We start from the raw sequence: 1070561 nt of genomic DNA, 5'->3' as shown, positions 1-1070561 counted from the left end.
ATGTATGTATATATATATATATATGTGTGTATGTGTATGTATATATATTATGTGTGTATGTGTATGTATATATATTATGTGTGTATATGTATGTATGTATATTGGTTTATTGCATATTCATTGGTTATATTCAGCTTCCTTTTCTTCCCCTATCCTCCTAGTGTATTATGGTGAATGATTGCTGAATGGCTTTATGTATAATTTTTTTAGGTATGATATAACAACTGTATGAGAAATGAACTACAAGTATTCAGTTAAATTAAGAAATTTTTTTGTAGGAAAATGTTTTACACTGAACTATTCGAAAAGTAAATGAAAAACCACTCTAGTTGACAGGTTTACTCCAAATTGTTGTTCTAAATGGAGTAAGGGAGAAGACTTGAAGTCATATTTCATAATTCTTGTGTTCTAAGGAATTCTTTGAATAAATAAAATGTTAAAGAGGAAATTTATATTCATATTTTATACATAGTTACATTGGAAAACTGAGAACTGTGTACTATGACACTATATCATATTGCCAAAAGGCATTATATATATATATAGCAACATACCTATGAAGATATATTGCTGTGATAATGAAAGAATTATCTTGTATGGAAGGAAATATTGTCAGGTACTGCCATCCATAAATATTACTAATTACTTGGCTCAACTTCAAGAAATAAGGACCATGCACAGCATTGATTCTAATTCTTGTTACTATTTCAGGTGATGACTGTGCTGTACCAGCTGTCCCAAAAGTTAGTTTTATTAAAGGAAGCCCTATTCTTAGCAAAAAAAATGTAGGAACTGTGCCAAATGACTTGTTGTGTACTGAAGAAGTAGTTCAGACTCCAGACTTAGTAAATACATACTATCACGTTGTACCAGAAGAGTGTGTTCCTGGTAGCACTGGTTGTCCTTCAGTGAATCCTCTTTATGAAATGTTAAGTGAAAAAGGTAGGTAATTTTTATATTATTCATTTATAGCATAAAGATTATATCGATTAATAGTAATTACTCTTTTCTGCTTCTTTATGAAAGCATTCATGTTTAAGTAGACATAGTCTAAAAAGCAGATTGCAATTTCCTTATTCAGTACAGTTTTATGCAGGTTGATAGCATTTTATTGTGTTATTTTAATATTTTTATATTTCATTATGTCTTAAACTAGCTAATTATTAGATAGTATATTATTCTTCATTATCATATAGATATCATGTAGAAAAAATTTATACAGATTAATTGTAATTAGTCTTGATTGCTTCTCCATCAATGTATGCATCTTTAAGAAGACGGTGTCAAAAAAAAAAAATAGGTTGAAATTTTCTGTATTCACAAAAAACGTTTTATGAAAGTTTATGGCACTTTATTGTTGTTATTTTAATATTATTTTTGGTATTTTATTATTTTTAAATTTAGCTAATTATTAATTTGAACATAACTTTTCTTCATTATCATAATGATAATATTCACAAATTCCTATGAATTTGTGAAAGTTGTGAAAAACACAGAAATATGTTTATAATAATGAATTATTTTGTTATCATTAACATATTTCTGTGTTTTTCATAAAAATCAAATGATGTAAAAAATATTCCAGAGGCCTTAAAGCAATAGTTGTGTGTGGTACATTTTGGGGAGGGGAATTTAAATCTATTATCTAATTTTGGATGGGAAAAATGGACGTTATTCATTGAGTTTAAAGTGAAAAATCTGAAAACAAGACAACAAACCCTGTAGAGATAAGACAAAATGCAAAATATAAAGAAAACATTGATATGCTCATCCTTACCAAGAAAACTAAAATAACAACTCATTGTTAATCCACTGAAAAAAAGTAACAATTCACTGGTCTCATGCATTTTAACCATAATTGATATTCTAAGAAGAAAATCAGTATGCACCTTACATGATACTGTTGTGTTCCCTTTTACCGTCTTATAATTGTTAATCACTTTTACAAGTTTATTTTTATCTTGTTTGTAACAAATTTCTTACTATACGTGATATCACCCAAATACAAGGTATCTAAGCTCTTGCTCCCCTTAGTGTCCTAAAAAATTTATATTTTTTAGCTGTGCCATTTAGGACATTTAGTTTATGAAAGAAAATCAAAACAAGAAGCAATTTCTTAAATATGTTTAGGTGCGAAATAATTATGCAGTCGTGACCTTGAACTTGCAACTTAACCTCCCCACTGCTAGATTCATACGTTATTACAAGCAGTGCATTAAATGGCAATTTCAGACAACTGAGTTTTCAATAAGCAAAAGTTTATTATATACATAAGCACAATACGATACATTAAAATCGTTAAAACTTAATTCAATACTAAGCGGAAACAATACAAAGCAATACTAGCAAAACACAAATGATAGGTTATAAAATTCTATGTGGAAAGGGTGATTATGCTAACACAAAAGACTCCACACATACGATAAAAGGATATCCTCGTAAATGTTAACAATTGATTAAAACTTCTCATCTGCCTGAGCACAATATTTTGATAAAATACCTTAATTAAACACAATTAGTTTACACTCGTTAACTCACGAGAGTAATAAGGGTTAAACAGTCCTATCACTACAATAGTAACCACATCAAATTCTTCAAACAGCTCTGAGACAAAATATAGATGACATGCATAAGTTTCTAGACACATAATTATTTATCTATTAACTCTGACAAGCTTATTCTCTTTCTATTCTTAAATGCACTAAAGTCCTAGTTCAGCTCTCGTTCAAGTCTTTCAATTGATTGGTAACTGAACTACAGTCACAGCTACATTAAGATTTGAAATAATATAAGATTTTATGATACCGTTTGATAAGAATCTTCTATGCTAGTCTCTGCTCTTGCTCGTCTGTAATTTCTGAGGACAAATTCTTCTGTAGTGGACCATATCTAAGATTTCTCGGATCAAGGTGGGCCTTCACGTCTTCAGCACATCAAGCTTCTTCCAAGGAAACACAATGGATCTGCGATTCTATAGTCGTGAGATTCACTACGTGGGCACCTACTTCTCCACAGATTTTCTCCTTTTTGTCAAGTACACGGTTGATATCACATGCAGTAGTTACCTTTCTTCTCAGCTGTATGGCATCTCTCCTTTCTATAATAGGGAATTGGGACTTAAATCCCGCTTACTTTGTTCCTTGTCGTGGCGGAAGGAGAGAACTCCTGACTGTCACCCAGAAAAAAACCACATAAGACAAACACCCATACGAAGACTGAAGAACTAAGAGAGAGCTGTGTGTGTTTGTGGGGGTTACTAACCCTTTTATACCATGACCCTACCGGCACCATCTGCAATCCCCCCCCCCAATGTCTGGATAAGCTTTCTGTGACCAGTTAGGGTGGCATTTTTCTGCCAAAATTCTCATGGGCTGTGTGCATGCGACTGACTCATGACGATGTCCAAAATCAGGAACTTTGACCTTGGACCTTACCTTGTTTCTTGCTAACCCTATGAGTCACATTTATTAAACTTTATCAGCTTACCAAAATTTTCTAAGAATTGACATAAACTTATAATCCCTTGTTTCAATTGTTTAACAACGAGCCTTTACATGCAAAAATTCTTATGACCAATATTCTATAATTTAATTATCTTATTTTCATCATATTACAACAAATTTTTTTATGTGAGTTAACAAATATTCTCAGTTGTATTTCACACTTAGATATAAGTATATTTCCCTTTTTTTTTTTTTTTTTAAAGGTTCCTACTTGTTAAATTGTGATCAAAATAAATTCCTTTTAGGAACTTTATAAATCACAAACTTTAACAGTACAGAAAAGGTAAGAAATTAACTGAATGTATTATGTTTAATACACAGATTTGAACATAACTGCATAACTTTTATTCCCGTATTGTTCATAGCATTTTTAGGGAATTGTATTAAGCTGTGAGAAATCCTTTCACGGCCAAGAAAAGGCCATATAATGACAAACTTTCTTTTTTTTCAATAGTGTTCTTGGAAGTAGTTAGCCCGTCATCATCATGAAATTCCTGATATGTACCTACAGGAGGTGTACAGGATAATTACAATAGTACTACATGAAAACATTACACCATTACTAACTTCTGATCAATAATTTTCCTCCATATTAATCTGTTATCTGTCAATACTCCGTAGCTCAGATTCCCATCCATGATGTGAGGAATCTTTATTTGGTCTCTTTTGACTAAAGATGAGTTAGATGGTCTCATACAGATGTAGAGGGTTTTTTCACCCAGAAACTCGTGGTTTTTCGTCCCTCAGAACAGGCATACTCTGGCCCATGAACAGACGGATCTATGGTCATAAAATACATACTTAATCCTTCACTAAGAGGGCTCAACAAGTCCTAAGTTGGTCGAGGAATGAAGGGGGAATCCCCGCACAAATAAATAAAATCTGTCGATACTCCAGTATTATCAGATCTTATATTTCTATCTTCTAAGGTACTTTTTACTGTATCAACTAACCTTCATCTTGGTCTTCCTCTGGGTCTTTTTCCTGCCAACCTGGCAAAGAAGACTTGTTTTGCTATCTTTCCTCCCATTCTGTTTAAGTGGCCATGCCACCTGAGATTAGTTCTACTAACAAATTCCTGAATGCTAACAGGGAGTTATTTCGCTTGGTTGAACATCGAGAAGGAGTGATGACAAGGGGCCATCTCTGGAAATTATGAAAGGAAACTGTGAGCAAGAGGATGAGGAGTGGTTTCTTTGCATGGAGGGTGGTTGAACCATGGAATGCATTGCCTGATAGAGTGGTGAGAGCAAGAACTGTCAATGAGTTTAAGGAGTGGTATGATAGACTTTGTGTTTTCTAGGAGGGACCTCCCACGATGAGTCTTGATAGACTTTGTGTTTCTTAGGAAAGACTGCCCGCGATGAGTCTTTTGACTCCATGGAGGCCTGAATAATAATAATGGCAAGTTCTTTCCTAATATCCTCATTTTTTAATGTGATACTGCCATTGATGTCATCTGTTCACTTTACTAATCTTTCTCAGAGCTTTCATGTTCCTATGTTCATTGTCTTTGTCTTTTCATTGCTAATTTTTATACCAAATTTATTATTTTATTGAACAGTTATTCAATTTAGTCAGGGAATCTTGCAGACTTGTACTGGATTCATTCACAAGTATAACATCATCTGTATGAAGTAAAGAGCTAAGATTAATACCACTAATTTTGATATCAGATTTAAAACCAATTTCCTTCATAATGTGCATCCTTGTTGCACACCTGATTTTACCTAAAACTGTCTTCCTGTACCTTCTTCAATTCTAACTACTGACTTACAGCTTAATTAGAGACGATATTTTGCTTGATATAATGTCCTATTTACACCATATAACTGTAGTGTTTTGAAGAGCTTTTCTCTTGGCACCTTGTCATATGGCTTTTCCAGATAAACAAAACTTAAATACTAACCTTATTATATTCCCAAGATTTCTCAACTATTTGTCTTTAAGTGAAAATCTGATCCTGACAACCTTTATTTGCCCTGAATCCAACTTGTTCCTTACCAAGCTTCTCTCCCACAGTTTTTTTTTCAGCCAGTTCTCAAGTATACTTGTATAAATCTTACCAGGAACACTCAGTAGGGAAATACCTATGTAATTCTCACATTCAATTTTATCTCTCTTATTATAGATGGGTACTATGAGAGCTGCGCTCCAATCATCTGGAATTTGACTGTCTAACAAGCCTTCTGAATTATGAAGTGCAGCCACTGTAAAACTTTTAAACTCCATGTTTGAACATTTCTGGCTGAATTTCATATACTCCAACTGCCTTTCCACATTTCAGATTTTTGATTACTTTTTCTACTTCAAATATGGATATATATTCTTGACCGCATTCCTGTTGGGAGTTTTCTACCACCATGCTGACACTGCTCATTTCATTTAGCAGTCTTTCTTAGCAGTCTTTCAAAGTAATTGCTCCAGGCATCTAGAATATCATTATCTTCTGTTTTCATGTCACCTTTATCATTTCTGATTCCTTTTACAGTACTTTTTCCTCCATTTCTAAGCTTTTTCAATAGCCTCAAGGATATTTTGTCATCTTCATATTTATTTTCTGTGTTCTTACCAAAGTCTTCCCATAACTTTTGTTTAGCTAGTTTTACACAGCGCTTCACTTTCTTACATTTTTATCTGTATTCTCTAAGAGCACAAGCTGGCTTTCTTGCCAGGAACTTTCGATATGCTTTTTTCTTTGCCTCTTAAACTTCCTGAGTTTACTATGGAGTTTTGATTTTTCTATCCTTACAGACATCTCACCACATGCCTTTCTGGCTGAATCTGTCAATATTTTTTCAGGATTTGACACTGAAACTCCAAGGTTTGGTTTGTGTTTTCAAATCCTTGCAGTTTTTCTTAAATGATATTAGTTTATTTGAGTCTGCACTTCACCTGTGAAAGCTGCTCAACCTTGATTTGTTTTAAAACTTTCCTACATATTCTTCTTTTCAATATGAAATTTGAGTTTAACTTGCTCAAATCTAAATAGTGTCACTTCCTATTTCAAATCCTCTGTATACTCTTGTGTCCTGAACCAGTGGGAAAACATTGCTGTCAGCTATGACATAGTCAGTGAGACTTCTTATTTCTTGCATCTTCTCTCTGTGTGAATTTGTACACATTTTTATGTTAGATCATGGTGGTAGTAATAATTAATCCATGTCTTGAACAGAAATCCTGCAAACCGACTTTTCCTTTTCATTGAACCAGCTGCCTTGTCAGATGCCTCAAAAAATTCCTCAATTTCTTCCTTGGTAGAAACTTCTGGGAGACCATAAGCACAAATAAGTCTAATTGTCCAGTTCCCCATTCTGATATTGCCTTTCATTCAAGAAGATTATTCTCCTATTTTGTGTTGAGTACTATAGCTACTCCCTCTTTTCCCAGATTCTCATGAAGTAGTAAATTTATGTTGCATAATCATTTACCGTGTATTATCGTGTATAATGCGAAAAATTTATGGTTAAAATTTATGGTCTAAAGTTAGGGGTTCGCATTATATGCGGATCTTAAAAAATATAATATCTTATTAGACTTGCACACACAAAATATACTACCTAATGCCTGTGCAAACCAAATCTACTTGACCTACTCGCATGCGGCGACCGAGCGCGCATCGTATCTGCACATACAGCCAGTAATGTAAGTAGTGCTAATATCCCACCCCCTTGGTGGGATATTAGCACAGTTATATCGGTTTAACCACAGTTCATTTTAAAAATTATTCATTAAACAAATCTAGCCTGAAAATGAGCCAACAGAAACGTAAACGTTCATCTTTTGAAACAGGATTTAAATTGTGTGTCGTGCAGTTTGCTGAAGAACATAATAACACCAAACTCTCTCATAGTGTTGCTATGAGAGAATTTGGTGTAGTAGAGAGTAATATTAGGCTTTGGGGTAAGCAAAAAGAGTCTTGAAAAAATCCCCAAAACGAAACGTGCCCGTCGTGGATATGTAGCATCCTTTTCAGAACTTGAAGAAGGGCTAAATGAATGGATTTTGACGCACTGACAAGATGGCATTATAGTAACAAGACATGCATTTCGTTTTCGAGCTCTATGACTCAAGAATGGCAAATTCAAGGACACACCAGGTATTTCATCTTTTCTTGCTTCGCCTGGGTGGTGCAACAGATTTATGGAACGCAAAGCATTAACATTACAACACCGAACAAAAATTGCACAGAAGTTACCAAAGCAGCTTGAAGAAAAAGTGGAGTCCTTCCATAAATTTTTAATAAAATTACGGAAGTGTCATGCATATGAACTTTCCCAAATAGGCAATATGGATGAGACGCCCATGCACTTTGATATGCCTGGGAATCGAACAGTAAACTCGGTTGGTGAAAAGAGTGTCCTCATAAAAACAACGGGACATGAAAAAATGCATTTTACCATTGTTCTAGCATGATAACTAATATTTAAGGAATTGACAGCATATACTAGAAATATAAATTAAATAAACTTTAATATATACTTTCCGATATTTCGGCAAACGTCACGTTGCCATCTTCTTGGGAACTTAATACAAAGACACGTGCACACAAGTACTACATAACAGCAAATGAGAACCGAAGCTAGGAAGCTAATGTTTTCCTAAAGTCCTAATGGTGCCCCCTGCCGGGCTATATTGGTGGTTCTTGGTCTTTGGGCAGAAATTCATCTGATAAATGTTTCCCAAATTTGGGGCACTCTCATGCATCCAAATTTGTTGAGGTTTGGCATGTTCCTAAGGGCTGAGGCTGATTCCATGAATAGTCTTTCATACTTGAACTTGCTGTGGTGTATGACTGTGGCTTTCTTCCATATTATTCTGTGGTGAGTATCCAGAGCGTGGTCTGCAAGCTCAGAGTGGCTGTACTGGTGAAATCGGATGTAATCCTTGTATTCTGAGATTCTGATATTTGCTGTCCTGCCTGTTTGGCCAAAGTAAGACAATTTACAGCTGCAAGGGACCTGGTATACACCAGGTAGGTCTAGGGGAGGTGGTTGGTCTTTAGTGGAGTGGATAAGGGATGCCAATTTTCTATGTGGTCTGTAACAAGTGGTTAAGTCGTGTTTTTTTAAGATTTTGTTGATTTTTTCCAAGGTGCCTCGGATGTAGGAATGGTGATGGATTTAGAGTAATCTTTTTTGTGAAGGGGAGGGGGTGGTGGGTTGTGAATAACTGGGTTAAGTATTTTCTGGATTCTTTTTTGGGGGGGGGGGGTAGCCATTGGCTGAGAAAGTGTCACGGATGTGATTTAGTTCAGTGGTTAGGGGTTGATCATTTGAACAGATTATTTTTGTCCTGTTGAATAGTGTCTTAATAACTCCATATTGTTGTGAGGGGGGGGTGATGGGATTGTTGGTGAATGTATCTGCCTATATGGGTGGGTTTTCTATAAACTGAGAAAACCAAGGTTCCATCAGGTTGGCTGGTGACTAGTGTGTCTAGGAAGGGGAGGTTATTGTTTTCCTCTTTTTCTAGGGTGTTGGTTGTTTAAGTGTGTTAGGAAGGAGAGGAGTGAATCCGGGCCATATGGCGAACACATCAACGTAGCGAAGCCATATGGTAGGTTTTTGTAGGGCTGAGTTTAAGGCTTTCTCTTCAAAAGTCTCCATAAAGAAGTTGGCCAAGGGTGGGGAAAGTGGTGAACCCATGGCTGTCTCCTCTATCTGTTTGTAGAATTTTTCCTGTCAAACGAAATAGCCTGAGTTCATTGTAAACTGAAATAGGGCTGAGATATCGGGAGGAAATCTAGCTTGGATTAGCTCTAAGGTTTCTTTGAGGGGGACATTCATGAATAAGGAGGAGACGTCGAAACTGACCATTAAGTCATTATGTTGGAGTGTAAAGTTTTCTATACTGGCTTTGAAGTGGGCTGAGTTTTTTATGTGTGATGGTGTGTTGCCAGTATAGTGTGAGAACGCTTTGGCTAAATGCTTGGCTAGTTTGTAAGTGGGGGAATCAATGCCATCCACTATGGGACGTAATGGCACATTTTCTTTATGTATCTTTGGGAGCCCATATATGCGGGGGGGGGTTAGAGTTATATGGTTTTAGTCTGTTGGTAATCTCCACAGGCCAAGACGTGGCCTTAAGGAGCCTATGGAGTTTTCTAATTTGAGAGTTGGTGGGATTGTATTCAATAGGGAGGGAAGTGGCTCGATTTAATAGTAAAGCCTTAAACTTACCTGTGTAGTCATTAAGATTGAGTACCACAGTGGCATTCCCCTTATCTGCTTTGGTGATCACCAACAGACTAAAACCATATAACTCTAGACCCCGCCGCATATATGGGCTCCCAAAAATATATAAAGAAAATGTGCCATTACGTCCCATTGTGGATGGCATTGATTCCCCCACTATATATTGATTCATCACACTATACTGGCAACACACCATCACACATAAAAAACTCAGCCCACTTCAAAGTCGGTATAGAAAACCTTACACTCCAACATAATGACATAATGGTCGGTTTTGATGTCTCCTCCTTAATCACGAATGTCCTCCTCAAAGAAACCTCAGAGCTAATCCAAGCTAAATTTCCAAGCTAAATATCGGAAAGTATATATTAAAGTTTATTTAATTTATATTTCTAGTATACGCTGTCAATTCCTTAAATATTAGTTATCATGTTTAATCAGTGTATAAGCCTCTCAACAAGAATAATGTTCTAGCATGCATGGCAGACGGAACCAAATTAAAGCCAACAGTGATATTTAAAAGGAAGACAATTCCAAAGCATATGAAATTTTCACCAGGTATCTTTGTGTGCGCCAATCAGAAAGGTTGGATGGATGAAGAAGGTGTACAATTGTGGCTGGATCAAGTATGGAATATACATCCAGGTAGCTTGTTACATCAACCAAACATGCTAGTCTGGGTTATGTTCCGGGCACATTTAACGGGGACAAGCAAAGAGAAAGCATGAGCTACGTATACAGACCTAGCAGTCATACCGGATGGTCTAACTTTTGCAGCCGCTTGATGTCAGCTTGATTAAGCCGTTTAAAGATCACTTTAAACGGCTTCTTTAAATAAAGAAGCTTGGGATTCCATACCATCTTAAATCATTCAGTGCTCATTTCTTAAACGTGGAATAAGTAATTCAATGGATGCATCTGAAGATGATGTCATATATGAAAGCGAGGATGATGCACAACAAAATGGAGAGTATGATGACGATGATGCAATGCCTAGAGATGAATTTATAAATGAAATGTTTGATGAAAAGATGAAGAAGAATTTAAAGGATTTTGACATTTTGTTTTAAAATAAATATTTCTTTCGTTAATTCATATTGTTTTATTTATAATGTTAGGGAACAAGATTAACAGATTGCATTATACGTGGACATGACATTTTAGGGCTAGTTTTCAAACAAAATTTCTAGTTCGCATTATATGTGGATCGCATTATACGTGAAAATATACGGTAGGTGCATTTTAAGACAATTTTAGCCAGTTGTAAAAGAGATGCATTTGCTCTTGGCAGGCACACTGTCGTGGATGGGAATTGCAATCCCCCAATCCTGATCATCCCATGGTCATTTAATTAGTTTTAGATAGTGGTGACAGGTTTTTTTCTTCCATAAAATAAACAGATATGAATAAATAGTGATACCTATGATTATCAAACGCAGTTAAGTATTCATTGTTAGTCCCTTACTTTCTACAGTATTCTAAATTAATATGTTGATGTGCTGTTTCTCAGGTCTCCAGTGTATTCACCTATTAAATTATGGTTTATATTGATTTGGGAGAATGAAAGGTTAGCTGACCTTTCTTTTTCCCATTCTCTTTAAGTAATCATATAAATATGATCTGCTCACAATTCATCATCATCATCAAATTCCTGCCATATACCTTCAAGGGATGGACAGGATATGATAGTACTACATGAAAAATTTACATCATTACTAACTTCCTATCTACAATTTTCCTCCAAATCAGTCTGTTACTTGTCAAGACTCCAACATTATCAGATCTTGTATTTCTATCATCTAAGGCACTTTGTACCGTATCAATCCATCTATGTCTTGGTCTTCCTCTGGATCGTTTTCCTGCCAACCTGGTGGAGAACACTTGTTTGCTAATCTTTCCTCGCCCATTCTGTTTAAGTGACCATACCATCTGAGATTAGCTCTGCTAACGCATTCCTGGATGCTAACAATGTCAAGTTCTTTCCTAATATCCTCGTTTTTAATACGATATTGCCATTGATGCGATCTGTTCATGCCTCTAATCTTTCTCAGGACTCTCATATCTGCAGTCTCTAACTTTGGTCAAGTGTTTTACTTCTGATCCAAGTCTGACATTCATAGGTTAAAACTGGTTTGAACACTGTCTTGTATACAGCTAATTTAATGTTTTGACTAATTTCTCTCTTATTCCATATGAATTTATTCAATTGACTTCCTACTATACCAGCTTTGTTGATTCTGTTGTCTATTTCCATATTTAATTTACCATCTTCACTAAAAATCGTGCCCAAGTAGCTGAAATGTTTTACTTGTTCCGAAGGTTCTCCGTTCACAACACAGTTGACATTTTCAATGATTCTGCCTATTTTCATACCATATCTATTACAACAGGATCAGATCTTCACTTTATGACAAATAGTCGAGAAAGCTTGGGAATATAACAAAGATCTGTATTTAAGTTTTGTCGATTTGGAAAAGGCCTATGACAAAGTGCCAAGAGAGAAGCTATTCAATATGCTGCAGTTATATGGTGTGAATGGGGCATTATATCAAGCAATACTTAGTCTTTATTGAGTTGTAAGTCAGCAGTTAGAATTGAAGGAAGTACAGGAAGATGGTTTAATGTTAAATCTGGTGTGACACAAGGATGTACATTATCCCCTCTGTTATTCATTATCTATATGGATCACATTATGAAGGAAAGTGGTATTAGACATGATATCAAAATTGGAGATGTTAATGTCAGCTCTTTCAGATGATATTATACTTCTAAATAAATCCGCTACAAGTCTGCAAGATTCTCTGACTAAATTGAATAACTGTTGTAATAGATATGGTGTGAAGGTCAGCAATAAAAAGACAAAGACAATGAAATAGGCAGAATCATTGAAAATGTCAACTGTGTTGTGAATGGAGAACCTGTGGAACAAGTAAAACATTTCAGCTACTTAGGCACGATTTTTAGTGAAGATGGTAAATTAAATATAGAAATAGACAACAGAATCAGGAAAGCTGGTATGGTGGGAAGTCAATTGAATAAATTCATATGGAATAAGAAAGAAATTAGTCGGAACACTAAATTAGCTGTATGCAAAACAGTGTTCAAACCAGTTTTAACTTATGGATCGGAGAGCTGGGTCAGAAGTAAAACACTTGACCAGAGACCGCAGATATGAGAATCCTGAGAACGATTAGAGGTGTGAACAGATGGCATCAATGGCAATATCATATTAAAAATGAGGATATTAAAAAAGTACTTGACTTTGTCAGCATCCAGGAATGCATTAGCAGAGCTAATCTCAGGTGGTATGGTCACTTAAACAGAATGGGCGAAGAAAGATTAGTAAAACAAGTGTACTCTGCCAGGTTGGCAGCAAAACGACCCAGAGGAAGACCAAAATATAGGTGGATTGATACGGTACAAAGTGCCTTCGACGATAGAAATATAAGATATGATAATGTTGGAGTCTTGACAAGTAACAGACTGATTTGGAGGAAAATTGTAGACAGGAAGTAAGTAATGATGTAATTTTTTTCATGCAGTACTATCATATCCTGTACACCTCTTGAGGATACATGGCAGGAATTTGATGATGATAAATTTTGATATCAGGTTTAATACCACTTTCCTTCATAATATGATCCATATAGATAATGAATAACAGAGGGGACAATGTACATCCTTGTCTCACACCAGATTTAATATTAAACCATCTTCCTGTACTTCCTTCAATCCTAACTGCTGATTTACAAACTAAAATAAAGACTAAGTATTGCTTGATATAATTTCCCATTGACACCATATAACTGTAGCGTATGGAATAGCTTCTCTCTCTGCACCTTGTCATATATCTTTTCCAGATCGACAAAACTTAAATACAGATCTTTGTTATATTTCCATGGTTTCTCTACTATTTGTTGTAAAGTGAAGATCTGATCCTGACAGCTTCTATTTGGCTTGAAATTAGCTTGTTCTTCACCAAGCTTTGCTTCCACAATTCTTCTCAAGCGTTTCTCAAGTATACTGGCATAAATCTTACCAGGAACACTCAGTAGGGAAATACCTCTGTAATTCTCACATTCAGTTTTATTTCCCTTTTTATATGTGGGTACTATGAGAGCTCTACTCCAATCATTGGGAATCCGTCCCTCTGTCCACACCTTCTGAACTATGCAGTGCCGCCACTGTAAGACTTTTAAACCCCATACTTCAGCATTTCTGCTCGAATATCATCTACTCCTGCTGCCTTTCCACATTTCAAGCCTTTGATGGCTTTTTCTACTTCAAGTATGGATATGTATTCCTGACTGTATCCTTTTGAGTGTTTTTTACCACTGTGCTATCGCTGCTTGTTTCATTTAACAATTTTTTCGAAGTAATTACTCCATACTTCAAGGATATCTTTTTCTCCTGTTTTCATGTCACCTTTATCATCTCTCTATCTCCTTTTACAGCACTCTTTCCTCCATTTCTGAATTTCTTCAACAACTCTGCAGAATATTTTGCCACCTTCTTGATATTTATTTTCTATATTCTTGCCAAAGTCCTCCCATGACTTTTGTTTAGCTAGTTTTACACAGTGTTTAGCTTTCTTACATTTGTCTCTGTATTCTCTACGAGCACAAGCTGACTTATTTGCCAGGAACGTTTGATATGCTTTCTTCTTTTTCTTCACTGCCTCTTTTATTTCCTGTGTTCACCATGGAGATCTGATTTTTCTATCCTTCCAGACTACCTCACCACATGCCTCTCTGGCTGAATAAATCAGGGTTTTCTTCAAGGTTTACCACTGAATCTCCAAGGTTTTTTTCCTGTTCTCAAACTCTTTCATTTTTTTCTTCAATAATCTTTGTGTATTTTAGTCTACAATTCACATCTGAAAGCTCAACTTTTATTCACTTTAAAACCTTCTTACATGTTAGTCTTTTCAATATGAAATTCAATTTTATTCTGCTCAAGGCTAAATAGTGATCACTTCCAATTTCAAATACTCTGTACACTCTCGTGTCCTGCACCAGGGAGAGAAAACATCACTATCAACAATAACATAGTTAATCAGACTTTTCTTATTCCTTGCCTCTTCTCTCCGTGTGAATTTGTGCATATTTTTATGTTGGAACATGGTGTTAGCAATAACCAGCCCATGTCCTGAGCAGAAATCCAACAGGTATTTGCCATTATTATTAGCTTTGCTCTTTTCTCCAAATTTTCCCAAAATATTTTTGTATGTCTGACAATCATTTCATTCTTTGCTATTTAGATCCCCAACAAGGACCAACTTTTCCTTTTTCATTATGTCAGTAGCTTTCTTTTGAGCCTCAAAAAATTCTTCCACTTTTACCTTAGTAGAGCCTTCTGTGGGATCATAGGCACAAATAAGTCTCATTGTCCAGTTTCCCATTCTGATATTTGCCCACATCACTCTACTTGAGATTGCCTGCCATTCAAGAAGATTAGCCACGTATTTAGTGGTGAATACTATGGTTACTGCTTCTTTCCCTTGATTGTCATTGCCTGAATATAACATTTTGTATTTATTGTTCAGAAAGATCTCACCAGTTTTTGTCTTTTTTTTTTGTTTTAGTCAATGTCGATCTGTTACTTATCTAATTCCTCAGCTATCTCCATTTCTTTGCCATTCAGGCTCTTGAGTCTTAATATTGTCATGTTCTGTTATGATATGGAGACTGGCTGAGGGAGGGGTGGTGTGGTGGACACTTCTTCAGATACACATGGCAGGTACTCATGGAAATGGCCCCTAAAAAGGTCCTGCGTAAAGCTTAACCTCCTCACGGGTGACCTTCAGCACCAAAAGTCTCATAGAGCTCACCATTGCGGTAAACCTCGAAGAACTCAAACAATTGCACAACTGCCGCATTTTTAAAGTGGTTCTGCCATATCAAAAATGTTTTAGTCTTCTGGATCATGCTTTCTGCTCACCTTCCTCCGAATTCTTCTTAAAACTCTCAAATATTTAGTCTCTGATTAACTTATAGGATGATTGTAATTAAAGTTCACAATTCGAAAGGCTGTAACTGGGTAACTACTCAACAGAATGATTTAATATTTAATATTAAATCATTCTGTTGAGTCTTAAAACTCTCAAATATGTAGTCTCTGATCAACTTATAGGATGATTATAATTAAAGTTCACAATTCGAAAGGCTGTAACTGGGTAACTACTCAACAGAATGATTTAATATTTAATATGATGATGTGTGCAGCAATGAAATTTTATTTTGCACAAAAACCAACATTAGTTCTAAAAGTTTCCACTTGGACAATACATGGCGAACATAGAGTTCCACACGAATTGCTATGGATATGGCATATAATGCTGGTCTTTAGGTCCACTAAATTGGCTATGTTTCCATGATAGACAGCATCTTTGAGATCCCCATAGCCAAAATTCTCAATCTTCAGATTTGGTAAGTCCACTGTTCACATTGTATGAAAATGGCTGCTGATAATTCTGTCCTCAGTAAAATATGTCTGAAGAACTGCCCATCCTGCATGAAAACTGTTGAATCCAGGCACTGATGCTGTTCAAGTGTTGGAATCACCTGATTGGCTATGAGAAATGCATATCGCTGGCAACTAATAGTGGAGGCAATGAGAATCGCAGGACCAAGATCCTCAAAAAATAAAGGTCTGATAATGATTTCACCTGTAAAAGCACACAGAATGGTGATCTTCGGGGGGAAGAAGCAGAATATTGTCATATAACATGTGGGTTTGCAGTTGCTCAAATTCTGCTGTTGTGTGTATAGTAGCCCCTTCTTATCTGCAGTGGGGACTATGTTCCAAGACTCACCCCACAGATACCTGAAACTGTGGATGTACCTAACCTTATATATATATTATGTTTTTTCCTATGTTTTTATCATAGGTATGCATACATACCTATGATAAAGTTTAATTTATAAATTAGGCACAGTAAGAGATGAACAATAACATCATCATCATGCTTGTTAAGTTGATTTAAGCTTAGAGTGGCCTGTTCCAGCCTTAGAAGTCATCGTTGAATCTCTTAAGAGAATGTCCTTGTTTTCTTTTTCTTAATGGTTTGTAATTTAAGGCTTGTTTTTGGTAATCTTTCTGTTTTCATTCTTTCAATGTATTCCATCCATTTGTGTTTATATTTTTTAATTTTTTCTATTACTGATTCCTGGATTAATTCTTTCATAATTTCTTCATTTCTTTTGTGATCAAATAGAGTATGCTTTGCAGTTTTTCTCATAAACTTCATTTCAGCTGTTATTAATCTTTGTTTGTCATTTTGTTTTATTGTCCAGATTTCACTTCCATACAACAGGACTGGTAGGGCTAATGTATCGTATACTTTTAGTCAGGTTTGTTTTGGAACTAGGTTAGATTTAAATATAGAGTTAATTACACCTGTTATTTTTAAATATTTTGCAATTTTTAGGTTTATATCTTTTTCTTTTTCATATGTAATCATACATCCTAGATAGTTAAATGATTTTACCTGATCTAAAATCTTTTTATCTATTACTATTTGGATCTTGTTCTTTAAAGGCCATCGTTTTTTATTTTTCTGTTGATATTATCATTCCATAATCTTTAGCCATCTCATTTAAATTTAAAATATCTTTCTGTAAGTTATCTTCAGAATTTGTAATTATTATTTGGTCATCAGCAAAAAAGGAGTGTGTTTAAGTTCACAGTAGGAGAAAGTTTAATACCTTAATGAAATTTCTTATTCCATTTTATTATTATTTCATTTAGATAAATAGTAAAAAGAGTTGCTGAAAGGCGACATCCCTGTCAGACTCCTTGGTTTATCTCTTTCGTACATGATAGTTCATAATTTAATCTTATTTGTATTTGATTATTTTCATATATACTTATGATAGCTTTTAGAATATTATTTGGTATTTGTCTTTCTTTTAATATGTCAAATAAAATGCTTCTTTTAACTTTGTTAAATGCTTTTCAAAAGTCAATGAATGTAATATGTGTGTTTGTAAATTATATTTATCTTCTTTTCTCTATTATTAATTTCAAGCAAAAGGCCGGGTCTATACATTCTCGTCCTTTTCTAAATCCATTCTGTACTTCAAAAATAGTTTATCGAATATTTTATTAATTTGTTATTTAAAATTCTGCTATATATTTTGTAACAGAAATTCAGAATACTTATACCTCTATAATTTTTAGGGTTATCTCTACTACCTTTTTTAAAGATAGGAATCACAATTTCTATTTTCCATTCTATTGGGGTGTTACTCGTTAAATAGATTTTATTTAAAAATAATAGGCGTCTTTCTTTGAACCTTATTCCTGGATATATTTATATAATTCTGAACCTAACTTATCTTCTCCTGTTGATTTCAAAACTTTTCATTTTCATTAAATGTTTTCCAGTTATCTTTTTTAAAATGTTTATCTGCCCACAATTCTGTATAGAAATTTATAAATTTTTCTAATTTCAATTTGGTACTTAAATGTTTCAAAATCTTGTATACATTGAGTCTTATTTTATATAAATCATGTTCTAAATTAGAAACAAATTTGTTCCATGATTCTCTTTTAGCTGTGGCTCTTATTCTTTAATATTCTATTTTATCTTCTAATTTTATTGCTTAACCATTTATGATATGCTTCTTTTTTTCATTTTAATTATTTCTTTGATTGTATCATCCCGTATCTTAAGTTTTTTTTTTTCTTTTTATTGAATTTTTTGATCTTTCCTAAGCTTTCATTTGCTGCTGTATTTAGTATCATTTTTATATTAAGCCATTCTATTTTTTCGTTTCATTTTATTTTATCTAAATATTGGTTAATTTTTTGTTTATATAGCCATTGTATATTTGTGTCATTTAATAATCTAGTTTTATAAACAAATGTTTTAAATTTTCTTTCTGTTCTTGTTACTAGTAGCCATTTAGGTAGTAATCTTAATTTTATTTTAACGAGGAAGTGGTCACTACTTATTTCATATCCTCTGTGAATTCTAACATCTAAAGATTTTTTTAAATTTAAGATAAAGTTATCTAATATTGATTTCCATCCTCATGCTATCCAAGTATATTTATCAATTTTTTACCATTCCTGTTTAGTATGTTCTCCATATATTCCTATGTTATTATTAATTTTTGTGTTTCCATTTTTTGCATTTAAGTCTTGGCTAATATTGCATAATCATTTTTATATAATTTAATATATATAAAACACATGCAATTTACAGACAAAAAATACTAGTTGTGGTAGTGGTGGAGGTGGGCGGTAGATGGCTTTGATGGAGATGATTCGTAGTAGAGGTTCGGTGTAGTAGTTGAGACAGTTGTAGGTGTCCTCCTGCGATGAGTCTTCGGACTCCTTGGAGGTGTCACGAATAATAATAATAATAACTACAATAATAAAATAGATCAATTATAACAATATACTGCAATAAAAGTTATATGACTGTGAATGGAATCTTAGCATTAAATTATTTATTTATTTATTATTTTACGTAGTCAAGAACTTTCACTTAAAAGGAAGCACTTTACAGCTTCTCTTTGGCATATCTGAATTTCCAGGATCACTACTCTTGCACTTTGGAGCCATTATTAAGTAAAATAAGGATTACTTGAACACAAGCACTGTGATAACATGAATTGATCTGATAATGGAGATGGCTACTAAGTGACTAACGGGCAGGTAGCATGTATGGTACTGCATGGATAATCTGGACAAAGGGAGAGTGATTCATATCCTCATCACACATCATCACATTAAATATTAAATCATTTCGCTGAGTAATTACTTAGTTACGGTATTTCGAAAAGTGAACTTTAATTATAACCACTGTGTATTTATAACTCATCTCTCTCAGATCCGTAAGCTAACTAACTTTTAATTCTAAATATATTCCCCCCAACTCTCATCAAATGTTGGTACTTTTGATACAAAGGGATGTAATTCATATTCTTCTCTCAAACCCAATTATCCTTCATGGAGTAATTTTCTGATACAGCATCTTAAACATCTCTTTGTTATCGGTGTAATAAAATAGATAATTCATATTCTTGCTTATATATATATCATCATCATCATCATCATCATCAAATTCCTGCCATGTACCCTCAAGGGGTGTACAGGATACGACAGTACTACATGAAAAAATTACATCATTACTAACTTCCTATCTACAATTTTCCTCCAAATCAGTCTGTTACTTGTCAAGACTCCAACATTATCAGATCTTATATTTCTATCGTCTAAGGCACTTTGTACCATATCAATCCACCTATATCTTGGTCTTCCTCTGGGTCGTTTTCCTACCAACCTGGCAGAGAACACTTGTTTTGCTAATCTTTCCTCTCCCATTCTATTTAAGTGACCATACCATCTGAGATTAGCTCTGCTAACGCATTCCTGGATGCTGACAATGTCAAGTTCTTTCCTAATATCCTCATTTTTAATATGATATTGCCATTGATGCCATCTGTTCATGCCTCTAATCTTTCTTAGGACTCTCATATCTGCGCTCTCTAGTCTTTGGTCAAGTGTTTTACTTCTGACCCAGCTCTCAGATCCATAAGTTAAAATTGGTTTGAACACAGTCTTGTATACAGCTAATTTAGTATTCCGACTAATTTCTTTCTTATTCCATATGAATTTATTCAATTGACTTCCCACGATACCAGCTTTGCTGATTCTGTTGTCTATTTCTGTATTTAATTTACCATCTTCAGTAAAAATCGTGCCTAAGTAGCTGAAATGTTTTACTTGTTCCACAGGTTCTCCATCCACAACACAGCTGACATTTTCAAGGATTCTGCCTATTTTCATTGTTTTTGTCTGTTTATTGCTGACCTTCATACCATATCTATCACAACAGTTATTCAATTTTGTCAGAGAATCTTGCAGACTTGTAGCAGATTTATTTAGAAGTATAACATCATCCACATAAAGCAAAGAGTGGACATTAACATCTCCAATTTTTATATCATGTTTAATACCACTTTCCTTCATAATGTGATCCATATAGATAATGAATAACAGAGGAGATAATGTACATCCTTGTCTCCGACCAGATTTAACATTAAACCATCTTCCTGTACTTCCTTCAATTCTAACTGCTGACTTACAACTCAAATAAAGACTAAGTATTGCTTGATATAATGCCTGATTGACACCACATAACTGCAGCGTATTGAATAGCTTCTCTCTTGGGACCTTATCATATGCCTTTTCCAAATCGACAAAACTTAAATACAGATCTTTGTTATCCAATGCTTTCTCGACTATTTGTCGTAAAGTGAAAATCTGATCCTGACAGCCTCTGTTTGGCCTGAATCCAGCTTGTTCTTCACCAAGCTTTTCTTCCACAATTCTTCTCAACCGTTTCTCAAGTATACTTGCATAGATCTTGCCAGGAACACTCAGTAGGGAAATACCTCTGTAATTCTCACATTCGGTTTTATTTCCCTTTTTATATATGGGTACTATGAGAGCTCTACTCCAATCATCGGGAATTCGTCCCTCTGTCCAGGCTTTCTGAACTATGCAGTGCAGCCACTGTAAGACTCTTATACCACCATGCTTCAGCATTTCTGGTCGAATATCATCTACTCCTGCTGCCTTTCCACATTTCAAGCCTTTGATGGCTTTTTCTACTTCAAGTATGGATATGTATTCCTGACTGCATGCCTGGTCAGTGTTTTTTATCACTGTGCTGTCATTACTGCTTGTTTCATTTAGCAGTTTTTCAAAGTAATTACTCCATACTTCAAGGATATCTTTTTCTCCTGTTTTCATTTCACCTTTATCATCTCTAATTCCTTTTACAGCACTCTTTCCTCCATTCCTAAGCTTCTTCAACAACCTCCAGAATATTTTGCCACCTTCTTGATATTTATTTTCTATATTCTTGCCAAAGTCCTCCCATGACTTTTGTTTAGCTAGTTTTACACACTGTTTAGCTTTCTTACATTTGTCTCTGTATTCTGTAAGAGTAAAAGCTGACTTATTTGCCAAGAACTTTTGATATGCTTTCTTCTTTTCCTTCACTGCCTCTTTAACTTCCTGTGTCCACCAGGGAGTTCTGATTTTTTTATCTTTGCACACAACCTCACCACATGCCTCTCTGGCAGAATCAATCAATGTTTCCTTCAGAGTTTGCCACTGAATCTCCAAGGTTTGATTCCTGTTATCAAACTCTTTCATTTTCTTTTCAATAATATTTCTGTATTTTAGTCTACAGTTCACATCTGAGAGCTGCTCAACTTTTATTCGCTTTAAAACTTTCTTACATGTTATTCTTTTCAATATGAAATTCAATTTTATCCTGCTCAAGACTAAATAGTGATCACTTCCAATTTCAAATCCTCTGTACACTCTGGTGTCCTGCACCAGGGAGAAAACATCACTATCAACAATAACATAGTCAATGAGACTTTTCTTATTCCTAGCCTCTTCTCTCCATGTGAATTTGTGCACATTTTTATGTTGGAACATGGTGTTAGTAATAACCAGTCCATGTCCTGAGCAGAAATCCAACAGATATTTGCCATTATTATTAGCTTTGCTCTTTTCTCCAAATTTTCCCAAAATATTTTTGTATGTCTCGCAATCATTTCCTACTCTACTATTTAGATCCCCAACAAGGACCAACTTTTCCTTTTTCATTGTGTCAGTTGCTTTTTCTAAAGCCTCAAAAAATTCCTCCACTTCTACCTTAGTAGAACCTTCTGTGGGACATAGGCACAAATAAGTCTCATTGTCCAGTTTCCCATTCTCATATTTGCCCACATTACTCTACTTGAGACTGACTGCCATTCAAGAAGATTAGCCTCGTATTTTGTGTTGAATACTATGGCTACTCCTTCTTTTCCTTGATTGTCATTGCCTGAATATAACATTTTGTATTTATTGCTCAGAAAGATCTCACCAGTTTTGGTCTTTTTTGTTTCAGTCACCCCTATTATGTCGATCTGGTACTTATCTAATTCCTCAGCTAGCTCCATTTCTTTGCGATTCAATCTTCTTACGTTGATAGTACCGATCTTTAACTCTGGTGATGTTGAGTTGGGGTTTGTTTTCAGATTTGTATATATATATATATATATATATATATGCATATTTAACTGGCATTTTAAGATTTATATAGACATTATTATTTAAAAGAGATTATTAAAAGGGTTGCTTAAGGGTCAAAGCTGTATAACTGAGAGGAGACCTCCACATAGCCTTTAAAGGAATGCGGAGAACCGACCAGGGCTTCTGACCTAATGTCCAGTCCTCACCTTCTCTTGGTGCACCCTGTTGGATATCTATTTGGATACTGAACGAACGAGGATGGGCTGGCAATTTAGGATTTAGCCGACCAAATTGTATTCTTATTGGTTAAACCAAAATAAAAAATGATGGTACAACATGATAAAATTTCATGCCAGCTGGGGTGTCGCCCGGTTAAACAAGGCCCCCGTTGTTTTCGGCAGGGAACCAGGGCGAACAGCAAAAAGTCAGCTACTGGAACAAATCTGAAAACAAACCCCAACTCAACATCACCAGAGTTAAAGATCGGTACTATCAACGTAAGAAGCCTGAATGGCAAAGAAATAGAGCTAGTTGAGGAATTAGATAAGTACCAGATCGACATAATAGGGGTGACTGAAACAAAAAAGACCAAAACTGGTGAGATCTTTCTGAGCAATAAATACAAAATGTTATATTCAGGCAATGACAATCAAGGAAAAGAAGGAGTTGCCATAGTATTCAACACAAAATACGAAGCTAATCTTCTTGAATGGCAGTCAGTATCAAGTAGAGTAATGTGGGCAAATATGAGAATGGGGAACTGAACAATGAGACTTATTTGTGCCTATGGTCCCACAGAAGATAGAAGTGGAGGAATTTTTTGAGGCTTTAGAAAAAGCAACTGACACAATGAAAAAGGAAAAGTTGGTCCTTATTGGGGATCTAAATAGCAGAGTAGGAAATGATTGTGAGACATACAAAAATTTTTTGGGAAAATTTGGAGAAAAGAGCAAAGCTAATAATAATGGCAAATATCTGTTGGATTTCTGCTCAGAATATGGACTGGTTATTACTAACACCATGTTCCAACATAAAAATGTACACAAATTCACATGGAGAGAAGAGGCTAGGATAAGAAAAGCCTCATTGACTATGTTATTGTTGATAGTGATGTTTTCTCCCTGGTGCAGGACACCAGAGTGTATGGAGGATTTGAAATTGGAAGTGATCACTATTTAGTCTTGAGCAGGATAAAATTGAATTTCATATTGAAAAGAATAACATGTAAGAAAGTTTTAAAGCGAATAAAAGTTGAGCAGCTCTCAGATGTGAACTGTAGACTAAAATACACAAAGATTATTGAAGAAAAAATGAAAGAGTTTGAGAACAGGAATCAAACCTTTTAGATTCAGTGGCAAGCCTTGAAGAAAACATTGATTAATTCTGCCAGAGAGGCATGTGGTGAGGTTGTCTGCAATGATAAAAAAATCAGAACTCCCTGGTGGACACAGGAACTTAAAGAGGCAGTGAAGGAAAAGAAGAAAGCATATCAAAAGTTCCTGTCAAATAAGTCAGCTTGTGCTCTTAGAGAATATAGAGACAAATGCAAGAATGCTAAACACTGTGTAAAACTAGCTAAACAAAAGTCATGGGAGGACTTTGGCAAGAATATAGAAAATAAATATCTAGAAGGTGGCAAAATATTCTGGAGGTTGTTGAAGAAGCTCAGGAATTGAGGAAAGAGTGCTGTAAAAGGAGTTACAGATGATAAAGGTGACATGAATACTGGAGAAAAAAGATATCCTTGAAGTATGGAGTAATTACTTTGTAAAACTGCTAAATGAAACAAGCAGTGATGACAGCACTCTGGTAAAAAACACTGATCAGGCATGCAGGCAGGTATACATATCCATACTTGAAGTAGAAAAAGCCATCAAAGGCTTGAAATGTGGAAAGGCAGCTGGAGTAGATGATATTCGACCAGAAATGCTGAAGTATGGTGGTATAAGAGTATTACAATGGCTGCACTGCATAGTTCAGAAAGCCTGGACAGAGGGACGAATTCCCGATGATTGGAGTAGAGCTCTCATAGTACCCATATATAAAAAGGGAAATAAAACTGAATGTGAGAATTACAGAGGTATTTCCCTACTGAGTGTTCCTGGCAAAATCTATGCAAGTATACTTGAGAAACGGTTGAGAAGAATTGTGGAAGAAAAGCTTGGTGAAGAACAAGCTGGATTCAGGCCAAACAGAGGCTGTCAGGATCAGATTTTCACTTTACGACAAATAGTCGAGAAAGCATTGGATAACAAAGATCTGTATTTAAGTTTTGTCGATTTGGAAAAGGCATATGATAAGGTCCCAAGAGAGAAGCTATTCAATACGCTGCAGTTATGTGGTGTCAATGAGGCATTATATCAAGCAATACTTAGTCTTTATTTGAGTTGTAAGTCAGCAGTTAGAATTGAAGGAAGTACAGGAAGATGGTTTAATGTTAAATCTGGTCGGAGACAAGGATGTACATTATCTCCTCTGTTATTCATTATCTATATGGATCACATTATGAAGGAAAGTGGTATTAAACATGATATAAAAATTGGAGATGTTAATGTCCACTCTTTGCTTTATGTGGATGATGTTATACTTCTAAATAAATCTGCTACAAGTCTGCAAGATTCTCTGACAAAATTGAATAACTGTTGTGATAGATATGGTATGAAGGTCAGCAATAAACAGACAAAAACAATGAAAATAGGCAGAATCCTTGAAAATGTCAGCTGTGTTGTGGATGGAGAACCTGTGGAACAAGTAAAACATTTCAGCTACTTAGGCACGATTTTTACTGAAGATGGTAAATTAAATACAGAAATAGACAACAGAATCAACAAAGCTGGTATGGTAGGAAGTCAATTGAATAAATCCATATGGAATAAGAGAGAAATTAGTCGGAACACTAAATTAGCTGTATGCAAGACAGTGTTCAAACAGTTTTAACTTATGGATCTGAGAGCTGGGTCAGAAGTAAAACACTTGACCAAAGACTAGAGACCACAGATATGAGAGTCCTGAGAAAGATTATAGGCGTGAACAGATGGCATCAATGGCAATATCATATTAAAAATGAGGATATTAGGAAATAACTTGACATTGTCAGCATCCAGGAATGCATTAGCAGAGCTAATCTCAGGTGGTATGGTCACCTAAACAGAATGGGCGAGGAAAGATTAGCAAAACAAGTGTTCTCTGCCAGGTTTTCAGGAAAACCACCCAGAGGAAGACCAAGATATAGGTGGATTGATACGGTACAAAGTGCCTTAGATGATAGAAATATAAGATCTGATAATGTTGGAGTCTTGACAAGTAACAGACTGATTTGGAGGAAAATTGTAGATAAGAAGTTAGTAATGATATAATTTTTTCATGTAGTACTATCATATCCTGTATACCCCTTGTGGGTACATGGCAGGAATTTGATGATGATGATGATGATTAAAAGTTGTTAATTTCTTGAGGTATTATTTTCAAAAAAATAAAATAAAATCATAAATAAAAAATAATTCATCATGATGAGATTAATTTAAAAAAATATATCGAATCATTTTTTAATAAGGTTATGGGCTTTTGAAAAGTGGGGTAATCTAATTCACTATTATAAGTAATCGTAATCAGTTACTGACAAATGAAAAATAATTTCAAATATGTCATTGCTTAGCATAAAGGTTTTAGCTAGCATTACTGAGAGAATACTAGTATCTTTAGTTGTTTATAGTAAACTTATATTGATGTTGCAATCAACTCTTATTAATATTTGTATTACACATATGTAGCACTTTTTTTTTTTTGGTTGCAATTACTTCTTTAAAAAATAACATATGTAAGTAGAATTAATATCAGTAGAACTTGATCTGATTAAAAAATTATAACATTTTAATTAGTAATGGAATATGTTTATTGCCATCAAGGTATTGCCCTGCATTTGCCACAGAAGAGCAGCACAAGGCTGGAAGAAACAAATGATCTTGTTAGTCTTAAAAGGTCTGCTAAGCTGAATGCATGCATTGACAGTGCTGGTAGAATACGTTCTCTTGATATGAATTCTGAATTGGAAGTTGGTTCTGTAGTAGAAGTTCGTATTAATGGAGCTCCTTCTTATGGTGTTATTCGGTGGATTGGCGAAATACCAGAGGCTAGGGGTAACAACAAATTAGTTGCAGGAATTGAAATGGTAAGTGAACTAGTTACATTTTAGTTAACCCCTTGACATACAAAAGACGTCTGTGACACGTCTTTTGTTTATTGCACCAAAATTGATTTTGAATTTTGGTTTTGCATATAAATACAACCGAATATAGATGCTAGACAATCTTGTGCCTATTTCCTTTCAGCAGAGAGAAAAGTTGCCAACGCCGTGTATCGGCTATTTTGTTTGCGTTTGCACAAATTCATCATTATTTTTCAAATAATGAAGAAGTTGATCCAGCAAATCACACTCGCCCAAAAAATTGGCAGAAAAACGACTGCTTTCTGATTTTTAATTGGTACCTTAAGGAGTTAAATTTATCAAATTAAATGATATTCACAGAATGAATTTTGTTGAGGTTGGAAACTAACATATAACAATAAGGTGCATGTAAAACAGTATCAATAATATTTGGCGATGGAATGAGTTCTGGTTAATACAGTGAAGGTTTTTTATGTCTATTCAGTTTAGAAGCACAATAAAATTAAAAGCTATTGCTATTGACACTGCTTTATAAACATGCCACAAATAGAAAATAACAAGGTAATTCATCATGTTGGACCTTAAAGATCCTACATGATGAATTACCTGAAGATAGCCCTGGTTCACTATAAAATCTTGAAACTATAGCATGCTTAAAGCATGATATAGTTTTCAGGTGCCCTGATAATACAGTTGATTCTGTTTATTTTTCATTTTTCTATAATCTTGTTGAAGTAATTGTCACTTTATCAGAAAATGTTAACTGTGATTAGGTTTCGTCATTACATCACTGATGACCTTGAAGACTGCTGTAGAGAAAGTATTTTACTGATAACTGAAAGTGCCATAACTGTGTGTTGATAAAATTATGCATTTTCTATACACCAAGAATCAGAGGCTGATGCAAAATTGTATTTAAACTAATATTTACTAAAAGAATAAATAGTGGGTAATGTGATATAATTGATCATTAATTTTTTTTACTTATGTAGCAAGGGCATCTTTAGTATTAATACATCAGAATAAAAGTACAAGCAAACAATGCAGGAAAAAAAATGTGAACAGTATGAAAGTGCGAAATTGTGGATTTCTATAAAACAGGCATGGTGATATTGTACTGAAGTCCTAATGTGATGCTTCAGTACAATATAATGATGATGTTCATTATCAGATTCCTGATAAGCACTGTCAAAGAGTATACAGAATACTATAATAGTTCTACATGGAAAGCTTACTTCCTATAGATAAGTTGTCTCCAAATTACTCTTATCTGCCAGGACTGCAGTATTGTCAGATCCTACATTTAAGTCTTCTATTCTAACTGCATTAGTCCACCTAGGTGTTTGTCATCCTCTGGATTTTTCATGACATCTAGCATCAAGCACTTATTTTGCTACCCTTTCTCATTCACTTTTAGTGACCAATTGACACTGCTTTATACAGTGTCAATTGGTCACTAAAGGTAGTATTAAACAGTGTTCAATACTACCTTAGATTAGCTCTGTTCACATCTTGAATGCTGACGCCTTAAGTTACTTCCTAATGTAACAACTGTTAGGATAATCAGCAATGAAGAGACAGAGACTGTGAAAACTGGCAGTGATATTGAAAACATCAATTGCACCCTGAATGGATAACCTAAAACATTGCATCTATTTAGGCACAATTTTCAATGAGGATTGCAAATGAAATATGGAAATAGACAACAGAATGGGCAAAGAATGGGTATTGTAGGAAGTCAGCAAAATAAATATATATAGAATAAGAAAGAAACTAGTCAAAACACTAAACTAGCTGTATACAAAACAGTGTTCAAACCAATTTTAACTTATGGATCTGAGAACAGGTTTAGAAATGAAACATTCTTTGTAGACTGGAGACATCACAAATATGAGAATTCCAAGAATTGAACAGATAGCATCAATGGTAGAATCATATTAAACCCAAGAATATTAGGAATGAACTGTAGTTTGTAGCATTCAGGAATGTGTGAGCAGAACTAATTTCAGTTAAATCTTAAATTACACTCTGGCAGTACTGGAATCCTGTCAGATAGCAGATTTATTTGGAGGAAATTTGTGATGTGAACTTTGTTCATTTAGTACTATCATAATTACCTTCTGAGGGTATTCAGTAATTTGCTGATGGTGATGATGATATTTGTATATTTTAGTGTATTGTTCACCTCTGAAATCTGCTTCACTTTGAATAATTTTTAAACTCATATTTCCCTTTTCAGTAATTTGTTTTTATCCTCCTCAAAACTAAATGGTGATCTTTCTTATATTCTTATGTCCTGAGTCAGTGTAAAAGACATAAAAAATTTTCTTTGCATTGTTTCCCTTGTGAATTTATGCACATTTTTATGTTGGAAAATGACTTTGTTATGACTAGTCCATGTCCTGAACAGAAATTCATTAGAAATTCATCCAACTTTTTCTTTTTCTTTAAATCAGCTGCCTTCTCTGATTACTAAAAAAATTCCACTTCTTCCCTAGTGGAACCTTCTATTGGACCAGTAAGACAAGACACAAATGATTATTGATGTTAGCATCATTCTACTTGAAATTGCTTGTCTTTCGAGAACGTTATATTTTTTATTTATTATTATTTTGGATATATCAAGTATATAATTTCTTGGTATCTTTAATTTATTTTATTTTTTTATTATTATTTTTTTTTATGTTAATCTTTGTACTGGTTATTGGCAGTACTATCCTTGCATCACGTCCAGACTTGATATAGGCCGGAGCCTTTACAAGTGTTTTACCCTACTATGCCTATTCTAGTTATCATTGTAGTCATTCTCTGGTGGCAATGCCATGCCATCAGTGTGCCCTGTAGGGCCCTCAAGGAAAGAACTTTTATATCCTTCTGCATAAGCCCAAGCTGTTTTAAGTCCTTATAACTATCTGCGCTCTATACGCCATGTAAAGAGATGGTTGTGCTGGTAAACCTCAGAGTTGCCCCATGCACCTCCTGTATCTTACTAACTAGATCTTGGTTATTTTTATGGTAGTTCACTTTATTATTATGGCTGTAGGCTAGTGGGTGCCCTGTTCCCACCACCTAGGCATCAACTACCTAAACGTCACCATCTCTTTTAATCACTAAAAGAGATGGTGACCTTTGTTCTTAAAGCAGTTGTTCAGAATGGAGACCATGGAGTCATGCCTCCACACGCGGACTCCATGGGTGCAGAAGCAACATTGGGCTATATGAGACAATGTCTCACTGCAGTGGTAACCAGCCCTACAGTTTGAGTCGTCGCTACCTCATCGAGCTGTGTGGACTCGAGTAGGCAGGGCATTGATCCTCGTCCTGATAAGGTCAATATACTCGAACCCTGGAAGGAGTCTGGTGCCATCCCTTACCCGATCATGCTGTGGAGGCACCAGATATGACTTTTGAAGTCATATCTGGCCTCCATCTACAGAACAGTGCAACAGAGATGTCCACCTCTTGTGTTCTGTGGGTGCTGACTCAATTAAAGTTCCCTGATAATGGGACCAGCCTCTAGCCTGCCTAAAGTCTTCTTGTATTAATGGGCTATAGAAAGCCTCTCTGCAGATAGGGGAAGAAGATAGTTCTAACTTCATGATTCTTGACAGCCACAGACATGGAACCCTGAGTCCACCATTCTTCACCCTCACATGGAAATATGCAGTAGGGGTGTCAGGCGGCAGTTGGAACCATGATCTCATGGCTGAATGGATAGCCCTGTCCATTCGGGATAGTACCGAGATATATGTCCTACCAAGCACCAACTTGTGGTAAAAGCGAGGTAGGAGATAGTGGGAAAGGAGAAACAGTCTTTGCTGGGGCTGAAGTATAACCAAGTAGAAAAACTTCCAACAACTATCTCTAATCCAGAGTAATTTAATAATAAGGTGTGACGCCTTTTGACAACTCATATACGAAAATATGACTTCTGCATTGCTTCAACCTTGGTATCACCTCTGGGTCTGGCTCCCACGGAAGAGATCTCAATAAAGTTCGAGACTGGTCTGGATAGTGACCCCTTCCCATAATGCATAGCATTATACATACCTGTGCTTTGCATTATGGGATACTAAGGCAAGTGATGTGAAGTCATAAGCTTCTATATATGAGTTGCCTCAGTCCTGAAAATAGTTCTGTTGCAAACTTGTTTGCTTACACTTTTAAAATATATTAGAAATGCACTTAGTCTTTAAACATGAAAAATGGTGATATAGCTGACTTGATATAGGATAACTATATCAAGAAGGAGGATTCTTAAAGTTGTTTGAGTTTATTGGTGAAAGACTCACTTTGATTGCCCATTGAAACACCTACCTTGCTTATTGGAGGTATGAAGTGGCTATTACCATGTTTCATCTCCAGAGTTGGGTCTCTGATTTTTTTCTTTACTCTCCCTTTCTTCTTAATGCAGTGCAGGTGGTTTTGTCTCTGCTAGGCACACTTACCACACTATATTTATTCATATAGAGATCTAAAATGGTTCCTGCAAGTTGGCCTCTAGATTGCACATGGGACCAAATTTATTCATAATGCTTCAGGAGGCTTCCTGAACTTGCTAAAGATTCTTATACTACCAGGTTGTGCCCGAGGGAGTCTGAGTATGGTAGCTTGCAGGAGACACTGCCAAGGCCATGCTTGAATTGGATTCTGCATAAGATTCCATAATCTATTGTATTGCATACCTATTCTCCAGTTTCTACTATCATGAAAGACAGCATAAAAAAAATCTCTCTCAAAAAAAAAAAAAAAAAATCAAAACAAAACAAAATGAAACCAAAAATTTTCAAAAAATCAATAAAAGACTTCATCAATATTTGGGGGCTTAGTACCAACCTCAATGCCACAGACATCTACATGCGATCTGTCGTTACTCATCATTGATTCTCAACCAAATCCTCTATAACTACACCTCATCTAAATTTTCCACATCTCTCATGCATGATCTTGTCCTGTCAGGTGTCTCCACCATGTCCTATTCTGTGCCTCTCTGCTGCATTCCTCATATGAGAGATAGGTCCACTCTTCATTTGTCTTTTTGTCTTTCCATGATATCCTCATAATTCTTCACAGCATCCACATTTCAAAGGCCTCCAGTTTTTTCACACTCAGATTGGAGAGGGTCCATGTCTCTACTCCATATAATAATGTAGACCATATGTGTAGCATTTGGAGATTCTTAGTCTTGTTTTCAGATTTAATTCTCTAGATGTTAGTAGATTTTTCATACTGTTGAAAGTTGACCTTGCAATTTCAGTCATTTTTCTAATTGCAGGTGATACCTTCCATAAAAACGGCAAACATGCACTTTTTTCAGATCTAATATTTCATGCAAATATTATTATCAGACCTAGAACCTCCTTTATATGATCTGCTTTGTTTCATGATTTCTTTGCCTCATTTTGTTGCTTTCATTTGCTGCCATGTGCTGTACTAACCTTTTGTATTATTTATATCTGAAAATTCATCGTGTACTGTCCAATTACCCAAAAGCGAGATAATCTCTTTCTGGGAGATTTCAAAGTTCACAATTCTGACTGGCTTCTCTTCTCTAACATCACAGGATAAACTAGAAGAGAAGTCGAACTATTTGCTGACGGTAATGATCTAATGCAACTTGTTCACTTACCTACTAGAATTGAAAGTAATCCTCATCATTCTCCCAACACCCTGGACCTTTTCTTAACCAACCTTCTCCATGCTTTTCTACAGATCATCCTCTTTCCAATCATTCTCCATGCTCTTATCCTCTGGCACTACAGTGATGCCAGCTGGGATGACCAGATTTCTATGCTTGTTTTCTGAGATATAATCCAAGCATTTGCTCTGATCTAACAACTGAAATTATTCTTGCTGGAATGAGTGTCCTTATTCCCTACTTCCACACAACATCCCTGACCGTTATCCAATCCTTGGTTTTCCAACAAATGTGCCAAAGCAGTCCAAGGTAATAATGCAGCATACGCTCAATGGCTCGAACTAAAGACTCCAACCTCTCTCTCTCTCAGCTTACATGGCAGCCCCTAATGGCTGCAAAAAATTATCATCACATTTAAAGTAGACGTTGTAAGGACCACAAGCCCTGAGCTTGCCACTTGCTCAAATGGCAGGTGAGCCATCTGATCCCTTGCCAAGGCTGTTGTGCAAACTTCTGCCCTATGATTTTTCCATCTCTCTCTCTCTTGCAGACATTCTGATGGAACAGTGGTAACATCTAAAGATAAGGCCTCTTGGCATCAATCTTCCTCCTCCAACTCTTGTTTAGCTTACCAAGGCTTTTTATGATTCCCATCCACAAAGATTTTTGTAAACCTATAGTACATTTGTGCTGCAATTGGGTCAAGGATTTTTTTAATTGTTATATTATTTTGTATTTTTATTTATTTTTTACATATTCTGAAAACTGTGTCTTAGAAACTGAACATGGAACTTTTTCAAACCTTTCAAGCCTCCAGTAAGTGGACAGGGATCTCACACCAGACTGTGAAGTTAATCTCCTACTAGATGTTTTATAGAAATGTGTGATAGACATAATGATGTATTTTAAAAAAAGTTTAAACACATGTAAAGGAAATTAGAATTTATTTATGACTCCTATATATTTTGCTCACTGTAACATGTGCATCCTTCAGGAACAGAGCAAAAGAATTGTTTACAACATTAAAAATATTAACATAAGAATGATTCAAGCAGACTGAGTATTACTTTCACTTGTCTTAGTCGCAGCCAGGTAATCTCCTGCCCACTCACCTGCAACTGAAATGAATAAAAGTGTGACTCATTCTGTTTGAATCATTATTATGTTAATATTTTAAATGGCATTACCAATTCTTTTGCTGTCTCCCTGAATGATGCTGATGTTACAGTGAACAAAAAAAAAAATATATATATATATATATATATAAAAATCTGCTAACGCCTTTTATATTCCCATATAGGGAGTAGGCGAGACCATTTTAGCCCTATCTAACTTTTTTGAAAACCGAGTGGGCAGTTCAATCTCCACTAGTAGCCAATTAGAGATAGCTGGCCCAAGGCTATCATTAATTTAACTGGCACACAATGAAGAGACAGCTAACAAGTGCCACCATCTCGTGGTCTCTAACCCTAACACAACATATTTTTTTTAATGTTTGAAAATAGTGTGGGTTCAACAGTTGATTTTCTTGTGTTTATCGGACAAAAAATCCAAGTTTCCAAGAGATAAAACCTGCTTGCCTGTGCGAGAGATCGACTAACTTGGGAACCAGTCGAAAAAAGGCTTAGAAAAATGTTTCTCTAGTCAGCAACCAGATTTGAACCCAAGTCTTCCTTCATGCAGTTAAGTGCCGTGGAATGCAAATGACGCTTCCATTGAGCTACACAGATATAGAAGTTGTAAATAAATCCTAATCTCCTTTGCATGTGTTAAACCATTTTTTTTTAAATATCTTTACAAAATTAATCTCTCACCTAAAAATAATGACAAATATGATATGTATGGTTGGATTTGAACCTGCATCCTGTTGGTTGGAGAGTGACTGCTCTAACCACTCACCCAACTAGGCCGGTTATCTCTTACTTTTCCATAAACCACAAACAATATGTCTCTTCTGATCTGTTGCCAGAAAGAAATCACAAAAATATGTAATAGCTTGATATTGATGAATCATCTGGCCGAGATATTCCTCCAGTTGTATGTATTAAGAGCTTGTGCTCCCAATCCTCTATTATCTTTATAAGCTGTTTTAATTATCTAGCTTCTAACAATATTGAAGCAAGCATTTAATTATAGACTGTTCCTAAAAAAGGAAGATAAAAGTCTACCATTAACTATTGTCCTATTGCCCTCACCTCCCTCGGTATCGAAAGTGATTGAGCAATTCATCAATAACTAGCTTCTTCATTCCCAAGAGACCCATGAGTTAATTAGGGAACACCAATATGGATCCCATCATTTTCATTCTAGCAGACCTCTTACTTAACTTAACCACCTTTTAACACAATCCATGGAAAGATTTGGAGAAGTTCATGTGGTTGCTCTTGATATTTCCAAGGCATTTGAACTGAACAATCTTGCATCAAGGCCTTCTTATTGAACTACCATCTTGTTCTATCCTTTGTGAGTAAAATGAATGTCATCTTCCTTTATGGTCATTCATTGTTTGTCATGGCAGATGATTATCATTGCTGGATTAACCCTAATGCTTTGTGCTTTTACCTGCTTTCTCGCTCCTATATATCAATGATTTTCCCTTATTACCATCCAGTTCTCTTCATAGCCTGGTTCTTCATTTACAAAACCTTGTGCTCAGACTTCAAGATTTTCTATGCCCCAATTCCTCTTCTAGCCATTCTCAAGTGAGGTGAAAATAATTTAGTAAAGTTTAATCCTACGTAAAGACAGTTCCACGTTATTTCTTAGAAGAATGACCTTGCTTCTCTACTCCCTCACTTTTGATAACACTTCATTCATCAAAAACCAAGATCAATTTTCTCTTCTTGGATTGACTTTTACATCTATCCATAAACACATCATGTTCATGGCCTCTGCAGTAGACTTTTCTTGGTATTCTTTTCCTTTGTAAAATACTTTTCTTCTGCTCAACTCCAAACACTTTACAAATCCAAGATGCTCATTTGTATCCTGAACAAACAACCCCCCTCTCTCCCTCTCCCTGCCTTCAGTCCATTTCAAATAGACACTGTTTTTGCATAATGTCCTTTCTATATGTATTTCTTTGAATTTCTCTTTACCGAACTGAGCTGGTCACTAATAGTCCTCTACTTGAACCATGTGTGAATATGAAGGATGCTGGTTAATCTATTCGACTCCAAACTCTGAACATTTAGGGGTTTGAGCTAAAGCATATTCAAATCCCCGTGTCTATGTTTTTCTACCTTTTTGTTTCTGCCATCTCTTCATCAGATCCTATGTTTACTCTTGAGATCCATGGACCTCTTTGTCTTCTAATTGGCCTAGATGTTTCTTTGCTTAATCTTGTATGTCTTTGACTCACTTCCAGAACATTTCAGGTGTGTTCTTCTCATCAATCTCTAAAAGCGCATCTAGTATTTTTGATGTTTCATTTGTGAATCTTGGGATTACTGTGACATTCAGTCTAGTGTGATGGAGCTGTCTTTGGAGGTTTTGGTGTCAGTCTTACCTTGGTTTTTACTAAATGGTGCAAATTGCAAGGTGACTGTTCAGACTCTTTAAAAATGATAAAAGAATAGTCAATAATAACAGTTTAATATAAGCAAATTACCACTTCCAATACATGCTTTAAATAGCTCATCAACTACAAATTAATATTTATCACAGTTATTAAACAGCTTAATTGGCATTAAAATTTAACATTCAAGCACAAGTAGAGTTATACATAATCATTAAGTCAACTAATTTTCACAGCTGACTTTTTTTTTAAACATAATTCAAATTACCTTACTGGTAGCATCAGATCTCAACATTCAATTTACAGTCCTTGAGGTCTAGCTAATGCAGGGTTAAGTTTTGACAGTTCGTAGTATACAAACATTTAATCATTTAACATAATCCATACATTAGTGTGCGAGAATATTACCTGTTAAAGTTTAAACATAATGTGCCAAAGTTTAATGTACCTATATGCTAATGTTGTATTATTTTCTTTCTAATATAGAAATGCACATCAAGAAATCTTGATGTGCATTTATATATTAGAAAGATTTGTATACAAGAAATCTTTGCTGAACTACATTCAGTGTGATTGAGGAAGGGAATTACTTCTTTGTGGTGGAAGTAATTCTCTATAATAACATTAGTTACAGCTGAGCTGGTGATATTTCCCTTTGTTACAAGGATGTTTGTATTCTGCTAGAACTTCATAGACTGTTCTCCACAGTTTATCAGCCTTCAAGGATTCTGAGAAAATATTCTTAGCACAACTCCTATTTCTGAGAAGATTCTTCACATTGGAGTCTTATGCTTTGTTTCACCTTTTTTCTGTTCACTTAACATGTTTTATATAAGTTCTCTGCCATGCAGTTAGCCTCACTTCCTTGATACTCTACTTACCAGGAGTTGCATGACTTTATTTTTCTTTGAAAAACACTTTGAAATGAGAAATAAATGTTACTGATTGAGTGTCATAATCTGAGGAAAGCCATGATAGAATTTGGCATTGAGGATTTTGGTGTCTTTGGATTCCCTGGAGGTGTCATGTAATAATAATAAATACTTACATAATTATTAGCTTCCCTTTTCTCCAAATTTTCATAAAATATTCCTCTTTGCCTAGTTTAATACTCTGCCCTCAGATCTCTAACAAGGATCACTTTTTCCATTTATGTCAGTTTCCTGTTCTGATGACTCAAAAATTTTCTCCACTTCTTCCATAGAAGGACTTTCTATGGCACCATAGGCAGAAATAAGTTTCATTGTCCATTTCCCTATTTTGAAGTTTGCCCACATAACTCTACTTGAAACCGCCTTCCAATCAAGAAGTTTATCTTCGTGTTTGGTGTTGAATGCTATTGCTACTCCTTACTTTCCTTGATCACCGTTTCCTGAAAATAACATCATGTACTTCTTATTTAGTAAGATTTCACCTTTTTTTTGTTTTTCTTTGTCTCAGTAATGCCAGTCATGTCCACATGGCACTTTTCTTCTGCAAGTTCAATGTTTGTTGTTGAATGCTATCACTATTCCTTCCTTTCCTTGATCATCATTTCATGAAAGTAACATCCTATACTTATTATTTAGTAAGATCTCACCTGTTTTTGTCTTCTTTGTCTCAGTAATGCCAATTATGTCCACATGACTTTTTCTGCAAGTTCAATTTCCTTTCCATTAATATTCCTTATATTGATGGTTCTGATCTTCAGTTCTTCTGATGATGCATTTATTGCTCTTCTTTTTCTTCTATATGTTGAGTTGGCATTTGTTCCAGTAACTGAATTTTCATTGTTTGTCCTGGTTCCCTGATTGAAAACATTGGCTTTGTTCAACTGGGTACCACCCCAGCTTTCACGAAATCTCATCATGTTGTACCATCATATGCATTTGTGGTTTAAGCCACCAAAGTGTACAATTTCATCAGCTAAGTTCCAAATTGTCAGCCTATCCTCTTTCATTCAGTACCCAGTATATATGTTGAGATTCATGTGGTACACCTACTAACAGGGTGCACCACGTGAGGTTTGAACATTAGATCAGAAGCCCCAGTCAGTTCTTGTATTCCTGAAAGGCGATGTCAATGTCTCCTCCCAGTTATTTGGCTTTTACCCTTAAGTGATCCTCCTCTGTTGTTCTGTCATTTGTTAAAATGCTATGTGACACCACTATTCAGATTCTGTTGGTCACATCCATGTTTGGCAATATAGCTGTCAACATGTTCTTTTGTCCAGAGATAAATATTTTCCAAAACTTCACTGAAATATTATTACACCACACTCCTCTTCAGCATTTTCTTGCTTTATATGTCTAAAATTTCTTTATCTACACTGAAGAAAATTGGTTTTGGAAGTGCTTTGCTCTGGTGTCAACTAAATACATATACTTTAAACAATTATTTATATATATCAGGTAACCAAAAAAGTTTGTGCGATTTTCAGTAGAGTTCACAGTATTGACTTGTTTTACTTTGCAGTGGTTTGCAAAGTGCAGAGTATTATGTCATTAGAAACAGATATATGTCAGTCAGTCAGTGTTCTCTAACTTGGTGTGTATTCTTTTTTTGTCGATTTGAACCCTTTTAAAATGTCAGTTGAACTTGGTGTAATTCGGGCTTGTTTGCTTTAAGAATTTAAACCTAGTTTGAAGGCTTAAGAAGCATCCCATAAGATATGTGGGGCATTTGGAACAGATGCGGTGACAGAACGTACTGTGCAGAAGTGGTTTAAAAAATTTGTTTCTGGTGATGAATTACTTGAAAGTGCACCAGGTTCAGAAAGACCCTCCATTATTGATAATGAAGAATTATGTGTCACTGTTGAAAATAATTCTACATTAAAATGTCAAGAACTTTCAAAAATGTTTAATGTGAGTTGTGAAACAATTTGTTTACACTTGCATCAACTGGGAAAATCATGGAAGCTAAGCAAATGGGTCCTGCATGCATCATCAGATGACAGTAAACTTCAAAGGGGATCAATTTGTTCTTCACTTCTTTCACATTACAAAAATGAGTTATTTTTGGATTACTTGCTCACTTCTGATGAAAAATGGATCTTGTACTTTAACAGGAAGCAAACTTATATTGATTGTCACCAAACGATCCAGTACTGCACACTTCAGAGGTACTGCTTCATCCCCAGAAGACTATGCTTTTTGTGTGTGTGTGTGGGGGGGTGGAACTGGCTCGAGTATTGTCCACTACAAGTTTCTCACTGTAGGCCAAACAATTTCGGCTGAGATCTACTCAATGCAACTCGAGCGTGTGTAGAATTTGATACTTCAGAAACAGCCAGGACTAATTAATCGGAAGAAAGTACTATTCTTACAGGACAACTCAAAACTTCATACTGCAAAACTTACCCATGAGAAGATTTGCGCTTTAGGATAGAAGATTCTCCTTCATCCTCCATATTCTCCTGACATTTCTCCAGGCAATTATCACCTTTTTTGGCACTAGACAATCACATATGAAATAGACAGTTCCATAATAAAACAGAGATTGAAACAGAAGTTGCTAGGTGTATTACTTTTAAAGACAAAACATTTTATAAAAGTGGAATTTACAAATTTGTATCTCATTGAGAAAGAGTTGTAGATTGTGAACGTGCTTATTTTAATGAATAAAACATTTTATAAAATTTCTACAGTTTTAATTTTTATTATGAAAAACCGCACGAACTTTTTTGGTTCCCTGATACATTGATTTTTGCCCACTTTTACTGTCAGTATTTTACAAAACAAATATAAAGTATGATAAAATTTCTTGAATAACTTATTCAAGAAATACACAGAGGTTTTTTTTTGAAATTGAATTGTAAAGACATTTTGACTTTAATTATTGATATCAAGTCATCATCATCATCAAATTCCTGCCATGCTCTCAAGGGGGGGGACGGGAATGTACAGGATATGATAGTACTACATGAAAAATTTACATCATTACTAACTTCCTGTCTACAATTTTCCTCCAAATCAGTCTGTTACCTGTCAAGACTCCAACATTATCAGATCATATATATTTCTTTCTTCTAAGGCACTTTTTACTGTATCAATCCACGTATATCTTGGTCTTCCTCTGGGTCATTTTTCTGCCAACCTGGCAGAGAACACTTGTTTTGCTAATCTTTCCTCGCCCATTCTGTTGAAGTGACCATACCACCTGAGATTAGCTCTGCTAACGCATTCCTGGATGCCGACAACGTCAAGTTCTTTCCTAATATCCTCGTTTTTAATATGATATTGCCATTGACCATCTGTTCATGTCCCTAATCATTCTCAGGACTCTCATATCTGTGATCTCTAGTCTTTGGTCAAGTGTTTTATTGCTAACCCAGCTCTCAGATTCATAAGTTTAATTTCTCTCTTATTCCATATAAATTTATTCAGTTGACTTCCTACCATGCCAGATTTGTTGATTCTGGTGTCTATTTCCATATTTAACTTACCATCTTCACTAAAAATCATGCCTAAGTAGATGAAATGTTTTACTTGTTGTATAAGTTCTCCATTCAAAACACAGTTGACATTTTCAATGATTCTGCCTATTTTCATTGTCTTTGTCTTTTTATTGCTGACCTTCATACCATATCTATTACAACAGCTATTCAATTTAGTCAGAGAATCTTGCAGACTTGTAGCGGATTTATTTAGAAGTATAACATCATCCGCATAAAGCAAAGAGCTGACATTAACATCTCCAATTCTGATATCATGTTTAATACCACTTTCCTTCATTATGTGATCCATATAGATGATGAATAACTGAATAACAGATCCTTGTCTCACACCATTAACATTAAACCATCTCCCTGTACTTCCTTCAATTCTGACTGCTGACTTACAACTCAAATACAGACTAAGTATTGCTTGATATAATGCCCCATTGACACCATATAACTGCAGCGTATTGAAGAGCTTCTCTCTTGGCACCTTATCATATGCCTTTTCCAAATCGACAAAACTTAAATACAAATCTTTGTTATCCCATGCTTTTTCGACTATTTGTCGTAAAGTGAAAATCTGATCCTGACAGCCATTTGGCCTGAATCCAGCTTGTACTTTTCTTCCATAATCCTTCTCAACTCTTTCTCTATACTTGCATAAATCTTACCAGGAAAACACATTAAGAAATAATTTTGTAATTCTCACATTTTCAGTTTTATTTCCCTTTTTATATATGGGAACTATGAGAGCTCTATCATTTGGAATTCGTCCCTCTGTCCAGGCCTTTTGAACTATGCAGTGCAGCCACTATAAGACTTTTATACCTCCATACTTCAGCATTTCTGGTCATATATCATCTCCTCCTGCTGCCTTTCCATATTTCAGACCTTTGATAGCTTTTTCTACTTCAAGTATGTATATGTATTCCTGACTGCATGCATTGTCGGTGTTTTTTTTTCATTTAGCAATTTTTCAAAGTAATTACTCCATACTTCAAGGATATCTTTTTCTCTTCTTTTCATGTTACCTTTGTCATGTCTTTTTCTCTTTTCTCCATTTCTGAACTTCTTCAGCAACCTCCAGAATATCTTGCTACCTTCTTGATATTTATTTTCTATGTTCTTACCAAAGTCTTTCCATGACTTTTGTTTAGCAAGTTTTACACAGTGTTTATCTTTCTTACATTTGTCTCTGTATTCTCTTAGAGCACAAGCTGACTTATTTAACCAGGAACTTTTGATATACTTTCTTCTTTTTTTTCGCTGCCTCTTTAACTTCCTGCGTCAAAAATGGAGTTCTGATTTTTCTATCCTTGCAGAGAACCTCACCACGTGCCTCTCTGGCTGAATCAGTTAGTGTTTTCTTCAGGGCTTTCCACTGAATCTCCAAGGTTTGGTTCCTGTTTGCGAACTGTTTCATTTTTTCTTGAACAATGTTTGTGTTGTATTTTAGTCTATATTTCACATCTGAGAGCTGCTCAACTTTTATTCACTTTAAAACTTTCTTATATGTTCTTTTTTCAATATGAAATTTAATTTTATCCTGCTCAACACTAAATGGTTATCACTTTCAATTTCAAATCCTCTGTACACTCTGATGTCCTGCACCAGGAAAATAACATCACTATCAACAATAACATAGTTAATGAGACTTTTCTTATTCCTTGCCTCTTCTCTCCATGTGAATTTGTGTACATTTTTATGTTTGAACATTGTGTTAGTAATAACCAGTCCATGTCCTGAGCAGAAATCCAACAAGTATTTGTCATTATTATTTTTGCTCTTTTCTCCAAATTTTCCCAAAATATTTTTGTATGTCTTACAATCATTTTTTACTCTGCTATTTAGATCCCCAAGAAGGACCAACTTTTCCTTTTTCATTGTGTCAGTTGCTCTCTCTAAAACCTCAAAAAATTCTTTCACTTCTACCTTCTGTGGGACCATAGGCACAAATAAGTCTCATTGCCCAGTTTCCCATTCTGATATTTGCCCACATCACTCTACTTGAGACTGCCTGCCATTCAAGAAGATTAGCCTCATATTTTGTATTGCATACTATGGCTACTCCTTCTTTTCCTTGATTGTCATTTCCTGAATATAATATTTTGTATTTATTACTCAGATCTCACCAGTTTTTGTCATTTTTGTTTCAGTCACCCCTATTATGTTGATCTGGTACTTATCTAATTCCTCAACTAGCTCCATTTCTTTGCCATTGAAGCTTTTTATGTTGATAGTATCAATCTTTAACTCTGGTGATGTTGAGTTGGGGTGTGTTTTCAGATTTGTTCCAGTAGCTGACTTTTCACTGTTCGCCCTGGTTCTCTGGCGAAAACAATGGTGGCCTTGTTTAACTGGGCGATGTTCCAGTCTTTATGAAATTTTGTCATATACCATCATTTTATATTTTGGTTTAAGCCAATAAGAATACAATTATGTCAGCTCAATCCGAAATTGCCAGTTCATCCTTGTTTGTTCAGTATTCAGGTAGATACCTAGATACAATGAGAAGGTGATGATTGGACATTAGGTCAGAAGCTCTGGTCGGTTTTCTGCATTCCTTTAAAGGCTATGTGGAAGTCTCCTCTCAGTTATACATCTTTGACCCTTCAGCACCCCCTTGATAACAAGTTTAATTTATTATCATTTATTAAATTCTGATCATTGATTGTGCCTTTTGTGAAAGTTGTAACTCTTATTATTTGTAGAAATTTTTATATATTAAATTCTAGTCATCAATTAAGCTAACTGTAAAAATAAGCTGCCAGTGGTATCAGATTTCTATACTGAAATCTAAGAACACAAGTAAGATCCTAGATATATGTATTTTCAATTGTCACTTATTCTCAAAAATCAATCTTAACTTCCTCAGTAGTAAATTGAATTTTCACACCTCTATTTACAAAAAATGAAAAACAGCTTAATAATACTAAAATATATTACATTTAATGCTAAACATTAAACTACAACACTGCAAGAAAATCTTTTACAAATGTTGATGCTGCATGCAAACATAATATGTAAACATTGCATGACTATATATATGTATATAAAAAAGCTGGCCCGGTTGGCTGTGTGGTTAGCGTATCCACTCTTCAGCCAAAAGGCTGCGGGTCCGAATCCCACTGTGGGCATGGATGTTTGTGATTGTCTGTGAAATTACTAGTGGTGGTAGTGGGCAGTAGATGGATTGATGTAGACGAGGCAATTTGTTGTAGTTGGTGGATTAAGTCGTGGAGATGGAGAGTTGTAGAGTAGGTGTCCTCCCTCGATGAGTCCTTGGACTTCTTGGAGGTGTCACATAATAATAATAATAATATACACACACACACACACATGTTGACAAGCAGGTTATTGTTCCTCTTTATCGAGCCTTCATAAGATCTCTTCTTGACTACTGTGCCCAGATTTGGGCACCAGGATTTCTTCTTGATGGGGAAGAGGTGAGACTATTCAAAGGCGAGTGCCCAAGATTGTAGTTGGTCTATGGAATAAACCTTATGATAACAGGTTGAAGATCTGTGGGTTACAGAAATTAGTTGATAGGCAGAAAAGGGGTGATATGATTGAGACATTCAAATTACTGAGGGATTTTTACAAGATTAATTCAGAGGAAATTTTTCAGAACAGATCTGGTAGTAGGAGAACTAGGTGCCATCCATGGAAACTGAGCAAGAGTGTTTGAACTAGGTTTTTTTACTTGGAGAGTGGTGAATGAGTGGAATAAGCTGTTAGAGTCTGTTGTGGGTGTCATGATTGTGAATGAGTTCAAAGCAAAGTATGATAGATACTGTGTGACACGATGTTTAGGGCCTCCCTCGATGAGTCTAAGGACTCCTTGGAGTTGCCCATAATAATAATAATATAAAAGCAAGCAATTAGTTGTGCAGTTCTCACAATATAAAGGCACTAACAACCGAGATTGAAGCAGAGGTTGCTAGGTTTATTACTTCTGAAAACAAAACATTTTATAAAAGCAGAATTTACAAACTTGTATCTTGTTGGTTTTTAATTCACTACAGAATATTTAAGTTTATACTGATTTATATAAACAAACTTCTGTACAACATCTGTATGCATAAATGATGTTCTGCAGAATATTGAATATCTTTAATAGTTCTTTGAATATTTACTGAATGATGGAATCACTGGTGAAACAGAAGGATGCAGTTGAAAGCTTTTTCCTTTAGTTATATTATAAATTAAAGATGCTAAGAAATTGTATTCTTGGTTTAATCTTTTATTCAAGTGTAAGCAAAGTTTGCACTCATGAAGCATCTTCATGACTGGGCAACTTTTATATAGTGAGTAATGACTTCAAATCAGTTGCCTTGTTATCCCATAATGCAAAGCACACCTCCTTTCGGATGCATATAATGCTGTGCATTATGGGAAGGGCTACTACTCAGACCAGTTTTGACCTTTATTAAGGTATATTAAAGTGCACCAAAACTAAATCTCATTGAATGACCCTGAAGGATCACTACTAAACTCATTACTCCTGACCTGAATCACTCCAAGATGCAAGACAGAAAACTCAGCATCTTGGAGTGATTCAGCAGAAAGTTACATGCAGTGGAATTAATGCTGAGTTCTATAATATATTATACTAAGGCAAAAAAAAAAAAACCTTTTATCAAGCAGAGCCTCCCTACACACCATGAAAGAAGCAAACTCAAAAATGAACATTATTATATGTCACCAGATATTTCTCATATACAAGTAGTGAAAAGGTATATCAACTTATTTGAAAAGGTGTATCAACTTGAATTGCTATGCATCAGAGATAGATCTTGAAAGTTTTTTTCATTTGGTTATACTATAAATTAAACATGCCAAAGAATTATATTTTTCTCTTACTCCTTTATCTAAGTGTAGCAAACAACATTTGTGCATGAAGTATCTTCACGACTGGGCTACTTATACAGGCTAATGACTTCACATCAATTGCCTTGGTATCTTAATTCAAATACTGTCTAGGATCCTCCTTTAATGGCTTCTAGGAAAAAATTACATATAAATGTTGCTTTTTTTTTTTTTCATCTTCAAGATTTGTGATCTTTTCCTCTTCCTGTACGAAAGATTCTCAAGGATAAATGATCAAACACTTAGAAAAATCAACTCCCCGTTAATTAGTCATTAGCCGAATTGTTTAGATACTTCACATGCAAACTTTGTTTGCTTACACTGATATAAAGGATTAAATTGAGTATACTTTCTTGGCATCTTTAATTTATAGTATAACCAAATGAAAAATAAGCTTTCACCATCTCTCTTTCTGATCCAGAGTAATTTAATAATAAGTTTATACACTTCTTCACTACTTTTATATGAAAAATATAGAACTTCTGCATTACTTTAACCTTGGTTTGGGTAGTGGCTCTTCCCATAATATATAGCATTATAAGATTGTAGGATGTAAAGCCATTGATATGAAGGATAAGCCTCTATGTACAAGTAATTCAGTCCTGAAATACTTCACATTCAAATTTTATTTGCTTATACTTGAATAACTTAGATTTGGTGTTGGTATCTAGAGAGAGCGTTGTTCACTGAGCATGCTGAAGCACAAATTTAGGGTAACTTAAGCAATTAGGGTAGAAGCGAGTGACTGTGAGAATGACCAAGTTGGAAATCTAGTCTCTCAAGCAAAAATATTGAGTAGGATGGTCATTTCAGAAAGTAAAGGTGGGGGGGGGGTAAAGGGATGCTGCAGTATATAGAGACTTGAGGGAGGAATTTTTGGCATTGGTTAGTGCAACCTCACCAAAAGTTATAGACAATAGTGAGACTTGGTTAACAGCAGATGATGTATTTACAAGGATAGAATGTGAAGGGTTTAGTATTTTCAGGGAAGATGGAGAAAATAGGATGGGGGGGGGGGGGATACTGCTGATGATAGTGAATGAATTGTGGCCAAAAAGAATAAGAGATAGTCGGCATTGGCTGTTCGTTTGAAACAGTCTGGTGTGAAATTAAGTTGCTGTTATAGCAACTTGAGATAACTTGTGGAACTCCCTGGCCTATAGCAACTTGGTTGTTGCTATAGGCCAGGGAGTTCCACACATGAGCTGGAAAACATGCATCACCAAATTGAGTACAGGTCAAGTGATTATTATGGGGGACTTCATTTATGGAGATATAGACTGGAAAGAGGAAAGATGACATGGCTGGAAGAAAATAGAATTTATACGCTTACTAAGATAATTACTTAAGGCAGCATGTGATGGAGGGGGACTTGGGATGGGAGAGTATTGGACCTGGTCATAGGCTCAGAAGAGTTATCCATAACCAAGGTGACCACATTGCCTCCAGTTGGTGAAAGTGACCATGTGGTCTTGACTTGGGAGGTTGTAAAATATGAGGAATATTCTGTCAAGAAGGCGTATATGTAGAACCATTAGGTAGGTGATTATGACAAGCTTAGGAAGAAGCTTAAATCTGTGCCATGGCATAAAACACTGCAGGGGAAGGATGTTAGTAGTGACCACTTTGCAAAGATATATCATCCTAGTGAGGTTACTACTTTAACATATGTGGCAGACACCGATGTTGGAACAGAGTTGGATGAATTGGAGGTTCTTAAGATATTGCAGAATCTCAATGTAAATAATACAGCTAAGGAATTAGATGGGTGTATCAACTTGGGTTTTGTGAAAATGTGCAAGGGAACTGGCAATGCCAGTTCCCAGTGAGGTTACTGCTTCAATATGTGACAGACACTGATGTGAGAACAGAGGTGGATGAATTGGAGGTTCTTAGGATATTGCAGAATCTTGATGTAAATGCAGCTGTGTGATTAGGGTTTTGCGAGAATATGCAAGGGAACTAGCAATGCCTCTGACTAGGCCTTTTAATTTAAGTGTCAGCTATGGTAGATTTGCTAGTGAGTGGAAAGAGGACAAAGTAATTCCCTTACATAAGGGAGATTCTAAGACTACAGTAGTAAATTGTAGACCAATCAGTATCTCAGGCATGGTGGTAAAAGTTCTAGAATAATTGGTCATAAAGAGAATCCAGCATGGCTTTGTGAAGGGTCAGTCATGCCTTAGTAATTTACTAACTTTTTATAATAGAGTAAAATGACTACATGATGATTTTTCAAAGGCATTCAACAGAATACTGCATCGAACTCTGTAACATAAATTAGAACAAATGAGGATGGGCATGACACTGGTTAAGTGGATAAGAGGGTGACTGCTGGACAGATATCAAAAAGTGGAAAAATGAGGGGCAGAATCAAGGCAAAACATGTAGAAATAAGGAAGTTGTTATTCCTCTTAAGGCCTTGATATACCCACATCTGGATTACTATTAGGTTTTGTGTCAGGAAGTTGGTATATATATATATATATATATATATATATATATATATACTCAATGGGCAAAATGTTAGAGATCATGTCATAAATAGCAGCCTGTACTCTCTGTGGCATTCACTCCACTAGATACCTGAGGGTTGCTGGAGGAAATACCAGCAATGTCTGTTACAGCATTATCCAGAACTGCACCTTAGTTGTCAGTCTCAGATACATGGATCTGATGTCTCACTCTATGGCATCCCAAAGCTATTTGATCTGATTTAAATCCAAGTACCTTAGGGGCCACCGGATAGTCCCAAACTCAGATGAGTGTTTCTCGAGCCATGCCTGGTGGGGCAGCACATTGTACTGATGAAACAGACTATTGGCTGAAGGATGTATGAAGGCCATGAAAGTGTGTAGGTGAACAGCCTGCACATTCTGGTAGCATACAACATTTAAGGACCCCTCCAGACCCACTAAGGGACCTAATGTATCACATGAGAAGGATCCCCAAACCATCACAGAGTCGACAGGGATATGACCACATGTTGTCGACTACACATCTGCATCCTCCTGTTAGCTTGGTACAACTGATAACAGGATTCATCAAACCACATGACTCTAGTCCACTCTGTAGATGTCCAGTTTTGATGGTCCTGACACCAGGTGAGGTGTCAGGACCATCAATGACCACCGATGACGAGTAGTCAACCATGGTATGCAATTAGGCCTTTGGCTCCCATATCCCACGGAATGTAAAGTATGCCATACCGTTCACTCACTGATGCTGCTTGGACCTTTGACATTGAAACGGGAAGTGATTTGCACCGCCTTCCCTACAGTTGGTCTGTAAAAGCCTGGATAGTCTACGTCGACCTGTCATCAATGGTGTGGTCAGCCACCACTTTCTTGCTGGGTGCTGGTGTGTCCATTGATGGTATAGTTGCAGCAGACCCTTGAAACGGTTGTCCCAGAGAATCCTAGGGTTCTTATCATTTGGGCAATAGAATGACTCACCTTTCCTGTGCCGATAATATGGCCATGATCAACGTTACTAAGAACGCCACATTTACCCGTGTTTGTTAATTGCGATATACTGTTAGGAATCCCCAATGTCTGTCTTTCTACTGTCTGCATTGGTTTGGATACGATTCACTCTGCGTATGGAATGCCAGTGTCAACTTCCCATCACTCGTATCTCTAATGTTTTGTCCATTGAGTGTACTGATATGTATTGAGGCCACCATAGCACTGTTGAAGAAATTACACAACAGCGTGCATTTTGATTGAATGATTAAGAAATCACTTTCTTATCATGTTTAAGAAATCTGTCTGAGCTTTTTCAGTGAAAGCAGGTTATCTAATCTCAAATGGAGGTAGCAGGGCCTTTCTTCCTGGAAACAGGTTTTATCTTGAATACATACAAATCAGCCAAATAATATTATTAGTAACATCCGACTTCCATGGAGTCAGGGACTAATTGTGGGTGCTACATGCTATCACACTCAAAACTCATCCAAACATGGCCTTAAACTGATTCAGTGTGCCTACTTTCAAAACACACACTCAGGCAATATTCCACTCACCAAGCACTTTCCATGGAAAGAACCTGCCCTTCATTTCTCTGCTCACACCCTATTATACAATTTCCAGGGATAGTCTCTTGTTCTATTACCCCCCCCCCCATTCTATGAAAAATTTCTCCCATGTCAACATGATAACCCCAGATTATCTCATATTCCCAACCCCCTGCCCTTTCTCTTCGTATCGATGAGGCTTTTCAATTTACATTTCTTCAATCTGTCTTCATACTCCACATTCCAAAGACTACTGACCACCTTTATGAATCTTCTCTGGACCCTTTCTAACATATCCTCATCACCATAAAAATCCGGTGACCAAATTTGTACATGATAGTCCATGTGACGCCTTCAAGGCCTTATACAATAGGATCGTAATCTATATTTCTGCACTTCAGACTACATCAGGTTCACACTCCAAAACACTACTGATAGGCAGTGGATGGAATTTTATAGTTATGTAGTGTGGAGTGCCCTCCTCCTTGAACTATATATATATATATATATATATATATATATATATATATATATACTGGGGCGGGAGGTGGGGGGGGGGGGGCTCCAACCCCCTGAGTTCCGGGCTGGTAAGCTGATAAGAGCTTGTAAACTGGTAAGACAAAAAAAAGTTTCAAATTTCGGCTTATCTTTTTATATATATATATAAAAAAAAAATATATATATATATATATTATATTATTTCGCTGCTGGATATATTTCACTAGTATGTATGTATGTATGTTATTTCACTCTTGACCACTTTTACATTGTTAATATTTTACAAAATGAATATACACTATTAATAAAATAATTATAAATAATTAAAGGTATGTATTTTATTTGAATAATATATTCAAGAAATACACAGTTGACTAAAGTGAAAATGAACATGAATAAATCTAATCTTTAAAGGTACCTGTGTCATAACTATAAAACAACAAAATTACACAATAACCACATAATAAACTTCAATGAAAGTACAGATATTTGGTACTGAAAATAACAGCATATCATTGTGTAGAAACAATGAGCAAATCAAACAACAGGACTACAAGGTACATACAACAATTGGTTTACCAATTAAAAATGTTTTTTAAGCAAAGATGCTAATAAACTATGCTTTGCAGTTGCTGTTTCACTCTTTAGAAGCAGATTACTTCCATGTTCTAAAGAGTGAAACATGTGGAGTACAGGTAACCCTCGTATAACACAGATGTTAGGTTCCATAGAAATTCCGCATTATATAAATTGCATTATGCGAGACTCGGATCACATAGAAAAAGTAGGGTTATGTTCCAAAATCATTTTTGTTAAATTATATAAACAACGACATATCCAACAAAAAATATTTTTATTTAATTCAGTTAATTCGTGTAAGTTAAGAAAACATATAAACTATGACACAAATACATAGTATAAACTTATAAAAATTAAAAATTGTACGTAAACTTCATCACACATAATGCATAAATGTTTTAGGCAAAATAAAATAAAGTGCATATTTTAATTGTCATCACTATATTCAAAACTAGCATTTCGAAGATGTTCTTTATTTACGATTGGCTGGACATCATCATCACTTAAAATCTCTTGGACATCATTTGTATGATTCTCATTGCATACTTCGGCTGGTGTAGTTATGAAGAAGTCAGTAATAAGACGTTGCTTACCACTATGCTGCAATTTTTTATTAAGTTAATAATGTGGAGCTAAACAAATATCCATTTGTCTCTTGAATTTTCCAGAGTGCTCCATTGAGGGATCATTATCCATAAAATAACTTCCTGACGTTCTTGTAAGTCAAATCCTCTGCTAATTTCTTTAAACTGAATTCTTTAAACGGATTCATCACAATCAAAATCTTCGGCAGAACATTCCCCACCATTTGGTTCGACGTCATCCATTAAGTGCGCCAGTTCCTCCTCATTTAAATCTATTTCCCCATCAATTAATTCACTAATTTCGTTTTCAACCATATCGCAAAAGCTCTCTAAGTGGCCATTACTATAAAAATAAATTTTTTACATATAAAAAAACGCATTACATATTGTATGTAACTCACCAGAAAATGAAATTCTCAGTTTGAGATTAACACACTTATGATTTTTAATGCGCTTTCCTGGCAGAAAATGAAGACAATTTTCAACAATAAACACTTTATATGGTAAACAATTGACGTACATGCATGCTAAAGGGTATTTCTCCTAATATAAATTTGCTTCTTATAACTACATGCGCGATATGGGCTGACACAAATTTAAAGAAGATAAAGTTTCATTTTTAAGTCGCATGGTGAAAAATATGTATGAAAAGTTAAAGGGTTACCAATTTGTAGACCATGTTATATCAAAATCGCGTTGAACAAGGATTACTACAATTTGTTGACCACGTTATATCGAAATCGCGTTGAACAAGGATTACTACAATTTGTTGACCACGTTATACAAGGGCTACCTGTATTCATAACTATAAATTCACATGTATTCCACAGTTATTAACTTTTTAATAGTTAATTACTTTTTAATGACACTAAATAAACTTTAATAAATGTACAGTTATTAAACAACAACAAGAATTACATTAAAAAAAATTACATTGTTTTTAATCCTTAAACATGCTACTGTATACATAGAGGGATTCCAATGTAAGCACGCACACTAACGTGCTTTTTTGAATGTAATTCCTGTTGTTGTTTAATAACTGTACTGATGATGTCTTATTAAACTTGAAGACAAAATATTTACATATTAAAAAGTTAATTACTGTGACATACATGTAAATTTATAGTTACCACCATGTAATTTAACTTCTACTGAATTCCATGCACTGCTTTCATTAAAACAAAAGAATCATATATTTCAAAAGTGGATAAAAGAACAGCTGTAGTGGTAATGGATAAGGCCAACTATGAGCGGAAGATATACTGCCTTTTACAGGATATCTCCACCTGTCAAGAAATTATTTATAATCCTACAAAAACATAGATTAAACACTTAAGTAAATTCCTTGATGAAGTTGTTAACTGGAATGAAAATATTTTTTTGTATGAGATATGCACCCATTTTGGAAGGACTTCTTGTTTATATGGTCTACCAAAAATTCATAAAGAATATTGTCCAGTAAGACCCATTGTGAATTGTATTGACTCTCCCACATATAGAATTGCTAAATTTCTTTCACATTTATTAACTGCTCATTTTGGAACAATCCAGATCATTTATCAAGAATTCCACACATTTTTTTTTTTTTTTTTGAAAAAAACCAAGTATATTCAAATACAAGAGCCAGATATGTTAGTCAGCTTTGATATTGTTTCTCTATTTACCAATATTCTATTATCTGACATTGTTAGTTTAGTATATGATGATTTCATTCCTGATATTGTGAAGATTTTTGAGTTTGTTATAGAATCGGGATATTTCAGCTGGAAAAATAAGATCTATAAACAGATTGAAGGCACTGCCATGGGTGGTTCTCTCTCCAGCTTTGGCAAACTATTTTTTGAACCGTCTGGAAGATATCTTGTACTCAATCCATTCATCGCCAATCCTCTCTTTGGTTTCGTTACATCAGTGGCATTTCTGCTGTTTGACCTCATTCTGAAAATGAATTTATCTCTTTTTCATATCAGATCCTTCACCCACACGTTCAGTTCACCATGAAAAAAGAAAATGTTGACAGTTTATCTTTTTGGACATCCTTCTTTCTTGCATGGCCTCCAGTACTTTGTCAACCAATATTTATCCAAAACCTACCTTTACTGGCAGATACATTCATCTCAAAAGTCTGCTGATCATACCTCTCAAAAAATTGGTGTTATGAAGTCGTTAATTGATAGACACATAATGTGTGTGTCCTCCTTCAAGCTTACAACAAGAACTTCTCACTATCAAAACTTTAATAGAATTAAATGGTTACAACCCTCATCAAATCTAACAGATAATTGACTTCTATTTTCTAACGCTTAAGGATTCTGCGAGAGACCAGAAGATTTGACTCCCTTATATTTCTGGTATCTCTGACCCTATTGGTAGAATTTTGAAGAAGTATCACCACATATTTTTCTATCAACAAAATGCAAACTCTCACCACCATGTTTAGCTGGGGTTTACCAGATTCCTTGTGAACTTAATTTGACATACTTTGGACAGACAGGCTGTTCTATGAAAAAAATAATTAATGAACACCATTATTACATTGAATACATGAAACCTCAAAAGTCTGGTCTGGCACAGTATAGTGTTGATACTAAACACAGCATCCTGTGGGATGAAGCTCATCTTCTCCATAGAAGAATAGTTTTAATATAGTTTTAATATTATTTATTAATATTAATATTAATTTCTAGCATGCAGCAACCATTTTTAATTGGTAAACAAATTGTTGTATATACCATGTATTCCTGTTCTTTGATTTGCTTGTTGTTTCTACACACTGATGATGATGTCCTCTTATTTTCAGTATGAAATATCTGTATTTTCATTAAAGTTTATTATGTGGTTATTGTGTAATTTTTGTTTTAAGAACATGAATAAAGATTGTCAGCCTGAGTGAACTCAGACAGAGCTGCGGTTACAAATGATTCAATAAATAGGCTGTGTAGAAGAAAGAACTCTGTGCAGTATGTTGATATATGATGTTTCTGGTGGTAGAAAGGCTTTTTATACAACCCAAACAATAAAGTTGTTATACACACTCAAAGGCATGGGTATGCAAAATAAGCTTGTGACATGGATAGGAGGTATTGTAAAATAATGTTTTACCGTTGGTTCATATCAACTCGGCATGAATGGGTTTAGATTTTTGGTTTTATAAATGTGGTCACCCTGGCCTGTAATTATGCATGCTTCAAATGCAACTTACCGAACTGTTAAGTCATCTCCTGAAATTGATCCCTGGGTGGGGTGTAGATTTGATTATTAATACGAATGTAATTCATATACATAATGAACTTGCTATATATATATATATATATGTAAATTAAGAAAAAAATTAACAAAATAAAGTAAAGAAAAATAAAGTATTTAATAAAAACACTTATATTAAATACTTTATTATTATTTTTACATAATTTTATATGTATAGTAAGTCTAAGTCCATCATGTCTATGAGTTACATTGGTATTAATAATCAGAATTATTTTGTTATGTGAAAATCATTTATTTATATATGTATGTGTGTTTGTAGTGAGAAATTAGTCAAAATGCTGTGGCATTATATAAAATTATGTTCAGATGAACATGTACATCTGAGCACTAAATCAAAAAGAATTACAGTAATGCTATTGTGTCTTCCTTGGGACATCTGTTAGAGTACAAAAATAAACTTATATATTATATCAACTTAGGTTTCACAAGGGACTGCATTTTTTCTTTTGAAAATTATTCTTCTGTTTGAGATATCTTAATGCCATAGTGAGGTATGTGGCTGCTTTCCTTGCATACTGTTATCCTTTCTCTGTGAAGAGATGGTTTGTGTATGTAGGCAAATGTTAATTATATTAATTTTATTTCAAGTAAATATTATATATTTATTTTTCTGAATTCGTGCTGACTTCAGATATTTTGAAGGCAGAAAATATAAATATGTGGGTAATCATAGATAGATTCATATTCATATAGTGCCAGTTATGCAGATTAAATTTGTTTGCACTATTACACTGAACAAACAAGTATCATTCTATCCAAAATCAGGTATGCATATTATGAAATTCTTAGATTTAATTGATATGTGTTATGGATAAGCTTTTTACAAATATTACTGGCTTTTCTTTCAGGAGGAAGAGAGCTCAAGCTGTACTGATGGAACATTCAGTGGTCGTAGATATTTTCAGTGCCCACCTCGCAAGGCTTTTTTCATTCGACTTAGTCAGTGCCGTAAGGATAGTAGGTTCTTGGAATCTGAAAAGAGAAAAAGTGCTGGTAAGTTTGCTATTTACAGATTGTTGTGTGTGTGTGTGTGTGTGTAGAAAGTTTTTTACCTTGGGTATATACTATGTTAATGATACCAAGCAATTTTATAAGCTAGGTTTTAATCCTTTTCTTCCGAAGTAAGCAAACAAACAAGTAAATCAAGTTTGCGCCTGCACATAGTGCAAGTCTGAGGCAACTCGTGGTAAAGGTGGAGTAAGCTCCAATTGCTTTCCTTAGTATTTTCCCCTAATGCAAAGCACATCCCCTTGTGGAGATGTATGATGCTATGCATTAAAGGCAAGGGCTACTACCCAGACCAGTTTTGACCTTTATTGAGGTCTCATCAGTGGGAGCCAGACCTAAAAATGCCAAGGTTGAAGTAATGCAGAGCTTATAAATTTTATCTAAACAAGTTGCCACAAGATGCTTTGACCTTATTGAATAAAATTCTCAGGATGAGAGTAAGATGTAGAATCTTACTCTCATCCTGATATTTTGGAAAAAAAAAAGGATTAAAACCTAGTTTATAAAATTGCTTGGTATCTTTAACACACACACATATATTATATATATATATATATATATATATATCAAGAGCACAGCAGTCTTAAACCTTTGCACCAAGTCAGTAACTATTCTTTTTATAAAACACGTTAAGGCCAGTATTTTGTCCTAATGTTTCTTATAATTTTTTTTCTTTAGTTATGACTTTCTTTAGTTCTCCTTCGCCCTGCAGATTTGAAGTGTTAAATCCAATTAATGAAAATGCTAAAGCTCTTTGGGAGAAAAGAAAAAAAACTCCTCTATGTGACATAATGTTCAGTCAATTTTGACGGAATATAGTTGTTTCAAAAGCAGTTTAAGAAACAACTATATTATTAGTACTTTATGATGTTTTCCAATTTTTGTATCAGATGAGGATCCTAATTTTGATGTTTGGTGCTGGATATCAAACCATATTGGAATCAAGGGAAATGGGATCTCTGATTTGGCTTGTACTTTGTCCACCTGCCCTTTGTCATTCCCGTCCTATACTAACTACAATCAGCTAATAAAAGTGGTTAATTAATCAGTGGCAGGAAGAATCTATTTAGGGCTGATATGTTCATCTCTTGAATGTAGGAACAATATAACATTTGCCTTACCATGCGTGCCATGTTCTGATGGAGTGCCAGTTATGTAGGGCCAATAAAACTGCATTCCTCTCTGAGGAATGCAGTTTTAGTAATCTGGCTGAGCTATATATACTCAGGCAGATCTTCAGAATTGGAGAAATTGAATGAAGTTTTTTTGAAAAGAATTAATACAAACAAATTTGGTCATAAATACGATTTATATGTAGTGTATACCATTGGTTAATAGTTTAAAATATGTTTTCTCTTACATATTTACTTATTCAGATGTTTTTTTTATTACTTTGAATACATCTGTAACTTTTGTAATGGTGCAGTACTTTTGCTCCCCTTACACCAACAAACCAGAAACCAGCCAACATGTCATTTAATATCATTAACTCCTTTGATTGCCAAGAACATTCATTTATACCATATAAATGTAGCATTATAAAGAGCTTTTCTCTTCATATCATGTATCTTTTCCAAATTTACCAGACTTAAATGCAGTTTCTTGTTATGTCACTATGATTTCCTTAGTGACCAAAGACCAAAAAGGCTGCGGGTTCAAATCCTGCCGTGTGCATGGTTGTCTGTGAAAATACTAGTAGTATAAAAATAAAAATCTGGTCCTGACAATCCATAATTGGCCTTAACCCAGTTTGTTCCTTCCCCAAGGTTCTCTTCCTAAACTTTCCTTAGCCACTTACTAGAATATCAAGTTTTAGAATGCCTATATTTATAAAATAAATCACCCACATACTTGTCTTTACAAGTCACATCATGAAAATGTGCTTAAATCACAGCCTTTATTTCAAATAATGGGATTTAATGTAAACTAGTGTTTTCAACTAAATTGCAGTTGATCGAATTTTATTATAGAGCCACAACACTAATTTCATCAAAAACCAGTTTTTTAATATATATCATCATCATCATCATCAAATTCCTGCCATGTACCCTCAAGGGGTGTACAGGAGATGATAGTACTACATGAAAAATTTACATCATTACTAACTTCCCATCTACAATTTTCCTCCAAATCAGTCTGTTACTTGTCAAGACTCCAACATTATCAGATCTTATATTTCTATCATCTAAGGCACTTTGTACCGTATCAATCCACCTATATCTTGGTCTTCCTCTGAGTCGTTTTGCTGCCAACTTGGCAGTGAACACTTGTTTTGCTAATCTTTCTTCGCCCATTCTGTTTAAGTGACCATACCACCTGAGATTAGCTCTGCTAATGCATTCCTGGATGCTGACAATGTCAAGTTCTTTCCTAATATCCTCGTTTTTAATATGATATTATTCTTCTCTCGATGTAAGTAGAATGCAGTGTGCATTGGCAGCCATTCATGTTATTTTTAAGAGTATTAACTAACCTTGTATTAAGAGAAAATAAACTATCCATTGTTCCTGTTGCATCTGCTATGTAGGCCAGACGGGAAGATCAGGGGAAATCCCTATGAATGAATACCAAAAAGACATGCAAAAAAGAAGAGAACACAAATCAAGCCTAGTATACCATACAATTTCCACCAGCCATAATGTACTCTGGCAAAAAACAAACATGTCTTAAACTGAAAAAAAATTGTTACATAAGGAAATTTAAAGAAGCCAAACATGCTTAGAATTCCAATGCAATGCAACAAAAAGCAGAGCCTAATTCTACACCAAGTTTGGTCATCATTGATAAAAAATATACCCAAGTTAGACCTCAGACAATGTGAACGTGAACAACAGAACGTGACAGCATCTAGCATTGTTCAAACTTATCATTGCACTGAATCTACATTCGGATATTTAATTTAATGAACAGTTAGACTGCCATAACATCATAGAATGGACTATTTTGAATAATTTCTCATTTTTTGTGTTTTAAACTTTTAGTTACCTTTGACCCGTGAAGATGTAAGTCAAACGACTTACGAAACTTGTCGGGTTTGTTTTTTTATTGTTATTTTTTTTATTATTTTTATTTATCTTAATAAACATGCGGTCCAATTACCGGAATCTTTCTTATGAACTGCTAAACCATAGAAACTTATGTCTAAAACTCTCCATTTATTTAGTCTGCTGCAGGGGTTCTCAACCTTTTCCAGTGGCATACCACTATATTTAATTCAATATATTAGATGTACCAGTAAGGCAGTGGCTCACGTACAACCAGTGGTACGCGAGCCACTGCCTTACATGTACCATAGGTTGAGAATCCCTGGTCTGCTGGATTCAAAACAGTTCCCTTGGAGCATTAAGCGCTTGTTGGGGGGGGGAGTTGACATTTGAAAATTGCTCCATTTGATATTTCATATTTTGCAGCAGTGGTAGCTGTGGTGTTTTTTAAACGGTGTATAGTGTGAATTCTTTTGTGAATTGTGCTACATATTTTTCTCAGTAAAAGAAGTGTTCTTTAGTGGTTCAGCTTTTGGAGTTTCATTGTTATATATTGTGTTATTTTTGGGTTACCGAGAAGGCGAGGTCACAGTCGGCAGCATTTGTGGTGGATAAGTTTTCGCTATTTAGTATAGTGGAATATAGCTTTTATATTATATATATATTTAGCGTTTTTATATATATATATATATATATATATATATATATATATATATATATATATATATATATGCATATATATAATACAGTTTTTATATGCGTTTAGTTTAGTAGTTCTTTGGCAGTAAGGAATGATGGTTGCTGCATCTGTAATCACAAATGGTGTGTCACCAAGTCCTCTGCCATTTAAGAACTCTATTATATGTAACATAATAAAGGACTTTGTGACATGCAGTGCTTGCGGCATGTATGTGTTCCAAGAGTTGGATATGTGGCGGGTGGAAGAAGGGGCGAGAGTGTGTGTATGTGCAAAATGTAGGCAATAAGAGGAATTCAATGAATTAGATATTTCGATAACCAACCTAGTTTTGTTAGGGACAGGAAATGAATGTCGGGAGACGAGTAGTGTGATAGGAGAGAATGTAGAGCAAAATATGAATGAGAAAATAAGACTCGGGAGTCTGGAAGGCTTGAATGACTGTGAAGTTTTCGGAGATGGTCTTGATTGGAAGAATGAATGGCGAGTAAGAGTGACTAACTTGCAGAGAGGGATAGATGAGCTTAAAGATGAGGTGGGATGTCTTGTGAACGAGATGAGACGTATGAAAGATGAGATTAGGAGAATCGAAGAGATGAATGCAAGGCAAATCAGAGGAGTGAGAGAGAGTTTTGGGAATGATAGAAGAGGTGAGAATGGAAACAGTAGGAGAGGGGGAATGAGAGAGAGAGGTATGGGAATGCTAGAAGAGGAGAGAATAGGAGCAGTAGAGGAGAGGGAATGATAGGAGAGAGAGAGAGAGTTATGGGAATTATAGAAGATGTGAGAATGGAAACAGTCAGACAGAGGAAATGAGAAGAATGCAAGGGAGTGCTGGAACCAGGGATAAAGTGATGCCAGGACAGCAGGTAAGTAGGGGAACATAGAGAGAAAGGGATGCAGGTGAGCAATCAAGGAACAGAGTGGTAAGAGGGGTGATGTATGGAGACTGAACGATCCGTGGTGTGCAAGATAGGATGCCAGAGGAGTGTTTGATGGAGGGACGATAAAAAGTGTGGCTATGGTAGTTAAAAGGCATGAAAGGATGGATGAAATGATTGTGATGGTGGGCACGAATGACTTGAGAGGCAATGTAAATCGAGCAACAAGAGATCTGAGATTCTTGCTTGAGGTTGTGCAAAAGAAAACGCAGAGAGGAAAGATTGCGTATGTGTTGCCCAGGTATGATAGTGACGAGCTGAGAAGAAGAGCAGTAATACTGAATAGCATAATAGCCAGAATGTGTCAGAAGAGAGATTGGAATATGTGGCTGCTTGGAGGGCGTTTGAGGACAGAAGGGAACTGTATGCAAGAGACCACTTGCATTTGAATGAGGAAGGGCAGAGGCATCTGGAGAGATTGCTGTTTTCTGAACGAGTCAGTGTATCAATGCAGGGAAACTAGAATTCACAGGGTGGATGGTAGCAGGGGTGGCCTTTTGGGGGAATGGAGACGACATCAGGTAACACTGAGTCCAGTGGCGTGGGGGTCGAGAGAGGACAATGATAGGTATAGAAGCAGTGAAATTTTTATGCCCTATACTAATTCCAGAAGTATCCGAAATAAAGGAGATGAATTGGTGGCACTATAGCATCATCCTGGCCAGAGATTATTGGGATCTCTGAGGCGTGGCTGACGGAGAATGATATAATAACAGGAATTGAAGTGGCAGGATAGGAAAGGAAAACGTGATGGTGGAGTACTGCTTATGATAAGTGATGACTTCTGTCCTCTGAGAGTGGAGGCTTTGGAAGGCATGACACTAATGGTTTTGAAAGCATGTGGTGTGAGGTAGAAGTGGCCAAGACAGGATATTTAGTGAGGTGTTGCTACAAACCAGGGAGCACAGAGATGGGGAGCTGGAGATGTTTAGGTAGTTTCGCTTGGCGAGTGCAAGAAGAATGATTGTTATGGGAGATTTTAACTACAGCAATATAAGCTGCGAAGAGGAAAATGCATGTAGTAATAAGGGGATGGAATTTCTAGAATTCCATCCCCTTGGGGACATATGCCTTAGGTAACATGTAATAGAGGGGAACAAGAGGTTCATGAGTTTTGAATTTGGTCATGGCATCAGAAGAGCTGATATTAAGTGAGATGACATCTCTCCCACCAGTTGGAGAGAGTGACCATGCGGTTTTTATTTGGAAGATGAATAGACATGCAAGTGTATCAAAGAAAAGAGAACATATGTGGAATTATAAGGCAGGTGTTTTTAATAGTCTTAGGTATCAACTAGGGGCAGTTCCATGGAGGGCAGAATTGGTAGGACAAGATATCATTAGTGTTTGGACAGTTGTGAAGGAATGTTTGTTATCAGCGATAGTAAGCTGTATTCCATGAGTGAAGAAGCGGACACAATTTGGTTTAAAGTGGATCACAAACAATATCAAACAGGAACTGCAGTTGAAAAAGAGATTATGGGAGAGATATATGGAGATGGGTGGAGGGCAGATACACGAAGAATAGAAGATGCAGGCCAGGAGTGTGGGGAAGTGTGGATATGAGAAGAGATTGGCACTAAGATCCGAAGAAAATCCTAGGGAATTTTTTAGCCATGTGGCCAGTAGGAGGAGAAATGATTGTGGAAGAATGACATTGCGGGATAAAAATGAGAATAGAGTGACTGATGCAAAAGACATAGTGGAGTTGTTCAATGAGCACTTTATTGGAGTATTTCATCCTGGAGAAGAAGGTTTTAATACTTGAGGGATAGGACAGGTTTAGACGTGCAAGAGGAGAGTGTGTTCCAAATACTGAGTACTTTGGATACCAGTAAAGCTGTGGAACTGGATGGTATTTTACCAAAGGTTTGAGAGAATGTGCTAAAGAACTGACAGCTTTGTTGACCTGGCTCTGCAATAAAAGTCTGGCTGCAGGGAAGGTATCCAAGGAATGGAAGGAAGGTAAGATAGTGCTGCTGCACAAGGGTGGTAGCAGACTGGTAGCGTCTAATTATAGGTCAGTCTAATTATAGCTTTGAGCAGATGAGGGTAATGTTATCTGTGAGAATCAATATGAATTTGTTAAGGGGGGTGCTCTTGCTTTAGTAATATGATTGTCTTTTATAATAAAGTGACAAGAGCAGTCGATGAGGGGGAAAGGCATATACTGCCTTTCTTTCTAGCCATTTTTTTTTATTTTGCAAAGGCTTTTGACAGGATGCCACATGATAAGCTGATATTTAAGTTGCAGCACATGGGTTTAAATATCGGGTTAGTCAAATGGATTCAGGATTGGCTGTCTGATTGGTATCAGAGAGTTGTGTATGGTGTGGCAATATCAATGAAGCAGAATTACAAGTGGGGTTCTACAGGGCTCAGAACTGGGACCTGTATTGTTCAACCTTTATATCAATGACATGTCAATGGATTGCAAGGGGATATTCAGTTGTTTGCAGATGATGTGTGAAGCTGGGAAGGATTATTAGTAATAGTGTAGCTGTGGCAGCCCTTCAAGAGGATTTGAATAAACTGGACAAGTGGGTAAATGAATGGGGCTGTCAATTTAATGCAGCAAAATGTAAAGTCTTGAAGTTTGGGATCCATCAATGGGAGGATGCACAATTGGAGAAGCTATACTGGAGGAAGTAGGGGAGATGAGATCTAGGGGTAATGATTGATAGAAAATTGAAATTCAGGGAGCATATTGCAAAGGTGGTGAAGTAACCCAGTGAATTGCTGCAATACTGAGAAGGACGCTGACCCCGCAGAGATAAAAGAGTTATCATTTTGTTGTATAAGACCCTGATCAGACCACACTTAGACTATTGTTCTCAAATTTGGTCCCCAAGATTTGAAGGGGATAAATTAACTGTGGAAAGGGTACAGAGGTGGATAACAAAGATGGTTTCAGGACTGTACAATGTCAGTTATGAGGATCAACTGAGAGAATGTGGACTGGGGAGTTTGGTGGATAGAAGGAGAGGTGATATGATCGAGACTTTTAAACTATTGAGAGGCAGTTACAGGGTAGACATTGGGGAGCTCTTTCGTTTGGTGGAATGGTGGGATGGAGCGATGACAAGGGGCATCCATGGAAGTTATGAAGGAAAGCTGTGAGTATGAAAGTGAGGAGTGGATTCTTTGCATGGAGGGTGGTTGAACCATGGAATGCATTGCCTGAGAGAGAGTGGTTAGAGCAAGAATGGTCAATGAGCTCAAGGAGTGGTGTGATAAACTTTGTGTTTCCTAATAACGACCTCCCATGACCCCTGAGTCTTTGGACTCCATGGAGGCCTGAATAATAATAATATTTTATATTTTAATATTTTCTTTTCTTATTTTCTGTTCAGTATGATACTAATTTTTATCTTTCCCAAAACTAAATGATCTCTTCCTGTTTCAAATCCTGTATATCATTTTTTATTCTGAACTAATGTAAAGATATTGCTGTCAATAATATCATAATTAATAATTTTTTCTTATTTCTTGTATATTCTTCCATGTAAAATTATGCATATCTTAGTGCTGTGGGATACCAGTAATGATTAATCCATGTTGTGAACAGAAATCCAGCAAGAACTTGTTCTTAATAATAGCTTTTTCTCTTTCCTTCATTTTCCTGAAATTTTTTTGTTTGATATTCATTTCCTATTCTTCTGCATAGTGTGTCTTCTCTTTCCAAAAAGAAAAGAAATGTCTGTTTTTGGAAAGAGACTTTTTTTTCCACTCTCCATTTTTCTGTCATCTGTCCTCTTGGATAATTCAAATTCCTATGTTTATTACCTATTAGAACTTTCTGTAAGACCATAAGCACAGCAGTCTCATTTTTCATTTTCCCATTTTGAAGTTGCTTGTTTAATGTTTTTGTTTCAGTTTAGTGTCTTATATCTATTCCTTCCTTTCTCCGCTCACTTTTGTCTGATTATAACATATTATTACATTTTTTTTTTACGTGGGGGGGGGGGGATAGATATACACCAGAAAGCAGTAAATGGTGAAATGGAATCTAGGAAATGAGGGTAGCTTGTGGAGTACCTTGGGATTCTCTACTAGAGCTACTACTCATTAATTTTTATATCAGTGATATAGTGAAAGATTTAAAGGGGTATATTGAGTTGCCTGCTGATGATGCAAAATTGCAGAGGGCAATGATTCATAAAGGCGATGCACATATCTTGCAGGATGATTTAAATAAATTGGCATGGTTGTTAATGATTGTCTATTTAATGTTAGGTTATACAAATGAAATGTAAGATTATGCACTTCTCCTTTACACTGATGCAACTGTGTATCATACTGATGGTACTATATTGCAGGAAATTCATCAGGCTTAGGACTTGGGGATAATAGTGGACAGAGAATTGAAGTTCAGAGGGCATATGGTTTCCATTGTGACTCTGATATATTGGAGAGAGTACAAAGAAGTGTTAATAATGATATCAGGATTGTGGAATACTGATTATGAAGAAAGATTGAGAATTTGTGGACTGCAGACACTAGCAAACAGGAGAAAGAGGGGTGATAGGATTGAGACTTACAAACTTCTAAAAGGGTCATACAGGATTTCAATTGATGGAATTTTTCAATCTCTCAGAGGTTGGTGCATGATTGTAATTGATTGCAATTGGATGTCGTGAGTGCAAGCAGTGTGAATGAATTCAAGAATAAATGATAACTGGTATGCGTAGTATGTGACCTCTCTCGATGAGTCTCTGACTCCCTGGGGTCTCTCTTAATAATTGCAGAAGTTGGTAAAATAGCCCAAAGGATTACTTGAATGTTGAGAAACATGCTAACAAGTATAGATAGAGAAGTTATTATCCCTCTCTATAAGGCTATTATTTGGTTGCATCTTGACTATTGCATAGATTTAGTCTCCTCGGTTTCTTGGGGATCAGAATGTGGTAGAGGGGATTCAGAAATGAATGACCAAACTGGTGACTGCTCTGTGGAATGCTTTCTGTGAGGAAGATTGTGTGTGTGTGTGTGTGTGTGTGTGTGTGTGTGTGTGTGTGTGTGTGTGTGTGTGTGTGTGTGTGTGTGTGTGTGTGTGTGTGTGTGTGTGTGGTCTACAAGGTTTAGTTATCAGGCAGAGAAGAGGGGGACATGATAGAAATTTATATGGTATTAATGGGATTTTATAAATTGATGTAAAGGAAATTTTTAATAACGAATGGTCAGAGAACTAGGGGTCATCTGTGGAAGTTGTGTATAGTTAGTGAAGGCATGCCAACTAGATTTTTTACATGGAGAGTGGTGAATGAGTGGAATGGATTGCCTGAATTAGTTGTGAGTGCCCCCAACAGTAAATACGTTTTGATAGGTTTTGTGTGTACATCATTAATGTGGGTTTCCAACGATAAGCGTTTGGACTCCACGGAGGTACTGTATAATAATTATTATTGTAAAGTACAGTTTCTTCCTCTCATAACGGTGGCCATTGAAATATAATTAACTAACTTATACCTTTAGAAAGAAGAAAATAATTTGTGCACATTTCTTGAGTAGAATAACATTTATTCTTTCATGTCTTCTCTAACATATCAGTTCCTTATCCTTGAGTACAGAAAGTTCATCACATTCACATTCACCGCATTTAATTAGAATAAGTTTGCTGCTTTATACATCAAAAGGAACTGTCCGTTGCTTCAAGAGAAACTATATAATTCTTCTCATCATTTTTATTTACACTCTAGCTTAGCTTCCTTTAAAAGAAATTCATTCATTAATTTTGGAATAACTGTTTGTTTCCCTCATAATACTCTTTTTTCCCTTTTTGGCTTAGGAAACAACTCTTCCTTTAAACTAAATTTCTCTCTTAAACTTCCAACTTTCAGAACTAATTCTGTTCTAATCAAAAGCAGTTTTATTTTTCTTTCTCACTATATCACCTTCCTTGTTGAAAAGATAAACTACTTTGTTCAAGCACACTACTAGCTGGTTTGGCAAGTAACATGATGGTAAGACCAGAACAAAATCATCTCTCGTTATGTAAACAAGACTATTGTCCTTTTTTACTAGCATGAAAACCACATTGGAAAGTTCAATATTTTCTTCTCTCAAGTTTTGTTGTTGTTTTTTTTAATTATAGAAATAAAACTGAATTTGAGGTGAGTCCTTTTTACTAATAAATACTACAGTTAAACAGTTAGCGATAGTCTGTAACTGTACAAAGATTTTTTATACAAAACATTACTAAAGAATTTTCTAATTACAGGAGATCCATACACTATCATTTAACAAAAATGTTTATATATAATAAAACTAAAACTTATACTTTCCTTTTTAATTATTTTTTCTAAATCAGCCATTGCTATTTTTTTTTAATTGCATAAGATAATCTGTTATCACTAAATAGTAGATATCCTAAAGAACTATGTTATAAAGTTTGCAATATTACTTATCGACAATTTTTTTCCAAATGAATCAGGTCTCCAAAATTGTTTTATGCCAGATAATCCTCTGGGTCTTTTTTCCTGCCATCAGACTCCCATTCTGTTTATGTGTCCATACCTCTTATAGTATATATATATATAAAAAAAGGAGAATTTTATTCAAATACTATATTTCATTGATATATATTGAATAAAGTTCTATATATATATTTTTTTTTTACATGTATAAGCTGTGAAAATTACTATAAATATGTCTAGTATACATGTTTTATTAAAACTATTTATCACACATTCTTGACTGCTAACAATCTCAGGTTCCCAGTATGATTTTCTTTCTTGACTACTTGTATAAGAAACTATAACACATTTTAGGAATGTTAGTCAAATGGGTAATATTTATTATCCTACTAGTTTCACCGGTTTTTGCTATCGGCATCTTCAGGGATACAATTGGTAAGCGATATGAAGGTAACAGACTAGGTTTTAACTGACAGTTCTAATTCATACAAAATTAGTACAGTGCGAGACAATTATGTGTCTCGGGAACATGATTTATTTGTTACGAGATATAATGTAATTGGCGTGAAAGTTCATTTCTTTGATGTTTAGTGATCTAATTAAAGTTTTCCAAATTTCCGGTAGGATTAGACCTTGATTCTTATTTAGGTTTCCTGTTGAATGGGTGACCATAGCAGCCTCCTTGAAGGTTCTGGAATGGTATTCTCTTCTATATAGGGCATATGACTTATCCCACTCAATAAGATGGAAAAAGATGTAAATATAAGAATGTAAAGAATAAGATGTAAATATTACCACTTGACTAACATTCCTAAAATATGTTATAGTTTCTTAATCTCAGGTTCCTTTCTAATGTATTCATTTTTAATATGATTTTGCATATTAAACTTTGATATCATCTCTTGACTGCTTCAATTTTTTTTTTTCAGAACTGTCATGACATTGATTAATTCTGCATGTTGCACAGCGTATTCTTGCAATGTTTCACAGCATTTGGATCACTGGAATACTTTAATTTTGATCACCCTGTATGTGAAATTATAAAACAGGTGATTACGTTAAGCTGAGGAGTCAACTTTCAGCAGTGTCATGACATAAGTATTTGGAGGAGAGAGAGATGGTGGAAGTTCATGGAAAGTGGTCAAGGGATGTTTGAAGAAAGCAGTATCAGAATAGGAGGATAAATCAAGCAGGAGTTAAATGGATGGGTGAATAACGAATTAGCACGAGTTGGATAAAAAAAAATTATATAAGGATTATATAAAAAAATGGTGATCATCATGCCCTTGAGCAGTGCAAGGCACAGGCAAGAAAGAAGGCTAAAGCTAATTATAAAAGGAAGCTACCTGATGAGGTGAAAAGAAATCCTAAACAGTTCTTTTGCTACGTGGCAAGTAAAAAGAGGAATGACTATGGAAAAATGACTTTAAAAAGTGCTAATGGCAGAGAGCTAACAGAAGCAAAGCAAATAGTAGAGTTACTGGGAAATCATTTTGTAAGAATGTACTTTCCTGGTGGTGGTATTGTAATGCCAGATGTGACATTGACTGGTGGAAAAATAAAGGTTGATAAATTGGAGGTGCTTAGGATATTGCAGAACGTTAATGCAAATATACCCATGAATTAAATAGCATATTAGCCCATGTATTATGAAAATGTGTGAGAGATTTGCACTTCCATGGACCAATGTGTTTAATTTAAGCCTGAATTCTTGGAAGGTGTCCATGCATAAAGGAGATTCCAAGACATAAGTAGCAAATTATAATCCACTCAATAATGCCTACTACCATCTCTGGTACCTGCCAAACCCCACCTACTCTTCCTGGCTAAACCCCCCCCCTCCCCCTCCCCAAGCACTACTCATCTCAGCTTTCCCAGCTACACACTCTTTGACTCTTTTGACCCAAGGTTGGTATCTGTGCATATATCCACTGTCACATACCATGCTAGAGAGCATCCAACCTAGAACACCTGATTTGGACCTTTTTTGGTTGAAAATCTCTCTGTCTTACACAGTCATATTCATTTGCTCTCTCTATTGCTTCTCCAATGCCACCAATCACTCTAAGCTCTTTAAGTTCCTCTCCTTAAACATCGATCTTCTCTAGCCCTGCTTCCCTAACAGCAAAATCATCATCCTAAGAAATTTTAATGTCCACAACACCAACTGTCTTTCCTCTGGTTGTACAGACCAAGCAGGCAGAGATGCTGAAACATTGCCATCACTAATGATCTTACACAAATTGTTCACACATGCCTACTAGAATACCAGATAAACCTAACCACTTCCCAAACATCCTAGATCTCTTTCTCACCAGTGATCTTTCCAAGCACACAGTAAATGTAGTGGGCCCACCAAGTAATTCTGATCACAATCCAGTGCTTGTCTCCTCCCCCACAGAATGTTCACACAGCCACTTCCAAACAGGAGTAGTTTGACATTATAACAGTGTCAAGTGGGATAGCTTCTGTGACTTCTACATCTTATTTCCATGGTTGGACCATTGTTTTTGGCCTTCCAATTGAAACAGCACTGAAGTAATCCTTACTTGCATGGAAACATACATCTCCTACACTACACTACTCTGAACTGCCTTCTCCTAACTAAGTCTTGGTTCTCCAAAAGAGGCTGTACAATCAGAAAATCCAGCATGCCTCAACTGGCTTACATGAAAGAAGTTTATCTTCCATTAGTGCTTATACTAAAGCACAAAATAACTCCAAGAAAACTATCAGCGCTTCTAAAAACAGAGCTTAAAACAGCAAAAAGCATAAAACTTGCATCTTGTCCAAATGACAGCTGAACCGTTTAGTCTTCTTGCCATAGCATTTGGGCATAAGTTTTGCTCAACACTATTCCAGTGCCTATAACCAGATGGCTCTGTTGCATCATCACCCACAGAAAAGCCAGTCTCCTGGTTTCACACTTTGCCTCCAAGGCTTGCATAACTGACCATGGTAAATGTTCCCTCCCCCTCCCCAACCATTCTAGATGTCCAATACTCAGTGCTCCCTCTGTCCTTTTGCCAGAAAGAGATCAGAAAAATATTGTCCAAATTAGACACAAAAAAAATGTCCTGGCCCTGATAGGATTCTTCCACTTGTCTTGAAGATTTGTGCAGCAGAACTTGTTGCCTGATTATGTTCTCTTACTCCACTGGGAATATTCTTCACATCTTGGAACTTGGCCTATGTTCAACCCATTCCCAAGAAGGGTGACAAATAACTACAAAACTGCCTCATCTGCTGTCTGTCCAATGCTACCAACCACTCTGAGCTATTTAAGATCCTCGTTGAGCTATTTAAGCTCAGTCCTATCCAAAGTAATGGAGATATATAATACCCAACTCCTACACTACCTTGAAAGCACCCAGCTAATAAATGATCACCTGTATGGATTCCATCACTGCCTATCAACAGGAGATCTACTCGCACGTCACCTATCTTTGGACAAATGCCATGGAGAAGTTTGGTGTATCTCAAGTGGTTGCACTAGATATCTCCAAAGCTTTTGACTGGGTTTGGCACAAAGATCTATTAAGCAAACACCCATTATTTGATCTGTCTCATGATGTGTCTGTAGTTGGATTGCCATCTTTCTTACTGGACACATGCTACGTGTGATGGTCAAGGGTTTCTTATCCTTTCGCTGTTCATCTAACACTAGGATTCCAAAAGATTCTATTCTCTCACACAGTTTTGCAGATGGCAACACATTACACTCCCTGTCATTTGTCAAACCTTACTGTACACAAATCACCTTAACTTGCAGAACAAGTTAAGGTGATTGCTCTACTGTCCTCAGTTTTGATCTCCAAGCCATCCTCCAATAAGATTCTTATAACCTCATCAATTTCACTGGCAGCCAAACCCAATTCTGCTTTATTTCCACACAAAAAGGAACCACTTTCTTCCAGTATTATCCTTGACAACATTCAAATCTCTAGACAAGATGAGATTTCTCCTCTTGGAATAACCCTGATATCAAACTTCTCCTGACAATAAATACATCACAACCATTGCCTTCTCAGCTTCCAAAAACTAGGATTTCTCGTTTGCTGAAGGCATTACTTCACCTCCGAGTGGCTGTTAACCTTGTATAAATCACAAACCCACTCAGTTCTCACATTTGGGGTGGGGCTTTCTGGGCTCCATAAAAATATGTGACTCAATACAGAAAAAGGCAATCAGATTGATAATAATCCATCCCTTACTAACTCACTCTATCCACTTTCACACAGGTATTTAGTTTCTGCAATATGTACAGGTATCCCTTGCTTAACGCGGTTTTGCTTAACATGGCGAAATTAATTGTGACAATCCCTTGATATACGCAGCAAGAGTTTTGATTAACTTGCCTTTAAATTTATCACACAAAAACATGCAAGCCTCATGGCATGAGCATGATGACATCATTCTTTCCATGCAGCCGTGCTCCCAGAGCCTGAGTGCCAGCCAGTTACTTTGCTGCCAGCATTAAGAGTGGGTGTATTACAAGCTCCATTTGTTTTGCTGTACGTATTTACAAATTACGTTCTTCGTAAATTTTACAGCCCATTAATCATGTTGAAGAATAAGAGTAATCCCACAACCGGGTCATTAAGTGAAAAAAAGAAGAGGAAAGTGATTACCTTAGATACAAAACTTGATATAATAAAAGATTTAAATGTTGTGAAAGTAAAAGTAAGATCAGAAGCGAATTTGGTTTTAACGAGTCTACAATATGGACTATTTTATCCAAAGCTGATGGCAACACATCAGCTTTGGATAAAAAGCTAGCAAGGTAAAGTTGCATCTACATCTTCAAGTATGCAATGCACACATAACCAGAGTGCCATAATGGTTGAAATGGAAGATCTCTTGATTATTTGGCTGGAAGACTGGAATCAAAAGAGAATTCCAGTTAGTGCCTATAATATCATGGCCAAAGCTCTAAGGCTGTTTTCAAAACTTAAAGAGACTAAATATAAAGAAGACAATTCAAAATTCGCAGCTAGCAAAGGCTGGCTTGAAAATTACATAGGGATTAACTCACGTAAAATGTCTTTATTGATTGAATGTTTGCCTGAGTATCACAGGCATCATCAGTACAAGTACAAAGGCTAATTAAACAATAACTGATATATTCACAAAGCGCCACCTAAGTAGTGAAGGTTAAATTTCCTAAATTTATTTCAAGAAAAAAAATAAATTAATAAATAAAAATTATATATATGTGTGTATACAATGCAATTACAAAAGTTAGGATAGATTTGCTGATTTGTAGAGTACTATCTCCCACTGGGGGGGGGAGACATAGACAAATAGACAATCGGATCTGTTTAGGTTACGGGAGTGAAGTATTTGTGAATACCTCACTTTTGTGAATGACTTTTGTCTTGTTCCACTGAACTCTGTGTCTAGTGTTGATGGGATGCTCTGCAAGTCCAGACTGTTCAGGTTCAAGGTACTGAATATATGCCTTGTGTTGTTCTAACCAGATCAGTACTGATCTTCCTGTTTGTCCGAAATATGATAACCCACAAGAGCAGGGAATCTGGTAGACCTGGATAGCCGAGATGTGGGAGCTTGTCCTTTGGAGACGTGAGGAATGTAGAGATTTTTCTGATGGGTCGAAAGGCAACATAAATATTTAGTGGTTTTAACACTTTAGCTATGCATTCGCCAATGCCTTGCACATAGGAGATAAGTATACGTGTTGTTTCTTCTGTATTTGAAGAGGATTCTGAAGCATGACTACTTAAAGCTCTTTTTATGAAGGAATTCTTATAACCATTGGATATGAAGGAGGAATTAATAAATTGTAATTATTTTTGTAATAGTTCTTCTGAAGAACAAAAGGAGTGGGCTCTATGAACCAGTGTTTTTATAGTACCTGCCTTTTGACTGGAATGGTGATGTGAATCAGCATGGATGTACTGGCCTGTATGAGTCTCCTTCCTATAGACTATGAATTGTAAGTTACCATCTGGTTGGCGAAGAATTAATAGGTCTAGAGAGGCTAACTGCTTATTTACTTCTACTTCTAGGGTGAACTGAATCCTTGGATGAAGTGCATTTATTTTTGAGAGAAACTGTTGTAATTATTCTGAAGTGTCCTTCCATATGGCAAAAATGTCGTCCACATATCTGAACCAAAGGTTAGGTCTGGGTGAAATGCTGTCAAAGATACATTGTTCGAAGTGCTCCATGAAGTAGTTGGCAATAGCAGGAGATATTGGATTACCCATTGCTCTTCCTTCGATTTGTTGGTATAACTGGTTTTTGAAGGAAAAATAACCGGACTTTATTACAAATTCAAATAATTTGAATATGCCTGAAGGAAATCCTTGGTGCAGTAATTCAGTGCTGTCTGCCAACGGAACATTCGTAAATAGAGAAATAACATCTAGGCTAATCATAATCTCTGAATCATCTAGATGAAGATTGGACATTTTATTTCTGAAATCCAAAGAATTACATAACAGTTCTTCTAGTTGAAGAAGTGAGTAAATTTGGCAGAAATTTTGTAAGTGGGACAACCTATACAGTCTACAACAGGTATTAATGGAATTCCTGGCTTATGTACTTTTGGAAGACCATATAATCTAACTGAGCATCCGAAGGAGGTTTTCAGTGTTTTCTTTTTATCTTCATCCCATATCGATATATTATCTATAAGAGCATTAAATCTTTTTATTTGACTACTGATAGGATCCAAAGTGAGGAGCCTATAAGTCAAATAGTCACGAGTAACAGATTGCCCCACTTACAAAATTTCTGTCAAATTTACTCACTTCTTCGACTAGAAGGACTGCTACCTATATAAAAAATTCTTTGGATTTCAGAAATAAAATTTCCGATCTTCATCTAGACGATTCAAAGATTATAATTAGTTCTAGATGTTGTTTCTGTGTTTATGAATGTTCCATAAGCGGACAGCATTGAATTACTGCACCAAGAATTTTCTCCAGGCATAGTCAAATTATCTGAATTTGTATTAAAGTCCGGTTATTTTTCCTTCAAAAACCAGTTATACCAACAAATCGAAGGAACAGCAATGGGTAATCCAACATCTCCTGCTATTGCCAACTACTTCATGGAGCACTTCGAACAACGTATCTTTGACAACATTTCACCCAGCCCTAACCTTTGGTTCATATACGTGGACGACATTTTTGCCATATGGAAGGGCACTTCAGAATAATTACAACAGTTTCTCTCAAAAATAAATGCACTTCATCCAAAGATCCAGTTCATCCTAGAAGTAGAAGTAAATAAGCATTTAGCCTTTCTAGACCTGTTAATTCTTCTTTCTAACCAGATGGTAATCTGCAATTCAGTCTATAGGAAGGAGACTCATACAGGCTAGTACATCCATGCTGAATCACATCGCCATCCCATTCAAAAGTCAGGTACTATAAAAACACTGATTCATAGAGCCCACTCCTTTTGTTCTTCAGAAGAACTATTACAAAAAGAATTACAATTTATTAATTCCTCCTTCATATCCAATGGTTATAAGAATTCCTTCATAAAAAGAGCAGCATCCTCTTCAAATAAACAAGAAATAACACGTATACCTAACCCCAATGTGCAAGACGTTAGCAAATGCATAGCTAAAGTATTAAAACCACTAAATATTTGTGTTGCCTTTCGACCCATCAGAAGAATCTCTACATTCCTCACATCTCCAGAGGACAAGTTCCCACATCTCAGCTATCCAGGTGTCTTCCAGATTCCCTGCTCTTGTGGGTTATCATATTTAGAAGAACACAAGTTGTATATTCAGTACCTTGAACTTGAAAAGTCTTGACTTGCAGAGCATCCCATCAACATTAGACACAGAGTTCAGTGGAACAAGACAAAAGTCATTCACAAAAGTCGGTTCCTCATGGAACGGCTTTACAAAGAAACATGTGAAACGTTACTTCACTCCCATAACCTAAATAGATTCGATTGTCTATGTCTTCCCCTTCCTGTGGGAGATAGTACGCTATAAATCAGCAAATCTTTTCTAACTTTTGTAATTGTATTGTATACACACATATATATAAATTTTATTTATTTATTTAATTTTTTTATTTTTTTGTTTAAATAAATTTAGGAAATTTAACCTTAGCTACTTAGGTGGCGCTTTGTGAATATATCAGTTATTGTTTAATTAGCCTTTGTACTTGTACTGATGATGCCTGTGATACTTGGGTGAAAATTCTACTAATAGAGAATATTTTACGTGAGTTAATTCTGTTATTGTAATAGTAAGTAATATGTCTACTCATGGTATTTCCTTACTGAAATTTAAATCTAGGCTGGACTAAAGAATGAAAATAACAGGTGAAGCTGCAAGTGCCGATGAAGATGCTGCTTCTACATTCCCTGCTGAGCTGCAGAAAATTATCGAAGAAAATGATTACGATTACCTCCAAATTTAGATGAAACTCTCCTCTATTGGAAAAAAATGCTATCTAGAACTTTTATATCACACAAAAAAGTAGCACAACCTGGCTATAAAGTATCAAAAGATTGCTGAACTGTTATGGCTTGGAGAGAATGCTAATGGAGATTTTTAATTGAATCCACTGCTGTTGAACTCAGAACCCAAGGCTTTAAAAGGATGTAACAAGAACTCTTTACCTGTAATTTGGCATGCAAATCAGAAGGCCTGGGTTACTCAAAGTCTATTTGAAGATTGGTGTAAGTCTTATTTTTGCCTGTTCAGTTGAAGCTTATTGCAAGAGAAATAATTTTGTTTTCAAAGCTCTTTTGCTTTTAGATAAAGCACCTGGTCATCCAAATTCTCTTAATGATCTGTGTGAGAATGTGAAAGTATTACTTTCCCCCAAATATGACATCCCTAACCTCCTGAGATGCTTTAAATATCAAAGATATGGACATGCCCAAACTGCCTGTCGTGGTTTTAAGCCTGTGCCCAATAGAACATGAAAATAAATCTTGCTGTGAAAAAATAGCTAAATGTGTCAACTGTCAGGGAGATCATCCAGCATACTCTCATGCATGTCAGAAATGGAAAGATGAAAAAGAGATACAAAAAATTAAAACATAATATATCAAGATGCAAAAAGAAAGCTAGCCACCATTACACCTGTTCTATGATCCTCTTATGCTGAAAAAGTAACAATTAAAAAAGTGCCAACAACAACTCACACATGTATGTCTATTCCACTATTTGATAATTTCACCATATCTGAACTTTACAATCGCAAATGCTTTTCTGTTGAGCGCATTAATCACAAGACCTATGGCCTTACTCCAGAGACAACTTCAAAAATGGTTCCATTCAATGAAAACTCATCTTTCAAAAAAATTATGGTGGAGACTTCACTCAAAGATAAACCACCAGACACTCGCACAGAAAAAATGGATACCTCGATACCCACTGAAAGCAAACTAAGCATACCAACTGACTTTAACACATTTGATGTTTTGAACACTCTACCAGAGGAAGAGATGGACACTGGCCGTCCATAATTACCTAAAACAGTGGATAAATATAAATCTGACAAAGGTCCTCAACCTCTCGAAAACCAGACAAGTTAATAAAATCAAAACAATAGGAAAATTTTTGCAATGGAACTGTCGTGGGATCCGTCAGAATATTGACGATATCAAGATGTTGTTGCAGAAACACAAACCTTTCTGTTTCTGTCTACAGGAAACTTACTTAAGACTCAGTGAGGACCGTACCTTTAGGAATTTCACTGCTGTACATAAGGACAGAACTAGAGATGGTCCTGCTCATGGAGGAGTAGCTATCCTAGTGGGCAGTCACTCCTTTCCATCAGGTCCAACTTCTCTGGAAGTGGTAACGATTCACTTCTCTGTGGGATTCCTTATTACAGTATGTTCAATTTATTTACCAGCAAATGCTGAGTTAAATGAAATTGATCTTGATAACCTTATCTTGCAACTGCCTGAACCCATACTTTGATGGGTGACTTTAACAGTCACAATACTCTATGAGGTAGTGCCAACACTAATTGACGAGGTCAAATCAATGAAAAAATTCTTGATAATAATAACCTTTCCCTTCTAAATAATAAACTCAATACTTTCTTCCATATGCCTACCCTCTCATATTCTGCAATTGATCTTAGAATCTGTTCCCCTTCCATTGTTCCACTGCTCATGTGGGATGTTGAAGAGAACATTTATTATTATTATTATTTGACACCTCCAGGAAGTCCAAGAACTCATCGAGGGAGGGCACCTGCTCTACAGCTACTCAATCCACCAACGGCATCTACTGCCAACTGCCACCACGACCACCACGGAATTTCTGGAAGTGATCACTTTCCTGTTCTTTGTGCAATATCTTCACAGGAACCATGTTCACCCACATGGATACCTATATGGAAAATGGAACAGGCTGACTGGAACACTTCCTCTCATCTTGCAAAATTTAATGCTGATGCCATCAGTCAAACACCTATCAATGAAGCTGTAAAATATATAACAGAATGCATTGTCCAGGCAGCAACAGTCTTCTTTCTAATACACAATGTGGTTTCTGTAGACATCGATCAACTTTAGACCATTTAGTTCGGTTAGAAACTTGTATAAGAAATGCATTTCTGAAGCGAGAACATCTTGTCTCTGTTTTTTTTTTTGACATGGAAAAAAGCTTATGACACAACCTGGAGATATGGCATATTAAAAGACCTCTATAACCTAGGTCTCAAAGGACACCTCCCTATATTTATTAAAAACTTTCTGTCCAGGCGAACTTTCCAAGTGAGAGTGTGAAGTACGCTATCTCGACCATATCTTCAAGAACAAGATGTTCCCCAAGATTCTGTCTTAAGTGTAACCCTTTTTGCTATTAAAATCAACTCAATCATTGAACAGCTTCCTCCCACTGTAGACAATGCTCTATATGTTGATGACTTCACAATTTTCTGTCACTCATATAACATGAGGGTAATTGAAAGACAACTTCAGCAAGCAATTGATCATGTCTCTCTCTGTGGGCTCTTAATAATGGGTTTAGGTTTTCAACAGAAAAAAAGGGTCTGTGTACACTTCTGTCGAAAATGCACTCATCACCCAGATCCTGAACTAAGAATGGGACCTACTGTTATTCCAGTAGCTATGAAACCACGTTCTTGGCTCATTTTTGACAGAAAACTCGCATTTCTAGCACACATTCGTCAACTAAGAGAAAAGTGCAAAAGAACTTTGAACCTCCTTCGCACTCTATCCTCTACTGGGTGGGGGTGCCGATCGAGCTTCATTGCTCCATCTTTATCGTGCATTTATACGTTCAAAGCTGGATTATGGGTCCCAAGTCTATGGTTCGGCAAGACAGAGTAACCTACAATGTTTGGATTCCATCCATCATCAGGGTATGTGGATAGCTACTGGTGCGTTTCGCACCTCACCCACTCCAAGTCTCTATGTAGAAGCAAATGAACTGGCTCTATTACTCTGACAGAAACAGTTGTCTCTTAATTACACCCTAAAAATAAAATCTCTCTGCATTGGGAAGCTCAATATCACACACATCAAACTGCTATACATCCTTTTGGTATGCGTATTAAAGAAACTGTGCGAGCTGTTAGTATAAATGTTGACAACATTAGCTATACTAAACATAACAGCATTCCTCCATGGCGGGTTTGGAAGTCAGCTACAGAAATCTTATACCCCCCCCTCCCCATCATCCATTTACCTGCAATTGTTTAATGCACACAGAGCAACACACGCTGCTTTCTTATCCATCTATACTGATGTTTCAAGAACTAACACCTCTGTTGTGTGTGCTGCTGTGTTTCCTGACATTATTATCTCAAATCCCACCAGACTGCAGTAATTATACAGCAGAGTTACATGCCATTCAGCTTGCACTTGTAGATATAAAAGAAAACTGCTACCAAAAGTGTATAATTTATACAGACTCATTGAGCTCTTTACAGGCTATCTCCTCTCCTATGTATAATCCTCATCCAGTACTTTATGAAGTGCTACACCTGCTTCACAAAATGAAAATCCTTAATTTCGTTGTTCAGTTCTGCTGGATTCCCAGCCACATCGGAATCAAAGGAAATGAGGCTGCAGATGCAACTGCTAAATCAGCCCATACCTTCTCCACATACTGTTTGACAGTTCCATATACAGACAACTTATAAGATCAAAGCTAATTGCTCAGTTGGAGTTACCATGGCAAGAAACATCAACAAACAAATTATATAACATTAAACCTGAAATTAAACACTGGCATTCTAGTCAACGTACAAAGAGAAGGGAGGAGGTTGTCCTTGCTAGGCTCTGCATAGGTCACAGTCACCTTATGCATTCTCATTTACTGAGAGCTGATGATTCTCCCATATGTGAAAAATGCAACACACATCTCACTATTCATCATATTCTGGTAGATTGTCAAAAATTTACACAAGAGAGGAATGAAATTTTCACCTATCTAACCAAGCCATATACACTCAGAGAAATGCTAGCAGACTCGGACAAATTGCATGATGTTTTTAATTTTTTAGAAAGAATTAATTTGTACAAACACATTTGACCATAAATTTGTTTATATGTAAATACTTTTTTTTGCTTAACTTAACTTTTATACATATATTATTCATTAGGTTAAATCTGACCAATTATGTATTACAATGGGCCTTGATCTTGTATATTTGTATCACCCTGCTGTAATTTTGTTAATATGTAAATACCATAATCCTAAACTTAAATTTTATACATCAATGCTGTATAATAATGTTTGTTGTAATCTTACTTCTTACTAGATGTAGACACTGCTTTCCTTGACTTGTTTTGTATATACATATGTTAACCTGTAGTTATCCATTTATGTACTGCTGAAACCTCTGCAGTAATTTTGTTTATATGTAGATACTGCATCACTTAATATACATTTTGTGTATGCATCTTATTTACTACTTTATTTTTCGAATAATCATGTAGTGCTGTAGGACATCTTACCTATTTGTGTACTTTCTAGTAATTCTGTTTATATGTATTCTAAATTCTGTTTCTGCTGCATTATTAAATTTAATTTTCATCCATCGATATTGTATAATAATCTCTTTTTGCCTATTTTTGTACTGCTATAAAGGCATCTATTATAATTTTACATATATGTAGATACTGCATTCCTTGGCTTAGTGTTTCATATATTATGTATTTACTTATATTGTTGACTATTTTTGCACTACTGTAATAACCTCTGATCTTGTGTGTTGCTGTGCCCTCTGCAGCAGTTCTGTTTACCTAGAGATGCTGCTTTGTGAAACTAGATTCTTGTACAGGCATATTGTTTACAGTTTTCTGTAAATGCTAATTTTGTAACCTTTAGCATGGCACAGTATGACCTTTGTAGTTTTTGTGCCAAATAAACTATAAACCAATCAACCAACCCCTAAATACGACATCATTGCTACAACCTATGGACATGGGCTTTATTGCAACTTTCAAAGCCTATTTTTTAAAAAACACAGTCTCAAAGGCAGTAGAAACAAAAACGGGAGAAAATGCGATTACTCTCCAAGAATTTTGGAAAAAATGTAACATTAAACACGCATTTGAAGACATTCATGACTCGTGGGTGCAAGTGTCTTCTATCTGCATGAAAACTGTTTGGAAAAACCTTTTTTCAGAATGTACTTAGGTTGTTTTGAAAATCCTGTGAATAACGTGATTGAAGAAATTGTTGCAATTGGTGAAGACTTTGGTTTTGATGGTGTTGATGCAAAAGATGTTAAAGAATTATTGGATTCAAATTCAAAAGATTTCAGTGACAATGATCATCTTGAAATTGAACAACACAATGTGCATATGAAGACAACGAACAAATGGAATGTGAAGATGAGGTTCCAAAGGAGATAATAGTCAAAGAACTGGATGGGATATTTTGCAGTTTAGAATCGCTTAAGCAGCAAGTAATGGATATGGATCCAGATGTTAATTGAAGAATGCTTGTTTGCTGAGGTCTGGAGAGTCATTTTTCTTGTTATCATAGAATTTATGCCAATAAGAATCAAACAACTCTTGATAACTTCTTTTGATAAAAAAATTGCAGTAACTAATGTAGGTACAAGTATTTGTTAAACATTTACTTTGCATTCGTTTTTTATCTTTCCTAAAAGAGTACCATATAAAACGAACTATTAATACAATAATCGATCATAGACGAATTGTACTTTTTACCATTGATTATTATATTTGATTAATGCGATTTTGATATATGCAGTAACATCGAGGGATTAATTAACTTCTTAATCGAGGGATACCTGTATATTCTGTAAATATTTCCATGGCAAATGTTCTAGGAAATAGCATCAATAATTCCTCCACTCTGTCCTAAATCCATAGGAACACATGCAACTGCCATCCAACATCTCTTCACAGTATAATTCGAAACCCACAGAACAAGTTTCTTTTCCTCCTCCTCCTCCTCCTCCTCTTTTATCCCTGCTACTGCAGTATAACCCCCCCCCCTCCTTATGTTTCCAAAGGAATACAATATACAGGCTTTTAAATCAAATGTAAACAAGTTTCTCCTTTCCCAGCCCACCACCCATATTTGGTACTGTATGGGCCCAACATTAAAATAATAATAGTAATAAAATTAACATCTTAGGTAACTTGGACACAAAACATGGTTTTGTGAAGGGTTGGTCTTGCCTTAGTAATTTTCTTACTTTTCTAATAAAGTGAAAATTGAGATGGATAAAGAAAATGGCTACTCAGTGATACTGCTGGGCTTTGTAAAGTCATTAGACAAGATTCCACGTGGAAGTATGTTGCATAAATTGGAGTAAATAAGGATGGATATGAAGCTGGTGATTTGGATTGGTGGATTGCTGATGGACAGATATCAAAGAGTGGTTTATGAAGAAGTTGAGTGCAGAAGGCAAATGACTAGTAGTGATTTGCCTTCTGCACTCATTCATAAACCACTCTTTGATATCTGTTTATCAGCCATCCACCAATCTAAATCACCAGTTTCATATCCATCCTCACTTACTCTAGTGTTTAATTTATGTATAAATAATATAGGAGGAATATAGGAAATGATATGAGATCCTATAGGATGTCTTAATAGACAATATGCGTAAAGGTGGATGGCTGCCAGTTTAATGTTGCCAAATGTAAGGTGATGCACTTTTGAGATCACAAGCTATGTACTATGTTCATAGAATCAAACTGCAGGAAATTGATGAGGCCATGGACTTGTGGGTGATTGTGGACTGGAAGTTCAACTTTAGAGGTCAATATTGCAGAAGTGACCAAAACAGTACATATGGTTACATAGTTGTTTAAGAACACATTGACATGCAGGCGTAGGATATTCCACAAATTTAAAAATATAAAAATGAATTAAAGTTAAGAAGTCAGTAGTGCAGTACTCTTTTGTTGTTAAATATGTTTCTTTTTGTATGTTGTGAGCAAGACGTTTTCAGTGTTTAATTAATCTGAAAAATAAATAACATCTGATATATCAGTATTTTATTATTATTTTTTCACCTTTGGCTAAATTTGTTTAAATAGATATTAGCAGTTAGTTATAATTTTGTGTGAGATGTCAGATTTTGTTGTGTTGGTATTGTTTGTATCTAGACAAACATTGTTTATGAAATATGTTTCAGTAGCGAGGGAAGCAAAAGTTACTGCTGTAATTCATGTTGCATTCATAATTAAATGAACTTACCTACTGCACAAGATTGTAAAATGAAGAACTGTTATCATTTCCATTACTTTCATTTTGAAATTATAATTAAATCAACTTTTATGCACTGTGAAGAAAGAACTTTGTCATTTCAAGACCATCAATGGAAAGCAGTAATGGCAGCGCATGATAATGAACTTGAGCAGAAGTTTCTCATATATGTTGTTGAGACTTTTACATAGAAAGTTAATTCATTCTAAAGTGATGATATAGTTTTTAGTAGTTGACTCAGTGAAGTCTGTTGTTACTTTCATATAGAAAGTGAAGTTATAAAAGTGTCTTGGATGAAGCTAGGATATGTTTTCTTCAGTGTTCTGTGATTTTAAGATGCAAGAAAAATTTGCTTGTCTTAAGTTGCTGTCATATAGAGAGCAGTTTTGTGTTAGCCTTTCTGCTGTGTGAATTTAAGAAGGAATAAAAGTTTCTGTAGGAAGCAAGAAACTGAAATTCCAGAACTTTGTCCATGTAGGACAATATCTATTGGTTTATATGATGGAAATGAATTTGTGCACATTTAAATTGATTTTTGTTGTAATCTGAAGAATATATTGGAGCTTGTGTTGATTTTATATGTGCAGGGACAGAGAAAGAGATATACAACATACATTGGTGTTTTTGTAAATTAAAGATTTTTATTTGGTTACAAGAATATGAAGATTTCAAGACACAATCTCTTAATATGTTTAATGAATTAATGCATTATGTGAGTGAATTAAATAGAAATATAAGAGGTTAAGTATAAATATCCTAGGATATGAACCTGTGCACAAGGTTAATTAGGAATTTAGTCTCAGTTGTTTTCTTTTTATTTTGAATTAAATGTTTTAACCAATCAGAGTGTGGAGAAAGTAAAATAAAGTTATAAATATCCTGGGATATGAATTTGTGTGCAAGGTTAATTAGGAATTTAGTTTCAAGTGTTTTATTTTGAATTTAAGAGTATTAACCACTTGTAGTGTGGAGAGAGTAAAATAAAAGTATATACTCCCTCACCTCTCCACATACACAGGGATAAGGAGGTTATTTTTCCCATTTATAAGACTTTAATGAGGCCACATCTTGGACTACTATTACTTATATCTAGTCACCTAGATTCCATGAGGATGAAGAAGTGGTGAAGAGCATCCATGGGCAAGTGACAAAATTGTGGCAGGTTTATGGAATGCTCCCTGTGAGAAGAGATTGCAGGTCGGTGGGCTTCAAAAATGATAAATGCATATAAATTATTAAGGGGTTTTATGGGGATTACTACTGGAAATTGTGTAAGAGTGTGGTTAGTAAGGGTCTTGGGACTAGATTTTTTGGGTGGAATGGATTTCCAGAGCCAGTTGTGAGTGCTTTGTCAATGATTTAGTTTAAGGAGAGGTATGATAAGTATTGTATCAATGATGGTCCTCATGCAATGTCTTCTGACACCATGAAGATTCCTGCATAATAATAATAATCTCCACTAAAAAATTGTACTTAAATAGTTAGGTATTTTATTTGTTTTGTACGTTCTCCATTGAGGATGCAGTTGATGTTTTCCCATGTTCTACTTTCATAGTTTTTGTCTTTTTATTGGGGATTTTCATATCAAATTTGTTAGAGCAGTTGTCCTGAAGGATAGCTTTATTTATTTATGAGTGTAACATCAATATATATATACCGGCTACAAACAAGACTTGTTACATGGCACGATGCACCTTGCCCATGAAGGTGTCCATTGACCTCTTTCAAAGCAAAATAATATGATTAAATCATATTTAATCATATTATTTTGCATTTTAATCATATCAAAAAACTATGATTAAAACGCATTTTTTTTTTTTACCACTACTAGTGTGGTAAAAAAATTGTTACGCTATATTAACAAATACATACATACATACTATGTTAACAAATACATACACTATGTTAACAAATACTTTAGTTAACATAGTGTATATCTTATTCTTCATTATAATCCTTATGCATCATAAGAAGTGGAACTGTCTGTTTATTCCCAACAGAATACTAGCATATGTGGAATATCTCTTATTTATAAGACAGAAGAGTCACTAACAATAAACAGAATGTCATGAAGATAGGCACAAAAAAAGGTGGATAATTCTAATGATGATCGAAAATTATGTGTAAAAAAAGGTATACTGATGATTAGTAAATACAAGAAAATTCTCAGAAAACAAAGCAGAATAACAAGCATAACAAATTGTGTAAGTTGATTTGTTGCTTCATCAACTCACACATATTCCTGCCATGCCTAGATGAATCACCTGATCAGCATTATTAGTTCATTTGTTCTCTGTTTGTTGAGGTACCACTGTAAATAAACAGCTGCTGTTTATTTTTGGTTAGTGATATTTCACAAACAATTGATAGAGCTTCTGCTACTAATGGCTCATGCACAAAAATTAAGCAAGTTTGAGTGTGGTTAGTAGTTGGAAGGGAACAATCATTCGATGCTGTTGGCACACTCTCCCTCGATGAGTCTTTGGACTTCCTGGAGGTGTCACATAATAATAATGATATTTTCTCTTTCTCTCTCCATACTAGTAACTTATTGAATATACAAGTATAATAACACAATTGCAAATTATTAATAATTCAGTTGCCAGTCATGAAATTATTTCTATTCACACTACCTGATCGTTCTTGTCCTTGTATTGCTGTTCTCACACGTATTTAGTAATTCAAATATATCAACCAAATATAACATTGTCCTAATTATTGTTTTCTGTTATTTCCTGAAATAAACATGTTTTTCTGTCCCCAATGCACATTTGGTTACATTTGAAGAACACATCATGATATGTCGGAAACTGCTGTGGCGAGATGTGTCTATCCTCTTGCCCAGCTGAATGATCAAAGTGGTGGCAGTTTCCTGCCCATCCTGTGGATGTGTTAAAATAAAACTAAAGTCCCATAAACCTATAAATACAAAATTACACTTTTACACAACTTCCATTGCTGACTCCTTGTTCTCTCCCTTCTTGCCATGTGCTGAAAAAAAAAAGTCTTCAGTGTATGCTATTAATGCTTCTCATAGGGAACATTCTGCCGACCTGCCACAATCCTTGTCACTTGCCTCTGGATCCTCTCCACAACTTTTTCATCCTTATAGAATCCAGATCTGTGTGCAGTAGTCTAGATGTGGCCTTATTAAACCTTATATACAGGAACAATTACTGCTCTGTCCCTGCTTATTAGTATGCAGGGACAGAGCAGTAACCATATTCTTCAACAACCATATAATCTGATATGCTGTTTTGGTTACCTTGCAATATGCTCTCCCAACTTAAACTCACTATCAACAAATCCCTGACCTCATCAGTTTCCTGCAGTTCAGATCCATCAATATAAGTACACGACTTTTGATCTTTTTTCAAAGTGCATCACCTTACACCACATTTGGCCACATTAAACTGGTAGCCATTTGCCTTTGCCCATACTGCTATTTCTGTTGAATAACTATAAATTCACATGTATGCCACAGTAACTAACTTTTTAATAATATGTAAATATTTTGTCTTAAGTATCATAAGAATCATTAGTAAAGCTATTAAGCAACAATAGTAATTACATTAAAAAAACATATTAGTGTGCATTCTTACATTGGAATCCCTCTATGTATACAGTAGTGTGTTTAAAGATTAAAAACTATTGGGATGTAATTAAGTTAAATTAAAATATAACTGATAAATTTATTTTATACAGTTGAGGATTACAATTGTTATTATTATTGTATTTTATGATATTATTGTATGATTACAATTATTATTGCTTCGAGATCACAATACATACTCCCAGCTTAATTATGATCCCGACAAAAAGACAGCTCAAAAACTAAAGTTACTAGATGAAGCAATCCATAGATCAGAAAACCATCAATATATACATACATCATCATGCAAGACCTCCTAGAATGTACCGTTCACCTAAATTACATAAAAGCAACTGTCCACTTAGACCTATTATGGATTCTATAAGTAGCCCCACATATAAAACATCAAGATTCCTGTCTAACCTTCTCCATCCCCTCATAGGCCACTCAGCTTCATCAATAAAAAATTCCACAGAATTTCACACAAAAATATAAGACATTAAACTGTCAGATACGGGCATGTTAATATGCTTCACTATTGTCTCTCTCTCTTCACTAATATTCCTCACAAAGAGACAGTAGAATTGTTAACCCAAAGATTTCATCCAGTATTTTGAAATTATTCAAATTTACAATAACATCAGGTTACTTCGCATGGAAATATGAAATATGTAAATAAGAGGAAGGAACAGCACTGGGCTCACCCTCATCACCTAACTTAGCCAACTCTTTTCTTGAACACCTAGAAGATAGAATTTTCACTCTTGAACCAAAACCAATAATATGGCTACAATATAGAAATACAATTTTATTAATACAGACCAGTTTACAATAAAACTTATATTAAAACCTACCAGTTTCGCCAGCAGACTGTCTGGCTTTTTCGAGGTGTTTACGGAGATATGAAAACTAGTAAATGCAAATTGAAAGGAACATAAAAAACGTTGTAAACCAACTAGTAGCTATGGTTACACGTTTTGTGTGACAGAGAGGACTTATTGTTCTTATTCATTATCACGCATTGTAAACGCCTTGAAAAAGCCAGACAGTTTGCTGGCGAAACTGGTAGGTTTTAATATAAGTTTTATTGTAAACTGGTCTGTATTAATAAAATTGTATTTCTATTATAAAACGACCAAATATGTATAATTTAAATGGCTACAATATGTTGATGACATCTTTTCAGTCTGGAGACACACAGAACAAGAACTTTACTAATTTCTAAATAATATCAACAACCTACATCCTTGCATCAAATTCACACTAGAAAAAGAATCATCGCAAGGTATTTCCTTCTTTGATGTACACATCCAACATATTCATCATCTACAGTATATAGATCACAGTATGAAGAAGGTAGCATTAAACCTAAAATCACAATTGGAGATATTAATCACAGCTTTTTGTTTCATGCAGATGATATTATACTTCAAAAATATCCATTGGAAATCTGTAATTTTCCATAACTAAATTAAATAACAGCTGTAATAAATTTGGCATGAAAATCAGCTTTAAAAAGATAGACATTGAAAATAGACAGGAACATTGAAAACTACAGTTGCATCTTGTGTGAAGAATCTATAAAACAAGTAAAATGTTTCAACTATTTAGTCTCTGGTTTTAGTGAAGATGACAAATTAAATATGGAAGTAGACAACAGTATCAGCAAATAATCTTCTGGTTCCCATCTGCCATACGGCCGCGGGAGGGTAGCTATATGCTACCATTCTAGGGAGAGATGATTATGAGCAAGGTGGTTTCCCGTTGCCTTCCTTGCCGTAAGTATTTATGACTGTAACCTGTGTGTTCACGGGGCCGGTTTGCCTGCTTGCGGGATGAAAAAGCTCAGATAAACTGGCGGAAAAAACCCTGCGGCCCATGCCCAAGACCGGCTAACTTGGCTATGGCTGAGGAAGATCCTTAAGCTCCTCACGTCGTGAACGGGAATCGAACCTAGGACACTCCTTCCCCAGGCATATGGTTGCGAAGCGCAAAGCCACTAGGCTAACGCGCGGACCAGCAAATAATAATAATATAATAAATTTAGTTTAATCTTTTATCCAAGTGTGAGCAAACAAAGTTGCACCTGAAAGTATCTTCAGGACTGGGGTAAGGTGGTACAACACCTTGCAAGGAGTCGCCCTGGTGTTGTACCACCTTACCTCAGTCCTGAAGATACTTTCAGGCACAAACTTTGTTTGCTCACACTTGGATAAAGGATTAAACTAAATTTATTATATTCTAACCAAGTGATAAATAAACTTTCAGTATCAGCAAAGCTTGTATGTTATGGTTGGTTGGTTGGTTTATGGTATTTCACACAAGAACAGCAAAGATCTTACTGTGCCATAGCAAACGATGCAGCAGTACACAAGGCCAAAGATTGCAACAATCAAAGATTCATAAATAATATGCATGTACAAAAATTAAGTTAAAACTTAACTTAACAGAAATTAAAACCAATGCAATATCTACATATAAATAAAATTACAGCAGTGCATAAATAGCCAAACATTAGTTAGTAAATAATATGCATGTACAAAAATTAAGTTAAGCAATGTAGTATCTACATATAAATAAAATTACAGTTAAATGTGTTTGTAACAAATTAATTCTTTGTAAAAGGTAAAAACATGTTAATGATAGAATATGGAGTTAGTTATAAAGTAGAAAAATTATTTTTACTTTATGCATTTTCTTAAAAAAAAAAAAAAAATCCGTATATTGATTCTAAAAACATAGCCTAAATGTGTGTGGCCTTACCTGTCTACTGATATTTTGCAACCATTCTGAAAAAAGCTGATTAATGTAGTTAGTTTATTTTATTTAGTTTTTGTAGTTTTGAATGTTTTTACTTTCAGCATTTGTTTATGATGAATCCAAAGAAATTGTTCAACTTTTTCCATAGAGATATTCAAGACATACTGCTAGTGTTCTTTCTTTTAAGGTTACACGGCGGTCAGCATTCATAGTGAAGAATTTATGGAGACAACACACGTGTTAGAAAAATTACTTAACATTAAGCAAGTAACAATCGACATTTCGACGTAATCATCAGGAAACATACATATGTACAAGATACAAGCTACATGCTGTTGCACTATACAAAAGTAAAATGAATCTAAATGTTTGTTAATCATTTATCCTAGCCTGACCTCTGGTGAGAAAGGAAAAAAAAACGAAATTACATCAAGCAATTTCTACAATCCTTTCATATTGGGATTTTCTTCTGTCTGGAGTTGTTCTGGTTGCTATATAGGCTGAAGATGGGTCCTCCACATTCTTGGAATAATTAATCCATCATTTTTGTTCAGATTTGAATGATGTTTTATTATATCACAAGCTTCTTTGAATTTTCTTTCATACCAGGTTTTTGGTGTGGTGTAGAGAATTAGTGCCTTTCCAGTCAATTCTGTGGCATGCTTGGAGTGCGTGGTCTGATAGGCCTGTTTTACCATAGTGGAGGTTTAAATGTGGTTGCTCTTTTCTGATTGGGTTGGGGCATCCTGTTTCCCCCCTATGTAAGATAGGTTACGGGTACATTGAATTTTGTAAACCCATGGGTGGGCGAGGTATGGAAGAGGATTTTTGGAAGAACTGAGTAAATTTTTTAATTTTATCGGGGATTTGAAAATAGTCTTGATGTTGTATTTATGTAGTGTTCTGTCTATTTTTTCTGTGGTACTAAAATCTTCTTTGTTTTTAGTGGTATTTTTATGTCAGATCTTGTGAATTGGTGTGAATTTTTATGGCAGATCTTGTGAAAAGGAAAAGAGTTGTTGCTGGCCTGTATGTGTGGGTTTGCTATCGCAAACCCACACATACAGGCCAATATGTACATAAAAATTCATACCACCATTCAACACAAAAACTAGGAGTCATCAGCACTCTCAAACACAGAGCCCTAACAATTTGCTCCAATGAACAAGCTCTGAACCAAGAATTTGAAATCATTAACTAAACATTTGTAAAAAATGGTTACAATAAAAAAACAATTCATAAGATCCTCTATAAAAATGCCATTAAAAGCAAAAAAGATTACAAGAATGTTATAGCCATACCCTGTATTAGAGTCATTTCAGAAAAAAATAGACAGAACACTATATAAATACAAACCCCTGTAAACTAAGAAGTTTACTTAGCTCCTTCAAAGATCCTCTTCCATACCTTGTCCACCCAGGGGGTTTACAAAATTCAATGTACTTGTAACCTGCCTTACATAGGGAAAACAGGACGTACCATCCCAATCAGAAAAGAGGAACACAAACACCACATTAGATACCTCCACTATGGTAAAACAAGGCTATCAGACCACACTCTCCAAACATGCTATAGAATTGACTGGAAAGACATTAATCCCTACACCACACCAAAACCTGGTATGAAAGAAAATTTAAAGAAGCGTGTGAAATGCTAAAACATCATTCAAATCTGAACAAAAATGGATTAATTATCCCAAAAATGTGGAGGACCTATCTTCAACCCATATAGCAACCAGGACAACTTCAGACAGAAGAAAATCTCAATATGAAAGGACTGTAGAAATTGTTTGATGTAGTTCCATTTTTTTTTTTTTTTCTCACCAGAGGTCAGACTAAGATAAATGATTAACAAACATTTAAATTCATTTTACTTTTATATGGTGCAACAGCATGTAGCTTGTATATTGTACATAAGTATGTTTTCTGATGATGACCTCAATACAGAGGTCGAAACTTCGATTGTTACTTGCTTAATGTTAAGTAAAATAATTATTCTAACACGTATGTTGTGTCTCCCTAAATTCTTCACAATGAATACTATTAGTGCTAAAAGAACTGAAAACATTTGAAAATGATCAATAATAAATAAATAAAAAATGTTCATATATCACTGTTAAAATTTATGAGGTTCTCCATGCTTCACAGTTCATCATTAGTATTCATTTGGTGGGCTTTTTATATTTATTTATATATATAATTCAGAGACCCTACTCTAGAGACCAAACAGAATTTTTTCAAATCCTTTCAGCCTCCAGTAAGTGGTGTCACAGTGGTCAATGAAATTCATCTTCCACCTAAAAGTTAACAAATTGATTCAACGTTAGTAGCATTACATAGAGTAAATAGCTTTAGCATTAAAAAAAAATTATAAATTGACCAGGTCTAATATTGAACACTAAGTTGTGATATGTTAGGTGACTATGATGCACCACCCTAGGCTGCTGCCTGACTAGTGAGCCAGCACAAAATTTTTTGTCTTGATTATGGATGTTAATTATTTTTACATTAATAATCTAATGTATTGTATTTTTTTAGTGTTTGGAAGTATCGATTGTCCATCAATTACTGGTGATGTGCCTCCATTATCAAGTCCAGAAGAAATGAGATTATTGTATGGCAAAAACCGTGGCATTCAAGGACACCATAACTCTTGCTACTTAGATGCCACCCTCTTTGCTATGTTCTCTTGTACTAGTATTTTTGATGCTCTGCTGCACAGGCCTAAAACAGAAGGAGATATTGTGGAATATGATGAGGTACAGAGGGTATTAAAAGAAGAAATTGTAAATCCCTTAAGAGCGTAAGTTTAATTTTTTTTTCATCATAATCATTATCGATATATTTCTTTAAAAAAATGTATCTAAACTGCTCTGACATATAAGCCATACTGTTGACTTCAAAACTTGTTTTGAATCGAATCTATTCAGCTTCCCTAATTGGTTTGTCAAATGCACCTATTTATTTTTAATCACTTTTTGTAGTGACCATGTTTGCATTATACTTTTATATCGATGGATCTTGACTTATCAAGATGTCCTTCAAAAATCAGTTTATGAATGAAACAAAATAAGCCAACAATACAGTTTAAAAATTTCACAAAAGAAAACAAAAGTCATGCCATTTAAAGTTTGAGATCATGTTAGATCAAATATAGTTAGTTTAATTATTTAGGCTGAATAATAACATATTTATAAGATAAAGTTATAGATGAATAAATAACGAAATTTCAGAAAATCTGTGGAACAAATTAAAAGGACACTAAATAAAAAACAAATATGAGAAACTCAACTAAAATTTTACAATCCACTCCCATTCTGTTATGTGGTTCAGAAACATGGACTATTAAAAAGAAAGATGAAAGAATACAAGATGCAGAGATGCGATTTTTTAAGAGCAATAAAAAGATTCACGGAATTGGACCATATAAGAAATGAAGACATCAGAAAATAACCAGATGTTTATTATGTAAATGAAAAGATCAAGGGAAATATAGAGAGAAATGGAAAGCATCTATTTAGCATGGAAAGATATTGGCTACCAAAAGAAGTGGATAGATATAGACCAAAGGGAAAGAGAGAGAGGGGGGGGGGAACACTAGTTGCAAGATGGAAAAACCAGCAGGAACTGGCCAATGCCTAATCCTTGAAGAGAAGAAGACTTTATGAGTAGAGCTAATCTAAGGTGGTATGGCCATTTCATGGAGTGAGTGAGAAAAGTTAGTGACACAGAAGTTTGATGCCAAAATGGCAGAAAAGAGACACCCAGAGGAAGGTCAAGATCTAGGTGGATTGATTCAGTCAGAAGTGCTTTAGAAGTATGAATGTTAGATAACAATAATATTGTCAGTCTGACACGTAATAGACCAAGTCGCTAAAACCTGTGCATTCTTAGAAAGGCCAGGCTTTTTTTTTTTTTTTTTTCAATTGAATAGTACCCATTCTTTACAACAATTCATTAACTTTTAAAGCTTAAAAGAAATAAGATGATATACATTTATTGCAAGTCATAAATCCATATTAATTTGCATAACTGAAGTAGTATTTTTTAATCATAGCAATTTCTCATCAGATCTAAGATCTTAAACATCTTTTAAATGATTACATATTTTTCATTGAAACCCGTAGTTTTTCTTTTCAGTAATTTCTATGTACGTGCTGACAGAGTAATGCAGCTACGAACACTTTTAGAGAGATTAAGTTCTGTGAGGGGACTCACTTGTGAAGAAAAAGGTACTATTTATTTATTTATGTTATACATTTTATTTTTACTATCATTACATAATGACTCTGTAGAGTTCAAGGGCTCACAATGGGACCCCTCATAATACAGTAAACTCTTGATTTAATGGACTATTAGGGACTAAGGGTTGTCCGTAAAATTGAAAGTCCATTAAATTGTGAATCTTAAGAATAGTATTGAAAATAAAACACTTTCAGTGGTACAGTATTAATATATTTTAATGGGAACATTTTAATGTAAATATCATTTTACTGAGGATTGGGCTTGAAAAAAGAATCTAGTTTCAGTTGCTTTCCACTTTTATACTGTTTCTTAATATTAACAATCAAAATTGCCGAAAATGGTCATAATAAGCAATCACCTCTGGATCTGAAGATGCACATATAAACGAGATAATTCGTGTGCTCTCTAACCACCGATAGTTTCGGACCAGCTGGAACTGCTTCTTCTTTCTTCCTCGTTGTCAACCTCCTGATCGCCCCGTAGAACTCTTCAGCAATCTCTTCCTGGCTGAGAACTTGATAGCCTGGGTTGTCCTCATCAATGTCTAGCCATTGTTCAATGTCCTTCTCACTGACATTGTCAGCAGCTCGCATCAAAGTTTCAAAGAAATCAGCAGTTTCAAAACCTCTGAAATCGTATTCTGGTTCACTCCCATTCAGTAACTTGGTCCAGCCATTATACAATGTTTTAGTCTTTATCTCTTTCAAGCGGCAGCAAAATTAAAGATGTGGGACTTGATGTTGTATGCATGCAAATTTTGAAGTGTCCTGGCTCCTCTTGTATCTTCTTTGGGATCATTTTCATTCTCCAAGACAACTGTAACCTCTTCAAGAAACTTCTTATATAACCTCTTGCAGGCAACAATGACTCCCTGATCTATAGGCTGTATTACAGAATTGGTGTTTGGAGGAAGGAAGATACATTTTATTCTTCCATTCCTACTAACCAACTTCTCAGCATTAGGATGAGCTGATGCATTATTATCAAGAAGTAAAACAGCTTTTACATCTTCAGGAGAGATTTTTAGGACCTCTTCTTGGTAGTTTTGCACTTCAGGTATGAAATGATTGAAAAACTAGTCGGAAAAAATGTCACTTGTAAACCAGGCATTCATTGAACTGGAATAGATGATAGGCAACTGGTTCATAACATTCTTCAAAAGCACAAGTCTTTCGTGCTCTTCCGTCTACCATTGGCTTGAGGCAATGCGTGCCATCGTCATTAGCACAAAGTAGGGTTGAAATGCGTTCCTTATTGAAATGCTATAATTTGCAGCCACTCATGCTAATCTCATATTTGTTCGTGAGGGTATTTTCGGGAACAGCACGAGAGAACAGGCTGGTCTTATCTGCATTCTAAACTTGAGACAAAATAAGACCATCAGATTCAATGACTTCATTGATGTATTTTCTGAAGGGCTCAACTTGTTCAATATCGGCGCTCAGTGCTTCACCACATGTTTGCCTGTTCGTGATGACATGGCATTCACAAAAGCGGCAAAGCCACCATCATCATCATCTGGACCTGTATGCCCATGTTTTGTGCCAGTTTTTCAGCAGCCGACCTTAGTTCAGCACCACAAACAACAATGCCACTAGACCACTGTTGAACGAACCACTTGTAAACTCCACTTGTACAAAACTTGTAAATTTCTAAATTCTTATGCTTGGCCAACTTCACGTTTCTTATCCTCCACAGTGAAACCACTTTTGGATCTCTCGATGCTATATTTTAGCAAAAACTGAGTAAGTTTGTCTTTATTTTTGCATATGTTCGAAACTGTTTGCTTTTTCATCCCATAAAGTTCACAAACATGAACAACAGATGCACCACTTTCCAACTTACTTATTCTCAAGTTTCTGTACTATCATCAAGTTTACTCATTTTCTTTTAACCCCAGACATATTAACATAAATGATTAATAACAGTTTAACCAAAAATTACTCCGACAACAGCCTAAACACCACTTGTTTTGTGCTAGCAATGCTATTGATGCTATGCCACCAATGCTGTCGAACCAAAGCATGGGCACATGCGTAACTATTACGAGTACGCATGAAATATCACGAATATATGCGAACGTATCTGAAGATGCAATTTATAAACACTGCCAATTGCTTCCGATTAACCATCATATTATTATTTTTTTATTAATTATTTCATTATCTGTATTTATTTCTCAAATTGTATCTGTTAAATCCGAAGTCTGCTGAATCGGGGTACGTTAAATCGAGATTTTACTGTACCACGATCCACTATCTGCACTACACCATTTACCATCCACTACACATATTTTTGTCTGTTAATTGCACGTGTTTTCTGGCCATTTACCTGTTTATGTGATGGAAATTTTGAATATCTCAGAGAAAAATTACTGTTACTCCTGTACCAGATCAGCTAACTCAACTTCAGTTGATAATGGGTACTTAAAGATTTCTCTTGTCATGACTAGAATCAAACTGAAGCCTTTTCCATTTGAAGGACTCGCATCCCATTATTCTTCCACTGTACTGCAGAGGCATTATTTATTCTTATGTATTCACTATGTTATTTTGAGAAAGGTCTTATAGTGCCACAATATTACTCTGAGACCTTTATTAATTTTTATCAGAATAATATGGGTAACATAAGCTGTCAGAATGACTTATTATTTATGTAGGTGGTAGATAATTATTTAGTTCAGATTTTTGCATAAGGAGTTCTGGTTGGAACCAGTGATTCTCAGAGGTTGAGAAGGACAGGAGAGAAGTGACATCAAATAAGTGGTATCATTGAAACTTGTTATAGATCCAGGAATGAGCTGTTATGTTTGTATAGGATTGCCAGAAGTATCAGAAACAAGGGAAGTGAATATGGTTACATTGATTACTTTCGTTCACCCAAAAATTGTTGGAATAAGTGAGACGTGGTTTGATGAGGATGACATCCTGACAGAAATGGAGATGGAAGGGTAACATGTATTTCGTGAAGATAAAAAGGAGAGGTGGAGGGTTAGTGATGTTAGAAAAAGTGTTATATCCATACAAGGCAGAGATGCAAGGTGGAAATAGCAGCAGTGGTTTTGAAGCAGTATGAGATAGAGGTGAATAGAATGAAATACTTCATTGGATGTTGCTATAATGACCTGGTGATGTGGAGGGTGGTGACAAGGAAATGTAGAAGCAAATTAGCTAAGCAAATGGGAAAAAGATGATCATTATGAGTGATTTTAATTATAGCAATATAGATTAAAATGACAAGATACCAAACCAGAAGTAAAGAAAATTAGTTCCGTGAGTTTTTGAGGGACAGCATGCAACAGAGGGCACATGAGGATTTAGGTTTTTGGATTTGATCGTCTCATCAGAGGATGTTATTATAAATGAGGTGTTAAATCTCCCTGCAGTTGGTGAGAGCAACCATGAAATGATTACTTAGGTGATTGCCAGCTGTGAGGATTTAGGTATGAAATTATTACTTAGGTGATTGCCAGCTGTGAGGATTTAGGTTTTTAGATTTGATCATCTCATCAGAGAATGTTATTATAAATGAGTTGTCAAAATTGGTGAGAGCAACCATGAAATGATTACTTAGGTGATTGCCAACTGTGAGGATAGTAATTCAGAAGGCAGCTTGCAGCTGTAGCATGGAATGAGGTGTCTGGTCGAAAGGAGATCAGCACTGTTTGGATGATAGAAGTAATGTCTAAATGTATTCCAGAGGTCAGAAGGTTAAGTAAGGTAGGTGTAAAAGAGATAAATGAAATGATTAAGTATGCAATACAGAGAAAAGGCATTATGGAGTCAACATAATAGAAGTGGTAATAATCAATTCCATTAGGAATACAAAAGAACAAGAAAGGAGAATGACTTGGTTAGTAAGGGTAGCAAAAGTACAGTATGAGCAGCAGTTAGCTAATCAAGCCAAAATGATGATATTCTCCAAAAGACAAACTCTCACCAATGATACTGCCTGGTGTATATGAAGTGCCATGCTTGTGTAACATGTCTTACCATAGACAAACAGGATGTTCTATAAATATTCATATCTCTAAACATCAAGACCACATCTGTCTTATCAAACCTCACAAATCTGCCCTTGACAACATGGAATCTAAAATGCTAACCACAGGTTCCAATGGCAAAATGCTATGCTACTACTTAGATCCGTATATAAACATGAATGTTTATATAAAGAAAGTGCTGAAGCCTTGCTTCATAGACCTAATCTTAATCGGAACGACTGTCTCACTTTTCCAAAAGTTTGAGAAATTGTTATCCTCAATTGTATTAAATAATTTAATTTAATTAGTTTTAATTTTGTCCCATTGGATTTAATCCACGAACATGCAACTGTATATGTAGAGGGATTCCAATTTAAGCCTGCATGCTTATGTTTTATGAATTCAATTCCTATTGCTGTTTGATCATTGTACTGATGCATAGTCTTTGGTCAAGTGTTTTACTTCTGACCCAGCTCTCAGATCCATAAGTTAAAACTGGTTTGAACACCATCTTGTATACAGGCTAATTTAGTGTTCCAACTAATTTCTCTCTTATTCCATATGAATTTATTCAATTGACTTCCTACCATACCAGCTTTGCTGATTCTGTTATCTATTTCTATATTTAATTTACCATCTTCACTAAAAATCGTGCCTAAGTAGCTGAAATGTTTTACATGTTCCACAGGTTCTCCATTCACAACACTTGTAGCGGATTTATTTAGAAGTATAACATCATCCGCATAAAGCAAAGAGCTGACATTAACATCTCCAATTTTGATATCATGTTTAATACCACTTTCCTCCATAATGTGATCCATATAGATAACAAATAACAGAGGGGATAATGTACATCCTTGTCTCACACACCAGATTTAACATTAAACCATCTTCCTGTACTTCCTTCAATTCTAACTGCTGACTTACAACTCAGATAAAGACTAAGTATTGCTTGATATAATGCCCCTCTGACACCATATAACTGTAGTGTATTGAATAGCTTCTCTCTTGGCACCTTGTCATGTGCTTTTTCCAAATCGACAAAACAGAAATACAGATCTTTGTTATATTCTCATGCTTTCTCGACTATTTGTCATAAAGTGAAGATCTGATCCTGACAGCCTCTATTTGGCCTGAATCCAGCTTGTTCTTCACCAAGCTTTTCTTCCACAATTCTTCTCAAGTATATATACTTGCATAGATCTTGCCAGGAACACTCAGTAGGGAAATACCTCTGTAATTCTCACATTCAGTTTTATTTCCCTTTTTATATATGGGTACTATGAGAGTTCTACTCCAATCATCGGGAATTCGTCCCTCTGTCCAGACTTTCTGAACTATGCAGTGCAGCCACTGTAAGACTCTTATACCACCATACTTCAGCATTTCTGTTCGAATATCATCTACTCCTGCTGCCTTTTCTACTTGAAGTAGAAAAAGCCATCAAAGCTTTTTTTACTTCAAGTATGGATATGTATTCCTGACTGCATGTGTGGTAGTGTTTTTTACCACTGTGCTGTCATCACTGCTTGTTTCATTTAGCAGTTTTTCAAAGTAATTACTCCATGCTTCAAGGATATCTTTTTCTCCAGTTTTCATGTCACCTTTATCATCTCTAACTCCTTTTACAGCACTCTTTCCTCCATTCCTAAGCTTCTTCAACAACCTCCAGAATATTTTGTCACCTTCTTGATATTTATTTTCTATATTCTTGGCAAAGTCCTCCCATGACTTTTGTTTAGCTAGTTTTACACAGTGTTTAGCATTCTTGCATTTGTCTCTGTATTCTCTAAGAGCAGAAGCTGACTTATTTGCCAGGAACTTTTGATATGCTTTCTTCTTTTCCTTGACTGCCTCTTTAACTTCCTGTGTCCACCATGGAGTTCTAATTTTTCTATCCTAGTTTTTCTATCAACTTCACCACATGCCTCTCTAGCTGAATCAATCAGGTCTTTTTTCAAGGCTTGGTGCTGAATCTCCAAGGTTTAATTCCTGTTCTCAAACTCTTTAATTTTTTCTTCAATAATCTTTGTGTATTTTAGTCTACAGTTCACATCTGAGGGCTGCTCAACTTTTATTAAATGGGCTGGAGAGCATTTTTTACTTAGAATATTAGATTTTTATCAAAGAAAGAACTATATGGCTGCATTTTAGCAACATAAATTATATAGAAATAGTGTATATTAAAGATCCAACATTATTTCGAAACCGTGTGTGTGTGTGTGTAAACTTGAAGTGCGAAATTTTTACTAGAGAGCTTATGAAAATATAATCATCGATATCAGAATTTGCCTTATCTTGCACTATTTAAAAAACATGAGCACTTCTCAAGTTTCTGTATAATGTTGGATGTTTAATATTCACTATTTCTGTATAATTTACATCGTCAAAATGAAGCCATATGGCTCTTTCCTTGATAATTACTATTATGCACCAACTGAGTTGACAACTCTCTGACATTGTATTTCTTTGGTATTGAATGGGAGTTTTTGCTCCATTGAGGTTTCTGCATGGTCTCTGAAGAGATGCAGCTCTATAACAGCAGTTAAATTAAACTAGTGGCTAATCAGTGCAGGCCAGGAAAAGTTCCAGGGCCAGATGGCCTGGAAATAGAATTTTATAAAGCAACATGGAACACCATCTTATCCATACTAACTAGGCTATTTAGTAAATTCCTCCAGACTTGGGACATACAAGCGATCTTCACCAAGATTTACACAATATTCCTCCCCAAGAAAGACAGAGATGAAAGAATCATAGGCAACTGGTAGCCCATTGCACTCAATAACATAGACCAGCGCTTCCCAAACTGTGGGCCTAGCCCCCCAAGCGGGTCGTAAGTTTTGTTGACAGCGGGGGCCGTGAAATAATGAAAACAAATTTAAATTTTTTTAAGACTGAGTAGATTTTTTTTTATCTTAAAAGAAACGTATTGAATTTTTATTATTTATTATTTATTTTTTGTTCCTTTTTATATTTTAATGGGAAAAAAAATCACACATTGGTGTTGATTCACAAATTTTGCTGCTTGCATATTTCGGTGATTAATGAATATTAGTAATTATATGCTTATTCATATGTTTCATTTCAAAGGTATTGATAAGAAATACAAAAAAGATTACAAACGTAAAATCTTGAATATAAATTGTATTGAATATAAATATAATAAATATTACAATAATATATGTCTATATTATGATTTTTTTTCAATGGGGGGGGGTGAAATATTTTACTTTTTTCAAAGGATGCCTTGGTATCCATAAGTTTGGGAAGCACTGACAAATACTTGTATTCTATGTCAGTGAATGAAGGTCAATCTCTCAAGTATTTTTACCAGCACACAGGCCTATGGTATCCCATGCTGAGAGATGGGACTCAACCTTTTCCTGCTACAAGATATTACATGGCTTTACAAGAATAAACAGTAACCTTGGCAGTTCTCAGCATAGCCTTAGAAAAAGTGTTTGATCGAGTCTGACATGAATTTCTCTTCCGTATTTTATATCTCACAGGGTTTGCTGAAAGTTTATGCTGGGCAATCAGAGGAATTTATGCTGAAGCAAAAACCAGTTTAATAGAAAACATCTATGAGGGTAGCCTGAAAAGTTCTCAGCCTAACAATGAAAAAACAAATTTCTAATTTCAAAATTAATTTTATTTTTCAACATAATCTCCCTTAAGCGTGATACATTTATTCCAGCGATGTTACAGTGCCATTATCCCATCCCTGTAGGGTTCTCTGTAAGATCTGCAAAATATCCCTCTACAGCTGCAATCACCTCTTAATTCGAAGAAAAACGCTGACCAGTGAAGAAGAGTTTTAGTTTTTGGAAGAGATAGAAGTCAAAGGGAGCAAATCTGGGGAATAAGGTGAATGTTCCAACAATTCATAGTGCAGATCCCTTAATTTTCCCAAAGAAACCAAAAATCGAATTTTGGTTTTCGATTTCGATGGCAAATTGTATGCATCGAAAACCAAAATTCGCTCCCGTTCCTAGACACACTAGTTACACGTCTTCCTTCGGGCAGTCTATCCTTCACGGTCTACCGAAAACCGACACACACGGGCCAATACATACATGCGAATTCATACCACCACCCAGCACAAAAATATGGAGTCATTAACACCCTTAAAAACAGAGCCACAACGATTTGCTCTAACCAGAAAGCCCTGAAACAAGAACTAAAAATCATTAGTGACACATTCATAAATAATGGCTATAACAAAAATACTGTCAATAAAATACTCTATAAAACCACAACAAAAACGAATCTAGATTACAGTAAAACCATAGCCATCCCATACATTAAACGGTTATCGGAAAAAATCAACAGAATCCTACAACATTATAACCTCAATGCCACCTTTAAACCACCCACTAAACTTAAAACCATATTCAGCTCCTCTAAGGATCCTCTCCTCCCATTAGCACATCCTGGAGTCTATTGCATCCGCTGCACCTGTAACTTACCATACATTGGTGAAACAGGACGGACAATCCCTATACACAAGAAAGAACACATTAGACACATTAAATATAACCATTATGGTGAAGCAGGCCTCTCAGACCACGCACTTAACACTTTACACCAAATCAGCTGGAAAAGCACCTGCTTCTTACACCGCACAAAAACATGGTACGAAAGAAAATTTAAAGAATCCTGCGAAATCCTGATAAACCACCCAAATATCAACAATAAAGATGGTATGAAAATTCCAAGGATCTGGATGGCACACATTTAGCCAACCTAATATGAAAGATTCAACATAAGTCAGGACTCTAGCCAATCTGCTAGTATTAGAAACCATTCCACTCCAACTGGCTGGAATGATGTTAATATATGTATATAGTAGACAACACAAATAATAGGACTCTAGCGTTGATGTATAATTTTTTTTTTATTTTTATTATTTTTTTTTTTTATTATTATTATTTTTTTTTTTTTTCACCAGAGGTCAGGCCAACAATTGTGGTAGTGGTTGGTCAGTGTCTTTAACGAACCAGTCTGATTGTGTATATTTGTACGCTCCAGAAGATGACCTTGACATAAAGGTCGAAACATCGAATTGTAAATTTTAGTAATATTAAACTAAAGTTTTTATTCAAACACGGTAGTTGTCTCCATAATTTCCAAAAATGCATTCGGATCACCGTGCAAGCCTAAAAGAAAGTATCCTTGAAGTTCTTTTTACTCAAGGAAAATATGCTATCCTGGCTTTCACATATGGATATTTGAAAAAAAATCATTTAGAACTGTTTGCTCTGTACCTTTCCAAGAAGCATTTTATATACTCAAATCTGTGATGCACCAAAATGGACACTGTCTGGAAGTTATGGTCACTTCTAACTATACCAAACACCACTATAACAGAGTACAGAAAAGTCTCACCAGAGCCTCACACATATAATGCTATGCTAAAAGAAATTCACTGTATCTAACTATCCACTATAATAGTGGTTCCCAAACTGTGCCCTTGGCTTCAGTGAAATATTCCAATATTTTCACTGAAATGACACTTAGCCCATGTGGTTTTAGAATCGGACCATTGATGTGATGATAGGAAGGACATCTAACGGACACTGTACAAGTGTGATTCCAAGATTTGAAATGTGCAGTAAACAACAGGCTCGCCCGTCCCGCTAATTACGATTTATTTATTATATGATTTGATTGTTCAAAAAGTGTACTTATTTAATACTTTTTACGTGAATTGTTTGTGAATTTGAAATACGTGTTTCATTTATTTTTTTAACTTGACAAACATAACTGCACCAACTACACACTGCAACTGTTAGGTAGGCCCATGTTCTGACTTTGGGTGCTGTTGAAAATTCCTGATACACTGAGGTTGCCATGAACCGAAAAAGGTTGAGAAACACTGCACTACCCCACACATTTGTTATAGTAAGAGTCAACTGTATACTAAAGAGCATTTATTATTCATGATAGAAAGAACTACCTCCCCCAAGAGGCTGACTTATTACATCTTCAATCAGGCCTATACTAAACAAGGCCAGATCACTGAAAGACAATGTTACCCCCTGAAGAACGAAGAACCCTAAAAATATGACACAATTCTTCCAGAAGATAAAAGGAATGCCACAGTTATCCTTGATGCAGAGGACTACAATTATTAAATAAGCAATTATGAACATAGATGTGGAACTTAAAAGAGATCCTATACAAGAATCCCAAAATCTTACCAATAATTTACTCAAAACAACATAGGAGTTCACAACAGAAACAGGACTTGTTTCATTCAAGAAAACACATAAGAAAAATGCTCCACCTTTTTGGTGTTCAGACATTTTCAGGAGTGTATTTTGTATGTGCATTTTGCATTAGACAAAATTTTAATTCTCATTGTATGTATGATGGTTAACTGGATAGCATATCTATTCTCTGACCATTATTAAGCCATGGGTCTAATCTTGCTTGACGTAGATGTTTTAGAATGTGTTTGTGGTAGATGAATTTCATCACTTAATGTGAGACCACTATCTTGTTATTGGAGACCAGAAGTAGCTTGAAAAATGTCCATACTTTTCAAGCCACTTGATTTGATCTACATCCCTCAGATTTGCAGTAGAAGAAATGAATGAAGAGGAAGAAAATTTTGGAGTTTAGAGTTGGACTGTAAAGTGGTGTTGAATAGCTTCTGCATATATTTTAAAAAGATTTAGAAGAGATCAGGAACATTATCATTGTCAGTTCTTATGAACAATGTCCATGGAAATATTTGTAGGAAATACAAGCATCAGAAAGTGAATGTCTGTATGAAGGATGAGTGAATGGATTTGAGATGGGTCATTAATCAATGCAATCGCTTTTTGCAAGCATTCAGGGATCTGTTAGAGTACCACCCCAAATCTGTAACGTGAGAACACCATTTTCAGTAGGACCAATATGCAGTTTGTGTAAAGTTAATAGCTGTTCAGAGATAAAGTAAGATGCTTAGCAAAAGAGAAAAACCTATTTCGAAAATGCTGAGAAAGATTTGAGGTTAAAGTGATTTCAAGAAGAGAAATAACAACTTATCCAGAGAGTAGATATTGTCAAAAGTAAGGCTTCAGTTAATGTTTTGGTGAGAAATAAAATAGGATTGAGATTTTAGTTGCATTGAAATTTACGAGGTTATCCAAACCTTGCTGAAGAAATGGTTTGGAGATCAGAATTTAGGGTTGTACATTAATGTTCTGGAAATTTGGTGATTTGTGTTGTGCAGAACTTGTCAAATGAGAAAGTGATTTGATTTGTAGTAAATTGGAATTGTTGATATATAGAATGAAAAGAGTAAGCAAAAGAACAGAGCCATCTGGAACTTAGGTGGTAGATGAATTTCACTGCCCAGTATGAGACCACCACTCCACTTATTGGATTGAAGTAGCTTAAAAAGTTCCATGTTTGGTCTCTAGAGCAGGTTTCTGGACTCTATAAAAGATAAATACTAAAAATATATATAAAATTAAACTTTAATGTGCTATAGGGTTTATGAAAACCTACGATGAGCTACACATCAGGGGGGGGAAAATGGCATTAGTTGCAGAGTTTGTGGATAAAGAGCTGCCAGTGTCTTAGGTAATGTGCTGTAGTGGGTGTCTTCCAGACAGATAGCTTGCAACTCATTTTGCAGAAATCAAAAATAGACCATATCATGGAAGCTAATTTAAATAGGCCTTTGTGCAAAACCAATTCAGATGCCCTAGAAATAACAAGAGCAACCACTCAAGCTTATTTATTCAAAGGTATGTGACATAACTAAGATCTCCTGTTCATCGTCTGGCAGAATTCTTACTGTTGATCATTTATTAGTTTAGAAGCCTCAAGGTAATGTAGAAGTTAATGCCAAGAAATAGAATGTTGTGAGTGAATGTAGTGGTAGATTTGAATGATGCTAAAAAAAAAGGTGGTTTTAAATAGTGTATAGTGTGGCTTTTTATTGTAAATTGTGCTGCATTTTTTTCATTCTGGTTACAAGTGTCCTTCCGTAGTGTTTGTTGAAAGTTTTTATTATTATTATTCTTATTACCCTAGACCCCATGGAGTCAAAGACTCATCTAAGAGGTATTATACCTTGCTATAAACACACTCAAATTCTCTGCAGACACCACACTCTCAGGCAAGGTATTCCAATCGATCACAACTCTACATGCAAAAAACCTGCTTCTCACCCCCCCCCCTGCTCAAACCCTCTTTATACAGTTTCCAGGGATGACCTCTGGTTCTCCCCTGATCTCCCAACTATTTTCTGTAGAACCTCTCCAACATTGATCCTATAACAACCCCTTACTAACCTGTAAGTCCTATCATATCTCCCCTCTTCCTCCTATCCACTAGACTGTAAATTTCATCTTAACCTCAATCTTTCCTTATACTCGACATTCCAGAGGTTAGAAACTACCTTAATCAATTGTCTCTGGACCCTTTCCAACATCTCTTTATCCTTCTGAAAACCAGGTGACCAAATCTGGGCACACTAATCCATGTGTGGCCTAATCAAAGCCTTATACAATAGAACAAGAATCTCCCTACTTCTACAAGACAGTGTCCTCTACATCATTCCCAGAATGATCAGAGGACACTGACCTGTAGAATCTCAAATTTTAAAGCCTTACATTTTGCAACATTGAACTTGCATCCCCATTCCTGTGCCCAATCACTCAATTTATTCAAGTCTTCTTGTAAGACCACAACATTTTCTCTACTCTTCATAATTCATCCCAACTTTGCATCATCTGCAAACAATTGAATATCTCCATCTAGATTTTCCCCAATATCATTAACATACAGGTTAAACAGTAATGGCCCTAAAACAGACCCTTAAGGCACACACACCACTAGTGACCTTCCTTTTCCTGGATATTGCTCCCCCATACACAACTTGCTGATACCTATTAGATAGCCAGTCTCCGATCCAATGCACTAATCTAATATCCAACCCCATCTGCTCTAGTTTGACTGTCAACTTATCATGAGGTACTCTATCAAAAGCCTTTGCGAAATCAAAGTATATTACTGTGTATCCTTCTCCTCTGTCCAAGGAAGCAGTCACTTTATTGTAATAAGTAAGTAGATTACTAAAACATGACCTCCCTTTAGCAAATCCATGCTGTCCATCAAAGATAATACCATTGTTGTCAACCCAACTCTGGATCCTAGTTCTCACAAGCTTCTCCAACAACTTAACCACAACACCTGACACACACAGATAGGCCTATAGTTTGATGCTTAAGTTCAATCACCTCCTTTATGAAGTGGCACAATCTTGCCCTCCTTCCACTCCTTAGGAACTCGACCAAGTGCAAGACTCGTATTAAAAAAATATGTCAAGGCAGGTGTCAACTCCCTGGCACATTCCTTCAGAATATATGGTGATATATTATCGAGTCCCATAGCCTTATTAACATCAAGTTTGCTCAGTTCCCTATACACCTGTTGCTCACTTACAGCCAGTCTCTCCTCCCCGTCATCGACTGCTCTCAATTTCTCCATGAAGTCTCATTCACAAGATTGAAAGACTTTTATGAAATGCTCATTAAGTATCTCCACCACATCTGTGACAGCTGTCTTTATACCATTTTCTCCAATGTTAATGTCATCCTTCTATAATCATTTTTTTTTTTTTTGCTGGCTGCATATTGAAAGGACTCCTTAGTATTCTTTTTGGCTTCATCATCTAAATGCTGCTCATACCTCACTTTTGCCACCCCCTTATCAATCAAGTCACCCTCCTTGCCTGGTCTTTGTAATCCTCATGGAATTGGTTATTACCACTTCTCTTATACTGCCTCCATAATGCCCTTTTTCTCTGTATCGCATGCTTAATCTCCCAAGTTTTCCCACTTGGTTATACTACAAAAATAAAAAATAAATAATTTACTCAACATTTTGACCATTCTAGAACTTCAAGTAGACATTTTTTAATATTTTAGTAATAAGGTGTGGTACCTTTTTGGCTAGTTGCATATGGAAATATGACTTCTGCAGCCTTGTTATCACTTCTGCGTCTGGCTCCCACTATAAAGGTCAAACTTACATACAAGAACATTGAAACCTTAGAAGACTGGAAAATAGGGCAACTTTCCTTTTCTTCTAAAGCCATAGTACTCAAAACCATAATCCTTCCTGCTCAGTTGTACATAATAAATATTACAGACATCAACAGAAACTGAAAAAAAAAAGCAATTATATAGTAAGCCTATGCAATTTTTTTTTTATTATTGTTATTTTTTTTTTTACTTAAGTATAAAGAGCTAATAAGCTTCATTTCGGCAATGAAAACATTACTAAAAATAAGGGGATATTAAATCCCACATAGTTTTAAAACCGAATAAGAAACTCAATGATAGGAATCAGAGAGTTTCTTGCCGAATATAGTAAACTATAAAGTATCGGCGAACACTAGCGCTAGCCAATGCAAGTGATCCTAGTACGTAGTACAATCACGGGCAACTCGTTGCAAAGGTGGTAAAGTGTACTACGTACTAGGATCACTTGCATTGGCTAGCGCTAGTGTTCGCCGATACTTTATAGTTTACTATATTCGGCAAGAAACTCTCTGATTCCTATCATTGAGTTTCTTATTCGGTTTTAAAACTATGTGGGATTTAATATCCCCTTATTTTTAGTAATGTTTTCATTGCCGAAATGAAGCTTATTAGCTCTTTATACTTAAGTAACTTAATGGTTGCACCTACTTGGAAAACTCGTTCGCAGAGTATAAAAGTTCTTTTCGCTATACACTTCGGTATTAGGTCTAGCTGCTCACTGATGAAGCCTCTTTTGAGGCTTCATCAGTGAGTCTGGGTAGTGACCTCCCTCCATAATGTAAAAACAGCATACATTTCCTAGGAAATGTGTTTTACATTATGGAAAATACCTAAGAATAGCGATCTGAACTTTACCACCTTTGCAACGAGTTGCCCGTGATTGTACTACGTACTAGGATCACTTGCATTGGCTAGCGCTAGTGTTCGCCGATACTTTATAGTTTACTATATTTGGCAAGAAACTCTCTGATTCCTATCATTGAGTTTCTTATTCGGTTTTAAAACTATGTGGGATTTAATATCCCCTTATTTTTAGTAATTTTTTTTTTTTTTTTTTTTGTCCAGCCAATACCAAGAAGTTAAAAAGGAATTTTGTCATATCAAAGCGGCGTGGAGGATTTTGGACTTCCAGTCTTAAAATTCTGCTATTTAAGCAATGCAGCTTCAAAAATCCATAAAATGTTGCAGACCAATCACATGTGCAGACCTTCTCCTGTACTGCCTGGGTTTTCATCTTTCCCTGTAAATTATTATAATGGTCTAAAAGCTGAGATTGTTCCTGAATACAACAAGATTCTGTGCTGAAATGTGTAGAAAGGCTTATGCATTCATCATACATGTTGATTAATTTTAATGGTATAGATGAGACCACAGACTGATAAGAAAATAACTATTTATTAACTTATTGTTGATATTTTGCTGGTATTCTATCCAGCATCTTCAGAGCATATGCGAGACAACAGCAATCTAGTATAACAATGGGACTAGTTTGAACTTGAACGTACAACACAAAGACTAAAGTCCTAATTAGGTGCCATTTACATTGAGAGAAAAAAAAAACAGAAAGCAGCTATTAATTAGGTCTTAAGATGACTCTCTCTAATCTTTGGCAAATTTATACAGCCATACTTGTTGAGGTTTGGAGTATATTTCAAGGCTTCTGTTGATTCCGAGAATACACTCTCTCTCTCTCTCTCTCTGACTTATAAAAGAGGTACCGAGACACCGATTTAATACCAAACTGTATGAAAATTAAAAACAAGTTTTCACTCAGCCAAAGCCCAGCGCATTTACAAACAAGCAAGTTTGGCACTACTACGGGAACAGATAAACACTGCTTGCCTGGAGCTATCAAAAATAAATTCAATCAGCAACGCTCTACATGACAAACTATTTTGATATTCTAAACACAGAACTGTGGTATATCTTGGACAGCATCTCTGACACAGCAACTAAAAAAGAATTTGTCAAAGTTAAAAAACCAGCACCAGAGAAAATTTGAAATTCTCCAACAACATAGTACTACATAACGACCGCAATTACAAGATCGTGTCATTGTGAATTTGTCATCATTAACCTCAGCAAAAGAAGCCACTAGTGCATTAAGTCGAGGATACAATTTTGCCGTTACTCCCAAGCAAGTTTCAAAAGCCAAAATAATGGTTTCTGTTGAATGGAGAATATACGACCTGCCTCTACAACAGCCAGTAACATTCATTTAAATGTAACCAACATCCTAAGCCTCCCAAAAATTAAAAAACCATTAAACAAGACAAGGGGAATGGATACACCATGATGCTTTTGACAAATTCAGCATGGTAGACTACTGCATAAATTGGAGAATATAGGTTTGGATTATAAAATATTAGCAGGGATAAGTGGGTGACTGATATGGGGGGGGGGGATGTGAGGCTGCAAGATTTAAGGTAACCAGTGGTGTACATATGGATCAGTGCATGGTCCACTGTTATTCAATCTGTACATTAATGATATTGGGAAGGATTTGACAAGCAACATACAGCTGTTTGCTAATGAATCAAAGATAGGTTGGAGTAATCAGGAATGCAACTGATATGCAGTACTTGCAGAATGATTTGAATGGGTGGATCTGTGGGCATGGGAAAATGGATGTCAGTAAATGTAAAGTCATTCATTTGATTGGATATCTAATCATTTGGCATGGTTAGATATCCAGTGTCATATTATATTGGTGGGATTGTGCTAGAAGAAACTTATGAGGCTATGAATCTTGGAGTACTAGTAGATAGGAAGTTGAAGTTCAGGGGCCCATGTAGAAAAGATTGCAAATAAAACTCAAAAGATAACTGCACTGCTGAAATGAACTTTCTCATGTAAAGATAAGGATGTCATTTTGCCTCTTTACCAGGTCTTGATAAGACCTTGCTTGGACTGTTGTGCACAGGTCTGGTCTCCTGGTTTCGGTTGTGATTCTGATATAGTGGGGAGGGAGGGAGAGAGAGAGAGAATACAAAGGAGAGCGTTAAAAATGATATCAGGATTGTGGAATACTGGTTATGAAAATAGATTAAGAATTTGTGGACTGCAGACACTAGCAAACCAGAGAAAGAGGGGTGATATGATTGAGACGTACAAACTTCTGAAAGTGGCATACAGGATTTCAGTTGGTAGAAGGTTTCATGTTATGGAGAGTTGGGTGCCCAGATTTTCAAAACAAAAAAAAAAAAAGGGACAAAAACAGGACACTTCTGGTACTCTCTACATAAAAATAGAATAACATATAATTACAGTACACAGGACTGAAGTATGCATTATAATTATGGAGTATCAGCATTATCATTTTTATTATATTTATATGAAAACATTATTTCTTCCAAAAGTTCTATTCTTTCAAGATGCACTCATAAAACTCAATACACGAAAAGTCAAAGTGTGTCCTTGATCACAGTAATTACTTTGACAGTCTTGGTGTTGAAGCGGTTCTTTTCATCAGACCAAAGAACTCATCATCATCAAATTCCTGATATATACCCTCAGAGGGGATGTACAGGATATCATAGTACTACATGAAAAATTTACATCATTACTAACTTCCTATCTACAATTTTAATTCAAATCAGTCTGTTAAATGTCAAGACTCCAATATTATCAGGTCTTATATTTCTGTCTTCTAAGGCACTTTTTATCTTGGTCTTCCTCTGAGTCTTTTTCCTGCCAACCTGGCAGAGAACACTTGTTTTGCTAATCTTTCCTCTCCCATTCTGCTTAAGTGACCATACCACCTGAGATTAGTTCTGCTAATGCATTCCTTGGTGCTGACAATATCAAGTTCTTTCCTAATATCATCGTTTTTAATATGATATTGCCATTGATGCCATCTGTTCATGCCCCTAATCTTTCTCAGGACTCTCATATCTGCAGTCTCTAGTCTTTTGTCAAGGGTTTTACTTTTAACCCAGCTCTCAGATCCATAAGTTAAAATTAGATTAAACACCATCTTGTAAACAGCTAATTTAGTGTTTTGGCTAATTTCTCTCTTATTCCATATAAATTTATTCAGTTGACTTCCTACCATACCAGCTTTATTGATTTAGGTGTCTATTTCCATATTTAACTTACCATCTTCACTAAAAATCATGCCTAAGTAGATGAAATGTTTTACTTGTTGTATACGTTCTCCATTCATAATGCATTTGATATTTTCAATATTACTGCGTATTTTCATTGTCATTGTCTTTTTAATGCTGACCTTCATACCATATCTATTACAACAGTTATTCAGTTTAGTCAGGGAATCTTGCAGACTTGTAGCGGATTTATTTTGAAGTATAACATCATCTGCATAAAGCAAAGAGCTGAGATTAACACCTTCAATTTTAATATCATGTTTAATACCACTTCCCTTCATAATGTGATCTATTCTCTCTATTCCTGACTATTATATAATATCTGATATCAGGCATGCAGTCAGGAATATGATATCTATTCCTGACTGCATGCCAGGTCAGTGTTTTTTTTACCACTGTGCTGTCATCACTGCTTGTTTCATTTAGCAGTTTTTCAAAGTAATTACTCCATACTTCAAGGATATCTTTTTCTCCTGTTTTCATGTCACCTTTATCATCTCTAATTTCTTTTACAGCACTTTTTCCTCCATTTCTGAGCTTCTTTAACGACCTCAGAATATCTTGCCACCTTCTTGATATTTATTTTCTATGTTCTTGCCAAAGTCCTCCCATGACTTTTGTTTAGCTAGTTTTACACAGTGTTTAGCTTTCTTACATTTGTCTCTGTATTCTCTAAGAGCACAAGCTGACTTATTTGCCAGGAACTTTTGATATGCTTTCATCTTTTCCTTCACTGCCTCTTTAACTTCCTCTGTCCACCATGGAGTTCTGATTTTTCTATCCTTCCAGACAACCTCACCACATGCCTCTATGGCTGAATTAATCAGTGTTTTCTTCAGGGCTTGCCACTGAATCTCCAAGGTTTGGTTTCTGCTTTCAAATGCTTTCATTTTTTCTTGAATAATATTTGTGTATTTTAGTCTGCAGTTCACATCTGAGAGCTGCTCAACTTTTATTCTCTTGAAAATTTTCTTATATGTTCTTCTTTTCAATAAAAAATTCAATTTTATCACTCTCAAGACTAAATGGTGATCACTTCCAATTTCAAATTCTCTGCACAAACTGGTGTCCTGCACCAGTGGGAAAACATCACTATCAACAATAACATAGTCAATGAGACTTTTCTTATTCCTTGCTTCTTCTCTCCATTGGAATTTGTGCACATTTTTATGTTGGAACATTGTGTTAGTAATAACCAGTCCATGGCCTGAGCAGAAATCCAACAGGTATTTGCTGTTATTATTGGCTTTGCTCTTTTCTCCAAATTTTCCCAAAATATTTTTGTATGTCTGACAATTATTTCCTACTCTGCTATTTAGATCCACAACAAAGACAACTTTTCCTTCTTCATTGTGTCTGTTGCTCTAAAGCCTCAAAAAAATCCTCCACTTCTACCTTAGTAAAACCTTCTGTGGACCATAGGCACAAATAAGTCTCATTGTCCAGTTCCCCATTCTGATATTTGCCCACATTACTCTACTTGAGACTGCCTGCCATTCAAGAAGATTAGCCTCGTATTTAGTGTTGAATACTATAGATATTCCTTCTTTTCCTTGATTGTCATTGCCGGAATATAACATTTTGTATTTATTGCTCAGAAAGATCTCACCAGTTTTTGTCTTTTTTGTTTCAGTCATCCCTATTATGTCGATCTGGTACTTATCTAATTCCTCAGCTAGCTCCATTTCTTTGCCATTCAGGCTTCTTATGTTGATAGTACCAATCTTTAACTCTGGTGATGTTGAGTTGGGGTGTGTTTTCAGATTTGCTTCAGTAGCTGACTTTTCGCCGTTCGCCCTAGTTCCCTGGCGAAAACAACGGGGGCCTTGTTTAACCGGGCGACGCCCCAGCCAGCATGAAATTTTGTCATGTTGTACCATCATTTTTTTTTTTTTTTTTTGGTTTACCATTTAAGAATACAATTTGGTCAGCGAAATCCCAAATTTCCAGCCCATCCTCGTTCATTCAGTATCCAGGTAGATACCCAACTGGGTGCACCACGAGAAGGTGAGGATTGGACATTAGGTCAGAAGCCCTGGTCGGTTCTCTGCATTCCTTTGAAGTCTATGTGGAGTTCTCCTCTCAGTTATATAGCATTGACCCTTAAGCACCCCACAACTCATGAGAGAAAAAATTCTCTCTTCAGCTGTGTTTGTTCCTGGGATTGCCATAACAGGTACACCAATTGGCAGTATGTATACTTTTGTAATGGATGTTTTTTTCTTGATACCCCTTAAACACATCGCATCGCTTTTTTGTCCACTCAGTATTTGTGTCCTTCCATTCTTCCATTTTGGAGTTCACATTATTTATATGGCTGACTTCATCAACAATATTGAATATTTTACTGTCAACATCACTGATTGCATTCAGTTCATTTGCTTAAATTCAAGGAAGGTATCATAAAATAAATTTTTTGTGTCTAAAAATTCGTTTTCATCAAAGATACCCTCAGCTTTCCAATTTGTAATTTCTCTCTGAGCAATTCCAATTCTTCTACCACGTCAGTTGCCGAAATATTTTCCCTTTCTATTTTCGTTATGGGCGCTGAAAATATTTGCAGCTGGCTTTGCATGAAATGGAGCCAAAGTATTGATTATTGGTTACTGAAAAATGATTTCAGCAATGCAGGGCATTTATCTTATGATAAAAAGTAAGATCTGAGTTCATCAAATATGTCAATAAACCTATTCACAGCTGGTAGTAATGATAACCATCATGTTTGTACACTACCTAGAACACGCTTGTATTCAATTTCTGTAAATGAACAGAAATTCTTCAATTCCTCTACTGTCACGGTGTAAATATGGTAATACTGAAATATTTTGTTTACAATTGTTTTGATATCAATAGCAAAATATCAGCACTTGTCTGTACACCATTATGAACAACATGAGCAGCACGGCCAATGGCATGAATGTTTGTTTTTAACCCTTTGTTGAGTCTTGAAAATACATTGTTGGAGCCACATAATTTGTATCCACCAAAATTGGTGTTGCAGTTATCTGCAGAAAATGCAATAATTTTCTCAGTCAGCTGCTGTTTCTGCAAAATACCCAATATATGATTTGCAAGCAGTTCTGCTGTTTCTCCTGGTGTGTTCTGAAAATCTGTTACTTTAACCTTGAATACCTTTATTCGGGATGAAATACCTAACATGGACAGGCACCAACTTCAAATCTCTGTGGTTTGATGTGTCTACCATAACGGACACATATTTGGGTTGCTTCAATTCAATTGCTATTTCTCGCATTGCATAAGGTGCCAGGACATTCACTAAAATGGATTGACACTTTGTTCACCCAGATGTAAATTTCTTTTGAAATAAATTTCGCACTATTGCAGAGGTGCAGTCCATTGACCTCAAAGAAAGATTATGTTTCCATGCATGAAATATATTTTATTTTCATGCAGGAATTTTTCATGAAAAGTGATGTAACATCTTGACTTGAACTGTGCGCAGCGGTTGCCAATTTATGTTTTTTGCTTCATCAAATGCTGTTTTATATCAGAACGGCCTCCACGTTGAATTGAAAAACCGAACGATACACAGTACATTACAACTTGTTTGTTGTTTCATCATCTTTCAAGAAGGAATATTCTTCTTTTAAATCCCAAGTGAAACTACACTTACTTTTCGGCATGAGAAAATCTGGATGAAACATCACCACTTACAATATACAGTAAAACCCCGAAGCTACGCGGTAGGTGGGATAAACAAAAAGCACGCAAGTCAAATTCGTGTAACTCGGGGTATAATTTTGCATGTAATTTATATATACAAACATACAATTGGGACCAAAGGTTTACAAAAACATCTATATTTTTTAAGAAATATAATCTTAATTGTAGTTTTTCGTGCATAAAAAAAAGAAAGTTATTTCGATGTCGATGGTTTCATAAAATCAAATAGATTCGTGTGACGGCATAATGTCTTTTTCTTGTCTCGCAAAATGTCTTCATAGCAAGCCAATGATTTTTTTTATTCCTTGCCTTGTGGCTACAATTCGTTCCTCGTTAGAATCTATGTCCTCCAAAATCTGTAAACCTTTCTTTTATGATTGTTCTTACTGTGGATTCCTGTAGATCGAACTTCTTTGCTGGCTCTCAAATTTTCATTCCGCATTCAAAATCCTTAAATTCTCAGCTTCCAAGGATACCCCTTGGAAGGGGATATCCTTGGAAGCTGAGAATGAATGCTGTTAGGAAGGGGGGTAAGGGCTATATTTTTCTCTTATAGGGTAGTGTGTGATTTAAATGGATTGCCATTGGATGTTGTGAGTCCAAGCAGTGTGAATGAATTCAAAAATAAGTATTATACCTGGTGTGTGTAGTATGTGGTCTCCCTCGATGAGTCACTGACTTCCTGGAGGTCTCTCTTAATAATAATAATTCAATGTGGTCTTATAGTCAACTGCAGAGATGACTGGAGAGCAATCCCAGGCAGAGAACGACTCAAGGTGGTTAACTGAGATAAGATTCTTATCTCAGTTCATATAACCGATAGCCTTTGGTTATATGATTATATAAAAGAGCTGAGGCTTTTTCTCTATCTCTCATACTATCTATCTGTTTTTTCTTTCTCTCAATAATATTAGGCTCTCTTGCACCCATTATACTAACTACTCTAGGCCTATCATGAGCATCCTTTTACTTTTTCACCTCGATAAAGGTCGAAACCTATATATGTAGTGACCCTTCCTGTAATACATAGCATTATACATATCCATAAGGATATGCACTTTGCATTGTGGGATACTAAGGCAAGTGATGTAAAGTCATTAGCCTCTATATACGAGTTGCCCAGTCCTGAAGTTACTTCATGCACAAACTTTGTTTGCTTACTTTTGGATAAAGGATTAAACTAAGAATATAATTTCTTGACATCTTCTTGGCACTGGGAAAATTCTTTCATGATTTCATTGAAAAATGTAAAAGATCTGTGGACTGTTTGGGTAAACGAAAAGAAAGAAAGCATTAACATATGTGAAAAGTGTCTTGATAGATTAGAGCGATTACAAATGAGAGCAAGAGTCGTGACTGCAGAAGAGCTTAGGCAAGAGTTAGTGAAAATGAAAAGTGTAATGAAACATCTGGAAGAGGATATTAAATATCTAAAGAAGGGATTGGCTGGTGAGAATGAGAAGGAGGAAGTTAGTATTATGAAGAAAGAGTCAAAGGATAGTCGTGTCATTGTATGAGGACCCGATCATTAGAGGTATGATGACTAATAAAGTGCACAAAACATGCTTCTTGATGGAACAAGGAAACAAATAACTGATGCATTGCAGAGAAGAAAAGAGTGGGCACCAATTACATGGTGAAAAAAATTAAAAAGGCGTTCATATTTAAACCTGCATCTGTAGAGAAGACAAGCTTTATCCCACTGGTCACTCTCCTCTTTTGAGACTGCTCTGTCATACACAACTTGCTGGTATTATTTAGAGAGCATATCTCTGTATCTAACCAATATACTATTAATATATATAATATTAATAAGTGCAAGTGTTGCATTTTGGAGTGCAGAAATATAAGGCTCTGTACTATATTGACAGTGTTGTGCTGTAGTTAGTGAATGAGATTCAAGATTTACTAGTGATAGTTGACAGTAGACTGAAGTTTAGAGGGTATTGCATGTGTTATGTAGACTGCACATCATGGTGATGCTATAATAAGAAATACTCTAATATATAGGGATAAGGAAATGGTTGCGCCAATTTATTTTTTTATTTGAGTTTAATATGTATAATCAGGCCTGGCTAGTGGCGTGTGCAACATACACAGGCGCCGCAGAAGAAAAGGCGCCTAAAAGATCTCAAAAAATATGAGATAAGAATTTAAACGAACAATGAATGGTACAGAAAATTATGAATGTACGTCGTCTTCCGTTTGGGGCCCCTTCAGATCTTCCTGGAAACGAACAAATAAATTATGAAATTGTATCCTGGACCCGATTATATCACTGTAATTTTTGATTAAAATTTACGAAAAAATACCTAAAATAGTTCTTCTTTATTTTTTGATGTATCATAAATCAACTTATGATTAATTGTTGAGTTCCATGTAAAAAAAATTTGTATGAGCAGGACTAATCCGTAGGTAACATTATACTCTGTAAAGCAGTTTTCATTTGTTTTTCATTTCCTGTTCGTTTTAATCACACTTTATTCAAAAAAAATTTTTTTGGAAAGGCGGTGAACATTAATCGCACACACAAGAAAAATACTAGGTGCTGTGTATGATGCTTCCATTCATATTTTGTCAGCTAAATTGGAGGGGAGGGATCTTAGACCTCTATCAATATGATAAATGAAATCTAATTTGTTAACTGACCTTGGTGCAATGGCATAGTCCAGACCTTTTTCCAGCAGTGACAGTTCTCCTTGATTAAGGTTGTTGTTCGATTTGTTAATAACTTGGCCATGGTCTGTTGGTAGTTGGTTGCTCCTGACTTCACTTGTGGGTGATTAGTTGCTCCTTGTATTGTAGGTTTGTAATTGGCTGTTCCTCTGAATATGGCATCCTGATTGTCTGTTGCTTTCTTGTTGTTTTAATGCTTAGAACTTCGCTATTAGTTTTTCTTTGTTTTTAAGCAATATGTGTTTGGCCGAGTCACCCATAATCTTGTCTATAATATTCCAAATATTGGGATTAATGTATCTGGATAGTTCTTGTTTTTGTTGTAACACACTGGCTTGGGTAACTGCAAAGTTTTTGCAGGCCTCATGGATCTGTTCTCTTAACAAAGCTTTTTCCAAATGGGCATAAATAGAGCACATTAGCTGTAGTAAACTTCTTTTTTTGGTTAATGCAGTTAGGTATTAAGTTGCTGTCTCTACATCATTTTAGAAAGGCTAGCCAATTAATTAACATAGAAACATGTATTTTCATCTTACTGTAGTGGCTGCATTGCTTGCAGGTCAAATCTCCATGGATTATGACAATACTTTCTTTTAAGGTTACACAGTGGTCAGCATTCATAGTTAAGAATTTATGGAGATACAACACACGTGTTAAAATAATTACTTTACTTACTATCAGGAAAGTAACATTCGACGTTTTGACCTCTGTATGAAGGTCATCATCAGGAAAATACATATGTATAAGATACAAGCTACATGTCACTGCACTTTCCAAAGGTAAAATGAATCTTACTGCTTATTAATCTTTTACCTATCCTGTGGAAAAACTAAATTAAGGTCCAAGCATTAAAACAACAACAGACAACTGGGACGCCATATCCGGAGGAATAGCCAATTACAAACCAACAATACAAGGAGCAACCAATCGCCCTCAAGCGAAGTCAGGAGCAACCAACCACCAACAGACCATGGCCAAGTTATTAACAAATCGAGCTACAACCTTAACAAAGGATAACTCTCACTGCTGGAAAAAGGTCTGAACTACGCCATTGCACCAAGGTCAGTTAACAAATTAGATTTTAAACTCAAATAAAAAACTAAGTTGCAACTTCAACCAAAACAGAAAAATTAGCTCTCAAATCCTTAAAAAATAACAAAGCCATCGTACTCACAAAAGCAGATAAAGGTAATGCTACCATTGTCCTCGATCAAACAGCATACCTAGAAAAAATGAACCATTTGGTATCTGACCATAACATGTACCAAATGGTGAACTACAATCCCACAAAACGCATTAGAAAGAAAACAACGGAATTAATCAAATCCATGATCACATGGCCAGATGAAACAACCAAAAAAGTAATACCTCATTATGCCTGTGCTCCCAGAATTTATTGCCTGACAAAAATACACAAAACAAACATGCCACTATGTCCAATAGTTAAAGGAATCGACAGCCCTAATTACTACTTAGCCAAGAAATTAGCGGCTACCCTCAAGAAGTTGGTATATCATTCCCCCTCCTACATTAAAAATATAACATTTTATAAACAAAATTAAAAACATCACACTCAATGACCAAGATTTATTAGTCAGCTTTGACATAACTTCCCTTTTCACTAATGTCCCTATCAATCATACTATTATTCTCTTACAGAACATATTTCCAGTATGTATGTGGCATGCCCCAAGGTTCTGTTCTTATGCCCCCGCTGTTTAACTCGTTTGTAAATGATAAACCATGTGGACTGATTGGGATTACGGCCCTCTTTGCCCATGTACTCCACTCTAGGTATTTTGAGTGGCAAAGCAGTTTTTACCTACAAAAAGAAGTTATACCCATTGGCTCACCACTCCCCCCCCCCCCAATGCCAACTTTTACATCGAAGACTTTGAGCAACGAGCTCAGGTTTGGCCAGCCTAAAGCCCAAAGTCTGGCTTAGATATATCAATGATATTTTTGCCATTTGGCCCCACAGCCACGAAACATTAAATACATTCCTTAGCCACCTGAACAAACAACACAAACGTATTCAATTTAACATTGAAATCGAAAACAACAACTCTCTTCCTTTTCTAGACACACTTGTCATATGTCTTCCCTCAGGCTGTCTCTCCTTCTCTGTCTACCACAAACCTACACACACACACACACACACACACACACACACACACACAGGCCAATACATACACAAAAATTCATACCACCACCCAACACAAAAACTAGGAGTCATAAGCATCCTCAAACATAGAGCACTAACAATTTGCTGGCACGAACAAGCTCTAAGCCAAGAATTCGAAAGCATCAACCATACATCTGTAAAAAAATGGCTACAATAAAAAAAAAAAAAAAAAAAAAAAAAAAAAATCACAAGATTCTCCAAAAGAATACCATAGCCATACCCTATTTTAGAGGCATTTCAGAAAAAAAAATAGACAGAACACTACATAAATACAACATCAAGACTTCCTTCAAATCCCTGACAAAATTAAAAAATTTACTCAGTTCTTCCAAAGATCCTTTACATACCTAGCCCACCCAGGGGTTTACAAAATCCAACTTACACATAACCTGCCCTACATAGGGGAAACAGGATGCACAATCCTAATCAGAAAAGACAAACACAAACCACACAAATACCTCCATTATGGTAAAACAGGCCTATCAGACCACGCACTTCAAACATACCATTGAATTGACTGGAAAGTCACCAATTCAAAGTCACTTTGAATTTTCTCACCTTTTAAAAAAAATTCAAAGAAACCTATGAAATGCTAAAACACTATCCAAATCTGAACAAAAATGACGGTTTAATCATTCCAAGAATATGGAGGACCCACCTGCAACCCGTATAGCAACCGGAACAAGCCCAGAAGAAAATCTCAATACAAGAGGACTTTTGAAATGTCTAATGTAATTTTTAATTATTTTAAATGTTTTGTTTATTTTAATTTGATTTTAATTAATTTTTATATTTGTTTTTAATTTAATTTTTTTAATCTATTTATAATTTTTTAAAATTTAATATTAATTTAGTTTTTCCACAAGAGGTCAGACTAGGTAAAGGATTAATAAGCAGTTAGATTCATTTCACCTTTGTAAAGTGCAGTGGCATGTAGCTTGTATCTTATACATATGTATTTTCCTGATGATGACCTCAATACAGAGGTCAAAACATCGAATGTTACTTTCCTGATAGTAATTAAAGTAATTATTTAATACGTGTGTTGTGTCTCCATAAATTATTAACTACCGTGTAACCTTAAAAGAAAGAATTACCAGAATATGTTATTAATGCAAGGATTGTTAAAAATTTTAAATTTGGTATAATAAATATGTTGTCAGTTGAATGAACCTCTCACGATGAGTCTGCTGACTCTGTGGAGAGTATAATAATAATAATAAATTATATTATTGGTTTAATCCTTTATTGAAGTGTAAGCAAACATAGTTTGTACATGAAGTATCTTCATGACAGGGCTACTTGTATATAGAGGTTAATGATTTCACATCAGTTGCCTTAGTATTCTCTAATGCAAAGCACATCTCCTTTCAGATGTGCATAATGCTATATTTTATGAGAAGGGCCAGTACCCAGGAGTCAGTTTCAAACTTTAGTTTGTTGCCTCTAATTTGATACTGTTCTTTGTCATTGCTGTTCATCTTATTGACTGACTTGTGTATCATCTACAAAAGCCACCAGTTGAATATCTATTCTATTGGGAATTAACGAATCAATCTGAATGAAACTTTTGGATAGCACAGGTTTCTAAACTTGAATAAATAGATGTAATTTTGGTATATTTATTATTTTTTTTCAATCTCTTATATCGTCCAAATATAACTTTTTTATAATTTTAAGATTTTTTAAGTATTCTAAGGATGTACACTAGTGGCCAAAATTGTGGAAACCTTTTGGAAAAAGTGTTTCTGAGGTTTGATGGTTCATAACATCACTTTTTTTGGAGTAATATCATAAAATTATATATCAATGGAAAGATAATTTAATCAAGAATGTAATGCTATAACTTTTTGAAGGATTTTTTATTAGAACAGTAGTTATAAAGAACAAAAGTTAAACACACAGAAAAAATGAGATATACAAAAATTCTCACAATGTGAGTTAATACTTACTTGGATAACCTTTAGCGTTAATTGCAGCCTTACTATGCCTTCCCATGAAGTGAACCAAGTTTTTTTAGTTCTGCAGCTGTTATAATGCGAAACCAAGATTGAATTATTGCTTCTATTAATTGGGTTTTATTGGTGGGTTGCTTCTGACTAACAAGTTTCTTTAGTCGGCTCCATAGATTTTTGATTGGGTTAAGGTCTGGGCTATTCCCAGGCCATTCTAGCAGTGGAATATGATTATCTTGAAACCACGTTTTGCACACAGCAGCAACATGACATGGAGCTGAAATATAAATGCTTCATTATCTTGGAAAAGATCATGTGCGGAAGGCTTCAGTTTGGGCTCAAGTATTTCATTTATGTATTTTTGGGCATTTATATTCCCATTAATCATGCAAATTCTGCCAACACCTTTTGATGTCATACAACCCCAGATTATAACACTAAGTGGGTGTTTCACGGTAGGTGTAATGCAATCAAGATGCAAATCTTCTCTGATTCTTCTCCTTACGTATTTTATGCCATCACTACCAAACAGGGAAATTTTGGTCTCATCACTCCAAATAACACTGTCCCATTGTTCCGCTGTCCAGTTAACATGGGTTTTAGCCCAGTTTAATCTTTTCAACCTTTGTTTGAGAGATAAAAATGGCATTTTTCGTGGAATTCTAGCATTTAGACTAAATTCCTGCAGTCTGTGCCAAACAGTCCTTACACTCAACTTCACATTGTATTGCGCCATTTCATCTTGTATACACCCAGATGATTTTCTTCTGTCATGTAGGCACAGTCTCTCAATTCTTCTATCATCACTTGCTGTTGTGCACCTTTTCCTGCCTTTACCAGTCTGGTTTTGTAGTGACTGAGTCTCCTTATACCTCTTCAAAAATTTAGAAATGCCACCTTTGGTTAAGTTTCCACCAATTTTCTTCTAATTTCTTCATAACTGTTGCCTTATTCACTTAATAGTATTATTTTACATCGCTTTCTGAGTGACCAGTCAACTCTTTGCATCATTTCTTTAATTTTATTACTTTTTACAAGATCGCTAAATGAAAGAACACACAAAAAAATCAACCAACTTGATAACAATCACATAACACACTGACAAATGTCCTCCTCTCAGTTCCAATACATGACATCAATTGCTGAATCCTACTGTGACCTTATTGGCTCATTGCCAAAACAAGATGACACCTGATTGGCTCTCTAAACACTCATGCTCATTGGCTACATTCAAATGAAGGAAAGCTACTTCATATCAACCTAAGCAAGTTGTGCTTCTTTTTTCTGTTTATTTGGCTATAACTTTTCATAGAATACAGATAATTGAACAAGCTTTGTTGCATTACATCCTGATTAAATTATCTTTCCATTGTATATAATTTTATGGTATTACACACACACACACACACACAAAAAAAAAAAAAAAAAAGTGGTGTTATGAGCCATCAGACCTCAAAAATGCACTTTTTCCAAAAGATTTCCACAATTTTGGCCACTAGTGTAAGTCGAATTTCTATCAGGATGTTTGTTGTTTTTTCTTTTACATTTTCAGAAATATAATTTGTTCTTCAGTAAGTAATAGTGATAATTTATTTTGTTAGAGGAAAATAAAGAAAGGGAAAGTAGAATTATTCGTTTCATTTGGATCTCTCATTAGTGCATTCTGCACATCCTAATAATACTCCTTTCTGGTAAAGTTACGTGTTATTCTCAACTGTTAAAACTAGTGAATCACATGTTTCATATATTAATAAATTGTGATTATTGTGAATTCCTTGGGATCTTATTTTTTTCAATATTATATTTTCCAGATCCTGAAGAATTTCTGAATTCTCTTCTAAACCAGATTTTAAAAGCAGAGCCATTTTTAAAATTAAGGTATTTAACTCTTAAATAATTCTTTCTTCTTTCTGAATTTGTTGTAAAATGGTAGTTTTGCCATATATCTTTGCATATAAGCCAAGTAATTTTTTCATAAGCAACAGGATTGATCATTTAGCTTATGCATGTCAGACCTCAAAACTTTTCAGATGCAGTACTGAAATGAATTGCATATTCTAGTACTTCATTTGGTATCAGACTGCAGTTACTAATTGCATTAGTATTGTATCAAACTGAAATGATTTTATTTCAGTGCAACAGTACTAAAAATTCATTTGTATAATTTATTATATTTATAGAGCATATACTTACCATATATGTTCTTGGTTGTTAACGCATCTTCCTGTTTGTAATCCAAAGTAAAGAGTAATATAAGATTGCATGAGAAGAGGCAGCTATAGTCAAAACATTAAAAAAACACAAAAATTTCTTATTGCTATTAAGTTCCCCTCTCCCTTTGTTTTACCAAATCACCTGAAGCATTTTACAGCTAAACATTTTGTGTATTATAAATAGTAATAGAGAATAAACATCTCTAGCAAGATACTTTTTTTTCCCTGAGATTTTTAAGAGTTCAATCACAACAGTTCTTCCCATTATTGTTAGATGTTTGTTTTTCTTAATTCATTACATATGAGGGTGATCTGAAAAGCTCTCGGCCTCAACCAGATGGCAATACTATCGGCAAGATTTTTTTTCAAAATTGGTACAGGTACATCTGTCATAAGCATTCATGTGAAATTGCAAGTCATTCTATCAAGTAGTTTGTTTTTATACACTGTCTGAAGCAAAAGTGTTGTCTGTATCCCTTGAAATGGATAAAATTGAGTATCGTGCGGTTATAAAATACTTTGTAAAAGAAGGTTTAATGCCAAAAGAAATTCATTTGAAGTTCATAAAAGTTTATGGGCACTCTTCTCCTTCATTTTCGACATGTGGCCGTACCAGCCTTGAAGATGATCCACGTGAAGGACCTCCAAAAAGTGTAACAACACCAAAAATCATTGATCAAGTACACGATATGGTATTGGATGACCAGCGAGTCAAAGTGCATGAAATTGCTGAGACTATAGACATTTCAAAAGAACATGTAAGGTATATTTTGCATGAAGAAGCTTTGCACAAGATGGGTGCCATGCTTGCTCACAGCTGATCAAAAATGCACTCACATGAAAATCTCTGAACAGTTCTTGGTGCATTTTAACAAGAATAAAACTGATTTTGTGTGTCGATTTATTATTATTATGGATGAGACTTGAATTCACCATTACACACGAGAATCCAAACAGCAGTCAAAACACTGGACAGAAGCCAGTCTTTCAGCCCAAAGAAGAAGACAAAGTCGGTCCCATCAGCAGGAAAGGTCATAGCATCAGTGTTTTGGAATGCTAAAGGGGTTTTGTTTATTAATTATCTTGAAAAGGGTAAAAGAATAACCAGAGAATATTATTCTGATCTTTTAACCAGACCAGACAAAAAAATTTGTGAGAAAAGACCTGGTTTGCAGAACAAAAAAAATCATCTTTCATCAGGACACTGCACCTGCCCACAAAGATGTTTTGGCAGTGAGAAAATTAAGAGATCTGCACTATGAATTGTTGGAACATCCATCCTATTCCCCAGGTTTGGCTCCCTCTGACTTCTATCTCTTTCCAAAACTAAAACTCTTCCTCGCTGGTCAGCATTTTTCTTCGAATCAAGAGGTGATTGCGGCTGTAGAGGGGTATTTTGCAGATCTTACTGAGACCCACTACAGGGACCAGATAATGGCACTGGAGCATCGCTGGAATAAATGTATGTCTTAAGTGAGATTATGTTGAAAAGTAAAAATAATTTTGAAATTATAAATTCATTTTTTCATTGTTAGGCCGAGAACTTTTCAGACTACCCTCGTATATCTGATATATATTGAAGAAAATTGAGCATTTATTTTATTTAGCATATTTCTTCAGACAAGAAGTACCAATAAACTGCAACCACTCTTGGTTTTATCCAAAAAACTTTTATAAAGGCTTTTTAATAGAAGTAGAAGGTGGTCTTGTATGGAGACAGCATGGTTTTTTACTTTTTAGAAACTTGGGTTTTTTTCATCCCATGAGATAGGCAATCCTGCCAGAAGAACAAGTTAACAGACATGATATGCTAGCTTCATTTCATAGTTGTTTCAACTAGAAATCAAAGCAAATCAACCAATCTTTTGGACTAAAACTTTTTTTTTGTTTTTTGCTGCTTTATTTTTTGTTATCATTTCATTTTTTTTATTAGTGTTTCATTTGAAATTATAAATATTTTTTTCTTTTCTTTTCTTCTTTTTCAATAATTAAGATGCTTTTATACCTAAAGCAATTTCAAATAATTATTATACAGTATGCTTCTGTGCAATAATTTCCATTATTCAGTTAGACTTTTTTCCAAAATTACGTCTATAGTACATTTCCAAAAACAGATCTAGAATTAATTGTTGTGAAAATTAATGATACCACTATACAAGGATGTATGAATTGCACTATTTTTATTATTGTCTACAATAATTTTCTTGTTTAGTGAGTCATCTGAGAGTATTCTGTGAACTGTGACTGATATCTTCAGAAGACTGAAGTCTTTTTTTTGTATCCCTTAGCTGGTGCCTTAATTGGGCTGCCCTCCCCCCTTTACACTGCTGTGGGTGCTGCTGGACAACTTATCCATTGGCTTCTTATCTAGTTTTATGGCCCTCGGCAGGCCAACTGCAGTTGCTAGAAGTGGTAGGGTTGCAGAAGTTGCATTATTAATTCTATTTCTTTCATTATGATTGAATACTGTGCTACATTCATTACAACAGAGTTATGGAAATGGCTACTACCTGGAGCAAAAATAACTTGAATTAAATTAAAAATTTATAACTTAATCTTTTGTCTCCTTCATATCACAAGCAACAAAAAAAATTTCTACTGTTAATTTTGAATTATTATTATTATTATTATTATTATTGTATAGGCACCTCAATGGAATCTGAAGATTCATTGCAGAAGACCCAAGCTGTCCACACAATCTTTATCATACCTCTGCTTGAACCCATTAACAGACGGAGCACTCACAGCTGATTCTGACAATCCATTACACTCATCAGAACTCTCCAAGCAAAAAATCTAGTCCTTACATCCCTACTAACCACACCTTTATTCAACTTCCAGGGATGATCACTTGTTCTTGTCCCTCTAGCCAAGTGCTGAAACATTTCTCTGCATCCATCATCTGTAAAACACTTTAAGCAACTTAAAATGTTTCTATCATATCCCCTCTTTTTCTCCTATCAACCAACTTCTGCAAGCCACACATCCTCAGTCTATCCTCATATGGAACATTCCACAGACTACTTACCATCTTGGTTGCTTGCCACTGAATCTTCTCCACTGCTTCCTCATTCCCAAGCAACTCAGAAGACCAGTCCTGAGCACAGTAATCCAGATGTGGATGTATCAATGCCTTATAAAGAGGAATAATAATTTCCCTATATCAACTTGTTAGTGTGTTCTTGAATTGCAAAGTAATTAACATCTGACTCTCATGGAGTCAGACTCATCGTGGGAGGTACATACTATCACACACAAAGCTCATCCAACCATGCCTTAAACAGATTCAATGTGTCTACATTCACAACACACTCAAGCAAGGCATTCCACTCACCAACCACTCTCCATGTAAAGTATGTTCTCCTCATTCCTCTTCTCACACATAGTTTCCAGGGACGGCCTCTCGTTCAGGGACCCCCATCTCGCATTCTTTGCATAATCTCTTCCATGTCAACCTCATATCAATCCCTGTTTATACTCCCCCTTCTCTTATTCATGAGACTTTGCAATTTACATTCTCTTATTCTGTCTTCATACTCCACATTCCAAAGACCACTGAGCACCTTTATTAATCTTCTCTGGACTCTTCATTACTATGAAAACCTAGTGACTGATCTGTGCACAATAATCCATATGAGGCCTGAACAAGGCCTATACAATCATAACCTCTTTATTTCTGTATGTCAGAGTCCTCTGCATCCTTGCCATTATCCAATGTGATGTAAAAATAATCATAATTTAAATTATGAATATTTTTACAATTATTTCTGTATGTTAATATATTACTTTTAGTTTTGTAACATGTACATCAGCACTTGCGATTGGTCCATTATTGATATTATTATTGTCAAAATGAAATGTAAACTATTTAAAATTCATATACTTACTAGAATCTGATAATTATGTTACTTAATCTTTTTTATTGTAATTTAAAATTATTAAGTGTTGTGTTTTGAAAAGATATTTTCATTACGCTAACAGAGATGATGTATCAACCATTATACTTAGCTTCTTGCTTGTCATTTACATGAAGTGTGCATACTCACTGAGAGGATTGATGGGTGATTGACAGCTGATAGAGAGAGCATTCGGTATCTGGGAGATGAGAAAAACAAGAAAAGAGAGAGCTAATGGAAGTTTAAGAATGCAGACCGGAGAAATTTTGTTCTCAGGAAGTTGTTAAGTTTTACATGACAGTCGGGAGAATATTAATAGAAGATTCTGAAAAGGAATCATAGAATTGTGGGTCTTTAAACTGGAGAAGTTGTGTCAACTATTTAGTACATAAAAGAAGATATTGCAGTAGACATTCTAACTGCAATTTTAAATGCTTTTCTAAATGCTGAAAAAGTTTCATCTTCTGTCTTAAGGACACCAAATTACCATGGAAAAAGCAATTGGTGAAATTTGAAATTGTAAAGTGGCTTAACATGAAGAGCTCAACTTAAATATGTTGTTTATGAAGTAGTAGAAGAAACTTCTTTCTCTGCTACAAAAATTAGTAAATTGTGCATCAAATAGAACTGCAAGAGGTAAGAATATTTATAGTTCAGTGAGACAAGGAGGAATAATAATGTATGCTACATAAGGGAGATAAAAAAAAATGTATATTGTGGAAAGGGCCTAACAAAGAAATTGACTCTGATGAACAATTTTGTTGTTGTGAAAACAAAGTGTTTAGTCTGGTAGATGTGATTAAGTATATGTCAAGCAATCTAATAATAGAATGAGTCAGAGAATGAATGATATTAATATTTTTGGATAAGAAAATCTCTGCACTGTAGATTTATTTTAGAAGGCCTTGGATCCAGTTAATTTTGTAGTTATTTAGGTAATTGTATTTAAAGTGTATATATTGTTTTAGTTTCATTAAATATATATATTTTTATTTGGTCTTGAGTCAGTGATTTTCCAGATTATAAAAGAAATAGTTAAAAGTCATTGCACCAATCTGAATTGAACCCTTGTGTAAATACTAACACTCGGAGTATAAAAAAATCTCTTTAACTGAAATATAAATATAACATCTTCACAACTTGTGCAATTTGTCCCCTGAATTTCAGGTCCTTGTCCACTACCCCTACTCCCAGATCTCTCATCTCCTCTACCTTCTTTAAAGTTTCCCCACCAAATATATACTTTGCATCCCACTTTGCAACATTAAATTGATAGTTCTACTTACCTGCCCATTTATGCGATCTGTTCAAGTCATCATGTAAGTCCATAACATCTGCATCTGCTTTACTCTGCAATCCTCTCTTCTCAAGTTTGCATCATCTGCAAACAGTTGCATATCACCAGTTAAACCCATCACACTATTATTAATATACAAATTAAACAACAGTGGTCCCAAAACTGACTCCTGCTACACACCACTAGTGATCTTTCTCTTTTGGGATACTGATCCAACTCAGAAGTCTGTTATGCATTCCCATCTGTCTCAATTTATTTAACAGCTAGTTGTATGGCAGTCTATCAAAATCTTTTGCACAATCGAAGTACACCACTGTATATACATCTCCCCTGTCCAAGGTATTTATCAACTTGTTATAGTGAATAAGTAACATAAGTTAGTAAACATGATCTCCTTTTAACAAATCCATGCTGATAACCACAGAGAATTATGCTGTTTTCAACCTATTTCTTTATTTTACTTCTCACCAATCTCTAGTAGCTTCACCACAGCTCTAGATATACAGATTGGCCTATAGTTTGAAGCCAAAGCCTTATCACCACCTTTATGCAGTGGAACATACCTTCTTCTGCTCCCTTGAATCCTGTGCTGTTGTAAAGCCCTCATTAAATAGGCATACCAGTTCTCTAGAACATTCCCTTAAGACGTTGGTGATGTGTCATCAAATCCTCTTGCCTTATTAACATCAAGATTATTTATTTCCTCAAATACCTCCTGCTCACTCGCAATTAAGCCATCCTCCCCCTGTGTCTTAAGTTGCTCATGATTCCATCCTGATGAGAATGAAATACCCTTATAAATTAATCACCTCAACAATGTCTTCTGCATCAGTTACCATTCTACCATTTTCAGCCATTAACATCATCTTACAATAATCATTCTTCCTTCTACTTGCCACGTATCTAAAAAACTCTGTAGGTATTTTCTTTGCCTGATTTACTAATTTCTGCTCATACTTCACTTTTGTTTTCCTTGCTAACTGAGTCACTCTCCTGGCTTGTTCTTTATACTCTTCGTGTAACTGATTATTACGATTATTCATCTTGTACTGCCTCCAAAGTGCCTTCTTCTTCCAGATTTCATATTTCCCTCAATCATCCATTTTACACCTTATTCAGCACTTTTGACTTTCGGGATACTTTCACACATTGATGCTGTTACATATTTCTTTGTCAGTTCCCAAGCAGCATTTATTTCCTTCCTGCTCAACTCATTCCATGCTGTAGCTGCTCCAAGTTGTCTACAAGTGTGTTATACTCACCAGCCTTGTTACTTCCACATATATCCTTTCCTCACAGAAGTCTGCATATGGCTAGCCACAACCCAGGTGATCACTCTCGGCAACTGGAGAAAAGTGTGAAACCCCACTAACAATTACATTATCTGATGAAATGATCAGATCTAGAACTCTGGATCTTGTCATGCCCTCCTTCACATGCTGCGTGAGTTGTTCTAAAGAACTCAAATTCATTTTCCTTATTCCCAAATGTTATCTTTTCATTCCAATCTATACCGCCATAATTTAAATGCCTATTATAATCACCCTTCTTTTGTTCACTAACCCAAGTTGTTTATACATATCTTCATCACCATCTTCCAAATTTCCTGACTTATAGCAATATCCAACTAAATATGTCTTCCTGTTAGCCACCCCCTCACCTCAAAACCATTTCCACTATTTCCCTCTTTCATGTCTATCTTATGTGGACAACTTCCCTGCTGTCATCAGCAGTACTCTCCCTCCCTTCTTGTCCTTTCTATACTAACAAAAACATTGACCATTAAAGGGATAAAAATCCTATGTTTTTATATAGCCAGTAAGTGAAACCCAAAATCGAGAACTACGATCTATGAGTTTCAATGCCGAAAACTATCGGCGAAGGCAATTCAAAGCAAAGGTGAAGCAAGCTCCCTCACTATTCTTGATATTCTCTCATAATATAAAACACAGCTCCTAGGAGATGTAATACTGTCATTACATTATGAGGAGAGGTCACTACCCAGAAATGAAAAGCCGTTTGGCTTTTCATTTTAATTACAAAAACATTGACCTTTCTATTTCTGTTAGGATATCATCTTCATTCAACAATATTTCACTTATTTAAATGATTTTAGGGCAAAAAATCTTGGTTGTTGAAACCATATCATCTCCTTTATTTCTGATACTTCTGGCATTTGTAAATGCCAGAAGTTTCAAAAACAGCTCACTTTTAGGTCTACAACCAGTCCTCTCCAAGCCACTTGTTGGTTGTGATTTCCCCACCACACCTACCTTTGCCCAATCACTTTTATCATCGCTTACTATATATATCCACTCAGTCTAAACTTCACCATTCGAATTCCGAGCTATTCCATTTCTGTGTTGATCATCCCCACACATGCATTCACTATTACTTCCAACATCTGCTCTCCCTGTGCCATGTCTCCCTGTCCACACGGACTCCCTCCATTTCCCTGTTCCTCTTGCATTCCCATTCTCTCTTCATCTCTCACACTACTGCTGTTTCCATAGCCAAGCACTTCTGTCTCTTCAGTACCACTAAACTGATTTTTCACTTCATCACTTACTTCTGATCTCTTGCTTGCATTTCCATCTAGCAACAGTTTCTCCATTTCTCTCACTCCAAAGCCATTCAAATGTAATCCATCACGTCTGTATGATTCCATTCTTCCCTCAAATACATGCATACATCCACAAACTGCACTGCCTTCTCCTCGCACAGCTCTGCTATCATACCATTCATGATTCTGTCTGTCTGTCTCAATTCATCATTGTCGTCAACACACTGACACCCTTTCCTGCTATACTATTATCTTTCACTCTTATGAGCTACCTTAGCATTATGTCCTCTAAACTTTAACTTTCTGTCTAACACCACCCCTAAATCTCTAATTTCATCTATTTCCTGCAGTACAGTTCCATGAATGTTGTACGTAGCTTGTAATCTATTTATCCCAAAATGCATAAGGTTACATTTCTCCACATGAAACTGATGCTCATTATCTTTTGCTCATACGGACAGCCTATTTAGATCATCCTGCAAGGCTGATCTAAATAGGCTGTACATCGCCTATTTATCTAAGCGATGTACAGCCTATTTACATTGCCTTTATTAACTAAGTAGTATAATAGTCGTATCATCAAGAAACAATTGAATATTTCCTTTTAGATTGTTTTCTATATCGTTTATGTACAAATTAAACAATAGTGGTCCTAGCAGTGAACTTTGCAGCACACCACTAGTCACCAGCTTTCGCTTGGATTATGCTTCTCCGTATACCAATTTTTGATATGTGCGTAGCATTCGCCCCTCTTAGCCACATAACCAGTCATATCCATCCTAATTTGTTCTAATTTTTATAACAGAGTATGTGGTATTCAGTCATATGTCTTTGCAAAATCCAGCAGAATCATCATGTAGTCAGTTGTCAATCCATTATAAAAAGTTAGTAAATTACTAAGACATGACCAATCCTTCAAAAACCCATATTGTCACTCATAGTATCATATTCCTATCCACCCATTCTTCTTGAATTCTCTTTTTGACCAATTTTTCCAGTACTTTTACCACCACTGCAGACTTAGAACATACCTTATGCAAGGGATTTATTTTGCCATCTTTCCACTCCCTTGGAATTCTACCAGAGCTGAGACTTAACTTAAAGACCCTAGTTAGAAGTATTGCCATTTCACTTGCACATTCTTGCAAGTATGATATCGCTGATATCCCATCTAATCCCACAGCTGTATTTGCATTGAGATCATGCAACATCTTAAGAACCTCCAATTCATCTACTTCTCTTTCCACATCAGTGTCTGTCATATATGTTACAACAGTAACCACTCTTTGATGATATACCTTTGCACAGCGGTCACTCAGTGACTCAACTATTTTATCTTCCTCTGTCACCTCATCACATCAGCACTCATTAAGATTAATCTTCCATAGTGATTCTTCCTCTTACTTGCCACATAACAAAAGAACTATTTGGGATTTCCTTTGACCTGCTCGGCTAGCTTCTTCTCATAATCTGATTTTGCTTTCCTTACCATACTGGTCACCTTTCTCATTATATACCCTCCAGCATTTTCTTATTCTGTAGCTCATGTATAGTATTACTCATCCATCTAACCTGATAACCCTCCTTACCTTAGGTATACAATTTAATATTGCTTCCTCTAGGTGCAGTATTAACCTTAACTATCTCTTATACACTAAACATCCTTCCTTTTCAAGATGTTATTCCATGGCATAGATTCAAGCTTCTTTCTAAGTTTGTCATAATCACCTGCCTTGTATTGTCATAATCACCCCCCTTCTTGATAGAATATTCCTCATGTGTTACAATATCGCAGGTCAAGACCACGTGGTCACTTTTGCCAATCAGGGCATTGTGGTCACCTTATTATGGTAGCTCTTATGATCAGGTCCTGTACACTCACTCCCTGAGTTCCCTCCGTTCCTTGCTGCCTCAAGTCATTATCTCGTAGTAGGTGTATTAATTTCATTTCCTTCTTGCCATGTGATTGCTCTTCCTTCCAATCTATATCTCCACAGTTGGTCTTTTATAATAATCACCTGACCTGCACTCATACTAATTTGCCAATGCATGTCTTCAAGATCATTCCTAGAACCCCCAAATAAATTATATGACTAAACTAATTAACCTACACTAGCCTGATACCACCACCACCATCACATTAATTCCTAACACATATGCACACACACCTTCAAAGAGTGCACAGGATACTATGAGAGTGCCATACTACATGATTAAGTATTTTTTCTAGCTGCCTGTCAACAGTTTCTTCAAATTAATCTATTATTTATAAGCTTTCCAATACTGTCAGATCTTACATTACAGTCTTCTATGACACTGCATGAATCTGCCTAAATATCTTTCTCTGAATCTTTTTCCTTCTTTTCGGGCATCAAAGACCTGTTTTGTTTACTTTGCTGATCCATTTAAGTGACCACACAAAAGCATGGCCATAGTTCGCTTCAAAAACATTCTTTAAATGCTAACCATGTCAACTTTCTTTCTAATATCTTCATGCTTAATGTGATTCTTCCAGTGAGATCTGTTCACTCCTCTAATATTTTTCTAAGATCTCTTATATCTTCAATCCCCAGTCTTGGTTCTCTGTTTTATTTCTAACCCAATTCTCACATTAGCAAGTTAAAATCAGTTTGAAACTGTCCTGTATGCACACACACATACAGAGCTGAAGGAATATGCTGATGTGTTAAAGGAACACATCAGCTTCTTCATTTTTCTCCTAACCACTTTATGTAACCTTATAATATATAAGGTTACATAAAGTGGTTATAATTCCATCATTGTTCCCCGTGTTTAGTAAGTTCTGTTCTCGATAATTTTTTTTAAAAAATTGTATTAACATAAATTATGTGTATACTGTAATACTTAAGTAAGATGATAATAGATGAAGTCACCATGATGCTACAAGTTGGTGAGAGTGATCATACAGTTTCCTTAGTATGTCATTGTTTGCTGCTTTATAATTCCACATATCTGCTTTGTTCAATGAAGCTTGCTAGTGTGCTTATTTCCCCATGTCAAAACTGATCACTTTTGCCAACTCTCATTGATTCCAAACAAGGTCCCAGGCATTGGTGATTTCTCTTAGTCACCAGTGAAGCAGAATGGGAGATCACCAAGTGACTAAGAGAAATCACTAATGTCTGGAACCTTTTTTTTATAATTGATTACTGATGGCATGGTCATTATATATATGTGTATGTTAAAAAGAATAAAGAGAGTAGAGCAAAATGCATAAATAATAAAAATATGTAAAAGTTGCAAAAAAAAAAAAAAAAAAATCATTATGGAGGAGATGGAAAAAACTGGATATCCCTTAGCAGTCTGAGGAGTATGAAACATGCTAAGAAGGACAAGAATAGTGAGAAAGGAAAAATTGGCATATTGTTGTGTCCTGAATAAACTAAGAAATGTTTTAACACGAATTATTCAGGACACAACTTTAATTAAACATGGGCAGAGAATGTGGCATGTTGGCAATAGATTAGAAAGATAACTTTATGTATATAAATCAAAATTAAGAGCGAGAAATTGTACACAAATGTATAAAAGTGTTAGTAAGACCTATGGGTCAGATGTAAGACCTATGTAATGCATGTGGGTCAGATATAAAAATTAATTAAAGCTGTTAATTCTATTTAAGAACCCCATTTCATGTATTATAAAGTAGCAAAGCCTCTGAGTCAGAGTTCAAGGGTCACCTTTAACCGTCCTGTGTTACACATACCAAAAGGGGGAAGGTAGTTATAGGAAAGAGAAACTAAAGTGCCTTCCAAGAAGAACACAACATGTGCACGTGTGATATTATAGAGGGAGCTGGATGCCATGACGTAAACTCACGTGACCACGTTGGCAGGTATAGCGATAGCCGAGAAACATCGAGAAGAGAACGAAAACAAAAAGGGCAAGCAAACCCTACTCGAGGCTTTTTTTGGGTTCCTGTTTCCTGACCTCTCTCAGACATAGGGTCCAGTCCGCTTCGACGAAGAAGTTCCTGGCTGGCTGTGGAAGGCATTGGTTCATCTGTCACAGCGTTTGAGAGCGGCCTAGTTACCTCCTAAGACTAGGATAGCTGTGCGACAGAGGAACCAAGCAGAAGCCGTCCATTCTGGCTATGCTCCCGATCAACTATAGGTTCTGACCGTATAGTTGATCAAAGGTGATCAGACGAAAGGCAAAGTGAAGAAGCCTTGATGACCAGACAAGGCAAGAAGAAAGCCATAGCATCAATACAGAGACGATAAAGTAGACTTTAGTATTGTGATTTCCAGTTAAGAAAGTGTGTGTTTCCCTAAGAAATTTTGTGAAGTGGACTAATTTTATGGAACTTTAAGAACTATCTACAACTTGGCCCAGGCCCATTTGTTTGAGAATTATCTGCCTAACAAGGCCATGTTTATTCTGCAGGAATTAATAGTAAATCTGTAGAATGATATAACCAATGACCACGTGAATGTAAAAGGTTTGTTAGATAGATATCAATGAGATAATGTTAAGATACTTATAATGGTGGTCTATACAAGATTGTTTATATGTTTTGTATATTAGTATTGAACCAAGGATCTTACTTGAGAACAATTCAGATTAATTAGTAATAATGCTTGCTTGTATGATTTCTCTATTTTATTAAACATGTTTCTTAGTACCTGCCTGACCTGTTGTTAATATATGAATTCAAACAGCCACTCATAAAAATATTGACAAACTTAGCGGGAAGAACCCACGTGTATGATTAAACAAAGCGAGCCACGACTGCATGCAAGAAATTAGAGTACTGAACATAAGTTTTATTGTAGTTTAATCATTGTGTACCATTCTGAAAGAGCCATCCTCGGTAAGAGTCACATCTATCCTCGGTATTGGCTGGCGCAGTTATAATATAAATTTTGTCAATGCTCATCGGGTGGACTTTTTCAGAATGATGTGTAAATGGTCACGTCCCACACAAGGACAAAGCCCTAAACACTAAGTAACCTACACGTGGTTAAACTATAGAGAGGCCAATAGGACTGCTTATTAAAAAGGGGGAGATTTAAATAAAGAACGGAATAAGTGTAGTATGTCTTAAAATTGAAGATTATATATGGGAATAAGAGATAAGTTTAACAGGGAAGTAATAAGAATAAGCAGCATATAAGAACCAATAAACAAAAAAGCGACGTAACAAGATGAAAGGACTGAGACAGCAAAACAAAATCCTAGAGAATTCTACAGTTATATGGATAGTCGAAGTATTGGTAAAGACAAAAGACTGACTTTGATTGCTAGGACTACCAACAAGTCACATCTGGTAAAGTAATAATGGAAATGCTCACGAGTAATAGCAAAGCTTATTGGTTGATGTAGCCACTCCTGTTTCTCCAACAAGAGGCTAAGTTATATGACTAATGTAAAATATGTTGTAAATACTCCAATGCTGAATGTTTTTGCCTCGGTATCTAGAAAGGAATTTTTAATAGTAGCACAGTTGTTTGGAGACATCATGGAAGGCCATTTTGCAAAAGTTGGCAAAATAGCAAAAGATTGTTTGGATGTTGAAAAACACAATAACAAGTAAACATAGAGAGGTTATTTAAATTAAGCGGATATTAAATCCCACATTGTTTTCAAAACGAATAAGAAACTGAAGAATCGGAATCAAAGAGTTTCATGCCGAATATAGTAAACTATAAAAGTATTGGCGGCTACTAGCGTAAGCTAAAGCACGTAGTATAAACTAGAGCAATTCGTAGCAAGGGTGGGTAAAGCTCTGATCACTATTCTTAGTATTTTCCATAATGTAAAACACATCTCCTAGGAGATGTATGATGTTATACATTATGGTGGAAGGTCACTACCCAGACCGGTTTCGACTTTTATTGAGGTCTCATCAGTGAGCAAGTAGACCAAATTAATACTGAGGGTATAGCGAAAAGAACTTATATACTTTGCTATGCAAGTTGTCAAAAAGATCACCCATTAATTACTTACATTAATTAAATACATTAATTTAAATTACTTAAATAAAGAGCCAATAGGGTTCACTTCGGGTGATGTAACATTATTTAAATTAAGGGGATATTAAATCCCACATTATTTTAAAAACCGAATAAAAAAACTCAAGGATCGGAATCAAAGAGTTTTATGCCGAATATAGTAAACTATAAAAGTATCAGTGGCTCTAGTTTGTACTAAGCCCTAGTTTATACTACGTGCTTTAGCTTATGCTAGTAGCCGCCGATACTTTTATAGTTTACCATATTCAGCATGAAACTCTTTGATTCCGATCCTTGAGTTTCTTATTCAGTTTTGAAAACAATGTGTATGTGGGGGGGGGGGGGGGGACAATAAGCACAAGGATGGTGCAAAGACTGATGTATCTATCCAACTATTGACCAATCAGCCTCAGGAGTGGTGGTGAAGATTTTGGAAAAACTGGTTAGGACTCGCATTCAGAAATGTGTTGAATCTACTTTGCAATGAACAGCATGGGTTTACTAAGGGAAAGTCATGTTTTAGCAATTTGCTAACATTGTATAATAATGTTACTATTGAACTAGACAAGGGGAATGGATACACCATGATACTTTTGGATTTTGCTAAGGTTTTTGACAGAATACAGTATGGAACTTGCATAAATTGGAGAATATGGATTTGGATTATAAAATATTAGCATGAATAAGAAGATGGCTGACTGACAGATATCAAAAAGTTGTATACGGGGGATGTGAGTCTGCAAGATTTAATCTAACCAGTGGTGTACCACAAGGATCAGTGCTTGGTCCACTGTTATTCAATCTGTACATTAATGAAAGATTTGACAGGCAACATACAGCTATTTGCTGATGATGCAAAGATAGGTAGGGTAATCAGAATGATGCTGATATGCAGTACTTGCAAAATGATTCGAATTGGCTGGAATTGTGGGCATGGAAAAATGGATGAGTTCAACGTCGTTAAATGTAAAGTCAATCACTTTGGCATGATTAGATATCCAGTATTATATTATATTGCTAGAAGCAACTGATTAGGAGGGATCTTGGAGTATTATGAAAACAGATTGAGAATTTGTAGAGTGCAGACACTAGCAAACAGCAGAAAGAGGAGTGATATGATGGAGACTTACAAACTTCTGAAAGAGTCATACAGGATTCAGTTGATGGAATTTTAGATTTTCTGGAGGGTGGGAAAAGGACATGAGGGCATCCTTGGAAGCTGGGAATGAATGCTGCTAAGAAGGGGGATGAGGACTAGATTTTTCTTTCATAGAGTGGTGCGTGATTGAATTGCCATTGGACATTGTGTGATGTGAATGAATTCAAGAACAAGTACAATAGCTTGTGTGTAGTATATGGTCTCCCTCGATCAGTCCCTGAATCTCTGAATGTCTATCTTAATAATAATAAATATCTGAACACCAAATGAACAAGGGACACACCAAAGATAAGCTGGATCACTAATGTTAAGAAAGCTGCTAAGATCATCAGCCTTCAAGAACTTTCAAGAAAGACTTTATTAATAGAAGAGTGGAGAAGATGGGCTCATGGCGTACTCTACCAATCTTGGCAGAAGAGAGAGAATCATCATCATATCTGAACATATTCTTAATAATTTAGGAATTAGGTTTTCTGTGGTTATCATGCACCATTCCTCCCTGTCCTCAAAATTTTTGGTTTTATTAGACTTCCATCTTGTCCTTCTCAGATGTTTATTAAATCTCTTGCACTTGTAGTTTATCTACAAGGAACGGTAAAATGACATGAAATACCATGAGCTGGAAACCTCTAACCACAATGGTTCTTTAGGGAAAAAAAAAACTAAAGTTGTGCATAAAAGTTTCCCTGTGAAATGTTATGCAAAGAGACCCATTTAACTTTGCTACATCTAGGGTACATTTATTCCCTTTGTGGAACATAGTGCAATTTAATATTGCTCATTCCAGTTAATTATTTATTATTATTATTTATCTGTGCTAACTCACAGTTTGACATTCCCATTGTTCAGATTTTTCTATTATGTTTGCTTATGACTGTATTCCAGTTTATTTAATGAGGATTCTCTTGATACCTAGATGAACGTTTTATAATAAACACTTATCACAAAAGTTATCTGTTGTTTATTCTTTTCATAAAATGTCCACTTCCACTTATGTTTTTATTCATGGTCTCCACACTCACATTCTTATCCAAAAATGTACCACCTTCACAGAAAAAAAATGTATTCCTCACTGTACTCTTATAACTTCTTAGAATCACTCCATTATTTTACAGGATGTAGGTAGGAGGCATTATCAATGTTATATTAATCTGCTAAAATTCCTTCCACTTATACGAGGATGGTCTGAAAAGTTCTCGGCCTAACAATGAAAAAACAAATTTATAATTTCAAAATTATTTTTATTTTTCAACATAATCTCCCTTAAGACTAATATATTTATTCCAGTGATGCTCCACCACCATTATCCCATCCCTGTAGTGTTCTTAGTAAGATTTTCAAAATATCCCTCTACAGCTGCAGTCACCTCTTGATTCAAAGAAAAACGCTTACCAGCAAGGAAGAGTTTTAGTTTTGAGAAGAGATAGAAGTCAGAGGGAGCCAAATCTGGGGAATAGTGTGGATTTTCCAACAATTCGCAGTGCAGATCCCTTAATTTTCTCATTGCCAAAACACCTTTGTGGGCAGGTGCATTGTCCTGATGAAAGATGATTTTTTTGTTATGCAAACCAGGTCTTTTCTCACAAATTTTTTCATCTAGTCTGGTTAAAAGATTATTATTGTTTTAACCAGAGGTAAAACAATAACCACCCGGTTATTGTTTTACCTTTTTCAAGATAATTAATAAACAAATTGCCTTTAGCATCCCAAAACACCGATGCCATGACCTTTCCTGCTGATGGAGCCGACTTTGTCTTCTTTGGCGCTGAACAGCCGGCTTCTGTCAACTGTTTTGACTGCTGTTTGGATTCCGGTGTGTAATGGTGAATCCAAGTCTCATCCAAAGTAATAAATCAATGCACAAAATCAGTTTTATTCTTGTTAAAATGCTCCAAACACTGTTCAGAGATTTTCATGCGAGTGCATTTTTGATCTGCTGTGAACAAGTGTGGCACCCATCTTGCGCAAAGCTTTTTCATTTGCAATTCTTCATTCAAAATATATCCTACATGTTCTTTTGAAATACCTATAATCTCAGCAATTTCATGCAGTTTGACTTGCTGCTCATTCAATACCATATCGTGCACTTGATCAATGATTTCTGGTGTTGTTACACTTTTTGGACGTCCTTCACGTGGATCATCTTCAAGGCTGGTACGGCCACATGTCAGAAATGAAGGAGAAGGGTGCCCATAAACTTTTATTAACTTCGAATGAATTTCTTTTGGCATTAAACCTTCTTTTACAAAGTATTTTATAACTGCACGATATTCAATTTTATCTATTTCAAGGGATACAGACAACACTTTTGCTTCAGATAGCTGTATAAAACAAACTACTTGATATAATGACTTGCAGTTTCACGTGGATGCTTATGACAGATGTACCAACTTAGAAAAAAAAAATCCTGCCAATAGTGTTGCCATCTGTGGTTGAGTCCTAGAACTTTGCAGACCATCCACATATCTGTGCAGAAGCTGCTGACTTCACATCATATACTTTTGTATCCATAATGGGGAAAAAAAGTTATAGGAAGAGTCACTACTCAAATCATTTTCCACCTTTATTGAAGTGAAAAAGGGAAGTGATGTTCATCACAAGCCCAAAATAGTACAGGGGTGCAACAGAGCCTGATAAGATTGAGGAGAAGAAAAGACAAATAGAAAAAAGTTTAAAAAATTATCGCACCTTCTTTATCCTAATCCAGAGACAACTGGTACATATGTAGTTAGCCTTTTCTAAGCTAACCACCTTGCTTCAGTTTGAATTCACTGCCTGGGATTGCTCTCCAGTCCCTGTAGTTGACCATAACTCCACATTGAGCCAAGTGGATGAAAACCTTTCATAATAAGAAAACATAAAATTGTGAAAAACCTTTTATAATAATTATACAAAGAATTTTGCACTACAGAAATCATATATTTTCTATATGTAAGTAATAACATGTATCACCATGTTCTGGATCAAAGAGTTAAAATTTTGTTTTCTTCTTGGTTATTACAAAGTATGTTATACTTGCTGAGAAATCATATTCTTGTTTTAATTGTTTACCTAAGCTTAAGCAAAGTATGCAGATGAAGTATCTTCATAAATAGTCTACTTGTGTTTGTGTATCTTGCCTCAGTATCCCATAATGCAAAACATATATATATATATATATATATATATATATATTGTTGACTTGACTTCATATCAGTTGCTTCAGTGTCCCATAATGCAAAATCATGGAAATAATCACTGCTTATTTCAGCCTTTTTTGAGGTTTCATCAGTGGGTGCAAGATCAAAAAAGACACTAAGGTTAAATCAATGCAGCAAAAATATATTTATATATACAAGTAATAAAATGTTGGATCACCATGTTATTAAAATACTCCACACCAGATACAATTGTAGAAAATTCTTCTACCTGTTAGAAAGTATAATTATAATTGACCAGAAATTATATTATTTTCTTAATTTTTCTTTAATTTACTACAGGATTTCTTTCATTGAAATCCTGTAGTGCAGAATGGCCATAATTTTACAGTAACTGCAGCATTTACTGATGGTGTAAAATTGTTTCTATAACTTGGATTTTTTTTTTTTTTTTCATTTTTATTTTGTGATTGTAAGGTTTTTCTTATAACTGAACTCCTAGTTTTTTCTGAGATAATAATACCAATTCTTCCAAGGATGCAAACTCTGTTAAAATTGTGGAATATGAAGAGTTGACACTGACTAAGGTTTCAAAAGAGGTAGTAGGGGTTAATAACATATACATTTTCATGCCATTTGTCAGAGAGAAATATTTAATTGTAGTTATGATGTGGAAACCAAGGATGAACTATTATGGGATTTATCCATTCCAAATTGCAGTAATTCCTGTAATGGCAGGAAACCAGTTGAGAACAGCAAAAATCAAGAGATTTCCAATGGAATATATAGAAAAGCTATGATGAAATCCTTATGCAGACAGTCTCTAAATGAAGTAAAATCAGTAACATAAAAAAAAAGGGTATACCTTAAGCGAAGATTCCAACTTTTTTTCTGGTAAGGACATGAAGATGCTTCTACCAAATTTTGATATCAGTACAGCTTGAGTTATGGAGAACTATCCCAGCATGCAGAGAAAGTATCTGTATTGTGGCCATATAATCACTTAAGTAGCAGCTGCCCAAAAGCTAAATTCTTTAACTGTGTAGTGATTAGACATGTCACTGTCTCAAACCCAAAATAAATGCAGCTCTGAACATTGCATTACTACCTGTTCCCTTAGAACCTGTCAAGACAGCATTTTCATCCAAGGCCAATAAAGAAGAGTTCTGTTATCTTCTATTTAAGTCTAGCAAAGAGGACACTTTCAAAATAACTATGCTTGATAAAATCACAAAAAATGTGTGACAACATCGACCAAAAATTACCCCAAAAGTTTCCCTATCAACCCACAAGAACCATGAGTTAAAATGAATAGAAACGAATTTAGCACAACAGTTGAAGAAATAGAAGACCAAATGCAGACAAAGAGAATTCTTCTACAAGAAGAAATCGAGATATCTGAAAGAACTTAGTATCCAGATGAGATCATCAAAAAAGGAAAAATTAATTGAAAAAAAAATTGAGGATAAACAGAAGAAATTAAAATACATGCTTAAAAAAAAAATCTAAATGGAACAAGAGGGAAATAATGAAAGAAAAAATAATAAAGTACATTGATGCAAAGTTCTCTGTATAAACACCATCTGCAGATGACTCATATCCTGGTAGTTAGATTCCTATAAAATCTCTTTCTGTTGGTAAGGCTTATACATTGGCTATTCTTAACTGCATATTTTAAGGAAATTATGATATAGACTACAATATTAGCTAAAATAAATTTAATTAATACTTTCAATATAACCAAATTGCCATTGTTAAGGAACAAAATACATGTGCATGCAGTCACTCCACTAATTAATGAAGATGAAGCATATTAACTGAGAGTATGCCTAAAGCTCTAAATAGTGACCTCTAGTGGGCTAAATTGGGCATCTTTGGCTGTTGGGTTGAAGTGCAGAGAAGGAGAGCTTCCCAAATTTGTTCAGGCTAGGATAGTTTTGTAAGGCAGAAGCAGGTTCAAAGAAAAGTCTTTCATATTTGTATTTGCTGTGATGGAGTAGAGTGGCTTTTTTCCAGCATATTCTATAATGGATGTCCAGAGCATGGTCAGCAAGTCCTGGGTGGCTGTAGTGATGGAAATAGATATAGCCCTTATGTTCAGCAATTCTGATGTTGGCTGTCCTTCCTGTTTGGCCATAGTAGGATAGTTTACAACTATAAGGGGCATGATAAACATCTGTTGTAAACTATCCTAATATGACCAAACAGTTAGGACAGCCAACATCAGAATTCCTGAACATGAAACCATATCCGTTTCCATAACTACAGCCCATTAAGTACTATTCCATCACAACAAATATAAATATGAAAGACTTTTTCTTGAATCTGCTTCTGCCTAAAGAAACTACCTTAACTTCATGAAATTTGATTGCACGAAACTGCTTCAAATTTGGAGAGCTCTCATTCTCTGTCTTTAGGTCTGCATCCATCTACTTTAGGCCTACTCTCAGTTGAGCTTCATTACTTAGTGTAATGCTTGCATGTGCATATTTTGTTCCCTAATAATGGCAATTTAACTTTGGTGAAATATTGGAAATATTAATTAAATTACAGTTTTAAAATCTCTTGTAGTGCAAAACCGTGCTATATGGGACTAAGTACAAAAAGAAGAGTTATGTTCCAAAAGCTAACAAAAATACACCATTTTAATTTTATAACTATCTTATATTTTATAATTTATATTCTATTTTATAACTATATAGAGTGCTTTTTCCATTTTCTTAGTTATTAACGCTCGTAGGATAAGCTGTTGTATTTGTGGAAGTGAAAGATCTTGCAGCATCAGGGATTTTTTGGGGGGGGGGGGATGTTAAATATAAACTTTTTACAATGCATGTAACTTTCCTTTTTTTTCGATGATCAAAAAATTTGTATCCCATTCTAGAGAACAGAGAAATAAAGTTTCTTTTGAAAGTTGCATTTTTACTTTTATTATGCACAATTTTGGGCTGGAATTTAATTCACAACAAAGAAATTATTCCATTGCAGTCATTAAGAACAGAAGAACCTGGAAAAATCTATAAACTCAAATAAAATCCGAAATAACATTACAGAAACCTTAAAAATCACAAACTGCACACTTCAAGGTAATGATCTAATTTTAATGATCTCAAGCAATCACCAGTTCAGTAACAGAGAACTTAATAGAGGGATTTCCCAACAAAATAAAATGCGGGGATTTCCCAATAATTTTTAGGAAATCCTTGCATTAGGATTTCCCAATGCACAGCTGGAAAAGAATTTACAAAAACCAAGAATCTAGATGTTAAAAGACTTACCAGTTGCACTTCACTAATCATATCTTTCTTCTGTGTTGCTTCATTATATTTATGAGAATTCCTCAGTCCAGAACAAGAAGCTGTATGGAAACTTTCACTATTCCATAATATTAGGTTGTTTTTTTTCCTCAAAGAGGCATACTTCTGAATATATAAAGATATAAAACCTTAACAGAAATACCTGCTCCTATCTTATTGGAGCTTTGGAAGGTGGAACAGGACTGGAGTAAGGATTCTTATTTTTGGGATGCACAAGGGAGAATCTTTGCAACAACAAACTGGGAATATCATTGATGTATAATAAGGTTTATAAATGTCCATGCTCCATCCCATAGAACAGTTCGATTATTCTTCGAGGAATTGCAGCCTTGTTTATGTTGTGCCCACTACATCATGACAGGCAAAGACTGGAACATATTGAAAACCCTGCATTAGGCAAAATTGAAGGCACCCTAGAAGTGAAAAGCAGGATATGCACAATTGAAAATTATGTCTTGTCAAAGCTCTAGAAGCAGACATATTAGAGAATTCACAACCCTAATCTCCAGGCTTACACTTATTTGAATCAAGTGATTGATTCATGGCTTGATCAAATTTATATCTCCTCTTCTCTGATAGATAGAGAAATCCAGATCAAACATCTGGACATCAGCATGACAGATCATAATTCACTCCTACTTAAATTCTAGTGCATGAAGCAAGTAGTTCTGGACCATATATACTTCCACCAGATTTCCCATTGATCGTTTCACCCAAATTCCAGACCTTCTGTTCCATTTGGAATAACATTAACTAGGACTTGACACAGTCAAAATTCAAAATGACAGTAAAACAGAGCATGATTGAATTGTAAATAAAATTGCAGCAGTCCTTAGCAGATAATCCTTCAGCTACATTCAATAGACAATTCATCAAATTCCAGAAATAAGACTCTCACCTAAATTATTGTATATCGCCACACAAGACATTCATGCCTCCTTTCAGAAACACTATAAACATTTGTTTGTAGACAATAGCACTGTGAGAAACAAACTATGGTGCTTGGATTTTGGGAAGTGATAATGTCATTCCTGTTTACATCCAAAATGCATTAGACATGTAGCTGAAGTTACTATAGCCTATAAAGAATGCCAGACAAAGAACTCCTTAGAATCATATGATGTAGGGATAGTACTGTACTGCAAGGCTTGGAATTTTATTCTTCTCATTCTAGTTATTTTCTATAATTTCTTTCTCTTCACATGTTGCATAACCAAGTTAATTTGTTGCAAGCTATACCTCCTCATTCCAAAACCTAATAGACATCATATCATAATCAACAGCTAGAAACTTATTTCTCTGTCAAATACTGGCTACATCATTTTTCACATTGTCAAGAACAGGCTCAAAGCCAGAAAAAAAGATACATAATCAAAAGCACATAGGTGTATGTAGTTCCAGTCAGGTCAGTAGAATTTAATCTGTTTCTGCTACATGATCTACTCTGTCTAGTTAATATGAAAAAGTATCTCATGGAAGTAATGTCAGTGGATCTTACTCAAGTATTTGATGACAATATCCAGCACCCTCTTTCTTTTCCACATCCTCCAGCAAATTGGGGATGGACAAAAGGCTACTCCCATCATTAAAGAACCCAATACTAATGTAACTAGTCAGTGGGATGCTGTCAAACTCTGTCAATTTTCAGAAAAGAGTCGAGCAAGATTCCCACTCCCCTCTAAGTTCCTTTTTCTTTGCATTCTTTCTGAAACTTTTTTTTTTCCCAGAAAGGTGCCAATTTGTATACTGTGCAAGGGGAAAAAATTATCATATGTGGATGATGTAGTAGATGATTCAGTATACATCTTTTTTGGTATTTTTGAAAAATTCATCAGATCAGTGGACTAACTGCCACTGACGAAAAAATTAAAAATTGTTTTAAGGAAATGTGTACTAGACATGTTTATAGATATTGATGCAGCTTACACACACACACACACACACACACACACACACACACACACGTGTAGAATAATATTTGTAGAATTTTATTCAATAACTCCTATTTCATTTACATTCAAAACATGAGTCATGTAGCATGTGCTTACTAGGTCAAGTTGTAGAGCTGATGGGATTACACTGTTAGGCTTCAAAGGAACAATTGTAAAAGTTTGTGTGCAGTTTTTATTTTATTAAAAATAAAATAAATTATCAACAGTTAATAGTAATTTCCCAAAACTTGGAGATTGGCATTTGGCATACTCTGACTTTGCCCATCTCCAGGTTTTGGGAAGTGATTGCTATGAACTGTTCATGTTTTAATTTGTTTTTTAATCTGCACATTGTGTTTTTTTCCCTTTGACCTCTAATAGTGTAATCCTGTTAACTCAGTTATGACCAAGACAGGTTCTAGTAAGCACATGCTACATGAGTCATGTTTTTAATGTAGTTAGGTGTTTCTCCATGATGTTCATGTTATATTGTATGAAATATATTGGAGTTTTTGAATGAACATCTGCATTTTTTCTACATGTGTAAGCCATATAAGCATCTATAAAAATTAAAAGTTTTTGGAAAATAGAATCTCAGAGGCACTCCTTTTGGAAAATAGAATCTCAGAGGCACTCCTTTTGGAAAAGAGAATCTCTCATCATACTTGAAACCTTTTTCTGTTTGTCCAATACTAACACTTCAAGAACTTACACAAAAAAGCATCAAAGCTTATTTGAAGTTGCTTTACACTGTGTGTGTGTGTGTGTGTGAGATTATGCTTGATAGTAACTGACAAGTCACTATCAAGCATAATCACACACAAAATTAAAAGTTTTTAAAAATTGGATTCTCAGTGACATTCCTTTTGGACTAACTCCTAAGAGAGAGAACCTCTCACCATACTTTGAATTTCTTTTTTCTGTCCAATACTACGTACAATTGAAGAACTGATACACAAAATACTTATGTGAAGTTACTTTACATACAATCTTTATTTGATTATGTTTGAGTAGGGTAAATGATTAATGTAAGAATATAATTTCTTGTCAAGGATAATTTGTCTTTATGTACTTCTCCTGTTCTATTGCCCCACTTCATGACTTCTGTATGCTTTGTTTTTTTTCTGTGTGTATTAACCCATATGTGCCACTACATCATGTTATTTCTTATACTCATTGCATTAATAAATAAATATAATGCCTATTTGAAAATGGATAAGCAGTCATGTTGTAGATTTTTTTTTAATTTCTCTATATATCACTGATCCATTTCTGTGGGATCCCATCTACACCATCTCTCTCCATCCTTACTAAACACACAAGCCAGCCAGATAATACACACAGCTACCAGATATAATTATACTGGCCTCATATCCTTAGTTTAGTTTGCCGTGAATTCAAAACTACAATACCAGCTCTCCTCACACAAGTAATTCTGTTCTTCCCATGTTACATCTCTTTGAAACAGACATCTCCTTTTTCTGCTTTCTTGCCAGTATACTCTGTCTTGTCATAGCCTCTTGCACCCTTGTACCTTTTTTCTTGTTTCTCCACAGCCTGTCTGTGTTCATGCTCTTCCATATACAAGTTTTATTTACGTATGCTATCAAGAACAACAAATGCACCAGATGTACAGCACCAAACTGATTCGAATGCAGTTTCTCTCATACCAAGTTATTTTTGTTGATATTCATCATGCCTATTCATCTCATACAACTTAATTATGTCATTCATCTCTATCATATGCAGCATGCTAATTTCCTTTCAAACTACACCCTCATCTATCACAGCAACTACTTTCTCAGCTAAGCTTCAGCATTAATTTTAAGTTATAAGCAAGCTTTTAATTAATATTAAATTATCATCAGATGATAATTTCATATTTAAATTAAAAATGAATGTTATTTTCAAAATGAATAAAATCCATTTCATATTACACTCTGCTCTATTGAATTTTCCATTAAAGGATTAGGTTTTGCTTATATATCTATATATTATCTTTTATATTTGATTCATCATGTTAATGAAGTGGAATAATAATATATGCACACTGTTAGCATGTACTATTACTTACTTTTTCTATTTCTGTAGTTCAGGACAGGAATCATACTTTTACCAGTTGTTTGTTGAAAAAGATGAAAAACTGTTATTACCTACTGTGCAGCAGCTATTTGATCAGTCATTTCTAGCATCAGATATTAAATTATGTGAGGTATGTTTGTCTTTTTAATTTAATGTGCCTTTATATATTTACAAGGAAACTTATCCATGTGATTTTGAAATTTTTATGCACTTCATTACCTTACACACAGTGCTTGTTTTGTAAAACAATAGGTGCCAGTGTGCATTCATTGCCAGCAAGAAAATTTGGAAATTAAAACAACACCGTATCCTTATGTCACTGTTTATACAGGTGCCAGTACTCCGTGTTGTTGTGTACCATCTCCCCCCCCCCCCAAAAAAAAAAGTGCTGTGTGGGTATGTGTGTGTTTCCCATAAGTATATCTCCAGCATATTTCAGATAGCTGGTAAAATGAAACATCCATTAATTTTAAATTATCAAAATTGGAGGGCGGGAATGAGTCTTGTAACTCCATGGATTCCTGAATCATAATAATAATATGTACCTGTTTTACTATCCTTTAATCTATTCAGTTTCAGTGAACAGGAAATTAATTAGATTAATTAATCATCACCTTAGATTAATCTCTCGCATATTGAATGCTAATGATGTCAGATTCCTTCCTTATGTCTTCATATTTCACATATTTCTGACATTTATACAATCTGATTGCTTTTCTAATTTTTTTGAAACACATTCAAATCTGTTTTACGTAAATTATAATCACTGAGAAATTATATTCGTATTTTAATCCTTTACCCAAGTATAAGCAAACAAAGTTTATGCATGATGTATCTTTACAACTAGTCTACTTGTATACAGAAGCTGTTGAATTCATATCAGTTGATCCTATATCCCATAATGCAAAGCACACTTTCTTTCAAGCATTTCCATTTTTCTATATTATGGGAAGGGTCACTATTCAGATTGGTTTGGTCCTAAATAATAATGAACAGGATATTATATTCTCGTTTTATTCCTTTACCCAAGTGTAAGCAAAACGTCTACACATGAGGTATCTTTACAGAGGCTGTTGGCTATACATCAGTTGCACAATATCCCATAATACAAAGCACACTTCCTTTTGGAAGTGTATATGGCTCTGCTTTATGCACTACCCAGACTAGTCATTATTGAGGTCTCATCACTGGAAACTAAATCCAGAATATCCTGTGGTAATTAATGCACAAGTCATATATTTTCCATGAACCAGTAGCAAAATGGTTTATGACTATATCCATAAAATACTCCAGATCAGAGATTGTAAAAAGTTTTTTCCACTTAGTTACAAATTATATTACACTTAACAAGAAATTATATTTTTGTTTTGATCCTTTACCCAAGCATATTTAAACAAAATTTGCATGTGAACTCTCTATAATGATCTCTGATCCAGAGTATTTTGATAATATGCTGATATACCATTTTACTACCTGAATATGAAAAATATATTACTTCAGCATTCTCCCTGGTCTGGCTCCTAGTTATAAAAATCTATAAAGGTTGAAACATCATCATAAAGATAGAAAAGGCAGAAAGATGCTCTCTCACAATTAAAGCAAAAGTCAAGTCCAGGAATTGACAAAATCAGACCCACAGACCTCATGGAAAAAAAGAATTTTAACATAAGAAATCAACAACACTTAGCAGTCACCCCCTTCATTTACATTCTTCAACAGACTGTCACTAAAGTAATGTCTCGCACCAAAATCTCTATGGATAGTGATGACGTCCACCACAGAACACATCTTCGACTCCTTTCAGCATGAACATCTGTTTGAAGACAATAGTACCATGAAAAGTTATAAATCAGCATATTAATGCCCTTCTTGTTCATAATCAGCACAAGCTTGAAAGATCCATTACAGCAGCTGAAGTCTCTACAGCATATAAAAAATTCCAGGCAAGGAAATTCCAAGATCTGTAATTTAGGGATGGAATTTACTATGAGACTAAGGATATTATTCTTCCCATTCTTGTTAAACCATTTAATTCCTTTCTCTCTCTCTCTCTCTCTCTTCAGGTCACATACTTAGTTAATTAATAACCAGCCATACCCTCCTCATTCCAAAACCTACTGGAGATCATAACAGCTGGAGACTTATTTCTCTGTCTAATACTGATTCAAGACCCCTTTTTTATATTATCAGCAATAGGCTGAATGCAGAATTAAATACATAAAAGCACACTGTTGATACTTTCAGTGAATCTGACTTGAGCTTTTTTTATACTGTCTGGCATCACTTTCTGTTTCACATCCTCCAACATACTGTGGTAGCAAAAACAGCTACTGCCCATCATTACCTATGCTAATACAAGTACCACTTTCTAGTCGTTGGGTTCTTATCAGACCCAGTCAGATTTCCAAAAGAAGTCAAGCAGGGTTTTCCTTTTAGTCCTCTTTGTATTGATTCTTGAACTTTTTTTTTTTTTTTTTTTTCAGAACGTTGACAGTTTGTGTGCTTTGTATGGGGGGAAAACAGTTCCCTCAAATATGAAGGGGAGGAAGTATTAGCATATGCTGATGATATAGTAGGCACTTTGAGTGATAATGATTCTCAACACACATCTCTTTGTTATTTTGGAAAAATTCAGCAAAGTCAGTGAACTAGCTGCCAGTGTTGATAAGACAAAAGTTTTTAGAAAATTGGATCTCAGAGGTTTTCCCTTTGGACTACTAATCCCTAAGAGAGAACCTCTCACCATACTTCAAATTCCATTTATCCACCACTTGTGCAATACTATCGCTTCAAGAACTTAAATGCAAAAGCATAAAACCTTAGAAGACTAGAAATTTAATCTAATTTTTTTCCCCATTGCTATATGATAGAGGTATTGCAAAAAAAAAAAAAAACATTACATAGTCTGTTCCAAATATGCAGAACAAGAGGGCAGCTGTAGAATGTGTGTTCTACTATTTTCAAATCTCTAATAGATATCACAGATTGGCTCTCCAATGTTAAATACTTCTGTTTGATGGCATTTGCTCCATCATGTTAGTAATTCTCAAAAAAACTCTTGTTAGATATCTTTGGAATGTCAGTAAGTTATTAAATGGATTATCATTAGTACTTAACTGTGGAAGTACGTAGAAGTATTATTAACGTTGATATTAATGCTTTTGTGTTATTAATGGAAAGAATGTTGGCATGAAAATGATATAGAAGTCTCACAGTTAAGCAGAGAATGCTGTAATATTCAGAACAATCTCAGGAATAAGCTACTGGGTCATTATAATCATTTATTCCAAACAGTGAGAGATGGAAACTAAGTTGTACTGGAGAAAGTCTGCACATGCGCAGATCTGTAATATTTTAAGAATTTTAATATAGTTAACCTAAAGTCTCCATGCTTCTTTGTTAGTTGAAGAAATTGCTCAAGTTTTTTAATTTGGTAAGCTCCAAAAAATTGCACAGGTTTAATATACAAATTATATTTCTTCAATCTTCTGTAATGTTTATTATGTACAGCTAAGCAGTAAAGATTATGCCTTTAAGTACTGTGGTTTTAGAAAACCACAGAACTTAGAATGAATATTCTGAAAACGTAGGTTTCATGTAGCTTCTGACGTAAGACGATAAATAAAATATCTAAGCTCCATGATAATGGAGCTATTCCTTTTATCAATCTTTAAGTTTAAGATTAATGAATTATTTATTTTTAAAATTTTTCACTTAGATGAACAAATCAAACCTACTGGGATAATATAAGATCAAAATATGGTCGATATTCAAATTTTAAAAGTACTCGAAAAATGTTGTAAAACTGGGAAACCATATGAAATGTGAAAACCAAATAGATGACTAAAGCTATATCAAAAAGTAGGAATAAAACTGTAAATAAAACAAAATTTAGAAGGATAATGAATTTAACTCTGACTAGACTAGCAATGATTTAATGACACGTAACTTATATCCTATTCATGGTTGAATAAAATAACCCTCTTCACGCTCCTCACTATCTACTTATCTTCACTTTTTCAGAACAACAGCCGACATTTAGGAAAGTTTTCCTGAATTTTTAGTGCAGGCACTAAAAAATTAACTTCTGATCTTATATATAAAACTATGTACAATTTCAAACTTATAGGAACCAGTTTTGATTTGAGAAGGATTATTATCACAAATCTTTCTAGTTACTGGCATATACTTTGTTTTTTCTTAGTTAATCTGCAAATTCATCTTCTTTGCTGCCTTTTCTAAACTAATGAAAGTTTCTTCCATTCATATCCTTCCTATAATATCAATATCGTCTGCATATGCCATAATTTGTACTGACTTGTAGAGAATAGTTCCCCTTGTCAAACACCATTTTTTATATATATTGGATCAGAGAACATGTTCTGAATTTTGATCTGACAACAGGTATTTCTCATTAGCTTTAACTAAAACTAAGTTTTTGTGGAATCTGTAGTTCCTCCATTGCAATAAATAAGTTAGATCTATCTATGCTATCATATGCAGTTCTAAAATCTATGAAAAGGTGGTGTGTTTCAATTCAAAATGCATTACATTTTTCAAGTAATTGCCGTATATTAAAAATCTGATCATTTGTAGATATTCCTTGACGGAATCCACACTGATAATCACCAATAACATTCTCTGCATAGGGATAAAGTTTCTTAAATAGAATGTTAGAGAAAATTTTATAAGTTGTACATAGTAAATTAATTTCTCTATAGTTAGAACATATCATTACATCACCTTTCTTATGGATGGGGCATATTACACTCAGATTCCATTTGTCTGGAATTGTTTCATTAATCCAGATTTTGTTGATATGTTGACACAGCTGCTTGAAGTATTCTGTACCTGAAGTTTTAATTAATTCTGCTTGTATCCTATCCATTCCTGGGCCTTATTGTTCTTATGTTTTTTAATAGCTGCCTCCACTTCTGCATCTGTTGGTACTGGTTCAACATCTTCTAGATCTTGGCTCTCTTCCACATCATCTAATTGACCAGATATATTTGAATTCAATAGTTCATTGAAATGCTCTACCCATCTTCCTAGTGTTAAATTGTGAATGAAGATATTTATAATAATAATACTTCATTCATAATTAACATCATATACCATATCATAAGCAGGACTTATTTAAATTTTTCTGTTAGTTTCTTGCTTATAAAATATTCATGTAATTCCTTTTAAGTTTTGTTAGTTAATTTTATTTATGTGATTTTAAAACATATTATAGATATGAAAAGGCTCTGTATTAAAGTGTCAATTATTTTATTTACTTTATTCTTTTAATAATAATATTAGAAACTGTGATGTATGTAATTTTAATATATCCAGAAGATTCTTTGTGATATCATTTGATTTGTTATAATAAATTCAGTTTAATCCTTTATCCAAGTGTGAGCAATGTTGTGAGAAAACATGCAAATTTCTCCTAGTGCATGTTGAAGTGTGAACTACTATATACGAAGCGAAAAACAAGTTTGATGTGAGCCTAACCGGTGAGAACCAGTTATTGGCGGGGAAAAGGGAGGAGTGGATACGAAAACGAAAGTAAAGGGAGAATCGAATAGGGGAGTATAGAGAACGGTAGCTGGAGACTGGAGGGGAATTTTGACATGCCAAAAACAGTATTTAAAGGACCAGGAATTGAGTGGTATTTTAACTTACCTTTATCTGAGTTGGATTTATACCAAAACTTCCTAACGCCTAGCAGTGGAATAGTGCAGGAAATAGGATAATACATATAAGAATAAGAAGAAATAGGTAGATAATTTAAACCAAGTGCATAAAGGTTATATTCTCCTAAGTCTATAAATCAGTCGCAGAAGTGGAAAATTCTTTTAAGTTTGTGTTACTACAAAGTAAAAGTCAGCAAGGACTTTAAAATTATTGTTCGATCTCCTTATGATGTGATGAAGCTATATCCTGGTAAGATTACCTTTACTATACTTAGTGAGAAGTAACGAAAATTAATTCCGCCAAAAGTAAATTATTCCTAGTTGCTGTATTCAGCGAGTCAAGATTTAATGTGTGATGTGCTAAGACTTTTCCCTCTTCAAGTGATAAATGCTATATTATTGAATTAAGTGTTCATTGACTGAACGAGAATACTGTGAAGCCTATTTGATGTAATTTAGGAATCTCGAACTTACAAGAACTAAAATTGATTGACAGAACTTAGAGAATTACAAATGAATGTCTGATGGTTCATGAGTTGTATTCTTTGTGAATATCTTGAACTGATTTGATATTTAAATGTCTTGAAATGTAACCTTAATCAGAGTAGAGTTATGATATAAGTTCTTTGTAATAAGAAGGATAAGATCTGTTAAATATAATCTTTAATTATAAAGTTTATGCTCAGCTGAGTAGTATACTAGTGACTTAATGAGAGCTTTATATTCGTTCAATCATAATGTCCCTGTTGGAATATTGTGTTATGATGTAATTTATGTGTCACTGCATTAAATAATTTTATTTGAATTGAATCTTGTATTTGCCTGATTTTTTCATTGCACCGCTCATTAAAATAATTCAAATCTTAGCGGGAACCCTATGTAATAAAGAAAACCTCAGCCTAAAATCAGCTTATGATAACCCAATACAGTTGAAGGTTGATTTATCTAAATTGCTCTTGCAATTCAGAATATGGAGTGGCACAGTATAATATAAATTTTCTTCATATTCGATTGATATATCAGCTTACAACTAGTTAAATACTAAAGAGAGAGAATTGTAAGACAATAAAACGTGATTGAGCAGAAATTACGATATAACACTAGTATCATTTCATTCCCACTCAAAATTATACCCTCCTTATCCCTACATAATGTTGTTCTAGGCTGGAAATCTTTCCGACTAATATTTAAATTTTGATAGAAAGATCTGCTTTTATTTATACTCCTGAGATGTTTCAATTCCTTAAGTTCATCCACATGGTATTTCTTCTTTCTATTCGTATGCACTCTTTTTTCTTCATTTCTAGCCAAATGATATTCCTCCACAGCTTTACAAGTGTGGTTTCTTTGCTGCATTATATGCCTCATTTTTTAATACAGTCACACGTTCACATTCTGCATCAAACCAATGGTTATACTTAGCTCTACTGACTTTTCCTAATACTATGTCTGCTGTTGTCACTATGACATCCCTAAGAACATCCCAAGCTTCATTAACACTCTCACCAGTGGTTAGATCAGACAAGTTTTCACTGATTCTCTCACCATATTTGGCTTTAACTTCTAATTCCTTCAATCTTTCTTTATTAAACTTTCTAGCATGGGACCCATATATCTTCCTTGCATTGGAGATTCTGCTTCTAATCTTTGATATAATCAAATAGTGAACAGAATCAATATTTGCTCTTCTGTAGGTTCTAACATCTATCAAATTGGATAGGTGTCTTGCATCAAAAGATGATTGATTTGGTTAAAGGTGCCTCCATCAGGAGACTTCCAGGTCATTTTATGAATATCTTTATATAATTAAACATTCTACTACCAATAATCATATTTCTTGAAGAAACAAAGTTGATTAATCTAATCCCATTATCATTAGTCTCATTATGTAAATTATATTTCCCAATGGTTGGCCTGTGTATATATCCTCTTTACCTATCTTGGCATTAAAATCACCTATAATCATTTTTACATCCCTCTTTGGACATTTCCCATATATCTTATCTAATTCATCACAAAACAACTCTTTTTCAGCATCATTCTTTTCTTCAGTTGAAGCATGTACAGAGATAAAACTGTAGTTAAAAAACTGTCCTTTAATTCGTAACATACACATTCAAGGTGAGTTTACTTTAAAGTCCATGATAAGATGTTTTATTCTCTTGTTTACAGTGAAACCTGTTCCAAACATGTGATTTTTCTTTTGGCAGCTATAAAAAATATGATTTTTCTTTTCCATAATCCCTTCTCCTGTCCATCTCATTTCTTGTATAGCCGTAACAAGTATCCTGTATTTATCCAATTGCTCCAACAGCATTTTTAAAGCTCCAGATCAGTACATAGAATATACATTCCATGATCCAATTTTCAAATCCTTAAAACATTTGCCATTTTGTCACCATTTAGTCCATCCAGCAGTTATTTGTTTAGATTTCATAACAAGTTGTTTTTTTCCAGGGTGAGGATCATCGATCCCATGCCTAACTCCCAACCTGGAGGACCAGGTCTCCGTAATTATGACCCCCAGAGACAGGGTGACCCAGCTATACTCCCAGGCACTGGGTATCCATTTTAGTCACCTCGTATGACATGCATGGGCTACAGTGGGGCTATTCTTATTCACCACACGGTGGGGGTGGGGGGGGGATCTGAATTACCCTATTTATAAGGGAAGAAAAGATATAAATTCAATCAAGATGAGTGCCAATACCTTGATTCATGTGCATGAAGCCTGGAGATTAGGACTGCAAATCCTCTATATGTCTACTATTTGAGCATTGTGAAGACATTTTTAACTGTGCATATATTCACTTTTCCACTTCAGGGGTGTCCTTCTATTTTGTTTAATGTTGGGTTTTCAATACAATTCCATTTTCCATCTGCTATGATGTAGTGGGCACCATATAAATATGGCTTAAATTCCTGGAAGAATTTTTGTCTAACTATTCCATTGGATGGAGCATAAACATTTTTAAAACTTATTACACATCCACAATATTTCCAGTTTATTATCAAGATTCTCCCTTCTGTATTTCTTTGGATATTACAGAATGACCCAAGGAGGACGACAAGAATAAGAACTCCTACTCCAACCCTATTAAATCTTTCAAAGCTCCAATAAGAAAGAAGTGGATATCTATATGTAAAAGCTTTTATATCTGTAGAAGTATGTTTCTTGGAGAAACAAAAACCTGGTATTATTGCAAAGCATAAGTTTCCATATAGCTTGCCTCTGGAATCCTCATATATTTATTGAGGCAACACAGAAAGGATATGATATGATTAGTGAAGTGTCACTGGTAAGTCTTTAACTTCTAGAAATTATATTCTTAGTTTCATCCTTTATCCAAATGTAAGCAAACAAAGTTTACGCATGAAGTATCTTCATGATTAGGCTACTTGTATATAGAGGCTAACAACTTCACATCAATTGTGTTAGTATCCCATAATGCAATTCACATTCCTTATGGAGATGTATAATGCTATGCATTATAGAAAGAGCCACTACCCAGACTGGTTTTAACCTTTATTGAGGTCTCATCAGTGGGAAGTAGATCCAGAAGAGATACCAAGGGTGAAGTAATGCAGAAGTCAATATTTCCACCACCCAGTCTGGGTAGTAGCCCTTTCCAGAATGCATAGCATTATACATGTGTGTAAGGATATGTGCATTGCATTATGGGATACTATGGCAGTTGATGTGAAGTCATTAGCCACTATATACAAGTAGCCCATTCATGAAGATACTTCACCCATAAACTTTGTTTGCTTACACTTGGATAAAGGATGAAATCAAGAATATAATTTCTTGGCATCTTGAATTTATTGTATAACTAAGTGAAAAAACTTCCAACTTCTATCTTTAACTTTTAGATTTTGGATGAACCTGATGAGGTCTTCAATATGTAAAGGAGCATTTGTGAAGCCTGCTTCTTGTGAATTGTTTTCCAGTTTTTATAAAGTTGCTTTCTAGTATTTTAGTTTTCTGTCTATTGTTCTTGGTTTGGAAGCTAGTTATTTTCATTTCATGTAGATAATAATCATACTGAGAAAACTTTGAATCAATAAACTTTATTATTGTTTCTTTAATTATATCTCTCACTTTCCCTTTATTAACATGAGATGGTTCCTTATGTCTGAGCCTTAGAAGTCTTCATTTGACGATCCACAACCTTCTCCATTTTTCCTTTTTATTATTATGTCTTCTTTTAGATTTAGTTCCTTTTTTAGTACGTCTTTTAATTTTTTTTGTTTATCCTCAATTTCTTTTTATTAATTCATCTTTTCTTTTTGATGATCTTATCTGCATTCTAAGTTCTTTCAGATGTCTTACTTGCTTTTCTGTTTCTTCTCTGGTTTCTCCTTGTGGAACAGTTTTTCATTTGTTTGCATTCATCTTATCAGTGGTGTAGCTAGAGGGGGGGCTTTTGCCACCCCTTTCAATAATACTACAAAATACTACACCAAAAATACTACAAAAATTCAAAACGATGTATATAGAAATAAATTAAAACACTGTTTATTTTTAACTTTAATTTCAACATTCTAAAATGTTATTTTTCTTGCTTTTCTGTTAGCAAAATTGTCAAAGTCTGTTTCATAGTAATCTAAGTAATTTTTATTTAGAAAACTCCTCTCACAACTAGCAACACTTACAGCAATTGTGAGGAAAATTCGCTGTAGTATTACAATAGTTGGAATTGAGTTCTCGAGACTGTATTTTAGAATTAACTGCAAAAGTTCAAAAATATTCAAAGTGCCATCCGTGGCGGATCGCCCCTTCCGTCTTCCCCCCCCTCTAGCTATGTTTCTGCATCTTATATCTGTTCAGTTGTTGTACTAAGTTCTATTTTTGGTGTGTTATAACGTTTAATTTGACAAAACACGTTACAGATAAATATGGCACCTGTGCGTAGGAAAATGGCGGCCAGTAATGAAGGTTTGTCATCGTTATCAAAGAACGGTAGCATAAAAGAAATGAGTCAGTGTACTAGCTGTGAAATGTACACTTTGCGGAGTGTGGTCGGAGTGTGGTTAGATGATGATAAAGGATTGAATGTGTGTAGAAAATGTAGGGAGAATGCGGAATTGAAGTGTATTTCGGATCGTGAGTGTGATATTTTTGTCAACCTTCAAAATGAAGGAAATAGGGATATGACAAGAAACAGCAAAGTTGTACATGAAAATTGTGAGAGTGTGAATGTAGAAAGTGTGAATGATAGTATAAATGGTTTCTCAGAGAACAAAAAAGATGAGATAGATGCATTGAGTGAGATCGCGTTGTTGAATAGTGCGATAGAAAGAGCAAAACAGCAGCTAGAGTGCATGAACAAAAGTAGACTGAATGAACCAACCAATAATAAAAGGTATGACAGGAAAAATAGACGTATGAATGTGAACATGAACAAAATGAAGGATAGAGTGCTGTATGGAGACTCGTTAGTACGAGGTGTGTTAGTAGAGGATTTGACAAAATCGTACCAACCTGGTGCGACCATAAAGGACGTAACTGCGTCTATTAGAGAGCAAAAGGAAAGGGTGAAAGAAATGATTGTTGTGGCAGGTACGAATGATTTGAAAGGAGATAAAATGGAAATGATAGAAGACCTGAATGAATTGTTTGAGGTAGCAAAAGAAAAGAGTGAGAGAGTTAGAATGATTAGTCTTTTGCCACGGTATGACAGTGAAATGTTTAAAAGGAGGGCTATAATTGCAAATGACTTTATGCGTGGGTTATGTATGACGAGTGGTGTGGAATTTGTGGATGTGTGGAGTGAGTTTGATGGGCGAAAGGATCTATATAAGATGGATGGCTTGCATTTGAATGGTTACGGTGTAAGAAGACTTGAGAAAGTGTTGCTGAATGTAGTGGATGTGCAAATTCAGGGAAACTTGATTTGTTAGGGTGGGTGGGTAGAGATACAGTCCTTATGGAGGCAGTTGAATGTAAGAATGAATATAATATGCCAGAGCAAATAAGGATAACAAATCAGAGTGGGATAGTTAATATAAGGCATCAAGGTAGGGTTGGGGCTAATGGGGGTCTTAAATTCATGTACACTAATACTAGGAGTATTAGGAACAAGAAGGAAGAGTTTTTGGCCATGGTTGGCACTTCCAGACCACAGGTTATAGGTATTAGTGAAACATGGCTGACTGTAGATGATATAACTAGTGGGATTGAATGTGATGGGTATAGTGTGTTCAGGAATGACAGAGAGAATAAAATGGGGGGAGGAGTATTGTTGATGATAGCTGATGAGCTCCAGCCAAGGAGAATAGAAGTTGAATTGCAGGATAGAGAAAAGAGCACATTTGAGGCCATTTGGTGTGAGATTGTGGCTAGCAGAACTAAATATACAATTGGGTGCTGCTATAGACCAGGTGATGGAAAAGATGGTGGTGACAGTATGCACAAGCAAATAGAAGAAATGGGTGGAAGGAGGGTGATTATTATGGGAGATTTCAACTATGGTCGCATTGATTGGAGTGAGGAGAGGACACATGGGAGGAAGGAACTGGATTTTATGCGGTTATTAAGGGATAACTATTTGCGACAGCATGTAATGGAAAATACTAGGGGTCAGAGAGTGCTTGACCTAGTAATTACATCTGAGGATTTGGCTGTAACAAATATGACCACATTGCCACCAATCGGTGAGAGTGATCATAGGGTCTTAACTTGGGAGGTGGCTAAAGGTGTAGAATTTTCAATTAAGACAGGGTACGTGTGGAATTATTGGGCGGGAAAGTATGACAAGCTTAGGAGTTTGATTGGTTCAGTGCCATGGCATGTACAACTGCAAGGACTAGAAGTTGATAGTGCATGGGAGGTAGTTAAGAAGTGCTTGCATGAAGCAATGGCTGACTGTATACCTAGAGTCCGAATAATAAATCACGTAGGGGTCAAATGGATGAATAACACCATTAAGCTTGAGTTGCAAAAAAAGAAACAACTATGGAGGGAATTTAAGGAGAAGGGTGACCGGCAGGCACATGAACGGTATAAAGCGCAGGCCAGAAGGGTGACGAGTGTGGTAAGAAAAGCAAAAAAGGATTACGAAAGAACATTGGCCATGCAGGCTAAAGAGAATCCTAAACAGTTTTTTAGATATGTAGCAAGTAAAAGGAAAAATGTACATGGCAGATTGATTTTAAAGAATGCCGATGGTAGGGAGGTAACTGAATCAGTTGAGATAGTTGAGTTACTGAGTGAGCACTTTGCAAAAGTATATCATCCAGGTGGTGACATTGCAGAAACGAATAAACCAGTAGATTATACAGGAATTGTGGTTAATGAAGTGGAGGTGAGTAGTCTATTGCATAACCTCAATGTCAATACATCTGTGGGATTGGATGGTATACCAGCTCGTGTTGTACGAGAAGCAGCTAAAGAATTGTGAGTACCCTTGACCATTTTGTTTAATTTGAGTCTCGGGTCTGGGTTAGTCCCGAGCGGGTGGAAAGAGGGGAAAATAGTTCCACTGCATAAAGGTGGTTCCAAGACTGCTGTTGTAAATTACCGACCGATTAGCATATCAGGAATCATTGTCAAGGTCTTAGAGAAAATAGTCAAAAGGAAAATACAAGATTGGATTGAAGAAAATGGGATACTGTATCGGGGACAGCATGGTTTTGTGAAGGGTAGGTCATGCCTCAGTAACTTGCTCACGTATTATAACACAGTGACGGCTGAACTGGATAAGGGTAATGGGTTTACGGTGATTCTACTGGACCTTGCCAAGGCCTTTGACAGGATTCCACATGGAATTCTAATCAGTAAATTGCAGCATATGGGAATAGACATAGGGTTGGTGAGATGGATAGGAGGGTGGTTGACGGAGAGATATCAGAGAGTGGTTTACTCGGGAGTAGAGTCCACAAGACGGCCTGTGACTAGTGGTGTGCCACAAGGATCTGTTCTTGGACCACTGCTGTTTAATTTGTTCATAAATGATATAGGAAATGATCTGAGAGGAACAGTTCATTTGTTTGCGGATGATGCGAAGTTGGGTAGGGCAATAGTGAATGCAGATGACGTCAAAATTTTGCAGGATGATTTGGATAGATTGGAGGTCTGGGCTAAGGAGAATGGATGTCAGTTTAATGTGGCAAAATGTAAGGTTATGCATTTTGGGGTGAAAAGATTGGCGGCAGTTGACTGCATTGGTGGAACCCTGCTCCAGGAAATTGATGAGGCATGAGATTTAGGAGTGTTGGTGGATAAGGAATTGAAATTTAGGGGACACATTGCAAAAGTGACCAAAACAGCTCATCAAATCACTTGGTTGCTGAAGAATACGTTGACAAGCAGAGACAAGCAGGTTATTGTTCCTCTCTATCGAGCCTTGATAAGACCCCATCTAGACTACTGTGCTCAGATTTGGTCACCTAGGTTTCTTCTTGATGGGGAGGATGTGGAGAGGATCCAGAGGCGAGTGACCAAGATGATAGCAGGTCTGTGGAATGAACCGTATGAGAACAGGTTGAGGATTTGTGGGTTGCAAAAATTGGTTGATAGGCGGAGGAGGGGAGATATGATTGAGACATTCAAATTACTGAAGGGTTTCTATAAAATTAATTCAGAAGATATTTTTGAGAACAGGGCTGGTTGTGGGAGGACTAGGGGACATCCATGGAAACTGGGCAAAAGTGTGGTTAGTAAAGGTGTTAGAGCTGGGTTCTTTACTTTTAGAGTAGTGAATGAGTGGAATGCGCTCCCTGAGTCTGTAGTGGATGCTGTGACAGTGAATGAGTTTAAGGCGAGGTATGATAGATACTGTATGAATGTCAGATAGTTGTGATGAATATGATTTGGGTCCTCCCTCGATGAGTCTAATGACTCCCTGGAGTTGCCCGTAATAATAGTAATAATAATAATAATTATTAGTAATTTCAGCTCATGTTGTTCCATCCATATTTGACTGCAAAAGTGGCTCTTGCATTTCTGAATTTTGGGACTAATTTCTGGCTCATTATTCTATGCAATTTTTGTGATTTTACCAAATATAGTTTGTTTGAAAGCACTATCTTTACTAGACCGAACTAGAAAATCCAGGAACTCTTCTTTATACCTCTTCAATATATATGTTGTTCTAATTGGCTCTACTGGTGCTCCCACTCTTTCAGCAAAAGTTCTTCAAGGACAGGTGGTAATGTGATGTTCAGAACTTTCCCATTTCTGACATGGTTTGAGACACTGATTAGCAATATGCATGAACCACAATGCAGGCACTTCCTCTGTACTTAGGAATAGTTCACCATAATTTGAGTTGTACCAATGTTGATAAAAGTTTGTACAGGCATCTTAATGGTGAAAGTGACCTCACCAGTAAACCAGTTTGGATCTTCGCCTGATATTTTGGCCCTTTAGTGTGCTACTGATTTTATCCCATTTTGAGAATCTCTGGATAAGAATTTCATTACTGTTCTGTAGTACATATTCCATTGGAAATCTCTTGATTTTTACTGTTTTAACCAGGTTTTCCACCATTACAGGAATTACTGTGCTGCCTTCAAATGTAAATCCCTGTAATAGTTTATTCCTTTCCACATCTTTAACTACAATTAAATATTTCTGTCCACTGTATGACATGAAAGAATAAATCTTACTAGCCCTACTATCTCTTTTAAAACCTTAGTCACCTGTCTCGCTTCTTCATGTCTTGGAATTTCAATTCCTAGAGTTTGCATCCTTTGAGAAATTGGTACTGTTATATTCTCGTTTTATATATATCGTGTGTGGTCTGTGTGACTATATGACTGCCTTATTGTTATATCTCTGTCTTTACTTTAACTTTACAGTTAACATTAAATTTTTTTGTATCACTTACTATCAGATATTCGTTTGCCGACAAATTTGTATTGATTAAAGACTGCGCCAGCCAGCAACTAAACTCTGACACATTATCCAAGGATACTTAAAGAAAATGTAGGGATCATGAGGCATGCAGTCGTGGTCCCAATTCTTATACCACTATTGGTTTCCCCTTTAATGCACGGTACGCAAGTTTTCAAATGGTAGCTCATCTGCAGAAAAGATGACAAACTCATTTGATTGTATATAAAGAAACACATTTATTATGGCACAAAGACAAGTATATATGTTAATCAAATCCTTAATCTTAAAAGAGTCTGGGTTCCCATATACTTAATTAATCACATCCAAAACTTCTATGTTATAGTCCCTTACTTGACATGAATTTCTCACTTCAATACGTACATCTATTCTCAGACTCTTATAACTAAGTTACCTAATATCATCACACATGTAATATTGCACATATACACAAGACAACTCAATAATTCTGACATGAACTTCTCTAGAGTAATACTTCTTATTCTTACTTAATCCTCCCTCCAAAATATTTAGCTAACATTTAATTCCATTCTGACCATATAATATTACTGTTCCTAAATCACACGAACAGTTCGGGCCTCGGCCTCCTGTTAGCCTGGAGCCTAATATGCTTTCTTCTCAATCACAGACTGTTCTCATAGCACCACATGGAAATAGCATGTTTCCTTAACTTCTGCTTCCTTACCCCACGGTTACTTTAATCGAACAATTAACATAAGAAAATCTTACGCTTACCGTTCTTGCCTTGAACTGGATATTCTGGTCTGCTTACAGTGTCTTCACTGATGGCAGCTTTGCTATTCCTTTGTTTCCATACGAACCAAAAACACTCATACACAGGTTTGAACACTGACGTTGATCTCATCAATGGCTCTTTCTTCTTATGGATCTGAATACATTGTAGTTGCAGCCTTGGCTCACGTCGCATACATAGCAAGGGGGGATTCTTACTACACACGTGGCGGCAAGCTCTACACAGCTCTCCGACAGGAAACTAGGTGCCGACGAAACCTGGAGACAAGAGACAAGAGAGCGATTCGAATCCCCGCCGAAACCTTTATACCTCAGAACAGCTCCCTCACTCGGCGGTGTTGTCACGCATACGGCGACTGCCGATTGGACACCGTGGCCACGGACTGTTTTTACATGGCTTAAAACATGCTCTAGCTTATACATATTTACTTGGCAATTTATACATGATTTTATATTCTAATTCATTTACAACTATTCTCTATTAAACTCATGGGTTATTTTAACACTGTTCAGAGCTTACACACTTGGATATTTACATGTTCTTGGGACATTAGTCAGTACATTTCCCATCCGGAGGCATAAGCATGTCCTTATCCACTCCTTCTGAGATAACTCAATGTTGGGTGGGAAAAAAAAAGGCGACTGATCATTTTTTTTCAACACAACAGTACCATTACCTCAGCGAGAAAAGACTAAAACCTTTGTGTTTGATTATAAGAAAAACCTTTCATTCATAAAACTGAAAATTAAATAATCCTGTGATATAGAAACAATTGTAGACCACCAGCAAGTGCTATATTTGAGCTACTATAAAATGGCAGCTGTGATATAGCCAAAAGTAATCTCATAATGCATATGTTAACTGTACTACTACTACCAGCAATTTTAATAAGTAGATTAAAAATCCAGCACTGGTTGGTGACGGGGGAGAGTGAAACCACTGCTAGCACCAGTAAAATAAAATTAAAATATCAAAGTGAACAACATAGGAAAGAAAATCACAGTACTTATCTTGCCAATATTCAAGGTGTCATCAATGAGAGCCAAACCCAGAAGAAATACTAAGGTTGAAGTAGTGCAGAAATCATATATTTCTCATATACAAGTAGTGAAAAAGTGTATCACCTTATTATTGAAATACTCTGGATCAGAGATAGATGTTGAAAGTGTTTTCACTTGGTTAGACTGTAAATTAAAGATGCCAAGAAATTAAATTCTTGGTTTAATCCTTTATCCATGTGTAAGCTACGTTTGCATGTGAAGTATCTTCACAACTGAGCTACTTGTTTATAGAGGTTAATTACTTCACATCAGTTGCCTTAGTCTCCCACAATGCAAAGCACACCCCTTCAGACATGTATAATGTTATGCATTATGGGAAGGGCCACTATCGAGATCGGTTTCAACCTTTATTGAGATCTCATCAGTGGAAGCCAGAACCAGAAGAGATACCAATACTAATGCAATTGATGTGAAGTCATTAGACTCTCTATGCAAATAGCCCAGCTGTGAAGATACTTCACGTGCAAACTTTGCTTACACTTGGATAAAGGATTAAACCAAGAATATAATTTCCATATCACTTTATTAGAAGTGCAGTTTCCAATTTTTTGACAATGTTCCATTTTTCATTATCCCGTGTTTACTTACTAGTTATAAATTCCTGCTAAAACAAGTGCATAGCTTAGTTTATAAATCCTCAAATTTGAGAATTTATACTAGAGTTTATACTAATTAATCCTCAAATTTTTCTCATGTATTGAACAATCATATGAATTTATAGTAATTAGATAGCTGTTGTAATGGTGAACAATGAAGTATGTATGATTTTGTTTTAGGTTCCACCCTGTTTATTAATACAAATGCCAAGATTTGGGAAACAATTTAAGATGTATCCTCGTATCATTCCTAGTCAGTATCTTGATATTACAGATGTACTAGAAGACTGTAAGTATGTCTCATTCAAATATAAATATAAATATAAATGTGGATGCATATTGATTATGAACAAATTAATTTCTGAAAATAAGACAGTGTAATTTTGATAAAATGGTACTGCAGTCATATTGCAATGCAATTTTAACACCGGTGCGTGCACGCGCGCACACACAAAAAAATAAATAAAAAAAATGCAGGAATGATCATTGTATACACAGATAACAGAACTCACAAACATGTTGAAAATCTATGTTTACTTTAAAGTGAAAGTAGGTGAATTTAATTAATTTTGATGTGCTGAATTCTAAAGAGCTTCGTAGTGTCCTGTTACTCTGCAGTGTTTCAAGAATCAAAATTGTATATTATCAATGTTTGCAGATGCCCTTAAGGTGATAGATGAATTTCATTACCCTATATGAGACTACCATTTTGCTTATTGGAGACCTGAAAGTAACAGCTGGAAACAGTTCCATATTTGGTTTCTTGATCAGGATTCCTTGTTATCTAACTCTTGATCCGCTCACACCGCTAATCCAAATGTATTATAGATTTACAGCCTTTCATGGGTTTCAAGTTGAAAATGTCTTCCTTGTAGTCTTCTACTTTGGTAGGATTCAGATCTCGCAAAAAATCATTAATCTCTGCTTAGGTAATCAGTAGTCTGTCAGTGAAGTGATTTTTCATGTTCAGTCCATGTCTCAGGTGGTTTTAGGAAGAAACTATCATGAGGTACTGTTCTTATGACATGTTTGTATATTTTATTACATGTCAACTTTGCATTAAAGCCAGAGATGTTTGTTTAACAGACCATTGCATGGTCTTTTGCCTTCTTCCATATTGTGGGAATATCAAATTTTATTGACTCAATGTATACTCTGAAATATTGAGCAAGCTTGCTGCACAGCATTGCTAATCTGTCATCATGCAGGCAAACTACAATCGTATGCTTTTATTTTTATCAGAGCAGTGGATGCTTATTTTGTAGACACTTTATAACACATGCCTACAGACATAGCAAAATGAGTCTTCACTGTTTATTCACTTGTGAGACATCATGCATCCTGCCCTTTATGCAAGTGACTGCACCAAAACACTCTTTATGAAGCCTCTTTAAGTATGCAGTGCCATTAAACAGAAAGCAAATTCTAAATGACATGGGCGCAAAAGCATACATGGTGCTCTGAACGGTAGCTACATCTACCTCCTATCTCTTGCTCTTCATGGTAGTGCATTAATGCACAAATTTCTCTCAGTAGACTGTTTGTATAATGTAATAATATACTCCTTGCATATTTGTATGCCCTGTAGACTCCTGAACCTTGAAATGACTCATAGTACTGCTGATTTCTTTTGAACCAGAGTTTTTAATAAGCAAAGTATACATAATAGAATAATATGGATGTCAGTTTCGTATGCTGCATGTGGATTTATTGTGAAATCACCTACTTTTGCTCAGAAGCAAATTTCATTATACAGCATAATCAAATAGAAATAGACTTAACATTATCTAATAGAAGGCAACAAAGATCAAATTTTATTCAAAAATACTGAGTGTATTCTGAATATTAAGCAGCAAAATTAAACATTTTTTTATTTATGCATCTAATGGCTTTTATTAGGTATTTCTTGTTTGGCTGCATCTTATTCTTCATTTTATATGCATTAGCTCAAAACCTCAAAAACATTTTCTTGATTCAGAAAGTCTCAAAATTTAATACAGAACTTTTTCCCCATTATATATGTCTTCTTGCATATGAGTCACTTCCAGTTCTTTCTATTCAAATATCCATGAGGAATTTTTATGGATTGTAAAGATTTCTCATTTGCAATAAAGTAGTCACCTCCATTGCTTTTAAAAAAATTAAATTTAAAATTAGAATTAAACTTAAAACAAAACTGTGAGCTAGGAATACTTTCAGTTTCTTAGAGTCATATGATTTGGCCTTTACTTTTAAATATTACTGAATGTAATGTCACACCAAACCAAATGGGAGCAATTTTTCTTGAAGGTGTGTGTGTGTGTGTGTGGTATAAACACTAATATAAACGTAGGTGATAATTTTAAGACGTAAACATAAGCAGAAAGGAATATAAAATGCAGTATTATAAAAATGTAAATATCATTAAATAAAAAAGTGCTAAATTTAAAACTCCTAAAAATTATATAAATTTCATGTGTGCTATGTCGTCAATAGTGTTTAAAAATTTTCATTACTGCATATATTTTTAGTGGAAAGGCTTAGACGTTGGTTATGCATTATTACTAAATAGTTTAGGGAAATAACAATGTAGACTAGGATATACATTAAAATAACTTTTTAATACAAATCCAATATTTTGGCAACGTCATGTTGCCATTTTCAACAGGAACTTGTGAGCAAGACACGTGCATGCAGGCACAGCAAACACTAAATGAGGACGAAGCAGGAAGCTATTCTTTCTCCCCAAGTCCTATTGGTGCCCCCTAGCGGGCAATGTTGGTATTCTTGGGTGACTGGGCTGAGGTCTTCTGATGTAGGTTTCCCAAATTTGAGGCAGTCTCATGCAGCCAAATTTGTTGAGGTTTGGATTGTTTCTTAGGGCTGAGGCTGATTCCATGAAAAGTACTTGTATTTCATGGAATTTTGTACTTGTATTTACTTGTATTTACTACAGTAAATACAAGTAAATGTATGTCGTATTTGTATTTACTACAGTGAATGATCGTGGCTTTCTTCCGCCGTATTCTATGGCGGGTATCCAGAGCATGGTCTGCAAGACCAGAGTGGCTGTATTGGTGGAACCGGATGTAGTCCTTGTGTTCTGTAATTCTGATATTGGCTGTCCTGCCTGTTTGGCCAAAGTAGGACAGCTTACAGCTGCAAGGGACCTGGTATACACCAGGTAGGTTGGTCTTTAGTGGAGCAGATAAGGGATGCCAATTTCTTATATGGTCTGTAACAAGAAGTTAAGCTGTGTTTTTTTTTAGGATTTTTGTAATTTTTTCAGAGGTGCCTCTGATATAGGGTATGGTGATGAATTTAGAGTAATCCTTGTTGTGAGGGGGGGGGGGGGTATTGGTTTCAATATTTTTTGGATTGTTTTGGGAGGGACATTTGTGAATAAGGAGGAGACATCAAAGCTGACCATTACGTCAGTGTGTTTGAGTGTAAGATTTTCTATGCTGGCTTTGAAGTGGGCTGAGTTTTTATGTATGAAGGTGTGTTGCCAGGTGTGTGAGAGCTTTGGCCAAATGTTTAGCTAGTTTGTATGTGGGGGAATCAATGTCATCCACTATGGTACGTAATGGGACAAATGTCCCATTCAAAGAATCCTTAGAGCTAATCCAAGCTAAATTTCCTCCCAATATCACATCCCTATTTCAGTTCACAATGAACTCAGGCTATTTTGTTTGGCAAGGAAAATTCTTCAAACAAATAGGGGGGACAGCCATGGGTTCTCCACTCTCCCCAACCTTGGCCAACTTTTATATGGAGACTTTTGAAGAGAAAGTCTTAAACTCTGCCTCACAAAAACCAACCATATGGCTTCGCTATGTTGATGATATGTTTGCTATTTGGCCACATGGCTCTGATGCACTCCTCTCCTTCCTAACACACTTAAACAACCAACACCCCAGAATCAAGTTCACCCTGGAAGAGGAAAAAAAAACAACTGCCTTCCTTTCTTAGACACACTAGTCACCTGCCAGCCTGATGGACCCTTGGTTTTCTCAGTCTATAGAAAACTCACCCATACAGGCAGATACATTCACCAACAATCCCACCACCCTTCCTCACAATAATATGGTGTCATTAAGACAGTACACAACAGGGCTAAACTTATCTGTTCAAATGACAATGCCCTAACCACAGAACTAAACCACATTCTCAACACTTTCTCAGCTAATGGCTACCCTCCCAAAACAATCCAAAAAATATTGAAACCAATAAACCACAACCCCCCCCCCACCTCACAACAAGGATTACTTTAAATCCATCACCATACCCTATATCAGAGGCACCTGTGAAAAAATTACAAAAATCCTAAAAAAACACGGCTTAACTTCTTGTTACAGACCATATAAGAAATTGGCATCCCTTATCCGCTCCACTAAAGACCAACCTTCCCCCCCCTAGATCTACCTGGTGTATACCAGGTCCCTTGCAGCTGTAAGCTGTCCTACTTTGGCCAAACAGGCAGGACAGCCAATATCAGAATTACAGAACACAAGGACTACATCCGGTTCCACCAATACAGCCACTCTGGTCTTGCAGACCATGCTCTGGATACCCGCCATAGAATATGGTGGAAGAAAGCCACGATCATTCACCGTAGTAAATACAAGTACGAAAGACTTTTCATGGAATCAGCCTCAGCTCTAAGAAACAATCCAAACCTCAACAAATTTGGCTGCATGAGACTGCCTCAAATTTGAGAAACCTACTCAGAAGACCTCAGCCCAATCGCCCAAGAATACCAACATTGCCTGCTAGGGGGCACCAATAGGACTTTAGGAGAAAGAATAGCTTCCTGCTTCATCCTCATTTACTGTTTGCTGTGCCTGGATGCACGTGTCTTGCTCACAAATTCCTGTTGAAAATGGCAATGTGACGTTGCTGAAATATTGGATTTGTATTAAAAAGTTATTTTAATATATCCTAGTCTACGTTGTTATTTCCCTAAACTATTTAGTAATAATGCATATATTTTTGCATTACCTGATCGGGAAATAATTTGTTTCAAATTCTCTTATTTTATTCTAAAAATTATTGTTACCAAATTAACTCATCTAACTTAGTCTACACACTTGTAAAATTTTTAAATGCTTTTAACTTGACATTACTATTATGCAAAAGTATTTATTTGGACAGGGAGTATTTATCATTGCCTTGGCTAAAAATTTTTCAGATGACTTATTAGAAATAGATGTACAAATTTTAGTGAATGGCTTTTTTTTTTTTTTTTTTTTTTTTTTTTTTTTTTTTTTTTTTTTTTTTTAAGTGAAAGTTATGTTATTAGTAGTGTTTAATTTTATTTCTTCTTATCAGTACAAGCAAGTATTCTGTATTGATGTGGAATTGATGCTTAGTAAAAATGAACATGTGTATTTTTCTCCTTCTAACTTGTGTTAACTTACATAAATTGTGCTTGCAGAATAAATGTAAATGAATTACATATATACTGTAAACTTCTAAAAGCATCACTTAGCATATATAAACTTCCCGTAATTTATATACGGGATATTCCACATCAATATACAATACTTGCACTGATGCTGCCAGTCTGTTGTAGGTGCCATGACTGTGAATGAGTTAAAAACAAAGTATGATAGATACTGTGCAAATGTTGGATAGTGCTTGGCATGATGTTTAGAACCTCCCTGAACATGAGTCTAAGGACTCCATGGTAATAATAATAATCGTAATAATTACAATATATTCCTAAATATATATATATATATATATATATATATATAAGACTAAAGAATAAAACAGATTATTCTTTTCCCCTTATCATTATGCTTAGGATTTGTAGTGATTTTTTTTTTTTTTTTATAGATTCAACTGTTTAACAAATAAACCTTATATTAAAATATTTTAGCTGATGTCAAAAAATTATTCCAAGTATAACAAAATCTTAATAGAATAACCTTGATCAGACATCTACAATATGGTTTTCACTTTCTCTTTCACACACACATTCATTTACTTAACACATTTTCACTACCACTCATTTATAACAGAATATCCTTAAGCCATTCAGAATGACCCTGCCACAGTGCCTACACACCCACACGATTCAACCACCCTGGCCAGACTGAATTAAGCAGCACAGAAACACGTGTCTTACAATGCTTAGAAGCTGCAGTGTTACATACGCAAATACCAGTTTGATGCTTTAAAGCATCAGTGGCACTGCATGTGTTGAGCCAAGTTAAAGAGATGTCTATTGAGCTCAACAAAACAAAAAACAGTTCAACACTCTCATAATGAGAAAACAGACCAATAATGACATTACACTAATCCCTCACCATCATGGGTAAACAAAGCAGAGTGTTGGTGAATTATATTATCAATCCCCCACACAAAATTATCAAATTAAAGTTTATTTTTTTTCAGTCATCCATTTGATTTTCCAGCAAGAAAGATAACTGAAATGAAGAAACAAAATAGCCATATCTTAGAATAATAATAAGAAAAATAATAACATTCAAAAGTACTTAGGTGTGTTGACATTATATCATTATTTTTTTTTTTTTTACATCTGATCCACACACACACACAGAGTCACAAAACTTATAGTACATCATGTATAGGCAAAAAAGTAAGAAGAAAGAAGGAAATCTGTAGGAAGATAGAGCAAGAAAGGCTGTTCCAAAAAACAAAGGTAGATGTGATGAAAGAGCAGGAAGAGAAGTTGGTTTGGCAAGTTTGGAGCAACAATAAATTGATGTTAACCAACATTTGGTTTACCTCTACAAGACTGCAACTATTCAAGCAGTCTTAGAGAGACTTTATGTCCACCCCCTCATCAAATGCTTGACAGTATTGTATGGTTGAGTGGATTTGGCATTTATTCAATTTTAGCAGTCGTATAGGTGAAAATTTTACAAAGGATTTTTTAGCAGCTGCAAACACTATTGGTGATATGTGTTTGTGCCAAGAAGTATAGGTCAGCAGAAGAAGAAGAGAAATTTGATTATATTTGAACATCTTTAGAAGTAAGAGAAAGTGATTTGAGATTTTTCTTTATGGAATTAGTGTTTTCATAGCAATGAAGTTCACATGTTATCCTCACCTCCATTGAAGTGTTAGATGTTTTGTTATATATTTATAATCATGCCATATAATGTATATATATTTCCTCACTAAAAACACACGTAATAACCACAGTAATGACTATTTAATTCGTAAATAATTTATCCCAAGCATCTTGGGACATCATCAGTACAGTAGTTTAAACAATACTAGGAATAACATACAGTTAGGACGCATGATTACAATGGAATCTCAATATGCGTGCAGTAACGTGTTATAGAAGTAAATTAAATATAACTGAAAAAAAATTTTAAAAATAAAATAATATATATATCATCATCATCATCATCAAATTCCTGCCATGTACCCTCAAGGGGTGTACAGGATATGATAGCACTACATGAAAAAAATTACATCATTATGAATTTCCTATCTAAAATTTTCCTCCAAATCAGTCTGTTACTTGTCAAGACTCCGACATTATCAGATCTTATATTTCTATCGTCTAAGGCACTTTGTACCGTATCAATCCACCTATATCTTCGTCTTCCTCTGAGTCGTTTTGCTGCCAACCTGGCAGAGAACACTTGTTTTGCTAATCTTTCCTCGCCCATTCTGTTTAAGTGACCATACCACCTGAGATTAGCTCTGCTAACGCATTCCTGGATGCTGACAATGTCAAGTTCTTTTCTAATATCCTCGTTTTTAATATGATATTGCCATTGATGCCATCTGTTCACGCCAATAATCTTTCTCAGGACTCTCATATCTGTGGTCTCTAGTCTTTGGTCAAGTGTTTTACTTCTGACCCAGCTCTCAGATCCATAAGTTAAAACTGGTTTGAACACTGTCTTGTATACAGCTAATTTAGTGTTCCGACTAATTTCTCTCTTATTCCATATGAATTTATTCAATTGACTTCCCACCATACCAGCTTTGCTGATTTTGTTGTCTATTTCTATATTTAATTTACCATCTTCACTAAAAATCGTCCCTACATAGCTAAAATGTTTTACTTGTTCCACAGGTTCTCCATTCACAAAACAGTTGACATTTTCAATGATTCTGCCTATTTTCATTGTCTTTGTCTTTTTATTGCTGACCTTCATACCATATCTATTACAACAGCTATTCAATTTAGTCAGAGAATCTTGCAGACTTGTAACAGATTTATTTAGAAGTATAACATCATCCGCATAAAGCAAAGAGCTGACATTAACATCTCCAATTTTGATATCATGTTTAATACTACTTTCCTTCATAATGTGATCCATATAGATAATGAATAACAGAGGGGATAATGTACATCCTTGTCTCACACCAGATTTAACATTAAACCATCTTCCTGTACTTCCTTCAATTCTAACTGCTGACTTACAACTCAAATAAAGACTAAGTATTGCTTGATATAATGCCCCATTGACACCATATAACTGCAGCGTATTGAATAGCTTCTCTCTTGGCACCTTGTCATATGCCTTTTCCAGATTGACAAAACTTAAATACAGATCTTTGTTATATTCCCATGCTTTCTCAACTATTTGTCGTAAAGTGAAGATCTGATCCTGACAGCCTCTATTTGGCCTGAATCCAGCTTGTTCTTCACCAAGCTTTTCTTCCACAATTCTTCTCAACCGTTTCTCAAGTATACTTGCATAGATCTTGCCAGGTAACTCAGTAGGGAAATACCGCTGTAATTCTCACATGCAGTTTTATTTTCCCTTTTTATATATGGGTACTATGAGAGCTCTACTCCAATCATCGGGAATTCGTCCCTCTGTCTAGGCTTTCTGAACTATGCCGTGCAGCCACTGTAAGACTCTTATACCAACATACTTCAGCATTTCTGGTCGAATATCATCTACTCCTGCTGCCTTTCCACGTTTCAAGCCTTTGATGGCTTTTTCTACTTCAAGTATGGATATGTATTCCTGACTGCATGCCTGGTCAGTGTTTTTTACCACCGTGCTGTCATCACTGCTTGTTTCATTTAGCAGTTTTTCAAAGTAATTACTCCATACTTCAAGGATATCTTTTTCTCTTCTTTTCATGTTACCTTTGTCATGTCTAATTCCTTTTATAGCACTCTTTTCTCCATTTCTGAACTTCTTCAGCAACCTCCAGAATATCTTGCTACTTTCTTGATATTTATTTTCTATGTTCTTACCAAAGTCTTTCCATGACTTTTGTTTAGCAAGTTTTACACAGTGTTTAGCATTCTTGGATTTGTCTCTATATTCTCTAACAGCACAAGCTGACTTATTTGACAGGAACTTTTGGTATGCTTTCTTCTTTTCCTTCACTGCCTCTTTAACCTCCTGTGTCCACCAGGGAGTTCTGATTTTTTTATCCTTACAGACAACCTCACCACATGCCTCTCTGGCAGAATCAATCAATGTTTTCTTCAGAGTTTGCCACTGAATCTCCAAGGTTTGATTCCTATTCTCAAACTCTTTCATTTTTTCTTCAATAATCTTTGTGTATTTTAGTCTACAGTTCACATCTGAGAGCTGCTCAACTTTTATTCGCTTTAAAACTTTCTTACATGTTATTCTTTTCAATGTGAAATTCAATTTTATCCTGCTCAAGACTAAATAGTGATCACTTCCAATTTCAAATCCTCTGTACACTCTGGTGTCCTGCACCAGGGAGAAAATATCACTATCAACAATAACATAGTCAATGAGACTTTTCTTATTCCTAGCCTCCTCTCTCCATGTGAATTTGTGCACATTTTTATGTTGGAACATGGTGTTAGTAATAACCAGTCCATGTCCTGAGCAGAAATCCAACAGATATTTGCCATTATTATTAGCTTTGCTCTTTTCTCCAAATTTTCCCAAAATATTTTTGTATGTCTCACAATCATTTCCTACTCTGCTATTTAGATCCCCAACAAATACTAACTGTTCATTTTTTTTGTGTGTCAGTTGCTTTTTCTAAAACCTCAAAAAATTCCTCCACTTCTACCTTAGTAGAACCTTCTGTGGGACCATAAACACAAATAAGTCTCATTGTCCAGTTCCCCATTCTCATATTTGCCCACATTACTCTACTTGAGACTGACTGCCATTCAAGAAGATTCCCCTCGTATTTTGTGTTGAATACTATGGCTATCCCTTCTTTTCCTTAATTGTAATTGCCTGAATATAACATTTTGTATTTATTGCTCAGAACGATCTCACCAGTTTTGGTCTTTTTTGTTTCAGTCACCCCTATTATGTCGATCTGGTACTTATCTAATTCCTCAACTAGCTCCATTTCTTTGCCATTCAGGCTTCTTATGTTGATAGTACTGATCTTTAACTCTGGTGATGTTGAGTTGGGGTTTATTTTCAGATTTGTTCCACTAGCTGACTTTTCGCTGTTCGCCCTGGTTCCCTGGCGAAAACAACGGGGGCCTTGTTTAACCGGGCGACGCCCCAGCCGGCATGAAATTTTGTCATGTTGTTCCATCATTTTTTATTTTGGTTTAACCAATAAAAATACAATTTGTTCGGCTAAATCTCATATTGCCAGCCTATCCTCGTCCGTTCAGTATCCAAGTAGATACCCAACAGGGTGCACCACGAGAAGGTGAGGATTGGACATTAGGTCAGAAGCCCTGGTCGGTTCTCCACATTCCTTAAAGGCCATGTGGAGGTCTCCTCTCAGTTACACAGCTTTGACCCTTATATATATAAAGATTATTTTACACACTTTTGTATGACAATTTCCCATACTTCAGGAATAGTAAGAACATCGTTGCGGTTTAAATTTGGTCTGTGTAGTAGGGCTTCAGCACTTTCTTTATATAAACGTTCATATTTATATAAAGATCTGTGTAAAAGTTTTGACTTCTCCCAATGGATCCTATGGTTTGGATTTTCAACTCTGTGTTGGGAGAGACCAGATTTCTGCGGTTTGAAAAGACAAATGTGGTCTTGATGTTCTGAGATGCATTTCTGAACAGATCTACCTTTCTGACCAAAGTAAGACAATTTGCAGGAGCATGGGATCTCATAAATGCCAGCTAACATCAGAGGTGAGAGTTTGTCCTTAGGAGAAGGTAACAAGTTATAGATTTGGTTGATAGGTTTGTAAGTAGTGGCAAAATTGTATTTCTTCATAATTTTTGAAAGACGTTCGGAGATGCTGTTGACATAAGGTATGGGAATCATATGGACTACTTCTTGTATGGGTTGATGTGTGGGAAGGTGACTGATAATATTTTGAGTTGTTTTAAGATTATATCCATTTAGTATGGCTGTATTTTTGATTATTTCTAGTTCTTGGTTTAGAGAATCTTCAGAGGAGCAGAATTTGTGTGCTCTGGAAACTAGTGATTTAATGATGCCAAATTTCTGAGATGGATGATGAGCAGAAGAATTGTGAATGTAGCGACCTGAAAATGTATGCTTGCGATAGACAGATGTGGTGATGGCACCGTCTTCTTTTCTTTGAATGTGTAAATCCAGAAAGGAGATACCCTGTGGAGATTCTTTTTCTAGCGTAAAGTTGATGCAAGGATGATGAAGGTTTATTTTATCTAGAAACAATTGTAATTCCTGTTCGGGATGATCCCAGACTGCAAATACGTCGTCGACATATCGTAACCAAATTTTTGGTTTGGGTTCAAAAGTGAATATTTTTTCTTCAAGGTGTTCTAGAAACAGGTTTGCTAAGTATGATGATAAAGGAGATCCCATTGCTGTTCCTTCTTCTTGTTTGTAAGTTTGGCCTTTCCAGGTGAAGTAACCGGGTGTAATAACAAATTTGAATAATTCAACTATATCAGAAGGAAATTTTTGAGTTAATAATTCTATTGTTTCTTTGTGGGGAATGTTTGTGAGAAGAGAGACAATGTAATGTCAAAGCTAATTAACAAATCAGTTTTTAACAGTTTTTTCTATCAATAAAAAATTCCACAGAGTTTCATACAAAAATAAAAGACATTCAACTTTAAAAACTGATTTTATGACCTCTTCTGCTCCCTCTAGCTAAGTGCTGAAACACTTTCCCTGCATCAATCCTATAAAACTCTTTAAGTTAGGTAAATGTTTCTATTAACTCCTTTTTTCATCTGTCAACCAACTTCTGCAGTCCACACACCCTCAGTCTCTCCTCACAGGGAACATTCCACAGACCACTTACCATCTTGGTTGTTTGCCTCTGAATCCTCTCTCTCCACCACTTCCTCATTCCCAAGAAACCTAGAAGACCAGACCTGAGCACAATAATCCACATGTGGATGTATCACAGCATTATAGAGAGGAATAACAACTTCCTTATATCAGCTTGTTAGTTTGTTCTTCAAATAACCAAGTAATCCTATGATATGCCTTAGGAATGTATCCTCTAAACTTCAACTATCTGTCTACCACCACCCCTAAATTCCTAACATCGTCTATTTCCTGGAGTGCAGTTCAATCAATGCAGTACACAGCTTATAATCTATTTATTCCAAATACATAACTACATTTCTCCACATTAAACTGAAACCCATTATCTTTTGCCCATACTGTCAGCTTATTTGAATTATCCTGCAAGCTCTCACATCACCTTGATTTACTATCACTCTACCTAATTTTGCATCATCAGCAAACAACTGAATATTTCCTTTCAGATTATTTCCCATATCATTTATGAACAAATTAAACAGTTGTGATCCTAGCACTGAACCTTGCGACACACCGCTAGTCACCAACTTTTGCCTGGATTATGCTCCTCTGTATACCAATTTTTGATATGTGTCCAGCAGTCACGCTCTTAGTCACATAATCACTCTCAGGTGGAAGATGAATGTCATCTCCTGGTGTGAGACCACTGCCCTGCTTATTGGAGGCCTGAAGTGGCTTGAAAAAGTTCCATGTTTAGTCTCAAGAGCAGTTTCCAGACTATGTAAAAAAATAAAGAAATGAAAAATACAAAAATATATATATATATATAAAAATAGAAAAAAAAAAATCCTTAGCCCACCCATGGTACAAAATGTACTATAGATTTACAAAATAACCTTTCGTGGGTAGGAGTAGCATAAAAAAGTCATATTCATCCCCATTTGTTCTAATTTGTATAACAGTTCCATGTGGTATTTGGTCATATGCTTTTGCAAAATACAGCAGAATCATCGTGTAGCCATTTTTGTTTTCCAACTCAGCTATCACTCCGTTATAATCATCATGTTTATATTGGCTTATATTTTATTTTGGCTTCACTCATGTTGATGTTTAATGGAGAAAAGTGATACGTATCCATGGCATTGTTTGCCACCCCAGACCATGCCATAGATACAGATCACTGAATCCAATGAAGACAAACTACACTCTTATACAGAAACATATATATCAGTGAGGCTGTTTTTGGAATCCACCACGACACTACAACTTCTCCAAACCTAAACAAATTCAGCTACATCACATTGCTAGAAAACTAGAAAACCATCGTTGTGAGACCTTTTGCAAGATTTCACCACTGCACCTATAGATGCACTAATTAGTAATGTAGGAGCTATCTTTTGAAATCAGTCTGTTTGCCTTCCTGCTGGTGTGCCTGCACATGAACATGTTAAGCAGCACATTGTATTTCTTTGTATCCATAAAGTCTTGGTGACCAAGGTGAAATATTGGCTTATAATCTAATTAGTTAAATAAATTTGGTTAATTAATTATTATTTTTAGGTGTGCTTTTCCATTAAACATCAGCAGGATTGATAATCAACATCTGAGCATCCATACCAGATTGATCTCCTTCAACTCTAACTGTCAACTTATAACTCAAATATAGGCTATGTATTGCTTAATATACTGTCTCATTTATACAATGTAATTATAGAGTTTTGAACAGCTTTTCAGCTTTCTCCCGCTTCCCCCCCAACTAATCATCATCTAATCATCTGTGCTCATGCCTGCCACTAATTTTGATGCCCACTATTTCCTTTTTCTGCAACTCATCAGCTATTTGTTTCATTGTTCAACCAGGAAAGAATGATTTGTGCACTTTATTAGTCATGACACCTTTAATGATTGAGTCCCCATACAATGACATACCACTATCCTTTGACTCTTTCTTCATAAAATTAACTGCCTCCTTCTCACTCTCATTGGCTGATCTCTCCTTTAGATGTTTAATATCCTCATCAGCTATTTGTTTCATTGTTCAACCAGGAAAGAATGATTTGTGCACTTTATTAGTCATGACACCTTTAATGATTGAGTCCCCATACAATGACATACCACTATCCTTTGACTTTTTCTTCATAAAATTAACTGCCTCCTTCTCACTCTCATTGGCTGATCTCTCCTTTAGATGTTTAATATCCTCTTCTAGATGTTTCATTTCACTTTTCATTTTCACTAACTCTTGCCTAAGCTCTTCTATGGTCACAACTCATGCTCCCATTTCTAATTGCTCTAATATATCAAGACACTTTTCACATATGTTAATGCTTTCCTTCTTTTCATTTACCCAAACAGTCCATAAATCTTTCACATTTTTAATGCATAGATATAGCATTTCTAATCACTCCAGTATATCAAGACACTTTTCACATATGTTAATGCTTTCCTTCTTTTCATTTACCCAAACAATCCACAAATCTTTCACATTTTTCAGTGCATAGATATAGCAAAATCCAAGGCAGAACTCGATTTTCATACCGAACCTTTGTGCCACTGACATGTGCTTCTTTATGGACATCATTTTCAGAAGCACTAAGAAGAAACAAGTAGCAAAACACAATATAAACAACAAAAATTCCGATAACACTGCCAAAGGATACTTGTATCCAGACAGGAAAAAATTCAGTACAATTTGCTATAAAATGCCACACTATACACTTTATATGAAATTTTTTTTTTAGCACAGCTCAAACTACCGCTACATTCATTCGTGACTCTAGTGCCACCATTAATGCTACTTTGGAAATTTCTAATCTGTAGCACACACTGCTGTGAAAATTTAATAGGCAAAGTTTCACTATCAGCAAACTGTATTCTCATTTACTAAAAACAATCTTATAATAGGAAAGTTTCAGAAACCAATTGCATTAGGTATGATTGCAGTACACAATGTTTCAAAAATTAAGAAATAAAACATCTCAGAGAATGATTTAGCCTGCTATTCAGAAGTGTTTGAAATATAATTAAGACATCTTATATATATATATATATCACAGAATCCATATCACGTCAGTGCTATGTGAGGACAAGGGAAAATATTCATGTTATTTTATTTTTTGTGAAACAATTTACTTTTCAATTGTAGCATGTTTTATCCTGATAAAAATTGGGATTTCATACAAAACAGAATTTGAGTATTATGAAAATGAGCATCTTCTGTTGAGGATTATTTTGTCCCCATACAATGAATAATAACAGTAATAATTAATCTTATTTTATTTGTTCTTCCTGAGTAAATGAGAATAATAGAATATTATATTATTGTTATGTAGCTGTTTGTTATTATCACTATACTGGTATTATAGAATACAATTTACATTGTGATAACACAGTAAGTTTTAGTACTGCTATCAACAACAGTAATAATAATAATAATAATGCTATTTTCTATGTTCTATATTCTGACAGTATATAGTTCTTTTTGTTTTTGAAAGGAAAAAAGGTTGTTTTTCCTTTCAAGTAATGTAAAACTTGAAATCTGGCATGTGCTAGAACGAACAGCGCTAACTCTTCCAAGCGTTACTTTTGCATTTACTAGTTGTGAAGTGAGCATTTCACAGCTCATCCAGAAAACTTTGCTCTGTAAGAAGCAAAGAATAAAAAATTATCTCGGTTTCATTCCTTTTTAGAACTTAGGGCACTTCCCCATGCAAAACAAACAAACAAAAAAAAAAAAAAAAAGCCAGCGAATGTGCATTCACAGATGTGAGAGGAGAGTGCACCAGTTTTCTTCGGTTAGAAAACTTGGGTTCGAAACCTATGTAGTACTATGAGAACCTTCATCAGGCATTTTCAACTGAAAATAAGTTAGACAGTCTCATACTGAGGTGATGGTTTTCTCCTACCAGGAAGTCCTGTTTTTCAGCAAACAGTCAAAGCAGCAAGAAAATATCAGACACACAATGTACCTGCCTCATGGTTGCTTCTGCCATAATTCCAATCAAAACAAAATCACGGCCTTAATCAACTCAATCATTTTCCTGATCGAGACAACTAAGCTTGGGTAGCCAACTGGAGAGATTCTCTTCTTTTGTACTAAGTGGCTGCAGATTAGAATCCTAATACTGGCATGAATGCTTATGAAAATATTTAGGTGGTAGATGCATTTGGTTCTGTAAAGCCATCACTCAGTTTATTGGAGGCTCTTGAAAAAAATATCTTTATTCTTATTTCTGATGTTAATTACCCTACATACTAGCATTAACGTATTATAGATTTCTAAACTTTTGTGGTTGTGGACATAAAAGAAAAAAAAAAGTTTGCACCTAGAAGGCATGTGTCCTGATGTTCCTCCCTATTTTTGTTTTATTCCCTCAAAAAATGTACTATTAGCCACTTTTGAGAGGAACAACAATATATTATCCTGTGTGTTATAAAAACGACCTAAAAAATTCCTTTTCAAGAGGAACTGGAATCAGCACAGTCAGACATTTCTCTATCAATATTTATAGTCCGGAAAGACTGCTTTAATGACCCTAAAAGGGAACATTTTTGATTTCATACTGTTCAAAATTTATATATCTTGAATTACTAGTAGGGAACACCTTAGAACAAGGGTGGACACACAAAGCAGTTTTACATCCAGATTATTGTCTCCTTTCTGATTTATATATATATCAGCTGTGGTGGTAAAGTTTCTGAGAAATGGTTGGAGTCAGCAGTGACCAACCACAGAGGTCTGGAAGGATTGCCTGTTTTCCTGCTTGCTAAAGATGGAGCATAAACTGGTAGGAGCATAAAATTGCTTTTGCAGTTTCTTCTCTGTAATCTAGATATGTTATGGTAGACGTGCAATTTTTCTTAGGAAACTGTTCTAAATAATAAAATCCAATATTTGTCCAGACACTTTTTTGTAATATTTTTTTTGTTACTTCCTCATTACAGAGTAAAATGATAGCTGCTGATTGCACCTGTAGACTCCACATATGCACATACAACAATGGATTTTTTTTTCTTGAACCCATGCTTCTGCATGGATTCTATTGATAGATAGTGCAGGGATTGTTCAGACAGCAGAAAAACATCTCTTTTGTCTTTCCAACGTAGTGAAAAGACTTTCCCTTGCTGACAAACTCAGATTTCCCCCCTTCAACAGTTTTCCTGATGCCAGATCTAGAGGCATCAGATAAAGATGGTGTTACTGTGCCGTTGTGGCACAGTAACCTTTTTCAGTAAAGGGTCTAAAAACTGCATTACTACCTGTATTGATAATGGAAGATCCGAATATTTATCACGCTCGGCTACAGTCTGCTTTCTCATATAAGATTTGAAATATCAAAGATATCCACGCTTCATAAAGTACAAATTTACCCCCATACTTTGCTTTCTTTTGGGGAATATACTGCGTACATTTCACTTTGAATGACATAAGGCTTTCATCAATACTTAAGTCTCTCTCTCTCTCAGGAATGTGTAGTAATCTAAATTTCTGATGAATTTTCATCAGAAAATCATAAATTTTGTTAAGAACTGGGCAAGAATGTTTTGCCTGATCAATTTTGAGATGGGGCTTTTTCACAATATCTTGTGCACAGTCAAGAGTGCTATAAATGTACGTAGCATGTTGATATCTATTGGGCTCCCAAGTGCACTGGGAGAATGCAGACTGTACTAAACTTGCTGATGTTGTTGTTGTTCGCAAGCCTAAAGGTTAGTTTTGTTAGATTTGTTCTGCTATGAATGAAAGAATTTCATCATCTAGAAATAGATGGAAGGATCCTAAATGTCGCTGGTGTGAAAGTCTTCAGTAATTCCTGGCTTACCTATGAATGGAAAGTGTGGACATGCTGGTGTGCATTCAGTGACGATCATCCATCTTCTGGACAAAGACTTGTCTAAACTACAAGCAAGATCACTATCTTCAAAGCTAGAAATATTTCCCTCATCATCTTCATTAGAGTAAGAACTACTTGAAAGGCAAAGGCTCCACTTTTCTGCATCTCAACTTTTTTTTTACCCCAAATGTTGCTGCTACTTGCCATTTCAGAAATGAATAATGTCTTAGATATACTTGCTAATATTCCTTTCTGCTCAGGTAACAAGCTGTAAGCTAATGAAAATTACTGAGAAAGAGAGGACAGAACACTTCCCAGTAGATACACTAAAAAGACGCAAGCAATTACTGAATACATGGATAAATTTGTTGTTTTGTTTTTATTCTTTCTGATTGATTAGCAGATATTTGAAACATTTTATTCTGATATTGCTTTTGTAGGATGACACAGTGTTTTTTAAACATTAATTTCTCCAATTACCCAATATTACATAATTTCCTGATTTATAATAATCAGGAAATAATAAATGAGAAAATATACAAAATTTGCTGATAATCAGAATTTAATTTCAGTATGGAAAATTGAAAGTTATCTGGTACAGTCACTTTGAAAAAATAATAAATACAAGCAAAAAGCAAAAAGAAAGTGCAGATATGTTAGCAGTATTTGTGTGTGAGTGATAGTTTTTTTTTTTGGGGGGGGGGGGAGGATTACCCATCAAAGGCTAAATACAATTTTAATTCTATAACTGCAGATTGTCATCATCATCATCAAATTCCTGACATGTACCCTCGAGGGGTGTACAGGATATGATAGTACTACATGAAAAATTTATACCATTACTAACTTCCTATCTATAATTTTCCTCCAAATCAGTCTATTACTTGTCAACACTCCAATATTATCATTATCAGATCTTATATTTCTATCGTCTAAGGCACATTGTACCGTATCAATCCACCTATATTTTGGCCTTCCTCTCGGTCGTTTTTCTGCCAACCTGGCAGAGAACACTTGTTTTGCTAATCTTTCCTTGCCCATTCTGTTTAAGCGACCATACCACCTGAGATTAGCTCTGCTAACGCATTCCTGGATGCCGACAACTTCAAGTTCTTTCCTAATATCCTCGTTTTTAATATGATATTGCCATTGATGCCATCTGTTCACGCCTCTAATCTTTCTCAGGACTCTCATATCTGCGGTCTCTAGTCTTTGGTCAAGTGTTTTACTTCTGACCCAGCTCTCAGATCCATAAGTTAAAACTGGTTTGAACACCGTCTTGTATACAGCTAATTTAGTGTTCCGACTAATTTCTCTCTTATTCCATATGAATTTATTCAATTGACTTCCTACCATACCAGCTTTATTGATTCTATTGTCTATTTCCACATTTAATTTACCATCTTCACTAAAAATCATGCCTAAGTAGCTGAAATGTTTTACTTGTTCCACAGGTTCCCCGTTCACAACACAGTTGACATTTTCAACAATTCTACCTATTTTCATTGTCTTTGTAATGCTGACCTTCATACCATATCTATTACAACAGTTATTCAATTTAGTCAGGGAATCTTGCAGACTTGTAGCAGATTTATTTAGAAGTATAACATCATCCGCATAAAGCAAAGAGCTGACATTAACATCTCTAATTCTGATATCATGTTTAATACCGCTTTCTTTCATAATGTGATCCATATAGATAATGAATAACAGAGAGGATAATGTACATCCTTGTCTCACACCAGATTTAACATTAAACCATCTCCCTGTACTTCCTTCAATTCTAACTGCTGACTTACAACTCAAATACAGACTGAGTATTGCTTGATATAATGCCCCACTGACACCATATAACTGTAGCATATTGAATAGCTTCTCTCTCGGCACCTTGTCATATGCTTTTTCCAAATCGACAAAACTTAAATACAGATCTTTGTTATATTCTCATGCTTTCTCGACTATTTGTCGTAAAGTGAAGATCTGATACTGACAGTCTCTATTTGGCCTGAATCCAGCTTGTTCTTCACCAAGCTTTTCTTCCACAGTTCTTCTCAACCGTTTCTCAAGTATACTTGCATAGATCTTGCCAGGAACACTCAGTAGGGAAATAATTCTCACATTCAGTTTTATATCCCTTTTTATATATGGGCACTATTAGAGCTCTACTCCAATCATCAGGAATGCGTCCCTCTGTCCAGGCTTTCTGAACTATGCAGTGCAGCCACAGCAGACTTTTATACCACCATACTTCAGCATTTCTGTTTGAATATCATCTACTCCTGCTGCCTTTCCACATTTCAAGGCCTTTGATGGCTTTTTCTACTTCAAGTAAGGATATGTATTCCTGACTGTATGCCTGTTGAGTGTTTTTTACCACTGTGCTATCACTGCTTGTTTCATTTAGCAGTTTTTCGAAGTAATTACTCCATACCTCAAGGATATCTTTTTCTCCTGTTTTCATGTTACCTTTACCATCTCTAACTTCTTTTACAGCACTCTTTCCTCCATTTCTAAGCTTATTCAACAACCTCCAGAATATCTTACCTCCTTCTTGATATTTATTTTCTATGTTCTTGCAAAAGTTCTCCCATGACTTTTGTTTTGCCAGTTTTTACAAAGTGTTTAGTTTTCTTACTTTTGTCTCTGTATTCTCTAAGAGCACAAGCTCACTTATTTGCCAGGAACTTTTGATATGATTTCTTCTTTTCCTTCACTGCCTCTCTAACTTCCTATGTCCACCATGGAGTCCTGATTTTTCTATCCTTGCAGACAACCTCACCACAATGCTCTCTGGCTGAATCAATCAGGGTTTTCTTCAAGGCTTGCCACTGAATCTCAAAGGTTTGCTTCCTATTCTCAAACTCTTTCATTTTTTCTTCAATAATCTTTGTGTATTTTAGTCTACAGTTCAAATCTGAGAGCTGCTCAACTTTTATTCGCTTTAAAACTTTCTTACATGTTATTATTTTCGATATGAAATTCAATTTTATCCTGCTCAAGACTACATAGTGATCGATTCCAATTTCAGATCCTCTGTACACTCTGGTGTTCTGCACCAGGGAGTAAACATCACTATCAACAATAACATAGTTGCAACTTTTCTTATTCCTTGCCTCTTCTCTCCATGTGAATTTGTGCACATTTTTATGTTGGAACATGGTGTTAGTAATAACCAGTCCATGTCCTGAGCAGAAATCCAGGTATTTGCCATTATTATTAGCTTTGCTCTTTTCTCCAAATTTTCCCAAAATATTTTTGTATGTCTCACAATGATTTCCTACTCTGCTATTCAGATCCCCAACAAGGACCAACTTTTCCTTTTTCATTGTGCGAGTTACTTTTTCTAAAGCATCAAAAAATTCCTCCATTTCTACCTTAGTAGAACCTTCTATGGGACCATAGGCACAAATAAGTCCCATTGTCCAGTACCCCATTCTCATATTTGCCCATATCACTCTACTTGAGACTGACTCGATACAAAATTAATAACGGAAAAAACTCACGTACAAAGATTATTTAATAGTATGATTTTCGCCTGTGTGTCACAGGCATCTTCAGTACATTAAGCTCAAATTAAACAATAACTGACAATTCCAAAAAGCACCACATATGTAGCTGGTGTAAGATAACTAAAAAGGTCAATAACTTTCCTTAAAAAAAAAAAAAAAAAAATCAATACAATAAAAAGTTAGGAAAGATGAGCTGATTTGTAAAGAGTCTATCTCCCATAAAGGGGATAGACATAAGCCGTCGGATCTGTTTAAGTTAGGATAATGAAGTAGAGTTTCACATGTTTTATAAAGGCGTTCCATGAGAAACTGACTTTTGTGAAGAACTTTTGTCTTTCTCCAATGAACTCTGTGTCTGGTGAAGATGGCATGTTCTGCAAGTCCAGACTTTTCAGGTTTAAAGTATTCAATTGAATACTTTAAATATGGCTTACGTCTATCCCCTTTATGGGAGATAGTACTTGACAATTATACTATTAAATAATCTTTGTACGTGAGTTTTTTCCGTTATTAATTTTGTATCGATATGTCTACTCACGGTATACCTCTTTTAAAACTTATTGAGACTGACTGCCATTCAAGAAGATTAGCCTCGTATTTAGTGTTGAATACTATGGCTACTCCTTCTTTTCCTTGATTGTCATTGCTTGAATATAATATTTTGTATTTATTACTCAGATCTCACCAGTTTTTGTCTTTTTTGTTTCAGTCACCCCTATTATGTCGATCTGGTACTTATCTAATTCCTCAACTAGCTCCATTTCTTTGCCATTCAGGCTTCTTATGTTGATAGTACCAATCTTTAACTCTGGTGATGTTGAGTTGGGGTGTGTTTTCAGATTTGTTCCAGTAGCTGACTTTTCGCTGTTCGCCCTAGTTCCCTGGCGAAAACAACAGTGGCCTTGTTTAACCGGGCGACACCTAAGCCGGCATGAAATTTTGTCATGTTGTACCATCATTTTTTATTTTGGTTTAACCAATAAGAATACAATTTGGTTGGCTAAATCCCAAATTGCCAGCCCATCCTCGTTCGTTCAGTATCCAGCTAGATACCCAACGGGGTGCTCCACGAGAAGGTGAGGATTGGACATTAGGTCAGAAGCCCTGGTCGGTTCTCTGTATTCCTTTAAAGGCTATGTGGAGGTCTTCTCTCAGTTATACAGCTTTGCCCCTTAAGCACCCCACTGCAGATTGTGTTATTAAGAATATCAATTATTCTTAATTGATATGAATAAAGATTTTTGTATTGTTCTCTATAAAACAAAATGGTCCAAATGCAGAGCTTCACACAATCTGTGAAGTATTCTTCGAAATATGATTATGAATAAAAAATAAAACTTATTTTGGAACATAAATATTACTCATTATTTTTAAGATTTGGATTTTCATTAACTTATAAAATGATTGTTTGACAAAATTAATTATCTTGAATCAAGTTCTTTGAGAACAAATAAAATATACTCGACTAAATGATTAGACACAACACAAAAACTTGATAATGACATTGGTTTTCAAAGGGTGAAGCAATATTTAATTGATTTTTTTTTATTTTATTTTTTTTTGCTAGATGGATGAAGAAAGAATGCTTTTCATATTCCATATTATCTGTAGAAGAAAATGTATGGATGGGGTAATATATAGCTATAAGCTCTGATCATGGCAGGCAGGTAACATCAATAGCTGAGTCTCAGTTAAAACTTCATTGACTGCAGCATTGCTATCCATTACCCTTCCTGGGTACCCATTTTAGTCACCTCCTATGGTATGCATGGGCTACAATGGGGCTATTCTTATCCCGGCCACCACATAGGGTTATTTAATTGAATAAAATATGCAAGTATCTCTTATAAGTGTTCTCCTCCTTGGCATGAAGGACTATCACTTGCAATGGGTATGATGACCAGCTAGCACTTCTTATCCATGTTCTTTCAAAAGATAGCATGCATTATCCAGGTTTTGCTGGATGTATATATGTCCAAGCTGGTAAGGCAGTTAAAATGACCATTATCATTATCATCATTACTCAAACTATCAGTCTATATAAATCATCCTACAAAATCTCTACATCATCACCTCTATTACTGTTATCTCACCCCACCCCCCACCCCCAGTTTTGCATTATCAGAAAACAACTAGACATACCCAGTGGTGAGCTATAAGGGACTCGCGTGAGCCCTTTGTTAAATTTTTCTCAAATTTGAGAGCCTATTATTCTTCTTGTTTACCTTTTTTTTTTTTTTTTTGAAACATATTAAGCGACAAACTCATACGGTAACCTAACAAAAATTAGTCTATTTGGCAGTGTATAGATTATTTGGAATTATTGTTTCAATTCCTCTATAACGAATGCACCCAAGTTTGAAAATAAAATAAGCACATGCGCTATCTTTACCCTTCTCCCTTCTGGTAGCCAGTTAAATGTTTTATAAAATATTTCATTCTTATTATATTTTGATAGTTAAAAAATGTTTTTCTTATGTAAGATAAATTAACACAGTTGATTATGTGCAAATATTTCATGTTTAGATCATGAAATGTTTGTTTAAAAATGACAGCCTTTAGAGGTTGATTGTCCTCTCATACTTTTTGATTGGAATTGGTACACAAGCTATATTAATAAAAGTTTTTGTGTGAAATACAGCTTTTTTTTCTTTTTTCTTTTCTTTTTTTTTTTTTTTTTCGACGATGTGAGCCCTTTGTTAAAATCTCCATAGCTCACCACTGGATATACCCCTCAAATAATTTTACAATGCTATTAAATGTTCAGAATAAATGGTAGCAACTCAAGTACTGAGCCCATGTGATACACCATTATTCACCTATCTTTTCGTAATTTTCTCAAGTCTGCCATATGATATCTAATATGCCTCCTATCAGTTGCCTTCTTATAGAGTCTGCTTTATGTAATGGAACTATCTTATCCTTTTCCATTACATAAATAGGAGACTCCATAGGAAGGAAGCTAATAGGTAGTCAGATCTGTGTACAGTGATCTGGATATGGCTGTCAGAGTAGATCACTTTCTCTTAATGCAGAGGCTGAAATCCCATTCAGATCCCATGGCTGTTTTGATGTGGAGATTTCTTAAATCCTAAAAACTTTCACTTTAAATACTAAGCAGATATCTGTAATGCTTAATATTTGTGAATTAACATCCTTTTAAAATAAAATTCGAACTGAAGGTATTTGGAGCCTTGGATAAAATAAGAAGTAATTTTTCTGGGTAGTGTATTGTAACTAATTAATATCAATGTTTTAAAAATACTTATTTTTTGCTCTTTGTTAGCTCCAAGACAATGCAGTATTTGTGGTCAGGTAGCTGAATATGAATGCAAAGAATGTTTTGGTCAGTTTGGAGAGGGCTTAGAGAGTATAGCATTCTGTCAAAGATGCATGGACAAAGTAAGTAGAATATTAAATAATTATATCTCCCATTATCTATACACAATTAACCATACACAAAAAAAAAAAAAAAATTGGTGGATTTTATTCTCCAAATTTGAGTATAAATTTTTGGGCATTTAAGAGAAGCAAGAATGTTATTTACTAAAAACATTCAGACAGTTCCCTTGTATGCAAATTATCCTAAAAAGGCCATGAAAAAAATTTGACTATTAAAATTTTACTTAATTTACTCACATGCCACCTAACAGTAGTCATCTGCAAGCAGACAACCTATGCAATGCATTTGTGTGTGTGCCTTCCTTACTATCAAATTAAAGAGGGGGTATTTGGATTAACCCCAAATTCAAGAAACTTGCTCTCCCTCTCCCCCCTCCTTGATGTCACTAATGCAAAGTTAGTTCTCTAACTCAATGAAAACTTGGGAAAATAAACAAATTCATGCATTTCAATTGGGGAAAGTGAACAGATGGTTTCATTGGTTGTATTGAAAGTATTAGAAGTGATTGGAGAGAATAAACAAATTTGTATGTTTCATTCAGGAAAGTAAACAATAGTTTCTGTGCTACATTGAAATTGAGTGGGGGAAAATGAAGAAAGCTGTGTTTCAAAATGAATAAACAAGTTTGTGTGTTAATTCTTAAAATGAACAGATGATTTCAGTGATCATATTTAAAATGAAGTTAGAAGGTAACTGACATGGTTATTCAAGAGTTTGAAAGTAGCGTTAATTAAAAATGGTGTGATTACTTATACAGAATGGAAGATAAAAGAATAGCAAGCCATGTTTGAAGCTAGGCTCAGAAATGATCTAGAAACAATCCAGATAAACTGTTGAAATTAGGAATACCTTAGATAGAACTGATAATATTGAGGACTGACTAGTAATAGACAAATTTTGAAGAAAATTATTGACAGCAAGTAAGGGACTCTTAACTGCTTTTGATTATGTCATAGTATCCTGTGTGCTTCTGATATATCTACTAGAAAATGATGTGATTTAGTAAACTGTGCTTAACTATAAAAGCTTATCTCCTTATTTACTCAGTGTTTATGATTTAAGCTGAAATTATTTGCATGACCAGTACAGTTCACTCTTACCATAGCAAACTCTTCTAAAAAATCCAACAAAATATCAGAATTCTATGCTATAAAAAACTTCCAAATTGACTTTATTAACATTTGAGGTCTTAATTCTAATATCAGTAATGTGCACCACCACCACCACCTACAGTCATCCAAACCTGATATGAGTCATCACCGAACCCCAATTGGCATTTCTGCAATGATATCTCACCTCAACCAGTACTTTGCACATTTATCAGGTCTTATATGCCATAGCAAAGGTTATCAGACCTGCTTAAGATTTGATCTTTAAAAGAGAGGGGTGGGGGAGGGTGAGTAAACTCTTCTTGTAAATAATCATGCTGTGGCTATTGGTGTAATATATTTTGTTTCGTTACTCACCTAAATTTGGGCACATTTTATAATTATCCTTGAATTTCTTTCAGGGCAGCTGAAAATTCTTCATTTGTCTCAGAACGATTTGGATAGTATGTGTGGTGCAGAGAAACTGATACTTCTTTCTACCTTCTATGGCATATTTAAAAAAATGATAATAACAAACTTGCAGTGATTTTATGGAATTCTTTATAAAAATGCACAAAAATGTCATCAACTAAAGTATTTGTTCACTGTGTGCTGTGAGAAAATGTTTGCAAAAAAAACCCTATTTTTGCTGTTCTTGAATGCCTTGATTCTGGTGTTATAAATTTGCTTATACTTTTGAGCTAAAGATGTTTAGATGTGAATTTCAAAGAAACTTATGCTAGCTGTTGTTTACTAAATTAATACATAATGAATAGACTTCCTTCTTCCTTTCTATGGCTTTACAGCCAAAATTGAATCTTGACCTCCATCTGTGCCTTCTGATTTTTCCTTTGGGATTTTACTAAAATTTTATTATTTGCAGTTTCCTTAAGAATATAGTCATTTTCTATTCAAATAACATTTCCTGTTCACTGCAACAGATTTGAACTAGATATTGTAGGTTCTTTATGTAGTTGGTGTAACTCTTAACTGTATCTTATCTTCACCCTGCTATGTGGAGGCACCTGTTCATGGTGGAGGGGACCTCCCAGTGATAATGCTGGCCCCTTTCATTCTTCCTCTTTTTTTCTTTGTTGTACTTCTCCTGAGTCTCTTTTTACTATCAGGTCTTCCAGACCACTATCCCACCAGTAGGAGGAAACACCATTCGAGTTCAGAGAGGTGAGTATAGATGTATAATTAATTAATTAAAAAAAATATAAGCAATTAACAGCAATCACTTCCCAAAACTTGAGAGATAGGCATACAGTCTGTCTGATTAAGAGTAGGATGCTGGCATAGGGCTTTACATTTTATGGAGAATTTAGAGGATCAGATTTCTAACACCATATCTCCTAACCCTCCATTTTGCTATATTTTGTGGATAATATTTTTGCAACCTGGTCTCACTCTGAAACAAAACTACTTCAATTTCTGGATAAAATTACCTCACATCAAGTTCACTATTGAATGTCAATCTAACAACAATCTTCCCTTTTTGGATACTTTAATACAGCTTAACTCTGCTGATGATATTAAATTTTCTATTTACAGAAAGTCATCCTTTACAGTCAGATATATTCATGCATCTTTACATCATCATCATCCTTCACAAAAAATAGGGATTATCAAAAGCCTTGGGTACCAAGCACGTATGATTTGTTCTTCTGAGTCTCTTTTATTACAAGATTTAAATAAAATAAAACTTACTCTATTACTTAATGGTTACAGTGAGACCATGATACAGAAAATATTTGATAATTATTATCCCTCTCTAGATAATCTAATGTTAAAAAAATCCACATACTCTGCCTTAAAGAAACATCTGAACAAATGGCAAGGACCCTCACAGATATAATCTGTATACCACCTTCAAACCAGCCTGGAAGTTGTCATCTTTCTTACTGCCTATCAAAGATACATTATCACCTCTATCCTTGCCTGTTGTTGTCATCTTTGCTACTTTAGACAGACTGGCTGTTCTGCTACGATTAAATTCCAAGAACATCAAGATTATATAAGATTTTTGGAATCTGAAGGTTCAGATCCAGATTCTCATGCCATCGACACTAGACATACAGTTTACACAGACATAATGAAACCATACCAAGATGCTGCACTACAGTAGGTTCGAGTTTGATCATCTATTTTTTTTAATTGCATGAAACCCTATGCCACCATCCTAATCTTAATTGGACAGACTATATGCCTATCTCTAAGTTTTGGTAAGTGATTGCTGTTAATTGTTTATAATTTTTAATGAATTAATTATACATCTATACCCACTTTTGAAGTCTAATTGTGTTGCCTCTTGCTGTACAACTGTAACCGAGACGTGATATTATAAGCATGCTGTTTGACTCGTTCTTGTATTCATAATTTAAATGTTGTTTCCAATTCTTCTGCCTTCTCCTTGAATGAATCATGATATATTGAGCGAAATAATAAGAGTAATAACTTTGTTTAGTTTCTCGTACATGTGTGAAGCCGCTATTTAAAACATTATTCTAAGTCTCCTGCCCCCATGGTAGGAGACTGGAAAACATGTTCCAAGTCTTGCTATGGTTCTGGTATAGCATCCAGAGTAACTCTGGCATTCTACTTTTGAGCACATTTATTGCTTGTTGGATAGTGGGCATTTGTGGTGGTTGGAAAGCTCTGACACTAATGCCCTAAAAAATTTGAATTCCTTGAGAATGAATTCAAATTTTTTAGCAAGCAAGTACAGATATCATAGATACATCATTTGATAACAGAAGTGAGAAACAAAAGATGTGACATCAGTTTAAATGTATCAGTGTTTCTCATTATTCATGCAGCAGGATGATGAGAAACACTGTTACATAAAAGCCAATAAGGAAAATGTCATCATTCTTTATTTGAAGGTGTTGAGGACAACCAAGATCTCTGTGTCACCTGTCAGAGAGATCATCCAGTCTACTTTCAGGCATGTCAGCAGTAGAAGGGAGGAAAGAAATACAAAAGATATAAACAGAACAAACAATAAATTACACAATAACCACAGTAATTAACTTTAATGAAATGAAAGTACAGATATTTCGTACTGAAAATAACAGTACATCATCAGTGCTGTTAGAAACAAGCAAATCAAAGGAACAGGAATACAAAGCACTTACAGCAGTTGTTGGTTTACCAATTAAAAACTGTTGCCACGTGCCAGAAATTAATATTCATAAATATTATTAAAAACTATTTTTGATGGTTACATAAGATAAGAATCTCCCAAACTTTTGGGAGATTCAGATTTGGCTGACACAAAGGCTTAACTTTTTTAAAAGGCGTTCATATTTAAACCTGCTTCTATAGAGAAGACAAGCTTCATCCTACTGGATACTGTGTTTAGTGTCAATACTATGTTGTGCAAGACCAGACCTTTGAGGTTTCATGTATTCAATATAATATTGATGTTCATTAATTCTTTTTTCCACAGAACTGCCTGCCTGCTTGCCCAGAGTATGTTAGATTACATTCATATGGCATCTGGTAAACGCCAGCTAATGATAGAGGTGCCAGTTTGTCTTTTGTAGATGTCAACAGATGAGGAATTTTGTTGATCAGAAAATATGTGAGAATGAGATGATACTTCAAAATTCTACCAATTGGTTCCGAGATGCCAGAAATATAAGGGATTGGAACTCTGCAGTCTGTTAAAGAATCCTGAGGTGTTGGAACATAGGAGTCGATTATCTGCTGGATTTGATCAGAGTTGTAACCATTAAATTCCATTAACGTTTTGATAGTGAGAAGTTCTTGTAAGCTTGAGGGAGAGGAGCATACTTTATGTGCTCTATTCATTAAAAACTTGATGACACCAATTTTTTGAGAGGTGTGATGAGCAGACGTTTTATGGATGTATCTGCCAGTAAAGGTAGGTTTTCCTGAAATATCCTGATTGTATAACAAATTCAAAAATCTTTGCAATATCAGGAGGATAATCATCATATAGTAAATTAACAGTGTCAGATAATGGAATGTTGATAAAGAGGGAAACAATGTCAAAGCTGACAAATCCGACTCTTGTATTTGAATATCCTTGATTTTCCTCAAGAAAATGTGTGGAATTCTTGATGAATGATCTGGATTGTCCAGTATGGGCAGTTAATAAACGTGACAGAAATTTAGTAATTCTATAGGTGGGAGAGTCAATACAACAGAAAAAAATATATCGTATCACAATGCAAAAAAGAAGTTAGCAACCACCATCACACCTGTTCTCAAATCCTGTGACTGAGAAGGTGGAGTTCAAAAACATTGAAAGCATCTCAAACACTTATCTCTGTTACACCATCTAATAATTTCACCATACCTGAACTTTATGATCATGAGTGCTTCTCTGCAGAGTGCATCAGCTCCACCACCACCTATGATTTCACTTATGAAACAACTCCAAAAATACTCCCTTTTGATGAGATCCTACTTGTGAAGAAAACTATGAAAAAGATATCACTGGACGATAAACCACCAGACATCCCAACCTTTAGGAAGAATGGACAGCCAGTCTCCATTCTTCCTAAATCATTGGATAAATGTAAACCTGACAAAGGTAAGCCCTCAACATCTGAAAAATCAGACAAGTCTACAAAGCCAAAACAATAGCAAAATTTTTACAGTGCACTTGTCATGAGTTTTGCCAGTTCATGAAGGTTCTGCTGCAGAAGCACAAACCCTTCTGTTTTTGTTTGCAGAAAACATTTAAAACCTAGTGAGGATCCACCTTAAATAATTTCACTGTTGTTTGTAAGGACAAAACTAGAGATGGTCCTATTCGTGGTGGAATAACCATCCTAGCAGGCAGTCATACTCCTTTCCATCATGTCCATCTTATACTGCTCTGGAAACAGTAGCCATTTGCCTTTCTTCAGGATTTCTTATTACAAAATGTTCCATTCATTTACTTTACCACTGGATTCTGAGTTAAATGTGATTGACCGTGATTGTAACCTTATATTGTAGCTGCCCGAGCCTATACTTCTTATGGGTGATTTAATGAACACAACACTGGGATAGTGCGAATATCTGAGTAGATGACGTAGACTCATCCACGAATGGATGAGTCTACGTCATCAAACATGCTTGACAATAATGACCTCTCCCTTGTTAATAATCTACTTAGTAGCTTTTTTTCCATATACCCCTCCCCTGCTCGTATCCTGCAATAGATCTTATATAATAAATTTAGTTTAATCCTTTATCCAAGTGTGTGCAAACAAGGTTTGCACCTGAAAGTATCTTCAGGACTGGGGTAAAGTGGTACAACACCGGGCAACTCCTTGCAAAGGTGGAGCAAGCTACTAACACTCCTATCTCAGTATCTCCCATAATACAAAACACATCTCCTTGCGGATATGTATAATGTTATGCATTAAGGGAAGGGCCACTACCCAGATTAGTTTCGACCTTTATTGAGGTCTCTTCAGTGGGAGCCAGGCCCAAGTGGAGATACCAGGCAGAAGCATTAGCAAGGTCATCTCCTCCTATAGGAGCTGCCAAATGGTTTGCCACCTTTTTATTAAATTACTCTGGATTTAGAGAAAGAAGTTGAAAGTTTATTTTTCACTTGGTAAGACTATAATAAATTTAGTTTAATCCTTTATCCAAGTGTGTACAAACAAGGTTTGCACCTGAAAGTATCTTCAGGACTGGGTTAAAGTGGTACAACACCGGGCAACTCCTTGCAAAGATGGAGCAAGCTACTAACACTCCTATCTCAGTATCTCCCATAATGCAAAACACATCTCCTTGCGGATATGTCTAATGTTATGCATTAAGGGAAGGGCCACTACCCAGACTAGTTTCAACCTTTATTGAGGTCTCTTCAGTGGGAGCCAGGCCCAAGCATTTGTTCCATTTACTAAATGGAACAAATGGTCCAACATTGAAATGTCTATAAAATGCAAACTAGCATGTTGGAGAGATCACTGCTTTCTAAATACCAGAGAAGTCTGGCATTAACTATTTTTTCCAATATCTTATGAAGACAGTTGGTCAGAGTGATAGATCAGTAATTGTTTGCTTGTGTTTGATTCCTTTCCTGATTTTGGGATTTTGAAATGACAACTGACTTATGCCAAGAATTCAGATACTCTTCCTCTGTAAGCATTCTGCTCTACATCAAGAGAAATAGATCCATAGAAGATGATGGAAGATGTTTTATCATCTCATAATCGATGTAATCAAGACCTACTACACTGATGTGTGACAGTAAAGAAGTTCTTTTCAGTTCCTCCTTAACGAATGCAGATAGCATGGTTCTAGCCAATTAGTAGAAAAGTTCAGCTGCTATTTCTCTTTTAATATTAAAAATTCAGAAATTTATGACACTGTTGCTGAGATTCTAGTAAAATTTTCTCCCAAAATATCTGTAATGGCTTTGAGTTCAGCAATAATATATCCATTATGTTCCAACATCGACAAATGGTGTGTTCTATATCAACCTTTCATTTTCTAGATTGTGTCCCATACAATTTTTGTACTACTTATTTGATTAATAGATGATGCAAATTGGATCTGAGATTGCTTTTGACTGATATATCTAATGTGCTTTATTCTGAGCATGTTTAAAAGCAATGAGATTTGATGTGGTAGGGTATCTATGAAAGATACCTCATGCTCTATCTTGAATCTTTTTTTGGCTGCTTGGCACTCTCAGGATTCTACCAATATTTTACACATAAGAGACATGTTCCTGAAACAAGAACATCTGGGTTTGGTGTTCTTTGTCATGGAAAAAATTCGTGATTATTAAGACCTCTAGAACATTGGTGTTAGATGACGCCCTGTTTCTATTAAAAACTTTCTGTCTAGCCAAGTCTTCCAATTCTGAGTGGAAAGCATGTAATCTCATGCTTTCCACTCAGAATTACACTCCTTGCACACATTTGTCAACTAAGGGAAAAGTGCAAAAGAACTTTGTATCTCTTTTGCACTCTGTTTTCCACTGAATGGGATGTGGATTAGTCTTCATTACTACATCTTTATTGTGCACTTATATGTTCAAAGTTAGATGATGGGTCCTAAGTCTATGGTTCTGCAAAGCAGAGTAGCCTATGATGGTTAGTGCTATATACGGATAGCTGCTGGTGCTTTTCACTTTTTGCCCATTGAAAGTCTTTGTGTTGAAGCAAATGAACTGGCTCTGTCACTTAGAAACAGCTGTCTCTTAACTATGCCATAAAAATAAAGTTTCTTCCTACATGGACTAATAACTTTTCTCTACATTTTTTGGTATTTTTTCTTTGGGAGACTCGATATCAACACACATCAGACTGCAATATGTCTGTTTGGTATGCATGTTAAAGAGATTTTTTATGCAAGTTATTGGTATAAATGTTGATAATATTACCTGCACCAAACACAACAGCACTCATGCATAGTAGATTTGCACTCCATTCTGCATCCTCTTATTGTGCCAACAAAGAAAATCTGACACTCCATCGTCCATCTGCATGCAGTTATTTAATACAAACAGAACAGAACCTTCTGATTTCTTTTCATCTGTACTGATGGTTCAAGATCTGAGACTGCTGCTTTACTTACTGAATTTATCATATCCAATCAGATCCCACTTTGTGTTAGACAGTTTTTTAGATTAAAGCTAATTACCCAATGGCAGTCATGATTGTAGGAAGCATTGACAGTCTAGTCAATGTAGAAACAGAAGTGAGAAAGTTGTTCTTTCTAAGCTTCACATAGATCACAGTCATTTTACACATTCTTATTTATTGAGGGCTGAAAACCCACCTATGTGTGAACAATGCAACATGCATCTCACCATTAGTCATGTTCTGATCGAGTGTCAGCACTTCACTCAAGAAAGGAATGAATTTTATGCTACTCTGGCTGACCATATACACTCAGGCAAGAGACTCAGAAAAATTGCATGAAGCTTTTAACTTTTTAAAAAGAATTAATTTATACGAGTAAATGCAGTTTTGATTAACTTAAATTGTCTTTTGTACATAACATGTTATTTACTTACTAATTTATCTCTTTATTACTATTTATTATTACTTTGAGTACTGCTGCAACCTTTAATGGGCACATTAAAGGTTGCAGCAGTTAGCACAAACATAATGTTTGGCACATTATGTTTGTGGTAACAAATCCATAATCAATCAATGTGATCCTCCAGAGACTGTTATTATTTACTGACCCAAATATTTTTTAAGAATTTTCCTTTCAAAAGTTAAAATGTAATCCCCCACCACCACCAACCACTCTTGCTGCAAATATGCAGATTTCAGATCAGTAGGTAACATTTGAATGAATTATCAATTTGGATATTTGTGTCTTAGTTTTTCAATGAATGTCTTTTGATCTGAATGCAGATAAATCAATTGTCTCATGTCTGTCAATTATTATTTCAGTTTTTTTTTTGTTTGTTTGTTTTTGTTTTTCATGACTTATTTTTCACGGTATTAACAACACCACAAACACTATTATCAACAAGGAAGTTTTATTAACGCTAATATTTCGCTGATTTTCAACTCAGCATCATCAGAGCACAACACACATGTAAACGCGACAGTGAGTGAGTGAAACAATAGAATTGCAGAAAGACAAAAGATCTAAAGTCCTATTTTTGGCACCCTCTAACAGAAAAAAAAAAAAAAAAACAGGCAGCAGTTATCCAGGAGTTTTTCTTAGGATAACCATCTCCCAAATTTTTGGCAAATTAATGCAACCATATTTGTTAAGGTTGGGAGAATTCTTCAAAGCCATTGCTGACTCAAAAAATAGTCTTTCGGATCTATGACGACTCCTAAATAGCACATTCGTTTTCCTCCATCTAATCCTGTGTGAAGGAGTGTCCAAAGCATGGTCTGCCAGTCCCGACTTGCCATAGTAATAGTAGCGAATGTATCTTTCATGTTCTTCCAGGCGGATGTTCACTGATCTTCCTGTTTGCCCATAATAGGCCAAGTCACAGTCACATGGAACTTCATACACTCTTGGGTGTGCTAAAGGGTGAAGTTTATCCTTTGGTGAGCGGATCAGAGTTGCCAGCTTGACATGAGGCTTGAAGGTGGTGCGAAGGCCATGTTTCAACAATACTTTGGCTATCTTTTCCGATGTACCTCTGATATAGGGAATAGAAATGGTCATGTTGTATTCTTGTGTATTGGGGGGGGGGGGGCAGAGTAATGGGCCTATGTAGTATTTTTTTTTTTTTCTATTTTGTAGGGATTGTAGCCGTTGGCTAAGAATGTATGGTGCAGGTACTGGAGTTCAGTGGTCAGAGCTGTATCGTTAGAACAAATGGCTCTGGCTCTGTGTGTAAGTGTTTTTAAAATGCCGTACTGTTGGACTGGATGATGATGTGATTGTTTATGTAGGTATCTTCCTGTGTGTGTAGGCTTCCTGTAAATAGAAAAAGATAGTGATCCATCTGAAAGGCGGGTGACTAATGTGTCAAGAAATGGTAAACAGTTATTTGATTCTTTTTCTACTGTGAAGTGAATTTTGGGGTGTTGGCTGTTTAGGTAGGTGACAAAAGCATCCAAAGTGTCTTGTCCATGGGGCCAGATGGCAAACACATCATCTACATAGCGCAACCACATTAGTGGCTTGTATGTAGCTGTGGTAACTACTTTGTTTTCAAAGTGTTCCATGTAAAAGTTTGCTAACGGGGGGGGAGAGGGGGGAACCCATAGCAGTACCATTAATCTGTTTGTAGAATTCCCCCCCCCCCCATGTAAAGTAACCTGCATTCATGGTAAATTGAAATAATTCAAAAATATCTGGGGGAAATTTAGACTTGATTAATTCAAGTGTCTATAAGTGGTACATTGGTAAATAGGGAGGTGACATCGAAACTAACCATTATGTCTGAATTTTTTAGGATTAGATTTTTAACCAGTGTTTTGAAATGGATAGAATTTTTTACAAAAGTAGAGGAGTTGCCAGTAAGAGGGGCAAGCGACTTAGCTAAATGCCGGGCCAGTTTATATGTGGGACTATCTATGCTATCAACTATGGGGCGTAGGGGAACATTAGTTTTGTGGATTTTTGGTAATCCATAAATACGTGGTGTTTTAACATGAATTGGTTTTATTTTCCTGATGATTTCTTTGGGCCATGATGTCACTTTTTTTAGTAATTTCCGGACTTTTTTCTTTTGCGACATTGTAGGGTCTCGATGTATAATTTGATACGTAGAACTGTCACATATGAGATCTTGCATTTTTTTGTTATACTCTTCTTTATTCATGATAACTGTTGCATTTCCTTTATCGGCTTTTGTAATAATAATATTTTTTATTATTGTATAACTTTTTTAGGGCAGTTATTTGCTTATGTGGTATATTACTTTTTGGAGGCTTAGCTTTGTTTATAATACTTGCTATGTCTAGTCGCACGTTATTGGCCATTGCTGGCGGAAGATCGTGGATACCCCGTTCTACTTTCATCATAATTTCCAGTTTAGGAATTTGTTTGGGCGCGACGGCAAAGTTATGTCCTAAACTGAGGGCGTTCTTGGCTTCTTCAGTGAGTGTTTCCGACGATAGGTTTACGACCACGTGGTCTCGTCGAAGTTGCGGTCGGGACTTCGTATGTTGGCGCTGTTGTAGTAGTTCAAATTTTTTTAGGTGCTTGCTTTTAACTTTTGTGAATTCTTTTTTTGCTCCGCCAGCAATGGCCAATAACGTGCAACTAGACATAGCAAGTATTATAAACAAAGCTAAGCCTCCAAAAAGTAATATACCACATAAGCAAATAACTGCCCTAAAAAAGTTATACAATAATAAAAATATTATTATTACAAAAGCCGATAAAGGAAATGCAACAGTTATCATGAATAAAGAAGAGTATAACAAAAAAATGCAAGATCTCATATGTGACAGTTCTACGTATCAAATTATACATCGAGACCCTACAATGTCGCAAAAGAAAAAAGTCCGGAAATTACTAAAAAAAGTGACATCATGGCCCAAAGAAATCATCAGGAAAATAAAACCAATTCATGTTAAAACACTCCGTATTTATGGATTACCAAAAATCCACAAAACTAATGTTCCCCTATGCCCCATAGTTGATAGCATAGATAGTCCCACATATAAACTGGCCCGGCATTTAGCTAAGTCGCTTGCCCCTCTTACTGGCAACTCCTCTACTTTTGTAAAAAATTCTATCCATTTCAAAACACTGGTTAAAAATCTAATCCTAAAAAATTCAGACATAATGGTTAGTTTCGATGTCACCTCCCTATTTACCAATGTACCACTTATAGACACTCTTGAATTAATCAAGTCTAAATTTCCCCCAGATATTTTTGAATTATTTCAATTTACCATGAATGCAGGTTACTTTACATGGGGGGGGGGGGGGGGGAATTCTACAAACAGATTAATGGTACTGCTATGGGTTCCCCCCTCTCCCCCCCGTTAGCAAATTTTTACATGGAACACTTTGAAAACAAAGTACTTACCACAGCTACATACAAGCCACTAATGTGGTTGCGCTATGTAGATGATGTGTTTGCCATCTGGCCCCATGGACAAGACACTTTGGATGCTTTTGTCACCTACCTAAACAGCCAACACCCCAAAATTCACTTCACAGTAGAAAAAGAATCAAATAACTGTTTACCATTTCTTGACACATTAGTCACCCGCCTTTCAGATGGATCACTATCTTTTTCTATTTACAGGAAGCCTACACACACAGGAAGATACCTACATAAACAATCACATCATCATCCAGTCCAACAGTACGGCATTTTAAAAACACTTACACACAGAGCCAGAGCCATTTGTTCTGACGATACAGCTCTGACCACTGAACTCCAGTACCTGCGCCATACATTCTTAGCCAACGGCTACAATCCCTACAAAATAGAAAAAAAAAAAATACTACATAGGCCCATTACTCTGCCCCCCCCCTAATACACAAGAATACAACATGACCATTTCTATTCCCTATATCAGAGGTACATCGGAAAAGATAGCCAAAGTATTGTTGAAACATGGCCTTCGCACCACCTTCAAGCCTCATGTCAAGCTGGCAACTCTGATCCGCTCACCAAAGGATAAACTTCACCCTTTAGCACACCCAAGAGTGTATGAAGTTCCATGTGACTGTGACTTGGCCTATTATGGGCAAACAGGAAGATCAGTGAACATCCGCCTGGAAGAACATGAAAGATACATTCGCTACTATTACTATGGCAAGTCGGGACTGGCAGACCATGCTTTGGACACTCCTTCACACAGGATTAGATGGAGGAAAACGAATGTGCTATTTAGGAGTCGTCATAGATCCGAAAGACTATTTTTTGAGTCAGCAATGGCTTTGAAGAATTCTCCCAACCTTAACAAATATGGTTGCATTAATTTGCCAAAAATTTGGGAGACGGTTATCCTAAGAAAAACTCCTGGATAACTGCTGCTTTTTTTTTTTTTTTTTTTTTTTTATTTTTTTTTTTTTTTTCTGTTAGAGGGCGCCAAAAATAGGACTTTAGATCTTTTGTCTTTCTGCAATTCTATTGTTTCACTCACTCACTGTCGCGTTTACATGTGTGTTGTGCTCTGATGATGCTGAGTTGAAAATCAGCGAAATATTAGCGTTAATAAAACATCCTTGTTGATAATAGTGTTTGTGGTGTTGTTAATACCGTGAAAAATAAGTCATGAATAACCAGCAACGCCTAAGCTTATCTGTTAGATTAATGTTTTTGTTTTTGTTGATTAATTTTTTAATCCTATCTTGTGTGCTGATTTTTCTAATTCTAAATATTCTTATACTTTCTGTTTGGTTCTTGACATGATGTTAATGTCATCTGCTTATGTTATATTCAGTATTGATTTGTATATTAGATTGTCTTTAATAGTTTAGCAATTAGTGGATAATGTATTGCAGAGCTAAGTTAAAAAGCATTGGAGCTAGACTATCTCCTTGTTTTAATCCTCAAGTTTTTTTAAAGCATTCTGTTAAATCATTTATATTTTAACCTGTGCTTCTGAATTTCCCATTGTTAATCTTGTATGTCTTACTAGCTTTGCTGGTATTACAAAGTGTGTCACAATGTCATAATTTTTCTCTATCAGTGCCATTATAAGCTTGTTGGAAATCAAAAATCTGATGAATATTTATAAATTCCCAAACTTTTTTTGTAATAATCATTTCAGAGTATGTATCTTGAAACCTGCATGGTAGACACCAATTATCCTCCCCCTTCCCATCTTGCCTTTTGTGTTAGGCTCTGGCCAAGTAGCTTGGCTTCTTAGAAACCTGTTTACTGCTTATGATAGGGCACTTAATCCTGTCTGCATTGTCTGCTATATCTATAAATTGCATTAGTTCTTGTTGCATTGTTGTGGCCAGTTTTTCTGTTTTTCAGGATGAAAAATCCATGATTCTGGGCAGAGTACCCTTCCACCTATATATCAGACTGAGTAACTCATCCTCGGTTGAAAAGCCCTGATACAGGTTATTTCTTTCCTACACAGGATTTGAACCTAGATCCTTCCAAACAGAGGGCATTGTTGTTACCGAATGAACTATGGAAGCTTTTTTATCCTCTCCATAAATGGTTTTAATTTGTTCTTCAAAATAGAAGTAAACTTTTATTGTTGTACATATACTTCTGCAATTTTCACATGTCATTTTTTTATGTATCAGATAGATGACACTCTTTTCAGAAAACCTGACATTTTATCTTTCTTCTGTATAGTTAAAATGAATCTATATTTTGCCTTTTACTTTCCTTCTGGCTTTCAACAATTTTATATATTCTAAGGATTTGCTTTTTCTGAAGGAATAGATTAAATTCTTTCTTCACTTCAGCTTCTTCTATAGTAAGAGTTGGTTTATAATTGTGAGTTGTAGAAGTAACATTCCTATTCAGTGATTCATGGAAAATATTCTTTCCATATGTGTTTTTTTTTCTTTGTTTGTTTCTTTGATTATCCTTGCATATATCAATCTGTCATTTGCATTTTCTTTTTAATTTACTTAATTATGTTGTATGCTTATCTAAGATTACTTTTCTTTTTTGTCTGCCTTCAACAGATTTTAACTTCACCTTTTCTCAGTTTTTTTATATATTTTCCTTCTTTAATCCTAGTTGGTCTTGTGGTAAACTCCTGGTATGTTTTAATTATTTTTATTATTGCTTAAGCATATTCTTCATCATCATATGAATGTAAATAGAGTATACACATAATGTTTTATATATTTTCCTTCTTTAATCCTAGTTGGTCTTGTGGTAAACTCCTGGTATGTTTTAATTATTTTTATTATTGCTTAAGCATATTCTTCATCATCATATGAATGTAAATAGAGTATACACATAATGTTTACATAAGGAAAAATAGTGTATTTAATATCAAAACACTGATGAATATCTTATCACATCTTGAGAATAAACATGCAGCAATTGAACAATTGTTACATGAACAAGAATGGAATTGGAAATAAATTTTCCAAAGTGCATTCATTCCTTTTACCACTTTGAAGCCATCAGTATAATATTACGGTTAGGGAACTAAGGAACTGTATAATCATAGCCAATGAGGAGCAAATGTTCAGTATTTAAAAATATATGTTAAAAAATAATAAATTATTTGAATAGCAGTTCCAATTCTGAATTGTTTCTACAACCATCTAATTGTTGTAGAAACAATGATTAGAAAAAAAGTAGAAAAAATATTGTAATGAAAAGGAACCAATGTCCTATCTTCTAGAGGCTAGACAGCAAAGTTAATCCAAAAAAGTTAGGCTAAATTAACTTAGAATGACTCTCTCCTGGATTGAGCCAAATTAATGCTACCATACTTGTTGAAGTTAGGAGAGTGCTTCATAGCTGATGCTGATTCTAAAAATACTCTATAGAACTCTCCTAAACCTCAGCAAGTATGGATGCATTAATTTGTCGATCCATTTGTGAGACCATCACTCTAAGACCACATTTATCCTGATTTCTCTGAATTAACTCTATTGCTATTCAGCCCCTAAATTGCACCTAGTTAGGACATTAGTTCCTTTTTAGTTACAATTTGAATTGTTTCTATGACATTTCTTCATCATCATATGAATGTAAATAGAGTATACACATAAAGTTTACATAAGGAAAAATAGAGTATTTAATATCTAATTGAATGTTTTTTTACATAAATCCTATCCATGAAAGATTGTAAACCTATAGTACATAAGTGCTATAGGCGGATTAAGGGATTTTTTTTTTTTAATTTATTACTGTTATTTATTTTTTGTTGCATAGACCATAAACCCTGAGACCAAACATGGAACTTTTTCAAGCCATTTCAGGCTTCCAATAAGCAGGATGGTGGTCTCACACCAAATGAAGAAATTTATCTCCTACCTGAAGACAATCGCAAACATCCATGCCCACGGCGGGATTCAAATCCACAGCTTGTTGTTTGTGGATTTGAATCCCGAGAGTGGATACACTAACTACTTGGCTGACCAGGCTGATGAATTCAAGAAATTAATTATTGTTTTTTTTCCTTCTGGTGTTCATACTGTGAAGCACTGTTATGAATAACCAGCAACACCTACCCTTCTATACGTATTGAATGTCAAACAATCTGTATAGGTCTACAAGTGTCTGTGTGCTGAGAAATTCTTTGAATATTGACATATCCTTAAGTATATGGACTTTTTATGTTAAGGAGTATATACACGTAATTTCTTCTTGGGTATTAATGTAACTGTTTACCTTTCTGATTGTTAATGTAATTGTTTACCTTTCTATATTCATGTTGGTGAAGGTATTTATTATGTATCAATCTGAAAAAGAAAACTATGTTTTATGTGTTCTCTTTCTTGTTGTCATAAAGTGTCTGTAGAGTAAAAAGCAGCTTAATGGATAAGGGTCCTTGACCAGATTTTTGGCAGAAATGTTGGTGAAATAGACCCCAAATATAACATCCTATGTGCATCTCCTGAAAACCTCCATCTGGTATTGTCAAAGAATTAGGTCTAAAAAAGGAAATAAAACTGTTATATTTGGTTTCTGATGTAAACTTCATCTTTTGGGTGAATGACATTAACTTTGTTGATAAATTCTTTGAGTTTTATTTTTATACCTTCTCGTACTAAAAAAAAATGTCATGAAAAAATTTCTGCTAGCTTAGGGTGAATGGAAAATGTTATGGGAAAATATCCAAAATTCTCCATGAAGTAATTAGCTAAACTGGGATAAAGAGGACTTCCCACTGCTTCCACTTTTGACTTGTTTATGAAATATATTTTGACAACTACAGTAACCAGAATGAATTAAAGAATCAAAACGTTTGATAATATTGGGTTGGAAATCTTTCTTAAGCAAAGTGGATATTTTCTTTATTCACCTGAGTTGGTGAATAAAGAAACAATATATGGATTAATTAGCACATCTGTAGATGCAAGACAGAGTTCAGAAATTTTGTTTTTAAAACTCCAATATATTTTATATTTTTAATATATGAAGGAGATTTGCTTATAAATGTGGATAGTAATATCAGGAATTGTTTAGCAAGCTTGTGACATTCGGTAACAGTTTAGATCTTAATTGAACACTTTGCTTATGAATCTTGAGAGGTCATCATCTAGATGGATGTCTGTGGTAAGTTTTCAGCATTCTTTTTAATTCAGCACAAATTTTTAAGGTTAATCACAGCTGGTGACTTCATTTAAGAATTTGTTAAGTGCATTAATTTATCTTTGAGTAGGATCATTGGTATACAAATGATATATGGAATAGTTTCTAAGCTAGCCTAGTTGGCCAAGTAGTTAGCATATCCACCCTCCAACCAACAGGCTGTGGATTCAAATCTTGCTGTGGGTTTGTGATTGATTTTAGATTGAAAGATGTTTGTGACTGATTTAGGTGGGAGTTGAATTTCATGACCTGGTGTGAGACCACTGCCCATGCTTATTTGAGACCATTTTATTTTATTTTATAAAACTTTGCACTGAAACACAGTGCTACATACTATGGTCTATCAGAGCAGCGGCTGATGCCTTTACCCTAATAGGCCAGAAAGGCCAAAGCCAAAATACGTCAAGATCTATCCCATGCCAGTACGAGGTATTCTAGAAGTCATTTGACAATGCTAAGCCACCAGTGTGCCCTGCAAAGCTCTAAGTGACAAGATCTTAATGTCTGCCGAAGTAATGCATATAGAAGTCAAGTCTTTGTAACTTTCATTGCACCATACACCACAAAGGGAGTAGTTTTACTAGTGCTACCACAAAGGGGGTAGCACTAGTAAAATGAGGAGCTGCCCCAAACTCCTCCTCAATCTGTTGAGCAAGATCTATATTCTGCTCATAATATGAGACCTTATTCCTATGACTAACAACAAGTGGGTGCCCAGTACCCATTATCTATGCATCAATAACCCAAACTCTTTCATCCTTCTTTGCAATTAAATCAAACTTTCTAATACCAGCTATAGTCCTATAGTGCAATTCAACTGCAGTCTTTGTTGAAAGTTATATTTGGTCTTTATTAACTATAATTAACACAAAACAGATATTTGGATTATAAGACCATAGGTTTATACACATATGTACAAATTCATCGACTAGTTTCGCTAGCAAAACTGACTAGCTTTGTCAAGACTAAACGGTGGAAAAAAAACTAATAAATGCAAAAAAAAATGGAGGAATATAGTAATGGTTTACAACCGACAACAAAATTGGAAGGCACCGCATGACATGGTATACGTGAAGCAAGATACTTCAGTCATTATTATAAATACGCGTTACATAGTTTTTGGCGTACTGTAGTTCTGCTAAACTTAATGAGTTAATAAGATTTTTCCATATATCCTTTAATATTACTCCTTGGTTTCTATTAAGGTTGTTTCCTGTTCATATGACCACTGCAGCTTCTTTAAATATTTGACATCTGTAATAATCTTCCTCCAAATATGGCATTGAACTGTTATCCCAATCTGTAGTGTGGTTTGAAGTTGAGAAGTGATAAGCCAAACCTGAGGTGTCTGTTCTGTTATGATTAACATCTCCGACATGTTCCTTCTGTCTAATTTCTAAGCTTCTTGAAGTTTGGCCTATGCAGGATAGTCCACACATACAAGGTATGTGTAAACACCTGCATATTTGAAAAAAAAAAGGTACACTGTCTTTAGGGGATCTTACAAACTGTCTAGTGGTAGTGGTTGGTTTAAACACCACTCTGATGTTATAAGGCTTTAAAATTCTAGCTATTTTATTGGAGTCTAAACCAACATAGGGTATGACAATGGTCGATACGTACTGAGTTGCTATACGTTGTTGCTGGAGGTTGTTTTTATAGAGCATTTCATTGATTAAGTTTAGAGGATACCCATTTTGAGATAGAGATTTGGAAATGTGGGAAAGTTCTGTACGTACGTCTTCTTCGTCTGTGACTATGTTGTAGGCGCTGTTTCATAGCATATGGAGGATGCTGCATTTTTGTGTGTGATGATGATTTGAAGAATGATGGAGATACCGTCCAGTATCTGTGGGTTTCTTATATATAGTAAGTTTAATATCTTCATTCTCTAGTCTTTTGATAAGTATATCCAATAAAAGGTAATTGATGATTGCTTTCTAACTCTAAAGTAAATTTGATTTTGTCATGAAAAGAGTTGATTTTTTCCAAGAACTCTTGTAAGTTTCTACTTTTTCTCTCCAGATAATAAATACATCATCAACATATCTCCACCAGACTGTTGGTTCAGGAGTAATGTTAGCTAGAATATCATTTTCTAATTTCTCCATAAACAAGTCCACACATGGTGAATCAGCAGTTGAATTGTAAACCCATGTTGAGCACCTCTTGTTGCTATAGATTTAACAGAGATGGGAGGCATAATGTATGCTAGTTCTGCTGAAAAGCACTTATGGAAATATGTGTACAAGGGACAGTGTGGAAACTGACCATCTGTAAGACAATGACTAAAGACTGTGTGACAGAGGGGTTATCAGTCAGTGGAATTGCTCTCTTCTGAACAGCATGATTGTTTAAAGAGGTTTGCTACACTACCCCAAATGTGAGAGGGATATCCCAAGGTTGGGCAGATTTGGGATTTGTACTGAATAAGTAATTGGATGGATAAAAAGTAAAGTCTTCAGCAAAAAAGGAGATATTAAGTTTTTTAGAAACAGAGGATACTATTAAGTGATGTGATTTAGTTGGGTTTGTGAAAGGTAAGGAGAGCGCAGCATCTGTTTTCTGGGGGGGGGGGATGTAACTGTTTTTTAAAAGCAGTGAAGGTGACTATTATTACTGCATTAAAGGGTGGTATGGAGATCAGTGTTTAGGGCACTTATTGTAGATGATCTTGTGTCTTGAGATGTTTCAGCACTGCAAGATTTTTTTTATCCATGGGATGAGTGAAAAGTGCTATCATCAGCAAACTGTGAATAGGGTTTGAGATCAGTGAGAACAGGTTGTTTATGTATATGAGGAAGAGGGTGGGTGAAATAAGAGCCCTCAGGAACATATGCATTAGTAGGAGAATCTGAAGAGAGAACACCTTTCAACATTACACATTGTGAATGATCCAAGAGAAAACTGGCAATCCAGTTGAAAGGAAGATAGTTATAAGATTGCAGTTTACTGAGAAGTCTGTGATGCAGACCCTGTCAAATGCCTTGGAAATGTTAAATGCAGTAGTACAGGTTTCTCCAAACTTTTCCATGTCATGTGTCTAGAGGTGGGTGATGTAGGTGCAGAAACCTGCTGTGAGTCTTGATTAGCAGAATCCATATTTGTAGTCACTGAGCAGTTGACAGTTCTCCAGGTGTTTAGAAAAAAAAAGAAAAAAAAAAGTTGACTGTTACTCTACTCCTATTACTGTAGACATCACTGAGGTGAGAACAGTAGATCAATAGTTTGATGCTACCACTTATCACCTTTTTTTGATTGGTTGATTTGAACTTGCTTCGATGCTATGGAGTAAATGCCAACTGAGTATAATATGATGTGTAGATGCAAAACCTATCAAATGGTAAAGAACAGGTGAATACTAAAAACCTTTTTAGTATTCAGGTTGTTCACGATTCTTCTTCTTTCTTTCTGGCAGAAGGCCACAGAAGGTATGTGGTGCAATGTTTCAGGTAAAGAAGGAGGCAATTTGTTTTGATCATCTAAGCAGGAGTTAATGAGAAGAATAACCAAGAGGTCAGCGTTATCTTTATGTGATATTACAATGTTTCTACCTCTTTCTTACCCAGATAGTATTGTTTGTATTGTTATGAGGTACAAAATGCACGACTCCTGTTGGCATAATAGCAGTTTTTCTACATTTAGCCTTTTCAAAGTCAAACTTAGCCCTGTTAATGATTTTGCAAATGTCAGTATAAATGAAGTTGGTTGTTTTGGCTGAAATCATTTACAATGAACTTTTTTTTTCTTGAACTGCTCTGGCACAGTTTTTGGAATATGGTGAGAATTTTGAACAGATTGGGGAATGAATGCTTTCGTTCTAACATGGTTAAGAAAAGATTCAGAGTATTGGGTGATTGGACTGTCAGGAATTCTGGTTGGGAGATAAATGATTTGGTTCATCATTGCTTACAGAAAATAATCACTTCTCTTCCAGGTTAGTCAGTGAGATTGGAAATAGACAGCTGGTTAGAGTTTGGGTCATTAAAGGCACTGAGGAAGAGGACTTGACTGTTCGAGTTTTTGGATTGCAGGAAATCAATCTTCAAGAATAAGAGGTTAGAATGAAATCATTATCAGAATTGGGGGAATGACAGATGCATAAATGATACATAACAAGGCAAGGAATCTAAAGCCACAGAAGGTCAAAACGGGAAGAGTCAAAATTAGGCATCCTGTGGAAAAGAATATTGGATTGCACAAAAGCAAAAGGGAAGGAATCACATATGGTTTAATTTGAACAGTTAAGATTGCTGTGGTGGTGGCAGAGATTTCAGATTTGGCCAAAACCAGAAAATTAGGTTTGGATGTCTGCAGTTGATGGTACACATCATTCAGTTTGGTGTTTATACCACAAAAGTTGGTAAAGTGAATGTGTAAGAAAAATTTTGAGAGATGTTTTTAAAAAATATTTTGTGGGGAATTTTGGAATTTTCTTTTCTTTTTTTTATTTTAACTGCAGTGATACTATATTTATTTAGGTTTACTGTCATGGTAGTATTTCTAAGGTGAAGTGAAAAAGAACAGGGGAACATACTGTGGGAGAGAGAGAGAAATACTCTAATGTCACCTGTACAGAAAGCATCCACTCTCAATGGCAAAATTGGTTGCATTGAACACACTTTTGTATTTGATAAAGCTATTTTAATGTTTTGATTAATTTCTTTCTTATTACATACAAATTTATTCATTTGGCTCCCTAACATAGCATGCTGGCTTTGCTTTTACTGTTTTCAGTTTCTTTATTTAGTGTGCCATCTTCACTGAAAATTCTGTATAAGTAGCTGAAATGTTTTACTCGTTCTATACGTTTCTCATTCAGGATGTAGGTGAGGTTTTTAGTAGTCTTGCCTATTATCATAGTCTTCGTCTTTTTATTGCGGATATTCATGCCAAATTGATTACATTAGTTATTCAATTTAGTTAGATCTTGTACACTCATAATGGATTTTTTTATATAGTGAAACATGTGAGATATACATAACTATAGAATAAATGTATGCCACAATAAATAACTTTTTTATTATGTAAATATTTCATCTCATGTATCATAAAACATCATCAGTATAACCAACGAACAACGCTAGGAATTGAATTCAAAAAGCAGTAGTGTGCATGCTTAAATTGGAATCCCTCTACTTATACAGTTTCATGTTCATGATTAAAAACTACTGGGCTGAAATAAAAGTTCATCATCATCAAATTCCTGATATATACCCTCAAGGAGGGGGGGGTGAAGATGTACATGATATGAAAGTAATACATGAAAAATTTACATCATTACTAACTTCCTATCTATAATTTTCCTCCAAATCAGTCTGTTACTTGTCAAGACTCCAATATTATCAGGTCTTATATTTCTGTCTTCTAAGGCACTTTTTACTGTATCAATCCACCTATACCTTAGTCTTCCTATGGGTCTTTTTTACTCCCAACTTGGCAGAGAACACTTGTTTTGCTAATCTTTCTTTGCCCATTCTATTTAAGTGACCATACCACCTGAGATTAGCTCTGCTAATGCATTCCTGGATGCTGACAATGTCAAATTCTTTCCTGATATCCTCGTTTTTAATATGATATTGCCATTGATGCCATCTGTTCATGCCCCTAATCATTCTCAGGACTCTCTTATCTGCGGTCTCTAGTCTTTGGTCAAGTGTTTTATTCTAACCCAGCTCTCAGATTCATAAGTTAAAATTGGTTTGAACATTGTCTTGTATACAGTGTATTGACTAATTTCTCTCTTATTCCATATAAATTTATTCATTTGACTTACTACCATACCGGCTTTGTTGATTCTTTTGTCTATTTCCATATTTAATTTATCATCATCTTCACTGAAAATCATGCCTAAGTAGCTGAAAGTTTTTCTTGTTCTGTAGGTTCTCCTTTCACAATGCAGTTGATATTTTCAATGCTTCTGCCTATTTTCATTGTTTTTGTCTTGCTATTGCTGACCTTCATACAATATCTTACACAACAGTTATTCAATTTAGTCAGGGAATCTTGCAGATTTATTTAGAAGTATAACATCGTCCGCATAAAGCAAAGAGCTGACATTAACATCTCCAATCTTCATATCAGGTTCAGTACCACTCTCCTTCATAATGTGAGCCATATAGATAATGAATAACAGAGGGGATAAAGTACATCCTTGTCTGACACCAGATTTAACATTAAACTACCTTCCTGTACTTCCTTCAATTCTGACTGCTGACTTACAACTCAAATAAAGACTGCGTATTGCTTGATATAATGCCCCATTGACACCATATAACTGTTACGTTTAAAATAGCTTTTCTCTTGGCACCTTGTCATATGCCTTTTCCATGTCAGTTCTCTGCATTTCTTTTAAAGAAATGCAGAGAACTGACCAGGGATTCTGACATAATGTCCAATCCTCACCTCATGGTGCACCCTGTTAGGTATCTACCTGGATACTGAACGGACGAGGATGGGCTTGCAATTTGAGATTTAGCCAACCAAATTGTATTCTTATTGGCTTAAACCAAAATACAAAATGATGGTACAACATGACAAAATTTGATGCCAGCTGGGGCGCCGCCCGGTTAATCAAGATCGCTGTTGTTTTTGCCAGGGAACCAGGGCAAACAGCGAAAAGTCAGCTACTGGAACAAATCTGAAAACACACCCCAACTCAACATCACCAGAGTTAAAGATTGGTACTATCAACATAAGAAGCCTGAATGGCAAAGAAATCGAACTAGCTGAGGAATTAAATAAGTACCAGATCGACATAATAGGAGTGACTGAAACAAAAAAGACAAAAACTGGTGAGATCTTTCTGAGCAATAAATACAAAATGTTATATTCAGGCAATGACAATCAAGGAAAAGAAGGAGTAGCCATGGTATTCAATACTAAATACGAGGCTAATCTTCTTGAATGGCAGGCAGTCTCGTGTAGAGTGATGTGGGCAAATATCAGAATGGGAAACTGGGCAATGAGACTTATTTGTGCCTATGGTCCTACAGAAGGTTCTACTAAGGTAGAAGTGAAGGAATTTTTCGAGGTTTTAGAGAAAGCATCAGTTGTCAGTTGCTCTCTCTTAGAGAAAGCAACTGACACAATGAAAAAGGAAAAGTTGGTCCTTCTTGGGGAACTAAATAGCAGATAGGAAATGATTGTCAGACATACAAAAATATTTTGGGAAAATTTGGAGAAAAGAGCAAAACTAATAATAATGACAAATACTTGTTGGATTTCTGTCAGGACATGGACTTGTTATCACTAATATCATATTCCAACATAAAAATGTGCACAAATTCACATGGAGAGAAGAGGCAAGGAATAAGAAAAGTCTCATTGACTATGTTATTGTTGATAGTGATGTTTTCTCCCTGCTGCAGGACACCAGAGTGTACAGAGGATTTGAAATTGGAAGTGATCATTGTTTAGTCTTGAGCAGGATAAAATCGAATTTCATATTGAAAGGAATAACATCTAAGAAAGTTTTAAAGCAAATAAAAGTTGAGCAGCTGTCAGATGTGAACTGTAGACTAAAATACACAAAGATTATTGAAGAAAAAATGAAAGAGTTTGAGAATAGGAACCAAACCTTGGAGATTCAGTGGCAAGCCTTGAAGAAAACCCTGATTGATTCAGCCAGAGAGGCATGTGGTGAGGTTGTCTGCAGGGATAGAAAAATCAGGACTCCATGGTGGACACAGGAGGTTAAAGAGGCAGTGAAGGAAAAGAAGAAAGCATACCAAAAGTTCCTGTCAAATAAGTCAGCTTGTGCTCTTAGAGAATATAGAGACAAATGCAAGAATGCTAAACACTGTGTAAAACTAGCTAAACAAAAGTCATGGGAGGACTTTGGCAAGAATATAGAAAATAAATATGAAGAAGGTGGCAAAATATTCTGGAGGAGGTTGTTGAAAAAGCTTAGAAATGGAGGAAAGAGTGCCGTAAAAGGACTTAGAGATGATAAAGGTGACATGAAAATGGAAGAAAAAGATATCCTTGAAATATGAAGTAATTACTTCGAAAAATTGCTAAATGAAACAAGCAGTGATAGCACAGTGGTAAAAAACACTCAACAGTCATACAGTCAGGAATACATATCCATACTTGAAGTAGAAAAAGCTATCAAAGGCTTGAAATGTGTAAAAGCAGTGGGAGTAGATGATATTCGACCAGAAATGCTGAAGTATGATGGTATAAAAGTCTTTCAGTGGCTGCACTACATAGTTCAGAAGTCCTGGACAGAGGGACAAATTCCCAATGATTGGATTAGAGCTCTCATAGTATCCATATATAAAAAGGGAAATAAAACTGAATGTGAGAATTACAGAGGTATTTCCCTACTGAATGTTCCTGGTAAGATTTATGCAAGTATACTTGAGAAACGGTTGAGAAGAATTGTGGAAGAAAAGCTTGGTGAAGTACAAGCTGGATTCAGGCCAAATAGAGGCTCTCATGATCAGATGTTGAAAATGTCAACTGTGTTGTGAACGGAGAACCTGTGGAACAAGTAAAACATTTCAGCTACTTAGGCACGATTTTTAGTGAAGATGGTAAATTAAATATAGAAATAGGCAACAGAATCAACAAAGCTGGTATGGTAGAAAGTCAGTTGAATAAATTCATATGGAATAAGAGAGAAATTAGTCAGAACACTAAAGTAGCTGTATACAAGATAGTGTTCAAACCAGTTTATGAATCTGAGAGCTGGGTCAGAAGTAAGTAGGCAGATATGAGAGTCCTGAAAAAGATTAGAGGCATGAACAGATGGCATCAATGGCAATATCATATTAAAAACGAGGATATTAGGGAAGAACTTGACATTGTCAGCATCCAGGAATGCATTAGCAGAGCTGATCTCAGGTGGTATGGTCACTTAAACAGAATGGGTGAGGAAAGATTAGCAAAAGAAGTGTTCTCTGCCAGGTTGGCAGGAAAACGACCCGGAGGAAGACCAAGATATAGGTGGATTGATATGATACAAAGAGCATAGAAATATAAGATCTGATAATGTTGGAGTCTTGACAAGTAACAGACTGATTTGGAGGAAAATTGTAGATAGGAAGTTAGTAATGATGTAAATTTTTCATGTATTACTATCATATCCTGTACACCCTTGAGGATACACGGCAGGAATTTGATGATGTTATATTCCCATGATTTCTCAACTATCTGTCATAAAGTGAAAATCTGATCCTGACAGTCTCTATTTGGCCTGAATCGAGCTTGTTCTTCACCAAGCTTCTCTTTCACAAACCTTTCAACCGTTTCTCAAGTATACTTGCATATATCTTACCAGGAACACTCAGTAGAGAAATACCTCTGTAATTCTCATATTCAGTTTTATTTCCCTTTTTATATATGGGTACTATGAGAGCTCTACTCCGATCATCTGGAATTCATCCCTCTGTCCAGGCCTTCTGAACTACGCAGTGCAGCTACTGTAAGACTTTTATACCTCCATTCTTGAGCATTTCTGGTCGCATATCATCTACTCCTGCCGCATTCCCACATTTCAGGCTTTTGATGGCTTTTTCTACTTCAAGTATGGATATGTATTCTTGACTTCATGTCCAATCAGTGTTTTTTTACCTCTGTGCTGTCATCACTGCTTGTTTAATTTAGCAATTTTTCAAAATAAAACTTACCTAAATTAAATTTAAATATCAGATAAATTATTGAATGATTGAGGATAACAATTTCCCACAATTTTGGAATGGTGAGATAGTCATTTTGATAGTTTTGTGAAGTAAAGCTTCACCACTTTCTTTATATAACCATTCATGTTTATATGTGGATCTATGTGGTAACTTGGTGTTTTGCCATATGATCCTGTGGTTAGCATTTTTGATTCCATGTTGTGCAAGGCCAGATTTGTGAGGTTTGATAAGACGGATCTGGATGTTGAGAGATACGTTTATTTATAGATCTTCCTGTTTGTCCATAGTAGGACAAATTACATGAACTGGTACTTAGTATATGCTAGGTAGCATTATTTGTGAGTTTGTCTTTTGGAGAAGGTAGTGAGTTTTGAATTTGGTTGACTGGATTTGTAGGTAGCAATGAGTTGATAGTTGATACAAACCCATCAACCAAATTCAAAACTTGCTACCTTCTCCAATTTTGATGATCGTGTCCAGTTTCATTAAGTTGTATTGAATAATGGCTTTGGATTTAACATAAAGTTATACTATATTTTCATAAAACAACATATAAAACAACTGATCAACATATGGAAGTGGTATTCAATGTCTCTTTTATTATGTATAAAAGATAACATTTATTCAAATAAATGTGATTTCTTTTTCAGAGTCATAGTCACAAGAAACGATCTCGTCACAAAAATTCCAAGTTAGGTGTTCCATCTGAATACCGAATGCTGAAAGATCACGCTTCTGTTCCACGTATTTATATGGAATTGTTTGCTGTGGTTTGCATAGAGACAAGCCATTATGTGTGCTTTGTGAAATGTGGAAGTGGACCTGATGCTCCATGGTGTTTCTTTGACAGTATGGCCGATAGAAAAGGTATGAAAAATAGACTAGTAATGAAAGATGCATCATTTAAATGTTATATAATTTTGATGTTTTATGACAGATTATCGTTATCCATGAATATTGTTTTTCTTCTTCTGACTTTAATTTTTTTCCCCCCTCATATTTTGTTAACGTATCAAACCTGTTTTATAAATATTCTACCTTACATTTTATTTTTTTAAGTGATAATACCACTGTTGATTAGTTCTGTCTTGCAAATGTTAAATCATTAAATATAGGTAGAGTATTATGTCTGTACACGAATGCTAGGACTATCAAAAACAAAGGAGTAGAGTTTGTTGTTGCCTTAGTCAATATGTTGAGACCTCAGATTTAGATCTGGCTATCAGAATCACTGTACATTAATGATATTGGGAAGGATTTGACAAGCGACATACAGCTATTTGTTGATGATGCAAAGAAAGCTAGGGTTATCAGGAATGCTGCTGATATGCAGTACTTGCAGAATGATTGGAATAATCTGGAATTGTGGGCATGGTCAAATAGTTATCAGTTCAATGTCAGTAAATGTAAAGTCATTCACTTCGGCTTGATTAGATATCTAGTGGCATATTATATTGATGGAATTATGCTTGAAGAAACTGATGAGGTTACTGATCTTGGAGCGTTAGTAGATAAGAAGTTGAAGTTCAGGAGCCATGTAGGAAAAACTGCAAATACAACTCAAAAGATAATTGCAATGCTGAATCGAACGTTCACGTGTAAAGATAAGGATGTCATTTTGCCTCTTTACAAGCCTTTGATAAGATTTCACTATTGTGTGCAGGTTTGGTCTCCTGGTTTCTATTGTGATTCTGATATACTGGAGAGCGTGCAAACTAGGAGTGTTAAAATTGATATCAGGATTTTGGAATACTGATTATGAAGACAGATTGAGAATTTGTAGACTGCAGACACTAGCAAACAGGAGAAAGAGAGGTGATATGATAGAGGCTTACAAACTTCTGAAAGGGTCATACAGGATTTCAGTTGATTGAATATTTCAATTTATATAGGGTGGGAAAGGACAAGAGGGCATCCTTGGAAGCTGAGACTGAATGGTGCTAAGAAGGGAGTGAGGGCTAGGGTGGTGCGTGATTGGAATGGTTTGCCATTGGATGTTGTTAGTGCAAGCAGTGTGAATGAATTCAAGAATAAGTATGATAGATGGTGCATGTAGTATGTGGCCTCCCTCGATGAGTCCCTGACTCCCTTGCGGTCTCTCTTAATAATAATAACATTATTATTATTATTATTATCAAGGAAGGTCACACATCTCTCATACCAATTATTGTTCTTTCTCTTAAACCCATTCACACTAGATGCACTCACTACTTTAATAGGCAAACTTTCCACTTTAAGTTCTGTGAGGAAAAAAAAAAAAAATCTAATTCACACTCCATTCTAACTACACAGACTTAACTTCTATGGATGCCCCTTTGTCAAAATTTTATCAAATGATATTCTTTGATATCAAATGATACCCTCTCAGAAGTTTATAGATTTCTATCATATCAGCCCCTGTTCTCCTGTCCACCAATGTATGCAATCCGTATCTCATTCTATTCCAGTAATCTACATTCCATAATCCAGATATCAACATTTCAACTGTTCTTTGCAGCTTCTTTATCCTATCAAGCTAGTTTCGAAGTCTATGATAGTCACCTTCCTTATAATTCCACATAAATACCTGCACATGCCTGTTCATCTCAGAATGATCCCATGCTTTGCACTTGCTAAACTAATTTGAATAAACTTTTCCTACTCATCACTATCTCTATTCTGTGGTCTGTAGCCACAACCCACTAAATATCTATCTCACACCATATACTCTCAAAGTCATTGATATTTTTTTTTCACTGAGATTCTCCACCATGAGAGCACACAATTTATCTCTCTTATCACAAATAACACCCGACATTTACCTTCCCTATCCTGGCGAAATATGCTATACCCTTCAATTTTTATACCTGTTAGAACATCCTCCTCAGTTAACTAAGTTTCACTGATACCAACAATCTTTGGAGAAACTGAGTCAATTAATGCCATAAACTCATTCACTTTATTCCTATTGCTCCCGGCATTTGTATACAGAAAAACCAATATATTGCCAGTATTCTTATAACCACCCCTCACACTCCACCTGGTTTTGTAATATAGTTTACCCCCCATTTCTCAAGCCATTATCAAGCAGCATTCCTCTGTTGCAGTTCTAGTTTTCCTCTCCTGACACACTACTCACTTGCCCAGAAAACAACAGTCTCTCCGAATGCCTGTATCCTGCATTAAAATGTAACCTGTCTCTTGACAAATTACAGTTTAATACAGCTCTCTTCTATCCTCAAATGTACTCCACGTATCTGCATATTCCAGACCTCTTTTCTGCACATTCTCACTATCATCTTATTCATCAGCACTGTTCTTCTCCTCCACTCTGCAATATCATACCAGAGTGGCATGATCACTATCTTTCCTCAGACACATTTCTGTTGCTCTATCTCTAAAAATCAACCTCAAATCTCGTGCTACACGACTCATGCTACCTCTGATCATTCATCCCAACCATTGCTATCATCCCCTCTACACTTTCATCCCTCTTCCCTGCCATTGCACAAAGTGCCAGAGGAGTGCTTGGCTCATTCCACCAGGCAAGCACTCCTCTGGCACTCTACTTTGCACACTTGATAAACAAGGCCTTGTAAAGAGACAAAATCACTTCTTTATCCTTGCATGTTTTGTACATACAACTTAGTTATCCTCTGAGTTGTATGTACAATTTTTGCTATGTGACCTTTAAACTTCAATTTCCTGTCCACCATAACTCCATGATCACTAATTTCATCAGTTTCTTCAGGCATAATCTAACAGCCTATTATGTTAGTTGGATTATTTTACACTTATTACTAGTATTATTATTTATTACTTATTATTTTACTAACATTCTTTACACTTTAACACAGCCATTATCATTTGCTTATACTTTTAGCCTATTCAAATCAGATTATAAATGCATTATATCTTTAACATCTCTGATTCTCCTGCTCACCTTGGCATCATTGGGAAACTGTTGAACAGCTCATGTTGGGTCCTTCCCAATTTCATTAATATATAAATTAAACAACAGTGGTTCACTGATGCCTTTAATATGACAGAATCATACTCTCTCCCATATATCACTTTGTGATACCTGTCCTTCAGACCTGAAGGACAGGAATCACAAAGCCAATAGCTTATATTCCAATCCTACTTTTTTTTTTCCAGTTTATGCAACAGCCTTTCATTGGTATTCTATCAGATGCCTTAGCAAATTCTAGCACTATCATAGTGTATCCATTCCCCAGATCCAACTCTGCCATAATGGTATTATAAAATGAGCAAATTATTGAGACGACTTCCTTGTAGTAAACCCATGCTGTTCCTTTCAAATTATAGCTTGTTTACCATCCCATTCCTGTATGTAAGTTCTTACAAACATCTATAAAATCGCCACAATTGCTCTGAGATATACTGATGGTCAATAGACAGAGAGTCTTTTCACGACTCTTGTGCAATGGAATTATCATACATTCTTTCTATTCTTGTGGGATCTTTTCCTGAGCTGAGACTCAAATAATACCAGTGTGCATTTACCATGAGACACAAGATGGGGGCCTCATTTTAAAACTTTACTCCTCACAAAGAACAATAACAATAAAAAAACAGTGCAGTTATAGTTGCAAAATAAAATACTTATTTTTAAATATTAAATTCATAATATAAAAACTAGAGGCCGCTGAAAAATTTGTGAGGCTTCCCACTTCCATTTGAAATACATTGTTCTTTCCTTAGAATATAAAACTAACAGGAACTCTGTATTCCATAAAATTCATGTATGTAAGCGTACCATTTCTTTGCTGGATGTATATACACGTCCAGCAAACCTGGACAATATTCTGTCCAACTGCTGAAAGAACATGGATAAGAAGTGTAGTTTGACCCTCATGTCCATTATCACACCTTCTAATGGACATGACGGTCAAACTACGGAAGCCTTCACACTGAAAAGAACACTTAACTACATTACCTGGCGTACGTAGTAGCTACGTTCTGTGGCCTACAGAAAGAAATGCAGTTGCTTACCGTTTGCTCGTTAACCAGAATCTAAGTTATATCAGACTAAATACCTATGAGTTATATTCATTTTGCTGTTTGTTTTTATCGTATAATTATAGTTTTTAATGCTAGCATAAAATAAGAAATCCTTTCATACTTCCTTCACTTCATATTGTATCACTTTGGAAGATCAATGTCACTATCAATTTTTTTGCTAATTGTTTTAATCGGCAATACATTTTAAAATTCTCCAAGAACTTGATTGAAGATAATTATTTTTGTCAAACAATTATTTTATAAATTCATGAAAATCGGAATCTAAAAATGAATACAGCCTCCATCTGTTCCAAATGAAGTTTCCTATTTTATTCATAATCTTAGTTCGAAGGTTAGTTATCATACGTAAATCTTGAATCATATCCCGTAATGCATAATTTTTATAACGTAATCTGTTGGTTTTTGCATTTCAACTTTCTTGGTTCCCCCCCTAATCACTCACTACAAATCAAAATAAACGGCAGTTATGAAGTCAACTGTTATGTACATATTTTCGGCTAATTTCGATATTATGTGGCAGTTTTGAAGTAGCGATGTTTTCCTTTTGAAACGTGTAGGTGCATGCGTCAAAATGAAATTTTATTTTCAAAATTTTCATAACAGAATTAATTCGCCTTTAATGGCTAACTCCCCCCCTCCCAAAATTATCAGCACACACACAAATGCTGCTAGATAACATGTACGCACTTTCTTTTTATTTTGAATTCGTTAGTTTTCCAAAGTAATTATACTGTTGCAGTTTTAAACAAAAGACAAAGGCGTAGAATCTCGATAAAATACCACTGGATATAAATTAAAAAGACTCGCAATCGGAAACCCCGAGTATTTGTTGTTGTTCATAAAAAAATAAATAAAAAATAAAAAAATCGTTCCTAAAATTGAAATGTGCGACCCATATAATCTTATTTTGCAAGGAAAGGAAGCAAAATGTCATATTTATTTCAATAAATGTTATTTAAAAAATATAAATATATGACATTTTCCAATGCAGACAAACAAACATTTTGATTATTTATTTTTGCATGTGTGAAATTCGTTTTTATTTGGGAAGCGACACAATAAGTAAATTGTGCAACAAAAAAGGGTCAATCCAAGAAAAAATACAGTGCACATAACTACAATAATGCGTTAATGGGGGGGGGGGTAATTTCATTTTAACAGATAGAATGCTGATGAAGTTTCATCAGCATTCTGCCTTTTTATTAGGTCAAAGGGATTTTGAGTATATTTGAGAACAGATATGTTCAACATAACTTATCCAGTTTTGTTGTAAAAAGTGCTGCATTTGAAGAAATATTAGCAGCATAATAATAAAATAGCAAAATGCATAATGCTTCAGAATAACTTGATAATTTTGATAATACCAAAACAAGATGAGACACATCTGTAGAAATCTATTATTATTATTATTATTAGAGTCCTTTTAATTATGAACTCTATAAAGATATACTTAATAAATTTGTATTTTTGTGTTTTTAAATAAATAAACTAGTTTCATTTTGTCACAGATGGGTTTTGCTGGACTACCTGGACTTTTAGACTATTGTTCTTATCAATATTGTAAAAACTCGATTGTAGCTTCGAAAACTCAAAGCACATTACATCGATTTTTTACTTAGGTCAAGTCCCATAAGAATGTTGTAAAAAAATTGTTTGCCTCTGTATAATTTGTATTAGATATTTTTATAAATAGCCCTTTGGAAATTAACTGTATATACTTCTTTAAAAAGAATATCTTAGTGTTAAAAACAAAGGCAATGTTTTTCGGCGGAGCTGTATGTAATAGATCTATATGATGGCATTAGAAAGGTTGTTTATTAAATTTTGTGTGTATGAGAAAGGCTTACAAGCTCTGCACGTAAACACCTCCGAAATCAGTCAGAAAGGTTCAAACAACTTTCTAATGGTCGGCGGCACAGAAGAGAACAAAGAGCGGGCCGAACTTGAAGATGAAAGAATCATGCCAAATTCTTCAGTTGTTACAAACTTCGTGCGAGGTCTCTGAGAAGGCATAATAAAAGGGGACAGAGCCAAGCATATAGGGCTTTCCGGATCCAGAAGTCGTTAGAGAGAGAGGAGCTTCCCAGTTCCAGTCTTAAGAGAAGGCTTCGAGTTGCAAAAAGGAGATGTTCCAATCGCCGGAGAAAAGCTTCCATGCCAGAGAGGAATCCCAGTTGACAGTTGGCAGCAATTTGAGTTAGTGGAGGCAGCAGAAAAAGGTGGCAATCGCCCAGGCATTTTTGGCGAGCCCAAGCAGAGGAGAAAAGGCGAAACAAATTACCCGAAACACCTTCGCTCAGACATTTTTCTTTTCACCGTGGGAGAATAACTTTTTGCTGGAGCTGTATATGAGTGGTGCAGTTCACAGTCCGCTATTTTCCCGATGAGATATTTCTGAAGCCAGATTTCCTGAAGGAAGCTCAAGATCTGAGATGAGACAATTGCCTTAGAACTTTTTGTGCAAGACCTTTGACTGAATGTGCGATATAGAGCTTTTGTAAGTTATATACCTTTGTACAATTCCTCTTATAATGTGTTTTAGTTGGATAATTAAGATTTAGATTAACAGTAACAAGAAGTGTCATTAAGAGAATCTATTGGCATATTTGAAGTTGATATACAGTTTGTAAAAGTAACTTAATAGAGAGTTAGCTAACCTCTTTGCAAGTATACTAGAAGTTTAATAATTGGAAATTGTAAACAGAGTAAATAAGTTTTTGCAATCATTTTGAAACACGTTCCAGAGACAACAGAGGTATTTTTTGTGTGCTGCTGCTATTTGTATTAATTAGTTGGGTAAGAGCAGTTTCTATATCATATAAATAGAGCATTTGAATTTCAAGTTTATTATTATTTATAAATTAAATTGATTTTTCAGTTCATTTTTTTGTGCATCAAGATTCTAGTCATTTTAGGGTAAAATGTCGAGTAAAAAAGTGGATGATAGCGAGCATAGCAAGTTATCATTACTATATTTATTACCTCTACGTTTTAACTAAAGCTGGACTTATTATGCTTATTACTGCAACTTAAAAAAAAAAAATCAAAGCTGGAGTTGAATAAATGTTGTAATTCCATAAATATGATTTTTGCTATAATTTTTATTACCGTAAATTCAAAATTTTTATTTTTAGTGAGAATATCGGAACTTTACAGTTCATGAAGTTCCAATTTTTTAACTTGATTAGCAAACTTAATTTGATTGCATTTAAATTCTTTTTTTTTTAAAAAAAAAAAACTTTTATCCTTATACTGAATACCTTTTAATATTTTTTCAGTATTCAGAATTTTTGTAGCAACTATGATGCTTGTCAACGAAGTTTGTCAAACAAAATCAATGTTCTCAAAATCAATAATCAACACTGCAATTGAAATCTTTTACAGACAGATTTTAATTACATCTTTCTTTAAATTAATTATGATTCAATTACATGGAATATTTAAAAGTGTAAATAATATATATATTTAGAATTACATTAAAAGATTTTAAACTATTTAGAAAATTTAATATTAAATATAAAGTATCGTAGAAGTTGCATAATTATTTATAATCCATCGATATAAGTTAGTCATTTATTTATATAAAACGACTTATAAGGTTCCTAGTTTAATATTACCAAGATTTTTTTTAATATTAATATTTATTGTATACATTTGTATTTTTGAGAAGAGAGACAATAAATAAATTGTGCACCAAAAAGGATCAAATATCACAGAACAGTAAAGGAAATTCCAAAAAAACGGTAATTAAACCGATAGTTTATTTACCATTATTTGGCTAGTACAGGTAACTCGTATAACGCGGTACTTATACAACGCGGTTTCGATATAAGACGGTCTACAAACTGTAGTAACCCTTTATCTTTTCATATATTTTTCAACGCGTGACTTAAAAATCAAATTTTTATCTTCTTTAAATTTGCGTCTGCCCATGTATCGCGCATGTAGTTATGAGTTGCAAATTTATATTAGAGGAAATACCCGTTAGCACGCATGTATGTCAATTGTTTACCGTATAAAGTATTTATTGTTGAAAATAAATACTTTATACGGTACTTTATACTTTGGTATAAATAAATACCAAAATAAAACAAGTGACCTGTCGTTATCATGGATTGAATCAGATGTAATGGACTCGATCAATTATGATGACATTATAGATATATTTGCTAAAACCAAAGCCAGAAAAAAAACTTTTAGTTATTAATTTTTTAATTTAAATTTGAACTGATTTATTTTTATACTTTTTTTAAAATGCAAATATATATGTATACCAATGTTGTATTGTGTTATTAAAATGAGTTATTATGGAAATGTTGATGTTTATTTTCAATTAACTAAAAAAATGCTTATTTTTGAGGGCTTCATAATGATGTTGCACCTCAGGCCTCCAAAAGTATAAATGTGGCCCTGAATAATGCAAACATGTTGAGAGTCTAGCCAGTTTGGCTGAATATTCCTTTAGCATTGATGCTGATATTCCATCTATCCCTATTGTTGAATTCTTATTCATATTATGCAACAGCTCTATAGCCTCTTTCTCATTCATCTCTATATCCATTGTAGTAGTACTGTGCACTATGTTATATACACTATTTGATAGATCTTAGCAAAATGGGCACCCATCACCTTTTCCCCATATTGACAGTCTATTTAAATTGTCATGCGAGCTCTCCACATCACCTTGATTAACTATTACTCTACCCAATTTTGCACCATCAGCAAACAGAATATTTCCCTTCAGATTATTTCCTATGTCATTAGTTACAAATTAAACACTAGTTGTCCTAGTACAGAACCTTGCATCCCACCACTAGTCACTTGCATTCTCCTGGATTCTGCTTCTCCATATACCATTGTTTGGTATCTTTTCATCAGCCATTTGAACAGTATTTAAGCATTTTCATCTACTTCTGATGCCTGGATACTATCTACATTCAGTAAAGTTATTCTTCTACATTCTTTCTCTTACTTGCAGCAAATGATAAAATTCTTTTTGATTGCCTTTAGCCAGCAAAGCTAATTTCTTTTCTTACTCTGACTTTGCTTTCTGAACAATATTCATAACTTTTGTAAGCTAGAAAAGTTATGAGTATTTCTGCACAATACTCATAACTTTTCTAGCTTATGCTTTATATATTTAATAACTTGTCCCATCCTCATTCTTAATGTACTCCTTCCATATCATCTTCTTATGGATTTCTTGCTTAATAAGGTTGCACATTTCACTCACACCCTGTTTATTCATTCAGATACTGCATCTTTTCAAATCTTTCCATGTACTGCTGATATTCTTACCATTTGGTAACCAATTCCACAGTATCTCTTGAGTTTGTTGTAATTTCCAGCACACAACATTCCTTAATTAGAACATTCATACACTTTGCTGCTTCTCAGGTTAGTATGGTATGATTGCTGTCACTAGCTGACAGTGAAACAGTCATATCCTTAACTGAGACTTTTTCTGGTGCTAGAATCAAATCCAGTACTACTTGCCCTGGTGTTCCTTCTTTTATATGCTGGCTTGAGAAAGTTGTCTTGCAACAGCTCAACAAATTCTTCATTCTTATCATTAGTTTTCTATGCTACCCAATCACTCTTTGGATAATTTAAGTCACCCATAATGATTACTCATTTAGTACTTGTCAGGGTAATTTGGTGATGCAGTTTATCATCCCCAGTAACTGCTAGGTCTGTAGCAATATTCCGCCATATATTTCATCCTCTTAGCCTGCACCTCACAAAAGATAGCCTCATACTCACTGCTACATGAACATTATTACTGTTATTTGTTACATGTTTCTACCATAAATGGACTGAAATCACCTGATATCATTAGTAGTACCTACTCCTCTCCTATCTCTTCTTTCCTTCCTAAAAATATTGTACCCTTTACACTTGATTTCAGTTACTATATCTGACTCTGAAAGTTAATTTTCACTAATACCAGCAGGCTTATGTCACATTGTATTTGCCAAGGCAACAAACTGAATCCTTTTTTTTTTTTTTTTACATTTGTATATAGTCATCTCATGGATTTTTTGTATAATTACATCTGCAATCTCCTTGGATCATTTTGGCAATTTTATCTTTCCCCTCTCCACGCACATTCAAAAAGGCTGAAACCCAGATTAATAACAATACTTGTTTATATTCATATCTTTATCACATTTGCATGCTCTAAAATTATTTCAAAATATTGGTGAATTGAAGCAAGAAATGACACAATGGTTGTAGAACATATTCATAATGAATATAATCAGGAGTAGAGTATATTATTATTACCCAAGACCCCCATGGAAGTCAAAGACTCATCTAGGAGGTGCTTTTATCATAAACACAGCTCATCATACCATGCTTTAAACACACTCAAATTCTCTGACACCACACTCTCAGGCAAGGTATTCACAACGCTGCATGAAAAAAGCCTGCTTTTCACACCCTCTTTATACAGTTTCCAGGTATGACCTCTGGTTCTCCCCCTGATCTCCCACTATTTTCTGTAGAACCTCTCCAGCATTGATCCTATAACAACCTCCTCTTAATAACTTGTAGGTCTCAATCATATCTCCCGTCTTCCTCCTGTCCACCAGACTCTGCAAGTTCATTTTCTCAATATTTCCTCATACTCAATATTCCAGAGGTTAGAAACTACCTTAGTCAGTTGCCTCTGGACCATTTCCAACATCTCTTTATCCTTCTGAAAACCAGATGACCAAATCCGGGCCCAGTAGTCCATGTGTAGCCTAATCAAAGCCTTATACAATGGAACAAGTATCTCCTTACTTCTACAAGTCAATGTCCTTTGCATCATTCCCAGAAGCCTTTGTGTTGTCTTCACAATTTTGGCTATGTGTCCCCTAAATTTCAGATCCTTATCCAGTATCACCCCCCCAGTTCTCTTATTTCCTCCACCTCTGACAATATATCCTCACCAAGCATAAATTCTGCATCCCATTTTTGTTTTCCAAATTTTAAAATCTTACATTTTGCAACATTGAACTCATATCCCCATTCCCATGCCCAATCACTCAATTTAATCAAGTCTTCTTGTAAGGCCACAACATCTTCTCTACTCTTCATGGTTCATCCCAACTTTGCATCATCTGCAAACAACTGAATACCTCCATCCAAATCTTCACCAATATCATTAATATACAACTTAAATAGCAATGGCCCTAAAACAGAACCCTGAGGCACACCACTATTAACTTTCCTTTTCCTGGATATTGCTCCCATACACAACTTGTTGATACCTATCAGATAGCCAGTCTCCAATCTAATATCCAACCCCATCCACTCTAGTTTGACTATCAACTTATGCAGTAATCTATCAAAATCCTTTGCTAAATCTAAGTATATTACTCTGTCTATGGAAGCAGTCACCTTATTGTAATAAGTAAGTAGATTAAAAACACGACCACCATTTAGTAAATCCATGCTGTCCATGAGAGGTAATATCATTGTTGTCAACCCAATTCTGGATCGTAGTTCTCACAAGCTTCTCCAACAACTTAACTACAACACCTGACACACAGATAGGCATATAGTTTGATGGTTGAGTTCTATCACCTCCTTTATGAAGTGGCACAATCTTGCCCTCCTTGCACTCCTTAGGAACTTGACCCAGTGCAAGACTCGTATTAAAAAATATGTCAAGGCCGGTGTCAACTCCCTGGCACATTCCTTCAGAATATGTGGTGATATATTATCAAGTTCCACAGCCTTATTAACATCTAGTTTGCTCAACTCCCCATACACCTCTTGCTCACTTATAGTCAGTCTCTCTTCCCCATCATCAACTGCTCTCCATCTCTTCATGAAGTCACATTCACAAGATTGATATCAATATCAATCAATATATGCATGTTATAATTCAGGAGGCCTGATCAGGTCAAATTCCAGACGATTGGAGTAGAGCTCTTGTAGTACCATCTATAAAAAGGGAAATAAAACTGAATGTCAGAATTACAAAGGATTTCCCTACTGACTATTCTGGTTAATATTAATGCAAGGATATTGAGAAGAGGAAACTTGAAAGAGAAAATTGGAGAAGTATAAGCTGGTTTCAGGCCAAACAGAGATTGTTAGATCAGACCAGACTGTGGTATACAAGAAGATGACTTGCATTAATAATTCCCAGAACACTCAGTAGGGAAATCCTCTGAAATTCTGACATTCAATTTCAGTTACTGTGTCTGACTCTGAGAGCCAAGTTTTACTAATACCAAGGCTTATGCCACATTGTATTCACCAAGACAACAAAATGAAAATGAGAAAAATGTGTGACATGTTTTTATAGCATTTTCATGCCAAATATGCTAACCAGTTATTAAATTTAGTTAGAGAATCCTGCTGACTTGTACTTGATTTGTTGAGGGTATAACATTATCTGTTTAAAATAAAGTCCTGTGATTTCTATATCAAGTTTAATGACACTTTCTTTCATAATGTGATCCACATAGGTGACAAATCAGGTGTAAGACAAGGTTGCACACTATCTTCACTATTATTCTTGTAATTTTATATAGAAGTCGCAGGTATATGGTTCTTTATTTTACACAGATGATATTATACCCTCAACAAATCAAGAACAATGCTGAAGGATTCTCTAAGTAAATTGAAAAACTGCTGTAGCAAATTTGGCATGAAAATCAGCTATAAAAATACCAAATTGTCAAATTAAATGCGAGAATTAAAAACATCATCTGAATCTTAAATGAGGAAACTTATAAAACAAGTAAAATATTTCAGCTATTTAGATGCAATTTTTAATGAAAGTGGCAATTTAAACAAACAGTGGAATAAGCATAGTATACGAAGGAATTTCTCGGCTTCGACCATAGATGGCAACACCACCAGCAAGAGTTTTTTATTTTCTAATTTGGTACATCTGTCATAAGCATCCATGTGAAATTGCAATCATTCTATTAAGTAGTTTGTTTTATACGGCTGTCTGAAGCAAAAGTGTTGTCTGTATCCTTTGAAATGGATAAAATTGAGTATCATGCGGTTATAAAATTCTTTGTAAAAGGAGGTTTAATGCCAAAAGAAATTCATTCGAAGTTCACAAAAATTTATGGGCACTCTTCTCCTTTGTTTTCAACAATTAAGAAATGGGCTGCTGAGTTTAAATGTGGCCGTACCAGCCTTGATGACCCACGTGATGGACATCCAAAAAGTGTAACAACACCAAAAATCATTGATCAAGTGCACAATATGGTATTGGATGACCGGCTAGTCAGTGCGTGAAATTGTTGAGACTATAGGAATTTCAGAAGAACGTGTAGGATATATTTTGCATGAAGAATTGCAAATGAAAAAGCTTTGTGCAAGATGGGGGCCACACTTGCTCACAACAGATCAAAAAGACACTCGCATGAAAATCTCTGAACAGTGCTAAATATAATTAAGATCACCTGCAGTATCTCTCTAAATCTATCTCGGGCTTTATTGTCAGTCGTGGCTACACTTAACTTTGCACACAGGTTTGCATTTAAACAAGAATAAAACTGATTTTGTGCATTGATTTATTACTATGGATGAGACTTGGATTCACCATTACACACCAGAATCCAAACAGCGGTCAAAACAGTGGTCAAAAGCCGGTTGTTCAGCACCAAAGAAGACAAAGGTCATGGCATTGGTGTTTTGGGATGCTAAAGGTATTTTGTTTATTAATTATCTTGAATAGGGTAAAATAATAACCGGGGAATATTATTCCGATCTTTTAACCAGACTAGATAAAAAACTTCATGAGAAAAGACCCTGTTAGTAAAAAAAAAAAATCATCTTTCATCAGGACAATGCACCTGCCCACAAAGGTGTTTTGGCAATGGAAAAGTTAAGGGATCTGCACTATGAATTGTTGGAACATCCTGTAAAATGAAGTCCTTTTCGTCCTTTTGTATATATCTTACGCTACTGCTTTTACTTATTCTTCCTTTACTTTAATTTCTCTATACTTGCTTTTCCTACTCTATATACTTTTACTCTATTTCATACATATTACACTTTTACTTAAGTTACCACAGGTTATCTAATATCTTATACCTTGAGAATCTTTAAAAATTTATTTAATGTTACGACTGCCTCACCGAGATTCTCTTTTATGGGTATTAAATATAATTAAGATCACCTGCAGTATCTCTCTAAATCTATCTCAGGCTTTATTGTCAGTTGTGGCTATACTTATTTAACTTTGCACACAGGTTTGCATTTTATTTAGTAGCAGTGCATTGGATTAAGGATCAGTGAATACACATTCTTTAGCATAACAAACATATTTATTAAACTAGGATACATTAATACAGTTTCTTAAATGAATTGGCTCTTCAGAAAATTAAAAGCTAAGATTTATAATCTCATGCAGTATACACACATTAAAATACATAGCAATACTATCAAATGCCAATCTATAACCTCGTTCATTCTGCTGCTAAGAATTATAATCTCATACATTGTACATACATAATAAACATGGAGCAATGCTATCATATAAGAATCTTTGTTCGCATTCTAGAACTAATCTGTTCAAGCAATATGCACATATCTCAAACAACAAGTTTACCTATCTAAATTATCTCAACTATTCTTTAGCCTCTTAGTCCGGGACAAATCATCACAATTTAACTTTTATATATATGTCCCGCTGAATATATATACTTCAAACAACAAGTATGCTATATCTAAATTACTACCAGTATTTCTTTAACCTCATAGTCCAGGAACAGATTATCACAATTTAACTTTATATATGTCACGCTGAATATATAAATACTTCAATGTTGTATTCACAGTTCTTTTCATGACACAATTATCTGAACTGGCTCTTTCGTCTCTTATCTGGTTCTACTGGCTTCTTTTTCGGCCTGGGCCTCATCATTCGTGCTGGTTTCCTTTTCATTAGCTCCGTCCCATCGTAAAAGATTTTTGGGGGATTGGATCATGTCTTACCAATACTGTTTTTCTGTCCTGGGCTTTTAACATTCGTGTGGACTTCTTTCTTTTAGCAGCGTCGCATCTCAAAGAATTCCTGGAGCTTGACGCATATTATTACGGTTAGATTTCTCCTTCAACATTTCCCTACTTCTCTCCGGACATCCAACGGATCCACAATGCTTGATTCCGAGACACTACGAGAGGAGACTTCTTTTCCTTCTGTGTTTCTGCATACTTGCTTCCTTCCTTCCCTGTTTCTACCTATGCGTACCGGCATACAGCCACTGCACCGCTGCACACTGCCTCCACCTGCTACATTTTTGATCTGTTGCATCTGGATACCTGGATAAAGAGCCCCGTTGGGTCCTTTCTTATACTCCCTCTTGCAGTCCCTGGAATAAGGGCTGAGAACCCCGAGCATTCCCGTGCAAAAAGGGGGATGTGATCTTCGAGTTGTTTACTTTTGTTTCCCCCAGAACACACAAAAACAATCTTATTCACTATATGTGGGAGATCCTTTAGTTGTTTGCCGCCTGTTGTTGCACTGTCCTTGGGACGTGCATTAGGTTAAGCTTTGAACAATTGAAGGCACTTTACAATTTCCAAATAAGGCTTCTAAGCTCTTTCTTTCAAATTGGAACCACTAAAATGATAGGCCGCTTTCTGAGGCATTGGCCTTGAAGTGCACAGCTTACCATTCCTACCATTTCAATACATACTTGTATGGTTTTTCAAATCACAAAAAAAAATTATAACTACAGTTAATATAACCCTTATATACAAAATTTGTAATTACAAAATTCCACAATCAGCATTAAAATTACAATCTCCTTCTATATACAATGTTTGTGATCTCTGTAAAAGTTGATGCAAAGTTAAGAAAAAAAATTCTTACTGCATCGAATTTTACAATCCACTCTCTTCCCCAGATTTGGCTCCCTCTTTCTTCTATCTCTTCTCAAAACTAAAAACTCCTCCTCGAAGAGTTTTTCTTCAAATCAAGAAATAGAGGGGTATTTTGCAGATCTTATTGAAAAAGATCTGCAAACCACTATAGGGATGGGATAAGGGCACTGGAGCATTGCTAGAATAAATGTATTTTTTCTAGCAATTAAATGTATAAATGATTATTTTCCAACATAATCTTAAGGGAGATTATGTTGGAAAATAAAAATAATTTTGAAATTATAAATTTGTTTTTTCATTAAACTGAGAATAATGGAGAGTCAGTTGAATAAAGTTACATGGAACAAGAGAGAAATTAACTGAAATACTAACAGTATACGAGGAAGTGTCCAGCCGATTTTGACATATGTATCTCAGAGTTGGATTAGAAATAAAACATTTGATCAAAGACTAAAAACTACATATACGAAAGTTCTGAGAAAAATTAGGAGAGTGAACAGATGGCATCAATGGCAAAATTGTACAAAAAATTAATATGTTATGAAGTTCACATTTTTAGCATTCGAGAATGTGAGAGCTGAGCTAAGCTAAGGTGCTATGGTCACTTAAACAGAATGGGAAAGGAAAGGTTAGCAAAATGTTTTGATAATAAGATGGCATTTAAAACACCTAGTGGAGAACCAAGATCTTGGTTGATAGATAAATTAAATTAGTACAATAAATTAAAAATACCAAAAAATTATATACTTGGTTTAATCCTTTATCCATGGGTAAGCAATCAATTTGCGACTGAAGTATTTTCATGACTGGGGCAATTCGTACATAGAAGCTAATGACTTCATATCACCTGCCTTAGTATCCCATAATGCAAAACACATATCCATGCGGACAGGTATAATGCTATGCATTATGGGAAGGTCAAAACCCAGACCAGTTTTGACCTTCATTGAAGTCTCATCAGTGGGAGCCAGATCCAGAGGTTTTTAGTATTTTCAAGAAGGATAGAGTAGACAGGATGGTAGGGGGGGAGTTCTGCTAATGATTGCAGATGAATTGCGTCCAACAAGATTTGGAGTCAGTCAATCTAGTTTGCTTACACTTGGATAAAGGATTAAAGCAAATATATAATTTCTTGCTATCTTTAATTTATAGTATAACCAAGTGGATAAACTTCTGACAACTATATCTAATCCAGAGTATTTTAATAATAAGTTGTGACACCTTTTAGCTACTTGTATATGAAAATATGACTTCTGCATTATTTCAACCTTCCCATAATGATATGAAAAGAAACATCATCATAGCAGGTCCCGCTGAATCAACACACTACGGACTGCTGGGAAGACCTGATGTGCTGGATATAACCATTTTCAGGAACACTTCGTCCAATTCCAGTTACAGATAGTCAATGATCTTAGCTCCGACCACAATCCGGTACTAAACTAAGCGTAGGTGGGGAAACAGAAATCATTCCCAGGCAGTCCTCCACAAATTTCAAAAAGCTGAACGCTACTCTCTGCAACCTCACAGGACCGTTCCAACCATCTCCTCACCTAAAGAAATAGATACAGCGATCAGAAAACTGGAAAGCACAATCCAAGCTGGCCTAGCAGCAGCTTCCACCGTTACTGCTCCAGCTCAAGCCACCCTGCTCCCAGAAGAGATTCTAAAACTCATCCGCAGCAAAAACAGGATCAGACGCCGTTACCATACAACACTATCCCCCCCCAAGATAGACAAGAGCTAAACAGGGCAACAAACCTAGTCCAATATGCGATCAAAGATCACGAGAACCAGCTGTGGAAGAAGAAGCTAAGCTCCTTAAACACCGAAGACAACTCTTTGTGGAAAATGACTAAATTCAGCCAATCCATGGAGAAAGGGGCATAGCCTACCAAGACAACAAGAAAGCAGAAGCCTTCACGGATGCCCTGGAACTGCAATTCAGCCCAAACTATGCACATGCGGACTTGCGCTTCACTGAAAAAATACACAGGCATGTCTGCTGTGCACTCCATCAAACCAGCAGCCAAGAAAACACAAGCTATGCTACACCAAAGGAAGTACACCAAATCATCAAGAGCTTCAACAACAGAAAGGTCCCAGGTCCTGACGAGATTTCAAACCAAACCATAAAAGCACTCCCCCATAAAACAGTTATGCATCTCGTGGCTATCATCAATGCAATGCTAAGACTCAACTACTTCCCCACTCGCTGGAAGCAGGTAATCCTCTTCCACAAACCAGGAAAAGCACTTCAATTCCCCCAGAACTACAGACTTATCAGCCTCCTATCAAATCTGGGAAAAATCGCAGAAAAGATAATTCTGAACCACCTACAAAACGGACAAGATCGACCGAATCCCAAAAGAACAATTCTGATTTCGCAAAGGCAATTGCACAACCTAACAGGTCCACAGACTTATAGAATTTATAACTACTGGATACAATTGGGAACAACACACACAAAGTATGGCACAAAGGCCTCATCCACAAACTAATAGCTGCAAAATACCCACTAAACCTCGCCAAAATCATAGAATCCTATCTGAAAGAACGAAAATTTCAAGTTAAGCTACGTGGCCTCAGATTCTCCATGAGAAGCATCACAGCAGGTGTCCCGCATAGCTCCTTCCTATCGCCGCCACTATTCAACATTTTCATCTCTGACGTACCAAGCACAGCATCAACTACCATGGCTTTCTATGCAGACGACATGGCAATACTGACCAGATCACTCAGGCCACACTTAGCCACACAACGACTACAAGATGCAGCAATAAATCTTGAAGAATGGTTTCAGAAATGGAGGATAGATGTCAATGCCGACAAGAGCACGGTCATACTCTTTACAAGAAGGAAAGCAACCCACCACAGAGCAGTCATGATGTTCGACACTGATATCCCATGTCAAAAAGAAGTAAAATACCTGGGAATCAAACTGAATAACGGGCTCAGCTTCAATCCCCACATCTCACATGCTTGCAACAAAGCCAACTCAGCAATAGCTCAACTCTACCCTCTACTCAACCGAAGAAGCAAAGTCAGTACAGAAAACAAACTAACAATATACAAAACAATCATCAGACCCATACTAACATACGGATTGCCAGCATGGAGCCATACCTCCCCCAGCAACATCAAAAGACTACAGGTACTACAAAATAAATGCCTCCGAATGATCTTCGACGCCCCGTGGTTTGTTAGGAATGCTCTCCTCTACCAAGACGGAAACATGCCAGACATACCTTCGTATCTCAACCAGACTGCTGCCAAGTACTTTGCCCAGGCATCACTCTATCCCAACCAACTCATTCGTGATTCATCAAATTATAATGAAAACGACAGATGGAGACACAAATGCCCAAAGGCAGCTCTGATCATCGCTTCAAACGATTTACACAGCCCTAATTCGGGGTGAGCCAGGCGCTCAAAAATTTCTCATTATTAATAATCACAGTCTAGCGATGAAGGGATAAAAATCCAAGGGATTGACGTCCATCTCGCCATTAAAATTAACAAGTTAACTTCCCATAATGCATAGCATTATACATGTCTGCAAGGATATATGCTTTGCATTATGAGATACTAAGGTAAGTGATGTGAAGTCATCAGCTTCTATGTACCAGTTGCCCCAGTCCTGAAAAGACTTAAGGTGCAAACTTTGTTTGCTTACACTTGGATAAAGGGTTAAACCAAGTATGTAATTTCTTGGTATCTTTAATTTATCATGTAACTAAGTGGAAAAACTTCCAACAATAATAAAGTACAAGAACTACCACTGAAATATTTTCTGATAATTTAAAAATTATTGCTTTCTCCTAAGCATGCAAGGAAGATTTATATGGCTTTCATGAAGGGATTGTATTCCAGAAAGAGAGAATATAAAATACTAACTTCTCCGCCTTTATCCCAAGAGAATATTTCATCTATTGTATGTTAAATTGCTTCTGTTCTCTCTGGTCAGCCATCCTCACTTTCTTCCCTGAACTGCTGACTCCCACTGTATGTTCTTCCTATCTGTCCATCCACACAAGGCACTAATGCATTATAATGTAGCCTCTCAGTCAGGTTAATATATGCAGTCCACTCTCACTATAGCAAACTACTGAAATATCCCTTTTGAAGTCCCAATAGAACATAATGCTATATACTATAGCAGGGGTGGGCAAGTTCTTCGGTAATAAGAGCCACATATAATACATTTTTGAATGTTCAAGAGCCGCAGAAAATATTATTTTAAAACTGTATTTATAAATAATAAAAAATACAACTATATAGTAGTCCTACTCACCAAAGAAGAATGTGTTTAATCTCTACTTGTTTAAGGCTTTGATTGAGTCTTCATTTGTGCAGTTAATAGTTTAAAATCTGGCTGGTAGGATGTCAAAGTTGTTCTAAGAAGCTTGGTGAGGTGGCTGTTAGTGAGGATAGCATGATTTTTTGACTTGACAAAGTCAAAACTTTGTCAAGTCAGAAGCCAGTTTTCTGAAGATTGGGATACTTTGCTTCTGGGATTTGTTGCCAAAAGTCAGTTACAGATGAGCTTTTATGTACTAGCTTCAAACCCACATCTTCCTATAGCTCAATAAGCTCTGTCTCTATTGAAACAATATCCACGGTAAAAGGCGCAACAACAGGACGTCCATCGATGATGACATCAATCACAAAAGGATTCACAATAAATTCAAAACATGGCTTTAACTTTTTTTAATTTCTCAAACCTATTCTCAAAATCATTATAAAGTGTTTCTAAGTTTCCTTCGTTTTGTTTCAGTTAAAATCGTCCTCCTTGGTTAAACACTGTCATTTCTTTTTCATATTTCCGTTTTATATTCTTTTGTTGCTCAGTTATTTTAAACAAGGGTTTTATAACTTTCACTAAAATCAATCTTCATTATTTATTAATCAGAAAAGTACTTATCTACACTACGCTACACTAGTTATGTTCCACTACTACCACAAGTGCGTAACTTGTGTGTACTACATGAAGAGTGATGACTCGGATTCCAGGCAACAGAGGCGGTGGGTAATGCAGCGATCATAGTAGTCACTTTTGGAACTAATTTTGGCGCGAGCGACACAGGCCATAAAATGTCGACACACTTTTTATCAAATACACTAATAAAATCCACATTAACAACCCTTTTGACCAGTACCATTTAAAAGCTAAAAATGTAAAGTTTCAAAAGATGTGTTTTTTTACTTATCTTTAAAGCATTTATGAAATAAAATACTCTAATATTGGTACATACTATACTACTATAGATTATTAATATAAAAGTTTAGAAAAAATGGCAATAAAAACCAATTTCGTCTCTGGAGCTACACACAGTAGCTTTGAGAGCCGCAGTTTTCCCATCCTTGTACTATAGCATCTACTGTAACAAACTGTTCTCTTAGTCCCTATAAAGCATGTTGTTTTGAGAGTTAACTGAAATATTGATTCAGATCTATCAATTTAGCAAATTAAATTTTCCATTTCTACCATTGAGTTCTGTTAATAGTGTAAGAGTCTGTCCTTCCATTCTAAATTTCTTTATTTCCATAACTGATTTATGAAGTACATAGTGGAAAGTTCATATGCTGGGTTTATGCTCCATAAATTTTGTATTTATTTATCATTATTATTTATTTAATAATAAATTATAAAATATAAAAAACTTACATATTTATTTATTTACCATTCAAATTAATATATTTTTGGTCCAAACAATTTGAACAATGTCTTAATACAATTGTTCAAACCAGTTTTAAGTTGGATGTGAGAGTTTGGTTGGAAATAATGCACTTGATCAAAGATTAGAGACCACAGATATGAGGGTTCTGAGAAAAATTAGGAGAGTGAACAGTGGCATCAATAGCAGAATCATATTAAAAATTAAGACATTAGAAGGGAACTTGACATTATTAGCATTCAAAAATGTGTAAGCAGAGCTAATCTAAGGTCGTATGGCCACTTAAATAGAATGGACGAAGAGGTTAGCAAAACAGGTATTTGATGCCAAGATGGCAGGAAAGAGACCTGGGGGGAGGAGAGAGATCAAGGTTTAGGTGAATTGATTTAGAAGCAAAAAATGTAGATATAACAAGTAATACACTAATATGGAGGAAAATTGTGGATAGGATATTAATAATAATGTAAGCTTAATCATGTAGTGCTGTCATAATAGCATGAATACCCCTTGAGGGTATATATCAAGGAATTGATTATGACAATGATGATTTATTTATCAGAAACTGAACATTTTCTATACTAGTTTATGAAAGAATCCATGTTTGTTAGGTGCACATTAAGCTGGAATCAATGTAATTTAAACATTCTTTATAAAATCACATAAAATTATTAAATTCAGAAATCATCATGGCATGAAAATGTTCCGTATTTGAATTGTAGGATATCTCTATCCAAGAATTGATAGTAGAGTATACCATACATTTCTAAAATACACTACCTATGTTGGCCTGGAATACTACATAAGATTGGCCTCTTGAGAGCAGATTATTTAAAATTTATATCTCTGAATATTTGAACAACAGTGCACCTGCTGCAAATTGTGCAAATATTTTTGTATGCTATTTAAATTTAATTCAAGAGGCTAGTTTTTATACCATAAGTGGGTATACGTGGTTCTGAGTATCCCCATTTTAAACCTTTTGTTTTTATTAAATTTTCAACAGGTAGCAGAAAATAGTAACTTAATAATCAGGATTAATATAGCCATAACCATCACCATTGACTTATGTTATAATTTTATTAATTAATAAACTATTCTCTAAAAAATAAAGTACTGTATAAATAGCTTGGTTGTTCATTGAAACTAATGGTGAACATCTCTGCATATTTTGTGCAGTGTAAAATTTGAGATGTGTTTGTCACAAAAGTTGAAAGATTTGTGGAAATGTGAATTTTTGGAGAGCAAAACTGGTGAGAGAGTGCAATAAATGCTTTGAAAGTGAATGCAGAGGGAACAAATTATGTGAAGTAGAGTAGAGAACATTAATACAAAACCGGAAAATGTAAATATCAATGATATTACTGAAAGTGCAGTGCCAAAAGTTCCTAAATAAAGAAATTGAATGCATGCATGTTGTCCTTCACAGGACAGAGTGCCAGATTGAAACAGCAAGAGATCAGCCTAATTGAAAACAGAAAAAAAAACATGAGGTCCAAAGCCAAAAAAAAAGAATTTTTTAAGAATAACTGAATGAGTGTAATTATTATTATTATTAACATTTGACCTCCATGGAGTTAGAGACTCATCGTGGGAGGTGACACTATTGCACACAGCGCTCATCCAACACACACTATTACACACAATGCTCATCCAACCATGCCTTAAACTGATTCAATGTGTCTACACCCACAACACACTCAGGCAGTGCATTCCAATCACCAACCACCCTCCATGCAAAGAATCTACTCCTCACTCCTCTGTTCGCACCTTTCTTGTACAGCTTCCTGTGATGGACCCTTGTTCTACTTCCTTCTCCCATTCTATGAAAAATTTCTTCCATGTCGACCTGATAACAACCCCTGACTATCTTGTATGTCTCAATCATATCCCCCCCCCTCCTCTTCATCCTATTCACGAGGCTCTGCAACTTACATTCTCTCAATCTGGACCCTTTCCAACATATCCTTGTCACCATGAAAACCTGGCGACCAAATCTGAGCACAATAATCCATATGAGGCCTGATCAAGGCCTTATACAATGGAATCATAACTCCTCTATTTCTGCATGTCAGAGTTCTCCGCATTATTGCCATAATCCGATGTGATGTCTTCACAACTTGTGCAATGTGGCCCCTGAATTTCAGGTCCTTGTCCACCATCACTCGTACATCTCTCATTTCCTCTACTTTTGTTAAAGTTTTCCCACCAAGTGGGAAAACTTTATACAAAAACGGTATACTTTGCATCCCATCATTGCTTACCAAATCACAAACCTTACACTTTGCAACATTGAACTGACAGTTCCACTTACCTGCCCAATCATGCAATATATTCAAGTTCTCTTGTAAGGCAATAACTGCTTGACTCTGCATTGAACTCCCCAGTTTTGCATCATCTGCAAACAGCTGGATATTACTAGTTACCTCAACCCAATATCATTAACATACAAATTGAACAACAATGTTCCCAAAACTGACCCCTGTAGCACACCGCTAATCACCTTTCTTTTTCGGGATACTGCAACCCCCCCCCCCCCCCATATACAACTTTCTGATACTTATCTGACAGCCAGTCACTGATCTAACTCGGAAGTCTGTTATCCAATCCCATATGTTTCAATTTAGTTAAGAGCTTATCGTGTGGCAGTCTATCAAAAGCCTTTGCAAAATCTAAGTACACCACTGTATATGCATCTCTCCTCTCCAGGGTATTCATCACCCTGTTACAGTACATAAGTAAGTTAGTGAAACGTGATCTCCCCTTAACAAACCCATGCTGATAACCACAGAGAATACTGCTGTTATCAACCCATTTCTGTATCCTACTTCTCACCAATCTCTCCAGGACCTTCACCACAACTCCAGATGTACAGACCGGCCTATAATTTGATACAGCCTTATCACTACCTTTATGTACTGGAACAGTTTTATCCTCCTTCCACTAACTTGGCACCTGTGGTGTTGTAAGACTCTTATTTAATAGGCATGCCAATTCCCTGGAACATTCCTTGAAGATGTGTGGTGATGTGTCATCAAATCCTATCTCCATATTGACATCAAGCTTATTTATTTCCTCAAATTCCTCCTGCTCATCACAATTAAGTCATCCTCTCCTATGTCCTCTACACTTAAATTCCTCCTGATTCCACCCTGATCAGGATGAAATACCCTTATAAATTGATCACTGAATGCCTGAACAATGTCTTCTGTAGCAGTTACCATTCTACCACTTTCATCCTTTAACTTCATCTTACCATGATCATTCTTCCTTCTACTTGCCACATATCTAAAAAACTCTCTAGGGTTTTTCTTAACCTGATTTTCCAATTTCTGCTTATACTCTATTTTTGTTTTCCTTACTAATTGAGTCACTCCTCCTGGCTTGTTCATTATCCTCTTCATGTGACTGATTATCACCATTATTCATCTTGTACTTCCTCCAAAGTACCTTCTTTTTCCAGATTCATGTTTAAGCTCTGCATTCATCCATTTTACACTGACTTTATTCAACTAATTATTAATCAATTGATTTTAATTAATTTTTTAAAAGAATTTTTAATTCTCTAATTAATCAATTATTTGTGGTGATTCTGTGATAAGGGGAGTTCTTAATGAAAAAGCTACAAAATGTTGTTTCCCTGGTACAAAAATTAATGATATTAGTAATGCTGTCAGGATGCATAAAGGGAAGGTGAAAAAGATGGATTTGGCTGGAACCAACGACCTGAGAGATGAGAAGTATTGTGTGAGGGAGGATGTGAAAGAGTTATTGGAAGAAGTGAAGAAGAAGAGTGAGATGGCAAGTTTGTAAGTCTGCTGCCATACTATGATAGGGACAAACTGATAAGGAGAGTGATGATAGTTAATGAATCAATATGCAGGTTATGCAGAAGGACTGATGTAGTTTGTGGACCTATGACCTGAGTTTAATGGACAAAAAGATTTTTACAGTGCTGATGGAATGCACTTAAGTGGATTCAGAGTTAGGTGTCTGGAGAAAGCTTTGTTCACTGAGAGTGTGAAGGCACAAAGGTCAAGAAAAACTAAAGCAATTAGAGTGGCTGCAGATATGTGTGTGTGTGGGGGGGTGAATGAGTGTGTTAATGAACAAAATGCGAAATCTAATATCTTAGCAAGTGTCGAATGGGATAGTCGTTTCAGGATGTAAAGGTGGTTGAGGACCTAAGGAGATGCTGCAGTTTCCATACTAATGCTAGAAGCATCAGACATAATTGGGAGGAGATTTTGGAATTGGTTAGTGCAAACTCGTCAAAAGTTATAGGCATTAGCAGATATGTCTGTGTGGTTAGCCTAGTGGCTATGCGCTTCATAACCATATGCCTGGGGAAGGAGTGTCCTAGGTTCGATTCCCATTGATGAAGTGTGGAGCTTAAGGATCATCCGTAGCCATAGCCAAGTTAGCCGGTCTTGGGCATGGACAGCAGGGTTTTTTTTATCCCGCAAGCAGGCAAACCGGCCCCATGAACACACATGGATACACTTGGGAATACTTAAGACAATCCCTCCAGCCATAAGTCTGAATTGTCAGCTATGCTGGTCTCGAGCCTGGATAAAAATAGGTTGGATTAAGGTGGTGCCGTACCTCCCCATAAAAGGGGCTCATAGCCGTTGAATCGCCATACAAAATGAATGAATGAAGTTGATGATATGGTTACAGGGATAGAATGTGATGGATTTAGTATTTTCAAGAAGGATAGAGTAGACAGGACATGGGGGTGAGTACTACTGATGATAGTATATGAATTGCATCCAACAAGATTAGGAATCAGTCAGGCAGATGGCCGTTAAAGAGTCAATCTAGTATGAGATTGTGGCCAATAGGACAAAATATAAAATTTGTTGCTGCTGTAGATCAGGGGGATGCCAGGAATGATGTGGAAGACATGCATCAGCAGATTAGTACAATAAGTGCAAGTCAAGTAATTATTGAGGGTCTTCATGTTCGGAAACATAGATTGGAAGGAGGCATGTGGCAGGAAGGAAATGGAATTTATACACTTATTGAGAGATGATTACTTGAAACAGAATGTGACAGAGAGGACTTAAGGTGTGAGAGTGTATCTTGTTATAGAACCGGAAGACCTTTCCATAACTAAGGTAACATTGCCTTCGATTGGAGAAAGTGATCATGTGGTCTTGACTTGGGAGGTAGCAAAACGTGAAAATTCCAGTTAAGAAAGAATATATGTGGAACAATAAGGCAGCTTTAAGCAGTACCATGACATAAATTTCTACAAGGGAAGGATTTTCGCAGTTGAAGAAATTAACTGGAGAAGCAAAAGGAAATCCCCAAATATTTTGTTGTTTTTGTTATGTGGGAACTAGGAGGAAGAATGACGGGAGGAATATCTTTAATGAGTGCAGATAGTAGAGAGGTAATTGTTGAGCTACTTGAGTAATCATTTTGCAAGGGTATATCATCCAAGTAAAGATACTGTTATGACAGTGATAATAGGGACTGATGTGACAGAGGTTGATGAATTGGAGGTATTTGGAAATTGCAGAATCTGAATGCAAATACAGTTGTGAGAGTGGATGGGATATTGGCTTGCATTTTAAGAGAATATACAGGGGGAACTGGCAATGCCTTTGACTAAGCTGGTTAATTGAAGTCTCAGCTCTGGCAAAGTCCCAAGAGAGTAGAAGGAGGACAAAATAATTCCTTTGCATAAGGAGGATATAAGTCTGTGGTAGCGAATTATAGACTAATCAGTATCTCAGAAGTGGTTGTAAAATTACTGGAAAAGTTGGTCAAAAAGAGAATTCAGGAATGGACATATAAGAATATGATACACTGTGAGGGATACCATGGCCTTGTGAAGAGTTGGTCATACATTAGTAATCTACTAACTTTTTATAATAGTGACAGCTGAGCTGGATAAAGGGAATGGCTACACGATGATACTGATAGATTTTGCAAAGGTGTTTGACGGGATACTACATGGAACTATATTAAGCAAACTGGTAATATGGATAAAAGGGTGGCTGAAGGACAGATCCAAAAAGTAGTATATGGAGGAGCAGAATCTAGGATAAGGCAGGTGACTAGAGGTGCACTGCAGGCCTCTGTGCTTGGACATCTATTGTTTAATTTGTACATAAATGATATGGGAAATAATTTGAAGGGAGATATTCAGTTGTTTGCTGATGATGCAAGTTAAGTAGCGTAATAGTTAATCAAGGTGATGTAGAGGGTTTGCTGGATGATTTAACTAGGCTGGCAGTCTGGGCCAAACATAATGGATGCCACTTTAATGTGGAAAAGTGTAAAGTTATGCATTTTGGGATACAAAGATTACCAGCTGTGTACCACATTGAGGAAACTGTACTCCAAGAAATTGATGAAGCCAGGGATTTGGGGACAGTAGCAGATAGAATGCTGAAGCTTAGAAGGCATACTGCTAAAGTAGCCAGGGTAACTCAGAGGATTACTTGATTATTGAAGACCAGACTACCAAGCAGAAATAAGGGAGTTATCATTCCTCTTTATAAAACCTTAAAACTGGGCTGCTTGGAGTGAGGAAGTGGTAGAGAGGATCCCAAGGTGAGTAACCAAGACTGTGAGTGGTCTGTAGAATGCTTCCTATGAGGATTCCACAGACCACTGAGGATAGATTGAAGTTGGTTGATGGGGGGATATTATAGAAACATTTAAGTTACTTGAAGAATTTTATAGGATTGATGCAAAAGAAACGTTTCAGCACTTGGCTAGAGGGAGCAGAACAAGAGGTCATCCTTGAAAGTTGGTAAGAGTACAGTTAGCAAGGGCATGATGTCTAGAATTTTCACTTGGAGAGTTGTGAATGAATGGAATGGGTTGCCTGAGTCAGTTGTAAGTGCTTGCTTTGTCTGTTAATGGTTTCACGGAGTGGTATGATATTATGTTGATAGCGTGGGTCTCCCATGATGAGCCTTAGGACTCCATGGATGTGGCTCTGCAATGGTAATAATAATAATAATAATTCTGTATATGTCTTTAAATACCATTTTAAAAAATTAACACTTGAAGTTTGCCTTCACGCATTACCAGCTTGCTTCAGTTTTATTGTAGATTGTCTTATTCATTCCATACCTGTGCTTAATAATAAGGGATTAATGCATTTGAAAAGTTATATGCCCATTAAAATTATTTATGCTTTGTTAATTTAATTATTTTTCAGGTGAACAGAATGGCTATAATATCCCAGAAGTAGTGCCTTTTCCAGATCTGCGGTGGTGGTTGTCAGTTGAAGGCAACAATTTTCTTCTCTCAGCTAAGGATGATAAAGTCCTACCAGAAATTGCTAGGAGACTGCTATGTGATGCATACATGTGTATGTATCAAAGTCCTGATATTATGATGTATCGATGACTGCAAGTCATTAAGGTCAAGTTATGTTGACATCATTTCAGTGCTTCCTGGAACAATGTTGGCCAAATAGTACTAGGGCTGGACCCTGGATCCAGTATGTACATATTGACTTAGAGTTACTCCAGAGTGTACGTAAGATGCATTTTCCCAGAAGAAAATAGGAGAATTTAGCTGTAATCTGATGTCTATCTTAACATGCTTTTTAAAGTATAAAAATAGACAAGAAATGTGGTGCTCTCCTTTTTCCACAAATAATGTGCCTGGGTATATAACAAACACACACATACATTCAGCAAATACTGTAAATTATCCAGAATAGTTTTAAATATTACTCTGACTCATAGTAATACCAAAAATGTACTTACTTCATATGTATATTTGTAGTAGGAGAATTAGTGAGATCTTGTAATATACTGCAACTTATATTCAAACTCCTTTCATTACAATGGGACTGATTACTTTTTGTTGTAGTAACTGCAACAAATAAATACCCAGTATGCTTGTTAATTAAATTTACTAAACCAAAAAAAAAACTTTTTTCAATAATCTTATATAGTTTTAATTATTTAAAATTTGTAAATTTATTTTCATGAAGATAATTGCCATGTTGCATGTTGAAGTCATACCACATTTTCTACGTAGTCATGATTTTTATATTAAAAATACTTTTATATGTGATAATTTAATTACTTTTTATGCATCAAAGTTTATGATGGTTATATTTTAATTTTGCATTTGGTGTTGTGTTTAATTAAAGTATTGTACAGAAGTGGTATACATCATGTTTTAATATCTCTGTAGTTAACCATGTAGTTAATGTAATTTCTACAGAAAGCTAGTTGTAACGAGTCCATATTACTACTGAAGAGGTTTTTTTTGTTTGTTTTTTTCAAAATGCTTAATTTATTATTTTTCAATTCTAGTACATGTTTAAAGAAAGGCACTATTATTAATTAACTTTTTTTTTTTTTTTTTTTTTTTTTTTTTTTTTTTTTTTCGACATTCCACATATTTTTGTCCTGTGTCTGGCATACACAGCACATGGCTGTTGGTACAGTGACTGGTGTTGTCTCTCTCTATAAAGGATATTGGATATGTTTTCCTTTTAGGGTAAGTTGGCATCTAAAGATGCGCTTTGGCTCCTTGTGGGGCTTATAGTAGGTTTGTTTATGTAGAATGTTAAAGGAAACAAGGTAATGTACATACATTGTTAATAGTGAAGACAAGTTCATAGTATTGCATCTTGATATCCTTATTTGTTATTGTTTGTGGCTGTTTCTTTTTAATAAGATATGAAATGGGAGTAACCAAATAAACAAATAAAAATGGTTTACTAGATTAGTAATTGGTTTTGTTGGTGGTGATTCAGTCATTTCAGAGGCTTTTTTTTTTTTTATGGAAACAGGCAAGTTCAGGATGCACTGCACAAATGTGATGTTGACTTCAGTAGGGGATGCTAAAGAAAAGATACAAAATTACCTTTGTATTGCATACTTCACACACATGCATCAAAAACTCTATTCACAAAAAAAAGAACTGTTACAAAAGAAACTAATGATTATATTTAAAGATTATGTTCAGATTATTCAGTCCTACTGTATAATAATATTTATACATCATTGCATTAAAGGTGATTATTATATTATAATACACTCCTCTTTTTGAAATACTGTATTCAATTTGAGACATCACAATAATATGATATCTCATAATTTCCATTAAAAATGCTCTCTCAAAATGTTGGATTGCATTCATTCTAAAAGAGATGCAGATTAAAACTGCTGACTGCTATCTAGAAACTAAAAATATATTAACAATAATAAATTGTTAGACTCAAAATGTCAGCCTCCATGTTGATTAATCTGCAATTCTTGTACAATTATTATTTAAAAATGAAATAAATTTGATTTGCAAATAATAAAATAAAAAATGACAAATCATTGTTCACATGTTAAAACTCTTAACATAAACAAAACAGCTGTGACTTAATGAAATGAAATGCAAGAAAATCACTGTGAGATTACATTCACAGGTGTAATTGTATCATCAGTGTCCAAAGGTAATTTCTTTTACATGCTGAATCAATAACTTTTCTCTATAAACCCAAGCAACAAATGTATTTTAGTCTTCATGTAAAGTGATAGTCATTGTTATCTGGGGCAGTGGGAGGGAATTAGATAATGTTATAGTTTTTCTTTTTATTGTCATCATCATCATCAAATTCCTGCCATGTACCTTAATGAGTGGATGGGATATTATGATAGTACTACATGAAAAGTTACGTCATTGCTAATTTCTGATTGACAGTTTTCCTCCAAATTAATCTGTCAAGACTTCAATATTATCAGATCTTATATTTCTGTCTTCTAAGGTACTTATTATTGTATTAATCCACCTAGATCTTGTTCTTCCTCTGTACCCTTTTCCTGAGATCCTGACAAAGCACACGTGTTTTGCCAACCTTTCCGCTCCCAATCTGTTTAATGCCAATACCACCTGAGATTAGCTCTGCTAACATTCCTGAATGTTAACAATGTGAAGTTCTTTTCGAATACCCTCATTTGTTATATATGATATTGCCATTGATGTCATCTGTTCATTCCCCTAATCTTTCTCAGAACTCTCATATCTGCAGTGTTTTTGTAAAGTTTTTATTTATAACCCAGCTCTCAGATCCATAAGTTAAAATTGGTTTGAACACTGCTTTGTATACAGCCAATTTAGTGTTTTGACTAATTTCTCTCTTATTCCATATAAATTTAGCATCTCTATAGTGCAATTGGATGAATAGCAGAACATTGCACCCTTCGATTGGGAAAGACTTGCATTTGATTCTCATCATGGTGAGAGGAATCTTTATATATGGGCTTTTTTAATTGAAGGTAAGTTAGCCTCTCTCATATGGAGGTAGCAGGATTTATTCTGCCAGAAAAACTTGCGTACAGGCAAATCAGCCATGAGAATGCATGCAATGTACAAACAAAAAAGATTGTTGGTGGTGATAGGTAGTAGATGGCTTTGATGGTTGTTGTCATTGGGTGTATTTGGAGAATAAAATAGCAGGGAAGATGATGAGATGTGTGTAGAGAGAGTACCCTCCTGCAATGAGTCCTAGGACTCCTTTGAGGTATCACATAATAATTTATTCAGTTGACTTCTTAACCATAGCAGCTTTGCTAATTCTATTTTTCTTTCCATATTTAATTTTGCCATCTTCCCTAAAAATTGTGCCTAGGTTCTTCAACTGCTGAATTATAACTCAAATAAAGAGACTAAGTATTGCTTGATACTATGTCCCAATTACACCATATAACTAATGTTTTGAATAGATTTTCCTCTCGGCACCTTGTCATATTCCTTTTCCAAATATACAAAACTTAAATAAAAAGTGTTGTTATATTCTCATGATTTCTCAGCTATTTGTCGTAAAGTTAAAATCTGATCCTGACAACCACTGTTTGGCCTGAATCAAGCTTGTTCTTCAAGCTTCCCTTCCACAATTTGTCTTAACCTTTTCTTAAGTATACTTGCATAAATCTTACCAGGAACCCTCAATAGAGAAATTCCTCAATAGAGGAATTTCTCTACTCAATGTGAGAATTATCATTGTAATTCTCACATTCAGTTTTATTTCCCTTTTTACAGATGGATACTATGCGAGCTCTGCTCTAATCATCTGGAATTCAATCCTCTGACCAGACTCTCTCAATTATACAGTGCAGCCACTGTAAAACTTTTATACCTCCATACTTAAGCATTTCTGGTCAAATGTCATCTATTCCAACTGCCTTTCCACATTTCAGGTTTTTGATGACTTTTTCTATCACAAGTATTGATTATGTATTTCTGATTGCATACCTGTTAATTGTTTTCTATACCATGCTGACTGCTCGTTTATTAATCATTTATTAATCTTTTGAAGTAATTACTCCATACATAAAGGATGTTTTCATGTTAAGTTTTCATATCATCTTAGGTCATATCAGTTTTCATATCATTATCAGGCTTAGCTAATAACTATATTGAGCACATAATATTTCACTTTAAATTAATGCTAATTTTTCTCTCATATAACTGAAAAGATGGTTCAAATGTGGGATATGCTATCCCACATTTGGGATAGCATATATATGAACTTCTTGTTATACTGTACACATATACATGTAATAAAACTTCTATATTAATGCAATTTTAATTAATGGCACAGAATCAGATCTCATTGACAATATGCTTTAAGAGACAAACAGTTTATCACAGATATACTAGCATTAAAAAGAAATTATAACTAATCATAACTAAGTATATATTTCCAAGTTTCTTAAAGTTAAATACAAGAATATACTTTAAGAATATTTAAATTAATCTTAACTTTTTAGCTTTTTTCTTCTATTTAATGATGATGTTGGATAGTTTGTTTTTTTTAGATGCTCATACCCATTGACTCCTAGGGCATACCCTAATTTTAGGCCAGAAATAATACCTTCAGTAGACCATTTATGTCCTGTTGGCTCATGTTGTAAAGATTGTAACTGTTCTGGTGATAAAAATTTCTTAATTCTTTCAAGTTGCATGGTGGCTGATTTTAAATCTAGTTTTAGTTTCGCCATTTCCAACTGCTGTTCGATAATTTTCTTTTGTAGAGCTTCAGTGTGATCAAGTTGAGTGCGTGATGGTACTATTTCATTTGTTTCTGTTATGTGTGGTTCTTCCCTATTGAAACTATCACTATTTAAGGCATTGTGTTGTTGTTGAATAACCTGGTTTAGTGGAGGATTTAGATCATCAAAAAGTTTTGGAATGGCATTTGGCTTTAGTTTCTTCACATTATCTGCCTGTTTTGACTCAAACTGGCTTTCTTCAAAATGGACCTAAATGAGGTAGAAATATATTTAAGTTTCTTGTTTAATTTGTTTTATCATGTTCTCAACTAAATGGAATATTGTTACTTAATAAATTTAGTTTAATCCTTCATCCAAGTGTGAGCAAACAAAGTTTGCACCTGAAAGTATCTTCAGGACTGGGATAAGGTGGTACAACACTGGGAAACTTGTTGCAAAGGTGGAGCAAGCTAACATCACTCCTATCTCAGTATCTCCCATAATGCAAAACACATCTCCTTTGTGGATATGTATAATGTTATGCATTAAGGGAAGGGCCACTACCCAGATTAGTTTTGACCTTTATTGAAGTCTCTTCAGTGGGAGCCAGGCCCAAGTGGAGATACCAGGCAGAAGCATTAGGAAGGTCATCTCTACCTATAGGAGTTGCCAAACGGTGTGCCACTTTTTATTAAATTACTCTGGATTTATAGAAAGATGTTGAAAGTTTATTTTTCACTTGGTTAGACTTTAATAAATTTAGTTTAATCCTTTATCCAAGTGTGAGCAAACAAAGTTTGCACCTGAAAGTATCTTCAGGACTGGGGTAAGGTGGTACAACACCGGGAAACTCGTTGCAAACAGGAGATGTGTTTTGCATTATGCGAGATACTGAGATAGGAGTGATGTTAGTTTGCTCCACCTTTGCAATGAGTTTCCCGGTGTTGTACCACCTTACCCCAGTCCTGAAGATACTTTCAGGTGCAAACTTTGTTTGCTTACACTTGGATAAAGGATTAAACTAAATTTATTATAGTCTAACCAAGTGAAAAATAAACTTTCGATATTGTTACTTGAGAAATTGTATTATTTCTGGACATGGACTAACATTTTGATTTTTAAACAAGAGCAACAATTTACTATTGTTGTAAATTCACTTTGTAAAAATAAGCCATTAACACCAGCATCAAACCAGGCACTCTTAAAAAGCAAAGCTGTAGTTTCTTAATTCAAGTTTCTCAAACTATTAATGAACTGCTATATATTTTCTCTTTTTTTTTTTTTCTTCTCTATAAAGAATCAAAAGAACAGAATATATTTCTGCAAGTTTCTAATGCTGAAATATGATCATTCAAACATTAAGTAAAACATGATTTTTTGTTGCTATTAAAAAATTGCAGCAACAACAATTAAGTACAAGTGACTTATTTTACTTAGAGAATAAATCTAACATAAGAAGTAAAATGCAATCCAATATTACATCATTCAAGTTGAATAATTCGTGATTTTATTTCTCCTACATGCATATAGTAAAAAGTTAGTTTGATATCATTTCATATATCTCGTATTATATGGATCACATTAGATATCATTTTATATTATATTTATCACTAGGATATCATATTAGGGTGTCCAGAAATCATTTCAGATAATTTTGCTAGGGAAAATTATTTAAAAATTAAGTATAGAGACCACGTGTGTGGAATTTTCCAATTAAAAAATCGAATTCATTTTTTTAGAATTAGTTAAATGATTGGATAATTATTAAACTAATAATTAACTAAATTTAAAAACTAATTCTCGCTATATACTGAATTCAATACTCACTTGACAAAGTTTTGTACAATCTGTACAATCGATCATAACGACAATTCTGTAGCCATATTATTATTATTATTACTATGGGCGACTCCAAGGAGTCCCTAGACTCATCACGGGAGACCCTAAACATCATGTTCACACAACTATTTGACATTTTCACAGTATCTATCATACCTTGCCTTGAACTCATTCACTGTCATAGCATCCACAACAGACTCTGGCAGCTTATTCCACATATTTACAACTCTAAAAGTAAAGAACCCAGCTCTAACACCCTTACTAACCTCACTCTTGCCCAGCTTCCATAGATGTACCCTAGTCCTCCCACCAGTACTGATCTCAAAAATAACCTCTGAATTAATCCTATAGAAACCATTCAGCAATTTGAATGTCTCAATCATATCTCCTCTTTTCTGCCTTTTAACCAATTTCTGCAACCCACAAATCTTCAACCTGTTCTCATAAGGTTCATTCCATAGACCTGCTGTCATCTTGGTCACTCGCCTCTGGATCCTCTCAACCTCCTCCCCATCAAGACGAAACCTAGGTGACCAAATCTGGGCAGAGTAGTCGAGATGAGGTCTTATCAAGGCTCGGTACAGTGGAACATTAACTTGCTTATCTCTGCTTGGCAAAGTATTCTTCAGCAACCAAGTGATTTGATGAGCTGATTTAGCCACTTTTGCAATATGCCCCCTAAACTTCATCTCCCTATCCAACAACACTCCCAAATCCCTGGCTTCATCAATCTCCTGGAGTACAGTTCCACCAATGTGGTATACTGCTGCTAATCTTTTCACCCCAAAATGCATAACCTTACATTTTGTCACATTAAATTGACATCCATTCTCCTTAGCCCAGACCTCCAATCTATCCAAATCATCCTGCAAGATATTGACATCTTCAGCATTCACTATTGCCCTACCCAACTTTGCATCATCAGGGAACAAATGAACCATTCCTTTTAGATCCTTCCCTATATCGTTAATGAACAAATTAAACAGCAGTGATCCAAGAACAGAACCATCCAACACACCACTAGTCACTGGCCGTCTTTTGTACTCTACTCCTGAATGAACTACTCTCTGATATCTCTCCATCAACCACCCTCCTATCCAGCTCGCCAACCCTTTATCCATTCCCATATGTTGCTGTTTACGGATTAGAATTCCATGTGGTATCCTGTCAAATCCCTTAGCCAGGTCCAGCAGTATCACTGTAAACCCATTACCCTTATCCAGTTCAGCCGTCACTGTGTTATAAAACTTGAGCAAGTTACTGAGGCATGATCTACCCTTCACAAAGCCATGCTGTCCCCCATACAGTATCTCATTTTCACCAATCCATTCCTGTATTTTTCCCTTGACTACTTTCTCGAAGACCTTGACGACTCCTGATATGCTGATCGGTCGGTAATTTGCAACAGTACTCTTGGATCCTCCTTTATGCAGTGGAACTATTTTCACCTCTTTCCACACCTTCAGGACTCTAAACAAGACCCAAAAATCAGATTAAACAATGTGGTCAAGTGCACTGATAATTCTTTAGCCGCTTCATGAAGACCCGTGCTGGTATGCCATCCAATCCCACAGATGTATTCACATTAAGGTTCTGTAATAGACTATTCACCTCCACTTCATTCACCACAATTCCCATATAAACTAATGGTTCCTTCATTCTTTCAATGTCACCACCTGGATGATATACTCTTGCAAAGAGCTCGCTCAGTAATTCTACTATATCGACTGATTCAGTGACCTCATTGGCATTCCTTACCACACTCATTACCCTTCTGCCCTGCGCTTTATACCGTTCGTGTGCCTGCAGGTCACCTTTCTCTTTAAATTTCCTCCACAGTTGTTTCTTTTTTTGCAGTTCAAGCTTAATCGTGTTATTCATCCATTTAACCCTTTCCTGATTTACTATTCAGACTCTAGGTATACAGTCAGCCATAACCTCCTGCAAATGCTCGTTGACCACTTCCCATGCTCTATCGACATCCAGCCCTTGCACTTTTGCATGCCATGGCACTGAACCAAGCAATCTCCTAAGCTTATCATACTTGCCAGCACGGTAATTCCACATATACACTGTCTTAATTGAAAATTCTACACCTTTAGCCACGTCCCAGGTGGATAATGATCACTCTCACCAATAGGTGGCAACATGGTCATATTCATTGCATTCAAATTCTGAGATGCTATCACCAGGTCAAACACTCTCTGACCCCTAGTATTTTCCATTACATGCTGTCGCAGGTAGTTATCCCTTAATATCTGCATAAATCCAATTCCTTCCTCCCATGTGTCCTCTCCTTCCAATCAATGTCACCATAGTTGAAATCCCCCATAATTACCATCCTTCCACTCATTTCATCAATTTGTTTATGCATACTATCTCCACCATCTATTCCATCACCTGGTCTATAGCAGCACCCAACTGTATATTTTGTTCTGCTAGTCTCAATCTCACACCAAATAGCCTCAAATGAGCTCTTTTCACTATCCTGCAATGCAACTTCTATTCTCCTTGGCTGCAGTTCATCAGCTATCATCAATAACACTCCTCATCCCATTTTATTTTCTCTCTGTCCCTCCTAAACACACTATAACCTACACATTCTATCTCACTAACTATATCATCTTCCATCAACCATGTTTCACTAACCTGTGGCCGGGAAGAGCCAACCAAGGCCAAAAATTCTTTCTTCTTAATAATACAAAGGGACCTCTGCATTAGTATACATGAAATGCAGAGGTCCCTTTGTCCCACCCCTATCTCGATGCGTTATTCTAACTATGCTATTCTGATTTCTTGTTCTTAGTACTGGCTCAGGTACATTATATACATTCTTACACTCAACTGTCTCATTGATGTCCACATATCCACTTTCCCCCTCCTTGATAGTTCTAGTTTCCCTGGTTCTCCACATCCATTTTCACTGCATTCAGCAACACTTTTTCCAGTCTCCGCACACCAAATCCATTAAATTGCAGGCCTTACAAATCCTTTCGCCCATCAAACTCATTCCAAACACACCGTTTACATAACCTGCACATAAAGTCATTTGCGATTATGGCCCTCCTAAACTCCTCTGTCATACTGTAGCAACAGACTCACCATCCTAACTCTGTCACTCTTCTTTCGCTACCTTTAATAATACTTTGAAGTCCTCTCTCATAAAAAATTTATCTCCTTTCAATTCATTAGTACCTGCCACAACTATCAATTCTTTCACCCTCTGTTTTTGCACTCTAATACTCTCACATCCTTAAATTTTGCACCCGTTAAGTACAATTTAGTTAAATTCTCATCTATCACACCTCTTACTATCAAGTCACCCTTTCCTTTATTTCTGAAACTCTCCCACGCTTACGCTTATTTTTCCTTTCAGACACTTGTTTATTTCCGTTAACCGATGCACTCTGCAAAGAGTTTTGCAGGTGCTCCAACTGCCGCTTCGGACTGTATTACTGCACGTAATCATGCGATCTCGCTCCTTACAAATTCCTCATTTCTTTCATCATTTAAACCATTTTCTCTCTCTGTATAATTACTTTCACTCTCTTTGATCACCGCTCTCATTGCCATCTTGTACAACATCGCAGTTTCCTATCAAGCGACTATTTTCACTCACATTCTGGCTTTCGTCTACCACAACAATCTCACGAGCTAACACATAATTCAATTCCTCACTTTCTGCGCAGTCCATCCAAACTCCAGCCTTTTTCGGGAAAGCATACATCCCAAACACATCACACTGGACAAACTCTCTTACATTAAAGTTTTGGGCAAAGACGTATTTTTGGACGCCATTATTTTTCGTCGCATTGGCACCATGTGCTACTCTATCAAACGCATCTTTAAAATACTAAGTTAAATAAAGCGGAATTCACACCAAAATCACACAGACACAACAAGCTACCTATTGCTCTTTTATCCTGATCTTTTGGAAATCGATAAACACTGAATCCTTTAGAATGGCTGTTTGTACAATTTGGAGCAGAACAACTCCCATTTCGCTATAAATCGAAAAAATCAAGAGCTCGAACGAATGCTACTCTCGATCCAATATGGCGGCAATGTTCAACGTTACTGACTGGATGGGGAAGAATATATCCTTTTATATGGGGCTGAGCTTTTCTGTGGATTGACCTGAATCCTCCAATCTGAGAACCACTTTGCAAGAGAGGAGATGATATCCTGGAGTTTTTTGGTTGCCAGCTTGGGGCTGAGAGATCTGGACAATATTGCCATATCATCGGCATATAAGGCGGTGATGGGTTTTGTGGGATATCAGCTACATCGATTGTGAAGACTAGGGGGCCAGAAGAGAGCCTTGTAATACACCTGCTAGAATTTTTCTTCTGGATATAATTCCATTGATTTTTATTTGCATATATCTGTCTGAGAGAGAATTTGATCAGCCTTATGATGTTTATGCGTTTATTGGCTTTTATAAGCTTGTAGAGTAGGCCCTGGTGCCATACTTTGTTGAATGCCTTCGCTATCCAAAAAAACGGTTGTAGTGTGCTGGTTCCAATTAAAGCCGAGTGTGACGTGCTCTACCAGGCGGTAGAACACGTCACACTCGGTGCTTTTGTTGAGTGGTACTGTGCTCCTTTCAGAAACGAAATTGTTCATTAGGGATGATTTTAAGTTTCTCTGTCGCGTCTTGTAGTCTGGAGAGGATTACTCTGCGATTTTGCTGAAGCTGGATAGTAGACTGATGGGCCTGTAACTTTGCGGTAGTTGTGGGTTATTTCCAGGCTTTTTTATAGGTGTTATAACAGCAATTTTCTAGGCTATGGGAAAATGTTGTCTGATTATTGCATTTGTTATGTTGATTATATGGATTATGGCCTTTTTTGGAAAATTTTTTATGATTTTATTGGTGATTCCATCTGGTCCTGGAGCTTTTTTTGAATTTAGATGCTTGATTATGTTATATATTTCTGTTGGAGGTAGTAGGAATGATGTGGTATGTGACTAATGTTCAGGTTTTCATACACAGGTCTGCACTGCTCCTCCAGGCTGTCAGCCAGTGCCTCAGCTTTATCTCTATCCAAGTGTGTTATTCCGTGCTTGGTCTGCATGGGGGGGGGGTAAGGATTGATTTTTTCTATGAAGGATCTTCACGAATTTCCATATAGTATGATCAGCTTGTTTCTTTCTGTGGTCTCCTCATCTTCGTCCTCGATGCCTTTGGGTTCATCTGGTTGTGTGTACAGGTTTAGGTAACCCGGCCATTCGCTGTCGAAATAAAATATGGCAGCAAGTTGGCATACTTTCTATTTAGAGCCTTACGGGCAGTACAATCTTCACTGGGTAGCCAATCAGAGATAGCTAGCTAAAGGCTATCAGTAATTAATTCGATTCGCGGTCAAGAAGACGGATAACAAATGCCGCCATCTCGTGGTCCCCAACCGTTACACAATATTTTTAATGTCTGAAAATGGTGTCTGTTCGACGGCCGATTTTCTTGAGTTTACGGACCGGACGAAAAACCCGCTACCCCATTTCAGAGATCAACTAACTGGTCGCAAAAAGGCTTAGAAAATGTTCCTCTGTTCGGCTACTAGATTTGAACCCAAGTCTTTTGTCGTGCATTCAAGCGCCATAGAGTACAAACGCCGCTTCTATTGAGCTATACATGCCTGACTCTTCCTTTTTGTTCACATTTTCTACTGCTTTTAGAAAGCTTTGTTGTGAAATAGCTTGAAGAAATCGCATTTGTAATCAGTGCTATTGTCTCACTTGCTGATGATCCTCCCATCCAACTTATTGGTATTCTTGGTGCATCCAGCCGATCACCATCATTTTGTGGAGTAATGCATTAGTTTTGCAGTAAAGTTTGTTAATGGATCTTTTCTGCCAGCTGTATATCGGATTACTGGTACAGGCCAAGAGTTCATTGCTCGAATTGTGTTCAATCCATTATGTTTTGTTGTCAGGATATTCCTTACTAGTAGTAGGGGGGATCACTTCTGACAAGATCAAGATAAGATAAGGAATCGTGACGTGATTGGTTGATGACGTCATGGGTCTGGAATGCTTGGAATTTCCCTGTGGGCATATGTGTCACTGGCTTCAGTTCTTGTGTTTTGGTTCATGTATGGGATTATGGGTGATGTTCTGACAAGATCAAGATAAGATAAGGAATGGTGACGTGGTTGTGTGTTGTTATGAGATGTAGATATGTGACGTCATTTGTTAGTTGTAAATAAGTGACGTTATTGTTTTGAATGGAAAGGAAGATATATTAGAGATAAGGAATCGTGTTGTGATTGGTGGACACTTCTGACAAGATGAAGTTCAAGAGATAAGGAATCGTGACACGAATGTTTGTTGTTATGAGATGTAGATAAGTGATGTCATTTGTTAGTTGTAAATAAGTAACGTTATTGTTTTGAATGGGAAGGATGATTTTAGTCGTTAAGGAATCGGGTCGTAATTGGTGGACACTTCTGACAAGATGGAGATCAAGATAAGATAAGGAATCGTGACACGAATGTTTGTTGTTGTTATTGAGTTTGGAATTTCGCTGGGACCCTCGTCTGTCGGGGACATCACATGGTGTGATATTTAGAAACAAGAATCGTGACGTTATGTGTTCGGAAATTTCTGAGGAACATATGTCTCTCTGTGATATCACATGGTATTTTGGATTGGCTATGGAATTGTGGGTGATGTTTTTGAGATAAGATATCTTGGAATTTTCCCAGGGTGACACACAAGTTAGTACTTTAATATGTATCCTATGATTATTCTTATGAAAAAAAAAAAAACTATTCAATATTAAAATTACCCTTACCAAAAAACATACAAACAGTGATTATTGTATTACAATTATCAATTGTTATGTTCAAGTTAAAAAAAAAAAAAACTTACATTTCTTTCCAGAATGGGAACATCTTGGTACTATCTAGGGTTTCTGAATATTCCAAATTGTTGATTAACATATATTCACAGAACACAAACACAAGTCTGAAAAGACATTTCACTTTTTCATTATAGGTTACTGTGGCTAACATATATTCACACCACAAAACACACAAAACATAGGAGTTGAAAGATAAGGTTGGTCGATTGGTAGAGCCTCTGCTACTAATGGCTCAGTTAAGTAAGTTTGAGCGCGGTTAGTAGTTGGAAGGGAACCACTCGTTCGATGCTGTCGGCACACTCTCCCTCGATGAGTCTTTGGACTCCCTGGAGGTGTCAAAATAATAATAATAATAATAACCAGAAAAGCTAGTGGACTACTTAATTTACTTTAGTATCCGATTGGTTCTCTGTATTAATTCTTTCCCACTGTTGCCCAACCTTGGTGGGAAAGTCCATGCACCGTTTTGTTTAGGGTATGCATTATTTCCGGTTTCGAATTCGGATTGCTGTTAGAGTATGGAATTCTGACAAGTGAAATTATTATTATTATTAATTTTTTTTTTTTCAAATTGATTGGTTATTTTCTGTATTTTACTTTTAAAGGTCATATTCTAACAGAATAACTGAGCAGAATTACTAAATATATAAAGTATATGTGAATTTATTTTCCAACACTGAATATTTCTCATTAAGTCTTATCTTAAAGTTGCTCAAGCTTGGTGGGAAAGTCTATGCGCCGTTTTGTTTAGGGTAAGTGTTATTTTCGGTTTCGAATTCCGATTGCTGTTAGAGTATGGAATTCTGACAAGTGAAATTATTATTATTATTTTTTTTTTCAAATTGATTCGTTATTTTCTGTATTTTACTTTTACAGGTCATATTCTAACAGAATAACAGCAGAATTAATAAATATATAAAGTATATGTGAATTTATTTTCCAACACTGTATATTTCTCATTAAGTCTTATCTTTAAGGTATCTATCTTATCCTGTCGCCTTTTGTTGTACGTAGGTGAGAAATCATGTGTTTTGGTTCGAACTCTTGGTTTCCGTTGGGAAATTACTAATATAACTATTAATTTTACCTTCGATTCCTTGTGCTTTTAACCTATTTCTGTAAGTGGAATTTATTTATTTTATTTATTTTTTTCTTTAGCATTAGTAAATTTTAACTAACTGATATGAGACAATGTTTTGAACTCTCCGCAGCGTTTTTCTACAGCAATCTTTTTTAGAGTTTTGTAACATATCGTTGGTTTCAAATATCTAATGGCTCTGTAAAATAACCAAACTCTAACAGTATTGTGACTTTTCAGGTGAAATCTTCACCACTAAAATTCTAGCTATTAATTAATACCCGATTATTCCTTATGCCTTCCAAGATTTGTCAGTTTCTTGAAATATTTGAGGGCTTGCATGAACAAATAAGACTTTTAATTCAATGAATCAAAAAAAAAAATTCTCTGGTTACTTTGTGGCATGAAATTTCAGGTGAAATCTTCTGCACTAAAATTCTGAGTTATTAATTTAATACCCGATTTTTTTTTGCTTCCAAGAGTTGACAGTTTCTTGATATTTTTGAGGGCTTGCATGAGCAAATAAGACTTAATTCACTGAGTCAAAAAAAAAATAAAATAAAATAACAACAATCTGGTTAGTTTGTGGCATTAAATTTTACAAGGAGAAAAAAAAATGTTGTGGTCTTACTTAAATTTGTATTTTGACTTGTCCTCTCAGCCCGACTCTTTTTTTTTCACAGTAGGGATATTTATATATTTTAACACAATTATTATATTAGATATTCTTTCCAACACAAATAAATAATTATGTATTCTTATTTCAAATGAATATTATCTCAGAAAGAAAGAAAGAAAATTGTAAAGAAAAAAAAATGTTTACCTTCAAATAACTATTTTGGAATCACAGCAAGCAAGAAATTCATCACCTTTTCAAAGTTTTGAAATTCCTACCCATATTGTTTTCATCATTTGGTATCATTTAAATGAAGAACAGTTCTGGCTATAAAGTTTGTTAATGTTATTGATTTTTCTCTTCCAATGGCGGTAATTTTTTTTTGATACATTCATGCTGATTCCTTGTTATCTGCACGCTACGATACCTTTTTATTTTCTACTACAAACGTTTTTAGAGTTTAAGTAACGTGATTGGCTAAAATATCAGCTGTTTGTCAACGTAAAATAATCAAATTCTAACAGTCGTATTGTTAGAATTTGGTACGACTGTTTTCTCTAGTCTGGTGGAGGTATCTACTTCAGATGTAGTAACAAATTGTCACTTATCAGTTCATTTTTACTTTATTCACAAAACTACAAATCCGTTATTTGGTATGGTCTCTGTTTTTAATTCCCCCATTACTAGAATGTACGGGTGGTAAAGTTTTGAAATAAGTTTCGACTCGCAAGAAAAATAAAATGTTTACATTCAAATAACTATTTATGATCACAGCAAGCAAGAAATTCATCAGCTTTTCAAAGTTTGGAAATTCATACCCATATTGTTTTCATCATTTGGTATCATTTAAATGAAGAATGGGTATGGCTATTAAGTTTGTTAATGGTTTTGATTTTACTCTTCCAAAGGCGAGTATTATTTGATATATAGATGTTGATTCATTTGTTATCTGCATGCTACGATACCATTTTTATTTTCTACAATAAACTTTTTCAGAGTTTAAGTAATGTGATAGGCTAAAATATCAGTTGTCTCTCTGTAAATAACCAAATTCTAACAGTCGTATTGTTTGAATTTGGTACGACTGTTTTTTTCTAGTCTGGTGAAGGTATCTACAGATGTAGTAACAAATTGTCACGTTTCAGTTTATTTGTACTTTATTCACCAAACTACAACTATGTTGTCAAGTTTTGAAAAAAAGAAAAACTTTCGACTGGCAGTGATATATTTTTAAACTTTTATCATGTACAAATATTTGAAAAGAAAAGAAAAATGTACCTTCTTTTCTTTTTTACATCAAGCTTTTTTAAGAGTTTGGTAACGTGATGAGTTAAAATATCTGCACTCTGTAAAATAACCAAATTTTTATCTTACTTTGTGTGGGAAAAGGTAAAATTTGTATTTATGTTATCTGGAGAGTACAAACCTTTTTTCTATACCAAACTTTAAGAGTTTAAGTCACGTTTTGGGTAAAATTATCTTCTTTCTCTCTGTAAAATCACCAAATTCTAACAGGTAGGGTTTTCGAGTATGCGAAAGAAATGTTTACAGATAACTCAAAAAATGTCAATAGGTAGCATTAGATAAATTTCTAAATAATTAATTACAGGGTATCAGGTTTCCCATGTTCCTGGCATTAATTTCACAGTAGTGATTTTTTTATACAATAATTAAACAGAATTGCATTAAGGTATGAAGTTATGGATTTAATTATCAAATTCTAAACTGAATAACTGAGTAAAAATTTCACTGCGGAAAACACAACAACACACATCTTTCTTCATTTAAGTTTTACAAATGCTTATTTTATTTTGCTGAAATATTACTTACAAAGAAAAAAATCGAAACTTGTAATTACCTAAAAATATTTCACAATATATAGTTTACACTATTTTCCTGAAGAAAGAAAATTTCAAAGGCATTTGTGGTTCACTCATTATTTTACTTTACTGGACACAAACACCACAACACAACACAATACGATAGTTGCACTGGATGAACGAATTGCAGTAACTGAAAAGACACTTGACTCGATTGTTTTTCTTTATAGTACTGTTTACTTGACCCTTTACCCTGACCATTCCTTCCAAAATGAAACTTTTGCGCAGATGACTCACAGACATGTTTTCGCATGCTGGTGGATTGATGTGTTGATGTGCGTTTATCTTACTTTGTTACACTATGGTACAAACTTTATCTCTGTGGCTCGAATTCTTCCAAAGGAAGATGAGCAAGCTACCCATTTGTAGATATCTTTTAGTGATGTCACCTCAAACTGATAACCAAGGAAATGAACAATCTCGCCATTTGTGGATGTCCGAAATTGTTGGGATGGAAAAAAAAATAGCATTATGTGTTGGGTGTGAAAGGGTAGTCGAGAGGGTGACAGTGGTCTTCCCTGCAAGGCTCCCCCACCCTCCCTCTCCTCCAGAAGATGTCTGCTCATCTAAGGGAGATGAGCTCACTTGCCGTTTTCGGATTTCTTTTAGTCATGTCACCTCCAACTGATGCTAAATGCTCCCTCACCCCATACTCTAACCCCATCATCCCTCTCTCCTCCAGCAGATGTCTGCTCAGGCTAGCGGAGATGAGCGAGCTTATCATTTGCAGATATCTTTTAGTGATGTTACCACCAAATGATACTGATAACTTTGGAGGGAAAAAAAATAGCATCAGGTTGTGGAAGTGAAAGGGTAGTCAAGAGGTTGACAGAGGTCTTCCCTGCAATACTCTCCACACACCCCCCCCTCTCCTCCAGAAGATGTTTTCTCAGCCTCGTGGAGATTTTCGGTGACATCACTATCTTTTAGTGATGTCACCTCCAACTGATACTGATAAGTTTTTAGGAAAACAAAGTTAAAAAACGCGTTTTTTTATATCTTTTTAGGAAAAAAAATAAAAAGACGTGTTTTTTTATTTTTTTTCCAAAAAAGTTATCATAAAAAACGCATTTTTTTCCTAAAAAGTTATCATAAAAAACGCATTTTTTAAATTTTTTTTCCCAAAGAAGTTATCAGTATCAATTGGAGGTGACATCACTAAAAGATATCTGCAAACGATGAGCTCACTCATCTCCACTAGGCTGAGCAGACATCTTCTGGAGGAGAGGGGATGGTGAAAGACTAGGGTGATGGGGTTAGGTGGGGGAGCATTGCAGGGAAGACATCTGTCACCCTCCGTGATATCACAGAATGAGAGACATATGTTCCCCAGAAATATCCAAACACATAATGACATTGTTGTCATGTTTTGTTTGGCTATGGAATTGTGGGTGATGTTTTTGAGATAAGATATCTTGGAATTTTCCCAGGGTGACACACATCCGTCATTGTCGTCATGGTTTATCCAACAGCATGTAGAAACATGTCCATGAATCATCTGCGCAAAAGTTTCATTTTGGAAGGAACGGTCAGGGTTAAGGGTCAGGTAAACAGTACTATAAGGAAAAATAAACGAGTCAAGTGTCTTTGCAGTTACGACAATTCGTTCATCCTGTGAACTTATCGTATTGTGTTGTGGTGATTGGTATCCAGGAAAGTAAAGTAAAGTAAAATAATGGGTGAGCCACAAGAGTCATTGAAATTTTCTTTCTTCAGGAAAATAGCAAGACAAAACTCCACCTAGTTCTAAAAGGATGGAAACCGATTATTATTTTAGAAGACACGTACATTGTGATGTATTTATCCAGGACCACTTGGGAAAAATTATGCAGGAAGTGGTCTGATATCCTTGGCTACTTGCAAAGAAGAGTGTACTATGAAATGGACCTCGGTGAGTGTTATATTCTGAAATGCCAAGATGGGGAACTAATACTTGATGATACAGGAGCTGATGGCAGTAAGGTTTTTTCTATTAGTTGTGAAGAAGCTGAGAAATTTTCACCAAAAATGTACGACATTGATAATCATTTACTATTTTTGGAAACTGAATTACCATCTGTTCGTATAATGGGAAAAATTATCACTAATCATTTAAATTCATCAATTGTAAAATTAGACTTTCAAGATTTTATCCAATTCGATAAAGATTCTTTATTTTGGGACATTTATGAACATTTTACAAAACCTGTTTGTGTATATTTGCTGACAAAAGAATACACAATGTTTAGGGAGGCATGGTGTCATTTCCAGACTGACACAATATCAAACGTCTTGAAGTGTGGTTACCATGGTATCTGATTTAAAAATTATTTTGCGTGACCAGCTATTTTGATGTAATGTAACCAAGAAACAGTAACAAAAATTTTATTCATTGAACTCTTTGGAAAATGTTAAGAGTCTAAACTAAATATTGTGAAATATTTTTAGGTAATTACATGTTTCGAATTTTTCTCAGTGAATATACTTGTAAATAGTATTTCAGCAAAATAAAATGTGAATTTGTAAACTTAAATGAACAAAGATGTGTGTTTTTGTTGTTGTGTTTTTCCACAGTGAATTTTTACTCAGTTATTCTGATTAGATCTTGATATTTAAATCCACAACTTTATATCTTAATGAAATTCTGTTTAATTATTTAAAAAAAATCACAACTGTGAAATTAATGCCAGGACAGGGGAAAAAAATGTTGAAAACGAATATCCATGTATTGATTATTTTAGAAATTGTCTAATGCTACCTATTGACATTATTTGAGTTATCTGAAAACAAATCGTTCACATAATCGAAAATCCGAACTGTTAGAATTTGGTTATTTTACAGAGAGAGAGAGAGAGAGTGAGTGAGCACCTATTTAACCCAAAACTTTAACTCTTAAAGTTTGGTATAGAAAAATGTTTGTACTCTCCAGATAACACATATACAAATTTTACCTTTCCCCACACAAAGTAAGATAAAAACACACCAACAGTATAACCAGCAGCATGCAAAAACATGTCGTTGAGTCATCTGCGCAAAAGGTTCATTTTTGAATGAACGGTCAGGGTAGGGCATAGTAAGTGTAAACAGTACTATAAGAAAATACCATAGAGTCGAGTGACTTTGGACTTAAAGTAATCGTTCATCCACTGCAGCTGCTGTTTTGTGTTGTGGTGTTTTGTGTTTGGTAATGTAAAAATAATGGGTGAACCACAAATTCTTTGAAAGTTTCTTTGTGAAAAGTTCTAATTGTTTAGAATTTTGTAAACGAAAGTTACCATAAAGTATACGATCAGAACTAATAATCAGTCAAATAATAATAAATAACTATTTATTTGTGGTCCATATGAAGTAATCTAAGAAGAAGAAGATGAATGAAGGAAAACGATAATGAAAAATCGACATTGGGTGAAAAATACGAATTTTCAGTTATCATTGCTATAATTGACTGCCAATTTCTTTTGAATAAGAGTTCAAATTTATTTCCTAAAGAAATCAGAACTAATAATCAGTCAAATAATAATAAATAACTATTTATTTGTGGTCCATATGAAGTAATCTAAGAAGAAGAAGATGAATGAAGGAAAACGATAATGAAAAATCGACATTGGGTGAAAAATACGAATTTTCAGTTATCATTGCTATAATTGATTGCCAATTTCTTTTGAATAAGAGTTCAAATTTATTTCCTAAAGAAATTTGTATTTCTGATGGAATTAGTGTAAGATATGCATCAACAAAATCACCTTGTAGTTGGAAAGAATTACCTGAAAGAGTTAAAAAAACAGAATTCTTGGTTAATAAAATATAACCATCAGCTGAAGTGGGAAATTGGTTCACTATCTTTGGACAAATTAAGAAATTGGATGATAGAATCAACAGGGAAATATCATATATTACTTGCCAAAGGAAGAGAAAAATCAAAAACATTAGCGATGTTAATAGGGAGGCCTGTTCTTGATTTAAATGAAATTGGATGCCCAAAACGTGAAAACATAACGTGTACTTTTAAATGCTTTTGGAAACATAACGAAAGATTCTGTGCTTTTAATAATTCTCAGAAGTATATGTATTGGATTCGAAAATATAAATATGCAACCCTTAATTTTACTACAGTAATAAATTACCAATGAACACCAAATGAAAAATTAAATTTCAGATGAGAGTCACATTGTCAAAACCATACGATGGCAATTCCACAAGCATGGAAGAACCTTTGATGTATTTTTCAATTTATTTATTTTCTGTATTGTTAGATTCAGTAAATACAATTTGTAAATAATATTTCGTTCAAATAAAATGTGTAAATTTAAATGAACAAATTGGGTGTCATAGATGTGTAATACAAATTTAAGAAGGAAGATAACATTTTTTTTCCCTTGTGAAATTTCATGCCACAAAGTAACCAGAGAATTTTTTTTTGATTCATTGAATTAAAAGTCTTATTTGTCCATGCAAGCCCTCAAATATTTCAAGAAACTCCTGTCAAATCTTGGAAGGCATAAGGAATAATCGGGTATTAAATAATAGCTAGAATTTTAGTGGTGAAGATTTCATCTGAAAAGTCACAATTCTGTTAGAGTTTGGTTATTTTACAGAGCCATTAGATATTTGAAACCAACGATATGTTACAAAACTCTAAAAAAGATTGCTGTAGAAAAACGCTGCGGAGAGTTCAAAACCTTGTTTGTCTCATATCAGTTAGTTAAAATTTACTAATGCTAAAAAAAAAATAAATAAAATAAATAAATTCCACTTACAGAAATAGGTTAAAAGCACAAGGAATCGAAGGTAAAATTAATAGTTATATTAGTAATTTCCCAACGGAAACCAAGAGTTCGAACCAAAACACATGATTTCTCACCTACGTACAACAAAAGGCGACCGGATAAGATAGATACCTTAAAGATAAGACTTAATGAGAAATATACAGTGTTGGAAAATAAATTCACATATACTTTATATATTTATTAATTCTGCTCAGTTATTCTGTTAGAATATGACCTGTAAAAGTAAAATACAGAAAATAACGAATCAATTTGAAAAAAAAAAATAATAATAATAATTTCACTTGTCAGAATTCCATACTCTAACAGCAATTGGAATTCGAAACCGAAAATAACACTTACCCTAAACAAAACGGCACATAGACTTTCCCACCGAGCTTGAGCAACTTTAAGATAAGACTTAATGAGAAATATTCAGTATTGGAAAATAAATTCACATATACTTTATATATTTAGTAATTCTGCTCAGTTATTCTGTTAGAATATGACCTTTAAAAGTAAAATACAGAAAATAACCAATCAATTTGAAAAAAAAAATTAATAATAATAATAATTTCACTTGTCAGAATTCCATACTCTAACAGCAATTCGAAACCGGAAATAATGCATACCCTAAACAAAACGGTGCATGGACTTTCCCACCAAGGTTGGGCAACAGTGGGAAAGAATTAATACAGAGAACCAATCGGATACTAAAGTAAATTAAGTAGTCCACTAGCTTTTCTGATTATTTACAGAAATATCTTTCAACTCCTATGTTTTGTGGTGTGAATATATGTTAGCCACAGTAACCTATAATGAAAAAGTGAAATGTCTTTTCAGACTTGTGTTTGTGTTCTGTGAATATATGTTAATCAACAATTTGGAATATTCAGAAACCCTAGATAGTACCAAGATGTTCCCATTCTGGAAAGAAATGTAAGTTTTTTTTTTTTAACTTGAACATAACAATTGATAATTGTAATACAATAATCACTGTTCATATGTTTTTTGGTAAGCATAATTCTAATACTGAATAGTTTTTTTTTTTCATGAGACTAATCATAGGATACATATCAAATTACCAACATGGATATATTAGCGACTTTCATGTCTGATGTGTGTGTGTGTGATTAAGGACACCAGTATATAATTAATTATTCAGAAAATCTAATCACACCCGCCATCACGACATACTCTAAGAATTCCCACGGACGACAATGACGGATGTGTGTCACCCTGGGAAAATTCCAAGATATCTTATCTCAAAAACATCGCCCACAATTCTATAGCCAAACCAAAACACCACGTGATGTTTCTGACAGAAGGGGGGGGGGGGGGCAGCGAAATTCCAAACATTCCAAAATCAATATCAATAACAACAAACATTCAAGTCACGATTCCTTATCTTATCTTGATCTTGATCTGGTCAGAAGTGTCCACCAATCACGGCACGATTCCTTATCTCTAATATATCTCCCTTTTCCATTCAAAACAACAACCTCACTTATTTACAAATAACAAAAGATGTCACTTATCTACTTCTGAAAACAACCCACCCACGACACGATTCCTTATCTTATCTTGATCTTCATCTTGTCACTAGTGCACCACCAATCACAACACGAATCGTTATCTCTACCATCACCCATAATTCCATACGCGAACGGAAACACAACAAATGAAGCCATTGACACATGCCCACAGGGAAATTCCAAACGCATGACGTCGCACACAATGACGTCATCAACCAACACGTTACGATTCCTTATCTTGACCTTGATCTGGTCACCAGTGACTACACTACTCTTACTCTTTGGGTGTATTCGTCTGCATGTTTAGTTTTAGTTCTCGAGTAGAGAATATCACTGGCTTTTAATATTGTTAGGTATTTATAGTAATCCTTAACTGAAATTGTTTGTATATATTTCTCCTGATCAATATTAAGCTTTCTGGCATAATTAATACTTCCTCGTTTTTTATTATCATTATTATTAGAAGGGCATCTCCATAAAATTCAGACTCATTCCGGGAGACCGAATCATTTTGTCCAGCACTATCTAATATTTGCGCAATATCTACTATTCTTCGCTTTGAGATTTTCACAGTCATGGTACCCATAAAATGCTTTGAGCACCTGTTTCACTCTTTCAATTATCTTCACGAATATATCCCCCACTGCATTAAACCTTAAAGTTTTTAATTTGCTTGTACAAAGTTTTCTTTTTAATTTGCTTGTACAAAGTTTTCTTTTTCATTTGCTTACAAAGTAAATTATATCAAACAAAAAATTATAACCTTTTTTTTTTTTTTTTGGCCTTTACACGAAAACGAGCAAAAAAAAGTTTGCATGTTAAACGTTTTCCTGACCAGGCTATTTTTATATGGAAGTAGGTGACATTATTATTATTATTATTATTATCCGTGACACCTCCAAGGACAATTTGATGTGAAGTCATTTTCCTCCATATACAAGTAGCCTAGCGATGAAGATATTTCACACACATTTGTTTGCTAACATTTAAGTAAAATTTAACCAACAAAATCATTTTTGGTCTTCTATAATTTACTTCTTTTAGTGTGCTTTTCGCAAGCCATTTTGCAATGGAATTAGTTTAAAATAGATTGCAGTACTTCGATTGAATTAGTGCAAACAAATTGCACTACTTCAATTGTTGATTGACTTTACAAAGCAATTGTCTCGCCCAATATAAGCTAATGGCAGTCTTTTTTAATCTACCTGTTAGGTGCAATATTTGGACATTTGTCACAATAAATATATATTTCTTTACTGGAGTCTACTGCTACATTTACGTCACATGGGACCTCAGATATTAAGCGTTTGGCTTGATAATATTGGGGTTCTGGCCAAAAATGTATACTTCGTCTATTCATTGGACATCAAGAGATGCCGTAAGGTCACTCAGGTGCTCGGTGATGTGCGACGCCAGTCCTCGCCATCTATTCATGCTGTATGCTTTTTTCGAAGCTTACACTCTCTGAAGATCAGTCAATTCGAGACACAACACTCAACCATTCAGTTTACCCATTCCTCTTTTTCCAGGAAATTTACCTTCTATTATCCGAGAAGTCCTCCTTCTATCCTTTCAGTGTATCCAAAGCATTTTCAACTTTCTTTTGTAAATGACCTTAAAGAGAACATAAAGTTCCATCAGTCCTTCATCTTAAATAATTTACTTTTTTTAATATGTTTCAGACAAACCGTATTGCAATAGACGTAGAGGAAAAGGCTTGCATTACAGTACACTCATCCGTTTGTCTGCGTTTCATATATGCTCAACAGCCTTCTATAATATTATACCACTCCACCACAAAGTGTGATGATTACTTGTTTATTTAATAATAATAATAATAATAATAAAAAATAAAAAAAAACTTTCCTCGTCGTTATGGTTTTGAGACATCTGTTATGGACTATCGGTGGTCTAGATGGCGGTATTTCAAAGACGTTGCAGCCCTTTCTTCAGGTGGCCTAGTGCTATGGATACTGACATCTCTTCCACAAGGCTACACAGTCCTACTAGAGTCCAGTATTCTTGTCGATCTCAAGAATATTGGCTTCTAGTAGATCCCCCCCCCCCTACGAAGAACGCTGTCTGAGATTGAATCTATTTGCCGACTAGATGAACTTTTCTGAGCCTTTTTTCTTCTGGTTCCAGAGTTATCGATCTCTCGCATAGGCAAGCTGGTTTTTATTTTCTAAAATGCGGGTTTTCGTCCTTAAATTCAAGAAAATAGAATCTGTACAATTTCACATAATGTTATACTGAATTAGGATCACGTGATTCTAACAGTTTTTTTTACCTCTCTTCCCCAGATGGTGTTTATAATTAATGATTGTCTTGTACCAACTGTTTCTGATTAGCTACCAGTGGAGATTACACTGTTCCCTCACTCTTCAAAGATACGACTAAATGTCCTCGCCAACTCCCTACAGGGAATAAACGGTGTAAGCGGAAATAGCGGATACTTGTCTATTCGTAAAGCGGTTCCTTACAAGCGATGGTGTGCTGAATGCTAATCGTAAACGTTTGTTTGCATTATCTGTAGTGCGTTAATGTTTATTAAATCTCCAGTGGCCAATGGTGTACTAATGATGAACAACATCCGATTAAGAAAAGCAGACGAGACCTCTATTTCGTGGTCTCATCCCTAACGCGGTGTATTGTCTGAAATAGTGTAGATTGTACGGTCGCTTTTCTTGAGTTTTCAGGAAGAATCCTCCTCAATCTGCTATAACTAGTTAAGGCTAAAATTGCTTTGCCTACACCCTTAAGGAAATAAAAGGTGTTAACGGATTATTTATTTAATTTTTAACGATTGAATCCACTCTCTGACTCTAGTCCTTAGAGCCATATGTCAGAATTGGTCTGAATGGCTTCTTGTATGGATGTGTTTAAGTTCCGTGCTTAGCGTCTACGCAGGGGAATAATAGGTATTATTCCATTTGCTTCTGAGGCTCTCATGTTGTCATATTTGGTCTTGTACAAACATTATCGGTATTAGTCGTTAAGCAAAGACCCTTTTGAATGGGAGTGCTAAACATTACCAGTTCGCCCACTGGGATACTTTTCTTTTGAATAGCACTACATTGCCTTTGTTTGGATCACATAATCTCGCCACCTTTTCAATCATTGTTCGTTTTAGTTTCGAGATTTCATTTTGGAGTTTATCAGTTGCTAATGAAGATTGGAGGGATGGTATAAGTCCACTATTGCTAAACAAAGGGCCACTATGGTGGCAACTGTGTCTTTGATGCCACCACGTATATAGCAGAGAGCAGAAGTTATAGCAGGAATTTCTGGTGGATAATTGCTGTGAGTCTTGCGTCAGACGATTTGACTGACTTACTGCGTTTCACATGGCGTTTGTGATCTCTGATGTAGAATTTGGTGAGTTTAACCACTCATAACGGGAACTTGGCCTTCAGAAAAGTGAAAGAAGCCTTTTGTGCCATGTTTTGTCGAATTTGGAAACGTAGGAATATAGACCCTATGTGCTACTTCCAGCTGGATTCTGTACTGATCTTGTTTTTACTACTCCGAAAATTTGTTGTTAAATAGAGTGGTTCTTCCGAAATCCATATTACTCATCAGAAATTAGATTAAGTAATTTAGTGACTTTCTGCAAGCTTAATAGTATACTTCTCTCTGCTATTTTTCCTAGGCAGGAGAGCAAGTTGATTAAACAATTGTTTTGGGGAAATCGTGTCGCAGTTCTTGTCTTTAACGTCAAAACTTTGCATCCTGCTGGACATAGGAAAATCTTAATATTGTACTAATACTAGCAAAGTTGTCCTTTATATGGTTTTATGGAGCAGGATTTTAATAATTTTGTTTGTAATCTCATCTGGATCTAGTGATTTCCTATTCTAAAGATTGCTGATGATTTCACATAAATCAATGAGACATTCTTGTTGGAGGAGATTTTCGTAATCTGTGCATTTTAGAGTAGACCGTACTCTTGTGTTAACGTTCTGATGCAGTCTAGATCCGCGTAGGTGTAGTTTGGACAACACTCTTTCTCTATGCTATCAACAAAAACTTCAACTTTGTCTGTATCACAGTAAATCTGACCACATTTGCTGGGATTGGTCAGAGAGATTTACAGTTTGTGAGAATACCTTCGGTCATGTTTAAGATAAGATGTCTGCTCTTGTGCACTCAGTGATTGAAGTTTTGTCTCCCATTATTGAATTCCATGGGTTTTAAACGTAAACACAATTTCGTAATTAGGACTGTTAAGCGCTTGTTTGTTTTCTGCAAAAGGTAGATTTTTTTCTGTGGTAATGGTGCAGGATCTGTTTTCAGGAAAAGATTTTAATATCTTCCCGAATTCGGATAGAATTGGTATACACAACATTGGCTGTGGTAACTGTAAATGCAGTTATTTGCTTTTCAAGCTAAGAATTGAGTCGTCAGTGTTTTCCTATAAGTCGATGGTTGAAATTAAACTAACAGATTCGGGTAGCATGACTATTTTGTCCAGCTAAATGTTAAGAGCCGCTCTGAGATATTTTCATGTTGTGAACCAGTTGGAGTAGCACTGCGTTCTAGTCAGAGCTGAGGTGTCTGTCACATCTGTTTGGTTCAGGTGCACGATATTTTTGTAGTATTGCTATGCCAATGACATCAAGAAGTCTTGACACACCGTAGTACATGAATTATGGGTGAATCACAAGGTTTTCGGATGCAACAAAATTGTTTAGAATTCCACCATTTCGGTTTGTAGTTCTGCTTTTCCAAGCTTTGCACTTGGTGTTTATGGGCACCACTGTTGGCAGTGATTGATTTGTGTTAATCATCTAGTAACTGTTTGGAGAAAGTTATATACAGAGCGTATTTCACAGGACCTGCATTTCGAATTTGACCTCCAACCCGTTATTTATAAGTTGGCAGTAAAGGGACTAACAATTTCAATACATTCCATACTGTGCATAACAAATATGGCTCTGCCTTCCGTGGGCCTATGATTTCAGCGAAGAGCATATTTTTGAGCCTTGAGTTTTCGGCTGATTTTTCATTTAAAAGAAACACGTCTGCATTACAGCGTATTGCCAATTCTTGTAGTTCATTTTATTTCCTAGACCGTTGGTGGTTCAAGACACAATGTAAAGAGTTTGTTTTATACCTTTACTCACCATCAACTAGTGATATAAGGACTCGGTACGTATGTCTCCCATTGATGTGTTCGTAAAAAAATGGTTGTGATAGGCTTTGCTGTATACGATTATTATCTCGCCCAAATTAGCTGTTACGATTGCAGCTTCTATGGATATGTGCAGCACCAGGGTTATGCTTTTTCTGGTCATTTTGATGCCATCACCTGCCTATACGAGACTCGTACTTGCCTGTGTGGTTTGATTTGCCATTGGACAAATTATCAGCATTTCCTATGGGCGCCCTTGCAGTTTTTGTTGGTGGGGATGTTTGGTTTACTTCTGCTGGTTTTTGGGTGACCAAATATCGCTTGCACTCTCTATATTGGTGGAATGTAGTCATTCGCAATTTTAGCATTTAGCTGGCTCTGTTTTTGATATTTTTGAGGTACGCGTTGCCAAAGTCCAAAATTCTAATATGGTTGTCCATTATATTTCATCTCGTGCTGCCTTAGTGGTCGTGCAGAATAAATAGATCCGCGTTAAGTGCTTAGAGGGTACTGTTCGAGAAGTATGTTACAGTCTCCAACAAAAGCCAGTGATATTGTGATCAAGGAATACAGAAGGTATAGGATTTAATTTAGAGGAGAATTTTATATAGGTACATGGAATGAGTTCTACAGATGAGTGCTCATGGCATTGTCTGTAAAGAAATGGAGAGGTATAACATTGACATAATGGGAATTACAGGGAAAGGTAGAATGGAAAAGGTCCCCTAAATGACTGTGGTATAGATATCAGCTAGTAAGAGCCAAAAATAAGACTAAGACTCCGAAATCTTCTATGTCAGGCACGCCCCACTAGACTGGATATCAGAGTATTCACTAATAGATTCAGAGAAGAAACATGAATTCATTTGGATGATATTTTGGAGACTGCTGAGGAGAAGTCAACTGAAATGCTTTGGGAAGGAGTCAGGTTCTAATACGGTATACAGCTAAGAGTATCTCAGCCCAGTAAGAAGACCAAGAGATCCATGAATGTCAGACTCAACATGGCTCTAATAGAAAGAAGATGGCTGGAGAAACAAAGAGACACAGGGATTGAAGAATATAAGAGATTGCATAAAGAAGTCAGAAGGGCCCTGAGGCAGGACAAGGAAACGTTTTATACTAATAAATGTGAAGAGATAGAGTTCCAGATAAAGAGGAACAATTACAAAATGTTGTTTTGTGTTTATCATGAACTAAAGCACAAGATTAAACCCAAATCGAATGCCAACAAAGATAGGTATGGAAGAATAGGAAATAGGGAACTGTACAAAGGAGTGGATGAGAAAAATTTGCAAGAGCCTTTTCATCAAGAAAATTTTGATTTGAAACTTCCTCCACTTAAGAATCAGGTTAAAAGAGCCGGTAAATAGTTAATAGCAATAAGGAAACAGGTGCCGATGAAATTCAATCAGACTTAAAGCTACAGTTAAAGTGTTCCATAGATTGATTACAAGAAGGATACAGCATGACCTAGACACTGGAAGATGTCGGATTTCATACTACTACATACAAAGGGAGATATGATAGATCGCAAGAACTATAGAACCTATTAGTTTTATCTCTCACGGAAGCAACCTTTGATTAAACGTTAATTGAAGGATTTAGAACAAAGTCGAGGCAGAGATTCCTGAAAAAAAGCAGGTTTTACGAAAGGTAAGGCCAGATATTAGATACTTTACCTTAAACCGATGATAGAAAAATTATAAAGAATTTAGACTCCATATGGTAATGTGTTTCATAGACTACTCTAAAGCTTTTGACCGTGTCCAGCATGTGAAACTGTCAGAAGTAGTATAAAGAATGGGCAGAGCCATCGCCAGATTAGATCGCGCTCTGAGACAAACAATTAAATATCACTCCTGATGGATTATAAGTTAAAAATGTAAGAAAATCTCCAAAGTAATTAACATAATAATATTAATTAAATGTTTCCTCTACCGGGATGTCGCACAATAAAATTGTTTATATACTCTTCTAACTTTAAATTATAAGCTATGCCCGCCTCTATCGATATAGTTGCTAGACCAACCAATCTTTCTTGGATCATTGCTATACGAATCTCTAATCAGTTCAAGCTTCCAAAAACTTCTTTCGGCACTTGCTACGCTAACACAGGAATTGTTAGCGTAGCGACAGTGCCTACTGCAATATGGCTGAACGAAAACCCTTATTAAGCAGCGCCTTGAGGCAGGCTGCCTCTATGCTACACCCTATCGACGGTACTGACAATAGGCCTTCAACAGATACCATCAGATTAACAGTAAATAATAGTTGTAAAGTGAGCAAGAATCCACAACAGGTGTTTAATTAGCCAGTTGGTTTCTGATTTGTAAGGGATTTAGCAAGGATGCCTAATTACTCCTCAACTGTTTAGCATCTATGCTGAGAACATCATGCTGGCAGAATTGAATGAGCTTAAGAAAGGAATTAGAATAGTTAGGATAATTCAAAATTAAGTGGATATTGAATACCACATTATTTCTTAGCCGAATAAGAAACTCAAAGATAGGAAATTTAATCAAAGAGTTTCATGCTGAATAGAAAACTATATAAAGTTCGAAGAGACCAAGCGTAAGCCAAAACCTAGTAGTGCAATGATGGGCAACTCGTAGTAAAGGTGGAGTAAGTCCCAATCACTGTCTTTAGTATTTACCCATAATGTAAAACACAACTAATAGGAGATGTATTATTGTTCTACATTATGAGAGAAGGTCACTACCCAGACCGGTTTCGATCTTTTTTGAGGTGGCTGAGAGTAAAGAAAAAAACCCATCACCGGCCTACTGAAAAATAAGAGGTCAGAGTGCCCCCAAAGGGAAGGAAAATAGGGATAAGGAAGTGACAAAGAGGTTGATGTGGGATGCTGAGGGGAAGGGAGAGGGGAGGGTGTGAAGAGAGGAAGCAGAATAGGATGGGAACGGCGGGTGAGGAGGTGGGGTAGGGAAGAAGAAGAAAATAGGCTTCAGCTCATTATTCTCATCTTGCTAGCTTAAAGCTATCAGATGATATCTCTTCACCTGCCTATAAGGTGTGCTTCAAAAGATCGAAAGGACCACGGAGGCAACCGCTGCCCAGGTGACCCGCCCTTCAGTGAAGCCCGTCTCGAGTACGATTGCACTGCCTGGGTTCTTCGTCCGAGTTAGCTCCATGGGAGACTCATGGAAGTAACTCGAGGATCAAAATATACCTCATAGTGAACGCAAAGAACAGAAACATGGCTAAGAGTGGAGATGCTACTGCTGCGGATAGAAATGTTAAAGCAGCAGCAACAAACGGGAACTTGACGGTGTTATTTCTGTTAGTACACAGGATAGGAAGTGAACACCACTTGTTGTTAAATCTGGTGTCACCCAAAGTCTCTCTCTCGAGATGTAAAATCCTCCTTAAGTAACCATAGAACATGTAGAGGACGATCCGAGAGATATCCAACAGACTGGGAGGATTAGCATAGTTGGATTTTTTTTACCTTCGAGATGTAATACTTTAGTTCATTGATGATGAATATTAGTAACTTCTGCCTGTTGTTGCTGGTGGAGTGAACTGCAGCAAACTCACTTGCTCCTGCAGTAGGAGGGGGATGCAGAGCAAGTCGCTTAGACTCCTCCAGATGAAGATTCAAATGGGACACACGTAGAAAGAGTGCTCAACGGTGTCCGGGATAGGCAGAAGTCACATAGGGGTTCCAGTTGTTGTTGAACCACCACCTATTCACGTTGACTGGAAGGTGTAAATAGGCTATCCTCCAAGCCAGATCCTTTCTAGATGGGTAACCTCGATGTTTACAGAGGTGGCCGAAGAGGATGTCGTTGTTATTGGTCCCTAGATCTGGAACGTTGGTATAAGGATGGTCGTACCACATCTTGCTGTTTGGGATCCTGGCAGTGTTGACACCCGATGAGCAGAGTTGTTGTACTAGCTGGAAAAGTCTGTTGAAGGCCCCAAGAACAATATTCGCCTTTGGACCCTGGTGGCCTGGAATCCCAAAAAGGGGAAGCTTAAAACGTAAAAAATACCGCACAGGATTACTGCAGGGATGGTTGGTCTGCAGTATCCTGCTAAGATGGAATGCGGTATTGCTTAGGTATTTGATGTTAATGATCGGGAGACCGAATCCTCCCCCCCCCCCCAGGTTCTCCTGAAGTTGAAAGATCTTGGTGTCATCCTCCTGGCATAGACTCCTCCAGATGAATATGAAAATGGGACATGCGTAGAAAGCGTGCTTTCTACGCGTGTACTACGCTTTACAGGAAACCCCTGAAGTTCTTGTGGGGTTTCCTGTAAAACTTGTATGTAAAGCTTGCCGCCACGTGTAGCAAGAATCTCCCCTTGCTATGCACGTTACATTGGTCAAAGCTGCAACTACAATGTGTCCAAACACATAAGGAGAAAGAGCCGCTGATGAAATCCCCGTCAGCGTACAGATCTGTGCATGAGTGTTTTTGGTTCGTGTAGAACAAAGGAACAAAGCCCGCCATCAGAGGAGGTACAGTGAACAGATCAGAATACCTAGTCAAAGCAAGAACGGTAAGCGAAGATTTTCTTATACCATTGTAGGATTAAAGTATCCGTGGAATAGAGAAACAGAAATTAAGAACACACGCCATTTACATGTTGTGCCACAAGAACAGTCTGCAATTTGGACACTGGTGTCTACTGTTAAGAAGAAAACATATTAGGCTCCAGCCGAAACAGGAGGCCGAGCTCCGAACTGTTTAAGTGATTTAAGAAAAGTAATGTCATATGATCAGAAAGTAGTTAAGTGTTAACAGATATTTTGGGGGAAGAGAATTAAGTAGAAATAAGTACCATTGTCCTAGAGAATTACATGTCAGATTTATTGAATTGTCTAGTGTTTATATGTTATGTTTCATGCATGATATTATCAGGTAACTTAATTGTGAGAGTCTGAGGATAAATATATGTACAGAAGTGAGGAATTTATGCCCAGTAAGAGATCATAGTGCAGAAGTTTAAATGTGTTTAATTAAATAAGGGGAAACCAGACTCTTTTAAGGTTAAGAATTTAAATAACATGTATACTTGTCTTTGTGAAATAATAAATGTGTTTCTTTTTACATAATCAATTGAGTTTGTCATATCTTCTGTGGATTTGAATTACCGTTTGGAAAATTTCGTACCACGCATTTAAAGGGGAAACCAATAGTGATATGAGAATAGGGACCATGACTGCATATATCTTGATCCTTACAATTTTCTTTAAGTATTTTAGATAATGTATCAGAGTTTAGTTGCCGGCTGGCGCAGTCTTTAATCTGTACAAATTTGTCGGCAACCGGAAGTCTGATAGTAAGAGATACAAACTTAAAGCTAAAGAAAGTAAAGGCAATTAAAGATAAAACCACTCAAAAAAAGGGGATATAACACTTTGGAGTTATCCGTGGTGAGCAGTATTGGAATCCCTATCACAGCACGTGAGCTGTTGACTGGCAGCAAACGGAGGGGACAGCTTTGTTTGACCCCTTCTCTGGAGGTTAGTGGGGTCAGAAAGGTGTCCATGGACGAGGAGGCAGGTGGAGCTCTTCATATAGCTTCCTCTGATGATGGAAAGCAGTCCACTGCTCACCACGACTTTTGGGAGATGTTGAACATAAAGGAGTGCCGGACGCTGTCGAACGCTCGGTTGAGATTGATGGTCAACAGTGCCATTGAGCACTTCTTAAGGTTGACCAGACGTGTCAGTTCTCGGATGAAGATGAGATTAAACTCCATCGATCGGCCAGGAACACCATACACTTGTGTGATGTTGATGATCTACCTCATCCCCGGCTTCAGTCTGTCATTGAGAACACCGGCCAGTATCTTGTAGTCGGTGTTTGACAGACTGATTGGCCTCTGATTTTTGATGTTGGCTGGAACCCTGTTGGCTTTGGGGATGAATACTGTATGGCATTTCACGAATTCTCGCGGCACTTTCCCTGTGTTGAGAAAGTTGTTAAATAGTGCCTCGAGAATGGGGAGGATGTAATCCCAGGTTTCTCGATAGAGTTCTGTGCTTAGTCCGTCTGGCCCAGGAGCTTTCTTCGTATGGCACTGCTTGAAGGCAGATGTTATTTCGGCCACAGTGATTCTTCTGTTTGCTCCTGTCGAAAATTGATATAGCGCCTGTTGTAGAAAGCAGCCAATTGCCGGTCTTCAGAGCGGAGGTGGAGTCGGATCTTGGTGTTCGTTTCTTCCAACTGCTTCTCTCTCTCCGCATTAATGTCGAGATTGATGTAACGGATGGCATTGTGAGATGGAAAGCCTTGGCGTTGGCTGCCACCACGAACCAGCTTCTTTCCTTGTATAGATCACGAAGCCGAGATCTTCTGAGGAAGGCACGTTTTTGGCCCCGTTTGATCAAGTTTTCTTTGATGTTGTTTTTTTATTGTGCGCACGTGTCCCAGTCCAATCCAGTGTTTCTTCAAGTGGAGCACAGTTGGCGAAGCTTGGCCGAGAACAGGGACGGGAAGTCTGATGGAAACTTCCAGTGACCCGAACCAACTTCTACTGCTGCTAATGGATGATACGTGTGCACAATCATTTTGTGGTCCAGATGGTATAATTAATTTGAACGTGCCTTATAGCATTGAGCCGTATTGGTACACGGCTCAACCGTGTGCCATTGTATTGGCACACAGTTAAGCCGTGTGCCAATACATTGGCTTGTCCACGTATAATCCCGACATAGTAGTTGTGAGCCCTCCAGATGTCTGTGAGCTGGAGATTCCTGAGGTTAATTCCCAGTTGCCTGTAGCCAGCAGTACCTGTGTTGGGATTACCCACTACTTTGTCGTATGCTGGGACGCCACGCAGTTGAAGTCCCCCCCATTAGGATGTGTGATGGGCGCCATATAAGTAAGTATAAAGCGAACTGGAAGAATGTCGATCTTGATGTTAGATCTGACCGGGGCATAGATCTTAATGTACTTAGTGGTAGAGGCCCGGTACGTTTAGTCGATGGCGAGAACTCTCCCTTCTGCGTCCCTCTAGATGTTATTGAAGGCTGCCGGGAGGGGGGGGGGATAACATAAGTACCCCGACCCCAGCGCTGTTTCTGTTGCACAACCTTCAAAACGATGTTATAGGGCACTTATGGCATAGTTCCTGCATGTCCTTGTAATGGAAAAAGTGAGTTTCCTGCAGGAACAAAAGCCGGATGCTGAACGCTAGCATTAGCTTCCATACCGACTCTTGTTTAAATGGTGAACGGAGCCCTCTGATGTTCAGACAGGCAACACAAAAAGGGGTGATGGCGGCAAAATGATGTTTTACGTTGTTGTACCCGGCCTAGTTCCTTGTTTCTCAATTGCTTGACATATTCGATGAAGGCTTCAATTTGTGGGGGGGGGGGAAGGAAGAATATCCATCACCCTGCAGACCACCTTCCAGTTCTGCACACGAGCTCGAGAAGATTTCGAACTCGTGACGACTGTTTTTGAACTTGAAGCTTGTTAGTTTGTTGTCCACTATTTGGTGGTCATAGCAATTGAACTGGGAGCCGGTGCATTTGCTTATTTTGGATTTAATGCTCTCCTATTGGTGAAGAGGGGTTTCCACTTCCATTTCGGACACAGATGTTGTTGAGTCCGTGTTTCATTTGGAGGGGCTTCGGTGTTTTTTTCCATTTTAGGGGAAGCCTGCTCCTTCCTCTTCTTAGAAGGTTCTGTGAGAGGTGGAAGTTGATGTTGCCCCTCCTCTGTCTTCTTTTCTTCTGCAGGGGAGATGCTGACTAGTGCTGGGGCGGTCTTAGAAGCGGCTACAGGCGAAGCCTCCTACGATGTTGTTGAGGGGAGGGTAGGTGGTGGAATGATATCCTTAGTTTCATCTGCACCTTCGGTTGTTCGTAGTTCTACTGTCGATGGTAGTGGTACGGCGGAAATGAACGAGGGGTGAGACTGTTTCCTGAGCTGATGTTGTTGCTGGGGCGAAAAGCAGTTTCTTATGCTATTGATGCCTCAGGACGCGTCTTAATTTTCAATAGAACTGTCTGTGAAAATGTTTTCTCCCAGCTGGTGTTGGGGAGTACCGGAAATTCACCTGCGTCTTGCGCAGGCTGCGGCTTCAGAGGTTCGATCGGCAACCTTGGCCGCTCTGCGAATGTGAGCAGAGGACACGATGTTATTTTGTGCTGCAGCACTATCGGTAGGAGTGTGGGCACTGTGTGGAAAAGTGCCCAACGCACTCGCAGTTATTTGGCTCGGGGGCAGTCACTTCCCAGATGTTCTACGGAGCCACATCGCAGGCACTGTCTTTGTACTCCAGGATAATTTACCATGACACGCGACGTGCCGATGGTAACGGGGTTGGGCACTGCCTGTATCATGTCCATGGTAAAGGTGACTTCGCCGGAGTAACAAGCGGTGTCGTCCTTTGAGAGGCTCTTCTTTATGTTCTCACTTTCCCCCCACTTCTGAAAGTTTGCACCAGCACGTCGTCACCAGCTTCTAGATACTCCATAGGGAAGTGGTGGATCTTAAGTTGACGTAATTGAACCCCACCATAGTTGGGGTCACCTGCTTCCCTTGGATGGGGAACCCCCTAGAAGTTTATCTCTCGAAGCTAGGTTCTTTATAACAATACGGATTCGTCCTCCTCCATGTGGGGTGAAAGAGTAGATGTTGGAAACTACTATTAGCTCCATGAGCAGTTTTGTTAAGAATCTGGGTTCCTCCAGCCCTGGAATCTCCACTCCTAAGGTCAGGGTTCTGGGAGGGGGGGAAGGTAATCACTCGGCGCATGACTGATCTCTGTGTTCTAAAAAAATGAAAACAAAAATAAGGGTCCTAAGACTCTGAAAAGATCCAGTAGTGCGTCGAACGCACTACCAGCAAGTTAGTAACGTCAGTACCAAAAATACAAAAACGTGAGTACAACAATATGAGTAACAAATATTATTAACAAATACGACAAAAGAGCAAACACTGAATAAGGGATGCGAAAGGGTAAAGCAAACTCATCATCGGCCTATTTAAAAAAAGGGAACAGAGTGTCATAAAAAGTAGGTTGGGGGAGTGATAGTGAGGTTGAGGTGGGGAATAAGGGGAGGGGTATTGGAATAGGAGAGGTAAGGAATGGGATGGGAGCGGGCGGGTGGGTGGGTAGGTGGGGAAGAGGGGAGAAGAATAAAATAGGCTCGGCTCATAATATGCATCTTGCTAGCTCAATGTTATCAGATGATAAACTCTTTTCACAGCTCCTCAGGGTCTGGGTCTGATGGAAGTGACACCGAAGGCTACCAGTGCACAGGAGATCCGCCCCTTCAGGGCAAACCGCCTCGAGTAGGCCTTCGCTGCTGAGTTTTCCTCCGAGTTACCTCCATGGGAGACCATGGAACCAATAAGAACGCATGTAGGACCCAAAGACCAGAAATCAATCTAGGAGTGGATATGCTGCTTCAGATGGAGGTGTTACAGCAGCAGCAAACAAAATTTGATGGTGTTATTTCTGTTAGTACAGAGGATGGGAGGTTTACACCACTCGATGTTAAATCTGTCGTCACCCAAAGCCTCTCTCTCTCTCTCTCTCTAGATGTAGAAATTGTCTTAGGGAGCTATAGAATTATAGAAGACTATTCGAGAGAGCTGAAACAGACCGGGTACCCAGGTACCAAGTCTGTTTCAGCTCTCGGTACCCAGGTGATCCACCCCTTCAGGGAAAACCGCCTCGGGTAGGCCTTCGCTGCTGGGTTTTCCTCCCAGTTATCTCCATGGGAGACCATGGAACCAATAAGAACGCATGTAGGACACAAAGACCAGAAATCAATCTAGGAGTGGATATGCTGCTGCAGATGGACGTGTTACAGCAGCAGCAAACAAAATTTGATGGTGTTATTTCTGTTAGCACAGAGGATTGGAGGTTTACACCACTCGAAGTTAAATCTGTCGTCACCCAAAGCCTCTCTCTCTCTCTCTCTCTAGATGTAGAAATTGTCTTAGGGAGCTATAGAATTATAGAAGACTATTCGAGAGAGCTGAAACAGACTGGGAGAATTAGCATTAGTAGAAATTTTTTTTTACCTTCTAGATGTGGTATTTCAACTCGTTGATGAAAAATAACTGTAACGTCTGCCTGTTGTTGAATGATGGAGAAATCCGCACGAAGATGATTTGTTTCAGCAGTAGGAGGGGAATGCAGAGCACGTAGCTTAGCCGCCTCCAGATGATGATGGATATAGGCCGCTAGTAAAAGGCGCACTCTACGGTGTCCAGGTTCTGACAGAAGTCACAGTGGCGATTTCTGTTGATCTGATACCACCAGATGTTTATGTTGACTGGAAGGTCTCCACGCCAGGTCCTTTTGCGATGTTAGCAATGTGCTGGTAGGCTGGGCCCAAGATGGTCTTGATCACGGTGGACTGTAGGAGAGCGACAGTTGTTTGACCAGTCCTTGAGACTCTCAACGGTCTTGGCTATAAGGCTTTGAACGTCGAGTACAGGCTGTGCTACAAATGGGTCTCCCAGGATAGTCAGGGGGGTCTTGAGTGGGGACAAGACCCATAGGAATGTTGTTTGGGTCCCACGCTCCATACATCTTGATCTTGGTTTTGTCGGGGCTTGATGTTAGCCCGGACACTTTGAATTCTTCTAAGATGTTGAAGAGGCTCCGTATGGAGTCGTTGTCCCTGAGGGTTCACACCACGTAGTCCGCGTTGGCTAGGACTTTGGAGTGATCCGTGGTGAGTGGCAGAGGAATCTCTCTGACAGCAGGGCAGTTGTTAATTGCCTATAGGAATGGTTTGAGGACTAGTGTGAAAAGCGGCGGACTGAGGGGACAATCTTGTGTGACCCCTTTCTTGATGTTGATGGGGTCCAAAAGGTGTCCGTTGATAGGGAGGCAGGTGGAGCTGTTGTTGTAACCTCCTCTATGAAAGAAAGAACTCCACTGCTGACTCTGACTTTCTGCAGGATGTTAAACAGAAAGGAGTTACGGACACTGTTGAACACTCGGTTCAGATCGATGGAAAGCAATGCCATGGAATACCTTTTGATGTTGACCAGACGTAACAGTTCCCTGAGAAGGAAAACCTTAAACTCTGTCGATCGGCCAGGAACACCATATACTTGATATGCTGTTCCTGTTGATGATGTACCTCATCCCTACTTTCAGTCTGTCGTTGAGAACACGGGCGATGATCTTGTAGTCCGTGTTCTACAGACCGATGGGTCTCCAATTCTTGATGCAAGTTGGATCCCCGTTGGCCTTCGGGATGAAGGCAGTATGGCATTCCACAAATTCTAGCAGCACATTTCCCGTGATAAGGAAGGTGTGATAGAGTCCCACAAGAATGGGGAGGATGAAATCCCAGGCTTCACAATAAAGTTCCGTTCCAAGACCGTCTGGCGCAGGCGCTTTGTTGTTCCGACATTGCTTGAAGGCTGGTGTTATTTCGGCCACCGTTATAGGTTGAACCAACCCTGCTTAGATGTATGCAGGGAAGAAGCAAATATTACAACAATAATAATCCTGCGGGGTGGGATGTCATCGTGGTAGAGTTTGGTGTAATACCTTCTGAAGGCGTCCATCATGTCAGGTGTGGTGATGTAAACACACCCTTCTTCGTTGATGGTGATGATGGTTTGCTCCTATCGGAAATTGACATAACGCCTGTTGTAGAATGCGGCAGTTTGCCTATCTTCCAAGCGCTGGTGGAGTCTGATCTTCGTGTTCTTCTCTTCAACCTGTTTCTTCTTCTCCATATCAATGTCGAGATTAATGTTGCAGATGGCATTTCGACATGGAAAGCCTTGGCATTGGCTGGCCACGAACCAGCTTCGCTCCCTCTAGAGATCCTGTAGCCGAGATCTTTGATGGAAGGCACGTTCTTGGCTCATTTGATCATATTTTCTTTAGTGACAGATTTAAGCTGTACCCATATGTCCCAGTGCCAGCCAGCAGTGCTCCAGGTGGAGCACAGTTCGTGAAGCTTGCCAAGAACAGGGACGGGAAGTCTGTTGGTAACTTCCATGGGCCTGGACCAACTTCTACTGTTTCTAGGTGATGGTACCTGAGCACAACAAGTTTATGGTCATTGATGGTGTTTCTGGTGTCGAAGTGCAGTGGTCGAGCCATGGGCCGACTCCTTGGCCTATCCAGGTGTAATCGCAACAGTAAAGGTTGTGAGCACTCCAGATTTCAGTGAGCTGGAGATTCCTTAGATGAACTTCCAGTTACCTGTAACCAGCAATGCGTGTGTGGGGATTTCCCCCTACTTTGTCCCAGGTGGGTCCACCACGCAATTGAAGACACCTGAATCTATGACGCCCATCATGTCGTCTTGATGAGATAGTTCAACTGCGTGGCAAACCCGGCCTGGGACAAAGGAACTGGAACAAGTGACTGGAAGAATCTACTTCTTGTTGTTGAATCTGCAGGGGCGTAGATGTTAATGTATCTGGTGGTACAGTTCCGGTACTTCCAGTCAATGGCGAGAACTCTCCCTTCTGCATTCCTCTGGATGTTTTGGAAGGCGTCGAGGAGAGGGGCCAACATAAGTACACCTATCACGGCGACTGTCGCCAAAGCTCCAATGTGATGTCAAGGGGTACTTTTGGTTCAGTTCCAGCATGTTCTTGTAACGAAGAAGTGTGTCTCTTGTAGGAACAACAGCCGGATGTTAAAGGCTAGCATTAGTTTCCACAACTCCTCTTGTTTAGGTGGTGAGCGATGTCAAGTGAGGCAACACAGGAGGGTGCGGCGTTATAGTGTTGAAAGATGTTACACTAGGCCAAGATCTTTAATCTTCAGCTGTTTAACATAGTCGATTAAAGAGTCGTCCAAACGTAGGCGGAAGGCAGAATATCCAGCCCCTGCAGACTTGCTTCCAGCTTCGAGCACGAGCTCGAGAGAAACTCGAAATCGTGACGGCTGTTTTTTTATCTTGATGCTGGTGATTTTGTTGTTAGTCGTCTTGTAGTCACAGCCGTTAAACTGCGAGCCAGTATATTTTTTTTATTTTGTAATGTACACTTTCGAATTTGTGAGGAGGGTTTTCCACTCCCATTTCTTATTCTGATGGTGTTTCTTGTTTTCTGGAATGGGTTCTATGCTTGTTTTCCTTTTTATTAGGAGAAGCCTCTTCCCTCCGTTTTTTTAGTGGTTCCTTTGGAGGTGGAAGCTGTTCTTCCCCCTCCTCCATTTTGGTTTCCTGTCCAGGGGGAACGCTGGCTACAGTGGGGGCGGTCTTGTGGACGTCTTCAACAGATGAAGTCTCCTCTGATGTTATTGTGAGGTTGGTCGCTGGTGTTGTGCAGATCTTATCTTCTTCTGTTGCCTCAGCTGTTGGTTCCTCTTCCATAGATGGTGGTGGTAGAGCGGAAGTAGCTGATGGGAGGGGAACACTATCTTCAGCCGATGTTGTGGCCGTGGTTAAAACAGTTTCTTCCGCCGATGTTATGGCTAAGGACGAAACTGTTCCTTCCGCCGACGTTGTGGCTGAGGGGAGCTTTTAATTTTCCCTAGGACTACCTGCACAAAAGATTTCTCCCCGCTGGTGGTGGGTAGTTCCGAAAATTCACCAGCGTCTCTTGCAGGCTGCGGATTGAGCGGTTCAATTGGTGACCCCCCCTCTCTCTCCGAACGTGCGCAGAGGACAGGATGTGATTTTGTGGTCGCTGTTGTTGCACTTTCGGCAGGGGTGCGGCCACTGGCAGGAGATGTGACGACTCCGACGCAATTGAAGCACTTGACTCGAGGACAGTCACTGCCTAGATGTTCGATCGAGCGGAAGAAACTGTTTTAACCACGGCCACAACATCGGCTGAAGTTAGTGTTCCCCTCCCCTCAGCTAATTCCGCACTATAACCACCATCTCTGGAAGAGGAACCAACAGCTGAGGCAACAGAAGAAGATAAGGTCTGCACAACACCAGCGACCAACCCCTCAATAACATCAGAGGAGACTTCGTCTGTTGAAGATGTCCACATGACCTCCCCCACTGTAGCCAGCGTTCCCCCTGCACAGGAAACCAAAATGGACGAGGGGGGAAGAACAGCTTCCACCACCAAAGGAACCACTAAAAAAAAAAAAAACGGAGGGAAAAGGCTTTTCCTAAGAAAAAGGAAAAGAAGCACAGACGTGATTCCAGAAAACAAGAAACAAAATCAGAATAAGAAATAGAGGTGGAAACCCCTTCGCAGAAATTCGAAAGTGTAAATTACAAAATAAAAAATACACTGGCTCGCAGTTTAACGGCTGTGACTACAAGACGGCTAACAACAAAATCACCAGCTTCAAGATAAAACACAGCCGTCACGAATTCGAGGTTCTCTCGAGCTCGTGCTGGAAGCTGGAATCCAGTCTGCAGGGGACTGGATATTCTGTCTCCACCCCTAGGTTTGGACCCTTTAATCGACTATGTTAAACAGCTGAAGATTAAAGATCTGCGCCGAGTGTAACATCTTTCAACACTTTAATGCCGCCACCAAGCTTCTGCGTTGCCTCGCTTAACATCAGAGGGCTCTGGTCACCACCTAAACAAGAGGAGGTGTGGAAACTAATGCTAGCCTTTAGCATTCTGCTCTTGTTCCTTCAAGAGACACACTTCATCCGCTACAAGGGCATACAGGAAGTGAGCCAAAAGTACCCCCCTTGACATCATATTAAAGCTTAGGCAACATTCACCGCTCCGGGATTGGGGTAATTATGCTAGCCCCCCGCCTCCTCGTAGCCTTCCATAACATCCAGAGGGATGCATAAGGGAGAGTTCTCGCCATTGACTAGAAGTACCGGGGCTGTACCACCAGGTACATTAACATCTACGCCCTGGCAGATTCAACAACAAGAAGTAGATTCTTCCAGTCACTTGACACCAACATCTATTGCGCCCATCACGTCATCTTGATGGGAGACTTCAACTGCGTGGCGAACCCGGCCTGGGACAATCTAGGAGGAAATCCCCACACAAGCACTGCTGGTTACAGGCAACTAGAACTTCATATAAGGAATCTCCAGCTCACTGACATCTGGAGTGCTCACAACCCCTGATGTCGGGATTACACCTGGACAGGCCAAGGAGTTGGCACAAGACTCGACTGCTTCTATTTTCTGAGTTTTTTTCTGTGTTTACAGAGATGAGACCATAAGACACGTCAACATCAGAAACACCATCACGGACCACAAACTTGCCATGCTCACGTATCATCACCTAGAAACAGTAGATGTTGGTCCGAGCCTCTGGAAGTTGAAAGTTACCACCAGATTTCCCGCCCCTGTTCTCGGCCAAGCTTCGCCAACTGTGCTCCACCTGGAGCACCGCTGGCTGGGACTGGGACAGGTGGGCACAACTTAAATCTGTCATCAAAGATAACATGATCAAATGGGGCCAAGAACGTGCCTTCCATCAAAGATCTCATCTCCCGAATCTCTAAGGATCGAAGCTGGTTCGTAACTTGCCAACGCCAAGGCTTTCCATGTCGCAATGCCATCCGCGACATTAATCTCGACATTGATATGGAGAAAAAGAAACAGGTGGAACAGAAGAATATGAAGATCAGACTCCACCTGCGCTCGGAAGATAAGCAAACCCCAGCATTCTACAACAGGCGCTCCCAGTCTGTTACAGCTCTCTCGAATAGTCTTCTATAATTTTTATAGCTCCCTAAGACAATTTTTACATCTAGAGAGAGAGGCTTTGGGTGACTACAGAATTAACATCCAGTGGTGTAAACCTCCCATCCTTTGTACTAACAGAAATAACACCATCTAATTTTGTTTGCTGCTGCTGTAACACCTCCATCTGCAGCAGAATATCCACTCCTAGTTTGATTTCTGGTCTTTGTTTCCTACATGAGTTCTTATTGGTTCCGTGGTCTCCCACTGAGGTAACTCGGAGGAAAACCTAGGTAGCGCAGGTCTACTCGAGGCGGTCTGCCCTGAACGGGCAGATCACCTGTGCACCGGTTGCCTTTGCTGTCGCTTCCATCAGACACAGACCCTGAGGAGCTGTGAAAAGAGTTTATCATCTCATAGCATTGAGCTAGCAAGATGCATATTATGAGCCGAGCCTATTTTATTCTTCTCCCCTCTTCCCCACCTACCCACCCACCCGCCCCTCCCATCCCATTCCTTACCTCTCCTATTCCAATACCCCTCCCCTTATTCCCCACCTCAACCTCACTATCACTCCCCAACCTACTTTTTATGACACTCTGTTCCCTTTTTTTTTAAATGGGCCGATGATGAGTTTGCTTTACCCTTTCGAATCCCTTATTCAGTGTTTGCTCTATTGTTGTATTTGTTACTCATATTGTTGTACTCACCTTTTTGTATTTTTGGTACTAACTTTACTAACATGCTGGGTGCTTTTTCAACGCACTACGGGATCTTTTCAGAGTCTTAGGAATCTTAATTTTTTTTCTCTTTTTTTAGAACGCTGAGATAAGTCGTGATCCTCCTCCCCAGGACATGGACCTTAGGAGTGGAGATTCTAGGGTGGGAGGATTTCAAAGTCTTAACCAAAGTGCTTAAGGAGCTAATAGGAGTTTCCAACATCTACTTCTTCACCCGACATGGAGGAGGACAATTCCTTATTGTTGTAAAGAACCTAGCTTCGCGAGATAAACTTCTGGAAGGTTCCCCGTCCAAGGAAAGGAGGTGACACCAACTATGATGGGATCGCAAGTAGTGAACGTAAGATAGATCGCTTCCTTATGGAGTATCTAGAAGCTCGAGACGACGTGCTCGTGCAAACTTTCAGTAAGTGGGGGAAAGTGAACAACAGAAGAGCGTCTCCAAGAAGGATCCCGCCTGGTACTTGGACGAAGTCACCTTTCCCATCGACATGCGACAGCCAGTGCCCAACCTCTCGTTACCATCGGCATGTCGCCTGTCATGGTTAATTATTAAACCGGAGTACAAAGACACTCTCTGCGATGTGGCTCCGTAGAACATCTCGGAAGTGACTGCCCCCGAGTTAAGTGTTTGAACTGCGTCGGCGTTGGTCACATCTCCAGCCAGTGCCCACACCTTTGCCGAAAGTGCTCCAGCACGGAATACAAAATAAAATCGTGTACTCTGCGCACATTCGCAGAGGGGGCAGGGGAGCCTATCGAACCTTTGAATCCCCAGCCTGCTCGAGACGCCAGTGAATTTCCGGTACTCCACAACACCAGTGGGGAGAAAACAGTTTCACAGAGAGTTTTAGGGAAAATTAAGAAGCGTCCTGCAGCAACAGCAGCAGACGAAACTGCCTCCTCCTCCTCACAGAAACAACATCCGCTGAGGAAATGGTCTTGCCCTCGGTCGTTTCCGCCGTACCACTACCAGCGACGAAAGAACCGAGGGGTACAGATGAAGCTAAGGATAGCATTCACCAGCTATCCTCCCCTGAACAACATCGGAAGACGCTTCGTGTGTAGGCACTTCTAAGACCTTCCCAGCACTAGTCAGTCCCCCTGCAGAAGAAAAGAAGACAGAGGAGGGGGAACATCAACTTCCACCTCCCACAGAACCCCCTATGAAGAGGAAGGAGCAGGCTTCCCCTAGAATGGGAGAAAACACCTACCGCTCCAGAAGAAGCACGAATTCAACGACATCTGAGTCCCGAATGGAGGTGGAAACCCCTCTTCACCAATAGGAGAGCATTACCTCCAAAATAAGCAAACATACCGGCTCCTAGTTCAGCTGCTATGACCACCAAATAGTGGACAATAAACTAACAAGCTTCAAGATCAAGAACAGTCATCACGAGTTCGAGGTCCTCTCGAGCTCGTGTGCAGAACTGGAAGCCGGTAAGGAACCGGTCTGAAAGTTGGTACAACAATGTAAAACATCATAATAGCCTTCAGCAATATGGCTTTTGTTCCTGCAGGAAACTCACTTTTTCCATTACAACGACATTCAGGATCTAAGCCATAAGTACACCATGACATCGTTATCGAACTTCAACAGACTTTGCCAGCTAGTACAACAACTCTGCTTATCGGGTGTCAACACTGCCGGGATCCCAAACAGCAAGATGTGGTATGATCATCCTTATACCAACATCCTTCATACCAACGTTCCAGATCTAGGGACCAATAACAACGATATCCTCTTCGGGCACCTCTCTAAACATCGAGGTTACCCGTCTAGAAAGGATCTGGCTTGGAGGATAGCCTATTTACACCTTCCAGTCAACGTGAGTAGGTGGTGGTTCAACAACAACTGGAACCCCTAATGTGACTTCTGCCTAGCCCGGACACCGTTGAGCACGCTTTCTACGTGTGTCCCATTTGTATCTTCATCTGGAGGAGTCTAAGCGACTTGCTCTGCATCCCCCTCCCATCCTACTGCAGGAGCAAGTGAGCTTGCTGCAGTTCACTTCACCAGCCAACAACAGGCAGAAGTTACTGATATTCATCATCAATGAACTAAAGTATTACATCTCGAAGGTAAAAAAAATTTCCAACTATGCCAACCCTCCCAGTCTGTTGGATCTCTCTCGAATCGTCCTCTACATGTTCTATGGTTCCTTAAGGAGGGTTTTACATCGCGAGAGTGATTTTGGGTGACACCAGATTTAACAAGTGGTGTTCACTTCCTATCCTGTGTGCTAACAGAAATAACACCATTAAGTTCTGTTTGCTGCTTCTTTAACATCTCCATCCGCAGCAACATCTCCACTCTTAGCCATGTTTCTGCTCTTTGCGTCCACTATGAGGTCTATTTTGGTCCTTGATGTCCCACGGAGTTAACTCGGACGAAGAAACCAGGCAGCGCAGTCCTAATCGAGGTGGGCTTCCCTGAAGGGGCGGGTCACCTGGGCACCGGTTACCTCCGTGGTACTTTAGATCTTTTTAAGCAGACCTTATAGGCAGGTGAAGAGATATCATCTGATAGCTTAAAGCTAGCAAGATGTGAATAATGAGCTGAGGCCTATTTTCTTCTTCTTCCCTACCTGCTACCTCCCAACGCTCCCTTCCCATCCTATTCTGCTTCCTCTCTTCCTCCCCTCTCCCCTCCCCTCAGCATCCACCTCAACCTCTCTGTCACTTCCTTAGCCCTATTTTCCTTCCCTTTTGGGGCACTCTGACCTCTTATTTTTCAGTTGGCCGATGATGGGTTTTTTCTTTACTCTCAGCCGCCTCAAAAAAGATCGAAACCGGTCTGGTTAGTGACCTTCTCTCATAATGTGCAACAGTAATACATCTCATAGGAGCTGCGTTTTACATTATATGTAAATACTAATGAGAGTGATTGGAGCTTACTCCATCTTTACTACGAGTTGCCCACAATTGCACTACCACGTGTTGGTTTACGCTTGGTCTCGCCGAACTTTATATAGTTTTCCATATTCGGTATGAAACTCTTAGATTAGATTTCCTAACTTTGAGTTTCTTATTTGGCTAAGAAATTATGTAGTATTCAATATCCACTTAATTTTGAATATTTTACTTTGCCAATGTGAAGCCTGTTGGTTCTTAGTAGTAGTAGTAGTAGTGAAGATAATTAGGGCCATACATTGATTAATAATGTGATGTGTTGATGATACTGTACTCCTTTGTAATGACAATGAAAAATTAGGACAAATCATTAAGTACAGAGGATTGAGCTCAATTGAAGTAATACGAAGATAATGGTTTTGAATGCTATACAGACAGAAAAGCTCCTGAGAAACAAGTGTACCTTAATGAAGAAAGAATTGAATATTTCAACAATAATATGAAGCATTGCTGTTTAGTAGAAGATTACGAATGGCTAAAACAACAGTCATTGACTTGTCGAAAATCTGGGAGGATGAATCTTCTCAATGGGAACAAAGTTGTGGATTTTGGATGCAGCTGTGTATCTAACAGTGAAGGCTGTTGCACAGAAAGGCGTTGAGGATATCATATACTGAAAGGCAGACAAATGGATGGTTGTTAGAAAAGATTTGTAGTTCATTAAGGGTATTGAAAGAAGAATGGGGATATACTTTGGACGCATTGAAAGGATGGAAGGAGGACTTCTGAAAACAGTAATAGAAGGCAGTGTTCCTGGAAAATGAGGATAGGATAGGCCGTCAATGAGATGGATGTATAGTGTGTATGGAGTGACTAATCATCAATGAGTTGAAACCTCCACAAAAGCATAAATAGAACCACATGGGTAGGCCTGGTGTGGCTTATCACCGAGCATCTTTGGGATTCTAGGACATCTGTTGATGACCAATGAACAGATGGATGGGTTGTGTAATTTCTCTGCATTTAATGTGCAAAAATCAGCCTTGCTGCAGTACTGAGTGTGGCAAAATTATTGACAATAGTTGCATTTACTCTGACCACTTGATGCCTCCTGTCACAATGCTTCTGATTTTATAGCTCACAGTCAGATTTATTATCATTATTACCTGACACCTCTAAGGAGTCCAAAGACATTGAAGGAAGGCATTCTTAATCCACCAACTACAGCGAACCGCTACTACCATTATCTCCTACACCAGCACGATCATCTGCCTACTACCACCACTAGTATTTGTCTGTTTTTTTTATCTGATTTGTCTGTATGTGGGACGAAAAACCAGAGTTTCCGTGTGAAAAACACTGCTAAGCCCTAAACCCTGAAAACCCTCCATATGATATTGGCAAAGCCCCTTCAATAAAAATATGGTTAGATTATTATTATTATTATTATTATTATTATTATTATTATTATTATTATTATTATTATTATTATTATTATTATTATTCCATATAAAGATTCCTCTCGTGAAGAGCAGAATCGAAATTAGACCCTAATTTCGATTCTGCTAAGCCCTAAACCTAACAAAGTTGCCCTTTTCCAACGGGGCAACTTTCTTAGGTTGTATATATCTCTTGCTATTGTTTCCTGAATTCCACCAGGACAAGAGGCAATGGTTTTTTCTATCATTTTTATCTGCTAATTTTAACAGCATTCCGTCCGCGGTTTTGGAGGTCTCTTCTGATTTCCTCGATGGTTGCAGATTATCTTATACAGCAAAGTAACACGTTGAAGTTTTTTTTTCTTTCACTTTTTAGAGCTAATGTGTGTGGTACCGGACGTTTTTATCATCCAAAAATTTAGTGAGTACGCCGTGATTAGGTACCGTCTCTGGCCATATTCAGATCACTTCGTTCGTGGGTTACTGGTATTCATTGTTCCTTAGCTCGCATGATAACTGGAAGAACGATTTTCTTATTGTTTTCGTTTATCTACTACGATGGGGGAGATGCATTTTCGATAGATGATTCCTTTCGTTGATTTTCCCTACTGACTTCGCAAAACTCTGCTGTTTCTTGGTTTAAATCTGAGGTTTGTGAGTACAAGACGGTGGACTCTGGTCTGTTCTCACTGTCTGGAGTGGTTGTTGGATTCTAATCAAACCGTAGTTGCTTTGGACATTTTGTCTGCAGGAATTCACAAAACTTCTGAATTGTGAGAACGTCTGCTCGAACTGTCGATCGCCCAACTATAATTAATACTGGAACTGAATTCCAAGTTAAAAGGAGGAAATAAACTTATTACGAATAAGCAAAGAAAACAGAAAGAGAGTAAATGTAGCAACTAGCAGGTACGTACTTCAGGAGGAGTCACGAATGCAATAATCACTAAGGACCTTGGTTTCAGATAGCGAAGAATGTTGTTTATCCTCGCTAAAAAGCACCAAATAGGTACGAGGGTTAAGTTAAGGGGATACGAAACTCGGAGATCGAAATCTAAGAGTTTCATGTCGAAGAACTATCGGCGAGTCCAAGCGTATGTCAATACATGGGTAGTACAACACTAGGGAAACTCGGAGCAACCTTATCCTTAATATTTTCTCATAATGTAAAACGCAGCTCCTAGGAGATGTATTACTGTTTTACATTATGAGGAGAGGTCACTACCCAGACCGGTTTCGACCTTTGTATAGGTGAAGCAGGCTCTAAAAATTAGGCGATCCCAAAAGATCGCCCATCTCAGCGTTGTTCCACTCAGTGACAGGCTCACCCCGTCACTAAGAAGATCTTCTCAGCATAGGCTCTACCCAGTGACAGGCTCACCGCCACCACCAAGTAGAGCCTTAATCTCAGCAGTGGCCCCCACTCAGAGACAAGCAAAAACCTATCAGCAAGCAGAGCGTCTCAGAACCCATGCCTAACCCGCACAGGTTTCAACCCTCTTTGTGGTCTCATCAGTGAGTAGGCAGATCTGGATAATACCAAGGTTTAAGTGAAACGAACTTACATACCCCTACTATACGAATTGCCAGAACGGTGTACCCATATAATTTATTACTATGATAAAGAGCTAAGAGGCTATTTTTTTCCGGCGGCGTAAATTAAATTAAGGGGATAATAAATCCCTCATTATTATTATCCCTTTTATTTTAAGGAGATTCATTATCCCCTTAACTCAATTTATGTCGCCTAAAAAATTAGCCTCTTGGCTCTTTATCAGTGGGTACACCGTTCTGGCAATTCGTATAGTCGGGGTATGCAAGTTCGTTTCATTTAAACCTTGGTATTATCCAGCTCTACCTACTCACTGATGAGACCTCAATAAAGGTTGAAACCGGTCTAGGTAGTGACCTCTCCTCATAATGGAAAACAGTAATACATTTCCTAGGAGCTGCGTTTTACATTATGAGAAAATATTAAGGACAGTGATGGAGTTTGCCCCACTTTTGCTCCGCGTTGCCCTAGTTGTACTACCCAAGTGTTGACTTAAGCGTGGACTCGCCGATAGTTCTTCGGCATGAAACTCTTAGATTTCGATCTCCGAGTTTCGTATCCGGCTTTAAAATTAAAATAATGAGGGATTTATTATCCCCTTAACTTAATTTACGCCGCTGGAAAAAAATAGCCTCTTGGCTCTTTATCATAGCTATGAGGTTTTCGTTTCGCCTTTACTAGGTACTTCTCACGAGTCGCGACATGTCTTCATAAATATTAAAGGTTATCTCGACAGTCAATTAAAAATTGCCCCCGCAATGGATAGTTTTATTATTATAAGAAAAAAATAATGACGAAGTGAAAAACATAAAGATTAGTCTTCTGACTCCTTGGAGGTGTCACGATTAATAATAAAGGAATGTTCAAGTAGCATGCTCCATCTGAAAATGTCAATTGCGACAGTATTGTAAAAAATGTTGCCTCGAATCAGCGAACTTTGATTTTATTTAAGCCGTATTCCAAAATTAAAAAAAAAAAAAAAGTAAGTGAAAAACTTGATAATGAAGATTATTTAAAATATAGTTTTAACAAATTTGCAAACTCCAATGAGAATTTCATTATCCGGTGTATTATTTATAACGATATCCTTTATTGTTGTTTGCTGTGCACGAACATAACATTTACATCATTTATACATTTCTTTGACTATTCTCACATATTTATCAGTTTTTAGTAATTAATCATAATGTTTCTCAATCAATATTTGGCAAATGCTGTGACAAAATCTATAAAAGTTAGGTATAATAAGCTTCTAAGTGCTATGCGTTGTTTCACTGATGTTCTTAAGTTAAGAATGTGATGGACAGTACTACTTCCACCTGTTCTAAAATCAACGTGTTCATGCCTTAATATAGTTTCTATCACTATTTTACAGAAACGTTTTTCAGGTATTGACAGTAGACCAGTTCTTCTCCAGTTTTCACATCTTGTGTGAGCTTTTTTTTTGGGGGGGGGGATTATAGTTATCATAGATCTTTCCACTGTTTACTTATCTTTTCATTCTCCATCACAATGTTAAAGATCTGTTGCAATTTATTAGCAGCAGTTTTCAAAGTTCTCTTAAGTACAAATCACATGCTTAAGACAACTAATAAAACATCAAAGCTGTTTCATTGCTAAGACATCATTAACACATCCTTTCTGCTTTTCACTTGTCTATTATGTTATTATATGATGTCTACAGGAATGCAACCTGAAACTTCAATGCATTTTGTCAGTTTATTCAAAACTCATTGAATACCAGATGTTAAATAAAATATTAGCCACTATCTATAAGAAACATGCATACATTCCTGGCATACATTTTTAAGCTTTCTGAATTTCAGGCTCTAGTGAATGATAAGAATTTGCCCCCCCCCCTTCCACACACAAATATAAACACTACAGTATTTACTTGTTTATCATGTGGACTAACTGGGTACCTTCATTAATTTGCTGATGATGCAAATCTAGGAAGAATTATAAGTAGCACTGTTGATGTTAATTCCCTTCGGGATGATTTGACTAGACTTTTGACTTGGACAAAGGAGTGTGGTTGTAGTTTTTAATATTAGTAAGTGCAAAGTTTTTTTCCATTTTGGAGTGGAGAAATATAAGTCTGTATTGGCTGTGCTGTACTGTAGGAAGTGGATGAGATTCAAGATTTGGTAGTGATGATTTAAAGTAGACTGAAACTGAGGGAGCATATTGCAAGTGGTGCAAAGACTGCATTTGTAGTGCTGTTATGATAAGAAATACTCTAACATGTAGGGATAAGGAGGTGGTTGTGCCATTGTATAATGCACTGTCAGATCACACTTGGACTGTTGTGCTCAGATTTGGTCACCTGGTTTTCAATATGATTTGAAACATTGGAGAGGATCCATTGAAGAGTAACTAAGACAATATCAGGGCTATGGAATCTTGACTATGGAGAGAGAGATTGAAGAAATGGGGATTGCAGAGTTTGGTGGATAGGATGAAAAGAGGTGATATGATAGAGATATTTAAGTTAGTGAGGGGATTTTATTGGATTAATCCAGAAAAGATTAAAAGAAGAATTAAAGGTGAAAGGCCATCCCTTGAAGTTATCTAAGAATGTGGTGAAGAGTAAATTTTTTACATGGAGAATTGTCAATGAATGGAATGCATTACCAGAATATGTTACTAATGCTTGATCTGACCCAGCCTTCTGAATTATGGCAGGGTAACCACTGCAAAACTTTTACACCTCCATATTTGAATATTTCTGATCAAATATCATCTGCTGTAGCTGCTTTTCCACATTTAAGGCTTTTGATAGCTTTTTTTTTAAATTTTATATTTACTTCAAATAGTGATATGTGCTCCTGTTTGTATTGAAATATATTTTGCTACTGTTCTGTCACTGCTTGTTTTATTTCAAAGTCTTTCAAAGTAATTTCTCCAGACACCTGCAGTATCCTTATATTCAGTTTTCAGGTCACATTTATCATCTTTAATTCCTTTTACACTACTCTTTGCTTCTTCTATACAGAAGCTAAATGACTTCACATTAATTATCTTTGTATCCCATATTGGATGTGTATAATGCTACATTATGAAAAGCGGCGCTGCACAGACCAGTTTTGACCTTTATTGAGGTACTGTTAAAGTGTGGGGATTTCCGAATACTGAGTGTTCGACAAGATTACTCTAAATTTCATAGTGATCCTTGAGGGTCACTATGAAATTTAGACTAAATGTCATCACAGGAGCCAGACCTGGCAGTGATACCAAGGTTCAGAACTCGGAACTTTACTGTTTGATGGGTGAAGCATATATGCTTTTTATATTCCCCTTTGTATGAGAGGGAAGTTCTTTGAGCGGAGAGTTATTGAGCTTTAAGCTCGCCCTGGAAGGGCAGTGAGATTACCTGTGTTCAGCTGAACATAGAATTGATTTGGTTCTTTTGTATTTGTAGAATTCTGCTTCATCGTAGTTTGAAGCTTGCTTGATCAACGGGTTTGGAAGATTGCTTGTCTTGGTGAAGAACTTTTCTTCAAGATCATAAAGGAGAGATGTGATCTAGGGAATGTTGACTTCTCTCTGAATCTGGGAGTTTCTAATGAACCATGGGGTGTCCAGAATCATTCTCAGGCATTTATTCTGTATCCTCTGCAGTTTTTGAATGTGTGTATCCAAGGTATAGCTTCATGCCGTATATGCGTAAGCGATGACTGGATGTATTACCATCCTGTATATGAGTAGTTTGTTCCGAGTATCCAGTTTGCTTCTTCTGTTGATCATAGAGTAGAGTTGCGTGATTACTTTGGATGTCTTTGAGCTTATGTGTTTTATATGACTGGTGAATTGGAGTTTTTTTGTCAAGCATCACGCTGAGATATTTGACTTCAGTCTGCCATGGAATCTTGACTCCTAGTAGGTGTATGTTCTCCTTGGTCTGGACCTTCTTTTTGGAGAACAGTATGGCTGAACTCTTCTGGGCGGTTTGCTTGGATCCTCCAGTTCATCAGCTACTTCTCCAGTGTATGAATACTGCTTTGGAGTCTTCCAGTAGCCAGTTTGGGGGCTGAGAGAGCTTGCTAATAAAGCAGTATCATCTGCATATAATGCAGTGATTGTTGAATTTGGGTTTTGAGGAATATCAACTATGTAGACAGAAAATAGCAGGAGGGGTGCAGAAGTGAGCCCTGCTGCACACCTGCTAGGATCTTGCATCTGGTTGATACAGTTTCATTTATTTTGACCTGCATGTATCTGTCTGAGGTATGTGTCAATTATTTTTATTAGATTAATTGGTATATTGAATTTGATGAGTTTGTAGAGAAAACCCCGGTGCCACACCTTATCAAAAGCCTTTGCAACATCTATAAAGACTGCAGCTGTGTGGAGATTCCAGTTGAAACCTTTTGTGATATATTTGACCAGTCAGTGTATTTGTTGTACAGTGCTATGGTTTTTTCTGAATCTGAACTGCTCATTTGGAATAATACCTAATTTATCCATTGCTGATTGAAGCCTTTTGAGGACGACTTTTTCGGCAACCTTTCCAAGGCTGGATAGAAGACTAATAGGTCTGTAGCTTTTGGGGAGTTGAGAATTCTTTCCAATCTTTTTGATGGGCGTGATATCCGCCGTCTTAGTTATGGGAAAATGCTTGAATCTGAGGATGGCATTGATTATGTCGACTAGATGTGCAATGACTTTTCTGGGGAGTAGTTTGATTATTCTGTTTGTGATTCCATCTGGACCTGGAGCCTTGTTGCTGTTGTTCAGATGGGTTATGATATTTGTAACTTCTGCTGGAGAAGTGGGTGTGATAGGTTCTGAGTTATCCTTTTGTTGTCTTAAGACCTGCTTGACTCGGCAGTGAATCTTGTAGATAAGATTGATGTTCAGATTTTCATAAGAGGGATTACATTGAGTTTTCAAGCTGGAAATTAGAGCGTTGGCTCGTTCTTTATCTGTGTGAGTAATTCCTTTCTTGGTCTGTATTGGGGTATAGGTTGGCATTTAGTGCTTAGGGTTCTCAGGAATTTCCAGATGGAGTTGTCTTCTGGGTTTAGATTAGTCAGTTTGGTTTCCCAGTCTTGGTTTCGATGTGTTTGCAGAGCTTCATGGACTTGTCTATTTAAATTATTCAGAGTTGTTTTATCTTGTGCGGTTCTTGTATTATGGTACCTCTTTCTGGCTTTGTTTTTTAATCTGATTAGGTCCACGATTTCCTCAGGGATCCGACCGCTAGGGTGAAAGACTGTGGTTTGGGTAACTGATGCTATTGCTTTTTTGATTTGGCTGGTAAGGTGTTTACGGCTATGTCTATTTCCTCTTTATTGTGGATAATAGGTACTGGGCTGATGTGATCTGAGAGAGTTCTAGAGAGCATGTTCCAAGATATAAAGGATTACGGAGGGGAGAATTGCTCTTGTGTACCGAGCTTAAGCAGAAAGGGGTTGTGATAAGAAGATAACTCATTTAACATTTCCAGCTGATACTGGTATCCGATGTTTCTGAGAATGGCGATGCCGAGTACATCTGAGCTTCCAGCTGGGCTGTGATGGGTGGGCTCTGTGGGTTGGGCTATAACAATAGAGTTTTGCGTTGAGTAATGATTTAGAATACGACCTTTGTCATTGATTGTGGAGCTGAACCAAGCTGTATGCTTGGCATTAAAGTCTCCAGCCATAATGATGGAGTCCAAGTCAGATGCCAGTGATGGATTGTATACAGTATAGATTTTGATACTGCCAGCATTGTTTGTATGAACTTCAATACCTGTTATCTCTAGGTTCTTGGTTTGCAGATTGGTCAGGACATTGTGGCTTAGATAGCTTTAATGTATATGGCCGTACCTCCTCCACTGGTGGTGAGTCTGTCTGTTTTGTACAATATGTAGCTCCGTAATTTAGGATTATTAGCTGGCCTGAGATGTGTTTCATTTACTAAGATTATATCAGGATTGTATCTGTGAGTGAACTCTTGCAGTTCCAGGATTTTGTTGCTCAGTCTATTTGCGTTCCACGCAGATATGATAAGGGAGTTAGGCTTATATTTCCTTTTATTCATGATTGAGGGCTGTCAGAATTGAATAGATACCTTACAGGAATTTCTTCATGGAGGATGGTGTAGGATTTGTTTTGCCGAACTCCTGAAGCATGGTAGCTAGTGAGGCAGTTAGTACTGATGTTAGGTTGGAGCTTGTGAGTTCGTTGGAGGAAGTATCCTTGGCTCGTGCAGCTTCGGCATATGTTTGGTCCTGGTTTCAGGTTTTTTCCTTCCTTAGTTGTCAAAGTGGAGGTTGTTTGGACTGGATGGTGATATGTATGATTGCCCGAAGTGTCACTATATATATATATATATATATATATATATATATATATTCTTTTTATTATTTTTTTCTTCAAATTACAGATATCTGAATATGGATGGGTTGGGTGACTTTTGCTGACCCGCGGTTCTTTGGGTGTGCTACGCACCCTTTATAATTGTTTGCACACTTAGCTGCTATAGATCTTGGTTTGGTGCATGTGATGGTCTGGTGGCCTTCATCACATTTTAAGCACAAGTTGATCCAGCATAGTTTTTAGGCGTGTCCAAACCATTGACATCAGTGGTACTGTCCTCCTGATGCTCTCTTTCATAGAGGGTTCATAGTAATTCTGAGGCCACAAATAGTAGTCAGTTCATATATCTTCTTCTGAGTGTTATCAATCTCGATAATACTAAAGGCATTGGCCTTTTGTCAGACCTGAGCATCCTGCTCACTTTGACTGGGGTCAGGCTCTGGTTGCTTAGATCAGCGGAGATTTCTTCGGAGGTGATTCCTTCTGTGACACAGTGCATCACCACCTTTAGGGTCTTTCCGCTTGGTAAAGCAAAGGTATGGTAGGGAAGATTTTTGTTGTCCATTAGCCTTGTCATCTGCCTGTAGTCGGTGACAGTAGCTGGCTGGATTTTGACTCCCTCATCTGAGTTTTTTGCCCAGGAGGAGTATGTAATGTTGTGCTCCCTGAGGGCTGATGTGAGAGAAGTCCATTTCTCCTTATCCCGTAATATGATTGGGGGAAACCTTCTCCGAATTTTTCAGAGCTTCCAGTGTGGGCGAGTCCTCTGCCATAAGATCTTCTGTTGTTCTTCGCTGTTTGTTTGAATACTCCCCTTGTGAGTTGTTATGGCAGGGGGTTTTAGGTGATTGAACAGTAATGAATTCCCCTTGAGATTCCTCATTCTATCCTTCTGGATCGTTTGTTTGGGCGTACAGGTTTAAATAACCCGGTCAGTCAGTCTCAAGCTTTGTCATGATGAACTTTAGCACTTTCAGTGACTCCTCCTTGTTTAGAGTCCGGATCTGTTCCTCGATGCCCTCCATGCCAATGGGGCTTCTCCTGGAGTTATTTGAGGGCTGTGAAAGACTTGGTAATAAAGTAGGATGGTGAGCCTACAATTATATTCTCGCAGGCCTAAGAACCTGCCAGCACAATCCTGTTGACTGGAACAGTCAAATAGCAAAGAGATCGAGAAGCGGTGTTGTGTTATAGTGTTGTGGGAAGAGACCGTGAAACTGCTTGGCTCAGCTTGGATTTTCTACCTCCCTAAAACCATACATCCATCACTGGTCTTCAATTGCGGGCGGGGCTTACATGGCCATTGACCGCATACACATTTCGTGTATAGGGGAGATAGTAGGAATTCGGGAAGGGTTAGAGCCAGTGCAATGCAAGATTCATGGAATACCTCCATAAATTGTGTAGTTCAGCCTAAAAGAGTGCAGTTTTCAAGCACAGTAAGTAAAACACATCTATCTGCATCAAGATTCAATCAATTCAGTCATTCTTCAAAATAATCATTCATACCAAAGTTGAATGAATGCAGATGTCATATGTTTCCCATATACAAGTTGATAAAAGGTGTATCACTTTATTATTAAAATTCTCTAGATTAAAGATAGATGTGGTAAATTTTTTTGCTTGGTTGAATTAGATAAAACTTGCTAAAAAAAGTATATTGCCGGCTTGGTTGGCCGATTGGTTAGCGTATCCGCTTTCCAGCCAGAAGGCTGCGGGTTCGAATCCCACCGTGGGCATGGATGTTTGTGATCATCTGTGAAAATACTACTGGTGGTCAGTGGTAGATGGCGTTGGTGTAGATGATGAAGGTAGTTGTGGTTGGTGGAATGGTGGAGACAGAGAGTTGTAGAGTAGGTGCCCTCCCGCAATGAGTGTGTGGACTTCCTGGAGGTGTTGTGTAATAATAACAATAATAATCTTGATTTATCCTTTATCAAAGTGTAAGCAAAGTTTTAGGGAAGATATGCATTTAAGGTGGCAATACTTGCCCCTAGAGCCTCATTTATGCAAACAAGCACCTATCGACCACTCCTCTACCTTCTTCAAAATTTTTTACTCACTAGTTTTATATCCAACAGTGCCCATAGAGGGTGCCCCTTATAGGACTATAGCCTTTCAGCATAATCTTCTCCTGCAAATTAGTGTGTGTTTTTACAATTTTAATATTGTTTCCCCTAACGATGTCTCAGTGACTGAGATGAAATATAGGAGTGATGTTGTATAATTATGACGTGCACATGTTGTATACATCACATCAATAAACATGTATAATTATGATATGATGAAATCTAACACATTTTGACCTCAAGTTGCTTCTTTCATATCCTGCTTGAGAAAGTTGTCTCTCAACAGCTGAATAGATTCTTCATTCTTATGAGTTTTCTCTACCATCCAGTCAGTGTTTGGATAATTTAAGTCACCCATAATAATTACTTGTTTAGTACCTATCGAAGTAATTTGCTGATGCATTTCTTCTTTCTCAGCAGCTGAGCTGTCAGGCCTTTAGCAACACCCACCATATATTTCATCCTGCTAGCCTCCACGTCACATCAGATAGCCTCAAACACTTCTACAAAGCAATTATTACCATTATTGCTTTCATGAGTTCGTACTTTAACTGGAATGAAGTCATCTGATAACATTATTAGTATGCTTGATTTAAGTTGTGATATCACACTCTGAGAGCCAGGTTTCAGTAATGTCAATGATTTTAGGCCACAATGTATTTGCCAAAGCAATAAACGAGCCACTTTGTTTCTAATGCTTCTGGCATTTGTGTAGCTGTAACAGATTATCTCTGGCTTTTTTTTTTTGGTATACTTGTATATGTATATGGGAGACAGGATCATGGCCTAGAGACTGGAAGAAGTCAGTTTTCATACCACTACACAAGAAAGGTGATAAGAAGGCATGCAAGAATTATAGAACTATTAGTTTGATATCTCATGCAAGCAAAATTTTATTAAAGATCATGCTAAACAGGATTGAGGCCAAAGTTGAGGCAGAGATGCCCGAGGAACAAGCAGGTTTTAGGAACGGTAGGGGCACCAGAGATCAGATCCTTTGCCTTAGACAGATCACAGAAAAATATAAAGAATTCAGACTCCCTCTGGTAATGTGTTTCTTACACTACTCTAAAGCTTTTGACTGTGTTGAGCATGTGAAATTGTGGGAAGTAATGAAAAGAATGGGTTTTCCTTAACACACTATCAGGTTGATAGCCAACTTGTATAAGGAGCAAGAAGCCACAGTAAGAACAGGTGTTGGATTGACTGACTGGCTTCAAGTTGGAAAAGGAGTTAACAAGGATGTTTACTTTCTCCTCAGTTGTTTAGTATATATGCAGAGGACATCATGCGTGAAGCATTGGATGAGCTCAGGACAGGAATTACAATAGGAGGTAGATTGATCAGTAATCTGAGGTATGCTGATGATACAGTACTCCTTTGTAATGACATGGAAGAATTCGGACTAATTCTTGACAAAGTTAACAAGATCAGTAATAACAGAGGACTTCAACTCAATTCTAGCAAGACAAAGATCATGGTTCTCAAAGGAAAAACAAACAGAGAAGCTCTTGAGAAACAAGTGTATCTTAATGGAGAAAGAATTGAGGAAGTCAGCAAGTTTGAGTACCTGGGATCCATTATTAATGTGTCATGAAGAATTGCTGTTCAGAAGATGTCAGAAAAAGGTTAGGAATGGCTAAAACAACAGTCAGAGACCTGTCAAAAATCTGGAAGGATGGATTCTCCATGGGAACAAAGTTGAGGATTTTAGATGCAGTTGTTTTTCCAACAGCGACTTATGGATGTGAAACTTGGACCCTAAAGAAGTCAGATAAGAAACAGATATCTGCTTTTGAAATGTGGTGTTACAGAAGGCTGTTGAGGATATCATATACTGAAAGGTGTACAAATGGATGGGTGTTGGAAAAGATTAGATTAAAGTTCCTGGAAAAAGAGGCAGGGGTAGACCATCAATGAGATGGATGGATGGTGTGTGTGGAGTGACTGATCTTCAGAGAGTTGAGGCTGCCAGAAAAGCAAACAACAGGACTATATGGCGAGGCCTGGTGTGGAACATCATCGAGCATCAGAGTGACCATACGGCATCTGTAGATGCCCAGCGAACATAGAGTATATGCACTCTGCTTGGCTTTCGGAGGGGGGTTGTTTTCCATTCCTAAATATGCTTTAAAAGTTCAAATCCAAAGTGTCATCCATCCCTTCACCAAATTCATAACCATGCTCAGTAACATTTATTTTACTGTTTACATCCATGCATCCTAGCTGAACTTGTACACCAGCATTCTTCCTAAGATAACCCAGTTTCCCTAACTTGCTGCTTTGGTTATCAATCCAAAACATTCTCTACAGACCTGATGTCACTTTTAAAGTGCAGGCTGTCTATTTTATACAGGTCCTTTCTTTCTACCATCAGACTCACATAAAAAATGACTCGCATGTGCACATAAAAAAAAAAAAAAACCTCACACCTATTCTTCCACACAGCCTGTGCATTGAATCTTTTGCTATCATAAACTCGATCCTTTCATATCCTCTCATACTATATTTATCACTACTTACATCATTAGTTCCAACAAGCACTACGATCTCTTTTGTTTTCTGTTTATTTATTGCATGTGTCAGATTCTTTCTTTTAGCTCCCAGAATCTTGATGTAGTGACTTTTGTCTAGTGCACATTTAATTATTACTCCTTTTTTTTTATTATATTCTAATTGACTTATCTTTTTTTTATTATTATTATTCACTGATAACTTACAAATATCTCTGCTTTCCTTCCTCTTATTGTCTCCTTTTTTTCTTTTCATGTCTTAGCTTTTGTAGATGTTTCTCTGCTTTCTAACCCTCTGCTCGATTTTCTTATAATTCCTTTTAATCGGAAAATTTCATGTGTTAACTTTTACTTTTTTGGGAATTCAACCTTCTGACCTGATCAGAAAGTTGCATTCCTGATGAGTGGAGTTGTGTTCTCATAGTATCCAACTATAAAAAGGGAATAAAGCTGAATGTGAGAATTACTAAGAAAATTCTTTACTAAATGTTCCAGGTAAGATTTATGCAAGCATATTTGAAGAGGTTGAGAAAGATTGTGGATGAAAAACTTGGAGAGGAATAACTGGGTTCAGGCCAAATAGAGATTTTCAAGATCAGATTTTCACTTTAAAAAATAGTTCAGAAATCGGGGAAATATGACAAGGATATGTACTTAAGTTTTGCAGATCTGGAAAAGGCATACGACATGGTGCTCAGAGAAACTAATTGAAAACACTACAATTATAGATGAATGGAACATTATACAGAGTCATATTCACAGTCTATATTTAAGTTATCAGTCAGCAGTTAGAATTGAAGGAAATACAGGAAGATGGTTTGATATAAAATCAGAGGTAAGACAAGGATGCACATTATCTCCACTCTTGTTTATCATTTATGTGGATCATATTATGAAAGAAAGTGACTTTAGGCCTGATAATAGAATTGGAGATATCAAACTTAGCTCTTTGCTTTGTACAGCTGATGTACTCATAATCACATCTAGTACAAGTCTCCAGGATTCTTTAAATAAAATGAGTGACAGCTGTACAAATTTGGCATGAAAATCAGCAATAAAAATATCAAAACTATGAAAATAGGCAGGAACATAGAAAACTTCAGCTGCATTCTAAATTAGAGATTCTGTAGAACAAGTAAAATATTTCAGCTATTTATGCACAGTTTTTAGTGAAGATAGCTGGTTAAATCTGGAAATAGACAACAGAATAAGCAAAGCTGGTATGATGGGTAGCCAGCTGAATAAATTTATATGTATTAAGAGAGAAAGTATTCAAAACACCAAACTAGCAGTATATAAGGCAGTGTTCAAACCAATTTTAAGTTATGGATCTGAGAGTTGAGTTAGAAATAAAGCACTAGATCAGAGACTAGAAACTACAGCTGAGGGTTTGAGATATGAGAGTTTTTTATTATTATTATTATTCAGGCCTTCATGGAGTCAAAAGATTCATCGTGGGAGGTCCTTTCTAAGAAACACAAAAGTCTATCATACCACTCCTTAAATGCATTGACCGTTCTCGCTCTCACCACTCCATCAGGCAATGCATTCATGGTTCAACCACCCTCCATGCAAAGAAACCATTCTTCACCCTCTTTCTCACAGTTTCCTTTCGTAACTTCCAGGGATGGCCCCTTGTCATGACTCCTTCCCGCTGTACAACCAAGCGAAAGAACTCCCCAGTGTCAATCCTGTAACCACCTCTCAACAATTTAAAAGTCTCAATTATAACCAAACTCTGCAGTCCACACTCCCTCAGCCGATCCTCATAACTAACATTGTACTGTCCTGACACCATCTTTGTTATACCTGTTTGTACCCTTTCCACAGTGAATTTATCCCCTTCAAATCCTGGGGACCAGATCTGAGAACAATAGTCTAAGTGTGGTCTGAGCAGAGTCTTATACAATGGAATGATAACCGTTTTATCTCTGCAGGTCAGTGTCCTTCTCATTATTGCAGCAACCCTCTGCATTACCTTCACTACCTTTGCAATATGTCCCCTAAATTTCAGATTTCTATCAATCATCAAACCCAGATCTCTTGTCTCTCCTACTTCCTCCAGTTTAACTCCTCCCATAGAGTATGCAACGTCCCATCGATGTGTCCCAAACCTCAAGACCTTACATTTTGCTGTGTTAAACTGACACCCCCATTCATTTGCCCATCTATCTAGCTTATTCAAATTCTCTTGCAGGGCTACCACATCTGCAGTTATCAGTGAGAGTCCAACATGGATTTGTGAAGGGGCGCTCTTGTTTTAGCAATATGCTAGCCTTTTATGATAAAGTTATAAGAGCATTAGATGAGGGAAAGGCATATACTGCCATTTTCCTAGACTTAGCAAAGGCATTTGATAGGGTGCCACATGATAAGCTGATATTCAAGTTAGAGCACATGGGTCTGGATGTCAGATTGGTCAACTGGGGGGGGGGGGAGTAGGTGAACTGATGGCATCAACAGCTTTTGCCATTGATGCCATTACTTTTTGATTTTTATATTAAAAATGAAGACATTAGAAAGGAACTTGACATTATTAGTATTCAAGAATGTGTTAGCAGAGCTAATTAAATAGAATGAGTGAAGGAAGGGTTAGCAAAAGAGGTTTTTGATGTCAAGATAGCAGGAAAGAGACCCAGAGGAAGACGAAGGTCTAGGTGGATTGATTCAGTCGGAAGTGCCTTAGAATAATGAAATGTTAGATATGACAATATCTAACATTTCGTTAGATATTACTTGTGAGCATTCAAATTACATATTGGATTGCTCACAAGTAATAAATTGTTGATGGAAGAATAATAATAATGTGAACTTGATCACGTAGTGCTATCACAGTAACCTGCACACCTCTTGGGGGTACATATCAGGAAATTGATGATGATGAACTTTTCTTTATTTGTATCATCGGTATGAACATTCTTGTTTTAAGATTGTACTTTGTTATCTTTCAGTGCTGTTCTGATGGGTTTTAAAACATATTTTAACTTAATAGTATGTCTTAAAATATTACAGACGCAATACAATAAAATGAGTAAAAATCACATTATAGTAAAAGTACACTTAAAAAAAACCTCAAATCAAAGAAAATTAAACTCCTATCTTACAGGAGCTTTAAATGACATCTGCACTCAAAATAGCCTTGATCCCAAACTCCTCTTCCACTCCATATGGACTTGCCCTGTTGCGAGACCCTTTTCAAACAGATACATCACTGCTACTGTTTACTCCCTGTCATATTCTCTTAAGACATGCATTTAAATGCCATCAAATCCCTATTGCTTTACTTTCCTTTCTTTCATAGTTACACACTGTAATCAGCAAATTATGGAAAGAATTACCATTATTATTATTATTACTACGTGACACTCATCCAGGGAGGGCGCCTACTCTACAACTCTCCATCTCCACCACTCAATCCCACCAAACTATAGCAAACCACAACTATTATCATCATCATCATCTACACTAATGTAGATGATGATGATTAACCTTTACCATTTTTTGCCTGGTGTTCCCTTTCAACTATTTCTGTGGCCTGGCATTCCCTACTTAATTTTACACTAGGTTAATGACTCATTAAGATAATTATAATATATTATTAGGCAAACCTAAATTACTATCAACATATTTGAAGTGATAGTTAATTAAAAATTAATGACCGATACAAATTAATTTTTACTCAAAAAATATGTAAAATTACTGTATTTAATAAGCCAATCATTGATGGCTACCCTGAGCCTGATAAGTTCCTGCTAATTTTTCATAATCAGGTTCAACGTTTGACAAACGAAGTCTCAAATCTCCTCTATCACTTATTTGCAATCTATTACACTGCTTAGCTAACAATTGCAACATGATGCTGTGAATCCTTTCTTGACCAAGAATGAAGAAGGAAAAGCAATGAGCAGTAATTTTATTTCTTGCCAAAGCTGAGGATACTTGCATTGCATGTTTGGCCAGAATCTTTCATACCCATGCTGCTGAAATTGTACTTGAGCTTCTAAATCATTTTTTAAGTCAAATTCTTCACACAGATTTGGACGAACAGAAATGGCATCAGAAAGAAATGGATTTATGACCCAATCGGGCATTTTAAGCTCAAAATCTTTGAATCTGATTGTTAAGTCTTCTTTCAGTGTCAGAAGATGGAAGCAATAACAATCTAAATCTGTATCTAATATTAAATCATCACCTATTATTTGTAAACTTGGGAAATGCAGAAAATCTCGTCTTGCAATTAAGTCGAGGACGATTTTTAAATTTAATCTTTAATTCATGAAAGTATTCCACATTCTTTTTTGCTTTATTTTGGATGCTTTGTTCTTAAATGCTCAATCATTCTTGAAGGCTTCATTTGAGAAAGTTTTTTTCACATATTAAGCACATTGGTAGCTGCTCGTTTATAGACGAAATAACTCCATATTTTAATTATTCACTTGAATATTTACGACACTTTCTTTTTTCACCCATTTTAATGATATACAGTCAGTGGTGGCCCATGAAGTTTTAAGCTTAAGTCAGTGATGGCCCATGAAGTGGTGCTGTCTATATAAAATAATTTTAAAAAAATTATTTTTTTCCTAATTAGTAACTAATTTATTAATAAATAAATTTGTAGATCTATTTATTAATAAATTGGTTACTGACTTGGAAAAAATAATTTTTTTAAAATTATTTTGTATAGGCAGCACCCCTAAACTTCACGGGCCGCCACCGGCTACAGTGATACACAATATCAACGAAGTGCGCCACACGATACCATGGGCTAGATGTAAACTGCAAACTAGAGTTGTCAGGTGGGTGTTAGGGAAAGTAGCAGATAAAGCTTATAAAAGTAGTGAATTCTGCTAAAAATAGCCCAAATTAATTATTTTCAATGTAGAAAATTCAGACCAAAAAGTAGCCCAATTACTTAACTTTCAGTGTAAAAATTCTAAAAAATAAGTAGTGGATAAATTTGAATAGTATTGCCAGACACAATATTCTGAACAGTGTTGCCAGACATACAATATAAATAGGGATGCTAGATTAAATACAGAATTTTTTGCTTTTATTATATCAGTAGTATTATAATGCTTACTACCCCCCTCAGTGTCCCCTAACCACTCACTGTCCTCCCCCCCCAAGCATTCACAGTGCCCCAGGGGTGCTATCACCTAAGTTAAGAACCACTGATCCATACTAACACCATCTACTGCACACCACCACTAGTGTTTTCACAGACAATCACAAACATCCATGCCATAGTGGGATTCAAACCTGCAGCTTTTTGACTGGTTACGCTAACCACTTGACTAACCAGGCCAGAAAAGAATAACACACTAGGAAGAGTTCTACTCTGCAAGCAGAACAGAACCTTAAATGTTTTTTTTTTACTGAGTATAGAACATCCTAATATTACAAATGTTGCCACAGAGATAGTCAACACCATGTTATAGTAAACTTCAGTTTAATACAAACCAAAATAATCACCCAATGTTTTGATTTTCATATCAAGTCATCATTTGGAGTATATAAATATATTATTATTATTATTATTCCAAAATTCTATGGAGTCAAAGACTCATCTAGGAGGTCCTTTTGTCATACACACAGCTCATCATACTGTGCCTTCAACACACTCGAGTTCTCTGCAGACACCACATTCTCAGGCAAGGCATTCTAATCATTCCTAACTCTGCATGCAAAAAACTTGATTCTCACTCCCCTGCTCACACCCTTCTTATACAGCTTCCAGGGATGATCTCTGGTTCTCCCCTGATCTCCCACCATTTTATGTAAAACTTCTCCAACATTGATCCTATAACAACCCCTTACTAACTTGTAGGTCTTTATCATATCATCCCTCTTCCTCCTATCCATTAGACTATAATTTGCATCTTCTCAACCTTTTCTCATATTTTGATATTCCAGAGATCAGAAACAAAACAAACCAAAACTACGTTAGTCACCTCTGGACCCTTTCCAACATCTCTTCATCATTTTGAAAATCAGGTCACCAGATCTGTGCACAGTAGTCCATGTGTGGCTTAATAAAAGTCTTATACAATGGAACAAAAATCTCTTTACTTCTAAAAGTCAATGTCCTTCACATCATTCCCAGAATTCTTTGTGCTGTCCTCACAATTTTGGCAATGTGTCCCCTAAATTTCAGATCCTTATTCACTATCACCCCAAGATCTCTTATTTCCTCCACCTCCAACAATGTATCCCCACTTAGCATAAATTCTACATCCCATCCTTGTTTCCCAAATTTTAAAATCTTACATTTTGCAAGATCGAACTCGTCCCCATGTCCAATCACTCGATTTATTCAAGTCTTCTTGTAAGGCCAGAACATCTCTACTCTTCATAGTTCGTCCCAACTTTGCATCATCTGCAAACAACTGAATACCCCCATCCAAATCTTCCCCAATATCATTAACATACCCATTAAATAGCAGTGGTCCTAAAACATACCACTAGTGACTTTCCTCTTGTAGGATATTGCTCCCCATTTTACAACTTGCTGATACCCATCAGATAGTCAATCTCTGATCCATTGCACTAGTCTAATATCCAATCCCATTCACTCTGGTTTGACTATCACCTTATCATGCAGTAATCTATCAAAAGCCTTTGCGAAATTTAAGTATACCATTGTGTATCCCTCTCCTCTGTCCAAGAAAGCCATCACCTTATTGTAATAAGTAAGTAGATTACTAAAACATGACCTCCCTTTAGCAAATCTATGCTGTCCATCAGAGATAATACCATTTCTCTGATGGACAGCATGGATTTGCTGTCCATCAAAGATAATGATAATAATTAGCTAATAATAAAAAAGATAATAATTTGCTGCCCATGTGCTGGCCTGGTTGGCCGAGTGGTTAGTGTATCTGCTCTCCAGCCAAAAGGTTGCAGGTTTGAATCCTGCTAAGAGCATGTTGCTCTTTAGTTTAACAACTTTCTACATGTATCTCTGGTCGTGTTATAATTTTATAACAGGACAAGAGATAAATGTTGAAAGTTTTTTCACTTTTATACTATAAATTAAAGATGCCAAGAAATTATATTCTTGGTTTCATCCTTTATTCAAGTGTAAGCAAACAAAGTTTGCATGTTAAGTAACTTCATGACTGGGGTACTTGTATATAGAGGCTAATAACTTCATATCGATTGTCCAGTGAAAAAACTTTCAACATCTATCTCGAATTCAGAATATTGTAATATGGTGTGACACGTTTTGACTATTTGTATATGGAAATATGACTTCTGCATTACAATCAACCTTGGTATCACTGCTGGGTCTGACTGCCACTGATGAGACCTCAATAAAGGTCGAAACTGGTTTGGGTAGTGACACTCTTCCCATAGTGCATAGCATTATACATGTCTGTAAGGATGTGCATTGCATTATGGGATACTAAGGCAATTGATGTGATGTCATTAGCCTCTATATACAAGTAGTCCAGTCCTAAAGTTACTTCATTTGCAAACTTTGTTTGCTTACACTTGGATAAAGGATGAAACCAAGAATGTTTCTTTTCATCTGTAATTTATAATAGGACCCTACCTTTGATGTAAGATTTTTATTTTATTTTTTTTTACACCAGTGGTCAGGCCAGTAGTGTTAACGGTTGACCAAATACTGTGACTTGAGCATAACATGTAGATTCTAAGGTATCTTCTTTCTTTTTATATATGTGTATACTTGATATGAAGTTCGAAATCAAATGATTATTTTGGTTTGTATTAAACTGAAGTTTTGCTATAACGTGTTAGTTGTTTCCAGAATATTTTAATAATGAATGCTTATTGCCTTACTGTCATCAACTCTACTTAATTTCCTATATACCTCTTACTTGCTCACCATGAGTCCATCCTCTCTCATTCCCTCTACACTTAAGCTTCTCCTGATGAGGATGAAATACCCTAATCTATCATTTTCATCCATTAACATCACCTTGCCATTTTTAAAATTTTTTTTTTTTTTTTATATGCCACATATCAAAACAATATCAAAACTCTAGGAATATTTCTTAGACTGATTGGTTAATATTTGCTGATACTGTACTTTTGCTATCCTTGCAGCTGAGCTACCTTACTAGCCTACTCTTTGTACTCTTCATGCAGCTAAGTACTACCAGCATTTAACCATTTGAGCAGCAGAGCAGTATATATATATGTGTATGTGTGAGAACATGCTTCTGTCCGAAAGGGAAAAAAATAGATCAAGTTATCTACACACATATACATGCATGTTGAACTTTTAACTATGGTAAAGTGATGAATTTGTCAGCTTTTGTAATTTTGCAATAAGGCTATGCAATCTCTTAATAATCCTCCATTTTTTTCATGTACATATATGCCACAGAAAGTGAAATATTATTACTATTATTATTATTATTATTATTATTATAGTAATATTATAATAATATTACTATTATTATTATAATATTACTATTATACCTCTAGGGAACTCATTGAGGGAGGCCATACTATTTGCACCAGTTATCATACCTGTTCTTGAATTCATTCATGCTACTTGTCCATGAGAGAAAAATCTAACCCTAACCTCTTTCTTGACAGCATTCTCCATTTCCATGGATGCCTTTTCTCCTTTCTCCACCCTCCATAAAATGAAAAATTCCATCTACTGAAATTCTGTATAACCCTTTCAGAAGTTCCAATCATATCACTCCTCTTTCTCCTGTTTACTAGTGTCTGCAGCCTACAAATTCTCAATCTGTTTTCATAATCTGTATGCCACAATCCTGTATCATTTTTGACACTCTCCTTTGCACTCTCTCTACTGTATCATCACGGAAACCAGGAGACCAGACCTCATTGCAGTAGTCCAAGTGAGGTCTTATCAAGGCCTTGTAAAGCGGCAAATTGACTTCCTTATCTTTATGTCAAGGTTCATTTCAGCATTGCCATTATTCTCTGAGTTGTATTTACAATTTTTGCTATATGATCCTTGAAGTTCAATCTCCTGTCTAGCAAAACTCCATCTCTAGCCTGATCACTTTCTTCTAGCATTATTGTTATGTGCCAACTGCTCTTTTTCGACTCTTGGTGATCTTGTGACCAAAGACTGCCCCATCCTACTCAGCCTCTTATCCTTTCTTTCAACAATTGTAAGTTCAAGTTGGTAAGTTCTTTTATGTTGTTCATCCAACTCATTTGTGGTCTTTCTATTCTTCTCATTCCCTCAATCTTCCCCAACATAACTGCCTTTTCCAATGATTCATCAGCTCACATAATATGTCTAAAGTACCAGTTAAGGGGATAAAAATTTCTTATTGTTTTTCAGCCAGTAAGCGAAACAAAGATCGAAAACTATGATCTGAACGTTTCATGCCGACGAACTGTCAGCGTATCCAAGCATAAGTGACCACTTACGCTTGGATACGCTGACAGTTCGTCGGCATGAAACGTTCAGATCATAGTTTTCGATCTTAGTTTCGCTTACTGGCTGAAAAACAATAAGGGATTTTTATCCCCTTAACTGATCAACCTCGCCAGAAAAAAATAGCCGTTTGGCTTTTCATCTTATGTCTAAAGTACATCAACTTCTTTTTAGTGATCATCACCTCCAAGGAGCATTCTGACTCTATATTCTCTAAACCTTCGTATTGGTCATTCTTGCAGTCCATGAGATTCTTAATAGTCTCCTCCACACCCATAATTCAAATTAATCAATTCACTTTCTATCTTTCTTCTTAATAATCCAGCTTTCGCATTCATACATCACTACTGGAAATACCATTGCTTTAAAAATTCTAACTTTCGTGACCTTACTCACACCTCTATCTTTCATAATTTTTGCCAGGTTTAACATCGCTTTTTTTCCCATGACTATCCTACTTTTAATTTCATCTTCACATTTACCATCATTTCTGATTCTGGACCCCAATAAATCATAACTTTCAATGATTTCTGTTTTATCTCCCTATATTATAAATCCATTTAAATTGCCAGAGGCCATCACTTTTGTTTTGCTGATGTTTAAATTAAGCTCGGCTTTGTTACTTTCCATCTTAACCAATACAATCAACTGCTCTAGACCTGCCTTAGTTTCTGCTAGTAATGTTGTATCATCTGCATATCATAAATTATTTATTTTCCTGCCAGCATAATTCCAGCAGGATCTTTGTCTAAATCAGCCATTCTTCTAGCATAATCCCACCAATATAATACAATATTGGATATCTAATCACACTAAAGTGCATGACCTTAAATTTATTAACATTGAACTGATAGCCATTTTCACATGCCCACAATTCCAGCCTATTCAAATCATTCTGCAAGTGCTGCATATTAGTAGCACTTCTGATTACCCTGACTATCTTTTGCATCATCAGCAAATAGCTGTATGTCATGTGTCAATTCCTTCCCAATGTCATTAATGCACAGATTGAATAACAATGGACCAAGATACACCACTGGTTACCTTGCATCTTGCAGATTCCCCCCCCCCCCCCAATCTAACACTTTTTGATCTGTCAATCAGCCATCCTTTTATCCAATGCAGTAGTTAATAATCCAGCCTCATATTCTCCAATTTATGCAACAGTCTTCCATGGTGTATTTTGTCAAAAGCCTTAGCAAAATACAAAAGTATTATGGTGTGTCCATTCCCCTTGTCTAACTCAATGGTAACATTATTACAGAATGTGAGCAAGTTGCTGAAACATGACCTTCTATTAGTACACTCATGCTGTTCATTGAAAAGTAGCGATTCTCTGTTAACCCATTTCTGAATGCAAGCTCTAACCAACTTTTCCAAAATCTTAACCACCACTTCTGAAATACTGATTGGTCAGTAGTTGGATACATCAATTTTTGCACCACTCTTGTGCAATCGGATTACCGTAATTCCTTTCACTCTTGCTGAATCATCCCTGTTCTGAGACTCAAATTATATAGCCTGGTCAAGAGAATAGCCAGTTCAGCTGAACACTCTTTTAGCATCTGTGCTGATATCCCATTAGTTCCTATTGCTGAATTCTTATTCAGTTTGTGCAACAGCTGCAGTACTTCCTCCTCATCCACATGGGTTTCCTCATGCAGTGAAGAGATTGTGGTGAGTTCAGTTTTGCATATACCAAGTTGCTAGCTATAATTAACACAAAACAGATATTTGGATTGCACCAACCAATGCAAGAAAGTGAGCTTACTGAACCATCTGACATTCCTCAAAAGGTGTAGGCCATATTCTATCATCCCCAAGTTCCTTATCATCAAAGGACATGTTTGGTCAAAAAAGCAAAACGGTCAAAAAACTTCCTTAGCTTCTTCGAGAAAGGATCCAGCATATCAGGTACGAATTAAACGTAATTGACCTTAATTGTCGGAACAATTTTGATGATATTTCCAACAGTATAGACTACTCAACTTGGAATATGATACAAGTTAGTTACAATAAAACATTTCAGTCTAGCAAAGTTTCTCAAATTAAAAAATTTGAAGAACTTTATAAGAAAAAATACAATTCTAGTACCATTCTCCCAGATTATGAAGTGATTTTCAGCCTATCAGATTACAGCCTTTTTAAACAAGAATCTGAAATTCTTAAAAAGGGTTTTAACTTTTCCATTGCTCCTAGCCACATTCCAAAAATAGACTCCATAGAAAGAAACGTATTGAGAAAGGTCTTTATCCATTCCCGGAGACAATAGCTAATGATATAAGATTCCAAAGTACAATCATCTTTTGACAGCTAAACCACCAAAACAAAATACTACTCCTTCAGATAAAAAGGCAATTTGGAACTTAAGAAGAAACAAGGACATAATAGTTACTAAAGCAGACAAAGGTAACTCCACAGTCATTTTGAACACCAAAGATTATATTAGTAAGATCAATAGTTTACTATCTGACCGGTCCACGTACAAAATATTAAATAAAGATCCAACCATTAATAACCATAACGAAACCAATCTTCTGATTTGCAATATGAATGGTTGGCCTCAGGAGTTAAAAAGAAAACTAAAATTTTTGCATCCCATAACACTTCTCCTTTACGGTGCACTCAAAGTACATAAAGATGATGTTCCACTCCTTCCTATTGTAGATGGCAGATTCTCCCCCAGATATCTACTAGCCAAACACCTCGCCAACCTATTACAAGGAAAAATCAGACAATCAGAGTCTTACATAAGGAACTCTCAACACTTTGTGGAGAAACTTAGAATGTTAAGCTATCCAAGACACACATAATGGCAAGTCTTGATGTTGTATCCTTGATTACAAACGTACCAGTCGAAGAAGTCATAGACATTATAAAAGAACTCTTTCCTAATGATATCACACAACTTTTCCTTCGCTGTCTTAAGTTCAATTTCTTTAGTCAACAACATTGCATATCAATAATTAGAAGGCCTAGCCATGGGCAGTCCCCTGTCACCACCATGTGCAGACTTGTTTATGGAGAAATTAGAAAATGATATTCTAGCTAATATTATTCCAAAACCAACAGTCTGGTGGAGATACGTTGATGATGTATTTATTATCTGGAGAGAAAAAGTAGAAAGCTTACATGAGTTCTTAGAAAAAAATCAACTCTTTTTATGACAAAATCAAATTTATTTTAGAGTTAGAAAACAATCATCAATTACCTTTTTTGGATATACTTGTCATAAGATAGAGAATGAAGATATTAAACTTACTATATATAAGAAACCCACAGATACTGGACGGTATCTCCATTATTCTTCAAATCATCATCATACACAAAAATGCAGCATCATCCATATGCTGCGAAACAGAGCCCACAACATAGTCACAGACGAAGAAGACATACATACAGAACTTTCCCACATCTCTAAATCTCTATCTCAAAATGGGTATCCTCTAAACTTAATCAATAAAATGCTCTATAAAAACAACCTTAAGGGTCAAAACGGGTGCTTAAGGGTCAAAGCTGTATAACTGAGAGGAGACCTCCACATAGCCTTTAAAGGAATGCGGAGAACCGACCACGGCTTCTGACCTAATGTCCAATCCTCACCTTCTCGTGGTGCACCCTGTTGGGTATCTACTTTGATACTGAACGAACGAGGATGGGCTGGCAATTTGGGATTTAGCCGACCAAATTGTATTCTTATTGGTTAAACCAAAATAAAAAATGATGGTACAACATGACAAAATTTCATGCCGGCTGGGGCGTCGCCCGGTTAAACAAGGCCCCCGTTGTTTTTGCCAGGGAACCAGGGCGAACAGCGAAAAGTCAGCTACTGGAACAAATCTGAAAACAAACCCCAACTCAACATCACCAGAGTTAAAGATCGGTACTATCAACGTAAGAAGCCTGAATGGCAAAGAAATGGAGCTAGCTGAGGAATTAGATAAGTACCAGATCGACATAATAGTGGTGACTGAAACAAAAAAGACCAAAACTGGTGAGATCTTTCTGAGCAATAAATACAAAATGTTATATTCAGGCAATGAAAATCAACGAAAAGAAGGAGTAGCCATAGTATTCAACACAAAATACGAGGCTAATCTTCTTGAATGGCAGTCAGTCTCAAGTAGAGTAATGTGGGCAAATATGAGAATGGGGAACTGGACAATGAGACTTATTTGTGCCTATGGTCCCACAGAAGGTTCTACTAAGGTAGAAGTGGAGGAATTTTTTGAGGCTTTAGAAAAAGCAACTGACACAATGAAAAAGGAAAAGTTGGTCCTTGTTGGGGATCTAAATAGTAGAGTAGGAAATGATTGTGAGACATACAAAAATATTTTGGGAAAATTTGGAGAAAAGAGCAAAGCTAATAATAATGGCAAATATCTGTTGGATTTCTGCTCAGGACATGGACTGGTTATTACTAACACCATGTTCCAACATAAAAATGTGCACAAATTCACATGGAGAGAAGAGGCTAGGAATAAGAAAAGTCTCATTGACTATGTTATTGTTGATAGTGATGTTTTCTCCCTGGTGCAGGACACCAGAGTGTACAGAGGATTTGAAATTGGAAGTGATCACTATTTAGTCTTGAGCAGGATAAAATTGAATTTCATATTGAAAAGAATAACGTGTAAGAAAGTTTTAAAGCGAATAAAAGTTGAGCAGCTCTCAGATGTAAACTGTAGACTAAAATACAGAAATATTATTGAAAAGAAAATGAAAGAGTTTGAGAACAGGAATCAAACCTTGGAGATTCAGTGGCAAACTCTGAAGGAAACATTGATTGATTCTGCCAGAGAGGCATGTGGTGAGGTTGTGTGCAAGGATAAAAAAATCAGAACTCCCTGGTGGACACAGGAAGTTAAAGAGGCAGTGAAGGAAAAGAAGAAAGCATATCAAAAGTTCCTGGGAAATAAGTCAGCTTTTACTCTTACAGAATACAGAGACAAATGTAAGAAAGCTAAACAGTGTGTAAAACTAGCTAAACAAAAGTCATGGGAGGACTTTGGCAAGACTATAGAAAATAAATATCAAGAAGGTGGCAAAATATTCTGGAGGTTGTTGAAGAAGCTTAGGAATGGAGGAAAGAGTGCTGTAAAAGGAATTAGAGATGATAAAGGTGAAATGAAAACAGGAGAAAAAGATATCCTTGAAGTATGGAGTAATTACTTTGAAAAACTGCTAAACGAAACAAGCAGTGATGACAGCACAGTGATAAAAAACACTGACCAGGCATGCAGTCAGGAATACATATCCATACTTGAAGTAGAAAAAGCCATCAAAGGCTTGAAATGTGGAAAGGCAGCAGGAGTAGATGATATTCGACCAGAAATGCTGAAGTATGGTGGTATAAGAGTCTTACAGTGGCTGCACTGCATAGTTCAGAAAGCCTGGACAGAGGGACGAATTCCCAATGATTGGAGTAGAACTCTCATAGTACCCATATATAAAAAGGGAAATAAAACTGAATGTGAGAATTACAGAGGTATTTCCCTACTGAGTGTTCCTGGCAAGATCTATGCAAGTATACTTGAGAAACGGTTGAGAAGAATTGTGGAAGAAAAGCTTGGTGAAGAACAAGCTGGATTCAGGCCAAATAGAGGCTGTCAGGATCAGATCTTCACTTTATGACAAATAGTCGAGAAAGCATGGGAATATAACAAAGATCTGTATTTAAGTTTTGTCGATTTGGAAAAGGCATATGACAAGGTGCCAAGAGAGAAGCTGTTCAATATGCTGCAGTTATATGGCGTCAATGGGGCATTATATCAAGCAATACTTAGTCTTTATTTGAGTTGTGAGTCAGCAGTTAGAATTGAAGGAAGTACAGGAAGATGGTTTAATGTTAAATCTGGTGTGAGACAAGGATGTACATTATCCCCTCTGTTATTCATTATCTATATGGATCACATTATGAAGGAATGTGGTATTAAACCTGATATCAAAATTGGAGATGTTAATGTCAGCTCTTTGCTTTATGCGGATGATGTTATACTTCTAAATAAATCCGCTACAAGTCTACAAGATTCTCTGACTAAATTGAATAGCTGTTGTAATAGATATGGTATGAAGGTCAGCAATAAAAAGACAAAGACAATGAAAATAGGCAGAATCATTGAAAAGGTCAACTGTGTTGTGAATGGAGAACCTGTGGAACAAGTAAAACATTTCAGCTATTTAGGCACGATTTTTACTGAAATTGATAAATTAAATATAGAAATAGACAACAAAATCAGCAAAGCTGGTATGGTGGGAAGTCAATTGAATAAATTCATATGGAATAAGAGAGAAATTAGTCGGAACACTAAATTAGCTGTATACAAGACAGTGTTCAAACCAATTTTAACTTATGGATCTGAGAGCTGGGTCAGAAGTAAAACACTTGACCAAAGACTGGAGACCGCAGATATGAGAGTCCTGAGAAAGATTAGAGGCGTGAACAGATGGCATCAATGGCAATATCATATTAAAAATGAGGATATTAGGAAAGAACTTGACATTGTCAGCATCCAGGAATGCGTTAGCAGAGCTAATCTCAGATGGTATGGTCACTTAAATAGAATGGGAGAGGAAAGATTAGCAAAACAAGTGTTCTCTGCCAGGTTGGCAGGAAAACGACCCAGAGGAAGACCAAGATATAGGTGGATTGATACGGTACAAAGTGCCTTAGACGATAGAAATATAAGATCTGATAATGTTGGAGCCTTGACAAGTAACAGACTGATTTGGAGGAAAATTGTAGATAGGAAGTTAGTAATGATGTAATTTTTTCATGTAGTACTGTCATATCCTGTACACCCCTTGAGGGTACATTGCAGGAATTTGATGATGATGATGATAAAAACAACCTCCAGCAACAACATATACAGGGTGTTCGGGATAAATTTGACAGTTTCGTAAGGAAAAAGAAAATCTTCTTTGTATCTATTAAATTTAATGAATTGACAAAGAAACATTACAGGCAGAGTTAATTACAATACTATCAACAAGATTTACTCAAAATAACCACCATTAGCATCGATCACAGCTTCAATTCTGCTTCGGAACCTCGAACAAGCTGATGCTACAGTCTCCCTGGGAAGGGCCGCAAAAACTGTTTTAATTTTATCCATTAACTGGGCTTTTGTATTACTGGAAGTGCGATTGGTGTCTTTTTCAACTGCGCCCCATACAAAATAATCCATGGGATTAAGGTCTGGGGAGTTTGGAGGCAAAACATTTGGACTGGTGAAGTCGTAGAAATTTTCAGACAACCATTTTTGACTTTTCCCAGAGGTGTGGCAAGGGGCCGAATCCTGCTGCCATACATACGGCCTACCATTGGCTACCCTTGTTATCCAGGGCTTGACTACAGTTAGCAACTCCACGAACAAAGCCCGAATTCCAATGCCAGGGTTCTTCAACACCTGTTCCTGCAGATTTGCGAGGAATTCTGCTGTACGAACGCAATCAGATCGTCTGCTAGGGATCTTTCTTCTTGCTACATCCTCGTAGTCACCATTGCAAGTCTCTAGTTCATGCCTGATTGTTTTTACTGTATTCAGGGAGCATTGGGCAGCAGTCGTAATATCCTTATTTTGATGGCAGGCACGAATCATCATGATACAAGTTATTCTCTTCCATGATTCAGGTGGGTTCCAGCTATCCATCCTTTCTGACATCTTGTATATGAATGAAGAAGGGTCCAAACTTTTAAATGAAGAGAAGTGTGTGTTAATACATGTAACTTAAGGAAAAATATAATTAATTATAAATATGTCAAATTTATCCCGAACACCCTGTAGCAACTCAGTACGTATCAACAATTGTCATACCCTATGTTGGTTTAGTCTCCAATAAAATAGCTAGAATTTTAAAGCCTTATAACATCAGAGTGTTTAAACCGACCGCTACCACTAGACAGTTTATAAGATCCCCTAAAGACAGTGTACCTTTTTTCAAATATGCAGGTGTTTATAGCATACCTTGTACGTGTGGACTATCCTACATAGGCCAAATTTCAAGAAGCTTAGAAATTAGACAGAAGGAACATGTCAGAGACGTTAATCATAACAGAACAGACACCTCAGGTTTGGCACATCACTTCTTAACTTCAAACCATGCTGTAGATTGGGATAACAGCTCAATGCCATATTTGGAGGAAGATTACAGATGTCAAATATTTAAAGAAGCTGTGCAGTGGTCCTACGAACAGGAAACAAACCTTAATAGAAACCAAGGAGTAATATTAAAGGATATATGGAAAAATCTTATTAACTCGTTAAGTTTAGCGGAACTACAGTACGCCAAAAATTATGTAATGCATATTTATAATAATGACTGAAGTATCTTGCTTCACGTATACCATGTCATGCAGTGCCTTCCAATTTTGTTGTAAACCGTTACTATATTCTTCCGTTTTTTTTTTTTTTTTTTTTTTTTGCATTTATTAGTGTTTTCACCGTTTAGTCTTGACAAAGCTAGTCAGTTTTGCTAGTGAAACTAGTCGACGAATTTGTACAAATGTGTATTAAACCTATGGTCTTATAATCCAAATATCTGTTTTGTGTTAATTATAGTTAATAAAGACCAAATATAACTTTCAACAAGTTGATAGCTTTTAGCAAAATGGCTCCTCATTAGTTGAACAATCACTTCTGTGTCAGTGAACTGCATATCATCTGCATTTAGTAGAGTTATTATTTGAATTTCATTCTTTTTTTTTTTTTTTTTTTTGCAGCATAATGATAGAATTCTTTTAGGTTGTCTTTAATTTGCAGAGGTAGTTTCTTTCATACTCAGACTTAGCTTTCCGTACAAGACTTGTGACTGTTCTGGCCTGCTGCTTATTATTATCGTAACTGACATCATTCTTATGCTTGCAATATTCCTTCTATCTCTTTCTTGTGAATCTCTTGCTTAATTAGATTACACATCCATTTCACTCTTATTCTTTTTATTCTTTGAACTCTAGGGACACATTCTGATATCGCATCATTTAAGTATGTTTTAAATGCTTCCCATGCACTGTCATTATCCTTCCCAATAACTGATACCATGGCACAGAACCCAGCATACTCTCTGAGGTGGTGGTTATAATTTTCTGCTTTGTATTCAGCATGCAACCGTTTCTTAATGGAACATTCATAAACTAACTACTTCCCAAGTGAGTACTGCATGATCGCTGTCACCAACTGGAGACAGAACATTTGTCCCCCCCCCCCCCAACACTATAATCAGATCTAACACTCTTTGACCTCAGGTTCCTTCGGTCACCTGCTTTTAGGAAGTTGTCTCACAACAGATTAGTAAATTCAGTTTCATTCTTCTCATGTGATTTCATAGCTACCCAATCAATATTTGGATAATTAAATTCCCCATATGATTACTCTTTTTGCAGCAATCTTATTTATTTTTTGATGCATTTTTTTGTCATTAGCAACCAATCCACTGTAACAATACCTGACTGTGTATTTAATCTTGTTAGACTCCACCTCACACCAGATGACTTCAAACTCACGGACACATGAAAAATTGTTACTAGTATTGCAGTCACAGGTCCCAATTGGATTTTAGACATTTGATATTCGTTAGCAGCATCCCCCCCCCCTCTTCTCCTGTCTATCCTTCCTAAAAATATTGTACTCTTTGCACTTGATACCAGTTAGTATGTCTGCTTCTAATAACCAAGGCTCACTGATGCCTGTAATATGAGGTATTTTGAAGTATTCCCTAATTTGAACTATTCACTATTTTGAGGTACAGTGGTATCTCGCTAATCTGAACTAATAAAAACTATGCTTGTTCAGATTAGCGAATTTCCCCCGAGAGACAACAATAACTAGCGTTTAAGACAAAAATAATCAGATTCTAATGGTACATCAATTTAATTCTGTAAATAAATGAAGTAACTGATAGAAAAAAAGCTACTGTATTGTAATGTAAAACAAAAAATAATACAGTACACAATTTATTTTAGTAAAAAATTTAATTTTTATGTACCTGTATTGTTAAGGATTCTGATTTAATAAAATTGCATAGTTCAGTACATAACTTAATTTGCATATCACTTTTTTGTACACAATACAAAAAAAAGTTTTCACAAAATAACACAAAAAAGTTTTTTTATTTCTTTGTAAAAAAAAGTCACTGATTTTCTTTTGCTTCTTGGAAGCTAAACTTTTTTCAAATGCTTCTTCTCGGAGCTGCATTAGCAACAAAATTTTGTGGAATGGCGCATCGTTCTGCTTAGCACCTTCTATACACACATTAAAACTGTCAGCTGCCTCTTCATGTTTTACTTTTTTTTTTCTTCAAGTTCATCATCTTCTAATTCATTCTGTAGCGTCATATTTATAATTTCTGCATCTGATTTGATTTCGAATTTACTTTCAGTTCTACCTGTAATCCATTCTGTAACATCTGTTTGTAAAATTTCAACATCTGGATTTATATTTTTAATCAAATTATGCATGTTTTGAATTTTCTCTTTTTGTGTATATTTGTGATTAATGCCGAGAAAACTGTACATACTGTACAGTATAAAAAAGCAAACGTGAACACACAATACATCAAAATAGGCCTCCAGTATAACCGTAGAATCGACAGTATGAAAAAAAAATACTGTACTGTAATAATAATAAAATAAATAATAATAGTTAAAATAATAATTATTACATAAAAAAATAGTACACAAAATAATAATATGTAATAAATAAAACTTTTTTCTTTCAAACCGCAGTTCGGATTACTGGAGGGTTCAGACTAAAAAGGTTCAGATTAGCGAGATACCACTGTATTTACTAATGCCTATAACAATATATATTTTGAATTCACTGCTCAAAGGGTTAATTTGGCTCCACAGTGTTTCCTTCTTCTTCTGTATTAAATGCTTAATCTGTTCATTCATCCATTTTACTTATCATCTTCACTCCCAGCAAAGCATAGGGTATCAATCGTTGTTCTCCATTGGACTCTGTTCATTGCTTCTTTCCTGATCTCACTCCAGGATTTTCCCAGCTGTTTAATCTATGCTTCAATTTTTCCTCCTCCAGGTTATCTTCCAACATTCCCTTCTGTTTTTCTGTGAGTTCCATTCCATGGCTGTCTTTGCTATATCCTTATCTGGGTTTCTGATTGTGCAACCTATCCACTTCCATTTTCTTTTTAGTATTTCTGTTTTGATGTGAGATTGATTTGATTTGTCCCATGTCTTGTTTGAAATCTATTTGACCAGTATATTCCAGATAACTTTCTAAGACATTCTATTTATGTAAATCTGCAGTTTATTTAAATTTCTTTTGGTTAATCTCCAGATTTCAGATTCGTATTTTATTTATTTTTTATGTTGACCCCACATATGAAACGTCACAAGACCTACAGCACTACAGTGTAATGTGTAGGTAAGTGATTAAGGAGAAAATGTAGCCTGTTGATATGTTTCATAAAGAGTGGGAGGTTGTACTTTGTGAGGAAAAACAGTATGGGGAAGATTGTTCCAAAGAATAGAGATGGATGGAATGAAGGAAGCTGATGAAAAGTTAGTTCAGTGTGTTCACAGATAGACAATGTGGATGTTGGCCAATGGCTGCTCTAGTTCTTCTGTGGCTAGAAGAAAGTAGAGGAATGATAGCAGCCAATTCAGAGGAGCAGTGCTCATGAAAGTATCTATAGAAAAGACACAGCAATAAAATAGAGTGCCTATAATAAAGTGACTGAAGGGAGTCTGTGAGGGGAGAGTTATCTGTTAAGCAGATTGCTCTGTTCTAAATACCATCAAGAATTCTTAGAGAGGTCTTGGGTGCTCTACTCCAAACTTGGAAGAATCTAAGACTTATAGAGTGTTAAGAGTTGAGAGGAAGAGAAGTAATATTTAGAATGGAAAAGAACACCATGCTTTTTAGAGGCTAAGGAGGCCATGTGAGTAATGTTTGTGCTAGGGTAAACTGGATGTGACAGTCAACCCAAGAAGAGAAAGTTGATCTTGAAAGGAAACTGAAACATTATCAAAAATGATAAGGGTATGGGGGAGGATTTTTCCTGTAGGTAATAAGGCAGGCTTGAGGTTTTTTTTTTTTTTTTTGCATTGAAATTTACTAAGTGGTCTTCACTGCATTTCAGGATATTGAGGAGGTTAATGTTCAGGTCACTGGTTATGGAAGATCTTGAGGCATTTAACATTAGGGTACTGCAGGGTTTATCAAATGATGAAGAGCACTGTCATCGGTAAAGCTGTGAATAGGATTGGAAATCAGAGAAAGGAGGTCATTGATGTAAAGGAGGAAAAGTGTTGGTGAGACCACAGAACCCTGAGGCACTGCAGTATTGATAGGGAAATCTGATGAGAGGAAGTCATTCACCATGACACCCAACGAATGATCAGTGAGGAAGTTGGCATTCAAATCACAGAGTGTAGAAGGAAGGCTATAAGATGAACAAAATATTTTGTTCAGGAGGTGGTGCCAGACACGATGAAATGTCTTAGAAATATTGAGAGCAATAACATGAGTTTCTCCAATCTTTCCATAGCCTGAGTCCAAAGGTAGGTGAGATTAGGTAGGAGGGTGGCTGTAGAACAAAAATGGTAGAATCAATATTGGTGATTGCTAATTAAATGATAAGTCTCCAGGTAACGAAGTTGGTTGTAGATTACCTTCTCCATTGCTCTCACCTCAGTACTTTCGTAAGTTATGGAGAAGGTTATCTACAATATGATAGTTAGATGGCTGACGTTTGTCTCCCTTTTTGGGAACACACTAGATGTGGGCTTGCCTCCATGTTGTCGGGTAGATGCCAATAGAATATGAAAGTTTATATAGACAATACTGGATGGGTTTCAGTTCTAGAGCTCAAGTCTTGAGCACAACTGGAGGAATAGTGATTCTTCCATAAGTTGGAGTGTTAGATTTTGTTTGGGATTAATCTTCATTATTTTGGTTTATTTTTAAGCCACACTTTGAGGCCTCCAGGTTTAAATTATCTATTTTTCTTTGCTTATGTTTATTAGTTTGAGTTAGCAAGCATACGTCATCAGCAAACTCTAAGTCATTTAATTTATTTGTCCATCCCCATTGCATATTAATACTTTTCTCTGTTGTATTTCTCATCATCCAATCTATTACTATTAAGAAGATTGTAGGGGAGAGTATGCATTCCTGCCTTACACCTCTTGTTTTTATTTCTTTATTTAAATTTCCATTTCATGTTATCTTTATTTATAATTGTTGTGCATTGCTTTTACTTTTATATGGTATGCCATAATGTTTCATTAATTTCCAAATTACTTTTCTGTTATTACTAAAAAAAAAGAGCCATACAGCTTCATTTTATGTTTATTTTATTATTACTTGACACCTCCAGGCAGTCCAAAGACTCATTGAGGGAGGGCATCTACTCTACAAGTCTCTATCTCCACCACCCACAATCCACTAACTACAATGAACCACATCTACACCAACGGCATCTACTGCCCACCACTACCATTAGTATTTTCAGAGACAATCACAAACATCCAAGCCCAATGCGGGATTCGAACTCGCAGTCTTTTGGCTGGAGAGCGGATATGCTAACCACTCGGCTAACCAGGCCGGCAATTTTGATAATGTAAAATTACATAGGCAAAGTGGATATTAGATCCAACATTATTTTAAAGCCGAATATTTATAGAAACTATGAAAGTTTTGTAAAAATGACCAGTGAACCCTCAGCTTCAGAGTTGCCTTATTTTGCACTGCTTAAAAGACATGAGTGGTGCCCAAGTGTCCATTATATTCACTTTTTATTAGTGCATTGAAACAGCTGTCAGGCCAGTAAAACCTTAAAAAAAAAAAGCACTAATAAAAGCAAATATATGGATGCTTGGGCAGCAATCACGTCTATTAATCTTTAATTAGTCGCATAGTATTTATTTGACCCCAGCTGTCATTCAAGTTCGATTTCTGACAAAACTGATGACGGATTTTGCGCCTAATTATGTAACAAAAAAAAAAAAAAAAGGTGCGACTAATTAAGGATTAAGTAGTGCAAACTAAGGCAACTCTAATGTTGAGGATTGCATTCTTGTAAGCTCTACTTTGCTTATGTATTTTTCTGTTTATAATATCAAATGCTTTTTCAAAGTCAATGAATTCCAAATACAGGCTGCTCTGACATTCTGTTGATTGTTCAGTAATTATTCTCAGAGCTATTAATGGTCTAATGCATGATATGTTAGTCTGAAAACTGCTTGATCTTTCCTCAGCTTATGTTCAATTACATGTTTCATTCTTTCTAATGTTATATTTTCACCAATAATTCTGTATTCCAGTCATCGGACCATTCATCCTATATCCATTTCCTTTCTTATATAATGAAACCTGTGCAGTAACTATAGAATAATGCATATGCTACAGTAAATAACTTTTTTATTATGTAAATATTTTGTATCATTATTTCATCAGTACAATGATTGAACAACAATAGGAATTGAATTCAAAAAAACAGTAGTGTGTATGCTTAAATTGGAATCCCTCTATGTATACAGTTACGTGTTCATAGATTAATCCTAAAAATTAAAACTGATTAAATTAAAATATAACAGATAAATTTATTTAATACAATTGAGGATAACAATTTCCAAACTTTTGGAATAGTGAGACAGTCGTTCTGATTAAGATGAGGTCTATGAAGTAAGGCTTCAGAACTTTCTTTATATAAATGTTCATGGTTATGTATATGGATCTATGTAGCAGGTTGGCATTTTGCCATTGGATCCTGTGGTTAATGTTTTCAATTCTGTGTTGTGCAAATCCAGATTTGTGAAGTTTGATAAGACGGATGTGGTGGTCCTGATATTCATCTATAAATTACATTGATTTATAGATATTCCTGTTTGTTCATAGTAAGACATGTTACATGAACCCGATACTTCGTATACACCAGGCAGCATCATTGGTGAGAGTTTTATCTTTTTGAGAAGTTGGCAAGTTGTGAATTTGGTTGATGGGTTTGTAAGTAGCAGCGAGTTGATATTTTTTCATATTTTTGCCAGATGTTCAGAGATGCCTTTAATATTTATTAGTCCTGAGGGCTTCTTGTCTGGGTTGATTTTTAGGAGAGTGGTTAATTATTTTTTGGATTTGTTATTAGATTATATCCATTTAGTAAGACTGTTTCTTTGACAATTTCCAACAATGTTGTTGGTGGAAATTGTTTTAGAGATTCTTAAGAAAAACAAATCGTGTGTTCGGATCCTAAAGATTTTATGATGCCATATTTTTGAGATGGATGATGAGCTGATGTTGTGGATAATAATGACCTGAAAAAAGTTGGTTTTCTGTAGACAGAAGTAGAAATGAATCCATCTTTCTTTTGCTGTATGTGTACATCAAGAAAGGAAATACCTTTTGATGATTCTTTTTCTAGTGCGAACTTGATATAGGGTTGATTTTGTGTAGAAATGAGGAGTTCTGGTTCTATGTGACTCCAAATTGCAAAGACATTCCATAGCCAAATCGTTAGTTTTGGGTAGGCCTACGAGACGTCCCATATATACGGAACTGTCCTGTATAGGGACATGTCCTGTATTTTAATGAAAAGATAAAATTATAAATATTATGTTAAGCAATTATAATTTTCAATATTCCTTTCGAATAATCCAATTTAAATTGATTTCTAAGCCATAAAAACTGACAATTCAAGAAAATTGTGTTTACAGTTTAAGGCAGCAACAGTACCTTTCATTGGTCACTTTTTATTTAGTATAACACATTTTATTTATAACTCTGTACAGATATATTGCATTTGCTTATTTTCAAACAGTTCTTATTTGAACATTGTACAGTGCGGTAACAGCACAGTATGTGGATGTTATTTCAGTAATTATTAAAAAATAATGTCTCTCCTTTTTCGAATGTGCGATACTTGGTTAATACATGAAATATATTGATATAATTATAGGTAAATCAGTTTTCTTTATTATACAAAGGTAAATTAAATGTTGTTTCTTTCCTTAAGCTCTTAACAATGCCAAAACAATGATTATTCAAAAGAATGAAATTTTATTGCAAAAGGAAAACATAATGACAAAGTTGAATGCAAAATCTCTAGATGAACGCTTACTATTGCACATGGAGAACGATCAGATATTACACAACACATTAAAACTCAGAAACACAAATTGAGCATTTCAAGTTCCACTTCCAAAAGTATTGATACTTATTTTGTAAAACCAAATAACTCTCCACATCCGTATGAGACTGCTAACTCACTTTTAGTCGAAAGAGACCAGATAAAGGTTCCTCGCGTCGTGGATGGTAATGAAACCTACGTCTTTCTGACCAAAGGGCTTTGTCTATACCAGCTGAGCTATGGAGGCTCCTCCATAGCTTTCACTTTCATTAAATAACCAGGACAAGGGCATGGCTAACTCTTAGGCACATTCCTTAAAAATATGTGGTCATATGTCATCCATTCCCACAGCCTTATTAACATCTAACCCAAGCAACACTTGATACATCTGATTCTTTTACCTTTAATTCTACTAATTCTGGTCTCCCTTTTGCATGTTGCACAGCATCATTCACACCACTATGATATACACCAGTAGTTCCCAAACTTTTTCGATTCTCGGCACCCTTGCTGAATCCAGGTTTTACCAAGGCACCCTATGTCAAATTCTAACAAGTACACTTTGCGAAATAGCGAATAACTTTTTTTAATTAAATGGTTAGGTATAAATAAATAAAACACGTATTTAAGATCACAAAAAAAAAAAAAAATGATTGAACAAATTCAACTAATTATCATTAATGGAATGGATGAGCCTGTTGATCACTGCACATTTTCTCAAATCTTGGAATCAAACTGGACACAGCCGCCCTCATTTCCTTCTCCACATTGATTTTCGCATGATACTTGGTTTTTATCACAGTGACCTCCGAAAATCCAGCTTCGCACAAATAAGAAGTTGCAAATTGAATTAAAATTCTCTGAGCTTTTTCACTCAGAAGAGGATATTCATCTTTTACTGATATCCAAAATTCAGTTAATTCCATGCTGCTAAATTTTGTTTTCAATGTATTGTCGCAAGACAACTCAATAAGATTCTCTTCTTTTGCAGCAGTAAATTCAGATGGAGCACTGGTATTAAATGGAACTTGAATCCATGCAAATTTATTGATATTATCATTTTGAAAATATTTCTTAAATCAGGTCCATCGGCATTCTTTAAAATCATTCTGGCATGTGCATTTTTTCTTTTACTTGCAACATATTGAAAAAATTGTTTGGGATTCTCATTAGCCTGCATGGCTAATGTTCTTTCATAATCCACTTTTGCCTTTCTTACCACACTCATTACCCTTCTGGCCTGCACTTTATACTGTTCATGTGCCTGCCAGTCACCTTTCTCCTTAAATTCCCTCCACAGTTGTTTCTTTTTTTTGCAGCTCAAGCTTAATGATGTTATTCATCCATTTAATCCCTACTTGATTTATTATTCGGACTCTAGGTATACAGTCAGCCATTACCTCCTGCAAACACTTCTTAACCACCTCCCATGCACTATCAACATCCAGCCCTTGCAGTTTTATATGCCATGGCACTGAACCAATTCAAACTCCTAAGCTTGTCATACTTACCAGCCCAATAATTCCACATGTACCCTGTCTTAATTGTAAATTCCACACCTTTAGCCACCTCCCAAGTCAAGACCCTATGATCACTCTCACCAATTGGTGGCAACGTGGTCATATGGAAAAGAAAAATGAATGAAGACGGAGGAAAAGAATGTTTCCCCGAGGGGAGGGAAAGAGGGAAATTACCGACTGATCAGCATATCAGGAATCATTGTCAAGGTCTTGGAGAAAATAGTCGAGGGAAAATAGAGGATTGGATAGATGAAAATGGGATACTGTATGGGGGACAGCATGGTTTTGTGAAAGGTAGATAATGCCTCAGAAACTTGCTCACGTTTTATAACACGGTGACGGCTGAACTGGATAAGGGTAATGGGTTTAAAGTAATCTACTGGACCTTGCTAAGGCTTTTGACAGGATACCACATGGAATTCTAATCAGTAAACTGCAGCATATGGGGATGGATATAGGGTTTATGAGATGGATAGGAGGGTGGTTGATGGAGAGATATCAGAGAGTGGTTTATTCAGGAGTAGAGTGAGTCCAAAAAGATGGCCTGTGACTAGTGGTGTGCTGCAGGGTTCTGTTCTTGGACCATTACTGTTCAATTTCTTCATTAACGAAATAGGAAAGGATCTAACAGGAAGTGTTCATTTGTTTGCTGATGATGCAAAGTTGGGTAGAGCAATAGTGAATGCACAGGATGTCAAAATTTTGCAGGATGATTTGGATAGTTTGGAGGACTGGGCTAGGGAGAATGGATGTCAATTTAATGTGGCAAAGTGTAAGGTTATGCATTTTCGGGTGAAAAGATTAACTGCAGTATATCACACTGGTGGAACCGTACTCCAGGAGATTGACGAGGCCAGGGATTTGGGAGTGTTGGTGGATAGGGAATTGAAGTTTAGGGGGCACATTGCAAAAGTGGCTAAATCAGCTCATCAAATCACTTGTTTGCTGAAAAATACTTTAACAAGCAGAGACAAGCAGGTTATTGTTCCTCTCTATCGAGCCTTGATAAGATTCCATCTAGACTATTGTGCCCAGATATGGGCACCAATGGAGGAGGTGGAGAGGATCCAGAGACGAGTGACCAAGATGGTAGCAGGTCTATAGAATGAACCTTATGAGAACAGGTTGAAGATTTGTGGGTTGCAGAAATTGGTTGATAGGTGGAAGAGGGGTGATATGATTGAGACATTCAAATTACTGAAGGGTTTCTATAAGATTAATTCAGAAGATATTTTTGAGAATAGGACTGGTGGTGGAAGGACTAGGGGCAATACATGAAAGCTGAACAAGAGTGTGGTTTGCAATGGTGTTAGAGCTAGGTTTTTTACTTGGGGAGTGGTGAATGAGTGGAATAAGCTGCCAGAATCTGTTGTGGGTGCCATGACTGTGAATGAGTTAAAGGCGAGGTATGATAGATACTGTGTGAATGTCAAATAGTTGTTCTTCACATGATGTTAGGACCTCCCTTGATGAGTCTATCGACTCCTTGGAGTTGCCCGTAATTATAATAATAATAGTTTTAGTTTTTTTATAAAAGCTGAAATTTTCTCAATCAACTTTAAAAGGTGCATGTTGCATCCTTGCAATGAGAGATTCAGAGCATTCATCTTTTCAAAAATATCACATAAGTATGCTAATTTTACCAAAAAATCTTCATTCACAAAATTTTCGGTATACTTGTGGTCTTCCTGTTTAAGAAAAATATAAATTTCCTCTCACAGTTCAAATGTACGAGACAAAACATTACCACAAGAGAGCCATCACAAAGTGCTGTGTTACAACGAAGACGTGCTCGAATCCCATATCCTTGCATAGTTTTTTGAAAAATCTTACCTTCAATGCCGGAGTTTTTATAAAGTTTAATAAAATCACCAAATATTCTAAGACCTGGTTCAGTGTAGGACTCAGATATTTTGATGTGAGTGCTTCCCTGTAAATAACGCAATGGGTCTACAGTGCATCAAGGACTTTCCTTCGAATAAGTGCCTGCAATCCTCCATAACAGATGGACATAGAATGAGCACCATCAGTATAGACACCAACGCACTTAGTCCACTTCAAATTATTTTCTGATATAAAAGTATCAAGGATCTCGAACAAGTCTTGAGCCTTAGCACCAGCAGTGATACTTTTACAAAAGAGAAAGTCTTCTACAATGTTATTATCTATAAACCGTACATATCAAATCAAGTGAGCATCATTATTATTATCTGTGGTCTCATCCAGCAGCAATGCAAATTCCTTCCCTTTTATTTTTTCAATTAATTGATCATTGAGGTCCTCTGCTATGTGCTGATCATAATGTTCACCATATCTTTAGCAGCCGGTAGAACGAGTTCTTCTGCGATGATACGAAGCTTCTTATATTTTGCGATTCTATGTGACACCTTGTAAGATGCTAGCAAAGCATTGTTTAGTATTGACCTGCTTATAAAAACTACCTTTTTTGTTGATTTAACTCTTAACTTTCTGGTAAAGTAGTCAGGAGATGTACTAACCATGCTGGGATGATTGTTTTCTAAATGGCATTTCAACTTACTTGGTAGCATGCACTCTGGTGCCAAAACTGTCATACACAGTACAAACTGCGGCCTCCCTTAACCATTGACGTCTGTCGATGCAAAACCAAAGTCCAAATAACTGTCATCATATTTTTGATATTTACACTTTTTCGCACTCTTGCCACTATTTGATGGTGTGCCCTCATTGTTTTCTCTCTCTCAGTGCTTATTACTGTTTAGTAAAAACCGATCCATTTTTAAAAATACATACGAGAAGATATACTTCAAAAACTTCACTTGACTAAATCACAACAATATTCAGTTGATACAATCTCCGAAAACTAATTCAACACTAAGACCACGCGAAACCGACAGCTATTTGTATACGAATGCAGAGTACCGAGAAACTTCGAGAAACTACTAAAACAATCGAGAAACTTAATTATTGTACAGCACCATCTAGTAACCATTTGTAGGCTTCTGCAAACAGTTATTACTAAGTAAGTTACTGGTTTGCACCAGTTCCACTAGATGTCGCATCCTATTGCATTGAATTTGAAAATGGAAATAAAATAATGAAAATTTTGTAATCGCAGTGCCCCTGTAAGGAAGCCGCAGCTCCCCAGGGCGCCACGGTGCACACTCTGGGAAATAACATACACTGATCGAGTGTTGATTAAATCATTTCACCATATCATTTGCTATGGTTACTCTGCTACTATAAGTATCCACCAGCATCAACTTGCCATAATTATTTTTTTTTCATGCTTGTCACATAGCAGAAAAATTCCCTTGGATTAGCTTTGACCTGACTGGCCAATCTCCTCTCATATTCTACTTTTTTTTTTTTTTTAACCTTGCTTGTCACTTTTTTGGGCTGCACTTTATATTCTTCATGCATCTGCCATTGCAAACTGTCTCCATAACAATTCTTTTGTAATACTGCTTGCTCGATTTCACTGTTTATTCATTTCACTGTTGTTCTAATTATTTGCTTAGCTCCTGATATGCAGTTATACATTGTTTGTGTTAGATCCTGTCATATCATTTACCATGTACTGTCGACATCTTTTCTACACATTTCATCAATCCAATAAATTAATGATACCAAGAAATTATATACTTGGTTCAATCCTTTATTATTATTAGTAGTAGTAGTATGTATGGGCAACTCCAAGGAGTCCTTAGACTCATTAAGGGAGGCCCTAACATCATGTCAAGAACAACTATTCAACATTCACACAGTATCTATCATACTTCGCCTTTAACTCATTCACCGTCATGGCACCTACATCAGACTCTGGCAACTTATTCCACATATTCACCACTCTCCCAATAAAAAACCTAGCTCTAACACCCTTGCTATACACATTTGCCCAGCTTCCATGGATGGCCCATATTCCACCCACCACCAGTCCTATTCTCAAAAATATCTTCTGAATTAATCTTATAGAAACCCTTCAGTAATTTGAATGTCTCAATCATATACCCCCTTTTTCGCCTATCAACCAATTTCTGCAACCCACAAATCTTCAACGTGTTCTCATAAGTTTCATTCCATAGACCTGCTGTCATCTTGGTCACTCGTCTCTGGATCCTCTCTACCTCCTCCCCATCAAGAAGAAACCCTGGCAAAAAAATTTGGGCACAGCAGTCTAGGTGGGGTCTTATCAAGGCTCGATACAGAGGAACAATAAGCTGTTTGTCTCTGCTCGTCAAAGTATTTTTCAGCAACCAAGTGATTTGATGTTTAGCCACTTTTGCGATGTGCCCCCTAAACTTCAACTCCTATCCACCAACACTCCCAAATCCCTGGCCTCATCAATCTCCTGGAGTACAGTTCCACCAATGTGGAACTCCACCATTGTAACATCAATCTCCTGTACTCCAGGAGATTGATGCTAATCTTTTCACCCCAAAATGCATAACCTTACATTTTGCCACATTAAATTGACATCCATTCTCCTTAGCCCAGTCCTCCAAACCATCCAAATCATCCTGTAAAATTTTGGCATCCTGTGCATTCACTATTGCTCTACCCAACTTTGCATCATCAGCAAACAAATGAACAGTTCCTCTCAGATCCTTTGCTATATCGTTAATGAACAAATTAATCAGTAGTGGTCCAAGAACCGAACCCTGTGGCACACCACTAGTCACAGGACCGTCTTTTGGACTCTACTCCTGAATAAACCACTCTCTGATATCTCTCCATCTCACCAACCCTATAATCCATCCCCATATGCTGCAGTTTACTGATTAGAATTCCATGTGGTATCCTGTCAAAGGCCTTAGCAAGCTCCAGTAGGATCACTGTAAACCCATTACCCTTATCCAGTTCAGCCGTCACTATGTTATAAAACGTGAGCAAGTTACTGAGGCATGATCTACCCTTCACAAAACTTGCTGTCCCCCATACAGTATCCCATTTTCGTTTGTCCATTCCTGTATTCTCCTCTTCACTATTTTCTCCAAGACCTTGACAACGATTTCTGATATGCTGATCAGTCGGTAATTTACAACAGCAGTCTTGGAACCTTCTTTATGCAGTGGAACTATTTTTCCCTTTTTCCACCCCCTCGGGACTAACCCAGACCCAAGACTTAAATTAAACAAAATGGTCAAGGGCACTGACAATTCTTTAGCCGCTTCACGTACGACACGAGCTGGTATACCATCCAATCCCACTGATGTATTGACATTGAGGTTTTGTAATAGACTATTCACCTCCACTTCATTCACCACCATTCCCGTATATGCTGTTGGTTCATTCATTCCTGAAATGTCACCACCTGGATGATACACGCTTGCAAAGTGCTCACTCAGTAATTCCACTATATCAACTGATTCAGTTACCTCCCTACCATCGGCATTCTTTAAAATCATTCTGCTGTATACGTTTTTTCTTTTACTTGCAAATATCGAAAAAAACTGTTTGGGATACTCTTTAGCCTGCATGGCTAATTTTCTTTCATAATCCGCTTTTGATTTTCTTACCACACTCGTTACCCTTCTGGCCTGCACTTTATACCGTTCATGTGCCTGCAGGTCACCTTTCTCCTTAAATGCCCTCCACAGTTGTTTCTTTTTTTTTTGCAGCTCAAGCGTAATGGTGTTATTCATCCATTTAACCCCTACTTGATTTACTATTCGGACTTTAGGTATACAGTCGGCCCAGTAGCGTAGCTGGGGGGGGGGGGGTGGAGGTGGTGGTCCGTCCTAGGTGGCACTTTTTTGGGAGTTTTCACATGAGACATGATTTTATTTTTCGATGATTCTTTTATTTATATTAACTTAGTAATTTTATTACTTGATTAATAATTAGTTTTTAACAACTATACTTACAACGAAAATAAATACAATATAGCAAAACCGTTTCATTTTCTTGTCATACAATAATTCAAATTCTTAAAAATAAAACAATAAAACCCGTGGCATGGGGATTGCTTTATTGGTTATTGCTTAAACCATGGCGGCTGAGTTTCAGCAAAGAGCGGACACCGCACAGTCGCCACACATTTGCAAAAACGATTTTTTTTTTCTTTTTTTTTTTTCTTCTTCTTCTTATAACTAAGATCATCAACAGGATTTGAGGTCTTCGGTAATAATAATATTTCTGCATTACAATTTTTGCTTAACCCTTTTGATGCGTTCATTCAGTGTATAAAAATTAACAAGCATGATTCTGTTTTTATCCTAAAAATGCTAAAATGCCCGATTCATCATTAGTTTTTTTTTTTTTTTTAATCTGTTACACATTTATATCATTTGGGTTGTTTTCGAAACCATTGAAAACATATTGTATTGTTAATGTATGGTTAGTCTAGAGCACAGGTGGGCAACCCTTGGCACACATGCCAAACATGGCATTCCACCCAGCCCAGGGCTCACCTTAAAAAAATAATTAAATAAATAAATACATATCCAACATCTTTGCTGACTTGTATATTTTAACGTAATATAATACAGTTTTATTAAGTACAGTGATACCAAATAAAAATGCAATAAAGAAGCAAATCTTACCAACTGTTTTAGTAATAATAGGTAATAAGAAAATGAAACAAACATCCTATTTCCAAGCCATCTATTTCCGCCGTATACTGATGTACAAGTTTCATTCAGTTCAATTGTTGCATCATTCGTCAGGCATCCATATGTAGCACAACTCCTTTACCATCATTTGATATATCCTTTCATGTTTCGTAACGAACGTATCTGTTTTCTAAAGTCTGTATATATGTGAATTTGAATTTTATTAAATCGTAAGTCATTAAAATATGGATTGGGAGTATTTATTGTCAATTAATTTGTTCAACTTATTAGTATAAAAGCAAATTTACTTTAACATTGCCATAAACATTCCTATTTACTCGAATATAACTTGCACTCCCCCCCCCCCCCCCTAAAATTAAAGCTAAAAATCGTGGTGCGAGATATATGTGGGGGTTTTCAGAAACTAAAGTCTTCAGTTTTTTTCATAAAATCCCTGTATATGTCTCACATCACGATTGCTATTCTATTTCCTGCCTAGAGAGCAGTTTCCTTGTGTGCATCTTATCCAAATAGCGTCATCTTCTTTCCCATTATTTCAAGCCAAAATTAACAGTAATTTACGGGACTTGAGATACTTAATGAACAATCCTTCACGAATGACTGATGAAAGCACTTCCCATTAGTCACTGAAAACAGAATGCGAAACAGACAGCTGTGGTACTAGGCCAGTAAAAATATAGCAGCTGTGAGACGTGCATATGATTGCTGTGGTATTAACAAAAGATCGCACGCCTCAAAGATAAAAGCAAACCAAAAATTTTTGAATTGAAATGCTAATTCTCTTCAACTGAATTCAATATCTGAAACTGCCATAACAACATTCACTATATATTTCTTAGTTTTAACACGTTTACGAATTTTAACATGGTTGAATTTTATTAGTGCTTTGTGTTTGAGCAGGGGAAAGACTCCCACACATCTAGTTTTTAGTTAGATGTTGTGTTTGTCGGTGCAACTTTTTTTTTTTGCTTCAATCTAAATTGCATAGTTTCTGTGGGAAGGGGATATGTGATTCATTAGCTAGTGCCATTTATATCCCAGTTATCTCTAATTGCACTATATGTTGAGAAATATATTACACAGACTGCAAATGTCTGTTCTGTACCTTATTCAGTGATACAATAAAACGACTTGTTTTACTTGCATCTGCAGTCACTATTGTCTACTGGGGAGGACATGTGGTACTATCGCCTGACGTTGAATGTGTTTAACCTTTTTTTTTTCCCTGTGTGAGGTATACCCGAAAAAAATTTTTTTTTTTCGGGTATTTTTTATTTTACTTTATTTTAATTTTACTTACGAAAAAAAAATTTTTTAAATTTTTTTTTCGTAAGTAAAATTCAGGGGTGCAAGTTATATGTGAGGACGAGTTATATTCGAGTAAATAAGGTAAGTTATTTTTAAAGCTATATGAAATGTGTTATCAATATTCAGGATTATGTATGTGTACCCTTCTCTTTCATTTGCATGTGTGTAGGTCGGCTTATAATTGTAGTATTTTTTGGTTTGCTTAAACTTGGTTGGTATATGCAGAGAGTGATTATGATGAGATTTTCCGAGTCCAAATTATAATTTTTGTCAGTGTCTATATGTCTCTGTCCACATTTTTACATCCCATTATCCGATTTTCATTAAAGTTAAAGCTGTATGAAGAAAGCAATTATTTAATTGCTTTCTTATATACTTATTTATTTGCTTCCCTTTCTTTACAAATTGAGCAGGATGTCACAACAACCAGCAAAGGAACACAGACATTCAAATGAAAAGAATATTAGAGAATTTAAAGAAAATATTGGACTGAAAAATTTTGGCATGATTAAAAAAAAGTTAATAAAGCATTTTGCATTTTATGTTCTGAATCAGTTGTTTGTAAGACTTCTTCTGTAAATAGACATTTTGAAACTGCTCATAAGAAATTAAGTAATACAAGTGAGCAAGAATAAAGAGAATTAATTTCTTGTGAACTGAGCAAGACAAAAAAAGTCCAATACTTTGATGAAATTATTTCAGGTAGGCCTAGTTCCAACTTAGTTGTAGCTAGTTTTGAGGTTTCAAAAGTTATTGCCCAACATGGAAAAAACCACTCAGTGATGGGGAATATATTAAAGAATTGTGGCTAGAATGTGCTCCTTTTCCTTTTTGACAATCAAAAGATAAAAATTATTCAGTGTTTAAGATTTGTCTGAGAGTAGAAACACACTTAAGGATAGAATACTTATGTTGGAAAGGAATAAAGCAGAACAATTAATAGAATAGTTGGCTTCATGAGTTCTTTTCTATTTGTGAGAGCACAGACATTATATCATCAGCTAGGCTGGCAATGTTTGCTCGATTTTGTAGGGATGATGAAGTATGCGAAGAGATGATTAACCTTGTCACTACCTGAACGTACCAGTGGAGTTGAAATGTATAAAGCAGTTATAGACGAATTATCTATTCGGCAAATTGATATTTCAAAAGTGGTATCCATCACAACAGATGGTGCGCCCAGCATGAATTGGTAAGGAAGCAGGATTTGTAAATCTGTTTGTAAAACATGTTGGTCATAGTAGGTTTTCATTGCATCATACATGAGGAGAATTTATGTGCAAAAGCTGGCCTAAAGGAACTTCAAGAAGTGATGTAAACAGTAACCAAGGTTGTTAATTACATTTCTCCATGTGCTTTGAATAAAAGACAATTTCAGAATCTATTGAATGAGGTGGATTTGGTGTACAAAGGACTACTAATGTACAACATTGTTTGTTGGCTTAGTCGAGATCTTGTTCAGAAACTATTTGTTGAATGCCTAGATGATATAAATATCTTTTTGACTAATCAAAAAAATGTCTTATAAAGAAATGTATGACATCGTGTGGGTTTGTAAAGTGATGTTTTTGCAAATTTTTTCGAACATTTAAATGACTTGAACCTCAAACTACAGGACATGAAAACATCTGCAAATAAACTTGAAGATGTTTTCCTGGATAAATATGGATGATTTTGAAATGCAGTTGATCGATTTTTCAACGTAGCTCAATTTGGAAGCAGAAATTTTGTTAACCTCGGAGTGTTGACTTGAAAAATATTGATAAAGAGCGATTAGAGATGGAAATAACAGAGAGAAGTGCGGAAAAAGAGGCATTAAGCACTTGGAATGCTATTCCCGAAACTTTTGTATGTTTAAAAACCCTTGCAACAGCATTATTATCCATTTTTGCATCCACATATTCTTGTGAATCATTGTTCTCAGTGATGAACTTTGTTAAGTCTCGTAACAGGAGTAGCCTTACAGATGAAACTAGTAGCGCATGCACATCTCTGAAGGTTACAAATATAAACCTGATATAAATTATCTGTTATTAGTGATGCAGCAGCAGAAGTCTCATTGATGCTAAATAAATAAAATGTCCAGTATTTTTCTTTCTCTAGTTTTGATTTGATGTTTTCTGCTAAAAATGGTAAAGATTAACTTCTGTTTAATATATTATGTAGGTAAAATAACCATTTATTTTATCTGTAATTTTTATGTATTACTCGTAAGGGATTAAGAATTAATAAAATTATATCTTTAATTTAATTTTCTTTTATTGTACTTTAGTCAAGTAAAACGATTATGAGATTGTGCACTGCAATATATTGGGAAATCTTGAAAAAATTTGTCTGATTGATCTCTATAAAAAAAAATCAGAATTATTGTTGCCTCTTTTGCTGATGATAAAAATTGGGTCTTTAAATTGTGCTGCTTTATATGTCAGCTAGAATTATACTTAAATGCAAATAAAAAAAATATTCAGGCTATCAACAGGGTAGAAGGACTTTTAAGTAAAAATTCCGTCACTAATTTTTACATTAATTTAATCTTACATCACTCTTACAATATTCTTTGATTTTACCATTCTAGTGTGATTTCTGATTATTTGAAAAGGTCTTCCCAATACTTAAAAGACAGAAATAATAATATGCTCCCCAAAATTTCAGTTGGCACATGAGAAAACTTTTGCATCAAAGATTTGGCGATTTTGGCATGAACACTTAAAAAAAGTTGCCCACCCCTGGTCTAGAGTCTAGATTTAAACAAATCTATCATACTACTGCTGCGTGTACTCCCAAACTCCAAATTATGGCGATCGGGGAGCTGTGGCATAAACGCTGACCATTGGTGACAGTGACTAAGCCTCAGATTGTTATAATTTGATCTCATTAAGTGCATATAATATCTTTGTGATTTTACATCATTCTTTGTTTTTCTGAGTTGAGTTAGAATATCACAGTTTTTTAGGTGTGCAGACTACACAAAGTAGCATTTTTAAAGGGATTTATTTATCCCTGTTATTCCTTATTTATTTAATTTAATTTATTCCTTATTTATTAGTTATTATGAATATATTGCTTTTTTCTTTATTATTCTTTCAGTCTTACTTAAGATGAAGTGAATAAAAGAAAGTGGTGCAGCCTTTAGAAAAAAGAAAAAGGCTAGGGAGGAAGAATTAAAAAAGAATGAAGGTGCACTACTGAAATACCTGAGTTGCGAAACTACTACTACTGTTGCTGAAGCAGTTTCCAAATTCAAACCATTGTCAAAGTTAGTTGATTCTTCAACTTCAAGCGATAAGGAGTGTACCGAACAAGAAATTCCAGCTGTTGACTTAAAAGATGTTGGTCTTTGGCCAAGTAAGATTAATGATGACACACGGATCTTACTGGTACAACAAGGTGCATCTGTGGTTTTACATCTAGATTCTGATTTTGGTGAAGTGATTTGTGAGGATGCATCAATCAAAGGATGAAACAGAAAACTTACACGTGAGTGGTTTTTTCGAACTCTGCCAAATAACGAAAAAATGTTGAGGTCGTGCTTGGTGTATTCTCCTTCCAAGAAAGCTCTTTACTGCTTTTGTTGCAGACTATTTGCAGACAGAAGTCATTCAAATTTTGATTCTGAGGTATGGATTCAATATGTGGAAACTTAATCCCAAAATATTCGATCATGAATCTAGTGTGGCCCATGTTCGACCTTTCACACAATGGAAGGAGCTGGAAATTAGAATCCGACGTAGTGCAACAATTGATAAAAAGGAACAAGAACAAGTTGAAAACGAAGTGAAGAAGTGGAGGGAGATACTTTCAAGATTGTTGGATATCATTAAATTCCTGTCTAAACAAAATTTGGCTTCATTGGGTCACCGAGAAGGAATTCATTATGAGACCGATGATGAACCTTAGGAAATTTTTTAGTTCATTTGTTGGTGAAATATGATCCAGTGCTACATGAACATATTCTAAGAATCAAGCTGGGAAAAACGTTTGCTAAATCCTATATGTCGCCTACTATTCAGAACGAGTTTATAGAAATTTTGTGAGAAAAAGTAAGAAGAAAAGTTATCGAGCAAGTAAAAGAAGCAAAGTATTTTGCAATGATATTCGACAGTACCCCTGATATTTCTCATAAGGGGTCAAATGAGCCAAGTTTTACGGTACGTCATGATCGACGGAAATAAAGTGAAGGTTGTGGAATCATTTGTTGATTTCATTGAAACAAAAGGTAAAACCGCCGAGAATATTTCAACTATGATTTTGCAAAAATTAGAAAACGACGGAATCGATATTCAGAATTGTAGAGGACAAGCATATGATAATGCTGCTGTGATGGCTGGTCAACATACTGGCTTTCAGAAATGTATCAAAGAAATTAATAGAAAAGCAGAATTTGTTGCATGTACATATCACTCGCTGAATTTGGCGGGTGTACATGCAGCTTCTGTTGCTGTGAATTCTGTTACCTTTTTTGGAACTGTGGATCGTTTGTTCATGTTTTTTACTTCCTCAACCCATCGCTGGGATATTCTGACTTCAGTCACTGGTCAAAGTGTCAAGCGTGTAGTAGAAACTCGGTGGAGTGCACGGGGAGATGCTGTGAGTGTTGTAAAAAAAAATTACGTGAAAATCTTAAGTGCTGTAGAACATTTAACTGGTGAAGAAGAAAATAGTTACCAGGTCAGATGCTGGTGTGCTGCTTGTTGCATTACAATCATTTCCTTTCTGTGCTTTCTTGGCCTGTGGGAATCCGTCCTTCTAGAAATTAACGATACACAAGTCTATCTCCAAACTAAAGGATTGAATGTACAGCAATGTGACATAAAACTTGGGGCTTTAAAAGCATTTTTAACTGAAAATAGGGACGAATTAGTTAACAATTCAGTAACTTACGCCAAAGAAATTTGTGATGATCTAGGAATAGTCATGGATCGTCGGTGTAGAAAGAAGAAACTGATGGCAAGTGAAGAATCACGAGATGCTGAATTGTCATACGAAACTGAGTTGAGGAGAGAAATGTTTTTTTCGCTGGACAGAGTGATACAAGAAATCATCACGAGATTTCAACAGCTTCATGTTCTTGCTGACAAATATGCCTTCCTTACTCCATCGAATCTTTTGAACGATAAATACGAATGTCAACTAAATGATGATCACGATGACATTAATAAGGAAGAGTTCCTCGTTGAGAGAAAAAGATTTCGGAGTTTTATTTCTGTTGCTGCTACGCAAGATGAACCAGAGACGTGGAAGAACGGTCTCCTTGAACTTTTACAGTTTATTCTAAAGTACAGTCTCGAGAACTCAGTTCCAAATATTGTAATAATACTGCGAATTTTCCCCACAATTGCTGTTAGTGTTGCTAGTTGTGAGAGGAGTTTTTCTAAATTAAAACTGATTAAAAATTACCTAAGATCTACAATGAGTACGTTGCATTTAAGAAATCTTGCCATACTATCTATAGAACAGTAACTAAGTGATGAAATAGATTTCGACAATGCTATCGACGAATTTGCTAACAGAAAACAAGAAAAATAACATTGTAGAATGTTGGAATTAAAGCTTTATTTCAAAAATAAACAGTGTTTTACAAGTGTTTTCACTTGGCTATGCTACCAATTATATATTTGGTTTAATCCTTTATCCAAGTGTAAAATACTTGCGCCTGAAGTATTTTAGATATAGTATTATAGTGTTTATATTATAGAGTGCTTATATTATAGTGTTTCAATATATTTCCCTATATGTCTTTTTGACTTTTTTTGTAGTATTTAGGCGTATTGTTGTATTGAGAAGGGCGGCAACAGCTCTAGCTACGTCACTGAGTCAGCCATTGCTCCTGCAAACACTCCTTAACCACCTCCCATGCACTATCAGCATCCAGCCCTTGCAGTTTTACATGCCATGGCACTGAACCAAGCAAACTCCTAAGCTTGTCATATTTACCAGCCCAGTAATTCCACATGTCCCCTGTCTTAATTGAAAATTCCACACATTTTGCCACCTTCCAAGTCAAGACCCTATGATCACTCTCATCAATTGGTGGCAACGTGGTCATATTCGTTACAGCCAAATTCTCAGATACAATTACTAGGTCAAGCACTCTCTGACCCCTAGTATTTTCCATTACATGCTGTCGCAGATGGTTATCCCTTAATGACTGCATAAAATCCAATTCCTTCCTCCCATGTGTCCTCTCCTCCTTCCAATGTCACCATAGTTGAAATCCCCCATAATAATTACCCTCCTTCCACTCATTGCTTTTATTTGCTTATGCATATTATCTCCATCACCTGGTCTATAGCAGCACCCAATGCCGTAACCCATCACAAATTCCTATCATATCACTATTTTCTACATTCTGACTTTCAACAACGATATCACTCTCGCTACCTGAAACACACTTTAAATCCTCACTTTCCTTACACTTTCTGCACACATTCACTCCACTATCATTATCCAACCGCTCTCCGCAAAGCATACATCTCGCAGACGCCACACTGAAGAAAACTGCCTTATGTTAAAATTTTGGAACAAAGATGGCAATTTGGACGCCATTGTTTTTCCTTCTTATCGGTGCCATGTGCACGCTATCAATTGTATCTTATCAAAATACTAATTGAAAATAATGCCGAAAACACACAAAAATCACACAGACATGCTAAGATACGAAAAGTATCTTAGCGTGTCTGTGTGATTAAGGCAAGTGATGTTCAAGCATTATTGACAATTATTATTTAAAATAACACTTATCTTTTCAGGAGCTCTCTACAAATCAATCTATCAGGTCACTGATTTGCTTACACTTCATCCAAGTGTAAGCAAACAAGGTTTGTGCCTGAACTATTTTCAGGACTGGGACAACTCGTATATTGAAGCTAATGACTTCACATCACTTGCCTTAGTATCGCATAATGCAAAGCGCATATCATTATGGGTATCTATAATGCTATGCATTATGGGAAGAGTCACTACCCAGACTGGTTTCGACCTTTATTGAGGTCTCGTTAGTGGGAGCTAGCCTAGAAGTGTTACTAAGGTTGAAGTAATGCAGAAGTTTTTCCAAGTGGAAAAACTTCCAACAACTTTCTCTAATCTAGAGTACAGTATTTTAATAATAAGGTGTGACACCTTTTGGCTACTTGTATATGAAAATATAATTTTTGCATTACTTCAACCTTATATCCAATTTGGGTCTGGCTCCCACTGACGAGACCTCAATAAAGATTGAAACAGGTCTTGGGTAGTGACCCTTGCCATAATGCATAGCATTATACATACACGTAAGGATATGTGCTTTGCATTAGGGATAGTAAGGCAAGTGAAGTGAAGTCATTGGCTTCAATATATGAGTTGCCCCAGTCCTGAAAATAGTTCACTTGCAAACTTTGTTTGTTTACACTTGGATAAAGGATTGAACCAAGTATATAATTTCTTGGTATCTTTAATTTATAGTATAATCAAGTGGAAAAACTTCCATCATCAATCCATTGTATTGATGTTAGTTGACTACAGAGCTTTTGATAATCACCTACTTTATAGTTCCACATATAGACCTTCTTGATAACTTTTTCCTGTTTGACTACCTTCCAAACCAATACCTCATGATCACTTTCACCAACTCACACCCACATCCTGTGAGGATATCACTAAATTTAACACTAATGAACCTTGTGTTGCTTCCATCACATGCTACTTTAGATAGGTCTGCAGAAATTCAACAAATTCTGTCTCCTTGTTACTATATCCTATCTTTTCTTTCAATCCACATTCCTAATTAAAATTTCATTAGGATCATCTTCCTTTTACTTGTCCAACTAATTTGTCTAAACATTTCACAATCAATACTCTTCACATTCTAAGATAAAAAAAGCCAAACGGCTCTTCACATTCTTTGGCCCGTAACCCTGTGGAGGTTGCAGCTGATCTGACAGATACAAACAAATTGTTTAATATAAATATTTCTACATATATCCAGTGTATATAGCTTGGAGGTCATGAGTAGCTGCGCATGCATATATTACGAGTGATATTCCACACTTTATGCGGTCAGTTTTGGTTTAACACATGTTATGTAAAGTGTGTGATATTTCATAGTAAATTGTATCTGAGAGATACCATGACCTCCGATGTCAGTATAGTATTGGTTTAGTTGTTGTTTTTTTTATTCATCATTGAAAATGGCTGGAAAAAGATATCGATTGGATAATCCATCAGATGTTGAAGAGATTCAGTGATTTGTTACTCTAGTCCAGTGGTCGATATCGACCCCCAGGGGTCGATAGAAAAATATAAGACATCATTGTATGGGTAATATTTAATTTCGTTAACTTGGATTACCTTCATCCTGAATGACAGTGCAATTAAGTGTGAATCGTGGGAACAGTGACATGAATAGGACCTGTAAGATGGAGCAAGGTCATGAAAATAGTTACGGAGGCCAATCAAGTAGGCTAAAATGATGTATTTACCAATAAACGGATGTCGGTGGTTCCTGCCTGGCCTTGTGGCAGAAGCGAGATTTACTTATACTTACTTGTTGTGTTTATTTATTATACAAGTATATGTACTTATACTTACACGTATTCGATCCCAGTCTCATTTTTGCACATCGACGTACAAGTGAGCGTTAATGTTCTAAAATTCATCAACATACATATTATAATTCAACCATTATTCATTTATTCATTCACGAACTAAACTTCTCTATGTTGAAGAGTTCAGCAGGGATGGTAGTTTTGTATATCCTATAGAAATACGTGAGTAGGTATATTATTTAGACTTATTACTTTTGCTTACTGACTTCAATTTTAATTATTTTGTTACAACCCCAGTAACCACAATTGCAGCTTCAGATTCTAAAAAGAAATGCAGACAATATTCGTTAGAATATTTGAAACTTGGGTTTATTGCTTCATTAAGAAACGAAACGAGGCTTATGTGTCTTCTTTGTGAAAAAACTTTTAGTAACGATGCAATGAAACCAGCAAAAATTTTTCATATATATATAAGGAAGATTGTATTATTGTTATTTTGTTATCTAAATTATATTTTATATATTATTTATCCCTCCTGTCAAATATGTAATGTTAAGAAGGACGTCAAAAACAAAAACGTATCCCTTTGATATTAAGCCAATATAATAATATATACTATATTATGCATAGAATAAACACTGTAACTCTAAAATAAACACTCTAAAAACTCACATAAGCATCTTTTTTGCTTGTCCTATTATAATTACGTAATAGTAAAATAGAAGGGGTCGATAAAAAGTCAAGAAACTCTTGAAGGGGTCGACGGTCAAAGAAGTTTGGCGATCCCTGTTCTAGTCCAATGATGAGAATGATAGAGTCAAAAGTAAAAGTGATATTTGATAGTAAATGGTATCTAAGAGATACTGTGAACTCGGATGTCAGTATAGTATTAGTTTAAGGGTTGTTTTTTCCTTTGTTTCTTTGTTCAGTAATTTCTAGATTGTAACTGAAAATAAATAAACCATCATATATTATATTTGGAGTTTTTTTTTTTTTTTTTTTAAAGTTTTATTACATTTTAGCACATACTATTAATGAATATATCTCTCAGATACACATAACCTACGCTGCAATTTTTGAGACTGCAACCTCTGCAGGGATAACAGCATCCTATTAGATAGACTATTTTCTGATCTCAACTTCACACATACTACTGTTTTCACTTCGACTCTTGAATAATACAATTAACAATACTTCTCCTCCTCTCTTCATCTCCCTATCCTTTCAGAAAATTTTATATCCCACCATTTGAAGTCCTGACAGTATATCATCCTCAGTCAACCAAGTTTCACTTATGCCAATTATCTTTGGGCATACTAATTCAATCAGCGCTACAAACCCAGCCCTTTTATTTCTGATACTCTGTACATTAGTATCTAAGCATAACAATTCTCCACTGTTTGCGGCCATCCCATCAACACAACCACTTTTTACTCTCTCTGCTATAGTGCACTTCTCTCTTTGTCCTGACCCATCCCCATTTCCCCGATCCTGACTCTGATTTTCATTTACAGCAATCTCTTGATTAATGTGCCTAATGCATTCCTTAAAACAGGAATATTAATTGAAAATGCACTAATCAAATATAATATCCTATGGGAAAAAGTAATTCATTCCTCAAATTTTTTTTTGGCCCTTAATGTTTTTTATAAAATAATTGGGATATGTTTCAGGGCCTAGTTAAAGGAAAACCATGAAGCTGAAAGACAATAAAACATATTCAGAATAGAAATTTATTATTCTACTTCTTAACAAAGAATTGAACTAATGTAATTTGGTAGGCATTCTGTTTCTTTTTTTCATACAACTGAAAAAAAAAAAAACATGGTATGGCCATATTACCCTTTCCACTCTTCTGCAAATTTTACTGCTTCTCTCTTCATCAGGATCAGCCTCTAAGCAATGCTGCTTAAAAACTTCAATTGTATGAAAAATATTTTCAAATTGTTTCTGTGAAATCTCTTTTGGCTGACTGTAATGGTTTCTTCACATTCTTCAGGATCTTCCCGCTGTGCATCTAAATTTAGCAGATCGGAATCACTCAGTTCTTCAGAATGATATTTAATTAACTCTTGGATGTTACCATTGTCAATCTCATCAAAACCTCTCATCAACTGATGTTGGCGATTTCCTCAACAACATTATCCATTTCATTTGAAAATCCTCTAAAATCATTTTAATGTTCCATTTTGTCCTCCATACATTTAATCTGACTCTTCATTTTCATTAACTCTTGCCTAAGCTCTTTCATATCACTTCTATTATTACCATCACAAGCACTTCCATCCATTTTCTGATTATTTCTGGTAACAGTGTTCTCATTTTTGGAACGTCCTAGCCTTTCATCACACTTACTATAATATGTTCCTTTTCACAATCTAACACTCCATAAATCCTTAACATTTTTGGATGCATACTTAAAACAATTATTGCATCTTCTCCACTGCAAAAAGTCCAGGGAAAAACTCAATCTCTGAGTTGAGACCTTCCACGATGCTGGCAATGACTTCTTTGCTGCCACTGGCACCATTTTTGTAATTTTAACTAGCACTTCCATGTTAATCAAGATTAACATCTGAAGTGAACACTTATAAAACCACAATACAATGATTATATCTAGTTTGGCTATCACACAAAAGCACTATTATACAAATCTGCACAATATAATTTAGGAAAAAAAACATTTTCCACAACACAATTCAAATACTGCTACTTCTCATAAATTAAAGATACCAAGAAATTATATACTCGATTTAATCCTTAATCCAAGTGTAAGCAAACAGAGTTTGCACCTGAGGTTTTTTCAGGACTGAGGCAACTCATATAAGGAAGCTAAGGCTTCACATCATTTGCCTTAGTATCTCATAATGCAAACCACATCTCCTTGTGGACATGTATAATGCTATGCATTATGGGAAGGGTCACTACCCAGACTGGTTTCGACCTTTATTGAGGTCTCTTCAGTGGGAGCCAGACCCAGAGGTGATACTAAGGTTGAAGTAATACAGAAGTCATATTTTTTCTTTACTTTTCTTTTCTTGCACCACTACTTCTTGTTGCGAAACTAGCCTCCCAATTTCAGTATTTTATGGGAGTATAGTTCCTTGTATTGGGGTTTTAGTGTTTCCTGAAAACATTCTGTCCATCTCCTTTCTATGTCTTTTTCCTTCGTCAGTATGTTTCCTTCTTTATCTCTTATTAGTCTCTCTTTTCTCATTTTTTCAGTTACCTTGTTATTTCAAAATGTGTCTTGGAATCAAAGTTTGCTGCAGCCTATTCAGCCTCCTTACAGAGTTCTTTGATAAATTTTCTTTTATCATCTCTTACACTTTTCTTTACATTTCTATTAATCTCCTTGTACATTTTATATATCACCTTTTCCTTTTCTTTATTTTGATTTTGGAGTAATGTTCTTCTAACTTCTCTTCTTTCCTCACTTATAAGCATTGTTTTGACTATTACCCATTGTTTCTGAACTCTCTCCTGTTTTCCTATTTTATCTGCTTCATTATATAATTATTTTATATTTTGCTAATTTTCTTCAATATCTCAATTTTTTCCCTTTGCTTTGTGTCATTGTTTCATATTTGCTTTTGATTGTATGAGCAAAGTTTTCTGTAATATCCTTATTTTTCAATTTATTTATATTATACCAGTTTCTTTTGCCCCTTGGTTTAAATATCTGATATAATTTCATTTTTATCTTTGCCACCACCAGTATATGGTCTGTGTATGCATCTGCTTCTCTCCGTGCTCTCACATTCTGAAAGGATCTCCTTGTTTTATTTATGGTTATCTGATCTGTTTGTTTTTAACTCTTTCCATCTGGTGAGACCCATGTTTGTTTATGTATATTCTTACATTGAAATATTGTACCTGCTATGATTAAGTTATTAAATATGCAGAAATCCTTGAATAATATTCCATTTTCATCTCCTAGTTTCTGTCACTATTTTATATCCCATTGTTGTCTTTACCTACCTTTTTCATTTACATTTCCTAGAAGTAGGATCACATCTCTTTTGCCATTCTTGTCTTTAACTCTCTATGTAGAAGGTCATAAAAAGCTTCCCTTCCCTTTCCTAGTCAGCACTGTTTGTAGGGGTGTAGATGTTTGTTATAGTAACATTTTTGTATCTGGTTTTGAACCTAGCTTTTATTATTCTTTCTGATACTGGGTTCTATTCCCCTAGTGCCTTTCTGGCCTCCACTATCATCATCAGAGCAACATTCCTATGTTCTTCATCCTTGAGATTTCCAAAGTAGATGATATTTTATTTTTAGAGGCACCTGTGACATAGTATAATTATTAAAAGAACACGTAAGACCACAGTAATAACTTTTAAATAATTTAAAACTTAAAACTTTTAATTAGTTCAAAACCAATTTAATTTAATTGGTTTTGAACCTAGCTTTTATTATTCTTTCTGATATTGGGTTCTATTCCTAGTGCCTTTCTGGCCTCCACTATCATCATCATCAGAGCAACACTCCTATGTTCTTCATCCTTGGGATTTCCAAAATATATGATATTTTATTTTTAGAGGTACCTGTGGCATAGTATAATTATTAAAAGAACACATGAGACTACAGTAATAACTTTTAATTAATAAAGGTACAGATATTTCATACTAAAACTAATAGTACATCTTCAGTGTCACAAAAACAGTTATAGGAATGGAATACAAATAACGAACATTCAGTGGATCACCTATTAAAATACAATTGTTGCCACGTGTTAGGAAATGATGGAAAATAATAATTCATCTTTAAGATAATTGTTTTTTTTTTATTGATTACATAAAAGTCTCCCAGATCTTTGAGAGAGAGAGAGAGAGACAGACAATCATTTTGATTTAAATTTGGTCGGTATAAAATAGCACTTAACACTACTCATAACATCCAGTGGGATAAAGCTATTCTCCTCCATAGATGCAGGTTCAAATATGAACACCTTTTTAAAGAAAGTTGTGAAGCTATTTTACACTGACCGAATTTAAATCGTAATGATTCTCTCTCTCTCTCGAAGATCCGGGAGACTTATTTTATGTAATCAATAAAAAAAACAATTATCTTAAAGATTAATTATTATTTTCTATCATTTCCTAGCATGCAGCAACAATTGTATTTTAATAGGTGATCCACCGAAGGTTCGTTACTTGTATTCCATTCCTATAACTGTGTGACACTGAAGATGTACTATTAGTTTTAGTATGAAATATCTATACCTTTATTAATTAAACGTTATTACTGTGGTCTTGCGTGTTCTTTTAATAATAAAATATATGATATATTTGTTTCATGTTAGTCTGATCTCACCAGTTCCATTTCAAAACATGGTCTGCCAGGCCTGACTGACCATAGTCGTGGTTGCAGATGTATGACATGTTCTTCTAAGTGGATGGTTGCTGATCTACTTGTCTGTCCAAAGTACATCAGCTTACAGGAACAGGGTACTTTATAAACTCCAGGCACTGAGAGAGGAGGGAGCTGATCTTTGGTAGACCGGATAAGGGTAGCAAGTTTGTGGTGAGGCTTAAATGATGTGTGAAGGTTGTACTTTTTTAAAGTCTTGGCTATTTTTTCTGATATGCCACGGATGTAGGGTATGGTGATGGCATTTCTGAACATATGGGGGAGGAACTGATTTTTTTTTTTAATACTATAATTGCTGAAAATCTAAAGCTAAAGCTAGAAAATCTAACTTTAAATAATACAGTATGGTAAGCTTTTTGACATCACCTTATTGTTTACCAATATCTTCTTAATTGATACCTTAACACTCTTAGAAAATGTTTTTCCTTCTGACATCTGTTTTCCTTTGCCATCGATTCTGGTTAAATGTTTTGGATACAACCCACAGGATCTCTTGAAAAAAAAAAAAAAAAAACCCGCCATGCTCCACCACAGTAAATTCAAAAAAGAAAGAATATTTTTAGAATCTGCAGCAGCTCTCAGAAATCAACCAAATAAATAAATACAGTTGCATTAAACTTCCGAAAATTTGGGAAACATTAATCATCAGAGATCCCACCTTACATTCTAGGCCACCTACAATCACCCATACAGGGTGCACCACCTAGATAGGACTTTAGAGTCGCCCACGTGGTTAGCTTAGTTGTGTGTGTGGTATTTGAATGCATCTTACATTAGTTTTTTTGTAATCCTTGAAGCTGTCTCAGTGACTGAGATGAAATATTGAAAGTGTTAAAATCTGTTTTAATCCTTTCCAAGTGCTGTATACATTCCATTAAGCCTACATGAGATATGGCAGAAAGGAGCTTGGGGTTATCAAGAGCTATTTAACATCAGCAAGGGTGTAAATGTATCCCAAAGGTCAAAAGGCTGAATAGGGTAAGTGTAAAATGGATGAATAATTCTGCCATTGCTGGTCCCAAGCCTAGATGAGAAAGGAGGAGGGTTGTACTTGCGGCTAGTAGCCACAGCGCATCAAAAATCTTCCACTATAGAAACCTCAAGTATTGAAAGAAATCAGACTAGTTTTGCTGAAGAATCACCAGAGGAAATGATGCAAGTTGGTGAAAGGTATCTTAGAGAAGCCAACAGGTGGAAGGTTCTTGTAAAAGATATCTTCACACCTACAACCAAAATTGAATGTTGGTACATCAGGACAATGTACATATCTGGGAAAGCACATCAGATAGTAAAGGAAATGAATAGATACAAATATTAGGATTAAGTGAAATCATATGAAATGGAACTGGTGAGATCAGCCTAACATGAAACAAATCTATCATATATTCTGGAAATCCCAAGAATGAAGAAGAACAGGAGTGTTTCTCTGATGATGACAGTGGAGGCCAGAAAGGCACTTGAAAATCCGGGGGGGGGGGGGTTGATTTTCATGCCGGACTGTACTCATATCTGCAGCAGGTCTCCAAGGTGAACAGCCTCTAGTCGACAGAGTAATGTAAGTAAGAGAAGTCGGCAAGATAGATCTGTAACCTCGGGACAAGGATTGGCTCTGAGGACTGGGCCAGTTGGGCTGGTATCCGAAGTGGGTATGGCATTGCACTGGAACTGGGGGGAAACTGTCCAGTGTTGGAATGGTTGAGCCCAGACCAACGTTGGGGGCCTTCTCATGGAATGCCTCAGCTGTGTGATGTGCCAGATGGGCCATCTAACATGACTGTTTTGGCTGGCAACTAATAGCTGACTCAGAACTGGTACAAACCTGGGGAATCAGACTCTAATTAAAATAAGGCAATTTGATCAGCATTGAGAGGTTTTGCCAACAGTGTGCTTTCTGGCCGGTGGTTTGAATGATTAAGTGAAAGCGTATCAATCAATGTCAGTAGTAAACATGACTTGTTGAGGTGGATGAGTAAGGGCTGGTAGAGCCTTGGTTCTGATGGTCATATAAGCTAGCCAATTTATGTTAATTTCTCAGTAAAGAATAAGGCATCAGAGGAAGCCTGATGATAGGTAAGAAGTGTGAAATAGCCCCTGAGAAAACTCCTGGAGGGTCAGGTCCAGCACACCTCTTTGAGGATCCTGTAGAGAGAGAGAGAGAGAGAATGCCACATTTCTAATGGTGCTACTCTTAGAAATGTGGGAACTTGAGGAGATGATATACTCCATTCAACTCAAACACCCTTCCTCAGCACAGCAACTGTTGGGAGCCTTTTATTCTGACTCTCTAGCGATGGTGATCTCATTAGATTGAGTTGGTGGAATTCACGGGACGAACCTGCCACAAATGATTTACTCTGGAAATTATATGTATGATCTGAGAATAATATTCCCAAATAGGAGTAGGTGAGGATATAGCATTTAGAAATAAGATGATTTAAGTTAGTATGTAAGTTGGGTTGAGATGGGAATAATGATCATGTGCTTGGCAAATTAATAAAGAAACAAAGGTGCAAGTTCAACTGGCCAAATTCATGGCTAGTCCTGACTCATCCATGGCGAGGTACAAAAATCTGGCAATAATTTTAATAATACTGGTCTGTTAAATTCACAATAAGTAGTCGTGAGTATGGTGAATAGTCATACTGTGTACATGAACTTGAATGGCTTTAAGTTCATGTACCACTAAATTATAAGAACTGAACACCTTTAAGTTCTTAAGGTGAGATGATAGCTAAATGCCCATTAGCAAGTACCTGATCTAGTGTCTATAATGACTAGTCATTGCAATAGTAATCTGACTCAGTACAAGAGGAACTGCAGGTTTGGACACTTGGTATATGTGCTTGGTCGAGTGAACAGGTAGTGCGACCCATGGAATTATGACTGAATGCCTCTAAGCCAGAATCCCATCTAGTCACTGCAACAATACTGTTTGTGCCTTGTGCATTGAAAGGCAGCACCAGCTGGAGTTGCTTTCGTACTGTTACGGTGTGATCACTCTAGTGATGAGGCCACTAGAATGGAAGTATCAAGGCAGTTGTTGAGACTATGCACCCACTGCTTCCTATGGCATGCCATTCAGGTGTGATGTGAGGGCACCATTAGGTACTGGTCTGGGTGTCGTACTTAGAAGAGCAGCCACCATACTGCAATTTATCGAGAAGACTACTCATCCTCTGACTGGTCGAATACCTTTGCATTCGACATTGTAACATCAAGAAAGATTGCATTAGTGTGTGTCTCCAATGGTATCCCAAACTGATGTGTTCCACGACTCTGATATTTGTTGTATAGTGGAGTGATTCTTGCAGAAGCCAAACAGCTCATCGGATGTGAGGATTTTTCCCTTGTGGATTTTTTGCAATATTGTTGGCATCACTCATTCTGCACTCTTTCTTAGGAAGGAGAGCAGGTTGATTGAGCAGTAGTTCTGACATAACCGCTTTGCTTTTTCTAGTTTTGGAATTTCAATTATATCAGTTTCTTTCCAGTGTGGCAGAAAGTAGTGAAATCTTAACATTGCATTAATGATTGTTGTAAGGTAGTTGGGATTTCCTTCAAAAGAGTCATCAAACATTTGGATTCGATGCTTTTTTGTTCTTTAATTTCTTGACTATATCTCATATTTCAGTGGGTTATGTTGGTTGGGTGTCATTTGGGATAGTTTCAGCATTGTAGTGTACAGCATGAACTTTCCTGCAGGTAGTTTTTGTCATTAGACTGTCAGTGGAAGCTTCTGCTTTCTCAGCATTATGATGGATCAAATCTATTTCACCTTGGATTGGTGAGAGGGGTTTGCAGTCTGTTCTAGGGCCTTTGTCATCTTCCCTAGTGAGTATTTTTTGGTGTTTAGGGACAGTGGTTTCATTCTCTCAAAGCTTGTCAGACTGAATAGGTAGCTCTGTTGAGGTTGTGTCAGTTTTCATGGGCCAGCATCCTCTGATATTGGCATGGGAAGGCGCAAGTATCTGTTTTCATGGGCGAGATTCTTCCTTTCTTCTGGGAGGTGGTCAGTGTTTGAACATGACATTGCAGAGGTAGCAGTTTGGAATGCTGTTATATATTTTTCCAGGTTGTGTATTGAAGTTAAAATAGCACTAGAAGGCTTGACTTCTGGCAAAAAATAAAAAAAATCCAGTGGGATGATCTAGAATTACCTGGATAGATAATAGAAAATGGACTAATTCGTTGTTCTATACTTTGTTAAGGAGATCCCAAGACAGAAACATTTGGGCAGAGTATGTTAGGATTGTCACCTTTATAGTGCCTCAATGGTCTAAACAAACTACGAGTGAAGAAGTATTGGAGTGTTAATCCTCTCTTTTGATTTGATAGTTGGGACTGGGCCTGTGATCTTGAGGAGTGTGTTAAGTAGCTTTTCCCAGTTGATTACTAGTTGGAAGTCTTTTTCTGTTCTAAGCTTAAGTGAAGTGGTGCTGGCTTGTTGTTGGAATGGAGATCATCCACTGCATTCAGCCTGTATTAGTGAGCGACATTTCGGAATATGGTGATGACCAAAATGTCGGGATATCTTGTGATGCTGTACTGTGTGGGTTCCAGAGGTCCCTCAAAGGTGATATTCCTCATGGCATCAAAAAATTATTGAGGATTTTACTAATTAGTGGTCATGTAATTCCAGGCTGGGTGCTTGGCTTTTAAGTTGCTTGCTATTATCACTGCTTGGTTCACGTTTTGTATCTTGGCTAAGTTGGTTTCAAGTATCCGTTTGCTGGCAAAGTTGTTCATGGAGTAGATTCCCAGGCTGCTTGTATTCCCAATCCTCTAATTTCAGTGTTATTGGTTGAGGGTTTTCAGTTTCGCTGTGTTCTATGTTGCATTTGATAAAGATAACCATTCAAAAGAAAGATTTTGGTATTGCAACCACATGTTTATTAAGAGAAAAAAATAAAGATAACCATGCCATCTCCCCTGGCATTGGGCCTGTCATAGCAATATAAAATGTAATTTCTAAGCCTTGTCAGCTGGGTGGAGATGTATTTCATTTACTAGGCTTAATTAGGTCAGTATCATGGTACATCGTGAATTCTTGAAATTCATGCAGTCTGCCTTCTAGGCTGTTGGCATTCCAGAAAATGGTCTGCTGCATTCATTAACCATCACTGATTAGTGTGAGACCTGCTTTCATTTGTCTCACAAATTCGTGGCATCTTGACTACCAGAATGGATGTAATATTGCACTTTTATTGGACCCATTGGTTTCTGAGGTTCCAGTTTATTGTTTTCTTAGATGCCACCACATCTATGTATGAGGTGTGTACCTGTGTAGGTTTTAGTGCATATTCAGATTTTTGGAGGGTTGGATGTAGTAGGTTTTTTGTCTCTGTCTTGGCAGATTTGCACTTGGCAGGGTGTGGTCCACTGCAATTGATTCATTTTGCTGGTTTTGTTCTCGGTTTCTTAAATAGAGTCGTGTGATTTTTCTCTACACTTGACACAAGAAAATCGCCCAACCTTACAACAGCACTGTGAATGGCCAAATTTTTGGTAGTGGTGGCATTGGGCATAGGCAATATGGCTTGATGACCAGGTTGCAGGCAGTCATGAGGTCAAAGATCTTGTTCTGCTATTTACTGATTTCGACCAGCACAAGCAGTGTTGGCCATTTGTCTGATTTCAGCATGTGGTTTGTTTTGATGGGCTGTAGCACATGATTCTGGAGATCGTGGCACATCGTGAATTCTTGAAATTCATGCAGTCTGCCTTTGAGGCTGTTGGCATTTCAGAAAATGGTATCGCTGAATCACTTCTTTATTGCCACTGATTCAGCACTTGGCTAGAGGGACCAGAACAAAGGGGGTCATCCCTGGAAGTTGAATAAAGGTGTGTGGTTAGTGGGGGGGGGGGGGACTAGATTTTTTGTGAGAGTTGTGAATTAGTGGGAATGGGTTGATGGGTTGCCAGAGTCAGTTGTGAGTGCTTTGTCTGTTAATGGGTTCAAGAAAAGGTATGATAGATTGTGTGGATAGATTGGGTCTCCCGCAATGAGTCTTCGGACTCCATGGAGGTTCCTGTATAATAATAATAATAATAATACCATGCCACACCACTCTCAGGTTTTTGACTATTAACTCTTGCTGATAAGCTTATATGTTGGTAACACATGACTATTAAATTATTTCAGGAAATTGCAATGTATACTAAATATTAAATTAAAAGAAAACTTTAATCAATACTTCCTATATTTCGGCAATGTCACATTGCCATCTTCATGGGAACATAAAACTATGATAAGTGCATGCAGCCACTTACAATGAGCAAATGAGACTGAAGACAGTAACTACCATTGTTCTTGTTCCTAGAGTTCTAAAGGTGCCCCATAGCAGGCTAAATTGGATTGCCTTGGCTGTTGGACTGATGTTCTCATGATGATGCAAGCTTCTCAAATTTGGGGCAGTCTCATGCATCCAAATTTGTTGAGGTTTGGGAAGTTTTTTTAGAGCTGAGGAATATAGGTGAAAAAGGTATGGAAGTGTTATGGCAAATTATTAACGGAATTTATGAAGGACAAGAATTACCAGAGGAGTTTAGAAGATCAATTTTTATCCCCATTCCAAAAAAGGCAGGAGTTTTAGACTGTAATAACAATTTTAGAACGATAAGTCTTATAACTCACACAGCAAAAATTCTGGTGCAAATAATTTTAGAGAGAATTAGGAATAAAATAGAAAAAGAAATGAATGAGGAACAGTTTGGATTCAGAACCAACAGAGGAACTAGAGAGGCTATAACTTGTCTAAGAATTATTGGGTAGAAAACACTAAACCATAGTGGAAAGTTGTTTTTGAGATTTCTAGATTTTGAAAAGGCATTTGATACAGTGAAACATGAAAGACTTTTTGACATTCTAGAAAATACTGATATTGACTCTTATGACTTGGAAATTTTAAAGAGATTATAGTGGTCACAAATAGCGTCAGTATGTGTAAATGGAGAGGAAGCAGGAGAATTCCTGGTGGAGAGAGGAGTCAGACAAGGATGCATGCAGGTTATCACCATTATTGTTTAACTTTTATAGTGAACAGATGTTTAGAGAGGCACTTGAGGATGTAGAAGAAGGAATAAAAATAAACGGAAGAATCATTAATAACTTAAGATATGCGGATGATGTAGTGTTGATGGCAGAAAGTGAAAATGGGTTACAACAAATTATTCAAAGAATTGAAAACTCTTGTAAAGAGTATGGACTAAGAATTAACACAAAAAAGACCAAGATAATGGGTAGAAAAATAGGAGATAATGTAAAAATAAGATGTGGAGGAAAGATTTTAGAAGAAGTGGAAAGATTTCATTATTTAGGTAGTTGGACATTAGAAATAGAATAGGCAAAGCTAAATAGGCATTTATGGAAATGAAGAGAATTTTAATAAACAAGAACACTAAAATAGGCATTAGAATTGGAATAGTAAGCAACAGTTTGGAGTATTGCAAGTTATGGAAGTGAGTCATGGACACTCAGAAAGAGAGAGATGGAAAGAATTAATGCATTGGAAATGTGGTGTTATAGAAAGATGGAAAAGATTAGCTATACAGAAAGAATATCAAATCAAGAAGTTTTAAGACAAAGTTGGGATGGAAAGAACACTGCTAAAGAATATTATGCAAAGAAAAACCAGATTTGCAGGACATCTTCTGAGAGATTCTTCGGGACACCTGACAAGAACTATATTACAAGGGAAAGTTGAGGGGAAGAGAACACGTGGAAGACCAACTAGATAGTGGTTTAATGACATCATGGAATGGACTGGTTTAAGAATGATGGAAGCGACAGACAGAGAGAAATGGAGAAGAGCTGCTCATCTGCTGCAACCCTCTTGCTAGAGGATGCTATCGGATGACAACGATATTTGCTGTGGTGTAGTAAAGTAGCTTGTATTATGTGCTAGATATCCAGAGTATGGTGCACAAGCCCAGAATGGCTATATTGGTGAAAGGTTTGGTGATTGCATGGCAGTTAGTGAATGTCTGTGGTTGAATGCAGACACCTATATTCATGTTTTTAGCCCTGCTGAACTATATTTTATTAATTTCTAGAGCTGAGGCTAGTGCAGTCTACTGTACCTTGTCTTGCAGTATTCCTACTCTTTTGTTGGTCTGTATCCATAGGTATTTCTGTATTTTCATTAGTTGTTTCCTCGCACCTTTTTTTGTGGCTGACTCGTTGGAAACCATTCCAGGTCTGTGGTCTGCTTTTGTTCTATTGTTGGCCTGGTATTGGGCATATTGGGAGAGAGATTGGACACTGAGTTCTGGAAACGGTGCAGCCATTTCTTCTATAGGGCCATCTAAGTCTGACCACCTGTTCATAGTCCCAGGTGCTCCTGATTCATTTGCTCCTGCTTTGCCAGTAATGGCAAAGATCTAGTTTATCCATAAATTACAATTGCAAGCATAAGGAACTTTGTACACCTTAAACAGAGAGGGAAGTGAGCTTATCTTTAGATCAAGTTCTGGCTATTTTTTCTGTGGTATCCCGGATATAGAAAATAGTCATCTCATCTTCCTTTTACCTTCTTTTTATCTTGTGGTGTCGAGGGTTTATTAATCATGGGACCTCAAACCGTTCACAGGATAAGGTGGTCAGCCCTATGCCCTGGTGTATCCTATGTCCTGCAGTGTTGAGTTGTCAAGGCCGATTTGCCTGCTTTGCGGGATGAAAAACCCCAAGATAAACTAGGGGGAAAAAACCCTACTGTCCACCCCCAAGACCGGTTAACTTGGCTATGGCTGAGGAAGATCCTTCAGCTCCTCACATCACCAACAGGAATTGAACCTAGGACACTCCTTCCTCGATTGCCAAGTGAACAGCCACTAGGCTAACCTTGTGGACATAGGAAAATAGTATTACTATAATTTATGCTGAATAGGATGTGAGGACCAACTATTTTGTTAATCTTTTCAACACTATAACCACTGGACAGGTAGGGATAGCCTGGTTGGAAGATCTATTAACAAGGATTTTATTGTGGGGAGGGAATGATGAGAAAGTATGTTTATATATCAACCCATTTGAGTAATATTCTCTAAACTGAGAAAGAGAGTACCTTTGGGAGGATGTGTGATTAGAGTGCAGAGAAAAGATCATCATCAGATTCCTGACATGTACCTTCAAGGGGTGTACAGGATATTATGTGATAGTACTACATGAAGAAATTACATCATTATTAATTTCCTACCAACAATTTTCCTCCAAATTAATCTACAATCTCGTAGACAGGCTTATACATTGGTTATGCAGTATTAAATCACTTAAGGAATTGAACAACATAGATACGAATATAAATTAAATTACACTTTAATAAATATTTCTGATATTTTGGCAATGTCACGTTGCCATCTTCAAAAGGAATTTACAAAAAAAAGGCACGTGCACGTAGGCACTACAACACAGTAACTGAGAATGAAGAGATGAAGCTATTCTCTCCTAAAAGTCCTGATGGTGCCCTCTAGCGGGCTAAGGGTGTTCTTGGCCATTGGGCTGAAGGTCTGCTGATGTAAGCCTCCCAAATTTGGGGCAGTCGCATACAACCAGATTTCTTGAGGTTTGGAGAGTTTCTTAGGGCTGAGGCTGATTCCATAAATAGTCTTTCGAATTTGTATTTGCTACAGTATATTACTGTAGCTTTCTTCCATCGTATTCTGTGGTGTGTATCCAGAGCATGGTCTGCAAGACCAGAATGGCTGTACTTGTGAAAACAGATGTTTTCACAAGTACAGTTCCATAAACGAAAGACTATTTATGGAATTTGTATTTGCTACAGTATATTACTGTAGCTTTCTTCCATTGTATTCTGTGGTGTGTATCCAGAGCATGGTCTGCAAGACCAGAATGGCTGTACTTGTGAAAACAGATGTACTCCTTGTGTTCAGAAATTCTGATATTCGCTGTCCTGCCTGTTTGGCCAAAGTAAGACAGTTTACAGCTGCAAGGGACCTTGTATACACCAGGTAGGTCTAGGGGAAGTGGTTGGTCTTTGGTGGAACGGATAAGGGATGCCAATTTTCTGTATGGCCTGTAACAGGAGGTCAGGTCATGTTTTTTTAAGATTTTGGTAATTTTTTCCAAGGTTCCTCAGATGTAGGGAATGCTGATGGATTTAGAGTAATCCTTGTTGTGGAGGGGGGGGGGGGCTGTGGGTTGTAGGTTTTATAATTTTTTGGATGGCTGAGAAAGTGTTGAGGATGTGATTTAGTTCAGTGTTTAGGGCCATGTCGTTAGAACAGATTAGTTTAGCCCTGTTGTATAGTGTTTTCACTACTCCATATTCTTGTGAGGGGGTGTGGTGGGATTATTGGTGAATGTACCTGCCTGTATGGGTGGGTTTTCTATAAACTGAGAAAACCAAGGTTCCATCAGGCTGGCGGGTGACTAGTGTGTCTAGGAAAGGGAGGCTGTTGTTTTCCTCTTTTTCCAGGGTGAACTTGATTCTGGGGTGTTGGTTGTTTAAGTGTGTTAAGAAGGAGAGGAGTGTTTCTGAGCCATGTGGCCAAATAGCGAACACATCATCAACGTAGCGAAGCCATATGGTTGGTTTTTGTGGGGCAGAGGCTAAGGCTTTTTCTTCAAAGGTCTCCATAAAGAAATTGACCAAGGATGGGGAGAGAGGTGAACCCATGGCTGTCCCCTCTATTTGTTTGTAGAATTTTCCCTGCCAAACGAAATAGCCTGAGTTCATTGTAAACTGAAATAGGGCTGAGATATCGGGAGAAAACTTAGTTTGGATTAGCTCTAAAGTTTCCTTGAGTGGGACATTTGTGAATAAGGAGAAGACGTCAAAGCTGACCATTATGTCAGTATGTTGAAGTGTAAGGTTTTCTATGCTGGCTTTGAAGTGGGCTGAGTTTTTTATGTGTGATGGTGTGTTGCCAGTATTGTGTGTGAGAGCTTTGGGTAAATGTTTAGCTAATTTGTATGTGGGGGAATCAATTCCATCCACTATGGGACATAATGGCACATTTTCTTTATGTATTTTTGGGAGTCCACAAATACAGGGGATTATAGAGTTAAACGGCTTTAATCTGTTGGTAACTTCTACAGGCAAATTATTATGTTGGAGGTTTAATGGACTTTTTTTCATTCCTCCCCCATTCCCCGCCCCTCTCATCAACAAGAATTTAAAAATGCCATCACCATACCCTACATCCGTGGCACTTCGGAAAAAATAGCTAAGATACTAAAAAAGTATAACCTACACACAGCATATAAGCCCTACCGCAAACTGGCTACCCTTATCCGTTCTATGAAAGATCAGCTCCCTCCTCTCTCTCTGCCTGGAGTTTACAAAGTACCCTGTTCCTGTAAGCTTGCGTACTTTGGACAGACAGGCAGATCAGCATCCATCCGCCTAGAGGAACACAAGTCGTACATCTTTAAACACAACTATGGCCATTCAGGCTTGGCTGACCATGTTTTGGACACCACCCACAGAGTATCATGGAAAAAAACCACCATGCTCCACCACAGCAAATTCAAGAAAGAGAGACTTTTCTTAGAAGCAGCAGCAGCTCTCAAAAACCAACCAAATCTTAACAAATACGGTTGCATTAAGCTTCCGAAGATTTGGGAAACAGTCATCGCCAGAGGTCCCACCTTACATTCCAGGCCACCTACAACTGCCCTTAGAGGGCGCTCCACCTAGATAGGACTTTACTGTCACCCACGTGGTTGGGCTTAGTATTGTAAGTTTTTGTGTGCATGTTACATTAATTGTCTTTGTAATCCCCGTAGATGTCCTAGTGACTAGGACGAAATATAGGAATTATTAAATTCTATTTTAATTCTTTGTGAGTGCTGTAAAAAAGTCCATTAAACCTCCAACATAATGTCCTCACAGCACTTAAGCCTCTACACAAGAATTCTACAGGCAAAGAAGTGACTTTCTTAAGGAGCCTGTAAAGTTTTTTGATTTGTGAGTAGGTGGGATTGTATTCGATAGGGAGGTAAGTAGCCTGATCTAATAGAAGAGCATTAAGCTTACCTGTGTAGTCCTTTTGGTTAAGTACTACAGTTGCATTTCTCTTATATGCTTTGGTGATAACATCATCATCATGCATATCAAGGATTTAGGCCTAGCATGGCCTGTTCCAGCCTTAGAAGTCATCGTTGAATCGTTGAAGAAAACATCTTGGTTTTCTTTTTCCTAATGCCTTGTACTTTAAGGCTTGTTTTGGTAATCTTTCTGTTTTCATTCTTTGAACGTGTTCCATCCATTTATGTTTATATTTTTTAATTTTTTCTATTACTGGTTCTTGGTTTAATTCTTTCATAATTTCTTTGTTTCTTTTGTGATCAAATAAGGCATCATAAACTTCATTTCTGCTGTTGTTATTCTTTGTTTGTCTTTTTGTTTTATTGTCCAGATTTCCCTTCCATACATTAAGACTGGTAGGGCTAATGTATTGTATACTTTTAGTCTGGTTTGTTTTTGAACTAGGTTTGGTTTAAATATAGAGCTAATTACACCTGTTATTTTTAAATATTTTGCAATTTTTACGTTTATATCTTTTTCATTTTCATATGTGATCATACATCCTAGATAGTTAAATGAATTCACCTGTTCTAAGATCTTGTTATCTATTACTATTTTAGTTCTTGCTGGATCTTGTCCTTTAAAGGTCATGGTTTTTGATTTTTCTGTTGATATTATCATACCATAATCTTTGGATATCTCATTTAGATCTAAAATAGCTTTCTGTAAGTTATCTTCAGAATTTGTAATTATTGTTTGGCCGTCGGCAAAGAGGAGAGTGTTTAAGTTTACTGTAGGAGAAAGTTTAATTCCTTGATGTAAATTTTTATTCCATTTTATTATTATTTCATTTAAGTAGATATTAAAAAGAGTTGCTGAGAGGGGACATCCCTGTCGGACCCCTTGGTTTATCTCTCTTGTATATGATAGCTCGTGTTGTGATTTAATCTTATTTATATTTGATTATTTTCATATATACTTGTGATAGCTTTTAGGATATTATTTGGTATTTGTCTTTCTTTTAATATGTTAAATAATATGTTTCTTTTACTTTGTCAAATGCTTTTTCAATGTCAATAAATGCAATATGTGTTTCTAAATTGTATTCTTTTCTTTTCTCTGTTATTAATTTTAGGCAAAAGGCCGGGTCTATACATGATCGTCCTTTTCTAAATCCATTCTGTACTTCTAAAATAAAGTTATTTCATTAGTTTGCTATTTAAGATTCTGCTATATATTTTGTAACAGGAATTTAGTATGCTGATACCTCTATAGTTTTTAGGGTCAGCTCTATTACCTTTTTTAAAGATAGGAATCACAATTGCTTTTTTCCATTCTGTTGGGGGGATACCATTTGAATAAATTTTATTTAAAAATAATAAGAGCCTTTCTTTGAATCTAGTTCCTGCATATTTATATAGTTCTGAACCTAGTTTATCTTCTCCAGGTGATTTTCCGTTTCTTGTTTCTTTCAGGCTGATTTCTAATTCTTCTTTAGTTATTTCCTTTTCATTTTCGTTAATTGTTTGCCAATTGTTTTTTTTTTAAATATTTGTCTGTCCACAATTCTGTGTAGTAATTTAGAAATGCTTCTAATTTCAATTCAGTGTTTAATTTTATGTTTTCTTTGGTATCTGCATTTAAGTGTTTCAAAAATTTTATATACATTGGGTGTTATTTTATATAAATCATGTTCTAAATTAGAAACAAAATTTGTTCCATGATTCTTTTTATTTTTCTGACTTCTCTTTTAGCTATGGCTCTTATTCTTTTATATTCTATTTTCATCGTCTAATGTTTTACTGCTTAACCATTTGTGATAGGCTTCTTTTTTCTTTTTGATTATTTCTTTCATTGTATTATCCCAGATCTTCAGTTTTTTCCCTTTTATTGAATTTTTTGGTCTTTCCGAAGCTTTCATTTGCTGCTGCATTTAGTATCGTTTTTATATTAAGCCATTCTATTTCTATTTCTTCATTTTGTTTTATTTTATCTAGATATTGGTTAATTCTTTGTTCATATAGTCATTGTACATTTGTGTCATTCAATAGTCTAGTTTTATAAACAAATGTTTCAATTTTTCTTTCTGTTCTTGTTACTAGCCATTTTAGGTGGTAATCTTAATTTTATTTTGACAAGAAAGTGATCACTGCTTATTTCATATCCTCTGTGAACTCTAACAGCTAGTGAAAATTTTGATGTCTTTTCATTTAGTATAAAGTAATCTAATATTGATTTCCATCCTCTTGCTGCCCAAGTATATTTATGTATGTCTTTATGTTTATAGAAGGAATTCAATATTTTTAAGTTATTATAAACTACAAAGTCAATCAATTTTTTACCATTCCTGTTTAGAGTATGTTCTCCATGTGTTCCTATATTATTATTAATTTTCGTGTTTCCAATTCTTGCATTTAAGTCTCCTGCTAAAATTATGTAATCATTTTTATTTATGTTATTATATATGTTTTGTAGCTGATTATAAAAATCAATATTATCTTGTTCTCTTCCCTCTCTCTTCTGGGGCATATAAAGCAATTATTGTTAAATAGTCTCTACCTATTTTTATTCTAGCTTCTATTATTCTTTCATTCCATAATTTATAAATGTTTTAACTGTTTTGAAAGCGAGTTATGAATCCAAATCATGACTCCTGCTTGTGCTCTTTGGTCTCTGTCAACTCCACTGTATATCACATTAAAATTTTCAGTTCTTCTCATGGTTCCTTTTAATTTCTTTTTTGTTTCAGTGATTACTGCTATTTTAAAATTTCTTTCATTTAATAATTGGTCAATTCTATTTCTTTATATGCTATTCCTCTTACATTCCAGTTTGCTATGTGTATTATATTTTGTCGTTTCCATTTTTGTATTACCTTTTCCATTCCAGGGTCGTTTCCTATAGATTCAACCCGATTATTTTTTTTCTGTCAGCTTACTAGTAGAATTATGTGATTTGGTGATAACTAATTCTTTATTTCTCCTCATTTCCTGCAGAGCTTTATAATCTTTGTTGGATGTGTTGGTTTTTGGTGGTCTTGCTTTGGGGAGGACACATGCTACATCCATTCTTACACTGTTGGCGATTTGATGTGGAAGGTGGCGGTTCCATGTTCGATCTGGATCATAATATATCCACTAGGTATTTTTCTGGGAGCAATGGTGAAGTTGTGGCCATGTGAAAGTGCGTTGAGTGCTTCAGGGTGACTGAAGAAAGGTCGATTATGGTGTTGGTAAGAAGTTTTGGATTGACGGTAGAGTTCTTTTTTTAATTTTTCGAATTTTTTCATCTGTCGGCCTTGTATTTTTTCGAATTCTTTGTCTGCAGCGGTACACGAGACATCATGTAAAATTGACCAAAGCTCATGATTTAAAGTGCACGAAAGCTCTTCTTCGAAGGCACGAATACCATCACACATAAAAAAAAACTCAGCCCACTTCAAAGCTAGCATAGAAAACCTTACACTCCAACATACTGACATAATGGTCAGCTTTGACGTCTCCTCCTTATTTACAAATGTTCCACTCAGGGAAACTTTAGAGCTAATCCAAACTAAATTTTCTCCCGATATCTCAGCCCTATTTCAGTTCACAATGAACTCAGGCTATTTCGTTTGGCAGGGAAAATTCTACAAACAAATAGAGGGGACAGCCATGGGTTCACCTCTCTCCCCATCCTTGGTCAATTTCTTTATGGAGACCTTTGAAGAAAAAGCCTTAGCCTCTGCCCCACAAAAACCAACCATATGGCTTCGCTACGTTTATGATGTGTTCGCTATTTGGCCACATGGCTCAGAAACACTCCTCTCCTTCTTAACACACTTAAACAACCAACACCTCAGAATCAAGTTCACCCTGGAAAAAGAGAAAAACAACAGCCTCCTTTTCCTAGACACACTAGTCACCCGCCAGTCTGATGGAACCTTGGTTTTTTCAGTTTATAGAAAACTCACCCATACAGGCAGGTACATTCACCAATAATCCCACCACACCCCCTCACAAGAATATGGAGTGGTGAAAACACTATACAACAGGACTAAACTAATCTGTTCTAACGACATGGCCCTAAACACTGAACTAAATCACATCCTCAACACTTTCTCAGCCATCCAAAAAATTATAAAACCGACAACCCACAGCCCCCCCCCCCCTCCACAACAAGGATTACTCTAAATCCATCAGCATTCCCTACATCCGAAGCACCTTGGAAAAAATTACCAAAATCTTAAAAAAAACATGACCTGACCTCCTGTTACAGGCCATACAGAAAACTGGCATCCCTTATCCGCTCCACTAAAGACCATCCACTTCCCCTAGACCTACCTGGTGTATACCACCAGGCCCCTTGCAGCTGTAAACTGTCTTACTTTGGCTAAATAGGCAGGATAGCGAATATCAGAATTTCTGAACACGAGGACTACATCCGTTTTCACAAGTATAGCCATTCTGGTCTTGAAAACCATGCTCTGGATACACACCACAGAATACGATGGAAGAAAGCTACAGTAATACACCGTAGCAAATACAAATTTGAAAGACTATTTATGGAATCAGCCTCAGCCCTAAGAAACTCTCCAAACCTCAAGAAATCTGGTTGTATGCGACTGCCCCAAATTTGGGAGGCTTACATCAGCAGACCTTCAGCCCAATGGCCAAGAACACCTACTTAGCCTGCGAGAGGGCACCATCAGGACTTTTAGGAGAGCAATAGTTTCATCTCTTCATTCTCAGTTACTGTGTTATAGTGCCTACGTGCACGTGCCTTTTTTTGTAAGTTACTTTTGAAGATGGCAACGTGCCGTTGCCGAAATATCGGAAATATTTATTAAAGTGTAATTTAATTTATATTCGTATCTAAGTTGTTCAATTCCTTAAGTGATTTAATAATCTACTATATGTCAAAACTCCAATATTATCAAATCTTATATTTGTCTTTTAAGGCACTTTTTACTATATCAATCCTCCTATATCTTGGTATTCCTTTGGGTCTTTTTCCTGCCCACCTGGCAGGGAACACTTGTTTTGTTAATGACCATACCACCTGAGATTATCCCTGCTAACATATTCCTGGATGCTAACAATGTCAAGTTCTTTCCTAATATCTTCATTTTTGATGTGATACTGCCATTGATGCCACCTGTTCACTCTACTAATCTTTCTTCTTTATCAGAGATCTCTAGTCTTTGATCAAGTGTTTAATTTGTTCCCCAGCTCTCGGATCCATAGCCTAAAATTGGTTTGAACATTGTCTTGTATACAGCTAATTGTGTTTTGGCTAATTTTTTCTTATTGCATATAAATTTATTCAGCTGACTCCCTACCATGCCAGCTTTACTAATTCTGTTGTCTATTTCTATATTTAATTTACCAATTAAATATGGAAATAGACAAGATTACAATATTATTCATTGAATATTGTGCCTAAATAGCTGAAACATTTTACTTGTTCTGTAGGTTCACCATTTAGGATACAGTTGATGTTTTCAATGTTTCTGCCTATTTTCATTTCATTCATTCATAGAAAAGATGACTATTGTTATTTTCTATAGTGAACAGGATTTTGCAATGGAGAACATCATTATATCTGGCAAGATTGAAAGTTTCAGAATGACAGTATCAATAACATGATTGTCAAAATACCCCATCTAGCAACTGGCTAGAGGAGGAGGGCAGAGTCTGTAGTTATACCCTCTGTATAGTGAAGTAACCAGAATGGATGGCAAATTTGAGGTGATCGGGGATGTCGGGTGGGGAAAATATTTTGAAGTTGATTCAGAAAGGAGGATAGTGATGAATAAAGAAGTGATGTCAAAACTAAATTAGTATTACTCGATACTAAATTTTGGATTAAAGATTTGAAGTTGGTGGAAATTTTTTTTGGATAAGATGAAGTATGACCAGTTAGTGAGGCCAGTGGTACCCATGGAGGGTACCTCTTTTAAGACTTTTAGTCTCAAATCTGCAACTTTTCTTTGTCCATTAAACTAATAATGAGCTTAAACCAGGACCTAAGACACGTTTAGTTGTAAGTATGACCAGTTAGTGAGGCCAGTGGTACCCATGGAGGGTACTTCTTTTAAGACTTTTAGTCTCAAATCTGCCACTTTTCTTTGTCCGTTAAACTAATAATGAGCTTAAACCAGGACCTAAGACACATTTAGTTGTAATTAGTCTCTCTCTACACACACACACACACAAACTAATCTATATAGAACAAAAGGCAGAAACTTAGACAAAAGGTTTTGATTTAATAGTAAATAGTTATATCTTTCCAAAGATGCTTTTGAAAGACAGATACTGAGCTTTACTTTCGAATGGTATTTTTTTTTAAATTTACATAATCTGGAAACCAAACATGGAACTTTTTCAGACCCCCAGTAAGCAGGGCAGTGGTCTCACATGAGGTGGCAAAATTCATCTCCCACCTGAAGACATTTATGAACATCCATGTCCATAGTGGGATCTGAAACTGCATGCTGTTAGTTGGAGAACTAGTGTGTAAATCAGCCAAGCAGGCCAGCTATACTACCTAGTCTAGCCATAAATACTGTTACAACTTGAATGGTGCATAAACCTTCAGTTTATCAGTAAATTATTTACAGCTTTCAGCACACACAAACTACATGTATAATGTGCATATATACTGCTCAAAACAATTAGGGGATATTTTGTTTTTATTGTAAATCATAAAGTTATAAAAAGAATTTATAAATGTAACACATTTATTTTAAACTATTCTTTATTATTATTATTTTAAAATTTATTTATTTATTTATATTTATATATAAATATTATTTTAAACATATAGAACACACAACTGCATACAAAATCATGTTAAGACTTGTCGAAACGTGTCTTAGCTGTTTTAGCATGTGAGGGGGTATAAAAGCATGGCTTGTTGCACTCACTTCTACAGTGCATAATTATCACTTCATTTGTAAACTTGTGTCACCTACCACCCATTATTTTGCTAAAAATGGCAGAGCAACATTATATCCTGGAATCAATGGCTTGGAGAGCCATTGGATGATTAGAAGCTGGACAAACGCAGCAAGTTGTTGCTCAAGTGTGTTGTGTATCTCAAAGTGCAATTTTGCGACTTTGGAATCGCTTTCTGGAGACAGGAAATGTTTACTGAAGACCAAATCAATGTTGCCCATCATCAACAACTTCAAGAGACAATCAGTATTTGTCATTAATTTCCAGAAGAAATCGAACATTTAACGCAACGCAACTTCGAAGCGAACTTGCCGTAGCAACAGGGAGGCTGGTATCGACACAGACAGTACGAAATTGTCTTCATGCCATAGGTTTATATGCTTGAAGACCAATGGTTTGCATTCCACTTACTGCAAATCACAAAAGAGCCCAAAGAATTTGGGCACAGGAACACTGCAATTGGACAAATGAGGATTGGGCTTGTGTACTTTTTAATGACGAGTCCAGGTTCAGTCTGCAACCAAATAACCGACGTAACTTGATATTGTGTGAAAGTGGAACAAGAAATAATCCACAGTTTGTTTGTGAAAGACCTCAACATCAAGGTGGGAGTTTGACGGTATGGGCTGGAATAAGTATAGGTGGCCATACTGATCTCTGTGTTATCAAAAATGATTCCTTAACAGCCCAAAGATATTGCAATGAGATTTTAGAACCTATAGTTCATCCATATGCTGCTGCAATTGGCCAAGAATTCATTTTTATGGATGACAATGCTTGTCCACGCCGTTCAAATTTGGTACAAGAGTGGTTTGAGAAAGAAGGTATTGAACGAATGGACTGGCCTGCCTGTTCACCGGATTGTAATCCAATCGAACATGCCTGGGATGCTTTAGGTAGGCACCTTTCTACTCGACTGCTGCCACTAAGATTGCTTCAAGAACTTGAAATTGCTCTCACAGAAGAGTGGGGAAATATCCCACAAGAACTGTTTGATCATCTTATCGGGTCCATGCAATCAAGATGTACTGCTGTTTTGGCTGTTAATGGAGACCATACGCCCTATTAAAAATTAACAAACGCGTTTTTGGCTATTTTTGTTAAAATTGTTTTATGCTAAAATGTATAATTTATTAAATTTGTAATAAATATTGATTATTTAAACAATATCTCATCAATTACACCCTATCCACAAGTAAGAAATATTTATTCATGTATAAAGTACCCAATAGTTATAATTATTTGCAGAAATTTATAATTATCTGACAGAAACTAAACTATTCCCTAACTGTTTTGAGCAGTGCACATGGCAGCACTCAATGTTTGAATTGTCCTCTTTTTACCTTCACACACACCCAAAGTTTGTGAGGCCATATGTTGATGGTGGCAAGCACGATGTCAAATGGAAATGCTGCCACTTCTTGCTCCAAATCCAACTTCAGGCTAGCGATGCTGGGGTGTCATTTCTTGTAGGCTACTCTCTCAAGCTCCAATCATAATTTGAAGTCCAACGGTTTCAGATCGGGACTTCCGGATGGCCAATCAGGTGGTGATATGTGTTCGGGCGTATTCACCTCCAACCACTATTGTGTGGTTTTCACCTTGTGTGCAGGGGTTGAGTCCTTTTGGAAGGTCCACTGCTTACCATGAAACAAGATGTTGTTCAGGGGTCATACCACAAGTTACACAATGTCTTCATACACTTTGGTGGAGATTTTGGCCATTTTCTTGGAGAAATGCAACATGGATACCCTTCATATGCCTCCTCCATACCAAACTATCACTGATGCAGGGTGATGACCTCTCTGAATCCTGAGTACTATGTCTTTTGCTGTGCAACTATCAGGGACAAATAGCCAGTCATTTTGGCAGTTAAACAACTCTCCAATGGTGAAAATCTTCTCATCTGTAAATGTACAACAGTACATTCACTGTGTCTATTGTTCACATATCACCAGAGAAGTGCCTTTGATTTTATCATCCTCTACCGCATACATAAGTTGTGATGTTAGGGAGTGTCCAGTAGAACGGTAATATGATCTCACCCCTAGGTCATTAGTTAGCACATGACATCATTTTCTGCATTCTCACAGGATTACAGCAGATGCGTTCTTCTAATGCAACATCGTCAACTTGTTCTTTGGTGGTCAGATGCATCTTGTGTATCGTTATAACAGTTAATATTCCGATACACAAACATTCTACTGATCCCGAGTGTTTTTAGCATGTTGAAAATAACAGACGGCTGCATTCCAACCTTGTACAGTGCTATTACAGCTACACAGTTCTCATATTCTCCCCACTGCATGTTAATCCATACAGCTAGACAACTGTTTCTCTACTGATAAATATGTGAATGTTGGTTGCACACAGTGCCACTAACAGAACTGGATTTGCAAATTCTGTTGGCCAGGCTGGGTTGTGCAGAAGTTGTAACAGTATTTATATGGCAAGAACTGTGTACTTATTTATAAAATATCAAATATCCAGAAATTGTGCACCTACTTATAGGTAAATGTCTTTGCAAATACACAAATAAGACCTCTTGATATTAGTATAAGATTACAGACCTTCATTTCCTTCAAATATTTATAGTACATTCTATAATTGCTGGCCTAGTTGGCCGAGTGGTTAGCATATGTGCTCTCCAGCCAAAAGACTGTGGGTTCGATTCCCACCATGGGCATGGATGTTTGTGATTGTCTGCAAAAAAACTAGTGGTGGTGGTAGGCAGTAGATGGCGCTCGTGTAATGATGACAGAGAGTTGTAGGTGCCCTCGCTCGATGAGTCTTTGGACTCCCTGGAGGTGTAGTGCAATAATAATAATAATGCATTTATTCCCATATTTCCAAAAGTGATTTACATTCTGATTGTTGAGTTCCTAGTTTTTATTTATCTTGTGTGGTGCAGAAATTTGACAACACTTGATCTTAGAAAAGAGAGAATCATGTCTCAATTCATGACAAAGCTGATTTAAGGGAAAAAAGAGTAGTGTTGGGTATCTTTCTATCCATTGTTATTAGTGCATTAATCATCATTCCATTCAAAGACTACTGCTATTTCACCATTCAGAAATATCATGCTTGGATATCCATTTCCTCCAAGCTCTTATTTGAAAGAACAGATTCATAAGCAAAAAAAAATCTTGCAGTTTTAATGATTATATCAATGAATGTGCATGGAATGATTAAGGTCCCTAGTGTCTAGCATAATTCATTTGTTGTAGTGGGAGACTAAAACACAAAGTGAATATTCATTTACTAAATATGTTAATTTGTAAATTAACATATTTAGTAAATATGTTAATTTACTTTTTAAATATGTTAATTAACAAAATAACATAACTGATATTGTATGTAGGTTGTTGTACTGGAATAACTTATAAAATGTTTATACATTTTTCAGTTGATTAGGCATTTATTTTAAATCAACAGTCAGAATACAAAAACTATAAAAATGAAAACAGGTAACCAGAAAAAAATTAACCTTTCTTTACATTACAGCTGATTTACAAATATTTTAAATCTGATATTGAATTATAAACATCAGTTTGACAGTGTTAAATATATAACTTCAGGGATGCATGCTTATGATATATATATATATACATAATGACAATGTGATATTTAAATGACTGCTAAACCTCAAAATTCACATAAAAGGTGTTGACAGTAAATGTTGTGTTTGTATTTCATTTTTTAAAGGAAAATTTCAGAATAGCCATAAGTCTGCTTATGCTGTAGTGGTTACAGAGTACAATATAGAATCTTTGTGTGCACCACAAGTATCTGGTGTCCTATAAAAACATAAATTAAGTAGATTCGGTTATGTTTTTGTTTCATTTATAGTATTCTAGATACTTCTCAAATACACTAAATAGCAACTTCATTTAGTGGCATAATACATTAATAAATTACCTTTACATACAGAGATCACTGATTCATAGTTCAGCAGAATGCAGACTTTTCCCACATAACAAGTTAGAAGGAGGGGGGGATATTGCAAATATTTGACTACAGTGAGAGATCTTTTCAAAAATATTTAAGGATCCAATCTAACACCATTTTCATAAGTGAAAAGACATTTAATTTGAACCATTTACTAATGCTTTTTTATTAGCATGGTTAAGTCACATAGAACACGTATAACTTTTTTTTTTTTTTTGTTAACAGTGAATTACTAAACATCGAAAGGCATTTATTTCAAGCTTTTATAGTGCAGAAACAGCATAATGCATATTCAAAGAAACCACATCCAATCTTGTGGGGGAGAAATATATAAAGGTAAAATGACAAACTATTCTCAAGTGAACTTGTTTCTTGCAATCATATAGGCTATCTCAAAATCTCACAAATGACCTACAGTATATTACAATCTATATAGGCTATCTCAAAATCCCACAAATGACAGTATATTACAATCTATATCAACTAGAAAAGATCAAATTACTATCCTACATTTAAGACTGCTACCTCATTCTCAATTAACCTGCATTTTATTCCTAAAAATATCATGGTAATATATATTAGATGTGATAAGAACCTGTAATGTACAGGAATGCTTATAATTATCAATGAAACTTATGTGTTTACAGATTAACCAGGAAAATTATTTTTCCACAGTGGTGAAAAAAATAAAACATCTGAAAATACTGCATATAAATCTTATAAAACATGTATTTTATTATACCCTAAACTATGCTTGCCTTGTTTTTATCAAGTTTTTTAGGTTGCAGATTTTCATCACTTACTGTGTGACATGACTATTTTGCTCACTTGAGACATGGACTAACATTGGGGGAGGAAAAAAAAACTAACCATCACTATAGCAAATACCACTATACCAAATTACTGAAAAGTCCCAACCCAAACCCCAGGTATATTGCTGGGCTAAATGAAATTCGGTATAGCAAACTATTTTTTGCTACAGTGAGGGTTGACCATATAATATAATATATAATAATTTGTGATTGACAGTTATCCAAACAAAAAAGATATGGAAGATTGGCATGACTATTGTGAGAAGTAGCAGAATGAAACAATTCACAACACTAAGTTTTGCATGCCAATATATACAGTGCCCTCAGAACTGTTTTTCAAATTTTCCTTTTTTCCCCTCTCCTTATGCAACGAAGACCTGTAATTCTAGAAATGATTTAACTGCTTATGATATTTATTTTATATTTTATATACATATTCAATATCAAAGTACAACACTAGCTGAATGGATTAATAACACAAAACTGCAAACCATGTTTTATTTTTCACTGACTTGTTTGAAAAATACCTACATATAAACATATAGGTGCTTCAAATGAAATACATTAATTTAATGAATGTACAAAATAATTAAGGATTAATTATATAAAGTATTGTACTGTAGAATAATATGTCAGTGCACTAACTTGTGAAACAATAAAATATAACTAATTTTACATAATAAAAAAATCAGTTTATCAACTGGACTAAAGACATCTGAGGTAGTTAAAGAATACAGAGTGACTTGTTACAATTAACTTAAATTAGAATTATTCAGTATTGAATTCTACTTCAGTGAATTTGCATGATGCACTTCAGTAAATAATGCAAACTCACTCTACATATCTTTACCTGCTGGTGTAGCAGGCTGCTCTGTACCTTTCTGTTTACTGTATAAAAAAAATGCAATTCTGTTTCTGATATGAGTTTTATATTTTAAATCAGCAAGCTGACCAAGTTATAATTTGAATTATTAAATTCAAACTTTTAAAAAATTAAAACTGATGTTCAGTAAGTGACCTAAATTTGTCAGAATAGAAGCAAATTATAAAAACCAAATATTTCTTTTGGCATTTTCATTTGGTCAGGGATTACAACACTTATTCGCATGCAAATCATATCATGATGAGAGTTCTTAAAATCTTAAAGTAACTGCTACAAGCAGAGGAACTGAATTTTGTTTAATACAAAGCATATACAAAATCATAATACTTTTTTTTTTTATATACAGCAGTTTACATAATTTATTTATTTTTAAATACATATATAAGAAATAGCAACTGAAATGATTACAGATACTTTTGCAAAATAAGTTACATGTGAAACAAAAATGCTTCAAGGGAAAAGTGAAAATTACCAGTTATGTTCAGTATAGTTGTCTTCTATCTCCATGCCAAGTTCATGTCCTATTCCAGAAATGCTCTCACAAAATTCTGCACTGCTAAAACTAGAGAATAAGAAAAGCAAACTCAGTAAATTATACTAAACAAGAAGTTATATTCTTGTTTAATCTTTTACCCAGTGTAAGCACACAGTTTGTATGTGAAGTATCTTCATGATTAGGCCACTTGTATATAGAAGCTATATAAATAATTTCATATCAATTACAGTGGAACCTTGGTTGTCGAACGACTCTCATCTCGAACAAATCAGTTCCTGAACTGGCAAACCGGCAACCATGTGCTCTGCAGGCTGAGATGTACAGCAGGAGAGCATCAGTTATGCTGCAGCCTCCACCTGCTCGAATTTGCAGTGCTTTTTCTTGATTTTCTTTGTGTTTTATTGTTTTTTTTTTTATAAATTATTATTAAATGAGCCAAAGAAGATAGTGCACATAACAGCAAAGCAAATAGAAAAGTTGTTAGAACCACAACAGAGGTGAAAAAAATAAATCGTATCCAAACATGAAAATGGCATTCATGTCTTGGATCTTGCTATGCAGTTCAGTATGGTGAAATCTTCAGGGTATTCCATTGCTGGAGGTAAGGCAATTCATATATCTGTACAATACTCAAAAATAAAGAGGCGATCAAGGGAGCTGATGTTGCAAAAAAAGTGAAAGTTCTTACTAAACAAAGATTACAGATGATTGAAGAAGAAGATTGTGGAAAAATTGTTTCTGATTTGGATAAACGAGAAACATTTAGCTAGTGATAGTGTTTTTGAGGCTGTAATGATGACCTGTTAAAGAAAAACCCTGGTACAAGTGATGATACTGATGTGTTCAAAGCTAGTAGAGGGTGGTTCGAGAAATTTAAGAGGAGAAATACTATGGCATACATAGGGTGTTAGGCATGTGGAGGCTGCGATTTCGAACCAAGAAGCTGCTGAGAAATATGTGCAAGAATTTAGTGACTATGTAAAGGCTGAGGGTTTTCTTCCCTTAATTTTCATCTATATTTTATTTATTTATTGTGTAAGATTTTATGCATTTTCATTGTTTTTGTATACGATTTTATGCATGAAGTACTGTTATAAAGGTTTAAAGAAGCAATCATGTGGGGTTTGGGAACGGATTAATTTTACATTAATTCTTATGGGAAAATGGTTTTAGTTTTCAAACAAATTGGTTTCTGAACAGCCTTTAGGAATGAATTGTTTGACAACCAAGGTTCCACTGTACCTCAATATCCCATAATGCAAAGCACACTTTGCATTATGTATATTAATGTGACCTTCACTGATCAGAGGGAGCCAGACCCAGAAACCAGAACCAAAAAAAAAAAAAGTTAGAGTTATTACATTACTTGCATGCCACCTAACAGTGGTGCTCCTATTTCCTTACTATTGCATACAAGCATGCTATGTTGTATGTATTTGTATTTATATGCTTTCCTAATTTTTTGGGGTTGTATGTGGTTGGGTAGATTCCAGTCATGACTGGAAAAAGTGAATCCGTATGTAAACTCACCAAAATTGACCTAGAGATGAAAATTATAAAGAAAACAAAATTATTTGGTGATTAGCGGATATCTTTTAAAACAATTCTGTACCAGATTCATGTGCATGCCACATGGATCTGGTACAGAATTGTTTTACTAAACCACATTAGAAGTTTTTGAAATTGATCTTTGTGTGATGGCAGTCATTAAGAATGTCCTTCTCATAAGTTCCCCCTTGTTATGTGCATATGCAACTTTCTGACAAAAAAAATTCTGGTAGAGATGTTTTGAACATTAACCTACAATAACAAAGCAGTTGGAGGATGAAGCTTGATGGTCTTCAAAAGTCCAAAGAGTTATCGAAGGCACTTTTAGCCTGTTATCAACTTCTATGAAGAGAAGAAAGAAGCCACTGTTCAGTTATCTCTTGATTTCATAGCGAAGGTTGAAATAGACCAAATCAAACGCTTTTTTTACTTTCTCACAGTATTTATACTTTATTATATTACTAACTAAATACTGAAATCTAATTTGTGTGTACATCCTCTGATTGAAACTAACCAAAATAACCTTTAAGCCATATAATGTACTAATGCATACACGTAAGCAACAGTGTGAGGTTAAGGGACAAGGATGTTAAATCCACCTTACATAAAGTTTGTGGAACATAACTTTTAGGTAAGTTAGGGACTGTCCGTAATATATATCAAGTTCCTTTAATTTCTCTCTCATTACTCTAGTTACTTCTACAGCATAAAACGTTTTAAACATCTTTTTTTTATAAAAGACTACAATTAATAAAACTTTCCAGTAACTCATTACAAAATATTTTTCCATCTCTCACAACTGTTTATTAGTTACTGTTTTTCATAATAAATTTAGTTTAATCCTTTATCCAAGTGTAAGCAAACAAAGTTTGTGCCTGAAGGCAACTCGTGGTAAAGGTGGACCAAGCTCTCATCACTCCTTGTCTCAGTATCTCCCATAATGCAAAGCATATCTCCTTGCAGACATGTATAATGCTATGCATTAAGGGAAGGGCTGGTTTCGACCTTTATTGAGGTCTCGCCAGTGGGACCCAGAAGTGGTGATACTAAGGCAGAAGCAATGGAGAAGTCATATTTACTATAAGAGTTGCCAAAAGGTGTACCACCTTATTATTAAATTACTCTGGATTTAGAGAAAGATGTTGGATTTTTTTCTCCCACTTGGTTAGACTATAATAAATTTAGTTTAATCCTTTATCCAAGTGTAAGCAAACAAAGTGCACCTGAAGTATCTTCAGGACTGAGGCAACTCGTGGTAAAGGTGGACCAAACTCTCATCATATTATAATTAAATTAAATTACAATTTATTATAGTCTAACCAAGTGGGGGGAAAAAAACTTCCAACATCTTTCTCTAAATCCAGAGTAATTTAATAATAAGGTGGTTGGCAACTGGTATAGGTAAATATGACTTCTCCATTGCTTCTGCCTTAGTATCACATCACCACTTTCACCATTTCTGGGTCTGGCTCCCAATGACGAGACCTCAATAAAGGTCGAAACCGGTCTGGGTAGTGGCCCTTCTCTTAATGCATAACATTATGCATGTCTGCAAGGAGATGTGCTTTGCATTATGGGAGATACTGAGACAAGGAGTGATGAGAGCTTGGTCCACCTTTACCGCAAGTTGCCTCAGTCCTGAAGATACTTCAGGTGCACTTTATCTAAGCTTACACTTGGATAAAGGATTAAACTAAATTTATTATAGTCTAACCAAGTGGGGGAAAAAACTTCCAACATCTTTCTCTAAATCCAGAGTAATTTAATAATAAGGTGGTACACCTTTTGGCAACTGGTATAGGTAAATATGACTTCTCCATTGCTTCTGCCTTAGTATCACCACTTCTGGGTCTGGCTCCCACTGACGAGACCTCAATAAAGGTCGAAAGCTTGGGTGATGAATGGCAATGCTGTAGCCCATGAAGTTTTAACTGAGGCTCGGCTGTTGCTGTCATCTACGTCCTGGGTGTGTGTGGTAATGAATGGCAATGCTGTAGCCCATGAAGTTAACTGAGGCACAGCTGTTGCTGTTACCCCCTCAGATGAAATATGAGCGGCTCTGCTCGGTAGTGGGGTGAGCCTGTAACAGTGTAGAGCCAACTGGTTCTGAGAGTTCTTCTCACTGGCAGGGTGAGCCTGTTACTGAGGGGAACAACGCTGAGTTTTTGGAGTTTGACCTGTACTTGAACATTCAATAAAGGTCAAAACCGGTCTGCAAGCACATCTCCTTGCAGACACGTATAGCATTATACATGTCTGCAAGGAGATGTGCTTTGCATTATGGGAGATACTGAGACAAGGAGTGATGAGAGCTTGGTCCACCTTTACCACGAGTTGCCTCAGTCTTGAAGATACTTTAGGTGCAAACTTTGTTTGCTTACACTTGGAAAAAGAATTAAACTAAATTTATTATAGTCTAACTTTATTATAAGGGTAAAAAAAAAAACTTCCAATTACTGTTTTTCACTCGTGCATGCTGAGAATGCATAACACTTTCAGTTGCTATTATGCAATTATCCTCTTTGTGGCTGTGAAACCTTACACTTTCAGTGAAATAAGCAAGTCTTTCAATTTATGTATTTTGAAAATACATCTAAACATTAAATTATTATCCTAATTTTGGACACAGTCATTTAAAATCAAGTGAATTCACTTCATTAAAAATTAATGCTCCAATGCATATATAAACAATTCACAACTATATATAAACGAAACATTAAAATTAATTAATGCTTCTATCACAATATATTCTGCACAGCAAAAGTACTGATAATAAGAAAGAAAAAAATTCAAGTTTCTTCTTCTTCTTATTGTGCTATCTTCTATCAAAGGTCAGCGACCATCTTGGCAAACAAACTGCACTCTTGTGCTAATCTGAGCAGTTGTGCACTGCTGTTTCCTGTCCACGTCTTGATGTTGTCAAACCATGATATTCTTTTTCTTCCTCTAGTTCCTTTGCCATCAATTCTTCCTATCAAAATAGTTTGTAGAAGTTGGCATGATGTGGCCAAGATATGATGTTTTTCATTTCTTGATTATTTGTACAAGATGTTTAGCTTTGCCAATGGATTTTAAGACATCTTCATTGGTAATTTTTTCTGTCCATGATATCTTTAGCATTCTTCTGTATAGCCACATCTCAAAGGCTTCGATTTTCTTGATGGTTGTCGCCTTCAATGTCCATGTTTCAACTCCATAGAGCAGAATAGACCACACGTAGCATTTCAGCATTCGGCATCTGACTTCCATGTTTAGGTCTTTATTGCAGAATAGTGTTCTCATTTTCATGAAGGACTGCCGTGCAACTTCAATCCTTGTCTTTATATCTATTTCTGGATCCCACCGTTCATTAAGCCAACAACCAAGATATTTATATCTTGACACTTGATCAATATTTTCCCCATTGAATGTCAGTTTCATTGATGAGGCTGGATGTTTGCTGATGATCATGTATTTTGTCTTGTTGATGTTTATATTTATACTCAAGTTTACATGCATTTAATTAAATAAAAATACATCTGTATACATATGACTGGCCTGGCTAGTGACCATTCCCATAATGCATAACAATATACATGAGAAAGCAACCTGTACTTTGCATTATGGGATACTGTGCAATTAATGTGAAGTCAGCAGCTTCTATATACAAGTAGTCTAGTCATGAACATACTTCACTCACAAACTTTGCTTACACCTGGGTAAAGGATTAAACAAGAATTTCTTTACATGTATAATTTACTTTTTAACCAAGTGAAAAAATTTCTACAATGATAAGCAAACTCATCCATTCCTAGCGTGTACATGATACATGATCGTAATTACTTATAATTAAGATTACATTATTAGCTTCCTAACTGCGGTTTTCTTGCAAATAATTAATCCGTTTTTTGTTTAAATCTTCAATATTGTCAAATCTTATATTTTGGCCTTCTCAGACATAGTTCATATTCTTCCTTTGGAATTTTGTTACTACTCGCCTGTTTCATTAACTCATCAACTTTTCCACTCCCATTCTGCTTAAATAATACTATTTTAGATAGTGCTGCTCATGCACATGGTAGAGATTTTTTTCTCTCTAAATATCTTCATTTTTAATATGATTGTTATTGACAGCAACTGTTCAATCTTCTAATTTTTCTTAGAACTCATACTTATGAGTTAGTTATTTATCAGTTGTTTAATTTTGACTTCAGATCTCAGATTCATAAGTTAAAATTGCCTAAACAATCCTGTATATTGCCAGTTCAACATTTTGGCTAATTTTTCTCTTTGTATAAATTTATTCAACTGACTCTCCACTTTCAATATAATTTATCATCTTTACTAAAAATTTCCTTAAATAGCTGAAATGGTGGTTTACTCAATTTGTTAGAGCAGTTATTCAATTTAGTTCTAAAGTGTTTCAGTGTATTTATATAGGAGCATAACATCATTTTGCATAAAGTAAAGAACTGAGGTTAATATCTCAGATTTTGATATCAGGTTTGCTGTTTTGGCATTGCAGCTGAAGCAAATAAGCCAGTTTAGTACATCTGTTACTTGTGTTCTGGTTAATTTGCTTGCTTCACAGGATGAAGAACTTGGCAAGTTTAATTTAATGCCACTTTCCTTCTTCCATGAAGGTAATGCAAATTAGTTGACATAAGTGTGTAACCCATATATACATTATTTAACTGATGTTCCTATACCTACTTCAATTCTAATAGCTGACATCATCAAATCTGATATACCCTTAGAGGATGTACAGGATATTATAAGATGTTATATTTTGGTTATCTAAGGCAGTGCTTCCCAAACTTCTGGATGTCAGGGGCCCCCTTTGCAAAAATTAAAATATTTCACCCCCCCCCCCTCAAAAAAAAATCGTAATAGAGAGATATATTATTATAATATTTATTGTATTTATATTCAATACAAAACATACACAGCGAATATTGCAAAAATCAAATGCATATATCATATTACATTTTTTGCATCTTACCGTTTGGTTCTGAAGACGATGCGGGCTGTTCTGGTAAAATATGAAATACTGTCCTTTTTTTTGAGTCTGTTTCTGCTTCTTCTGATTGTTCGTGGGATTTTTTTTTATTTATTTTTTATCAGCCAATTATCCATCTCAGGGTTAAATTTTTTAACGTAGGATAGATCAATAATATCACCACTTACCGATACTGGCACACCACAGACTGATAACAATAACATGAAATTAGTGAATATTACCTGAATAAGGGAATCCCCGAACCAAGAACATTTTTCTCTTTTGTGACTTTTCTCCCTTTACGGTAATTAAGCCTAACGCGAAACAGACAGCAAAGGCATGTTATTAAAACGTGCATATGATTGGTGCGGTATTAAAAGATCGCGCAGCCGAAAGATAAAAGCATAGCTGACAATTGAGTTGAAATGCTAACTCTCTTCAACCGAATTCCATATGTGAAACTGCCATAACATTCATTATATATATATATTACTTAGTTTTAACACTTTTACGAATTTTATTGCTGCCTTGGGAAATCGAACTCACACACATCTAATTAATAACAATAGCTTTTAGTTAAGATACTGTGTTACATATAACCATATGTTGCCCATGCAACATATGGTTTTGTTTCAGTCTATATAGCATAGTTTCTGTATGAGGGGACATGTGATTCATTAATTGGTGTGTTTTTATCCCAGTTGTCTCTAATTGCACTATTTGTTGAGAAATATATTACACAGACTGCTCATACCTTATTCACTGGCATAATAAAAGTACTTGTTTTTATTGCCTCTGCAGTATAGTGGCTTTCAGGGAGGGGGTGTTGTTTACCACTGCAAGCGAGTAACTATGTCCCCACATGAACTTGTTTAAGCTTTTTTTTTTTATGTGTGAAGTATATGCGAAACTTTTATTGGTAACAGAAAACTACTCGGATGACAGTGATAATATAAAACGAGTTTTGATATGTATATAAAGTCAATATCAACAGTCCCTGATTGATGAAAGGAACAGGAAGATTTCCAGCTTCCCTGGAGAGCTTTCGAAGAAAATACAATTAACCACTGCTTTGAAATGAAACATATGAATAAGCAATATTTACTAATATTCATTAAGCGCCGAAATATGTGAATTTTGTGTGAAACCAATGTGTGAATTTTTCCATTAAAATATAAAAAATAACAAAAAAAAAAAAATAAATAATAAAAGTTAAAATACGTTTCTTTTAAAATAAAAAAAATCTACTTAGTCTTAAAACATTTTAAATTTGTTTTCATTATTTCACGGCCCCCTCAAGGGGGACGCGGCCCAGTTTGGGAAGCGCTGATCTAAGGCACTTCTTACTACATCAATGTACCTAGAGCTTGGTCTTCCTTTGAGTTTTTTCCAACCTTTCCTCTTTTCTGTTTAAGTGATTATGTCACCTGGGATTATCTCTGCTAACCCATTTCTGAAATGCCAAGTTCTTTCCTAGTATCCTCGTTTTTAATATCTTTATTGCCATTGATGCCATGTGTTCATCCCCTAATCTTCTCAGAACTCTCATCTGTTGTCTCTGGTCTTTAATCAAGTTTTTATTTAATTATAATTAAGTTAAAATTGACTTGAATACTGTCTTGTATCCAATTATTTTCTTTCTTACTCCATATACATTTATTCATTTGATTTCCTACTGTGCTAACTTTGCCAATTCTGTTGTCTATTTCCACATTTAATTTGCCATACTCACTAAAAATGGGCCTAAACAGCTGAAATGTTTTATCTGTTCTGTAGGCTCTCCATTCAGAAAGCATTTAATGTTTCTGCCTATTTGCGCTTTCTTTTTATTGCTGATATCCATATCAAATTTATTACAGTAGTTATTCAATTTACTTGTGGAATCTTGCAGACTTGTACTTTCTATGCACCATTGTTGTACTTATTTTAAAAGTGCAACATCTGCATAAAGTAAAGACCTGAGTATTGCTTGATATAATGTCCAAATTACACCATATAACTGTAACAATTTGAACAGCTTTTTCTCTTGGCATCCTGGGACCAATGATTTTCCAGCTATTTGTTTTCAAGTGAAAATCTTTTCATCACAACTTTCACTTGGCCTGAACCCCAACTTGTTCTTATCCAAGTTTCCCACTCAGTAGCAATATCGCTTCGTTAATTCTCACATTTTATTTTTCTTTTTACAGATAGGTATATTATGAGAGCTCTACTCCAATCATCTGGAATTCAATCCTGTGATCAGGTCTTCTGAATTATGTAATGTGGCCATTGTAACACTTTTATATCTCCATATTTGAGCATTTCTGGTTATCATCTATTATGGTCTTTTCACTTTTTCTATCTCCAATACTAAATACACTCATGATTGCATTCATCCAAGACATCTGCTACCACTCTTAGGCAGGAGCAGTAGCAGATATTTTTTTGAAGCAGTTCTGAAATCAGCCTGGTTGGCTGAATGGGCAGCATACTCATCTAATAATCTGTGGGTTCAAATCCTACTGTAAGCATGGATGTATGTGAAAGTTTTTTTTCCTTTAAGTGATAGATGAATTAGTTGCCCCCTGTGTGTGAGAAACTACCTACTTAATGGAATTTTTCAAGCCTGGTGGTCTCTAGAGAAGGTTTCCAGATTATTTAATACTTAGCTCAACTATGATAGTAAACGTACAATTGGTTCACAACATTCTGTTGGTGGGATTCACCTATTAAAATTAATAAAATAAAAACACATGGAATGTACTTTTATTGAGTTTTTATGTCAAATTTATTGCCATTTGGTCTCTGAAAAAAAATTACTCCCAGTAATTTTTCTCTCTATTTTTAAGCTTTATTAACATACTAACAGCCTATTAACATTTTACCTTCATCATATCTTCTAAATTCCTACCATGACTTTTATTTAGCTACTTTTAAAGATAGCTTTTTTTACACTTTTCTTTGTATTCTCTAAGGCACATGCTGTATTTCCTATTAAGATTTTTCATGTAATGTATTCTTGCCCAAGTTTGTATTTAAACCTTTCTAAGACATTACTATGACAGCAAGTAACTACTTGCTGTCATAGTAGTGCCCTTCAGCTGAAAAGACCCTTTTCCTTCATTGGCACAAGTTGCATTTATAAAGATTTTTTTAATGTATAGTTCAGTTAACTGATCTCACATGAAAGTGACAGGGTTTTTTCCATCCTGCATAACATGCAAACTCACAGAGAACAAGCAGTTTAGAAATAAACTCACTTCACACTCTAAAAGTGAAACTATGAATTAATCCAACCAACTGTATATCTTTGTAGGTTCTTTCTTTCTATCTGAACTCATGAACAACTTACCATGCTACAGGTTCTGGCTTAAAGTGGGAATACTAATAAGTGCCTCTCCCCCCCCCCCCCAATGTGAGAATAATGGAGTACAGCATGTACACTCAATACATGTCAATCACACTGTATTATTACATAGTGTCTCCATCAAGTCTGGAGACCCTAAATTTTATACACACAAAATCTGTCATACCTCTCGCAACTAATTCTGGCAATCTCCATTCACCATTCTTCACACAAAAAAATCGAGTCCACACATCATTACTAACCACACTCTACACAACTTCCATGGATGACATAGTTCTCTGACCAAAGGTCATCCATTAATATCTGATAAGTTTCCACCCTATCAGCTTAAACTTTATAACCCACACACCTTCAACCTATCCTTATAGAGAGTATTCCACAGACCTGTCACCAGTTTTGCCTTCATATCTGAATCCTCTCTAACAAACCCAGGTGACCAATAATTTGTGCACATAGTCAAGATGTGGCTGAATCATAGCTTATAAAGAGGGATAGTAACTTCCTTATCTTTACTTGTTAGCATGTTTTTCAACAGCCATGTAACCCTTTGAGCTATTTTACCAATTTTTGCAACGTGCCTCTGAACTTCAACTATGTTCATCAACATCCCCAAGTCTTATCAATTTCCTGCAATACAGTACCATCAATGTGATACACAGTATGTAACATTTTCAACCTGAAGTCTATAACCTCATTTTGTAACATTAAATTGACAATCATTATCTGTCACTCACAATGCCAATTTATTTAAGTCATCCAGAAGGATTGGATACCTATATCAGCATTATCAACTATTGTCTTCTCCAGCTGTGCATCATCAGCAAACAACTGCATATCCCTGCCTTAAATCTTCCCCTGTATCATTGGTATACATATTAAAGAGTAGTGGCTTTAGTACACATGGAGAGAAGAGGCAAGGAATAAGAAAAGTCTCATTGACTATGTTATTGTTGATAGTGATGTTTTCTCCCTGGTGCAGGACACCAGAGCATACAGAGGATTTGAAATTGGAAGCAATCACTATTTAGTCTTGAGCAGGATAAAACTGAATTTCATATTGAAAAGAATAATATGTAAGAAAGTTTTAAAGCAAATAAAAGTTGAGCAGCTCTCAGATGTGAACTGTAGACTAACATACACAAAGATTATTGAAGAAAAAATGAAAAAGTTTGAGAACAGGAACCAAACCTTGGAGACTCAATGGCAAGCCTTGAAGAAAACCCTGATTGAATCAGCCCGAGAGGCATGTGGTGAGGTTGTCTGCAAGGATAGAAAAATCAGGACTCCATGGTGGACGTAGGAAGTTAAAGAGGCAGTGAAGGAAAAGAAGAAATCATATCAAAAGTTTCTGGCTAATAAGTCAGCTTTTGCTCTTAGAGAATAGAGACAAATGTAAGAAAGCAAAACATTGTGTAAAACTAGCTAAACAAAAGTCATGGGAGGACTTTGGCAAGAACATAGAAAATAAATATCAAGAAGGTGGTAAGATATTCTGGAGGTTGTTGAAGAAGCTTAGAAATGGAGAAAAGAGGGCTGGAAAAGGAGTTGGAGATGATAAAGGTGACATGAAAACGGGAAAAAAAGATATTCTTGAAGTATGGAGTAATTACTTTGAAAAACTGCTAAATGAAACAAGCAGTGATGACAGCACAGTGGTAAAAAACACTGACCAGGCATGCAGTCAGGAATACATATCCATATTTGAAGTAGAAAAAGCCTCAAAGGCTTGAAATGTGGAAAGGCAGCAGGAGTAGATAATATTCGACCAGAAATGCTGAAGTATGGTGTTATAAAAGTCTTACAGTGGCTGCACTGCATAGTTCAGAAAGCCTGGACAGAGGGACGAATTCCCAATGATTGGAGTAGAGCTCTAATAGTGCCCATATATAAAAAGGGAAATAAAACTGAATGTGAGAATTACAGAGGTATTTCCATACTGAATGTTCCTGGCAAGATCTATGCAAGTATACTTGAGAAACAGTTGAGAAGAATTGTGGAAGAAAAGCTTGGTGAAGAACAAGCTGGATTCAGGCCAAATAGAGGCTATCAGGATTAGCTCTTCACTTTACGACAAATAATCGAGAAAGCATAGGAATATAACAAAGATCTGTATTTAAGTTTTGTCGATCTGGAAGAGGCATATGACAAGGTGCCAAGAGAGAAGCTATTCAATACGCTACAGTTATATGGTGTCAATGGGGCATTATATCAAGCAATACTTAGTCTTTATTTGAGTTGTAAGTCGGCAGTTAGAATTGAAGGATGTACAGGAAGATGGTTTAATGTTAAATCTGGTGTGAGATAAGGATGTACATTATCCCCTCTGTTATTCATTATCTATATGGATCACATTATGAAGGAAAGCGGTGTTAAACATGATATCAGAATTGGAGATGTTAATGTCAGCTCTTTGCTTTATGCAGATGATGTTATACTTCTGAATAAATCTGCTACTAGTTTGCAAGATTCCCTGACTAAATTGAATAACTGTTGTAATAGATATGGTATGAAGGTCAGCATTACAAAGACAATGAAAATAGGTAGAATTGTTGAAAATGTCAACTGTGTTGTGAACAGGAAACCTGTGGAACAAGTAAAATATTTCAGCTACTTAGGCACGATTTTTAGTGAAGATGGTAAATTAAATATGGAAATAGACAACAGAATCAAGAAAGCTGGTATGGTAGGAAGTCAATTGAATAAATTCATATGGAATAAGAGAGAAATTAGTCGGAACACTAAATTAGCTGTATACAAGACAGTGTTCAAACCAGTTTTAACTTATGGATCTGAGAGCTGGGTCAGTAGTGAAACACTTGACCAAAGACTAGAGACCGCAGATATGAGAGTCCTGAGAAAGATTAAAGGCGTGAACAGATGACATCAATGGCAATATCATATTAAAACGAGGATATTAGGAAAGAACTTGACATTGTCGGCATCCAGGAGTGCGCTAGCAGAGCTAATCTCAGGTGGTATGGTCACTTAAACAGAATGGGCGAGGAAAGATTAGCAAAACAAGTGTTCTCTGCCAGGTTGGCAGAAGAACGACCCAGAGGAAGACCAAGATATAGGTGGATTGATACGGTACAATGTGCCTTAGACGATAGAAATATAAGATCTGATAATGATGATATTGGAGTCTTGACAAGTAATAGACTGATTTGGAGGAAAATTGTAGATAGGAAGTTAGTAATGATGTAAATTTTTCATGTAGCGCTATCATATCCTGTACACCCCTTGAGGGTACGTGTCAGGAATTTGATGATGGCTTTAGTACAGAACCCTGATGTACTCCACTAGTCGCCCTCATTCTCCTAGATACCACCACCACCATATACTATTCTCCAAGATCTGTCAGCCACTCCGCTATCCATGCTACCGGCTCCACATCCATTCCCATTTGCTTCAACTTTTGTAATAGTTTTCCATGTGATAATTTGTCAAATGCATTTGCAAAGCTCAGCAGTGTCATGATGCAGCCATTTCCTTGATCCAGTTCTACCGTCATTTTATAAAATGTGAATAAATTCTAAGACAGTGCCTACTATTTTCAAAGACTTGCCCACTATAGAGTATCATATCCATATCTACCCACTGTTGGATGTTACTTGAAACCAACTACCTCTTTCCATTTCCTTGGGACCTTGTCAGAGCGGACTTAGATTGAACAACTTCATCAGAAGCAATGCCAATTCTCTTGCACATTTACATAGTACCTGGGCTGACATATTGTATTCACATTGATATTTTTCAATATGCTGAACACCTCCTCATCTACCTCCGTTTGGACATGTCTATCAAATCAGCAACTGCAAAATCTCTGCCATAATGATACACCTTTCCAAAATGATCACTCAGCAACTCAACTTTTATTTTGCCTCTGTCATTTTCCCTTTTACTTGCTATATAATGAAAAAAAAAAAAAAAATCTTGGATTTACTTTGGTCTGCTTAGCTACTTTTCTCTCATAATCTCATTTGGCCTTTCTTACTACACTAGTGACTCTTCTTGCTTGGACTTTGTACTCATGAGTATGCTGATCACCCTTTTCTTTTCTTTATACAATGTTTTTTTGCAGCTCTACTCATCCACTTAACACACTCTCACTTGGCTTTTCCTCCTGACTGTGGGTATGCACTCTGATACTACTTTTCTCAAACAATCCCTTACTACTTCCCATGCACTACTGACATTTTTTCCTTGTATCTTCTTAATCCATGGCACCACTCCAAGATGCCTCCTAAGTCTCTCATACTTATGAGCTATAAATTATAGTTCAACACAAACCCTGACAGAGAATTCCAAATGTTAGCAATTTCTCAGAAAAAGACTGCATAGTTAGTCACTCTCCTCAATTGGAGGCAGAGTTACCTTGGTTGTGAATATGTCTTTTGATGCTACTACCAGATCCACTCTTGGTTCCCTCTATAACATGTTTTTTTGGGTAATTATCTCTTACCAACTATGCAGATTCCGCTTTACCTTGCCATGTTTCCCCGACTCCCAACCATTCATGGGTACAGCAGTAAAACAGATCTGCAGCAGCTGGCTACTAGATAGTGATTCAACTGGATAGTAACAAATCTGGAGGCTTATCAATCAAGTAGTGATAAATCCTGACAGTTTGTGACTAGAGAGAGAGAGAGAGAGAAAGACCAAGTATGGTGGTTGCAGGGGAAACTGTCAATTCCATGTGTGAACACAAGATGGGGCTCTCTCTCAGGCAGTATACCTGCAGGTCCTGTCACCTCTCATTACATGCCTCTATTCATTATCTTTTACTTCCTTACTTTTAATGGATTAAAATGCAATGAAACACTATCACTGTGGATCATAAAAAATTCTCCTGCAAAAATATTTTAAAAAATAAAATAAAATCCATATCCACTTCACCAACATTCATGGCCTAAAAAACAATATAAATGATGTGCACCATCACCATAGTCATCTAAACAGAAACCTAGCTGGCAAACTCAACACTGCTCACTCCACACACATTACACAGTTCCTTCTACATTCATCAGAACCAGAGCATCTCATGTCAGAGATTGCAAACCTCAAATTCCTATCCTCCCTGTTTGATCTGCTTAACAAACCAATCAGTCTCAATAATCCAATAACCACTCTGATCTCTTTGATTCTCTCCCTCTAAAGCAAGGTCATCCTTCTTGAGGACCACAGCTCAAGCTGGCTCCCCTTCTCCAGTTCTACCAATGACAAAGTATTTGCCAGTAGCAAATACCAAACATAGATTCTTGATCTCCCTATCTGACAATCCTCTCCAATCTGCCAACACACTTGATCTCTTCTTAACAAGCTCCTCTTCCAAATATACTGTGGACATCATTTACTAAGAGAATTGATATCTGTAGTATATTTGGAAGGGAAGATTGGTAACTGAAACCTTCATACATTTTCCTTTGCTATGGAACAACTTTCATCCAAAGTTCTCTGTTTTGTGTCCTTTAGCACTATAAGAGTGCTAAATGAGATGACCTTCATGATATTCTACATGATCCTTTTTATTTTATTTTTTTCTCATAGCCTGACTACTGCTTCTGCTCTCCTGATCCAAACACCTGCTCAGATCAAATAACAGATCATTCTTATTGGCATGAAGGCCTTCATATCTCACTCTATCCCAAATAGTAGTTGATCCTGGCAAAACCTTTGCACAACCATGTTTCCACCACTCTTATATCCAGATGGTATCGTGGTAACCTCATACAAAGACAGGAGAGACCCATTGGCATCATTCTTCTCCTCCAGTTCTTGCATTGATAACTAAAGAAAAGTTCATCCCCACTTAAACAGTAAATAGGTACATGAACAAGGTACTTCATGTACATTAGGTACATGAAGTACCTTCTCCAAAGGAGACAACTTTCACCATCATTGGTGAAAGTTGTCTCCTTTGGAGAAGATAACAGATTGCAAAGTCAGTTGATGGATTTGAAAGTAGTAATGATTTAGAGTTTTTCACCCACTCTCTTGCCCTGTATAGAAATTATCTGCTCTCACAGATTTCAAATCTTATCCATTGCTTTTTTGCAGATGACAATACACTCCATTCCTTCTTTTCTGAAAAACTTTGTAGCACCCAATTATTAGAATCCTCCAGATCCACTATGACTAATGTCATGAACTCCTAGCTATATTTCAGCTTTGTGGACTTCACTGCCACCAAAACTCAGTCTTGTCTAATCTCTTGCAAAAAAGCCTTCTCTTCCTTTCTCCCAACTTTTGATAATGACCAGATTTCTGTTCTTATACCTCCAGCCATAGCTTCTGCAGCTGTCAAACCCGCATACTTTCCTACTCAAGAAACTACTTCACAATCAATCCACCTAACCATAGAATATTGCTCACAGTTGGGATGGTGCAAGATTAGTTAATGCTATTCATAAGAAGGTAGTCTCGTTAGTTAATGATCCCTCTCTCATAGATAATCAGTTTCTGCCTTATGTCTGTTCTAGATATTTTCATGGACAGTGCTCTGTTGAATTGGCCATTATCATCCCCCCACTTTCCTCCAAAACCATAAGAACAAGACCTGCTGCTAACCAACAACCATTTACAGCCCAGCTCAAAACTTGCCTAACCAATTTCTTTGCATCCTCTTTCATTCCATCTACCTCTGTTACCAGTGTTCTGCCTTTCCCAAAGAATAGCCTTCAGCTGTTTAAAAGAAAAGTTAACATATGTCTCCTTTCTTCTTACTTGTCCAAATATGGCTAAAGACCTAATATGCAAAGTTCTAAATGGGATAAAAAAAAAAATTCACTATAGCAAAAAACGCATTTACTTTTTTTTTCCACTCCCATATATGAAAGGCTGCAAAGCCTATAGCAAATCATGTCATGAAGACAGGAATCAAGAGAAAACCTGTTTACATCGAAGAGCTGGCTGAAGTAGCAGGTTCAGTGAGTCAGTGATTCCATTGCAATAGAAGGTTGGGCAGCTATTGCACTTCTTATTGCAAGTTTAACAGAAATGGGGTAAAAAGGATGGATACTGGTTCTGATGAACAGCACCCATGGAAATATTTGTAGAAGAGACACAATGTGGAAAATGAATGTCTACAAGACAGTGGCTATTATATAAAACTGTTGTAAAGGACTAAGGGCCTTTACAACAATTTTTCTAACTACTAGCTATAAAACAGACAATACTGTATACCCTCTCCCACAACCCCCACACACAGAGAGACAAGACAGAAGCTCAAGTATGAAAAAAAATATACTTTACTATAAACATGAATGTGTATACGTGTGTATGTGTACACACACACACACACACACACAATAGATACAATTTAGTATGTTATTCTCTTTATCTTTATAGGAAAATCTGACAGTCATATTTTCTACAGAATTACAATGAATAATTTCTATTTTATATATATATATAATATTTTAAACTTTTTTAAATACTCATTTCAATACATATTATTTATCATCCAAACCATGACATTTTTGAGTGAGGTTGGGGTGGGGAGTAAAATAATTAAAATGATATGTTTATTTATTGACATTTGGTGGATCTATAAAATAGTTCTATTTAAAAATTATTCTCAAAAATTCTTTTTATAGAAAATAAAAATGTATATACATGTACATTAAAGCAAAATAAAAAATTCCATTATACTAATTATCTAAACATCAAAAAATAACACAAGCAGAAAAAATGTTCTCGGTAATTATTCAGATACTTCAATATATCGGGCATATCTATCTCTAAAACTCACTAGTATCCGAAGAATGTATTCTCCCCCCCCCCCCCGCCTCCCAATATGATCTTATTTAAAATATTTTCATAAAATTGTCTTCAATCTTCTTCAAAGTTGCTTTCTATGGTTACTAAATTTGAAATTATTGACGATTCTCTATAGACCATAATATTTTTAATTGAGAAAATACTCTCTCTACAGGTGCTGAGATACTAGGTAAACTCAGAGCAAATTCTACTAAATTTATTTTATTATTTCTGTATTGAAATGTGTTAATATTTCAGTCCAAATATTTTCTTTTATCATCTTTTTTGTCTCCATTCAGAGTACCTTTCTTCTGCAAAGAGTTTTACAAGACTTGGTTGTCTATTTATGATTCTTTTGAATGTTTCATCTCAAATTTAGATGCTGCAAAATCATAGGTCTTCTCAGTTTCATTCCATTCTGATACAGAATAAAAACGTATATATACAATTAAAAATAGATGCTTAGTCAAGAGATTTTCCCCACAAGCCAAGATATTCCAAAACACAATTATAGAATTCCAAAATTAAATCTTTTAGACCATTTGTTCAGTTGTTTCCTTACTGTAAGGAACAAATTCCAACATCTTCTCATTTGCAATCTTTGTTTTCAATAACGAGAGCCTCTGTAGCTCAGTCAGTATAAACGAAGCCATTTGGTTGGAAAGCCCTGGGTTCAATTTCTGTCAGTGACATGAGGAACCTTTTTCTGGTCTCTTTCACCTAAAGGTGAGTTAGCCAGTCTCTTACAGAGGTAGGGTTTTTTCCCACCTGGAAACTCAGATTTTTTGCTCTTCCCAGAACAGGCAAACCAGCCCCGTGAACACCACACATGGATTACTGTCATGAATATGTCCCAGCCATATGCCAGTCCCAAGCCTGGATAAAATTGGAAGGGGGGAAGCAATGGTGAACTAACCTGTAAAAATCTTACCAGGGCGGGCAATACCTACAAAGTCACCTATGGTTGGAAACGACTGAAAGGGAAAACCAGGTTTTCAATAAATGCAATTTGCTAAAAGCACCAAAAGCTGAAGTTCTTTAGTGCCTATTTGTTGAATACTTTTAAAGATTTCCAACTGATTCTAAACAATGCAACCAGAAGTGAGCAGTCTTGTTTAAAAAAGTTCAGTATTATTGTAGGACGTTTAGGTTGATTTACAAAGTAGCTCTTCAAAAATTCAAGCATTTCTAATGTCTAATTGATGATGGACAAAGATAGAAAGCATGTACTACCATGCTGAAGTATTTTTTTAAAATTCAACATCCGCTTCATCACAAAAATTATCTAGTTCAATTACTTAACTGTATACATATGAAAATATTGGTAAAGTTTTGACAACTACAGCTACTTCAAATGGTAGAATATCATGATTTGTTTGAATACAATTATGAACGAGTGCACCACAACCACTTCCAATTATATTCTGTTTGATAAGTTTCTTAATTTAGTAAGAACAATGTTTTTACCATGACACTATACTCCACCAAACTTTGCATTCATATTATCATATAGTTAAAAAAAAATCATATAGTTAAAAAATTCAACAACAAAATTATTTGTTGTTGAATTTTTTAACTATCTACAGTACCATTCCCAATAACATTGCTGGGAGTTTTTCCACTTGATTATAAATTATAAACTATAAATTAAAGATACCAAGAAGTTATATACTTGGTTTAATTCTTTATCCAAGTGTAAGCAAACAAGTTTGTGCCTGAACTATTTTCAGAACTGGGGCAACTCGTATAAAGAAGCTAATAACTTCACATCGCTTGCCTTAGTATCCCATAATGCAAAGCACATCTCCTTGCGAACATGTGTAATGCTATGCATTATGGGAAGGGTCACTACCCAGACCGATTTCAACCTTTATCAAGGTCTCATCAGTGGGAGCCAGATGAGTCTTTATACGAGTTGCCCCAGTCCTATAAATAAATTGGGCGCAAACTTGTTCGTTTACACTTGGATAAAAAATAAAGTATATAATTTCTTGGTATCGTTAATTCATTCCCAGTAATGTCAGATGGTTCACTTTCAATAGAATGAAATTCAAATAATTCTTCACTTTTATCCCATGAACTGGATGAAAAAACTGAAACATTATCAGAATTAATCTGATTTTCTATTGGAAGCATCTGATGACACAGATATAAAACTGGCACTATTTAACTGTTTGCAAAGTTCTTCTGCTAATGGAGCCAACACATTAACACCCATTGCTTCACTTTTTTGTGCATGTGCAAGAAAACTTGGAATTGAAAAATGTAAAGTCGAGTTTCACTGAATGATATGCAAACACTTTCTGCAGCTGTATGTACTAAATCATCATCTTTTGGTGCAATTTTCTTAATATATAACTACTGAGTTTTGGTTTAGATCAGGGTCGGCAAAGTGGTCAATATCAACTCCTGGGGGTCTATAATGGCTAGGGGTAATAAACACCTAAAACGATTTTGAGTAGTAACAAGCAACGAGTTAAAAAGTGTTAAAATCATCTTTTCTATTTGCAGACCTATATTCAAAATTTAATGAAATATGGAAACGTTTGCAAATAATTGTAAAGATGTTACAATCATTCAAGCCTGAACAATCCTAATAGGCCTACTGAAATCTTCATTAGCACGTAACGATTACAGCTATTTTTCAAACTTATGGCAACTAGAAGATGGAAAAATTTCAGACTGTGACCTAGTGTTATACATAAATTACCTAGAAAAATTAATGAAAGACTTTAAAGTACGTTTCGAGGACTTGGAGAAAATGCACGTATCTGACTGAATTGTTACACCGTTATTTGGAAATAGAAAATGCAGATTTTGAATTTGACTTACAAGATGAGCTCGTTGATATGTGTGTGGATCTCGAAGCTAAATCCTTGTTTAAAAACTAAAACCTCAGTGACTATTGAAGCAACGTAAATACTAATAATAAATACCCCAAGCTTAGTGCAGCTGTTAAACCCTTTTTACTTGCATTCCCAAGTTCATACATGGTTGAAGCAGGTTGTTTTAACCATGAAAATTCACTTTCAACGAAAGAGAGCATTGGATCTCGAAGCTAAATCCTTGTTTAAAAACTAAAACTTCAGTGACTATTGAAGCAACGTAAATACTAATAATAAATACCCCAAGCTTAGTGCAGCTGTTAAACCCTTTTTACTTGCATTCCCAAGTTCATACATGGTTGAAGCAGGTTATTTTAACCATGCAAATTCACTTTCAATGAAGGAGAGGAACAGAATGAACCTGGAAGAGCATGGTGACTTAAGGCTAAAACTCGCCAATATCCAACGAAATATTGATGCAATGGCTATTATTCAAACACATCCCAAGTAAATCAATAAAATGTAAGTAAATTTTTGATGTTCTTTATAAATTAAGTATCTTCTTTAAATATTCCTTATCGAGAAGCAGTAATGAAGTAAAAGGGTTATTATTTCTAAAATTGAGAAATTTATTATTGATAACATTTTTTCATTTATTTAACATGATTGGGGTCAATGAGGGATCGATGGTCTAAAAAATTTGCTAACCCCTGGTTTAGATGCTAATGCTTCTTCAGCAGATTTGTGCCTTCCAGTATTCAATGATATTACTATAGTCCCCTGTGGTGAATGGTAAATGTTGAGAAACAATTTGTGTAGGTTCCATGTTTCTGGAGAAATTCAATATGTACTTTTTCTTTACCTCTTGTTTATGGCAAAATAAAAAAAAAAAAGCATACCAAACAATAAATAAATAGTTTTATTTAAATTAAGGGGATATTAAATCCCACATTGTTTTAAAACCGAATAAGAAACTCAAAGATTAGAATCAGAGTTTCATGCCGAATATAGTAAACTATAAAGTATCGTTGACCACTAGCGTGAGCTAATGCAAGTGACCCTAGTACGTAGTAAAATACCAGAGAACTCCAAGCAAAGTCGGTAAAGTTCTGATCGCTATTCTTAGGTAATTTTTCATAATGTAAACATACATTTCCTATGTTTATATCGCCAAAATGAAGCTTATTAGCTCTTTATATTTAAGTAAATAGTTTTAGATCTACACCATATAATAAATGACAATACCACATGATCGTTCAGACTATTCTCTATGGTAGGATTCTTCAGTCTCTATTTTCTGCACATATTTCACATACATGCAAACGTAATTTCCAATGCAAGGCCAGTAATCACTGATTACTGGCCTTGCAAGATGTGACATGAACAGCATTTGTAAGAGACAACTTGCTAGTACACAAAATGGCCAGCAGCATCGAAAACTTCTCTTACCACCACTGCCAGCCACTTGTGTCCGAGCACGTTTTTATCAGCAAGTGCTCTGCATGCTGTCTTTAAAAAAGAAGTGTTAGTTATGTTGCATTGGGAAAGGATCATGAAAAAGAAGACAGCATTAAAAAAAAAAAAAAAGCAGGGACAGCCTTGGCCAAACCAAGATGGATAGTCAACCCTACCTTATCACCAGTATTTTTTTGGAATATATTAATGAACTCATTGATAGTAACAGACAATAAAATGATTCAAAAAGTCAACAATTTAAATTATCTTGGTATAAATCAAGTTCCAGTGAAGATTGGAACATTTTTAACAAATTCTCCAAAGTAAATAAAAGAATGTTTCAATAAGCCCAGCAACAGTTAAAAAAGAAAGGGCAGACTAACATGATAAGTAGATAGACAAGATCTCTAATCATGTGAAACCTAAACCTCCCCATCTACCATTTAAAAAACCGGGTGTCTACAAGATCCAGCTGTAGTTGCAGTTTGCGCTACATAAGATATTCAAAGTCAGGAAAGGATGTCGAGAACAAACAAAAAAACGCTCCACTTAAGAGTTTTTTTTCCAAGAGTAATCATCAAAGAATCAGTTGAAGTGATGAAACATCCTCTACAACCATTGCACAACAAAAAAAAATGTATTTAGCGTATGGGAGAAATACAAGAAATTATTGAGCAAAACTATATACAAACTAATAGTTCGGTTGACCAGTCGATGGCAGTGTCTGGGAGTAAATGCAAATTCCTGGAGTGTATGGTGCAGTCATCAGTGATATGATGCATAGTCTGCACATCACCACACATGCAAAAGGGTGACTGTGAAATTCCCCACCGATGTAGTAAGTGGGCATGCCTTGCCCAATCCTAAATCTGTTTATCTGACTCCAGAGGTGTTGAGGTAGATTGAATCCTGGTAGTTTGATGGCTAGATGTGTGATCAGGTACTAGTTTGTAATCCTTCCAGTCTTGTCCACTGATCACAGGAACCATCATTTGGTAATTCTACAAGCCATATGGAATATTTGGAGGCAAGGTAGCGTGCTGAAGGTGAAGGGATATTATAAAAATAATCATAATTTAAAATTCTGAATATATTTATTAGTTTTAGTTTCATAACATGCATTGTCAGCACTTGCAATGTGCCGGTTATTGAAATTGTTTTGTTAAAAATTTATGTACTTACCGGATTTGAATAGTTGTGTTACTTTAAACAAATTTATTGTAGTTTAAAATATTAAGTTTTGTGTTTTATGAAGACATTCTCGTGTCGCTAATGGAGACAACGTGTCAGCCATTATACCTAGTTTCTCGCTTGCCACTTTCATAAAGTGCGCATGCTCGCTGAGAAGTTTGATGTGTGATTGACAGTTGACAAGAACAGTGTTCGGAGAGAAAATTAGAACACAGGCCAGCAGACATTTAGATTCGGAGGAATTTAAGTTTTTTTATGCGACAGTCGGAAGAAAATCAATAGTATATTCCGAAAAAGGAATCATGGAACTATTAAGTTTAAAGTGGAATAAGTATTGATAAATAAAAGGGAAATATTGCTATAGGTGTTTTAAAAGGAATATTGGAGGAAATGCTAATTGAAAGAGTTATAGTCGGTTCCGAAAAGGGAATCTTAGAATGTAAATTCTTTTCAAGTGGAAGAGTTAAGACTGTCAATAAACATTAGTAAATAAAAGAAGTTGCTATTTAGGTTCTAAAGGAATGTTCGTAAAAACTCTGATTAGAAAGTTTCATCTGTATTATTTCTACTACAAAGAAGACAGAATTAAGTCAGGAAGAATTAATGTGTACTACATGAGTGATGAGAAAGGATCCTGTGAAAATGAAGAATAAAGTCATATATCTTCGGAAAAGGGCCTTGACTGAGAAAGAAACTGGCTATGAACATTTTGTCGTGAAAACAAAATGTTTAGTCTAGTCTTAAGTGTAAGCTTATTTTTAAAAGGCCTTGGATCCAATTAAGTTATAGTTATGTAAAGTTGTTTGAAGTGTGTATATATATTGTTTTCTTTTATTAAATGTGTTTATTTTGGTCTTGAGTCAGTGATTTTTTGGATTTTGAAAGAAATAGTAAAAAGAGGTCATTGCACTAACTGGAGTGAACCCTTGTGCAATAAATAAAAGCACTCGGGGAAAAAAAAAAATCCTATATTTAAATAATGGTGCAGTAGGTAGGATTAATAAAAGAATTAAAATAATATCTATATAAAAATCTCAAACTATAACAATATCTTGATAAATAGGAAGATACATGTTATTTCTGATTTTCTTTCTTTGAGGATAGCTTCTTCTCTTCTGAAGTATGTTGGAGTAATGTGGGAAAGAACAAGTAACCATGGTAGAGGAGTAGAACATATAGTACCAGAAATAGTCCTCATTGTTAAGCTGTGTGTTTACAAGAGTCGTGTGGTGATTTCAGCTCCAAACTGGCAAATATCTTTAACTTAGTTTTTTTCTATTTGTTTTCAGTAAGTTAGACTATAGTCAAGAGTTTTTTTTAGGTAACAAGGGTTACTTTCATGGATTAGCATCCTCTTGCAGAAGTTTATTTTTAGCTTTCTATGAGCCTTGTGGTTATTTGGGTGGAAAGTAGAAACAAGTTTTGCTGGTATTGGTGATAGTTCCAAGCGTTCAAAGTAATTTGGTAGTGAGCTCAGATCTTGGCTCAGTATTTCCTCAGTCTTTAAACAAGGGACGATTTTACATCAGGTTTGGTCTAATTCATCATGACATGCACATAGTTACCAGTAGTATGCAGAAGACCATAAATCAGCAAATAATGTCATAGCAAATGCATGCTTTCAATTGTTATGTTCAAAGAGTTTCATTATGTATGTTAACTGTTATTACCCCTTTTTTAGTTTATTTACATAATTCTCTTGATATGAAACAATAATTTCTTGAACCTAGTCAAGAAATCGTATCTAATAAAAATGGTTTCTTATTCTATCTGATCTGTGGAATAATACCTGAAAAACTATTTCTAGCAATAAATCAACAGCAGAAAATATCCAGAACTTTTGTTAGCACAAATTTCTACTTGCCCAGTTATTTGCTTTGCTTTGGTTTCCATGGAATATTTAGAATTATCACAACACAATATTTGAAAGTAAGGAAATATGTATTTTGTTACCAATATTTTACCTAAAGTTACTAAACCATTCTCAAAGCAAAGAAGAATATAAAACGCTTAACCCTTCTGGCACATTTAATGATGATGGCAGCAATATAAACATTTTTTGTTATATATATTACTCCCATAGATGAAAGGCAGAAGGGCCTATAGCAAATACATGTCATAGCCAGAGATCAGGAGTAGAGTAATCAGTTGACATTTCTTGACAAAGCATTTCCAAAGGACTGCAGTTTCTAATAGTTCAAAAGGAATATCCACAGAATTTAGGTGGAAGGGATGAAAGATGACTGGGAGTAGGAGGCTCAGTGAGTATGCAGTTCAACTGTAAAGGGATGTTGAGCAGCTTTTGCACAAGTTCTGCCAATCTAGCAGAAATAGTAGGCATAATGGATGCCAGTTCTGCTGAACAATTGCCTGATCTTTGTTACTTAGAAAAAAATCTCACCTGTTTTTGTCTTTGTTTTGGTAACACCTATCATGTCAATCTGGTGCTTACTTAATTCTTCTGTTAGTTTTATTTGTTTCACTAATTTTCCAATCAGGCATGAAATTTTGTCATACTCTGCCATCGTGTTATATTGGTTTACTAAATTCCAATTGCCAGCCCATCCTCATTTGTTCAGTATTCAGGTATATATATCTACTAATGGAATGCACCTCAAGAAGGTGAGGACTAAGTCAGAAGCCCTGGTTGGTTCTCTGCATTCCATAAAAAAAAGCTACATGGAGTTCTCCTCCCAGTTATCTAGTTTTGATTGTTAAGCACCCCTTTGTTTAATTATTTTTAAAATGTTATTTTTTATTTCAAGAAAATACTTCATCTTTTTGGATGTTATTTTATATATACTTAGGATGTGAAAAATTTTACTTGATTAAAAAAAATTAAATAAAAAGTTTGTGTCAGTTTTCTTATGCATATTCTTTTTAATGTTTGTCATAAATATTTTTGTATATCTTACTTATTGCATCTATTGGGAATGCTGATCATTACTGATCTTGTCATAATGGAATACAACCAATGAGAAGATAATATAATATGCGTGCATCATTTAATCTTTAAAACAATGTTTCTTAAACTGTGTTCCTTGGAACCCCAGGGTTCCATGACATTTATATTTGTATTAGAAGTAGTTTCTGAAAAAAGAAATCTTCAGTGAATGGAGAAAATACACATTTTAATCAATCTCATGTATTTTTTTAACTAAAATATTTTGCATTCATTGCCATAATTTTTTATAAAAATTTTTATTTTATTTTTTAAAAAAAATTATGAAAAGTTCAAACCATTTAAGAAATAGTGCTGAATATGGAATGTATCATGAGATAACCGAATAATCATGAACACAGCAACCTAAAACAGATATTCAGCTTATTTCTTATCCAGTGACGGAACATGCAGGATTTGACTGTTAATAGTGGATATTAAAACTTATTTAACCAGAATATTTCTTTATAGTGATTCTAACCTAAATATTTTTAAAGTGTTTTAAGTTGTCGATGTTTCATATGATATCATTGGTTCTGTCCATTTGACAATATTTCAGAGCCTACCAAACTTCAAAACATACTAATGTCATTATACGTGTATACCTAACAGTTTTTATAATTTGTAATGGCAGAGAAGAATCTCCCCCCCACCCAAACAAAAGTGATTCAAGACATAACAGTTAAAAGTGAAAAATATTATGTGGTTTTGTATCACATAAAAATATATTAATTTTTTTCTCACAAACTGATAAATGTATTTATATTAGTGTTCCAACACTGGTAGTTATATAGTAGAAATATTAGCCAAAGCATTCAATTGACGAAATCTAGGATTAAACAGGTGACTGTATCATAGGCACATAGTGGTTATGATAACTGCAAAAAAAAGAAACAACTGTGGAGGGCATTTAAGGAGAAAGGTGACCTGCAGGCACATGAACGGTATAAAGCGCAGGCCAGAAGGGTAACGAGTGTGGTAAGAAAATCAAAAGCGGATTATGAAAGAAACTTAGCCATGCAGGCTAAAGAGTATTCCAAAGTTTTTTCGATATGTTGCAAGTAAAAGAAAAAATGTATACGGCAGAATGATTTTAAAGAATGCTGATGTAGGGAGGTAACTGAATCAGTTGATATAGTGGAATTACTGAGGGAGCACTTTGCAAGAGTATATCATCCATGTGGTGACGTTGCAGAAATGAAGGAACCAACAGCTTATACGGGAATGGTGGTGAATAAAGTTGAGGTGAATAGTCTATTACAAAAATTCAATATCAATACATCTGTGGGATTGGATGGTATACCAGCTTGTGTCATACATGAAGCGGCTAAAGAACTGTCAGTGCCCATGACCATTTTGTTTAATCTGAATCTCTGGTCTGGGTTAGTCCCGAGGGGGTGGAAAGAGGGAAAAATAATTCCACTGCATCAAGGAGGTTCCAAGACTGCTGTTATAAATTACCGACCAATCAGCATATCAGGAATCGTTGTCAAGGTCTTTGAGAAAATAGTCAAGAGGAAAATACAGGAATGGATAGATGAAAATGGGCTACTGCATGGGGGACAGTATGGTTTTGTAAAGGGTAGATCATGCCTCAGTAACTTGCTCACGTTTTATAACACAGTGACGGCTGAACTGGATAAGGGTAATGGGTTTATAGTGATCCTACTGGACCTTGCTAAGGCCTTTGACAGGTCTGCAGTTTACTGATTAGAATTCCACATGGAATTCTAATCAGTAAATTGCAGCATATGGGGATGGATATAGGGTTGGTGAGATGGAGAGATATCAGAGAATGGTTTATTCAGGAGTAGAGTCCAAAAGATGGCCCTGTGACTAGTGGTGTGCCGCAAGGTTCAGTTCTTGGACCACTACTGATTAATTTGTTCATTAACGATATAGGAAAGGAACTGTTCATTTGTTTGCTGATGATGCAAAGTTCGGTAGAGCAATAGTGAATGCATAGGATGTCAAAATTTTACAGGATGGCGTGGAGGGCCGGGCTAAGGAGAATGGATGTCAATTTAATGTGGCAAAATGTAAGGTTATGCATTTTGGGGTGAAAAGATTAGCAGCAGTATACCACATTGGTGAAACTGTACTCCAGGAGATTGATGAGGCCAGGGATTTGGGAGTGTTGGTGGATAGGGAGTTGAAGTTTAGTGGACAAATTGCAAAAGTGGCTAAATCAGCTCATCAAATCACTTGGTTACTGAAGAATACTTTGACAAGCAAGTTATTGTTCCTCTGTATCGAGCCTTGATAAGACCCCATCTGGACTACTGTGCCCAGTTATGGGCACCAGGGTTTCTTCGTGATGGGGAGGAAGTGGAGAGGATCCAGAGATGAGTGACCAAGATGATAGCAGGTCTATGGAATGAACCTTATGAGAACAGGTTGAAGATTTGTGGGTTGCAGAAATTGGTTGATAGGTGGAAGAGGGGTGATATGATTGAGACATTCGAATTACTGAAGGGTTTCTATCAGATTAATTCAGAAGATATTTTTGAGAACAGGACTGGTGGTGGGAAGACTAGGAGCCATCCATGGAAGCTGGGCAAGAGTGTTAGAGCTAGGTGTTTTATTTAGAGAGTGGTGAATGAGTGGAATAAGCTGCCAGAGTCTTTTGTGCCATGACTGTGAATGAGTTCAAGGCGAAGTATGATAGATACTGTGTGAATGTTGAATAGTTGTTCTTGACATGATGTTAAGGCCTCCCTCGATGAGTCTAAGGACTCCTTGGAGTTGCCCATACTACTACTACTAATAATAAAGGATTGAACCAAGTGTATAATTTCTTGGTATCATTAATGCATTGATGAATTGTGTAGAAAAGATGTCGACAGTGCATGGTAAATGATATGGCAGTATCTAACACAAGCAATGTATAACTGCATATCAGGAGCTAAGCGAATAATTAGAGCAACAGTGAAATGGATGAACGGTGAAATCAAGCAAGCAGTGTTGCAAAAGAATTGTTATGGAGACAGTCTGCAATGGCAGATGCATGAAGAATATAAAGTGCAGACCAGAAAAGTGACAAGCATGGTTAAAAAAGAAAAAGTAGAATATGAGAGGACATTGGCCAATCAGGTCAAAGCTAATCCAAGGGAATTTTTCTGCTATGTGGCAAGCATGAGAAAAAATAATTATGGCAAGTTGATGCTGGTGGATACTTATGGTAGCAGAGTAACCATAGCAAACAATATGGTGAAATTATTTAATCAACACTTGATTAGTGTATATTATTTTCCCGAGTGTGCACTTGGGAGCTGCGGCTTCCTTACAGGGGCACCGCATTTACAAAATTTTATTTCCATTTTCAATTCAACGTGATAGGACGTGACATCTAGTCAACCTGGTGCAAACCAGTAACTCACTTAGTAATAACTGTTTGCAGAAGCCTCTACAATAATTAAGTTTCTCGAAAACTTTCTCAGTACTTTGCGTTCGTATATAAATAGCTGTTGGTTTCCTGTGGTCTTAGGGTTGAATTAGTTTTCAGAGATTGTATCAACTGAATATTCTTGTGATTTAGTCAAGTGAAGTTTTTGAAGTATTTCTTCTCATACGTATTTTTAAAAATGGATCAGTTTTTACTAAACAGTAATAAGCACTTTGAGAGAGAAAACAATGAGGGCACACCATCAAATAGTGGCAAGAGTGCGAAAAAGTGTAAATATCGAAAATATGATGACAGTTATTTGGACTTTGGTTTTGCATCGACAGAAGTCAATGGTTAAGGGAGGCCGCAGTTTGTACTGTGTATGACAGTTTTGGCACCAGAGTGCATGCTACCAAGTAAGTTGAAATGCCATTTAGAAACCAATCATCCCAGCATGGTTAGTACATCTTGTGACTGCTTTACCAGAAAGTTAAAAGAGTTAAATCAACAAAAAGGTAGTTTTTATAAGCAGGTCAATACTAAACAATGCTTTGCTAGCATCTTACAAGGTGGCACATAGAATTGCAAAAGAACTCCTACCGGCGGCTAAAGATATGGTGAACATTATGATCAGTAATGTCTGCTGGGAAGCTGCTTTCAAAAGTGCCTTTGTCCAATAACACTATCAGTCGCAGAATACAGCACATAGCAGAGGACCTCAATGATCAATTAACTGAAAAAATAAAAGGGAAGGAATTTGAGGTGCAGCTGAATGAGACCACAGATGATAATAATGATGATCACTTGATTTGCTATGTACGGTTTATAGATGGTAATAACATTGTAGAGGACCTTCTCTTTTGTAAAAGTATCACTGCTGCTGCTAAGGCTCAAGACTTGTTCGAGATCCTTGATACTTTTATATCCGAAAATAATTTGAAGTGGACTAAGTGCGTTGGTGTCTGTACTGATGGTGCTCATTCTATGTCCGGCTGTTATGGAGGATTGCAGGCACTTATTCAAGCAAAGCCCTTGATGTACTATGGACCCATTGCGTTATTCACAGGGAAGCACTCGCATCATGTAGTGAATGTAGTAAACTTTATAAAAACTCGGCCGTTGAAGGCAAGGTTTTTCAAAAAACTATGTGAGGATATGGGATCCGAGGACGTCTTTGTTGTACTACTGCACTTCGCGATGGCTCTCTCGTGGTAATGTTTTCTTTCGTACGTTTGAACTGCAACAGGAAATTTATATTTTATATTTAGAGGAAGACCACAAGAATACCGAACATTTTGTGAATGAAGAATTTTTGGTAAAATATCATACTTTTGTGATATTTTTGAAAAGATGAATGCTCTGAATCTCTCCCTGCAGGGATGCAACATGCACCTTTTAAAGTCGATTGAGAAAATTTCAGCGTTTATAAAAAAACTAAAACTATGGTAAAGAAAAATGAATGAAGATGGAGGCAAAGAATGTTTCCCCTTGTTCCAACAGTTTTTGACCTCCAATGGAGTTAATTTCTCTCGAGGTATGAAATCCATTTTTGAAGAACACTTATCACAGCTTATCACCTGGTTTGAGAAATATTTTCAAAATGATAATATCGATAAATTTGCATGGATTCAAGATCCATTTAATGCCAGTGCTCCATCTGAATTTACTGCTGCAGAAGAAGAGAATCTTATTGAGTTATCTTGCCACAATACATTGAAAACAAAATTTAGCAGCACGGAATTAACTGAATTTTGTATATCAGTAAAAGATGAATATCGCCTCCTGAATGAAAAAGGTTAATGGGTTTATAGTGATTCTGCTGGACCTTATTAGGCCTTTGACAGGATACCACACAGAATTCTAATCAGTAAACTGCAGCATATGGGGATGGATAGGAGGGTGGCTGAAGGAGAGATTTCAGAAGTAGAGTCCAAAAGAATGCCTGTGACTAGTGGTGTGCTGCAGAGTTTTGTTCTTGGACCACTACTGTTTAATTTGTTCATTAACGATATAGGAAACGATCTGAGAGAAACTGTTCATTTGTTTGCAGACGATGCAAAGTTGGGTAGAGTAATAGTGAATGCACAGGATGTCAAAATTTTACAGGATGATTTGGATAGTTTAGAGGACTGGGCTAAGGAGAAGGGATGTCAATTTAATGTGGCAAAATGTAAGATTATGCATTTTGGGGTGAAAAGATTAGCAGCAGTATACCACATTGGTGGAACTGAACTCCAGGGATTTGGGAGTGTTGGTAGATAGGGAGTTGAAGTTTAGTGGACACATTGCAAAAGTGGCTAAATCAGCTCATCAAATCATTTTGTTACTGAACAATACTTTGACAAGCAGAGACAAGCAAGTTATTGTTCCTCTGTATTGAGCCTTGATAAGACCCCATCTAGACGATTGTATCCAGATTTGGGTGCCAGGGTTTCTTCTTGATGGAGAGGATCCAGAGACTAGTGACCAAGATGATAGCAGGTCTATGGAATGAACCTTATGAGAACAGGTTGAAGATTTGTGGGTTGCAGAAATTGGTTGATAGGTGGAAGAGGGGTGATATGATTGAGATATTCAAATTATTGAAGGGTTTCTATCAGATTAATTCAGAAGATATTTTTGAAAACAGGACTGGTGATGGGAGGACTAGGGGACTATCCATGGAAGCTGGGCGTTAGAGCTAGGTTTTTTACTTGGAGAGTGGTGAACGAGTGGAATAAGCTGCCAGAGTCTGTTGTGCTATGAATGAGTTCAAGGCGAAGTATCCCTCAATGAGTCTAAGGACTCCTTGGAGTTGCCTGTAATAATAATAATGGACACTATGTGAGTATGATAGGATTAATTCCATGGAGGAGACAGTAGTGGGGAAAAAATAAAAAGCTTTAAGATGGTTATCCTCCAATTCCAGTTCAATATAAGATAATATAATTATCCAGCAATGGGAAAAGAAGAAAAAGAATTAAAATAGCTACAGCTATTTTAATTCTAAAATGTCAGCTGTAAAATTTATAGTGGCAAGTGAAATGAATCAGTTCTAACCATAACGGCACAATAATGCTTCTGACAAAATAATTTATTTTGCTAGAAAGACAGAGAATCTTGAGTGGCTTGTCTAACAGCTCGCACCTTCTGATCCTATGAAGGTATTCCCGAAATGAAGTTCAAGTTTTGCTCCAGAATTATCACTTACCTTTAGCCCATCTGAAAATGGAGATGAAAGTCTGTCATCAAACTTTCAACTTACTGCCTTCACTTTTAGTCCTCTCTAAAATAATGGAAAAGGTCATTAACTGTCAATTTTTCACCACCTTGAGCCTAATGTACAGATTCCAATATTTTAGATCTATAGAAGGTCTACTTGCCTATCATACCCACCTCTGGAAATGTGCAATGTAAATAAAGCGTTGGAGAAATCTGTGCTGTTGAACTTGACATTTTCATGGCATTAATAGTCTGGCATAGAGAACTGATCAAGAAATATCATATTATGGGTTGCCATTCTTGGTAATTGGGTACCAGTTTTCTCTCTGGTCATTTACTCTGCCACGTAATATCAGACTGCATTCTATCTTCAGGTTTTTTGAACAATGTAGATCCTCAGGTCTCATCACCTATCCTCTTTCTCTTCAACATCAGTGACCTCTTACTCATCTCAAATTCTGTCTACAGTTTAGCTAAGGATAACAGGCATCATTCTTCCTATTCGTTTGAAAAACTTTGCAGTACTCTAACATCCCAAGAGTCAAGAGCTTTTACAACCATGCCTTAAGCATTGATCCTCCCCCACTATTCTTCCATGGGATGATAACAATCTAGTCATCATAAATGTCACCAAAACAGAACATGGTGCTCTCTCTTTTTTTTTTGTGCAAAAAAAAATCTTAATTCAGTTCCCTTTACTCTGATAATTCCCAGATCTCACTCTCTTCCTGGATTAATATTTACCTTTAGTCTTTTCTGATACAAACACATCTTTTTCCTGGTCCTCACAAAAATTTAGTTGCCTGTTTGTCTTAAGATGTTACTTTTCATCAAGTCAACTAACTCTGTACAAATCCCAAATCCTTACTTGGATTTGTACAAAGTACAAATTTGTATTAATTCTTGATACGATCTAAAATAGGGTAATTCAACTAATTAACAATCCCACTCTCAAGAACACACTTCAGACAGTATGTATTTCTGATCTGTTGCTTTTTTATAATTAGAGAAGAATGCACAAAATTCTGCTACTGCCCCTATGTATCAACTTGGTCTGGTAAAAAAGTTCATAAAAAGCCATGAACTGAACTGGATCAGCTTTCAAGTATCTGGCTGAAAAATTCCCTCAACTCAGCAAAGCAAAAATTAAAGAGAAAGTTTTTGTGGGTCTTCAGATCTCAGAGCAGAAATAATAAAATAACACATAAAACAATGCGCCATAGTGTATCTACTATTCTGTAGATCCCTATGGAACAGTAGGATCTATGGAACCTACTTCTCCTACTCATCTCTTCTCTACAACAGCATTCTGATTAACTATCCCTAAAGATTCCAAACTCCAGCTCTTCAATTTCTCTCTTAGCCTTCATTTACACATGCCACCTGATTTACTAGAGGTTCTGGAAACTCTTGCAAGACTGATATAAGATCCACTATTGTTGGGGAAGATGAGATCCAAGCAGCTGTTTAGATAAATCCAGTTCTCTGAATATAATTTAATTTGTTCTCTTCAATTAGAATGAAGTTTTCTGACAATAAATGCATTCATCTGATGTTTTTCATAAGAGATCGTGATACATTAGTTAAATAGAGGTAACAATCTGTTACAAAACGTTTGGTTCTCTCTGAATAAATCATCACCCTAAACACACAAACTGGCCTTTTCTCCTGAAGTCACCAAGTCAAGTTAACTTTACAAGATGTTAAGCAATAATGATGAATCTTTATGTTCTTGGAACCTATTTCAAACCCATAAGTAATTAAAGTATGCGATCTTTACCATGATAGTGATATCATACTGTTAGTGAACACTTGTAAATGAACTGCATGCATGACAAAAGCAATCCACACTTGTTTCAATAGCTTTTAAATGCACCATAATAGAGAAATGAGAGAGGGGTACAAAGAGGACTGAGCACAAGTCAGAACTAATGGACTGAGATTGTGTCACACATGTGAAATTCATCATCATCAAATTCCTGACATGTACCCTCAAGGGGTGTACATGATATGATAGTACTACATGAAAAATTTACATCATTACTAACTTCCTATCTACAATTTTCTTTCAAATCAATCTGCTACCTGTCAAGACTCCAATATTATCAGATCTTATATTTCTGTCTTCTAAGGCACTTTTTTTAGCATATCAATCCACCTATATCTTGGTCTTCCTCTGGAACTTTTTCCTCTGCCAACCTGGCAAAGAACACTTGTTTTGCTAATCTTTCATCTCCCATTCTTTAAGTGACCATACCACCTGAGATTAGCTCTGCTAACTAGTGCAACATGCTGGAGCATCAAAATGGATATCAAAGAGAGTGATTAAGTGACAATTTAAAATCAGTACTGTTACTAATTCCAAATAAAATATTTCAAAAATGTATGAAAACAGCATGCACAGCCTATAGTAGCTTAGAAAAATTTTCCTAGGATGCTGTTTTTTGGATTGGCAATTTGGATTCAATACCTTAAAATATATTAGAATCATTCAAGTCATTTTGTTACACAAAATGGTTGATAAGCGTGATTTAACTTAGATCACGTGCACATGCTTAAAATATGATGAGTTAACCCAATAAAACAAAAATAATAACAGAAGTACAGTAAGTTGATTCTAAAGAGGTGTCTATCTGACCTCCTATTCCCACTCAACTTGCAACTATGAACAGCATCATTCATCACAAAACTGCCCCTCCATACACTCCTTATGATGTAGACTTTCACTATCAGCTCTCCCCCTGGATTACACATTACAACTTCACACTATTCTCATTTTCTACAGAACATCCTTTTTATAATCCTGTTTCCTTTGGCACTACATTCACACAGAAGATGTCCCATTTATCCATTGCCCTCACCTCAGTCCTAAAATAATGAAGGTCATTAATAATAAACTTCTACAGGAAGCCCACGAATTAATCAGTGACTGTTAATAGTGATTACTTGTCTATAGGATTCAACTGTAGACAACATATGGCAGAGAAAGGTTGTTAAGTCTAAGCAACCTAGACCATAAGACCAGTGTATTATGCCTGTGAATTGTGTTCTTCTTGCAGTTACTGTTTTGCAGGAAGAGAAATCTGAGTTTCTGGGCATAAGATAAAAAAAAAAAGGTGTATCTGTATGAGATTGGCTAATTCATCTTCAGTTGTTAATCCTTTTATAAAGATTCTTCCTGGATGTGATTTGAATCCAGGAATATGGGCAGGTTTTTCTGCCCATAGGACAGTGTTAATACTGACTGAACTACAGAGAAAGGCATTTGATAAGGTCTGGAATAGAGACTTACCCAGCAAACTAACAATGTATGCTTTGCTTTCTATCCCTTGTAACTGATATAGATGATGACTCTCTCTCTCTCCAACTATTCAATGCATAGTATGCCCACAGTTGAGAAAATCTTAGCTGGCACAGTGCCAAGAAGAGTCAATTCATGTTGAAGGGGAGAAAGGAATAAGGCAATGCATGTATTCGTCACCGTGCAAAATCACGTGCTTTTTATGTAAAATTTTCCAACTATTATACAAGCAAAACAGTTACCACTTTAAAAACTAAAATGTGCATAAAAGAAAAGCTAATTTTCTAACATGTAATAATGTACAACTCATTCCTACAAGATGGATTGATTCCCCTATTACTGGAATGGATTCTCCTTCTGTCATGCATAGAAGTGTCAAGGGTCTCGTATCTGTGGTCGAACAGTAGTTGGCTATCTCTCTTTTGATTAAAAAAAAAAAAAAGGAAATGTATGAGGACAGGTTTCTCACTATTATTTTTTCCTCCTATGCATAAATGTCTACTCAGTGATTTCAAATCCTATCTGATGATATCATGATAACTCACTTAAGATTGGATGTTCTGTTTCAACTCTTTTGATAAAACCTTGCAACCTTTAAGATTTTGAGTTGAGGACCTAGTCAACTTTAATGTTACAAAACATGTCTCTCTCACAAGAGAAGGCTCAATCCAACCAATCTCAGATGGTATGTCCCAGCCTTATTCCTTTTCTTTAGGTATTTTCCCACTGCACCGACATCCATCCATCCTCTAAGCTTACAAAACACAAGTGGTGGCTAATCAATTATCAATCCACTGGGCTGGCTCCTCTTTAATTCCATCTATCTCTGTTCTGTGGAAGAATATTCCTCAACTGGCATTCTCCAAGTCACAATATGAAACTAGTATATAAGTCTATGAAAAATGGAAAAAATTCTTCAACACAAAGAAATTTTGGTTATCTTATAACAAAACTGACTAAGATTTATCTAAAATGCAGTGCATGAACACAACTCAGTCCACTATAAAATTTAGTCATTACTCTCATGATAAGCTGAAACAAGAACAAAACTCTAATGAAATCAGAGGATGCATACACAAATCATGTCTAAACATGCAGCTTTTTTGAAGACTATTACATATGTAATGAATGAGGGCATCTCATTTTTCAGTAATGCTAATGCATTCGAAATCTGCACTTGCATGTGTATAAAAACTTTATAATCCAAATAACTTACTCAGTTTGACTCTTCCGTAAATAGCAAATCCTACCTGATAGCTCTGCAAGTGAAAAAAACAATTCTCTTTAATCTCTTGTTATAGAAAAAGTAATTGAAAGACCACAGGCATCCATCTTCACCATAGGGATCTGAACTAAGATCAGGATTGTAGCTATTTAAAAATAAGAATATTTGTTAATACATCAGAGCGATAAAATTCAGCTTCAGATAAATTTCAATCAATCAGTTTTTTAGGTGACAACTGTATAAAATCTGGAAAGGTACTGCATATTTGTCATGGTTATTCTAACCACTGGAAAAGCTAATAAGCCAACTAGTTCACTTAGAATAACAAACCAGGTATTTATTTTAATTTATTCGGAGAAACAAAGCACGCTGAAGTTCATTTCACTGCATTTTAACATACTTTACTAAAACTGTTTAGTAAATTTGCACTGTTCACTAAAGCTGCATTTACAGTGGATCACCCCCCCCCCCCCCCCACCATTAATTTCAAACATGAATTACCCTCAATGTATGAACATATGGAAATTTGTTACAAAAAAGAACTGCAAAAAAAAAAAAAAAATAATAAAATAAAATAATAATAATCAAGAAAGACATATAGTATATATGTGTGCACGTAAATATGTACAATGGCTATATAGCTGAATGTTAAATTAGAATATAACTAATTTGTTTTTAAAGGCACTACTAGTTTCATCTTTCTAGAAGACTTCATTGGGTGCATAGAAGAAAAATATATATATTATTTTTTCATTTTGAAAATACATATTTCCATAGACAAGATCCATGGTAAATTTCTGATATATCTGCTCAGCCATTCTTTCTTAAGCTTCTATGTTTTTGATTTTCTTTGTTGTCTTGATCAACATTATAATAATAATAATAATAAAAACCTAATACAATGACAGTAAAACAACTGAGAAAAAAATATCTAAAACCAGCAGCTGCTTCAAAATTATTCCTTTTTCCTACTAGTTCTTTTCTTGAATTCAACATGCTATAGATTAATTGATTTATATTTCCAACTTTCCCTTATCATGTTAGGCTCAATGCCAGATCACAACTAAATACTAGCAGTGGATGGTTTAAAAACAACCGTCATGGTCAAAGTAGTAAGATAACTTTAGAGAAACCTAATTACTGCTATGACAGGGTGGTCAATCCTATGTCTGTCGACTGTATTATTATTATTAACAAAAAACCTCCATGCTCACCACACTCTCGGGCAATGCATTCCAATCACTCTGCACTCTCCATGTAAAAAAACCTGCCCCCCCCCCCTGCTCACACTCTCCTTATGCAACTTCGAGGGATGACCTCTTGTTTTCTCTCTCTGTCTTCACCCATTCTATGCAAAACCTTCTAAGCAGACTGCTAAAACATGATCCTCCTTTAACAAACCCATATTCGGGCCACCAAAGAGTATTTTTCTGTTGCCAACCCAATTCTGAATCTAAGTCCTAACTAACCTCTCTAACACTTTAATCACAACTCCAGACACACAGACTGACCTCTAATTCAAACCCTAGTCTTATCACCTCCCTTATGAATTGGAACAATTTTACTCCCTTTTTGCTCCTTTGGAACTTGGTCCAATGCAAGACATGTTAAAAAGATATGTAAAATCTGTTGTTAACTCCTCAGAACATTTCCTCAAAACATGTGGTGATATAGCATCAAGTCCTACAGCTTATATACATCAAGCTTATTCAATTCCTGATACCTCCTGCTCACTTACTAAAAGTTCCTCCTCCTTTCTCACTCCATTCAAGTTCTGCATGATGTCACATTCACAGGAATGAAATACATTTAGAAATTGCTCATTAAATACCACAACTGTATCCTCTGCAGCTGTTATCATTCCTTCATTTTCACCAATCAATGCCATCCTTCCACAATTATTCTTTCTTCTACTGGCCACTTATCGAAAAAATTCCCTAGGATTTTTTTTTAATCGCATTAGCTAATTGCTACTCATACTGCACTTTTGCTACCCTTATCAAGCAAATCACTTTCCTCGCCTGCTCTCCGTACTCATCATGTGCTTCTTCCATAATAACTACTACTTCCAGAATGTATACTTTACCTCTTGATTCATCCATTTTCCACCCTATTTACCCTCTTGACCTTCGGAATACATTCTGATATTACCTCCACCAAACAGTTGCCGAGTTGGGCTCAAGCAGCATGATAGAAGGAATTTAAGGTCAAAGAGTGTTTTATAGATTTTATTATAGTGTCAGAAGGCTTTTTCAGTTAAAGATGTAACTATTCTGCCTCCGGTTGATGATAGTGATCATGCAGTACTCACTTGGGAAGTGACTAAGTTTCTGAATGTTCCATTCAGAAAAGGTTACATGCTGAACTACAAAGCAAGAAATTATGACCAAATGAGGAGTATATTAAGTTCAGTGGAATGGGATCGGTTGATGGATGAGAAGAATATCGGCAGTGCATGGAAAGCATTTAAACAATACTTAAACTGAATTTTTATCACTTATTTTAGCTCTTTCCCAGATGACTATGAAACAAAATTCATCTCATCTTCTTTTTATTAGGGTTCATTAATCATCAGAACTCAAACCATTCACAGGATAAGGTGATCAGTCCTACGCCCCGGAGTGTTGAGTTCTCAAGGCCAGTTTGCCTGCTTTGCGGGATGTAAAACCCCAGGATAAACTGGAGAAAAAACCATACTATCCATGCCCTAGACTGGCTAACTTGGCTATGCCTTGAGGAAGATCCTTCAGCTCCTCACGTCACTGATGGGAATTGAACCTAGGACACTCCTTCCCCAGGCATATGGTTGCAAAGTGTGCACAGCCACTAGGCAAATCGTGTGGACATGAAACAAAATTATACTGTAATATTTACTGAAATGTAACAGAGTATCAACTGTGGATCAGTAATCATCCTTCCTTACTGCATAAGGAAGTAGTGAAGTGAAATGAAGACATCCTGTTCATGATGATTTTTGTAATTTTTGCACTAAGTCCGCAGTAATTAAGCTTTATACATATTTGTTTAACTTTCTTTTCACAGTGAAATGAAAGGGGATGGAGCTCATTCCTGCCCTCCCCCCCCTACACACACACATAAAATTGGGAGTAATTACAGCCAAAGTAGCCAACATATTCCATGTGTTAACTGTATTGCACCCAGTTTTTCTATTTAACATGGATAAAAACAAGTTTCCAGCAGGAAAAATCTCTTCACCTTTAACCACCTTACTGGCCGTTATGGATCAAATATGCATCCTCTTATGCTTTGTATCCATCATATATTTCAATGTAATATCAATGGTACTACAATTTTAATATGTACTTCGCATCCATGTTTACTTGGACGTATATATACTTGGCTGGTAGCGTGGTTAACTGAGATGCTTGTAAAAAGGTTCCTTGCATCCTAAGTGGGATAAAAAAAGTTCCATGCTTCTTCTTTTTACAAGCCGAGTAGAAACTTAATTTTTGGAGGTGTAATTCAAATTCACTATTAGGACTGGCTATAATTATATAGCCAGAGCAACTAAAGCCAGTATAGTATGTCTGTTAATTGTGTATATTCTCCAGTTTGTCTATTTTTCAGAGGTTAAAAATCTCAAGTTTCCAAGAGGAAAAATGCCAATGTATGAAACTGGCTAACTCACTTTTAACTGTAAAGCCTTAAAAGGTGAATATTAAAGATCCAACATTATTGTTGGATCTGTAATATCCACTAATGTTCTTCATATCATAGATGAAATGGAAACACCATAACATCTATACAAAACACTATATATCATCCTCCCAGATGACAAGAAAGTTAAAGATTCTATAGAAGTAGGGATGTCAAACATATAGGGAGTAAATTCAAAGAACTGAAAACATGCTTTGTTTTTTCTAGTCAAACAAATGCATTTTGCTTTAAATTTAATAAGCATTTAACTTCACACAAGAGAAAACAATCTGTGGATATTAATCCATTTACTGCAAAACCAAAATAAAAGTTAAGCAAATTTCTCTTCACACAGAAATCTTTAATTTTTCAAAAACTTTTCATCAAGCATGACACAGAGACATATTTAAAATGCTCTCCCTCATCTCCATCTAGTGGTCTACAGTCTACTTTTTTGAACCTTATACTAAATGCCAGAATACTTCAAGACTATTTCTTTCACCTACTGTCTTCATTCTGTACATCAATGCCTCTTTTCAGATGAAAGCAAATTCAGTTTATGCTTTTCTTCAAAGAGCATGCTGAACTCCTTTTTCTCATGCGAGAAATATTAAGCTACTTTATGCCACACAAATCAACACATAAATTTTTTGAACCATTCTTCAGCAGTTATGTTCTGTTAACCCTCTCAATGCTATCAAAACCGAATTGTGTTATTACTTACAAAAAAACTTGGGCAGCAAGAGGATGGAAATCAATATTAGATTACAGTCATACCCTGAAGTTATGCGGTAGGTGGGACCAACAAAATGCGCACAAGTTGAATTCGCATAACTTGGGGTATGATTTTGGGGAATCATGGAACAAATTTGTTTCTAATTCAGAACATGATTTATATAAAATAAGACCGAATGTATATAAGATTTTGAAACACTTAAATGCAGATACCAAAGAAAACATAAAATTAAACACTGAATTGAAATTAGAAGAATTTCTAAATTACTACACAGAATTGTGGACAGACAAATATTTTAAAAAAGACAACTGGCAAACAATTAACGAAAATGAAAAGGAAATAACTAAAGAAGAATTAGAAATCAGCCTGAAAGAAACAAGAAATGGAAAATCACCTGGAGAAGATAAGCTAGGTTCAGAACTATATAAATACGCAGGAACAAGATTCAAAGAAAGACTCTTATTATTTTTAAATAAAGTTTTATTCAACTGGTATTCCTCCTCCCCAATAGAATGGAAAAAAGAAATTGGGATTCCTATCTTTAAAAAAGGTAATAGAGATGATCTTAAAAACTATAGAGGTATCAGTATACTAAATTCCTGTTACAAAATATATAGCAGAATCTTAAATAGCAAACTAATGAAATAACTTTATTTTAGAAGCACAGAATGGATTTAGAAAAGGACGATCATGTATAGACCCGGCCTTTTGCCTAAAATTAATAATAGAGAAAAGAAGAGAATACAATTTAGAAACACATACTGCATTTATTGACATTGAAAAAGCATTTGACAAAGTTAAAAGAAACATATTATTTAACATATTAAAAGAAAGACAAATACCAAATAATATCCTAAAAGCTATCACAAGTATATATGAAAATAATCAAATATAAATAAGATTAAATCACGACACGAGCTATCATATACAAGAGAGATAAACCAAGGGGTCCGACAGGGATGTCTCCTCTCAGCAACTCTTTTTAATATCTACTTAAATGAAATAAAAATTTACATCAAGGAATTAAACTTTCTCCTACAGTAAACTTAAACACTCTCCTCTTTGCCGACGGCCAAACAATAATTACAAATTCTGAAGATAACTTACAGAAAGCTATTTTAGATCTAAATGAGATATCCAAAGATTATGGTATGATAATATCAACAGAAAAATCAAAAACCATGACCTTTAAAGGACAAGATCCAGCAAGAACTAAAATAGTAATAGATAACAAGATCTTAGAACAGGTGAATTCATTTAACTATCTAGGATGTATGATCACATATGAAAATGAAAAAGATATAAACGTAAAAATTGCAAAATATTTAAAAATAACAGGTGTAATTAGCTCTATATTTAAACCAAACCTAGTTCAAAAACAAACCAGACTAAAAGTATACAATACATTAGCCCTACCAGTCTTAATGTATGGAAGCGAAATCTGGACAATAAAACAAAAAGACAAAGATTAACAACAGCAGAAATGAAGTTTATGATGCAAATCAAGTATACCCTATTTGATCACAAAAGAAACAAAGAAATTATGAAAGAATTAAACCAAGAACCAGTAATAGAAAAAATTAAAAAATATAAACATAAATGGATGGGACACATTCAAAGAATGAAAACAGAAAGATTACCAAGTACAAGTCATTAGAAAAAAGAAAACCAGGACGTCCTCTTAAACGATTCAACGATGACTTCTAAGGCCAGAAGTCAGGCCATAGACCATGCTAGGCCTAAATCCTTGATATGCATGATGATGACTTAAAAAAAAAAAAGTTTCTTTTTAACTTTTGACTTGACCCAAATCATTAGACAATGTAAAATTTCTCATCTTGGGATAATAACCTCTAGCTTTTTGTGACAAAAAATATCACAATAATTACTTAACAGCATTCAAGCAATTAGGTTCTCTTTATGCTTCGTGCATTAATTACATTACAGGTATCACAAATCCCTGTAAACATACTGTTAAGGGGATGGGGAGTGAGATAGCTTAGTGACTAGACATTTGTTGCTGCTAAAGACATTCTTTTCTGCTAACATTAAGCCATATATTGAGCTAGAATGTTAGATTAATTGAGTTTGAGTGTCTTAACAAAATGAGAGCACAGCTGAGTATGTATTTTTATTTATGTCTATTTACATTTATTTGTTAAATTAGTTAGCACATATAGTGGTATTTTGATTTTTATGTAATATGAATAATTTCCTTTTGGTATTCAATCATCAATATTAATTGCCAAAATGCTTATCAGGTCTGTCTTCTATGGAAGCACTATTAGTGATTTCAGACTCAAGTATTTAACAATTAACTATCATAGCTGAAGTCAGTAATTACTCCAAGTATATCCATAAATGAGTTTAATAAATTAAATGTTATTTTAGTGGTTATAACTTATCTAGTGAACATATAAAGAAAAGTCATTATTTATGTTGTGAATTAAAAATGTTAAGTCACTCTCACACACTTTCTCTCAATTAAAATTGTACAATCAATTAAAGATGAATGTGCATTGAACTCAATTAAAATCTAACAATCTCATATGGGCCAAAATATAACATCATGACAGTGATCCACCAATTGCACTCTAAGAAACTTCAAGTAAACTTTCAACAGGTAGTTCTCTGAGTAGACAAGACTATATTTTATTCTCAGTTCAAAGTTTGTTAGTAGTTATACCAAATAATATCCTAAAAGCTATCACAAGTATTTATGAAAATAATCAAATATAAATAAGATTAAATCACGACACGAGCTATCATATACGAGAGAGATAAACCAAGGGGTCCGACAGGGATGTCCCCTCTCAGCAACTCCATGTTCCACTTTCAACATAATAAATTCAACTGAAGGAACAAAATTCCTACTTTCCAGCAGTTGACAGAATCTTACAAAAAAAAAAAGCTTCCATTCAAAATGAAGAAGACAAGTTCTTGCATAACATAATGGAAATATATATATATTATTAGTTTCTTTTCTGATCACCAGTGACAGGAGGAATTATCAATTGTTTATTTTATTAACTGAACAGATTCCAGTAAAAAGTAGTTTGAAAATATCAGCGCGCACACACACACACATATATATATATCAGTTGCCATTAACAGACTATATGCCCATGCACTTCTTAAATAAACCTCCATTTTATTCCTTAAATTTAAGGAAATTCTGGATTTCAGCATTTGCTTGCAAATACTGAAAAATCAGATTTGATTTCATAACTGTTCTACCATGATGTCAAAAATGTAAGCTCGCCTACTACAGTTAACATAAAATACTCTAAATATTTCCATTGTTCACTCGTGGCCACTTTTATATTATCAGTATTTTACAATATATATATATTGTGATTATTCATTTATAGAATAATTAGAAAATATTATAAATTATTTCAAATGATCGATACCGAGAGATAAAGAGATATCATCTAACTGATATCATCGAAAGGGACAGTGAGAATTTGTCAGAAATGTGTGCAACAAAATTTCAAATGAGATGCAATGGCAGGTGGTAAAAAAAGTGAGTGTGAATGGAAAATGGTAAAGTGCGTGATAGTAACAAATATTTAAAAGAGGTATGAGTGTGGGAGATGGCATTATGAAAGTAATTGGAAGTGGGAAGAGTGCAGTAAGATAATTCTTGTTGAGAGGCTTATACGCTGGTTAAACATGATAACTAATATTTAAGGAACTGACAGCGTATACTAGAAATATAGATTAAATAAACTTTAATATATACTTTCCGATATTTCGGCGAACGTCACGTTGCCATCTTCTTGGGAACTTACAACAAAGACACGTGCACACAAGTACTAATAACAGCAAATGAGACTGAAGCTAGGAAGCTAGCGTTTTCCTAAAGTCCTGATGGTGCCCCCTGGCAGGCTATATTGGTAGTTCTTCGCCTTTGGGCTGAAGTTCTTCTGATAAAAGTTTCCCAAATTTGGGGCAGTTTCATGCATCCAAATTTGTTGAGGTTTGGCATGTTCCTAAGGGCCGAGGCTGATTCCATGAATAGTCTTTCATACTTCAACTTGCTGCGGTGTATTACTGTGGCTTTCTTCCATCTTATTCTGTGGCGAGTATCCAGAGCGTGGTCTGCAAGCACAGAGTGGCTGTACTGGTGAAATCGGATGTAATCCTGGTGTTCTGAGATTCTGATATTTGCTGTCCTGCCTGTTTGGCCAAAGTAGGACAGTTTACAGCTGCAAGGGACCTGGTACACACCAGGTAGGTCTAGGGGAAGTGGTTGGTCTTTGGTGGAGCGGATAAGGGATGCCAGTTTTCTATGTGGTCTGTAACAAGTGGTCAAGTCATGTTTTTTTAGGATTTTATTGATTTTTTCCGAGGTGCCTCTGATGTAGGGAATAGTGATGGATTTAGAGTAATCTTTTTTGTGAAGGGGAGGGGGTAGCCATTGGCTGATAAAGTGTCACGGATGTGATTTAGTTCAGTGGTTAGGGCTTGATCATTAGAACAGATTATTTTTGCCCTGTTGAATAATGTTTTAATAACTCCATATTGTTGTGAGGGGGGGGGGGGGATTGTTGGTGAATGTATCTGCCTGTATGGGTGGGTTTTCTATAAACTGAGAAAACCAAGGTTCCATCAGGTTGGCGGGTGACTAGTGTGTCTAGGAAGGGGAGGTTATTGTTTTCCTCTTTTTCCAGGGTGAATTTGATTCTAGGGTGTTGGTTGTTCAAGTGTGTTAGGAAGGAGAGGAGTGAATCCGGGCCATGTGGCCAAATAGCGAAAACATCATCAACGTAGCGAAGCCATATGGTAGGTTTTTGTGGGGATGAGTTTAAGGCTTTCTCTTCAAACCTCTCCATGAAGAAGTTGGCCAAGGGTGGGGAAAGTGGTGAACCCGTGGCTGTCCCCTCTATCTGTTTGTAGAATTTTTCCTGCCAAACGAAATAGCCTGAGTTCATTGTAAACTGAAATAGGGCTGAGATATCGGGAGGAAATTTAGCTTGGATTAGCTCTAAGGTTTCTTTGAGGGGGACATTCGTGAATAGGGAGGAGACATCAAAACTGACCATTATGTCATTATGTTGGAGTGTAAGGTTTTCTATACTGGCTTTGAAGTGGGCTGAGTTTTTTATGTGTGATGGTGTATTGCCAGTATAGTGTGAGAGCGCTTTGGCTAAATGCTTGGCTAGTTTGTAAGTGGGGGAATCTTTGCCATCCACTATGGGATGTAATGGCACATTTTCTTTGTGTATTTTTGGGAGCCCATATATGCGGGGGGGGGTCTAGAGTTATAGGGTTTTAGTCTGTTGGTAATCTCCACAGGCCAAGAAGTGACCTTCTATGGAGCCTATGGAAAGCTCTCACAGAAAGCTCTCTGTATTTACAACCGCGCTAGCCAGGCATTACTTCGGGAGCAAATTACCGCTACACACAGTTCCCTAGCCGACATAAACAGCGCTATATCAACGCTAGAAAATGAGCTTTCACTTACGCTGAATCACGAGCTTTGGTCGGTCCTACATGACGTCTCGTGTACGGCAGCTAAAAAAGAATTTGAACGAGTACGAAGCCGACATATCAACAAGTTTGATAAATTAACAAAGAACTCGGCGTCCAAACTACAAACCAACACTGTTGTTAACCTATCGTCAGCTACCTTAAAGCCAGAAGCACTCCACGCTCTGTCACGTGGTCACAACTTCGCCATTGCTCCTAGGAAATTACCGGCCGAGGAATTAATGATTCAAATTGAACGCGGGATTCGCCAACTTCCAAACCACATCGCCAACGATATCAGATTGGATGTAGCCTGTGTTCTCAATAAAGCAAAACCTCCAAAATCCAACATATCCAGTAGTGAATATACAAGGCACTACAAGAATTGAAGAGAAACAAAAAAATAGTGATCACCAAAGCGGATAAGGGAAACGCCACTGTGGTACTCAATCTTAAAGACTACACAGGTAAGCTCAAGGCTTTATTATTAGATCGTTCCACTTACCTCCCCATTGATTACAATCCCACCAACTCACAAATTAGAAAACTCCATAGGCTCCTTAAGAAGGTCACTTCTTGGCCTATGGAGATTACCAACAGACTAAAACCCTATAACTCTAGATCCCCCCGCATATATGGGCTCCCAAAAATACACAAAGAAAATGTGCCATTACGTCCCATAGTGGATGGCATTGATTCCCCCACTTACAAACTAGCCAAGCATTTAGCCAAAGCGCTCTCACACTATACTGGCAATACACCATCACACATAAAAAACTCAGTCCACTTCAAAGCCAGTATAGAAAACCTTACACTCCAACATAATGACATAATGGTCAGTTTTGATGTCTCCTCCCTATTCACAAATGTCTCCCTCAAAGAAACCTTAGAGCTAATCCAAGCTAAATTTCCTCCCGATATCTCAGCCCTATTTCAGTTTACAATGAACTCAGGCTATTTCGTTTGGCAGGAAAAATTCTACAAACAGACAGAGGGGACAGCCATGGGTTCACCACTTTCCCCACCCTTGGCCAACTTCTTCATGGAGATGTTTGAAGAGAAAGCCTTAAACTCAGCCCCACAAAAACCTACCATATGGCTTCGCCACGTTGATGATGTTTTCGCTATTTGGCCACATGGCCCGGATTCACTCCTCTCCTTCCTAACACACTTGAACAACCAACACCCTAGAATCAAATTCACCCTGGAAAAAGAGGAAAACAATAACCTCCCCTTCCTAGACACACTAGTCACCCGCCAACCTGATGGAACCTTGGTTTTCTCAGTTTATAGAAAACCCACCCATACAGGCAGATACATTCACCAACAATCCCCCCCCCCCTCACAACAATATGGAGTTATTAAAACATTATTCAACAGGGCAAAAATAATCTGTTCTAATGATCAAGCCCTAACCACTGAACTAAATCACATCCGTGACACTTTCTCAGCCAACGGCTACCCCTCCAAAAAATACTTAACCCAGTTATCCACAACCCACCACCCCCTCCCCTTCACAAAAAAGATTACTCTAAATCCATCACTATTCCCTACATCAGAGGCACCTCGGAAAAAATCAATAAAATCCTAAAAAAACATGACTTGACCACTTGTTATAGACCACATAGAAAACTGGCATCCCTTATCCGCTCCCCCAAAGACCAACCACTTCCCCTAGACCTACCTGGTGTGTACCAAGTCCATTGCAGCTGTAAACTGTCCTACTTTGGCCAAACAGGCAGGACAGCAAATATCAGAATCTCAGAACACAAGGATTACATCTGATTTCACCAGTACAGCCACTCTGGGCTTGCAGACCACGCTCTGGATACTTGCCACAGAATAAGATGGAAGAAAGCCACAGTAATACACCGCAGCAAGTTCAAGTATGAAAGACTATTCATGGAATCAGCCTCGGCCCTTAGGAACATGCCAAACCTCAACAAATTTGGATGCATGAAACTGCCCCAAATTTGGGAAACTTTTATCAGAAGAACTTCAGCCCAAAGGCCAAGAACTACCAATATAGCCCGCCAGGGGGCACCATCAGGACGTTAGGAAAACGCTAGCTTCCTAGCTTCAGTCTCATTTGCTGTTATTAGTACTTGTGTGCACATGTCTTTGTAGTAAGTTCCCAAGAAGATGGCAACGTGACGTTCGCCGAAATATCGGAAAGTATATATTAAAGTTTATTTAATCTATATTTCTAGTATACGCTGTCAATTCCTTAAATATTAGTTATCATTAGCAGTAAGATAAGTATGTGCAGTAATTACTGCAAATTCAAATTCACAGTAATTCTTCAGCAAATTATGGGGAGGGATACAAGAAAATAAGGAACATAAAAAGTAAAAAGGTTATAGTAACATATGGTGACATTAAAGATGAGCTAGACAAACAAAAATTTGTGACTTGACTTGAGGATATTATATGCAAGCAAGTGAAGATATGATTGTGGCATCAGAATGAATGATCTGAAAGAAGATAACTATGATGAGAGAGAGGATATACTTGTGGGTTTGTTGCCAAGGCATGACATGAGTAAGCTGAAATAGAAAGCTGTAACTGCAAATAATTCAGTGCACAGATTGTGTAGAAGAAAATGAATGCAGCATATTGATAGTGTGGAGTGATTTTGAGAGTGAAAAGAATTTGTTGCAACAATAAAGAGCCAAAAGGCTTTTTTTTTTGGCAATGTAAATTATTTAATTATGGGGATAATAAATCCCTCATTATTTCAAAGCTAAATAAGAAACTCGAAGATCAAAATCTAAGAGTTTCATGCCGAAGAACATCCGGCAAGTCCAAGCGTAAGTCAACGCCTGCGGTAGTACAACACTAGGGCAACTCAGAGCAAGCTTCGATCACTGTCCTTAATATTTTCTCATAATGTAAAACACAGCTCCTAGGAGATGCATTACTGTTTTACATTATGAGGGAAGGTCACTATACAGACCTGTTTCGACCTTTACTGAGATCTCATCAGTGAGTAGGTAGACCTGGAAAATACTAAGGTTTTAGCGAAGAGAGGTTACATACTTTACTATATAAATTGCCAGAAAGGTGTACCTATATATTATTACTACAATAAAGAGCCAGAAGTATTTTTTTCGGCGATGTAAATTATTTAATTAAGGGGATAATAAATCCGCTACTAGTTTGCAAGATTCCCTGACTAAATTGAATAACTATTGTAATAGATATGAAGGTCAGCATTAAAAAGACAAAGACAATGAAAATAGGCAGAATCATTGAAAATGTCAACTGTGTTGTGAATGGAGAACCTGTGGAGCAAGTAAAACATTTCAGCTACTTAGGCACGATTTTTAGTGAAGATGGTAAATTAAATATAGAAATAGACAACAGAATCAACAAAGATGGTATGGTAGGAAGTCAACTGAATAAATTCATATGGAATAAGAGAGAAATTAGTCTGAACAATAAATTACCTATATACAAGACAGTGTTCTCAAACCAGTTTTAACTTATGGATCTGAGAGGTGTGTCAGATATGAGACAGCAAATATGAGAGTCCTGAGCAGATGGCATCAATGGCAGTATCATATTAAAAACGAGGATATTAGCAGAGCTAATCTCAGGTGGTATGGTCACTTAAACAGAATGGGCAAGGAAAGATTAGCAAAACAAGTGTTCTCTGCCTGGTTGGCAGGAAAACGACCCAGAGGAAGACCAAGATATAGGTGGATTGATATGGTACAAAGTGCCTTAGACGATAGAAATATAAGATCTGATAATGTTGGAGTCTTGACAAGTAATAAACTGATTTGGAGGAAAACTAGATAGGAAGTTAATAAAGTTGTAAATTTTTCATGTAGTACTATCATATCCTGTACACCCCTTGAGAGTACATGGCAGGAATTTGATGATGATGATAAATCCCTCATTATTTCAAAGCCGAATAAGAAACTCAAAGATTGAAATCTAAGAGTTTCATGCTGAAGAACGTCCACCAAGTCAAAGCGTAAATCAATGCTTGGTGATACAACACTAGGGCAACTCGGAGCTAGCTTTGATCACTGTCCTTAATATTTTCTCATAATGTAAAATGCAGCTCCTAGGAAATGCATTACTGTTTTACATTATGAGGGAAGGTCACTTCGCTACCCAGACTGGTCTTCGGCATGAAACTGTTAGATTTCAATCTTCAAGTTTCTTATTCGGCTTTGAAATAATGAGATTTATTATCTCCTTAATTAAATAATTTACGTCGCCAAAACAAAGCATTTTAGTTCTTTATTGTAGTAATAATATATAGATACACCATCATCGTCATCATCAAATTCCTGCCATGTACCCTCAAGGAGTGTACAGGATATGATAGTACTACATGAAAAATATTACATCATTTCTAACTTCCTATCTACAATTTTCCTCCAAATCAGTCTGTTACTTGTCAATACTCTGACATTATCAGATCTTATATTTCTATCGTCTAAGGCACTTTGTACCGTATCAATCCACCTATATCTTGGTTTTCCTCTGGGTCGTTTTGTTGCCAACCTGGAAGAGAACACTTATTTTGTTAATCTTTCTTTGCCTATTCTGTTTAAGTGACCATACCACCTGAGATTAGCTCTGCTAAATAATTCCTGGATGCTGACAATGTCAAGTTCTTTCCTAATATCCTCATTTTTAATATGATATTGCCATTGATGCTATCTGTTCACACCTATAATCTTTCTCAGGACTCTCATACCTGCGGTCATGTGTTTTACTTCTGACCCAGCTCTCAGATCCATAAGTTAAAACTGGTTTGAACACTGTCTTGTATATACAGCTAATTTAGTGTTCTGACTAATTTCTCTCTAATTCCATATAAATTTATTCAATTGACTTCCCACCATACCAGCTTTGCTGATTCTGTTGTCTATATCTATATTTAATTTACCATCTTCACTAAAATGTTTTACTTGTTCCACAGGTTCTCCATTCACAACACAGTTGACATTTTCAATAATTCTGCCTATTTTCATTGTCTTTGTCTTTTTATTGCTGACCTTCATACCATATCTATTACAAAAGTTATTCAATTTAGTCAGAGAATCTTGCAGACTTGTAGCGGATTTATTTAAAAGTATAACATCATCTGCATAAAGCAAAGAGCTGACATTAACATCTCCAATTTTGATATCATGTTTAATACCACTTTCCTTCATAATGTGATCCATATAGATAATGAATAACAGAGGATAATGTACATCCTTGTCTCACACCAGATTTAACATTAAACCATCTTCCTGAACTTCCTTCAATTCTAACTGCTGACTTACAACTCAAATAAAGACTAAGTATTGCTTGATATAATGCCCCATTGACCATATAACTGTAGCGTATTGAATAGCTTCTCTCTTGGCACTGTTACACCCTGATACCTTAAGAATGTAGAATTCCCAATTATCATGGTGTAACATGAAGAGAAAAAAAAAAATAAAACCTCTGTATAAAAGCTAATAGATGAATTATTTAAAAGAAAGAAAAATATTCTTGCATCCAAGTAAAATATATATAAAAAAAAAAGTGTTTGAAGAACTAAATAATAAAAGAAGGAAAATATTACAGTTGTGATATAAAACAATTAGCTAAGTAAAACAGAAAAGATTAGTAATAATAAATTGTATGTGAGAGGCTAGAGATTAAAATATTAAGTTAATTCTTAAAAATTTGGAAAGGGGATTAATTTAGAGGCTAGCAAAAGAAAAACAATAGACTATCGCTCAGGGTCAATTCCCGGATTTGAGACATCGTCACGGGCTCGTCGACCAAAGGATGTTTGGCAGAAAAACGCCACCCTAATTGGTCTGTGAAGTCGAATCAAGTAAGGGGCGGAGAAAAGAAATTAAAGTGGGTGCTGTTAGGAGTCAAGGTATAAAAGGGTTAGAACCCCCCCCCCCACGAGGCATTTTTTCCCCGGATAGTTTCTTCACTAGTTCCTTCGTATAGGTTTCACGTGGTTTTCCTGAGTGGTAGGATTGGAGTTATATCCATCGTCACAACAAGGAAACAAAAGTGAATGGGATTTCGATTCCGTATTTCCTATGGTAAGAAACGAGGAATGCCATTTAGCCAAAGGTATTGTCTAAGTGTTTCATCGTCCAGTGAAAAGAAAATCTGTAAAGAAGTCGGTGTCCACGTGACGAGTTTCACAGCCATTATATAGATGATTCAAAGTGTGTCCTTAATTCAAGTACGAAAGGTTAAGATCGCGTAAGCACAGTTTATTGCCAAAAGAACTTAGGAGTGACAGATTATAGGAGAGATCATACCAGGATAGTACAATCGGAAAACGGTAGAGGCCAATCTAGAAAACTCAAGAGAAAAAGGTACTGTAAAAATCTCATGTTAACTGAAAATCGTCTGTAATTGTAATCATTATTCTATTACTGAACTGTTGAAGAGACCAAGGAAATTTATACTAGGACTTTAGTACATGACTGATTATAATGAAAGTATGCTTGTTAATATTAATATTATATAAGTAATTCATGTGTCCTGAGAATTATGCATGTGTATTGTAACGTATAGGAAAGTTTTAAATGTCAAAGTTAAGTGTTAACACAGTGAAAGGATAATTTAATCTAATAAAATAGAGTGAGTTGATCATATATGTCCATGTGCTACAGCATATAGCGCATATTCAGACTAATATAGGGTTAATTAATGTGTTATTTAGATAAGGGATTTTACTTATTATTTTTATGTGTTGAATTTGTTATGGTGGCGTGATCGCAATACCCATATAGGATCATAGCCAAATTACTTGTGATAAGCTAATGTTATTTTGTAAATATTTTCTTAGTGTTGAATTGAATTATATTAGAAATTGATTTGTACCATACTAATGAGTTTAATAAACCTTTGTTCATTGATAAAACAGTTGTCTGAAATTGCTGCCCAATGCATCACTTGAAAAACGTACGAACCTAATCACGCGGGAAACTTATATGTTAAAAAACGAGATAAAGTGTCACGACTGCAATATTGTTTCACATTCAGACATATTTTAGTAATTGCTCCTTGTTTTTGTATTTAATATCTCAAACTAAATGTCCCAAAAGGTGCAGTATAATATAAATATTAGGGACACTAAGGGGAGAAATAACTTAAATATTTGTATTTTTGGGTGATATCTTGTGCATAGATAATAGTTAAATATAGCTAAGCATAATTTCACTAGATAGGATAATAAAAATACCTTTTCCAAATTGACAAAACTTAAATACAGATCTTTGTTATATTCCCATGCTTTCTCGACTATTTGTCTTAAAGTGAAGATCTGATCCTGACAGCCTCTATTTGGCCTGAATCCAGCTTGTTCTTCACCAAGCTTTTCTTCCACAATTCTTCTCAACCATTTCTCAAGTATACTTGCATAGATCTTATCAGGAACACTCAGTAGAGAAATACCTCTGTAATTCTCACATTCAGTTTTATTTCCCTTTTTATATATGGGTACTATGAGAGCTCTACTCCAATCATCGGGAATTCGTCCCTCTTTCCAGGCTTTCTGAACTATGCAGTGCAGCCACTGTAAGACTTTTATACCACCATACTTCAGCATTTCTGGTCGAATATCATCTACTGTTGTGTCCTATTTTACGATTTTTTTTCTATCTAGTAATTTCCTCTTATCTATGTTCTACTATTATCTATGCTCGAGATATCACCAAAATTTTTTACTAATACTTAAGTTAATTCTCTCCTTAGTATCCCTAATATTTGTATTATGCTGCGCCTTTTGGGACATTTAGTTTAAGAAATTATATACAAAAACAAGGAGAAAGAACTAAAATATGTCTGAAAGTGAAACTATGTTGCAGTCGTGACACTTTATCTCGTTTCTTAACACATTAATTTCCCACGTGATTAGGTTCGTAATTTTTCAAGTGGTGCATTGGACAGCAATTTCAGACAACTGTTTTATCATTGGACAAAAGGTTTATTAAATTCCTTAACATGGTACAATTCAAAATTTAGTTATTTCTCAATTCAATGCTATACTAAATATTTACAAACTAACATTAGCTTATCACAAGTATTTAGGCTATGATCCTATAATGGGTATTACGATCATGCCGCCATAACAATTCAACATATAAATTCATTTGACATGGACATATAAGATTAATTCACACTATTTAACTATCCTAACTTAAGTAGATTAACTAAACCCTTTACTGCACTAACACATAACTATGACATTGAACTTTCCTATACATTATAATAGACATGCAAAATTTCTCAGGACACGTAATTACTTATATAATATCAACATTAGCAAGCTTACTTTCATTATGTTCTGTCAGATACTAAAGTCCTAGTATTGTTTTCTTGGTCACTTCAACAGTTCAGTATTAGAATAATGATAACTATTACAGACGAATCTTAGTTAACACGAGATATAATTTACAGTACCTTTCTTTCCTGAATTTTCCATGTGGGTCTCTATCTTTTTCTGGTTGAAGTATCCTGGTATAACCTCTCTGATAATCTGCTTCTCCTATGTTCCTTTTTGAATTTGGACTATGCTTACGCAGTCTTAACCTTTCGTAATTCAGGATACACTTTGAATTATCTATATAACGGCTGTGCAACTCGCGACGTGGATATCGATTTCTTTACAGCTTTCCCTTTTTCGTGGTTGTCACTGAAGTTGAAACACAAAGAATATGCTTTCTTTTCCTTGACTATATTCTTCTTCGCTTCTTACATAGGAAATACGGAATCGAAATCCCGCTCACTTTTGTTTCCGTGTTGTGACGACGGAGATATAACTCCAATCTTGCCACTCAGGAAAACACCGTGAAACCCATACGAAGGAGCTTGCGAAGAGCTCTCCTGGAACAGAACCAAAAACCAAGAGCCAAAAAAGTCTAAAAAGCCTCAAAGTCCTTGGGGGGGGTCTCCAACCCTTTTATACTTGCTCTCCTAACAGCATCTTCTTTAACTTCTTTTCCCCGCCCCTTATTTGATTTTACTTCACCGACCAATTAGGATGGCGTTTTTCTGCCAAACGATGTCTCAATCCAGTAATCGGCCCTGAGCGACAGTCTGTTGTTTTTCTTTTGCTAGCCTCTAACTTAATCCCCTATCCAAAATTTCTCTATGAATTTACTTAATATTTTAATCTCTAGCCTCTCACATACCATCTCTTATGACTAATCCTTTTCTGTCTTAGTTAAATTTTCTCTCTTATATCATATCACAACATTAATATATTCTTTCTTTTTTGTTAGTTAGTTCAACAAACACCTTTATATTTTATATATTTTATTGGATGCAAGAATATTTCTTTTTCTTTTAAATAATTCATCTATTATCTTTTATGCAGGGTTTTTAATTTATTTATTCTTCATATTACACCATGATAGCTGAGAATTCTACATTCTTAAGATATCAGGTGTAACACTACTCCTGCTGCCTTTCCACATTTCAAGCCTCTGATGGCTTTCTCTACTTCAAGTATGGATATGTATGCCTGACTGCATGCCTGGTCAGTGTTTTTTACCACTGTGCTGTCATCACTGCTTGTTTCATTTAGCAGTTTTTCCAAGTAATTACTCCATACTTCAAGGATATCTTTTTTTCCCGTTTTCATGTCACCTTTATCATCTCCAACTCCTTTTCCAGCCCTCTTTCCTCATTTCTAAGCTTCTTCAACAACCTCCAGAATATCTTACCACCTTCTTGATATTTATTTTCTAGGTTCTTGCCAAAGTCCTCCCATGACTTTTGTTTAGCTAGTTTTACACACTGTTTAGCTTTCTTACATTTGTCTCTGTATTCTCTAAGAGCACAAGCTGACTTATTTGCCAGGAACTTTTGATATGCTTTCTTCTTTTCCCTTCACTGCCTCTTTAACTTCCTGTGTCCACCATGGAGTTCTAATTTTTCTATCCTTGCAGACAACTTCACCACATGCCTCTCTAGCTGAATCAATCAGGGCCTTCTTCAAGGCTTGCCACTGAATCTCCAAGGTTTGATTCCTGTTCTCAAACTCTTTCATTTTTTCTTCAATAATCTTTGTGTATTTTAGTCTACAGTTCACATCTGAGAGCTGCTCAACTTTTATTCGCTTTAAAACTTTCTTACATGTTATTCTTTTCAATATCAAATTCAATTTTATCCTACTCATTGACTTATGCTTGGACTTGCTGGAAGTTCTTCGGCATGAAACTCTTAGATTTCGATCTTCGAGTTTCTTATTCGGCTTTGAAATAATGAAGGATTTATTATCCCCTTAATTAAAGAATTTGTTGCCGTTATAGGATTAGTGTTAGGTTTGCTATGCTGCTTAGAGGAATTGCTGTTCAAAGAGTGAATGAAGTAGTCACAGAAACTAGATATGTCAGAATGGTTACATAAGAATGGGAAATGCAAGTGAAAGAGAGAGAGAATTACAGCATGAACAGGATTACCCTAAAAATAACAAGACTGGAAATGGAATAAGGAACTTGGCTGAAGAATCAACTCATTCTGCTTGTTTAAACCAATTCAGGTATTAAGTTACTTGACTATCAATCAGACTGGTGACTGATCATCCTACATATCTGCTAATGCCAGAGGCATAAGGAATAATAGAAGTTTTTAGTAGTAGCAACAAATAAAAAGGGATATGTGAGAGGGTGTTCTGTCTACAGTATATTGTTCCATAGAAGAGCATAAAGTAGAAGTTATATGATCTTGTTAATATTAGATTTAAAGACCCATAGTTTGTACTCTTTAGAAAAGATATAATAGGGCGACTATTCAAAAAAACTTAAAGCAGAAATGAATTCCCCCTCCTCTACTTTTTTTTTTTTTTGTGGTTCCCACTCCATGAAAGGTATTTTATAAATCTCTAGTACATTCATACCATGGAAAGACAGGGTTTATTTTTTCTATTTATATTAATTATATATATATATATATATTTTTTTTTTGTATGTTATATATATAATTTTGTATTTATATTTTTTGCAGACCAGACAAACACATGATGCTACAACATGATTACATTCGTGCCAGCTGAGGTGGCACCTGGTTAAAGGTACCTGCTGTTTCCATGTGTGAACAATCAATATAAGGAGTATTAATGAAAAGGAAATCAAACTTGCAGTAAAACTGAAAAAGTACTATGTGGACATAATTGCAATTATTCAGACAGGTGGGATTTTACTAAACAATAAGTACAGGATGTTATATTTGGGTAGTAATGACCAGGGAAAAGGAGTAGCAGTGATAGCATTCAACACCAGACAGACAGGTGGGATTTTACTAAATAATAAGTACAGGATGTTATATTTGGGTAGTAATGACTAGGGAAAAGGAGTAGTAGGGATAGCATTCAACACCAGACATGATGATTGACAGGAAGGCAATTTCAAGTTACATGTGCAAACTTGAAAATGGGGAAAGAGACAATGAAACTTGTTAGTGCCTGTGGTTACACAGAAGGTTCTCATAAAGAAAAAGCACAGGAATTTTTTGAGTCATGAGAGCAGAAAGCTGACATAAAAAAATGGAAAATGTGGTCTTTGTTGGAGATCTAAGTGGCAAAATAGAAAATGAAAGACATGTAGAAATGGAGAAAAAGGCAAGGGTAATAATTGTTGTTTCAGCAATACTTGTGCCATAAGGTCTGACAAGTTAATACAATAACACAAGGAGTGAATAATACATGTAATAACCATATATTTCAACCTGAAAATTAGAGGTTATCATCGATGGCAACAGGCAGTTGAATACAAAGTAGAATACGAACAATGTATTATTTAAAACAGTAACAGTGTGTGACATTAAGTATTGAACAACGCAAAGGAATAATTGAGGAAAAGTATTATTATTTAAAAAAGAAAAAAAATTATGTATGATTAGAATAAGACATATCTTCAGTAGTGAGAGGCAGTCATTTCAATTCAAGTTCGGAGGGTAGAGTAAGGCTTCTGCACTTTCTTTAAAGAAATGTTTAACCAGGGGGCAAAATGGGGCTCGCAGGCACCCAAGTGCCTGCCACTGTGCCAGATATTGAAGCATTGAACAACCTTCAAATTTTTTAGTGTGTATGCAAACTGCACATCACCAGTTATGGGTTACAATTCTGTCACACTAGGCTAGTAGCCAGAATTAGCAGCTTATTTGCAAATTAGGAATGAGGAAAACTTGGAATTAGAAATTATAAAAAAATTATATAATGTTAAGATCGCACCAGAATGATGAAACATTCTGGAATTTAGTTGATAAAAATATATTCTTACTGTGCTTCAACATATTCATGTGAATCTCTTTTTTCGAAATCCAAGTATTGATCACAGCTCAACGATTGTCATTTAGACCACTGGCTAAGAACCGAAAATTCCAGTTACGTGCCAGATAATAATAAGTTAGATGAATATCTGCAATGCTAAGTATCGCATTAATGGTTTTTTTTATAAAGTACATAAGTTTGTAAGTAGAATTTTGTATAAATAAATTCATTTAAAATAAATATGTATTGAATGTACTTTAAGCTTACAACTTCACCCTCCAGCAAAATTAAGGTAAAGTGCCCTTTGTCATAAGCCAGCCATTCAGGGTGCCCTTTTTAGTGTAAAGGTTGCCGACCTCTGGTTTAAACTTATGGCAGCAGCAATGCAGTAAGTGTGTTTTCAACCATAGGACATTGTGGCTAGTATGAATTCCATGTTGAGCAAGGCCAGATTTCCTATTAACGACGTAAGATTGGTGTTTTTGCATTCTTTTCTCCACTGAATGTCTAGTTTATCTGAAGTAAGAAAGGTGAGAGTCAGATGGAACTTGGTAGATACCAGGAAGAGTGAGATGGGACATTTATCCTTAGAAGATGGGAACCATGATAATTTGTTGAAAGAAATGAATGTAGCCATTAGATTGTACTTTTTAAGGATTCTGGCATTACTGTTTCATTTTTGTTTGAGCTGATTATAAGAATCAAAAATATGTTGTAAAGTCTGCTCTCATAATAATGATAGGTACTTGCTGAATTTCTGCTCAGGATATGGACTACTCATGACTTACATGCACACGCATAAAAATGTGTACAAGTTAACATGAAGAGAAGACATAAGAAAAGCCTGTTCATGATGGTTCAGGACACAAGAGTATACATAGGATTTGAAACTGGAAGTGATCATCACTTAGTAGGATAACTAAGTGATGAAGAAAACATCGAATGATTTAGCTAGGGAGGTATATTGTCTGCAAGGATAGAAATATAAGAACACCATGGTGGACAAACAAAGTTAAAAAACAGTCCTAGAAAAAAAAAAAAAGAAAGCATACCAAAAGCTCCTAGCAAATAAGTCAGCAGATGCCCTAAAGAAATTCAGAGAAAAATGTAAGAGAGCCTAAGCTGTGTGTAAAAGTAGGTAAACATATTCTTACCAAAGTTATGGGAAAGCTTTGGCAAGAATATAAAAGAAAAATATCAGGAAGGTGGCAAAATATTATGGAGACTACTGAATAAGCTTAGAAATAGAGGAAAGAATACTGTAAAAAAGAATCAAAGAAAACTGAAAACTTCAGTTTCAGATGTCTGGAGAAATTACTTTGAAAGACTGTTAAAAGAAACAAGCAGTGACAGAACAGGAGCACATATTCATACTTGAGGTAGGAAAAAAAGCTATCAAAAGCCTGAAATGTGGAAAGGCAGCTGCAAAAGAAAGGAAAGCCAGAAATGCTCAAATATGAAAGTAAGATATGTAGAGTTTTTATAGTTCTCATCTATAAAAAGGGAAATGAAGCTGGATGAGAGAATTTCAAAGGAGTTTTTCTACTAAGTGTTCCAAGTAGATTTATGGAAGCATATTTGAAAAGAGGTTGAGAAAAATTGTGGAACAGAAACATGGAGAATACAAAGCTGAGTTCATGACATGGAACTCCAACAAAGATCTGGAAAAGACATGACAAGGTGCCCAGAGAAAAGCTTTTCAAAACACAACAATTACATGGGATAAATGGAACATTATACATATCAATACACAGTATATATTTAAGTTGCATGTCAGCAATTAGAACTGAAGGAAATACAGGAAGATTATTTAATGTAAAATCAGGTGTAAGAGACAAGGGTGCAAACTATTTCCACTCTTATCATCTATATGGATCACGTTATGAAAGAGAGTGGAATTAAACCTAATATTAAAATTGGAAATATCAAACTTAGCTCTTTGCTTTATGCAGATGATGTACTCCTAAACACATCCAACGCAAGTCTCCAGGATTCTCTAACTAAATTGAATAGCAGTTATAACAAATGTGGCATGAAAATAGGCAGGAACATAGAAAGCCAGCTGCATTCTCAATGGAGCCTATGGAACAAGTAAAATATTTCAGCTATTTAGGTACAGTTTTTATTTTAGATGGCAAATTCATTATGAAAATAGACAACAGAATAAGCAAAGCTGGTATAGCAGGGAGTCAGCTGAATAAATTTGTATGGAATAAGAAAAATTAGCCAAAACACTAAACTAGCAGTAATATGAGATGGTGTTCAAACAAGTTTTAAGTTGTGGATCTGACAGGTGGGTTAGAAAACAAACACTTGATCAAAGACTAGAGATCACAGATATGAGAGCTCTAAAAAAAATTAGGTGAGTCAACAGACAGCATCAATGGCAGAATGATATTAAGAATGTGTAGACAGAATTAATCTAAGGTGGTGTGGTCTCTTAAATATGGGTGAGAAAGGTCAGCTGTTTGATGCCAAGATGGGCAGGAAAGAGACTCAAAAGAAGACCAAGGTCTAGGTGGATCGATTCAGCCAGAAATTACCTAGAACAGCAGTTCTCAACTTTTTTTTTTAATACTTGTACCACCAAAACTGAAAAATTTCAGTATCACTTATTAAAATATGTACGATAGAATATGAACTATAAAATACTGTATTAACATGATAATTACATGTAATAACAATTAAATAAAATCTTATCACTAAATTTTCACCACAAAATATAATCATAATATTGTAGTGACAGAAATTAGAAACTAAATGAAAGGAAATGTTGATGCAATTAAATTATGTGGGCAGGCTCACAAGACACTGATTACATTGAGTAGCATTGCATACTGACAGCAACATTACCACGTAAGTACGTTTTCCAGGAAGGAATAGAAAACAATACGAGATAAGACTTGCTAGTGATTTGAAGCTTTCAGAAAAACTCTGCTTGGAGTTAAAAAAAAAAAAAAAAAAAAATGAAAATCAATATGATTTTTCAATTCCTGCTAAATTGAAAAAAGATTGGTAAAAGATGTAATTATTTATCTTGGGGGGAGGGGGATGGGAAAGGTTAATATTTTATTTTTCATAGATTATATCTAATCTTAGTTGTTTAAAGAGATACTTGTGCCATGAGAGGTTTCTTCAATTAACACAAAAAATCATAAGGGATAAGTAATACTATTTATTTAAGGCCATATATTTCAGCCTGAATATTACAGGCCATCATCAGTGGCAACAATAGTTAATTACAAACTAGAATACAAACAATGGATTGGTTTGAAAAAAAGAATATAAACTAAGCCAAGTGATGTTATGCATAAAACAATACAATGACATAACTGAGGAAATATTGCAATATTGATAATTCATTAGACATTTAAAAAAAATAAAAATAAATATTGTTGCATGATTAAAATAAGATTTTCCCATCACATCTTTTTTTTTACCCTCTTTTACCTTGTGGTGTCGAGATTTAAGACTTTCCCATATTTTCGAAAGAGAGAGGCAGTCATTCTGATTCAAGTTTGGACAGTGAAGTATGGCCTCAGCACTTCCTTTAAACAAGTGTTCAAATTTATACTAATATCGATGAAGTAAGCAAGCAAGCATGTTTCAGACCATAGGATGTTGTGGTCTGTATCTATTCCATGCTGTGTCAAGCCAGATTTTTCCAATTTACTGTTGCCAATATAAGATTGGTATTCTTGCATTCCTTTTTCTATAGAGCATCCAGTTTGTCCAAAGTAAGAATTTTTTTTTATATATATATTATATTTTCACTAGAGGTCATGCCAGTAGAATAGCCGTTGATCAAATCATTGTCTCTTTAGCATACTGTATGGAATGTAACTCAGCTTGTCTTTGTATATTTGTGCATACTCCAGAAGATGACCTTAATATGAAGGTCGAAATGTCGGGAAATTAAAATAGTTATTTATAACACGGTTGTCAAGTCCATAATTTCTAAAATGAATGCTGATCACCATGTAACACTAAAAGAAAGAATTAAGACAGTCACAAGGAACTTGGTAGACACCAGGGAGATTGTTGATATCTTTTGAAGATGGAAACCATGCTGATAGGAAGAGAAGTAGCCACTAAATTATATTTCTTAAGAATTCTGGTAATGGGTTCTGAGATGGCAGAAATGGAAGGAATTGGAACTGAACATTTTGTTTCCTTGTTATTTCCACTAGGATCATCATCATCAAATTCCTGCCATGTATCCTCAAGGGGTGTACAGGATATGACAGTACTACATGAAAAAAATTACATCATTACTAACTTCCTATCTACAATTTTCCTCCAAATCAGTCTGTTACTTGTCAAGACTCCAACATTATCAGATCTTATATCTCTATCGTCTAAGGCACTTTGTACCGTATCAATCCACCTACATCTTGGTCTTCCTCTGGGTCGTTTTGCTGCCAACCTGGCTGAGAACACTTGTTTTGCTAATCTTTCCTCGCCCATTCTGTTTAAGTGACCATACCACCTGAGATTAGCTCTGCTAGCGCACTCCTGGATGCCGACAATGTCAAGTTCTTTTCTAATATCCTCGTTTTTAATATGATATTGCCATTGATGCCTTCTGTTCACACCTATAATCTTATCTCAGGACTCTCATATCTGCGGTTTCCAGTCTTTGGTCAAGTGTTTTACTTCTCACCCAGCTCTCAGATCCATAAGTTAAAACTGGTTTGAACACTGTCTTGTATACAGCTAATTTAGTGTTCCGACTAATTTCTCTCTTATTCCATATGAATTTATTCAATTCACTTCCTACTGTACCAGCTTTGCTGATTCTGTTGTCTATTTCTATATTTAATTTACCATCTTCAGTAAAAATTGTGCCTAAGTAGCTGAAATGTTTCACTTGTTCCACAGGTTCTCCATTCACAACGCAGTTGGCATTTTCAATGATTCTGCCTATTTTCATTGTCTTTGTCTTTTTATTGCTGACCTTCATACCATATCTATTACAACAGCTATTCAATTTAGTCAGAGAATCTTGCAGACTTGTAGCGGATTTATTTAGAAGTATAACATCATCCGCATAAAGCAAAGAGCTGACATTAACATCTCCAATTTGGATCTCATGTTTAATACCATTTTCCTTCATAATGTGATCCATATAGATAATGAATAACAGAGGGGATAAAGTACATCCTTGTCTCACATCAGATTTAACATTAAGCCATCTTCCTGTACTTCCTTCAATTCTAACTGCTGACTTACAACTCAAATAAAGACTAAGTATTGCTTGATATAATGCCCCATTGACACCATATAACTGCAGCGTATTGAATAGCTTCTTTCTTGGCACCTTGTCATATGCCTTTTCCAAATCGACAAAACTTAAATACAGATCTCTGTTATATTCCCATGCTTTCTCGACTATTTGTCGTAAAGTGAAGATCTGATCCTGACAGCCTCTATTTGGCCTGAATCCAGCTTGTTCTTCACCAAGCTTTTCTTCCACAATTCTTCTCAACCGTTTCTCAAGTATACTTGCATAGATCTTCTCAGGAACACTCAGTAGGGAAATACCTCTGTAATTCTCACATTCAGTTTTATTTCCCTTTTTATATATGGGTACTATGAGAGCTCTACTCCAATCATCGGGAATTCGTCCCTCTGTCCAGGCTTTCTGAACTATGCAGTGCAGCCACTGTAAGACTCTTATACCACCATACTTCAGCATTTCTGGTCGAATATCATCTACCCCTGCTGCTTTTCCACATTTCAAGCCTTTGATGGCTTTTTCTACTTCAAGTATGGATATGTATTCCTGACCTCATGCCTGGTCAGTGTTTTTGACCACTGTGCTGTCATCACTGCTTGTTTCATTTAGCAGTTTTTCAAAGTAATTACTCCATACTTCAAGGATATCTTTTTCTCCCGTTTTCATGTCACCTTTATCATCTTTAACTCCTTTTACAGCACTCTTTCCTCCATTCCTAAGCTTCTTCAACAACCTCCAGAATATTTTGCCACCTTCTTGATATTTATTTTCTATATTCTTGCCAAACTCCTCCCATGACTTTTGTTTAGCTAGTTTTACACAGTGTTTAGCATTCTTGCATTTGTCTCTGTATTCTCTACGAGCACAAGCTGACTGATTTGACGGGAACTTTTGATATGCTTTCTTCTTTTCCTTCACTGCCTCTTTAACTTCCTGTGTCCACCAGGGAGTTCTGATTTTTTTATCCTTGCAGATAACCTCACCACATGCCTGGCATGTGGTGAGGTTATCTGCAAGGATTGATTGATTCTGGCAGAATCAATCAATGTTTTCTTCAGAGTTTGCCACTGAATCTCCAAGGTTTGATTCCTGTTCTCAAACTCTTTCATTTTTTCTTCAATAATCTTTGTGTATTTTAGTCTACAGTTCACATCTGAGAGGTGCTCAACTTTTATTCGCTTTAAAACTTTCTTACATGTTATTCTCAATATGAAATTAAATTTTATCCTGCTCAAGACTAAATAGTGATCACTTCCAATTTCAAGTCCTCTGTACACTCTGGTGTCCTGCACCAGGGAGAAAACATCACTATCAACAATAACATAGTCAATGGGACTTTTCTTATTCCTTGCCTTTTCTCTCCATGTGAATTTGTGCACATTTTTATGTTGGAACATGGTGTTAGTAATAACCAGTCCATGTCCTGAGCAGAAATCTAACAGATATTTGCCATTATTATTAGCTTTGCTCTTTTCTCCAAATTTTCCCAAAATATTTTTGTATGTCTCACAATCATTTCCTACTCTGCTATTTAGATCCCCAACAAGGATCAACTTTTCCTTTTCATTGTGTCAGTTGCTTTTTCCAAAGCCTCAAAAAATTCCTCCACTTCTACCTTAGTAGAACCTTCTGTGGGACCATAGGCACAAATAAGTCTCATTGTCCAGTTCCCCATTCTCATATTTGCCCACATTACTCTACTTGAGACCGGCTGCCATTCAAGAAGATTAGCCTCGTATTTTGTGTTGAATACTATGGCTACTCCTTCTTTTGCTTGATTGTCATTTCCTGAATATAACATTTTGTATTTATTGCTCAGAAAGATGTGGAGCTTCCTTTTTCAAATCAGTCCATAGTTTGCATTCTAACTATTGTTACCACTGATGATAGCCTGTAATATTCAGGCTGAAATATATGGCCTTAAATAAATTGTATTACTTATTCCTTTTGTTTGTTTTTTTGTGTTAACTGAAGTCATCATAGGTAGGATACCACCATCCCACTTACTGGAGACCTGAAGTGGCTTGAAAAGTTCCATTGTGATCTCTAGAGCAAGGTTTCTGTAATATGTAAAAAAATAAATTAAAATACAGAAAATGTATAAAATTGATAAAAATAGAAAAAAAAATAAACCTTAACCTACCTATGTTACAGAATGCACTGTCTGAAAATAACCTTTTGTGGGTGGGATCACTGTTTAAATTTAAATTTAAAAAAAAAAAAAAAAAAAAAAAAAAAAAATATATATATATATTCAATTTTTATTTTATTTTTTACATAGCATACCAATCAGAAACTCTTCTCTGGAGACCAAATGTGAAATTTTTCAAGTCACTTTAGGCCTCCAGTAAGCAGAGCAGTGGTCTCTCATTGGGTGACAAATGGGGGTCTCTCAAAGTTCATCTCCTGTCTAAAGATAATCATAAACACCCATGTGCATGACAGGATTTGAACCTGCAACCTGTTGGCTAGAGAGCAGATGTGCTAACCACTGTCAACCAGCGGCTGCATGTGTTTCAACATATTTAGAGCAGAGTGGGAGAAATATTAATGCCAATTCTGATGAATCATAACCATAGAAATATTTGCAGAAAATGCAAGTATAGTTGACTCTCACTACAGCAAACACTATTATAACAATCTACTGAAAAGTCCTAACCAAAGTCCAATGGATATGCTACAAGAAATTTACTACAGAAAACTTAATCACTATAGCTAATCGTGTAAGTCCCTACTGATTTGCTGTAGTGAGAGTTGACTGTGACAGAAACTGAATAGCTGTGTGAAAGGATTGGGTTGTTTTGATTATGCCAAAGTAATTAAAACTAAGAAGGCAGTGTATTAGGTCTGTTGATTGCACTTGTTCTTCTGGCAAGTATGCATATTGCAAGATGAAAAACTGAGTTTTCTGGAGGGTGACTCCCCTTTATTTGAAAAGCCTGAATAAAGTTTTTTTGCATCTTAGATTGGATTCAAACAATGGGTAACATAAGCAAACCGATCCTCTGTTGTTGATCAACAATGAAATCTGCACTAGAAGTTGACTTAAAGATTTTCCTCCATTACTACAGAATCAGCTGAATTGAGAGAAGCTTTTGATAGAGAAAGGTTTGTCGTTATTCTTTGGAATGAGTATAATATGGGCAAATTTTCAAGCTGCAGGGTAGATAATAGTAGAATGGGAAAGGGAAAAGACCACAAGTTAAATCTGATGTGCAAACCTTCAGAACAATTTGAGAAATGCCATCATGATGAGGAGAAATTTTGGTATCTAATTTAGATTAAATTATTCAAGTCTCTTTCTGCCAAAAACTTACTGAATATCGTGTGTTTGGAATGGCAGAAGGACATTTACCAAGATATTTGAATTTTCTTTTAAATCAAGTTTTGGAGAGTATGGACTTAGTACATTGCCAATTCATTCTGTGACCCATTTTGAGTGCATGATCAGAAAGGCCTGTTTTATCATCATGAAGGTATTAATGTGTCATTTCATCTTTTCTTACTTGAATTGTACATTCTGTTTTCCCCTATCTAATAAACTGCATGTGCTTTAAATTTTGTAAACCCCTGTGTGGGATCTTTGGATGAATTAAGTATGTTGCCTTAATATTGTATTTATGCAGTGTTCTATTTTTTTTCTGATATTCCCCCAATGTATGGTATAGCTAGGATATTTTTGTAATCCTTTTATCTTTAGTATCATTATTGTGAAGGATCTTCTGAACTGTTGTTTTGCTTTAGCTGTTCTTTATAAAGGTTCAGCTTATAATTTCTCATTCATTCTTCAGTGCCTGCTCAGCAAAGCAAATTGTTATGGCTCTATATTTGAGAGTGCTGATGACCCATAGTTTTTGTGTTGGCATGGTGTGTCTTTGTGTAGGTATTGGCCTGTGTAAAGGAAATAGCTGCTGTAAGAGGAAAAAATGGTGAACTTATAAAAAATAGAGATGCAATAATCAAAAGAATTCAGGAATTTTATACTGAACTCTATGAAGACAAAGACCGAGACATCCAAGAATCATCTATGGATAACTCGAGTGAGGAAGAACACGATGCCCCTGAGATCTTAAAAGGTGAAGTGGAAATGGTACTGCGGGAAATGAAGAATGGAAAGGCCCCAGGAGAAGATGGAATTATGGTAGACTTCTTAAAACTGGGAGGAAGCCCTGTCATCAAACAGCTGACTAAACTCTTTAATAAATGCCTAAAACAGAGAAAAATTCCAAAAAATTGGAACAATTCACTTCTAATATTAATTTTTAAAAAGAGCAATAAGGAAGAAATTAAAAACTACAGACCTGTAAGCCTACTAAAGTCTTCACAAAAATTATAAATAATAGAATAAAATCTAAATTAGAGGAAATGCAATCCTGTGAACAAGCTGGATTTAGAAAGAATTACAATACTTTGGACCATATTCACACATTAAGGCAGCTCATTGAAAAATCAATTGAAATAATAAACCCTTATATCTGGCCTATATAGACTATGAAAAAGCATTTGATTTAGTTAAAACATTGCAACACTAAAAGCTCTTGAAACCCAGAGAACTAAGAAACCATATATTGAAACACTAAAACATATTTACAATAATGCAACTTCTGTAATTAAATTATATTAAAACAGTGAAAAGTTCCCAATACAAAAAGGCATCCTTGCAAAGCGACACCATATATCCCAAATTATTTACAGCTGCACTAGAGGAAGTCTTTAGAAGCCTTGATTGGGAAACAAAAGGAATAAACATAAATGGAGAAAGGCTACATCATCTGAAATTTGCAGATGATATTGTCCTAATAGCAGATAATCTTGAAGATCTGGAAGAAAGGCTAAATGAAGCCTCAAAAGTAATTGGATTAAAAATAAATAGGGAAAAAACAAAAAATAATGATGAATAAATACATAAACCATAGAACTGTCAAAGTTGAAAACCATAAAATAGAACAAGTTACTTCATATGTATATTTGGGCCAATTGTTATCCTTTGAGGATTGCCAAAGAAAAGAGATTGAATGAAGAATTCACCTTAGATGGATGGCTTATGGGAAAATGAGAGACATATTCAGAAGTGACATCCCTGAGTCTAAAAATGAAAGCTTTTGACCAGTACATACTTCCTGTCCTAACATATGGGGGAGAAACATGGACTTTAACAGAAGCCCTAAACAAAAAGCTGAGAACAACACAACAGCATGCTAAAAATAACATTAAGAGATAGGAAGACAAATACCTGGATAAGATCTCAAACAGGTGTCATGGATACTGAAAATACATTAAACAGACTAAGTGGAGATGGGCCATATTGCCAGATGCAGTGATGGGAGATGGACTAGAAAAACAACAGAGTGGAGACTAATGGATGGAGCAAGACAAAGAAGAAGAACTGGAACAAATTGCAGGAGTGAGATGGATAGGAGAAGCAGAAAACCGAAAATCATGGGGGGAGACCTTCGTCCAGCAGTGGACAGAACCAAAAGGTTGAAGAAGAAGATGATTCCTAGTTTTTGTGTTGGAATGGTGTGTCTTTGTGTGGCCTGTGTACATAATTTCAGAGTAGGCCATAAAGGAAAGACAGTCAAAGGGAAGATGTGTGACAAGTGTGTGTCTTTTTTTAGAGTTGACCTTGTTAACACAGAAATGTGTGAGCAGAGCTAATTTTAGGTGGTATTTCATCATATCTTTTTCTAGCCATGGTCCACTTGGACAAAGTATATCTCAGCAGTCCATTGGCTCCAATATATCCCCACAGTGTTTCATCAAAGGTGAACTTTCATATGCCATCCCAAGTGCAAAATAGTGTAGCATAACATAAACAACTTTAATATTTTTCATAATCTTTAATAACCTATTTAATTGGTCATTCAAGTTTAAGCATTCAAGGAATTAAGTTTGTATAAAAAAAAGTAAAAATATATTAATATATTAAGCATATTTATGTAGGTAGGCAGACTATGCATTTCTTAGCATGCGGTGGTGGTGACACAGAAGCTGGAATCACCATACGCTTCCATGTTGAGATATACAGCTTGTAGTAAAAGGCTATGAATGTTATCATATTGAAACCAAATGAATTACGTAATTAATTTTTTAATTAATAGTTTTTAATAAACATATCAGACAAAAAATTATGGAATGCCAATTGAAACTGGTACATAATTTTAAAGTTGATGAACATAAAGAGTCGTACATATAGGTAGAGTAAAACTGCTGGAATATGATTGTGGATGTCTGTTTATTGCATCTGTAGCATTTTCCCTTTTACAAGTACAACCATGGGTTGCAAAGGTGATATCACCGAGTGGAAAAAGGGTGCCATTGTTTTTGGCCGAGAACATAGACATTCCTTACAAGAGGTGGTGAAGTTTGTTGGACTGTCTGAATCAATAGTTAGTAGTGTCCATTTACAGTAGAAGAAGCATGGAAGCCATCACCGTAGGCAGAGAAACTGTGGCAGAAGCTCTATGATGAAAAAACAGGACTGCAGGCATTTGGGACAACTACCAACAGCTGAATGTTTCCAGACTTATCAAGAACTGCTTCAACAATATAAAGCTAGACCAGGTAAACCAATTTTAGAATGAACAGTACAGACAGAACTAAAAATGCTTAACTGCATAAGTTAGGCATTTTCAGCCGTGTAGCCCAGATATGTCCTAAGTTAACAACTGTAGAGAAAAAAAATTGCCTTGCTTGGGCAAAACAGCATTAACACTGGACCACTGACCAGTGGAGACAAATAATATGGTCCTACGAATCTAGATTCTGCTTGTATTCCAATGATAGCTGCTCTAGGATCATGCAGAAGACTGGAGAAGCATTTAACCCTGAATGTGTCCAAAGACCCGTGCAAAAAGGTGCTGGTAGTGTTGTGTTTTAAGGCTGTATTTCAAATGCTGTAGTTGGCCCATACATTGAGGTTTCCAATTGCATGAAATTCATGGATTGTCTACAGTTTAAATAGTGAAGTATTGTCATTTGTACAGTTTTTGGAACAAGAAGGACACACAGCGGATCCTGAGTTTAAGATGATAATTTTTGTGTCCATTGAGCTAGAATTGTGCTGAATTGGGTTGCAGAACATGAGAAAGACGTTCCACATCTCAATTGGCAGCCAATTCACCTGATCTGAATGCTATTGAAAAAATATGTCTGGAATACACACTGCAAATTTGGCAGAATTAAGGGATCTTTTATGCATGGAGTGGAATAAACTTGATACGCATGCGATAATGAGTCACATTGAAAGCATGCAACAAAATCAATCCAAGCTGTAATTAAAGCAGGTGGTGATATAATTCCACATTATTCTGGAATTATTGGGTATATTGTGGTTCTACCATGGAAATCCATGTGTGAGCCTCGGTTCTGAATGTTTATGTGCAGATTTGTGTTCTAGTCAATGCCAGGTACTCTACATTCAACGTGTCAGCTGACGAATGGCAGTTTTTACATATTATCTTTCATTGCACCCTATGGACATGCTTGGCAAGTGTGGGTTGTCCACTGTGGGTAGCAATTGTAGTTGACTCCCTGTGCTTCCATCTCAGTAAAGTATTGATTGTTCACTTGGAATGGCCAATTTGCCAAACAGATAGGCCTGCAACATGGCATCCTATCACAACACCTCTTTCGTCAGTTCCCTTCTCGCAGTTGTTTCACCCAGACACGGTTGTACTGACTTGGAAGTATTCTATTCCTCCATTTTATACTATTTACAAACACAACACGATGCACCTTGCCCATGGGGATGTCCATTAGCTTCTTTCCAAGCAGTATATATAACTTCTGTACAATGGACAGACAAATATAATCAGTAGAACACACTAGAAGAACATGTTTACAAAAATTTTCATTTTCCGCCTGGAATGTGAAGGCTGAGCAGAATATGTCAGACAACAAAATAAACTTACATTACTTAAGGGAAGAATCTTATTAGAGTTAACAGTGTCACTGAAATTAGAAAACTGCATAGCACCATCAAAACACACTGACATTCAGCAATATCTCCTAGATGAGAACCAAAATTATGAAGTTTCAATAACAAATGACAGGTCACCAAAGTTCATATCTATATAAATGCATATATTAGAAGTACCAAACTCTTGGTAAAGTGTAGGGCTGACGCACAATTCTCACGTACTCTGGTTATATACAAATATGTATGTAACCATGTGGGGGGGGGATGAAAGAGAGATGGCAAGGAGAAAGTTTTGTATGGTAAGTGATGTGCTTTATGAGCACATGATGAAATTGTGTGTCCCATGTACCAAAATTAAAAATGTTGGGGGGGGGGCTGTTAGGATGCAGAGAGGAGAAAGAAGTGATTGTTTTGGCATATGACAAGTGTAGAATACAAAGAGTTATGAAAGGACTGGTAGCACAAGGGAAAAAGGAAAAGAGAGAAAGAGCAGGCAAGTAAAGACTAAGTCGGTTACTATGGCATGATAGAAGAAAGTCATGATTGCAAATGAGTCTGTGGGTTGTGCAGGAGAAATAGCATGCAATTTGTGGACGTGTTAAGGGAATCAGATGGACAGTAGAGTACATCACCATAAGTATGTGAATGACTATACTTGAATAAATCTGGGGTGAGGCATCTTGAGACAGTACCATTCAACAAGAGCTTGGAAATGTAAAATCAGGGACACTAGAACTTTATTGTAAAGATATAACTTTACAATAAAGAGTCAAAAAAATGCTGAATGTAGTTTTCCTGACATTAGTCTACTAATGTCAGGAGCATCCAGAATAATGAGAAGGAGTTTATATCATTGGTTAGTTCAACTTGGCCATAAGTTATAGACATTAGTGAAAAATGGAGTGTAATGGGTATAGCATTTTCAAGGAGAAACAAGACTGGAGGTAGGTACTAAGGATTGTAACAAAAAAAGGAACACCAACACCAGGTAAGGGGAGGGGGAAAGCAAGGGTTCATTAGGGGTTTATTGATAATGTTTATTGATGCAAGGATAGCAAAGGTCACACTGCATCATTCCAAAAGGTTACAGCAGTACTCAAGGCAACAAACATCAAAAGATCCAGTTATGTAGATAAAGCAAATTTTAAAAAAATTAAGTTAGGCAAACCAATATCTACATATTTTTTTTTATGATCAAATGTGTTTGGTTGAAGTTAAATTTTTAAAAACAATTAATTTATGCAACTTGTTCAAATCTGCTAAGATTCACGTGAGGTTGTATGGCTCAGCGAGACCAGTGAAAATTCACTCCTCTCTCAAGCAAAGAAGTGCTAGCACTCCACCAGAATATGACAGTTAGTTGCATTGTTCACACATAGGTGGGTCATTAGCCTTTAGTAAATTTGAACATGTAACATGACTATAACCTATGCAGAGCCTAGCAAGAACAACTTCCTCTCTTCTGTTTATGTTGGCTAGACTGCCAGTGCTTCTTGATGACTGCCATTGGGTAATTATATGTGTGAACTTATGAACTATCTGCAGTTTGTATATGGGACTGACAAAAGGTATGTAAAAAAATTATCAGCTGATCTAGCAGCTTCAGTCTCATTTCTCTCAGTTCCAATGTGGTTGGGAATCTGAGTGCTTTATCTGTTAATGAATATAAGAAGAGGTATGATATATTGTGTGGATAGTTTGGGTCTCCAGCAGTGAGTCTTCGGACTCCAAGGTGGTCAATGTTGAAGGTTTAATTGAAATATTTTCAGCACTGGGAAAGGATTAAAACTAATTTTTAATCCTTTCATCCAATATTTCTTCTGTCACTGAGAGATCTTCAGGGATTACAAAAAGATTATTGTAACACACTCAAATACAACACAATACTAAGTGTGAAACACGTGGGCGACTCTAAAGTCCTATCTAGGTAGTGTGCCCTCTATGGGCGTCTCTGATAATTAATGTTTCCCAAATTTTGGGAAGTTTTATGCAACCGTATTGATTTAAATTCAACTGATTTTGAGTGCTGTCAGAGATTCTAAAAACAGTTTCATTTTTGAATTTATTGTGGTGGAGCATAGCAGTTTTTTTTTCCAGGAGATTCTGTGGGTTGTGTCCAAAACATAGCAAGGCCAGATTGACCATAGTCGTGATTGCAGATGTATGATTTGTGTTCTTTTAAGCGGATGGTTGCTCACCTACCTGTCTGAACAAAGTAAGCCAACTTGCAGGAACAGGGTAGTTTATAAACTCAAGGCACAGAGTGGAGAGAGAGCTGAGGTAGAAGATAAGGGTACAAAGTTTAAGGTATGGCTTAAACACTGTGTAGAGGTTGTACTTTTATAAGGATCTGGCTATTTTTACAGACGTGCCACGGATGTAGGATATGGTGATGGCATTTCTGAAATGAGATGGTTGGGGGAACTGATTATTTTTTTAAATTCTGTAATCGCTGTAGCCATTGGAGAGGAAGGTGTGTATGTGGACTCTATTGGTGAGAGTTTTAATAATGCCATATTGTTGAGATGGGTGTGGGAGTTTTTGAATGTATCTTCCTGAGTGAGTAAGTTTTCTATATACAAAGAAGGAAAGGTTACTATTAGGAAGGCATGTTACTACGGTGTCTAGGAAGGGTAAACTATTGTTTTTACCTTTTCCATCGTAAACAGGATTATTGAATGTAGGCTATTGAGGTGACTGAGGAAGGAGTCTAATGTATCTGGGCCATAAGGCCAAAAGGGAACATGTTATCTACATATCTTAGCCAGATAGAAGGTTTGAGAGGAGCTGAGTCTATGGCTCATTTTTCCATTAAACTCCAACATGATGTCCTCGCAGCACTTAAGCCTCAACACAGGGACTCTAAGGTGGTGCCCATACAATTATAATAACATATAGTATATACATTAATTTTTTACATAATCTGGAAACCCTACTCTAACATGGAAAGCCTCCAAATAAGCAGGGCAGTGGTTTTCCAATGGGCGATGAAATTCACCTCTCACCTAAAGACAATCACAAATATTCCATGGTGGGATTCAAATCTACAACCAAGTGGACATGTTGTTATATTTGAAAGAGACAGCTTCAGTGCTCCAAGTATGTTATTCCCCACCTATATCCAACCTATATATTAAAGTCGGTCATGAAGTATAGGTAACTATATTTTATTCTAGTTGGTTAGAATGTTTCAGATTCTTATCTATGATGGTACATTGACTTCAAGGATCAACACGTGTATCCTAATGAATGAAGCTCAATAAAAAAAATCAAACCATTTACTATATATAAATATATAACATATAAATATAAACCAAGTTAGCTTTGCATGAGAAACAACCTAATAATGCGTCAGTCCACCTCTCTGTACAACCATAGCTCGCAGACAACTAGAAACAGATTTCATAAAGTGTTGAACATCCTCCATGTGTAACTTGACCCATGTCCACTGCAGCAACGCCATCAGTTCATGCTCATTCTGTGGAGGAGGGTCAGCAGTTCTAACAACCCATTCTAGCATATCCCACACATGTTCAACTGGATTACAGTCAGGGGAGTTTGGGGACCCAAGGTAATGTGACGAATTCACTGTCATGTTTCTCCAGCCACTCAGTAGTTGTATGAGCCCAATGACAAGGTGTGCTGTCCTGTTAAAGATGGAACTGTGGTCAGGGTAGACCTCCTGCAGATATGGATGGAGATGGCTGGCTAACAGATCCCTATAGCAGTCACCATTCATGGGATGATAACCAATGGACCTAGGGCATGACAGGAAAAAACTCCCCAGACCATAACACCAACTCCACTGGCCTGTTCAACCCAACTGTGCAAACGGGGGATACAGCTTCATGCTGTTTACATTGAATGAGAACCCAGCCATTAGCATAGTGCAGCAGGAAAAGGGACTCATCACTCCAGATGACCTTCTTCCATCTGTCGAGAGTCCATTGCCAATGTTCCCTGGCCCATGCAAGGTGTAGTTCATGATGCCTGGCAATCCCAGGCAAAGCAAGGTGTGGTGCATGTGAAAATGAGTTGAACTGCCCTGCTGTTGTACTGGCAGGTGAGCTGTGTGACTGCTTGTGTATGTTGGATGTCTGTTCATGGTTAATCCAGTTCTGGTATGCCCTTGATACAGTAGTAAGGGAGCAGCCAATAAGTGCAGCTGTTTCCAAAATACTGGTACCTGTCCTCCGCGCCCCAACTATCTGGTCATGGTCAAATTGGCTTACATTGATTGCCACATTTCCCCATTACTGGTAAATGTGTACATGATACTTTGTTATTGCACTGAATATGTAAATAGGATGGAGGGGTTCTTAATGCAAAGCTAATTCAGTGTATACAATTCTCTATATTAAATAATTCACTTTATCCTCAAAAATAGAGAGATAAAGTGAATAGAATTAAAATAGAATTAAAAGTAGTAAATTAATTTCTAACTTCTCCATATATATTGAGAAGTTAGAAAGTAATTTTACAAGTAATTAATAAAATGGCCATTCTAAGAATTGTACATTATGAGCTAATAAAATTATTCTGCTCTCTAAACTCACAGTTGAATAAAATTATGAGCTATAACATCAAATACTTTACAAAACAGATTGAACACAGCTAAAAATTCTGTAGTTTCACTTGGCCATATGAGAACTTATTTTGTAGCACTTACTCTCAAATTCTGTAGAATACAAAGTCAAAAAGTCTCACTTAACTAATATACCTGCATATGTCTCCTTTCGGTAAGCAAGTTTCTTTAATGCATCTTTTCTTCATTTTTCTGTAGTAGGCATGATGAATAATTGTTCACACAATAGGAATACGTTTAACTGAGCAGTTCCAAATACACTTCCAATAAAAGGAACTTTCTGCAGATTCCATATTGCTTCTTGGAATATCACTTGGCCTTCATTAAGTGCAAAATATTCTCACCAATCTATGAATGCCTGATACATTATACTGTCCTTCAATGATTAATTTCAGAGTTCCATATCCTTGGAGAGTAATTAAAGGTGCTTAAAAACTTTTCCAAGATTAGAGAACTCAATAATTTATTTAGACCTTTTTGGCTTTCCTTCCTTGCTTGTCTACTCTTTATTCCTGTTACCAAGTGGCAGCAGTTCTAACACGAACAACGAATGTGCATGTCCATTACCAGGATTCAAAGCAAAACTCAAGTGGCAAAATAACTACTGTTCCTACAGTGCTCACACATCATGCAGTAATAGTGACATACGAAGACTACTATAAACAAACAATAATATACGTAGTGTTATTTTCATGTAACTCCTTAAGGATTACAACATACTACTTATAATTACCCTTTAATATATAATCTGATACCACTTAATCACATGGCAGCTCTGCTAATATGAAGCATATAATGCATTACTAAATATGAACACATACATACTGTATATATATTTTTAAGATCACTTTATCATATAACAAAACATATTCCTGATTAAATATAACTGTAAAAAATGAACATAACAAGCAAAACATTTATGTGAGATTTTTATAACACTAACCACTCTGCCAACCAGGTTGGTAGCTTGAGATATATGGGGTACCACAAATGTGTCAAATGAAAAAGATAGAGTATATCCTCATCGAAAAACTGTGGATAGCCTTTAAGGTTAGTTATAGGTCACTTATGAATCAGGAGAAAGAGCAAGGGTGAAAGTACAAAGCCCTGGGGTACTCTAAAACTGGTGAAAAAAAAAAATCATCCGCCATAATTTTGAACCCACAGAGGAAACTGGAAATTCCATTCCAAATGGAGGGTACAACATATAATGGTAAGTAGGCCTTTGTGACAATCCATATCAAAAGCCATGGATTAAATATCTAGAACAATGGTTTTACCAAACTTTTCCATAACTTGGGTCCAGTGATTGTGATCTGCTGTGGAATAAGAATGGCTGAATCCATAGTAAAGGTCAGTGATTAAATAGTTGGCTTTCACCATTATTTTTTTTTATAGAAATGAGGTTTGTGCAATGGAACAATGGCTGGATAGGCAGTTTTTATCTCCTTTCTCTGAGGTTCATTTGATACAGGTTTGTTTCCATACCAAAGGTTAGATTACAGATCAATGTGAAAGATTGTAAAGATGATACAGGATTGGTATTATTTGTTAAGGAGAATTTTAGAATTGGTGGGGAAGGGGGCTATCAGGACCAGAAGACTTGTTGGTACTCAGAATTCATCTGATGCCTTTCTGCCAAAAGACTAGAAGCATTCCATCAGTATTGTGAGGATACTTTGAGTTGATCAACACAGGAGCCAGAGAAGAATGATGTGAAAAGGTCAGTCCTGTCTTTGGATGATGTTACAACAGTACCATATAGAGGTAAGAGGTGGAAACATGAATGGAAGAAATTATAACCTATGACCTTTATAAGGGATCAGAAGGCTCAACTGTTATTTGAGAGGGAAGCAAGTTTTTTGCAATTTGTTTGTTTGTTTGGATGGGCTGATAGGTTTTTGCATACTGTCTTGTACACTGAGTGGAATGCTAGCTTTGGATTTTAAGCCACTTGGAAAATGTTGAATTGTTTTCTTGAGCTGCTTTGGGACACTTGTTGGGTTTTGGGTGGAATGGGGATGAAGGCCTTCATTCCAGTATACATTATTTCACTTATTAGGTACCTGAATCAGAAAAACAATAACAGTCGATCAAGGAAAGAAACAAAAGCCATGCAGGTCATCCTATCTGGCGGTATTTTAGTGTCAAAGGGTAAAACCTTAGTGATTGGGAGCAATTACCACAATTAAAAGAAAGACCTGGATAAGGTTCTAGTCTGAATTACCAAGAGGAGAGAGCCGAGATCTATAGTGTATTTATCAAGAGAATTGGTCAGGAGATCATCAGTGTTGGGACAATTTCTGAAAGACTATTATCGAAAGCAAATATCTCATATTTCTGGTTTCTTGATGGCTGAAACTGGAGAAGGGAAGTCATTCTAAGTTGTGAACGCTGATGTCTCTAAGATACACAACCTCACTGCTTGAGTATTTAAACTACAGATAACTAAACTTCTTGAACAAGTGGCAAGAAAAATTTATAGAGGTCATCAGAATTTAGAAGGCAACAGGGACAACAAATGGATGTAACTGAATGGGGGGGGGGGAAGAGCAAGGAAATCTTAAAGCGGGGGATTCAATGTATGTCATTCTGTTATTCACAAATATATAGGTTCTATTTGCACATTTGTATAGTCAGTAGAGATTGACTGATTTATTGGCACAAGGAGGTCAATAGAGTGTGAATATCAGCAGGAGTTGAGGCTGCTAGGTGAGGTTCTGTTCTGAATATTAGATCAAGTTTAGATGTCTGTAAGTGGTGGTACATGTCATTTAAATTGGTGTTGAGAGCACAAATGTTGATGAAGTAGATATAAATCCGTGGATTTTTGTTATTTTTTTAGATGTTTTTTTCTTAGGTTGACTTTATGGTTGTTCAGTGTTAAAAAAAAAAGAGTAAAAGATAAAGTACATGTAGTGAAAGTCAAGGTGCTCTCTTTCCCAAGACAGAGAGAGCATCCAGTCTGGGCTACTGGATTGCTTCACCAGTTCCTACTCATTACGACACCATTTACTAAGAAATTCAGTAGACTACAGTGAATAATTTGAACTTTTGCTGTTCACAGTAATGAATTAAAATAGCACTCATTCTATGGGACCTCATGTAAACAAAGAAACTGCGGATTGCCGCTGCAATGAAATGGTAAAAAAAATGACCATTTATAAGAATTCTGGAAATTGGTTCTGAGATGCCAGAAATGCATGGAATAAGAACTCAACATATTGTTTCCTTGTTATTTGAGCAGGGATTATAGGATCAAAAAGAGGTTGTGTGGTCCTTTCTGAGAAGCCAATGAGCTTCATATATCATTTGATGCTTAAAAGTTCTTGCTGTAATTGTTGAGATGTAGAACATGTATTGTGATAATTCCAGAAGACTGGAATTATCACAATACATGTTCTATTTGATAATTCCAGTCTTCTGTGAGGGATGGTGAGGAGATTGTTGTGAATGTATCATCCAGTGAAAGTAGAATTTTGATAAATGGAAGTAATCATGAGTGGAGGAGTAGAATATCTAAGAAGAATAACTTGTCTTTTTCCATAATAAATTTAATTTGTGGATGTAGATTATTTATATTAGATAAAAAGGTAGGTAAATTTTTTTAATACAGTGTTTCCTCAGTTATACCATTGCATCATCATGCAGCTCTCACTGTTTCAAAGCAATCCACTGTTCACGTTCTACCTTGTAATAACTAACACTGGCATTGATGATGGCCTGTAATATATGGCTTTTAAATAAATATTTCCTTGTGTTTTCTTGTGAATTGAAGGAACCTTATGACATAAGTATCTCTAAAAGAACAAACATCCACACATTTATGCAGAAAATTAAATTTATTATGGAAAAAGATTACGAAATGAGCTATTGAGATAGCCAATCACTTCAGAAATGCTTAAGCATTTGAATTCAGGCATTCAGATACTGAATCAAGTTGTTGTTGAAACCACATAATATGCATGAATGTAGCTTTATTTAATTTGAAAACTGCACAATTCTTCCAAAAATGAAACAGCAATGATGAATGCAAATCCTTTTTTTTTTAAATGTTAACAGTAACAGAAATATTTACTACTACATTTTATAATATTGAAAATAAACTCTTTATAAACACTGACCTGTATATATCACATTCTGAAAGATTGATTTCATTGTTAATAGCATCCCAGAGATGAGATCTTAATGCACTGTAAGCCTGATTAGCAGTGGCAACAAGATTACTATCGATAGCATTCATTACCCACTATAATATTAAAATAAAATTTTAAAAATGATATATAAATATTCTGCCAAATCGTAATCAGTAAAATATTTTGAATGCTAAAAAAACAAAAATAAATAACCACATCATATAGTTAATATTCCTGAAACTATTTTCTTTTAGATTCTTCAGGTACCATCTTCTTGTTTGTGATTTGTCTGAATCACAATGGTTTTTGACAAATTTCATGTTGGCAAACTACTGTCATGAGCAGCAAAGAACAGACCATAATTTTTCTGAAGTCTCCTATCAAAACATTTGATGCTGTGAAATTAGCATTTATAGAATGGATAATACATTGATAATGTGGAATAGGAAGAGTTCATCTAAGAAATATCAATTAGTAGTTTTGTGTGTGTGTGTGTATATATATACATATATATATATATATATATATGTATATATCTATACACATGGATAGTGTCGACAACAGTAGTAAACAGTTCTGTTTGCTACTTGATAATTTAGTAGCCATTTGAAAAAAATACATGAAAAAATTTCCTAGGGTATCAAAGTTTAGGAACCACGCGACTAATATCATATTATCCCAAAAGTAATGTCGTTTTTAGCATTAAGTTTTGAAAGTATATAAAAGATAAATCATTTGCTAATTTAACCAAGCATATATTCTCCATTTGAATCAATAACGCTCTTCCAACATTGTAAAAGCTTCATAAAAAGCCATTTCTGTAGTATTCAGGAGGTATGGAGGCAAAGGACTTGCATAGGCTCCATTTCAGTGACCTCTAATGTATTGTATTGTTTTCCATTAATGAAAAGTTGCAAACTTCGAAATAAGTGGTAATCAGGTACAAGATCAGGAGAAACAGAAGATGTGGAAGCTTTTCCCACCCGAGTTCCTCTATCTTAGTACATGTGATTCTTGCACTATGAGTTCGTGCGTGCGTTATCCTAGTGAAAAACAATACTCTTTCAATTGACCAGAGAACACTTCTTTTCTTTCAGTTTTTCATTCAATTGATCAAGATGTCCAGAATATACTTCGGTTATGATTGTTTGGTTTTGTGGCAAGAGTTCAAAGTGTATAATATACCTGACAGTGACGGTATTGTTTTTGGTTGGGGTTTAGTCTGCTCTCCTGAATTAACCAACTGCCTTCAGCACTTAACATTCTTGTAAAGTATGTTACATCACTTTTCATCACTAGTGACTACATGACTCGAAAACAGAGATTGACCCTCTCGAGAATGAAAAGCAGAGTAGATGTTGACACACTCTCTTCCATTGTCGTTTGTCAGTTTTCATGAGAACCCACTTGCCGACCTCAGATACTATTCCAAGTTCTTGCAAATGGCGATGGATAATCGATGAATTAAGATCTATTGCTAAATCTTCAACAGTTGCGATAGCTGTTTCCAGCATTTCATTATCGAGAGAGACAGGGTGCCCAGAGCAAGGGGAGTCTTTCATGCTAAAGTCCCCCTTGTCGAAAGTTTGGAACCATCACTGGCACAAGAGGAGGAATTTTTTGAGGCTTTAGAGTAAACAAATGACACAATGAAAAAGGAAAAGTTGGTCCTTGTTGAGGATCTAAATAGCAGAGTAGGAAATGATTGTCAGACATACAAAAATATTTTTGGAAAACTTGGAGAAAAGAGCAAAGCTAATAATAATGGCAAATATCTGTTCGATTTCTGCTCAGAGCATGGACTGGTTATTAGTAACACAATGTTCAAACATAAAAATGTGCACAAATTCACACGGAGAGAAGAAGCAAGGAATAAGAAAAGTCTCATTGACTATGTTATTGTTGATAGTGATGCTTTCTCACTGGTGCAGAACACCAGAGTATACAGAGGATTTGAAATTGGAAGTAATCACCATTTAGTCTTGAGCAGGATAAAATTGAATTTCATATTGAAAAGAAGAACATAAGAAAATAAAGTGAATAAAAGTTGAGCAGCTCTCGGATGTGAACTGTAGATTAAAATACATAAAGATTATTGAAGAAAAATGAAAGAGTTTGAGAACAGGAACCAAACCTTGGAGACTCAATGGCAAGCCTTGAAGAAAAACATGATTGAATCAGCCAGAGAGGCATGTGGTGAAGTTGTCTGCAAGGATAGAAAAATCAGAAGAACTTCATGGTGGACACAGGAAGTTAAAGAGACAGTGCAGGAAAAGAAGAAAGCATATAAGTTACTGGAGAATAAGTCAGCTTGTGCTCTTAGGGAATATAGCAGTGGTTCTCAAACTTCGTCTGGCGGCACACTAAAATCAATAAATAAATTTCACGGCACCCCTAGTGTTATTTGCTTTTTATAGAGAGTTTATTATGTTGGAGGTTTAATGGATTTTTTACAACACTCAAAAAGAATTAAAATAGAATTTAATACTTCCTATATTTCGTCCTAGTCACTAGGACATCTACGGGGGATTACAAAGACAATTAATGTAACATGCACACAAAAACTTACAATGCTAAGCCCAACCACGTGGGTGACACTGGATTCTTTTTTTATTCTTTTTAATTCTTTTTGAGTGTTGTAAAAAATCCATTAAACCTCGAACATAATGTCTTCACAGCACTTAAGCCTCTACACAAGAATTCTAATCATCCATGGAGAAGAGTTAGCACGCAAATCCAAGCAATACGGTAAGTCAAAACTTGAGTGTCACCCACGTGGTTGGGCTTAGTATTGTAAGTTTTTGTGTGCATGTTACATTAATTGTCTTTGTAATCCCCGTAGATGTCCTAGTGACTAGGACGAAATATAGGAAGTATTAAATTCTATTTTAATTCTTTTTGAGTGTTGTAAAAAATCCATTAAACCTCCAACATAATGTCTTCACAGCACTTAAGCATCTACACAAGAATTTTATAGAGAGTAAAGTGCCGATTAATTGATTCTGAAAGACTTGCATATATAACCCATAAATAAATTGATATTACAGATACTAAAGATATGAAGGAAAGCGTGTTTAAAAGAAAACAGATTTTATTTAAACTAAATTGGTTTATTTTCAAAGAACCCAAAAACATACAAAACAAAAGCTATTATAAAGGTTTCAGATAATAAAATATAAACTTAATGTGAAATATGTGCCTGGTGTTGTTTGCATATTTCTTCGATATTAGGCCTTGTTTTTGAGAGACATATTCTCATCTCATTTTCAAGGGCTTTAAGTCTTTCTCTCTTCTTTGTTTTAATATTTACGAGTGCAGAAAAACCAGTTCACACAAATAAGATGTAGAAAATTGCAATAAGATGTTAAGAATTCAGACACATTTCTGAATGCTTCAATCTCAACGTACGATCGTTACTTATATCAATTAATTCTTCGGCTTCTATAAGACTTAACTGGCTCATTGCTGATGTTGACTCTACAAATGGATTTCGAATCCAATCGTATAAATTGACTGAAATGTCTGGAAAATAATGGTCAATTTTTTCTTCTAACAATGTTAAATGACTGTAAATAAGCTTTTGCAGATCAGTGTTCTTACATTTTCTGGAGGCAACTTTAAGGAACATTTCTACATTGTTGGTGCTTAATTTTATCTTCGACATTTTTATTTTATCTTTAAAAGCTTTAATTTTATCTGTAGATGTAAAAATATTCTCATTTCTTCCTTGCATGTTGGAGTTCAGCTTGTTCAGATGATCGAATATATCTGTTAAATAGGCTAGTTTGGAACACCAAAAATCACTTTGTAATAATTTATATAATTCTGGTTTGTCTTCATTTTGGAAAAACATTAATATTTCTTCTTTAAGTTCAAAAAAAACGATCCAATACGCGACTTTTTGAAAGCCACCTTACTTCGGTATGAAGAAGAAGATTCTTGTAATGAGATTGCATCTCTTCACATAGTCCTGCAAATATTCTAGATTTTAATGGTCTGACCTTGATATAATTAACCATCTGAATGATTTCTTCTAATACACTTTTTAATTCCAAGCCTATTGTCTTTGCCACAAATGATTCACGATGAATGAAGCAATGAGTCGTTATAATGTTCTCATTTTCTTTTCTAGCAAAGGAAACAAACCCTTTTGTAATTCCAACCATAGAAGGTGCACCATCTGTACATATACCCACACAAGTTTTCCAAGATAGACCATTTGTATTAAAATATGTGTTCGTTATATCAAAAACATCTTTTCCCGTCGTAGTTTTTTCGAATTCCTTGCAGCATAGAAATTCTTCGATAATTTTATCATCTTCAATGAATCGAGTAAAAACAAGTAAGTGTGCTTTACCACCGATATCAATTGACTCACCTAACTGCAAACTGAAAAATTTTGATTTGATTATTTTGGTTATAACTGACTTTTCAATATCGACTGACAGATCATTAATATGTCTACTCATAGTATCATTTGATAATGGAATCTTCTTTATTTCTTCTTCTGCCTCAGTACCAAAAATTGTTCTCACAATTGCTGAACAGGCCGGATGAATCAAGGTTTCGCCGCTAGTATGAGGCTTCATTTCCTTTGCAATTATTTCAGCGACTAAATAACTCGCTTCTTGAACTCGGTCGGAAATTGTAAACTTTCTTACAAAACTTTTACTTTGTTTTTCTTGTAATCTTATTAACTCTTTGAAATATTCAGGATTTTTATTCAACAAGTTGTCATGTTTTGTGGAGAAATGTCGCAATAATTTGCTAGGAACCATAGCCTCATTTGATAGAACCAAACCACACAAAATACACTTAGGTCTGGGAATTAATTTATCACCACACCACGTAAATCCCATTTTTAGATAGCTCTCTTGATATAAACGAGTTTTTACATTCTTTTTCATTGTTCCCTTTTTACATGAACTTATTCTTTTCTATTTCTGTTGTTTCATTAGTGCTTTTTTGTTGCTGAACGTTAAAAATAGTCAAATCTTCATTAATGCAAGTATCAGTTTTTGATAATTTATTAGTGTGAATTGGTTCGTTAGTTTTGCTACAAGTAGACATTTTTTGATTGTCAGAATCTTCACTTCTTTTTTTAAGGAAAAAATTATTCATGATTTTGAAGGGCATATGTAACTTTAATATTTTATTTTAAAATTTATTTCAAGTAAATAATTTTTTTTCCGGATGGAAAAAGGAAAAACATTTGTTTACGATGTCTCTCGTTATAATTGGAATATATAACAATAAGAAAAACCTCTACTCACTGAATTTAACGACTTTAATATCGTACTTCGTTTATTCTCACCGATGACAAAAGACTCATGATTTCTGTTTAGGGGAAATGATCATGTATAATACTTGTCACACTGAAATACTAAAACAGACAGCAGGACAACTAACCATTCATTTGTTCATTTTCCCCAGTATTTATGTGCCGTCACATATCTAGTTACTACGACACGCAGTGATCTAATGAAATCCCAGGATATAATATAAGAGTGATACAAAAAATGATAATTTTTATATACGCTTCATCCATTAAAATTAAAATATATATTTTTTGTTTTTGATTTAGTTATTTGTGGCAATTGAATATTTTGCTTTTTTCAAATAAACGATTCAAAATTTCGCGACACCCAGTTTGAGAACCACTGGAATATAGAGACAAACATAAGAAAGCTAAACACTGTGTAAAACTAGCTAAACAAAAGTCATGGAAAGTAAGACCTTGGTAAGAACATAAAAAATAAATATCAGGAAGGTGGAAAAATATTCTGGAAGCTGTTGAAGAAGCTCAAAACTGGAAGAAAAAGTGTTATAAAAGGAATTACAGATGATAAAGATGACAGGAAAACCAGAGAAAAAGATATCCTTGATGTATGGAGTAATTACTTCGAAAAATTAATAAATGAAATAAGCAGTGACTGCATAGTGGTTAAAAACACTCAACAGGCAAGCAATCAGGAATACGTATCCATACTTGATGTAATAAAAAAGTCATCAAAAGTCTGAAATGCTAAAGTATGAAGATATAAAAGTCTTACAGTGGCTGAACTACATAGTTCAGAAGGCCTGGATGGAGGGACAAATTCCAGATGATTGGAGTAGAGCTCTCATAGTACTCATATGTAAAAAGGAAATAAAACTGAATGTAAGAATTATAGAGGAATTTATTTAGTGAATTGGTAAAATTATTGCAACTATACTTGAGAAACAGTTGAGAAGGATTATGGAAGGGAAGAACAAGAATAGTTTAGAAATCGTGAGAATATAACAAAGATCTGTATTTAGGTTCTGCAGACCTGCAAAAGGCATATGACAAGGTGCCAAGAGGAAAGCTGTTCAAAATGCTACAGTTATATGGTGCCAATGGAGCATTATATCAAGCAATACTTAGTCTTTATTTGAGTTGTAAGTCAGCAGTTAGAGATAGTTTGATGTTAAATCTGGTGTGATAAAAAGATACATTATCCCCTCTGTTATTCATTATCTATTTGGATTACATTATGAAGGAAAGTAGTATTAAACCTGATATAAAAATTGGAGATGTTAACCTCAGCTCTTTATTTTATGCAGATGATGTTATACTTTTAAATAAATCTAGTACAAGTCTGCAAGATTTCCTGAATAAATGTTGTAATAAATTTGGTATGAAAATCGGCAATAACAAGACAAAAACATTGAAAATATAGTGAATGGAGAACCTATAAAACAAGTAAAACATTTCAGCTACTTAGGCACAATTTTTAGTGAAGATGGTAAATGAAACATGAAAATAGACAACAGAATCAACAAAGCTGGTATGGTAGGAAGTCAGTTGAATAAACTTATATGGAATAAGAGAGAAATTGGCCAAAACACTAAATTAGCTGTATATACAAGACAGTATTCAAACCAATTTTAACTTATGGATCTGAGAGCTGGGTTAGAAATAAAACACTTGACCAAAGACTAGATACCACAGATATGAGAGTCCCGAGAAAGATTAGAGGCATGAACAGATGGCATCAATGCAATATCATATTAAAAATTAATATATTAGGAAAAAACTTGACTTTGTTAGCATCCAAGAATGTGTTAGCAGAACTAATCTCAAGTGGTATATGGTCACTTAAACAAAATGGGAGAGGAATGATTAAAAAAAAACAAGTGTTCTCTGCCAGTCTGGCAGGAAAAAGATCCAGAGGAAGACCAAGATATAGGTAGATTGATAGTAAAAAAGTGCCTTAGAAGACAGATATATAAGATCTAAAATGCTGGAGTCTGTCTGATTTGGAAGAAAATTGTTTATAAGAGGTTAGTAATGATGTAAGTTTTTCATGTAGTACTATCATAATATCCTGTAAACTCCTTAAGGATACATTTCAAGAATTTGATGATGATTACTGGCACTTTTGTACATCCAAAACATTACTGCCATACAGCAGCACTGTTGCATTTTTTGAACTCTTAAAGAATGATGTGCTTAATGTGTTCCTCAGTGACCTCCATAGTAATAAACGGTTATTTAAACAATAACTTATGTATTATGTTCTTGCATAGTGGAATTCCTTAGAATGATGTTGCCTCAGGTTAACAGTACTTATAAAGCTTTAAAAATTCATGTCCAGACAAGCTGAGACATGTTTGAGCAAGTACAGTATAAAAAACGACACTGCTTTTGGGATCCTGATACAAAACCCACGTATACCAGTGGTATACATGGGTTGATGAAATAGTCAGCAATAAGGATTCTTTTTTTTTATTTATTTATTTATTCATTTTCAAGAAGTTATAGCATACTTTCTTCCAATACAATCACTGATCAAGTAGATGAATTTTTATTACAAGTGACATCAGAAAAATCATGGTCTTCTATAAAGCACTTGACTACAGTATGTAATTTCTGTTCATGAATACAGCAACAACTTCACAATGATTAATTTTCCCTGAATTTGTTTTAATGATGGAAATCCTTATTGGAGTCCACCAAATAATCTAACATATCAGTTCCAATTCACATGATCGAGCCAATGTCACCCTATACAACAACGAAAACATTTTTTTCTCTGGTACTACAGAGAAGAAAATGTTTCTTCTATCTACTATCAGTTCAAGTATAATCCTCAGAGTTTATTATTATTATATAGGCACCTCCATGGAATCCGAAGACTCATTGCAGGAGACCCAATCTATCATACCTCTCCTTGAACCCATTACCAGAAAAAGCATTCACAACTGACTCTGGCAAACCATTCATTCACAACTCTCCAAGCAAAAATTCTAGTCCTCACACCCCTACTGACCATATATTTATTCATCTTCCAGGAATGACCCCTTGTTCCTGATAGAAAAAAGTGTAAATAGCAGGAAATGTAAAAAAACATTAAAAAAAGACTAAAAGATGACTTAATGCAAGTATGTGAGTCTACATACTAGATTACAAAATTTAATAACTGAAAATAAATGCATTTGCAATTACGTACATTTATCTATTTAAAAATATCTTTAATTGTTGATTGTTTTTGCTTTTTCTGCACTCTCATAAGTTCTACCTGCCTCTCCACAGTGTATAAGGCATTAAATGCCCCATCGTCTGATGATGCACTTGCAATATACCGCCTTAAAACAGAGATAGCTTCCGTTGCTTCTTTACTAGTAGGGACGGTAGGTTCTTGATCACAGTCTTCTTCAACCACTTCTTCCTCTTCACCAAGGTGGTTGGAAAGAATGTCTTCTACACTTGGTACTATTGATCTGATCACACCAGCATCAACATGTCTTGAAATGAAGAAGCCTCATCCATCACATACTAGTTGTTGGGCTCTGACATATCTTCTTCTTCCTCCTGTAGTTGTTCCTCCTCTTACACAAATGTAACTCCTGCCTTCCGAAAAGAGTTGGATATGGTTTCAGTAGTAACATGCAACCATGCTTTGGCCACATAATGCATGGCATCAAGGATTGATATGGTCATTTGTTTTGGGTCCATACCATTATCATGCATAAACACAGCTTTTTCAACAAGCATTTTTCTATATTTCCATTTAAATGCATGGATGATGTCCAGATCTAATGGCTGAAGCTCACTTGTACAATTAGGAGGAAAGAACACTAATCTAATATTTCTGAGCTACAGATCTTTAGGGTGTGCAGGACATTTGTCTAGCAGTAGAAGTATTTTGTGGTGATTTGCCCCCATTTTAGCATCCAGATCATGCATGGTGGATGTGAAGATGTTGGTGGTCATCCATGCTGTGATGTTGGCATCATACTTGGTAGGCAGGTTTTTCACGTTCTTAAAACAACTTGGCTTTTTAAATTTACAAATTACCAGTGGAGGTAATTTTTCTGATCCATCAGCATTGACCATGAGCAAAACAGTTACTTTCTGCTTGCTGAGTTGTCCACCGTGACACTTCTCTCCTTTAAAACACAATGTTTTACTTGGCAGAATGTTATAAAAGAGCCCAGTTTCATCAACATTGAAAATATTTTATGGTTCATAGTCCTGAATAATAGTCTTTAGTTCATGTTTCCGCTGGTTTACAGTTCCCCCTGCAACACTATTACTTTCTCCTCACACTTGATTATACACAATATTTGACGAGTCTTGAAACAATCAATCCATCCATTTGACGCAGTAAAACCATTAATCCCTAACCTTGCAGCAAATTCTAGTACCATCGACTGGAATACCCGATGCTCTCATAGAAACAAACTACTCTGCCACAAGTTTATCCAATTCATCGTATGTCGATGTATGGATATACTGTATTTTCGTTTTTTTTTGACATAGCGCCAGATTGCTACGCATTGAGTTCAATGCTTGACCTGTTTTTTATTATCGTGTTCAAAGTGGACACGGAGAGTTCAAGATCTTTTGCTAAATGCACACGTGTTCCGGCATGCCAATCTACACGTCACAGAATTGCCATCTTTTCTTCTACCGAAATACATTTTCTGTCTTTTTTCTCCGTGTTACCAACATGGATAATCCACCACCGCAACTTGAAAGCAACATTCACACACTAAATTATGTAGAAGAAATTCTGCAATATCAATTCGTACTGTGATTGAAAAATCAGGGTATCGCTCATCACTACTGCAAGCTTGCAAGTCACCGTGATGGTGGAAATGAAACTACAGCCAAAAGTAACGCCATCTGGAAACAGAAATGCACAGATTTCCGCAGAAATCGATTTGAATGAGAGGAAATCGATTCAAAAATCAGTATTGCCACCAAGAAAAAACCGCAAATCACGGGAAATAACGTCCAAATCAAGTTGTTAATGGCGGGAAAACAATATATCATAAAAATAGGCCTTAAGACGGGACCAACGGAAAATGATGTAAATGGCAGGAAAACATACATTGCGGGAACGTAAAAATGGGGTTTTCCTGTATTTCCTTTCAGGTCATTTCCTATATCATTTATGTACATATTAAAACAGCAGTGGTCCCAGCACTGAACCTTTTGGCACACCACTAGTCACTAGTTAATCAGTGTCATATTCATCACCATTTGTTCTAATTTGTGCAACAGTGTTCCATGTGGTATTCTGTCAAATGCCTTTGCAAAATCCAGCAAAATCATTGTGTAGCTATTTCCTTTATCGAACTCAGCTGTTACTCTATTATAAAACGTTAGTAAATTACTAAGGCACGACTGGCCCTTCACAAAGCCATGCTGACCCTCATACAGTATCATACTTTAATCCTCTTTATTTACCAATTTTTCTAGTACTTTTGCCACCAAGCCTGAGATACTGATTGGTCTATAATTTGCTACTGTAGTCTTAGAACCTCTCTTATGCAAAGGAATAATTTTACCTTCTTTCCACTCCCTTGGAACTCTACCAGAGCTGAGACTTAAACAGCTTAGTCAAAGGCATGGTCAGTTCCTTTGCACATTCTCGCAAAACCCTAGCTGATATCCTATCTAATTCCACAGCTGTATTTACATTGAGATTCTGCAATATCCTAAGAACCTCCAATTCATCCACTTCTGTTCCCACACATAGCTTAAAGCAGTAACCTCACTAGGAAGATATATGCTCAAAGTGGTCACTCAGTAATTCAACTATTTTATCCGCTTCTGTCTCCTTATGACCATCATCACTCATCGAGGTTAATCTTCCATAGTTATTCTTCCTCTTCCTTGCCACATAACAAAAGAACTCTTTGGGATTTCCTTTGGCTACTTGGCTAAATTCTTCTCAAAATCTGATTTTGCCATGCTGGTCACCTTTCTTGCTTAGCCTTGTACTGTTCATGAATTTGCTAGTCACCTTTCAATATACCCTTCACATATACACCTTTCATAGTATTTTCTTCTTCTGCAGCTTCTGCTTAATGATATTACTCATCCACCTAACTTTAAGTTAAGTGGATGAGTAATAAGGTAAGGAGGATTAATCTACCTGATTAACCCTCCTTACCCTAGGTACACAATTTAATACTGCTTCCTCTAGAAGACCCTTAACTATATCCCATGCACTATAACATCCTTATCGTACAGTGTTTTATGTCATGGTACAGATTTAAGCTTTTTCCTAAGCATGCCATAATCACTTGCCTTGTAGTTCCACAAATACCCCTTCTTAACACAATATTCTTTTTTTTTTTATATATAAATTAAGGGGATATTAAATCCCACATTGTTTTAAAACCGAATAAGAAACTCAAAGATTGGAATCAGAGAGTTTCATGCTTATTCTTTCTTTTCTTTTTTTAAATCTCCAAAGTCAAGACTGCATGGTCACTTTCACCAATTGGAGGCAATGTTGTCACCTTGGTTATGGATAGCTCTTCTGATCCTATGACCAGATTCAATACTTTCCCATGTTAAATTTTGATTAACTGAAACTCTTAAGAATTTCATTTATCATCATTTAACAAGCAAAACCCTGAAAAGAATATACTTGCATTAAGTATGTGTTGTATCTGGACAAATATAGAACATACTATTACAAAGAATGGAAATTGTAAATAATTAAATGAAAGAATTCTTACTAGATTGTCTAATGCCAGCGATACTTTGTAAATACATAATAATTTTAAAAATAGATAATACAATGAATTGTTGTAAGACTTACATGTAAGTTAATGTGAACAAAAGGTCAAAGTACAAGGGCATGTTAATGGAATAAAAGGCCCCAGGCAGTACCAGTTGCACGTGGAGAGGTAAGCTGTCAAAACGAAATTAAACATTATGAAGTGAGACCCACATGGAGAGAATTCTAAGCGATGGGTGAACAACGAAGTTATGGAGAGTGCTGGTAGGGAGATGGCATAAAGGGGTTAGGAACCCCCCCCCCACACACACACACGCACAACTCTCTTAGGCTTTTTGCAGTAGTGAAGGTCTCTCTTCCGGAACGTCCAGACGAAGGGTCAGCAGGGAAGTCTGCTCGGACTCCCGTAGGTAATAGTCGGAAATTCCGCATATCAGTTAAAGAGGTTAGGTACCCCAAACCTTATCCATGGAAAAAGGTTTTACCATGCCTTATCCAAGGCAATCCATGGAAAAAGCTAAGTGTCTCGGTGAGGAACCTCATGGAATCAGAATCGGCAGACACCAACGAAGTCCCTGGAATAGGCTTGATATGCTAGAAACGTGTGGACCTACCAATGAGAAATCCATGCCATAACAACTACTGAAAGGAAATCGTATGAGGAACAAGTATAAGAAGACCATGTGTACGGTAAAGTTGAAAGTTCTTTGTCTAGTATTATGTATAAGGATAAGAAATTAACTGTAAACTGAGAATCAAGGACTTGGATTAAGATAAGACAGGACTGTAGCACGTTGATATTAGTTAGAAGGAAGTGAGATACCTCTTGAATGTGTTGAGTTAATATTTATGTTTTAATTGAATATTAAGATGATCTAATTTGAGTATTAAATTAACTCTTGAAAATTCATGTTAATATTGTTGTTTAAGATTACTAGGTTCTTAATCTTATAAAGGAATGTTTCTTTGATAATCTTATTTACTGGGGATACATGTGAATTAGTTTGTTTAGCATTGAATTGATCCTGATTGAATGTTCTTTGTATTGTATGATAACTAATATGTTTAATAAACCTTTTGCTATCTTTAAATCCAATTGTCTGAGTTTAGAATCCGATGCACCACTCACAAAAGGTACGAATCTAAGCGGCAGGAAATAGGTTGTAGTTTAGGTCACGATTGCAAACCAGTGGTCATTAGTGTACATCTGTAAATTCACTTCTTGATTAAGATTTCCTTTTCTTAATCTAATGGTTCTAGGTGGCGCAGTGTTAAAATATAAATTTTCCTAGGGCTTTAAGAGAGGCAAGATTTCAGAACCGTTGACACCTCGGATTTAGCTCGACTCTGAGGCAATTCTTTTGTGTTTCAGTAGTACCACGTGATACCCTAGGAAAGACTTATTGTAGAATATGTATACTGATAAGAAAATTAAGAAAGTAGGACACAACACCCACCCCTAGTCCCCTCCATCACATGCTGCCTTAAATAATTATCTCTCAGCAGGTGTATAAATTCTATTTCCTTTCTGCCATGTGATCTTTCTTCCTTCCAGTCTATATCTACATAGTTGAAGTCCCTCATAATTATCACTTGACCTGTGCTCATTGTACTAATTTGGCGATGCATATCTTCCAGATCATCTGTGGAGTTCCCTGGCCTGAAGATAACGATATATTTTGTCTTATCGGTCTTAATCTCACACCAAATTGCTTCAAATAAACAGCCACCCCCTGCCTGTCTCCTATTCTTTTTGGTTGCAATTCATCTGCTATCATCAGCAGTACTCCTTTCCCCTACCTATCTTCCCTGAAAATACTAAACCCTTCACATTCTGTCCCTGTAACTAGATCATCTGCTGTTAGCTGAGTCTCAACAGACAATGATTGGTATATTCCATTTTGCTACTGCAAAATATGAGATACTGTCATCCACCTGGGATTTTCACTCATCAGTGTGTATATTATTAAGTCATGCTCTCAAAAGTGGTAGCATAATACAACCTCCATTCTAGAGAAATCTGCTAATCCTCCCAAGGTACTTTGCAAACTTTTTTTTTTTTTGATAAATAACACACAAACTGAATCTACAATTCCTAAGCATAATGCCATAATATTTTCCTAAATTAAAAATAGTCTTTGTTTAAGAAGGGATTATAAAAATAAATGAAACATGTTACTGCTTTTTTTTTAACCAGCATCAACATGCATCATAAAAATCAAATGTAAGAATACATGAAACAACCAAAATTTTCATATTGGATTACTCAGATATCACAAATCATAAGTGTTGGGACCAAAATGCATGTTATGCTATCAGTCATGAATTAAGGAAGATTGTACTTTCACTATTCTGACTGCTTGGTTTAGCTTGTTTACTTCATTGCACCAAGTGATACTGCAATATTTTTATGTACTCAATAATACCTTATATAATTAATAAACTACAAATGAGTAAAGTGGACTGAAGAACACCTAAGATTGTTTTATCTGTTTTATATTACATATTATTTATCTTGGTTTCCACAAAATGTATATTCTACAAATATTTCCATATATATTTGTATATGGAAATATTTCATCTGAAATAGCATCAACAATTCCCCCATGAGCTTGTTGGAACACATGCAGCTGCTGCTCAACATCTCTTCACAGTGCATCTTGAAACCCACAGAATAAGTTTCTTTTCCTCTTCCTTCATCGCTGCAACTGCTGTATTGTGGAATAGTCTTCCCCCTGTTGTGTTTCCCAAGGAATACAATATACAGTCTTTTAAATGAAATGTAAACAAGTTCTTTTCCCAACCCACTATGCATATGATCAACTAACCTCTCAAGTATGGGCTCAACATAAAAATATATATCCTACACGTTCTTTTGAAATGCCTATAGATCACAGCAGTTTCATGCACTTTGACTCGCCGGTCATCCAATACCATATCGTGCACTTGTTTAATGATTTCTGGTGTTGTTACACTTTTTGGACGTCCTTCACATGGATCATCTTCAAGGCTAGTACGGCTACGTTTAAACTCAGCAGCCCATTTCTTAATGGTTGAAAATGAAGGAGAAGAGTGCCCATAAACTTTTATGAACTTCGAATGAATTTCTTTTGCCGTTAAACCTTATTTTACAAAGAATTTTATAACCTCACGATACTCAATTTTATCCATTTCAAGGGATACAGACAACTTTTGCTTCAGACAGCTGTTCCAACAATTCATAGTGCAGGTCCCTTAATTTTCCCAGTGCCAAAACACCTTTGTGGGCAAGTGCATTGTCCTGATGAAAGATGATTTTTTTTCTTCTGCAAACCGAGTAAAACAAACTATTTGATAGATGACTTGCAATATCACATGGATGCTTATGACAGATGTACCAACTTAGAAAAAAAAAAAAAAAAATCTTGCTGAGTGTTGCCATCTATGGTCGAGGCCGAGAACTTTCCAGACCATCCTTGTATATGTATTGGTGATGCGTCAAATATTTAATTTTGCTTCAATATTCAGCATGCTTTTCAAATATACGACTTTGGTCGAGTCAATAGAATGATTTGGCCAGCCAAAGCAGAAAAATTGTTGTTACATGCATCATAACAAATGTAACCAATCAGGGAAAAGTCTCCTTATCTTGCATAACTGCATACAAAGGCTTGTTTGCTTTAAGTATCCTCTTTGGCATGTTTATTTTAGTCAATATTATACAGTTTAAACGTTGTTTATGTAATGAAGTTTTAAAATTTGCCTTAAAATAATGAAAAAGAGTACAGTTTTGGCTTTAATAAAAAGCGATATTATAAGTTTCATGATTTTTATGCAGATTCAAAATTTGCAAACAAAATATCTGGGTGATATGGAAAAAGAAAAGTACATATCTCTTATTAATCATGTATAAGCATAACAATGAATTTATAAAAACAAAATAAACAATGAAACTGAAATATCAAACCACCAAATAAAAATAATAATAAAATAAATCAGGGGTGCTTAAGGGTCAAAGCTGTATAACTGAGATTAGACCTCCACATAGCCTTTAAAGGAATGCAGAGAACCGACCAGGGCTTCTGACCTAATGTCCAATCCTCACCTTCTCGTGGTGCACCCTGTTGGGTATCTACTTGGATACTGAACGAACGAGGATGGGCTGGCAATTTGGGATTTAGCTGACCAAATTGTATTCTTATTGGTTAAACCAAAATAAAAAATGATGGTACAACATGACAAAATTTCATGCCGGCTGGGGCATCGCCCGGTTAAACAAGGTCCCCGTTGTTTTCGCCAAGGAACCAGGGCGAACAGCGAAAAGTCAGCTACTGGAACAAATCTGAAACCACACCCCAACTCAATATTACCAGAGTTAAAAATCGGTACTATCAACGTAAGAAGCCTGAATGGCAAAGAAATGGAGCTAGCTGAGGAATCAGATAAGTACCAGATCGACATAATAGGGGTGACTGAAACAAAAAAAGACTAAAACTGGCGAGATCTTTCTGAGCAATAAATACAAAATGTTATATTCAGGCAATGACAATCAAGGAAAAGAAGTAGTAGCCATAGTATTCAACACAAAATACGAGGCTAATCTTCTTGAATGGCAGTCAGTCTCAAGTAGAGTAATGTGGGCAAATATGAGAATGGGGAATTGGACAATGAGACTTATTTGTGCCTATGGTCCCACAGAAGGTTCTACTAAGGTAGAAGTGGAGGAATTTCGTGAGGCTTTAGAAAAAGCAACTGATACAATGAAAAATTGGTCCTTGTTGAGGATCTAAATAGCAGAGTAGGAAATGATTGTGAGACATACAAAAATATTTTGGGAAAATTTGGAGAAAAGAGCAAAGCTAATAATAATGGCAAATATCTGTTGGATTTCTGTTCAGGACATGGACTGGTTATTACTAACACCATGTTCCAACATAAAAATGTGCACAAATTCACATGGAGAGAAGAGGCAAGGAATAAGAAAAGTCTCATTGACTATGTTATTGTTGATAGTGATGTTTTCTCCCTCGTGCAGGACAAGAGAGTGTACAGAGGATTTGAAATTGGAAGTGATCACTATTTAGTCTTGAGCAGGATAAAATTGAATTTCATATTGAAAAGAATAACATGTAAGAAAGTTTTAAAGCGAATAAAAGTTGAGCAGCTCTCAGATGTGAACTGTAGACTAAAATACACAAAGATTATTCAAGAAAAAATGAAAGAGTTTGAGAACAGGAATCAAACCTTGGAGATTCAGTGGCAAACTCTGAAGAAAACATTGATTGATTCTGCCAGAGAGGCATGTGGTGAGGTTGTTTGAAACTCAGAACTCCTTGGTGGACACAGGAAGTTAAAGAGGCAGTGAAGGAAAAAGAAGAAAGCATATCAAAAGTTCCTGTCAAATAAGTCAGCTTATGCTCTTACAGAATATAGAGACAAATGCAAGAATGCTAAACACTAGCAAAACAAAAGTCATTGGAGGACTTTGGCAAGAATATAGAAAATAAATATCAAGAAGGTGGCAAAATATTCTGGAGGTTGTTGAAGAAGCTTAAGAATGGAGGAAAGAGTGCTGTAAAAGCAGTCAGAGATGATAAAAGTGACATGAAAACAGGAGGAAAAAAGATATCCTTGAAGTATAGAGTAATTACTTTGAAAAACTGCTAAATGAAACAAGCAATGATGACAGCACAGTGGTAAAAAACACTGACCAGGCATGCAGTCAGGAATACATATCCATACTTGAAGTAGAAAAAGCCATCAAGGGCTTGAAATGTGGAAAGGCAGCAGGAGTAGATGATATTCGACCAGAAATGCTGAAATATGGTGGTATAAGTCTTACAGTGGCTGCACTGCATAGTTCAGAAAGCCTGGAAAGAGGGACGAATTCCCGATGATTGCAGCAGAACTCTCATAGCACCCATATATAAAAAGAGATATAAAACTGCATGTGAGAATTACAGAGGTATTTCCCTACTGAGTGTTCCTGGGAAGATCTATGCAAGTATACTTGAGAAACGGTTGAATTGTGGAAGAAAAGCTTGGTGAAGAACAAGCTGGATTCAGGCCAAATAGAGGCTGTCAGGATCAGATCTTCACTTCAAAACAAATAGTCGAGAAAGCATGGGAATATAACAGAGATCTATATTTAAGTTTTGTCGATTTGGAAAAGGCATATGACAAGGTGCCAAGAGAGAAACTATTCAATACGCTACACTTATATGGTGTCAATGGGGCATTATATCAAGCAATACTTAGTCTTTATCTGAGTTGTAAGTCAGCAGTTAGAATTGAAAGAAGTACAGGAAGATGGTTTAATGTTAAATCTGATGTGAGACAAGGATGTATGTTATCCCCTCTGTTATTCATTATCTATATGGATCACATTATGAAGGAAAGTGGTATTAAACATGATATCCAAATTGGAGATGTTAATGTCAGCTCTTTGCTTTATGCGGATGATGTTATACTTCTAAATAAATCCGCTACAAGTCTGCAAGATTCTGTGACTAAATTGAATAGCTGTTGTAATAGATATGGTATGAAGGTCAGCAATAAAAAGACAAAGACAATGAAAATAGGCAGAATCATTGAAAATGTCAACTGTGTTGTGAATGGAGAACCTGTGGAACAAGTGAAACATTTCAGCTACTTAGGCACAATTTTTACTGAAGAAGGTAAATTAAATATGGAAATAGACAACAGAATCAGCAAAGCTGGTATGGTAGGAAGTGAATTGAATAAATTCATATGGAATAAGAGAGAAATTAGTCGGAACACTAAATTAGCTGTATACAAGACAGTGTTCAAACCAATTTTAACTTATGGATCTGAGAGCTGGGTCAGAAGTAAAACACTTGACTAAAGACTGGAAACTGCAGATATGAGAGTCCTGAGAAAGATTATAGGCGTGAACAGATGGCATCAATGGCATTATCATATTAAAAATGAGGATATTAGGAAAGAACTTGACATTGTCAGCATCCAGGAATGCGCTAGCAGAGCTAATCTCAGGTGGTATGGTCACTTAAACAGAATGGGCGAGGAAAGATTAGCAAAACAAGTGTTCTCTGCCAGGTTGGCAGGAAAACAACCCAGAGGAAGACCAAGATATAGGTGGATTGATACGGTACAAAGTGCTTTATACGATAGAAATATAAGATCTGATAATGTTGGAGTCTTGACAAGTAACAGACTGATTTGGAGGAAAATTGTAGATAGGAAATTAATAATGATGTAATTTTTTCATGTAGTACTATCATATCCTGTACACCCCTTGAGGGTACAGCAAGAATTTGATGATGATGATGATAAAATAAATCAAACCAAACAGAACGTAGATGACAGCATAATGCAAAGATTTTGCCTATTTATGGCAGAAATGAGCTTTTGATAAGCCATACTCCACTGTTCAAAAAGGATTTCCAAGGCTAATAAATAAGCTTATTCCACAGTACAATTTCTCAGAAAATTTCTTTCAGCATCAGCTGTTTATCAGTGTATATTTTTCAGAAGCCAGAAATATTTATGAAGAAACCAAACAAATGGTACTTCAAAAATGCTGAAAAATTCCTTTTACTACATAATTCATTGTGAATTCGTTTTTATCACTACTTCTTCTGCAGCTTGTCCCACTTCAGTAGGGTCACTGTTTGCAGTGAGTCTCCTCCATAACCTCCTGTCTTGGGCTGTAGCCGCATCCAAGTTCTTCATCCTCAAGTCCTCCTCCACCATCTCCCTCCATCTCTTCTTTGGCTGCCCATGCTTCCTCCTCCCCTGCACATCTATCTGCATGACCTTTCTTTCCACATACTCATCCTACCTCCTCATCACATAACCAAACCATCTCAACCTTGCCTCCTGTATTTTTGCTTCTAAGTTCGTAACTTTCATCGTTCCCCTTACATAATCATTTCTCAGATGATCCTTGTCACACCACACATCCACCTAAGTATTCTCATCTTCGCTACCTCCATCCTGCTGATGTTATTTTCTCTCAGGGCCACAGTTTCCATAGCATATGTCATAGCTGGTCTCACTAGTGTCCTGTAGATTTTGCCTTTTAGATTGATCAGCACCCTCTTATCACATAGCACTTCAGCCATCTCTCTCCAGTTCCTCCATCCCACTTCCTTCTCAACCTCACCATCCTCTTTCATTGTTGAACTTAAGTATCTAAAGTCACTGACCTTCCTGATGACATTTCCTTCCAGCTCCAGATCTGTCTCCATCAGCTTTGCAACATATATACTCTGTCTTACTTCTGCTCAGTCTCATACCTCTTTCTCTCTCTCCCCCCCAGTACTTTCCTCCAACTTTCCAGTTTAGTTGCCACCTCTTCTATTGATTCTGCACACAGCATGATGTCATCTGCATACAACATAGTCCAAGGCGCACCTTCTCTCACGTCCTCCGTCACCACCTCCATCACAATATTAAACAGGAACGGATTTAATGCTGACCCTTGATGCAAGCCAACTGTCACTGGAAAACTTTCTGTCTCTCCCAGGCAGGTACAAATTCTTGTCTTCACATTTTTGTACATCTCCTGCACTGGCCTGACATATTTTTCTGGTACCTTCTCCAGATAAAGTTTCACTTGCCTGACAGCAGATTCAAACTGTTAGTTCTCATCACACACCAGGCTTCAAACTGACCATGTTAAAAAAAAACTTAGTTTCAAGCAGAAATTAAGCTAAATATTTATTCATCGAATACTGAAGTCAGAAAATTAAATTCATCACAAGTGATCATCATTTCTTGGTAGGTGCATAGTAAAATATTAGACTATAGAGTAGAGAAATCTTAAACCAGTCTTAAGTAAGATATTCTAATCTAATAGAGAACATTATAGGTGCATCCAGATTTTACAGAGAAATGTGGAAAGAAAGTTAGCTTCTTCATATAATTTAATTTTGAAAATTTATTAGAGAGATTATGAGGTTATGTTCATAAAAGTTTCAAAACTTTACCACAGAGTTTATATGAACATAAACTCTCTAGTAAATTTCGAAAACTTTTAAGTTTCTTTCTACATTTGGTTGTAAAATATGAATTGATCCATAATGTCTTCCATTTTAATATCTCAGTTAAGCCTTTCAGCTCTATACTTGAATATTTGAGTTATGTTCTACTATACTATATATAATTACACTTAAACACTGACCACTTTTCACTTATGAAAAGTACAACTCTCTAAAACATGATTGCTTTGATATTGAATGAGGGTTCTTGCCATTTTAAGGTTTGTCTGATCTCTGATAAGAACCAACATTTTGAAGCCACTGTCAGGCCAGTGAAACCTTAATCAAAAGCGAGTATACCAATAACTGGGCAGTGTGGTCAGTTTTCAAAACTTTCAAGTTTCTATATACATAATTTTCATATGGTTACATGGTTAAGTGAAATATTACTATGCATATTTTTTAATCTTTCTTCATTATTCTGCAATTTGGTCGAAGTATGGAATATTCGGCCAATGCATAATAATGAATTATATTTTATTAACAAATGTTTAGAACAAAAAATATGGTCATTAAAAATGTTTATCAGTTTTTTTGAGTGTTTTTTTCTCTTTAAAAACATTTGTTTATAAAATTTAATTCAGTATACTCCAGCTGGGGTGCTTAAGGGTCAAAGCTGTATAACTGAGAGGAGACCTCCACATAACCTTTAAAGGAATGCAGAGAACTGACCAGGGTTTCTGACCTAATGTCCAATCCTCGCCTTCTCGTGGCGCACCGTGTTGGGTATCTACTTGGATATTGAACGAACGAGGATGGGCTGGCAATTTGGGATTTAGCCAACCAAATTGTATTCTTATTGGTTAAACCAAAATAAAAAATGATGGTACAACATGACAAAATTTCATGCCGGCTGGGGCGTCGCCCGGTTAAACAAGGTCCCCGTTGTTTTCGCCAGGGAACCAGGGCGAACAGTGAAAAGTCAGCTACTGAAACAAATCTGAAAATAAACCCCAACTCAACATCACCAGAGTTAACGATCGGTACTATCAACGTACGAAGCCTGAATGGCAAAGAAATGGAGCTAGCTGAGGAATTAGATAAGTACCAGATCGACATAATAGGGGTGACTGAAACAAAAAAAGACCAAAACTGGTGAGATCTTTCTGAGCAATAAATACAAAATGTTATATTCAGGCAATGACAATCAAGGAAAAGAAGGAGTAGCCATAGTATTCAACACAAAATACGAGGCTGATCTTCTTGAATGGCAGTCAGTCTCAAGTAGAGTAATGTGGGCAAATATGAGAATGGGGAACTGGACAATGAGACTATTTGTGCCTATGGTCCCACAGAAGGTTCTATTAAGGTAGAAGTGGAGGAATTTTTTGAGGCTTTAGAAAAAGCAACTGACACAATGAAAAATGAAAAGTTGGTACTTGTTGGGGATCTAAATAGCAGAGTAGGAAATGATTGTGAGACATACAAAAATATTTTGGGAAAATTTGGAGAAAAGAGCAAAGCTAATAATAATGGCAAATATCTGTTGGATTTCTGCTCAGGACATGGACTGGTTATTACTAACACCATGTTCCAACATAAAAATGTGCACAAATTCACATGGAGAGAAGAGGCTAGGAATAATAAAAGTCTCATTGACTATGTTACTGTTGATAGTGATGTTTTCTCGCTGGTGCAGGACACCAGAGTGTACAGAGGATTTGAAATTGGAAGTGATCACTATATAGTCTTGAGCAAAATAAAATTGAATTTCATATTGAAAAGAATAACATGTAAGAAAGTTTTAAAGCTAATAAAAGTTGAGCAGCTCTCAGATGTGAACTGTAGACTAAAATACACAAAGATTATTGAAGAAAAAATGAAAGAGTTTGAGAACATGAATCAAACCTTGGAGATTCATTGGCAAACTCTGAAGAAAAAAAATTCTGCCAGAGAGGCATGTGGTGAGGTTGTCTGTAAGGATAAAAAAAATCAGAACTCCCTGGTGGACACAGGAAGTTAAAGAGGCAGTGAAGGAAAAAAAGAAAGCATGTCAAATAATTCAGCTTGTGCTCTTAGAGAATATAGAAACAAATGCAAGAATGCTAAACACTAGCTAAACAAAAGTCATGGGAAGACTTTGGCAAGAATATAGAAAATAAATATCAATAAGGTGGCAAAATATTCTGGAGGTTGTTGAAGAAGCTTAGGAATGGAGGAAAGAGTGCTGTAAAAGGAGTTAGAGATGATAAAGGTGACATGAAAACGTGAGAAAAATATATCCTTGAAGTATGGAGTAATTACTTTGAAAAACTGCAAATGAAACAAACAGTGATGACAGCACAGTGGTAAAAAAACACTGACCAGGCATGCAGTCAGCAATACATATCCATACTTGAAGTAGAAAAAGCCATCAAAGGCTTGAAATGTGGAAAGGCAGCAGGAGTAGATGACGACCAGAAATGCTGAAGTATGGTGGTATAATAGTCTTACAGTGGCTGCACTGCATAGTTCAGAAAGCCTGAACAGAGGGACGAATTCCCGATGATTGGAGTAGAGCTCTCATAGTACCCATATATAAAAAGGGAAATAAAACTGCATGTGAGAATTACAGAGGTATTTCCCTACTGAGTGTTCCTGGCAAGATCTATGCAAGTATACTTGAGAAACGGTTGAGAAAAATTGTGGAAGAAAAGCTTGGTGAAGAACAAGCTGGATTCAGGCCAAATAGAGGCTGTCAGGATCAGATCTTCACTTCAAGACAAATAGTCGAAAAAGCATGGGAATATAACAAAGATGTGTATTTAAGTTTTGTCGATTTGGAAAAGGCATATGACAAGGTGCCAAGAAAGAAGTTATTCAATATACTGCAGTTATATGGGATCAATGGGGCATCATATCAAGCAATACTTAGTCTTTATTTGAGTTGTTAGTCAGCAGTTAGAATTGAAGGAAGTACAGGAAGATGGTTTAATGTTAAATCTGGTGTGAGACAAGGATGTACATTATTCCCTCTATTATTCATTATCTATATGGATCACATTATGAAGGAAAGTGGTAGTAAACATGATATCAAAATTGGAGATGTTAATGTCAGCTCTTTGCTTTATGCGGATGATGTTATACTTCTAAATAAATTCACTACAAGTCTGCAAGATTCCCCGACTAAATTGAGTTGCTGTTGTAATAGATATGGTATGAAGGTCAGAAATAAAAAGACAAAGACAATGAAAATAGGCAGAATCATTGAAAATGTCAACTGTGTTGTGAATGGAGAACCTGAGGAACAAGTAAAATTTCAGCTATTTAGGCACGATTTTTACTGAAGATGGTAAATTAAGTATAGAAATAGACAACAGAATCAGCAAAGCTGGTATGGTTGGAAGTCAATTGAATAAATTCATATGGAATAAGAGAGAAATTAGTTGGAACACTAAATTAGCTGTATACATGACAGTGTTCAAACCAGTTTTAACTTATGGATCTGAGAGCTGGGTCAGAAGTAAAACACTTGACCAAAGAGTAGAGACCACAGATATGAGTCCTGAGAAAGATTATAGGCGTGAACAGATGGCATCAATGGCATTATCATATTAAAAATGAGGATATTAGGAAAGAACTTGACATTGTCAGCATCCAGGAATGCGCTAGCAGAACTAATCTCAGGTGGTATGGTCACTTAAACAGAATGGGCGAGGAAAGATTAGCAAAACAAGTGTTCTCTGCCAGGTTGGCAGCAAAACGACCCAGAGGAAGACCAAGATATAGGTGGATTGATACGGTACAAAGTGCCTTAGACGATAGAAATATAAGATCTGATTATGTTGGAGTCTTGACAAGTAACAGACTGATTTGGAGGAAAATTGTAGATAGGAAATTAATAATGATGTAATTTTTTTCATGTAGTACTATCATATCCTGTACACCCCTTGAGGATACATGGCAGGAATTTGATGATGATGATGATGATATACTCCAGCTGAATATTCAGTGCTTTGACTGAATCCTGGTTTGGTGCATCCCTAGTATATATAATATTTTTATTTCTAAATTATTTTTTCACAGTTCAAAGAAGGTCACAAAACACTGTTCTAGATCACTGCATAGCCACTCTCCACTTTCATCTAAATTCTGTCACAAATGCTGCTTATATTCTATATGAATGATGCAAATAGCAAAAGCTGTTATGAAAGAAAAACTCAGACCGGTAATTCTCTCCTCCCCCCAACCATATTTCCCTAGATAGATATTGGGAAAGGAAAATCAACTTAGCTGATAGTTTTTCAATATCATCATGACAGCTCACATTATCATCTCTCAGATGCATGCCACAACAGTTTCTAATTTAAAAAGTAAAAGGCATCAGAGAATTCCTCACTATTAAGCTTAATTGCTTATAGTGCTATTCTCCAAAGCATCCTTCCATCTTCACATTGGTCTTTCTTGGCATCTCTTTCCACCAGTATCCAAGTTCTTTAGTCTTTTTTATGTTATCCTTTTTAACTTCTGTATGATTTTTCCATTCTTCTATTTGTTCTTACATCCAATATCAATGTTAGTTGTGTTTTACATTTTCTGTGATTAGTGTGTTCCTAATTTTTTTTTTATATTGCTATCCTTCAGTTTTTCTCCATGTTGTCATCTCCTTTAGTGTAACTTGTGTAGTTTCTGTGAATATTTCTGTTGCTTATATGAGTATTGTCTGATACCTTCTTTAAAATATAAGAATCTGTAAATTCTTTTGTTTCTTTACATTCTTAATTGAAAAATAGTTCATGTTCTAGATGATATTCAAATTCAACCAAAGGCATGAAAAGTCTCGGAACACTTCACAGCCCTAAATGCTATCTACAGTGATATTGACAGGAACGCATTCTCAGTATACAACTTGGATATACAAAGTAATAAATCTTACCCACTCTCTCTCTCTCTCTCTCTCTCTTTGTATATATAGTATATATATACATATACACAAGGCAAACATCCAGAGCCTTCAACAGCTCAGTTGATACTGCCACAGCCTCAAATCCTGTCAAAGATGCAAAGAACCAATGTAGGGCTTTTCAAATAAGGCCTACCTTGTTAGCCAGTCTCATACAGAATCAATCAAACCTGGGTTCATTGTGCAGCAGACCAGTCAAAGAATACACACTTTGTCAGATATAGCATACTATAGTAATCTACAATTCAGTTAACCGACTCTTGCATGTCAACTACTTCTGATAGAGGTCAAAGAGTTTGATAAATTACTGTATGTACATAGGTTTGACTGCCATATCATGACATTAATGAAGGTTAAATTGTACCTAGTTCCCACACTGTGACAGGCTACTGAGCTTAACACATTAAGGCCTAGTATAACTTGGTTGGCTGACTGGTTAGTGTATCCACTCTCCAACTAACAGGCTGCAGGTTTGAATCCTGCTATGGACATGAATGTTTGCGATTGTCTTTAGGTGGGAGATGAATTTCATTACCTGGAAGGAAACAACTACTCTGCTTATTGGAAACCAAAGTGGCTTGAAAAAGTCCATTTTTGTTCTCAGACTGTAAAAAATAAATAAAAATACAATATATATATATATATATAAAATTAAATTAAAACTGCTAATGCCTTTGATTCCCTCACAGGGAGTAGGCGAGGCTCTTTTAGTCCTAACTTTTTGGAGACCGAGGGGATAGTTCAATTTACACCAGAGGCCAAATTAAAGATAGCTGACCCAAGACTATCACTAACGATATTCGGAATCTGGTAAAGAGAGGCAACTGACAAGTACTGCCATCTCATGGTCCCTAATCCTAACACTATATATTTATTGTCTGAGGTAGTGTGGTTCTACAGTCAATTTTCTTGAGTTTATGGGACGAAAAACCCAAGTTTCCAGGAGAAAAAAAAAAAAAAAAACCATTTGTCCATGCCAGAGATCGACTAACTCGGGAACCAGCCAAAGAAAGCTTAGCAATTTTCTTCTAGTCGGCGACTAGATTTGAACCAGTCTTCCTTTGGGCGGTCAAGTGCTGTGGAGTGCAAATGGCACTTGCACATATATAAATTAATAAAAAAAATAGAGAAAATCCTCAGTCCACCCATGGTATGAATATACTGCAGTTTTATGCAACTCCCACACACATATAATATGTGTGTAGGAGTTGCATAAAAAAAAAATATGTAAACCAAGATATGAAAGGACTTTAAGAAGGGAAAGATAAAGGTGACACACATATGCACAGATTGCTGAAGTATAATATGGCAAAGGTTGGCTAATCTAAACAAACATTCATATGAAGTATTAAATCAGACTAAAACAAATGTTAATAACTAAGACAGTAATGTTTATTTTCTTTATTTTCATTATACTAGAAGCAGAAATTTGCATAGAATATTTTTAAAGCAGAACAGAAAACTTTTGTGTGTGCATATGTAAAAATTAGAGCCTGTAATTTACAGACAATTTGGGATTCACACCTTATTCAAAAAGATATTGGAAAATGGTATGAAAAATTATCTGAAAGAAAAGGCAGTTACAGTATATGTCGGCACATGCGACAATATCTGAAGTTAAACAAAATTGCTAAAAGCAGAGACAAACCTATACTCTGAGTATAGAATCCAAACGTTTGAACTTTGTGATAGAAAACATCAAATGATCATCTAGCATCCTATGGTAAGGTGCTATGTAGTGGCTTTATGAAAAAACTGGATATACTATGTGAATTCATTATCTTCTTCTTTGAGTGCCATCTCCTATTGGAGGTCAGCGACCTTCAGTCATTCTGAATAGTCTTCCAGAGCTCATGTCCATCCACTATCTGCCAGCCAAGATCTTCCTTGTCCTCCTCTTCCATTTATCTTCCCTTTTATAATCAATTGAAGTAGCTTATATTTTTCATTACAAATTAGGTGACCAAGACATGCAGTTTTTCTTCTTTTTATGGGATCTAAAAGTTCACGTGATTTCCCCATTTGTTCCAATACTTTCTGACTGGATGTTTTTGCTGTCCATGGGATTTTTAACATTCACCTGTATAGCCACATCTCAAAAGCTTCAAGTTTTTTTTTATCGAAATTATTAACAAAGCGGTTATAAAATATAACTGCTTTGTTAATACTTTATGCTAGCCTGACCTCTAGTAAAAAAATAAATAAATCAATAAATAATTTTTATATATAATAAATGTAAAAACATATTTGTTATTATGTTCCAAGACAATGTTCATGTTAGTATTGGTCTCTTATAGCATTTAACCATCCATACTCTAAACTTTATATTTAAATTGCGGTTACACAGTATTATAACATATTATCTGCTATAACAACTATTCTTGCGATCCCTAAAAATCTGCTCTAGTGCAAGTTGCCTGTATACAGACAACTCCTTTGTGTTCTTGCTTCATGGAACAAACATAGAGATAGCATAGAGTCTAGAGATAACATATAACTTTTTTATTAATCAATATTTTTATTGGATGACATTAATGGCATCATTTGAGCATTGCATGCTAAGCTCTCCAATATGCCAAATGTCAAGCTCCAGACAATTCAATTCTCTAACATCTTCAAAAATAATACTAAAAAAAAGCAAAGGCTCACCATATATTAAAAAGTTTATTGTGGCAAGAAAAATACAAGAGTAATTGATCTGTCTTCGGTTCAACTCAAGAATGAATCTATCAGCATCCTCAGCCTGCATCACTATTATGCAACAGCCATCAAAAAGAGCCTTATCTAGAATTTGCTACACTGAAGAAGCTTTGCCAGAACAAGATGAGGGTAAAGTAAATAAGAGTAATGGAACAGTAACTCTTGATTCATTGTGTTTAATTTACGGAGACAAAAACAAACGTGTTAGAGCAATTATTTATAATTAAGAAAATGACACCTGATGTTTCAGCCGCTATCGATGTCATCACCAAAATAACATACATACTTATTAAGACACAGGCAAAATGACACCAGACAACAAAATATAACTGCTTTGTTAATAATTCATGCTAGCCTGACCTCTAGTAAAAAAATAAATAAATAAATAAATAATTTTTATATATAATAAATGTAAAAACATATTTGTTATTATGTTCCATCGAGTCGTTTTTGACTCCTGGTGATTCCATGAACATACATTCTCCATTAAGATCTGTCCCTGGCCATATCTTTCAGAATTTCCAAGTGCATTCCAGTTGTTTCTTTAACTCCATCTAATTCTTGGTCTTCCTCTTCTCCTGCTTCCATCAACTTTAGCAAGCATCATCATCTTCTCCAGACTGTCATTTGCTCACATAATATGTCCAAAGTTTTTGCTTTATGATCATTGCTTCGAGGGAGCAATCTGGCTTTATTCTGTCTATCACTGATTTATTGGTTTGCTTTGCAGTCCATGGTATTCTTAGTAAGCATCTATAAAACCCATAATTCAAATGCATCTATTTTCCTTCTTTCATTCTTTCTCAGGGTCCAACTTTCATATCCATACAGTACCACAGGGAATACCATTGCTCTCACGATTCTGATTTTTGTTACGAGACTATTATCTTTATCTTTAAAGATCTTGCTTAAATTTGTCATTGCTTTCTTTCCGAGTAATAATCTTCTTCTAACTTCTTCAGTACAATAACCATCTTGATCAATTCGGGATCCTAGGAGCACAAAATTGTTAACTGCTTCCATTTTCTCCCCATCTACTTCAAAATCATTAAGTTCACATGTTGCCATAACTTTTGTCTTTTTGAGGTTAAGTTTAAGAGCATATTTAGCACTTTCTTCTTTAACTTTCATAATAAGTTCCTCCAAATCTTCTTTGCATTCTGCTGGCAAGGTGGCATCATCTGCATACCTCAAATTATTAATATTTCTTCCACCAATTTTAATTCCAACTGAAGACTCCTCCAGCCCTGCCATTCTTAAATTGTATTCGCTGTACAAGTTAAACAGGTACGGAGATAAAATACATCCTTCTCGCACTCCTTTACCTATTGTGAAATACTCAGTTTCTCCAAGATCTGTTTGGACAGTAGCTTCTTGCATAATAAGGATTCCTCAGAAGGATAATGAAATGCTCTGGCACTCCCATTGTTCTTAACACATTCCAAGTTTCACATGATCTACAGAGTCAAAAGCCTTGCTATAGTCAAGGAAACAAAGGTAGACATTCTTTTGATATTCCTGTGCTCTTTCTATTATCCATCTCACATTGGCGATTTGATCTCTTGCTCCTCTGCCTTTTAGAAATCCTGCCTGTTCACCTGGCATTTCTCTCCTCATGAATGGTTCCAGTCTTTTCTGAATGATCTTAAGTAACACTTTACTTGCATGAGAAATCAGTGCTATAGTTCTGTAATTTTTGCACTCTCTTGCATCGCCTTTCTTCAATAAAAGTATATAAACTGATTTTTTCCATTCCCTAGGCCATTTAGTTGTGATCCAAATTTGCTGAATATAGAGCTGTTAAAATTTTAACTGCCTCTTCTCCCAGGGCTTTGAGCAGCTCAATAGGTATTCCATCTCCTCCTGGTGCCTTCTTACTGGATAGCTGTTGCAGTGCCCATCTCACTTCACTCTCCAGTGGTACTAACTCCTGTGTATAATCCTGCTCTTCAAATTTCTCAGTAATTTTGGAGTCCTTTCTGTAAATGGTTTCTGTATACTCTTTCGGTCTTTCTTTGATGTCTGCAGCTACTGTAAGATATTTTTTGTGTTTACTTTCCAATATTGTCACCTTGGCACTAAACTTCCCTGTTAGTTCTGATCTTTTTGAAAAGATCTCTTGTTTTGGTCTTCTATTTGTTGGCATTCTTGGTCAAAGTATTTTTCCTCGTCTCTTCTGGCTTGTCGTTGAAACTCTGCATTCAAATGCCATACTTCTTGCAAATTTCCTGTGGCCTTCATTTTCCTCATTTCCTGAGCAGTTTTGTTGATATCTTCTGACAGCCATTTAAACTTCTTCTTCTTACAAATGTTGGAATATTCTTCTTTGCTTCTGTTTTAATATATCTCTTCCCATAGTTCATCTGGTTCTTTTTAACACTGTGACATGTTTGGAGTGCATGATCTGACAGGCCTGTTTTACCATAGTGAAGGAATTTAATTTGATGTGGCATTGCCATTTGTATTCGTCTTGCCTTGTTGGACTCATGTACCCTGTTATCCCTATGTGAGCAAAGTAAGGAAGGGGATCTTTGGATGAGAGGAGTTTTGCAAGAGGTCTGAAAGTTGCCTCAATATTATATTTCTGTAGTGTTCTATTTATTTTTTCCGATATCTCCCTAGCATATGGGATGGCTATGGCATTTTTGTAATATTTTTATGCCTTTCATGGCATTATTACTGAGGATCTTGTAAACCTTTTGTTGTTGTTGTTGTAGCCATTTTTTTTTATAAAGGTTTGGCTAATGATTATATATTCCTTCTTCAGTGCCTGCTCATAAGCAAATTGTTAGGGATCTATATTTGAGGGTGTTGATGAACCCTAGTTGTTGTGTTGGATAGTGGAATGAATCTTTGTGTATGTATTGGCCTGTGTGTGTGTGTGTAGTTTTGTGGTAGACCATGACGGACAAACAGCCTGAGGGAAGACGTGACTAGTGCTGGAAAAGGAAGAGTTAATGTTATCAATCTTGATGGTAAATTGGATATGATTGTGTTGTTTGCCTTAGGAATGTATTTAATGTTTGGCAGCCATGAGGTGCAGCTAATGCCTTTTTGTTCCAGTATAGGGAGCAGGCGAGGCTAGCCTCAAGACCCAATCATGAGGCTAGATGGCAAATATATCGTCAACATATCTGAGCCACACTTTGGGCTTTAGGCGATGAATCTAGAACTCATTGCTTGAAGTCTTCCATGTAAAAGTTAGCTATAAAGTGGGGATGGGGGGTGAGCCCATGTCCATAATTTCTTTTTGCAGGGAGAAATTATTTTTTCACTTTTGTTAGAATATGAACAAAAGATGTCTACCTGAAGTATTTTAAGACCAATTTACAAAAACCTAACCCATGAAGGCACTTCCTAAAATTATTAGACAATCCTGACTTTCTGAAATCACTAAAAAGTTAAACCTTATAATCCTAAAACAAATATGTCATCGAGGTCCATCATCCAACATTACTGGTTCCCTAAATAAAGGGCCAAATACTTAGTTCAAGAGCACACACTTTCATTATTGGCTAAAGTTCCATATAAAAAACTCTGTACACTTTAAATCTTGCTTGGAAAATTTAATCCTCAAAGATACAGACATTATGATCAGTTTCAACCTAGCCTCCCTCCCTTTTCACTAATTTTCCCTTAAAAGAAACAACAGAACTAATTACTATTTGCTTTCCCCTTGAAATATCTACTTTATTCTTCTATGCTATGGCTATTTTACTTAGCATTAAAAAACAGCTATAGGCTCCCCCCCCCCACCTGCCAAGCTTTTCATGGAACAGTGAAAACATTACCACTACATTCCACTCAAACCAGCAATATGGCTATACTACACTGATGAACTACATTGGGTCTAACAACCTAGGATCGATTTTCCATTGAAAAAGGAAACAATAATTGTATGCCTTCCTTAACATCCTACTCACCTACTATTATTATTAATATCACAGGCTACTCCACCTCATTGAAGGAGACCCTAAACATCATGTCAAGTACTGTCCAACATATGTACAGTGTTATAAAGAGGGATTATTTAGTAATTATTATCAATCGTCATTTGTTATGAGATTTTTTCTATAACGATTATTTCTATTTCCAAGTGTTTTTATATATATATATGCACAAGGGTTCAATTCCGATTGGTGCAATAACTTTTAACTGTTTCTTTCAGAATCCGAAAAATCAGTGACTGAAGACCAAATATACACATTTAATAACACAAAAACAACATATACACTTCAAATAAAATTACACAACTAACTACAAAATTAACTGGATCCAAGGCCTTTTAAAATAAACTTACACTTTAGAGATCACCCATTCTCTGATTCATTCTATTACTGGTTTGTTTAACATATACTTAATCACATCTACTAGACTAAGCACATTGTTTACACAATAACAAAATGTTCATAGTCAGTTTCTTTGTTAAGGCCTTTTTCCGAAGATGTAAGATTCTCTTCTTCTTTTCCATAGGATCCTTTCTCGTCACCCTTATGTAGCACACATTATTCCTCCTAACTCTGAAGTATAGATATTCTGAATTCACCGAAGTATAAGTACTCTTACCTCACGCAGTTCAATTCTGTTAATTTTTTGTACCAGCAAAAAAAGTTTCTTCTACTGCTTTATCTAAGTTGCTAAATTCCATCTCCTTTTCCAGTAGAAATAACAGACAGATCCAGCGTCCTTAAGACAGATGAAATTTTCCAATCAGTGTTTCCTCAAACATTCCTACAGAACGTCAACTGCAATATTTTCTTTTATTTACCAATACTTATTAACAGTCTTAACTCCTCCACTTTAAAGGCTCACAGGTCTACGATTCCTTTTTCGGAATCTGCTATTACTATTCCTCCCACTGTCACATACAACTAAATAAACTTCATAAGAACAAAATTCCTCCGTCTGCGTTCTTAAACTTCCATTAGCTCTCTCTTCTTTCCTCCTTTACTTCGATACCGAGCGCTCTCTTGTTGTTTCTATTACCTCGATACTGAACACTCTCTCTGTCAGCTGTCAATCACCAATCAAACTCCTCAGTGAGCATGCGCACTCCATGAAAGTGGCAAGCAAGAAGATAGGCATAATAGCTGAGGTGTCGTCTCCATTAGCGTTACGAGAATGTCTTCACAAAATACCACACAATAATTTTAAACTACAATAAAATTTCTGAAAGTAACACAATTATCTAAATCCAATAAGTACATAAATTTTTTAAATGCTTAAAATTTCATTTTGACAAAATAACATCAATAATGGTCACATTGCAAGTGCCAACAATGCGCGTTATGAAACCAAAACTAATAATGTACTAACATAAACAATATGTAAAAATATTCAGAATTTTAAATTATCATTCTTTGCTTTGAACTCATTCACAGTCATGGCAGCCACAACAGACTATGACAACCTATTCCTCTCATTCACCACTCTCCAAGCAAAAAACCTAGTTTTAATACCCTTGCTAACTACACGCTTACTCAGTTTCCAAGGATGGCCCTTAGTTCTTCCACTACCAGACCTATTCGGAAAAATTTCTTCCGAATTAATCTTGTAAAAAACCTTCAGTAATTTGTATGATTGAGACATATTACTCCTTTTCCACCTGTCAAACAGTCTTTGTGTAAACCACAAATCTTCAACCTGTTCTTGTACGGTTCATTCCATAGACCTGCTACCATCTTGGTTACTTACTTCTGGATCCTCTCCACCTCTTCCTCATTACCAAGAAACCCTGGTAACCAGATCTGTGTGCAGTAGTCAAGGGGGGGGGGGTCTTATCAAGGCTCGATAAAGAAGAATAATAACCTGCTTGTTTCTGCTCATCAGGGTATTTTTCGGTACCCAAGTAATCTGATAAGCTGCTTTAGCCACTTTTGCTATGTGCCCTCTAATAACTCCCTATCTACTAGCACTTCCAAATCTCTAGCTTCTTCAATTTCTTGGAGTAAGTTCCATCAATGTGGTATAGTTGGTAATCTTTTCATCCCAAAATGCATAACTTTACACTTTGCCACATTAAACCAATATCTATTCTCCTTTGCCCAGACTGCCAGTCTATCCAAATCATCCTGCAAAATTTTAACATCATCAGTATTAACTATTGATGTACCCAACTTTGCATCATTAGCAAACAACTGAACAGTTCCTCTCAGACCCTTTCCTATATCACGTACAAATTAAACAGTAGTGGCCCAAGGGTTCTGTTCTTGTTTCACAAGAACAGAGCCCTGTGACATGCCACTAGTCATAGGTCTTCTTCTGGACTCGACTCCTGAATAAACTACTCTCTGATATTTCTCCATCAACCACCCTCTTATCCACCTCACAAAGCCTATATCTATTCCCCATATCCTGCAGTTTACCTGCCGGATGGAATGGAACCCCAATGTAAGTCGAGGGATGACTGTACTTCCTTTGCTGAATCAATCAATATTTTCTTTGCCTTTTGTTGAGGTATTTCCAAACTTTGATTATTCTTCTTAAACTCTTTCATCCCCCCCAATAACATTTTATATTTGAGTCTACAGTTCCACTTCTGAAAATTACTTGCCTTTGATTCTTTTTCAAAACTTCCTATTTTAGTTTTTTTCCAGTAGGCATACTCATTTTTATTATAGTCAAAACTAAAAATCGATAACTTCTTATTTTAAATCCTCTGTACAGTCTTGCTTCCTGAACTAATTTGAAGATATCACTTTGAATAACGCAATCAGCAAAGGATTTCTTTTCTCACATGTTTTCTCTCCATATGCACATCATTATGTTGGAACAATGTGTTAGTAATGAACAGAAATCCAGCAGTAACGAGTTATAGTGACTTTTTTTTTTTTTAAATTCCCAGGGTGTTTCTAAATGTTTGGGATTCATTCATTTCTGCTCTTCCTCTCTAATGGTTAAACAATCCTCTCCTTCTTCTCTACTAGAACCTTCTGCTGGACAAAAAAAAAAAGTACAAATAAATCTCATTATTCAATTTCATACTTTGAAATTTGCCTACATTACTCTAGTTGAAATTGCTAGCATTCAAAATAAAGTTTATGTTCTAACATAAAAATGTGCACCTATTCACATGGAGAGAAGTCATAAGAAAAGTCTCATTGTTTACAGTTGATAGTGCTATCTTCATACTAGGTTCAGGACTATAAGAATATACAGGAAGTTTTAAATAGAAACAGTCACCATTCAGTTTTGAGCTGGATAAATATGAATTTCATAATTTTCATACTGAAAAGAAAAATACGTTCAGGTTTAAAAAAAGAAATGAAGTCGAGAAGCTTTCAGAGGTAAACTGTACAAAAAAACTGAAATATACAAATATTACTCAAGCCAAAAAATGAAAGAATTTGGAAACAAGAAAACCAAATTTTAGTGACAAAACCTAAAAGAAACAGTAACTGATTCAACCAGGAAGACATGCGATAAAGATATCATAAAAAAAACTTAACGATGGTCTTAAGAAGTTAAGGAGGCAGTCATGGAAAAGAAGTAAATGTATCAAATTTCCAGTAAGTAAGTCAGCATGTGTAAAAATGTGGTCCCACCAATATAAAAGGTTTATCTGTAAACCTGTAGTACATTAGTACCATGGGTGTGCTAAGGATATTTTTAATATCCTTATTATCCTTATTTCAGTCAATTCATTGCAATCTAAAATTGCAGACGATAAATATCAGGAAAGTGGCAAATTATTTTGGGGGGTATTAAAAAAAAAGAAAAGAAAAAGTTTAGAAATGGAGGAAAAGGAGTACTATAAAATCAGAGATGATAAACATGACAAGGAAAAAACCATGACAAAGATACTCTAGATGCTCGGAGTAATTACTTTGAAAGACTGTTAGATGACACAAGCAGCAACAGAACAGTGGTAAAAAATATACAAGAGGAATTGCAATCATAGGTTTGAATATCTGGTTAGTGGATTGGTATGGCAACTGGCTCTGTGATAGATATCACAGAGCCAGTTGCTATAAAGTTTAGTACTAGAAATACTGATAATAAATTTTTATATCAATAATACTGACAGTGGATTACAGGAAGATAGTCAGTTATTTGCAGATGACAAGAAACTTGGGTTATTAGCAACAGTCTGATGCTGTAGCCCTTCAAGTGTATTTTCCTGTAGCAGATACAACCAAAAATGTTTAAATATAGAGATAAAAGTTTTACAGTGGCTATACTGAAAAATTTAGAAGGTCTGGGTCAGAGGGTAGAATTGCAGATGATTGCAGTAGAGCTTTCATTGTATCCATATATAGAAAGGAAAATAAAGCTGAATGTGAGAATTACAGAGGAATTTCTCTATTGAGTGTTAAGATTTATGCAAGTATATGTAAGAAAAGGTTAAGACAAATTGTGGAAGGGAAGCTTGGTAAAGAACAAGTTGGGTTCAGGGCAAATAAAGGTTGTAAGGATCAGATTTTCACTTGCAGACAAATAGTTGAGGAATCATGGAAATATACCAAGGATCTGTATTTAAGCTTTTGTAGATCTGGAAAAGGCATATTACAAGGTGCCAAGAGAAACGCTACAGTTATTTGGCTTAAATGGGCCATTATATAGTGTAATATTTTTATGTAATATTATGTCTATATTTGAGTAAGTCAGCAGTTAGAATTGAAGGAGGTACAAGAAGATGGTTTGATATCAAATCCGGCATAAGACAAGGGTGCATATATTCATCATCTATATGGATCACATCATCAAGGAAAGTGGTATTAAATCTAATATCAAAATTGGAGATGTTAATCTCAGTTCTTAAGCACATATTATTATACTCCTAAATAAATCCAGTACGAGTCTGCAGGATTTCATGACTGCTGTAATAAATCTGCTATGAAAATCAGTAACATGTTCTCCATCCTGAATGGAGAACATGTTGCTAAACAATATAGAATAAATAAAACATTTCAGCTATTCTGGCACAATTTTTAGTAAAGATGGCAAATTAAATATAGAAATAGACAATAGAATTAGCAAAGCTGATATGGTAGGAAGTCAACTGAATAAATTTATATGGAATAAGAGAGAAATTAGTAAAAACACTGGACTATCTGTATACAAGACAGTGTTTGGCCCAATTTTAACTTGTGAATCTCTTTAATTTTTACACAGTCCAGAAACCCTGCTCTAGAAACCAAACAGAACTTATTCAGACCATTTCGGATCTGCAATAAGCAAGGTGTTTGTCTAACACCAGGCAATGAAATTCATTATTATTATTATTATTATTTGACACCTCCAGGGAGTCCTAAGACTCATCGAGGGAGGGCACCTACTTTACAACTCTCCGTCTCCACTAGAGAAAATAAATGCCATCAACAGCAGTATGATATTGAAATGTGGATATTAGGAAAGAACCTGACATTGTTAACATTGAGGAATGCATTAGGAGAACTAATCTCAAGTAGTATGGTAACTTAAACTGTAGGTGGGAGATGATTTCAAATTCAGTACTGAGTACTGCATGAAATTTATATGCAGACGATGAAATTTTCTAGTGGGATAATACAAAATGTATAATAATAATAATAATAAAAAGGCCTGATTGGCTAGCGTATCTGCTCTCCAGCCAAAAGGCTGTGGGTTCAAATTGTGCCATGGGCATGGATGTTTGATTGTCTATGAAAATAATAGTGGTGATAGTGGACAGTAGATGGCATTGGTGTAGATGAGGTTGAGTGGTGGAGACGGAGAGTTGTAAAGTAGGTGCCCTCCCTCGATTAGACTTAGGACTCCCTGGAGGTGTCAAATAATAATAATAATAATGAATTTCATTGCCTGGTGTTAGACAAAACACCAGGCAATGAAATTGATATGAAATGGTCTGAATAAGTTCTGTTTGGTTTCTAGAACAGGGTTTCTGGACTGTGTAAAAATTAAAGATAAAAATAAAATAATAAAAAAAATCCACAGTCCACTCACAGTACTAATGTACTGCTTTTGTGAGTGAAAATCACATAAAAAAATAAAAGTCAGCTAAATGTAGTGAACATATCTGTTCCAATTCTTTTGTTTACCCCAAAAAATTTGCTCCAGTCTAGAATTAGAAAACTATGTTTTCTTTTTTTTATTTGCTGCTGTTTTGCCTTTCTGAGGTTAAAACAATGATGCAACCAAAAAGCAACCTTTATGTTAGTCTTCCAACTTAAATCAACCTCAATATTAAAATACACATGATACCAATTTACAAATCACACAACTAATATCTGTATAAATTTAGATATATATAAATTTATATTCAAATATCAATGTAAATATTTTAGAGTAAATTCATATGGATGAATTTTTTTTCTTTCTATTTGTTCTCAAATTTGCAAAAGAATACAAGCTTCAGTTGTAAATATTTAACTATAATTTTAGCAGTCAGGAATCCAGCTATTATTAATTAAAGAACTTCTTGTTCAATCTGAAGAAAAGAAAAATATTTTTACTCTGAGTTCATTTTTACTATGGAAATTTCATCAGTGATTTAATTCTCTTTCGTAAAAATTCTTAAAATGTATGTATTTAAAGTTATACCATATTCAAAATTACTTAGTTAAATAAACACCTTACTAAATAATATCTGCAAATTTCTTTTTCAATGAAGAAAATGAACTTACAGTTAAACTGGGTTCCTTACTGAATTCATCACTTTTAGCCTGACTAAAATCATAATCAGGATGAAAAGAAGCATTTAAAGTAGCTATCAAGTAAAACAATGTCTTTCGACTTATAGTGTCACACAGAGGACCCTGGCCTTCTCCATCACTTTGGCTTCGACTACAGAAATACAAAAAAGATCATCACTACATTCTTATCATTACAAGAAAAAAAATTATATTTGTAATGAAACTAGTGTAAAATTAATAAATTAAAGCCTCGTTTATAATGTCAAAGAAAAAGCTAGTATTGGTTAGACTATAATAAATTTAGTTTAATCCTTTATCCAAATGTAAGCAAACAAAGTCTGCACCTGAAGTATCTTCAGGACTGAGGCAACTCGTGGTAAAGGTGGTCCAAGCTCTCATCACTACTTGTCTTAGTATCTCCTATAATGCAAAGCACATCTCCTTGCAGACATGTATAATGCTATGCATTAAGGGAAGGGCCACTATCCAGACCGGTTTTGACCTTTATTGAGGTCTCGTCAGTGGGAGCCAGACCCAGAGGTAGTGATACTAAGGTGGAAGCAATGGAGAAGTCATATTCACCTATACGAGTTGCCAAAAGGTGTACCACCTTATTATTAAATTACTCTGGATTTAGAGAAAGATGTTGGAAGTTTTTTTTCCCACTTGGTTAGACTATAATAAATTTAGTTTAATCCTTTATCCAAGTGTAAGCAAACAAAGTTTACTCCTGAAGTATCTTCAGGACTGAGGCAACTCGTGGTAAAGGTGGACCAAGCTCTCATCACTACTTGTCTTAGTATCTCCCATAATGCAAAGCACATCTCCTTGCGGACAAGTGGAAAAAAAACTTCCAACAACTTTCTCTAAATTCAGAGTAATTTAATAATAAGGTGAGACACCTTTTGGTAACTTGTATAGATAAATATGACTTCTCCATTGCTTCCACCTTAGTATCACCACCTCTGGGTCTGGCTCCACTGACGAGATCTCAGTAAAGGTCGAAACCGATTGGTCGAAGCTACACCAATGCCGTAGCCCATGAAGTTTTAACTGAAGCTCGGCTGTTGCTGTCACCCAGGTGCTGGGGAGTAATGAATGGCAATGCTGTAGCCCATGAAGTTAACTGAGACACAGTTGTTGCTGTTACCCCTCAGATGACATATGAGCAAATGAACGGCTCTGCTCGGTGGTGAGGTGAGCCTGCCACGGGGTAGAGCCAACGCTGAGAGTTCTTCTCAGTGGCAGGGTGAACCTGTTACTGATGGGAACAACACTGAGTTTTTGGAGTTTGACCTGTGCTTGAACATTCAATAAAGGTCAAAACTGGTCTGGGTAGTGGCACTTCCCTTAATGCATAGCAATATACATGTCGCAAGGAGATGTGCTTTGCATTATGGGAGATATTAAGACAAGTAGTGATGAGGGCTTGGTCCACCTTTACAACGAGTTGCCTCAGTCCTGAAGATACTTTATGTGCAATCTTTGTTTGCTTACACTGGGATAAAGGATTAAACTAAATTTATTAAAGGCTATGAATTCTGTAGGATATTTATATGTCACAGAAAAAATGGAATACTGAATAAATAGATTGTGACGTTACTTTTTTAGCAGGAAGAAATGCAAACAAGATCCACTAGATCATAGATAACCATTACCCACTGAAACACTGTGGGGTCTTAAGTAACTGATGTTTGGTACAAAGAGAAAGGAGTTCCACATACCCCCCCCCCCCAAAAAAAAATACACTCTGCAAACAAGCGATGTGAGTGATACCCATCAAGGGTATGCTGAATATACTTTAGAAACTCCTTCTCCATTCAATGCAATTTGGCCTTCTATATCAGAATTCTGGCTGGCCTAGTACATCAGAACTACCCTGATGGCAAAACACATAAGGTTTCTTGATCAGCCTAGTGCATAACAATGCTGACATTCATACTGCCAGATCATGCTTCGTGGGAGGTTGAGTATTATTAGTATGCAAAAGACACCATCAGGGCAACACTAGTATGTCAAAGACTTTCAATAATCATAATTTATAATTATGAATCTTTTTACAGTTGTTTCTATGTTCATATTTTATTAGTTTTGGTTTCATAAATATGTATAATTGGCACTTGCAATGTGCCCAATGAGAAATCGATGTTTGAGTTAAAACGAAATGTAAAGTACGTGAGATTTATTGTACTTACTTGACATAGGATAATTGTAATAATGTCAATGGTTTTGTATTGCAATTCACATTTGTTAAGTTTTGTGATACTTGTCATTCAGTGTAAAGACATTCTTTTTACTATATCAGTAAAAAGAGAATGTATATATCAGCCATTACTGACTTCTTACTTACAGCATAGTTAAAGAAGTGCACATGCTCACTGAGTAGGCTGATGAGTGATTGACAGCTGACACAGAGAAAAAGAGAGAGAGAGAGAGAGAGAGAGGGAGGAAGATATCAAGGATTGCAAGAACTATAGAACCATTAGAAAACAGTGGAAGACAGGCAGGCAGACTTTCCAGTTAGAGCTGCAAAACTGCTTTGAGGAGCTACAGGATGACGGTGATCCGGATAGGATGTGGGACACCATCAAAAATACGGTCGCGTCTGCTGCCTCGAGGACTGTGGGAAAGAGAAGAAGGCATGGTTTAATAGAGAGTGTGAAGAAGCTGTAGTGAAACGAAGGGAAGCACTATTGAACTACTTAGCGGACAGCAGGAAGGCTGCATATGAGAGGGTGAGAAGAGTGGCGAATATATGTCTATGTAGGGAAAAGCGGAATTATCTTAATGAGAAGGTGGCCAGCATAGAATAATAGGGTGGCGAATAATGGGCGGGAAATGTACTGGACGATTAAAGCCATGCGAGATGCCCAGACACAAGCAGCAACCATAAGAGATAAGAGTGGAAATCTTCTAACAAATTCAAAAGACACTCTCACTCAGTGGCATAGATATTTTGAGAACTTGCTGAACGTCAATACCAGAGAACCACACTCCTTACCAAACTGCTGAATCATATATTGAAGAGCCGACATTAGTGAGATTACTCGTGCTGTCTGCATGCTGAAAAATAATAAGGCTCCAGGAGTGGATTGCATTCTGGCGGAGCTTCTGAAGAATGGCGGGGATGTTCTGCTGGAGCAGCTGCACAGACTCATCTTGCTGCCATGGCAGGAAGAACGTTTGCCAGACGAGTGGAAGGAGGCACTGATCCCCTGTATATAAGAAAGGAGATAAGTTTCAATGCGGCAACTATAGGGGCATCTCACTGCTGATGACTGGCTACAAAGTGCTGTCTAACATGACGCTAATGCGCCTCACAACATATGAAGAAGAGTACCTTGGTGATTATCAGACGGGTTTTAGGAGGAACCGTTCTACAATAGACCAACTCTTCACGCTGCACCAAGTTTTTGAAAACTGCTGGGAATATAACTGGGAAGTCCATAATATTTTCATAGACTTTTCTAAAGCCTACGACTCAATTATATGCCCAAAAATGTGGCAGGTGTTAGAAGAGCTGGAAATTCCTCGAAAACTCCAAAAAATGGTGCAGGTGTGTGTAGCTGGTTGGAGAGCAAGAGTGAAAGCAGAAGGTGAATTGTCAGACCTGTTTCAAGTACAGACCGGTATAAAGCAAGGTGATGGGCTTTCTCTGATTCTCTTCAATCTAGTGCTGGAAAAAGTAATTAGAAACATACAGCAAGTGGCAGGTGGAGTTGACATGGAGATGCAGGTCAGGATTCTTGGCTACGCAGACGACCTGAATGTCATGGTGCACCAACTGGATGATGCCGTGGCACTGGTTACTGCTATTGAGGAAGTTGCAGAAGACGTTGGCCTGAAGATAAAGTACCTTTTCATGAGTCGCCATGCTGCTCAAGATCTAGAGGGAGCTGCTCTGTTTGAGAGATTGACAGAATTCAGGTACCTGGGGTCTATCGTGACTGAAGAGAACAAAGTCGAAGTTGATGTCCAGAGTCGGGTGAATGCCGCAAATGTGGCCTACTACCAAGTGCATTCCCTTTTCGCCTCGCATTTACTGTCTTGGACTACAAAGGTGGGACTATACAAGACTTTGATCAGACCTGTTCTCCTCTATGGTGCCAAAGTGTGGACTCTCACAGTGAGGCAAGCCGACCACCTGAGCGTATTCGAGAATAAGATGCTACGACGTATCTATGGAGGGGTCATGGCAGACGGAGTTTGGAGGAGGTGGTCTAACGCTGCCATACATTGTACAACTCGGCACATGTCTTGACGGAGCTGCGAGTCCAGCGTCTTCGGTGGCTGGGCCTGCACCATATGGGTCCCGAAAGGACTGTGAGACAAATGTGGGAGGCTCGACCTCGATCAGGGAGGATGAGAAGGAGATGGGCGGATCAGGAGGATCTGCAGGCTGTCGGATAGTTGCAGAGGACCATGGCGTCACGTGGTGCTTGAGCCAAAAGTCCCCCCGGGCTGACAGCACCTAGATAAGTCAAAGTAAGTCATAGAAATATTAGTTCAGTCTCTCATTCAAGCAAGAGTTTTTTAAAGATCATTCTAAATAGGATTGAGGCCAAAGTTGAGGAAGAGATGCCTGAGGAACATGAAGGTTTAAGGAAAGGATACCAGAGATTAGATCCTTTGTGCTTTAGACAGATCATTGAAAAGTCTAAAGAATTTAGACTCCTTATGGTAATGTGTTTCATAGACTACTCCAAAGCTTTTGACTGTGTCCAGCATATCAAATTGTTGGAGATAATGAAAATGATGGGTTTTCCTCAACACATTATCAGGTCGATAACTAACTCTTAGAGTGAGCAAGAGGTCATGGTAAGAACAGGTGGTGGATTAACTGATTGGCTTTAGGTCGACAAAGGAGTTAAGCAAGGTTGTTTAATTTCTCATCACCTGTTTAGTAGCTATGCTGAGGACATTATGCATGTAGCATTAGATGAGCTTAAGACAGGAATTAGACTGATCAGTAATGTGAGGTACACTGATGATATGGTACTCCTTTGTAATGACAAGGAAGTTAGTTAGTTATTCACATTCGGTTGTCGTATGGTCACTCCTGCACCTCGTTAGGTTTTGGGAGTGAAGCAGCCGTCTGCTAGATCTGGTAGGGTTGCAGAATCCCTTTCCACACAGTGTTAGTAACACAATCACAAACATCGAACCCGTAGCCTCTTGGCTGGAAAGTGGATACGCTAATCACTCACTCAACCAGGCCGGTATGACAAGGAAGAACTAAGACAAATTCTTGATAAAGTTAACGAGATCAGTAAGAACAGAGTACTTCAACTCAATCCTAGCAAGACAGATTATGGTTCTCTAAGGAGACATACACGGAGAAGCTCATGAGAAACATGTAGTTTAATGGAGAAAGAATTGAGGAAGCCAACAAGTTCAAGTAACTGTGATCCATTATTAATGTGAAGAATTGCTATTCGGAAGACATCTGGAGACTAGGAATGGCTAAAACAACAGTCAGAGACTTGTCTAAAATCTGGAAGGATGGAGCTATCCTCCACAGGAACAAAGTTGAGGATTAGTAAATGAGTATTTAGGCTTAGGTGCTGGTTTACTTTCATGTTGTACTTTAATGGAATAATTTACAGCACAAATAGAAATAAATAAACAGCAGGTTTAATCGATTTCAATATTTCGTCTCAGTCAGAGAGACAACATCATGTTAAAATTTTTGCAATAACACACACAAAAACAATAAGTAGAATAAATAAAGATTGAAGTCTTATGAGGGGTACCCTCTATGGGTGCTGTTGGCTAGCCTTAAATGTTGGGTAGGAGACAGGCCTAAGAATTAAAGTTTCCCAAATTTTGGGAAGTTTAATACAGCCATATCCGGCAGTACTAAAATAACTGGAATTATATTTAAAATTTTTTTTTTTATTAAAGTTTATAATACTATATCCTAGTCTCCTTCAAAGTACTCTCTGTGTGAGTCAATGCACTTGTTCCAACATTTTTTTCCACTGTGTAGGAAACAGTTCTGGAACTGTTCAACTGGAATACCGTTTAAGACCTCCAGCAACTTTTCTTTCATTTCATCCACACATCAATGAATTGCTGCCCTTTCATGGTTTTCTTTATCCATGAGAATATAAAATGTCACATGGAGAGTGATTGGGCAAGTAAGGAGGATGTGGAACAATACCATTGTTGTTTTGCATCAAGAATTGCTGGACAGACAAGGCATTTGCAAATATTTAGTTAAAATTCACCAGCACGTGACATGACAAATTTGTTTCTTCAGAAACTTGCTCAATGATCTTTTGACAATCTTCACTGATTGCCTGGCAAACCTTTCGATGTTTTCATCATTTCTGCTTGTTGAAAGTTAGCCAGATCATGGTTGGTCTTCCACTGACATGTCATCATTTTTGAAATGGGAATAACCTTTTGTAGAACTGCATTTCACCTAAAGCCATTGTCCTTAAAGGCTTGCTGAAGCATAACAATAGTTTCAGCTGCAGTTTTACCCAAAAGAAAACAAAATTTCATGACAAAATCACCAAATTTGCTTGTAAGCACTAATAACAACAACAAAAACAAAGCAGCCAGAACAATGAACCAGTTCACACAGGATGACGCCACTTGCCAGACTAGCGCAGAAAACTGCACACTCGCATTGCCTAGCGACATCATCCGTAACTAAAAAATGCTCATGTGCGCCAAGTTCAGATTCTGGTTATTTTTGGGTAACCCCCTTGTATTTATTAAGATTAGGCTAGTTATTTAAGTCTGTTGCAGATTCTAAAAAGTCTTCCAAGTTTGTATTTGCTGTGATGAAGCATGATGGTTTTCGTCCATCTGATTCTGTGTAAGGTATCCAAGATGACCTGATTGACCATAGCTGTGATGGTGGATGTATTTTTTGTGTTCTTTTAGGCAGATGTTAGCAGATCTTTCAGTCTGACCATAATATGATAATTTACAAGAACAAGGATCATTGTAAATACCTGGAATAGAGGGGAGGAAGCAGATCCTTAGGAGAGCAGAGAAGGGAAGACAACTTCAAATGGTGCTTGAAACAGTGTAGATCTTATACTTAAAAGTTCTGGCTATTTTTTCAGAAGTTCCTCAGATATAGGGAATAGTAATGGGATTACTGTATGCTTTATGTTGAGAGGGATGTGAGGAGGTGGAAGGTGACAGATAATTTGTAGACGTTTTTTGGTATTGTAACCATTGGACAGGAAGGTTTGGCAAATAAATGCAACTTCTATTGTAAGGGAAGCTTGGGTGGAACAGAAGTTGAAGACTCTAGTGACCTGATCCCATATTGTTGATAAGAGTGACGGTGGGAAAATTTATGCATGAGGGTTGTTTGAAAAGTTTGGTAAATTTTCAATAGACGGTGACACAATTTGTTCATTCATACCAGTGTCGGCACGTATTATGTTTCTCATGACCCCTGGCAAAATTTTAGCCACATGCAAAGCTTAGTTGTTGTTTGGCAAACATTTAAAACGATTGTGTTTGCAATTTTCATAAATATGGAGAAAAACAAGTTTCGTGTAGTGATAAAACACTTCGGCCATGCAGATCAAAGTCGAGTTAGATGTAGTTCATGGATACTCTGCACTAGCATTAAAGACTATTTATTTTTAGATAAATAAGTTTGTTATTCACATTTGGTTGTCGTATGGTCACTCATGCACCTCATTAGGTTTTGGGAGTGAAGCCTTAGCCGTCTGCTAGAAGTGGTAGGGTTGTAGAATCCCTTTCCACACAGTGTTAGTAAGACAATCACAAACATCCATCAAGGCTTAACATGGTCGTAAGTCCATTAAAGATGAAGCCTGCTCCGGATAACCGACTGAGGTCATTACGAAGGAAATGATTGACAAAATCCATGGTATCGTTATGGAAGACCACAGAGTGAAAGTGCATGAGATTAAAGGCACCTCAACTGAAGGGTGTATAATATCCTGCATGAAAAATTTCATTTGAAAAAGCTGTGTGTGTGTGATGGGTGCCACGATTGTTGACCGTAGATGAAACTTGGATCCACCACTACACACCTGAGTCCAAGCAGCAGTCAAAACAGTGGACAATGCCCAGTGAAAGAGTATCGAAAAAAGTGAAGACCGTTTTGTCAGCTGGGAAGGTGATGGCCACTGTTTTTTGGGATTCCCAACGAATTATCATAATAGACTATTTGGAAAAAGGTAAGACAAATAACAGGAGTCTATTATGGGTCATTGTTGGGCCGTTTAAAAAAAGAGCTGCAGAAAAAACTTGCAAAATTTGTGCACAAGAAAGTGGTCTTTCATCAAGACAATGCACCGTCCCACACATCGGCTGTCACAATGGCAAAATTGCACGAATCGAGGTTCAAATTGGTTCCACATCCACTGTATTCTCTGGACTTGGTCCCATCTGACTTCTTGTTCCTAAACTTAAAAATTTGGCTAGGTGGGAAAATATTTTCTTCTAATAAGGATGTCAATGACTATTTTGCACAATTTGACAAATCCTACTTTATAAATGGAATGAAAAAATTGGAAACTCGCTGGACCAGATGTGTAGACATCGATGGAGACTATGTTGAGAAATAAAATGTGTAGACCTCGATGGAGACTATTTTAAGAAATAAAGGTGATTTTTTTCCAAAAAAATGTGTTTAACTTATCTTTTTTACCAAACTTTTCAAACAACCCTCGTATATATATCTACCTGTGTAGGTGGATTTTCTGTTAAATGAGAAAGGGTGCCATTGGGTAGATGTGTGATTAGAGCATCTAAAAAAGGCAACCAATTATTTTTTTCTTTTCCAATAGTGAATGGGATTCTGGGGTACTGACTGTTGAGGTGGTGTAGGAAAGAGTCTAATGTGTCTAAGCCATGTTACCAAACAGAGAACACATCATCAATATATCTTAACCAAATAGAAGGTTTGAGACTGGTAGTATCAAATGTATTTTTTTTTAAATACTCCATATAGAAATTAGCCAGAGGGAAGAGCCATTGGAAGTACCGTCTATCTGTTTATATAAGGATAAGTAACCGGTATGCATTTCCAGGATAAGTAACCGGTATGGATAGCAAAATTAAAACGATAATAATGTTGGGGGGGGGGGAAGCATCCCTTTCTCTCAGTGACATTATTGATCTTTTTAATTTTGGGAGGGAGGGGGAAGCATTTTATTCCTTCAGCAAACCAGCAAGTTTGAATACCTGGGATTTATTATTAATGTGGTGAAGAACTGCTGTTCAGAAGACATAAGGTGGAGACTAGGAATGGCTAAAACAGCAGTCAGAGATTGTCTAAAATCTGGAGGGATGGATCTATCTCCACAAGAACAAAGTTGAGAATTCTAGATGCAGCTGTTTTTCCATCAGTGACTTATGGATATTGTAGTAGCAAGGCTTATACGTTGGTCATACACAACTGGTAATTAGTTTACGGAATTAACAATGCATATAAAGTATATTAATTACAGGTAACTTTAATAAATAACTTCTATATTTCGGCAACGTCACGTTGCCATCTTCAGGAACATAAAGATATGGTATGTGCACGCAGGCACTAACAAAAGCAAATGAGGAAGAAAGCAAGAAACTAATATTGTTCCTAAAGTCCTAATGGTGCCCTCTGGTGGGCTAATTTGGTTGGCTTGGCAGTTGGCCTGAAGTTCTCAAAATGTAAGTCTCCCAAATTTGGGGTAGTTTCATGCACCCAAATTTGTTGAGGTTAGGAACGTTTTTTAGAGCTGCTGAAGATTCCTTGAATAATCTTTCGTATTTAAACTTGCTGCGGTGTATTATTTTTGTTTTCTTCCAACAAATTCTATGGTGGGTATCTAAGGCATGGTCTGCCAGCCTTAGATATCCGGTTTCACCAGTACAGCCGCACTGGGCTGGCAGACCACGCCTTAAATACCCACCATAGAATTCGTTGGAAGAAAACAAAAATAATACACTGCAGCAAGTTTAAATACGAAAGATTATTCAAGGAATCTTCAGCAGCTCTAAAAAACGTTCCTAACCTCAACAAATTTGGGTGCATGAAACTACCCCAAATTTGGGAGACTTACATTTTGAGAACTTCAGCCCAATTGCCAAGTCAACCAAATTAGCCCACCAGTGGGCACCATTAGGACTTTAGGAACAATATTAGTTTCTTGCTTTCTTCCTCATTTGCTTTTGTTAGTGCCTGTGTGCACATACCATATCTTTATGTTCCTGAAGATGGCAACATGACGTTGCCGAAATATAGAAGTTATTTATTAAAGTTACCTTTAATTAATATACTTTATATGCGTTGTTAATTCGGTAAACTAATTACCAGTTATGGATATTGGACTTGGAATCTAAAGAAGTCTGTTAGGGATATCATGTACTGAAAGGCAGACAAACAGATGGGTGCTAGAAAGGATTGGTAGAACTTTAAGGTTCCTTAAAAATGTTGACAGAAGAAGTTGAAATACTTTGGAGACACAGAAAGGATGACTTCTCGAAACAGTAACAGAATTTAAAGTTCCTGTAAAAAGAGGATGAGTAGACCATCAACGAGGTGAATGGATGGTGTGTCTGGAGTGACTGATCTTCAGAGAGTTGAAGCCTCCAATAAAACAACAAGACCACCTGGTGAGGACTGGTGTGGCACATCACCAAGGAAAGGCATGACCACACAGCATCTGATGATGTCCAACGAGTAGATTGGATGGATAGATGAAGGCAGAACAGTTCTTCCTGTCTATTCATATTAAGCCAGTGGTCATACAGGGCATGTCATACACTCCTGGTTGTGACAAAAGAGAGAGTTTGTCCTTAGGTGATAATTTAATATTTGGTTTAAATGTGGTGCGGTAAAATGTGGTAAAAATGTATACATGTACTACAGCATTTAATTAGACTATGCTAATTTTAATTTTCGTGTTTATTATAATTACCAGTTTATTTTGTTAAAAATGAAATTACCGTATTTGCCGGCTTATAAGATGCACCCCTTTTTTGTACACATTTTTTAGGAAAAAAAACTTTATCACTAAATATTATAATGGTATTTCAAATATAAAGTAATAAGTAGGTCTACTTGCAACAAATACCTAATCTAACTAGGAAAGAGTACCCACCTTTTAATCTTCTTCATCAAAACCCAGAAATTTATTGTAGGTTATATTTACTGTGAGTTGCTTTTTTTTTTACATCCTCTTCCTGATTCTGACAAGTTCTTATAATTTTCTCAGTTTGGGGTGGCCTGAAATGCCTCTCTGCAGCCCTGTTTCCATGTTCTTTAGCATATGCAATCACATGTAGTTGTATGCAATATTGTAGCAATGCTGACATTTTTCAGCCATAACTTGCAAAAAATTTAGAGAAAATTTAACGGCAGATCACAACAACTGTGACAACAATTGGAAAGGTTAAACGAACAGGAACACAGCTGTGATCATCGATGACAGCGCATGCACATCCACTGAACTCTACGTAACTGCAATGCTATCACGCACCACAAGGAAGCAAGAAAGAAATCGCGTAACTCGAACAGAGAAAATTTCCAGAAATGAGAGTAATAAAAAACTGAGTATCGGCGTATAAGATGCACCCTGTTTTTCAGACCTATTTTCAAAGAAAAAAGTGCATCTTATACACCGGCAAATACAATATATTGTGAGAAATGTACAACTAATTTTTTTTTTAAATAATAAAATGTCTGTTCCATATCATATGATATAAAACAGACATTTTAAACAATATTAACCTTACATATGTGTAAAGTTAATATTGAACTAAATGAATTTATTTGATTAAAAAATTATTTATCGGAAATGAAAACTGTAAAAGGTAAAAGTTTTTCATATCATAAATTTATGATACGAATTTAAGATACAAAAAATTCAGTTCTTTTCTTGAGCATTTCTAGTGTGTGAGATTTTCTATTTCAAGTAAAGCATTGTAACTATAACACGTAATATCGGCTCATTTTTCTTGCTTCATGACTGATACTAAAACTGGAAGCATGGAATGGAATGAACACTATAATACTGTAATGAGAGAAAGGGAATTTTTGGAACTTGATAGTGAAGTTTTTCTTTCTATATGAAATCTTTCATATAGAAAGAAAAACTTTAATAGTTATCAATTGTCTATGACAATGACGACAAAACAACTGATGGGGAAAGAAGATATGGCAGAGTGAGTTTTTAATATTTGTTCGTTTTTTTTGTAGTCTTTCATATTAGAAAGAAAAATAAAGATTGGAATCTTAACAGAGATAAAAGAAAGGAAGAAAGTGAAGATAATTTGTTTATGTTATGATTTTTAGTGAAAACCAGCAGCTAAAATTGAACGTGTTTTGGCAATTCTTTATTATTATTATTCAGGCCTCCATGGAGTCAAAACATTCATTGTGGGAGGTCCCCTCCTAGGAAACACAAAGTCTATCATACCACTACTTAAACTCATTGACCATTCTCGCTCTCACCACTCTATCAGGCAATGCATTACATGGCTCAACCACCCTCCATGCAAAGAAACCACTCCTCACCCTCTTGCTCACAGCTTCCTTTCATAACTTCTAGGGATGGCCCCCTTGTTATCACTCCTTCCCGCTGTTCAACCAAGCAAAAGAACTCCCCCAGTGTAAAAGGAAATTCTATGCTATTAAATTAAAGATTTCAGATGCAGAAGTTTTAGTTTCAACCCTCTGGAAATAAAGCTTCTTTAATAAATTTGTTGGCAACCACAACTTGAGGTAAATGAGATAATGTTTAAAAAAATAAAAAAATAAAAAAAAAAAAAAAAAAAAAATGTAAATTATAGAAGAAAATAATACATTTTGGAATTTAGAATGATGCTGAAAATTCACTCGCCAATTGTCTCTAATAACTCAGCTACGGTGTGGATTTCTGGAGCCACACTTTTATATATATATATATATCATATTTAATATATATACAGTAAAACCCCTTTTTTACACTTTCCAGGGGACTGATGAAAAAGTGTAAATAGCAGGAAAGTGTAAATAGCAAAAAATGTAAAAAACATTAAAAAAAAAGGCTAAAAGATGACTTACTGCTAGTATGTGACTCTACATACTAGATTGCAAAATTTAATAACTGAAAATAAACGACTTTACAATTACTTACATTTATCTATTTAAAAGAATCTTTAATTGTTGATTGTTTTTGCTTTTTCTGCACTCTTATAAGTTCCACCTGCCTCTCCACAGTGTATAAGGAATTAAATGCCCCATTGTCACTGATGCACTCGCAATATAACCTCAAAACAGAGATAGCTTCCACTGCTTCTTTACTAGTAGGAACGGTAGGTTCTTGATCACAGTCTTCTTCAACTACTTCTTCACCAAGGTGGTTGGAACTTGGTACCATCGATGTGATCACACCAACATCAACATAGTCTTGAAATGAGGAAGACTCATCCATCACATACCAGTTGTTGGGCTCTGGCATATCTTCTTCCTCCTATAGTTGTTCCTCCTCTTCCACAAATGTAACTCCTGCCTTCCAGAAACAGTTGGATAGTTTCAGGAGTAACATGCAACCATGCTTTGGCCACATAATGCATGGCATCAAGACTGATATGGTCATTTGTTTTGGGTCCATACAATTATCATGAATAAACACAGCTTTTTCAAGAAGCATTTTTCTATATTTCCATTTAAATGCATGGATGATGCCCAGATCTAAATGGCTGAAGCTAACTTGTACAATTAGGGAGAAAGAACACTAATCTAATGTTTCTGAGCTGCAGATCTTCAGGTTGTGCAGGACATTTGTCTAGCACACTCTGAAGTTTATACGCTCTTGTAGAAACAAACCACTCCGCCACAAGTTTATCCAATTCATCGTATGTCGATGTCTGGATATATATTTTTGATTTTTTGATATAGCACCAGATTTCAATCTGGTGCTATGAGCATTGAGTTCAATGCTTGACCTGTGTTCAAAATGGACACAGAGAGTCCAAGATCTTTTGCTAATTGCACACGTGTTCTGGCATGCCAATGTACATGTTGCAGAATTGCCATCTTTTCTTCTACTGAAATACATTTTTTGTCTTTTTTCTCCATGTTACTAACATGGATCATCCACCACCTTGAAAGCAACCATCACACACTAAATTATGTAGCAGAAATTCTGCAATATACCACGTGCTTCTGAATTGCAACTACGAACACCAACACTGCAAGCTAGTAAAGCGATATTTCACGAACTGTGGTTTATTCACTGATATCTAATATTCACAAGTAACAACTGTTACTTCGTAGAAGTGTGAATGTGATTTCACAATTTGTGTATGATCCTTGTTCACGATTTCAATACAGCACTGTAAATGTGAAATCACATCACAACATGTTAAGGGAGCCACGAGCTACTGATGTGCAACCATGACAGTAGCTACTGACAGTTTAAAATTACTGATATGAAAACTTCACGGTATTAATTCGTACTGTTATTGAAAAATCACGGTATAGCTCATCACTACTGCAAGCGTGCAAGTCACCGTGATGGCAGTTTTGTTTCTGTCATCACGGTGACTTGCACGCTTGCAGTAGTGATGAGTGATACCGTGATTTTTCAATCACAGTATGAATCACAGCTGAAAGCAACACCATTTGGGAAAGAAATGTGCAGATTTCAGCAGAAATCTATTTAAATGAGAGGAAATCGATTCGAAAATCAGTGTTGCCACCCGAGAAAAAAACCGCAAATCACGGGAAATACCATCCACATCAAGTTGTTAATGGTGGGAAAACAATATATTGTAAGAATAGGCCTTAAGACGGGACCAACGGAAAATGACGTTAATGGCAGGAACGTAAAAATGGGGTTTTACTGTATCTACCAGTACAATGCTACTGGTGTGCTGGTACTGTAACAACGACTGTCACTCAAGCCACAGATCACAACCACTACCTTGCTTACTATAGGCCTGAAAAAGAAGCATCTCTGATCTCTAGAACAGGGTTTTATGGTTATACCCTGTGGTATACTGCATATGGCTTCAAAACTTTTATGGCAGATTTCATAAAAACTATGCCCATCCCATTCAAGTGCTGTCTCCTATCCAGGAAGTTAACTGCCATGATGTGACTCATGGTTAACTATAGACATAACAACATATGATGAGGACCCTATCTCCTCCACATAATGTCATAAAAACTATGCTAGTGCTTACCTTAAATGTTCCCCCCCTTCGTCACCTCTATTTTTTTGAGATGGCATGAGAGAACAAAACTTCTTTCCTCTCCCTCATTTGAGGTAAAAGGATGAGGAGCAAATGGCACTCTGATTTTGGGAAACTTAAAATAGGACAAGTCTTCTTAATTGGATCTGCATCTTATAAATAGATGTTTTTATTATTTTTTTTTCACACTTCTGCTGACAGAGACATATTTACATACCAGCTTCATTTCTCAATGCTAAATATCTAGATAATACATGATTAGTACATATTTAAACTATAAATGGCTTAAAGTAAGCAATTAGTAATTAAGTATACCTGGAACTAAGTCAAATTTGTAAGAGATGAATAACTTGACTATAGTAAAAATATATTTACTATATATAATAAATTATACCTGTACATCTTGCTTGGGCTGTGTGATATCAAACTCTGAGGTGGTGATAAAGCTTGCAGATCATTAGGACTTCCACCAGCCTCAGCATTCATTGTTTTGAAAAGTCTTTTGTCTCCACCTGCCATTTTACATGAATAGCTTTCAATTCTGAAACATAAGTAAAATACTGGAAATATATTCTAAGGTTATAATTTGGAATGTATTTATTCCAGACATTATAGAATGATTTATTCATCTAAAAAAAATATATATATACATTATATATATTTTTTCAAAAATAAATCATTCAAAATAAAGACAAAAAGGGGGCATGGTTGGGTATAAGAATAGCTATATCACAAACTTCTATTTACAATGCGGAGGTACCATGTGCTTCTGCTTGAAAACAGATTGTTTCATCTCATGTACAAGGTGTTCTCTAGAGCAGAGATCTCAATATAATGAATTCATTCAAATAATTTCAAAGAAACTTGACTATGTTCTCAGATATTATTTCATAGGCACAGCACAATGCTGGCTGATCATCTTCTGTCTCCTTAGGTGAGTAACACATCAGTATCTTGTCTCTATTGGAGGCCATTAGTCAGGAAAATGCCATAAAACTGCCTGCTGATGATGCAAAAGATATAGCTGCTGGATATGGCAATGATCTCACATAATTTTGCTTTCTATGTTTCAACTGTGCTTGATTTCCAGCTAAACGTAACCTGATCATTTCTGTCATTACAATTATGGCACACAGAAATGCATCTAATTAAACATGAGTTAAAATGAATGTGATGCATTTCTGATCAGAGCCCAGATGACTATTGCTCAGCATACTGAAATGCTCCTCACAGCTGCTATATTTTTGTAAAGAACATTAAACTTTTCTAGAAAGCATCTATAATACTAGAATGCACTCCAAAAGATCCAGAATTGTGTTGACAATAATAGTTTTATATTTGATGGACAGCATGGATTTGCTAAAGCAAGGTCATGTTCTAGTAATCTACTTACTTATTACAATAAGGTGATGGCCTTAATGGACAAAGGAGATGGATACACAGTGGTATGTTTAGATTTTGTAAAGGCTTTTGATAGATTACTGCGTGATAAGCTGATAGTCAAAGTGGATGGGATCAGATATTAGACTAGTGCATTGGATCGGAGATTGGGTATCTGATAGGTATCAGCAAGTTTGTAAGGGGGGTGCAATATCCCAGAAGAGGAAAGTCACTAGTGGTGTGCCTCAGGGTTCTGTTTTAGGACCACTGCTATTTAATGGGTATGTTAATGATATTGGGGAAGATTTGGATGGGGATATTCAGATGTTTGCAGATGATGCAAAGTTGGGATGAACTATGAAGAGTAGAGAAATTGTTGTGGCCTTACAAGAAGACATGAATAGATCAAGTGAATGGGAATACCAGTTCAGTGTTACAAAATGTAAGGTTTTAAAAGAGCCCATTCTGTTTTAAGTAATGGAATATCCAGCACATTACATAATCTGTTCTAAATATGCAGAGCAAGAGGGAAGCTATAGAATGCATGTTTGCTGTTTCCAATCAGTAACACATGTCACTGATTGGATCTCTGATGTTAAAGTACCTCCATTTGATTGCATTTACTGGAAGGTGACCATATGCAATTCCCCAAGCAAGATCCCTCCTTTTAGAGTATCCTTCAAACTTCAGTAAGTGATAAGTTATGAAACATTCTTATTGCCAGTACCCAACTGTAGTGTCAGAAGAGGTTAAAGATTTCCTTATACTGAGTTTTGCTATTATTAATGGAAAGAATGTCAATGCAAGAATGCTGTAGCAATTTCAGAGTTAAGCACATAATGTTGTAGTATTCAGGAATAATCTTGGTCCATTATAATAATTTATTCCAAATAGCAGGAGATGAAAACCTAGTTAGTACCAGAGAAGGTCCACATGTGTGATTGGTCTGTAACATTTTATGGATTTCTGAAGCTATATTGCTTAAAGAGCAGAATTTCAACACTGGAAGCCGAAAGCCTCCATGCTTCTTTGATAGTTGAAGAAATTCTGTTTCTTCAACTATCAATTTGGTCCAGCCAATACCAAGAACTTCTTGGCTGAACCAAAAAAATGACCAAGAAAAACTATTATAATATATAATTGTTTTTCTTTAGCTTCTTTAATGTCTGTAATATTTATTATGTACAGCTGAGAAGGTAAGATTAAGGTTTTGAGTGATACAGCTTTAAAAGAAAAAGGAAAGCAGCCCAATTTTCTAGTCTTCTAAGATCGCAATGTTTTTGTATATAAGTTCTTGAGCTGGTAATGTTGGATGGGTGGAGAAGGGAATTTAAGGTATAGCAAGAAGTGCTCTCTTAGGGATAAGTCCAAAGTGAATGCCTCTGAGATCTCACTTTAAAAAACTTTTAATTATGTCCTGTTAGCATTGGTAGTTAATCCACGGATTTCGTAGAAGATACATGGAATCATTAATCCTCAAAGTGCCTACTACATCATCACAATATGCTAGTACTTTATTTTCCTTCATAGTTTAGGGAACTGTCCTTGCACAGCATGCAAATTGTCAACTTCTTGCAAAAAACTTTCCAGAACCTATGCAAAGAGCAACAAACTAAGAGGACATTGTTAATAATTAGAGAGATTTTTATATAATATTAATCCTACCAACTGCACCATTATTTAAATATAGGATTTTTATTAATTTAATCCTGTATATAGAAATGATCTCTGTTCAACAATTATTTTTAATTTATTTCCTAGTGTACTTATATATGCACAAGGGTTCACTCCGATTGGTGCAATGACCTGTTTTTTTTTACTATTTCTTTCAGAATACAAATAAATCACTGCCTCAAGACCAAAATACAAAATAAATACATTTAATATAACAAAAACAATATATATATATATATACATTTCAAACAAATATTACATAACCAACTACAAATTAATTGGATCCAAGGCCTTATAAAAATAAACTTACACTTAAGACTAGACTAAACACTTTGTTTTCACAATGACAAAATGTTCATAGCCGGTTTCTCTCTCTCTGTGTCAAGGCCCTTTTCCGAAGATATATGACTTTATTCTTCATTTTCATAGGATCCTTTCTTATCACTTATGTAGCACACATTAATTCTTCCTGACTCAATTCTGTCTCTTTTTAGTAGAAATAATAGTTAGATCCGGCTTCCTTAATACAGATGAAACTTCCTACTCAGAGTTTTCTCGAACATTCCTTTAGAACGTAAATAGCAACTTCTTCTTTTATTCACTAATGCTTATTGACAGTCTTAACTCTTCCACTTTAAAAAAACTCACAGTTCTACGATTCCATTTTCAGAATCTACTACTAATCTTCCAATTAGCGTTTCCTCAAATATTCCTTTTAAAACATCTATAGCAATATTTTCTTTATTTATCAATACTTATTCCACTTTGAAACTTCATACTTCCACGATTCCTTTTTTGGAATATACTAGTGATTTTCCAGTTCATCAGCTATCATCAATAACACCCCCCCCCATTTTATTCTCTCTGTCTCTCCTAAACACACCATAACCTACACATTCTATCCCACTAACTATATCATCTTTCGTCAGCCATGTTTCACTAATGTTAATAACCTGTGGCCAGGAAGAGCCAACCAAGGCCAAAAATTCCTCCTTCTTGTTCCTAATACTCCTGACATTAGTATACATGAAATGTAGAGGTCCCTTTGTCCCACCCCTATCTTGATGCGTTATTCTAACTATTCCATTCTGATTTCTTGTCCTTAGTACTGGCTTAGGTACATTATATACATTCTTACACTCAGCTGTCTCACTGATGTCCACATATCCACTCCCCCACCCCCTTGATAGTTCTAGTTTCCCCGGTTCTGCACATCCATTTTCACTTCATTCAGCAACACTTTTTCCCGTCTCCGCACACCAAATCCATTCAAATGCAGGCCATCCATCTTGTATAAATCCTTTTGCCCATCAAACCCATTCCACATCATACTGTCTGCATAACCTGCGCATAAAATCATTTGTGATTATGGCCCTCCTTCTAAACTCCTCTTTGTCGTACCGCAGAAACAGACTCACCATCCTAACTCTGTCACTCTTTTCTTTCGCTACCTTTAACAATACTTTCAAGTCCTCTCTCATAAAAAATTTATCTCCTTTCAATTCATTCGTACCCACCACAACTATCAATTCTTTCACCCTATGTTTTTGCGCTCTAATACTCTCACTTACATCCTTAAATTTCGCACCCGGTAAGTATAGTTTAGTTAAACTCCCATCTATCACACCTCTTAATAATGAGTCACCATACAACACTCTTTCCTTCATTTCTGAAACTCTCCCACTCTTACGCTTATTTTTCCTTTCAAATACTTGTTTATTTCCATTAGCCGAGGCACTCTGGAAAGAGTTTTACAGGTGCTCCAACTGCCGCTGCGCACTGTGTATTACTCCGCGTATCTCACGCTTTACAAATAATTCCTCATTTTTTTCATCATTTAAACTATTTTCTCTCTCTGTATAGTTGCTTTCACTCTCTCTTTGATCACAGCACTCATTGCCATCTTGTACAACATCGCAATTCCCTATCAAGCCACTATTTTCACTCACATTCTGGCTTTCTTCAACCACAACTATCTAACGACCTAACACATACTTCAATTCCTCACTTTGTTTACACTTTCTGCATATTCTCCCACCACTATCATTTTCCATCCAAACTCCCGCCTCTTTTGGGAAAGCATACATCCCACTGGACAAACTCCCTCACATTACAGTTTTTGAACAAAGGTGTCGTATTTTTGGATGCCATTATCTTACGTCGCATTGGCGCCATGTGCAATTCTATGAAATGTATCGTTAAAATACTAAGTTAAATAAAACGGAATTCACACCAAAATCACACAGACACAACAAGCTACCAAAAATAAACAATACTACGTTAAGATTTAAACCAATATTCCAATTTTCACTCAAAATTATACTTAGCTTTCGGGAGCTCTATGAAAACACTACACACCATGTAGCCCTCTAGCAGCCACCAATGGAACAGAAAGAGATGCCAGCCATTATCAAATGCTTGAGTTAGATCCACCAAGATTACATACTGCCGTTGATTGCTCTTTCACATAAACTAGGCAAGTTAGATCACTTTGAAGAAGAAACAGATTAAATTCTACTGCTTGACCCACAAACACCTGTGTACTTTTAATTATGTATCTCATTCCTACTTTGAGCCTGTTATTGATAATGCAGAAAAATATCTTATAGTCAGTATTAGATAAAGAAAAAGGCCTCCAAATGTTGTTTAAGGCATTATCTTTATTTTTGGAATGACGATGGCATGGTTTGCTATAAATTTAATTTGTATATGACCAATATACGGAAAAGAATTAAAACAGTATAACTAGAATGGGAAGAATAAAATCCCAGGCCTTGTGGTAAAGTTCTATTCTTAGAACATCAGATCATGGGGATTTTCTTGTCTGGCATTTTTTATAGGCTTTGGTAACTTCAGTTGCTGTAATTGGTGTGTCAAGCCCATCTTGAATGTGAACAGGAAAGGCATTAATGTTGGAAGCATTATACACTGCTTGGAAAAAAGTCAACAGACCATAGTGTGAGGAACAAACAGCCATGGTGCTCACCTTAATAAGATGTAAGACCTTCTTTATCTATGAGTACTGCAGCAATCCTATAGGACATACTTTCCACAAGCATACAATAGCAATCAATGGGAATTCTGGACCATTCTTTCTGTAGGTATGTAATGAATTCCTGGACTGTTGCGGAGCAGACGTCCCTTGACTTTGTCTGACATCCAGTTCATTCCACAGAGTTTTGATTTGATTTTTATGGGGCAAAAACATCAAAGGTAATACTGCACCAGGAAACAGGTTATAGAAGTGCATATGGTAAATGGTTTGTAGGACAATCACAAACATCCATGCCCTTGGTGGGATTTTAACCCACAGCCTCTTGGCTGGAGAATGGATATGCCAACCAACCTGGCCACACAGATGTTCACTAGGGTTGAGATCAGGGCTCTGTCAAGGCCAGTCAAGTGTGGTGATGTTCATATCGACAAACCATGCAGTACAGCAATGGCCTTATGACATGGTGCATTGTCTTGCTGAAAAAGACAATGGCAGTTCCATACAAATGCCACAAAGTAGGAAGAATTGCATTGTCCAGATACCTCTCAGAGTTCAATGTTTGTGGGACCACAAACAGAGGTGCAAGGCCAAACCAGAAAAAACAGGACCATACCATCATTTCCAAATTTCATAGTTGGGGTTACACATTCTGATAAGATATGTTCATCAGTCATCCGCCACAACCATCCATCTGCTCAGTACAGGGTGTAGCATGATTCGCTGTTCCATAATACAGCTTTCCAAGCTTCCATATCCCACTGCACATGCTCTTTGCACCACTGAAGATGATGCTACATGTTGGTTCAGGTAATGTGGAGTTTGCATATTGGGTCCTACCATGGAAATCCATGTTATGAGCCTCAGTTTTGAATGTTTTTGTGTAGATTCATGTTCCAGTTGATGCCCAAAAACTCTGCATTCAACAAGTCCACTGATGAATGGTAGTTTTTACATATTATCCTTTGCAGCACAATATGGTCACATCCGGTAAGTGTAGTGGGTCAGTATGGATTGCTGACCTGTGGATGGCCCAATTTGTCAACAATTACCAAACAGATAGGCCTGCAACATGGCATCCTATCATAACAAATCTTTCAAAAACTTAATCAGTTTCCTTCTCGTAGCCATTTCATTTGGACACAGTTGCACTGATTTGGGAGCATCCTATTCCTCCAATTTATATCAGCTACAAACACATCACTTGTTACATGGTAAGAAATCAACAGACACCCCTTGCTCATTGGGATATCCGTTGACTTCTTGCAAGCAGTGTAGTTTTCCACAGTACTATTGGCTTCAAACATATTTTTATAGTGTTTTTGGAAGGATTGAAAGATGTCTTGTATGGTGAACATGTCTAACTTTTTTGAGATCTCTTCAATGGAAACTAGAACCTGGAGAATATTAAGGTTTAGACGAATGCAGAAGTGATATTTACTAAAATAAAGAGCTAAAAGGCTTCAGTTCGGTGATGCAAAATTATATAAGTCAAGTGGATATCAGATCCAGCATTATTTCAAAGCCGAATGTAGAAACTATGAAAGTTTTGTTAAAATAAGTTGACCAGAGAGCTTATGGGAATACACTCACCAGCATTCATGAGTCGCCTTAGTGCAGGCTACTTAGAAGACATAGGCGCTGCCCAAGCGTCTATATATTTGCCTTCTATTAGTCCATTTTGATAAGGTTTCACTGGCCTGACAGCTGTTTCGAACTGGTTGGTTCTTCATAGAAGGCAGGAAGAAACCTTAAGAGAGCAAAGACACTCATTCAGTACTAAGGAACTTGAAATGTCAAAAAGATGTATTTTTTGTAAGTGACCTCTTGGTTGGTGTGTAAAAGTATTTACTGAAATACAGAGCAAAAGGCTTCAGTTCAGCGATGCAAAATTATATAAATCAAGTGGATGTTAGATCCAGCACTGATATATTTTTTATATAAGTAGTGAAATGGAGTATTACCATATTATTAATATACTCAAAATCAGAGGCAGTTTTAGAAAGTTTGTTTTTGCTTGGTTACAATATATATTATATTTGAGAAGAAATGATATTCTTGTCAAATATAACCCCGTGCCGGCGGAAGCAGATCTGCATTGCAGGCGGGTGCCACTACAAGGTGGGCACTGTTTCAAAGTGTTAGTATGAAGTTTCATTCTTTCTTTAAATTTTTGTAAACGAAATAAGTAATAATAATTAGGTAAGTCAATATAATTGCTGAAATTTACATATTCTGCATAAAATTAGATCAGATTTTCTCCCACTAAGATTGCCATGAACGTGCCTTCTTAGGCAGCAAGCGCACTGCTTATCTCGGCTCAGAGCAGCCCTGTGCAACGACCGTTTCCCATAATGTATTTTCCACGGGACCTTAGAGTCTCACTGCACTGATTTCGCTGCTGGAGGGCGCTGGAAGTCCTATTCGGCCCTTGTCAGCAGAATAGGATTTTAAGATTGACAACTATAACAGTCAGTTTCATCCCCATGGCTCAGAGTATGATTCACTTACTCTTGTTAATCGAACAGTATTCGTAAGACTGGTGAAATAAAGACAAATTATTCGGAGTGTTCTTACATTTGGCGTTTAAAATCTGCATATTTGTACTTGTAAACAGTTCCTCTTGGTAAGTATTATTATTAATTGTATCATCGATTACCTGTTGTAATTATGGAGTTTTTATAAAGGTTTTTTTAAATTTTTCTTCTAATAACTTCAAATATAGAGCTGACCGTTATTATTATTTTTTTTTTTTCAAAATTATTTTGTAACCCAAAAAATTATTATATTATTTATTACTATAAAAATTTTAAATCTAATTTCTTAAATTTCAGTTTATTTTCAAAAATAAATTAAACAAATGGATATGAAGAAAAAGTTATCCGGTGCAAAAAATCGAAAACGAAAAGCTGCAAAAGAAGTACTGGCTCAAAAATAAGCCAGATGTTGATGTTGATGAACCCAGGTGATCAACAAGCTCTTATAATGATGTAATTGGTGAAGAAGAAAGTCAAACACAGGAATTAAATGAGAAACACTTGGAACAAGTAACTGACAAGATAGACAAGTCGTTAATTTCTGAAAATTTAGAAGATACAGGCAAATGGCCAAAATTTAACTCAAATGGGACCAACTCAAAAGAAAAATATACAATATCCAAGAGATATCAATGGACATAAATTTAGTGGGTTATTATAACAGAAGAATGGAAAATGGAGAGACCATTTCGAGAACATGGCTAATTTATTCTGAATCTTTAAATTCTGTTTTCTGCTTTTGTTGCAAAGCTTTTTTTCATCTATCTATTGAATCTAGCAGTATTGTAGAAGGGTACAATGATTGGGGAAATTTACCTAAAACTTTATATAGACATGAAACAAGTTCAATTCATATCAAAAACTTCTTAAAATGGAAAAAATTAAATAAAAATATAAACAACAAAAGTACTATAGACTGTCAGGAGCAAGTTATGTATGATATGGAGAAGAAACATGGGATAAATGTTTTAATAAGGTTAATAGAAATAATAAAATTCCTTGGTGGTCAAAATTTAGCATTTCAAGGATCATCAGATAAATTATATAACAAAAATAATGGAAACGTTATAAAATTAGTGAAATTATTTGCTAAATTTGATCCTGTTATGGTAAATCATATTGAAAGAGTCCTTTTAAAAAAACAACAGCGTACACTATTTGAGTAAGGATAGTCAAAATGAAATAATAGAAATGTTGAGTAATGCAATAAGGAATAAAATCTTATCATCGATTCGAGAATCCAAATATTATTCGATAATTTTGGACTGCACACCTGATGCTAGTAAAACAGAACAGATGACTATTATTATATGCATTGATTCCTGTACTAATGAAATAGTCGAAATCAATGAAAACTTTTTAGGTTTTGTAAGTGGTGATGATTCTACAGGCCACAGTTTATTCGAGACAATAGCTGCACAACTGACCAAATGGAACATTCCTATTGAGGACATGCAAGGCCAAAGTTATGATAATGGAGCAAATATGAAGGGAAAGAAAAATGAGCTTCAAATTTTACTTTTAACTAAAAATCCTCAGGCTTTCTACGTTCCATGTGCTGCGCGCACACTCAATTTAATGATCAACGATACAGCAAAAGTAAATGCAGATACAATTAGTTTTTTTGTAACTGTACAAGAAATATATAATTTTTTTTTCATCATCTCCAAAACGTCGTTGGACAATTCTTTTGAAATTTAAATCAAATATAACATTAAAATAACCATCGGAAACTCATTGGGAAAGCAAAATTAAAGCAATTCGCACTCTACGTTATCAATTAGGAGAAATTTATGACACACTTTTTGAATTTTTAAATAATGACAACTTCAATAAAGAAATTCAAAATGAAGCACAAGTTTTATATCTTAAAATTAAAGACTATAAATTCATCTGCTCTTTAATAATTTGGCACGATTTGCTTAACAGAATTAAATCCCGTTAGTACAGCTCTTCAGGATAAAAATATGAATATATCACTAGTCTTAAGATCCACTGGAAATTTAAAAAAATTCATATCAGAATATCGATCAGATACAAATTATAAAAAAGTTCTTGAAATAGCAAAACAACTAAGTGAAGACGTGAATGTAGAAAGAGTTTAAATCTGTATTAGAAGTTCGACAACGGAAGAAAAAAATGTCAGTTTCAATACAAACATCTTGACGAACAGCCACAAACATCAGAAGATAAATTTAAAGTCAATGTATTTTATACACTTTTGGATACTGCATGGACTTCGTTAAACGAACGTTTTGAACAACTTAAAACTCACGTTGATGATTTTAGTTTTTTGTATAGACTTTTCCAAATTAATAATGAAGAGTTAAGAAAAAACTGTGATGACTTAGAAATTCTTTTGAAAGATGGTAACAATAAAGATATAAATGCCATGGAACTCTTTGACGAGATACAATCTTATACAGATATTTTTTCGAAACGATACTTCAAAAATTGAAAATCCTCTCGATATTCTTAAATATATTGTGTCGAATAATTTATCTTTTCTGAATTTTGCAATTGTTTTAAGAATATTATTAACTATACCTGTTAGTATAGCAAGCGGTGAGCGTTTGTTTTCAAAACTTAAATTAATTAAGACTTATTTAAGAACAAGCATGTTACAAACAAGACTTGAAAGTCTAGCATTAATAGCTAGACTTTCAAGTCTAGCTATTAATGCTAGACTTGATATATGTGAAATTAATAGCTATTGAAATTGATATATGTGAAAATTTAGACATTAAGAATATTATAGATAATTTTGTTAATATCAAAAGTAGGAAATTTAAATTTTAATTAATAAAATGTTTTCAAGAACAAATGTGTAATTTAATTTCTCTCTTGTAAATTCTTTCCACATGATTATGACAAAAATAAAAATAAATAAATAAATTCCCATTTGTTTGGGGGGGGGGGGGGGGAAACGCCCATTTAAGCTTTGCAGGCAGGCGATATCCAGCCTAGTGCCGGCCCTGAATATGACATGTGATGTATCTTCACAATGATTACTTATATATATATAGTGACTTCATCCATTATTAGAATATAGTGACTTCATATCAGTTGTCTTAGTATCTAGTAATGCAAGACCATTATGGGAAGGATCGCTACCCAGACCAGTTTCAACATTTATTGGGTTTCTCATCAGTGGGAACTATACCTAGTGTATATACATAAAATATAACTTGAACATTTATTTAACCTTAGAGTCTTCCTGGGATTAGTTCCTACTGATAAGACCTCAATAAAAATTGAGGTCTTATCAATAGCAACCCTTCTTATAATGTTTTTGAACAAGCTGGATTCTGAAATACAGAGGCAAATGATAAAGTCAACAGCCTCTATATACTAGTTGAGGCTGTTGACTTCATCATTTGCCTTGTGTGCAAACTTTGCTTATTCTTGGGTAAAGGATTAAAACACGATTATAATTCTTGTCAAGTATAATATACTTTGTAACCAAACAAAAAAAACTTTTTACAATTAAAAATAATATGCACACTGATGGTATGGGCTAAACCTTTTCACCAGCTGTAAAAATACAGCAAATAATAAACAATATATTGCGAGGAATACATAGTAGGAGCGTGCAGTTTATAAGGATTATATTCTTGAAAAACTGATGTAAGACTCAATGGTTAATTCCTTCAGTTACAAAAAAATCTATTTTTTTTACACACAGTCTCATTTGAAGATCAGAAATTCATCGACTATTGAACTATAGTTTTTAAACAAAACAAAGTGTAGCAGCTTTCAGAGGTGAACTGTAGACTCAAATACACAAAGATCATTGAAGAAAAAATGACAGAGTTTGAAAACAAGAACCAAACTTTGTAGTTTCAATGGCAAACCCTGAAGAAAACATCGACTGATTCACAGCAAGAAAGCCATGAGGTGAGGTTGTCTATAAGAATAGAAAAATCAGAACTCCATGATGGATTCAGGAAATTAAAGAGGATAGGCAGTCAAGGAAAAGAAGAAAGCATATGGAAAATTCCTGGCAAGTAAGTCAGCTTGTGCTCTTAGAGAATACAGAGAAAAATGTAAGTAAAACTAGCTAAACAAAAGTCCTAGGAAGACTTTGGTAAGAACATAGAAAATAAATACCATGAAGGTGGCAAAATATTCTAGAGGCTATTGAAAAATATTAGAATGGAGGAAATAGTACCATAAATCAGAGATGATAAAAGTGATAACTGAAGATAACAATATTCTAGATATCTGGAGTAATTACTTTGAAAGACTGCTAAATGAAGCAAGCAGTGTCAGCATGATAGTATAAAACTCCCAACAAGAATGCAGTCAAGAATATATATATCCATACTTGAAGTAGAAAAAGTCATCAAAAAAATCTGAAACGTGGAAAGGCAGCTGAAGTAGATGAAATTCGACCAGAAATGCTCAAATATAGAGGTATAAAAGTTTTACAGTGGCTGTACTGCATTATGCAGAAGGCCTGGTCAGAGGGTCGAGTTCCAGATGATTGGACCAGATCTCTTAGTACCCATCTATGAAAAGGGAAATAAAGCTAAATGTGAGAATTACAGAGGTATTTCCCTACTGAGTGTTTCTGGTAAGAATTATAGAAGTATACTTGAGAAATGGCTAAGAACAATTATGGAAGAGAAGCTTGGTGAAGCAAGCTGGATTCAGGCCAAATAGAGGTTGTCAGAATCATATTTTACTTTAAGACAAATAGTTAAGAAATCACTGATCTGATTCCAGATGCCAAGAGGAAACTTCTTCAACACACTACAGTAATATGGTAAAAATTGGATATTATAATGAGCAATACATAGTCTCTATTTAAGCTGTAAGTCAGCAGTTAGAATTGAAGGAGGTACAGGTTTGGTGTTAAATCAGGTGTGCAACAAAGGTGCACAATTATCTCCACAGATCATATTATGAAAGAAAGTGTATTAAATCTGATATCAAAAATTGACAATGTGAATCTTAGTTCTTTACTTTCTTATGAAGCAGTTGTTATCAATATATGACAAAAATTAGTAATATATGTCATATATTGATAATAACTGTTTCACAAGAAAATGGGATTCATTTAAGAAGCCTCACAAATGCTTAAGATTCCTACACAATGCAATAAAAATCAAGGCTTAATATTACATCAAGTATGGTCTGCTTTCATCAAAAATTTAACTGCCACAGACCTAGGATATAGCAAGATTGATACCACAAAACGTGACAGCAACAACTAGCAATGTTCCAACACACATACAGTAATGAATTTATCATTTGTATTCTGTTTATCAATTATATTTAACAGTTGTGAAGTTAACAAAAACATCTAATATGTGTAATTAATTGTTAATAGGCTTTTCTTGTGTAAAAATTTTACGTACCACTACCCCTGAAGATGTAACTCCTACAATGCATGAAACTTATCAGGTTTTTTATTACTTATTTTATTAAACTCCTTATATTATAATGTGGTCTCAATGCTAAAAACTTTCTACAGAACTGCTTAATCAAGAAACCTATGTGTATATCTTAACTCTCTTGGAACCTTGCCAGAGCTGAGACAGACTGAACAACTTCATCAGAGGCAATGCCAATTCTCTTGCACATTCATGTAGTGCATGGGCTGACATGCCATCCAGTCCACCTGCTGTATTCACATTGATATTTTGCAATATGTTGAACACTTCCTGTTCAACCACCTCAATTTTGATATGAGTCTCTATCACATAAACAACTGCAAAATCACCTCCTGGATGATACACTTTTCAAAATGATCACTTAGAAACTCAACTATTTCCTTTGCCTCTGTCACCTTCTACCATCAGCAGTGATTGAAGTCATCCTGCCATATTTATTTTTCCTCCTGCCTACCACATAACGAAAAACTTCTTGGATTTACTTTGGCCTGTTCAGCTAATTTTCACTCAATCAGATTTGGCATTTCTTACCATAATGGTCACCCTTCTTGCTTACACTTTGAACTACTCATGAGCTTGCTGATCATCTTTTTTTTTATTTCCCCTCCAGAGTGATTTTTTTTTTTTTTGCAACTCTTACTTTATATTTCTACTCATCCACTCAATACACACTTGGTTTATCCTTGTGATAATGGGCATGCAGCTGATACTACTTCTCTAACAATCTCTGACCACTTTCCATGCAATACTGACATTCTTTTCTTGTAGCTTCTCAAACCATGACACTGCTTCAAGATATTTACTAATTCTGACAATCACCAGCTTCATAGTTCAATATTCAACTCTTCCTTGAGAGAGATTTCCACATGTTCAGTAACTACCTAGAACATGACTGCATGGTCACTCTCCTCAACTGGAGGCAGAGTCTATCTTGGTAATGGATATATCTTCTAATTGCTATTACCAGATCCAGCAATCTCAAATCCCTTGTCTCCTATATAATATGTTGTTTCAGTTAATTATCCCTCAGCAACCACATAAATTCCACTTCCATCTTGTCATGCCCCCCTTTTCCTACCTCCAATCTGTCACCATAAGAGACACAGATTGAAAGGAGGAGATATCACCATACAGGTGATGTCTCCCATAATAATTACTCACCTTGCACTCAATGTGACGATCTGCTAATGCACGGCATCTACATCTTGTTATGGAACCCCCCCCCACCACCCTTCAGACTATAGCAGCAACCAGCAATACACTTTATCCTATTAGCCTCTATCTGACACAAGACATACTCAAATGTTCCATCTACCCCAGACTTGCTGGTTGTAGTTCTCCAGCTATCACCAGCAATACTTCACTTTCTGTCCTGTTTAAATTACCATCCCTGAAAATGCAATACCCTTTACATTCTATGCCTGTAACTATATAATTTTCTCTCAACCAGGACTCACCGATGTTTATTTTTGGTCAAGTTGAGCTGCCCACTGCAAAAACTGCTCTCCCTTATTTCTGATATTTCTAGCATTTGTGGACATGTAGTTCAACATTCCCTTATTATCCTTATTTAATGTCATTACCAACCCACTGAACTCTGAAACTCACAAAATTGCATTCGACATTGCTTAATCATTTCTGTACACATGCCTGACTGCACCCCCCCCCCCAACATCTCTGGTTTCCCTGGGTTTGCATTTCCCAAATCTCACTAAACAACACTTTCTCCAAACATCTAACTCCAAAACCATTTATATGTAGCCCACCATACATAAGTCAGTTTCGTCCATCAAATTCATTCCACATCTGTAAACTCCACACCATTCCTCTAGCAGAATCTTTTCACTGATTCATTAGATATAGAGATGGAAGGGTATGATGTGTTTCGTGAGGACAGAAGGGGTAAAAAGGGCGGAGGAGTGCTATTGATGATAGAGAAAGAGTTATGTCCATATAAAGTACAGATGCAAGAGGGAAATAGTGCCAATGGTTTTGAGGCAGTATGATGTGAGATATAGGTGAATGGAATCAAATACTTGGTGGGATCTTGTTATAGACCAGGTAATGTGGATGGTGGTGATAATGAAATGTACAATCAAATTAGCCAAGTAAATAAGAAAAGGGTGATCATTATGGTGATTTTAATTATGGCAATATAGACTAGAATGATGAGATAGCAACTGGAAATAAATAAAACGAGTTTCTTGAGTTTTTGAGGGATAACTACGTCAGACAGTATGTAAGAAAGGGCACACGAGGATTGAGGGTCTTGGATTTGGTCATCTCATCAGAGGATGTAATTAGAAATGAGGTGTCAAATCATCCACCAATTGGTGAGAGTGACCATGAGGTGATTACCTGGGTGGTTGCCAGCAGTGTGAGGACCTCTGTGAGAAAAGGGTATATGTGGAACTACAATGGGGGGTGATTATGAAGGGCTCAGGAGACAGCTTGCAGGTGTAGCGTGGAATGAGGAGTTAGCTGGAAAAAAGATCACTGCAGCTTGGGGGATTTTCAAAAACTGTTTAGTAGCTGCAATGTCTAAATGTATTCGAAGGGTGAGAAGGTTAAATAAGGTGGGTGTGAGATGGATGAATAAAGAGATTAAGCATGCGATACAGAGAAAAAGGGCATTGTGGAGGAAGCATAAGAGAAGTGGAAATAACCAATTCCATGAGGTCTACAAAGACCAAGCAAGGAGGGTGACTTGGTTGGTGAGGGTAGCTAAAGAGAGGTATGAACAGCAGTTAGCTAATGAAGCCAAAAAGAATCCTATGGAGTTCTTTGGATATGTAGCCAGCAAAAAAAAAAAGAATTATTATGGAAGGATGACATTGATTGGAGAAAATGGTATAAAGACAGCTGATGCAGAATGTGTGGTGGAGATACTTAATGAACAGTTCATAAAGATCTTTCAATCTTGTGAATGTGACTTCATGGAAGGATTGAGAGCAGCTAATGATGGGGAGGAGAGACTGACTGTAGGTGAGCAAGAGGTGTATGGGAGTTGAGTAAACTAGATGTTAATAAGGCTGTGGGACTTGATAATATATCACCACGTATTCTGAAAGAATGTGCCAGGGAGTTGACACCTGCCTTGACATATTTTTTTAATATGAGTCTTGCACTGGGTCAAGTTCCTGAGGAGTGGAAAGAGGGCAAGATTGTGCCACTTCATAAAGGAGGTGATCGAACACAAGCATCAAACTATAGGCCTATCTCTGTATCAGGTGTTGTGGTTAAGTTGTTGGAGAAGCTTGTGAGAACTAGGATCCAGAGTTAGGTTGACAACAATGGTATCATCATTGATGGACATCGTGGATTTGCTAAAGGGAGGTCTTGTTTTAGTAATCTACTTACTTATTACAATTAGATGACTGTTTCCTTGAACAGAGGAGAGGGATACACAGTAATATACTTAAATTTTGTAAAGGCTTTTGATAGATTACTGCATGATGAGTTGATAGTCAAACTAGAGTGGATGGAGTTGGATATTAGATTAGTGCATTGGATTGAAGACTGGCTATCTGATAGGTATCAACAAGTTGTGTATGGGGGAGCGATATCCAGGAAAAGGAAAGTCACTAGTGGAGTGCCTCAGGGGTTTGTTTTAGGTCCATTACTATTTAACTTGTATATTAATGATATAGGTGAAGATTTGGATGGAGATATTCAGTTGTTTGCAGATGATGCAAAGTTGGGAAACCATGAAGTGTAGTGAAGATGTTGTGGCCTTACAGGAAGACTTGAATAGATTGAGTGATTGCGCATGGAAATGGGGATGTGAATTCAATGTTGCAAAATGTAAGGTTTTAAAATTTGGAAAACAAAGATGGGATGCAGAATTTATGCTTGGTGAGAATATATTGTTGGAGGAAGAGGAAATAAGAGATCTGGGAGTGATAGTAGATAAGGATCTAAAATTTAGGGGAGACATCGCCAAAATTGTGAAGACAACACAAAGGCTTCTGGTAATGATGCGGAGGACACTGACGTGTAGAAGTAGGGAGATTCTTGTTCCGTTGTATTAGGCTTTGATTAGGCCACACATGAACTACTGTGCCCAGATTTGGTCACCGGGTTTTCAGAAGGATGAAGAGATGTTGGAAAGGGTCCAAAGGAGACTGCCTAAGGTAGTTTCTGACCTCTGGAATGTCGAGTATGAGAAAGATTGAGAAGATGTAATTTGCAGAGTCTGGTGGACAGGAGGAAGAGGGGAGATATGATAGAGACCTACAAGTTGGTAAGGGGCTGTTATAAGATCAATGGTGGAGAAGTTCTACAGAGAATAGTGGGAGACCAGGGGAGATCCAGAGGTCATCCCTGGAAACTGTATAAAGAGGGTATGAGTAGGGCAGGTTTTTTTCGTGCAGAGTTGTGAATGATTGGGATGCCTTGCCTGAGAATGTGGTGTCTGGCAAAGAGTTTGAATGTGTTTAAAACACGGTATGATGAGCTGTGTGTGCGATAAAAGGACCTCCCGGATGAGTCTTTGACTCCATGAGATCTTGGGGTGGTAATAATAATATATCCTCTCACTGCATATTTCTACCTTTCAAATCATCTATTCCTGCCAGAACACTCAACTTTTTCACTTCTTCCTTCTGCAAACTAACAGCTTCACATCTGGAAAATATGTATCAATCACTTTCTCATTAAGTATACCTCTTATCAGTGGTGCACCCAGAGTGGGGAACCAATGGCCCTTCCCCCCCCCCCAAAGAAAAAGGGAAGAAATACTAGAAATTTTCCAAAGATATATTCCTAATTAATAAAATTCATTTTTTTCATTTATGTTGTGTCGTGTCTTCTATTTCTATACTACTTATGAATTGGCGATCATTGCAGATGCTTAGTCATAGGTTGTATGCAATGCGTAGTGTGTATTCTCAAATCGTCTACTCAACTCAGCCCCCCCCCCCACCAAAGATTAAACCCTGAGTGCACTACTGCCTCTTATCATCAAATCTTCATACAATACCTTCTCTTTATTTCCAGTTTCTCTCACTTTCATACTTTTCACATTCACTTTTTCTTTTATTCTCCCACCTGTTGTACCACACGACAATTGTTTTTCCAATTCGCTCTACCTCCCATTTTGTCCTGTGAAGAACAGCATGTAAGCATAATATTTTACTCCTTACTGATACCTTGCTTAGTAAGGCACATTGCTTTCAGCCGTCTCTTTCATGCTCTCATTCATATTTCACACACTATCATTCACTCCTTCCACATTCTCCAGAACATTTTCACTATACTATCTTTCCTTACATCATTAATATTTGTCACTTCATTTTCCCACTTTCCACATGACTTGCATCTGCAGAAGAAACATATATGACATGCTCTCTGCACTCTAGCTTTTGTACCATAACCCATTCACTCTTGGCAATGAATATATAGAACATATGCTCCATTGTACAGAATCTCTCATGTTAAACTCGGTGAACAAGAAAACCTTAGCCACCATTTTCTTTGTATGCATCAGTGACATGAAGAAACACTTTCTAAATTATATTAAATTTTACAAACGCACACACTTAACTCACAGTCTAAAGTAAGATATAACTAAAAATAATTACTAAAATAACTATTATTTCTAAAATAGGACATCTGTAAGACACGTGCAACACCATTTGTGATATGTGCTACACTAGTGCCCTCTCTCTAGATTATTATTTTTTTTTTATTTATTTATTATCATTTTTTTCTAATTTTAAGACTTGGGAGGTGAGAGAAAGATCATTTTGAAAGGGAAAGCTGTTAAAGTAAGTAAGTGAAGAATAATGGTGTAGATGACAGCAAGACATCCAGATAGAAATGACAAATATGATGACCAGAAAGTGTAAGACAACAGGAATATGCCAATCTCTTGAGTGAATATAAGTGTCAGCGGAAATAATGGTGAGACAGAGAAAGATGAACTACATTTGAATGATTTAGTATAAGACCAAATGCCCATGAGTACGTACATAGGATGGAAATGGAAGAGCAAGAACCCGAAGGATGGAAAGGTAAATGTGAGATGAGAGACTGATTATGAACAAAGTGAAAGATATGATAATAAGGAAGAAGTAGGTGAGTAGAAGGAGATAGAGATATTATAGAAGAACAAGAGGAATGGTGCAATCACTTCTTGCAGTAATTGCTTGGATGAAGTGGAATAATGTACATGAATTCACCTCAAAGTAGGACTGGTCATGCCTAGGGAAATAAGGAATTATTATAATGGTAAGAAGTGGGAGAGATCTTTTCTTTTATCACTTCACACACAAAGTAATTTGCTGATATTCCTCTTATAAAGCTATAGGTTGTAGTCCTTGTTGAATTCACAGGAATGAAGATGACCGAGAGAAGCAGTTTCAGTGAGTCATCAGTTCAGTACTAAGAGGATGTTAGACAGCCTGTTGATTTTGTTACTGCATATTTAACAGAGGATGGTGGGAATAGAACATAATGGATGCCATTTCTTCTGAACAGTGCCTATGGAAATACATGTAGCAGGAACACAATTAAAAACTCACCCTATATGGGACTAGTTGAAACGTGTGTGTGTGTGTGTGAGACAAGCACTGTGAATCAACTGAGCTCCTCTTTTCTGAACATATTAAGAATTTCAAGAGAGAGAAAGATTTTATGTACATACTGAAATGTGAGTGCAGTAGTCTGCAGATGGATGGTTTGGGAATTTGTATGTAGTAAGTAACCAGACATATAAAAAGCAACATTTTGAGCAAAAAAGGATGCCCAGCTTTTTGGAAGCCATTACACCAGGAGTAAAAGTCAATCCAAACCAGAGAGATCTAGTTTTGACTGTTAAGTTGAGCTTTATGAAAGGTAAGAGGAGAGAGGTAAGATCTTGACTATTATATTATTTCAGGAAATTACAATGTATACTAAATATCAATTAAAAGAAAACTTTATTATTAAGTATCATTATTTCTTAGGTAGGTTCTACAGGTAGAAGGTGGAATCTGCAACCTTCCCAACCATATTTCCAGCAACATCAGACTAGATGTAGCCAGTGTTCTTACCAAAGCAAAACCCCCAAAAACCAACCTACTAAAGAAGAATATAAAGCTCTACAAGAAATTAAAAACAACAGAAAAATAGTAATCACCAAAGCAGATAAGGGAAATGCCACTATGGTTCTCGACTAAACAGACTACACAGGTAAGCTTATTTCTTTATTGTTAGATCGGTCTACCTACCTCCCTATTGAATATGATCCCACCAGCACCCAAATCACAACACTCAAAAGGCTCCTTAAGAAGGTTATTTCTTGGCTGTGGAAGCTACTAACAAACTAAAGCTTTTTAACTCTAGACCCCCCCCCCCCTGAATATATGGACTACCAAAAATCCATAAACAAAATGTACCATTACATCCCAATGTGGATGGCATTGATTCCCCCACATACAAATTAACCAAACATTTAGCCAAAGCGCTCATGTACTATACTGGCAACACACCATCACACATAAAAAACTCAGCCCACTTCAAAGCCAGCATAGAAAACCTCTCACTTCAACACACTGACATAATGGTCAATTTTGATGTCTCCTCCCTATTCACGAATGTCCCACTCAAATATACCTTAGAGCTCATCCAAGCCAAATTACTTCCCAATATCTCAGCCCTATTTCAGTTCACAATGAACTTCGGCTATTTTTTTTGGCAAGGAAAATTCTACAAACAGATAGAGGGGACAGCCATTGGTTCACCACTCTCCCCACCCCTAGCCAACTTCTTTATGGAAACTTTTGAAGAAAAAACCTTAAACTCAGCCCCACAAAAACCCACTGTTTGGCTATGCTATGTGGATAACGTGTTTGCTATTTGGCCACATGGCCCAGATACACTCCACATCTTCTTAACACATTTAAATAATCAACACCTCCCCCCCCCCAGAATCCAGTTCACCTTGGAAAAAGAAAAAAAAAAACAACACTTTTCTTTTCATAGACACTCTGATTACACACCAGCCTGATGGATCCTTGGCTTTCTATGTTTACAGAAACCAACTCATACAGGCAAATACATTCACCAGCAATTCCCCCCCCCCACACACACACAACAATATGGGGTTAAAAAACTGCTCCACCAAAGACCATCCACTTTCCCTAGACCTACCTGGAGTAGACTAGGTCCCTTGCAGCTGCAAACTGTCCTACTATGACCAAACAGCAGGACAGCTAATATCAGGGATATCCGAACACAAATACTACATCCAGTTTCACCAATACAGCCATTCTGGGCTTGGGGACATGCTCTGGATACCTGCCACAGAATACGCTGGAAGAAAGCCACTTTACTACGCCGCAGCAAATATAAATATGAAAAATTCTTCATGGAATCAGCTTCAGCTCTAAAAAACTTCTTAAACCTCAACAAATTTGGGTGCACGAGACTGTCCCAAATTTGGGAAGCTTGCATCATGAGAAAATCAGCCCAACAGCCAAAACAACCCAATTTAGCTCGCTAGAGTAATTAACATTGGCCCTCTAGGAACAATGTTAATCATTCACTTCTGCCTATTTGCTCATTGTTGGTGCCTGTGTGCACATATCATAGTTTTATGTTCTCATAAAGATGGCAATGTAACATTGCTGAAATATGGGAAGTATCGATTAAAGTTTTCTTTTAATAAATATTTAGTATATGTTGTAATTTCCTGAAATAATATAATAGTCATGTGTTACCAACGTATAAGCTTATCCACAAGGTAAGACCTTATTTGTGAGAAGAGATAAAACTGTGTTTTGAAAGCAATGAATGTGACTAGGTTGTTATTGTCTCACTGAATATGGCATGGAGATACGGTTTCTGCACTTACTTTAGACGATCTTGAAGTCTGAGAACTGTAAATTTTGCTGTATACATAGTACAAAAGAGGGCAATGAGTGTGGGTAATTTATTTACAGGAGGAAGAGGATGAGTGAAATAGCAGAGCCCAAAGAACAACTGCATTAAGAAGAAAATCTGAAGAGAGAACATCTTCCATCATTGCAAACAGTGAACTATCTGAGAGAAAACTAGCAATCCAATTATAAAGGAAGTGAGGTGTGTAAGATGTCAATCTACCGAGAAGACTTTGATGGCAAGCTCATCGAATGCCTTGGAAATTTGAAGTGCAACAGCACAGGTTTTTTCCAAACCTTTCCAAGGCATAAGTTTAGAGGTGGGATATGTAGGCAAGGAGATGTGTTGTGGATCTTAATTGGCAAAATCAAGGTTGGTAATCACTGATTAGTTGACACTTCTCCAGGTTTCAAAGTTGATTACCCTCTCCATTACTTGAGAGAAAGCTGAGGTGAAAGAAGTATGTCAATAGTTGATGGTAAACATTTATTTTTAGGAATTAAGTTGTTGTAGGGTAGATGACAGGTGAGTATAATATGGTGTAGAAATGATAAAGGATAGATGCTGAATTTCTATTCAAAGAGCACATTTCTTGAGCATAACTGGTGGGATTGGATCCCATTAGAACCAGAAACCTATTTTGGTATCCAGAATGTTCAAGATTCTTTTGATGTCTTTCTTTTGATGAAGAAGGCCACAGATGGCATGCAATGTACTGTTCCTGGATAAAGGTGGAGATGATTTGCTTTGTCATCTATGCAGGAGATGAATGAGAATGGTGGATGGAGGTAAGAGCTTTATCTTTAAGTGATGTCATAATGAAAGAAACCATAGATAAACTTCCACAAATCACTGTATGGAACTCCTATTGACTTATTGGGGCATATCATTAAAAAAAAATAATAATAAATAAAATAAATTTTTAAAAAAAGTGGTTTGGGTGAGTATGTTTTATACATCACAATTAGTTGCACATAATTTGTTAAGCCTTAATGGAAGGACTTATACAGGATGAAGTTTGAACAGTTAAGATAGGATTGTTGTTGTAGAGCTTTTTGGGGGTTTGGTAAAAACAAAAGATCAGGTTTGGATGTCTACAGATTGGAATGTCTGACTGCAAAGTGGCCGATACACATCCAACCAGTGAGGAAGACTGTTGGTGAAGGATTTTTTTATTATTTTTGGGAGGGTTCAAAATAAATCCAATGGAAGATAGTAGTTCTGATGACATTTTCCCTTTTTCAAATATGTGGATATAGGTAAAATGAAATCCTGATGAGGGCACAGATATTTATATATATCTTTAGAAGGAGGTATATTATTATTATTATAACGGTGTCTCCATGGAGTCAAAAGACTCATCGCGGGAGACCCTACATTAACTATTATTTACACAATACCTGTCATACTTCTCCTTAAATTCATTCACAGACGAAGCATTCACAACCACCTCTGGCAACGCATTCCACCCATTCACAATCCTCCAAGCAAAAAATCTAGTCCTAACACCCTTGTTAACCCCACTCTTACATGATCTCCAGGGATGGCCCTTTGTTCTCTCCCTTCCTGCACTAGTCTTAAAAATGTCATCAGTATCAATCCTATAAAATCCCTTTAATAATTTATATGCCTCTATCATATCTCTTCTCCTACATCTATCAGCTAATTTTTGGAGCACACAGATCTTCAATCTATCCTTGTAGGGAACATCCCACAGATCTTCAACAATCTTTGTAACTCGCCTCTGAATCCTCTAAACCATTTCTTCATCATCAAGAAATCCAGGTGACCAGATCTGTGCACAATAGTCCAAATGCAGTCTTATTAATGCTTTATAAAGTGGAACAATAATTCCTTATCCTTGCTTGTTAGTGTGTTCTTCAACAACCATGTAATTTGATGTGATGTTTTGGCAATCTATGCAATATGCCCTTTAAGCTTCAAAGTTCTCTGTCCACAATAACTCCCAAGTCCCTTGCCTCATCAACTTCTTGCAGTTCAGTTCCATCAATAGAGTAAACAGCATGTGATCTCACCCTCCCAAAGTGCATCCACTTACACTTAGCCACATTAAACGGACAGCCATTTACCTTAGTCCATACTGTCAGCCTATTTAAGCCATCTTGCAAAATATCTACTTCATCTGAATTGACTATCGCTCTTCCTAATTTTGCATCATCAGCAAACAAGTGGATACAGTAATCCCTCGATTAATGCATCCCCGATTAGCGCATCGTTTTTTTTCGATACCCAAATTCGATTAGTGAGCCTGTAAAATTCGATTAGTGCGCCTATATACATCTTAAAAATAAATGTTACCGATTTTAAAAATTTTCTACCTATACATTTTTATGGCTAACTATTTTAAAAAATCACTCACGAGAATGAAATAATTTAGTTACTGATTTAAAACATTTTGCAAAGTTACTTTTAATAGCATACTACACTACTTCCATGTAGCAGACGACAAATTTTTACTGCCAAAATTTATGTCGTCTGGTATAAGTACGCCCACAGATTTGAGACCCTTCGACACTTCTGCACATGTCACAAAAAGGAGAATCCACTCCGATAATAGGGTAATCAATTCGTCTTCTGCGATGAGTTGTTTATTATTACAAATCGGAAAATTAACTTCTCCTTTATGATCATTGTAGTTTTTAAAGTGGTAACTATTTTGCTTGTATAATAGTTGGGAAATTTTATCTATAAAGCACGTGATTTCGCGTGTTGGCGACCGATTCGTACATCCTTCATTTCTTTCTTCCCTTCAATGATAACGCCCAAGAGTTAATTAAATCTCATTCTAAAGAATTGAGTGATTCCGACCTGCTAAATTTAGATGCACAGAGGGAAGATCCCGAAGAATATGAAGAAAATTTAACAACTGATAGTCAGCCAAAAGAGATTTCACAGAAACAATTTGAAAATATTTTTCGTACAATCAAAGTTTTTAAGCAGCAATGCTTAGAGGCTGACCCTGATGAAGAGAGAAGCAGTAAAATTTGCAGAAGAGGCAATAGGGTCATACCGTCGGTTGTATGAAAAAAATAAACAAAATGCCTGCCTATGTTAGCTCAATTCTTTGTTAAGAAGTAGAATAATAAATTTATATTCTGAATATGTTTTATTGTCTTTCAGCTTCATGGTTTTCCTTTAACTAGACCCTGAGACATACCCTAATTCTTTTATAAAAATAATTAAGGGTAAAATAAGAAATCTGAGGAACGAATAATACATTTTCCCATAGGTTATTATATTCAATTAGCGTGTTTTAGATTAATGTGCCTGTTTTAAAGAACGCATTAGATACACTAATCAAGGGATTGCTGTATTTCCTTTCAAAGTATTCCCAATATCACTGGGAATACGATATTTTTATTGCCTAACATCAGACTTATGCTTACTGAATGCCTGAAATAACTTAAAAATTTTCCATATTTGATTTCTATAGCGGGTAAAGCATTTTTGATATTGGTTTGTTCAAAAATTATCAGATTATCTGGAAACCCTGGCATAGAAATCAAACCTATGGTACCAATGTACTGTAACTTTACAACCTTTCATAGGTTAGATTCACATAAAATCTTACAGGATACCAGCTTCATGTCAGGAAAATAGTCTGCTGTTTTATTAAAACCTTAACACAAATAACCTCTCATAGCCGACTTCGTATATTCTCCTATTCTGTTAATATCCAGCCTGTAGATTATTTGCCAAGTACCCGTGTGTTAAGATTTAAGTCCTGGGAGAAACTCATCTTAGAAGCTTAATGAAATAAAAAAGCACTGAGAAAGGATTAAAAATAATCCCCCATATCTGAGGCACATCAGAAAAAAATAGCCAGAATTTTAAACATCTGCACAACTTTCAAGCCTCATAAAATTAGCTACCCTTATCCACTGCACTATGGACCAACTCCTTCCTCTCTGTTTCTGGTATATTAGAGTTCTCTATTCCTGTAATTTGGCCTACAAGAGAAGTGCTTGTTCTCATGAGTTTGCAGGGAATAGTGCTGAAGTGATTTCAATTCAGTGGCAAATTTGGATCGATAAGAAAAGCACTTCAATATGCCAGCATGTGACTATGATGGAAGAAAGGCTCATAAACACCTGCAAAGCACAACTAGGAAAAACAACAGGACACTATGCCCTTTAACTGAAAAGAACCTGAGCTTGATTCTTGTCTAACGATGAGCGCAATCTTTATATGGATTTTTCGGTTGAAGGCAAGTTAGCCAATCTCACATACAGGTAGTAGGGTTTCGTCTCCTGGCAACTTTGGTTTTTCATTCCACATAGAGACAAATCACAGAAATCTCACCAAATTTATACACAAAAAATATTGCTGGCAGGCAGTAGATGGAGGGTTACACAGTGGTTCACTGTATATAGATGGAGGGTTACGTAGTGGAGACAGTAGGTTGTGTGGAGCAGAATGACATCTCACAATGAATTGTTGAACTACTTGGAGTTTTCATATAATAATAATAATGATGATGACTGACTTGAATGGTTATGGAAGTCTGGAAAAAAAAAAAAAGCTGTTTTTCATTGACAGACCAGACTGGAGGCAAAATCATGAGAACCAGAACTACTGGGAAGAGGATTGTAAGCAAGCCTGTGTATGTGCAAAATTAATCTGTTCAGATGGCAATGCCCTAAATACTGAACTGAACTGAACCACTATTAACACATTCTTATCCAATGGCTACATCCAGTGGTGAGCTATGGAAATTTTAACAAAGGGCAAAGGTCGAGCAAAAAAAAAAAAAAAAAGAAAAGAAAAGGCCTAACTTATAATACTTATATTGCAACTTTGCAGCGCTTCTGACAGACATGATAATTCCTGTAGGATATCAATCATTAATGCTAGATCTTTTAAAAATTCCAAATTGAGAAGTCGGTTTAAAAAGCCCTTATATTTATCGCTCGATGCAAAATGCTTGCATAAAGCTGGATAATTTCTCCACAAAGCAAGAACGTTCATAAACTGCAAACTGCCTATCGTGGTCCAAACACACGGCCGATCTTTAAAATTTCGATATCAAGGTCTTTGCAATTATATTTAATTCTCGTGGATTTTTTGGTGATTGATGATAAAAAGCATATAATTTATCCATAAATATTTTAAAATGATTTATTTCTTTAATGTTTTTTTATCAAATCGTCTAATGCTAAGTGTAAACGATGAGCGCAATGCCAAGTCACAACGTTGGGAAATTTTTGTAGAAGTTTGATTGCAACACCTGATTTGTTTCCTAACATTACTAGCTCCATCAGAACAAAATGCAATGAAATGATTTTTTATATAGTTATCAGAAAATCCATATGAATTTAAAGTAGTAATTATAGTAGCATGCATACATTCCAAGGTGGTATTTTCTAGTTCTACAAGATTATTAAACAAAAGAACAAGGGGCTCGCAAATCTGAGAAAAATTTAACAAAGAGCTTGCACGAGCCCCTTATAGCTCACCACTGGCTACAACCCCCCCCCCCCATTCATAACAAGGATTACACTAAATCTATCGCCATTCCTTACATCTGGGGCACCACTGAAAAGTTAAAGAAAATCCTAAAAAAATATGGTCTGACGACCTGTTACAAACCATATAAGAAATTGGCATCCCTGCACCAACTTATACATGAAAAACTTTGAACAATCAGCTAGAGTACAGATGACCTTAAAACTACATGTATGATGAAGATATGTTGACATCTTTATCATTTGGAAATATACCCACCAAGACAAAAAGACTTAGAAGATTTTGTACATTTTCCGAATAACTGACAATTGAAAATAAAATTCACATTAGTAGTAGGATTCCTAGACATCCTAGTCGACAAAAAATCCCTAGAGGGTTATCATTCTATAGGAAAGAAACCCACACAAGTTCGTTCCATCACCTCAACAAAAATCAGGTTTAATCGAAACGTTGAAAACCTGAGCTCTAAACATACTAAAAAATAATGAAATCAAATGAAACGTATTTAATCAGTTCCTCCAAAATGGCTACTCAAAAAAGTACTAAAGAAATTATTATTTTAATGGCTAATATAGGGAATTTTCCCAAAAATAATACCTGTACTAAAGAAACTTTTATTTTCTGAATTAACCATCCTGTGATAACCTAGAAATTAATTACAAAGGCATGGTATCCGTACTATATGTTGGCAATGTATCAATAAAATAGCCCAACTATTAAAGGTGGTCAACATCAGAACAACCTTCAAACCAGTGAACTCCCTTAAAGACAAAGTTTAATTTTATAAACATTTGAGTGTATACAAGATTCTGTGTTCTTGTGGAAAGATATACATAGGCCAAACTGGGAGAGATTTTGAAATCCATAATAAAGAACACACAGGCAATGTTGAAAATAAAAGTAGATTCATAGTGTGCATCCTCAATTGTAAATTGAGGATGCACACTTGTCAGTAAATTGATAAGCATTCTCCATGCCCTACTTACAGGGCTGGCCCTAGGAATTTTGCTGTCCCTTTTCCCTAAAAATACTATTTTAATGACATTTTAAAAGCCATGATGTTAAGCTAGGCTTCAACATGTCTGATTGTAATTTCAAAATAGTAGCATCAGCTAATGAAAAATGATCAACTGTATTTTTATAGAAAGAGAGAGACAATTAACCCTTTAACGATGGAATTTTGTTCTGAAAATGTGCATCTGCTTGGGTAAATAAAATCAAGCAAAGACGAGTATACTCGTCAAATGCAGAGTAAAGGCAATTTTGCTGCCCCGTGCAAATGCACGTGTTGCACCATCAGTAGAGCCGGACCTGCCTACTTAGAAGAGAATTACTTTGACAGTCAAAGAATCTTCTGAGGTCATTCACTCAAAAGGCAGCCTAAATAGAAACCAAGGAATGATTCTTCTCAGCTTTTTGGAGCAAAAGTTTTAGAGGATTACTTGGATGTTGAAGTAGAATGAGAAATAAATAGGAATAATAAAACCTGCTGTTTATTATCTTTCTTTATAAGACTATGATATGACTACATCTTGACAGAATGCAAGATCTGGTCACTTGGATTTCTTGGAAATGATGGGGCAGTGGAGAGGATCTAGAGACAAGTGAACAAGATGATTGCAGATCTGTGGAATTCTCCCCATAAGGACAGGATGAAGGTTTGTTAATTGCAAAGTTTAGATGGTATTCATCCAGAAAAGAAGGTCATGATAGAAGACACTAGAGGGATTCTATCAGATTATCACAAAAGAAAATTTTCAGTACATGACAAGGAGAGAACTAGGATCACCCTTGGAAGTTGTGTATGATGTGGTGTGAGAAATAGATTTTGCTTGATGAGTAATGAATGATGGGCATGAATAGCCAGAGACAGTGATGAGTGCTCTAACAGTAAATGAGTTTAAAAAGAGGCATGATAGCAATTCTGTGTGATTATGTATGGTAGCAATTAAATGTGTGATTAAATGGCTCAATTTGGTGATAGCATCAGGAATGTAATAGTAAAGTATGCACAGTACCATGCTGAGCGAGAGATCTAGTTTTGTAAACGGAAGATGCATATAGGACTGGCAAGTGCATGAACAGTGAGAAGAGTTGTTTGTGTGGAACTACTAAATCAGAAGATCATAACAAACTACTGTTCAGAAAGAAGGTAAATAGTGCCTGTGAGATATATGAACATTTATAAACAGCTATAACAGACTGTATTTACAGAGACAGGAACATCAGAGTAAGCAAGAAGTGATACTGAAGAGGAAGATGTATGTTGTGGAGAAGGTATATCTGGGAGAATAATGAGCTGCCGTATGAAAGTACAAAGCACAGGCAAGAAAAGTGACAAGTATGGTAAGGTAGGAGAAAACAGAACATGAAGAGAATCTGATAGATGAAGCTACTATTATTATTACTACGGGAGACTCCAAGGAGTCCTTAGACTCATCAAGGGAGGCCCTAAATATCATGTTCACACAACTATTCGACATTCTCACAGTATCTATCATACCTTGCCTTGAATTCATTCACAGCCATAGCACCCTCAACAGACTCTGGCAGCTTATTTCACTCATTTACAACTCTAAAAGTAAAGAACCCAGCTCTAACACCCTTATTAACCACACTCTTGCCCAGCTTCCATAGATGTCCCCTAGTGTCCTCCTACCACCAGTCCTGATCTCAAATATAGCCTCTGAATTAATTCTATAGAAACCCTTCAGCAATTTGAATGTCTCAATCATATCTCCCCTTTTCCGCCTATCAACCAATTTCTGCAACCCACAAATCCTCAACCTGTTCTCATAAGGTTCATTCCATAGACCTGCTATCATCTTGGTCACTCGCCTCTGGATCCTCTCAGCCTCCTCCTCATCAAGAAGAAACCTAGGTGACCAAATCTGAGTACAGTAGTCGAGATGAGGTCTTATCAAGGCTCGGTACAGAGGAACAATAACTTGCTTGTCTCTGCTCGTCAAAGTATTCTTCAGCAACCAAGTGATTTGATGAGCTGATTTAGCCACTTTTGCAATGTGCCCCCTAAACTTCAGCTCCCTATCCACTAACACTCCCAAGTCCCTGGCCTCATCAATCTCCTGGAGTACAGTTCCACCAATGTGGTATACTGCTGCTAATCATTACCCTTATCCAGTTCAGCCATCACCGTGTTATAAAACTTAAGCAAGTTACTGAGGCATGATCTACCCTTCACAAAGCCATGCTGTCCCCCATACAGTATCTCATTTTCATCAACCCATTCCTGTATTTTTTCCTTGACTACTTTCTCCAAGACCTTGACAATGACTCCTGATATGCTGATTGGTTGGTAATTTGCAACAGTAGTCTTGGATCCTCCTTTATGCAGTGGAACTATTTTCCCTTCTTTCCACACCTTCCAGACTAAACCAGACCCGAGAGTCAGATAAAACAACATGGTCAAGGGCAATGATAATTCTTTAGTCATTTCACGTAAGATCCATGCCGGTATACCGTCCGATCCCATAGATGTATTCACGTTAAGGATCTGTAATGGACTATTCACCTCCACTTCATTCACCACAATTCCCGTATAAACTAATGGTTCCTTCATTCTTTCAATGTCACCACCTGGATGATATACTCTTGCAAAGTGCTCGTTCCATTATATTGACTGATTCAGTGACCTCCTTGCAATCGGCATTCCTTAAAATCATTCTGCCGTGTACAGTTTTTCTTTTACTTGCAGAATATTGAAAGAACTGTTCGGGATTCTCTTTAGCTTGCATAGCTAGTTTCCTTTCATAATCGGCTTTTGCTTTTCTTACCACACTTGTTACCCCCTTCTGGCCTGCGCTTTATACCGTTCGTGTGCCTGCAGGTCACCTTTCTCTTTAAATTCCCTCCACAGTTGTTTCTTTCTTTTTTTTTGCAGCTCAAGCTTAATGGTGTTATTCATCCATTTAACACCTACTTGTTTTACTATTCGGACCGTAGGTATACAATCAGCCATAACCTCCTGCAAATGCTCCTTGACCACTTCCCATGCCATTTTGACATCCAGCCCATGCAGTTTTACATGCCATGGCACTGAACCAAGCAATCTCCTAAGCCTGTCATACTTGCCAGCATGGTAATTCCACATATACACTGTCTTAATCGAAAATTCCACACCTTTAGCCACCTCCCAGGTCAAGGCCTTATGATCACTCACACCAATAGGTGGCAACAGGGTCATATTCATTACAGGTCAATTTCTCAGATGCTATTACCAGGTCAAGCACTCTCAAACCCCTAGTATTTTCTATTATATGCTGTCTCAGATAGTTATCCCTTAATAAATGAATAAAATCCAGTTCCATCCTCACGTGTCCTCTCCTCCTTCCTGTCAATGTTACCATAGTCGAAATCCCCCATAATAATTAACCTCCTTCCACTCATTTCATCAATTTGTTTATGCATACTATCTCTGCCATCTATTCCATCACCTGGTCTATAGCAGCACCCAACTGTATATTTTGTTCTGCTAGTCTCAATCTCACACCAAATAGCCACAAATGAGCTCTTTTCACTATCCTGCAATACAACTTCTATTTTCCTTGGCTGCAGTTCATCAGCCATCATCAATCACACTCCCCCCCCTCCCATTTTATTCTCTCTGTGCCTTCTAAACATACTATAACCTACACATTCTACCACTAACTATATCATCTTCCGTCAGCCATGTTTCACTAATGCCAATAACCTGTGGCCAGGAAGAGCCAACCAAGGCCAAAAATTCGAAGCTGCATCAGCAATAAAATTTTGTGGAATGGCGTATCATTCTGTTTAGCCCATTCTATACACATATTAAAACTGTCAGCTGCCTCTTCATGTTTTACTTTTTTTTTCTTCGAGTTCGTCATCATCGTCTTCTAATTCATTCTATAGCGTCATATTTATAATTTCAGCATCTGATTTGATTTCAAATTCTGTGATTCATGCCGACAATATAGTACGTACTGTACATTATAAAAAAAAAAGCAAACGTGAACACACACAATAAATCAAAATAGGCCTATAATATAACCATACAATCGACACCTATGAAAAAAATAAATAATAATAATAATGAAATAAATAATAATAGTTAAAATAATGATTATTAAATAAAAATAATAGTGCACAAAATAATAATACATAATAAATAAAACTTTTTTTCTTTCAAACCGCAGCTCGGATTACAGGAGGGTTCGGACTAAAGAGGTTCGGATTAGCGAGATACCACCGTATACTTCAATTCCTCATTTTCCTTACACTAATCCCAGGCAGGAAGTTTTTAGTTATGCAGACAGTAAAAAAAGATAAACATGAAATAACAATCCTAGTAGCTGGAGACTTTTGTATGGACACTATTTCCAGCATACAGTGATGATAAAGTGAAAACATTAATTGATATTTTATCATTGTATGTCATGTTGGGAGAAGGGAAACAGTGAATCCAAATGTAGAGCAAAGATGGAAGACTGGAAGTTGACGAAGTATTTATGATATTAAGCAAGCACGATGTTAATAAGGATGTGGGATAGATTGGGATTATCACTACATGTATTAAACAAATATACAAACTAGCAGTGCACTTGTTCTTGATTTGGCTGTTTACTAATGGTCTAGAAATGGAGTTTTAAAGTTCATTCAAGTAAAATAGTGCTAAGGGATCTAAAACAACTGCAAGGAATTATTTAACATTTTATGTTTCAGTTACAGTGGTTGAGACACTCCAGAAGAAGATTAGGATAAGCATACAAGACTGGAATGAGCAGGAATAGCAACAGAGGGGAGAGAGATGGTGGGGAATTTCAATTGTCAGGTAACATTTTCTAATATGGTATCAGTTAAAACAGTATTGTATGGTAATTTTGCTGGATTTTATAAAGGTATTTAATACAACACATGATAAATTGGTGATGAATTTAAAAGGGATAATAGTATGGATAGCTGATCAATGGCCTGAATATGGGATGGTTGGAAGGAAGAAGATAAGTGGTGTGCTACAAGGTTCTGTTGCAGGGATGCTAACTGCTATTTAATTAATAATACAAACAATACAGTCCAGGATTTATAAGAAAATATAAAGTTGTTTGCAGGCAATGAAATATTGAGAAGGTAACAGCAATAAAGTTTGATACTGCATTCCTTCAGGATATGAATAGGCCAATTCAGTGGTGGCCAAATGAGTGATTGATATATCCATATGTATAATGTTACCAAGTGTAGAATGTGTATTATACTGATGGAACTATGCTCCAAGTGGTGAATGCTGTATGGATCTGAGCATAATGTGGATAAAGGTTTTCAGAAAAACTTCAGAGTTGTAAAATTCATTGATTTTCTTAGAAATAATGCAAAATATGTATATATTTTTGAATATTTCATATTTTATTGTTAACACTATTCCTTAGTCAACATTCTCTTGACCTTTCAGGATAAAAGTCTGTAAGTAAACTGAAAGAATCACAGAAAATTAAAAAAAAAAAAAAAAACTTATAAATTTTATTGATGCCATTAAATGGAAAGATCATGCCAAGGAACATATGATTTGGAGACAAAGTCAGGGGTACATTTCTAATTATGTTAAAAAAAGCAAGCAAGAGGCTAAAAAAAAAATTGATGTATGACTAATGAATGAGGTAGATGCCGTCCACCTTCTAATCAAATGTGGATTTGAGACACCTCGTTCCCAATATTGCATAGTTCCAATACAACTGTACTTTCTTAACTGGGCATGCTAAAAAATGCTACCACTTACCTCCCAATAATTTTACAATCTCCCGTTTCAAAGCAAAGCGCTGAATTAATGGCTTCAACTCGGCTACTTTCCAAAAGTTTCATGATTTCTTCTTAATGAATAGATCAAATCTAGGTTTCCAGAATAAGTTTATATGCTCCCTATGGAGTGGGAGTATTAATTATTGTGCAATATATTAAGAGATATTTAACAAAATGAAGTGATGCGATTGTAAGAGGTTTAAAAGACGGCAGAGTTCTTGAGAATACTCCGTGGATGTGTAAATATTCCTCTCCCTCTTTTCAGTATTCTTGGACTCCGAATAAATGGCAATAATACAACTCGTTCTGTTGTTAATATTGAAAGATTGATGCTCATAGCAGCTTGAAGATGACTACGCTGTGTAAGCATTGGATTAACTGTCACAGAAAAATGGAGGTTATTTCAGTTGTTGCCAAACAGTTGCCAAGGGAAACTTGAAATCGCTACACAGTTAATTTGAATCAAGTTTCTTCAAGTATCAGCTTGTATCTTGAACCCTTAAAGTAAAATGTTAATTGGAAACTTCTTTCTTTTGTACGTATAAATTAGACAATTTTCAATTAATAACTTAAACACGGAAACAAAATACGTTCCTTTACACCTATTCAATAAAACTTGACGCAGTACTATTTTGATTTCCGCTTTACTCTCGCAACAGGCTACTATGCTATTTTCAGATAAATTATAAATTTTAAATTCTTCACCCTTTAAATTTATTGATACTATATTATTAAAATATAAGATGAATTATATCATAAAGTTACGTGTCATATAAAATATTATATGCAACTTAAATATTCGCAAATCAAGATGTAGCTAACGTCGTGAGATTGAATTACCCCAAACGAGATGTGGAAAATTGATTATCCGTTGTGCTGTTCGTTAATACTAGTGCTATAGTATGGGTTTAATTTGTCTGTAAAGTCTGATTTTAAAACGATCAGTTTGAGAGCGAGAAGTGGCACGTCGTTTGCCAATGTGGGAATAGATTTTTGCTTCATTTATATCAATTACTATTACAAAGAAGCTCAGTGGATGCGTTGTCTTGCAATCACCCGTGTTTTTCAACTAATAACTTTCCTCTTGACCAAAAAAGAATAGATTGTTAGTTGATGATATAGATCTGGGGAGTCTAAAGATAGATGTGAATGTACTAATGTTTGCAGATTGGTACATTTAAATTAAAAATGCCAAGAAATTATATTATTGGTTTACCTTTTATCCAAGCGTAAGCAAACAAAGTTTGCGCGTGGAGTATCTTCACGACTAAGCTACTTGTATATAGAGGTTAATGACTAATCACATTAATTGTCTTAGTATCCGATAATGCAAAGCACACATCCTTTAGGCTGTGTATAATGCTAAGCATTATAGTAAAGGCCACTACTCAGACTTTCACCTTTTACTGAGATTAATGTAATGAAGTAATGATGAGTACAGGTTAAGCAATTATTATAAGGTACGTCACCTATGGGAACATGGCTTGGAAAGATGAAAGGATGCATGGCAAGATGGAAATTGGAATTTATACAGGAATTGTATAAATTTATATTGGAATTGATATAACTACCTGAAACAACATATGGTGGAGGAATTGATAGTGTTAGATCTGGTAATAGCATCATTATGAATCCATAATGATGGGAACAACTCAGCTGATTAGGGGGAAAGTAATCATACAGTCTTATTCTGGGAGGATGCTCAACACATGGAATTTACAGGCAAGGTTTTATGTGGGGGTGCTTAAGGGCCAAAGCTGTATAACTGAGAGGAGACCTCCACATAGCCTTTAAAGGAATGCGGAGAACCGGCCAGAGCTTCTGACCTAATGTTCAGTCCTCACCTTCTCGTGGTGCACCCTGTTGGGTATCTACTTAGATACTGAACGAACGAGGATGGGCTGGCAATTTGGGATTTAGCCGACCAAATTGCATGCTTATTGGTTAAACCAAAATAAAAAATGACAGTACGCCATGACAAAATTTCATGCCGACTGGGACGTCGCCCGGTTAAACAAGGCCCCCATTGTTTTCGCCAGAGAACCAGGGCAAACAGCGAAAAGTCAGCTACTGGAACAAATCTGAAAAAAAAAAACCCAACTCAACATCACCAGAGTTAAAGATCGGTACTATCAACATAAGAAGCCTGAATGGCAAAGAAATGGAGCTAGCTGAGGAATTAGATAAGTACCAGATCGACATAATAGGGGTGAATGAAACAAAAAAGACAAAAACTGGTGAGATCTTTCTGAGCAATAAATACAAAATGTTATATTCAGGCAATGACAATCATGGAAAAGGAGTAGCCATAGTATTCAACACAAAATACGAGGCTAATCTTCTTGAATGGCAGTCAGTCTCAAGTAATATGGGCAAATATGAGAATGGGGAACTCGACAATGAGACTTATTTGTGCCTATGGTCCCACAGAAGGTTCTACTAAGGTAGAAGTGGAGGAATTTTTGAGGCTTTAGAAAAAGCGACTGACACAATGAAAAAGGAAAAGTTGGTCCTTGTTGGGGATCTAAATAGCAGAGTAGGAAATGATTGTGAGACATACAAAAATATTTTGGGAAAATTTGGAGAAAAGAGCAAAGCTAATAATAATGGCAAATATCTATTGGATTTCTGCTCAGAACATGGACTGGTTACTAACACCATGTTCCAACATAAAAATGTGCACAAATTCACATGGAGAGAAGAGGCAAGGAATTAGAAAAGTCTCATTGACTATGTTATTGTTGACAGTGATGTTTTCTCCCTGGTGCAGGACACTAGAGTGTATAGAGGATTTGAAATTGGAAGTGATCACTATTTAGTCTTGAGCAGGATAAAATTGAATATCATATTGAAAAGAATAACATGTAAGAAAATTTTAAAGCAAATAAAAGTTGAGCAGCTCTCTGATGTGAACTGCAGACTAAAATACACAAAGATTATTGAAGAAAAAATGAAAGAGTTTGAGAACAGGAATCAAACCTTGGAGATTCATTGGCAAACTCTGAAGAAAACATTGATTGATTCTGCCAGAGAGGCATGTGGTGAGGATGTCTGTCATCTTATGCGGATGATGTTATACTTCTAAATAAATCCAGTACAAGTCTGCAAGATTCTCTGACTAAATTGCGAGGCTTATACGCTGGTTAAACATGATAACTAATATTTAAGGAATTGACAGCGTATACTAGAAATATAAATTAAATAAACTGTAATATATACTTTCCGATATTTCGGCAAACATCACGTTGCCATCTTCTTGGGAACTTAATACAAAGACACGTGCACACAAGTACTACATAACAGCAAATGAGAACTGAAGCTAGGAAGCCAACGTTTTCCTAAAGTCCTGATGGTGCCCCCTGGCGGGCTATATTGGTGGTTCTTGGCCTTTGGGCTGAAGTTCTTCTGATAAATGTTTCCCAAATTTGGGGCAGTCTCATGCATCCAAATTTGTTGAGGTTTATCATGTTCCTAAGGGCTGAGGCTGATTCCATCTTATTCTGTGGCGAGTATCCAGAGCGTGGTCTGCAAGCCTAGAGTGGCTGTACTGGTGAAATCGGATGTAATTCTTGTGTTCTGAGATTCTGATATTTGCTGTCCTGCCTGTTTGGCCAAAGTAAGACAATTTACAGCTGCAAGGGACCTGGTATACACCAGGTAGGTCTAGGTGAAATGGTTGGTCTTTAGTGGAGCGGATAAGGGATGCCAATTTTCTATGTGGTCTGTAACATGTGGTTAAGTCATGTTTTCTTAAGATTTTGTTGATTTTTTCCGAGGTGCCTCGGATGTAGGAATGGTGATGGATTTAGAGTAATCTTTTTTGTGAAGGGGAGGGGGTGGTGGGTTGTGGATAACTGGGTTAAGTATTTTCTGGATTTTTGGCGAGGGGGGGTAGCCATTGGCTGAGAAAGTGTCAAGGATGTGATTTAGTTCAGTGTTTAGGGCTTGAGCATTTGAACAGATTATTTTTGCCCTGTTGAATAGTGTCTTAATAACTCCATATTGTTGTGAGGGGGGGGGGTGATGGGATTGTTGGTGAATGTATCTGCCTGTATGGGTGGGTTTTCTATAAACTGAGAAAACCAAGGTTCCATCAGGTTGGCGGGTGACTAGTGTGTCTAGGAAGGGGAGGTTATTGTTTTCCTCTTTTTCTAGGGTGAACTTGATTCTAGGGTGTTGGTTGTTTAAGTGTGTTAGAAAGGAGAGGAGTGAATCCGGACCATATGGCCAAATAGCAAACACATCATCAACATAGCGAAGCCATATGGTAGGTTTTTGTGGGCTGAGTTTAAGGCTTTCTCTTCAAAAGTCCCCATAAAGAAGTTGGCCAAGGGTGGGGAAAGTGGTGAACCCATGGCTGTCCCCTCTATCTGTTTGTAGAATTTTTCCTGCCAAACGAAATAGCTTGAGTTCATTGTAAACTGAAATAGGGCTGAGATATCGGGAGGAAATTTAGCTTGGATTAGCTCTAGGGTTTCTTTCACGAATGTACCCCTCAAAGAGCTTTAATTTGGAAAGTGATATCTTGAGAGTTTAATACACTAACACTGCCCTTTTTTATCTGGCTATAACTTGTAAATTGCAAGCACTAAATTAATTAGCTTAAATCTGTATGGTTACAGAAAAAGCCATCACTGTTTGCATGAGTTTAAGTGACTGTCCTGTCTACACTGTAAGCACTCTAAACAAATATGCTTTGCAACTTAATGTGTAAGGAAGAGCTAAAAAGACGGCGTGTGGGTGTAGCATGGAATGAGGGATTTTCAAGAACTATTTAGTAGAATGTCTAAATATATTCCAAGGGTCAAAAGGTTAAATAAGGTAGGAGGTGTGAAATGGATGATAAAGAGATTAAGCATACAATACAGAGAAAAAGGGCATTATGGAGGCAGCATAAGAGAAGTGGTAATAACCATTTCCATGAGGATTACAAAGACCAGCTGAGGCAGGTGACTTGGTTGGTAAGGGTAGCAAAAGTGAGGTATGAGCAGCAGTTAGCTAATGAAGCCAAAAATAATCCTATGGAGTTCTTTGGATATGTAGCCAGCAAAAAAAAAAAGAATTATTATGGAAGGATGACATTGATTGGAGAAAATGGTATAAAGACAGCTGATGCAGAATGTGTGGTGGAGATACTTAATGAACAGTTCATAAAGATCTTTCAATCTTGTGAATGTGACTTCATGGAAGGATTGAGAGCAGCTAATGATGGGGAGGAGAGACTGACTGTAGGTGAGCAAGAGGTGTATGGGAGTTGAGTAAACTAGATGTTAATAAGGCTGTGGGACTTGATAATATATCACCACGTATTCTGAAAGAATGTGCCAGGGAGTTGACACCTGCCTTGACATATTTTTTTAATATGAGTCTTGCACTGGGTCAAGTTCCTGAGGAGTGGAAAGAGGGCAAGATTGTGCCACTTCATAAAGGAGGTGATCGAACACAAGCATCAAACTATAGGCCTATCTCTGTGTCAGGTGTTGTGGTTAAGTTGTTGGAGAAGCTTGTGAGAACTAGGATCCAGAGTTAGGTTGACAACAACGGTATCATCATTGATGGACATCGTGGATTTGCTAAAGGGAGGTCTTGTTTTAGTAATCTACTTACTTATTAAATTAGATGACTGTTTCCTTGAACAGAGGAGAGGGATACACAGTAATATACTTAAATTTTGTAAAGGCTTTTGATAGATTACTGCATGATGAGTTGATAGTCAAACTAGAGTGGATGGAGTTGGATATTAGATTAGTGCATTGGATTGAAGACTGGCTATCTGATAGGTATCAACAAGTTGTGTATGGGGGAGCGATATCCAGGAAAAGGAAAGTCACTAGTGGTGTGCCTCAGGGTAGGGGTCTGTTTTAGGGCCATTATTGTTTAACTTGTATATTAATGATATTGGTGAAGATTTGGATGGAGATATTCAGTTGTTTGCAGATGAATCAAAGTTGGGAAGAGCTATGAAGAGTAGTAGAGAAGATGTTGTGGCCTTACAAGAGGACTCGAATAAATTGAGTGATTGGACATGGGAATATGGATGCGAGTTCAATGTTGTAAAATGTAAGGTTTTAAAATTTGAGAAACAAAGATGGGATTCAGAATTTATGCTTGGTGTGGATATATTGTCGGAGGTCGAGGAAATAAGAGATCTTCGGGTGATAGTGGACAAGGATCTGAAATTTAGGGGACACATGGCCAAAATTATGAAGACAACACAAAGCCTTCTGGGAATGATGCAGAGGACACTGACTTATAGAAATGGAGAAATTCTTGTTCCATCTTTTTAGCTGTCTTTTTAGCTTTATAAGGCTTTGATTAGGCCACACGTGGACTACTGTTCCCAGATTAATCACCTGGTTTTTAAAAGGATGAAGAGATGTTGGAAAAGGTTTAGAGGCGACTGATTAAGTAGTTTCTGACCTTTGGATTGAATATGAGGAAAGATTGAGAAGATGCGATATACAGAGTCTAGTGGATAGGAGAAAGAGGAGATATATGATTGAGACCTACAAGTTAGTAAGGGGTTGTTATAGGATCAATGTTGGAGAGGTTCTACAGAAAATAGTGGGAGATCAGGGGAGAACTAGAGGTTGTCCCTAAAACTCTATAAAGGGGGTGTGAGCAGGGGAGTGAGAAGCAGTTTTTTTGTGTGCAGAGTTGTAAATGAATGGAATGCCTTGCCTGAGAGTGTGTTGTCTACAGAGAATTTGAGTGTATTTAAAGCGTGATATGATGAGCTATGTGTATGATAAAAGGATCTCCTAGATGAGTCTTTGATTCCATGGGATCTTGGGTGATAATAATAATAACTTGCTTACACAGTATGTTGCACACATTAGCTAAAAAGTAATCAGTTTGTGTTAAATTGGAGTGGAGACATTGGAAAAATTACTAAACAAAATAAGTGACAAGTATGATTTGTTGTATAATTCCTTTTATGGCGGGTTAAAAAGTTATTGACTTTAAATAAAAAATTCTGAAAGCAAAAATTTTGTTTGCACAGCTTAGAGGGAACATTGCTTCCAATAGAGTGGAAAGAGGACAAGATAGTTCCCAGGACTGGACTGAAATTTGTTGTGGCCCTTTAGTGGATAAATTTTAGGCTATCTATTGCAAAATGGAGGACCCTTATAATGTGAGGCACTAAGCTGTAGCTTGTCTAGCATATGCATAAATCTGGCCCTGACAATTCCATTAGATAAATATGGTTCTAAGACTGAAGTGGCCAGTTGAGACCTTTTCGTATCTTAGGAGTGGTAGTTAAAATATTCGAAAAAGTTGGTTAAAGGTAAAAAGAGTGGATAGGAATATGATACTCTATGAAGGGCTGCACAGCTTTGTAAAATGTAATTCCTGGTGTAGTAATTTATTATTCACATTTTGTAATAAATAGTGGCAGCAGAATTAGATGAAAGAAATGGTTACACTATGATGCTGTTGGACTTTGCAAAGGCATCTATCTCCTTACCACATGGATATTGCCATTGATGCCATCTGTTCACACCTCTAATCTCTCTCAGGACTCTCATATCTGTAGTCTCTAGTCTTTATTTAAGCGTTTTATTTCTAACACAGATCTGAGATCCATAAGTTAAAATTATTATTATTATTATTACATGACGCCTCTGAGGAGTCCAAGACTCATCGAGGGAGGGCACCTACTCTACAACTCACTGCTTCTAACGAACCGCAAATACAGTCATCATCACCATCTACCGCCCACCAACACCACTAGTATTTTCACACGATCACAAACATCCATGCCGGCAGCGGGATTCGAACCTGCAGCCTTTTGGCTGGAGAGCAGATATGATAACCACTCGGCCAACCAGGCTGTCAAATTGGTTTGAACACTGTCTTGTCTACAGCTAATTTAGTGTTTTGACTAATTTCTGTCTTAATCCATATAAATTTATTCATTTGACTTACTACCATATCTGCTTTGTTGATTCTGTTGTCTATTTTCATATTTCATTTACCGTATTCACTAAAAATTGTGCCTAAGTAGCTGAAATGTTTTACTTGTTCTGTACTATTCAAATTAAGTGGATATTGAATCCAACATTATTTCAAAGCCAAATAGAGAAACTACAAGAGTTTCGTGCCAAATATAGAACTATAAAAGTTTTGGCGGGTCCAAGCGTAAGCCAACCTTTCATGACAGGGGCAACTCGTGGTAAAGGTGGAGTAAGCTCTGATCATTTTCCTTAGTATTTCCCATAATGCAAAGCACATCTCCTTGCAGACATGTATGATGCTGTACATTATGGGGGGGGGGGGTGGATCCCTTCCCAGACCTGTTTTGACCTTTGTTGCGGTCTCATCAGTGGATAGGTAGATCCAGGTTTGAAGTGATGCAGAAGTTATACTTTACCATACGAGTTGCCAAAAGTTGTCACATCACAAAAAGCACCAAGAATTATTAAAATAAAGAGCTATTATGGGAAATACTAAGGAAAGTGATCAGAGCTTACTCCAACTTTACCATGAATTTCCCCTGTCATGAAAGGTTGGCTTACGCTTGGACCTGCAGAAACTTTTAGTTTCACTATTCGGCTTTGAAATAATGTTGAATACAATATTCACTTAATTTGAATAATTTTGCATCACCGAAGTGAAGCCTTTTAGCTCTTTATTTCAGTAATTATTGGCTGATGTGACACCTTTTGGCAACTTGGATGGTAAAGTATATCCTGTACTTCTGTATCACTTCAACCTGGGTATTTACACTGGGTCTACCTATCCACTGATGAGACCTCAACAAAGGTCGAAACCATCTGGGTAGTGATCCCCCCCCCCCATAATGTATAGCATCATACATGTCCTCAAGGAGATATGCTTTACATTATGGGAAATACTAAGGAAAGTGATCAGAGCTTACACCACCTTTACGACGAGTTGCCCCTGTCATGAAAGGTTGGCTTACGCTTGGACCCGCCGAAACTTTTATAGTTCTATATTTGGCATGAAACCCTTGTAGCTTCTCTATTTGGCTTTGAAATAAAGTTGGATTCAATATCCACTTAATTTGAATAATTTTGCATCACCGAAGTGAAGCCTTTTGGCTCTTTATGTCAGTAAAACTTGTTCTATATGTTCTCCATTTATGATGCAGTTTATATTTTCAATGTTTCTGCCTAATACCGTAATTACTGATTTTCATACCAAATTTATTACTACATTTATTCAATAGAACAATGTGGCTTTCGTCCTCGTAGAAGCACAACTGACCAAATCTCCACTTTAAGGCAACTCTTTGAGAAATCTTGGGAATATGCCAAGAATGTCTACACATGTTTTGTGGACTTAGAGAAGGCATATGACCGGGTTCCTCGGGATAAGCTTTGGCAAGTAGTACAGGAGTATGGAGTGGATAGCCAACTATTAGCTGCCATCAAGTCCCTGTATGAATGCCCAGAGTTTTGTGTCAGGGTAAACAGCACAAAGTCTGAACCTTTCACAGTCTACGTTGGCCTTCACCAAGGGTGTGTTCTCTCATCCCTCCTTTTCATAATATTTATGGACCAGATAGATAGGCACAGCTGAGGCAGTGAGTGTGTCAGAATTGGAAGATGTAGCATTGGACGTCTGCTTTTTGCAGATAACCTAGTTCTGCTTAGCTCTTCCACAGATGACCTCCAGCGGACCCCTAGATAAGGTTTGTAGCTGTTTGTGCAGATGCTGGAATGAAGATCGGTGTGGCCAAAACTGAAACATTTGTGGTCTCAAGACAACCATCCCAGTGCACTCTACATGTAAGTGGAGTCCCAATGAGGCAGGTGGAGAAGTTTAAATACCTTGGGTACATATTCATGAATGATGGAAAATGGGACGTAGAGCTAGATACTCGAATTGGCTTAGCAAGCTCAATATTGCGGGAGCTTGGCTGTTCAGTAGTATTGAAGCTGGCTGTCTTCAATACAGTCTATGTCCCCATCCTTACCTATGGTCATGAGAGTCGGGTAATGACCGAAAGAATGCAGACAGGAATCCAAGTGGCTGAAATGAGGTTCCTTCGAGGGGTTGTGGGGCTGACAAGACTCGACAGAGTTAGAAATTCTGCAATTCGGGAAATCCTCAATACTCAACCGCTGCTTCTCCGTGTTGAGAGATCACAGTTACGTTGGTATGGGCACCTGGTCAGAATGCCACAAGAGAGGCTCCCTCAGCAGGCCCGCTTTGCCAAGCCAGAGGGTGGGAGGCCACGTGGAGGGCCATGGACTCGCTGGATAGATTATATCCAAAACCTTGGGTGGACACGTTTGGGAATCCCACCAGAACACCTGAGCATGGTGGCAGAGGATCGTGACTATTGGAAGTTCCTCCTGCAGCTGTTGCCCTCACAACCCAATTAGGCAAGGTGGGCCTTGAAGATGTATGTATTTATTCAATTTAGTCAGGGAATTTAGCAGACTTGTACTGGATTTATTCAGATGTATAACATCATCTGCATAAAGTAATGAGCTGAGAACATCTCCAGTTTTGATATACCTCTCACGATGAGTCTTTTGACCCTATGCAGGCCTGAAACATCATCATCATAATTTTGATATCAGGTTTAATAACAACAGAGGGGATAATGTACATCCTTGTCTCACACCAGATTTAATATCAAGCTGTCTTCCTATATTTCCGTCAGTTCTAACTGCTGACTTACAACTCAAATAAAGACTAAGTATTGCTTGATATAATACCCCTTTGACACCATATAACTAGCATTTTGAATAGTTATATGGTGTCATATAGACCTGCAAAAGGCACATAACCTTGTTATGTGCCTTTTGCAGGTCTTTGTTATGTTCCCACGATATCTCAACTATTTGTCATAAAGTGAAAATCTGATCCTGACAGCCTTTATTTGACCTGAATCCATCTTGTTCTTCACCAAGCTTCCTTTCGACAATCTTTCTCAACTGTTTCTCAAGTATACTTGCATAAATCTTTCCAGGAACACTCAGTAGGGAAATACCTGTATAATTCTTACATTCAGTTTTTTTTTTCCTTTTTGTATATGGTTACTATGAGAGCTCTATTCCAATCATCTGGAATTCATCCCTCTGTTCAGGCCTTGAGAACTATGTAGTGCAATTACTGCAAGACTTTTATACCTCCATACTTGAGCATTTCTGGTCGAATATCATCTACTCCTGCTGGCTTTCCAAAATTCACGCTTTTGATGGTGTTTTCTACTTCAAGTATGGTTATGCCTGTTGAGTGTTTTTTTTTACCACTGAGGCTGTCACTGTTTGTTTCATTTAGCAATTTTTTCGAAATAATTGTTGCATACATCAAGGATATCTTTTTCTCTGGTTTTCATATCACTTTTATCTTTGTGTTCTTTTTTACAGATAAGGATTGTACTTTCAGTTTCCCCAATGAGTTGTATTATTACCATTTATTCAGAGTCCAAGAATACTGAAAAGAGGAAGAGAAATATTTACACATCCATGGAGTATTCTCAAGAAGCTGCACTACAATCTACATGGTTGGGGAAACTGGACGTACAATCCCTATCCATAAAAAAGAACACAAATGACACGTACTCTGCTCCGGATATTTCGTGTGTGGCAAAACAATTTTTACCTTCAAAAAGAAGGTACAGCCATGGGCTCACCACTTCCCCCCCCAATAGCTAACTTTTATATGGAAGACTTTGAGCAGCGTGCTCTAGAGACAGTAGGTCTAAAGCCCAAAATTTGGCTCAGATACGTCGATGATATTTTCACCATTTGTCCCCACAGCCTCGAAGTACTAAATACATTCCTTAGCCACCTGAACAAACAACGCAAATGTATCCAATTCACCATTGAAATGGAAAAAAACTACTCTCTTCCGTTCCTAGACACACTTATCACACGTCTTCCCTCTGGCTGTCTCTCCTTCTCAGTCTACCACAAACCTATGCACACACAGGCCAATACATACACAAAAATTCTTACCACCACCCAACACAAAAATTAGGTGTCATAAGCACCCTTAAACACAGAGCTCAAACTGTTTGTTCTAATGAACAAGCTCTAAACTAGGAATACAAGATCATCAACCAAACATTTATAAAAAATGAATACAGTAAAAAAATTATTCACAAGATCCTCCATAATGATACCAGTAAGAACAAAAAAAGATATCAGGAATGCCATTGCCATTCCTTATGTTAGAGGCATTTCTGAAAAAATAGACAGAACACTACACAAATACAACATTAAAACCACCTTTAAACCCCCGAATAAGTTATGACACCTACTTAGTTCTTCTAAAGATCCTCTTCCATGCCTGGCCCACCCAGGGGTATACAAAATGCAATGCATACGTAACATACCATTCATAGGGGAAACAGGGCGAACTATCCCAATTAGACAAGACGAACACAAACGACACATTAAATACCACCATTATGGAAAAACCAGCCTTTCTGAATACGCACTCCAAACATACCATAGAATTGATTGGGAAAATACTAAGTCCCTACAACCTCACCAAAACCTGTTTGAAAGGAAATTTAAAGACTCATGTGAAATGCTCAAACATAACTCCTGATTCAGATAAGTTTTACTAGGAATAATTAGGTATATATGCATAATTGTTTGAGTAAGAGCGGCTGTAAATGTTGTACGCTACCAGTATTATTAGTGTGGGGGATTTTTCTTGCCTAAACTAAAATACGAAATCGTTATTATTAGACCTAGTAACCTGCAGAGAGGAAAAAAAAATGGCGGCGGCATTGTCATTCCATGATTTTAATTTAGATTTCAGTCGTTTCGTTAAGTGTGAGGTCTGTTATATGTATTCCTTCGATTACATAAATGATTTGTGGATGTTTAGTGCGGATGGAAGCAGGGTGTGTGCGAAGTGTGATCTGAACGAGGAACTGATGAATGCAAATATGAAATTGATGACAGAAAGTGTTAGTACCGATTGTGTCACGAGTGCACGTTTGAAAGAGAAGGACGGTGAAAAAGAGAGGCAAAAAAATGTTAAAAAATCAGGAAAAAAGAAAAAGAGCGATTTGAAAACCGTAACGGATGTTAAAAGTGACGAAAGTGAGGTGGAAAGAAACGAAATTGAGAGAACAAATGAAAGTAGAAATGGCGTGATGCAGAAATCGCAAGTGAAAAAAATCGAAAGAATAAATAATGGCAAAAGTTGGACGCATGTTGGACTGAAAGTACTAAAACAAAGGAAGATGAATGAGAGTGAAAGTGGGAAGAGGGGGTCGAGAGTTAGAAAGTTAGAAAGATTTAATGATAGAGAGAATGTATCGCGAGATTTGGAAGCTGAAATGGATTGGATGAGGCAAGAAACGAAATGGATGCGGAATCAAATTAAGAGAATTCAGGTCAAAACTATTAAAATAAATCATGATGGCATGAAAGAGTTAATGAAAGATGAGCGAGTGGCGTTGTATGGCGACTCCATTATTAAAGGTGTGCTAGAGAATAAAATGCACAAGGTATGTTTTCCAGGTGGGAGTGAGCAAAAGAGTTAATTGTATTAATTGGTACAAATGATTTGAGAGAGAACAAAGAGCATGTCAAAATGAATGTCAGGAGACTGCTTGGAAAGATAAAAGAGAATAGTGTGAAAGGAAGGGTAGTCAGTGTGTTGCCTAGGTATGACTGTGGTGAAATGAGGCGGAGAGCAAGGATTATGATATTCTGGCTGAAATGTGTGAGGAGATGGGAGTACAGTTTGTTAATGTGTGGAATGAGTTTGAGGGACGAAGTGAGCTGTATGGGAGCGATGGACTGCATTTGAGTGGTTATGGTGTGAGTTGCTTGGAGAGACTCCCGCTGGAAGGTAGAGAAGTGAATAGAGAAAATGAATCAGATCGAGAGGGGAGTGATGTGGAAGAGCAGGAGAGATTGAAGAAGTGGAAATGAATGTGGAAGTGAGTGGTATGAGTATAGAAAATGAGAGAATGGGTGTGCAAGAGGAGCAGGGAAACGGGGAGGCTCAGGGTGGACAGGGGTACACAGCGTGAGAAAGGTGAATGCTCCAAGAGGAGGTAAGAGCATGTGTAGGCAGGAAAGAAATGGGATGACCAGGGATCAAGAGGAAACAGATGGAATTACAAAGGGTTCTAGAATGAAGAGGCAGAAAGGGAAATGGCCCCAGTCCAGCGTGGAGAGATCGCATCGAGTGAGTGGTATCAGTGGAATTAGCTGTAGATCCAGAAATGAGCTGTTGTATTTGTATATCAATGCTAGAAGTATAAGAAACAAGGCGGATGGAATGGTTGCACTAATTGCGTGTGTGCACCCAAAGATTGTCAGAATAAGTGAGATATGGTTAGATGAGGACGACATCCTGACAGGAATAGGGATGGAAAGGTATGATGTGTTTCGTGAGGACAGAAGGGGTAAAAAGGGCGGGGGAGTGCTATTGATGATAGCGAAAGAATTATGTCCATATAAAGTAGAGATGCAAGAGGGAAATAGGGCCAGTGGTTTTGAGGCAGTATGGTGTGAGATAGAGGTGAATAGAATCAAATACTTGGTGGGATGTTGTTATAGACCTGGTAATGTGGATGGTGGTGATAGTGAAATGTATAGTCAAATAAGCCAAGCAAATAAGAAAAGGGTGATCATTATGGGTGATTTTAATTATGGCAATATAGACTGGAATGATGAGATAGCAACTGGAAATAAAGAAAATGAGTTTCTTGAGTTTTTGAGGGATAACTACCTCAGACAGTATGTAACAGAGGGCACACGAGGATTAAGGGTCTTGGGTTTGGTCATCTCATCGGAGGATGTAATTATAAATGAGGTGTCAAATCATCCACCAATTGGTGAAAGTGACCATGAGGTGATTACCTGGGTGGTTGCCAGCAGTGCAAGAATCCTGGCGAAAAAAGGGTATATGTGGAACTACAAGGGGGGGGGGTGATTATGAAGAGCTCAGGAGACAGCTTGCAGGTGTAGCATGGAATGAGGAGTTAGCTGGAAAAGAGATCAATGCAGCTTGGGAGATTTTCAAGAACTATTTAGTAGATGCAATGTCTGAATGTATACCATGGGTGAGAAGGTTAAATAAGGTAGGTGTGAGATGGATGAATAAAGAGATAAGCATGCAATACAGAGAAAAAGGGCATTGTGGAGGCAGCATAAGAGAAGTGGAAGTAACCAATTTCATGAGGTCTACAAAGACCAGGCAAGGAGGGTAACTTGGTTGGTGAGAGTAGCTAAAGAGAGGTATGAACAGCAGTTAGCTAATGAAGCCAAAAATAATCCTAGGGAAGTCTTTCGATATGTAGCCAGCAAAAGAAAGAATAATTATGGAAGGATGACATTGATTGGAGAAAATGGTATAAAGACAGCTGATGCAGAATGTGTGGTGAAGATACTTAATGAGCAGTTCATAAAGATCTTTCAATCTTGTGAATGTGACTTCATGGAGAGATTGAGAGCAGTTGATGATGGGGAGGAGAGACTGACTGTAAGTGAGCAAGAGGTGTTTGTGGAGTTGAGTAAACTAGATATAAATAAGGCTGTGGGACTTGATAATATATCACTGCATATTCTGAAGGAATGTGCCAGAGAGTTGACACCTGCCTTGACATATTTTTTTAATACGAGTCTTGCACTTGGTCAAGTTCCTAAAGAGTGGAAGGAGGGCAAGATTGTGCCACTTCATAAAGGAGGTGATCGAATCAAGCATCAAACTATAGGCCTATCTCTGTATCAGGTGTTGTGGTTATGTTGTTGGAGAAGCTTGTGAGAACTAGGATCCAGAGTTGGGTTGACAACAATGGTATAATCTTTGATGGATAGCATGGATTTGCTAAAGGGAGGTCATGTTTTAGTAATCTACTTACTTATTACAATAAAGTGACTGCTTCCTTGGACAGAGGAGAAGGATACACAGTGATATACTTGGATTTCGTAAAAGCTTTTGATAGAGTACCTCATGATAAGTTGACAGTCAAACTAGAGCAGATGGGGTTGGATATTAGATTGGTGCATTGGATTGGAGACTGGCTGTCTGATAGGTATCAACAAGTTGTGTATGGGGTTGCGATGTCCAGGAAGGGGAGTGTCACTAGTGGAGTGCCTCAGGGGTCTGTTTTAGGGCCATTACTATTTAACTTGTATATTAATGATATTGGCAAGGGTTTGGATGGAGATATTCAGTTGTTTGCAGATGATTCAAAGTTAGGACGAACCATAAAGAGTAGTGAAGATGTTGTGGCCTTACAGGAAGACTTGAATAGATTGAGTGATTGGGCAAGCAGATGGGGATGTGAGTTCAATGTTGCAAAATGTAAGGTTTTAAAATTTGGAAAACAAAGATGGGATGCAGAATTTATGTTTGGTGAGAGTATATTGTTGGAAGTGGAGGAAATAAGAGATCTGGGGGTGATAGTGGATAAGGATCTAAAATTTAGGGGACACATCGCCAAAATTGTGAAGACAACACAAAGACTTCTGGGAATGATGCGGAGGATACTGACGTGTAGAAGTAGGGAGGTTCTTGTTCCATTGTATAAGGCTTTGATTAGGCCACACATCTACTATTGTGCCCAGATTTGGTCACCGGGTTTTCAGAAGAATGAAGAGATGTTGGAAAGGGTCCAAAGGCAACTGACTAAGGTAGTTTCTGACCTCTGGAATGTTGAGTATGAGGAAAGATTGAGAAGATGTAATTTACAGAGTCTAGTGGAGAGAAGGAAGAGGGGAGATATGATAGAGATCTACACGTTGGTAAGGGGTTGTTATAAGATCAATGGTGGAGAAGTTCTACAGAGAATAGTGGGAGATCAGGGGAGAACCAGAGGTCATCCCTGGAAACTGTATAAAGAGGGTGTGAGTAGGGGAGTGAGAGGCAGGCTTTTTTCGTGCACAGTTGTGAATGATTGGAATGCCTTGCCTGAGAGTGTGGTGTCTGCAAGGAGTTTGAGTGTGTTTAAGGCATGGTATGATGAGATGTGTGTGTGATAAAAGGACCTCCCAGATGAGTCTTTGACTCTAGAGGTCTTGTTTAATAATAACCCAATTCTCAACAAAAATGATGGCCTAACCATTACGTGAATGTGGAGGACCCCTCTATAACCTGTATAACAACCTAAACCAGCTGAAGAAAAATCCCACTACAAGAAAACAACCTGGTGAAGTGTTTGTAACATTCAACAGCAACTGAAGGAAATCATATTATAACAATCAGAACTGTACAAATCTATAAGAATATTAATACATGAGGACTTTAGCAGTTTATTGTAGTTTTATTTTTATTTATTATTTTTATTTATATTTATTTTTTATCTTATTTTATTTTATTTAAAATATTTTATTTTATTTTATTTTTTTTATTTTATCGCTAGAGGTCAGGCTAAGAAAAAGATTAATTAACTACGTTGCTTGGTTCCTTATATGCATGTATCCTTCTGATGATGACCTCGATACAGGGGTCGAAACGTCAAGTATTATTTTATTAATAATTAGTAAAATAATCTTTTCAACTTTTTGTGGCCCTAAATTTATAAATATGAATGCTGATCACTGTGTAACCTTAAAAGAAAGAACGTTATAGGAAGTTTTTTCATTTGGTTATTACGGTCAAAACCAGTCTAGATAGTGACTTCCCATAATGCAAAAACGTCAAGTATTATTTTATTAATAATTAGTAAAATAATCTTTTCAACTTTTTGTGTCCCTATAAATATGAATGCTGATCACCGTGTAACCTTAAAAGAAAGAACGTTATAGGAAGTTTTTTCATTTGGTTATTAAGGTCAAAACCAGTCTAGATAGTGACTTCCCATAATGCATTACAATACACATGTCGAAGTGTGCTTTGTATTATGGAATGCAAACCAGTTGATGTGAAGTCAACAGCCCCTACATACAAGTGGGCTTGTAAGGATTGTTCATATGCTGTTGACACTAAACACAGAGTTCTTTGGAACCTGACAAATCTTCTTCATTCCAGCAAGTTCATCTTTTCCTTGAAACAATTGCCTTTTCCTTTTCTTAATATCCAAGCTTTGGGAAATGATCATTATTAATTGTTTATAAGTTATTAATTTTTAATAATTATTTTAAATAATTTTTATCTATGCAACTAATTACAGTTGTTCCTTTGAACTCTAATAGTATAATATACCGGCCTGGTTGGCCGAGTGGTTAGCGTATCTGCTCTCCAACCAAAAGGCTGAGGGTTCGAATCCCACCGTGGTCATGGATGTTTGCGATTGTCTGTGAAAATAATAGTGGTGATGGTGGACAGTAGATGGCGTTGGTGTAGATTGGCGGTTTGTGGGTGAAGTTGAGTGGTGGAGACGGAGAGTTTGGCCTCTCTCAATGAGTCTTAGGACTCCCTGGAGGTGTCAAATAATAATAATAATAATAATATCATATACTTCAGCTGCGACCGAGACACGAGCTAATATACACTTGATTTATGACTCATTATTTTGATTCTTCTTTTGAATGTAGTTAATGGTCTATCGCCCTACTATGCATGTAATGCTTGATGAAATATATTGGAGTTTTTGAATAAATTCTATATAATTTTTGTTATATGTGTAAGCTGTGACAGTTAATTAAATATGTCTAGTGCACATGTTCCATTAAAGTAGGGTGACCAGATGCCCCTTTTTTAAAGGATTGTCCCCTTTTTTAGACTCTGGTCCCGTTGTCCTTACAAAACCTTAACAGGACGCTAATTGTCCCTTTTTATTAACTTTAGTCCTGTTTTGTCCCTTTTTTTTTTTAATGCATGGCATGACTTCATTCTTGTATGTTTCAAATATGAAAAGGATAATGTCCCTGCTGGTGACATGTGATGGCTTGTATGAACACACTCTCTTTGCAATAGGATGAAAATGCTGCAACCAGTGGCAGCACTGCTGCATCTGGCAGTAATAAGGTAATAATGTCTCAGCTGGTGACATGTGATAGCTTGAGATCGAAAACATGCATGCTATGACGATTATCAACTGTTATGAATGCACTCTCTCTGCGACAGGAAGAAAATGCAACCAGCGGCAGCACTGCTGCATCTGGCCATATCAAGTTACTTTGTCTACCATAACATTGTTTTGCACTTCTTATGCTGGTCTGTTAGTAATTGTGAAAGTTAAAGCAAGTATATATTATGAGTGGTGATATTTCATCCAGATTTTATCATGCCAAAAAAGGAAGTGTAGTTTCACTTGGATTTAAAAGAAGAATATCCCTTCTTGAAAGACGACGAAACAACAAACAAGTTGCAATGTACTGTGTGTCATTTGGTTTATTCAATTGAACATGGAGGCTGTTCTGATATAAAACAGCATTTGACGAAGCAAAAACATAAATTGGCAGTCGCTACTAGCAGTTCAACTCAAGATGTTACATCATTTTTCACGAAAAATTCAAAAGGGAAATTAACTGACAAAAGTAAATGTCTTGCAGCTCAAGAAGGTTTGTTTGTGTTTCAAACAATGTGAGAAATAGCAATTGAATTGAAACAAGCCAAATATGTGTCAGTTATGGTAGACACATCAAACCACAGAGATTTGAAGTCGGTGCCTCTGCTTGTTAAGTACTTCATCCCAAATAAAGGTATTCAGGTTAAAGTGATAGATTTTTAGAACATACCAGGAGAAACAGCAGAACTGCTTGCAAATCATATATTGGATATTTTGCAAACACATCAGCTGACTGAGAAAATGATTGCATTTTCTGCAGGTAACTGCAACACCAACTTCGGTGGATACAAACAAGATGGTTCCAACTATGTAATTTCAAGACTCAACAAAGGGTTAAAAATGAACATTCATGCTATTGGTTTCAACACCAAGACTGTGAAAGCAATAATTGTGATCAAGACACACTTTGACATTTTGTGTATTGACTTTTATGAGTGCATATTTAAAGAACCAACACTTTTGGAAGAAATAATTTCTTCAAAATATAATAATGATAATGCACACTTCAGTCCTGTGTACTGTAATTATAATTATATGCTCTATTTTTATGTATTTTAATTAATTACTCTATTTTTATGTAGAGCATACCAGAAGTGTCCTGTTTTTGTCTCTTTTTTTTAATTGCTGAAAAATTCAAAATGTGTCTTTTTTTTGTTTTGAAAATCTGGTCACCCTACATTAAAGCTATTAAGTACAGCTATGACTCAGTTTACAGTGCTTCAGTTTAGGCTTGTTCATTTTTTGCTCCTCTCATAGATCATGATTGGAGGGGCGATGAGTCATGACTGCCCGACTTCCTGGACACAGATGGTTCTAGCATTGTAATAATACTATAACACTGAATGATTAAACTGTGGTCTAAAATTTAAACACTTAAACAAAAAATGGAATATAAAATGCAAAGAGAAAATGCAAATTACATTAACCACAAACTAAGAACTGCAAGTGAACATGCACTAGACAAACATGCACTAGTGTCTTGACAACAGGACACTAAAAGGTTAAGTCTGATTGGTCCTACTCCCATCTGTGATGGCCACTCCTAATCTTCAGTCCCTTTAGCAAGTGTGTCTGGCATAAGCTTTGGCCTGACTGCATTCTGGATTTGCAAGAGCATAACACTACCCTTGCAATTTGAAAATGCAAATTACATTAACTATAAACTAAGAACTGCAAGTGAACTGACAAATATGCACTGATGTCTTGACATGAGGACAGTGAAAGGTTAAGTCTGATTGGTCCTACGGCCACTCTTAATCCCCAGTCCCTTTAGCAAGTGTGTCTGGTGTAAGCTTTGGCCTGACTGCATTCTGGATTTGCAAGAGCATGACACTACTGTTGCATCAACAACTGAGAATGTGATAGAGATCTTCTTCTTCCTTTTTATAGTGCTTTTATCCTGCCTAATGCAGGACTGTGGGAAATCCCAACCAGCTTTTCACAATATCTGGAGGGCATTGGAGGGGGTGAGGGAACAATTTTTTATCACTGTAGAAGTGTGTGTTCATGGGGCTGGTTGGCATGTTCTGTAGGACGAAAAAAAACCCTACCTCTGTATGAGACTGACTAACTCACCTTTAGTCGAAAAAGACAAGATAAAGTTCCTCCCATCTTGGACGGGAATCAAACCCAGGTCTTTCTGACCAAAAGGCTTTGTCTATACTGACTGAGATACAGAGGCTCTAGAGAATGTGATAGAGATAGCAAAGGAAATAGGACTAGATCATGTAGAAGTTGTTGACATAAATGAGCTTCTTGAGAGTCATTGTGAAGAGCTTTCAATGGAAGGTTTAGAAGAGCTAGCTAAACAACTGTCCAAAGAAGGCACAGAGGAAAGTGAAGCTGACTGCAATACCAGTTAGGACCTAACAGTGAAATCGATGCAAGAAGCTATTGCTCTTATTAATAAGGGATGTGAGATCTTCTGTAGCAATGACCCCAACTGGGAGCAGAGCTCAATGTTAAGAGAGTAATCATACTATAATTTATTATCAGAAAAGAAGAAAACCAAATAGAGACATCTATTCTATAATTTTTAAAGCAGTAAATTTTGTTTCTTTTTCTTAAACATTATACAATTTTCAATATGTAAATTTCATAAAGTAAAAACTTTTTCAAATATTTTGTGTTGATTAAAATCTTGGAATGGAACCCAATGTATTTACATGTTATTATTATTATTATTATTATCCAAAGACTCCATGGAGTCACAGACCCATCCAGGAGGTCCCTTTTTTGTCATACACACAACTCATCATACTGAGCCTTAAACACATTCAGATTCTCTGCAGCCACCATGCTCTCAGGCAACACATTCCAATCATTCACAACTCTCCATGGAAAAAACCTGCTTCTCACTCTCCTGCTCACACCCTCCTTATATAGCTTCCAGGGATGACCTCTTGTTCTCCCCCAATCTTCCAGCATTTTATGAAAAACTGCTTCAACTTTAATCCTATAACAACCCCTTACTAACTTATACATCTCTATCATATTGTCCCCGCTTTCTTCTATACGCTAGACTGCAAATTGCATTGTCTTGTCCTTTCTTCATATTCACCATTCCAGAGGTGAGTATGTTCCCATTAAATTTTTGCTTCATTTTATGCTGGAAATCTCAGGAATCTAACCCCAGCATAAACCAAGTTATACTTATGATGTATGTTATAGAAGTCAAAAAGTCAGAAGAAAGTGACATTATTCAATGATAAATGGTTATCACATCACTTTCCTTTTTGCCTATTTATCAGATAGCATATTACATTATTCAAAGATAAATGATTATCATATCACTTTTCTTTTTTTGCCTATTTATCAGCCTCTCTTGATGAGTCTGCAAGCTCATCAAGATATTTTTAAGGCATTTGATCAAGTCTGGCATTGGGGGCCTTCTCACCAAGCTACTATTTTATGGTATTTCTCCTTTCCTTTGTCACTGGATTACCACTTCTTCACCAGTCATTCTTTGCATGTCATGGTGGATAGCTTCATATCATTTCATGTCATGAGATTTTTCAAATGGAGTGCTTTTACTTACCCTCTTCCTCTATATATTAACAATCTCCTCTCTCTCTCTCTGACATGCAATCCTACTCACGGCTTTGGTGATGAGTACCCTCTGCTCCTCTTTTTTATTTTGAAAATCTTGTAGTGTTCAGGTAATTCACACCTCAAGGTCTTCTTGAACTAATGATTTAAACACTGATCTCTTTGTCATTCTCAGGTAGGGTGAGGATAACCATGTGGATTTTAATTCATACTTTGACTTTCACATCTAGCCTGTTAAATTAAATTTGCCTAGAAATTATATTCTTTGTTTGCATGTTAAGTATCTTCACTTCTAGCCTGTCCTAGTACAAGCATATCATGTCCATACCATCTTCTGCCTCCAAACACTTGGTATTTTTTCCCCCTCTAAACAATACTTCTCTCCTGCTCAACTCATGACTATATAAAGCTCAAATCTGCTTGACCTTAGAATATTATTCCTAGAGTTGTGGTGCACCTGGTACATCCAGAATGCTTGATTGTATTCAGAAAAGAGCACTAACTTATGAATCCCCCTCTCCCCCATTGACTCTTCAGTCATCTTCCCATAGACGTATTGCTGCATTATGTCTGTTTTATAGATATTTCCATGGGCACTTCTGCACCAAACTGGCAACCACTATTCCTCCACTTTTCCTCTAATCACATATGAATGTGAGTAGCTGCTGGTTCACACCCATATACATTTCATTCTCAAACTCATTGAACTAATTTCTCATTCTCCTTCTTCATTACCTCTACCTCTGTTGTTTGGAACAGTCTTCCCCCATACTGTTTTCCCCAATGATTACAATGATCAGGTCACACTTGCTCACACATGGCACTCTCATATCATAGGCCTTGGGACCTCTCGTGTGTGGGATGATGTAAAATAATATGCAAGTAGGTGAGGAATAAATTTTTCATGTGATAATGTGGTAAGTAAATGGAATACATTCAGTGACTAAGCATTCACTTGGAAGGAAAAAAGAAAGAAACTTGTATAGTGTAAAAAATAGGTCTCCTGAGCAAAGGCTTAAATGCTCCATTGTTATCTAACCTGTACTCCACCTGCAATATTGCTGTTAAAGAGAGAGAGAGAAAGAGAAACAAAATGGGAAAAAGTGATGAATGAATTCACTGAATAACAGATGGAACAGTTGAGTTCTTTCTTCTCAGGAGATGTAATTATTATTATTATTAAAAATCCAGACCCATTACCATGTAGTTTCTCATAAAAAATCAAATGGAAATTAGCGAATGCTAAACCAGTTACAATTTAAGAATGTAAATTCAAAAATTAGCAGTGTACAGAATATTTGTCATGGAAATCATTTAGAAATTTCCAATAAAAAGAATATGTGCTTGCCAACTTTAAAAGTTCTATTTTGAAAATTACTTTTTAGATGTTATTTAGAATAAACCTTAGTTGAAATATCAATGTTTCTGTTTGAATTAATTTTATTTATTTTTTAAAATCACTTATATGTTAAAATTCTAGATATGTAATATTATTTCACTTAAACTCCATTATATTACCCATAAGTACGTAAAAGTTTAATATATTCTCTACATGTGAAAAAGGTTGTAGTGCAGCCTTCTCCCAACATTCTGCCTAGAGTATGTGCCAAAAATAGCAGCAAAGTTTGTTTGTTCTTGATGATGCTGGCATAAATGCAGGAGTGATTTCCATGCAGTAAGTTGACACCTCCAACTCTGCTACATACTCAAAATCCACTTCTAATTCAGAGATAGAAGGATATAATGTCAACAAATAAAAAAGCACAGAGTATGTATTTATGAATGTATAATATATATATATATATATATATATATATTTTTGTGTGTGTGCTCATAAATTTTATTCTGTATTTTTTTCATCATATATATTGTGTTTTTAAAAATATGAAAAATTAATGTGCTCATATATTGTTTCTATTTTGCATTAGATATGAAAATATATTGATTTATTCTAGAAAAGCAAATCACATTTTGATTAAGCAAATTATGATAACAAATTAATACAGTAGTAGATATAATCATGATCAGTCAAGTAAAAGCTATCTTACATACCTTATTAATGAATGCTCCATTTATTAATAAGTAATAAGTATTACTTATTAATATTAATAAGTAATAATTTAAAACTAAACCAAAAAAGTATATTATAGTGTTCAGTCACCTAGGAATAATACTGAGCTCTAAACTAAGTTTCTAATGTTTTGTTGTTTTTATTTAGTTTTAATAAAGAGCAGGCTAGGAAAGTGACTTTACACTTGTAGCAAATCAGGCAAAGAAAAATCCCAGAGAGTTTTTTCAATATGACAAATGGAAAGAAGATTGATTTTGGCAAGATGTGTTAATGGATAAAAATGGCAGATTGTTACAGAGGACATAGTTTAGGTATCAGTGAGCAATTGATAAGGGTATTTGATCCCATCACTATGAAATCATGAGAAGCTCACATGTGGAGGAAATAGAAGATTTACTGGTGAGTGAGCAAGAGATACATGAGAATTTAAGTAAGTGTGATGTCACTAAGGAATAGGACTTGATGACCTATGACTACATGTCTTAAAATTCCAGGGAGTTAGCATCAGCTCAAAACTTCATAGCAAATTAATCAGTATGAGCTCTGAGAGAATACAGAGAAATATGTAGTAAAGCAGAGTACAAAAGCCACTGAAAGACTTTGGTAAGAATATTATTATTATTAGCACCAAACCTCCATGCAGTGAAGAGACTCGTCAACATGTTACTGGTTAAGTGGGTCTTCCGTGATGAGTCTGCTTACTTTATTAATAATAAATTAATTTGGAGAAAATGATCAATAGGAAATTGATAATGATCTAAACTTTTCATTACTGTCATAATATTCTGTGTAATATAGTAGTATACTTAGATTTTGCAAAAGCTTTTGATAGACTGCCGCACAAAAAGTTGTTAAATAAATTGAAATTGATGGGATTGTAACAGACTACTGAATTGGATCAGTGACTGGCTATCAGATAAGTATCAGAAAGTTGTATATGGGGGGGGGGGCAGTATTCTGAATGAGGAAGGTCACTAGTGGTTTACCACAGGGGTCAGTTTTAGGACCATTATTGTTCAATTTGTATATAAATGATATTGGGATGGATCTAACTAGTGATATGCAGCTGTTTGCAGATGAGGCAAAATTGGGGAGAGCAATGTAGAGTCAAGCAGATGTTATGGCCTTGCAGGAGGACTTGAAAAGATTGCACGAATGGGCAAGTAATTGGAACTGTTAGTTCAATGTTTCAAAATGTAAAGTTTTGAAATTGGTAAGCAATGATGGAATTATGGCAGAATATCTAAAGGCTTTAGATGATAAGGCTATAAGATCATTGACTGACACATGTAACAAAATATACGAAACTGGACACCTGCCAAAAGATTTTAAGCACTCAATGTTCCTACCAATACATAAAAAATTGAAGACAATCAAATGTAAAGAATACAGAACAATCAGTTAGATAGCAAAACTTATGTTATATATCATCCTAGAAAGAAATAAACATAAAATTAAAATGGAAATTAATGAAACACAATCTGGTTTCCAGGAAAATAAAGGAACTAGAGAAGGACTCTTCAACATCAGAACTATTATAGAAAGATATCTGGAGGAACAGAAAGAAGTCTACTTATGTTTTATTGACTACACAAAGGATTTTGACAATATACAACATGAACTACTAATCAAATACATCAGAAATTTAGGAGTAGATGGTAAAGATACCATCTTTACCATCTACTGATACATTTTAAATAGATTTTACTGATAAATCTATACTGGGAGCAAACTGCCTCAATAAAAATATCAGGAGAAATCTCAGAGAAATTCCCAGTAAAGAAGGGTGTCAGACAAGGCTGTGTTCTTTCTCCTATATTGTTTAACCCCTATACTGAAAATATCTTCCAGCAATTAGAAGAATTTAAAGGAGTCAGCATAGGAGGCAGGAATATAAACATATAATAAATTTAGTTTAATCCTTTATCCAAGTGTGAGCGAACAAAGTTTGCGCCTGAAAATATCTTCAGGACTGGGGTAAGGTAGTGCAACACTGGGAAACTCATAGCAAAAGTGGACCAAGTTAACATCACTCCTATCTGAGTATCTCCCATAATGCAAAACACATCTCCTTGTGGATATGTATAATGTTATGCATTAAAGGAAGGGCCACCCAGACTAGTTTCGACCTTTATTGAGGTCTCTTCAGTGGGAGCCAGGCCCAATAGTGGAGATACCAGGCAGAAGCAATGGTGAGGTCATCTTTACCTCGTTACCATCATTACCTATTTTGCTCGCACTTGAATAAAGGATTAAACTAAATTTATTATAGTCTAACCAAGTGAAAAATAAACTTTCAACATCTTTCTCTAAATCCAGAGTAATTTAATAAAAAGTGGCACACCTTTTGGCAACTCCTATAGGTAAAGATGACCTCGCCATTGCTTCTGCCTGGCATTTCCACTATTTGGCCTGACTCCCACTGAAGAGACCTCAGTAAAGGTCAAAACTAGTCTGGGTAGTGGCCCTTCCCTTAATGCATAACATTATACATATCTGCAAGGAGATGTGTTTTGCATTATGGGAGATACTGAGATAGGAGTGATGTTAGCTTGGTCTACCTTTGCTACGAGTTTCCCAGTGATACTACCTTACCCAAGTCCTGAATATATTTTCAGGTGCAAACTTTGTTTGCTCACACTTCGATAAAGGATTAAACTAAATTTATTATAGTCTAACCAAGTGAAAAATAAACTTCCAGGAATATAAACAACTTAAGATATGCAGATGATACAGTACTGCTAGCTGAAAATAAAAAAGATCTTCAAAACCTACTAGAAGAAAACCTACTTTCAACTTCTAAAAAAACCAAAACCATGCTGGTAACAAGAGAAAAAGGGAAAATACCCGATATAAATATTAAGATCAGAGGAAATACTTTAGATCAGGTAGAGAGTTATATATATTTGAGTCAACTATACAGAGAATGGAAAGTGTGATAAGGAAATATTAAGAAGAATAGAAATTGCTAGATCAACCTTCATCAGCATGAAAAACATTCTGACCTGAAGGGAAATTCAATTAAAAAATGAGAATTAGGCTGTCCAAATGCTACATATGGTCAACACTGCTATATGGAGCAGAAATCTGGATAATATCAAAATATTGTGAAAATAAACTAAAAGCCTTTGAGATGTCGTTCCTCAGAAGAATTCTTAGAGTCCCATTGACTACCAAAAAAACTAATTTAGAAATATTAAAGATGATCAGAGAAGATAGGAATCTGTTGAACACCATTAAGCAAAGGAAAACCACCTACCTTGGTCACATACTACGGTATGAATCCTTACAAAAAACACTTCTAGAAGGAATGATACAAGGAAAAAGAAGAACAGGAAGACAAAGAACAGATTGGATGGGAAATATTAAGGACTGGACCTTTTTGTCCTATGAAGAATGCAAAAGAGAAGCACAAAACTGTACATGGTGGAAGCTCATGGTAGTCAACCTCCTGGAAGGAGATGACGTCTGACAGGACAGGAAGCAACGATGGGATGCAGAGTATACACTTGGTGGAGAAACTTTAACGGAGGTAGAGGAGATGAGAGATCTGGAAGTTGTGGTGGACAAGGACCTGAAATTCAGGGGCCACATTGCACAAGTTGGTACTATGATTAGTATTTCCCTAAGTGATGTTTCCCCTTCCCCATACACAATACTTTGATATCTACTAGACAACCATTTTTCAATCCAGTCCACTAATCTAATATCTAAACTCATATATTGAAGTTTTTTATCAGTTATCATGTGACATCCTGTTGAATGCCTCTTTTTGTTATTTTATTGTAAAAAGCAACCAGATTACTGGTTGTTTTTTTTTATAATATTATTATTATTATTATTATTATTATTATATGGGCACCTCCATGGAGTCTGAAGACTCATCGTGGGAGACCCAATCTATCATACCTCTCCTTGAACCCATTAACAGACAAAGCGCTCACAACTGACTCTGGCAACCCATTCCCCTCATTCACAACTCCAAGTAAAAAATCTAGTCCTACATCCCTACTAACCACACCTTTATTCAACTTCCAGCTAGCCTCTAGTCAAGTACAGAAACATTTCCACAAATCCACAAATCCTACATCATTCATACTGCATAATTTACATATAAACTCATTGGCTATCAGTGCCTTCCTCCTCAGTTACCTCTTTCATAGCATGGCAGGAGACTTACAATCTTCATCTTCTCACTCTTCAGTTTCAACTCCTTTACATCCTCCCTCATAGAATACTTCTCGCCGCTCAAATCATTTGTACCAACCAAGGCAATCATTTGTTTTGACTTACCTTTTTATTTCTTTTGACTTATCTTATAATAATAATAATTTCTATAAAAAGCATCCAATTAACAGAAACATGAGTGTCCCTTACAAATCCATACTAACCTTCATACATAATATTATCCTGCAAAATTCTGTATATATACATTATATACAATCTTTTACAAAGTTGTATAAAATCTAAACCAAAATAAAAATACAAATTGGTCTATATTTTTATGCCTCCATTCTATCATCATCATCACCTTTAAGCAGTCACGCAGCATTTATTAAAGTTATCATCATCATCACAAACCATGGGCTCACTGCCCGTTGATGTCTGATGCCTGTTTCACCATCTTCTTCCACCTTTCTTTGTCCAGTGAACAGTGTCGCAGTTTTTGTACACCCATTCCACACCAGTCTTTTATATCGTCTATCCATTCTCTGTATGGTCTACCTCTTCTGTTTAAACCATCCAAAATACCAAACATAAAGGTCTTTATCTTCCAGTCCTCACTCATTCTACAGATGTGTCCAAATAATTGCAGCTTCCGTTTTATAATCTTCTGCATTAGATTCTGTTTTGGTTGTATCTTCTGATAGGGCTCTTCATTGGTGATTTTCTATACCCATCCTATTCTTAGAATCTTCCTGTAACAAGTTCTTTCAAATGCCAAATTTCTTTTTCTTGATTCCTTATTTATTACCCACGTTTCAGATCTGTACAGTACACCGCTGAAGATGCATGTTTCCAGTACTCTTAGTTTTGTTTGCAGACTGATCACTTTACTTTTCCAGATGTTATCCATGGCCTTCAGATTTGTTCTTCCCTTTGCAATCCTGATCTTTATTTCTTTTTTACAGTCCAAGTCATATGTCAGTTTACTTCCCAAATATGTGAATTGTTCTATATTTTCTATATCAGTTCCATCCACTTGTATCTTTTGTTTCATGTTCTTCTCACCAAATACCATTTTCTGTGTTTTTTCCGAGTTCATAACAAGTCCAAATCTCTTCCCTTCCACATTTAACACTTTTCAGTGTTTTTTGTAGTTCTCTTTCGTCTTCTTCAATAATAACAATGTCATCTGCAAATCTCAGATTGTTAATTCTCATTCCCTGTACAGATATTCCTTTGGCATCTTCCTTCAATTTGTCCATTGATCTTTCTAAATGTGCGATGAAAATGCTTGGTGATATTGGGTCTCCCTGTCTAGTACCTCTGCTTGTTTTAAACCATTTCCCCAAATCATCACCTATTGCTGCAACTGCATTCTGATAAACATCTTTTAATATAGCTATTAGTTTTTTTTATCAATTCCATAGGATTCCAGAACTGCTAATGTCACTTTCTGGTCAATACTGTCAAATGCTTTCTGAAAATCAACAAAACAAGTATATATGTTTTTTGTTTTTTCTCCTAGCTTTCTCTGCTATTAACCTAATTGTCAAAATCTGTTGAATTGTAGTTCTATCCTTTCTAAATCCTGCTTGCTCGTCTGCAAGGTATGCTTCCAATTGTGTTCTCAATCTTTCTGTTAATATGATCATCATCACTTTACCAAAGTGACCTTATCAAGGCAATTGTTCTATAATTTTTACATTCTAGCTTATTTCCTTTCTTGTATAATGCTACTAATATTGATTTCACCCACTCCTCTGGCATTTTCCCTTCTTTCCATACCATATTACATAGTTGGTGCATTTCTGTAACCATACTTTCACCACTATTTTAATCATTTCTCTAATGTTATCATTACCAAGACTCTTGTTGTGTTTTAGCTGTCCTATTGCTTTTTCTACCTCTCCTCTTAAAATGTCCATATCATGCTCATTACCTGGTTGTGATATCTGCTTCAATTCTTCAGTCAGTTTCCCAATGCTATCTGAATATATTTTTTCTCCATATAACTCACTACAGTATCTTGTCCACTGCTGTACAGTTTTTTCTTTATTCATCAATACTTTGCCTTTTTCATCTTTACTTGTGGTCTGTTTTGGTTACCACTTTCTATTAATAGTTCTGATCATTTTGTATACCTCCCTTGTTTTATGCTCTCCATAGAACTGTTCTATATTGTTGCATTGGGCTTCTAACCATTTCATCTTATCCATTCTGACTGCTTTTTTCACCTCATTACACTTTCTTCTATATTGCATTTCTATTTGTTCTGATGTATCCCTTCTTATCTTCAACATTCTTCTCTCCTGTAGTAACTTCAGCGTTTCTTGTGTAATCCATTTCTTCTTGATCTTCTCTTCTTCTGATACTGTTTCTTCAACTGCATCTTCTATCGCCTTCATTATTCTTTTCACTCTTAAATTCGAGTTTTTTCTTTCTCCACACTTTTAAGTTTCTCTTCTAACACAGTTCTGTACCTTCTTCCTATTTCTGCTTCACTTATTCGTGCCATATCTCTTCAATTCTGATGTTGGGACTTATATTTCTTTTTTAATTTCAACTTGATGTTTGCAATCAATAAACTATGGTCTGAGTCTATATCTGCTCCTTGAAAAGTTTGACATTGCTGTACTGATGTTATCCATCTTCCTTTAATCATAATCATATCAATCATGTTTTTGGTTTTCCCATCATTTGATCGCCACGTCCATTTTCTACACTCCTTTTGTTGGAATCTTGTGTTACAGATCATCATCTCATGGTCCACAGCAAATTCTAACAATTTTTCACCTTGTTCATTTCTTTCTCCGAAACCATATTTTCCCATGACTGTTTCCAACCATCATTATCCATTCCAACTTTGGCATTCCAATCTCCTTCAATAATTAATACATTTTGCTTTGGTATTGTTTCTATTTTCTCTGTCAGATCTTTGTAGAATAAGTCAATATCCTCATCTATGCTGTCAGATGTGGGTGCATATATTTGGACTATTGATATGTTGAATGGCTTTGCCTGAAATCTTGCTACTATGATTCGGTCATTAACTGGTTTGTAGCCTAACAGTGCCTCTCGAGCTCTTTTGCTAAGAAGGAAGCCAACTCCTGCTTCGTGCATGGTGTCATGTCCTGACCATATTACTTCGCATCCATTGATCTCTCCAGATGATGTCCATCTCATCTCTACCAATCCTAGTATATCCCACTGATATTTCTTCATTTCCTCGCAAAGTAATTCTAATTTTCCTGACACCCAGAGTGTCCACACATTCCACGTTCCTACTGATAACAGTTCTGTTCGTTTCAGTATCTGTTTCCTTTCGGTATCCCACTTTTCGATCCAACCCCGATCGCTCGATTGGTATCGCGGGCCTCGTTTATCTGGGCGATGCCCGAGCTGGCATTTTGTAGCTGTTGATTGTATAGTCATCAGATAACAATCATGTTTTTTCTTTACAGTCAGACCCCTAAGGATCACATGGCAGAGTTTAAAGTTATCCATCATCATCATCAAATTCCTGCCATGTACCCTCAAGGGGGTGTACAGGATATGATAGTACTACATGAAAAAAATTACATCGTTACTAACTTCCTATCCTCCAAATCAGTCTGTTACTTGTCAAGACTCCAACATTATCAGATCTTATATTTCTATCATCTAAGGCACTTTGTACTGTATCAATCCACCTATATCTTGGTCTTCCTCTGGGTTGTTTTGCTGCCAACCTGGCAGAGAACACTTGTTTTGCTAATCTTTCTTTGCCCATTCTGTTTAAGTCACCATACCACCTGAGATTAGCTCTGCTAACACATTCCTGGATACTGACAATGTCAAGTTCTTTCCTAATATCCTCGTTTTTAATATGATATTGCCATCGATGCCATCTGTTCACGCTTATAATCTTTCTCAGGACTCTCATATCTGCGATCTCTAGTCTTTGGTCAGGTGTTTTACTTCTGACCCAGCTCTCAAATCCATAAGTTAAAACTGGTTTGAACACTGTCTTGTATACAGCTGATTTAGTGTTACAACTAATTTCTCTCTTATTCCATATGAATTTATTCAATTGACTTCCCACCATACCAGCTTTGCTGATTCTGTTGTCTATTTCTATATTTAATTTACCATCTTCACTAAAAATCGTGCCAAAGTAGCTGAAATGTTTTACTTGTTCCACAGGTTCTCCTTTTTCTCCATTCACAACACAGTTGACATTTTCAATGATTCTGCTTATTTTCATTGTCTTTGTCTTGCTGATCTTCATACCATATCTATTACAACAGTTATTCAATTTAGTCAGAGAATCTTGCTGACTTGTAGCAGATTTATTTAGAAGTATAACATCATTTGCATAAAGCAAAGAGCTGACATTAACATCTCCAGTTTTGATATCATGTTTAATACAACTTTCCTTCATAATGTGATCCATATAGATAATGAATAACAGAGAGGATAATGTACATCCTTGTCTCACACCAGATTTAACATTAAACCATCTTCCTGTACTTCCTTCAATTCTAACTGCTGACTTACAACTCAGGTAAAGACTAAGTATTGCTTGATATAATGCCCCATTGACACCATATAACTTTAGCATATTGAATAGCTTCTCTCTTGGCACCTTGCCATATGCCTTTTCCAAATCGACAAAACTTAAATACAGATCTTTGTTATATTCCCATTATTTCTCGACTATTTTTCATTAAGTGAGGATCTCATCCTGACAGCCTCTATTTGGCCTGAATCCAGCTTGTTCTTCACCAAGCTTTTTTTCCACAATTCTTCTCAACCGTTTCTCAAGTATACTTGCATAGATCTTGCCAGGAACACTCATTAGGGAAATACCTCTGTAATTCTCACATTCAGTTTTATTTCCCTTTTTATATATGGATACTATGAGAGCTCTACTCCAATCATCAGGAATTCGTCCTTCTGTCCAGGCTTTCTGAACTATGCAGTGCAGCCACTGTAAGACTCTTATACCACCATACTTCAGCATTTCTGGTTGAATATTATCTACTCCTGCTGCCTTTCCACATTTCAAGCCTTTGATGGCTTTTTCTACTTCAAGTATGGATATGTATTCCTGACTGCATGCCTGGTCAGTGTTTTTTAGCACTGTGCTGTCACCACTGCTTGTTTCATTTAGCAGTTTTTCAAAGTAATTACTCCATACTACAAGGATATCTTTTTTTCCCGTTTTCATGTCCCCTTTATCATCTCTAATTCCTTTTACAGCACTCTTTCTTCCATTCCTAAGCTTCTTCAACAACCTCCAGAACATTTTGACACCTTCTTGATATTTATTTTCTATATTCTTGCCAAAGTCCTCCCATGACTTTTGTTTAGCTGGTTTTACACAGAGGAAGACCGAGAATAAGGTGGAGAAATGAACTGGAACAAATTGCAGGAGTGAGATGGATGGGAGAAGCAGAAAAACCGAGTGATCTGGAAAATCATGGGGAGGAGATCTTCTTCCAGCTGTGGACAGAACCAGAAGGTTGAAGAAGAAGACAGTGTTTAGCATTCTTGCCTTTGTCTTTGTATTCTCTAAGAGCTCAAGCTGACTTATTTGCCAGGAACTTTTGATATGCTTTCTTCTTTTCCTTCACTGCCTCTTTAACTTCCTGTGTCCACCATGGAGTCCTGATTTTTCTATCCTTGCAGACAACCTCACCACATGCCTCTCTGGCTGATTCAATCAGAGTTTTCTTCAAGGCTTTCCATTGAGTCTCCAAGGTTTGGTTCCTGTTCTCAAACTCTTTCATTTTTCTTCAATAATCTTTATGTATTTTAATCTACAGTTCACATCTGAGAGCTGCTCAACTTTTATTCACTTTAAAACTCTCTTACATGTTATTCTTTTCAATATGAAATTCAATTTTATCCTGCTCAAGACTAAATAGTGATCACTTTCAATTTTAAATCCTCTGTACACTTTGGTGTCCTACACCAGGGAGAAAACATCACTATGAATAATAATATAGTCAATGAGACTTTTCTTATTCCTTGCCTCTTCTCTCTATGTGAATTTGTGCACATTTTTATGTTGGAACATGGTGTTAGTAATAACCAGTCCATGTCCTGAGCAGAAATCTAACAGATATTTGCCATTATTATTAGCTTTGCTCTTTTCTCCAAATTTTCCCAAAATATTTTTGTATGTCTCACAATCATTTCCTACTCTGCTATTTAGATCCCCAACAAGGACCAACTTTTCCTTTTTCATTGTGTCAGTTGTTTTTTCTAAAGCCTGAAAAAATTCCTCCACTTCTACCTTAGTAGAACCTTCTGTGGGACCATAGGCACAAATAAGTCTCATTGTCAAGTTCCCCATTCTCATATTTGCCCACATTACTCTACTTGAGACTGACTGCCATTCAAGAAGATTAGCCTCGTATTTTGTGTTGAATACTATGGATACTCCTTCTTTTCCTTGATTGTCATTGCCTGAATATAACATTTTGTATTTATCGCTCAGAAAGATCTCACCAGTTTTTGTCTTTTTTGTTTCAGTCACCCCTATTATGTTGATCTGGTACTTATCTGATTCCTCAGCTAGCTCCATTTCTTTGCCATTCAGGCTTCTTATGTTCATAGTACCGATCTTTAACTCTAGTGATGTTGAGTTGGGGTTTGTTTTCAGATTTGTTCCAGTAGCTGACTTTTCGCTGTTCACCCTGGTTCCCTGGCGAAAACAACGGGGGCCTTGTTTAACCAGGCTACGCCCCAGCCGGCATGAAATTTTGTCATGTTTTACCATCATTTTTTATTTTGGTTTAACCAATAAGAATACAATTTGGTTGGCTAAATCCCAAATTGCCAGCCCATCCTCGTTCTTTCAGTATCCAAGTAGATACCCAACAGGGTGCACCACGAGAAGATGAGGATTGGACATTAGGTCAGAAGCCCTGGTTGGTTCTCCGCATTTCTTTAAAGGCTATGTGGAGGTCTCCTCTCAGTTATACAGCTTTGACCTTTAAGCACCCTTTACCTTCCATAATAATTCTTCCCGTTACTCCCACCACAGAATGAAAAAAACTCTTGAATTTGCTTTGGCCTGCTAGTCACCATTTTTTCTTGTACTGCTCCTGAGTATGCTGATCACCTTTTCTTTATATTCCTTACCCAATGTTTTATTTTTTTTCCAGCTCCTGATTAATATTGTTTCTCTACCTCCCACTTGGTTTATTCTCCTGACCCTGGGTATGCAGTATGATACTTCTCTTGAGCAATTCTCAGTTACTTCACCTGTGTTACTGGCATTCTTTCCCTATAGTTTCTTAGCCATGGCACTGCTCCAAGCTGTCTCCTAAGTCTGTCATAATTACTAGCTTTGTAGTTCAACATAAAAACTTTTGACACTGAGAATTTCTCATGTTTAGCAATCTCTCAAAAAGGAGACTTCATTTGCAAGCAGAGTGTCTACCATAGTTATGGATACAACTTATTTTGTTACCAGATCCAGTACTCTCAAACCCTTGCTCCCCTACATCACTTACTGTTTCAGGTAATTGTAGTAATTGTATAAATTCCATTTTGCCATGTGCCTTTTTCTCTCTTCAATCTTTGTCCTAGTAGTTGAAGTCTCCTACAATAATTACTCGACCTGCACTCATTGTGATAATCTACTGGTGGATCACATCCACATCATTTTGTTGAAACCCTCTTCCCAAGTATATAATAGCAACCCACAATATATTTTGTCCTGTTGGCCTCTATATCACACTAGATAGCTTAAAATGAACCATCTCCCTCAGACCTCAAATACTCCTTAGCTTCTGTTTTCATTGGTTGAAGTTCTTCAACCAATAAAAACAGGAAAAGGTGGTATTGTTATCATTAGCAATATCCCTCCTCCTCCTATCTTATTCTCTTTATACTCACAATATCCATTACATTCTGTCCTTGTAATTATATCGTTTTTATTTTCTGTCAGCGAGGTCTCGTTGATGCCAATAATTTTTGTCCAGGTCTAACTGACAAATGCCAAAAACGTATCTGTTTTATTTCTGGTACGTCTCACATTTGGGTATCACATTTCACTATTGCCTTAGATATACTTATGTAATTTCATTACCAACCCATTCAGATTTGGAAAGTATGAAACTGCATTTGGCATTGCATAAGCATTTCTGTACACACACTCATTTGTCTCAGCATTGGTTGAACATCTAACTCCAAAACCATTCAAATTCAGTCCATCATGCATATACAAGTCCTTTTTCCCATCAAATTCACTCCATACATCTATAATCTTAACACCATTCCTTTTGCACAATATTGTTGACTCATTAGCAGTCATAGTCCTTCTTAATTCAGTCCTATTATACTAAGGTAGGAGACTCAGAATGTTTACATTCTCATTCTTCCCTTTACCAGCAACTCTTTCATCATATTTTCTCTCACTGCATATTTCTCACCTTTCAAATTATTTGTGCTAGCTGAAACAATCAACTCCTTTCGGCAAACGTACAGCTTCACTAACATCCTTGATCTTCACACCTGGAAAAGATGCTTTTATCACATTCTCATAAAGTACACTTTTCATTATCAAATCTCCATACAATACCTTCTCCTTACTCTCAGTTTTACACCTCCACCTGCACTCTTTCATACTTTTCCCATTCACTATTTCTTCCATTCCCTCTACTGTACCACACCTTAGTCATTCAAGCTCATATTTTGTCCTGTGAAGGTCTCCACATAAGCATGCTATTTCTCTCCTCGTTGACACCTCATCATCCACTTCTTTGATACTCTCGTTTATATTTTGTCTACTATCGCTCACTCCTTCCACTACATTCTCTTTAACACTATTGCTATCCAGCTTTACATCCTTAATATAAGTTACTTTATTATCCCACTTTAGACATAACTTGTGTCTGTTCCTTTTACTTGCACGCAATTCAGTTGGCAATGAGTAGTGAACACACTACATCACAAGAAATCCTTCATGTTAAGCCCAGTGAATAAGGAAGGCTTGACTTGAATGCATAAGAAAAAAATGAGACTGTCATTTTTTTCTTATGCATTGGTGCCATGAAAACTGCTTTGTAAGCAGTATCACCTATTAAATTTCACAAATATACTCAACTACATAGTTGAGCCTATAGTACATTTATACTGAGTGGACTAAATTATTTTTATCAATTTTTCTGTTTTTTTTATTTTTATTTATTTTTACATTGTCTGGAGACCAAGCATGAAACTTTTTAAGCCACTTCAGGTGGTGGTCTCATTCTTGGTGATGAAATTCATCTCCCACCTAAAGACAATCACAAAAACATCCATGGCATGGGAAGGTTCTAATCTACAGCCTGTTGGTTGGAGAGGAAATACACCACTAAGCCAACCAGGCAGTCAATTACTTGAATTACTAATATTTACTAAAATAAAAAGACCACCCAATAAAAATATAAAATAAAAAGATTACCCAAACAACTAGCAAAATTTAATAGTGCCTTCACTGGCATATACTTTTTTACATTAAAAATTCTACCCATTTTAAAGCTTCTGTAAAGAATTTAATTTTATATAATTATTATATTATAGTTAGTTTTGACATTACTTGGTTAAGGGAGCCTTACCAATATCCTCCCATCCTTTTTTTTTTATGTGCCTCCCAACCATGAAAATTTGTAAACCAGTAGTAAACCTGTATGCAATATATATATATAGATATGTAAAAATACTTTCTACATATATATATATATATGTGTAGAAATTATTTTACCTTGGGTATAATAAATGTTAAAGATGCCAAGCTATTTTAAACCTGGTTTTACTCCATTTCCCAAGTAAGCAAACAGACAAACAAGTCAAGTTTGCACCTACAAGTGTTGCAAGTCTAGCTGACCCTGCACATAGTGCAAGACCAAGGCAACTCATGGTAAAAGTAGAATAAGCTCTGATCACTAATCTTAATATTTACCCTTAATGCAAAGCACATCTCCTGGAGGAGATGTATGATGCTTTGTATTAAAGGCAAGGGGCCACTACCCAGACCGGTTTCGACCTTTATTGCGGTCTCATCAGTGGGAGCCAGGCTAGAAATACCAAGATTTTAGTAATACAGATCTTATAAGTATTTTACCAGAACAAGTTACCATAAGGTGTTTTAATCTTATTAAATAAAAATCTCAGGAGGAGATATAAATGTAGAAAGTATTTTACCTTGTGTATAATAAATGTTAAAGATACCAAGCTATTTTAAACCTGGTTTTACTCCATTTCCCAAGTAAGCAAACAGACAAACAAGTCAAGTTTGCACCTGCAAGTGTTGCAAGTCTAGCTGATCCCGCACGTAATGAGTTGCCTTGGTCTTGCACTACGTGTAGGGTCAGCTAGACTTGCAACACTTGCTGGTGCAAACTTGACTTGTTTGTCTGCTTGCTTACTTGGGAAAGGAGTAAAACCAGATTTAAAATAGCTTGGTATCTTTAACACACACACACACACACACACACACATATATATATATATATATATATATATATATTGTATATTTTATTTATTTTCTACATAATCCAGAAGTCGCACACCAGCTGAAATTTGTCTTCTGCCTAAAGGCATTCACAAATATCCATGTTAATCATTGGATTCGAACCTTCAGCCTATTGATTGAAGAGTGGATATGCTAATCACCTAGCTAACCAGGCAGCAGGCAATGATACATTAAAATCTTTAAAAAATAGGTTAGACTCATGGAAGAATAAAACATACAAACAGATAGAGAGTACTATGAGTTCACTCCTCTTCTCACCTCCTCTGGGAAATTTTTCATGGAGACTTTTGAAAGAATGCTATTGCACAGCACCACTTAAGCCCTTCTATTTGGCTAACATATGTTTATGGTGTGTACTCATTTTGGCCTCATTGCCAAGACACATCTCTCCTTTATGTCAACAGTCTATATCCAAGAATCCATCTTACATAGACAGATATAGTCATAACCTTTCCCATCTTCTTCCCCTCCACCTCCCATTAATATAGTATCATTAAAATTCTAATAGAGCTATCAGTTTCCATTCATATGCCACACCTTATAACGTAATAGCTACAATTCCATAAGAATTAGTAAAATACTTAAATCTCCCCCCCCCCAAATCCATGACCCTTGTAATCCATATGTATTATATGGATCCATAATCCATATGTATTATAATCCATAATACATATGGATTATAATGACACGATCACTATTCCATGTGTCTGAGTTATGTTAGAAAATAAATAAAGATAGATTTTAAATAAATACAATTTCTCATCTGTTACAAACTCCTACTTAAAATTAACTACCCTTCCTTATCCACTTCCCTGAGGATTGACTCCTTCATCAATCACTGGTGTATGTAAAGTTCCTTTTCCCTGCAAGTTGGCCTATTGTGAACAGACTGAAAGATCAGCAAAAAATTTTGTTTGGAAGAACATTAAAAAAATACATCTAATGCCACAACTATAGACAGGCCAGTCTAGAGTAATGCACTTGGACACTACCCAGAGAAACAAATGGGGAAAAAAAATACCATGCTTCAGTGCATCAAATTCAGATGTGAGATGTTTTTGAATCTACAGCTGTCTTTAAAACCAACCTGATTTAAATGAATATATTTTTTTTTAAATTTAAATTAGGGTCATTCTTCTTCTGTTAATCCAGTTTTTACATTGTATTGCTTGTGTGTTTGTTATAATTCATACTGTATCATTGAAGATGTCTGACAGAGATGAAATACTGTATTGTGTAAGCATTACACTGTTTTTTAATACATTCCTTATGCTATGTTCATTACGATAAGCATCCAACATGAGATTGACAATCTCATTGATACGATTGATAATTCTGAGCTATATTGATAAATACTGCTCATATATTATGTTTTATAAATAATACTTACAAGGATTTTGATTTTATTTCAGATCATCATCAACAACAACAAGCAAGAATTGCTTCACTGCTGTATGAGTTAAATAGTTCTATTGCTAAAGGACAGCATAAAAAATCAGCTCTTTTAGCAAGAAAACTAGCAATGTGCAAAGCTGCCCACTCTATCCAAAATAAAAAGACTCAGAATGAAGAATCAACAATGTTGTGAGTATGGTTAACTTTTGATTTGTGTCTCCATTTGCATGTGTATGTGTGTAATATTCCTCCTGACAGTAGCCCTACCAGGAGCTGATTTTATTTGCCACATGTTCCCTCGAATGCAATGGAATATTACATGTATTTACATATTTTACATAATTTAATTACCATTTATATTTGTATATATTTATTCATATTTAAATCCTGACATTATGAATAGTTTGTTATGTTACAACAATTGGAAACTGATCCACTGACAAAATTAAATAATTTTGAATAATACTTTCGAATAAGTCTCTGTTTTGACACTGGCCATTTGTCTTCTGAAGTTATGATGTGTTGTGTTAGAAGCATCAAGATGGAGTCCAGTAATTGACATTCAAATGGAGCAGGTGATCAAAAATCTGTTGAACATATGGACAGTGAATGCAGAATGTTGATTTTAGAATGTAGAATCTATGTAGGTAGCATGTTATTTCATCATGTCCCATTAACAGTGTTAAACCTAGAGAGAGAGAGAGAGAGAGATGCTATCTACTTTCAGCTGGAGTCTGCTTTTGATTATTGGTATATGATTCTTTTGTTGTTGATCCATTAGATGCCTTTCATTCTTCTTCTGGAAATGTTTCAGTAGCCAGTTTTGAATACTTTTCATAACTGAAATAAGCTAGAAATAAGTTATTTTCTTAACTTCTTTTTAGCTGTTCATTCATAGCAGCTTCCATAGTCAACTGATCCACTCTTTCATTTCCTGATCTCTGGTATGCACCTTTACCCAGTGGACCTTAATATCTCATCCCTGTAGAGTAAGATTCCTCACTAGATTTCATGCTTGCTGAATTAAAGCTAGGTAATGTTTTGCTGTAGGTCATTGTAATGAGAGGTGTTTAAGGTCTAATTCCTGGAATTATGTGACAGTGAATAAACTAAGGCAAGTTGTTTTGTTTGATTGTTTCAACAGAGTAGATATAGTTTGAAACACCATTCTTCAATAATGGTTTGTCTGTGATGTACTATGAAAGAACATCTGATATTTCCTTCTAATTTTGCTTCCATCAGTGTATATTCCTATATTCTTTATTACTTTTTGAACTTTCTTCTTTCTCCTTAATATGTTTTCTTAGCTGGTTGAGTCCACTTGCTGTAGTGAAGTAGAAGATCATATACGTTTTAATTGGTATTGGCATTTCTGTTGATCATCTGGAAGTAACTTCATATATGTGTTTAAGGCAGGTATGTTGTCTTCGGAGCTCATGGGGAAAAAGGCTTTTTCCCACGAACTCCAAAGACAACACACAGTCAAAATGGCTCACACCCTGTTACTCCTACCCTTAATCTTGTTTTATCATATTCTATCCTTCTCCTTTCCCCAAAAAATCTCTATCTTTCACCTTCTTCCCAAAGAATTCACACTCTACCCTTGAAACTCGGGTTTTAAATTCACATACCTTTGTCTTACCTGCAATTTTCCCACATCTTTCTCTCTCCACATTTCCAACCCCCCCTCCTCCTTTCAGTCATACTTCAGCAGTAATATACAAATGCTTATTGCCATATGCTGAATGCTGCTTCAAAAGAAGACATCCAGGAACATCCTACAATGGTATGTCCAAAATTATTCTTTCCTTACATTCTTCCTGTATCTATGTCTTTAAAACATCTTTGCTCCTACAGAAAAATAGGCAAAATAGCCATAAAAATTAATATTAATTTAGAGGAGTAACATAAAAAAAATTTCTGAAATAAGATCTATATTGGTATATTATAGTCTTGTTTTTTCCATTACTTGATTTAAGGTTTGTAAATGGTCTAAAGTTGGGAAGGATGTTCTGAAGCTTGTCTGTTCTTTAGGTTGATTCAAATTTAATATATTGTTTATTCTGTCATCTATAATTTTGGTAAACAGCTTAAGGGTTGGCAGAAGCGTTATAGATATATAATATCTAATGTCAGTTTTATCACCTTTCTTATATAGAAGGATGATTTTTCCAGTATTCCAACTTTTAGGAGTTCTTTCTGTTTTAAACACTCTGTATACAATTGTGCTAGTTTTATATGCAAGAGATCTCCTCCATTTTTTAACATTTCTATTAATATTCCTTCAAGCTTAGGTGGCTTTCTATTTTTCAATTTTGTAAGTACAGTGGAACCTTGGTTGTTGAACATAATTCGTTCCTAAAGGTGGATTTTTCGGAAACCGATTTGTTTGAAAACCGAAACCATTTTCTCATAAGAATTAATGTAAAATCGAATAATTCGTTCCTGAACCCCAGACGATTGCTTATTTAAACCTTTACAAGTACTTCATGCATAAAATACAAAAATAATGAAAATGCATAAAATCTTACATAAAAAGAATAAACACAATAATAGATAAAATATAGACGAAAAAGGGTGATCTCTTTCCACAAAACTTTGCACCTCATCGCATTTCACACACATTTCTTTGATCAAAGAACTAGGAATCCTCCCTTCCTTCCTCTGTCTCTGAAAACATTTCTTCAACCACCATCTTTTGCTGCTCCTTATGAAGATGTTCCAGTTCTGTGGTGAGCTTATTCCTGTGGTCCTCCACATCAGCACTGCCAACTTCTAAGCGCATGCTTTTGCTCAGAAACACAACATCATTGACAACAGCAACATACTCAGCCTCAAAGCCCTCAATGTCTCTGTATGTGCTACACAGTCTTGCCACAATTTCCTCCAGGCTGGGTTTATGATCCTGTAAGTCACTTGCACCAGGCTTTGTTAAGAATATTAAGCAATGGAGGATATCAAAGTGATTTTTCCAGAATTCTCTGAGTGTTAATTCTGTGTCAGAGTTCACTTCAAAACACCTTTGAAACAGTGCTTTGGTGTGGAGTTTCTTAAAAATCGAAATGAACTGCTGGTCCATGGGCTGGATTAGAGGAGTCATGTTAGGGGGGACAGAAACTTCACTGTGATAAAAATCAAACTCCTCCACCAACTTGTCCTCCAAGCCTGGAGGGTGAGCAGGAGCACTGTCCATCACAAGAAGGCATTTTAATGGCAAATTTTTTTTCTTGAAGGTATTTTCTCACATTTGGGGCAAAGACTTCATGGATCCGCTGAATAAAAAATTGCCTTGTTACCCAAGCCTTACTTTTATACATAGCACCACTCGTACCAGGGTTTCTTAAACAGATCATCATGTAATCGCCTCACTTTTTCACAAATTACAGCCTAAGAAATACTATCACCAGCACTAACTGTTTCTTGTTTATCCAAATCAGCAACAATTTTTCCACTTCTTTAATCGTCTGAGATCTTTGTTTAGTGAGAACTTTCACTCCTTTTGCAACATCAGCTCCCTTGATCGCCTCTTTATTTTTGAGTATTGCACAGATCATTGATATCGACATAACGAACTGCATAGCAAGATCCGAGACATGAAAGCCATTTCATGTTTGGATAAGATTTCTTTTTCACCTCTATCATGGTTCTAACAACTTTTCTTTTCACTTTGCTGCTATCACTATCCTTCTTTGGTCCCATGGTGGCTTATTTAATAATAATTTATAAAACAAAAACGGCAAAACACAAAGAAAATCAAGAAAAGGCACTGCAAATTCTAGCAGGTGTCTGGATTGAGAGGAGGCTGTGGCGTAAGTGACTCTCTTCCGCCGTACATCTCAGCCCCAGGGATCACGTGGTTGCCGGTTTGCCTGTTTGGGAACCGACATTCTGTTCGGAAACCGGCGCGTTTTGGGTTTGGAAAATACGTTCGGTAACCGATTTGTTCGAGATGAGAAACTTTCGAAAACTGAGGTTCAACTATGCATGTTTTACTTCATTATCTTTGATTGTATATTTATTATAGTTTTCAGTATACTTTTCTCTATTGTTGTTCTCTATTACTTTTCCTTTATTTGTATATAATTGTTGATAAATTTTAGCTATAATCTCCAAAATATTTGTTCTGTTTGTAATCAGTATTCCATTTTCATCTTTTACACCTGTCATATAAAGATTGCATGCATTATCAAGAAGTTTACTTGCTTTTTTATACTGTAATTTTCTATTGCTACTGTTATCATTTTTGTACTGAAATGTCATATCTTCTCTTATCTTTTCCTGATTGTTTTGCAAAGCACCATGTGCATCTTGTTTCATGTTTCTTCTTTTTTATATTAGGTCTTTAGTTTCCTTTTTTAATTTGTCAATTTTTGCTCTTTTCGAATTCCCAGATAAATTTTCCCAGGACTTTTGTCCTGGGAAGACTTTGGTAAGAACATAGAAAATAATATCACGAAGATGGCAAAATATTCTGGAATTTTTTGATTCCAAAATATTCTGGAGGCTATTGAAAAGCTTAGAAATGGAGGAAAAAGTACTGTAAAAGGAATCAAAGATCATAAAGTTGACATGAAAACTGAAAATAATGATATTCTAAATGTCTGGAGTAATTACTTAAATACTGCTAAATGAAACAAGCAGTGTCAGCATGAGGGTAGAAAACTCTCGACAGGAATGTAGTCAGGAATGTATATCCATACTTGAAGTAAAAAAAGTAATCAAAAATCTGAATTGTGGAAAGGCAGCTGGAGTAGATGAAAATCAGTCAGAAATACTCAAATGTGGAGGTATAAAAGTTTTACAGTGGCTGCATTACATAATTCAGAAGGCCTGGTCAGAGGGTCAAATTCCAGATGAGCTCTCATAGTATCTACCTATCTATAAAAAAGGAAATAAAACTGAATATAAGAATTACAGAGGTATTTCCCTACTGAGTGTCCCAGGTAAGATTTATGCAAGTATATTATTATAATCATCATCTGAGAGCTCTAGGGAGTCAAGGACTCATTGTTGGAGACTATAAATCATTCAAACTAGCAGTCATACCTTGCCTTAAATTCACTAGATGTACTCAATACCCCTAAAGGCAAACTGTTCCACTCACTCACTAATCTATGAGAGAAAAAACCTAGCTCTTATCCCTTTCTTGACTTTAAACAAACTTAACTTCCGTGGATGCCCCCGTGTTCCCTCCCTACCTTCCATATAACAAAAAATTTTATCAGACGATATCCTATAACACCCATTCAGAAGTTTATGGACCTCTATCATATCACCCCTTTTTTTTTTTTCCTCCTGTTAATCAGAGTCTGTAATCCACATACTCGCAATCTGTCCTCACAATCTAAATTCCATAATCCAGATATAATCTTTGTAACTCTTCTTTGCACCCTTTCCACAGCTTCTTTATTCCCTTGGAATCTGGGAGACCAAATCTGCGCACAATAATCCAGGTGTGGTCTTATCAAAGCCTTATAAAGATACAAAATCACTTCCTTATCCTTTCATGTGAAGATTTGTTTCAACATTGCAATTATCCTCTGAGTTGTATTTGCAGCTTCTGCTATGTGACCTTTGTACTTCAAATGCCTATCCACCAATACGCCAAGATCCCTTGCAGCTTTTGCTATGTGACCTTTGTACTTCAAATGCCTATCCACCAATACGCCAAGATCCCTTGCCTCCTCAGTTTCTTGTAGCATAACCCCACTAATATAATATGCCACTGGAAATCTAATCACACTAAAGTGCATAACTTTACACTTACTAGCATTAAATTGACAGCCATTTTCGTTTGACCAAATTTTCAGCCTCTTCAAATCATTTTGTAAGTTTTGGATATCAGTAGCATCTCTGATTGTCTTGCCTATCCTCACATCATTGGCAAACAATTACACATCTCCTGTTAGACCCTTCCTATTGTCATTAATGTATAGATTAAACAACAATGGCCCAAAGACTGAACCTTAAGGTACCCCCACTGGTCATCCTAAATCTGGAAGAATCATACCCACCGTATACCACTTTTTGATATTTGTCTGTCAACCATCCACTGATCCAAGGTAAGAGTTTATATTCCAATCCCATATCCTCCAGTTTATGCAGCAGCCTTTTGTGTGGTATTTGTGCAAAATCTAACATTATCATAGTATATCCATTCACTTTATTCAACTCGGCCATAACATTGTTATAAAATATGAGCAAATTGCTAAAACATTACCTTCCTTTAGTAAATCCGTGTTGCTCCTTGCTTGTTTGTCTACTCATTTCTGAGTTCTTACCATCTTCTCTGAAATCTTCACTATCACACCAGAGATTCTGATAGGTCAGTAGTTAGACACAGTTTTTGCACCACCCTTGTACAATGGAACTATCATACATTTTTTCCATTCCTGTGGTATCATTCCTGAGCTGAGACTCAAGTTATAAAATATGCAAAAGGCTAGCCAATTCACAACAGCTCTTCAACCTCATTTTCATGCATCCAATGTAGAGTAGCTACATTGTGCACCATGTTATACACACACACACACACACACACACACACGCACACACACACACACACACACACACACACACACACACACACACACACACACACACACACACACCTGATTGGTATTATCTTAGCAAAGTGAGCAGTCATTAATTGAACAATCTCATTAGTTTCTGACACTAGAGAACCATATGCATTCAGTAAAGTTATTCTGCCATATTGATTCTTTCTTTTCTTGCAGCATAATGATAAAATTCTTTTAGATAGCCTTTAGCCTGCATAGCCAATTTCTTTTCATACTCCGATTTAGCTTCCCACACAATATTCGTTACTTTTCTGGCCTGCACTTTCATAACTCTTCTCACTTGTGGATCTCTTGCTTAATAAGGTCGCACATCCATTTCATATCAACCTATTTATTCTTTGAACACTAGGGATACATTCAGATAGTGTCTCACTTAAGGACTTTTTCAAAGATTCCCATGTATTGCCAACATTTTTCCCATTCAGTATCTGATGTCATGGGAACAAAGATAGTATACTTAGAAATAGCTAAGAAAAATTGTGGAAGGAAAGCTTTGTGAAGAACAAGATGGATTCAGGCCAAATAGATGTTGTCAAGATTAAATTTTAACTTTAAGACAAATAGTTAAGAAATCTTTAGAATATAACAAGGATTTGTATTTAAGTTTTGTTGATCTGGAAAAGGCATATGACAAGGCGCCAAAAGGAAAGCTCTTCAAAATGCTAAAGTTATGTGGTGTAAATGGGACATTATATTAAGCAGTATGTAGTCTCTATTTAAGCTGTAAGTCAGCAGTTAGAATTGAAGGAAGTACAGGAAGATAGTTTGAGGTAAAATCAGTTAAAATGCAACAAGGGTGCGCATTATTTTCACTGTTCGTCGTTATCTATATGGATCACATTATGAATGAAAGTGGTATTAAATCTGATGATCAAAATTGATGATGTTAATCTTATTTCTTTACTTTATGCAGATGATGTTATACATCTGAATAAATTCAATATAAGTCTACAAGATTCCCTGACTAAATTGAATAACTGTTGTAGTAAATTTGGTATGAAAATCAGCAATAAAAAGTCAAAGACAATGAGCATAGGTAGAAACATTGAAAACATCAACTGCTTCCTGAACGATAAACCTATGGAACAAGTAAAACATTTCAGCTATTTAGGCACAATATTTAGTGAAGATGGTAAATTAAATATGGAAATAGACAACAGAATTACTAAAGCTAGTATGGTAGGAAGTCAGATGAATTAATTTATATGGAATAAGAGAGAAATAGTCAAAACAATAAATTAGCTGTATATACAAGACAGTATTCAATCCAATTTTAGCTAATGGATCTGAGAGCTGCAAAGACTAGATACCACAGATATGAGAGCCCTGAGAAAGATTGGTGGAGTGAACAGATGGCATTAATGACAGTATCACATTAAAAATTAGGATATTAGGAAAGAAATCGCTATTGTTAGCATTCAGGAATGTGTTAGTAATGCTAATCCCAGGTGATAATGTCACTTAAATAGAATGGGAGAGGAAAGATTTTCAAAACTAGTGTTCTTTGCCAGGTTGTCAGGAAAAAGACCCAAAGAGTTTATTAAAAACAAATAATTAAAACCAGACAAGTTTCGTGTGTCGTAAGCCTTACATCATCACGGCTAATAGTACATAAAAGTTTTACACGACAAAAGCCTAGTAATGATTAAGCACACATATTAGATATTTTTTATAACTTCCCAGTTGTTAAATAATTGATAAATTAGAATACAAATGATACATCCATTACTGCATGCGTGTTAGAACATTGCTAGTTGTCGCTATTACGTTTTTGGTATTACGCATGCCTTAGGTCCCTGGCAGGTAAATTTTTGATGAAAGCAGACCAAACTTTGTGTAAAATTAAGCCTTGATTCTTATTGCATTGTGTAGGGCACCTAACAATTTGTGAGGTTTCTTTAAATTTTCTTGTGAAACAGTTATTATCAATATATGAAATTGTCTGTCTGTTGCCAGAGTACTTGATGGCAAGTAGTGGTTGTGTGGAATGCCAGACCTGATTTAGGCTCTCTTCTTTTTTCAATGTCTTTTACATGTTGAGACATGATCTCTCTCTCCCGACCTTCCTGTCTGGCCTACACAACCAATGGCAGAAGAGCAACGAATCTCATAGACATCTGGTTTTTTCATGCAGTGTTGTGGAGGTTTTGGTGGATGTAGGAATCGAGATATTTTTTGCAAAGGTAAAAAAGCCACTTTTACATTGTACTTGTGGAGCAATGTAGCCACTTTGTCCATGACATTTTTGATGTAATGCAGCATGATTGCATTCTTGAAATCTTGTTTATGGGGGTGGGGGGGGTTGCAGGAGATGTATTAAGAATTTTTCTGATCATCTTGAGTTCAAAACCATTAACTGAAAGATTCTGTGTCAGGTAGTGCAGTTCTTCATTTTTTTTAATTGGGGTGCTAGATATATTGTATGCCCTGTCTCATAAAGTTTTAGTTATGCCTATCTTTTGCAATGGGTGGTGTGAGTACAACATAAAAGTGCCTTTTTTTTTATCTTTACAAAAAATATCTAGATTCCTACATCCACCAAACCTCCACATCACCTCACGAAAAAACCAGGCATCTATGAGATTCATTGTTCTTGTGGCATTTGTCATGTAGGCCAGTCAAGAAGGTCAGGAGAGATCCGCATGTCTAAACATGTAAAAGACATTGAAAAAAGAAGAGAGCATAAATCAGATCTTATATATTTAGTTTAATCCTTTATCCAAGTGTAAGCAAACAAAGTTTGTTCCTGAAGTATCTTCAGCAGTGGTGCAACCCGGGGCAAAGGTGGACTGACTTCACATCACTTGCCTTAGTATCCCATAATGCAAAGCACATCTCCTTGCAGACATGTATAATGCTATGCATTATGGGAAGGATCACTACCCAGACCTTTAAGTGCAGGGTTACCTCTCCAAAAACTTGTACAATCACTCAGATTACACAATGAGCGACCAGGGTGATCATTTAACTCAGAGGTGGCCCTTCCCAGTGGCAGGCATGCCCCACCACCGAGCAGAGCCATAGTCTCAGTGGTGGCCTCACTCAGAGACAGGCAAAATCCTACCTTGAAGCAGAGCCAATCATATGTCAGGGAAAGCACCGACCCTTCTGCACAAAAGCACATCCGTGAGAGCCAGACCCAGAAACAGCAATGGCCAAGCCTCATTTAAGGCTTCATTGGTTACAGCCTTGCCACAAAACCATTAACTGCAAAAAACCAAAACCACTTCTGCACAAAAGCACATCAGTGGGAGCCAGACCCAGATGTGATACAAAGGTTGAAGCAATGCAGAAGTCACATTTCCATATATGAGTTGCCAAAAGGTGTCACATCTTATTATTAAATTACTCTGATTAGCCAAAGATGTTGGAAGTTTTTTCACTTGGTTAGACTATAAATTATATATTTATTTTAATCCTTTATTTAATTTAATCCTTTATCCAAGTGTAAGCAAGCAAAGTTTGTGCCTGAAGTATCTTCAGGACTGGGGCAACTTGTGGCAAAGGTGGACTGACTTCACATCACTTGCCTTAGTATCCCATAATGCAAAGCACATATCATTACGGGTATCTATAATGCTATGCATTATGGGAAGGGTCACTACCCAGACTGGTTTCGACCAGTCTGGGTAGTGACTGGGTAGTGACTTTATTGAGGTCTCTTCAGTAGGAGCCAGACCCAGAGGTGATACCAAGGTAGAATGCAGAACATTACTGGTTTGATGGGTATAGCACATATGCTTTTCATATTCCTCTTTGTCTTTAAGGGAAGTTTTTTGAGTGGAGTGTTATTGAGCTCTAATTAGCTCACTGTGAGGGCAGTGAGGTTAGCTGTGTTCAGCTGAGCATAAGATTGATTTGGGCCTATTGCACCTGTAGTATTCCACTTCATTATAATTCGAAGCTTGTTTGATCAACAGGTTTGGATGATTACTTGCCTTGATGAAAAAACTTTGCTGCTAGATCATGGACAAGGGAAGAGAGATGTAAGAAATGTTGACTTTTCTGTGGATCTGTGAATTTCTGATAAACCATGGGGTACTCAGAGTTATCCTCAGGCATTTGTTCTGTATCCTCTGCAGTTTTTGAATATTTGTATCCGAGGTATGGCTCCATGCAGGAGATGCATAAGTAATGACTGGACGTATTACCATCTTGTATATACAGGGTGTTCGGGATAAATTTGACAGTTTCGTAAGGAAAAAGAAAATCTTCTTTGTATCTATTAAATTTAATGAATTGACAAAAAAACATTACAGGCAGAGTTAATTACAATACTATCAACAAGATTTACTCAAAATAACCACCATTAGCATCGATCACAGCTTCAATTCTGCTTCGGAACCTCGAACAAGCTGATGCTACAGTCTCCCTGGGAAGGGCCGCAAAAACTGTTTTAATTTTATCCATTAACTGGGCTTTTGTATTACTGGAAGTGCGATTGGTGTCTTTTTCAACTGCGCCCCATACAAAATAATCCATGGGGTTAAGGTCTGGGGAGTTTGGAGGCCAAACATTTGGACTGGTGAAGTCGTAGAAATTTTCAGACAACCATTTTTGACTTTTCCCAGAGGTGTGGCAAGGGGCCGAATCCTGCTGCCATACATACGGCCTACCATTGGCTACCCTTGTTATCCAGGGCTTGACTACAGTTAGCAACTCCACGAACAAAGCCCGAATTCCAATGCCAGGGTTCTTCAACACCTGTTCCTGCAGATTTGCGAGGAATTCTGCTGTACGAACGCAATCAGATCGTCTGCTAGGGATCTTTCTTCTTGCTACATCCTCGTAGTCACCATTGCAAGTCTCTAGTTCATGCCTGATTGTTTTTACTGTATTCAGGGAGCATTGGGCAGCAGTCGTAATATCCTTATTTTGATGGCGGGCACGAATCATCATGATACAAGTTATTCTCTTCCATGATTCAGGTGGGTTCCAGCTATCCATCCTTTCTGACATCTTGTATATGAATGAAGAAGGGTCCAAACTTTTAAATGAAGAGAAGTGTGTGTTAATACATGTAACTTACGGAAAAATATAATTAATTATAAATATGTCAAATTTATCCCGAACACCCTGTAAGTAGTTTGCTACGTATATCCAGTTTGCTTCTGCTGTGGATCATGGGGTAGAGTTGCGCAATTGCTTTGGATGTCTTCTAGCCTATGTGTTTTATACGATTGCTGAATTGGAATTTTTTGTCAAACAGCATGCCGAAGTATTCAACTTCAGTTTGCCATGGAATCTTAACTCCTAATAGGTATATGTCTTTGCTCAAGACCTTTTTGGAAAACAGTATAGATGAACTTTTTTTTTTAGGGGGGTGGGGGTTACTTGAATTCTCCAGTCCATCAGCCACTTCTCGATAATATGAATACTGCTTTGGAGTCTCCTGATTGCCAGTTGGGGGCTGAGAGATCTTGCTGGTAGAGCAGTATTATCTGCATATAGTGCAGTGATGGTTTTACTTGGGTTTTGAGGGATGTCAGCTATGTAGATTGAAAATAAAATGGGGGCCAAGAGTGAGCCCTGAGGCACACCAGCCAGGATTTTGCATCTAGTTGATACAATTTCATTAATTTTAATTTGCATATATCTGTCTTTGAGGTATTCATCGATTATTTTTATTAGCTTGATTGGTACGTTGAATTCTATGAGTTTATAAAGAAGGCCCTGATGCCACACCTTGTCAAAAGCCTTTGCAGCATCTATGAAGACTGCAGCTGTATGGAGGTTCCAGTTATAGCCTTTTGTAATATTCCCAACCAGTCTATGTATCTGTTGTACAGTATTATGGTCTTTATGGAATGCAAATTGCTCATTTGGAATAATTCCTAGCTTGTCCATTTCTGATCGAAGCCTTATGAGGATATGTTGTAATAGATTTCACGGTATGATATGAACACAGATGGATAAGAAAATAACTATTTATTAACTTAAAAGCTAATATTTCGCTGTTATTATATCCAGCATCTTCAGAGCACACAACACAAAGTTTGTTACAAATGCAAGACAACCACAATCTGGTGTAACAGTGGGGCTAGTATAAGTAATTGCAGCGTAAGATATGGCAGCATCTAGGTGATGGATTTTTTTTTAAACCTAGATGGCGCTATATTAGGACTTTAGTCTTGTGTCGCACACTGCAATTACTTATACTAGCCCCACTGTTACACCGGATTGTGGTTGTCTTGCATTTGTAACAAACTTTCTGTTGTGTGCTCTGAAGATGCTGGATATAATACTAGCGAAATATTAGCTTTTAAGTTTTAATAAATAGTTATTTTCTTATCCATCTGTGTTCATATCATACCGTGAAATCTATTACAACATGTCTGATGAAAACATAAGCCTATCCACCTTATGAGGATAACTTTTTCAGCTATCTTACCAAGACTGGGTAAGCGACTGATAGTCTGTAGCTTTCAGGGAGTTGGTAATTCTTTCCAATCTTTTTAATCGGGATGATGTCGGCACTCTTCCAGGTTGTGAGGAAGTGCTGAAATCTAAGGATAATGTTGATTATGTTGACTAAATGAATTATATAATTATTAATTGACTTAAGGAATTCACAACATACAATAGCATATAAATTAAATTAAACTTTAATATATATTTCCAATATTTTGGCAACGTCACGTTGCCATTTTCAAAGGAACTTACAATATATAATCCAAAATCCCCCTTCACAACAAGGATTACTCTAAATCCATCACCATTCCCTACATCCGAGGCACCTCGGAAAAAATTACCAAAATCTTAAGAAAACATTACGACCTCTTGTTACAGACCATATAGAAAATTGGCATCCCTTATCTGCTCCACTAAAGACCAACCACTTCCCCTAGAGCTACCTGGTATATACCAGGTCCCTTGCAGCATTGTAAGCTGTCTTACTTTGGCCAAACAGGCAGGACAGAGAATATCAGAATTTCAGAACACAAGGACTACATCCGTTTTCACCAGTATAGCCACTCTGGTCTTGCAGACCATGCTTTGGATACACGCCACAGAATACGGTGGAAGAAAGCCACAATAATACACCGTAGCAAGTTCAAGTTTGAAAAACGTTTCATGGAATCAGCCTCAGCCCTAAGAAACATGCCAAACCTAACAAATTTGGTTGCATGAGCCTGCCCCAAATTTGAGAGACTTACATCAGAAGACCTTCAGCCCAACGGCCAAGAATACATACATAGCCCGCTAGGGGGGCACCATCAGGACTTTTAGGAGAAACGATAGCTTCCTGCTTCATCCTCATTTACTGTATGTAGTGCCTGCGTGCACATGTCTTTATTGTAAGTTCCTTTGAAAATGGCAACATGGAGTTGCCGAAATATTGGAAATATATGTTAAAGTTTAATTTAATTTATATGCTATTGTACGTTGTGAATTCCTTAAGTCAATTAATAATTATGTGTAACCAGCGTATAAGCCTTTCTATGAGAATTAAATGAATTATAGCTTTTCTGGGTAGCAATTTTATTATTCTGTTGGTGATGCCATCTGGCCCTGGAGCCTTTTTGTTGTTCAGGTGGGTTATAATGCTTTATTTCTGCTAGAGAGGTAGGTGTGATAGGTTGTGTATTATCCTTTTGTTGTCTTAGGACTTGCTTGACACGGCGGTGGATTTATCTAGGTTAGACTATAATAATTTTAGTTTAATCCTTTATCCCAGTGAGAGCAAACAAAGTTTGCACCTGAAAATATCATTAGGACTGAATATAGTGTTGTACTATCTTACCTGGGTAAGTAGTACAACACCAGGGCAACTTGTAGCAAAGGTGGAGCAAGCTACCAACTCTCCTATCCCAGTATCCCCCATAATGCAAAACACTCCTATAGGTAAAGATGACCTAGCTACTGCTTCTGCTTCTGCCTGGTATCTTCAACTCTGGGCCTAGCTGCCACTGAAGAGACCTCAATAAAGGTCGAAACTAGTCTGGGTAGTGGCCAATCCCTTAATGCATAACAGTATACATATCCACAAGGAGATGTGTTTTGCATTATGGGAGATACTGGGATAGGAGTGTTGGTAGCTTGCTCCACCTTTACTACGAGTTGCACTGGTGTTGTACTACTTACCCAGGTAAGATAGTACAACACTATATTCAGTCCTGAAGATATTTTCAGGCACAAACTTTGTTTGCTCTCACTGGGATAAAGGATTAAACTAAAATTATTATGGGTTTAAATTAGTCAATTTGGTTTCCCAATCATGGTTTCAGTGTTTTTGAAGAGCTTCACGCACTTGCCGATTTAATCTGTTCAATATTGTTTTGTCTTGTGGGGCTCTTATGTTGTGGTATCTCTTTCTAGCTTTGTTTTTTGCTCTTATTAGGTCCATGATTTCCTCAGGGATCCTGCTGATTGAGTGAAAGACAGTGGTTTGGGTAACTGATGTTATTGCTTTTTTGATTTGACTGGTTAGGTTGTTTATGGCAATGTCTATCTCCTCTTTATTGTGAATAACAGGGGCTGAGCCGATGTGCTCTGGGAAAATTCTAGAGAGTTTGCCCCAAGGTATAAAGGAGTGAGTTGCTCTAGTGTGCCAAGCTTAAACAGGATGGGGTTGTGGTCGGATGATAGCTCGTTTAATGTTTCCAGCTGATACTGGTAACTGATGTTTCTAAGAATGACTATATCAAGTACATCTGAGTTTCCAGCTGGGTTGTGATGAGTGGGATTAAAGTACGACCTTTATTGTTGATTGTGGAGCTGAACCAAGCTGTATGTTTGGCATTGAAATCTCCAGCCATAATAATGGAGTCTGAGAATGGGGTCCAAATCAGATGCCAATAATCGAATGCTAGGAGGGTTGTATGCAGCATAGATTTTGATGCTGCCAGTATTGTTAGTATGAACTTCAATACCTGTTATCTCTAGGTTCTTGGTTTGTGGGTTGGTCACGGCGTTATGGCTTAGATAGTTTTTAATGAATACGGCTGTACCTAATCCACAGTCGGTGAGTCTGCCTGTTCTATACATCACATAGCCACTTAATTTAGGGCCATTAGCTGGCCTAAGATGTGTTTCGTTAACCAGGACAATGTCTAGATTGTATCTGTGAGTAATTCTTGCAGTTCAAGGATCTTGTTGGTCAGACCATTTGCGTTCCACGGTGTAATCATGAGGGAGTTAGGTTTGTGTTTACTTACTTTTATTCATGATTGAGGGATATCAGAATTGAATGGGTACCTTGCAGGAATCTCTTTGTGGAGGATGGCAAAGGATTTGTTTTGCTGATTTCTTGTAGCATGGTAGCTAGTAAGGCAGTTAGTACTGATGTTAGATTAGAGCTTGTGAGTTCATGGCAAGAAGTATCCTTAGCTCGTGCAGCCTCGGGATATGTTTTGGTCATGGTTGCTGGTTGTTTTCTTTCCTGAGTTGTCGAAGTGGTGGAGGTTGTTTGAACTTAATGGCGACCTGCATGGTTGCCTGGAGTGTCACTGCAGGGCAGTGTAAAGGTGGCTTTTGCTGACCTGCGGTTCTTTGGGTGTATGATGCATCCCTTGTAGTTGGTGAGGTGAGGACCTCTTCAGTTGGCACAGTTAGCTGGCATAGATCTCGGTTTGGTGCATGTGATGGTCTTGTGGCCTTTTCCGCATTTTGGGCACCTGAAGTTGGCAGAGCATAGTTTTGAGCATTGTCAAAGCTCTGACATCTGTGGCACTGTCCTGCTGATGCGTTCTTTCTTAGAGGCTCAATGGTAATTCTGAGGCCGCAAATAGTCAGTTCATATATCTTCTTCTGAGTGTTGTCAATCTCTACAAGTACTAATGGCATTGGCCTTTTTGTCAGACCTGAGTATCCTGCTCACTTTAATTGGGGTAATTAGGCTCTGTTTGATTAGATCAGCAGTGATTTCTTCAGGAATGATTCCTTCAATGACGAAGCATATCACCACCTTCAGGGTCTTTTCACCAGGTAAAGCAAAGGTATGGTAGGGAAGGTTTTTGTTGTCCATTAGCCTTGTCATCTGCCTGTAGCCAGTGACAGTAGTGGGCTAGATTTTGACTCCCTCATCTGAGGTTTTAGCCCAGGAGTATGTGATATTATGCTCCCTAAGGGCTGATATGACAGAAGTCCATTTATCCTTATCCTGTAATATGACAGCGGGGGGGGGGGGGGATCTTTTTCGTGTTCCTTGGAAAGTCCTGTGTTGGTGAGTTCTCCTCCATATGATCTTCAATTGTTCTGTGCCTTTTGTTTGAGTGCTACCCTTGTGAGTTGTTATGGCAGGGAGTTTTTGATGGCAGAACAGTAGTGAATTCTCCTTGAGTTTCCTCATCCTCTCCATCTGGATCATTTGTTTGGGTGTACAGGTTAAAAAACCTGGCTGATCTGATTCAAACTTTGTCATTAGGAACTTCAGCACGTCTAGTGTCTGCTCCTTGTTTAGGTCCCAGATCTGTTCCTTGATGCTCTTCATGCCGGTGTGGCATCTGGTGCTGTTGAAGCACTGTGAGAGACTATAGCAATGAAGTAGGACTTTGAGCCTACAGGTATATTCAGGACTGGGGCAACTCATGGCAAAGGTGGACTGACTTCACATCACTTCCCATAATGCAAAAATAGAAACTAACAAGTGAGAAAACTTCCAACATCTTCCTCTAATCCGGAGTAATTTAATAATAAGGTGTGACACCTTTTGGCAACTCATATATAGAAAATGACTTCTGCATTGCTTCAACCTTGGTATCACCTCTGGGTCTGGCTCCCACTGAAGAGACCTCAATAAAGGTCAAAACCGGCCTGGATAATTCCCATAATGCATAGCATTATACATGTCCGCAAGATGTGCTTTACATTATGGGATACTAAGGCAACTGATGTGAAGTTAGTCCACCTTTGCCACGAGTTGCCTTAGTCCTGAAGATACTTCAGGTGCAAACTTTGTTTGCCTACACTTGGATAAAGGATTAAACTAAATATATAATTTATAGTCTAACCAAGTGAAAAAACTTCCAATAAATCAGGTCTTGAATTCCACACAACCATTACAGGCCATCAAGTACTCTGGCAACAGACAGAAATGTCATATATTGATAATAACTGTTTCACAAGAAAATTTAAAGAAGCCTCAAAAATGCTTAGGTTCCCTACACAAATGCAATAAGAATCAAGGCTTAATTTTACATCAAGTTTGCTTTCATCAAAAATTTACCAACCAGGGATCTAGGATATTATTATTATTATTATTATTATTATTCAGGCCTCCATGGAGTCAAGACACTCATCGTGGAAGGTCCTTCCTAGGAAACACAAAGTCTATCATACCACTCCTTAAAGTCATTGACCATTCTTGCTCTCACCACTCTATCAGGCAATGCATTCCATGGTTCAACCACCCTCCACACAAAGAAACCACTCCTCACCTTCTTGCTCACAGCTTCCTTTCGTAACTTCCAGGAATGGTCCCTTGTCATTGCTCCTTCCCGCTGTTCCACTAAGTGAAAGAACTCCCCAGTGTCAACTTTGTAACCGCCTCTCAACAGTTTAAGTCTCGATCATATCACCTCTTCTTCTTCTATCCGCCAAACTCTGCAGTCCACATTCCCTCAGCCAATCCTCATAACAAACATTGTACAGTCTCCTGAAACCATCTTTGTTATCTGCCTCAGTACCCTTTCCACAGTTAATTTATCCCCTTCAAATCCTGGGGACCAAATTTGAGAACACTAGCCTAATTGTGGTCTGCTCAGTGTCTTATACAACAGAATGATAAATCTTTTATCTCTGCAGGTCAGCATCCTTCTCAGTATTGCAGCAATCCTCTGGGTTACCTTCACCACCTTTGTAATATGCTCCCTGAATTTCAATTTTCTATCGGGCATCATCCTCAGATCTCTTGTCTCCCCTACTTCCTCCAGTACAGCTCTTCCAATTGAGTATGCAACCTCCCATCAATGTATCCCAAACTTCAAGACTATAATTTGCTGCATTAAACTGACTCCAATGTTCCCCTCTAAGCTGTGCATCGCGTGCGCACACATGTTTTACAACTAGCACACAAAGCAAAAAATATGCGCAAACTAGATTTTCAAGATGAAATTAAAATTTATTAATTAAAGAAGTTCCACCTAAACATTAACCTATAAATTCTTTACAAAGTATGGTAACTCAGCAACACTCAAGCCTATAACCTCTCATTCTTTATTACATTCTCGAAGTTGCACAAAACTTATAAATTATTAACAGTAACGCTATTTAAGGCTAGTGGTTTGATGCCAAAGTGAAAGGTGTGGGGCTTAAATGTGTAATTTTTAAGTAGCATATAGAATAGCGCACGGTTTGTTTACATCTCAGGCTTGGCTCATGGAAAATTCCCAAATGTAATTGGCTGATCAAATTAGTTCAAGATCATGGCGAATTGGAACAATGGTTTCATAATTTTAATAAAAATAATTAAATACTTTTAAAAACTTAAATTAGAGTACAATTAAAAATATTGTAGCATTTCAAAGTTCTCTAATTTTTAAAAGGAATTTTAAAATAGTAGACTAAATAATAACATTCATGTACACGCATTGAGATACAACCAAGTTAATTAAATCTAGCCTCTAGGCATATCTTTTAGCTCTTGTGTTACCCTCGGCAATGTTTAGTGTTGGTTCAGCTTTTGCCTTGCCAAGTTATTCAGTGAATAGTGTACATTTGTAAATTTATAAAAACAATAAAAAAAACATTCTTCAAATAACAAAATTGCAAGAAACTGATGCACCATGTCAAATTCAAAGGAAGCAAAAGGTGTGAAGCGAAAACAAACTGCTAGCTGCTTTAAAAGTGAATGGCTGGATGAAATAGTGAAAACTGCTATGCCAAAAGCTCATGAGTTGATAAACAATCGACTGCATGAAATATTTATGTATGATGCTACAATTGGTGTTGTTTGTGTTTATTGTCGTGATGCAAAGGTTGCTGGGGATTTTGCTAATGGGAAGAAGTTTGATGTCACTTGGAAGTTAGACTTTTTGAAACGGCATTTGACAAGTAAAATACATCTGGATGGTGTACACAAACTTAGGCAACAAAATTGTTCATTGCCAGCTACAAGAGTACTGCGTATGCTACGTGAAAGTTCAGATGACCGAGAGAGAGAGAGAAAACGATCAAACCCAGAGCAGATTAAAGTTCTTATTGACAGTGTCTTATTAGTTGTTAAGATGAATAACTCTTAACTTTCAGTTCAACATATTAATGAACATATGGAAAAGTATGTTCAACTCCCAGACAGCTGGCGAAGCAAAAATTATGCGTTTGAATTTCTGGAAACAATTAATTTAATTGTTGAAAATGACATGTTTGAGCAAATTGCATCTGCAAATTTCCACACCTTAACCATTGATGAAAGCACTGATATAACTGTTAACAAATGTCTCATCTCTATTATAAGTTTAGACCTAAAGATTGTAATGAATATAAAACATATTTTGGCAGAATAATTCAGTTGCAGGCATGTGATGCCTTCTACATTGTGTTAGCTATTAAACAGTTTTATCAAGAAAAGAAACTTGATCTCCAAAAAGTGGTGATGTTTACCTCTGATGGAGCTGCAGGGATGCTGGGCAAAGTTAATGGTGTCGCTGGAAAACTTAAATTAGAAGTTCCACATCTTGTCCAGTGTGTAGCTCACCGTGAGGATCTGGGGATCTGTGATACGTGGAAGGAAATTAAACTAATCAGAGATATTGATACATTAATGAGAACAGTGTACACACACTTTTCTCGTTCCACAGTGAAAAGACATGAATTTAAAGAAATTGTCGAGGCGTCTGAAAATGAAGCGCTCACCTTCAGACCACTCAATGAAGTGCAGTGGCTATCCAGACATTTTGCATTACAGGCAATAATAAGAAACTATGAGGGACTGATCACATATTTTGAAAAAGACAAATCAAATGATCCCGTGGTTAATTATTGTCACAATAAATTAACTAACGTCACATTCAAAGTAGCTGTTAATGTTTTAAGTGATGTTTTTGAAGAAATGGCTTCCATTTGTAAAATCTTTCAAAGGAGTAACCTTACACCACTAGACAGTCATCATTTTGCCAGAGGGAAGATTAACAAAATCAGGAATCAGTATTTAGAAGGTGACGCTTGCTGGAGTGACAGAGTAAATGCTTTACTTAAACAAGAAGAGACTGAACCAGTAGATACTAGGCCCCTGTTAAATTTTATAAATTGTTTATGTGCACATTTAAAGGACAGATTCCCTGAAAATGAGATACAAGAATGGTCAGTGTTTGATATCTCCTCTATTTCACATTGTGATTTCTCATTTGGTAGTGAACATGTTAATGCCCTTTGTCTTAAATATCATGATTTTCTGGATGATCCTACAGAAATAATTAGTCAGTTTAATGATTTCAAATTTTCTGTACAAGAAGAAATTAAATGCAAAATGATATTAAATTTTACACGAATGGTTGTATTTGCTCTTCAAAATGAGCAGTTTTGTGATTTGGCAAAGTTGATGGATATTGGAGGAACCTTCCTTGCATCTAGTGCAGACTGTGAGCAAGGTTTTAGTCTAATGAATCAAATAAAAAACCAACTTAGAAACTGTTTAGGAGAATGTCATTTGGATATGCTAATGAGAGGGAAAAGTTACCAATTATATGGAAATTCAATTAATTTAGATAGTGTGTATAAAGAGTGGGTGAATGCCAAAGACAGAAAAAATAAAGAGAGAGAAGCCAGAACTAAACACGATGAGAATTAATAACAGACTTATTATGAATGTTTAACAAGGTGAGAATTAGTAATGGGAATATTTTATTATGTATGTTTAGAGTTATTTGCAAAGTTAGAAAATTTAATTAAAGACAATCAGTCACTAGTGTTATCTTTTTTTTTTTTTACTTTATTTCTTACTTCTAATCAGATCAATATTAAATACATATAAAATATTTATGTTAGCTCTGTGATTGATGTCACACAACTTACTTGGTGATGGTAATAATACACACACTTAGAATCCTATCTAGTACAGTCGATATCATGTTGGTCTTACATGCGCGGTCCCCGGATCGAGTCCTGCCCATTGACACCAATGGACTGACGTCCCTTTGATAGCAGAAGGTAAAGAGTGAACTAAAATCTTTTAACTTTTTTGTTTAAATGATCAGTATGGTGACTCGTATGGGTATGCACATACTTTTCAAAAGAAGGCAAATTTCGGCGCACACTCACAGCAAAAAATCAGAGGGAACATTGACTGACCCCCTCATTTATTTGTGCATCTGTCCAGTTTATTCAAATCCTTTTTTCAGGGCTGCCACATCTGCACTATTACTAATAACTTTTCCCAGCTTCACATCATCTGCAAACAACTGAATCCCCTTGCAATTCATTGACAATGTCATTGATAGAAAGGTTAAACAATACAGGTCCCAGTACTGAGCCCTGTGGAACCCCACTTGTAACCTGCCTCCTTGATATTGCACCACCTCACACCATATGCTTTCAAAACCATTCCTCATTTCCCCTCTCTTCTACTGCTCCTATTCTCTCCTTTTCTATCATACCCATACCTCTCTCTCTCTCTCATTCCCTCTCTTCTACTGTTTCTATTCGCTCCTCTTCTATCATTCCCATAACTCTCTCTCTCACTTCTACTCGATTCGCTTTGAATTCATCTCTTCCATTCACCTAATCTCATCTTTCATACTTCTCATCTCATTCCTGAGACTTTCCACCATCTCTTTCAGCTCATCTATCTCTCTCTCTCTGTGAGTTAGCCACTCTTACTCGCCATTCATCCTCTCAATCATGACCACCTCCGAAAACTTCACAATAGTTCAAGCCTTCCACACTCCCCGCTCTTATTTTTTTCATTCATATTTCAATCATTATTCTCACCTATCACACTACTCATCTCTCAAAAATCTCCTGCTCCTGATTGAACGAGGTCAGATATCATGACATCTAATTGTTAATAGTTAATAGGCTTTTATTGTATAAAACCTTTACATACCATTACCCCCCAATGATGTAAGTCTTACGATATACTGAATTTCCCCATTGCCCACATTTTACACATATACGCAGTCCCCCCCCCCTTCTCTCACCCACCACATATCCATCAATGCCTACAAGTCCCACATGCCACAAAATCCTTTTTTACGTTAGACAAAATAGAGTCCTTGAATGGGAGAGGACTTGGTGACATGCATTTGTAATTGGATCAGCAGCAGCCACCATCATTCAAATTACGCCAAAGAACTACAACTAAATACTAAATACTAGTACAACTAAACGCTGAATACTGTGTCATATGCTCTACTGTAAGCTAATTTACTTACTCGATACTATAAGTATAAACTATATTTAACTATACTAAATAACGAAAACTTATCTTCTCTTCCACTGCAGATGCGTCTGACTCTGATCTCACCTTCTTGGTAACCCAAAAATAACACAATATAAACAACTAAATTCCAAAAGCAGCATCACAAAAGAACACTTGTATTACTGAGAAAAATGTAGCACAATTTATGACAAAAGTCACACTATACACCTTTAAAAACACTTTTTTTTTTACCACAGCTCAAATCCACCACCACAGTCTTCAGCGACACTAGTGCCACCATATAGCACATATAGCAAACGAACATAAAAGCAACAACTGGCAATGTTCCAACATGCATACAGTAACGAATGTATCATTTGTATTCTGATTTATCAATTATTTTAACAGTTGTGAAGTTATAAAAAGCATCTAATATGTGTAATTAAACAGCTTTTGTTAATAGGCTTTTATTGTATATAACCTTTACATACCATTACCCCCGTAATGATGCAAGTCTTACAACACACGAAACTTGTCAGATTTTAATTGTTTATTTTTAATGAACTCTTTATATTATAGTGTGGTCTTAATACCAAAAACTACCTACAGAACTGCTTAACTACAGAAACCTACATGTTTATCTGAAGAGATACATTTTCAAAATTCTTTATTATTCTCTTTTTAGGCTACTATTGAAATTTTCAACATTCAAAATTGGGGCCATTTTTTCATTTCTTTTGCTAAATTTACTTGAAATTCATCTTTTTTTCATTTTCAATATTTCTAAGATGTTTCTGGTTTTCTCTTTTAACAGTTTTTGTCTTGCCATTCTTAGGTTTATTACTATTTATTGCTTCTGACTAATCTGCAATCTTTGCTTAATCTTACTTATGTATAATATTTATATCTTGTACCTTATTATGGTTTATCTCTTAATATATAATCAGTTTCTTGTTAGTTCCATATCTTCAGATCCATTTGTTTTGAGGTTTCTTTTTGAAAAAAGTATTCATTATATTTAGATTTTTTTTTATCCACAAATTCCACTGATGTTTCTCCCCTTTCCTTTCTTTTAGGCTGATAATTTTAATAACGAAAGCTGATAAAGGCAGTGCCACTGTTGTCCTTGACAGGTCAACATACATACTGCAAATGAACCAACTAGTAGCCGATAACAACACATATAAAATGGTAAATTATAACCCAACAAAGAGGATAAAGGACAAAACAGAAAAACTATTAAAGTCCGTCACTTCTTGGCCACCAGACACAGTTAAAAAACTCAAACCCCACTACGCCCGCCCCCCCAGAATATATGGGGTTCCGAAAATACACAAACAAAATGTGCCCCTTCGACCAATAGTGGAAGGAATAGACAGTCCCAATTACCACCTAGCCAAGAAATTAGCGACAACACTCAAGGAGTTGGTAGGTCATTCCCCCTCCTACGTAAAAAACACACAACACTTTATAAACATAATCAAAAACATAACACTCGACAAAGATGACTTATTAGTCAGTTTTGACGTTTCTGCCCTTTTCACTAATGTCCCCATCAATGACACAATTCTCCTACTACAGAACAAATTTCCGCCCGACATTACGGCCCTCTTTGCCCACGTACTAAAGTCCGGTTACTTCGTGTGGCAAAACAAATTCTACCTACAAAAGGAAGGTACGGCCATGGGCTCACCATTATCCCCCCCAATCGCGAACTTCTACATGGAAACCTTTGAGCAAAGGGCTCTTGATTCCGCCACGCTTCGACCGACAATCTGGCTCAGATACGTTGACGACGTGTTCGCGATCTGGCCGCACGGTCGACAAACGCTAAACACATTCCTTAGCCACCTAAACAAACAACACGAACGCATAAAATTTACCATCGAAATCGAAAACCAAAATTCGCTCCCGTTCCTAGACACACTAGTTACACGTCTTCCTTCAGGCAATCTATCCTTCACGGTCTACGGAAAACCGACACACACGGGCCAATACATACATGCGAATTCATATCACCACCCAGCACAAAAATATGGAGTCATAAACACCCTTAAAAACAGAGCCACAACTATTTGCTCTAACCAGCAGGCCCTGAAACAAGAACTAAAAATCATTAGTGACACATTCATAAACAATGGCTATAACAAAAATACTGTCAATAAAATACTCTATAAAACCACAACAAAAACGAATCTAGACTACAGTAAAACCATAGCCATCCCATACATTAAAGGGTTATCAGAAAAAATCAACAGAATCCTACAACATTATACCCTTAATGCCACCTTTAAACCACCCACTAAACTTAAAACCATATTCAGCTCCTCTAAGGACCCTCTCCTCCCATTAGCACATCCTGGAGTCTATTGCATCCGCTGCACCTGTAACTTACCGTACATTGGTGAAACAGGACGGACAATCCCTATACGCAAAAAAGAACACATTAGACACATTAAATATAACCATTATGGTGAAGCAGGCCTCTCAGACCACGCACTCAACACCTTACACCAAATCAACTGGAAAAGCACCTGCTCCCTACACTGTACAAAAACATGGTACGAAAGAAAATTTAAAGAATCCTGCGAAATCCTGATAAACCACCCAAATATCAACAATAAAGATGGTATGAAAATTCCAAGGATCTGGATGGCACACATTCAGCCAACCTAATTTGAAAGATTCAACACAAGTCAGGACTCTAGCCAATCTGCTATTATTAGAAACCATTCCACTCCAACTGGCTGGAATGATGTTAATATAATGTTAATATATGTATATAGTAGACAACACAAATAATAGGACTTTAGCGTTGATGTATAATTTTTTTTTTTTTCCCCACCAGAGGTCAGGCCAACAATTGTGGTAGCGGTTAGTCAGTGTCTTTAACGAACCAGTATGATTGTAGTATAGCTTGTTTCCTGTGTATAATTGTACGCTCCAGAAGATGACCTTAACATAAAGGTCGAAACGTCGAATTGTAAAATTTTAGTAACAGTAAACTAAAGTTTTCATTCAAACACGGTAGTTGTCTCCATAATTTCCAAAAATGCATTTCTCCCCTTTCATTTCTAATACTAATACTATTAATTCTCACAGATGCTTCATTTGAATTTTCTTTTTCCCTTTGCATTGAAATCTTCCATCAAAATATTAAAATAATGTTTACCATTTTCTAGAAGATGATATTGATAATATATGTTATTAAAATGGTTGAATGCATTTTATGTATTTACAGAGTTAATATCTTTATTGAGAATGAACACTTACACTGTGGACCAATTCCATTTGAAGTTAATCTGGCAATGACTGTAGGAATGTTAAAATCACAGGTATGTGTGTGTTTGTTTATTTGCTTGTTTGTATGCATGTGTGTGTATGTGTGTGTATGCACACATGCATGCATCTGTGTTTTTATTATTACTGTTTGGTAAAACTTTTTTGAGGTATGATTTATGGAAAGAAGGTTGACCTTCTTTCCATTCCATTCACCACTGTTTTAAGAGTTCGTTGCTCTGAGCTTCTTTCTACCTAGAAAGTTAAAATATTTTAATACTCTTCCAGACAAATTCTCCAGGAAATGTATACTGAAATGGAAGGGAAAAAAAAAAAAGCACATGTAAGTAAGAAAAATGAATTTCTTGAGTGGCAAAGAGACCATTATTATTTAACATAATTGGGATTGAGAACTTCAGGGACATAGCTTAATGACAACATTCTTAGATTTTTATAGGTATTCATGTTGCCCCATTTGGTAAACTTGACCAAGTGTTTCTGATATAGGAAATGGCCAGGAATATGCATATTCCAGTGAAAATAGGTGATGTGCATGAGCAGATTATGTCCAACTCTGTTGACTGTGTGCAAGCATATTATGCAGGACTAGTTGGAGACCACAATAAATAGTGCTTGAATATATTAGAACTGCAGAATCCATCAGAAATACTAAAATTATTATCATTCTGCATCTCCATGAAGTCCATAAGAAATCATCGAGGGTCCACTAAACATTTCACTAAGCGCCAAACACCATACACGATTCACATATCAGGGATGTAGTCTGTCTTTTATGACAGAATACATCCCTGTCATACTTTACTTTGAACTTATTCACATACACAGCATTCACAACTGGCAGCCCATTCCAGTCTTTTACACTCTTCAAGCAAAACTTTAGTTCTCAAGCCCTTGCTAACTAGGAGAGAGCTAGGGATCTCAGAAATGAACCCTAGTTCTCTCCCTCACTCCTCTCCCAACTAATCATGTACTGAAAAATTTCCAGTGCATCAATCTTATTAAACAATTTAAGTAACTTACATGTTTCTGTCATATTCCTCCAAGTCTTTAAACTAGCTTCATGAAGAGAATTCCATAGACTTGCATCAGCTGCCTTTTGATCCTCCTGGGAATCTCTTCCTCATCCTCCAAAAAAAACCATGGAACTAAATCTGTGTGTTTAGTCCAGATGGGGGTCACATTGAAGTCATATAGTGAGATATAATAACCTCCTTATCTATGTTTGTCAGTGTGTTCTTCAGTGTGTCTTTGGCCTGGTTGGCCGAGTGGTTAGTGTATCCACTCTCCAGCCAAAAGGCCGTGGGTTCAAATTCTGCCATGGGCATGGATGTTTGTGATTGTCTGTGAAAATACTAGTGGTGATGGTGGGCAGTAAATGGCATTGGTGTAGATGATGGTAGTTGCGGTTTGTAGTAGTTGGTGGAATGAATGGTGGAGAACAGAGAGTTGTAGAGTGAGTGCCCTCCCTTGATGAGTATTTGGACTCCCTGGAGGTGTCACATAATAATAATAATCCAATGAGCTGCTTTAACCATTTTTACAGTATCTCCTCAGAACTTTAATTCACATTCCATAAGTATATATACTCCCAAATCCCTAACCTCATCAGTATGCTGAAGTACAGTTCTGTCAATGATATACAGCTAATCTGTTCATTCCAGAATGCACAATTTTATACTTTTCCACATGAAACTTGCATCCATTATTTTTTGCTTTTAGCTGGCAGCCCATTTCAATCATCCTGCAAGCTCTCTGCATCTTGATTAACTATTATGCTCTTTCCTTGATCAATTATTATGTTGCCCAAATTTGCATCATTATCATCAAACAACTAAATATTTCTTCTGAGATTATTTCCTATATGATTAATGTACAAATTAAATTTCTGCCATGGGAGTCCAAATACTCATCAGGAGTCCAAATTCCTCCAGGGAGTCCAAATACTCATCAAGGGAGGGCACTCACTCTACAAAGTTTTTTCACTTGATTATAAATTAAATAAAAGATGCCAAGGAATTATATTCTTATTTAATCCTTTATCCAAGTGAAAGTAGACTAAGTTTGCATGGGAAGTATCTTCATGACCAGGCTACTTTTATATAGAGGCTAATGACGTAACATTAATTGCTTAAGTATCCAAGAATGCATAGCACCTGTCCTTTTAGGTATGTATAATCCTGTGCATTATAGGAAGGGCCACTACCCAGACTTGTTTTGACCTTTATTGAGGTCTCATCAGTCGGAGCCAGATCCAGAACAGATACTTAGGTTGAAGTTATGCCAAATCATATATTTTCCAAGTGTAAGCAAACAGTTTGCTTAGACTTGGATAAAGGATTAAACAAGAATATAATTTATTGGCATCTTTTATTTAATTTATAGCCAAGTGAAAAAATTTTCACTAACCATCTCTAATTCAGAATATTTTATTAATAAGATGTTACACCTTTTCACTACTTCTGTACGGGAATCAGGAAATATATGACTTCTGTATTACTTCCACTTTGGCATCTGGGTGAATCAATTGACCATGAGATGTGGTGATTGATTCATTCAATCCAATACCCTTGGAGGGTAATGGATGGCAATGCTGTAGCCAATGAAGTTCTAACTGAGGCTTGGCTATTGCTGTTACCCTCCTGTCATGATCAGAGCTTAAATAGCTCAAGAACACCTTATCCCTACACTGTCCTCTACAGATAACAGGGAATATGAAAAGCATTCTTGCTTCGCCCCTTTAAGCCAGTCCTTATAAGGACTATAAGGATAAGGACTTTGGCATCTAGTTACTAGATTTATTCTATTTCTCTCTTCTCTTTTTGTTTTTCTATCTCCTCTCTTAACTTAGAATTTAGGATTGCTCTGCGAACTTTAGACTTTCAAACTCTAGACTTTCTCCAGTGGGAAAGTCTAGAGTTTGAACAGACTTTTGCACAATTCAGAAGATTTTATGACTTCTTGTAAATGAAGTCATAAAATTCTTGTACCAGAGTCCCAGACTCTGTACTCAGAATCTCACTCACATTTTACTCGGGAAACAGCTGAGGAACAAGATAGGTTCTGCAAAGTCAGAAGGAAAAAAATGATGCAAAAAAAACTACATGGAAGTAGAAATGAACCAATATAAGGAAAGAGTTCATCCTGTTATCTTGTGAGCCAAGAAAGAATGGACAGAAGTGGCCACAGCACCCAAAAACTGTAAAATAAATGTTACAAAAGCTAGGAATATGGACAAGGGGGATCTGAATACAGTCAGAGATGGTAGCCATCTACTGCACACTCACTAAATTTTTAGACAATACAAACATCCAATAGCACACATCCACTTTTAAAAGTGAAAAAACTTCAAAGTAGTGCTGTGCAGTATTACAGAATCTGTCACCACTGAATCTGTCACACGATACCTCCAAAACCATTAACGAAACCTTGTTAAAGTTTGGCACATATGCTGAGCAGATAAATGGCCATTGTGTCTTGTCCTAGTGGAAATCATCAAACAGTATAGAGAAATCTGACCTAAAAACAGTTTGCAATCTGGCTATTAAACCAGAACGATTAGAACAGAAGGTATCAACTGGAAAGTGCCACCATTGTCAAAAATTTGGCTACTTGTAATGCTGCTGCAAGGCTGATTTCTGCCTTGCAGCAGCAGCAGCAGCATTAATGCAGAGAAAACCACAAAATGACTTCCTGCAAAAAATCAAAAACAGAGCCAGCTAAATGCACCAACTGCAGATGGTGCAACCAATACTTGGCCACCCAAAAATCAATTAAAGAAAACTTAAGCACCCATCAACAACTGCAAGGGCACCCATAGCAAATGTTGATAACCCTCCAATGACACAACAAACCACCCAAGAACATACCTTGTATGCAGAGGTGGTGGCTTCAAAACCTGCAGGAAAAACCGAACCCCAATGTCCAACCAAATCCAACAAAGCTGCAGTCATAGCAGCCACTCTGAGTGAAATGTTAATCGAGTTCAGCAAAGCAAACCAAACCCCAGGACCCCACAAACAAATTTTTGAGATACACAAACAATCCTTACCACTAGTTGATGGTTAACAAGTGTAGAAGGCCAAATTCTCTATAGATTGTGTTCTGGAATGCCAGTGGTCTAGGGAACAAATGTGCACACTACAAGAATTTATGACATACTATGGTGCTGAGGTAATACTTGTAAATGAAACTTGCCTTCGACCAGTTGATAACCCAAAGCTCAGGAACTATGTTCTATACTGCAATGACAGACCTAGTGCTTTGGGGGTAATAGCCATATTTGTTAGCTCAATATATAACACAATGAAGTTGTAAATCCTACTACTACCAATATAGAAATCATGGAGTGGAGGCCCAAACTGCAAATGTGGGTCACCTGAAAATATGCGCTGTATATAAGTCTCCAAATAAACAGTTACTAGAAGCAGACTAAACTGAAATTCTAGTCAAAAATGAAGCAATGCTAGCAGGAGACCTAAACACTCAGCACACAGCCTGGAACAGCAGAAACAAATTGAAATGGTGATCATAGGACCTTTATAACCTATGTACTACATTGCAGCAGAACTTCCTGATGTCCTTGACATAGCAGTACTACAACATATCATGCATCAATATCAAATAAGTGTAATGGATAATCTCAGCTCTGACCACAACCCAATTTAACTCCAACTTTTACAACACAAAAGTAGCCCAGATCTGGTCACAAACTAACAGCTGCTTTTCACGAATCTGTTGGCCCAATTTCAACCATTGACTCGAAGGTAATAATGGACTCGATGACTCATTTTCAAGCCTAGAAAAGCAGATAACAATTACATTATAGCTACCATCATGTATCTGCAATTCACAAATTCTGATCGACTTTCAGATGAGATTAAAAGCCTGATTAAAAGAACAGAGTCAATACCATAGAATGAATGCTGGTCCCAGAACATACCGAAAACTGCTCAATAGGCTACAAAGAAGTTCAATATGCACTTAAAACCTATTGAAATCATTGTTGGGAGACATAACTTTAGTCATAAAGTTATGACTATGACACAAACACAGAGAATCAGGCTCATTGGAATATTACCAAAGCTTTATGCACAGACTAAAAACTCTCCCACTAATCCATGATGAATGTGACCTAGTTCACCATGACATAGACAAAGCTGAAGCCTTTGCCAACTGCCCAGAGAAAGCAGTGTAGTCAAAACTACACCCATGCAGATCTAGACTTCATCAGTAAAGTACACACCTGGGTAGGTTGTAAGCTAAGATGCACAGAGTACATAAACCCCATCCAACTGACATCACCTGCTGAGGTACATGAAATCATCAACAAACTTAAGAATAGAAAAACATGAGGCCCAGATGGTATTTCTAATAAACTCTTCAATGATTTTGCCACATAAAGTCGTAATGTACATTATTGCTCTTAATAATGCAGTGTTAAGATATATCACTAATTCCTCACACAATGGAAAGTAGCAGATGTGATCTTAATCTCAAAACCTGGAAAAGCAGCATACTTTCTCCTAAATTGCCCAATCTACCTGATTTCCTGCCTAGGAAAATTAGCTGAGAGGGTAATACTAATAAGACTGCAGAAAGTTACTAAAGAATTAAATCTCATCCTTGATGAACAACTTGGATTCTTGGAGAACCACTCCACAGAACAGCAAGTTTTCCGAGTAATATGTGGTATTATGCAACATTGAACTCACTGCTACCTCTTCACTGAATGATGAAACTCATGTGGATGAGGAGGAAGTGCTAGAGCTGTTGTTCAAACTGCATAAGAATTCTGCAATAGGAGCACACTGATGGATCAATCTATTGTTCCAGAACAGTTAACATTTAGCTTTGGCATCTCTTCTGGGTCTGGCTCCCACGGATGTGGGTTCTTCCAAAGTGGTCTCAATTACTGCATTCCATTAGATGCTTGCTTGTGGTATAGCTTCTACTGATGTGGCAGTTATCAGACCCTTTGGTGGATGCTTTTCCCTTGAAGATGAGTAGTTTATCCTGGTGGCTTATGGAGGTTGATGCTTGGCTTTGCAGTGGATTTTTGCCTGCCTCTGAAGGTTTTGTCTGGCAGAACCACTGGTGAGTTTAATGGATTATAGTGAGTTTATATGATCCTTCAGGTTACTCATTGTAGTTAGAGTGATCTGAAGTGACCTTTCTTTGGAGATGTCCCTTTACTTATACATTGGGATTGGATTCCCATAATGCATATCATTATACACACTCAAAAGGATGTTTGCTTTGCATTATGAGATACTAAGGAAATTAATGTGAAGTCATTAACCTATATATACAAGTAGCCTAGTCATGAAGATACTTCACGTGCAAACTCTGTTTGCTTATACTTGGATAAAGGATTAAACTAGAATATAATATCTCCTGGATAATTCTCCATGAACTACTTACTCTTTGATGTCTATCAATCAGCTATCCTCTTATCACTGCATTCATATCTTACTTTATTTACTCCAATTTATGTAACGTTCCATAAAGTATCCAGTATCCTCTTAAATGCCTTTGCAAAATCATGCAGTATTATCATTTAACGACGTTCATTATCTAATTGAGCTGTCACTTTATTATATAAAGCGTGTAAATTACTAAGGCATGACCTACCCTTCACAAAACCAACTCCATATCACACCTATTCCTGAATTTTGGCCTTTATCCAAGTATAAGAAAACAGAGTTTGCACGTGAAGTATCTTCATGACTAGGCTACTTGTATATATAGGTTAATGACTTCACATTAATTTCCTTAGTATCTCATATTGCAAAGCATACATCCTTTTGAGTGTGTATAATGATATGCATTATGGGAAGGACCACTGTCCAGTTTTGATCTGTATTGAAGTACAATTTAAGTGTGTGTGGGGGGGGGGGGTACCTCCTGAGATGCAGATTAGCTGATAATTTGCTACCTCTGTCCTGGAGTTGCCTTTATGCAATGTAACCACTTCCCCTTTTTTTACATTCTACTGCTATCCTACCAGAACTCAAGACTTAAATTAAACAATCTGTTTAAAGGCATTACCAATTTTCCCACATTCTCATAATACACATGGTGATATCACATCTAATCGTAATATGTATTCATTCTATCATTCTGTAATATCCTATGCACCACTACTTCATTGGCCTTTATCTCGGCCAAAAGATAAATATTGTTGTATTATAAGTAGTGAACTGGATGGGGTAAGTTTTGTTATTAATTATTAGTGTATTTATTTTAAATTTAGAGTGGATCTTGTTAGGTTGGTTGTTATTGATGTGAAGAGTTTACATTTTGAACTTTTTAGTGTTTAAACTATTTTCTGGTGTATTGTGTGTGTGTGTGTGTGTATTATTCTGTTTGATTGTCAATTTTACCATAATTATGTATACTTATGTATATGTAGACAATAAATATGTAGTTTATGTATACTAATGCCAGAAGTATTCAAAATAAGGGTGAGGCCTTTTTGGCATTGATTAGCATAACTTGACCAAAAGTTATAGGCAATAGTGAAACTTGGTTGATCAAGGATGATATGGCCACAGGAATAGAACACAAGAGCTTCAGAGAGGACAAAAGGAACAGTATGGTGGGAAGGGGTTGCTAATAGCCAGAAAGAGTAGAATTGCATCACGGGACAAGAATTCAGAGAGCAGTTCATTTGAGCCTAATCTTTAAAGGTACCTGTGGCATGATAAAAAATAATAAATTAACTTTAATGAAACGAAAGTACAGATATTTCTTACTGAAAATAACAGTACATCATCAGTATGTAGAACCAGATTACAAAGTACATACAGCAGTTGGTGGTTTACTGATTAAAAACTGTTGCCGCATGCTAGAAATTAGTATTAATAAATAATAATATTAAACAACTATTGTTGATGGTTACATAAGATAAGAATCTCCCAAACTTTTGGGAGAGAGTGACACTTGTTCTGATTCAGATTTGGCTGATGTTTTTACAACTTTCACAACTTCACAACTTTCTTTGAAAAGGCGTTCATATTTAAACCTGCATCTATAGAGAAGACGAGCTTTATCCTACTGGATATTGTGTTTAGTGTCAATACTATGTTGTGCCAGACCTGTATTCGATATAATATTGATGTTCATTAATTCTTTTTTCTCCAGAACAGCCTGTTTGTCCAAAGTATGTTAGATTACATTCACACAGTATCTGGTAAACGGCAGCTTTTGATAGAGGTGCCAGTTTGTCTTTTGTAGATGGCAACAGATGAGAAATTTTGTTGATCAGAAATTATATGGGAATGAGATGATATTTCTTCAAAATTCTAACAATTAGTTCTGAGATGCCAGAAATATAAGGGATTGGAACCCTGTGGTCTGTTGAAGAATCCTGAGATGTTGGAACATAGGAGTCCATTATCTGCTGGATTTGATTACGGTTGTAACCATTAAATTCCATTAATTTTTTGATAGTGAGAAGTTCTTATTATAAGCTTGAGTGAGAGGAGCACACCTTATGTGCTCTATTAATTAAGGACTTGATAACACCAATCATCACATCTCTCAAAAAATTGGTGTTATCGTATAATTTATTATTTATAGTTCATTTGAGGCTGTCTGGTGTGAGATGAAGCCACCAGGACTGAATATTTAATTGGTTACTGCTATAATCCTGGAGGTATAAGGGAGAATGTAGATGACATGCATTTGTAAATTATCATGATAAGTACAGATCAAGTAATTATTATGGGGGATTTCAAACTATGGAAACATAGATTGGGAGGAGGAATGGTCATAGGTAGAGAAGGGAATGGAAGTTATAAAACTGCTGAGAGATAATTACCTGAGTTGGCATGTAATGGAGCGGGACACAGGGTTTGATAATGATGTGATGGATCTGCTTATAGCATTAGTGAAATTGACACTAATCAATCTAGTTATGCTGCTTCTGCATGGAAAAAATAATCATGTAGTCTTAACCTGGGAGATTGCCAGACATAGAATTTTCTGTTAAGAAGGGATATATATGGAATTATAAAGCAGGTGATTATGAAAAGCTGAGGTTTCAGCTTTCAGTAGTGACATGGCATAAGAATTTGGAGGGGAGAGATATTGGTGATGTGTGGAAGGTGTCAATAAGTGTTTGAAGAAAGCAGTAGCAAAATGTATACCCAAAGTCAGAAGGATATATCAGGTGGGCGTTACATGGGTGAATAGCTTCATTAAGCAGGAGTTGCATTCAAAGAGGGATGCAAGGGATTATAAAGAAAAAGGTGATCAGTATGCCCATGAACAGTCTAAGTCACATGAAAGAAGGATGACCTGTATGGTAAGAAGGCCAAAACTAATTATGAGAAAAAGCTAGCTGATGAGGCCAAAGAAATCTCTAAAGAGTTCTTTCACTATGTTGTGGCAAGTAAAAGAAGAAATGGCATTGGAAGGATGACTTTAAAAAGTGCTGATGGTGGGGGAGGTAACAGAATCAAACCAAATAGTTGAATTACTGAGTGAGTGAGCATTTTGCAGGGGTGTACCATCTAGGTGGTGACATCTCAATGCCAGATGTGACGTTGACTGATGAACACAGCCATGGGATTAAGTGGCATATCAGCCACATATTATGAAAATATTTAAGGTAATTTTCAGCTTCTGTTACCGCGCTGTTTAATTTAAGTTTCAGTACTGGGAAGGTGCCAGTGGAGTGGAAAGAGGGCAAAATAGTCCCTTTGCATAAAGGAAGTTTCAAAACAGAAGTAGCAAATTATAGGCCAATCAACATCTCAGGAGGAGTGGTGGTTAAGGTGTAGGAGAAATTGGTGAAAGACAGAATTCATGACTAGTTGGATAGGAATTTGATACTGTATAAGGGACAGCATGGTTTTGTTGAGTAAAGAGTTCAGTTCAGGAGAAGGCATGTGACCAGTGATGTACTACAAGACTCAGTACTTGGTTCTTTGTTGTTTTAATTTGTATATTGATGATATTGGCATATGATATTATATGATATGAATATTTAGTTGTTTTCTGATGATGCTAAACTGAAAAGAGATGGTAAATGAAGGTGATTTAGACATCCTGCAGGAAGACTTAAATAAGCTGGCAGTATGAGCAAGGTTAAATAAATGGCTCTCAATTTAATGTGGCCAAGTGTAAGGTGATGCACTTTGCAAAGCAATCACAAGCTGTATACTATATTGATGGAACCGAACTGCAGGAAACTGATGAGGCCAGAGATGTGTGGATGATTATGGACAGGGAGTTGAAGTTTAGAGTGCATATTGCAAATGTAACCAAAACAGCACATCAGTTTACATTTTGGAAAATTATGGAGACAACTACCATGTTTGAGTAAAACTTTAGTTTAATATTAACCTAAATCAATACTCGACATTTTGATCTTTATATCAAGCTCATCTTCTAGAGCATATACACTATATACAGAGAAACAAGCTGCACTACAATCCACATGGTTTTGCCTAAAGTTACTGACCAACCATTACAACAATTGTTGGCCTGACCTCTGGTGAAAAAAAAAAAAAAAAAAAAAAAAAAAAAAAAAAAAAAAAAAAACACCTTGCCTACATCAACGCTAGAGTTCTATTATTATCTATTGGTTACAAACAGCACATCAGTTTACATTTTGGAAAATTATGGAGACAACTACCGTGTTTGAGTAAAACTTTAGTTTAATATTAACCAAAATCAATACTCTACATTTTGATCTTTATATCAAGATCATCTTCTAGAGCATATACACTATATACAGAGAAACAAGCTGCACTACAATCCACATGGTTTTGCCTAAATTGGTTACAAAATTACATTGGGCTTTATATATATATATATATATATATATATGTTAACGATACCAAGCTATTTTAAACCTGGTTTTACTCCATTTCCCAAGTAAGCAAACATATATATTAAAAACATGATTATACATATAAATTTCAACCAGTTGGTATGGAATGGTTTTCAATACTAGCTGAAGTTGCTTAAGGTCCTAAAGTATGCTGGGTACTAAGTATGAAGTAGGCTGAATATATGCCATCCAGATTCTTGGAATTTTCATGCCGCCATTATTGTTGATATTAGGGTGGTTAATCAGAATTTCGCAGGCTTCTTTAAATTTTCTTTCATACCAAGTTTTTGTATGGTGTAGAGAGCGGGTACTTTTCCAATCAATTTGGTGTAAGGTGTTGAGAGCGTGGTCTGAGTGGCCTGCTTCACCAAAATTGTTACATTTAATGTGTCTTTTGTATTCTTTTTTTTTTCCTTAGGGATTATACATCCAGTTTCACCAACATAAGGTAAGTTACAGGTGCAGTAGATGAAGTAAACTCCAGGTTATGCCAATGGGAGGAGAGGAGAGGAGCCTTAGAGGAGTTGAATATGTTTTTTAATTTTGTAGGCGGTTTAAAGGTGGCATCGAGATTATAATAGTGTAGGATTCTGTTGATTTTTTCTGATAGCCCTTTGATGTATGGGATGGCTATGGTTTTACTGTAATCTAAATTCTTTTTTGATGAAGTTTTATGAAGGACTTTATTAATAGTATTTTTGTTGTAGCCATTATTTATAAATGTGTTGCTAATAATTTTTAATTTTTGTTTAAGAGCTTGCTGATTAGAGCAAATTGTTGTAGCTCTGTTTTTAAGAGTGTTAATGACTCCATATTTTTGTGATGGGTGGTGGTATGATTTAGCATGTATGTATTGGCCGGTATGTGTCGGTTTGTGGTAGACCATGAAAGATAGATTGCCTGAAGGAAGACGTGTGACCAGTGTATCCAGGAATAGGAGTGAGTTCTGATTTTCAATTTCGATAGTGAATTGTGTGCGTTCATGTTGTTTGTTCAGGTGGCTAAGGAGTGTGTCTAATGTTTGTTGCCCATGTGGCCAGATAACAAGTATCTAAGCCACACTGTAGGTTTTCAAGTGAAGGAATCAAGAGCACTTTGCTCAAAGGCTTCCATATAAAAGTTAGCAATTGGGGGGGGGGATAGTGGTGAGCCCATGGCCGTACCTTCTTTTTGTAGGCAAAATTTATTTTGCCACACGAAGTAACTGGAGTGTAGTATGTGGACAAAGAGGGCCATAATGTCGGTGGAAATTTGTTCTGTAGGAGAAGAATTGTGTCACTGATTGGGACATTTGTGAAAAGGTCAGAAATGTTGAAACTGACTAATAGATCATCTTTTCCGAGTGTTATGTTTTTAATTTTGTTTATAAAGTATTGTGTGTTCTTTATATAGGAGGGGGAATTACCTACCAACTCCTTCAGTGTTGACACTAACTTCTTGGCTAGATGATAATTAGGGCTGCCTGTTCCTTCAACTATCAGTTGAAGTGACACGTTTTGTTTGTGTACTTTAGGAACACCATATATTCTGGGAGAGCGGGTGTAATGGAGTATAACTTTTTTAACCGTGTCTGACAGCCAAGAAGTGACAGACTTAAGTAGTTTCTCAGTTTTTTTCTTTATTCTCTTAGTTGGGTTATAGTTTAAGCTGATAAGTGCTGTTATCGGCGACTAGTTGATTCATCTGATGGATGGATGTTGACCTGTCAAGGACAACAGTGGCATTATCTTTATCCGATTTTGTTATGATTATCTCTTGATTAGCTTTCAATGACTTGATTGCTGCTAGTTCTGTTTTTGTAAGATTGCTGTACAAAGTTTTCTTATTATTCAGAACGTTGCTGGGTTCTAATCATATTTTATCAGCTATATTAGTAGGAAGGGACCTGATGCCTCTTTCTATGTGGTATATAAAATTCGATTTATTCACAGTTTTCGGTGCTATTGCGAAGTTAAGGCCTTTATCCAGTAGTGCAAGTTGGCCGTTATTTAAGGTGTGGCTAGATAAGTTGATCACATGGCTCTTGCTTGCTGGTGGTTGGTTCCTTGTCTCACTTGTTTGTTGTTCACTGTTGGAGCTGTTTACCGGAGAGGAGCTCTTGTGATTGGTTGGATTTGTATGATTGGCAGTCACATTTCGCTGTTGTTTCAAAATGTGAAATTTGGCCTTAAGTTTTTCTTTATTATTTTCTAGGATATATTCAGCCGAATTGGCAGTGATTCTTTCCAGCACATGTAGAATATCTGTATTTATATAACTCGATAGTTCAGATTGCAATTTTGAAACTTGATTTTGAGTTATTGCTAGATTTTTGCAGGCCATTTGGATTTGTTCTCTAAATATTGCTTTCTGTGTGCGAACATAGATACGAAGTGCTTTAGCAGACGTAAATTTCTTTTTCAGCTTGATGCAGTTAGGAATAAGATTACTGTCTCTGCATCTCTTTAAAAAGACCAGCCGATTGATCAAAATGGAAATACGTATCTTTAGCTTATCGTAATGATTGCAACACTTGTGGGTATCATTTCCATGGATGATGAGAATCCTTTCTTTTAGGCTTACACGGTGATCAGAATACATTTTGGAAAATTACGGAGACACCTACCGTGTTGTTGACTGAAAAGAAAAGCATACAAGTTTATGTGGTTGTTGAAGAATACATTAACAAGCAAGGATAGAGATGTTATTGTGCTCCTGTATGAGGCTTGAATAAGGCCACATCTGGATTACTGTGCACAGATCTGGACTTCTGGATTCCATGTGGATTAAGAAGTGGTGAAGATGATCCAGAGGCAAATGACAAAGATTGTGGCAAGTCTATGGACAAAGTCTGTGGCAAAAACTGGCTGACAGTCCAAAAAGAGGAGACATGATAGAAGCGTTTAAGTTATTAAAGAGGTTTTATAGCACTGACAATGAAGACTTTTTTTTTTTTCAGTACAGTGGCAAGAAGGAACAGAAAAAGGGATTACCAGTGGAAGTTGTGTAAGATCATAGTGAGCAAGGGTGTTAGGATTTTTTGCTTTGAGCATTGTAAATGAGTGGAATAGATTGCCAGAACGGGTTGTGAGTTCGTCAGTGAATGAGTTTAAGGAGAGGTATGATAGGTATTATGTGAATAATGGCTCTCCCACAATGAGTGTTCTGACTACATTACATAATTTACACTATAAATTATGTAATGAAATAAAAAATTTAATATTACTTGCTGATGTTTCACGATGAGTATCTCATCCCATCATCAGAATGAAAGTCCACGTGGTTAGCCTAGTGGCTATGTGCTTCGCAACCATATGCCTGGGGAAGGAGTGTCCTGAGTTCGATTCCTGTCATTGATGTGAGGAGCTTAAGGATCTTCCTTCTTCCTCAGCCATAGCCAAGTTAGCCAGCCTTGGGCGTGGATAGCGGGGTTTTTCCCCCAGTTTATCTGGGGTTTTTCATTTCGCAAGCAGGCAAACCAGCCCTGTGAACACATGGATCTACAGTCATAAATACTTAGCTCCCATTGAGGGGGCTCAACTCGCCCCAATAGGGACGGGGGAGAAAAGGGAGGAAACTCCATATGAATAAATAAATAAAATCATCAGAATGAAACATACAATGAACTACTGAATGTACACGAAACAAGAAAGAATTAAACCAAGGTTACAAAATGCTGCTGTTCTGCTGCTCTTCTGTTCTCTTGCCAGTCACATGTACTGTTAGGACTATAGGAATGAGAACTTAGTCATTAACAACTGTCAGCAAACCTAGCTGAAAGCAAAAAAGAGCACTGTTCCTTACATGATGTAAAGTGTATGCTACAAAACAGGTTTAACTATAAAATTACTGAATTTACATTTACCTCTAACATTAAATTATGGTATCTCTATCTAGAAATTTCATAGTTATATACATGAAAAATGATTATGTGTACATAAACTTGAGATTCTCTGAATATATATAACCATATATAATATGCATATATGTATTAACAATATACGATTGACCCATGAACAACACAAGTTTGATCTGCACAGGTCTACTTATATGCTAAGTTTTTCAATAAATATATTAATTAGAACATTTTTTGGAGATTTGCCACAATTTAAAAAAACTCGCAGATGAACTGCATGGCTTAGAAATATTGAAAAAATTAAGAAAAAGTTAGTTATGTCATGAATGCATAAAGTATATGTAGATACTAGTCTATTTTATCATTTATTTACTACCATAAAATATACACAAATCTATTGTAAAAATTTAAAATTTATTAAAATTTATGCACACAAACACTAAGTGTTTGTGTGCATAAATTTTGATAAAGGTGTGAATGACACCTGCGATTGGTGTCACGTACCATTCACAGTTGAGAGAAATGTAAACAAACATAAAGGTGTAGTATTAAATCGTAACTGCAGAAAATTAACTTATTAATTAATTAGCATAAAATAAAAATTTTACACCAGTTAATTCATTAGTGTATATGCTAGGCTACCATAAAGCAATAATATTGTTGTTTCTTTATTATCAATGCATGAATTGTTATACCTGTAAATAAATATTAATTTTTTTTTCACATTATCTTTTCATTTTTGATGAAAAGATAATGTGCATAATGTGTCTAGTGTTAGTAATACATATAACATGTACACTGTTTTGTATCATATATGACAATATTGTTATGGGTACTGACAGACAGACAATTCATCTTGTATACAGAACATAAACTTACGACATCGATAAATACAGCACAGTATGGTAAATGTATTTCTCTTCAAATTAAACATGCCAAGAAATTATATTTTTGGTTTCATCTTAATGAAACCAAAAATGGTAAAGGCTAATGACTTCACATCAGTTGCCTTAGTATCCCATAATGCAACACACACATCATTATGGACATGTATAATTCTGTACATTATGGGAAGGGCCACTACCCAAACTGGTTTCCACCTTTATTGAGGTCTCATCAGTGGGAGCCAGACCCAGAAGTGATACCTAAGTTGAAGTAATGCAGAAGTCATATTTCCATATACAAGTAGTCAAAAGGTGTCAAAACTTTCAAAAATCTCTCTGTAATCTAGAGTATTTTAGTAATATGATGTGAATCTTATTACTAAAATACTCTGGATTAGAGAGAGATTTTTGAAAAACTTGATTATACTATAAATTAAAGATGCCAAGAAATAATATTCTTGATTTCATCCTTTATCCAATTGTAAGCACACAAACTTCCAGCGTGAAGTAACATCACAACTGGGCTAATTCTATATAGAGGCTAATGACTTCTTATCTGTTGCCTTAGTATCCCATAATGTAATGCACATATCGTTATGAACATGTATAATGCTATGCATTATGGGAAGGGCCACTACCCAGATCGGTTTCAACCTTTATTGAGGTTTCGTCAGTGGGAGCTAGACCCAGGAAGGTTTTATCCTTTATCTAAATGTATGCAACAAAGTTTGCTTACACTTGGATAAAGGATAAAACCAAGAAAATAATTTTTTGGCATCTTTTTATGGTATAACCAAGTTAAAAATCTTTAAACATCTGTATCTAATCTAGAGTATTTTAGTAACAAGGTGTGACACCTTTTGCCTACTTGTATACGGAAATATGACTTCTGCATTACTTCAACCTTATTATCACTTCTGGGTCTGACTCCCACTGATGAGAGCTCCATAAAGGTGGAAACCAGTTTGAGTAGTGACCCTCCCATAATGCAAGCATTATACATGTCCATAAGGGTGTGTGTGTGTGTTGTTTTGTGGGATACTAAGGCAATTGATGTGAAGTCATTAGCCTCTATATATGAGGGTTGTCTGAAACAACCCTCGTATATTCTTGGCCTAACAATGAAAAAATCATCATCATCAAATTCCTGATACATAACCCTTAAGGGGTGTACATGATATGATAGTACTACATGAAAAATTTACATCATTACTAACTTCCTATCTACAATTTTCTTTCAAATCAGTCTGTTACATGTCAAGACTCCATCATTATCAGATCTTATATTTCTATCTTCTAAAGCATGTTTTACTGTATCAATCCACCTGTATCTTGGTCTTCCTTTGGGTCTTTTTCCTACCAACTCGGCAGAGAACACTTGTTTTGCTAATCGTTTCTCTCCCATTCTGCTTAAGTGACCATACCACCTGAGATTAGCTCTGCTAATGCATTCCTGGATGCTGACAATGTCAAGTTCTTTCCTAATATCCTCGTTTTTAATATGATATTGCCATTGATGCCATCTGTTTGTGCACCTAATCTTTCTCAGGAATCTCATATCTGTAGTCTCTAGTCTTTGATCAAGTGTTTTACTTCTGACTCAGCTCTCAGATTCATAAGTTAAAACTGGTTTGAACACTGTCTCGTATACAGCTAATTTAGCACTTTGGCTAATTTCTCTCTTATTATATATAAATTTATTCATTTGACTTCCTACCATACCAGCTTTGTTGATTCTATGTCTATTTCCATATTTAATTTACCATCTTCATTAAAAATCGTGTCTAAATAGCTGAAATGTTTTACTTGTTCTATAGGTTCTCCATTCATGATGCAGTTGATATTTTCAATGTTTTTGCCTATTTTCATTGTCGTTGTCTTTATAATGCTGATATTCATACCATATCAATTACAACAGTTATTCACTTTAGTCGGGGAATCTTGCAGACTTGTAGCGGATTTATTTAGAAGTATAACATCATCTGCATAAAGCAAAGAGCTGACATTCACATCTCCAATTTTGATAACAGGTTTAATACCACTTTCCTTCATAATGTGATCCATATAGATAATGAATAACAGAGGGGAGGGGATAAACTACATCCTTGCCTTACACCAGATTTAACATTAAACCACCTTCCTGTACTTCAATTCTAACTGTTGACTTACAACTCAAATAAAGACTGAGTACTGCTTGATATAATGCCCCATTGAACTAGCGTAAATTGAACCATATAACTGTAGCGTTTCTAATAGCTTCTCTCTTGGCACCTTGTCATATGCCTTTTCCAGATATACAAAACTTAAATACAGATCTTTGTTATATTCCCATGATTTCTCAACAATTTGTCGTAAAGTGAAAATCTGATCCTGACAGTCTCTATTTGGCCTGAATCCAGCTTGTTCTTCACCACTTCTCTTTCACAATCCTTTCAACCGTTTCTCCAGTATACTTGCATATATCTTATCAGGAACACTCAGTAGAGAAATACCTCTGTAATTCTCACATTCAGTAGTATTTCCCTTTTTATATATGAGTACTATGAGAACTCTACTCCAATCATCTGGAATTCGTCCCTCTGTCCAGGCTTTCTAAACTATGCAGTGCAGCCACTGTAAGACTTTTATACCTGCATTCTTGATCATATCTGGGCAAATATTATCTACTCCTGCTGCCTTTCCAAATTTTAGCTTTTGATGGCTTTTTCTACTTCAAGTATAAATATGTATTCCTGACTGCATGCCTGGTCAGTATTTTTTAACCACTGTGCTGTCATCATTGCTTGTTTCATTTAGCAATTTTTCGAAATAATTACTCCATACTTCAAGGATATCTCTTTCTCCTCTTTTTCATGTCACCTTTATCATTCCTAATTCCTTTTACAGCACACTTTTGTCCATTTCTGAGCTTCTCTGTTCTTACCCAAAATCCTCTCATGACTTTTGTTAAGCTATTCTTACAGTCAACCTCACCACATGCCTCTCTGGCTGAATCAATCAGCGTTTTCTTCAGGGCTTTCCACTAAATCTCCAAGGTTTGGTTCCTGTTCTCAAACTCTTTCATTTTTCCTTCAAACATGTTTGTGTATTTTAGTCTACAGTTCACATCTGAGAGCTGCTCAACTTTTATTCACTTTAAAACTTTCTTATATGTTCTTCTTTTCAATATGAAATTCAGTTTTATCCTGCTCAAGACTAAATGGTGATTACTTCCAATTTCAAATCCACTGTACACTCTGGTGTTCTGCACCAGTGAGAAAGCATCACTATCAACAATAACATAGTCAGTGAGACTTTTCTTATTTCTTGCCTCTTCTCTCCATGTGAATTTGTGCATGTTTTTATGTTGGAACATTGTGTTAGTAATAACACATTCTGCTCAGTCCATGTCCTGAGCAGAAATCCAACAGGTATTTGCCATTATTATTAGCTTTGCTCTTTTTTTCCAAATTTTCCCAATATATTTTTGTATGTCTGACAATCATTTCCTACTCTGCTATTTAGATCCCCAACAAGGCCCAACTTTTCCTTTTTCGTTGTGTCTGTTGATTTCTCTAAAGCCTCAAAAAATTCCTCCACTTCTACCTTAGTAGAATCTTCTGTGGGACCATAGGCACAAATAAGTCTCATTGTCCAGTTCCCCATTCTCATATTTGCCCACATTACTCTACTTGAGACTGATTGCCATTCAAGAAAATTAGCCTTGTATTTAGTGTTGAATTCTATGGCTACTACTTCTTTTCCTTGATTGTCATTGCCTGAATATAACATTTTGTATTTATTGCTCAGAAAGATCTCACCAGTTTTTGCCTTTTTTGTTTCAGTCGCCCCTATTATATTGATCTGGTACTTATCTAATTTCTCAGCTAGCTCCATTTCTGTTCCATTCAGGATTTTTATGTTGATTGTACCGATATTGAGCTCTGGTGATATTGAGTTGGGGTGGGTTTTAGGATTTGTTCCAGCAGCTGATTTTTTGCTGTTCGCCCTAGTTCCTTGGCGAACAGCAAAAAAAAAAAAACCTTATGATTTTTTTAATAATGTTTTCTTTTATCTAGCTTATTTTATTGTAAGAATACAGTATATAATACATATAACATACAAAATATGTGTTAATTGACTGTGTATGTTATTGGTAAGGCTTCTGGTGAACAGCAGGCTATTTGATAGTTAAGCTTTTGGGGAGTCAAAAGTTATATGTGGATTTTGCCTGTAGGAGGGTCATCACCTATAACCCCCCCACACACACACACACATTGTTTAAGGTCAATTGTATATATAAATGGTGGTGGTAGTTTTTCCTTTCAGTCGTTTCCGACCCTAGGTGACTTTGTAGGTATTGTTCACAAAGTGTTCTTCGTGAGATTTTTACAGGGTAGTTCACCATTGCTTTCCCCAAACTCTCCAAATTTATTCAGGCTCAGGACCAGCATATGGCTGGGACATATTCATGACTGTAATCCATATGTATTCACAGAGCCGGTTTGCCTGTTCTGGGGGGGGGGGATGAAAAATACGAGACTGGCTAACTCACCTTTCATTGAAAGAGACCAGATAAAGGTTCCGCATGTCACTGAAGTTCATATATCATCAAGTCCTTATTTACATATAATTTACTTTCCTCAAACACTTGATGCTCTCTCTCACCACCAGTTGATCAACTCCCATTTAGTGCCCAAGCTTTACATGATATTACACTTATAAGTATGATGAAATGCTTACTGAATACCCTGATTATATCCTCTGTGGCAGTTATGAATTCACTGTTAACATCATCTTTCTTAAATAATTCTTTCTTCTTTTTGCCACATCCTATTGAAAGAATTAGCTAGGATTTTTCTTGGCCTGATTGGCTACTTTCTACTCATATTGCACAATTGCTGTACTTCTCATGAAACTGATTATTACTGTTATTCATCTTATGTTACCTCCTCAATCCTTTTTCATTCTTCCATATGGCTTAATCTCTTCATTCATCTGTTTTACACCTACCTTATTCAGCCTTTTAACATTTGGAATATATGCCGATATTGCTGCTGATAAATAGCTCTTAACCTGATTCAATGCAGCATTTATTTTCTTTCTGCTTAATTTCTCATTTCACACTATCGCTTCAATGACTTAAACTTTTTTTAATCACTGTCCTTGCAGTTCCATTTATGTCCTTTGCTCATAAATGTTTTCATAAGATTGGCCACCACTCATAAATCATCTCATGGTCACCAATTAGAGGGAGATGCAGCATCCCATTCGCAATCATATCCTCTAATGACTCTTGATTATCGTTTGTCTTCTATTACATACTGCCCAAGATTGCTGTCCTTTATAAACTCAAAAAATTCTGTTTTCTTATTCCCAGATGCCATTTCATCATTCCAATCAGTATTACCATAATTAAAATCACTCATAACGATCACCCTTGTTTTATTGACTAAGCCAGTTTGCATTTACTTATGCATTTCTTTGTCACTACCCTTCACTTTCTCTGACTAGTACCAGTATTTGACTACATATCTCTTCCTATCACCCTCTACATCATGTAAACATAATTCTCCTGCTATCATCATCATCATTCCTCTACTCTTTTTTTTTTAAATTCCTAACCTCTTGAAAAACATTTACTCCTTCACTTCTGTTCCTTATAAGATATCGTCCTCATTCAAGTATGTCTCACTTATTTTTTGGATGAATAAATTCAACGAGTATGAGTCACAATTTCATCTCACTTATTTCTTATGTTCTTAGATTTCTTAAATAAACACAGCGATTCATTTTTAGGTCTCCAACCAATCCTATTCATGCTACCTTTAGCTTTGATTTCTCCATAACCTCAGCATTCCTGCTTACCTTTCTCACTGCTTACCCTGTATATCATCTCACACTCAACTATCCCTCCCTTACATCCCAGGTCATACTATTCCTATGCTGATTATTCTCAATCACACTTTCACCACTGCTTCCATCATCAGCTCTTCTTATTCCATGTTCACATTTCTCTTTCCATCTTGCATTCATGTTCTCTCATCATCATCTCTCATGCTACTTCTTTCTTTCTCTCTCTTTATTCACATGCACTTCAATCTCTCCCAATCTTTCATGTCACCTGTTACTTCTTCTGATCGCAGTATTTATTACACTCCTTTCTAGCAAATCTGTCCAGTTGACTCACACCAAATCTCTTGAAATGTTTCCTACTTTTCTGTTATACAATTCCATCCATCCCTCAAATGCATCCCAAACATGAACAAACTACACCCCTTTCTCATCACATGACTCCACCAACATAATGACTGATGTTGGTGAAGTTACATCACATAACTCCACCATCGTGATGACTTCAAAGGATACCAGGAGGTCATTACAATGACCTCCTGATATCCTAACATTCTTACTCCATAGGAAGGATTTCTTCCTATGGATCCAGTTAACAGACTTATTGTAGGAAGTCTCACTCAACCAGCAATATACCTGCTATTATGGCATCATCCTCCATTCACATCATCCTCCATTCGCAAACCAGGAACAAGCCTTGTAGCATGTTCCTGGTTTGCCATCTCTTTAAGGGTTTTCCTGTGTTAGTTTTTTAAATCTGATTTATCATCATCCTAAGATCCCATGGGGATCAAAGACTCATTGCAGGGAGGTTTCTTTGTCATACAAGCAGCTCATTGTGCCATGCCTTAAATACATTCCGATTCTCTGCAGACACCACACTTTCAGGCAGTACATTCCAATTATTGACAACTCTCCATGCAAAACTATGGCATCATCCCATGAACACATGGCTACAGTCATAAATACTTATGGTATGGCAAGGAATGCAACAAGAAGCAGGTAAAGAAGAATAGTTTTGTTGGAAAAGCCACATGTGTGCTGCCCAGATATGACAACAGTGAATTTGAGGAGAGCAGAGATAGTGAATAATAAGATGGCTGAATTGTGTGAGACAAAGGGAGTTCAATTTGTAAATCTGTGGAGTGAATTGGAAGTAAAGTTAGAATGGTTTAAAATTGATGGATTGCATCTGAATGGGTTTGGTGTTGGGCACTTTGAAAGGCAATTGTTTTCTGGGAGCATCTGTAGCTTTGTCAGTATCGATGAAGTCCTTTGGTTGGAAAGACCTGGATTCGATTCCCATCCATAATGTGAGGAACCTTTATCTGGTATCTTTTGACTAAAGGTGAGTTAACCGTTCTCATAAAGGGTGGAGGGTTTTTCTCCTGGTAACTTGAGTTTTCCATCTCTCAAAACAGGCAAACCGGTCCCATGAACACATAGCTACAGTCATAAATACTTATGGTATGGCAAGGAATGCAACAAGAAACAACCTTGGTTCATTATCATCTCCCTCGTATAGTAGCATATTGCTACACCACCAACCATAAGGTTGAAGGGAAAATAAACACATTGTTTTCTCAGAAATCACAGAGACAAGAAGTTAATGTAGTTAAATGATCACATTCTACTTGTGAAGCAGGATAGCAAAAATAAACTGATTGTATGACAGGAAGAAGATGGATATGAGGTTGAAGATGTAGTTGCAACATCACAGGGTGGTGGAATGCATGAAAGTGAGGATCAGACAACTAGGAATAGAAATCAGAGTCAGGAACAGGGAAATGGGAGGATTCATACTGAAGAGAGAAGTGTGGTATAGCAGGAAAATGGAGAATGTTGGAGCTGGTAGAATGACCTCAAAGACACAGTGATTGTTATGTTTGTACACAAATGTAAGGAGTATTCGAAACAAGAGAGCTGAGTTTGTTGCATTGATTGAGTCAGTATGCTCAGAGATAATTGGAATAAGTGAAATTTGGTTGAACTGAGGAGGATGTGATGTTGGGAGTAGAAATAGAAGGATATATAATTTTCTGGAAGGATAGAAATGTGAAAAGAGAAGGTGGAAGTGCTGTTAATGACTGCAGAGGAATTGTGTCAACAAAGTATGGAAGTTGATAGTGCATGCGCAGATTTTTGAATCTGTGTGGTGTGAAGGTGAAATAAACATGCTAGTATATCTGATAGGATGCTGTTATAGGGAAGGGAAAGTAGAGAATACTGATTGTGAAATGTTTAGGCAAATTAGTTGGGCATGTAAAAAAGAAGATGATCCTGATGGGAGACTTTATTCTGCATATGACTGAAGCAACTGGAGGCTTTAATGTTTTGGATTTGGTGATAACTTCACAAGATGTAGTTGTTAATGAGGAGACTGCTGCTGGTTGGTTAGAATGATCATGAGATACTAGTTTGGGAAGTGAAGAAACAAGAAAAGGTTACTGCTAAAAATGGAAATATGTGAAAGTATGAAGCTGGTCATTATAGGAAGCTCTGTAGTCAGTTAGCATCAGTACGTTGGGTAGATGAATTGAGCCGAAAAGATATTGACAATGCATGGAAACTCACAAGGCAATATCTGACAAAAGCAATGTATAACTGCATACCAAGGGTTAAGCAAGTAAATAGGGTAGGAGTGAAATGGATGACTGTGAAATCAAGCAAGCTGCACTGGAAAAGAAAATGCTATGGGGAGGGATACAAGACAGTTGGTGGTGATTGGATCCATGTAGAGTATAAAGTGCTGGCTAGAAATTTGATGAGCACAGTAAAGAAAGAAAAGGTGCAGTATTAGAAGAGGCTGGTCAGGCCAAGGTTACCTCAGGAATTTTTCTACTATATGGCAAGAAAGAGAAAGAATAATTATGGGAGGTTGACACTGGTGACTAATCAGGGCAGCAGAATAACAGTTGCAAAGGATATCGTGGAATTATTGAAAGAGCGACAATGCAATGTATAGAAGGGAGACAGATATTAGGAGAATTGGAAGTGAAAGAATCAGAGGTGAATTAGGTGTTGATTGGGTTATATGTTAATAATTCTCTAGGAATGGATGCCATATCACCATATATTCTTAAGGAATGCCACATTAAATAACCAGATCAAGGGCATAGCCAACTATGCCCTTGACCTGGTTATTTAATGAAAGTTTTGCAGTGGAAAAAAGGCAAAATAGTACCACTCCACATGCATGGTTCTAGGAGAGAAGTTTTCAATTATAGATCAATCTGTATAACTGCAGTTCTGGTCAAGGTGTTGGAGAGATTGGTTAGGAATATAATACAGAATTGGGGTTGATGTACATAACATTTTTTATGATGGTCAGCATGGATTTGTAAAGGGTAGGTCCTGATTTAGCAATTTACTTGTATTTTATGAAGGTTAATGGGTGTGTTAGATAAGGGAGAATCATATACAGTGATATTCTTGGGTTTTGCAAAAGCATTTGATAGATTACCACATGACAAGTTGGTGTAAAAGCTGCAGAGGATGGGAATAGATAGTATGTTGGTTAGATGGATCGGAGATAGGCTCTCTCTCTGAACAATACCATCAAGTTGTGTATGATGAAACATTGTCTCAAAAAAGGAAGGTAACCACTGGTTACCTTCCTTTATTCCAGAACCACGTACTCCATGGTTCTGTTTTTGAGCCCTTGCTGTTTAACTTGTTTGTAAATAATTTATCATGTGGACTGACTGGGGATCTTCAGTTGTTTGCTGATGATGTAAAGTTCAGAAGAATTAGAAGTAGAACTGCTGATGTTAATTCCCTTCAGGAAGATTTCAATAGACTTTTGACTTGGACAAAGGAGTTCGGTTGTATTGTGGTTGCAAGGTGTTGCATTTTGGAGTGCAGAAATATAAGGCTTTGCTCTATATCAAAGTGCTATGCTGCAGGAAGTGGATGAGATTAAGAGATTTGGAAGTAATAGACAGTAGACTGAACTTTAGATTGCATACTGCTAGTGTTTCAATGGCTGGACATCATAATTCTACTATGAAAAGAAGTACTTTAAGATATAGGGATAAGGAAGTGGTTGTGCACTGTATAAAGCACTGGTCAGATCAGACTTGGGCTGTTGTGCTCAGATCTGGTCCCCTGTTTTTCTGTGTGATGTGGAGACATTGGAGAGGGTCTGGAGGCCAGTGACTGAGACAATATCAGGATTTTGGACTGCTGTCTATCGAGAGAGGTTGAAAAAATGTGGATTGCAGAGTTTAGTGGATAGGAGGAAAAGAGGTGATATGATAGAGACATTTAAGTTAGTGAGAGGATTTTATCGAATTAATCGAGATGAAATTATATGAAAAGAATAGAAGGTGAGAGGGAAAAATCAGAGATCATCCCTGAAAGTTATGTAAGAGCGTGGTGAGGAGTATATTTTTTACTTGGAGAATTGTCTGTGAATGGAACACATTACCAGAATGTGTTGTTAATGCAAGGAGTGTTAAGGATCTTAAGATTCAGTGTGATAAATATCTTGTCAGTTGAATGAACCTTCCACGATGAGTCTGCTGAATAAAAAAAAAAACCTGCTTCTCACTCCTATACAGCTTCCAGAGATTACTTCTTGTTCTTCCTCCATCTCCTCTCATTTTATGAAAACCTCTTCAACATTAATCCTGTAACAATCCCTTACTAACTTGTATGTCTCTATCATATCACCCCCCCCTTCCTCTTATTCACTAGACTCTATAAATTGCATCTTTTCAACCTTTCTCGGAAGCCTGTGTAGCTCAGTGGATGTGGCGTTTGCACACCACCGCGCTTGGCCGCACAAAGGAAGACTTGATTTCGAGTCTAGTCGGTGACTAGAGGAAATTTTTCTAAGCCTTTTTTCGACCGGTTCCCGAGTTAGTCGATCTCTGGCACGGGCAAGCAGGTTTTTCCTCCCGGAAACTCGGTTTTTCGTCCTGTAAACTCAAGAAAATCGACCGTAGAACCCACATTATTTCAGACATTAAATATATATTGTGTTAGGGACCACGAGATGGCAGCACATTTGAGCCGTCTCTCTTCACTGCGTACCGCTTAATTAGTGATATCCTTGGGCCATCTATCTCTGATTGGTACCAGTGGAGATTGAACTGCCCACTCAGTCTCCAAAAGTTAGATAGGGCTAAATGGCCTCGCCTACTCCCGTATACAGGAATAAAAAGGCGTTAGCTGATTTTTTTTTTTTTTTTTTTTTCAACCTTTCTTTATATTCAACATTCCAGATATCAGAAACTCCCTCAGTCAATTGTCTCTGGATCCATTTTTCATTTTAGAAATTATGGACTTTATAACCATGTTATAAATAACTCTTTTAATATCCCGACGTTTCAATCTTCATATTAAGATCATCATCTGGAGCATATACAAATATACAGGACAAGCTAAGTTACATTACATACAGTAAGCTACAAAAACAATGAATTGATCACATATTATTCTACTGGCATGACCTCTAGTGAAAAAAAAAATTATAAACTACATCAAGCTAAATTCTATTTATGATAACATGAATAAACATTCTTTCTTACAGATAGTTTTCTTTCAGTAACAATGATGTCCTGTTTTTAGCATTACAGCTCTTTTTTTATATATATATATATATATATTTATTTATTTATTTAGGATCCTGGATTTTCTACAGTCCTGTTTATAGTTGCTCTTAGACAGGAAGGTTCCATGGGTCGAATATATGCCTTCCATATGTTTGGGATTTTTAGACCACCATTATTGTTCAGATTGGGGTGGTTGGTAATAATCTCACAGGTTTCCTTAAATTCATACCATGTTTTGGTGTGATGTAGGCAACTAGTGCTTTTCAGTCAATTCTATGTAAGCTGTTCAGGGCATGATCAGAAAGGCCAGCTTCACCATAATTATTATATTTAATGTGTCGTTTATGTACCTTTTGTCTGATAGGAATTGTGCATCCTGTTTCTCCTATATATGATATGTTACAGGTGCAATAAATCCAGTATACTCCAGGGTGGGCCAGCGGAGGGAGTGAGTCTTTGGATGAGTTGATTTCTGGATTCTTTTGAAAACAAGGTGACCAAATCTGTGCACAGTAGTCCATATGTGGCCTAATAAATGCCATATACAATGGAACTAGAATCTCCTTACTTCAACAAGTCATCATTACCAGAATTCATTGTGTTGTCCTTACAATTTTGGTGATGTGTCCTCTAAATTTTAGATCCTTATCTGCCATCACTTCAACATCTCTTATTTCCTCCACCTCAAACAATAAATCCCTACCAAGCATAAACTCTACCTCCCATCTTGTTTTCCAAAATTTAAAACCTTACATTTTGCAACATTGAAATGGAATTCCCACTCCTGTGCCCATTCACTCAGTCTATTCAAGTTTCTTCTTGTAGGGCCACAACATCTGCTCTACTCCTAAAAATTCTTCCCAACTTTACGTCATCTGCAAACAACTGAATATCTCCATTAAAATCTTCACCAGTATCATTAACATACAGATTTAACAGGAATGGCCCTAGAACATTAGTTGGGTGTCTTTAAAGGCATCCAACTAATAAACAATTGCCAGTATGGAATCCACTGCTGTTGATCAATACGTTAACTTCTTACATTCGTCACCCATCTCTCGACTAACACCATAGAAAAGTTTTGAATCTGAAGTGGTTACACTTGATATCTTCAAGACATTTGACTATATTTGGCACAAAGGCCTATTAAATAAGCAACCATAGTTTGGTCTGCCCTATGATTTTTGCAACTAGGTTGCCAACTTTTTGACTGGGTGCATGTTACATATGATTGCTTCTTATCCTCCAGCTAGCAACCAATGATTTGGATTCCACAAGGTTCTGTTATCTCATACACAATTACACCACTATGACCGATAGTTGAAGGAATCAACAGCCCTAATTATTCGTGTGTTGAGGCTTAAGTGCTGTGAAGAATTCATGTTAGAGGTTTAATGGAATATTAACAGCACTGAAAAAGGATTAAACTAATTTTAATACTTCCAATATTTCATCTCCGTCACAGAGACATCTTCAGGGATTACAAAAATTTTTTGTAACACACACACACAAATACAATACAAAGTGAAACTAAAGTCCTATCTAGGTAGTGCGCCCTCTATGGGCATTTGCAGGTGGCCTGGGATGTAAAGAGGGATCTCTGATAATTAAAGTTTCCCAAATTTTGGGAAGTTTAATGCAACCGTATTTGTTTAAATTAGGTTGATTCCTGAGTGCAGATGCAGATTCAAAGAATAGTCTTTCTTTTTTGAATTTACTATGGTGGAGCATGGTAGTTTTTTTCCAGGAGATTCTGTGGGATGTATCCAAAACATGGTCTGCAAGGCCAGACTGACCATAATCGTGTTTGCAGATGTAAGAACTGTGTTCTTCTAACTGGATGGATGCTGACCTGCCTGTTTGTCTGAAGTAGGCAAGTTTACAGGAACAAGGTACTCTATATACACCAGACACTGGAAGAGGAGGGAGCTTGTCTTTAGTGGAGCAGATAAGGGTGGCAAGTTTACGGTGGGGCTTAAAAGCTGTATGGAGGTTGTACTTTTTTAATGATCTGGCTATTTTTTCTGAAGTACCACGGATGTAAGGAATGGTGATGGCATTTCTGAAGTCCTTCTGAAGAGATGGTTGGGGAATGGGGAAGGACTTGATTATATTTTTAATTCTGTTATCATTATAGCCATTGGAAAGGAAGGTGTTGTGTATGTGTTTGAGTTCGGTTGAAAGGGCAGTTTTACTGGAACAAAGATTGTGGGCCCTATTGGTCAGAGTTTTAATAATGCCATATTGCTGGGAGGGGTGGTGGGAGAGTTTATGAATGTATCTGCCTGTATGAGTAGGTTTTCTATGTACAGAGAAAGAAAGGTTACCATTAGGAAGGCGTGTTACTAAGGTGTCTAGGAAGGGTAAACTATTGTTATTTTCCTTTTCCATCGTAAACTGGATTCTTGGATGTAGACTATTGAGGTGACTGAGGAAGGAATTTAATGTGTCTGGGCCATGAGGCCAAATAGAGAACACATCATCTACATATCTTAGCCAGATAGAAGGTTTTAGAGGGGAAGAGTCAATGGCTCGTTTTTCAAAATTTTCCATGTAATAATTGGCAATAGGGGGAACCCATGGCAGTTCCCTCTATCTGTCTGTAGATTTTGTTCTTCCAAGAGAAATAACCAGAGTTGATGGCAAAAGAAAAGAGCTCTATGATATCAGAAGGGAAAATGTTTTTTAAGAGTGTTAAGGTGTCAATTAGGGGAATATTTGTAAACAAAGAGATGATGTCAAAGCTGACCAATATATCTGTATTATTTAAAGTAAGATTTTCAATTAAGTTTTTAAAATGGGTGGAGTTTTTTACATAGGATGAGGTAAGACCAGTGAGGGGGATCAAAGAGTTAGCTAGCTGCTTTGATAATTTGTAGCAAGGTGCATTAGTGGCATCTACTATAGGTCTTAGGGGAGAATTAGGTTTGTGGATTTTGGGTAAACCGTATATCTGGGGGGGGGGGGGCGAGAAGAGAACAGAATGGTTTGAGTTTTTCTGTAATGTCAGGAGGCCAGGAAGAAACATTTTTAAGTAGGTTTTTTAATTTTTTTAACTTGAGTTTTTGTGGGATTGTGTTCCAGTGGTATGTAGGTCACACGATTACGGAGAATAATATCCATTTTCCGATTATATTCTGAGGCATTGAAAACAACAGTGGCATTACCCTTACCCTTCCCAAAATTTGGAAAACTTTAATTATCAGAGATCCCTCTTTACATCCCAGGCCACCTGCAAATGCCCATAGAGGGCACTACCTAGATAGGACTTTAGTTTCACTTTGTATTGTATTTGTGTGTGTGTTGTTACAAAAAGTTTTTGTAATCCCCGAAGATGTCTCTGTGATGGAGACGAAATATTGGAAGTATTAAAATTAGTTTTAATCCTTTTTCAGTGCTGTTAATATTCCATTAAACCTCTAACATGAGCCTTATTATTACTTAGCCAAGAAATTAGAAGCCACACTCAAGGAGTTGGTAGGTCATTCTCCCTCCTACATAAAAAAATACACAACACTTCATAAGCAAAATTAGAAACATTGCACTCAATAATGAAGATTTATTAGTCAGCTTTGACATAACTGCCATTTTCACTAAATATATTTATCAATATATTTTAAATATATTTATCAATATATTCAAAAGATGTGCTACCTTTGGGAAAGGGTTTGAAATTTGTAAGACAAGGATTGAATGTAGCATAATCAGTTGGTAGAAAAATATTGAAGAAAGCAAAGGAGATAAGGGATCTAAGAGTGAGGATGTCTCGATCAATGAATCTATTCTTCTGTTACAGAACATATTTCCGCCCAATATCATGGGCCTCTTTGCCCATGCATCTCTCCAGGTATTTTTGCATGGCAAAACTATTTTTACCTACAAAAAGAAGGTCCAGCCATGGGCTCACCATTCCCCCCCCCCCAGTTGCTAACTTTTACATGTAAGACTGAGCAATGAGCTCTAGATTCTGGCTTATGTTGATGATATTTTTGCCATTTGGCCCCATGGCCACAAAACATTAAATACATTCCTAAGCCACTTGAACAAACAGCACAAACATATCCAATTCACCATCGAGATCGAAAACAGCAACTCTCTTCCTTTTCTAGACACACTTGTTATACATCTTCCCTCATGCTGCCTCTCTTTCAATCTCTACTGCAAACCTGCACACACAGGGATGGTTATAAAGGATATATCTGATTCAGAATCATTGCAAGCTGATCTTACTGTAGTATTAACTAGTGCAGCACTTTTCACTTTGAACCTTATCTTTGTTTTTAACAGTTGTAACAACAGTAGTTCGACAAACAACAGTTTAAAGTTTTTCCACTTGGTCATACTATAAATTAAAGATGTCAAGAAATTATATTCTTGGTTTAATTTTTTACCCAAGTGTAAGCAAAGTTTGTGCCTGAAGTAATTTCAGGATTGGGCAACTCATGTATAGAGGCTAATGACTTCACATCACTTACCTTAGTATCCCATAATGCAAAGCACATATCCTTACGGACATGCATGATGCTATGCATTATGGGAAGGGCCACTACCCAGATTAGTTTTGACTTTTATTGAGGTCTCATCAGTGGGAGCCAGATGCAGAAGTGATACCAAGGTTGAAGTAATAAGCCAAAAATATAATTTCTTGGCATCTTTAATTTATAGTATAACCAAGTGGAAAAAATTTCAACATATATTTCTAATCCAGAGTATTTTAGTAACAAGGTGTGACACCTTTTGCCTACTTTCATATTTTCGTATCCAAGTATGTATATAGACTTCTGCATTACTTCAACCTTGGTATTATCACTTTTGGGTTTGGCTCCCACTGATGAGACCTCATTAAATTTTGAAGCTGATCTTGGCATTCCGATAATGCATAGCATTCTACATTTCAGTAAATATATGTGCTTTCCATTATGGAATACCAAGGCAAGTTATGTGAAGTCGTTAGCCTCTATGTACAAGTTGCTCAGTGCTGAAATTATTTCAGGTGCAAACTTTGTTTGCTTACACTTGGATAAAGGATTAAACCAAGAATATAATATCTTGGCATCTTTAATATAAACAATAGTTTAGTTTGTGGCCTCTCTCAGTGTTCGATACATTATCATCATTAAATTTAATATTTTAATAGTAACATGTAACATAATAGGTATATGTGTCTTCTTTTCATTGGAAGCAACAGCATCCTTACTTTGAATTTTATCCGCTGATATTATCAACAAGAAAAAAAATAACAGTTACAAACAGTTTATAATTCATAGCAAAACACCAAAACATACCGCAATGTAGTGAAAAATGACATCGTAAACAAATGACTTCATGAATGCTGTACATCAATTGATTTATTTAGTGACATGGTGCTGCCATGTCACCAAAACCATCATATGAATGAATGTCATATAAGCTTAAAGTGAAGCATCATAAGGTGTGGTATTACTGTGTGTGTTTTGTTATGTTACATCCTGAATGTTTTTTAATATATTGTCTCTGAAAAAATAATCTCTAAAAATAATTAAATTCTGAGAAGCATTCTTTGAATTCATGATTAGTATATGATTAGTTAATTATGTCTCTTTTAAATTTAAGAGGCACATGATTAATATTTTGCCTAACATGGTATGTTTGGACCACATGGTCCAAATGTACTTAGTTACAGCTCAGCACAGCTTCTACTTAAGTAGTTAAATTTATCAATATATTCAAAAGATGTGCTACCTTTGGTAAATGGTTTGAAATTTGTAAGACAAGGATTGAATGTAGAAATTCATGGGCCTGAAATTTTATGAGTCAAGTCATGTAAAAATTGAGGATGACACAACAGATTATGGTACTGATGTAGGGATGCATTGAAGTAAAATGGTTATACTTACAGGGTTTTAATTGCATGTGGATTACTATTAGCAGATTTGGTCACCTTGTTTTCTGCTGGACAAAAATATTTTGGAAAAGATCCAGAGAAGAGTAATCTAATAACTTTTTTAATAACTAATGTGGTGTCATCTCTTTGGAATATTGAATATTAAGGGAAGGCTGTTTGGAATGCATTGTCTAAAAAGTGGTGGCAGTGGGAAACAGTAAACAAATATAAGACGCAATCTTTTAACTCTGCATGTGTGTGTGGCAATATGATGAGCCTTTAAATCCACAGAAATCTTTTGCTAATAGTAATAATTAATAATTATTAAAACTTTTTTCTTAATCATATAGTGTTAAACCATGCTACTTCAAACTCCAGTCAAATAATAATAAAGAAACAAATAAATGTATATTTAAGACTACTAATTTTCATTTTTAATTATATATTTGTAGGTTGAACAACAGTTGGAAATTAGCAAAAAGTTTCAGCTCTGGATCTTAGGTAAAGAACTAGCTATCGATAATGAGGCCAGGCTTCATAACTATAATATAATACCAGGCTGTCCAATATTTCTTTATTTATCTAAACCAGAAATGCAAAAAAAAGGTAACATTGATTATAGTGATGTTAAGTTGTCTCTACCATATAACATCTCTCATTCTCAATTTGCATGTGAAGATTTCCTGACAAAAAAGAATAAGGGTGATAACCATAATGATTCACTCTGCGACCAGACCTCAGTGTTTTCCCTGAGCAGAAATTCTAGAACACAGAAAAATGAACCTTTACAAAATAAAGATTGCAGTTATCTCTTTTCAAGAACAGATAATTTAGAAATATATGTGGCACAGTCCTCTGACTCTTTCCATGATGAAGTAGTTGCTAAAAGTAATTATTCTCCAGTTTTGAATGAGACTCTAACATATAATGATGTTGAAAATCAGGCAGAGCAAAGTAAGCAAATTTTGTTAACAGATGCTGTTAACTAAGATTAAGAAAGCATCCATTATAATGATATTACTACTCATCATTTAAAAAATTCAACTAGTATTGGTGAAAAATATTTTTTAAATTGAAATTACTTAATTTTTTTTATAACTTGTAAGAATTATAGTGCTATGATTATCACTAAATCATTAGTGATCATCACAGCACTATAATATACTCCAAGTGAGACTTAGTGTTTACAGAGGGTTAGTTAACTAGAATAGTATATTGAAGATAAAGTATTTTCATAGAAAATATTGAGGAGGGAAAGGGCATGTTGTTAATGATGGCAAAGGGGCTGTCCATCATTGGTGAAGCTACAGGATGAAGATAGTAAACTTCAGGCTATGTAGTGTCGAGTGAAGACAAACAGCACAAAAATATATAAGGCACCATAGTAGACTTGGGAATCATCATCATGAACTACTGCAATAGAAACTGTCATGTAAGGCACATCGAAGGTCTCCATTTCTTTCCATCATACAGTACAGTTTTTCTTCATGAACACTTTATTTAGTGTATGGGTAAAAATACATTATTCCAACCAACATTCCCTAACAGCCGAACACTCCTTTATTCACCAGACCTTCCTGTTGAATAATGCCAAAAAAATCAGTTGTTCCTCTGATCTTATCCCTACCCCTTTAACATACAGATTACAGTAATGCTATTACTGTTCATATCTGGGCATGTCAGAAAAAATAGTAAAACGTCTAAAGAAATATAATATTTTCACTGCTTTTAAATCACATTTGAGACTGACTGTCCTAATCTGCTTTCCTAAGGATTCCCTCTCTGTTCCAGGTGTTTACAGAGTTCTATGTTTTTGCAATTTATCATATTAAAGTGTCAGGCCTTGCTGACTATGCTTTGGATAATTTACACTGAATCGGATGAGGAGTAAAAATACTATGCTTCGCTGCAGCAAATACAAACTTGAAAGATTTTTTTAGAATTAGCAGATTTAAAAAATCAGTCTAATCTAAATAAATGCAGTTGTTTTAAATTTCCCAAGATTTAGAAAACATTCATTCTTAGTCCTTCCAACCAACAGCACCCATAGAAGACACCCTCAAAGAACTTCAGTCTTTTAGTCTAACTTCTCCACTTATTGTTTTGTGTGTTATTACAATTTTAATATTATATCCTGGATGAGGACAAAATATAAAAATGATTGAACTAATTACAATTATTTTTCAGTGCTATATTCATCCATTAAACCTAACACAAGGTTTTAGTGGTTTCATATGATTGACATGAAGATTTTTTTTTCATTATTTATTTATTTAGCATATGGCTCACACATTAAAAGTTACATTAAATAATCTTCTTCTTCTCCCTTCTACATGGATGAGCTGTCTTAAGCTTCTAAGCCATACCCGTCCCAAGGATAAGATGACTAGCCCTATTATATACCGTTGAGTAAACTGCAACGGTATATAATATATATCCTGTGACTGTAGCTCGTGTGTTCACGCGACCCATTTGCCTGCTTGTGGGAGAAAAGCCCTGCTGTCCATGACCAAGACCGGCTAACTTGGCTATGTCTGAGAAAGATCCTTAAACTCCTCATGTCGGTGATGGGAATCGAACCAAGGGCAATCCTTTCCCAGGTATATGGTTGCGAGGCACATAACCACTAGGCTAACCGCATGGACATATATAAATAATCATTTATATATATAAACATAGTACTTAATAGACATATGTACTATAATAATACATATTACAGTAATAAAAGAGACATTCAAGAATAGACTACAACTGTATGTCTAGGTTCATTATCCAGTCATCTGCACTTGGTGTAGCGTGGATGAAGTCTGACAGGTTTCCATTGTATGCACGTTGGGGGCATTCTGCTGTAATATGATTAATTGCCTGGCAGGGTGATCCAAATTTGCATCTGGGTGAGGCACTCATGCCCCATTTGTAAAGGTGGTGTGCACATATGCCATGATTGGTGCAGATTCTGTTAAGGGTAGATAAAGTTTCTGAGGTAGGTCAAAATCCGAAGTTATCTGTGTTGGGTCCACTAATTCATGAAAGTCCCCAGTTGAAGTGTTACACCAGGACTCTTTCCACTTCTCCTTCATGTTAAAACTTGTCTCCGCAAGATTTTTTGCTGTTAAGATTGGAGGGCACCTTGACTTGAGTCTATTTTTTTCTGGGGTGGGATATCTTTGTGGATTGGGAGATCTTGGGTTTCCATGATTTTGTTGTATTCGTGTAGAAGAAAGTTGGATTTGCAGAGTTGTGGAGGTGGGATATTGCTTAGCACTGGGAGCCAGTCGTTTGGAGTTGATTTCACTGTTCCAGAAATAAGGCACATAGCGGTGTTAAACTGCACATCAACCAAGTACACATGGGCGCTGTTCAGCCAGGGTCAGCAGTATTCAGCTGCAGAGTAAACGAGACCAAGAGCAGTGCAGAGAAGTGTTACTGCTGAGGCACCCCCAATGTAGTATATTATTTCACGTTTTTAGCTTGACTGCTGTGTTAATGAGATATGGTTTAAAAGATAGAGTTCTATCCAAAGTGATGCCCAGATATTTCAGGAATCTGTTGTAGCGTAGCAGTTTGTGGTTGAAGTAGACCATCGGCTCTTTGTCAGTATGGTTATTGTTCAGGTGGAAATATGAAACTTCTGTTTTGCTAGGATTTGGGCATAATCTCTATTTGCAGAAGTATTCATCTAGGACTGCAAAGTCATTTGTTAGTATATCTTCCATTGTAGTAAAGCTGGTATGTCTGATGGCCAGTGCAATGTCATCAGCATAACAAAACTTCTTGAAGGCTGTATTAGGCAAATCTGCGATGTATAAATTAATAAGGATGGGAGCCAGAACTGATCCTTGTGGTAATCCATTATCCAGTGTTCTTTGTTTGCTTTTGTTCTCATCCATATACGAGGGTGGTCTGAAAAGGTTTTGGCCTAACAACGAAAAAACGAATTTATACTTCCAAAATTATTTTTCAACATAATCTCCCTTAAGACTAATACATTTATTCCAGCGATGCTCCAGCACCATTATCCCATCCCTGTAGTGGTTCTCAGTAAGATCTGAAAAATACTCCTCTATAGCTGCAATCACCTCTTGATTTGAAGAAAAACACTGACCAGTGAGGAAGAGTTTTGGTTTTTGGAAGAGATAGAAGTCAGAGGGAGCCAAATCTGGGGAATAGGGTGGATGTTCCAACAATTCATAGTGCAGATCCCTTAATCCTTTCTGCCCTGAATTTTTTTTTCCAAGTGAAAAAAATTTTTCTTTCTATTTATTTTGTCTTTAGGTCTAAAAAAGCAAGAGTATCGAGTATTTTGATGAAAAATACATTTCAGGAGAGGAATTCTGACCAACTGATTCCAGATGGAATCATTATATTCTGGTAGCAACTTCTGAGCTTATACTCTATAATCCATATGCATATTATTCTACTAAGTCATAAAAACCGATATTGGTAAGATTTATAAGTATAATACATACCTGTTATTATATTAAAGAAATGGAACTACAATGTACGATACCAATTGGAATCATTCGCTACGTAATATGGGCTACGAAAGCCAAGACAGTGATTCCAATTGGAATTACTAGGGCAGAAAGGATTAATTTTCCCATTGCCAAAAACACCTTTGTGGGCAGGTGCATTTTTTAATCGTCAAACTGGGTCTTTTCTCATGAATTTTTTCGTCTGGTCTGGTTAAAAGATCAGATTAATATTCCCCGATTATTCTTTTACCATTTTCGAGATAATTAATAAACAAAATGCCTTTAGCATCCCAAAACACCGATGCCATGACCTTTTCTGCTGATTTATTTATTTATTCTTATGGCTACATGAAACTGGTAAGTGAAAAATACAGTCACAATTTCCAGAAACAAATGATGAAAATCTTAACATATAAAAGTTCATTACATAAAAGGCACAACCTGCTTACTAAGTCTTTTTTTTTTAAAATATAAAGCAAAAGTAACTTGTCATAATTAAGTCAGGGACAATTATCGTCCTGCTGCACCAAGTATGACAAGACTGCATGTTCTCACAACACTTCACAATATAAAAGTGGCTGTATCTGACGTTTAAGTAGAGAGCAGTTGTGTCTTGTGTGAGAAAACTTGATCCATTAGAGGAAGCCCATTTCACACTGTATCATCATCTTCTAACATGAAGAGTTCTGCTGATACTATGACGAGGACTATGAGAGTGACTACTAGAATAACGTCTTTGTGGTGAGATGGGACTGTGATCTTCTGTTTCCTCCATAACCACCGCCACCACCATACCAACTACAGGTCAAGGTTCAGGCTGAAAAGCCAATTCAAGGCCTCATCCATCACCTTGTGGATGTCCTGTAGGCCACCACTGTGAAATTGGCGCCTTGGGAAGTTGTACACAATATGAGTAATCGTCTGAGCCACGGGAAAACAATCACAATAAGGGTGATGTGACAGCCCCCATTTATGGAGAAGATAGCCACATCTGCCCTGACTAGTTCTGATCCTGTTTATGGATGACCAAATCTTCCTAGGAAGACCAAAACCAGGCTGCGAAGCACAGGGATCTTCTACCAGGAAGCCGTTTGTTGGGAGATTGTTGGATCAGTATTCTCTCCGTATGTCAGATATTGATGGCAGCGCAGCTGAATAGAGTTTGTCCATGGACCAGAAAGGCCTTCTAGATTTGAGACGAAGACTAGGTAGATTTATGAGAGTCTGGTAGGAGTGGGTTGCACATTGCTTATTAAATTCCTTAATCGAGGCTTGTCTCCGTATGTGTGGTGGAGCAGTGTTAGATAGAACAAGCAGCCAGGAGAGAGGTGTGCTTCTCACTGTCCCACTAATTGTGCACATAGTAGAGGTCAGCTGGGTGTCGATAATGTTAGTGTGTGTACTTCTTTCTCAGACAGGGGCACAATATTCTGCTGCAGAGAATGCGAGGGCTAGTGCACGCAACCTTAGGACTTCTGCACCACAACCCCAGGTTGTTCCAACAAGTCTTGAAATGATGTTATTTCTGGTTTTAATTTTATTGGAGAGGTTGATGATGTGCCTTTTATAGATTAGGCTTCTGTCCAGGCTCACTCCAAGGTATTTTGGGTGAGGCTCGTGTTCTACCATTTTTCCACAGAAAGAAAGGTTGAGTTGTTGATTTGCCTCTGCATTGTACAGGTGAAATACTGAGGACACTGTTTTCATTTGATTTGACTTCAAGTACCACTGCTTAAAGTACTCTTCCAGAGTGTTCAGGTCTGTATTCAAGGTTGATTCTAAGTTGGTAAAGGAGGTGGATTGATGTAAGATCGCTAGGCCATCAGCATACATAAACTTGCTTGATCTGGTATGAGGTAGATCATACACATACATTTTAAAAAGTATAGGGGATAGCACAGAGCCCTGAGGAAGACCATTGTGAAGGAATCTGAGCCTGCTCTTTTTTCCGCCAATATGGACCCGGATCTTTCTGTTGGAGAGAATAGATACAAAAAGTTGTAGAGTTTTTTTACATTTTATAATATTTCCTAGTTTTAGGAGGAGGCCCCTGATCCATACAGTGTCATAAGCAGATGTTAGGTCAATGAAAATGGCTTCAGATTTAAGTTTCTTCTGGAAGCCTGCTTCAATTTGAGTTGTCAGGGCCAGAACCTGGTTACAGCAACTTCTTCTTGGCCTGAAGCCAGCTTGTTCAGTCGGGAGTGCTCTTTCAATGAGTGGTGAAATTCTTTTAAGGAGAATTCTTTCAAAGAGCTTAAAGATGGTGCAAAGCAAAGAGATAGGTCGTAGGTTTTTCACTTCATTTGGCACTTCAATTATTTTGGCTTCCCGCCACAGCTTTGGTAATTTACCAGTCATGATGATTTCTGAGAAAAGGGCAGCCAGCCATGTTTGGCCATGTTGACCAAGATGTTTTAGGAACTCAGGGATTATACCATCCACTCCTGCAGCTTTGCCATTCTTGGTAAGTTTTAAGGCTATTTGTACCTCTTCCCGAGATTTTGGGTGTATGAGTTCAGGAAGCTCGGGTTCCGTCTTCAGGTTTTGTCTGATGGAAACTTGTACAGCAATTTTCCTGGTAGAGCTGGGATGAATCTTGGAGGTTTTCTGCTGATGGAAACGACTTTGTCTTTTTTGGCACTGAACAACTGGCTTCTGTCCACTGTTTTGACTGCTGTTTGGATTCTGGTGAATCTAAGTCTCATCCATAGTAAGAAATCGATGCACAAAATCAGTTTTATTCTTGTTAAAACGCTCCAAGCACTGTTCAGAGATTTTCATGCAAGTGCTTTTTTGATCTGCATAGCACAAGGTGAGCAAGCGCAGCACCCATCTTGCACAAAGCTTTTTCATTTGCAATTCTTCATTTAAAATATATCCTACACATTCTTTTGAAATGCCTATAGTCTCAGCAGTTTCATGTATTTTGACTCATCGGTCATTCACTACCATATCGTGCACTTGATCGATGATTTCTGGTGTTGTTACACTTTTTGGACATCCTTCACATGGATGATCTTCAAGGCTGGTACTGCCACATTTAAACTCGGCATCCCATTGCTTAATTGTGAAAAATGAAGATGAGTACCCATAAATTTTTATGAACTTCGAATGAATTTCTTTTAGCGTTAAACCTTCTTTTACAAAGAATTTTATAACCGTGCTATACTCAATTTTATCATTTCAAGGAATACAGACAACACTTTTGCTTCAGACAGCTGTATAAAACAAACTACTCAATAGAATGAATTGCAATTTCGCATGGATGCTTATGACAGATGTACCAACTTAATAGAAAAAAAAAATCTTGTTGTAGTGTTGCCATCTATGGTCGAGGTTGAGAACTTTTCAGACCACCCTTGTATACTTGGAACAAGTGGTTACTTAACATGTTTTCAATTAATTTAGCTATTGTTCTGTATGGGACTGCACAGAGTAACTTGCAGATATCACCTTGCCTCCAGACTGTATCATAAGCTGCAGTAAGGTCTACAAAGCTACAGCTGTTTTCAGGCATTGTTGGTAGCCTGCCTTTATATGTGTATAGTGAGTGACAGAACCTGATCACAGCAGCTTCGTTTATGTCTGAATCCAGCCTATTCTACTTGGACCTGTTCTATTATCTTAGGGACAATTCTATTGAGGATAAGCCTTTCTAGAAGCTTATAACATAACAGACACTAAACAGGGCGATTGTCGGTAATTTTCTGGTTTGTTGTTGGTTTTCCTGGTTTTAAGATGGGGATAATTTTTGTCCTCTTAAACTCTTCTTCAGAGAAGATGCAAGCCAACCACTGTCGAGCTTTTTGGCCTGGCTTAAACAAGAAATCAGGATGAATTCCATCAAAACCTGGAGCCTTGCCTGGTTTCATATCCATTAGAGCAGTGTTAATATCTTCAAGAGTGAAAGGTCACAAATATAAAGGGTCTGATTGTCTGTTATTTTTCAAATATGTAAGTTCTCTTTTTATTTGAAGAGTGTGCTCTTTGTCCTTGGCAGTATATCTTGATGTGTTGACAATATATGACACATGTTGGTTAGGAGAAATAGCTGATTGTTCTCGGACAGTCAGGGTGCCACCACCTAGTTTTCTTAGAGGGCTCCATGCTTTTCCACTGGAGTGCCTAAAATTGAGTCTTTCTACTGTCGCAGTCTATTTCTTCTGTTGGTTGGTGTCAAGGCTGTGAATGAGTTCATCTGCAATGTCAGGGTCACGCACACTATGTATTCTTGATACATGCTATTACTATCATCATCCCATCCAGGGATATACTCCTTGAAGAAGCCTCTTGGTATGATCTTCTTACCTACAGCTAAAACAGCTCCCATGAATCTTTTGTAATTATTGCTAGTTGGAAGAATCCAACGGACATATTTTTGAAGATAGGCAGCAAATGTATCCCAGTCAGCTTTCTGGAAGTTCCAGTGGGGATATTGGATGGATCTGACAAGGGGTATCTGCAGACCTACCTCTAATATAACTGGTCTATGTTAGCTTCACAGGAAGTTGCAGAGAACTCTTCTCGATGTAGGTAATGGTTGTCCATTATTGTCTTGAGTGATGAAGCAGAGGTCAGGGTTGTACTCCCTGTTCCATGCTACTGACCTGAAGGAAGATCTGTCTTTTGCACCGAAAATTAGGTACATGTTGTGAATTTTTGCCTATTCAGTCAAAGTCTCTCCACATTCATTGTTGGAAGCATATTTCTGAAACATTTGGCGATTGTTGAGGTCACCAACATGCAACGCTGGGTAGTTGTGCACTGATAGAACTTGTGGAGGCCACAAGAGGATTGGGGGGGGGGGGTAATACACATTGGTAATGGTTATATTCCCTATCTTGGTTGTTATCAGATGCACACTGCTGACAGTGTTGGTTGTAATGAGGTGGTAATCTTCTAGAGTACTACGTACATAGGTGGACATATTGTTGACATATAAAATATTGACATATAAAATATTTGAGATGTATTCACATTTTGTTCTACATATACCCTCAACATTAATTTGGAAAATTTCTACAACAGGTCCAATATTTCTAGTCATCTTGCCCTTAAGAGAGCTAATTCGTGTGTTTGAGTTCATGTGTGCCGTAACCAGGAGATCGAGAAGATAGTCTGGTTGCCAAGTCACTCTAGCTCTTTAGCATTATCCAGAGTGCACCATGAGGAGGTGAGCTAGAATTGCACCTCACTTTTTTTATTACATGGCAGTGAGAGAACGAGGGGGTCATCCCTGGAAATTATATGAGGTGTGGTTAGTAAAGGTTTTAGGACTTTTTTTTTTTTCCTGGAAAGTTGTGAATGGATGGAATTGGCTGCCAGAGGTAGTTGTGAGTGTTTCTTCAGTGAACAAGTTCAAGGAGAGGTATGATAGTTATTGGGCATGCAATGATTGGAGTGAATCTTTGGCTCCCTGGAGATGCCTGAGAAATAATAATAATATTTATTATTTTATTTTTTTTTTGTACATTATTTTAATTTTGCACAAATTTTCTTCTGTGGAACCTGTGTAGCTCAAGGAAGTGGCATGTGCTTCCTCAACACTAATCCTCTTGAAGAATGGTGACCTAAGTTCAATTGTAGTCTGGATGAATTTTGCTGCCGATGTTTGGACTCTAATTGCACAAAGTTTGAAGAATCAGTGGCAAAACTCCTAATCAACCTCAGCCAGCCATTCTTTTGTCTGTTGTGCCTCCCTTCCATTAAACAGTTTCTAAATTTCAGAGAGTGCATTAACAGCCTAGAACAGTGACTTATTATGCTTAACAATAGTGTTTGATGTATCCGTAGCACAATTGGAAGAACAACGTAACATTGCGCCCTTTCAATTAGAAAAGACCTGGGTTCGATTCTTGTCATGATGAGGGGAATCCTTATATGAATTTTTTCGATTGAAGGTGAGTTAGATAATCTCATATGCAGGTGGTACGGTTTTTTCTACTGGAAACTTGGGTTTTTCATCCTATGTACAGACAAATCGGCCTTCAGAATACATGCAATTTACAGACAAAAAATACTGTTGTTGGTGATGATGGGCAGTAGATGGTGTTGATGGTAGTAGTGTCGTAGTAGGAGAATTAGAATTAGTGGAGAGGGTGAGATGTATTTAGCAAAGTAGAGTAGAGTGCCCTCCTGCAATGAGTCCGTGGAGGAGTCATGTAATAATAATAATAATAATACTTTCTCGTTTAAAATCAACTCACCAGAATAAAGGCTGGAAGAGATTCACAGTTAACAACTTGATGTTAATGTATCCACCACTGAAAATGCCAACAAACTTCACAGTCTCATTGCCATGTCAGTCCAAGAATAAAAAATTACAACACCATTGTAGTGAATTTTCATTCTAAAACAGATGCAACACTAACCGATGACATCTGTGAACTCTCTGAACGATGCAAATTTAAATTCCTGACATGAACATGTCAGAACACACCACCAGTGTGTCACTATATGAGCCTTGCCGGATTTCACCTATGCACAGCAGGAACAGATTAGAAAATTACAGCACCAACTGGAAGAAAAGTGACTGAGTGGAGACAACACATGGACAATTAACTATAAAAAAAGGAGTACTAATGCAAAAATCCAGTCCTACTACCATCCAGCTTGAAAATTCAAACTGTATCACTGGATATGGAACATGTGTGACTGATGCAGTCAACAGCAAACCTTGCAGAACCTTCCTAGTACACTACACCAATATATGTGGCCTCCTTTCAAACCTCAGTGGAAGTCTTTTTCCATTTCCAGTCTACAAAAACCTACTTATTTTTCCACAGAAACCCAAATTTCACTCCCCAAACACTACTCACCTCGACTTTCCCAGTTACACACTCTTTGACTCCTTTTGCCCCAAAGGTGGGGTTTGTGAATATGTTTGCTCTGACATATCATGTCAAAGAGTACTCAACCTGGAATCTTCCAATTTTGACTTACTCTGTTTGAAAATCTGTCTGTAACCCATTCCATCAAATTCGTTTGCTGTCTCTGCCGTTCCCCTAATGCTACAAACCATTCTGAACTTTTTGATTTCCTTTCCTTAAAAGTCTATATATTCCTGAATCCAACTTTTCTAATAGTGAGGTTATTTTCCTTTGAGACTTTAATATTCACAACGCCATCTGGCTCACCTACTCCATTTATATAGACCAAGCATGTAGAGAGAAATCATTTGCCAACCATTATCCTTACACAAATAATGCACATGCCTACCACAATAGCAGACAATCCTAACCTCTCTCCAAATACCTTGGACCTCTTCCTCACGTGACCCTTCCAAGTATGCCATTAATGTATTCTGTCCCCTAGATAGCTGAGACCACAATCTCATGCTGATCTCTTCTCTGTATGAAACAACACAAACACAATCATTTGCATCTGCACATCATTTGGCATTACAAGAAAGTCAAGTGGGATGATCTATGCAACTACTATGCCACATTTCCTTGAATGGATTTGCTTCTAGCCATCTGACCCCAAACCTATGTGCTGAACGTATCACTGAAATAATTCATATCGGCATGGAAACATATATTCCTCATTCTTCCCTAAGTTCCTGTCTCCTATCTAAGCCTTAATTCTCCCAGAGGTGTGCCAAAGCTGTACAAGAGAAGAATTGAGCATACTGTAACTGGTTTGCATCCAAAAGTCCATCCATCTATACTGTGTATACCACAGCCCAGAATAGTTGCAAGAAAACTATTCACAAGTCAAAAAATGACTTTGAAATAACTAAAAGCAGGAAACTTGTATCCTGTCCACATTGCAGTCATGCATTCTGGTCTCTAGCCAAAGCCATTGGTTGCAACTTCTGCCCAACACTACTCTCACTGCTGTTGCTTTCTGATGACTCTGTTGCATCATCACCCACAGAAAAAGCTGATCTCCTGGCTTCTTACTTCTCTTCCAATTCTTGTACTGCTTATTTTGGTAAATATCCTCCAACTATCCCATGAACTCTACACTCAATGCCCAGTGTGTCCTTTCACCAAAAAGAGATTTGTGTTCTTTCATAGGAGAAGAGATCAGCATGAGATTGCAGTTTCACCTACCTAGGGGACAGTACATTAATAGTGTACTTGGATGGGTCACTAGTGAGGAAGAGGTCCAAGGTATTTGGAGAGGAGTTAGAATTGTCTGCTATTGTGGTAGGCACGTGCATTATTTGTGTAAGGTCTTTTTACACTCTCTTATTCTACTGGTATCTACCCTAAAGTATGGAAATTAGCTAATATTCAGCCTATCCATAAAAAGAGAGACAAATCAATACCCTCAAACTACTGTCCAATTTCTCTTACTCCAGTTCTTTCCAAAGTAATGGAAAGAGATATCAGCACCAACTGCTATTCTATCATAAAGTTTCTTAGCTAATAAATGCCCACCAATATGGGTTCCATCACTATCAGTCAACAGGTAATTTACTCACTTATGTCACCCACATCTGAACAAATACCATAGAAAAGTTTGGCTAGTCAAATGGTTGCCCTTGATATCTCCAAGGCCTTTAACTGGGCACTATGGCCTATTAAGGAAACTCGCATCATTTGATCTACTTCTGACTTCTGCACTTGAACTGCCAGATTTCTGACTGCATGCTCACTTCGGGTGATATCAAAGTTATTTATCTTCTAAGTATACAACCAATGCAGGGGTTCCACAATGCTCTGTTCTCTCACCTACTCTATTCCTTCTATATATAAATTTATATATTACTACAACAGACTACTATCCCAGTACATAGTTTCTGATGACAGCATTGCATTCCTCCCTTTCATTTGACAAACTCACAATGCACAAATCACCACAGTCTCCATAGCCCTAACTACTACTACCTTAAATACAGATCTCCAAAACATTCATCAGTGAGGTTTGGATAATCTTCTCAATTTCAATGCAAGAAAAACACAGCTTTGTCTTATATCACACAAAAAAAAAGAACCCTTCTCTTCCAGCCTTACTTTTGATAACACCTAAATCCCATGCATGATGAGATTTATCTTCTTGGGATAACACTAACCTCACATCTCTCTTGGCACAAACATATTAAAAATACTGCCTTCTCTGCCTCCAAAAATTTAGGTTTCCTTTTTCACTCAAGGCATTACTTCAATTCCAAACAACTTCTAACTTTATGCAAATCACAAATCCATCAAACCATTGAATATTGCTCCCATATCTGGGGTGGTGCTCCCCCAAGATCTCCTAAAGATACTGGACCCTATGCAGATAAGGGCAGTCAGACTAATCAATCATCTCACACTGGCTGATATACTTCACTCACTTTCACACAGATGCTCAATTTCTGCTGCTTGCATTTTACAAATACTTGTAATGACCATTATTCATGAGAAATAGCATCAATAATACCAGCACTTTCTGTCAAATCAGTTCAAATCCACAGTAACTAACCAACACTCTCCCACAGTGCTTCTCCAAACTCATAGAACAAATTTTTCCTCCTTTTTGTTCATCCCTTCCACTGCTGCCCTTTGGAAGAGTCTGCCTTCTTGCCCATCCACGATACTAGCATACTATAGGTTGACTAACCTCTCATGGATGGGTTCCCCATAAAAAATATAAAAAAAAATTAGTTGCCAACTAGAGGGACTTTTTCTAACCTTTTTTTTTTGGCCACTTTCCAAATTAGTCAATCTCTGGCATGCACAAACAGGGTTTTTTCTTCCCAGAAACTCAGGTTTTTATCCTGTAAACTCAAGAAAATCACCCTTAGAATCCACTCTATATCAGACAATAAATATAGTGCTAGGATTAGGAACCACAAGATGGCAGCACTTGTCAGCTACCTCTCTTCACCAGATGGCATGTATAATTATTATTATTATTATTCAGGCCTCCTTGGGTCAAGAGACTCATCATGGGAGATCCTTCTTAGGAAACACAAAGTCTTTCATACCACTCCTTGAATTCATTGACTGTTCTTGCTCTAACCACTCTATCAGGCAATGCATTCCATGGTTCAACTACCCTCCATGCAAAGAAACCATTCCTTACTCTCTCGCTCACAGCTTCCTTCCGTAACTTCTAGGGATGGCCCCTTGTCATTGCTCCTTTCAACTGTTCCACCAAGTGAAAGAACCACCCAGTGTCCACCTTGTAACTGCCACTCAACAGTTTAAAAGTCTCGATCATATCACCTCTCCTTCTTCTATTCACCAAACTCTGCTGTCCATTCCCTCAGCCGATCCTCATAACTAACATTGTACAGTTCTGAAACCATCTTTGTTATCTGCCTCAGTACCCTTTCCACAATTAATTTATCCCCTTCAAATCCTGGGGACCAAATTTGAGAACAATAGTCTAAGTGTGGTCTGATTAGGACAACATTTATCAATCTGTTATCATGCAACAGAATGATAACTCTTTTATCTCTGCAGGTCAGAGTACTTCTTAGTATTGCAGCAATCCTCTAGGTTACCTTCACCACCTTTGCAGTATGCTTCCTAAATTTCAATTTTGTATCAATCATCAACCCCAGATCTCTTCTCTCCCCTATTTCCTCTAGTATATCTCCTCCTATTGAGTATTCAGCCTCCAATCGATATATCCCAAACTTCAAGACTACATTTTTACATGCATTAAACTGATACCCCCATTCATTTGCACATCTGTCCAGTTTATTCAAATCCTCTTGCAGGGCTGCCACATCTGCACTATTACTGATAACCCTTCCCAGCTTCACATCATCTGCAAACAAATGAATATCCCCTTGCAATCCATTGACAATGTCATTGATATAAAGGTTAAACAATACAGGTCCTAATACTGAGTCCCATGGAACCCCACTGTAACCTTCTGCTTCCTTGATATTGCCCAGCCATACACAACTCTCTGTTACCTATCAGACAGCCAATCCTGAATCCAGTTGACTAACCCGACATTTAAACCCATGTGCTGCAACTTAATTATCAGCTTATCATATGGCTCCTTGTCAAATGCCATTGCAAAATCCAAAAAAATGGCAGTATATGCCTTTCCCTCATCAACTGCCCTTGTCACTTTATTATAAAAGGCAATCATATTACTAAAACAAATGCCCCTTAACAAATCCATGTTGACTCTCATAGATAACATTACCCTCATCTGCCCAATGCTGTATATAGTCCCTCACTAATTTCTCCAAGACCTTAACAACTACTGATGACACGCAAACTGGCCTGTAATTAGACACTTCCAGTCTGCTACTGCCCTTAAGCAATGGCACTATCTTACCTTCCTTCCATTTCCTTGGGTACCTTTCCCAGCTAGACTTTTATTGAAGAGCCAGGTCAACGGAGCTGTCAGTTCTTTAGCACATTCTCTCAAAACCCACGGTAAAATACCTTCCAGTCCCACAGCTTTACTGACATCCAGAATGTTCAGTATTTGGAACACACTCTCCTCTTGCACCTCTAAACCTTGAACTGTCCTATCTCTCTAGTTTTAAAACCTTCTTCTCCAGGATGAAATACTCCAGTAACGTGCTCATCAAAACTCCACTATGTCTTTTGCATCAGTCACTCTATTCCCATTTTTATCCCGCAATGTTATTCTTCCACAATCATTTCTCCTTCCACTGGAAGGAGAAATTCCCTAGGATTTTCTTTGGATTTTAGTGCCAACCTCCTTGTTCCAGTTTTGCCTTCCTCACCATACTAGTCACTCTCCATGCCTGTGTCTTATATTTTTTGTGCATCAGCTTTCCACCCCTCTCCTTATATCTCTTCCATAATCTCTTTTTCACCTGCAGTTCCTGTTTGATATTGTTTGTCATCCACCCTACACCAAATTGTGTCCACTTCTTCACTCATGGAATATAGCTTTCTATTGCTGCTAACAAATTTTCCTTTACAATTTCCCAAGCACTTATCCTGACCAATAATTACTGATAGTATTGCCAGCTATATCTGATTGGCTACTGATAAAGATTGAGCTGCCCCCTCGATTGAGCAGGTCAGACTAAAACAGCCTCACCTGCTCCCTGTAGGGGAATAAAAGACATTAGCAGATTTAGTTTTATTTATTCCTCTATAGTCCCTGAATTTTCCAGCCTTCCGTAATGATTGGACAAATTCAGAGAACATCTATGATATTCTGAATACAGTATTTAAAGAAGTGAAATCACCCAGTGAAATACCACCACTTGCTTATTAGAGACCTGAAGGTCGCTAGAACAAGAGTTCTGGTTTCTTTCCCCCCCCCCCCCACTCTTCCCACATGCAGTGAAAGTGGTACTCTCAAAGACATTATTCTCACTGTGGGGGGGGGGGGGCTCGGACCCTCCCCCCATTCGAGGGTAGAGGAGTGAAATGGTTCTGCAGGCCATCTGCTGGTTAGTACATGGGACCGAACCAGGTAGTAATAAACCTGGAGACTTCCCGATCAGCCCATCCCAGGAAGTTAAGAAAAGAAGTTGTGAGCAAGAGAGTGAGGAGTGGTTTCTTTGCATGGAAAGGTGGTTTAACCGTGGAATGCATTTCCTGATAGAAGTGTGAGAGTATAAACAGTCAATGAGTTCAAGAAGTGGTATGATAAGTTTAGTGTTTTCTAGGATGGGCCTTCTGATGAGTCTTCTGACTCCATGGAGGCCTGAATCATAATCATCATCATCATAATAATAATAAAATGTCTGTTCTGGAATGATGGAGGGTTCTCAAAGTTAAGCACTAACACATCTCAGATAATAATAATCTAAGCAAATTGGCCATTGTAATCATTTATTGAAAATAGCAACAGATGATACCCTACACAGTACTAGAGAAAGTCTGCACATGTTTGATTGTTCTGTAATATTTTATGGATATTTGAGGCTGTATTGCTTAAATAGTAGAATTTTAATGCTGAAAGCTTGAAGCCTCAATGTTTCTTTGATAGTCGAAAAAATTCATTTTTAATTTCTTTGTACTGGCTGAACCAAACAAATTCCACAGGTTTACTATATAACTTTTTTTTTTTTTTGTAAGTGCTATATTTGTGTTATTTGTAACATTATGTATAGTTATGAGATAGCAGGTTATGGTTTAAATACTGTGGATTTTGAAGAAAAAGAAAGTGTCAAAATTTTCCAGTGTTTTAAGGTTTTGGTGCCTTTTGATATGTATAAGTTCTTGAACTGGTAGAGTATTGGAGAGGTGGAAAAGGGAATTATAAGTATGGTGCGAGGTTCTCTTTTAGGAATAAGTTCAGAGGGAATGCCTCTGATATCCCATTTAATTTTTAATTTCATCTTGTTAGCACTGGTAATTAGTTTGTTGACTATGCTGAATTTTTCTAAAATACTAAAAAAAAATATGTATATTGAATCATTATCCCTCAGAGTGGCTATTATTTCATCTGCCTATCATAATACTTTATTTTCCTTTATGGAAAATAAAGTATTAGGCAGGGCTTGTTTTCTAAATATAAGTTTACTGGAACTCTACCATCTCATCTCATAACACAAGAAAATCAAAACATACCAGGCCTTTGAAGCTCTCGTGCTTTTAGTTTTGACAAATGGATATTATATATATCAAATGGAAATAAAACATTAAAGCAAAGGTGAAAAAAAGTTTTAAAAAATACCTTAATTTTTACAATAGCTTCCAAATTGTGCTCATCACACTGGTGTTGCCATCTTCATGAGTTTGTTCCTTACTCGTTGTGTCTGTTGCTAGATTCCTGTCTTTCAGGAACCAGGAATTGACGCATGGTAAAGGTTGAAAAACATGCAGAGGAGGCCCAACCAGCTTGATGAACATCAGTGTACTCATGGTCTCCATTTGTAGAGAAGCTCTTGTCGGCTTGATAATCAGGTTCATCTGGGAAAAGCCATGCTTACATTCACCAGTAGAAATGGGGATGCTGTTGATAATGTTTATTAACTGCAATAGTGCAGCAGGCATTTTCTTCTCTGTCAGGAATTCACGAAAACCTCTAACAACCTGTCGTTCTGGAATTCTTAGCCTCTTACACAAACTCTCCACTTCAGCCTCACCGAAAGTAACATTTCTCTCAGTACCATCTGGCCAACATTCTGGATACAACAATTTTGTCCATTCTGGAATTTGCATCTCTTCTGCAGATAGAAGGCGATTTTCCATTCATTGTTTCAAGCAGTCGTAAAATTTTGTGTGATCAAGAGAACGATTCACATTTGTTGATCAACTGGTTGCCCTTTTCTCCAAATTCACTCCTTTAAAGTTCAGATTTTCAACTGCTTGTACAGCTTCATGATAAAAAGGCATGCAATTGACTTTCCTGTCTTCAAACAACCGAATCTGCCTTGATATACTGCTATGAGCTTTGTAGAGTGTAATATCCCTTGCTTGCAGTTCAACACTAAGCTCTGACAATTCTTGGAGAGCATCATACATCAATCCAAGATCCAAAACAAAATCAACACTTATTTTCTTCAAAAGGCCTTCATACATTACTCTTTCAGCCTTGTCTCTATTTTCATCTTGTTTTGCTGCTGTAAAATGAGCCACAAGTGTTTCATAATCTTTCCACACCGTGGAACTAGAAACCACCCAACATGTACTTAAAACTCTTCCAACTTTGAAGATCTTCAGCTACTTCCTTGTCAAGATCTTCAGCTACTTTGCCTAGTTCTCTGACAATTTTGGGTGACTGGTGATAGAGATAGTCAAGTTTGTTAAGAAATGACTTGAAATGATTGATTTCTTCTGGGAAGTCTTTTTTTACAACATCACCAACAGAGAGCTTGAGTCTATGGTTGGCACAATACCAAATCAAAATGTGAGGATAACTTCCCTTAATCAAAGCCACTACTCCTTTTTTCATACCCAACATCACGGCTACTCCATCATAGGCAATGGCAACAAGAATTTTCTTCAAATGATCATCATGAAATCCCAATTCATTAAGAGTATTCATCAAGCTATGGAAAATACCTTGTGCAGATACATTTTCTAACTCTACAATGTCAATAAAAATATTTGTGTGTTGCTCATCGTGTGTACATATATTATTAATGATGACAACTGACTAATTGTGGTGCTTTTGTTAATCCAAAGGGAAATCTCACAGTTTGACTCTATTATTTTTTTAAAAAGGATTTTTGTCATTTCGGTTCCAATATGATTTGTTATATTGATACAAGCATTTGTAGAATGTAAAATTCAACCCATGTCACTGCCATTCAATTCTTGGAGGTCAATTTCTGATTCAAAGTCATTGAAAACCTGGGTTTTCTTTGCAACTTTGTGTGCTGTTCTGAAGATTCTACAAGTGACTTCTTTCTCATGTTCAAATACTTTTTGAATAAGCTATCTCCAGTTTTTGTTTTTTTGCAGGTTCTATAATTTTAGTTGCAACAATGTGAGCTGAACTGTTCTTATGATCGTGAATTTTTTTATGTAGTGAAGTCATTTGCTGTTTTTTATTCCTACAATAATGAGAAATTTGAATATTTGCCCATGGCTTTGAAATATTCATACCTTGATTATTCCTAATCATGTTGAAAGGCTTATGTGTTTGTCACACATGTTGATTGGATTTTAACGGTATAGATGCAAACACAGGTTAATAAGAAAATAACTATTTATTAACTTAAATGCTAATATTTCACTGGTATTATATCCAACATCTTCAGCGCATACAAACAAAGTTTGTTACAGTAGCGAGACAACCGCGATCCAGTGTAACAGTGGGACTAGTATGAGTAATTGTAGTGTGCAACACAAAGACTAAAGTCCTAATTAGGCACCATCTAAGTTAAAATATATATATATATATATATATATATCCAGCACTTTCGCTATGGCAAATCGGGTCTGGCAGACAATGCTTTGGATACTCCTGCACACAGGATCAATTGGAAAAAAACAAAAGTACTGCACAGAAGCTTTTACAAGTCAGAGAGGTTGTTCCTGGAATCAACAGAAGTCCTGAAACATACTCCAAACCTCAACAAGTATGGCTGTATAAATCTACTAAAGATTTGGGAGACAGTCATCCTAAGACCAAATTAATATCTTTTTTTTTTTTATAACTTAGATGCTGCCTAATTAGGACTTTAGTCTTAGTGTTAAACGCTACAATTAACTCATACTAGTCCCACTGTCACACCGGATTGCAGTTGTCTCACTACTGTAACAAACTTTGTATGCTCTGAAGATGCTGGATATAATACCAGCGAAGTATTAGCATTTAAGTTAATAAATAGTTATTTTCTTATCAATCTGTGTTTGCATCTATACCGTTAAAATCCAATCAACACGTGTGACAAACACATAAGCCTTTCCACATGATTAAGTATTCTTCACGGAGACGATATCGTATGCAAGGCATGACAATATGGTAAGGGAAAGTAAAATTGGTGCGGCAACTGAACAGGTTAGCCTTCTTAAAAAGGTGCCGAAATACCAATTTAATACAGATCCCAAACTGTATAAAAATTAAGAGCAAGTTTCACTCTGCCAAAGCCCAATGTATTTATAAAAGAACGAGTTTAGCACTATTACAGGAACTGTTATACGCTACTCGCTGAGAACTATCAAAAATAAATTCTTCCATCAGTGCACTACGTGATATGCTATCTAACATTTTGGACCCGTAACTAAGGGATATCCTGGATAGCATTTCGGACTCTACAGCCAACAAAGAATTTGCCAAAGTTAAAAACCGGCACCAGAAGAAATTTAATATCCTCCAACAATGCATTTCTACACAACCGCTGCAATTACATCCAAATGACGTCGTTGTGAACTTATTATCGGTAACCTTAACCAAAGAAGCCACGAGTGCATTAAGTCGGGGACACAATTTTGCCATAACTCCTCAAGAACTTCCAAAAGCCCAAATGATGGCTTCTGTTGAACGTGGAATATACAACCTGCCTCCAACAATAGCCAATAATATTCGATTAGACATGGCCAACATCCTAATCCATTCTAAGCCTCCCAAAAATAATATCCCATGTAAAGAAATCATGGCTCTAAAAGAGCTACACAATAATAACCACATTACCAAACCAAATCAGACAAAGGAAATGCAATTGTGGTGATGGATGCAATAGAATATGAGAGCGAAATGCATGCACTTCTTCAAGATCAGTCAACATATCAAATTACAGATAGAGATCCCATCAACTCACAAAAAGAATAAGGTGTACAAGTTATTGAACAAAGTCACTTCCTGGCCAAAAGAAACAGTCAACAAACTCAAACCCCCCTCCACATTAAAACACCTAGGATATATGGAGCTCCAAAAATTCACACACAAGGTACACCTTTATGCCCTATTGTAGATAGTATAAACAGTCCCACATATAAACTTGCTAAACATTTAGCCAAACTACTTGCCACTTGCACAAACAGTTTTCCCTCTTTTGTTAAAAATTCTACCCACCTAAAAAGTATTATAGGAAACCACACCTTAAAAAGTTCAGACTTAATGGTGAGTTTTGATATCACCTCATTATTCACGAATATACCATTAACTGAAACGCATAACTTATTAAATTCACAATTTCCCCCTGATATATTTCAGCTATTTAAATTCACAGTACAGGCAGGTTATTTTACATAGAAAGGGAAAATAAAAAAACAATTAAATGGGACAGTTATGGGATTCCCCTTAGCCAACTTCTACATAGAACATCTGGAAAAGCTAGCTATCAACACAGCCATTCTCAAACCTAGTCTCTGGCTATGGTATGTTGATGATGTGTTTGCTATTTGGCCACATGGCCCAGACACATTGAATACATTTTTAGTGTATCCAAATAGCCAAAACCCAAAAATCCACTTTACAATGGAACTAGAAGCCAATGACTGCCTGCCCTTCCTGGACATACTGATCACACGTCTTCCAGAAGGTTCCTTATCATTTTCGATTTATAGAAAACCCACATATACTGGGAGATATTTGCACAAACAATCACACCATCACCCTTCTCAACAATATGGTATCTTAAAAACACCAACCCATAGAGCTAGAGCAATTTGTTCCAATGACATTGCTCTCACTGCTGAACTTTCTCACCTGCTTGTTGTTTTAGTTGTTTTAAGGATACTTGCGACATAAGACTGACCTGCGTCACACCTTCCTGATCAATGGCTATAACCCATAAGATAGATAAAATACTAAATGTTCCCCAAAAATCCCCCCCACCACCATTATCTATCACAGAAGACTACAACATAACTATCACCATCCCATACATTAAAGGCACATCTGAAAAGATATCTAGGGTGCTTAACAGACACCACCTATGCACTGTATTTAAACCTTATGTGAAATTGGCAACTCTCATCCATTCACCTAAGGACAGATTCTCTCCTTTATCACATCCAGGAGTCTATGAAGTGCCCTGTTCATGTCATCGAGCCTACTATGGACAGACAGGAAGAACTGTGGACATCCACCTCGGCGAACACAAAAAATATATCCGGCACTTTTGCTATGGCAGGTCGGGTCTGGCAGACCATGCTTTAGATATGCCTGCACACAAGATCAATAGGAAAAAATCTGCTTCTGTGCAGTACAAAAGTACTGCACAGAAGCAGATTTTTTAAATATTTTTTAAGAATTTGTTCCTGGAATCAACAGAAGCCCTGAAATATACTCCAAACCTCAACAAGTATGGCTGTATAAATCTACCAAAGATTTGGGAGACAGTCATCCTAAGACCAAATTAATATCTGTTTTTTTTTTTTTTTTTTTTAACTTAGATGGTGCCTAATTAGGACTTCGATCTTTGTGTTGCATGCTACAATTACTCATACTAATCCCACTGTTACACCGGATTGCGGTTGTCTCGCTACAACAAACTTTATTTGTATGCTCTGAAGATGCTGGATATGATACCAGCGAAATATTAGCGTTTAAGGTAATAAATAGCTATTTTCTTATCATTCTGTGTTCGCATCTATATAATTCAATCAACTTATTCTTTTCTACTCTCAAACTTGCAACTACTTCCTTACATATTTTACAGCCAATGCTTTTATTCTCCACCAACAGCCATTCATTTTTGTTGCAAAAACCAGCTTTTTGGTCTAGTGTCCAACAGTTGGGCAGATCTTCTTGTGTGATTTACTCATCATAGTCAGCATTGTAGTCGTTGTAGCAACCATAGCAGCCACATGTTTTATTCCTCCAGTTTTTGTATGGGTCTGTTTTTGCCCCATCACTACATTTACTGTTCTCGAGTCTAACCTTTTAGTTGCAGAAGCTGAAGAGAAAAATTGTGTTATTTTACTATTCATCACGCGAAACTTCCATGAAACATGTTAACCTCACTCACCCACATTGTAAAAGTGCGAGTCTACTTGTATGCTTGTTGACATAGAAGTTCCGCTTCTGGTAACTACTGTAACTTCTGGCTGACTATAGATTCTAATCGAAAACTTCGATCTTCGAGGTTCAGTGTCAACAACACAAGATGGCAGCACTAGATTGGATGAACCAAAGATGACCTTTGCTTTACGTTGTCAATGACCATAACTGAGAATTTAAAATGGAGGCAGCCCTAGTTTTGAAATACTTATAAAATATGTGTTTAGGGACCATTAAAGTCCTAAAAGTTTACCAGAACGCATTCTGGCTGAAAAAAAAAAAAAAAAAGACTGGTATTAGGATATATTGAATATATTAGGAATATATTGAAACAACTGATATTCCTTGCACATTATATGAATTGTCAACTTGATATTGGCACGTCAGAAAGGAGCCCATTGACTAGGATGTAGGCATTTGTATTAGCATAGTCATCTTTAATTATGGATAGCAGCCTCTTGCCCACCCCAGTGTGCTGATATGGAACAGAAAAGGATTTTATTAATATGAAAAAAGATCTTGCAGTTAGTATTAGATAGAGAAATAGGTCTTTGTTTCAGCTTACTACCACATTTAGGAATGTCTGAAGTGGCTTTTTGTTTTCCATTTTATAACCGTTCGTGTGAAAAGTATGAAGCATACTTTATGCCTTTCATGAATTGCAAACCTCTAGTGCACTAGTTGAATTTTGCCCTTACGGTTATTATAGATTTCTGTAATGAATAAAAATATTAGCAAATAATTCAGTTTTTATTACTTACTTTCTTAACAATAATTTGATTCTTTGTATAATATGTTTATTCTATATTTCTAGATACATCTGATCACATGCTTACACTAGACAGTAGGAAAGATCTTACACTCATTAAGAAAAATGAGTGTGAAGTAGTAAGTATAAATAATTTCAGCTGCATATGATTTAGAGAGCACTAGCATAGTGTAACACAGCTTGTGATATATCCTACAGATGTCTTTTGTTTTAGTGAATATTAGTAATTATTTTTGGTTATATCTTACTTATTTTAGACTGTAATATTGAAGGTGTGTGTTTGTGAAATTTAATATGCCTGCCTGGTTGGCCGAGTGGTGAGTGGTTAGTGTATCTGCTCTCCGGCCAAAAGGCTGCAGGTTCGAATCCCGCCATGGGCATGGATGTTTGTGATTGTCTGTGAAAAATACTGGTAATGGTGGTGGGAGGTAGATGGCATTGGTGTAGTTGGTGGATTGAGTGGTGGAGACAGAGAGTTGTAGAATAGATGACCTCCCTCGATGAGTCTTTGGACTCCCTGGAGGTGCCAGTAATAATAATAATAATATGTGATATCATTTAGAATGAGTTTTATTCATGGCACCAGTGCATACAAGGAAAATAGTGACCAAGGCATCCTTGTTCACCGATGCATGAGCTGATTAGCACAATGAGTGCAAGCCAAGCAATTCTTATGGGAGATTTCAACTACGGGGATATAGACTGGATGGAGGAAATGGGGCATGGCAAGTTGAAAGCAGAATTTATATAGTCAGTAAGGGATAATTACCTGAAACAGCATGTTATAGAGGTGACCAGGGGTGTGAGAGTGTTGAATCTGGTAATAGCATCAGAAGATATATCCATAACCAAGATAGAAACTCAGCCTCCAGTTGGGAAGAGTGACGATGTGGTCTTGTTCTGGGAAGTTGCTGAATATGTGGAATTCTCTGTCAAAGAAAGGTTTATTTTGAATTATAAAGCTTCTAATTATGACAGACTTAGAAGGCATCTTGGAGCAATGCAATGACTTGAAAAACTATATACAGGGTGTTCGGGATAAATTTGACAGTTTCGTAAGGAAAAAGAAAATCTTCTTTGTATCTATTAAATTTAATGAATTGACAAAAAAACATTACAGGCAGAGTTAATTACAATACTATCAACAAGATTTACTCAAAATAACCACCATTAGCATCGATCACAGCTTCAATTCTGCTTCGGAACCTCGAACAAGCTGATGCTACAGTCTCCCTGGGAAGGGCCGCAAAAACTGTTTTAATTTTATCCATTATCTGGGCTTTTGTATTACTGGAAGTGCGATTGGTGTCTTTTTCAACTGCGCCCCATACAAAATAATCCATGGGGTTAAGGTCTGGGGAGTTTGGAGGCCAAACATTTGGACTGGTGAAGTCGTAGAAATTTTCAGACAACCATTTTTGACTTTTCCCAGAGGTGTGGCAAGGGGCCGAATCCTGCTGCCATACATACGGCCTACCATTGGCTACCCTTGTTATCCAGGGCTTGACTACAGTTAGCAACTCCACGAACAAAGCCCGAATTCCAATGCCAGGGTTCTTCAACACCTGTTCCTGCAGATTTGCGAGGAATTCTGCTGTACGAACGCAATCAGATCGTCTGCTAGGGATCTTTCTTCTTGCTACATCCTCGTAGTCACCATTGCAAGTCTCTAGTTCATGCCTGATTGTTTTTACTGTATTCAGGGAGCATTGGGCAGCAGTCGTAATATCCTTATTTTGATGGCGGGCACGAATCATCATGATACAAGTTATTCTCTTCCATGATTCAGGTGGGTTCCAGCTATCCATCCTTTCTGACATCTTGTATATGAATGAAGAAGGGTCCAAACTTTTAAATGAAGAGAAGTGTGTGTTAATACATGTAACTTACGGAAAAATATAATTAATTATAAATATGTCAAATTTATCCCGAACACCCTGTATAAGGAAAGAATGTCAGTAGTGCATGATAAGTCGTCAGAGACTGTTTGAGAGACGTAGGTATCCCACTGTATACCCATGGTCAGGAGTATACACCAACTGGGGATTAAGTGGATGATTAGAAATATAAAGCAAGAGCTGCAAACAACAACAAAACACTGTGGAAGGAATATAAAGAAAAAGTTGATCAGTATACTTGTGAGCAGTACATAGTGCAAGCAAGAAGAATGAGTTGTAGTATAGTAAGAAAGGCCAAATCAGATTATGAGAGAAAATTAACTAAGCAGGCCAAAGTAAACCCAAAAGTGTTTTTTCATGATGTAGTAAGAAAGAGGAAAAATGACTATGGTATGGTTACTTGAAACAATGCTGATGGCAGGAAGGTGACAGAGGCAAAAGAAATAATAGAGTTGCTAAGCGATCATTTTGAAAAGGTATATTATCCGGGTGGAGATTTTGCAGTTGCTGATGAGACAGAGATGCATATCGAAATTAAGGTAGCTGAACAGGAGGTGTTCTGCATATTGAAAAATATCAATGTGAATACAGCAGTAGGTTTGGATGGCACGTCAGCCCACACAATACGTGAAAGTGCAAGAGTGTTCAGCAATTGCTTAATCCTGATCAGGGTGCATGAGAAACATATGCCTTGAAGTTTCTTCCTGGATTGAACTGAACAATGACTGGCTATAAAACATTTTCTGGACCGATGAATTCCATCTGGAGGGTGCTGTGAATACATATAACTGCAGAATTTGGGCAATTACAAAAACCCACACATTGTGCAACAAATTCTGCTTCATTCCCTGAAAAGTCAGTCAACATTTGGTGTGGTTTTGCAGCGGAATTCATTATTGGACCTCTCTTTTTTGAGGAGCTTGTTCCTGCTGGTCTTGTTACCTACACTGTTATGGCTAGCGATATGCATCTATCTTAGCCAATCAGATGATTCCAACACTTCAAGAGTATTATTGCCTGGATTCAGCAGTTTTTATGCAGGATAGTGCCCATCACATCACCACCTACCTGTCAAGCAATTGCTTCAGACACATTTTACTGGGGACAGAATCATCAGATCTGGTGCTCGTCAGATCTGAATACCTGCAACTTTTGGCTGTGGGGACATCTCAAAGACATTGTCTGTCATGGCCACATAGTCAATTTAGTGAACCTCAAGACCAGGATTACCTGCCATATCCACAACATTTTGAGTGAAACTCTATGTTCTGCCTTTGAGTATGTGATTTTGCGATTTCAGCATATTGCTGACAATGGAGGACAGCATATCAAACATGTTGTTGTAACCACACAACGTTGCTTGCATTCCCTAGGTTTTGTGACATTTTGAATTACCCACTACGGTGTTGCATCGGCATGTATTTCCCTAGTGGCAGTTTTGAGAGCTAATGTTAGTTTTTGTGCAAAATAAAATTCCATTGCTGCACACATCATTGTGTTAAGTATTAACCACGCTACTGGCCAAGATGCCTATAGACATCAAGGTTATCATGCATGCGAAGTGCGTATTAAAATCGTAATATCATTGATATTACATTGAAATATATGATGGATACGAAGCTTATGAGGATTCGTATTTGATCCACAATGGCCGGTAAGGTGGTTAAATCATTCCTCTAAGTAGTTATCCAGTTACTACTCTTTGAAATGTAAACTTTAATTATAATCATCCTGTATACAAATAAATTTATAACAGTCTGGAATCAGCATAACCCGTTTGGTATACAAATAAAGATAGACATTTGTAGATGATTAAATTGTATTATAGTTACATCAGAAGAAGATCTACAGAGATCAGTAAAATCATTAAATGCAATTTCAGAACAATATATAATATGAGAATATCAAAAGTAAAGACAAAAATAATGGCTTTCAAAGGAGAAAACCAATTAGCAGTAAAATAGTGATAGAGAATTATATGTTAGAACAAGTAAATACCTTCAAATATCTGGGATATGACTTATCATATGAAGATGAAAAAGATATAGACATTAAATTATCAAATTTTGTTAAAGTAAACAGCATAATAAATAATATATTTAAGCCATCCCTGGTACAAAAACACACCAGAATCTGACTATATAATGTTCTGTCTAAACCATTCTTATATATGGAAGTGAAACATGGACCATGAAAAAGAAAAATTAAAAATAGATTTAAACAGCGGAAATGAAATTTCTCAGAAAAACAGCTGGATATACCAAGTAGGACCATAAAACAAAATGATGAAATTTTACAATCCCTGAATATAAAACCAGTTAACCACTATATAAGTAAATATAAACAAAAATGGTTAGAACATCTAAATCAAATGGACAATAGCAGACTGCCAAAAATACTATATGGATATAAAATAAATTGAAAAAAGAAGAATCAGAAGACCAAGAAAGTGACGGCATGAGATTAGAACATGCCATTTTGCTTAAAATCCATGATAGGAGAAAGAAGAAGAAGAGTTGAAGTTCAGAGGGCATATTACAAAAGTTGGTAAAAATCTCAAAAGATTACTTCGATGTTGAAAAATACTCTAACAAGTAAAAATAGAATAATTACTAAAGAGAGAGCCAAAAGGCTTCATTTCAGTGATGCAAAATTTCATTCAGAAACATTTGGCTTTGAAATAATGTTGGATTTAATATCCACTTTGTGTATAATAAATTTACTTTAATCCTTTACCCAAGTGTAGGCAAACGAAGTTTGAGCCTGAAATAGTTCAGGACTGAGGCAGCTCGTAGCAAAGGTGGACCAAGTTCTCATCACTCCTTGTCTCAATATCTCCCATAATGCAAAGCACATCTCCTTGCGGACATGTATAATACTATGCATTAAGGGAAGGGCCACTACCCAGACCGGTTTTGACCTTTATTGAGGTCTCGTCAGTAGGAGGCAGACCTAGAAGTGGTGATACTAAGGCAGAAGCAATGGAAAGGTCATATTTACTTACATGAGTTGCCAAAAGGTGTACCACCTTATTATTAATTTACTCTGGATTTAGAGAAAGATGTTGGACGTTTATTTTCCACTTGGTTAGACTATAATAAATTTAGTTTAATCCTTAACCCAAGTGTAGGCAAACAAAGTTTGCACCTGAAGTAGTTCAGGACTGAGGCAACTCATAGCAAAGGTGGACCAAGCTCTCATCACTCCTTGTCTCAGTATTTCCCATAATGCAAAGCATAATAGCATAGATGGGCTAAGCATATATATTTCAAAACATCTTTGGCACTTTTACGTGAGTGGATACAAAACACCAGATTTGAACTAAAATGAATAGACATTCAATGTTATCAGATTTACGAGGATATCTCCAGTACTTTAGACCAAAACCTATGGTCACTCTTAGATAGAATGTTTAATAATAGCAATGAGAAGAACCGTTTCAATCAGTAAACAAAGCCAAATCAAGAAATTCAATTTTCTTTACGATAAACATTTTCAGTTAAAACCTGCTTTACCAGACAATATGGTGATATGTAATTTCTCTGATCGCGTTCTATTTAAACTGGAAATGAGAATTCTCAAAAAAAGGCTTCAATTTTTCTATTACCCCCGATCTAATTCCTAAAGTGGACATATTATGCAGTGTAGAAAAGGCCGTTTCGTCACTACCAGAGCCCATAGTTAATGATATCAGACTTAAAAGCAGTATCATTCTCTCTTCTTCAAGAGCTCCCCATCAAAACATCACTCTTCCAGAGAAAAAAGCCATGTTTAGGTTAAAGAAAGATAAAGGTAACTGTATGGTTATCTTAAACACCAGTGATTACAAAGATAAGATTGCCAACTTACTTACTGATGCATCTACTTATCGTGTTCTAGATTCAGACCCCACTTTAAAGAATCATAATGATACCAACGATTTATTACGTAATATGGATAGCTGGCCAACAGAATTAAAACGAAGATTGAAATCTATGCATCCACTGACACCAAGACTATATGGCTCTCCAAAGGTCCACAAAAATGGTATACCATTGCGCCCAATTGTTGATGGTATTAATTCGCCTACCTATTTATTATCAAAATACCTTGCAGGTCTCCTCAAAGCGCACATCTGCAATTCTGATACTTATATACGAAATTCACAACATTTTGTGGAAAAATTAAAAAACATCTCGATCTCCAATACAGATCTTGTGGCAAGCCTGGATGTTACATCTTTATTCACCAACATTCCAGTAGAAGTGACATTTTAGGAAGCTTATTCCCTCAAGACATCACTTCTTTGTTCCATCATTGTTTAACATCTAACTTTTTCATATGGAACAAAACTATTTATCAGCAATTAACAGGTCTTGCAATGGCAAGCCCTCTTTCACCACTTTGTGCGGATCTCTTTATGGAGAAATTTGAAGGTATAATTTTATCTCAACTAGACCCTAAACCCACAATTTAGTGGAGATACGTTGATGATATTTTTATTGTTTGGAAAAATACGGAAAAGGACTTGCTCGATTTTCTAAGCAGGATTAATTCTTTTCATCAAAAAATTAAATTCACTCTAGAGCTTGAGAAAGATAACCAATTACCATTTTTTGAACATTTTATCAAGAAATCAATAGATGGATATATCAACCTTACAGTTTATTGCAAACCCACCAATACAGGTAGATACTTACACTTCACTTCTTCACATCTCAGAAACTCAGCATTGTACACATGCTAAAAAATAGAACCTCTCTCATTATGACAGATGATAAAGACTTCCAAGCTGAACTTTCCCGGATATCAAATGACCTTACAAAGAATGGTTATCCTAAGAAATTGATCCATAAGATACTTTTCTGTGACCCCACCACAAAGACAACCTGAAGATATAGATTATATGGGATTCCGTTTGTAGGGACAATTTCTAATAAGATTGCCAGACTCCTCAAGCTACATGGTATACGAGTAGCTTTTAAACCTGCACAGACCATTCACTAATTTTTACGATCTCCAAAAGACAGTCATCCATTTTTTAAAAATGCCAGAGTTTACAACATACCTTGCTCGTGTGGCTTGAACTATATTGGCCAGACTTTAAGAAGTTTTGAAATCAGGAAGAAGGAGCACATAGGAGACATCAATAATAATAGAGAAGACAAATTGGGGTTAGCCTTTCATTTTGCTAGAACTAATCACATTATAGAATGGGATAAAAGCTCAATGCCCTACTTAGAGGAGGACTTCCGCTCCCGAATTATAAAAGAAGCCACAACTTATCTCCGCTCAGAACAAAACCTTAATAGAAAACAAAGGACTGATACTGCCCGAGATCTGGAAGACCCTTATTAGATCTTTCAACATGCCAGAACTGAATTTTGCCACCAACTACAAATCGTTCCTACACAAAAACAAGCAGATCATACATGCGCTATGCATGTGATGTACACGTTCTTCTGCTTTTATAAAAAATACAATTGTATTTGGTTTATTTTATGGTTTTAGTGTTAACAGTTTTTAGCATTTAAGTGTTCTTACTATTTTTATACATCTTTTACCCTGATGAATCCAGCAGCCACAGTTGGTGAAACTAGTTGGTATAACTTTGTTTTAAAATAAATTTGACCAAAAAAAACCCAAATGGTAGTCATTTATTCTCTTTGTTGTCTGTTTTCCATATTTAATTTACCATCTTCACTAAAAATCGTGCCAAAGTAGTTGAAATGTTTTACTTGTTCCACAGGTTCTCCATTCACAATGCAGTTGACATTTTGAATGCTTCTGCCTATTTTCATTGTCTTTGTCTTGTTATTGCTGACCTTCATACCATATCTATTACAACAGCTACTCAATTTAGTCAGGGAATCTTGCAGACTTGTAGTGGATTTATTTAGAAGTATAACATCATCTGCATAAAGAAAAGATCTGACATTCACATATCCAATTTTGATATCAGGTTTAATACCACTTTCCTTCACAATGTGATCCATATAGATAATGAATAACAGAGGGTATAATATACATCCTTGTCTGACACCAGATTTAACATTAAACCCCTTCCTGTACTTCCTTCAATTCTAACTGTTGACTTACAACTCAAATAAAGACTAAGTACTGCTTGATATAATGCCCCATTGACACCATATAACTGTAGCATACTGAATAGCTTCTCTCTTCGCACCTTGTCATATGGCTTTTCCAGATCTACAAAACTTAAATACAGATCGTTGTTATATTCCCATGATTTCTCAACAATAGTCATAAAGTGATGATCTGATCCTGACAGCCTCTGTTTGGCCTGAATCCAACTTGTTCTTCACCAAGCTTCTCTTCCACAATCCTGTCAACCGTTTCTCAAGTATACTTGCATATATCTTATCAGGACCACTCAGTAGAGAAATACCTCTGTAATTCTCACATTCAGTTTTATTTCCCTTTTTATATATTATGTTTGACAATCAAATTTTTCAGTATGTGACAAATAGTCAGAAAACTAGGGTCATACATGGAAGTTGAATAAGAATGTGTTAGTATGGATATGTGAACTAGATTTTTTGTGTGGAGAGTGGTGAATGAATGGAATGGATTGCAGAATTAGTTGTGAGTTTCCTTACAGTTATGAGTTTAAGGAGATGTATGATAGGATTTATGTGTATAAAAGTTAATGTGGGTCTCCCATGATGAGTCTCCAAACTCCATGTAGATACTGTATAATAATAATAATTGAAACATTATGATATTTAGATAATACCAAGAATTAATTTACTTCTTGTTTAATTCCAATACTGCAATGCTAAGTATTTGGTGGATAAAAACCTTTGATCAGTTATCAGAATTTCTTCTGATATATAATTTTGTTGATATTATGCACTTTCTGTTAATTGATATATCTCATAACCATAATTATTAAATGCTAGTTATGAGTACTTTATTGTTTAATTCATAGAAGCATGATATTTTTATATTTATTAATTTTTCTTTCTTTTTTTTAGAGTTATAGAATTATAAAATAATTTTTTTCAGTTATAAGTTTAAAAGAAGTACTTCATTCACAACTTTGTGTACTCTTGGATTGCATCCAAGAGTAAACAAAGTTCACTTGCAACCTGTTTTATATAGATGAAACTGGATGCACAGTTATTATTTAGAAAAAGTACATAAATGGCACATTAAATTTAATTATTATTATTATTATTATTTGACACCTCCAGGGAGTCCAAAGACTCATCAAGGGAGAGTGTGCCAACAGCATTGAACGATTGTCCCCTTCTCTGCCCTTTCTGATTATGCCCTGGATACTCTACATAGAAATTGTAAATGTTCATTTTTTTCATTTTCCTTCCATCAAAGCCACTCGAGGAATCTCTCTGCTGTTTATTCACACTTAAACTTCGTATGAGTGCAAATTTAAGGAGACCTGTGAAATTTTAATCACAACAACAACGATGGCTTAAAAATCCCAAGAATATGGATGGCATATATTCTACCCGCATAACCTTTTGTTCTAAGCGTTCATTATAAATTATGACTATACTACTCTAGGATCTTAGCCCTACATTAAATTATTGATTAGGCCACCACTTTTGCTTTATTAAAAGTATAAAAGATAATATGAATTTTTTTACTGGCCATGTGAAACTAGGATGCAGCTTTAATGTTACTTACTCACATAATACATGAGGCTGAGATTCATTTTTTCCAGATATCTGTCTTCTGAGCTACCAGTTCAGTTTCTCTCCTGCTCTGCCAGCCATGAGAACTTTTTTTTTTTCATTTTCCTTCTGTCAAAGCCACTCAAGGAATCTCTCTGCTGTCCATTCTCAATATGTGTCCAATCCATTTCCATCTGCATTTTTTTTCATTGGTGATGCTCTTTAGCTCAGTCAGGTTATATACACCTGATTGTTATACATTAGGGCCAAAATGTTTTTAATTGTGGCCCTAATTTTGTTTGAAAACTATTTAATTTAGCTTCTGTCTTTTGCTCAGCTTCCATGTGTCTCTGATCCATATCAGAGACATGGAATAATACAGCCTTAACATTGCTGTTGAAGATTTTTATTTTGGTTTTATCATGATATTTTGATGATTTCTATATATTATGTAATTTTCTGAAAGGAGTATTAGCTTTTGTCAATTATATCCCTTTGCATTATATCCCTGTCATTTTGTGGGAGTATGTAGATACTGAAGGTTTATCTACATTTGCTCCCAAGTATGAATTTTTAATGTCTTCTATAGCATGTTGATTGTTTTTAATTTCTTTATGGCATTTGCTGTTTAGTTTAAGAACTTTTATTCTTACACTAAACAGCAAACCTGAGAGGATTTGGCTTGTATAGTATTGTATTTTGATATCAAAACTATGTCATCAGCATAATCTAAATCTTCTGACTGTGACACAGGATTCCATTTAATTCCTCTTCTTGCACCTGTAACTTTTCTCATAATCAATTAACTATGTGACTATGTAAAACAATAAAACAGACATTACGCAATTTGCCTAACACCATGTCTTATCTTAGACCATTCTGCTGATCAAAGTAGTGTCACTTTGGCATACTGTTTGAATTGTAATGTAGCTGTGTGTGTATTTATGTGTGTGTGTATATGGAGTATGCATGCATGTGTATATACACATGCATGCATACTCCAGAGGATGACCTTAAAATGAAGGTTGAAATGTTGGGAAAATTAAAGTAATTAATCTTAACATGGTAGTAGCCTCTATAATTTTATCAAAATTAATATACAATTAGTAAATTATTTGCATGAAGTGAACATAAAATGTATCTAAAAAATCATGAATGGATAAATCAACTTATGAATACAAGTTTATATAAAGTATAAATATTCCTATTTATATATGTGTATATATATATATTATTATTAATAATAATAAAACATTTGTGTCAGAATTGCAATTATATTTCAAATAAACATTAGATTATCAGCAAGAGTTCAAAGTCACCATTTCCCAAAATTTTTGAAATTTTTAGTCTTTCATTTTGATTAAGATTAGGTTGATTATGAAGAACTTTATAACATTCTTGGAAGAGTCTTATATTTGAAAGGACTTCTGTAAAGAATTTTGCTGTCCTGTGGAATCCTTTGGTTAGTAGAAACTCAATTTTCTGCAGGACCAGATTTCTTTGCTTGGAGAAAAACTGATGTAATTCATATCTTCTGATCATTGGATGTCTACAGTATGATCCCTTCTGGCCAAAACAGGAGAGACTACAACAAGAAGTCTGGATACTCTTAGGTGATTTAAGAGAGAAATTTGTCTCTAGTAGAAGGCAGGATGGAAGAAATCTTGTTTACTGGCTTGAGAGTTGTTTAAAAATCAATTCCAAAGGTGCCTCGGATGTAGGGAATGGTGATGGATTTAGAGTAATCTTTTTTTGTGAAAGGGGGGGGGATAACTGGTTTTAGTATTTTTTGGATTTTTTTAGGGTGGTAGCCATTGGCTGAGAAAGTGTTAAGGATGTGATTTAGTTCAGTAGTTAGGGCTTGGTCATTTGAACAGATTAGTTTTGCCCTGTTGAATAATGTCTTAATAACTCCATATTGTTGTGGGGGGGGGGGATTGTTGGATTGTTGGTGAATGTATACATCCGAGGCACCTCAGAAAAAATCAACAAAATCCTAAAAAACATGACTTGACCTCTTGTTACAGACCATATAGAAAATTGGCATCCCTTATCCACTCCACTAAAGACCAACCACTTCACCACTTCCCCTAGACCTACCTGGTGTATACTAGGTCCCTTGCAGCTGTAAATTGTCCTACTTTAGCCAAATGGGCAGGACAGCAAATATCAGAATCTCAGAACACAAGGGCTACATCCGATTTCACCAGTACAGCCACTCTGGGCTTGCAGACCATGCTCTGGATACTTGCCACAGAATAAGGTGGAAGAAAGCCACAGTAAGACACAGCAAGTTCAAATATGAAAGACTATTCATGGAATCAGCCTCAGCCCTTAGGAACATGCTAAACCTCAACAAATTTGGATGCATGAGACTGCCCTAAATTTGGGAAACATATATAAGAAGAACTTCAGCCCAAAGGCCAAGAACACCTAATATAGCCCACCAGGGAGCACCATCAGACTTTAGGAAAACGGTATCTTCCTCGCTTCGTTTCTCATTTGCTGTTATGTAGTACTTGCATGTATGTGTCTTTATTTTAAGTTCCCATGAAGATGGCAACGTGACATTGCCGAAATATCAGAAAGTATATATTAAAGTTGATTTAATTTATATTTCTAGTATACCCTGTCAATTCCTTAAGTATTTAGCGATCTGTTAGTAGGAGAGTAATTATCCAAGATGTGTTGTAATTTGGACAGAAAATAACTAGTGAGTATCATGTCATCCTTGATACATTGTATTTCTTGTCTGAGAGTCTCCTCAGAAGATCTGATGATGTGATGACTCATTGCAAAATGTGTTTCATATTAAATGCTTTACATAATTTACATATATAGTAAATTCATCTAACAGTGTCAAGTTCTCTCCTAATATCTTTATTTTTAACATGATTCTGCAATGATGCCTTCTATTCACTCCTCTAGTTTTTTATAGAATTCTTATATCTGGTCTGCAGTCTTTGAGCAACTGTTTATTTCTCAGATCCATATGTTAAAATTGGTTTGACCATTGTCTTGTATCTGATGCTAGTTGGGAGTTTGGACTGATTTCTTTCTTATTCTGTACAAACATCATGCTGCTTTGCTTATTTTGTCTATTTGCATATTTAATTTGCCATCTTCACTAAAAATTGTGTCCACATAACTGAAATATGTGGACACAATTTTCCTACTTGTGTGCATTCTTCATTGAGAATGCAGTTTTTGATGTTTCTGCCTCTTTTCATAGTTTGGTCTTTTTTATGACTGACTGATTTTCATCCAAAATTTGTTACAGCTGTTATTCAGTTTAGTTAAAGAATCCTAAAGACTTACACTGGATTTCTTTAGGAGCACATCATTATTTGCATAAAACAAGATTAGGTTGCATTACTTGGAAGAGAGAGATACTGAGAGAAGAAGCAGAACATAATGAGACAAAGCAAGATAGTGCATTAGCTGGATATGGAGAGATGACAGGAAAGCAAGTAAGTGGGAGTGTAAGGAGAAATGAAGTCAGGGAGAGAAAGTGATGGATGCAGGTGAGCAGTGAGAAGTGTGATGCATGGAGATTCAGCGATTCATGTAGTGCTAGAAATGACAGGAAAGCAAGTAAGTGGGAGTGTAAGGAGAAAGAAAGTCGGGGAGAGAAAGTGAGGGATGCAGGTGAGCAAGAAATGAATGGAGCAGTGAGAAGTGTGATGCATGGAGATTCAGTGATTCATGTAGTGCTAAACAGAATGTTAGAGGAGTGCTTGCCTGGAGGAATGACACAGAGGGAGACTATGCCAATTGAGCAAGGTGAAAGATAGATGACATGATTGTGATGGTGGGTACAAAAGATGTTAGAGGTAGAGTGAATTGGGTAGCGAGAGATTTGAGGTTTATGCTTCAGCTGTACAGCAAGTGTGTGAGAGGGAAGTTACTAAGCATTTTACCTAGATATGATAATGCGGAGCTGAGGAGAAGAGCATCAATAATGAATAGCACAATAGAAAGAATTGTGTTGAAAAAGAGGCTTAGATTTTATGTATGCTTAAGAGATCCTTATTCAAACTGCCTTTGAATGAGGAAGGATATAGGCATCTGGAGAGATTGCTGTTCTCAGGGCAGGTGAGAGTATTAGTGTGCAAGAAAACTAGAGTTGTCATGGGGGATGGAAGCAAGGATGGCATCTTTGTGGGAATAGGCACTGAGGAAAATCAAGGAACACATGGTGTTTTGCAGAGTCAAATGGGGTCCATAGGGAATAATAATAGGTATAGAAATACTTAAGAGTTCACTGACATTTCTTTATACAAATGTCAGGACTATCAGGAATAAAGGAGATGAATTAGAGGCATTGATAGCCTTAGCAGGTCCAGAGATTACTGGGATCAGTGAAACATGGCTGATGGAAGATGATATACTGACATGAATAGAAGGGTATAATGTACTTCGTCAGGATAGAAAGGACAAATATAGTGGTGGAGTATTGCTCATAAGTGATGAATTATGTCCTCTCAGAGTGGTGGATCAGAAGAAAATGGCACTAATGGTTTTGAAAGTGTGAGGTGGGGGTAGGCAAGGCAGGATATTTAGTGGGGTATTGCTATAGGCCAGGGAATACAGATTTTGAAGAAAACAGGAAATGTTAAGGCAGTTGAGTTTAGAAAGTGCAAAACAAGTGATCATTATGGGAGATTTTAACTACAGCAGTATAAATTGGGAAGAGGAATCAGAATGTAGTACTAAGGGAATGGAATTTCTGAAATTCTTGAGGGACAAATGCGTCAGGCAACATGCAGTAGAAAAAACATGGGGCTCAACAGTTTTGGATTTGATCCTAACATCAGAGGACCTGATTGTAACATCCTTTCCCTCAATTAGAGAGGGTGACCGCATAGTCCTGACTTGGGGGGGATGAATAGACATGCAGAAGTATCAAGAAAAAAGGAATTTATGTGGAATTATGAGGCAGGCTATTATAATCTTAGAAATCAGCTTGCAGAAGTTCAATGGCTGGAAGAATTGGAACGGTGAGATATCACCAGTGTATGGGAACTAGTGAAGAAATATTTATTAGCAACAGTGACAAAAAAAAAAAAAAAAATGTCATTATGTGTAAAGTGGATAAGTAATATCAAATGAGAACAGCAGATGAAAAGGAGGGTATAGAAAAAGTATACAGAAACAGGTGGAGAGGAGTTGTATGAGGAATATAAAACTCAGGCTACAGATATGACTAGCATGGTAAAGAAGGCAAAACTCGAATATGAGAAGACATTAGTCCTGAGATCCAAAAAATATCCAAAGGAATTCTCTCTCTCACCCCCTTGTTATGTGACCAATAGAAGCAGAAATTTTGGTGGGAGACAGATTAGTTAAAAATGAGAATAGAGTGACTAATGCAGAAGACATAGCAGAGTTGTTTAATAATCACTTTATTGGGGTATTTCATTCTGGAAAATAAGGTTGTATTACTAGAGGGATGGGGAGAGTTCATGGTTTGGAAAGAGCAAGAGGAGAGAGTGTTACAAATAGTGAGTATTCTTGATGTCAGTAAGACAATGGTACTGGATGGGGTTTTGCCATTTATTTTAAAAGAAAGTACTAAGGCACTGATGGTTCCATTGACTTGACTTTTCAGTTAGACTCTAGCTATGAAAAAGGTGTCCATGGAGTGGAAGGGGGGATAAGATAGTGCCAATGCATAAGCATGGTTGTAGAACAGAAGTTCCAAACTATAGACCAGTTTGCATTTCTTTTGTAGTCATTAAGATTTTGGAGAAATTAATGAGAGATCATATATGAAGCATTGGGAGATGAAGGGTACTTTGGGGTACTCCTAAAGAATAATAGGCAAAATAGCCATAAAAATTAATATTTATTTAGAGGATTAACATGAAATTTTTTACAGAAATAATATCTATATTGATAAGTACTCCTGATTACACAGGTACATTCTCAGATATACCCATGTAATCAGGAATATTCAAAGAATATCGAATATTCCTGATTGTGAATTTAAAGAATATTCAGGAATACCCTCTTGAATATTTTCTACTACCATTTTTTTCACCTCTTGTTTCATTTAATGATCTTTCAGAGTAATTATTCCAAACATTTAGAATATCTTTATCTTCTGTTTTTATATCACATTTATCATCTCTGATTTTTTTACAGTAGTGTATTTTTCATTACTGAGCTTTTTTCCATTAGGCTCCAGAACATTTTACCACTTTTACTGATATTTATCTGCTGTGTATAGGTACATACAAGGACAAGTGACTAGTATACTAAGTAAGGCAAAAGCCTTACTTAGTATCAGAGGAGGCTAGCTCACAGACTAAAGAAAATCAGAAGAGGCTAGCTCACAGACTAAAGAAAATTCTAAAGAGCTCTTTTGCTAAATGGGGAGTAAAAGGAAGAACAATTATGGTAGGATGACTTTAACAAGTGCTAATAGTAGAGCAGTAACAGAACCAAGTAAAATAGTTGAATCATTGAGGGATCATTTTGCAAGGATATGTCATCCAGTGGAGAGATTACAAATGCCTGGTGTGACACTGACTAAAAGGAAAATAGAGGCAGATTAGTTAGAGATGCTTAGGTTATTATAGGACCTTAATGCAGATATGGCCATGGGATTACCAATGGATATCAGCCCATTGTATTACATGAATGTGTAAGGGAATTGTCAATTCCTCTGACCAAGATGTTTGAGTGTCAACTCTGGAACGAAACCATGGGATTGAAAAGAGAGGAATGGTTCCATTGAATAAAAGGAGACTCCAAGAGAGGGATAACAAATTAAAGATAAGCAGTATCTCAAATGTAATGGTTAAAGAAGTTGATAAAAGCAAAATTCAAGACTGGGTGGACAGGAGAATGATACTCTATAGGAGGACAGCATGGTTTTTGTGAAAGGTAAGTCTTGCCTAATTAATTTCCTCACTTTTTATAATAAGATGATAAGTGAGTTGAATAAACAAAATGTCTACTCACTGATAATGCTGGATTCTACAAAGGCATTTTGCAGGAGACCACATGGAACTTTGTTGCACAGATTAGAGCAAATGGTACTGAATATGAAGCTGGTGATATGAGTACAAGGATAGCTGATGAGCAGATATCGAGTAAAACATGAGAGAATTGAATCCAGAAAATGAGTGATTAGTGGTGTGCTGTGCAGGGCTATGTACTTGGACCACTGCTGTTTAATTTGTATATCAATGTTATAGGAAATGATTTTAAGGGGAATAAATCAGCATATAATGCAAGAGTTAGACTATATTTGAATACAGAAGATGCAGGCATTTGGAGAAGTTGTTGTTTTCTGGACAAGTGAGTGTGTTTGGGCTGGGAAACTAGAGTTGTCAGGGTTGAAAGTAGCAGAGATATCCTCATATAGGAATAGTTGCTTTGAAGAGGAGTGGGTGTGAAGTATATTGCAGCACCAAGTGGAGGCTATGGAGAGTAATTATAATTATGGGTATACTGACAGTGCATTGGGTTTTCTATATACTAATGGTAGAAGTATTAGGAATAAAGGGAATTAATTAATGCATTAATTGACTCAGTCTGTCTGAATATTATTGACATAATTGAAAAATTGTTGACAAAGTGGATCTGAGGAGGATAGAAATTGAAAGATCTAACATATTTTGACAGGATAAGGAATGGGAATGATAGAGTGGAGTAGTACTTTTGGTGAGAGATGAGTTGTTCTCTCTTAGAGTAGAGAATCATGAGAGAAATGGCACTGATGGCTTTGAGAGTATATAGAAACGGAAAGGACAGGATATTTAGTGGGATATTACTACAGGCTGGAAATATAGAGGGTGATGAGCAGTGTAGCAAGTGCAAAACAATTGATCATTATGGGAGACTAACTATAGCAATATAATATGGGAAGAGGAAAATGCATTCAGTAATAAGGCAAGCAAATTCCTGTATTTCTGGAATTCTTGAGGAATAGATGTTTTAAGCAGCATGTGATGGAGAGAACAAAAGGATCACAAGAGGTTTAGATTTGGTCATAGCATCAGAGTATTTGATCATGACTGAGATATATTTATCTCACCTTGGTGAGAGTGATCAGCAGTTGTGACTCAGAGAATGAATTTATTTTGTATGGAGTTCTTCCCCATCCCTTATAATGGGAGATTAAGTATATATTTTATGACTAGATCTGTGTGTGTGTGTGTGTGTGTGTGTGTGTGTGTGTGTGTGTGTGTGTGTGTGTGTGTGTGTGTGTGTGTGTGTGTGTGTGTGTGTGTGTTCATGGGGCGCATTTGCCTGTTCTGGGGGAAGTAATACCCGAGTTTCCAGGTGACCCCCCCCCATCTCTGTATGTGACTGGCTAACTCACCTTTAGTAGAAAGAGACCAGATAAAGGTTCCTTATGTCTTGGACAGGAATCAAACCCAGATCTTTCTACAAAGGGCTTCGTCTATACTAACTGAGCTATGGAGGCTCTGGAGAATGAATAGGCATGCAGAAGTATCAAGGAGAAGAGAATTTACATGGAATGAAAAGGCAGGTGGTTAGTAACAGACTTATTATTAATAAATAAATAATAAATAAATAAATTAGCTAATGCCTTTATTCTTCTTTTTCCTCTTCTTCTAATTACATATCACCTCCAAGGATTCATAGAGGGAGTGCACTCTACTCTACAATTCTGTCTCCACCATTTGATCCTCCAACTACACAGAATCGCTACTACCATCATCATAAGCTACACACAATGCCATCTACTGCCCACCGCCACTAGTATTTTTTGTTTGTAAATTGCATGTGTTCTCAAGGCCGATTTGCTTGTATGCAGAATTAACAACCTGCGTTTCTGGGAGAAAAAGCCCTGCTAACTCACCTCTAATTGAAAATTGAAAACAATCCATATAAAGATTCCTCACATCATAATAAGGATCGAACTTGTGCCTTTTTAACATGTTCATTGCCAATCACACGATATCGCGTTATGCGAGTTCTCACCGGTCGGCTAATCACGTGTTATCGCGTGGACGTTGCTAACTAAATAAAAAAGTAAAAAAAGTTGGCCACCACATGAAATTCCAATTTTCAGCTTGGCAATGAACAATATCGCGCGATCACGCAATGCAAGTTCTCATCAAACGGCCGATCACGCGTTATCACGTGGACGTCGCTAACTAAATAAAAAAAATTAAAAAAATTTGGCCACCACACGAAATTCCAATTTTCAGCTTGGCAATGAAAGTGTTAACCAAAGGGCACAACATACCGTAATTCTTCCAATTACACTGTTGAGGCACTGTGGGAGTTATTGAGACAGTATAATGGATGGAAGAATTTGAAGGAAGAAAGGTCAGTTGTGTGTGGAAGCTAGTTAAGAAACATTTGTTAGCAGCAATGGTAAATTGCATACTTCTAGTGCAGAAGAGTGATTTGAAGTAAAATGGAAGGGATGATAAAGAAATTAAACAGGAAATACTACAAATGAAAAAAGTAGTTGTGGAAAACATATAAAGAGGGAGAGAGTTTCAGAAAAACTGCATGAAGAATATAAAATTCAAGCTAGAAAGTGACTAGTAGTAAGGAGAGGAAATTTAGAACATAAGAGGAGACTAACATTGCTATCCAGGGAGAATCTCAAGGAGGTCTTTTGCCATGTGGCTAGCAGAAGCAGAAATGACTGTGAATAAATGATCCTGCTGGATGGAGATAGTAGTTGGGTGATCAATGTGCTGTTGATGTACTAAAGCTATTTAATGATCACTTTATTATGATGTTTCATCTTGGTAAAGCTGTTTTTAAGGCAGTAGGATTAGATGGAACTGACCATGCTATTGATGTGGCTGTTTAATGAAAGTTGCAAAGGACATGTTCCTAAGGAGTAGAAAGAAGGTAAGAGTGTCATTGCCTAAATGTGGTACTCCTCGTAGAATGTAAGTATCAAACGATAGAATAGTATTTCTCCTGTGGTTGTTATGAGCTCAAACAGAACTGAGCAGATTAGGGTAAATCAAGTAACTAAAGCAGTGGATGTGAGCAGTGGCATAGCTGGGGTGGGGGGGATCTGCCCCAGCACTTTGAACCTTTTTGAACTTTTGCAGTTAATTCTAAAATACAGTTTCGAGAACTCAGTTCCAAATATTGTAATACTACTGCGAATTTTCCTCACAATTGCTTTAAGTGTTGCTAGTTGTGAGAGGAGTTTTTCTAAATAAAGTAGATTAAGAATTACCTACGTTACTATGAAATAGACTTCGCCAACATCGTCGACGATTTTGCTAACAGAAAAGCAAGAAAAATAACATTTTAGAATGTTGAAATTAAAGTTTTACTTCAAAATTAAACATAGTGTTTTAATTTATTTCCCTATACGTCGTTTTGACTTTTTGTATATTTTTGGTGTGTATTGAGAGGGGCAGCAAACTCAGGGACTGTCCTGGGCGGCAGTAGCAACTTTAGCTAAGCCACTGGATGTGAGGAAAGGCATCCACTATCATTTTTTTGGATTTGGCAGATACTGCATGACAAGTTGATATTTAAGTTGCAATGTATGAGCTTAGAAGATATCAGGCTAGTGTATTGGATTGGAAATTGACTTTTTGATAGATATCAGAGGATTGTGTTTTGGTGAACTGTATTAAGGAGTATAAAGGTTACAACTGGGGTTTTTTTACAGGGCATATGATGTGAAGCTTGAGATGATCATTAGTGTTGATGTTATAGTTATTTGGGAGGATCTGAACAAGCTGGAAAGGTGTACAAATGAATTGGATGTAAGTTTAATACAGTTAAATGTAAGGTTTTAAAATTTGGGAGCCACAGATGGAAGATTGCATATCCTTTTAGTGAAACTATACTGGAAGAAATGGAGGGAGAAAAGGATCTTGGGGTTATCATAGATAGAAATTTTAAGTTCACAGAACATATTGCAAAGGTTGTGAATACAACACAGATGACTGCTGCAGTATTGAGGAGGACATTGATCAGCGAAAGAGCTGTAATATATACAGCCTTGATCACACCATATTCGTGTTACTAGGATTTGGAAGAGATGAAATAACTGTACAGAGGATGCAGTGGCTGATAGCAAAAATAATATTCGGACCCTAGAATAGAATGAAGTATAAAAATAGAATGAAGGTATATAATCTGCAGTCTTGTGAAAAGGAGAAGATGCATTTGAGCTGTTGTGAGGTATTCACCAAATTAACACCAGGGAAATTCTCACATAGTAGAACAATGGGAAAGAAGGACAAAAGGCTGTCCCTGAAAGTTGCGAAAAGATGTAAGAGAATACGAAGTTTTGCATGAAGAGTGGTAGGAACATGGAATGCATTGCCTCAGAAGATGGTGAGAGTGCAGACAGTGAATGAGTTTAAAGAGTGGTATGATACCTTATCTAAGATGGATATTATTATTATTATCCTAAGATTCCCATGAAATCACAGACTCATCTAGGAGGTCCCTTTTGTCATGCACACAGCTCATCATACCTTGTCTTAAACACATTCAAATTCTCTTTAGACGCCGTGCTATATCAGACAATGCATTCCAATCATTCACAACTCTCTATGCAAATTTAATTAAATTAAATTTACTAAAATTTACTAAAATAAAATTATTAAAAATTGCTTTAATAAATTTAGTTTAATCCTTTATCCAAGTGTGAGCAAACAAAGTTTGCGCCTGAAAGTATCTTCAGGAATGGGGTAAGGTGGTACAACACCGGGAAACTCGTTGCAAAGGTGGAGCAAGCTAACATCATTCCTATCTCAGTATCTCCCATAATGCAAAACACATCTCCTTGCGGATATGTAATAAAATTGCTTTATTAAAAATATTTCATCCTCACCACGAACAAACACCAATAATAAAAGTTTTGTATCAATAGCAATGACAAGTGCGAACGAATATCGTCGCTAGATCGCAGTGCATTTGTTTTGTGTAACGATAATTGAAAAAATATAATTCTTTTCATATTTTCAACAGTGACACTCATCATAATTCAGCCTTGTATCTATAATAAATAAATAATTATGTTATTTTAACAAAATAAAATAAGATTTACAAAAAATAGTTCACCAAGCACACGCACCAATAATAAATGTTTCATATCTCACAGAAATAAGGCACGTAAGTTTACTAAAAATACACTGCCATTTGAGCAGTTACAGTTGGGAATGACGTAACGTGCAGTGACAAGAGCAAACGAATATCGGCGTTAGATCACAGTGCATTTGTTTCGTAATCTAAAGCATTAATCGAACAATTCCAATTATTAACTATTCAATCAATGTCAAAACATAAGCTGTAACCTTTAACATGTTGTATTGCATTTATATAATGTTGTAAGCATTTATTATTTATAAACACAAACAAAATTTAATTTTTTCATTTTTTCCTTGGGGGTGCTGCAGTGTCGCAGTGCTTATGCACGGGCCGCCAGTGGCAGAAACTGTAATGGGATCCCAAAGAATGATACATAGTTGTTATCATTTTAGGATTATTATTGAAGAAGATACTGTTTGGGAGGATTGAAAGTAATAAATTTGACTCCAAATGGGCCAGAAATAACTCAGTGATCTGATCAAAAATATGATTGACCTTCTTGGCAAATAATAATCTTTTTCTTTCTTACAGCATTATTTTTACATCCTTTGATGTCACCTCTCTTTATATCAGTGTCCCCAAAACACTGAACATCATCTCCAGTTTATTATAAACTGTCTTAAGTTTATAACTGTACACGGCAAAATAATTTTATAGAATGACGATGGTAAGGAGGTCACTGAATCAGTCGATATAGTGGAGTTACTGAGTGAGCACTTTGTAAAAGTATATCAGCTAGGTGGTGACTGAAAAAATGAATTAGTTTAGACCATTAGTTTATACAGGAATTGTGATGAATGAAGTGGAGGTGAATAGGTTATTACAGAACCTTAATATGAATACATCTGTGGGATTGGATGGTATACCGGCACGGGTCTTGTGTGAAGCAGCTAAGGAATTATCAGTGCCCTTGACCATGTTGTTTAATCTGAGTCTCGGGTCTGGTTTAGTCCCGAAGGTGTGGAAAGAGGTGAAAATAGTTTCACTGCATAAAGGAGGATCCAAGACTACAGTTGCAAATTACCGACCGATCAGCATATCAGGAGTCGTTGTCAAGGTCTTGGAGAAAGTAGTCAAGGGAAAAATACAGGAATGGATTGATGAAAATGAGGTACTGTACAGGGAACAGCATAGCTTTGTGAAGGGTAGATCATGCCTCAGTAACTTGCTCAAGTTTTATAACAAGGTGACGGCTGAGCTGGATAAGGGTAATGGGTTTACAGTGATACTGCTGGACCTGGCAAAACCGTTTGACAGGATACCACATGGAATTCGAATCCGTAAACTACAACATATGGGAATGGATATAGGGTTGGTGAGATGGATAGGTGGGTGGTTGATGGAGAGATATCAAAGAGTAGTTTATTCAGGAGTAGAGTCCAAAAGACAGCCTGTGACTAGTGGTGTGCCGCATGGTTCTGTTCTTGGACCACTGCTGTTTAATCTGTTCATTAATGATATAAGGAAGGATCTAAGAAGAACAGTTCATTTGTTCGCTGATGATGCAAAGTTGGGTAGGGCGATAGTGAATGCAGAATATGTCAAAATCTTGCAGGATGACTTGGATAGATTGGAGTTCTGGGCTAAGGAGAATGTATGTCAATTTAATGTGACAGAATGTAAGGTTATGCATTTTAGGGTGAAAAGATTAGCAGCAGTATACCACATTGGTGGAACTGTACTCCAGGAGATTGATGAGGCCAGGGACTTGGGAGTGTTGGTGGATAGGGAAACGAAGTTTAGGGGGCACATTGCAAAAGTAGCTAAATAAGCTCATCAACTATTGAAAAATACCTTGACGAGCAGAGACAAGCAAGTTATTGTACCTCTGTACCAAGCCTTGATAAGACCTCATCTCAACTACTGTGCCCAGATTTGGTCACCTAGGTTCCTTCTTGATGGGGAGGAGGTGGAGAGGATCCAGAGGCGATTGACTAAGATGATAGCAGGTCTATGGAATGAACCATATGATAACAGGTTGAAGATTTGTGGGTTGCAGAAATTGGTTGATAGGCGGAAGAGGGGAGATATGATTGGGACATTCAAATTGTTAAAGGGTTTCTATAGGATTAATTCAGAGGATATTTTTGAGATCAGGACTGGTGGTTGGAGAACTAGGGGATACCTATGGAAGCTGGGCAAGAATGTGGTTAGCAGGGGTGTTAGAGCTGGGTTCTTTACTTTTAGTGTGGTAAATGAGTGGAATAAGCTGCCAGAGTCTGTTGTGGGTGCTATGACGGTGAGTGAGTTCAAGGGTTCAAGGCAAGGTATGATAGATACTGTGAGAATGTCATATAGTTGTGTGGACATGATGTTTAGGGCCTCCCTCGATGAGTCTAAGGACTCCCTGGAGTCGCCCGTAATAATAATAATAATAAAAAAAAAAGTCGTACCCAAAACTATCTCCTCTAAATGTCCTTAACTTAATAAAATTAATTGTTTCTGCTAATTACTTTAAATTCAAAAACAACTTCTACATACTTTTTTCCACTCTCAATGGGCTAAAATATTAGTAATCAACTTGCTGAGTTATTTGTGGCCCATTTAGAGTCAAATTTATTTCCTTTTCAAAATTTATTTTGAAAAGGAAATAATTTCAAATTTTATCTCAAATAATTTGAAATTTTATTTCAAAATAAATCAAATTTATTTATTTCCTTTTATGGGCGTTATGCTGACAATGTCCTGTCTATTAGGGGAAAAACTAGGAACAATCAAGTCCTTTGTACACCTGGTGTCTTACACAAGGGAGAAAACATCACTATCGACAATAACATAGGCAGGTGTAGGATGTTAAGAGCATGATCCCTTATATTAAAGGGTTATCAGAAAAAATTAATAGAATCCTACACCATTATAATCTTAATACCACTTTTAAACTACCTTTAAAATTAAAAAACATATTCAACTCCTCTAAGGATCCTTTCCCTGCATCCTGGACCAGAGCTTCTGACCTAATGTCCAGTCCTCACCTTCTCATGGTGCCCTGTGTTAGGTATCTACCTGGATACTGAACGAACGAGGATGAGCTTTAGCTAACCAAACTATATTCTTATTGGCTTAAACCAAAATATAGAATGATGGTACAACATGACAGAATTTCATGCCGGCTGGGGCTTTCGCCTGGTTAAATAAGGGCCCCCGTTGTTTTTTCCAGGGAACCAGGGTGAACAGCGAAAAGTCAGCTACTGCAACAAATCCTAAAATACATCCCCAACTCAACATCACCAGAGTTCAGGATTAGTACTATCAACATAAGAAGCCTGAATGGCAAAGAAATGGAACTAGCTGAGGAATTGGATAAGTACCAGATCAACATAATAGGGGTGACTGAAACAAAAAAGACAAAAACTGGTAAGATTTTTCTGAGCAATAAATACAAAATGTTACATTCAGCCAATGGCAATCAAGAAAAAGAAGGAGTAGCCATAGTATTCAACACTAAATACAAGGCTCATCTTCTTGGCAGTCTCAAGTAGAGTGATGTGGACAAATATGAGAAGGGGAACTGGACAATGAGACTTATTTGTGTCTGTGGTTCCACAGAAGGTTCTATGAAGGTAGAAGTGGAGGAAATATTTGAGGCTTTAGAGAATGTGACTGATACAATGAAAAAGGAAAGTTGGTGCTTTTGGGGGATCTAAATAGCAGAGTAGGAAATGATTGTCAGACATAAAAATGTTTCGGGAAAATTTGGAGAAAAGAGCAAAGCTAATAATAATGGCAAATACCTGTTGGATTTCTGCTCAGGACATGGACTGGTTATTACTAACACAATGTTCCAACATAAAAATGTGCACAAATTCACATGGAGAGAAGAGGCAAGGAATAAGAAAAGTCTCATTGACTATTTTATTGTCAATAGTGATGTTTTCTCCCTTGTGCAAGACACCAGAGTGTACAAAGGATTTGAAATTGGAAGTGACCATGATTTAGTCTTGAGCAGAATAAAATTGAATTTCATATGGAAAAGAAGAACATATAAGAAAGTTTTAAAGTGAATAAAAGTTTAGCAGCTCTCAGATGTGAACTGTAGACTAAAAATGAAATGAAAGAGTTTGAGAACAGGAACCAAAAATTGGAGATTCAATGACAAGCCCTGAAGAAAACACTGATTGATTCAGCCAGAGAAGCATGTGGTGAGGTGTTGTCTGCAAGGATAGAAAAATCAAAACTCCATGGTAGACACAGGAAATAACAGGCAGTGAAGGAAAAGAAGAAAGCATATCAAAAGTTCGTGGCAAATAAGTCAGCTTGTGCTCTTAGAGAATACAGAGACAAATGTAAGAAAGCTAAACACCGTGTAAAACTAGCTAAACAAAAGTCATGGAAAGACTTTGGTAAGAATATAGAAAATAAATATCAAGAAGGTGGCAAGATATTCTGGAGGTTGTTGAAGAAGCTCAGAAATGGTGGAAAGAGTGCTGTAAAAGGAATTAGAGATGATAAAGGTGATATGAAAACTGGTCAAAAAGATATCTTTGAAGTATTGAGGAATTACTTCGAAAAATTGTTAAATGAAACAAGCAGTGATAGCACATTGGTAAAAAACACTCGATAGGCATACAGTTAGGAATACATATCCATACTTGAAGAGAAAAAGCCATCAAAGACTTGAAATGTGGAAAGGCAGCAGGAGTAGATGATATTCGACCAGAAATGCTGAAGTATGGAGGTATAAAAGTCTTACAGTGGTTGCACTGCATAGTTCAGAAAGTCTGGACAGAGGGATGAATTCCGGATGATTGGAGTAGAGCTCTCATAGTACCCATATATAAAAAGGGAAATAAAACTGAATGTCAGAATTACAGAGGTATTTCTCTACTGAGTGTTCCTGATAAGATATAAGTAAGTATACTTGAGAAACGGTTGACAGGATTGTGGAAGAGAAGCTTGGTGAAGAACAGGCTGGATTCAGGCCAAATAGAGAATGTCAGTATCAGATCTACACTTTACAACTAATTGTTGAGAAATCATGGGAATCTAACAAATATCTATATTTAAGTTTTGTAGATCTGGAAAAGCCATATGACAAGGTGCGAAGAGAGAAGCTATTCAGTATGCTACAGTTATATGGTGTCAAATGGGGCATTATATCAAGCAGTACTTAGTCTTTATTTGAGTTGTAAGTCAACAGTTAGAAAGAATTGAAGGAAGTACAGGAAGATAGTTTAATGTTAAATCTGGTGTCAGATAAGGATGTATATTATACCCTCTGTTATTCATTATCTATATGGATCACATTGTGAAGGAAAGTGGTATTAAACCTGATATCAAAATTGGAGATGTGAATGTCAGCTCTTTTCTTTATGCAGATGATGTTATACTTCTAAATAAATTCACTACAAGTCTGCAAGATTCCCTGACTAAATTGAGTAGCTGTTGTAATAGTTATGGTATGAAGTTCAGCAATAACAATACAAAGACAATGAAAATAGGCAGAAGCATTGGAAATGTTAACTGCATAATTGTGAATGGAGAACCTATAGAACAAGTAAAACATTTCAACTATTTACGCACAATTTTTAGTGAAGATGGTAAATTAATATGGAAATAGACAACAGAATCATCAAAGCTGGCATGGTAGGAAGTCAATTGAATAAATTTATATGGAATAAGAGAGAAATGAGTCAAAACATTGCATTAGCTGCATACAATACAATGTTCAAACCAATTTTAACTTATGGATCTGAGAGCTGGGTCAGAAGTAAAACACTTGACCAAAGACTAGATACTGCAGATATGAGAGTCCTGAGAAAGATTAGGGGCACAAATAGATGGCATCAATGGCAATATTATATTAAAAATGAGGATATTATGAAAGAACTTGACATTGACAGCATTCAGTAATGCATTAGCAGAGCTAATCTCAGGTGGTATGGTCACTTAAATAGAATGGGAGAGGATAGATTAGCAAAACAAGTGTTCTTTGTCAGGTTGGCAGGAAAAAGACCCAAAGGAAGACCAAGATATAGGTGGATTGATACAGTAAAAAAGTGCCTTAGAAGATAGAAATATAAGATCTGATAATATTGGAGTCCTGACAGGTAACAGACTGATTTGGAGGAAAATTGTAGATTGGAAGTTAGTAATGATGTAAATTTTCATCTAGTACTATCATATCCTGTACATCTCTTGAGGGTACATGGGAGAAATCTGATGATGATAATGGGTAAACTGGACATACAATCCCTATCTGTAAAAAAAAAAAAAAAAGCACAAATGACACATTAAATTTAACAATTTTGTAGAAACAGGCCTCTCAGGGCACGCTCTTAACACCCTACACCAAATTGATTTGAAAAGTACTTGCTCATTATATCACACTGTTTGTATTGTTTGTATCTGATTTGTTTGTATCTGATCTGACAGATACAAACAAATTGTTTAATATAAATATTCTTATATATATCCAGTGTATAGCTTGGAGGTAATGAGTAGCTGCTCATGCATATATTACGAGTGATATTCCACACTGTTTATGTGGTCAGTTTTAGTTTAACACGTATTATGTAAAGGTTTGTGATAATTGGTTGTAAATTGTATCTGAGAGATACCGTGACTTCCGAATTCAGTATAGTATTGGTTTAGTTTTTTTTTTTTTTTTTATTTACCATTGAAAATGGCTGGAAAAATGTATCGATTGGGTAATCCATCAGATGTTGAAGAGATTCAGCGATTTCGTTACCCGAGTCCAATGATGAGAATGGCGGAGTCAGATGCGAAAGTGATATTGGATAGTAAATTGTATCTGTGAGATACTACTCATTCTGATGTCAGTATAGTATTGGTTTAGTTGTTTTTTTCTTTCTTTGTTTCTTTGTTATTTCTACATTGTAACTGAAAATAAATAAACCATCATGCATTATATTTGCAGCGTTTTATTTAAAGTTCTATTGCATTTTAGTACATTCTAGTAATGAATGTATCTCTTAAATACACGTGACCTAAACTGCAATTTTTTTGACCATGACCTCTGCAGCATTAAAGAAGCCTGTGAAATTTTGATTAACCACCCTAATCTTAACAATAATGGTGCCATAAAAATTCCAAAATTTGGATGGCACACATTCAGCCCACTTAGTTTTCATCAAACCCTGACTTTAGGACTGTAAGCAATTTTTCAGCTTTTATTGGGCACTGTCCATACCATTTAGTTTTAATTTATATGTATACAGTACTTGTATAAATAATTTTTCAAATTTCATTTATTATTTATTAAATTTTTTCTTTTTAGTAAACATGTTACTCTCCAGCTGAATTTAATTTTGTAACCTAATAATAAGACTCTAGCTTTGATGTAGTAAGTTGTTTTTTTTTTCACCAGAGGTCAGGCCAATAGTTATAACAGTTTGTCAGTAACTTTAGCATGCCATGTAGATTGTAGTGCAGTTTGTTTCTTTTTATATATGTGTATACTCCAGATGATGACCTTAATGTGTAGGTCAAAACATCGAGTGTTTATTTTGGTTTACATTAAACTAAAGTTTTCCTTTAACACGGTAGTTGTTTCTATAATTTTCCTGATATACACTGTTTTTCAACCTGCTGAGATGGGAGCCACTGCTTCATATGCAGGAACAAGAGGTAGTCACCGGATGTGAGATCAGGGCCATAGATTGGGTAGTCAAAAAGTTCCCATCCAGACTTCTGAACCAAAAGACAGTGGCCTTAGTTTTTTTTTTTTGGACAACACTGCCTGATTATTATTATTATTATTTTTTTTTTTTTTTTGCTTTTGGGAATGATGAATGGTACTACTGCATTGATTGTTCTTTGACTTGACATTTATGTATGAAATCCATGTTTTGTCACCAATCACGATATTAGAAAAAAAAATTTATTTTCTTCATTTTCGTAATGCCCCAAACATTTTTGTGGTGATTCCACTTTTTGCTGTTTATGCACATCAGTAAGCATTTTTAGGACCCATCTGGCACACAATTTCTTATAACCCAGCTTTTCTATCACAATTTCATGAATGGCTGAGCATGAAACATCCAGGAATTCAAAAGAAAGTTATGTAATTGTGAAACAATGATTCTCATGAATTTTCATGTTCACTCTTTCCACCAAATTGTCTGTCACCACACTTGGCGAGCCACTGTGCTCTTCATCATGACCTCTGTTGCACCCTTCTTTAAACAAACGAGATCGTTTGTTGTAGGTCAACAAACGATAAGATGATGAAAGTAAAGTGGCTAGCTAGCTAATGATTCATTCTATGCTACCACACATGTGCAACCTCTCTCCTATGTCTTATTCAGTAGTAAATTCTGAACAGACCTTACTTTCAGGATGCATCTCATAAATATATTGTCAAGTGAATGGCTAGCTAGCTAATGATTCATTCTATGCTACCACACATGCGCAACCTCTCTCCTATGTCTTATTCAGTAGTAAATTCTGAACAGACCTTACTTTCAGGATGCATCTCATAAATATATTGTCAAGTGAATGAACCTCCCATGATGAGTCTGCTGACTCCATGGAGTGTGATATAATAATAATAAGTTAGCCATTTTATATTGATATTTTATTGCTACCTGGCATCTTCCAAAATTCCAGGTACTTGTATCTTATCCTATTGAACAAACAAGCTAGTCAGTTGTGAAACATATATATGTGTCTCCTTGGAGTTGCCTGTAATAATAATAATATCTCATAATACCAATTATATATTCAATTGATTAAACATCAAAGGTCTAGCCTTACTGCAGAAACATAGGATTAACAACACTAGATACAAGATTTTTGGAGTGATGCCAAGTTTCTGTATAGAAGTATCTATAAATTTGACTGCTTCTTCAAAGAGAATTCTGAGAATCTTCTACACCATTTCAACCTCAACTTTAACATTGGACTGTGTATGGGAAAAATCCACAAATTGTGTATCATAAATTTTTGTTTTTTTAAGGATCATATTAGTGTAATAATAATTTACAATGCAGCACCTTTACAACTGCACATAAGATTGCCATTATTTTGAGCATGTATTTTCTGTATGCTATATTTGAATATTGTATTGTATACTCTACAACAAAGATGGTTTATGATGCACAAGCCAAAATATCAATATGTTAACAATTTTATTTTATTAAAATCTTTACTGCAGCTATGTGTGTTTTCATTTTTAAATAGATTTTCTACAGTTGTCCCTCCATCAAAAAAAGAATTTGTCCTGTAACAATCTCTGAAAGATATTTGCAAAATCTTGTTATTGGTATATGCATCCCCTTGTTCAGTGCATCTGTCACCTTGTTGTAATATATAAATAAATTGCTAACATATGTCTCAACAAAATATACTGATTCTCATAGGGAATCCTGCTAGTATCAATCCATTTCTGGATTCTATCTTTCACCAACTTCTATTGCCTAAACTCTAAATCTAGATTTACACTGGTCTATAATTTTGAGGCTGGTCATCCCTTTTTAAGCAAAAATAATTTTATCCTCCTCCCTGTTCTTTTTTGAGCAAAACTCTTGTTAAATAAGCAGTTCAAGGCACCAAATTGCCATTAAGTCTTCCACATTCTTTTAAGTGTGATATGTCATGATGCCCTAGTGCCTTATTAACATCTACTTTACTTAATTCCTTAAATAATATCCCTGAGATCATGTACTATTAGCCCCTCATTCATCATTCCATACTCACAAAAATGTATATGATATCACACTCACCACCATTACTTGTTCACCATTTCTAACAAGTGCTATTAAACTCATTGGTAATTATTTTTGCTTCCACTGGCTACAAAGTGAAAGAAACTTCCTAACTTGATTTATTTGTGCCTAATTAGTGCTGCTTGTAACATAGTTTCATTTTTCTGAACCACTGTGTTGCCTACCTTCATATGTAACTGATTACTGCCTCCCAACATCTTCAAGATTGCCTGCTTAATCTCATCATTTATCTATTTCATAATAATTCTTCACAATATAAACAACACAAGACACATTTATTCAACTCACTAATATTTTTCTGGTTTTCTACCCAGCATCATCACAGCATAATTAGAACTATGACAGGCACAAATCACTAAACCAAGTAATTGTAGAAATAATTTCAATTGTAACTGAAAAACAGAACTGATGTCCTTATACTCTGTTCTCTGTGGATCAGATAATCATAAAGTTAATTGAGAGAAGTCAGACTATCATGTCTTAAAATGATAGTCTCCCAGATCTTTGGTAAATCAATATAATCAATACTTGTTGGGGTTGGGAGAATGCTTCATGGCTGATGCTGATTCTAAAAATAATCTCTCAGATTTATAATGACTTCTGAGTAATGTAGATATTTTCCTCTATCTGATCCTTTGTGAAAGAGTATCCAGAACATAATTTAAACTGAAATATATTGATTTTTAATTGACCAATGATTTATAAACATATAATACCAACAAGTTTTGCCAACGGAGCTGTTCAGCTTCTTCAGGGCTTATAACGGTAAGAGAAAACTCAAAGTGGCTAATAGAGAGAAAATGGAGTAACACTATCGTATAAATTAAAAAATTGAAACAGACATGTAATGTTACATGCATGGAGCATGTTGTATTAGTCACTGTTGTGTGAGCATGTTCTGTAGTTATGAGCAAAATGAAATTCTGGCAAGCTGAGCGATCTTATTAAGGTTTTCCACATGTCAGCTATTATCATTCCCTGGTTTCTGTTAAGGTTTTCTCCAGAATGGAAGACTACTATGGCTTCCTTGAAGTTTCTACAACAGAAGTCTTCTTCTAGATAAGGCATGAAGCTCCTATCCCACTCAATGGTGTGGTTTGTCATTGCAAAATTATGGGCTAGACCTGAATTGTCTATTCTGTTGTTATTAACATCACCTATATGTTCTTTTTTCAGATTTCAAAGCTTCTTGACGTCTGTCCTACATAGTTTAGGCCACAAGAGCATGGGATGTTGTACACTCCACTGTGTTTGAAGAAAGCATTGATGTCTTTTGGTGATCTTAAAACATGGCCGACAGTCTTTACAGGTTTGAATGCTATCTTCATTTCAAATCAACTCACCATATTTCTCAGAAGAAAAAGAACTCTACAATGAACTTACTCAAATATCAGCGACATTAATAAACAATGGCTATCCAAAGAATTTAATCAATAGGATTCTTCATAGCAATCCCCCACAACAACCTACCACCACTCCATACAGATCTTCAATAGTTATGCCTTATGTAGGTACATTGTTGAAAAAGATCGCAAATCTTCTTAGGCCTTTCAACATCAGAGTTGCATTCAAACCTGTAAAGACTGTCTGCCACATTTTAAGATCACCAAAAAACATCACTGCTTTCTTCAAACACGCTGGAGTGTACAACATCCCATGCTCTTGTGGCCTAAACTATGTAGGACAAGCATCGAGAAGGCCTTGAAATCCGAAAAAAATAACATATAGGTGATATTAATAACAACGGAACAGACAATTCAGGTCTAGCCCATCATTTTGTAATGACAAACCATACCATTGAGTGGGATAGGAGCTCAATGCCTTATCTAGAAGAAGACTTCCATTGTAGAAACTTCAAGGAAGCCATAGTAGTCCTCCGTTCTGGAGAAAATCTTAACAGAAACCAGGTGATGATAATAGCTGACATATGGAAAACCTTTATAAGATCACTCAGTTTGCCAGAATTTCATTTCGCTCATAACTACAGAATGTGCTCAACAGTGACTAATACAGCATGCTCCATGAGTGTAACATTACGCGTCTGTTTCAATTTTTTAATTTATATGATAGTGTTAATCCATTTTCTCTGTACTAGCCGCTTTGAGTCTTTGCTTATCGTTATAAGCCCTGAAGAAACCAAACAGCTCTGTTGGCGAAACTTGTTGACATTGATGTTTATAAATCACTGGTCAATTAAATATCAATATATTTCAGTTTAAATTATCTAATTGAGTGACCGAATATAGTTTAACAATATCCAGAGCATAGTCTGCTAATTCTGACTTGCCATACAGATGATTTTTGTATGTTAACTGATCTACCAGTCTGTCCAAAGTAAGCTAAACTGCAAACACAAGGAACTTTATACATTCCAGGATATTCAAGAGGATGTAGTTAATCTTTAGGAGAATGTATAAAAGTAGCTAGTTGAATGAAAGGTTTGAAAGTGACATGGAAATCATATTTGCAGAGAACTTGGGTTGTTTTTTCTGATGTACCCTTAACATATAGGATGGGAATTATTTTGCTGTGATCCTTTGTGGGTGTAAGAGACATGGGTGATGCATGCAGTGTTTTATCTATTTTTATATGGGCTGTAGCCATTTGGTAAAAAGGTGTTGGAAAGGTTTCAAGGGCTGTGTCATTTGAACAATTCCTGGCTTGGTGAGTTAAATGTTTTAAGGATACTATACTTTTGGGAAGGGTGGTGGTGGTGTGATTTTACACATAGATAAAATGCCACAGCCCATCTTAACTTTCCAAATTATACCCTATATGATTCTTTCTGTCACAAGGGAGGTGCTTGTGCCTTTATGCCGTTTGCATGAATATGATGTTCTCTGTATAAGGATGCCTAATCTAGAATCTCCACTTTTTGACTTTCTGTGGATTAAGATTTTATTGCTAAATGTTATGTCATTCATCTGTTTCTTTATCATTCTCCCAATTCAGAAAATCATTGTAGCCTTTTTGATTTCTTATCTATGAAGTTCAGTTTCATTTGATCCAAATTCCCAAACAGTGAAGTCATCTTTCTTGGTGACTCTAACTGGCTCTCTTTATCCAGTTTCACTGACCAAGCTGGAAGAGAGACAGGGATTTTTTTTCTGCAATCATTGACATACAACAGATCATCTCCCTACCAGAATTCCCACCAATCCTCTTTGCTCACAAAACACTCTGGATCTTTTGTTATCTAGTTCTCTTTCCATGTACACTGTTCAGGTGCCTTCTCCTCTTGGTAATTCAGATCACAATCCCATCCAAGTTTCTTCTCTGGTGGAATGTCATCCCCCCCCCCAACCATTCATGACTTCATATACTTTGGCACTACAACAAAGTAAGCGGTAGGACCTCGAATTGACTCCTCCTTGCCATTATCAGACTGCTGGTTTCATTCTTTAGATCCAGATACTTGTTGTGATCTTGTTACATTCTCCATTCCAATATTGAAATAATCAATATTGGAATGGAGGCTTTCATTCCTTACTGTATTCAAAATTTCCACCCTATTTCTAGGCCAGAGTTTTCCAAGAAAAGAAAGCAGCCTGTCATAAGTGACAAAAAAAATCCTAGCTTTGTTCAAAGCCTATGTGATTGTTTGAAAAACTTGTAAAATCATCATTAAAAGGATTGTTTGACTCTTTGACAAGGCTTAAAATAGAAAACTCACTGCCTATGCTATAATGGCAGGTGCCCTCTGGTCCCTCACCAAAGCTATTGGGTGTAACTTTTGTCCACCTGTACTTCTCATTTTTCAATCATCAGCTGATATAATGCTACCATCATAATGGTAGCATTGTATCATCACTTAAAGACAAGGCTCATATCCTGGCTTCATTCTTATCTTCCAATTCCTCCATAGATGACCAAGGAAAATTATCTCCTTCTTTGCCTTGAACATCATATCACATGTTACCTCCTGTAACCTTCTGCCAGAAAGACGTCAGAAGAATTTTCTAAAACCTAGATACCGGAAATGCAGCTGGTGTTGATAGAATCTCATCTATTGTGCTCAAAAGATATGCTCCTGAAGTAACATCTGTTCTTTATCATCCATATGCTATATTATACTCAGCCAGTATTTACCTTATAGCATGGAAGCAAGTCCATATACTGCCACTTCCTAAAAAAAAATTATCAATGTTAACCATTGCTCCTACTTCAGTTTTCTACAAAAGTAATGGAGAAGGTTATTAATGGTCAATAGTCGAGCTTTTTGACACCTGTAGAGTTGTCAGATAACTGATGACAGCCAGTATAGATTTCACCAATCTAGATCCACAGGTGGTCTCCTAGAATACATCACCCTTTCCACTTTACATTTCCAAGGCATTAGATAGGGTCTAGCATCGAGGGCTTCTCAACAAATTACTATCATTTTGACTACCTTCCTCCCTTTGTAAGTGAACTGCCAGTTTCTCTCATGTTGATCACTGCATGTAATGGTGGAAAGTATTCTCGCTTCAGATTTCCATGTTTATGCAGGTGTCCCTCAGGGCTCTGTGATTTCATCCACGATCTTCCTGATTTATATAAATGACTTGCTCTCATTGACTGCAAAACCCATTCATAGTTTTGCTGATGATAACACTCCACTCATCCAGTAAACCTTGCAGTGCTTAAACATCTCAAACTTCATCTGCAATAAGTGCTCTGAACATTGATTTCCACAGTATCCTTGAATGTGATGATAACATCCTAGTCATCTTCAATTCTTCCAAAACACAGTTTTGTTGGTTTTCTCACAAAAAAAAAAAAATCCTCATATCTTCTATATTTACTTTTGATAATGCTCAGCAACAGTCAAGGCCAGATGATCTTTCCTCTCAATAGGACTCTCCATAACTTTTTCAGGCATAATCACATCACTTTTGTGGCATCCTTACTCAAATCTGTTCAAACTTAAAATACTGCTCTCATGTTGGGTTGATGCATCTAAGACTTCCCTAAAAATTCTTGATTCTGTTCAGAAAAAAAGGCAGTGTATGGTTGATCAATGACTCTTCAGCCACTGTCTCATAGAAGATCAGTTTCTGCATTGTATATCTTCTACTGATATTTCCCTTGTCATAGTTCAATAAAACTAGCATCTGCTATGACTCCCATTTCTTCCAGATCTGCAGCAGCTGATGCCCACCATCCTTCAGTCAAACTGCATAATCACCAAATCTTCTACTCTCAGTCAACTTTTATTCCATCCACTTTAGTTCCATGGAATAGCCTCTCCCCTGAAGAATTTCCAAAGTACTACAACTTCTAAACTGTTTAAGAAGAATATCAGCAGATTAGTCTGTTTCTGGCCCCACCCCACACATAGCATTTATTTGCTATAGGACCTGCTGCCACTCATATGCAAGTAATATATCTACACACACACACACACACACACACACACACACACACACACACACACACACACACACACACACACACACACACACACACTCTCTCTCATGGGTGGTCTGAAATGTTCTCGGCCTTGACATTATCATGCCTATAGTGTTACTATCGGCAAGATTTTTTTTTAAGTTGGTAAATCTCTCATAAGCATCCATGTGAAATTGCAAGTCATTCTATCAAGTAGTTTGTTTTATACAGCTTGTCAGAAGCAAAAGTGTTGTCTGTATCCCTTGAAATAGATGAAATTAAGTATCATGTAGTTATACAGAGTTTCTTTGTAAAAGAAGTTTTTAACCAAAATAAATTTTTGAAGTTCATAAAAGTTTATGGGCACTCTTTTCCTTTGTTTTCAACAATTAAGAAATTGGCTATAAACGTGGCTGTACCAGCCTTGAAGATGATCCACGTGAAGGACGTCCAAAAATTGTAACAACACCAGAAATCATTTTTGATAAAGTGCACAATATGATATTGGATGACCGGTGAGTCAAAGGGCGTGAAATTGCTGAGACTATAGGCATTTCAAAAGAACGCGTAGGATATATTTTGCATGAAGAATTGCAAGTGAAAAAAAAAAGCTTTGCACAAGATGAGTACCATGCTTGCTCACAGCAGACCAAAATCGCACTCGCATGAAAATCTCTGAACAGCACTTAGAGCATTTTAACAAGAATAAAACTGATTTTGTGCATCGATTTATTACTATGAATGAGACTTGGATTTTCAGACCACCATTAACACACCAGAATCCAAACAAGCTGGTTTGTCAACACCAAAGAATACAAAGTCGGTTCCATCAGCAGGAAAGGTCATGGCATCGGTGTTTTGGGATGCTAAAGGCATTTTGTTTATTAATTATCTTGAAAAGCGTAAGACAATAACTAGGGAATATTATTCTGATCTTTTAACCAGACTAGACAAAAAAAATTCATCAGAAAACATCCAGTTTGCAGAAGAAAAAAAAAATCATCTTTCATCAGGACCATGCACTTGCCCACAAAGCTGTTTTGGCAATTGAAAATTAAGAGATCTGCACTATGAATTGTTGGAACATCCACCCTATTCCCCAGATTTGGCTCCCTCTGACTTCTGTCTCTTGGTCACTGGTCAGCATTTTTCAAATTAAGAGGTGATTGCAGCTGTAGAGGGTGTATTTTGTAGATCTTACCGAGAACAACTACAGGGACGGAATAATGGTGCTGAAGCCTTGCTGGAATAAATGTATTAGTCTTAAGGGAGATTATGTTGAAAAATAAAAATAATTTTGAAATTATAAATTCATTTTTTCATTGTTAGGCCGAGAACTTTTCAGACTACCCTCGTATATATTTGATGCAATGGATTTACTCAGCTATATGGCATGATTAAATAAATTTAATGACTAGAAGCCAAGAGATACCAAAATAGAAAAAATATATATATATTTATTATTTGGAGCACAACTAGCTTCGTCTTCTTAGAAACCTTCATTGGGTGCATAACATGAAAAGAAAAATACAAAAATATATTAAAAGAGAAACAACAGCTATAAATCAACTTACAAACTTAATGCCACAGTATTTTTTGGCACATTCACATGAGCATGGTCTTGTGACAACCAAAGCTGGATAGCTGAAGAGTGAAAATCAGATAAGTTATACCTAAGGTTAGTATTAAGATGGACTAGATTGAGGACAATTTCTGTTGATTCCACAATTCTTCTCTTCAGTTCATCGTAGCATCTAAAAATTTTTTCTAATTTGTTTCAGATAACTGGATGAATGGAAGAATCTTCATCACTAGGGGGGACAAGCAGAATTAAGAACTTGATTAGATAGTGCACTGACTCTAGTTTTGCTATACATAATGTCTTTCATTTCTTTTACTCCTCCTCTTTCCAAACTCCTTTCTTAATTGGTACACCTTAACTGAAACGCAACATCCTAAACTATCCAGGAGTTTTTGTCTTTGGTGTAACTGCAGTGTGTCCTATTTTGGTCAGACAACATATAGAAATTTGTTGAGTTGCTTATGGAAGAACATGTGAGAGGCATTATAGAGTGGCAGTGCTGTGTACCTGGTAAACCCCATAAATAGGGAGAAGATGAATTCACATTGTTTCCCTTTGTAGTTCATAATGTATAGTATATTACCTTCACATGGCATGTATAATGCCATATGTTATAGTGAGAATCATTTTCAAGATCAATTGTGATATTGGAGTTCTTTCAATGGAACTAGACCTATGGAAGCCTAGTTGAGAACTAACTCAGTGACAGAAGTCATATTTCTCATCTATGAGGGAAGGTAGCTGAAAAGTTCTGATAAACACCTAGAACAAAAATGATATTAAAGCAACTGATATAAAAGGTTGGTTGATTGGTAGAGCCTCTGCTATTGCTTTTTTTGTGATGGCTCACAAAAAAAGTTAAGCAAGTTTGAGCGTGGTTAGTAGTTGGAAGGAATAATCGTTCGAGGCTGTTAGCACACTCTCCCTCGATGAGTCTTTGGACTCCCTGGAGATGTCTCATAATAATAATAATAATCACAAGAAAGAACATACAAGATATAAGAATATAAGAACGTAAGTTACCTTCATAACTCTTCTACTGGTATGTTACCGCTTGTGGTTATATCAGTTGCTTTAATATCATTTTCATTCTAGATGTTTATCAGAACTTTTCAGTCCCCCCCTCATATAACCTTTTCCAGAGGAAAAGTTCAGCAAGAAATACATCAGGATCTTGGAATATTAGTAATGAGCTCCTAGTTGTGGGAATGTTAATTACAGAGCATTTGGAAAAACAGAGGAGAAGTAATATGGTAAAGACATTTATACTGGTGAGCAGATTTACTTTGCTACATTAATATGGAATCTTCTTCTTCTTCTTCTGCAGCTTCTCCCACTTAAGTGGGGTCACTGTTTATTATGAGTCTCCTCCACACCTTCCTGTCTTGGGCTGTCACCACATCCAAATTCTTCATCTTCAAGTCCTCTTCTACCAGCTCCCTCCATCTCTTCTTTGGCCGCCCACGCTTCCGCCTTCCTTGCACATCCATCTGCATGACCCTTCTTCCCACATATTCGTCCTCCCTCCTCATCACATGACCAAACCATCTCAACCTTGCCTCCTGTATTTTCGCTCCTAAGTTCGTAACTTTCACTGTTCCCCTGACATAGTAATTTCTCAGATGATCCTTTCTGGTCACACCGCACATCCACCTAAGCATTCTCATCTCTGCTACTTCCATCCTGCTAATGTTATTTTTCCTCAGGGCCACAGTTTCTATAGCATATGTCATAGCTGGCCTCACTACTGTCCTATAAATTTTGCCTTTCAGATTGATCGGCACCCTCTTATCACATAACACTCCAGCCATCTCCCTCCAGTTCCTCCAACCTGCTTGTATCCTGCATCCCACTTCCTTCTCACCTCCTCCATCTTCTTCCACTGTCGAACCTAAGTATCTAAAGTCTCTCACCTTCCTGATGACGTTTCCTTCCAGCTCCAGGTCTGTCTCCTGGCTACCGCCCACTGCGCAACACATATACTCTGTCTTACTTCTGCTCAGTCTCATACCTCTCTCTTCCAGTACTTTTCTCCATCTTTCCAGTTTAGTTTCCGCTTCTTCTCTTGAATCTACACACAGCAAGATGTCATCTGCATACAGCATTGTCCAAGGTGCATCTTCTCTCACCTCCTCTGTTACCACCTCCATCACAATATTAAACAGAATATGGAATAATAATATTAATAATCAGTACTGATCAATTAATAATTTTGATTAATAGTTTAATTAATAATTCTTTATAAAAATGAACGTTAATATGGCATTTAAAGGCCGAGACCCAATTAGAAGCAAAATTTGCATCAACGATGATATAGAACAGGTTAATATATTCAAATATCTAGGCTGCCCTTATCTTATGAAAGAGAGAAAGACATGCAACATAAAATAACTGTTATATAGGAATAACAAAAACTATTAATCAGTATTCAATCCAAATTTAATTGCAAGGAAACAAGAATAAGAATACATAACTCAATAGCAAGACCTATTGCTATTTCTATCTGCTTGAGTTATGGTCCAGGCTTCTGAACTTAACATATGGTTCAGAAGCCTGGACCATAACTCAAGCAGATAGAAAGAGACTGATAAGCTCTGAAATGAGATTCATGCCAAAACAGCTATATATAATAGACTAGACTTCAAAAGAAATAGCAATATCATAATGGAACTTAAGGTGATATCTGTTTTAGACTATGTCAATTTTTATAGAGAGAGAGAGAGAGATGGAGACAACATACAGAAAGAATGAGTGAAGGAAGACCCCAGAGAGAGATACAGAGATATCAAATCAACCTCATGAGAGAAGAAATAGAGGATGGCCTTTGAGGAGATGGGAAGAGACTGTAACAGACCATTAGGCCTATTACTAGAAATGAAGAAGATTCCATTAATATTCTTGCAGTTTATTTTATTATTATTATTATTATTATTATTAAACAAGACCTCATGGAGTCAAAGACTCATCTAGGAGGTCCTTTTATCTCACACACATCTCATCATACCGGGTCTTAAACACATTCAAACTCCTTGCAGACACCACACTCTCAGGCAAGGCATTCCAATCATTCACAACTCTGCACGAAAAAAACCTGCCTCTCACTCCCCTACTCACACCCTCTTTATACAGTTTCCAGGCATGACCTCTGGTTCTCCCCTGATCTCCCACTATTCTCTGTAGAACTTCTCCACCATTGATCTTATAACAACCCCTTACCAACTTGTAGGTCTCTATTATATCTCCCCTCTTCCTTCTCTCCACTAGACTCTGCAAATTACATCTTTTCAATCTTTCCTCATACTCGACATTCCAGAGGTCAGAAACTACCTTAGTCAGTCGCCTTTGGACCCTTTCCAACATCTCTTCATCCTTCTGAAAACCAGGTGACCAAATCTGGGCACAATAGTCCATTTATTTAATTATTTTTATTTTCAGTTATTTGCTGTTATTGCATTTGCAGAATTTACAGTTTATTTATTTATTTTTTATTATTATTATTTATTTATTATATTTTTTTTGATGTAATACTTACAGCAGAATTGTAATGTAAAAAAAAAATGTCTGATTTCCTCATGTAGTGTTAGATGAATTATTATTATTACATGACACCTTCAGGGAGTTCAAAGACTCATTGAGGGAGGACATCTACTCTTCATCTCTTTGTCTCCACTACTCAATCCACCAATTACAGCTAACCATAACTACATCAATGCCATCTGCTGCCTGCCACCACCACCACTAATATTTCCACAGGCAGTCACAAATATCCATGCCCATGGTGGGATTCAAACCCGCAGCCCTTTGGCTGGAGAGCAAATATGCTAACTGCTTGGTCAACCAGGCCGGCAATTATTATTTTCTTTTTTTTTTTGTGCCATACTCACATGCACACACACCAAGTAAGGTACATTTTTTTCTTAAGTTTAGCCTCTGCATCTAAAAAAAAAACCTCATCAAATTATAACAACAAAATGAATCTCTCTTGCTCTCTATGTATTTTTATGCTTGTATATTTAATGTTTCTTTTGTCTTGCTTCATATGATTATGATGGAAAATTGAAAAGCTGTAACAATACCCTTATCATTTTAATGGAATGAATACACAGTATCAAAGAATACAATTTTTTAATTAGTTATTCACTTATTGCAGTATTTCATCTTTGTCATCACTAATGTAACAACTAATGCATGTGTAAGCAACACAGAGGAAATAGAAACTGTTAACTTAGAACCTGAAGTAGAGAGGATACCCTCACTAGTGTATCTGGTAGTGGTTGTTGGACAAGAGGCAAAAAAACTGTTTTCCATGTCTCTTTGACAGAAATGAAATATTAAATAATTGTACATGTTTAATTTTCTTCCTTGATGCTATTTTTTTTTTTTTTTGTGTAGCTTCCACAAAAGGCTATACAAACCTTTAGTATATGGGTGCGTTAAGGTTTTTTTTTTTTTAAATCTATTATTGATCTGATCAAGAAACTCTGCTCTAGAGACCAAATTTGGAACTTCTTTAAGCCACTTTAGGCCTCCACTTAGCAGGAAAGTGGTCTCACACCAGGCGATGAAATTCATCTTCCACCTAAAGACTATCATAAAATCTATGACCATGTCAGTATTTTATTTGAACTTACAGCACGTTGGTTGGAGAGTGGCTATGCTAATCACTTGGCCAACCAGGCCAACAATGTGTGGATTCCATTATAACTACAAAATGTCTTCTTAATTCTGCATTTAGGGCTGTATATACTCTCTATAAATAAGCCTTAGTTAATATTTGACTGAGTAATTTATCATGTTTAGCAGTCTTTTCAGTTCACTTTTTTATATTCCCCAATTTTTCCCCCAAATTAGGAGGATGTTATTAACAAAGAAGCAATGCAAAATTATCAGATGCTAATTGAAATTGACAACCAAGATTTGATACCAAATTCAGAATCCTTTGAGTGTCCTATTTGTTTCCTGAAAGTTCAAGAGAAAGCGGGTGTTACATTAAGAGAATGCTTGCATTTGTTTTGTAGGTATGTAACTATAGCATCTGAAAAATGACTATCAAAAAAAAAGTAATGTCCAAAATTACCAAGAAACAATTAACTATATATATATATATATATATATATATGCTCTCTTTTTTTTTTTTCCCCTGTCTTTTAGAGACTGTTTAGCAAATGCCATTCTTTATGCAGAGGAAGCAATTGTTAAGTGTCCTTTCCAAAATGAAGAGTATTCTTGTGAGAGTCACTTACAGGAAAGGGAAATAAAAGCAGTATGTTCCTTATTTCACATTTCCTTATAAATACAGTGATCTTTCAATTATCAAAACTTCAAGTGAATGAACTTTCCCTTCACTGTGTACCATTTAAATTAGTGATAGTCTTAGGCTAGCTATCTCTGATTGGCTACCAGTGGAGATTGATTTGCCCACTTAGTCTTCAAAAGTTAGATAGGGCTAAAATGGCCTCGCATACTTCCTATAAGGGAATAAGGCATTAGCTGATAGCTGAGTTATCCAAGCCTTCAATTATCAAATTAGAAAACTTCCCTCCCACTGTGGTTGAATAATTGAAGGATTACTGTATACACACATATATATATATATATCCTGCTAGAGGGCTACACGGTGTGTAGTGTTTGCAGAGAGCTCCTGAAAAGATAAGTATTATTTTGAGTAAAAATTGGCAATATTGATTTAATCTTAACTTGGTATTGTTTGTTTTTGGTATCTTGGTGTGTCTGTGTGATTTTCGCTTTATTTAAACTAGTATTTCAAAGATACGATTGATAGTGTAGCACATGGTGCCAATGCGACGAAAAACACTGGCGTCCAAAACTTTGCTGTCTTTGTTCAAAAACTTTAATGTAAGGGAGTTTGTTGAGTGTAACATGTGCAGGATGTATGCTTTCCCAAGAGAGGCTGGAGTTTGGATAGATAATGATGTTGTAAATGTGGAGGGGGGTCTATTACTTATCTTTTAGTACTTTTTTATTAATATCTATATTCCCCCTTCTTTATATTATCTTATATATATTTTCCTTGTGTCTCCATCTTATCTCTTCAATATCTCTGTATCCACTCTCTATATATATTTTAATGCAATAACTATTATGTACTTCTAACTATACTTCCTTATCACTCTTTGGTATCTATTTAAGCTATACTGCCTTCTGCACTTCCTTTCTTATTCCTCGACCCCACCAGAAAATTTATTTGATAATGCTGCGCCACTGGCGTCTGTTTTTTTGCAACAAGAAGTGATAAGTGCGTCCAGTAGTCCTCCCCTTATTTTTTATATAACCCCCTGATTAATTAATATCAGCAATCGTGGTTTACTATCTTCCTTCTATCCCCTTTCCTAGGTTCAAGCTAATAGATTCTAGTGTTTTTTTTTTTTTCGGAACAGTGCATCAAAAAATTAAGTATCAGGCGACACTCTGTTAACATTTAAACAACACATTTATTTTACATAAAATAATTTACATTATTATTGCAATAAAGAAAAATTTGCTTACTTCAGCTCTACATAAAACAATTAGCTTAAAATGTCCTTTCAATTCATGAAAATTATGTCACATCAATAACCACTCTCTTCTAAATACAAGTTACTACCCTAAGCAATGGTACCTATTAATAAACTGTTACTTCTTAACTGCTATGCACATAAAAAATTATCATTACACACAAAAACTCTTTTCTTCTGATACTAAAATAATTCTATAGGCAAAATGCACCATTGACAAACAGTTACTCTCTGACTGTTACACATATAAATTTCCATTAATTATTAAATATCTAATTTTCAACCATTAACTCTGCTCCATTTCATCAGCCTCAAGTTAACAGTCCACTAATAAAGTTCTATAATTCAAGAAAATTGAACAAACAGATCAACTCACTTTATGGCTGCTACCCACTGTGTACTTGGCTTCAAACTGGAGTCCTGACCCTTTTCTCCTGTGTCAGGTTTTTCTCTCCCTGCTTATGCCGGCATTAGACTTGTTGACGACTTTCTGAGACGGTGTCCTCCCGGGCACGGGCGAAGATTCTTGGCTTGAGGAGTATTTGCATGCAGGTTGAACGTAACGGAGTAATTCTTTCCCGGTCAAAAATTCCTTCTCCTCAGACAATAGCTCCAGGCGAAGAGTTGTCATCAGGTCTATGCGTTGCCTGGCAGGTCGGCTCCTATCATCTTTTCTTTCAGGCCTCTGGCATGACTTCTCCTGAAGTCGCATCCTCGATGGCTTACATCTGACGGACAACCGCTGGCGACTTCTCGATAACGATCTCTGTACAACTGATGAGGAACTCCTGGAACTGATCCTTGATCTTCCAGCCAACACCTTTTATTCACCTTCTTTCTTATCCCTGCACGAAGATATGGGACCCCGAACATTTTGGTGCGGTCCCTTGTTTTCTTCAACTGACGCTGACCCTTTCTTGGTTCTTCTCGTGTACCCCTTTAATCCTATTTGTTTCGGGCAGCGGACATTCTTTTGAAGTATGTCAGTCCGTTTAACACTGACCTTGAGTATTTACAGGTGGACTTCACAAACAAATTTTATGTCCTTATAAGGAGCTAACATATACAGTTTTCAGGTGGCAAGGTATTGCCTTAGAATTCTTCTAGAATTTTCGTTTCAGGGCATCAAGTACGGACAATTCCCATAGGGATTATTTACATTAACAAACTGTTTTAAATATACATAGACATACAGGTATTTTTATAACATCCTTACAGGGCTTGACTTCTGTAAAAATTGATGTAAGGCTTTCTGGCATTATTAAGCTACATCAAATTTTTACAGTGGGAGACTGTGCCGAAAGTTTAAGGAAAGTGAGGAATTGAAGTGTATGTCAGGTTGTGAGATTGTTGTTGTAGAAGGAAGCCAGAATATGAGAGAAAATAGTGATTTAATAGGAAATTGCGATGTCGTATACAAGATAGCAATGAGAGCAGTGATGAAAGAGAGAGTGAAAGTAATTATACAGAGAGAGAAAATGGTTTGATTGATGAAAAAAATGAGGAATTAGTTGTAATGAGTGAGATCGCATGGTTACGTGGAGTAATACATAGTGCGAAGCGACAGTTGAAGTGACTGCAAAATGCTTTCCCGAGCGCCTCGGCTAACGGAAATAAGCAAGTGTGTGAAAAGAGAAATAAGCATATGATTGGGAGTGTTTCAGAAATGAAGGAAAGAGTGTTGTACGGTGACTCGTTAGTAAGAGGTGTGATAGATGAGAGTTTGACTAAATTGTACTTATCGGGTGCGAAAATTAAGGATGTAAGTGAGAGTATTAGAGCGCAAAAGCAGAAGGTGAAAGAAGTGATAGCCGTGGCGGGAACAAATGATTTAAAAGGAGATAAATTTGATATGAGAGAGGACTTGAAGGAATTATTAGAGGTAGCGAAAGAAAAGAGTGACAGAGTTAGGATAGTGAGTCTGTTGCCGCCGTATGACAGAGAAGAGTTTAGAAGGAGGGCCATAATTGCAATTGACTTTATGCGCAGGTTATGCAGACAGTGTGGTGTGGAGTTTGTGGACGTGTGGAGCGAGTTTGATGGGCGAAAGGATTTGTACAAGATGGATGACTTTGGTGTGCGACGACTGGAAAAAGTGTTTTTGCTGAATGAAGTGAAAGTGGATGTGCAAAATCAGGGAAACTAGAACTATTAAGGAGGGGGGAGGGAAGTGGATATGCAGACATCAGTGAGGCAGTTGAGTGTAAGAATGTATATAATATGCCCAAGCCAGTAAGAAGGACAAGTAATCAGAATGAGATAGTTAGTATAACGCATCAAGATAGGAGTGGGACAAATGGACCTCTGCATTTCATGTATACTAATGCCAGGAGTATTAGGAACAAGAAAGAAGAATTTTTGGCCTTGGTCGGCTCTTCCTGGCCACAGGTTATTGACATTTACATGGCTGACAGAAGATGATATAGTTAGTGGGATAGGATGTGTAGGGTATAGTGTGTTTAGGAGGGACAGAGAGAATAAAATGGGGGGAGGAGTGTCATTGATGATAGCTGATGAACTGCAGCCAAGAAGAATTGAAGTTGTATTGCAGGATAGTGAAAAGAGCTCATTTGAGGCTATTTGGTGTGAGATCGACACTAGCATAACAAAATATACAGTTGGGTGCTACTATAGACCAGGTGATGGAATAGATGGTGGAGATAGTATGCATAAACAAATTCATGAAATGAGTGGAAAGAGGATAATTATTATGGGGGGATTTCAACTATGGTAACATTGATTGCAAGGAGGAGAGGACACATGTGAGGAAGGAACTGGATTTTATTCAGTTATTAAGGGATAACTATCTGAGACATCATGTAATGTAAAATACTAGGGGTTCGAAAGTGCTTGACCTAGTAATAGCATCTGAGAATTTGACTGTAATGAATATGACCATGTTGCCACCTATTGGTGAGAGTGATCATAAGGTCTTGACCTGGGAGGTGGCTAATTGTGTGAAATTTTCGATTAAGACAGGGTACATGTGGAATTACCGTGCTGGCAAGTATGACAAGCTAAGGAGTTTGCTTGGTTCGGTGTCATGGCATGTAAAACTGCAAAGGCTGGATGTTGATAGTGCATGGGAAGTGGTCAAGAGCATTTGCAGGAGGTTATGGCTGACTGTATAACTTGAGTCCGAATAGTAAATCAAGTAGGGGTTAAATGGATGAATAACACCGTTAAGCTTGAGTTACAAAAAAAAGAAACAACTGTGGAGGGAATTTAAGGAGAAAGGTGACCTGCAGGCACACGAACGGTATAAAGCACAGGCCAGAAGGGTAACGAGTGTGGTAAGAAAAGCAAAAGTGGATTATGAAAGGAAATTAGCCATGCAAGCTAACAGTTCTTTGAATATGCTGCAAGTAAAAGAGTGATTTTAACACTGCAGAATGATTTTAAGGAATGCCGATGGTAGGGAGGTTACTGAATCAGTCGATATAGTGGAATTACTGAGTGAGCACTTTGCAAGAGTATATCACCCAGGTGGCAACATTGAAGTAATGAAGGAACCATTAGTTTATACAGGAATTGTGGTGAATGAAGTGGAGGTTAATAGTCTTACAGAACCTTAATGTGAATACATCTGTGGGATTAGATGGTATACCAGCACTGGTCTTACGTGAAGCGGCTAAAGAATTGTCAGTGCCCTTGATCCATATTGTTTAATCTGAGTCTCGGGTCTGGTTTAGTCCCGAAGGGGTTGAAAGAGGGGAAAATAGTTCCACTGCATAAAGGAGGATCCAAGACTACTGTTGCAAATTACCGACCAATCAGCATATCAGGAATTGCTGTCAAGGTCTTGGAGAAAGTAATCAAGGGAAAAATACAGGAATGGATTGATGAAAATGAGATACTGTATGGGGGACAGCATGGTTTTGTGAAGGGTAGATTATGCCTCAGTGACTTGCTCAGGTTTTATAACACAGTGACGGCTGACCACATGGAATTCTAATCCATAAACTGCAACATATGGGAATGGATATAGGGTTAGTGAGATGGATAGGAGGGTGGTTGATGGAGAGATATCAGAGAATAGTTTACTCAGGAGTGGAGTCCAAAAGACGGCCTGTGACTAGTGGCGTGTCGCAGGGTTCTGTTCTTGGATCACTACTGTTTAATTTGTTCATTAACAATATAGGAAAGGATCTGAGAGGAAGAGTTCATTTGTTCACTGATGATGCAAAGTTGGGTAGGGCAATAGTGAATGCAGAAGATGTCAGAATTTTGCAGGATGATTTGGATAGATTGGAGGTCTGGGATAAGGAGAATGGATGTCAATTTAATGTCGCAAAATGTAAGGTTATGCATTTTGGGGTGAAAAGATTAGCAGCAGTATATCACATTGGTGGAACTGTACTCCAGGAGATTGATGAGGCCAGGAACTTGGGAGTGTTGGTGGATAGGGAGATGAAGTTTAGGGGGCACATTGCAAAAGTGGCTAAATCAGCTCATCAAATCACTTGGATGCTGAAGAATACTTTGACGAGTAGAAACAAGCAAGTTATTGTTTCTCTGTATCGAGCCTTGATAAGACCCCATCTTGACTACTCTGCCCATATTTGGTCACCTAGGTTTCTTCTTGATGGAGAAGAGGTTGAGAGGATCCAGAGGTGAGTAACCAAGATGATAGCAGGTCTATGGAATGAACCTTATGAGAACAGGTTGAAGATTTGTGGGTTGCAAATATTGGTTGATAGGTGGAAAAGGGGAGATATGATTGAGACATTCAAATTGCTGAAGGGTTTCTATAGGATTAATTCAGAGGATATTTTTGAGAATAGGACTGGTGGTGGGAGGACCAGGGGACATCCATGGAAGCTGGGCAAGAGTGTGGTTAGTAAGGGTGTTAGAGCTATGTTTTTTACTTTTAGAGTAGTGAATGAGTGGAATAAGCTGCCAGAGTCTGTTGTGGGTGCTATGACAGTGAATGAGTTCAGCTCAAAGTATGATAGATACTGTGTGAATGTCGAATAGTTGTGATGGATATGATGTTTAGGGCTTCTCTCGATGGGTCTAAGGACTCCTTGGAGTCGCCCATAATAATAAATAATAATAATACACATACACTCAGGGTGATCATAAAGTTGTGCAACTGAAAGTTTGAATTTGTACTAATTGTTTCCAAATCATTATAATCATTCCTTACACCACTAGGTGTCATCACTATCATATTATTACAAACTACTGGAGATATCAAGTTCACTGTGACATGTGCAGGTTGTTCTCAGTGTATCTTTGTTCAATGTGGAAATGAAATGTCTTTTTCCCAGATCCAGTGAGTTTTCATTTTGGAAAGTTATTTTGTTAATCATTCTTACACATGTGAGGAGTTGCTAAGGAATTTCATGAGAAATATCTGGATACAGCAGTCCCTCAGAAGTCGATGATAATGAGATTAGTGCAGCATTTCCTGGAACCTGGATCTGTTGCAGATAGTAATCACTCTGGAAGATCCTTCATTTTGACTCAGGATAAAATGTATGAGGTAAAGAGAAGCATTGCAGTGGTCCCAAACAAAAAGCCTCAGTAAGCTTGCCATGCAATCATCAATGTCATACGGTAGTGCTCAGAAAGCTGCAAGATCGTTATACCTTCATCCATATCATGTGCACTCATGAAAGGAAAACGAATAATCATCTGCAGATGGTTACACTTATTCATTGAAGAATGTGGTATAGAGATGTTTGATACAGTTTTCTTTAGTGTTGAGGCCTGGTTTCACTTCAGCGGGTATGCGAATAGTCAAAACACTAGGATTTGGTCATGTTTTCGATATCAAGACATCATATAGTGGGACCCAATTTCTTTGAAACGACTGTGAATAGTTCCGTCTACCAAGACATCATAAATAAACTCACACTATAAAGTCACACACACATGCCATAGTAATTAACTTTTTAATAACCTATTTCCACTAGATAGGTCCTAATTTAGAAACACACCGATGAATTTATTATTTCATAATCATGTAAATATGTAAATCATTACACAGTTTGTGGCACTCCTTGATGTCTGCAAATGCCATTGTTGGTTTCAGCAAGACAGTGCCTTATGCCACACGTCGTATAGTACAGTACATTTTTTGCAAGAGTTTTTTGGTGACCGACTCATCTTGAAAGAATTGTGGCCTCCAAGATCACCACAATTTTTTTTCTTCTGGATACCTCAAAGGTGTTGTTTATCAGAATAATCCTCACACACTGAATGAACTAAAAATGAATGTTTCAACAGTGATTGAAAACATCAGTGTCTAAATGCTTCACAAGGTGGCATCAAACCTGTTAAAAAGAGTGCAAGTTTGCATTCATGAAGAAGGTGGCCACTTTTAACATATGTTATAATGAGGTTCCTATTCTTCTTTTGTTATAAAGGTCCGATTATATCCTGTATTTATAGCTGTTTCATTTTTTATATACTTGTAATTAACCTCAAAACAGATATGTGTTATTTCTGGGTTGCGTGACTTTACGATTACCCTATATTTAGAAGCAGTTATTTATAAAGTTATGGTTCTTCTTTATAAAGGGATGCTGAGCTTCTGCATTTTCCACTAGATAGGCCCTAATTTAGAAACACACTGATGAATTTATTATGAATTCATTATTTCATAATCACCATTTATAATGTAAATTTTTCAGAAATATTTCAAATGCAGTAAAGACGATACTTAAAGACAGAGCCATAACTAGCTTATCATGTGCCTGTGCAAGCTTTTCTTATGGAAATTAATATTGAAAATAAATGCAGTATAGCGGTAAAGTTTAGTAATATATGATATATTTTTAATGTTTTTATGTATTCATTAATACTGCAAATATGTAATATATTTTTTTAAATAAAACTAATTATTTTAACTGCAGTTTTCTTGCTTTCATTTCAGAAAATTCAAAGAAGATATCATCATAATTAATAGGTTTTGTGATTTCATAATCTATTGAAATTATGGAAAGATTGCCTAATCATTCTTATCCAATAGTCGATCTTAAATCATTTTTAATTAATTTTAATTGACTAAGCTTCTTTCACATGAAGCAGTATTGACCAGAAGAGCGGAGAATCTTTGTAGAGCGATTTGGATATGATTCAATTAGTCCAAAGTCATGAAGGCTTGCAGTATATTAAGTATAGTTGCACTTTTAATGTTCAATGTTAGTTTTGAGGCTTAAAGCTTTGAATTCCACATGTTTATTGTTTGTTTATACGTGTTTAAATCTTCACACTGCAAGACCTGCAGCCAATTTTTTGAAATCTATAATGTTTATTGATTCTGAGGATCATTAGAGAAAGCAAATATCTTGACACACACACACACACACAGTTCTTTGTTGCTCATAATGTTAATCATTTATGTAAATAAAGCTGCCAGAGTGACTTTATTTAACTAATGTCAGAGCATAAACATTTGCTCCATCATGGCAATCAGAACATAGTAGCGAATTTGTAATTTTGAAAATATTATTATAACATAATTTTGAACTATTTGCTATTCTACATTTGAATAAATAAGTGATAAAAAAGCAAAAGAAATAATGTTATTTACACATATATTCTACTGTAGCATATTTTGGGGTAGTTCGGTAGATCAGTCTACAATTTTAAGATGGCAGTTAATCCCCCCCCTCAGTTTTGTGGTTCAGTGCCCCCCCATCCCCCACAGACATTATCCTTGGCTGTGTGCCTATACATCTGTTGCACATATCTAGTAACTTAAAGATTCCATTTTAATTTTTGGAATTTAATTTTAAAAATAGAGAAAAATAGAAGAATTTAGAAAATCTGATATTCATTCAACCAGGGAAATGTGTGATCCATAGAGACAGAAAAATAATTCTATGGTAGATATAAAAAGTTGAAGATCTGGAGAAACCACTTCAAATTGTTCAATGAAGCAGCCAGTAATAGAACCACTTTTATAGCTGCATATAGACTTTTTTTTTTTTTCAAATCTAATCCACAAGAAACTGTTAGCTATTATACATTAATGTTAGTACCGTGGGATAAGGATTAGATAATATGAAAGTTCTGCTCTAGAAACCAAACATAGAACTTTTCAAATCACTTCAGGTCTCTAATAAGCAAGGGGGAGGGCGGCTTCATACAGGAAGTGAAATTCATCTACCACCTCAAAATATTCACACAAACATTGCCTACAATGACATTCAAACCATTTCATAACCTATTGGTCAGAGAGAGAGCAGGAACTCAGCCAACCAGGCCAACAAATCTTAGCATAGCATAGTTACATATGTAGCTCATTGTTGTCAACTTGAACATATTATCTCTCATAACCCTTTTAATGTATATTCAGTTATAATAAATTTAGTTTAATCCTTTATCCAAGTATGAGCAAACAAAGTTTGCACCTGAAAGTATCTTCAGGACTGGAGTAAGGTGGTACAACACCGGGCAGCTCGTTGCAAAGGTGGAGCAAGCTAACATCACTCCTATCTCAGTATCTCCCATAATGCAAAACACATCTCCTTGCGGATATGTATAATGTTATGCATTAAGGAAAGGACCACTACCCAGACTCATTTTGACCTTTATTGAGGTCTCTTCAGTGGGAGCCAGGCCCATTGCAACGAGTTGCCCGGTGTTGTGCCACCTTACCCCAATCCTGAAGATACTTTCAGGTGCAAACTTTGTTTGCTCACACTTGGATAAGGGATTAAACTAAATTTATTATAGTCTAACCAAGTGAAAAATAAACTTTCAACATCTTTCTCTAAATCCAGAGTAATTTAATAAAAAAAAAGGTTGCACACCGTTTGGCAACTCCTATAGGTAGAGATGACCTTGCTAATGCTTCTGCCTGGTATCTTCACTTGGGCCTGGCTCCCACTAAAGAGACCTCAATAAAGGCTGGTCTGGGTAGTTCCCTTCCCTTAATGCATAATATTATACATATCCGCAAGGAGATGTGTTTTGCATTATGGGAGATACTGAGATAGGAGTGATGTTAGCTTGCTCCACCTTTGCAACAAGTTGTCTGGTGTTATACCACCTTACCCCAGTCCTGAAGATACTTTCAGGAGCAAACTTTGTTTGCTCACACTTGGATAAAGGATTAAACTAAATTTATTATAGTCTAACCAAACCAAGTGAAAAATAAACTTTCAACGTATATTCAGTTACTTCATAATTGTAGACCTTTAAAAAAAAAAGTGTACTCAATCGATTCATGTTGCATTTGTGTCAGTGAGGAAATGTGAAGAATGGATGCCATTCATAATGACATGTGGACAATTAAAGAGGAAATTACAATCTAATTACAATACCAAAAAAAAAGTGATAGCTTGAGTCTTGTATAATAACCTAATTAATTACCATTCTAATGCTCTCCAAATATCAGGAGCAACCATAAGGTTCTCTAAATCTTTCCATCACTTCTGTCAAGACAGGTGATGTTGTTGACAAGGAGATTTACTGTGAATCTAGAATTGTAGAATCCATATTCATGGTCACTGATTGTTTGATTAGTATCCAAGTAGTGGAGAAGTTGATTAGTGATACTTAATGATTTTTTCCATTTTTCTGTTAAGAACTGAGGTGAGGGCAAGGAATAATAATTTGGTAGTTGACTTTTTTCTCTTTCTCTTTCTCCTTTTTTTAGGGGGGAGGGGGAGCTGCATATAGACTTGTTTCCTTGATTCCAAGTAGATATCCAAGGTTTGTGTGAAGATGATATAGGATGAATGGATGTTAATTCTAGAACACAAGTTTTGAGTACAGCTAGGGAGATAACATCAGTATCAGAAAATTTGTAGGTATCCAAGCTGTTCAGAAATTTCCTGATGAAAATTCAGATGAGAAATGCAGTGATCTGGCTTTGGAAAAAACAGCTCACTGCATGTCTTTTCCAAATTTTCTTATTTTGTGTAAAATAAGAATGAAAAAAATAATATTAGCAAGGAGGCCATTGTTTAGGACATTAATTATGAAAAATCTTGAAGTATGGAAAGTGGTACTCAGGTCCACCGCTATAAGGCAGCCTGCTTCCATGCCTGTTAAATTTTTTAGGCCAATGGGCATGCAGCCAAGACATTAAACTTGAGGGACCAAAAAAAGTTGTTTGTAAAAAGTTCCATGTTGGGTCTCTATAATAGGGCAAATTAAATTATCTAACCCTTACCCCACCATTGTTTCTGCATGTGCACTAGGTTTCAACCATTCATGGGTTATATTCATATCAAAAAAAGAAAAGTAAAAGTAAGCCTGTGTATATAACAGCCAATCAAATTATTATTATTGTATGGGTACCTCCATGGAGTCCAAAGACCCATCATGGGAGACCTAAACTATGCACACAATCGATCATGTCTTTCATTGAACCCATTAACAGACAAAGCACTTACAACTAACTGGCGACTCATTCCTCTCATTCACAACTCTCTAAGCAAAAATCTAGTCCTCACATCCCTACTAACCACACCTTTATTCAAATTCCAGGGATGAACACTTGTTCTGCCCCCCCCCCCCCCCACTTAAATGTTCTGCAACTTCTGTAATCCACACACCCTCAATCCATCCTCATAGGCAACATTCCACTCACCATATTTGTCGCTGACCTCTGAATCTTCTTAACTCCTTCCTTGATCCCCAACAGACCCAAGAGACCAGACCAGACCTGAGATGTGGACTTATTAAGGCCTTATAAAGAGGAATAACAACTTCCTTATCTCTACTTGTTAGTATGTCCTTCAGTAGCCAAGTAATCTTATGGGCAACCTTAGCAATTTGTCTTTTAACTCTCTGTCTACAACCACCCCTAAATCTCTAGCTTCATCTATTTCTTGGAGTACAGTTTCACCAATGTATGACACAGCTTGTAATCTATTTATCCCAAAATGCATAACTTTACATTTCTCCACATTAAACTGATACCCATTATCTTTTGCCCAAATTGACAGCTTATTTAAATTGTCCTGCAAGCTCTCTGCATCACCTTGATTAACTATTACTTCACTTAATTTTGCATCATCAGAAAAAAAAACAACTGAATATTCCTTTCAGGATATTTCCTATATCCTTTATGTATAAATTAAACAGTAGTGGTCCCAGCACCGAACCTTGCGGCAACCAGTAATCACCCTTGTGATTACTGGTGTGCCTTGTGATTACCAGTGGCCACCCTCTTATTCACATAACCAGTGTCATATCCATCCCCATTTATACTAATTAGTGTAACAGAGTTTCATGTGGTATTCTGTCAAATGCCTTTGCAAAATCCAGCAGAATCATCACGTAGCCATTTCATTTATCCAACTCATCTTTTATTCTATTATAAAATATTAGTTAATTACTAAATTACCGACTCTTCAGTATCATATTCTTATCCACCCATTCTTGAATTCTCTTTTTGATGAATTTTTCCAATATTTTTACCACCATGCCTGAGATTTTGATTGGTCTATAATTTGCTGCTGCAGTCTTAGAACTTTCCCTATACACAGGGGATTATTTTGCCCTCTTTCCACTCACTTGGAACTCTACCAGAGCTGAGACTTAAACCAAAGAGCCTAATCAGAGGCATTGCCAGTTCCCTTGCATATTCTCAGAAAACCCATACTGATATCCTATCTTAATCCCACAGCTGTATTTTCATTGAGATTCTGCAATATCATATAAACCTTCAATTCATCCATCTCTGTTCCCACATAAATGTCTGTCACATATGTTACAGCAGTAACCTCACTTGGATGATATATCCTACCAAAGTGGTCACTCAGTAACTCAACTATTGTATTTGTTTCTGTCACCTGGTGACTAGTAGTACTCATTAAGGTTAATCTTCCATAGTCATTCTTCCTCTTACTTGCCACATAAGGAAAGATCTCTTTGGGATTTCCTTTGGTCTGTTCAGCTAGATTCTTCTCATAGTCTGATTATTTTGCCTTACTTGCCATGCTGGTTACTTTTCTTGCCTGAGCCTTTTACTGTTCATGAGTTTGCTGGTCACCTTTCTCCTTATACATACCCTCCACATCATTTTCTTCTTCTGCAGCTCGTGCTTAATGATATTACTCATCCATCTAACTCCTCCCTGATTAATCCTAGTTGCCTTAGGTGTAGAATTTAATATTGCTTCCTCTAGATGTTCCTTAACTATCTCCCATGTGCTACTAACATCCTTCCCTTGCAATGTTTTATGCCATGACACAAATTTAAGCTCCCTCCTAAGTTTGTTATAACAGCTTCTTGACAGAATATTCCTCATGTTTTGCAATCTCCCAAATCAAGATCGCATGCTCACTTTCACCAATCAGAGGCAATGTGGTTATTTTGGTTATGGATAGTTCTTCTGGTCCTATGACCAGGTCCAATACTCTCACAACCTGAGTCCCCTCCATCTCATGCTGACTCAATTAATTATCTTTCAGTAGGTGCACAAATTCCATTTCTTCCTGCAATGTGATCTTTCTTCCTTCCAGTCTATATCTTCATAGATGAAGTCCCCCCATAATAATCACTCAGTGCATATTTGAGTGATTTGGCAATGCATATCTTCCAGATCATTGATGGAATCCCTGAGAATCAACTGCATATTTTGTCTTACTAGCCTTGATCTCACACCAGACTGCTTCAAATGAACAGGCACTCTCCCATCTACCTCCTATTATTTATGGCTGCAATTCATCTGTTTCATCAGTAGTTTCCCTCCCCCATCCTATCGTCTCTATCTTCCCTGAAAATACTAAACTCTTCACATTCTATTCATGTTACTACATCATCTGCTGTTAGCCACAATGTGTATAACTTTTGGCGAGGTTGCACTAACCAATGCCAAAAACTCCTCCCTCTTGTTCCTGATACTTCTAGCATTAGTATATAGAGACTGCAGCATCCCTTTAGGCCTCCACCCACACAGCCTGTAAAACTTGTGTTTGAGCAGATGTGCTGTGGATTGAGACTGGCCACTGATAGTATGATAGTTGACATTTATGTATTTTTTAAATTGGGCTGAAGGTATGCTTTTATTGGGTAGTTGCTATATGAATATGAAAGGTTGCAAATGTAATATAGAATATGTGGTCCTTTTGCGGTTAATTTGATATATGGATATCAAATTTTTATCATCAGAACCCAAATATTTGTTATGATCCAAATGTTTAGGATTCTTCTGATATATTCTGATGTAGATAGGTGATGTGTAGTGAACTGTTCTTGGTATAGTAGGTGAATATTTGCTTTGGTCATCTCGTTGGGAGGAGAATAGGGTCTGGATGACAGCCAGCATTACTGCAGTGTAGGCTGAGAGCAAAGCCAGTGTTTGAGCCATTTGTTTTTCTCTCATCTCCTTAACTTGTTAGGCTGAATGATTTGTCACACTCGATTAATTTGGTTATATGGAAAAAAAAATTAATGCTATGATAAGGCAGTTAGTCCTAACCTACACAGTCTACTATGTTTGCCAGTTGTATATTCTTAGTTTTTCTATTCTTGTGAAATGAAAATCCTAATTTTCTAGAAAAGGAAATCTTTCCATCTCTGTATATGGTAGGGACAACACACTATCAGCTGAAAAGCCCTTATGAAGAAAGTTCTTTTCAACCAATGGGAAGCCCTTACCACTTGAGTTACAGAGCTGCTTATGTTGTGATGACATTTTCCTTGGACTGTTTTGGAACCGAGGCTTTGATAGTAATTAGGAATTTGGAGCAGAATGGAGTGATAAGAATTCCTTTTAAGCAATAACTAGTTCACTTATTCATTCAGAGCATGTGTGTGTGTGTGTGTGTGTGTGTTGATTAGGTGAGTAGAAATAGTAATCAGAGAATGAAAAGGAGTAGTGGAGAGCTGATATCTGCACTATATTTGGCATGAGAACTGGTTAAGAAAAGGTTCAGGTGTTGGGCTTGGATGTTTATTTGGTATTATGGATGATTATATGGTATTCCACTGTGAAGAGGAAATTTTGTTTTAGATCACTACTAACAGCAAATACATTTCATCCAGCTTGATTATTGTAACTGTTAAGGGAAGCCAGTTTGAATTCAGAACATAAAGTCCTCAAGAAATATCCAATTATTTGGGTAAGTGGACTACAAAAGATTAAGCTTTAGAGATAAATAATCAAATACAGTAATCTACCATTTATTTGACCACATGAGAAGGCAATTTGTCATTCCGATAATTGAAAGGTGGGATACATGAAGTACAATACTTACTTGTCCATTAAGGATATGTGTATTGCATTATGGGGTACTAAGGCAGTTGATGTGAAGTCATTAGTCTCTACATACAAGTAGCCCAGTTGTGAAGTTACTTCACACACAGACTTCTTCACATGCAATCTTCAAAAATTAAGATCTTGGAAAAATTAGTTAAGGACCATATTCAACATTGGGCAGGTGAGGGTGATGTTATCTGTGAGGGTCAGCATGGATTTGTGAGGGGGCGCTGTTGTTTTAGTAATATGCTAGCCTTTTATAATAAAGTTAAAAGAACAATAGATGAGGGAAAGGCATATACTGCCATTTTCTTGGATTTAGGGAAGGCATTTGACAAGTTGCCACATGATAAGCTGATATTTAAGTTGCAGCACATGGGTTTGGATGTCAGGTTGGTCAACTGGATTCAGGATTGGCTGTCCGATGGATATCGGAGAGTTGTGTATGGTGCAGCAGTTTCAAGGAGGCAGAGGGTTACAAGTGGGGTCCAACAGGGCTCAGTACTGGGACCTATATTGTTTAACTTTTATGTCAATGACATTGTCAGTGGTTTGTAGGGAGATATTCAGTTGTTTGCGGATGATGTGAAGCTGGGAAGGGCTATTGGTAGGGGTGCAGATGTGGTAGTCATGCAAGAGGATTTGAATAAGCTAGACAGATGGACAAATGAATGGGGGGGTATCAGTTTAATGTAGCAAAACGTAAGGTCTTGAGGTTTGGGACACATCGATGGGCGGCTGCATATTCCATTGGAGGAGCTATACTGGAGGAAGTAGGGGAGCAAGAGCTCTGCAGGTGATGATTGATAGAAAACTGAAATTCTGGGAACATATTGCAAAGGTAGTGAAGGTAACCCAGAGGATTGCTGCAATACCGAGAAGGACACTGACCTGCAGAGATAAAAGAGTTATCATTCCATTCTATAAGACCCTGATCAGACCTCACTTAGAGACTGTTGTTCTCAGATTTGGTCCCCAGGATTTGAAGAGGATAAATTAACGGTGGAAAGGGTACAGAGGCGGATAACAAAGACAGTTTCTGGACTGTCCACTGTTAGTTATGAGAATCGGCTGAGGGAGTGTGGACTGCAGAGTTTGGTGGATAGAAGAAGGAGAGGTGATATGATTGAGACTTTTAAGCTGTTGAGAGGTGTTTACAGGGTTGACACTGGGGAGTTCTCTCGCTTGGTTGAACACCATGAAGGAGTGATGACAAGGGGCCATCCCTGGAAGTTATGAAAGTAAACTGTGAGCAAGAGGGTGAGGAGTGGTTTCTTTGCATGGAGGGTGGGTGAGCCATGGAATGCATTGCCTGATAGAATTGTGAGAGCGGTCAATGAGTTTAAGGTGTGGTATGATAGACTTTGTATTTCCTAGGAGGGACCTCCCACGTTGAGTTTTGATAGACTTATGTTTCCTAGGAAACACAAGTCTAAGATTCCTTGGAGGCTTAAATTGTGAAGTCATTAAGTCTTCACATTAAGACTTCTTGGAGGCTTGATGTGAAGTCATTAGTTTCTATATACATGTAGCCCAGTTGTGAAGCTACTTCACACACAAACTTCGTTTGCTTACACTTGGATAAAGGATGAAACCAAGAATATAATTTCTTGGCATCTTTAATTTAAAGAGAGAGAGGATGTTAAAGCTGACCTGAATAGCAAAAGCCATAAAGAAATATCTTTGATCTTTACTAAAAAAAAAAAAAAAAAAAAATGTGTGGAATTCTTGATAAATGATCTAGAGTGTCAGGTACATGCACTTAGTATAGACAAGTAGCCATTCTGCATTAGGTAAGTGAATAAGCTCCTTGAAGTTTTAAGTGAGATAATAATATAGTAAAGAAATGACACACTGATTTTTAGAGGTCCCTCTTGTTTATATGATATCAATATAAAAAATATAAAAAGTGTTTTGAAATAGGTATGTAAGCTGTCATGTTTGTAAAAATTAAAGATGGAAACTCACACTTACATGGAAGTAAATTTAATCAATGTAAAACCTCTGTCTATAAGATGAAAATAATCCACAGCAGATAACCTACTCAGAGAGACTGCATATTTGTGACATTTGGCTTATAAGAGAATGTCATGATAAATTTCCTACCAAATTATCTTGGTTGTTTGTAATATTACTAGATGAAATCATAGAGTGGTTGACTAGTAAATGAAATTTTGTATAAGAGATATATGTGTACAGCTGAAAACTTACTTGTAGGAATCCAAGGAGATACTATGTTTAAAAACTTGGTGAATAACACTATTGAGATGAAGTCCTTAGGTGAATTAATTTTTATATTTAACAAGGCCAAAGATGTTCTGGCATCATCATCATCATGTTATAACACTAGCAGAGATTTACTACCCTAACATGAATATGTGCTCTCAATGACCAAACAAGCTTCTTTTATTCTGCAACAGGTAGGAATCAACTGCACTATCCTACACGGATTAATGCATTTAGGTTTTTTGACTTAAAGGCTTTTCAGTTTGTACTACATTGCTTAAATACAGGCTCTCCATAAAGCCATGATAACTGTTTCAAAATAGTTACATAATTGTATAAAATCTATTGCTAATTTCTCCAAAATCTTAACAACGAAAGAAATACAAACTAGTCTTTGATTTGATGCTTACATTCTTTTGCTACTCTTATGCACTGGCACTATCTTTCTCTCTTTCCATTCATTGTGCACTTCCTCAGTTCACTTAAAATATGTTGTGAAATCCCATCCAGTTCCACTGCCTTACTGACTTCCAGAATACTTAGTAATTGAAACACATTCTCCTCATACACTTCTAAGCATTTAATCTTTCCCATTCTTCTTGGAATAAAACCTGCTATTCCCAGGGTGAAATGCCCCAATAAACTTATTAAATGTCATACAGGATTTTGTAGCATGCTTCCCATCATTTAAAAATGTAGCAGGAAGAGATAAAGGAGTGCATTTTTGCATGAAATGTAGACATTAGTAAGAGCTGTGCGATTTCGATATGAGTGTCTCTGGTTTCGCTGACAGCAACAGTGGTGTGAGAGAAACAAATGAATGCTGCAGAGTGACATATATGTTTATTGTAGTCGAGAGGAAGGAAGCTATCGCAAGGGCAATGTGATAGAAATATGGAGGATCTGAAAGATAAGTTGACTGTGTCAGTAGATTTTGAATGAGGACAGGATGCTTGGAGAGAGAGAGAGAAGAGGGATACTGAGAGAGGAAGTGGAAGGTGTGAAAAATGAATTATTCATGTTAAGAGGAGAGGAAATAGAAATAGCATGCTCGTGCAAATGTTAGTATTAGAGGAATGGCGCCAATAATTCAACCAGGGAAATATACAGGGGCGTGCCAGTAGTGTCCAGCACCTGTGTGCAAAATTTTAGTGTTGGCGCCCCTATAACCAGTAGCATGCCAGTAGTGTCCGGCGCCTGTGTGCAAAACTTTAGTTGGTGCCCCTACCCCCCCCCCCCTCCAATAAAAATATCATTTCAAATAAACGTTTTTGTTAAAGTATTTCCTCCTCTTTGGCGCCTGTGTGCATTGCACACATTGCATATATGGCCAGCGTGCCCCTGGAAATATAACACAAAAATAAAAAAGATCATTCCCACTTAATATCCTTGTAATAGCAGGTAATGTGAAGCTGAGTTGTGATCTGAATTGTTTAAGCATGAAAATAACACCACAAAATATATAGGAGTGAGATGGAAAAGAAGGAATCAAAAGCATTTGGAAAGGGAATAGGATTATCTGGTAAGCAAGATTTCATGTTCACTTTCTGCAGTCAGAGGCAAAGTAACCTCAACCTTAGTTATGGTAATAGCATCAGTAGATGCTGTTACCAGATCCAGCACTCTCAAACTTCAGGTCTCTTCCATCACATGCTGTTTTAGGCAATAATCTCTTAGTAATATAAATTCCATTTTCATCTTACCATGCATCCTTTCCTTCCTCCAGTCTGTATCTCCACAATTGAAGTCTCCCATAATAATTACTCATCCTATATTCATTGTGCTGTCTGTCAATGCATGGTATCTGCATCTTTCTGTGCACATCGCTTCCAGTCTATAGCACAACCAACGATATATTTTGTCCCATTGGTTCTGTATATATCTCTATAGCTTCAAATGAACCATCTCCAGCATTCCTGAAATCCTCCTTAACTTCTGCTTTTCTTGATTGCAGTTCTTCAGCTATCACTAATACCATTCCTCTCATCTTATTCCTTCTATCTTCCCTCAAAATACAATATAGTCTGACCACACAAGCGAGAGCTGTCATTGGCACACTGCCAAGAAGAGTCAATTCATGTTGAAGGGGAGAAAGAAATAAGGCGATGTACGAATTGGTCACTAACACGCGAAATCACATGCTTTATACTTGAAATTTTCCAACTGTTATACAAACAAAATACCACTTTAAAATCTACAATTCTCATAAAAGAGAAGTTAATTTTCTGACGTGTAATAATAGACACTCATCCCACAATACGGATTGATTACCCTATTATTGGAATGGATTCTCCTTCTTTTGACATGTGCAGAAGTGTCGGAGGGTCTCATATCTGTGGACATACTACACCTTTACATTCTATCCGTATATCATCTTCTGTCAATCAAGCCTCATTACTTCTGTGAAAGTTGAGCTGACCAAATGACAAAAACGTGTCTCCTTTTTTATTTTTGATGCTTCTGGCATTCATGTACATTTATTTCAAGATCCCCTTTGGGCCCATATTTACAATTGCATAATATATTTTCCAACCCATTCGGATTCAAAAACTACAAAAGTGCAGTCACTATTAAATGATTATTTCTGTGGCCAGACTACATCTCCTCTAACACTTGTAGCGGTCCTGATTTTGCACTTACAACCTCTCACTGAATAACACTTTTACAATCTTCTGACTCCAAAATCATTCAAATGTAGAGCACAGGCATATCATCAATCGTTTGGTGGATAGAAGAAGGAGAGGTAATATGATTGAGACTTTAAACTATTGAGAGGTGGTTACAGGGTTGACACTGAGGGGTTCTTTCACTTGGTTGAACAGCAGGAAGGAGTGATGACAAGGAAGATTTCTCAAAGGAAACTGTGAGAAAGAGGGTGAGGAGTGGTTTCTTTGCATGGAGGGTGGTTGAACCATGGAATGCATTGTCTGATGGAGTGGTGGGAGCGAGAACGGTCAATGCGTTTAAGGAGTGGTATGATAGACTTTGTGTTTCCTAGGAGGGACCTCCCTCGATGAGTCTTGATAGACTTGTGTTTCTTAGAAAGGACCTCCCATGATGAGCCATTTGACTCAATGGAGGCCTGAATAATGATAAAATAATAATAATATTTACTCCAGATGTTTATAAGCTACATACCATTCCTCCTACTCATTCACAATCATGGCCTTTCCCAATTCATCCTTATCATAATCGTGGCAGGAGCCTCACTATCTAATTTTTGTTTGCTTACACTAGTATTTTTTTTTAATTTTAATAAGTTTCAGTTTAATGTATTGAATTTTAAATTTTTTTAATTTCAGTTAGTATCCCCTCACTTGTATGAACAGCATTTACAACGCAGCGTAAAAATGGCTGAAAGCCTAGCAGAAAAAAGTTTTCACTGTAAATCACCTGATTGTCCTGGATGGTGTATAGTAGAAGAAAATGCTAATATATTTAGATGTCCTGTATGCCAACATATTAACTGCTGCACGTGTGAAGCCATTCATGAAGGTATGACCTGCCGCCACTATCAGGAGTTTGTAAAAAAAAATGCAGTTTTGAATGAAGAAACTAAAAAGACTGCTGAATTTCTTGATGTAAGTTATATATACATATTTAATGTCTGCATATATAAGAAATTTTTAATAAGTTTAAATTTTAGGAAGATGAATTCTGTCATCCAGAATGGCCATTCCCTATCATGCTTGCTAGACTCCTGTAGTAGCTTGAAAAGTTCCATGTTTAGACTTGATTAATTTTCATATTTTGATTAGCACAGTTAGAAATAATGTTGTATCTTTGATTTTGCATATGGCTAACTTATGTGAATGCTAGCAATGAAGAATTTTTTTTTGTCCCTTTACGAATTTTAAGTAAGGTAGTTGTGTAACTCTCACAGACTTAATTTGTTTGTGAGAGTTTCACAATTACCTATAGGCAAACCTTGTGGTTTATAGGCCTTAATCTTTAATGGAGAACACTCACCAGCAAGATTCTAGTAGCAAGGCTTATACGTTGGTTAGACATAACTGGTAATTAGTTTACGGAATTAACAACGCAAATGAAGTTTTAAAGCCTGAAGCACTCACCGCACTTTCACGTGGTCACAATTTCGCCCTAGCTCCTAAAAGGATACCTGCTGAAGAAATCATGATCCAAATAGAGCGTGGGATTCGCAACCTGCCTAACCATATCGCCAACAACGTAAGACTGGATGTAGTCGGTGTTCTGACTAAAGCCAAACCTCCAAAAACCAACTTATCCAAAAACGAATATGCAGCCCTACAAGAATTGAAAAACAACAAAAAAATAGTAATCACCAAAGCTGATAAGGGAAGCACCACTGTGGTACTCAATCAAAAAGACTATAAAGGTAAGCTAAATGCTTTAGTACTAGACCGTACTACTTACCTCCCCATTGAATACAATCCTACCAGCTCTCAGATTAGAACTCTCCACAGACTCCTTAAGAAAGTCACTTCTTGGCCTGTGGAAGTCACCAACAAACTTAAACCTTATAATTCTAGACCCCTCCAATTATATGGACTCCCAAAAATACATAAACAAAATGTGCCATTGCGTCCCATAGTGGATGGCATTGATTCCCCTACATATAAATTAGCCAAACATTTAGCCAAAACGCTCACACACTACACTGGCAACACACCATCACACATAAAAAACTCAGCCCACTTTAAAGCCAGTATAGAAAACCTCACACTCCAACACATTGACATAATGGTCAGTTTTGACGTCTCCTCCCTATTCACTAATGTCCCACTCAAAGAAACCCTTGAGCTCATCCAAGCCAAGTTTCCTCCCGATATCTCAGCCCTATTTCAGTTCACAATGAACTCAGGCTATTTCGTTTGGCAAGGAAAGTTCTACAAACAGATAGAGGGGACAGCCATGGGTTCACCACTTTCCCCACCCTTGGCCAATTTCTTTATGGAGACATTTGAAGAGAAAGCCTTAAACTCCGCCCCACAAAAACCCACTATTTGGCTTCGTTATGTGGATGATGTGTTTGCTATTTGGCCACATGGCTCAGACGCACTCCACTCCTTCCTAACACACTTAAACAACCAACATCCCAGAGTCCAGTTCACCTTAGAAAAAGAGGAAAACAACACCCTCCCCTTCCTAGACACATTAATCACCCGCCAGCTTAATGGATCTTTGGTTTTCTCTGTTTACAGAAAACCCACCCATACTGGCCGATACATTCACCAGCAATTCCCCCCCCCCACACACAACAATATGGGGTGATAAAAACACTATATAACAGGGCAAAATTAATCTGCTCAGATGACAAGGCCCTGGCTATTGAACTAAACCACATCCTCAACACTTTCTTAGCCAATGGCTATAACCCCAAAAAAATCCAAAAAATACTAAAACCTGTAAACCACAACCCCCTCCCCCCCTCCACAATAAAGATTACACCAAGTCTATCACCATTCCCTACATCCAGGGCACCTCTGAAAAAATAACCAATATCCTCAAAAAATATGACCTTACTTCCTGTTACAGACCATACAAAAAGTTGGCATCCCTTATCTGCTCTACCAAAGACCAACCACTTCCCCTAGACCTACCTGGTGTATACCAGGTCCCTTGCAGCTGCAAATTGTCCTACTTTGGCCAAACAGTCAGAACAACAAATATCAGGATTTCAGAACACCAAGACTACATCCGGTTTCACCAGTACAGCCGTGGGCTGGCAGACCATGCCTTAGATACCCACCATAAAATTCGTTGGAAGAAAACAAAAATAATTCATCGCAGCAAGTTTAAATACGAAAGATTATTCAAAGAATCTTCAGCAGCTCTAAAAAACGTTCCTAACCTCAACAAATTTGGGTGCATGAAACTGCCCCAAATTTGGGAGACTTTCATTATGAGAACTTCAGCCCAACTGCCAAGACTACCAAATTAGCCCGCAAGAGGGCACCATTAGGACTTTAGGAACAATATTAGTTTCTTGCTTTCTTCCTCATTTGCTTTGTGTTAGTTCCTGAGTGCACATACCATATCTTTATGTTCCTGAAGATGGCAATGTGACGTTGCCGAAATATAGAAGTGATTCATTAAAGTTACCTTTAATTAATATACTTCATTTGCATTGTTAATTCTGTAAACTAATTACCAGTTACTCACCAGCAAGTTTATATAAAAATGTAATACTTATATTAAAATGTACATATTTTTTATTGACTTGAATGAAAGAGATTTTATATTAAAAGTAATTACATTGTGCAATAACATACAAATATACATCTCTCTCTCTCTCTCTCTCTCTCTCAGATCTCTTCATGTCTGAGGACTTGTGACCTTTCTGATGATGCTTCACCATTTCTTTCTCCCCTGTGCCTCTCTTATTGCTTGTTCTGGTTTAAGTCCAGTGATTCTTGATATTTGGTCAATCTACCTGTTGGGGGTTTTTCCCTCTTTTTCTTTTCCCACATGGTTTATCCTGGGTGATTATTTTTTCCAGGCAGTTGCCTTCCTCTTTACATGTGTCCAAAATATTGCACTATTCTCTTTTTAGTTATATGGATATTGGTTGTGTGGATATTCAGTTCTTCTAGGATACTTTTGTTTGTTCATTTTTCTGTCCAAGACACTCTTAACGGTCTTCTCCAGCACCAGAGCTCGAACACCTCAATTCTTCTTCTGTCATCTTTTGTCATTGTCCAAGACTCAGAAGCATAGAGAAAGATCGAAAAAACTAAGGTTTCTACAAGCTTAATTTTGGTCTTTTTAGAGATGTGCGTCTTTCCAGATGTTAGTTAAATCAATCATTGCTTTCTTAGCTAGTGCTATTCTTCTTTTTATCTCTTTTTTATGTCCATCTTTTTTTTTTTGTTATTATCACTCCAAGGTAGTTGAAATTGTCGACAATTTCAATTCCTTCTATATCTATTTAAAATCATTATTTTGATTTTATCTTCATTTATTCGTAAACCATGGCTTAAGCTTTCCATTCTAATTCAATTAGAATGGATTTTAATTTCTGTTTGTTTGTTTGTTGCTATTGTCACTGTGTCACCTGCATATCGTAGATTAGTGATTGTTCGGCCACCTAATTTAGTGCCTCCTTTCCACTTTTCTAGAGATCTTTTCATTATAGTTTTGCTGTAAAGGTTGAATAGTAATGGTGAGCGTATGCATCCTTGTCTTGATCCTTTTTCAAATTGGAATGCAGGGGACACTGAGTTTTCAGTTCTTACTGTTGCTTAATTTTCTTGATATAAGTTCTTTATGAGGGTTATTAGATGGTTTGGTATTCCTGATTCTTGCATGGTATCCTATAAAATATCCCACCTCATACAGTCAAAGGTCTTGGAGTAATCTATAAAGCATAGATAAAGGCATAAGTTGAATTCCCTTGGTTTTTTGATTATTTGTCTGATGTTAGATATATGATCTCTAGTTCTTCGACCTTTTTTGAATCCTGCTTGTTCTTCTGAGATCTGATAGTCTATAAAACTTTGTAATCTTTCCTTAATAATGTGTAATAAAATCTTGCCAGTATGTGAGATATGGGCAATGATGTGATAGCTTTCACATTTGTTTTGATTGCCTTTTTTGTAGATTGGGATAATGGTGGAACTAGTCCAGTCATTCGGTTATCTTCCAGATTTTGTTGCATAAATCATGTATCCAGTTGACTGCATTCTCTCCAAGGTTTTTCAGCATTTCAGCCGATATTGAATCAGGACCTGGGGCTTTGTTATTCCTTAATTTTTTGATTGCTTTGTTCTACTTCACTTTTGAGGATCTCTGGTTCCATTTCCAAGCAAATATACATAATAAATGTTTAATGTGATGTGTGTATATGAAAATATCAATGGATCTAAAATGCTTGTAGATTGGTTTCCAAATGCTAGTGATCTGGGGATGTTCATTGCATTTGTAGTTGAATAACTTCTACCACAGATAGAATTTCCTGTATGAATTTTGATGCAAAAACAGTTCTAGTCTTTGCCACCACATTTTCATTTTATGTTAATAAATAATTAATTGCACTTGTGTTTTTAAATGACTCCATTAAAATATATTCTTATGTTTTAATGGAGTGAAACTTTATTTCTGATATTAGATATGCTGAATATAGTATTACAAAACAATGAATATTAGCAGACACATTTTCAAATAGGCCAGGAACACAAAGACATCTTAAAATTCCTTTAGTAATCATGGACAATAAAAATCATTTATTGGTAACCTGTTGACCAAGCAGATATCATTTTCACTTTCCAGCCAACAGGCTGTGAGTTAAAATCCCACTAATATAGATATTTGTGAATGACTTTAACTCATCCATAATTATTATTATTATTACACCCTTCTTGCCACGGTGAGTCAGCAGACTCACCATGAGAGGTTCATTCAACTGACAACGTATTTATCATACTAAATCTTAAAATCCTTAACACTCCTTGACTTAGCAACATATTCTGGTAATGTGTTCCATTCACTGACAATTCTCCATGTAAATTATCTACTCCTCACACCCTTCTTCACCACACTCTTACATAACTTCCAGAGATGGCCTCTGGTTCTTCCCCTCTTGCTTTCTGTGATCCCCTCTGGATTAATCTAATAAAATCTCTTCACTAACATAAACATCTCTATCATATCACCCCTTTTCCCCCTATTCACAAAATTCCGCAATTCACATTTCTTCAACCTCTCTCTCCATAGCCAGCATTTCAGAGTCATAGTATTGTCTTAGTCACTCATCTCTCGAACACTCTCCACTGTTTCTGCATCACAATGAAAACCAGTTGACCATATCTGAGCACAATAGTCTAATTGTGGTCTGACCAACATTTTATACAGTGGGACAACCACCTGCTTATCCCTACATTTTGAAGTACTTCTTATCATAGCAGCACTATGATATGCAGTCTTTGCAATTTTGTTTATTTGTGTTTTAGAAATATACCCTCTAAACTTCAGTCTACTGTCAACCATTACTCCCAAATATCAAATCTCATCCACTTCCTACAGTACAGTACCATCAGTACAGTGCACAGCCTTATATTTGTGCACTCCAAAATACAATACCATGCATTTATTAATATTAAAAATACAACTCTACTCCTTTATCCATTAGATCCATTCAGATCCGTGAAGAGTATACAGTGCAGGCTAGGAAAGTGATGAGCATAGTAAAGAAAGAAAAGGTGCAGGATGAGAGGAGCTTGGCTTGTCACCAAAAGGTTAATTCGAGAGAATTCTTCTGTTATATGGTAGGCAAGAGGAGGAATAATTATGGCAGGTTGACACTGGTATATTGTCATGAAAGCAGAGTGACTGCTGCAAAGGATATAATGGAATTACTGAATGAGCAATTTATCAGTATATATCATACTGGTGTAGATGATGTTGTGCAATATACAGAAGTGAGGCAAGTATTGGAAGAATTGGAAGTGAAAGAATCAGAGGTGTATATGGTTGATTGGGTTATATATAAATAAGGCTGTGGGAATTGATGACACATCATGTATTCTTAAGGAATGTGCATAACAGTTTGCTATGCCCTTAACTTGTTATTTAATGAAATTCTTGCAATCAGTTAAGGTTACTAAGGAGTGGAGTGGAAAGAAGGCAAAACAGTACCACTCCACAAGCAGAGTTCTAGGACGGAAGTTTCCAATTATAGATCAGTCTGTATAACTGTAGTTGTCAAGTTCCCTATTATAGGCCAGTCTGTATAACTGCAGTTGTAGTTGAGGTATTGGCTAGATTGATTAGAAATACAGTACAAAATTGGGTTGATGAACAGAGTTTTCTTTATGATGGTCAACATGGATTTGTAAAAGGTAGGGCTTGTTTTAGCAATTTACTTGCATTGTATGATAAGGTAATGACTGTGTTAGATAAGAGAGAATCATATACAGTGATATTCTTGGACTTTACAAAAGTATTTGATAGATTACCACATGATATGTTGGTGTACAAGCTGCAGAGGATAGGAATAGATTGTACATTGGTTAGATGATTTGGTGACTGGCTCTCTGAAGCAAGTTGTGTATGATAGAGCAATTTCTCAAAAAAGGAGGGTAACCAGTGATATGCCCCAGGGCTCTGTTCTTGGGCCTCTGCTGTTTCAATTACAGTCCACATGTGTATCATGTGGACTGACTAGGAATTTTCAATTGTTTGCTTATGATACAAAGTTGGGGATAATTAGAGGCAGCACTGCTGATGTTAATTCCCTTCAGGAAGATCTGAACAGACTTTTGACTTGGACAAAGGAGGTAGAGTTGTATTTTTAATATTAATAAATGCATGGTATTGTGCACTGTACTGATGGTACTGTACTGCAGGAAGTGGATGAGATTTGACATTTGGGAGTGATGGTTGACAGTAGACTGAAGTTTAGAGGGCATATTTCTAAACACAAATAAACAAAATTGCAAAGACTGCACATCATAGTGCTGCTATGATAAGAAGTACTTTAAAATGTAGGGATAAGCAGGTGGTTATCCCACTGTATAAAGTGTTGGTCAGACCACAATTGAACTATTGTGCTCAGATATGGTCAACTGGTTTTCATTGTGATGCAGAAACAGTGGAGAGTGTTCCAGAGATGAGTGACTAAGACAATACTAGGACTCTGAAATGCTGGCTATGGAGAGAGGTTGAAGAAATGTGGATTGCAGAGTTTTATGAATAGGAGGAAAAGGGTTGTTATGATAGAGGTTACTTTTTCTTATACCTTCTCCATAACATTTTCTAACACAGCTTAACCCTTAGTATGCAGTTATATATTTCTTGTGTCAGATACTGCCTTATGAATTGCTAGTTGACTACAGAGTTTCCCATAATCCACTTTATAATTTTACATGTATCCTTTTTTGGCAGTAACTTTCTCTTGTTCACCACTTCTCGAACAAGTACCTCATGATCACTCTCACCAGGTGGCAGTGTTAATAAATCATTAACAACTACATCTTGTGAAGTTATCACTAAATCCAAAACACTAAAGTCTGTAGTTGCTTCAGTTACATGCGGCTTAAGATATTTATCCCTCAGAAATTCAACAAACTCACTCTCCTTGTTCCCATATACTATTTCCTTCCATTTTGTATTCCTGTAATTAATGTCTCCCATCAAAATCACCTTCTTTTTACATGCCTAACCAATTTGCCTAAACATTGTGCAATCAATATTGTCTACATTGCCTATAACAGCATCCTATCAGATATATTAGCCTGTTAATTTTAATTTCACACTGCAAAGATTCAGAATATGCACATGGTACCCTCAACTTCTACACTATGTGGACACAATTCCTCTGCAATAATTAGCAGTACTCCCCCCCCCCCTTTTATTTTCACCTTCCTATCCTTTCAGAAAATTGTATATCCTTTCATTTCTATTCTCTACATTACATTTTCTTTGGGCATGCTGACTCAATGAATGCAACAAACTCAGCTCTCTTATTTTGATTTAATTCAGCTATCTTATTTATATTTACATACTAACATAACAGTCCCTGTGTCTCTGAGGCCATGCTACCGGCGTCAACATTCTTTGACTCTTTTTTTCATATTACTAACTTCTTTCATCTCATTCACATCAGCCAGTGTTTTCTTTAGGTGTTTATTCTCATCTTCCAGATGCTTCATTTCACTTATCATTTTCATGAACTCTTGCCTAAGCTGTTCTGCTATAGTCCAGACTGTAGTGCCCATTTCTAAATGCTCTAACATATTAATACACTAGAGTGAAAGCCAAAAGGCTATTTTTCAGGCAACCTTAATAATAATGAAGGGGATACAAATCCTTTGATGTTTATCTGCCAGTAAGCGAAACTCTAAGAACTAGGACTAAGATCTATGAGTTTCATACCGAAAAACTATCGGCAAATCCAAGTGTAAGTAACCACTTGGTAGTACAACACCAAGGCAACTCGTATCAAAGGTGGAGTAAGCTCCCTCACTATCCTTGATATTTTCTCATAATGTAAAAACACAGCCCCTAGGGGATGTAATACTGTAATTACATTATGAGGAGAGGTCACTATCCAGACCGGTTTCAACCTTTTTTGAGGTCTCATCAGTGAGTAGGTAGACCTGGAAGATAACAAGGTTTAAGTGAAAAGAACTTACATACCTTTTGTAAGGTATGTAAGTTCTTTTCACTTAAACCTTGTTATCTTCCAGGTCTACCTACTCAAAGGTATGCAAGTTCTTTTCACTTAAACCTTGTTATCTTCCAGGTCTACCTACTCATTGATGAGACCTCAAAAAAGGTTGAAACCGGTCTGGGTAGTGACCTCTCCTCATAATGTAATTACAGTATTACATCCCCTAGGGGCTGTGTTTTTACATTATGAGAAAATATCAAGGATAGTGAGGGAGCTTACTCTACCTTTGATACGAGTTGCCTTGGTGTTGTACTACCAAGTGGTTACTTACACTTGGATTTGCCAATAGTTTTTCGGTATGAAACTCATAGATCTTAGTCCTAGTTCTTAGAGTTTCGCTTACTGGCAGATAAACGTCAAAGGATTTGTATCCCCTTCATTAATATTAATACACTTTTCACATACGTTAATGCTTTCCTTCTAAAGTTCACTCTAACAGTCCATATTGTTCGCTGTGCATACACGAAGCCGTTTTCACAGTGCATCCACTGGGAAAAACCAGGACAGAACTCGATCTTCATGCCAAAGCTTTCCATGCCACTGATATATTCTTCTTTGTAGCCATTTTCAGAAAGCAGACACAGTAGGAACAAACAAGTAGCAAAAACACAAATAAACAAAATTCCAACAACAAACACTACTCAAAGACATTTGTATCTAATATGAAAAAAAATGAAGCACAATTATATGATAAAAAGCCACACTATACACTATTTAAAAACAGTTATCTTAGCTACTTAGAAACAATTTTCAAATATACTGCTACATTCAATCCCAATACTCTGATAATACTATACAATTTTACAAACATTCATATCATAATAAGATTTAAAGCAGTAGCTGAGTCGTTTTCAATGGCAGGAAAACCTTTTTTGTGGGCTTAAACTATTTCTTCTCCACCCTTACATCCATTGTCTTTCTTTTTTCTTGTCTCTTAAAGCCCCCCCTACCCCCAGTTTCTTTGTTATCATTCTAAATGTAAATATACAGGGTGATTCCAAATTATTGTTGGGTTTTCCATGTCCTATAATTTTCAAACCAGAAAGAACAAAATAAAACTGCTTACATAATATGAAAGTGTAACTCAAAAAGTTGTATTACTTAATTGCAGAATGCTAAACAACTTCAACATGTGTGCGTTTCATGGCACGTAAGGTGTCTTAGCTGTAATCCCTTTCAAATCTAATTTCCTGCCAAATGTTCTATATCATTTATGGTGTAACTGTTTCTATCGCAGCAGCAATTCTGTTCTTCAATTCATCGAGGGAGGTCACAGGAGTCTGGTAAACAATATCCACATATCCCCACTGGAAGAAATCCAGTAAGTGATATCAGGTAATCGTGGAGGAAATGGAATTGGTCCACCATGCCCAACCCAGGTGCCTAGGAAAATGCATGTCAAGAAATTCTTGGATAATAAGAGCCCAATGTCGCGGTGCTTCATCTTGCTGGAACACCACATTTGGCTGATGATCTTCCAACTGGGGCAACAGATACAGCTGTAGTATTTCTAGACAGTTCACCACAGTTAGTTTTTTCCACAACCTTTGGACTAACTATCTCTCTTTCAAATACTCAAATGTTGTGAGGGTTTTCTGATCCCTATACTCTGCAGTTATGACAGTTTACCCTCCATGATATGCAAAACATTACTTCATCACTAAATATCCATCTCTGAAGTTAATTTTCATCAGCTTCAACATTTTAACAAAATGTCTTGAGCAAATTGGAAATTGCAGGGTTTATCATTCATCTGTAAAGCCTGTGTAATCTGCAGTTTGCAGGCATGGAGTTGAAGGCAGTTATGAACAACCTCCAAACTGTCATTTGTTGTATACCTAACTACAAAGAAGCTTGTCTAGTTGATTTTTGCAGGCTTTGATAAAATGCTTTCTGGATTCTATCAACATCTTCCTGCGAAGTGCTTGGTCTTCCTACTCCTGTTTGGTGCTGAAAACTACCATAAAACCAAAGTGTGCACATTTCTTTCTCTTGAACAGTTGCCATTTTAAAGTATGACATCATATTATCTCCCAGATATCGATGCGCCGAATACAGCATAGCCAAATAAAACTTTTTAAGTTACACTTTCATATTCTGTAAGAAGTTTTATTTTGTTGTTTGGCTTAAAAATTATAGGCCATGGAAACCCTGACAATAATTTAGAATCACCCTGTAAATACTAATCTAAATAATCTAAACTCAAATCCTAAGTGTTAACTTTTTTTTTATCTTTTTTTTTCACATTCCCATAATGTTTACTGTCTTATTACAATTAAAGCATTTTGCATGTTTACACATCTAAGATAAACATCTCTCCAACACTGCAAACACTTCTTTTTTTTTTTTTTTTTTTTTTTTTTTACCTTTTACTACTGATCTATGCTTTGTTACATTTACCACATCTGATTAATTTCATGTTTCAGCAAAACTGCTGTCACCATACCCATTAATACTTTTGGGATATCTGTATGAGTTAAATATCCAATTTTTTTTTTTAAACTCTGCTTTTAGATTTTTTTTGTGCTCCAGTTCTGCTAGGTATCGTAATTAACTTCTCAATACTAATCTTAATTATTAATATTAATATTGATATTAATATTACTTCATTTATGTGACATTTTTTGTGTCTCTCCTGCATGAAAGTTTATAAAATCTTTAGCCTACCATAGGGAGGCTAATGATTTTTTGTAATTGTTTTTAAATTTATTTTTACATAGTCTAGAAACCGTATTTTAGAGACGAAACATAGGTTTTTTCAAGCTAATACAGGCTTCCAATAAGTGGGGCAATGGTCTCACAGTGGGTGATGAAATTCATCTACCACCTAACGATAATCACAAACATCTATGCCCAAGGTGTGATTTGAACCCACAGCCTATTGGCTGTAGCAGAGGTATAATGACCACTTGGCTAACCAAACCTGCATACATATGAGTGTAGTTCTTAATGCCAATCTTAACTTTATTACTTCAAATGTGTAGCATGCACATGTGTAGTGTGTAGTAGTATGTGTGTGATATATTATTATTATTATTATTATTATTATTATTATTCGTGACACCTCCAAGGAGTCCGAAGACTCATCGCGGGAGGACACCCACTGTACAACTCCACGTCTCCACTACTATACTGAACTTCTACTACCAAGCATCTACACCAACGCCATCTACTTCCCACAACCACCACCACAGTTAGTATTTTTTGTCTGTAAATTGTGTGTGTTCTGAAGGGCTGATTTGTCTGTATGCAGGATGAAAAACCCGAGTTTCCAGGAGAAAAAAACCCTGCTACCTCTGTATGAGATCGGCTAATTCAATTGAAAAAGTCCATATAAAGATTCCTCCCATCACGACAGGAATCGAACTTAGGCCTTTTCTAATTGTAGGGCATAACATACCATCATTCTTCCAATTGTGCTACAGAGGCGATACTCATTAGGATTTTGAGTCAAAAGCAAAATTGTGAACGGGTGTGCTGAAAGTGTCAATCATGTCAAAAGTGAACGAGTATAGTGGTGACAGATTGATGAAAGGCAGAAAAATGCAAGTGTTGGAGAGAGTATGTCGATAGGAATTTATTTATTTATTTATTCGTATGGAGTTTCTCCTCTTTTTCTCCCCTGTCCGTATTGGGGTGAGTTGAGCCCCTCATGGGAGGGGGGGGGGTAGATCCGTGTGTGTTCACGGGGCCGGTTTGCCTGCTTGCGGGATTTTGAACAAAATTTATATTATGATAGAGTGACTTAGAAAAAAAGGTAACAGGGGAAAAAATGGTGAAAGATCAGATGAATGTTCAGGTTGCAATAATAAATGAATTAGTGCAATTATACAAAGTTTTAACAGAACAAAGTGTGAGTTTGAATGATTGGAGGAATATCTGATTAATGTTGCAACAGATAAGCTGTCTTCCTAGAAAACAGCTAAGCAAGTAAAAAAAATTATTTAGGATGGATATATGTTAGGGTGACCAGATTTTCAAAACAAAAAAAAAAAAAGGGACATTTTGAATTTTTCAGCAATTAAAAAAAAGAGACGAAAATGGGACACTTCTGGTATGCTCTAGATAAAAATGGAATAACTTATAATTATAATTATATGTTAATTATAATTATAATTATATGAAGACATTATTCCTTCTAAAAGCGTTGGTTCTTTCAAGATGCACTCATAAAAGTCAATACACGAAATGTCAGTGTCTTTATCACAATTATTGTTTTCATAGTCTTGATGTTGAAGTAGCTCTTTTCATCAGATCACAAAGAACTCATGAGAGGAAAAAATTCTCTCTACAGTTTTTTGTTCCTGGGATTGCTATAAGAAATGCAACAACTGGCAGTTTTCCTAAAAAATAGGAAATCACTGTTACTGGAAGGAAAACTATCTGTAAGAAAGAATGTTTATTCATGTAATCATAAATTAAATCTAGCTTGATGTAATTTTTTTATTTAAAAAATTTTTTTCACTAGAGGTCATGCCAGTACAATAACGTGATCAATTCACTGTTTCTCTAGCTTACAGTTTGTAATGTAACGCAACTTGTCTTGTATATTTGTGTATGCTCGGGATGATGATCTTGATATGAAGATCGAAATGTCGGGATAATAAAAAGAGTTATTTTAAAACGGTTGTAGAATCCATAATTTCAAAAATGAAGGCTAAAAAATAGTGGATGTATTTTTCTTGGAGCACCTTAAACACGTCACACCACTTTTTGTCCACTTCAGCATTTTTGTATTTCCATTCTTCCATTTTGGAGTTCACAACATTTATTTATATTGCTGATTTCATCAAATAATTCATCTTCATCAACAATATTGTATATTTGCTGTCACCATCACTGATTGCTTTTAGGCTGCTTGCAACTTCAGTCCAAGTTGGTGGAGTTTGCAACTTAATAACGTGAAGTGCTTTCAATGGCTGGAAATGATAAGTCCATTTGCTTAAATATTCAAGGAAAGTATCATAAAATAAATTTGTAGTGTTTAAAAATTCTTTTTCACCAAAGATACCCTCATCTTTGAACTCAAATAATTGATGACATTTTAAATGTTTGAAAGTTCTCAGCTTTCCTATTTGCAATTTTCTGTCTGAGCAATTCCAATTCTTCTACCACTTCTTTAGTTGCCAAAATATTTTCCCTTTCTGTTTTCGTTATTGTTGCTGAGAATATTTTCAGCTAGCTTTACATTAAATGGAGCCAAAGTATTGATTGTTGGTTACTGAAAAATGATTTCCACAATGTGGGGCATTTATCTTATAAAAAGTAAGATTTGAGTCCATCATTCATGTCAATAATCCTATTCATAGCTGGTAGTAATCATAACTATCTTGATTGTACACTACCTAGAACACGGTTGTATTCAATTTCTGTAAATGCACAGAAATTCTTCAGTTCCTCTACTCTCATGGTGTAAATGTGGAAACACTGAAATATTTTATTTACAATTGTTTCGATATCAGTAGGCAAAATATCAGCACTTATCTGTACACCATTATGAACAACATGAGCAGCATGGTCAATAGCACGAATGTTCATTTTTAGCCTTCATTTTTGAAATTATGGATTCTACAACCGTTTTAAAATAACTCTTTTTATTATCCTGACGTTTCGATCTTCATATCAAGATCATCATCCCGAGCATACACAAATATACAAGACAAGTTACGTTACATTACAAACTGTAAGCTAGAGAAACAGTGAATTGATCACGTTATTGTACTGGCATGACCTTTAGTGAAAAAAAATTTTTAAATAAAAAAATTACATCAAGCTAGATTTAATTTATGATTACATGAATAAACATTCTTTCTTACAGATAGTTTTCCTTCCAGTAACAGTGATTTCCTATTTTTTATTATTATAATTGTTATTTTTGATTAAAAAATAAAATAAATAAATAAAATATTATTTATAAATTACAACAAGAATAAACATTCTTTCTTACAGATTTTTTCCTTAACAGTGATGTCCTATTTTTTAGTATTACAATTGTATATTTGATTTCGGATCCTGGATTTTCTACAGCAGTCCTGCTTATAGTTGTAATTAGGGAGAAAGGATTCGTTGGAAGAATATATGCCTTCCATATGTATGGGATTTTTAGACCATCATTATTGTTCAGATTGAGGTGGTTGATAATGATCTCACAAGCTTCCTTAAATTTGCATTCATACCATGTTTTGGTGTGATGTAGACAACTAGTGCTTTTCCAGTCAATTCTATGTAAGGTGTTCAGGACATGATCAGAAAGGCCAGCTTCACCATAATTATTATATTTGATGTGTCGTTTATGTTCTTTTTGTCTGATAGGAATTGTACGTCCTGTTTCTCCTGTGTATGGTATGTTGCAGGTGCAATAAATGTGGTATACTCCAGTGTGGGCCAGCAGAGAAAGTGGATCTTTGGATGAGTTGAGTAAGCTTTTTAATTTTGCAGGAGGTTTAAAGGTGGCTTTGAGGTTGTATTTTTGTAGTACTCTGTTTATTTTGTCTGATGTCCCTTTAATGTAGGGAATGGTTATAGTTTTATTGTAGTCTGGTTTGTCTTTGTTTTTTATTGAGGTCTTGTAGAGAATTCTGTTAATAGTGTTTTGGATGTACCCATTTTTTTGGAAAGTATTGCTGATCACTTTAAATTCATCTTTCAGTGCCTGTTCACTGGAGCAGATCTTCAGAGCCCTGTTTTTTAGAGTGTTGATGACACCTAGTTTTTGTGTTGGGTGGTGGTGGTGGTAGGAGTTTATGTGTATATATATTGGCCAGTATGTGTCGGTTTCAGGTAAACAGTGAAGGAAACATTGCCCGAAGGAAGCTGTGTGACAAGTGAATCTAGAAACGGCAGTGTGTTATGTTTTTCAATCTCAATTGTGAATTGTATATGTTTGTGTTGCTTGTTTAGGTATTGCTGATCACTTTAAATTCGTCTTTTAGTGCCTGTTCACTGGAGCAGATCTTCAGAGCCCTGTTTTTTAGAGTGTTGATGACACCTAGTTTTTGTGTTGGGTGGTGGTGGTAGGAGTTTATGTGTATATATATTGGCCAGTATGTGTCGGTTTCAGGTAAACAGTGAAGGAAACATTGCCCGAAGGAAGCTGTGTGACAAGTGAATCTAGAAACAGCAGTGTGTTATGTTTTTCAATCTCAATTGTGAATTGTATATGTTTGTGTTGCTTGTTTAGGTGCTAAGGAATGTGTCTAGTGTCTGGCGGCCATGCCACCAGATTGCGAAAATATCATCAACGTATCTAAACAAACTTTGGGTTTTAAATGGGAGGAACCTAAAGCAAGTTGTTCAAAATGTTCCATATAAAAGTTAGCAATAGGGGGGGAATAATGGCGAGCCCATGGCTGTGCCTTCTTTTTGTAGGTAGAAAGCATTTTGCCATGTGAAATAACCAGAACTTAATACATGCACAAAGAGCGCCGTGATATCTGGAGGAAATTTGTTCTGTAAAAGGATTGTGTCATTGATTGGGACATTCGTAAAGAGGGCAGAGACATCAAAACTGACTAATAGATCATCTTTTTCTAATGTGATGTCTTTGATGATATCCCCTTTCAGCAACTCTTTTTAATATTTATCTAAATGAAATAATATTAAAATGGAATAAAAATTTCCATCAAAGTATTAAAAAACTTTCTCTTGCTGTGAACTTAAACACTCTCCTTTTTGCCGATGACCAAATAATAATTACATATTCTGAAGATAACTGACAGAAAGATATTTTAAATTTAAATGAGATAGCCAAAGATGATGGTATAATAATATGAACAGAAAAATCAAAAATGATGGCTTTTAAAGGATAGGATCCAGTAAGAACTAAAATAGTAATAGATAACAAGATTTTAGCACAGGTGAATTCATTTAACTACCTAGGATGCATATGAAAATGAAAAAGATATAAACCTAAAAATTGCAAAATATTCAAAAATAACAGGTGTAATTAACTCTATATTTAAACCAAACATAGTACAAAAACAAACCAGACTAAAAAAAAGTATACAATACATTAGCCTTCGGAAACACATATTGTCCAGATTTCACTTCCACACATATTGTGTTGAAGTGAAATCTGGACAATAATACAAAATGACAAACAAAGATTAATAACAGCTGAAATGAAATTTATGAGAAAAACTGCAACATATACTCTATTATTATTATTTAGGCCTCCGAGGAGTCAATAGACTCATCATGGGTGGTCCTTCCTAAGAACATAAAGTCTGTCAAGATTCATCGAGGGGAGGTCCCCCTTAAGAAACACAAAGTCTGTCATACCACTCCTTAAACTCATTGACCCTTCTCGCTCTCACCACTCCATCAGGCAATGCATTCCACAATTCAACCACCCTCCACACAAAGAAACCACTTCACACCCACTTGCTCACAGTTTCCTTTCGTAACTTCCAGGGATGGCCTCTTGTCATCACTCCTTCCCGCTGTTCAACCAAGCGAAAGAACTCCCCAGTGTCAACCCTGTAACCACCTCTCAACAGTTTAAAAGTCTCAATCATATCACCTCTCCTTCTATCCACCAAACTCTGCAGTCCACATTCCCCTCAGCCGATCCTCATAACTAACATTGTACAGTCCTGAAACTGTGTTTGTTATCTGCTTCTGTACCCTTTCCACAGTTAATTTATCCCCTTCAAATCCTGAGGACTAAATCTGAGAACAGTGGTCTAAGTGTGGCCTGATCAGGGTCTTATACAATAGAATGATAACTCTTTTATCTCTGCAGGTCAGCGTCCTTCTCAGAATTGCAGCAATCCTCTGGATTACCTTCACTACCTTTGCAATATGTTCCCAGAATTTCAGTTTTCTATCAATCATCACCTGCAGATCTCTTGCTCCCCTACTTCCTCCAGTACAGTTCCTCCAATGGAGTATACAGCCTCCCATCGATGTGTCCCAAACCTCAAGACCTTACATTTTGATGCATTAAACTGATATCTCCATTCATTTGCCCATCTGTCTAGCTTATTCAAATCCTCTTGCATGACTACCACATCTGCACTATTACTAGTAACCCTTCCCAGCTTCACATCATCCGCAAACATGAACACATCATGAACATCCCCCTACAATCCATTGACAATGTGGATTGTAGGGGGGATTGATATAAAGGTTAAAAAATATAGTTCTCAGTACTGAGCCCTGTGGGACCCTACTTGTAACCCTCTCTCTCCTTGAAACTGTCCACCATGCACACCTCTCTGATACCTATCAGACAGCCAATCCTGAATCCAGTTGACCAACCTAACATCCAAACCCATGTGCTGCAACTTAAATATCAGCTTATCATGTGATACCCTGTCAAATGCCTTTGCTAAATCCAAGAAAATGGCAGTGTATGCCTTTCCCTCATCTACTGCTCTTGTAACTTTATTATAAAAGGCTAGCATATTACTAAAACAAGAGGCCACCCTCAGAAATCCATGTTGACTCTCACAGATAACATTACCCTCATCTGCCCAATGTTGTATACGGTCCCTAACTAATTTCTCCAAGATCTTAACAACTACCAATGACGCACAAACTGGTCTATAATTAGACATTTCCTGTCTGATAATGCCCTTATGCAGTATCTTACCTTCCTTCCATTCCCTAGGCACCTTTCCTGTAGCCATACTTTCAGTGAAAAGCCAGGTCAAAGGAGCTGTCAGTTCCTTAGCACATTCTCTCAAAACTCGTTGTGAAATACCATCCAGTCTCACAGCTTTACTGACATACAGAGTACTCAGTATTTGGAACACGTTCTCTTCCTCCTGCACCTCTAAACCTTGAACCTGCCCTATCCCTCTAGTATTAAAATTTACTCCTCCAGGATAAAATACACCAATGAAGTGTTCATTGAACAATTCCACTATATCCTCTGCATCAGTCATTCTATTCCCATTTTTATCCCACATTGTCATTCTTCATCAATCATTTCTCCTCCTACTGGCCCACATAGCTAAAAAAAAATTCCCTAGGATTTTCTTTGGATCTTAGGGCCAATCTCTTCTCATATTCCAGTTTTGTCTTCCTTACCATACTAGTCACTCTCCTGGCCTGTGTTTTATATTCTTCATGCATCTGCTCTTCACCTGTCTCCTTATATCTCTTCCATAGCCTCTTTTTCACATGCAGCTCCTATTTAATATTGTTTGTCATCCACTTTGCACCAAATTGTGTCCTCTTCTTCATTTGTGGAATACAGCTTACTATTGCTGCTAACAAATATTCCTTCACAGTTTCCCAGGTACTAATGATATTCCGTCCTTCCAATTCCTCCCTCCATGAAACTTTCACATGTTGATGTCTAAGACTATTGTAATCACCTGCCTTATAATTCCACATATATTCCCGTCTCTTTGATACTCTTGTGTCTATTCATCTTCCAAGTCAAAACCACATGGTCACTCTCTCCAAATGGTGGGAGAGATGTCATATCATTTATTATCAGCACTTCTGATGCTATGACCAAATCCAAAACTTGTGAACCTCTTGTTCCCTCTATTACATGTTGCCTAAGATATGTGTCCCTCAAGAATTCTAGAAATTCCATTCCCTTATTGCTACATGCATCTTCCTCTGCCCAATTTATACTGCTGTAGTTAAAATCTGCCATAATCATTCTTCGTGCACTTGCCACTAACCTGTCTAAACATCTCCTGGTCCCCACCCTCTCTGCTCCTTGGTTTGTAGCAACACCCCCACTAAATATCCCGTGTTGCCTATCTCTAACTCACACTATATGCTTTCAAAATCATTAGTGTCACTGCCTTCCAAAGCCTCCACTCTTACAGGACATAAGTCGTCACTTATCATAAGCAGTACTCCACCACCACGCTTTCCCTTTCTATCCCCAAAAAATGCTGTACCCTGCTACTTCTATTCCTGTTATTATATCCTCTTCTGTCAACCACTTCTCAATGATCCCAATAATCTTTGGCCAGGCTGGTGCTATCAGCACCACCAATTCCTCTCCTTTATTCTGGATACTTTTGGCATTAGTATAATGTATAAAAATGCTGCTATTTCTATATCCAGCATTATCCCTTCTAGACTCCACTCTGCTCAGCACTACCTGGTGTTGTCTCCCTTCTTCCAAGTATCATTTCACACAAGAGGCCACCCTGCTATCATCCACCTTGAACATTCTAGTTTCCCTGCAATGACACACTGACTCGTTCAGAACAGCAATCTCTCCAGATGCCTACGTCCTTCCTCATTCAAATGCAAGCGGTCTCTGACATACAATTCCTCTCTGTCCTCAAACGCTGTCCAAGCATTCAGATAATCCAATCCTCTCTTCTGACACATTTTAGCTATTATGTTATTCAATATGACTGCTCTTCTGCTCAGCTCATCACAATCATACCTAGGCAACATGCACACTATCTTTCCTCTCTGCGTCTTCTTTTGTACTACCTCAAGCAAGAATCTCATATCTCTCGCTGCCCAATTTACATTACCTCTCAAGTCATTTGTTCCTACCATCACAATCATCTCATCCACCCTTTCACCCCCCCCTCTTAATTGCCATAGCCACACTTTCTATTGTTCCTCCAGGCAAACACTCCTCACGCATCCTATCTTGCACACCACTGATCATTGAGTCACCGTACATTACACCTCTTACCATTCCCTCTCTCCTACTGTTTCCATTCTCTCCTCTTCTATCATTCCCATAACTCTCTTTCATTCCCTCTCTTTTACTGTTCCCATTTGCTCCTCTTCTATCATTCCCATACCTATCTCTCATTACCTCTCTTCTACTTATCCTATTCTCTCCTCTTCTATCATTCCCATACCTCTCTCTCTCTCATTCCCTGTCTTCTTCTACTGTTTCTATACTCTCCTATTCTATCATTCCCAAACCCCTCTCTCATTCCCTCTCTCCTACTTATTAAAAACAACATGTAAGTCCACAGTAATAACTTTAATTAATAAATAAGGTAGATATTTCATACTAAAACTAATAGTACATCTTGACTGTTACAAACTGAATGAAACCGAACAGAATGAAAATTCTGGTATTTTATCATTTTTGGACATCCTGCTTACTTGAACTTCTTCGGCTACTTTATCTACAAGCATCTTTCGAAAGCCCACATTTACTGGCAGATACGTTCATAAAAAGTCTGCTCACCATACATCTCAATAATTTGGCATTCTTAAATCTCTAACATACAAGAACTTGCCATCATTAAAAAGTTAATGGTATCTAATAATTACCACCCTAATCAAATCCAACGGATAATTGAATCTTATGTTCCAATACCTAAGGTTTCTTCAACAGTTTGCAGAGTTCCAATCCTCCTACATTCCAGGAATCTCAGAACCTATAGGTAGAATTTTAAAAAAGTACCAATTGATTCCCACTTATATTCCTATCAAAAAAATTTCTTCCTTATTGCCTTCTACAAAAGATAAACTGTCATCTCTGTCTTTGGCTGGCATTTACCAAATTCCTTGTGAATGCAATGTTTCTTATTTTGGACAAACTGGCCGTTCTGTGGAAAAAAGAATTAAAGAACATCAATATTATATTGATTACAACAAACCTCAGAAGTCTGGTCTAGCATAACACAGTATTACCACTACCCATAATATCCAGTGGGATAAAGCTATTCTCCTTCATAGATGCAGGTTCAAATATGAACACCTCTTTAAAGAAAGTTGTGAAGCTTTTTTACACCGACCGAATTTAAATCAAAATGATTGCCTCTCTCTCTCTCTCGAAGATCTGGGAGACTTTTATTTTATGTAATCATTAAAAAACTAATTATCTTAAATATTAATTATTTATTAATTTCTTTCATTTCCTAGCTCGTGACAACATTGTATTTTAATAGATGATCCACCGAATGTTCGTTACTTGTATTCTATTCCTATCTGTTTGTTCACAGTCAAGATGTACTATTAGTTTTAGTACGAAATATCTACCTTATTTATTAATTAAAGTTATTACTATGGACTTACGTGTTGTTTATAATAATTATACTATGCCACAGGTCCCTCTAAAAATAAGAATCATTTTCTCTCTCCTACTGCTTCTATACTCCCTCTTCTATCATTCCCAAACCTCTCTCCTACTGCTTCTATTCTCTCCTCTTCTATCATTCCCAAAACTTTCTCTCACTCCTGCTCTGATTTGCCTTGCATACATCTCTTTTATTCTCCTAATCTCATCTTTCATACTTCTCATCTTGTTCACAAGATATTCCACCTCCTCTTTCAGCTCATCTATCCTTTTCTGCACGTTAGTCACTCTTACTCGCCATTCTTTTACCCAATCAAAACCATCTCTGTAAACTTCACAGTCATTCAAGCCTTCCACACTCCCAACTCTTATTTTCTCATTCATACTTCGCTTGTCATTTTTTCCTATAACACTACTCGTCGTCTCCCGACATTCATTTCCCGTATCTGAAGTAACTAGGTTGGTTATCGAAAGACTGCAGAGTTTGATGGATAGAAGGAGGAGAGGTGATATGATTGAGACTTTGGGGTAGGGGGCACCATCAGGACTTTAGGAGAAATAATAGCTTCCTGCTTCTTCCTCACTTATTGGTTGTTGTGCCTGCGTGCACGTGTCTTGTTCTTAAGTTTCTTGAAAATGGCTATGTGACATTGCCGAAATACTGAAGTATATTAAAATTTATTTTTAATGTATATCCTAGTAGATGTTGTAATTTCCTTAAATTATTTAGTAAAAAATGCATAACCAACGTCTAAGCCTTTCCACGAGAAATAGAAAGGATGGAGGTCCTGTTTTCCCTGTTTTGTATTGTTTACTACCTAATAAGACTCTTGAAACATACATAAAATTATTTTCTATGATACATGAAATGTCACCATTACTAGATCCGAAAATATAAATGTTGATTATGAAATTGCCATTCATCAAGCTTTATGTATAGCATTTCCACAAGCTAACATAAATGGTTGCTTTTTTTCATCTCGTACAAATTCTTCATGCAATCTTTTAACCAGATGAAAATTCTGATGCACAATTCTCTTTAAATTCAGAAATGATCACTTCACTTGCTTTCGTTCCAGAACAAGATATTATTTATGCTATTTCCGAAATTGAGAATCATTTATCCAATGAATTTGAACCAATTTTAGAATGGTTTATGAACACATACATAGGTCGTCTAAGGAATAATAGAATCAAGGCTGCACACCGATTTTTCCCTCAAATGTTTGGTCTGAGTACCAAAGAACAATAAAGAAGCGATAAGGACAAATAATTTTGTGGAAGCATATGATCGAAAATTGCAGTTGAGCTTTGGCAGCAACACAAGTCATCAAAATTTATGGATTTTTATAAATGGACTACAAAAAATTAAAAAAAAAAAGCATATGATGTTGATTATGAAAACGCAGTAGCAAGTTATCAACATCAGCACAAATGTAGATGTTACAATGAAGCTGACCAAAGAATTTTGAAAAAAGTTATAAATTACGATAGGGAAAATATAATAGAATATTTATGTGGTATTGCATATAACTATAATATGAATTAATAAATTTAAAATAAAAATTTTGTTTTGAATTTCATATACTTTTTTTTGTTTTAATGTATATATGTAACATTATTATTATTATTATTATTCAGGCCTCCATGGAGTCAAAAGATCCGAGGCACCTCGGAAAAAATTACAAAAATCCTGAAAAAACATGACTAAACTTCTTGTTACAAACCATATAAAAAATTGCCATCGCTTATCAGCTCTACTAAAGACAATCCCCCCTCCCCCACCTAGACTTACCTGGTGTATACCAGGTCCCTTGCAGCTGTAAGCTGTCCTACTTTGGCCAAACAGGCAGGACAGCAAATATCAGAATTTCAGAACACAAGTACTACATCCGATTTCACCAATACAGCCACTCGGATTTTGCTGACCATGCGCTGGATACCTGCCATAGAATACGGTGGAAGAAAGCCACGATAATACACCGTAGTAAATACAAATATGAAAGGCTTTTCATGGAATCAGCTTCAGCCCTAAGAAACAATCCAAACCTCAACAAATTTGGCTGCATGAGACTGCCTCAAATTTGGGGAACCTACATCAGAAGACTTTCAGCCCAATCGCCCAAGAATACCAACATTGCCTGCTAGGGGGCACCATCAGGACTTTAGGAGAAATAATAGCTTCCTGCTTCTTCCTCACTTACTGGTTGTTGTGCCTGCGTGCACGTGTCTTGTTCTTAAGTTTCTTGAAAATGGCAACGTGACGTTGCCGAAATATTGAAGTATATTACAATTTATTTTTAATGTATATCCTAGTAGACATTGTAATTTCCTTAAATTATTTAGTAAAAAATGCATAACCAACGTCTAAGGCCTTTCCACGAGAATTACGATAATCCACAGAGATGATATCGCACATAAAGCATGCCATTACGGTAAAATGAAGTTAAAGCTATCAAGACAACTGAATCATCTCGCCTTCCTAAAATGCTGTCAGGATAACCAGGTAATTCCTAACTATATCAAATTCAAGCACCGTTTCTCTTTGCAAATGGCTCTTTGTATTTATAACCATGCCAGGCAAGCCTTGCTCAGGGAACAAATCGGCACACCTCACCGTTTCCTGAATGATGCTAACTCAGCTATCCAGGCACTCGAAGATGACCTTTCAAGCACCTTAAGCCACAAAATTTGGTCTATTTTATATGACATCTCGTGCACTGCAGCGGAGAAAGAATTTAAAAAAGTACGAGATCGACACGTCAAAAAATTTGAAAAAGAACTCGATCTCTAAACCACCACTTCCTACTGAAACGGTAGTCAACCTTTCGTCATTTATTGTGAAACCTGAAGCACTCGACGCCCTCGCACATGGCCACAACTTTGCCATTGCACCCAGAAGAATACCTGCTGAAGATATTATGATATGAATTGAACGCGGGATACGACACCTTCCAAACCACGTCGCCAACGATATTAAACTGGATGTGGCTTGTGTTCTGACCAAAGCTAAACCACCAAAAGCCAACATGCCCAGTAAGGAAATTAAATCTCTACTAGAATTAAAGAAAAACAAGAAAATAATAATCACCAAAGCTGATAAAGGGAACGCCACAGTATTGCTTAACCAAAAGGATTACACAGGTAAGCTGTAAACTCTATTGTTAGATCGGGCTACTTACTTCCCTATCGAGTACAATCCCACAAACTCAAATTAGAAAACTCCACGGGCTCCTTAAGAAGGTCACTTCTTGGCCTGTGGAAATCACTAACAAATTAAGACCATTTAACTCCATACCCCCACCCCCCTGTATTATGGACTCCCAAAAATACATAAGGAAAATGTGCCATTACGTCCCATAGTGGATGGCATTGATTCCCCCACATACAAACTAGCTAAACCTTTGGCCAAAGCTCTCTCACACTATACTGGCGACACACCTTCACACATAAAAAACAAAGCCAGCATAGAAAACCTTACACTCAAACACGCTGACATAATGGTCAGTTTTGATGTCTCCTCCTTATTCACAAATGTCCCACTCAAAGAATCCTTAGAGCTGATCCAAGCTAAATTTCCTCCTGATATCACAGCCCTATTTCAGTTCACAATGAACTCAGGCTATTTTGTTTGGCAAGGAAAATTCTACAAACAAATAGAGGGGACAGCCATGGGTTCTCCACTCTCCCCACCCTTGGCCAACCTTTATATGGAGACTTTTGAAGAGAAAGCCTTAAACTCTGCCCCACAAAAACCAACCATTTGGCGTCACTATGATGATGTGTTCACTATTTGGCCACATGGCTCCGATGCACTCCTCCTCCTTCCTAACACACTTAAACAACCAACACCCCAGAATCAAATTCACCCTGGAAGAAGAAAAAAACAACTGCCTTCCTTTCTTAGACACATTAATCACCCACCAGCCTGATGGAACCTTGGTTTTCTCAGTCTATAGAAAACCCACCAATACAGGTAGATACATTCACCAACAATCCCACCACCCCCTCCTTGCAACAATATGGAGTCATTAAGACACTACACAACAGGGCTAAACTTATCTGTTCAAATGACAGTGCCCTAACTACAGAACTAAACCACATTCTCAACACTTTCTCAGCCAATAGCTACCCCCCAAAAAAAATCCAAAAAATATTGAAACCAGCAAACCACATCCCCCCCCCTCACAACAAGGATTACTCTAAATCCATCACCATACCTTATATCCGAGGCATCTCGGAAAAAATTACAAAAATCCTGAAAAAACATGACTTAAACTTCTTGTTACAGACCATATAAAAAATTGCCATCCCTTATCAGCTCTACTAAAGACAATCTCCCCCCCCCAGACTTACCTGGTGTATACCAGGTCCCTTGCAGCTGTAAGCTGTCCTACTTTGGCCAAACAGGCAGGACAGCAAATATCAGAATTTCAGAACACAAGGACTACATCCGATTTCACCAATACAGCCACTCTGGTCTTGCTGACCATGCGCTGGATACCTGCCATAGAATACAATGGAAGAAAGCCACGATAATACACCGTAGTAAATACAAATATGAAAGGCTTTTCATGGAATCAGCTTCAGCCCTAAGAAACAATCCAAACCTCAACAAATTTCGCTGCGTGAGACTGCCTCAAATTTTGGGAACCTACATCAGAAGACCTTAAGCCCAATCGCCCAGGAATACCAACATTGCCTGTAGGCGGCACCATCAGGACTTTAGGAGAAATAATAGCTTCCTGCTTCTTCCTCACTTACTGGTTGCTGTGCCTGCGTGCACGTGTCTTGTTCTTAAGTTTCTTGAAGATGGCTATGTGACATTGCCGAAATATTGAAGTATATTAAAATTTATTTTTAATGTATATCTTAGTTGATGTAATTTCCTTAAATTATTTAGTAAAAAATCCATCCTTTCTACCCAAAATAACAAAAATTTGAGTAAAAAGATGGGACGAAAGTAAAAATGTGCCATTCACAAATAATTCATTCATGCTTTGGATCATAATTGAACCAAAATTGAATGACTTTCACGACCAAAAATTAATATTCTAATTATGATATAAACTAAAATATTTATTAACTAGCTGACTCATTTTTTGCATGGGAAATTTCAATATAACTTCTGTAATTTCATAATTCTACACAATAAAAATAAACTTAATTATAAGCGAGATTTTTCAAATTTTATGTTTATATCATTCTTTTAACCCATTTTTCAAAAAATTATTATTTAAATTTACTGGGTAGTAGATCAGTAGAATAGCATTGCATATTTGATCTATTATTTTGCTGCCCAGATGTCCACCACCCACTTGGCCATCAGCAGTTGACCATTGCCCAGTTGACCATCGCCCAGTTGACCGTGTTCCAAGAGAGGACACCTACTCTACAACTCACCATCTCCATTACTCTGTCCACCAACTACAACAAACTGCAACAACCATCATCATCATCTATCCCAATCGTATCTACCACCCACCACTAGTATTTTCACAGACAATCACAAACATCCATGCCCACGGCAGGATTCAAACCCATAGCCTTTTGCCTGGAGAACGGATACTCTAACCACTCGGCCAACCAGGTCGGCAAAATTATTAAATTAGTATAAATAAAAGTTGTTCTATAGTAGTATATATAGTAGTATAAAGTAGTATAGATAAAAGAGTTCTAGTGTGAATTTTAGTTCAAGAATTTTGGCCGACTTGGAGAGAAAGAAAAAAGGTATGAAAGAATTTCCCACTCTCTCCTTCTCTGAGTTGGAGATTCATTTTTTAAAACATGGGATTTTTTAAAATCATGAAAGTAATAATTTTTTTAATTTAAAAAAATTATTTTCTAGAATGTAATTCAATTTTTTTTTCTATAGTGTTTTTTTCTTATTACATCATGGAATTTTGGAAATGTAATCCTATTTTTATTCCACATTATGAAAAGTTAGAATGATATGCTGTGTACTATACATATGTTTTTCTTTTTTCTTTCTTTGTTTTTTTAAGAATATGGTAAAAAATGGACAAGCAATGCATTGCCCTTCCTGTGAGGTGATTGTAATGAAAAAATGGGGATGTGACTGGCTTAAATGCTCAGTTTGCCAAACAGAAATCTGCTGGATAACAAAAGGTCTGCGTTGGGGACCTAAGGTAAATGTAATAATTTATATTTTATATGCTTTTTTTTTATATGGAATTGTGGAATAAATTACAAATATGCAAAAACATATTCATTTTTTTTTTTTTTTTTAAATGTGAATGCTACCAACAAGAGGCCATTAGTTTATACTACATTAGTATTATAGAATGTGCTTAGGACTAAATAGTCCACAAATTCTTCTCTAAAGATAACCTGGAACTTTTCAGCTACTTCAGTCCTCCAATAAAGTTAAGTAGGGATTTCATACCAGGTGATGAAATTCATCTACCATCTAAAGACATTCACAAAATAATCTATGCCCGTGGTGGGTTTGGAATCCATAGCATATTGGTTGGAAAGTGGATGCATTAGCCACCCAGACTGCCATGTGAGTTTATAAAACGACATTTTTTTCATCATCATCAATTTCCTGATATGTACTTCCAAGGGGTATTCATATCATTTACTTCCAAGGGGTATTCATAAACTTAATCATGTAGCGCTGTCATACTATGACATCGCTACATGATTAAGTTTATATTATTATTAATCTCCTATCAACAATTTTCCTCCAAATCAGTCTATTACTCGTGGCACTCCAATATTGTTCATAAGTAACATTTTGTGCTTCTAAAGAACAATTCTAACTGAATTGATCCACCTAGACTTGGTCTTCGTCTGGGTCTCTTTCCTGCCATCTTGGCATCAAACACCTGTTTTGCTAACCATTCCTCACCTGTTCTATTTAAGTGGCCATACCAGCTTAGATTAGTTCTGCTGACACATTCTTGGATGCTAATAATGTCAAATTCCTTTCTAATATCTTCATTTTTAATATGACTCTCTGCCATTGATGCCATCAGTTCACTCCAATAATTTTTCTCAGAATCCTCATATATATGGTCTCTAGTCTTTAATCAAGTGCTTTATTTCTGACCACACAACTCTCAGATCCATAATTTAAAACTTGTTTGAACACTCTTTTGTATACTGCAAGTTTGGTGTTTTAGCTAATTTCTCTTATTCCTTATAATTTTTATTCAGCTAGCTAGCTACCCACCATACCAGCTTTGCTTATTCTGTTATCTATTTTCAGATTTAACTTGCCTAGATAGCTGAAATATTTTACTTGTTTTATAGGATCCCCATTCAGAATGCAGCTGAAGTTTTCTATGCTCCTGCCTGTTTTCATAGTTTTGGTTTTTTATTGTTGATTTTCATGCCAAATTTGTTACCGCAATTATTCAATTTAGTTAGAAAATTCTGGACATTTGCACTGATGTGGTTACGAGTACAACATCATCTGCATAAAGCAAAGAGCTTTGTTTGAATACCCCTTTCCTTTATAATATGATCCATATAGATGATGAATAGGAGTGGAGATAATGTGTATCCTTGTCTTATCTCTGATATTACATGAAACCATCTTCCTGTATTTCCTTCTACAAGGGTGTGTCGGAAAAGTTCTCAGTATCGACCATACATGGCAACAATATCGGCAAGATTTTTTTTTTCCAAGTTGGTACATCTGTCATAAGCATCCATGTGAAATTGCAACTCATTCTATCAAGTAGTTTGTTTTATACAGCTGTCTGAAACAAAAGTGTTGTCTGTATTCCTTGAAATAGATAAAATTGAGTATCGTGTGGTTATAAAATTCTTTGTAAGAGAAGGTTTAATGTCAAAAGAAATTCATTCAAAGTTCATAAAAGTTTATGAGTATTCTTCTCATTCGTTTTCGACAATTAAGAAATGGGCTGTCATGTTTAAACTTGGCCATTCCAGCCTTGAAGATGATCCACGTGAAGGATGTCCAAAAAGTGTAACAACACCAAAAATCATTGATTAAATGCACGATATGGTATTGGATGACTGACGAGTCAAAGTGCATGAAATTGCTGAGACTATAGTCATTTCAAAAGAACATGTAGGATATATTTTGCATGAAGAATTGCAAATGAAAAAGCTTTGCACAAGATGGGTGACGCGCTTGCTCACAGCAGATCAAAACAGTGCTTGGAACATTTTAACAAGAATAAAACTGATTTTGTGCGTTGATTTTTTACTATGGATGAAACTTGGATTCTCCATTACACACCAGAATCCAAACAGCAGTCAAAACAGTGGACAGAAGCCAGTTGTTCAGTGCCAAAGAAGACAAAGTTTGTTCCATCAGCAGGAAAGGTCATGGCATCAGTGTTTTGGAATGCTAAAGTTTGTTTATTAATTATCCTGAAAAGGGTAAAATAATAACTGCAGAATATTATTCTGATCTTTTAACCAGACTATACGAAAACATTTGTGAGAAAAGACCTGGTTTGCAGAAGAAAAAAATCATTTTTCATCAGGAACAGTGCACCTGCCCACAAAGGTGTTTTGGCAATGGGAAAATTAAGGGATCTGCACTATGAATTGTTGGAACATCCACCCCCTATTCCCCAGATTTGGCTCGCTCTGACTTCTATCTCTTCCCAAAACTAAAACTGTTCCTCACTGGTCAGCATTTTTCTTCAAATCAAGAGGTGAAACGCAGCTATAGAGGAGTATTTTGCAGATCATACTGAGAACCACTACAGGGATGGGATAACAGAGCTGGAACATCACTGGAATAAATGTGTTAGTCTTAAGGGAGATTATGTTAAAAAATAAAAATAATTTTGAAATTATAAATTTGTTTTTTCATTGTTAGGCCACGAACTTTTCAGACCACCCTCATAATTGTCTAGATTTATAGCTGTAAAATATACTGTGATGAATGGTTGTAAATGCCATTACCTAACATTTTCAGTTTTTGTTAATTTTTTCAGGCTGTCTGAAAATTATTAGCAGATGATTTTTCAAACATTTTTAGATTATAAAACTTTGGAGTATAAAATTTGCTATATAAAAATAATTCTGCCTATATTATTATTAAAATGCTTGATTTATTTAACCTCTTTGAAATTAATAAGCCTCATAACATTATCTATATGAAATTTTCAGGGTTCTGGAGATATCAGTGCTGGATGTAGGTGTGGAGTAAATGGTATTCGGTGTCATCCACAGTGTAATTATTGTCATTAAGGTAATTATTTTTATTTTTATATTTTTGGAAACTCTGTAATATTGTATTTACATTTTGATATTTTAAAAGTTCTCTTTTTTTTTTTATACACATATATGCTAGGCTTCATCTTGTCATGTGATTGAGACATATAAATTGGTGAAGGGTTGTTATCAGATGAATGTGGAAATTTTTCGTAAAGTAGAGAGAGAGGGGCAAGGTTAGAACTAGAGGCCATCCCTGGAAGCTGAATAAGGAGGGCATGAGCAGGGGAATGAGAATCAGGTACTTTGCATATAGAGTGACTGGTGACAGGAATGCATTACCAGAAAGAAGTGTGGTGAGTGCAGAAACTGTGAATGGTTTAAGGCATGGTTCGATGATCTTTTTTGCATGAGAGAATATAGACGTCCTCAAATGACTCCTCTGACTCCATGTAGGTCAGATATTATTATTATTATTATTATTATTATTATTACATGACACCTCCAGGGAGTCCAAAGACTCATCGAGGAAGGACACCTGCTCTACAGCTCTGTCTCCACTAACTACAACAAACTGCAGTTACACCAACGCCATCTATCGCCCACCACCACTACTAGCATTTTCACAGACATCCATGCCCACAGTGAGATTCGAACCCACAGCCTTTTGGCTGGAGAGTGGATACGCTAACCACTCGACCAGCCAGGCTGGCTAATGATAATAATAATAATGTGTAATGTGTATCCTGTGAACTAATAGTGTAAATGGCATAATTAATAATAGAATAAGAAATCCAAAGTATAAAAAAAACTGAAAGTTGAGTCTTATAGAGTACTTGAATTAAAAATCATATTTTGTCATAGGCAGTAAAAAAATATATATAATCAACAGTAGCAATATCTGAATATATACTAAGGATTAAGAGGATAAATAAGGTAGCAGTAAAATGTATGAATGGCAAAATTAAGCAAGTGTCTTTAAAAAATGCTATGGAGGTGGCATTAAGTGGGAAGTTATAACTAGATCTAACTCTCCTAATACAAATAACTTGCTGCAATTGAGTAACTGATATAATTCTTTCTTCAGTGACAACTTTCATCTCCCATTCCATTCCAAAATCCTTTCCTATCTATTCTAACTTTAATAGTTCAAGTAAAACAATCAACATATCACATGTGTCTTCAAACAAAACTCTTAGCCTCCATCAAATTTTGCAATGACTGTAAAACAAATTCAAAAAATCTATGTCCGACTTGTAAAAAGACCAAATAAGTATAACTTTGAAAAGACCAAAATCCAAACTCATCTCATCTACAGTGGTGTAACTTTTGTTCATTTTATGCTTCCATTTTCTCACATGTAGATTGTAGCACTATAGGAACAACTAAATGCAAAGTTGAAATCCTAGCATAATTCTTCTATTTATTTACGATCAGGATACATCACTGCCTACTATACCAAAAAATAGTAAACTGCATGCCTTCTCTGAGTTCTTTAGTCAGAAAGAGCTAATAAGTTTTGTACAGCTTACATAATGTGTACTTCTGTTCCAGGCATTTTGTGCTCCAAAACTAATACCATCCTATAGCATTACTATTTTCTTTCATTCTCAGCTGCGCTACAGCAAGGGAACAAACCTGTATTCAGCCATTTCTATTTGCCAGAGCTTAGCATATCTACTTTCCAATGATCCATGCCATGTTTTGAAGTTCTATTCCTGCCATGGCAAGGATGTTTGTGATTGTCTTTAGGAGGGAGATGAATTTCATCATGTGGTGTGAGACTATCCTATTTATTGGAGGACTGAAATGACTGAAAGAAAGTTCCATATTTGGTCTCTAAAGCAGGTTTCAGGACCAGGTAAAAAAATAAAATAAATTAAAACACTAAATATAAATGAATAAAAATAATATAAATTCCCTAGCCAAAGTCAAGTTCCTTCCTAATATCCTCATTTTTAATATGATTTTGTCATTGATGCTATCCATTCACTTCTCTAATCTTTTTCAGAACTCTCATATTTGTGGTCTCCAGTCTTTGATCAAGTGTTTTATTTGTGACTCAGTATCTGTAACTTTAAACCTGTTTGAATACTGTCTTGTATACAGCTTGTTTAGTGTTTTGACCCATATAAATTTATTCAGTTAATTTCCTACCACACCAGCTTTGCTAATTCTCTGGTCTACTTTCATATTTAATATGCCGTCTTTGTTAAAAATTGTGCCTAAATAGCTGAAATGTTTTACTTGTACTATAGGTTCTCCATTCCAGATTCATTTGATATTTTCAATGTTTCTGCCTATATTCATAGTCTATCTTTTTAATACTGATTTTCATACCAAATTTATTACAGTAGTTATTCAATTCTTTGTTTGATTAACTGTAAGAGTGGTATGCTTAATTTTGCAATTTTCATAAGTTTAATATTTGTTTTCTTGTATGCTGTATTGTGTATCATGGTGCTGGTGTGCAGAACAATTATGGATGATTTTACCGTGCATGATTATGTTCATTGAAATGTGTGCAAAATGTATGTTCTATGCAGAGTGAGACATTTGTAAGTGTAAGACAGCAGTGAGCTGGAAGACAAAATGCATCGTAATGTTTATTTATTTATTTATTCGTATGGCATGAATATCAAAACATGCAGTACAATACACTGTCAGTTTAATAACATATAAAATTAAAAGTCAAAGTCATTTTAAAAACCAATAAAATTAAAAGATTACATCAATATTGGTCAGATAGTTCATAGCTTTGGGTGTAGCACTTAAAAAGTCCAATTTGTCTCCTGAAAAACAAATAAACAGTAAACATCCTTCTGTAAAGTGACATCTGCCATGTGATTATTAAGGTGAAAGCTTGATACTTCTGTTTTGTCTGTATTGAGCTGGAGCCTCCATTTTTTATAATATTCATCTATAGTTTTCAGATCTTTTGTAAATACGTCTTCAGCCTGACTCATGTTTTTGTGTCGAATGGCAATTACAGTGTCATCAGCATAACAGAACTTGTGTGAGATGGTAGCAGGCGTGTGCAGTCCGTTTACATGGGACAATACTAAGAAATTTGTATATAAGACCTTCACGCCATACTGTATCATAGGCTGCTGTTAGGTCCAAGAAGCCAGCTGATGCTTTTTCTTGCTTCTGAAATCCAGCTTCTATGTATGATGTTAAAGTGAGTACTTGATCACAGCAATCACGTTTTTCTCTAAAACTAGCTTGCTTAATCGGGACATGCTGCATAATTGCATGGTAATGTGATTTGCATAGTTAGTGTTACAAGTGGCATGAGTGATTGTACAAATGATGTGATGGAAAATAAAGTGAATGACCAGATGGCAATGAAAATGATAGCACACATATGTAGAATTCTCCACGGAATAAATTGTGAGATTCTCATGCTTTCCCTCTTCAGAGTATGAAGAAGGAAAGCCTGAGAATAAAGAGTAAATTTTGTATGGTGATTCATTGATAAGAGAATGGCTTGAGGAGAGTATAATGAAATTGTGTTTTCCTGGTGCTAAGATAAAGGATATCAGTGTTGCTGTAAGGATGAAGAGAGATACGGTGAAAGAGGTGTTTATTTTGGCTGGTGCAAATGATTTAGCAGGGTGTCAAGTGTAATGTGTGAGAAGACATGAGATAATTGCTATTGCATAAAAAAGAGAAGAGTTAGAAAGTAAATGTTGTGAGTCTGTTGCCATGGTATGATAGAAGTGAGCTGAGATGAAGAGCTATGATTGTGAATGAGTCAGTGCACAGATTGTGCAGGAGGAATGATGTGGTGTTTGTGGATGTTTGGAGTGAGTTTGATGGAAGGAAGGATTTATGTAAGGTGGATGGCTTACATTTCAATGGATTTGGTGTCAGGAGTCTTGAGAGTGCTGATCAGTGAGAGCTTGGAAGTGCAGAATCAGGGAAACTAGAATGTTTGAGTTGGGGGGATTCAGGCAATGTAGAAGTTGGCAAGTTGAAGAGTGATCACATGATGCTAAATATAGCACCCAAAGTTCTTAACTTTAGCAGGCTAAGCAACACAAGGTATAAGGGAGGTTGTGGGATGAAGAGAGTATTGCAGTTTATGTATACTACTGCTGGAAGTATTTGAAATAAGGGTGAGAAGTTTTTGACATTAGTTAGCTCAACTTGGCCAAAAGTTATAGACATTAGTGAGACTTGGTTGACCCAGGATGATATGATTCAAGGGATATGGTTTCTTCAAAGAGGACAAAAGGAACAGGATGGGGAAGGGGGGGGGATTTTGCTTATGGCAGCAGAGGAATTGAAGCCAAAAAAAAGAGAAGTACATCAAGGGAGCAGGAATTCAAAGGATAGCTCATTTGAGGATACCTGTTGTGAGATAAAGGATAACAGAGCAAAATATGTAATTGGTTGCTGCTGTAATATGTGGAACTACAAGGCTGGTGATTATGAAAAGCTTAGGAGACAATTGGGAGCTATAGCATGGAAAGAGGAGTTGAGTGGGAAGAAGACAGATGCTGCATGGACATTGATCAAGAGCTATTTAACAGCAACCATGTCTGAGTGTTTTCCAAGGGTGAAAAGGCTAAACAGGGTAGAAGTAAAATGAATGAATGAAGAGATTAAGCATGAAATCTGGAGGAAGAAGGCACTGTGGTGGCAACACAAAATGCATGTTGGTAATGATCAGATGCATGAATAGTACATAGAGTAGGTAAGGAAGGTGACTCAGTTAGTGAAGACAGCAAAAGTGCAGCATGAGAAGAAATTAACTAATCTAGCTAAGAAAAATCCTAGTGAGTTCTTTCGATATGACACTAGTAGATGAATAACCAGTGCAGTTTATCAGAATGATTCGTCCTCATGAAGGCAACATCATCAGAAGCTGGAAGAAGGTATGGTGGAGGAGAGACTGTTGGTGAATGAACAGGAAGTATATGAGAAATTAAGTAAACTTGATGTTAATAAGGCACTAGGACTTGACAGTATATTGCCACGTGTCTTGAGGGAATGCCCTATGGAATTAATGGCACATTTGACCCATCTGTTTAACATAAGTCTTGCAACAAGATGAGTCCCAAAGGAATGGAAGATGGAAAAAATTGTTCCACTTCAAAAAGGGGAGGTGGGATAAGACGGAGACTACAAATCATAGGCCAATCTGTATGTCTACGGTTGTTGTTAAGCTGTTAGAGAAGTTGGTGAGGACTAGGATTCAGAAGTGGAGTTGATGATAGCAGTATTCTTTATGATGGTCAGCAAGGGTTTGTTAGGGGAAGGTTGTGTTTCAGCAATCTGCATACATATTACAACAAGGTGACAAATTCACTCAATAAAGGTGATGTGAGTGTCTGGTGGTGTACTTGGATTTTTCATAGGCCTTTGATAGATTGCCATATGACAAGCTAGAAACTAAATTGAAATGGGTGGGATTAGATAACAGACCATTTAGTTGGATAGCTGATTGGCTGTCAGACAAGTATCAGCTGATTGTATGTGGAGGAGTGGTATCCCAAAAGAAAAAGTACTACACAGATCTGTTTTGGGACCATTATTGTTTAACTTGTAAGTTAGTAACATTGGGACCAGCTTAACTGGAAATGTGTAGCTGATTGCCAATGATGAAAAGTTAGGAAGAGCTATGAGAATTAGAAATGTTGTGGCCTTGTAGGAGGATCTGAATAGACTATTTTAGTGAGTAAATGAGTGGAACTATCAGTTTAATGTTGCAAAGTGCACGGTCTTGAAATTAGGTATGCAAGGTTGGGATGCATAGTACATGGAAAAATTTTGAAGGAGGTGGAGGAGATGAGAGATCTAAGAACTATGGTGAACTGAGACTTGAAGTTTAGGGGTCACATTGCTAAAACCTCTAAGAATATCTCAATGAATTATAGCAATATCGAGGAGGATATTGACATGCAGAAGCAGAGAGGTTATGGTTCCCTTGTATAAGGCTTTGATCAAGCCACAAATGGACCTGTGCACAGATTTGGTTGCCTGGTTTTCATGGGGATGTATTAGAGAGGGTTCAGGGAAGGTTTGCTAAATTAGTATGCCAGATATGAGGAGAGATTGAGGAAATGCAACTTACAAAGACTTGTGAATAGAAGAAGAAGGGATATGATTGAAACCTTTAAATTGGTGAGGGATTGTTACGAGATTAATGTGAACAAAATTTTTCATAGAGTAGAGGGAGGCAAGGATAGAACTAGAGGCCATTCCATGGAAACTGTATAAGGAGGATGTGAGTGGGAGAATGAAAAGCAGGTTCTTTGCATGGAGAGTGATTGGTGACAGAAATGCATTGCCTGAAAGTGTGAAAGTGCAGAAACTGTGAATGGGTTCAAGGCACAGTTCGATGATCTTTTTGCATTAGACAATATAGACCTCCTGCGATGAGTCCTTTAACTCCATGGAGGTCAGATGTTAATTATAATAATAATCCAGGGAGAATGTAGATGACGTGCATTGGCAAATTAGCATGATGAGTGCTGGTCGAGTAATTATTATGGGGGATTTCAACTATGGAGACATGGATTAAGAGGGGAGAGGAGTGGTCACTGGCAGGGAAGGAAATGGGATTTATACAGCTGCTGAGAGATAATTACCTGAGGCTTGATAGTGCTGATAATTACATTGAGAGTGTTGAATCTAATATATCCTCATCACTGTGAAAACTAGGTGACCAAATCTGCACACAATAATCCATATGACACCTGGTCAAGGCCTTATATGATGGAACCATAACCTTATTTCTGCATGTTAAAGGTTCTTCTTATCATTTCCATAATCTGATGTGATGACTTCACAACTTGTGCAGCTTGACCCCCTGAACTTCAAGTACTTGTTCACTATCACTCTTAGCTCTCTTGACTCCTCAACCGCCTAAAATTTCCTTACCAAATGCATAAATCTTACACTCAGTAGGGTAATTTCTTCTGTAATTCAAACATTCAGTTTTATTTCCATTTTTATAGATGTGTATTATGAGCTCTAATTCAATTATCCAGAATTCAACCCCTTCACCAGGCCCTCTGAATTATGTAGTATAATCACTGTAAAACGTTTATACCTCTATGTTTGAGCATTTCTGATGGAATATCATCTACTCCAGCTGCCTTTTACATTTCAGGTTTTAGACAGATTTTTTTGCCTCAAGTATTGTTATGTAATCCTGTTTGCATTTCTCTTGAATATTTGCTGCTACTGTCCTGTTTCATTTAACAGTCTTTCAAAGTTATGACTCTAAACATATAGAATATATTTATTTTTATTGTCACCTTTATCATCTCCAATTATTTATAATTGCACTTTTCCCCCATCATTTCTAAGCTTTTTCAATAGCCTGCAGAATATTTGGTTACCTTCCTGATATTTATCTTGTATATTCTTACAGAAGTCTGGCCATGATTTTCACTAGTTTCACACACTGCTTTGTTTTCTTACATTTTTCTTTGTATTTTCTCAGAGCACGTGCTGACTTACCTGCCAGGAACTTTCAATATGCCTTCTTCTTTTCCTTGCCCACCTGTTTAACTTCCTGAGTCTACCATGGAGTTCTTATTTTTCTGCCCTCACATTCAACTTCACTACATGCCTCTCTGGCTGAATCAATCAGTGCTTCAGGATCTGCCAATGAAACTCCATGGTTTAGTTTTTGTTTTCAAATGCTCTCATTTTTTCTTGAATAATATTTGTATGTGTGAGTCTACAGTTCCTGAAAACTGCTCAACTTTGATTCTTCTTAAAACTTTCTTTTCAATATTATATTCAATTTTAGCCTGCTCAAAACTAAGTGGTGATCTCTTCCTATTTTAAATCCTCTGAATACTCTTGTATCCTGAACCAGTGTGAAGATATCATTATCAACAGTGACATAGTCTTTGCTTTTTTTTTCTTGTATACTCTCTCCATGTAAATTTGTGTCATCTTTATGTTCAAACATGGCACTTATAATGACTAGTCCATGTTCTAAATAGAAATGATGATGATTTATGGTTTTAATGGTGTGCAAGGACAGCAAAGGTCATACTGCACCATATCAGAAGTTATAGCAGTACACAAGGTAGGACAATCACAAACATCCATGACTGCAGTGGGATTCAAACCCATCACCTTTTCGTTGGAGAGCAGGTAAGCTAACCACTTGGCCAACCAGGCTGGCTCTGAATAGAAAAACAACATGTAGTTTATTATTAGCCGTATTCTCTTCTCCAAATTTTCTCAAAACTGACAACCAAAAGGAGTGTAGTAAGTGCATATGCATTTTGAGAAATGCACCTAAGAAGAACATCACTTAAAAAAATGCATGAGGAACATATTTCCAGCTTGTTAGCTAAGTCAATAGTATCTCTGCTTTCTAACCTGTAATTTGTGAACTTGAATGCCATTGTGACACCGATTCATGTTTTAAGGTGGTACATGATTTGCATAATCTGGGTGAGATCACCAGCCTGCTCATCTGTTACCTGAACTGGCTTCAATAAAGTACCATGTATGGTTATGAGATCTGTGTTCCACATAATCTAACCATTAGTCCAACCTTCAGTACTTGTAATACTGATCAGCATTCTTTCATGAGTGAGAATGCTCTAAGAAAATAACATATACAGAGAGAGAGAAATAGCAATAATGCATTCAGTTATGAAAGAGGAAGAATAATGTGAACAGCACTTCAAACCAAGAAAAATCCTAGGGAATGCTTTTGATATGCAGCCAAGTAGGAGTAAAAAATTTTATAGGAGAATGGTATTAGAATAATTCTTGCCTTATTAAATTAAATTATTTCTGAATAACATGACAACTGAGTTGGGTAAAGGGAATGGCTATACCATGCTACTGCTAAATTTTGCAAAGACATTTGGAATACTGCATGGAACTCTATTAATTAAATTAGAGAAAACGGGGATGAATATGAAGCTGATTATTATTATTATTATTCAGGTCTCCATGGAGTCAAAAGACTCATCATGGGAGGTCCTTCCTAAGAACATAAAGTCTGTCAAGACTCATCGAGGAGAGGTCCCCCCCCCCCAAGAAACACAAAGTCTATCATACCACTCCTTAAACTCATTGACCATTCTCGCTCTCACCACTCCGTCAGGCAATGCATTCCACGGTTCAACCACCCTCCACGCAAAGAAACCACTCCTCACCCTCTTGCTCACAGTTTCGTTTCGTAACTTCCAGGGATGGCCTCTTGTCATCACTCCTTCCCGCTGAATATGACAGAGGAAAACTCAAGAGAAACCCTTTCACTGGAAAGACCTAGATTCGAATTCCCCCCCCCCCTGTGATGCAAGGAACCTTTATTAGGGCTTTTTAAATTAAAGGTGAGTTAGCCAGTCTCATATGGAGGTGAAGGGTTTTCTCCCTAAAACCTAGGTTTTTCATCCTCAAAATAGGCAAGCCATCCTGTGAACACACATTATCTGTAGACATAAAATATTTAGAAGGCAGCAGAGAAATGGCAAGCCAATTGCATTAAATTGCCTAAAATGCTAATTAGACTCAACCTGTCTGAGGATGATTAAAAACTCAAGAGAATGCATCCTTTCTTTTAGAAGATCTGCTTCAATAAATATGCCTGAAAGACAAATTTAAAGTTATCAGCAATACTTTTCTGAAAAATGGCTACAGCCAAAACACTATTAACAAAATTCTCTACAAGACCTCAATAAAAAATAAAGATAAACCAGACTACAATAAAATTATAACCATTCCATACATTAAAGGGACATCAGATAAAATAAACAGAATACTACAAAAATACAACCTCAAAGCCACCTTTTATATACCTCCTGCAAAGTTAAAAAGCTTACTCAACTCATCCAAACACCCATTCCTTCCACTGGCCCACCCCAGAGTATACCGTATTTATTGCACCTGTAATATACCATATATAGGGCAAACAGGACGCACAATTCCTATCAATCAAAAGGAACACAAACAACACATTAAATATAATAACTATGGTGAAGCTGGCCTTTCTGATCATGCCCTGAACACTCTACATAGAATTGACTGGATAAGCACCAGTTGTTTACATAACACCAAAACATAGTATGAATGCAAATTTAAGGAAGCCTGTGAGATTCTTATCAACCCCCCCAATCTGAACAATAATGATGGCCTAAAAATCCCAAGCATATGGAAGGCACATATTCTACCCATGGAACCTTTCTCTCCAAGAGTTAACTATAAACAGGACTGTAGATAATCTAGAATCCTAAATCGAAAATAACAATTGTAATGATAAAAATAGGATATCATTGATACTGAAAGAAGACTATCTATAAGAAAGAATGTTTTTCTCGTGTTATCTTAAATAGAATTTAGCTTTGATGTAGTTTCTAAATAATTAAGTTGTAAAAAAAAAAAAAAAAATACTAATAATTTTCCTCACTAGAGGTCATTCCAGTAGAGTAACTCTGATCAAATCATTGTTTCTTTAGCTTATTGTGTGTAATGTAACTCAGCTTGTACTTGTATATTTGTATATACTCCAGATGATGATCTTAATATGAAGATCGAAATGTTGGGAAATTAAAATAGTTATTTATAACATGGTTGTAAAGTCCATAATTTCTAAAATGAATCAAGAGAATGCAGGAGATCAATGCTATGCCAAAGGTACACCATGGATGAGTCCTATGATGTTTAATTTGTACAGCAATGAGGCTGGAGTTTTATGGGTTACAAAGTTTAGTTGATAGACAGAAAAGAGGAGATATGATAGAAACATATAAGTTACTAAACTAGTTTTTTAGAGTAGCTGCTTTCGAATGATTTCAATACATGACAGGAGACAACAAGCATCACCTATAGAAATTATCTAAGAGTGGTTAACAATGCATGAGGGAAATAAAAGTAGAAATGATAAGTATTGTGTGAATAATGGTTAGTAGGGTCTCCTGTAATAAGTCTTTAGACTCCATATGGGTTCCCATAATAATATATATTTTTTTTATGGAAATGTTTTCCAGGTAACCTCTGTGGAGGATATAGTTGAATTATTTAATGAGCATTTCATTGAAGGATATATGAGGGTTGTTTAAAAAGTTTGGTAAAAAATAAGTTAAACACATTTTTTTGGAAAAAAATCACCTTTATTTCTCAACATAGTCTCCATCGAGGTCTACACATTTGTTCAACGAATTTCCAATTTTTTCATTCCATCTAAAAAGTAGGATTTGTCAAATTGTGCAAAATAGTCATTGACAGCCTTGATGATATCCTTGTTCGAAGAAAATTTTTTCCCACCGAGCCAAATTTTTAAGTTTGTGAACGAGAAGAAGTCACATGGGACCAAGTCCAGAGAATACAGTGGATATGGAACCAATTCGAACCTTAATTCATGCAATTTTGCCATTGCTATGGCCGATGTGTGGGATGGTTTTCATCAAGACAATACCATGCATTGTCTTGATGAAAGAGCACTTTTTTGTGCACCAATCTTGGCCGCTTTTGATTCAATTCTTCTTTTAAATCATCCAACAATGACACATAATAGGCTCCTGTCTTACCCTTTTCCAAATAGTCTATCATGATAATTCCTTGGGAATCCCAAAAAAAAACAGTGGCCATCACCTTCCCAGCTGACAAAACGGTCTTCGCTTTTTTTCAGTGCTCTTTAACCTGGCATTGTCCACTGTTTTGACTGCTGCTTGGACTCAGGTGTGTAGTAGTGGATCCAGGTTTCATCTACAGTCACTAATCAATTCAAAGAATCCTGCAAATTGTAATTAAACATCGCCAAACACTGCGTTGAAATGTCTTTTTGCATGCGTTTTTGATCGACACTCAACAAGGGCAGCACCCATCGCGCACACAGCCTTTTCATGTGCAGTCATGAAACTCATCAAATCATCTCAACTGAATGGGTGTATAATATCCTGCATTTCATGCAGGATATTATACACCCATTCAGTTGAGATGCCTACAATCTCAGCAATCTCGTGCACTTTCACTCGGCAGTCTTCCTTAACAGTACCATGGAATATGTCAATCATTTCTTTCATAGTGACCTCAGTCGGGCATCTGGAGCATGCTTCATCTTTGATGGACTTACGACCATGTTTAAACTCATTTATCCAAAAATAAACAGTCTTTAATGTAGGTGCACAGTCCCCATGAACTGCATTTAACCCAGCTTTGATCTGCATTGCCATCCACTTCTGCAAATAAAAGTGTTTTATAACTGCATGAAACTCATTTTTCTCCATTTTTATGAAAAACATGAACACGGCCATTTTAAATGTTTGTGAAATGAGAACTAAGCATTACATTGGCTAAAATTTTGCCAGGAGTCATGAAAAAGATGATACATGCTGACACTGGTATGAATGAATGGATTGTGTTGCCATCTATTGGAAATTTACCAAACTTTTCAAACAATCCTTGTAATGTTGCCAAAAATGATTGCATACAAATCCTGACATAATGGGAGAAGAGGAGTTGGAAATGAGTGAACTGGTAGGTATAGAGTCAAAATTCAGTTGATAGCTGTGGATTGATTGGGTTGGTTAACAGATTAATGAGTTGGATTATGGAAGAGCATTAACTCAAAAAGTAAAGCATTATATCACGATGGTTCATTTTACAGCCATTATTATTTAAGTTATATTAATAATATTTGGAGAAGTTTAAATGAAGATATATAGTTGTGCAGATAATGCAAAGTTGAGGAGCACTATGAGAAGTGAAGTGAATGTTGTGGCTCTATGGGAGGAGTTGAATAGACTGGCTGGCTAGCTGTGAAAAGTATGCTATGTAAAATTAAAGAAATTAAGAGTTTCAATGTACAAAGTTTTGATCAAGCTATATATAGACTACTATGCAATTATCTGATTACCTGATGTTCAAGGAGATAAAGAGATTTGTGAAAGGGCCCAAAGAAAAAATGAGTTGATATGAATTTGTAAAAGGTTGCTAGATTAATGCAGAAGAAATGTTACATAGAGTAAAAGAAAATTTATTGGTGTATTAGCATCTAAAGCTATAATGCACCATGTCCAAGATTAAAATATAACAAGTAACTAATGTAAATAGTATAATATTAAACAAAAATTGTATATAAAATTTTTATCTCATCTCATCTTCCTTTTACCCTCTTTTACCTTGCAGTGTCAAGGGTTTATTAATCATCGGACCTAAACCATTCACAGGATAAGGTGGTCAGCCCTATGCCCCGGTGTATCCTATGTCCATAGTGATGTTGAGTTCTCAAGGCCGGTTTGCCTGCTTTGCCAGATGAAAAACCCTAATGTCCATGCCCAAGACCAGCTAACTTGGCTATGGCTGAGAAAGATCTTTAAGCTCCTCACGTCAGCGACAGGATACTCCTTTCCGAGGCATATGGTTGCGAGGCGCAAAGCCACTCAGCTAACCATGCAGACATAACATTTTTATAAGATGTGTAAAGGATGAAATTAATATGCTAGTGCTGGAATAAACTTCAAGTATTTTTAAATGCAGTTATGTAAATTAATTTTTTGTAAAATTGAAAAAGACCGTGATATATTTGATGAGCCAGATAAGATCTCATTGAGTGGCTAAGGCTCAGGTTGATTGTTAAAAAAGTTAAAATAATAATTTTGCTCATTTAAGAATGAGGCAGTCTATAAAACATAGTAATCATAGTAATATAAACCAATGCATACTAATCAAAATATTAACACAGTATTCACTTATTTATGAATATTAACATTTTCTTAATGCTCACATAAAGTTGCTGCACTCAGCTAGAAGGCATGTGTGAAATGACTATGCCTTGTGTAGAAGCAAAGCAACATTCTCTTCAGTTCTTGTGCAGATTAGATCGCCACAGTTTAATTTTGGTCGTAATATGGTGTAGTTTGTTAGTAATATTTATTCCATGATGGTTGCCGCTAGGATATTAATTTTTGTCTCATGATTGCCTTTGGGAGAGACAGATGATAGTACCGCAAGGGATGAGCCAATCTAGCTGCATAATCTGCAGCATTGTTTTCCTTAATCCCAGTGTTACTTGGCAAACATCCAGAGTGGTAGTAAGCCATATGAGGTAATCACCACAGTTGAAGCCAGCCGGATGATGGCTTCAGTGAAAAAAGGATATATTATGTGTAGAGCTAAGGCTAGTGACATAAAAAGCTCAGGAGACAACTTGGAGCAACAGCACAGAATGAATAATGTGGAAAAGAGGTCAGTGCTTCTTGTACATTGGTTGAGAATTAACAGGAACAGGCTGGGATGGTTTCAATTATGGCTGAAGCAGCTAAGGCTACATGGCTGGTATATTATGTATTTTAATTGGGTATTCTTCTGGTCAGTCTGTTTGCGAGATCAAAAGCCTGACCTTCTAGGAGGAGAAATTCTGCTATCTCTGTATGAGACCAGCTTACTCATCTTTAGTTAAAAAGCCTTCTTTTTATTTTAAGGTGAGTCTTGAATCTCATCTAGTTCTCGCATCAAAGATGAAATTCAAATGTGAACATCTTTCAACTAAATGGCAAATGTTGTATTGTTCTTACAACAACTACTCTATGCCCGAATGCATTTCAAAGGTCAGGTTAAATAGTGTAGGTTTAGGAGAAAGTTGGCAAGATTAAACATATACAGTTAGGAAGAAGAAGGCATTTTGGAGACAGTATAAGTGAAAAGCAATAATCAATTGCATGCAGCATATAAAGAGCATGCTAGATAGGTGATTCAGTAATGACAATAAAAGTGCAGTGTGAGCAGCAGTTAACCAAGAAAAAGTGTAATGTCTTTTTTTTTCAATATGTGGCTAAAAGAAGGAAAAATGATTATGGGAGGATGATATCATTATTATACAAAGTGTTCCTTCTAATGCAGGTGGTGGCAAACTTTTTACACCATCGACCCCTTAATGAAATCCTTGATCCCTCATCGACCCCCCCCCATCATGTTAAATAAATTATTATTATTTGACACCTCCAGGGAGTCCATAGACTAGTCGAGGGAGGGCACCTGCTCTACAACTCTGTCTCCACCAAATGACTGCAACTACACAAGTGCCATCTACTACCGACCACCACCACCACTGGTATTTCCACAATCACAAACATCCATGCTCACAGCAGGATTCGAACCTGCAGCCTTTTGGCTAGAGAGCGGATACGCTTACCACTTGGTCAGCCAAGCTGGCAAAAATGTTCCTCTAGTCGGTGACTAGATTCAAACCAAAGTCTTTTGTCATGCAGTCAAGTGTCATAGAGTGCAAATGCCACTTCTACTGAGCTACACAGGCTCCTTCTTAATAACAATGTAATTAAATAATCTGTCGAGCCCTTGGCTCAGGGGTTAGATAATCCATAATCCCTACTCTAAAGAATAAATATGTAACTTTTTAAACCACCTCTAACCTCCAACATGAAAGATGGTAGCCTCACAGATGTTATCAGTGGTATGTGGTTTTCCTTTCTTTGCTATATTAAGAAAGATACTGTATGATGCCTTCATTCCTTGGAGATCCCTTCGTAATCTCCACTAGCAAGTGCTTTTAAAAATGACTTTATATTTGGTCGTTTTATAATCTTTTCTTTCAGTGCCTTAAAAAAATTAAGAGCTTTGTTTTTCTTATCAGAGTGAACTCTTTCAAGATAGTCTTTCATCCTTGCAGGCTTCATGGCATCAATACTGAAAGTCTTTTCATATAATAGGCACACAGGCATTGTTTTATTGGTAAATGATGGTATAAATCCAAATTTTAAATATTCTTGCGAATACTGTTGGCACTTCTTCTTACTATCAGTGGCCACCATTATTGGCATTATAACTTCAAAAAAATTACACAGTGAATTTAAAGTTATCAGATCACTGAACACCACTCTGAAAGCTATGGGCGATAAATGTTTGCTCAGCCGATCAGCCAGCTGGCATTGCATATTTACTAGGTGTTTATTGACCCACTTTTGACCCCTAGACATTTATTCACCCCCAGGGGTCGATATCGACCACTTTGCCGACCCTTATTCTAATGATTCTTCAAATCACTAAACAAAAAATTGCTTTCCCAATGAGGTCAGATATGTGGTAGAGCAGTGCTTCCCAAACTTCTGGATGTCAGGGCCCCCTTTGGAAAAATTAAAATATTTCATGGCCCCCTCAAAAAAAAATCATAATATAGACATATATTATTATAATATTTATTGTATTTATATTCAATACAAAACATACACAGCGAATATTGCAAAAATCAAATGCATATATCACATTTTTAGCATCTTACATACACATTTGGCATTGCACATTACCTCATATTTTTATATAAATAGTATCTTGTTATTGTACATTTGCAGTACAAGCACATAAAACGATTAGTAATAAAGAAAGAATTAAAAACATAAAAGAAGTTTAATAACAATTTAATTTGATGGATATGTTTCAATACTGCTACACAAAAAAGTCAATATCAGGTGAAATATTTGAAACAGCAATTCTTAGATTCTGCTTTGAAATGAAACTTATATGAATAAGCATATATTTACTAATATTCATTAAGCGCCGAAAAAGCAAAATTTCTGAACCCGCACCAATGTGTGATTTTTTTCCATTAAAATATACAAAATAACAAAAAAAAAAAGAAATAATAAATAATAAAAATTAAATACATTTTTGTAGATAAAAAAATCTACTTAGTCTTAAAACATTTTAAATTTGTTTTCATTGTTTAACGCCCCCCCCCTCAACAAAACCTACGGCCCCCAAGGGGGGCCGTGGCTCACAGTTTGGGAAGCACTGTGGTAGAGTACTGTACCAATTTATTTATTTCTTAAGGGAATCATTAGCAAACATTCCTTCTTTCTCTTTCTCATGTATGTGTTTGTAGGATATCCGCTATCTAATGATATCCAATTACCTTTACATTAATTATTTAGTGTAGCTGAATTCAATAAAATAATTAAATAAAAAGGAAAGGATAACTTTTGCTTTTTTATTATTTATCATGTAGTTAAACATTTACAAAAACGTATACAGTGGAAAACTGCATTATTTTTTGTAATAATTAGAAATGTTGATATAAGAAAGCTTTGTTACGGCTTGTAGAAAACTATTTGATTGTGATATTTTTATTAGTAAAAATATCACAATCATATATGGTTGCTGCTATGAATCAGGTACTTTGACATTGTTAGGGGTTGAATATCGCAAGTTCTCATATTCTGCTATTCTTTCTCTCCTCTCTCTCTCTCTCTCTAGTTCCTGATCCATTTTCATCTCATTCCTTGATTGATCCGTGAGGTTTGTTCTTTCGAAATAGAGAATAAGGAATCTTAAGTGAGGATTCTATTCCATTTGAGGATTTATTACATAAATTTTTAAAGGAAGAACATCAGAGGATGATAAGAGGAAAATGACAAAATGTATGAATACTTTGAAAAAGAAGTTTGGCGGCTGTTTTTCAGAAGGAATATTGGTATTTTCTTAGACCAATGTTGTAAAGCATTCAGTCACAGTTAAGTCTGAAAAACCAGTTTATGTTAAACAGTATCAAACACCTCTATTTTAGAGGTGTTTGATACTGAAAATATGTAGAGAAACTGAAGAAGTTGTTACAGCAATATCTGGATGTAGGGATTATAAAACTCTCAACATCTCTGTGGAATTCTCCATTTTTAGTTCTAGAGAAGCAGAATGGTGATCTTGGTTTGTTCTTGATCTAAGGTCAGTAAATAAGGTTACAGAACCCATTGACTATCTTCTTCATAATATAGAGTAGCTTTTCATTTTAGATAATCCTTTCCTTTAGTGTTACATGGGGATCAGCATTCATTTTACACAAATTATGGACTCTACAACCATGTTATAAATAATTTTTAATTTCCCCGACATTTTGACCTTCATATTAAGGTTATCATCTGGAGTACACACACACACACACATATATATATATAGAGAGAGAGAAAGAGAGACAAGCTAACATTTCACACAGTAAGCCAAAGAGACAATGATTCAATCAATGGTTATTCTACTGGCCTGACCTCTAGTGAAAATAAAATAAAATTAAAATCAATGAAATAAAATAAAATAACTACATCAAAGCTATATATATATATATATATATTATTTATTTATTTTATCTATTTATTTTAGCTATATATTCTATTTAAGACAACATCAGAGAAACATTCTTTCATATAGATAGTTTTATTACAGTAAAAATGATGCCCTAATTTAACATGACAATTGTTATATTAGATTTAAGATCCTGGATTATCTTTGGTCCTATTTATAATTAACTCTTAGGGAGAAAGTTTAAGTGTGTAGAATATGTGGTTTCCATATTCTTGGGATTTTTAGACCCTTATTATTGTTAAGATTAGGGTAGTTGATAATCATCTCACAGGCCTGCTTAAATTTATGTTCCTACCTTGTTTTGGTGTGATGTAAACAACAGATGCTTTTCTAGTCAATTCTATGTAATGTGTTCAGGGCATGATCAGAAAGGCCAGCTCGACTATAATTATTATATTTAATAATATGTTGTTTATATTCCTTTCTTCTGATAGGAATTGTACGTCCTGTTTCCCCTATATAGGGCAGATTACAGATGCAATGAAAATGGTATACTCCAGGGTGGACCAGCAGAGGGACTGGATCCTTGGATGAGTTGAGTAAGTTCTTTAATTTTGCAGGAGGTTTAAAGGTGGCTTTAAGGTTGTATTTCTGTAGTATTCTGTTTATTTTATCTGATATCCCTTTAATGTATGGAATGATTACAGTTTATTTTTGTTTTTAAGTGAGGTCTTGTACAGAATTTTGTTGATAGTATTTTGGCTGTAACCATTTTTTAGGAAGGTATTGCTGATAACTTTTAATTCATCTTTAAGTGCTTGTTCAGTTGAGCATATCTTCAAAGCCCTGTTTTTCAGTGAATTAATGACATCTAGTTTTTGTGTTGTGTGGCAGTAGGAGTTTATGTGTATATATTGGCTAGTATGTGTCAGTTTCCGGAAGAGTGAAGGAAAGACTGCCCACAGGAAGACTTTTATTTTCCAAAAAAGCCTTTATCGGCTCTTTTGGCTCAATTAGGTGGTGCCAAAGTTTTTTCAAAGCATAAACAATGATTTTTAGCAGATACCTTTAAAGGAAGAGGATCAATAGTATTTTGCTTTTTTTTCCCAATGGGGAACGTTTCAGCTCACTAGACACTCTCAAGGTGCAAGCAATTCTGCACAAAGTTTTCAAGCACTTATGAATTTGGTTCTGTTAGATTTATTAGGCTCTGGAGTTTTGTGTTTTCATGATGATATATTGCTTTATTCTCCAGATATAAATTCACATAGTAAACTGCTCAAAGAGTCAAAAGAAGTTAAATGAGGCAAAGCTCAGACTAAAAGCTTCAAAATGTGAATTCTTCTTCAGTGAGGTTTTATATCTAGGTCATCTTATTTCATGAGGAGGAATAAAGCCTGACTCAGATAATCTAAAAGCTATCTCTTCTTTCTCTGTTCCAAAAACTGTGAAACAAGTCAGGTGCTTTGTAGGAATGTTGAACTTTTATCGAAAGAAAGCAGCATTGGCTAAGCCTCCTGTATTGATACATCCTGAGTTAGTCAAAACCTTTTACATTTTAGCAGATGCATCATATGACTGTATTGAAGCTTTTATATAACAAATGGATATAGGGAATTTAAAGCCATTAGCTTTTTTTAATAGAAAGCTTAATGCTGCAGAAAAGAATTATGCTGTGATAAAAAAAAAGAAGCCTTAGCAATAATTTATCCTCTAAAAAAGATGAAATATTTACTGTACAGTCAGTATATTCAAGTTAGATCTGATCACAACCTATTATCTTTTCTGAACAATTTTAAGGATTATCAGATGGTATTAGGAACACAAGAATTTAATTTAAAGATTTCTTATATGCCTGGTGCTAAAAATATTGTAGCGGACTGTTTGTCTCAAATGCCACAACTGAAGACTCAGTGGTAAATCCAACTAAGAATCTGAGAAGGCTGCCACTTCTAATGTTACATATTAAATTTGTTTCCTCTGTTAATAGAAACAAAGTTGAGGAGGAAGGTTTTTTTTTTTTTAACCTAGATCTTGAAGGTCCAGATGTATTCCTGCTAAAAAACATAAAATGGGTGGTTATGTTATTTTCAGTCAAAAGTATAATAATAAGCATCATGATAAAAGAAATCATAGTTGCAATTTACAAAGCTTCAAGAGTGATTGCAATAAAGATTATGATTTAGACACTTTTTATCAGAGTTTAAAATATAATTGATGAATTGAGAAGCATTAATAAGGAGCATAAGGTGATTTCTACAGAAATTCCTTTTGCTGATGATATTGCCCAGGAAAGTTTTGAGGAGGATATACAATTATTATTACTTGACACCTCCAGGGAGTCCAAGGACTCATTGAAGGAGGGCACCTACCCTACAACTCTGCCTCCACTACTCAATTCACCAACTACAATGAGTCGCAACTACACCAATGCCATTTACTGCCAACCACTACTCTTTTCACAGACAATCGCAAACATTCATGCCCATGGTGGGATTCGAACCCACAGCCTTTTCGCTGGAGAGCGGATATGCTAACCACTCGGCCAACCAGGCCGGCACTAGATACTAGTCCTGATAGCAAATTGTAAATCAAGATCTGTTGAGTCTAATTGTTGTGATGAAACATCTATTAACAAATATTTTCTCACGTCTAATAGAGATAGAAGAAAATTTGCTCGTAAATTTTGTCATTCATAATAGTTTTGCTATTAATGTATCCCTCGACCTTTTTCTAAGGGTAGGCCTATGTAGGATATCTGCTATCTAACAGTATCCTATTATCTTACATACATCTTTTAGCACAAATTTGATAAAATAGTTAAATAAAAAAGAAAGGATAACTTTAGTTTTTTTATTATGTAGTTAAACAAAAAAGTTTTGTTTTTTTTATCATGTAGCTAAACATTTCCAAAAAAATGTATAGCAGAAAAATGCATTATTTCTTGTAATAATTAGAAATGTTAATATAAGAAAGCTTTGTTACTTATGACCCGTCACAAAATATTTGATTGTGATATTTTTATTTGTAAAACTATCACAATCAAATAGTGTAGTTTTTTAATTTCTGTAACATAAACTTGAGAGAAGAAATTATTGAACTTTCCAATGATGTTTTCATGGCATTGAAGGAACTGCTAATTTGTTTGCAACCGTCCTTCACCTCGCCACCATGTTGATTGGTGCGTCAGACAGTAGCACACTTGTACAAATGAAAAGAGAAAGTTCTACAACAAAGCCAAATAGATTTCATAACTAATTATCAGCATAGGCTAGATAGTAATTTGTTATGTCTGTATACAAATGCCAGGCATCAGAAACAGAGGGATTGTGTTTGTTGCTTTCTTGAATATGATGTGGCCTAAGATTATTGGCATTAGTGAAACTTGGCTATCAGAATCAGATATGGTAACTGGGATCGAGCATAATGGGTAAACTATTTGTAGGAATGGCAGAAGAGCTAGGAGAGGAGGTGAGTACTACTAATGATATCAGATGACTTAAGTCCAGTTATGGTAGAAATGCAAGAAAACAATGATAGTAACAATGTTCCATGTAGCAGTGAGTTTGAGGCTATCTGGTGTGAAGTGGAGGCTATCAGAATGAAATATATGGTGGGATGTTGCTACAGACCTGGCTGCTCAGTTGCAGGGGACTCAGTTGAAGAAATGCATTGCCAGTTTAGCCTTACGGTACTAAATGAGTGATCATTATGGGTGCCTTTAATTATCCAAACATTAATTGGGTAGAAGAGAAATCTTATGATAAGAATGAAGAGGAATTTATTGAATTGCTACAAGACAACTTTCTCAAGCAGCATGTAAAAGAAGGAACTCGAGGTCAAAGAGTGTGGATTTGTTCATAGTGTCCGGATGGGTCTCTGTTAAGAATATGACTATTTTACCACCAGTTGGTGACAGTGATCACAGTACTTACTTGGGAAGTATCAAATTATTTTGATGTTCCCATTAGAACAAGTTACATGCTAAACTACAAAGCTGGAAATTATGATGAAATTAGGAGAATACTATCTTTGGTCTTTTGGTATCGGTTACTGAATGGGAAAAATGTCAGCAAGGCATGGGAATCTTTAAAAAGAGCTTCAATGAAGCAGCATCTAAATGTATCCCAAGTGTTTGAACAATAAATAGCTTGGGAGTGAAATAGATGTGCTACCTTATTAAGCAAGAGATCCACAAGAAAAAAATGTTGTGGAAAGAATATCATGAGAATAAGATTGAGAGATGTTATGAAATTTATAAAGCTAGAAAAGTAGCGACTATAGTGTGGAAAGCTAAATTGGAGTATGACAAGAAATTGCTAAAGGCAATCCAAAAGAATTTTATCGTTATGCCTCAAGCAAAAGAAAGAATGAATGTGGAAGAATAACTTTATTGAATGCAAATGGTACTTGAGTGTCAGAAGCTAATGAGATTCTTCAATTAATGAGTGCTCATCTTACTGAGATATATCAACCAGGTATATGTATCGTGGTGTGCAGTACTACTCCTACATTGGATGAAGAGTTAGAGATGCATGACAATGAGGTTGAAGAGCTGCTGTATAATCTGAATAAGAACCTGTCAATAGAGACAGATGGAATATCAGCACTTTTACTAAGCTAAGCCTTTCACATGTTTGTATAACTTGAGTCTCAGCTCAGGAATGATACCACAGGAATGGAAAGAATGTATTGATAGTTCCATTGTTAAAGGTAGTGCAAAAACTGATGTGTCAAACTACTCACCTTTCAATATCTCTGGTGTGGTAGTGAAGATTTTAGAGAAGGCATAAGAACTCGCATAAAGAAACTGCTATACAGCATAGACAAACAGGCAATACTTTGCAAGAAGCAGCATGGATTTACTAAAGGAAGATTATGTTTTAGCAATTTGCTCATATTTTATAACAATGGTAATGCTGTGTTGGATAAAGGGAAAGGATACGCTATGATAATGTTGGATTTTGCCAAGGTATTTGATGGGATACCACACAAAAGGCTGGTGCAAAAACTGGGGAATATGGGATAGAAATATAAACTCTTGATTTGGATCAGCGAATGATTGACAGAGGGATATTAAAAAGTGGTATATGGTCTACAGGAGATGTGCATTTGTTTGCCGATGACATGAAGATAGGCAGAGCAATCAGCGATGATACTGATATCCAGCAATTAAAAATGATTTGAATAGTCTGCAAATTTGGGCAAACAAAAATGGCTGTTAGTTTAATGTGTTATGCACTTTGGTGTGATCTCGCACTCTTATGAACTTTTGGTGTGAAATCTCATCACACCAAAGTTATGCACTTCGGTGCAATGAGATTTCCAGTGGCATGTTATATTAGCAGGGTTATGCTACAAGAAACAGATGAAAATAGGGATCTTGGCATAATGGTGGATACTAATTTGAAGTTTGGAGGTACAAAGCAAAAGTTTCAAATATAACTCAGAGGATGATTGCAATGATTTCAGGACTGTGAGGATTGGCTGAAGGAATTTGGACTGCAGAGTTTGGTGGATAGAAGAAGGAGAGGTGATATGATCGAGACTGTTAAACTATTGAGAGTCAATTACAGGGTGAACACTGGGGGAGTTCTTTCACTTGTGGAGCAGCGAGAAGGAGCGATGACAAGAGGCCATCCCTGGAAGTTACAAAAGGATGCTGTGAGCAAGAGGGTGAGGAGTAGTTTCTTTGTGTGGTGGTGGTGGAACCTTGGAATGCATTGTCTGAGAGCGTGGTGAGAGCAAGAACGGTCAATGAGTTTAAGGAGTGGTATGATAGACTTTGTGTTTCATAGAAAGGACCTCCCACGATGAGTCTGTTGACTCCATGGAGGCCTGAATAATAATAATAATAATAATAATAATAATTAGTAGTAAGAGAGACCACAAGGAGTCAGGGACTCATTGAGGAAGGCCACATACTACCAGTGCCCAGCTGATATACCTGTTCTTGAATTCATTCACACTATTTGTGCACACAGCCTCCAGTGGCATTGCATTCCAATCATGCACCACTGTATGAGAGAAACTGGCTCTCACTCCCCCCCACCACCACTTCTCGACAGCATTCATTCTCAACTTCCAAGGATGCCTTCTTGTCCTTTTCCCACCCTCCACGAAATGAAAACTTCCATCTACTAATATCCTGTATGACACTTTCAGAAATTTATAAGTCTCAATCACATCACCCCTCTTTCTTCTGTTTGCTAGTGTCTGCAGTCTATAAATTCTCAATCTGTCATATAATCAGCATTCCACAATCCTGTTATGATTTTTAATACTCTCCTTTGCATTCTCTCAACTGTATTAGAATTACCATGGAAACCAGGAAACCAGACCTGCACACAATAGCACAAGTGAGATCTTTTCAAGGCCTTGTAAAGAGGCAAAATAGCATACTTATCTTTACATTTCAAAGGTCATTTCAGCATTGCAATTATCCCCTGAGTTGTATTTGCAATATTTTCTATATGGCCCTTGAACTTCAACTTTCTATCTACTAAAACTCCAAGATCCCTAGATCAGTTTCTTCTAGCATAATCCCACCAAATATAATATGACATTGGATATCTAATCTCACTGAATCGAATGACCTTACATTTACTAACATTAATGCAATGTCATTGAATTAAATATTATTGAACAAAAATGGACCAAGGACTGATCCTTGTGGTACACTACTGGTTACCTTAAATCTTGCAGGCTCGCATCCCCCCCCCATATAACACTTTTTTGACATCTGTCAGTCAGCCATCCTCATATCCCAATATTTTATAATCCAGTCCCATATTCTCCAATTTATACAGCAATCTTCTGTACTGTATTCTGCCAAAAGCCTTAGTAAAATCCAAAAGTATCATGGTGTATCCATTCCCCTTATCTAACTTAACAGTAACATTATTACAGAATGTGAGCAAGTTGCTCAAATATGACCTTTCCTTAGCAAACTCATGCTATTCATTGCAAACTATAAATTCTCTGTCAACCCATTTCTATCCTGACTAACTTTTTCAAAATCTTCACCACCACTCCAGAGATACTGATAGATTGATATTTGGATACATCAGTCTTTGCACCACACTTGTGCAGTGGGATGAGCATACATTATTTCTATCCATATCTTCTGCATCTGTCACCCACATATCGTGTTTGCATTCTTGATATCTTTTCTGAGGCTGTCTCAGAAAAGATATCAAGGTGGAAATATAGGAAATATAGGTAAACTAGACTTCTGCATGTGCCTTATTTCTACAGACATTCTTGCATATGCTTGATAAATCTGAACTGGATGAACACAAAATCATTCTCTTCTCATGATCATTTATTATTATTACTATTATTATTATTAACATCTGATGTCCATGGAGTCAGAGACTCATAGTGGGAGGTACACATTATTGCACACTATTCTCATCCAACAGCATTGCCTGAGTGTGTTGTGAATGTAGACACATTGAAAATGTGTCTACATTCACAACACACTCAGGCAATGCATTTCATTCATCAGCCACTCTCCATGCAAAGAACCTGCATCTCACTTCTCTGCTCACACTCTCCTTATACAGTTTACAGCGATGGCCTCTTGTCCTAGCCCCCCCTCTCCCATTCTATGAAAAATCTTCTTCATGTCGATGCAATAACAACCCCTGACCAGCTTATATGTCTCAATCATATCCCCCCCCCCCCTTCTCCTATTCACGAGGCTTTTACAATTTAGATTCTTTCAGTCTGTCCACATACTCCACATTCCAGAGACCACTGACAAATTGAATCTTCTCTGTACCCTTTCCAACATATCCTTGTCACCATGAAAACCCGGCGACCAAATCTGTGCAGAATAATCCATATAAGGCCTTATGCAATGGCATTATGACCTCTCCATTTGTCCATGTCAGGGTCCTCCACATCATTGCCATTATCCGATGTGATGTCTGCACAACTTGTTCAAGGTGGCCCCTGAATTTCTGTACCTTGTCCACCATCAGTACTAGATCTTATCTCCTCTACTTCCTTTAAAGTTTCCCCACCAAGTGTATACTTCACATTCTATTGCTGCTTACCAAATCAAAATGTTTTGCTTTGCAACATCGAACTGAGAGTCCCACTTACCTGCCCATTCATGCAATATATTCAAGTCCTCTTGTAAGTCATAACATCTGCTTGACTCTGCATTGCTCTCTCCAGTTTTTCATCATCTACAAATAGCTGCATATCACTAGTTAAATCTATCCCAATATCATTAACATACAAACTGAACAACAATGGTTCAAAAACTGACCACTCCGGTACACGATTAGTATTCGAAGAAGAAGTTACTAGTGGTGTACCGTAGGGGTACACCACTGCAGTGCACCACTAGTATTCGAAGAGGAAGGTTACTAGTGGTGTACCGTAGGGGTCAGTTTTGGGACCATTGTTGTTCAGTTTGTTTGTTAGTGATATTGGAATGGATTTAACTAATGATATGCAGCTCTTTGTAGATGATCACTGATCCAGCTTAGAAGTCTGTTGTTGAATCCCATCTGTTTCAATTTATTTACCAGCTTGTCATGCAGCATTCTATCAAAAGCTCCAGGTACACCACTGTATGTGCATCTCTCCTGTCCAAGGCATTTGTCATCTTCTTATAGTATGTAAGTTAGTGAAACATGATATCCCTTTAACAAACCATAGCTCACAATCTCTCCATATATATACAGATTGGCATATAATTTGAAGCTACAGCCTTATCATCACCATTATGCAGTGGAACATTTTACCCTCCTTCCACTCCCTTGGAACCTGTGCCGTTGCAAGTCTTATTAAACAGGCATTCCAGTGCTACTGCCAATTCCCTGGAATATTCCCTTAAGATGCGTGGTGATATGTTATTAAATCCTATCACCTTATTGACATCAAGTTTATTTCCTTAAATACCTCCTGCTCACTCACAATTAAGCCACCCTCTCCTGTGTCTCTACACTTAATTTCCTCATGGTTCCACCCTGATCAGGATGAAACACCCTTATAAATTGATCACTGAATACCTCAACAGTTACCATTCTACCATTTTTATCCATTAACATCATTTTACCATGATCATTCTTCCTTCTACTTGCCACATATCTAAAAAACTGTCTAGGGTTTTTCTTTGCCTGATTTGCCAATTTCTGCTCATAGTGCACTTTTGTTTTCCTTACTGAGACACTCTCCTGGTTGTTCTTTATACTCTTCATTTAACTGATTATTACCATTATTCATCTTGTACTTCCTCAAGAGTACTTTCTTTTTCCAGATTTCATGCTTAAGCTCCGCATTCATTGATTTTACACTTGCCTTATTCAGCCTTTTCGCCTTCAGAATACATTCACACATTTACGAGGGTGGTCTGAAAAGTTCTCGGCCTAACAATGAAAAAATGAATTTATAATTTCAAAATTATTTTAATTTTTAAACATAAGACCAATACATTTATTCTGGTGATGCTCCAGCACCATTATGCCATCCCTGTAGTTGTTCTCAGTAAGATCTGCAAAATACCCCTCTGCAGCTGCAATTACCTCTTGATTTGAAGAAAAACGCTGGCCAGTGAGGAAGAGTTTTATTTTTAGGAAGAAATAGAAGTCAGAGGGAGCCAAATCTGGGGAATAAGGTGGATGTTCCAATAATTCATAGTGCAGATCCCTTAATTTTCCCATTGCCAAAATACCTTTGTGGGCAGGTGCATTGTCCTGATGAAAGATGATTTTTTCTTCTACAAACCAGGTCTTGTCTCACAAATTTTTTCATCTAGTCTGGTTAAAAGATCGATGCCATGACCTTTCCTGCTGATGGAACTGACTTTGTCTTCTTTGGTGCTGAAAACCGGCTTCTCTCCACTGTTTTGACCATTGTTTGGATTCTGATGTGTAATGGTGAATCTAAATCTCATCCATAGTAATAAATCGATGTACAAAATCAGGTTTATTCTTGTTAAAATGCCCCAAGCACTGTTCAGAAATTTTCATGCGAGTGCTTTTTTGATCTGCTGTGAGCAAGTGGGGCACCCATCATGAGCAAAGCTTTTTTCATTTGAAATTCTTCATGCAAAATATATCCTACACATTCTGTTGAAATGCCTATAGTCTCAGCAATTTCATGCACTTTGACTCGCCGGTCATCCAATACCATATCATGCACTTGATCAATGATTTCTGGTGTCTTGTTACACTTTTTGGGCGTCCTTCACATGGATCATCTTCAAGGCTGGTACAGCCACGGTTAAACTTGGTAGCCCATTTCTTAATTGTCAAAAACAAAGGAAAAGAGTGCCCATAAATTTTTATGAACTTCGAAAATTTCTTTTGGTTAAAAACTCCTTTTACAAAGAAACTCTGCATAATCACACGATACTCAATTTTATCCATTTCAAGGGATACAGACAACACTTTTGCTTCAGACAGTTGTATAAAACAAACTACTTGATAGAATGACTTGCAATTTCACATGGATGCTTATGACAGATATACCAACTTGGAAAAAAAAAAAAAATCTTGCCGATAGTGTTGCCATCTATGGTCAAGGCCAAGAACTGAACTTTTCAGACCACCCTCGTATGCTGTTATGTATATCATTTCTATGATAATGCCCATTCCCATCATTAATACAGCTGCATAACATTAGCACTGTTACATGCATATTCTAATCATTCCTCACATCATGATTTAATTTCCCTGATTTACACACATTTAAGTTATGGAATACTATGTGCTTTGCATTATGGGATACCAAGGCAATTAATGCAAAGCCACTAGCCTGTATTCAAGTAGCCAAGTTGTGAAGAAACTTCACAAACTTTGCTTACATTTAGATAAAGAATTAAACAAGAATATAATTTCTTGGCAAGTTTAATTTAAATTATAACCAAGTGAAACACTTTCTGCAAGATCATGAAATGTTTATACATACAGAAATTAACTCTTCCAATGTACTGGTATAATTTTGAACAGTAAAAAGTTATGCAAATCTTTAGCACTCTGCATCTTTATATTGTGTAAAACAATAGTATTATTTAAGGGGATACTGCATATATTAGACAACTCATCAGACTTTTCAGGAACCAGCTTATAGAAGAACTAAAACTTATTTGTTGTGTGTATTTATTGCTTCAGTTTAACTGTGTAGTTCTAAAGAGAGGACTACAGATGCCTTGTAGAAGTAAGATAATATAATTGGTAGAAAGAAAATGCGTATTATTGAAGTACATATTTTGACCTCACCCGACACTCCGATTCATGCCACAGATGTTTAATGGGGTTGATATCAGGACACTGTGGAGGCCAGTCAAATGTGTTAACCTTCATATGTACAAAACACGCCGTTACAGCAGCAGTCTTATGACAAAGTGCATTGTCTTGCTGAAAGAGACAATGGTCAGTTCTGTAGAAACTGACCGTTATCAGTTTGTGTGTGTGTGTGTATGTATGTATATATACTATCTAATCTAGTCAGATAGTATAATAATAGAAGGAAAGTGCTTATTCATATATATGAATATATTAACACAGCTTACATATATATATATATATATATGTTAAGAATACCAAGCAATTTTAAACCTGGTTTTACTCCATTTCCCAAGTAAGCAAACAGACAAACAAGTCAAGTTTGCGCCTGCAAGTAATGCAAGTCTAGCTGATCCTACAGGTAGTGCAAGACCAAGGCAACTCGTGGTAAAGGTGGCATAAGCTCTGATCACTAATCTTAATATTTACTCTTAATGCCAAAACACATCTCCAAGAAGGGGATGTATGATGTTTTGTATTAAAGTTGTTCTGGCAAAAAATTGCTCTGGTAAAATACTTATAAGCTCTGTATTACTAAATCTTGGTATTTTTAGCCTGGCTCCCACTGATGAGACCTCAATAAAGGTCGAAACCGGTCTGGGTAGTGGCCCCTTGCCTTTAATATAAAACATCATACATCTCCTTCTTGGAGATGTGTTTTGGCATTAAGGGTAAATATTAAGATTAGTGATCAGAGCTTATGCCACCTTTACCATGAGTTGCCTTGGTCTTGCACTACCTGTCTAGACTTGCATCACTTGCAGGCGCAAACTTGACTTGTTTGTCTGTTTGCTTACTTGGGAAATGGAGTAAAACCAGGTTTAAAATTGCTTGGTATTCTTAACATTTATTTTACCCAAGGTAAAATACTTTCTACATATATATATATATATATATATATATATATATATATGTAAGCTGTGTTAAGTTGTGCATTCAGTGCTGTTATGAGATATCCTGCATATATAAATAAGTTAAATAACTTAATCTAATATGCATATGTTACAAAAAGATGTTAATTAAACTTATTTATGTTAAAAGAATGTCTTTCCTGAACCTATCTCACACATTAATGCCAGTAATCAGAATCTCACTAAAGGAATAAAACTCCTGATTATAATAAGGATATGAACTCTGTTTTCTTTCCAATTTTGCTCACATATCTGTGCAATGCAGTCCCCTCTATAGCATCATAGCAACAGGATTCAATGACACATTGTCGTGTTTAAAGGAACTGTTTCAGGAAATTAACAGCAAGGTGTGACAAGAGTCTTGCGACAAGGTTGGTTCCAAAGAAGTAGAGGGAGAGTAAAAATCATTCTACTTCACAGAGGAAAAGGGAAAGTTAACATGACAGTGTGTTATTGAATGCTGCTGCTGATATGACTCTTTAGAGGAGACTGCACTGTTCAGAGATGTGAGCAAATTGGAAAAAACACAGAGTTAAGACTGAGGCTTTGAATTACAGGCTAGTCTGCATATTTTGATTCAATATCCATACATCCAGTAAAGGATTTGGAGAAGTTAGTGGGCAGGGGGGGGGGGGGGATAGGATCCAGAATTGGGTTATTAATAACAGTTTCTCTGTGATGATCATCATTGGTTCGTTAAGTGGAGGTCATGTTTTATCAATTTACTGAAACATTACAACAGCACAACAACTATATTGGACAAGGGAAATGCATTCACATTACTACAGGTAACTCTTGTTATATGCATGGGGTTGCATTCTTGAGAATTGCAGTATATATCGAAAATGTGTAAAATGGGATGCTTATAACATGGGGTAATAGAGGTTACATTCCCAAATAAGCAAGATTTTGATTTTTCAAAATTAATTTAATCAAAAATGTACGTTTTCATACATAATCAGGCATAAGAGTAGTTACATAAAATATTCAGTACATATAAAACAAATAATTCTTGAAATAGTTAATTTTCAAGATATAGTACATCGTGCAACTTTCTCAAAAAATATTCGCTGTCCAAACAACAGGCAATCTTGCTTTTATGTAGCCCTTCAGTGACTAGTTTTCTAAGTGATACACTCTTATTTTATAATTCTCAGAAGCATGCCTTCCGAAAGCAATGCACAGACCTCTTTGTTGACTTTAAACCTAGGCATTGTCTTCTCTTTGATGGATATGCAGGTATGACTGTCCATATTCCTCCAAAACAGGAGACAGTTTCATCTAGGTTAAATGCCCTCTTTGGTGTATAACCTCCTGCTATCTTTACTTTCAGGAGATCTTGAAATTCTTCAACAGCAATGTGATCTGCAGCTGCAGTCTCGCCAGTCAAGTTGAGATTGTGGAATGCATAGTGACTCTTATAGTAGTAGAACCACCCACAACTTGCAGCAAAAGGTTTCAATTGCTTTTTATCTTTCATCATATCTTTATATTTATAGATGAATGCAGTACCGCATAGACCAATAAGGCAGTAAGAAAAACAAGAGGGACACTGAACACAATGGATGGAGATAGGAAACAAGATGCATATGCAGAAACTTCCTCAACCTTGGTAACAAACAGCCATACTCTTTATGTACACAAATGAAACCACATATGTGCAAAACCATGGATAATGAAAATGAATATCTGAAAATGCATGTTACCTGTATTTTCAGATATGACAAAAGCCTCTGATAGATTGCCACATGATTGGTATTTGAACTGGGACAAATGAGGTTAGATAATAGACTAGTGTTATGGATAAATTGAATGTCTCCAATAGGTATTAGGTATCAGCAAGTTGTTTCTGGGGGGGGGGGGGGTAGAAGCAATATCCCAGGTAGAAAAAGTCATTAGTTCTGTGTCATAGTGATCTGTTTTAGGGCCTATGGTCCTTTATTGGTTAACTCATATGATAATGGGAGAGGTTTAAATACTTCTTTTCTCGATATCTCTGATTATTCACATTCACTGCTAATATCCTTTCATTACAATGGCATTCCAAGTACCTCATGGGTTTGCAATTTCAATCTTTGTAAAGTTTGAATTATTAAAGAGAGAATTATTAGGTTGATGATGATGCAATGTTCTAGTTACAAAGTAAGATTTAAATAAACTAGCTGCGTAGGCAGTCTGTAACTCAGTCAGTATAGACAAAGCCCTTTGGTCAGAAAGGCCTGGGTTTGATTTCCGTCCAAGACATGAGGAACCTTTATCGTCTCTTCTGACTAAAGGTGAGTTAGCCAGTCTCATATGAATGTAAGGGGTTTTTTCACCTAGAAACTCAAGTTTTTTGTCTCCCAGAACAGCAAACAGTCTCATGAACACATGCATCTACAGACATAGGACACACTGAGAAGCATAGGGCCAACCACCTTATCCTCGAGACAGTTGCAGTTGCGAAGTCCACAGCTAAAGAACCTCAGTGGTTCATGAAAAGCTTAAGACAAGACAAGCTGTGTAAGCACACAAGTGGAAATGATAATTCATATATGTGACGTCTAAAGTTTTGAAAATTGAATGCAAGGATGGGATGCGGTGTATAAAAGGAATGGACATATCTCAAAGAAGGGATCACATTGATAGAACAGTGAGGATAATACAATATCAGGTGTGAGCAGATGCATGAGATAGCTTGAGAATGCAGTGAATGTGGAAACAGTGAACTAGCAAAAGACATAGTTTGATGACCATTGTCCATGTTAGTGAAACTGCCCGTGATAAGTTTTTGAGTCCATGGATAACAGTAATAATTAATGCATTATTTTACTTACATTTCACACAAATGCTAATTTTCATTTTTATAATGAATTTTGAAATACCCCCCCCCCCCTACTTCAGGTATATCAAGGTTCCTTGCTATGTATGCTGCTGTATGTATGTATGTATGTATGTATGTATGTATAAAACACTTGCATTTAGAATAATGTAATGTAGGCAATAATACAGCTTATGAGATGAGGATAATATAAGTTGCTGTTATGTAGAAATATCTGATAAAAAATAGAGAATAGAGCATTCATTAAGTTATCTGCATTCTATAAGTCAAGTTCTGTAAGCTCCAGTCTGTAGAGCAGTGTTTCCCAAATGGTGTTTACGACCCGGCACCGAGTCACGAAAGCTAAATTGCGGGGTCACGTAATAAAACTCTCGAAAACCTAGGTGTTTCGTTTTTGGATTTTCTTTTTTTCACAAAACTCTAAAATACAAGTAAATAGCGTTTAATCGGGACTAATGAATAAATAATTTAATTAATAGAGATGAAAAATGCGCTCCATCTACGTCCCATTGCCATTTCACAGTCTCTTTGTTCGCGGTAAAGTAACTCAACTAATGGCGAGGCTGCTTGGCAGCAACCACACCACCAGCTGAATCATTTGGCGGTCTGGCATTTGTTTTACTCGCCCGCCATGTACTCACTCTGCTTGTTCAGTTTGAGTTAAACATCGAGAGAGAGCTATTTTTTTTTTTACTGATTATGTGTACCTTTGTCCCAGTGGGTTCAGCTGAACACCCGTAATTATTATAATTGTTTCTAAATAATTTATTTCATTCTTTCTTCCTCTCGCTTGCCATTACCCATTTAATGATGGATAAATGGGTAATAAAACAACAAACAAACAATGTGCCGGTTACAAACTCTTCGATTAGCACCAATGAACAATCAAGTGATGTGCAGCTGGGCACAAGTTCTGAGAACAGCACTAACAAATGGCCGCACGATGTGTTGTCTACTACTCTTACAAAAAACAAGAAAAATGTACTGGACCCGACAGTATTCTGAGGATTACATACAATTCAGTTTCATCAAGGGTGCTGATGACAAACCATTATGTGTTATTTATTGTGTAGCACTTTCAAATGAGTCCATGAGACCTTCAAAGTTGAAGCAATATTTGGAATTGAAACATCTGAACTACAGTAATAAGTTAATAGATTTCTTTATAAATAAAATGAGAGAACTAATATCTACCAAGAAGACTACGTCTTTGAATTTTTCTCAGGGAGCTCAGTCTGAAAACCTTGTAATGGCTTCTTATGAAATATCAAAATTAATTGCTGAAACTGGTTATCCTCACACAGTTGCCGAGAAATTAATAATTCCAGCAATGAAAATGTTAGCATCTCGAATATGTGATAAAAAACAGGAGAGCCAAGTAAATATGCTGACACTATCAAATAACACAGTGAAGCGTAGAATCATGGAGATTGCAGATAATATCGAAGAAACTGTCGTAGGTCACTTAAAAGAGTGCAACTTTTTTTCCTTGCAAGTTGATGAAAGTACAGACATATCGGACAATGCCAATTTAATGTGTTTTGTAAGATACGATTGTAATAATACAACTCACACAGAATTTCTGTTTTGTAAACCTCTGACAATAAGAACAACAGCTGAAGAAATTTTTAATTTGATTGCAACTTACATCAACATCAATGAAAAGGGCATTGAATGGAAGAAATGTGTGGGACTGAGTAGCGATGGAGCCTGCACAATGGCAGGCGCTCGTACTGGACTTTTTCTGAAGATCAAACCCTTGGCACCAGACTGTGTATCGGTGCATTGTAGCATTCACAGAGCATTGGCCATCAAAAGAATGCCATTGCTTTTAAATGCAATTATGCAAGAGCGTGTTCAATTTATAAACTTTATAAAATCTCATCCATTGAATTCAAGAATATTCTCTGCATTGTGCAAAGAAATGGGGAGTGAACATGAACATCTTTTACACTGCGAGGTGCGATGGCTGTCAAGAGGGAATGTTTTAAGAAGACTTATTGAAATGAAGGATGAAGTTTTAATGTTCTTAGACCAACATCCCCCAACGGCTAGGGATGTAATATTTGAATTTCAAGACAGTTTTCATGATGTCAGTTGGTTAATCAAGGTTGCCTACCTTTGTGACATTTTTGATTTTTTGAATAATTTAAATCTGACATTACAAGGTAGCAATGTAACTGTATTTAAAGTGCAAGATAAGGTGGAAGCTGCAACAAAAAAAACTCAATTTGTGGTCCCTTCGTGTGGAAGCAGGGAATTAGAAATCTTTTACACAGCTAACAGAATTACAAAAAGAGTATAATATGAGTTCCATGCCGGGTGAGATTTCAGCTGTTATCAAGGAACATATGCTAGGACTGCAGGCAAGTATGAAAGAATATTTTCCCTCAATCAACAGCAACAAAGCATGGATAAGGAACCCTTTTACAGTGAATGCAGAATCTGAGACAGAATTGCCGGATTCAGATATTGAATCTATAATTGAACTGTCATGTGATACGGCACTCAAAGACATCTTCAACACAATATCGCTGATCAATTTTTGGCTGTCTTGCCATCAGGAGTACCCAGTTTTAGCAGGAAAAGCGATAAAATTTCTAATGCCTTTTGTCACAACCTACAAGAGTGAAGCAGACTTTTTAACACTGGTTTTCTAAAAAACAAATACGTATTTTTCGATAGATAACACACACCCCCAACATTTTCATCACTCCTTTTGATGTATAGATAATGTGCATGTACCAACTAGCAGTAGAGTTAGGAAGTACAGACAGAGGACGGAGGAATTCTTTAAAAGCACATGTGTTACTAGTAGCAGTGGTCGATTTTTTTTAATTCAAAATTTTATAATTTTCATATTATTGGGAAGCACTGTGACATTACTATGACTTTTTGACTTTTTGTGTGAACTGAAAGATAACTTGTGTGGGCTGCATCGTTCTCTTGTAACTATGTTTAGAAGGTGCTTATGGCCAACCAAAAAAAAAAAAAACTGTTTGATTGGGTTGTTAGTGAAAGAGCTAAAGGTAAGAGAATATCTACTGTCCGTGTGTTGCAGGAATTGAAAAGAATTGCACAAAACGATGATATAAAGGATTTCAAGGCCTACTCATCTTGGGTTTTTGATTTATGAAGAGAAACAATTTAAGTGTGCGCTCCTCCACTAGTGTTGGACAAAATTTGCTATGTGACTGGGAAGTGAAAGTAGCTAAATTTCATTTGTTTCTGAGAGAAAACTTGTGTAGGGCTGATGCTTTCACTTTGGGAATATGGATGAGGTTCCATATTTTTTATTTATTATTACATATATTACATATTTCGTAAGTTTTGACATGCCTAGTTCTAGGACTATGAATCTGAAGGGAGCAAAAGAGGGTTCAGTTGCTACAACAGGGCACGAAAGGTCTAACTTTACTGTGGTGTCTGGTGACAATGATTATGAAGCTGAATGAACAACAGCATCGCACTTCTGTGATTATGAACAACAGCATCACACTTCTCATTAATAAATTACTTGGAGGAAAAATTTAATTTAATAAATTTAATTTCTTTATATTTTTGTAAGAATAAATACTTCTTTATTATAATAATAATAAATGAAAACCCTATGAACATTCAAATCTGTTTTATTTTACTTATTGGTAAAATAAAAATTTTAGTGGGTCATGAAGATGAAGTATTAAAATAACCAGGCCACGGAAAAAAAAGGTTGGGAAACCTTGCTGTAGAGAATGGAGCTACTTAACAAAAACATTGGTAAGAGATCAAAATTAATATATAGAAATAACAGTGAAAAGTGTCAAGTGAAATATAATCCACCATTTCATGGTGGTTTACATTTCAATGTGAAGTAAAACTGAGTGTGTAAAGTAACTAATATACAGCCATGCATATAATACACATGCATGCGTGCGCACACACATATTTTAAATGAAACTATTTACAATTAATAAATTTCTGTGGTAACCTATCTACAAGAACTGAAGTTGTATTTAAACTTTTAATAAAATTGTTCTGAATATTTTTTTGTATTTTTATTAGAATGAGAGATTGTGTACCAACAATTTTCAAATAAACTGTTTTCTTTATTTCTAATTGCATTTACTTTTTTTAATATAATTTTTTTCACTCAACCATCCATTCTTTACAGCTTTACTAATTCAAAATTACCTTCTGACTCATGAAAATCAAATAAACTGATTATTCAGACTATAACCAAAATGGCCACATATAAAAAAAAACACATTTGTTTTCTAATATATACACTAGCTGGTTATAGATAAGGTTTCCCTTTATCTCAGTTTTATAGGCAGTTTGTCCATGATTTTACAGAGCCATCCATGAAAAAAAAAAAAAAAAACTTAATGATCAAAAGAAAAAATTAGCTCAGCTAAAAAAAAAATATATTATTAACATGAAGAGGCCATATGCCAAAATATATGCTTTGTATTCATATCATTATAATAGTATCCAAAAATATTATTTTAATGGACACCCTGCATTATCTATGTATTTACTGACATGTAAACATGTTGAGGTTAGTGAAGTGGTTAATGGTTATGGTAATGGAGGAAGGGTTGACAAATTATGCAAAATCCAAGATGCTGCTCTCCATTTTTTATGATATATCTGTAGAGTAAGTGTGTTTGAAAAACATTTCCTTTGTGTCATAGTATTTACAAAAGAAGTCGATAAATAATAAAAATAGGAAGAATAGTAAAATCAGCATTGATTTTTTGAAAAGTATAATTTATTTTATTAATTTTTGTTACTATTATAATGGTTCTTTATATTTACACATATTCTTTTGTGTTTTCTTAAACTTAAAATAGGATTTTGTTTACAAAGCTGTTATTTAAAAAAAATATATATATATATATCCTATTTTGTCCAGTCTGCAGTTGCTTGCCAGCTGACAAAATTCTACTTATCATGGGTGAGTTGGCGAGCATATCTGTTGAGCCAAGCCCTGGTTATTACAACATATCTCTGTTGAATCAGAAGACTAACTGCAGAAAGTCCATCCCATTATAGCATGGGATATAATGGTAGACAGGTTTTTATCACCTGATATAAGATCACCACCCTGTTTAATGGAGGTCTGATTTGGCTTTAAATAAAGAACCATGTTTGTTCTTCATTATTAGAGTTCCAGTTTATCTAACCCTTAGACCATCCATAATACTATACAATCTGCATGAACGCACCAAGAGTATTTGTCGCCTGGGTGCAAACTTTTATCGGCAGCCCTGTCTGACATCTAAAAGTAAGGGTAATTAATATTATATTAGTTAAATTTTATGATGTAGGATATACCAAGAAATTAATATTATTATTATTAATGATTATACTGCATTGTACAATCCAAATTAGATATTAGCTACATAAAATAAATATTTGATATTTGTTTCTTGCTGCCGTATCAATCTGGTTGTAATTTATTATGTCTATACACAAATGCCAGGAGCATTAGAAACAAAGGGGTTGAGTTTGTTGCTTTATTGAATATGATGTGGCCTAAGATTGTTGGCATTAGTGAAACCTGGCTATCAGAATCAGATATGGTAACTGGGATCGAGTGTGACGGTTATACCATTTTTAGGAATGACAGAAGAGATAGGAGAGGAGGAGGAGTGCTACTAATGATATCAGATGACTTAAGTCCAGTTAGGATAGAAATACAAGAAAACAATGATAGTAACAATGTCCCATGTAGCGATGAGTTTGAGTCTATTTGGTGTGAAGTGGAGGTTAGCAGAATGAAATATATGGTGGGGTGTTGCTACAGACCTGGCATCTCAGTTGTAGGAGACGAAGAAATTCATCGCAATTTAGCCTTATGGGTACCAAGCGAATGATCATTATGGATGACTTTAATTTTCCAAACATTAATTGGATAGAAGAGAGATTTCTTGATCAGAAAGAACAGGAATTTATTGAATTGTTATGAGATAACTTTCTCAAGCAGCATGTGAAAGAAGGAACCCGAGGTCAAAGAGTGTTAGATTTGCTCATAGCATTAGAAGGGATCTCTGTCAAGAATATTGCTATATTACCACCAATTGGTGACAGTGATCATGCTGTTCTTTGTTGGGAAATATCTACTTGTATTAAAGCTCTGATTAAATCAGGCTACATGTTGAATTACAAAGCTGGAAATTATGATCAACTTAGAAGAATACTATCTTTGGTCCCATGGTATCAGTTACTGAATGGAAAAAATGTCAGCAATGCATGGGAATCTTTGAAAAAGTGCTTGAATGAGACGGTATCTGAATGTAACCTTAGTGTTCAAAGAATAAATAGGTTGGGAGTGGAATGGATGTGCAGCCTTATTAAGCTAGAAATTCACAAGAAGAAGATGATGTGAAAAGAATATTGTGAGAATAAGAGTGAGAGGAGTTATGAAATATATAAAGCTCAAGCCAGAAAAGTAATGAGTATTGTAAGAAAAGCTAAAATGGAGTATGAAAAGAAATTGACCATGCAAGCTAAAGGCAATCCAAAAGAATTTTATTGTTATGCCGCAAGCAAAAGAAAGAATGAATGTGGAAGGATAACTTTATTGAATGCAGATGGTACGCGAGACTGTAAGAAGATTGTTCAGTTAATGAGTGCTCACTTTGCTAAGATATATCAGCCAGGTGTTAGCATGGTGCTTCTGCTACATTGGATGAAAAGTTAGAGGTTCATGAAAATGAGGTTGAAGAGCTCTTGCATAACCTGGATAAGAATTTGTCAATAGGGACAGATGGAATATCTGCCCGTTTGTTAAAGGAATGTTCAGCTGATGAATTGGCTAGGCCTTTCACATATTTGTATAACTTGAGTCCCAGCTCAGGAATGATACCACAGGAATGGAAGGAATATATGATAGTTCCATTGCACAAGGGTGGTGCAAAAACTGATGTGTCTAACTACAGACCTATTAGTATCTCTGGTGTGGTAGTGAAGATTTTAGAGAAGTTGGTAAGAACTTGCATACAGAAATGGGTAGACAAGCATTCTATACTCTGCAGGGGAACAGCATGGGTTTACTAAAGGAAGGTCATGTTTTAGCAATTTGCTCATATTTTATAACGATGTTATGGCCGAGTTGGATAAAGGGAATGGATACACTATGATAATGTTGGATTTTTCTAAGGCATTTGATAGGATTCCACATGATATGCTGTTGTGTAAACTGGAGAATATGGGATTGGAACATAATCTATTGACTTGGATCAGAGGATGGTTAACAGACAGATATTAAAAAGTGGTATACAGTGCATGTGAATCTGCCAGATTTAAGATAACCAGTGGTGTACCTCAGGGTTCAGTCCTTGGGGCCATTATTGTTCAATCTGCACGTTAATGACATCAAGCAGGGTCTATCATCAGATTTGCAATTGTTTGCTGGTGATGCGAAGATAAGCAGGGCAATCAAGGATGCTACTGATATTCAGCAATTACAAAATGATTTGAATAGACTGGAAATCTGGGCAAACGAAAATGGCTGTCAGTTTAATGTTAGTAAGTGTAAAGTTATGCACTTTGGCACGATTAGAGTTCCAGCGGCATATTATATTAGTGGGGTTACTACATGAAACTGAAGAGGCAAGGGATCTTGGTGTATTGGTGGATAGGAATTTAAAGTTCAAAGGTCACATAGTAAAAGTAGCAAATACAACTCGGAGGATAATTGCTATGTTGAAGCAAACCTTGACATGTAAGGATAAGGAAGTAATTTTGCCTCTTTATAAGGCTTTGATAAGACCACACTTGGATTACTGTGCGCAGATTTGATCTCCCAGGTTTCAAGGGGATAAAGAAGCTGTGGAAAGGGTGCAAAGAAGAGTTACAAAGATTATATCCGGATTATGGGATTTAGATTATGAGGACAGATTGTGAGTATGTGGATTACAGACTCTGGTTAACAGGAGAAAGAGGGGTGATATGATAGAGGTCCATAAACTTTTGAATGGGTGTTATAGCATTTCAAATGATAAAATTTTTCGTTATATGGAAGGCAGGGAGAGAACACAGGGGGCATCCATGGAAGTTAAGGTTGTTCTCAGTCAAGAAAGGGGTAAGAGCTAGGTTTTTCTCCCAGAGAGCAGTGAGTGAGTGGAATAATTTGCCCTTAGGGGTAGTGAGTGCATCTAGTGTAAATGAATTTAAGGGAAGGCATGATAGCTGGGTTGGGTAATTTATAGCCTCCCTCGATGAGTCCTTGACTCCCTGGTGGTCTCAGATAATAATAATAATAATTTTAAAAATGCACTGGTTTTAAAACAGAAAATATACATGAATCAAATGACATAGAGAGGAATAAGAAAATCTGAAACTAATTGTGACAATAGCAGCAACAGAACTTAGGAATAAAGAGTAAATGGAATAAAAAAGAGGACTACAAAACTGGCACAAAAAAAAACATTGAAAAGATAAAAAAATAGTTACCAGAAATGGCTGAATTCCAAGACATTAGAAGCAGAAATAGAGTACAAAAGAAACAGTGCAATTGCAAAATGAGAAGTAAAGAAAAAAACATAGAGAGATGGAACAATGTTATAACTCAACTAGAAAAGGATATAACTAAGCCACAACCAAAAACCTATAAAATAATAAAATACATGAACAAAGAAATAAAAGAAAATGTAAAAATACAAACAATATATTTAGAAAAAGTGGAAACTTATTTTCAAAATATCTCAAAGAAAAACATGTGGCCTTCACTGATTATGAAAAAGGCTTTGATATCATTAATAGACTAAAGTTATTTAAAATATTAACTGATCTAAATACACTAAACCAGCTCTTACAGTCTATTCAAGAAATATACACAGGAAATAAAAAAGTAGTCAAATTAGAACCAATGTCAGGTTCTAATTTGACTTCATTAGCAAGTAGCAAGGATGTACCTTATCACCTCTGCTTTTTAATATATGTATTAATGAAACTATAAAAATCTGGAAACAGCATAACTATTTGGCATGCAAATAAAAAAAGATACACTATTATTTGAAGATTATCAGATTGTATTAGCTACATCAGAAAATAATCTACAGAAATCAAATCATTAAATGAAATTTCAGAACCGTATAATATGAATATATCAAAAGTAAAGACAAAAATAATGGCTTTCAATGGAGAAAAATCCAATAAGAAGTAAAATAGTGATACATAATAAAATATCAGAACAAGTAAATACAGTGCTTTCAAATACCTGGGATGTAACTTATGATATGAAGATGAAAAAGATATAGACATTAAAATATGAAATTTTGTAAAGTAAATGACATAAAGTATTTAAGCCATCCTTGATACAAAAACAAACCAGAATCACACTACATAATGTTCTGTCTAAACTAACTTTATTATATGGAAGTGAAACATTGACCATAAAAGAGAAGAATTTCTCAGAAAAACACTATATAGACATAAAAATATCAGTTTGTTAAAGTAAATTGCATAATAAACTATTTAAGCTATCCTTGGTACAAAAAGACACCAGAATCAGACTACATAACATTCTGTCTAAACCAACTTTATTATATGGAAGTGTAAGCTTGACCATAAAAATGAAAAATGGATTCAAAGAGCAGAAATGAAATTTCTCAGAAAAACAGCTGGCTATACCAAGTAGAACCACAAAAAAAAAAAAAAAAGAAGAAATTTTACAATCCTTGAATATAAAACCAATTAACCGCTATATAAGTAAATATGAAGAAAAAATGATAGAACAACATCTAAATCAAATGGACAATAGTAGACTGCCAAAAATACTATACTGATATAAAATAAATTGAAAAAGAAGAATTGGAAAACCAAGAAAGTGATTGCATGAGACCTGAATAGGCCACCTGGCCTAAAATCCATGATAGGAAGAAGAAATGTAAGAAAATACATAGCGAGCATCCGAAAGGAAGTGTGCTTTCCATTATGGGATACAGAAGCAATCAGTGCAAAGCCAACAGTCTCTATATACAAGTAGACTAGTTGTGAAGATACATATGTGCAAACTGTGTTTGCTTACCCCTGATTAAAAGAAAAATGCCAACCTTTAATGAAGTCTCATCAGTGGGAGCTAGGCTTGGAAAGATACTAAAGTTCTTAAATAGTTCTTAAAAGAACTGGGCGATGGACTGAGTCCTTGACTCTTTATCCCATCATCTGAATGAAGAAAAAATCTGTGTGGATGGAGTGTTATTGAGCTAAAAAGCTCTAGTCATGGCTGGGTAACGGCAATAGCCGAGCCTCAGTTAAAACTTCAGTGGATACAGCATTGCCATTTGTTACCCTGGAAGTCCTAAAAAGGACTTTTTCTTTCCATTTATCTTCTCTATTTCGATACTAAAGTTAAATCAGTGCAGAATTCATATTTTTTCCATATGTAAGTAGTTACATGGTGTCTCATCATAGTATTAAAATATATTGGATCAGAGTTAGTTGTACAAAGTCTTTTCACTTGATTAAAAAAAGTATATTATACTTGACAAGAAATTATATTCTTATCTTATTTTAATATTTTACCCAAGTATATACAAACACAGTCTGTACATATAGTATCTTTACTACTAGAGTATTATAACACTTAAATAAAGATCAAAAACCTCTTTAACTCCATATGTAGCAATATATACATCTAAAAAAAAGTGTTTGCATTATGGAATACCAGTACAATCAATGCAAAGTCACCTCTATGTACAAGTACACTAGTCATGAAGATATTTCATGTGCAAACTGTATTTGCTTACTCTTGGGTAAAATATTAAAACAATATAATTTCTTGTCAAGTATAATATAAGAGGTGAGTATTTGTATTAGCATAGACTCCTTTTATAATAGACAGCAGCCTTTTGCCTAATCCCATTCTGTTGGAAAATATAGAAAGGTATGCTAAATATTGTCAAATGTTGGAGGAAGATCCACTGAGTATTGCCATTAGATGTTTTCTTATATTCACCAGACAACACAGCAGCTAACATAGCAGAAGCAGATTAAATTTTATTGCTCAGCCTGGGACTCTATACACTTGTATGCTTTGATTATACAGGGTGTTCGGGATAAATTTGACATATTTATAATTAATTATATTTTTCCGTAAGTTACATGTATTAACACACACTTCTCTTCATTTAAAAGTTTGGACCCTTCTTCATTCATATACAAGATGTCAGAAAGGATGGATAGCTGGAACTCACCTGAATCATGGAAGAGAATAACTTGTATCATGATGATTCGTGCCCGCCATCAAAATAAGGATATTACGACTGCTGCCCAATGCTCCCTGAATACAGTAAAAACAATCAGGCATGAACTAGAGACTTGCAATGGTGACTACGAGGATGTAGCAAGAAGAAAGATCCCTAGCAGACGATCTGATTGCGTTTGTACAGCAGAATTCCTCGCAAATCTGCAGGAACAGGTGTTGAAGAACCCTGGCATTGGAATTCGGGCTTTGTTCGTGGAGTTGCTAACTGTAGTCAAGCCCTGGATAACAAGGGTAGCCAATGGTAGGCCGTATGTATGGCAGCAGGATTCGGCCCCTTACCACACCTCTGGGAAAAGTCAAAAATGGTTGTCTGAAAATTTCTATGACTTCACCAGTCCAAATGTTTGGCCTCCAAACTCTCCAGACCTTAACCCCATGGATTATTTTGTATGGGGCGCAGTTGAAAAAGACACCAATCGCACTTCCAGTAATACAAAAGCCCAGTTAATGGATAAAATTAAAACAGTTTTTGCGGCCCTTCCCAGGGAGACTGTAACATCAGCTTGTTCGAGGTTCCGAAGCAGAATTGAAGCTGTGATCGATGCTAATGGTGGTTATTTTGAGTAAATCTTGTTGATAGTATTGTAATTAACTCTGCCTGTAATGTTTTTTTGTCAATTCATTAAATTTAATAGATACAAAGAAGATTTTCTTTTTCCTTACGAAACTGTCAAATTTATCCCGAACACCCTGTATATCTCATTCCTACTTTGAGCCTGTTATTGATAATGAAAAAAAAAAAAAAAAAGAATCTTATAGTCAGTAGTATTAGATAGAGAAACAAGCCTCCAGCAATTATTATTATTATTCCTGACACCTCCAAGGAGTCCGAAGACTCATCACGGGAGGACACCTACAACTTTCTCAACCACTACACCGAACCTCTACTACGAATCATCTCCATCAATGCCATCTACCGCCCACCTCCACCACAATTGGTATTCTATGTCTGTAAATTGCGTGTCTTCTGAAGGGCTGATTTGTCTGTATGCGGGATGAAAAACCCGAGTTTCCGGGAGAAAAAAACCCTGCTACCTCCGTATGAAATCGGCTAACTCACCTTCGATTGAAATCGTCCAGATAAAGATTGAGGAATGATCTCTGTTAGGTTTAAGAAGGAGGATGATATTTGGCTATAAATTCACTTGGTAGAGAGAAAGGAATTAAAAAGTATAAATAGAATGTGAAGAATAAATTCCCAGGTCAAGGGTGAATGGCTTATGGTACGAAAGTGAGAGGATGTTTGTCAGAAAAGTTTCATTAGTAAGTGCAAGAAATGTGAGACTTTTTTGAAATTGCAAAAATTACATGATCAGTGTAATGATGTAAGATATGATAATGAAAGTGTTGCAGAGAATATAGTGTAAAGACAGTATTAGTGGACAAAATACGAATGAGAGTATGAAAGAAGTGGTTGAGGTAATGTGGATGATAAGATTCTGGTGAAGAGAGAAATAACATGCATACCTGGGATCTTTCACTGGACAAAATGTAAGCTTGAGCAACTTAATGTTTGGCATGTGGTACAGCAGGGGAGAGAAAGAGGGAGAGAATGAAAGAAAAGGTGAATGGGAAAAGTTTGAATGAGCAAGGAACTGGGAATGAGGAGAGAATATTTTATGGGGATTCTATGATAAAAGGTGTATTTAATGAGAATGTGATGAAAGCATCTTTCCCAGTCATAAATATCAAGGATGTTACTGAAGCTGTTCATCTGCATAAAGAAATAACCCAATGTGTAGCAATATTAGCAAAGATATGAAATTATATTATATAAATTTTTATTTTTATTATATAAATTATATTATATAAATTTATATAGATTTTGCTAACAGAAAGGAAAGAAAGAAAAATAACATTTTAGAATGTTGAAATTAAAGTTTTACTTCAAAAATAAACATGGTGTTTTAATTTATTTCCTATACGTCATTTTGACTTTCTGTAGTATGTTTGGTGTGTATTGAGAGGGGCGACAAACTCGGGGACCACCCTGGGCAGTAAAAGCTCTAGCTACACCACTGGTGTGCTGTCTGGATATGATTCGAGTGAACTGAGAAGGCCATGATTACTAATGAATCAAGAAGAAAACTGTGCAGGAGAAATGGTGTACAATTTGTAGGTGTATGGAGTGAATATGATGGATAAAAGGACTTATATTTGTCTAATGGACTGCATTTGAATGGTTTAGAGTTAGATGTTTGGAGAAAAAAGTGCTATATAGTGAGAGTTGGAAGTACAAAATCGGGCAGACTAGATATCTAGAGGTATTAGGCAGGATGTAGTCAAACGTGTATGGTTGCAGTGGGACAAATGGGTTTGAGTATAGAAATAATGAACTGCAGGGCACAGTTTTTCAGGTTTCAAATCTCAGTGGGTTGGTAATTGGGGATGTTTGAAATGCATGTACATGAATGTCAGAGGTGTCAGAAATAAAAGGAAGGATTTTTTTTTTTTTTTTTTTTTTTTTTTGACATTGGTTGACAAGATGATATGGTTACAGGAATAGAATGTAAAGTATATTGTATTTCAGGGAAGATAAAGAGAATAGGACAGGAGGAGGGATGCTACTGATTTTAGCTGAAAAACTTCAAACAAAAATAGAAATTAGATAGGATTTTACATCTGAGGAAGATGGTTCGTTTGAAGCTACCTCATGCAAGATAGATGCCAACAGAACAAAATATATTAGTTACTATAGACCAGAGACAGGTTGCACAGAAAGATGTGGACACCATATATCAGCAGATTAGTATGAGTGCAGACCAGCAATTATGGGAGACTAACTATACAGACATAGATTAGAGGAAGGAGGGAGGAAAAGGCACATCACAAGATGGAAATGAAATTTATGCAGCTGCTTAATGGATGGTTACCTGAAACAGCACAGGAGAGAGGGGACAAGAGGTTTGGGAGGGTAGGATGTAGTGACAGCATTGGAAAATATATCCATAACCACAATAGCCACTCTCTCTCTCTCTCCAATCAGGAAAAGTGAAAATTTAGTCCTTCTACAAGTTTGCTAAATATGTAGAATTCTTAATAAAGAAGAAGCTTATGTGAACTACAAAGGTGGTGATTATGAGAGGCAATATAGAGCACCGCCACAGCCATAACAAGCTGAAAGAATGTTAGTACTGCATGAGAAGTGATCAGGGAAGCAGTATCAGACTGCATAACCAGGGTCAGAAGAATAAACAAGGTTAGAGTTAAATAGAGGCATAGTAGTATAAAGCAGGAGCTGCAAAAATGAAAAATAAAAAAACACATTGTGAATGAAATATAAAGAAAAAGATGATCACATGCTCATGAGCAGTACAAAGCACAGGCAAGAAGGGTGACCAATATGGTAAGGAAAACTAAATATTATGAGAGAAAATTAGTTGAGCCAAAGAAAATACTAAAAAGTTTTATTGCTATGTAGCAAGTAAGAGGATGAATGATTATGGAAGGACAATTTTAATGAATGCTGATGACAGGAAAGCAACAAATAGTTAAGTACAAGTGATTACTTTGCAAATGTATCATCCTGGTGAAAATTTTGAAGTTACTAATGTGACAGATATTAATATGAGAATCAATATTAATATCTCTCAATATTAATATCTGAGGAAATGCACACACAGCTCAGCATGAATTAGAGGTACTATGCATATTGAAAAATATCAATGTGTATACAATAATGAGATTGGATGAAATGATGACATGTCAGTCCACGCATTATGAGAATATGCAAGAGAATCGGCAGTGCCTCTGATGAAGCTGTTTACCATATTCATGCTGAGCTGTGTGTGCGTGAATACATGCTCCTTATGTTGCACTTGTACAACACATAGCATGTGTTGGCAATAATGTGTTAATCTAAGTCTCAGCTCTGGCAAGATTCCAAGGGAGTGGAAAGAGGATAAGATGGTTCCATTACATAAAAGAAACTCATCCAAGACGGCAATCACACACTCATTAGTATCTCAGGAGTGATGGTTAACCACCTCACCAGCTATTATGGATCAAATACGTATCCTCATACGCTTCGTATCCATCATATATTTCAATGCAATATCAATGGTATTACAATTTTAATATGCACTTCACATCCATGATAACCTTGACGTCTATAGACGTCTTGCCACTAGTGTGGTTAAGGTATAGGAAAAGTTGGTTAAAGGTAGAATTAAGGAGTTAACAGGTAGGATTGTGAGACTCTATAGTAGGCAGCACATCTTTGTAAAAGGTGGGTCCTGCCTTAATAATTTACTCACAGTTTATGAATAGTGACAGTGGAATTGGCAGAATACTAACTACACAGAAAATTATGTAAGTTGGAGCAAATGGGAATGGATATGAAGCTGGTAACTATCATCAAGGAAGCAGTGGCTGACAGATAGATACTAGGGAGTAATATATGACACACTGGAATTCGGAAGAATAAGGGTTACTAGTGGAGTGCCTGAATGCTCTGCACCAGGGCCATCACTGTTTAATTTGCATATTAATGATATAGGGAATGATTAAAACATTAAGGGAGAGAATTGGTATTCAGTTGTTTGCCAATGATGCAAAATTGGGGAAGGCAATAGTCAAAAAAGATGATTTAAATAAATTGGCAGTGTGGGCAAAGGTTATGGTTTAAATTTAATGTTTCAAAATGTAAAGTTATGATACACTTTGGGATGAAATGATTACCTACTCTGTATTGTGTTGACGGTACTAAATTGCAGAAAATTGATGAGGCTAAAGATTTTGAGGTGATAGCAGATAGAGAGTTGTTCACTAGGCATACTGCAAAATTAAAAAAAAAAAAAAAACTCAAAGAATTACTTGTATAATTAAGAATACACTGATAAGTAGAGATAGGACATTATTACCCTTCTTTATTAGGGCTAATATAGATACATCTTCACTTCTGTGCACAGATTTGGTCATCTGAGTTTCTTGGGGGATAAGGAGGTGGTGAAGAGGATCCAGAGACAAGTCACCAAGCTGGTGACAGGTCTGTAGAATGCTCCCAATGAGGACAGAGTGAAGTGTGTGGACGGCAAAGTTTAGTTGACAGACAGAAAAGAGAACATAGTAGAAACTTATAAAGGGTTCTATATGAATGATACAAAAGGAATTTTTCACTATATGATGAGTAAAGAGAGAACAAGGGATTACTGCCTGGAAGTTTTGTAAGAATGTGGTTGGTAAGAGAATGTGCATACTGAATTTTTTGCTTGCAGAGTGGTAAATGACTGGAATAGATTGTTGGAAGTAGTTGTGAGTGCCCTGACAGCAAATGAGTTTAAGGAGAAGTATGATAGGTATTGTGTAAATAATGGTTAGTGTTGATATCCCACAATGAGTCCTCTGACTCCGTGGAGATATCCATATAATAATAATAATTACTAGACTCTGGTCTGGGGGATTTCTTGTCTGGCATTTTTTATAGGCTGTAAATAACTTCAGCTAATGTAATTGGTCTATCAAGACCATCTTGGATATGAACAGGAAAGTCATTACTGTTATAGGAGTCATAATTTTCCATGATACTATTGTTTATAAACAGATGTGTATAGTGTTTCTGAAAGGTCAAGGATATCTTGTGTGGTGGACATGTCTTCTCCATCCACACAGATTTGGATGATAGTCCTTTCTTTGCAAAATTTGGTGAATAATATCTCTTGAAGAAAACATGTGCCCCTTCATATAAAGCGCTGTTGTATTTTTATTTTAAAATTCCTTCTACTGTTTCTGCCTTTCCAGTTCTATTCTGGTGGTGTCATTACATTCTCTACTACTGTACTGATTTGTTACAAACCAGCTTCTCTCTTTATACAGAACTTTTAAAATTTTTATTTTGAGGAAGGCATGCTCATTTCTGCATTGTCACTTTCTCTTTTACTGCTTCTTTGAATTTTCTGGTAACATTATTCCAGTTGGAAACAGAGCATCTAAAGCCTGATGGGAAATCTGGTGACTCCATAGGTTTGAACTTGAGTAGAACTGGATTATAATCATGTTGATGTCAAGATGTTTTTAAATTTATTCTGTTTATAAGAGAAGAGGTTTATATTTGATCAAGCTGGGAATCAATACCTTGATTCACATAAGTGTAAGCCATTCACATAAGTGTAAGATTAGGTTTCATTACGTCTATTAGTTGAGCATTGTCAGGGCATACTTTTAATTGTGCGGTCCTGCTTTTCTACTTCTTGGGTTACTTCCTCTTTTGTTTAATTTGGTATTTTCAGTAGTTCCAGTCTCTTACTGCCGTGATATAATGGACACCATACAGGTATATCAGCAAATCTTGGAAGTGTCATCTGTTATTTTGGAAAGGGCATATACCTTTATTAAATTTATCACAGATCCTCAATATCTCCAATCAAGATTTATCTCTTTGTAATATTTAGAAGGATAAATCTTGATTGGAGATATCTGGGGAGTGGGATAAGAGCCCTCTATCCCAGCCCTCTTAGGCCTTCCAAAGTTTCAGTAAGAGAGAGATGGGCATATGTCTATTATCTATTTATAAAGATATATTTTTATATCTGCTTTTATATTTTTATATCTGCCTTTTGGAAAAACAAACTGATATTATGGCATAGCATTAGCTGAGTGAGGACTGGAAGATAAAGACATTTATGTTTGGTAATTTGGATGGTTTAAACAGAAGAGGTAGACCATACAGAGAATGGATAGACGATATAAAAGACTGGTGTGGAATGGGTGTACAAAAACTGCGACACTGTGCACTGGACAAAGAAAGGTGGAAGAAGATAGTGAAACAGGCATCAGGCATCAACAAGCAGTGAGCCCATGGTTCGTGATGATGATGATGATTAGCATTTCCATGTGGGTTCTTATATAGCTGGACTATGGAATCCTCATACATTTAAAGAGGTGACTCAGGTGGAAAAGAACATGATTAGTGTGGTGTAGCTGGTATATCATTAATCTCTCTCTCCCTCTCTCTCTCTCTCTATATATATATACATGCATATACACACAAGGCGCATTCAAAAAAAAAATACTGAACTTTTGCTATAAAGATTTATTGCTTATTTTCCAACATTTTAAGCACTGTCCCTTTCAATGCAGTCCCCTCTATTGGCGATGCACTATTCCCAACATTTCTTCCATTGTTGGAATGCTTTCTGGAACGCACTTTCTGTGATGGTACGCAGTTCTCTTATCACATTTTTCTGAATCTCCTCTATGATTTGGAAACGACATCCTTTCAAAGTGGTTTTAAGTTTGGGAAACAGGAAAAAGTCTGCTGGGGCTAAGTCCAGAGAATAAGGTGGATGGGGCACAACAGATGTCTGATGTTTTACCATACGTTGTGCAAAACATCAGATGCATTTGTGTGGTGCAACATCCAAGTCTGGTTTTCCCACAATTCAGGCTCTTCCTGCACACAGCATCCCCTCAAATGTGCTAAAACTTCCTGGTACAACTCTTTGCTTACCTGACCACATGGTACAAATTCAAAATGGATAATGCCTTTCCAATCAAGAAACACAACCAACATCACTTTGATCTTTGACCGACTTATCCATCGATGCTTAAACCACTCATAGCACTGCATTCGGCTCATACAGTCCTTCCTGTATGCTTGGTTAAGCAATTGAAATTTCTCTGTAAAATTTTTACCAAGTTTGCCACAAAATTTCACACATACATGTTGTTCTTCAAGCTCTTTCATTGTCACTTTGTCACTAATCTGACAAACAACTTGTGCACATACTTACTGTGGATGTAACTTGACAACTAATGCTCATAGTAGAATGGTACAAATGGCAGTTTGTTGTCAAAACTTGACTAGGTGCGCTCAGTAGCCACAGCATGCTTTCTGTGCCGGTTGCTGTGCTATTTAAAAAGTTCAGTTTTTTTTTTTTAACACACCTCATGTATATATATATATATATATATATATATATATATATATTAAATGAATCTGATGTTGTCTTTATTTTGTGAAGGAGTAATTGTGCATCCTGCTTCCTGTAAATTTTGGACTGAATTTGATTAAATTTTATGATGCATTTGTGGAAACTGATAAGGCTAGGAATTTAGGGATAATTGGACACATGACTGAAGTTCAGAGCATATTGCAAAAGTGGACAAAATAGCTCATAGTATCCCTTGGCTATTGAAGAAATACTGACAAGCAAAGATAAGAAACTTATAATCACTCATTATGGGACTTTGATACAGCAATACATAGACTGCAGACAGATCTAGTCATCTAGGTTACTTGGGGATGAGAAAGTGATGGAGACTATCCAGAAGCATGTGACATAGTTATAGTTCTATGGAATGATCCTAATGAGAATAGAAAGAAAAACAAAAATTGATGGATAGGCCAATATCATAGAAACATATACACTACTAAAGGAATTTTATAGGTTTGAATATTCCTCATGCTGTGAGAAATATTTCTCATGCATATGAGAAATGGATGGATCAGATTGGTGTCTTATGCATACAATACAGCAATCTTATCCACCCATTCATTTCTCTTTGATCAACTTTTCCAATATGTTTATCACCACTCCCAAGATGAAGTTATAATTTCATCTTGGGAGTGGTGATTGATCTATAATTTGATATTGCAGTCTTAGAGCCTCCTTTATGCAAAGAAATTATTTTGCCTTCTTTCCACTCTCTTGAGACTTTGTCAGGGCTGAGACTTAAATTAAACAGCCTAATCAGAGGCATTTGCAGAATGCAGAGAATACTGATTGTGAAATCATTAGGCAAATTAGTTGGGCATGTAAAAAGAAGGAAACCTTTAATTACAGGAATATAGAATGGAAGGAGGAGATAGCATGTGGGAAAAAGGAGAGAGTGAGTTTGTTGAATTTCTGAGAGATAAATATCTTAAACAGCACATGACTGAAGCAACTAGGGGCTTTAATGTTTTGAATTTGATGATAACTTCACAAGATGTAATTGTCAATAAGGTTTTGACACTGCCACTGGTTGGTAAGAGTGATCATGAAGTACTTGTTTGGGAAGTGATGAAACAAGAAAAGGTTACTGCCAAAAAATGGATATATGTGGAAGTATAAAGCAGATGATTATAGGAAGCTCTGTAGTCAGTCAGCATCAGTATGTTCGGGAGATTAACTGAGTGGAAAAGATATTGCCAATGCATGGAATGGAAACTTTCTAGGCAGTATCTGACAAAAGAATGTATACTGCATACCAAGGATTAAGTGAGTAAATAGAGTAGGAGTGAAATGGATGAACAGTGAAATCAAGCAAGCTGTGCTGGAGAAGAAAATGCTATGGAGGAGGTACAAGTCAGTTGGTGGTGATTGGATCCGTGAAGAGCATAAAGTGCAAGGTAGAAAGGTTATGAGCACGGTAAAGAAAGAAAAGGTGAGAGGGAATTGGCTGGTGAGGGCAAGGTTAACTCAAGAGAATTTTTTCACTATATGGCAAGCAAGAAAAAGAATAATTATAGCAGGTTGACACTCATGGGTAGTCATGTCAGCAGAATGACAGTTGCAAAGGATATAATGGAGCTATTGAATGAGCACTTTATCAGCAGATATCATACTGATGTAAATGATGTGGTGCAATATATAGAAGGGAGGCAAGGATTAGGAGAATTGGAAGTGAAAGAATCAGAGGTGTATCAGGTGTTGGTTGGGTTAGATGTTAATAAGGCAGTGGAAATGGATGACATATCACCACATATTCTTAATGAATGTGCACCACCAGTTGGCTATGCCCTTGACTAGGTTATTTAATGAAAGTCTTGCAGTGGGTCGGGTTCCTAAGGAGTGGAAAGAAGGCAAAATAGTACCACTCAGGGGTGAATGCTGGTCTTGAAATTCACGCTTGCTCTTGTTATCATTCAGGGAGTGAGAGGTGTGATTGAAGTCTGATTAGCGGAATAATGAAATACTGACCATTTAAAACTATATACTGTATTTAGAAATTTAAGTACATTTAATCATACAAATACAACATTTATTTCACAAATGATATTCTATCTTTTTCAATTTAGCTACTTGAATACAAATTCTACCCTACGGTTCTTCTTTATGAACTGGTCAATAACATCGTCATAAAAAGCTGGTTGTAACTTAATTTTCCCAAGCATTGACTGCATATGGCCTTGTGTTTAAGACGACATGAAGGGAGCGGAAATGACTATGCGCATGCAAGAAATCACAGCGAGGACCTGGAAGCTCTTACAACCGAGCAAGCCAAGGTAGCGTTGACTAGACGAGCAAGCATTGGCCTTCGATACACAATGCAAAGCTCAATTATTGCAGTGCTAGCTTAAGACGTCTTCTGTCTACAAAAATAAATGCCTAAATGGAATGCTTATAAATGCATGCATTTATTAACAAATAAATATTACTTCTTTCTCAATTAATGAATAGAGAATTCGCCCCTGGTACCACTCCACAAGCATGGTTCAAAGAGAGTAGGTTCCAATTATAGACCAGTCTGTATAACTGCAGTTGTGGTCAGGGTGTTGGAGAGATTGGTTAGGAATGGAATACAGGATTGGGTTGATGATATAGCATTTTTTATGATGGTCAGCATGGATTTGCAAAGGATAGATCCTGTTTTAGATATTATGTTTACATTTATGTTTTACGATAGGGTAACGGGCATGTTAGATAAAGAAGAATCACATACAGTGATATTCTTGGACTTTGCAAAAGCGTTTGATAGATTACCACATGATAAGTTGGTGTACAAGCTGCAGAAGATGGAAATAGATAGTATTATATTGATTAGATTAGATGGATCAGAGATGGGCTCTCTGAACAATACCAGCAGGTTGTTAATGATGGAGCAGTATCTCAAAAAGGGAGGGTAACCAGTGGTGTGCCCAGGTTCTTGTTCTTGGTCCCTGCTGTTTAACTTGTTTGTAAACAATATATCATGTGGACTGACTGGGGATCTTCAGTTGTTTGCTGATGATGATGCAAAGTTGGGCAGAATTATAAGTAGCACTGTCTGTTGATGTTAATTCCCTTCAAGAAGATTTGAATAGTCTTTTGACTTGGACAAAGGAGTAGGGTTGTAGTTTTAATATCAGTTAGTGCAAGGTGTTGCATTTTGGAGTGCTGAAATATAAGCTGTGTACTTTATCGATGGTGCCATACTGCAGGAAGTGGATGATATTAGATATTTGGGAGTGATGGTTAACAGTACACTGAAGTTTAGAGGGCATATTAATAGTGTTGCAAAGGCTGTACATTGCAGTGTTGCTATTATAAGAAATATTCTAACATGTAGGGATAGGGCAGTGGTTGTGCTACTGTATAAAGCACTAGTCAGACCACACTTGGACTGTCGTGCTGAGATTTGGTCACCCTGGATTTCAGTGTGATGTGGAGACATTGGAGAGGGTCCAATGTCTAAATATCAGGACTTTGGACTGCTGTCTATGGTGTAATATGCTGTCTATGGAGGGAGGTTGAAAAAATGTGGATTGCAGAGTTTAGTGAATAGGAGGAAAAGAGGTGATATGATAGAGAAATTTAAGTTAGTTAGTGAGAGGATTTTATCGGATTAATCCAGATGAGATTATTAAAAGAGTAGATGGTGTGAGGAGAAAAACCAGAGGTCATCCCTTAAGTTATGTAAGAGTGTGGTGAAGTAGATTTTTTACACGGAGAATTGTCATTGAAATGAACGCATTACCAGAATGTGTTCATGCAAGAAGTGTTTAGGATTTTAAGATTCGGTATGCTAAATATTATGTTGTCACTTGAATGAACCTCTCACGATGAGTCTGCCGACTCACTCCGTGGAGGATGCAGTAATAATAATAATAATCATTTCCACCTATAATTTTTTTTTTAAAATATGATTCAATCCCACATGCCAGAGGTTGCAAAATTGATTAAACAAGTGCTGCATGGGCAAGTGATCATTAATTAAGAAGAAACCTGTTGGTATGTCTTTCTATGAAGTGGGGGGGTATAGTCCTTAGAGGAAACTGTGTTGGGAGATCTATTCCATAGCACAGATATAGAGGATATGAAAGATAATGATGAGAAGATGGTTTGATATGTTTGGAGCTAGATAATGAATGGAAATCGGCAAGTAGCTGCCCAGGTGTGTTTATGGGTTTGAGGAAAACTGTAAGAATGGTGTCAGCAGTTCATCAGAACAGCATTTACGAAAAGACCTGTGGGGAGTCTGTGAGAGAATCAATTAACTGAATTGTCCCCTTTAGAATTTGGTATCAATAAGCAGAGCTTCAGAAATACAACTTCAATCTACCAGCTACAAAAAATTTTACTCACCCAAATTATCTGTCTACTTTATATAAATATGGTTAAAAGTGATGTTTTAAAAAACTAAATATTATGATTGCAAAATAAAGTAATACATTATTTAATTCTTACTGTACATTACACATAATTATACAGAAATATCCTTTCATTTCAATGTGGGTTTAAAATGTACACCACTAACGCATACATTTCATTTACATGTGGGAAATGAAACACATTTCCCACATAACACATACTTTTCGTTTTTATGTGAACTCCAGTGTGTCTTTTCTTGAAAAAAGTCCAGCGAGGATCCATTGATATTATTATTATTTTACTGACCGACTTTGGGGTTATAAGACTCATTGTGGGAGGTCAACACAAAGTCTATCATATCACTCCTAAAACTCATCCACTGTCTGCACTTTCACCACCATCTCAGACAATGCATTCCATGCTCCTGCCGCTTTCCATACAAAAAAACTTACTTCTTATCCTTTTATTCATCACTACCTTTTGCAACTTCCAGGGATGGCTCCTTGTCCTTGCACCTTCCCTTTGTTCTACAATATGAAAAATCTCCTCAATGTTAACATGATAATAAACCTTCTATAGCTTAAATGTTTCAGTCATACCCCCTTTGTCTTGTCCACCAAACTCTGCACTCTGTATACCCTCAGTCTGTCTACTTGTAACCTTCCTACTTCCTGATACTGATCCCCCATATACAACTCCCTGATATCTATCAGAGAGCCAATCACCAATCCGATCCACTAACCTGATATACAAACCCATATGTTGCAACTTAAAAATCAACTTATCATGTGGCACCCTGTCAAATGCCTTTGAAAAATACAAAAAAGTGTATTTTTCATCCATTGCTCTTGTTAAATCCATTGCTATTGTAAAAGGTTACCAGATTAGTAAAACAAGAGTGCCCTTTAACAAATCCATGGTAGCCTGCACAAATAATATTGTTCTCATCTACCCAATTTCTCTAAAATTTTAACAACTACTAAAGAAATACAAACAGGCCTATAGTTTGATATCTCCATTCTATTGTCGCCCTTATACAATAGTATACTATTTTACCCTCCTTCCACTCTCTCCAGAAACTTCTCCCATTGCAAGACTTTTATTAAACAGCCCAAGCTAATGGCACAGTCAGTTCTGTGGCACATTCCTGTAAAATACATGGTAAAATTCCATCTAGGCCCTTGCCTTATTAGCATTTAGCATGCTCACTATTCAGAATACATCCTCTTCCTTCACTTCTAACACTTCATCACTCATTATCCTTCTAGGAATATAGCCTGCTGTACCAGGATGAAACACTCTAATAAAATGATCATTAAATAGTTCAACTATGTCATCTACCTTGGTCACCCAGTTCCCATCTCCAACCAGCAAGATAATTGTCCACTATCATTTTTCCTCCTTCTCACTACATGGTGAAATAACTCCTTGGGCAGCTCCAGTCTCCTCCTATATTATAATTTTTCTCTCCTTACAATACCAGTCACTTTCCTAGCCTGAGCCCAATATTCTTCATGCAATTGTTGGCCTGGTTGGCCGAGTGGTCTGCATATCCGCTCTCCAGCCAAAAAAAAGGCTGTGGGTTCGATTCCCGCTGTGGGCATCGATGTTTATGATTGTCTGTGAAAATACTAATGATGATGATGATTTGTGGTAGATGGCACTAGCATAGATGATGATAGTTGGTGAATTGAGCAGGAGACAGAATTGTAGAGTGCCCTCCCTCGATGAGTCATTGGACTCCCTGGAGGTGTTATGTAATAATAATAATAATTGTTCTCTGCCTCTCTCTCTCTCTCTCTATCTTCCATAACCTCTTTTCATTCATTTGATTCCAAATTACTTTATCTTCTTCACTTGAGGTATACAGTCTGCCATGGCTGTCAACAGTTTTTTCTTAAGAATCTCCAATGAATTCCCCCCCCCCCCTTCTTTATTCAAATTTTTTTTATCCATTGCACTGCTGCCAGCTGATTTCTAAGTTTATGATAGTTGCCTGCCTTATAATTACACATAAATTCTTTATGTTTTGATACCTCCACATACCTATTCTCCTTCGAGTGAGGACTACATGGTCACTCTCACCAATGGTGGTGGTGGTGGTGGGGGGGGGGGAACAAGTATGGCATCTCAGTCACAATCAGATTCTCTGATACTATGACCAAATCCAAAACCCTTGAACCTTTGTCTGGTTCAAGGGTTTTGGATTTGGTTGCCTAAAACAGTTGTCCCCCAGAAATCCAAACATTTTTTTGTTCCCTTATTGCTGTCTCCTTTACCCAGTTTATATCATTATAGTTGAAGTCCCCCTCCCCTCCATAATGATCACTCACGTTGCACTTGGCAAACTAATTTGCCTAAACATTTCCTGCTCATCACTAGTTATATTCCCGTCTGCAGCAACATCCCACTAAATATCTTATTGTATACACATTGATCTCACACCATATACTCTCAACGCCATTAGTGTTATTTCCACTGTGATTCTCCATCCTGAGAAGGCACAATTCATCTCTTATCATGAGTAACACATGACCACCATGTTTATCCTTCCTATCCTACCAAAATATGCTGTACTCTTTGATTCCTATGCCGTTTAGAATATCCTCATCAGTTAAAAAAGTTTCACCGATACCAACAATTTTTTGGAGAGACTGATTCAATCAATGCCACAAACTCAATCCCTTTATTTCTAATACTCCTGGCATTTGTATACAGAAAAATCAGTGCATTGCCAGTATTCTCTTAGCCATTATTATTCCTCTCATACCCCACCTGCTCTGTAATATAGTGTACATCCTCTCATTTCTCAAATCACTATCCCCCATATGAGGCCATCTTCTGCTACATTCCACCCATGCAGTTCTAGTTTCTTTTCCCCAATACACTCACTTTCCCAGAAAATAACAGTCTCTCCAAATGGCTGCACCTCTCTGCATTTAAGTGTAACCCATCTCTTGCATATAATTCTTCTCTATCCTCAAACATACTCCACACATTCACATATTCCCAACGTCTTTTCCTACACATTCTCACTATTGTCTCATTCGTTATTATCATTCTTATCCTCCACTCTGCATTATCATACTGGAACAACATGCTCACTATCTTTCCTCAGACTCATTTCTGCTGAACTGTCTCTAAGATCAACTTCAATCACACTACAAAATTCACACTACCTCTCAGGTCATTCATCCCAACCATTAATATCATCTCCTCCATATTTTCTTCACTGCCATTGCCACACTCCCTGTCATTCCACTTGCCAAGCATTCCTCTCACACACACACTACTCTGTACACCCCAAATCATCAAATCTCCATACCTGATGCTCTGAATATATTCATTCATCCCTCTCTCATTGGCATCTCATCAATCAATCACTCAGGGTACAGAGATATAATTGATGACCTCAACCTCCCTTTTATTACATTTATTTGATGTTCACATTAGAACATACTATTTAACAATAATTAGTTTATATGCCCCAGAAGAAGGAAGAGAACAGGATAATATTGATTTTTATAATCAGCTACAAAACATATATAATAAAATAAATAAAAATGATTACATAATTTTAGCAGGAGACTTAAATGCAAGAATTGGAAACACAAAAATTAATAATAATATAGGAATACATGGAGAACACACTCTAAACAGAAATGGTAAAAAATTGATTGACTTTGTAGTTTATAATAACCTAAAAATAATGAATTCCTTCTATAAACATAAAGACATACATAAATATACTTGGGCAGCAAGAGGATGGAAATCAATATTAGATTACTTCATACTAAATGAAAAGACATCAAAATTTTCACTAGATGTTAGAGTTCACAGAGGATATGAAATAAGCAGTGACCACTTCCTTGTTAAAATAAAATTAAGATTACCACCTAAATGGCTACAGGTAACAAGAACAGAAAGAAAAATTGAAACATTTGTTTATAAAACTAGACTATTGAATGACACAAATGTACAATGGCTATATGAACAAAGAATTAACCAATATCTAGATAAAATAAAACAAAATGAAGAAATAGAAATAGAATGGCTTAATATAAAAACGAGACTAAATGCAGCAGCAAACAAAAGCTTAGGAAAGACCAAAAAATTGAATAAAAGAAAAAAACTGAAGATCTGGGATGATACAATCAAAGAAATAATCAAAAAGAAAACAGAAGCCTATCACAAATGGTTAAGCAGTAAAAGATTAGAAGATGAAATAGAATATAAAAGAATAAGAGCCATAGCTAAAAGAGAAGTCAGAAAAAGACATAGAGAATCATGGAATAAATTTGTTTTAATTTAGAACATGATTTATATAAAATAAGATCCAATGTATATAAGATTTTGAAACACCTAAATGCAGATACCAAAGAAAACATAAAATTAAACACTGAATTGAAATTAGAAGAATTTCTAAATTACTACACAGAACTGTGGACAGACAAATATTTTAAAAAAGACAACTGGCAAACAATTAACAAAAATGAAAAGGATATAACTGAAGAAGAATTAGAAATCAGCCTGAAAGAAACAAGAAACGGAAAATCATCTGGAGAAGATAAGCTAGGTTCAGAACTATATAAATACGCAGGAACAAGATTCAAAAAAAGACTGTTATTATTTTTAAATAAAATTTACTCAACTGGTATCCCTCCAATAGAATGGAAAAAAGCAATTATGATTCCTATCTTTAAGAAAGGTAATAGAGATGACCCTAAAAACTATAGAGATATCAGTATACTAAATTCCTGTTACAAAATATATAGCAGAATCTTAAATAACAAACTAATGAAATATTCCGAAAACTTTATTCTAGAGGTACAGAATGGATTTAGAAAAGGACGATCATGTATAGACCCGGCCTTTTGCCTAAAATTAATAATAGAGAAAAGAAGAAGAATATAATTTAGAAACACATATTGCATTTATTGACTTTGAAAAAGCATTTGACAAAGTTAAAAGAAACATATTATTTAACATATTAAAAGAAAGACAAATACCAAATAATATCCTAAAAGCTATCACAAGTATATATGAAAATAATCAAATACAAATAAGATTAAATCACGAGCTATCATATACGAGAGAGATAAACCAAGGGGTCCGACAGGGATGTCCCCTCTCAGCAACTCTTTTTAATATCTACTTAAATGAAATAATAATAAATGGAATAAAAATTTACATTGAGGAATTAAACTTTCTCCTACAGTAAACTTAAACACTCTCCTCTTTGCCGACGACCAAATAATAATTACAAATTCTGAAGATAAACTATAGAAAGCTATTTTACATCTAAATGAGATATCCAAAGATTATGATATGATAATATCAACAAAAAAATCAAAACCTATGGCCTTTAAAGGACAAGATCCAGCAAGAACTAAAATAGTAATACATAACAAGATATTAGAACAGGTGAATTCATTTAACTACCTAGGATGTATGATCACATATGAAAATGAAAAAGATATAAATGTAAAAATTTGCAAAATAATTAAAAATAACAGGTGTAATTAACTCTATATTTAAACCAAACCAGGCTAAAAGTATACAACACATTAGCCTTACCGGTCTTAATGTATGGAAGCAAAATCTGGACAAAACAAAAAGACAAACAAAGATTAACAACAGCAGAAATGAAGTTTATGAGAAAAACTGCAAAGTATACCCTATTTGATCACAAAAGAAACGAAGATATTATGAAAGAATTAAACCAAGAACCAGTAATAGAAAAAATTAAAAAATATAAACATAAATGAATGGAACACGTTCAAAGAATGAAAACAGAAAGATTACCAAAACAAGCCTTAAAGTACAAGCCATTAGGAAAAAGAAAACCAGGATGTCCTCTTAAAATATTCAACGATGACTTCTAAGGCTAGAACAGGCCATGCTAGGTTTAAATCCTTGATATGTATGATGATGATGATGATGATTAGAATATACTAGCTAGTATAATAACTACATTTCAAGCAGTTTTGAAAGAAATGGAAATCTGCTCTTATTGCTCATTGTTCATGTTTTAAATGGTTCCCCACAAACTGGAACTCATTACCAGTGATCCACCAAATTTACTGAAACTATTTCTTCATTATCATCAAAATATTTACACCAAATCTTTCTGATCTTCAGGCATGGTACATTTGAGCTTTATTCTGACTTATTTTCATTAAATATTTATATCAAATATGTTATTCTTTCATCTATTTGATTTTTTCTGACATTCGAATAACTCTCTACATGCCTATTATCTAAATATCATTGTATATCTTCATTTTCTTTAATAAGCCTGTTTAGGTTGTAGCATCATTCTCTGTTCCATTGCCCATTTCCTCCAAATGCATTGCCATTGTAGAGAAGCTGTTATAACAAGTCTGTCAGTGCCCCACACTATTAGATGCCCACCTTATTGAATGTAGATACCTGAATTTTAATACATTTTAAAACAGACAGGTTCAATTATGTGCAATACAGTGTGTTGTTATAAGAATAAATTTACTATTATTATTATTATTCATGACACCTCCAAGGAGTCCGAAGACTTATTGCGGGAGGACACCCATTGTACAACTCTCTGTCTCCACCACTATACCGAACCTATACTACCAATCAACAACATCAGTGCTATCCACCACCTACCACCACCACAGCTGGTATTTTTTGTCTGTAAATTGTGTGTATGTTCTGAAAGGCCGATTTGTCTGTTTCCGGGAAAAAATCTTGCTACCTCCATATGAGATCAGCTAACTCGCCTTCGATTGAAAAACTCCGTATAAAGATTCCTCCTGTCATGATGAGAATCGAACTTAGGCCTTTTTCCAATCGCAGGGCGCAATGTACCACTGTTCTTTCAATTGCACTACGGAGGCGCTTTTGAATTAAGAATTAAGACTAATGTCCTATGAGGGGCACCCTTTATGGGTGCTGTTGGCCAGCCTCAGATGTTGGGCAGGAGGCCTAAGAATTAAAGTTTCCCAAATTTTCTGAATTCATAGTGAAGAATTTATGGAGACAAAAACAACACATGTTGGAGTAATTACTTTACTCATTATTATTATTATTCAGGCCTCCATGGAGTCAGAAGACTCATCGTGGGAGGTCCTTCCTAAGAACATAAAGTCTGTCAAGACTCATTGAGGGGAGGTTCCCCCCCCTAAGAAACACAAAGTCTATCATACCACTCCTTAAACTCACTGACCGTTCTCGCCCTCACCACTCTATCGGGTAATGCATTCCACGACTCAACCACTCTCCATGCAAAGAAACCACTCCTCACCCTCTTGCTCACAGTTTCCTTTCGTAACTTCCAGGGATGGCCTCTTGTCATCCCTCCTTCCAATCTCAATCTCAAGTCTCAATCATATCACCTCTCCTTCTTCTATCTGCCAAACTCTGCAGTCCACATTCCCTCAGCCGATTCTCATAACTATCCTTGTGCAGTCCTGAGACCATCTTTGTCATCCGTCTTTGTATCTTTTCCACAGTTAATTTATCCCCTTCAAATCCTGGGGACCAAATCGGAGAACAATAATCCAAGTGTGGTCTGATCAGAGACTTATACAACGGAATGATAACCCTCTTATCTCTGCAGGTCAGTGTCCTTCTCATAATTGCAGCAATCGTCTGTGTTACCTTCACCACCTTTACAATATGTTCCCTAAACTTCAGGTTTCTATCAATCATCAACCCCAGATCTCTTGTCTCCCCAACTTCCTCCAGTATAACTCCTCCCATAGAGTATGCAGCATCCTATCGATGTTTCCCAAACCTCAAGACCTTACATGTTGCTGCATTAAACTGATAGCCCCATTCATTTGCCCATCTATCTAGCTTATTCAAATCCTCTTGCAGGGCTACCACATCTGCACTATTACTAATAATCCTTCCCAGCTTCGCATCATCTGCAAACAACTGAATATCCCCTTGCAATCCACTGGCAATGTTATTGATATAAAGATTAAACAATATAGGTCCTAGTACTGAGCCCTGTGGGACCCCACTTGTAACCTTCTGCCCCCTTGAAACTGCTCCACCATACACAACTCTCTGATACCTATCAGACAGCCAATGCTGAATCCAGTTGACCAATCTGACATCCAGACCCATGTGTTGCAACTTAAATATCAGCTTATCATGTGGCACCCTGTCAAATGCCTTTGCTAAGTCTAAGAAAATTGCAGTATATGCCTTTCCCCCATCTAATGTTCTTGTAACTTTATTATAAAAGGCTAGCATATTGCTAAAACAAGAGCGCACTTTCACAAATCCATGTTGACTCTCACAGATAACATTACCCTCATCTGCCCTGTGCTGTATACGTCCCTCACTACTTTCTCCAAGATCTTAACAACTACTGATGACACACAGACTGGTCTATAATTAGACACTTCCAGTCTGTTACCATCCTTATGCAATGGCACTATCTTACCTTCCTTCCATTCCCTGGGCACCTTTGCCAAAGCCAGACTTTCATTGAAAAGCCAGGTTAAAGGCACTGTCAGTTCCCTAGCACATTCTCTCAAAACTCGTGGTGAAATACCATCCAGTCCAAAAGCTCTATTGACATCCAGAGTTTTCAGTATCTGAAACACACTCTCCTCCTGTACCTCTAAACCTTGAACCTGCCCTATCCCTCTAGCATTAAAACTGACTCCTCCAGGATGAAATACTCCAATAAAGTGGTCATTGAACAATTCCACTATGTCCTCTGCATCAGTCACTCTATTCCCATTTTTATCCCACAATATCATTCTTCCACAGTCATTTCTCCTCCTACTGGCCACATAGCTAATTATTATTATTTTTAAATTATTAAATAAATTAACTAATTATTAAATAATAATATTATTATTCGTGACACCTGCAAGGAGTCCGAACAGTCATCAAGGGAGGACACCTGAACAACTCTCCATCTCCACCACTACATCAAACCTCTACCACCATCATTTACATCAATGCCATCTATTGCCCACTAAGACCACCAGTATTTTTTGTCTGTAAATTGCCTGTGTTCTGAAGGGCTAATTTGTCTATATGTGGGATGAAAAACCCAAGTTTCTGGGAGGGAAATCCTGCTACCTCTGTATGAGATCGGCTAACTTACCTTCAATTGAAAAAATCCATAATAAGATTCCTCCCATCATGATGAGAATCAAACTTAGGCCTAATTAAGAAAATAATACTCAACATATTGACTTTTGTATTGAGGTCATCATCAGGAAAACATACATATACATAGAACACAAGCTACATGATATTATGTAAAAGTAAGATAAATGTAAATGCTTTGTGAATGGTTTACCCCAGCCTGACCTCTGGTGAGAAAAAAAAAACTCAAAAATAAAAAAATAATAATAATAAAATACATACAAAAATATAAATTAATTAATAAAATCTTCTTCTTCTTAACATGGATTTTGGCCAGGTGGCCTGTTCCAGTCTCATGCCATCTCATTCTTGGTCTTCCAATTCTTCTTTTTCTACATATTTTGTATCTGTTTAATATTTTTGGTAGTCTGTTGTTGTCAATTCGATTTAGATGTTCTATCTATTTTTGTTTATACTATCTAATGTAGTAATTAATTGGTTTTATATTCAGTGATTGTAAAATTTCTTCATTTGTTTTATGGTCCCACTTGGTATATCCAGCTGTTTTTCTGAGAAACCTCATTTCTACTGTTTGAATTCATTTATCATCTTTCCTTTTTATGGTCCATGTTTCGCTTCCGTATAGTAGAGATGGTTTTGACAAGACATTATATAGTCTGATTCTAGTGTAATTAAATAAAGTAACACGTAAAAACCACAGTGATATCTTTAATTAATAAAAGGACAGATATTTCGTACTAATATTATTAGTACATCTTCAGTGTCCGTAACAGTAATAGGAATGGAATACAAGCAAAACGTTCGGTGGATCACCTATTAAAATACAATTGTTACCACGTGCTAGGAAATAATAGAAATAACAAATTTAATCTATTAAGATAAATGGTTTTTTACATAAGATAAAAGTCTCCCAGATCTTTGAGAGAGACATACAGTCATTTCTATTTAAATTTGGTCGGTGTAAGATAGTTTCACAACTTTCTTTGAATAAGTGTTCATATTTGAATCTGCATCTATGGAGGAGAACTGCTTTAACCCACTGGACACTTTGAGTAGAATCAATAATGTGCTGCACCAGACCAGACTTCAGAGGTTTGTTATAATCAATATAATATTGATGTTCTTCTATTTTTTTTTCCAAAGAATGGCTAGTTTGTCCAAAATAAGAGACATCGCATTCGCAAGGTATTTGTTAAACCCCAGCCTAAGGTAGAGAAGATAGTTTATCCTTTGTAGAAGGTAATAAAGAAGAAATTTTGTTGATAGGAATATATGTTGGAATGAATTGATACTTTTTCAGAATTCTACCTATAGGTTCTGAGATTCCTGGAATGTACGGAATAGGAACTCTGCGGACTGTTGAAGAAACTGTAGGTGTTGGAACATAAGAGTCAAGTATGTGTTGGATTTGATTGGAGTTGTAATCATTTGATTCCATTAACTTTTTAATGATGGAAAGTTCTTGTTGTAAAATTATTGGGGAAGAGCAAACTTTATGTGCTCTATGAATTAGAAATTTAAGAATGCCAAATTTTTGAGATATGTGGTGCAAAGACTTTTTGTGAATGTATCTGCCAGTAAATGTGGGTTTTCGAAAGACACTTGTAGATAAGGTACCAGAAGATGTTCTTGTAAGGAGGATGCCCAAAAATGGTAAAGTACGACAGTTTTCTTTTTCCATAGGTGAATTGGATGCGTGGGTGAAGGTTATTTATCCGTTGTAGAAAAGTGGAAAGTTCATATTCAGTGTGTGGCCAAACAGCAAAAACATCATCGACGTAACGGTACCAAAGAGATGGTTGAAGATGAATGGATGAGAACATAGTATCTTCGAATTGTTTCAAATAATAGTTTGCCAAAGATGAAGACAGAAGGCTACCCATGGCAGTACTTCAATTTGTTTGTAGATTTTGTTTTTCCAACTGAAATAACCTGAGTGGATGACATATTCGAATATCCTTGCGATATCTGGAGGGTAATCTTCATATAAAGAATTGACTGTGTTGGTTAATGGGATATTGGTGAACAGAGAAATGATGTCAAAACTGACTAATATTTCAGAATCTGTAATTTTTATATCCTTGATTTTTTTGAAAAATATGTCATCCACTCAGGTTATTTCAGTTGGAAAAACAAAATCTACAAACAAATTGAAGGTACTGCCATAGGTAGCCCTCTGTCTTCACCTTTGGCAAATTACTATTTGAAACAACTTGAAGATACTATGTTCTCATCCATTCATCCTCAACCATCTCTTTGGTACCGTTACGTCAATAATGTTTTTGCTGTTTGGTCACACACTGAAGATGAACTTTCCACTTTTCTACAATGGATAAATAACCTTCACCCATTCGTCCAATTCACTATGGAAAAAGAAAACTCTGGTACTTTACCATTTTTGGACATCCTCCTTACTAGAACATCTTCTGGTACCTTATCTACAAGCGTCTTTCAAAAACCCACATTTACTGGCAGATACATTCACAAAAAGTCTTTGCACCACATATCTCAAAAATTTGGCATTCTTAAATTTCTAATTCATAGAGCACATAAAGTTTGCTCTTCCCCAATAATTTTACAACAAGAACTTTCCATCATTAAAAAGTTAATGGAATCAAATGATTACAACTCCAATCATATCCAACAGATACTTGACTCTTATGCTCCAACACCTACAGTTTCTTCAACAGTCTGCAGAGTTCCTATTCCGTACATTCCAGGAATCTCAGAACCTATAGGTAGAATTCTGAAAAAGTATCAATTCATTCCAACATATATTCCTATCAACAAAATTTCTTCTTTATTACCTTCTACAAAGGATAAACTATCTTCTCTACCTTAGGCTGGGGTTTAACAAATACCTTGCGAATGTGATGTCGCTTATTTTGGTAAACTGGCCGTTCATTGGAAAAAATAATAAAAGAACATCAGTATTATATTTAGTATAACAAACCTCTGAAGTCTGGTCTGGTGCAGCACAGTATTGACTCTACTCATAGTGTCCAGTGGGATAAAGCAGTTCTCCTCCATAGATGCAGATTCAAATACGAATGCTTATTCAAAGAAAGTTGTGAAACTATCTTACACCGACCAAATTTAAATAGAAATGACTGTATGTCTCTCTCAAAGATCTGGGAGACTTTTATCTTATGTAAAAAACCATTTATCTTAATAGATTAAATTTGTTATTTCTATTATTTCCTAGCACGTGGTAACAATTGTATTTTAATAGGTGATCCACCGAACGTTTTGCTTGTATCCCATTCCTATTACTGTTACAGACACTGAAAATGTACTATTATTTTTAGTACGAAATATCTGTTCTTTTACTAATTAAAGATATCACTGTGGTTTTTACGTGTTACTTTATTATTTAATTACTATGCCACAGGTTCCACTAAAAATCTAAAAATCTGATTCTAGTGTGTTTTTGTACTAGGGATGGCTTAAATATAGGGTCGGCGGAAGCGGGCCTGCATTGCAGGCAGGCGGCACTATAAGGTGGACCCCGTTTCGAAGTGCAGGCGAGCGCCACTACAAGGTGGGCGCCATTTCAAAGTGTTAGTATGAAGTTTCAATCTTTCTTTAAAGTCAGTATAATTGCTGCAATTTTACAGTTAAAAAAAAGTTACAAATTTACAAAGTTACTGTTACAAATTTTCAAAATATTCTTGTAAATTCTTTCCATATGATTATGACTAAAATAAAAATAAATAAATAAATTGCCATTTGTTTGGGGGCACCCATTTCAGCTTTGCGTCCAGCCTAGTGCCGGCCTGGTTAAATATATTATTTATTATGCCATTTACTTTGACAAAGTTTGATATTTTGGTGTCTGTCTCTTTCTTCTTCGTATGATAAATCACATCCCAAGTATCTGAAAGTATTTACTTGTTCTAACACATAATGAAGATCATTTAAATACGAAGATCATTTAATGATTTTCATGATCTTTGTAAATCATCTTGCCAGCCCGGTTGGCCGCGTGGTTAGCATATCCACTCTCCAGCCAAAAGGCTGCGGGTTCGAATCCTGCCTTGGGTATGGATGTTTGATTGTCTGTGAAAATATTAGTGATGGTGGTCATCAGTAGATGATGTAGGTAGTTGCAGTTGGTGGATTGGTTGAGACGAGTGGTTCGGTAGGTGCCCTCCCTCGATGAGTATTTGGACTCCTGGAGGTGTTATGTAGTAATAATAATAATAATAATAATCTTCTGATGTAGCTAATACTATTTGATCATCTGCAAATAGTAGTGTATCTATCTTCATTTGTGGGGTTATTTGTATACCGAATTGGTTATACTGTTTCCAGATTATTATAATTTTATTTATATATATATATATATATATATATATTGAAAAGCAGAGGTGAGAGGGTACATCCTTGTCATACTCCTCTTGATATATCTTTCCATTCTGAGATGTGTTCTAATTTAACTGCTATTTTATTTCCTGTATATATGTCTTGAATGGATTGTAAAAGTTGGTTTGGTATATTTAAATCGGTTAATATTATAAACAATTTTTGTCTACTAATATTGTCAAAGGCTTTCTCATAATCAATAAAGGCCATATGTGTTTCTTTTTGAAATTCTCTTCTCTTTTCTATTAATAATTTTAGAGATAAAATTGGATCTATGCAGGATCGGACGTTTTGGAAACCATTTTGTTCTTCTAGTAGTTTGTCCTCTACAAAACTGCTTAGCTTCTCTTTTAATATTCCTGCATAGATTTTATATCCTGTATTTAGCAGACTAATTCTGCTATAGTTATTGCAATGTCCTTATTCTCTTTTTTTATAGATTCGAAATAACCAGTGCTTTTTTCCAAGAGTTAGGAGTTTTTCCAGACAACCAAACCATATTAAAAAATTTCAGAAGTCTTTCATTAAATTTTTCACCTGCATTTTTGTATAGTTCTATATTTATATTGTCTTCTCCTGGTGTTTTCCTATTTTTCATCTTGTTTATTGTATTTTATAGTTCTAACATTGTGATATTTTCTGTTAGGTCATTTGTTTTATAAAATTTTATTTCATTGTTCTCATCTGTCGAGAGATTTTGGAAATATGTCACCCATTTTTCTAAATCTATTGTTTGTATTTTTATCTTTTCTTTTATTTCTTTATTCATGTATTTTATTACTTTATAGATTTTGGGTTATGGCTTAAATAAATCCTTTTCTAGTTCTGTTATGAAATTGTTCCATCTCTCTCTCTCTCTCTCTCTCTATGTTTTAATCTTACTTCTCGCTTTGCAATCACACTGTTTCTTTTATACTCTATTTCTGCTTCTATTGTTTTGGAATTTAGCCATTTCTAGTAACTGCCCTGTTTAGTTTTTATTATATTTTCTATTTCTTTGTTTCAGTCTCGTAGTCCTCTTTTTCTAATCCATTTGCATTTTATTCCTAAGGTTTCTGTTGCTGCTTTTGTGAGAATTTGTTTCAAATTTTCCCATTCATCTTCTATGTCACTTGATTCATGTGTGGTTTCTGTTTTTAAATTTGTGCATTTTTGATATTGTTGTCTAACTTGGGGATTCTGGAATGAAAAAATTTTGTAGCTTGGTAAGAATTTTCAATTTTATGTGTTTTTAGCCACTTTGGTTTAAATTGAATATTTGCTGATACAATATAATGATCAGAGTTTAATTCAAAGCCTTGATATGCTCTTACATCTAAAATTAACTCTGCTAATTTAAAATTTGCAATAACATAGTCAATTACTGATTTGTGTCCTCTGGTTGACCAAGTATATTTATGTATTTCCTTGTGTTTAAACACTGAATTCATTATTCTCATATTATTATAAATGACAAAATCGTGCAGCCTACGACCATTTTGTATATAGTTGTTTGTTTCTTTTTTGTTTTTGTTTTTTTTGTTTCTGTTACTATACATATCTTTATGTTAGCTTGGTTTAGTTGTTTATTAGTTCTTCTTCTTTGTGTGCAATGCTTCTCACATTCCATGTTGCAGTCTTCATTATGTGTTACTTTTTCCAGTTTCGTTTACTGTTTCCTGAATTGTGGTCTTTTCCCTGATAGTCTCCGTCCGGCTTTTCTTTGGATGAGACTTGAAAGTATTTTGAATTTCACCAGGGCAGGTTACTAACCTGTTGCTGGGTAAGTCCAGTGGTAGGACTGCTACCAAGTTCCTCTGGACAGGCAAATCTAACAGCATTTATTCTGTTAGGGTTATACCGCCCACACTTTGTCGCCAGTGCCTCATTTGTACTTTTAGAACAGAATGGACGACCAAGAAGGTGAGGTTGACATTTGAGTGGGAGAGGCTATGTATTGCACTTCACCACCCCTTCCACCCCTTAACTAACAAAATAAAATAAAAATTTTATACATATCTGTATAATACAGATGATAAAAAAAATCTCTAAATAAATAAAAATAAAGTTTTATAGCGATTAAGGATTTCTTGTGTTGGGATTCTGCCGTCATGCTCTGGATACTATACAAGTTGCAGATGGGTCCTCCAGATTCTTGGAATTTCTAATCCATCATTCTTGTTTAGATTTGGATGATATTTCAGCATCTCACAAGCTTCCTTGAACTTTCTTTCAAACCAGGTTTTAGTGTGGAGTAGGGACTTGGTGCCTTTCTAGTTGATTTTGTGACATGTTTGAACTGCAAGGTCTTATCTGACAGGTCTGTTTTACCATAGTGGAGGAATTTAATGTGGCATTTATGTTTGTCTTTTCTTATTGGGATGGTGTGTCCCAATTTACTCAGCTCTTTGGATGAGCTGAGTAAATTTCTTAATTTTGTAGGTTGCCTTAATGTTATATTTCTGGAGTGTTCTATCTATTTTTTTCTGATATTCCCTTAATGTATGGTATAGCTATGGTATTCTTGTAATATTTTTTGCTTTTAATAGTATTATTATTATGGAGGATCTTGTGAACTGCTTTTTTTGGATGCTGTTGTTTGTAGTGTTTTTTGTTGTTTTTGTCTCCTTAAATTCTTCACTATGAATGCTAACCACTGTGTAACCTTAAAAGAAACAAATTTTGGAAAGTTAAATACAACCATATTTATTAAGATTAATCTAGTTTCTTAAGTCTGCTAATGATTTTTAAAAAGAGTGTTTCAAGTTTGTATTTGCTGCACTGGAGCATGGTGGTATTTTTTCTGTCTGATTCTGTGCAAGGTATCCAAGACATGGTCTGCTAGCTATATTATTTGGTTGACTATATTTGTTTTGGCAGATGTATTTTTTGTGTTCTTCTAGGTGAATGTTAGCAAATCTCCCAGTCTGACCATAATATGATAAATTGCAAGAAGAAGGAACCTTGTAAACGCTTGGAAAGGGGAGGAAATGGGTCCTTAGGTGAGCAGAGAAGGGAAGTTAGCTTCAAATGAGGTTTGAAAGCAGTGCAAAAAAAAAAAAAAAATACATCTGCCACCACAATTATGATCAGTCAGGTCTAGCAGACCATGCCTTTGGATATCTTTCACAGATGGAAAAACCACCATGCTCCATCACAGTAAATACAAACTGGAAAGACTCTTTTTAGAATCAGTAGCAGACTTCAAAAAAAAAACAGCCTAAGAGGGCTATAAGGTGTGTGTAGTGCTGGTAAAGAGCTCTGGAAAAGATAATTTTATTTTGAGTAATAATCGGCAATATTTCTTTAATTTTATTGTTGTACTATTTATTTTTTGAGAACAAAGTGTGTCTGCATGATTTTTGGCATGATTTATTAAATTGTTAGATTTATTATTTATTAAACAGAACACAGTGGTGGTACTCATGAGAGCAACCATGTGGGCATCAACCGGTGCAACTAGGTGAGCACGAAAATCAAGTGGCATTAACAAAATAGAATTTTCGAAATTGATTCAATGTCGTGAGCGTAATATGTATGCATGGCAGAGTGTAAGTGATGTGTTTGTGGAGCAAAATGGATGGGAAATGAGGGAAGGTATGGATTTGTAGGAAGTGTGATATAATATTAGACCACGAGGCAACAAATGCAAAACAGACTGAAAAGATAAAAGATGGCATAAATGAAACGAAAGCTAGTGAAACTGAGGGAGTGAAAGATTGCAGGAATGTAGAAGTGAAAGTTAGTGATAAGGGGGCAAAAGAAAGCATGAATGAGGAAATAGAAGTATGTGGTGCAGAACGAGAGGTTGCAAGGCTACAGAAGTGATAGAGAGTGAAATTGTCAGACTGCAAGATTTGATGAAACTGTTGTTGAAAAATGAAATGAGGAATATACAGAGTGATATGAGACATTTAGTGGAAACTAATGAAAGTATGCAAAAGAATAGAATGAAAGAAAAAAAAAAAGGGTAGAAGAGGTGACGAGTGACTCCAGGATAGCAGTGTATGGAGATTCCATAGTTAGAGAATTAGATAATGAGAGATTCCATAAGGTCTACTATCCAGGAGGGAGAATGAACAGGATGATTCAGGCATTGGACATAAGGAGGAAACAAGCAAGAGAACTAGTTGTAGTCGTCGGGACAAATGATTTGAGTGGACATAAGGAGTATGTAAGGGCAAATATCAGGAAGTTGTTGAGAAGAGTGAAAGAAAACATTGTAGTGAGTAAGGTTGTCAGGTGTGTTGCTGAGGTATGATATGACGAGTTCAGATGGAGAGAAAATCATGAATGGTATGCTAGCAGAGCTGTGTGAGGGTACAGTTTGTGGATGTATGGCATATGCTTGAAAGAAGAATGGAATTATACAGGTGTGATGGGTTGCATTTAATTGGCTTTCGAGTGAGTGAATGTACTGGAGAAAGTGTTTCTAAATGGAAGCACAGTGTGTGCTGAATGCAAAAGAGCAAAAGTAAGAGATGAAGTGAAAGAGCAGGAGAGTGGTATTGAAGAGACAGGAGTGGTTGGCAGTGGAAACAATGGCAGAGTGAGAGAAGAAGAGAGAACAAGAGGAATACAGGAGGAAAAGGGAAATGGGGGGGGGAGCCCAGGTGGACAGGGGAACAATGCGTAGGGAGAGTGGATGTTGAAAGTAGCAGTCAATGTGTATATGGAGATGGAGTATATTGCGATATGAGTGGGGAACCTGAAACTGAGGGGATATATGTGATAAGTGGTGATAAAGGTGATTAGGTAAGAGCAGGTGTGGTGGGGAAATCACAACAAACCAGTAGCTTGGGTAGGACCTAAAAATGAACTGCTCTGTTTGTTTACAAATGCTAGAGGTATCAGAAATAAGGGCAAGGAAATGGTTTCAGTAAATGAGTTTATTCTCCCCAAAATCATTGGAATAAGTGAAACATGGTTGAATGAAGATGATATTGTAATCGGAATAGAAATGGAAGAATACAGTATTTGTATTTTTTATGAGGATAGAAAGGCAAGAAGGGAGATGGAGTACTGCTGATGATAGCAGGGGAATTATCTCCACATGAGGTAGACATGAAAGAGGGAAATAGTGTGAATGGTTATGAGGCAGTGTGGAGTAACGTGGGGGTTGACAGGAAGACATATTTAGTTGGATGCTGCTATGGGCCAGGGATTGGGGAAGGTGGTGATGAAGAAATGTATAAACAACTTGGATTAGCAAACAAAGGAAGGGTAATTATTATGGATGATTTAAATTATAGAAGTATAGATTGGAATGAAGAGATAGCATTTGGGAATAAGGAAAATGAATTTCTCAAGTTCTTGAGAGATAACTATCTCAGGCGGCCTGTAAAGGAGGGCATGCAGGATCGAGAGTTTTAAATCTGATCATTTCATCAGAGGATGTAATTGTGAGAGGGGTTTCACCCTTTTCTCCAGTTGGTAAGAGTGATCATGGACTGATCACCTGGGTTGTGGCTAGCCATATGCAGACTTCTGTGAGGAAAGGATATATGTGGAATTATAAGGCTAGTGATTATGACAAGCTTAGCAGACAGCTTGGAACTATAGCATGGAATTAGGATTTGAGTGGTAAGGAAATAAATTCTGCTTGCAAACTGACAAAGAAATACATAACAGCATCAATGTGTGAATGTATTCTGAAGGCCAAAAGGCTGAATAAGGCAGGTGTAAAATGGATGAATGAGGGAATTTATGCATGAAATCTGGAAGAAAAAGGTACTTTGGATGCAGTATTATTATTATTACCACCTCAAGACCTCATGGAGTCAAAGACTCATCTGGGAGGTCCTTTTATCGCACACACAGCTCATCATACCGTGTTTTAAACACATTCAAACTCTTTGCAGACACCACATTCTCAGGCAAGGCATTCCAATCATTCACAACTCTGCACGAAAAAAAACTGCCTCTCACTCCCCTACTCACACCCTCTTTATACAGTTTCCAGGTATGACCTTTGGTTCTCCCCTGATCTCCCACTATTCTCTGTAAAACTTCTCCAGCATTGATCCTATAACAACTCCTTACCAACTTGTAGGTCTCTATCATATCTCCCCTCTTCCTCCTGTCCATCAGACTCTGCAAATTACATCTTCTCAATCTTTCCTCATACTCGACATTCCAGAGGTCAGAAACTACCTTAGTCAGTCCTTTCCAACATCTCTTCATCCTTTTGAAACCCAGTGACCAAATCTGGGCACAATAGTCCATGTGTGGCCTAATCAAAGCCTTATACAACGGAACAAGAATCTCTCTACTTCTACACGTCAGTGTCCTCCGCATCATTCCCAGAAACCTTTATGTTGCCTTCACAATTTTGGCAATGTGTCCACTAAATTTTACATCATTATCCACTATCACCCCTAGATCTCTTATTTCCTCTACCTCCAACAATATATTCTCACCAAGCATAAATTCTGATTCCCATCTTTGTTTTCCAAATTTTAAAACCTTACATTTTGCAACATTGAATTCACATCCCCATTTCCGTGCCCAATCACTCAATCTATTCAAGTCTTCCTGTAAGGTTACAACATCTTCACTACACTTTATGGTTCGTCCCAATTTTGTATCATCTGCAAACAACTGAATATCTCCATCCAAATCTTCACCTATATCATTAATATACAAGTTAAACAATAATGGACCTAAAACAGACCCCCGAGGTACTCCACTAGTGACTTTCCTTTTCCTGGATATTGCTCCCCCATACATAACTTGTTGATACCTATCAGATAGCCAGTCTCCAATTCAATGCACCAATCTAATATCCAACCCCATCTGCTCTAGTTTGACTGTTAACCTATCATGAGGTGCTCTATCAAAAGCCTTTGCAAAATCCAAGTATATTACTGTGTATCCTTTTCCTCTGTCCAAGGAAGCAGTCACTTTATTGTAATAAGTAAGTAGATTACTAAAACATGACCTCCCTTTAGCAAATCCATGCTGTCCATCAAAGATAATACCATTGTTATCAACCCAACTCTGGATCCTAGTTCAAGCTTCTCCAACAACTTAACTACAACACCTGACACACAGATAGGCCTATAGTGTGATGCTTGAGTTTGATCACCTCCTTTATGAAGTGGCACAATCTTGCCCTCCTTCCACTCCTCAGGAACTTGACCCAGTGCAAGACTCATATTAAAAAAATATGTCAAGGTAGGTGTCAACTCCCTGGCACGTTCTTTCAGAATATGTGATGATGTATTATCAAGTCCCACAGCCTTATTAACATCTAGTTTACTCAACTCCCTATACACCTCTTGCTCACCTACAGTCAGTCTCTCCTCCCCATCATCAACTGCTCTCAATCCCTCCATGAAGTCACATTCACAAGATTGAAAGATCTTGATGAACTGTTCATTAAGTATCTCCACCACACATTCTGCATCAGCTGTCTTTATACCATTTTCTCCAATCAATGTCATCCTTCCATAATTATTCTTTCTTTTGCTGGCTGCATATCGAAAGAATTCCTTAGGATTCTTTTTGGCTTTATTAGCCAACTGCTGTTCATACCTCTCTTTAGCTACCATCACCAACCAAGTCACCCTCCTTGCTTGGTCTTTGTAGACCTCATGGAATTGGTTATTTCCACTTCTCTTATGCTGCCTCCACAATGCCCTTTTTCTCTGTATCACATGCTTAATCTCTTTATTCATCCATCTCACACCCACCTTATTTAACCTTCTCACCCTTGGAATACATTTAGACATTGCATCTACTAAACAGTTTTTGAAAATCCCCCAAGCTGCATTGATCTCTTTTCCAGCTAACTCCTCATTCCATGCTACACCTGCAAGCTGTCTCCTGAGCCCTTCATAATCACCCCCCCCTTGTAGTTCCACATATACCCTTTTCTCACAGAGGTCCTCAGACTGCTCGCAACCACCCAGGTAATCACCTCGTGGTCACTCTCACCAATTGGTGGATGATTTGACACCTCATTTATAATTACATCCTCTGATGAGATGACCAAATCCAAGACCCTCAATCCTCATGTGCCCTCTGTTACATACTGTCTGAGGTAGTTATCCCTCAAAAACTCAAGAAACTCATTTTATTTACTTCCAGTTACTATCTCATCATTCCAGTTTATATTGCCATAATTAAAATCACCCATAATGATCACCCTTTTCTTATTAACTTGGCTAATTTGATTGTACATTTCATTATCACCCCATCCACATTACCTGATCTATAACAACATCCCACCAAGTATTTGATTCCATTCACCTCTGTCTGACATCATACTGCCTCAAAACCACTGGCACTATTTCCCTCTTGCATCTCTACTTTATATGGACATAACTCTTTCTCTATCACCAATAGCACTCCCCCTCCCTTTTTACCCCTTCTGTCCTCACAAAACACATCGTACCCTTCCATCTCTATTCCTATCAGGATGTCATCCTCTTCCAACCATGTCTCACTTATTCTGACAATTTTTGGGTGAACAGACGCAATTAGTGCAACCATTTCATCTGCCTTGTTTCTTATACCTCTAGCATTTGTATACAAACACAACAGCTCATTTCTGGATCTACAGCTAGTTCCACTGATACCACTCACTCGATGCGATCTCTCTTTGCTCAACTGGGGCCATTTCCCTTTCTGCTTCTTCATTTTAAAACCCTTTTCAATTCAAACTGTTTCCTCTTGATCCCTGGTCATCCCATTCCTTTCCTGCCTACACATGCTCACTTCCTCTTGGAGCATCCACCTTTCTCATGCTGTGTACTCCTGTCCACCCTGAGCCTCCCCGTTTCCCTGCTCCTCTTGCACACCCATTCTCCCATTTTCTATACTCATACCACTCACTTTCCCATTCATAACCACCTCTTCAATCTCTCCTGTCGTACTCTCCCGCTCTTCCACATCACTTCACACTCGATTTGATTCATTCTCTCTATTCACTTCTCTACCTTCCAGCAGAAGTCTCTCCAAGCGACTCACACCATAACCACTCAAATGCAATCCATCACTCCCACACAGCTCACTTCGTCCCTCAAGCTCATTCCACACATTATCAAACTGTACTCCTGTCTCCTTGCACATTTCAGCCAGCATATCATTCATAATCCTTGCTCTCTGCCTCATTTCACCACAGTCATACCTAGGCAACACACTGACTACCCTTCCTATCACACTATTCTCTTTTATCCTTCTAAGCAGCCTCTTGATATCCATTCTGACACACTCTTTGTCCCCTCTCATATCATTTGTACCTATTAATACTATTAACTCTTTTGCTTGCTCCTGCCTCATATCCAATGCGTCAGTCACTCTACTCATTTTAGCGCTTGGAAAACATACCTTGTACATTTTATCCTCCAGCACACCTTTAATAATGGAGTCACCATACAACGCCACTCGCTCATCTTTCGTTAACTCTTTCATGCCATCATTATTTATTTTAATAGTTTTTACCCGAATTTTCTTAATTTGATTCCGCATCCATTTCATTTCTTGCCTCATCCAATCCATTTCAGCTTCCGAAACTCGCAACTCATTCTCTCTATCATTCAATCTTTCTAACTTTCTTACTCTCGACCCGCTCTTCTCACTTTCTCTCTCATTCATCCTTCTTTGTTTCCATACTTTCGGTCCAGGATGCGTCCAACTTTCGCTATCATTCTTCCCATTTTCACACTCATTCATCTTTCTTTGTTTCTGTACTTTCAGTGCAACATGCTTCGAACTTTCACTATCATTCATTCTTTTTTCGCTATCATCCATTCTTTCGATTTTTTTTACTTCCGATTTCTGCGTTACGCCATTTCTAGTTTCATTCGTTCTCTCAATTTCATTTCCTTCCGCCACTCTCACCTTACTTTCGTCCCTTTTAACATTCGTTACGGTTTTCAAATCCCTCTTTTCTTTTTTATTGATTTTTTAACATTTTTTTGCCTCTCTTTTTCTCACCAACCCTCTCTTTCAAACGTGCACTCATTTTCCCCGCGACAATTTCGCTACTAACACTTTCTGTCATCAATTTCATATTTGCATTCATCAATTCCTCGTTCAGGTCACACTTCGCACACACACCCTCCTTCCATCTTCATCAAATATCCGCAAATCATTTATGTAATAGAAAGAATACATATAACAGACCTCACACTTAACGAAAAGACTGAAATCTAAATTAAAGTCATGGAATGACAATGCCGCCGCCATTTTTTGCAAGTTACTAAGTCTAACGATTTCGTAATTAAGTTTTGGCAAAAAAAAAATCCCCACACTAATAAAACCTGTAGCGCACAACATTTACAGCCTCTCTTACTCAAACAATTGTGCATATATATTTAATTATTCCTAGAAAACTTATCCCAATCAGGAGCTCTTCTTATACATGTCACTGCGCTTGACTCACGAGCACCTTCTCTAGAGAACAAGCAAGGAGAGTGACTCAGTTAGTGAAGAAAACAAAAGTGCAGTATGAGCAGAAATTGGCAAATCAGGAAAAGAAAAACCCTAGAGAGTTTTTTTAGATATGTGGCAGAATGATCATGTTAAGATCATGTAAGATTATGTTAATGGATGAAAATGGTAGAATGGTAACTTCTGTTGAAGACATTGTTGGGGTATTCAGTGATCAATTTATAAGAGTGTTTCATTCTGATCATGAAATCATGAGGAACTTAATAAGGTGATAGGATTTGATGACATATCACCACACATCTTAAGGGAATGTTCCAGAGAATTGGTAGTAGCATTGGCACGCCCGTTTAATAAGTCTTACAACAGCACAGGTTCCAAGGTAGTGGAACAGTGGCGGCCTGTACATAAGCACTGCAACACTGCAGCACCCCCAAGGAAAAAATGAAAAAATTAAATTTTGTTTGTGTTTATAAATAATAACAATGCTTACAACGTTATATAAATGCAGTACAACATGTTAAAGGTTACAGCTTATGTTTTGACATTGATTGAATAGTTAATAATTGGAATTGTTCGATTAACGCTTTAGATTATGAAACAAATGCACCGCGATCTAACACTGATATTCGTTTGCTCTTGTCATTGCACGTTACATCATTCAAAACTGTAACTACTCAAACGACAGTGTATTTTTAGTATGCTTACGCACCTTATTTCTGTGAGATATGAAACGTTTATTATTGGCGCGTGTTCGTGATGAACTATTTTTTGTAAATCTTATTTTATTTTGTTAAAATAACATATAATTATTTATTTATTATAGATACAAGGCTGAATTATGAAGAGTGTGACTGTTGAAAATATGAAAAGAATTATATTTTTTCAATTATCGTTACACGAAACAAATGCACTGTGATCTAACACCGATATTTGTTTGCACTTGTCATTGCTATTGATATGAAACTTTTATTATTGGTGTTTGTTCGTGGTGAGGATGAAATATTTTTAATAAAGCAATTTTTAATATGTAAATTTATTTATTAATAAATTCGTTAATGATTAAGGAAAAAAAGTTTTTTTTTTTTTTTTTTGTATATGCAGCACCCCCACTTAAAATTTTCACCTGCGACCACTGGAGTGGAAGGAGGATAAAATTGTTCCACTGCATAAAAGTGGTGATAAGGCTGTAGCTTCTAATTATAGGCCAATCTGTATATATGGAATTGTGGCGAAGGTGCTGGAGAGATTGGTGAGAAGTAGGATACAGAAATGGGTTGATAGCAGCAGTATTCTCTATCATTATCAGCTATGGTTTGTTAAAGGGATATCATGTTTCATTAACTTACGTACTATAACAAGGTGACAAATACCTTGGACAGGAGTGATGCACATACAGTGTTGTACTTGGATTTTGCAAAAGCTATTGATAGACTGCTGCACGGCAAGCTAGTAAATAAATTGAAACCGACGGGATTGGACAACAGACTTCTGAGTTGAATCAGTGACTGACTGTCAGATAGGTATAAGAAGGTTGTATATGCCGGTACAGTATTCCGAAAGAGAAAGGTCACTAGTAATGTATTGTTGACCTTACTAGTGAGTTTTGAGATCACTGTTGTTCAGTTTGTATGTTAATGATATTGGGATGAGTTTAACTAGTGATATGCAGCTGTTTGTAGATGATGCAAAGCTGAGGAGAAGAATGCAGAGTCAAGTAGATGTTATGGCCTTACAAGAGGATTTGAATAGAGTGCATGAATGGGGCAGGTAATTGGAACTGTCAGTTCAGTGTTGCAAATGTAAGGTTTGGAGATTTGGTAAGCAACAGTGGGATTATTATTATTATTATTATTCAGGCCTCCATGGAGTCTAAAGGCTCATCGTGGGAGGTCCTTCCTAAGAAACACAAAGTCTATCATACCACTCCTTAAACTCATTGACCGTTCTCGCCCTCACCACTCTATCAGGCAATGCATTCCATAGTTCAACTCCATGCAAAGAAACCACTCCTGAACCTCTTGCTGACAGTTTCCTTTCGTAACTTCCAGGGATGGCCTCTTGTCATCACTCCTTCCTGCTGTTCAACCAAGCGAAATAACTCCCCAGTGTCAACCCTGTAACCACCTCTCAACAGTTTAAAAGTCTTAATCATATCACCTCTCCTTCTTCTATCCACCAAACTCTGCAGTCCACATTCCCTCAGCCGATTCTCATAACCAAAATTGTACAGTCCTGAAACCATCTTTGTCATCTGTCTTTGTACTCTTTCCACAGTTAATTTATCCCCTTCATATCCTAGGGACCAAATCTGAGAACAATAGTCTAAGTATGGTCTGATCACAGACTTATACAACGGAATGATAACCCTTTTATCTCTGCAGGTCGGTGTTCTCATAATTGCAGCAATCCTCTGTGTTACCTTCACCACCTTTGCAATATGTCCCCTAAATTTCAGGTTTCTATTTATCATCAACCCCAGATCTCTTGTTTCCCCTACTTCCTCCAGTATAACTCCTCCCATAGAGTATGCAGCATCCCATCGATGTTTTCCAAACCTCAAGACCTTACATTTTGCTGCATTAAACTGACACCCCCATTCATTTGCCCATCTATCTAGCTTATTCAAATCCTTTTGCAGGGCTACCACATCTGCACTATTACTAATAATCCTTCCCAGCTTCGCATCATCTGCAAACAACTGAATATCCTCTTGCAATCCACTGGTAATGTCATTGATATAAAGGTTAAACAATATAGGTCCTAGTACTGAGCCCTGTGGGACCCCACTTGTAACCCTCTGCCTCCTTGAAACTGCTCCACCATACACAACTCTCTGATACCTATCAGACAGCCAATTCTGAATCCAGTTGACCAATCGGACATCCAGACCCATGTGCTGTAACTTAAATATCAGCTTATCATGTGGCACCCTGTCAAATGCCTTCGCTAAGTTTAAGAAAATTGCAGCATATGCCTTTCCCTCATCTATGTTCTTGTAACTTTATTATAAAAGGCTAGCATATAACTAAAACAAGAGGCCACCCTCACAAATCCATGTTGACTCTCACAGATAACATTACCCTCCTCTGCCCGATGTTGTATACGGTCCCTAACTAATTTCTCCAAGATCTTAACAACTACCAATGATACACAAACTGGCCTATAATTAGACACTTCCAGTCTGTTACACCCTTATGCAATGGCACTATCTTACCTTCCTTCCATTCCCTGGGCACCTTTGCCAAAGCCAGACTTTCATTGAAAAGCCAGGTTAAAGACACTGTCAGTTCCCTAGCACATTCTTTCAAAACTCGTGGTGAAATACCATCCAGTCCCAAAGCTTTACTGACATCCAGAGTACTCAGTATCTGAAACACACTCTCCTCCTGTACCTCTAAACCTCGAACCTGCCCTATCCCTCTAGCATTAAAACTGACTCCTCTAGGATGAAATACTCCAATAAAGTGTTCATTGAACAATTCCACTATGTCCTCTGCATCAGTCACTCTATTCCCATTTTTATCCCACAATATCATTCTTTTACAGTCATTTCTCCTCCTACTGACTACATATCTAAAAAATTCCCTAGGATTTTCTTTGGATCTTAGGGCCAATCTCCTCTCATATTCCAGTTTCGCTTTCCTTACCACACTAGTCACTCTTCTGGCCTGTGTCTTATATTCTTCATGCATCTTCTCTTCAACTGTCTCCTTATATCTCTTCCATAGCCTCTTTTTCGCATGCATTTCCTGTTTAATATTGTTTGTCATCCACTTTACTCCAAATTATGTCCTCTTCTTCACTCGTGGTATACAACTTACCATTGCTTCTAACAAATATTCTTTCACAATTTCCCATGCACTAATGATATCGCGGCCTTCCAATTCCTCCCTCCATGAAACTTCCTGAAGTTGACGTCTAAGACTATTATAATCACCTGCTTTATAATTCCACCTAAGTTCCCATCTCTTTGATACTCCTGCATGTCTATTCATATTCCAAGTCAAAACCATGTGGTCAATCTCTCCAACTGGTGGGAGAGATGTCATCTCAGTTATTATCAACTCTTCTGATGCTATAACCACATCCAAAACTCTTGACCCTCTTGTTCCCTCTATTACGTTGCCTAAGACATTTGTCCCTCAAGAATTCTAGAAATTCCATTCCCCTATTGCTACATGCATCTTCCTCTCTTCAATTTATACTACTGTAGTTAAAATCTCCCATAACAATCATTGTTCTTGCACTTGCCAAACTTAACTGTCTAAACATCTCCTGGTCCCCATCCTCTGTGCTCCTGGGTCTGTAGCAACACCCCCACTAAATATCCTATCTTGCCCACCTCTACCTTACACCATATGCTCTCAAAATCATTGGTCTCACTGCCTTCCAAAGCCTCCACTCTTAGAGGACATAGGTCGTCACTTATCATAAGCAGTACCCCACCACCACACTTTCCCCTCCTATCCTGCCGAAAAATGCTGTACCCAGCGACTTCTATTCCTGTTATTATATCCGCTTCTGTCAACCACATCTCAGTGATCCCAATAATTTTTAGCCAGGCTGATGCTATCTGTGCCACCAATTCCTCTCCCTCATTCCGGATACTCCTGGCATTAGTATAAAGCATATAAATGGCATTGTTTCTATACCCAGCATTATCCGCTCTAGACTCCACTGGGCTCAGTGTTACCTGATGTTGTCTCCCTTTTCCCAAGTATCCATTCCCACAAGAGGCCACCTCTGCTATCATCCTCCCTGGGACACACTGACTCGTTCAGAACAGCAATCTCTCCAGATGCCTACGTCCTTCCTCATTCAAATGTAAGCAGTCTCTCGCATACAATTCCTCTCTTTCCTCAAACGCACTCCAAGCATCCACATATACCAGTCCTCTCTTGTCACACATTCTTGCTATTATGTCAATCATAATTACTGCTCTTCTTCTCAGTTCATCATTATCATACCTAGGCAACACACACAGTATTTTTCCTCTCTCTGTCTTCCATACAGCCTCAAGCAAAAATCTCATATCTCTTGCTGCCCAACTTAAGTTAGCATCACAATCATCTCATCCACCCTTTCACCTCTCCTAATTGCCATAGCCACCCTTTCTATTGTTCCTCCTGGCAAACACTCCTCACGTATCCTATCTTGAACACAACGGATCATTGAGTCGCCATACATTATACCTCTTACCATTCCCTCTCTCCTGTTGTTTCCATTCTCTCCTCTTCTTTCATTCCCATAGGTCTCTCTCATTCGCTCTCCTCTACTGCTATTCTCTCTTCTAGCATTCCCATACCTCTCTCTCCTACTACTGTTTCCATTCTCTCCTCTTCTAGCACTCCCATACATCTCTCTCCTACTGTTTCCATTTTCTCCACTTCTAGCACTTCCATATCCCTCTCTCATTCCGTCTCTCCTACTGTTTCCATCCTCTCGTCTGCTATCATTCCCATACCTCTCTCTCATTCCCTTTCTTCTACTGTTTCCATTCTCTCCTCTTCTAACACTCCCAAAATTCTCTCTCTCCTACTCTGATTCGCCTTGCATTTATCTCTTCCATTCTCCTAATCTTATCTTTCATACTTCTGCTCTCATTCACAAGCCATTCCACCTCCTCTTTCAGCTCATCTATCTCCCTCTGCAGGTCAGTCACTCTTAATCTAAATTCACTCTCCCAAACAAAACCATCTCCTAAACTTTCACGGTCACTCACACCTTCCACACTATCAACTATTATTTTCTCATTCATATATATATTTTTTTTCATTCTCTCCTATCACACTACTTGTCTTCCTACATTCATTCCCCGTTCCTGGAGCAACAAGGTCAGATATTGATATTTCTAATGCACTTATTTCCTCCAACTGCCTGCATTTTGCGCACATACGCTCTCCGCTCTCTTTCACAAGCCACATATCCAATTCCCGAGACGCATACATACCGCAAGTACTAGTGCATGCCACAAAGTCTCTTATGATATTGCTTATAATAGAGTTCTTAAATGGCAGAGGACTTGGTGATACACCACTTGCGACTGCAAGTGACAAGTGACTTGGGATGTGAAGTATACACTTGGTGGGGAAACTTTAAAGGAAGTAGAGGAGATGAGAGATCTCCTCTACTGGTGATGGTGGATGAGGTCCAGAAATTCAGGCTCCACATTGCACAAGGTGTGAATACATCACATCGGATAATGGCAATGATGCGAGGACCTTGATATGAAGAAATAAACAGTTATGATGCCATTCTATAAGACCTTGATCAGGCCTCATATGGATTATTGTGCACAGATCTGGTCACCAAGTTTTCATGATGATGAGGATATGTTGGAAAGGATCCAGAGAAGATTCACAAAGGTTGTCAGTGGTCTTTGATATTTGGAAGGCAGGTTAAGAGAATGTAAAATGCAAAGCCTTGTGAATAGGAAGAAGAGGCGGGGAGGATATGATTGACAGATATAAGCTAGTTGGGGTTGTTATCAGGTGAACATGGAAGAGATTTTGCATAGAATGAGAAGGGGGGGTAGAACAAGAGGCCATCGCTGGAAACTGTATAAAGAGGGTGTGAGCAGAATAGTGACGAGCAGGTTCTTTGCATGCAGAGTGGTTGGTAAGTAGAATGCGTCACCTGAGTGTGTTGTGGATGTAGACACGTTGGATCATTTTATGGCACGGTTGGATGAGCATTGGCAATAGTGTGTTCCTCCCTTCATCAGTCTCTGACCCCCATGGAGGTCAGATGTCATCATCATCATCAAATTCCTGCCATGTACCCTCAAGGGGTGTACAGGATATGACAGTACTACATGAAAAAATTACATCGTTACTAACTTCCTATCTACAATTTTCCTCCAAATCAGTCTGTTACTTGTCAAGACTCCAACATTATCAGATCTTATATTTCTATCGTCTAAGGCACTTTGTACCATATCAATCCACCTATATCTTGGTCTTCCTCTGGGTCGTTTTCCTGCCAACCTGGCAGAGAACACTTGTTTTGCTAATCTTTCCTCTCCCATTCTATTTAAGTGACCATACCATCTGAGATTAGCTCTGCTAACGCATTCCTGGATGCTGACAATGTCAAGTTCTTTCCTAATATCCTCATTTTTAATATGATATTGCCATTGATGCCATCTGTTCACGCCTCTAATCTTTCTCAGGACTCTCATATCTGCGGTCTCTAGTCTTTGGTCAAGTGTTTTACTTCTGACCCAGCTCTCAGATCCATAAGATAAAATTGGTTTGAACACAGTCTTGTATATAGCTAATTTAGTGTTCCGACTAATTTCTTTCTTATTCCATATGAATTTATTCAATTGACTTCCCACGATACCAGCTTTGCTGATTCTGTTGTCTATTTCTATATTTAGTTTACCATCTTCAGTAAAAATTGTGCCTAAGTAGCTGAAATGTTTTACTTGTTCCACAGGTTCTCCATTCACAACACAGTTGACATTTTCAATGATTCTGCCTATTTTCATTGTCTTTGTCTTTTTATTGCTGACCTTAATACCATATCTATTACAACAGCTATTCAATTTAGTCAGAGAATCTTGCAGACTTGTAGCGGATTTATTTAGAAGTATAACATCATCCGCATAAAGCAAAGAGCTAACATTAACATCTCCAATTTTGATATCAGGTTTAATACCACATTCCTTCATAATGTGATCCATATAGATAATGAATAACAGAGGGGATAATGTACATCCTTGTCTCACACCAGATTTAACATTAAACCATCTTCCTGTACTTCCTTCAATTCTAACTGCTGACTCACAACTCAAATAAAGACTAAGTATTGCTTGATATAATGCCCCATTGACACCATATAACTGCAGCGTATTGAATAGCTTCTCTCTTGGCACCTTGTCATATGCCTTTTCCAAATCGACAAAACTTAAATACAGATCTTTGTTATATTCCCATGCTTTCTCGACTATTTGTCGTAAAGTGAAGATCTGATCCTGACAGCCTCTATTTGGCCTGAATCCAGCTTGTTCTTCACCAAGCTTTTCTTCCACAATTCTTCTCAACCGTTTCTCAAGTATACTTGCATAGATCTTGCCAGGAACACTCAGTAGGGAAATACCTCTGTAATTCTCACATTCAGTTTTATTTCCCTTTTTATATATGGGTACTATGAGAGCTCTACTCCAATCATCGGGAATTCGTCCCTCTGTCCAGGCTTTCTGAACTATGCAGTGCAGCCACTGTAAGACTCTTATACCACCATACTTCAGCATTTCTGGTCGAATATCATCTACTCCTGCTGCCTTTCCACATTTCAAGCCTTTGATGGCTTTTTCTACTTCAAGTATGGATATGTATTCCTGACTGCATGCCTGGTCAGTGTTTTTTATCACTGTGCTGTCATCACTGCTTGTTTCATTTAGCAGTTTTTCAAAGTAATTACTCCATACTTCAAGGATATCTTTTTCTCCTGTTTTCATTTCACCTTTATCATCTCTAATTCCTTTTACAGCACTCTTTCCTCCATTCCTAAGCTTCTTCAACAACCTCCAGAATATTTTGCCACCTTCTTGATATTTATTTTCTATATTCTTGCCAAAGTCCTCCCATGACTTTTGTTTAGCTAGTTTTACACACTGTTTAGCTAGTTTTACACACTGTTTAGCTTTCTTACATTTGTCTCTGTATTCTGTAAGAGTAAAAGCTGACTTATTTGCCAGGAACTTTTGATATGCTTTCTTCTTTTCCTTCACTGCCTCTTTAACTTCCTGTGTCCACCAGGGAGTTCTGATTTTTTTTATCTTTGCACACAACCTCACCACATGCCTCTCTGGCAGAATCAATCAATGTTTCCTTCAGAGTTTGCCACTGAATCTCCAAGGTTTGATTCCTGTTCTCAAACTCTTTCATTTTCTTTTCAATAATATTTCTGTATTTTAGTCTACAGTTTACATCTGAGAGCTGCTCAACTTTTATTCGCTTTAAAACTTTCTTACATGTTATTCTTTTCAATATGAAATTCAATTTTATCCTGCTCAAGACTAAATAGTGATCACTTCCAATTTCAAATCCTCTGTACACTCTGGTGTCCTGCACCAGGGAGAAAACATCACTATCAACAATAACATAGTCAATGAGACTTTTCTTATTCCTAGCCTCTTCTCTCCATGTGAATTTGTGCACATTTTTATGTTGGAACATGGTGTTAGTAATAACCAGTCCATGTCCTGAGCAGAAATCCAACAGATATTTGCCATTATTATTAGCTTTGCTCTTTTCTCCAAATTTTCCCAAAATATTTTTGTATGTCTCACAATCATTTCCTACTCTACTATTTAGATCCCCGACAAGGACCAACTTTTCCTTTTTCATTGTGTCAGTTGCTTTTTCTAAAGCCTCAAAAAATTCCTCCACTTCTACCTTAGTAGAACCTTCTGTGGGACCATAGGCACAAATAAGTCTCATTGTCCAGTTCCCCATTCTCATATTTGCCCACATTACTCTACTTGAGACTGACTGCCATTCAAGAAGATTAGCCTCGTATTTTGTGTTGAATACTATGGCTACTCCTTCTTTTCCTTGATTGTTATTGCCTGAATATAACATTTTGTATTTATTGCTCAGAAAGATCTCACCAGTTTTTGTCTTTTTTGTTTCAGTCACCCCTATTATGTCGATCTGGTACTTATCTAATTCCTCAGCTAGCTCCATTTCTTTGCCATTCAGGCTTCTTACGTTGATAGTACCGATCTTTAACTCTGGTGATGTTGAGTTGGGGTTTGTTTTCAGATTTGTTCCAGTAGCTGACTTTTCGCTGTTCGCCCTGGTTCCCTGGCGAAAACAACGGGGGCCTTGTTTAACCGGGCGACGCCCCAGCCGGCATGAAATTTTGTCATGTTGTACCATCATTTTTTATTTTGGTTTAACCAATAAGAATACAATTTGGTCGGCTAAATCCCAAATTGCCAGCCCATCCTCGTTCGTTCAGTATCAAAGTAGATACCCAACAGGGTGCACCACGAGAAGGTGAGGATTGGACATTAGGTCAGAAGCCCTGGTCGGTTCTCCGCATTCCTTTAAAGGCTATGTGGAGGTCTCCTCTCAGTTATACAGCTTTGACCCTTAAGCACCCCAGATGTTAATAATAATAATAAATGTAGTTGTATTAAACTTCCAAAACTTTGGGAAACTTTAATTCTTTGGCCTCCCATCCAACAGCACTTATAGTCGATGCCCCATCATAGGACTTTAGTCTTAATTTATTCTAATCTCATTTCTTCCACTTATTGTTTTTTGTGTGTTTCTGTGCATGTTATTACAATTTTAATTGTATTCCTGAAGATGTCTCTTTGACTGAGATGAAATATTGAAATGATTAAACCTGTTGTTTAATTATTTCTCTTTATGCTGTAAATTATTCCATAAAGTATAACATGAAGACCAAATGTAAGATTTTGCACTTTGGATCTCAGAAACGTAATACTTTGTGTCATATTGGAGACATTGCATTACAGGAGGTGGAGGAAGCAAGGGATCTTTGGTATATCGGTGGATAAAGAATTGAAGTTCAAAGGACATATTGTAAAAGTGATCAAGACAGCACAAAGGAATGCCACTCTACTAAGAAGAATATTGAGAAGTAGCAATAAGGATGTGGTCATTCCACTGTCCAAGGCTTTGATTAGACCACATCTGGTGGTCAAGACACCGATTGTCCTATAATTTTCAACCTCTGTTTTGGACCTGCCTTTATGCAGCAGAATTATTTTGTTCTTTCTCTGTCTTTCTCTCTTGGCACCTTCCCAGAACTAAGGCTCAAACTGGCACTTGACCAAGCTGTTTAGCTTGGTCAGGTGCCAATTCCCTTGCACATTCTCATAATACTTGGGTTGATATGCTATATAATTCTATGACTGTGTTCACATTAAGGTTCTGAAGTATTGGAAGCACCTCTAATTTAGTTGTTAGGAAATAAAAAAAAAATAACTCTAATAACAGATATCAGATAATAATAGATATGCTTAAATTTAGATACAAATCATTATGTAGTTACTGGAAGCATGTCAGTACCTCCAAAATGGATAAAGATGAAGACAAATAAAAAATAATAATGAATAAAAATAAATAAAATAAAAAGTGTTTTTAAATAAAATCATTACCATAGGAAAATATTAGAAAACTGTATCAAAGAAAATTAGAACAGAATTTACTTGAGAGAAGAAAAATGGAAGAATATATGCAACATAACCTAGGAAAAAACTTGCTTAAAAATAAAAATTCCACGGGAAAAAGTCATAAGAAATTGGATGACCATATAGAAAGATTATTCAGACATAATCTCATTTCTTCCACTTATTGTTTTTTGTGTTTCTGTGCATGTTATTACAATTTTAATTGTATTCCTGAAGATGTCTCTTTGACTGAGATGATATATTGAAATGATTAAACCTGTTGTTTAATTATTTCTCTTTCTGCTGTAAATTATTCCATAAAGTGTAACATGAAGACCAAATGTAAGATTTTGCAATTTGGATCTCAGAAACGTAATACCAATAATAACAATAATAACGTAATAACAATATTAAACAGGAATTGCATGTGAAAAAGAGGCTGTGGAAGAGATATAAGGAGACAGATGAAGAGAGGATGCATGAAGAATATAAGACACAGGCCAGAAGAGTAACTAGTGTGGTAAGGAAAGCGAAACTGGAATATGAGAGGAGATTGGCCCTAAGATCCAAAGAAAATCCTAGGGAATTTTTTAGCTATGTGGCCAGTAGGAGGAGAAATGACTGTGGAAGAATGATATTGTGGGATAAAAATGGGAATAGAGTGACTGATGCAGAGGACATAGTGGAATTGTTCAATGACCACTTTATTGGAGTATTTCATCCTAGAGGAGTCAGTTTTAATGCTAGAGGGATAGGGCAGGTTCGAGGTTTAGAGGTACAGGAGGAGAGTGTGTTTCAGATACTGAGAACTCTGGATATCAATAAAGCTTTTGGACTGGATGGTATTTCACCATGAGTTTTGAAAGAATGTGCTAGGGAACTGACAGTGCCTTTAACCTGGCTTTTCAATGAAAGTCTGGCTTCGGCAAAGGTGCCCAGGGAATGGAAGGTAAGATAGTGCCATTGCATAAGGGTGGTAACAGACTGGAAGTGTCTAATTATAGACCAGTCTGTGTGTCATTGGTAGTTGTTAAGATCTTGGAGAAATTAGTTAGGGACCGTATACAACATTGGGCAGATGAGAATAATGTTATCGGTGAGAGTCAACATGGATTTGTGAGGGTGGCCTCTTGTTTTAGCAATATGCTAGCCTTTTATAATAAAGTTACAAGAACATTAGATGAGGGAAAGGCATATACTTCAATTTTCTTAGACTTAGCAAAGGCATTTGACAGGGTGTGCCACATGATAAGCTGATATTTAAGTTGCAACACATGGGTCTGGATGTCAGATTGGTCAACTGGATTCAGGATTGGCTGTCTGATAGGTATCAGAGAGTTGTGTATGGTGGAGCACTTTCAAGGAGACAGAAAGTTACAAGTAAGGTCCCACAGGGCTCAGTACTAGGACCTATATTATTTAACCTTTATATCAATAACATTGCCAGTGGATTGCAAGGGGATGTTCAGTTGTTTGCAGATGATGCGAAGCTGGGAAGGATTATTAGTAATAGTGCAGATGTGGTAGCCCTGCAAGAGGATTTGAATAAGCTAGATAGATGGGCAAATGAATGGGGGTCAGTTTAATGCAGCAAAATGTAAGGTCTTGAGGTTTGGGAAACATCGATGGGATGCTGCATACTCTATGGGAGGAGTTATACTGGAGGAAGTTGGGGAGACAAGAGATCTGGGGTTGATGATTGATAGAAACTTGAAGTTTAGGGGGCATATTGCAAAGGTGGTGAAGGTAACACAGAGGATTGCTGCAATTATGAGAAGGACACTGACCTGAAGAGATAAGAGGGTTATCATTCCGTTGTATAAGTCTCTGATCAGACCACACTTGGATTATTGTTCTCCGATTTGGTCCCCAGGATTTGAAGGGAATAAATTAACTGTGGAAAAGATACAAAGACGGATGACAAAGATGGTCTCAGGACTGTACAAGGATAGTTATGAGAATCGGCTGAGGGAATGTGGACTGCAGAGTTTGGTGGATAAAAGAAGGAGAGGTGATATGATTGAGACTTTTAAACTGTTGAGAGGTGGTTACAGGGTTGACACTGGGGAGTTCTTTCACTTGGTTGAACAGCGGGAAGGAGTGATGACAAGAGGCCATCCCTGGAAGTTATGAAAGGAAACTGTGAGCAAGAGGGTGAGGAGTGGTTTCTTTGCATGGAGGGTGGTTGAGCCGTGGAATGCATTGCCTGATAGAGTGGTGAGGGCGAGAACGGTCAATGAGTTTAAGGAGTGGTATGATAGATTTTGTGTTTCTTATGGGGAACCTCCCCTCGATGAGTTTATGTTCTTAGGAAGGACCTCTCACGATGAGCCTTTTGACTCCATGGAGGCCTGAATAATAATAATAATAATATAGAAAAAATAATAAAAAAGAAAAATTAAGCTTACAGAAATGGTGTCATCTTGTGATTCACCTGAAAATAAACTATATTAGATAAGAAAGAATGATATAGATGAAAGAGAAATTAAAACTTTAAATATGCAGTATCAGCATATAAAATCTTGAAGTACCTAAACAAAAAATAATTAAAGCTGTACAGTCCTGATATTTTGGTTATCCACCTCTGCATCCTTTCTAAGCTTAATTATCTTTCAAATTCCTGTGACCAGGTCTAATCACAGTAATCCAGGCATGCTCAGATCAGAACTTTATACAGTGGAATCACCAGTCTGCTATCTCTGCTGGTCAGTGTCCTTCTCATTATTGCAGAAATCTGCTCAGTTAACTTCACAACCTTCATGATATGTCCCTTAAATTCAAATTACTATGAATGATCGCTTCAAGATCCTTTGTCTCTTCCACCTTCTATAATATAATTTCACCAATACAGTATCCCATTGGTGGAGCCCAAATTTCAAGATGAATGATGTAGGATTTGTGAATTAGTGGTCAGAAAGAAGGATTTGTATAATGCTAATGGACTGCATCTAAATTGTTTTGGTGTTAGGTGTCTAGAGAGAGAGAGAGCTTTGTTTGCCAAGCATGCTGAAGCACAAATTCAGGAAAATGTAAGCAATTAGGGTGGAAGCAGGTGAATTTGAGTGAAGGCACCAATGAGGTGAGTGAGTGAATCAAGGCAAAAACAGGTTACTAGTGGTGTGCAAGATTCAGTGCTAGGACCAGTACTGTTTAATTTGTACATAAATAATATAGAAATAACCTGAAGGGAAATATTCTGTTGTTTGCTGATGATGTGAAATTAGGTAGAGTAATAGTTAATCAGGGTGGTGTGGAGAGCTTGCAGGACAATTTAAATAGGCTGTCAGTATGTGCAAAAGATAATGGATGTCAGTTTAATATGGAAAAATGTAAAGGTATGCATTTTGGAATAAATAGATTAAAAGCTGTGTACCACATTGATGGAACTGTATTCCAAGAAATAGATGAAGCTAGAGATTTAGGGGTGGTGGTATACAGAGAGTTCAAGGACATATCGCTAAGGTTGTTGAATTAGCAAATAAGATTACTTGGCTATTGAAGAACATACTAACAAGTAGACATAAGTTGTTATTCTACTTTATAAGGCCTTGATATGCCTACATCTGGATTCTTGTTTTCTGTGTTTCTTGAGGATGAGGAAGTGGGAGAAGATTCAGAGGTGAGTGACAAAGATGGTGAGTGGTCTGTGGAATGTTCCCTATTAGGATAAACTGAGGATGTGTGGATTGCAGAAGTTGGTTGATAATAGAAAAAGAAGGGATGTGATGGAAACATTTAAGTTGCTTAAAGAGATTTATAAGATTGATGCAGGAGATATGTTTCAGCAATTGGCTAGATGGAGCAGAACAAGAGATCATCCATGGAAGTTGAAAAGTTGAATAAAGGTGTGGTTAGCAGGAGTAGGGGTATGAGGACTAGATTTTTGCTTGGAGTGTTGTGAATGAGTGGAATGGATTGCCAGAGTCATTTATCAGTGCTTTGTCTGTTATTGGGTTCAAGGAGAAGTATAATAGATTATGCGAATAGTTTGGGTCTACCACAGTGAATCTACGGAGTCCATGCAGGTTCCCATGCAATAATAATACATTTACAGTGTGAAGCCAATAGGCCTCATATTGTGAAAGAAAGAGGAAGGTCTCTGTATGTGAATCACTTTGATATTTACTTCTGGCATCATCCCTCATGTAATCTCTATGCAAGACTGTTGAGTTGCTTATTGTTAACTGCTTACTTTATTATTATTAATATCATCATCATCATCAACTGTCTCTCTCTCTCATGCACACACTCATAATTGTGCCCTAAGCTCATTCACTGTTGCCAGACTCGCCACACTCTTGGGCAATGTATTCCACTGATCGCGCTCCACGTAAAAATTCCTGCTCACGGCCTCTTCATATAGCTCCCAGGGATGGCCTCTATCATCTCCCTCACTCCCCATTCTATGAAAAATCTCTACTTTAATCTGGTAACAATCTCTTACTAACCTGTACTTCTCAATCATAGACCCACTTCTGTTCCTATCAACAAACCTCTGCTACTTGAATTTTATCAATATTTCTTCATGTGTAACATTCCAGAGACTGGAAAACACCCTAGTTAATCTTCTCTGGACCTTTTCCAGTATATCCCCCCCCCCCATTCCCTAAAAAGCTAAGTGACTTAATCTTCATGCAGTGATGAATATACAATCTGATTAAAATCTTATAAATGGGAACCAGATCTGGAAACTAGATCATCAAGGGAGGAATGAAAAAAATGTGTGAAAATTCAGCTGTGGTATGCAAAAATGGGGTGGAAAAATATGCTTTGGTTTTGACTTTTTGAGTATGTCTGTGGAGGGAAAAGCGAAAATTTTACAAGAGACCAAATAGATTGCACATCTAATTATAAGAATAGGCTAGATGGTAATTTATTATGAATATACACAAATTCCAGGAGTATCAAAAATAAAGGGTGGTGGTTGTTGTTGCTTTATTGAATATGATGTGGCCTAAAATTGTTGGCATTAGTGAAACCTGGCTATCAGAATCAGATATTGTATGGGGATTGAGTGTAATAGGTATACTATTTTTAAGAATGACAGAAAAGGTAATGATATCAGATGACCTAAGTCTAGCTAATGTAGAAACACAAGTAACAATGCCTAATATAACAGTCAGTTTGAGGCTATCTGTTGTGAAGTGGAGGCTAACAAAATGAAATATATGGTAGGTGTTGCTATAGACCTGGTGGCTCAGTTGCAGAGTGCAGAAAAATGCATCGCCAATTTAACTTTATAGATACTAAACAATGATTATTATGGGTGGCTTTAATTATCCAAACATTGATTTGGGATTTGGTAGAAGAGAAGACAAAGAATGGGCAGGATTTATTGAATTGTTATGAGACAGCTATCTCTAGCAGCATGTGAAAGAAGGAACTTGGAGTTGAAGAGTGTTGGATTTGAGCATAGCGTCAGAGCAGGTATCTGTTAAGAATGTGACTATTTTATCACCATTTGATCACAGTGATCATGTTGTGCTTTCTTGGGAAGTATCTAATTATATTGATGTTCCCATTAGAACAGGTTGCATGCTGAATTACAAAGCTGGAAATTATGATCAACTTAAGTGGCTTCCTGCAGTCAGTTATAATTAGTTACCCTAATAATAATAATTTAGTGGACAACCCTTTTCTGAATACTCTTATAATACCATTCCAAATATGAGAATAGGCTTTTAAGACTGAGTAAATTTGGGATTTATACAATGATAAGTAATATACAGGGTGTTCGGGATAAATTTGACATATTTATAATTAATTATATTTTTCCGTAAGTTACATGTATTAACACACACTTCTCTTCATTTAAAAGTTTGGACCCTTCTTCATTCATATACAAGATGTCAGAAAGGATGGATAGCTGGAACCCACCTGAATCATGGAAGAGAATAACTTGTATCATGATGATTCGTGCCCGCCATCAAAATAAGGATATTACGACTGCTGCCCAATGCTCCCTGAATACAGTAAAAACAATCAGGCATGAACTAGAGACTTGCAATGGTGACTACGAGGATGTAGCAAGAAGAAAGATCCCTAGCAGACGATCTGATTGCGTTCGTACAGCAGAATTCCTCGCAAATCTGCAGGAACAGGTGTTGAAGAACCCTGGCATTGGAATTCGGGCTTTGTTCGTGGAGTTGCTAACTGTAGTCAAGCCCTGGATAACAAGGGTAGCCAATGGTAGGCCGTATGTATGGCAGCAGGATTCGGCCCCTTGCCACACCTCTGGGAAAAGTCAAAAATGGTTGTCTGAAAATTTCTACGACTTCACCAGTCCAAATGTTTGGCCTCCAAACTCCCCAGACCTTAACCCCATGGATTATTTTGTATGGGGCGCAGTTGAAAAAGACACCAATCGCACTTCCAGTAATACAAAAGCCCAGTTAATGGATAAAATTAAAACAGTTTTTGCGGCCCTTCCCAGGGAGACTGTAGCATCAGCTTGTTCGAGGTTCCGAAGCAGAATTGAAGCTGTGATCGATGCTAATGGTGGTTATTTTGAGTAAATCTTGTTGATAGTATTGTAATTAACTCTGCCTGTAATGTTTTTTTGTCAATTCATTAAATTTAATAGATACAAAGAAGATTTTCTTTTTCCTTACGAAACTGTCAAATTTATCCCGAACACCCTGTAACTGTGAATTAGTATCTTGAAAAGAAAATGACACCAAAAATGGTCTTGTCTGTAAGTTTAGGTATTATTAGAGGTAAGAAGCATGTGAAACCTTTCTTATGATAAATGCAACATGACTCTGTATTGATAGAATTCAAGTTCATTAGGTTATCCTCATCCTGGAGAATGACAGGGATCACTCTTTCAGACAATGGTTATATAGAAATTTTGAAGTATTACAAAGTCTGTCAAATGAATAAGCCATACTGGAGTGTACTGTCATCAGCAAAATGTATCCAGTATTTGAGAGTAGTGAGAGATCAATATAGAGGTGGAAGAGCAAGGTGGGGGAAATTTTGAGCTGTGGAGTACTCTAGCATTGTGGCAAAATCTGAAAAGAAAATCATCCTTCATAACATGCAGCAATCAGAGAGGAAAATGGTCTAATTGCAAAGAATAGAAGGCACATCATCTCATCAGATGGGAGATTGATGGATAGGCCTATATGCCAAACACAATCAAATTTATTGAAATATCAAGAGCAACCACAGAACTTCCTACAAAGCTTTCTACAGCATGTGTCCAAAGGTGTACTGAAGTTATAAGGTTGACCATGTCGTGGAACAAGAGTAGCTGAATTCATATAATTGATCCCTAATTAATTTATATGCCTTTAGGTAGCAAAGAAGTTGGCTGCTGACCTCTCATCTACTTTTTGAAGATGACTGAGATAACAGCAATGGCACTACAGTTTGATGCCTGATTTTTCTGTCTCATTTTTTGAAAATGGCTGGTATGTATAGGCTTGCACGCATGTCAGGTAGATGCCATACAAGCAGAACAGCATATACAGGTATCCCTCGATTAACGCGGTCAATTAATCCCTCAATGTTACTGCGTATACTAAAATTGCGTTAATCAAATCAAATAATCAATGGTAAAAATTACAATTCCTCCATGATCGATTACTGTATTAATAATTCGTTTTATATGGTACTCTTTTAGGAAAGATAAAAAATGAATGCAAAGTAAATGTTTAATAAATACCTGTATCTGAATTATTTACTGCAATTTATTTTTTATCAAAAGAAGTTATGAAGAGTAGTTTGAACAGTTTTAATTTTTTCTTATCGGCATAGATTCTACGATAACAAGCAAAATGACTCTCCAGACCTCGGTAAACAAGCAATAAAACATAAAAAGCAATGTAGAAACTACAAGAGTTTCGTGCCGAATATATAGAAACTAAAAGCTTTGGGGGATGTATGCATAAGCAACCTTATGGGCAACTCGTAGTAAAGGTGGAGTAAGCTCCAGATCATTTTCCTTAGTATTTTCCATAATGTAAAGCACTCCTAGAGCAGCGCTTCCCAAACTGTGGGCCACAGCCCCTTTGGGGGCCATAAGTTTTGTTGAGGGGGTCCGTGTAATAATGAAAACAAATTTAAAATGTTTTAAGACTAAGTAGATTTTTTTTATCTTAAAAGAAGCGTATTTAATTTTATTATTTATTATTTCTTTTTTGTTATTTTTTATATTTTAATGGAAAAAAATCACACATTGGTGTTGGTTCAGAAATTTTGCTTCCTGCGCATTTCAACGCTTAATGAATATTAGTAAATATATGCTTATTCATATAAGTTTCATTTCAAAGGTATTCATAAAAAGCACAAAAAAAAGCTTATAAACTCAAAATCTTGAATATAAATTGTATTGAATAAAAATACAATCAATATTATAATAATATATGTCTGTATTATGATTTTTTTTTCGTGGAGGGTGGTTTTTTTGATATCAAAGGGGGCCTTTACATCCATAAGTTTGGGAAGCACTGTCCTAGAGAACATGTATGATAAATAAGCTTTGGCTCTCTATTTGAGTAATACATGATGGTTTATTTATTTTCAGTTAGAATCTAAAAATTATTCAACAAAGAATAAAAAAATAAATAAATAAACCATACTCTACTGACATCGGAGGTCGCGGTATCTCTCAGATACAATTTACTGTCAAATATCACAAACCTTTATATAACATGTTAAACCAAACTGACAGCAAAAAACAGGTGGAATATCACTCATAACATATGAATGCACAGCTATTCATGACCTCCAAGCTATACACTGAATTGTGTAAGAATATTTATATTAAACATTTTGCATGTATCTGTCAGATCAGCTGTGAGCTCCTTGGGGTTAAAGGCACGTTAATCAAAACTCTTCGTATATCAAGGGATTGCCGCAATTAATTTCGCCGCGTTAAGCAAGGGATACCTGTACAGATGATATAAAATGTTAATTCTGAAGCACATATTTTAAGCATAATTAGAGAGGGTGGAACACCATCAGGATCAGGAGACATTGGTATCCAAGTTATTATGGATTCTCTGATGATGCATACGTTCTCTGATGATGGTTCAGAGAACGTATGCTATAAGCTGTTCTTGGTGTAGGGGATGTGATTTGTCTTAGTCACCTAAACAGGATTTGGAGAAATTGGTGATGGATGCTACAATGGATCTCTCTCTGGATGTGAGGATGTGGCAGAGCAGCACAGAAATTGTGCCCAATAGTAAGAAATTTTTCTGCATTTGGTCCTTTCAAGGATTTCGATTTTTTTTTTTTAATTTTATCTTATTTTTTTTTATAATTTTTATCTTAATTTATTAAACTTTTTTTTATAAATGTGAGCATGGAACTGTAATTTTTGACTCCAGTGCACTTGAAGTATGCCAAATTTGCATCTTGGACTGCACTAGTATGTGTCATTTGAAGACCCAAGGCAGTTTTGCATGGAGTTGAAAATAAAATCCCTCATTCCATCAAGAATTATTTAGTTACTTGATCAATAATTAGATCATAGAAAGGAAGGACAGAAATCACAGAGGTCATCCCATTTGATATCAGTGTAAAGGACACAAGACTGACAATGGCTTGATGAAGGTACATTTCTATAGAAAATAAAACGTGAACAACACAATCGTAACTTTTGTAAACTTTCATAAACATGCTTATAATGTTTATGAAACATTATAAGCATTATAAGCTTATAATTTGTAAAAAATCAGACACATTCATCTGATTTTTTACAAATTTACCACCACTCGATAGTTCTTGGAATAACATAAATTTGTTATAAGCATCCAATTCCTCTGATGGAATTTAATGAATGTGGTATTATAATTACTATTAAAACTGTAAAGTCATTTTAAATGACTTTACAGTTTGCAATAATAGTAATTATAATTGTATTGCATTATTGGAATGTATATACAATTATTATTGCATAGCAATAATTACTATACAATAATAGTAATTTTTATTACTATTATTGCATTGGAACCTCTATGCAGTGAGAAGACTCACTGTGGGAAACCCACACTATCCACAAAATATCTATCATACCTATCTCTGAAAGCACAGACTGACAAAGAACTCGCCACTCTCCAGGCAGGAAATGTAGTCCTGACATCCTTATCCACACTTTCCTAAATTTCCAGAAATAACTCTTGTTCTGCACCCTCTAGCCAAGTGCTGAAAAATTTCCTCTGCAGAAATTTTTAAATTCTACCCTTTAAAACTCTTTTAGTGACCTACATGTTTCTGTCATGTCTCTTTTCTGCCTATTAACCAGCTTCCATAACCCACAAATCCTCAGTCTTCTCTCACAGGAAACTCCTCTCCACCACTTCTTCATCCCAACAAACCCAGGTGACCAGATCTATGCACAGTAATCCATTTTTGGCTATATCAAGGTCTTATAAAAAAAAAGAATAATGACTTCCTAATATCTGCTTGTTAGTATAGTATATTCTCCAATAACCCTATGAGCTGCCTTGGTCACTTTTGCAATATGCCATCTGAACTTCAACCCCCTGTCCACCAACATTTCTAAATCATCATCTTCATGAATTTTCTGGACTACAGTTTTGTCAGTGTGATACACAACTAGTAATCTTTTCATCCCAAACTGCATAACTTGACACTTTTCTACATTAAACTGGTAACCCCGTTCTCTTTTGCTCATACTTTCATGCATATTCAAATCATCCAGCAAGCTCTATTATCTACTGATTATAGAGCTTGCTAGATTAGATTGGGTAGCATAGTAGATAATCAGTGCCTTGATCACCTACTATCAGAGGCGAATGCTGGTCTTGAAATTCACGCTTGCTCTTGTTATCATTCGGGGAATGAAAGGTGTGATTGAAGTCTGATTAGCGGAATAATGAATTACTGATCATTTAAAACTATGTACAGGTAACCCTCCTATAACGCGGATGTTAGGTTCCGCAGAAATGCCGCGTTATATAAATTGCGTTATGCGAGTCTCAGATCACATAGGAAAAGTAGGGTTATGTTCCGAAATCGTTTTTTTTTTTTTTTTGAAATTATATAAACAACGACATATCCAACAAAAAAAATATTTTTATTTAATTCAGGTAATTCATGTAAGTTAAGAAAACATAAACTATGAAACAAATACATAGTATAAAATTATAAAAATTACAAATTATACGCAAACTTCATTGCACATAATGCATAAATGTTTTAAGCAAAATAAAATAGTGCATATTTTAATCTTTCACGAGGATTTGAGGATTGGTTGATAAACACTGGATTTGTCATATAATCACCTGATGCATTACTACAAAACAATAGAGTAATTCTATCTCTGAAAACTTTGAATCCAGGAGCTGATCTTTCATTTTTCGAAATATAGGTGCATTTTTGCACTTTTTTCCAATATAACCCGGATTCATCCGCATTGAACACCTGGTCTGCACTATAAATGTTTATAAACTTTGAGATTTTTTTGTTTAATAAGATTTCCATCCATAGGAATTTTCTTTTGAGCTGCAATCTTCTATCGAAATCATTAGAGATTTTTCCATTAGAATATCGCTATCGCTTACACAAACAACGCGCTTTGCACTTATCGTTGACCCAGCAATAAATTTTCAACCGATCCAAGATTTTGAATATTTTTCTTCGAGAGAAATTAATTTTGTTTTCAATGTTGGTTTTTCCCTTTCGTTGCAGTTTGTGGCCATTGCTATAAAAATAATTTTTTACACAAAAAAGCAAGCATTACATGTTGTATGTAACTTACCAGAAAATAAAGTGCTCAGCTTGAGATGAACACACTTATGATTTTTAATGCACTTTCCTGGCAGAAACGAGGGCAATTTTCAACAATAAACGTTTTATACGGTAAACAATTGAGGTGTGTTATGATCCGTCGAGTCGTTTCCGACTCCCGGCGACTCCACGAACATACACTCTCCATTCCGATCTGTTCCTGACCATGTCTTTCAGAACCTCCAAACGCACTCCAGTTGCTTTAACTCCATCCACCCATCTAATTCTTGGTCTTCCTCTTCTCCTGCTTCCATCAACTTTAGCAAGCATCATCATCTTCTCCAGACTGTCATTTGCTCGCATAATATGTCCGAAGTATGACAATTTTTGCTTGATGATCATAGCTTCAAGGGAGCAATCTGGCTTTATTTTGTCTATCACTGATTTATTGGTTTGCTTTGCAGTCCATGGTATATACATCTATCTTCCTTCTTTCACTCTTTCTCAGGGTCCAACTTTCACATCCATACAGCACCACAGGGAATATCATTGCTTTCACGATTCTGATTTTTGTTGTGAGGCTAATATCTTTATCTTTAAAGATCTTGCTTAAATTTGTCATTGTTTTTTTCCCGAGTAATAATAATCTAACTTCTTCGGTACAATTAACCATCTTTATCAATTCGGGATCCTAGGAACACAAAATTGTTAACTGCTTCCATTTTCTCCCCATCTACTTCAAAAAAATTGAGGTACATGCGTGCTAAAAGGTATTTCCCCTAATATAAATTCGCTACTTATAATTACATGCGGGATACAGGCTGACACAAATTTAACGAAGATAAAATTTGATTTTTAAGTCGCGCAGTGAAAAACGTGAAAAGAAAGGGTTACTACAATTTGAGACCGCGTTTTACTAGAGCTACCTGTATTTAGAAATTTATGTACATTTAATTATACAAATACAACATTTATTTTACAAATGCTATTCTATCTTTTTCAATTTAGCTACTTGAATACAAATTCTACCCTACGGTTCTTCTTTATGAACTGGTCAATAACATCGTCATAAAAAGTTGGTTGTAATTTAATTTTCCCAAGCAACACGCACACTTGCAAAGGCTGGCTGATGCTCACTGGCTAGAGCTACTTTGACTGCGTATGTCCCATGTTTAAGCAAACAGAGTGAGATGACGTGGAGGGAGCGGAAATGGCTATGCGCGCGCATGAAATTACAGTGCTGAAGCGAGGATGCTTCCACAACCGAGCAAGCCAAGGTAACTTGAGTAGCGTCGGCCTTCGATACAAACGCAAAGCTCAATTATTGCCGCGCAATCTTAAAACGTCTTCTGTCTACAAAAATAAAACCTAAATGGAATGCTTATAAATGCATGCATTTATTAACAAATAAATATTACTTCTTTCTCAATTAATGAGCTTGCGCAGCAAGCATGGAGAATTCACCACTGCCTACTATGCTACCCAATTCTGTATCATCAGCAGATAATTGCATTTCCATTCAAAGAATTTCCTGTATTATTTATATACAAATTAAACAGCAGTGGCTGAGCACAGAGCCTTGCAACAACACACCAATAGTCATCTTCTTTCTCCTGAATTCTAGTCTTCCATATAATACTACTTTTTTTTTGTTATCTGTTTCTCATCTGCCCTCATATCCATATCACCATCGTCATAACCATCCCCATTCCAATTTGTGCAATAGAAATCCCTGGGGTATCTTGTATAACACTTCCCAAAATCAAGCAGTACCATTGTGTGGTCATTCCCTTTAACCAAACCAGTCATTACTGTATTATAAAAAGTACGTAAATTACCAGGGCATGAACCATCTTTCACATAACCATGCTGTCCTCTTCCCCCTCATACTGTTATTCATTATTTCCTGAATTTTGTCTTTGATGCACTAGCATCGAATCCTCACTCTTCCCACAAACCCTTATAAGTTTTGAGGCCTCCTTTATGCAATGGAACTAATTCTCCTCCTTCCGCTTCCTTGGGACTTTACCAGAGCCAGGACTTAGTGAAACAGGCTAGTAAGAGGCAATATGACAAGACGGTAAAGGCATGCTGCAAACCAGTTCAACCTTCATCATTTCCCGGTCGAAGCCAGTTGGCTATCAAATTAAACACAGAGGTAAACTGATTTTTTTAAAAAAATTATTATTTCTTTCCGATTTTTTGTGATTCATTTTATTAATTTTTTAATTATAATATAAAAATAATATTTGACAAAGTATGAGCTTGATTATGTATTTGTTTTATTTTATTTGTTTATTTTTACTACTACTATTATTATTATTTACAACTATTGATTACATAAGCAAAGTGGATATTAGATCCAGCGTTATTTCAAAGCCGAATGTAGAAACTATGAAAGTTTCGTAAGTTACTCAGAGAGCTTGCGGGAATACGTATTGTCTTAGTGTGGACTACTTAAAAGACATAGACGCTGCCCAGGCGTCTATATATTCGCCTTTTATTAGTCCATTTTTGATAAGGTTTCACGGCCTGACAGCTGTTTCGAGATAGTCGGTTCTCTTCAGAGACCAAGCAGAAATCTTAAGAGCGCAGAAACTCTCGTTCAGTACTAAGAAACTTGAAATGTCAGAAATATATTTTTCGTAAGCGAACTCTCGGTTGGTGCGTAAAATTATTAAAAAAGGCGAATATATAGATGCCTGGGCAGCGCCTATGTCTTTTAAGTAGTCCACACTAAGGCAACTCGGGGATGCCGAGGAATATATTCCCACAAACTCTCTGGTTAATCTAGTTATTAAAATAAAGAGTCGAGCCTTTTGGCTCTTTATTTTAATAACTATTGATTATTTTATATTTTTAACAATTTCATTCATGCCTGAAAAAGATAAAATTCACATATTAAAAATTTAAAAACACAAAACAAATCATTATTTCTTGTAGGGCGAAAAGATGTAACGATATCAATCCGGAGCAGAAAAAAGAAAAAAATTAAGATCAATCCAAGAAATTTTTGAAGCCCAGAAAACTTTTATGCATAGATTTCTCGTCGTCAATAGAGATGAGCCATATCCATCTTCATCATACAACCGTATCATCAAAAAGCTATCCAGAGAAGCAGACAAAGATAAATGTGAAACTGAAACGGTCTCCTATAATGAAGAAAATGTCAAAAATGAAAAATTTAAAAATACCACAGAAGATGATTTTGTAAAACCCGAAGATAGTTCAAGAGAATTTATCAAATTAGAGCCTTGCATAAATAATGATATAGCTCTTTGGACTACAGTATTATCTGATGCAATGATTGATCATACTTGTAAACAAACCAAAAAATATTGGAAAGATAGAAACTTTAAAATTGGTCTGTAAGGATAGGGATCAAATGTATAACAAAGGTGTTTCGTACGATCATTTTTACCATATAAAAACAAATGGAATTAAAGAAGAGAGAAATTGGCTTTTATTTTTAGAAACGAGCAAGTGTGTATATTGCTACCCTTGCAAAATGTTTTCCACATCGAAATCCAAATTAATTAGTGGTTTCCAAAACTGGGAAGCTATTACTACAACTCGGGCCGATTTTATCATTAGCAATCGCCTAGGGTCGATAAGACTTCGGGGCTTATGTTTGTGTGAGTAGGACAAAATATATATAGAGAGAGAGAATGTATTGGGGCGCCTAAATTTTCTTTGCCTAGGGGCATCAGATACTCTCGGATCGGCCCTGAGTCTACAACCTTGTCCGGCAATGAACTTTCATAAGAACATGTCATCTATGCGTATTTTATATAAAAAGATCTTCAACTTTAAACAGAATCGATACTAATTTATTGCAGCAGAGAGAACATGAAGAGGGTTATTGGAAAGAAGTGTTGAGAAGAATAATAATATCAACTATAAAATTACACCAAATTGGGATTAGCATTTAGAGGTCATGACGAAGATCAAAACTCAAATAGAAAAGAAAACTACTTGGCATGCTTAGAATACCTAAGTGAATATGACATTTTTTTGGAATTACATTTACAAAAATACGGTAATCGAGGACGAGGAAATAGTAATTATTTGTCACACAATATTTGCAATGAATTCATAGGCATCATTAGTGAACAGCACTTATAGTAGAAGAAATTATATCTGCAAATTATTAGTCTTATACTCGACTCTACACCTGATGTTTCACATATGGATCAACTGATACTTCTTATAAGATATTAGTATGGGCTGCTCTATGGAGTCCTTAGACTCATCGAGTTAAATCAAATGGTTTAACAAATTTATGTATAGATATTAAACTTTGTCGAGGACAAATATATGACACCACTGCAAACATGTCGGGAAAGTACTCATGATTACAGGCACGCATTAAAGAGTGCGAGTGCGGGCTACATCCCTTGCCTAGTCACTCTGTAAATTTAGTCGGCAATTTTGCTGCAGGAAGTTGTAGTACTGCACTCCAATATTTTATGTTTGTGCAAAAATTATTTGTATTTTCTGCAGCCATTCATCGCTGGCAAATTTTGTGTAGAAAGCTGGACAAATGTGAAAATGCTTTAACAGTTTTAAAAAAAAAAAAAAAAGTATCTGACACTAGATGGTCGGCGAGGGCAGATGCCGTATACCTGCATTTAAAAGTGGTTATAACCACATAAAATACGCCTTATCCGGCATCTGCGTTTCAAATGGGGGGGGGGGGGGAATAACTAGTGGAAGCTACATCTTTGTTAAAGAAATTAACACTATTTTACAGAGAGTGAATGCTACCAGCAAATCACTGCAGTCAATTTGAATGTACATTATTTAAAGGATCTGGAATTTAAAGGATTTAAAATTTAATTTCCGTGCTGAATTTTTTAATGTAGAAAAAGAAGCAACTGATATGACATTTTTAACTTTTGAGGAATATCATCAAATACGTAGGCCACAAAAAATGCAAGCTTTTTTTTTTTTTGATGAAAGTAATGAAGAAATTCATTCATTTTCATCGTGAGAATATTTCATTTTTAATTCTTTTAATGTTATTTGTGACAGCAGTATATTTTAAAAATAAAACATATAAATATAATATAGACAATTTTAAAATATTCTTTGATTTAAGCTTGCCTAATCAACAAAAAAAAAGAAAAAAAAAGAACTATGTGGAAAAATTAAAAATCTAAGAATGATATAGATATTACGCATTTTGATGATGAATTGGAACAGTTTCCACTATTTTTTAAAAGAAGATAGAGAAGATTCAATACTGCCGCACAAGTATGCCAGGTTGCAAGAGAAATGTTATCAAATTTTCCAATTGTAGAAATTATTTTAAAAAGTTTTCTTTTTTTTGACTATTCGTATTTCCAATTCATCGAGAGAAAGATCCTTCTCTGCTTTAAAAAGAGTAAAAAACTACCTAAAAAGTACGATGTTAGAAGAAATGTTAAACAGTATCGCGCTGTTGTATACGGAACAAGAAGTATTAAATAATATCGATACTTCGAAAATAATTGATCAATTTGATAGAGCAGTAATTCTCAACCTTTTATGCTTCACGTACCCCCTGGGAATGTTTATGTAACTGGCGTATCCCCTTATATATATATATAGATAACATATAAATACTAGGGGTATACGCCTCCCCCCCGGCGCCCAATCCCCGTGTTCCGGACTGGTAGGCCGGTTCTCCTTGAATTCTGATGACTCGAATTTTGAAGATTCGACACTCAGGGGCTAGCCTGAGTGTCGAGTCTTCAAAAGAGGGGGGGGGGGCTCCACCCCTCGCGCCTACGACACCCAGCCCCCGAGTTTCGGACTGGGGGAGGGGGGCGTCGTAGGCGAACCGGCCTACCGGACTGGTAGGCCGGTTCGCCTTGAATTCTGATGATTCGAATTTTGAAGACTCGACACTCAGGGTAGCCACTCAGTTTCAAAACGTTTTAAAAAAAAGCTTATTATTTTATATATATAGGGTAGATATATAGTTACAGCAGTATAACAATGGGAATAAAATAAAATACACACACACACATTAAATTTTGTATTTATAAATTGCATATATCGATAAACAAAAAGTTAACTAAACAATTTAATAAATCTTATAAAATTGTAAACATTTTACTGAGTAATCAGTGACTTAGAATAGATAGAATGCGATTAGCTGTTCGGGTAGGTTCGTCTCTCAGGTAGGGAAGGGTTGACAAACGTGTATAGACATGAACTACAATGCCGCGCTTCGTCACTATCAGTGACATCCTTTGAGAACCCCTATACTAGAGAAAAAATCGAGGACAATTTGTTTAACTTTTTAGTCCAAATTAAATATATTTTTCTTTTTTTTCCTTAAAATATTTATTATTTTGTTGTAATTTTCATTTTTCTATTTTTTATATATTTTATGCCTGCTTTATTATAAAGAAAAATTTATTGCAATGTTTTGAAATAAAAATATTAATTCACATATTATGTGTGCTTAATTTGTTGTTATCGTGAAGTTCTAGTTCTCTCTTTGAAGCATATATATATATATATATATATATATAAACACATTTTAGGGGCTCCCAGCCAGCTTAATCCTCCCCTGTCCCATCCCCACGCACGCGTGGAACGAAGGCGTTGCTGTATTTTCCCTTTCCACTCTCCCAGGAATACATCCCGCTTCCCCCCCCCCCACGACCTTTACGTTATACTTTCCGCGACCACGTCACCGAAGAGATATCACCTAGTCCCTTCAGGTAAAACAGCTGTGGAACGACTGAGGCTCTTCTGACCAGACATGTCTGGTCAGAAGTTCATATCCTCATTAGTGTGTTCTTCTTGCCTATATTATCTGTTTTGCAGGAGGAAAACCCTACAACTACCATATGAGATCAGTTAACTCATTGTCAAATATAAAGCTGTTATAAAGGTTCTTGTCCTAGACAGGATTTGGATCCAGGTCTTTTCCAACCTATGAGCATCAGTAGTATACCAGCCACTTCTGACCAGATCAAGATCAAGATAAGATAAGGAATCGTGACGTGATTGGTTGTTGAGATGATGACGTCATTGTGTGTGTGACGTCATGGGTTTGGAATGTTTGGAATTTCCCTGGGGGCATATGCGCCAATGGCTTCAGTTCTTGTGTTTTGGTTCGCGTACGGAATTATGGGTAATAGTAGAGATAAGGATTGGTGTCGTGATTGGTGGGACACTTCTGACCAGATCAAGATCAAGATAAGATAAGGAATCGTGATGTGAATGTTTGTTATTATCAAATGTAGAAAAGTGACGTAATTGTTAGTTGTAAATAAGTGACGTTATTATTTTGAATGGAAAAGGAAGATATTATTAGTGGATACGGATTCGTGTCGTGATTGGTGGGATACTATGAACAAAATAAGGGTAGGGTGAATCGGAGAAGCGACGTCAGTGTCTTGGATGGGTATTGTTATGAGTTGTAGATAAGTAAATGGTTTATGTATGTCATTATGGGTGATGAATAGTGATAAGATAATGTTTGGAATTTCGCTGGGGGTTCCCCCTTCTGTCACGGACATCACATGGTGTGTTTGGTTTGCGTAAAGCATTGTGGGTGATGTTTTCGAGATAAGGAATCGTGACGTTATGTGTTTGGAAATTTCTGGGGAACATATGTCTCTCTGTGATCACATGGTGTTTTGGTTTGCCTATGGAATTGTGGGCGATGTTTTTGAGATAAGATATCTTGGAATTTTCCCAGAGTGACACACATCCGTCATTGTCATCATGTTTTGTCTTTGGTTGTCTATAGATGGCTGTACTAATTTTCCAATACATTTTGGGGTATTTCTTTCCTATTAAAGGGTAGGAATTCTTAGAGTAGAGTTCTTAAAATTCTTAGATATGGCAGCAGCGTTATGAAAAAAAAAAAAAACTATCCAGTATTAGAATTGCGCTTACCCAAACATACGACCAGCGGTTATTGTAATTACAAATCACTTGTTATGTTTAAGTTTAAAAAAAAAAGAAAAAAAGATTAACTTACAATTCTTTCCTCTGAATATTCCAAATTGCTGATTTTAACACATAATTGCTGATTTCAGCACAACACACACAAACACAAGATCTGAAATGCAGTTGACTCTTTTTTCATTATAGGTTACTGGGGCTAACATATATTCACAGCACAAAAACACACAAAACATAGGAGTTGAAAGATATTTCTGTAAATGACCAGAAAATCTAGTTGACTACTTAATTTAGATTACTATCCGATTGGTTCTCTAATATTAATTCCTTCCCACAGTTGCTCATGCTATGTTCTCCCAAGCTTGGTGGGAAAGCCTATGCGCCGTTTTGTTGAGTATATGTGTTATTTCCTGTTTGGAATTCAGAGTGCTGTTAGAGTACGAAATTCTGACAAGTGAAATGATTTTTTTTTTTCCAAATTGATTGGTTATTTTCTCTATTTACTTTTAAAATTCAGTTTAACTACATATTCTAACAGAATAACTGAGCAAAATAAATAAATAAATAAAATGTCCTTGTGCTCTTAACCTATTTCTGTAACTGAAATTTATTTATTTTATTTATTTTTTTCTTTAACATTTGTAATTTTAAGTAACGGATATGCGACAAACAAGGTTTTGAACTCGCGGTAGCGTTATCTTTTAGAAATTTCTTTTGCCAGCACAACAAATAAATAGTTATTTCTTATTATTTCAAATGAATGGTTCTCTGTAATATATACTTTGTAAATTTCTATGTTACCTTTTATTTGACTATAATATTATTAACAAATTGGATTTACTGAATCTAACAAATTAAATAAAGTGAAAAAGAAAATTAAATAACAAATTAAATAAAGTGAAAAAGAAAATTAAATAACAAATTAAATAAAGTGAAAAAGACAGTTTTTTTTCTTCTTATTCTTCTGATTTAACATTCGCGCTGATGTTCATAGTGTATGATTTGCCACTGGTGTTTACGTGTAATCCACGTGATTTTTCTCCATGTGACATTTCAAAACAAGTTGAATTATGGTTTTTACATAGTTCAACTGTGTAAAACTCATTTCCGTTAGTCCCAATTGACTGTTGTCCTGCCAGCCCGACATTTATATCACAGTAGGGATATATATATATATATATATATATATATATATATATATACATAGTTTTATGAAGAATTAAATGACTAGAACCGAGATTTAAGTAAAAAAGGTTTTAATATAAAGGTGACATTATAAAAGAAAAAACACTAAACATTGAGGGTTAAAAGACTATGAACAACACAGACAGTCTTTATACATAATTAGCATGAAAACGTTGTAGTTGTGTTTGAAGCTGTTCTTTCGTTTGTTGCATTGTTGGGAGAGTGCGTGCTTGCTGCATCACGTGAACGCTAGTACATGATTACAGCTGAATGACTATCTGGGAGGTTGTAGCTTAAGTTGTTATTTAGATGAATAGGATTGAAGATGATTTCTCTAGATTCCACAATTTTCTCTCTATTTCGTCACTGCAACGGAAGATGTTAGTAGATTTTTCCCAGCAGACTTTGTGACTTTGGTTATCATCATTAGGATTAGCCGAGAAAAGGATATGACTTGATAATGCACTCGCTCGCTGTCTCTTGTAAGTAATGTCGCTCATGTGTTCTTCCATACGCATTTCGACGGATTTGTCTGTCTGCCCGAAATAAGGAATATCGCAGTCACATAATATTTTATATACGCCAGGGTATTTGAGTTGATGATGACAAGGTTTTTGGGTGGCTAATTAAGGAACGGATCTTTGGAAGTGGAGTGAACAAGGTTCTGATATTGTATTTTCTTAGAACTTTTGTTAATTTGTGTGAAACAGTACTTATGTAAGGAATAGATATATTGCCTTTGAATCTATTTGTTTCTTCTGAGTGATGTCTAGGAGGATTAAGAAGGAATTTGTCAATGATTTTCTTGGAATATCCATTAACTTCGAAAGAAGTTTTTAGATGGTTTATTTCCGTAAGCAGTTCATTTGGGTCATCAAGAATAATTTCCACCTTGGGACATAGAGCCCGTTCTCTTCTTGATGAATACGTTTTCATGCTAATTATGTATAAAGACTGTCTGTGTTGTTCATAGTCTTTTAACCCTCAGTGTTTAGTGTTTTTTTCTTTTATAATGTCACCTGAAGAAGGCTGTTACAGGCCGAAACTAGTAGTGTGTTTATATTAAAACCTTTTTACTTAAATCACGGTTCTAGTCATTTAATTCTTCATATATATATATATATATATATATATATATATATATATATATATATATATATATATATATATATATATATATATATATATATATATATATATATAACACAATTATTATATTAGATATTCTTTCCAATACAAATAAATAATTATTTATTCTTATTTCAAATGAAAATTATCTCAGAAAGAAAGAAAGAAAGAAAAATTGTAAAGAAAAAAAAATGTTTACCCTCAAATAAATATTGATGATCACAGCAAACAAGAAATTCATCAGTTTTCTCAAAGTTTTGAAATTCATGCACATACTGTATATTGGTTATTAAGTTCGTTAATGTTTTTTGATTTTTCTTTTCCAATGACGAGTATTTTTTGATATATGCATGTTGATTCACTTGTTATCTGCATGCTACGATACCTTTTTTATTTTTATTTTTTCACTTTTCAGGTGAAATATATTAAATACCGTTAATATCTTACAGATATTAAGATATTTTCCAGATATTAAATACCGTTAATATCTGGAAAATTTTCAAGCAAGTACCAACACTGCACTGTACTGAAATGAATTCATAAAACCATCCTTATTACTATTATAAACATATAGTTCATGTTAAATTTTGTTAATATCAATAGTTATTAAAATCACCTTTGTGTTCTTACAGAACTATAAGGAGGGGTATATTTTCAATCGATATTCTTTGAAAACATCTTGATATATCATGTCAAGAGAAAAAAAAAATTTTTTTTTTCTTGTAGGGATCTGGGACTCCAAAGCAAAGTATTCTACGAGCATTTCAGAGAACCATTAGTCAACTTTCAACAAGTCACTGAGAGAGAATGTGGCCTAGTCATCCATTATTAATAGGCTGAAATAGCAGAAATTTGAACTGTCTCGTACCTCCTCTGTTGCCTCCTTGCTACTGTATTCATACAGAAACCAATAGCATTGCCTATTAGATTTGGAGACTAAAGTTTCAATTCCATTATCAATTTTTCTGGTTCAGCAGTTTAAATGTACTTTACTCATAATCTAGTTACATGAAAGGTTCTTTCAAAAGAAAGAGCTGTTTTATGTCAGAGTTGAGTTTTATGTTATTCGAAACATACACGTCATAAGATATTTAAAAAAAGAAAATAAATAAAAGAAAGAAAAAAAATCGATTTGAGTTTATAAACGAGGTTTAGCAAAACACCAGTTTTAACAATGCATATTAATGAGACAATTATTTTATTAATATTTGCAACGTACTCTTGATAAGATGTACATAACACTCTTATATGTGTACTTGCATGTATATATGCTTTTAAAGCAGATGCCCTACTGAATACAATAAAAATGTATCCTTTTGCTGTGTTTAGTTAGGACGAAGCTACTAAGGTTATGGACATGCTAGTTCAAGCCAACAGAAAAGCAAGCGCATGCTTTGGAGCAACTTATTTACAAGGGTGGCATTGTAATAATAATATATATATATATAAAATAAGTTTAATGACTATTACCGAGCTTATTTTATAATATTCCAACCGAGTTAAAATGAATTGTCAAAATATATATATATATATATAGGGACATGGCGAACACGAGGCACCTGAAGCTGGACCACACCTTACTTCATGTAATATACACCTGTTATATTATCTGTAGACTGGTCCTTTACTCTTCTTTACCTCTGTATTTCTTTTCACCTTGCTCCTTCCCCCCAATTCTATTAGAGTATTCGAGGGCTAGGGGTGATTCTGTGCTATTTACCTATTTTTTTATCTCATGCACCTGCCTACCCCCAGTTAAAAATGGTGAAGACAAATCAGAAGTCTATACCGCATCGGTCGACGCGCAGGTTACCAAGGACCGCACTGGATGTTAAGCTTCCTGGACAGCCGTGACAAATGGGCTACAGGAGCAAGATCCACAGAACTCGAAAGTATTTACAAAAAAAAAGTGGAGCATGGCTGAAAATAGACAAATCATGCAGTGCTTCTACAGTTCAAACCCATCAGTTAGGGGATTTCAGAAACAAATGTTCCAACTTTGGCTTGAACGACACCCAAATTCTTAAATTTCATTCGAAAGGCGGACGCAGCAACGCAGCTTCATTATCAAATCAAGGTATTTAGTGAACTTGAGCTGGAAGCACTGAAACCTCAAGCTGTAAAAGGAGACCATACTGACCCTGAAGTGACCAAGAATATGAATGAAGTAGAACCAGATTCCAACATGCAGAATGCTGAAAATTTTGAAAATATACAAATAGTTGAAAAGAAGCTATCAGATAAGGAACAAGAACTCGCACGAAAAATTATCGAGCAAATGAACAGCAACCAGGAACGAGTTACGCTTCCAGTATTGATACAAGTACCTCAACAAAAACTGAAGGAACTCCTACAAGAGGCCAATAAAGCTGCAAGTGATATTCCTACTGGAACTATTGGGCAAAAATCAACTTATGTACTCAATAGCCTACGTCGTAACATCTGAATTAGGATATAAGATTAGTGAATCCAAGAGCAGTATGGCTCAGGAACCAAAATGGAAGCATCGACTGGAGAATAAAATTCTTAAACTCAGAGCAGACGTGAGCAATTTGAAAAACCTTAAGGGAAAGGAAGCTGAAAAACACAAAAATCCGAAATAACCCCATAAAGAGATATAATACTGGAACACGACCTATTGATGAGGTATTAGAGGAAGTGAAGCAAAAAATAGTTGCAGTTGCAGCTAAAATAAGAAGATACAGTGCAGGCATTGAACAGTACAAGCAAAATTCGATGTTTCGGGCAAATCAGCACCAGTTTTACAAGAAAATTGATTGCTGCAGGAATGATAACCTTAAAGAAAATATAAATACCAGAGACAAAGAAAATACACTAAAGTTTTGGAAAAACCTATGGGACAACCCTAAGAGGCACAATAACAAGGCAAAATGGATTGAACAAATTATGAACAAATCTCAAGAACAAAAAATGAACCAACTGAAAATAACAACTGAAATGGTTCAAAAGCAAGCTAAAAAATAAAAAATTGGTCAACACCCAGGAAGGATGAATTACATGGCTACTGGGTGAACACAGGTTTGGCAATGGGTAGTCTCCGGTACTAGCGTTGTCTCCGGTACTAGCCAACATTTTTCTGGAAGATTTTGAGGAAAAAGCCATTTCCTCAAAATCTGGCTGTGTTACATGAACGACAAAGTCCTAATCTGGGAGCATGGACCAGAAAACTTACAAACCTTCCTGGATCATTTAAACAATTTTCATCAAAATATAAATTTCACATCGGAACCAGAAGTTAATGGTGTTTTGGCTTTACTAGATATAAAACTTACTAGAACACCGGATGGTCTCAAGATTTCTATCTATAGAAAGCCAACACACACACCGATAGATACCTAAATGCTTCGTCTCACCACTATTCCTCTCAAAAATTAGGAATTATTTCCACACTAGCTCATCGGACAAGATCCTTGTTGTCAGAAGAAGAGGAACTTCAACAAGAACTTAGTTACCACAAATGGAACTTCTTAAATAACTTACTCTCCTAAAATATCTTAGTATACGTGATCAACATAGTAACGAAGATACTTCAAACCCCACAGCCTATATCTCCTTACCGTATATAAGTTCTCTTTCCCCCTAAGCTGGCGAAAATCCTGAAGAAATTTTATGTTAAAACATATTTATCTACCTTTCCAAAATACTGATCTTGCCTCAGTCAACCTAATGTAAAACACAACCTTCTTCAGTACCCAGGAGTATACAAAATCATTTACAATTGCAGCAAACCATTATATGGCCAGACAGAAAAAGCTCATCTCTCTTCTTCTTCTAGAACAGTGGTGGCGAACCTTTTTATGTGTGCATGCCAAAAATTTACAAATCGAGTTTCTGACGTGCCGGAGCATGTCAAAATTTTACCAATCGATTTGCTGACGTGCTGGGCAGTTTTTAATTGGGCAAAAATTAATAGAAAATTAATCTAACTTAATTAATTTATATTTATTTATAATATACATACATACATCTTCAAGGCCCAATATGTATGTATGTATATTATAAATAAATCTAACTTAATTAATTTATATTTATTTATAATATACATACATACATACATACATCTTCAAGGCCCACTCTTCCTAATTGGGTTGCGGGGGCAACAGCTGCAAGAGGAACTTCCAATGGTCACGATCCTCTGCCACCAAGCTCAAGTATTCTGGTGGGATCCCCAAACGTGTCCACCCAAGGTTTTGGATATAATCTATCCAGCGAGTCCTTGGCTTTCCACATGGCCTCCCACCAGAACACCTGAGCCTCTCTTGTGACATTCTGACCAGGTGCCAGTACCAACGTAACCGTGATCTCTCAACACGGAGAAGTAGCGGTTGAGTATTGAGGGTTTCCCGAATTGCAGAGCTTCTGACTCTGTCGAGTTTTGTCAGCCCCGCAACCCCTTGAAGGAACCTCATTTCAGCCGCTTGGATTAGTGTCCGCATTCTTTCGTCATTACCCAACTCTTATGACCATAGGTGAGGATTGGGACATAGACTGTATTGAAGACAGCCAGCTTTGCCTTCTGGCTTAACTCCTGTTTCAATACTACCGAACGGCCAAGCTCCCACAATATTGAGCTTTCTAAGCCAATTCGAGTATCTAGCTCTACGTCCCATTTTCCATCATTCGTGAATATGGACCAAAGGTATTTAAACTTCTCCACCTGCCTCATTGAGACTTCACTTAAATTTAGAGTGCACTGGGATGGTTGTCTTGAAACCACATGTTTCAGTTTTGGCCACACTGATCTTCATTCCGGCATCTGCACAAACAGCTATAAACCTATCCAGAGTCCGCTGGATGTCATCTGTGGAAGAGCTAAGCAGAACTAGGTCATCTGCAAAAAGCAGACGTCCAATGCTACATCTTCCAATTCTGACACACTCACTGCCTCAGCTGTGCCTATCAATCCAGTCCATAAATATTATGAAAAGGAGGGGTGACAGAACACACCCTTGACAGAGGCCAATGGAGACTCTGAAAGGTTCAGACTTTGTGCTGTTTACCCTGACACAAAACTCTGTGCATTCATACAGGGACTTGATGGTAGCTAATAGTTGACCATTCACTCCATACTCCTGTACTACTTGCCAAAGCTTATACCGAGGAACCCAGTCATATGCCTTCTCCAAGTCCACAAAACATGTGTAGACATTCTTGGCATATTCTCAAGATTTCTCAAAGACTTACCTTAAAGTGAAGATTTGGTCAGTTGTGCTTCTACCAGGACGAAAGCCACATTGTTCTTCCTGGAACTTTGATTCAACTATGCTCCTGCACCGTCTTTCCAAGCACTTAGCATACCTTTTCCAGACAGGCTGAGCAGAGAGATGCCACGATAGTTACTGCAATCCTTCTGGTCTCCCTTCTTAAAGACTGGTATTATTATGCCTGTCTGCCATTGCTTTGGTGCTCACCTAGATATCCAAGCAGCCTGACACATTCGAGTCAGCCAGAGAACACCGTCTCGATTTAAGGCTTTTAGCATTTCGGGCCGAATTTCATCATCGCCAGGCCTTGCCCGATTTTAGCGATTTTATTGCTAAATGGACCTCTTCTGCTGTGAGACTAGTCATTGCCCCGATCTGCACCTCTTGGATGTCCACAACTACTTCCACCTGGGTTAAGACGGCTCTCAAAGTATTCCCTCCATCTGTGGAGGATATCCTTCTCGGTTGTTAAAAGTGCACCATCAGAGGCCTTAATTGCCCTTGCTGTGCACGATTACCTCCTCGAAGGTGGCGGATGGTCTGCCAGAATACATTGTTTGCATTTGCATAGGATGAGTCTAATCTTTCTCCAAAAGATTCCCAAGCCTTCTACTTTGCTGCCTTTACTCCCTTAGCAGCAGCTTTTCGTGCCTCAGCATACTGCAAACGCATCTCAGGTGACATGTTAGGTAGGACTCCTTTTTTGCCCAGACAGTTTTTTTCGGACTTCTTATATATATATAATATACATATTTATTTATAATATTTTATAAATAATTATTCATAATTTTATAAATAATATTTTATTTTATTTATAATATTTATTTATATATAAATTTTTTCACACCGTGGCGCTTGGTCACACGAAGGAAGACTTGATTTCGAGTCTAGTCGGCGACTAGAGGAAATTTTTCTAAGCCTTTTTTCGACCGATTCCCGAGTTAATCGATCTCTGGCACGGGCAAACAGGTTTTTTTTTCTCCCGGAAACTCGGTTTTTTTGTCCCGTAAAACTCAAGAAAATCGACTGTAGAACCCACATTATTTCAGACATTAAATACGATTGTTAGGGTTAGGGACCACGAGATGGCGGCACTTGTTGAGCCGTCACTCTTCACTGCGTGCCTCTTAATTAGTGATAGCCTTGGGCCAGCTACCTCTCATTGGGTACCAATGGAGATTGAACTGCTCACTCGGTCTCCAAAAGTTAGATAGGGCTAGAAACGCCTCGCCCTACTCCCTGTATATACGGGAATAAAAAGGCGTTAGCTGATTTTTTTTTCTGATATTTATTTATAATATTTTATAAATAATTATTTATAATTTTATAAATAACATTTTCTTTTATTTATAATGTTCATTTATATATAAATTTATAATGTTATTCCTGGCCTGGTTGGCCGAGCGGTCAGTGTATCTGCTCTCGAGCCAAAAGGCTGAGGGTTCGAATCCTGCCGTGGGCATGGATGTTTGTGATCGTTCATAGCAGTTCGTTGCAGTTGGTGGATTGAGTGTGGAGACAGAGGTAGAGTAGGTGCCCTCTTTCAATGAGTCCTTGGACTCCCTGGAGGTGTTACGTAATAATAATAATAATAATAATTATTATTATTATTATTCAGTGTAAAATTGATTATTGTATTATTAAATTGATTTTCATTGTGTTGGTTTGAAAAAAAAAACTAGTGAAAAAAAATATTTATACATACTCACCATTAAAGTTAGCTGAGCAAGGGAAGCAGCAGAAGGATGTCGATTTGGTAAAATATGGTAAGCAGTAAAACGCTTACCATATTTACTCGGAAATAACTGGCCCTCGCGTATAACTGGTACCCCTGATTTTATTTTATGAAAATAGACATTAAAAATTGTTGCATATGCCTTGCACACGAAAAATGTTTAAACATGTTAACGTCGAGGCGATAGTAACTCGCTCGTTAACAACACACTCTCCCCAACAGCCATAGGTGCAAGAAAAATAAGTAGTTTTATTGTATCCCTGATTAAGGTATGGAGGCTTTTGCAGTCTATGTAATATATTTCTCAAGAAAGAGTGCAATTAGAGACAGCTGGAGTAAAAATGGTGCTAACTAATGAATCACATGTCCCCTCTCAGAGAAACTATGCTGAATAGACTTAAGCAAATCCATATGTTGCACCGGAAACACAGTGTCTATCTAAAAACTCTTGTCCAATTTTTCAATTAAATGAAATAAGTGTTTGTTTTATTGCATTTGAAATTCTCGATGTCATTATGAGAGATCACAAAGGCTAACTTCAAATAAAATTCTACCATGAATTGATATATGCCATATAATGCATGTGTGAGATCCTGTGCCAGCTCAAACGCAAACAAACAGCAATAAAATTCAACCAAAGGTTGAAAGTTTGTGAGTTGAGTCCACCGATAAAGAGAAGTTCCATCAGAACGATAAACGACACCCCGTCGTGAATGTGTTAAAACTAAGAAATATATAGTGAATGTTGTTATGACAGTTTCAAATGTTATGGAACAGCAATTTCAGTTATAGCCAGCCTGATTCATGTAGCACTGTAATCCAGTTTTGGCATACTCATGATATCATTCACATGCAAATTGCTTCACGCCAGAACTAATGCTCGGTCTCACTTTCAAACACAACTATTACTTTGTTGGAAAGAATTATCATTTCAACTCAACAATTGTAGGTTGCCTTTGGGTCGAGCGACCTTTTGTTAATACCGCACCAATCATATGCGCATCTTCATAGCTGCTCTCTGGTGTAAAACAAAATTTAACTTGTACGTATTGTAACAATTAAAAAAATGTTAAATAATTTATAAGCGTATAAAAGGATATCGCCTGTAAATCGTTGACGTGCCAACAAAATTCTCGGACGTGCCACCTCTGGCACGCGTGCCATAGGTTCGCCACCTATGGCCTAGAAGAATACCAACCTGACATTTCTTATAACAGAACCTGTGCTAGTGCCCTATCCAGCCACGTTTTATTCTCTGCCAATATCAATATTGAAGGACGAACATCAAATAGACTGCAACTTAACTTCAAACATCCATAAATGCTTCAATGAATTAGAAAGAAATATTAAAATAACATTAATATTAAAATATTAATGGGATTTTTCCCAGAGACTATACTTCATTAAAATAACGTTTTATTCTCTGCCAATACCAATGTTGAAGGACGACAACATCAAATAGACTGGAACTTAACTTCAAACATCCATAAATGCTCCTATGAATTAGAAAGACCTATCTTGGAATCCAAAGAAATAGCTCTCGACCCTACCCATCTAAACAGCAATCTCGGTTACAGCCTGCCCAATTCACATAGCGCTGTAATCCAGTTTTGGCATACTCATGATATCATTCACATGCAAAGTGCTTCACGCCAGAACTAACGCTCGATCTCACTTTCAAACAGAACTACTACTTATTCTAAACTCTGTGTTTGTTTGAAGTACAATATATTTTTAAGATGTTGTTTTCTCCATGATACTGTATTCACCTGACGAAGTCTCATTTCCGATGAAACTAGTAGTGAAACCTTATTAAATCTCTTATATTTTTTCTCGGTGTTTAAGTCAGTTAATAATTTTAAACAATGTTAAATACTTTCTACATTTATATCTCCTCTTGAGATTTTTATTTAATAAGGTTAAAACACCTTATGGTAACTTGTTCTGGTAAACTTATAAGCTCTGTATTACTAAAATCTTGGTATTTCTAGCCTGGCTCCTACTGATGAGACCTAAATAAAGGTCGAAACTGGTCTGGGTAGTGGCCCCTTGCCTTTAATACAAAGCATCATACATCTTCTCCAGGAGATGGTGCTTTGCATTAAGGGTAAATATTAAGATTAGTGATCAGAGCTTATTCTACTTTTACCATGAGTTGCCTTGGTCTTGCACTACGTACAGGATCAGCTAGACTTGCAACACTTACAGGTGCAAACTTGACTTATTTATCTGTTTGCTTACTTGGGAAATGGAGTAAAACCAGGTTTAAAATAGCTTGGTATCTTTAACTTTTATTATACCCAAGGTAAAAGGTTAAATACTCTCTATATATATATCAGCCCTGCCTATATATGTTGGACCCATACACTTAAGGTTGGTTGGTCAATCTATTAGAACTGTGTAAGGAAAATGTAGTGGTATTCTCTTTACCTCGTTAAGAAATATTTTTAAGGAGTACTCTAAAAGATAATAATAAGATAATAATGATGGATGGTAATGAGTTTCAAAATAAGCACTCGCGGCGTTGAGATCCCCCCCCCCCCCTCTCTCTCTCTCTTTCTCTCTTTTGAAGTTTGATTGGAAGGATCACAAACATCAATTTCACTAGGATACTACTAGTTCTTTCCTGATTGAGTTAACAGTTACGAGAGTGATTCATAAGCCAAGGCATCGCACAAATAGCTTGTATTTAGATGAATCATTAGATGAAAATTTCGACCCACTGTAACTCCGATTCGAAGTTGTATATTATCGACCTGCAAGTTTTATACCAGTTGTTATACCCAACGTTGAAATTAAAAAAAAAAATACTATTATTAGTAGTAAAAATAAGAACAAGAGGAAAAAGAAAAATCTTTCCCGTTATGAAAATAGCGAAAAATATTCCCAAAAGAGCATTTGTCCCTCCCCACCCCCCTTCTTCCTACACCTCAACAGATCACATCGATCAGAGGCATTAGTAGTGCACGATAATATTCATAATGCATTTGTGCATTTTAAATAGGATCACAAAGCACATGATGGTCTCTTTAAACTCTTCAAAGATATGTGCTTTAGGAAATGATTTCCTTGACCACATTGCTACAGGTGGTGAAACTTGAGTCAGCCATTGTATCCTGAGAAGAAATCATCGATGGTTTGGAAGTATTTCCCGAGGTCAAGGTTAATCTAAAGGTGTTTTCTTCTGAAATTTTTCAAAGGTTGTGTTTCTACACGACAATACTATTCTCCTATACTGTTCAGTAGATGCAAAAGCATTACGAACATACTTTCTCCCCCAAACTTCCTCAAGCATCGAGATGGTTATAGATTTCAAAAAAACTTTGCGTTTGAATAAAGTATTTTTCATCGGCTCAGAATTAAAGGTCTTGAATACTCTTGGTATCAATTCGTAGATTTCATGCTGGGACAAATATCTTCATCTCCACAATAGCTGCGAGAACAGTCATTCCTTGAATCTCAATTGATAAAATTGCAATAATAATAACAATGTGGACCAATATAGTCCACTTTTTTATATATATTTTTGATCAGCCTGGTGTGTGTGTGTGTGTGTGTGTGTGTGTGTGTGTGTGTGTGTGTGTGTGTGTGTGTGTGTGTGTGTGTGTGTGTGTGTGTGTGTGTGTGTGTGTGTGTGTGTGTGTGTGTGTGTGTGTGTGTGTGTGTGATCAGTAAAATATCCTTGTCCTTACAGAAATTCACTCTTAAAAAAAAATAAAACATAACTCAACATTTTAGACTGGATTTTTTTTTCTGAAACACATGCACAGAGTGACTTGACTATACTCTAAGAACAGTGCGCCTCTTCACATAACCTATGCATTAATTCTGAGGTTATTAATGAAAGAATAAAAAAGGCAACGATGTCTCGTCATGCTCACGTGAGTTCTCCTTCATAATTCGACCTTGAGGTTAGAATGAAGATACTCTTACGGCTCTGTTGTTGGCTGGTCCATTTCCGTCAATAAAGATAATGAGCTGCTCTATAAACAGACAGAGACCTTTGATCGGCACTTAGACATCCCTGCCGGTGGCTTTCTTTTACAACTGGCCAATTCCAACAACAGCTAAGCCTACTGACCTTGTGTATCTTTGACCGTCTGTCGGGTTGGGTACACCGCCACAGAAGATGAGCTGTTGACATGTTTCTAGCATTTAAACCAGACAGGGGATGAAGTGAAAGCGGGGAAGAAATGATATGATACCTCTTTTAAGCAATCATATAAAGTTCCGCTAAATATCTATTTATTATTATTATTATTATTATTATTATTATTATTATTATTATTATTATTATTATTATTATTATTATTATTATTATTATTATTTGCATTTTAAATAACTTCTGTTCATATCTCCTTTCTGCACACTTTTATAGCTATTTTACGCAAAAGCAAAATACCCTTATACACAGTTCTAAACTTGTTCATAAGGTAACATACAGCTTAATGATGGCATTTTATGAGTGCCGCAAAAGCGAATTTAATTTCATCGTTTATCAGAATTAAATTATAACATGTGGCAAAATATTATGCATATGATTGTACTGACATTAAGCGAATTATGTAAAAATACTTTTTTAATTATTATGATTTTGAACACAGTGTATCGCATTCTAAGCTGTATCTAAAAATTTACAAACTAAGATAAAAAAAAATTACTAACAAAATTCTCTCCTGGCCCACTAGTGGATCGTAGACTACACTTTGAGTACTGTTAGTAACTTTAGCTACCAAAGATAACATCAAAGACTGAAAAATCGATGAAGAAAATATTTTAACATTTAGGTTGAGTGTTGTGAAGACACTTGTCTTGGCTTTACCTAGTCATTTTGTAAACCAATACTAGAAAAATGCTATCATTCATTTTAATGTTGTGTTTTTTTTTAATAAAAATAAATCCTCTAACGCCTTTTATTTCCAAAAGAAGTAAGAGCACCTCTTTTAGCCCTAAATCCCCCCCCCTCTCTCTCTCTCTCTTTCTTTTAAGACCGGTAGGTAGCACTGCTCCACTCTTAGCCGTCAACGATAGTAGAGCTCAAAGTGACCAATGGATTCAGAACCATCGGGAGGGAGATACGGAAGACAATTGCCGCCATCTCGTGGCTTTAAAACTCCTAACAAGAATATATATATATATATATATATTATTTATTTCAGACAAGAATATATATTTTTCTGAAATAACATGAGTTCTACTGCAGATTCTGTTGAATTACGGGATTCATAACCGAAGTTGCTGGAGAAAACCCTAAGTGCAGTGTTAAGTCAGTTAACTTGAGAAGAGGCTGAAAAATAGGCCAAGAAACGTTTATTCTGGCCAGCAACTAGAATCTAACGCTATGGAGGTAAACACCATTTGCAGAGAGCTACACAGGCTTTACTCCAATCATCTGGAATAATAATAGGAATAAACTATTATTGTTATTATTTGGACTCCCCATGGAATCCAAAGGTTAGCTGCAAGAGGCTCCACAAACATTATTCACAATATATCTATCGTACCTCCCACAATGCATCCATAATCTCATCTCGCGAGGCACAAACTTACCATTATTCACACAATACTTATCACACCTCTCCTAAAACTGATTCACCGACGAAACACTACTATTCAACTCATTTGCCACACTCGTTGTCAATAAAAAAAAAATCTAAACCACACATTTTCATTAACTGCTACGCTACTCAACTTTCAATCATGATCTCTATCTGCCCATTTTGTTTTACCAACCCAGAATCTGCAATCTGTCATCATTCCGAATATTCCGTAGTTCCGAAACCATCTCCTGGTTACCGGCCTCTGAATACTGTCAACAACCTCCACATTCCCAAGAAATCCAGGCGACAAATCTGAGCACAATAGTCTGGTTGATGCGGACATATCAATGCCTTATTAAAAAGCAATAATGACTTCTCTGTCTCTACTAGTTAGCGTATTCTTGAGCATCCAAGCAATCTTCTGTGCTGTTTTGCTTTCGAAATACGGCCACTGAACTTCATTTCCTGTCAGCCATAACTCCCAGATACTGACCTCATCAATACCAGCAGTGAAACCCCATGAAAAGAATAGACATACACTTTATGAAAATGTTTCAATCCGAAGTGTATGATTTTACATTTTGCAACAGCAAAAGCAAAACCATTTTCATTTTGCAACCGAAAAATAAAAACTATTATCATTTGTTCAAAATGTTATTCAACTTATCTTTCAGGATCGTTACATCACCTTCATGTACTAATGCCTTTCTTGACTTAGCATCATCAGCAAACAACTGTGGATACCACCCATCAAATTATCTCCAATATCATTAATACACATATTAAACAGCAATTAACCACGAAAAGATCCCTGTGAAGCACCACTTGGTCATCTTTCTGATCTTTGACTCTTCTCCAGTTATCAGACAGGCATTCGATGCCTGTCTGATAACCACCTACTTATCCATATCATTAATACAATATTTTCCTTTTTAGCTTCAGCTTACTGAGCAGATTCCCGTGCAGCATCCTGTCAAATGCTTTCGCAAAGTCCAATAGTATAACAGTATAGGTATTGCCTTTTTATCCACTCTAGTGTTACTTCATTATAAAAACAAAGTAAATTACCAAGGCAAGCTCTCCCTTAAGAAACCATGCTATCCTCTTGAAAGTATCAAATTATTATCTATCCATTCTTAAATTCCAGCTTTTCCCGACTTTTTCTAAAATCTAAACCACCTCTAACAGGATGAGATAGTAACATGTCTGTAATTTTAAATGTCCGTTTTAGATCCACCTTTATGCAATGGAATTATTATGGCTTCCTTCAATTCTCTTGGAACTCTGCCAGAGCTGAGATTTAAATAAAATAGCCTGGTCAAGGATAGGAGCAATTTCCTTGTACGTTCATGCAAGGATAAAGCCATTCCCACACATTTATGCAACACAAACGGCGAAAATCCTATCAACTGATCTTTATAAATACCCCCAAGAGGCTACAGAACTTTTCTTAGCAAATGTAGCAAATTATTAATTAATTTAACGCAGTTATTTGTAGTTTCATCGCACCTTTCATTTTCGGGTAAATTTAACGTATCACCTTTTGAGAGTGTGTGAATACTCAAATATATAATAAGCTGCATTAATATATCAGATTCTATATTTATTTTTCAACTCATTCAGATTGAGTTGCAAAATATTGGAAAAGAATATTTTTTCCAAGACTGAAATTAAGAAAAATATATATGTGCAATACACTAAATTTAGAGACTACTCTCTCTCATTAACCTGTTAGAGGCTAAATTAACTTGTTTATACCAGTGTGACCACCACTAGTGCTTTCGTACTAGATCTAGTACTTTTTATAAATTTTTAGTGTTCTAGTACGTTCACCAACAGATCTAGGACTTTCTTCCTTCCGAATAATAACAATGACAACAACATGAGACTTAGACATATGAGTTTAACATTTTTCTCTTCTTCACATGCTTGTGTCACATTCAGTGACACAAGCATGATTCCTATTTTTTCCTCCGCCCTCTCACTGTTCGCTAACCTTCTCTCCCCCTCCCCGATCCCATACTCACGCAATCCGAATGGCATTAGCCGTGAAAATACATTCTTCACGATTCAAGCACTTCTCGCACGTTATAAGATCATTACAACAATGAAAATAAGTGGAAAAATAAATATTTTAATATGAGTAACCACCTTTCATTGATACACAGCATAATTTGGACCCCATTATGTAAAAAGTTTGCTCCACATTTAAAACTTAGCACACACAATGGAATTGAAATTTAGATTACCAAGGCACTGAATATCGTCTTCATCTTCTAATTTCATTAGTAGGAGATAAAATGAAAATGATCATGAAATATTCCATGAAATCTCAATATGTTACAAACATCACTTAAAAAGATAAATCCAGCCGACAATGATCAGTTTTTAGACATAGAATATATATATCTAGAGGCTAGAGTGGAAGACTTGCTGTACTGTGCCTTTCTCATTCATCAGCAGCAACTGAAAGAATATTTTCGGCAGTGACAATAAATAAGGATAAAATAAGAAATCAACTACAAACTCCCTTGATGAATGAACTCCTTTTGAGAAAAGAAAAATTGAAACATTCATCAACTACACATTTTACTATTTCTGAAGAGTTAATTAATTGAGCAAAATCTGCTAAAAATAATGAATGAATACTTCCAGTGTTTTGCTTGTGAGTGGAAACCCCTGTATATATGTAAATAGCATATTGAATAACTGAAAATTTAATGTTACATTGGAAAAACTTTTATTGGGATTATATCGATCAAGTGTATATAATAAACAGCTAAGCTATACCAACTAGTTTCACCAACTAAGTCTGTTGGCATCTTCAGGGTACATAGCTGATGTAAGGCACTAAAAAGTAAAAAACTGTTACAAACTAAAATCAACCAATTCCAAAATATTAAACAAAGAACAGAGCGCGAATAATACATTCATAGAGCGTGGATGATATCACTTTATTAGTCCTCTTTATGGAGGCTTTTGAAAGTAAAATCTTAACTCAAACAGACCCTAAATCCACAGTATGGTGGAGATACGTGGATGATATCTTTATCGTTTGGAACCACACAAAAAAGGACCTGTTCGACTTCCTTAAGAAAATCAACTCTCTACACCACACAATCAAATTCACTCTAGAACTTGAAGAAGATAACCAATTATCATTTCTGGACACTTTAATTAAGAAGCTTCCGAATGGTGGTATCAACCTCTCAGTTTACCGCAAACCTACCAATACAGGACGTTATTTATATTTCACTTCCTCACACCACATTTTTCAGAAACTTAGTATTGTACACATGTTGAAGAACCGTGCCTCTCCTTACAACAGATCAACAAGACCTCCAGGAAGAACTATCCTTGATATTCACCAACCTTACTATGAATGGATTTCCTCGAAGACTCGTCCACAAGATACTTTTCTCTGAACCCCGACAAAGACAACAAGATGATGTACGTTATATTTCTACCATCGTCATTCCATACTTAGGGACAGTTTCCAATAAGACTGCTAGACTCCTTAGACCACATAAAATAAGAGTGGCCTTTAAACCCACAGAAACGATTAGACAATTCTTAAGATCTCCAAAAAATAGCCATCCTTTCTCCAAATATGTTGGAGTTTATAACATACCATGCTCGTGCGGCTTGAATTACATCGGCCAAACTTCAAAGAGCCTTGAAATTAGGCAAAAAGAACACATAGGCGACGTCAATAATAACAGAGAAGAAAAATCGGGGTTAGCTTTTCATTTCTCAAGAACGAACCATACCATAGAGTGGGAAAGAAGCACAATTCCTTACATGGAGCAGGACTTCCGCTCCCGAATTTTTAAGGAGGCCACAACAGTTGCCCGCTGTCCACAAAACCTTAACAGGAACCAAGGACTAATCTTGCCCGTGATCTGGAAGACCCTTATCAGATCCTTCAACTCGCCAGAACTGAATTATAGTGCCAACTATAGAACGTTCCTAAATAACAACAATTGATATCATCCACGCTCTATGAATGTATTGTACTCGCTCTGTTCTTTGTTTAATATTTTGGAATCGGTTGATTTTAGTTTGTAACAGTTTTTTACTTTTTAGTGCCTTACATCAGTTATGTACCCTGAAGATGCCAACAGACTTAGTTGGTGAAACTAGTTGGTATAACTTAGCTGTTTATTATATACACTTGATCAATATAATCCCAATAAAAGTTTTTCCAGAGCTTTTTGATCAAGGAAATTAAACGTTTTTTAATGTTACATTATTTACATAAAATGTTACATAAAACTCTAGTACTTTTTTTTTTTCCCAGATTTAGTACCTTTTTCTTGCATAAGTTGGTACAACATATTTCTGCTAGGTGGTCGCCTTGGTTTGGACGTAAGTGTGGCAGACGATTGTTTACCATATAAGGAAAGAGTATCCAACATTTTTTTTAAAAATATATTTGTGTAAACAAGTTGAGAGTAAATCCAGCTAAATATAAAATAATCAGAGTGAATAAAATAAAATGCTGGCAAGGAAACAAACTGCAGCATTAAAATCGCGTTCTTTAATTTAGGAAAGTTATAAATTTAATGGCGATTTGTGATTATATATATATATATATATATATTTATATATATTTCAACGCGAAGTTTTGGATTCAGGTAATATTCTTGTTGTATGCAAACCAGTTGCTCCTGCAAACAATATCGCTTTATAATGCTATGCAGTTCAGCGTTGCTACTGATATACTTTTGATTAGACAATAGAATTTTTCAAATGATTTGACTGCAAAGAATTTAAAAGGTATGTTAACTTTAAAGAATTTAAAAGGTATATATATATATATATATATATATATATATATATATATATATATATATATATAATGATAATCAGAGTGAATAAAATAATAATGAATAATAAGAATAAAAATGAATGTGTGTGTGCGTGCGCGCGCGCGTGCGTGCGTGCGTGCGTGCGTGCGTGTGTGTGTGTGTGTGTGTGTGTGTGTGTGTGTGTGTGTGTGTGTGTGTGTGTGTGTGTGTGTGTGTGTGTGTGTGTGTGTGTGAATTTTATTATCAGAATTTGAAAACATTTGTGCTGGTTCACTAGTCAGGCAATTATCTCAATTGCCAGATGTTCATTGCTAATACATATATGTCTTGAATTGCTTTTAAGGAAAAAAGCAGAAAAAAAATTCTTCTCTCTCATTATAGGAAAAGGTTGAAAAAAATTTCAATAAAATGAAATTCTTAAGTCTATATACTGTATATATATATATGACAGAATGATCATTGACTCGGTTAACATACATAGTTTTATGAAAAAAATTGAATGACTAGAACCGAGATTTAATTAAAAAGGTTTTAATATAAACACACTACTAGTTTCGGCCTGTAACAGCCTTCTTCAGGTGACATTATAAAAGAAAAAAACACTAAACATTGAGGGTTAAAAGACTATGAACAACATAGACAGTCTTTATACATAATTAACATTAAAACGTTGTAGTTGTATTTGAAGCTGTTCTTTTATTTGTTGCATTGTTGGGAGAGTGCGTGCTTGCTGCATCACGTGAACGCCAGTACATGATTACAGCTGAATGACTATCCGGGAGGTTGTAGCTTAAGTTGTTATTTAGATGAACAGGATTGAAGATGATTTCTCTCGATTCCACAATTTTTCTCTCTATTTCGTCACTGCAACGGAAGATGTTTGTAGATTTTTCCAGCAGACTTTGTGCTGCTGGAAAAATCTACAAACATCATTAGGATTAGCCGAGAAGAGGATATGACTTGATAATGCACTTGCTCGCTGTCTCTTGTAAGTAATGTCTCTCATGTGTTCTTCCATACGCATTTCGACAGATTTGTCTGTCTGCCCGAAATAAGGAATATCGCAGTCACATAATATTTTATATACGCCAGGGTATTTGAGTTGATGATGACAAGGTTTTGGGTGGCTAATTAAGGAACGGATCTTTGGAAGTGGAGTGAACAAGGTTCTGATATTGTATTTTTTAGAACTTTTGCTAATTTATGTGAAACAGTACTTATGTAAGGAATAGATATATTGCTTTTGAATCTATTTTTTTCTTCTGAGTGATGTCTGGGAGGATTAAGAAGGAATTTGTTAATGATTTTCTTGGAATATCCATTAACTTCGAAAGAAGTTTTCAGATGGTTTATTTCTGTAAGCAGTTCATTTGGATCATCAAGAAGAGAACGGGCTCTATGTCCCAAGGTGGAAATTATTGCAAGCTTATGAGGAGGGAAATGATGGTATTGACTGTGCAGATATCTGTTGGTATGTGTGGGTTTTCTATATATCGATATTTTTAGTTTACCAGAAGAAGCTAAACCCACAAAGTATTTCTTCTCACTAGAAAAACGCCAACAAGAGTGCACCACTATATCTGCTATTAAAACAGATAATGGAAACATCATAGAAAATCATGACGAAATCCTCTTATAATACCTTGCAGCTACAAAAATTTGTACCATGCCAACCCAACATCTATGGAGGCCACGAATATAATTCTCTCCGATGTGAAAAGACTCTCACCAACAACAAGGAGTAACACAGAACTCCCCATCACGTTACACGATCTGAAAACTGCCAGCACCTCCTTACCTAAAGATAAATCTCCTGGCATAGATGGGCTCACCACTGAATTTTACCAGTCCTTCTGGGAACAGCTTGGACCTATCCTCTACAGAGTTTTTGTCGAAGCAAATACCAATGGCTTTCCACTAAATATGACAACATCAATTATTAAACTCATTCCAAAGAAAGGAGACGCGACGAAACTAGGAAACTGGAGACCCATCTCTATCACAAACACCGACTGCAAAATTATATCCAAAGCCATTGCCAACAAACTTAAACCCGCTCTGAGCGAAATAATAAATAGGCATCAGAGCTATTCCATCCTTGGAAGATCTATCCACGAAAACTTACACCATATAAGGGATCACAAAGCATAGCGAACAACAACAGTGAAACAATGGGTCTTGTAACACTAGACCAAGAAAAAGCTTTCGACCGCGTTGAACACCTTTACCTCTTCAACTGCTTGAAAGCATTTGGCTTTGGCTCAGGCATCATTCACTCTATTAAAATGTTGTATGCCAAGGCACAGTTTTGCATGAAAATAAACAACAGGCTTACCATAACTGCACCATACAGCAGAGGTATTAAACAAGGCTGTCCACTCTCCGGTCCTCTTTACACAATTGCCATCGAACCCTTTTTGTGTAGACTCAGCATGCTGCTCAAAGCATGCCGCCCTAAACTTCCCTACCAAACCATAACCCTGACAGCATATGCTGATGATGTTACAATCATAGCCCGCAAAGAAGAGGACTTTCATAACATACAAATGGCATGCCAACAATATCAGGCAGCCTCAGGAGCCAAACTAAACACACATAAAACCATAGGACTGTGGTGTGGAAAATGGAAAAACCGAACCGATTCCCCAATGTCTGGTACCTGGTCCACAGAGGGAAACAAATACCTGGGGATTTACCTAGGAAACACACACTCTTATGTGGATAAGAACTGGGAAACACTAAACAAGCGTTTCAAGCAAGTTCTAGGAAAGTGGCCAGCAATACGAGCCTCTACCTCCACAAGAGGGAGAACAATAATCGTTAACCAAATAGCCACCAGTGTCCTTTGGCATACACTAAAGGTTCTTACGCCACCAGTGCAATTCATCAAACAAATAAAGTCAACCATATATAGATTCATATGGAATAAAACAAACTGGCTTTCCTACTCCCAGCTATGTACCTCTCTCAAAGATGGAGGACAAAAGTTGGTCTCCATTGACAACAGGATAACAACGTTCCGCGCTCGATTTCTCATAAATGCCCTGCAACAGGAAATATCACACAAATGCACCACTGAGTATATTTTCACTTCTGCCACTAGAGGTCTCTCTCACTCCACCACCCTAAGAATGACAAGAGCTCAAGTGCCTGTAAAATTAACAAACTTCTACAAAGATGCCCTTCGACGATGAAAGAAGCTAAACCTCCAGCACACAGTGAAGACAGCATCCCTACCTGAAATCCTCATGGAATCCATCTTTCACAACAAGATGGTAAGAAGCCCGATCACTCAGAAAGAATTTTTCTTTCCTCCTTACAAGACCCATTGTTTCACTGTTGTTGTTCGCTATGCTTTGTGATCCCTTATATGGTGTAAGTTTTCGTGGATAGATCTTCCAGGGATGGAATAGCTCTGATGCCTATTTATTATTTCGCTCAGAGCGGGTTTAAGTTTGTTGGCAATGGCTTTGGATATAATTTTGCAGTCGGTGTTTGTGATAGAGATGGGTCTCCAGTTTCTTAGTTTCGTCGCGTCTCCTTTCTTTGGAATGAGTTTAATAATTGATGTTGTCATATTTAGTGGAAAGCCATTGGTATTTGCTTCGACAGCTGGCGAAATGTGAGGATCTTGGGTGACATTCTTTCTCCAAGCCTCACCTGGCGCTTTCCAAATTCGCTCGAAAACCTAGAATATGGGAATGAGTCTGAGCAGATAGACACCGTAAAGGCCGCATTTCAAGCCGCTATGCCTGATAGCATAACAGAAGTGGGGCTTAGCCCTCCAAACTCAGAAGTTTTGGCGCCTATCTTTCTGATAAAAACCAATAACTCATGGGAGAAACTTACACCCAGCAACACCAACAAGATCTACAGCACACTAACACAACAGTCGAACCAAAGCATTTTGTTGGAAAATCCTGCATCATCTGATCAAACACTATTTCAATGGGATCTACCATATCGCACAAGAGCCATCAAACCTGACGCAGATATTCAGTGGAGAATGTGGCATAATATATTACCCACTCCTACTATATTACGAAAATTTAACTCAAACGTCTCAGATAACTGCCTCTTCTGCTATCAATTAGGAACGGTCCGGCATATCTACTTGGAATGCCCAGTCAACACTAAATTAATCAGTTTGACTCGGGAACGGCAGCTCTTACCTGTGGTAATCTTCATACAGAAGAGGAATATTTCAATCTCGTCCATGTGGAGTCAAATAACCATTCATTCTGCAATTACCTTTTCATCACCGCAAAAGCGGTAATATACAACTTCTACCTCAGACATACAAGACCAGACAGCACAGCAACTTCACAGAGAGAGGCAACTGACCAACTCACTGCAGCCTTCCAACAAAAGGTGAGATGTCGGATCCTACACGAGCATCACCACCATAGGGAAAACAACACCTTAGATCTTTTCCACCAAGAATGGAATCCACGGAATCAACTCCTGTCTGAGCAGGGCGACTGCATTATAATCCACTTTCCAGCATAGAAGTGACACCTTTATCCCCCCCCCCCCCAAAAAAAAAAGAAAGGGGGAAGAAAGAAGAAGGATTGTTGTGCCTAACAGTGCGAAAGTTAATCAGCTGGCACTCTCATGTTAATAGATAATATTGTGGAATAGTAACTTCTATGTTCTTCCACATTTATGTTCTTATGTTAAAATAAGATCATATGTTATCATGTTAAAATAACCCTTAATGGCTTTAATTTATTAAAAAAAAAAAAAATGTAATTAGCCTTATAAGTGACTTTGATGTAACATACCTCAACAAGAGTATGAGCATGTAACTTCTCTGTCTGACTGCAGAGAACCAAAAACCGGTTAATCCTGTATATAAGATTGTTATGTTTACAATAAAAAAAAAAAAAATACCTATCCAGTTTCCGATATACAGTGGAGACTATGGCACAACATCTTGCCAACTCCTTCTAAGCTCTACAAATTTCAGCTAAGAGAAACGGATCTGTGTCTATTCTGTGACGTTTCAGGTACCTTGGAACACACATATCTGACCTGTCCCGCAAACAAAATGATAATCACCTATGCCCTGAATACTGCCTCGAGCACCTGTAACTACGCACACAGCCAAGAAAACTACTGGAATTTAGTCCACACAGAAGAAAACAGACACAGAACATACAATTTCCTCTTCATCTGCGCTAAGGCCGTCATCTACAGCTTCTACCTAAAACAGACAAGAAGTAACCAGCACCTATCCATCACTGAAACTGCACAAACCCTCATGTATATCCTCCGTCGGAAACTAAAAAGCAGGCTGATATTGGAACTTGAGCACTTCAAAGAAACAAGAACTGTCGCGAAATTCATAGAGGCGTGGAATCCGACTGGTACCCTCTTCTGAATTGACGACGACAATGTGCTTCATCTGAAAGATAACTCAGACTGAAACTGAACTGTAAATTTTTAATTAATTTGTTGCATTCTCTATTGTACACCCGAAAGGAAAATGTTTCTTTCTCTGAAATATATATACTTAAAAACGTATAATATATAATATGTAAATAGTACTTGTTACCAATCGTGTAATGTTTATTTTAACAAGTTAAATAAAATAAAAAAAATAAAAAAATATCTATCTATCTATCTATCTGTATATATATAAGACAGGCAGAATTATCGGCAAAAGGTGTTCTACTTAGATTGCGGCATACACAAATAAATGTTTCAGATGCCCCCACAAAATATTTTTTCTCCTTGGAAAAAACTACCACGCAGCAAACTCCATCTCTGCTATCAGACTTCAAGATGGAAGCATCACAGAAGATCCAAGTAAAATCACCTCTGAAATCCGACAATACTACAAGAATGCATACAGCTCTACAAGAACATCCCATCATGCCATTCACGAAATACTGAAAGAAACAAAAAAAAATCTCTGCAACAGATCGGAACCACTTAGAAAACAAAATCATGCTAGATGAACTGAAAACTGCATGCACATCCTTGCCAAAGAACAAATCTCTGGCCTTGATGGTCTCACGTCAGAGTTTTTCCAAGTCTTCTGGAATCAACTCGGACCACTTCTCCTCAAAACACTGCAAGAAGCCTACCTCAATGGGCTCCCACAAGCCGTGACGACCTCAGTATCACGATTGATACCTAATCTCCCTAATTAATACCGATTGCAAAATCATTTCCAAAGTTATAGCAAACCGAATAAAGCCAACACTGTCTTAAGTTATTGGCTAACATCAAACGTACTCTGTCCCAGGAAGATCAATACATCATAACCTCCATTTAATAAGAGATCTCATCCACATCGCAAACAGCTAACATGAAAACCTAGCACTCGTTAGCCTCGATCAGGAGAAGGTTTTCGACAGGATAGAGCACGAATACCTTTAAGAAGTCCTAAAGGCATTTGGCTATGGTCCTCTCATCATTGAAACAGTGCAATTGCTATACAGAGATGCACACTCTGTTTAAAAATCAACAGCAAGCTCACTCGCACTTTGTCATACTCTCGAGGGATCAAGCAAGGATGTCCTCTCTCTGGACAATTATACACACTGACCATAGAACCCTTCTTAAAAAGAGTACACGACACCATCATCTTCAAACGAACCAGCATAATAGAGCCACATCAAAAAATAACCCTATCAGCATATGCCGATGACGTCACTGTAATAGTCCGAAATGAAGAAAGAATGAAACCGAGGAAGCATACAGACTATGTGCACAAGCCTCAGGGCCCAAATTAAATGCTCCAAAAACCACTGGCTTGTGGTCAGACAGATGGAAGGCTAGAAATGATTCTCAGATCGAATGTACCTGGTCAAGTGATGGACAAAGATACTTAGGTGTGCACCTTGGCAATACCAAAATATATAACACACAGAACTGGACACAGCTGCACAACCGTTTTAAACAGGTGCTAGGTAAATGGAACAGCATTCGTTCCATGTCTTCACTTAAAGGAAGAGTACTAATAGTTAACCAGATGGCTGCGAGTGTGTTATAGCATACCCTCAAAGTACTTACACCCCTGAAGAATTTCTCCACCACATTCGAAAGGCATCCTCTGAAACAATACTAACTGGACAACATACCCTGAACTCTGCAAGGCCTGATTTCCCTTGAAAACAAGATTAGATCCTTCAAGATAATCTTCCTCCTAAAGACACTTCAGCGCAATCATACTTATATAACCACCTTAGTAGTAGGATAGGCATTAATGACAAGATCAAGATCAAGATAAGACAAGGAATCGTGAGATGATTGGTTGTTCAGATGATGGCATCATTGTGTGTGTGTGACGTCATTAGTTTGGAATGTTTGGAATTTTTTTCGGGACCATCTGTGTGTGTGTGTGTGATGTCACGTTGTTTTTTGTTTGCGTATGGAATTATGGGTGATGATTAGAGATAAGGATTCGTGTCGTGATTGGTGGGCACTTTTAACAAGATCAAGATCAAGATAAGATAAGGAATCATGACGTGGATGTGTGTTGTTATCAGATGAAGATAAGTGGCATAATTTGTTAGTTGTAAATAAGTGACATTATTGTTTTGAATGGAAAAGGAAGATATATTAGGGAATAAGGATTCGTGTTGTGATTGGTGGGAAACTTCAAACCAAATAGGGGTAGGGTGAATGGGGGAAGCGACGATACTGTCATGGATGTGTGTTGTTATGAGTTGTAGATAAGTAAATTATAACAACACACATCCATATGGCATTATGGGTGATTGTTAGTGATAAGACAGAGTTTGGAATGTTTGGAATTTCGCTGGGGCCCCCTCTTCTGTCAGGTACAACATGTGGTGTGTTTGGTTTGCTTAGGGCATTGTGGTTGATGTTTAGAGATAAGGAATCGTGACGTTATGTGTTTGGAAATTTCTGGGGAGCATATGTCTCTGTGACATATTTTGGTTAGCCTATGGAATTGTGGGCGATGTTTTTGAGATAAGATATCTTGGAATTTTCCCAGGGTAACACACACACACACACGTTTTTCTTGTCAATAGATGAGTATGAGTATTCTTAGTTTAGAGGCGAGATGGCGGCAGTTTTTAGGTATGTCTGAATAATTTAATTACAGTAAAAACCCTTTTTTTACACTCTTCAAGGGACTGATGGAAAAAAGTGTAAATAGCAGGAAATGTAAAAAACATTTAAAAAAAGGCTAAAAGATGATTTACTGCTAGTAGTACTTGAGTCTACATACTAGATTACAAAATTTAATAACTGAAAATAAATGAATTTACAATTACTTACATTTATCTATTTTAAAAAATCTTTAATTGTTGATTGTTTTTGGTTTTCGTTTTTTTTTTTTTTTTTGACATAGCACCAGATTGCTTTGCATTGAGTTCAATGCTTGACCTGTTTTTTACTATCGGGTTCAAAGTGGACACGGAGATTCCAAGATCTTTTGCTAAATGCACGTGTTCCGGCTTGCCAATCTACACGTCGCAGAATTGCTATCTTTTCTTCTACCAAAATACATTTTCTGTCTTTTTTCTCCATGTTGCTAACATGGATAATCCACCACAGCAACTTGAAAGCAACTTTTACAAGCTAATTTATGTAGCAGAAATTCTGCAATATCAATTCGTACTGTGATTGAAAAATCATGGTATCGCTCATCACTACATTACTGCTGCAAGTGTGCTAGTCGCCATAATGGCAGAAACGAAACTACAGCCAAAAGCATTACCACCTGGGAACAGAAATGCGCAGATTTCCGCAGAAATCGATTTGAAAATCAGTATTGCCACCCGAGAAAAAAAAACGCAAATCACGGGAAATAACGTCCACATCAAGTTGTTAATGGTGGTAAAACAATATATCGTAAGAATAGGCCTTAAGATGGGACCAACAGAAAATGACTTAATTGGCAGGAAAACGTAAATTGCAGGAATGTAAAAACGGGGTTTTACTGTATATGGGTATTCTTAGTTTAGAGACGAATGACGGCAGTTTTTAGTAATTTCTGAATAATTTAACTATACAGTAGGATCCCCTCAAACACACACATTTTTTCTCATATTCATAACTAATCCGAAAATTTATTTTTGTCTACATTTAAGAGTTTAAATTTCATTCATTTTCTAATTAACGATATCTTTTTTACAAAATGTATGGCTAATAATGTTTTTAGTTTACAGTCAAGAGAAAAACCAAATGCCGTTTAAAAAATAAACTAACACTTAAATGGATTAAAACACCTTTGTATGTTCTCTAGAAATTCTAATGATAATTTAAATTACTTACGGTCTTTCCCAAATGGCTTTTCTAAATGCTAATATTCCAAAAAAAGATATTCCAAAACAGTTTAACTTTATATCCCAACCACAACACACACTCACACATGAGTTGAAAGAACAATATTTCTGTAAATTACCAGAAAATCTAGTTGACTACATCCTTTAGATTTCCATCCGTTTGGTTCTGTTCGTTAATTCCTTCGCACGGCTCTCATACTATCTTTTTTCCAAGCTATCTGTCCCCAATGACATCATAGTGTTGACCTCACTAGCGACTTCCTGTTTTTGGAATTCTGGTAGATCTGTTATTAAAACTCTTAATTTTATTTCCTCTATTTACTTTAAAAATCAGTTAACTACATTTCTCTAGCCAGATTAACTGAGCAATAAATAAATAACTGTGTGTGATTTTTTCCCCCACAGTGCTTATATTTTCATTAGTCTCTCTTGAAGATTAGTCATTAATTTCCGGTGTTAGTTTGCAGTCCTCTTTCAGTTCCAACGGTGACTAAATGGTTTTAGCATTCTCATGAGTTGAACAATGGTTTTTACAGTAGAGGCAACACTTTTTCATTAACTCAACATATCTTTTGCTGACTAAGATTGGCAGCCATTGGTAATTTCGCATCTCTCAATACAGATTTTTTTTTATATGGTTTTTTTTTTCCTGAAATGATTGGTTGTTTTTTCTATTTTACTTCTAAAATTCAGTTAACTACATATTATAACCAGAATAACTGAGTAAAATAAATAAAATCTGTGTGTGAATTTATTTTCCCCAACAGAAGATATTTCATGTGGTATCTTAACCTGACTCATTTCCTGTCGCAATATTGTTGTCAATACGTCTGCCATCCTCTGATTAGGTTTGGAATTCTCTGGTTGCATTTTCTTATTGCAACCATAAATAAATATATAGTTTTTTCTTATTTCAAATGAATATTAGCTCTGTAATATAGTTTGTTAATTTCTATTACACTACAACACACAAACGTTTTTCTTTTTGTTTTTAAACCAAAGCATATTCTATTTTTTCTGTTTTTGGTGTTGTATTTCCTCTATTTTACATTTAAATTCAGTTCCCTACATATTCAAACAGAATAACTGAGTAAAATAAATAAATAAATAAATTGTATGTGAATTTCTTTCTCCAACACCAATGAAATAGACATGTCTTCTATCTGGTCGCAATTTGTTGTACTTAGGAGAGAAATCATGTGTTTAGGTTGGAACTCTTCATTCCCGTGGGAAATTGTTACTGCAGTAAATTAATGCTTATATTTTATTTTTTTAAACCAAAACATATATTTCTAATCAGAACAACTAAGCAAAATAAATAAATATATAAATAACTGATTGTCCTTCTCTCACTATTAATTTTACCTTCAATTACTTGTGGTCTTAATCAATTTCTGTAACTGAAATTTTATTTATTTATTTTCTTTAGCATTAGCAAATTAAGTAATAGATATTGAGACAAAATAGGATTTGAACTCTCCGTTAACACTTTCTTTTAGAATCCAAAGACACAATTACATTATTAGCTATCACATCTGTCTTTTTTTTTCTCAACCAAACTTTTTTTATAAGAGTTTGGGAAACATGATGGATTTATCTATTGTCACTCTGTAAAATAGCCAAATTCTAACAGTCATACTTTCAGTATGACTTTTTTCTTCTTCTCTGGTGGAGATATCTCCAGATATACTAACAAATTGGGCCTTTTAAGATGAAATCTTCTCAGTTAAAATTCTGGTTATTAATTTAATACCCGATTCCTTTTTCTTGCAAGAAGTTGACACAGTTTCTTGAAATATTTCAGAGCTTGTATGAACAAATAAGACTTAATTCGCTGAGTGGATTTTCAAAAAAAAAAAGAAAGAAAATAAAGTCTCTGGTTAGTTTCAGGCAAGAAATTTCACAAGAAAAAAAATAATTTAAGTAAGACCATATATATATTTATATATGGTCTTACTTAAAATTTCATAGCACATCAACAACACCCTTTTGTTCATTTTAATTTACATATGTTATTTCAGCAAATCATTATTTACAATTGTATTTACTGAATCTAACATACAAAAAATAAATAACATGAAAAATAAAATCTTATTTTTTCTTCCTTATTCTACTTATTGTTACTTTTGCGCTGTTGTTCAAACTTTCTTCCCATGGTTGTGGAATTACCATCATGTGCTTTTCAACAATGTAACTCTCATTTGAAAGTTACTTTTCATTTTGATGATCGTTGGGTATTTATTACTGTAGTAAAATTAAGCATAGCATGCTCATTTTTTGAAAGCAATACATATATTTCTGAAAATTATTAAAAGCACAGAATCTTTCATTATGTTTCCAAAAACATTTAAAAGTACACATTATGTTTTCCTGTTTTGGACATCCAACTTCATTCAAATCAAGAACAGGCATCTCTATTAACCTCGTTAATGTTTTAGATTTTTCTCTTCCTTTGGCGAGCAATATTCGATATTTGCATGTTGATTCCATTATCCAATTTCTTAGTTTGTCCACAGATAGTGAACCAATTTCCCACTTCAGCTGATGGTTATATTTTATTAACCAAGAATTCCGTTTTTTTTAAGTCTTTCAGGTAATTCCATGACCAACTACAAGGTGATTTTATCAATGCATATGTTAAAATAATTCCATCAGAAATACAAATTTCTGTAGGAAATAAATTTGAAGTCTTATTCCAAAGAAATTGACAATTGATTATTCCAATGATAACTGAAAATTTGTGTTTTTCACCCGCTGTCGATTTTCGTTTTTGTTTTCCTTCATTCTTCTTACATTACTTCATATGGCACCACAAATAAAAAGTTATTTATTATTATTATTATTTCATTGATTATTAGCTCTGATCTTATATTTTATGTTAACTTTATGTTAAAAATTCTAAACAATAACCACTTTTCACAAAAAACTTTCAAAGAGTTTTGTGGCTCACCCATTATTTTTACATTACTGGACACAAAACACCACAACACAATAAAGCAGCTGTATTGGATTTGTAATTATCTTAAGTCGAAAGTCACTCAACTTGATTATTTTTCTTTATAGTACTGTTCACCTTACCCAACAGTAACCAGACTTTCAAAAATGAAACTTTTGTGCAGATCACTCAATGGCATTTTTTGCATGCTGCTTGGTGTGTTTACTGTTGGTGTATTTTAATCTTGCTTTTTGTGTGGGGAAAGGTAAAATTTTGTATTTGTTTAAAGTGCGGAGTACAAGCAATTTTTCTATACCAAACTTTAAGAGTTTAAGTCACGTTTTTGGGTTAACACATTCACTGCCATGCTATTCAGTTATAGTCTGTACCCGCACGCCAAGTGCTTTTTGTGTCTTCAAGGTCACTATGAGTAATCTCGTAGCCGGCTTATCAGACAGAATTTTGTTTCATATGCCAACTATGAGTAATCTCGTCTCACTCCCATCTTCAAGGTCACTACGAGTAATCTCATAACTGGCTTATCAGATCGAATTTTGTTTCATATGCTAACTACGAGTAATCTCGTATCAATTCCATCTATATATTACATGTGCTGATGCCAGTGTTTATTGCATCTAGTTCAGTTTTAGTTTCTATTCCCTAAGAACCTTCAATTTTGCCATGACCAGTAAAAGAAAATTTACTGATATAGAAGTAGAAGCTTATGCTAATATGAGCAATGAAGAATTTCATGAAATATTTGGTTCCAATTCTGAAGATCATCCTACAGATGACTCTAGCGGCGACTCTAATGATGAAGAAACTTTTGAAGATGAAGTTAGCAACCAGCCAAATACATCAACATCAACTTATTGGGAAAATTCAGATGAAGAGCCCCCACAATTTGACTTTGTTGAAACTGCAGGTTTTAAAATTGACACTGGAAATTTCAGTATCAAAAGGTTAGTTGAACTTTTCTTTTCTGAAGATTTTCTCACAATTTTCCAGGACCACTTGGGAAAGGTTATGCAGGAAGTGGTCTGATATCCTAGGCTACTTGCAAAGAAGACTTCACTAAAAATGGACCTTGGTGAGTGTTATATTCTGAAATGCCAAGAAGGGAACTAATACTCCATGATACAAGAGCTGATGGAAGTAAAGTTCTCTATTAGTTGTGAAGAAACAGAGATTTTCAACAAAATGTACAACATTGATAATCATTTACTATTTTTGGAAACTGAATTACCATCTATTAGTATCATGGGAAAAATTGTTGCTAATCATTTAAATTCATCAATGGTAAAATTAGACATCCAAGATTTTATCCAACTCGATAAAGATTCTTTATTTTATGAACATTTTAAGAAAACTGTTTGTGTATATTTGGTGACAAAAGCATACAGAGAAAGTTTAGTGAGGCATGGTGTCATTTCCATACTGACACAATATCAAATGTATGGAGATGTGCCTACCATGGTATCTGTTCTAAAAATTTCTTTTGCATGACCAGCTATTTGGATGTAACGTAACCAAGAAACAGTGAGTAACAAAAATTTTCTTTATTGAACTTTTAGGAAAATGTTAGTGTAAACTAAATATTGTGCAATATTTTAGGTAATTACAGATTTCAAATTTTTCTCTGTGAATATACTTGTAAATAGTATTTCAGAAAAACAAAATATGCATTTGTAAACTTAAATGAACAAAGTTGTGTGCTTTTGTTGTTGTGTTTTTCCACAGTGAATTTTTTACTCAGTTATTCTGATTAGAATTTGATATTTAAATCCATTACTTTATACCTTAATGCAATTCTGTTTAATTATTGTAAAAAAATTACTACTGTGAAATTAATGCCAGGGAGTGGTGAAAACTTATATCCATGATTATTTAGAAATTGTCTAATGCTACCTGTTGACATTGTTGGAGTTATCTGAAAACATTTCGTTCACATAATCGAAAATCCACACTGTTAAAATATGGTGATCTTACTTCAGATAATTTAACCCAAAAACATGACTTAAATGCTTAAAATTTGGTATAGAAAAAATATATTTACCCTCCACATAACACAAATACAAATTTGACCTTTCCTCACACAAAGTAATATAAAAACACACCAACAGTAAACAGATCCAGCAGCATGTGAAAAAATATTGAGTCATCTGCACAAAAGGTTCATTTTTGAAGGAAAGGTCAGGATAGGGTTGTGTGAGGTAAACAGTACTATAAAGAAAAACAATGAAATTGAGTGACTTTGGACTTAAGGTAATCCACAGTCATTCATCCACAGCATTTGCAGTATTGTATTGTGGTGTATTGTGTCTGTTAATGTAAAAATAATGGGTGGGCAACAAAACTCTTTGAAAGTTTCTTTGTAAAAAGTGCTAATTGTTTAGAATTTTCCAACAGAAAGGTAACATAAAATATAAGATTGGAGCTAGTAATCTGTGAAATAATAATAATAATAATTAACTATATATTTGTGGTGCCATATGAAGTAATGTAACAAGAATGAAGGAAAACTAATACGAAAAATCGACAGCAGGTCAAAAAAATACGAATTTTCAGTTATGATTGGTATAATTGATTGTCAATTTCTTTTAAATAAGACTTCAAATTTATTTCCTAAAGAACTGTGTACTTTTGATGGAATTGTTTTATGATATGCATTGACAAAATCACCTTGTAGTTGGAATGAATTACCTGTAAGAGATAAAAAACAGAATTCTTGGTTAATAAAATATAACCATCAGCTGAAGTGGGAAATTGGTTCACTAACTCTGGACAAACTAAGAAATTGGATAATAGAATCAACATGCAAATATCAAATATTGCTTGGCAAAGGAAGAGAAAAATCTAAAACATTAATATGGTTAATTGGAAGACCTGTTCTTGATTTAAATGAAGTTGGATGGCAATAGATGAAAAATTAATGAGTACTTTTAAATACTTCTGGAAACATAGTAAATGGTTCTGTGCTTTTAAAAATGCTCAAAAATATATGTATTGGTTTCAAAAAAATAAAAATGTGACCTCTAATTTTACTACAATAACAAATTTTCTACAACCACAAATGAAGAAACTTTCATATTAGGGTCACACTGTTGAAAACCACATGATGGCATTTCTGCAACCATGGGAAGAACCTTTGAACAAGAGTGCAAAATTAACAATATGCAGGTGAAGGTCGAAAAAATAAGATTGTATTTTTCACTTCATTTATTTTCTATATCTTAGATTCAGTAAATACAAATTAAATAATAATTCACTCAAATAAAATCTGTAAATTAAAATGAACAAAAGGGTGTCATTCATGCTCTATGCAATTTTAAGTAATACCATATGTATGCATATATATAGTCTTACTTAAATTATTTTTTTTTCTTGTGAAATTTCTTGGTAGAAACTAACCAAAGTCTTTTCTTTTTTTATTTTTTATTTTGAAAATCTACGCAGTGAATTAAAAGTATTATTTGTTCATGAAAGCACTCAAATATTTCAATAAACTCTGTGAACTCCTGCAAGCAAAAGCGATTGGGTATTAACTTAATTAAATTAAATTAATACACACACACACACACACACACACACACGTTTTTCTTGTCAATAGATGAGTATGGGTGATGAGTATGGGTATTCTTACTTTAGAGGCGAGATGGCGGCAGTTTTTAGGCATTTCTGAATAATATAATTATATGCTGGTGTCTCCTCAAACATGCACTTTTTTTTCTCATATTCATAGCTCATCCGAATATTTTTTTTTGATTTGTCTACATTTAAGGACTTAAATTTAATTACTTTTCTAATTAACGTTATCTGTTTTACAAAATGTATGGTTAATGGTGTTTGTTGTTTATAGTCAAGAGAAAAACCAAACGGCATTTAATAAATAAATTAAAATAAACGGACACTTAAATGGATTACAACATCTTTGTATGTAGTCTAGAAATTCTAATGATAATTTAAATTACTTACACTCTTTCCCGAATGACTGTTCTAAATGCAAATATTCCAAAATACAGGTAGGTATTCAAAAATCCAGCAACCTCTGGACCTGAAGTGTGTCGAATTTTTGAAAATGCCTGATTTCAGATGGTTATATATGCTGCATATGTTTAACAGAACATGATTACCTGTACAGTCCTTTAAAGAAAGAAAATTAAACATTAAATGAAAAGCTTATGAAATTTTAATGTTCACCAACTAATCATAACGGTTCTATAGAATTTTAGTTCAACTGAATAAAATAGTTCCTCAGAATTTTAATTAATAAAATGTTGATGGTGGTGATAGCACATCTGGTTGACTTGAAGTTAATGACAGTGGATTATCAAGTGTGGACACCACTGCTGCTTCTTCCTGCTTCCTAACTATTTTCTTGAATATATCGTGCAGTGTCTGCTGCTTCATAAATTTGGGTCTTTCTCTAATAAGTTTATCTTGGAGCAAGTAAAAATTCATGATTTCTTGTTCACTTACAAAACTTCGTTGCTCTAGTCCAGCCAGCAGTTCAGCTGTCAACGTAATTAACCTGTCAATAGAGATTCTTTCTCTCACATCTTCCTCATTTTCGTCACTGCTTTCATCTTCATCACTACCATTCCATTAAAACATCTTCATTTATTCTCTATGAAAGTTCCTTGGCATCAGTATTAGTTACATCTTTAACATAAGCAAGAAGTTCCTGTATAAGCTGCTTTTCTTTGGGAACCCTAAACCCTGCAATATTATTTTCAGTGTCTTCGTTAGAATGAGAAGTAAACATTAAACTTGGCCACAATTTATGCTATCCATTTTTCAGTCTTGATGTTCTCACAGACTTTCACGCATTGGCAACACAGTACACTGCATCCTTAATGTTGAATTCTTTTATGAACTTCTGTACTGGGGTGCCTGAATTAACTGAACTCACTAGGCACCTCATTAACAGGAATCGATGCTTACACTTCACATTACGTATAATACCATTGTCCTGTGGTTGAATTAGTGATGTGCAGTTGGGTGGGAGGTAGACAACAAAAACATTATCTTTCACTAGAAGATCGGCTTTTGGATGTGCCGAACAATTGTCTAAAATAAGAAGCATCTTGCAATTACGGTCTAATTCAACCGAGGTACAGTGAGCCCTAGCCTCAGGAACAAAACAGTTTTGAAACCAATCCAATGTAATATCAGTGGTAACCCACCCCTTCTTGTTGGCACGGTAATGGACAGGAAACTGTGTCATACTCTTGAAGGCCCTCGGATGTAAACTTTTTCCGATAACGAGAAACTTACATCTATGGGTACCCGCAGCATTAGAGCAGCACATTACCGTGATGTGGTCCTTCGAAGCTTTAAACCCCGATGGCGATTCTGCATCCTCAGTTGTTAGAGTTCTTTTTGGTGTACATCTCCAAAACAAGGCAGTCTCGTCAGCATTGTACACCTGTTCAGGACTTAAATGTTCATCACTAACTAACTTTGCAAATTCATCCACATATGCACTAGCCGCATCTTTGTCTGCTGAACGTTTTTCTTCACAGACGGCACGAAACTGTAAGCCATGTCGCGACTTGAAACGATGCAGCCAACCTTCTGAATATTCACACTTATGTTGCAATCCCAGCTCTTCATGAAACATTTTGGCTTGTTTCTTTAATAAATCATCAGAAATTTCCACACCTTCACTTACACGAAAATTAAACCAGATTATGAGAACTTGGTCCAGTTCCGAATTTTTTCCCTCCGTCATTGATTTCCTTACAAACATTTGCTTTTTTTTTTTTTTTTTTTGATACACTGTCAGAAAAGAACTTTAACAATTTTTTTTTTGTTTTTTAATATCAATTTTAATGATATTAAAATTGTGGTCAATGTCATATGTTTCACAAATGGTTTGCACAGACACCCCGCTATCAAGTTTTTTTAGCACTTCCACTCTCTATGCCATCGACAACGCACGATGTTTACGTTTTACGCCACCTCTTTTCTTTGCTGAATCCATAATGGGGCTATACAGCAGCAAATAAACGATAAAATGAGAAGGAATAAGCAGGTTATCACAATGCTTATCGACTACAGCGCCATCAAAACATAAACATAAACAGAAAACAGTGGCGCGCCAACGCGGTAAATTTGAAAATGCGAGCTCCGAAATCCATGCCCGAGATCTGAAGGAACCGGGTTATCGATGGCCGGATTTTTGAATGCTTACCTGTAGTTGAATTTTATATCCACAACACAACACGAACTCACACATGAGTTGAAAGAACAATATTTCTGTAAATAACCAGAAAATCTAGTTGACTACATCCTTTAGATTTCCATCCATTTGGTTCTGTTCGTTAATTCCTTCGCACGGTTCTCATGCTATGATGTTTTTCCCAAGCTATCTGTCCCCAATGACATCATAGTGTTGATCTTACTAGCGACTTCCTGTTTTTGGAATTCTGGTAGATTTGTTATTAAGACGCGTATTTTTTTTTTTTATTTTTAAAAACCAGTTTTACTTTAAAAACCAGTTAACTACATTTTTCTAGCCAGAATAACTGAGCAATAAATAAATAAACAACTGTGTGTTAATTCCCCCCCCACCACCACCACCACAGTGCTTATATTTTCATTAGTCTTTCTTCAAGATATATTATCAATTCTCTCAGCTTAAAAGAACTACAATATGCGAAAACTACACAAGACGTGGTCATGTGCCAGATTCTGACCGAAGCATTCTAACGCATGCACGCCATCAACACAAAAATTATCAAATGTAACGGCCTAGCAGTTACTAAAGTGTATGTTTTCATGTAACTTGATGCATTTGTTTTCACACCAGTACAGCATTGAAAATGCTAGACAGTGGCTAATGAAACTTGTTGGCTCTTTGTATTTTTAATCCTTAAATCTTATGGTCTTTTAACAATAAAAGTTTTTAGTTTTAATACATTAGACCAAATATGAACAATTTAACTTCACAGATGAAACATAAAGTTCGGTGCTTAGAAAAGGACAAATGCAAAAGAGCTAAGTTACTAAACCAACTTACATTTCTGAAGAGATGTAGAGATTTTGCTGTCATCCCGAAGTTCTTAGTAGTAAAAGGACATATCCAATCTGCAATTACAGCCAAAAGAATATACTACAAGACTTTTAGCGTTAAGAGGATCGTCGTAAGCCGGAGCATTACTATATATAGGTAGTTTTGCGTTTTGCAGAATCAAATAGTACCCGGAGTACTTGCCACGAAACGAAACCGCAAACCCGCGTTTAAGGTAGAAGATAAATATATACGAATATTATGATTATAAACGTGGTGTCAACCTCTTAATTACAATGTGGCTTACCTTTATTTATCATAGTTTTATTATTGGCAGGATTCCGCAAATTATGTAAAACCCTACTCGTCACGCAAAATGTATTCGCCAAGACCCCCACTTTCCTCCGTTTTTTAATGGTATGTCCCAGTAAATCAAGAGGAATTCCATTAATTGATTAGTAGTATTGTATAATGTGGTTAGATAAGATTTCCTAAACCATTTGAATAAGGATTAGGAAGAACAGTAAAAACAACTTTCATTTTCTTTTCATTTTTTTTTTTTTTTGAAAATGTAATCGATTACATCAATTTTTGTTATCAGAATAGCTCTTTATATGACGCTCATTTCCAAAAAATACCACATCAATTGCGCATTCTGTTTCAAAACAAACAAACAAAACAAAACAAAACGAGAGCAATAACATCAGAATACATCGGCAATTTCACTTTGATCATACCTTTCGGATCATTCATTTGACCTCCCAAACATCAGCCTACTTCCAACACAGCAATCAAATCAATAAAAAAAATATATCTAACAGGTATTATCCTCAGATAAGTTCATTAAAAAGCTTCGAGGATGCAAGCTGAGACATTACATCTCAACCGAGTTCAACAGAAAAAAAAAAGAATTATTTATTACATTGAAGTGCTGTCTTATCCAATTGCAAACTTTAAATTACCATCTATAGTAACTACTATTAACACATTATACAAAAAAACGGAAAAATTTGTATGAAATTCTCTGTAAAAAAACAACTAGAACATGTTTTGTAAATGCATAATATGCAATCATTGAATTAAAAAAAATACTATTATCATATGTATGTAATTTTTAAATTTTGTAATTTCTATAATTTTATAATGTAATTATTATATACATGCAAGAAAAAATTCTAATTTTTCTCTTCTAAAATTATTTTAGATCTCCTCTAAAATTATTCTCTTCTAATTTCCCCACCTTCCATAAAATGAAAAATTCCATTAACTGAAATCCTGTATGACCCTTTCAGAAGTTTGTAAGTCTCAATCACAGTGTCTGCAGTATACAAATTCTCAATCTATCTTCATAATCCATAATCCCCATATCATTCTTCACACTATTTTGCACTCTCTCTCCACTGTACCAGAATCACATCGGAGACCAGGAGACCAGACCTGCGCACAGTAGTCCAGACGAGGTCTTATGAAGGCTTGTAAAGAGGGCAAAACAATATCCTTATCTTTACATGCCAAAGTTCGTTTCGCATTGCAATTATCTTTTTTGAGTTATATTTGCAATCTTTGCTCTATCACCCTTGAACTTTAACTTCCTGTCTACTAAAACTCCAAGATCCCTAACCTGATCAGTTTCTTCTTGTGCATGACTTTATCTTGACATTGAGATGACATCCATTTTCCCATGCCCATAATTCCAGCCTATTCAAATCATTCTGCAAGTACTGCTTATCAGCCGCATTCCTGATTCTTTGCATCAGCCGCAAATAGCTGTATGTCGCCTGTCAAATCCTTCCCAATGTCATTAATGTACAGATTGAATAACAATGGTAAGGATTTGACAGGCAACATACACGATAAGGACTGATCCTTGTGATACACCACTGATTACCTTAAATCTTGCAGACTCACATACGCCATATATCAATTTTTGATATCTTTCCATCAGCCATTCTCTTATCCGCGTTAATATTTTATAATCCAAACCCATATTCTCCAATTTATGCAACAGTATTCCATGCTGTATTCTATCAAAAGCCTTAGCAAAATCCAGAAGTATTATTCTGTATACATTGCCCTTATCTAGTTCAATGGTAAGAGTATTACAGAATGTGAGCAAGTTGCTAAAGCATGACCTTCCTTCAGTATACCCATGCTATTCATTGCAAAGTAGAAATTCTCTATATCAACCCATTTCTGAATGCGAGTCCTGACCAACTTTTCCAAAATCTTTTCCACTATTCCTGAGATAAAGCATTGGTCGATAGTTGGATACATCGGTCTTTGCACCACCCTTGAGCGGAGGGATTACCATACATTCTTTCCACTCTTCGGAATCTTTCTTGTTCTGAGACTCAAAGGAATAGCCAGTTCAGCTGAACAATCTTTCAGCACCCATGCTGATATCCTGTCAGTCCCTTTTGCTGAATTCTTATTCAGTTTGCAACAACTCTAATACCCCTCATAGACCCGAGGTTTTTCATTCAGCGAAGAGATAGCAGTGAGCTCAATGTTGCATACATGAGGTTGATAGCTTTTAGTAAAACGGGCACTCCTTACTTGAACAACAACCTCTTCTGCATTTGTTACCCCTCACACCATCTATATTCAGAGCCAGTTTCTTTCTATACTCAGACTTAGCTTTCCATACAACAGTTGCAACTCTTCTGACTTGTTGCTTATAATTTTCATAACGGACATCATCCTTATGTACACGGCATTCCTTCCACATTACCTTTTCTTACGAATTTCTTGCTTGATAAGATTACACAGCAATTTGACTTTTACCATATTTATTCACCGAACTCTTGGCAGGCATTCTGATATTGCATCACTTAAGTATTTTTAAATGCTTCCCATCAAGCAACTGGAACAATTGCTCTGAACCCAGTATACTCCTCAGTAGGTCATAATTTCCTCCATTGTACTACTTCAGCATGTAACCTTTTCTCAATAGAACTTTCATAAACTTAGCTACTTTCCAAGTGAGCATCTCATGATCTCTGTCACCAACCGGATGCAGAATAGTTACCTCTTTAACTGAATATCCTCGGACACTATAATCAAATCTAACACTCTTTGACCTCGAGTTCCTTCTGTCACATGCTACTTGAGGAAATGGTTTCGCAACTAATAACTTCCGTTTAATTCTTCTAATAAGAATTTAACAATCAATGTTTGGATAATTAAAGTCCCTCAGTATGATTTAATCTTTTCGCGCCCAACGTCTTTATTTCATGATGCATTTCTTCATCACTGGCAACCAGGTATGTAACAACATTCCACTATGTATTTGATCTTGTTAAATTCCACCTCACCCGAGATGGCCTCAAATTCATTGCCACATGAAATACTGTTACTTGTACTACAATCATAGGTCTTAACACTAACTGGATTCAAGTCATCCGATAACATTAGCAGCATGCCCCATCCTCTCCTATGCTGTCTGTCCTTCCTAAAAATACTGTACCCGTTACACTCAGTACCAGTTAGTATGTCTAATTCTGATAGCCAGGGCTCACTAATGCCTACAATCCGAGGTTCCAACATCTTGACCAAGGCAACAAACTCTACCCGTTTGTTTCTGATACTCTTAGCATTTGTGTATAGAACCTGCATGTTCTTTTGTATACTTTTGTCTGAAATCTGCATGACACAGTTGGACAACTTGCGGATCTCTATTCTTCTCTATTGCCTTATACATGTAGACATCTTTGCACACATTTGATGGGTCCGAACCGGACGAACACAAAATCGTATTCGTTCTCTCCTCGTAATCATTCCCATGATAATGCCCATTCCCGTCATTAAGACAGTTACATAACATTGTCGCTTTTACACATAGATTCTCACCATTCCTCCCATTATAATTTATTTTCCCTGACCCTCTGTGTTAGATCTCATACCAATTATTCGTTTTTCATGACTCCCCGATACCTACCTGAAGGTATAGAGTTATTCAATTGTTGAGAGAAGGAAGATACAAATGATACCGATGCATTGTCTCTGTATGATAATTTCAAAAATCAGTAAGTAGAGTAGGGATGTCGATTAAATGTCAAGAGAAAGAAATTAAATTTTGGTACGCGGGGATGCACGACTTCTACTCTATGAGAACAAGGAGAAAATCACTAGGGGGGGATTTCATTAGATATATATAGAAAAAAATTAATTGTTATGCAGGTAGCAGAGAAGATGGTGCAACGATGAAGGATATTGATGTACACAAGGATATGCCTGTATCATTTTATAATACTTTTATCTTGATTATTGTGCGTAGATTGGGTTATCTGGCTTTCCGGCAGATGAGCAGATTCTGGAACAGAATATTCAGAAGAATAACTAAAGTAATAGCTAACGGTGGAATGTTACCTCAGAGGGAAATGAGAGAATGTGAATTAGAAAGTTTTTGAACAGAGATAGAAAAGGTGATTCGATTGAGAAATATAATTTATGATTTGGCCAAATTGATACTGAGAAGATATTTTATGCAGTTATGGTGGTGGTAGTGTGGGGAATGGGGAAGAATACTCGAGGCGGCTATCCTTCGATGTTATATGTGTGTGTGTGGGGGGGGGGGGTGAACAAAGAAGTTCTGTATATGTGTGTGTGTGTGTTGAGGGGAGTTGGTGAACAGAGAAGTTCGATATATATGTGTGTGTGTGTGTGTGTGTGTGTGTGTGTGTGTGTGTGTGTGTGTGTGTGTGTGTGTGTTGGGAAGGGCGAACAAAGAAGTGCGATAATGGCTCTTTTACATGAAAGAGGATAGGAGAGTGGAATGCGTTTCTAGAAAGTGAAGAAAATGCTAAACCAGCAAATTAGTGAAATGAAATATGGCAGGTAATTTTTGGGATGAATTTTTCACGATGATCTGTGAGAAACCAGTTAAAATTATTACGTGTGTATTTATGCATGTATGTGAGGTGGGAGAGGATTGAGTTCAATGGTGTGAATGTTCAAGGCTATGTATTTACATTTATAGGTCAGTGTACCTATGAAAATTATGCTGTAAAAATGATAATAATAATGCAAGCTAAGTTTTTCTAACTTTTTAAGTATAAATACAGTATGTATTTATCTATTAAATACCTAAGAATTTTGTATACGGTATGTTGACAGGCATATTGATGGATTGTGTAACAGTAGCTGCTGCTTCTTCTATGTCATTAAATTTTCTGATTAAACTTTAAAAAATGTTTACTACAAAACACACACACACACACACACACACACACACACACACACACACACACACACACACACACACACACACACACACACACACACATTGCCTCTCGGAACTCAGTAGTAGGCAACATTGATAAGCTTATGCTTGAAACGCAAATACGATGCTCGTACACACACACATAGACTTTTGAGATAGCTCACAGAGGTTAATGGACTAACTTTCATATACACATAGGACTTGTGCATATGAATCAATTTAAAGGCACTGTCAGCGTTAGATTATGAACCTTGGATAACTGATATAGTCTGGTTTTCGCTTTATTACTGACTGCAAGAAGTCTGAATAGAATAAGTTTCACATTGGAGGCTACATTCTCAAGTTCCCTTTTTCTACGAATGTGCATAAACATGATTACAACACATTAATCAGGAAACTGATCTTAATGTAATTGCAGTCCATGTTATTGAAGTTAAAAAATAACTTTTCTAGCTGTTTTAAATCACAACATTATATTCGGGCAGCCATCTTGACATTTTTCCATTTGTATTATTTATTATTTAAAAATATTATTACGCTTATTTTTTGATCTGTGCCTCAGTTTATTAGAGAGGTTGGTTGTCCTACACTTGAGCCATTTTGATTTACTGTACATCGTCAATTACCTAATTAACGATGAGCTGCCTTAGCAATATGCTATCTAAACTTCAATTGTATACTATCAGCCCTAAATCCCTAGCTTCATCTGTTTCCGAGAGTATGGTTCCATCAATAGCAGGGTTGATACAAAATTAATAACGGAAAAAACTCACGTACAAAGATTATTTAAAAAGATTGAGCTTAATATACTGAAGATGCCTGTGACACACAGGCGAAAATTATACTATTAAATAATTTTTGTACGTGAGTTTTTTCCGTTATTAATTTTGTATCGATATGTCTACTCACGGTATACCTCTTTTAAAACAAACTTAATAGCAGGGTTTTTTCTACCGGAAACTCGGGTTTTTCATCACGAGTGTAGACAAATCGGCCTTCAGAACACACGCAATTTACATACAAAAATAAAAAATACTGTTCTTGGTGATGATGGTGGTAGTATCGTAGTTGGATAATTAAATAGTAGTGGGGAGGTTGAGATGTATTAGCGAAGTAGAGTAGCGTGCTTTCCCACGATGAGTTCTTGGACTCCCTGGAAGTGTCACGTAATATATTTTTTTTTAGTAGTAGCAATTTATTATTATTATTATTTATTTATTTTATTTTTTTTATTGCTAAATATTTTTTATTGATTGCGAAAATATTTATACAAACAATAAACATCTTGTGTGACATTGCACCTTATAATTTTACAGAGTTCAGCACTAAGTGCTGCAATTCCTACATTGGATTTCAATTAAAATTTTTAATAATACTTTTTTGCCTTTATATTATGTATTTACAACACATGTTCTTCTAATATGAACAATGATGATTATACAGAATTTTTTGTATACTTTTTATTTTATTTATTTATTTATTTATTTTAAATTTGAGAAAGAGTGATTATACATACTTGGGTTAGCTTTTATGAAGAGAGTGGGATTTAGTCTTCACTATTTGTGTTGTTGCTGCTGTTTATGTATGGGATGTAGGCATTTGATGCTAGTGATTTGTGATGTGTATATCAGTGTTAATGGTTTCTTAACTTTGTTGGTATATGTTCCAGAGTTCGCGTTTTAAAGTTCTGTAGTTATCTACGTGTTTTAAATTTCTTGGTAGGTTGTTGAGTTGCGTGGGTACCTGATGTGATCTCACAAAAGAACCGTATGAGTTGTTGAAGGGTGTGGGGATGTAGAGAGTTGTTGTAGGTCGTGTTATACGATATGTGTCTCTGCTGTTTCGATAGGTGATGTTGAAGTAATTCCTTGTTAATGTCAGGTAGTGTTTCAGGTTTTTAATGCTCAGAATTCTGTGTATCGCCATGTGCTTGTCGGATATTGGCTGTTGCGTGTAAGGTGTCCAGATCACTGTTGACACGATTTTCCTGTGTAGTGTTTCTAATTTTGTTAGGTGGCTGTTTGATGTATTTGCATAGGAGTTTTTTTATGTTGTGTGGAATAATGTCTTTAACTTGGAAGATTTTTGCTGCGATGATCCGGAGTTTGGTGTGGTAATAATAATAATAATAATAATAATAATAATAATAATAATAATAATAATAATAATAATAATAATAATAATAATAATAATAATAATAATAATCATTATTATTATTATTATTATTATTATTATTATTATTATTATTATTATTATTATTATTATTATCATCTATATATATATATATATTAATTATAATAATAATAATAATAATAATAATATTATTATTATTATTATTATTATCTATATATAATTTTTTTTATTGTTCTTTCAGATATTTACATATGTACAATGATTATCTATTCAGTATATTATTTTACAAAGTTCAGCACTTTGTGCTACATATAATGAGATTTAAACAGTAATGATGATAACAGTTTTTTTTATATAACAATCATAATAATAATTTACAATTATATTGTTCAGAGTTACATAAGTTGTATAATATTACATGTTGTGGTTTACTTTTTTTTTTTTTTCAAGTTTGAAAAGGTGTGATTATACAACAGTATTTACACATATACAATCTGAATATTATGTGTCCTTATTTTCACAAACATACGGTGTAAACTCATGATTTACTTTTAAAATAATTTTTTTTTTTTACATTGCATACATTTGTTACAGTTATTATATACATTACATACATTTGTTACAATTATTATATACATTACATTCATTTGTTTACATATGGTACATTACTTATATTTGTTTACATGTGATATTTACATTACGTACATTGGTTCACATATAATACATACATTGGTTTTCTTGTGATACGTACATTACATGTGTTTGGTTACATATGATACATCTTGGATGAGAACTATTTTTTTTTTCCTTTCATCCTCGAAGCTTAAATGTAAGCTTATCTGAGGATGACACCAGTTGGTTATTATGTATTTTTTTTTTTTTTTGCTGTGTTAGGATGCTACAGAATCTATGATTGAGAAATTCGCTCGCGCGCACTCACACGCACACGCACGCACACACGCGCACCCTCTCCCACCCCCACCCCCACACACAATAAATTGGAATGTACTGATGCGTCGCTGAACTGGAAGCCTGAGCGAATATATTGTGTTTCATTAAGTTTGTATGGTATTTTGGGTGCGTGTTTTCAGGCTATTGTAGTTTGTAAGGTTTCTGTATTCAAAAGGTAATTTGTTTATCATGTCTGGAATGTAGAAGTTTCGCGTGGCCTTTCCGTAGTGATTAATGTATTTATATGTGATATAATTAGTAGTCTGAGGTCTTGTTATACGGTATGTATTTCTAACTGTCCTGTAGTTGGCATCGAAATAATGTTTTAGCAAGGCTGCATAGTGACATAAATGTTTTGCTGTCAGTATTTTGTGTTCTGCCATTGCAATATTTATAAGGTCGTGATTTTCTCTTTATTCCCAAAAGATCAGTTTTGTCATTTTGTACTGTAGCGACATTAATCTATTTAATTTGTAGGATGCACAGAAAGCATACGTTGTTATAGCGTATCTTAGTATATTTTGGCATAGTGCTTTGTATATTAGTGTTTTTAGGCGTATGGGAACTGTGTCTTTTAATCTGTAGAGTTTGCCACTTATTGTTCGGAGTTTGTTGTGTAGATGTTTTATATGGCTATTCCAGTTCATATCTGCATCGAGGTAAATTCCAAGGTATCGTATTGTTTCAACCTGAGTGATTGTAGTGGTTTTGCTGTTCTGTGTGTTTTTTGTGTTGGAAAGTGGATGTTGGATAGTTATATATTTGTTATCAACTGGTCGAGTCATATATATATATATATATATAATATATAATATATAATAATAATTTTTTTTATTGATCTCTCAAATATTTACATATATGCAATTATCATCTTGAGTAACATTCAGTATATTATTTTACAAGTTCAGCACTAAGTGCTACATATAATGTGATTTCAATAATAATGATGATAACATAGTTTGTTTGCAGTAATAGTTTACAGTTATATACTTCAGACTTACACAAGTTATATTATATTACATATTGTAGTTTACTTATTTTTTCAAGGTTTGAGAAAGTGTGATTATACAACAGTATTTACACATATGCAGTTAAAATATATTCCTAATTCTCATAAACATACAATGTAATTAATTATTTACATAATTTTTTAATAATTAGAATAATTTATTGCATTATTTTTTTCATGTTAAATAGTAATGTTATATTAATGATATTATCGCATTTTTTTAACGTATTGAGTAACTTTATTTACAATAAAGATTATACAGTTTTTGAATAGAGAATATACATAATAATAATAACAATAACAATAATAATTTATTATTATTATTATTATTATTATTATTATTATTATTATTATTATTATTATTAATTTCACGTTGATCTGACCTTTCAGATCATTCATTTGACCTCCCAATGATCTGCCTGCTTCCAACACAGCAACCAAATCAATAACAAATATATGTATATATAACCAGTATCACCCTCAGATAAGCTAATTACAAAGCTTCGAGGGTGCAGTTGAGTTACATCCCAGTAGCAGTATTTATCTAACATTATTCACTTAACATTCTGTAATGAATTCTAGTAGTAAACAGAAAATGGGATAGTAATACTTCTGTTATATATTTAAGTTTAAAATTATATATTTAATTTACAATTTAAATTAAAAAAAATTATTATTATGTAATCTGCAACATAAGTAATATTGTTTAACTGTGAGTCATTAATAATAAACACGATTACTATGATTATATTAATGGTAATAATACACACTTTTTACTCTTGTGTCAATGAAAAATTTGGCAAATGATAATGATATTAAGAGTAATTATAATTCTTACTGAACCATTTTGCAAGAAAAAGATGCATTGTTGCCTAAATATTAGTATATTCATGTAATTATTTGAGAGATAATAAATTATAAAAAAAAAATAAATAAAATTAAAAAAAGTATGTCTCAGATAAATTGCATACATAGATGCTGTAATAATTATATATATATAATATTTGTAACATGTTACAATTGTGATTAACAGATACTTGCAAGTTAATAATTTTCTTCCTCGAAGCTTAGCAGAGCTTATCTGAGGAAGATAATAGATGATAGATGGTGGTGGTTTCATGGTTATGTTTCTGTAATGGTTACAAGCCAGGTATTAATTTTAATGTTTGTTGGTCCGTGCTTGGAAGACTTAAACTGCTATTACAGTTTAACTTTTTTTTTCTTCTTTTTTTGTGAAAATAGGGTTGGATTTGCACATGGTGTGTTTGTTTCTTTGTGTTCTTGTAGTGATGGTTTTTGAGAGGGGGTTTGTCATATGTTTATGTGTGTGTGGGGGGGGAGAGAAACAGGAATTGCTCTAATTTTTAATTTCGCTATAATATTTATACAGCGACTGTTTCAGATCTCCATATGTTCCTAGGTTTCTGTTGTCGAACGGCAGTTTGTTTATCATGTCAGGTACATAGAAGTTTCGGGTGGCTTTGCCATTATGATTGTTGTACTTATATGTTATGTAGTTTGTTGACTGGGGTCTTGTTATTTGACATGTTGTTCTGGTTACTCTATATGTTGGGCTGTAGTAATGTTTTAGCATGACTGTTTAGTGGCATAAGTGTTTTCACCTTAAATATTTTGTGTTTTGTCTGCACTTCCTGCATAAGAGTGAGTTGTTCCCAGAATATCAGTTTTACCATTTTATCTTGCAACTATTGTAACCTGTTAAGTCTGTAGTCTGTGCAGAATGCGTATGATGTGCTTGCGTATCTTAAAATGTTTTCACATAATGCTTTATAGATTAGTATTTTTATGTGGGTTGGGGCAATGTCTTTTAATCTGTATAGTTTGCTTGCTATTATCCTAAGCTTGGTATGTAGGTAGTTTGTATGGCTATTCCAACTTTGATCAGCATCGAAGTGAAGTCCAAGATAGCATGTTGTTTTCACCTGTGAGATGGTTGTGATTTTAGGTTCTACGCTTTGTGTATAGGAGGATGAATGTTGGATAGTGAGATATTTAGTTTCTATGGGCAGGGTTTAATAATTTTTTTTTAAACATTTTATTATGTCTCAGTATAAATTACATACAATAATGATATTTACAATATTTACAATAAGGTTTATACAGAATTTTTGAATTTAGAATATAATAATAATAATAATAATTTATTTTATTTTTTTTTTTTATAAACGACTTATTTGTTTTTGTTTTTACAATGAAAATGATAAGGTTTACTATCACACAGAGTATCTGCACACACACAATGAAAAACATATTATCTTTTCTGTACAGTACGAAAATTCGATATACAAAATGCAGAGTACATTTTATAAATATGAATATACATTTTTTTAAACTAGCTAAATATGGATTGGCACCAATGTGCACACAATTCACGGTACAATGCAGTAATGCAGCATACACACACAATTCAATAATAATAATAATAATTTTTTTTTTTACATTTTATTATGTCTCAGTATAAGTTACATACAATAATAATATTTACAGTATTTACAATAAGGATTATACAGAATTTTTTTTTTTATGTCTCAGGTGAATTGCATACATAGTTGCTGTAGTAATTATATGTATATATTATTTATAACGCATTACAAGTGTGTATAACAGATACTTGCAAGTTAGTAATTTTCTTCCTCGAAGCTTAGCAGAGCTTATCTGAGGAAGATAATAGATGACAGAGGGTGGTGGTGGTTTCATGGTTGTGTTCCTATAGTGGTCACAAGCCAGGTGTTGATTTTACTGTTTGTTGGTACGTGCTTGAAAGACTTCGACTATTACAGTTTAATTTTTTTTTTTGTGAAAATAGGGTTGGATTTAGACATGGTGTGTTTGTTTCTTTGTGTTCTTGTAGTGGTAGTTTTTTGAGAGGGGGGGGGGGTTGTCGTAGGTTTGTGTGTGTGTGTGTGTGTGTGGTGGGGGAGAGAGAAACAGGAATTGCTCTAATTTTCATTCTCGCTATAATATTTATATAGTGCCTGTTTCAGCTCTCTGTATGTTCCTAGGTTTCTGTTGTCGAACGGCAGTTTGTTTATCTTTTGTGTATATTTTGTATATATATATATTTTTTTAAATAATAATAATAATAATAATAATAATAATAATAATAATAATAATATTTTTTTTTTTTTTTTTTTTTTTTTTTTTTAAACATTTTATTATGTCTCAGTATAAATTACATACAATAATAATATTTACAATATTTAAAATAAGGTTTATACAGAATTTTTGAATTTAGAATATAATAATAATATTTTTTTTTTTTTTTTTTTTTTATAAACGACTTATTTGTTTTTGTTTTTACAATGAAAATGATAAGGTTTACTATCACATAGAGTATCTGCACACACACAGTGAAAAACATATTATCTTTTCTGTACAGTACGAAAATTTGATATACAAAATGCAGTGTACATTTTATAAATATGAGTATACATTTTTTTTTTTTAAACTAGCTAATTATGGATTGGCATCAATGTGCACTCAATTCACGATACAATGCAGTAATGCAGCATACACTCACAATTCAATAGTAATAATAATACTTTTTTTTACATTTCATTATGTCTCAGTATAAGTTACATACAATGATAATATTTACAGTATTTACAATATGGATTATATACATTTTTTTTTTTTTTTTTTTTTTTTTTTTTATGTCTCAGATGAATTGCATACATAGTTGCTGTAGTAATTATATGTATATAATATTTATAACGCATTACAAGTGTATAACAGATACTTGCAAGTTAGTAATTTTCTTCCTCGAAGCTTAGCAGAGCTTATCTGAGGAAGATAATAGATGACAGAGGGTGGTGGTTTTATGGTTGTGTTCCTATAGTGGTCACAAGCCAGGTGTTGATTTTACTGTTTGTTGGTACATGCTTAAGACTTCGACTGCTATTACAGTTTAACTTTTTTTTTTTTTTTTTTTTGTGAAAATAGGGTTGGATTTAGACATGGTGTGTTTGTTGCTTTGTGTTCTTGTAGTGATAGTTTTTGGAGAGGGGGGGTTGTCATAGGTTTTTGTGTGTGTGTGTGTGTGTGTGTGTGTGTGTGTGTGTGTGTGTGTGTGTGTGTGTGTGTGTGTGTGTGTGTGTGTGTGTGTGTGTGTGTGTGTGTGTGGTGGGGGAGAGAGAAACAGGAATTGCTCTAATTTTCATTCTCACTATAATATTTATATAGTGCCTGTTTCAGCTCTCTGTATGTTCCTAGGTTTCTGTTGTCGAACGGCAGTTTGTTTATCATGTCAGGTACGTAGAAGTTTCGGGTGGCTTTGCCGTGGTGATTGTTGTACTTATATGTTATGTAGTTTGTTGACTGTGGTCTTGTTATTTGATATGTTGTTCTGGTTACTCTATATGTTGGACTGTAGTAGTGTTTTAACATGACTGTGTAGTGGCGTAATTGTTTCACCTTCAATATTTTGTGTTTTGTCCGTGCTTCGTGCATAAGAGTGGGTTGTTCCCAGAATATCAGTTTTATCATTTTATCTTGCAACCATTGTAGCCTGTTAAGTCTGTAGTCTGCGCAGAATGCGTATGATGTGATTGCATATCTTAAAATGTTTTCACATAATGCTTTATAGATTAGTATTTTTATGTGGGTTGGGGCAATGTCTTTTAATCTGTATAGTTTGCTTGCTATTATCCTAAGCTTGGTATGTAGGTAGTTTGTATGGCTATTCCAACTTTGATCTGCATCGAAGTGAAGTCCAAGGTAGCGTGTTGTTTTCACCTGTGTGATGGTTGTGATTTTAGGTTCTGCACTTTGTGTATAGGAGGATGAATGTTTGATAGTGAGATATTTTGTTTCTATGGGCAGGGTTTGGGGGTTTTTGAATATCATTAGCTTTGTTTTTCCAGGGTTTATATATATGCTGTTTTCGGTTAACCAGTTAGTGATTTGATTGATGTCGTGTTGCATATTTTTGTAAGCGATTTTTGCAGTGTTGTGAATGGATACTATGGCAGTGTCGTCTGCATACTGGAAGATTTTACTTTTTAGGGGGAGTTGGCTTATGTCGTGTGTGTATATGTTAAATAGAATGGGAGATAGGACAGCTCCTTGCGGTACTCCACAGGTTACTTGTACCTCTTTGCTGTGTGCTGATCCTATACGTGTGATGTGCTTTCTGTTTTTCGTGTATGCTTTAAACCACTGGAGTAGACGACCTCCAATTCCGATATGGGTAAGTTTCGTTAACAAGGTTTTATGTGTTAGTGTGTCAAATGCTTTTGTTAGGTCAATGAATACCACTAATGTTATTCTGTTTTTATCCAATGCAGAGTTTATTAGATCTATGAAATCTTCCAGGAGTGTTGCTGTTCCTTTATTTTTTTGAAAGCCATATTGTGTTTTGGGTATGATTTGAAATTTTTCAACGTATGTGGAGAGTTTCTGATGTACAATGCGCTCCATGATTTGGTTGATTACAGGCAGCGTGGCGATAGGTCTGTAATTACTTATTATGTTTCTTTTTCCCTGTTTGTGTATGGGTGTGATTAGTGCAGTCTTCAGTGTTTCAGGTATGTGTCCCGTTTCGAAGATTTTATTTAACAGTTTTTGTATAACTGGGAGTAGGTCGGTTGAGTGTTTCTTGATGTCTTTTGGTCTGATTCCGTCTATCCCCGGTCCTTTGTTAGGATTAATTTGTTGAATTGCCAGTGATAGTTCTTCTTTTGTCACTGTGGGGAACCACATCGACTGGGTTGCTCGTGGACCTAGTGGAGAATGTTCGTGTGTGTGAGGAAAGGTTGTTTCTTGTAGCTTTCGGACAGAGTTCACGAAGTGCTGATTAAAGTTGTTTGCCAACTGTTTGAGGGATTTGGGGTCGCAGGCAAAGCTGTGTTTTATTGTTTCTGTGGCAGTGGTTCTGTGTATATTGTCCAGCATTTCGTTAATCAGGTGCCAGGTTTCCTTTATGTCGTTCTGTGCTGTTGTTAATTTGTTGCTGTAATAGTTTCTTTTTGCCGTTCGAATCTGGGTTGTTAGGAGATTCCGTTTTCTTTTGTATTCAGTTTTTAAAGCGATATTGTTCGGTGACTTCTTAAGTTGTTTCCATAGGGCATCTTTTCTTTGTATGTCTGTTAGTATGTTGTCTGTTATCCATGGATTTTGTTTCGTTTGGGGGCGTATTTTTATTTTTGTTAATGCTTTGTTGTATATTTTGTTAAATGCAAGTTTAAGATTATTATATACAGCTTCAGCAGAGTCTAAAGATGCTATCTGCATCCAGTCTGTTTTTCTGATTTCATCGTTCACTATTGCTTCGTTTACAATGCTATGATACTGTTTTGTAGTCTCAGTGATTTTTATGGGTTCTGGTTCAGTGTGTAACTGCAATGCTGTGAAATAATGGTCTGCTAGTTTGCATGTTATGACGGCTGCTGTGTGGCTGTTTGGAGGGGCCCTTATATTTATATGATCAATGCAGGTTGAGGTTGTTGTGTTTCCGACTATCTCTTCTCGTGTATACGACTGTATGGATGGGGTTATGTTGTATGCCGATAATAGGTCTAGGTATTGTTCTGTGTTGTTATTTATGTTCCTAATGTTTATGTTAATGTCTCCTATTATTATCAAATATTTTGAGATGCCTACTTTCGTGGCTGAAAGCCATCTGTTTAGTTCTTCTAGGAATTTTGTGGTGCTTAAGTTGGGTGGTCTGTATATTGCGTTTAATATCACGGAGTTTTCTTGTTTGATGTTTTTAATTTCGATGCATATGTTTTCTGCGTATTCTAATTTATAGTTTATTTCTGTTACTTCTAGTTTATGTTTGGTAAATATTATTATACCACCGCCTCGTTTTGTTTGTCTGCAGTGTTTGTGTTGTTGGAAGTGTGGCATTTGGTAGGAGGATGCCTCTTCGTTTGTCGTAGATACTTCAGTCAGTATTAAAATGTCTATTTCGTCTATATCTTCCTTCAGATAAGCTTGCAGGGTCAGCCAGTATTTTTGAATGCTTCTGATGTTGATGTGGAGAATAGATAGTCCTTTTTTGGGGATTGTCAGTTGTTTCCATTCTGATATTGATTTCAGAATGTGGCAATTATCATGTTCCGGGGTGATTTCGTCTGCTTGATGGTGTGCATTCATGTTGGTTGGGGTGCTGGTCCTTCTTTACGAGTTGTCGATATTCCTTTCAATGTGACAGCCTGTTGAGGTCATCTACGGATTTTATTTCGATTGGTTTTGAGTCTTGTGTCTTTCTAAGGAATATTTTGCTGTCTCTTATCCATATAAACTGGTAATTGTTTTCTGTTTTTACTTTCCTTGCTTGGTAGAATATTTTCTGATAGTGTGGAGTAAGGTATTCAGACAAGTATATTGGGGTGTTGTCGTGGTCTCCTTTCAGATCCTTTACTACTGGATTTTTAATCTTGCTAGCTTTTATAAGCGTAGTTTTTGTTAGGCTGTTGGTGAGTCGCACTACGACGGGAGGTGGACGGGTATTATTTTCTCTTTTCCTTTTTTGTGGTAACCGATGCACTGACTGGATGTCTCTTGGTTCAATGGGGTAGCCGATTTTTTGGCTTAGTTGTATTACAGTGTCTCTTAGAGGTTCCGTAGCTATTTCTGGGAGACCGTTTATGAGGAGGTCATTTTTGTGCTGCTGTTGGTTTGAGAGCTCGTACTGTTGCTTTAGAGAGTTTAGTTCTTGCCGTAGGTCCGTTGTTTCTTTAATTAAATTATGCTGTCTTTCAGTTAGCTCTTTGATGCAGTTTTTAATTTCTCTAACGGTATGTAACATATCTTCTATCGAGTTATTATTAAATTTAATAAATGCCTCGTATTGGTTAAATTTTTCTGTAATTTGCGCGGTATGTTTTTTAAATAGTTCTCCAACAAAATCGATTAAACAGTCTTTTAGGTTTTGTAATCTATTTTCGAGTAATGCATTTAAAGATGGCTCACCTGGGTTTCCGTTGTTGATTTCTTTGTTTTTATTTCCCTCTGTTGTTGATAGCTGTTTACTGCCTGCGGTTGTTTTCTGCGTTGGCTGTTTTCCGCCTGCGGTCGAAGGCGAGGTTCCTTTGTTATCTCTGCAATGGGGACACTTCCACTCGTCACGATTCTTGTTTGATTTTCGCTGCCAGGTAGTCTCGGACAGTCCTGAACATAAAAAATGCATGTTTCTTTGGCAGTTCCTACATGTTACGTGGTTTTCTTCGCCCGTTAGGTCTTCTTGGCATTTGTAGCACTTCATACTTCTTGTTTGACGATCTTGCTGTATTTTCTAATATGGCGTCCTCCTTTGTTCTCTTCTCGCGTAGTTGACCAACGTATACTTCGAATAATAATAATAATAATAATAATAATAATAATAATAATAATAATAATAATAATAATAATAATAATAATAATAATAATAATTATTATTATTATTATTATTATTATTAATAATAATAATAATAATAATAATTATTATTATTATTATTATTATTATTATTATTATTATTATTATTAACACACCAAACTCCGGATCATTGCAGCAAAAATCTTCCAAGTTAAAGACATTATTCCACCCAACATAAAAAAACTCCTATATCACGGTATCTGCGAATCCCTACTCAGATACGGAATAACAGTCTATGCAAATACATCAAACAGACACCTAACAAAATTAGAAACACTACACAGGAAAATCGTGTCAACAACAACAACAACAATAATAATAATAATAATTTTTTTTTAAATATATTTTATTGATTGTTAAAATATTTATACAAACAATAAACATCTTGTGTGACATTGCACCTTATAATTTTACAGAGTTCAGCACTAAGTGCTGCAATTCCTACATTGGATTTCAATTAATTTTTTTAATAATAGTTTTTTGCCTTTATATTATGTATTTACAACACATGTTCTTCTAATATTAACAATGAAGATTATACAGAATTTTTTGTATAATTTTCAATTTTTTATTTTATTTTTATTTATTATTTTATTTTTTTAAGTTTGAGAAAGAGTGATTATACATACAAATTTCTGCATTTGCTTATAAGGATTACTTGTAGACGAGTGAGGCAAGTTAATCCCACCTACTTCGAAGCTTGGGTTAGCATTTATGAAGAGAGTGGGATTTAGCCTTCATTATTTGTGTTGTTGCTACTATTTATGTATGGGATGTAGGCATTGAATGCTAGTGATTTGTGATGTATATATTAGTGTTAATGGTTTCTTAACTTTGTTGGTATATTTTCCAGAGTTAATTTTTTAAAGTTCTGTAGTTATCTACGTGTTTTAACTTTCTTGTTAGGTTGTTGAGTTGCGTTGGTATCTGATGTGATCTCACAAAAAACCGTATGAGTTGTTGAAGGGTGTGGGGATGTAGAGGGTTGTTGTAGGTCGTGTTATACGATATGTGTCGCTGTTGTTTCGATAGGTGATCTGGAAGTAATTTCTTGTTAATGTCATGTAGTGTTTCAGGTTTTTAATGCTCAGAATTCTGTGTATCGCCATGTGCTTGTCGGATATTGGTTGTTGCGTGTAAGGTGTCCAGATCACTGTTGACACCATTTTCCTGTGTAGTGTTTCTAATTCTACTCAGATACGGAATAACAGTCTATGCAAATACATCAAACTGCCACCCTAACTTTGTTAGGTGGCTGTTTGATGTATTTGCATAGCCTGTTATTCCGTATCTGAGTAGGAATTCGCAGATATCTTGATATAGGAGTTTTTTTATGTTGGGTGGAATAATGTCTTTAACTTGGAAGAGTTTTGCTGCGATGATCCGGAGTTTGGTGTGTAGGTATTCTATATGTTTTGTCCATTTAAGGTGGGAATCTATATAGAGACCAAGGTATTTTGCGTGTGTTACAGGTTTGATTTCGGAACATTGGGAGGTATTTTTGTTGTTAATGCAGCGGTATGTGTGACAATGTATCGATAGTGATGCATGGCGTATGATTCTTGGGTTGTGTATTATCAACATCTGTGTTTTGGTGCCGTTGATTAGAATTGCATTTTGGTGGAAGTATGTTGTGATTTCGTTTAGGTCTTGCTGTGCTTTGCAGAGAGCTGTGTTAATGTCTGTGTGGATTGCTAGTAGTGCAGTGTCATCTGCGTATTGAAATATTTGACTTCTTATGGATATGTTATGAACATCGTTAATGTATATGTTGAATAGAGTGGGTGATAATATGGCAACTTGAGGTACACCGTGTTTTACTTGTATACTCCGACTGTGACATGTACCTATTTTTGTGACTTGTGTTCTGTTTGAGAGGTAGTTCTTGAACCATGTATGCAGTTCCTCTTATACCTATTGAGTATAGTTTGGTGAATAGTATGTCATGTTCAAGTGTGTCAAATGCTTTGGTTAGGTCCAGCAGTATAGGAACGGCGTACTTGTTTTTGTCGAGAGCTTTGTTTATTGTGTCGGCGATGTCTTCTAATAAAGTAATGGCGCTTTTTGTTTTCTGAAAGCCATATTGGTTTTGTGAGATGATGTTGTACTTCTATAAATAGTTCTGTAGTCTGGCGTGTGTTATTTTTTCTAGAATTTTTGAGATGACTGGTAGTGTAGCTATTGGTACATGTTCTGAGAATGATAATGATAATAATAATAATAATAATAATAATAATAATAATAATAATAATAATAATAATAATATCAAAAAATGTTTTTTGAAGAGTCTTGTCCGATATGTTGGATATAAAAGTTTTTGTAGCCTACATAAACTCAAAATTTAAAACAAGTCCTACACAGAGATAAAATCTCCGTCCACCTTTTTTCAACCCTTTTTGAGTTGGAAGGGAAAATGATTATCCTCCAAAACATATTCCCGTTTAATTCAAGAAAAATATTTTGGGCCAATTCCACCGGTTGCCGGCCCATGCTGCTCCTGTGCAAAATCTGTTTCTTAGTTTCACAGGAACTGGTTTAACTCATCACTGTAAGCAGTTGATTCCCTTGTGTGATTTTAAACAACTGAAAAAAAACCCATCAACAAATCCAAAGCAGACTTTTCTCATTACACTTTTTCTCTTGCGCAAATGGCAATCCAAATTTCTAGCCTTTCAACCAAGGCTGTGGTACACGACTTGTGTCCTTCTATGTTTCCACCTCTCTTACATACTGATGGTACAATGGTAACATCTAAATAATATAAGGCAGACCTCTTGGTATCAGTTTTTCCTCCAGCTCCAGACAACGAAGACAAATCTTTTCCCACTGTCTCACGAACTATCCACATTATACCTCCTCTGCTTTCGAGTCAGAAGGATATCAGAAAAGTAATCAATAGCCTTTATACTAATCCTGGCTGTGATAGCATTCCTCCAGTAGTACTAAAAACTTGTGTTCTAGAGCTTACACCCATCTTCTATTGCCTCTTCAAGCTGTCATACTCATCTGGCATCTAACTAACTAACTAACTAACAGCTTAGAAGAACGTTTTATTCAGCATCTTTCCAAAAAAAGGGAGATAAAAGAATTCCATCGGGCTATCTTCCTATTACTCTGACTTTAATACTTTTGAAGCTAATGGGAAAGATGGTCAACAGTTAATTGCTTCGCCACTTAAAAACCCATCAATTACTTAGTGATCACCAACATGGATTATGCCATTTTCACTCCACATCAGATCTCCTCGATAACCTCATCCACCTTTAGACACAGGCCATGGAAAAGTTTGCAGAAAGTCAAGTGGTTGCCCTTGATATATTAACCAAGTCATTTACTCCAGTCTAGCATTGTGGCCTTCTTACCAGGGTATGATCTTAATCTTATGGTATTCCTCCTGCTCTCTGTGAGTAGATCGCCAGATTCTTCGGTCATTCACTGCTGATCATAATGAATAGTTTCCGTTCATCAAATTCTTCAATCACTGTTGGAGTATCTCAGGGCTCAGCATTTTTAACTACACTCTTCTTCCTATACATCAATGATCTTCTCTCTCTAATATCCAATTCTATTCATATCTTTGCTGATGACGGTACTCTCTATTCCTCTTATTCATTTTCCAAACTTTGTGCTTAGGTGATTAAGACTTCAAGATCATCTATAATCAATGCATTAAACACCCATATTCTTGTCATTCTCAAGTGAGATGAGGATAGCTGAGTATTAATGTCATCAAAACGCAGTCTTATCTTATTTTCAGGAAGAAAGATCATCTGCTCTCCCCTTACTTTTGACATATTCTTCTTGCCAAATAGGATCTGTTTTCTCTTCTTGGGCTACCTTTAACTCTAGCAGATCTAGCCTGTTCTGATAAAAACACATCATGCTCGTAGTCAATTTAACCTCCAAGCTTAAGTTTTCTTTTAATTTTAAACAATACTTCTCCCCCCGCTCAACCACTGACACTATAAATATCTAATCCTCCCAGTCTTAGAACATCGTTCTGACATTTGAAGTGGTACACTTAGGCCCTCCCTCAGAATGCTTGATTGTATTCAAGAGAGCTATTCGCTTAACTGATGCTCTCTCTCTCTCTCTCACTGACTGCTTCCACGGCTCTTTATTCGTTATATTCAGAACTTCCCTGGTATCCAAAGGTTGATAGTCACGGTTTCTCCCTATCCCTCACCTGGGGAAACATATATATAAAAATCTCTGAGATGACTGCTCTCAAAGATCTGTTTTTGCTCCTTCAAACAGGTAGTACAATCTATAAACACACGATTTATAGATATAATGCACAAAATAATGCTAACAAATAAGTGGTTAAAACTAATGATGATCAGTTACCAAAAACTAACATGACTAGCTAAGACAGGGAAAAAGAAGAATAAGATAATTTCATGTTGCCCTTTTGGGGATATTGAAAATGTTTAAGTGCACTTAAAATTAATCTAAATTTTAAAAGCACAGAATATAAGTTTGTATTTTCCTAGGTTGGCAGTTCTATCATAAATTCCAAATTTGCTTTCAGATATAGATGATGAACATGTACGATAGAAATAATTTACTTGTGAATTTAAAATTTATTTTAGAGTTATAATTACTGCCGCTCATATGAAATTCCTTGGCAAACAGCCGACATAACAATGTGTGTTCTAATAAACTTCTACACATTCGATACCACTTCCTCAATCTCTCTATCTTCTCATAACTTCCTGACAACAACCGATGGCATAACATCTTGAAGAAATCGGTATCCCCCAATGCACCTTATCGTAGCCAATTGAATACGTGGCAGGCTACTGTAAAGTTACCTTGACATTAGACCTCCGTGATACTGATAACTGAGCTTGAATGATTAATGAGAAAGGAATTTGCCATTTCCTCCTCGAAAAGGCATCATCGTTGAAAGAGAGAGAGAGAGAGAGAGAGAGAGAGAGAGAGAGAGAGAGGGAGAGACTAATTTTTTAAAAGTCTATAGCCAAAGTAAAAGCAGGGTAGATTCTGTGAAAGCTGAGGAATATTTAAGATGTAGTCGCGTGTTAGGTAATTCATTTACCAGTAACGCGTCATAGCATGATAACTAATAACAGCTGCGTGTCGACACTTTATCCAGTGCCATTGATAGGTATATTCTTAAATGCTCGCTGGAGATGAGTTTCCTAGATGACGCTTCTAGCAGTGCAGTTGTGTTTTTCGTCATTAACGGCATTTGAATAGTTTTAAGAAACATATTTTCCTATATAAAAATTAAATCAAAATCAGATCATTCCGTTCAGCTGCTTGCATCACATGGTTACTAAATAAGATTTTATAAGATTTTATTTCCCTTACCCCCCTCCACAGCATTTTCAGTACTACACTTCAGCAACTGTAGAAATTCCAGAAACGTTTATACATGACCGCACTTCATGGCAGTGCGACTTAATTTTTTAAAACTGCATCATTAACCTACTGTCTGACCTAATTCTTGGGGAAAACTGAACAAAATAAGCTGGAGAGGATGAAGATTATGAAAATTTGACTTATGTAGACGTTATTGTGTTTCAGTATGGTTGAAGGAAATTCCTTATCTACTCCAGAGCATTTTGGCACAGCATGATAGCATAGTGTAACAAATGAAACTTTCTCATGTTTTACATGCTTCATGAATAACATAAAGATGCACATTCGGACGAAGGAGTTATTGACTGGCAGCATATTTCGTATGATGATTCAACCGTGAGCCTCTTTTACGGGGAGATAGGGCACCGTCTCAGTCTCCCCCCCCCCCATTTTTATCCAGGCTCGGGACCGGCATAGCTGACGAATCAACCTATGACTGGAGGGACCGTCTTAAGTATTCCTGACTGTAATCCGTGTGTGTGTGTTCAGAGACTGTTTGCCTGTTCTGAGGGACGAAAAACACGAGTTTCCCGGTGGGGAAAAAAAACCCTTCCTCCATATGAGACCAGCTAACTTACCTTTCGTTGAAAGAGACCAGATAAAGATTCCTCACATCACTGACAGGAATCGAACCCCAGTCTTTCCAATCAAAGGGATTTGTCTATACCAACTGAGCTACGGAGGCGCATTGGCAGCACTTGAAGGGTTGGTTATCTTAAACTTAAAATAATGAAATCGTGATCAGCATGGAAATCAAACTTGGGCTATATTCGATATCAATTCTTGCAAGTACAATTGTGATTATCATTAGGAATTGGTGGTTCATCAACATTCATTTTTTGCGTCTTCTTTTTTGTTTTTTACGCAGCTTTATCTATTTTATTTCTTTGCATTGGTTACTCCCCATTTTCTCAGTTTAATGTGTCCTACACTTTTCCTTCTTGTTGTACAAATTAGTCAGACGATGCTTTTCAGGGCACAGTTCTGTATAACTTCTTTCATGTGTAATTAAAGCTGCCAAATCATAATGTTCTTGTCCAGTGGCTCATTTACGATTTGCTAGTTCCAGTATTTCGAAAAACGGAACAATAATCGACACATCGACACAATGCATGATATTCTGTATATATTTACACATAAATCCGGTACTTTCTCTTTGCAAGAAACTCACTTTGTCGATCATAAACAGTCCCCGAATGTTGCTGTATAACCTATCAACATTAAACTGAAATGTTTTACTTCAAGTTCTCTGAAAATGCTTCGAAGATTCTTGTAGTTACGCTATGTAAATCGTTTCTATAGTTTCATATCCTGTGTTTGTTGAAACGGAACTTAAATTTTCATAGTAAAGTCTCCTCACTTGACGAGAGTTTTCGTTGCAATTTCTGAAGTTCCTGTCGTTCACTGAATGCTCGTTTTATTAACATCCTCCCCATGGCTCTCTCATCTGTGCATGTGATTATTGATGCAGACATTCTATTCGGCATATAAATCGATTACTGTCGTTAGCTAGGGTTGGTTGCATTCCCCCCCCCCGCTAAAAATATACTTATGTAACTCTTACTCACGGAAGATTGTTAAATGTATTAGCACTGTGAGTGGTGGGCTAACGATTGTTTCTATTTTAACGAATTTTATATATTTTTTTGTATTTTTATTTATTTTTACGCAGTCCTGAAATCCTGCTGCAGAGAAACATGGAAATTTTCCAAGTCACTTCATGCCTCCAATAAGTAGGGTGGTGAAATTCATCTCCCACCAAAATATAATCACAAATATCCATGTCCATGGCAGCATTCGAACCCGCTCTCTTATTAGTTGGAGAGCTGATACTCTAATCATTCAGTCTACTAGGCTGAACTTTTATATCATCTTTAGCACTAAAAATATAAAATAAAATAAAATAAAAGTTTTACCAATTTTCATACTACAGGCAGTGGAATTCGAACCTCACAGATTATCTGTTGGAAAGCAAAGGCATTTCGACAGATAAGTTTTAGGGTTATTCATTGTACCATTGAAGCTAACGTACAGGACAAAATTGGATAATATTATTAAACTTCAACAATCCTTGACCAAACTAATGCTTAGTTTTTATATAAATAATTAATATATATCTTCTCTGTGCTATTGTAAATCGAAGGTCGTCTTCATCACACTAGGTTATGAATTTAAAATTTTATCAGAACAAAAAAAAAAAAAAAAAAAAAAAATAGGATCTGTTTTCTCTTCTTGGGCTACCTTTAACTCTAGCAGATCTAGCCTGTTCTGATAAAAACACATCATGCTCGTAGTCAATTTAACCTCCAAGCTTAAGTTTTCTTTTAATTTTAAACAATACTTCTCCCCCCGCTCAACCACTGACACTATAAATATCTAATCCTCCCAGTCTTAGAACATCGTTCTGACATTTGAAGTGGTACACTTAGGCCCTCCCTCAGAATGCTTGATTGTATTCAAGAGAGCTATTCGCTTAACTGATGCTCTCTCTCTCTCTCTCACTGACTGCTTCCACGGCTCTTTATTCGTTATATTCAGAACTTCCCTGGTATCCAAAGGTTGATAGTCACGGTTTCTCCCTATCCCTCACCTGGGGAAACATATATATAAAAATCTCTGAGATGACTGCTCTCAAAGATCTGTTTTTGCTCCTTCAAACAGGTAGTACAATCTATAAACACACGATTTATAGATATAATGCACAAAATAATGCTAACAAATAAGTGGTTAAAACTAATGATGATCAGTTACCAAAAACTAACATGACTAGCTAAGACAGGGAAAAAGAAGAATAAGATAATTTCATGTTGCCCTTTTGGGGATATTGAAAATGTTTAAGTGCACTTAAAATTAATCTAAATTTTAAAAGCACAGAATATAAGTTTGTATTTTCCTAGGTTGGCAGTTCTATCATAAATTCCAAATTTGCTTTCAGATGTAGATGATGAACATGTACGATAGAAATAATTTACTTGTGAATTTAAAATTTATTTTAGAGTTATAATTACTGCCGCTCATATGAAATTCCTTGGCAAACAGCCGACATAACAATGTGTGTTCTAATAAACTTCTACACATTCGATACCACTTCCTCAATCTCTCTATCTTCTCATAACTTCCTGACAACAACCGATGGCATAACATCTTGAAGAAATCGGTATCCCCCAATGCACCTTATCGTAGCCAATTGAATACGTGGCAGGCTACTGTAAAGTTACCTTGACATTAGACCTCCGTGATACTGATAACTGAGCTTGAATGATTAATGAGAAAGGAATTTGCCATTTCCTCCTCGAAAAGGCATCATCGTTGAAAGAGAGAGAGAGAGAGAGAGAGAGAGAGAGAGAGAGAGAGAGAGGGAGAGACTAATTTTTTAAAAGTCTATAGCCAAAGTAAAAGCAGGGTAGATTCTGTGAAAGCTGAGGAATATTTAAGATGTAGTCGCGTGTTAGGTAATTCATTTACCAGTAACGCGTCATAGCATGATAACTAATAACAGCTGCGTGTCGACACTTTATCCAGTGCCATTGATAGGTATATTCTTAAATGCTCGCTGGAGATGAGTTTCCTAGATGACGCTTCTAGCAGTGCAGTTGTGTTTTTCGTCATTAACGGCATTTGAATAGTTTTAAGAAACATATTTTCCTATATAAAAATTAAATCAAAATCAGATCATTCCGTTCAGCTGCTTGCATCACATGGTTACTAAATAAGATTTTATAAGATTTTATTTCCCTTACCCCCCTCCACAGCATTTTCAGTACTACACTTCAGCAACTGTAGAAATTCCAGAAACGTTTATACATGACCGCACTTCATGGCAGTGCGACTTAATTTTTTAAAACTGCATCATTAACCTACTGTCTGACCTAATTCTTGGGGAAAACTGAACAAAATAAGCTGGAGAGGATGAAGATTATGAAAATTTGACTTATGTAGACGTTATTGTGTTTCAGTATGGTTGAAGGAAATTCCTTATCTACTCCAGAGCATTTTGGCACAGCATGATAGCATAGTGTAACAAATGAAACTTTCTCATGTTTTACATGCTTCATGAATAACATAAAGATGCACATTCGGACGAAGGAGTTATTATTGACTGGCAGCATATTTCGTATGATGATTCAACCGTGAGCCTCTTTTACGGGGAGATAGGGCACCGTCTCAGTCTCCCCCCCCCCATTTTTATCCAGGCTCGGGACCGGCATAGCTGACGAATCAACCTATGACTGGAGGGACCGTCTTAAGTATTCCTGACTGTAATCCGTGTGTGTGTGTTCAGAGACTGTTTGCCTGTTCTGAGGGACGAAAAACACGAGTTTCCCGGTGGGGAAAAAAAACCCTTCCTCCATATGAGACCAGCTAACTTACCTTTCGTCGAAAGAGACCAGATAAAGATTCCTCACATCACTGACAGGAATCGAACCCCAGTCTTTCCAATCAAAGGGATTTGTCTATACCAACTGAGCTACGGAGGCGCATTGGCAGCACTTGAAGGGTTGGTTATCTTAAACTTAAAATAATGAAATCGTGATCAGCATGGAAATCAAACTTGGGCTATATTCGATATCAATTCTTGCAAGTACAATTGTGATTATCATTAGGAATTGGTGGTTCATCAACATTCATTTTTTGCGTCTTCTTTTTTGTTTTTTACGCAGCTTTATCTATTTTATTTCTTTGCATTGGTTACTCCCCATTTTCTCAGTTTAATGTGTCCTACACTTTTCCTTCTTGTTGTACAAATTAGTCAGACGATGCTTTTCAGGGCACAGTTCTGTATAACTTCTTTCATGTGTAATTAAAGCTGCCAAATCATAATGTTCTTGTCCAGTGGCTCATTTACGATTTGCTAGTTCCAGTATTTCGAAAAACGGAACAATAATCGACACATCGACACAATGCATGATATTCTGTATATATTTACACATAAATCCGGTACTTTCTCTTTGCAAGAAACTCACTTTGTCGATCATAAACAGTCCCCGAATGTTGCTGTATAACCTATCAACATTAAACTGAAATGTTTTACTTCAAGTTCTCTGAAAATGCTTCGAAGATTCTTGTAGTTACGCTATGTAAATCGTTTCTATAGTTTCATATCCTGTGTTTGTTGAAACGGAACTTAAATTTTCATAGTAAAGTCTCCTCACTTGACGAGAGTTTTCGTTGCAATTTCTGAAGTTCCTGTCGTTCACTGAATGCTCGTTTTATTAACATCCTCCCCATGGCTCTCTCATCTGTGCATGTGATTATTGATGCAGACATTCTATTCGGCATATAAATCGATTACTGTCGTTAGCTAGGGTTGGTTGCATTCCCCCCCCCCGCTAAAAATATACTTATGTAACTCTTACTCACGGAAGATTGTTAAATGTATTAGCACTGTGAGTGGTGGGCTAACGATTGTTTCTATTTTAACGAATTTTATATATTTTTTTGTATTTTTATTTATTTTTACGCAGTCCTGAAATCCTGCTGCAGAGAAACATGGAAATTTTCCAAGTCACTTCATGCCTCCAATAAGTAGGGTGGTGAAATTCATCTCCCACCAAAATATAATCACAAATATCCATGTCCATGGCAGCATTCGAACCCGCTCTCTTATTAGTTGGAGAGCTGATACTCTAATCATTCAGTCTACTAGGCTGAACTTTTATATCATCTTTAGCACTAAAAATATAAAATAAAATAAAATAAAAGTTTTACCAATTTTCATACTACAGGCAGTGGAATTCGAACCTCACAGATTATCTGTTGGAAAGCAAAGGCATTTCGACAGATAAGTTTTAGGGTTATTCATTGTACCATTGAAGCTAACGTACAGGACAAAATTGGATAATATTATTAAACTTCAACAATCCTTGACCAAACTAATGCTTAGTTTTTATATAAATAATTAATATATATCTTCTCTGTGCTATTGTAAATCGAAGGTCGTCTTCATCACACTAGGTTATGAATTTAAAATTTTATCAGAACAAAAAAAAAAAAAAAAAAAAAACGAAGGTAACATTGTCGTAAATATCAATTTACTTCTAAGTATAAAACAGAATGCCTAAGCTTTATCAGTTCTCTTCAATGCAGTGATATAAGAGAAAAATGCGAAAAAATTCTTAACCTTGGAGTAATATATGAATATGTAATAATAAATATCCACAAAGCGAAATATTACAATTAGAAAGATAGTAATGATATGCTATACCATCCATTAGCTGGATACATTACTTTTATGAAGTGTAAACTAATTTGACAAACATGAAATCAAAATGAGCTAGAATCAAGTGACTGTCGGATTGTTTGTTGCTATCTGTAGAGTCTAAGCTTTAAGTTGCCAGCTGAGGTGTAAAGATATCTAAGAAGGCGAGATTTTGTCTGGATATCAAGTCCACAAGTATTTCCGTCATTATCGATCATCCGCGATCTGCTGAAAGTGTCAAGGTAGGAAGCTGTTAGATATCATCAGTAAGAAGCTGCCAAAAATTCTTCTGGCAACTCGTACGGAGACAAGAAAGCTTTGTCATATGTTTTGAAATACGGACGTGCTGGTTTATATAGAGCCTGGCTGTTTTAACCGTGACGCAATGGTTAAAATTATTTTCAAAAACACCTAATATTAATTTTGCCGTATTATAGTATTATTATTATTATTATAAGCATTGTTCAAATACAGCACGTTCACAATTACAGTATATTGAATACAGTTATATCGTCTAATATCAGTATTGATATTAGACCATATAACTCACTCTCTCTCTCTCTCTCTCTCTCTCTCTCTCTCTCTCACACACACACACACACACACACACACACACACACACACACACACACACACACACACACACACACACACACACACACACACACACACACACACACATAATATTCATCAAAGCTTGATTTGCTTCCTCAGTCTTAAGAAAAGGCTGGTTATATTCCACTAATTCGAGCCCTACCCAAGGGCCTATGAGTTGTGGAGATAATTTCTGAAAATGAAAGCTGTGCCGAACAAAGCGGCCTTTTGCAGCTGCCCAATTTTTAATCCATCTAACTCGAGTGCTTCTAGATGTTTTTTCAATGTTTTAGGGATGGCACCTAAAGTAAAGCACCTATTATTATGGGAACACCTTTCGTTTTCTTTTGCCAGATTCGTTCAACTTCGATTTGCAAATCGCGATATTTTGTAATTTTTTCATTTTCTTTGTTGTCAATCCGACTATCTCCTGGTACTGATATTTCGATAAACTTAACACCCTTGTTTTCACTTTTTTCAACCACTGTGATATCGGGTGTATTACATTCCAAGCTTTTGTCAGTCTGGATTTTGAAATTCCAGAGTATTCTAGCTTTTTCATTCTCAACCACTTTCTGGTTAACTTTATGTTTCTAATAGTCTTTAGATACTTCAAACCCATACTTTTTTACATAAATGCCAGTGGATATATATATATATATATATATATGTTGTGAGTTAAAACAAGGATTAGGAGTTAAAATTACTTGGTTATCCTAATTTACAATATCCCCAAGTTAAAAAATTTATTACATCTATATCTCCTCCAGAGATTTTTATTAAAAATAAAAACACCTTGTTGCAACTTCTATAGGTAAAGGTGATAAGGTTCCGTATTACTAAAAGCTTGTTATTTAGCGTCTAGCTACTCACTGAGACCTCAAAAAAGGTTGAAACCGGTCTGGGTAGTGGCCCCACCCATAATGCATTGCAGTATACATCATCTAGTGAGATGTGCTTTACATTATGGGAAAATACTTAGAATAATGATCAGAGCTTTACTCACCTTTACAATGAGTTGCCCAGGTGTTGTAATATCCTTTAGACTTGAACTTTGTTTCAGGCGCAAACTTAATTGTTTGCATACTTGGGATTAGGAGTTAAAATAACCAAGTTTATAAAATTACTTGGTTATCCTAATATACAATATCCCCAAGTTAAAAAATTTATTACATATATATATAAATATATATATATTTAAATTTAAAAATCTATTTAAAAAAAATACATATATATATATATATTTTTTTTTTTAAATAGATTTAATGACTTAAGCCGAAATAACTTATGAAGTTTAATGAGAATAATGCAACTGGTTTCAGCTTATAACTGCCCTCATCAGGTATTCATTAAAGGAAGAGAATAGTAATAAACATTGAACTATCTAAAAAACTGGGAATTACAGATAAAAATTGCAACGCATAATTGAAACAAAAAACGTTGTATTTTTTAAGTTGTTCTAACTGGCGCGCTACTGTTTATTGCGTGTATGCGTGCAGGCTCTCGTGAACGCCAATATTGAAAAACTGCGGTATAGCTATGTGGGATGTTATAACTTAAATTGCTGTTTAAGTGTTCAGGATTCAGAATGATTTCCCTGGATTGTACAATTTTTCTTTCGAACTCATTACAGCGAAAAATACTTTCTGTTATCCCAGCAAACGGAGTAACTTTGGAGATCATCATTAGGATTGTTTGAAAAAAGAACATGACTAGACAACGCAGTTGCACGTGATCTTTTATAGGAGATGTCTTTCTTATGCTCCTCTATACGTTGTTCAATAGATTTGTTGGTTTGTCCAAAATACGGGATATTGCAATCACACGATAATTTATATATACCTGGTTATTTTAGATTGTGATGAATAGGTATTGGATGGCTGATAAGAGAATGGATTTTTGGCAGTGCGGTGAAGAACGTCCTGATGTTGTATTTTGATGATCCTTATGATCGTAAATCTTTTTTTCTTAATGACATTTGCTGTTGTTTGAGAAATTCTCCAAAATGACTGATTTTACCATTTGACTCCGCTGAAATTTTTTCCCATGTGTTTATCACAACATTTTGGACAAACCAACAAATTTATTGAACAACGTACAGAGGAGCATAAGAGAGATATCTCACATGAAAGATCACGTGCAACGGCGTTGTTTGTCATTTTTAAGAAATAGATTAAATGACTAAAAACCGAGATAACTTATAAAGATTTTAATAAGAATAATACGACTAATTTCGACTTATAACAGCCTTCCTCGGGTATTCTTAAAGGACAAGAATAGTAATAAACATTGAAGTATCAAAACAAACTGGAAATTACAGGTTTTGATACATAAAAAACGTATTTTTTCAAGTTGTTCTAACAGGCGTGTTAGAACAACTTACGGATTTTAAGCAAATACAAACAAGCTCACAACCATCTACAAATCCCAGGAGTGTACAAAATCACGTGTGACTGCGGGAAGCAATACTATGGCCAAACTGAAAAATCCATCCTCCTACGTCTAGAAGAACATCAGAGAGACATTGCCTACAAAAGAACTAGAGCAAGTGCCCTGTCAAGCTATGTACTGTTTTCAATAAACACAAACGATGAAGGCCGTCAACATGAGATAAATTGGACAACCTCAAGCCTTCATATGCCGTGATGAGGTGGAGCGACGCATAGTCGAGTTTAAGGAAATTGTTATGGACCCTCATCACATAAATAATAACCTCAGCTATAATCTACCGGACTCTTTCAGCTCTGCTATCCGATATTGACACACACGCGTGAAATCAGACGCACGCAGTTACTTAACAATAGAACTTCAACACGGACTGTAGCTACAGTTCAAAGCTAACTGATTTTATAATAGTCGTTTTATAGTGATACGATGTTTCTTATAGTGTTTACTTGCTTTCTATGTTCCCACGCCTGAAGAAGTCGGACAATCCGATGAAACATGTTGCGTTTTGAATAAATTTAATTGTTATTCTAGTCTCGGTTATAGTCAGTATATATAAATATGAACATATCCCAGTACCGAGTTAATACTACAAATCTATATATATATATATATATATATATATATATATATATATATATATATATATATATATATATATATATATATATATATATATATATATATATACAGTGCTTTTTTTTCTTGAAAAAATGGTGCCGGTACTCACCATGAAGATGTTATTACAGCAACTTCCAAACTTTTAACATATCCTCCGATATACCCTCGTCGTCTCGCTTTTTTCTTTTGACAAATCTTTTTTCGTAATGATATTAACTGTTGTTTGCGAAATTCTCCAAAAAGACTGATTTTACCATTTGACCACTCCGCTGAAATTTTCTTTCCCATGTGTTTATCGACGACAACACTTCCGACATCACAACACGCTTTGCAGCCCAACATTTTATTCTTGACATACATCCACTTGTTTCTCTCGCAGAAATAATTTTTCTGCAAAAATGTCCAACATTCGGGCCAATCATTATCAGAAGCTGCTTCCTTTTGACCACGTGGATCTTCGTCTTGGTTTCGTGATCCTCTTCACCAAGTATATTTTCGGTGCTAGTTTTCTGTTTTACATGATCACAAGTAGATTCAACAATTTCTGCTTTTTCAGCCTTACTTTTTTCTTATTGGCATAAATTAACTACTTATTTTACTCATTTTGAACAATGATTGCACTGATTTAACTTAGATTAATTCAAAACTCACTTGAACGCCTGCCTGTTGCAGAGTGAATATAGAATTGATAAACCGGTATTGGAAGAAATCGGAAGTGAACACAACTTCCTGTTTCCGGTTACGTATCAACCTATGAAACAGGAAAACAGGGTACCAACTTATGAGTAATCAAAACTGAAAATTCAATTCGTGAACACAGTACCACCTACCGGAATATTTATAATACATTTTGCTGTCAATAAATCGCAAATTTTTTAAAACTTAAGAAAAAAAGGTGCCTGTACTGCATACCGCCAGATCTAAATCCCAAATAAAACCCAGTGATCTAAATTCTGCGAAACTTTGCAGGAATACATTGTGCATCATGCGAAAGCGATATCCGCGAAAAAAAAAAAAGTAGTTCCAAAATTCACCACCAGGAGCGCTATATGATGTATCGAACAATAATTTCTCTCTCTCTCTCTCTCTCTCTCTGTGTGTGTGTGTGTGTGTGTGTGTGTGTGTGTGTGTGTGTGTGTGTGTGTGTGTGTGTGTGTGTGTGTGTGTGTGTGTGTGTGTGTGTGTGTGTGTGTGTGTGTGTGTGTGTGTGTGTGTGTGTGTGTGTAAGGAGAAAAGCGACATAAACATAAACAACACATTTTTATTCACATGATCATCAGCTGGGGTCACTGCCCCTGACATTGGGAAGCAGCATTGTCAGTACTGACACAAGGTTGAAGCCAAATGATGACGGAAAAGCTTGTGATCAGAGATTTGCAGATGGCAATATGATTATATTGTGTACGTCTGTAATACTGCGGAGCAGAAAGCAAACGGAGAAACTACTGCTCTCCAGAACAACCACCATGGCGAGCAAACCCTTACAATTGGCCCCAAGTTCCCGGCGTCCCTTAAATGGGACAGGGGTGCGAAGAATCTCCGGGCTCAAAATGGTGTCCACTTTTAAAATTGCAACTTAGAATGTCAGAACTCTGTATGAAGCTGGCAAATTAAGAAATGCCACAAGAGAAATGAAGAGGCTGGGCATCCGGATTTTGGGAATTTGCGAGACAAGATGGCCAGGATCTGGAAAGTGTCAACAAGATAATACAATAATGTATTACTCTGGGAATGATGAGAACAAACATCAACACGGTGTAGCTGTAATAGTAGATGAAGAAATCAATAAATCAGTAATAAATTGGATTCCATTTTCTGAAAGGATAATGCTGTTACAACTTAAGGGAAACCCCGTTAACATAAATATCATCCAAGCTTATGCACCCACAGCTGACAAAAGTGAAGAAGATGTTGAAGAGTTTTATGAACACCTAAAAGAGATTAAAAACCTAACAAAGAAACATGATATAAACATAGTGATGGGTGACTTCAATGCAAAAGTAGGAAGAGGGGGTGATGGAGAAATTGTTGGCGAACATGGCTTAGGCACCAGAAATGACAGAGGAGATCGCCTAGTCCAGTTCTGTCAGGAAGAAGATCTAACAATATCAAATACCTGGTTTAAACTTCCACTCAGAAGACTATACACTTGGAAATCGCCTCAAGATAACCAACATAACATTGTCCGAAATCAAATTGATTATATATTGATAAATAAAAGATTCCACAGTAGTATAAAGAGTGCAAAGATTTATCCTGGAGCAGATATCTCATCAGACCACAATCCCATAGTTGCAGAAGTAGGTCTTAGATTAAAATCAGCTAAAAAATCACAAAAGAAGAAAAAGAAAATTGATGTAGAAAAACTGAAAGACCCAAACATAAATAAAAGTGCCAAGACACAGCTTAACCTGCGATTACAACAGATTAACATAGAAGAAAATAAAAGTGTGGAATCTCTTTGGAATAGCTTAAAGAATGCCATCGTAACAACAAGTATTGAAGAAGTAGGTTATGTGAATAATATAAAACAACAGGAATGGATGACAGATGAGATTCTTTCTCTTATTGATACAAGAAGAATGTACAAAAACAAAGACCTAGCCAGGTATACAGAAACACATAACATCATCAAGACAAAAATAAAAGAAGCCAAGGAAAATTGGATGAAAAATTTATGTATTGAAATTGAACTGCTTCAGAAGAAACATGATAATTTCAATCTGTATAAGAAAATCAACGAAATTTCCGGAAAACTGAGGAAAAAGCAAATAGTGTCTCTAAGAGACGAAAATGGAAAAATAGTTCTAGAAGAAGAGAATAAAGCACAGATTTGGATAAAATATGTAACAGAACTTTTCAATGATACTAGACAGAAGCCTATAAATATAAAAGATAACATTCAAGGACCAGCAATCATGAAATGCGAAATAGAGAATGCTATACGAACAAGTAAAACAGGAAAAGCCGGTGGACCAGATGGTGTGCAAACAGAATTTTTAAAATTAATAGAACCAGATAACATCAAACTTCTTGAAAAACTATTTAATGAAATATATGAAAGTGATGAATTTCCATCAGATTGGCTCAAATCTACATTTATCACTATCTCAAAGAAACACAAAGCGAATTCCTGTGGTGACTTCCGACTTATTAGTCTAATGAGCCAAACATTACAAATATTTTTGAAAGTAATTCAGAATCGCATTTATAGAAAAAGTGAAGAAACTCTAAATGAAACACAATTCGGCTTTCGGAATGGTTTTGGTACTAGAGAGGCCCTTTTCTGTACCCAAATATTGATACAAAAATGCATAGAAAAACAGAAATCTGTCTTTATGTGTTTCATAGATTTTGAAAAAGCATTCGACAAAGTCAGACACACACACTAACTTAATAGAAGTCCTTCAACAAACAACGCTAGACGAACAAGACATAAGACTAATAACAAATCTGTATTGGAATCAGTCAGCTACCGTTCAATTAGACAACATTACCACCAGTGATATTAACATCAAAAGAGGAGTGAGACAAGGATGTGTGCTCTCACCACTCCTGTTCAACATATACGCAGAGGTAATCTTTAAAAAAGCATTGGAAGAATGTCCAGAGGGAATCACAATAAATGGAAAGATTGTTAACAACCTACGATATGCAGATGACACCGTGCTAATTGCAGATAACATTATGGATCTCCAAAAACTCATTGACAGAGTATACATAGAAAGCCAAAGAATGGGAATAAATATAAACATCAACAAGACAAAATACATGATCATCAGCAAACATCCAACCTCATCAATGAAACTGACACTCAATGGGAAAAATATTGATCAAGTGTCAAGATATAAATATCTTGGTTGTTGGCTTAATGAATGGTGGGATCCAGAAATAGATATAAAGACAAGGATTGAAGTTGCACGGCAGTCCTTCATGAAAATGAGAACACTATTCTGCAATAAAGACCTAAACATGGAAGTCAGATGCGGAATGCTGAAATGTTACGTATGGTCTATTCTGCTCTATGGAGTTGAAACATGGACATTTAAGGCGACAACCATCAAGAAAATCGAAGCCTTTGAGATGTGACTATATACAGAAGAATGCTAAAGATATCATGGACAGAAAAAATTACCAATGAAGAGGTCTTAAAATCCATTGGCAAAGCTAAACATCTTGTACAAATAATCAAGAAAAGAAAAACATCATATCTTGGCCACATCATGAGAAACAGCAAATACCAACTTCTACAAACTATTTTGGTAGGAAGAATTGATGGCAAAGGAACTAGAGGAAGAAAAAGAATATCATGGTTTGACAACATCAAGACGTGGACAGGAAAGAGCAGTGCACAACTGCTCAGATTAGCACAAGACCGCAGTTTGTTCGCCAAGATGGTCGCTGACCTTCGATAGAAAATAGCACAATAATAAGAAGAATTCACTTCTGTTATGTATTCACAGGGTGTACTGTTCATGCTACTATTTCCGGTATGCCACAAACTGCATTCTTTGCACCGTTTGTTCAACGGCAGAACTCAGCTAGTAAGACTGATTTATCAGGATAATCCCGATAAACCCTGTCTTTGAGAAATCCCCAGAGCCAGAAATCACAAGGGATCAGATCAGGTGAACTAGACGGCCATGCGTTTGGAAACGCACAAATGATCACTCTGGCTTCCGTGAAATATTCTCGAACAACCTCCTGTACGGATCGACCCATGTGTGGAGGGGCCTCATCCTGCATGAAAATCTTCGAATCCATGCATAGACGCTGTTGTAGCTGTGGCACAACAAAATTGTTTATCATACCACGATGCCTCTGAGCAAGTCACAGGACCCGACTAGCGAATGTCCTCGAAGAAGAATGGTTCGGTGATAAACGAAGCTGTAAACCCGTACTAGACAACTAGACGGTGATTTGGGTGAATGCAAAGAAATTTATTGGATCCACGGCCGTGTAGCGTCCAACTCCACTCGAGCAAGGAATTTTAAAACGAATGTCAGTCGACTTTCAAATGCGCACAGGAGTTGTGACCGCAGGTCACAACTCCTGTGCGAAGATTATTTTGAATGGGTAAAAGTGCAGAATCTTCCGTAGAATTTTCCAGATAATTGTGTAAGACGCATCCATGTGTCTTGATACAGCACGTACTGCAGAAACCAACTGTTATTCATAGCCCACAACGGCGGTAGCAACTTCATTCACTTGTGAACTGATTGGTTTTCGACCTCTGCCAGGACTAATTCCCAATGATCCCGTTTCATCAGAACGACTAATCTTCCGTCGCAGCGCACTTGGAGATAGTAGATCTCTTTGACATTTGTTTAGGCAACGAAATTCTCCGAGTGAAGCAGCAGCATTGCAATTGTTTAGGTAGTACAGATTCACGAGCAAAGCACGTTGGGGGGCAAGGTTAGTGTCATCACCGTGGACGGTGTTAATAACCAAAATGAAAGAAAAAATCTCGTCGATCGTTTTAAACTCTCCTGTTACTTGCTGAGTTTCTTGATATGCAAATTCCATGCATTTGGTGTTTAAAACACCCCTTGCGATGAATTTTTGAACTAGTTTTTTTTTTTTTCCCTCTCAGATATCGCTTCCGCATGACACTCAATGCATTCCTGCAAAGTTTCGTAGCATATGGATCCCTGGATGGGTGGCGCTCAACAAGACCCTAAACAGGAATGCTTTAATTTTGATCACATTGTACAAAGGGCGGATTTTCCTTAGAGCATACTACGGTTTCCTGCAAACCACTCATTTGCAAATTTACACAGAGCCCAATGTTTCTATCATGGTCAGACAAACCGTTTATAGTCTTTCTTCAAGATCGTGTTCAGCATGGTTGTCTGGATTCAATATGTGGAGCTTTGAAACATTCTTATGTCTTCGTGGATTGAATTGCAATTTCATGCACTTTCATGATTTCATTCGTGATTTCATAGCAAATCACGAATTAAATTCAGCATATATCATTTTATAAACACTGTCATTAAATGTTTATCAACAGAACTCTTCTTTTTGCAATTTCTATATTATTTTTCGCATTAGTTAAAAAGGTATTCATTAAAAATGTTTTGTAAATTTTTTAACAAAATCAAGTGATACACATATACAGTATATATATATAATATTCATCAAAGCTTGATTTGCTTCCCCAATCTTAAGAAAAGGCTGGTGATATTCCACTAATTCGAGCCCTACCCAAGGGCCTATGAGTTGTGAAAATACTTTCTGAAAATGAAAGCTGTGCCAAGGGCCTTTTGCAGCTGCCTAATTTTTAATCCATCTAACTCGAGTGCTAGATGTTTTTTCAATGTTTTAGGGATGGCGCCTAAAGCACCTGTTATTATGGGAACAACTTTCGTTTTCTTTTGCCAGATTCGTTCGACTTCGATTTGCAAATCGCGATATTTTGTAATTTTTTCATTTTCTTTGTCGTCAATCCGACTATGACCTGGTACTGATATTTCAATAAACTTAACACTCTTGTTTTTACTTTTTTCAACCACTGTGATATCGGGTGTATTACATTCCAAGCTTTTGTCAGTCTGGATTTTGAAATCCCAGAGTATTTTAGCTTTTTCATTCTCAACCACTTTCTGACGTACTTTATGCTTCCAGTAGTCTTTAGATACTTCAAACCCATACTTTTTACATAAATGCCAGTGGATTATCTTAGCTACGTTATCATGCCTTTTACGGTACTCAATTTGTGCGAATTTGCTGCATCCACTTATAATGTGGTCTACCGTTTCTTCATTTTCTTTGCACAATCTACATTTACTGTCTTCTTGAATTTTTTGTATTTTTGCATTCATAACGTTGGTTTTAATGGCCTATTCTTGTGCTGCAAAAATTTCCGATTCTGTTTCTTTCTTTATAACTTGCTTCACTTGTAATAATCCTCTACCTCCTTTTTTGCGTGATAGATATAGCCTATCAATGTCACTACGAGGATTGAGGGCATGGCGCATTGTCATTAATTTTCGAGTTTTTCGATCTAAATCTTCCATCTCTAGCTGGGTCCATTCAAAAATGCCTTCTGAATATCTCAGAACGGGTATGGCCCAGGTATTAATTGCTTTTATCAATTTTCCAGCATTAAGCATTGACTTAAGGAGTTTTCTTAATCGTCTTATGTATTCTGCTCTAGTTCATTCTTTGATCGTATTGTGCAGAATTTGTGATGCTTCTAAAATTCCCAAATATTTGTAGCTGCCTTCGAATTTTATTGCTTGATTATTTCACCATTGAGCAGCTCGATTTCGTTCATATCTTCAAATTTTCCTCTTGTTATTCCAGCAATTGCACACTTGTCTAAGCCAAAATCCATTGTTATATCTTGACTGAATATGTGTTTAGCAACGATCCGAGTTCATTCTCTGATTTTGCATACAACTTCAGATCGTCCATGTATAAAAGGTGAGATATCTTTGCACTCTTTTGCGCAGTTTGATAACCATGAGCAGTTTTATTTAAAATTCTAGTTAAGGGGATCAATGACAATATAAACAATAGAGGAGATAATGAGTCTCCTTGAAAGACGCCCCTTTTTATATTTACCTTTCCAATTTCTTCTCTATTTATAACCAACTTTGTTTTCCAGCTTTTCATGCTGGGTTGCAAATATTTTTGCACATTTTCGCTAATACCGAATAGTTCTGTGCATTTTTAAAATCCAACTATGAGGCACCGAATCAAACGCTTTTTTATAATCTATCCAAGCCATATGAAAGTTGTTTTTTCTACGTTTGCAATTTTTAAGAATCATTTTATCAATCAGCAATTGGACTTTTGCGCCTCTTGAATTTTTGCTGTTACCTTTTTGTTCAATTGGGAGAAGAGAATTTGCTTTAAGATAGCTGTATATTTTATCAGCTAGTATGCCTGTGAGTAGCTTAAAGTTGTTGGCTGGCAGGTTATTGGTCGGAAGTTTTCTGGGTTTGGACCTTTTTCTTTATCCTTTATGATCAAAAACGTTTTCCCTGCTGTGAGCCACTCGTCTTTGCATTTTCCTTCTAAAACATCATAAAATTGGTTAGCAAGTCTTTCATGTAATCCTGTTAGATATTTCAACCAGTAGCCATGTAATTCATCCTTACTGGGTGTTGACCAATTTTTTATTTTTTTTAGTTTGCTTTTGAACCATTTCAGTTATTTTCAGTTGGTCCATTTTTCGTTCTTGAGATTCGTTCGTAATTTGTTCAATCCATTTTGCCTTGTTATTGTGCCTCTTAGGTCTTTGGAAAACCTATGTTTTTCCAAAACTTTAGTGTATTTTCTTTATCTCTGGTATTTATATTTACATTTTCTTTAAGGTTATCATTCCTGCAGCAATTAATTTTCTTGTGAAACTGGTGCTGATTTACGCGAAACATCGAATTTTGCTTGTACTGTTCTATCGTACTATATACAGTATATATATATATAATTGCTCTATTTGAGAATTTCCAAATTACTGATCAGAAATGGTCGAAAATGTGACCTGTTTTTTTTTTACAATTTGGCTGTTTTTTTTTTTTAATTTAGGAAGCAATTACGCACATTGATAAACGCTGCTTGATGTTGAGCTGTTACCATTGTACTTGTGTTGCATATATTCAGTATCAGACGTCCACTAATGCGGTGTTTTGCAGGTTTTTATTTTCTAAAAATGAATGAGCAAAGACGAAGAGTGGCATTCCCCAGCTAATAAATTAAATAACTTAGATCAACATAATGAAGGCAAACTATTGGCAATAGTAGCTTGTAATTTAGTTGTTGAAGAGAGTGCAGTAAACGACAAGAGAGAGAGAGAGAGAGAGAGAGAGAGAGAGAGAGAGAGAGAGAGAGAGAGAGAGAGAGAGAATACGTGCACCACCCCAAATATGAAGTAGTATTTCAAGGTTAGGGATATGTATTAAATAATTAACTGACCAGATAAAAAAGTAACGTATTCTTGAAAGCGTATAGAAGTGACGTAATTTTGCCAGGAAAGACCAGAAGTAAATGTTTGTCCCAGAAAAAAGAATCTTGTCTTGACTGCTAAGATGATCATTGTTAGAGCTAAGGAGAGAAGAACCCAGGTCTTTTTTGCGAGAAAAAAAAGACAAAACTTTATTTAAGAGCATTGAAGGTGACTAGATTGTTATCGCCCAGTGAAGGATGGTTTGGAGCTGTGTTTGGGGCACATGTAAATGATGTTGATTCTTGAGATGTGTGAGCACTGCAAGATTTGTCGTATGCATAGAATAATGAAGGGTGCTATCATCAGCAAAACTATGAATAGGGTTTGAGGTTAGTAAGAGCAGGTCGTTTATGTATATGAGGAATGGAGTAAAGGAAGTAATAGAACTCTGAGGAACACCTGCAATATTAGGAAAAATCTGAAGAGAAAACATCTTCGCCATTACACATTATGAATGGCTTGAGAGAAAACTGGCAATCATTTACAAAGAAAGGAAGAATGTGAATAGCAATTTGACGAGAAGCCCTCGATGTGAAACCCTATCAGATGCCTGGGCAATATCAAGTGCAACAGTTCAGGTTTCTCCAAACCTTTCCAGGCATCTGTCCAGAGTGGGTGATGCAGGGCAAGAGATCTACTATGGATCTAGATCGGTGGTTCTTAACCTTTTCAAAGTCACGGAACACTTTTGATTATAATAAAAATTTGGGGAACACCAAGAGCATTAGGGTCATAAAACTAACAATAAAAATATGCATGGACTTGCCTTTTATAAAAATGGAACTTATTTTAATGTGATACTTGAGCTTGTCGGCTTTTGCAGATTTCAGCAATATCAGATCTAATATGTGATATAGTTACGTTCATCTCGTTGTCTATATTAGTAAGTCTTTCACGCTTTTTAGTTTTTATATGGGTTAATATTGAGAAACCGATCTCACACAAATATGATGTTGAAAACTGTAACAAAATTTTCACTGCTGTTGTGGAGAGAGCTGGGTATTCAGCTTGGACAAAAATCCAAAATTCCTCAAGAGTTATTTCAGAGAATTTTTATTTTTAGAGTACGATCCGTTAACAAGGTAACTAATTGCTCTTCTTCTTGTAACGAAAATTGACAACTCGATGTATTAACTGTGCCAAACGGATTTCGTATCCAGTCATAATTGTGTGTATTTAAAAGAAAGTAACTTGAAATCTTTTCTTCCAATAGTTAATTGTTGTGTTATAACGGAAATAATTCCCTCTGCATTTTAATTCAGAGTAGCCAATTACACTCAGAACTGTGTCACGTGACATCTTTTAACCAGAACACTTGTAACCAGTTCGCGGAACACAAGTGTTCCGAGGAATACCGGTTAAGAACCACTGATCTAGATTGTGGCGTAAACAACGGAAATGTCGACATTCGAAATTTCTGAACAGTTTTCAAACCTATATTATGTGCAAACAGTTATGTATAGAGCATTCTGTTCTTGTACATAAGTAGTTCTAGTTTGAAGAATACTTTTTTTTCCCCTTTTCATTATTCTCTTATTTTTTTTTAGCAAACTGTTCGAAAGGATAGCAGTTCAAGAGTACTTTAATTTCCGCTGTAAAGTCAGTTCTCCTTAGAATTCAAGGCTGATTGATATTTTATTTAAATTCGTTATTTTTTTTTATTGGGAAAGTGATTTGAAATTATAATAACAATTGATCCCCTGCTTGAAGACATTTAATGATTTGTATCTATCCACTACTACAATTTGTCGAGTCGTTTCAGTTAGACCAATTTCATGGCAAAATTATGTCTTCAGTACACATGGATGACAAAAATAGTTTTAATTTCTTGCCGTAATAAACGGTATGGTTGTGCAAGAACTATTATTAAATGCATTTTATGACTGTCTTGATTATTTAATTCCTTATTTTTAATACAAAACCTCTGACATTGACGCCGTTGAAGATAAATTCACTATCCCTAAAAATCTGATAATTTATTAAAAAGAAAATTTCTTGCAGCCTAACCAAATACCCAGGTAAACCTATTTGACTTCAACAGTTATGAGGCTGGCCCAGAACTAAATATTATATTTAAAAATACAGACTTAACATCAAAAGGATCTAGTATCATTTGGGTGTCATTTTTAACTAAATCTTGACATTGAAAAATATAGAAAAAAAAAAGATCAAAGTTAGTGCAAGTCACAACATCCTATAAAAAAAACTTACCTCATCAAAGTGGAGTGCATCTACTGATATCCTGAAAACTGCAACTCTCTTTGTGCTTTACATCTTTGGAGTATGCAAGCCAACTATGGATAAATTCATTCCATATCTCCAAACTTCATGCCATATTAAAGCAAAGTTTCAGACAGATCACAGGCTTCTTAAAACCAATAAAGGTGACTCTCTACCATCAGCTATTACAAGAACTCTGATGATGAAAGAGCACTTGCAAAGCTGAATGATTACGGGCATCCAATGTATGAACAAAATCCATCCAGACAGAATATTGTCTCTCATCATAACTTTCTTCCTTCTACAGAACCACTTAATAAAGCAGCAGCAATTACCAAGCTAGAACTCTGACAAAAAAAAAAATCACTTATTGACACTAATACATAGTGTCACTACACTATATGTACACTAATACATATACAAGGAATGAGCTGCAAAGAGCTACATCTGGCAGGCATCTAGACTGGAATTCTTTGCAAGTGCAGAACAGGCTACTCTCCAAGATGGAAACATCAAACACTGCCTCAAAAATTAGGTTACATGAAAGATTCAGATCTCTACAAATGCATTGAAGCAGAAACTGTGGAACGTCTTTTGATGCCCACGACTGTACCAACCTTGCTCGACCAGAGATTTGACTTGAGTGCATAGATGCCCGCTAATCAGAGTGCAAAGTTATGAAGTGATATCTAAATTTGAACATTCATGTTCTTTCCTATGCGTCTTGACTTGTCTTATTATCATCTTTTTCAAAATGTATTTCAAAATTTATTCATTATTCATATGCATTGCAAACTTTACTTTTTTTATGGTTTGTGTAATTTACCTGCTGAATTTGACACGTTACCAATAAACACGAAATAAATAAATAAATGAATAAATTGAAATATGAAAACCATAAACGTACACGCTTTGTCGGAACTTTCAGCATATGCCTTTCTTGACTTTGATGTAGGATATGATCTTCCTCAAGAAGACTAACAAAACACACGCCAATTGAAGCTACTTAGACCCATCAACTCTTTAGTAATATGAAATATTACTAAAGTAATATCAGAACCTGAGCCATCATCTTCTAGTATTGCAATTCGAGATCCTAACGATTTCGAATAGCAACTGCTCCTCGTGCTACCTAGGCACCCCTTTATTATTTTTTTACCTTCGCATATATATATAACTCGGTGAGGAATCTTTAAATGACAGTATTTTAGAAATTTTTGAAACATTCACTTTCTATTGCAAAATGTTGAGCTTCACATTCCCCGCTCCAAGTCATTTTTTTTTCAATATAAGATATTTTGAAATCCTGAAATATTTCAAAATATCTTGAATTTTGAATAATCTTCTTTTAATCTCTTTTCTATATAGTGTGGAGTGAACCTTAATTCATCACTTACCAGTATGCCCACCTTTAAATCGTCTTTAAATTAATGGAAGTATGCCAAGAATTTCCTTTTTGGGTCAAGAATTATTCACTTGAAAACTGTTTTCAGAAAGTGTCCCCCCCCCATCCCAGATCCTTTCACTAAATGAAGAATGCCTCTATTTCTCATAATGAGTTTTTATGGAGTTTTATATGGAGGTCTTATATAAGATAAAAACTCCATAATTTTTTGTGGAGTATTTATCTTTGCTTCTGCTCTTTACATTTTATTGATGATCCTGTGCTTTCTAAAAGTATATTTTCTAAGGTTAAGGTAAAAGGTGCTAATTAATGTAATAGTTTATCTTAGGCAGAGAGGATTTATGATATTCGAACAGCGAAATATAGTATATGGAATAATAATTCAAGATTAGACACATGTTTGCTAATCATTGTCATCGTTACACAATAGATGGCGCTACCTCCACATCATAAATTTTTACTGGTGCATTGCATTTTATTTTACTTCCCCCGCCCCCCGTTTTTTTTTTTTTTTCGTGTTATAAAGATAACCTGATATTTGTTTTATGTTTAATACATTAAGACTCTTAGCTACTCTAATGTATTAGCTTAGATAGCTAATACATTAGAGTCTTAATGTATTAGTTATCTTTCCGCGTTGCTAACTTAATAATACAGAATTTAATTATGAATAATATCTAAATTCTGTGGCATACCTTAATATACAGTATAATATGGTGTGCTCATATTACTTTAATAAATTATTCACTACTTGCATTTGATATTCTGGGAAACTGGGTAGTTACTTGAAACATGGGATAAGCATGGAATTCATAGTCTCCGAAAAACATGTTTAGGAGAGAGAGAGAGAGAGAGAGAGAGAGAGAGAGAGAGAGAGAGATTAGTAGTCCTGTTTCGTTCTATGAAATGACTTACAGAATATTACGCAAGCAAATTAAAAACAATAAACATCAACATTGAGCCTACTAGTATTTTCCAAAATATTTCACCACCGGTAACTCTGGAAAAAGAAACCTAATAAGGATATTAATAATATGTTGAAATAATATCTGACCACGAATGATGGTTGATTTTTTTGAAACACGTTACATCAGTTTAACTGTAGCCAGCCGATGGAACTAGCTGGCATCACAATAGTAGTAATTCGTTATTACTGTAGTAGTAATTAAAATGCATAAAATCTAATCAAAATCCGTTATTGGTTTTTCGGAAACCACTATCTATTGCTTTGATTATGTTCGAGAGAGAGAGAGAGAGAGAGGAGAGAGAGAGAGAGAGAGAGAGAGAGAGAGAGATGGAATTAAAAATGACTGATTTATACTAAATATCCCAGAGTAGTCGGGAGAACCGCATACTACTACACAGTTAGTAGAAACTGAGCTAAGAACTTTTTTTTTTCTAGACCATTTCCACAAAGCAGTGGCGCACTCAAGATTTAATCTTGGGGGGGGGGGGGAGCGAGTTGAGTAGACGATTTGAGAATACACACTACGCATTGCATAGGACCTATGACACTGAGCATCTGCAGTAATCGCTAATACATGATACCCGTGATCTCTGGCCCGGCTCGGGCAACAAAGTATCGCCCGAGCACTACTTCGTTCGCCTTACGTTCACAACGGCCGTGATTCCGAGAGTCAGAGGGTATTCCCACCTAATGTGACCGCTAATTCATAAGTAGTATAGAAATAGAAGACACGACACAACATAAATAAAAAAAAAGAATTTTAATTAGGAAAAGATTTTTGGAAAAATTTCTAGTCTTTTTTTCCTCTTTCTTTTTTTGGGAGGGCCAGGGCCCCTTGGCCCCCTCCCTGGGTGTGCCAATGCCACAAAGGCTAACTTAATGGATGGGAGAGGGCCAGATCTGAATAGTTTCGCTGTATTTTGTCGTGTAACATGTGAAGAATTTGTTGTGAATATTTTCATTAAGAATATTTTAGAGGAAGTAGAAAATTAGTTCGTATATTTCTATGGGTTTTAAAATTGTTATTAATTTGTTTATTGAAAAGTCCTAAAAGTTTTGCTCATTATAAGTATATTGAAAACAATGAATCTAGAAGGGTTTGCATACATGCCTTATTTGGAAATTATGAGCAAGCACTGGCACATTATAATCACATCACATTTGCACATTACCGCTTTTCGGATTATATGAAACATCTGCTGTAAACCACTACTTAAGTTTAAAGAAGAAGAAGATTTAGAGATGCCACATACCATAATGAAGTTGTAGCCTTGGGTACCATTTTTTATTCTTTTTTTTCTTTTTTTTTTAAATTATCGTACTTGTGGAGAGCGTTGAAACAACACAGTGATAATTCCAAGGCCTGGTCAGTTATTACAGTTCGAAAACAATGTCATCGCCGGGTGCGAAGGAGTTGGAAATGTTCCTGTTAGATTTCTACAGCGCGGTTTCTGGATTATCTAACACTTTGCCTATTCAAGGTGAGAAAATTAATGTACTGTAATCTGTGGGTGGGATTCGCGTAAAAATCCTCGAGTTTCCTCATAAGTTACTATTTTCATTCAGTAGTACTAAACTTCTGGTAGTGATTGAATGCTGCCATTTTTATTTCGATACTTGATGTACGAATACATGTAATTTATTTATTTATCAAATAAAATACTTTTAACGCAATTAATACCATAAACAAAACAACAAAAATATTTGTTTTCTTATTGTAACCACCACGTAAGCGTCCTTAATACAATCTGAAGAATAACACATAACTCCCATACAGTTTCTAACAAATATACATGTATTTTATTGTTGTGTGTGTGTGTGTGTGTGTGTGTGTGAGAGAGAGAGAGAGAGAGAGAGAGAGAGAGATACAATACAGGCAACCCTCGTATAATGCGGTACTTATACAACGAGGTTTCGATATAACGCGGTCTACAAATTGTAGTAACCATGGATCCTATTGCTCTTCACAGACCAAATCTGAACCGTAATGATGTTCTTGCTATTCCTAAAGTAACGGAAATTGTCATACAAAATTGTTTAAAATAATAATTTTTTATATATGTTATCTTATTTTAATGTAATCTATTTTTCCCCTCCAGATATATTTTAATTTAATTCTATAATACGCTACTGCAAGCATATTGGGATTCCATTGTAATCATGCGCCCTAACTGTATGTTATTCCTAGTATTGTTTGAATTAACTGTACTGACGATGTCCTAAGATACTTAGGATTAAATATTTACTTATTAAAACTTATTACTGTGGTTATTACGTGTATTTATTTAGTCAAAGTTTGTCAGTATGCTTTATGTTTACATTATACTATGCTATATGTTTACATGTATACCATTAAAACATTATTGCTACATTTTTTATCACAGCAAAAATTCTGTATACAAATTACTGAACGGATTTATCATAAACAAATATATCATATGCATTCGTTTATGATAAATTTGTTTATTTGTTCAAATGGCGTTTCTGCTGTCTTCTTCGAAGCTTCTGTTGAGCTTATCTAAGGAAGATAATAGATGCCGGCAGTTTCTTTGTTTTGTTTTGTTTCAGTACCCATTGTGATCCGGATGTGGATTTAACTTCTATATGCTCGGAAACATTATATATATATATATATATATATATATATATATATATATATATATATATATATATATATATATATATATATATATATATATATATATATATATATTTTTTTTTTTTAGGGTTAACAAGTAATTTTATAAACTTGGTTATTTACCCTTAATCCCAAGTAAGCAAATTAAGTTTGCGCCTGAAACGTAGTTCAAGTCTAAAGGTGGTGCAACACCAGGCAACTCATTGTAAAGATGGGTAAAGCTCTGATCACTATTCTTAGTATGTTCCATAATGTAAAGCGCATCTCACTAAGAGATGTATATACTGCAATACATTATGGGTGGTGTCACTACCCAGACCGATTTCAACCTTTTTTGAGGTCTCCTCAGTGAGTAGCTAGACCCTAAATAGACCCTAAATATACGAAGGTTTTAGTAATACAGAGCCTTATCAACTTTACCTATGCAGGTTGCTAAAAGGTGTTTTTATTGAATAATCTCTGGAGGAGATATAGATGTAAATAAATTTTGTAAATATATATATATATATATTTGTATATATACAAATATATATATATTTGTATATATATATATATATATATATATATATATATATATATATATATATATATATATATATATATATATATATATATATATATATATATATATATATATATATATATATATATGCTTTTTTTGTTAATGTGTTGAAGCCACGGTTTAACCCTTTTGAAGGAGTGGGGAGGTTGACCTTGGATAGGGCGTGGTTTGGTCCTTGTATTGGTGATTGAGAGGAATAATAATAATAATAATATTTTTTTTCAGTTTTTTTTTATAATTCTGTATTTAATACAGATATCTCACTCCTCTACAAAAATTCAGTATACAAGTTACTGAGTACATTCTTTTTGATATACTTGTTTGTTTGGGTGGCGTTTTCTGCTTTCTTCCTCGAAGCTTCTGCAGAGCTTATTTGAAGAAGATAATAGATGGCGGCGGTTTCGTGGCTTTGTTTCAGTACCCGTCGCGAGCCAGGTTTAGATTTAACTGTTTATATGTTGTGTGTGCTTGGAAACATATATGAAGAGCAAGGTTTAACTTTTTTGAAGGATGGAGGTTGGATTTGTATGAGGCGTGTTTGTATCCTTGTAATGGTGTACAGGAATTCGTTACATGAATTCGATATGGTGTGCGTGTGTAATTTCCCTCTAATTGTCAGTCTCGCTATAATGTTTATATAGCGCTTGTTTCAGCTCTCCGTAGGTTCCTAGGTTTCTCTCGTTGAATGGCAGTTTGTTGATCATGTCAGATATGCAGAAGCTTTGAGTGACTTTTCTGTAGTGGTTATTATACTTATATGTTATGTAATTTGTTGACTGTGGTCTTGCTGTCTGATATATTGTTCTGGTTACTCTATAGGCTGGGCTGAAGTAACGTTTTTGTATGACTGTGTAGTGGCATGTGTTTCACCATAAAAATTTTGTGTTCTGTCCGTGCTGTCTGCATAATTTCAGTTTCAGCATTTTATTTTGCAACGATTGTAATCTGTTAAGGTCGTCGTCTGCACAGAATGCATATGATGTCATTGCGTACCTTAAAATGTTCTCACAAAATGCTTTATAGATTAATAATTTTCTGTGTCGGAGCAATGTTTGATCGATATAGTTTGCTTGCTGTTATCCTGAGTTTGTTGTGTAGATAATTTGTATGGTTCTTCCAACTTTGATCAGCATCTAAGTGAAGTCCCGAGAAAACGTGTTGTTTTCACCTGTTTGATGGTTGTGGTTTTAGGATCAGTGCTTTGTATATAGGAGGATGGATGTCTGATAGTGAAATATTTAGTTTCTATGGATAGGGTCTAGGGGTTTTTGAATATCATTAGCTTTGTTTTTTTCAGGGTTTGTATATCTGCTGTTTTCAGTTAGCCAATTAGTGATCAGACTGAATGTCGAGTTGCATATTTGTGTAAGCTATATTTGTGTTGTTGTGAATGGATACTATGGCTGTGTCGTCTGCGTATAGGAAGATTTTACTCTTTAGGGGAAGATGGCTAATATGGTGTGTGTGTGTGTGTGTGTGTGTAGTGTTAAATAGAATGGTGGGAGATAGACGAGCTCCTTGTGGTACTCCAGTTACTGGTACTTCTTAGCTGTGTGCTGATCCTATACGTGTGATGTGTTTTCTGTTTTTCATGTATGCTTTGAACCACTGGAGTAGACGACCTCCAATTCCGATATGTGTTAGTTTGTTCAACAAGGTTCTGTGTGTTAGTGTGTCAAACGCTTTCGTTAGGTCAATAAAAATGACTAATACTATTCTGTTTTTATCTAATGTAGCATTTATTAGGTCTGTGAAATCTTCCAGGAGTGCTGCTGTTCCTTTATTTTTTTGAAAGTCATATTGTGTGTTTGGGATGATTCGGAATTTTTCAATACATGTGGAGAGTTTGTAATACGCAATGCGCTCCATTATTTGGTTGATTACAGAAAATGTGGAGATAGGTCTGTAATTACTTGTAATGTTTCTTTTTGCATGTTTATATATGAGAGTGGGTCCGCGCGGTTAGCCTAGTGGGTTTGCGCTTCGCAACCATATGCCCGGGGAGGGAGTGTCCTAGGCTCGATTCCCGTCAACGACGTGAGGAGCTTAAGGATTTTCCTCACCCATAGCCAAGTTAGCCAGTCTTGGTCATCGACAGCAGGGTTTTTACCCCCCAGTTTATCTTGGGTTTTTCATCCCGCAAGCAGGCAAACCGAACCCGTGAACACACAGGCTACAGTCATAGAAATACGGCAAGGAAGGCAACGGGAAACGACCTTGCGTCATTATCTCTCTAGTAATCAGTTCCAACCCGCTCAAAGAGAGGAAGCCACAGGATCAGATCAGATATGAGAGTGATTAATGTAGTAGTAGTAGTAGTTGTAGTAGTAGTAGTAGCAATAATAATAAAATATTAAATACAAATTAAAATAATAATAATAATTCCATTATTTGTTGTTACCTGTTATTCTGAACTATTGGCTCAAGCTTAGCAGTTGTTTTTCGGTTGACAAAAAGGACCTTATGTGAGGGGATATTCTCCACATCTCCTTCTCTGTTAAATTCATTTTTGAATGACATTTAAAGAACCGATGATCAGCCATCACTTTGCTAAAATGATTGCCTATCGCCCTTAATTCCTTTTTAATGCGAAGTTCATTCACGAAAGGCCCACTTACCGTACTAATATCTTATATTAGTACGGTAAGTGGGCCAATTAGATAATCCGGAAAACCTGCTGGACAGACTAAACATGGAATTTTTTTTAATCCGAACTTGGGATCTCCAAAGAGTTAAGTAATGGTGATGAAATTCATCTACGAATTAAAGTTACAAATCTATGTCCATGGTTGGATTCGAATCCACTGCTTACTGAACGAAAATGGCTTCATTAGCTATTCATCTAATCAGGCCAGCAAAAACACTACAACAGGTCAGTCACTTGAATAAATACCACAAAGCAAGAAAAAAGAAGAAATTTGTTTTTAATAGACATTCACAGTAGTCAGTCTCCATGCAGCAACTTATTTTAAATAATTTAATTCCATTATTGAATTAATTAAAATAATATCCTTATTTTAAACTTCAGTGCTTCCATACCTCAGTCAGTAGTGGTGATGATGTATTTCGTTGGAAAGATGTAGGATTGAATCCCGTCTAAGACGCTTAGAATGCCTAGAGCCTAGGAGCTTTTCAGCTAAAGGTTAGTTAGCCAGTCTCATATGCTGATGACAGAAATTTTCTTCGGAATTGGTTTTCATCCTGCAAGACATACAGTTCAGCAGTTACAAGAATAAGGGCTAATCATCCTGTTTCGTCGCATTCGGTTTCAATAGTCCACATGTCATACTGTGTGACGCTTAAACCTAAATTAATGATGATTTTAAATCACATTGCTTATCTTCAGAATATGCTTTCACGATATGAAGTAGACATACTTTGATGTTCCGATTTAATGATTTATTTCTGCATTGGAGGTATATTTTTATTTTTCACGTACATTCACTTAAATGAGTCCATAAATGAACCAAGGGTTACATAATCTGAAAATTCTTCTCTAACATGGAACTTTTTCAAGCCACTTCAGGACTGCAAATAATAGAAGTGGGATTCGAATCCATGATCTATTGGAGAGCGGAAATACTATCCACCTGGTTGACTATTTTGGCAAATAAAAATACTGCTAAGCGTCTGGAACTGAATTTTAACAACCATACGCAAAATTGGCAGAGTAGTATGTTTTATTATAAAATTTCGTGAATTTAAAGCGGAATAATGTGTGAATTTTAAGCGAACAAGATAGTTTGTCCTCGCATCGCCTGTATAGGCAGTGCCTCCATTCATAGATATGCTTTTGACGATATTTGGCTAAACAGGTTCTGGAGACAATTGGTAATATAAACTTTTTGCTTTACTTGTTAATAATTTTTATTTGTCAGAGTGTACATTATGTTATATAAATATGAATCTGCTTGTGTGTAAATATCTCCTAGTTTGAATAAAGCTCATTGGACACAGGAAATTTAATATTTATTGCTTGTTGCATAGTGCAGGGAACTAATAACTAATTAAAAATAAACACTGTTTAGATTTTGTGGGAATTACCTGAAAAGTGGATAATAAAACAGAATGATGAATTTTAAATTCTTAGTCATAGATAATGCACTTAGAACTGAATGTAGAGCTAACTGCGGGTTCAAGAAGGCATTTTCAAATAGATACGAATAAATTAGGAACCATATAGGAATGAGTAAAGTAGATATTCAACGGAATAATTTGAGAATTAAATTTTAAACGAATTCTACCTTCAGTATAAAGTGTTGTTATTTTTTGTTCATATATAGAAGCAGGATGAGATACAGAATTTGATGTAGAATGTTATCATTATTAAAGAGTTGAATAATTAGCTTACCTGGCTTTCTGATAAACTACATGACTAAGTTCGTAAAAAAAAAAGTGAAGAATTTGAATGGCAACTGTTAATTAGAAGTACTAAACATGGGTGGTCTTAAGTGGAAATTCTTGAATTAGTTCTTTTTAGTGATATTTCTTTGGTAAGCATTTGAAATATCACTAAATATGTTGCATACGTTAATGACAGAAGACAGCAATTTATATTCTAATCACGCGCATCATACGATGTCCTTGTTATTATCATCGCTACTGTTAAAATATAGCCACTTCAATATGTCATAGAGCATTTACATAGGGCTCTTTATTTTGCAACATTACCATACGCAAATCAACAAAATGACCTAGAAAGAAACTCAAGGTTGACTATTTCCATCATACAATGCACTTTATTCTAAACTGTTTCATCATCTTTTGAGAGTTCGGTTTCTTAATGCGAGACTGTATATAATACCTTAATCTATTCTAAAAAGTAGAGAAAAATATGGTGGTCTGCTAATAAGGTCGAAGACATCTTTGCATTAATGACATTATAAAGCCTTCAGTACTGCGTCTGCCAGCACTAATTCACTTCGTGTTTCTACTTTGCGTACCCGTTTTAGGTACGAAGCTATCGAATGAAGTTTTAATCGCTCCGTGGGCTCGAAGCCAATGTATATAAAACTCTGCAGCACAACATCCCTACAGTTCTTTTGCATCGAAATCCATCAATGTCAGTCGTTACCTATCTCCAGCTAGCTTGACTTTAATGGATGACGGAAGCCATGTTTGTTCTCTTCCAAGGCGGCTCCTCTTCAGATGACGTCATAAAACGTGACAACAGATGCTCAGCAATTAAGTACGCCGCGCACGCACACACGCGCGCATTTATCTCTCCCTCTCTCTCTCTCTCTCTCGTTCTGTGTGTGTGCGGGGGGGGGGGAGATCCCAAATGGTTTGAGGACGAAAATTTGAGAGTTTAACTGTGTTATAACAGGGGAAGGTGTAGCTTAGTTTGAACGAAGGTTGCTTTGATGATTACATTCGCATGCAAACAGACGATATTCATCTCCAAAATGCTCCTATATTTAGCAACGGTTCTAAGCGACTTTCTGCTGTTATTTTTAATTAGTTAATGTTTATACAACTGTTCATTTCTCACTTTTGTTATTACAAACTTGAAGTTTATAGGATTCCAATTTCATTTAGAAAAAAGATCACAAAAACTTACTTTCCAAAAACTTTTGGATAGGAATTTTGCGGAGAGGGAATTTTCGCCTCAAGCTAACTGATAATAAAATTAATGAACATGTCGTTTTTCTTTTATTTATTTATTTTTTTTTCCAGAACGATAAACTGACCTGTTTTTAATGTTTGTTAAATACTAATCCTATGGAATTATAAAGAATTGCACACACACACACACACACACACACACACACACACACACACACACACACACACACACACACACACACACACACACACACACACACACACACACACACACACACACACACACACACACACACACACACACACACACACACACACACACACACACACACACACACACACACACACACACACACAGCATGTTTGGAAAGAAGTCAACTGACATCATAATAGTGTGAGGAACAAACAGCCCCAGCTCCCATATTAATAAGATGTAGGAGTTCCTTTTGCTGCGGTTTCCATCATACAATGCTGGATCAGTGCTGTCTTTCCACAAGCCTAAGATAGCGATCAATGGGATGTTTGGACCATTCTTCCTGTAGGCATGTAATGAGGTCTTGGACATTGGAGGCGGACGTCCGTTGACAACATCCGCAGCTCCAGTTCATCCCACAGATGTTCATTAGGGTTGATATCAGGGCTCTGTGGAAGACAGTCAAGTGTGGTTCCACAGATCATGCAGATACAGCAACAGCCTTATGATGGTGCATTGTATATCTGAAAGAGACAATAGTCAGTTTCGTAGAAACTTCAAAAGTAGGAAACATTGTATTGTCCAAAATGTTCAGATATCTGTCGGAAGTCAATTTTCATAGCACCACAAACAGAGGTCTGATACCAAACCATAAAAAAACAGGACCATCAGACCTCCACTTCGAATTTCATAATTGGGGACGCACACTGGTAAGATACGTCACACATCCGCCACACCCATCAACTGTTCGATAGAGGGTGTAGTGATTCATCGCTCCATAACACAGCTTTTCAGGCTTCCACGTCGCACGTCCCACTGTACATGCTCTTTGCCCCACCGAAGACAATGCTGCATGTTGGTTCAAATTCGTGTTCCAGTCGATGTCAAGAATTCTGCTTTCAACGTGTCACCAAATAATAACGGTTTTTACATATTATTCTTCTTAGTACCCTACAGTCACGTTCGGTGAGTGTGGCAGAGTGTCCACTGCGGGTAACATTTGCAGTTGATCCCCTGTTTTTATCTCAGTATGGTATCACTGATTGTTGACCTGGGATGGTCGCCTCTTTCAAAGTCAGTTAGCTCCCTTCTCACAACGATTTTACCCGGACACAGTTGCACTAACTTGGGAGCATCGTATTTCTTCAATTTATACTGGCTACAGACACGTGACTCGTTACATGGCACATTTCACCCGGTCCATGGTAGTGTCCGTTGACTTCTTTCTAAGCAGTGTGTGTGTGTGTGTGTGTGTGCGTGTGTGTGTGTGTGTGTGTGTGTGTGTGTGTGTGTGTGTGTGTGTGTGTGTGTGTGTGTGTGTGTGTGTGTGTGTGTGTGTGTGTGTGTAAAATTTCACTCTGTATTTTAACACCCCAACCGGCCATGACGTCTATAGACGTCCAGCTAAATCTGGATATGATTCTGTAACACTTATTGAATAACATGAACAAGAAGTGCAATTTGGTGTCTCGATTTCATCCACAATCTCCAAACATTGCATTACTGCATACTGCATCTGTGATTCAGTTTGCGCATTATTATTGATGCACATGAATCCTATCCTATCCTATCCTATCCATTCCTAATTACGCTCATGAAAATTATCATTAAAAGCATTCGGAACCGAAATCCTACGGAATAGGTTGGTTACTCGTTATTCCTGGAAGTGTCCTATGTCTATAGAAGCTTGTGTTCATGGGACCGGTTTGCCTGTTCTGGGAGAAGAAAAACCCGAGTTTCCAGGCGAAAAACCCTCTACCTCCGTATTCCATATAATGTAAATATTCTATACATAAAATGGACTTTAAAATTGATCCTTGAATGAAAAAAAATTGAGCCCATAGTGAAACAGAAAAAAAAAAATCCTTAAACGCCGTTCATCCCCTGAAATCATAGGGATACTCTTTTAACCCTAACTTGTTGGCAGTCGGACGGCAGCTGGTCTTAACTGTTCTTCACATCGGTGGTTAAATTTATCTTTATTGATGATCTGTATTCATTTAATTTGATGCTCTACAGGTGCCAAGAGTACACTAGATGTTGCCATCTCATGTTCCTAACTCTAATGTTATTATTGTGGCGGTTCTACTGTCGGTTTGTCTAAATTATGGGATTAAAATTTTCTGGATTTCCGTGAGGAAAAAAACACTATTTGGTTGCTCCGAAGATCCACTAATTCGGTTACTGGCTGAAAAAAAAATCTCATTTGCACTATTACCTCAACAGCTACAATGCTGTTAGTAGGATACTATTTAACACGGCTGAACATTTTTGTTTTTTAAAAGCTTAATTTTATACGTTTAAAAGTACCGAAATTCTGTTTATTTTCACTACTTTGACTATAAATTTACATACTGTGCACATAACAAAAAAATTAAGAGTGAAGTGTAAAAAAAGTAAAATATCGCAATGTAGTTTATTCTTATCCTCTTTTAAGTCCAATCAATGGTTTAAGAGGGCTGTCATTTCAGTGAAATATCTCAGCCACTGTAAAAAAGTTGCTTACTGTTATCTTTTTCATGATAGCAGTGACATGCAAATGCACTTTCGGTTGTTGACAATAAAATTAGGAAGTAACGTTTGTTTATGAAACGAAGCACAAACTGTAAATTGACACGTACACTTGCGTTATTGAATGTTGTAGATGCATCTTCTAGAGTTCATGCTTGGAAGTTCAGAGCTGCGTTTTACTTTTCTTCGTTCTTGTGTGTGTCCTGAGTTAATACATATGAAATCTAATGATAACTGTTTCGTTTTGAGGGACTGCTATCTTAACCGCTAACTCCCAGCAAACAGCCTGGTATTTATAAGCCTATATATGGTTTATAAATACGCATTAAAAGTAATCTTCTGCAGTGCGAGTTTTTCCTTTCAAAATTTTGTGTGGTAATAAATCTGCTTACTAGTACGAAAAATAGACGTTTTAATCATTATTTGATCATTTATTTCAAGTTTCGCTTTATCACTGAAGAGTAAGGAAAATTAGCAGGTAATATATTCTGTTCTACTAAAAATTATTAAAAATTATTAAGAAAATAACAAATGCCATAAAATTTATATAAAATAGCTTTTGTTTGAATTTTTATGCTAATTGTTATACTGCAATCTATACTCTCTTATCTTCTTCTTTGTTTCATATTTCTTAGATCGCTTCTCATTTACATTTGTCATATTTTTTCCTTATTTTTCATATCTTTATTATATTTCGTATCTTTCATACTTACATAACTTTTTTTCCCTTTTGCAGTTCTCATTTTCCCTTTGAATGATGTATTTTATTTGAATATAAATATCATCATTCACTGTAAGTCGTAGTGTAGTGTTGTTACCTTGCATTGATCTGTCTATTTGTAGATATTTCCTCAGTTAAGGCATATTGTTAGGTCAAAATACTAAATTTTATCCCCAACATATAACAAACAATGACTTATATGCTGACTGCGAGAAAAAAAAAGTGTTACCGATGAAATAAAAAAAAAAACGCTAATCGAATTGGATTGGACACATACTGAGAATGGACAGTAGAGAGATTCCTAGAGTGGTTTGACATGGATCCCAGAAGGAAAATGGAAAAGGGGAAGGCCTAAATTAACTTGGCAGAGAATGACAGAAAAGGAAAGAAGAATATCTGGTTGGAAGAGTTGGAGAGAAGCCGAACTGGTGGCTCAAGACAGATGTATCGGGAAGAAACGAATCTCCGTCTTATGTGCCATGAGGCACGAAGAGGATAAGTACGAGTAAGTAGTTAGGTTTAAGTGCTATTGCAATTTCTTTTGCAAATTGCAATGGCACTTATATGGCTTTATTCATCTGTCTCTGTACTCACCTAACAGCAACACCTGACTAAAATGGACATATGCTATAGGGAGCACGAATGCCTGAGCTGTTTTCTGCAACTCACGGATCTTTGGAGCGGATCTTTGTTAAAATTGGTTTTTAACATTTCAATTTAGGTTTTATTATAATATTTTAAAATTTTGCAGTATACGTAGATCGTAGAATAATTCTGACCGGACTGGTATTGATGACATTTAATATTTTTGGGATGTTCATTAAATTAAAGCTATTGATAAATTTCAATATTGGCAATTTAAACCTTGCACACAGTGCATCATTTCATAATTCTCTTCGATCATCTGCATTGTTGTATCTTATTAATAAAATTTCAGAAAATATTTTCTGAATGAAACAAAAAAGAACAGTACTGATTATTAAAATAAGCCATTACTACTAAGTGAGAGTATAATTGTAAGCTAATTATACTGCAGACGATTTATAAAATGGAAGTGCTACAAATCTGATGATTTTTAATTTGTGTTATCATGAAATAAAACATTGTTAAAATAACTCTTAAAGTGCTATTATTCGCTATGCTATTCATTCCTTAGAAAAAGTCATAGCCTAGAGTTACTTAGAAGACTTTATTGTTATGCAAATGAAGTTATGAATTTTACGTTCGCAATTTATTAAACATTTAGGATTTCTTTACGTATTACTGAGTTTAAAGTTAGGATGATTTGTTTCGAATTAAGATTACAGATATAATTCGATCAGCGAATTAAATTGTCTTTCTAGTTGTTCGAGTGTACAATGTCTCCGCTCTCTAACCAACAGGCTGTGGATTCGAATCCTACTCTGGCACTAGTGTTTGTGAGCGTCTTTAGGTGACAGACGATTTTTGTTGCCCGTTGTGAGATCACTACGACCTAAGGCCTAAATTGGCTTGAAAAAAATAAGGTGTTTGAAACATCTCCCAGTACTAATTGTTGTATATGGGCGGAACTGACATAAAATTATTTTATGATGACTTATTCTTATTGGAATAGTAGTTATCAGGAATTGAATTAACATCCGAAAGGTTTCTGCGCTCAGAGAAGGAATGATGAACAGTATAACTGATATATAGAATACAGTTTTATTGGGGGGGGGGGTTACAGATAGCGCTGGCAATCACTCTCTTAGCTCCTAAAGTACTATGATGGTTTTAGTATCATTGCCTTCCCAAATGCCCTCCAATCAATACAGTAAATTTCGATTACTGTTTTGAATTTCTATAACCACCAAGCTCAGAAGATCAAACCCTTACCTTCAGCCTTCATCTGATAAAATAGGTTTATAGGCTTTTCTGCATTATGATTGCATAGCTAAGAGAAATGGATGTGTCATGTTGTCCACACAACGCAGGAGTGTTCCTCAGTACTGCATCTTGTACTCATTACTTATTTTATTATTATTTACTTATTATCTTGTACCCATAGCAGTGGCGAAGTATCAAAATCACCAGATTATGCATCAATCTACTGACTGGTTTTTAAGATTAAGTGCACCAGTAGGAACGTTTTAGCCTTCAACTGTTCTCTCTCTCTCTCTCTCTCTCTCTCTCTCTTTCTGCTTTTCTCTGTTATTGCCTGCATTTTCTTATCTAAAGAGATAGATCTAATTTTCTTCAATAGGCCTCTGTGTAGGATTGTCATTTAGACAGAATATAAGGATAACGAATTATGTTAATCTTTTCAAAGAATAAAACAAATTTTCTGCTATATAGTTCTTACTGTTCTACAGCCTAACATGGAATCTTTCGAACGATTTGAGACCTCTAATAATCCAGGTGATGTCTCAACTCTAGGCGATGAAAATCATATGTATACCTAAAATATATCACAATTGTCGATGCCATAGTGAAATTCTTATATCACGGAATGCTCTGGTTGCAAAGAAAAGACCTACATTGTGCCATTCCAGCCTGATGCAAGTGGAACCTCAGTGAGTTTAAAGCAGTCGTTCGTGGTTGAGAAATATAAAAACTATTTCACTGACAAAAATTGAAAGGAAATCTTTCAAAGGTGATAAACTCCTGGATAAAGAAAGAAAGGCGTTACCATTGAAGATAACTAGTGAGCCGAAGGTCACGCTTGCGAGGATAATTCACGACATTAATCGGGACTCTCATCTTAAAAGGGCGACAACATCAGGCAAACGGGGGTATAGAGGTCAAATAATGATCGTGGACATCTCGTAACACCTGAAATGATCCGTAATGTACATCGCAGGAGAGTGGAATACCATAGTTTGGTTGAAACGCATAAAGAAATTGTCAAATTGGCGTTTTCATTTTACTACGAAGGAAAACTGAAAAACTTCTTTTAATCTGTACAATCAAACAATTAAATTGTAGATTTATGATTAATGTCCTACACATTTCCGCTGTGCTAAAATCTCGCATTCACGAATTCATCATCTATACGTTGAACTATGAAAACGCTGGTGAAAAATAGGGTTTCCCATATCATTTACCATTGAATTCTGTTTTGTGCTTCCGTTATTTTTATTTTTATTTTATTTTTATATGTATTTCTTCTCAGGATTTATTTAGTTATTTCATTTTCCGGTCTGCTTTTCTTTCTGTCTACTTCTTTTTCTTCTGGGGATTATATTCCAAAGGTTTCTTCATTATATGCCTTCCTGATGTTCTGAGACCATTAAAATCCATTTTCATTTTACTAATTTCTTTCTTTATCGGTTTTTGAGCTATTAAATTCCTTAGTTCTGCATATGTCTTTGATCCATATATTTAAAAACATTTAAACATTTCTAAGGTACTTATTTGTAAATACAGTACGTGAAGCTTTCCCCTTCTGTTTTTAATTTTCTTGTTTCCATTCCATAGAGGAATGCCGATTTCGGAGATGCATTACACAACCTAATTTAATTTAAAATTGGTTAACTGGTTTATTTTCGATTTTTAATATATTAAAAATTGCATTTTGAATTCTTTCTTTGTGCTCGCATTTTCCATCTTTATTATTTACCACTGAATTAAAAATAAGCAAAATTATCTGTCCCTTCGGAATTGAATGTCCCATTGAATTCTTTTATTATTTTATTATCATGCTTAATTTGAACTAAACAATTTGAAACGTAAATTTTCTATTTTTTTATGTTGCTTCCACCCACGAAAAGTTATTCCCAAACCTATAGTACATTTTGTACCCTAAGGTGGCTAAAGAATTTTATTCCTCATTTTTTAAAATCAATTTTATGTATTTTTTGTATTTTTAATTTATTCTTTACATAATACGGGAGCCCTGATCTAGAGACCAAACATGAAACTTCTTCAAGCCACTTCAGTAAGCGAGGTGTTGGTCTCACACCAGCTGATGAAATTCATCTGCCACCTAAATAGAATATATGAAGAACCATTATCAGGTTTTTTCAAGTGAAGGTGAGTTAGTCCGTTTCATATGGAGGTGGAAGTGTTTTTCATCCCGCAAACTGGTCCTGTGAAAGCACATATCTAAAGAAATAAAATACTTACCCTTAGAGGGATGCAGCCGAGGGGACAGCAAGCTGACTGAATTAAATTCCCTAAAACCCCGGCGAGAATAGATGGATAGAGGGAAAGTTAATTAGTTAAACAATTTTATCATTATTTTATTTCAGCCTTGATCAGAAGACGTTATTCTAATTAAGAATCTCTATTTAGCCATTCTATTAGTTTTGGTTAAGTAACTTGTTTATGTAGCTAGTCTTCTAAGATGCGACTCACGCCTTTAGGTTCATATGTGATATATCAAAGTTTCTGAACTGGGCTAAACTGGTGTTAAAGGCAAGAAGTAAAGAAAGACTTGCTGTCTACTTCCATTTCTTCATTATGAGTTTTTTTTGTTGTTATTGTTGTTGAGTATTGACATTAGTATTTTCATGTAAATACATTTTAATGACTCGGTTGCTTATCTTGTTTGCGATTTTGAAACTGAAAAATACATCAATTTTTGTTTTAAAAATAGTAAAACTTCTTCAAGAGGCCTTTGACACGTTGAAAATAATTGTTTCAGGAAACATTTATCGTCGCAATATCCAAAGAAAGCCAAACAAATTAGATGGAAAACTAAGAGCATGATAATTGCTTTCCCCCCCTCTTTCTTGTGACTCTATAGGAGTTGTGCATCAGTAATTCGTCCTTGTAGGCCAAAAACTATTAGGTACCTCCAGATTCAAGCGAAAATGTTCAACGAAACGACCAGAGAAAGTCACATTCAAAACTGGTTGCAAGACAAATGCCTCGGTGCAGTCCGTGAAGCAGTTTTCTTGACTAAGAATAATATCGCTGTACTCCCCCCCCACCTATTTCAAGAACTTTTCAAGGGCTTCTTTTGACTCTTTTAGTTTTTTAAGATGAAATTATAGCTAAATTATCATGTGGATTTGAGATGTCTTAGACATCCAGACCGAATCTCTGCAATGACAAATACGATCTCAATGTAATACAATGCTAGTGGTGTTTCCAGGCACTGATAGCAACGCTGACTCTCGGGTATAATGTGTGCAAGAGAACAACAAAGATATGTAATTAAGAGTCTATGCTTTATTTTTAATCCTACAGTGGAAAAGTTCTTAGGATGTACTTATTTACTGTAATTACTTTATTATTTTATAAAAAGTGAAAATTATCTCAAATAATTACAAAAATGTGCATTTCGAAACTGCATTCTTGTATAGTGTTAATTTTTTAATTATCATATGAACCCATATCTAGCTATTTTTGAATTTGGTACTGTAAATCTCTATCTTTTTGACATTTGTAACCTATAAATTTGTATACTTTCGAACAGATTTGAGACAATGTGCCAGAGCTTTAATTTTAGTGGCACATTTCGAAACTGAAATTACTCGAAAAATCTTAGTAACGATTCCAAATATTTCTTATATATATATATATATATATATATATATATATATATATATATATATATATATATATATATTTTTTTTTTTTTTTTTTTTTTTTTTTTTTTTTTTTTTTCACTGAGAAAAAGAACATCACTTTTATAGTTATCCATTTTCTTCACTGTGTCATAAGATCTTCCTGTCTCATACATTGTTCTAATATTCCAAATAACAATTTTATTTATTTTATTATATTTTTATACAATTTTATTGTATTTTATACTTTTTTATTATAATTTTCCTAGTAGATGTAAACAGCCGTTCTTTTTCAATCTCATAGCTTTTCTTTTCTTTTGACTTTAATTTGACTCTAATTTACTGGGAGACATCAAATTAATAATCACTTAGTCATTATCATGTATAGAATTCAGTCGGTCTTTTTGTGTAGCATTAATTTTCATAATCCGTTTTGTTTTACGACAAGAGTGGGCTTTGTGAAGTTTCATCAATCATTTTTCTAAAAGTTTTTCCTTTTCTTTCTTTTATTTTTCATCTTCAGACTCTTTTTAACTAAATTAACTTTTTTTAATAAAAGGAAACGCTCTTAATAGTCCTTAGTAAAGAGACTAGTTGTTTAACTGTATTGCAGGCGAACTATATAATGAACAACAATATCGTTTCAGTATAGTTACGGTTAACAAAATTTTTTGGAGAAAATAAAGGACAAATCAGAGATTGTTTCATAATAAAAAAGAAAGAAGGTTGCGTTTATTTGTTTTACTAAAACTGAAAAGCTTTATAACATTTATTATAAAATATAAGCATATACATAGCATTTTAAACAATCATATTATTACTTAAAAATTAATTTTAATACTTTTCACAAGAATGAACTTTTTTTAATAAATCAGATTTGTGTTTTAAAAATTCATGAAACTATACAATTCATGTCAAAGTTGTATTTGATATAAATGCATGCTTTCAATGTTTCAATTTTAATTGGGTTTTTTTCACTGGTCCACATATTGTTCACTAATGAAAATACTCGTTCATTGAGGGCATTAGATCCAGGGAGACATAAGCAAAATTCAACGATTTTTAAAATGTCTTTATAAGATATGTGTTTATCTGTACAATATTTAAAATTTTCAACCCATCTACGTTGGCAGAACTCGTAATTCTGTCGCCATTTTTCGATCTTTTAACTGGTGACATAACTTTTAATACATGAAACCTCATCAAGTAGTTCGCCGTCATTTATATTTAAGTTCCAGTAACTGGAAATGAACAAAATGCTTTCCTCGATCTTCGCCCACAGATCTATGGGCCGTGTACTACGCACCAATATTCAATTTACTATTTCAATTCACAAAATAATGGACAAAATGGGCATTTTAGAAAAAAATAATTCTAAAGGACAGAGCAGTAAAATAAAGGACGTATGGACGTATAAAACACCGTAAGTATAGTTCGCCTGCAATACAATGAATAGTTGAAACATTAGGTTAATATTCAAAATTAACCTATGATTCTATTGTAGTTGTAGTATCATACGAATAATTAATATAATCATATTCTTTCTACAATAGTTGTAGTCATCAGCATTTACAAATTTTCAGTGGGACATCTGTATTATGTTTTTTTTTTTTCTTCCGCTCTAACTAATCGTCTAACAGCAATCTGTTTAGTCAGATGACAATCCAAGATAAAGCTTGCCACCAGTCGGTATTGATAGAGTACCTCGCAGGACGGTAATTCAGTAGAGCTACCCATAGCCGCCTTGGATCGAGAAGCAGACAGACAGGTGTCCGGCGTCATCCTTGGCATCTTGCACCTCCAAGTCAGGTGCTTTGGCAGCCACCCCACGGGGTAAGGGCAACGTCACTCGTTCGGCATTCCTCCTACTGATGGATGAAGTAACGGAAAAAAAAAAAACTATCTAGGTTCTTGTGTAGGCTAACATGGCGGATACGGGGGGGGGGGATCAGCTTAATGATCTCGCGGGTAGAAGCTATCTGTATTCGATTTGCGCATCGTGTCTTCATTGTCACTGTTTTCAAGCACCTTCATTTATTTGCTGTGTGTAGCTATATGTGGTCGTTGGAGGACGCTTAGCTCTCCATGAGTGTAAGACGCCGCACATGTTATTCGAGCGTCCATTTATCTTCTTCGCATAGATTTCTGGGGTAGCGTTGAGGAATCTGAACAAGTAAATTAATTATTCTCTCTCTCTCTCTCTCTCGCTCTCTCAGTTGCTCCACATGCCAAGTTTCTGTTCTGCCATTATTGTATTGCATTACTGTAAATCTGGATTCTGATTGCCGTAAGTTTCTCTTTTGAGAGCTTGTTGTTTGATGATGAGCCCTACCTAGTTTTGCACCACGAACAACAAAAAACATAAAATACAAATATAAAGCGATTCTAAAATTTCTTTCCTTATTTCATATTCCTGTGTCAAGATTTATTCCTTTCTCAACACCAAAATAGGTTAGATGATGTCTTCGAGAATATATTGAGTTTATTGAGGTCAGTGTGTTATTGAGACAACAATTCTTCTATCTTCCAGTTTGTCTAATACTTTCACATGTAGATTTTTTCTTTTAATGTGATAAAAGTATATATGGAGAAGACTTTTTAAACCTGACTTACGTAAAAACTACTTTATTAATAAATTATTTTTGTTAGCATCCTCGATACACACAGATCTGTTAAATGATGAACAATATCACAGCTGTAAATGACAGAAAGATCAATAATGTAGAAGTGCCATCACAAGTTGCATATATGTTAACATATGACTAATATGTTAAGTAATACTATTTCATATAATGAATATAAAATGGATTATGCTATTTTTTCATGCCCAAGGCCTGTAGAATAAAGTACTGTACTGTGTAAGAGAAAAAATTTCTTATATGGTACTTTAGTTACTTTATAAGAAATATTTTCAAGGTATTGCATTCTATCAATTTGATTAAATGTTGTGAATAATACTTTTCCCGAACACTCCTCTCATCAATAATAAGTCAATTTCGGTAACATTGTAACATTTTCTTAACATTCTGTTAAGAGTTTTAAACATATCGCAATGTGTTTCATGATCATCCGTAGTAAGTATGTGATACAGTTTAGAAGATGAAACCATACCACAAGTGCAAATTACAGCAACCGTGTCAAGTCAAGAGATGCATTAGAACAACATGATCCGATTTATAACAAAAGTCTTTTACTTACTAAGGATGCTCACGAAACACTGTACGATGGCGTTTAAAAACCTTAACATGAGACCAACATGATTCGGTTTCGAGTCCATAATATGACTCTAAAGCAATAATGCGGTCCATGCTCAGGTTCAGTAAATTAAACATATTTTTAATTTATTTAATTAATGAATTTATTTTAGGAAATTCAAAATTCAAATGTATTCAAAATTCGAGTGCCGATATATTGACTTGAAAAAAATACATTTAGATATATCGTCTGTTTTTTTTTTCGATATCCAGGTATAATTATATTCAGAAATATGTAAAATATTTTCTCTTCTTCTTCGTTTCTTCTTTTTTTTCCTTTCATGAATTCGGTCTATTTATTATTTATTTTAATCTATAATTCATTATAGACTTTTTCCTCTTATTTTTTCGCCACATGCATTCCTTCTAGAAATTTCCACTTATTTCTGTATTTTTATTATTTCACTTACTGGTTCCCGGTTTAGTTTTTTCAGTATATCTTCATTTCACATTTTTTATTTATTTTTTTCGTCTAGTCTTGTATCGTTTACTATTTTTCTCATACATTTCATTTCTACTACAATGATTATTTTCTTATTACCTTCTCTCATTGTTCCATGCTTCACTTTCATATAACACGTTGGCTTTAATAAAATCCTATTAGTGTGTTGTGTAATATTTCATTTATGTTAGTGATCTTTTTTGTAATTAATATGGAATTCCTGCTTTAGTGACCAAACAGTACTTTTTCAAGGGACTGCCAGTCTGTAATAAGAGGGATAGTAGCCTCACACTGACAGAATGATTTCTTCACACACGGATATCATCTGCTACTTAAAGATTTACATAAACATCCATACCACAACTTGAAGATGAGAGAGAGAGAGAGAGGGGGGGGGGATATGCTACCGCTACCAACGACTGGTATTATAAGTGCTGTGTAAATCTTTGGGAATTATACTTTGAAATCCAGATATCCACTTCGGTGGACTTTAAAAAAATATCGCAGGTATATCAACATTTCAAGAAAAAAAAAATGTTGATGCAGTAAGGGTAAATCAAACAGACTTTCAAATTTTTCACTTTAGAATTGTTGTGCGGATAGTTTAAATGTGTTTGTAGTGGCTATTTTCTAAACGTGTGTGTGTGAAGATTCCTCCCACACACACAGCAAAAAAAAAAAAAAAAAAAAAAAAAACACGATACTTAAGAGTATAATGATTCGTCAGCGTCATAGAACTGGCAAGCTCGTACAGTGTATTAGTCAGCAGAGTATATTGAATATGAATTTCTCTTTCATAAGTATATCTGTAAGGCTTTTTGTTTAGTTATGCTAGGCTTTGCAAGATTTGTGTTTCTATAATGATTGCTGTATTTATATGTAATATAGTTAGCTGTCAGAAGCCTTGTTATACGACATGTGGTTCTAGATAGTCTGTAGTTAGTATCAAGGTAATGTTTAGCATAATTGCGTTATGGCGTAGGTGTTTGGATGTTAGCATTTTATGTGTTATTACAGTGTAGATAATCTTGGCATCATTGCTTTCCTCACAGAAAGATTAGCTTTATTATTTTTATATTGAAGTGATATTAAACTGTTCAGTGTATATTAGTATATTAGTTGTATATATGTTGTATAGTAGGTGTCCTCCCGTGATGAGTCTTCGAACTCCTTGGAGGTGTCACGAATAATAATAATAATAATAATAATAATAATAATAATAATAATAATAATAATAATAAAGCATAAAATGCATACACTGCTTTGGATATCTTGATATGTTTCACATAATGGCCTCAATATTATTATTTTTATGCTTGCTATTAAGGAGCTTGTTTTGTAGGAGATTTATATGGCTATTCTAGTTCTTATCTGCATCAAGATAAGAACTAGAACCTGAGTGATTACTGATGAACAGTCTTTTTGCTCTTCTAAAGTATTTACAGATGCATAATACTAACATCAATCGCAGATAACATTATGCCATGTTGAACGACATTTGCATTATTTTTGCATTTGCAGATTGAACGGATGTTGAAAAGTACATAGCAAATTGTATCGTAAAAGTATATAACCGTCAAATATATCACAGGGCATTAAATATAATAGTTTAAATGCATTATAGTCTTATTAAGTTTTGTGCATTAAAATGTAGCACGCTGTATTGAATACATGCAGAATGTTTTTTTTTTATTTTTTTTTTATTACACCGATAGATAGTGAGGATATTTTGTTAATACCACATTTTGTTATACGTTCTTTATTACGGATCTTAATATGATTATAATTACTATATTTAATTGAAAGAGCATCCGTATCTCAGTCGGTATAGACGATACCCTTTGGTTGGAAAGACCTGGGTTCGATTCCCGTCAGTGAGGTGAGGAACACCTTTATCTGGTCTCTTTCGACGAAAGGTGAATTAGCCGGTCCCATACGAGGGTAGGGGATTTTTTCACCAGAAACTCGGGTTTTTCGTCCTTCTGAACTGGCAAACCGTCTCAGTGAACACACGAATCTACAGACAGGATACACTGGGAGGCATAGGGCTAACCACCTTATCCTCGGGTTGCGGTTGCAAGAATAATTACCTCGACACTGTAAAAGGTAGAAAAGGAAGGATTAAGTAAAGTAAAATATTTAATTGAAACATATTATTAGAGTTACATAATTAGAGAGCATAAGTATTAATAGAATGGTATAAAATGAAACGAAGAAAAAGAGAGACAAGAAAAAAAAATAACGCATGACATAAGAAAAACTCACGAGCAAATAAAGATGAAATAAAATAAGAAATATTTAGAAGTATCATGTAAAATAAAAAGAAAGAGTGAATTTATAAAGTTAGTTTAGTAAAATAATAATAATAATGATAAAGATGTTGAGGATGAGTAATCCCATTGACTATGAAGTGAGGCTTTATGTTGTTTAGTGTTTTTCATGGGTAGACTTTGGCGTTTTCTATTATGGTTTCTTGGTTTTATGTAGTGTGGATTTTATCTTTTGCTCGGCTTTGGGAGAGATTGTTTCAATGAATTCTAAACTCCTGTTTTTTCCATATTTTGTATTATTGTTACCAAAATTTTTATTTATTTATTTTTGTATTCGTTTATTTCACTAATAAATATTTAAATGTTAACGTACTTTGGAAATGAATGTTATGCTGAGGGAATTAATTTAACATGGCAACTTATAGATCAAATCCTTGGATACCTTAGATACCTTTTGAAGGTACTGACTCATGATATTTTACAGTATTGAGTACCGCTGACCTCCTGAAGTCGCCTGAGCAATCAATAGTGTTGACATGATGTGAGGTAGAATTTATATTTAGAAAAAAAAAAGAACCTTATAAACTCCAGACATACTAAAATTACTAATGTGAAACATTTATCACCGTTTTATTATTCGGAACAAAATTTTCAGTTCAAGGAAATAAAAGCTTTCTTATTGTACAGCAAACAATATCAGAATGTTTTGAGATAACCACTGGTGTGAGATAAGGTGGGCAATTTCTAAAATTTTAATATAGTCGGTGATTCAGTTATGAAAAGTGTACAACTATAAGGAGAGCAGTAAGATAGAATATCACATTATCATTATTATTATTATTATAATTTTATGTACAATTTTACATTTTACATAAAATGTAAAATGAATTTTACATTTTATGTAAAATTCATTCAGTTTGAATGAATTTTACATAAAATGTAAAATTCATTCAAACCTATAGAATGAATTTTATTGGTAAAAATATTCATCTTAATAAAAATATGTGTATATTCAAAATTATAATTATTCAAGGATAACACAATGCATTCACATGCATTCAGACATATAATTTAAGAAAGCAATTTTAAACTCTTTTTTAAATTCAAATACATTTACCGGATCCTTTTACCAGTGGCAAGTTTTGTGGATTATTAATTCCATCGATACGACTACAGATTAGGCTAAAAAGAGGTTTTGTAAGTGAGGCAATGGAAATCTTCCTAGCTTTAAATCAATTAAAAATATCTTTTGACATTCTATGGATCTCTTTGTGGCTGTACAATTCGATCAGTCGGATAGTTAAATTTACCTTTTCGTATGAAAAATGCTCTGTGCCTATAGAATCAAGTAAGACATGAGTAGGAGAATGTAATTCCATCCAATTTCATGCTATGCAGTTTCGCGGGATAAGCTCTTCTTATTTGGATGGTAAAGATGAAACACAAGCGAGTAGGCTAATTTCCAAACACCTTCAATTACCGAGTCCATTCATCCGAGGTGATGTCAAGAATGCCGTGCACAAAACTGAAGGCAATGTTAAGTGGTTTAATATGAAAAGAATTAAGGTCAAAGAGAAAGGGGGAGAACCATTTTACAGACAAGCGCTTCTTGTAAATGCTCAACTCATTCCAGTTCATTATTCCTCCTACTAGCGCGTCGAAAACCACATGCCGAGACTGTCTGAGCGTTGCTAAAAATTGCCCTTCGACCCCCAGAGTGCGATTGTGAATCTCTAGAGGTGTGTGTGTGTGTGTGTGTGTGTGTGTGTGTGTGTGTGTGTGTGTGTGTGTGTGTGTGTGTGTGTGTGTGTGTGTGTGTGCAGCTCTATAAAGTAAGAGATAAACAACTGCCAGTTCTAAGCAGTAGCATTATGCAAATGACTGGGAACTTGCAATTTGTAGCATTAATCATGCAAGAAGGGACTGTTGTTTGGAGCGAGCGTATGTTAACAAGCGATCATGCGCTGCATTAATCTCTCTAATTGACTCTCTAAATAGCTTACTATGAACAGAGATTGCTCTTGATCCCTGTCTTGAGCAGCAGCAAGAGGATATCTGAGACGCATATTTTGGTAGCACAACAAACAATAGCAATGAGTATGCGTGTTGTATGTATTTTGTATTCCTTGTACTGAGATAAGCAGGGCTGTTTTCCTACCCTAAAGGCATATTTCCATAGATTGTACATTCCAATTATTATTTTACGTGACTAAGATATAAGTTAACGAATTGTGCTGTTTTCTGTTTACGAATTAAAATAAAATATGCTGCAAAGGAAATAGTAACATTGACCTAATATATAGAAAAAATGTTATTTATTATTTGAACGCACGATTAGTTTCATCTTCTAGAACTTCATCGGGTGTATAATATGAAAAAAAAGAGAAAAATACGAAATATACATTACTAGTTGTTAGAGGGAGAACGCTGTTATAGCTGTTTACAACAATTTATAGCTGTTAGACTATAAATTGTTGACAATTTATTAACAACTATAAGTTTGTTAACAACCTATAAGTTAAGTTACAAACGGATTTTCAAGCTCTTCATAGCATTTAAAATGTTTTCTGATTTATCTCAGATCATTGGGTGAGTGACTGAATATTCATCATAAGAGTTAGCAGAAAGAATGCTACTGGATAGAACGGTGCCACTATAGGTGACGTCTCTCACATGTTACTCTATATAGATTTCAAGAGTTTTTTCGTCTGACTAAAATGCGTATATTGCAGTCACACCAAAGACGGTAAACTCGTAGATATTTTAAGCTGTCATGTTTTTTTTAAGTTTTCTGTACGAAGCAATGAATGGAGTTTGGTTATTGGAGTGAAAGGAATGTGGATTTTATATTTTTTGAGAATTTTAGCTAACTTTGGTGAAACGGAGATGGTACGATATATGGAATATAAATAAAACCTTTTGCACCATTATTATCTTCAATAAGCAAGTGGATTAAACAAGAGCTTTTTAATAGTCTGCTTACTTCTGCAAGATTGTTAGAAGAAACTTTAGTTCTTTGGTGGTCCCTTCTTCATTGATGAGAGAACAGGCACGTTCCCCTAATATATAAATAATGCCATACTTTTGGGCTGGGTAATGATGAGATTGCACATGAAGGTATCTATTGGCATGTGTTTGTTTTCTGTAAAGATGTCTTCATTTTACGGACACAAGTGTAAGTTAGACATTAGGAACGGGAGTGAACTGTTAGCTTCCAACTCTGCGGTAAATTGTATAATTTAATTGTATATTTAATGTCGTTTTCCCGTTCCCACGTGTGAACTTATTAGCACCATTTTCGATTGGAGTTTAATATTATGTTGCTCTTCTTTGGAGTACTTAGAAATTGGCAACTTTAGATCCCCAAATTAATATTTCAGAACATTGCTGTTTTAATTTATTGGTTCATCTGATGGAAGATTTTCAACTGATTTTTTTCTCTTCAAGGCAATGAATAATTATCCTAACAATACGACATAACTGCAAACTGATGGAGGTCTGGATAATATATTTAACATTTTATCCAAACTTTATTAAAAGTAAAGTGAATTACTGTCTAACAGTGTATACCTATAATCAGATATGACAATACGTTTTAGAGTTAGGGTATTGAAATTTAAGTCTTCAGTGTTGAAAATTATCATCAACAGCAATATCGATTTGCTTACAGGCGAATACATAAACTAAAATTAGTTACTATAATTTTTCTGACTTCCTTGCTATTGAACTCTGTACCTCTAATTTCATTCTTGTAGTCCTTTAGGTTTTCCTCTCTGGAAAAAAATTCGACGCTGTAGAATGCATAAATATACGCTTGGCTACTGCTTTATCCATCCGGAAAAATATAATGTAACTGCTCTTGCAAAGCTAGAAACTCACAGGACGCACACATGCAGCTACCAGTATTTTTATGCTGCCCACCTTTCTCGTCACTTTGTTTATTAAGTGATAAAGTAATACTATAATTAGTAATATAACTAACGTTCATACATTGACAAAAGATACGATCCATGACTAATCTCGGTTTGGAACTTCTAGTGTATTGGAGCGATGGCAAGTTGTATTTTTCTTGAGGTCCAAGGAATATAATTCAGTCCGAAAAGAGATTTAAATCAGGTACACGCAATTTAAATAAAGTACTGAATCTATTAATTAATAATGTAAGTATTACTGTCGGAGTGTAGGATAACTATATCTCGGTGCATAATATATCTTTCAGCAGCTTTCCGTTTTCGAATAAATAAACAAATCTTTTAACGCCTTTTTCCCACAAAGGGATAAAAGGAGACTGTTTAGATCTAACTTTTTGAAGAATGGAAGGCAGACAGTCTCTAACCTTAGCCTTCATTGATAGATGGCCCAAGGCTGCCAATGATTTCATGGGCATCTCGGGAGGAGAGCATGGCAAGTGCTGTCACCCCGTGATCGCACTATATTTTATTGTCTGAAATAATAGGAGTTCTAGGTATATTTTCTTGAGTTTCTTGGTTACAACTCTAGTTTCCTGGAGAAAAACCCCACTTTCCTGTACAAAATATACTTAACCCACTCAAAGCTTAGAAAAAAAAATTTATTTTATTTTTCTAGTCAACAACTAGAAATGAATTTTAACGCTAATTCTTTCCTCTGGCAGTCTCTAGAAACTAACGTTATTTCCACATTGCCATAAGGCACTTAATCTGCATATATTCTGTCAATATCTTGAACATTCAAATTTGAATATTCATGAAATATTTAAAAAAAATCAGGTATTTAGGCGAAATTTTTTTTCGCCTAAATACCTTGCCTAAAAATACTTGAATATTTTTTTCGCCTAAACGGACGAGAAAATAACAAAAGTTGTATTGTTGGAAGAGACAACTGGATGAATTTATATTAAATAAGAGACAAATTAGCTAAATAGTAAGCGTAGCACTATTCAAGACAGCCGGTTTTAACTAATGGATCTGAGAACTAGGTTAGAAATAAAACAATTGATCAAGGACCATGGACCACAGATCGAGAGTTTCCCACAAAAATTGAAAGTGTGAACAGATGTCATCATTGGAAGAATCATATTAAAAATGAAGATATTAAGAAAGGATTGTCCGCATTTCAAGAATGTATGAACTGACCTAATTTAAGATGGTATGACTATAAACAGAATGGGAGAATAAAGGTAAGATTTTATGACAGAATAGTAAAAAAAGATTTAGTTGGATTGACGGAGTTATATTGATCTGCACTTGGATTGATCTGATTATGTTGGAGTCCTGTCAAATAACAGATAATTTGGTAGAAAATTTGGAAGGGTAATAATGTAAACTTAATCATGTAGTACTATCATACTATTCTGTACACACCTTACGTACTTATCAAAAATTTGATGATGATCATGATCTTTCGTTTTATCTTTGCAAAATGGAAAATCCGAATGAAAACAGATGCAACTACTAAAATAGGGTTGATTCCCGTACTTCAGTATTGTGCTGCTGATCTGACTGCACCATTTTTTGGATTCGACATTTTAAAGTTATATTCTGTAAATTACTTCGAGATTCAATTCATGTAAGGTTTCTTCTTGCACTGCGTCAGCCCTGAAGGCAGTTAATATGGCCGCTTCTTCTCATTGAATTATTGGTACTCGAAGGATACTACAAATTTGCATCAGCTAATATGGTGACACTTATCTATGTTTGACTTCTTCAGTTCCATTTGCAATTTTTTAATTATTCATCTACTAAAAATAATCAGAATCACTCTAATCTAATTCTGGTATCACAGACAATTTAAATAAAATATCAAAATCAGACTTAAAATTTGCTTGCCATTTCAATACTACACTGCTTGGGAAAAAAGTCAACGGACACCCCCTTGTCCAAGGGGAGTGTCCGTTGACTTTTTCCATCGGACCCCCTCCCCCTATTGGGAGTATCATCGGACAAGGGGATGTCCGATAATGCTCCCAAGCAAGCGCAACTGTGTCCGTTTGAAATGGCTGCGAGAAGAACTGACGGAGTTTGAAAGAGGCATTGTGATAGGATGTCATGTTGTAGGTCTATCTGTTCGGCAAATTGCTGACAAATTGAGCCATCCCGGTTAAAAAATCAGTAATAATACCATACTGAAATGGAAGACATGGAGTCAACTGCTAGTGCTACCAGCAGTGGACGATCTACCACACTCACCAAACGTGACCGTAGGGGCTACGAAGGATAATATAAAAACCGTTACTCGTAAACTGGCACATTGAATACAGAGTTTCAGGCATCGACTAGAACACGAACCTGCACAAAAACATTAAGAACCAAAGCTCACATGTAAACCCATGTTTCCATGGTAAGACTGCAATATGCAATCCCCACATTACCCGAACCAACATGCAGCGTCGTCTTTAGTGGTGCAAAGAGCTGTACAGTGGGACGTGGAAGTTTGGAAAGCTGTGTTATTGAGCTACGAATCACACCCTCTAAGCAGATGGACGGGCGTGGGTGTGGCGGATGACCTGTGAACGTCTCTTAACAGAGACGTCTCTGGCGGGAAACGCTGCTACCTAAGTAGCAGCGTTTCCCGCCAGGGAGTTCTACTGGTTTTTATCGATATCGTTTTTTTTTTCCCTAATCTACAGATGCAGTTTTGGATACTAATGCATTCGTTTCATGCCATTTTATAGTTATGTTGCGATCTAGCTTATCTGTTAAGCTGAAGTAGATACATTTGCTTTTACTGGTGTTAATTTTAAGGCCATTATTGCTAAACTACTTAATTTCAACATATAGTTGATCCTCTTTTCTAAATTATCACTGTCATTAGAGAACGATATGATTTTTCCAGAGAGCTCCCATTGATCATTCACATACTGTATATTATAAATAGGACAGATCCTAGCACTAAATCTTATAGGACTTATAAGACATATTTTACGTTTGTTGCGATATTGAAGTTGATATTGTTTTCTGTTAATTAAATAGGATTTGAAACAATCATTACTAATATCTCTAATACTATATCCAGAAATTTTAAGGAAGAAGTCACGATGTGCACAGTCGAATGGTTCAATTATATCAAGAAAAAGCTGTCATATATGTTCCTCTGTTTATCCCACTATAAACTGTGTCATAAAATTCCAAAAATTAGGAAGTAAAAGGATATTGAAAGAAATACACAAATCCTTCCCCCCCCACTACTTCTGCGATTTACTATCAGCATATTTAATCATTTTGATGACTTTCTCATATAATGATCTAATAGATCATTGTCTATTAGATCATTATATGAGAAAGTGACCTAAATTATTATATTGTGACCTAAATGTATCCATTTAGATCAGCTTGTTTCATTTTGGATGTTTTCATGACCAACTTCACACTTCATGTCACCGCTATCTGGTAAAGAACAATACAGTAGCACAGAGTGGTGATCCTATATATTGCTAAAATATATTGCAGAGAATATGATATGTCATAGACATAGGCCATTTTACAGTATTTCTTTTAAATATGTGATCAGTACAACTTGCTTAACTGTTCGCTCTTTCGTTTTGTTATTTATGCATTTATTTAAATAAATTATAATATCGGAATTAACTCACATAAAATATTATTTATTAGTATTGTTAAAATATTTGATTTTGTAATACATTCTGGTTATTTTTCCTTTAAAAACAATTTATATCAACAAATCGAAGAAACAATAATGGGCAATCCTATTTCTCCTGCTATCGCCAACTTCTTTCTATGACTCTTTAACGGCATCCAATTTTCAAATTGAAAATTGGATACCGTTGCACCTTGAAATCGGACCTTAAGAAATTTGGTCAAAAGCTTCAAGGGTTCAGGGGGGCCGCGAGAAGGTGTGGTCGGACTTCTCCCCCCCTACATCTAAGACTCTTCAAAGGACAACATAACAATGACAACATCGCCAACTTCTTTACAGCACTTTGAACAACGAATTTTTGAGCAAAATTTCACCTAGACCTACTCATTGGTTCAGATATGTAGATGACATTTTTGTTTTCTGAAATGTCTCTGCTTATGAATTACAACAGTTTCTCTCTAAATTGAATGTACTTCATCCAAGAACCCAATTCACCCTAGAAGAAGAAGTAAATAAGCATTTAGCCTTTTTAGATCTTTTAATTCTTCGCCAACCAGATGGTAACCTACATTTCTCAATTTTTAGGAAAAAGACTCATACAGGACATTATATTCATGCTGAATCTCATTACCATCCCAGTCAAACGGCTGGAACTATTAAAACACTGGTTCATCGGGCCCACTCCTCGTGTTCTTCAGGTGAGCTATTACAGAAAGAATTACAACATATTATTTCAACTTTTTTATCTAATTGTTATAAGAATTCTTTCATCAAAATAGCTATGAGTAGTTTTGGTATCTCTACTGCTTAAAATACAGAAAAAAATAACTTGTATTCCTATCCAATATGTGCAAGGCATTAGTGAACGCATAGCAAAAGTTTTAAAACCACTAAATATTTTTGTTACATTTTCCCCCATCAGAAAAATCTCAACCTTTCTCACTTCTACAAAGGACAAGCTTCGCATCTCCATTATCCAGGTGTCTAGCAGATCCCTTGCTCTTGTGAGTTATCATATTTCGCACAAACAGGAAGATCTGCTTTTATTCGGCTAGAAGAACATAAGACATATATTCAATACCTTGAACCTGAACAGTCTGGACTTGCAGCACATGCTGTCAGCCCTAGACATAGAGTTCAGTGGAACAAGACAAGAGTCCTTTCTCATGGAACGGCTTTATAAAGAAAGATGTGAAACTTTACGTCACTCTCCTAACTTATATATATTATTTAATTTAATTTACTTTTTTTTAAATAAGTTAGGAAATTTAATGACATTTTCTTAGTTATCTTACATTAGCTGTTTATGTGACGCCTTTTGGAATTGTCAGTTATTGTTCTATTAGCTTTGTACTGAAGGTGTCTTTGATACTCAGGCGAAAATTATACGAATAAATAATATTTTACTTGAGTCATTTCCGGTATTATAATTTATTTAAATATGTCTACTAATGGTATTTCCTTATTGAAACACATAGTGAGACTTTACGGAGAGTTATTTATGCATATTATTCATGCATGCCATTATTCTTATATAAATCTCATTACCTATGTTTCTTATTGAAACACAGCTAATGAGGAATATTAGTCAGTTTCAAGTTTTTTCAAGTTCATTTAGCACTAGTATATCTACAGATCGTTCAATTTTTGAGAATATCGGCATTAAATGAGCGAAATCAGACTTGAACGATCTAATATTTACATCGTATAGCTTTACATTCTTAGATGAGTTAAATCAGTATGAAAAACGTTTTTTTTATTATCATTTTTTAAAGAGGCTAGATTTTCTAAATTTTTTTATAGTTGACCTTCGTACCTAAATCTAGGTTATTCAAATGTTCTCTGATGTCCATTACGGTCAACTTGTTTCACTTGTTCGAAATTGGACAGCATTCAGTTCTGGGTCATTTCTTTGACTGATCGTTGAGGTCGTCTGGTGTTTTCACCCGTAACACTTTTGTGTTGTAATCCTTCCTCATGAATATTTCACCGTCTCTAACCCACACCTATTTAATTGCACTATTTGCTCTTTGCTTTGTCTGATAAAGCAAATATTTATTATATTTGTTCAAGTGGTCGTTTATATAGACGAGCACTAATTTTAGTTGTTGATCAAACTATTTAGCTGTAAATTTGTTCTGTTTTCTTGTTTCCGGCCATCCATTTAATTTTAATATTTTTATTACGTAATTGGATGAGAGTTGGCTTCATGACTGTTTCCTCTGTAGTTCAGTCGGTATCCATTCGCTTAGACAATATCTCTTTCACTTGGAAAGACCTGGATTCGAATACTATTTGCACGCGAACAAACTTTATCAGAGCTTTTCAAGTTCAGATAAGTTAGCCGGTCTCATACCGAAGGTAGTAGGGTTTCCTCTTCCGGAAAAGGGGAAAAGTTTCATTCTACAAAACCGACCAGAAGAACATAGACACGCAATTTACAGACAGAGCAGACAATGTAGATGGAATTAACCGCCTTATTATAAGCAATAATTAGGTTTCTTAGAAGCTATGTTACTTGGCTGTAACAAGCTACAGAGCCTAACACGAAAAAGAAGAAGGAATGGGACTATTTTTCTCTTGGTTGGTATTCTGTGGACATAAATGATATCGTCATTTTGAACTCTTAGTAGTTCCCTAATTTTTCACTTCGCATTTCTGGTAAGCCGTTTGTTTCAATATTATTCAGTTTGACGCACTGATGAATTTCTTTCGTCTCACAGGTTCAATTATTTAATCAGCACCATCAGTCATTTCTTTTCATTTGTTCGTGCATTTTAATTAGTGAACTATTTGGTTGGTTTTTCATTACATTCAGTTTTGATCTTCAAATTCTGAATGCATCCAAAGCTGTATTCAAGCGACGACTTCAAATCGTGTATTTCAGTTTTGAATAATTCCTCCATAATTTGAATAACTGAATGGCTTTTAGATATTCTAATATCTGATCCCTGAAGTTTCTTAAGATATCCTTCACTGCTTCCACTTCCCTGTCATCTTTTTTGTCAGCCTTTGTTAAATTGCGGCAGCTGGTATTTAGTCTAATATGATAATATTCGCAGTATTGCAAGGAACATTATAATCAGTCTTTATTGTCACTCTTACCTTTGCAGCTTTTGTAGTTTACATCGGACACGATCTTAACTGTGTTCCTTAAGATAACTATTAGGCAGATATGCCAATTTGTGAACTTCGAAATCGTCAGTTCATAGAATCCAAGAATTGTATTGGTTCAATGGCTAATGATAAGTTCTGCCGGTACACCTAGAACAACATGCTCTCTTTGAGAACTTTGAGACATTAGTTTTTCAAAAACCATTAGGGTCAACTTCAATTATCGAAACGAATACCTTTTTTAAATATTAACAAGACGTTTTATCTGAGCATATTTTAAAAATTATTTAAATAAGGAAAGTACTCAAATTTAAACACGAATACGGGAGCAAAAACAAAGACTGTCATTCTTTGTGCTCCTTCATTCCATCTAAAACTTTCGTCTAGAAAAGGATTTTTCAGCTGAGTGTGAGCCGCCTTAGCTCAGTCAGTATAGACGAAGCCCTTTGGTCGGAAAGAAAGACCTGGGTTCGATTCCCTTCAGTGACGTGAAGGACCTTTATCTAGTCTCTTTCGACTAAAGGTGAATTAGTCGGTCTAATACGGAGGTAGGATTTTTTTTCACCCGGGAACTCGGGTTTTTCGTTCCCTCAGAACAGGCCAACATGCTTCCTGAACACACACACACATGGATTACAGTCATGAATACGTCTCAGCCATATGCCGGTCCCCAAGCCGGATAAAGTTGGAGGGTTGGGGAAAGCAATGGTGAACTGTCCTGTAAAAATCTCACCAGGAATACTTTGTGGGCAAAAGCCTAGAAAGTCAACTACGGTCGGAAATGGCTGAAAGGGAAAAATCAGATCAGCTGAGTGTGCATCAATCGGTTTCATACGAAGGTGGAAGAGCCTTTTATCCTGCAAAACTGAGGAACCAACCTAAAGAACATATGCAATTTTAGATATTCAACAGACTTAAGAGTAACTAACTTGTATGCATATAAAAAATTAAGATTTCGAAAGTCCAGGTCTTACGTGTCTATGTTCTTCTGGCCGGTTTTGTAAAATGAAACTTCCCCCTTTTCCGGAAGAGGAAACCCTACGACCTTCGATATGAGACCGGCTAACTTATCTTAACTTGAAAAGCTCTGATAAAGTTTCTTCGCGTGCAAATACCAGTGTTTCATATTCTTACCATATGTTATATATAGAATATATGTCTGCTCAATCTCTTTAACTTTTTTCTCTCATTCTGATCTGAAACATTATCTCTTCAAGAATTAATAATCTTAACACTTTGAGTTATTTTGATCTTTTTCCTAGGTAAAAACTGAAATACAATTTCTAAACCACAACAAATTATTCGACCAAAATTCTTTCTGTTTTATATCCCAAATGCGAGAATCTGATGATAATAGATTAGTTGAAGCTGTTGAAAGTATTTTTTTCACTTGGTTAAAAATTAAATTAAAGATGACAAGAAATTATATTCTTGTTTAATCCTTTATTCAAGTATAATTAAATAAAGTTTGCTTACACTTGAATAAAGGATTAAACAAGAATATCATTTCTTGTCATCCTTAATTTAATTTATAATTAAGTCAAGTTTGCGCGTGAAGTATCTTCATGACTAGGCTATTTGTATATAGAGGCTAATGACTTCACATTAATTGGCCTAGTATCCCATTATGCAAAGCCACATCCTTTCGAGTGTGTATAATGTTATGCATTATAGGAAGGGCTACTACCCAGACAGATTTCGTTTGAGATATGTTATTGAGATATGTTAAACTGCAGGGAGACCTCTCCAAAAACTCTGAGTGATCTACAAGATCACTCTAAATCTCACTAAGTGACATTAAAGGATCACAACAAAACTCATCACTCCTGACCTGAATCAACTCCTGGACAGGAAACTCAGCGGTGGCTCCACTCAGTGACAGGCAAAAGCCAGCAACCGACCATAACCTCTCTACTCCTTGGAAGCAAGCTACCATCAGTGGGAGCCAGAACCGGTAGGGACACCAAGTTCTTAAAGTTCTTAAAAGAACTGGGAGATGGACTGAGTCCTTGACTCTTTATCCCGTCATCTGAATGAAGAAAATCTGTGTGGATGGGATGTTATTGAGCTAAAAGCTATAGTCATGGCTGAGTAACGGCATTAGCCGAACCTCGGTTAAAACTTCATTGGCTACAGCATTGCCATCCGCTACCCTGGTAGCGGATGGCAATGCTACCATATACAAGTAGCAAAAAGGTGTAACAACTTTTCTTGCCATCTTTAATTTAGTTCAGAAGTTGTTTATCTTATAGATCAAAATTTTGTAATAAACAGTATAATTCACTCAGTATTACTTAGTATAATTTTGTCACATTTCGAATATTTACTTAATTTTGAGGCTGAGTCGTCTGATGACGAATTTGGTAAAATTCCCAAATATCAGATGCCATAAAAATTCGTCCAACCAATACGCTTATTATGCAGTGGCAGGTAGAAGGAATCCAATAATGACTTGCACATTGATTGTTGTGAAACACACCTAAAAACGAAATGGCAATGCTACACACCAACTAAACTCTAGAAGCCGATTTTATATTTTAATTTCTCAACATGGTTTGAGCTATTATTTAACGCAAATAATAATTATTAGCAAAGAATATTCGGGTTGCAGAGCGGCCTAAGCTGTGATGTTTCAAAATAATTGTCTGTCCATTCTCCGTTTTATAATTGTTTGTTTTTGTGGCTCATTCAAAAATAAGAATGATAGTATTGAGATTTTTGAACATTGTAATGTGACTTTTTGAGTATACTATCATTCTTATTTTTGAACTAGCCACAAAAACAAACAAAGTTTGTTCTTGTGGCCTACTCCTACTCGTCTGCCATAATCTCACAAATTAAAAAAGTTTTGCTATTCATAAAAGAGTTCTTCCTTCCAGATTCATTTATTTTATTGTTTTAACTTCAGTAATCTAACATAAACTATCTTGTTTTTATAATCATAAGATATATCAACCAGTAACTGAATTTTAAGTTTTTGATTTTTTAAATTTTAAGCATGCTAACTTAATGTCTTTCTAATTTGAAAAAAAAAAGTCGAATATTTCTAAAAAATGTTTCGACTTTTTGAGTGGCATCATTGGAGACATATTTTACCTTCTCGCTAGTTTCCCATTTTCCTGTACCCCATTTCCCTTTTCCTATAAAGGGTAACCCTTTTAAGGATAATCTTTTCTTAAATTACAGCTGTCCTTTCTTCATAATGTTCTGCCACTCTTACACCGTTTTTTTCCATTGCCAATGTCACCATGAACATCAATGGTTTTCTCACTGAATAAGCTGAGTTATTTAATGGCGGCACCCTGGTAGAGCTACGAGAGTATTATGTAATTGACAAAATAATTTAAATTTAGAAAACGAGGTCAACAATCCAACTTACGGATAGCATGGGAATTTTTATTACATATAATTGCCTATTTATTAACACTAAATTTTATTAAAACGAAAAATTTTCATTGGCTAGCGGCAAAATCGGCAAATATCAAAATTTTATGTAATGTAATGTATAGTAAACACATTTTTGCTGTTTCGCCGTTTTAATAACAATGAATTTCGTATTGTAACATATTTACCTATTCTAAGTATCTGTATGGAGGGAAGGATATTCAAAAATTGCTACTCTGAAAACAAAATCTAACTTTACACACGTTGCATATATACGTTGCACATATATGTAGATGTTTCAGTGCAGGTCGAGTCTTCATGGCTGCATGAATTACGTATCTATCGTAAACGTGCTAAATGCAGAAATAATCAAGTTTACAGCTGGTTTTATTACAGTCTTGAAATCTATTTTAAACTATGAGTTGGTATTTTTTAAATATTGAAAATAAACTTGAGGTGTGTAAATGTGTAACACCTGTTTTGCATCCGTGCACAGCTGTGAAATCATCACGGTAGGCGCAGATTGATCCTACTTTGTTAAATCGTATAAGATTTCACATTATCCGCTGCTATCCAACTTAAAAACAAAAGCAGCTTAATTTCAATATTTAGTACTGAAATGAAGCTTCATTTCAAGTCTAATTTATTCAATTTTATACAAAAATTTAGCCAATGATTGTAATCTGACCAAGCTTATCACTTTACTTTTGCAGGTAAACTGTCCTACTTCAGATAATCTTAACTCATTTTATACATGTCACAAAACTTTTCTAGATCATCATCATCATCATCATGCATATCAAGGATTTAGGCCTAGCATGGCCTTTTCCGGCCTTAGAAGTTATCGTTGAATCGTTTAAGAGAACGTCCTGGTTTTCTTTTTCCTAATGGCTTGTATTTTATGGCTTGTTTTGGTACTCTTTCTGTTTTTGTTCTTTGAACGTGTTCCATCCATTTAAGTTTATATTTTTTAATTTTTTCTATTGCTGGTTCTTGGTTTAATTCTTTCATAATTTCTTCATTTCTTTTGTGATCAAATAAGGCATCATAAACTTCATTTCTGCTGTTGTTATTCTTTGTTTGTCTTTTTGTTTTATTGTCCAGATTTCCCTTCCATACATTAAGACTGGTAGGGCTAATGTATTGTATACTTTTAGTCTGGTTTGTTTTTGAACTAGGTTTGGTTTAAATATAGAGCTAATTACACCTGTTATTTTTAAATATTTTGCAATTTTTACGTTTATATCTTTTTCATTTTCATATGTGATCATACATCCTAGATAGTTAAATGAATTCACCTGTTCTAAGATCTTGTTATCTATTACTATTTTAGTTCTTGCTGGATCTTGTCCTTTAAAGGCCATAGTTTTTGATTTTTTTGTTGATATTATCATACCATAATCTTTGGATATCTCATTTAGATGTAAAATAGCTTTCTATAGTTTATCTTCAGAATTTGTAATTATTATTTGGTCGTCGGCAAAGAGGAGAGTGTTTAAGTTTACTGTAGGAGAAAGTTTAATTCCTCGATGTAAATTTTTATTCCATTTATTATTATTTCATTTAAGTAGATATTAAAAAGAGTTGCTGAGAGGGGACATCCCTGTGGTACCCCTTGGTTTATCTCTCTCGTATATGATAGCTCGTGATTTAATCTTATTTGTATTTGATTATTTTCATATATACTTGTGATAGCTTTTAGGATATTATTTGGTATTTGTCTTTCTTTTAATATGTTAAATAATATGTTTCTTTTAACTTTATGAAATGCTTTTTCAAAGTCAATAAATGCAATATGTGTTTCTAAATTGTATTTTCTTCTTTTCTCTATTATTAGTTTTAGGCAAAAGGCCGAGTCTATACATGATCGTCCTTTTCTAAATCCATTCTGTACTTCTGAAATAAAGTTTTCGGAATATTTCATTAGTTTGCTATTTAAGATTCTGCTATATATTTTGTAACAGGAATTTAGTATACTGATACCTCTATAGTTTTTAGGGTCATCTCTATTACCTTTTTTAAAGATAGGAATCACAATTGCTTTTTCCATTCTATTGGGGGATACCAGTTGAATAAATTTTATTTAAAAATAAGAGTCTTTTTGAATCTTGTTCCTCTGTATTTATATAGTTCTGAACCTAGTTTATCTTCTCCAGATGATTTTCCGTTTCTTGTTTCTTTCAGGCTGATTTCTAGATATTCCTCTTATTTATTTGTTTGCCAATATATCGTACAAATATAGGCCTTTGATTCAGCGTGGAATACCCTTTCAGTAATTTAAATATTTTTGTATGATTAATATCCTATTAGATGTATATATGTGTTGATGTAAGTGACTGCTTACTATAATTAGCCTTTCTAAGACATTTTCCATGAATAATATCTTTGGTCCACTAATTGTGAATTCGAATTCGAATGTGACATAGATTTTTATGAAAGACTTTAGGTAGCAAAATATTTTCATCACCCAATATGAGAGAACTTCCCTTCTTGTTACAGAGCTGGAAGTGAATTGAAAAAGTCCCATGTTTGGTCTTTAAAGAGGAATTCCTGGAATTTACGAATTTTTGTTCTCAAAATTTGCAAATAATATTGGGATATGATAGCTCCATTTTTTTCATTTGCTCTTTTCCTTCTATATATCAACGCCTTTCTCTAATTGTCAGTAAATCGAATGCACAACTTTGCTCCTAAGCATCGTACTCGTCTTTCTTATTTAACAAGCTATGCTCCAGATTCGCTAGTGTGAAAGGGAAACTGAATTCCAAATAGTTCCAACACACATTCCATAGAAAGTAAGAGCTTAAGTTTGTTAACCATATTAAATCAAATCATGACAATAAAATTTAGATATTAATGTGAGCAGTATTAATACTCAACAAACACAGAAGAGTTGTTCATTATGTAAGAACTAGAAATCATTTATCATTTCAGTCTAAGGAAGTATGCTCCCTTACTTTGTACTGTACACAGACTACATGTGGCTGCTGAAATATACTGCGTTACAAATGGTCTGTATTCCTTTTACTTGTCGTTTTTACAAACAACAAATGAAACAGAAACTTTTCAAGAGTGTACGATAATAGTGGAATATCACCATAGGATGCAAAGTTATATTTATTATTCAGCGTCTCACTGAGTTTTTAATTGACGGCGCAAAAGGATTGAACTGGCGTTCTTTCTTTCTTTCTGCTCAATAATCGCGTAACAGAACTAAATACCGCCAACTCTTTGACATAGGTAGGATAAATAACATAATTGTGTTATTATTACCTGCTCATATGACTAATTGCTTCTGTCAGCAATTAGTCCTGTGGCAGTTCCCGCATTGTATATTGATGACATGAAGAAATGGATGCTCAACAACTCAGAAGTCCTTGAGTAGTCCTATAAATATCACATTTCATATTGAGAACACTGGTTTCACTATTGAAACTATTAAAGGAGGAAGAACGGCATGTCGGTTTTAACGAAATCTCCTACTAGATAATACTTTTTTGAGAATAGGACTGGTGGGGAGGACTAGGGGGGCCATACATGGAAGCTGAGCAAGAATGTGGTTAACAAGGGTGTTAGAGCTAGGTTTTTTACTTGGAGAGTAGTAAATGAGTGGAATAAGCTGCCAGAGTCTGTTGTGGATGCTATGACCGTGAATGAGTTCAAGGCGAGGTATGATAGATACTGTGTGAATATCGAATAGTTGTTCTTGACATGATGTTAGGGCCTCCCTCGATGAGTCTGTCGACTCCTTGGAGTTTCCCGAAATAATAATAATAATAGATAAACGATATCATGGAAAGATATCACTTCATGATATCAATCAATCCAAAGATAGATTATTCTGCAAATAAAAAAAAAGATAATTTGCTGGCTTAAAAAATAGCCGATAAGAATATAAACAAAGAGAATCGTAAGGAATCAGAAAAATCAAAATGTTCAAACAAGAAGTAAATATACTTAATACTAGAGAAAGATAAAGATATTCTACATCAGCGGAATGGTAAATTTATTGTGAAGTCAGCACTAAATTCATCCATTACTGTGAGCAAGCCCTAACTTATGGAAAATTTGCTTTTGTTTTGTGTCTTAGTTCATATGCTGATAGTACTCAGTTTTGCATTACTATGAGAGAAAAACGAGTACAAGGATTTTTCTGGTTCTGATATTTTAATGCGAACGTTTTAATAGTCGTGTAAATGAAAATAATGTTTAATGAAATGAATAAGATGTGCAATGTACTGTATGTTTGGATTCTAAATTATATTACTTTTTTCAGCTTGCCAGACCTTATCTTCTCGATTTACTTCACCCTCCACCTTACTATTGTTGCGATAAGCCATATAAAGGTGAATGAATACAAATGACTTTTATTTAGAGGAAGGGGAAATGAAAGATCCAGATATCTTTCAGAAATTTATTTATGGAATGGATCAACTGAAAGATCTAGATATACGAAAGCATTATTCTTATGTTTAATATTTCTACAACACATTTCGGAACTCTGGAATTTGGTGTCTGAGATTCGTCGAGATTTACCATTTAAAAGTGGCAATTAATTTCTCCATCGTAACTATAGTTTTTCATACCATTATTTCAGATTTTCTATAATAACGTGGACTTCAAATGATTTGATTACTGAGCTTAGTTGCCTTTTACGCAATTATATCTAGTTTTGTTTAAATTGATAATTATGAAAGCTGATATCAAATTAGCTATCAAATAATATAACATAATTATTAATACTTAGCGAGTTTGAATTCATGAAATGAACTATCTCTGAAATTTGCTTCTATTGTATAAAATATGCAAATAAGTAAATTTGTTTTGTTTATTTATTTATTTTTCTTTTTTTCAACACTCCGTATATATGATACCGGTAGGCTTAGCTAATGCGTAGACGGTACTATCAAAGAAAAAATTGCATACAATACCATAGATTACTTTCTTAGCAACAGTAATTCGTATTTCTGATTTCTGATATTCGATGTTAAAAAAGTGAGGTTTATTTCATTCCAAACTGCCACTTTTTCTTTACGAATATTGGCAGTACTCAGTACGTAATTAAAGTGTGTAATTAAAGTTGCATGAATTTTGGAGACGTTCGTACAACAGGAGAGTTTAGTTGTGTCTCAGAACAAAATCTGTCTACCATTATCTTTTACATCAATTGCTCATAAACACTCATTGAACAAAGACTATGTAACTGAAATTTGGACAAGCGCAAAACTGCCACGTCCTTCCGCCTCGAGCGCCGACATTCTGCCGTTGCGAAGTACAAGAAGATACATGACGTGGAGAGAGCACGCACTGCCAGAAGCCATATCAATTAAGTCGGTGAAATACACCCTCAAGAAATGAGCAGATATTTGTTCCGCGAGACGTGAGCTTATCTTGGTTATCTGCGGTAAGGTGCAGCTCTTCACCCATCGGCGTCTATTGTACGGGAGAGAAAATAGAGAACTACTTGTGTTCCTCCCGACCTAGCTGAACGGTAAACCAGGGGATACTATAGCACTTAATCTGTTCCACTGGAGAAATGAATGCCGCACTTGTGCATCCCCATTCGTTTCCCCCTCCGACACTGGCGATCGCCTTGTTCTACCCACAGGATGGTTTAATGGCCACGTTCTACATAACTGTGTGGAGAAAGGATTTAACTGCAGCCGGATGCGGACAATGGAGTACCGACACGTGATTTGAGGCGGCGCGGGCGACTATGCTTTTCCTGTATGCTGTTTAAAAATCAGGAAATCGGATAAGATGATAGAAAGTAAGAAAAGCTCAGCTTGTAGGTACGTGCGCAGTCTTTACTAGCTTCAGTAACAACATAAATACCCTTCACTTCCAAGAAAAATAGTTGCTGCTAGCAATGAAATATCTCCCGTTTTTCAATTTCAACGTGAAATAGTTACTTCCTCAAGAATCATCAAGTAAAATCTTATATTTCTTATGGTTGCAACAAATAGAAAGTGAATCCATATTTTTCACTTTTGAGCAAAGATTTCACTTAATTTCTCCATTATCTGACATTTCCAATCAGTTTTTAAATTATGATATAACTTACTAAAAATATATATTTGATATGTATGATTATTCATCGGATGCTAAGTGCGAGTCGATTTTTAGAATTAAAAAAAGAGATTTTCAGGCTGTTTTTTAATTTTTTTTGTAGTGAAGTAGATCTACATCTTTCTGATGCATTTTTTGTTCTATAGAAAAGCATTGACATCGCTTTTGTAGTACAAAAATAGCTAGAAATGTAAAAATGTATTTAATTTCCAAAGGGAATCAACCTTGCTGTTATTAGAAGGTCCATTCACTTTTCAGCGATTATAATTCTAGATTCGGCTCTCTTAGTCTGATTTTAAAAGTATTGATATATAGATAGAAATATTGAAGCATTTGCTCAATAGTAGTAGCAATTCTAACTAAAGTTTGATAATAGATCTGACACGTTACTCTCTAGAGCAATGTTTCTTACATGATTCATGAGACTGCCCAAAGGTGCCCAAGAATTATATTCCAAATTCCATAAAAAAGCTATTAATAATTAAATAATTTTTATAGATATCGCGTTTTTAAACTGAAAAGAATATATATATATATATATATATATATATATATTTAGACTTTCAACTGATGGTGAGATATCTGGTCTGATACAAAGATGGAAGGATTTTCCCTCCCAGAAACTCGGGTTTTGCATCTGCAATCAAGAAAATGAACAGGCTGAGAGAACACACTCAGTTTACTGAATCAAAATTTATTTAGGTATCTGACCCCGTTATTCTAACATTATAATTGCGAATATTCTAAGTATTCTGGCGTCGTGGGCCTCATAAGGGCCTGTAAGTGCCACAGATCGTTAATCGTACAAAAGTCCTTTAATAATTTATATGGTTCTATCATGTTTCGCCTATCAGCTAGTTTTCTAAACCCGCAGACTTTCAATCTAGTCTCATAGGAATCATTCCATAGATGTACCACAATTTTCGTCACTCGCCTCCGAATCCATCTTCTCCACCACTTTTTCATCCCCACAGAAACCAGGTGACCAAATTTGTGCGGATAGTCCAGATGTGGCCATAATTATTACAGCTTTATAAAGGAGAATAATGACCTCCCTATTCCTGATTTTCAGTGTCGTCTTCAATAATCACGTAATCTGATGTTCAGTGTTAACTACCTTTGCAATTTGCCCTCTAAATTTCAACTCCATGTCCACAATCACTCCCAGATCCCTGGCTTCATAAATTTTCTGCAATTCAGGTTCCATCATTATAGTACACATTTGATGATCGCTTCTTTCCAAAATGCTTCTCCTTATAACTCCCCACTAGCAGCCATTTAACTTTTCCCATACTGCCGATCTATATTCTACTCTTCACAGTTTTGAATCATCAACAAACAACTCAATATTTCCCCTCAAATCATTTCCTGTATCACTGATGTACAAATTAAAAGCAGAGAACCATGTACTGAGCCCAGTGGTACGCCACCCACCTACCCCCTTGGACTCCACTTCTCCCTAAACCACTCTGATATATATCTACTTTGTTATCCAAAGTACCAGCTTCATATCCATCCTCATTTCTTGTAATTTGTGAGTTGCCTTTAGGCTTCGAAGCACTCATGTGTAGAAATTTTAGTGAGCTGAAGTCACAAAAAAAAAAAAAAAAGTGTGCTCATGTCCGACATCTCACATTTGTTTTTAATATCCCACAAGATCGGTGCATTTTGTTCAATGTGCACTAATATTAGATGCACATTTATACAACGCCGCATTCGCTTCGACTGTTTTTGCAATGATGTTGGCGTGAACCCATGCGCAATATTCATGAAATTAAGTTTATTACAGCGTTGCTGCCCGTTACATCTCTCTCTGTTTTTTGGTGTTTCGCTATAATTTAAAAACTTTATAGCTATACCTGTAATTTTATTTTATTGTTGTTAGTAATGACAGATGAAATTTAAAATAAGGGTGCGTTGTTTCCAGTGAAAAGAAGAAGACGCGTAAACCTATTACATTACATGCTAAGATTAAAAGTATTATATTTAGTGACAAGGGTGTGTCGAACACTGAGATAGGCCGCAACTAAACTTAACGATACCACTGTAGTTACATTTATTTAAAACAAAGTTATTAGTGAAGTGAAAAGTCTTACACTAGTTAATACTACGTTTATCCGTAATCGTGACAATTTTATTGACGAAATGAAAATACTTTTAATGGTGTAGATTGATGACCCAACTGGTCAGCGTGTTCCCTCAAGCCAAGCTATTCAGAATAAACTTTCTATTTGCGAAAATTATTCTAATTTTTTTTTTTTGTTTTCATATCTGACGTAACCAACTGTTTTATTTGCAGTTATACGCACACGTATGACTGCTTAAAAACTAATAAAACCAAACGGCATTTACAAGTTTTCGCCATACGACGAAATTCGCTATACGACGGTGGTCTAGAACGTGTGTCGTATGACCGGGTTAGGCCTGTACTGGTTTCATATCTGCCTTTGCTTCGCCCGTAATTCCACTCAGACGAAACACCTGCCTCGGTTATTCTCAACAACTAGAGCAAGTTAATGCAGCTCTCTGCTGGCACAGAACTGCGTCAAAGTGGCCAATATCTGAAGCATGTTTTTCCTGTAAGGCAACTCCAGCCAGTACTCAGCAGTTCTGATGCAAGAAAGACAAATAATAATAATAATAATAATAATAATAATAATAATAATAATAATAATAATAATAATAATAATAAGTCAAAGCGGTGAAGTTTCTTCATAGCCCAAATGATGTTTACTACACTGACGTTACTTTGCATGTTGAGGATTAAGTGACGATAGTTTTCCTCTCCAAGGGCCGAGCCTAATACTAGTGGAATAGAATATTGCATATCTTTATCCATACAGCTTATGGAGAAAGATTGATTAAGATTATGGTTCATATAATGGTTCAGATTTGTTGAATAATGTTTTTAAATTTTAATTTTATGGAGTATTAAAATAAAATGTAAAATTAAGAAAAAGTTTGGTTATTGTATTCTATGATAATGATAAGACACTTATTAATGCTACATTATCATTATATTATAATGACAAGTACGTATTGTTATTGATAAGTATTAATAAGTAATTTTATTATCAAATAAAAGTTTATATTTAATATTTTATATTAAAAAATTAAAAACAACTATGAAAATATTATCAATACATTTTTATTTTATTTTATTTCTGTGAAATTTGTGCGGGGATATTAACTCTCATTGCGTGATTTTTGACAGATTGTTTTATGTGATGCTTCGTGACAAAGGACAAGAAGAAAATAGCGTTAAAGGTGCTTATATAGGTCTAAGGTATAATGTAACAAGCTGCTGATACAGCTGTTGCCATAGGATATTATTTGAGAGAAATGACATTCCGTAATTTTAGGAATAATAAAATTTCTTTTTTATTAAAACTATTTCTAGTTGTGTCATGTAGCTCCATGAAGTCAGGTCTTGTGGATTCATATGACTAGAAAACTCAGGCTATGTGTCGATTAGAATTAATTCCTCTGAATTAATTTTTAAATGCATTTTCTCGATTTTTGTCAGCCTGGTGAACCAAGCGGGTAGTCCCCCCCCCAACCAACAGGTTACGGGTTTGAATCCCACTGTAATCATGGATGTTTTGTGAATGTCTTGAAAAAGTTCCACGTTTGTTCTCCAGAGCAACGTTTACGATTTTCATTTGTAGTGTTTGAATTCAATCATTAGAACTTCACCTTCAGGTACAATGAATTCAACTGTTATTAAATTTTGAGTTCTGTTATTTCAAAAATACAGAACAAGTATGATAGATCATCCATTTACATTAGAGATCTTGCAGCTAAGCATTTTCGTATACTTCTTATTTTTTATTTCATCATAGTTCATAATATTAATTGTATACATTTTTTCTCTGTTCTATATTGTTTTCTGTTCGGATTTCATTGACCATCTTTATATTTAGTAAAGAAAACTAGTTTCTGACTTATTAAAATTGGCATTTTGATATTTTATCAAAAACTGCAGTTATAATTTGTTTAATGTATACGGAAATCCCAATCCAAGTTTTATTTGTAGTAAGTTCTCATCAAAATGATTTCACGAGAAAAATGTTGGAAATTTTGAGATTTCATATAAATTGATCAACTGCTGATTATTATTTTTTAGAATCTAAACGCATCTCATCTAATCAAAGCATAATAAAGATTGAGGAATAATACCGTCTTCAGTTTTCATTGATGTGTTTCTAATAATAATTTATTGAATTTTCTTGGATTTAAATTTTAATTTGTTTCCTTTTCTTTACGGTTTTTTTTTTCACCTTCTAATTTGACTTTGGTTTCACCCTTTATTATATTCACGAACCGGTCTATCATTCAAGAGCTTAATTCTGGTTTAACGAACGTTATACACTTCGAATACTCACTACTGACGGTTATCTTCCATTTTTTCGATGAATGATATGAACACCAATAAGAGTATAATCACAGAAATAACTGCAACGCTTGTTACGCAACGCAAGTAACGCTTGCCTATATTACAATCATTATCTTACGACTTGCATTCCAGTCATTTAGCCACTTTTTTGTAGTTTTCAAATCCTCCATAAAGAGTAGATTCCTGGAATTTTGTCATGAATTTTAATACTTTGACTGCAATCAGCATAATGCAGCGCATTACTTCTTATTTAGTAATCAGATACATTGCAGTTGTGGTTGATACTGCTCCGAGCAAGTTGGTAGACAAAGGTTCACCTTTAGTAGAGAATTTTAACATTAAAAATTTCTAGATTGGAACTATCTTTTAATTTTCACATACAATGTTATATAGGAGGAAGAAGAAGAAAGATTCTGAAATCGAGTTGGATCAGTATGAATTCGAATGATTTTACATGCTTCGGACGTGCTAAGAGAAGGGAAGAGAAAGGCAAGTATGGGCCAAGATTGTTCTTTCACTCAATCAGAATCAAGTTTTCTCTTATCAGTTCTTCTATCTATTACATTACCTTCCAGTCTGGGCTTGAGGTGCGAAAAACGTAAACCTTGAAGTGACAGCTCGCGGCAGGCGACCTGCTACTGTGTATACTTCTCTCTAAACATACTGACTCCCTCCTTAATGGCAGGGTGTCATGAATTTTTAAACAATGCCACACTCAGCAACTGCTGCTTCGCTGTTTGCTCTCTCTTTTTCTCCACTTTGGCGGCAAAATAAGGACCGTTTTCCTTCGCTCACTTTCTCCGTCTTTCCACGTGGCGATTGCCATTTACTTAAATCGAAAGTGTAACAAGCTCCGTGGTCTTACAAGAGGTCCGTTTTACAGAAATCGATTTTTTTTAGAAGTACTCTTTCCCTTCCTAACCCTCCCCCTTATCTCTACCCCTCTTTTCCTTCTCTACCCCTTGGCAGCTGAAAGCAACTTGCGTCCTTCTCAAAGGCGACTTTGGCTGCGAGGGAAATTGCGCGCCGTACCGTGCTGGTGATTAAAGACTATTGAAGCTTAGGCCTCTGGCGTTTACGGTAGGGGATGGGGGAGGAAATAGAAAGAAAGGGGAACTGAAAGAACAAGTGCGCTCGTGCGAGCGCTATTGAATAGTCACGTATTACTAAACGGAGAATGAGCAATCAGATGTGAAAATCTTTCTCACTTTTGGTTCTGTAGTTACCCCCCTCCTTTTCTCCCCCATTAATCGCTTGTCGCCACATCTTAAGATCTTCATTATGTAAAAGACTCGAAAACTTGAGTGCAAGAACCTCAAGAAATCGTTCTTGAAGTTTCTAGTTTTCTTTGGGCGCTTTGTTCTATGGTGCAGCACTATAGGAAGAATAGAAGGTGGAAAATATTATTTTTAGAGTCTGCAGCACGATCTATCCAAGTTGTCCCACTACCTCTGTGTCACTTTTCTTCTAGTTTCCGTCTACGTCTCACGAGGAAGGGAAAGAAAAAGAAGTGTGAGTAGGCTTAACGATATCCAGTGATGCATTGAAAGAGCAACAAGAGTATGCAAGTGTAGTTTTATTTGAACTTTTTTTGTGCGTGTGTGGGGTGGGGAGGGGATAATAACTAAAAATCCCTCTGTATTTTACTTTCAGAAATTACATGAAGTACCTATAAAGCTCTCGATTTCACTGGCAGGGAAGCTTCGTACATTTAGAATATTCAGACTAGTAAACAATCCTATCGTTTGTTGTTGTTTTTATTATGATAACTTCAAAAAAGAAATAAAACATACATTATTCTGTAAATACGTATTAATAAAGTTGTATGACAGAAGTGAAGAGAAAGTTATCTAGTAAAGCTATTTCTATTGCATAAGAGACATTTTAGAGGGGGGAATGCATATTTGTTTTTTACCCTTTGACCAAATGTTTTCATTTGGTCAAAGTACGCGTAAAGTTTTGCGCATTTGTGAGAAAGTACCTCTAGTTAGCGCATTTGCAACGTATAGCGGTTGCCGAAACAATATATATTAATCTTCCATATTAGTTTATTATGGTGTATCTGAAGTGACGGAAATAGTAAGAAATGGTGAACGTTTTCATTGACATGCGACTCCAATTTTTACAGCTTGACACGGAACCAATTTGAAGAGAGTTTATAAGAAATAGTTGCCGCTGTCTTGATGGGGACGGACGATTTACTGCGTTCTCTCTTGTATTTAGAGCGTCTATTGTGGTCATTTATATACACTAGCAGAGGTTCATTATTAACGCGAGCCTACTGTCTACAGTAGTTTTTTATTCTACTAAGAACTGCCAAACCGGAGACACGCACTTTTTTCTTCGGATGTGTGAGCGAAAATCAACTTAGAAAACATCCACTGTTCTTTCTAAAGTGACTGTCGTAGTCGGTGGCGCTGGGATCGCTGGCGACAGTTTTCGTGCCGTCTGTTGGTACTCTCATCGATCACTTCCTGTCAGATTACTTGACGGTAGGCCTAACCCTGCAATTTACTGAGTTGAGAAACACACGTCAACCTTTTAGCCTTGAGATGAGGATATGAAAGGCAAGAAAGACAGCTTTCATTGTGTCCTTAACAAGGTGGGCTTTAGACCCTCACGTGTTGGACACAACATGATAGCTGTTAAGATGGTGATCTCCAACTTCTGATTATCTCGCGATGACTGAGAACATATAATTTGTTCTACATCTTCGTTATATTTCTTCGAGTCTCAATCTGATTATTCATATCTAAAAGAGTGATTCTCGTTATTATTTCTGTTGCTCTGATGGATCGATCTTGTAGCAAATAGATGGCTATCTCTAATAAATAAAGCCAAAGAGGTGGGGATTCAGATAGTTTTTATAGGGAAAATGGGGAGAGGCGATCGAAATATTATGGTAGAACAAATAGAAAAAATTCTTAATTTTTTTTATATATTTCTTGTTTTAAATTAATATAATTTATTTGTTTTTCACAATAAGTTTATTACAAAATGAAATTTATTATTATTATTCATTTAATATATGCTTTATAGGTTTATTTTTTTCGTTATTTAATTCGCAATTCATAGCATTTTTTGTTTTGCTCAGCTTTCGTCGAATAGCAGTAATCCAATTGCATGTCTAGTTTGTCCGAGCGGATAGCATCTCTGCTCTGCAACCAACAGGCTATGGGTTCTCGTCTCACTAAAACGTTCATGTGTATGAAAATATTTTCATACACATACATTATTCTGTAAATATGTACGGGTTGAATGAAGAGTCTAAAAGATTAGACTATTCATCCCACTTATCTGTAGTGTGAAATGGTGAAATGGTTTTGAACAAAAAAATACTTTGTTTGATCTCTAGATTAGCGTTTCCGATGAGCTAACCTTAGTTCATCCAGAAATATAATAGTTTCAGATGGATATTCTACTTTGCTTATATTGCACGTATATCGAACATTACCCTAAGAAATATTAATTTTCGGTACTTATATGACAAGGAGTAGCTCATTTCGATGTAACCAAATTTTCTTTTCGAAATTTTGGTGAGTAAATCTGAAATGAAGTACATGTTGAAATAAATGCATATCTAGTAATCCTGTGATTATTATTATTATTATTATTATTATTATTATTATTATTATTATTATTATTATTATTATTATTATTATTATTATTATTCAACAGACCTCCATGGAGTCAAGAGACTCATCATCGTAGGAGGTTCCACTCTCACTTGCACAGCTCATCATACCAGTGGTGTAGCTAGAGCTTTTGCCGCCCGGGGTGGTCCCTGAGTTTGCCGCACCTCTCAATACACACCAAAAATATTACAAAAAAGTCAAAATGACGTATAGGGAAATAAATTGAAACACTATGTCTATTTTTGAAGTAAAACTTTAATTTCAACATTCTAAATTTGTTAAAAAATGTTATTTTTCTTGCTTTTCTGTTAGCAAAATCGTCGATGACATTGGCGAAGTCTATTTCATAATAATGTAGGTAATTATTAATCTATTTTATTTAGAAACATTCCTCTCACAACTAGCAACACTTACAGCACTTCTGAGGAAAATTCGCAGTAGTATTACAATATTTGGAAATGAGTTCTCGAGAGACTGTATTTTAGAATTAACTGCAAAAGTTCAAAAGGTTCAAAGTGCCGCCCGCGGCGGACCTCCCCTTCCGCCCTTCCCTAGCTACGCCTCTGCATCATACCTAGACTTAAATGCATTCGCTGTCCCTACACTCACCACACTCACAGGCAGTGCCTTCATATTACCTATCACTCTCCATGCAAAAAATCTACTCCTCACCTCCTTTCTCACACTCATCTTATACAGCTTCCAGGGATGGCCTCTCGTTCTCCACTTGTCTCCAGATATTCTATGAAAAATCTCATCCACGTTAATCTGGTAATTGCCCCTTACGAACTTATACGGCTCAATCATGCCCCCCCCCTCTTCCTTCCATCCACTAGACTCTGTAATTTGCATTCTTTCAATCTCCTCCCATATTCCGCATTCCAGAGACCAGAAACCAACTTTGTCAATCGTCTCTGAACCCTCTTCGACATCGCATCATCCTTTTGGAAACCTGACGATGTGCAGAGTAATCCATATGCGTCCTGATCAAAGCCTTGTACAATGCAATGAAAACATCCTTAATTCTACACGTCAATGTTCTACGCATCATGCCCATAATCCGCTGTGTTTTCCTCACAATTTTAGAAAAATATCCACGAAATTTCAAGTCCTATCAACCATCACCCCCCCCCCTCCCGATTTTTCATTTTCTCCACCTTCTCTAAAATATCCCCACTTATCCTATACCCTGCATCCCATTTTTGCTTCCCAAGTTTTAAAACCTTACACTCTGCAACATTTAAACGATATCCCCACAAACTTGCCCATTCAGACAGTCTATTTAGTTCCTCTTGCAAAGCTCTGCTAATATAATAGCATCTACTCTACTTCTCATAACGCTCCCAAACTTTGCATCATCTGCACACAATTGTATATCACCATTTAAGCCTTTACCAATGTCATTTACATACAAATTAAGTAACAATGGTCCCAAAACAGACCTCTTGAGCATGCCACTAGTGGCTTTCCTCTTCTGGGATATCGCTACCCCATACACGACCTGCTGATGCCTATCAGGCAGCCAATCTCCAACCCAACGCAATAATCTAGTATCCAAACCCATCTGTTCCAATTTAACTGTTAGTCATGTGGCAATCTATCGAAAGCCTTTGCAAAATCTAAATAAACTACTGCATATGCGATTTTCTTCAGTGTCAATATACTGCAAAATTTTATTTTTTCAGTATATTGACACTAATGAAGATATAATTCATTTCATAAGCTTTTCTGTTAATTTGTATACTGTTGTTCGAAATGACTTCTCAAGTTTTTTTTTTAATGTAAATTAAAAGTGCAGCATTTATTACGAACGATTTTAATATTAGTAATTTGAGCTATGGTTCTTTTAATCCTATTTAAATAATCCATATATCATCACGTCATTATATTTCATTATGCATTTTATTATTGACAAATACTGAACAGTAAGTTTCATTATACTAAGTTCATTATAATTTATATTATTTCTTCAGTTTATAAACTGAAAAGAGAAGAAAATCGCTGCGATTTTCTTCAGTTTATCTCTTTGCATATTTGCATTTGATGAAATAGAAATTTTTTAGAGCACACAAAACGAAGATTACCTTAAAACTCATCATTTATACCAATGAAGAGATTTCTTATTAATATCTTCGCTCTCGGGTGGATAGGATTTTGGTGTGTAGTCTGACTCTAAAGAGAGAGAGAGAGAGAGAGAGAGAGAGAGAGAGAGAGAGAGAGAGAGAGCTTAGATTTAATAATCTCAGTGATCATTCCCTTATAACGCGCTCATCTTATGCTTGCATAAGCCAACTCAAACCGTCGACAAGCAGAACATTCTGCCTGTACTTATTACGAAATACGTTGGTCCGCCCCAGTAGCACACTCAGGATTTAATTTTTTTTTTTTTGGGGGGGGGGGGGCAAATTGAGTAGACGATTTGAGAATACACACTAGGCATCGCATACGACCTGTGACTGAGCATCTGCAATGATCGCTAATTCATAAGTAGTATAGAAATAGAAGACACGACACAACATAAATAAAAAAATGAATTTTAATTAGCAAGAGATTTTTGGAAAATTTTCTAGTGTTTTTCCTTTTTCTTTGAAGGGGAACAGCCCCCCCCCCCATGGGTGCGCCACTGGTCCGCCCCATCGAAGAAAATCAAAATTTAAAAAAAGAAAGAAGTCTCAAGTTAAGTGTGATGTATAGAGTTAGTATATCGACAAAATAAATTTGACAGAATGAGTAAAGACATTTTTGCCAGTCAATTTAAAAATATGACTTTATTCTGTTTGACAGTTATCTACTGCAATAGAAGGAACGTATGTTCAAATAACTTCTTTAACACGGAAGGAATCATGCAATATATACGGTAGTTTATTTTTAGAGAAATAAGATGAGGGAGAACGGGTTCACAAATAAACTGAGAGTAGAAATTTTGAAGTGAATTTGAAATCTTTTAAGAAGTTAGAGAAAAGATTTTTCAGAAATTTATATCATTAATTTTATTCATGATTATTTCTTGTGGCAAAAATTAAGAGAGACATGAAAGCTCAACTAAACTGAATTTTTATATACACTGTAGACACAGAGAAACCTTTTGTTGCATAAAATGTCCTTTGTTGAGATAAATTACATTTCAACATCATAATTATTCAAGAAAAAATGAGTTTTTTTCGGATGTTATTATTTATTTATTAAATACCTATAAAACACGGAATAGTATTTAGCTTTACACGAACTGATTAAAATAAATTTTATAACTTGATATTATCAGTTCTTTCATTTAGGATCATTAATAATGAAAAGTTCGATGATAATTTAAACATCATCGAACGATTAACATATTCTGTGTTCTCGTTGTATAAAAAGTTTGTTTCCTAAAAAAAAAAAAAACACGTAGTCACAATACGAAAACAACATTCCACTAAAATACACAAATATGTTCATTTAGTGGGTTGCATTCAGCTTATATTTACGCTATATAAAAATAGAAAGCAGTATAAAAAGATGCAGCTTCGTCTACTCTCCCATGGTTTGTACATATCCGTTAGCCTAAAAAATTGTTTATTTATTCTCTGAACTTTGAAAGCAGTAATTTATTACCGAGAATGAGGCCAAGTTCTCAGGATAATGTTACACAAAGACAGCATTATATATATATATATATATATATATATATATATATATATATATATATATATATATATATATATATATATATATATATATATATATATAATATATATAACAGCTAATGTTAACGGCCTTTAATGACAAAAAACACCCGAACGCATCAATAATATAAACTCAGAAATGAGGCTCAGCTAGTGAACAGAGAAATTAGATGAGGTGATAAATAACATCAAAAGAATACCCCATTTTAAATGTCAACAAAGACTTTGCTCCTATTTTGCTACATCAGTAAAAGTGGTAAAAATAATGAACAGCAAACAAACTTATTATGTTGGTATACAACGAGAACACAGAATATGTTAATCGTATGTAATTTAGAAGCTACTTGGTGAGAATTATTACTTTTTAATTAGTTTTATTTATAAGAATCTTAAGTGTCAAGGTGTTGTACTGGATATGGCATACACGTCTTTCATTTGCAAAATTTGGGTTCAGTGCCTGTTATATATATTAGAAGTGGAATTTTTAGACTTTTTCAAACGAATCAGAAGTAACCGATATCAGATAAAAATAGAAAGCAATCTTCTCCCCTTTACCTCCTCAAATCGGTCAAACACAAGTCTTCCTTTCACGTAAACCTTCTAGTAGGTAAATACTAGGCTAAAAATGATAGTAAAAAAAACTCCCCCCCCCCAAGGCTATGAGAGAATTTTGTTTTACACAAAAACCTTCTTTCCTGATTGTCCTGATCTACGCTCTCCCGTAGACCCACACTTTACCGTGTAGGCATTCGAAACTGAAATCCCTACGGAATAGGTTGGTTACTCCTTATTCCAGGAGTGTCCTATGTCTGTAGAAGTGTGTTTACGGGGCCGGTTTGCCTGTTCTGAGGGACGAAAAACCCGAGTTTCCGGGTGAAAAACCCTCTACCTCCGTATGAGACGGGCTAACTCACCTTTAGTCGAAAGAGACCAGATAAAGGTTCCTCACGTCACTGACGGGAATCGAACCCAGGTCTTTCCAAATGGCTTCGTCTATACCGATTGAGCTACGGAGGCTCAAAGGCCTTCTAAATGGTTCTTTTATTTCTTCCAGAATAAAATTCACCAGTCTTTACTTTCTTGATATTCTTTTCTTGAATAACTTTAATGTTTAACCTTTCATTACACGAACATATGAGATTTATTTCTGTGAGCTTTCCAAAGTTTGGTTTGTTTTATTCATTCCCCTACTTCCGATTGTTGCTTCTCTTGAGTAGCTGTAACGTGTTGTAAGAATTCCAAATTTGCCATAATGTAGATTACTTTTAGTAATATGGTATTGTAATAATTACCTAAGCTTTCGTAGCTGAGTGGAATTCAACAATTTAGGTTGGAAGACCTGGGTTCAAATCCCCTGTACAACACGAAGAACCATTATCAAGGCTTTTCAACTGAAGAGTAGTTAGCCGGTCTCATACAGAAGTGGCAGAGCACGGGTTTCCTTTACAGAAACTTGAGTTTTTCATCTCGCAATCCGACCAGGAGAACATACTAAATTTATATATAAAGTATACTTATATGCATAGAACCCTGTGCCTATGCCAATGATTCCTTGGACGGTTACGGACGCTTAAAGGCCCGTTAAGAACCGTAGAAGAAAATCGTAATAATAGTAATAATAATAGTAATATGATATTGCAATAAACTACAGTATAGCATAGATTACTGTTAATAATCAATACTAGGACAGATTTGGAATTCTTAAAATACATTGCAGCTGTTCAAGAGAAGCAATAATTGAAAGTGAAGGAAGGAATAAACCAAGCTTTTGAATGCTTGGGGTGCTCTAAATCTCATATGTTAATGTCTGATAACTGAAGAGGTATCTCAAAATATCATCTTTGTTCAATAAAAAAAAGTTAATTAGTAATCCCCCCTCTCACTAATTCACTTGCACTATATATCACAAAAACATTTCTGAAGCATCTTGCATGGCTGCATTCATCCGAATTTGCATTACCGAGTGCTTTGGTCTCTTCTTAATACAGTGTATAAGAATATGGTATATAATATAGTAATGTTTATTGCCAACAGTTTTGCATTTGTAGCGTCCATTTCCAGCTGAAAGCTCACTACTCTAATTTTTGTACCCCTTCATCCTCCTCATCATCATCATTATCTCTCTCTCTCTCTCTCTCTCTCTCTCTCTCTCTCTCTTTTTCTCTTCTTCTCTCTCTAAATTTAAATACCTTAATAATTTCAATATACGTTTCTTCTTTCTTATGAATTCATCTCGCTTTCATAAACATAACTACACTGTTTTATAAAACTTTTAATGTAAAATAAACAGTATTTACATTTACTAAATAACCATATAAATAATATAATTCACTGTATTTTATAACATAAGATATGCTTTTTATTTTGTTCTGTAATATACTATACGTGAATATAAAATGCACTGTAAGCAGTATATAAAATTTGATTCTAACAGTTTTACTGCAGTAGGGTTCAAGCATTTAACCTTAACATAACTATCATCTTTCGTTCAAACTTACAGTTATAGTTATGAAAGAGGAACAGTTAATCAAGGCAACGTGGAGATCTTGTAGGATGATTTAAATATGCTGTCAGTATGGATATAATCAATGTGGTACACAGTTTGTAATCGAAGCCTGATACCCATTATCTTTTACCTATACTCCAGGAACCATACTTGAGGAAATAGATGAAGCTAGGGATTTCGAAGTGGTGGTGGACAGATAGTTCAAGTTTAGAGGGTATGCTTCTAAAGTAGCTCATAAGATTACTTGGATAATGAACACACTAAAAGTAGAGATAAGGAAGTTGCTATTCCTCTATATAAGGCCTTGTACGTGTATATCTGGATTACTGTATCAGGTCTGGTTTCCTGTGTTTCTTGAGGATGAGGAAGTGGTGGAGAGAATCCAGAGGCGAGCAACCAAGACGGTGATTCGTCTGTGTAATATTCCCTCTGATGATAGATTGAGGGTGTATGGATTACAGAAGTTGGATGACAGGCGAAGAAGAGGGATGTGATAGAAACATTTAAATTATTTAAGGGTTTTATAGGATTGATTCAGGAGAAATTTTTCAGCACTTGGCTAGAAGGGACAGAACAAGAGATTATCTCTAGAGTTGAGTAAAAGTGTAGTTATTAGGGATGTGAGGACTAAATTTATTTTTCTCTTGGAGAGTTTTGAATGAATGGAATGGGTTGCTGGAGTCATTTGTGAGCGCTTTAACTGTTAATGGGTTCAAGGAGAGGTATGATAGATTGTGTGGACAGTTTAGGTCTCCCGCGATGACGACTCATCGCGGGAGACCTAAACTGTCCTGACATCGGACTACATGGAGGTGCACTTATAATAATAATAAACTGGGTTTCCAACTTGTTGAAAATATTTCTCAAGTGCTGCTAAGTGATTTCATGAAATGTTTCTATGATCCTGCCCTTAGGTTCATCTAAAGAATGTGGTTTTCATGAATAGACAACTAATTTTACGTGACCCCATAAAATAGTTTAGTGCGGACAGATCAGGCGAATGAGATGGTCAAACAATTTCCCAGTTCTTCCGATCCGTTTGTCTGGAAAGACGCCATTCAAACGCCTTCGAAGATCCTTAACATAGTGTCAGGGTATGCCATCTTGCTGTTTAACCATTGTAGTTCAGGAATTTCTGAAATATGACAAGACAACATTCATCACTGACTACTGCTTCTTGGGAAAAAAAGCACCGATAATGCGTGCATTCCTGAGAGTTCACCAGACATTGATTTTTGGAGGGTCTTTTTCATGTTTACCAGACTTCTTCAGGTTTCTCTTTTCTACAAATGTGCAGTAATTGCGTATTTGCGGCGGTTGGCTTTACGACTAATGCGGAACGCTGCTTTATCAGAAAACGTCAACTCATCCAAAAACTTACGGAAAGTAGTAGTTTTTGTCATCATCTCATCTGTTGACAGAAATCTAGTCTCGCATGGTGGTCTTCTTCTTCCTATAACATGTGAACTACTTGATCTTGTAAACATGTTTATGCATGTTCACTTTAAGAACTAAAGTGAACATTGTTGTTGGTAGAATGCTATTTTAGCTTATGCACGCAGAAACTATTTTCGGACTCCTTTTAAATTCTTCCTGAACTACAATCAAGCTCACTTTCCTGATTGGTTCGTCACCCCGATTCTGGTTAGTCATTCACTGACCTAGTTACTCCAAACCTTTTAATCTCATTGTTAATTGAGTTCCTTGGTGCATCTTTCCTGTAATGAGCAGTAAATCTTCTTATCACAGCTGTTGTGAACTTCAATTCTGCGAGCTATAACAGTCTACCTTTACTTCCAATGTCACCATTTACAGTCAGTTAAAGGATCTGATAATAAAGTAGAATAAATTAACAAAAAAGTGACAACAGCAGTATATAAAACTGTAAGAATTAAGCATACGAAAGCTTAATTCTTTATAATATGTTTCTATCATGTGTACTACACCCACATTTTTTAAAGTTTAAATTTGCAAAAGGACTTTGTATTCGCCTGTATAATCCCATTTATTTTTGATAGCTTATGCTTTGCTGTAACTTTCAAGAAAATATATTCTCTGAATTAACGTTGCATGATGTTGGTAAAATTACTCGACCTTTCGCCTCAATGCTCCATCTTTATATTTCGATCTGCTGAAGAAATTTGTCTGGTTACTTAATACTAATACAATTTTAAACGAACGATTACATTTTCTATATGTTTCATTTTTAGTGCTAATAAAAAGTCATATTATCAGCTGTATTTAAAATTTGAATAATTTGTTTAATTATTTTAATTTGAAAATAATTAAATTCTTGTCCAACCCTTTTGCTGTGAAGTAGGCATTGCCAAAGGAAAGCAAAGGTTTTTCTTTGGTTAGCTTCTTTAATCAATTCCACACGTGAAACTCACAAAAACTATAACACAGAGTGCTCTTTTTGGAAAAGTGATTGGTTAGAAAGAAGGAGTTTTAAAGTATTTCTTGAATCTTGTAGTCATTGAAGAAAACAGTATTGGACTCTTTCACAGAACTGCGATAGATGAAAGAGAAGGATGAGAAGCTGGCTCAGTGAGTTCGAATCTAAACTATGTATGGATTGATCGGCAGCTACTCATGTTTAGAGAAAGGTAGAGTGATGACCATTTCGGTGGAGAAGCGTCCATAAATATAGCTATAAAAAGAAGTAATGCTGAAATATGAGAAGGCGATTTTTGAGAGTTTATGAGTGTCATCTATTAAGTGGATTATCCTATTCTAAGTAGCCTCAAGTATTCCTAGAGAGGGTTTTGATGCGCTACACCAAATGTCGAAAGAATATCAAAGTCGGGCTGATTTAGAATTTATATAATGTTAGAAGTTGAAGTTGTGAGAATTAGTGATTTGAAAGAAAGAGGACACCATTTTTTTTAAAATTTATTTTTAACCTTTGTTTTTGAGGATGAGGAGGAAGCTACAGACGTAATGTGTTTGTCCTCTGAAAGGCCAGATATAAAATTTAACCTAAGAATAGAAAAAAAATGAGAGCCTCCGTAGCTCAGTCAGTATAGATGAAGTTATTTCTTTGGTTGGAAAGACCTGGTTCGATTCCCATCAGTGACGTGAGGAACCTTTATCTAGCCTCTTTCGGCTAAAAGTGAGTAAGCCAGTCTCATACTGAGGTAGGGTTTTTTCCACCGGAAACTTGGGTTTTTCGTCTCCCAGAACAGGCAAACCGGCCAGTGAACACACGCATCTACAGACATAGGACAAACGGGAAGGCATAGGGTTAACCACTTTATCCTCGATACAGTAGCGGTTAAATATAGAAAAATCCTCGACACCGCAAGGTAAAAGAGGAGAGAAGGAATAAGAAGAAGAATAGAAAAAATGACTTTGCTGAAGAGATCTGAATGTTATTAAAAAGCTGAATGGGAATGAAGTATGATCTTTCTTTCTGAAAATCAAACAGAAATAAGATACACTGTTAGTAATTCAGGGCGCAAGCATTTGGAGCAGCACATAGGTAGCATTTGTATTCCATCGCAAAATATCTAATGTGTAATCTTTAACTATTCGAGTAATAAGATAAATTCTTTTATACATAATAGGTAATGAGATCTGAAGTGCAAGAGTTATCAGTGTTAGTTACATTGAGTATTGAATAGTGGGAAGGTTGAGAAAATTGTAGAAGTACAGGGTTGCCATAAAATAACCTTCCCTCTTTGGATGCTAAAACCAATAAACGGAATGAGACCAAATTTTATATTGAGACTTTTGAAGGCATAGGGAGATGATTTCTGCGAAAAAAAGATTTAGTACCAAACGTCCCCGATAGGGGAAAATTTGGCGCTGGCGGAGCAGAAAACAAGAGGATAATTACATTAAAGGTAGATAAAATGGAATAATAACATTTCGACCGTGTAAGCGACAGCCGCGTCACTCATTCCAGCTGGATATGTGGCGCGTTACAATGATAATAATAATAATAATTAAACTAAAACAACAACTTGCGAGAGACAGAAATTAATGTAGTGATTGAACTCACAGGAAATAATGTTTTATTCATCAGAATCAGGGTCCCCCTGGACCACATACACGATTTTCAATGCGCTTTCTTGTGTACAAAAAATTGCATCCGGTGTGCGACATGCTCTGTAGCTGAGCGTAAGGAGTCGGATTGCATGTTCATAACTGCCCGTTTTATGTTCTCTTTCAAGACATGCAAGTTGGGAATGCCACCAACATACACAACGGATTTCAAATACCCCCACAGTCAAAAGTCACATGGAGTGATGTCCAGGGATCGAGGCGGCCATGCCGTCGGAAAGAACTGACTGATAACCTTCTCATTACTGAAATGCTGGCGTAAAAGGCGCTGTACTGAACGTTCAATGTGTGGCCGTGCTCCATCCTGCATAAAAATTATGGAGTCCAAACATTGTCTTTGCTGCAATGCAGGAATGACAAAACTTTCCAGCATTCGTTGATAAATCTCTCCAGTAATGGAACAGGTTACAGGACCTGTAAGGGTAATACTCTCAAAAAAAGTATGATCCTATTATGAAATCGGCTGTGAAGCCACACCACACAGTTACTTTTGGAGAATGCAGTGGTACTTGCTGGATCGCTTGGGGATGTTCAGATGCCCAAATTCTGCAGTTGTGAATGTTGACTGACCCATTCAGATAAAAATGAGCCTCATCACCCCACAATATTCTCCTAAGCAAGTCATTATCGACCTCCATTCGGGCAAGAAACGTTAGCGCGAAGGTCATGCGCTTTTCATAATCTGCGGTAGTTAGTGCTTGCACACGACTGAACTCATACGGATAGAAGTGAAGCATTTTCCGTAATATTTTACAGACTGTACCATAAGCCATATCAAGTTTGCGAGCTATGGCACGAGCGCTTGGACTAGTACTGGTCCCTGTGTCGTCGAACGCCGCAGTAGCAACGTCTGTTACTGTCTCTTCTTGCACTGCTTTCTGTCCTCTGCCAGGTCTAACTCCTAGTGATCCAGTTTCTTCAAACTTCTTAATCATAGCTCTCAGTGCTACAGCTGACATAGGACCTATACGCAGGTTATGAAGCCTTCGAAATTCTCGCTGAGGCCGCCACGGCATTGCACTGTTTAAAGTAAAACAACTTAACAAGTAAAGCACACTGAGGCAAGGTAGGACGCATGTTGAGCACAATTCGTCAGTCATTCGAATAACTGCTTGAACGTTCCCAATCCCCTTTTAAGTGGGATTGGTGGCGCTGCTGTCACGTACGCACAGTAAAATTTGCATAATCCTTTTTACCTGCGTTTACTGCAAATATTTGACTGCTTTCGGCTCCGCCCGCCCAAAATTTCCCCTATCGGCGACTTTTGGTACTAAATCTTTTTTTTCGCGGAATTCATCTCCCCATGCCTTCGAAAGTCTCAATATAAAATGTGATCTCATTCTGTGTATTAGCTACAGATACCTCCAAAGAGGGAACGTTAATTTATAGTCACCCTGTATTTTCAGAGCTTCTTGTTGAATTTTAGGAGTCAGCGAGAGTCATGAAATGTTTAAATAGACTTCCCCACTTGTTTTAATCATAAGAACGATGTTCATATATTTACTATGTCTCGACCGAAATCCTTTTAATATAGCGATCCTTTTGAGAGGTTTGGTTGTCCAGACACGTTGAAACTCTCTTGTAAGTTAAACAAGTTGTTATAGATTCATTGGCCCGAAATTCCCATGCTAAATGAAATCTATTGGTAACTTCCATCTGACGACACTTGCAGGCACCAAATATAAATAGACAGTTGATTGACAGTCAGTATCTGCATTAAAGGTTGTGACCCGAGCGACTTCAAACGAAGAGTAATATTGAAGCCCAAAGAGGCATTAAGTCCCCCCCCCCTGCCTCTCTCTCTCTCTCTCTCAGAAACCGCTGCCTTGCTAGGAAGCCACTTGTCCGGCGCACCAAGAATAGAGTTCACTAACGCGTATGCGAGATGCGAGAAGCAGACTATTGGCAGGATTGTGAAGTCCAATAGTCCTGTGAGAGTTGGTTAATCCACTGTCCGTTACAAAGAGAAATTGCAAGGAAGTAAATGCACAAAGTTTCGACATTGTGTCAGAATTGTGTCGGCAAAAGAAAATAGGTGCTCACCAAAGAACTTGAGTAATACCACGCGGAATGAACTTGATATATCATGAGGACGGAAGGATAAATAAATAATAAGAAAAACACGAATCCACTGACTTCTCATATACGTGGAGTCGTGTGGGTTGATGGTCTTCTCCTGTTTTCGTGTTTTCCTGTTACTCCTTAGAACTCTTTGATAATACTAAAGCAAGGGCTGACTAGTGTGAGCTGCCCGATTATTAAGAACGTCTATTTATGTTGAAACATTTGCCTTGCATCTGGTGGACACTTCTAATGTTGCTGGACACATATCGATCATGTGCCCAGCAACATGATGATAATGACCTTAACTTCATGAATTATCCTCTCACTCAGCCACTAAACTTCAGTTCCATCTGCGAGATCTTGTGGAATGAAATGTTCGTTACAGAGACAGCCAGGAGAAAATATGATGGAACTGCATGTCATTAGCATTCTCTTTCTCTCTCTCTCTCTCTCTGTGTGTGTGTGTGTGTGTGTGTGTGAACATTTGTTTTATTACACTTATGTAGAATGAAATTAATTAAACTACTCGTTTAAAACTATTCTGTTTTACAATTCAATTTTGTTTCTGAAAATGTACACTTACTACAAAAAGATGATTATGTGCCACTACTGTGACATTGGAAGTTATCGTTATAACGGACCTTATTAAAATGACCGCACTGCGTGTAATAGGACTTTTCTCCATTAAATGTACAAGAATACGTCTTACACACTAAAATCAGTTATACGCCGAAGTTGTAATATATTCAAGTACTACGTTTCTCCATAAACATATATGCTTTCAAGTACTGTTTTAGTATATCATATTTCAGATTATGTTATCGTTCTGTAATATGCTGACATGCAATATCGATAATTTATTAGATTTATAATAGATCATATTTAGATTAATACTAGATTTATACTAGTGCTAAAGTGATTCGGCATGATGCTATCCAACACTTGGTTTCATATCTTGCTGATTATAGTAGGTTTAGAAAATCTCAAATTAAATCCACTTCAGAGAGAATATCTAAAACAGGGAAGGTCAACCAATGGCGCATGTGCCAAAAGTGGCGTAAAAATTAAGCGCAAAAAAGTATTAACCAAAATCCGATTTGTAGAAGAAAAAGCTAAAGCTAAACCTTAGTAATTATTTTATCTATTTTATCGTTTCTTGCACATCTTTTGCACATGCACTTGTTAGATCCTGAGGCGCCAAGCATTAGCAACAGCGGTGCGTCGCATGTTTTTTTAAGTCAGTTTACAATTGATACTCGTGCGCTACGAAGTTGTGCTTTGTTCGTCTTTTGTGAACATTTGCAGTTTTGAACTTTTTCGAAAATTAAGTCTTGTTTTTACATTTAGTTACCAATCACAGTGCAAAAAATGAGCAAAAGGAAAACAGAAGGCAATAGTAAGAGTTAATTTAATGAACAGTGGGAAAATGAGTTCTTATTTATAGCGAATCCGTTGTGCATTGTTTGTGAAAACACTTTCTCACATAATTAAAGGCATGTTCTTAATAGAGAATATAAAACACAACATCAGACTGAAATAGAAGGAAAACTGAAGCAAGTGCTTTGGTCAGAGTTACGGAGAGAGATGTTTATATATTAAACCAACATATAATGTCTGTATTAAATATGTGTAAATTAACTTATTTTTCTGGGAGTTTTTAAGGGTACAAGAGATGTAATACGCATTTGAACTCGTAAGTGAAAAAAATGGCGAATGGAACGTAAAAGGTTGGCCACCCTGATCTAGATAATTATGAAATAAAAAAGAAATTTTGCATTGTCATTTGAAACGTTCAGTACTCATATCAATATACTTATAATTTCAGGATATCTTTGGTATCCGTCTGAAATTTATTTCTTATGAATAATTTGAAGAATTCTTCCAAACTATTTCTTGATATGCTTTCTATATCATCGTAAGACAGTGCTGTTTCAAACGATAATTGCCCTTTGAAAATTATAACAGGAATTATAAAAAGTTATAACAATAATAAAAATTAGAACAATAATAAAAAAAATTATATTTCTCTTTAACAGTTTTCATAGACAAAGGTGGTTTAGAGACTAGGATGATTAAGTACATCGGTTGACAAAAAAAATGAACGTAATTTAACTAACCTAGGTTCAACTGTCATTCCCTAAGAGTTAAATGAAACCATATTTACTTAAACTAATTCACATCGACGTGGAACTAACCGCGTTCAGTTAAAAAAGTAGTCACAAGACCTTGAAAATGAAGAAAGACGGTCGTTGATGGGAGGGGTCTTTTTATTTTATTTTATATTTTAAAGTTAAATCAGAGTTTCAGTGATTAACAGATGTCATAGGACTATTAGTTCTACAAAAGCAACATTTTTCTGTACCTTTATTCTGTTCGCCAACTTTCTTCGAACACCGTTATAGGGGTTTGCCATGTATTGTCTACTGCATATAATGCATGACGATTCCCTATATGGTATCCGAACTAAGATGGACAATTACAGACAAGCGGAACTTATGTTCAAGCGCTAAATAAGCACATCTAAAGAAACTTCTAAACTTTAATCATTGGATGAATATTCTGTGTATAATGAATGCGTGTTGTACCAGAACTGCTGATTGTTTTAGTGTTGTTTTTTACTGTTTTTACTTACTGTTTTTTTTTACTGTTTGGAATGTAGAAATCTTCAGGATTTATTTCTCTCCTCCAATTCTGGTATGATTTTACCGACAACATTCTTCCCTCAAAACATGATTTACTTAACATATATCCTGTGTAATAGAAATAAAGTGCTCGTTATTGTATTGTGCTTATTGATGATATATTGATACTGATAAATTGCAAACATTCATATCCTTTCGGTTTGGAGACCTTAGTTTAGTTCAATATAAAACACGAGGAACCATCTTGAGGGCTTTCCATAGCGATATAGTCTCATACGGAGTGACGGGATTTTCCTTTCGGAAACTCCAAATTTCCTACTGAAAGGTAATATACAGTATATCAGCCGGATAACGCATTTAAAACACATAATATATCGTCCTCATAATATATCCTTAGTTATATTAGACATAATCTATCCTTAGTTGTTCCTATCTGTAGTTCCAATCAAATCAAACTGCAAAAAGCTACTTTCATTTAGGAGTAAAGAATTCAAATTTCAGTGGGTACTCCAGTCTATTTCTGTGTTTGCAATTACATACTTCATCATAGATTTCGGTACTTCTCCTATCGAATAGAGCGAATTTTATAATAAAATTGCTGAATAAATGCTATGAAACTAATCGGTTTTGTGAGTTAAACTTAATTTCTTACGGAAAAACACTGCAAGTGAGAATGTTTCTGGCTGAAGTACAGCAAATATCTGTTGGTATATCAGAAATTATATCAGAGACGTTAAAATATCAGAAGAGTTTTTAATATCATTGAAGACATCTGTTTACTCTTTAATTTTTCTGATAACTCTCATCTATGATTCCTATGCTTAATCAACTGTCTTATTTCTAATCCTGTTCTCTAAATGTATAAGTTAAAATTAGTTTGTTGTATATTTTTATTGTTGTCTATTTTCATATTTATTTTGTCATCTTCACTAAAAAATTGTGCCTAGATATCTAAAATGTGGGCAGTCGTATTCTGCTTTCTTTCCCTATGTTCATAGTTTTAGTGTTTTTATTGCCGATTTTCATGCTGAATTTGTCAGAGTAATTGTTTAATTGGAATGCTCTTGAAGATTGTAGATTTATTTAAGAAGATTAATATTGTCCTCAGAATACAAGAAAACTTAGAGGCATAGGGGTAACCGCCTTATCCTCGTATTACGGTTAGGAAGTCCAAGGATACTTGGAAGGCCATGGGCGCTTAAGTGCCTGTTAGAGCAACTAATGGATGGATAGAATAAGTAATTAAGTTTTAATGTTTCCCTTTGAATATCAAGTTTAATAGACTTTTATTAATGATTTGGTCTCTACAAATAATGAACATAGTGTACAGTTTTGCCTTACACTTGATTTAACATCCAACTTCTTACATCCTTGAATTTGTTACTGCCGATTTTGAACTTAGCTATAAACTGCTTACTGCTTATTACATAGTCCACTTACAAATGGAATGCTTTGAATAGTTTTTCATTTGGCATAAACGAATCTTGAAAATAGAAGTTCTTGTTATATTTCAATTTTTTTAATCATTTTCTCAAGTGTGCTTAAATAAATCCTACCTGGAACACCCAGCAGAGAATTGTTTCTTTAATTTTCACATTTTGATTTTTCCCCCTTTTTATAAATTGGTACCATACGAGCTCTACTCCAGTGATGTAAGATTTGATTTTGTGACCAAGTCTTTTAGATCGTTCCGTACAATCACCGTAACGTAAAATTTTATACCACGTATTTCACTATTTCAAGTTGAATCTAACTCCAGCTAACTTTTTTCATTTCAGGTTTATGATAGATTTTTCAACCTCAAGTGCTGAACATTCCGATTATAATTAAAATATGTGTGAATTAACATGCTTAATGTTCCCTCCTCTATTTTTTACTGTTTATATAGTGATATGTTAGCTAATTTTGGTAAATGTTTCATAGTAAGATTCGGTATAATGCTAATTTATAACGTGGAAATGTTTTCGTTATAGAGAAGATTCCATCACTTGAATAACGGAACTCTTTATTCAATCTGCAGAAGGATTGCTTGCAATTCAACCTTCCACGCTGTATAAGTTGGCCCGACATATAGTCATCACAGACAGCGCATCGCGGCCCATTTTATGCCTATCTTCATATCCTTGCTGTCATTTCAGGCCGTCAAGCGAGGATATGACATGCAAGCAATAAGAGCAGAAAGAAGTGATGTGGGGAGAAAGAGGTGTTTTGGCTTTTTTCCAACACACCGGGTGCCGTCATCTGAAAATCGCCGCACTGTTTGGACACGTGTTTTCCCGTCATCGTTGACTTGAACCTCTTCCTCCTCTCACTCTCTATGGATCCAGTTCTCTCCCCCCTCCCCCCTCTCTCTCTCTGTCCCCGTCTCTCTCTCTATCCAGTTCTCTCTTTATCTTCCCCTTCCAACTTAACGAGGAGCTCTAATTACAGAGACGTCATGTCGTCCGCCATGTTGTTTTGGTATCACGCTCTCTCGTTAGACCTTATTTTAGAATGGCTCTGACTACGGCGCCAGACAAACATTGTACGGCTCCAAACGCATTCACCTGATTGTATCTGGCTCGGAGTGCCAAGACAGTCGTTGCGAAACTCCTGTTGATCCGTCCAATGTGCACTGAATATGATAGCACAGCTTTGCGTAAATTGCAGCAGGTACTTTTGTGTATGACGGCAGAAGACGTGGCAAATTCTATTAGTGACGATCTTTTTTAATGCCTAACATTTTTTACCTTCTGTATTTCGCACTTTAAGTCATTTTACTTATCACAACAGCGTATATTTATCTAGATGGTTTAAACATATCTTTTCTATTTTTATCTATTCAAACATACTTTAAGATGGATTTAATTGTTCATTTTTTTTCTCTAAAAGAGATGTGAAATTGAGTTTATAACTTCGAAGTAATGTTATCTTGTAACTGTAAACATAAGTCTTTCAGTTGCAGTCACACTGTCAGAAACCATGTTGGTATTACTGGAAAACATAATTTAAGTGCAGTAGATTAGTATTAGTAAGATAGGGCATATAAAATTTGCTTTATAAAGTAGTAATATATATTGCACTGAACTTTGCTGCATTGTAATTTACGAGATCATTCGATTCGTATCATTAACTGATAATATGTATGATATCGCTTGCACTTTGCCATTCATCTCGCTTTCATCTTGCACTCTGCCATCTAGTTTATGAAATCAGAACTCATAGAAATATGAAAGCTTAACATCATATTAGTGAAACAAGCACAACTGTTTTACTATATATACAGAGATTTGTCAAATCCATGCTGTAATAGTGCTATTATTTCTGCATCTACTGAACTATCGAAAATAATAATATAAGAAGTGTTATATTCAGGGATATTCACCGTAATTTGATAATACCGGGTTAATCAAATTCTTAAGTTTAATTGCACAATTTTATATAGAGATATTTTTAATGTAAATAATTTTCACTGATATTATTGTTCTATTCAATAATACTGTTGAAACGCTATTAAGAATAAAAATATTTTCAATTATATCATCGGAATTTTTACGATAATTCTTCAAAAACTGTATCCCATCCCCTTTTAAGTTTCTAATTCAAGCTTTCTTTCTTTACAATAATCTCTGCTTTCCATTTTAAATATAATAATGTATTGATGAGCATTTTTTAATAATTATCACTAACTATTCTAATTTCTGTTTAGAGCAGTGGTTTGCTCGGTATCAGTGCTAACATCTTTTTATTAGCTAGTCAACAGACCAGCTAATAAAAACTGAGGATGCATTTCTTTGTATTGAGATTTTTCTTAATCCTCTCAAAATGATACTGACTGTAAACATTTAAAGATAATGATTTTTATACTTATGCCACTTTGCCACTTTTTGAAATTGTATTGGTTATCTCAGTTATCATTTAAGATATGATTACTTTTTTGTGTTGAATCTTCTCATACCCATTGTATACCCTTCATTTCGCTATGGTAAATACGTAACATTGAATATCTCTTATCTAAAAATGCGATCTCTTATGTATTAAGATCATTAAGTCTCTCATATATACAATATTCTTTATTGTTTTTATAAAGGGCGGCCCATAGTCACAGAGGGTTTTAAACATTTAATAACTTTTTATTTATTAAGTATTTTTATTATTTTTAGTTATAATGAAATACAGAACCTGAAGATTTTTTTATTAGTTATGAAAAAACCACACGTAAATGCCTTCCACTTTCGCTTTCCAAAGACGGGTCTTTTCTAAGGGAATGTTCCAATGAGCTGTTAATGTTTCTGGTTGCAGCCCCCCTAGTTTCTGCACGAATCTTCTCCTTCAACTGTTACATTGTCTGGGGCTTGTTTACTTCAGGTAACCCCCCATTAGGAAAAAGTCGGGAGCGTGAGATCTGGAGAATGTGATGGCCAATTGCAGATCTTCGTGAAATCATTCGCTCGCTGATTTTCAAAATAAAATTGAACAAGTTTGGTTTCTTGTTGGGTTGTGAAATTTTTCCTGATTAATTTTCCAAATGTTCCTTAGAATATCTAAAGAAAAAAATAAAATGAAAAAACAAAAAATTAAAAAAAAAGTTATTCACATTTTAAATCCCTTCGTGACTTATAGGCCATCCTGTACTTATACAGAAAGAGATTTTTTAAGAGAGACAAAGACAGTTGGAGATGCTGCTGCTGTAGTTGTAAGATTTCAAAACATTTGGCCAATGGTCAATAATTAATGCAGATTACTGGAAAGCTTCGGACAGTAGGGATGGTATTTCTCATGACACAGTACTTTTGCTCTTAATCTCGAAAACAGTCATTTGTAGTAAATCATTATAAGTTATAAAATGTAAACACCGCTTATCTGCAAAATGTAAAATCCCATGGGTCACTTATTCCTTGATTTTTAACAAATTCTCATGACTAAATACGGTACGTGTTGTTTCCTGGATAGCTCCTTCATCTTTTACCATTTTATCTTAGCAACAATGACGCTAAACTGACATCTAAACATTCCTTTCTGGAAGTCATTTTGGAGTAGTGCTACTAGCTCGAAATGTCACTACAATAAGATGATGGCTGTACAGTTTTATTGCATCGTACAGGATCCACCCCTTGCTTAGTGTTACTTGAGCAATATATAATGTGATGCTAATATTACACATTGAGGGGCCCCCTTAAGTAGGGTAACTCTATAAGTCATTGCTCTGTGTAAGATTCGAGAAACTTATTTCTAAGCATTGATCGGTTTCTGACTTCAGAAGTGATTTTCTTTAGGAAATTCTTGTTATCTTTTCTCGTAAAACAAATCTACTCTAGAATATACAAAATTAATAGCTGTAATATATTGACGCCATATAGCTTTAGTTAATGCTTCGTTTAACACTCCAGACCAACATAATCAAACTTAGAATTTTTTTTTTTTTTGTAATTCATCATTTTTGAATTTCAATTGTTCATTTTAGAGTGTTTATCATATCATATGAGCTGTTGTTGCCGTCTTTTGTTACCTGTTTATTTATTGTGTGTGTGTGTGTGTGTGTGTGTGTGTGTGTGTGTGTGTGTGTGTGTGTGTGTGTGTGTGTGTGTGTGTGTGGGTGGGTGTGGGTGTGTGTGTGTGTGTGTGTGTGTGTCAGTAGGATTTAAAAATCGCCACAGATTTTCTAAACATTTTTAGTATGGTAAGGAACGGTATATTCTTATTTCCTATCCATGTCAAGGATCTGTACTACTCGATGACATGTTGAAAGCTGTCAGACAGCTCGAGGCCATATTCCACGCCCCCTTGTGTCTGTTGTCAGAACAAAGAGAGTTGTTTAGTTGGCTCTTCCACTACGTAGAGTATAATCTGGGAGGTGTGGGCATTTCTTTTTCTTACTTTTCGTTTATCTGAGGATAAAAGAGAGAAAGTTCTGCACAGCGCTCTCCTGTAACATTCAGGATGATTTTTCCTTCAAAATAATTTCTAAGCGAAAATAAACAATTGTGTTTTGGAGTAAAAAAAAATGAAGAACCAGTCAAAATCATCTAAGATTACCTGAAATTGTCACAGCTGTCAAAGGCTGTCTGCAGTAATAGTCTTCTTTCAAGATGCCTTATTGCAGGAAAAGCTGTTTTTGTAGGTTTCCTTTAAATGTAATGTCGTGTGACTATAGTGGTCAACTATGTAATCCTTATTTTTCACCTGTCACTCTTTAATACGCATCTGTTATTTATTATTTTGTGTGTAATATAGTTACATTATATGTTATCTTTGAGAATATATCATAATGCAACTACTTTAGAAATCTAGTTTTATTGCAACTATATTAGGATGCACAGAAGTCAAAAAGCTACTGTTTATAAATAATGCTCTAATGAAAATTTTATACACTTTAATCTAAACATATCCTGAAATTGGAATGTCTTATTATTTAGAATCCTGCTATACATTATCTTTCATTTAGGATATGAATGATCAACATTTTTTCTTATCGAGCATTAATAGGAGAGAGTTCCAATCTTTGCAAGCCCATATAACTTCGCTGAACCATTCACCTCTAAGGGATACTGTTCTGGGGAAAAATGATGGTACGATATAGTATACTTATTGAATTAGACGTAGACTGGTTTTCAGCATAGTAGGCAATCTTCTCACGCTGTAGGCTAGCGAGTGGTGGTCTATGATTCAAAACGTTTAGTTCGATAACAACTTCATTCATCTCCTTTCTTTACTAGAAGATCTAAGATCTCCTCAACTTGATGTTAGTCTGATAGTGAGATTCTACTGCTGTTATCCAATCTTTGTTTTTTAATATCTATAACACTCGCGATTGCATCATGTTTTCTGAAACGTATTGGTGTGCAATGTATGTTAAAGTCTAGTGCATATTATTAGACCCGTGAGTGTATTATGGATTAGACAATTCGAAAAACTCCCTAGAAACAAACATAGTACTTTTAAAAGACACTTCAGACTTTCTATAAGCAAGGTGATGGTCTCACACCACCTTGCTTATAGAATTTAATTTATGAAATTAATGAAATTAATTTGCTACCTGAAGACATTTACAAACTTTCATGTATACTTGGGATTCCAACCTTTGTTTTATTAGTTGGAGAAGAACGACGTCCTCCTTCTAGCTCTTACTTTTTACGGACTTGACATCTCTTGGTAACCACACCCACACCCACCCACCCACCCCCCACTCACCCCCCCACACACAGTACCCAGTATTAGTGTGCATGATAATCGTTTATAGTAACACAAACACACATACACAGTGAAAAATTTGCATACGTCAGGAAAGTTTTAATTACGGAAAGACCATGACCCAGGTAAGTATCAACAAGATAATGCACCATGTCTCACCCCATTATTGTTATTATTTGAAATTTCAGCCCAAACGACTAAGGCAATGTAGGTATTTTATGTCTGTATGTTCTTCCGATCGGTTTGTCTGTTTTGTGCGATAAAAATCCGAATTTCGAGAAGGCAAAACGCTTCCACCTCCTTATGAGACTGGAAAAATTCTTATGAAGGTTCTTCGCTTCTTAGACGACATTCAAACTCATGTATGTCCAACAAAAGGGCATGAACAAAAAGGCAGTTGATTTCTATGGAAACGAACCAGCCGAATACATTGTAATGCACCAAGTCACGCTGCATAGGATAGCTATGGCGACATGGTTTGAGACAACGGGGATGCAAAGGTTATACTGGTTAACATACAGACCAGAACTAAATTCTGTAGACAACCTGCGGAAAGAGCTGAAATATCGGATGAAGTACAAAACCAATTTTTCCGACTTCGATGCAGAAAGCACGACTGCCATGTTGATAGGCCAATATTCCATTGTAGAGATTTACATTTTATCAACATTTATGGAAACGTCTACCCAGTATTAGTGTGCATGATAATCGTTTAAAGTAGTGGATTAATAGTGTATCGATGTCTGGGAAATATTCAGGCGTCCGTATAATTTTTGCAACAGAACGTTTATACAAAGGTGCTATCTAAAAATTCCAACTTGACCACAATGTATGGGTGCAGCTAGCAACCACCCGCTGTTACTTCATTATAAATTAGTTTGTTGAGTACTGTTATTGCAGTGTTTTCGTGTGAATACAGTTTTATTGCTCGGCTGTTTATTATATTATGAGATTTTCGATATGGATGATGAGAAAGAGCAGAGCATTTGCGTCATAGTTTTCTTTAAACTAGATAAAAATGAGTATGTGATGTTTTAAATGAACGAACATAAATGTTTAAATGTTTGTATTCCTACCAATATGAGATATTGGTAGGAATACAAACGAGGATATATCAGAAATTCGTCGTTACAGTCAAAAGTTCCAACCAAAATATCAATAGTCTTAGGCATTTAAGGAAAGAGGTTTGTTCAAAGCTACCTCCCCCCCCCAAAAAAAAAAGTGCAGCACAAAGAACAAGTTGCGTTAACAGCCAACTCTGTATGCCTTTGCAGCCTTATGACAACGTTTCTGATTCCATAATGCTAGATCGTCATAAAAATAATATACTTATAGGTTCAGTTCTAGTCGTTGACTATAGGACTACAGTCGTTGACTACAGGAACGCTTTATAGGTCTTTTTTTTTTTTTTAGTTGGTTGCCATTATTTAATTTCTGCTGCAGAAGAGAGTGTTTCTCTTCTTCCAGAAACGTGGGTTTTATCCGCCCCTTCCCCTTCAACTTAGAAAAATGTACCGTACAACTCAGGCAGTTGAAAACCATTGGTAGTTATTACTAAAGTCTAAATAAAGAGGCTGGGTACTTACCGATTTCCAAAACTTTAGACAGGCTAAAAAAGATTCGCGTACTCGCTTTGGAAAATAAAAAAGGTGTTAGAAAGGAAAGGAGAGGAGAAGAATTTATAATTTTCTTTTGTGTTATATGAATTCCAGCCGAAAATTTGTAAACCTATCGAGCATCAGTATCGATGGTGGGATAAGGTTTCACTCGACTAACCAATACACTAGTATTCATATCTAAAGGATAAGTGAACTAAATGTTAGATAATTCAGAAATCCTTCTCTAGAGAACAAATATGGAACTTTTTCAAGTCACTTCAAATCTCCAGTAAACAAGGTGATGGTTTCATACCAAGCAGTGAATTTATCTACTTCCTAAAGACGTCAGAAACATCCATACCCACAGCTGGATGCGATTCCAGAGCTCATTGGTTGGAGTAAGATATGTTGTCTGCCCAGCCTGCCAGGCAGAAAACGTATAGAGCTTCTCTGACTCCCGTAGATAAATAATTTCGTACTATTTCTACAAACAGCAGATACTTTAACTGGTGGATGAAAATTGACGAACTGAATGTATGAAAACTGATAAATTTTATATTTATCAGTTTTAATAGATTCAGTTTGTCAATTAGCTATAATTAGCCTTAGTTATAAACCTACCGTAAATATTTCTTAATATAGCGTCTAGGAATTCGTCGTTAAAGGATTGTTGGAGACATTCGATATTGATATTCCTGACTGGAAAAAGAAAGAGAGAGAGAGAGAGAGAGAGAGTGACCAGCAATTACTTTATGTGTTGTTCCATTTCTGTCGATTGTGATGGCCATTCTTAATCAAAAGGTACCTTCTTTGCCAGACATATTATGTGTAGGCTTATAGCTAAGGCTATCGGACTACACATATTGTTTCCAGTATATGAACTGGCCTGATAATATGTTCATCTGGCTGGTTTACCTGTTTTGTGGGAAGAAAAATAATGCCATATCCTACAGTTAAAGAGCATTTAAGAAAGTTTGTTATCGACTGAGCTACGGATACCCTGGAGACATATAGGAGATGGCAAGCTGTGATTATAGTAGTGAAGAAACGACGTAAAGTTCCAGAAATGGAATTGAAAACAGTGTTAAAGAAAAATGAAGATTGGATACTTCCTTAGGTAGGACGACATGCCTTCTTAATTATTAAAAAAACGAAGTGCGTTCTACCTCGGATCTCAGCTTGGTCTGGCATAGAAGGAAGTACCTTTTAATTAAGAATTATCATCACAATCGGCAGAAATGGAACACTACGTAATGTAATAGCTGCCCTCTTTCTCTTACTTTTCCCGATTAGGAATATCAGTAGCGAATGTCTCCCAGAAACGCTTTAATTCCAAAATCCTAGATGCCTGAGTAAGAATCATTCATGGTAATCCTTGGAATAATTCACCAATAAAATATTTTTATTTGCAATAGAAAGTGAAGTATTTAGAGCGTAATGAAAATATGAAATTTGTCAGTTTTCATACATTTAATTTGTCAATTTTCATAGACCAGTTAAATTATCTGTTGTCAGTAGAAATAGTAAGAAATTTAAGGGAATCAGAGAAGCTAAGTTGCCTGCCTAGCTGGCTGGGTAGACAGCATATCCGCACTCCAACCATTGAGCTCTGGAATCGCATTCAACTATGGGCATGGATGTCTGTGAACGTCTTTAGGTGGTAAATAAATTTCACCGGTTGGTACGAAACTATCACCTTGTTTACTGGAGGCTTGAAGTGGCTTAGAAAGTTTCATATTTGTTCTCTAGAAAAGAATTTCTGGATTATCAAACATTTAGTTCACTTATTTTTCAGATATGAATACTAGTGTATTGGTTAGTCGAGTGGATTTTTATTCTGCCATCTGTACTGATCTTTGATAGGTTTGCAATATTTCGTGACTGGAATTCACATAACACAAAATAAAATTTAAATAACATATAACATATTATCGAAAATAAATTTTTATTTATTTTCGATAATATATTTGTCTGAAGACGAATATATTATCAGGCTGGTTTGCCTACTAGATATAAAGCTTGCAGCCTCATTAAGGCTATGAGGCTGCAAGCATTATGTCTAGTAGGCAGATCAGCCTGATAACATATCCCCAGCCTTAGCATACATTACCTACCCTCCTCCGTTCCGCTTTTCCTCCAAGAATTTCTAAAGAATTTCTTTCCACAGTTCAATAATGCCCATTTTAGACGTTCCTGTAATTTTTTCTTTCTTGATACTTTTTTTAGACTTTTCAGTAATCTTATACAACAGATTAAGATTCAACATTTTTTCTTTCGTTTTCGTACTCGAATTTTTTTTTCTTTTGTAATTTCCTAATAAACAGGTGTAAATAACTTCCGTCTTCAACTTATTATTTTTATTTTAAAAAGAAATTCTTAATTCTTTGAACTTTATCTTATTTTATCGTTTTGTAGTTCCAATTACCATTTATCATTCGAATATTTCAACATTATTGAAATAGGACCATGATAGGAGTACGGAGAATACAAGTAAAAAGCCTGTTGTCTATTGGTGAAATGGCACCAAAATCACTGTAATTCATCTTAAAATTACGTTAATGATTTTCAAAACCATTATTTCCATGGGTGGTTATTAGTCTGCGGCATTTAAACTTGTAAGAGTTTCACTGAAGTAGACTGCTCTCTGGAAGTGTAAAGCTTTATGTAGAAATCTGATACTGTCTAATTCTATTTCTTTCTGTTGACAATTAAAAAAAAAAAAGAGAAGAAAGCGAAAAAGTGAAACAGAGAAGGCGTCATGTTAATACTGGAGGAAGTATGTGAACAACGCTATAAACAATACCACTTTGGCCAGACGGAAAACGTTGTGTTGTAAAGGAAGAATGTGCATGTACCGTACTGAAGTATCATGCGACCTCTGAGCTCACTTCTACTACTCTAATTTTAGATGAAGTAATTCATCACTGGAGACGGCAGAAATTTCAGCTCTATGTTGGATGAAGCATTATTCATTGAACCAGTAATTGCTCTGTTACTGAAGGCATACAGCTATTTACGATGAACGAGTGGATGTAGGATTGTGGGGCTGCTACTAGTCGTGTGTGTGTATGTGCGCGTGCGTTTGTTGGGAGAGTGAGAAAAACAAAAGATTTGCTGCTTCATAAAAGAAGAGTTCTTGTAGTAGTAGTGTTATTTTTTTTAGATAACTGAACAATGCCGCGGGTAATTCGGGTAATCAGTAACTCACTTATAATACGTAAGATTTTGTGGCTAGTTTTAACAAGTTCATTAATAATGTAATAAAAGATAAAAACAAAAGCAAATATTTTTCTTATATTATAGAAGCTAAATTTTGACATAAGGTTTGATAAAATTCTTATAGATCCAAAAACAAAATCGTTATATGACAGAAAAAGAAACGTATTCGACAAAAATCTATAAGGTTTTTGGATGTCAAAAAACTTTATTAATTATTAAAACAGACTAAAATTCCCTTATTTGAAATATATAACGCGGCATCATAAAATGACTCCAAAGTAGGTAATTATGGAATAACTAATTTGGCAGATTCAGTGCCAAATAACTAATTTGGCACTGAATGTGCTACGAGGATCATTGTGGTCAGTCGTTTTCCAAGAACTCTTTATCAGTAGACAATAGTTGACAATTTATATTATTTCCGAAACGTTGCATGTTTAGTAACCTGAAATGTGGATAGGTCTATTAGAAAAAGTCTGGTCTTACAGCTGCATTTCTGATGAAAATCATTTGGGCTACATTATGCGTCGAGGAATAAACAGCCACTGCGCCCACCTTTATAAGATGTATGACCTCCTTCCGATGACTGCAGCAATCCTACAGGGCATACTTTCCACAAGCGTACGATAGCGATCAATGAGAATTTTTGACATTCTTCCTGTAGGCATGTAATGAGGTCCTGGACTATTGTGGGGCGGACGTTCTTTGACCTCGCCCGAAGCTCCAGTTCGTCCCGCAGTATGTTCAGCAGAATTAAGATCAGACTCTGTGGAGTCAAGTGTGGTCACGCTCATACCCACAAATCACGCAGTTACAGCAGCAGTCTTATGACACTGCGACTATCTATCTGAAAGAGATAGACAATCACAGTGCCATTTGTGATCAGTTCCGTAGAAACACCACAAAGTAGGAAGCACTGCACTGCCCATATTGTTCAGATACCTCTCGGAGTTCAGTTTTCGTGGCACCACAAACAGAGGTTCGAGGCTAAAACAGGGAAAACCATATCATCACACTGCCACTTCCGAATTTTATATTTGGAGTTACGCACTGTGTTAAGAGATGTTCACCGGTCATCCGCCACACCCACGCCCGTCCATCTGCTCGGTATAGGGTGTAGCGTGATTCATCGCTCTCTAACACAGCTTTCCAAGCTTTCACATCCCACTGTACACAATCTTTGCACAGCTGAAGACGACCCTGCATGTTGGTTAGGATAATATGGGGCTTCCATAACCCTGTTCTATCACTGAAATCAATATCGTGAGCATTGAAAACCCATGTTTTGAACCCTACAGTCCCTTTTGGTGAGTGTGGTGAGTCGTCCATTGCTGGTACACTTGCAGTTGACTACTTGCGCTTGCATTTCAATATGGCATAACTGATTGTTAACCTAGGATGGCCCAATGTTTTAATTGGGCCATCCTAGGTCATAAAGATAAGCCTGCAACATGGCATCCTATCACAACGCCTCTTTCAAACTCTGTCAGTTCCCTCCTCATAGCCATTTCATCCGGACACAGTTGCACTGACTTGGGAGCACCATATTGTTCCAATTTACACCGGCTACAAACAAACATCACTCGTTACATGGTACGATGCGCCTAGTCCAAGGGGATGTCGGTTGAGTTCTTTCCAAGCAGTATATATATATATCTATGGTCAACTTATTTTACGAAGCTTTCATAGTATGCAACAAATATATTATATTAAACATACTAGGGACGGTAGCACACTAGGTGCGCTAACCACTCGACCAATCAGGCCGGTAAATGAATATATATATATATATATATATATATATATATATATATATATATATATATATATATATATATATATATTAATGTATTAATATACATAATATATAATCTACATATATTTGTAGGTTGAGAGCTGGTGCGCTAACTACTCGCCCAACCAAGCCAGGAAATGAATTGTGTGTGTAAAATGTATATTATCACGTTCTTTAGTTACTTTATTTTTATTTTGTTCCATAAGTAAATTAATTTTGTATACTGCATTTTTTCTTGTGAATATTTATATATAATGATGAATTATATAAAAATCTCTGAATTCAGGCCTGTTGTAATTTGGACAAGCTTTCGAGTTAAACACGATTCTTCGAAGCTTTTGTACTATAATTTGGATTTTTTTTTAAAAAAAATATTGATTGATTAAATAAATAGGTAGCTTATAGATACAAAAATAACTGTCAAGAAAACATATACGATATTTATTTTCAATTATTTATGAAGCAGTTGATAATTTCTAAATTGTTTGAACAGAGTTTATTAATGATACATGACTCTCCTTTGACTCTTTCTTCGTAATACTAACTTCCTTTTTCTCATTCTCATCAGCCAATCTCTTCTTTAGATGTTTATTATCCTCTTCCAGATTTTTCATTTTCACTAACTCTTGCCTAAGCTCTTCTACTATAGTCCCAACACTTGCTCCCATTTCTAATTGATCTAATCTATTTCTTTCTTCTTGTTTACCCAAACAGGTCCACTAATCCTTCACATTTTTTGGTGCATACATTCACACATAAGTGGATGCCAAACTCAATGCACATGAGCGCCGTGTATCAATAAGAAACAGAAGGAACCTACTGATATTTTATTTTAAGTTTTGAATAGTTGGGGGCGTAGTTATTGGGAACGTTACATACGAAGGTGTTCCGTAGATGTCCTAGAAGTATTCTGCCTATGGTTAATGGGTACCCTGGCTTAGAAAAAAATTGAGGACAGAAAACAAGCTTGTTAACTTTGCATTTGAAGATCTGTGTGCTGTGCTCATCAGGAAATACATAAGAAGGTAAAGGAGAATTCAAATGACAGGACTACACATACCGGCACTGAATTATAAACCTTGATGCATGTAAACTTCATTTACTCGGCATATATGGAAATACTCGGTCACGTGCTTCACCACATGTTCTCGACAACTATTTAAGAATGCTGCTTTTCAGTAATCATATTAAGTACATATTTGAAACGCACTTAATCAAAGAAGAATGCGGTATTTTATCTTAATCTTTCATACAGTTTTTAATTATCAACTGACTACTAGTATATTATGTATATACAGTAAATATATGATTAATTTCAAATCCAGTCCGTCAATTTTATTATTACAGAAGGAAGTCGAAAATATTAAACTCACGCACCGTAATATTATCACTTTTGTTTTTCTGAAAACGTCATATCAGCCCAAAATATGTATAGACAAAAAAGCGCACTATCTTCTTGTTCATGATGAAATTACATAATTCTAATTTTTGCAAAGAAAATAATCACAGGAAAAATGTATCTGTTAGTCTAGATATGGTACAGCAATTTGTGATCTCAGTTCGAGCAATATAACGACCTGTTTTAGTATGATGGCGTTCTGAAAGCTTTAATTCCCTTCCCTATGAAGGGCTGAATGAATTTTATATTAAACAGGAGTCAAATCAGCTAGTCAGCTACATTTCCTTGTTTATGCTTCACTCTATTGGATGGGGTTTGTTAAACACGGAGTTGATGTAGATTAAAACATACAAAGTGGAAATATTGAATGATTGAGCACCTAAATTGCTTCGATAAGTAAGATAAGTTGGGCTGCGGATATCTGTGTATCTTCTATTTGAAATAAGGTATAAATATTTCCGAGAATATCCTAATCATGCCTGCAATGTTGCTGTAAGTGATTTTGTTGAACTTATGATTATTTTCTGTATATTACGAACGAATCACGAATAATTTTTTATGAACAGGCGACATAAGTTTACATCTTGAGCTTATATCAAATGTAACATCATAAGAGAACTTATTTAATTTGTAAGGAATTTTACCCAATTAATAAATTATTCCTTTTCCTTTCATATGTCACTTAGAAGTAAATATAATGATTTTAATAAGGACACATTATGATCTGATATAAGTAATTTAAATAGTTAACATACATATGCGAGCGTTATATTAATGCATATGCACACAATCTTTCCTTCCTCCTCCCATCGCCACATCATGTCAGGGACAAAACACTAATGACAAGTTCAAAGGTTTACAACCATTATGTCGAGTGCTCTGTTCACATCCCAGTTATTGTCCATTCCTCTCTTCTACCAACACATTTCCTTCTCCCACTCTTGTCGCAGTCTCGTAGCGACATGACTAAAATACGGATCATTTGTGCCATCACATCAGTCATCTCGCCTGTGCAAAATTAAATGTTTCGTCGTCACGTGCGACTGGTGCGTCAAAACGCTTTCGTGAGGAAGCAAGCCGCTGCCTACAGAAGAGTCCGTTTGTGACAGACTGAGACCATTGGCAATTAACAGGTGCAGAAGAGTGGAACGAGGGATGCATCTATCACCGCCTCCCTGGCAAGCTCCGTGATGGGCTATTTTGGCCGGCATAGAATCGAGCACTCCGCGGTCGGGATCCGTAGCCGCCGGAGTCGTCGCCGATGTGTCTCGTTCTTCTCCTCCTTTTGAATGTATAATGCCTTCTATTGATGTAATGTTCATTAAACTCGGCGTCTTACGTCATAACGTCGTCAATTTTCAAGTGATGGATATGTTGTGTGAATCTCCATTCTCCTATGACCTTCACGCTCTTGTGCTGCCACGTCTCTTGGTGAATCGATTAATTATCAAATAAAATCACTTCAGTTACTTTAACAAACACCTCCAGATGCTCAGTAACTCGTGATATCAACGAGTTACTTTGATATCTTGGGATGCTCACTAACCCATGATATTAGGATTCCTTTTAGATGAAGAAGGAAGTGGACCTCATTAAATATTTCTTAAAACACTACAAAAACATGAGAATTTTAAACCGATAGACATCATATTTTACAATTAACATTTTGCACAACAAAATTTTTGTTGTGCAAAAGCTTTATTTTGCACAACAAAGAGATATCTGCAGACGGCTTCAAGAACAACAACAAAAAAAAACATCCCTGTTTACGGTATTTTTAAAATGTTTTTTTTTTTTTTAATATGACTGTAATTGCTATATGTTGTGGTGTAGTATAGTGGAATACAGACACATGATTCTCACTTTAAGTAATGCTAAAATTGCTGTGTCAATGGTACTTGTTACAAAGATAATTAATAGAATTTGCGCATTACAATTGTTCAGTCATGAACAATGACTGATGACTAGGATGCAAATATAACAGTATAGTCCAAGAATAAACTCATTATCTTTGTCAAACCTCGATGGTCTGTATGCGTAGCTGCAATTCGAAAGAAGAAAATTAACCCATCCTAAGCGAAATACTACCTTAAGAGCATAATCACTGTTTTCAATGGACCAAACATTAAAATCTTTTCGCCCATTAGATTACATTTCTACTGAAGTAATAACTAATATTTGGATTAGCAAGGATTGACTATGTTTTGATATTAAAAGAAATTAACATATCACATTAAACTTCCGGCCTGGTTTCTTACAGGAAGTGGATTCGAATCTCGCCTTAGACGTGGATGTTTGTAAGTGTCTTTAAGCAGGAGATGAATTTCATCACCCAGCATGAGACCATCGCCCCGCTTATGGCTTGAAGAAGCGTGAAAAAGCTCCATATTTGGTCTCTAGACAAGAGTTTTCTGCTCTAGAAATAAATAAAAGATACAAAAATAAATAAATAAAATAATGGAAAATTATTTAAAAAAATCACTTAACCTGATGTACAGTAGATTTACAACCTTTTGTGAGTAGAAACACACGTAAAAAAACTTGATTTCAGAACGATAAATCGTAATTCACAATATTCATCTACTGTATTTTCCAGCATCGATTATTGATGTACTGACTGTTAGCTGGTGGTGTGAAGACCGCGGAGCTGTTGCTTCTTAAAGAATGCATAGCATCATACAATTGTTTCGGGATATTAGGGTTGGTTTTCTCTTAGGTTTGAAGTGAGGTGAATTCAGTCACATTGAGTGTTTTCATAATTGTCACCTTATTGAAAATTCAGCAATTTACTCTACTTAGGTAAATAAGAATTTAATACAGATCAGATGAATTGAGTTTAATTTAGATTTTTCTTACTAATTAATGGTCTAATTAACCACTGCTGATCATAATCGATATAACAATTCTGTGGGATACACATTCAGCAATATTACTGTATGTAGATTCAAAAAAGCATGCGTCGTGTCTTAGATAACAGTAGATAGTTCATTTATAGAACGTGAAAGCCTCCATAGTTCAGTCGGTATTCGATGTCCTTTTGGTTGGAAAGGCATGAGTCCGAATCCTGTATAGGACGTTAAAAACCTTTTAAGGACTTTTCAACTGAAGGTGAATTATCCAGTCTCATACAAAGGTGGAAACGTTTTGTCCCGGAAACTTGGATTTTCATGCCACAAGAAGGCAATTAATCGACTTAATACATTGGTCTCATAGCCTCAGTTGCTTCGACAGTAATCCCAAATAGCAACAGTAACGATACTCATTCGGTCTTACTTTGATTCTTTCATTGTAAATATGGCTGGCAGCATAAGAGAAAGCTCATCTGCTACATTAACAGTCATAGAATGCTGCTACGTTTATACCTCGTCGAGTATTTTTGTTTTATTTCATTTCATTCATTTATTTATTTATTTGGTTTCTGTCCCGTATACAGTTGTGTGGTTTACGAGTGGGAAATAATGCCCTTAGATTAAGAACAATTAAGAATTTCTTAAAACGATATTTACGCGGATATATAAGAAAGATAGGACGTTAGCATTAGAGCACAGAATAGCAAAAAATAAAGCATCAGTATCTCATCTTCCTTTTACCCTCTTTTACCTTTCGGTTTATTAATTATCGGACCTAAACCATTCACAGGATAAGGTGGTCAGACCTACGCCATGATGTATCCTATGTCCTGTAGTGTTGAGTTCTCAAGGCCGGTTTGTCTGCTTTGTGGGATGAAAAACCCCAGGATAAACTGTGGAAAAATCCCTACTGTACACGCTGAGGAAGATCCTTCAACTCCTCACGTCACCGACGGGAATCGATCCTAGGACACTCCTTCCCTAGGCATATGGTTGCGAAGCGCACAGCCACTAGGCTAACCGCGCGGAGAAGCATCAGTATTAAACAGAATATTTTCTCATTTTTGCTTTGGACCCTTCTCAGTTTCATCTAGGGCGAGTTTTTTTCCTTTTTTTAATTTTAGCAAAATATACACTAGTGTCCAAGAGCTAAGGACGAACTACATTTTTACCTATATATGAAAAAGCTTTCATGACTACAACCAAATCTGAACATTAATTTATTGCCAGAATACTAATAAATTACATTACACAATATGTGTTATAAATTTGTACAAACTAAATTGCAATACGTTTTTGGCAAAAGTTAGAAATTTCCTCAGGACGCGGTTAAGGAATTAATGTACAGTGCTTACAGAAAACTATACGGAAATACATTTCAGTATGGAATATGTCCACCCCGAACTGCGATACAGTTGTCACAACGTCGTCGTACCATGCTTAGCACCAAATGATTCAGGTCTTGAGGCAAACTGGTCCACTCCTCCGAAGGAGAAGTGGACCAGTTTGCAAAACAAGGCCACTAATCCTTCAGAGGAGTAGCCTTGTTTGTTTTCTGGAGGGGGAATTTCGAGCAGCAATGCATTCCTAATCTGTTCTATGGGGTTGAGATCTGGAGAGCATGCTGACCACTCGATTCGATTAATATCCTTCATCTCCAGAAGTATCTCCACTGCTCGTATACGGTGTCTTGTCCAATTTTTATGGATACAATACAATACACTGAAAACGTCGCTACGATGAGCTGGGGATAACGGGACCCAGACTACTGGCCTTCGGGAGTATAGGCCTGCTTCTCGCCGACGTCTTGCCACAGTTTGTCGAGATATCCGCGTACCTGTGCTTGACTGGAGCCGACATGCAAGCTTAACTGCCGTGGTGCGTTGATTACGTTTTGCTGTTATGCTAACCAAAAATCTGTCTTCATGCATCTTGGTACGAGGGCGACCTCTTATCAAAAAAAAAAAAACGTCTGGAACTCATTCCATTGGATTGAAACGCTGCGCAGAGCCTAGACACAACGCTATGTGAGATTCCCAACTCTCTGTGAATATCAGTAATTCTGCGGCCTTCTTCAAGCTTTCCAGTAATTCTTCCCCACATGAAATCATCTAGATGATGTCTTTGAGACATTAAAAGATATCCAAGTTTGCAACTTTATTCCTTCACGAAAAGAGCTTCCTTCAAACACAATTCGCTTAGCGCAGCCTTTTATCCTGTTGATTGCTATCACGTGATTCCTTTTGCGCACGATTCGAAATTTTGAAATAGCACCCGCTTTCTACTCTAAATCTTCAGTTATACAAATTGCCACAAGCTGACTCGTCTGAATCTGCGGTTGTAATCTTCAGAAATAGTGTTCGTCCTTAGTTTTTGGACAGCAGTGTACATAGAATTCAAGCGATGAATTTAATATGGATAAGTTTGTCAAAGTTAGATGTGGAAACTAATTTTGTATCTCTTTACTGAAATTATCTGATATAAATAGGTACTCTTCATTCCTGTTTATGTATCATGTACTCGCAGAAAACGTCATGATAATTCTCGCAAACGCAACAGAATTATCGACTATCAAACATTCTATTCTGTTCATTTTACACCTGTGCTACATGTAATCAGTTAATAAAAGTATTTTACACCTAGCTTTCATTTTATACAATATGTAGGGGACCGGAAAAGTTGGTGTCAATAAGCTACTCCGTTCAGTAGTGCTTGATAAAAATTCGTTTTGTTTTGTTTGTTTGTTATAATTGCATATTTATTGGTAGGACAATTGGCAATGATATCATTTTTTTTTCTTTTGCTCTACAATCGGACCATTTTTATTCACAGAACAATTTACATCAAAACAAACTTTAATACCCTTTGTTTGAAATAATTTTCGTTATTAATCCAGTCTTAGGTTCAAGATTGATTAATAAAAAAACTTATTTCTTATAATTAATTTTTATTGGAGAAAACGATTTGAAATGATAATTCCTCTGTAGCTTGATGTAATTTAATGAAATTGAATACTATTTAGGATCACTATTACACTTTGTTAAGTCATTTGAATTGAGTCAAAATTACCCCCCCCCCGCAAAAAAAAATCCATGATATACATATGCCCAAACAGCACTAGGTTCAGTTCATGTGTAATGAATGAGGTCACACTATAAGAATCCGATTACGGAACGCACATTTTGGTCATTGTCTAAATAATATCCTTATGTGTTACTTTGAGACATTACAAGATATCCAAGTTTGCAACTTTATTCCTTCACGAAAAGAGCTTCCTTCAAACACAATTCGCTTAGCGCAGCCTTTTATCCTGTTGATTGCTACCACGTGATTCCTTTGCGCACGATTCGAAATTTTGAAATAGTACCCGCTTTTTACTCGAAATCTTCAGTTATACAAATTGCCAGTGTTGTGAATGCGATTAAATTCGCTACTGTAGCAACACATAAGTTTGAATGATATGATATTCTTTATTCCAAGTAATCAATATCCATTCACTTAAGTGTTGTGAATTCATTTAGAGTACTACTTTCATCTGAAATACAGATGCAACTTGGTGGTTGTTTGAATGAAAAACGAATACTTGGGATTTGTGTAATGGTATGTTGCTGAATGACCTCTTGCGTCTATACACTTTTTTTTTTGTTTCATTTAATATCCTTTGCCTTCTCTGCTACTCAGGATAGCCAGCATTTTTGACTCTCGATGGCACTCCGTGTGCTGTTGTCACACACGAACACCCTCTTGGTTGTTTATTTTTAGTGATGCTGCTTTCCAATTTCTTTGTCTTACAGTCGTCAGGAGACAGTTTGATTAACGTCTACCCAGTGCTGTGTCCTCATTCTGCAGTATTACTATAAACCTCTGGAATGGTCTTGTGAGATTGGAATGTCACTCTAGGAGGCCTGATAATAATAATAATAATATAATATTTCTTGTTATGGACTTTCTTAAGAAGCTTCAAAGGAGATCAGTGACTCAGTTTTCATCACTATATATATATATAAATTGTGGAGGAAAAAATCTCTAAGCATAGCACCATAAATTAAGACATAAGACAGCGTCTCTTTTTAGGGGGCGGGGAGAACAGTGGCTATATCCCGTAGCCCTGAGATATTGTAATAATGGTTGTTAAATCTTTGAATGATGTTACCTCGAAAATACTTATTCTCACTACTCAGTCATCAGTTCATTAAATTCATTGTTCATCTAATATTTGCAATTTAAACGAGATGACTTCGGATTTACATTTTTTTTTTCTAAAGGAGAACAAACGATTTTATTATTTCCTGAATTCATTATACACTTAGGATAGAATTTTCCCTATTTTTCCATATTTTCATATTTGTAATTTTCAAGGGATATTAGCTACAAACATGTAATTTTTTTTATTACATATCATACATATATTACATACATTTGATTACATATGATACAACATTACATAAATTTGTTTACATATGATACATATATTATTACATTTGTTTACATATGATACATATTGCATGCATTTGATTACATATTTTTCTTTAAAAAATTTCAATTTTTTTAAAATTAAAATTATGATTAATACTGTGATTAATGTAACAAAAAACAACACTTCCACTGTTCAGGGATTCTCAGAAAGCACGTGGAAAGCAAAAGGAACCATAAAACGGACCGAATGGCGATGTCAACAGTGCCGTGAGAAAACGAAGACACCAAAGAAAAGTAACGACGCACATCAAGGTAAGCCGCTTCCGGATCTTAAAATTACAGATAACTTTGATTCATTTAAATGCATAGTGAAAGACTTGTTAAATACACACATGGAACAAATTAACAAAAAATTCGAAGAGTATGAACATTACATACAGTTCAATAACGAGCCCTCTGAAGAAATGTTAGGAACAGTGCGAGAAATAAAGACGAAATTACCGGTAGCGATAGAAACGCAAGAAACACTCCAACGCGAAAATCAAGAATTGCGGAAAGACGTAAACACACCCAAGCGTGCGTCAAATGGAGCACATGCTACAAAAAGAAATTAAAAAAAGAACTTCAAATTGAGAGAATAATGAAAGAAAATACAAAAGACTTGAGCAACATAATGCAACTGATCGGCAGCAAAATTGGAATTCAAATCGCAACCACAGATATCACCTCTATTAACCCACAAAAAAACAAAGAGAGACCGTCACCAATCATCGCTCGTTTTACCGACAGAAATCTGAGAGACTATTCTTACAGCAAGCAAGAAAACAAGGCCGACAACAACGATCCTAACTGATAAGAAACTCCCAACACCAATCTATATAACGGAACACTGGACTCCATTCTTCAAAAATCTTTTATACCAAGCAAGGAAGACAAAAACAGAGAAAAACTACAAGCTCCTGTGGACAAAGAATTTCCAGATATTTATGAGAAATATAAAAACACTCGAGTATACATAATTACAAGTGAATCCGACTTACACAGCCTACCAATATAAAACACTAACTTTTCACATCCTTAAGAATAAGATTACAACTCATTTAAAAACTATATAATGGAGATCTCAAACATAGGCGAACATATCCAGTCAGACAACATAAACTTCAAGGTCTTTGACTCTCTGAAGAAATGGTCAGACAACATTTCCACCAATACCAACTTCACTATCATACACACAAACATAAGAAGTATAAAAAAAAACACCGGCTTACATTGATAACTCAGCTCAATTATACCATGGTAAACATAGATGCACTAATACTGACCGAAGTTGCAATAAAGACACAGAAATTTACGCATACAACATAAATAATTATTAAACCTACAACTTATGTAGACCAAACAAAAGAGGAGGTGGCATTGTGGCATTTATCAAAGAAAAATACAATGTGACTGAAAAACAAACTCACTTCGAAAATGCGGAAACACTAATTTTGGAAATCACAAATAGCCACAATAGTATCAAATACACAATACACACAATATACAGACCCCCAGATAACAATCCACTCAGTTTTCTTCACGAGTTAGAAACATGGCTAAGCGGCATTGAACCGCGTACAACACACAGGCTCATCCTAATAGGAGACACTAACATAAATACGCTTGACCACGCTTCTTCAACCACTAATACATATCTAGATATACTCAGTACAACATAAACCCCACCATTAACTCCCCAACAAGAGAAGAAATACTCAATAACTCACTAACAAAATCATGCATTGATCATATCGACATACGGGACCCATTCATACATATACATCATCAGTAATTAACGTCAAAATTGCCGATCACTACTTTGTCTCAACTTCGTTTTATTACGTTTCCTACCACCACCACAAAAGTCGACAAAACTCGGTCATACTAAAGAGCATTGTCGATAACCAAGTAAAAAATACAGACCGGAATTCCCTACTTAAAATAAATGATCCTGTAGCATTATACGAGAATTTTCAATTCAAGTTCACAGAAATATACAAAAAAGCAACAAAACCTACACAAACGAGGCCACAAACAGACAACAATCCATGGATAAATGACGACATACTAAAAACTATTACTGTAAAAGAAAATCTATGGAAAAAACTTAAAAAGTCAGTATATTTACAAACCTTATACAAAAACACAAGAAATAAACTAACAACAAAAATTCGTAGGGCAAAAAGATGCTACTACTTCCAAAAATTCATGGAATATAATGACAACATTAAGCAAACATGGGCTACACTCAACGAATTAGTAACTCGAAAAAAGAAAACTTCAGCAGAAGATTTTATTAGAAAAAGCTTCGGTCAGGACACAAACCAAGAGGAACTAGCAGGCTCATTCAACCATGCTTTCACAAACAACATCACACAACTCAAAAAAGACAAACTACCAACGATCAACAAAAAACTAGAAAAACAAAGTCAACAACAAACTATGTATTTTCCACCCGTAACAAAACAGGAACTGAAAGAAGCAATCCTACAATTAAAACCAAAGACCGCTCCAGGAATAGACAAAATAAGAATCACAGACCTTATAACACACTTTGAACAAATAAATCCAATACTTTTGAAACTCGTGAAAATAATATTCAACAACGGCATTATTCCGCAACAACTAAAAACTGCAGTAATTACGCCAATATACAATCACTATACTCAGAACTACAGATCAATAGCTACACTACCAGTCATCTCAAAAATTCTAGAAAAAATAACACACACCAGACTACGGAACTATTTACAGAAGTACAACATCATCTCACAAAACCAATACGGCTTTCAGAAAATAAAAAGCACCATTACTTTATTAGAAGACATCGCCGACACAATAAACAAAGTTCACGACAAAAACAAGTACGCCGTCCTTATACTGCTGGACCTAATCAAAGCATTTGATACACTCGAACATGACATACTACTCACCAAACTATACTCAATAGGTATAAGAGGAACACTGCATACATGGTTCAAGAACTACCTCTCAAACAAAACACAAGTAACAAAAATAGGTACATGTCACAGTCGGAGTATACAAGTAAAACACGGTGTACCTCAAGGTGCCATATTATCACACACTCTATTCAACATATACATTAACGATGTTCATAACATATCCATAAAAAGTCAAATATTTCACTACGCAGATCACACTGCACTATTAGCAATCCACAAAGACATTAACACAGCTCTGCAAAGCACAACAAGACCTAAATGAAATCCCAACATACTTCCACCAAAACGCAGTTCTAATCAACGGCACCAAAACACAGATGTTGATAATACACAACCCAAGAATCATACGCCCCATATCACTGTCGATACATTGTCATACATACCGCTGCATTAACAACAAAAATACCTGCCATTCCGAAATCAAACCTGTAATACGCGCAAAATACTTTGGTCTCTATATAAATTCCCACCTTAAATGGACAAAACATATAAAATACCTACACACCAAACTCCGGATCATCGCAGCAAAACTTCCAAGTAAAAGACATTATTCCACCCAACATAAAAAAAACTCCTATATCACGATATCTGCGAATCCCTACTCAGATACGGAATAAAAGTCTATGTAAATACATCAAACAGCCACCTAACAAAATTGGAAACACTACACTACACAGGAAAATTGTATCAACAGTGATCTGGACAACTTACACGCACCAACCAATATCCAACAAGCACATGGCGAATTAACAGAATTTGCCATGTGCTTGTTGGATATTGGTTGAATTTCCAATTCTGAGCATTAAAACCTGAAAAACTACATTACATTAACAAGAAATTACTTCAACATCACCTATTGAAACAACAGAGACACATATCGTATAACACGACCTACAACAACTCTCTACATCCCCACACCCTTCAACATCTCATCGGTTCTTTTGTGAGATCACATCAGATACCCACGCAACTCAACAAACTACCAAGAAATTTAAAACACGTAGATAACTACAGAACATTAAAAAACGAACTCTGGAAAATATACCAACAAAGTTAAGATACCATTAACACTAATATATACATCACAAATCACTAGCATTCAATGCCTACATCCCATACATAAACAGTAGCAAAAACACAAATAGTGATGGCTAAATCCCACTCTCTTCATAAAAGTTAACCCAAGCTTTGAAGTAGGTGGGATTAACTTGCCTCACTCATCTACAAGCAATCCTTATAAACAAATGCAGAAATTTATTTGTATAATCACTCTTTCTCAAACTTAGAAGAAAAAAAATTACACAAAAAAATTCTGTATAATCTTCATTGTTAATATTAGAAGAACATGTGTTGTAAATACATAATATAAAGGCAAAAAAAGTATTATTAAAAAATTTAATGTGAAATCCAATGTAGAAATGCAGCACTTAGTGCTGAACTCGGTAAAATTATAAGGTGCAATGTCACACAAGGTGTTTATTATATGTATAAATATTTTAGCAATCAATAAATTATAAATTATATTCTAAAAAAATTACATTTTTATAACATAAGATTTCCTATTTACAACAGGTTTAATTCTGTTTTTTTTTCTTTTGATGAAATTCGTATACAGACTTTTTTCTTTCTTTTCTTTTTTTATCCTATATAATGTATTAATAATAATAATAATAATAATAATAATAATAATAATAATATTATTATTATTATTATTATTATTATTATTATTATTATTATAGAGGGCGCTGTTGTTAGATCGTAACTCCTCAATCACGTTTTATTGTCTTACAATTCTCTCTCTTTAGTATTTAACTAGTTGTAGGCTGATATATCAATCGAATATGAAGAAAATTTATATTATACTGTGCCACTCCATATTCTGAATTGCAAGAGCAACTTAGATAAATCAACCTTCAACTGTATTAGGTTATCCTAAGCTGATTTTAGATGGAGGTTTTTATTCTTACTACATAGGGTTCCCTCTATTATTCGTATTACATTATTTTAATGAGCGGTGCAATGAAACAATCAGGCAAATACAAGATTCAATTCAAGTAAAATTATTTAATGCAGTGTCACATAAATTACATCATAACACAGTATTCCAACAGGGACATTATAATTAAACGAATATAAAGCTCTCATTAAGATTCTAGTATACTACTCAGCAGAGCTTAAACTTTATAATTAAAGATTATATTTAACAGATCTTATCCTTCTTATTACAAAGAACTTATATCATAACTGGACTCTGATTAAGGTTACATTTCAAAACATTTTTAAATATCAAATCAGTTCAAGATATTCAGGAGAATACAACTCATGAACATTCAGACATTCATTTGTAATTCTCTAGGCTCACTAATAAATTTTAGTTCATGTAAGTTCGAGATTCCTAAATTACAACAAATAAGCTTCACAGTATTCTCAGTCAGTTAATGAACACGTAATTCAATAATATCACATTTATCATTTCAAGAGGGAAAAGTCTTAGGACATCATATATTAAATCTTGGCTCGCGGAATACTGCAACTAGGAACAATTTACTTTCAGAGGAATTAATTTTCGTTACTTCTCGCTAAGTATAGCAAAGATAATCTTACCAGGATATAGCTTCAACACATCATAAGTAGATCGAACAACAATTTTTAAGTCCTTGCTGACTTTTACTAGTAGTAACACAAATTTAAAAGAATCTTCCATTTCCACGACTGATTTATAGATTTGGGAGAATATAATCTTTATGCGCTTGGATTAAGTTATATATACTTATTTCTTCGTTTTCTTATACATATTAACCTATTTTTTGCACTATTTCACTGCTAGGCGTTAGGAAGTTTTGGTAAAAATCCAACTAGGTAAGTTAAAATATCAAGCAATTCCTGGTCCTTTAAATTCCGTTTTCGGAACGTCAAAATTCCCTTCCACTCTCCAACTACCATTCTCTAACTTCCCTACTGGATTCTCCTTTTTACTTTCGTTTTCTTATCCACTCCTTCCTTTTTCCCGCCAGTAACTGGTTCTCACCGGTTTAGCTCACATCAAACGTGTTTTCCCCTTGGTATATAGTAGTTCACGCTCCAACACACACTAGGAGAAATTTGCATGTTTTCTCACAACAACCAATCAAATGATATCACAAAGAATCTTCTGGATATATTAAAATTACATACATTATAGTTTCTTATAATATTATTAAAGGAATACAGCAAATAAAATAAATGACACTTTAATACAGAGCTTTTTCATATCTATAATATATTTTAAAATTACATAAATAAAATTAACTAACAAAACTCAAAAGGATTACATGAATAACATTTTATAAGCAAGAGACTAACAAAATAAATTTAAATAAATCCTGCTTATGATATGGTAGGTTATATTAATTATGAATTAAGTGTTATTAATTATAAATATCTTCATTCACAATTTAACAAAGGATCACTCGTATCTAAAAAAAGTTTCTTTGAAGAAAAAATTTTTCTATTTACATAAATATCTTGGAGGATTCAGACTTTCTACTTCTCTCTTGCAGTTTCAGATAGTGCCTAGTCTGAATAGAATCTAATTTCTTATTACAGTCTGTATTTATTTCTCTCCTCTACTCCATTTGAATTCTTGCTGTTTTTATTACAGGTAAAAATTTGATTGCTACACTTATAGTGTGATAATGTCTTTTCAGGGCAGAAGTTCTGTTCTCTGTCACTAGAATTGAGTCTTAATTGTCTCATGACTGGGTGATTTGTTTTATTGGTAATCCCTTTGTGATCACCCATTTCTTTGTAATTCCTTCCTCTTCTCATATTTCTAGTTTTGATGTGTAACGGAGTTATTTTAGCAAAATTAATTTTAACTGACAGTTGATTTCCAGCACCAATTTCTTGTTCAGGATTGGACACTTGATGTTAAGTTGTGTTACAGGATGATCAAGTACATTAGTGTTTGTATCACTATCTTTCACAATTGGTTTATCTACAGATGATTGCACTCTATCAGGAGTTTCTTCTTCATTAGGCATACAAAATCTTCCTGTTAGCTGCTTCTTTTCTGTGCATACAGACTTATTGTTTCTTCTGACATTTATTTTTTTATTCATTAGGGACATTTCACCTCTTGAAAAGTCACAAGAGACATGATATTTTCCATAAAATTTGTTCCTAATATTATGTAAGAACCAAAGCTAGGAGTGAAAGGGACAATAAGTAAGTCTTGGTTATCTGGTAGATAAATTTTTGTGTGAACTTTCTCATATGATGTAGAGTTCGAGTCAGAGATGGTAATTCTCACAGGTCTTCTTAAATTGGTAACGTTCTTCCATAACTTATCTCTTATTTTTAGGAAATATTGCTTACTGATGGTTGAGGCATTACAACCTGTGTCAAACAGAATATTACATTTATGACCGTGGACATTTCCTGTAATCCTCATCATTGATTCTCTCAATCTAAGAAAATTTACGAAACATGTTATACTCTCTGTGAGGAATGTGTCCAAAATTAGAATTACATTTGTTGTTAGAGTAATTTCTTCTATTTAAGGAGCAATTTCTGGCAATGTGTCCAACTTTATTGCAACTAAAGCACTTAGGAGGATATCTATAATCAGTGAGATATTCTCTCCTCATCTGAGGTTGAGAAACAATGGACATCTGTTGGTTAACGTTCTCTAGAGCTTGCACTACCTTATCCAGATTAGCCAAAATGGGCTTATTTTGTCTTTCAACTTTCAGTTTGATCATCTCACTAATTTTATCTGCTGTGGGGTTGTAGTCTTCTTGAGATTTTTCAGTAATTGCAGCCAATTGTTTCATCACTTCATCAAAACTATTCATTATTGGTTGTTGCAACTTCTCTACTTCCTGGTGAACTAAGGTTTGTACTTCTTTCGTTAACTTTTTGTTGGATTGTTCATTATTCCCAGATAAGTGGTTATAAATTATGGAATTATCTTTATTAATTTTCTTCTCTTTCTCTTTCTTTTTATTCTCCTTTGAGGTTTCACTTAGGCCTAGGGAACAATCAGTCCTTTCTGTGATGTTTATATGGCCTACATTGGATGAGGGACAAAGGTCTCCTATCATCTGTTCTTTCTCTTTGACAGCTATAAGGCACTCCTCTAGTGTGGTGATCTTCTTTTTATAGGCTGTTTTCCTCAGTTCTGGATTAACACCTTGTCGAAACTGTTGATAAACTGCCCAATCCAAATGAGGTTTATCTGCATTGGATACATTCAGACTGTTAGACAGAGTTAACAAGCGATTGTAGAAATCGGGAACACTCTCCTTATCTTTCTGTGTGATCCTTTGTAGTTTCCACAGATTTGGTCCAACACTTCTCAGTTTAGAAAATTGAGATAATAAAATTTCCTTAAATTTTGAGTATTCAAATGTTTCTCTAAGTATTGGAGGTGAGTATAAAAATGTTTTTGCTTTACCAATCAATTTGTTTCTGAGCAATATCAATAACTGAAAGTCAGTCCAATTTGCTGTCTCTCTGAGTTTTTCAATAAAGGTAAAAAATGACAATACATCATCTGATTCCTCTCCTGAAAATTGAGGAAAGACCTATTGGGAGTTCAGAGTTCTGAAGAATTCACTATCTTCCATTTCTGTGCTAGATGTAACAGCTATATTGGATTATAATTTAATACTTTAATTCTCACAACTTAAGTTTAAAACTATTCAAATTATAATTCTTTGCCTGATTTGTTTCACAACCAACTCAGTGTGATTCACTTAACTTTATCACTAAGTTTTAGGAAATAGTTCCTCCAGTTAAATATAAAAAAAAACTTAATCTCTCAATTAATACTCGTGAATCAGCATTCTTCCGACTGCACCATTTTGTTACATTGTAACTTCTTCTGAATTACGTTTTATTTTCTTACAATTCTCTCTCTTTAGTATTTAACTAGTTATAGGCTGATATATCAATCGAATATGAAGAAAGTTTATATTATACTGTGCCACTCCATATTCTGAATTGCAAGAGCAACTTAGATAAATCAACCTTCAACTGTATTAGGTTATCCTAAGCTGATTTTAGATGGAGGTTTTTATTCTTACTACATAGGGTTCCCTCTATTATTCGTATTACATTATTTTAATGAGCGGTGCAATGAAACAATCAGGCAAATACAAGATTCAATTCAAGTAAAATTATTTAATGCAGTGTCACATAAATTACATCATAACACAGTATTCCAACAGGGACATTATAATTAAACGAATATAAAGCTCTCATTAAGATTCTAGTATACTACTCAGCAGAGCTTAAACTTTATAATTAAAGATTATATTTAACAGATCTTATCCTTCTTATTACAAAGAACTTATATCATAACTCTACTCTGATTAAGGTTACATTTCAAAACATTTTTAAATATCAAATCAGTTCAAGATATTCAGAAGAATACAACTCATGAACATTCAGACATTCATTTGTAATTCTCTAGGCTCAGTTAATAAATTTTAGTTCATGTAAGTTTGAGATTCATAAATTACAACAAATAGGCTTCACAGTATTCTCAGTCAGTGTTAATGAACACGTAATTCAATAATATCGCATTTATAATTTCAAGAGGGAAAAGTCTTAGGACATCATATATTAAATCTTGACTCGCGGAATACTGCAACTAGGAACAATTTACTTTCAGAGGAATTAATTTTCGTTACTTCTCGCTAAGTATAGCAAAGGTAATCTTACCAGGATATAGCTTCAACACATCATAAGTAGATCGAACAACAATTTTTAAGTCCTTGCTGACTTTTACTAGTAGTAACACAAATTTAAAAGAATCTTCCATTTCCATGACTGATTTATAGATTTGGGAGAATATAATCTTTATGCACTTGGATTAAGTTATATACTTATTTCTTCGTTTTCTTATACATATTAACCTATTTTTTGCACTATTTCACTGCTAGGCATTAGGTAGTTTGGTAAAAAAAATCCAACTCAGAAAAAGGTAAGTCAAAATATCAAGCAATTCCCGGTCCTTTAAATTCCGTTTTCGGAACGTCAAAATTCCTTTCCAGTCTCCAACTACCATTCTCTATTCTTCCCTACTCGATTCTCCTTTTTCACTTTCGTTTTAGTATACACTTCCTTTTTCTCGTCAGTAGCTGGTTCTCACTGGTTTAGCTCACATCAAACTTGTTTTTTCCTTGGTATATAGTGGTTCATGCTCCAACACGCGTTAGGAGAAATTTGCATGTTTTCTCACAACAACCAATCAAATGATATGACAAAAAATCTTTTGGATATATTAAAATTACATACATTACAGTTTTTTATAATATTATTAAAGGAATAAAGCAAATAAAATAAATAACACTTTAATATAGAGCTTTTTCATATCTATAATACATTTTAAAATTACATAATTAAAATTAACTGACAAAACTCAAAACGGATTATATGAATAACATTTTATAAGCAAAAGACTAACAAAATAAATTTAAATAAATCCTACTTATGATATGGTAGGTCATGTTAATTATGAATTAAGTGTTATTAATTATAAATATCTTCATTCACAATTTAACACTGTGTAGGCATACGAACAGTT

At 36.0% G+C, this 1070561-nt stretch overlaps 5 protein-coding genes across 19 annotated transcripts in view; 4 read left to right on the top strand and 1 right to left on the bottom strand.

Moving 5' to 3' along the window:
- The window catches only part of CYLD (ubiquitin carboxyl-terminal hydrolase CYLD), a 451655-nt gene extending 200877 nt beyond the window's left edge, over positions 1 to 250778 (top strand). For all 5 annotated transcript variants that reach the window (XM_090407955.1, XM_090407951.1, XM_090407953.1 and 2 more), the window contains 11 exons: positions 712 to 942; positions 26656 to 26918; positions 55151 to 55295; positions 90920 to 91184; positions 92522 to 92613; positions 123078 to 123144; positions 148846 to 148966; positions 166968 to 167076; positions 191536 to 191651; positions 219662 to 219878; positions 248742 to 250778. In XM_090407955.1, coding sequence (XP_090264081.1) covers positions 712 to 942; positions 26656 to 26918; positions 55151 to 55295; positions 90920 to 91184; positions 92522 to 92613; positions 123078 to 123144; positions 148846 to 148966; positions 166968 to 167076; positions 191536 to 191651; positions 219662 to 219878; positions 248742 to 248932 — 1817 coding nt within the window. In that variant the 3' untranslated portion in view covers positions 248933 to 250778. The remainder of the gene's footprint in view (positions 1 to 711; positions 943 to 26655; positions 26919 to 55150; positions 55296 to 90919; positions 91185 to 92521; positions 92614 to 123077; positions 123145 to 148845; positions 148967 to 166967; positions 167077 to 191535; positions 191652 to 219661; positions 219879 to 248741) is intronic.
- A 98481-nt stretch (positions 250779 to 349259) lies between these two features.
- On the top strand, positions 349260 to 360323 carry LOC150096619 (uncharacterized). The gene is made up of 2 exons (XM_090408664.1): positions 349260 to 350380; positions 360029 to 360323. Exons 1-2 carry the CDS (start codon positions 349260 to 349262, stop codon positions 360321 to 360323), a joined length of 1416 nt encoding a protein of 471 aa, XP_090264790.1.
- A 21011-nt stretch (positions 360324 to 381334) lies between these two features.
- On the bottom strand, positions 381335 to 555314 carry Maf1 (repressor of RNA polymerase III transcription Maf1). 2 transcript variants are annotated; one of them, XM_090408734.1, is made up of 7 exons: positions 554675 to 555314; positions 519984 to 520130; positions 504413 to 504572; positions 465208 to 465332; positions 421252 to 421371; positions 384046 to 384135; positions 381335 to 381727 (listed from the first exon to the last, which is right to left on the bottom strand). In XM_090408734.1, the coding sequence occupies exons 1-7, from the start codon at positions 554755 to 554757 to the stop codon at positions 381664 to 381666; spliced, it is 789 nt and encodes a 262-aa protein (XP_090264860.1). In that variant the 5' UTR covers positions 554758 to 555314; the 3' UTR covers positions 381335 to 381663. The 2 variants fall into 2 exon arrangements, with proteins under 2 accessions (XP_090264860.1, XP_090264861.1); XM_090408735.1 differs by lacking the exon at positions 421252 to 421371.
- A 410-nt stretch (positions 555315 to 555724) lies between these two features.
- Positions 555725 to 888848, top strand: LOC150096616 (ranBP-type and C3HC4-type zinc finger-containing protein 1-like). Of its 10 annotated transcripts, none has more exons than XR_016549851.1 (12): positions 578787 to 578921; positions 595314 to 595485; positions 621416 to 621509; positions 654739 to 655240; positions 678866 to 678939; positions 721914 to 722080; positions 722214 to 722325; positions 743279 to 743557; positions 771106 to 771249; positions 774221 to 774302; positions 879594 to 879719; positions 888512 to 888848. XR_016549851.1 is itself a non-coding variant. In XM_090408572.1 (12 exons), exons 1-11 carry the CDS (start codon positions 578897 to 578899, stop codon positions 774299 to 774301), a joined length of 1473 nt encoding a protein of 490 aa, XP_090264698.1. In that variant the 5' UTR covers positions 578787 to 578896; the 3' UTR covers position 774302; positions 805994 to 806127. The 10 variants fall into 10 exon arrangements, 9 of the variants coding, with proteins under 9 accessions (XP_090264697.1, XP_090264698.1, XP_090264692.1 ...); XM_090408572.1 differs by lacking the exons at positions 879594 to 879719; positions 888512 to 888848 and adding an exon at positions 805994 to 806127 and having other exon boundaries at positions 654739 to 654787; positions 654965 to 655240; XM_090408571.1 differs by lacking the exons at positions 578787 to 578921; positions 879594 to 879719; positions 888512 to 888848 and adding exons at positions 555725 to 555845; positions 805994 to 806127.
- LOC150096617 (zinc finger BED domain-containing protein 5-like) lies at positions 808295 to 824562 on the top strand. Its single transcript, XM_090408662.1, has 2 exons — positions 808295 to 809095; positions 824485 to 824562. The coding sequence occupies exons 1-2, from the start codon at positions 808295 to 808297 to the stop codon at positions 824560 to 824562; spliced, it is 879 nt and encodes a 292-aa protein (XP_090264788.1).
- Positions 888849 to 1070561: the final 181713 nt, after the last annotated feature.

This window comes from Typopeltis vanoorti, chromosome 18 (assembly GCF_054136105.1).
Source record: "Typopeltis vanoorti isolate ZY-2024b chromosome 18, IOZ_Tvanoo_1.0, whole genome shotgun sequence".
Classification (NCBI taxonomy): Eukaryota; Metazoa; Arthropoda; class Arachnida; order Uropygi; family Thelyphonidae; genus Typopeltis; species Typopeltis vanoorti.
This window is presented reverse-complemented; position numbering and strand designations above follow the sequence as displayed.

What these genes read in the sequence shown, in the direction of transcription:
- LOC150096619 (XM_090408664.1), top strand. Translation starts at nt 349,260, where the DNA reads ATGATCGACGGAAATAAAGTGAAGGTTGTGGAATCATTTGTTGATTTC. An exon ending in CTTTTACAGTTTATTCTAAA is followed by an intron (nt 350,381 to 360,028) that starts GTACAGTCTCGA and finishes GCTGGTCCCAAG; the next exon opens with CCTAGATGAGAAAGGAGGAG.
- Maf1 (XM_090408734.1), bottom strand. Translation starts at nt 554,757, where the DNA reads ATGAAACTTTTGGAAAGTAGCCGAGTTGAAGCCATTAATTCAGCGCTT. An exon ending in GTAAGGAACCCAGTTTAACT is followed by an intron (nt 465,333 to 504,412) that starts GTAAGTTCATTT and finishes TTAATATTATAG; the next exon opens with TGGGTAATGAATGCTATCGA. An exon ending in TTCACTTGCAGAGCTATCAG is followed by an intron (nt 384,136 to 421,251) that starts GTAGGATTTGCT and finishes CTTATTCTCTAG; the next exon opens with TTTTAGCAGTGCAGAATTTT.
- LOC150096616 (XM_090408566.1), top strand. Translation starts at nt 578,897, where the DNA reads ATGTCAACAAATAAAAAAGCACAGA. An exon ending in AACAAATAAAAAAGCACAGA is followed by an intron (nt 578,922 to 595,313) that starts GTATGTATTTAT and finishes ATTTTATTTCAG; the next exon opens with ATCATCATCAACAACAACAA. An exon ending in TAGGAATGTTAAAATCACAG is followed by an intron (nt 621,510 to 654,738) that starts GTATGTGTGTGT and finishes ATATATTTGTAG; the next exon opens with GTTGAACAACAGTTGGAAAT.
- LOC150096617 (XM_090408662.1), top strand. Translation starts at nt 808,295, where the DNA reads ATGTACTGGACCCGACAGTATTCTGAGGATTACATACAATTCAGTTTC. An exon ending in TGGCACCAGACTGTGTATCG is followed by an intron (nt 809,096 to 824,484) that starts GTGCATTGTAGC and finishes ACATTATTCCAG; the next exon opens with TTGGAAACAGAGCATCTAAA.